Source organism: Heterocephalus glaber, unplaced genomic scaffold (assembly GCF_053883595.1).
Source record: "Heterocephalus glaber isolate CG9 unplaced genomic scaffold, H.glaber_assembly_v1.0 deba00000676, whole genome shotgun sequence".
In the NCBI taxonomy this organism is placed as follows: Eukaryota; Metazoa; Chordata; class Mammalia; order Rodentia; family Bathyergidae; genus Heterocephalus; species Heterocephalus glaber.
This window is the reverse complement of record NW_028258156.1, coordinates 8035689-8885415: the sequence shown is the minus strand read 5'-3', so window position 1 is coordinate 8885415 and position 849727 is coordinate 8035689. Positions and strand designations below refer to the sequence as shown.

The 849727-nt window shown below is 39.8% G+C and overlaps 4 protein-coding genes, 1 non-coding gene and 3 pseudogenes across 17 annotated transcripts; 4 read left to right on the top strand and 4 right to left on the bottom strand.

Annotated features, from left to right (window-relative positions):
- The first annotated feature begins 14418 nt into the window (after window positions 1–14418).
- Window positions 14419–341894, top strand: Dnah11 (dynein axonemal heavy chain 11). 9 transcript variants are annotated; one of them, XM_021254135.2, is made up of 82 exons: window positions 14419–14932; window positions 16422–16565; window positions 29025–29221; window positions 29748–29937; window positions 31082–31181; window positions 40873–41084; window positions 47250–47483; window positions 48722–48889; window positions 64198–64314; window positions 70966–71103; window positions 71395–71519; window positions 72070–72265; window positions 73911–74015; window positions 74144–74536; window positions 76980–77312; window positions 77532–77786; window positions 77862–78031; window positions 78252–78474; window positions 82982–83098; window positions 83211–83297; window positions 89676–89834; window positions 91217–91300; window positions 92834–92992; window positions 94770–94892; window positions 95643–95765; window positions 97346–97570; window positions 98651–98742; window positions 99836–99962; window positions 115045–115194; window positions 118354–118587; window positions 137055–137186; window positions 139021–139181; window positions 142817–142973; window positions 143347–143492; window positions 146285–146401; window positions 151583–151721; window positions 154894–154986; window positions 156841–157035; window positions 157980–158057; window positions 160156–160288; window positions 163710–163837; window positions 164900–165048; window positions 171386–171536; window positions 174265–174396; window positions 179286–179459; window positions 182068–182272; window positions 182782–182947; window positions 184563–184665; window positions 189828–190067; window positions 192919–193080; window positions 193788–193984; window positions 197216–197378; window positions 198651–198774; window positions 199218–199360; window positions 220398–220559; window positions 229125–229358; window positions 233724–233870; window positions 238707–238820; window positions 239643–239786; window positions 240415–240597; window positions 242055–242156; window positions 248662–248796; window positions 254766–254936; window positions 268564–268799; window positions 270164–270286; window positions 291213–291417; window positions 296913–297077; window positions 298801–298941; window positions 300901–301071; window positions 303459–303581; window positions 304836–305029; window positions 306184–306332; window positions 307158–307285; window positions 309654–309881; window positions 320656–320847; window positions 323489–323608; window positions 332217–332459; window positions 335600–335782; window positions 335862–335977; window positions 339307–339419; window positions 339789–339929; window positions 340692–341894. In XM_021254135.2, the coding sequence occupies exons 1-82, from the start codon at window positions 14609–14611 to the stop codon at window positions 340937–340939; spliced, it is 13503 nt and encodes a 4500-aa protein (XP_021109794.1). In that variant the 5' UTR covers window positions 14419–14608; the 3' UTR covers window positions 340940–341894. The 9 variants fall into 9 exon arrangements, with proteins under 9 accessions (XP_021109794.1, XP_087062553.1, XP_087062552.1 ...); XM_087206429.1 differs by lacking the exon at window positions 14419–14932 and adding an exon at window positions 15089–15163; XM_087206427.1 differs by lacking the exon at window positions 118354–118587.
- Window positions 340606–517902, bottom strand: Cdca7l (cell division cycle associated 7 like). Of its 4 annotated transcripts, none has more exons than XM_087206434.1 (10): window positions 517650–517902; window positions 356868–357008; window positions 350968–351105; window positions 347162–347524; window positions 345727–345798; window positions 345457–345627; window positions 344677–344802; window positions 343722–343871; window positions 342573–342709; window positions 340606–341981 (listed from the first exon to the last, which is right to left on the bottom strand). In XM_087206434.1, exons 2-10 carry the CDS (start codon window positions 356928–356930, stop codon window positions 341951–341953), a joined length of 1251 nt encoding a protein of 416 aa, XP_087062560.1. In that variant the 5' UTR covers window positions 356931–357008; window positions 517650–517902; the 3' UTR covers window positions 340606–341950. The 4 variants fall into 4 exon arrangements, with proteins under 4 accessions (XP_087062560.1, XP_004839627.1, XP_004839628.1 ...); XM_004839570.4 differs by lacking the exon at window positions 517650–517902 and adding an exon at window positions 381076–381596; XM_004839571.4 differs by lacking the exon at window positions 517650–517902 and adding an exon at window positions 381076–381349 and having other exon boundaries at window positions 350968–351102.
- LOC106008928 (ubiquitin-conjugating enzyme E2 E3 pseudogene) lies at window positions 357302–358926 on the top strand (annotated as a pseudogene).
- Window positions 390189–408494, bottom strand: LOC147829247 (guanine nucleotide-binding protein G(q) subunit alpha pseudogene; annotated as a pseudogene).
- Window positions 407266–411661, top strand: LOC147829246 (uncharacterized). Its single transcript, XM_087206433.1, has 4 exons — window positions 407266–407352; window positions 408491–409588; window positions 409802–410899; window positions 411333–411661. The coding sequence occupies exons 1-4, from the start codon at window positions 407266–407268 to the stop codon at window positions 411576–411578; spliced, it is 2529 nt and encodes an 842-aa protein (XP_087062559.1). The 3' UTR covers window positions 411579–411661.
- Window positions 517903–537536: 19634 nt separating the features above from the next.
- Rapgef5 (Rap guanine nucleotide exchange factor 5) lies at window positions 537537–763994 on the bottom strand. Of its 2 annotated transcripts, XM_013070290.3 has the most exons (27): window positions 763672–763994; window positions 724254–724304; window positions 721246–721352; window positions 716632–716753; window positions 714978–715146; window positions 705219–705285; window positions 687701–687787; window positions 683451–683499; window positions 649215–649288; window positions 643809–643934; window positions 613941–614059; window positions 613404–613492; window positions 585139–585217; window positions 581517–581661; window positions 580021–580118; window positions 577491–577521; window positions 576472–576550; window positions 573969–574118; window positions 569827–569924; window positions 566299–566421; window positions 564397–564575; window positions 558644–558734; window positions 554780–554830; window positions 553920–554007; window positions 548877–548941; window positions 544541–544595; window positions 537537–541427 (listed from the first exon to the last, which is right to left on the bottom strand). In XM_013070290.3, exons 1-27 carry the CDS (start codon window positions 763879–763881, stop codon window positions 541309–541311), a joined length of 2721 nt encoding a protein of 906 aa, XP_012925744.2. In that variant the 5' UTR covers window positions 763882–763994; the 3' UTR covers window positions 537537–541308. The 2 variants fall into 2 exon arrangements, with proteins under 2 accessions (XP_012925744.2, XP_021109793.1); XM_021254134.2 differs by lacking the exon at window positions 687701–687787 and having other exon boundaries at window positions 763672–763993.
- Window positions 623734–623840, top strand: LOC147829245 (U6 spliceosomal RNA). Its single transcript, XR_015449424.1, has one exon. It is a non-coding gene; the product is annotated as a U6 spliceosomal RNA (small nuclear RNA).
- A 15560-nt stretch (window positions 763995–779554) lies between the features above and the next one.
- On the bottom strand, window positions 779555–806865 carry LOC101703673 (RING1 and YY1-binding protein pseudogene; annotated as a pseudogene).
- Between the last annotated feature and the right edge of the window lie 42862 nt (window positions 806866–849727).

Sequence of the window (849727 nt, the reverse complement as noted above, 5' to 3'; positions counted from 1 at the left end):
TTCCCTATTTACAAAGACTTTATTTCCATTTTTTCCATTTCTCATCGTTTTTCCTTTCCCTTCTTTCCTTTCCCCTGCCCCTCCCACTACCCCTACCCCTTTGGACCTTTTATTCCTATTGTACATTATCGATTAGTCATTCTAATCATTGGTACATTATAGGTATACAGTATAATGACATTCATCTTTGGAAATTTGCACCTTTACATAGTCTCTCTTGGTTCTTATTTTTCACCCTTGCCCAGCCCTCCCTTCAACCCCTCCAGTCCTCCCTATTTACAAAGATTTTGTTCCTATTCTTCCATTTTCTCATATTAATCCCATTCCCTTCTATCCTTTCCCCTAGCCCTCCCACTTCCTTCCCCTTTGCCCCTTTTCTTCCTATTTCACATTACCTATTATACATTTAGGCCTTATTTACACTTTCAGTTTCTCACACCAGAGAAACTATTCGGTATTTACACATGTGTGTCCTATTTATTTCACTTAAGAGTATCGCCTCAATGTGCATCCATTTAGCTATAAATGTCTCTAATTTCTCATTTTTGATGGCTGAGTAGTACTCCATTTTATTTTTTTAAAAACACATTTTTCTTTATTCAGTCTCCAGTTGATGGGCATTTGGGTTCTTTCCAAGTTTTAGCTATTACAAACTGTGCTGCTATGAACATGGGTGCACATATATCACTGTGGTATGATTCTTTTAATTCTTTGGGGAAGATCCCCAGCAGTGGAATAGCAGGGTCAAATGGGACTTCCAGTCCTAGTTCTTGAAGGTATCTCCATACTGATTTCCACAGTGCTTGCACCAGACTACACTTCCACCAGCAGTGGAGCAGGGTTCCTCTTTCCCCACAGCCCCACCAGCATTTGTTATTGGTTGATTTCATGATAGCAGCCATTTTTTGTGGAGAGAAGTGGAATCTCAGTGTTGTTTTCATTTGCATCTCTCCAATGACCAGTGATGTTGAACATTTTTTCATGTATTTATTTGCTATTTCTACTTCTTTGTCTGAGAAATGTCTGTTCATTTCAGATGCCCATTTTTGGATTGGGTCTTTAAATTTGGGAGGTCTGATCTTTTGAAGTTCTTTATAGATTCGAGATAGTAGACCTTTGTCTGAGGAAGAGCAGGTGAAGATTTTTTTCCCACATTGTGGGTTGTCTCTTCACACTGCTGGTGGTTTCTCTTGCTGTGCAGAAGCCTTTTAATAAGAAGAGATCCCATTTGTTGATTGTTTGTGCTAGTTCACGGGCAATTGAGGTTTTGTTCATAAAATCCTTTCCTACACGGATGTCTTCAAGGGTTCTACCTAACCTCTGTTCCAACTGGTTCAGAGTTTCTATTTTAATATTTAGATCTTTAATCCATTTTGATTTTAGTTTAGTGCATGGTGAGAGATACAGGTCTAGTTTAACTCTTTGGCAAGTTGAAGCCCAATTTTTCCAGCACCATTTATTAAAGAGGCTATCTTTCCTCCAGTGAGGGTGTTTGGCTCCTTTATCAAAGATGAGATGGCTGAGTGTGTCTGGCGTTGTTTCTGCATCTTCTAATCTTTTCCACTGGTCCTCAAGTCTGTTTCTTTGCCAGTACCATGCTGTTTTTATCACAGTAGCTTTGTGGTAGAGTTGCAGGTTGGGGATTGGGATACCCCCTGCCATGTCTCTGTTACCTAGAATTGCTTTTGCTATTCTGGGTCTCTTCTTGTTCCAAATGAATTTTTGGATTGTTTTCTCAAGGTCTATGAAGTATGCTGCTGGGATCTCAATTGGAATTGCATTAAATCTATATAGCAGTTTTGGAAGTATGGCCATTTTCACTATATTAATCCTTCCTACCCAGGACCAGGGGTTGTCTGTCCATTTTCTGATATCCTCTTCAATCTCTCTTTTCAGAGTGCCATAGTTTTCAGAGAAGAGGTCTTTGATTTCTTTTGTTAGGGTGATTCCTAGGTATTTCAGTTTGTTGGATGCTATTGTGAAAGGAATTATTTGCCCTATTTCTCTCTCAGTGAGTCTGTCATTGGTGTAGAGGAAAGCTATTGATTTTTGTGTGTTGACCTTGCAACCAGCTACTTGACTGAATGTGGTTATTAAGTCTAGAAGACTTTTGGTGGAGTTCTTGGGGTCTTCTATATAGAGTATCATGTCATCTGCAAATAATGACAATTTCACTTCTTCATTACCTATCTTTATTCCTTTTATTTCTTTCTCTTGTCTAATTGCTGTGGCTAATGTTTCCAGAACTATATTGAACAAGAGTGGTGATAGTGGACATCCTTGTCTTGTTCCTGATTTTAGTGTGAAGGATTTCAGTTTTTGACCATTTAGCATGATATTGGCTGTTGGTTTTTCATAGATGGCTTCTATCAGTTTGAGGTAGAGACCATCTATTCCAATTTTTTGTAGGGTTTTTATCATAAATGCATGTTGGATTTTGTCCAGTGCTTTTTCTGCCTCTATGGAGATAATCATATGGTTTTTGTCCTTGGCTCTATTGATGTAGTGTATTACATTGATTGATTTTCATATATTGAACCATCCCTGCATCCCTGGAATGAATCCCACTTGATCAGGGTGTATGATCTTCTTGATGATCTTCTGCATTCTGTTTGCCAGTATCTTATTAAGGATTTTTGCATCTATGTCCATTAGTGAGATTGGCCTATAGTTCTCTTTTTCACTTGGGTCTTTCTCTGCTTTGGGGATCAAAGTGATGCTTGCTTCCAGGAATGAATTTGGGAGTATTGCTTCCCTTTCAATTTCACTGAAGAGTTTAAACAGTAGTGGCAGCAGTTCCTGCCTAAATGTCTTGTAGAATTCAGCAGTGAAGCCATCAGGGCCTGGGCTTTTCTTAGTTGATAAGTTTTTAATTACATTTTCAATTTCATTGGTTGATATTGGGTTGTTCAGAATTTTTAGGTCTTCTTCGTTCAACTTTGGTAATTCATATGTACCTAGGAATCTGTCCATTTCTTCTGTGTTGTCCATCTTATTGGCGTATAGGTTCTGGAAGTAGGTATTGATGATCCTCTGGATTTCTGCTGGGTCTGTTGTCATTTCACCCTTTTCATTCTTAATTGCATGGAGTTGGGCCTTTTCTTTCCTTTTTCTGACAAGGTTGGCTAAAGGTTTGTCAATTTTGTTGATTCTTTCGAAGAATCAACTCTTGGCTTCATTGATTTTTTTGTATCTTTCTCTTAGTCTCCATTGCATTGATTTCTCCTCTGATCTTTATAATTTCCTCCCTTGTATGAGCTTTGGGGTTGTCCTGCTCTTCTTTTTCTAGATTTGCTTTCTTGTTTTTAAGATACCTTTGAGAATATGGTCACATTCAATAGACCTATTTTCTAGTTCTGATTTTCTCTTCTCACATTGGTCTCTTCTGCTGCCCATGTTTCAGTAGAACTCTTCATCTTTTGGATTTCTGTTTGGCGCCTTTTCATGGACTCTAATTCTCTGCTAAATTGGCCATTTATGTTTTGAATCTTTTTGGTTAACTCTGCTAATTGTTTGTGTCTTCTTTAAGCTCACAGGTCAATCTGTTTATCAAGTCCATTATGTGTTTAGTTATATCATTTTTGAATATTTTTGTTTCTTCTTTGATCATCATTTAACTGTTTAGGTTTCAATTTCCTCTCCATCAGTGTCCCTTGGATCTGCTTTTGGGGAGTTGGAAGGTTTTAGAGGCATTTTTAGCCTTGTTTCCTCATGCTGAGAGAGAGCGAGCATTTTGAGGGTTAAGGATCAACTAGAATTGAAAGTCTCTGTGGCTAGTGTGGAGATCCCATTAGCTAGTGTCTTCTTTCCAGTGATGTGATCTTGGCTTTCTTCACTTCTCATTATTATCTGCTTCCACACGCTACTTAGTTTAATAGGATTGAACCCAGGCTCTGTGTCACAAGGGGAGAATCTTACACATTATAACAATGGCAACAATACACCAACTATGTACATGAAAACCTGCTTTAACAATTTCACCCTTTTATCAATGCCCCTTACAAACTAAACTATACTGCTATCAATATGTACACTTGGATGGGGTGGGGGAAGGAAGGGAGTAGGTCAGTAAGAAGAGAGGGAGAAAGGAGAAATATCAATAGGTGAAAAACAAACAGGAGGTCAGATTCCACTGAAAGGCCTTTGAGAGGAGACTTATAGGAACATAAGGAGGGATCCAGAAGGAGGAAATTGTAATTAGAGATTGAGGGAAACGGAAATTGTCAAAACCTGTTAAAATGTTGGCAGTTTATGTTTGGATCCTCTATGCACAAATTTGGTAAGGGTTACCCTGACATGCCCTTGAAAGGTACTATTTAAATTGAAGCACTGGTTATTTCTTATTTTCTTTTGCACATATACAGGCATCTCCTATTTATATGCCAGATGAAAGATGTAAAGGAGGACAATGAAGTTAAGGAGATAAGGAAGAGAAAAAGACAGAAGAAAAGGGAAATGGGGGATGTAAAATGAAAAAAGAAAAAGAAGGAGAAGGACAAAGAAGAAGCAGAAGGATAAAAGAATAGGAAAAGGAAGAAGAAGAAGGAAGAGGAGAAGAAGCACTAACTTAAAATGTAATAGAAAAGAATAAAAAAGAAATAACCAATATCCCTTTCACTGTTGCAGGAGCTCAAAACCGAGGTTTCCTCACAATCCTATTCACACTGAAGTCTGAGTTCATATGCAGGTCTCTGAGCTACTCTCTCTCTCTCTCTCTATGGTTTGCTTACTTGCCTGCCTGTGAGCAAGGGGGGCTGCTAACCCAGCTGACTCTCTGGGCCAGCCTCCTGGCTGCAAGTAGTGCTCTGGATGTGGCTAAATGCAGATCTTTCTCTCTGTCCCAGAGTCTGACTACCTTAGTTACTTTAGGGAGGGGAGAATGTAGTGTAAATGGCCCAGCATCAGATTCTCTGTCGACTTCCACCAAGGACCTCTCTAGCTCCTTTCACTGGAGAACAAATTCTACAGTTAACTCTGTTTTCTTTTCTCAAGCCTTTCTCCTAGTGCATTGTGGGATGCCCTCCGACCTGGCCACCACTCTCTGTCCCTCTCCCCTAAGTCTTTTTCAGTCACTCTTCAGTGAACTTGGTGCCCTCCCAGAGCTTTCTGCCTTCAGCAGTGTTCAGCAGGGAGTGTTGGAGTCTCCCCTGTGGGCACCTGCCAGTGGGCAAGGGCAGCTCACAAGTCATCCAGTAAGCACTACACTCCCAATGCATGAAGAGGGAATGGATGACTAATTATTTGAGTTGGTCTAGCCTCTCCTTTCCCCAGGGTCCTGCTGTCCCAGGTGCTGCTCATTAGCACTTGCACTCCTATCAACACTCAAATTTCAGCTCTCTAACTGGAGTGGTGCCTTTGTTTTCAAATTCTCCAAAGTGCCTGAAGATGTTGCCCCATACACAGTACTGCTTTCTGGCTTTCAGTTTCTGCAGAGTGCTGGCTTGCAAGTACTTCACTTGAATGAACCTCTTCCCAGTGGGGAAGTTAGAGTAATTTTGAGCTGTTTCATCAGCAAGGCCACTGATAAAGTGCCGGCTCCCTCCTTCAGGTAGCCCAATCCTCTTCCTAATGACACCTAAGCCAGACCTAGGGTGTAAGGGATGCTGTGATCCAAGAGCACTGTGGCTTCCTCTTCCAACCTTCACTGACCTGGGGTTTTTGTCCAATTGCTTTCTGTTTCCATTTACCTTCCCCCATCTGGCTTTCTTGATAGCCCCAACCTGAGGGTACCTTCTTATCCATGTGCATGGTTCAGAGTCTAATTCTTTGCCTTGCAGGCCAGGATGATCCCTCGTCACTGTCATCCCTGTTACGATGTTGTGTATTGTTTTGTTTTAGCATTTCCATAAACTTTTCTACAGTTTTATCATTTTGATGAAATCACTTATCTGATCTTTTCCAATAGACAGTTGTGTGTATTTTTTAAAACAAACAAACAAAAAATCTTGTGTAGGACAGTAGATACTGAAGTACATAGTGTTTAGACCTGAAACTGGGAATACTTTACTTTTTTGTGTGTGGTACCAGGGATTGAACTCAGGACCTTGCCCTAGTAAGCCAGGCATGGCACCTCTGAGCTAAATTCCCAGCCCTGGGAATACTTTTTTCTAAGCCTCTTTCTGTCTGTCTCTGTCTGTCTGTCTGTCTCTGTCTTTCTCTCCCTTTCTTTATTGTGGGTTTAACCCAGGGCCTTTGTACTGAGCTACATCTCCAGCCCTTTTTATTTTGAAATGGGGTCTTGCTAAGTCACCAAGTTGCCCAGGATGGGCTCAAACTTTTGATCATCCTGCCTCAGCCTCCCAAGTTTTTAGTTTCTGCAGTCTTTAGCTGAAGGGTGGGAACAAAGTAATTAAAACACCTAGTCAGAAGACAATTGAAATTTGGGATTTGTTATTACTATGGTTACCCCCAGAGCACCACAGGTTACACATTAATTTTAGCTCATGTTTTGGATGGGGCTGCTTTGCCCTAGAGTCCTTTTAATGTCTGTGGGATTCTCGGCTTTAGGTTTTCCATTGTGTGAGGCCTCAGGGAGAGCATCCCTCCATATGTCTGTCCATTTTCTGAAAGGAAACCATAGTTACCTGTATTCATGATGCTTGTTGCCCTGGTGGCAAGGGGCAGTATGTGTTCAAATTCAGCCTTGGGCCTCAGCAGGCACAGTGTTGCTGGACTGCACATAGTCATTACAGCAGTTCTGCTCCCTAAACTCCCAGCTACAGCTCTGGACCCAGTGTGAATTTCTTATCCTCCAGAGGGATGGAGGAACTGGTTCTGTTCCCTTCTCCAAGCTGCAATTGATTTTTCACCAGGTCAGTAGTTTGTGTTACCTTTCCACTATTAGCATAAGGCTTTTATTCCATAGGAGAATCTTGCATAATTTATCAGCATCTATTCTGTTAACTAAAAGTGACACCTGAAAAACTCTTGTCTGATTCGGCCCTTGTCTTCCCTGGGGTTATGGTAAGAGACCTTTTAGAAAGACCTCTTAGAAGGATATAGTTTGAATGAAAGCATCTCTAAGCAGCATTTTGCTAAGGTCTTTGGTTTGATGGAGGCACCACCTTTGATCTTTCTGAGGACTTGACAAAGGATTTTACAGGCATGTCTTCAGACGCATCTTAAACCATCCACTCTGGTCATGTGTTGGATTTCATCTTTGCCCAAAAGCCATTTCTTAATTGTTTGCCATATGGAGAAGGTGGGGATTTTCAAAACCAAAGAGTACTGCCTCATTTTTTTTTTTTTTTTACAGCCTGTCCTTTAGCCTGGCTCACTCCATTTTACTCTAAGTAGGAGAAAGAAACCAAACAGCACCTCTGATGTTGTCCATGGAAATCCTCTAAGCTAAACCACCCATGCACTAGGTATATTCTGTTGTCCCCACAGGACTGCAGGTGATGGTGCTGCTGAATAATGTGTTGCTACATAACAAAGATCTCTCTTCCTTCAGTTCCAATAAGACTTCACAACCCTGAAAATCCTCATCCACAGCCTCCTCAAAACCTTCTGCAACAATTTGTACAAGTCTTGTGAGGATTTCATTAGCACTTTCCTAAATACCTTTGCAGCTTCTTTCCATTCCTATATTTTGGGTACTTATCATGGACACAACCTGCTTGTTTTTTTGTAAATCCTTTTCAGTGAACAAAGCTAAGCAATATATTTTAAAGAGAAAATAGATTGAGTTTATATTGAAAATTTAATTTCAATATTACCACAGTGATATATGTGTGCCCATGTTCATAGCAGGAGAGTTTGTGATAGCTAAAACTTTGAAACACCCCAATTGCCCATCAACTGGAAATTGGATAAGGAAAATGTGGTTTTTAAAAAATAAAGTGGAGTATTACTCAACCATAGAAAATGAGAACTTAGAGACATTTATAATTAAATAGATGCACATTGAGGGAATACTCTTAAGTGAAATAAATAGGACACACATGCTTAAATACTGAATAGTTTCTCTGGTGTGAGAAACTGAAGATGTAAATAAGGACTAAAAGGTATAATAGATAATGTGAAATAGTAAGGAAAGGTACAAAGGGGAAGCAAGAGGGGTAGGGGAAAGGAAAGAAGGGAACAGAATTAATATGAGAAAATGAAAAAATGGAAACAAAGTCTTTGTAAATAGGGAAGGATGGAGGGGTTGAAGGGAGGGCAGGGGAATGGGGAAAAAATAAGAACCAAGAGAGATTATGTAAAGGTGCAAATTTCCAATGATGAATGTCACGATATTGTACACCTAAAATGTACCAATAAAATTAATAATATAAAAAAATAAAAATAAATGAACATAGAGGGAAAAAATTTTGACCTAACTTTATCTAAAATGGAAAAAAAAGGATCAAAAGTGTTTTTACTTAACCTGATCTATCTTATGTTTCTGTCTTTCTACCATGCCAGAACTCCCGGTTTCCAACACCAGTATTGCTACTCACTTGCTTTTGTGGCCAATGCTGCCCATGTCTCCCCAGCAGGAACAAGGTACTCCCAGTGCCTGCTGATGGTTGACAGTCCAGTCCTTCTGGCATTGCTGTCATCCAGAAGATACTGCCTTTGGCCAACTGTGCCTCCTCCTCAGGTAAAATTCACATAAAAAACCTGGGTTACCTAGTACTACTAAAGGGTCATTCCTTTGCCTCAGTTTAAAGAGACAGCAGTTTAAGAGCTCCTCATGGGCTCAACAAAGGCTTCTCTTGCAGCAGCCTGCTAATCTAACTTCTACCTTTGCCTGGTCCTGCTTCCTTCAGTCCCTTATGAGTCTCCCTCCTACCCTTCATGCTGGAGATTGAACCCAGGGCTTTGCACTGAGCTAAATTCTGAGTCCTTTTAAAAATGTTTACTTTGATGTAGGATCTCACTAATTTACCCAGGCTGGCCTTGAACTTGTGTTCCTCCCGCCTCAGCCTCTCAAGTAGTTGGGTACAGGGATGTAACACTGTGCTTGGTTCCTTGCAAGTATTTTTTTCTAAGAACATTCCCTAAAAAGTGCAAATGTTATCAACAGTCTGATTCTATATATTAGAAAAGCCAACCTAGGACAGCTTTATTATCACAAGATACAGACAGTCTTCCAATAATACTGCCAACACTATTCCTAAGAACATGATCACTATTTTAAATTATACATTTGTTATTTATTTTGTGAAGGTTGTCTTTTCTCTCCTCCTTTCCCTGTCTTATATGACATTAGGGTTATACCGTTTAATTGCTATTTTAAAGTCACTTGAAATCATTCCTCCTTGTGTGGCTAGGCCACTGACTCAATGTACAGGTAAGTTCATTTGTTTGATTTTACTTTTGATTTTTAGAGATTTTGTTTTAAAGTTTAAATTTATTGTTTAAGACATGGAAAGATAATGATGTGTATTTTGAGACATTAAGCTTCTGTCTCTGTCTTTTTCACTCTCTTCCATGTGTAACAGTTTTTTTAAAAAAAGTTTTTGGATTATTCTCTCTGCATTTTTAAAATATAAGGAAAAATTTTGTTTTTGTGTGGTATACTCCCTCTGTTTTCACAGATAAATGGTAGATGATATACACCTTTTTTTCTTTCATTTTTCACTTAAAATATCTTACACATCATTCCACTAAACCTAACATACTGAGGTATTCTTTATTCCTTTTTATTGTTGCATATTACTCCATTGTTACATAAGCAATCAATCGCCTACTGCTGTACATCTGACTTGTTCCCAATCATTTGTTCTTATACTTGGTCCTGTACTGTCCAAGCTTGTGTGTAGATACATAGAATAATGATTGTTGGGTCACAAAAGATATATAGATAATTTTCTGGAAACTTAAAAGCTCATTGAAGCAATACTCTTAAGTGAAATAAATAGGACACACATGTGTAAATACCGAATAGTCTCTCTAGTGTGAGAAACAAAGAGTAAATAAGGACTAAAAGGTATAATAGATAACGTGAAATATGAAGAAAAGGGGCAAAGGGGAAGGGGAAGTGGGAGGGGTAGGGGAAAGGAAAGAAGGGAATGGAATTAATATGAGAAAATGAAAAATGGAAACAAAATCTTTTTTCTTAATTCTTTTATTGGTACATTTTAGGTATACAATACGTTTACATTTATCACTGGGTGCTTGTACCTGTATATGATGTATCTTGGTTCTTATTTTTTTCCCCATTACCTGTGTGCCCTTCACCCCTCCATCCTTCCCATTTACATAGGTTTCATTTCCATATTTTTTCTTTTGTCATAATTTTGGAAACAAAATCTTTATAAATAGGGAAGGATGGAGGGGTTGAAGGGAGGGCAGGGGAATGGGGAAAAATAAGAACCAAGAGATATTATGTAAAGGTGCAGATTTCCAATGATGAATGTCATTATATTGTATACCTAAAATGTAGCAATAAAATTAATTTAAAAATTTCTATTTTGGGGAATGTTATTATGTGCATGACATTTTCAATGCACAAGTACATTATTTATAAATAAAATATATTGAAGATATATTTTTTAAAAAAGCTCTGTGATATTGTATCCTTTCAATCTCCAGCAGTGATACATGAGAATGCCTATTTCACCTGCCATGCCAAGGACAGGCTGTCAGTTTTGTTTTTGTACCAGGGATCGAACTCAGGACCTTGCACTTGCAAGGCAGGCAGCTGAACCACTGAGCTAAATCCCTGGCCCTCAGGCTGTCAGTTATAAAGCTAATAATTTAAAAAAATAGTATTGTGCTCTAGTTTAAATTTGCATTTTTCCTTTGGGAGGGAGGGTGAGCATCTTTCCATACATTTGAGGATTATTTACATAACTGAACATGGCTCAGCATTCCATACTCATATTCTTGCCAGCAAGTTGGAAAGACAAGAAGAGCTGAATTCAGACAAATCTTTTCTAAGAACATGACACACATGTTATATATTTCATCTATTAGTTACACAGGAAAAGAGGAAATGAAATTTCTAGTGTGAGTGACCATGGATCCCATTAAAACTTGGGATGGGCTGAGTGCTCTATTACTAAGAGGATTAAGGGTGAGTGGATCCTGGAGACAGTAGCAGTTTCTGCCACGTCCTCACTTTAATAAAATCCCTGCCATTACCACAGCCCCTCATGAACCCCCTGCCCCCATGTTTCTCCTTCATCCTACTGTTCTAATATCAACCCTGTCACTGGCCTTCCTGTTTCACCCAAAACCAAGCATCCCCTTTGGAAGTCTACTTGCTTTTTCTTCCTCCTGGAACATCCATCTTCCAGAATCCATGGCTCACTCTCATACCCTCAATCCTTTACTATCCTTCAAAGGTATCGCTGAGTTGCTAAATTGCCCAACTGGGCTGGAACTTGTCATCCTCCCTTTTCAGCCCCCAAAGTGCTGGGATCACAGGTGTGTACCACCATGCCTGGCTCGCTGTCATTTACTTTTATTCTTAGAATTTATCACTATCTGATAGAATAAACATGCTGTGTCTTTGCTTAATTTCTCATATCTCTCTTAGTTTCTTTTCTAATCACTGAAATATAATACTGACACCTGCAACTGTAAGAGGATAAGTTTATTTTGGCTCACAGTTTGAAGAGGTTTCAGTCCATAGTTAGCTGGCTCCAAGGCAGGGCAGCATGGCAGAGGGGCATGCAGAGGAGAAAGAGCTCATGGAATGGTAGTGGGAAGCAGAGAATGATTAAGGGAGGAGAAAGGGAGATATATTCTTCCAGGCCACACCTCCTCTGACCAGGCTTCACCTCCCAACATCACATTTAGCTATAAACTCATTAGTGACCTAATCCACTGATGAATATTACACACCCATCATCCAATCACCTCCCGAACCCCCACCTATGAGTGCATGAGGCTTTGGGGGAACAGCTACATATAAACTATAGCATTCTCCTTTTCAAACTAATAATAAATCTCTTATAATGCATATGAAGTTCCAAGCATTTGGCCTAAATAATTGTTTTTTCATATACTTAAGCTGAATTACTTCTTAAAACTCTACTGTGGTGTGGTATAACATTTACTATTTCCAAACTATTGCTGCAGAGCAAACCTCACCTCTCCTCAACCTCCTCCTTATAATCCTCAGGCCAGTAATTCCCTTCAGGAATTATTCAGGAACTCCACCAGAGCCTAGTGCCCCAGAGGAACCCAGTATTCCCCAGCCCCCTCATCATGCTCCTCAGACAGTTTTAAGCCTTGTAGGACCTACCCGGAGTGGAGCTTCCTACTCCTCTAACTCAACTTGTCTTGTCCCTGAGAAAGGTCCCAGGAGTAGAAGGGACTACTCGAGTCCCAGTACCATTTTCAGTGGCAGATACCCAACAATGCAAAGAACAGCTCGGGCGACTTTCAGAAGATCCTAGTAGGTTTGCAGATGGGTTTCAAACTTTGACGCTTGCTTTTGACCTATCGTGGCAAGATGTTCAATTCATCTTGGTCACTTGCTGTACCCCAGATAAAAAGCAGAAAGGTACTTCTACTTTTTATCTGTACCCCAATAAAAAGTAGAAGAGGCTGAGAGCTATGTAGATAAACAATGTACGAAGATAAGGAAACCAACCCAGAGAAGTTGTTATCCCTCCAACAGAATCAAATTGGGACTATAATACTAGCTATGGACTAAAAATGATACATTAAGAAATCTGTTAATTATGATAAGGTGAGAGGGGTCATATAGGGTAAAGAGGAAAATCCAGGTGTCTTTCATAGCCAATTAGTAGAAACCTTTTGTAAATATACAAATTTAGATCCATCTTTCAGGGAGGGATAGGCACTGATAGGACACAAGTTCATTTGTCATCAGCCCCAGATACTTGGCACAAATTACAAAAACTTCAGATGGGTCCTCAGGTGCCTCTGACTCAATTGCTGGACATGGCCTTTTCTGTGTTCAACCATCAGGATCCAGATGAGAGTGAAAGAAGACAAGTCAAAATTATAGCTGTCACAATCAACAACCCTTTAAACACACCTAAGTCATCCAAGGGAAAACTCAGGGCCAATCAAGGCCTGCTTTGAATGCAAGAAAACAACACTGGGCACATGACTGCACCAAGCCATTGCCTGGGCCCTGCTCCATGTGGCAGGCAGCTGATGTGCCTGAATCATGACACTGGAGGATCAACTGTCCCCATTCCCAGAGCCAAAACCCTCATTTCTCACTCTGAAAAAGAGGACTGAAGCATCGGGATTTAGCTCAGTGGTTCTGCCACCTGCCTCACAAGAGTAAGGACCCAAGTTTGATCCCTGGTACTAAAAAAGAAAAAAAAAGAGGATTGAAGGGGCCTGGGGCAATGGCCCTGTCCATAGACATCTAGAAACGGCAGGTGACCCTGGACATTTTTAGTAAGCAAATTTAATTACTTTGTTTTTATTTCCTTCTCCAGAAAACCCTCCTCTAGATCTATAGCCATAATTGAGGTTGAGGTGACCCCTAGTCAGAGCTTCTTTACACCTATCCTGATAGGTCAGTTTGAAAGTCATATGTTCTAAATATGTCTTTTTGGTGCTATATGCCCACACAACAATCTGGAAAAAAAGAGACTTGCTAACTACAACTCCCAGGGAGGTCACTGTCTTTCATTGCAAGGAACACCAAAGAAACATGTCTAAAGTCTCTTTAGGAAAGCAAAACTTTGATTGGGAGGCAAGAAGGGCAGTTCTGCAGCCCCTCAAGACCCTAACCTTATTCCTAGTTCTTGAAGAACCATTCCGGTCCTTCCTCAAGGGACAAAGTGACAAGCTATAAAAACCCTACATAGGAAATAGTCACTGAGATTTTCACAGGATTAAGACTTCTGTGAATTCAGAAAGACCTGAAGCTCCTCTTCAAAAAGCAAGACTGCAACTGTTTTGAGTACAGATAAATAGAGTCACTATAAATGGGCACTGGTAGCCTATCCACTATCCCTTTTTGCCTCTCAGGCTCCAGACAGGTTCATCAAGCTTTCTTCCAGTAAACAGGCAGCTCAACTGTCCTTCACATACACCAACACCTTTCTCATTGTCCTTTGACAGGTTTTCCTCAGCCACTCTGCTGAGGTGAGCCACATCATCCTAAAGTAGTTAGAGAGTACCTAACCCCTAATAGGTAGGGCCTACAGTCCCTTTCAGCAGGAAGTAGCTATAGGAAGACGGAGACCTCGACTCCCTCAGTAAGTTCCACCATTTTCTTGTTACTTTACTTTGTGGCTCCACCCCTTGCCTGCAAATTAAAGACTGACCAGTCAGAGCCTTGGCTTTCTAGGGATTACATGGACTCCTCCAGGTAAAGGATTTAACATAGAGCTCCATGCAAGGGTTCATCCAGAGCCTGCCAGGACTGGGGCATCACTGGGAGCCTCACAGAGATGAACGGCGGGGTGAACCCATAGACTGGCGCAGGCGGACAGGGCAGCCGCGCCCCTCACTCCGCCCAGCCGCCGGGGTGGGGCGGGGACGCGTCCCCGGGGAAACGGACGGACGCGCCGCTTGTCCAGCGCGCAAAAGCTCGGTAGCAGCCGGTGGGGCGAGGGTTGGCGTCCAGGAGAGAGTGGGCGCCAGGGGAGCGCGACCCCAGTGTCCTCGCCACTCAGGGCAGGAGCAAGGACCAGATCAGCCCGCGTCGCCTCGGACGTACCCGCTGGCAGCCCCGAGGATGGCAACCTCGGAGATGCGAGGCTCCCGGGATGCCCCCACTCCGCGCCTAAGCCCGGGGGCCAGCCTGGAGGAGGCCGAGGCCGAGGAGGAGGACGAGGCGGCGGCGGCGGCGCGCAGGGCGCGGAGCTTCGCCCGAGACGCGCGGGTGCGCTTCCTCGGCGGCCGCCTGCAACAGCTGCTGGGGCTCCGGGAGGAGACGTGGAGCCACTACTTGGAAAGCGAGGACAACCGGCGGGTCCTGAGCGAGTTTCTGGAGCGCTGCGGCCCCGCCTGCCTGGTGTTCAGCGTCGCCGGCGAGGGGCGGCTCGCGGCCTCCCGGGAGGTAAGGAGCGAGGGGTTCCCAGCCCTCTGGGGCGCGAGTACTCAGCTTGCGGCAGCCAGGATCCCGTGAAGCGCTCCCCTCTCACGTGTACCCACTTTGCAGTCACAGCTGTGGGTTAGTTTTCTACAAAGTCTTCCTCTTTAAGACCTGAGACTCACCCGTGAGCTTGTGGGACCAGGAGAGTGAAGGGAAAACAGTGCTTCCTTCCGCAGCCTGGGCGTTAGGTGCAAGGTAACTTCCATTTCAGCCGCTCTCGGGCCATTCAGGAGTCACATCTTCCCTTGTCCCCCTAGTACTGGAGGTTGAACCCAGGGACTTCTCACTCAGCAACATCCCCAGAACTGTTTTAAATTTTGAGACAGTGTCTCGGTAAGTTCCCTAGGCTGGGCTTGAACTTGGGACCCTCCTGCCTCAGCTTCTCAGTGCTGGAATTACAGGCATGGACCATCACATCAGGTTTAAGAGTCCTTTCCTTTAAAAAGCAAAATTGGTTTTTGACAGAGTCCACATAACTTACGTATTCAGTCTTATGTATTCAGTCTGCCCACCTGTCAACCATCCGGAAGAGAAATTTTGGGTCCTTAAGCAGGAGTAGCCAGGTACCACACTTGGTGTTTGCCACCAGTTGCGGGGGGGGGGGGGGGGGCTCAGCTTTTCTGCATCTTTCATCCCCTCTTTTCTGCCTTTCCTTTTTTTTTTTGAATTTAGATTGCTTGTCTATTGAAAGGTTATCATACCAGCTGCAAGGACAGCATTTGTATTTTGCATTTTTCATGTGTGAAGACTTTGGAGAAAGATTTTGGATCTTTAGGAGAGCTGCCCCTCAGGTTAATGTAGCATATCCTCCAGTATGTGGCCATTATAGTTGGGAAGTAGGATCTCAGAACAAGGAGTGACAGGAAGGTTGCCTGGGTTTTGTCAGTTTTGAAAATCTTTGCTTTGGCACCACTAATTGTAACATTTTTTAAAATTTGCCATATAACAGAACACTTTATTATCAGAATTGTATGTACAGAAATGATTCAATAGTTGTGGAAATATTAGAATATCTTCATTAAATCCTTCTATTCTTTGTCTCCAAGATGAAAATCTAAATTAACCTCTAGCGCCCCATTTTTCTGTCAGTTTGACTTATTTTCAAACAAGAGAATATTTAAACATTTTTAAAGATTGAAACATTCTACATGGTCATTTGTTTTTAACTGTGAGATTCTTAGGATATATCATGGCCTTGCGTAGTTGGCAAGCCTTTCAGGGTGATGTTTCAGCACTGACAATGCTGTGAAATTAGTATTATAAAAACACAAAGGCAGTTGTATACACTGCAGGATAGCGACAAGCAAGAGAACCACCTTGTTTGTAAAGGTGGGCATGACGCCAGGTTCTGTTTCTTCTGTTAGCAATCCTTCTACAAGGTGTATTCAGCAAAGCTTGCTTATTAAGGAAACCATATAGTGAACTTGAACTAATTATCTTGTTCTTGTTTCAGATTCCAAGAGATGCAAAACATAAACTTGTTTATATTGCCAAGAAGATTACTGAAAACAGTGAAGCAAATACTTTCTCTCAAAAGGTGTTCTTTGAAGAGTTACCTGCGTCATCTCTTGGACATGTAACTGCTTTCCTAGATGAGGTACTAGTCTTTCTTTAGCATTTGAATCTTTTATGTATCTCCATGGCTCGTGGAATTATGTGAGTCAGCACTGGCTGCTTAAAGAGCCTGTAGAAGCCAGCATTGTCATAGGAAAGTATGTATAAGGAAAGTGACCACATTTAGACTTTCTAAAATGAGCTGATAATGACACCTGGTATTCAACAGGTGGGACCTTGTCAGATCATTCCTCTCTTCCTCCCTCCCTTCCCCTCTTCCTTCCAAAATAATGGAAAGAAAGAGAAACCAGCTTGAACTGACGAGGTTCTTGTACTTTGTTGTAGGTTTTAAACTTCCCATTCAGAATGGGACAAGTTTGTACTTTGGAAATGGGTATTTTTCATTTTCCAGATTCCTTCAGAGACCAACAGTTAAGAATTGAGTTTCGCTTATGTCAGATAATGGGAAAATGTGATGGACAGTGTTAGGAATATTTGTCTTAAAGTTCCTTTCCCCTTTGCTATCTTTAGGATCTAAAATGTCCCCCCATTCTAAGGCTTGTCACTAAAGGCTTGGTGTCCTCAGCTTGTGCTGTGCAGAGGCAGTGGAGCCTAGTGGAAGAAAGTCAGGTCATTCAGGATGGGCCCTCCTAGGGGAGAGATGGAGGACCCAACCCCTTCCTATCTTATATGAGCTGAGCAGCTTCCTTGGCTCCTGTGATGATGAACTACCTCATGACAGGCTCACCAGTGATAGTTGGTAACCTTGGACTGAAACCTCTAAAACGAGCCAAAATCAATCCATCCTCCTTTAAAGGTATTTTTTCAGAGTAACATAAAGCTGACACACTCTTTTAAATCAGAGAACCACTGTCTAAACCAAAGCCATGGGCACATTAATGCACATATGGACCACCTGAGAATTTCATTAAAGGGAGACTGAGTCAGCCTGGAATGGAGCCCAAGATTCTCCATTTCTAACCTGAAGCTCATCATTCACAGACCATCAATGAAGAATAGTGTACCAAACGATCCAGTTCCCTAGAACTGGGGTAGTAGTTTTCAAACTTTGCTAAAAATTCAGACCTCTGGGGAAAGTTTCTGTCAAGACCAGGCCAGGCCTCAAGCCAATTAAATCAGAAAGTCTGGGAGTAGGGCCAGGTGTCAGTAATTGTTCAAGCTTCCCAGGTGATCCTGATGTGTAGCAAGCGTTGGGAACTGCTGGGTTGGATAGCTGTCTACAAGGTCCGTTCCTAAATTTGGATTGCTCAATCAGACCTCAGTAATCAGTCCAGTCCTACAAAGGCCATGTTTATGATTTGCTAGTCTCCTTTTTCCTCTTCCCGTTCCTGAGTCTCCTCTGTTGTCTTCTTGAAAGGATAAATTTTCTTGCTGTCTTCACCCTAGCCAAGTTTCTTACTCCTAGCTCCAGGACTTTGGTTGGGTTTCCCTCCTCTTACTGGGTTTTAGCTGATTTCAAGGAGATGGTACGAAGAGAAGTTTTTATCTTTAATACCTGAAATAGTTTTGTGTGTGTAGCAGTTGGTCAAGATATTTTTACTGAACTGAACTTGATGACTTCTGGTAATTAGTTGAATCTGGACTGTCATCAGCTGGGTCTTGGCAGGGCATGGCTACACTCTTCATTGGGATTCTTACTCTATCACCTGTGTTGGCTAAAAGGCGATGGAAAACTTTTAAATTCCTCTCATCTTTCTCTGAATTAATCTAGTATCATGGTCTATATAGCATTTAGAGAAAGGGTTAAATGAAAGAGAATAAACTCGCAGTGAGTACATCTATAGAAGGTTTTAAACATCCAGAATTTAAATTATTTGGAAGAATCTGATATGAGAATTGAGAAGGAAAAAAAAGAGAATACCTTTGCTTATGTGATGTTACTTGGGTTTATTTATGGGCAAGGCTTACATTTGCTGTGGTTAAGTTTCCAGGTGTTATCATGGCTTGGTACTAACTAAGCTCACATAAGTGGCTGATTGGCAGTTGTCTTACTTTTCTCATTGCTGAGACAAAATATCCCACACCCAAAGTTAAAGGAGGAAAGGTTTATTTTGGCTCACAGTTTGTAGAGGTTTCAGTCTATAATCAGCTGGCTCCAAGGCAGGGTGGCATGGCAGAGGGCCATTGCAAAGCAGGCAGGAGACAGCAGCAGACAAGCAGCAAGCAGCGAAGCAGCCTGCCTTCCCTTTTATGCTTTCCAGGCTATCTGTCCGGGGTGGGCCTTCCCATTATCCACACCCAGAACTATACCAAACTAATCATTGAACTAATTTAGTAATCATACATCCTTGATCCCAGTGTCACATACCCTAGATTCAGCCACCTCTGAAAAGCTCCACCTGCCAAGGCATGAGGCTTTGAGGGGATTCTTGACACAAGCCAAACAGCAGTGGTGTGAATTGATGTGCTAGGGACTCCAGCCAAGATCTCTCTTCTGAACTCTGAACTTGGAGAGTCACATGCCTGCCTGATGTTTCCACTTGCTGAGTAATTGACACTATAAATCAAATTTGAATTTCTGACCTTTGCCAGCCTTCCCTTTCTGGTGTTATTTGTCATTATCTTGAGGTTGGTGGATGAGAATTCTATCCCTTCAGATGCTCGAGTCAGAATACCTCGGAGTCATCCTTGACTCTCTTCTGTGCTCACAAGTTGTATCTATTCTGTGAAGAAATTATACAGGTTCTGCCTTAAGAACATTTCCAGAATCAGTTCCCTTCTTCCCCTACTCCTCATTCCCATGTCCTCTCTGTGTTGCTGCATTGGCCCTGCTTCTCTTATGGCTGCCATCCACAGCTTGTACCCAGCCCAGCAATGAGGCGATCCTTGCTGAATCTAAGCCAGACTCCATCACTCCTCAGACCCTGCCTAGGCTTCTGTTTCATTCAAAATGAGGGTCTAAGTCCTTACAGTCGTCAAGGATTGGCTTTGTTAACTCACTGAGAATTAGTATATCAGCATTACCTGGAAATGGGTTAGAAATATGGGATCTCAGGCCCCACCCCAGAGCTATGAGCTAGCTAGGACAAAGACACTAGTTCAAACTCTCTGTGATCCGGTCTCCTCGTTACTTCTTTAAACTCTTCTCACTCATAGGGGGCCTTTTTCCTTAAGTGCTTCAGGCATATATTGTACATGGCCAAGAATTTTCTCCTCCTCCTCCTTGAAATCCCTTCAGCTAACCCCTTTAATACCCTTTAATTCTGGCTCAAATAGCTCTTTCAATGAAGGCTCCCTCCAGGAGAGTGGGGATTTTTACAGGGTGGAGACGAGGATGAGGCAATTGAGACACTTGCCTCAGGAGCAAAAGTTATATAGTAGAAAAATGGCTCACACCAACTCAGTAGTCAAGGAAAGTAATATGTATTTTTTTAACAGCACATATTTATTTTGCAGAAGAGATAGGCCTGGTCACCTTTTAGGCAGATGACCTAATACAAAGTGATGTATATTTATACTTTTGAGCTAGTAAATTCAGAAAAGGTATCAGCAAGATTGGCAGGAAAAATAGATTTGAACTTATAGCATAATTGACAACACATTGGAAAAATACACAGGATACTAAATATTCTGGTTTTTTGTACTTTTTGTAAGTTTCACATCACTGCAATATGCCAACCTGTATTATTTTTTACAAATATTCCAATTGCTTCTATGGTAGCTCACTTTTATCATTTTATCATTTATCATCATATCATTTTATCATTTTGATGGTTGGAAATGCTGCATTCTTTTTCTCATCTTTGGTGTTATTTTAGCAACAAAATTCCCCTAGCCATTATCAAGGCTTTTAAAATTATTTTTATGGCTTAGATCTAAAATGTTCCTCCAGCTTCATGTGTTCAGAGGTGGGGCTTTGGGAAGGTGATTGGATTGTAGGTGTGCTGTCTACATCATGATCGATACATAATGATACAGGATTGATACATGAATCAGTTCATAGCTGAGTGTGATATTACTAAAGGGGCCCTGCTTGAAGGAGGTGGAGTCACTACCAATGTCATCTGGAATGTAATATTCTTTTCCCAGACTCCTCCTTTCATTCTCTGCTTCCTGGCTGTCATGAGGTGAGTAGCTTTCCTCCTCCATGCCCTTCCACTATACTTTTTCTGCCTTGGAGCCTGCTGCCTGTTGTTGGAAATAAGCCCACAGACTCAGTTGTCAGTGCTGGAAAGAATGCACTCAGACAACAGGCAAGAGATATTGACAAGGTATTTTGCTTTTACTTCTGCAGAAGGGTACAAGCATGAAGTAGTAGGTGTTCAGGACAAAGGAGAGTTTCCCCTTTTATCCTCAACACAGGAGAAGCCGCTGATTTTAAATTCATTGGCTGAATCCAAAAAAAAAAAAAAAAAGAAATACCTAGGAATCAATCTAACAAGGGAAGTAAAAGACCTCTACATTGAAAACTACAGTACTCTGAAAAAGGAGATTGAAAGAATATCAGAAAATGGAAAGATACCCCTTGTTCTTGGGTAAGAAGAACCAACACATTGAAAATGGCCATACTTCTGAAATTGTTATACACACTTAATGCAATCCCAATCAAAATTACAACAGCATATCTCATAGAATTAGAGAAAACAATCCTAAAATTCATTTCAAACCAGAAGAGCTCTCAAGAATATTTTCCTCTCCTCTTAACTCTGTGGAACCATTTCATTTTCTACCTTTCTACCTATCTCCTCTGACTGTGTAGAGCCTTATTTTTATTTCCACTCATACTGATAATTCATCCTATGTTTCTTTACAATATTATTTGATTATTTCAGATATGCAGCTGCTTGCAGTGAATCCATCATCTCGGTTCATGGTTGTACATTCTGGGATGCTGGCCACAGTATCTTTATTTTCTGTTGAAAAATAACCATACCTTGGCCCCCATGTTATTAATACTATCGAGCCATTTACCTTTTAGTTAGGACATACTTTGGCAACACTTGTTGTCTAGGACATGTCTGTAGATTTATCTTTGTATCAATGGAGTTTTGATGGAGCATATTTACCTTCCATAAGTAGATTTTAAAAATTTAAAATGAAAGTCACAAGAGAAAGTAACAAAATCTAATTGAGGTTGTGGAGATAGCTATACCCTCCTTTTTTGTTTATGTAATTGTGTTTTTAGGGAAAAGTGAGCATGCCCAACAATGGCTTATCCCCATGGATTAACTTATAATGCCTCTAACTGACTTAGCTGTTTGTAATAATTTGTAATAAAATAATAATAATTTCCTCTATAAAGAGCATCCCCAACTGCAGCTAGGGGAGAAAGGGCGTAGTTTCAATCCAACTGCTTCAAGTTGAGAAGGGTCCATGTAGGGAAGACTGTGGTTAGGGGCTCTCTTTAGAGAGCCAATTTAATGGGCTCATGTTGTAATTTAGCAATTATAAACTCTCTTTATAAAGTTAGTCTGGTGGATTTTGGTAAAAAACATCTAGCACATTTGTTGTTGATATTATCTATGTGATCGCTTGGAGTTTGGCAGCCTATAGGCAAGAATAAACTTTTTAAAGAAATTAGAGCATGTATATAATCAGAGCATAAGTACTAAAATTTAAAAAAAAAGCAGGTTGGGGAAAGAACCATGTATAGAAACTGTTTTTAAAGGACTAAAATAGTGATTGTAATCTGCTGGCTCTTAGACCCTTTCACTAATGGAGGTTATCCATAAGTCTGTTATGAATTTCATGTTTACACATGTCTGCCAATCCCAAGATATCTCAGTTATGCATATGCAAATATTTTTTAAAATCTCTTAAAATTTTAAATCAGAAGTGCTTCTGGTCTTAAGCATTTTAGATAAGGGATTCTGAAACTTATTGTCAATATAAACATTTAAAAGGTAGAATAACTATTTTCTGAACATTATAGCTAATTGAAAATTTTATAGTATGGTGCTGTTAGCCTGGACAGATTATATCAGAAAAATGAAAGATGTTTAAAATGGATATTAGAAAGGAATGGGAAAGCAAAAAGTGACCAACTTTAGTAAATCAGTATGCTCTTATGTGATACATGCTAGGCTCTGGGAATGCAAACTATGCTTTTTAAGAGGTTTCACATACATACCTGGTTTCATCGATGATCCTTTAATTAGGAAAAAGGATCTCTGAACAAGCCCATGTGGATGAATAGAATAAACTTCTCGCTGACTGTCTAAACTTTAATCCACCAGAGTGCCATCCAGGGCTTTATAAGATTTACTTACTCCTAGCCTCCATGTGATTCCTAAAGATTTTTTTTTTTGTATTAAATTCTTTTATTGGTACTTTGTAGGTATACAACACAATTACATTTCTCATTGGGAATTGTACCTTTACATAATGCATCTTGGTTCTTATTTTTTCCCCATTCCTAGCCCTCCCTTCACCCCCTCCACCCTTCCCTATTTACAAAGACTTTATTTCCATTTTTTCCATTTCTCAGCATTTTTCCTTTCCCTTCTTTCCTTTCCCATGCCCCTCTCACTACCGCTACCCCTTTGGACCTTTTCTTCCTATTTTGCATTATCAATTATTCATTCTAATCATTGGTACATTTTAGGTATACAATATAATAACATTCATCATTGGAAATTTGCACCTTTACATAGTCTCTCTTGATTTTTATTTTTCACCCTTGCCCAGGCCTCCCTTCAACCCCTCCAGTCCTCCCTATTTACAAAGATTTTGTTCCTATTTTTCCATTTTCTCATATTAATTCCATTCCCTTCTATCCTTTTCTCTAGCCCTCCCACTTCCTTCCCCTTTGCCCCTTTTCTTCCTATTTCACATTACCTATTATACATTTAGGCCTTCTTTACACTTTCAGTTTCTCACACCAGAGAAACTATTCAGTATTTACACATGTGTGTCCTATTTATTTCACTTAGGAGTATTGCCTCAGTGTGCATCCACTTAGCTATAAATGTCTCTAATTTCTCATTTTTGATGGCTGAGTAGTACTCCATTTTATTTTTTTAAAAACACATTTTTCTTTATCCAGTCTCCAGTTGATGGGCATTTGGGTTCTTTCCAAGTTTTAGCTATTACAAACTGTGCTGCTATGAACATGGGTGCACATATATCACTGTGGTATGATTCTTTTAACTCTTTGCGGAAGATCCCCAGCAGTGGAATAGCGGACTCAAATGGAACTTCCAGTCCTAGTTCTTGGAGGTATCTCCATACTGATTTCCACAGTGCTTGCACCAGACTACACTCCCACCAGCAGTGGAGCAGGGTTCCTCTTTCCCCACAGCCCCACCAGCATTTATTATTGGTTGATTTCATGATAGCAGCCATTCTTTGTGGAGTGAAGTGGAATCTCAGTGTTGTTTTCATTTGCATCTCTCGAATGACCAGTGATGTTGAACATTTTTTCATGTATTTATTTGCTATTTCTACTTCTTTGTCTGAGAAATGTCTGTTCATTTCAGATGCCCATTTTTGGATTGGGTCTTTAAATTTGGGAGGTCTGATCTTTTGAAGTTCTTTATAGATTCGAGATATAGACCTTTGTCTGAGGAAGAGCAGGTGAAGATTTTTTCCCACATTGTGGGTTGTCTCTTCACACTGCTGGTGGTTTCTCTTGCTGTGCAGAAGCCTTTTAATAAGAAGAGATCCCATTTGTTGATTGTTTGTGCTAGTTCACGGGCAACTGAGGTTTTGTTCATAAAATCTTGTCCTACATGGATGTCTTCAAGGGTTCTACCTAACCTCTGTTCCAACTGGTTCGGAGTTTCTATTTTAATATTTAGATCTTTAATCCATTTTGATTTTAGTTTAGTGCATGGTGAGAGATACAGGTCTAGTTTAACTCTTTGGCAAGTTGAAGCCCAATTTTTCCAGCACCATTTATTAAAGAGGCTTTCTTCCAGTGAGGGTGTTTGGCTCCTTTATCAAAGATGAGATGGCTGAGTGTGTCTGGCGTTGTTTCTGCATCTTCTAATCTTTTCCACTGGTCCTCAAGTCTGTTTCTTTGCCAGTACCATGCTGTTTTTATCACAGTAGCTTTGTGGTAGAGTTGCAGGTTGGGGATTGGGATACCCCTGTTACCTAGAATTGCTTTTGCTATTCTGGGTCTCTTCTTGTTCCAAATGAATTTTTGGATTGTTTTCTCTAGGTCTATGAAGTATGCTGCTGGGATCTCAATTGGAATTGCATTAAATCTATATAGCAGTTTTGGAAGTATGGCCATTTTCACTATATTAATCCTTCCTACCCAGGAACAGGGGATGTCTGTCCATTTTCTGATATCATCTTCAATCTCTCTTTTCAGAGTGCCATAGTTTTCAGAGAAGAGGTCTTTGATTTCTTTCGTTAGGGTGATTCCTAGGTATTTCAGTTTTTTGGATGCTATTGTGAAAGGAATTATTTGCCCTATTTCTCTCTCAGTGAGTCTGTCATTGGTGTAGAGGAAAGCTATTGATTTTTGTGTGTTGACCTTGTAAGCAGCTACTTGACTGAATTTGGTTATTAAGTCTAGAAGACTTTTGGTGGAGTTCTTCGGGTCTTCTATATAGAGTATCATGTCATCTTCAAATAATGACAATTTGACTTCTTCATTTCCTATCTTTATTCCTTTTATTTCTTTCTCTTGTCTAATTGCCATGGCTAATGTTTACAAAACTATATTGAACAAGAGTGGTGATAGTGGACATCCTTGTCTTGTTCCTGATTTTAGTGTGAAGGATTTCAGTTTTTGACCATTTAGTATGATATTGGCTGTTGGTTTTTCATAGATGGCTTCTATCAGTTTGAGGTAGAGACCATCTATTCCAATTTTTTGTAGGGTTTTTATCATAAATGCATGTTGGATTTTGTCCAGTGCTTTTTCTGCCTCTATGGAGATAATCATATGGTTTTTGTCCTTGGCTCTATTGATACAGTGTATTACATTCATTTTTGTATATTGAACCATCCCTGCATCCCTGGGATGAATCCCACTTGATCAGGGTGTATGATCTTCTTGATGATCTTCTGCATTCTGTTTACCAGTATCTTATTAAGGATTTTTTCATCTATGTCCATTAGTGAGATTGGCCTATAGTTCTCTTTTTCAGTTGGGTCTTTCTCTGCTTTGGGGATCAAGGTGATGCTTGCTTCCAGGAATGAATTTGGGAGTATTGCTTCCCTTTCCATTTCACTGAAGAGTTTAAACAGTAGTGGCAGCAGTTCCTGCCTAAATGTCTTGTAGAATTCAGCAGTGAAGCCATCAGGGCCCGGGCTTTTCTTAGTTGAAAAGTTTTTAATTACATTTTCAATTTCATTGGTTGATATTGGGTTGTTCAGAATTTTTAGGTCTTCTTCGTTCAACTTTGGTAATTCATATGTATCTAGGAACCTGTCCATTTCTTCTGTGTTGTCCATCTTATTGGCGTATAGGTTCTGGAAGTAGGTATTGATGATCCTCTGGATTTCTGCTGGGTCTGTTGTAATTTCACCCTTTTCATTCCTAATTGCATGGATTTGGGCCTTTTCTTTCCTTTTTCTGACAAGGTTGGCTAAAGGTTTGTCAATTTTGTTGATTCTTTCAAAGAACCAGCTCTTGGCTTCATTGATTTTTTGTATCGTTCTCTTAGTCTCCATTGGATTGGTTTCTCCTCTGATTTTTATAATTTCCTCCCTTGTATGAGCTTTGGGGTTGTCCTGCTCTTCTTTTTCTAGAAGCCTGAGGTTCACCATCAGGTTGTTTAATTGGGCTTGTTCTGTTTTCCTAACATGCGTATTCACTGCTATGAATTTCCCTCATAAGACTGCTGTCATTGTGTCCCACAGATTCCGATATGTTGTATTGTCATTGTCATTTTGTTGAAGGAACTGTCTGATTTCTTCTTTAATTTCCTCTGTGACTCATTGGTTATTCAGAAGTGTGTTGTTCAATTTCCACGTGTTTATGAAATTTTTTGAGTTTCTTTTGCTATGGATCTCCAATTTCATCGCACTATGGTCTGATAATGTACAGGGGATAACTTCAGTTCCTTTGCACTTCCTTAAACATGTTCTATGTGTGAGTATGTGGTCTATTTTGGAGAATGACCCATGTGCAGCTGAGAAGAATGTGTATTCTGATTTTGTGGGGTGGAAGACTCTGTAAACATCTGTTAAGTTCATTTGTTCAAGAGTTCGATTGAGTTCTAGTATTTCATTACTTATTTTTTGTCTACTTGATCTATCTATTTGTGACAGTGGGGTGTTGAGGTCCCCCACTACAATTATATTAGTGCATATATGACTTTTCAAGTCCATTATTGTTTGTTTTATATAGTTGGGTGCACTAGTGTTTGGTGCATAGATATTTATGATTGTCATCTCTTCCTCTTGGATTCTTCCCTTTACAAGGATGTAGTGTCCTTCTTCGTCTCTCTTAATCAGTGTTGGTTTGAAATCTACTTGATCTGCCAAGAGGATAGCTACTCCTGCTTTTTTTCAGGTTCCTGTTGCATGCAGTATTGTTTTCCACCCTTGAACTTTCAGTCTATGAGTTTCCTTTTGAATGAAGTGTGTTTCTTGTATGCAGCATATTGTTGGGTTTTGCTTCTTGACCCATTCTGACAGTCTATTTCTTTTGATTGGTGAATTGAGACCATTAACGTTGATGGTTATAACTGAAACGTATTGACTTGTCATTGCCATGACTTTTTCTTTTTATTGGGTTCTCCCCCTTTCCATTTAATTTCTTGTCATGCCAGATGGGTTCATTCTGCTTTGCTTCCTGGGGTTGTGATCCTCAATGTCTGTTCCTAGGATATTGTGTAAAATTCTTTGGAATGCTGGTTTGGTATTCACGAAGTTCCTAAGTGCTCTTTGTCATGAAAGTATCTTATTTCTGCATCCATTTTGAAAGATAGTTTTGCAGGGTACATCAATCTGGGTTGGAGGCTGTTTTCTTTTAAGGCTTGGAATATGTCACTCCAAGCTCTTCTTGCCTTGATGGTTTGTGTTGAGAAGTCTGCTGTGATTCTGATGGGCTTTCCTTTGTATGTGATTTGTTTCTTTTCTCTGACTGCTTGGAGAACTTTGTTCTTCTGTTGTGTTTCTGGAATCTTAACAATTATATGCCTATGTGTAGATTTTTTTTGACCAAGGCTATTTGGAGTCCTATATGCCTCACTTATCTGTATGTCAAGCTCTTTGCCCCTGCTTGGGAAGTTTTCTGCCATTATTTCTGTGCAGAGATTTTTTATGTCATCTCCACTCTCTCCTGTTTCTTCATTGAGCCCAATCAGTCTTATGTTATTCTTCTGTGCATCATCTAGCAGCTGCTGGATTGATTTCTCATGTTCCCTTATAATTTTGAAGCAATTTTTCTTTTCCTGGTCACCAATTGCAATCTTATCTTCTCTATCTGAAATTCTGTCCTCACATTGGCTCATTCTGCTGTGTAGACTTTCAGTGGAGTTTTTCATGTCCTGGAAATCTATTTGCATCTGTTTTATGGATTCCATTTGTTTCTTATGTTGGGATTCCATCATGTTCCTGAGCTCCTCTCTAGATTTATTAATCACGTCTTGCACTAGGGGCACAATTTCTCCTGTTATCTGAGAAATTATTTCTGATTTCATTTTTTCCAGATCCCCTTTTGTTGCCAGTTCAGTGGGTCCAGGTGGTTGAGTATCAGAGTGTTCCATCTCATTTCCCTTTGGGGTTGCTGTAGGTGATCTGGAAGTCTGGTTTTGAGACTTATTTACTTGTTTTCTCATTTTGACTTGTGGGGGGGCTGTTAGCGCCTGCACAGATTACCTCCTCTGAGCTGGGTGAGGTGGGCCAGGGGCCGAGAGCAGCAGTAGGGATGGTGACCCAAAAGCCCTTTCCTGTGGGCTGGGAGCAGCGGGAGGGATGGTGGCCGGGAAACCCCTTCCTCAGGACCAGGAGCAGTGGGATGGTGGCTCAGAAGCCCCTCCCTCTGGGCCAGGAGTGGTGGGAGGGATGGTGGCCTGGAAGCCCCTTCCTCTGGGGCAGGAGCAGCAGGACAGAAGGTGGCCCAAAAGCCCTTTCCTCTGGGCTCGGAGCAGCAGGAGGGATGGTGACTGGGAAGCCCTATCCTCTGGACTAGGAGCAGTGGGACAATGGCTCAGAAGCCCCTACCTCTGGGCCGGGAACAGTGGGACTCAGTACCTTGGTCTGGTGGTCTGGTGTCCTCTGCCCCTAAAGATTTTTTAATATGCTTCCCCACGTGCTCAGTTTGCATTAAGAAAGTAGTTTGTTTGCTAAATATGACTTTGCTTGTTCCGTGCAGTGTTTGAGTTCTTGAGAGCCTCTGCAAGTGATGGTAAATGGATAAATGAATGAACAAGCAGTATCATACTTCCACTGTGAAATAACTTATGTCTCAGTGATTAGGTCTAAACGAAGCACTGACTTTGCACCTTTGTAGACTTGATATCATACGATATTTATGAAATTGAGTGCTTTTTTTTGCCCATTATGTATGGCAAGACAATTTTTTAAGGAGCACATTGTGCATTAACTGCTTTTAAAAACACTTTTCTTTCTGTAGATACTAATGCCAATTCTTTCTAATAAAAACAACCATAAGTCCTGGTCATATTTTACTTCACAAGATATGGAACGTCACACAGAAGTCATGAAAAATAAGATGCATATTTTTAGGGGCAAAATGTCTAGAAGAACACGTCTCCCAATTCCTACTGTTGCAGAAAATATTGACCTGGATCAGAATTATTCGCAGACCAAGTAGGTAATGATGTGGTAAATACAATACATGAAAATGGAGGGCTGGCTTATCTGCTTAATATCACACCCTTAGCAAACTCAGTAAAATAATTATAGCTACAGCAAATGTTAAAAATGTGTATTTCTTTTCAAAGCATACTTTTTATTTATTTTTTTGAGACAGGGTATCACTATGTAGTTCAGGCTGGCCTTAAACTCATGGCAATCCTTCTGCCTCAGCCTCTCAAGTGCCTGGCTCAAAGCATACTGTCCAACAGGAAATTTTAACAGTCACCATGATCTCAACAACAATATTCTTTTAGTAAAATGTTTTTTGAAAATATGTTAATTTTTTGCTTAACAATGTTTTGTAACAGCAGAGGCATGCTAAATACAAAATAAAATAATGTTGCAACTCAATGGATTTTGAAGAACTTATATTTAGAAAATTAGTGTATATGTGCATAAAATATTAAAATCCATGCCTTATCTACTTGGATAAAATAATCATCTTTGAATTATGTATTAATCATTTCAAAATTTGAAGACTACCCTCAAATGAGAGGAGACTACTGCATGAAATTGAATCTGTGGTTATCAAGTGGTCACACCAAATCCAAGAAATTGTAGAAAGAGATTCGCCACAGCCTTTGCAGAGTGGTCTTCACCTGACTCCTCTAACTGAGCTGGATTTCTGGATGTTGAGGATGGAGAATCTGTCATGCATTTATGATCAAGTAAGTGAGAGCCCTAGAGATTGTAATTTCAATGAGCAAGGTCAACTGGAGACTGAGGTCTCCTGAGCAGTGGTTTCTATAGTTTTAAAGGTTTTACATGGTCTTTATATGACTTGATATTCTGTTCTTACTGCAAATGCTGTATATATGGTGTGCATTTTTTAAATTAATGGGTGATGAAAAATAATTTTGCCTTTATGTGAACATTTTGACATCACTTGAGACAGTAGGAAATATTTTTTGGCAGTGGAAAAAGTGGTTCCCTGAGGGAAAGTTAAAGAGTGTTAAGCTTAGTTAAATCTAGCTGATTTAATTGGGAAGGAATAGGGTCTTGCTTAGTGGAGATACAGCTTTGGAAGATCTAACTTTGGTTCCTCTGCCAGGTGCTTGCCATTAAGTTACTTACTTTAATGTTCCAAAAGCTGAGGCATTCACTCACATGTCTCCTGAAGATCTTCTGGAACAGATGCAGAAATTTTATGTGGAAATGCAAAATAAAATACAAGCTGAAAAAAATATTACTTTCAGCTTGAAACCAGATATGCATTTGGGTATTAAATCCTCTTCATATTGTGTATGAGTGGAATATGATTTGCCAGAGACTCCTGCAGTAAGTCTCTAGTCCCCACCTGCCCAGTGTGTGACACAGGCCTGAGAAAAAAATACACTAAGAGACAGAACTAGGAGAGAAAGCAGGGTACCAGAATGACCAGAGATGGTGCAACTGACCAAGGTGCTGGCCAGTCCCAGGCATTAACTTTTATTGACAATCAGTTGGGTTAAAGGCAAGCTAGAAGTGGTTTCTATGGAATTAATGTAAACAAGGCTAATAAAGGACAAGACAAGACATTCTCAAATTAGGAGGAGAACAGGTAAAATATATGGTTGTAATTACAACATTGTCCTTCTAGTCTGAAGGTTTTAGTTGTGGGAAGAGAACTTGGGTTCTAGTTACTCTGACTTGGGCAGGTAAGCTTTGGCCAGACTCACTTCTATAAACAAGCTAATTGTGGGGTTAACTCTTCACAGCTTGCTTTGGGCATAATTGATATTATGGTACTATGCAATGATTCATATTTTATTACAGGATTCATTTAATAATCTAGCTTGTATTTATGAAAGGTTTTCCCCCCCTTTAATTTAGCTTCAAGCTCCTGTTGTCCTCAAGATGGTTAAGATCCTGAAAAGTAAACAGAGCAGCTACTTTCCTACTTTAAAGAACATTTTCCTGGCTGTGGAAGACGGTAAGATGATGGCCCCTCGGCCTGGCATCAGTGCTGTGATGAGCTCACCATCTGACCTCACCTGTCTGCCTCAGCCTCTGGCCTCCCACCTGAGCAAGTTCACAAAGGGATTGCACTTGGTTCCTCTAATTGTAAATTCGCTCACTCTTTGTATATTATTCTCCAGCTATACGGTACTGAACTCTTTAATTTGCCTCTTATATTGTGGGTACCTACCTAAATGATCCCAGATTGAAGGTTTAATTGGATTATATGTGTATAAGGCCTTCAGTATTTAACAGAAGGTAAATGAAAGGCTTTGGTAGGGCTTTTCCAATTTGGGCTGTGATTAGTCAGGTTACTCACCAGTGGGAATCTGTGAATGCTTGATCTCTAACAGTGACTTAGCTTATATGCACTCAGAATCATCATCGACACTATGGTGAGGATTAAACCTGTGGAATGGAGGGATTGTAAACAGATATTCAGTTAAAAATCTGTTCACCATCCTTTTCTTCTCACATTCTAGTTTGAGTCCCAAAGATAGTAATTCAGTTTCCTAAGTCCTGTTCATTTCTTTGTCCATGTTTGGTTAAATATGGATATACGTGATTCTGAAGTGTTGTGTTTTTTTGAGATAGGGTCTTCCTTAGTCACTAAATTGCCAACGCTGGGCTCCAACTTAGGATTATTCTGCTTCAGCCTTCCATAGGCCTGGGGATTACAGGCATGTACTACCACACCTGACTATACTGAAATTTATTTATTTATACTTTTTTATTAGTACATGTTTGTGATATATAATAAATACATTCATCATGGAAAGTTGGTACATGTACATATCACATCTTAGTTGTTTTTATTTCCCTTTCCCCTTCCCTTACTCCCCTCTCCCTCCATCCCTAGATCTCCTCATCTGCAAAAGGTTTCCCTGTTTCCTGTTGCCTTTTATTTTGCTCTTTAAATTATTCACATGTTGGATTTCTCATGTAGGAGAAACAATGTGATATGTAACTTTCTGTGTCTAATTTATTTTGCTTAGCATTATGGTCTCAAGTGCATCCATTTTCCTACAATTAACTCAGATTTATCCATGGTGCACCTCTATCACATTTTATTAATCTAATCATTTGTTGGTGGACATATAAGCCATTTCCAAAATTTAGCTGTTGTGAGTTATGTTGCTATAAACATGGGTATGCATATATCACTGTAAGAAATCTTTAACTTTTTAGGAAAGATACCCAGAAGATGTATATCTGGGTGAAATGGAATTTGTTTTTAGTTTTTGAGGAATCTCCATATTGATTTATATAGTGCGCATACTAGTTTACATTCCTACCATCAATGTAGGAGTGCTCCTTTTTCCTCAAAACTTGCTAGCAGAGATGGTGATGAGAGCCATTCTTTCTGGAGTCAGATGGAATCTCACTGTTGTTTTAATTTGCATTTCTCTAATGGCCAAAGATGGCTGAACTTATTTTCATGTACTTACTAGCCATATGTACTTCATCTTCTGAGAAGTGTCTGTTCATTTCATGTGCCCATTTTTGATCGAATCTTTTATTTTGGGGCCCTATTTCTTTTTTAACTCTATAGATATTCACCCTCTGACCTGAGGAATACCTTGCAAAATTTTTTTCTCATGCTGCAGATTGTCGCTTCACTCTGTTGATTGTTTCCTTTGCTGTACAGATACTTTTAAATGTGGTATAATCTCATTATTTGATTCTTGCTATTACGTATTGCGTAGTGGCCATCTTTGTCTTTTATGACTAGTTTTGGCATGAAATCTGCTCTGTCTGAAAATACAGTAGCTATTCCTGCTTGCTTTTGGGCTCCAGTTGCATGGGGTATCATTTTCCATTCTTTTACTGTTAGTCTACGAGCTTCCTTTTGCATGAGATGTCTTCTGTAGGCAATATATGTTGTATTTTTGTTTTTGATTCAATCTACTAGTCTGTCTTTTGAGGAGTTAAGACCATTGACATTGAGAGCTACACTTGTAAGGTGTTTACTGAATTCTGTCATTGCATTATTTGTACTGAAGTTTTAAGTAATAAAAAGCCTTAAGAGCTAGTGATGTAGCTCCATGCAAAGTACCTGGATTCAATCCCCAGTATAGGGAGAGGGGCATGATATGGACAAGTAGCTGTTTTTGTCATGCTGGAAATTCTTTTTACTGTGCATATTTTAGGCCAGATAATTCTTTGTGATGACATGCATTGTGGGACGGTCAGCAGTGTCTCTAACCTCTATCCACCCTTCCCATCTCACTTGTGACAATCAACAGTGTCTTAATTGTCCAGTGTCCCCTGGGGGCAAAATCTTCCCTGGTTGAGAATCATTAGATAGATAATATATACATTATATGAGGTACCAGGGTACATAGTTTTACCCTCAATAAGTAGGAGCTGTTGGGATTTTTTTTTCTCAATGTTATAAGTTGAACAATTTCTATAGACAATGCTTCTGCAGAAACAAATCCAAGGGTTCCTCAGAGTCTTATGACCATATGGGCTGAAGAGTCAGAAAAAATATTTTTCGGGGGTTACATGTGGCCCAAACCTGTGGTTGATTAGAGGTAGGGAACTCCTTTCAAAAACATACTTGAGAGCCCGCTGCACACAGAAAGGTCTGTGCACACCCTACTGAGATCCTGAGTCACGTGGAAGACACTGAATCACCCCGTTGCAGACAGGCAGCCACTTGGTTCCACACTACAAAGACGCAGAGGACACCAGACCACCAGACCAAGGTACTGAGTCCCGCTGTTCCCAGCCCAGAGGTAGGGGCTTCCCGGTCACCATCCCTCCTGCTGCTCCGAGCCCAGAGGAAAGGGCTTTTGGGCCACCTTCTGTCCTGCTGCTCCTGCCCCAGAGGAAGGGGCTTCCAGGCCACCATCCCTCCCACCACTCCTGGCCCAGAGGGAGGGGCTTCTGAGCCACCATCCCACTGCTCCTGGTCCTGAGGAAGGGGTTTCCCGGCCACCATCCCTCCCGCTGCTCCCAGCCCACAGGAAAGGGCTTTTGGGTCACCATCCCTACTGCTGCTCTCGGCCCCTGGCCCACCTCACCCAGCTCAGAGGAGGTAATCTGTGCAGGCGCTAACAGCCCCCCCACAAGTCAAAATGAGAAAACAAGTAAATAAGTCTCAAAACCAGACTTCCAGATCACCTACAGCAACCCCAAAGGGAAATGAGATGGAACACTCTGATACTCAACCACCTGGACCCACTGAACTGGCAACAAAAGGGGATCTGGAAAAAATGAAATCAGAAATAATTTCTCAGATAACAGGAGAAATTGTGCCCCTAGTGCAAGACGTGATTAATAAATCTAGAGAGGAGCTCAGGAACATGATGGAATCCCAACATAAGAAACAAATGGAATCCATAAAACAGATGCAAATAGATTTCCAGGACATGAAAAACTCCACTGAAAGTCTACACAGCAGAATGAGCCAATGTGAGGACAGAATTTCAGATAGAGAAGATAAGATTGCAATTGGTGACCAGGAAAAGAAAAATTGCTTCAAAATTATAAGGGAACATGAGAAATCAATCCAGCAGCTGCTAGATGATGCACAGAAGAATAACATAAGACTGATTGGGCTCAATGAAGAAACAGGAGAGAGTGGAGATGACATAAAAAATCTCTGCACAGAAATAATGGCAGAAAACTTCCCAAGCAGGGGCAAAGAGCTTGACATACAGATAAGTGAGGCATATAGGACTCCAAATAGCCTTGGTCAAAAAAAATCTACACATAGGCATATAATTGTTAAGATTCCAGAAACACAACAGAAGAACAAAGTTCTCCAAGCAGTCAGAGAAAAGAAACAAATCACATACAAAGGAAAGCCCATCAGAATCACAGCAGACTTCTCAACACAAACCATCAAGGCAAGAAGAGCTTGGAGTGACATATTCCAAGCCCTAAAAGAAAACAGCCTCCAACCCAGATTGATGTACCCTGCAAAACTATCTTTCAAAATGGATGCAGAAATAAGATACTTTCATGACAAAGAGCACTTAGGAACTTCGTGAATACCAAACCAGCATTCCAAAGAATTTTACACAATATCCTAGGAACAGACATTGAGGATCACAACCCCAGGAAGCAAAGCAGAATGAACCCATCTGGCATGACAAGAAATTAAATGGAAAGGGGGAGAACCCAATAAAAAGAAAAAGTCATGGCAATGACAAGTCAATACATTTCAGTTATAACCATCAACGTTAATGGTCTCAATTCACCAATCAAAAGAAATAGACTGTCAGAATGGGTCAAGAAGCAAAACCCAACAATATGCTGCATACAAGAAACACACTTCATTCAAAAGGAAACTCATAGACTGAAAGTTCAAGGGTGGAAAACAATACTGCATGCAACAGGAACCTGAAAAAAAGCAGGAGTAGCTATCCTCTTGGCAGATCAAGTAGATTTCAAACCAACACTGATTAAGAGAGACGAAGAAGGACACTACATCCTTGTAAAGGGAAGAATCCAAGAGGAAGAGATGACAATCATAAATATCTATGCACCAAACACTAGTGCACCCAACTATATAAAACAAACAATAATGGACTTGAAAAGTCATATATGCACTAATATAATTGTAGTGGGGGACCTCAACACCCCACTGTCACAAATAGATAGATCAAGTAGACAAAAAATAAGTAATGAAATACTAGAACTCAATCGAACTCTTGAACAAATGAACTTAACAGATGTTTACAGAGTCTTCCACCCCACAAAATCAGAATACACATTCTTCTCAGCTGCACATGGGTCATTCTCCAAAATAGACCACATACTCACACATAGAACATGTTTAAGGAAGTGCAAAGGAACTGAAGTTATCCCCTGTACATTATCAGACCATAGTGCGATGAAATTGGAGATCCATAGCAAAAGAAACTCAAAAAATTTCATAAACACGTGGAAATTGAACAACACACTTCTGAATAACCAATGAGTCACAGAGGAAATTAAAGAAGAAATCAGACAGTTCCTTCAATAAAATGACAATGACAATACAACATATCAGAATCTATGGGACACAATGACAGCAGTCTTATGAGGGAAATTCATAGCAGTGAATACGCATATTAGGAAAACAGAACGAGCCCAATTAAACAACCTGATGCTGAACCTCAGGTTTCTAGAAACAGAAGAGCAGGACAACCCCAAAGCTCATACAAGGGAGGAAATTATAAAGATCAGAGGAGAAACCAATCCAATGGAGACTAAGAGAACGATACAAAAAATCAATGAAGCCAAGAGCTGGTTCTTTGAAAGAATCAACAAAATTGACAAACCTTTAGCCAACCTTGTCAGAAAAAGGAAAGAAAAGGCCCAAATCCATGCAATTAGGAATGAAAAGGGTGAAATGACAACAGACCCAGCAGAAATCCAGAGGATCATCAATACCTACTTCCAGAACCTATACGCCAATAAGATGGACAACACAGAAGAAATGGACAGATTACTAGGTACATATGAATTACCAAAGTTGAACAAAGAAGACCTAAAAATTCTGAACAACCCAATATCAACCAATGAAATTGAAAATGTAATTAAAAACTTATCAACTAAGAAAAGCCCGGGCCCTGATAGCTTCACTGCTGAATTCTACAAGACATTTAGACAGGAACTGCTGCCACTACTGTTTAAACTCTTCAGTGAAATTGAAAGGGAAGCAATACTCCCAAATTCATTCCTGGAAGCAAGCATCACCTTGATCCCCAAAGCAGAGAAAGACCCAACTGAAAAAGAGAACTATAGGCCAATCTCACTAATGGACATAGATGCAAAAATCCTTAATAAGATACTGGCAAACAGAATGCAGAAGATCATCAAGAAGATCATACACCCTGATCAAGTGGGATTCATCCCAGGGGTGCAGGGATGGTTCAATATACGAAAATCAATCAATGTAATACACTATATCAATAGAGCCAAGGACAAAAACCATATGATTATCTCCATAGAGGCAGAAAAAGCACTGGACAAAATCCAACATGCATTTATGATAAAAACCCTACAAAAAATTGGAATAGATGGTCTCTACCTCAAACTGATAGAAGCCATCTATGAAAAACCAACAGCCAATATCATACTAAATGGTCAAAAACTGAAATCCTTCACACTCAAATCAGGAACAAGACAAGGGTGTCCACTATCACCACTCTTGTTCAATATAGTTCTGGAAACATTAGCCACAGCAATTAGACAAGAGAAAGAAATAAAAGGACTAAAGATAGGTAATGAAGAAGTCAAATTGTCATTATTTGCAGATGACATGATACTCTATATAGAAGACCTGAAGAACTCCACCAAAAGTCTTCTAGACTTAATAACCACATTCAGTCAAGTAGCTGGTTGCAAGGTCAACACACAAAAATCAATAGCTTTCCTCTACACCAATGACAGACTCACTGAGAGAGAAATAGGGCAAATAATTCCTTTCACAATAGCATCCAACAAACTGAAATACCTAGGAATCACCCTAACAAAAGAAATCAAAGACCTCTTCTCTGAAAACTATGGCACTCTGAAAAGAGAGATTGAAGATGATATCAGAAAATGGACAGACATCCCCTGCTCCTGGGTAGGAAGGATTAATATAGTGAAAATGGCCATACTTCCAAAACTGCTATATAGATTTAATGCAATTCCAATTGAGATCCCAGCAGCATACTTCATAAACCTTGAGAAAACAATCCAAAAATTCATTTGGAGCAAGAAGAGATCCAGAATAGCAAAAGCAATTCTAGGTAACAGAGACATGGCAGGGGGTATCCCAATCCCCAACCTGCAACTCTACCACAAAGCTACTGTGATAAAAACAGCATGGTACTGGCAAAGAAACAGACTTGAGGACCAGTGGAAAAGATTAGAAGATGCAGAAACAATGCCAGACACACTCAGCCATCTCATCTTTGATAAAGGAGCCAAACACCCTCACTGGAGGAAAGATAGCCTCTTTAATAAATGGTGCTGGAAAAATTGGGCTTCAACTTGCCAAAGATTAAAACTAGACCTGTATCTCTCACCATGCACTAAACTAAAATCAAAATGGATTAAAGATCTAAATATTAAAATAGAAACTCTGAACCAGTTGGAACAGAGGTTAGGTAGAACCCTTGAAGACATCCATGTAGGACAAGATTTTATGAACAAAACCTCAGTTGCCCGTGAACTAGCACAAACAATCAACAAATGGGATCTCTTCTTATTAAAAGGCTTCTGCACAGCAAGAGAAACCACCAGCAGTGTGAAGAGACAACCCACAATGTGGGAAAAAATCTTCACCTGCTCTTCCTCAGACAAAGGTCTACTATCTCGAATCTATAAAGAACTTCAAAAGATCAGACCTCCCAAATTTAAAGACCCAATCCAAAAATGGGCATCTGAAATGAACAGACATTTCTCAGACAAAGAAGTACAAATAGCAAATAAATACATGAAAAAATGTTCAACATCACTGGTCATTCGAGAGATGCAAATGAAAACAACACTGAGATTCCACTTCACTCCACAAAGAATGGCTGCTATCATGAAATCAACCAATAATAAAAGCTGGTGGGGCTGTGGGGAAAGTGGAACCCTGCCCCACTGCTGGTGGGAGTGTAGACTGGTGCAAGCACTGTGGAAATCAGTATGGAGATACCTCCAAGAACTAGGACTGGAAGTTCCATTTGAGTCCGCTATTCCACTGCTGGGGATCTTCCCCAAAGAATTAAAAGAATCATACCAGTGATATATGTGCACCCATGTTCATAGCAGCACAGTTTGTAATAGCTAAAACTTGGAAAGAACCCAAATGCCCATCAACTGGAGACTGAATAAAGAAAAATGTGTTTTTTAAAAAATAAAATGGAGTACTACTCAGCCATCAAAAATGAGAAATTAGAGACATTTATAGCTAAATGGATGCACATTGAAGCAATACTCTTAAGTGAAATAAATAGGACACACATGTGTAAATACCGAATAGTTTCTCTGGTGTGAGAAACTGAAAGTGTAAAGAAGGCCTAAATGTATAATAGGTAATGTGAAATAGGAAGAAAAGGGGCAAAGGGGAAGGAAGTGGGAGGGCTAGGGGAAAGGATAGAAGGGAATGGGATTAATATGAGAAAATGGAAAAATAGGAACAAAATCTTTGTAAATAGGGAGGACTGGAGGGGTTGAAGGGAGGCCTGGGCAAGGGTGAAAAATAAGAACCAAGAGAGACTATGTAAAGGTGCAAATTTCCAATGATGAATGTCTTTATATTGTATACCTAAAATGTACCAATGATTAGAATGAATAATCGATAATGCAAAATAGGAAGAAAAGGTCCAAAGGAGTAGGGGTAGTGGTAGGGGCAGGGGAAAGGAAAGAAGGGAAAGGAAAAGTGCTGAGAAATGGAAAAAATGGAAATAAAGTCTTTGTAAATAGGGAAGGGTGGAGGGGGTGAAGGGAGGGCTAGGAATGGGGAAAAAATAAGAACCAAGATGCATTATGTAAAGGTACAATTCCCAGTGAGAAATGTAATTGTGTTGTATACCTACAAAGTACCAATAAAATAATTTAATACAAAAAAAAGAAAATACTTGAGGTTCGATGAGATCACCACATACGCTTAGCATATTTTAAATGCACTTACCTATTAGATACAATTATTTAATTGTGAAATTAATGCTCACAAAAATATTCTAATATCAAACATGAGTACACCTTGAGAAAACAATGCATAACTCCCTCTTGTCAAGGTTTTATCATTATGTTAGGTGGACAGATTAATTGGTTACATGTTAAATAGAGTAATATGAGTGAATGACACAGGTAGCAGGATTTTTTTGACATGAAATTTTTAGATAACAGAAAATAAGATTTTACTTTATTTCCTACCTTCATAAATACAACCTTTTTTCAATTAAAGATATTTGTAGCCTAAGGAACAAAGTGAAGTCTGACGGAGATCCTCTTAGGGTACACTGAAAGGACTAGTTTTAATCAAGAGAAAACTTAAATTTGCAGTCATTAACAGTAGTAAAATATTTAAAATATTTAAAATATTTAATTTTTCTTCATATCTATGGCATTTGAAAAGTATTTTATTGAGGTAAAATTCACAAAACAAAATCATCTTACAGTGTAAGTTCAGTGACATTTAGACCTTTCACAGTGCTGTACAACCATTTGTCTAGTTCCAGAATATTTTCATCACTGTGCATGTTAAGAGTTATCTTTGTTAATAATAATTTTCCTATCCATTGATTCAGTTACTCTCATAGAAAACTAAAATGACATAATAAATGATTCAATTGCGCTTGTGCCCAGGACTAAGAAGGAAAACGTTCTAGTGGTGAAGTTTAATGCAAACCATAAAATGTGTTACAGAGATGATTTATTCCCACAGCATTTCCATGGGGTTGAGTAAATCTCTAAGTAACTCTAAGGTTATTTCCCCCTGGGTCTTTAGCCATAATTACTTATGCTATGTGAGTAACTCTACCAGTGCTCTCGTGAGTGGCTGTTACAAATGGACATGTATAAAGTCTTGTAGACTGCTTGTGTGTAAATTGTAGGATGAATAACAGAAAAGGAAAGATGACAACATTTAAAGACAGCTGTTATTTAACATGGCTTTCTTGAACTTGTAAAGGGAATTTAGCAAAAAAAGAATGTGTCATATGAACAATAGTTCTCTTTCCTTTCAGCTCTCCTTGAAGCCCAAGATGTGGAACTTTACCTGAGACCTCTGAGGAGACACATTCAGTGTCTCCAGGAGACAGAATTCCCACACACCTGTGCATTAATTGCCCCATTGTTTCATACCATCTGCCTTATTTGGAGTCATTCCAAGTGTTACAACACTCCTGCTCGGGTGATAGTCTTGTTGCAAGAATTTTGCAATCTCTTCATTGACCAGGTATGAAGAATTAAAAAGTAGAAACAATAAAAATCATTGCCACGAGGTATGTTTTTTAAGACCAGAAAGGATAAATCCAAATTACAGTAAGAAATGCCTTTTCCCCTTCTGTTTTCAGAAAGGACTTTTGTGGTAACAAAGGCCATGTGACTTTTTATCCTAAATGGTAAGGGAGCTCTAGAAATCAGTCAGCTACAGTCAAAGAAAAAATTATTGATGAGTTTTACTTAACATCCTACCTTTCTTCAAAGTGATGTAAAGCATCTTCTAATAAAAGGTCATTATGCATAGTACCTTCTTTGTAGCCTTCCCTTTGGTTTCCACGTGAACATTGGCTGATGGAAGACTTTGGAAAGCAAGTTAAGAGGATCTGCCCCCATGCCCCAGAATGATCTCCCAAAACAGTCATAGAATTGTATTGAAAGAATTCTGATTTGTTGTTGATTTTAAAAAATCTTTTATAATTGTTTCTCTACATATTACATTTAAAATATATGTTTTTTACAAGTTGGACCATTTCTTGTTGCTTCTTTGTCCTTTCTGTGTGAACTTTCTTTATTATATCCACAGTGTCAGAGAACATTACATAATTTGAAAGCTGAAAGATGCTTGGATGCCCCATGATCCAGTGATTTATAGTTGGGAATGTGCTTAAATTTGCTTGAGCTATTGTAATTAAATACTATACATTCAGTTCCTTAACATAAATTTATTTTCTCACAGTTCTGCGGGCTGGAAGTCTGTGGTCATGGTGAGAGCCCGGTCACATTCTGTTGAGGGCCCTCTTCCTGGTTTGCAGGGAGCCAGCCACCTCCACTTGGCTGTCTTCCCCTTCTTAGAAAGCCACAGTCCTATTGGACAAAGGCCTTAGCGTTACAACCTCATTTAACCTTCAATACCCTTTAAAGGCCCTATGTTCAGATGGAGTCTTGTGGGAGTCAGGCCTTTAACATGAATTTGGGGAAAACATACTTTAGATATTTTTCAGATGAGTTAACAGACTTGGAAGATGTCATTTGTTGAAATTCCCTGAGAAGTTAGGGGAAAACTAGAGTAGGAGAGAGCTGCAGGCTTGCAGTTGAGACTTCCCAGAGTCTCATTATATTAAGTCTTAGGTGCTTTGTTTGTGTGTGTGTGTGTGTGTGTGTGTGTGTGTGTGTGTGTGTTTTCTACTTCTCTGCTTCTGAAATGGTGGAGTAGTGTGTGGGAAAGGTTTTGGATTCACCAGCCTGGCTTTTAATCTAATCAAACCACTTCAGAGAAGTTTAATTGCTTCTTGGAGCCTCAGTTTCCCTTTGGCAGTGGGGACATTGTCTGGTCCATGGCTATAGTGAGGACCAGAAGAGGAAATAGTGAAATGCTCAGCATGCTGTCTAGTATTTAACAGAAACTCAGTAAAAGTTTCATTTTGTTCTCTTGCTATATTTACAAGCTAAGTGTGGCTACTGATAGAAGTTGATGACAGTTTAATTCCTTGATATATTTTATTACCATCTCCTCTGGTTTGTTTTTGTTCTGTTGTCAAAATTAGTTTTGCTGTATTATTAAGCAAGTGCCCTGGGCCCTAATGGCTGAGATCTGCATGTGAAACTCAACAATGTTTGTTTCAGGGCCAACAAATACAACGACCACTGTCTTAGTTACTTTTGTTTTTTTTGTTGTTTTTTTTTGTTTTTGCATTTTTTCTTTTTTTTTTTTTTCACTGCATTAAATTCTTTTATTGGTACATTGTAGGTATACAACACAATTACATTTCTCACTGGGAATTGTACCTTTACATAATGCATCTTGGTTCTTATTTTTTCCCCATTCCTAGCCCTCCCTTCACCCCCTCCACCCTTCCCTATTTACAAAGACTTTATTTCCATTTTTTCCATTTCTCAGCATTTTTCCTTTCCCTTCTTTCCTTTCCCCTGCCCCTCCCACTACCCCTACTCCTTTGGACCTTTTCTTCCTATTTTGCATTATCGATTATTCATTCTAATCATTGGTACATTTTAGGTATACAATATAATGGCATTCATCATTGGAAATTTGCACCTTTACATAGTCTCTCTTGGTTCTTATTTTTCACCCTTGCCCAGGCCTCCCTTCAACCCCTCCAGTCCTCCCTATTTACAAAGATTTTGTTCCTATTTTTCCATTTTCTCATATTAATCCCATTCCCTTCTATCCTTTCCCCTAGCCCTCCCACTTCCTTCCCCTTTGCCCCTTTTCTTCCTATTTCACATTACCTATTATACATTTAGGCCTTCTTTACACTTTCAGTTTTTCACACCAGAGAAACTATTCGGTATTTATCCATGTGTGTCCTATTTATTTCACTTAAGAGTATTGCCTCAATGTGCATCCACTTAGCTATTAAAAGAATCATACCACAGGGATATATGTGCACCCATGTTCATAGCAGCACAGTTTGTGATAGCTAAAACTTGGAAACAGCCCAAATGCCTATCACCTGGAGACTGGATAAAGAAAATGTGTTTTTTTAATAAAATGGAGTACTACTCAGCCATAAAAAATGAGAAATTAGTTACTTTTCTTTATTGGTGAGACAAAATACCTGACACCTACAAGTTAAAGGAGGAAAGGTTTATTTTGGCTCACAGTTTGTAGAGGTTTCAGTTCACAGTTGGCTGGCTCCAAGGCAGGGTAGCATGGCAGAGGAGCATCACAGAGGTGAAACAGCTCATGGTGGGCAGAAGGTAGGAAGGCAGCAAAGCAACAAAGTAGCAAGGAAGCAGTAGCAGCAGCAGCCTGCCTCTTCCAGGCTACCCACGCCTTATGCATGGTATCTTCCTTACACACAGTGGACCTTCCCATTATCCACATCCAGAATTATGCCAAACCAATCAGTGGCCTAAATTAGTAACCACACACCCTTAATCCCAGCATTACTGTTTAATCCAAGCATCACACACTTAATCCCAGCATCATACACCCTAGATCCAGCCACCTCTGAAAAGACCCACTTATGATTATATGAGGTTTGGGGGAACATTTAGACACAAGCCATAACAACCACTTTCCCCAAGTTCCTTTTAAGGAACACTCCTCTCTCTTTAAGAGTTATCAAAACTCTTTCACTGCAATGTTCCATTAATTTGCAAACTCCAGAGGTGGATTTTCATTGTTACAGGTAATTTGTAAACTCGTTATCCTAGCCCCTAGTCTGTGTCAATAGCCAGTTTGTCAAGCTCTGAGGAAATGCTGTAACTTCTTTTTCATTAGTTCTGGCTTTTGTCCAAATTCCCACTGACCTGATTTCCATGAGTCTCCAAGCAGCAATCCTGGTCTTAGTAGTACATGTGCTCTAACATGCTAGTAATCAAAAATCAGCAATAAGCCAACTTTCATACCTGGGTTTCCTGAAGAGCTAAACTTCCCCTTTACTCCTCAGTTGCTTGCAGACTATTTTATATATTTAACAAACACCATACAGTACTTAGCCTTTTGCCAGGAACTTTTAAAAACTTTTGATAAGGTATTAAATATTAAATCCTCATTGCAAGATTACAACATAGGCATTATTATTACCACAGTTCTATTTTATAACTAAAAAACTGAAGCTCAGGGAAGATAACTTTCCCAAGGTTACCTAGCTGTAATATGTGATGGTTTTCTTGCCTATTATGATTCACATTTTAGCATAAGTTTTTATTTTAAATTGAAACATGGTGTACTGATGATAAGTGTAAAATATTCTTCTTGTATAACATTTGTAAGAATTGAAATAGTCCTGGAGCTGTAGCATCCTACAACTCAGCATTTTAAAAAGTTTTTCCTTTCCCCAAAACCTATCCATATTTATATACTTTATCATATATACAAATTTACCAGTTTCTTGAAAAATGATATTGTCACTGTTGGATATTTCAGATTATTTTTAGTCTCCTCTTTTATAAATAACATGCAGAAAAAAACTATCAAAACCCCAAAAAATTGCTTGGATAATTGGCTTAATATTAATTCCTGATCTTGAGCAAAGGGATTGATCTTTTCATGGCTCATCATCAATGTTTAATATTTACAGATTTTTTTTAAAAGGTTATGTCAACTACATTGGTATTATCAATGTGTAAAACATCTTATGACCTGCCACATATGCTGGCATTCTATTAGTTGCATTTGGTCCATAGATCAATGTAGTATTTTTATTTTGCATTTTTTTAATTGAAAAAATTGTTGCTGAAACTTAAATTGGATGGATTCCGTTTAAAATATGCAGTCCATGTAATCTATACATGTCATCTCACATACTTGAAATCATCTGTAGATTACTTACAGTGCCTAGGACAATGTAAATGCTATGTAAATATTTGTTGTACTATGTAAATAGTTGCTGGGAGTGATGACAAGAAAGTCCAAACATGTTTAGTACAAATACCATTTTTTTTCCATGGTTGGTTGAATTTATGAATGCAGAAGCCACGGATGCAAAAGGCTGGCTATATTTTAGCTGCTAAGACTTCTGATTTGGGACCATTTCATCCTAAATATAGTGACTTTTTATTTGTTCTGATGCCATTAAGTGTAAGGTAATAGAACTGAATGGGACATGTGTAGAAGATAGAAAGGCATTCAGAGTTCATATACCAAAAGAGATCTTGAAGGTCGTCTGATTTAACTCCCTCATTTTGCAGTTAAAGAAAGGTCCATGAGACAACTTGTCGAATATTGCAAAAGCCATCTGTGCCCCTGGCTTTATCACAGCCGGGTCACCTGACTCATGTGCTTCTTTTTCCCTCACATTCTCCGCTGCCCAGGGCCAGGATATAGATTAGGCTTTGTCACCTAGGATATTAAGTGCTATAACCTTGTTTTAGGAGGTCTTACTCAGAAGTGGGCTATGTAAACAGAATGTTAACAAGATGAAATTGTTTCATCTATGTGGGTCTAGCCAAAGAGCACAGAAAAGAATGTAGGTAATTTTGTAACAGTAGGCTGCTGATGTGGGAAAGGAAATGAGTTTTTCCATTCAGCTTCCTGAAAAATTACAGAATATGTGTACATGAAGGTATATGGAATATACCATGCACCATATCAAAGTGTAACTGTTTTCAAGTTCACTCTGTGACAAGATGACTGGTAGTTCTTTCCCCTGTTCTGTGTGAAATGTCAGCAGACTTCATGTAGATACTAATTTTTTCATCCAGCCTGGGTGGAAAATAACACAAAATTAACAGGTAGCTAGAATTTGAAAGACTCTCACTAAGTAGGGATTTTAGACACTAAATGAAGTATTTGCTTGCTACTTTGTAAATTCATGGCACAAAGTCTGTATTGCATGTACAACTGTTGGATTGATGGGAGATGGGGCATCATATGTCTACATGAGAAAAAAAGGCTTTATCTGCTGTGTGGAACTCAATGGCTTTCTTTTCACTTTTCATTGAGACCTTGAACAGCATTTTAGGCAGTCACAAAATCAAAGGCTCAAAATTTAAACCTATAATTATGTGAGGTTAAGATGCGTTAGAAAGTATGCAAAAGAACCTTTGGAATGCATAGACTCTTGAGGTTCTTGAGAGGAATTATGAATATTCATAACAAATAACATGAGTAGAAAATTGAGAGGGACCTAGATGATGGTCCTGTGAGTATTTGAGCAGTAATCCATGTATGTGGCATGTCTCAGGCATCACTGTCGGTCCTACAATACTGCTTAAGTTCCCAGAAAAGAAGTTTGCTGACTTAAAAGAATGTCCAGTGATATTACCCACCTAGTCAGCTCTTTCTCATCTTTAAAAGGGCCATAATTTAAAAACCCATGCTTAAACCCATGTGTAAAAATCCATATTTCCCCTCCTGGCTTGTATCATTCTTTACATGAAAAAATGATTGTCCAGAATATGTGCCAGTAGTAACACCTATGCAAATTTAGATTACACAGTTGTTAATATGAAGCCTAGCAAAAATTCAGTTATTGCTAGAATGTATGTGTCCAGAAATGATGGGGTCCCTGGTGTTTATCCTAACTGACAAAAGTGTGTCATTGAAACCCACAATTCTGGTTTCTAGAATTTGTGCATTCTATCTCACAACATTGATGACCCAATTCTAGACATTGCCATTTAAGACTGACTAATTTTGCCAGAGGATTACAGTATAAATAAAACTATTAAGCATAATTTTGATCATTGTTTCATTTTCATTAAATCCAAGGCAATGGCTTACCTTTCCCCTGAGGACCTTTTAAAAGGAGAAATTGAAGACTCACTGGAGAAGGTGCAGGTGGCCACTAACATCTTAAAGACTTTCAAAAATTCTTTTGTCTGCTATAAAAGAGGATTGGCAAGCTATTTCACAGGAAACAAGGAGCTGAGACCCTGGGATTTTCAGTCTCATTTGGTGTTTTGCAGATTTGACAACTTTCTTGACCGTTTAATGAAAATAGAGGTACTCATTTATCGAGTGTACTTTTTCACATTGTGGGTGAAATCGAAAGCCTGTTGCTTTTCACACAATCCTGAAATAGTTTATTCCATGTGACAGTGAGGGGAGATCTCCTTTCTTAGTGACAACCTCATGAAGTCAGTGCTGTAAGGGTAAAAGAATGACTTTTCACGCTTTAATGTGCTTTCTTTTAAAATTCATTTTTGATTTATTACAGTAAGTATAAGTCAGTTTCTTTACTAGTGCCATGGGTTATAATTTACTAATCTCCTGGAAGAATGTTGTGAATCAGGAAGCTGTAAAGGAATCTTTTTTCCCTTTATATGTTTGAAGGGACAACATAGAAAACATACTTGAAATTAAGATTTTTGTAATCCCAAAACATCCACTTAATAATTTAAAATACCACACCATCTTTTAGTATATAGTTACTACATATGTATGTAGTACAATACATATAGTATGTAAATATTACTGTATGCTACAAAATATTAAAATCATAAAGCTAAAAAGAACATGGAAGTATATGTTCTGTATAACTTTTTAAATGCCTAAAAACCAAAAAGTTGAGTACATAAACTCATATGGAACCTGCTGACTAAGCTTATTTTATTTATTTATTTATTTGGTAATGGGAATCAAACTCTGGACCTTGCGCTTGTGAGGCAGGCAGCAGAACCACTGAGCTAAATCCCAGGCCCTAGGCTTATTTTAAAAATACGTAGTTTGAACTGATGACACTGCCTTATTTTCTTTTTAAAGCTCTCTATCAGTTTTATACTTTACTTTTATACAAGATTTATTGAATTGCATTCGAAATCCGAGATGTTTTGAAAACTCTCCTTGTCACTTAACCAGCCCGACTGTCTCTTACATACTGGGACTGAGGGCTATTTGCACCTCCTTTCCTAGCAATCTCTCCAGCTCCCTTCCCGTAAAGGAGCTGACTCACTGCAGTGTGGGTGGCTGAAAACACCAGTTCTGGCTATTACCTGGGGATCTGACTTAGGATTGAAGGATTTGAATTAGAGAAGTCACGTGTCTATGTAATTTAGAGGTTGCCTGTGTGAGACACTTTCCAATAAATATGAAAATGGGAGTGTGATTTTTAAAATTAGCAATTGCTTTGTTCAGTTAAATTGGTGATACTTATTTTCGGTCAGGTGAGTGTCCACTGACTCACTGATCACAAATGTTGGGAAGTGTTCTTTATTTGAAACTTTTACTGTGTTTTTACACAGGATATATTTGTCACCATGCTGGAATTTGAAAAGCTGGAAAGACTAGAATTTGGTGGTACCAAGGGAGCAATTTTAAATGAACAAATCCACGAGATGAGTGAAGAATTTATGGATCTCTGTAACATTTTTAAACAGAGCACTTATGACCCATCTGCTTATGACAACATGGTAATACTGTACCTTTGAACTTTCATTTCATAGGGTCCTATAATTTTAAAGCTGGAAAGGATGGTAGGTCACAGTGTTAATAGGTATCATCCAGTCCAGCTGTACGAGTAAAGGACTTGCCTGAAATCTTTTACCTGTTTGCCTGTTGGTAGATCAGGGACCAGGAGTTAGGCCTTTGCATTTTTACTTCAGACCTGTTTCCAGTAAAAGTGGACCTCAGTCTGGATTTGTTTCTTGTTCATATTTAAAAAGAGCTTTCCATAGTATTAACTCATTTTGGTCTAATTACTTGATATTCTTGTAACTTACAGATTTTATTTTAGGCTTTTTTCTGAATCACTAGATTTGTTTTTGGTCTGTTTAAACCACTAGTTTCATCCTGTTCATTAATTTGTTACTAACGTGTATGTTGTCTATCATCATTTTCATTATTTAGTGGTATTTGTAATTTCATATTTTTAATCTCAGGAAATAGGAGGAAACATTCAGATTGGAACTGCTTCTGTTTTCTGTCAATTCTAGCATGTCAGTAACCAGGGAGTTACCTATGAGCATCCCTGCAGCTCTGTGGTAAAAATAGCTTCGTTTTGGTGGTTTGCCAAAAGCAGTGAAGCTCAAGTACAGAAAGATGAAAATTTAATTCAGCTTTTTTTGTTTGATTATAGAATGTGAATTTATTCACTACCATGGTTATATTTGGCTGTATAATTGAGTCTTTGAAATGCACAAGTGCAACATGTTACCTTTATAAGGATGTAGTTAGCAAATTTAATGCCTCTGAATTAGAGTAAGTTTTGTGAAGTGCAGTTAATAGTACGTGGACATTGCCCTGGTCAGTGACTCCCTGCTAAGCTGGTACCCTATAATTTGTGTAAAAATAGGAGGAACCCAGTAACAAATATTCTGAGCTCATTTTGAGAGCCAGGTATGATGTCTAACTCTTGGAAGGCTTTCTTTCAATAGTGGGACTCTTGGAGGAGCGAGTGGCCCAGCCTGTCTGCATGAACTAGTAGTGAAGGACTGGGAGATCAGGCATGCACAAAGACCTCAGGAACATTTGGGGTCCAGGGGAGCCTAGATTTCCTCACAATTACAAAGCCTTGCAAGTTTTCAGTTTTACTGATGTCACCTTCTAGGCCAGTGATGGTGAACCTTTTAGAGCTTTCAGTGATAACAAACAGCCCACTGTGGCACTGTTGCCACCAGTCTAGGTGATGCTAAAGGTCTTGATTTCTTCTTGTCTGCCTGCCCAGTTACAAACATGAGGTAGTAAAAAATTCATTTATTCTGAAGCCAGGCATGGTGGTGCATGCCTATAATCCCAGCACTTAGGAGGCTGAGGAAGAAGGATCCCCATGAGTTTGAGGCTAACTAGACTACGTATTGAGACCCTGTCTCAAAAAAAGAAACAGAAAAGAAAGAAAATTCACTTGTTCTAGACATATTTATCTGCTTGGTATTTGTATTTTAGAAGCCTATTTTACTTTTTAAATAAGGTAGGCAAAGCCTGTGATCTGTGTTCTGGGTTGGAGACATTAATAAGATTCCCTTAAAGTTCCCCTTTATCCTCCTATCTGATTATTTTGCTTTAGGGCAGAATTAAGAAACTCCTTAACTTTGGTAATTCCTTGAAATTAACATATGAATTAACTAAAATTTCATTTACTCATTATTCTTATGTTGAAGACGTTTATTTTTGTTTTTGTTTTTTATAAGTGTCCTGGGAATCGTTCTTTTCTCAAAATATTGCATCTATTTCAGTTTTTGCTTAATCTATTCATTTTGGTATTGCTTAGCTGAGTACACTGATTTTTGTCATGAAAGCAGCTGGTAATTGTTATATGCATACATATATACACATATGAAGGCATGCCCACTCCCATGACCTCCCCAACAACTGCATATACCCTCATGTGTTCCCCCAGTCTCCTCTGCCTTTATACTCAGCTTACATAACAGGTAAATGTATTGTAGTTGATCATCCGGCACTTTGGTATAGAAATGATTTAAATATACTCCAGTAAATTAAAGAAAGGATCACTAGTAATTTGCTTTTCAAAACACCATTTTCTCTTTTTATTAATCTCAAGCCTGTTAATCAGGCTTTTGTCTTAATTGTATGACAGAAAGTCTGCCACTCTGCTGGTCCTTGTACGGAATGTGAAGATTTTCTCGGTTGTATCAGTAAAAATGTTTTGGGCATCTTAGTTGTTAATATTGACTGAAAAATGTAGGTATTTCCTTTGACTTCTCCCTAAGGTACTATGTGAGAGCTGGAAAATCATGGGAAGAGACTTATTTTCTTCATTGTTTATGTTTAACAGCTAGTCTGAATGGAGTTCTGGTCTCCTGGTATTCTGTGCTGTCATTTAATTCAATACAGCTTCATAGATGTAAGATGTTGTTCAGAAGTATTATATGTTCAGAGATGGAGCTTTTGGAAGGCAATTGGATCATGGGAGTGTGATACTTATCAGTGGATTAATTTATTGCTGAGTTACTACCTGAATGTGCTGATAGAAGCTGAAAGAAGTGAGTCACAGAGCTTGTGATCTAGAAGAGTGTATTCTTGTCCCTGGCTCCTCCTTTTTCTCTCTGGCTCCTGTCGGCCATGAGTTGAGCAGATTTCCTCTATGATGTCCTTCTACCATGCTGTTTCTTTCCTGGAGCCAGCAGACTACATGAACTGAACACTCTAAAACTGTAAGCCAAAATAAACTTCTCCTTTATGTTAAAATGTTGAGTATTTTGTCCCAGCAATGGGAATGTGACTAATACAGAAAATTGGTGGAGAAGTAGAGCTATTGCTGTGACTGTACCTAATCATGTGGTTTAGAAGTGTTTAGAACTGGTTTTTGGAAAGAGTTTGGAAAGCTTTGTAGATGTGAGCCCTAGAATACTGTGAGCAGAGTGTGACAGGTGACTCTTGTTGGAGCTCAGAATCGTAGAATACTGATAGGAACATGAGCAGTAAAGGTCAGGCTTAGGAGGTTTCAGTTGGGAATGAGGACTATATTGGAAACTGGATTAGAAATAGTGCATGTTTCATTTTGCCAAAGAATTTGTCTATATATTGTACATGTCTAAGACTTTGTGTGATGCTGAATTCAAAGATGGCAGACTAATCTGATAGAAAAAACTTCAAGGCAGCCCAGTATTCAGGCTGGGGCATGGGTGCTGTAGCTGCTTTTAGCCAGATGTATATGACAATCAGGAGCAAAAAACGGAACTCAATGATTAGAAAATTTTGCAATTTGACAAAAATGGAAGCCTGTATAAAGTAGGGACCAAAGAAAGTGTGGTTGCTAAAAACATTAGTGCCATTATAGCATCAGCCATGTGGTGCTGGCTTTTCAAACATGTAAAATGCAAGAGTTATGAGGTCACAGATGTTTCCACAAAGATTTCAGAAGAAGCATGTGGAGAGGCCAGGCCAAAATTTGTAACAGGGGTGCATAATGTTTGCCAGGAAGGTGATTCATGAAGCTGTGAGAGTAAAGTCAAAGGTGCAGTGGACACCTGAAGATGTTGGAAAGGCCAAGAATATAGAGACCTGCTAAGGAAAGCCACCAGCAGTGAGAAGAATTACCTGAAGATAGAAGCAAAGTCATAAGGGTAGAGCTGCCCAAGCCCTTTGGTGCTCACACTCACCATACTCTGCCATTGGTGCTGGACATGGAGACACAGGATTTAGTGTCTGCCCTACTATGTTTTTGCTCTTGTTTTGGTGTAATGCCTTCTGTTGTCCTATTCCTTCCTTTTGGAATGGGACTATTTATTCTGTCCTTGTATGTTGGAGGTATTTATTTAATTTATTTATTTATATATATTTTTTTGCAGGGCCTCAGAGCTAATAATTTTCCCTGAGTCTCAGCAGAGACTGTGGACTTGGACTTCACAGCAATGCTGAAACTGTTAAGAATTTAGACAATTCTTAGAGATTGACTAAATGCACTTTACATAATGAAATGGATGTGAACCTTTTGGGCATACAGTGCTATCATTTAGATCTAAGATGTACCCCCCAAGGTCTCATGTGTTCAGTGGTGGAGCTTTTGGAAGGCAGTTGTATCATGGGGACACTACAATCACTGTTGAATTAATCCATTGTTGAGTCCATAGCTGAATATGCTGTTAGGAAGCAGCACCTGGTTGGAGGTGTTACTGGGGCTGTGACCTGGATAGGTGTATTCTTGTCCCTTACTCCTCCCTTCTCTCTGTCTACATTTTGTTTGCTACACATTGAACAGTTTTTCTCCCCCATGCCTTTCTGCCATGCCATTACTACCTTAGAGTCTGCAAAGGATGGACTGAACCCTATGATGCTTTGAGCCAATATAAACTCCTTTAAATTTCAGGTGTATGGTATTTTGTCCCAGCAATGGGAAAATGACTAATACATCAGATAACTAAGCAAGAATGATAATTGTTCTATAATATAACCCATTGGTTCCATTTTATCTTTCTTAATCAGAGAAAATTCTTAAGAGCACCAAGAATTGTACCAGAAACTTTGCACACATTCCTGCTGAATTTTCAGTGTGACCTGAGAGTGGCCTCCTAGGAAAATGACAAATTAAATAAATTACCTGAAATTACACAGTTTCCAAATGGAGGAACAGAGATTCAAATCTTGAGCTCTCATCCCTAACTTCGCATTGTGTTCTCAGTATTTATTTACTGCTTTGGATCCTCATTGAAGTGAAAGGAATAAATGTATCTGGGGAATGTACTTGAATATCTAAGACTTTGGTCTGGATGGAATGATCCTGATTACTTTGTTCATTTTCCTACTAGTTTTCATAGGTTGATCTGGGTTCCTAGCTTGCCATTATACCAGGATATAAAATATATCTTAAAAGTAGCTGGGCCGGGGATTTAGCTCAGTGGTTTTGCCACCTGCTGTGTAAGCACAAGGACTTGAGTTTGATCCCCGGTACCAAAAAAAAAAAAAAAAAAAAAGTAGCTAGCTAATCTAAACTAGGTTAGAGAGAACAGTATTAATCACCTTGTCTGAACAAAAGAGAAAATAGACTGCCTGAGGGAGTTTGTGACTTTGACAGAAGCTCTGACATTTTCATCAGAGTTGCAGAAATAGAAGAGAAGGAAGGTAGAGCTGAAAGAGTCCTGAATAAATAATGGCCCAAAACTTGTAAATTTGGACGGAAACATAAAAAGAATATATTAGGAATCAATGAAAGATAAACCCATGTATAAACCCAGAGAAATTCACACCAAGATATTATCATTATTAATCTTTTGAAAACAAAGAAAAAATCTTGAAAGCAGTGAGCAAGAATTGATGTTTTACCTACCAGGGAAAAACAATTTGAATGACAGCAGATTTCCCAGCAGAAACTATAGAGGCCAGAATGAAATAGAAAATATTTTTCAAGTGCTGAAAAGGAACTACAGATCTAGAATTCTCTACTCCGTGAAAATATCTTTCAGGAATAAAGGAGAAATTGAATAATCAAATGAACAATAACTGAGGGTATTTATTGCCAGCAGAATTAAAAGAATGGCTAAAGGAAAAGTTCAGTACAGGAAGGAAATGATAAGGAACTTTGGTATATCAGGAATAGTTTGGTAAATATACATGTAATACATGTTTCTCCTCCTCTTGTGTCTTCTAAATTATGTTTGATAGTGGAAGCAAATATAAAATCATTATATTATAAATAGAAAAGAATAAATAGAGCAAAAGGAAGAAGGTAAAGGTCTTTTCTTTTTCTTCTAAAAATGTATGACAAAGTAGGTATTTCATGAAATTTACCATTTAAATTATTTGAAGTCTTCAGTTGCATTAAATACACTCACAATGTTATACAGCCATCACTATGTCTACTTCCAGAGCTTTTTCATCATCCAAAATATCATCTTTAAACTGTAACTCTCCAGCTCCTGGCAACCATCATTCTTTGTTTCTCTCTGAATTTGACTGTTCTAGGTAGCTCATTTAAGTGGAATCATGCAGTATTTGTCCTTTTGAGACTGGTTTATTTGGTTTAGCATGATTTCAGGTTCATTAGTGTTATTATAGTATGTGCCACAATTTCTTTTTGTTAAAAGGATGAATAATTTATTTTGTGTATGTAGTGTATTTTGTTTATTCATCTATTGATGGACACTTGGATTGCTTCCACATTTTGACCATCATGGTTAATGCTGCTGTGAACGTTGATGTGCAATTATCTATTTACTAGGAATTGCTGAATCATATGTTATTCTATGGTTTAACTTTTTGAGGAAATTGGCAAACTGTTTTATAAACCAGTTGAGCCATTTTACTTTCCCACTAATGATGTAGAAGTGTTCCAGTGTCACCATATTCTTAACAACATTTGCTATGTTTGTGGGATGGTGGGGGGGATAATAGCCACGATAGTGGTCATGATATGATATTTTACTGTGATTTCAATTTACATTTCCCTAATTGATTAGTGATGTTGAACATCATCTTATGTTTTTATTGACCATTTTTATGTCTTCAGAAGGATATTTCTTTATGTCCTTCATTGATTTTTAAATTAGATATTTTGCTCAGTTCTTGAGGTGTAAGAATTTTTTTATATATTCCAGATATCCCTTTTCAGATGATTTGTCAGTATTTTCTCTTTTTTTTTTCCTCTCTTTTTTGTGTTCTCATCCTGTGATGGTGTCCTTCTTTCTGTTGTTATTGTGGTTAGAATTGAATACAGGACTTCATACCTGCTAGACAAATACTCTACCACTGAAATACCACAGCACTTGATGATGTTCTTTGATGCATAAAATTTTAATTTTCATAACATCAGATTTGTGATTTTCTCCCCTTTTGTTTTCTATGGTTGACATATCTTATAAGCCATTGCCCAATCCAATATCATGAACATTTCTCATATGATTTATTCCAAGAATTTCATGGTTTTAGCTCTTACAATTAAGGATTTGATCTGTTTTAAGTTAATTTTTGTATATCATGGGAAGTAAGAATCCAACTTTATTCTTTTGCAAGTGGATGGTTTTCCTAACACTATTTGTTGAAGAGACTGTCCTTTACTCAATGAAGCCTTTTTGGCACTTTATCAAAGGTCATTTGACCATATGTATGAGGGTTTACCCTCATACCAAAATGAGATAGTTCAAGTAAATTAGGCCAACATCCTTTTTGTATAATGATGCAAACATCAACAAATCCTAGCAAATGAAATTTAGCAGTATATTGGAAGAATTATAAACAACAGCCAAGTGGAATTATTATTTGCTCTCTATAATTTGGGTTTCTTGTATAACAGAAATCATGTGACATTTACGCTCAGCTTCAACTTGATAAAGGAACAAGGAAAAAGTTTTTAGTCTTTCATCGAGATTGATCTTACCTGTGGATTTTTCCCCTCCGTGGGTTTTTTATAGGTGCCCTTTATCATGTTGAAGCTACTAATTTCCATTCTTAGTTTATTGAGTGTTTATATTATAAAAGAATGTTTGGACTTTGTTGTGCTTTTCCTGTATCAATTGAAATGATTGTGTGGATTCTTTCCCTTTCATTCTATTAATATACTATATTACATTCACTTTCCTATACTAAACCATCCTGTTATTTTGGGAATAATTCCACTTGGCCATTGTTTATAATTCTTCTAATATACTGCTAAATTTTATTTGTTAGGATTTGTTGATATTTTCATCATTATACATAAAGGATATTGGCCTAGTATATTTGAACTGTCTCATTTTCGTATGAGGGTAATACTTGCCTCATAGAATGAGTTCACTTCTCCACTTTTTTGAGATATTATGAGAAGGGTTAATATTAACTCTTCCTTAAATATTTAGTAGGATTCATCAGTAGAGCTATTTGGTTTTGGACTTATCTTTGCTGGGAAGTTTATTTTATTATTAAATAAGTCTTTTTATCAGCTTTAGATTGATTCAGATTTTCTATTTCTTCATGATTCAGTCTTGATAAGTTGTATGTTGTTGGGAATTTTTCCCTTTTATCTTTTCCCAACTTTGTGTAGAATTGTTCACAGTATTCTTTTGTAATCCTGTTTCTTTCTTTAAAATTTATAGTACTTTTTCCACTTTTTACACATTCCCGGGCACCTTGAACCATTAGTGGTATGTGCATGACTATCCCATTGGGCAGCTTGTACCACTGATGGTACTAAAGGATCTAATCATTATACCAGTCTTTCTACTGATAAAATTAAATCAGAGCCACCTGGCAGTGAGACATATGAATTAAATCAAAACTGCCCCACAGTGAGACATACAAATTATGGTCCTGTTTTGAACATGTTAATTTAGTAATTTGAGCTTTCTTTTGGTCAGTCTAGTTGAAAGATTGTCAATTTTGTTGATCTTTTTGAAGAATCAATTTTTGGTTTTGGTGAATTTTCTCTTTCATATTCTATTTCATCTTCTTCACTATATTCTTTATTATTCCCCTCTTTCTATTAGTAATAAGAGTTGTTTGCTCTTCTTCTTTGCATCCCTTAAGGTGCAAAATTAGGTTAAACATCTGAGATTCTTTAAATATATGCAGTTATAGCTATAAAATTTCCTCTTAACACTGCTTTCATTGCATCCCCTAATTTTTGGCATATTGAATGTTTCTCTTCTGTTTGTCTCAAGATAGACTTAATATCTCTTGTAACTTTACTTGACTCATTGGTCATGGGAAGTAAAGTTTCCTATTTCTTTGGAACTGATGAGAAGACATTATATAATGGTAAGTAATGCATTTCTTATGTAATATTTTTCATGTATATTTCTAATGTATTTTCACATATAATGTAATATCTAGAAAAGTCCAAAGAAATATACTTGAAATTCTATAAATACATCAAATATTCTTTAAAATGTTCAAATAATTATGGGGGCAGGAATAAAAGAAAAAAAATAGCACAACTGAGAAAAGGAAATAGCAATTTAGACCCTAATACAACAATAATTACATTAAATGTAAATGGTCTAACTATACCAATTCAATGGCAGAGCTTAACAGAGGAGATTAAAACATGCAATCCTATTACATGCTTTCAAGAAACTCTTCAAATATATAGGCAGGTTAAAAGTAACTGGACATATGCAAATGTTAATCAAAAAAGCATCATATCTATAGATACGTCAGATAAAGTAGACTTTGTAACAAAGAAAATTGTCAGAGAAAGACATTATATAGTGTCAAAGGGATCAATCCACCAAGACAATAGCTATCCTTAATATGTATGCACTAAACTACAGAGCAGCAAAATAATCGAAGCAAAAACTAACAGAACTGAAAAGAAAAACAAATCCGCAATTCTAGGTGGAGACTTAATAATCCTATCTCCTTCAGCCACATGATCATGAAGAAAAGCAACCAGAAGCTCTGCAGCCTGCTACATTGCTAAGCTATGAGAGGTGGTAGCTTAGACACATTAAGTGCATTTTTGATTTACAGTATTTTATGGTTTGTTTATTGGGATGTAACCTCATTGTAAGTTAAGCAACTGTAATAAAAAGAAGAAAAAGAAAAATAGAAACATCAATGAAACTGATTCTTTGAAAAGAAAGCTATAGTAAATGCAAAAGAGAAGACAAATTATCATTATCGGCAATAAAATTGGTTACTACTGACTGCATGCTCTGTTAACATCAAAAGAACAATAGAGAATACAAAACAGAAAAGAACCTCCATACAAATAAATTTGACAACTTAAATGAAATCTACCAACTCCTCAAAAAACTGAAAAACATCACAATTTACCCAATACGAAACAGATAATTTGAAAAATGGTGTAACTATTAAGAAAATTGATTTGTAATTTAAAACCTCCTAAAAGGATACATCCTGCCCAGATGTTTTACTGGAGAAGCCTCACAAACATTTCTGAATTAATACCAATTCTACACAAATTCTGATAGAAATAGAAGAGAAAGAAAGACTTAGCAGTTTGTTACGAAGCTAGTATTTACTACCCTCATATAAAACAGAGAAGTTAATGCAAAAAAGGGAGAAGTATACATATTACCTCTCATAAATACAGATGTAAAAATCCCTAACAAATTATTGGCAAATAGAATTTAGCAGTATATAAAAGGAAAAATTTCTTGGAGGCTGTAGGTTTATTTTGGTTTTATTTTTGAAGAAAACTGTATATATTTGAGTCTGTAGAGCAGGATGTTATAGAGTAGATATAGATAGTAAAAGTCTTCTGAAACAGATGCATGTATTATCTCACATAATTACTCTTTGACCATTTTATAGTCTTCAAGTTATACATTGGATCTTTAGTTTGTTTATCCTACATATTTGTTATTTTGTGTCTTTTGGCTTACCTCTCACTATTTCCTACTGTTCACCATAACCTCTGCTTTGTTCTTTCTGTATATTTGACTCTTTCTTTTTAATTCCATGTGAGATCATGCAGTATTTTTCTCTGTGTCTGACTTATTTCACTCAGCATAATGACTTTCAGATCTGTTTTTGTGGCAAATGATGAGATCTCTTTTCAAAGCTGAATATTATTCTGTGGTGTGTGTGTATGGGTGTATGATTTTCTTTACTCATTCATTTTTGGCCAACATTAAGTTTGCTTCTGCATGTTGGGTATTTTGAATAATTCTGCAAGAAATGTGGGAGTGCAGATATCTTTGAGGTGGTTTCTCCATCTGATTATATATACTGGGGGAGGACTGCTGAGTTATATAGCAGTTCTGTTTTTAATTTCTTAGGAAACTCCATACTGTTTTTCATAATGGCTGTACCAATGTACATTCACACCAATATAAAAAAATTACGGGCCATGTCCAACTGCTATTTATTCCAGAAGTGCAAAGGTGGTTCAACATTTCACTTTAATTTGAATTCAATATTTGTACTTTTCAGTGTAATTCCCATAGTAACAGATTATAGAAGAAGAATCACACGGTTATGTTAATTGAAAAAATAAATTTGAAGGGCCCAGGATTTAGCTCAGTGGTTCCGCTGCCTGCCTCGAAAGCGCAAGGCCCCGAGTTCGATCACCGGTACCAAAGGAAAAAAAAAAATCCCAGATATAAGCATATACTTGATTAAAAAAAATATATACCAATCTGACTTCTGTTTTAAATTAGTCTCTACTCTTTTTGCTTCACTCACATTAGCTCCGTTTTCACATCAAAGCAGAATGATGTCTTGTATGGAACTCCCCCCCCACATTTTTGGGGTTTTTTTGTTGTTGTTGTTAGGGGACCCATGAACAGCTTTCTTGCCTAAATTGCCCATGTTTGTTTTCTGTTATGTGAAGAAGGATTAATTGCTTTCTTAAACATTTCTGTAAGACAAGTTAAAAAATGCTGAACTTCAAGTTTTGGATGACCATGGTCTTTACTAGGAACAGATTTTGCCTGGTGTATCCAGGTACGCTTTAGGGCCTAGTATTGATATCAGTAAAGGAATGCACTTCAGAATAGCAGTACATTTTATGCTGATGCAGAGGTGATTTCAAGAAACAATGACTTATTAAAATTTCTTTTTATTTACATAATTTTGAAATTGATGAGATAGTTTATTAATATTGCAGTCATAACTTTTAATTCAAGACTGTAATTTTACCAAAAGAAAAATTTGAAGATTTCTATTCATGTTATTGGAATTAATTATTAAAAGAAAAAAAGGAGAAGAATCCTGCTGTTTTTAGTATTTCCTGATTTTGTTTTTGCAGATATAAAGAATTTCGATTATGAGAAAATTTAAAAAGATATAAAAATATATGTACTTTTATTTCCTGTCTTGAAGATTTTGAGTTACAATACTATTTTCAGACTATTTCAAGTATGCTGTTTTTTGAAATGAGATCCCATTTTTTTCCCCATTATAAATTATTTTCATAAAAATCTGATATCGGTTGTGGCCTAATGCCTTGGGTTTTACAGATTATTCTTTTAAATGCAAGACCTTTTCAACAAAATAGTGTTTGTAATTAGTTTAGTACTAAACATTTATAATTACTGTGTAATTATAAACAAAAATACATAAAGCTTTGAATATAATTATGTAGCATAAAAGTTAAGGTTGTTCACTATGATGGCATCTTAGAATTAAAGCTATTGCTGGGGATTTAGCTCAGTGATTCTGCTGCCTGCCTCACAAGCTGAAGGTCCCAAGTTCAATCCCCGGTACCAAAAAGAAAAAAAAAGAAAGAAAGCTCTTGCTAGGGCTGAAAAGAGAAAAAAAAGAAAAAAGAAATTTGACCAAACTCAATGCCCATTCATGACCAAAAAAAAAAAAAAGCCACTCAAAAATAGGAATAGAACTTCCTTAACTTGGTGAAGAAAATCTGTCAACAGCCTCAACAACCTCAAGTACATTTTACTTAACAGTGATGTTCCTAAGTCCTGGACACAATGCATGTATTCAAGGGCCTACTCACTATCTCCATAGATATTATTTAATAGACATCTCAAAATTAACATGTTCAAAGCCAAATCTTGCTCTACTCATCCCCACACCTACTTTTGACTATGTTATTTGGCTCATTAAATATCACAAATAGTCTACTAAGTGAAAAATCTTGAAGTCATTCATAATCTCACTCATTTTCTCACAGCTAACATCCAGTTCTTTCAGATACCCACCGGAGGTATCTCCGTGACTCTTTTTACTGGGTTTATTGCATTTGCTCTAAGCTTCTCGCTCTGGCCTGTCTTGGCCCCATTAGTCTGTTCTCCACAGCAGCTTGAGTGTCTTTTACAAGCTAAGTCAAACCATGGCTTTTCTCTAAACCCTTCAGTAGTTTCCCATGATGCTAATAAAAGCAATTTTGTTGTTTTCAGAATGTGGAAATATTTTTACAATGATTCTGGAGTAATACTAGTTCATCTCCAGTAAATATTGAGAAATAGCTATGAGCTAGGAACTCTGTAAAATATTGGTGTTATATCTATGAAAAAAAATAAACCTAGCCATTAGGTTTATAGACTTAGAATACAGGGGAGAATAGAAGTAGGCTGTTATTATACAGTGTGCTTAGGGCTGGGGTATCAAAAGTACAGAGGGCTCTGAAACCATTTGCAAGGGTCTTTTTCCAGAGGTAAAAATAAACTGAGACCAGTAACATAAACAGAAGTAAAGCAACTGAACAGTTGATAATGGAGGCTAAGGGAGATAGAAGACAAGAGTGGCTAGACCCTTGAATATAAAATTTGGAGAAATGACAGAATAGTTAAGAGTGATAAGGTTCAGCTTACATAGGACCTTGTAGATTATGCTAAAAATTTTCTACTGTTTCTTAAGAAACAGGATTCTGGATTCTGGATTGAGATTATGAATTAAAGGATTATGACTAAGAGGGTGGGTTTCTGTTTTAGGAAAGCTATTTAGGCTGCAACTGGGAGGATGAATCAGAGACGAGACCAATGGCAGAGAGCAGCTAGAGAGAGAATGACTGATAGTCCAGATGAACACTAGTGGTGATCAAGGAGAGCAGTGTTCAGAGAGAGATCAGTAGCACTTGTCAGAGAGAAGTCAGAGGGGTTGCCCGGGTCACTGTTTGGGGTATGAGGAGGAGGAGCAGCTTTATAGAGAAGGTGATGAGTTCAGAATTGTACAAAATAGGGAGAAGTTACTTGTGGGACTTCCTAAAGGAGAGTTTTGGGGAATGCATGATGACATGGTAGAGGTGAGCAAGCAGTAACTAGGATGGAGATCAGCATTTTTTCCCTCCTTGAGTTGTTACTTATCTCTAAGAATTAATATTTGGGGATTATAAATTGTGTTCTCTGTTACTGCACTGAGAAGAGGGATTTGCTAGGCTTGTTAAAACTTGTTGGGAATGTTTGTTTACTTTTAAAAGTCAGTGATCCTTGATTGAAGAGACTGCTTGGCTGTAATTCAGAAGTGGAGACTTCTTGATGCTAAATACACTGTTGTGTTGTATGACAGAGTATTTTAAAACTTTGCGGTTGTGTTGTAAGACACACAGTGTTTTAGAACCTTGTACTCTGATTCCCTTGTGTGTGAAATTCACCTTAAGGTCCTGTCTTGATCTGTTCAGGCCACTGTAACAGAACACCATAAATTGGGTGGTTTATAAATATGAGGAGTGTGTTTATCAGAGTTCTGGAGGCTGGAATGTCCAAGATCAAAGTACCACCAGATTAAGTGTCCGGTGAGAGCTGCTTTCTAGTTCATACAGAGCGCCTGTTTTCTGTATCTCACATGCAGGAAGGAGCAAGGGGTCTTTCTCAGGCTTCTTTATATGGGCAGTAATCTCCTTATTCATGAGGGTTCTGCTTTTGCTACCTAATCAATTCATAAAGTACCACTTCTAATATGGTCCAATTTTAACAAGGGTTGGAGGACACAGGCATTGAGCACAACACAGGTTATCTTCCTTCATGAAAATAGTGTCACGCTTGAGAGTGCAGGCTCAGGAGCCAGACCAGCTGGCTTAACATTTTCCCCCCGCCATTTAGTGACGTGGATACTTGAGCATATTATTTAACTTCTCTAAGTTGTTGTCACTTATAAAATAGAAAAAAATATTACCTATTGTTATATATTGTGAGAATTGAGTTAATAAAGGATTTAAAACAGAACTAAATAAATGTTAGCTCTCATTATTACTACTGTTGTTTTCATTATTGTTAATGAAGGAAAGCACAATTTATGAGGTGGTGAAGGCCTTCATTATGTTAAGTCGGTGGGGAGCACTTCAGGGCATCCCAACTGTAAAGTAAAGAGTGTTCTTGCATTCCTGACACAGCTTTGCTGAAGACAGAATCACAGTGCTATAAAGATGATAGCTGTGGTCTCACCATTTCCTTCCACCTAATTATGGGAGTGGGTGGTTATATTAGGAGGAAAACTGAGAGTTGTTTGCTGTATGTTAATAAGAAACCGGGAAAATAGCAGTATTTCTCCATTGCTAATGATGTTTCTCACAGACTGGATTTTACTTCTCTCCCAAAGGTAGTATTTCCATGTAAGTTTTCTACTCCATGAAAAACAAAAATGTCCTATTTAAACTAACAGCTATAATAAGGACAGCTGTAATTTTCATTTGTAATCAAATGGATGGGAAAAAGGAAGACAGAGTGAGGCTTATATGGACCAAAACTCTGGTTTTGGGGTCTGAGTTAGAAAATAGGATTGTGAAAACAGGGTCAAAGCAGTAAGCAGAAAGTGACCACTTGTACAGTGAGATGTTGCAGCTTCCTGATCTTGCAATCCTGCTAGAAAGATAAATTCTTTCATTCATGGCTGGGAAAGACAGAGATGTATCATGCTTATGTGACTGCTGTTTTCACTGTTGGATTCTTTTCTATAAACTAATGTTTTACTTTGAATTTTACAGGAGTTTGAAAATGACTATGTTGCATTTAAGTCCAAAATTTTGGATTTTAATAGAAGGCTCGGGACAATTCTTTGTGAAGCTTTCTATAACTGCCACGGTTTGGAAGCTGTATTTAAGGTTAGTTCTGAGGAGGCTACCATGAAAATGTTTCACTACTGAATAATTTAGATTGTTAAATGAAGAGTGAATACATTCTTTTCTGATTTATGTAAAGTATTAACTAGTTTAGTTGCATTCCCCTCAAATTCAGCTCGCTGAATAATACACTTTAATGTGTTAAAAAATAATGAAGTTGAGTTTGGCAAGGTCATTTTTAGGACATTTAGCTATTGATCTTTTCTGGAATTCACAGTATTTTAGCTCTCATTACCTTTAGATTAAGTTTGGCCTCACCCATGAAGTATTGATTTGACATTAAGCCACAGTGAAAAGTGAAAAATACCTGGTAATTCTACAGTTTCTTTTCTTTACCATTGTTTACATATGTTGGGTTTACCTACTTACTTTATTACAGACTGAAATAGCAGTTTATATATTGGTTTCATTAGGTATGAAACATCATTGATTATTGGGCATAACACTGTTTATGTGTCAATAAAGGAAAAATGCTGCCAAATCATTATGATTTCATTGATTGCATAATACATTCCAGTCTCACAGGTGTTAAAAAAATGTTTTGTTATAGAGCTAATCAAATACAGTGTGTGTGTGTGTGTGTGTTTGTGTTAGAATTACATAAAACAAAAGCACTTTGATAGTTCACTAAAACTGAAAGCTTGTCATATAGGGAACAGGGACATCATGAATGTTTATAATACAGTGTGACAGTTAAGCTTAATTTTGTCAACTTGACTGGCTCAGGAGCTACCCAGGGGATTTGTGGAGCACCTTTTTGGGTGTGTCCGGGTGGGACAAGGAGGTGTATGCCCTTGGGTACTACATGTGGTCTATTGCCTCTTCCTAGATTTCCTCCACAGTACTCTCTGCCATGATGTCCCTGCCTTGCAGACAACCAAACATGGGCTGAATCCCCTGAAACTGAGCCAAATTAAACCTCTTCTCTTTTCGGTTGTGGGTATTAGATACTGCTTTTCAGTGATGAGAAAGCTGATTAATGCAGAAAATTGGTACCAGAGAAGTGAGATCATTACTGTGATGGTACCCAACCATGTGATTTAGAAGCCTTTGGAACCAGTTTGCAAGAGGAGTTTGGAGATGAAAATGGAGATGCACGCACACTACAAAGGCCAGGCATAGGAATTTTTTCAGTTGGGAACAAGGCTCCATTGGTAGTTGGACTGGAGGCAATGTATGTTACACTCTGACAAAAAAATTTTGTCCTGAGACTTTGCAGACTAGAATTAAGGGTAATGGACTAATCTGGTGGATGAAATTTAAAGGAGCCCAGAGTTCAGGCTGTGGCATGGGCACTGCAGACTGCTGTTAGACAGATTTTTTTTTTTTTTTTTTGGCACCAGAGATCAAACTTGGGACCTTGCACTTGCAAGGCAGGTGGCAGAACCACTGAGCTAAATCCCTGGCCCTAGACAGATTTATAGTGATAACAGGGAGCAAAAAGCAAAGCAGAAAGATTCAAAAAACTTAAATTTTGGCCCAAAAGGAATCATGTGTAAAGTTGAGACCAAAGCAAGTGTGGTTGCTGAAGAGATTAGGGCCCCATTAAAACAAACAAGCAAGTACTTTGTATAAGGACAAGAAGAAAAATGCCTTGAAGGCATCTCCAAAATTAGGAAGACTCCATCTATTACAAGCTTAAGAGTACAAAAATATAAACATTTCATTTGAAAAGAGAGTCCCTGGGATAGCTGCTTGAAAAAGGCCTCCTAGGGAACTGGTTCCCCAGGATTCATTTCACTGTGCTCAGCCATCCATGCACTCAGAGAATGCAGCAGCCATGGTCCAGGGGGCCACTGGTTACTGTTTGATCTGGCAGCTTATTTTATCAGCATGTGGAATGCAAGAGCTGTGGAGTCAAAGGGGTTTCTATCTAGATTTCAAAGAAAGGCCTGGGAGACCAGGACTGGAACCCCTGAGATAACAATACTTGAAGCTCTAAGAATGAAGCCAAAGGTACAGTAGAGGCCCTAGGATGTCAGAGAATCCAGGAACAGGTAATGTCTGCTGAGGAAACCTGCAGCCCAAAAGGGGAGCCAGCTCAAGAGAGAGGCTATGTGGGCTGCAACCAGCAAGGGATGGGGCCACCAAAGCCCTCTGGAACTCACATTTTCCCACCGTGTGGTTCAGATGCTGGATCTGCTGGGTTTTGGTCTTGATTTGATCCAATTCTTTTTTCTATCCCCCCATTACTTTCTTTTGGAAAGGGAATGTTTATCCTATCCCATTGTACCATGGGATTATTTAACTTGCTTTTGATTTTTATAGAGGTTCACAGCTAAGTGTTTGCCTTGAGTCTCAAGGAGACTTAGACTTTTGAAAAATTCTGGAACTGTTGAGACTTTTGGGAAATGAATTATTATGTTTTGGGTTTTATGCAAGAACTAAGCCCACTTTCCTTTGCTGTGCTGCCATAATGTTCCTGCCTTAGAGTCAGCTGACCATGGCCTGAAACTGTGAGCTGAATAAACTCTCTCTTTTCTTAAGTTGTGCTTGTCAGGTATTGTGTCTTAGTAATGAGAAAGCTAACCGATACATATGAGGAATAAGAACATCATTTAAAATATGCTTGACAAAGAAGAGAATTAAAAGTGTAAGTTAATAACTAGGTGATATCCCAAAAGAAAAATTGAATGTTTGATGTCCAGAAAAATATAGCCTGGAATAAAGGGCCCAATTTGTTTAGAATGGCTGTGTAAACAGTACAGCAGACATATATTTTTAAAATATTATTGGTTTTTGATCTTCAATTTCAAATGAACTGGCTTAACATTGATGCAGCTACTGGTGTTCTCTGGCCTCAATTGAGCATTTTAACATGGAGACTTTGTTAGGATCAAATGACACTTTTAAAAAAAAACTCTTTGGTAAAACTGAGATGCTATTAGCCCAAACTTGTAGCCTATTGTAAATAAAATAAATCAACCTGTAATTTCAAATGACATTTAATACTACCACTATTTTTCTTTGACTATATATGCATACGTATTTCTCTTAGAAGGACAATGTATTCTGACCTTTTGTAAACTTCCCCTCTTAGAAATGAGTCATAAGTGTTTTTCTTGACTTTATAACAAAATTCAACAATGTTTTTTAATGTCTGTAAAGTTACTGGACTATATGGGAACTCATTTTCCTATTATTGGAACTCATTTTCTTCATGCTTTTGTAAATAACTGGAAGAAAGAATGAAATATCAATTGCAAAGATTTATAATTCAGCCTAATTAGAACTCTAATTCAAATATTTCTCCTTGTCCTTCCCATGACCATTAATATGGATTCTATTAAAGTACATGATTGTTAATTTTTTCTAAACAATTTTATCTCTTACCTTATAGTTATGGAAGTTTTGAAAAACTTTGCACGTATTTGTACCTTGTGTACTAAAAAATACTTAAGATGCAATCCTGCCCTTATGAACTTTGCCATGGGGGTCATGATTCCATAGCTCTTGTTGTTCTTGAGTTGCCTTCAGCAGTGCCTTAGAGACAGCAGGCACTTAATAACTGCTTGAGGTCTGTTGGACTAACTGGTAATTTGAATATTGACATACTGCTGAGGATAAACTTCTAGAAAAGTCATGATGGAAGAACCAATACAGGCTTGTATACTTTAAGGGAAAAATGATCTTAACCACAGGTAAATGTTGATGAACTCTGGCACCAACATTTAAGTGTTGGTGCCAGGGCAGAAATATTTGTGGGCTGTTTTCTTTAGATGAAAATTTTGTGTCTATTCTTGGCAGAAACATGGCCAGGAAGAGAATTTTAAAAATACTTCAAAATCTGGAGTGCAGGCACTCACTAAACAAACAAAAACCTAATAAATGTCTAATGTTCACATAAAGGAAAGCTAAAGTGTGTAAGACAGAGTGTCTAAAAATGTCTTTAAACAATTTACAGGTTGAATATTCCTAATCTAAAATAATCTAAAATTCAAAACCCCTCAAAATACAACACTTTTTGAGCTCCAGATTGATTCCAAAGATAGAAAGTTATACACCATGAAACCTTGTTTCAGGCACAAACTATTAAAAATGTATTAAATTACCTTCAGGCTATGTGTATGAGGTATATATGAAACAAATGTCATTTTTAGACATAGGCCTCATCCCCAAGATGTCTCATTATGTATTTGGAAATATTCCAAAATCCAAAAAGTCTGAATTCCAAAACACTTCTAACATTTCATAGAAAGCATACTCAATCTGTATTTGAAAACTGTAAAATTGTGGGGTGTACATTGTTCAGGTGGTCATAAATTTAAAACTGCTTAAAACAAGCAAAGCTGGGAAAAATATAAATATGTACCACTTTAAACAGTGACATCAGAGTTATAAAAAGCTGCATTTCATTATGAAACTGTGAAGTACAAGAAAAATAAAGGTAAACCTTATAGATCTCAAATGGAATATTTAGGAAAAGAAACATGGTGGGAATCATTTCTTAATGTTTTAGGTAGATGTGAAGGAAAACATCTATATCCATCATGAAATAGCTCTTAGTTGTACTATCACAAGGAAGCAAGGGCTTCCAGTGACCTTTGTTCTCGTTCTAGGGGGTAATTTTTATATATTTGTGATGATGAATAATTAAGTACACTGACTGACAAGTTGAAATTGTCTTACCACTTTTTGGCTTTACAAATTCCCTAAAGAATATTTTCTCTATCTTTTCTCTGTTGCATTTGGAATTAAGTACTACTAAGCACATAGGCAAGGCAAGGTGTAGCCAGAAAACTTCTGATCTTGTTTCACTTGTGAATTCAATAAGAAGTGTTTTAAAAATGATGGTATAAAATGTGTTTCCCAGTTGTTTCTGGAGAACACTTGTTTGTTAAATCTATGAAGCAGAGTTGGCTTTCCAATTTACATGAAGCTCAAACTCAATAAAACAGTGGCTGTGAGAAGAAAGTTAATAATTTACATTTTGCTAGGTAGCAGCTAACCAAGTGGATTTAAAACTATTTAGCAGTTTTTGTTACAATTAATGTCACGAGAAAATCCAGAATGTGTTTGTCTAAATTTTCCTCTGAGATATAATTAGATCTGCATTTTAGTTTGTATAATTTTTTCACAAAAGTTTGTATAACTTTTATAATTAAGTTGGTTTTTGAATAAAATAAGTTTTAAGGGAAAACAGGAACAAAACAAGGAAAAGAACAAATCTGTATTCCTTTTCATCTTGCTAATGACTTTTTATAGTTTTTCTCCCACCTTAAATATATTTAGTTATTTTGGGATGTCTTTTAAAGAAAATATCTAAGATGCCTAATAGTAGGCATATTATAAAGTTCACTAGAGTAACAGAATGATGAAATGCGGTAGTCCCCCCAGCTACAAATATGTCCTAAGACCCCTCATTAGCTGCCTGAAACCATGGATAATACTGAACCTGATGTATACTCTCTCTTTTTTTTTTCTAGACATACACACCCATGGTTAAGTTTAGCTTATAAATTAGGCACATAAAGCAAGTAATAGTAATCATAGAATAACTGATAATAGAATAATTATAACAATGTAATATAAGTTATTTAAAATGTATGAATTTTTAATTTCTAGTTTTCCATTTGCTCTTTTTGGACTGCATTTGACCTCTGGTAACTGACACTGCAGAAAGTAAATCCTTGGATAAGGAAGACTACTGTGACTTAATGACTGGTAAAAGGCTCCATAGTGGAGTAGGGACCCAGATACTAAGCCTGCTTTTACATTCAAGCTCTGTCAATAGCTGTATGAATTTGGGCAGCTTATCACCTCCCCTCAAATGCAGCATGTAGGTTAGCCTCATTTAACTCAGCTTCATGTAACCTGGTCCTGGTTTGGAACCTAGGGGCCTTCATTGAATAAAAGGAGTGCTGCCCTTTAGTTCTGCTTTGTTGGTCATATTCTGACCACCTGTTTGCTGATTTCTGTCCCACTTTTGGTTGATTTCCTTTGCTTGTAAGTCTGTTTTTTCTCATTCATAACTTTGCTGATTCTGAGAAACAGTTTGATTCACTCAGGGTATTGGTATGAGCCAAAACACTCACATCAAAGGAAATATGCACCTGAGAAGTAGCTCTTTTTGAAACAGGACCGCTGCTGCCTCGGGCCACTGTCGGGGTAACTACTAGGTCTCATGGGCACAATGGGAACCAGGGGCAGAACAGCTGTTGTGGCTGGTATGTTGGGTATAAATATTGATAGTATGACCAGGAGGTCCTCTATATAGATTTAGATATTCTTATCTCTAAAGAATATATTCGTAGGAAGGAAGAACAAATAACGTGTACATAAACCTCGCTTCTATACTGACATACGAAAAGCATCTTCAACACCCAATAGGAAGTAGTATTAGCTGTGAGCAGGGTCAGCTGACAGATGATGGCTCATTTCTGACCCCTCTCAATTTCCCTTGAGGAAAAGAAGTTACATCTAGAATTTGATTTATTGGATGTATAGAAATTTTAGGAAGATGCAAAAATATGTTTTACATTTTGAGGCACTGCAGGATATTTTTAGAGTTTTGGATTTTTTTTCCTGTAGTCATGTAAGAGGCGAAAGTCATATAATGGGGGAAGTTGTGAGGTGAGTATTTGTATTAAAACTCACTGCTATTAACCTTTTCTTTAACTTTGATTTTTATAGCTTTTGACCATATTTGGGAATTTTCTAGAGAAACCAGTTGTCATGGAAATTTTTAGCCCACATTACAGCACACTGGTGAACATGTTAAATACAGAGTTGGATGTGTGTAAGCAATTGTATAATGAGCACATTAAACAGGTAAGTAGTGTAAGGTTGAGCACATTCACAATATAATTTTTAATGGGTCATGACCATCAACTGGAACTATATTGTACTTAAATATTAGAGGCAGTGAAGTTTATGCTTTTATTTAATTGGTTCCCTTATGGAGATGGAGAACTTGCTTTGGAACCATATCTCTTCTGCTAATCAAGTTGGGGTTTTTAATACTATTGTAAAAGTACCAAGATGAACAGTTGCTTTCAAGACTAGAAGGCACACTGACTAAATGTTCTCTTTCTTCCTCTTCACCAAAATACCAACTTACAGATTGAACATGGACATGTAGTTCTTAACAAGAATATGCCATTTACCTCTGGGAATATCAAATGGGCCAAACAGGTCCTTGAACGCCTTCAAATGTTTTGGTCAAATTTTGTATCTCTTCATGATATGTAAGTAGTCAGGCTTACTACATGGACAATTATTCTAATATTGTGGGGGTTTTTATAGAGCAAGGAGCTGTTCATTTTAGCATTTAGGAAGTTGTTGCCTTATTTCATTTTGTTTACTTGCTGTGTGTATTGTGAGGGCTTTATTATGGTTTTGGAATTTTTTGGTGGGACTCAACTTTATGTATTTTCAGGTCTTTTTTATCTCACTGTTCCTTTTTATTCATAACATGTTTAGGGTTTTTGTTATTTTCCCTTTATCCAATAACAAACACACTATTATGTATCCTTCTGTGGCTTTTTCATATTTTTGTAGAAATTGGCAACTTGTTGTTATCAATATTTAGTAAAATCTTTGGAGTTCCATCCAATTATGACTATATATGTTTTAAAGCAAAAACAATTCAATTGGTATTTATTTGGTATTTGTTTTTCTTCGTCATTGTTTATAATGAATTATATCTTAAATATGTTGTATTGTGTATTGTAAAATAAGCTGAAATCTATCAATATAAAGAGAAGTGGAAAAATCTTATTCATCTTATTCCTCCAGATTCTCAGATGATCCTGATGAAGCTGCACTTTATCAGAAGTATGTTGAAATGATCACTTTGCTAGACCAATTTGAAAATCATATCTATAATGAATGGAAAAGTAATGTGGATGAAATCTGTGAATTCAATTTGAACCAACCCTTAGTTAAATTCAGTGCCATAAACGGTTTTCTTAGTGTCAACTTTGACCCAGAGGTAGGGATTTGGTTTTCTAAGTTGTGTTATAGATGCTATTCTTACCATAAATATATTGCTCAAATACTTTCTAAAATACATTTCTAATCCATTACACATTTTGGAGCGGGGGGAAATGTCAGTGCTGTGAGGAATATAAACCGATTATAGTATATTTTTGTTTTAGAGATCTGTTTCCCACGTTGTTGTATTTTGTCCTGTAATTATTCCTCCCCCTCCGTAAACAGTAAATAGTGCGTATTCAGGATAGGGTCCTTTTCATTTCTTCCTTGTGTTCTGCATTTTTAGCAGAGTGTCTGGCACTTGCAAACACTCAGGAAATGTTAGCTCCCCTGAATTGAATCATTAGTTTTTACCAGATGGTTTCTGGCTTTGAATATTTTCATAATTTATACTAGTTTTTTAGTAAATTAAAACTTTATAAGTAAGTTAAGATTTAGGGAATCCACAGACTAAATGGTACAAAGATCTGTCATGCTTTGGGTGCACAGTGGTAAATTTGAATTTGTCATAGTTTCTTTCAAAGAAAAAATAAGCTGGGATATGGTAGATAAAATGATTGAAATTTAAAAATAGATTTTTATTAAAAACACAAGACATAAAAATATCAGTTAAATAATATCTAGGATGACTATTGCCTTTATTGAACAGATTTATTGTTCTGTTGATACATCATAAAACAAAGGGAAATTTCATGTTTTTCCAATAATTTGATCATTTCATTGCATGTTATGTAACAATGAGACTATAAAAACCTTTTAAGAAACTATATATATGCATGTGAGTGCATAATTATATAATATAATATGTTCACATAAAAAGATATATGTATTTTATGTGTACATATATTTTAAACAATTTATCTTCCAGTTTTTTAGCTTGGTAGATAAGAGGTCCAAAATAAGCTTTCTCTTTCATTTATTTACCACAGGTATGTTTTACATTAAAGAGCAAGCCTATTTGTAAGTTTCTATAACCAAAAAGTAAAAAGTAGCTTATGCACGTGTCTGACTTTTCAGGCAGTGGAGATGGTGTAAATGATTACCTTGGGTCTTTCTGACAGTACAGATGGAGACCCAGGGAGTGTGAGACTTAGCCTCTCTGAGTTTGCATTAACTGATCTGTTTCCCTAAGGTGTGTAGAAAGAATAGAATTATTTTATTTTGCTGACAAAATAGTGCATACACATAAACATTTGATCTAGGAACCTAAGCTTCCTTCTACCTTCTGATTTCTTAAAACCAGTTTATAGAAACTAATTTATTGAAATATTTTATGGATAATCCAAATTACCACTGATACAAGCACCATATACAGTCTTATTTTCCCTCTGAAAGAAATTATGACAGAAATATACGATTGTCCACCAAAAGTATGGTTGAACGAGTCCCCAAATCTTAACTTTCATGATGAAATTTTAATTAACTTAAAAACCTAATTTATGTTATAAATATAGTAGGGCTCATATACCTCTACTGTATAAAATTTGTGCTAAGATAGAATGATATTCTGTTTGGTTTTATTGCTGGAGACAGAACCCAAGACCTCTTACACGGTAGGCAAGTGCTCTACCAGTGAGTTATATCTGCAGCTTACTAAAATACAATGATATTTTTAATATACAGTAATCCTTTATTTTCTTTAGCTGGTGGCAGTACTAAGAGAAGTGAAATACCTTTTGATGCTCAAGAAATCAGATATACCAGAATCAGCCTTAGCTATCTTCAGAAAAAAGAATACTATTTTAAAGGTTTGTGTTTTTAGCTACTGGTACTAGGGCATCTTTGGAGTGGAAATATTTTGAATTTTAATTACAAGCATGATGTAGAAAGGAGCTAACACATTTGGCCCTTTGTGTTTGGGGTTTCCTTTGCTCAGTACATTGGGAACCTGGAGCTTCTTGTGAGAGGGTACAATAGGCTGAAACAGACCCTTCTGGAAGTTGAATACCCTCTGATCAAAGATGAGCTGGGGGCCCTTGATGAGCAGCTGAAAGCAGCAACGACATGGCTAACGTGGCAGGATGACTGTTGGGAATACATGGAGAAGGTGCAGGCAGCCACCGCGGAGCTGGAGCGCAGGGTGGAGCGCACACAGAGCAACGTGCTCAACATCCAGCGGACCCTGCGCACCTGGGCCGAGTGTCCACTCCTCTCCAGGCGTGAGCTGCGCAGGGAGGCAGCCTTGACTTTGGAGGACAAGGGGGACCTGTTTGCTAAGAAATACAAGTTAATCCAGGAAGACGGCCTCAAGATACACGACCTGGTAGAGGTAACTGCCTTTAAGATTTCCAAATTTATAGATCTTTATTTAGTTTTGAGAAAACCAAAAATACGTAGTACTCTTATAGAAGCTGAAGGAGCTTTATGAATGGTTATGTAAGCATTTAATGTGGAAGAATTTACTTGCCTATATTTTCTGTAGCCCTCACTAGTCATTCCTGAGGAAAGAGAATACAGTGTGAGATGTTTTGACTAAACAGAAAGGCTAGAGGTGGATCCCTGTCTTTGTCAGAGCTGCTCCCACTTTGAGTGCTATGCCACTCTTGGTTGAATGCCAGATACCTTATTTATATCATCTTAGGAAGCTTCTCAGCTGTCACCTAGGGAGGACACCATAAGTAACTCTGCTTTTAACAAATATTTGAGTTCTTCAAATAGAAACAAGCACTATTCTAGGGCGATTGGTTTAAGAGAAAACAGAAAAGAACACAGAAAAACAGGAGGGCTGAGTAATGTGGCACAGGCCTGTGCTTACAGCTACTTAGGAAGCTGAAGTAGTAGGATCACGAGTTCAAAAGCAGCAAGACCCCATCTCAAAATAAAATTTGAAGAGAACTGAGATGTAGCTCAGTGGCAGAACAATTGCTTATCGTGCAAGAGACCTTGAGTTCAATCCCCAGCACCACGCACATGCAACAAAACAAAACCAAAAATATAACAGTCCTTTGTCTTATGGAGCTTATACTCTAGTCAAGGAAAACAGGAAGAGAAAAGTATATATGTGTGTGTATGTATAGATGTATGTGTGTGTGTGGGTATGTGTATATATATGTCAGTTGTAGCAGGAACAGTGATGAAAAATAGAGCAGAAATGATGGGTAGGGCTAGCAGAACTGGGGAGGGGGAGGTATACTGGGGAGGAGTTGGAAAGTTCTCTTTACCAAGGCAACATTTCTGCAGAGAACTGGAAGGGGCCAAAGCATGTGGATGTTGGTCAAAGGTTATCTTAACACAATTAGGACAAATGCAGAAACTTAGAGGTGGAACGTCCTGTCCAAGGATCACTTTGAGATCCAGCATGCCTGAAACAGGGTTTCTGAGGATAACACTGAGAGGGGATACGGATAACACTTGGAACAGACTAGGAGCACATCTGTATTAATCAGCTATCCCATTGCTGGGATACAATACTTACAACATAAAGGAGAAAGAGTTTAATTTGGTTCACAGTTTTGCAGGGATTCAGTCCACAGTCTGCAGACCGCAAGGCAGAAACATCATTGTGGAAGGGCATGGGGGAAGAAAGCTGCTTAGTTCACAGTGGCCAGGAAGCTGAGCTGAAGAACAGTGGCAGAGGGGAAGAGGCTGGAGACCACCTCTCTGTGACACACCCAGACACACCCAGAAGTGTGCTTCCTTAATCCTTGGGTGGCTTCCTAGCTAGTCAAGTAGTACAACATTCCAGAGGTTTGGTAGCCATTATGAGAACTCTGACTTTTACTCTCAGGGAAACAAACAGCAGCTAGAGACTTTGTGCTCAGAGGCTTTCCCTGCTGAAGGTAAGCCAGAGCAGAGCAAGGAAGTTTTAGACTCTTAGGGGCTTACTCCAAGAGTCCAGGTGAGAAATGATGACACCTTGGTTCTGGTGGAAATGACAAAGGCTATTCCTTGTCTGGATATATTTCAAGGGCAGAACCAGCAAGATTTTCCCAGGAGAGTCAGAGAAGAGAGAAATCAAGGACGACTTTGGGGTTTTTCTTCTGAGGAACTGAGGAGGGTTTCCGTTTATGAGGTGAAGAAGTCTGTGACAGAGCAGATTTGATAGGGAGCAAGCGGGATTTAGCTCTCCACATGTCAGATTTTGGAAGCCGAAAGTTTGCTGAGACTTCACCAATCCAGTGTTTTCCCAGCTAGGTTTCCCACAGGCTACACATGGCTGGTTGGCAAAAAGTATATTCTTTGTGTTTTAATAAGTTTTGGGAAAGATTTAACCAAACCAAATTCAATGGGATTGCTATAATAGGCGCATTGTGAGTCCTCAAGAATGAGCACAGTGCTTCCCTGACTTCCTGGACTTTAGATATCCAGAACAGTGTTTCTGGAAGGTCTAGTTTAAGAAATATCTTCATTTATAAGCAGAGCCCTGGAAGGAAAGTCCAGGGCCTTGGAGAGTTAGAGACAGAGTGAAAACTAGAACCCACGTCTACTATTTCATTGAAACCTAGTATATTTCCATTGTTATTTGAAGACAACAATCTTCATATTGATTTTGCTTTTAAAGAAGGACTTTTAAAAGCATACTGTATGTGAACTTAATGTTATAAAATCCTGCTTAGGTCTTTGTCATTTAGCTTAAGGTTCTGCATTGTAGCATTTGAATGTTTCTGTGCTATGCACAAAAATTCAGTCTTTCTTTAACAAGCCATTTAAGCAAAGCTTTCATTTTTATAATCATTGTTGCTATTCACCTGTTAACACCTGTCTGTTTCCAGGAGAACAGGAAGCTCTTCAAAGCCAATCCTTCTCTGGATGCCTGGAAAATTTATGTAGAATTCATTGATGATATTGTGGTGGAAGGCTTTTTTCAGGCTATAGCGCATGACTTAGACTTCTTTCTGATGAATACAGAGAAACAATTGAAGCCTGCACCATTTTTTCAAGCACAAATGATTTTAATGCCCCCTGAGATTGTGTTTAAACCTCCCTTAGAAAGAGAGGCTGGGGATGGCATCTATGACCTGGTGGAAGAGATGCTGTGCAGTAGTTTCAGAATGTCTGCCCAGATGAAGCGAGTAGCAGCACATCTGGAAATAGCAAATTACCAGGTATGTTGTTTTTGGAAAGATATAGCTTTTATATTAATGTTTCATTAATCTGTGGTAATGGGAAGCACAAGGAAAGAAGTTGATAAAAGCAACATGATTTTTAAATTTTGCCAGTTACTCTCCCTTTGAAGAATTGTTATGTTTGAAGATAATGTTATGTTGCCATAATCAATAGAACAAGTTTAGTTTGAATAAATGCTTGGTTTTCTTCTCCTTTAGAATGATATGGATACCATGTTAGGCTTGGCAGAGGCCAGGCAGGAGATAATGAACAGAGTGGGCGATGTCATCAACAAAGTCTTAGACTTTAGAAATTCCTTGGAGACCTATGCTTATCTCTGGGTGGATGACCGCACAGAGTTCATGAGGCATTTTCTCCTGTATGGTCACACGGCATCATCTGAGGAAATGGATGCTCACACAAATGAAGATGTTCCTGAACAGCCACCAACTCTTGAACAATTCAAAGAACAGGCAAGGAAAAACCTTTAGAATTTGATGTAATTGGATTTTCATGGCACTATTATAGTTTTTTTTTCTAATCTGTAGATCGACATTTATGAAGCTTTGTATGTTCAGATGAGCAAGTTGGATGACTTCAGAGTCTTTAATAGTTGGTTTAAGGTGGACATGAAACGATTCAAAGTGACCTTGCTGAATGTGATTAAGAAATGGAGCTGGATGTTTCAGGAGCATCTGTTGAGATTTGTCATCGACAGGTAGTCTGTGTACTTTGGTATTTGAAATTATACTGACTTTTGTTAAAAGTTGACTGGTTTCTAATTGAGAGATTAAAGAAAATTAATACTACCGATCTCATAATAGAGCTAATGAGTAATGTTTAATTGGATACATAGTGAAAATAAAATTCAGCTCTCATGCTACTAAATCACTTAACAAACTTTGTGTGTCATATATATTTTATATATATTTTAATAGTCTGAATGAGCTGCAGGAATTTATGAAGGATACAGATGCAGGACTTCAAAGAAAACCAAGTGAAGGTGACCACGATGGTTTAGTTGACATCATGGGGAATCTACTGGCTGTAAGAAGCCGACAGAGAGCTACTGATGAACTCTTTGAACCTCTGAAGGAAACCATCACACTCCTGGAAAGCTATGGCCAGAAGATGCCTGAGCAAGTCTATGCTCAGCTGGAGGTATATAGAGGTTAGGGACTCATGATTTCCACAAATTGAACATCACCTTAATCAAGGACTTTCACATGAACTCTCTCTTGTAACCATCTATACTATAGACACTAATGTTTTCATTTTATAGGTTAGGAATCTGAATGTTAAAGTGTTATACTTTTTCAAAGTCACACAAGTAGCAAAGACAGCCAATTCGCAACTCTAGGTGTTTCATGACAAAATAATCACTCCTACCACTGGGTTCCACTGCCTTCCTGGCAGAGTTATATTGAGGTTGTAGAAAGTCTCTCAGTCACTTTTGAGTCTCTGTTTTACCATCACTTTCTCACATGGACTATATCCCTGCTCTTCTTCATTCAAAACTGCCTGTCAGTTGAAAAGTGTCCTAGTCCTGGAAACATATCTTGGGCATGTTAATAAAGAATAAAAAAAATGGATGAAGCCTGATTTGGATGAAGAAATCACTATCTCCCAAAGAGATTTCTATGCTGTCATTTTCTATGCTCTGTTTGGTGTCTGCTGTGTGCAAGTGATGATCAAAGTCTTTTTAATTATATCTGAAATCATGAGCAAAGATCTCAAAATTGAGGCTCTGTTCTCTTGCTGTATTGAAGTTCTTGTAGATGGTATTTGTCTGTGTGTAGACTTCCAGGCTGGGCTTACATTTACTTTGGAAATATGAGATCAGTGGACACATAAGCCAAAAACTTTCATGGGATTCTAGTTCATGTAGTTCAGTGGTCTGAGCCCAGAACTGAAATGTAGGTTTGTTTTCAAGAACTGTATGAGTCCATCTCATCTGCTTACCTCAGCTAGTTAATGTCTTAGAGCATGCTTCCTTTTCAATAAAGCATTTCTTGTGATTCTTTAAAAATTTTGTACTAGTTCTCTCCAAGTTCTCACTTTCTGTTCTTTCTCTCATTCAGGTGAGATTTATAATTGAGATAATATAAAAGTAAATTTTAAAGTATATAATTCAGTGATGTTTAGTATACTATATTCACAATGTTTTGCAACCACTGCTTCTATTTAGTTGCAAAAAATTTCCTCATCCCAAAAAGAAACTCAGTTCCCATTAGTTGTTAGTCTTCACTTTTTTCCTCCCATCCTAGCCACCCTCTACCCTCTAAACCTTGGTAACTGCCCATGTTTGTCTGCGTCCAGTTTCCTTATTCTTAATTTTTTTATAAATAGAATCATACAGTATAACTTATTTTATGCTTCGCTTCTTTCACTTGATGTACATAATGCTTCCAGAGTTTCTTTGCTTGTATCAATACTACATGCCTTTTTATGGCTGAATAAAAGTCCATTGTTTGCTTTTACTGAAGTTTGCCTACCCATTCATCTTTTGATGGATATTTGGGTGGTTTCCATTTTTTTTCTGTGATGAATAGTATTGCTGTGAACATTAGTGTATTAGCATTTGTTGGAATACCTGTTTTACTAGGATTTTTTTTTGTATACATTAGAAGTGGAATTATTGGAATTACTGGGTCATATGGTAGTCGTGTACTTTTTGAGGAACTGCCAATCTGATTTTTCACAGTGATTGCCCATTTTAAATCCCTCATTTTGTTTTGTGAGTTTTAAGTGCAACAGTGTGTTTACAAGTCCTCTCTTGACTAAAAAGACTATAAAAATTACTATGTATAAATTATTCTATTTAAGTACTGTATAAAACTTCATAGGACTGACAATATTAAGACATAGAGAGAGATGATTAGCTGTTGACAGAAACATAAAACCAATAGATGAAATACTGGTAGTCATAGCAGCACCAACCATAAATAGCTCTTTTTAAAAGAAAGATTTGGATATTCTTTGAATCAGATTTTGGACCTTGTCTTAGTCACTTTCCTGTTATTGGGACCCAACGCTTGATGCCCACAACTTAAAAGGAGAAGAAGTTTATTTTGGTTTACGATTTTTAGAAGATTCAGTTCACAGTTTGCTGGCTCCAAAGCAGGAAGGGTCTGGCATAGGCAGAAAGAGAGAGGAGGAGCCCGGAAGGAAGATTCACCAGTCCAAGGCCATGCCCCCACTGATCTGCCCCCAGCTCCGAACAGCACCCCACAATCCAGTCACTTTCCAAAAACCTCACCTCTGAATACATTAGGCTTTGGGGGGGTGCATCCTAGACCTAAACCATAACACCTTGAAATATAGAGAAGCCAGTCAAATCATCAATAACTGATGAGAGGAATTTTAGCCATGGCCTCCAGAATTTGTATTATGAAAGTCTGGCTCACTCTGGTTCTGGTGGTATTGAAAATATTAGACTTTTTAGTATTTTGAAAGCAATACAACTTTAATTATGTATATCACTATGCAAGCTATTTAGGCTGGTCAGGAGAAAAAAATAAGATTCAAGTTGTGTATAAAGGGTAACAGGATGCCAATTTCATTTAATTAATGCAACTTTTGATAATTACACTACTTCTTCATTCTCATGAATGTTATAGCATTTTCCAAATTTTGGTCTATGTGCTATGCTAAAAAGAGACCCTTTTAGAAGTGATTGTGCTCTTAGGAACTCAAGGATTAGTTTCTTAAATTCAAGGAAATTTACCAATAACAGGATCACTTCTGAGTACAGCATCTTTTCAGCCTGTCTCTTTTTTCCATTTCTGTTTCACCCATGTAGTTTTAAATTCCGTTCTTGTTACATTTTACCTCAGCCACAACAGTAGTCTCTTAACTTACTGCATTCCTCCTCCACCCTGACTATAATCCACTTTGGTGAGATTGAAGTTCTAATCTACAGGTTTTAAATCCTTCTCTGCTCAGAAACCTTTATTGACTGCTACTAGTTTTGTGACTTTCACTGTCCCTAGGATCCCATATGAGCACCCCAGCCTGTGAGATGAGGTAGCTGCACCTGAAAGGACCTGACACTGTTCTGTCTGTCAAACTAGTCATTCTTTTGAGCCTCAGATTCAATATTACCTCCTTGAGAGGATCGTATCAGTTAGATAGACCTTGGAGATCATCTGGTCTTTTGATTTCAGGAACATTTATTTTTGTCAAGTGAAAGCCTGCTTGGAATCTCTACACATAAAGCAGGTCTGCTGTGTTTAAGGCCGTGACTTCTCCCTGGCTTCCCAGCTGGGGCCCCTGAAAGGACTCTGTGTAATAGGGCTCCGTGGAATGGACTTGGAAAAGTAGAATGAGACTCTGAACAGTTAAGGACACAGGATTTTGAAGAGAGGAAACACAAAATGGAATGACAGGGGCTTCTGAGTCGGGGCTTCTTGGTTCCTGATTGAGTAGGTATTCCTGTCATGACACAGATTGTCTCCTGTTTTGGTTCCACGACACCCAGCCCTACTGGTAAAAGTTAGCATATTCTTTCATCTAGAATAGTTACTGTGTGTGCCTCTTGCTCACTAAGGTTGTATAATGATTTCAGTAAAGAATATATTTTACTCTGAAGCATCCCTTCCACTGTACAAGTATTTATATGTAGCACAGTGTTCTCTTCATAATTGGCAGTTACTGAATCATTCATCAAATATTTATTGAAGGTTACATAATCGTTTGTAGAACCTTTGAATTTTGCACTTTGGCTAAACAAGTAGAGTCTGGTCACTATGGATGATTTTGTACAACAAAACAATTTCGGTGTCCCAGGAGATGATCCAGAGAAACAATGTCTTGTTAGTCTGGACACAAGGAATGCTTTTTGATGGTAATTATGCACCATGGCTCTTCGGAGAAAATAACTTACTTTTGACCTATTTGCACTATGTGCAGGAATGGCAGAGTTGAGTTGATAGCTGAACTATTTATTGCTTCTTTTGTCAAATATTAAATAGGAATTAACCCCCTTTCCTTTTGCCTCTACTCCCTTCAAAACTTCTGGTTCTCTAAAATAAAACAACTTTAATGGGAAAACTCTACATCAAGAAAGAGTACATACAGCCGGGGATTTAGCTTAGTGGTACTGCCGCCTGCCTCATAAGTGCAAGGTTCCAAGTTCGATCCCCGGTACCAAAAAAAAAAAAGAGTACATACAGAGGAGCCCAAGGAACCAGAATAAAGTGAGGATGAGACTGATTCACATTTTCATCTTTGCTTCCCCATATTCAAAGGGTCTTTTTCTTTTTTTTTACTTGTTAAATTGCTAAATCCATTTCTGGTTGTTGAGTTGAGTAAAGTCATTTGCAGAGTACTTTAATTTTGTTCCCACAGTAGCAAAAACAGTTTGAAAAATTGTATTTTGAAAAGATTTCCACTGTTTCTGAGATGAAGAAAACTTTGGCATATGGCTGGAAGGTGTGAACCCAGAAAGGCCTGCGAGTCAGCCTGTTTTTCAACCCTGGCTCTCAGCCTGGGAATCAGTCAGTCTTAATCAGTCTCCCACCCTTTTCCTCCCCCCTTTCCTTCCTCCCTCAGATAAAATCTTTATATAAAAATAAAAAGATGTCATGGATTAGTGTAAAGTAATTAAAATAATTTAATCCTGTATTAGGAATTGAACTAACTTCCCATTTGCACCTTTATTTTTTAGGAATTACCTGAAAAATGGGAAACAACCAAGAAGATTGCAGCAACAGTTAGACATGAAGTTTCACCTCTCCAAAATGCAGAAGTCTCTCTTATACGGAAAAAATGTATTTTATTTGATGTAAGCTAGTTACCAAGTTTTTGTTTGCTTATTTTTAAGAAACGTTTTACAAAGATTATTGAAACCTTTTTTTTTTTTTTTTTTGAGATTTGCTTTTTTTCTCTCCCACCAGGAAAAGCAGGCAGAGTTCAGAGAGAGGTTCAGAAGCTACGCCCCTCTTGGTTTTAATGCAGAAAACCCATATACAGTGCTTGATAAGGTAATACAGATCTCAAATATCTTGTATAATAACTACTTTAGAAGATAAGGTTAGATGCTGAGATACTGCTGTATTTTGCCATTAGTTACAGAAGTTCAGTCAGTAGTAGTTTTCCTCAAGAAAATTACAGTGTGTTTTAAATCATGTCATCTAAAAACACCATCATCAAAGTAATAGCTATTGCTATTTTTTGAGTACTTACTATATATCAAGAATTCTGTTAGGCATACTGCATTTTGTTTAGCTCTCAAAATCTTTCTATGATACAGATTCTATTACTGTCCCTATTTCAGATAAAGAAATTTATGTAATTAAATAATTTATTGGATGTTAGAGTTAGTAAATGACAGAACTGTAATTAAAATTCTATCTAAGTCTTACCAAAAAAAAGGAAAGACACAAATTAATGCAATTAGAAATGAAACACTGCCAAAATCTGGAAAATTATTAGCATCTACTTCACAAAGATATATGCCACATAATTGTAGAACTCAGAAGAAATGGAGAGATTTCCTGGATACATATGAATTGCCAAAACTGAACCAAGAAGACTTAAAAATCTTGAACACTTCAATAACATGCAATGAAACTGAAGCAGTAAAAAAAAAAAAAACAACTACCAAGAAACTGATGATTTCACAGCCAATTCTACAGGAACTTCAGGGAAGATCTAACACCAATAGTCAAACTTTCTAATAAAATGAGGGAGGAGGAGTACTTCTAAAATCAACTATAGGCTAATTTCTCTAATAATGCAGATGCACAAATCTTTAACAAGATACTGCCAAACAGAATGCAACAAATCATCAAAAAGATCAGACACCATGACCAAGTAGGCTTCATCCCAGAGATGCAAGAATGTTTTACATGCAAATCAGTAAATGTAATTCACATAAACAGAAGCAAGGATAAAAATCACATAATCATCTGAATAGATGCAGAGAAATCTTTTGGCAAAATTCAATATTCATTCATGATAAAAACCTAGAAGAAAATAAGTATAGAAGGTCTATCTCAACATGATAAAAGCTGTCTATGACCAACTTGCCAACATCATTTTAAATGGGGAAAAGCTGAAAACCTTCCCTCTAAAATCAGGACAACAACAAGGATGTCTATTATCACCACTCCTGTTCAACGTAGTCCTTGAAACATTAGCCAGAGCAATAAGACAAGAAAAAGTAAGAAAAGAGATAGGTATAGGAATGGAAGAAGTCAAAATATCATTATTTGCAGATGATGTGATCCTTTACTTACAAGATTCAAAAAACCCCACCAAAAGACCCTTAGAATTGATAGCCAAATTCAGCAGTATAGCAAGATATAAAAGAAACACAAAAATCAATAGCATTCCTATACACTAATAACAAACTCACTGAAAAATAGGAAAACAATGCCATTAACAATAGCATCAAAAAATTTAAATACTTTGGTATCAACCTAACTAAGGAGGTGAAAGACCTCTACAATGAAAATTATATCAGACTGAAAGAGGAAATCAAGGAGGGCATCAGAAAATGGAAAAATTTCTGATCTTGATTAGGCAGAACCAATAAAATAAAAATGGCTGCACAAAATTAATGTACAGATTTAATCCAATCTCAATCAAAATAGCATTTCTCACAGATGTAGAGAAAACAATCCTAAAATTTATATGGAATCAGAAGAGACCCAGAATAGCAAAAGCAATGCTGGGTAACAAAATTAAAGCAGGCAGCTTCACAATCCCATACTTGAAGTTAGATTATAAAGCTACAGTGATTAAAACAGCATAGTACTGGCACAAAAACAGAAATGTAGATTAATGGAACAGACTAGAGCAGTAATGGCAAACCTTTTAGAGCTTTCAATGATAACAAAATAGCTGACTGTGGCATGTGTGCCATAGGTTCACCACCACTGGACTAGAGGATGCAGAAAAAACCCAGGCACATTCAGCTATTTTGACCTAGAGGTTAAAAAAAAAAGCCCATACACTGGAGCAAAGATAGCCTCTTTTTGGTTTTTTTTGTTTTGGTACTGGGGATCGAACTTGGGTCCTTCCGCTTGCGAGGCAGGCAGCGGAACCACTGAGCTAAATCCCTGTCCCAGATAGCCTCTTTAATAAATTATTCTGGGATAATTAGATATCCATATGCAGAAGATTGAGTTTAGACCCATATATCTCACCATGTACTAAACTAAAGTCAAAATAAATCAATGGTCTAAATGTTAACCTCCTGGAAGATAAAATAGGTACAACTCTTTTTTTTTTGTACCGGGAATTGAACTTGGGACCTTACGCTTGTGAGGCAGGCAGCAGAACCACTGAGCTAAATCCCCAGGACAACTCTTGAAGACATAGGCATAGTCATGGACTTTCTGAACAGACCCGCAATGGCACAAGAAATAATACTCAACAGAGAGGATCATATCAAATTAAAAACCTTCTAAAAAAAAAAAACCTGTGCAGCAAAGGAAACAACCAACAGAGTGAAGAGACAATCTACAGAATGACAAAAAAGTTTTTGCCAGCTATTCCTCAGATAGAGGACTTTTATTCCTCAGATAGAGGACTTACTTACATCGAGAATATATAAAAAAGTCAAAAAATTAAAAGACCCAATTAAAAAATAGGCAACCAAAATGAATAGACATTTTGCAGAAGTACAAATGGCCAGTAAATACAAAAAATGCTCATCATCACTGGCCATCAGAGAAATGCAATTTTAAACTACACTGGCATACCATCTTAGCTAAAAAGAATGGCTATCACGAAAAATTTAATAACGACAAATGGTGGGGAGGATGTGAGAAAAAAAGAAACTTTACTATATTGTCAGTGAGAATGTAAACTAGTACAGTCACTATAGAAATCAGTATATTCATCAAAAAGCTAAAGAGAGAAATTCATTTGACCCAGCTATCTCCCTTCCAGATAATCTTCCTAAAAGAGTTAAAATCATCATATTACAGGGATACATGCATACCCATACCCACATTTATAGCAGCTCAATTTATAACAGCTAGATCTTGGAAACAGCATATATTTCCATCAACAGATGAACAGAAAATGTGGTGCCTATACACAGTGGAGTACTACATTGCCATAAAGATAAATTTGAGACATTTTTAGGTAAATGGATGTAACTTGAAAACTTAATGTTAAGTGAAATAAGTCAGATACACAAGCTCAAGTATTGTATGGGTTTTCTTATATAGAAACATTATACATATATGTACGTGAACATATACTACATACATATATATGAATATATATTCATAAAGAGCAAAATAGAGGAGATAAATAGGAAATAGGAAGAAGTTCAAATACTTCCCCAAATTACAAATCTCATTGTTTAAAAATATTTCAATATATATTTTAATTGATTCCATTTATACTACTAGTTTATCTTGGTTTGTTGAAAAGAATGATTTGTGTTGTTACCTGTTTTTTGTAAGAATCTTTTTGGTTTATTCTTTTAGTTTGAGTAACTACTTTGAAGACAGTGATGCACAGTGTAATGATTATTGTTCTCATTTAATTATGACATTTTGTTTTATTTTTCATGAAATGAAAAAAGTCTGGCTAACTTTTAAAAAAGGAAATTCTCATCATTGTACTCAGCAAGGGTACATACATTTTGCTAATGTGTTTGTTCCCATGTGATATTTTGTTAGCAATATTTACCCATAGGAAAGTTCATAATTTACTCTTAAATTTGGACATGAATATTACTGTCTCTCATTTCTAATTTATAATGAACTACTTTATTATAAACGACTATAAGAATGAATAGAGTGGGCGAGTAATCACAAATAGTCACAAGAGGTTAAAAAGATGCTTTAAACTTTTATTAGAAAAATGGTTCTTTGGGCTGAGGATTTAGCTCAGTGGTTCCAGCGCCTGCTTCACAAGTGCAAGGTCCTGAGTTCGATCCCTAGTACCAAAAAAAAAACAAAACAGAAAAATAGTTTTTTGAGAAATTGACTTTGTGAAAATTAAATTAGCAGCAGGATCAGTTTTTGAGCTTTGCATCTGGGATGCCATCCTGATCCATTTTCCTGATGGAGATAGTCTTTCCCTAAGACTGGTGTCCAGTTTGACAAAGCTATTACTTCTCTTTTCAAACTTCACATCGAATTTTATTTTAATTGCTTTTAACCCTATTTAGAAAACAACATTCTACAGCATAAGGTCTTCTTTTTTCTTTCACTTGGCTGAAGAAGACTCATTAAAATATTCATTGAAAAGGAATATGTTAGCGTATGCTAATAAAGTTGGATTTTCTTTTCTTTTATTTTTTCAAGGATTATATCCAAATCACCAGTGACCTGAACAGATTGTGGATAGGGAATTGCTTTTTACTTCACTGACAAAAGTGTAGTATGTAAGCCTTTATGACTTACCAGTGGTAAGATATTGAATCCTACCATTCCTGTGCTATGTAATAACATATAGTTATATATTTAAAAGAGGAGATGCTTATTCTATACCTACAGAATGCATGGGGGGACCTTTTAAATATAATAGGTTTTGATTAACTTTTTTTGAAGTTATTTTCTTAGTGTGTTTGTTCAGACTGCATATCTCACATTTATCTAATTGTTCTCAACTGAAGACATGTGTATTCTTGTTCTGGCCTGGTGTAGTAGACCATAGTACACACTCCAAAAGTCAGAAACCGTCAGCCTTCCCGGAATAAGGGAAGAAGTGTGGTGTGCTGAATTTCTTTCTTTTCAAAAGAAATTTAATAGTGACATTCCTTGGTAAAGTGTTGTTGTTCCTTCATACCCAAAGACACAGTAACCAATTGAATTAACTTAACAGGGTATGTATTTCTAGGAATGATAGAATTAATATGTTTAATTGGAAAATGGTACATGTTTATAGGAATAATGAAATTAGTATAAGTAATAAGAAGTCAGAAAATAATTAAAAATAAATGAAAAAGATAAAAGGTATGCTTTTAGTCTACCCATCATTTTATGTAAGGGACTTGAGCATTCCTTGGGGTTCCTGGAACCAGTCCCTTGCATAACTGAGGCATGAATATGTTGTACAACATGGTGACTGTAGTTTAATAATAATACATTTTATTTTGAAAATCCTTAAGGTCTTATATATTCTCATTGCAAAATAAAAAAGTAATGCATATGTTAATTAGCTTGAGTCATTCCACAATGACTCATTTTATGTTGTATATAAGTAAATAAAAATTTTTATATTGTATATAAGTAAATGACATTTTTGTCAACTAGAGAGAGTTGACAAAAGGATTAAGTATTGGTTTTTAAAATTAAAAAGACTATTAAAATCAAAGTAATATTAAAGTTGTTGAATATTGGGAAGAGGGTAGGAGAAAATATAAAGTGGAAAAACAAAGTCCAGTTCCTTTTTTTGCAAAGCTAGTAACCTAGTGTAGTTTATGAACATGATCAATCAATTAAAAAAATAAAGAACAGCTTGAGCATAGAATTGAGAATTTCAGAAAGGGCACCAGGCCTATGGAACTTGGGGGTGGCTTTCCTGCCTTGCAGGTTCTGTACTTTTCAAACTTTGACCCTGCAGATATGGTGAAAGTTGAAATTTAAAAATTATCACATTTAAAGTCATATTGCCATCAGTCCCCCTCAGATTACTTGTATTACTCACCCTCACCTTGAACACATTTATCTCATTGTTCTTGGCAATGTGTTCTTTATTGTAAAAGGTTTTTTTTTCTCAGTTTAAGTACTCACCATATTTCTCCATCACCCGTTACATACTTCTTTGTTAATAGAAAGCTGAAAGTGAGAGTTGGCTCATCAAGAAAGAAGAAATGAGCCTGTATATATGTGATGTAAAACATAAGCTTTTCTACATAGATGAGAGGGTAGATGAAACTTGGCAGAGACAATCATAAGATGAAATTTTCATATTGGGTTGTGTTTTTAGCTCTGGTGTTTTGCTTTATGAATTCTCATGTGCTGTTTATACTATTAATAAACTGTGGGGTAGTTTTTTAAATCAGAGGGTTTTTTTAAAAGATAATTTATTTTTACATGGAAAATGTCTAGTGCCTGATCTTTCGCTCCCCTGTGAAGTTCCCAACCACACAGTGAAAGTCGACAGGCGTTATTGTATTCATAGAAATCTGATGCCACAGCAAATTTTGCTGATATATGTGCACAGGGAGAATATTGGTGGCATTCTTAAATGTATTAATCTTTACTCTCACTTTTGAGTAGCTGTTAGTTTGCTGATCAGAAGCCTTCTACATGCTACCAATAATTATACTGCAGGGTTTTTTTTTAAAATCTTTTTAAAATCAGAATTTGAAACGTTGAAATGTGCAGAGCTACAGGATGAGGCGGCCTGTCTGGTGGTTTGCGTGCAGATGTGTGTTTTCTCCTTAGGCAAATCTGGAACTCGAGGCATTAGAGGAAGAAATGTTGCAAATACAGGAATCTGCTCGCCTCTTTGAAGTGGCTCTTCCAGAGTACAAACAGATGAAACAGTATCGCAAAGAAATACAATTGCTCAAGGGACTCTGGGATGTCATTATTTATGTTAGAGTAAGATATGCTTTTTTGGTTTCTTTTTCTTTCTTTCTTTTAGTAGCTCCTTTGTATAAACATGCAATTTTTAGTGTCTGTATCATTCTGTTTGGATGTGGTGAAATACACATTAGATTTCACCCCCTACCCTACAAATTAGGGTTCAAGTATCACTGTTAGTAAAATGATCCCATGAATATCAGGCTTTTAAGAAAATTTTTAAGCTTACTCATTAAAACAGTGATGTTTAAAATACTATATTGTCATTTCAAATGCAGTTAATGAACATTAAATCAGTTGAATAAAATTTTGTATACATTTATTTTGCATATAAACAAATACTCTGGATTTAGGAATTTAATGAAGTGAAAAAGTGCATTTTGTGTGTTCCTTTTTTTTTTTTCTTTTTGCAGTGAGGGGATCATATGCAGGGCCTTGTGCATTTTAGGCAAGTGCTCTATCCCATTGAGCTTTGTCCCTAGCAGTGGGTTCTATGCCCTTTTTTAGTGCATGTTAGTTTTACAGAATAATGAATACATCCATATGACATATTTTGTATTGGTTGTTTCTGTCTTTAGTTCAGGGTGAAACTTTGTGTGACAAAGTGCCCCAGATCCTTTAGGAGATACAAAGGATATAAATAAAAATTAATATATAAATATGTGGTACATATACATAGTCACCTGCCCATAGAAGCTCATGCATGTACCCATGTTTTTCTTATGTGTGCGCATAAATAAGTAGAACCTTATTAAAAATGACATTGGAGCTGGGGATTTAGCTCAGTGGTTTTGCCGCCTGCTGCACAAGCACAAGGACCCGAGTTCGATCTCCAGTACCAAAACAAAAAAGACATTAATTTGTATGTGGTTAATTAAGTTGAAAACTTAAGTATAAAAATAAGCTCTAGGGAACTAGGCATATTGCAACATGTATTATACATAATTGTCCTAAGTTAGCTGAAAGCCATATACAGATATATTAAGGTATAAAATATAGTCAAAAAGTAGTTAATGAAAGTTTTGTTTATAATAGATGAAGATTATCTTGTGAAAGTTATTATATGTTACATGTAGGAGTATAAAAACCTGTTATTTAATAATTTACTTTTCAATTTATTCAAACTATGCAGGATTAAGTGATAATGATTACATATGTGGAATTTATCATTACCAAGAGAAATTAATATATCAGAATGTTTTAGCCTTAAGCTTGACATGTTCTGACAGTTTTTTTTGTTTTAGTAATAGGGAAGTTTTGACAAGTGTAGTTTATATTTTAAAAATTGTCTTTCCACCGGATGATAAGAGTCCCTGTGTGTCATCAGTTTATATATTTTGCTGTGGAGACTTGCTTTCACCAAATGTTGTTGACACTTTTATCTGCTTGCGCGTTTTCAGAGAAGCATTGATAATTGGACTAAAACCCAGTGGAGACAGATTAATGTGGAACAGATGGATGTAGAACTCCGAAAGTTTGCCAAGGCGAGTTCCATAACTGTCTATTACAACAATTTATCTTTCTCAGCACCACCTTCTTCTATCTTCCCTAACCTAATATCTGGTGTGTTCAGCTCCATGTCCTTATTTATATCAAATAGAATGATAACAGTTAGTATTTTTTTCAGTCTCAGCCAGTTGCACTTCTAATCAAGCCTGCCTTTCTGTGAATGAGTTGATAAAAGAATATTAGGGCTAATGAATTTATGAGAAGTAACTGTAATCATTTGCTTCCTATGACTTTCTAGAATGGAGGGAAAGGTTAAGAGTATCAAGGCTAAGGGCTCAGGCTTATGAATGAAGCCTTTGATTTCTTTCCTTAGCAACTATGAGTATTTTGTACCTGATTCTAGAATTTGGGACAACTAATGGCAGTATGCCACAGCTAGATTGATATGGAATATTATGATCTTTGTTGTTGTTGATTATGCCAGCATTCTAAGAGGGATCAATCTATACAGAACTTAGCTGATTTAGCCTGATAATCCCATAACCATATGCCCCCTAAGGAGAGCAGAACTTTGGATAAAGCCAACACACAGTTCTGAAAGTCAGTTTGAAAATGACAGGGCCTGTCAGGAATGGTGGCATGGGCTTGTGGTCCAGGCTACTTGGGAGGCTGAGGTGGGAGAATCCTACAGAGCTCAGCAGTTTGAAACCAGCCTGGGCAACACAGCAAGACCCTGTCTCAGAAAAAAGGAGTGAGGCCTTTTTCTTTCTTCGCATCCCAGTATTCAGCATGCTTGTCCCCGATTCGGTTCCGTGCTCAGCTCCTACAGCCTTTGCCTGGTTTGTTCTCTCATGTTGTCCCAGTCCAAAGATGCTAACTAAAATTTTTTTTTCCATTTTTCCGGATGTCATGAGGTCACTGTACCTCATTCCATACTCCCTGTTAATTTCCTCAATGACTGGATTATTCCCTACAGAGTGACAGCCCTCGCTCTCAACTGTAGGTCTTTTATTTTTTTAGACAACTGGCATTGTCCTTTTCTCTGCGCTAAAATTTAATTGCTTTAGCATGGGTTTTCTGATCCACAATTATTGATGTTCAATAGGCCAAGCAGAGAGCCAAATCAAGGGCCCTATTTAAAACATCTTAAAACCATGCAATATTTAAATGCAGAAACACAACATTTTAAAGCAACCATTTAAATGAGCCAAATATTAGAAAGTACCTCTCAGTAACCCAGATAGTTATGCCAATTTCCACTTATTTGTGTCAGAGGAATATGTCCGGCGAACTCTATTACTTCCCTACAGTTGATGTTACATGGGACATCCAGTTAGATCTTGTGAATAAGAAACTGGTGTAACCACGTAGCTTGTACATACTGGACTCAAAATATATGAATAAATAGATCCCTTTCCAGGTCTCTGATTTTAGTCCTTAGCCTATGGATTTTAAATACTTTTACTCTATTTCTTAAGGGATAGGTAAATGTGTGTTTATTCTTTTAAATGAGACAAGTTATATAATATTTTATCTAGGAAACTGATATTTTTCTACTTTTTCTTTAGGAAATCTGGTCACTAGATAAAGCTGTCCGTGTCTGCGATGCTTATGCAGGTCTGGAAGGCACTGTGAAGAACATGACAATCTTCCTGAGAGCCATCTCTGAGTTACAGAGTCCTGCCCTCAGGGATAGGCATTGGCACCAGCTGATGAAGGCCATTGGGGTGAGTACCCTGGGTCTTATTGAGTATTTCTGTGACCATGAAGTGTTATTCCTTGATTAGTATCATCTAAGATGGAATGGAATATGTGAAAAAGTCTAGTCCCATGCAAAAGGCCAAGCTCCTTGAGACAGCTCAGGACCTCTGAAGAGCCTAGTGTTCATCCCTCCCCCCTCCCCCCCTTATCTCCTACTGGCTAAGCAATCTCAATCAAGTCACTTAACCTTGGCAAAATTACGAGGTAGAAACCAGAAACAGCCTGGACTTGATGGCTCCAACTCTAATACTTATAACTTTGAGGTTTTAGGTTTTGTTTGTCGTATCCCCATTGTTCTTTCTATGAAATAAAAATAATGCATCTCCAATTTGATCACCAAGTCTGCATGCAAAGCATTATTTTTATTTATTTAGCTTATACTTATGTGGTCAGTGGTCAATAAATGCTCTCTGATGCTATTATTATTGGTATATTTCCCACACTATTTAGATTTTGTAAATAATTTAATTTATTCATCCAGAAAATCATATATCTATCTATCTATCTATATATATATATATATATCTGAGTATCTGCTCCTACCTCCTACGTCTTCCTGATATTTCTCCCAATAAAATTTCACCTTACTAAAGTCTCCATATAACCTATATTATGCCTTCCTGCAAGCTAGGAAAATCCTCTTAGTATAGAAAAAGTACCTTCCTCCATGCTGTCCCTAGGGCAGCAGGGCAGAAACTAGATTCAGTCTCCATCTGTCCCCTGGGCTGGTGTCCTTGCATAACTATTGCATAACCACTAAGGCCTGCCTCAGTACACATCTCTGCTCATTATTCTCTAGGGAAGACCTGGCTCCCATCAGAACTTGAGTGAAGTCAGAAGCAATGCAGAGATAGGGTGAACAACTCATCTGGTTTGTCCAGCACTTTCCAGGTACAGGTTTCAGGGCTGAAAGTCTCAACCAGAAACTCCTCAGTCCTGGACAAACATGGATTATTGATCACCTCTATGGAGAGAGATAGATGATGCTAAGGAAACAGGGTAGAGGGAGCTAAAAAGGACTGCTGTTTCCAAGAAGCAGAAACTGGATATTCTTAGCAGGAATGAAAAAGGAAATGGCTTTCTTGCAACTGTGTGGCTGGGTCAGTTCTCATTTAGCAGGGACATGGATGCGTTTGGGTATAGGAAGAGCTGATCGCTCCTTAAGAACCAAATATTATGGAGGTGAGGAGAAAGGGGTAACCAACAAGAAAATGAAGAGATGAATAGGAATTATTTTTTCAGATGTCAAATATGAATAATGACATTAGTATTTTTTTTTTTGCCTGGGAGCTAAGATTAAATTATTGATAAAACAAGGTTAAATCACGGAAGTAACCAGGAATTATATTCGGTGAAGAGAGCACTTCAGGAAGAAAAGACAAATGAGCTACTATATGATTCCTGGGATTTCAACCAAATTATAATAAATGAGGGATGAGATTCTTTTAAAATGGGTTTTGTGAGCAAAGGAGTTAAGAAATGTGCAGACAAGGCAAGGATATGAAACAAAGTAGTGTAGCGTGAGCATGGCAGAAACCTTGGCCTGGCTTCTGGAAAGTGGTGGCTCTGGAACTGTGAGTTACCTAGGAGAACCTGCAGTTGCCCGTACCAGGCAGAGATAGAGATATCCCAGCAGCTGATTGGAGTATGTTTTAGTTACAGTACATTCCTGTGACTATTGGGTAAAAGGAACTATCAGTGTATGTGGAATGTAAATTTTACCTTTTTCATCCTCCTAATCAGGTCACATTTTCAATAAATGAAGCCACAACTTTGGCAGATTTGTTAGCACTACAGTTACACCGAGTGGAAGATGAGATCCGAAGCATTGTGGACAAAGCAGTGAAAGAACTGGGCACTGAGAAGGTAGTGTCTTCAGGCCTGTATCTTTTTTACTAGGCTAATTTTGTCATTAGCATAGAATCCAGTACTGGGAGAACTCCTTTTGATATCTGGAGGGTGGAGACATCCCAGTCTGTTCTCTGCTGCTAGTTAAGTGACTTTAGCAAAAACCACAATCATTCTAAGTCACAGTAGGGGTTCAAAACCAAGGGGTTGACCCAGTTGATGATAGCAGAAAACACTTTTACTTCCTCTATTTTGTAGCAAGCCCACTCTAAGTATTTTATTTGTATTAAATAATTCAATCCTCTGAGATAGGTAAGATGATTATTCCTGTTTTATAGATGAAGAAACAGAGCTTTAGGGAGATACACATTCAGGCAACTACCTGTCACTTCTCTTGGGCTGATAATTTGTAAATAACATCTGCTAAATCTTCAGATAATCTTTTTGAGTTCCTTTCTGCTGTTCCTTCACAGTCTATTTTGGGGAAGGGTGTAAAACAGTCAATAAAATTGTGACACAATTACAAATACAAATACTAATTTGTATTATTGTGATGCTTGTTTCTTTGGTGTGATGCAATTCATTCTACAAACTTCATCACCGTGAATTATCTGGAGAAGAAAATTAGGCCAGTAATACTTCATATTACTTCGGTTTCTTTTTTTGAAAAAACTTCTAAAACACTTTTAAAATACTAGATAATAGCTAGGTATTTACACTAAATTAAACTTTTGTGTACAAAAAATAATCTATATTATTGATTACTAGGTTATTACTGAAATCAGCCAGACCTGGGCAACCATGGAGTTTTCTTATGAAGTTCACTATCGAACAAGTATTCCACTACTGAAGTCTGATGAACAGCTTTTTGAAACTTTGGAGCACAACCAAGTAAGATAGACAGTTTTATCATAGATTCTTAAGTTTGATGATTTTTTGTTTTTCCCAAATTCTAAGACTGTATTCAACATATACTTGTTTACTTGTTGGGTATCAATGAAAACAGGCCCCAGGTGTTGTAGGTACCACCTGGAATCCAAAGGTATGAACACTTGTTCTGAAAAAACTTGCACTTGAGAAAAGAGACAAACAGAAGGAATTCAAGGCATCCAAGAAGAAATAGAGGTTTTCTAATGGCAAAGAGTGAAAATCTAAGGAGTCCTTAAAAGGCGGTGGTGCTTATGCTCAGATGTGAGAGATAGGCTTGCATTCACCAAAAAAGGGCTATCAGGAAAATGTATTTAAGCAAGGAGGGCAATATTAGCTTTTTGGAATCATCAAAAACACCTGCCATTCAGAGATCACCGTAAGAGTTTAGTTTCTTTGGAATACAGGTGTGTGGGTGTGTGTAATGAAAAATAAGACTGCTAAGGCAGGATTGAGCACAGTATGGTTTATGTATGGATTTGAATTCTAAGATTATAGAGGTCATCGTATCTGTATGTGAGAGAGAAGAAAGGTACAAGCAACCGTTTGGAGGAAGTAATGACTGTAGCTTAGGAAGCACTTAGGAAGAGAAGTAATGACTGTAGCTTAGGAAGCACTTAGGAAGAGAAACCAGTATAGTGAGGTGATATTATAATTTTTGGTGTATTTAGCATGAGGGATATTTTTATAAAGATGGAAAGTTAAACCAGAGCCCAGCACAGAGGTTGACAGTAGCACAGTGGGTAAGGCTGAGAGATCATTGTTAGTATTTTGAGAACTGATGAACTAGATAAAGAGTTGTAAAGAAGATAAGCCCACTGCATATGGAGCCTTTGAAAAGGCTGCCTTCAGTGAACAAGAGGAGAAGAAATAAAAAATAAGCAGAGAAAAAGAAGAGAGAAAAGAGACAGAGAGGGAGAGAATAGAAACAAGATACTACAGTATCCAAGAAACCAAGAGATGCCTCCCACCCACCCAAAGAAGAGTGCCATGTGTTCAGTGTTTAGTGAAGGGGAAGAGGCCATTCTTCTCAGGGACTTCTGGGATTTCAGTGGCAGACAGTGATGAGCATTCCTCAGACCATGGGGTGTGAAAGAGCTGCAGAGCAGAGTGGTCCCCTGAAAAGAGAGGGAATGGAAGTGAAAGCCTATCAGGCTGGAGGAGAGTCTTTTATTTTTGGACATCAAAGTATATACACACAGTCTTGGAATAATTAACAGGCAGGGACCAGGGAAAGAGTGATAAAAGAAGTTTAATTCCTAAAGCTGCACTCCAGTGCATAATACTTTTTTTCTGCCTGCAAAGAGATTCATAGTCTACTTGTAGAAGACACATTAAATGCAATTACTTATATTTGTCTTTTTCTCTTTTGGGAAAAATGTTCACAAAAGTGTTATTGCCATTAGTTCACCTTTTAGCAAAAGCTTATTGAATAACTTTTCTGAGTGTTTATTCTAGGTCCAAAAACCCGGCAGTAAACAGAGCAGATACAGTGCCTCCTCATGCACCAATCAGCTATTTAAAATTCTTTGCCTCTCTTTTAGGTTCAGTTACAGACTGTTCTTCAAAGCACGTATGTGGAATATTTCATCGAGCAGGTTTTAAGCTGGCAGAATAAATTAAACATAGCAGACTCGGTCATCTTTACTTGGATGGAAGTCCAGCGAACTTGGTCTCACCTGGAAAGCATTTTTGCTTGTTCAGAAGATATTCAAATCCAGCTTGTGGAAGATGCCAGGATATTTGATGGAGTAGATGCTGAATTTAAGGTTTATAAGAAACAAGTTGTATTCTAGTCTAGCAATATAGAAGTTTGTAGAACAATATGAAAGAAATTTTGTAAAGAACCGTCATTCAAAGTATTATATTTATGAAAAAAGGTTTGTTTTTTTTCATTTCAGTAAGCATAGGTCAGGGAATTTTTTTCTGTAAATGGCCAATAAGTGAATATTTTAGGTTTTGCAAATCATACACTCTCTGAAACATTACTCATACCACCCAAGTAACATGAAAGAAAACATACCATATAAACAAATTGGTGTGGTTGTATACCAGTAAACTTTACAGACACTGAAATTTGAACTTATCATGACTTACATGTAATGTTATAACTTCCATAAGGTGCTATGCTTCTGTTGATATTTTCAAACATTTAAAATGTGAAAGCCATGCTTGTAGCTCATAGAAAAATAGAGTGGGCCCTATTTGTCCCACAGGGCGTTAGTTGTCAGCTTCCACAGTAAGAGGGACAAATAGATTCCTCTTCAAGTGAAAAATTGAGAAGGGGAAAATACTATTTCCAGTTTCTGTTTTTGCTTTTCTATGAGAGATATGGAGAAAGACACATAATAATGATAAACAATTTGAAAGACTTATAGCAAAGAATAGTAACTATATGTTTTTTGGGAAATAGAGGTTACATTTTTTTGGCCTAAAGCAGAACTCCCACCGAAATTGTAATTTAATTTGAAAGGATAGATTATTTAATAGTGGTATACTCTTTAAGATCCTGTGCACACACTCTTTTTCCTCTCTCCCTTTTTCTTTTAATCCTTTTCCTTTTCCCTCTTCATTTCCCTTTATGATTTTTTTGTTTGTTTGGTTTAGAAAAGAGAAATTCTGTCTGGGCCTAGAAAAGTGGTAGTCTCTACATTTGTTCTGATTTAAAAAAAACTATGTGATTATAGATTGTTTTTGAAGGCAAAAGCAGATGGATTGATGTCAGGTATTCCTAGAAATTTCCTTAACCTTGCTTTGTCATTGTAACTTTGTTCTCGTTTTTTAATCCCCAAAGTGGGTAAAAAATTGAGAAAAGAAATCTCTAATGTTCATATTATACTTTCATGCAGGAGTTAATGTTCAAGACAGCCAAAACAAAAAATGTTTTAGAAGCAACATGCAGACCTCATCTCTATGAAAAACTTAAAGATTTACAATACAGGTAAGAACAGAGCTATATAAAGTGATCAGTTTGCTGTATAATGTTATGAAATTTCCTTCACATACATAATAGTATTTAATATCATGTTATTGTAGATTCAGTCTCTACTAAATCATTATATAATTTTGCTTGTAATTGTCTAGTGGCCTTTTGCATATTAAGTCATATATATATATATATATATATATATATGGAGAGAGAAAGAGTGCTAATGTAAGTTCAAGTCTATTTCCCTTTCCCCAAAAGACTATTATTATAATAAAATAAAAATATTTTCTTATTAAGAGAATCAACATAACTGACCAATTCTTTCATCAGCTATTCTGTAAATACTGACTGAGCACCTACTCAGAAACTGGTATTGCATATTTATTTTGGCTTCTTTTGAATGTGTTTATTTTCCTTTCATTATAAATTATCCTTAGCATATTTGCACTTTTGAAACCTTTGGCCTAAGGGCCATTTGTAAAGTAATTTTCACTTATGATTCTACAACAGTTAGTGGCCACAGAAATATTTGGACTTTTGATTTAGAATGTGTAGATGAATGACAAAAATGAAACATTTGTCTACAGAATTTACTTATGTATGTTTAGCCATTAAATTTGGGAGTCTGGGCCACTTTTGCTTTGGTAAGGACAATAATGTGAAAATGATTCTGGATCTTATGATGCTGCTGAATATCTGAGAGAGGGTTTGGGGGATATTCTCTGGGGGAAAAAAGTACTCTAAGCCAGTTAACTTTTCCTAATGCATTTTGGCTCAGATTGAGCAATGTCAAACCCAGTCTTCATTTAAGAAGGGCAATGAGTGACGTAAACCCAAGTCTAATTTATATTTAACCTCAACTAATGGTGCGTGTGTGCATGCATGCGTGTGTGTGTGTGTGTGTGTGTGTGTGTCCTTCCACTTGGCTTGATTTAAGCATTACTCGTGAGCAGGATGATAGCATTAAAGAGAAGGAGGAAGGTGGCTTGTCCAGCAGTGAACTCATTGTGATGAATGGGCAGATAATAGGATCTGGGTCTGCTCAGTTGAAGTGTCACTCATTGAGTGGCCAAGATGTGCTTAAAAAGATTTTCCATTCATCTAGGCTTTCCCTTTGTGAAAAAGCTCTTGCTGAATACCTGGAAACCAAGCGGGTAGCTTTTCCTCGCTTCTACTTCATCTCCTCTGCTGACTTGCTTGACATTCTCTCCAAGGGAGCTCAGCCTAAACAGGTAATATTTTTCTGAAAGTCTCATGTTCTACTGTGTTAGCTAAGGAATGCCCCAGTTTCTCTGTCATTATCAGATGCCATCTGTCATGTCACATGTGCCAGAAATGAGGAAATCTAAAGCTAAAATTCCCATGCAGCAAAAGAAGGACATCAGAGATGATGCTGTCCAAAGTCAGCAGAGTAGCTGCCTAATATTCAGTAAAGCAGTGGGATATTGAATGCATAAGTTTTGGGTCCTGAAAAAAGTCCAGAAGAAGAAATACAGGTTCCAAATCCCCCAGGGTTCTGGAGCAGGGCAGGAGCATTCATTGCCTGGGCAGTAGCTTCCCTTGGGGAAAGTGGGTCACCTGGTGGAAGAAGCTCATGCCTGGTACTTTCTTCCTCAGCTCTAGGGAAACCTTTATAATTACTAAGTTGGACTAGTTTTCAGTGTTGGCAAAGCTGGATTTCTATAATTTCAGACTCAACCTCTAACTCTCATTTTTTCTGTGCCTACAAAAATAACCACCTATCTGCTGATTTCCATGTCAGTATTTAAAGCAAATAAAAGCAGATATTATCTTTTGTCATCTGAGAGCTCAAAGATAAACTTGTATATATTCTAAAATACTCCTTCCTATAAACTTTGAGAGGAAGGGGCCTCTCCTTTAGACCTATTCTGTTGTTCCCACTCACTTTTTTCCCCTCCCCTTCCCCTCCCTGTACAAAGAATTGAACCCAGGGCCTTTGCACTGAGCTATATCCCCATCCCTTTTTATTTTACTTTAGTTTTAATTTGGAGATAAAGTCTTGCTGAGTTGCTAAATGGTTCGGTCTGGAGTCAAACTTGGATCCCCTTGCCTCAGCCTCCATAGTTCTGGGAGTCCTGTACTGCCATTCCCAGGTTATTTTTTCCTTGTGAAAGCTAATGTTTGTGGTTATTCCTGGAGTAGACTGTATGTGGCTGATTACTTTGAAACTGAAGCTTGTGCTTTATTACTGTGGAGTTTTGTCCATGTCCTTTTGCTCAGAAAAATTCTTTTATGCCATTTTCTTTGGAATACGTGTCTCTCCACACTGTAGTTTCCTGAATTGTGCAGTTCCTTGTACACAATATCTTATTTCTTTCTTGTTCACCACTTAAGTTTGAATCTAAATTTTGGATGGCTGTTTGTGTTGCTTATAATATAAATGAAATTGTGTTATTAATAACAGAATTGTTGTTCAACTTTGGCAACTGTTTCAGGGATTTCACTCTTAGCGTTTTTGTTTGGTTTTTATGCATTCATGCCAACTCTCACATGGCTTTGTGGATAAAATCCCACTGATCAGATTGAGTAGGAATGCACTATCCATCCCTTACATATTTATGTAACACATAATTGTGTGCTTTTTTACAAGCTCATTGCAAACCTTATGGTGCTAACCACACTTATACTTCAGTATTCCCCTGTGCATATCCTCTAGACTGCTCACTGGAGACTTAATAAGGTATAGGGCATCATAGGCAACTCCTGGTATTGTTTCCAAAGATCTTTCAAATTCAAATGCTAAAATGGATTTTCACTGTGTAAATTAGAATAGAGGTGCATAAGTCTGTAACTAGGATAGCATTCTCTTCCTTCTGTCCTAGTTCTTTAAATAAAATAAACACTTGTATCACTGGCTTTTTGAGCACTGTTAGTTCCATGCAATTATGAATCCCAAAGGTGCCCTACTGAATCTCTTTACACTGTGATCTCTTTACAGTTTATAACATCTAGGGCCAGTATCATCATAATTTCCTGGTCCTCTTTTCTCATTAAAAAAGTGAATGAATAAACCAAAACCAGCTGAGCAGGGTCTAGTTGGAAATTCCTGCTCATTTGCATTTGCTGGCCAGGCTTTCACTTAAGCATTTGGAGTTGGAGTTGGAGTTTGCTGCCCTCCTCCGTATTTATCAGAGGGAGAGATGTGATCTGTCCAATGTTGCTTTTTGAAGGACAGGCTGAGCAACAAACCCAGAGACCAATGAGTGCTGAGCACATGATTTACCCCATCCCCTCATTGCCTGTTGTTAATGATTGAGCCTGCTGCTTGGCCAGCAGTGACCCTCAGTCTTCACACAGCACAGTGAGGATCCTCTCAAAGTCCTCTGGGAGCACATATACTACCCAGGGGTATAGGTGCCAGAGCCACCTATAACCCAGCTCTCCTAGTTGTTTCCCTTGCCAGTGTGACCAGCATCTCATTACATCTCTTTCCTTCCTTCCCTGAGCAGATGTCCAAACTTGGCACACATGGATGTCTTTCTTCTTGTAGGCTCCTATAGTGTCTGAGTGATTCTCAGCTCCTCTCACTTGACCTTGGAATGGAGATTGGGGAACCACTGATTCCTCTTCCCTGCAAGGAGCGAGGGACAGGCCATTGCCTCTGCTCTTGAATGATAACTCATAGTTCTGAGGACACCTCTTTCCCTTCCCATGTCCCTGCCACACTTGTCCCAGAAGGTGGGTGAGGACAGGGAGTTGGGATATATCTCACCAAACCCTGGAGGGACCACCTGACCAGACACATGTCCCCTATCCTCAGGTTGTGGGCACACCTGATGCCTCACTGTCCTCAACTGAAGCTCCAGGCAGCTGCTGAAGAAACAGATCACTCCACATATTCTTGTCACCTTCCTTTCAGATCATCAAAAAATATTCATGCTTTTGCCAGATAACACGTGGGCTCGCAGTGTATGCGTCCCTGCTGGCAACTTTTTTCAGACTTCAATCATGTATCGTATATATACACAGTATGTACATATGTATGTGGTCCTGTGGATTGAACCAGGGCCTTCACACTGAGCTATATTTTTTATGTGGAGACAAGAGTATCACTGAGTCAGTAATTTATCCAGGCTGGGCTTGAATTTATGATCTTCCTGCCTCTTCCTCCCAGAGTGCTGTCATTACAGATGTGCACCAACCAACCCAGCTAATGATGTGCCTTTTATATGATGCTTTTTATTTTTATAGCATGTCTTCATTTTTTACATAGCATTGTCTTCTCTATTATCAGTGTGTCTTGTTACAGTAATCCCCCCCAACTGCCCCATCGTAGCACTGTAATTATACTCTAAGTCCTGGAATTTCACGGTACCTTCCTCAGAGCTAGTACTAACACTCCTTAATGAATGACCAGTGTGGAAGATGTTGAAAAGATTTTAAATTATGAAACTGAACATGAAATTATGAAACTGAACTGAAATTATGAAATTATGAACTGAACAGCATGCTGATCTCCAAAATCACTCCCTGCTGTGCTGATAAATGCAGGCAACAGGCTGTTTATGCCCTGCCTGGGAGGAGGCAAGTATTTCTGCTTACTAGCTAACCAGACACACCTGGTTTATAGTTCTTCTAATCTGCCAGTTTTGAGGTGATTAGATTTCTAATACAGTTTGACATTTTGTGGAGATTCACACTCTTTCAAACTGTGCGCGAAATGTGATTTCGCTGATATCTTTTTGCTATGCTACTTAGACTTTGAACAATTCAAATTCACATAAGATACTGTCACACTAACCATCTATAGTCTATTATTTAAAAAAGTGGTACATAGAACTGCAAAGTATTGCAGCCTTTGTGGTACAAATAACCATCCAAGAAGGACTTGGAGCAGGGGATTGAGAAGGAGCAAAGGGCAGTTTATGTCATGTACAGCCACAGCCAGCATCCATCCCTAGAAGTGGTTTGGCAGGGTCACTGTGCATTCTGAGTTCTTGGTCACTGACCGTGGAAAAGGGAATGCTTTTGGCAGTTATGCAGAACAGTGCAGCCTTGCTACACTCTCTTAGCATCTTTGCAATATCAGAATCAGTTTCAGACCACCACACAGAGCCTTTCCATCACTGCCTTTTGTGCTGACATTCCTGAATGTGCTTCCTGTAGTGTGACTGAGATAACAAGGCAGCTCCAGCCTGTGGACTAACAATGCAATTGCCCCATAAAAGGCAATGTTTGTGGCCAGATAAATGCATCCTGGCATCTTGTGAATGACTTGAATTCTTCAGCCCCCTCCTCTACTCACCCACACTCAATTTAAGAGTGTTGGTCCCAGAGAGAGTTCTGAAGTTAATTATGGAATTTGATAAGTCTGAGCAGCCGGGGAGGTCTGATACCTCTTTAGCCTCTGTAACCTCCATTCTATGAGCAGAAGTTTCCAATTGAAGACATTGGGGTTGGACTGTTAGAATGATGCCATTTGCTGTGTCTAGAAAGCCTTCAGTGATTATTGTCTGTGGGTAAGTTAGGTTAAGGTCAAGTTTTAAATCCCTCCTCCAATCCTGAATTCAGGCTGACCTCCCAAGGGCATTTATTATCTAAAGGACTGTGAGCCTAACTTTAGAGGTAAAACTCTGGTTGGTGCTGTGCAAATAAAACTTAAAGATATACGTGCAAAATTCATAGTCATGGTACAGTAGTCATGTACCCCTGTATATTCCATGAAATACATCTCAATACATATCAAGAATTTCTGATGAAAAATGCAGCTTGAGATATGTTATACATATAAAATATACACTGGTTTCAAAGACTTATTACAAAGAAAAGAATGTAAAATATTTCATTAATAATCACCTTAAGATGACAATATTTTGGATGTATTAGGTTAAATATATTAAAATTAAATTCTTTTTTTTTTTTACTTGTTTTAATGTGGATGCTATAAAGTTTCAGTGGTAGAAATTGAGATTCTCTAAGAGGACATGATCAAAAATACATATACTCAAGAATTAGTTTTTACATCAAGAAATGCCCTTTAAGGGCATGAGCACCAATCTACATAAAAGGAAATCTGCCAAGCTGTCTTTGAAGAAATCCCCTAAATTACAGCACTGAGACAGATAGCACTCAACTGATACTTCTAAGAGAGCGTAAACACTGGCATTCAGAAAGGTGCTTGTGAGAAGTGGGCTTAATGTTAGATGATATAAAGCACTGCTGGATCTTCAAAGAGGCAAATAACTAAAATGCACATTTCCACAAGCATAGTACGTTTTTATAGGGCAGATTCCATTTGGTTCATTTTCATGATAGAGGAAAAGTGTCTCCATACTGAACTCCAGGAATCGGGGTAACAGAGTTCTGTATCCATTTACAGTGTGCCACAAACTTCAGTGTCAAGAGAATATTCTTCTTAACACAGAGGAAAAGGGCTCTATTACTGATGGTTAGTTGAGGGCTTGGAAAAATTAATTTTAATTCATATTGATACCATACATGGGGTTCTCTGACCCAGTGATAGTAGACATTGAAAATGAGACCAAGAAGTATAACTTAGGCAAAACTTTTGATTGAGAAGAAAGAGAAAATGGTGAGGAGACTTCAGCTTGAGAAGAAGAGCTGAATGGGGCACAGGTCTGACGGAGAAAATCAGACCAGCCCACTAACAAAGGAGAGGGTCCAGCTTCTCCTGGGTTGTTGGGGCGGGCAAGGGTTTAGTTGATCATAATATCAGTTCTGATCCCTCAAGGTGACTTCAAAGAAGTCTTATCTGGTTCTCATGAGGTGATTGCTCCTCCTTGCAGGATGATCTCACCATGAGGTGGTCTGCCTGGACAGGCTCTGCTGGAATCTAAGGTGACTGCGGTTTTAGGGCAATGACTAGAGATTCTAGATGCCACTCCAGGGAATCTGGAATAGGACATTGTAAAAGTTGGATGTCCCCAAAAATCTTGAGAATACCTTAAGCACCTTGGTATCCTCAGTCTTTGAAGGGGTATAAGTTAGATTAAGTAAGCTTAGGGCTAATAAACCTTGTGTATTATTAATTACTAGTTTTTAGACATACTTCTTAAGCAATTAATATGCCTGTGTGCAGAGCTGAGCAGGGATCTAATCCACAGTTTAAGGTGATACAGGAAGCAGATACAACTTCAAGGCAGATATTCTAAGCTTTACTTAGCTTTTAGTTACCCATTGGGCATCTGAAAGCCCATGTGAAGAGTCATTGCCTTTAGCAAAAGCACCTTTTAAGTGTCTGTCTTAAAATGAAACCCACACAAAGAAACTTCACATTCCTAGAGGAAGTAGAAAACTGGAGGGATATTAGATACCTAAAGGGGAGGAAAGGGTTGTCCTCAAGTTTAAGTTGGGGCTGAGAAAGGAATGGGAGAGAGACAGCAAAAACAGATGCAGTAGATGATCACGGTTTGACTATCGGGCCACTGGCTGTATTTTTTGTTCATTAGATTAGCAAGGAACAGAAGCTGCTCCCAGATGTGTAGTTTGTCACAGATGCTGCCAGGTGAGAGCAACTGTGCTTGGCATACCTCACACACACATTATATTTCAAGTGGCTGTCTTCATAAAGAGAGAGCCTGACACCTACAGGTTTAGGCATTTAAGTATGTGATAAGAAAATTAAAAATCTAGTCTTTAAGTATGTCATAAATTATATATTCAATGGAGATTATTCTGTATTATCTTCTCAATGATTAATATATAGTTCATCACAAATTGCATAGTAATATATAATCTTTTCATTTTGTGAATGTGTTACCACTGCTTAGAATTCTTCTGTATTTCTGTTACTGGAATTCTTTCAGTGCTAATTTATAAATTACACAGCAATATTAGGGTTATTATAATGTGGGATTAAAGTAAAATGTCACCTTAATGTTTATAAGATCTAAAAATTAAATGTTAATATAAGATCCTTCCAGGAAGGGCTTCTAGGTACTTCAGCCTTGATTTGATGTTGCATAATAAAGATTGTTCAGTTCTAGCTTAAATTCAGTAGGCGTTTCTCCCAGCAAACTAGTGTCCAGAAGGGAAGAACAGAGAGGTTTGCCTGACGTTTAGTGCTGTGCTTCCTCTTGACACATTCGATGACTCATGGATGTGGTTGGGTCTCACAAGCTGGCCAGAGCTTTGCTCCATTTCATAAAACCTGAAAGGAGAAAAATAAAATACTAAACTCAGGTCCCTCTAAGAAGATACTATCCAGAGAATAAAACAGTGAGAAATGGTTTTAAGAAATCATTAGATATCAATTTTCTGGGGTAGAAGAAAAAGGAATCTACCATATACCATATGTTGCATTCAGTTCTAAAAAATAATCAATTCTAAGTGGATGTATATCTAATTGTGAAAGGCAAAATGGTGAAGTGATAAAGAATATGTGGGGAAGGATAGCTTCATGATCATGATATAAACAAAAAATTCCTCAAATTGAATGCAGAAGTATTAACTCTAAAGGAAATATTTGGATTTAATTGTGTTAACATTTTTAAATTTTTGACTTATGAGCAGATACTGTTTAAGAGACTAACTGCAAATCACAAAGATATGTTTTTCAAAAGACTCCTATATTGAGTGTTTAAAAAGCTCATATGAAGAAACAAAGACAATCTAGAATAAAAATAGGCAAAGTACTTATACAGGCAGTTCACACACACAGCTAGTAAACAAATTAAATGTTGCTCATCTTCATAAGTCATCAGAGACATAAAGATTAAAACTACACCAAGAAAGACTCCTGCTTCTGGTTGGGGAGGTGGAGAAACAGAAACTAGATTTACTTTCCTGGCTGAAAGAAAAACTTGAACAAGATATATGAAACAGTGGCTTTCTAGATAGTGGATATCATGCAGTGGAGGGCAGTGATTTCTCATGGTCTAGAAACAAAAAAGGGGAGCTCTTGTTTGCTGCCCTCAGAGAGTTTTCAGGCCAGAACATGCAAAGAGCAGTTGGTGTGACCTGGAGTTTGCAGAATTGAATACCAAAGAGGAAAGGGCTGCCCTCAGACTTACAGAGTGATCAGAGTGCTGATTATGTGAGGAAAATACCCACACCTGGCGAAAGAGTCATCTAGGAGAAAGATCCATCTGATCCATTATATCTGTGTGAGAGAATTAGAGGTAACAGTTTAAATATTTTTACATTAGGCTAGGAATAGGGCTTGACTGGAAGTTCTTTTTATGGATAGAGCACTGTGAAGGTCTTGCTTTGTTATGGGGAATAATTTGCTCTAGATTAGATACCGTTCCAATCTTTCCAAATTTTTTTCAGCCAAACAAGTTTTAATAGGGAAAAAAAAAATTTTAATAGCCAAACTCAAAAGAATTAAGCTGTTTCCAAGTAACTTAACTGCATTTTAGAACAAAATTTAAATAGTATAGGAATGAGAATATTTTCAGCATCAAGCAGGCTAAAGTGCACAGTGTCTAGCATCTCTTTAGAGATTACTGGGCTTGAGAAGAAGTAGAAATATTCAACTCATAAAAATGGAGACAAATCAGCAAATCAAAACTGATCCAGAGCTGACACAGATGTTAGACTTGTAGACAACGACATTCAAATTATTACAACTGTATTTCATATGTTTAGAAAATCCAGCAGAGATATGGAAAATACAGTAGTACCTCAGTTAACAATCTCAATGCTCTTCATGATTCTGGTCACAAACTGAACTGGACAAGGACCGAATCAAATTTCTCTGTAAGGTCAACGTTGAACCTAATTGTTGAATTTGATTTGATTCTCATCCAACTCTGTGACCAGAATGGTGGAAAAAAATCAAGTTTGTGAACTGAAGTAGCACTGTATAAGAAATTTCCATATGTATAATTGGACTTCCTAATGTGCAGGGGGTTCAGGAAGGTAGTTACAGAAAAGGTGTAAAAACCAAAAGTTTTACAAATTGATAGAAAGTATAAATTCATAAATTCAGGGCCGGGGATTTAGCTCAGTGGTTTTGCCACCTGCTGTGCAAGCGCAAGGACCGGAGTTCGATCCCTGGTACCAAACCCCCCCCCAAAAAAAAAAATTCATAGATTCAAAACAATACACCCAATAAGAAACAGTAAAGAAAACTGCACTAAATTGTTTAAATTGGTTAAACCCAGTGATAAATGAATCTAAACATCATCCATACAACCACAACATGTACAAAGAAACGTGTAAGGATAACAACAGACTTCACATTAGAAGCTATGCAAGTGGGTAGGCAGTGGACCAACACTTCAAAAGCTGCCAACCTGAAATTCTTTATCCAGTGAAAAATAGCATAGCAAAGTAAAGATGCTTTCAGACATTCAAAGGCTGAGAGACTTTATAACCAGCAAACTGGCACTACAAGAAAAGTTAAAGGAAGTGCTTTAAACAGAAGAAAGATGACACCAGATGGGAATCTCAGTCTACACACACACACACTCACATAATGAACACTGAAGTGTTAACTGCATGTAACTAGAAGACACATTCCTCAGAAAGCAGATGGTATAGAATAGAAATGTTGACTCATATAGACATATGTTTATATATTTATTGGCTCTCTTGATTACTATGTTACTGCTTTGCATCTCAGAACCTCGATTTCCTTATATCCAAAATGAGAAAACAGTAGGTACTGACTTTTTGATTATTTAATGAGGTAAAATAAATTATATACAGAACCAATAATAACTTAACATATAATGAGAATGGCCACATTTCTTCCTCACCCTGCAGCCATGCCCCTTCAATGTGATTCTATAATTTTTATCAAGGGCTAGTCTGTTTCTGCATTTGGGTTGCCATGTGCTTGTTTTGGTCAATATGTCATTAGCAAAAGTTTCTCAAGCTCTTATTCACTGGGCCTTGCCCTCTTGCTGCTTTTTAGAAACCCATGACCACCTCAGCATGAATGAGTTACTAGACTGTTGGGTAATAAGCACATGACCCTGCCCAAGCTACCAGCTCAGCACCCCTCACACAAATGAGAGAAGCCATGGATCACCAGTAGACCACAGATGTGTGAAAAGGTCCAGGTGGGGCTTGCTAAGGCAACCCAAAAAGCCAACACACAGAACTGTGAAGCTGTAAAATTGTTACTGTTGTAAACCACTAAATCTTGAGAATAATTTATTATATTGTAGAAGCTAGTGATGCATGTTAGTTATGTATTCATGCATATATTTTAAATACATGGATATATATTCATCAATTTCAAGGACTTTTAAGTGCTACTTATTTAAAAGATTTTACTTGAAATTTAAAAACAAAAATATCAAGTACTAATATATGGAGCTATTCTCCCCTCCACTCTTTTCCTTCTTCCTTCCTAAAGATACTCTACCTTGATTTTAGTTATGGAAGTGTTTGGGCAACAGTATGTCAAGACCGGTAAAAATGTCATACTTGGACATTTCTGGCTCATTACTAGACTGGAATACTCTGCCTGGTATTCATTTCCCCCTCCCTTTTAAATTTGTATAGGTATGCTCTCGATCCTTGACTTGATTTGGGATTCAAAAAACACATGCACTTATTCATACAGTTGGATAGAAGATCTAGCCCACAAAAGACTAAAATTTTAAAGCTCACGATACTAAATAACAGTAATGCTGTGGAGCAATGAGAATGTTCCTATTTATCTGTTGGCTGTAAAGTAGAACAGCCACGCAGGAAAACTGTTCAATAGTATCTTCTAAATATGAATATAACCATACATTATTACCAGCAGTTCAACTCCTCAGTGTATCCTCAGCAGGAATGGATACAAGAATTTTCACAATTGCACTATTCACAGTAGCTCAAACTAGAAGCAATTTAAATGTCCTTTAACAATAGCGGTAAATATAGTCACACAATGAATACCACATAGCAAAGAAAAACAAACTAGTGTTATACCTAGTAACGTGAATAAATCTCAGTAATGTTGAACATTACAAGGCAGACACAAAAGAACACATGTTGTGTGAATTCTCTAAAGATAATGTCTATATTTTTGAAAAATAATGTCCATGTTTAAATGAAGGATAACTGGAGTGGACCATGAAAAGTCTTCTGGGTGCTAATGTTTTACTTCTTAATGATGGTAGTTATGAGTTGTGTTCACATAATCATCAAGTTGAACAAAACTTTTTTGTACTTTTATGTATATGAATTTCATTTTCCAAAAGTTTATTTGAAAAACAATCAGCTTTTGTTTTATGAACACATTTATATAAAATTATACAAAATATGCATGCCAGAGATTTTAAGGAACAAACATAGGATCAGCCCATATGCACTGATTGTGGATATGTCTAAGCTATCTTACTACATGAAAAATCAAATTACAAACTATTGTATATACTTTATTTTTAGTAAAAGCAGATCTGGATAGTGGAAATAAGTAAGTTGTTTGAGATTTGAAAAATGTAAAAATACATGGAAAGAAGATGTGAATAAACTACTCCTAAATGCTGTTTTTTAGTGATTATAGTTTTTAATGTGTCTGTGTATGTCCTAACATATACTTCATCAAAGAGTATTTTTCTACCATGTGATATTGAATAGCTATAAAAGTTTTCACTATAATAGTGTTCCATAACTGATTCAACTAGCTTTTAAATTTTGCAGATTTACTCTCAATAATGTTGCATGCCTGTTTCCCTGTAACATCAAAAATACTGAGTATTGGGCTGGGGATTTAGCTCAGTGGTTCTGCTGCCTGCCTCACAAGTGCAAGGACCTGAGTTCCATCCCCAGTTCCCCAGTACCAAAAAAAAAAAAAAATACTGAGTATTATTTTAAAATAAAACAGAACAACAGTGTACTATTCTTACAGATTAGCTTAAATTTTTATACATATAAAAATAATGGACTCATAGTTCATCTTTTTCTAGAAGATAATAGCCACAAAACACAGGACTGTCTATATTTTGCTCATTGCTTATATCCTCACATGTTATGGATAAATGAGTTATGAGCATGTATGAATGAATCCTGAGGTGCCCACAGCTCGAGTGGCACCAGGCTTTGTGTGTATTTTGACTCAGTTAATGAGAAGCAACATCTTTAGGAAGACTGAGAAAATATGAAATTAGATTATATAGGAAAAAACAGTTTGAGAATGTAACTAGAAACTACAATAATTTCATCTTTATTTTCTAGGAAAACAGCAGCCATAGATCATGGGAAGAGATCAGTTAATCCCTGCATTGATTTGTGTTTTAAATTGTAAAGTTACATAGATATGTAAATATTTCAAGATTTATTTACACGTAGATAAATGTAAGTTCTTATACTCAGTAAGAGGTTCTTCCAGTGCACAGTTCTGCTATGTATGAATTCCAGTGAGCGAGGATTGGTTAAAAACAGCAGTGCCCTGACCACATGATTTACATTTCAGATACCATAGTATATTAGTGGTGAGTGATTGCATAAAGCACAAACTTCATTGCCAGCTCTTCAATCCTCAATAATCTCTGCATAAATAGCAGATGCACATCATGATCAGTGATCAGTTATGTCCCATCTTTCAGTTTCAGTCAGTGATAAGCCACTGGACATCTGTCATTGTGTTTGCACACAGGTAACCAAGCTTGTAGTGTGTGACCTCCTTGTCTCTAGGATGAACTTGAGTGATATTTTACAACAACAAGTGATACAGAGACGTAATTAGTAACAAAGTTGAAAGTGTAGCAAAGACAAAAATTGATAGTGCAGGAAGTAAAATTGGAGTCAAAGGCAGATGGAGTTACAGAAGAAAGAGCTGGCTGGGAGGAGTGGCCCTAAACTGTTGGAGAGTCGAGACACAGCCAGGTCAGGAACTTAGAACAAGCTTCCTGACATAAATAAGACCATAAATAAGTAGGGGCCGGGGATTTAGCTCAGTGGTTCTGCCGCCTGCTCTGCAAGCACAAGGACCCAAGTTCAATCCCTGGTACCAAAAAAAAAAAAGACCAGTGGTTGTGACAAAAAGATTGACAGTGTCCCAGAGGAAACAAAAAATCTTTCAAAACTTCACTTTAAAGAAACTCAAATGATAGAACGCTGGTGCTTAATCCGATTTTGAAAGGAGTAAGGCAGTTGCCACAGCCTGGGATAGATGCTTATTCTACATCTTAAACTGGAAAGAGGAAGCAAGCACTGTTCAAATTAGTTCTGAAAAGTTTTCTACAAATAAAACACTCAAGTTTCAGCATGTTTAATGTGTTAAATCGGAGTATACTAAATATTAGTTTATAGGGTTTATTTTTTTTCTATTTCCTTACACGTTTGTAATCAACAGTGAGAGATTTTAATGTTTTGGCAACAAATTTTTAAAGGTCTTTGCATAAGTTTCCCCACTATTAACATGGCTGCTTGTGACTTCGGCTTGTGTTTATTTTTAAATTTTTATTCTTTTTTGGTACCACGGATCCAACTCAGGTCCTTGCACTTGTGCAGCAGGCAGCAAAACCACTGAGCTAATTTCCCGGCCCTTGTGTGTTTATTTTTATGATCTCTTACCACTGGACCTTGCCAGCTCTGCCAGCATTGTTAGTGGATAGATACACCTAATTTACATATACAGAGTGAATATTATTTCAGTTTTCATTGCTAACCATTTAGAAACCTCCTTAAAATGTGAATTTTTGGCTCCCTTAAGACCCTATCAAGTGTTCATTTTTAGATTTACATTTTTAGTGGTAAAATTTCTTTCCAAATAGCTAACTAGAAAGAAGGAATTTTAATTTTCTGTGAAATGCAAAGAGATCATTAGACATGGAGTAGATCTGATGGCAATTCTGTCTGCCATACTTTGAAAACATCCAATTCTCACAGAAACTTTGACAGAATATTAAAATACCAACTTCAGTCATGCTAGATAGAAGTAATGGGCAAACTGCAAGCTATGAAGTTTGTACTTCCTGGCCACTGACTGAGTGACTACAGGACCAGAAGTTGTTTTGAAGTGATTTTCTCACCAAAGCTATAATGTGTGAGCGTGTCTGGTGGTTGAGGTCTCATTTGTCCTGTAGCTTTTCAACTGGGTATTTTCTAGGCCTATTACCCAGTAGAAGCCATTCAGCATCTGTGCACTGCATGGCCGCTTCAGCTGTGAGAGTGAATTGTTCGATTATTACAGAGACTTTCTGTGTATAAATGTCCTTTGGGTAAGGTCCAGGAATGGAGGAGAATATGATAACCCAAGCCGTGATCAGTCGACTGCCACTCTGTGTAGGTTTAAAATAAGCACAAGTCTCAAAAACTCATCTGTTTTAAACTTGGAAGACTTATTGATGCGATTTTTCTTTGATACTAAAAGCAAAAGCAGCAAAAATGTAAAGGCTAAGAGCTTCAAAGATTAACCCTTAAAGAGTTCCTCCCCAATGTTGATGTTGGTATAGCCATGCAGATAATTTAGGAAAGTTGCTTTTGTTTCTGGAAGTTACTGTTACATAGTTTCCAAGTCTGGCAAAGCTGCATTTCAAAGAAAAACTCCTTACATACATGGAAATTGTATACAGGGAAATATTATATAGCTGCAAACCACCTTGTGGTTGGCAGCAGCTTTTTCTAGATAAAATGCATGTTGCATAAATTTAACCATTTTGAAGTCATACCATTCTGTGCCATTTTGTACATTTCCAATGTTGTGCAACTACTACCTCTTACTTAGTTTCAAAATATTCTCATCACCCCAAAATAAAACACTGTACTCACTAGGTAGTCACTCTGCCTATCCCCTTCTCCCTTGCTCCTTCAAACTGCCAGTCAGCTGTATCTAGGACTTTACGTACTCTTGGTATTTCTTATAAATGGAATTATACACTATATGGTCATTTATGGCTGGCTGCTTTCATTTAGCTTGAGGTTTCCCTTTTTCTGACTGAACAATATTTCATTGTCTGTGTATGCCACTCTGTTTATGGGCATTTTGGCTATTGTGAATAATGCTCCTGTCCACATGGGTATATAGAAACCAGTTTTCAATTCTTCTAGGGAAAGATGGGGAGTGGGATTGCTGGCTCACTGATAATCCTGTGTTTAACTTTCTGAGAAACCATGAAACTATTTTCCAAACCAGCTTATGCTTGCATCACGTTTAAAGGAAGAATACTATTCACAACCCCGATACTTCTTCTGGGCCCATCTCTGGCCTTTACTCCATCTGCCTCAAGGAAGATAATCACTTGCCTGAAGATAAAGTCTGCTCATCTTCCCTCCTTGGCTGTAAATCTACCTACAGATTTTTAGAGGTGTTCTTTACTTTGAGGAAAAACATTCTAAGACAACTCCAGTACTGTGTAAAGTTTTACGACTTTATAGGGCATCCTCTCAAGAGTACCAGCCTACATTTACAACACAAAACAGTCTTTTCTATTATTCTTGTCTTAGGTAACACATCACCTTGCCAAACTCTTCGACAGCATCTCAGATCTGCAATTTGAAGATGATCAGGATGTTTCTGCACACAGAGCAGTTGGAATGTACAGCAAGGAGATGGAGCATGTTGCATTCCATGCTGAGTGTGAATGCATAGGCCATGTAAGATGGGGTTATTAGGGGACTTGGGGAGGTGGCATAGTGGTAGGATGCTTATCTAACATGCATGATGTTGGTGTATGTACAAGGTTCTGAGGCCAATACCCAGCACTGCAAAAACAAAAGAGTTTTGATTATGAGGTTTTCTATGGCAGAGGAGTGTCCTCAGCATAATTTCAAAAGGTACAATTGAACAAGAAAAAAGCAAGTCGTGTCAAACAAGGGTGTGGTTGGTTTTGTGCTGGGAGATTCCTGTTTCCACATTTCTGTTGTGGCAGAGGGCTATACTCCCATGCTTCTTGGTTTTTGCTCATTTGGCTTCATTATCAGCAGAATGTCAGAGGTGCTAGGAGTTGAATTAGGCAGAGGTATTGTCACAGATGGAATGAGTGGACCCAGAAGTAATAGCAAATACAACCCAGAAATTGGGCCCTCTACAAAATATAGTGTTTTCACCCACTTCAAAGAATAGAGGAAGGGTTTCATTGAAGCAGCAACTTGGAGTAAACTTTAAACTTAAAGATGCTTTGCGGTTCAGTATTCAGTGTGAATGTTGCAAATGACTGCTCCTGAGTAAGTTCATTGACTACTAAGCTGATATCACATACTGTCATTTGTGTACTTCAGATATTCTCAACTGTCACAACCAAATACCTCAGGAATATTTTTAACAGTATCTATAAGAACGGCTCATTACAATTTGTGACAGAGCTTTTGGTGTATCCAGATGATTTAGGCAAGTTGCATCTTTTTTCTGATGATGCTTGTGTAGTTTGGGTTAACCCACAGAATAATTGAGGGAGCAGCCTACACCAGAGAACCAAATAGGTTGGGGTAAGAACTTCCGTAAAGTGTTGTTTGAAGAAACGTGATGGTGATCTTATTTTACAAGGGTTTGCTTTACTCCTCTCTTGCATTTTAATATTGTACCAGGAAAAATCCTCCCAAATGAGGGGGAAGCAGATGGCAGAGTGCTATGATTAAAATATATTTTTTTGATCTCTTGGGCTTTGAGGATATTATTATAATGATTAGAAAAAGTCACCATAAACTATCTTGACAAAAGGATGGTGCTGTCTGCTGCCTTCCTAGAAGACAGCTCGTGTGCTGGCATGGTGCCCAGAGGGGGATAGTCCAATTGATGGATGTGATTGTCATCAGCAGGAACCCTTGATAATGAAAATTTGTAGTGTTCTAATATATTCTACGTAAACAACTTATGCTAGAGACTTTTCTGAGCATATATTGCATTCGCTCTCCCAATTGCCTTTGTTTTATACAATGGTGCTTTTTATCTTGTCTTTTTAAACTTTTTCCACACTTTCATAATTGGTCCACCCCCAATTTAGTCTATTTATATTTTATTTCTTGAGTGTTTATGGAATACCCACTATGCATTAGATGCCATTAGGCTTTTAGGGACCCAGAAATGAATAAGACATGGCCCTTGTCCTTGGGAAGCTTTTCAGCTCATTGAGAAAATGTACACATAATTATTAATACTGGGAGATAGTAATTGTTCTTATAGAGAGTTGGCAGAGGTTATAAGGTATCAACAAGGGAAATATCTAGCAAGCACCTCATCTGAGTTTAGCTCCCAAATCATACTAAGTTGCCATTGTGGGTACAGTCATCTGAACACAAGCTGAGGTGTTGACTTACAAATGTGTTTGATCTTCCCAAATATATTAGTTGTTGAGGAAATATGACTGTATTGAGGACAGGGATCCCTGAGTACATGGGAGATGCCCAAATAATGGCCAGTTTATTGAGAGTACAATATTTGCTGCCTGGTGGCCTTAAGAGTTGTGTGATTAAAGCAGAGATACAGGACCCCACTGATAAGACCAGGGAACCTGAACTCATACATGGTAACAAAGCCCATCTATCCAGCCAGAAGAGAGGACTCCTAATGCAAAATGCTGGGCCATAGCCAGGGCAGTACTTTCAAGCTCATTAACTACATGTCACTCCTTCCCTACTTTCAAGAAGTTCTAGGAATGTTGCTGCCATCTTCACAGGTGAGAGGAAAGAAATCAATTGTCTCATCTTTAGCATCTCATGTGGCCCTTTTAATTTATTTAGTGTAGTCATTTTTTATTGCTGTGCTCAGTGATTTACAAATTACCCAGGTATCCTTTCAGTTATGTGATATCATCAAATGAAAAAAAGATGGCGGCTATAACACAGCACATTTGAAAAAGTGGGAAACTGTTGAAGATACATTTGTGTGAGCAAATAAACTTGAAATGAAAGTTTAAAAAAAGATTAATTTTCACAAGTCAGCAGTTGTCCTATCTCTTATACTCTCTTGCTGTCTAATTTCTGACAAGTGTGAAGATTAGAACCAGTAGGGAATATAATTAAGATAGTTGCTGAAAACACTGGTTTAAGACTAATAACTGTGTTGGGCTGGGGATTTAGCTCAGTGGTGTTGCCGCCTGCCTCGAAAGCACAAGGACCCAAGTTCGATCCCCGGTACCAAAAACAAAAAAAAAAAAACTAAGAACTGTGAAGGTTTTAGAGGAGAATTTTCAGGAGATTGAAAAATTATCAGAAGATATATTTTTAAAATAAATTTTCTACAATTCCCAAAGCTCTAGAACAGCGATGGTGAATCTTTTTAGAGACAAGTGCCCAAACCGCAACCCAAAACCCACTTATTTATCACAAAGTGCCAACACTGCAATTAAACCTGAATATTGAGGTTTTAGTTAGAGAAAATAACTCATACATTGACATCTTTTGTCTTAAAAGGAAAACAAAGCACGCCATAGGTTCACCACCACTCCCCTAGAATATTCCCCATACCTCTATAGCTAGCTGTGTTGTTTGGGTTCTCTCTCGGTCCAGAATGCCTTTGTCTTCAGAGCTGAGGAGCAAATAATGGAGAATACGTGCTGTTTAGGCTACAGAAAGTTACCAGCCAGCTGATAGGTAAAATACACTGGGCAGTATTTCTCAGAAAAGACAGGCTCATACAGGAAAAATGCTTCATCAGATGTTAGGCTTCCCCTATGAATGATCCCTCATTCTATTTGGGTTTAACTTGAACTCAGATGAGGCTTGCCTTTTTGCATGGCCTTCGAGCCAGTGAGAAGATGGAATGGTCCTTCTTCCACAGTTAACTCTGTGCTGTAACATTTCAATTTGCTTCCAAAGGTGGAAACTTGGCTTCTGCGGCTTGAATGGACTATGCAAGAAACAGTGCGCCAGTCTATCACAGAAGCCATAGCAGCCTATGAGGAAAAACCCAGGGAACTGTGGATTTTTGATTTCCCAGCTCAGGTTGCTCTGACAAGCTCACAAATATGGTGGACTACAGATGTAGGAATAGCCTTCAGTAGGCTGGAGGAAGGCTATGAAACGGCCCTGAAGGATTTTCATAAAAAACAGGTATTTTTGTAGACTTGAAGGAAGCGGAAAAGTGTCATAATTCATCTACCATTTTTCATTTATTTTGGGGGAAAAATCCATTCTTCCTGATTTTCCATCTTTAGGAATATGGGGTATTGATTTTTATTTAGGAGGCTTACAATTATATGATTCTATTTCTTTCAAACATATTTGCATTTATTTAATTCTAAGTTTTTTCTCTTAATTCTTAATTTTTTCTCTTAATTCCCTTTTTTTGATTACTAGATATTGCTTAAAATGGTAAATGACATTTTATGGGTATTTATATCAATTTTACTATTTTCAAGTTTGATTTCTGTATTATATGTTTATTGTTAATGATGAAGAAAATGAAAGAAGAATAATTTTTTTTAAATCCGTGGGTTTACTTCCCAGAGAAAAATTATTGACAAATACTGCAGCTTGTTGTAGGGTTTTTTCCTCTGGTTTTCAAATTTACTTAGCTAAAGAGTGAATGAATGTCTTGCATCTTCATTTACGTGTCTTTCTTCAGTTTTAGAAAATTCTCTTCCATTTATGATTTAAATATTGCCTTTCCCAGGTTGGAGATTTAGCTCAGTGGTTCTGCCACCTGCCTCGCAAGCGCAAGGTTCCGAGTTCGATCCCCGGTACCAAAAAATAAATGCCTTTCCCCCATTTGCTCTATTTTTTTCATCTAGAATTTTATTAATGATAGTATATTGAAACTTCTCATCCTCCCTTCTCGTCTGTTACTGTATTTCATATTTTCCAACTCTGAAACTTTTCATGCTGTAATTCAGATAACCTCTGAAATCTACCTTTCAATTCACTTTTTGTAACTGTAGAATATGATTAGGAAAAAGGAACCTAAGATGTGATTCTGAAGGTTCAAATCTGAGCTTCTAACATTTATTTATTAGCTGTGAGGTCATAAGCAAACTACTTTATTGCTCTAGGCCCTCATTTAATCATCTATAAAACAGGGATAGAGATAGTAACTGCATCATACTGTAGTTTGAAGGATTAAATTAGTTAATATATGTAAAATACTATTTAAAAGTGCTTGGTGGAGTGTGAGAGAAGAGGTTAAGCACTATAGGCAGGTTGGGGATCCAAGAGGGTGAGCACAAATGGATGCTGTTGAGACCAATTCCATCACACAGTTCCAAACACCTTGACATTAATGCAAAGAATGTTTGGAGTTGAATTAATTCAAATATGGAGATACTGAATAAATCCATTCTTAGGGCTACTCCTGCTGCAAAAGGAATCCAGACTCTGAAGACTTGAGCTTACATTGGAACAAACAAAACAGAAAAATGGGAAAGGAAAGGAATGTTATGGGAGGAAAAAGTCATTTTAAAAAGTGGCAAAATTTAAGCACAATGTGGCAAAGCATTTCTGTTGTTATGCTGTGAAACTGATTTCATGTAATATTTTCCCCTAACAATTTATCATGAAAAAATTTTAAACATACAGAAAATTTGAAAGATTTGTATAGTGATGTTCTGCCTTCCACTTAGAATTTATTCTTAATATTTTGTTCTATTTTCTTTATCACATCACGTATATTCTTACACATATTTATCACATTATTTTCTTCATCTGTCCTTTACCCAACCCTTTATTCAGCCATCATCCATTTTATATTTTATGATTATGTCAAAGGAAGCTTTAGATATCCATAATTTTTGCCTCTAAATGCAACTTTTAAAATTTAAATTTTTGTAAAAAATTAATTGATAAATATATATTTACAGTGTAAAACATGTTTTGGTATATGTATAATTATGGAATGGCTGAATCAAGATATTTAACGTGTCTATTATTACTGCACATATTTTTGTAGTGAGATCATTTGAAACTTCTCTTAGCAATTTTTAAATATACTTGCATAATATTTTGTTATGAACTGTAGTCCCCATCATCTTCAGTCACTTTCTTGACACTGGAACAAAATACCCAATAACCACAATTTAAAGTATGAGAGGTTTATTTTGGCTTACAGTTTCAGAAGTTTCAGTCCGTGGTCAGCAGGCTCAAATATCAAAACAGCATGGTGGAAGGGTCTGGCAGAGGACAGCTGCTTACATCATGACATCCAGGAAGCAGAGAGAGCAAAAGGAGGAGGCAGGAAGGGAGAGCCACCCTTCCAGGTCTTACCTTCAGTGACTTGGCTTCAACTAGGACCCATCTAACAGTAGGTCAGCTATAGCTTCCTGATATAATCACCTTTCAGAAGCCCTGCCTCTGAGCACATGAGAGTTTTGCAAATGTGTACAAATTAAAAGAAAACAAAATAAAAAGCTACAGCACCATGATATACAATAGATCTCTTGAACTGATTCCTTCTGCCTAAATGAAATTTTGGGTCCTTTAGCTAACATCTCCCTAATCCTCTTCCTGCCTCTGGTTGTCATGATTTCACCTTCTACTGTATTTAAAATGAATTCCACATTTTTATACTGTACATATAAGTGAACTCATGTCTTTCTATGACTTGCTTATTCACTTCACATCTTCTCCTCTAGGCTCATCACTATTGTCACAAATGACAGGACTCCCATATTTTTAAAGGCTGAGTAGTATTCTGTTGTATACATTTAATTTTCTTTATTCATTCACCCATAGATGGATGCATAATTTGATTATATATCTTGATTATTATGAATAGTGCTGTAATGAACACAGCAGTACAAAAGTCTTTTTGACCTATTAATTTCAATTGTTTTGGATATATGGCAAGTAGGGAGATTGCTGTATTGTACACTAATTCTATTTTTTGTTTTCTGAGGAACCACCATACTGTTTTCCATAATGGCTGTATAATCATATGTTCCCACCAACAGTGTACAAGGATTCCCTTTTAAACACTTTGGTTTACATATTTTTCAGTTTAAATCCTACAGTATTTTTTTCAGTTTTTTAGAGTTCTTTTTTGGTTCTTTAAAAATCATTTTTATGATAATCAGTCTTTTTGGTGTGATTTCTAGTCTTTTAGCTCACCCATTATTTCAGAGATACTTAGCTTTATTTAGATTGTTCTCCTACCAAGTTCTTTTGAGGCTAAATTGGATTTGTTTTTGTATATTCAGATTTTTAGGTCATCTTTTTCTAGTTTTGGAGGTTTTTTTGTAGGAACTTTTTATCCTGAGTTGAGCAAAACCCCAGAATATGTTTCCCTCTTGTTTATTCCAGATCTTTTAAGAGTTCTGGATTAATTTTGTGGTTACTCAATTTAGGATCTCCTACTACTTTTGCAAACAGACTGGAGATTTTTATTTAAGGGGCATTTATTTTCTGTCCTAAGCATCAAGGAACTTTAAGCTTTCTATTGCTTCTCTGAGCTGGTGGGTTGAGGTTTTAAATAATTTGTATTAGACTGTTTAACCTTCTGAGGATCTCGGGTTTATGTCAGTGTCTCAGTTCCAACTCCTTGCCTTGTGCAAGGGAATGCGAGAGGCTCAGAAGAGGTGGAAACAGTTTCATCCCCACGTGGCAGTTTAAACTCCGGCCTGTAGATGTTTGAGTCTCCACCTAAGTCCCATTCAGGCTACCATGACATTAGCTCACTAACCATATTTTATTGCTGTGGCTTTCAGGTACATCCTTGTCATTAGGGAGACAACCTGTCTACTCCTCACCAATCTCTTTTTACCCTTTCCCCTGTCTGTTCCCCTCCATTTCTACCTCTCTTATGTTTAGCTGTGTACTTTACATTTGGCTATATTTTGTTTTATTTAAAATTTCTCTATGTTAATAAAGATACTGTCCATGTCAGTCTAACTCAATATGTTGGACTATTACCACATCATCATCATCATCAACAACAATACTATCTGGATAGGTTGTTTTTTTAAATTTTTGGCTCATTAATAATATTGTAGTAAACAGCCTGGTATATCCCTACTGTACACATTTCTCTTTATTTCCCCAAGTGAATTTCTAGATATAAAGTTTCTAGGTTAAGCCTTTGGAAGATATGCCAAATTTACCTTCCCAATATCAATATATAAGTTTCCAATTCCTCCTCATGAACAACAGTGGGTTGATACACACACACACACACATATATGTATGTATGTATTTGTTTTTGTTGTTTTTATAGCTAAAGTTACATTCCAGGGGCTTTATTCACCTAATTAACACAATTTAGCTTTCTTTTCTCTTAATATATTTTAAAGTTTTCTATTTTATTCAAGAGTTTATAATTCATGGGGAAGGTGCTTGTGGGCATGTGGGTGTGTTTGGTGTGTCTGTGTGTACAAATGAGATGAGATGTATAGACAGGAGTTAGCTTATGAAGAAAACATTTATTTAATTAGAAAACACATTTTAATAAAAATTGGAATGTTTTAACAGATCAGCGGATTCTTTCAACATAGTTTTAGTTCTGCCACTGATACTAACACATATGTTAGAGAAGCTGACCTTTGCATGCTATAAAGGTCTACTTGGGTCTTGTAAGTGTACGTCTAAGCTGAAATCCCTTTAGTGTTCTTCCTTTTAAAAATGAATGTGACCATCTGCTGGAGTGTGTTTTTAATTAAAATTACTCTTACTAATACTGTGAGCAATTTTTAAAATGAACTTTAGTGCTTTAAAATAGCTTAATTTTAAAACTGGAGATCAGAGTTGGTTGTAATTGATAGCCTACCTGAACAAGTAATTTCTTTCCTTAGTTCTTGCTTGCAAATTATGGTGTAATAAATAAACTAAGATAATTATTTTAAACTCTGATTTTTTCCCTGAGCCCTATTATGATAGCATGTTTGATGGTGTTAGGACTAATGGCAAAAATACAGCATTTCAGATATACATCCCTACATTGTCAGAGTCTTTGAAAATAAGACAAATAAATTTCTCAGACTGAGGGTTCCTTGGCAAAAATATTTTGTTTTAGAGGCTTGGTACCTGGTAAAAGATTTTCCTCCTCTTCTCTGTTATTGAGCTTTGTGAAAAATTGTCAAACAAGAGATAGAAGCATTTTGCACTTTAAACAGTCATTGTAATGTGGTGAAACATTTCCCAGAGAGCTTTTGATAAAGCTCATGATAAATAAAACTTTTCTCATCAACCATCCATCCTCTCCCATCACAAAGACTCAGAATTATTATGTAAAAGAAAGATCCTTATTTTGCTACTTAAAGGCAACTTTTGGCCTCACTTTGAGTCATTGAGAAATTATCTTTTAAAAATTGGTTACAATGGGCTGAGGATTTAGCTCAGTGGTTCTGCTGCCTGCCTTGCAAATGCAAGGACCCAAGTTTGATCTCCAGTACCAAAAAAAAAAAAAAAATTGGTTATGAAACTCATAGTGCTTATTTTGGCCTGGCCTTTATTACCTGACTAGAGCAACCTATCTGTTCTGGTGCTACCCAGGATACATGAGACACAAGTTTGGGGGGTTCTTTTTGTTGTTTGTTTCTGCCTATATATAAATGTGATCTGATAGCCTCATGTTTTATATTCTTTAGGAATCGACAATAAGATCATGAGTGAAAGACTTTTTCTTTTCTCATGCAGAATTATAATTGGTGCTTGGTATCAGCAGGTTCCCTATTTGAATTCAGTCAACTGTGGGTTGAAAACGTTAAGAAAAAAGATGTGCTGAACGTGTGCAAACTTTTTCATGTCATAATTACCTAAACAGTACAGTATAAAGCTAATTACATAAACTTTACATTGTATTAGGTATTATAAGAAATGTAGAGATCATTTAAAATATAGGGAGTATGTGTTAAGTTATACACAGACCTGCACCATTTTATACCAGGAGCTTGAGCATAAATGGAGTTTGGTATCCAAGGGGAGAAGGCTCCTGGAAACTGCTCTGTGAATACTGAAGGGTGATTAAAGATTGAATGATGAAACATGTGAGAAGAATGTTATTTCTGGAAATACTGTGCTGGGCTCGATAAGTTGAGGAATTCCTGGAAATGAGCCAACAGATGAAATAGAAGCAATGGATAACTAAGACCAAAGTAATGCAGCCAAACATACAAAAATGAGGAAGCTGGAGTCAAGTAAGTGGACCCTCGAGTTACAACGGGCTTGATATACAAATAACCTGGGTTGTGACCAGAATTTTAGTTTTAACTTACAACTGAAGTCTTGAGTTACAACCCAAATGCTGGCCCCCCATGATTCCAGAGGGTCTGAGATACAGATTTAACCCTTAAAGAGTTCTGGAAGGAACATTACAATATCCTTTCCTGTGTGGGGTTAATTGAGAAATCCTGGGCCAGTGTCTCTCTAAGGATCCTGAGATCTGCCTGTATACAGGAGAAAGACTTTGAAGGCTGTGTAGAGGAGCCTGAGCCTCCAATTGACCAACTTGAGTTACAACCAGCCCTCACAAATGGAATTGTTTGTAAGTCAAGGGTCCACTGTAGGCACTGATACTCCAATTTTAACCAAATGAAATTCTAGAAAAATTATAAACTCAAGTTCAACAAATATTTTTAAGAGTATGGGGTGAGGTCCACGGTCAGTGATAAAGATTAAGTGTAGATGAGATGGACAATTGGGACGCCCTCCGTTCCTTGTACATCCCAACAGATGACCAGGGGGCTTTGGCCCCAGGATAAAGGATACTTACATACCAAGCAAGCCATGTATAGAGAACTTCAGCCATGAATATGTTGATTGTAGAACAAAGTTGACCAACTTTTTCTGTGGAAGAGATGGTAAATATGTTACTCTTTCATAACTACGTATCTTTGCTGTGGTAGTGGGAAAGAAGCTATAGGTGAATTTGTAAGTGAATAGGTATACCTGGGTTCTGATAAAACCATTTATAAAAACAGATGATGGGCCAGATTTGGTTCATGACCTATACTTTGCTACCCCTGCTTTAGAGAAAGAATAATTCCTTTAGTAATTCAGGATCCCTTAATGATGGAGGTGAGAGAGATTTGTCATTCATATATGTCATTGTCTTAGTTACTTTTTTCTCATTGGTGAAACAAAATTCTCAACATTCAAAGTTAAAGCTGAAAAGGCTTATTTTGCTCACAGTTATCTCTGATCTAGGAATCTCTTTGCCTTCTGCTGGCATCCATAGATCTGTGGCAGGCTAACAGTTTATCTTGCAAGTACAGTAGATCTTAGACCTTTCACATTTTTCTGTGAACTTTCAAGATTCACCCATATAGGTACATGTATTTGCTGTGCATTCTTTTTAGAGCTCAGTAGTATTCCATTATAGCACTATACCACAATATTTTTTATGCATTCTGTTATTTGACATTTGAGTTTCCACTTTGAGGCTTAAGGCTCCTCCAGATATTCTTGAAAAAAGTCTTCTTGTGGTCATATATTTTCATTTCTCCTGGGTAAATATCTAAAAGTGAAATTGCTTGATAATAGAGAAGGTACATATTTAACCATTTAAGAAACAGATAAACAATTCTCCATCTTATAGCCCCATCATTATTCTAACAATTTTTGTTGCTTCATATTTTCCTCTATTTGGTGGTGTTATTTATTACACTTGTTCAGGTGGCTATAAAACAGTACCTCAGTGCTATTTTACTTTGCATTTCTCTCATGTCTAAAGATGTTAAACAGTTTCTCATGTATTGTTATTCTATCTTCTGTTGTGAAGTACCTGTTCAAATCTTTTGCTTCATTTTTTAAAACTGGGTAGTTTGCCTTTTGTTGACTGCAAACTTTCTTAATTTTGGATATAAGTCCTTTGTCAGACTGAGTGGATTGCTCATTTTTCATGGTATATGTTATAAGTGGAAAGTTGTGATTTGGATATGCCAAAATTTTCCTTCATGGTTGGTGCTTTTTGTGTCATATTCTGTATAAGAAGTTTTTGCCTATCTAAAAGTCATAAAGATAACCTGTTTGTCTCAAGGTGCTTTGTGACTCTGGATCTCTTAGAACCATGATTCTTACCTTTCATTTCTTCTATTCTACTAACTTGGCACATTGTTAGCAGTCAGTTAACTGTATGTATGTGGATCTCTTTCAGTTCTCTAGTTTGTTACTTGATTGATCTGCCCTTCTGCCAAATCTGCAGTCTGAAGCATGATAGTAGCCATGAACTGTTTCATGTGTCTTCATTGTGCTTTCCCTCATCCCCAACACTGGACTACTCTAGGTTCTTTTCTATAAAAATGTTACTATCATGGCTTTAACATTAAAAGCTTAATTCATTTTAGCCTAATTATGTTTTAACTGGGACAGCATTAAATCTGAGCTTGGGGAGAACAGACATCTTAATGACGGTGGTTCCTGTAGTCTAAGAACACGGTGTATCTCTGCGTAGGTTATCTTTAATGTTTCTTAACATTTTAAATGTAGATATTCTTGTAATCTTCTGAGTAGACTTAATTTTAGACATGTGATGTATTTTGATTCTATTTTATATATTGATTTTTAAATTTTATGTTCCAGTGTCTCTGGGTAGCAATAGGAATATATTGATTTTAAAATTTGTACCTTGTGTCTTGGCACTTTGTCAAATCTGCTCTACACTTAGTTTTTTAAAGTAAATTCCATAGGGATTTCTAGTGTATGGAAATACCATCTGTAAGTAATGACAATTTTATCTCTTCTCTTCTTTGCTTTTCTTGAGTTATTGAATTGGCTAGGACAATGATGGCGAACCTTTTAGAGCTCTCAATGATAATAAAACAGGCTGCTATGGCACCCGTGCCATGGGTTCACCACCACTGGCCTAGGACCTCCAGTACCATGTTGAATGGAAGTAGTGAAACTTCCTTGCTTTGTTACCAGTCTTAGGGAAGAGTAACTTAATGTTTCATTATTAAGTCTGATACTAGTTTTATATTTTTGAGGATCCATTTATTGGGTAAAGGAAAATCCTTCCCATTACTATATTAGGAGAGTGTTTATCTTGAAGAGAATTTGGACCTCTTCAAATTTGAGACTATCAGGTGATTGATCTCTTTTCTTTTTTCATTGTGGTGCTGTGTGTGTTGTGGGTCCCAGTGTGATACACGCATACGCTGGGACTTGAATCTAGGACTTCACGTGTGCTAAGCACAGACTCAATGAGCTACCACCTCAGCCTTGCAGGGAATTTTTGAACGTTCAGTGACTTTGAATTCTTGACAATAAACTCCATTTGGTTATGCTGTTTTATCCTTTATACATGTTTATGTATGTTTTTTGGCTTCTGTTTGCTAGTATTTTGTTAATTAATTCAACCTCTGTTTATCAGAGGCATTTGTCTATAATTTCTTTCTCTGTAATGTGCTTGCCAGGATTGGGAGTCTGGGTATACTCAGGAGGTCCCATCCCCATCCATTTTATGAAAGAGTTTGTGATAGATATCATTGATGCCCCTGAGCCTCAGGATTTTTGTGGAACTTTTTTTCTTTAACTATAGATAGATTTCTTTATACATATGTAGCTGTTTAGATTTTGAGGTTTCTTTTCTTGGAATATTTTGGGCATTTGTATTTTCCAAAGCATTTGCCCATTTTCCCCCAGAGGTTAACAAATTACAGCTCTCTGTCTAAATCAGGGATAGTGCCTGTGGCCTTTGGCTGCTTTCATATAAGGGCAGCAAAGTGGAGTAGTTGTGACAGAGGCCACATGAGATCCTGAGATAGCCTGAAATTGTTACTGTCTGTCCTGCCCCTTTACAGAGAAAAATTTCTCTACCCTTGATGTAAGTTTTCCAATTCATTGACATAATTTTTAATATCATCTCAATATTGTCCATAAGTGTCTGGAAGATTTGGCCTGATGTTCCACTTTCATTCCTGGTAGTGGTCATTTGTGTTCTTTCTTTTCTTAATCAGGCTTTGGAGTATTTATCAATTTTATTTCGGTTTGCAAAAAACCAACCTTTGACTCTGAGGATTTTTCTCTGTTGTTTTATATGTCTGTGATTTTTCATTCTTATTTCTATTATTTCCTTTTTGTACTGACTTTGAGTTTAATTTGTTCCTCTTTTTCAAGTTTAAAATAGGAGCTTAGGTTATTGCCTTTATACCTTTTTCTCTTCTAATACAAGCATTTGAAGGAACCTTTATAATGATGAAAAATATCTATCAGAAACCCACAGAGAAAATCATACTTAATGGTGAAACATTAGAATCATTTCCATTAGTGTCATGAATGAGGTAATTATACTATCTCCAACTTTCATTGCTCAATATTGTGCTGGTGGTTTTAGCAACATACTTAAAGGAGAAGTAGGAAGTGAACATTAGAAAGGAAGGCAAAAACTGGGATTCTACCACATATACTCTGATCATTTCAAAGAGTGTGGTATTTGGTCCATTTTACTATTTCCTTTGGTCTGGTGGAAATGAAAATCCATTGTTTCTGATCCTGCTGAAGGTGAAACGCTGATGTGTTTCAGGATTAGAGATTCTTTCTGCTTAGTTAGAAAAGAAGAACTTCATTGTTAGGTTCAGTTGGAAAGGGGTCAGGAGTTCTGGTAGCTGATCTCCAAAGTACTGTCATAGTTACATTGTAAGATGCACTTTGATTTGCTGAGTTGGAGACTACAAGCTCCAGATCTTAACATTTCTGCTGAGTAGTCTTTTCCAGATTCCTTGCCACCATGGCCTGGGAGTCCCTAGATTGGGAAATCTGCCATGAAGATGCTAGTAAAACTAAAGTACTTCTGCTGCAAGGAAAATATTCTTTCTGTGTTGCTTTATTTAAACCTATGGTGTTTGGGGATGTAGCTCATGGCTCCTTTACACCATTCTGTCACGTGAATTGGGTCAGGACAGAATTGAGGATTACCCACCACTGGGCATCAGGAGTGGCCAGTTCTCTGTGACATTGACTGTTCTACATTCTGTCCCTGACACCGTCCTGCATGATAAGACCACTGTCATCACAGCCAGCCCTCTTTGGGGATACCACAGTTCCCTAGATACGGGTATCACCTAAACAGCAGCGGTGATCAGGATTCATGTCTTTTCCTTAAGAAACATTTCTCTGTTGACCTGAGAAAAGAACGAATAGTAGAGGGACACCAGGTTACCTCCGTATTCTCACCACCATCACTGAAGGCCCATTCTTGCCAGCTGAGACTTCCTGTTAATGTTACCCACACAGCAAGGTTTAGTGTTTCGAAAATTCCCAGTAAAATCTTAGAATTGTGTACTGAGTCCTGACTGTGTGATCTTGGGTAAATGTTCTCATGTATAAAATTGGAATAGTAATTGTGCTTCTGATAGAGTTGTGAAAATTGAATTAAAACACACACACAGTACACCTGTGTGCACACAGTGCCTGTCAGATAGCAAGTGCTCAGTACATGTCAGCCCTCATTATCTGCTGATGTCATCAGAGAGAAATTAGATGAATGGCACTTGGGTTCCTGTCTCTAGCTCTGCAACATCCTCCACTAGAATGGAAGGGTGGCCTCCCACTGCCCTGAGCCATTTCTATACCTGGTCTCCTTCAGGACTGCTCTGGCCTCCTTTTCTGTTGTGTCTACATTTTCACTCTGGTTCATTCCCATCAGCAATTTCAAAAGCCCCATGCCCAAGTCTCTCTCATTACTTAAAAACAACCAAAAATTGTTCATGGTGCCATCTTGCCCTAGCTCTGTAACCTGTATAATGAAGCCTGTTGACCTAATAGCTATACTGGTGTCCCTTGATATTCTCCAAGGACTGGTTTCAGGACCTCCACCGATATCAAAATCCATGAATCCTCAAGTCACTTGTAGAAAATAGAGTAGTATTTCCACTGTCCACCTCCTCTATACACTTTAAAGCACCTGTAGATGGCTTGTAATACCTGACATGTTGTAAATGCTATGCAAGTAGTTGTTAAACTGTTGAACAGAGCTGTTGAGGAAATAAAGTCAAAGAAAAAAATCTGTGCATCTTCAATACGGACACAATTTTTCCCAAATATTTTCTATCTATAGCAGTTGAATCCACTCTGGTAGATTCACCCATGTGAGATGAAGAGCCGGCTGTGCTCGTTCTTTCCCTTTTCTCATTTCCCAGTCTCTAACCCGTTTCAAGCACTGAATTGAGTGTACTTATCCTTTCTTGATGTTGCAAGCCTCTTCTCCTCAAATGCTCTCTTCCCTTATATTCATGACTATATGAATTTCAGTTTTAAAATGTGAGCTTCTCTTCTGCTTTCTGCATTTCAGGTCCTTCTTCTGCCCCTTAAATGTTTCTTTTGCTTCCGGCTATGTCCTGGGTCCCTTTATTTTTTTTTTCCTTAAATTCTTTTATTGGTACATTTTAGGTATACAATACATTTACATTTATCATTGGGATCTTGTACCTTTACATGATGTATCTTGGTTCTTATTTTTTCCCCATTCCCTGTGCTCCCTTCACCCCCTCCACCCTTCCCTATTTACAAAGACTTTGTTTCCATTTTTTCCTTTTCTCATAATTTTTCCTTTCCCTTCTTTCCTTTCCCCTCCCCTCCCACTTCCTCTACCCCTTTGGACCTTTTCTTCCTGTTTCAAATTATCAATTATTCATTTTCATCACTTTAATCCTTATTTACACTTTCAGTTTCCCATCCCTAGCTAATCTCATTCATTTTTATGATGTTCTGTTTTCTTTGTAATATTATTGTTGACTTTGACCTCTGGCTCAGCTCTCTCCTCAAGCACAGCCAGAGGCATAATTGAGATATTTTGTTAGAATTTCCACAGGCATATCCAACCTAGAACATCCAGAACATGCTCACGCTTTCTCTCAAACTGGCTCTCCAGTGTTCTCACTTTGAGAAAACAACACAGCATTCTCCACCAGTTGCTCTAACTAGAAGACAATTTGACTCTTCTGTAACCTAGTATGCAATCAACCAGCTACCAGCTCTGTTCATTTTCCCTACAGATGTCAGTTTGCATTATTTTCTCAAAATCCTGTTGAAATCCTAGTCCAACCACTCTCCTTTTGCCTGAATAACTGTAGCATTCTCCCCTCTGGGCTCTTTCCTTCCGGCCCTGTTTCCCTTTGATGCACTCTTTATGCTACAATCAGAGAAATCTTCTAAAACAGGATCTAATGATCACATCCTCTCCCAACCCATCAGCTACATCTCATTGAGTTATGTGAGGGCCTCGGAACATGTGCTCATATTGTCATTTTCCTCTCTAGCATCTTCATGCACCTGTTCTCTCTCTGTTCCCCTCCTGCAATTCTGGACTTGCAGTTCCCTCACAGGGCCACCTGTTCCAGGCCTTCCTACAGGCTGCTTCCTGTGTATAAGCATTGTGTCCCTGGGTGACCATCCTTAAGTTCTCCACAATCTAAATTCTACTCATTCTTTAGTTCTTAGCATAAGTAACCTTTCCTGTAAAATGCCTTTCTGAGCCCTAGATTAGGAAGGCTCTATTTCTGTGTGCTATAAAACTGTTTTGTATTTGCCCTAGCCAAACAATTCTAATTATTTTGTCATTGGCCTGTAAGCTCTGGAAATAGTAACCACATATGTTGTGTGAATGAATGGATGAGAACAAAATGTTGTGCTGTACCATTCACTTGTCCTTTTCTTCCTACATATAATCAGAGTACTGAGCACATGCTTTATGCTAACCACTGTGTGCTAGGTAGAAAAATTTAAGGCAGAATAAGACAAATGTGGGCCTTGATCCTTTAGTTTATAGTTAAAATATGAGAGAGAAACAATCAACAAGGAAATAAATGAGTGAATGATAAGATACACGTTCTATAAGAATAAAATAGGATCATATAGAATAGTTGGCCAGGAGATCCTAAAATAGTAGGTGAGGGAAGGCCAATCAAGGAGGTAATGATGAGAGGAAGCTAACCATACAGAGATCACAGGAAAAATGGCCCTGCATGATGCAGCTGTTGCTGTGGCTTTGAGGAAGCCATGATGGGGACAAAGAGAAGCTGGTGCATTTGGAGTGGAGGGAGATGGGAAAGGAGTTTTGTGAAGTCACAGAAGGCTTTGTGCTTCACAAATAAGAGCGTGGATTTTTACTGACGTTTAGGCTTCTTTCTGTTTCCATTTTCTGAACTTATGCTTACCAAAAGCTAGGGTGGTGTATTGTGAAAACAGCCATTCGTGTTTCAGAGGCCTGCAGGTGGTCAACTTGGTGCAAGTATCCTTGATCTAGTAGGAAATCAGGCAGTGCTACTATGATCAGTGGCAAGACTAAGTACTGATGACATGATAGGGTGTATGTGAATATACGTGATTGATTGGTTGGTTGGTTGATTTAAAGAGTCACCAAGAAATGTTTTATATGTCACAGGCCACAAACTAGTATGCAATTATTGTATGAGCACATAGTAATTGTTACCTGATGACACTGCCCAATTAATAGATATTTTATAATGACTGTCTCTTTTTACAGTTACAGGACTTTATTTCTGAAAAAGTGTCATCAGGGATAGCTTAATCTTGAGAGACAATATAAGATTCCCAGCATACAATGTTGTGCACTTAATGTTGACAAGCTGTATGTTTAATCATCTTTCATTAGACTGAACTTCTGTGAAAATGAATCAGTAATGTAGAAATCACAGGTTGTTGGGAGGCTCAGACAAGACAATGCATGTGAAAGCACTTGAAATTATAAATGTTCTTACATGGCATAAGATATTGTTGCTGGGTTTTTTTATACCAACCAAATATGGTAATGGTATAAGATTTGAGACTGTGAAGAAAGGATATCTTGACCCACATAAGAAACTGATTGATGTTCAATCCCCAGTACCAAAAAAAAAAAAGAAACTGTTGCCAAAGCACATCTTTTCTAACCAACATGTATTAATTTTATTTAGCAGCTTACTCGTGCATGGTAATTTATCTCCTTGGCAAACACACTGACGTGTCCTCAGTGGCTCTGGGGATAAGACAGTGTCCTTGCCTTTGCGGACCTTAGGATGCAGAGGATGATGAACATTACATGCATAACTGAATATATCAAAAGAATGATCACTTTTGGTTTTGTTAAAATTTAGATTGTTTATGTAATATAAAAAGTTGATTAATAAGCATCCTTACCAATACCTGTCTTTTTTGGGGGGGGGGATTGTTTTGTCTTTTGGAGACAGGGTCTCCTATGTAGTTCAGGCTGGCCTTGAACTCACAGTAATCCTCCTGCCTCAGCCTCCAGAGTGCTGAAATGACAGGCATGCGCCACCATGTTTGGCTAGTCCCTATCTTTTGAACCTGTAAAAAGACATCCTAATGGATGTGAGGTGATATCTTATTGTGAGTTTCATTCTTCTTTCCCTAATTATTGATATTTAATATTGTTTCACATACCACTTGGTCAATTTGTATGTCGTCTTTAGAAAATGTCTATTCAAGTCTTTTGATCATGTTTAAGTCAGGTTATTTGTGTGGGGTTTTTTCTATTAAATTGTACGAGTTCCTATGTTAGGGTTTTAACCCCTTATCAGATACATGGTTTACACATATTTTCTCCCATTCCATGTATTTTCATGTTTTGATTCTTTTCTTTACTGTGCAGAAACTTTTTAGTTTGACATGGAGTTTTTCATTTTGCTTTTGTTCCCTGTGTTTTAGTGTCACATCCCAAAAATCATTGCTAAGGTCAGTCTTAAGCAGTTTTTCCCATGTTTCCTTCTAAGGGTTTTACAGTTTTTGATTTTATTTGTAAATTTTTTATCTAACTTGTGTTGATTTTTATATATGGCATGAAGGGCCAGTGTAGTCTTTTTGCATATGGATGTCTATTTTTCTCTGCACCACTTATTGAAGAGACTATCCTTTCCCAATTTTCTGTGCCTGAGTTGAAAATTAGTTGAAAAACTGATTTCTTGGCTCTTTATTCTCTTCCGCTGGCCTATTTATCTGGTTTTATGCCCATCCCATAGTGTTTTGATTACTGTTGCTTGTAATGTAATTTGAAATCAGATATTGTAATGTCTCTAGCTTTGTTTGCTTAAGCTTGCTTTAGCTATTGGAAGCCTTTTGTGATCCCGTACAAATCTTAAGATTGCATTTTCTTTGTCTGTGAAAAATGCCATGTGAATTTTGTTATAAGTTGTGCTGAACCTATAGATCACTTTGGGTAGTTTACACTAAAAATTCTTCCAATCCATTGACATGGGATATCTTTCCATTCATTTGTTTTTTTCAGTTTCTTTCATCAACATTTTAAAGTTTTCAATGTATAGATCCTTCACTTGTTTGGGAATGTGTAAATTATTGTATGACCATATAGTAATTGTTACCTGCTGCCACTGCCCAAATAACAGATACTTTATAAGTACTGTCTGTTTTTACATTTACAGGACTTTCTTTCTGAAAAATTGTCATCAGGGACATCTTAATCTTGAGAGACAATGTAAAATTCCCAACACATGATGTCGTGCACATAATGCTGACAAGCTATATTTTTAATCATCTTTCGTTTGACTGAACTTCTGTGAAAATGAATCAATAATGTAGAAATCAGAGGTTATTGGGAAGCTCAGACAAGACAATGTATGTGAAAGCACACACATACACTGGCAATAGTAATTCAGACTTGATGAAGAAATAAATCCCCATCATTTGGAACAACGTGGACAAAACTGAAGGATATTATGCTCAGTAAAGTCAGGCAGACACATAAAAATACTGTTTAATCTCACTTGTATGCGGAATCTTAAAATGTCAAATGTATGAGCAGAATAGAATGAAGACAGGAAATACAGGAAAAGGGGAGATATTGGTCCGAGGGTACAAACTTTGAGTTATAAAATTAATACATTCTGAGGACATGAACAGCTGTAGTTAAAAATAATGTAAGTATTATATATTTAGAATTTGCTAAGAGAGAAGAACTCAAGTATTTTTACTAAATCAAAAAAAAGTAGCTGTGAGGTTATGGATATGTCAGTTAGCTTAATTGTGCAATCATTTCACAATGTACATATATCAAAATAAAATGTACATCTTAAACATGCAAATTTTTATTGTCAGTTATACGTCAGTAAAGCTAGAGAAGAATAGACTAAATGCTTATAAAGGTGTTGTATATTCTGATGTCTAAAATACATACTTTGAAATTTTTTATTTTGGGCCAAACTTGGGCAAGCTTTCCTTTGTGTTTGATTTTAAGTCTCTCTGGAATGCTTCCTGCACAACCACAGTTCCTTATATTTGAAGGAGATGGTGAAGGCTGAGACAGGAAGTCTCAGATGCAACTGATAAGACTCAGGCTCTGAAGTCAGACTGTCAGGGTTTGAATCCACCCATCCCTGGACTGACAATGTGGTTAATGTACCTGTGAGTCAATTTCCTCATCTGTAAGTTTAGGATGCTAGTACATTTTGTCAGATGATATAGGCAATATGCTGAGTGCCTAAAAAACTGCATTCTCAATTCATGTAAATCATGCATGTTATGAATGTCATCCTCCTGCCTCTTCCCTCCCTTCTTACTATAATTTTGTGATTTTTTTCCTCCGGAGTCCAGCTGTGCAACAATCTCCAGGAATTCTGCATGACTTAGCATTTTCTGGGACTTGTTACTAGTATAGTAGGAAACTTGTTTTTGTCAGTAGGCTGTGCCGTTCTGAAAGCTTCCGGTGATCTGCTATGTTCACTTACTCCCATCTCACTCAGATGATAACAGTTTTGTAATTGACTGTTCTTTGCAGAGCTAAAGAGGAAAGGGAATAGTTGTATATCACAGTAGGGCACCTAGAATAAACCAAGGGATTTAGAAGTTTTTCTTGTATTTTTTTCCTTGCAAATAAGCCTTAAGTAAGGTAGAGATGTTTTGTGTAAATAACCATGCTAACAAAACAACCACCTAAGAGAGTATATTTCAGACATCTCTGACAGTAATTTACCATAAGAAATATTTTTATCAAATCAAGTTCACATATGTATGTACACGCTCAAAACAAATAGTTTCACAAAAGAATACATACTCTTATAATCTGTAATTGAATATTTTCTCTTCAAGGAATTGTCATCCATGTAATTCCATTTCTTTCCTTTTCATTCTATAAGAAAAGACCAGCAATTTGTAAAATATTTATCTAAGAGATCAGTAGCCCTAAATAAGAATAGGAATATGAATAAAAAAATGAAATGAGGCAATGTAATATTTTCTCTATAATCATTATCTTGTATTTTTAAAAATACAAAACAAACACTGTTTAGATGGATCTTTGTAAAGAAGGAAACAAATTATTCTTTAGCTCTAACTATACCTTTTTTAAAGTTAGTCTAATTTACCTTTTAAGGTGTGTAGTTATTCCTGTTCCTAGTGATAACTGGATCCTCATTAGGGAGGAGAGTCTACTCAGTGAAGCCAGGAAACCCTGCTTCTGTCCTGGCTTTGTCATTACTCACTGGTTTTCTATCTTCTCTGTCTCAGTTCCTTCCTCTGCATGAGAGGAGAATAATATTTGTTTCTCCCCAGGGTTCTTTGAAGACCAGCTGGGATAACAAATTTGAAATTGTTTTGTAAACTAAACCACTCTTCACAAATATGAAGGCTATTCAGATGTTAGTTCCTGTGTTTGTAATTCTTCCCTCCTTTTTAAACCTTCCTCCTAGATTTCTCAGCTGAATACACTGATTACACTTTTGCTGGGAGAACTTCCACTTGGTGACAGGCAGAAGATCATGACAATTTGTACCATAGATGTTCATGCAAGAGATGTGGTGGCAAAACTTATTTCTCAGAAGGCAAGTTGTTCAAAGAAATTTTTTTATTGCTGTTTCCTGAAAGTGTTATTTATTGTCAGAATAGTTCCCAAAAGTCATTATTTTTTTAGGTCTGTATAGTTTAATTAGTCCCAAGAAGTTGTAGTTATTTGAGGTGCACTGGATGTGGATTAGCTAATCCTGTATATTGTTTCAATCAGTGGGAGTTACTCCAAGTGACATCCCAAAGGGTTTTGCCACATTGAGAGTCTCAGATCACCTAAAAACTAATCCAAGAGGTAGGACCATGAGGGCTTATCTGGTTCAACTCTCCAGCTTCTGGCTTTTCTGTGCATAGTCATTTTAGACCATTTGTCTGTGAGTTTCAGCTGCATGACTGAAACAGCCAATCGCAATATCAGATACAGTGTCATCTAAACCATCTCTGTGTAGCTTTGATGGATTTCCCCTTGAGAAATCAATATTGATCATAAATTTAGGTTGTTTGGGTCATCCCCTGTCTTTTTATGGCTAAATCATTCACTTTCCTGTAAGAAGTCATTTTCCTAATCTTTTCAAGTTATTAATAACTTTTTTCCCCTGTCTCTAAAAAGTATGTGTGTGTCTCACATGCTGGCACTGTTTAATGTGATAGAAAATCTTCTCACCCTTTTTCCCTCCTCAAGATATATTTCTACTTGCAAATGTCAGAAGAATGCTTATCTATTGGACAGCTCTGATATATAATGCCCACTACCCACTTCCTCCTAATCCCTTTTCTGGGGACATAGTTCTAAAGCAAAAAAAATACCTTTCCCAATTTGAATGCATTTATGTATGGTGAAACACTTTGTTTTTTTCTACTCATTTCTCCATTTATTAAAATCAAAATGAGTTATAATTCTCTCTGTAAAGCACAAGAAAATGGTTCTTCATGTAAGCCATAAATATAAATTAACATTCCTTGAGCCAGGTTCCGGATCCAGTGGTGAACAATGTTTTTAAATTTAATCCAAGACTGATCCTTAAAAAAAACACCATTTACCATGTGTTCTTATTTTGATAATGAACTGTGATAACTACACCTTGAATATGACCTTGTGCCTTCTTATCTATTTATACTGTTTTATCAGTTTTGTGGTTTGTTTGCAGCAGAATAAATTGTGATTTAAAATATACCCTTTATTTTTGTACTAAAGAGATTTTTTTGTCTCCTTGACCATCTCAAAGAAAATTCAGTCCTAAATCTTACGTAGTCATCAAACAATAAATAGTGATTTTACTAATTTGAAGTGATTTCCAAGAAAACTAAGAGTTCCTGTGTATACCTTGAAAGAGACAGGGCTTTAAAGAAAAACTTGAAAAGAAATAGGGTTGAAAAATGGGAAAGAATGACAATGAAAAGGTATTTGATGTAATGAAAACTCAGTAAAGAATGTCTATACTTAAAGCAGACCAGACTTAGTATGAATGTGGTTGAAAGTGTAGTTTATTTATACCGCTAACATGCAGAAATTATGGATTGTGTGTCATTTTAACACAAAAGCTTGTTATACATCAGATTTCAATGATATGAATATAAAGTTACAAAAATTTTCTTACCCCTGTGGTGATAAATGAAATGTGGGAAAGCATTACGTGAACAAATTGATATTGTTTTAAATAAAGCCAGTTTAAAATGAAGACTTATTACACAATATATTTCTGATTAATCAACCATCTGTACGAAATTACAATTTGTAATAGCATGAAAGATTTTTTATTTGTGAGACTTTAAAAGTAAAATGTGAGCTATACACATTATTAGATTAATGAATTAAAAATTTTTCTCATAACTATCAGTGTCCTATGTGTAATGATTTTGCAATGATTTTAGGTTGTCAGTCCCCAAGCTTTCACTTGGCTGTCTCAACTTCGTCACCAGTGGGAGGACACCCAGAAACACTGCTTTGTTAACATTTGTGACGCTCAGTTCCAGTACTTCTATGAATACTTAGGAAATAGTCCTCGACTAGTGATCACTCCTCTCACTGACAGGTAACAATTATAAGTTTGAGTCAGATGAGGAAAATCAAGTCCCCTAGCATAGGCAGAGATATGTGAGAATAAAAAGAAAGAATGAAAGAAAATGATGAACAAATGAGAAAAGTGTATGAAAGCAGTCTGTATATTAACTAATTATCTAAGAAAGTGAGCATTTATTTAGAGATAACTTAAAACTGAGTTAGAGAAACAAAATTACAGAAGCTCCCATATACACATGGTGAAATCACGAGAGATGAATATGGCTCGAGGTAACCTGTTTGAACGCCAACCTATCTAATATCTGTGGTAACATCCCTGTTACCAGACTCTGTCACCATCCTCCTTCCCCCATTTTCTTATTGGAAGACAAAAGTCACTAGGAATTGCATGTTCAAATTTATTTTTTAAGGATTGCCTACACTGAAAAGAGAAGAGGGAGAACCTAATATTCATGAAATGATGCAACACTTATGAAGTACTGTGCTAAAAACTGTTCTGATATTAAGCAGACAGGTCTGTTTGCTACCAATGAGATTACTTTCTACTTGAATTAAGTATGCGAGTGGGTGGGAATTAAAAGGAACAATACTCAGAGTAAAATATTTTGGGTGATAACATATGATATGGGAAAAAGAAAACAGGGTGGTGTCTTAAAAGTACATTGAAGGAAGGAGAATCTACTTTAGTTTGAGTATGCTTTCTCTGAAATGGCTTGGAACCAGAGTAGACTTTTGAGAGGTAGAGGGTAGGGAGAGATATTTATAGACTTCACTGGTTGAGCATCCCTAATCTGAAAACTCAAAATCCAAAATGCTTCAAAATCTGAAACTGCTTGAGCATTATGTTAGCACTCAAAAAAGATTCAAATTTTGGAGTAGTTTGGATTTGGGATATACAACCTGTATAAATTAGATGAGAAAACCTTTGAGCTAGAAGATAAATGATAATGTAGGATCAGCTATTCACAGGTCTTGAGGCAGAAAGGTAGAAGCAAAAGCAAGCACCAAAGCTTTGAAAGTGAGGAGAAGCTTGATTCCTCAAGGAGTAGAAAGAAAACCCTTGGGGCCCAGGTATAATAAGGGAGCAAGTGGGTGCTATTAAAAGTTCATTGCCAGGCCAGAGATGTAGCTCAGCGGTGCCATGCCTGCCTGGCAAGCACAAGGCCCTGAGTTTGATCCCCGGGGCCAAGAAAAAAAGGTCATTGCCACTTGACTCCAAGTAAATATGTACATTGTCAGAATATTGGAGAGGTCAGGATACAGTCTCATGGAGGTGAATTTCTTTATTAGTATTCTAGTCTCTGCTGACTTATTTGGTGACAGGAAGCACATTGACTCTTCAGTATTTATGAGACAGAACTCATACCTTAAGCTCACAGCAATACCCTCAGTCTTCTTTTTTTTTTTGGTACTGGGGATCGAACTCCGGACCTTGAGCTTGCTTGCTTGCAAGGCAGGCAGCGGCACCACTGAGCTAAATCCCCAGCCCACCCTCAGTCTTCTTATCATCAAAGTGCAGCTGGTGGTTGAGGTAGTCTGGAGAGATTGGTAGAATTCTCGCACAAGCTTTGTCATTGTTCATACACATATTAATCTGCTCATGATTTCATCATTTCTGTACTGTACGTACAGCTTTTGTAATTGTCTGATTTGTTCTCTTTAATGTGTCTCAAAATGTTCATTGTCTTCATTAATTTATGTAGTTCTTTCAGTGTGAAGGACTGATATATGTAGCTTGACATAATCACCTGAGACCAGTCAAGACTTGCAAATGTTAGGAGTCTACTACATGCATGCCATTGGGAATTGAAAAGAGAGTTAAGTGAAGCTTGGAATATAAGAGAGAAAAGGAAATATGTTTTAAAGTTTATCAGTATGTGAAGATTGATTGCTTGTTAAAATTTTAATTTAAAAAATCATTGTGTGCTTTATTTGAAAGTTGAAAGGAAGGTGAGTATTCATTCTGATAGTGTGGATAGTTTTGGATAAGATGTTTATGTTATGTGCATTTCCTTTCCATTTCATCCTTTGGATTATTTATGAGTTGTTTACATTAACATAATACTTTAAAATACATTCATTATGTCTCATTTGATGCTGACCATTCTTCTGTGAGCTAGGCAGAGTAGATAGTGTCTCATTTCATACTCAGAGCCTTAGGTCTGCCAGCTTGTACCTGATAGATTTGTGCTGGACACAGGCATGCAGGTTAAAAGAATGGAGGCTCAGCTATTAGGGAGAGACCTCAAGATACAGTGGCTTAAATAACACAGAAGCTGATGTCTCACTTTTGTAACCATCCACAGGAGAGGGAGCCAGCAGAATAGAATGATAGGGAGCTGACATGCTGAACACGCCTTTGATATTTGTTTTGGCCAGTGGAAAAAGGGCAAGGCAAGGCCTGGGTGAAATGTCCTGAAGTGGGTATCCTAGGAGTGCCATTTCTACACATTCAGGACTGGTTGGAGTTTGGTCACTTTGCCAATCCCTGTTAGAATGCAGGTGGGAAATGCAGATGTATATGGCCATAGGTCTGGCCCAAACTTGGAACCACAAGGGTAAAGATAACTTATGTACAAAAAGTACTCTGATTTCTAATCTAGGAATCTTTCTATTCAGTCTCATTATAAAATGCACTTAAATGCACATAACTTTGAAATTATGAATGTTTTATGCATAGGTGAATTTTTAGAGAGATTACCTTCAGTTTCCTTCATATATTCTTACAGTAAACCTCATTTTAAGGAGGAGAAAACTGAGGCATGTTGATGTCAAAAGGTGTAAGATTAATATCTGAAGATCTGCAAAGTAGACTTAGTCTCTGGTGCCCTGACCTCTTTGCATATGTCTTTCCAGTTCATCCACTCTCTGTACTAAGACAAAACTAATGTACAAACCTGAAGAAACCCCAAATAAAGAAATTGTGGATACCAGATACTTGATACTTGCAGGGCCTTGCCATTTGTTAGTTTTTCTTCCTTTTACATATTCTGTCTTTGCATGGTTATTTTTGGTCCTAGATCCTTTGAATCTTCCTGTAAAAATAAGTATTATGATAATCTATATGCATGAGAGAAACACATTCAAAATGAATTCCTAAAATGGTTAGACATAATAAATTATGTCATTGCATATTGGCCTTATACATCAAAGTAGTTATATATTATTAGCATACTATGTATTTATGTTTACCTACTCATCTCTTAATGTATTTCTTATGTAGCAATTTAATGCAGTCTATGTTTAATTCATTCACTATCCACGATTTCTATTTTTCTTTTATAAATAGTAGCTTGAGATGTCACCTACCATATTAATAGTATCTTTCCCTAGAAATATTAGAAATTGAATTGCATTACAAATTAAGTGTATTTGTATTCAAATGCACAGCTCTTAGGAAATGAGAACAATAGCATATAAAGCAATGCATTCTTCTCCAGTAGTTTTAAATAGACAACCTAAAATTAAAATTAATATAAAATAATCTGACTTGTTGCTATGAACACATCAGAAGTACATCAATTTTTTGTTCTGACTCCACTCTAGACTTTGGCTTCTTAAGCTTTGACTTTATAAAATCATTTGCCTCTAATATTTCATAGAAATTTCATATTAGACTGTAATATTTGTCTCTTCTGTTGTACAAAGGTGTTATATTACTTTAACTCAGTCACTGCATCTAACCATGAGCGGGGCTCCTGCTGGCCCGGCTGGTACAGGGAAGACGGAAACTACCAAAGATCTTGGACGTGCGCTTGGCATGATGGTTTATGTATTCAACTGTTCAGAGCAAATGGACTACAAAGTAAGTTACTAAATAATGTAAAATGATGTGCGTTAACATTGCTCCTATTTGGGATGAGGCTGAGTACCCCTTATCTGAAATACTTGGACCAAAAGTGTTATTCAGATTTTTTATTTTGAAATATTTGCATATATTTAATGATATTTTGGGAAAGGCACCCAATTCTAAAAACAAAATTTGTTTATTCTCATAGCCTAAGCTTAATTTTACATAATAGTTTTAATAATTTAACAAAGTTTCGTAGTATGGAATTTTCCACTTCTAGCATCAAAGTTTTAGATTTTGGAGCATTTTGGATTTTCAGGTGAGGGGCACTCTACCTGTAAATACTTAAGACCTCCTTCTCGAAACTTTGAATGCCTCCCTCATTTAGTCCATAGGAAATATCTATAAAGGCCTGGTGCAGACAGGAGCATGGGGCTGCTTTGATGAGTTCAACCGCATTGCTGTGGAGGTTCTGTCCGTGGTGGCCGTGCAAGTAAAAACGATTCATGATGCCATCAGAAATGGGAGAAAAAAGTGAGTGCCACGTGGCTCTTTTGTTACAATTAGGATAATGGAATAATGCACATAACTCACTTTCACAGTCTACTGCTGTCTCTTTCTTGATATGGATAAAATAAAAGAATAGTTAATTTTGAAAATTTCTTTTGGACATCTTCATTTTTTGTCAGTGGCTTTTAATGTTAAATACAACAAAGGTATATCACATTACTTAAAGGATAGACTACTTCTGTGATGCTAAATCCAGGGATCAAGTCTCAGTCCTTGTCTTTGTGACCTTCTGGCAGCATCTGACCCAATGGCCATTCTTTACTATGACATACTTCCTTCACGTGGGTCACAGGACATCACCCGCCCTGCTCCTTTGCTACTTTTTTCTCATATAAAATGGGGAAAAGAACTTATAGATGGTGGTGGTGATTAATGGAAAGCATCTGGACCAGTACCTGATATACAATAGGCACCATATTAGTGTTAGCTATTCTTTTTTTTTTTTTTTAATCTTCTGGGTTACTAATACTCAATGTCATGGGCCTTGGTCTCGGGACTTCTTTTCTCTATCTGTATTTTCTCCCTTGCTGACTGCCACAGCTTTCAGAGCCCACCTCCATGCTGAGGACTCCCAGAAGCCCAGGCATCCTGTCCCCTGGTCTCTCAGCTTACAGGAAAAGACTGTTGTGCTCCTCAAGACTCCATGTGATGTCTCATAATCCTCTTCTGTTAATGGCAATCCCAGTCTTTTCACTAGTACCTATCTTATTAGTTGTCCCTTCTCAGCAGGTGATGCCTTCGTGTTCTTCTAGTAACTTGTGGTAAAAACTCCAAGTACATCAGAAATCTCATCAGTCTCATCATGATGTCAGAAGGCAAAACAGAACCAGCACTTAGGACTTGACGGCTTAATTTAAGAAATACTTACTACAGTACAGAGAACAATTTTGGTTCTCCTTGTAACATTTTTATTTAATACAAATGCCACCTCATTTATCTAGCCTATCTGTTCCTCTCAACTTTTTATAGTATTATGCTCAGCTAGCCATCTTGTGTGTTGGAATATTTTGTCTCCCATTTGGTGAAGAATTATCTAGCCTGTTGGAACTGTGAGCATGTTCTAGAAGCTTCCATTTTATCAGTGGGTACATATCTTATCATCACATGGGCCTGAGGCACCACTTTCTTATATCCAGCTGTCTTAACGCATCCCTACTCTAGTGACACATTAGAGAAATTCAGTTCTTTGCTCTTTGATCTCAAGCCATATTTTACTTAACTGTTAGCCAAAATCTTACTACTTGATGCAACCCAGATGTCATTTAAATCTTCCTTTGTTACAGAGATTTATGTAACTGATCCATGCAGTACATTTAGAAATTCCAAGCAATACTTCTTTTTTTTTTTTTTTTTGGTAAAGGGGATCAAACTCAGGACCTTGCACTTGTGAGACAGGTGTGGCATTACTGAGCTAAATCCCTGGCCCAGCCATACTTCTTGATAGTCTCTCCAATCTGGATGTCTCCATTATGTCTCTTCATCCTTAGGCTGGCTGCATGCAGGTGGCTAGGCTCCATCAGGATTCCATAACTTAAATTCCCTTTGAGCTAGAGATGCCTTGACCCTGCAGCCTTTCAGCGCTTTCTGACTGCACCATTTGGAGGTCCACCTTTTGACTAGTGGCTCTTCCTGCTGTATATGATGGGAGAATGGTCCATTATCCTGTGGCACCCACTCTCTGAGTAGCCTTTGAAATCTGGGAAATGAAGATTTCTCTATTTTCACCTTGAATATACAAAATCTACCAACTCTTAGTGAGTATCTAAGACACTGAGTCCTAAACATCCTGGATTTTTTTCTCCATATCTTTCCCTCTCTATCCTGTGATACAGGTTCAGCTCCCTAACTATGTCAGCCTGTCTTCTGTTGACCAGAGATCTCATTTACCCCATCTAAAAGCTTCCTTGTACTTGTCTCTCAATTTGGCTCCTGCAGTCTCTCACCATTCCATCACCCTGGCCATCAGTAATCTTGTTAGGCCCTTGCAAAGTTTTGTGCAAATTGTTGCTTCTCCCATACTCCAAAGTGATCATGATAGCAGTAGACATCACTAATATCTGTTGAGTACCATATTATAGTCTTTGTTTCCTTAGCCTTTTATGTTTATAATCTCTTTGAAATCCTCACACAATCTAATAAGGTGAGTAATATCCTTTTTTATTAGATGAGGGAATTAGAACATAGGGTAGTTAACATACCTAAAATGGTATAGCTGGACTCTGAACACTCACTCAGTCTGGCTCTAGAGGTAGCTGTCCTAACCATCATGCTGTTCTACCTCTAAGCAGTACTCAATAGATATTTATATAGAATATATAAAGGAATATATAAAAGGAAAGGAGAACAAGTGAGCAAATAGGCAAAGACTGAAGAGGGTGTGCCCTTCTCCTTGTAGCATGAACATCCTCACCTGAATGGTGTCCCATTCAAGGAGGTTTTTGGCCACATTGAAGGCAAAACGCCCTCCTATTTCATTAAATGTTAAAGTAGCCAGATCCTCATTTGTGTATTTTAAGACACCATGGCTCTGCAGAAATACTTCTTGTACTTAAAATTCCTCTGGGGAGATGGAGGATATTTTTAATAAACCTGCTTTAAAATATATTCAAATATATATGCTTATGAATTTTAAAGAAAATGACACAGAATAAACAGCTTCCTAATAATAATTTGCATTTTGCAGTGGTTTGCATTTGTCAATGTGCATTCATATTCAATGAACACATTTAATTCCATCAACATTCTTTCTATGGTAGATTTGTATTTCTTGGAGAAGCTGTCACACTGAAGCCATCAGTTGGAATATTTATCACTATGAACCCAGGATATGCTGGTCGAACAGAATTACCAGAAAACCTGAAAGCACTTTTCAGGCAAGTGTTTTGCTTTGCAGCTTAGCATCTGGTGCGCTTATGCCACCTAACGTTGTTGGTTTGCATTGTTAACTGATTGATTTCACTTGAGAATTCCTAGGGAAAACTCAATATTTCTTCGGATCCCTTCATAAAAGAGCATTTTCCCCATGATAAATTAACCCTTGTGAATTATGAAACCAGGACTCAAAATCAGTATTTAAAAGTTATATTATAAATCCAAATGTTACACATTAGCTATTGTGTTACAATATTTTATTATAAGCATATTTTTAAAAATTATGAAATATTTGGGGAAAATAAAAAATTTTTTAAAAGCATCACCATCCAGAAATTATTATATTTTTCTAGTCTGTTATAATTTAGATTTTATGATATTAGATATTTAAAAAGTCAAACTATTACTTAGTTGTCTTTTTAATATTTTGACATACGTATTTTATTGCCAGAAATTCTTTGGAAATTTTATTTTATGTAGCTCCAGAATAGTCCTTCTTGTTGCTCATCAGTATTTTCTTGACTACTCTTTATTGTCAGGTAGAGCCTGTTTCCTTCCTTTTAGTTTTTTATGACTGTAAAGTAGCAGGCTCTAAACATCTATCCACATGAAAAATTATTCTTGTTTCTGATTATTACTCCAAAATCAATTCCTAAATGTAGAATTCCTAGGTGATGATTATAATACCTGTTGATGACCTGCTTTCCAAAAATGCCTTGTGAGTGTATAACCCTCGCTGCAGTCTGTAAGAGAATCTGGACAGCTGTATGTGGCACGCTTATAATTAACTGGTCTTTCACATCACTCTGCTCAGATGTAGTTTAATGCAATGACGCACTGCCCTGTAAGTGTATAGTTGGTGAGAGGCGATGGATCACAATACAGAAGATATTTCCAATACCCCTCACAGTTCTCTTGTGCCTCTCTGAGGTTGATCCCCTTACTCCAGATTTACTCTCCATGATTGTAGATTAAATTTCCTTTTTTAGAGTTCATGTAAATGAACCCAGATAGTTATGTACTCACTTGTATCTGGCATCTTTTTTTAAAACATTATGGGTTTGAGATTCATCCACGTTGTTGAGCTTATCAGTAGTCTGTCACTTTTTATTGCTGATTTGTATTATGTTGTATATGCATTTTGCTCTTTGTTTATCCGTTTATCAGTTGATGGACATTTGTATCATTTCCAGTTTGGGTCTACTATGAATAAAGCAGTTATGAATATTCATGTAAATCTTTGTATGAACACATGTTTTTATTTCCTTTTGGTAAATATCTAAGAATGGAATTGCTGGCTCATATGGCAAACGTATGAGTATGTTTTACTTACGAGATTCTACAATCTCGTTGCCAAAGTGTACCATCTTACAGTCTCACTGTTAATGTAGGAGAATTGTAGTTGCTTTATATTCTTATCAAAACCTGGTATTGGCTTTTTCACTTTAGCCAACCTAATAGATATGTTGTGATGTATCATTTTAAGTTTAGTTTGCATTTTCATGAATGCTGATGATGTTGAGCATTTTTTTTCATATACTTACTGGCGATTTGTACACTATCTTTTGTGAAGTGCTGTATTCTATATATAACCTCTTTATTAAATACACACTCTGGAGGGTTTTTCTTATTTTTGTGGCTTTCCTTTTTATTGTTTTAAAGGTATCCATAAAAGACAGAAGTTTTAAACTTGATGAAATAGTTTTTTCCAGTGCTGGAGATTGAATCCACAGCCTATTGAATGCTAGGCAAGTGCTCTTCTACTGCACTACACCGTTGGCTCTTGTTTTGTTTTTTATATTCTACCCCAAAAAATTTTGTCTAGCCCAAACTTGGAAAAATTTTCAACTACGTTTTCTTATCCATTGTTGTTTTATAGTTTGCATATTTTTTCCTTTATTCTGTTAATGTGCTGAACTATATTGATTGATTTTTTTTCAAATACCAAATACTCCTTTGATATTGCATTCCTGGCACAAACCCTTCTTGTTCAGGAAGTAGTATTTTTTACATAGATTGCTGGATTCAGTATGATATTACTTTGTTACAGATTTTTTAAAAATCTGTGCTATGAGGGATATTGGTCTGTACTGTCCTTTCTTGTCATCCTTGTCTGGCTTTGGTACTAATGTAATGCTGACATCCTGAAATTAATTGGTAAATGTTCCCTGTTTCCTTAAGACTCTTTCTGGATTGCTATTATTTATTTGTATTAAGTATCTGATAGAATTAATCAGTGAAGCCATCTGGACCTGCACTTTTCTTCATGGGAATCTTTTAAGTAATGAAGTCAATTTCTTTAATAGATGTGAAGTTATTGAGGTAATAATTTTTTTCTTGAATTAGTTTTGATAATGTACATCTTTTAATGAATTTATCTAAGTTATATAGATTATTAAATGTATTGGCATACATTTGTTCATGATACTCTTTTATTATCCATAGTGATGTCATGAATTCCATGCTTGATATGGATAATTTGTGTCTTCTCTCTTTTTTTTAATCTGGGCAGTGCTAGAGACTTACCAGGTTTATTTTTTAGGCATTCTTTAGGATTAATAATATGTATCTTAACTACTTAGTATGCCTTCAAAATAATATGCCACTTTATATAGATTATAAGAACCTCTGTAGTTTTTAGTGTGATTTTTTTTTCAGTTTTTTAGCTTAAAATTTTTTTAGCCCTCAAGATATATGGCCGTATTTTACTTGTATTTCCTTCTACTTTTATAGTATTCCTTTTTAAGTGCAATTTGTAAAATGAGAACTTATGTGGGGTAGGTAATATGAAATAAGCATTTAAATAATTCTTTTCTCTAGTAGTTAATAGTATTCTAACATCCTGTATTGAGTGTTTTTGCTTTCCTCATAATAGCTTTCTCTACCATATTATTTTATAATGTCTAATTTTCTTGAAAAAAATTTTAGAGAATAACTATCTAGGAAATGAATGTAATAATTACAGAAGAGTTTTTGTGTGAATATTGTAAACTTTTCTAGGTTTTTTGCATTTATGACCCAGTTTATCGTGCATTTTTTATTTGTGTCTTAAAATCTGAATTTGTTGCCAGGCATGATGGTACACACCTATAATCCCAGCAATCTGGAGGCTGAGGCAGGAGAAACTGCCATGATTTTGAGGGCAGCCTGAACTACAAACTGAGACCCTGTCTCAAAAAGCCAAACAACTCTGAATTTGTCTTACGACATTTGGTTTATGTCCAACCAAATCACCCTTTATGTACAGCATCCTTTATGTTAGGGTATCACTAATCTCAACAAAATTTGAAGGAAAACTTGGATGAAGAAAGTATATGGAGGGAATATTCTTTGGCCCTAAGAATTTCCTAATTCTGCCACCTACCAACCATGTGGCCTAGAGCATGTGCTACAATCTCTAGGGACATCTGTCTTCACCTCTGTAGCCATCTCTTAGAGTTGTGAGAATTAAGTGGAATAGTGGGTGAGAAGCTTTTAGCACTTCATGTGGCATGAAGTATATACTATTATCTATGGGCTGCAGGTGTGTAGAGTATGTACTTTGCATGCACAAGGCTCTGGGTTCAATCCCCAACACCATAAAAAATTAGTATTTATATTTTTAAAAATTTTTTTATTATTTTATTGGTACATTTTAGATATACAATATAATGACATTCATCATTGGGAATTTGCACCTTTACTTAATCTGTCCTGGTTCTTACATTTTCCCCATTCCCCTGTTCTCCCTTCAACCCCTCCATCCCCCCCTATTTGTATAGACTTTGTTTCCATTTTTTTCATTTTCTCACATAAATTCCATTCCCTTCTTTCCTTTCCCCTACCCCTCCCACTTTCCCTTCCCCTTTGCCCCTTTTCTTCCTATTTCACATTATCTATTATACCTTTTAGTCCTTATTTACACTTTCTAGTATTTATATTAATATAAGTATAAAATAAAAAAATGTTAGTCTTTTCTACCTCTTATTTACTCTTCTCTACTATTATGAAAAGTAGCAAATGGATTAGCTTAGATAGATGAAGTATTCAGTAACCCAATTCCAATGAAACTTTGCAGAATGTTTAGGATTAAAATTAGATGTGCATAAAATAGACTATAATTACATTTACAAAAATAAGTGGATAAGGGCCGGGGTTTTAGCTCAGTAGTTCCGCCCCTTCCCTCGCAAGCGCAAGGTCCTGAGTTCAATCCCTGGTACCAAAAAGAAATATATATATATATATATATATATATATATATATATATGAGGATAAATATTATTGGGATATGCAGTTTTTTTGGTTTTTATTTTTGGTACCGGGGATTGAACTCAGGTCTTTGCGCTTGTGCAGCTGGCAGCGAAACCACTGAGCTAAATCCCTGGCCTGGGGTATGCAGTTTTAAAAGTCTGAAATCATGTGCTTATTTATTTGCTCTTGCTTCTTTTGCACTTGAGTGGAATTTTTTACATGTTGCTTTTGTTGAGCACAACTACTTAGTAAACACTAAATTATGTATCAATTTTTGATTCAATAAATTATATCACAAAACAGTTGATTCTCAAACCCTGTGGCTTCATAATTGCTTATGTTACTAATATTTATGCCCCGGAGGTTGTCTGTGTGCTGGTGACCTCCTACTGCAGAGCAGGTCTCTCCCCAGCTCCACATGTAGTGTTGGTAGCTTGGATTCAGCGGTGAGGGGAAGATTTATTCCATGGAAATCAGTAAAGCTGTTTTCTGGACAGCTGTTGGTTCAGCCTTTACCAGCACACCACTAGCCACAGGCTGGCCTTTAGCACAGAAGAGCATTGCTGTACCTCTTTCTGCTGTGACAACTTTGACGCGAGAACTTTAGAGGCTGGGTATGCAGCTCAGTGGAAGAGCAGATACTCAATTAAATCCCCAGCATCAAAACAAGCAAATTAAATAGCAGTAAGTTTACAGAATGCAGCCACGAATTTTAAAAAAATTCTTCCATCCATACTTATGTCATTTCCGACTTTCCATCTTTTCCTGGTGTCCAAGCCCCAGTGGATGTGTTTTAGTTGAATCGAATGGTCTCGTTAGCTGTGATTGACAGAGGTAATTATGACCTGCTTAGCAATGGTGAGAGTGTTGGTACAGATTAGTCACTTGAGTTAAGCAATTTGTACTTATGACCTTATCACATTTTAAAACTAAATTTCCGATTTACGTTTCAGACCTTGTGCCATGGTCGCCCCTGACATTGAGCTGATCTGTGAAATCATGCTCGTGGCTGAAGGTTTTGTGGATGCACGCTCATTAGCCCGAAAGTTCATTTCATTGTACACACTCTGCAAGGAGCTCCTGTCCAAGCAGGTGAGGGGACTTTTGTTACTTTCTCTTGATTTTTACATCCCATTAAAACAGCTTTAGAAATTAAGGATGCTGGCTAATTTAACACTCACATGATTCTCAGACATTAGGAGTGATTTTATATTTTCCATAAATCTTGAAAATCCACATCTTATGAACCTTAATTTTTTTCAGAAATTAAATTAGAGACATTTTAGTGTCCTAATATGTGTTCTTAATACAAGTTCTTTTTTTAATAAATGGCCTCTGTGATTTTTCTTTGCTATTAATGCTATAATTTTAAAGGAAGGGAGATTTATGCTCCTTCTCTTTCTTGGTGAAAATATTATTTTCTAGTGGGAGAAAGTAGAAGTATTCCTAAAAGAGAGGTGAAGTTTACTTTTTGAAGAATATCTTGAGAAATGTTAAGGTTTTTCTCATGTGTTGGCAATCCTTTACTCATTGGCTTTCTTTTTTTAACTTTTGCTGTATATTTCCTTTGACTCTGAAATGGTTCAGTCTTGCTCTCTACTGTCCAGCCATAAGTTTCTCTCAGGTTCATTGAAGTTGCTAATGTGACACAAAAACTGTATCTGTTCAGCATCGGTACTTTTCAGTTTAGCATTGTGGTCACTTCTGCCCTTTGGTCTTTTCCCAGTGACATTGCCCATGCTGTTACAAAATGAATATTAAAATACCAGTTGCAAACACAGTTACCTTAGTGCCTGATGTATTTATTTTAACTTTCCCACTGTTAGGGATATGGAATCTGGGAAGTGAAAGTTAAATTATCCTTTTCACGATGGTAAATTTATATTTTCAGAAGAAATTATGAAACATAATCATGTGAAAGAATGTTTACAACATTATTATGTATAAAAGCAGCATACCAAACAGTGGATGTGATCCCTGATTTGCATGTGTTCTGTGTATTATATACAGTGGTGCCTCGGTTTACAAACTTAATTCGTTTTATGATTTTTGGGAAAGACGTGCATTTGTATTTGTGTGGGGAAGACAGCTGTGGTTGTGTTTGTCACCCAATGCAGAGTTTGGAAATGGAAGCAAAATTTTGCTGAATGCTTTTGTATGCAAACCAAATTGTTTGCAAACAGAAGCATTCATGAACCAAGGTATTACTGCATTCTGTTTTCTATACATATGCAGTAACTTGGACATGCATTATGATCTTTAAGTTGCCTCTAGATAGTAAGGACATTGGGATTTTCATATTTCATAGTCTTGTCATCTTTTTATGAGACTATTTAAATTCTATAATAAAACCTAAGAAGAGAAAAAAAGTAATTGAACGAGGAAACGTGAAATTGTAACCAAATCCATTCCCAGTAGTAATGTGAAAGTAGTTAGAAAGTATCTACTGTACCTGAGTAGTTTGCTTACTGCTGACAGTGATGGGGGTCTAGATACAAAACGAATGAAACTGATTCGCGCTTTCTTAAAATAACCAGTATTTACTGAACAGATACCATGTATTGTGATTAAGTCTTCACAGGATTATGAGTTTGATAGTATTAGGCCTGTTTTATAGGTAAAATTAAATAACCTGTTAAAGGTCCACACCTAGCAAGTGGTGGGGACATGATGTCGCTTCAGGTCCTCCTTATGCTGTCTGTGACACTTGTAGCCAAGTACAAGAGGAAGGTGCTCGGAGTAAAGGTCGAAGAGAGAAGGACAGAGATCTTGAACTCAGTGAATTGAGGTGAATGAGAGATGATGGAAAAGGAATCTGGCCGGGACAGAGAGTTGAGTGAGGAACACAGTTCATAGATACCTTTCTGAGCTTCAGGGGTGGCCTTGTGAGAAGAATCAGTGAACATTTTGACCAAAGGAATGATGCAGTGAAAATGGGGATGATTAATTTAGCAGCCATTTGCAGTCTTTACCTGTTTAGCAAGGCCACCAAGTCCTTTTACATCTGTGTCCAGAATCTCTTCCACTTCCTCTCCTTAAATATCTTTACTGCAAGGACCTAGCCCCGTCTCCAATCTTCTTCCTCTCCAAACGCTGGTTCTTCCTTTTCCCTTCCCTCCTAAAGCCCTAGTCTACTTCTACATCACTGACTTTCAAATGATTTTGACCATGCTCCACGGTCAAAGATATTTTTTCTATTGAGACTCAGTAAGCAGCTGGTGGGCGTGTGCACATATATGCGTACAACCAAACCAAGCATGTTCACCAAGCACTCCTTACCCTTATAATTTGCAAGCCGCTCTGATGTGTTTTCATTCCATTCTGCCTTATTTTGTCACCATCAAAAATGATGGTGAAATCCACTAAATTGTTTTTATTACCCACTACTGGATAAAATAACATGTTCATACATAAATATACTGTTTCACTGCCCGTGTTAAGTCACTTTAGTCCCTCGATCCCTTGTAATGTAGATGGGTGCTTCTTTCTCTGTCCTAATAGGTTGGTGAGTCTGAGAGTTGCAGAGGTCAGGTAAATGGCTCAGGGCCCAGCTGAGAGCCCTTCAAGGGAAGGGTTCCTTGTTGTTGTGTGGATTGTATGGGTCAAGGAAAGAAAGACGTAGATGTAGATCAGTCACCTTTGAATCACCCTGTTTTTACTGAACAACTACTCTGTGCCAGATACTGCTTGGACCTAAAAGACCAGAGGAAATAAGTTGCTACGTTTATCCTCCAGGAACTCAGATCCTATGAGAAGAACCTTCCTTAGGGACAATGTGGAAGGTCAAAGGGGCCTTGGTTTATAATTGAATTTTAACAATATAGTTTTTATTATATTTAGTGCCAACATCAAGGAAGGGGTGTCTTAGTGATGACGAGGTAACGGGTGAAAGGTGGGAAGCCAGCACTCTAAGAGCACCATTTCAAAGTGTGCTTGTGGTTGGAGGTGGCCACATGGAAGGCTGGAGCTCCTGAGTTAGCAGTTTGTAGAGAGAAGCGAGGGAGGCAGATAGAGTCTGGAGCAGAAGCTGCATTGTCGGGCTACGGAAAAGGGAGATTTGCTGACCAAGGCAGGAAAAAGCAGGACAGCCACCTCAGGAATGTGATTTTCAGTTTCGGAGAGGAGAAGAGAGGAAACATTAGTTGGAACTATTAAAGTTTGTTTTTTTCTGAACTTTTTAACTTTCAGCTCTCACTTCTGGAATGAGAATCTTATCCCCTCATACAATTTTTGAGAAAAAAAAATACCTATGGTTTTATTTTAGGATCACTATGACTGGGGACTTCGTGCTGTTAAATCGGTCTTGGTTGTCGCTGGCTCTCTGAAACGAGGAGATAAAAATCGACCGGAAGATCAGGTACCGCAGCGCTGCTAGGATTTTGTTGAGTGAGTGGCAGAGCAGCTTCATACAAATGGAAGCATAAACCTGGACAGTGAGGCACACGTGGCTCTGGCATCTTTTCTGAATGCAGACTGTTTTAATTTTATTTTGAGAGGTCACAAGTGTTCTTGAATACAGAGCTATGAATCTGAGAAAGAAATGTGATTCCATAAGTACTTCTGAAATATCAGCCATAAAAAGTATTTTGACAGCTAAAATCAAATAATTCGGTAATCATGGTTTGAATTCCTAGGAGGAACATTCAGGCAATCTGATTAATTAGGTTGGGTTATTAGTTCTGCATACCAGTGAAGATGCAGGCAAATCAGCGACAGTCTGTCCGTTTCTCAGGACGTAAGCTGGGAACAGAGGATGAAGTGGAAAGGGTGGCTGCCTAACACCAGTGGCAGGTGTAGTTCTAGGGAAACTCCTACCTTCCTTCCTGGGAGAAATGGAGAAAGCACTTGTGCGGCTTCCACTGATTGATAAGTAGGGAAAGCAAGGCGTGCTCCTCACGATGTATCCGTGCAAAAGGGCCCGAGGAGAACAAAACCTAGGGCAGTCCGTTCTGTAAGCTTCTTTTTTATGTTAAGGGATAATGTATTATGTGATTTTTTTTATTTGCTAATATCTCTCCTCCTCTTAGTTGCAATTCATGTTAGTCAACATTTTCTTACATTTCTTTGATCTTGTGCACATAGTTTTTGTTGACGGAATACTTAGCTCGTTCTACAAATGTTATCCTGATGTTAAAAAATCTAAAGCCCTCTTTGGTTTTTAATCAACATCACACAAAAACCCAAGCTAAAAATGTCTGAGGTTATCATCCTGATGTCGCAGAGTACTTTGGACCAAGGAATCTCATAGACGTGGTTAACTTACAGACTGAAGTTTGAGGAGTCAGGAGAGAGCACCCCAGACTCTTTCTGAAGATGGAGGGAGGGGCTGGGGATTTAGCTCAATGGTTCTGCCGCCTTCCCAAGTTCGGTCCCTGGTACCAAAATTAAATAAATAAATAAAGATGGACAGAGCATTGGCAGTGAAGGAGCAGCCTCCTTGCTGACCCAGTTCTGAGGACTGTTGATTTTATTAGTTGAGCCTTCTGTTTTGTTGTTATTAGAAAGCATCTCCTCTCCCAGTAGATAGAAGGCCATGCCAGCTGGAGGACAGTATCAGTATCTCATGCTTTAGTATGAGGATTAAAAATAGCATCTTCAGCTCATTAGGTGTTTGTTAGACCTCATATTGACTTTAAAAATTAAAGCTGAGGGACCAGGGATTTAGCTCAGTGGTTCTGCTGCCTGCCTCACAAGTGCAAGGTCCCGAGTTCGATCGCTGGTTCAAAAAAAAAAAAAATTAAAGCTGAGGGCCAGGGATGTAGCTCAGCAGTGCAGCGCAAGTGTGAGGCCTTGAGTTGATTCCTGGTACAAAAAAAAAAAATTGAAGTTGGAAGTGGTGGCACACACCTAAGATCCCAGCACTCTGGGAAGCTGAGGCAGGAGGATTGCAAGTTCAAACCCAGACTGGATTGCTTAGCCACTTAGTAAAACTGCTCCAAAAATTAAAAAAAAAATGACTGGGTCTGTAGACATATAGTTCAATGTGAAGGTCCTTGGTTTAATCCACAGTACTGCATAAATAAATAGTATTTGGAATTGATACATTAAAAAGAATACGTAGTAGTGGGGTAACATTTGATGCTTTGATACATGTATACATGGTATAATGTTTAAATCAGATTAAACATATCTTATCATTTCTTTGTAGTAAAAAGTTTTCAAGTCCTTTCTTTTGGCTTTTTGGTGCAGTGTTTTCTCTTCTCCTTCCTAGGTCCTCATGAGAGCACTAAGGGACTTCAATATGCCGAAAATAGTGACTGACGATGTCCCAGTGTTTCTGGGCCTGGTTGGCGACCTGTTTCCAGCCCTGGACGTGCCCAGGAGGAGGAAGCCACACTTTGAACAGATGGTCAGGCAGTCCACCCTGGAGCTCCGCCTGCAGCCCGAGGAGAGCTTCATTCTCAAAGTAAAAGAGGCCCTTGCTTTTCATGGAAGTCCTTGGGTTTGCAGTGTAAATGATGGCTTAAGTGATACAGTACTTAGCTAAAACATTAACTTTTATTACCCTGGCCTTAATGTGATTTTTGGGATTGAACTTGAGACCTTGTGCTTGCGAGGCAGGCACCGGAATCACTGAGCTAAATCCCCGGCCTGCCTTAATGTGATCTTAAGAAGTACTTTCGAGCATTTTAATATGACAGTCCTAACTAAAGTAAATATAACTAAATATTTTAGTAGTCCCATCCAGCCAGAAGGGAAAAGCATAAATATGATTAAGTGATGGTTTTAACTGTAAGCATACTTTTAATTACTTTATACAACTTCCTGGAGACATGCACTGAAATTTTATTTGGTTCTCTCTCCCTTCCATTTTAGAGAATATTGGAAGTAAAATCATTAGTGTGTGCTTTTAGCAGGGGAGGAATGTCAGCATGCTTGAAATAGCTTGGGAAGATACTGACGTATCAAAGGCTGCACATGGGCTTATTCAGTTTGGGTTTAGTAAACACATGGAGATTTGTATATCTCATTACCTGGACATTACAGTACAGAAAATCCACGTTAGGTATTTTATGGGGAAAATCATTACTCAGTTGTAGATGATGATTGACTATATACTATTTTTGTTCAAACCTTTATGAGGAGTCATTAATTTTTCTTAGTTATCTCTGCCATACACCAATTGTCCAGAAGGCAATGCTTCCACTTCATTCTCACTATTGTGTTCCACTTGGGTGATCCAGGTGGAACCACACTCTAGACCTGTGATCTGTTGTGACTTTCCTTGAACACACTGATGTCAGCAGCTTGCATGGGCTGTAAGGAAAGAACTGAGCAACAGTGAGTAGGTTGTCTTTTTGTCACCACCTCCTGAGAGGACAGCAGTGACTGTTGGGTATTTGGTTGCAGGTCGTCCAGCTTGAGGAGCTGCTGGCCGTACGACACTCTGTCTTTGTGGTTGGAAACGCAGGCACAGGGAAGAGCAAGGTAGGGTGACCCATCTCACACCTTCCAGCCAGGGACTCTTTTCAGTGCTGCTTAAGAGGGCTCCCTTCAGCAAAGCCCAACTCAATGTTGGGTTAAAATCTTAGACTCCAATGTTGCTCTTCAGTCAGTTCACACAATTTTCCTTTATTTTGTGAGAGAGAAGGGAGAAAAACAAATAGAACGCTGTATTCACCTAAGAAAAGTAAGTTGAATGGAAGATCAGGCTTCCCCCACAAGATTCATAGCATCCCATTCTTGCATTTACAACTGTGCCCTATGCCCCGGCAGTAATGCTCACCCCTGGATTCTGTATCAAGGGTAAGCACTGTGAGAGACTGCAGAATAAGGTATGTGACTTGCAGGATTTGATTGGGTCTACTTACATTTTTCAGAAATACTTTCTGGTCTTTTTCAGATGATCCTAGTTTCTCTTTCCCATATTATTAAGAAAAACAAACCCAAATATTTTCCTTCAGTTCTTTCTCAGAAATACATCCCACTGTAGGGCCAAAATAAAACTTGCAAAGGAAGTGGCAAAACCTCATATTTTTGAGGTCCCTATTATGTGCTGTGCTGGGTGCATTATGTATGACTTGCTGTACACAAGGATGATAAGCGATGGGCATTATTATCCCCCATTTTTAGTTCACTGCTTGATTTTGTTTGGCCTTACTGACAGTCCTGGCAACATACTTATTTTCTTGGTTGGCAGACAGAATATGCAGAACTGCATGCATTTTAATTCAGGATGCCTGGATGTAAACATATTTGGTGGCCAACAACTAAAAATAATCAGAATGGGCATATGAGTTTTAGAGCATGAATGTATATAGAACTTGCCAGTACTTAGATCCAAATCCAAAGTGGAACAATTGCAGAGGGATGCTCTGTATAGAAATTTTTTAGTAAAAAAGGTAATAATTGAAATATTAAAGTAGACATCTGATAGACCTATAATTACTTTGTTAGAATGTGTTTCAGATGTAGGCCATAGTTCATGGAAGGATAAAATTAAATTCTGTAATTTCCAGTAGATTAATGGTTTCTAAAAATATAAGCTTAATATTCCTAAGGCATTTAATTTCTTTCATCTAGTCTTCACCTATTCTTTTCTATTCAATATGTACTTAAGCTGATACCGCCAGACCTCTAAAGCTCAGGTCTGTGTTATTCAGCAACTTACCATTTCAAAGTATTTGGCAATTGTTTATCAGTATTTCAAAACTCCTGGGCGTGGGTCAGGATGATAAATATTTAAAACAAAAGCCATAGCTTTTCACAGCAAAAGAGACAGTTGGACAGATATTTGGGTTAAGGTGTCAATTAATTAGACATAGTCTGAGCATCTATTCTGTGAGTTTCCCTCAAGGCTTCTTTTTCTCATTTTGTAGTGCAGGCTATGACTATGACTGGAGAAGCACTATGACTTTCTGGACTGGAGAATTCTTTATTGTAGAGAGCTGTCTGAGCTGTCTGGGGCATTGTTGGATGCATAGTGTCTTTGGTCTCTGCCCACTAGAAGCCCAGTAATGCAGCCACTCTTCTCCTACGTCAGGACAGTCTCCTGTTGATAATCACTGGCCTGGGACACTGGACCCCAGAACATGTCCATACCTGCACCAGGGTATCATCTGGGCCCTTGCTGAAAACGCAGACAACATGTCTCCCACCAGACCTAAGAAACTGGAAGCCCTGGGGGTGGACCCAGCCATGGCCTGGTAGGGGCCAACTTTGGAGAACAGCTGATCTAAATAATTCAGGCAGGGTGGTTTTATAAACATGAATGTGATTGCTTCTTTACATACAGTTTTTCACTTTGTACACATGGTTAAAATCACAAATGATAAAGTGACTTTCTCTGGTCTAAATAGTTTAAAGAGTTAAGTAAATTGAACCCAGGAAATCATGAGACTGGACTTTTCAAGAGGATAAGGGAGAAGCACATACTGTGTGTCTATTTTGCACCGTTTTGTCTAGACATTCTCCAGAATATCTAGTAACATATACTGAATACGAAAAATCCTCTGAAAATCTTTTAATTTCCATTTGGCTTACATTAGTATTAGTTTTCTTGGTTTGCTTTTTTTCCCCTTCTCAGATTTTGAGAACACTGAACCGAACATACGTTCACATGAAACAGAAGCCCGTTTGGAATGACTTGAACCCTAAAGCTGTGACAACAGATGAACTCTTTGGTTTCATACATCATGCTACCCGAGAATGGAAAGATGGCAAGTAATAGTCCCCTTTCAGTGACTAAAAATTTCTTTTTTTCTATCCAGAAAGGCATTTTTTGGTAAAAACCAATTTTAGTCATAGTCACAGATTTACTCTTTATATGTTGGCATTATTGCAAATACAGCAGATCACAGCAGCATTTATAATGTAAAAATTAAAGCTAGATTCAAATAAATACTTGGTTTGCATTCAGCGACCTGTGCTCAGAGCTATGTTTTATCCTGTATCAGTTATATGAGGGCTCTTTTAATCCAGAAGCAACCTTAACATGGATCTCTCTGGACATATTGATTAAGTGCCTGATGTAGGATCCTGACTGAGATTTGGACAAGGTTATTCTGGAGACCAATGTCAGAACTCAGTTGGGCATGTTTGCTGCCCTAAGAGGACAAGTTGATTATCCCTATTCCGAAAATATAAAGTCTGAAGTGCTCTGAAATCTGATTTAAATCTGTGATTTAAAGTATTTCACGTTTTTGGATTAAGGTTGTTCAACTGGTAAAGTCTATGTGAATGATTTAGAATCCAGAAAAATCTGAAATCCAAAGCACTTCTGGGCCCAAGCATGTCTGATAAGGGATACCCTCCCTGTATTTGCAGATACTTTTGGTAGGGGCCCTTATGACTTCTTCCCCTGTCAGCAAGTGTGTATTGGTCTTGAGGAATCCTTCCTCTGATTCCCTGCATTCGGTCTCTCAACAGATCCCATGGGCTCAAACATAAAAATACCTTATGTGTTGAATTCCAGTACTTTCAACTTCTCCATAGATGGCACACTAGTCCAAGCCACTGCCCACTGGTCTTCCTATGGCTCATTTTCCATACAGAAGTCAGAGGGCTCCTCGGGATTTTCTTTCCCAGCTTTTGGGTTGCACTGGCTACCCATCACCCTTGGAACTCAACCTTTTTCCATGTCCTACAAGGCCCTAGTGATTAGAGGCCACCTCACTAGCTCTGACTTCATTTTCTCTATTCTGCCCTTCTTTCCAGTTTGCTCATTCTGACCTCCTGACTATTCCAAGCCTCTTTGCATTATGAGACCTTGGCACCTGATGCTCTCCCGTCAGTAACACTCTTCCTCCGCGTACCTGTATGTCTTGCTCCTTTAGCTTATTTAAGTGTCTGGTCACATCTGAGAAGACTTCCCTGATGACCTGATGTGAAGCAGGTCACACTTTGTCATTCTCTCTCCTCTTATATACACTTTCCTTTATCTGTGGGACAATGTTTGCTGTCTTAGTCTAATTTCTCTCTTCTTATAAAGGACTATAGCCAGTACAAAATTGTTCATCTGTGTATGTTGAGAAGCTATGGAATAGGTTGGAATGAGCAGCCATTAGAAAGGATTGCTGCCTTTCCTATAAACCATAGTGGCAGGTTTGACTAGATGCTGTCATTTATTTTTACACAAAACATTTCATAGAGGAAACCTCCATACAAAGGGACCAAAGCAGTTTCATTCACCATGGTGTTATATACTTGAGTTTGAAAAGTCAGCAACTATTAAATTCTCCATGTATTTAGATATGTAGCAGTGGCAGAAAAGCCATGGATTTAAAATGTTTTTATCTGTACATCTGTTAAGTAATGACAATTTAATGCCAACATCCAGAATTATCAAAGAGATGTGTAACACTTCCAAATACTTTACCTTGGAATTATGACCCTGGAATATTGTTGCACAAGAATGGAGGTAGATGAAATAAATTAATACTTCTAAGACAGATATTAATTTAAGAGTGTGGAAAAGGGTAACGTCTTCATTTGGTGGAAGTTGCAAGTTCTACATATGTTGCCTATAAATCCCACAACTATTCTTTGAGGAAGGTAGTTTACCCATGTCTGACCTGTGGGGAATGTCAGTCAGGGAAGGGAATGCTCCTTCCCTGGTGGAGAAACTTGCCTGTTGGTAAATAGTAAAACCAGATCTGGAGCCTGTATATCATGTAGAGGTTGTGGTACACTGCCCACAAGAAAGAGACAGAAAAACGTTGGTTTTTGGTTTTGTTTTTTTTAAAGGGTAAGGGGTTTATTTGTCTTACAGTTCATAGAGGTTTCAGTCCATAATCAGCCAACTCCGAGGTAGGGATGACAAACAGACATGGCAGAGCAAAAACAACATGGCGCACACAAGGCAGCAAAGGTAGCAAGAGAGTTAACAGCATCTCCCTGTCCCTTTTATCTTATTCAGACTACTTAGGGCCAGTAGCACTCACACCCTTAATCCTAGTGCCCTTGAACCTAGCCTTGCATCATGAATCAATTCCAACTTCACACACTCTAGATCAAGCCTATGACCACATGAGGCTTTGGGGGGACATCTAGACCCAAACCATAACACTTGGGTTTTGGAGTGTGGGTATGATTGTTAGGTTTTGGGTTCATGTTACACTAAGGGTTACAGAAAGTGTCCGAATTCAGGTACCTGACTATTTGGCTGTGGGAACTATGGTTAGTGTTAGCATTAGGGTTATGGTTACAGTTAGGGTAAGGAATCTGGATGGCATTCAAGAACCTGATTATTGTAGTGTGAGTATGAAGGTCAATGTTAGGCTTAGTGTTAGGGTGAGGTACAGTGTTGGATTTCAAGTACCTGAGCATTTCCACTCGGCTATTATGAGGAGTTTTAGGGTTAGGGTTAGGCTTAGGGTTAAGGTTGGGTTAAGTGATGATCTTGGAATTCAAGTACCTGTGTATTAGAGTGTGGGTTTGATGGTTAGTATTAGTGTTAGATTTAGGGTTAGGTTTACAGTTCAAATTCACATACCTGAGTTTTGAAGTGTAGGTATGAATGTGAGTCTTTGGGTTCATGTTATTTTAAGGGTTACACAGAGTGTTGGAATTCAGATACCTAACTATTGGAGTGTGGGTATTATGGTTAATGTTCAGGTTAGGGTTAAGGATACTGTTGAAATTCAAGTACCTCATTATTTGAGTGTGAGCATGATGGTCAGGGTTAGGGCTAGGGATTGGTATCCTGTTGGATTTCACATACTTGAGCATTTCAGTGTGGCTATGACTGGTACTGTTGGGGTTAGGGTTAGGGTTAGGGTTGAGGTCAGGAATAGTGTCAGAATTTAAGTACCTGTGAATTGCAGTGTGGTTTTGAGAGTTAGTATTAGCATTAGTTTAGGGTTAGAGTTGGGGATAGTATTGAAATACACATACATGGGTATTGAATTGTGGGTATGATGGTAAAATGTTTTTTATTTAGTTAATAAAAGACCTCTGAGGGCTGAGGATTTAGCTCAGTGGCACCATGCCTGCCTTGCAAGCTCAAGATCCTGAGTTTGATCCCCAGTACCAAAAAAATAATAATAAAAGACCTTTGAGGATAAATTCTATAAATTTCTTTTAGAAATAAACTGCATCTGAATTCATGATAATCTACTATTGTTTACTTTTATTTTATAGGTCTGTTCTCTTCCATTCTACGAGAACAAGCAAATCTTACACATGATGGGCCAAAATGGATAGTCTTGGATGGAGATATAGACCCCATGTGGATTGAATCACTAAATACAGTCATGGATGATAACAAGGTCAATAAGACTGCCGTGCTAAACCTTAAAAATAACATCTCACTCGCTGATGTTAATGCTAGTTTTTGCTCCTTAACTTGGTATTCTTTATACTGTCACTATTTTAATAAATGGAATTTTCCTGATAATTCTCTTAATTTCACAGTTAAAGAATTTGAGGAAATATGTTCTCTAAATCTCCATAAATTTAATAACCGTTAATAATCTATATCTAAAAATGTAGTTTATACAACCATTTTCTAAGAGCTAGGTCTGAAATATTATACTTTATATGTGCTTTGATTAAATATGAATACTTGAACAAAAAGAGAATGAATTTGTGCTGTATGATAATTGGTAAAATTTAGGTATTAAAATTAACTAGTCCCTGTTGCTGGAGACTGGGTTTAAATGCTTTCCCAAGCATTTTGCCTTGGTTAATCCAGCATCCCCACCTAAAACAGAAAGTGATGGTACAAGTCTGTAAGATACTGATTAAGCAATAGAAGGTCTATTTGGTGAGTCAGAAGAGAGAAATAAGTAACCATTATTATTCTGGATTAGAAATAGTAACCACCAAGTATTAAGAGTAATTATTGCTTTCTTTTTTTTTTTTTTTTTTTTGGTACCGGGGATCGAACTCAGGTTCTTGCGCTTGCGAGGCAGGCAGTGGAACCACTGAGCTAAATCCCCACCCAATTATTGCTTTTTGAGCTAAGACATTGTTCATCATAAAATACAGGATTGGGGTCTTCATCCTTGTAAGAGTTCCTATAGGAAAGTTGATAAATGTGGTGTTTCAGATTCTGGAGAGAATTAATTTTCCTTGCTATTTGGGCTTTGTCACGTAATCCACTTATACTTAGCTTAGTAATAATTCCTGCAGTCATTTAAAGGTTGGCTTTCATGGGTCCATTATCTCTCAAGGGTTGGTCAGGCCACCTCAGGGATAAATTTAGATCTTGATTCACAGCCTTTGGCCCATCTATTAGGGAGAGTGCTCTGGTTACTATGCTAAGCTGGCAGTGTTCCTTTGCTCCCTTGCCGATTTGCCTCCAGTGACTGCCATGCTGCTGTTTCCAGGTGCTGACCCTGGCCAGCAATGAGCGGGTGGCCCTCACTCCTTCCATGAGGCTTCTGTTTGAGATACATCACTTGCGGACAGCCACCCCAGCCACTGTCTCCAGAGCTGGTATTCTGTATGTGAACCCACAGGATTTGGGCTGGAATCCGTGAGTATTTCTTTCTTAATTTCTTTTTGTGTATTGTAAAAATATGCATAATGTAAAATTTACCATTTAAATCATTTTTAAACATACAGTTTAGTGGCATTGAGTGTGTTCACATTGTCATGCAACCGTCACCACCATCCATCCATAGGACTTTTTTCATCCTCCCAAACTGAAACTCTGCACCTGTTAAATGATAACTCCTCGTTCCTCCTCCTCGGCTCCTTGGCAGTTTTTATTCTATTTTCTGTCTGAATTTGACAACTCTGAGTAACTCTCATAGAAGAACCATATAGTACCTGCCCTTTTATTTCACTTAAGAGTTATTGTCTTCAAAGTTTATCCATGTTGTAGTATGTGTTAGAATTTCCTTCCTTTAAGCCTGAATAACATTACCACATTCTACCTATCCATTCACCTCTTGATGGACATTTGAGCCTCTGTACCTTTTAGCCACTGTGACTAATGCTGCTATAAATGTCACTATAGAGAGATTTCTTCATGTTCCAGTTTTCAATCATTTTGGGTATATACCCATAAGTAGAACGCCTTGATCATATGTTAATTCTATTTTTAATTTTTAAGGACCAGCTGTACTGTTTTCCATAGTACCTTTCTATTTTACATTTCCACCAGCAGTGCACTAGGAAAGTGCACACAGTTTCTCTACACCCTCACCAACCCTTGTAATTTTTTGTTGTTCACAGGTTGATTTGTTTGCTTGTCTTTTGATAGTAGCTGTGCTAATTGGTGTGAGGTGCTATCATTATAGTTATAATATGCTTTTTCTGTAATTATTAGTGATATGGAGCATGTTTTCAAGTGCTAATTGGTCATTCAGTCATCTCTTTTGGAAAAATATCTACCTAAGTCCTTTGTTCATTTTGTGATCAGATTGGGTTTTTTGTCATTGTACATAATTTTAATTCTTAGGTTCAAATGAGTGTCTAAAGAAGATATAGCTAAATTTAAGCCTAATTAATTAGGCTAATTTATTAAATTAGCACCTGGATGGGTGCTTTTCTCATTTTTAATTTGAATAATACTTTGACCAAACATGTAGAAAATGTTAAGAACTCAGTAAATATTTCTTGAATAAGTGAATAAAACCTTGAATGAAGCACCTCGATACATAAACCATCTAACAAGATGTATGTTTGTGCATATGATACATATATATGAGCAGTGGAAATACTTTGGTCAAAGCTTATTCTCCCAAATGGTTACATTTTCCACCGTGTGTCCTCATGGCCACTTGTCACTTTATGGTGCCACGTGCTGGGGCAGACCTGCTGCCGTGTCAGATGTCTTGCTGAGCCCTGCAGAAACACACTTCCTCCTGCTCACCTTGCCCTGTGCCCTGGGAGACTGACCCATGGGAAGCCCATTGGTGGGCTGTTTGCCCCTGGCATCTGCTTGGCTTGGTTAGTGAGGAGCTCTGGAAGGAAACAAGGGGAGAGAGGAGTGAGGAGGGGCTATGTTTATTTCAGGCTCTACCCTTGCCGGGTCACATCAGGATGGCTGTGTCCCTAAATTGCAGGTGACTGTCTCCCTTGGATTTTCCTGTGAGATCCCCTCCCTCTGGGTTCTGCCACTCTTCCACTCTCCTGCAGGCACAGGTGTGGTAACCATTCCTTATTATCACCCTGAGTGACTCAGCTTTTCCTCACTATTACAAATCTCTGAATAAGCAACTTCTAAACAGAAGATTTATTTTGACCCACAGTCACAGAGATTCTAGTCCATGGAATCTGAGGCAGGAGGCTGCCTCCTGTGCTTTTTTGTTGGTGGCAAAGCAGCCAGTCATGGTGGGAGCTTGTGGTGGAGCAGAACTCTTCACCTTCTGGCCAAGAGAGATAGGAGGACAGATATCCCATACCCCTCAAGGACCTAACCCCCCACTCTACCCCTCGTAAGGACTCCACACTTCCCAAAGGTACCACAGATTGGGAACCAAGCCTTTAATGCATGGGTCTTCAGCAAACAGTCCAGACTCACAGTTCAGCACACCCATGTCACTCTCCCTCCAGTTTCTCTTCCTTGCTACTACTTTGGAACCAGCCCTTCATCAGTCCTTCCATATCCTAAGGATGACACCTGTTTCCTGCCAGATGCTAGGTGGTACCCTCCTCCTGGGCGCTTTTCCTCTATGTACTGATTTTCTCACTAAAAGTCATATCCTCACCTCTGCAGCAAAGTGAAGCCATCCCCAGGCTTCTGTGTTTAACAGAGCTTTATTGGATGTGGCCAGGGGAAGGAGTGTTTCTTAAATGCGTGAATGGAGAGATGCTCTTGAGCTGATTTCTCCTTTCCCCTGTAGAATGCTATCTCCTGAGTGCTTCTGGGGATGTGGTTGGCTGCAGTCTCCCCAGTGTCCCTCTTGACCCCCATACTGTAAGCACAGGCTCCTGTGCAAGGTTCAGGTGCTCACCTCCTTTAGGGGATCCCTCACCCCTACTGCAGTGGTGTGATTTCGGTAGTGACCTCACAGCTCCCACTTCCCATGGCATTCAGACTCAGTCACATCATGTGGAGATTTGTGCTGACAAAAGCTCAGACTCACTCCCCAAAGAAGGACTTTTATCCAGTACCTCAGAAGGCCCAGGTTGCTTGAAGAGACACCCAATTTGTATTCTTAGCCAAATTAAATAGTGTCCTCTTCACTATTAACTTTTATTTTTATATAAGTTTTTGAATTATCTAAGATCATTAATGTTCATTTGTGTGACAAAAGGACCCAGCCAAGTCATTTTCCAAAAAAATGAAAATCTTTTTTAAAGGATATTTTAATATTTTTACCTCCTGTTGCCAGAAAGTTTCAGGAAGCCACCACAAAATGGCTATTTCAGGGGATGTTTTTCACTCCGTAATTATTGGATAGTGTACTACCTTTCCTTAGAGTTATAGTGCGATGGTTTTGCATGTATTGATTCAATATTCAATTATCTTCTAAGATCAATACAATTTTTAACCTAATTTTCCAAACCACTATTTTAAGTTTCAATTTTCCCAAACTTTTTGCTTCAAAGTGTTCAAAACTATAGAAAAGTTGAAAAGGTACCACCACAGAGAGCTGTTCCTCAGTCACCACTTGTTACCATTTTACTACAGTGGTTTTGCTCTAGCCGTACAATCTCAATCTCTCTCTCTCTTTCTCTCTCTCTCTCTCTGATATACAGACATATTTTCTTTTATTATTTTTGTAGAAATATCTAAAAGTAAGTTAGAGATAATAAGATACTTTATCCCTAAGTACTTTAGCATTTAGCTTTTAGGAAAAAGGATATTCTCCTATATAAATACAATATAACATACGTAAGAAATTTATTCTTAATATTATCAAATAAACTACCATTTTTAAAACTGTACTAATTTCCCCAGTATTTTCCTTTGTACCTTTTTTATAGAACTCAAAACAAATATCATACACTGCATTTACTTGTCTCCCGTTGTCACCTTTAATGTCATAACATTTACAGTTTGGGAGCAAGCAAGGCAAGTGTCTCAAAGGATGTCCCAATGGTGGTTGTGAAGTGGTAATTTTCTAAGTCATTTATTCTGTTTACATACATTAGGTGACATTTTACTGCAAACAATTTTTTTCTCACATCTATTCCTCCCCCCTTTTCCTTCCTTCCTTTCCTTCCTTCCTGTAATTTTTAATTTATGGTTTCTTTCATTGCCAAGATTCTTTTGGGTTCTCATATTGTCACAGAATGTTACCAGTAGGTGCCTCTTCAAACTGTTTCTTCTGTGTTCTTTTTCACCTGTCCTTTAAGTCTTTGGCACTTTGCTTCCTGGCTAAACAAGATGCTTTTGATTTGTCTCTCACTTCCCTTGCTTGATACCTAAATCAGCATTTCTCCAAAGAACCAGAAAGAAGGACTTTACTATAAGCAATGATATTTAGAATTCACTCCTGGTTCATTGTGCTCATTGCTACTGGTATGGCATTGTTTGCAAGCCCTTTCAACCAGAGGAACTAGGACGTATATTTTTTATTCATATCAGAAAACTGGAACTGTGGAGATGGGAAGAGAATCTGGGAAGGAGGAAGAGGGGAGGGCAGAGGGGGTACAGGGGAGTTAAAATGATCAAGATGCAGTATGTATATGTACCAATTCTCCAGGGTGAATGTAATCTTCATGTATTACAGACACTAGTAATGAAAAAATTTTATGTGTAGGAGAGATTATGAAACAGTATGTTCATATTATCTTCACAGGGTTCCTTGAAGGAATAAAGATAGTACCATTATCATTTAAACTTTTTGAAACATCTTTATTAAAATTCCCTAAAATTAATTTTGTGTCCACATTTTACAGATATGAACCATTTAAGATTAAACAAATACTATTTTAATCAGTCCTAAGTAAGTTTACTAGAAGAATCCTCAACAATTCGCATATATCTATTGAAATCATAAAAATTAAAGCAGAATTAGAAAAAAATTTCTGAAGATGATAGTCGTTGACAGTTTTTTTGTAGTAGAAAGGGATGAGACTATATAATAAGGGAAAAATTACAGGTAATAAATTTTTTAAATTCATTTGTAATTATATAAATTATTTGTAGATGAGTTGATTATATCACTGAGAATGGGATCTGCCTAACAATGGATTAGTTAGTTTATACATAATAACAAGAAACTGAAGTTACATCTGGAATTTAATCTGATTCCAAAAGAAGTTACTACTAGTAGATAACTTTGAAAGCCACAACTTTAGATTGTCCTCTTTCCCCCATTATGCTAGCCTAAAATATTCTTTTGGCTTTGTGTAATTTTCTCCTTTGGGTTGGATGAGCTTTCTGTCTTCCACCCCTTCAGTGCCATTCTCTCGTCTTTAGAGACTAAATATACTTATAAAAATAGAGATTCAGAAATACAGGCATGCACTGTGGCTCAGCCTGTACCACTAACTTCATCCCTTCTTCCAGGTGAATGACAGATGTGAAGCTCACATGCAGGGCAGACTGTAAATCTGAAGATTTCCCGCTGTCCTGATAGGATCCAACACCAGACTATTAAGCAATAACTTTACAAGGTGTCAGGCTCCAGAAGATTTTGGTTACCTAGACAGTTTCCAAACCACTGGTATTTAGACTTCGTGTGGTAAACCTGGAGCTCTTCTGAGAGGGGAAGAGTCTTTGTCCCCATCATTAGCACCTGCTTTGCATTGTCCTGTGTCACCCACCGTCACTGACACGGAGACCCTCCACCAAATTACTCTTCTGCAAGTGGACTCCCACTCAAAACCATTCCTCCTAGCCTCAAAAACCTTCTGACAACTCTAACAGTGTGAAGTTGTTGACTGTTTAATAAAACCCTATAGTGACATCTTGTGAAAAGCAAAAGGTGCCTTTAGTAACATAATCATTTTACTTTAATTTCTTCTGATATTCAAAATGCAAAATCAAATTTGTTTTATAGTAAAGTATGATCACACTGCTTCTGTGCTGGCTGCCAAATGTATTTATTACCACTACTTCCTGCTTAATCAGACCTTTGTGAAAGATTTTTTTTTCATTTAGCATCTCTTAGTTTCACTCCAGAAACTATTATGGATGCCACAGAGTCATGCTTTGTTTTATATTATTGATAAGTAGTCTGTTTATATGTTAAAGATATTTAATGTATCAAAATTAATATTTTGTGTTTCAGACATGTATATATTTGGGATTATATACAAGCTTCATTATATATATGATTTTCTGATACTCATGAAACAGCTGAGATATTTATATATATGTGTGTATACATATGTATGTGTGTGAGATATAGATAGATAGATTTCTAAACATGAGATAACCATCTCAGAGCCCCTTAGCGGAAACACATTATCAGCTATCAAGTTGGCATTACATTGAGTCCAATGGAAAAGGAGGAAATTTAAAATAGCTCCTATGGAATTTTCTCCTCTTTATTTGTAACTGATTTCTCATTACTAAATAGTTGATGCCAAGATTAATCAAGAGGGATACCAAGCTGTTTTCATAAATAAGGCCTCTACCATGAAAATAGTTTCCGTCCCTTAGGAAATGACATACTGTACTTCCTTCTAAATGCTCAGTAATAGCCTACTTATACTCTATTATGTTTGGCTTCTAAGTGCTATTAGGAGTTTCTTTTACATTCTTTTCATTAAGGTAAAAATGTCCATTAAAACAAGTTTTTAAAGAGGCATTTAAAAATACTTGCAGTTTGAGAAATAGAGTGAAGGCTCTAAATATGTCCAGGAAGCATTGCACCAAGCTGTGTTTAAGGGAGAGCTTTGGACATGGTGAAATTCTGCTTTTCAAGCCTTGTGTTCAGTAAAAGCTTTTCTGTGTTCCTTTTCAGGTATGTGGCCAGTTGGATAGACAGAAGGCGGCATCAATCAGAAAAGGCCAATTTAACTATTCTTTTTGATAAATACATTCCTGCATGTTTGGATAAGCTGAGAACCAGCTTCAAAACCATCACCTCTATTCCAGAAAACAGCCTGGTACAGGTTTGTCTTCAAAGATACCATGCAACATTCTAGTTGAAGCCTGTTGGAGCTTGACCAAGACAAGAGTTTCTGCTTCCTCAAGAGGACAGAAACCGTTCTGGAATTGTTAGGATGCTCCAACCCTCCAGTCCCAGCCCCCAGGCTTCTCTGGAGCTTTTTGCAAGCCCCTGACATGCACTGTCACTCTATGTTGTCATTTCAGCTCATGGTCTCTTTCTCTAAGACTCTGAACTATAGAGCCAAAGCCATGGTTTATTCATTTTCTAGTCCCAGACATTTACATAGTTCTGAGTATATAGTAGATGCCAAATACATATGTATTGAGTCAAGTTCCTCCCAAGGGTATTAGCACAAATTAGAAGAGCAAAGTTGGAACGGCCTTACTTGTTTTTCTAGAGCCTATATAACTTACCCGGAGGAGGTACCAAGTATGTTTTTTGAATAAAATGAATTTATGCAGTTAAAGATGCCAACCAGGTGATAAGGGGAAGCATCTGAATTCTTCCACACAGATGTCACCACCCACAGACTTCTCCTCCCTAAAATATTCCTGAAGGGGTGTCAGTTGGGATAAAGAGTTCATAGTATTCCAGAGATTTTTTTTTTCTGATCCTTATTGTGAGACAGCTGGTAAGAGTAAAGGGAATATATGATTTGTTGTCATGGAAGCAAATGAAAGTAATTCACAATACACAGAAATGAAGGTTGTGTTCCTAATCTCAGCATGAAGAAAAACTGTCCCCAGCCTGTATGTGTATCAAATTCACAACAGGTTTACAATTTCAGGCCTCTTTTTTATTCCTGTAGGAGCAAAATTGGTTTGTAAGTACTTTGTTACCATTAAGTTACTATGTTACCAAATTTGTTTGAAGCTAAATTAGAAATAGTTGCAAGCATAATAAGAAGGGAAAGTTCAGGTTTTTGGATAATTCACACACCAATTAAGTAAACGATAGTATTCAACAGTAATTATCTGAGGTATAATTTATTTCTGAAAGCAGGTCTGAATTTATTCATAATGAATTAATTATGTGGTTAGCCTAATTAGACTTCCTCTGGTGTAATACTTGCAAAAACCATGATCGTGTTCTTTCTCAAGTTGACTTGTATATTTGTGTGATTCTCTGTGGTGTGAACTTTTTCATTCAAGAGTATTGTGAAAATAGGTCAGTAAGAATTAATGTGACTTCTGCTCTTCCTCCTTTTGTAGTTTTCAGGCATGGCATTTAATCCTTAGCTCCTTTTAGGCTGTTGTTTTATAGTCTGTTTTCTGTGGTTGCTTATGAGTATAGGAATTTGTTATAAAAATGAGTGGAAAAGAGACTAATTTTAAATGGCTATCTTTAAAAAATTAATGCATGTATCTCCAAGTATATAAAACTTCTTTACATTCAGTAAAGTATAATAACCTTTGGAGTATGCATTAAAATATAAATATAATTTATATTAGTTGCCGATACAGAGCTCAAAATGTTTTCCAGTACCGTGATTGTGAGAAAAATGGAAGAATCTTAAGACTTGGTAGAGGGAATGTTCACCTGATAAAATCACATTGAGACCCATCAGTCGTTTTTTTATTTTAACCAGTACATTTCTACTCAGAAATAGCAAAGCTTTCAAGTTTTGCACTATTTTTCTTGATGAAAGATTGGTAGGTTTTGTTAAAACATTACTTCTAATTGGCAAACATGGCACAGTGCAAGAGAGAAGTCAAAAGAGATTCTAAGATACAGCAAGTGCTCAGCTATTTACATGAAAAATATTTTCCCATCTTCCTTGACTAGAAAAGAAAGGCACAGACACTATAGCATATTTCCACTGCTGTCTGTTTGATCGTGATAAAATTCTGTTGCTGGCTCCAAAAACTGGAGCAAGAGTGTCTTGAGTCTAGGGTCTGTGATAGTGCTAATTAATGAGAGCTATTATTGTACATTAGGAAACTAGCCCCAAAACGTGTTCATTACCATTATTATTCCATATGGTAAAGGCCTCTCCTGCAGCCATGTTTCCCCTTAGAACTGACAAGTTTGCCCTGAATTTGGGAATGCTTCAGACCAACAGAAAATGTTACTGTTTCACCTGGAGGGCATGAAGAACAAATTTCTGATCAGTATTTCTTCCAAGGTTAAATTTAATCTTGTGTCCAAAAAAGTGCTACAGATTAAGTCCAACTTTCTAAAGTTATGACAACAGGTGGAAAAAATGGCTGCCAGGGAACTAAGGGAAGTAGGTTACCTAGTGTCCGCAGGGAGGGAAATAGTTCAGTAAATGCCTGTCCATCCAACAGAATCTTAGGAAGACATTCCTGATGGTAAGGATAAGGAAAGACATCTTCAGTACATTCTTAAATGGAAAAGTAGATTATAGAATGCCATGTTGGTATAACTCCCAACTTTAAAAAAGTGAACATAAATATATATTTTTATTTTTATATATTTTATTATGTACATTTCTGGTTTATCCAGTGGTTATTAATTGAATCATTTAAAATTTGTTTTTTAATTTGTTTTTATTACTTAGAAGATCAAGTGAGTTAAAAGTGACAAAAAATATTCCATTTTTGACTTAGACACATGATGCAGTAATTTTTGTGTTTCCCAGTATAGCAATTAGAATTTTGAAAATCATAAAATCCTTTAAGAATAAAGTGGCATTGTAAAGTCCTTTGAATCTATTCAACTACTACACTACCACTGCCCTAAATTAATTGCTGTTTATTTCTCTTCAGACCGTTTGTGCGCTTTTGGACTGTTTGTTGACTCCTGAAAATGTGCCTTCTGACAGCCCAAAAGAAGTTTACGAAGTCTATTTTGTCTTTGCCTGCATCTGGGCATTCGGAGGCACCCTGCTGCATGACCAGGTATGCTGACAGTTTAGGAAACCAGTTTTATTTGTGGAGGTGGCATTGCTATTCAAGGTGTGAACAAAAACTACAGTGAATGTTTAAATTAAATACATTATAGTAAAAGACACATTGCCATTAATCTGCCTCAAAATATTCTTCATTTTTAACACATTGATCCCTTCATTGTTGGTAATGCGTCTTTTACTGTAGTGACTTTTTTCTAATTTAAACATTTACCATATTCATTTTCTTAGTTAGTGTAAATCTCTTGTACTTGCCCTGTTTCTCCTGAGCCTGTGCATTCTGCAGTCAGTCCTGTCCAGGCTGATGGCTATCATCAGCGGCCAACAATGCCAATCGGTAGCCTTCAGCCCAGCTTGTCCTTCTGAACTCAGGCTCTGTGTCTCCACTTGCTGCCAAGGCCTCACCTCTGTGTGCCTGAGACACAGCCCCACCCCAGCCCCACCCCACCCCCACATTTGCCCCTCTTTTCTATTTTTATTTTTTTCTCCTCAGCTGCTCCAGGTAACCTGGGACCCTTTCTCTTTTTTGGTACCAGGGATCGAACTGGGGTCTTTGCACTTGCGCAGCAGGCAGCGAAACCACTGAGCTAAATCCCCGGCCTCTCTTCCTTTTTCTGTATTCCATAATCTCAGTCACTCAGTTCACTTACAAAGTAGCTGGGAAGACAACCTCCTCCTCCACTGCAGCCTCCTCCACCTCCTCCCCCCTCCCCCCTCCCCCCTCCCCCCTCCCCCCTCCCTCTTCCCTCTTCCTCTTCCTCTTCCTCTTCCTCCCTGCAACCTTAATTCAGGAGCAGATCACCTCTACATTGCCCTGAACTCTCATAGTAGCATTGTCAGCTCAGGTGCCACAACGCATCCTATTTACACAACAGAAGTTTATTTATGGTGCTAGAAGCTGGAAATCCAAGCTCAGGGCGCCTCCATGGTTGGGTTCCGGTGAGGACTGTCATCTTTTGGGTCCTCACTACATCCTCATGTGATAGAGAAAGTGCTGTGTCTCTTCATACAAGGCCACTTTTCCATCATGAGGGTCCCACTGTCATGACTTCATGAGATTCCAGATTCTGTCAGGGGGCCCTTAGGGTTTCTGTGTGTACAATGGGATGGTGCAATTCAGATCACAGTATATGGTGACCTTCAAATGGGCCTTCTCCCTCCTGTCACTCTCCCCTCTCATCAGTCCCCCGCGCTATTCCCAGGGTCAGCATTTGTGAGCCATAGTCAGCCCTGCACCAGTTTCTTTTTATTGGTCTGTACCTTGAAGTGAACCTGTCACATGCCCAGCGTTTCTTCATAGCCATATTATGGCTTCTCATTTCCTGTAGGAAATATCACACACACACACACTGCTTAGACCCACCAAGCTGCGGGAAACATGGGGGTCTCATCTCCATCATCCACCTCTAATGTAGATTTTTCTCATGATTTGTGTCAAAAATTCTTCACTCATGGTGCAGACAGAGGAGATCGAGCTCAGAGTAGTAAAATACCTTGCCCACGGTCCCTCTGATCAGATGAAGTGGCACGATTCCCGCCCACTTTGGTTTCTTCCCAGAAACCACATCTTTCATGGGACCTCAAGATCTCTCATGGTCATTATGCTTCCCTGGTACCCTGAATCTTTACATTAATAATAGATGACACATGCTTTCCTGGCTTCCTGAGATGTTCCAGCATAAACGGGATTTCTATAGGACAGCATCACAGCCAAGACTGACCCATGTTTCCATTCATTTCCTCGGTGTTACTTCCAAAACAAATGGCTGACATACCCTGTGGGTTGGTTCTGCTTCTGGTTACCATAACCCACATCTATAAATAAATTTGGAATCATTTGGCCTCATAGATCTCATTTCAGTCCTTGTCAGAAGCCACATTTTCTTCTCTAGTCACCAAGGGCTTCTCAGAAGAGCAGCCAGTGCCTCTAGGAGAGAGAGTCACACAGGCACGTCTTGTGGTTTTCTCGAAGGCAAAGCTTACTGTGTGTGTGGTTTTCTCCTTCACAGAGATCAGCTAGACTCCACTTCCCCTGTGGTGTTTCTTTCATTGTCCTTCACGTTTTTCTCCTTTCCCAGGACTATAAGTCAGGAGGGCTGTGGATAGCTCAGATCTTACCCCTCCTGGTGTGCTCTTCCCTCCCTCCCAGCACATTCTCCCTGAGTCTTTCCAATTTCCTTTGCTGAGTTGTTTTCACCACAAGCTGGGTCTTGCTTGTCTTTGGCTCCCATACACTCTTTCCACAACAAACAGTCAACATTATGTTTATCATCTTTACGTTTCCAAAAGGACTCTAAAGACAAGTGTTTCCAGGAGAGGCTGTGGGGTAAGGGTGTTACTGAAGCAGAAGAGGAGTGACCTCGGGTACTCACCATCAGTGAGCTGAGCATGTTGAGCGTTGTTACCTGTCAGACAAGATGGCCTTTTCATAGGCCACATTGTATAGCCTTCAAAAGCAACAAAAACCTACACGGACGGGTACAGCTATTCTCCTTTTACAAATAATGAATGAAAGTTTAGAGAAGCAAGGAAACCTACTTAGCAGGCACAAGGCTAACCAGTGCCTGAGGCAGGTTCAAACTACCCCAGATGACCCAGGACCTGTGCTCCTCACCCAGGCCATTGCAAACAGCCCCTAAGGTGAGTCTCAACCCAATCCCTCCCACAAGTAGCCAGCGCCTTTCACTTGGCCTCTGAAGTAGCCCATTGGCTGGCCTTTCTGCTTCTAAGTGTGTCCCCATGCTTCATTGTCCACTTAGCAGTCAGTCATTTCTTGAAACTTAATTTGAATCATATGATATATTTCAGAGATTAAATGACTTTAATAGATTTCTATTGCCGTTAAGATAAGATTAAGCGTTTTAATCCTATCTGCAAGGCGTCTGGCTCTGTCCCTGTCTCTTCTTCCCTACTGCTTCTTCCTCTGTCACTCCTTGTTCTCCAGCCCATCCCACTGGTACCGGTCAGATTTAGAGCAAACCAAATACTTTGAAACCACAGGATCTTCACATATGCTAGACTTCCTGGAATGCTCTAGCCCCTTGATGACGAACCTTATAGAGATCGAGTGCCAAACGGCAACCGCACTTATTTATTGCAAAGTGCCAACACTGCAATTAAGCCTGAATACTGAGGTTTTAGTTTAGAAAGAAAACAACTCATATGTTAACATCTTTTGTCTGAAAAGCAAAACACGATAACATGGGTGCCATAGGTCGACCACCACTGGTCTGGTCCTTAATCTGGGCCTGTCCTCAAAGATGGCTTTCCCAGACATTCGGTTAAAGTCAGCCACCCTTGTTGCTCTCACACATAGCTGACTTCATATTCAAAGGTCCTACTTAGTTCTGCATTTGTCAGCTTTGCCTTTCCTTCTGCCTCATATCCCCATGCCTTCCCCACAGACCCTGTGAGGGCTGAGATCCTGTTTGTTTTCTGCCCTACTGTAGAGCAAATGCATTTCATTTGAAGGAATTGAGGTATCAACAATTTGTCACCAAAATAATTTTACTGATGTAATTGTTAGGAGTACCTTTTGATGGAAGATAGGAGTCATCTGTACATTGCTACAGAGAATGGTGCCAGGTCAGTAACAGTCTGTGAATTATTTAATACAGGCTTGATTTGGCTTAAAACTGGATTTTTCAGGGTGATAAAATGTTACATGCTGCTGATCTGAAAACACACTTCACTGATCCTAAATTCATTACTGCATGAGTCGGGGAACTGGAGGACAGGGCAGAGGCCCTCTTGCTGTCAGCACTGCTCTCATTCCTGGCTTGTGGCCCACCTGTCTCCACTCATGTGTGACCAGCCCAGGACTAAGAGGGAGCCATAGTCCGAGGACACAGGACAATGCAAAAAAAGGGAGGGTTTTCAGGGAAATAAGAGTTGTGGTCTTAAATAAAGGGCACAATTGCTAATGGCAGTGAACACACAGAGTGTTTTTAGATTTTACCAGAATTCACTTAGGCCAGGCTAGCCTGTGGATATAAGAGGCCAGGTCAAAGGTTTTGATTGTAATTGGTACACAATTACCATTTGCTTTTATTTTCTAACCCCTAATCTAGGAACAAGGACATATACCCATCCTTATATAAAAACAAGCACCTCCTGGTCCAGAGAGCCTGGTTGCTGCCATCTAGTCCTCCTGCAGGACAGGAGTCGTTCTCTGTGCATTTTCAGCTGGACTTCTCCATGTTTCCTGGTGGAAAGCGAGTCCATGTTTTCTTCCTCCCTCCCTCCTTTCAGCAGTAGTGATCTCTGGCAATGATGCAGAGTTGTCGGCCATTTACTTTTTAAGTAAAGAAATTTATCCAAAGTACTATTTGCTATCACCATAATTTTGTAGAAAAAAAAAATTTTAGCAACAAAAGTGCCAAAGAAACTGTAAACTCAGATACAGTATTTAAATCAAATAATGTTACCAATTTTTTAAGTACCCCATTGTCCTTATTTTTCTTATTTTGCCATGAATTGGGGAAAAAATTGGTAGAAATCAATACCTATTTTTGATTACCATTGTGTTGTGGAATCCAGCATAGTAATTTCCATAATTCACTGTTAGATGAAATAACCAAGGAGTACCCTAAGGTTCACCTGACTTGACTTTGACTTTGTTTTTTAGGATGATTATTCCCCTAAATATGTACCTCATGGCTTTATGTCAGTCAAAGCTTTGTACCCCTGTGGTAGTGTCACTCCTTACAACAATATCTAGCTCTTGCTCTTGGTGTGATACTCAGTTCCGTACCTGGAGTTTGCTTCGTGGTTTTGGCCCAGTGCAACGTGAACACTGTGCGGAGCAGGATTTGGAGGGGCTTTGTGCGTTTCCAAAATTACCTTTAAGTCTGCAATAAGGATTTCTCTTGTTCTCCTCAGCTTTCTGATAATCAAGCCAACTTTAGTCAGTGGTGGCATAAAGAGATGAAAGCAGTGAAATTTCCATCCCAGGGAACAATCTTTGATTATTATCTGGACCACAGAACTAAGAAATTCTTGCCTTGGGCAGACAAGATCCCCCAGCTTACTATGGATCCTGATGCTCCTCTTCAGGTAGGAGTGGGGAACGGCAGTGTTCTCTCAACAGTCTGCTGATTTAAAAAGCAGTCCTTGAAAAGCAGTCTGGGGCCAGGGATTTAGCTCAGTGGTTTTGCTGCCTGCTGCACAAGCACAGGGACCCAAGTTCGATCCCTGGTACCAAAAAAAAAAGCAGTCTGTCTCACCAGATAGAGAAATTATTGTGTTAGTGTGTTCCGCAATTGTAGCATTTTTCCCTAGGAGAAAATAATTTGAACTATAGGAATGCTTAGAGAGATGGCTTATATTTTTGCAACCTCTTTTTTTAAAAAAGAAAAACTTTATTTCAGTCTCTGTGGTAATAGCTTTCTTTGTATTTTCCTAGCAACTTCACAAGTTTTGTGAAAATTGGAGGCATAGTTCTGTTAATTCAGTGATTCTTATTTCTGACCTTATGTAAATTCCCAAAGCAGCATTTTTCACTTCCTTCTTCTACCCCCAGCCATAAAATGGATGTGTTTAATCTCCTGAACTCGTATGTTTCAAAAATCCCAGGGCAACTAACTGATAAATCCAAATGAATTGTTGTCTTTTTCTTCATTGTTTCTCTTCATAGATTACCCACCTACATTTGTTTTAGACTGAGTTATTCTTTGACCGTATTTTTCTGCTTTAATCTTCCTTTTCATGCTGTTTCTTTCTTCACATCATGCCACCCTGACTCATTTTGGAGCTTAGTATTTTTTTGAAACAATATCTCACTGTGTAGTTCAGGCTGGCCTTGAACTCACTATGTTCCTCCTGCCTCGGCTTCCTGAGAGCTGAAATTACAGGCATGCACCACCATTCCCTACCCTTCCCAGAGCTTACTGTTTGAAGTAGTGCTGTATGAAGAGAATATTGCTGATTTCCACTAATCAGGAGACAGCTAACCTCAAATAACAGAAAACCCAAGGCACTAGCTTCCTGGAGCTACCCTAACAAAGTGACACAGACTAGGTGAGTGAAATGACAGGAACTTACGAGCTCCAAACCGCAGGTTTGGCAGGATTAGTCCCTTCTGGAGGCTGTGAGTCTTTCTCTCCCAGCTTCTGGTACTTTGCCAGGAATCCTGGTATTCCCTGGCTTCTGGCAGCTTAACCATAGTCTTCATCTGGCAGTTGTGCACACTCCCCACTCTGTGTGTGTGTGTGTGCACGTGTGTGTGTAAATCAGCCTGTTTACAAGGACTCCAGGGATATTGGGTTATACTGGGTTAGGAACCTCCTCTCCTTCCTGGAGCTTGCTGGAATTGCCATAACAAAGTATTGTACCCTGGGTGGCTTTATCTCCCGGCAGTCTGAAGGCTAGTCTAGTACTGACCAGCTGGCAGGTCTCATTGTGCCTGAGGCCACTCTCCTGGCATGTGATGTGCCTGAGTTTTCCTTCTCGTAAGGACTCATCCCAGCATGCACTGAGAGCCCCAGCCTCACCCAGCATGGTCTCGCTTAGGTGTGAGTGGGACCTGACCCCTCTGAGACACAATTCTCCCCAGCTGTGAATCTGTACAACCAGAGAAGTTACTTGCTTTCAAAATACAGTGGAAGTTGCAGGAAAGGCATTTCTATTCCAAAAGGGAGAAATCAGAGGAAAGAGGTTCTAGGTCCAAAAGCTCAAAACCTAGCAAAACAAATTTAATTAGATTTTTATCCCTGAAAATAATCCTCTTTGACTCAGAGCTCTGGCCTTCTGGCCCACGGCGGTGGCAGTGTTACCCTCTTGGCTGAGAACTTGTAGTCAGCCAAGAACACTGATGACCTAAAAACTGGAATCCTGAGATTGATGAGCCTTATCAGTAATGTCTCTTATTTAACAGAGAACCGGAAGGCTTTGTAGTTTTACTTTACATGTAGTTCTATTAAGTGTGGTTATTTGATTAACAGTGGCTTAACATATTAAGAACCACAGGAAGTCAATAATAATAGCAAATAGTAATATTTTAATATTGTATATCAGGCCCTTTTCTAAGTGCTTTATGTGGATTAATTAATTTTGAAAACAGTCTGATAAGACATGGACTCTTACTAACCCTTTTTAACTTATGGAAAAACAGAGACACAGAGAGTAACAAATGTGTCCACAGTTACGCTGGTAGTAAATACAGAATGACCAGTGGTCCTAGTTTGCCCAGGAGTGAGGGAGATTCCAGAAGAGGAGGCTTCGAATTTTTAAATCAAGACATCTTGGGCAAACTGAGAGTAATTGGTCACACTGAAACAAGGAGAGCAGGATTTAAAGCCTGGCAGGCTGGCTCTGGAGTTTATGCTCTGAAGAGCACCGAGCTCAAGCTCCAGATAGATTTGGTTTGGATTCAAGCATCACCACTTACTAGCCAGCTAGGACATTGGCCAAGGTATTTATGTTCTGTAAGCTTCAGCTTCATTATCTCTGAAGCAGAAGTAATCACAAAAATCTCCTCATATGTTCACTTTGAATACCTGCCTATGTGATGAATATGTACAACTTAGGTAAAACCTGTCCTACTGGATGTTAACTTGACCCAAGAATTCTTTGGATCATGGTTCTAAAGTGACTGTGTTGGGTCAGATACAGAATTCTGGAATGTGTCTCCATCTTTCTGAGCTTTCTTTCCTTTTTTTCTCAGACAGTTCTGGTTCACACATCAGAGACAACTCGCCTTAGGTATTTCATTGAATTGTTGCTTGAAAAAGGAAAGCCACTCATGGTAGTTGGAAATGCAGGAGTGGGGAAAACGGTCTTTGTGGATGATATACTGGCAAGTCTGCCGGAGGACTACATGGTATCCCATGTGCCTCTCAACTACTACACGACATCGGCAGCCCTGCAGAGTAAGTGCATCTCCTGTTATATACATGGGGATCCAGGCATGGATCATATAGGCAGAGTCGACAGGCACTGTCCTCTTGTGCCTTGTGCTCCACTGGCCCAAGGCAAGAGGTGTGGGAGATTTTCTTCAGCTGTTCCAGACTCTCCTGCATGGATGGCGGAGAAGGACTGAAAGACCAGGCTGTGGCCAGCTCTGGCCACTTGTAGCAGTGGGCACAGGGAAGGACAGCACACAGGTCATGGTGAGATCAGCTCTAGGCAGTGGACAGTGTGAGGTCTCCAGAAAAGCAGAGGCAGTGTAACCTTTGGCCCCAAGATGGAGGTCAGCAGGAGAGTCTGACACAGAAGATGACCAGAGACACATTTCTGGTATTAAACTATAGGCAGGTGATACCTGAAACCATGGGATGAATGAATCAACAGAAGAGGCAAGGAATATGGAAAAGTAACAAAGGTCAGGATGTGTACATCCTGTTGGTCATTGGTGGACAAGATTATGTCTTTCTTTTAGGAATTCTTGAGAAACCTCTAGAGAAAAAAGCTGGCCGTAACTATGGCCCAGGAGGAAATAAAAAATTGGTTTATTTCATTGATGACATGAATATGCCTGAAGTGGATTCATATGGCACTGTTCAGCCACACACTCTGATTCGGCAGCATATTGATTATGGACACTGGTAAGCAATTCTCTGTATTTTATTTTCCATCTAATCTATTACGATAGATGAATATTTAAGATGAAGTTATCCCCAATTTCTTACTTTTTTAGGACAATGTTTTCTGAAATAGATTTTGGATTTACTTTGTATTTCTTGTCATCATATTAAATGAAATCATTTCCCTTTGTATCTTTGGAAGATTGGATTGAACAGAAGCCTAGAAACCTAGCTGTGCAGAAATCATATCCTCTTTAAGAATTCACTCAGACTAAATTATTAAAAGAAGCTTGACCTTACTTTTAGGATGGCAGTATTTAGCACTATCTGGGCACTGCCGTCTGCAATGCATGACATTAAATACGGGGAAATTAAAACAACACTGAGAGTCCATCTTAGCCCGAAAGAATCCCCATCATCAAGAAATCATATAACAACAAATGCTGGTGAGGATGTAGGGGAAAAGAAACCCTTCTACACTGTTGGTGGAAATGTAAACTAGTACAACCTCTATGAAAATTCTTCAAAAACCTAAAATTAAAAGCTTTATTTGACTCAGCTATTCCCCTTCTAAATATCTTCCGAAAAGATATTTAGACATCATGGCCGGGGATTTAGCTCAGTGGTTCTGCTGCCTGCCTCGCAGGCGCAGGACTCGAGTTCAATTCCTGGTACCAAAAAAAGAAGAGTTAAAGACATCATAGTACAGTAATACATGCATACCCATATTTATAGCAGCACTATTCATAATAGCTGAATCTTGGAAGCAGCCTATATATCCATCAATAGACGAGTGGATAAAAGGTGATATCTATACACAATGGAGTACTACTCTGCCATAAGGAAGGATAGATATGAGGCATTTGTAGGAAAATGGATGCACCTTGAAAACGTTAACTGAAATAAATCAGACACACAAGCTTAAATACCATATGACTTCTCTCATATGAGTAATTCAAAGTAAATATAAAGTAAAGAGCAAAATAAAAGAGAGAAAAAGAAACAGGGGGATAGATCTTATGCAAATGGGAAGGGAACAGAGAGACCAAGGGTGAGGGGAGAGGAAGATGTGTCATGTGCATGTACCAACCTAACAATTAATATGAACATTATATGTCACAAACATGAGCTATGATGATGATGATGATGAAGAAAAAGGGAAGGGGAAAGGGGAGAAGAGGAAAATGAGGGAAGAAAATCCAGAGATAGAGGAAGGAGAGAGAGGAAGGGGGAATAAAAAGAATTCAGATATGTTAAGTACACATACCTACTGCTTAAGTTGAATGTAAACATGTACATCAAATGTACTAATAGAAAACTGAAATAAATATGGGGTGAGCCCCATCCCATTGTGGTCACAAGGTAGTTTCTAACCAGAATGAGAGTCCCATGAGAGTCACCAAGCAGGAATAATTTATAATGATTCAGCTTCAGATGTTGATTTTGGCACCCAAGGAGCTATGTCAACTTCTGAGCTGCAGTTTTGATCTCCCCAAATAAGGCTAACAAGGTCAACCTCACAGAGCCATGGTGGAGAGAAGGTGACCGCTTGTGATGAAATCTTTTATGACTGATGGATTCTGATGGTTTTTGATGTCCAGTTTTTGGCTTTAGGATGCTACTTTTTTCCTTTCAGGTATGATAGACAGAAAGTGATGCTTAAAGAAATCCACAACTGCCAGTATGTGGCCTGCATGAATCCCACAGTGGGCAGCTTCACAGTCAGTGCCCGGCTGCAGGTATGCTATCAGTACTGCTCCCTCCAAACATCCCGAGGTACAGTGCTCCAAGATTGTACATCTGGCTTCTTGGTACTTTTGAGTACAAAGTGAGACTCCTAATATTTTAGAGCAGTTTCAGGTTTACAACTAAATGACCAGCACATAGAGAGTCTTCCCATCTCCTTCCTCCCTGCCCCACTTCATTTTACCTACTACTGTATTAACCTCTTGCACTAGTTACAGTCGATAAGGCAGTGATGATACATTATTACTAACCAAAGTCCAGAGTTTAACATTCTTGTGTTGTACATTCTGTGGAATTTGATAAACATGTAATGAGCAGTATTCACCATTATAATATCAAAAACTAGTTCACGGCCCTAAAATCTCTATGTTCTACCTCTTCATCCCTTCCCTCTGAACCTGTGGCAATTGATCTTTTAAAAATATTTTCAATTTTGTTATGGTGGTAAAATACATGTTACATACAATTTATCACCTTAACCATTGCAAGTGAACAATTCAGTGATATTAAATGCTTTCATGATGTTGTGCAACCATCTCCACCATTTATCTTCATCTTTTTATCTTGTGAAACTGAAACTCTATAACCATTGGGCGGGGAATCCCTGTTGCTCCCCCTTCCAGTCCCTGACAGCCACCATTCTACTTTCTGTCTCTGGTTTTGGCTAGAAGTACCTCATATACATGGAATTATACAGTGTCTTTTTGTGACTGGCTTATCTCACTTAGCATAATGTGCCCAAGGTTCAAACAAGTTGTGACATATTGCAGAATTTCCATCTTAATGGTGACTAGTGTACCCTTTTATGTACTATACTCAGCATTTTGATTATCCATTCATCCACGGTGGACACTTGGTTTACTTCCACGTTTTAGCTGATAGACATAATGCTGCTGTGAACATAGGTGTACAGATATCTCTTGGAGACACTCGTTTCACTTCTTTTGTAAATATCCCAAGAAGCGGAATTACTAGATCTTATTGTAATTGTTCTTCAAAGTTTTTAAGGGGGGCCGGGGATTTAGCTCAGTGGTTCCGCTGCCTGCCTCTCAAGCGCAAGGTCCCGAGTTCGATCCCTGGTACCAAAAAAAAAAAAAAAACGAAAACAAAAAATAAAGTTTTTAAGGGACAGCTGTTCTGTTTTCCACATCATTTTTATTCCCACCAACACTGCACAGTGGTTCCAATTTCCCCACATCCTTGCCGACATTTGTTTTATTTTTTTCTCATAGTGGCCATCTAGTGGTTGAAATATTATCTAATTATAGTTTTGACTTGTATTTCCCTAATAATTAGTGACATTAAATATCTTTTTATGTGCTTATTGGCCATTTGATAACTTCTTTGGAGAAATGTCTATAAAATCTTCTGCCCATTTTTAAATCATTTGTTAACTTTTTAGATTTTCTGTATATTCTAGCTATTAATTTTATTAGTATTTATTTTTAATTTATTTATATTTAATTTATTGATTTTATTAATATTACACACTGATAGCTTTACTTTTTCTGTGTCCATAACTGTGCCTTTTCCAGAATATCTTACGGTTAGAATCACCTTTTAGATGCCTTCTTTTCCTAAGCACTATTTATTTACAAATCCTGCATGTCTTTTCATGGCTTGATACATCATTTCTTCTTATCACTAAATAGTATTCGTTATTAGGAAAACAGAGCAAGCCCAATTAAACAACCTGATGCTGAACCTCAAGCTTCTAGAAAAAGAAGAGCAGGACAAACCCAAGGCCCATAGAAAGGAGGAAATTATAAAGATCAGGCTAGAAATCGAGTGCAATGGAGACTAAGAGAACAGTACAAAAAAATCAATGAAGCCAAGAGTTGGTTCTTCGAAAGAATAAACAAAATTGACAAACACTTAGCCAACCTTATCAGAAAAAGGAAAGAAAAGGCCCAAATCCATGCAATTAGGAATGAAAAGATTGAAATTACAACAGACCCAGCAGACATCCAGAGGATCATCAGTACCTACTTTGAGAACCTATACGCCAATAAGATGGACAACACAGAAGAAATGGACAGATTCTTAGATATGTATGAATTACCAAAGTTGAACAAAGACAACCTAAAAATTCTAAATGACCCAATATCAATCAATGAAATTGAAAACGTAATTAAAAACTTACCAACTAAGAAAAGCCCAGGTCCTGATGGCTTCACTGCTGAATTCTTCAAGACATTTAGAGAGGAACTACTGCAACTACCATTTAAAATCTTCAGTGAAATTGAAAGGGAAGCAATACTCCCAAATTCATTCCTGGAAGCAAGCATCACCTTGATCCCCAAAGCAGAGAAAGACCCAACCGAAAAAGAGAACTATAGGCCAATCTCACTAATGAACAGAGATGCAAAAATCCTTAATAAGATACTGGCAAATAGAATGCAGAAGATCATCAAGAAGATCATACACCCTGATCAAGTGGGATTCATCCCAGGGATGCAGGGGTGGTTCAACATATGCAAATCAATCAGTGTAATACACTATATCAACAGAGCCAAGGACAAAAACCACATGATCATCTCAGTGGATACAGAAAAAGCATTTGACAAAATCCAACATGCATTTATGATAAAAACCCTACAAAAAATTGGAACAGATGGTCTCTACCTCAATCTGATAAAAGCCATCTATGAAAAGCCAACAGCCAATATCATACTAAATGGTCAAAAACTGAAATCCTTCACACTCAAATCAGGAACAAGACAAGGATGTCCACTATCACCACTCCTGTTCAATATAGTTTTGGAAACATTAGCCACGGCAATTAGACAAGAGAAAGAAATAAAAGGAATAAAGATAGGAAATGAAGAAGTCAAATTGTCATTATTTGCAGATGACATGATACTCTTTATAGAAGACCCCAAGAACTCCACCAAAAGTCTTCTACACTTAATAACCAAATTCAGTAAAGTAGCTGGATACAAAGTCAACACAAAACTCAATAGCTTTTCGGCACATGAACAACAGACTCACTGAGACCGAAATAGGACAAATAATTCCTTTCACAATAGCATCCAACAAACTGAAATACCTAGGAATCAACCTAACCAAAGAAATCAAAGACCTCTTCTCTGAAAACTAGAGCACTCTGAAAAGAGAGATTGAAGACACTATCACAAAATGGAAAAACATCCTTTGCTCCTGGGTAGGAAGGATCAACATAGTGAAAATGGCCACACTTCCAAAACTGCTATATAGATTTAATGCAGTTCCAATTGAAATCCCAGCAGCATACTTCATGGACCTAGAGAAAACAACCCAAAAATTCATTTGGAACAAGAAGAGACCCAGAATAGCAGAAGCAATTCTAGGTAACAGAGACATGACAGGGATATCACAATCCCCAACTTGAAACTATACTACAAAGCTACAGTGATAAAAACAGCATGGTACTGGCAAAGAAACAGACTTGAGGACTACTGGAACAGATTAGAAGATGCAGAAACAACACCAGACACACTCAACCACCTCATCTTCAACAAAGGAGCCAAACACCCTCACTGGAGGGTGATAGCCAAAGATAGCCTCTTTAATAAATGGTGCTGGTAAATTGGGTTTCAACTTGCCAAAGACTAAAACTAGAGCTATATCTCTCACCATGCACTAAACTAAAATCAAAATGGATTAAAGATATGCATATTAAAACAGAAACACTGAACTGGCTGGAATAGAGGTTAGGTAGAACTCTTGAAGACATTGGTGTAGGAAAAGTTTTTATGAACAAAACCTCAGTTGCTTATAAACTAGCACAGACAATCAACAAGTGGGATCTCTTCTTATTAAAAAGCTTCTGCACAGCAAGAGAAATCACCAGCAGTGTGAAGAGACAACCCACAGTGTGGGAAAAAATTTTCACCAGCCGTCTCTCAGACAAAGGTCTACTATCTCGAATCTATAAAGAACTTTGAAAAAATCAGACCTCCTAAATTTAAAGACCCAATCCAAAGCTGGGCATCTGAAATGAACGACAAAGAAGTAGAAATGGCAAATAAACATATGAAAAAATGTTCAACATCACTGGTCATTCGAGAGATGCAAATGAAAACAGCACTGAGATTCCACCTTACCCCAGAAAGAATGGCTGCTATCATGAAATCAACCAATAACAAATGCTGGCGGGATTGTGGGGAAAGAGGAACACTGCTCCACTGCTTGTTGGAGTGTAGACTGATGCAACCACTGTGGAAATCAGTATGGCGATACCTCCAAGAACTAGGACTGGAAGTCCCATTTGACCCTGCTATTCCCCTGCTGGGTATCTTTCCCAAAGAATTAAAAGTATCATCCCACAGTGATATATGTGCACCCATGTTCATAGCAGCACAGTTTGTAATAGCTAAAACTTGGAAACAGCCCAAATGCCCATCAAGTGGAGACTGGATAAAGAAAATGTGTTTTTTTATAAAATGGAGTACTACTCAGCCATAAAAAACAAGAAATTAGAGACATTTATAGCTAAATGGATGCACATTGAGGCAATACTCTTAAGTGAAATAAATAGGACACACATCTGAATAATATTCATTGCATGAATGTACATAGTTTATTTACTCACCTATTGAAGCACAGTTTGATTGCTTTCAAGTTTGGGTAGTTATGCATACAGCCTCTATAAACATTTGTGTGTAGGGTGTTGTGTGTGCAGATAAGCCTCTTAACATGACAATAGCCATCACCAACATACATGCAACAGGAGCACACCGTGGTTGCTCCTGGCTTATTTTGAGTTTGCTGGGGGTGAACTGGGTGCTGTGCTGGTCTTGGCGGGGCTCCCTTGAGAATTCCTGGGGGTTGTCTGTGTCAGTTAATCTGACATGGTTTTCGATGGAGCAGCTGAAACAATGTGGCCCTGCTGTTTGTGCCTCTCATCCTTAGCAGGATTTCAAGGTCATGGAAAGTCAGAGGCTTAAGTGAACAGGTGAAAATGTGCTAGCATCTTCTGGCTACTGTCACTTTCATCTCATTCTGTGAGCTCAAGCAGGTCACCTAGCAAAGCCCAATGTCAGAAAAGCAGGCATTAAGAAGTTTCATGGAAATGGACCTAGTCATAGGAGAAATGAAAACTTGGACCCTTGTTTGTAATTTTCTGGTTTGATTAAAGCCCTTATTTTATACTAATTTTTGTTTTTCTTTTCAGAGACATTTCACAGTGTTTGCATTCAACTTTCCATCTTTGGATGCACTGAACACCATCTATGGCCAGATCTTTAACTTCCATTTCCAGCACCAAGCCTTTAGTCCGTCAGTTCTCAGAAGCGGCCCCTCTTTGATCCAGGCAACAATAGCAGTCCATCACATGATGACACGGACCTTTTTACCCACAGCTGTCAAATTCCACTATATTTTTAATCTGAGAGACTTATCAAACATCTTTCAGGTACTTGACTGCTCTATGTTATGCTTCTTGCATAGAGAAGTAATTATAGCCATAATAATGGCATTGATCTATAGAACTTGAGTTTGAAACCATGCTTTGTAAATCTGTATGTGCGCTTTCATTTTATACCCATAAACAGCTCTTTGAAGTAAATACAATGGGTTTATCATTCACTTTTTGTCAGAACAGTTGTGCCTCTTGGGTTAGCTAGTGTCTTAGACTCTGTGTGCCACTGTACCAGAATACCTGGGACTAGGTAATTCATAAGCTATAAAATTTATTTCTCACAAATTTTTGAAGCTGAAAATTTCAAGGCCAGTCCAGGCACCAGCAGGTTTGATGTTTGGTGAGAGGCTGGTCTGTGATTCCATGATGGTGCCTTGAACCTTGTGTCAGCCCACGACAGAAGGGATGGAAGGTCAAAAGGGTCAACCTCTTATGTGAGGTCACTTTACAATTTAACTATCTCCTGAAGGCCTCACAACTTAATACTGGCAATTCAATTTCAATACATGAATTTGGGGAGATACTCAGATGATGGCAGAGTGATTTAGCAACAGAAACAAAGATTGCTAACTCCTTAGATTGAACTCCTTAGATTGAGAGTCCTTTTTTTTTCAAAGTGCCAAATAAGAATAATTGGTCATGTTTTTGCAGTAACCATTTATATATGATTTTCAAACATTTAAGGGGAAAAGTATTATTTCTTAAATTGCTGAATCATCTTGTGTTGATGTTGAAAATTGAGATTCCTCAAAAAACTAAAACTAGGAATTTCATTTGACCCAGCTATTATTCCCTTCTAGGGGAATCTTCCCTTCTAGGAATCATCCCCAAAACATTAAAAACATCATATTACAGTGATACATGTATGCTTGTGTTTATAGTAGCACAATTCATAATAGCTAAATCTTAGAAGCAGCCTGTGTGTCCATCAACAGATGTATTGATAAAGAAAATGTATTCACATACATTGGAGTACTACTGTGCCACAAAAAAGATAAACGAGTCATTAGGGAAATGGATCTATCTTGATACTGTAATGTTAAATGAAATAAATATGACATACAAGCTTAAGTATCACATGGATTCTCTTGTATAAGAAACCCAGAGTAAAAGTAAAGAGCAAAATAAAAGATAGATAATAGGAAGTAGGGAGACAGGTCATTCTGAAATGGGAAGGGATCAAGAGATACAGGGAAGGGCTGGGGATTTAGCTCAGTGGTTCTGCCACCTGCCTCACAAGCACAAAGTCCCAAGTGCAAGGTCTTGAGTTCAATCTCCAGCACCAAAAAAAAAAGAGAGAGAGAGATACAGTGAAGGGGGGCCAAAGGGGAGGGAGGGAAAGAGGTTAAAAAAGGAATTAAGATGTGTTATAGACATGTACCAACCCACACAAGGAAAGTGAACATTATGTACTGCATACATGTACTGAAAAAACCAAAAGCATGTGCTGAAAATCATATTTTCCCTCAAAAAAACTACCTTGCTTACCCAATGTGTGAGCTTCCTGTTACTATAGTAAATGCCTGAGATAAACAGTTTGTAGAGAAAAAAGGTTTCTTTTGGCTCACAGTTTTATACGTTTCACTTGGCCCCCTTGCTTGGCAGCATGTCAAAGCAGGAGCACGTAGGAGTAAAATTACTTACCTCATGACTGGGAAGTGAAAGAGAGGGAAGACCCCGGGGTCCTACTGTCCTTTTCAGGGATTGACTTAAAGGCTTACCACTGGGCCCCTCCTCTTACAGGTCTAACAACTCCCCACACCACTGCGTTGGGCACCAAGGCTCTATCTCATGGATTTTTGGAGAACATTTGGGCTCCAAACTGTAGTACTTGGTAAAAGGATAGTGCTTACATCTGGAATTTATAGACAGTTCCAAAGAGGGAATTGAAAGTTGGGGATTAAAACAGACCCAACTAATGTGGTCTTCCCTGTTCAATAAAGGTCATTAGAGAGTTATTTATGGCTTTAGGTTTTTCTGTGAGGCAAATGAGGAAGTGGCATAGGAAGTCCTTGGATTCTTACAACTCTTCCACTCCATAACCGCCACCAAAGCATAGCACAGCATCAGACCATAGCTTATTAATCACATGGGCCATATCTTTCATGTGCAGAAAGACTGTGCTCAATAGGGTGTTGTTTAAAACTAGAATTTTAATCTTAAAAGAAAAGGGAAGAGAGGCTGTGCATGAAATGGGATGTGCTTCTGCCTGCTCCCTCTTCCCATCCTGTCGGCTGCACCTACCATCTCCAAATCATGTCTTAGCCTTTGCAGCTCCTTGTGTTCCATGAGAGCACAGCAAGCTAACTGTCCATAAGCAGTGGGTCTGTGTGAACCCAAGATACTGAGAGGGATTGTGGAGCAGGCATGGGAATTCAAGTGTTTTGGTGGTAGTTCCACATCTACCCACAAAGTGTGGGTTTGAACATTTATATTTGATCTTATGTTTTTCATTTGTTAAATGAATGGGTTAATGTGACTGATATCAGGGTTTTAAAGTTTTAAAAACATTGTATTCTGTGACTTTCATGTTAGTTGTTTGTCCTTTGGTTTTGTGAGCTTAATCCATTGGAAGATGTAAGAGCTGCAAGGGCTCAGTGGTATTTAGTTCTTGAACTGACTCCTGAAAGACAATCCTAGTTGCGTTCCCAAAAATGAGTGAGTATAATCATACATTTTTGAATGTTGCTTATCAAAAGGTAAATAGTTTTGCACATACATGCACTCTTTTTTATATTGCTTTTAAATTGCTAAATTCAGCACACAGTTAAATGTTAAAGAGCTGCTTATTTGGAATGTCCTAATCTTCTGAGTTAAAAGTATGTTTCCCACTTTTGCTTAATAGGGAATTTTGTTTGCTTCTCCTGAGTGTTTAAAAGACCCAAATGATTTAATACACCTGTGGCTTCATGAATCCTCTCGTGTTTATGGAGACAAACTGATAGACACGAAAGATTGTGGCTTGTTTCAGAAAAAAATACTGGAAACTGCTTATAAATATTTTGAAGTAAGTATGTAACTGTCAGAGGTCACTACTTGCTCTTCCACCAGTTAGTCTTGGGGCCAGAGTTAGAAAAGGATGCAAGTGAATTGTAGGGGGCTAAGCTCCCTGCAGCATCTGGGTTGCAGAGTGTATGGGGTCTGGACGTAGGAATATTTGCCCACCTGCTCACAGATGATTTTCAGGCTTTTCCCTTGATAGACATTGTCTTAGTTACTTTCTCATTGCTGATACAAAATACCCCACACCCATAAGTTAAAGGAGGTAAAGTTTATTTTAGCTCACACTTTACAGAGGTTTCAGTCCATAGGGAGCTGGTTCCAACATAGGGTAGAGGGGCATCACAGAGGAGAAACAGTCCATGGCAGAGTAGGCAGAAGTCAGCCAGCAGAAGGCAGCCAGCAGCAAGCCTCCTTTTCCCTTTTATTCCATTCAGGTTGCAAACCTGTTGGTTGATGCCACCCACATGTAGGGTGGGCTTTCCCATTATCCACATCCAGAACTATGCTAAACCAATCAGTGGACTAATTTAGTTAGCACACACCCTTAACTCATATCCACACATCCATGATTCAGCCACTCCCAAAAGTCCCACCTATGAGCACATGAGGCTTTGGGAGAACATCTAGATATAAGCCATAACAGACATTCTGCCTCTTTCAAGATGAATCTTTCTAAACGGTGACACACCAGTTTCTCTTCCACCTCCACAGGGTCTCAACAGTCACCTTGAGTTGCTTCAGCAACCCCTTGTTTACTGCCACTTTGCTAAAGGTGGGGAGGAGCCATGTTACATGCCAGTGAAGGATTGGGAAGCGCTGAAGATGATTCTTACCGAGTCACTTGATAACTACAATGACCTCAATGCTGCCATGCACCTGGTATTGTTTGAAGATGCTATGCAACATGTGTGAGTTGACTGGTCCATTTGTTTTTCATGAAAATGACTCACAGTGCAGTTGTTCTTTAATAGATTGTACTGAGGTTCTATCAGTTCTTTTACTTGGCATGCATCAATAAAATATACATATCACTATTATATCCAATCTTCATATCATACATAGGCATGCTATTTCCTACAGTGCCATGACATCCAATCAGAATTTCAGCCCTGTTAGATAAGAATACTAAGAAAGAGAAACAGAAATGACCTGTTCAAAATCACATAGTTTGTAAGTGGCTGAGATAGGACTCAAACTGATTCATGGATTGAGTAGATTTTGTTGAGTGCCAAATAGGAATGTGGCCAGTTGTTTCAATACCTTTGGGCAAAGTAGAAACAAAACAAAACAAAACAAAAACAATGAGGCATGTTTTCTTGGCAGAAAATAAAAGAAAGAGAGCTGCCCTGGAAGAAAGCTTCACTGACAAGACTGTTGCTCACCTCCTTGACTTGGGACCTCATGCTGTGCACAAAGGATGCTGGGTCTGCAGCCTGCTGCAACTCTTCCATCCACACTGTTCTCAGTCCTGGGGGCACGCCACAGTCCTGTCCCTTCACTACACAGGCTTCTGTGTAGTGCTTCAGACAGACATTTGTGACACTTATAAGGACGTGAAGAAACAGCAAGGGAATAAGCAAGGAATTTATTAGAAAGTAATACATCATTCTGAGAAGTAAAATAGGCTGATTCTATGAAACAAGCTACAGATTGAGTATTCCTTATCTAAAATATTTGAGACCAGAAGTGTTCAGGATTTAGGGGTTTGGTTTTTTTTTCAGATTTTGCAATATTTGCATACGTGTAGCAAGCTATCTTGGGGTTGGAACCCAAGTCTAATCAGAAAATTCACCATATGTATATTATATCTTATACACATTGCCCGAAGGTAACTTTATACAACATTTTTAGTGTGTTTTGACCATACCCTGTCATGTGGGATCAGATGAAGAATTTTCCACAAAAAGTTTTAGCTTTTAGAGCATTTCCGATTTCAGATTGTTGAATAAAAGATGCTCAACCTAGATCTGGAGTCCTAAAGAGAGAGGGTCTGGGTATCTATGGGGAAGCTTGGCATTTAAGCTAAGGTATAAATGATAAAAGCAAGAGTTGTAAAAATATCTGAAATAAAAACATTGCAGACAGAGAGCAGATTTCATGTGGCTCTGAGGCAGAAATGTTTGAAGATCAGTAAAAATGATAAGAGTAGCTGCACCATAGGAAAAATAATAGGGCAAGAAATGTATGGTGAGGGTAGAGAGGCAGGGATTGCCCTTACTCATGTAGGGCATTGCTTTGTAACCAGGATAAGGGGTTGTGATAATATTCTGAGTGCAGCAATAAGCTGTTGGGTGGACTTGACCATGAGGAGTACACAATCCCTTGTACAGTTTACATGGCACACCATTGCTGCCGTAGGATGGAAAATTGACTACATCTTTTTATCTAATGCCATTCTCCCAGTCCAGGTCACCCTCATCTCTCCCCAGAACTTTGTGATAAATGACAATGGGCAAAGATTGAAAGGAAAGGGAAGAGGGAAGTGAGGGGAGGGGAGGGAAGGGAAGGAAAGAAAAGAGGAAAAGGAAATGGAGGAGAAATGAAGGAATCATTAAAAAGAAGGAAGGAAGAATGAAGGAAGGGAATTCACACACAAAAACAGATGTGAAGAATTCAGTTTTTAGAAATTCTCTGTAAAATGTTTAGCTTCAGTGCTTAAGTAAAATGTTGGCGCCCTCCCCAGGATCATTTCTGATAAGCATGCTGAGTACTGAGGGTTTTATTGACCCCAATACAGTGAGCCCCTGATTACACAAACAAAAGGAGTTTAAATTAGAATGTATGAGCATGATGTTCAGCAGGTTATTGCTAACACTGTTCTGGTTGGTTAGTGTATACTGACTCCCTGAATATGCCGTGGCTTACATGAAACCTCTTTCCGACATTAATGGAAAGAGTTTTCTCAAAAATCATTCAACATGGAATTTCAGTGGTCTAACAGGTGAAACTGTTTCTCTCATCAGGGATTATGAGCTCCAATCTGATTTAATCAGCATTAGAGATGATTTAAAATCATGTCCTACAGTGTTGTAGAAAGGAACATTACCACTTAGCAAATCTTGTGAGGTAAAGCCTCAAAGTGTACATTAAAATAAAGTGCAAACCTTGCTTTGGAGTGTGGAGTTTCTCTTGTGTTATCACTTTCCAAGGCTGTTTCATTGTGGGGTCATGTAAAGTAAAATTTAATGGGACAACCAAGTGTGTAAAATAACCTGTCTTTTCAGTATTTGGATGTTTTCGGGAAATGTTCACATGAGCTTGTCCTGATTAAGTGACTGTGAATTCATTTTTTTTTCAAAAACATTATTTAAAACAAGTATCTAGATGGATCATTCAGGGCTGGAAGTTTATTTCAGAAAAGCAACCTCAGGCAAACACAGTGGCATCCCATTTTTTGCCCTTGAATATCTCTGTGCTTATATTGTGTTTGGCAGTTTTTTCTTAATATTTATAATATAACTAAGATACATTTCTTCAGTGAAGCCCATATTTCACTAATGTTAGAGCTGATTTATTCAGAATGAAAGGTGTAGCAGTGATATCAATAGTTTAAGCATTCACTATATCTTGGATACTGTAGAATGAAGAATTTATTGGCTTTGATGGAAACTTACCTTTTTTAATCTAAATGTTTCAATAAGTTATTCAACAATACTGTAGGCATGGGGAAGGCTTTAATGTAAATGATGTGAGCACTGATTAATAGGCAAGTGTTTCATTCACATGACTGAATCACATGAAGATGTCTGTTGGTCAAAACAAGTGCATATTTTCCAAGTAACTGCAGAGCATATATTTTTGGCACAAGGGTATTTACCCTTGATGTCTTTGCACTTGGATGCTGTTGTGGAATTGGGATCTTCTAATCAGAAATTTTGATGCTTGGTAACAAGGCCATATATAGATTTCAAAGTATGGGGGTGATAAAACAATGAGTCCAAATTGTTAAAAGCCTGGGATAGTTTGTTAGGCAAATAGCTCAAGGGCGAAGAAATTGGCAGCATCTTTGATAGGTAAACATATGAACAAAGACTAAAATTTCCAATAAAAATTAGAATTACTTTTCTAAATATTTAAGAGAAATAGAGTCCCAGAGCATTTTATAGTCCACGTCATGGTGGGTGCCTTTATTTTACCAGGTGTCGCATCTGCCGAATCCTCAGGACCCCTCAGGGTCACGCCCTCTTGATTGGAGTCGGAGGCAGTGGCAAGCAGAGTCTGTCTAGACTGGCAGCTCACATTTGCAGCCTTGAGGTCTTTCAGGTCACCCTGACTGAAGGCTATGGGATCCAAGACCTTCGGGTGGGTAAGCTTGCTAGACAGTGGTCATAACTACTGTCCTTATAACTACTGATCCTTAGAAGATTGGCTCTGGGACCACACAGATCCTCAACACTGGAGATGTTCACATCCCTCATAGCAAATGGCATGGTATTTGCATATAATCTGCGCATATTTTCCTGTATACCTTGTCATTTCTATGTTCTTTATAATACCCAGTACAATGTAAATGCTGTGTAAATAGTTGTTAATACTATATTGTTCCAGAAAAAATGACCCCCGAAAACCTATGTATGTTCAGTACAGATGCAGTTGTTTGCTCCCAAATATGTTCGGTTTGCCATTGGTTGAATCTGTGGGTGTGGAGGATCAGCTCTGCTTCTGACCCCACTGTCTGGTGCACAGAGTGGAAGGAAAGTGCAGCACTTCCTTGTCAACTGTGACTCCTACACTTGGCCACGGCCTCCATAACAGGGAGGAGGAGGACAAGCATAGAAGAACTATTTACCTTTAGCTGTTTTGCCTACACGGTCAAAATTCGTAATAATAAACTTCTATAAATCTTTATGCAATTAATAATATAAACCTGACTCAGAAAATATTCTATTAAATATTTGTTTATATATGTAAATTTTTACTTTGTATTAACCAAAACTGATGTTCAACACTATTAGTGTTCCTGTATGATATGAGGTAAAAAGGAAAAAAAACCGCACTTTATATATAAATACAAGTAGTTTTCTAACTCCTTTGGATAAGAATATAAGAATAAAATACATTAGGACTATCACATTCGAGAAACTGTTGTGTTTGTGAATTTTGATTTTTAGTCACAGTGCTGTTTACAAAATAATATTTACAGGTTCTACCAAGTACTATTTTAACTTTTTAAAACTGCTTGTGATGTTATAACCAAATAAATTAACAAAACCTATCTTTAGTGAAATAAACAATCCAAGTTGCAATGAGCAGAAAACTCCCTTCCACTGTGGTACTTGACAAAGGCATTGGAGAATTCATTTTCACTCTATTAGAAGGGAGTTGTCGCTCATCAGCACTCTGTTTTCATCCCTCCGCTCCATTAAGCCACAGACTGATGCTCATCATTTTATGCCAGAAGTGCAGGTGATGTCACACCACTTTCCCCTATAGCAGGTCACTGGGAGGAAAGGCACCGTGCACTGCTATCACGTTATAGTTAGTCGCTCGACTCTCCCCGGCACTCACATGCATACTCCCAACATCGCATCAGCATTTTAACAAAACATGAATGATGGCCTCCTTTCCTTACAGGTAGATCTTGCCAATTTGTACATCAGAATAGGAGCCAAGAACATGCCCACTGCATTCCTGCTGACAGATGCCCACGTTCTAGATGAGAGCTTTCTCGTGCTGATTAATGACTTGCTGGTGTCAGGTGATTAAACCAACACATTTCTTGAAAGATCTTCCCCAGTGACAAATTATCTGTAGTTTCAGTGAACTTTAAAGGGAGATAATTTGTCTTCAAGATGTGTGCTGGGGTAGTCTTTGGGGAGAAACCTATAAACCTAACTAATTTGAGGTGTATTGCTTTCTTAGTCTGCTTATGGATGAGAAATGCCTCTACGAGGCCTTCAGAGGAGTAAATGTTATTCCTATCTGGATGGGCTTATGGGTCTGTTCATCACTGCTCATCCTCATTGTATATCTTCTGAATGCAAAAAAAAAAAATGAGAAGAAAATGACATTTCTAATTCCAGATTCTTCTCATTTAAGCTGAACTTTTATCTTATAAAACATTTCAAACATTAGAAAGTCATGCCTAAAATTTAAATTGCAGTCATCTTTGAGTAATTCTGCTCATTCTTTTGAGGGCAGGAGAAATCTTGGATCTGTTCAGTGAGGACGATGTGGACAAGATAGTTTCTGGAGTTCGTAATGAAGTTCGTGGTCTAGGCATGGTGGACTCCAGGGAAAATTGCTGGAAATTCTTTTTGGCCAAGGTTCGACTACAGCTCAAAGTAAGAAACACTTGATTTACCTGCATGTTATTTAGATGTTGCTTAGAATTCTAATGTGAATCTATATCAAGGCTGTCATTACAGGTTAGAATTTCAGTGACTCGTTTCAAAAGGGCATGTGGGCTTTTCCAGGTGCATCTGCAGCATGCCTACCTGACGTCTGCTGTGACCCTGGGCCCCTGTGCAGCCTTAGGCTGGGCGGCGTGTGCAGTACACAGTGAGCCCCATGTGTCCTTGTCCTGGAGGAGCTAGCACTGTCACACAGCACAGGGAGTACCACAGATAATTGTTCTACATGATGAATGTAAATGGCACCCTGGGATTTCAGAGGAGGCAGCCCACTTCCTAACTGGAATAGATAACTGGAGGGTTGATATGCCATGTGTCAAGCATGGATCAGAATTCATAGAGAGGTTTCTGATGAGAAATCACATTTCTCAAAGGATGGGCTGTGAACAGCAATTTGGAGAAAGCTGAGCTGGCTTGAAGGCTCGGAACATGGAGTTCTTGTGGGGAGAACACAGTTGATAAGTCTGGCAGACTAAATTGGGATGAAAGAAAGAGTTTATAAGTCATTAAGTGAGCAGTGGGGAGAGTTGGGAGTTAAGGAAGTGACAAGTGTGTCAGTCTCTCAGGAGAAGTAATGTAGGGTTATTACTGAGATGTTCCAAAGTTTGACCCAGTGTCCTCTGAGGCTAGTCTATGCTTTAATGTGCCATATAGATACAAGCAGCAGAAAAGATGCACAGGAATATGCATCTATTGGTAAGAGCATCAGGAAGGGTCACTTATTACAAGAGAACAAGAAAGACTCCCACGCTTATGACTGAGGTTGGTTTCAGAATACTGCTTTAGAAAATTCAGGCTTCCTAGTATAGAAATGTTTACCAGCATAAAAAGACTGCTGCTTCACTATTTCTGGCATCACCATACCTGTAAGTAGTAGGCTCTATGGTGGCTTCAGAGCCTGAAGCATTGAGGAAAGAGGGTAGGAAGTGGAGTAGCCACCAACATACCCGTGCAAGGAGGTTAAAGAGTGGCCTACCTGTAAATTCACCAAAATTTACAAATTCAAAATTCACACTAATCTAAGTCATGCTGATCTGTGGTTAGAAAGTTGACACCTAAAGTTCAGTTGCCTGAGGAGTTTTCTGCTCATCAGAACTGTGACTCAGAATGTGTCTCTAGTAACAAGGCCAGGGATTTCTCTTTGTTCATCGTAATGTGTTTGAATCAAATTTTCTTTATAGAATAGGAAAACAAGTGCAGTAATAGAATTTGATGTATAATGTTATAAATAAGTAGTTCCTGGATCTGTTTTTCAGAGCCATAGAATCAACATCACCTAGAAAGTTCTTAAAAATATACATAACATTCTCTAGTCCCACCCAGACTTCCTGAATCAGGAACTCTGGGCATGGGGCCCAGAAGTCTAAGTTTCAACAAGTCTTCTAGGTAATACTGAGGCTTGCTGAAATTTGAGAACCATTGTTATAAACAAGTCTAGAGCAAACATCTTTTACATCTTTTGTAATCAAGCTTGCTTGCTTCTACAGGATAAATTCCTAGAAAGGGAATTGATAGGTTAAGTAGTTACAGTTTGTGGTATTTTAAAACATTCTTGTCAATTATTTGATGCTGTTCTTACTGACCAGTGACATATCAGTCCCCTTTCCTTGAATCTGGATAGTCTTATGACTGCTTCAAATAGTAGCAAAGGGATGATGTGATGCTAAATAAATCCTGAGGCTGAGTCGCAAAGAGCTCAGTTCTCTTGAATTGTGCATCCTGTTTATGAGTTCTATATATATTAAGCAATTGGCCATAGATATTTTCCCCTGTCTTACCATTTTTCTTTTAAATGTGCATTTGGTTTATGTCTATTTGTTTATAACTTTTTGTGTTTTTTTTAAAGTTCAGTATTAATCAGTGTTTTCCCTGAAGGATTTAGGGTTTCTTGTAAATTCAGAAAAGCATTACTCTCCAAGCATTACTTCTTCATTAGAAGCACTTGGAACTCACTTGGGCTACAAGTAAGAGAAAATTCCAACAATCATTCCTTAAAGCCTCTCAAATCAGTGACTCCAGACCAGCTGACACCCTTAGGGACCCATAATCTTCTGTCTCTCCTTGAGACAGCTTTCAATCGGTTGCCTTCTGCCACCAAATCACAGAAGGCTGCAGTAGACTGTTCTTTCAGGAAGGAAGAAGGAAAGGAAAGAGGGCCAGGAAATACCCTGTATTAGGAAACCAGAGCTGTTCCTCAAAACCCTGAGCTGATGTCTTACTGCTGCAACTGTATCAACAGCTCCCAGGGAGTTGGGGCGGCAGGGGCAATCTTGGTACTTTGCCTTTATGCGTAAAACTGGGAATGGAATTTGGAATACACATACTCCTCAACTTCCCAGGGGATTACATCCTGACAAACCCACCAGAGGTTGAGAGAGTATCATAAATTGAAAATGCATTTCATCCATCCAACTTTCTGTACCTCACAGCACAGCAACACAGGGCACTGAAGAGTGCCCGTTGTTCCCATTCATAGTTGCATGGCTGCTCTGGAGCTATGGCTCTTTGTCTCTGCCTAGCATGGAGAGAGAGCATCTTACTGCATTGTTGCTAGCCTGGGAAAGATCAAAATTCTAAATAATTTCTTTCAAACCATCCTAGAGTTGAAAATTTATGTTAACCATTCCAAGTCAGGGACCATCTATAGGTTTGTGTTGTTTTTTTTTTTTTAAAGTAGCAGCATGAGTCATTGCAGAGCCTGTGTGGATTCATGGTCTATGTTTAAGGCTGTACTACTTCTGGAATCCAGTATATTCCCTATTATAAACAGTAAAGTGTAAGCTGGGAGGCTTCAGGTTGTTTTTCCCCAGAAGACATCTTTGTCTTTCAACATGTATTTCTTCTTTACCGGTTTTGTGCACTGCTTATATTGTATGCCACAAGCCCTGTTTATTGGGTCTATTTCAGATGCTCTATTCTCTTTTTTTCCTATGTCTTTCTACATCGATCCCAACATTGCACTGTGTGATTAATAAAGTTTTCTCATATTTTAATATCAGACTTCTCTTCTGATCAAGTTTTTCCTCATTCTCAGATGTTTATATGTTTAGGTAAGCACTAAAATTTTATCACATTCTAAACATACTTGACTTTAATTGTCACACTGAATGCTTAGTGTAGGGAGAATTTAATCATTATGATATAAAGTCTTTTATAGAGTTCTATCATAGTATCTTATTTGAATATAGAAAAGCTATTTTTATTTTATAACTAGCTACCTTATTTCTTCTCCTACAGTTTCTAGTAGTTGGTTGATACCATATAACCTGTAGGTAAAAATATTTGGTCTTTCCTGCTATTTATTAATTTTCTTTTCTTATTGCTGTGGTGTCCCACACAACAACATTTCAGTAGTGATGATAGTGGGAATTTTGCCTTGATTCTAATGTTAATGTCTCTAATTTCACTGTTGTATCTTACATTGGCTTTTGATTCAGAATACATTTTTTTTTTTTTTTTTGGTACTGGGGATTGAACTCAGGTCCTTCCACTTGTGAGGCAGGTGCTGGAACCACTGAGCTAAATCCCCAGCCCAGAATACATATTTTGTCAAGGAAATGTGTATCTACTAACTTCTTTTTCAGCATCTATTGAGATAATTATATGATTTTTGTCCTCAAGCTTTTTAATATCCATATAATATAAATTGATATACGGAAGTCTTACATTTTGATATTTTTACATTAATCAGTTTTCCTTTACACATTTCCTTTCTTCTAGACATGGGCGGGACTTGCCAAAACTTGACATCTGTTTTATATTCATCTCTATTGATGTCTAATCTTTCTTATAGTCCCATTTTTTTAATGTTTAACTGAGTACAAGCTGGAAATTTTTGTAGTTGAAATATGGATCATTTCTCCCCACTCTCAAAGAACTACTAATAGTCGATCTTTTCCCTATAAAATGAGTAGAAACTTGGTTTTTGTTGTTTTTAAATTTTGTTTTCAATGCTAGGGAGGAATACCAAATCTTCCTCAGAAAAAGAGATACCGTATCTGATACCTTTTGACTTTGTCCCTTAGTTTGATGCATCCTGAGGAATGGTCAGAACTACAACCTCTACCCCTAGAGAGAACTAAGATGGAAAAGGAGGAGGGCACCTTTCAGCCTGAAGATGGCAGCTACTTTCTTTTCAATCCATGCATATGACACTTACTTAACCTTTGGAATTATAAAAAAAGAATCCCAAATGACCCTGTGTTGGTTTCTAATATCATACTCCTCACCAACATGTATGAAAAACTCAGGATTTTGATGAGCTCTCCATTGCCTGTGTTGCAAGCTGGATGCTGTGTCACAAGGGTTCAGATCACACCTGGCAGGTCACACTGAGTGTTGTGCCCCATTACCGTGCTCACCACTCAGAGTCAGTTCTCATTTGGAATGCAGGGCACGGAGAACCTGTTGGCATGCAGAGTACAACCTCAGAACTCCCAGGGCTGTGCTCATTAACAATGATCAGATGCATGTCCTTGGATTGCCCCAAATAAGCCAATGAGTGAATGCCAAATGCTTTCTCTCCTTCACAGTTTACATATGCATCTTTTCCTACATAACTCTCATTTCCTCTGAGAGTATAGCACTTTCATCTTCTCCTCTGTGGACCTTAGTTAACCCCATAACTTTTCTTTCTTCTTTTCCTGCCTGGCCACTGATACTCTAGGGCAAAGGGCCTACAATTTATGTAGCAGTTCCTGTTTTTCCCTCTACATTGCAGGTATCTGTCTGTCTCATTATATATCTATTTAGATATCTATCTACAGTGGTTCCTGGGTCCCAAACTTGATTCTTTTCACGATTCTGGTTGCAAACCAAATTGGATGAGAAAAACAAATTTCCCCATAAGGTCAACATTGAACCTAACCATTGAATTTGATTTGGTTCTCATCCAGTTTGGTTTGCAACCAAAATTGTGGAAGAATTAAGTCCATAAACCAAGGCAACACTGTATCTATATATACACAGAGATCCATTTCTGATAATACAAGAAATACATGTTCATTGTAGAAAATTTAAAAATACAGAACCAAATGAAAATAAAAACTAACTTAATTATATTGTCTAGAGATAACATATGGTTGTATTTCCTCCTAGCCTACTATGTGTACACATTTGAAGTATATATTCAGACAGGCTTTTGGTCACATCTCATACAGTTTCCTTTAATAGTTTAATTATCTTTCTCTTGGCTTTTTAAATTGGAAGGCTCAAACACACAACAAAAAATACTGAATGGTACAAAAATTTGTGTTTTGAGTGATTTAACGCAAACATACTTTTTCATTCATATACATGTGCGTGTGCGTGTGTGTGTGTGTGTGTGCGCATATATATATATACTTTTTTTTTTTTTTTGGTGGTGGTACTTGGAATTGAATCCAGATGCACTCTACTGCTGAAGTATATCCCAGGCCCTTTCTATTATTTTATTTTGGGACAGGGTCTTGCTAAATTCCCCAGGCTGGTCTCCCACTTATCTCCCTGCCTCAGCCTCCCAATTAGCTGGGGTGACAGGCAGATCCACCACACCCAGCTTTAAATGCACTTAATGTATTCACATGTAGAGAGCGAACTAGCCATTTATACCCTTTATCAAATTCACTGTTTATTGTGATTTTTATTTGTTTATAGTTCTTTATATATAGTGTTCATATGTTCATGTCATTTTCTGTTCTACACTTTGCCAGTTTTTCTCAAAGATTATCATAATTCTGCTAACTTTATTTATAATGACCTCTGCTTTACATTTATACATATTAAAAAGTCAGATTTTCCCTTTGTGGCTTTTGTGTGTTAAGACAGTTTCAGGGAGCATTTCTGTTCTATGTGGTTATGAAAAATATTATCCTCAATTGTCTTCTATTTATAATTTTTGTATTTAGCCCTGAATATTTGCATATAAGGTAGATTTTTTAGTTTTTCACCTCCAAATCATTCCAGTGCCATTTATTGTATAAATCTCTCATTTAACTGACTGTTCTGAAATGCTGCCTGTCTCATAAAATGTCAAAAATATATGGAATTCTATTTAGGGCTTTTATTATGTCCCATTAATCTACTCATCTATACGTGTAAAAACACCTTACTGCTTTATTATAGCTTTTATATTATATTCTGGAATCAAGTAGAACACTATGCCTTACCTTTTCTACATTTACTTTGCTATGTATACCTTTAATTTCCCAGATGTAGTATAAAAGCAGCTTGACATCTTAAAATATCCAGTGAGAATATATAGACTAATTTGGGGGGTAATGGATACATTTACAATATTGAGTATTTTTATCATTTGTATACACTTATTTAATATAATATAAGGTCTGTTCCCTGATAGTGTGATTTCACTCTGAATATTGTTTTTACAAATATCCTTTTGATGTTTTCAATTCATTCTTATTTCAAACCAACTTTAAAATCACTTTGCTAAATTGTTACTCCTGTTGGGAATTATTAGACGAAAATTTGTAATAAGCATGGGAAGAATGAGCATCTTTCTGATTATTGAGCTCTGTAAGAAATGTAGCCCATCTCTTCCTTAGTCAGAGTGCCTTTGATTGACTTTTGCTAAAGCAATTGGTTATTGTTACAGTATTTTTACATACTTCTCATTAAGTTCTTTTTTCAATATTTTACAGTATCTGTCATTCCTGAATTTCTAACTGCTCATCATAAACATACAAGAAAGTCACTGGATGGAGGGAAGGAATGATGAATGTGTATTTGTGTATTGTTTGTCTAACGAGCCACGTCCTTGAACACTTGTTTCATTCCTTAGGTCTTTGCATTTTGTTCTTTAAGGGTTGCTTTGAGCATTTACTCCTGTCTGATAATCACTTTTTCTATGTCTCATTGTAGCTATACTTCCTGAACAACATTTACAACTTTCAAGTGCTATAGCAACCACTGCTTTCTTATTATTTATTTTAATTAAGAGTGTCACTAGAAGAAAAAAAAAGAGTGTCACTAGATTTCCATCAGTAAGAATTGAATGAAAAGGTTGGTTTTGGATGTTTCAAATATTTCTAGGAAGAATTATTGCAATTTATCATATCTATTATTATTTAAGTCACCTTTTTAAAATTTTCTTTCTTTGTCTTAAGTCTATTCTCTTATTATTTCTGTCCTTTTTTCCTTCCAGACTCTTAAGAATACCAGGAAGCTTTTAACCTTTTCTCGCGGTTTTTATATTAAATGCACTTTAGAGGACTTTTCTTTTTTTCAATCAGCAGGATACTTTTTAATTTTTCCTGGCTTTATATTATATTTGCTCCACAGTTTTTCTCCTCTTCTTCCTTCTTGAGGGGAAGAGAGAACAATTTGTATCTGGAGTTTGGCCACAGAGAGATTAGGTGATTTGCTGTTGACTCATGTTTCATGTCCCAGGAACCTGGTATTCTCAACAAAAATGCTGAATAAACTCTACCCAAGCAACACATTAATATGATCACACACAGTATAAGCCAAAAGACTTAGTGCCACACAGGTAATGTTCATGATATATTTTTGATTTGGTAACAAAGCTCAAATATGTACCTGTCCAGTAGAAAACTAGATATTTCAGAACCTTACCTTGCTTGATTATAAAGTCAGTCTCTTCAGGTCCATATCTGGTTGAGGAACAGAGCACTTGGCTTCTCTCCCTTGTGAGGATGGTCTTCTAGGATGGCTGCATCAGGGAGAGAGACAGTCTGCATTCTGCCTGCTCTCATTCTGACTCTTGCCCTAATGGAGAACAGGAAACCCCTAATGGCTAGCTTGCCCTGGATTCTGTCCCCCTCTACCCAGCCGATATATTTTTCTTGTCAGGACCACACCACTTTAAATTCATTGCTGTATCCCTGCCCTCAGAATATCTGGTATTGTTTGACTTGAGTAGAATGAAAACAACTTTAGAGGTTGTGGTGGCTAATCTTGATTGTCAGCTTGATTGACTTTAGAGCCACTGAGGAGATGCATGAAGACATACTTCTGGGTATGTGTGGGTTGTGATGTGACTTCAGGGACCATAATCTGGTCCTTGGACCCTTCTTTGTGAGTTCTTCCCCTCCCGTCTGTTTCCCAGATGCCATGAGTTGAGCAGCTTTCCTCCTTCTCCCCTTTCCACCACCATGAAGCTAGCTCCCCATAGACTGAAACTGTAAGCCAAAATAAACCCTTCCTCTTTTAAATTATTTAGGTCACACATTTTGTCTCAGCAACAGAAAGGTGACTAATACAGAGGGAACCCAAAAATGTGACCTTGTGCTCTATATCTAAGGTTCACCATCTCTGATAATCCATAAAACAGCACAGCCTCAAAAAAAAAAAAAAAAAAAAGAACCTTAGGACACAAGTAATAATTTTTTTTCAAACTGCCACCTATTTACTCCTTCATTTAGCCATTCATCATTAAGTAAAGATTCATTGAGTGCCTATGATGTGCTGAACACGAAAAATGACAGGGAGCGGGAGGGAGCCCAGTCCCTGCCCATCCAGAGCTCTTCACTGTTCAGAGGACAAACATCCATTCAATAATTACACTAACAAATGTAAACTTAGGACTCTGTTTGCAAGAGATGTAGGTTAAATAAGGTAACCTGACAATAGATTTCACTGAGGGATGATTAAGAAGAGTCCCAAAGAGTACAAGTTTCCATTATTTTAGATTCTAAAAGAATAATCTGACATTAGAAGTGAAGAGTTTGATCCAAGAACAAAAGGCTTCGCTCTGTACTGAAACATGTTGCCCTTTGAAAAGCATGACCACACTGTTGTTCCAATGACTTTCAGAGCTGCAGTTTGCTGGTAGCATCTGCAGCTTGTCCTGGTAATGGCACACAAGCAGAGAAGCACCCGACAGGGTGAGTAGCCATGCTGGTTGTTCTACTCCCAGATCAAGCCACACAGATCAAGTCAGAAACTTGGTGCGCCATGGTTCAAATACAGACCTCTTTAGGAGGAAAACAGGCACCACATTTTCTTTTTAAAAAAAAACTAAAACCAAAAAAGCCCGTGATACATAGCCATGGGGCTGCAGATTGGCCTGGAGAGCAGTGTGTGTCCTTGCACTGGTGACAATGAAAGCAGCTAAAATGACTCTTCTGACTGTCTTTACTGCTCAGGAGTGGGTGTCCTCTTTGCTCCATCTCAGGCTTCCACATACAGTTTTCTTTATAAACAGAAGAGTGTCCTTGTTTACAAAATAAAAAATGAATTGAAATTCCCTGATACAAAATATTACCTTTAGCAAAAATCTGGACTAATATTTACAAGTGAGAAGTCATGGGTATGATTTAATTGTGTGCTAAGAAAGAAGTGGATATAAAAATGCATTGTGTGGGCTGGGGATTTAGCTCAGTGGTTCTGGTGCCTGCCTTGCAAGCGCAAGGTCCTGAGTTTGATCCCCGGTACCAATAAATAAATAAATAAATAAATAAATAAATAAATAAATAAAGCATTGTGTGTATACATGTTGAAGATGTTGTTGGATCTTTGAAAAAGATTTGAAATTAAAAGGTCATTTGATGGCAGGATAATTTAAGAAGATCTGAAGAGGATAGGATGAGACTAAAACAGTCAAACTGGGGACTATTTTCTTAGCTAAGCTGCCTTTCTTGTGAAGATTCTTTCAGTGCGATTCAGATCTTATTATTCTTGAAAAATACTGAGGCTTTTGAGGATAAATGCAAACATAAGTTATGGATAGAAGCTTCCCAAGTAAATATGTGGGAGGGTTACTTCTATCTTAAACTTAGCTAAAGCAACTGGGGAAAAAATACAGAATGATGGAAGCAATTCAGATTTCCATTACAAGATGAAATGGACTGAGTCCTGTTAGTGATATAGAAATAAATATGTAGTTACTTTGGGATTGTATCTGAAAGAAATTGAAACATGTTACAAAGCACAATGAAATGTGGGTTATTGCAAATGAGTCATAACACCTGTGTGAAGGAAAGAAGAAAAAAAAGAATAGAAAATTCTGTGGTATGCACTCCAAAAGGAGGTGCCTGACATCCAAATGCTAGAGCCCCAGGAAACACATAGATTGTGATTCAGGGTTTGCTTTTTACTTGTGAGAATTTGCTCTTAGAAAAGGGGACAGCTGCCTGAGGCATTTTTAACATTCTCAGCTAACTTTCTACCCTCTGCTATTGGAATTTGCAATCTTTGGACACTTTTCTGAGGAGGCGTGTATACTGCCTTGAATTTGGGTTCTTAAAGGTAGATGACATTTGCTTAGATGAGGAAGGGTACTCTTTTTTCCCCAAATCCCCCAACTCCAGTTATGCTTCAAAGAAAGGAAGTTTCAGACTGAACCCTGCTGTGCAGAGCTGATCTATTAGCAAGGAGGGACACACACAATAGCCTCATGCCCTACTCAGTACTTGTGAGGACTTGACTAGCCCTTCCTTGAGTTCCTTTTAGGCAGACATAATACTATTCCCATGATTGGATTCAGCCACCCTCCTCATTGGTATCCTCTCAAAAGACATTCTTTTCCATAAACTAATTACTAGAACTGGTCAAAATCCAAAGTCTCAAGTGACACTGAGATGCCTCTATACCTAAATTCTTCTAGTTCTTTTACCAGTGGAGGGGCCATGCCATAGTTCTCTTTTCCTGTGATTTTTTTTTAATTAAAAATTTATTTGTCCAGGAGATTGAACCCAGGGGCATTCACACTAAGCCTGTATCCCCAGCCCGTTTTTGTTTTTCTATTTTGAGACAGGACTCATTAAATTGTCCAGGCTGGTCTCAAACCTGGATCCTCCTGCTTCAGCTTCCCACAGTACTAGGATTATAGGTATGTGTCACCTCTCCTGGCTGCTTCAGATACCTTGAACACAATCATTTTGCCATTGAAAAATTCCTGTGTGACATCCATGATGCTGCCTGTCCAGCCATTTACGATAAGAGAAGAAGTTAGCAAAGAGCTCTGGGTAGCTGGCTCTGCAGCATGGACCTGCATGAGAGAGGTTGCTGAGTCCTAGCCCCACAGTTTCTTGTTCCTTAGATCTGTGGTGGGTCCAAGAAATTGTGTTTCTAAGCAGGTCCCAGACTATGTTTTGAGAACCACTGGTCACACTGACTGAATGCCACCCCTTGTGAAATTTTAAGTACGTTGTGTGGATCTGTAAGCAATAATAAATAACATAGGAGAAAATATCTTCAACTTTAGAAAAGAAAAAGTTATATTAATGATTTTTCTATGTTATTTCTCCTTAAATACTGTAACCATACCAGGAAAGTAACACAGGGAACACACTTTTTTTTCCTGCACTTAAACAGTTCAAACACATTGTTCTCTGACACATTCTTAAGACCTGACAGTATGCCATTCACAAGTGTAGAAATAGATTATAGGAGTTGTGGGAAGACTTGGCATCTCAAATACAAGATCCTTTTTTCTTTGCCTTTGCTGCAGTTATGTGTAAATGAAGTTTCTAAAATAGGCCATCAGTGAGACATAAATTAGGTGTAGAAATGGAACTTCTTCTTTTTGTATTAAATTCTTTTATTGGTACATTTTAGGTATACAACTCAATTACATTTCTCATTGGAAATTGTACCTTTATATAATGCATCTTGGTTCTTATTTTTTCCCCATTCCCAGCCCTCCACGCCCTCCACCCTTCCCTATTTAAAAAGACTTTATTTCCATTTTTTCCATTTCTCATCATTTTTTCCTTTCCCTTCTTTCCTTTCCCCTGCCCCTCCCACTACCCCTACCACTTTGGACCTTTTATTCCTATTTTACATTATCGATTAGTCATTCTAATCATTGGTACATTTTAGGTATACAATATAATGACATTCATCCTTGGAAATTTGCACCTTTACATAGTCTCTCTTGCTTCCTATTTTTCACCCTTGCCCAACCCTCCCTTCAACTCCTCCAGTCCTCCCTATTTGCAAAGATTTTGTTCCTATTTTTCCATTTCCTCATATTAATCCCATTCCCTTCTATCCTTTCCCCTAGCCCTCCCACTTCCTTCCCCTTTGCCCCTTTTCTTCCTATTTCACATGACCTATTATACATTTAGTCCTTATTTACACTTTCAGTTTCTCACACCAGAGAAACTATTTGGTATTTACACGTGTGTCCTATTTATTTCACTTAAGAGTATTGCCTCAATGTGCATCCACTTAGCTATAAATGTCTCTAATTTCTCATTTTTGATGGCTGAGTAGTACTCCATTTTATAAAAAAAACCACATTTTCTTTATCCAGTCTCCAGTTGATGGGCATTTGGGCTGTTTCCAAGTTTTAGCTGTTACAAACTGTGCCGCTATGAACATGGGTGCACATATATCACTGTGGTATAATTCTTTTAATTCTTTGGGGAAGATCCCCAGCAGTGGAATAGTGGGGGCAAATGGGACTTCCAGTCCTAGTTCTTTGAGGTATCTCCATACTGATTTCCACAGTGGTTGCACCAGTCTCCACTCCCACCAGCAGTGGAGCAGGGTTCCTCTTTCCCCACAGCCCAGCCAGCATTTGTTATTGGTTGATTTCATGATAGCAGCCACTCTTTCTGGAGTGAGGTGGAATCTCAGCATTGTTTTCATTTGCATCTCTCCAATGACCAGTGATGTTGAACATGTTTTCATGTATTTATTTGCTATTTCTACTTCTTTGTCTGAGAAATGTCTGTTCATTTCAGATGCCCATTTTTGGATTGGGTCTTTAAATTTGGGAGGTCTGATCTTTTTAAGTTCTGTATAGATTCGAGATAGTAGACCTTTGTCTGAGGAAGAGCAGGTGAAGATTTTTTCCCACATTGTGGGTTGTCTCTTCACACTGCTGGTGGTTTCTCTTGCTGTGCAGAAGCTTTTTAATAAGAAAAGATCCCATTTGTTGATTGTTTCTGCTAGTTAACGGGCAACTGAGGTTTTGTTCATAAAATCTTTTCCTACACCAATGTCTTCAAGGGTTCTACCTAACCTCTGTTCCAACTGGTTCAGAGTTTCTATTTTAATATTTAGATCTTTAATCCATTTTGATTTTAGTTTAGTGCATGGTGAGAGATATAGGTCTAGTTTTAATCCTTGGCAAGTTGAAGCCCAATTTTTCCAGCACCATTTATTAAAGAGGCTATCTTTCCTCCAGTGAGGGTATTTGGCTCCTTGGTTGAAGATGAGATGGCTGAGTGTGTCTGGCGTTGTTTCTGCATCTTCTAATCTGTTCCACTGGTCCTCAAGTCTTTTTCTTTACCAGTACCATGCTGTTTTTATCACAGTAGTTTTGTAGTACAGTTGCAGGTTGGGGATTGGGATACCCCCTGCCATATCTCTGTTACCTAGAATTGCTTTTGCTATTCTGGGTCTCTTCTTGCTTCAAATGAAGTTTTGGATTGTTTCTCGAGGTCTATGAAGTATGCTGCAGGGATCTCAATTGGAATTGCATTAAATTTATATAGCAGTTTTGGAAGTATGGCCATTTTCACTATATTAATCCTTCCTACCCAGGAGCCGGGGATGTCTGTCCATTTTCTGATATCATCTTCAATCTCTCTTTTCAGAGTGCCATAGTTTTCAGAGAAGAGGTCTTTGATTTCTTTCGTTAGGATGATTCCTAGGTATTTCAGTTTGTTGGATGCTATTGTGAAAGGAATTATTTGCCCTATTTCTCTCTCAGTGAGTCTGTCATTGGTGTAGAGAAAAGCGATTGATTTTTGTGTGTTGACCTTGCAACCAGCTACTTGACTGAATTTGGTTATTAAGTCTAGAAGACTTTTGGTGGAGTTCTTGGGGTCTTCTATAAAGAGTATCATGTCATCTGCAAATAATGACAATTTGACTTCTTCATTACCTATCTTTATTCCTTTTATTTCTTTCTCTTGTCTAATTGCCATGGCAAATGTTTCCAGAACTATATTGAACAAGAGTGGTGATAGTGGACATCCTTGTCTTGTTCCTGATTTGAGTGTGAAGGATTTCAGGTTTTGACGATTTAGTATGATATTGGCTGTTGGTTTTTCATAGATGGCTTCTATCAGTTTGAGGTAGAGACCATCTATTCCAATTTTTTGTAGGGTTTTTATCATAAATGCATGTTGGATTTTGTCCAGTGCTTTTTCTGCCTCTATGGAGATAATCATATGGTTTTTGTCCTTGGCTCTATTGATATAGTGTATTACATTGATTGATTTTCGTATATTGAACCATCCCTGCATCCCTGGAATGAATCCCACTTGATCAGGGTCTTCTTGATGATCTTCTGCATTCTGTTTGCCAGTATCTTATTAAGGATTTTTGCATCTATGTTCATTAGTGAGATTGGCCTATAGTTCTCCTTTTCAATTGGGTCTTTCTCTGCTTTGGGGATCAAGGTGATGCTTGCTTCCAGGAATGACTGTGGGAGTATTGCTTCCCTTTCCATTTCATTGAAGAGTTTAAACACTAGTGGCAGCAGTTCCTGTCTAAATGTCTTGTAGAATTCAGCAGTGAAGCCATCAGGGCCCAGGCTTTTCTTAGTTGATAAGTTTTTAATTACATTTTCAATTTCATTGGTTGATATTGGGTTGTTCAGAATTTTTAGGTCTTCTTCGTTCAACTTTGTATCTAAGAATCTGTCCATTTCTTCTGTGTTGTCCGTCTTATTGGCGTATAGGTTCTGGAAGTAGGTATTGATGACCATTTGTATTTCTGCTGGGTCTGTTGTCATTTCACCCTTTTCATTCCTAATTGCATGGATTTGGGCCTTTTCTTTCCTTTTTCTGACAAGGTTGGCTAAAGGTTTGTCAATTTTGTTGATTCTTTCAAAGAACCAACTCTTGGCTTCATTGATTTTTTTTTTGTATCGTTCTCTTAGTCTCCATTGCATTGATTTCTCCTCTGATCTTTATAATTTCCTCCCTTGTATGAGCTTTGGGGTTGTTCTGCTATTCTTTTTCTAGAAGCCTGAGGTTCACCATCAGGTTGTTTAATTGGGCTCGTTCTGTTTTCCTAATATGTGTATTCACTGCTGTGAATTTCCCTCATAAGACTGCTTTCATTGTGTCCCATAGATTCCGATATGTTGTATTGTCATTGTCATTTAATTGAAGGAACTGTCTGATTTCTTCTTTAATTTCCTCTGTGACTCATTGGTTATTCAGAAGTGTGTTGTTCAATTTCCACGTGTTTATGAAATTTTTTGAGTTTCTTTTGCTATGGATCTCTAATTTCATTGCACTATGGTCTGATAATATACAGGGGATAACTTCAATTCCTTTGCACTTAAACATGTTCTATGTGTGAGTATGTGGTCTATTTTGGAGAATGACCCATGTGCAGCTGAGAAGAATGTGTATTCTGATTTTGTGGGGTGGAAGACTCTATAAACATCTGTTAAGTTCATTTGTTCAAGAGTTTGATTGAGTTCTAGTATTTCATTACTTATTTTTAGTCTAGTTGATCTATCTATTTGTGACAGTGGGGTGTTGAGGTCCCCCACTACAATTGTATTAGTGCATATATGACGTTTCCTGTCTGTTAGTATTTGTTTTATATAGTTGGGTGCACTAGTGTTTGGTGCCTAGATATATATGATTGTCATCTCTTCCTCTTTGATTGTTCCCTTTACAAGGATGTAGTGTCCTTCTTCATCTCTCTTAATCAGTGTTGGTTTGAAATCTACTTGATCTGTCAAGAGGATAGCTACTCCTGCTTTTTTTTGGGTTCCTGTCGCATGCAGTATTGTTTTCCACCCTTGAACTTTCAGTCTATGAGTTTCCTTTTGAATTAAGTGTGTTTCTTGTATGCAGCATATTGTTGGGTTTTGCTTCTTGACCCATTCTGCCAGTCTATTTCTTTTGATTGGTGAATTGAGACCATTAATATTGATGGTTATAACTGCAACATATTGACTTGTCATTGCCATGACTTTTTCTTTTTATTGGGTCCTCCCCGTTTCCATTTAATTTCTTGTCATGCCAGATGGGTTCATTCTGCTTTGCTTCCTGGGGTTGTGATCCTCAATGTCTGTTCCTAGGATATTGTGTAAAATTCTTTGGAATGCTGGTTTGGTATTCACGAAGTTCCTAAGTGCTCTTTGTCATGAAAGTATCTTATTTCTGCATCCATTTTGAAAGATCGTTTTGCAGGGTACATCAATCTGGGTTGGAGGCTGTTTTCTTTTAGGGCTTGGAATATGTCACTCCAAGCTCTTCTTGCCTTGATGGTTTGTGTTGAGAAGTCTGCTGTGATTCTGATGGGCTTTCCTTTGTATGTGATTTGTTTCTTTTCTCTGACTGCTTGGAGAACTTTGTTCTTCTGTTGTGTTTCTGGAATCTTAACAATTATATGCCTATGTGTAGATTTTTTTTGACCAAGGCTATTTGGAGTCCTATATGCCTCACTTATCTGTATGTCAAGCTCTTTTCCCCTGCTTGGGAAGTTTTCTGCCATTATTTCTGTGCAGAGATTTTTTATGTCATCTGCACTCTCTCCTGTTTCTTCATTGAGCCCAATCAATCTTATGTTATTCTTCTGTGCATCATCTAGCAGGTGCTGGATTGATTTCTCATGTTCCCTTATAATTTTGAAGCAATTTTTCTTTTCCTGGTCACTAATTGCAATCTTATCTTCTCTGTCTGAAATTCTGTCCTCACATTGGCTCATTCTGCTGTGTAGACTTTCAGTGGAGTTTTTCATGTCCTGGAAATCTATTTGCATCTGTTTTATGGATTCCATTTGTTTCTTATGTTGGGATTCCATCATGTTCCTGAGCTCCTCTCTAGATTTATTAATCATGTCTTGCACTAGGGGCACAATTTCTCCTGTTATCTGAGAAATTATTTCTGATTTCATTTTTTCCAGATCCCCTTTTGTTGCCAATTCAGTGGGTCCAGGTGGTTGAGTATCAGAGTGTTCCATCTCATTTCCCTTTGGGGTTGCTGTAGGTGATCTGGAAGTCTGGTTTTGAGACTTATTTACGTGTTTTCTCATTTCAACTGGGGCGGGGGGCTGTTAGTGCTTGCACGGATTACCTCTTCTGAGCTGGGAGAGGTGGGACGGGCTGGGAGCAGCAGTAGGGATGGTGACCCAAAAGCCCTTTCCTGTGGGCTGGGAGCAGCGGGAGAGATGGTGGCCGGGAAACCCCTTCCTCTGGACCAGGAGCAGTGGGATGGTGGCTCAGAAGCCCCTCCCTCTGGGCTGGGAGCCATGGGAGGGATGGTGGCCCAGAAACCCCTTCCTCTGGGCCAGGAGTAGCGGGACAGAAGGTGGCCCAAAATCCCTTTCCTCTGAGCTGGGAGCAGTGGGAGGGATGGTGACCAGGAAGCCCCTTCCTCTGGACCAGGAGCAGTGGGACGATGGCTCAGAAGCCCCTACCTCTGGGCCGGGAACAGTGGGACTCAGTACCTTGGTCTGATGGTCTGTTGTCCTCTGCATCTTTGTAGTGTGGAATCAGGTGGCTACCTGTCTTCAGTGGGGTGATTCAGTGTCTTCCACATGACTCAGGACCTCAGTAGGTCATGCACAGACCTGCCTGTCTGCAGAGGGCTGATTCAGTGTGTGTTCCACGCAACTGGGGACCTCGGTCAGAAATGGAACTTCTTGGGAAGAAAGGAGAAATGTTCAAGTGGAGAGTGAAAAACCTGGGAAAAAAACTAAGAATTTAGATATAAGTGAAAACTATGTATTATAACTGAGGCTCCTGAACTTAGTACATGCAGTCTTAGAACAATTATTCAGTATGTAACTGAATCTCAAATATAATGAATAAATGATCATCAGCTTATACATCATTCAAAAACATTTTACTACATGAAAGATTCAACAGCTGGGAGTAGTGGTGCACACTTGCAATCCCAGCTCTGGGGAGGCTGAGGCAGGAGGATCGCCATGAGTTTGAGGCCAGCCTGGGCTAGATAGTGAGTTCAAGGCCCCTGAATTACAGAGTGAGACCTTGTCTCAAAAAAAAAAGAAAAAAAAGAATGGACCTTACCTTACACCTTATGCAAAAATCAACTCAAAATAGGTTAAACATAAGATCTAAAACTATAAAATTCCTAGAAGAAAACACAGAAATCTTCATAACATTGGTCTTGACAGTGATTTCTCAGATATGATGTCAAACATACAGGAAACAAAACCAGAAATAGACAGCTGGGACTACATTAAGCTAAAAGGCTTCTGCCCAAAAGGGAAATATTCGCTAGAGTAAAAAGTCAAACTATGAAATGAGAAAAAATATTTTCAAACCATATATTTAGTAAGGGGTAAGTATCTGCAAGTATACAGTAGTAGTTCAGTTGGAGAACCTTTTCTTTCCACAATTTAGGTTGCAACCGAATTGCTCGTGAACCAAATCAAATTCAGTTATTAGGTCAATGTTGACTTTATGGGGAAATTTGATTTGGTTCTTATCCAGTTCAGTTTGCAACCAGAATTATGGAAGGAATCAAGTTCCTGAACCGAGGTACCACTGTATAAGGAATTTCTATGTTTCCGTAGTGAAAAAACCTGATTGAAAAAAGGAGAAAGGAAAAAAAAGAAAAGGAAAAAGGACTGGAATGACCATTTCTGTAAAGAAGATGTGCAGGTGGCCAGTAGGTACATAGAAATGTTCCCAATGAGGGATTACCTCACATCTGTTAGGATCACCATTATTTTTTAAATGAAAAATAACGTGTTGGCAATGATATATGGAGAAATTGGAGCCCTTGTACAGTTTATAAGTGTAAAATAGTGCACCTTCTATGGAAAACATGGTAATTTCTCATAAAATTAAAAATAGAAATACCATATGGTCCAGCACTCCCACTACTGGCTGTACATCCAAAGGAAATGAAATCAAGATCTTGAAGAGATATCTGCGTGCCCACATTTACTGTAGGATTATTCACAATGGACAGGACATGGAAGCAAACTGTTTGTTGACAGATTAATGGGTTTTTAAAATGTTGTACACATACACAATGGAATATTATTCAGTTTTTAAAAAGGAGGAACTCTTGCCATTTGCCACAACATATATGAACCTTGAATACGTCATGCTAAGCTCAACACAGAAAAACTAATACTGCCTGATCTCATTGATATGTGGAGTATACAGTAGTTAAACCCATAGAAACAAAAAGTAAAATGGTGTTTGCCAGCAAGCTGGAAGAGGGGGAAATGGAGGGTGGCTTTTAACCAGTATAGAGTTTCAGTCATGCAAGATGAGAAAGTTCTAGAAACCTGCTGTGCAACATTGTGCTCATACTTAATGCTGTACTAGACAGTAAAAAATTTAAGACAGTAGATTTCATATTAGGTACTTATTACAATAAAGTTTAGATCTTAGGATTCATCTAGCTTGGGTTATTGAATATACATGCTATAGAAAACAACAGTAGAAGGGCTGGGGATTTAGCTCAGTGGTGCTGCGTCTGCCTCAAAAGCCCAAGGTCCTGAGTTCAATCCCCAGTACCAAAAAAATAACCAACAGTAGTAGAGACTTAAATGAAACATTAAATGTGATATTTTGTAGTTTTTTATTTTTGACATGGCTATTTTAAATGTTGTGGGTAAAACAGAGTCACACCCCTTGAAAAATGATTTAAGTGCTTGATCTTTAGATGTTAGAGAAAGCCATGGGGCCTTGTTTCACATTGTCTGAACTATTTCCACAGATTATGTGGTATGATAAATAAATACAATGAATGTGGCCTTTACTGTAATAATTTTTAATTAAGTTACTCATCATTTTGGGTTTTTTGGTTTGATTTTTGGTCTTGCTGCATAAGAAACCGAGACTGTCCCCTCAGACTCTTCCTAGCTCGTGTCTCCCCGCCAGGCCCTTGCATCCATGGGGACTTGAGAGAGAGGCAGAAGATGAGGGAAGTTCCCTGAACACCTGTGTTTCACAGCTTTTCCCAGAGTGTCTCCTCTGAGAACCCTAGGAAGTGTGGAGATGACTCTCAGGAGGAAGCAAAAATAGGGGTGCCATGTACCCTGCCTGACTGAGGTTCTTCTGCCACTGAGTTTCTGTGTTGCTTTGTGATAGCCAACTCAGGTACTACTGACAGAATCCTTGGGTTTCTAAAGAAAGTGAGGAAATACACAGTTGTCCTTTCCTATCTGTGGTTTCCTCATCTGCAGATTCAACCCACTGTGGATTGAAATATTTTCTTTTTAGATTGTGTCTGTACTGAACATGCATAGAGTTTTATCCTTTATTCCCTAAATAGCACAATATAATAAGTATTTACACAGCATTTACATTGTATCAGGCATAGTAGGTAATCTAGAGATAATGTAAGAGTACAGGAAGGTATGTGTGGGTTATATGCAAATAGTTCCACTTTACAAAAGAGACTTGAGCAACCTTGGAATTTGGTATCCGTGGGAGATCCTAGACCAATCCCCTATGGATACCAGATACCAAGGGATGATTTAGCCTGGTTTAAATTAACTTTTAAATCATCAAATGAACAAAAAATTTCAAGTTTACACATTTCTCAGAAAGAGCATGTTTAAACCAAAGCTTTTTATTACTTTAAAATCTGAAGTGAGAATTGAAGCAGATATATTTTATTTTAAAAGGAAACAGAAATAAACATTCACTATAATTTTAAAAATTGAGTTTTCTGAAGTGTATCATTATATAGTTTTGTGAAGCCTGCTGAATTACAGAATGGAAGGAAACAGAAGAAGGTACTGGTATGATTGTATCATGGTGATTTATTTTTAATCTTTTGTTTTCATAATGTTATGTGTGTAATAGAAATGAATAAAATATCTCCTGTTAATAATGATCATCAAACATGCTTAAAAGGAGAGGAACAAATTTTAAGGGAAACACGCTGCAGTGCTTCTGCATGTCCAATAAAGCGGCCACTTTGGGCAGGTCGGTCCTCTGACTAGCACGGAGGTAAATGCTTTCCCGTGCGGCACTTTGGGATAATTGAATGTCACTGTTGCCTGTGCCCCTTTCCTTCATTGTCTACGACCGCAGTGTCATTCTTTGCTGACTTATCGCCCCCGTTTCTGCCCTGCCGCCATGTCTCCACAGATCATTTTGTGCTTCTCTCCAGTTGGTCACACACTAAGAGTCAGAGCTCGAAAGTTCCCAGCCATAGTTACCTGCACAGCTATTGACTGGTTTCATGCGTGGCCGCAGGCGGCTCTGGTCTCAGTCAGCAGGAGGTTTATTGAGGAAACCGAAGGAATCGAGGTATGCTGTGTCAGCCTGTGTGTCTCTCTCACACACAACCGTATGGACACGCACATACACACACACACACACACATGTGCATACTACCTAAAAATCCACAGTAGATAAGCACTTTCCAAAATAAATCTTATTTAAGATGGTGAATCATCTCTTAATGTTCTATGGAAAGGGTGGCTATGGGCTGGGGATTTAGCTCAGTGGTTCTGCTGCCTGCCTTGCAAGCGCAAGGTACTGAGTTCGATCCCCAGTACCAAAAAAAAAGAAAGGGTGGCTAACCTTTTCCCACCATGTGGAGATGGGTGTGTGAGCCCCCATGCACACACACACTTGAGCATGTTCTCATTCATGTACTAACTCACAAGAAGGCCAAGGTCATTTCTTCCTCAAACATAAGAGATATTACTAAACTAAATCTTTTAAGACCACAACTGAAAAAAACAAACAAAAGCATATCAGGCCGGATTTGATTCCTAACAAAGCAAGGCCGTTAATTGTGATTATTCTCACTGCAGTACTGACAGCCCCCATCAGTTTGACAATCACTAAGTCAAATCATTTTTCTGCTTTTTTGTTTTATGGGTTTTAGTGTTATGGGTTACCTTGCTCATTTCTTCATGATGAAATTCGTACCCCCCTGTTACATTTTAAAATGAGTGCATGAAAAGAAAAAGAAACCTTTAGGCTCTTGGAGTCAAAGAGAAAGGGAATGTAAGTATGAAGCCATTCCTAGATTTCCTAGATAGGAAATTTTATTTTGTGTCTGGTATCTTTCTGATTAGATAGATCACGAAGGCAAGGATGGTGAACATTTCCCAGAGAACTTTGTCCTCCCATTCCATTGAGTGCTAAGGTGAAAGCTACCTAGAATAAGTCTGATGCTGAAAGTGACTCTCAGAGCCGAAGACAGAATGAGGACTATGTAAGAATGGTGTCTGTCCCTAGATGCAGGTTCAGCATGAGCAGCCATTGTCACATTCCTTGCTCCAAAAGCATAATTGCTGCCTTTCCAAAGCAATCGTTTAACATTTTTGTGAATAATATTACATCTATTTGTGTCCATATGGCTAGAAATCCAGACTTATTTATATATTTAATTAGTTCTTGTATGCAGCTAGCTTTATTGTTTGTTACATAATTTTTCTTTTACTTTTTTAAAAAAGCAGCTACATAGGTAAACAGGCAGATATTCACTTAAACTGACAGAATTTTGCAAACAGAAACCTCTTCTCCTTGGTCTTTTCCTAAAATACCTGTTAATCTAATTATGTAGTGCTAGATAGTCAAGGAAGACAACAGTATCTTCCTGGGAAAATGCAGGTATGATAGAGGTTCTAGTTATCCAATTATCTTCTTTCTCCTTCTCTTCTCCAAACTCAATCTTAAAGCTTGTGGGAAATATTTGATACTTTGAAATCTGGAAAGCCATTAAAAATGACACATACTGGTCAGTAATACTAACACAGATTTCTTAGGCAATTGCTTGGTTCATTGCATTGTTAAAATACTGTAGGGCAAAAAAAAAAAAAGTACTGTAGGGCATGATTTTATCTCCTAAGAGTTACAAGAGGGACTCGAAATGATATGCTGTATTAGAAGGAATCCGTGTTTATCTTTTGTTACCAAAGTTCTGTTTTATCCAGTTCATGTTACCAGGCAGGTTTAGTAAGGAATCTAAAGAATCACTGCACCTTGTTTATGAATGTTACTTTGTCAAATGGCAGGAAACCATAGCTAGTAGGATGGTTTAAGCTCATAGTGGGCACAGGTTCTTAAGTTCTATGTCTTTCCTGCTCTATGCAGGCTTTCTCCTGTCCTTTGAAAACAGTTCTGGCTGAAGCAGCTTTGTTGTGGCAGTGACCATTGACACCTGCTGGATGCGGCAGGATTTGCATCATTTGAAGTTCTAAGGGCTCCTGTCAGGTGCTAAACTGTGTCTGATGGTGTCATGACGCCTCCTATAGGATTCCAAGTGTCAGATAGGAATTCTGAAAGCGCTTTACCCATTCTATCAAGCTGAATTATGCTTCGAAACAAATTAGCCAGATGATTTCATTTCAGTGCAAGGTGCTTATTTAACTTTCCCCACCTTCCTAATTTGTTGCTCAGGAGCAATAATTATAATTCAGAGTGCAATGTGTCCATGTACTTCAAAAAACACATGGTGTCTTTTCTGTAGAGGTCAAAAGCAGCTTTTAAATTTTTTGAATGAGTGTTAATTTGATCACTTTCTTAGTTTTAATTTGTATTATTAAGACTGAAAGTTATCAGCATAATTTAGGCATTTCTTAATTATTGACCTCATTCGATGAGTGTATGGTGCTTACACAAGGTGACCCCCTTTGGCCACACAGAAAAGATTCGTTAACAGCAAACAGCTTTCTGCATTTTGACATATAATTTTCAGTCAGTACACACTAAGCACCCAGGGGTGTAGGCTGACTGCATCTAAATAAATATTTGTGCTATTTTTCTATTACCTGATATTGAACTAAATGGCAGTTGACAAAAAAAAATGACAGTTTGACACTTAATATCACTGGGTATTTATCTGAAGACTTTGTGTCAACACTCGCTACTTCTCACAAGATTTGGAGATGCAGATGGGAGGAGGTAGCACAAGGAGGGAGAGAAGGAAAGGCCCTCTACTGATTCCTGAGGATAGAGCTGGAAATGCTGTGGGAAGTACTCTGGGGAGGCGACTGGGTGAAGGAAGACCTTACCAATTAGAGGACGGGTTCCAGTGAAGACTGCGTAAAAAAAAAAAAGCAAGAAACAAGAGACACTGGGACATTAAAAAGAAAAGCAACTGTTTTGCATTTCAAGGCAAGTTGAGCAAAAGACATACTTGAAAGTAGGGCCAGATGAAAGGAGAAATTATTAAATAGGAACTTAAAGTAAGAGCTGTCTGACTGTGGGTGAAATGTGATGTTGGAAGGCGTAGAGACCTGAGCGGCATGATCTCAGGCTACCATCTCTTCAGAACTTGCTACCAAATTTAGCCTATGAGGGGTGTATTTTGCTATTAAAACAGCCATGAGAAATGTCCACTCAAAATAGAAAGTTATTTTCCTGCTGGAAAGACTTATTTTTCTAGTGGCCCATCAGTTCTTTTTAAAAATACTATGCCACACAGAAGGAGTATTGCCATTGTGTAAGTGACAGCTGTGTTACATTAATTCTTTTTAACATGGTTCTTTCTTTGAAATATGAATTTGGATTATTTTGTATGAATAAAAAAGTAAGTTTGTGATCTAGAAATCCTATGAATTTTGGGAAAATAGCCTCTTTCTAAGAAATGCTGAATCCATTTTGAAATCTTAAGACAAAAACAAATGCAACCAAATTCATCTTGGACTTACTTCATTCTTACACTGGCTTTAGCCTGTCTTAAATGGGTGAAGAATAACCCAGGTAATCATTAACAGCTTCTCTTCCTTCTGCCCTCCTTCTCCTTACCCAGGCACACAAACATCTGTCCATCATATAGACTTGCTTTGTCTATGTTAATTATATTTAGAATGAAGTTACAAAAAGGAGTAGAATGTTGTCTCCCAGGATTTTTGCTTTGTAAACTTTATTTTTTTTATTTATATATTAATTGGTACATTTTAGGTATACAATACATTTACATTTATCATTGGGTGCTTGTACCTGAACGTGATGTATCTTAGTTCTTATTTTTTTTCCCCATTACCTATGCACCCTTCACCCCTACCACCCTTCCCTATTTACATAGACTTTGTTTCCTTTTTTTTTTTTCTTTCTCATAATTTTTCCTTTCCTTTCTTCCCTTTCCCCTTCCCCTCCTGCCACCCCTCAACCTTTGGACCTTTTCCTGTTTCAAATTATCAATTATTCATTTTAATCATTTTCATCCTTATTTACACTTTCAGTTTCTCACACTAGAGATACTATTCGGTATTTACACATGTGTTCCTATTTATTTCACTTGAGAGTATGGCTTCAATATGCATCCATTTAGCTATAAATGTCTCTAGTTTCTTGTTCTTTATGGCTGAGTAGTACTCCATTTTATAAAAAAAAACCCACATCTTCTTTATCCAGTTTCCAGTTGATGGGCACTTGGGCTGTTTCTAAGCTTTAGCTATTACAAATTGTGCCACTATAAACATGGGTGCACATATATCACTGTGGTATGATTCTTTTAATTCTTTGGGGAAGATACCCAGCAGGAGAATAGCGGGATCAAATGGGATCTCTAGTCCTAGTTTTTTGAGGTCTCTCCATATGGATTTCCAAAGTGGTTGCACCAGTCTGCACTCCCACCAACAATGGAGAAGGGTTCCTTTCTCTCCACACCCCTGCCAGCATTTGTTATTGGTTGATTTCTTGATAGCAGCCATTCTTTCTGGGGTGAGGTGGAATCTCAGTGTTGTTTTCATCCACATCTCTCGAATGACCAGTGATGTTGAACATTTTTTCATATATTTATTTGCTGTTTTTGCTTCTTTGTCTGAGAAATGTCTGTTCATTTTGGATGCCCATTTTTGAATTGGGTCTTTGAATTTGGGGGGTCTGATTTTTTTCAATTCTTTATATATTCTAGGCTTTGTAAACTTTAGAAAACACCTCTATGATAAAGCAGGGTCTGGTTTGTGTGGTCGCCCAGGACTCTGGACGCGCCCTTAAAATAAATGTTACACTGACTCCCATGGAGCCATCACTGCTGTTCACATTTGCAGTTTTGTGAGTTTTCTTGAGGTTCTTGTGAGTTTCTTAAGGCCTCACCAGAGCCAGGTAAACCATGTCCTGTCCTATGCTCTTGCTCTAAAAGGTACAGCTGGGTTTCATTTGGCCTCTTCACCCTCTCAGTCCCCAGTTGCTGCTTCATTTTAATGTCCTACCAGAGAACCCATTGGAGCCACCTTTCATGACAGTTCATCTGGAAGATTGTTGACTTATGCTGAACTTGAAAGCATCAGCAAACTAATATCAAATTGTAGTCACCAACCAGAGTAACAACTGGAAACAACAACCACTGTGCAATTTAGAAAACATGTTTCTGCTGTGACAAACACTTGTTGCGGCTCTGTGCAGTGGCAGTTGACCACTGTTGGCGCTGCAACCTTAGCAGAAGCAGTACCTGCTGAGTTTGCCAGGGTCGCCCTCATGAGGAGGGACACTAGCCACCTGCTGACAAGGGCCGGGTATTTAGCTCAGTGGTTTCATCGCCTGCTGCACTAGCTGCCTGCTGGCAGGTGAGGAGTAGGGTCCTCATTACAGTTAACCCAGAGGTAAGGTAGCCATTTGCTGTTGACCCCAGCCCCCAGTCTTCCTTCCTTCCTCCTGGCTCTTGCATTAATTCTTGACTATTTTGAAAGAAGAAAAAGAAGAAAAGAAAAGGTAATTTTGTGGGCAGGAGGAAGCATAGAGGATGTAGTGAATCACTCAGTTTTTCAGACTTGGAAACCTAAGCTAGGTCCTAGGATCAAACTCCGCATCCTTTGGCCACATCCAGAATCTTTTTCTGAGTGAATAAGTTCTGTGAGGAGCTCAGGAGAGAGGTACTACAATGAAATACTGCTCATTTTCTGCATTATTAACTTTTCTTTATATGATAAACCATCCTACTATCACAGTGTCTGGTTAATATATTCTTTTTTACCAGCCTCAAAGGAGTGAAAATAGAAACAGTAGATTTTTATAGCTCAGCATCTTGACATTTTTTTAATGAACACAGAAATAATTTCTCAGAAAAAAGTTTCAAGATTTATTGTGGGCACATGACATTATATGTGACAAAATTGTCCCAAGCTTAACTTTTTTTTTAATTAATTTTATTGGTACATTTTAGGTATACAATATAACATTCATCATTAGAAATTTGCACCTTTGCATAATCTCTCCTGGTTCTTATTTTTTCCCCTTCCCCTGCCCTCCCTTCAACCCCTCCACCCCTCCCTATCTACAAAGACTTTGTTTCCATTTTTTCTTTTTCTCATATTAATTCCATTCCCCTCTTTCTTTTCCCCTCCCCCACGCCCTCCCACTTCCCCCTCCCCTTTGCCCCTTTTCTTCCTATTTCACATTACCCATTACCAAGCTTAACTTTTAAAAAGTTCTTTCATCTTCCCTCTTTTCTTTTGGCCTTTCCTTCTTCCCTACTTTCCTACTTTCAATACAATACTCTTCAAAGTGTCAGTTTATTAAAGATACTTGTTTTAGTGCTGGCATTTGGTATTGGTCTACACTCAATTTGTGCTGTCAGTTTCAACAAGGGAAATATTCTGGGCAATTGCTTGAAAAGCCAGGTGTCCAGAGTACTTGCTGTGGCAGTGACTACTACTGCCTGGGAACTGTCGTACGACATAGCAGAGAGTTTATGGTTTTGTGTTTACAGTGAGCCAACCAAGTGAGTAAAAATTAAACACTTTTTCTTAATGTGAGAAAAAGCAGTTTCATCTTTGCATTTCATTATGCAGTGGAGATAACATTCTTTTCCAAAGCATCCTAGTGGGAAACGTTGGATTGATAGCCTTCTGATACTGGCACTCTAATTTTTAGTTTTGCCTTCACCACAGTTGGCTGCAAAGTGACTGCAAGTGGCATCAACTGGTTTTCGTGAAGGGGCAAATCTAGCAGGAATGATGTTCTCTGGCTTCTCTCAAAGTACAAATACAGCACTGCATTGCCATTGCTACTGCAGCACTGGCAGCCGCCCCTCCTTACTCTCCCCTCAAAAGAAAACTGGAGATAAATGAATGGCAGAATAAATAATTTATGCTAATGAAATTACTGCAATTAGTAGTTCTACAATGACCCTTTTAAAAGCCACAGCTGTTAATGTCAGGAAGTGCTGTCACTACTGACCTTATCATAAGAGAAAGTGACAAATTGAGAATGCAGGGAAGACCAGTCATCAAAGAGGTCTGTTCTGGAACGATTAGAGTTTTCTGAAAAACAGTGTGAATTACAACCAGCTGCTCTCAGGCTCCGCAAGTCTCCCATGCTGTGCCATTTTGTTAAGCCCAATAACAATAGTTATTTTGCCCCATTGAGACAAGTTGTCTCGGGCCACTTCCAGCTCCACCGGAAACCACTTTCCATCGGAGATTTACAAATGAAACTGTTGTTAAAGGAGCGCTTGCAAGGCCACAAGAAACCTCCTCATAAGGATCATGGTTGAGCAGAGGCCAGGGATTTTTTTTTTTTCCCTGTAAAGAAGTTATACTTGGCTGAGGAAGTATTTATCTGTATTGTAGGAAGGTATGTATGCACTTCTGGTTTCCTTTAGAACAAGACCGGACAGGAGGGCTTGTCTGCCCATGTTTATAGTGAAGCTAGGCTCTCTTAAAGTCCTCAAGGGAATATGACTCAAGTGTGGTTTATATAAACATCCTTGTAAATTTTATTTTTCTTGGTCCAGTATTTGGTAGTACACATGTATCTTGAATTCCCAGAGACAAAGGCTAGGATTTGCATCTGTGGCTTTTATATGTAACTTTTACTTTAAAAACACATTTCAGTTATTAGTGAGGTGGATATTTCATATGCAGAGTAATCTGATACATGTGGATTTTATATCCACTCAGCAATGTGTCCCAAGGTTGGAAAGTGATGTGTTTAAAGATGTTGCCCAGGAGCAGTTAGTGGTTTTTTCACTAGCAAGGATTGGCTTGTCTGTCCTCACGCCTCTAACTGTAATATTGATGGTGCAAGTTCTAAATGTTTAACTGCATCACCAGCCACTTGTGTGCAATTTTCCCAAGGATACCTGAGCATTATTGACAACACTTTGGTAAATTATGTGTGACTTTCCTAAGAGTTGGTGTAGCTCATTTAATTCATATTAATTGATTTTTAGGCTTCCCTTGATTAATTGAACCTGGTTCATCTTGTACAGAATGCAATAAATAATCATTAAAATGAGGGAGATGGGACTCCACAAATTAAAAAGTTAACTACTTCAGAAGTCACAGAGGACACAGTGGAATGAATGAATAGCAGGGGTCCTCTAGGAACTCTTCAAAGGAGATTTCCTCATTTTGTGTGCGTGTATCTGTGTGTTTCCAAATGAAAATTGAAATTATCGTATTTTCTCCTAGTAGTGACTTTTAGCATTTTCCCATCCAGTTTGTTTTAATATGAATTTTTATAAAACACTTCTCAACTTCAGGTTTTTTCCATGACTTTGGAGGGTTATTAATTCTCTTTGTCTAAAATTTAGTTGGAAAGCAACACCAAAAAACTGCTCTTTAGAATATTATGTCCACTTTCTCTTTCACACACTTGATAAAGAAAAATCAAGTTGCAAAGAGCTGCCCATGTATTATATGTTGGCTTTTAGGTTTGGTATGTAGAGCACATAAAAATCCTTTGTCCTACTTGGCAAGAAGACAGTTAGGAAAGCTGAATGCTCTATTGTAATCTCTCTGATCCTGTGGCTATCTCTTAAAGATTAAGTGAGTTTTCCTAACTTGTACTATAATTTGTTCTGGCTTTTAGGAAGAAAATAGTATATGATCATGTTATTTTTTTCTTCTACTTTTTAGATATTTTTACCTTGAGGAAGTCATATTAAAATTGCAATATTTATGTTTTCAGGCAGTGCACAAAGATTCAATTAGCCTCTTCATGGCACATGTTCACACCAGTGTAAATGAAATGAGTGACAGGTATTACCAGAACGAGAGAAGACACAACTACACCACTCCAAAGAGCTTCCTAGAACAGATATCACTGTTTAAGAACTTGTTGAAGAAGAAACAGAAAGACGTAGCTCAGAAAAAAGAGCACTTACTGAATGGAATCCAGAAGCTCAAAACCACAGCCTCTCAGGTATGACCAGGTGTGCTCCTCCTGAGGGCAATCCCTGCTCTTTCATAGAAAAGTATGTTTCCTTTTGAAGGAGTGCATATGCGTCATAAAGATGCCTGGTTCTAACAGTTACAGTTTGAGGACACAAGCAACACACCCCTAGTGCTTCCTTAAGCCTGGAAAGGACTGACCAGTTACTCCTCACAGCTGGTTTGGGGAGACACCTTCTCTTCTTGCCTAAACCCATGTGGAGCCAAGTGGGGATGTTGAAGGGGCGGACACACATGTTCCCCTCTCCTGTCTCAGCTTCTTTGGGGCCATGGGCTTATGGTCAGGAATTTGGCCATCCTGGGATGAAGTAAGATCCCTTTTGCTCTCGCAGCGCCCCCCCAGTAAGGGCATCATTACCTGTCTGATGACCTTGGTGAAGCCCCCAGGTACAATAGTTTTATCCAACCTTGATGTCTGACGTGCCCTTTTCAGCCACCAGCTCTCTTAGATAAAGGTGTCCGGTAATGGTTTCATCCTTGGTGGTAAGACCCCTGCTGCTTCCAAGGGGGGACTATCTGTAACTGGCAGGAGTAAATCAGCAGAGAATTCCCACAGAATGCTATTCTCATCTCATTGTTAAAACCCAATCAAGGCCAGGGATTTACTTCAGTGGTACCGTGCCTGCTTGGCAAACCCAAGTTCCTGAGTTTGATCCCCCATAGCCCCAAAAAACAACAACAGAAACATCCAATGAAGTTTGTAAAGTAGGTCTCACTCCTACAGTTTCATACATGAGGCTTAGAGAGTTCAAGGCCAGAGAGCCAGTGAGTTTGGGGCTTAAACCCAGATCTGTGTTATTCTAATGTTCATGCATTGTCTGTGGTACCATGCTGTCTCTGGGACCTGACATGAGGGGCTGTGCAGACTTTGGAGAGTAAACCAGCCTTTCTCTGCTCTACCTGGGCCCTGAAGTGGAATAAAATAAATTCTCACTGGTGGTCATCTCAAGGCCACCAATACCGGTGGGCTTTTCCAAGTTTTGTTACTGGGTCCTACCCTCATGCTTTTTAAGGGCCAGTTTATCTAAAGCCAATTTTTCTCCATGAGGGCTGAGCAGCCATCTGTTCCTAAGCTAGAAATAAGATATGTTTACCTTCCTTCTTTTATTTTTTTATTTTTTATTTTACCTTCCTCCTTGTAAAGGTGCTCTCTGGCCACGGTCTTCTAGACTCTGCAGGCCAAAGCGCACCCAGCTCTTTCCTACAGAGTTCACACTTCAGGAATAGCTCTGTGATGAAGCACTGTGGTCTGTACTGAGCAGTGAATAGGTGGGTCATGATTAGGAAAGAAAAACCAGAGTGAGAAGGTTTTCAGGACAGTTGAATCAAGTGATATAAAGAATAGTTGCTGGGAAACCCTCTAAGAGCATATCCATATTTGTGGATCTGCTCCTTCCCCTCCAATGAATGTCTCTTGCCCCGCTCTTTTCTTTTTTTACTTTCTCTGTCTCAACTTTTCCTTTACCTAAATCAACAGCCTTTTCCCTAGTAAAGATTTTCCTGTAAGTCCTATTAAGCTAATATGTTGAACTAAGTTGGTGAGGAAGAAGCTCTGTGTCAAGATCATTCATGTCCCTTTGTGTCATGTCTGAAACAAAACCTGGTGACTTTGCCTATGGAAATGATAGTGTTGTCACCCAAACTGAGCTGTCAGTACTGGCAGGAAAGCCTATATAAAGAAAAACAGTGAAGGACCAGGGATTTAGCTCAGTGGTTCCACCACCTGCCTCGCGAGCGAAAGGTCCCGAGTTCGATCACTGGTACCAAAAGAAAAAAAGAAAAACAGTGACTCTACCACGCTTAAGGAGTTGTCTCCCCATAGAGCAGAGCTAAAGGCAAGTGAAATAGCATCCTGGCTCATCCTGGGGTAGCAGCTTCTCAGCCATAAGGAGAAGAACAGAGAGTCTGTGGTCTCTTAGTCATCCCAGTGATGTATTAATGAGGCAGAGGCTCAGGGGGAGAAGAAGCAGAAGCTGATTCCGTGAGCCTGCTGGTGCAGGGTTGCACAAAGTTTGTGAGGATACAGGAAGCCATAGTGGATGAAATACAGGTGGTTTCTTTTCATTAGGTATCTAGATATGGAATTCTTTCACTGTCAGAGGAGTGGTTTAGATATTTCATAGCCACTTGATTGTTTTAGAACAATCAATATTTTTTTTGGTACCGGGGATCGAACTTGGGTCCTTCTGCTTGTGAGGCAGGCAGTGGAACCACTGAGCTAAATCCCTGGCCCTGGAACAATCAATTTATTATAAAAAGGAAGTATGGTTTCTTGTGGAGAGAACTGGAGAGACTTAAGAGTGTAGGATCGGGCTGTGTGTGGAGCAAAACACCTTCATCTTGGAGCATGTGCCCTCCACAGTCTGTCTGTGGTAAGCAATTCCACAAATTCCATGGACAACTGTGCTGTTGGAGATGTATCTAATCCTTAGCAATGTGGATTCATTACAGTACAGCTACAGACCCTTTACAACCGTACAACCTCCTCTACATGTCCTCTTACATCATTGCAGATAGCTGCAATGACATTTTTCACTGGTAAAGGCTCCTTCCAGAGCTGGAGCCACTTTGTATATTTCAGAGCTAATGACTCCCTTAAAAACTGAAATTAGGGCTTGAAATAACATAATTCCCCCTAGACCAGTGGTGGCAAACCTATGACACATGTGCCACAGCAGACTGTTATCATTGAAATCTCTAAAAGGTTTGCCATCACTGCCCTAGACTCAGATGAGTTTTGACTATGGCCAGGCGTAAAACAAGTTTCAATGGAGAAAAAGAACAGAAAAGTAAGTGTTACTATGTCACTGTGTTACCCTGAGTACACAGAAAAGGCTAAAAGAAATCAGGCTTATGCCTGGGGATGTAGCTCAGTGGCACTGCACCTGCCTGGTAAGTCCAAGGTCCTGAGTTTGATCTCTGGTATCAGAAAAAAAAAAAAAAGGTCAGGCTTAAATTAAGATAGTGCAGATAGCAGTCATAATAGTAATCATGCTTTTTAGGTACAGTGTAAATAATTAGGGTGAGGTTTACAAGCCTAGTTGGATACAGTAATGGGATTTTCGACCAAATGAAACCATTAAAGTACCTTTCACAAATAAGTCAAAATAAATGATTATGGCTGTATGTGATAGTACACACCTATAATCCAAGCATTTGGGGAGGCTGAGGCAAGAGGGATGCAAGTTCAAGGCCAGCCCAGGCAATTTAGTGACTTAATGAGACCCTGTCTCAAAATAAAAAATAAAGTTAAGAAAGGGGTAGGGATATAGCTCAGTGCAGAGACCCTGAGTTCAATACTCACTACAACCAAAAAAGTTATGATTGTTCTTTTTGTTGGATATTTAAAATCATTATATTTCTGGAAAATGAGTAGAGAGCTAATTATCATGATTTTATACATTTCTGAGAACTGAGTCACATTTTTTCTCTAGCACTTTGTTTCTGCTTTGATTTACATTATTCTCAAACTCAGAAATGAAACCTGGTGATATCATCTGATCCTCATGAAATCACAGCTAAAAGAAGGGCAGAATCTTTCTTTTGAGCTAATACCTTTGGTGATGCTGCAGAAAGGCTACATCTCCTGAAGCAGAGTGAGATAGCTCAGTAGTGGGCTGTTCCACATCCCTGGCACTCTCTGGTCTTCTGCCCACACAGTGCTGGTACCCCACAAAGCACACATAGTTTGTCCTTCCCTCTAGATAGTCAGTTCATGTGGGGTTGGCTCCATGGTCCTAAATTAAATGTCATGGACCGTGAGAAAAATGAAACTGAGCCATTTTGCGAAAGGTGGGAAATGGTAAGTCCTGTCGGTGGGCATTTCTGTATGCAGCCAGTTAACCTGCAGACAGGCAAGAAGAATTCACGTCTTCCACTTATCTGAAGGCTTCAGCGGTTTCCTGTTGGTAAGTACAAGTCAAGGTTCTCCTGCTTGTCACCGAGCCAGTCTCCCCATGCCCTTCATACCTTGAGCCCAAGCTGCGTAGAACCAGAAAAGTGTGGGGGGTTGGGGTGGCATTTGCTCGGCCACAGAACTCGCTTGGTGTTTCCCTGAGTGCACTGTTTAAGTAGCAAAGACAAATTTATGCTTAGTGCCAACACAAATCAATTACATTTCCTGAAAACATTGAAAAGCATTATTCTGTTTGTTCTAGTGCGGGAAAAAAAAATTGGGCTGTCTTTTAGCAAATGAGACTACAGTAAAATCGAGGAGGCCATCAACAGATGGATTATACAAACTGTTAGGGATCGCTGAATCCAAACTAAAAAATAAACTATCTGCTTTTTGTTGTTATCCGTGCAAGTTACTCCAGAGTGATGACTTTTCCTTTAGGTGGGAGATCTGAAAGCCAGACTTGCCTTACAAGAAGCTGAGTTGCAGCTGAGAAATCATGATGCTGAAGCTCTGGTCACAAAGATCGGGCTTCAGACGGAGAAAGTGAGCCGGGAAAAGGCCATCGCGGATGCTGAGGAGCAAAAGGTCAGGCTAATTCCACCATTTAGAGTGGTGAGCTATATTTAGCACAAAATAAACCTTTGTAGGTGAACAATTTTGAACAACTTCCTCTCCAGGGAGCATAAAGTCTAAAGAATTATTATAGTTACACATGTAACAGCATTTCACACCATGATTACCACTTGACCTTTCTTTACATTATGCATTTTCCCAACCTTTTAGCTCTTTTAATGATATGAAAGAACAATAAATACTGAGCTCATTCAAGCATATAATGGATGTGGATCTTGAACATCAGGCCTATTTGTAATACAGTAAAGGTCAGGAAGTCACCTCCGAGGTTTCTAAAGGTTTTCAGTTTTTAGGCAAATGGAACAACTCAATTGTTAACAAAGCCCATTCGGTCACTTTGCAAGATGGTTTTCAAATTTTGCATTTTAATAATATAACTGGAGTTTATTATTAAGTCCTAAGCTAAATTTGTTCTTTTTGGTTCAATTGGAGCCCTGGCATTCTGTATTATGTTTTATTGTTGGAAATGATTACTTTTAAGATTATATAGATTCTGCTTTTTTGTACTTAGCTTGCTAGCAATTCTGAAAATAAATACAATTTCTTTTGTCATCTTTTTTAATTTTACCAAAAATTCAACTCCAAATGAAAGATATTTGTGTATACCTTATCTCCCAAAAGGCACAGCACAGTAAACCGATGATTAATAAATATTTTTTAAAATTAAATGTATATGTGAGAGAGAAAAATTTTCTTGTTTTAGACAAAAGATCATTAAAAATTCTAAATTTCTAACTCTCTCATGATCATTAAAACAGTAGCCATTATGCCATTATCCTTGTATTTTAGGATATCAAAAGATATGTGAGGTTTTCTGGTCTTTATATGTAATTGAATTTTCTCTTTTTTCTAATGGTATTGAGTGTATTTTCACTTATCTTGCACAGATACTTAAAACTATATTGAAAATCAAAACAGCAAACAAGCAGTTTTTAAAAATAACATGTGAAATAGCTGAGGTTGACAATCAAGCACATTTGCCCTGACCAATAGGCACATAATTCCTAATTTGGGTAATGAATGTTTCTATTGTATATCAGATAAGTGGAGAATGTCTTTAAAAGTATATAGGGCCGGGACTTTAGCTCAGTGGTTCCGCCGCCTGCCTCACAAGCGCAAGGACCCGAGTTCGATCCCTGGTACCAAAAAAAAAACAAAAAACAAAACAAAAAGTATATTATTCTATTAAGCAATTAGGTATCACACATGGTATGATTATGCTAAGCTAATTCTACCCAGGGGATGTTTTTCAGGCATTGTCCAAATGTCTGATGTTTCAGTGATTGTTGTATTATAACCTATCACCATGGATGTATTTTGGAGATCTTAAAATATGACAAGGTTACTACAGGTATTTTTTGTATTTTTTCTTGTGAATTCCTAAGGTAGAATTATCCTCATAAAGAAAAAGATGTTAGCAAATTAGAATTCACCTCATAGGTGGTTTCATAAGATTCTTTAAACATGAAAAAGATACGAACTCTCTTGTATATCTAATCCATGCCAAGAAGTAAAAATAAAACATACTTTCTTTTACTCATAGATCTTAACTGTAAACAAGTATGAACTCAGCTTTTTGATTGAGGGAAGGCAGGACCTGCTCTAGGCTCTTGGGGATATTTGACAAGCAAGATGCTCTTGTGTGGTTTACATTGCAATGAGAAAAACTTACAGGTATCAAGCAACATTTCGAGAAACAAGATATTCTGAGTTAATGATAAGGGTTCTGATGAAATCAAATAAGTGAGATAGCAGAAGATACTATTTTAAATATGTTGATCATGGAAAGAAGGTATATTTGCAATTAAACTACATAGAGCTAGAAATTAATTAACACCTGGGTACCTACTGTGGCCTTAACATGTCTTATATTCAACGACTGTGCTGGATACTATACAGTTACAAAAGAGGGTGAATATGGACCCTTTCTGATCCTGTGAAGTTGGGCCCCCCAGGCTCAATACATGAGTAGTAATTAAAAAGTAATACTGTATAATTTACTAAGCACAGTGCCACATATACTAGGACTAAACAAATGTTGGAGTTTAGAGATTGGCATGCTATGTGTGTTGATAGCCCATATGAAGAAGTGGGTTGAAATTGTTGCTTTGAATTTATGAAATAATCAAGGGCCACTGGCATTCCCAACAGTGACTTCAAGCAGCACAAGCACAACTAAGGTGATGAGGTTCTTCTTCCATCCTTGAATTATCAGCTCCAAATACTAAAGTTCTAGGCAGCCTATGATTACTTCCAAACTGCTTTCTTCCTTTGCATGGAGTGGGACCCTCATGACTGGAAGCAACTTCTTAATTGAAGTGCTAATATAAGCTCTTCAAAAGTTGGGTCTCCTCCTTGATTTTGAATGGTTGTCATTTTCTCTGTGTGTTTCTTTTCTAAGTGTGAGTGGATCTGGGTTTTGGAGGACCATCAGGAATTTCATGTGGTGTGAAAGCAGGTAAGAGCAGTGTATCAGTTTGCTAGGGCTGTCATAGCAGAAAACCACAAGCTAGGAGGCTTAAATAACAGAAATTCATCTTCTCCCTGATTTGGAAGCTGATGTCAGAATTGTTTCGGCAGGTTTCTCCTGAGGTGTTTTTTCCTTGGCTTGCAGATGGCTGCGCTCACACTTTGTCCTCACGTGGCCTTTCCTCTGTGAGCACTCACACATCCCTGTATCTCTTCTGTTTCCAGACTTCTTCCTCTGAGGACACCAGTCAGATTGTACTAGGGCTCTTCTTTAAGGCTTCACTTTAACCTCGTCACCTCTGCAAAGGCCCTATCGCAAAACATAGTCACATTCTGAGATCTTGAGGGTTATGGCTTCCATATATAAATTTGGGGTAGATACAGTTCAACTCAGCCAATTTTTGAGACTTCATTCTCTTATTGTCATCACCACAAAATTTTATCTCCAAGGAGCTGTGGACTAATAGGAAGCAGAAGATTTCTGGTATACCCAAAGATGGGGCTCTCTCCATCTCTGCTTTAAAGTCCATGGTCCAGGGAAAGCACACATCCAAGGACATCTCCACAGCTTCTCTGCCTCCGCCAGCTTGAGCCTTGCTGACCACTACTTGGGAGCCATCAGGCAGAGGAAGTTGCACCCTGCTGCTCATGAAGCCACTGAAATACACAGAATTTTTACTACGTTAGTGTTGTTGTATCTGAGGGTAGAAGGTATTGGGAATGAGAAATAAGTTGACCAACCAGGTTTCCATTTAATGTTCAAGATTATATTGCTTATAAAAATTGCAGAAAAGAATAATAGTCCATTAATAGTCAAGGAATCCAAAGGTGAAGCATGGCTGTGCCCAAGTTCATAGAAATAGCATTAACAGAAGTACCCTTCTAGGTTTCTCCTAGCACTAAAAATCTGTGGTCATAATTAATTTAAAATGATTTTCAGTGACTACATTGTAAGTGGTAACAAACAGCACTTATAGATTCACTGTATCCTCGTGGAAAATAGATAAATCTGAAGTAGTAACTCATATGCTGTCATTGGTATCGTGTTCTCTAGCACACTGAAAACATAGCATTCCTAAGAATTTTCATGGTCTATTCCTGGAAAGTTTTGAGGATTGTGGTTTTGGAGCGGTTCTCAGTAAGCATGCAGAGTTTTCTTATTTACATTAACAGTAGCTGTGTGTGCATTAGCAGGAGATCACATATCTACCCTGAACCAATTATGTTCATAAAAGGTGCAGTATGCAACAAAATAATGGTTAATCAGGAGAAGGGTAATTACTACTAATAAAGCTGTAGTAGACAACATAATTTGTTGTAAGCAGTGTTTAATTTTATGGTATGGTTAAACCTGCTCATTCCAAACACATCTGAAGAAATGAACTTTTGTTCACACTTTATATTCCACAATCACTGTCACCACGGGAACCATCTTCCAGGGGTGACTAGATCCTGATGCTCAGTGCCACAGCTTTGAAACTCAAACTTCGGCTGAGGACTAAAAATTAACACTTTTTTGCCATTTGAATTCTATAGGTATCCTAAGAGGAGGAAGATTAAAACCCCCCACCTTCCCATATTGGTTTGACTTGAATTTCCCACCATGGCTTTTCTGTGTCCTCCTCATATGGGTTATCAGGAGGCTGAGGCAGCACCCTGTTAGTCCTTTAAAAAGAGGCCACAGGACCCACAGCAGAGGAATGGGCATCAGTGTCTCTGTCTGTTAACCCGATGCATCTGGGATTCTGTATCTGTAGTATCTTACCAGATTCTCAGGAAAGCCAGTGAGTCATTTTTTATAAAAATTCAATCTATAGTTCAATGTGAAATCTAAGACTGTAGAACAGAATATCTTCTAACCAGGTGAACGAAAGAGCTTCACACCTGTTCTTAAGGAATAGCCAGTGTTAGCAAAACTAAATTAAAATTCTAGAAAGAATATTTTGTGGTCTAAATTACTGGATTTTTCACTTGTCCAGGATTTTCTGCAAAAGAAAATTGAAGAACAGAAGAATGGCTGCTTAAACTTGTTTTTGTTAATAGTGGCACTGCAATTAAATGAGTCAGAGTCCTTCTTGGAGTGCTTTGATATTTGAATCCATTTGGTCTGGGATTGTCATTGTGTATTTTGTATATTTACAAAGCTTTATATACAAACTGTACTTGATGGGAAATTAGCCTCTAGGACAAATTCATCACCTGCTTAAAGTATAGACAAATGAATTACTTAACAGTGCATCGGAGTCCGTCTGTGCTTTTCGATAGAGACCTCTGAGATAATAATTTGCATGTGTGAGTTTATGTGCTTTTTCTCTCTAGGTGGCAGCCATTCAGACTGAGGTGTCTCAGAAGCAGAGAGAATGTGAGGCTGACTTGCTCAAGGCTGAGCCTGCACTGGTGGCTGCTACTGCTGCGCTCAATACACTCAACAGGGTAAAGATGATTTCTTGGCTTGTGGATTTCCTCAAAATGTAATACTTACACGTTATTAGATTTGAATAATTGAGCAGAAAATGTGGCACATATGTCCAAAAAAGTTTTCTTAAAGGAAAGATTCATAAGACATTAAAATTGAAACAAATCTTTAAGGACATCATTATAGTTCAACTTCTTTTTCCATCTGGGAGTCAGTTCTGCCATATGTGACCAGCAGTCTTGTGAATACTTCCAATACCATGGAGTTCATGGTCTTATAAAAAGTTTGACTTCCAGTAACTGAATTCAGCCCAAAACCAGCTTCCTGTATTATGTGTGGGAAAGAGGGTTCAGCCTACATAGACCCAGCTGAGAGTTGCTGCAGTGTAATGGAAGATGCTAGACGATGATGTTTCTAACTTGTGCACATAAAGCAGAAAAACAAAACTGAGAGGTGCTGAACTAAGGAATTATACTTATGGAAAGGCCTGGTTAAAGTGCAAATGTATTACACAGAATATTATTCATAAATACCTTACAATCTGTATGTTCACAAAACTTCCTAGCCTCAGTGACCAGGTCTCTGCAGGACTTAGATACTAGATGGATCATTTTTCTTGGAGGCAAAGAAGGACAGTGATGTTTCTAGAATAACCGAAAAGTGTCAAGCAAGCAAGCACTAACTCCCAGGACACCAAAATAGAGTCCCCAAGTGGCAAAAGCTGCTACATTGAGACTGGTGTGATATTGAGGGATGGGAGGCCACCAAAGACCAGCTTGGCAACTTAGCACTTCTCCAGGCCTCCCCTGACCCTTTGCGTTTGTGTGTGTGGTTTTCAGGTCAACCTCACTGAACTGAAAGCCTTTCCCAACCCCCCAAATGCAGTCACCAATGTCACTGCAGCCGTGATGGTCCTCCTGGCTCCCCGGGGAAGAGTGCCGAAAGACCGAAGTTGGAAAGCAGCTAAAGTCTTCATGGGGAAGGTATCAGTGGGCCTGGCAAGCTGAAAACCCTTACATTTTCTGTCCTGTATTCAGTACTGCATTAAGCCTGACGACAAATGATGTTCAAGGCCCAAACCCATCTTCCTAGCCACTGAAGGTGATCTGCTTGTGTTCTTTAGATTGAGAGCTTTTGCTAGCTAAGTTGGAGGTGAGCTCGAGCTTATGGCATACCTAAGTCAATGCCAACAGCAGGTGGAAGGTCGCTAATTATTTGCAAAATTATGAAAGCAGTTAAGTGTAGGAGGGAGAAAATTACATGGATTTCTTAGGCTTGAAAAATGTTACTAATGTACAAAAAGGTGAAGCAAAGGGGCTTTTTGGTATGTGTTTTGCGATTTCTTTCCTTCCTTTCTTTTCTTCAAAATGTGAATACCTCCTGTGCTGGGACTGAATATTTTACCCTGGGATAGAAGAGGTTTTAAAAGTGTCCATTGCTAATTCTAACTTCATACTGCAAAGACTGAAAAAAGTCAAACAGTAGGATAAGTGCAGCTTGCCAATTTTGCCTTTGTATTATGAGTTCTAAAAGCTGATTTTAACTTTTGATCTTGGAATTTTCTCTGCAGCCAAAATGGGTTCATTGCAGTAAGTCTTTTTTGCTTTATAGGTTGATGATTTTTTGCAAGCTTTAATTAACTATGACAAAGAGCACATTCCAGAGAACTGTCTAAAAGTGGTGAATGAACAGTATTTGAAGGACCCAGAGTTCAATCCAAACCTGATTCGGACCAAATCTTTTGCAGCGGCTGGTCTCTGTGCCTGGGTCATCAATATCGTTAAATTCTATGAGGTATCAGTCCTAATCTGATGGTTTACAAGTGCTTGTCACAAAAGCTTGTCAATTTTATGGATCAGAAAGTATGAAATAATTTAATGCTTCATTTTCTGAAGGAGGATATGTAGTAGTTCTAAGAATAAGACATTAATATGTCAGAGTTAACAGAATTCTAAACAGGAAGAAGCAACTGCTGGAAATTTTTTTGAGGTTAAAATGATTACCTACTTCAGATCAAAAAGCACAGATTAATTTGATTTAATCAGATGAAAACTTATTGCATAAAATTTGTATTTATTTACATTAAAGTGTTTGATTCATGTTGACTTGATAAGTGCAAGTCTAAATTGATATTGAGTTAAATCCTTTTTCTCAAGGCAAAAATTCATACCATCTTTGTAGCAAGACAAGGCATAGTGAGATGAGGAAATAACCATTTGTTTTCTTTAATATTTTAATGACAAATAGATTTCTGCCTACAGATGGTCTAATCTAAGATTGTACTTTGAGACAATACAGAAATAGATGATCATTTCATTTTAGTCATTTATTTATCAAATATTTATTGTCTGCAAGCTACATCCAAAGTACTTCTCAAGCTACAGGATGTACATTGGGAATGGTGTGTAACCCTTGGGTCTGGAGAGTTCTCCCACTTTTGTATGTCATGTTCATTTATGGAATTGCAGAGAAAAAGCCCAACAGTGGTTGGCATTATTCCCCAAATGTTTCTCATAAAATCAGATTATGTCCTTCATACTGTGGGGCCCACAGGAGTAGGACTCTCTTGATCCTTTTATCTCTGGTAGAAATCTTTCAACAGCAAGAGTTCAGACAGATTACAGTGGATACCTGGCATCCATAGTAAGATGCCTGTGCCCCATGTTCGATTTGTATCATAACTAAAAAGATGAGCACAGAGCTAGACTGTGATTGTGTTGTGTTTTGCTTAAAATAGAACAGGAAGTTTAAATTTTTTCTCCTCCCTCTACCAGGAGAAAGATCAGTCTACCCAAATTCTTAAACCATCCATCCAAATAACACACACTTCCGGGAGTCAAAAACTTGGAAAACAAATGTATGGATAATATTGTGTGAGGATGTCTCACCCTTTCCTTACTGTGTCCAGAGAACTTCTCCACATTTCCTTTCTGCCTCACCAGCTAGACCTGATCTTACCTTTGACAAATTGGTATCTTCATTGAAGTTTGACCAACATAGCATTTCATCCAAGTTCTTGTAGCTCTGATGTCCAGAAGTTCATACATAAGTAACCAGTGGAGGCCCCAAAGAGCCCATGAAGGTTGTGTCTGCTCCTCCTTAGGTGATACTGTGGTGAAGAAACAATGAGCTTTTCACCAAGTGAATTAGCAGTATTGCTAGTACAGCTCCCAGCCAAGAAAGGATTGAATAGTTACTTGTTCTCTTTGCATCTGTATTGCCTCATGAATTAAACTCATGTGGATTTTCAGGTCTACTGTGATGTGGAGCCAAAACGTCAAGCATTAGCCCAAGCAAACTTAGACTTGGCTGCAGCTACTGAAAAACTAGTGGCCATCAGGAAAAAACTTGGGGTAAGTGCAAACTGTAACACTGAAGAAATTCCAAAGGGGTGGTCCCCACATCGACCTTAGGAGCCCATCTCCAGACAGAGCCACATGTGACCCTGCCAAAGAGAAAGGTATTTGATGTTTCTTGAATGCATTCCCTTATATATTCATTCAGTAGATATTTCTTATTTGCTGTATGCTAAACCCTGTACTGGAAATGTAGATTCATTTATGCTTTTTGCACTTAAACTTTCACGGTCTGGTGTATAAGAATAAAGGTAGCATGTGATGATTAAAAGCATAGCCCTTGGAGCCAGACTTACTGGTCAGCATCATGCCTCTTCTATTTAATTTTTAACTCCACAAAAGTTGGTTAACTTTTCTACTCCTCTGTTTTCTCATCTGTGAAATAGGTACAGATGGAGCATCCCTTATTCGAAAATCCAAATACTCCTGAATCCCAGACTTTTTCAATGCCAACATGATGCCTAAGTAGTTTTGGATGGTGGAGAATATTGGATTTCAGATTTTTGGATTAGGAATGTTCATCTGGTCTAATCTAAATAAATTTGCAAATATTCCAAAATCTGAGAAACTCCAAACTCTGAAATGATTCTGTCCCCAAGCATTTCAGATAAAGAATATTCAATCTGTATAATAATAGCATCCATTTATTTGTAGGATTTTGAGAGTTAAATGAGTAATTCATATTAAGAATTTAGCATAGTAATACTCTTAAGTGAAATAAATAGGACACAGATGTGTAAATCCCGAATAGTTTCTCTGGTTTGAGAAACTGAAAGTGTAAATAAGGACTAAATGTATAATAGGTCATGTGAAATAGGAAGAAAAGGGGCAAAGGGGAAGAAAGTGGGAGGGCTAGGGGAAAGGATAGAAGGGAATGGGATTAATATGAGAAAATGGAAAAATAGGAACAAAATTTTTGTAAATAGGGCTGGAGGGGTTGAAGGGAGGGCTGGGCAAAGGTGAAAAACAAGAACCAAGAGAGACTATGTAAAGCTGCAAATTTCCAATGCTGAATGTCGTTATATTGTATACCTAAAATGTACCAATTATTAGAATGAATAATAGATAATGTAAAATAGGAATAAAAGGTCCAAAGGGGTAGGGGTAGTGGGAGGCATAGGGGAAAGGAAAGAAGGGAAAGGAAAAAATGATGAGAAATGGAAGAAATGGAAATAAAGTCTTTGTAAATAGGGAAGGGTGGAGGGCGTGAAGAGAGGGCTAGGAATGGGGGAAAAATAAGAACCAAGATGCATTATATAAAGGTACAATTCCCAATGAGAAATGTAATTGTGTTGTATACCTACAATGTACCAATAAAAGAATTTAATACAAAAAAAAAAAGAATTTAGCATAGTATCTGGCATTCAGTATTTTCTGGGTGGAATTAATATCATCATCATACTAATTTTACAAATACATAACCCAGTCATGCTGGTCCAGTATTATATAAAGGTGAGTATATACAGAATGCAACCAAAGCACTAATAAATTACCAAGCCTGGTAAAATTAGAGGAAATTTCTTCAGGAGGGTATCCTGAACAGGGGCTCCAAAAGGCACTTACATGTCCCCTGGGTGGCTAGGATGGAAAAGGGGTCCCTGGTAGAGATGAAGAAAAACAGAGAGAGGCAGTTGGGATACTTGAGGAGCCACAACAGACCAGACCAATGCTAAGAGGAATGTTTTGGGGAAGGTTAGGAATGATAGGGAGGAATGAAAGATGACCATTCAAAGATGAGCAAAGGCCTTCTTTGCCTTTTATAGCTGCAAACTTTAAACTTTATCTTGCTACTGACATCAAGCCTTTGAAAGATTTTAATGACACACTCAGACAATTTCGCAGGCAACTGCAGCAAGTCCTGGCAGGGCCTCGGCTCAGGCAGGAGCAGTCGTGGTGGGGCCCACATGGATCCTCAGCTGGCTGTTGGGGCATGGAGAGAGGAGAGGAATATGAAATAGAGGCAGTGGGTGGGAGGGGCTGGCAAGACAGCATGGAGCAGTGCAGTCGGGTTGATGAGGCTGTGCCTCTCTGGCAACTTACAAAATCTTCAGCTTCTTCCGTGTCAGGCTGTGATAGTAACAACTGCCTCTCGAGGTGAACATTTGTGATTTTTTCACTATCCCACATCCAGTCTGCTGCCTGTGAGCAAAACCAGCCTGATTTATCTTTACAGAATGCTCACTCATTAAATACACCTAGCTGGAGCTTTTGAGCAGTAGGGACCTTCCCTTTTCTAGCTACGTGGACGAGGTGTTTAACATAAGCCTTGCCAAGTTGATTCCTCGTCTTTAAATTTGAATGATGAATAACAGACTGAAAGGAGTTCATGCATCCCAGAGATAGTGTCCACATGAGACCATCAAGAGTTCCTGCTCCCCTGACCCTCCCTGGTTCTCTGCCTTTCCTTCTCTCCCAAGAGCTACCCTATCTCTTCTCATACATTCCCTTCAGCTTAAATTAGCTGGAGGAGTTCTGTCTTTGCTACTGAGAGCTCGTGTGTTGAGTTACCCTTCCATGTGCAACACACAGTAGATCCTTGCTAAATCTCAGTTTTTACTCTTCCTGTAACCCACTTGTAGGTATTCAGCAGTCAAAACTGCAGTTTGACAGAGAAGCTGCTTGGGGGGGATGGCTTTGGAAATGGTTGGTATAATGATTGTGTGTGTAGAGAAATGGTCCAGGGAGAGTGCAACACAAAAGAAGCAATGGGGACTGAGGTAGAGCTGAGGGAGGATGTTCAAACACCAGAGTAAGTCCTACCATAGGTCCCCGAGCTGGTGAACTCAGCGGCCCTGCAGTGCAGCGTGGCTCTTACAGAACAAGGCTTCAGTCAGACCTGTGTATGTCTGGGAACACCACTTGTCAGTTTGGCAAAAAGGGAGCAAGCATTTTCTGACAGCCCGTGTAAGATTTCAGGGTGTATTAACAAAGGTAAAAGCGTAAGATCAACTTTCCAGAGCAGAGCCAAAGGTACGAGGAAGTGATTAAACTGTACTTTCATTTTCCCATTCAATGATTACAAGGGATCTTTTATGACAATATTCTAGTAATATGATCAGTAATCCCAAAAATATTCTCCTATGACATGAACAATTTCAGCATCTCTCACAATTGACTCCCTCTTGTCTTTTTGTTTTATTTTTTTGGTACCAGGGATTGAACTCGGGACCTTGCACTTTGCGAGGCAGGCGGCAGAACCACTAAGCTAAATCCCCAGCCCTCCCTCTTGTCTTTTGAGGCTGCTGCTTCCAATAGCCCTTCCTGGTCCCCACTCCTCTTGACTCCCCCTTTCTGTCCAGCAGCACATAGTCCTAGTACAGCCCCAAGCAGTGCTGCTCACCAATGTCTGATGATCAGTGGAAGAAAAGCAAGTCAGCAGCAACAGCAGCTGATTTGAATACTTGTAGAATAAACATAACTTTACAAAAATTACCTTCATTCACTGGCAAAAACTCTGTCAGCTTGACTAAAACCTTTGTGAATGGCTTTATATGAACATTAGAAGTAATTTAATGTTCATAAGAAAAGTGATGAAGATGCTGAAGAGAACCCTAAAGTTAACCTGGAAGTTGAGACTGTTTTTGCAGAACTAAGATTCCTTTGGACGTAGCCTGCAACTGACTGAACTGAGTTGGTCATGCCAACTCTTCAGAGACCCATGATACAAGCAGAGGTTCACATGTCAATAAGCCTCAGAATTAAGCTTTGAAACACAGGGACAAGACGGACAAAGTAATATAAGGGATGATTGAGGAATATACTGAATGTTTAAATTATTTTTAAACTTACTGCAGTAAAAGATACATTACCTAGAATGATGGGTTAAGTGTGTTTGAAGTGAGGAGGGAGTATTTTGAGAGTGCTTAATGGCAATTTATCTTTTCTGTAATTTTTCAAATTTAAACATTCACCATATCTTTTATCTCTTACTGATCAAATGTTTATGGGTAATTCTGTAAAATAACATTATGATGTGTCCTCATTCACTGTATTCATTGGATCTGGGACCATGCAACTTCTGGCTCTTCTGCAATCAGAATGACCAAGCAAACATTTTGAATGGATTCAGGACATTGACACAGCCATGACTGCACAATTAAAGAATTAGAATCCTCCTGATTCTTACCCCTAAGAATATTTTCTTCAATAATAATAATAAAATTCCATGATCTTTCATATTTCCTTCTGCAATAACAATAGTACTGAAAAAAGCTCTTTTTTTCATTATTTTCAGAATATTCTCCACTAATGAAAAAATAGCCAATTTTCATTTTAAATGAATGGCTTAGTATATATGTTTAAGAATTTATATTTTAGTAATCAGTACTATCTCTTGAGCTTAACATGATAGCTTATAACTGTTTAATTCAGTAACTAAGTAAATTGCTTCAGTATTAAAAATAAGGTTTATCACTAACAGAGTAGAGAGATAACCCACAGAGTGGGGAAAAAATTTTTACCAGCTATTCAGATAAAGGACCAATATCTACAATATATAAAGAACTCAAAAAAATCAGACCTCCCAAATTTAAAGACCCAATCCAAAAATGGACATCTGAAATGAAAAGGCACTTCTCAGATGAAGAAGTGGAAACAGCAAATAAATATGTGAAAATTGAAGCAAAAATAAATAAATAAAAGTAAGGTTTGTTTCATGTTTGTATCAGAGGTTTAGAGAGTGTGGCCCAGGAACTCCTGAGGGGTTCCTAGAATTCTTTCAGAGGACTTATGAGGCCAAGAATGTTCTCATAATCATATTAAGTCATTGTCTTTTCACCCTCATTTTCTGACAAGCGTACAGTAGGGTTTCCAGAGGCCTCATGATTTGGTATCTCAACAGATAGAAGGCAGGGGCAGGTATAAGAACCTCATACTCTTGAGAAATTAAGGGGACTTGCAAGAATCTTAATCTCATTCTCCTCATTAATTGTTTTTTATTTTGATAATACTGTTGCTTTTATAAAATAGATGTATGCTAAAATGAGTTTATTAAAATGAATAAATTTTTAAACTCAGTTTTAGTTTCTAATATAAATATGAATAGATGTAATCTGCATAAACCAATGGCCTTAGAGTTCTGAAAGTGAAAGTATTTTGAGAACAAAAATTATTGACAACTGCTGGCTTATACTCCCTGAGTATTATTATGTGGGTCATCAAAATTAATCCTCATAAAACTCCCCTCTGAGTTGGGTAATGTTGTTAATTCCGTTTTTCACATAATGAAACTGAGGCATAGAGTTCAGATAAACAGCTCGACTTGACTGTACTTAGCTGGTAGCAGAATCCATATGTGAGCCTAGGTATCTGATACCACAGCTCACATGCACTTCACTGTTATAAAATATTTATGCACCTTCTGGACCAAACAGTGTGGAAACTGTTATTTACTGAAAACAAGGGGGTTCAGAAAGTCATTTACAGTTTAGATTAGGTCTAATAAACCAAATAAGTGAAAAATACAGGGTAGGGAAATGTCAACCAGGACGTCCATCTTCGACATTTTCATCATTACATTCAGTGGATAGACATTTTGTGCCACCCACAGAAAAAAAATGGCAACACAACAGTGTAAAGTGTGTTGTTCAAAGAAAGACAATAATTCAAAAAAGATTTAAAAAGAGACTAGATACTACCATCCAGACTGTAACGCTCCCTGCCCATGATGCTCCTGGTAAACTCTTAAGTGGTTATGGTTAATGACAGGAGACCTTGGAGTGTTCACTTACTGACTCATGTCTCGTTTGTTTCGTATCTGAGGCAATGAAGAGGGGTGTTACTTACCAAGCTCCTGCAGACCTCCTCAACATGACCAGACTTGGCCAATCAGATTTTCTCTTTTGCAATTTGGAATTGAGATTCGGAGGTTGTCCACTGTCTTCTAGAAAGAGCTGGGAGGATGTATACATTTTGTGGGACTTCATTTAGAGAGACACCACCTTCCACCATCCTCAGCTCTCTCTAGAAGACAGTTGCGTTGTGTATTAAATGTCTAAAGATATACTGTACACAGAAAAATTACTGAATACATTTGATAAAATTGTCATTTTTATATTTCCTGTTATATTGTAAAAATTAATGAAAAATATGCAACTTTTGGTCATTCTGTATTTAAATAATTAGATTGGTATGTGGATAATAAAGCTGCTGATGGAGGATGAGGCTTAAGGACAAGAGTGGAGGGGCCCGGAGTTCCCACAGTTTATTTGAGTGGTAAAGGCATAAACAGTAGCCTTGAGCCCTGACTGCATCTTGCCAGTGAAGAGGGAAGGCGACAAGAGCACTTGGTAATTTGTTAGACAATCTGTGGTAGCCCCTGATGGATATATTGTCAATATCTCCTCCTCCTCCTTCCCTAAAGTATGTATGGTAGAAAGGAAAAGGGCAAAGAAGAGAGAGAGCAGTTTGTTTCATTTCCCTTAAAGTAACAGATGTTTTATTATGACTGGGATATTTATGTTTTATCTAGAAATGACTCGAATTAATTTAAACTTTTATACAGGATCTGGATCAACATCTTCGCAGACTCACAGCTTCATTTGAAAAAGCAACAGCTGAGAAAGTCCGATGTCAAGAAGAGGTGAACCAAACCAACAAAACCATTGAATTAGCAAATAGGCTTGTCAGAGAACTTGAGGCAAGTTAACCTTTTTTTCCAAAATTCTTGCTAAAGTATTTGGATCAATTTCTTTGGATTTTATTAATTGGTATCAATAATAACTAGAGATAGAATCAACAATAAAGGGGAGTATTTAATCATCACTCATACTGTGGGTCAAAGTTACTAGAAGGTAGACCTGACCTGTCACGTATTTTTTTAAATATATAGACAACTTGGGGTATAGTTTCAGCACAGTTTACAATAAAAACAGAGAGAAGGTGTATATTTTGTCAGAATTTACTTGTTTTGCATCAACTTTGAGAGAGTGGAATATACCAGCTGTAGTAGTGTAGGTATCTACTTATTTTTTTCTCCCTCTTTTCTTCCTCTCCTTCCTTTCTTAGCATGTGAAACCCTTTAAAAACAAACAAAAGCCCTGTTTCTCTTAAGATATGTTATGAAAGTCAGGATGGCGGCTGGGTAATTGGTATGAACTGCTTTCTGATCCTTTTATTGAATTGTACCAGCGGACTATTACTTTCAAGCTAAACCTGATTTGTATGTTATTGTTACCTCTTCTTATAGGTGACTGACATGCTAATGTTAATATTTATTTCATTGCATAAAGGTTTTTAAATAATCATATAGTTTTTTTCTGTAGAACATGTTAATAAGAGAATATATGGCCTTTGTCATGAATAAGACACTGAAATCAGATTTTAGTTGCTCTAACATATGGCATTAACAATTTTGGGCAAGTCTTTAAATCTCTTCAACTGTATTTCCTCTAAAATGGGAATGTAAATAATATCCATTCACCTTACAAGGTCGTGATGAAGTTAAAAAGAGTTATCTTTGTCTCTTTGTTTTATATCAAAATAAAAAGATAAATAACCCAATTAAAGAAGAACCAAAAATTAAATAGACATTTGTGTATAAGAGATGTTACATCTGGCCAATAAGCATATGGAATTAGGGTCAATATCGTAAGTCAGTAGGGAAATATAAATTAAAACTACAAGGTGACCACTCATAACATGGCTATAATGTACAGTAGCACATGTTGGCGAGGATATAGAGAACACTCATATGTTGCTAGTTACAGTGTAGGATGGCTCAATCTCTTTGGGAAACAGTTTGGCAGTTTTAAAACATTAAATATGAAATAACTACGTGATTCAACAATACCATTCATAGATATCTACCCCTAAAATAAAAGCAAATACCCACATGAAAGTGTTTGTGCCAATAATCATTACAGCATTATTTACAACACCCAAAAGTAGAAACGACCCAAATGTCCATCAATTCATGGATAAAAAATGTAGTATATCTATACAATGAATGTTACTCATCCATAAAAAAGGCATGAAATACTGACACATGCTACAACATGGATGAATCTTGAAAATAGCATGCTAAGTACGAAAAAACAGGCACAAAAGACCAAATTGTATGATTCCATGTATATGAAATTGGGTCAAAGTAGAGAAATCTATAGAGGCATAAAGTAGATCAGTGGTTGACAGGGACTAGATAAGAGTTTGAGGTTTAGGGAATGATTGCTGGTGAATATATAGGGCTTTTTGGGGAGAGATAAGAAAAATGTTCCAAAATTAGGTAGTGGAGATAACTATACACATCTATGAATATGCTGAAACACACTCTGTTGTATACTTTCAAGGATGAATTTCATGGTATAAGAATTACATTTCAATAATGCCATTTTAAAACATAAAATGTACAATTGCACTATTAAAAGCATCTATAAAGTATACAAACTAAAAAGTAATTAAAAAGTACACAATGTACTATTAGAAATGCATGTACTGGTGCTGATAGAAAACTTGATTTGCAGTGGTTTAAACAAATAGGAGTTTATTTTTCCGCATATTAAAAACATTGCTAGTGGTAGACCGGTATCAGTGATTAATGGCCAGGCACCCAATCTTTTCACTTTTCTGCTTCTTTATGCTTAGCATCCTCTTGTGTTTTGCCTCATGGTTCCCAAATGGCGGCTGTTTCTCCAGAGAGACTTGGAGCAAATCTGTGTCAGTTGGAGTTTCCTCCTTCCATAAGAAAAACTGAAGTTTTCCTAAAAACCTTTCTAACACACTCCCGTTCAAATTTCTTTACCCAAAAGATCAATCACTCCTAACTGCAAAAATGACTGAAAAAATAAAAAACTGGGTTATCATGACTGGCTCAGCCAATCAGTTTATCTTTTGGGACTGAACACCTTGCCACTCTATTCAAAATTAGGGATTTCTCTGCAAGAAAGGAGAGAAAAATGTATATTAGGGTGAGTTTGCTGCCAATAGCCTTATTTCTTAAAAATACAGTAGCTTTTTAAAAATCTAACTCAAATTTGCTACAAATTTAAACCCACACTCTAAAACTCATAGTTCATGGTATATGAGCTCATACATAGTTCCTTCAGTAAGATGTATTCTGTCCATTCCCTCTCAGTCACTGCAGGTTTGTTGCCCCAAGTTTTCTGGCCAAGAGCTTTTGAATTGCACCTGGCTTTTTGCCTGCTTTCCCACAACCCATAGGCAGTTCATCAGCTTTTTCTGTTGGCTCTGACTTACAAATCTATTCCAAATCTGAGCCCTTCTCACTCCCTTCAGCGCCCAGACTGTTCCACACCACCAGCTTCCTCCCTGGAGACCTCCCTAGCCTCTACCACTCCCCCCTGTAGTCCATTCCTCTTGTTGCAGCTGGGTGATCATTTCAAAATTCAAGTCTATCCCTGTTACCATTTTGCTCAGAACTTCTCAGTACCTAATAGTTCTCTCAGAGTACAGTCTGCAGGCTTTATGTGACCTTTGAAGCTGTTGTGGTCATCTTTCATATTTCTGGGAGAAAATACTTGACATGGTAACATAAAGGAAGAGAAGTTTCTTTATCTCACAGTTTTAGAGGATTCAGCCCGTGGTCAGCTGCTTCAGGGCAGAAACATCAAAGTGGAAAGATAGCTAAGGAGACAGCTAAGCTGCTTAGTCTCTGGCAGCTGAGAAGGAGAGCAGAACAGTCTGGGAGAGGAAGGGCACATACATTATCCAAGGCCACATCTCCATAGCCCACCCAGACACACCCAGAAGTTTGCTTTACTAATCCTTTAGGTGGCTCCTAATCCAGTCAAATAGGCAAACAGGAGTAAGGGTTACAGAGGCCATGTGTGATGTGGCTCCTGGGTGCCTCTGTCCTCACCTTGCTAACTTCCCTCTCACTGCCCTCCACAGGCCTCCTTGCTCTTCCCTGTACAGCCAGTTGTTCCCCTACCTGTGGCTGTTGGCTTGTGCCTCCCTCTATGGGGCTCTCCCTTTCCCAGGTGATCTCATCATTGGCTGCCTCACTTCTCAGGTCTCTGCTGGAATGCCCCCTTTGTCATAGGAGGTTCTCTGACCTAAGGTAAAGAACACTCAGCTTGTGCCTACATACACACACACACACACACACACGCACGCACGCAGGCACACATGTCCATGGCTCTACAGATCTTTTCCAGTTACTCTCATTATTATTCTTTCATAGCATTTGTGACACATTTGTGAATGTTCAGAAGACACATACTTTCTGTGTATATGTGAACGTCTGTGGTCTTTTTTCTCCAACTAGAAAACAAGCTTCTGGAGAACAAGAACTTCATCTGTTTTGTGAACCACTTGATTCCATGTTTAGAGATTAGTCCCTGGCATGTCCAGGAATCAGTTCCCATGTCGTGAATGAATGAATGGGTGATTGGGGAGCTATCTGTGTTTTAATAAAAGAAAGTTCTGGAGCCCTGTAAAGATTCATTTCTTTTTGGTCAGGTGAGAAATTACACCACAGCTATTACTTACAACTATTCCTACTTAACATGGAAAGATTTAAGCTGTTTGAAGTGTTTACCATTTGTGAGACACCTGAGAAAAAGAATGTCTCATAATTCAGCTATGCCCGAAGTAGTTACAGGGTGTCTGAAAGTTTTATCAAGTAAAAACAGGTTTGACCCTGTGTCTCTAACACACAGCAGTTTTCCCAAAGGCTTTACTTACTACTGATTTAGACAGTGAAAGAGGAAAAACTGGTAGGTTGTTAACAAGGGAAAAATACATTTTTTGAAGGATTAATTGGAGATGTCAGATCTTTTCCCTTGGGGATAAATTCTTTCTGACTAGAACAGGAGACAGTTAACTTCTGAAAAGCATCAAGACTGATGATTTTATCTATATGGCATTGACCTGGAAGATCAACCATTCAGACTAATAAATCAGACAATTTATATTTAATCATTAACTAACTCCTGAGCTGAACAGCTGTTCAAAATTAGAAATGGGTCACCCCGGCCAGGATGACATTACAGGCAATCTATAATGCATTAGAATAAAATTATAGTGATTTTTAACTGTCGAGAAATTTATTACAGGACATGTTCCAACTCTTAAACCCTTGTTACCCAATGTCAGTAATGATTTATGTTGTGTGGGTGGTATAGTGAAATTATTGACGATTTCAATAGGCAATAAGTCTGTGTTTAGTAAATCTGCAAATTTCAAAGCTGTTTTGGAGAATGAGGTGGGTGCATTTTATTGTTTATCATTTACAAACCAAAGACAACAAAGATGAAGGGCGAGCAAACAAGAGATTTCTCTTGAAAATTAATGGATATATGGTCTGTGGCCAAGGAAGAAATGATGCTAAAAAGAGACCTAAAGAGCTGAAGTTTCTCTGTGTATAATTACATAGATAACTTGGGGTGACCTTTATCAAGGAATGCAAGGAGACATCCTTAAACAGTTTTGATAACTGTTTCACATGCTAATTTCAGGACGCCATGTCTAGGCTATCAGGATGGCTTACAGGAAATTGACATTGCTGTTTTTTCTTTCATGAAGAAAGCAAAATTCTGCAGGGTTCTTCTTTGCTTGTACTATCCAATTGCTGATTTTTTTTCAGGTTTTATTAATTTGCACATTCTTAAAACAGTGTATTAATTTTTAGCATGCCTTGAAGTAAAGTGTATTAGCAAATTGTCCTATAGTTCAGGCAATCCATATATATTTATTGCAGTTTTATTCAAATCCAATATTCAGGGCTCTACATACTTAACCTGTAAATCAGATTTTAAATGACCATCCCACTAGATATAAGGACTTCAACAGCATGTTTTTGTATTATCTTCAAGACTAGCCCTTCTAGTCCTGATTTTTATCTTTTCACCTAGGTCATAGACTCCTTCACTGATTTAATGATTGTGTAAAAAAAAAATAACTTGAGTTTAGTCACTACTGGTCTAATTCTTTAATTAATACAATTCAGAGTAGATGGCCGTTTAAGCATTATGTTTTAATTAATTAACAAGAGTGATGTTTGTCATTTTCCTTTGTCTATAATCAGCCCATAGCCGGTATATTAAGAAAGAAAAACGTTGGTCTAGGGCAGGGTTGGACCATTGATGAAAAGTGGGGCAAATGGAGATAGCTAGGTTAACATTAGGAATCCTAGTGTCAGTTGGATGTAGTGGTACATACCTGTAATCCCAGCACTCTGGGATCACAGGAGGGCTGCAAATTCAGGTCTCACCTAGGCAAATTAATGATACTCTATTTCAAAAGGAAAAAAAAGGAAAAGGGCTGAGGATGTAGCACAGTGCACAGACCCTGGATTCAGTCCCCGGAATCATAAAACAACAGCTACAAAAACACTAATGTCACTCATTCTTGGCCACAACTCTGGCTGAGTTCTTAGGAAGCAAATGTCTGCCTTTCAGAAAGGACCCCAGTCGTGATTAAAGACGTTAAAGAACTAAGGTTAGATCAGACTAAACTCCACAGAAGAGAGTAGGAGAACTACTTGGTGATGATGGGTTTTAAATGAAAGGTTATAACAGTCATGACAGCCAGTTACATTCTGTTCCTTCGGTACAGAAGGCCTTCAACTGTGCTATAAGGTCATTGCATTAAGCATTCCTGGAGTTGACACTCACTCTGTAATTACATGTGGGTCATTTCATCATTCAGTCAGAGAAGATTCGCTGGGGTCAGTCTGTCCAGTCCTTCGAGGCTCAGGAGAAGACCCTCTGTGGCGATGTTCTCCTCACAGCAGCATTCGTGTCTTACACTGGATCCTTCACCAAACAGTACCGCCAGGAGCTGGTGCACTGCAAGTGGGTTCCGTTTCTTCAGCAGAAGGTAAGCACAGTTCCTTATCTTGTAAGCCTGAGGGAGCATCATGAGATGTGTGCGTATCTGCATGCCAGGCACCTCTGTAACAATAACTACTGGAAATTCTGCCATGAGCACGTTTCCAGTGTGGTGCATGATGTTCTATTTTGAAGATTTCCACAAGGAGGTAAAAACAATATATAGTTGTGTTTGGAAAAACACATTTAACAAACATGATGACAGAAATCAAGTCTCGATTATATTACTGGATACCATGAAATTTTTTGTTTCCTTCCTAATATTACAAACTATTTGTTAAGGAACTTTCAAGACTACTTTATGATTAAAAGTGTAGCTTTTTGTATAGAGACATAAAAGTAACTTGCCCTAAATTTGAAAATGCAAAGCCACAAGCAAAGTGAAATCAAGGACATGACATATTTGAAATCATCTGTTTTATTATCCTCCTTGAGAAAAGTGAGTCCCAGGAAGCTCAAATGACTCCAGTCATGTAAAATGGAAAAGCAGACCTCCTGATTTCCAGGCCCCTATGTTCTCTGCAACATTGTCATCTCAATTAATGGAAATGGGTTCTTAATTATTCAGCCATTTCTGGGATATATTTAAAGATCATCAACCATCTTTCTGTACATCAACTTTTGCTTTCATTTATCCACAGCTTTTTTCATGACATAAGTACATGCCAATGAAATGTCAGCAACTTAAATAAAATTGAATGTTTAGGGGAAAGCTCATTATTAAAGGCATCCCACAATTATTTTTATAGAAAAATCCTATTGTAACTAAATTATTTAATGTGTCTATAGTTTCAAATCTTGCTTTCATATTGAAGATCTCTTAAAAGAAATTATCTCTGTGCTATTCCCCAAAGGTTCAATGCTGTTCTTTAAAATATTGCCACCATAATATAAGCACATGTGCTTTTGTAGAAGAGGACAAGACATTCTGCTAATTTTGCCTTATTCACTGCATTGAGAATTTTGAAAATGTCAACTGTTTGTTTCTTCTTTTTCCTTTTTTTTCAATCCCAACTTCTCCAACCCGAGTCTTCTTGTGTTTATCCAGGTAATCCTTGTTACTACATCACATGACAGTTGTCCTTGTTAGCAGTTCCCTCTGTCTTCACAGTCATTTGTATTTTCATTCCCTCCAAAATAATTAGGAAAACTAACTTCTGACATCAAAACTATCAAACTTAACATGGTCTCCTTATTGTTATGACTTACTTTGAAGGGCATATATTGACAGCACAGACTTAGGCTACCAGTATTTAACATTTCTTACATTGGATATTGGCCTTTTCTGATTTAGTTTTAAAACTGGTCTAACACATTTCCACCAGCTTGAACCACTGGAGGGACAAGCATGACTGTCCCATTAGGTGGCTTGTGCCATCTCCTGAGATTGTCTCATGCTGGCCAATGGAGCAGTCATTCATGTACCACTGGTGATTCAGGGCCATCTGCCAGCAAGACATAAAAATTACAGCCCTGTCGTGAATGTGTTAAGAATTGGGAAAAAATGGAGATAGAGCTTTTACAAACAGGAAGATGTCTTAGTTACATTTCTGGTTGTTAAGACAAAATATGCAACACCTAAAGTTAAAGGAGGAGGCTGGGGATTTAGCTCAGTGGTTTCACCGCCTGCTGTGCAAGCACGAGGACTCGAGATTGATCCCCAGTACCAAAAAAAAAAAAAGTTAAAGGAGGAAAGATTTATTTTGGCTCACAGTTTATAGAGGTTTCAGTCCCTAATCGGCTGCCTTCTAGGCAGAGTAACATGGCAGAGAGGCATCACACAGGAGAAAAAACAATCCATGGCATGGAAGGCAGAAGGCAAGAAGCAGCAAAAGAAGCAAGAAGCAAACAGCAAGTGAGGAGGGCTGAGTGAGGAGGGCTGAGTGAGGAGGGCTGAGTGAGCAGGGCTGAGTGAGCAGCCCTCTTTCTGTCCCTTCCATTCTATCCAAGCTACCCACACTTATGGCAATTAGTGCTCACACCCAGGGTGGGCTTTCCCATTATCCACACCCAGAACTATGCCAAACCAATTAGTGGACTAATTTAGTAATCACACACTCCAGATTCAGCCACCTCTGAAAAGCCCCACCTGTTGACCTCATGAGGCTTTGTGGGGGGCATCCAGACACAAGCCATTATAAAAGGAGGACCAAGAGATGGGGCAGGAAGCCAGAGGAGGGGTAGGGAACAAAAAAAAGAATTAATATGTGTTATGCACATGGACCAACTCCCATTGATAGTTGTAATCGTTTTATACTGCAAATGTACTAATAAAAAGGAAAGGAAAAAAGTACACATTTCCTTGAGATATTATTCCTAAGCTGCTCATTTTACCAAGAAAATCTAATTTATGTGAGTGCATGAATACAGTAGAGATATCTTAGCATGTTCTTTCAAACATACATATCTGGTTTCTGGCTAAATAATCTAGGAAAAAATAAAAGTAGAAGTTTAAAAACCTGACCTTTAGTTGCTGATATGTGTTTCTAGAAAATTCGATATCAGTTAATTTGTATTTTCCCATTTGCTTAAAATTCCAAATGTGGGGTACCATGAAAATAAAATTCTGCCTCAATTATATCATAAAAATAAAAATAATGAAATTGATCCACTTACCCAAATTGTCAAAATATTCTAAACGAAGCCAAAGCAAAATGATAATTTTCTGATAATAATATCCTAAAAATAAATTCACTTTAGTGTGGGCTGTGTTTTACTATAGCCTCACCATTCCCCATTTTCTGTCCTAACACTCTGTCTCTTCCTTCAGTACTTATGCACTGTGCAGACTGACAGACCCTAAAACATGGCCAGCTTACTCTCCCACTCATGACTAAGTGTAGATAAACTAAGGGAAGAAAATGTCCCCAAATTATTTCATATGAAAGAGTTTATCTGCCTCTAAGGCATGTGGCAGAAAGTACTTCATGAAACGTAACATATACCCGACCTCATGGAATCAGATTTTCCCTCTCCTGAGCTGCTTGTCTTCTAGATTTACTGGCAGTGAAGTAGGAAGACAGTCAGTCGCATCTGTCTGAGCTGTATCAGGGTGGCAGTAGGAGCTGAAATTGCTTATTGCCAATTTTTCAAATTGATCTGTCCTAGATATGTTTTCACAAGAAGCAACTGCTCTTGTTTCTCAGTATGTGGGATATTTTCTAGCACTGCACTTGCCTCTAGGAGGCCATCTTCTTGTGTCTTTGGCTTGTCAGTTTGACTTAGGTGTCATAGGGATTCTAATGATTTGTAAGTAATCAGGTAGCAAGTAACTATGGTTTGTGTGACTTATAAATCTATAAACCAAGCATGTCCTTTAGAATATCTTGGAAGTAACTCCTCTATAAAACAAGAATCAACTCTCCTTAATGTATTGTCATAAATACATACATTCTAAGTAATTTATAATATTATTTATATATACTGTAGTCTAAACACACCTGCTCTGGCCTGGGGATTTAGCTCAGTCGTGCTGCACCTGCCTCGCAAGCACAAGGTCCTGAGTTCGATCCCTATAAAAATTATTCAGGATGAGCCAGGGATTTAGCTCAGTGGTTTTGACGCCTGCTGCACAAGCTCAAGGACCCAAGTTCGATCCCCGGTACCAAAAAAAAGAAAGAAAAATTATACAGGAGTAGGAAAGATAGCCTCTTTAATAAATGGTGCTGGAAGAACTGGATTTCAACCTGCCAGATTAAAACTAGACCCATATCTTTCACCATTTACTAAACTAAAATCCAGTGGATCAGAGGTCTAAATATTAAAGCAGAAACAGTAAACTTGCTGGATGATAAGTTAGGTAGAACTCTTGAAAACATTGGCATAGGAAAAGACTTTATGAACAAAACCTGAGTAGCATGGGAACTAGCACAAAGAATCAACAACTGGGATCTCATCCTATAAAAAGCTTCTGCCCTGGGCCGGGGATTTAGTTCAGTGGTTCCGGCACCTGGCTCAAAAGCGCAAGGTACAGAGTTCGATCCCTGGTACCAAGAAGGAAAAAAAAAAAGAAAAAAGCTTCTGCACTGAAAGAGAAAACACCAAGAGCTGAGAGACAACCTATAATGTGGGAAAAAAATTTTACCAACTGTTCCTCAGACAAAGGACTACTATCTAGAATATATAAAGAACTTAAAAAAAATCAGAACTCCTTAAATTTAAAGACCCAATTCAAAAATGGGCATCCGAAATGAACAGACATTTCTCAGACAAAGAAGTAAATGCAGCAAATAAGGGCTAGGGATTTAGCTCAGTGGTTCTACCACCTCGGTTGCAAGCACGAGGTCCAGAGTTCGATCCCCAGTACCAAAAAACAAAACAAAACAAAGCAGCAAATAAACATATGAAAAAATGTTCAACATCACTGGTCATTCGAGAGATGCAGATGAAAACAACACTGAGATTTCACCTCACCCCACAAAGAATGGCTGCTATCAAGAAATCAGCCAATAACAAATGCTGGCAGGGGTGTGGGGAGAAAGGAACCCTTCTCCATTGTTGGTGGAAGTGCAGACTGGTGCAACCACTGTGGAAGTCAGTATGGAGATAGCTCAAAAAACTGTGATTAGAGGTCCCATTTGACCCAGCTATTCCCCTGTTGGTTATCTTCCCCAAAGAATTAAAAGAATCATACCACAGTGATATATGTGCACCCATGTTTATAGCGGCACAGTTTGTAATAGCTAAAACTGGGAAACAGCCCAGTTGCCCATTGACTGAAGACTGGATAAAAAAGATGTGGGTTTTTTTTTTTTTATAAAATGCAGTACTACTCAGCCATAAAGAATGAGAAACTAGAGACATTCGTAGCTAAATGGATGCACATTCAGGTGATACTCTTTAATTAAAATAAATAGGACACACATGTGTAAATACCAATAGTTTCTCTGGTGTGAGAAACAAAGTGTAAATAAGGGTCAAAATATAGAATAGATAATGTGAAACAGGAAGAAAAAGTCTAAAGGCCAAGAAGAAGTGGGAGGAGTAGGGGAAAGTAAAGAAGAGAAAGGAAAAAATGTAAACAAAGTCTTTGTAAAAAAAAAAAAAGGGAGGGGTGGAGGGATTGAAGGGAGGACAGGAGAATGGGGAAAAAATAAGAACCAAGATATATCATGTAAAGGTACAAATTTCCAATGATGAATGTCGCACTGTATACCTAGAATGTACCAATAAACTTAATGAAAAAAAATTATACAGGAGTAAACATATCAGTTCTATCTTATTTATTAAATTCAACTCAATTCAAATCAGAACTCCAAGGAGGAGTATATTTTTACTTGACCCTGTGATTCTGAAGTTTGCTGAAAATTATGTTTTAAAGAGTAGCCACACACCTATTGTCCCAGCAGTCTGAAGCTAAGTCAAGAGGATCATAAGTTTGAGCCCAGCTTGGGCAACTTAGTGAGACTCTGTCTCAAAATCAAATATTAAAAAAGGACTAGGAATGTAGATCAGTGGGAAGGCCCTGGGTTCGATCTCCATTACCTGAAAAACAAAAATCTAGCCAAGATAATTTAGAATGGGACAGTGAAAGACACTCGCCCTGAAGACTCTAAAATATATTCTCAAACTACAAATGACAGCAAAGTGCTTCTGTACCAAAACAGAAGTGAGGCTAGAGGTGAGAAGCGGTCAGAGATGTGGAGACACTTGACAGGAGGAGTACACATCAGTGTGTAAACAAAACCATACCTCTCTCCTACCACCATGTGTCCTCATGTACGCCGTCTTCCCTCCTGATGCTGGAGGAAGAAAGGCCAGATTTTTGGTGATGCCCTAGTTTCTATCCCTTTTTACTTCCTCACAGTCACTGTAGGATATTTCTCTGTCATCATCATTTTTTCTCTCCATACTCAATCATTGCATCGTTCCCACCAGCATTTGAACACGGGATTTCTCTCATTATACAAAAAAAATACACTAACAAGCTTCTGACCCTGCCTGCCTTCCAGCTACAGATCCATTTCTCCCTCTCATTTTTAGTAAAACCCTTGAGAAGATTGATCTGTGTGTACTCTCTCCAAATTCTCCCTCTGTTCTCTAAGTTACTCCAGAATGAGATCGTGTCCCCCACCCTCTACCAAAACTACTCCTGTTGCATTTAATTTCTGTGTTGCTGAGTCTGGTACTTCATTTTCTCTTCTCCTCCTACTTGGGGCACATGGTGACTTTACCTTGGCACCTTCTGTATTATTTAACCAGTCTCTACAGACAATGCAGAAGGTGCAGAGGTAAAGAAAAGAGACGAGGCTCCAAGGGTGAAGTCCTGGGCATTTCATTGTTAGGAGCTTGGAGAGAATGGCAAAGTCAACAAAGCCAAAAAGAACCGAGCAGTGAGGGAGGAGGAAGAGCAAAGGAGATTGATGTCTTGGGAATAAGTGAAGAAAGCATGGAGGAGAGGCTGGGATCACCACTTTCACCATGCACTCCAAGTCTCTTAAATGTCTGAAAGTGGTCTCAATACAGTGGTACTTTGGGTTCGGTTATAACCAGAATCATGGAATGAATTCTACGACCAGAATCATGGAAAGAATTAAGTTCATAGCTGAGGTGCCACTGTACAGCTCATCCAAACTGATCTCTTTGTCTTCCTGTCAGAACCTTCTGTGCTCAGGTGTGCCGGATTTGTGTATTGCTGGCCCCAGCTATTAGCTCAGGGCAAAATCCGTGGGGTCACCCTTACGGTGCTCTTCTTTAAACCTCCATATCCACCTGGCTGGGTAATTTCATAGGCTATGCCTTGCCTTTAAGGTGTACTCAGAATCTGACCACTTTCCCCACTTGCAGCTCCATCACCGTGGGCCATGCCACCTTCCCTTTCTTGGCTTAGTACAGTACTAACAGGTTTCCCTGCTTTTCCATGTGTTGTTTCTCTTCCAAGTCTGCTCTCAATGTAGCAGCCAGGTGACCCTTTTAAAATGCAAGTTTCTTCTAAACTCCCTTGAATTCACCATTGCACTCAAAGCAAAATCCAGAAATCCTTCAAAAGCTTACATGATTTGGCATCATTGTCTCTCTTGCTCTCGCTTCCTGTTCTCCTTTTCCTTACTGTTCTACTTCAGTTACACCAGCCACCTTCCGTCAGTACAGCAGGTGTGTTCTGACCACAGACCTTTTGCACTGGCTGCAATACAGTGTTTTCTCCCAAGACATCTATGTGTCTTATTCCCTTCTGACCACCAAGTCTTTGTGCAGTTAACCTCTCCAAGACTGTAGATGTAACTGTAACCACATTCCTGGACACACCTCACTCCCTGTAGCATGCTCCTTTGGTTCTTTGTCTCTTTGTTTGTTTGTTGTGTTTTATTTGGTTTGGCACTGAAGATTGAACCCAGGACCTTACATATGCTAGGCAAGTGCTCTACCACTGAGCAACAGCCCCAGCCCCACTTTTTGACTATAGCATGCATCACTTTCAAATATAGTATACCATTCCTAGTGCTTAATGTCTGGCCCCACATCCGACTAATTCATATGATCCTCTGAAACAAGGATTTTATACATTTTGTTCACTGCTCTAACCTAGAATGGAGCCTCGGACATTGTGAATGCTCAGTACTTTTCTGATTGTGATAGGACTTACATACATATAATTTGCCCATGTAAAATCCAGTTAAGTGGTTTGTAGTATATTCATAGAACTGTCCATCCATCGCCAGTTAGTGCTAGAACATTATTTTCATCCCCAAATAGATTCCATACCCATGAAGTATCACTTATTACCCAATCACCCCATCTTCTGCAGGCCTAGGTAGCCACTAATCTGTTGTACAGGTCTACATATTTGCTTGTTGTGGATATTTCATATAAATGAACCCATATAATATGTGATATTATATAACTGGCCTCATTGAGCAAGTTTTTACGGTTTATACATGTGTAGCTTGGATCAGCACTTTGCTCCTTTTTTGCATAATATGCCATTATATGAATGTGTTACATTTTACTTATCCATTCGTCAGTTGAGGTGTATTTGCTGCTACATTTTTGCTATTATAAAAGTAGTGCTGTACCCATTCAGGTATTCATATATAAGTTTTTAGTGTGTGTGGACATGTTTCATTTCTCTTGGGTATAGACTTAAATTGTAATTTGATGGATCATATTTTAACTCTTTAATATTTTGAGGAACTGCTACCAAGTCAGTATGTACTTTTTAAATATACTGTATACTAAAATGTACATTGCATATCAGTATGGGAAATAATGAATTATTCAATAAATGAGGTGGGAATAACTGACTTTTGGGGGGCAATACTGTTAGGCACTTCTTCATAGCAAATAACATTTCAAGTCAAGTATTAAAAAGTCAATAAATTGAAAGGTAGGTGAACTGATGCATCATTATAATGTAGTGGTTATAACATGTCTCACTACTAGCTCTGCAACATAGATGAACAGTTTACAGTGTAATATAGATGAATTTCATAGAATTAGTAAGAGTCCATATTATGACTTCCATATTATAAACTAAGAAGAGTAGTTTGAGTATTATCTAAGCATGAGAAATCACTAGAGGAGTTTATGCATGTTCTTGTCATTAATTTATTATTACAGTAGTCACAATAAAGCTTGCATCAGCAGCACTCAAAGTCTTGGAGTATAAAGAAAAGACAGAGAATGTTGAATCCAGCCAGGGCATCAGGCTTACCGGCAGATAATCCAGAAGATGAAGGAAGCCACAAAGACAAGGTCATGGGCCTGGCAGCAGGACAATTAAGGAAAGAGAGGTATGGCTTAGGCTGGATAGAGATCTGAATAGCCAGAGCTAGTGGATAAAATATAGTAGACTCCCTGGAAAAAATTAAACCTAGAATTACATATAATCCAGCAGTTTCACTTTAGGTATATGCACCAAAGAAGTGAAAATAGAGATTCAAGCAGATGACTGTGCGTAGAAGCATTATTCACACTAGCCAAGAGGGAGAGGCAGGCCAAGTGTTCATGGAGAGATGAATGGATTTTTTTGAATGTGGTATGTACACAAAATGTCATAAAACCTAAAACCTGAATCCTGATACATGCTGTAACATGAATAACCCTTGTGGACATGATGCTAACTGAAATAAGCCAGTCACAAAAGGATGAATACTGTATTATTCCACTTATATGAGGTACTTAGAGTAGTCAAGTTTCTAAAGACAAAAAGTAGGACAGTAGTTTCTGTGCTCTGGGGAAGGAAAGAATGGGTACAGAGTTTCAGTTTGGGAAGATGAGAAAGTTCTGAAGATTAATAGTGATGACAGTTTCACATTGTGAATGTACTTAGTGTCACCGAACTGTACAATTAAAACTGGTTAAAATGGGGCCGGGGATTTATCTCAGTGGTTCCACTGCCTGCCTCACAAGCACAAGGTCCTGAGTTCAATCCCCAGTACCCCCCAAAAATGGTTAAAATGACAAATTTTATGTGGTATATATTTTACCCCAATGAAAAAACATGATAGAGTGAAAGCTTAGGTGCCCTGGTGCTGCTGTTAGAGTGAGCGCTGCAGTTAGATAAGAGAGGCATCGACAGTCATAGGCAGAGAATTGTGTTTTGGAATTTCAGACTTGAATGGTGAAATAATTTCATAGTATTGCAAAGTCTGGGCCAACGTTTCTCATCTACACATGAAGGAACTAAACACCCAGCCAAAGACAAGTAACATGGTACGGGGTGAGGGAGTGCATAGGGGAAGCCAGGGATGAGGACATGTGTGATCTTCCAAGGTGACTGTGACATCTTCTGTCCATCTTTATCTCCCCCAGGGTGCTGGAGTGAAAGGAGAAAGTGCAGCTTTGGTATGAAGATGGTCAGGGCTATAGAGTGGATGTATCAACTGCATAGGAATTAAGGTGGCCAAGGACTGATAGCAAAGCTCAGAAAGGCAAAGAGGACCATAGCAGAGCTGTTAATAAGATGTGGAGATACACAGAGGATTGGATAGCTGGGATTCACAGGCCTCGAAAGGTGGCATTTTCAGTTCAGGATGGAGGAAAAATGGTTTGCAGTGGCTTATAAGGAAGTGAAAAGAATGGCTACTCTTTCCCAGATGCCTTTTTCAGAAATAATTGTAGTACTCCAAAAATGACCTATCTCCATTTAAGAGATTATGTGAAGTAAGACCGTGGGACTGCGGCTCATTAGCCCCAGCCTCATACTAAAATCATGTGAAAAACAATTTTTTAAATGTATTGGTGTCGGTTGAAGCTAAATCTCTGGGGGTAAGGAAAAGGACCTGTTGGTAGTTGTCTAAATTTCCCCACGGGACTCTAACAGACAGTCTGAGGTTGAATACCACAGCCCTAGCAGAAAAGCCTGGTTTTGGTTAAGACAAACAAGTAGACAAAATTTAGTCCAAGCAGGGCTGGGGACTCAAGAAAATGTAGGAAAGGTGCCAGAAGACAATAGTGAGGGAATGAATTTGAAAGATGGAATGCAGAGAAAACAGCCCTCATCTTTGAAGAGGGTAAGGAGTATATGCGTACATGGCCTTCACACTTCAAATTTAACTCTCATCCCAAGTCGTTTCCATCCAGTTATCTGCTGGATAGACAGATGGACACAGACTAGTTCAAGGTAATGTTTGCACACACCCATTGTGCTAGCAGTTTATAGACACAGCGCGTACCTAGAGTTAATGCTATTAACTTTTCTAACCCTCAACATCTTACACAATAAAATAGAGAATCCTCTTGTAAGAGTTGAATGAGAAATGAAAAGAGTAGATATATGTGGATAAATGAGAATTACCTCTACAGGAAATGCCCTCTCTTTCCTTAGGAATAGGCCAGTGGGTAGGTTTTAGGACTCTTACACATTTGGTGTTAGGACTAATTTCACATGACTTGTGGCATGTGCTTCCAACTTTCTTTTCTCTCTAGTATATGAAGCTTTTCCGAAAAGGGAGCCTCCTTTTACCCCCCATCCCCAGCTCCACTTCCTAGTTGCACCCTGGCTCAGGACGTGTTAATATTACCTGACAAACCTATCAGAAGCAGACTTTGGACCTCAAGGGTTCCTTCTTCACACTTTGTTTCCAAAATCATTTTCCTTGGGCCGGGAATTTAGCTCAGTGGTTTCGCCGCCTGCTGCTCAAGCTCAAGGACCCGAGTTTGATCCCCGGTACCACACACACACACAAAAAAACCCAACAAAATCATTTTCCTTGCTGAAGACTTCTTCTGAGTAAATTAAAGAGAAGATATATATAAAATGAGGTGTATTTTTCTGTCTGTGCCTAGACTAAAATGGATTGGGCATAGAGCTGGGCATGTAGCTTAATGGGAAAATGCTTGCTTAGCATTCCCAGACCCTCTGTTTGATCCCCTGCATCACACACACATACACACACACACACACACACGCACTTTTTAAATAAAACTCTATACATAAAATAGAAAATGATGACTGTATTGTAATGATCAAAAAATATTTTGAGGAAAAACTTTTTTGTATATAGTCATATAATTACCTACTTGAATGTAATTCTATAAAACAAGTCCCAAAATATTTTTCCTAAAACTTTAAATTTTAAAATAGTCATAATATTTATGATATTTTTAATGTGCTTAGCTCATTTATATTGGACTAGGCTTTATTTTCCTTACTATATTAACTCAGGAAAAAGTGGGAAGGATGGTATTTTCCGTTGTCCCAGTGGGCACCAAGCAACAGAGTAGGTACTGAAGCAACTCAAATTGTTACATCTGGGCACAAGATCTACAGTTGCCCCCTTCTGTTAGTCCTTTTAGTTTCAGAAGTCAAAGTTATCCAATATTTACAATTGTTTCGAGCTGTTTGTATTAATTAGAAGGTAGGAAATAAAAACTGTGTATCCCTTGTGTATTAGTCAACTTTCCCATCACAGTACCCAACACCCACAACTTAAAGGAGTTTATTTCAACTCACAGTTTTGGGGTCTCAGTCCATGTCCAGGTGTCTCCAAAACAGAAAGACATGGTAGAAGGGCATGACATAGGAAAGCTGCCCACCTCCTGGCAGCCAGGTGTCAGAGGGAGAGAGAGAATCTGCAGGGAGATGTGCCCTCCAAATGCAAACCCCCGGTGACATACCTATTCCAACCAGGCCCCATCTTCTTACAACACATGTAGCTATTAATTCATCAGTAGACCTATCCAGTGCTGAGCATAGTGGGCCATGATCCAGTCACCTTCCAAAAGCCCCACCTCTGATTGAGGGTACATTTTAGATCTAAACCATGACACCTTGATAATGGGAAGGCACCTGTTCTACAGAGAGCAAATTGGCTGTATCTTTAAGGCTGAATTAAGTCAAATACAAATACAATGACTCATTCACATCACTAGGTAGTATATGTGTCTGTGTGTGTTTGTATCTGTGTGTGTGTCTGTGTGTGTGTGTGGTATGTGGAATGAAACCCACAGTCTTGTATATGCTAGGCAAATGTTCTACCACTGAACTACATCCCCCAGCCATGATTCATTTTTAAGGCGACATTGTAGTTAGAGACAATGGAATATTGTGTTACAATTCCTATATTGGTATAGAGTTGTGTCCCAGCCTTACTGTGGGCATCCTTTTAGCATTTTGTGTGCTGAAGTTCTATGGCTGACTAAGAAACCAAGCTGCTTCTGCGGCTGCTGCTTCCTCTGCTTATTACAGGTGGGGCTCTCCTTGCACTGCCCAGGGAGCAGGTTTCCTGCCTGGCTCTTTTCCTGCCACGAGGCTGGCGCTTCATTCTTCCTGTTCATTTTGGTGTCTGCAGACAGTGTTCTATGTACACAAGAATCCCCAATAAAGCTTTGGGAATTGATGACTGAAAGAGTAAATGAATGAATTCCTTTCCACAATCTTGTGTATATTTTTTAAGTTTATGTATTTTCATAAAAAATTGTTCTTGTTCTTTAAACTAGGTTTCTTTAACTCCCCTCTCTCCTTCCCCTTCTCTCCCTCTCCCTCCTTTTCTCTCCCCTCCTTTTTTTTTCCTTTCTTCCTCTTTTTCTTCTGGCTCATCTCCTTCTCTCCCTGCACCTGTCTGTCTAAAATGCAAAGACTGCCCCCTTTGCCGTGCAGTCTAGGCTTAAAGACTTCTTGTGAGAACAGAGTTCACCCTCTGTGTTCTCAGCCCACTGAGAAGTTGATGGAGTTGTTTCAGTGGACTGAGAACACTTCACTAACCCATCCCACAAAAGAAACTATCTCTGCAATGTCAGCCTGTCAAAACAGGTAGAATGTCTGAGCAAGACACTGCATTTAGGTCTTGCTTATTGGGGCGATTGCTCCGTGAGCAAATGTATTTCTGGTTTCCTTTCTTCCTAGTGCCAAAATTCCCTCTCACTTCATTAAAATGGCTACAGACATAGGTATAGGATGAAGTAAGTGCCTTTTAGTTGAAGCCAAGTAGATGCATAGTAAACCAGATGTCGAATCCCACGATTAATAGGATTTAGAGAGGTAAATAATGGGTCAAAGGTCACATTGTATCTCATGATGAGAGTTGCATTTGGCTTCTGGGAATCCACGGAGAATTTGCATGTATTCCATGGAGTCACTTTCTCCTCGCTTTGGTCTCTTCTTTTTTCACCTGTTGAGCCAACTCTTCTTCCTCTGCCGCACTGCCCATTTGTGGTGTTCAACTTTGATTTTAAAGGTTTCCATCCCAATAACGGGAGGCCTGGACGTGGTTGCCATGTTGACGGATGATGCTACAATTGCCACCTGGAATAATGAGGGACTGCCCAGTGACAGAATGTCAATTGAAAATGCCACTATCCTAACACATTGTGAACGCTGGCCCCTGATGATAGATCCCCAGCAACAGGGAATTAAGTGGATCAAGAATAAGTATGGAACTGACCTGAAAGTCACACATTTAGGCGAGAAAGGGTATGTGAATTCTGAAGGGGTTGGCTTTGTGTCTAGCTGTTATGAAATGGGTTTTCATATAGTCTTGATTTTTATAAAGTCTTGGCATTTGTTAGAGATTTCTACCACTTTTAAATATTATAGTTTGGTGCTATTTGTTTGCCTTCCCATGTTGCATGTAAAGTATCTCTATTGAAAAGTCATGTATAGGCAGTGTCCAGTCGCTTAAGTTAAAAAATTATATTGAACAATAATTTAAAAAATTATATTGAACATTGTCCAAAAGGAAAAATAACTAAATTTCCTAAGGCTAAGAATGAAAATATGTGTACTATACATACTCCTTCTCTAGAGTGGTTGGCATATGGTAACACAAGAATTGTCAGCTGTACATATGAAATTAGTAGTGTTTATAATTATAGCCCTAAATGTATTCTTTCCTATGGTGGGACCTTAACATGACTACAGATGCCCACATCGGTCATGTTTCATATATCACTCTTGAGAACTAAGTCTGCTCTGAGACTGTCACTGGGTTTTTATGACAGTATTGTCTGTTAAGTAGAAATCTGTCTGTTAATGTTAAGTAAATTATTTTGGACCTAATATTTCACTTTACCCCACAACTTTCTATTCACATGGAAAGTGAACTAAGGAGTACTTATAGTTCTATAGATAAGTATAGACCTTGCTTACCTGAATACTTGGAGAAAACTCTTTTTGGTGGAAAGACTCCTTTTGGAGAGTGGGAATAAAATAAAATAATGGTTCAACATTTTACATGTCTGAACTTAAAGATTTAGAAACTAAAGACTGACAAAACCACAAGACATTTAATATAATTTGAATTTGGGGGGGTCTTTTTTTTTTGACACAGGGTCTCACTGTATTTTCTAGGCTTGCCTTGAACTCACTATGTAATCCAGGCTGCCCTCTAACCCACAGCAGTCCTCCTGCCTCAGCCTCCTGAGTGCTGGGATTACAGCCATGTGCCACCACACCTGCCTAATGAATTTAAATTTATTGCATTTGGGTCATTTACAGTTGTTTCAACCATTGGTTGTTTGTTTGTTTGGGGTACCAGGGATGGAAGTTGGGTCCTTGCACTTGCGAGGCAGGCGGCAGCACCACTGAGCTAAATCCCCAGCCCATCCATTGGTCATTTTTGAAAGCAACTAATTTTCCCTTGGAAAATATGACTATAAGATTTATCTCACAATCTGGTGTCTAATATCTGTCTCATCCAGTTAAAGAATGATACTTTGTTTTTTCTGTTAGTCTCATTGAAATACATACATTAAATAAAATGTAATCATATAAATAATTTTAATTTTTTCCTTGTACTTATTTATGTTTTATCATCTTAATCCTGGTTGAATTTTCAGGTTTTTGAATGCCATTGATACTGCTTTGGCTTTTGGTAATGTCATCTTAGTGGAAAACCTCGAAGAAACAATAGATCCAGTTCTTGACCCACTGCTTGGCAGGAACACGATTAAAAAAGGAAAGTAAGTGTTCTTGAACTTTTAACAGGTCTTTTAATCATCAATAACTGTTTTCTTTAGCCTCACAGGCACAGTCAGGAATCTTCCTGGTGCTGTTTGGATCTCCAGTCCGTAGTACCTACACTCCAAGACCAAATCATCCTCTGCATGACCCAGACTTTCAGACTATGTGTTTGTGGATTTAAGGGGTTTTTTCTACCCAATTCCTGACTTAAGGATCAGAAATTCATTGTCACTGTTCTAAGACTGGTTGCCCCTTTTTTAGTTTATACTGACAATTCTCTAACTTTGGTAATTTGCAAAACACTTTTGAGTATGTTTGCCTGATTTCCATATCATTTGTATGCTTATTTACTTACTATTTGTCTTCACACAGACTTTAAATTGTCACTGTACTTTCTAAACCAGTCTTATAAGTGTATAGTGCTAGCTCTATTTTTTCTAATCTGCTTACATATAACTGTTGAAAAAAAAAGAAAGAGTTCCTTACTGAATCCCTGAAGGCATCCCCTATACTAGCAGTTGATAGATAACTAACAATAGGAAAACACCCTACCTCACCCCCAGTAAACTACGTGTGACTGTCCAAATGGCTACCATTCCTTCTGGGACACTACAGTTTCCAGAACATTCTCCCAAGGTCATGGAAGTCAACTCCAAGGAGTCATCATGTCACTTTTCTATAAATGTGTGAAAGGTCAGTTGTAGCAGTTAGGTCTCAAATTGAGCCTGAGTGGGCCCAAGGGAGATTGTGGCTTTCCAGAGTCTCCTTATGCTTCTTCAGTCAAGAAATCAACAGTCACTGAACTTACTTCATTGGATTTACTGCTTTTTTTTCTGTTTGTTTTTATTTTGAGTTTCTACCCAGAGGTATAATTTTAAACTTCCCTAAACTCGTTCTTCTTTAACGCCTACTCTCAACTTCTAAGGTATCTGTCTCCTTTTTCATCACTTGACTATTCCTGTCAAGTGGAAATGGGCCTCCTTAAGAGTGACTTAACTTCTGAGTCTAACCAATTAGTATGGTATTTATTATACAAGTCACCCAGTAAATCCATTTAGAGTGACTGACAACTTATAATTGTTTAATAAACCCAAATTTACCCAGACATGCATTTGAACAATCTAATAAGCCACTTGACAAACTACAACTCTTAACATAAATATAATTGTAGCTGTGTCTGATGTGTTAAAAATACAGTGTAAAAGCTTGAATGTCACTAATGTGAAATCCTTATTATTAAGGCACTGACTCTATTATGAAGACCTAAAATTTTTGTCAGAAAAATACATATTCTCTGAGCTTTAACTTCAATAGCACAATTTAAGTGTAAGAGATTTGATGATTCTCCATCACATATATTTGGATAATCTGAAATTTCCGAAGAGGTGTGGATTTTCCTCAGTTTGGATAATTATGTATCAACGAGAATTTGAGATTTCTTTGATTTTTAGGAACAAAGAGTACCAAGTCTTTACCATAAAATCAGTCCATAATAATTTATCTAAAATAATATTTGCTGAATATGCACCTCTTTTAGGCCTTATAGAGCTGATTGCATTATTTCAGAATTTTTTAAAAGCCCAAGAAAATCTAAGAAACATTCTAAGAAGATAGAAAATGGTAATTATTGGATGAAGTTTTAAATAATCCTGGCTGATAAACTCTAATATGTGGGGATAAATACTTGTTTGAGAGGGGTGAATTTTAGCTCTGTTTCTTTAGGCAGATGATTTTAATATCTTTACAGAGAGACTACAGATGCTACTGGAGCCCATTTATATCCTATGAATCACTGAACTGGAAGCTGCGGGTTAAAGTGTGGTAAAGCACAGACCTTACATTTAGGGAAGCTAACTTCCTTGGGAGGAGGCAATACAACAATAATATTCTTTTATAAACAAAAAAGGAGTGCAGTGTCACTGGCATGATGATAAAAATATATACAGCAAAGAGTCCACAATGGAAACTTGAAAAGCCTTTATGAAAAAGTTATATTTGATTATGATTAATGTGTAATGTGAATCTTGAAAGATATGTGAATTTCAAAAAATCAGCATTTTTCAGGCAAACAGGTGAAAGAAGAGAATCATAAAGAGCTTCAGTTCAAAGTAGGAAAACGTGTGAAACAACGCAGTTTTAGAAAACTGCAAGTACAGTCCAGGTGGGAGGAGAGTCTGTGCCGGGAAGGTGACAAGGGAATGTGCATGAAAGAGATGAGACTGAAGAAGTAAGCAAGGCGAAGAACATGGATTTCCTTGGTTGGCCTTTTCTTATGCATAATTCTTCCTCTCAACACACACACTGAAGGGGCCAATTCCTACACTAGATAACAACTGCTTTTCACCAAAGAGCCAGAGCTCCCCGGAGTTTCCCTATTTTCTTTGAGAATGCTGAGCATAATGAAGATTCTCAAGAATGCTGGACATAATGTGATCAGATTTGGATTTCTGAAAGGCAGTGTTTGCAGTGTGATGTGTCAATAGAAGGAGTATGGACCTAAATAAGGCCAGAGTCCAGTTAGCCAACAATTGCACATACTCAATTGAGACATAATCTGAGCCTAAAGTGAAACAGTGACAGTGAGATATATAGAGGAGAACAAATCAGAGAGATCAAGGAATTCATATCAGTTCATGGTTATTAATTGTATATTGTTAATAAGGAAAAAGGATCAGGCATGAGTTCCAGTCTCCCACCAAATAAATCATAATGTGATTTATGGAGAGAAGTGTTGTAAGAGTGTGAGGAGGGAGGTAATAATTTCTCTAATTAGACATTGAAAGATAGAAGTACTTTTTTTTAACTACCATTCCCAAAATAGTCTCTAAAAAACCATTGGATATATGAGTATGGAGTTTAATAGGGGAATCTTGGCCAACAAGTACATTGGAAATAGCTATGTAGAGAAGATTTAAGCCATTGTGTGATGGGTGTGATTATCTAAGGAGAAACTATATAGTCAGAAGAATAGAGGGTATCCTTTCTTTACATGAGAAATATGGGGAAAGTCTAGTTAATGTCTTCTTGGATGCTCTTTGACTATATGAAATTTAGTATTTGGAGATTAGATGCTTAAATAGCTTTTCCAAATTCATAAGCAGTACTCTTTCAGCTGACTTCCTGAGAGTGCCATTTTGCCAATCTAACTCTTCCTCCTCTACCTTTTTGATTCATTTCCTTCCTGAATCTTTTATATTTTACCATCAGTGTTTTAGAAAGTATGTTTTTCCCGGCTGACTGTATTACTTTTCTCATTCCTGAGACAAAATACCCAACACCCAAAGTTAAAAGAAGCAAGGCTTACTGCAGTTCACAATTTGTAAAGGTTTCAGTTCACAGAGGAGAAACAGTTCATGGTAGGCAGAAGGCAGCAAAGTAGCAAAGAAGCTGCAGCCTATCCCTTTTATTACTTCCAGATTATCTGCCTTTTGGGTGGTGCCACCCCCACCCAGAGTGGAACACCCTTAGTTCCAGCACCATACACCCTAGATCTAGCCACCTCCTAAAACTCACACCCATGAGCACATGAGGCTCTAAACACAAGCCATAGCACAGGGCCTTAATTTCTTCATGCTGACTAATCTCTTTTCATACTTTCTTTGCTCATTTGTCTCTAACCCAGAGTGAATAGAAAATATTTCATCACTTCCTTGTTCCAGAACCTGTTAAACAGTCTCTGTCGTCTCTTACATTGAATTGAATTGAAGCTCCTCTGTGAATCCTACAGGATATTTTACTGTTTGTTTCTTCTGTATTTTCCTTTACCACCCTTGTTTTTCTACTCCTATTTTTTAATTTAAAAATTCAAGATGCTATATTTTAAAAATAGCTTTGTTCATAAATAATTTGAATAGATTTGGAAATTTTAGTGATTGTATTCTTTTCATCTGACAAAAGGTATGTTGTTAAACAGTCAATGATTTCTTGTTTCCTCATTTTACTTATTTTTTAAATAAAAATATTTGTAGGCACACTAGAGGATATGGGAGGAAAGCTCAGACTGGTAGAAATGGAGATTATTTTTCTTTGTTTAAAGCAATAAAAGTTGGGAGAAAACAGTGTAAAAGAAATTTAATAGGAAGATACTACTATAATTTGTTTAACAGAGGTACCTATTTGCAATGTTATAGTAGAAACAGAAGAATTTTGATTTTACCTTGGTCACATCCCAAACTAATTCACATTTTGTAAATTTTCCAGTAGATATTTTAGTTCTGATCTTCAACAATGAACATTTTACTTGATTTTCTGTCCTCTTATTTCAATATTACTCTCTCTGCACAATTACTGGTGGAGCTACCAATGCTTTCCTTTGTATTATAAAGACAAGATGATATTGAAAACAGGAAAAAGAAGAACAACTCACAGGATTGCAAAGCTAGCATATTCACCTAGAATGCTCTTACCATATTCTTCAAGTGCAGATGGAACAACATTTTCATACTCCAGCTAGAAAATCACATCCTTCAGAAAGTTTTCACCTATAAATATTTTTGTTTATTTCAGTTGTTTGAGGACCTTTTTTAAAAACCTCTATTAGTTTATTCTTCCTAATAATGGATGTCTAAGAAATGCCTGTGATAGATATAGCATAGTCCAAAAGTTGAAGTTCATTAATAATTGGAATGTTGTAGAGTATGAAGCAATGAATACTAATTACTCCTTTCATACCTGACAGCTCCCTATGGACCAATACATCAGCCCTGACTTTAATTTGGTTCGAGTAATGGTTTCATCAATAGCACATTAAATCTGTGTTTGAGAAGATATACAGTTGAACCTGACCCACACACTAGATGCATCTGTCATAAAATGGCCACAGGCTGATAAAAACTGGGTAATTACAAATAATTAAATCCACCAAACTCCAGACAATCCTAATTTTAAATAAAATATATCTTATCATATCAATTGACGGAAAATTTATCTAGGAAGATTTATCAGCGTGTATTTTTACTAAAGCAAATTTGCTGTTGTATATATTAGAGAAGTAGCTGATCTGTGAAGCATCTTTATAAAATCATCTCTCTTGAATCTTTCAAATCCCCCCAAAATATTATTGAAGTCATTTTTGAACTTTAAACTGGAATAACCTTACTATGAAATGAATTTTATTTGTATCTGACAATATAAATATTTTAAAGATATTTTATACTTCATTCTGGTTTATGTCTCACATAGCTATTATTCTTTTAACAGTAGTCTATAAGTAGTATGAGTTAGAAAGACACTTAAAATCTATTGATAGAAATACTAGCTATTTGAGAAAAAATTTTCATATTTATAGAGGGAGAAACATTTTACAGACATTCATTTTATAGTAACTTGGATTCCTGAAAGTAGGATAAGGTTTATAAGAAGAGCTGCTCTGAATACCAGGTTTTGATATATTAAATTATTAAATGTTATTATGTTTCTGCTCTTGGAGTTGATCCCATTTGATGGTATTATGGTTGACTGTAGATGCGTTTGAATGAAGTCTTGAGTAAGACTTAAGATAGAGCATGTTCAGTTAAATCCTACACTAGTAGAATGGACTCTCTTGAGCCAGAAACTTAGGGGTTTTAAATAAAGTCTGGAATAGGTAGTTATTTCATTATGTCCCTTGTGGGTGAGGATAGTTTTATTTGCAAATGTGTCCGTGCTCTCATATGATAAAATGCACCATTCTAGTCTATCCTAACTCCTAAATACCAAATAAAATTTTATTGCCAAAAGAACCTGTGATAGCTTTTCTATTCCTAGGTTCAGTCCAGGTTTAAAAGAAAATTATGTAATATTTAGGTCTACAGATAGTGTATTCTCAACTCATGGTTGTCTTGCTAACAGTTGTTTGACTTTACCTGAAAACAAATACCACACCAGGCCACAGTTAAAGAACCTTTGGATTCTCTTCTTTAAAAAAGCAATCTTTAAGAAAAAAAAAATGAATGGACCCAGAATTTCATTTTTGATACTATGTATTAGTGTCAAAATATGATTGTATTTAATTTGTGTGTGTGTGTGTGTGTGTGTGTGTGTGTGTGTATCAAAAGGGAAGTAACCTACTATGGTCCTTTTTGTTTTTTCTTTTTTCCCTGTACAGTGTTACTTGGAGTTTTGAAACATCTATTTTTTCCTTTTTTTAAAATCTAATTGAGGTTTGCTTTTATCTTAGGGCATGTTGGTTATATTAACTATATGAAGCAGCAAGACAATTAATGCAATTCTATTCAAGACTTTTCCTTTCCTGGAATGTCTTGCCAGCTGTGCAGCTTTCAGCCAAAACCTTTCTAGAAGGAATGGATTTGACCACCTTGAACAGCCCTTCCTGCTGGGGTTGCTAAGTTACAACTCCCCTCCTGCCTTTAGCTACACCTGATCTTTTTGGCTGCACTCTCAGCTGCAGCTGTTGGAGCCCACAAGTCTAACCCAGAAGCTTTTCATTTTAAACAGCGGGATATACAGTAAGGCTTTTAGATGTCCATTGAAAAGTTGATTTCTTCTCTGGAGTGTTTTTTCCTTCAACTAGTGTGGGACTATAGTATTCGCTTACCTTAAAAGCCACCTACTGGGCTGGGGATTTAGCTCAGTGGTTCTGCCGCCTGGCCCGCAAGCGCAAGGACCCGAGTTCGATCCCCAGTACCAAAACATAAATAAATAAAAAATAAAAATAAAAGCCACCTACTATCCCTTTCTCTTAACAAATGGCTCTGAGGAGGTCTCCAAAGTGGAATTCTTCATATTTAGAGGACTTGTTAGCTACCTGAATTAACCACATTAGAATGAGAACTTTCAGTAAGTTAGTACAATATCTTTAGGAGATTTCTCTCTAAATCCCATATTTTGCAAATATTTTTAAAAGAGTCCTGCTGCCATTCATTGTAAATCTATCATAGTATCAGATCTTTATTCTAAGTGAATATGTCATTTTCCATGTGTAGTTTTGGACGCCATTATAAAATAGTGATGATACTTATGATACTTAGGATATGTGATCACTAGAGATATAAATTTAGGTTTTTATGATCCAAAACTCATGGCATTTTCAAAAGTACACTAAGTCTGGAAAACAGATCCAATAAAAGTAAAAATTATTTTCTTAGTTTCTGGATATACATTCTCAAATTACAATTTCATATCATAATCTCCAATTTAATATTCTCATCTTGGTTCTGTTGATGTTCTCTTTCCCAGGACACAGAGATTCTGGAAAATGATAATGGGAACCAATGTTAGCATTGGTCTATCACAGAGGTGCTGTGACTCTTAACTAAGAAATCATTTCCGAGTGTTTTAAAAATAATTTATGTATCCTCCATAACCATAACGATTGAAAGATCAGGAAAATGACTTGAAATGACTAAACATCTTTTCATCCCAGAACACTTTTTGGCTGGGTTTTGAGTAGACTTTGTGAGAATATTTATATTCCTAGTGCATCTACTTTTTATACAAACTTAATATATAAAAGCTGAATTTATGGTTAATTTATATATGTGTGCATGATTGTAATTATTGTAAAATAACTCATTCTGCCTGAATGGTGAGCATTTTTACAACTTAAATAATAATGCTTTCTTTCCTTGAAAACCAAAAGACACAAAACTTTTATGTAAATTGAGTGATTTTTAAAAAAAAAATTATGAATTAAGTAATTCATATTATAAATATATTAACCTGAAATTATACATCTTAGAGTAGGACTGAGTACTTTGATAATCAGTGCTCTGGCAGCCATGGGTTTGTACTGAGTCAGTCATATTTTCTCAGTACCCTTTTGTGAGTGATGGTCAGAAAGGTTGCCAGAGACTGACATTACTGGCTGCATCTGTCAGAGAAAATTAACCTGCGATGTGATGCACTGAGATTAACTTTATACTAGGAGTCTAGAGAGCCAGGTTCTAGTCCCAGCTCTGCTGCTAAGCGACGTGACCTTGGACAAGTCATAAACTCTTTGGATCCATAAAACAAAATCAGCTGAATGATCTCAAGAGGCCCTTCTTGCTCTAAAATTACAACTCTGCTAGGTGAAACAGAATGGTTTTGACTCAACCCATGTCCTAGCCAATTAGACTACAGTGTCTGTACTGGGAAAAATAATTTTATTTCTCTTCCGAGGTCTCATAATCAAGTCTCTCACCTCCAAAGCAGTAAATGTCAGCCAGCGAAAGGAGGAGGAGGAGCTCACTCTGTGGGTGGGGTGTATAGATGTTGCCTGAGGGCATCTGCACCCTGGGTTCAGAGACCCAGTGTCTCAGTGTCTCTGCTTTAAGAAAGTAACCACATGTCCCAGTTGTGTGTTGTTCCTTCACCTGCTGTTGCTCCTTGCTGGAGTTTAAATTTAGGAGCTCAGGGCTTCCTTCAGTTCTTAGAAGTCGACCTCTGGATTCATGTCTTTCATAGGAACAACAAAGTGATTCTGTTTGCTTTTCCCACCCCTTTAGTTAACTCCGTTGTTTTTTGGATCCTTCAAATCATGAGAGAGCATTAACAGTCTGTTTAATTTTCCCAGATAGGAGATTAACCAAGAATTAACCTAGTGGCAATGATAAAACCCACTGAGTCATTGTGCAATTTTTGCCTTTCATAGATCATAAACACCCCAGTTGAGGATAATTTACTGTCCCTGGGAAATCTAAAGCTATCAAATAATGTTCCTAAGCAAGATGTAAAACCCAATTTTATAGGAAGACATTCTACTCTTTTCCATAACAGTGGTTCTCCCCTACTCCCATTAACTCTGTCTCTTCACAGAGAAAAATCAGAAAATGTATTTGTCAAAGCAGATACATTTTTTGTTCTTAAAGTGGGGTTTATGAATGCCTCAGGGTATAGATAGGTGTACAAGGGAGACACAGAGCCATAAAGTGATCCGTGAGGCACCTTCTAGAGCATTGCTGGAACTCATTAATTATTTGGCTAAATACTTAACCAGTTAAAGCTTCACCTGGACTGGAAGTGACATTGTCAGAATACTGTGCTCCACAGTGGCCATTCTCAGTCTGTTTTTTGTAAACTCAGGAGAGCTTCATTGTGTGTAGTGGCTAGTGAAAAACTAAATACTATTGTTCTGAGAAGAGATTACATTAATACCACTGTTGTGATCCTCAAGAGAGATGATAAGTGCTCAGCCTGTCTGGCTGCAGTCCTTTGAGCTAAGAATGACTTTTAAACGGTTGTAAACAAGAATATAACAGAAATGTATGTGACCCACAAAGCCTAAAATATTTGCACCCTGGCTCTTTTACAACAAAACTTGGTGAAACTATGCTCTGGAGGAATTTCTCCCTGAGGCCTCAACACCACCTACAGCGCGTGGTCCTTATCCAAAATGCCAGGGACCAGAAATGTTTCAGATTTCAAATCTTTTGAATTTGAAGATATTTGCGTAAAGTTAATGAGATATCTTGACAATGTGACCCAAGTGTCTAAACATGGCATTCGTTTCCTGGTCACCTTGTATACAAAGGCTAAGGTCATTTTATACACTATATGTAGTGCACATGAGTTTGACTGTGATCCATCACATGAAGTCAGGTATGAAATTTTCCACTTATGGCATCATATCAACCCTCTAAAAGTTCCATATTTAGGATTTTCACCTTAGGGATGCTCAACCTATATTTTCAAATATGAGGTAGTTATCTTGTTGGCTTTTTGTTTTGACTCTGATGCACGTGGAGGAACACACACAAACATGTACACATGCCCCATGTATCTCAAAATTAATTTGACTTTCTACCATAGTTCTTAATCTCACCATGCTGAGCTGTCCCATAGCATAAAATAATAAAAATTCTAGTCTTGATTAATTTGTTGTTGTTGTTCACTTAAATAAAAATTTTTAAGTGTAAAAATATTTAAATTTTCTTTTTATCTGTGAATGTAAGTGGTTAAAACATGAAAAATGAATATGAATTTAAACCTGGTGAAAATATGAATTTAAACTTGGTGAAAGTTGATATGTGAGGGAAAACTGAAACCTCATGTAAGAAAGCTGTGTCAGACATTGCATTTCTAGGAGACTATCTGCAAAGGAGGAACGAATTCATTGCAAGCTAGAGAGGCAGTCAGAAAATCACAAGATGTAGACAGAGATTTAAGTATGGGCTTTATCATGCAGAGTCATACAGCATAAACTTCATTATCTCATATGTGCAACTCCAGTCAGTAACTACGTGAAACCTTCACTTTTGAGATTTTATTTAAAAGTCAGGAATGCAAATCTTGAGGTCTAAGCTAAGAGCAATACACAAAACAGCACTAGCAAAGATTTTCTTGAACCTGCTTTTGAGATAAATTTTGAAAATCCTTGAAAAAGGAAACTCAAGAAATAGATAATTTTTCTTCGCAGTACTGGAGATTGAACCCTGAACCTTCATGCTGAGCTACAGTTGTGGCCCTTTTAGGCTTTTTTTTGAGATAGGGTTTTGCTAAGTTGCCCAGGCTTGAAATGCACTTTCTTGCCTCAGCTTCCCTAGTATCTGGGATTATTGGCAAATCTTGATACTTTATAGATGCAGCTTGAATATGTGTCAATCAAAAGAGGCAAGTTAACTAAGGAAAGTGTCCTTGTCAAGTAATAGCATTCTGTGACACTCTCATTATGCACAAAAGATAAACACCTCTAAGGAACATTAGCCTGGTTACTTAGCTTACAGATGGGTAAAAGTCCAAATGTTAATGATTTGACCTATTGGTAGATTGTTGTTCTTTTGATTTCTTTGTTACACCCTCATTGGGATATAACTCAGTTATCCATTTAAAGTACACAGTTAAAGTGTAGAATATATTGGTTTTTTAATATTCATGCAGGTTGTTGGCGCACCATAGTTTTAGAATTGAAAGTCCTAAGCAATCACTAATCTGCTTTTGTCACTGTGGATTTCCCTATTCTGGGTATTTCCTATATAACATATAATATGTGCTCTTTTGTAACCGGCTTCTTTAATTTGGCAAGATTCATCCATATTCAGTATCCAAGAGGCCCTCCATATCCATGAATTCCATACCCATGAGTATAGTGGGTCAACTTAGGGGACGTGAGCATCCTTAGATTTTGGTAACCACAGGTAATACTGGAACCAATCCTCAGAGCCAACTGATGTATATATTCCCTTCACTATTTTTTGTGGCTGAATAATATTCCATTGATCAAACCCATATTGTGTATCACAATGGAGTTGTTTCCACCTTTTGGCTGTTGTGAATTATGCAGCTGTGAGCATTCATGTGCAGATTTTATGTAGATACATCCTTTCTATTTTTTTTTTTTTTGCTACCAGGGATCAAACTCAACCTTGCACTTGTGAGGCAGGCGGTGGAACCACTGAGCTAAATTCCCAGCCCCTTTTCTATTCTTTTAACTAGGTACCTAGGGATGGAACTGCAGGAACATTGCAGAAAAACTGCCAGTTTTTCAAAGTGTTTCTACCATTTTACATTCTCATCAGTTATTGTATGAGGATTCCAGTTTCTTCTCATCTTTGCCAGCGCTTATTATCATCTGTGTTTTTATTATAGTCCCCATGGTGGTTATGAAATGTATCTCACTGTGGCTTTCACTTGCATTTCCCTGATGATTGATGATGTTAAAAATCTTGTATGAAGACTTGTAAACAGAGGGTACCAGACCCATGAACTATAGAACAAGCTTTCAAGGTCACTTTGCTCATCAGATATTTTAAAAGCTGTTACCTGGTTTGCTTATCGGCCATTTGGAGAAAAGCCTATTTCAGATTCTTTGCCTGTCCTTTAATTGGGTAGAACTTTGATCTTTATGGACCTGTCACATTGTAGAGACTTGATACACATTGATCAATTGCCTATTCTGGAGATTTCCTATAAATGAAATCATATAATGTGTGGTCCTTTGTAACTAGCTTCTTTAATTTACCCTATTGATGACATTTGCATGTCATCTTTGAAGAAATGTCTTTCAAATCCTTTGTCTGCCTTTTAATTGAGAAAAATCTTTGAACTTTATATGCCTGTCAAATTGTGGGGTTTTGATACATAGGAATGAAAAAAGAACAAAATGAATCCATTTATAAAATATTGTACTTAGAATGCCTATTTGGAGACAGTAATAGTGTTTGTGAGAGCTGTGGACCATGCTTGTCTTGGTAATAGTTACATGCCCTGAGCCTAGAAGATTGACAGCCTGGCAAAGTGCAGGTGTTCCATGCAGAATGAATGAATTTTAGGTAGTGATCTCTTTCATTATAACACAGATAACTGAAGAAATCAGCAATAAGATATATGATTATTGTAATGTGCATATCAACTGAAAAATATGCAAACATGTGAACAGATCCTATCAGATCTACAACCTATAAAACAAGGGTTTGAGATCACATGCTCATCACATATTAACAGCGATTGCCTGGCTTGCTTATTAACTGGATCTCTGGTTCATTCACTTCTAAATGTTCTCAGTATCTGTTTTTAACACTGACATCAACACTGATCTTTTTTAAAAATAGTCTTTTTCTTTTTTAAGAGAGAGACGTACTACTCCGGGTATATACTGGCTTAGAAAGTGGATTGCTAGCTGAATTGCTTATTTTCTTCCTGGAAAAAAATTAAATAGTAAGATGTTGATAAAGTAAAAACAAACCAAAACTAGATAAGAAGAATGAATTTGCCTTTCAACTTAATAAAGCCAATCTCAGAAAGTGCTTTGTTCGGCAGCTCTTTTTCAAGCTTAGACACTTAATCAACCACTGTGAAGTTCTGTAGCTTATAAGATCATTCTGCAATGGAAACAAAATTTGAGAGTTGAGCAAGGATAGTAGGTCATGTCTCTGATGAGTCCTTTGGGATTCTTAGTTTATATTTGGATAATTAAAGCTTTAGTTTTTTAAGAACATTTTTATTGGTCAGGCTTGTGTTGCTAGGACAAAATATTTGACACCTACAAATCGAAGGAGGGTTTATTTTGGCTCAGAGTTTCAGAGGCCCATGGCTAACTGGATTCAAGTCAGAAACATCACGGTGGAATAGCATGGTCGAGGAAAGTTGCTCAACTCAGCATCTGGAAAGCAGGAAGCAGGGGAAGCAGCCTAGAGGAAGGGGCCAGTAACCAGATGTAGTGCCTAAGGTTATGCCCCCAAGATCCACTTCCTCCAACGAGTCCCCACCTCCTAATAGCCCATTCAGCTATGAACTCATAAGCAGGTTAACCTATTGACAAGGTTAGTGCTATCACAGTCCAGCCACCTCTCCAGGATTCTCAGTTCAATAAATTTGACAATCAAGATTAACTGGCATACTTATAAATTTTTATAATCTATGTACATTAAAAACAGTTGTCAACAGAGTATCCATTAGATCAGAGGCACTTTCCTCACCATATTCACAAGAGACTTAATTTGTGAGGCACAATTATAAAATATCCACTAAGAACAATCTAAGACATTATCATACCATTCTGACTAAATCTCAAATATAAAAACAAAAATTATTGCAAATAAGTGCTCAACCTGTTATAGAGTATCTTTTATTTTGAATGTACCCAGTTTTCTAAAATTGATAAATTCAGTGAAATGACATCTTACCTGCAAGTCATTAAGGCAAGTAATAAAGATGTTTTTTCTCGTAGGTTATTTAAAAAGTGTATTTAAACTACAAGTAATAGGGATTTTAGAAATATTCTATCTTTACAATGGTAACTGCCCTATGACTTTTTTTGTTTATTGTTTTTGGGGGGTTTTTAATTTTTTTTGTATTAAATTATTTTATTGGTACATTGTAGGTATACAACACAATTGCATTTCTCATTGGGAATTGTACCTTTACATAATGCATCTTGGTTCTTATTTTTTCCCCATTCCTAGCTCTCCCTTCACCCCCTCCACCCTTCCCTATTTACAAAGACTTTATTTCCATTTTTTCCATTTCTCATAATTTTTTTCCTTTCCCGTCTTTCCTTTCCCCTGCCCCTCCCACTACCCCTACCCCTTTGGACCTTTTATTCCTATTTTACATTATCGATTATTCATTCTAATCATTGGTACATTTTAGGTATACAATATAATGACATTCATCATTGGAAATTTGCACCTTTACATAGTCTCTCTTGGTTCTTATTTTTCACCCTTGCCCAGCCCTCGCTTCAACCCCTCCAGTCCTCCCTATTTACAAAGATTTTGTTCCTATTTTTCCATTTTCTCATATTAATCCCATTCCCTTCTATCCTTTCCCCTAGCCCTCCCACTTCCTTCCCCTTTGCCCCTTTTCTTCCTATTTCACATTACCTATTATACATTTAGGCCTTATTTACACTTTCAGTTTCTCACACCAGAGAAACTATTTGGTATTTACACATGTGTGTCCTATTTATTTCACTTAAGAGTATTGCCTCAATGTGCATCCACTTAGCTATAAATGTCTCTTAATTTCTCATTTTTGATGGCTGAGTAGTACTCCATTTTATAAAAAAACCACATTTTCTTTATCCAGTCTCCAGTTGATGGGCATTTGGGCTGTTTCCAAGTTTTAGCTGTTACAAACTGTGCTGCTATGAACATGGGTGCACATATATCACTGTGGTATGATTCTTTTAATTCTTTGGGGAAGATCCCCAGCAGGGGAATAGCAGGGTCAAATGGGACTTCCAGTCCTAGTTCTTGGAGGTATCTCCATACTGATTTCCACAGTGCTTGCACCAGTCTACACTCCCACCAGCAGTGGAACAGGGTTCCTCTTTTCCCACAGCCCCGCCAGCATTTGTTATTGGTGGATTTCATGATAGCAGCCATTCTTTGTGAAGTGAAGTGGAATCTCAGTGTTGTTTTCATTTGCATCTCTCCAGTGACCAGTGATGTTGAACATTTTTTCATGTATTTATTTGCTATTTCTACTTCTTTGTCTGAGAAATGTCTGTTCATTTCAGCTGCCCATTTTCGGATTGGGTCTTTAAATTTGGGAGGTCTGATCTTTTGAAGTTCTTTATAGATTCGAGATAGGAGACCTTTGTCTGAGGAAGAGCAGGTGAAGATTTTTTCCCACATTGTGGGTTGTCTCTTCACACTGCTGGTGGTTTCTCTTGCTGTGCAGAAGCCTTTTAATAAGAAGAGATCCCATTTGTTGATTGTTTGTGCTAGTTAACGGGCAACTGAGGTTTTGTTCATAAAATCTTGTCCTACATGGATGTCTTCAAGGGTTCTACCTAACCTCTGTTCCAACTGGTTCAGAGTTTCTATTTTAATATTTAGATCTTTAATCCATTTTGATTTTAGTTTAGTGCATGGTGAGAGATACAGGTCTAGTTTTAATCTTTGGCAAGTTGAAGCCCAATTTTTCCAGCACCATTTATTAAAGAGGCTATCTTTCCTCCAGTGAGGGTGTTTGGCTCCTTTGTCGAAGATGAGATGGCTGAGTGTGTCTGGCATTGTTTCTGCATCTTCTAATCTGTTCCACTGGTCCTCAAGTCTGTTTCTTTGCCAGTGCCATGCTGTTTTTATCACAGTAGCTTTGTAGTAGAGTTGCAGGTTGGGGATTGGGATACCCCCTGCCATGTCTCTGTTACCTAGAATTGCTTTTGCTATTCTGGGTCTCTTCTTGTTCCAAATGAATTTTTGGATTGTTTTCTCTAGGTCTATGAAGTATGCTGCTGGGATCTCAATTGGAATTGCATTAAATTTATATAGCAGTTTTGGAAGTATGACCATTTTCACTATATTAATCCTTCTTACCCAGGAGCAGGGGATGTCTGTCCATTTTCTGATATCCTCTTCAATCTCTCTTTTCAGAGTGCCACAGTTTTCAGAGAAGAGGTCTTTGATTTCTTTCATTAGGATGATTCCTAGGTATTTCAGTTTTTTGGATGCTATTGTGAAAGGAATTATTTGCCCTATTTCTCTCTCAGTGAGTCGGTCATTGGTGTAGAGGAAAGCTATTGATTTTTGTGTGTTGACCTTGCAACCAGCTACTTGACTGAATTTGGTTATTAAGTCTAGAAGACTTTTGGTGGAGTTCTTGGGGTCTTCTCTATAGAGTATCATGTCATCTGCAAATAATGACAATTTGACTTCTTCATTACCTACCTTTATTCCTTTTATTTCTTTCTCTTGTCTAATTGCCGTGGTTAATGTTTCCAGAACTATATTGAACAAGAGTGGTGATAGTGGACATCCTTGTCTTGTTCCTGATTTGAGTGTGAAGGATTTCAGGTTTTGACCATTTAGTATGATATTGGCTGTTGGTTTTTCATAGATGGCTTCTATCAGTTTGAGGTAGAGACTATCTATTCCAATTTTTTGTAGGGTTTTTATCATAAATGCATGTTGGATTTTGTCCAATGCTTTTTCTGCATCTATGGAGATAATCATATGAATTTTGTCCTTGGCTCCATTGATATAGTATATTACATTGATTGATTTGCGTATATTGAACCATCCCTGCATCCCTGGAATGAATCCCACTTGATCAGGGTGTATGATCTTCTTGATGATCTTCTGCATTCTGTTTGCCAGTATCTTATTAAGGATTTTTGCATCTATGTTCATTAGTGAGATTGGCCTATAGTTCTCTTTTTCAGTTGGGTCTTTCTCTGCTTTGGGGATCAAGGTGATGCTTGCTTCCAGGAATGAATTTGGGAGTATTGCTTCCCTTTCAATTTCATTGAAGAGTTTAAACAGTAGTGGCAGCAGTTCCTGTCTAAATGTCTTGTAGAATTCAGCAGTGAAGCCATCAGGGCCTGGGCTTTTCTTAGTTGATAAGTTTTTAATTACATTTTCAATTTCATTGGTTGATATTGGGTTGTTCAGAATTTTTAGGTCTTCGTTCAACTTTGGTAATTCATATGTATCTAGGAATCTGTCCATTTCTTCTGTGTTGTCCATCTTATTGGCGTATAGGTTCTGGAAGTAGGTATTGATGATCCTCTGGATTTCTGCTGGGCCTATTGTAATTTCACCCTTTTCATTCCTAATTGCATCGATTTGGGCCTTTTCTTTCCTTTTTCTGACAAGGTTGGCTAAAGGTTTGTCAATTTTGTTGATTCTTTCAAAGAGCCAACTCTTGGCTTCATTGATTTTTTTTGTATCATTCTCTTAGTCTCCATTGCATTGATTTCTCCTCGATCTTTATAATTTCCTCCCTTGTATGAGCTTTGGGGTTGTCCTGCTCTTCTTTTTCTAGAAGCTTGAGGTTCAGCATCAGGTTGTTTAATTGGGCTCGTTCTGTTTTCCTAATATGTGTATTCACTGCTATGAATTTCCCTCATAAGACTGCTTTCATTGTGTCCCATAGATTCTGATATGTTGTATTGTCATTGTCATTTAATTGAAGGAACTGTCTGATTTCTTCTTTAATTTCCTCTGTGACCCATTGGTTATTCAGAAGTGTGTTGTTCAATCTCCACATGTTTATGAAATTTTTTGAGTTTCTTTTGCTATGGATCTCCAGTTTCATCGCACTATGGTCTGATAATATACAGGGGATAACTTCAGTTCCTTTGCACTTACTTAAACATGTTCTATGTGTGAGTATGTGGTCTATTTTGGAGAATGACCCATGTGCAGCTGAGAAGAATGTGTATTCTGATTTTGTGGGGTGGAAGACTCTATAAACATCTGTTAAGTTCATTTGTTCAAGAGTTTGATTGAGTTCTAGTATTTCATTACTCATTTTTAGTCTAGTTGATCTATCTATTTGTGACAGTGGGGTGTTGAGGTCCCCCACTATAATTGTATTAGTGCATATATGACTTTTCCTGTCCGTTAGTATTTGTTTTATATAGTTGGGTGCACTAGTGTTTGGTGCATAGATATTTATGATTGTCATCTCTTCCTCTTGGATTGTTCCCTTTACAAGGATGTAGTGTCCTTCTTCGTCTCTCTTAGTCAGTGTTGGTTTGAAATCTGCTTGATCTGCCAAGAGGATAGCTACTCCTGCTTTTTTTGGGGTTCCTGTTGCATGCAGTATTGTTTTCCACCCTTGAATTTTCAATCTATGAGTTTCCTTTTGAATGAAGTGTGTTTCTTGTATGCAGCATATTGTTGGATTTTGCTTCTTGACCCATTCTGCCAATCTATTTCTTTTGATTGGTGAATTGAGACCATTAATGTTGATGATTATAACTGAAACGTATTGACTTGTCATTGCCATGACTTTTTCTATTTGTTGGGTTCTCCCCCTTTCCATTTAATTTCTTGTCATGCCAGATGGGTTCATTCTGCTTTGCTTCCTGGGGTTGTGATCCTCAATGTCTGTTCCTAGGCTATTGTGTAAAATTCTTTGGAGTGCCGGTTTGGTATTCACAAAGTTCCTAAGGTGCTCTTTGTCATGAAAGTATCTTATTTCTGCATCCATTTTGAAAGATAGTTTTGCAGGGTACATCAATCTTGGTTGGAGGCTGTTTTCTTTTAGGGCTTGGAATATGTCACTCCAAGCTCTTCTTGCCTTGATGGTTTGTGTTGAGAAGTCTGCTGTGGTTCTGATGGGCTTGCCTTTGTATGTGATTTGTTTCTTTTCTCTGACTGCTTGGAGAACTTTGTTCTTCTGTTGAGTGTCTGGAATCTTAACAATTATATGCCTATGTGTAGATTTTTTTTGATCAAGGCTATTTGGAGTCCTATATGCCTCACTTATTTGTATGTCAAGCTCTTCTCCCCTGCTTGGGAAGTTTTCTGCCATTATTTCTGTGAAGAGATTTTCTTATGTCATCTCCACTCTCTCGTTTCTTCATTGAGCCCAATCAATCTTATGTTATTGTTTTTTGCATCATCTAGCAGGTGCTGGATTGATTTCTCATGTTCCCTTATAATTTTGAAGCAATTTTTCTTTTCCTGGTCACTAATTGCAATCTTATCTTCTCTATCTGAAATTCTGTCCTCACATTGGCTCATTCTGCTGTGTAGACTTTCAGTGGAGTTTTTCTTGTCCTGGAAATCTATTTGCATCTGTTTTATGGATTCCATTTGTTTCCTATGTTGGGATTCCATCATGTTCCTGAGCTCCTCTCTAGATTTATTAATCATGTCTTGCACTAGGGGCACAATTTCTCCTGTTATCTGAGAAATTATTTCTGATTTCATTTTTTCCAGATCCCCTTTTGTTGCCAGTTCAGTGGGTCCAGGTGGTTGAGTATCAGAGTGTTCCATCTCATTTCCCTTTGGGGTTGCTGTAGGTGATCTGGAAGTCTGGTTTTGAGACTTATTTACGTGTTTTGTCATTTCGACTGGGGTGGGGGGCTGTTAGCGCCTGTGCGGATTACCTCCTCTGAGCTGGTTGAGGTAGGAAAGGGGCCGGGAGCAGCGGTAGGGATGGTGACCCAAAAGCCCTTTCCTGTGGGCTGGGAGCAGTGGGAGGGATGGTAGCCGGGAAACCCCTTACTCTGGACCAGGAGCAGTGGGATGGTGGCTCAGAAGGCCCTCCCTCTGGGCCGGGAGCGGTGGGAGGGATGGTGGCCCGGAAGCCCCTTCCTCTGGGGCAGGAGCAGCAGGACAGAAGGTGGCCCAAAAGCCCTTTCCTCTGGGCTGGGAGCAGCAGGAGGGATGGTGACCGGGAAGCCCCTTCCTCTGGACCAGGAGCAGTGCGATGATGGCTCAGAAGCCCCTACCTCTGGGCCGGGAACAGTGGGACTCAGTACCTTGGTCTGATGGTCTGGTGTCCTCTGCGTCTTTGTAGTGTGGAATCAGGTGGCTGCCTGTCTGCAGCGGGGTGATTCGGTGTCTTCCGCCCGACTCAGGACCTCGGTGGGGCGTGCGCAGACCTGCCTGTCTTCAGCGGGCTGATCTGGCGTGTTCTGTGCAACTCAGGACCTCGGTAGGGCATGGGCAGACCTGCCTGTCTGCAGCGGGCTGATTCGGCTTGTGTTCCGCGCGACTGGGGACCTCGGTAGGGTATGGGCAGACCTGCCTGTCTGCAGCGGGCTGATTCGGCGTGTTCTCGGTTTTTTTAATTTTGCAGATTGAATCCAGGTCCTTTGTACTGAGATACATACTCAGCCCTTTTTAAGTTTTCAGACAGGCTCTGTAAGTTTCTAGATTGCCCAGGCTGAGCTCAAACTTATGATCCTCCTGCCTTCCACTCCCAGAGTCCAGGGATTACTGCCATGTACCATCATGCCCAGTTGATCAGAATATTTCATACATTTAATGGGAAGAACATAGAATTTTCATAACTATTTAAGATGAAATAGGAAAGTGAGAAGATGCTCTTTGCTTCAACTGTTTCCAGGCTTCCTATAAAAATTTTCACTCCATCCAGTTCAGGCTACTTTAGCAAAAAAAGTTTGAGAAGTTCCAATATCCATGGTTTTGTTTTTTCTGTCTGTGATGAATTGAAAAGCTCCCTTTCTACTAGATCTTCATATCAGGTTCCTAACAGGAAAGGGAACACAAGATATGCCAAAAATATTGGAAAATAATTTTAAGTAGAGTACATATGTATTTTTAATCTATTTTTGGAAAAATAAATGATACGTTAGTAATGTAGTGTTTGTAAGTATGTGTATACTTATATGTGTATTCTTTATAAAATCGTGAAATTTCATATTATTTAATGATACATTTAGGTATGGATCCATACTTAATGTATATACACATATATACAGATATAAATCAGCACATTCTACAAGTTTTATCTGTAAAGAATAGCCATGTGTAATATAATTTTAATCACAGGATATATAATAAAAGCTAGTATTTGCTATTATAGGTCCTTTATAGGGTTGATGTTATTTGTAACAGTGTCACTATGAGGTAAGTACTATTAATTATTGTCCCCATTTCACATGTGAGTAAACTTAATCTTGATAGGTCACAGTGAATAATTCTTATTCTTCCTGTATTTTAGGAAAACCGGGAGTAGCTGAGAAGTTCCCACTTACCTGGTCTTCTGGCCTAGGTGCACTATCAGAAGACAGGAGTGGAGTGGCCCTCAGAGAGGTCCTAGGTACATGAGTCTCCTGAGTGTCTGTGTGATCCCCTCTAGGTATATCCGGATTGGAGATAAAGAATGTGAGTTTAACAGTAACTTTCGCCTCATCCTTCACACAAAACTGGCAAATCCTCACTATAAGCCAGAATTACAAGCTCAGACAACCCTCCTCAATTTCACCGTCACAGAAGATGGCCTGGAAGCCCAGCTGCTGGCAGAGGTTGTCAGCATTGAAAGGCCAGATTTAGAGAAACTTAAGGTAAAATTATTAAATTATTCACCAATGACTCAACACCGCTTTTCTACAAATTACAGTGCAAGATAGGAAACTATAAAATGAAACGCTTGTCTTCATGGTCTAATTGTAGTCTAAAGTAAAGAACTCAAGGTTACCTCTGATAAATGTCAGGTAGTTAGGGTTATGCTACAGGTAGGAGATGGGCTAGCTCTTGTTCTTATTTGATACACAGGACAAGGACGGCAAAGGCATCTATCATTCATGGAAAACAGAAGTATAGAAGCAGGTACCTTCTTGGGTAGGTTGAAATCTACAAGACCAGGTTAGCCAGTGAAAATAAATGACAATAAGATGAAAGAAAAAGGTTGAAGAAATTAAGGAGCTTGTAGTAGGTTATAACTAACATATAAAAGAAAATTTATGGCTTTTAATATACTAAGAAAAAGAAATACTAAAAATAATTACATTCAGTGTTAAATACACTGAAAACGAGAGTAAGCCTAAAAATCTGAAAATAAGGCAGTAATAAAAGCAAACTAATGACAGAGAAGATAAACAGCATTTTTTTAAAGCTAGTTGTTTGGGGGGAAAAGAAGCTAATAAATATACCTCTGGAAGGCCTAATCAAGAATAAAAGAGCCAGGCTGGGGACTTAGCTCAGTGGTTTTGCCACCTGCTGCACAAGCGCAAGGACCTGAGTTCGATCCCTGGTACCAAAAAAAAGAATAAAAGAGCCACGCCTGCCTCACAAGTGCAAGGTCCTGAGTTCAATCCCCAGTACCCAAGAAAATAAATAAAAGAGAAAAATAAAGAATATCAAGACTAAAGGGCACACACAGAGAAATTAAAATGTCTAAAAGGCATATGGTACCCACTTTTCTAACAATAACTTTGAAAACTGAAATAGTAAATAGTGTATTTCAGCATTGTGGAAATTAAGATAATTTACTTGCAGACCTAATATTTCCAAGGTTCCTCTGTGTGGTAGCATGTGTGAGATATTAATTATTTTTATGGATGAATAATATTTCATTGTGTGAATGTTTACCTTTTATTTATCCACTCCTCAGCTGATGGACATTCAGATTGTTTCTGCCTTTGGACTATGATTAGATAACGTTTTGAGTATTTGTATCCACTATTTGTGTGCAGATTTTGGTATAGACATGTACTTTAAATTCTTCTGGATATCTGCTAGGACAAAATTGCTCACTTGTTTGGTAATTCTGTTCTAAATCAATTAATAAACTACTGGACTGTTGAAAAGCCTGCAGTATTTTACATCTCCACCTGCTATGTATCATCTTAAAGGGTAGAATATGTTATCTCATTATGGTTTTATTTTCATTTCCCTAAAGTCTAATGATATTGAGCATCTGTTCATATATTTATTGGCCTTTTGTACTTCTTCTTTGGGAGAAATATCTATTCAAATAATTTCCTCATTTTAAAATTAGTTTATTTTCATTGACAGGTTATAGAAGTTCTTTATGCTGAATATTAGACTCTTTTGGTGCATATGATTTACAAAATATGCATTTTAAGTGTTGTATTTTTACTTTCTTGGTGATCTTTGGAAAAACAAAAAAATGTAATTTTGGTAAAGTCTAATTTATCTGCTTTTCTTTGTTGCTTATAGTTTTGATATTATATCTAAGAAACCATTGAAGACACAATTAAAGATTTATTCCTAGGTTATTTCTTATAGGACTTTATAATTTTGACTCTTACATATAAGTCTGTGATCAGGTTTAAATTAGTTTTATAGTGTGAGAAAAGGAATGCAGCTCCATTCTTTTGCATGTGACTATCTAGCCTATTTGTCAAAAAGATCATCTTTTCTCCCTTGAATTGCTTTTGCTTCCTGTCAAAGATCAACTGACTTTTTTCTGTGGATCTGTTGCTGAGTTCACTCTTCTTCTATTGATCTGTTTGTTCTTTGATCAATACCACATTGTCTTGATTACTGTAGTCTTTAGGTAGTGTCAGTCTTCCAAATTTATTCTTGTATATATAAGGGATAGTTCTATATCTTATGTCTTTCAGTATAAATTTTGGAATCAGATTGTGACAATTAACAAACTAATGGGCTAGGATTTTGATTAATATTGTTTTGAATCCCAGGAAAGAAGAACTGATGTCTTAGCACTAACTTCCTATCCATGATCGTGGAATATTTCCCCATTTTTCAGATTTTTTTTTTCATCAAACTTTTGTGGAGTTCTCCATTAGGCTCTCCAACACATTTTTTTCAGATCTATACTTCAGTATTTTTATATGAATTCAAATGGTGTTGTGTTTTAAATTTCAAATTCCAGATGTCCATTGCTGGAGTACAGAAAAGCATGTGGCATTTATATATTAACCTATTTGAAACTTTCCACATAGTCATGTCACGTATGAACAAAGACAGTTTGGTTTTTTGGTTTTGTTTTGTTTTGTCTTATTGCATTAGTTGGAGCTTCAAATACAATATTGAACAGTAGTTGTAAAGAAGAATATCCTTGTCTCCTCATCTTAGGGGGAGGACATTTAGCATCTCACCATTAGCCATAGCTTGTAAATCTTTTTTTTTTTATAGATATTCTTTATAAAGTTGAGGAGGTTACTCTCTACTTATGGTTTGTTGAGAGTTTCCATTATGAGTTGAGGGTGGAATCTTACCAAATGTTTTTCCTGAATCTAGTGATGTAATCACATTCTTTTTAGTCTGTAGCCCACTGTATAACAGATTATATCATTTGACTTTTGAATTTCAAATCAGATTTTCATACCTGGAATAAATCCCACTTGGCATGATGAATAATTGCTTTTATACATTGTTGGATTTGATTTACTAATACCTTGTCAAGGATTTTTAATCTTGAGAGATGCTGGTCTATAATTTTTCTTTCTTATAATGGCTTTGTCTGGTTTTAGTATTAGGATAATGCTGGCCTTACAGAATGAGTTAAGAAATGCTCTTCTGCTTCTGTTTTCAAGAAGAAATTGTAGCAAATCTATATAATTTCTTCCTTAATTCTTTACTATAGCTCACCAGAGAAATCATCTGGGCTGGTACTTTCTTTTTTGGAAGGTTCTTGATTGTTTATTCAATTTTTTAATACACATACGTCCTATTCAGATTATCTGTTTTCCCTTGTGTGAGTTTTTGGTAGATGGTGTCTCCCAAGATAAAGATCTGCTTCATCTAACTTACCAAATTTGTGGGCATCAAATGTTCATAATATTTATTTATTTCCTTTAATATTCAGGGACTTGTGCCCTCTTTTTCATTTCTAGCATCAGTATTTAATATTCCCTCTTTCTCTCTTTCTCTCTCTGCCTGGCTAGAGGGTTATAAGTTTTATTGATCCTCTCAAATAACCTGCCTTTTATTTTATTGATTTTCCCCTATTGGCTTTTTATCAATTTCATTGATTTTTGCTGTGATTTTTAATTATTTTCACTTGCTTGCTTTTGAGTTTATTGCTCTTTTTTTCTTTTTTTAAGTAAACATTTATACAAAAGTTAGATCTTTTTCTCTTACGTATGTAGTTAATGCTATAAATTTTCCTCTAAGCACTCTTTTTACTGCTTTTTTTACCACTTTTGAGGTGGGTTTTTTTCCCATTTATTTCAAAATGCCTTTAGTTTCTCTTGAGACTTCTTTTTTCACCCATGTATTATTTGAAAGTACGTATGCTGTTTAATCTCCATGTACTTTGGGATTTTCTAGCTATCTTTCTGTTTTTGGTTTCTTAATTTTGTCATGGTCTAGCACCATATTTTGCATGATTTCTATTTTAAACTTTTTCAGGAGTGTTTTATGGCCTACTGTTGGTCCATCTTGGTGAATGTTCCATCTGAGCTTGAGAAAAATGTATATCATGCTGTTGTTGGAACAAGAATTCTATAAATGTCATTAGATCTAGTTGATTGTTGGTGTCTCACCATTCAACAGTATCGTTACTGATCTGTTAATTATGGATACAGGAGTTTTGAGTTCTCCAACTATAAATAATGGACTTGTCTGTTTCTTGCACTTCTATCATCTTGTCTCTTGTATTTTTACTCTCTTCTTCAGTGCATAAAATTAAAGATTGTTTTATTTTCATATGGAATTGACTCTTATTATTATGTAATATATCTGTTTATTCTTGATAGTTTTCCTCATTCCAGTACCTGGTTTGTTTGATATTAACATAGCTTCTCCAGCTTTGATTAGTTTCCTCATGGTGTATTTTTCTCCCTCCTCCTATTTTTAATTTGTCTGTTATTATATTTAAAGTTTGTTTTTGTTGACAACAGATAAATGGATCTTGTTGTTTACTCTGTCCATCTCTTTTAATTGATTTAAACAATTCATATTCTATGAGACTATTTACATAATTGAATTAATATGTACCACATTTGTCTCTTTTTGCTCACGGTACTTTTTCCTTGTTGTTTTAGTTTTCTCTTTTCTTTCTACATTCTTTGATCTTGAGTATTTTGTATGATTCCACTATCTCTTCTGTTTTAGCTTATGTTATAGTTGGGTTTTTTTTAATGTTAATGCTTGCTCTTGTGCCAACTAATACAATTCTAGAGTGAGAGCATTCTGCAGTCTTACGATTCTCAGAGGATTTTTTTTTTTTCTTCTTTGGTACCAGGGATCAAACTCAGGACCTTAGGGTTGCGAGGCAGGCAGTGGCACCACTGAGCTAAATCCCCAGTCCTCAGAGAATTTTAAGACTGTGACCTTCAAGGGAATTTCTTAGCCTTTTTCTCCCTTCCTTTGTAGGCAGAAACCATTATGGACTGAGTTGTCTAATTGCCCTTTCCCTAGGTAGGTCACAGTAGCCTGTGGTAAAGTACTTTCCCTTGTGGGCAGGCTTTTGTTGAGAAGGATAGAAAGCTCTGGACATAATTTAAAATGGTTGCTTTTTCCCCTGAGTTACCACAGTGATTCATTTTTCCCTTCCCCTGCCCAACGTAGGAGTGGATTTTTGTTTTAGCTTCACTGTGAAAACCTGGTAGGACTCTCAGAGATAAAACAGAAGTGTGGAGGTCCCCTTATTCTTGGGCCTGGAGAAATATTTAAATTTCCAGCTCTGCCTCCTGCATTTATCCAATTAGTTTAGGTGTTCTGGTGGTGGTTTTCCATATTTGCCCAACCAGTTTTCAGGGTGGCAGTTTACCCTGTCACCTCATTTGTCTGGTGGAAGAATTATTGCTTACAAATGAGTCTTCTAAGCTCTTTTCCAATGAAAACCAAAAGTTTCTGATGCTTTCTTAAACGATGCTCCCTAGAGTTTCGTGATGTTAGAGAATTATGATAAATCATTGTCTGATGTACTCTGTCTGGACTTTGGAGTCCAACCAGATCTTAACATGCTTTTTGAATTTCTTAAGAGAATTTTTTAAAATTATGACCAGTGTGGTTTTAATGTTGTGTGTTTTAGTATACATATATTGACTTCATGAGATGTGTATTAACTCCCCTTAAAAACATATGTTTCTTTACCATTTTTCACCTGTTTGTTTTGCATTAGTTGGCTTTGACAAAGCACCAAAACGACTTTAAGATTGAGCTGAAACAGCTTGAGGATGACCTCCTTCTGCGCCTTTCTGCCGCAGAGGGAAGCTTCCTTGATGACACTGACCTAGTAGAGAGATTGGAGACAACCAAGTCTACTGCAGCAGAGATAGAGCTCAAGGTAGGACAGGGTGTAGGCCACCTGGGGTGGGTAATTCTTCTGAGAGGACTGACATTGTGAATCCAAGTCATTTAACAAACTGCCCAGAAAAATTGGATTTGGAATGGAGATGGAGATGGTTGAATTTGCCATTCTAATTCCATTCAGATCCAGTCATTCAAATCAGGCTCTGTTAAGCTATTCTTTTTCAAGTGACCAAACTGAAGAAAATTCAAGCTAACTTATAGATTTAGAAAAATCTAAAAAAGCTTAGAATTCAGCTGGAGCAAACTAATATACTATAGCCTCACTGCAAGTTTTGCCAATTTGTTGGTCATTTTTAGAGAAATCCTTAGAGCTGAAGTTTTGTTTACAGGCCTGCAGCAGCAGAAGATTGAGCTACAAGTGGTATCCTGCTGTCCTCAAATGCATTGTTTACCCTGGGAAAATGACATTTCCTAAAAGCTTGTAAAATTTTTCATCAAGTAGACTTTCTGCTGAATGAACATCTTTGGTCCCAACATGCCATGTGCACGGTGTGCACTTTGGATTTTCACAAGTGGATTTTAACCCTTCACAGTCTGTTGTTGTAAAGTCAGAATTAAGGCCTTATTTGCTTTCCAGAATATCATCATTACTACGTGATCTTTCAGTTACCCAGCAGAAGTTGTGCCACCATGTGTCCAATATATTTGTCTTAATTTAAGTGAGGAAATGGAATCCCAAATTACTCTATCTTTTTAAGTAAGTGAATTCTGTGTGGCTCCTAAGATAGTAAAGATTAGGGCAATTAAGTAAATTAAGTCTTAGCTTTGAAGTGAACTTCTAATTGTCTCATAGAGTATCACTTCCTATCCTTTTAATATACATATTGGCATGTAGTGATTTCCTTCTGTGCTCTACATATTATTTCCTCTTGTACACAAATATTATGAGTCAAGTATGTAAAAGTATTTGGGGAAAATATTGTATCTTATAAAGCTGTAGATACAATAACCAGCAGTAGCTCAAGATAAATAAGTATTTGAGCCTAAAATAAAAATGAGTACATTCATTGATAGTGGTGGTGTTTTTTTTTTCTTAATTATCTCACTGAATGTCCCCAGAGGCTAATACATTAAAGTAAATGGAAATATATGAACATATGGATGATCTGGTGCAAAGTTAGAATTAGACAGTATGAGAGTCTCCATTTAAAGGCTTTTTAGTGAGCAGTAGCCATTGGATATATTATTGACCTTGGATGCTTCTGTATACCTGGTTGCCTAATAAAGTTATTGGCACTGAATTGACCCAGCAGACTTTTAAGAGCCATCCCTGGGAGGTGATATAGCTGGGTTATTAAGCCCTGAAAGAGGGGAGGCAGGAAGGTGACATTACTCTGAAACAAATTCTGTGGAACCAAAAACAATTAGGTTTGCTTAAGTCTGTAATCTCTAAGGCAGCTAGAGTTATATCCATTCTCACTGAAATACAGTTTGTGAAAAAGTTATTTAAAATATGAACTTAATAACTTTGGAAAAACTCAAACACATAGGGCCAGGGATTTAGCTCAGTGGTTCTGCCGCCTGCCTCAAAAATGTGAGGACCAGAGTTCGATCTCCAGTATCAAAAAAAACCCCAAAAAACTCAAACACATAGACACATATGTGTATTATCTCATTTCAGGTGCGTCCTTTCATTTCTTGGATATATACAGAGAATATGAAGAGTGAGTTATTAATTTTCTTTGATCATTTCGTAGGTGATTGAAGCCAAAGAAAATGAAAGAAAAATCAACGAGGCTCGAGAATGTTACAGACCAGTGGCAGCAAGAGCATCTCTTCTTTACTTTGTTATTAACAACCTCAGAAACATCAACCCCATCTATCAGTTCTCTTTGAAGGTAATGCTGAGGAGGCAAAGAGAAATTAAAAACCTCAGAAATATCCACTTGTTTCTGGAAATTAGGAATTTATTTCTAAATAATCAGTGTTTCCAGGAAGGACTCATGAGGATTGAGTTCACAACAATGACATCATCATCATTCTCTCAGGCTATTTCATTTATAATATTCAGTAAGACTTTGAGGTAACTAAATGTGATGTATTGCATTTGTATGTTGCTTCAGAATAATTTTATGGGTGTGGGGTTTTTTTGGTACCGGGGATCGAACTCAGGTCCTTGCACTTGCACAGCAGGCAGTGAAACCACTGAGCTAAATCCCCAGCCCTCTTCAGAATAATTTTAAAGATTTACTACATACAAGGGATTATTCTTTGAGGATTCTATTTTGTCTTTGTGAAAATGTAGAAGTCTTAAATTTCTCCTGTTTTTTAGTGAAGAGGGGAGAAAGGGGAACAAAAACATTAAACCACTGTTGAATATGCAAAGTACTTGTATATTTCGGGTCACTTTTCTAAGCCTATAACATCCCAATAAAGTGTATAATTTTATCCTCATTGAAAAAAACTAAAAGTTTCAGATTTTTAAATACATTGTCCAATAATTTCTGTTTTGTGATTGTTAGAGCCAGGATTTCAACCTGTGACTGTTTGACTCTAAAGCTCATGCAGTATACATTACATCGTTCTGTCCCTAGGCAGTGTTTGTTCATTTGGAGCATCAGTTTTTAAACAAATGTTTATTGAGATCAGTTATGCTAGATGCTTGTCACTGAGTATTCAGTTTTGAAAAAATTGTATCGGTGGCGGGATAGATAGATGACAAATCCATCTGTGCTTATGAAATGATAAGTACAATAATGGGGTGGAGCTACGTTGCTGGGGACTCAGGGATGGCCCCACCAGAGGGAGTGACATTTTAATTGATGCTTGAATAATAAGTAGGATCTTAGAGTTTGGAGGAAACAGGGACATACGAGATGTGAAGAAGTTTGCAGATCCCAGGGAGTGAGTGAATGTATGTGGATGTAGGTGAGTGAGAGAGAAGGAATCAAGAGCCAAATCCTTGAGGAGGGAAGGACTCAGCAAACAGAGCCTCACAGGAATTTGGGGTTACGTTCTGTGTGCAGCAAGAAGCCATTGGAAGATTTCAAGCAGGTGACTGATATGATGACAAAAGACTCAGAGAAATGAACAAACTAGAAACATGACTTGAAGCTATGATCACGAGCTCTTGAAGATGTATTGGCCGTGGCTGTGAACAGTGACAAAGAGGAAGAGTCAAGCATAACTAACAGCTTTACTACCAGTGTAGAACTGATGTGCAAAAATTCTGACAAACACAGTGTGTTTAGATTTGCAACAGCAAAAGTGTATGTGGAGAAGAGTAAAACTAAATCACCTGGAGAACATTATCCTGAGTGAAATAAGCCAACCATACACACACAAAAATAATAATGCGTGACTCCACTCACACGAGCTACCTAGAGTATTCAAGCTCATGGATGTAGGAAGCAGAATGGTGGGACTGCATGAAAGGGGTGGGAACAGTGTCGTTTGATGAGTACAGAGTTTCTATTTCATAGGATGTAAGTGTCCTGGAGATTGATTGCACAACAATGTAATACACTTACCACTACAGATCTGTACACTTAAAATTGTTAAGATGGTGAAATTTGTTATGTGTATTTTAACATAGTTAAAATTTTTTTGAAAGCAATTTTTGAAGTACACAAGGAAATGTAGATTTTGTGAATGGTGTTAATAACAACAGTCATGGAGGCAGACATTTAATGAGCAGTGACTATGTGCCAGGAACTGTTTTTAATAATGTTCATGAAAATCTTCCCTTGCTCTCCTATCCCATGGATAAACCTTATACTCTAGCCCTGTGTATTTGAGGCCAGCTATACATCCAGGCACCAACTGACAACCTTTAATGGTCACATTTCATTTCCCAGGCTTTCAACATGCTGTTCCACAGAGCAATCGAGCAAGCCAACAAGGTAGAGGACACACAGGGGCGCATCTCAGTCCTGACAGAGAGCCTCACGTGTGCCGTCTTCCTCTACACCAGCCAAGCACTGTTTGAGAAGGACAAGCTCACCTTCCTGTCCCAGATGGCTTTTCAGGTGAGGAGATCAGTTACTTGAAATCATCCTCAGAACCACTGGCAGGCACCTCTTTTATCATGTACTTCTCTCTTGCTGAAGGAAGGCAGAGATACTTTTCAAAGCCTTTTAGGGCTGGGGATTTAGCTCAGTGGTTCTGGCACCTGCCTCACAAGTGCAAGGTCCTGAGTTCGATCCCCGGTACCAAAAAAAAAAAACCCAAAAACACACATACAAAGCCTTTGGTGGCATGAGGAGAGTGTAAAGGTTCCACAAGGAACTTGAACATGTGGCAGCCTTGGCCCAGGTCACAGTGGTCTGGCTTAAGTGGCCATGCACATTGAGCTCCCACTACAGCTGTCACCCTGAAAAGCAGCAATGAAACCCCTTTACCTCCCCCAGTCCTGTAAACAATCTCCCAGAGCCAGGTTTAGTGGTGCATACATATAACCCCCCTACTGGGGAGGCTGAGGAAGGAGGGTTACAAGTTCAAAGCCAGCCTGGATAACTTATTAAAAAAATATTTTTTAATTAAAAATTACTAAAAAGCATTAGAGATGTAGCTCAGTGACAGAACACTTTCCTAGCACGAGGTCCTGGGTCCAATCCCAGGTATCACAGAAAAGAAACTTTCAGGGGCTCCTAGAAGGTTCATATAGATCAGGATTATGAGTTTAGATCCAAGTGATCTTCTTAGAGTCCTTTTAAAACACAGTAAGAGGGCCAGGGATTTAGCTCAGTGGTGCCACCACCTGCCTCAAAAGCGCAAGGTCCTGAGTTCAATCCAGGTACCAAAAAAACACAGTAAGGGAGGAAGGGGAAAAGGGATAGAAAGTGATCAAGATATGATATGTGTGTGTGTATCACTTTCCCAAAATGAATATAAATATGTAAACATATACCAATAAAAAAATAGAAAAAGGGCCGGGGATTTAGTTCAGTGGTTTCACTGCCTGCTTCGCAAGCACAAGGACCCGAGTTCAATCCCTGGTACCAAAAAAAAAAAAAAAAAAGAAGAAAAAAATTTTAAACACAGTGTATAGGTACATCTATGTTGTTACAAATGAAGGAAATTCTTTATTTTTGAAGGCTGAATGGTGTTTTATTGTGTATAGTTAATATTTACATATACTGCCAAATTGCCAGCAAAGTAGATTTTAAATAGTCTCGCCACAAAAATAATTAGTGTATAAGGTAATATTTATGTTAATTATATTGAGTTAATATTTCCATAATGTAAATATGTATCAAAGCATCACATTTTGGCCCATAAATAGTTTTGCTTAGTATTTGTCAGTTCAAAATAATTTTTTTTTTAATGAATGAATGGGTAAAGAGAGTTTGTTCCATCCAGGCTTCATGGCCCATCTTCAGTGAGGTCTGCTTCCTTTTTACTTTTTCATGTGGACTTCTAGAAAAGATTTTAAATAAAGGTGTCCGTGACAAGAAAAAGAAAAACGAAACAAAAACTGAAGCACAACATTCTGACAAAATAAGCATGTTGTCTTTTTATTAGCTGGGTTGCTGTATGGCTTTTTCAATCACCCCAAACCTTTGAAAGATCTGTTTTACCTGTTTTGTCTCTTCCAAAGGCCATTGCCCAGAGATGGCATTTTATAAATACATGCCTTGCAGAATGATAAGCTACAAATCTTATTTCAGTTTGTTCTGATATTCATAGGTTTCATCGAGTACTCTAAGAACATGTGAGTGTAGATATTTTAAAATGCCTGTGATAAACAAGAACAAGACATTACAAAATGAAATACTTGACTTTATACATACTGCTTAACAAGAAAGAGCCAGTAATAATAATAATACATCACACGCACACACACACACGCCTTTCTAAAACTTTTTCTTGTAAGCCATAGATAAATTATAATCTATCTCAAATCCTGGAAATTACATAAATCAGCTTTTTGTATCTACATGGACAATTACTTGTTTGTTGAAATAACATGAAGTAATTGAAGAAAAGATAATTATTTAACAAAATATTGTTTTGATGTATGTTAGCACCAATAAAACATTTTGAAAATATCTAGAATTTTTAGATAACATAAAACTCTAGTTTTATCTGTGAGCTATTACAATTGCTACATGGAAATTAGGAATATTTTATTTGTGCCCACAAAAATGTACTGGGTACTTATTATCACTTCTGTAATCAGGCTATCTAAAGTTTATACTACTTAATGATGTGTTTATTTCCAGTCATGGTTTTGAGATCATGGGCATAATCTAAGATTCTCTATTTCAATTATAGAATAGGTATCTGTCACAATTCGTAGCAGACTTGGTTCTGTCTATTCAGTCATGTCCGTTCAATGTTGACTGCTTCCTGTGTCATGATTTGGGTGTAAACCAAATAATCTTTTTCTATTTTTTGTCTATTTTTTTTCAAGATTTTGCTGAAAAAGAAAGAGATAGACCCTCTTGAATTAGATTTCCTGCTTCGATTCAAAGTTGAACACACTTACTTGAGTCCCGTTGACTTCTTAACTACTCAGTCATGGAGTGCTATTAAGGTACATTAGGAATGTAGTTTCTCTACTTCTAAATGTTTTTCAAATATTGTATCTCCAATGTAGAAATACAAGTTTAAAAATGCAAGTAATCTATTGGACACCATTTCAGTTGTAGAAACATGGTATATAATGTGATGTTCTTTCATTAATCTTTTTTTCATTGAATTGGTTAATTTCCTATTGGAAAATAAAGGAACTTTTTACCTATTTTGTGGGCGGAAAATTACTAATAAATATGAATGGTCTGTCAGGACCCTTGATGAAAGTCAACTGATATAAATGAATTTTTTCAATTTACTTAAATCTAATTTTTCATTCTGTTTTTTGTTATACTGTATTTCTCCACCTTTTCTAAACATTTTAAAATTCCACATCAATGCAGATTTTATCCTCATTATAAAATGTTTAAGCAAAGCAGACTATTGTAGAGAAAAAAGATGAAAGTCACTTTTTAATCCCAGTTATCAGTCCTTATTCCATTTTCCTGTCAGAAGACCCTCTTGTTAAGAGTTTATTCCCCCCAGACTTTGCAGTTCCTGAAAGATATTCACCATAAGCTAAGCTTTGTCTCATTCTTTTTTTTCCTCATTCTTCATTCTAAGAAGAAAACATTTCTATCCATTGAAAATATGCTGTACTTTATTTTTAGAATATATTTAGATTTTTTTAAGTTAGTATTTTTAATTAGATTATCATCTTAGACTTATGAATTCAATGCCAAATGTGTTATCAGTCAGGGTCTTGGCAGAAAATAGATGACACATTTGAAGAGATGATGAGGAAAGTTTAATGAAGGCTATATTTTCACAGTATGAGCAAGAAAGATAAAGGAGTAAACAGGAAGGAGAAGGGAAAGAGAGAGCAAGGAAAAGTTACTGGTACCACTGAGAAATGAAGTTAATTGCAGACAGCCAACCTATAGGAACTGTTGCACTGGGAGAGGAACATACTTAATGTCACACCATGTCCAAGTTGGCGGGCGGGGGGAGCACCTGGCCTTTCCTCTAGCTCCCCAGTGTTTTACCAGTGCTTCCCACTGGCCAAACCAACTGGCAAGAGAATTGAGGAGCTTAATTTCAGGTGTCCTTAAAGATCACCCTCTAAGCAGGACAGGAAAGGGCAGAGAGTAAATCTGGAGAGGAAAGTGAAGGCTATCCAGCACAGTTTGTTTACATAGGATCAGATCATTCACAAGTCTTAATGCCAGAAGCTATTATTTATAGCATTCTCATCTTTTTCCCTATTGCATTACAGGCCGTTGCCCTTATGGAAGAATTTCAAGGCTTAGACCGAGATATAGAAGGATCTGCCAAGCAGTGGAGGAAGTGGGTAGAATCTGAGTGTCCAGAAAAAGAAAAGTTACCTCAAGAATGGAAGAAGAAAAATTTAATACAGAAGCTGATTATTTTGAGAGCAGTGCGCCCTGACAGGATGACATATGCTCTCAGGTAGGACAGCTGGCATTTTTAGAAAGCAAGTTAACATAGAGGGTTAAGAGTGTTTAGTAGAAGTGCTGACTGTCCCTGTTGATTAGGAGTGAGTCTGCTGAGATTCTCACATTTTAATCACTGCTGCTGTCAAAGTTTGCTGAACACTAAACAGTGTGCTGCTAGTCTACAGACAAACTCAGCACAACCTTCCTGAAAAGCTCAATTCAGAAATCAGGAGGGGACTTGGAGAAATGGGTGTCAGCAGAGTTCAGAGGCCAGGAACATCTATTATCCAAATGTAATTTCCATCATCTTTATTCAGTGGTAGCATTTGACTCTAAAGATTTTACATGTCAAACAAAAAATGAATTCCTTTCATGGAGCCACTCATAGTCCTAAAACTTTGCAACCAATGCAATTTAATAACAGAAATCCTTATCTACATTCTGGTTCCAGTGTCCTCTTTTCTTTGCCCTCTTGGCTTCTAAATGGTAATATACTGCTTAATTCACACAGGTCTCATTCTAATGTGAATCACCAACCAAAGAGTTCAAACTTCCTTCCCTATTGTGCACCTCTTTCTTCAGTAATATTCATGTGCCTCAGTTTTTTCCTCTGCTTTATTTAGTTCAGCCAATTTCCCTTTTCCAGAAACCTCTGCCGAACCCTACTTTACAAGTTAATTCTGCTTAGTAGTACTTACTTTCTGCTAAATCTGATGCTGCGGAAAATAATCCTTGCTTAATTGAGCTTCCCTGTGTTAGAAACACCCCAAAAAGCATTTGTATATTCATGAGAAGCTCAGCAGGCTGGAAAATTGCACTGTGGCAAGGCTAATGAACTGTTAATAAGTAATGGGGGAATCTGGCAGGGGATTTGGGGGATACAAAGCCATACCACAGGCCAGGCAGCTGATGGTACTCAGAGGGGGATTCTCAGCCCCCCCAAAGTAGAATATAGGCTTCTCATTTTGATTTTCTCAAGTAGCAAGAGATTTCATTGATATACCTCCTGTGTAAATCTATGTGGATTCATACTGACATTCTAAAAAGATGCCCCATATAATAAACATGGTTTACTTCTGTCCAGTGGCGTGGTTTAAGCTTATCCAACTGGTAACACTTTTCAAAGTCAAAATCAGTGATCAGTTTTTTGCATATTCTTTTTTATAGAAATTTTGTGGAGGAAAAACTTGGTGCAAAATATGTGGAGAGGACCAGATTGGACTTAGGTAAAGCACTGGAAGAAAGCAGCCCAGCCACCCCAGTATTCTTCATCCTGTCCCCGGGGGTGGATGCCCTTAAAGACCTAGAGATGCTTGGTGAGTGGCCAAGAGGTTTGCCGGCCTGCCCTTCTTCCCTCCCCTTCACCCACTTCCCTTCCTTTCTGTTCACGGTTATCCTTTTTTTCATTTGTTGGAGATCTGGTGTATGGAAAATGTAAGACTAATAACACCGTAGTCTGAAGAAATGTTCAAACAGAACATTCATCTGGTTGGCATAATGCAAGTTTCTTTTGTACTGTTTTCCACCTTTTGACTAAATGAGGGCCAGAGGGCAATTTTCTCCATGCTCATGTAATCTTGTGCCCCCTGTGACTAAATAATGGTCATTAGAGCAAGTATATTCGATTGTGCAAGGCACTGTCGCTTTGTGCTCTGGATTACTATTCCCCACGGCCTACACCAGGAATACCAGGTTAATGTAGCTGTGACCTGACTGTGCTCAATTTAAACGCAGCCTCACAAGGTAAGAGCTTGTGCATTTACCCAATGAACTGTTCCTGTTCAAAAAATGATGTGATATCTACCACATGTTGCTCCTTTTTATGAGGGAAATGCTTTGCTACTCCTGCAGGAGTTTAGAAAGCTCCCTAACAATGCTGCCATCTATCAAAATGTCAAAAGCTTCATTATCATAAAACCAAAGGAACTGACTTCCACAGGCTTTCCTGATGCTTTCAGGGTAGCAGCTGTGGAGAGCTCAAAAAGGTTTCTTGTGGAAACAACAGAAGTCTAGTTCAGATACTTCAGGAGAATGGCCTCAAAGTAACAGGAGTGACCTCAGATGTGTACACAACAGATCTCCAATTCTCTTCACCTCTCTGCCATTGACATTTGCCTTCACTGGGTTGTATTTCCCCACAGGCAAAAGACTCGGGTTTACAATTGACTCGGGAAAATTCTACAATGTGTCTTTAGGACAAGGTCAGGAAAAGGTGGCAGAAACGGCACTAGAGAAAGCTTCCAGAAGGGGACACTGGGTCATACTGCAAGTGAGTATTATGTTTCCATGAACAACACTGGGTATGAACCCACAGGCTTGTCAGTGCCAAGCACCCTGTCCAGGGGTGAAGGTCCCTTATCACAACGCTGCAGTTTGTGGAGCCCCAGTGTTTCTTTGGGCTTTCATGAGGTCTCTAAAGGTGTTGAGAGATTCTATTAATAAGGATGGCTTTCATCTTTGGAGAAACCATCCACAATTTGAAAATTAAACATTATTAGGAAGAATTCCATGTTCTGACTTGCATGAATCTGGACCATTCCAATCGTGCTTGAGAACAAATAGGCTTGTAGAGCTTGCTACATTGTTATTGTAGTATCAGGCATAAAATCGATCTGATAGCTAAAATTAAAATAATAGGTTGATTTATTGATATTGAAATTTGAAAACGAATTGAGGACATTGAAATTGTGCACATTGCTTACAATTCACAGAACCATTTTCATGTATAATTCACAAAACCATTTTTGTGTGTATGTGTGTGTCTTATACAACCACTCTACCTCTGCCCCTAAGTAGTTAATAGCATTCCCTTTGTTTGTAAATTAGACAGCCCCTTTACTCCTTCCCTAGGTCTGTGATCCTACAACCCAGTGTTTTCTGGGGTGCCCCCCTTAACTGGAGATTGTAGCAAGAGCCCAGTAACCCACAGAGCCCGGGCTGACTCTAGGCCTCCTAGGAGCTGTGCTGGCTACTACACCCAGCTGGTGCTAGCCATCAGGCCAGTTGGTTTGCAACACAGTTAGCTCAAAGGTTCTCAAATGAGCAAGTCACAAGGTACCTCATCCCTCAAGAATGGTTCCCAGGTTGGATTCCAGAGTGTGCCTGTGTTCCATGATGGCTCACCTGGAGACTTTTCTGTCACTAACTTCAAAGCCACTGCTTAGAATATTTTTTCATTTGTTTCAAGTGGACTCTTTAAGGTAGTGTTGTGGTTCATAAGACAGAGTTGACATGACTGATATCATTGTTTTTATTGTTTACCTTTATGAGTAGCACAATTAATGTGAGAATTAGTCACATTATGACCTAGTAGCAAGCATGTAGGAAAGGAAACTTAGAGTCCTTACTTCCAGGATTCATTTCTATGGCTGCTAAACCTAAGCATCACAGACTGGGTGACTTACGCAGTAAAAACTTAATCTCCATAATTCCGGACATTCAGAAACCAGAGGTTGAGTTTAAGGTGACACAGGCTTGGTTTCTTCTGAGGCCTTTCCCACAGGGTAGTAGGGGGCCACTTTCTCCCTGTGTCTTCATATGTGTTTCCAGGTCCCACTCTCATCTAACCATATTTAGCCTAACTACCTCTTTAAGGGATCCTATCTCCAAATACGGTCAGTTGTAAAGTACTAGGACTTCACCCAGTGAATTTTGGAGGGGACGTGATTCAGCTGGTGATACCTTCCAATGTTCAATATTTACCTTGGGAATCAAATTCTAATAATATGAACAACTGAATTGGCATAGATACTTTTGCAAGAGAAATTTCACAAAATACCTACATTACTATTCCCATCCTTGTTGCCCTTTGTCCTCTGTGTTCTTATAGTTGTTATCATTTTAAATGTTTTTCTTTGTTGGAAATAATTACATTTCCCTGGCTGTGATGTTCCAATTACTGTATCAAGAACTTCTTTAAAGCAAGAGAGCACATGAGATGCAGTCTTTATGCTCTATCCCTGCACCAGTTACCAAGTTTTGTCCTGGATGTTCATTGTTCAAGGAACAAACATCTGCATCATAAAACTGAAAAGCAAAAAATGGTGATGGCAGTGGCATTTCTTTGTTTCTTGATTTATAGCAATTATCAGATATAAGAAAAATAATATGCTAGAAATACATGAGCATCTTAACAATGAATGATTACTTTCTTTTTCACCAAGTCTTTCTTCCCTTCTATTCTTCTGAGTCCATCTGTTACGAGTAGGAATTTATGTACAAGTGGTTTCCATCAGAAAGAATGAAGTGGGTGATCAGGTATACTTCTAGCTTTTAGTTGTTTTACTTTGTTAAACTAACCCAGGTATGTCTCATTCATTGAGTTTGAACTATTCTACTACAAAGAAAAGTATTAAGCAACTCCAACTCAGTGGTGACCAGTGAGTGTTTGAAGTAGATACATGTATTGGCAGGAGATGTTGGTTTACAACCTGTGGTGATTGGGAGTATTGACTGTGTTCAATGTTCACTTCTGTTTGAGCCTTTTTTTCTTTTCATGATTTGATAATAAAGGAAAATTTAAGTCATGGTTCTCTGAATGCTCAACACATTTACATATAGGAGAATGTTGTAATACTACACATAATTCAAGTAATACACAAAAATTTCCCAGAAATCATAAGCCATATTTCTTTCAGAATGTCCACTTGGTGGCCAAGTGGCTAGGAACCTTGGAGAAACTCCTTGAAGGATTCAGCCAAGGAAGCCATGAAGATTTCCGGGTGTTTATGAGCGCTGAGTCTGCACCTACACCAGATGAGCACATCATCCCTCAAGGACTCCTGGAAAATTCCATTAAGATTACCAATGAGCCTCCCACAGGCATGCTAGCCAATTTGCATGCTGCCCTGTACAACTTCAATCAGGTAAGAAAGCAGAAGTAACCTGGGCTTCAATGTAGATCTTCTCACAAGATTACAGAGACCATCATCAACTCATGTATGTCACTGAGGGAGGTAGAGTAAAATCTGTGTGTGTACACGGATGTGCATGTATGCATGATTGTGTGTATATTTTAGTTTCTTGAAAGAATTGCCCCTGTCATTCCCTACACCAGTGATAGTGAACCTTTTAGAGCTTTCAATGATACAAACAGCCCAGCATAGGTTCACTACCACTGCCTTGGTCTAATTGAGACAGATTAGAAATGGCCCAACTCTTCCCTTATCCCTCTAGTAAGAGCCAGAAGAGGGTATGTTTTGATTGCCAACTACAGCTGGAGCTATCCTGGGTGTCCTGCTTCAGACACTCTGGAAGGTGTCTACCCTGACTGCTGTGGCCTTGAATTTGAACAAAGTAGTAGAATTGAATTTAGGCCAATCAGTAAGTTCGAATCAGAAGACTTGAGTTAAGACCAATTTGGGCCAATCGCAAGGCTCAAATTTGGACCAATCACTGGCCTGCTCCTGTTACATAAGAGGCACTCCTCTCACATTTGCCAGGTTAATCTATAAGGGATCCCTCTTGGGTACCACCACCCTATGATACAGCACAGGTCCTGTTCAAATAAAGCTTCACTCCACTGGTTCTACAGGTTTAGTCATAACTTATTTCTTGGACAGTGGGCTCAGAGCAACTGCCATTTACTGGCAGCAACAGCAGAGACCAACAACTGGCAAGTTGACTGATGGGGATTAACTACTGTCCATGAATGGCATCATCTAGCAGTGGCAGAGAGTGGCAGCATCAGTCAACAGCCCAGGGCCCATGGCTTTAACACTAAAGGCTGAGGGATACAGTTGCTCAGAGTTCCAGAGGGCTGGGGACCACTGGCAACAACTTAGAGCCTGGAAGTGTTAACATTGAGCTGCACTTTGCTGGTTCATGATTTCTGTCAAACTTGAGCAAAGGAGCCCTCAAACAATTAGCAATATAATGACTGCCAAATACATTTAAGTTTTATACTAAAACTAAGAAATCTATAGTCACATGTGTAGGCTGAACAAGTGTACTTTTTGAGGCTGCTGCTTCTGAAAGGTGAATGTGCAGAACCAGTATCTCTTAGGATAGAAAGAAGAGCCCTTGTTATTCTTATGGATATTGATAATGACAGTCACATGAGAGAAATTTAAGTTTTAAGTACAGCTTTGATATTAGTAAATTCAAAGTCTCTCTTTTCAGGTTATATCCATGATACTTTCCTGTTTATATTTTCATTTCCTTTCCAAATGAAACAAATTAATTACTACATACATAAGTTAATGATAGCCAATAACTATTTTTCTCTTTTTTAAATTATGGTATCTATAACATTATCAGATCTTCCAGTTTCCTTTTTTGTTACTGCTCTGAGTTCTTATTTCTTTTCCTAGTTTCTTGGAAATCCTTCATAAGTAGTGCTTTTATTAAGAAAGTACAGTGAAGCCCAGTGTAATGGCCCAGGCTTATAATCTTGGCACTGTGGGAGGCTGAAGCAGGAGGATCACAAATTAGGGCCCAGCCTGGGCAACTTGGCAACTTAGTGCAAGTCTGTCTCAAAATTTTTTTGAAAAAGGCTAAGGATGTAGCTCAGTGCAAAAGCCCTGGGTTCAATCCACAGTACTGCAAAATAAAAAAAGTTCAATGAACCCTCAAGAGGAAATATACATGATTGGGTGATAAATATTCAGCCCCCTATTAGAACTTTTATCATTCTCTATGAAGCACACCAACATGGTTCACCTTTTCTCTAGTACTTTTTGACCCAGTACCCAAGCCAGCATCATGAGGGAATTATAATAATTGGTCACCTCAAAAATACAGTATTGAAGAATACATTTAATTACCTAATCAAATAATTAATGTATGGCTTATACATACAGAAGTCTGTGTAAACAATAGGCACTTAAAAAGTCTTGTCGAATCTTTCAAATACTTACAATATATCTGCACAATGGCAGACATAAATTTGTTTTTACCATCTTTTTTTTTTTTTTTGGTACCGGGGATCAAACTCAGGTCCTTGCGCTTGTGCACCAGGCAGCAAAACCACTGAGCTAAATCCCTGGCCCTACCATCTTTTAAAAGTTATAATTTTCAGACACTTGTGAAACGAAAGTTTCAAGTTCCTTCCCAAAATACGAATACATTCTTCTAAAGCAGTTGTCTTTATACAGAAACAAATTTTCCTGCCCCTTCCCCAATTGTCCTTCAGCTATTCTTTTTTTTTTTTTGGTGAAGACGTCTTTGAGAACCTGACAAAACTTTGGATACTTGGGCTAGGGAAATGCACATTCAAAAATACTATATTGCATATGATGACACAGATTTACAGATCCATCAAAGCCTATACATGAATGCCCTAGTTAACAATACCTGTTCTTGTCTGTTCATGACAGTGTTACTTCTTTTGACTGCTATCTATTAAGTAAAGGTTGTATTTATTGGAAAGATACTTAAGAACTTTAGGAAGGAATAGTTCTTTCTAGTGGAAAGTTTACTCTTAAGTATTAAGACCAAATGTCGTGTAGCAAAAGCAAAGATAATCCAAGTGTTTCACTAATCTTCTCCACAAACCTATTTTAGCAAAAATGTTACAGTCCTCTATGAATGCTGAATTGTTGTTATGTTAGAAAACAGAATGTAGTCTTTAATTTAGAGTATGTAATTTAAGGGTATTTGCCTGTGCCCCTGGATATCTGTAAATAGATTTCCAGCACACTGTGATTGATTAGAAGTATAGGTAGCTGCTTTGGAAAGAAATGCTTAGGAAATAACAGTTGCTTAAACAAGGTTAAAAAGTATTTCTGCTGCTTGAGAGTTCTAGAAGATAACTCTCCCAAACTCATGTCACCCAAAATTGTGATCAACCTAGCTCTTTACAGTTCACCATGGACTGAGGCAGCTGTAAGATTTTCAGTCCCCATATCCATGTTATCCAGAGAGAGGAGAGAGGGGGGAAAAGGGAGAGGGGAGGGGGGAGAAAGAGAGAGAATTTCCTGTACATATATACCTATGATAAAGTCAATAATGCATAAACAGCACAGTAAGGGATTAACAATAAAAACTAATAAAATAAAAACAATTATAACTATGTATGCATAGTTATACTGTGTATACGTAGCTGTATATAATACATAGTTCTTTCATCTTATGGTCAGACTTAATTGCAGTGTATTACCTAGCTGCAAGAGAGGCTGGGAAAAATTAAATTTATCATGGGCAGATAAAAATCAGCAAAGAAACATTTTAGAGGAGATAACAAGTGTTCTCTGTCAGATATGTTCCTTTCTAAAAAATCTCTTTGTGTCTTCCTAGACATTCTGCATTGCTTCCAATCTTGCCAAAGTCTGTGAAATGATCAAAGAGGGATAAGTACTATATATCTACCTTGTTGTCTACATAAATTAGGTAAATGAGACCCAGTTATTTCTGTTTCCCCAGGGACTCTCTTACGTGAGAAAAAACCCAAGAGATCTAGGCAAATCAATGTTGTGTTTGGGTATTTTTGTTTTCCATGCTTTAGTTTTCAAATCAAAATCTGTAATAGTAATCTTTCCTCTCAAATTAGAAACTACCTCCAAACTTTGGCAGGTATATTCAAAATAAAGTTCGTTAATATTAATGATTTATTTTCCCCAGCACTTTAGAATATTTATGTCAATATGATCATTAAGTGGCCAAGATGTTAAGACACGTATTTTGTGGGATGCTGGCAATCTGTACTTCTTTCAGCTCAATATATCTGCTCTGTGAAGATGTCATAAGGAGTACTGTTTGGGCCCTTTTCATACAAAAATAACCATAGTTTTCAGAATAAGATACAGATTTCTTTTTCTGTGAAATCTTCAGGCAGAAAAAATGGTAATTATGCATGTAAAGTTGGAGGCTGTGTGCGATATAGCAGGACTATGTCTGTTTAGATGGTAATTTCTGTTCAAAGTGATATTTGCATATCTTCTGATATTGATTTCCTCATTACTTGGTTTCTAAAAATACAACTGACCTGAAGTATGAAATGGTATGTTGATTCAAACTTTTTCTTTAAAAAGCCTGATTCATACTTTGCTCCAATTTTAAGTTATCAGGGCACAATGAAATGAACATTCACTCGTGGTTTTTTTAGCATTCAAGTAAATTATATGCAAGAATATATTAAATTAATGTTTTTAGTTTTTACAGTATCTTTGGTTTTATGTGACCTATATGTAATTGACGTAGCTGTTAAGTATCTTGTTGGACCATAATTCTGGTATGAAATTTTGATGCTTGATATTGGTTCTCCTAGAAATGTCCTATATTTGAAAGTAACCTTTTTAACATCTTTCAAGGTTAGTAATAGTTATGTGATTTTGCTTTTCTTCTTCCACAGTCTTTCCTTTTGTTTGAAGTTTAGTTGTGAAAAAGTTGTTTTTGATGATTGTACCTTGAATGACTGTGATATTTCCTGTGATATTTCTGGAAGTTACCTGAAAACGGCCTAGTGATTTCAATAGTTCTGCACTACATGCAGCTTGACATTCCCTTGGAAATTCTATAGCTGTGTTTGTGAAAGCCCTGGATTCTGCTGAAAGCCTGACAAAAAGAAATGAAATATTCTTCTGTTCTTGGCCCACAGAAAGAAAATCCTAGTGTTGGTTTAGTATGAGAAGTCCCTTGGGCAGATCAGAACTGGACTCTTTTCCCCAAAAGTCCTAAATACATTTTATATATGGCCCAAGTTGTCAGATCCATTTTATTTTATTTATTTATGTTTTGGTACCAGGGATGGAACTCAGGTCCTTGAGCTTGCGCAGCAGGTGGGGAAACCACTGAGCTAAATCCCCAGCCCCATCAGATCCATTTTAAACATGAACTGGCTGTGGTTTGACCTTCTTAAAGACTGGACTGGAAAATGCAGATGTTGGCCCCATCTTTCCCAGATACAAACGAAAGGATTGACTAGACCTTGGGTTCTTTTCCTTATTTGCCACATAGAACTCCAAATTTGAGAATGGGTAAAGTACTTTAAACCATAGATTAGACAGCTCTTTTCCCTTTTGCCACTGCTGGGGCCTTAACCATACCATTGTAGCATGCCAGGATTTGATTTTCCCTCTCCATTAAAAACATAACTCCCACAGGTCTAGTCTATGGGGCAGTAGGTTTCCTATTTCATTCAGTTATCCCAACAGTGAATTTTACTCTTAGTTCATTGGAGACCATGTGTCACAGAGATTGTATTCATTAAGGTCCTGACTAAGCTATTGTAATAGACAAATTATAGTGACTCAAACAAAATAGTAGTTTGTTCTCTCACACACTTTAGGCTGGTCTGTCTCATGAGATCTTCCACACACTCAAGTTGATAGGTCCCTCTCCCATGCCTAACTCATGTTTCCAGGGGTGGCCCATTGTCATAATTTCTAGCCCAAAGAAAATAAAAGTAAAAGAGTGATGATCAGAGCAAGCCATTTCCTCTTAAGCGAGTGGCATGGGAGTTATGCGTGTCACTTTTGCTCAGTTACTGCTGGCAAAAGTTTGGTCAAATGGTACCTCTGGCTTCAAAGGAAGTGAGGAAGCAGCCTTTCAGTGAGTGGCCATGTACACTGGTGCTCTCTATTACTCTAGAACAAGGGAAGAATGAGTAGCTGTGGTTAACTAGCATTCTGCCAGCAACAAAAGTAACCTTACCAAAGTTGAACAAAGAAGACCTAAAAATTCAAAACAACCCAATATCAACCAATGAAATTGAAAATGTAATTAAAAACTTACCAACGAAGAAAAGCCCAGGTCCTGATGGCTTCACCACTGAATTCTACCAGACATTTAGAGAGGAACTACTACTACTGTTTAAACTCTTCAATGAAATGGAAAGGGAAGCAATACTCCCAAATTCATTCCTGGAAATAAGCATCACCTTGATCCCCAAAGCAGAGAAAGACCCAACCGAAAAAGAGAACTATAGGCCAATCTCATTAATGAACATAGATGCAAAAATCCTTAATAAGATACTGGCAGATAGAATGCAGAAGATCATCAAGAAGATCATACACACTGACCAAGAGGGATTCATCCCAGGGATGCAGGGATGGTTCAACATATGCAGATCAATCAATGTAATATGCTATAGCAACAGAGCTAAGGACAAAAACCATACGATCATCTCCATAGATGCAGAAAAAGCATTTGACAAAATCCAACATGCATTTATGATTTAAAAACACCAACTAAAAATTGGAATAGATGGCCTCTACCTCAATCTGATAAAAGCCATCTATGAAAAACCAACAGCCAATATCATACTAAATGGTCAAAAACTGAAATCCTTCACACTCAAATCAGGAACAAGACAAGGATGTCCACTATCACCACTCTTGTTCAATATAGTTTTGGAAACATTAGCCATGGCAATTAGACAAGAGAAAGAAAAGGAATAAAGATAGGAAATGAAGAAATCAAATTGTCATTATTTGCAGATGACATGATACTGTATATAGAATACCCCAAGAACTCCACCAAAAGTCTTCTAGACTTAATAACCAAATTCAGTCGAGTAGCTGCTTACAAGGTCAACACGCAAAAATCAATAGCTTTCCTCTACACGAATGACAGACTCACTGAGAGAGTAATAGGGCAAACAATTCCTTTCACAATAGTATCCAAAAAACTGAAATACCTAGGAATCAACCTAACAAAAGAAATCAAAGACCTCTTCTCTGAAAACTATAGCACTCTGAAAAGAGAGATTGAAGATGATATCAGAAAATGGAAAGACATCCCTTGCTCCTGGGTAGGAAGGATCAACATAGTGAAAATGGCCATACTTCCAAAACTGCTATATAGATTTAATGCAGTTCCAATTGAAATCCCAGCAGCATACTTCACGGACCTCGAGAAAACAATCCAAAAATTCATTTGGAACAAGAAGAGACCCAGAATAACAAAAGCAATTCTAGGTAACAGAGACATAGCAAGGGGTATCACAATCCCCAACTTGCAACTATGCTACAAAGCTACTGTGATAAAAACTCCATGGTACTGGCAAAGAAACAGACCTGAGGACCAGTGGAACAGATTAGAAGATGCAGAAACAACGCCAGACACACTCAGCCATCTTATCTTCGATAAAGGAGCCAAACACCCTCACTGGAGGAAAGATAGCCTCTTTAATAAATGGTGCTGGAAAAATTGGGTTTCAACTTGTGAAAGATTAAAACTGGACTTCTATCTGTCACCATGCACTAAACTAAAATCAAAATGAATTAAAGATCTAAATATTAAAATAGAAACGCTGAACCGGCTGGAACAGAGGTTAGGTAAAACTCTTGAAGACATCGGTGTAGGAAAAGATTTTATGAACAAAACCCCAGTTGCCTGTGAACTATCACAAACAATCAACAAGTGGGATCTCTTATTAAAAAGCTTCTGCACAGCAAGAGAAACCACCAGCAGTGTGAAGAGACAACCCACAATGTGGGAAAAAATCTTCACCTGCTCTTCCTCAGACAAAGGCTTACTATCTTGAATCTATAAAGAACTTAAAAAGATCAGACCTCCCAAATTTAAAGACCCAGTTCAAAAATGGGCATCTGAAATGAACAGATATTTCTCAGACAAAGAAGTAGAAATAGCAAATAAACATATGAAAAAATGTTCAGCATCACTGGTCATTTGAGAGATGCAAATGAAAACAACGCTGAGATTCCACCTCACTCCAGAAAGAATGGCTGCTATCGTGAAATCAACCAATAACAAATGCTGGCGGGCCTGTGGGGAAAGGGGAACCCTGCTCCACTGCTGGTGGGAGTGTAGACTGGTGCAACCACTGTGGAAATCAGTATGAAGATACCTCAAAGAACTAGAACTGGAAGTCCTATTTGATCCAGCTGTTCCCCTGCTGGGTATCTTCCCCAAAGAATTAAAAGAATCATACCACAGTGATATATGTGCACCCATGTTCATAGCAGCACAGTTTGTGATAGCTAAAACTTGGAAACAGCCCAAATGCCCATCAACTGGAGACTGAATAAAGAAAATGTGGGTTTTTTTATAAAATGGAGTACTATTCAGCAATAAAATATGAGAAATTAGAGACATTTATAGCTAAATGGATGCACATTGAGGCAATACTCTTAAGTGAAATAAATAGGACACACATGTATAAATACAGAATAATTTCTCTAGTGTGAAAAACTGAAAGTGTAAATAAGGACTGAAAAGTGTAATAGATAATGTGAAATAGGAAGAAAAGGGGCAAAGGGGAAGGGGAAGTGGGAGGAGTAGGGGAAAGGAAAGAAGGGAATGGAATTAATATGAGAAAATGAAAAAATGGAAACAAAGTCTTTGTAAATAGGGAGGGATGGAGGGGTTGAAGGGAGGGCAGGGGAAGGGTGAAAAATAAGAACCAAGAGAGATTATGTAAAGGTACAAATTTCCAATGGTGAATGTCATTATATTGTATACCTAAAATGTACCAATGAAAAAAAAAAGTAACCTTTTGTCATCTAGATTTTACAAGGAAATTTTTACAGAGGAAAATGATATCAACCAGTATTGACATTGTAATGAGTTGCCTATAGCTATACTTTGGACAGAGGACTAATATCTAGAACATAAAAGAACTCAAAACAATCAGACCCCTCAAAATATGGAGAATCAAAAATGGGCAAGTGAAATGATACTTTTCAGAAGAAGTACAAATGGCTAATAAATACATGTAAAAATGTTGAGCATCTCTTGCCATTTGAGAAATGCAAATTAAAACACCACCAAGATTCCATCTTATTCCAGAAAGAATGTCTGCCATCAAGAAATCAAATAATAACGAATGTTGACAAGGTTACAGGAAAAAAGAAACCCCTCTACATTGTTAGTGGAAATATAAACTAGTCAACCAATATGGATATTAATATATAATTTCCTTGAAAAACTAAAAATAGAAATTCCATTTGATCCAGCCATTCTCTTCCTAGATATCTTCTCAAAGGAGTTAAAGACATCCTATTACAGTGATGTATGCATACTCATGTTTATAGCAGCACAATTCACAACAGCTAAATCTTGGAAGTAGCCTATATGTCCATCAACAGATGAATGGATAAAGAAAATATATACACAATGGAGTATTACTGTGCTATACAGAAGATTAAATTTGAGTCATTTTTAGGAAAATGGATGCACCTTGAAACCATGTTAAGTGACATAAACATATAAGCTTAAACATCAGAGCTAGATGTTTTGCAAATGATATAGGGACTAAGAGATGGAAGAGGCATGAGGGGAAGGGGATATACAAAGAATTAAGATGTGTTATGTGCATCTACCAACTCCCCACAATGACTGTAGTCAGTATATACCAGACACATGTACTAATAAATGTAAAGATTAAATAAAAATATAATAAGTTGCCTAATTTTGTGCAGAACTTAGAAGCAATCAGAAAAATAACAAGTGAAATACACAGATTCCTCTTAAATTAAGAGGAAAGAAAATCACCTCTTATTCTTTCTTGGGTAAGTAGCCATGCTTAAACTATAACTATAGTCTAACTTAAAACTATACAAGATGTGATAAAAAATACAGTGAATGCCGCTGCCATGTTCCATCCAATGGAAAGACAGGGATCTTCTTGTTCTTCTTCTTTCAACTTGTTCATTGCAGTCAGTTGATGGTGAGCTACAGTTGAGAGGAGGTGTGCTTTCGAGTGTGCCATAAATCATGGATCATGAACAAGGCATTAACATGAAAGAGTTCCATGAGTGTGTGGATTCAGATTTCAGCTTTTAAGAAATGTCTTCACGGGAGATGACACTCGTGTCTATGGTTACAATCCTGAGACAGAGGTTCAGAATTCTCAATGGAAATCACACAGTTCTCCTATGAAAAAAAAAAATGTATCCGGCTGCGGATTTAGCTCAGTGGTTCCGCCACGTGCCTCGCAAGCTCAAGGTCCGGAGTTCGATCCCTAGTACCAAAAAAAAAATGTATCAATCAAGATCTAACATCAAGATGATGTTGATTATGTTTTTTGACCCTCATAGAATTGTGCAAGCTGAGTTTGTACCCAGGAATACTGCACACTATGGAGAACTCTGAATATTATAAGGGCTTATTAGAGCATTTATGAAATGATGTGTATGGCCTGAGAAGTGGGCAAATGTTTTAATCTCCCATCATGACAATGCTCTGTCATACATCATTTCCAGTGCAGCCATGTCTGTCAAATAAAAACATTATATGGTTTGTCTTTACCCACCTTATTCATCAGATCTGGTACCATGCAACTTTTGGCTGTTCCCCAAAGTCAAAATTTCTGGGAAAAGTAAATTTTTTTTTCGGTCCTGGGAATCGAACTCAGGGCCTTACTCTTGCTAGGCAAGCATTGTGCCACTGAGCTATATCCCTGGCCCTAAAGGTAAATACTTTAAATCAGTTCAGGACACTGAGGCAGCCACAACAATGTTAACTAATTTCTGAAAAAGAACTTCCAGAACTGCTTTAGAAACTGGCCAGAAAAATGGGATGTGTTGGGGGGAGAATATTTTGTGGAGGACCAATGGCAATGTCTTTTACAATGATAAAAATTTTAACGCAAACATTTGCCATATGTTTTGATCACAACTGTATACTACCTCGGTAGTATATCTTCCCTCGGTCCTTCACAAGATTCCTGAAAACTCACACCCTTGCCCTTGCAAACCATGTCATGGATAACCAAGCATTTATTTTCTTTTCTCCCAGGATACACTTGAGATATGCACCAAGGAGCAGGAGTTCAAAAGCATTCTCTTTTCGCTGTGCTATTTCCATGCCTGTGTTGCGGGGAGACTGAGATTTGGCTCCCAAGGCTGGAGCCGAAGCTACCCTTTCAATCCTGGAGACCTTACCATCTGTGCCAATGTCCTCTACAACTACTTAGAGGCAAACCCTAATGTAAGTGCTGGTGGTCAGATAACCCCTTCCAAGGAATGTAGTGAATCTCTCAGTCTGTGAACACTCAAAATGGACTATAATCTCTCTTTTGAAGCTATTATTGAAATAACTATCTATATCTCTATGTCCATCTGTCTCTCTCTCTATCTAATCTTCTGCTAAATGTGAAAATAAACTAGATCAAGGGTTTTCCAGCAGTGGACGGTAGAACTTTATAAGACAGGTCAGACTGGTTCTACATCAGCAGCTTGGTGCAAAAAAAAAAAAAAAAATGTCCTTCATTATGTTAACAAAAACAGTGGTTTACATGTGCATATATGCCAGATTCATTAGGCAGGTAATGAAGCATTTGCACAAATGTAATTACATACAGCAATTCTGACAGTTCATAGCACTGCATTAATAATCACTACAATTAGTTCTGATGATGGAAGCAATTTACAGTGCGTCACATGTATAAATAATGGTGCATTTCCTGCATATGTCATTATTATGTATTAAGGATGCCACCTTGTTGTGACTTTCTCAGTAACGGTCTCCTTGATTTGATATTTTGTAGCTAAAATGTCTTTTGCAGATGGGAATGGGAATGCCTTGTCAACAGCAGTTGTGTAAACTCTTACATACCTAATGATTGAATTTCAGAAAGGAAGAACCGTTCGTTCCTAAGAAGTTTCTGGTTTAATCCTTGCAAAGGAAACCTCTCCCATTAAGTTAAATCATTAAGAGTGGGATGGAGTTATCAAGCCCTGTGTGCTGGGCTCTGGGCCACACTTTCTATAAAGAGCCTTTACTGTCCCCATCCATGTATCTAAGGAGAAATGGTTGTTATGTCTATGGTGCCCTCTGTTACAGTTTGTGTTGTTAATGTTTTCTCAGTCTTTAGTGGTGATTCAGCTGCTATTACAGTACGGACACTTGGCACACAGCATGGGTATATTCTCCCAAGGAACAGATTTTGAATACATTGTTTCCAAAATAAATGCTTTTAATAGTTTGTAATAATGAATATTCCCTATCTTCTTTATTTATGAAATAAAAAAGTAAATCTGTACACATTGAGCATGCCCTAACCAATCTAGTGAATAATTGGGTTGACCTCATCATGTGTTATTTAAACTATGGCACATAAAATTGATTATTACAATAGTTCAAAGTAAAAAAAAAAAAAAGAAAGAAATGGATCACTTAACACTTATATTCAAGTTCTGTATAATTGTCCCACAAGGCTGAGCCCAGGATTACTATCCTATTTGAGCTGATTCCTGTAGATAAGTAAGGTAGGAATGAAAGGGAGAATGGGAGGAGCTGACTGGTGTGGTTTCTGCAGCCCTCACATGCAGGTGTGTTCCTCAGTAGGTTTCAGGTCAAACTAGCTTTTGGTTGTCACTGCACCCTTCTGTCTCTCAGATGTCTTAACCCATGGTATTTGCCACATACCCCAAAGCAGGTTATCAAATTCAAGAATTGTTGATATGTGCACATAGTTTGATTATACAGATACCCTTTTCATGAAGGTAGTATAAAAGACAAAGATCAGATTTAGTAGAAAGAAAATCAGTTGCTGAAAAGAACAGAGCATTACCTGATTAAAATCTTGATGTAGATAACATATCAGATACAGTACTGAAGTACAGAAAAGGCGTTAATTGGATGCAATCGGAAAGGACAATGAACTTAAGAAATCTGTCTCTCCCATCCATCTCAGCTGGATGAATGTGGCATATGGCATGGTAGCGAGAACATGTTGCCCTCGCCCTTTTCTCATGCACATCACGCTAGCTTAAAAGAAAGACATATTTGAGGTTCATTTATTCAAATTCAAATAAACTTGTAGCAAGTACATTGGAATAGTTGAAGCAGTTTTACTTGTTCTTTTCTGTCACATCACTCAACAAGCAAAGGTTATAATTACGTTTTTACTTGAACCATTGGGAGGCAATAGACTGCCCCCAAGGGTATAAAGGCTTCTGACTACAAAGCCTTCATCACACACTGGCATGTTTTGCAAACCCAGAGAAAGCTAAAGGGTAGCAAAGAGAGGCTTCAAATCCTGCTAAGCCAAGTAAAGAGGAGAGAGATTTGTTGGCTACAATATGGTAGTCATTCGGTACAACCCTTAGAAAAGTCACTCAGCCAGTCAGACCATAAACTGAGCCCTTGAGTCAGTCAGTGGCAAAGGGATTTGTTTGCCTGGGCATTTAGGAAGTGATAGAATTCAAAATGCACCCCTAATTCAAATTGTATGGCTGTTTCTTTTCTTCAATCAGATAGTAAAAACTGATATAAATCAAGTCATAAAAACCAGGTAACACTTCAAAGGCCCGTGAACCAACATCCTCTCAGGATTTTTGGAGAATTTTAATATATAAACATATTTTAAAAGTGATTCCATTTTCTTTAAAATCTGCCTAAAGAATTTACCACTATAAGTCTTTCACCAAATGTTTCAGGACACATTGAAAATAATTCTTCCACGAAATTCTGCACAGAAACTTAGACAACGTCCACACCTCTTTCAGGCACCCCTGCTGACAAAGGCATGGGGGTCGTCGTGTTAGAGGGCATGTGCCACTAGTTGGCCAGGCTGAGGCACATGCTCTGGCCCAGGAAGTGAACATCTGCATGATTTTGTCCCCAGGTCCCATGGGAAGACCTCCGTTATCTCTTTGGTGAGATCATGTACGGGGGCCACATCACAGATGTCTGGGATCGCAGACTGTGCCAGGTGTACTTAGAAGAATTCATGAATCCGTCTCTGGTAAGACATTGTTAAATTCCACTGAGGAGAAAATTCTGGTAGGAATTGATTAAGATAACTGTACTACTGTATATGGCTAATTCTTAAATGTTGTTGGCCTTTTGCTAGTGTGTTCTGGTCCGTCTTCATGGGAGTTTGGCAGTTTGTTAGAAATGCAGAATCTCAGGGCCCTTCCTAGATGTGCAGAAAAGACTCCGCACTTTCACGAAACTCCCCAGTGATGATTCATGCAGATGTGTGATATGCCACGGGGAGGTGCTCTCACACACACTGGCTTACAGGGTCAGCTCCCTGAAAGCCACTCAGAGCTGATGCTGTCATGCCACTGTACAGACCAAAATACAGAGGCATAGCTACAGCTCCAGGCCACTCAGCAAGTACTCAGAACCAGAATGTAAGCATCTGATTTTAGTTTGATTATCCATTTCACAGTAGTTTTCTTGCCTGCCACAGAAGTCACAGAATATTGTAAATTTTGGTCAATAACACCTTACTAAATAGATGCTCACGAAAAAAAGGGTGCATAAGTACACGAGGTAATGGATTTGTTACTTTGATTTAATCATTCCACAATGTAAACGTGTCAAAACATCACATTGTACTCCATGAACGTATATAATTAGTATTTGTCAATTAAAAATGAAATTAAAATCTAACAAGAGTAACCCAAAGAAATATTAACTAAATGCATTGTAAGAAATTTATTTTGATCTTTTATCAAAAACTGTTAAAAACAATGACATTTATGACAGAAAGAGAAATTAGCATTAATATATTGTAGGACTGTGGAATCCCTGTTGACATTCTATGTGTAATAACAAAGTAATACAGTTATTCTTTAAAAATAAAAATGTGGTGACTTGAGAACCCTGTTCTTCCCTCTGTGAGGAAGGGGTGGATCACACTGTGCTGGCTTAGACACCTGGCTTCCATTTCTCCTTTATCATTGTATTGACCCTGTGTCTCCGTAGAAAACATTGACGATCAGAGCTCTTTCTGGTAAAAGTGCTGTTCTTTTTTTCTCACACGAGGCTGAGAGAAGTGGCCAGGCTTTCCTCATGTGAGCTGTCTCTCTAAGCATGCTCAGGTTCATAGCCATTCCCAAGCAAGTTCTCAAAGACTCAGGCCACTTGTATTAGCTTTCTTTCACAGTGATAAAATACCTGAGATCATCAATTTTAAAGGAGTAATGGTTTCTTTTGCTCATGGTTTCAGCAGTTTCAATCCAGTCACTTGGCCCCATTCTTTGGGCCTGTGGCAATGCAGTATATCATGGTGAGAGTACACTGGGGAGGAAGCCTGTTCACCTAGGGCAGTCAGGAAGCAAAGAAAAGGGAAAAGGAAAGGCCAGGGCCCCAACACCCCCTTCCAGACCACACCCCAACAACTTCACCTCCTACTACACACTACCTCCTGAAGGATCCACACTCCCCATAGCCACACACTTGTGACCAAACCGTTAACACAGGGCTCCTTAAGGGACACTTGTGAAGCACAGCAGTGACCTATACTGCACCATTTCTACTGGGCAAGATATTGCCTGTGTTTAGAGAGCAGGGCTAAAGGATTTTTTTAATGGTTTGCACAACCTCTTATTTATAACTTCTGAAAATTTCATCTCAGACAAGCATTGCATAGATGTGATCACCTTCCTCTAGGTTTTTGAGCAGTGATATAATCATGTATTGAGGGATAATATAGTCTAATAAAACTTGACACATTTTTTACTACTTTGAATAACATTAAACCATTCAGGGACAAGGCAGAAAACAAAATGACTTCCCTGATATGTGACCATTATTTAAGTGTTTTTTTCACTGTGAGTCTCCTGGTCTTCCTCCTTTCTAATGAGCAGGATTTCACATGTCAGGAAGATACTTTCTATTTAACACAATTGGAAGTCGCTCCTCAGAAGAGGTCTAGAGGCAAGTTACCATGGAGATGGAAAAGATAAACAGTGCCAGCAAGTGACCTTTACAAAGGCTGATTTCTCCAATGAGGGTGGAGGTCAAGGGGTAGAGCAGGAACCTCCTGTGAATGTTCCCTCCCATGGCTCTGGCCTGTGGCTAAGGGGGGGAATTATTGTTGCCAAACGAGACAGTCCATTAACCTTCACAAGTCTGAACTCCCATTCAAATAATTGTAAAATAAATATAGGTGATGAAACCTGCGGGGCATCACTGGTGTGTGTAAGCCCTTTAGAAATGTAGGTACCTGACCTTCCGCACAGATCTGGTGAGATGTTCAGGATCAAAATGCTTCATTTGCAAGCTTGAGTCCTCACTGGACAGTGTTACCTTCTCGTCTCGGCAAGGGAAATTAATGCACTTACTGACTCATGTCAGAGGCTGTAAATCTGTTAACTTTGTTCTCCTGCAAGGCTTCCTACTCATGCCGTTTATATTGTTAGCAGTGGTCCCTAACACTTCAGCATCTGCAGGATGTCTTTTTGCCACTTCTCATATTGGTTAATGTATTTGCAGATTAGTATTTTTGTTGCATTAGAACCTGCTCAATAATAGGTTGGGTTTAAAGTTCTGCTCTTATCAAAAGAACTGAAATGCTTCCAGCAGTGTTTGCATGTGAGATGGTGGGATAGGGAGATGGTGGGATAGCGAGATGGCTGCTGTTGTGTGGAGGGAGGGCTGGTGGCATGGGCAGTGAAACAACTGACCAAGATCAGAACAAGAAAATGTAAGTTTATTCAGACAAAGTATACCTGCAAGGGGAGAGCAGGTGCATTTCCAAGAAAGGAGTCTGCCATTAGGGTGAGAGATTGGTTTTTGCTTTTACAGTACTGGGAGTTGAATTCAGGGCCTCGGCACTGAGCTGCATCCCTCGCCTTTTTTTTTTTTTTTTTTTTTTTTTTTTTTTTGGTACTGGAGATCAAACTCAGGACCTGGCGCTTGCGAGGCACGCAGCGGAACCACTGAGCTAAATCCCCGGCCCAACCCCTGCCCTTTAAAAAAAATATATTATTTAGAGACAGGGTCTTGCTAAATTATCCATGCTGGGGTTAAATTTACATTCCTCCTGCCTCAGCCTCCCAGAGTGTTATGATTACAGGGTAGAGACTGGGGTTTTTATAAGGACTTGAGGACTTAGAAAAAGGGCCTATGCAGCCAATCTAGATATCTCATGAATATTTTTTTCAGATCAGCAGGTTCTTGATGATCTTTTAGAACACCTGTGTTGTATCTAAAATTGTCCACGAAAGTTGCAAATTGACAAGGTGTTTATTCTGTTTTCACAGAAGCCTCTTTAGTTAGCTGTAGATAAGGTTATCTAGATACAGTAACTATTTGGGAGAAGATGGCTCAGGGCTTGTTGGAAGGAACAAATAGATCTTATATTTTTTTATTTTATGCTTTCTCTGGTCAGCTTTGCCTCATGAATGCTCAGTATGTGCTTGGCAGGATTGTGTCACCAGAGAATTCTGCTGCTGAGGGTCTTAACCCTTTAGTCACTAATAGGTGTCACCACAGTATCTTGGTATTAGGAGGATGAGTTTCTTGCTGGATGAATTTGCATTCAGAGAATAGTCCAGTGCCCTTCAAGTGTCTTTGGGCAAAATTTAAGGGTGAAAACATTTTCATGTATAACACAGGTACTTGGCAGTGCTAATAAGTAATATAGTAAACTGCTTTTAGAAAATTATCATATAGAGTATTACTTTTTGAAAGTGGTTTGTATCTAGATGTTCCCACCAAGCCTCATGGGGTCATAGGTGGGGAGTTTCAAAGCTAGCTGGACTAGGGTGCGTGAATGTGGACAGCCTCACATTAATAATAATGTGATAATGTGATAATAATGTGATAATGGAAGCCTCACCCTGGGTATGGGTGGAACCAATCAATAGGCTTGTAGCCTAGATGGAATATAAAAGGACAGAAAGAAGGCAGATTTGCTGCTGCTTCTGCTTGGCACCCAATGGATTATTTCTTCTCTCCCATACCCCTCTGCCATGCTGCCCTGCCTTGGAACCAGCTGGCTATGGACTAAAACATCTATCAACTGTGAACTGAAATAAACCTTTCCTCCTTTAACTTTGGGTATTGAGTATTTTGTCTCAGCAATGAGAAAGTAACTAAGACAGAAAGTCGTCATGTAGTGCAAACTATCTTGATGATAATAGTTACAATTAAGATCAAAGGCTTGAGGTTAAAAAGTAAAAACAAACCCTTAGGTTCAAATATGAGGTTTTCTTTGTGTTTGCTCTGCGATCCTAGACATAGGACTGAACTTTTTTGAGCCTTAGCTTTATCATCTACAAAACATGAATTAACCAACTCATGAGTTTGTTGTCACCTGTGAACATAGATCTAATGTTAGAATAATAATGCTAAGTGAACGATATTTCTGTTATTAAGTATAAAATGTATAATACACATTTCATACTTGACTGTTCATTTCTTAGTCTGTGATAGTAACAATGGAAACCATTTGTTAAATACCTGTGCTGTCAGAGGTCATTACCCCATACTTCAGGTGTATTATTTTTTTTTTCTCACTACAATCCTGCAGAGTAGGTATTATCTCCTTTAATCAAAAAAGAAGCTTGAACCCAGGTCAAACAGCTACCAAGCAGCAGAGCTAGGATTTGAACTTACAAAGACTCGAATGGCCAGTCTTTTTGTGTGCCATACTGCATTGGCTCGGGTGGTGATCTATTTGTGACAGGTCAGCGATCGCAAAACACTGAGGCCCACTTGAACACCCAGGTGTGGTGGCACTGAGAACAAGGACAACCCAGTAGACCAGAGTTCAAGTTGTGCAATGAACTTCCTGTCTAGCTTTGCCCCAGACCTCTGTGCTCCTCGGCTTACTCATGTGTAAAGTAAAAAGTTATCATCTAGAAAATCACCAGTGTACTTTTCAGCTCTAAAGAACACACAATGATGCAATTCAACTTTGAGTAATTCCTGAAATCCCAACAGCACTTCCAGACCACATTTGTGACCCAGAGAGCAAAGGCATATGTACTTGTTTATACTCACAGCTACCTGGGAGCTTCTTGTCATTACCAAGGCTACTTGGTGGGGTAAAGTTTTATTAAATGTCAGAAAAGAAAACGTGAAAAGGGCAACAATCCAGTAAGGTGAACACAGAGGGCAGGTTGCTGATTTTTCCAGTTTCTAATCATGCCTGGCAGCAGTTTCTGCAAAGATGTTTTCATATCCTTGGTGATTATTTATTTCATGATATGGAAGTTGAATCTGCCTGAAGAGGAATCCATTGATTTTTGTTTTACTAAGATATACTTTGCACACCGTAAAATTTACCAATTTAAATTGCAGAATTCAGAGCTTTTTGCAGTTGTGCAGGCATTATCACAACTTTAGAACATCTTCATCCACCAAAAACTCTGTACCCATTAAATCACTCACCATTTTCCCCTGCCCACCCCAAACATGGTACTTCCCACTTTCCAGACCCTGGCTACAGAGACTTCTGTCTCTGTAGATTTACCTATTCTGGACTTTTTAGATAAATGGAATTATATGATATGAAGCCATTTGTGTCCAACTTATTTTACTTAACATGTTGTCAAGGGCTATCCCTGTTGTAGCATGTGTAAGAATTTCATTCCCTTTTATAACCAAACACTCTTGCATTGATAGATACACCACATTTTGTTTATTAGTAGGCATTTTGTTTGTTTCTGGATTTTGGCTATTATAATGTTGCTGTTAGATTTTGGGTATAAATTTTGTATGGACTTATGCTTTCAGTTCTTTTGGGAATGTGCGTAGGAGTGGAACTGCTGGGTCAAAATGGTAACTCTGTGTTCAACATTTGGAGGAACCACCAGTGTTTCCCACATCCTAACCAACACTGCTACTGTCCACATTTTTTATTCTAGCCATCCTGGAATGGTATCTCTGATTTGCATGTTCCTGAAGACTAATGATGTCAAGCATCTTTTCATGGGGTCATTGGCTATTTCTATTTCTTCTCTGAAGAAGGGTTCATTTGAATGGGTAATCTGAGGCATAACAGCACCTTCTTAAACAGCTCTCCTCCAAAGGCAAGAAAGCTGGCCACTGTGGAAAGAGCTCTTCCGTTAGGGCCTCATTAGCAAGAAGCAGATTTCATAAAAGCCACTGAGTGAGAAGTAAGGTCTAGAGTCAGAGCTGGGATTCACAGGCTTCTTTGGATATGTTGAAATCTTCCCTGAAAGAAAGGGGAACGTTCTTGAACCAAGCATTGCTTTTCAAACTTTAGTTGACATCAAAGTAGGAATTTACAGTAAAGTTTCTCAGATTTTGTTTTTCCTTCCAGAAAATCAAGATGTACTTTATAACCATGCCTGCTCCTAGGACACAGGAAGATTATGTGTAAAAGCCTGCACTGGGCCTAGCAATTAGCCGACCTTATTAAATTCTCACAGCTACAACCATTAAGTCACTATTATGAGCCCCATTTTACTGATGAAAAGACTGAAACAAAGACAGACTGTCATTTCTTACAGCCACCAAACCATTAGGGGGTGGGAACTGAGCCAGGTCTGCCTGCTGTAAACCTCGAGCACTTTTCTTTGAGTTTGGTTTCTTTGGTTTGCTCATCACAAGGCCCTCTATAAACAGACTGCCTAGTTGTCTTTCCATTTGGAGTCCCACCAGCATTATGAGAATGCATTCAAATATCCAGTTCCTGTGGCATTTTAATTTTTCCTAGTGATTCAAATTTTGATCACTTTCCTTTTTGTTTTAAAGGACAAATTAACTGCTGCCTTTCAAAACTTTCGGCAACCTAGTGAGCACTAACAGAAAAGACCCAAGTCCTTGTTTGTAGAGAATAATGTTCAATCTCGGTGTGTTTATTCTAATTTGGGGTTTTTTAATAAAACGAGTTTAATTTTCCTGTAGTTTTCTTTGGGTCATTCTGAGTAAAATGACATTTCAATTTTGATTATTCTTATTCATATGAAATGATAACAACATGAATAAATGACCAAAACCAAGCCTAGGGATATAGGTAGTGGGGCAGTCTCCCTTGTTCCTTCCCATTTCACTGGATCAAGGTTTCTGTTTCTGGCAATATGAAGGATTAGATAACTTAAAAATTATCTTAGTATAAGGCCGGGGATTTAGCTCAGTGGTTCTGGTGCCTGCCTCTCAAGCACAAGGACCCGAGTTTGATCCCTGGTACCAAAAAAAAAAAAAATTAGTATAAAGTAAAAGGAGAAATGTAGATTTAAATATTAACAATGCTCTTAGAACTCATAGACGGTAATTGAGCACTGTTGTTAAGGTCACAGGCTTAGCAATCCAGGACTGCAGATTTGAGAGGAAAGAACAAACCAATATTATTCAGTTATATGACTTTGTAGAAAATCACATTTATTTTGTCCCCTTTAGAGACTGAAGTTCATGAAGAACTAGGTCATATGATGCTTTCTTGTTTCCAAAATTTGCTGTGGGGCGCTAGTAAACAGTGCATATTACTGAATGGACTAACAAACACGCCTAGTGATAGTGAAGCGACACAGCACAGTATCACATGGCCACAGACACATCTTACTTTTAGAAACTTTTAAAAATCTAGGCAGAAAAGAACTATATTAAATGATGATTAAACAGCATTCTCCTATACATATAGGTGCAAATATAGACAGAATTTTCATCACTAGTGAGAAAATTGAAACAAACTTCCCCTGGTACTGAGAACAATCTGGAGAAAATCTCACATTATTCTAAGTTTACTAGAAAATTATAAGCTGTGATTGACTCTGCTTATGGTTGTATGGAGTCTCAGGCCCATAAGTTTTTTGGTCACATGTATATTCTGACTTCGTTTGGTATTGTTCACATTGCATCTGTTCAAAACATCGCTCTGTATAGAATGTCTACTCTTCAAGAGCATTAAAGAAGTGAGTATGGGAAAGGCCATGTTACTACAGTCTTTCAGTCACCAGGAAACTGTGTATTGACCAGTAGCATGTGCCAGCCACTGACCCCATGTTTATGGATCTTGACAGGAACAGTACCACAGACTTTACCCTGAATAGCCAGTCTATGGTCCTAGGGAGGTAGCAGCAAATTGACTTATACTCTTTGACAGCCTATGAGACTTATACACCCACATACTTTTCAATCATTACTTATTTATATGTGTTGTACACAAAATGACTCAAAACAGTACCTTGGAAAGTATGGTACACTAGGAAAGTATAAGCTATAGGTTCGTACTAAAGTGAGCTCAAAATTAAGATTAAAATCAAACATCTGCCTAGGCAAATTAATGTCCATCTTGATTTTCTCTGGAAAATGGGGATGTTTGGGAGAGTCAATGGATCGAAGCAGTGACCAGTAGGCAGTGATAGCACAACACTTGTTCATTCCTTGCATCACACTGCTCCAAGCTTTCTTAGAACAGGATTCATGCACATCCCTTGTAGTCCTCTCCAGAGGTCAGCCTCATGCCATACATACAACAGAATTATTGACTGGGAAGCATCATAGAGCCTGCTGCTTGCCTAGCATTATGCTGGGCTTTCTTACCAGTGTTCTCAGGAGTTTAGGCAGCAAAGACTGACACCAGCCTAGTGTCCAACCAGTATTCCAACCTAGCTTTGGAATAACTGACATTCCCTTTATGGTTGCAGATTGAAGACGAACTCATGCTGGCCCCAGGCTTTGCAGCCCCTCCCTACCTCGATTATTCAGGCTACCATCAGTACATAGAGGAAATGCTGCCTCCAGAAAGCCCAGCACTGTACGGCCTCCACCCCAATGCTGAAATAGAGTTCCTAACAGTGACATCCAACACTCTCTTCAGAACTTTGCTGGAGATGCAGCCCAGGAGTGCACTCCGCACTGACGAACTGGGGCAGTCTGCAGAAGACAAGGTAGTCTTTTCTTTTGTTAAAGTAAGATATATACACTGAAATGTGCTAAGCTCAAATGTAAAACTCCATGAACTTTTACCTTCTTATATACTCATACCCACCACATACAGATCGAATACAAAACATTTTCAACAGGCCAGAATACTCAAGCCCATTACCAGTCAAGCTACCTCTGCACTCCCCAAAGGTGACTGGTATCCTTACCACTATGATCACCTATTAGCTTTGTTTACAATCACACAGTGCATTTTTGTTTCTATCAGGCTCCCAACTCCACATTACATTTGTGCAGTTCACATACCAATGGCTTATTTTTAACATTTATATGAATAGTTCTTCATTCACTCTGCTGTGGGTTTTGGTTTGTAGTTTGTCCATTGCTATGGTCATGAACATCCTCTTACAGTCCTTTGTCAACAGACAAATGTAACTCCTAAAGGTACCTGCTCATACTCATTTCTCTATATTTGGTAGTGGGATTGCCAGATCATGGGATATGTTTAGCTCTAACTGTACTCTCAATTTTCTCAACCCTTTTAGCAGTTATACTCCTACCTGCAGCATGTGAGTTCCAGTTGCTTTACCTCCTTGAAATTTTTGCTAGGGATTGTGGTATCTTAGTGGTTTTAACTTTACATTTCTCAGTTGAGGAAAATATGGAACACCTTTTTGCATGTGTGTGATCACTGGATATACTTGTGAAGTACTTGTTGCTCATCGTATTTTTAACTGAGTTGTCAATCTTTTGTCTTATGGATTCTAAGAACTTTTATTCTGGATGTGTATTCTTGGTCAGATGTATGAATTTCAAGTGTCTTCTCCAAATCTGTAGTTAACTTTTCACTCTTAATGTTTTGGGCTCAGTCATTTACCATGGTATCTTTTTTTGCATTGTCTCAGAAGGCTGCCATTTTTTGGAAGACTTTTATTGCCCTAAAACAGTGGTAGCAAACCTATGGCATGCATGCCACAGCCCGCTGTTTGTTGTCATCAAAAGCTCTAAAAGGTTCATCACCATTGTGCTAGAATGATGGGGATGAGAAATTACTTTCTTTAAATCTTCAGATAACTATATTCTCATTAATTTAAAACCTGACTTGCTGATTATTTTCCCCCAGCCCTTCTTTCAAAATTACTAATCAGGATTCGATTGACAAAGATTCAGACTAAATGGAGCTCACTAAACCCCAGATCTAATTACAGTGTAGTCCTAGGAACTGCTCATATTATTTCCTGAAATAAGTAGTTCAGTGAGGCTCGTAATTTAGAAGCTTTAGAATTTATTGTAGTGTTTCATCCTGTTACTAGCATCTTTTCTAGAAAAGTGTTACATTTTTAATAAGATTATCAAAGAAAAATTCATCCTTCAGGGGATGCTGTAATGTTAGTAAAAGCAGATGATGGACATCCATATCTGGTTTTTGTACTTGTATGTGTCCAACAAAGCTGGTCATTAACCAGAGAATGCAGAGCACTCAAGGTAAAGATAGCTTAACACCTCAAACAGGCAGACTGTAGCAAAGGCCATGCACTAGCTAGGCACTATAAAAAGTACTTTACAGATATGCTGTTTAATCCACAAGAGCAAAGCCAGGGTCTCTATTTCAGAGACAAGTTCAAGTTACTTGCCAAAGCAGGACGGCTAGAATGGACCAGTGACTAATTCTACAAGGTGCTGTTACCTAACTACAGTACTATACTGTGTTTCATACTGTCTACAGCACTACTATGAGAGTTTGAGATTTCAAGACTTGACCGGTTGCTACAAACACCTGGCAAGAGTGATGTCAACCCAACTAACAGTAATCTGACAGCAAGAAAAGAGAGAAAGCCACCTGAGGCTAATGGGCAGTGTTTTTCAAACATTTTGTCTTTCAGATATTTATTGCTTTTCTCAGTTCAGTGAAGCTTCATAGAACATGCATATGAGTACTATGTACCTATTCACATCTTCAGTGATGAATCTCTCATTTCTTCAGGGCAACATTATAGAAGATAGAAGCATCTCTATTGTTAAAAATGGATCCAAAGGCATGCTGGTTAGAAGGGCAGCATCAGTTAACAGAATGAAATGCTTTAAATGTCTCTTTGATCCATGTGACTTTTAAGAATTTATCCCGTGGGAGGCCATGATGAGGAAATGTGTATTCAAGAGACATTCATTACTTGTATGTGCTGAAATTTTAAAAATTTAAAACACTGGGAATTTACCTATATTTATATAATAAAAGCATGACTTTAAGTTACAATCTAGAAACCATTCAAGAAATACCGCAATGTTTACTGCAGTTCTCGTATTTTATAAACACTATTGTGTATCATACACCCTTACAAAACACCTATTATATAAGCAAACTGGTCACTTAACATTAGTCACATGCAAACACATAGCTACTCATGACCTTGAACCTACACAGCTGATATGTGTAACAATATTTTTAAAGTTTGCTTACATCTCTCAGATCAGCTGCAGCTCCCAAGGTTACCCAAATAATGGAGTTCTATGTCTTCTGACCAAATCTTTACATGGCATATACTTGATAACTATTCTTATGCCCTAAATGCTAGCAGTGGAATACTGTGAATAAACAGTAGTCTCCCTGACTGTATTGTGGGGACCTAGTGGAGAGAAGTGGCTGTCACTGATGCAGAAAACACCCGAGTGGGCTGTGCCACTTGGCCCACATACTGGAGTAGGCATCTTTAAAATGCATTCATAGGGCTGGGTATTTAACTCAGTGGTTTTGCCACCTGCTGCGCAAGCTCAAGGACTCAGGTTCGATCCCTGGTACCAAAATAAAAGATAAAAAAAATAAAATGCATTCATAGCTGGATGTGGTGGTGCACACATGTAATCCCAGCTTCCCAGGAGGCTGAAGCAGGATTGTTAAGTTTGAGGCAAGCCTAGACAATTTATCAAGACCTTATCATAAAATTAAAAAATAAGGCTGGGGATATAGTTTATCATTCCCTGGGCTCAATCCCCAGTACCACCAAAAATGTAAACTTTTTTAAAAAATGAATTCACAGACCTTTGGAAGTTGGATGATGGACTCTGAGACTTCAGAAAGTAAAATGTCTATCACCATGAACAGAACTGAACAGGAGATAAATCTTTGTGTATGTGTTAATGATTTAAGGTTAAGAATGTCTTGGATGACATTTTGGAGAAACTTCCAGAAGAGTTCAACATGGCAGAGATAATGCAAAAGACCTCAAATAGAAGCCCATATGTTCTTGTTTGTTTCCAAGAATGTGAGAGGATGAATATTCTCATTCAGGAAATTCGTGCATCACTTGAACAATTAGACCTTGGATTAAAGGTAAGTTTATAGTGGGACTAGAATGGGCTTGACCATATTGGAAGATTTTCACTGTGTGGTCTTTTTCTCTCCACACAAGGGGGAGCTGACATTGTCTCCTGATGTGGAAGCCCAGCAGTCTGCACTGAGCTATGACAGAGTTCCACATACCTGGAGCAAACTGGCTTACCCATCTACTTACGGCCTTGCCCAGTGGTAAGCTACCTCTTCTCGCTGCCAAGGCCATTAGTGTCAGTGCTGGGTTAACATTCTCAGTCACACCTTGTAAGAATCCCAGAACCTGTGACTGACCCATAACCAGGCAAACTCCATCACCAGTTTCTCATTTCTCTTTGATATGTTGTCAAAGCCAGGCCCAGACAAAAATTCAAATTCACTTGCTAGGTCTTTGTTCCTGGACAAAATACCTGATCCGTCTCAATTTTTCATCTGAAAAAAATATAGCAATAAAATTTCAAGTTGCAAGATCTGAATGGCCATGGAAGGCAACTCAAGTTTGCCCTCCTGTCATTTATATCCTTTATTTTCCAACCTCAGGAGTATAACCGCCTGCTCCGATGATTTCTGGACGTTAATATGATGTACAGAAAACTATTCCCTTTCTGTGGGAGAATTACTGCAGACATGGGTCACACAGCCAGGGGCAGAAATTCAGACTGCTGAAGCCTTGTGTTATTCCCCACTGCTCCATGGCCTTGTTAGAAAATTCAGTCACAAGACCTTCTTTATCCCTGGCTTGTTGGTGCTGAAGCTCTTTATCCCTACTTCCTGAACCATTCTTCCATAAATCAGAACACTACTGAGCCTTAAAGTGAAAAGTCCCCTTAGAATCCCAAATGATGACGTTAGAACTATCCCCAGGTACCCAAGTGTTGGCTGTGGGGGACAGGAAGGACAAGAAAACAGGACCAGGACACTGTGTGACTCCCATGGATGGCAGAGAATAACCATAGCAGGGAAGTGAGCAGAGCCTCTCAACTGACCCCTCATGCTATGCACATCAAGAAATCATGGATTCCTATTTGTTTTATGATTACATTTGGGCTTTTTTCCCACCATTTTGTACTTTTGTTTTTCATAGGGTTTTTTCCTTTTTTTTTTTTCCTGACTCGTTGATTTTAGTTTCCTTTATTTGGTTTGGCCCTGTGTCATTCCTATTACTTTGGTGGAGGCCTTTATACCGTAACATCAAATTTTTCTAACACAATGTAAACATTTTTTTTTCCTGTAGAACATACAGCTTCCTGCTGAACTGCTAGAGTTATTTTACACATTTTTGTTTATAGTTGATAACTATTTTGGCTTTAATAATATATCCACTTCTCTGCTCAGCATTACTTTCCCGTCTTGTTCTGGGCTCTTTTCTTTTTACCACAGTATAAAGCACAGAGTGAGGGGGTCACATCTGTTCTGCCTGAATGGGCTTCAGTGCTTTCTGGTGACTTCTCTGAGAAACTCTAGGACACCGTGACTCTTTTTTCTGAGCTTCCATGTCTTAAATTCCATTGTTTCCTAGCACTGGTTACATATATTTGTCATTCCTTCACAAGTTTCCTGTACCCCTCAGGTTCTACAAGTTCACTACTGTATTTGGGTGTAGACTTTGTGCTGTTATAAAGATGAGATCCATTCGCAGCTTCCATTGTTTTAAGTTTCTTAGCCCTTAGGTCTCTTGAGTATTGCCTTTCCCTCCGTGCTCTTCATTATCTTTATCCACCAAATTCTATTTTAACTGTACATGGCTCTGCTCTATTTTGGTTGATTTAGTCAGATCCAGGTGATTTTCATTATGTCTCCAAAGAGGTAGTAGCTTCCCTAGAATTGTCTGTCATTGTCTTTTTTTCCAATATTCCTCTTATTTTCTGAGTTATAAACCTTCCTATTTGTTGGATTTGCTGGTAGGATTTTATGCTATAGTTTGTTATATCTATATCTGAAAGATAGGCTGGTTGTAATTTTTTTCACATACAGTTTGGGGACTTGGTAGGCATCACTGTTCTATCCAATCCTGCTTTAGAGATGTCTGAGGATAGTACAATTTCTGCCCTCTTTAAATAGCTTCATGTTTTCTTCCTTCCACCCAAAGAATTAACATGTTTATAGTCCATATAATTAAGGTGTTTGTTAGTACTGATTATTCTAAATTTTCTAGAAATATCATGTATTATACTGAAATTTATAATATAAGGAAACATGTTTTAGAAACTGTTAGATATTTGTTTGCTGCTTTACTTTTCTGTAACATGGTTTTCCTTCTTTCCCGGGCACTTCCAACTTGATCACCCCACTTTTTCTTTGATGATCCCTTCCTAAGGCATAATCCTGTTTATATAAGCAGTCATTTTTTAAACTGTTACAAATTGTCTGACTGCCCTTTCTCTACAGTAAGACTTTGGGTGGCGGGTGGGGGGGGAACCGAGGATCAAACTCAGGACCTTGCACTTGTGAGGCAGGCAGTGGCATCACTGGGCTAAAATCCCAGCCCTACATTAAGACAATTTAACCTAGGAATCTTTTTCTGCCATTGCTTTTCCTGTTCATTCCTTTTGTCTTTGTATAGAGCCCTATTCCTTTTTATTATCTTCAAGTATAGTTTTATATCAAGCCAGTTATAAGAATTTAATGTAAGGCAGGGAATAAGGCAGGCCCATGTTCTAAGCTAGCAGGAATCTGAATGGGACCATTCAGTCTTTCTTTCTTCACAGCCTGCAGCCAGCTGAACATCTTGGGCAGACATCCCTGCTGTGGGATGTCAGGGTGAGTCCTCATCCAACCTATTTCCTCTACAACTGGGACCCAAACAAGTTCCCAGGGAATGCCAGTGCTAGGCCTCACCTTGTGCTGACGGCTACTTTGCTGGCTCCTGTGAGCCTCTGCTCGGTGCCCCACCCTCTACCCCTTTTCAGCAGCCCTTGAACCTCCATTTCAAGGCTTCTGGGGTTTCCAAATTTTATCAAAGCTCATATTTCCTTAGCCTTGTGAGCCAAGTTCCTTACAACTAGGAGCACTGCCCACCCTGTACAACTCTGTGGACAAGATCCTTTTTGTCACCTTTACCTTCCCCTTCCAGGTTAACTATTACCATACGCAGAATATTGTCACCCATTAGTCTCTCCACCTGGCACCTTCCCTGGCAACTGTGTCTTGGCAGGAGCATCACAGCCCTCTCTCCTGTCATCAGACACGAGTGTGCTCTGCTGTGATCCACCACTCCTGCACTTCTGGGTGGTTCTTCTCAGCCCAGTATGAATGTACTTCTGTATACACTCACTACATGGGAGGCTCTAAATAAAACGGGTGAATAAATGCAGAACTTTCCCCATTCCTGTTTTCCTGGTCAGTTGTAAGTATCCAGTCTCTTTAAGAGGGAGAGCGCCCTGCAAATCACTAGGTGAGGTTTCCACTGCTGTCTGTGGTATACTTGTGCAACCCCCACCCCTGGTCCCTTTCTTCAGACTTATGTTGGAAGACATCCATTTTACTAAAAAGCACTTTTATTTTTTTTCCTACCTTCGACTAACCAGGTTTAATGACCTCCTCTTGCGCTGCCGAGAACTGGACACTTGGACCCAAGACCTTGTCCTTCCAGCTGTTGTGTGGCTTTCTGGCTTCTTCAACCCTCAGTCCTTCTTAACTGGTAAGGGTGGAAGAAGGGCAGCCTGGATGCATGCCCTCCGGACCCCAAAGTCCTACCTTGCTTTGCTGATGATTCTCCCTAGCCTGCTGCAAGAGCGATGGTGGCAAACAGCAGGGGGGAAGGGTCCCCAGGACGGCGCAGAAGCAAGCACAGGTGAAACAGAAACAAATCACTTTTCAATAAAATCTGATACACAAACAGGTTATAAACTAAGTGGCCTCAGTTTGCCTTACAGCAGCCACAAGCAGAATACCCAGGAGTTTCAAACATCCCATGGCATTACTGGTGGCTCCTTCAAGCCCTATTTATATACAGCTTTATTTTTTTATCTTACTCAATTCCTAATTCCTGTTCCTTCTCCTCCTAAAGCAATCATGCAATCCATGGCTCGAAAAAATGAGTGGCCCCTGGACAGAATGTGCCTGACTGTGGATGTTACCAAGAAAGTGAAGGAAGATTACAGCCACCCCCCGAGGGAGGGTGCATACCTCCACGGGCTCAGCATGGAAGGTGAGCCACCTAGAGAGTGCCTGGGAGCCTTTCTCTCCAGGTCCAAGTTGGCATTTGTCCTTGTTTCTCAGGATCTACTCACTCATACAATAGCTTCATGCTAGCGGATACTTCTCATTTCCCTTCTTTCCTTCCAGCAATGTAAGGGCCAAAGTATGCATTCAGTGTGAGCCAATCTGAGGTGATGACTATTTAAAACTTCACACATAGTTTTGGTATTAATGCCCCAGGACAACGCAAGACACTATTTACATCATTTTCCTTTTCAATACAAAGCTGTCAGTAAATTTGCTCTAATTTTCACTGCCAGACTTTTCCAACCTTTAAGATGCCCTTTTGCATCTCTTAAGAGAGTAAGACCCAATATTTTCCAAATTTATTTGGCTGTGCACTATCCTACAGGACATCTAGTCCTTGTCATGATGTGCCACAATTCAGATAAATAGTATTTGAATGATCAGAACTTGTTCTAAGAAAGTAGCATGGTGGTGAGAGAATGTACTGAACTGGAGATTTCTTATGGAGTGAGAAATTTGCTTTTATGTGTCTGAATCGTTATATAAACTATTTAACCATTATACATGGAACAGTAATATATGTCTAGGATAGCTAAATTAACCTCTCTCAAATCTCAGTCATGGCCCAGCAAGGTCAGGATGCCACTGACAAGAAAAGATGTGGTAAAATCAGAATGTTTATTGCCTCAGTGAGAATATCAGTACCAACAAACCACACAGTTGGCAACTACTGTTTGTGTCATAGGAGCCAGATGGGACATCCAGTCTGGAACCATTGTCCAAGCCCGCCTCAAAGAGCTGACATCCACGATGCCGGTCATCTTTGCCAAAGCCATACCCATGGACAGACAAGAAACCAGACAGACCTATGAGTGCCCTGTGTACAAAAACAAAATGAGGGGCTCCACCTACATCTGGACCTTCAGGCTGAAAAGCAAAGAGAAGACAGCTAAGTGGGTGCTGGCAGGCGTGGCTCTGTTGCTAGAAGCATAAGGAGGCCTTCATACTGGGACTTAGGTTGCTCTAGCCTATGCCGGAACAACAGTGAGCATTCCCTATTGTGTCACTACACTGGTTCCTATTAATTTATTCTACTGAAGGGCATAAAACATTGCAGCTTACGTAATTTTTTAGTAACTTACATGTGCAAACAGTACCCTTAAACAGTGGAGAATGGGACAGAAAGAAGCAAATATAGAAAATAATACTAGAAATCTGTTCAGGAACTATGTTCACTGATTTAGCTCTCCAGGGTTCCTCCCTGATACCCATTCTCTCAACACAAAATATACTGTCTCTCACATTTTCACCAAGATTCTACTAAATCTCAAAAACCATGCAGCTTGAAGGAACGGGAATTTTAGTTCTTATGGATAGTAAAACTTAGCCCTTAAATTCTTTCAAAACTAGAAGCAGCAGGCTCCAGGCAAGTCATAAAGGAAAAGCTAGGCCCTCCAAGGCCTCCAGGGTCTGTAACATGACAGTCCACTTTTGTTTAGTTTTCCTAATAACTCTCATGTGGTTAACTGCACTTTGTAATTTAGGGACACATTCTTCAGTATGAATGACCCAGAGCAGGATAAACTACATGGTTTGAGCCACTCACTCACAATACAACAAACTAAATGAGAAGACTTGTGTAAGCAGCTCTTGCCTTTGACCTTGTGTAATTTACCTTTTACTTCCCAAACTGCCCCCTCTGCCATTTTTACTGGCATTATTACCGTAACTTACCTGAACTTTAACTCCACCCATTTAAACTGTGCTTCCGAATCATACTAAGCAACTACTTAGAACAATACAAATCTGTGTATACATGGATATAGATTTCTCTGCTTTACTATTTTCCTGAAAAATCTTTCAAGCATATAAACAATTTTTAAAAATAGTATTCAGAAACAACTCTACAAAGAATTTCTGTATAAAAATACAAGTTTAACAAATCTTAGGCACAAATGGTATGCATGTCTTGGAGTATTCTGAGTTGGCTTGTTCTTTTTTCTCTCAATTGTCTTTTACCAGCTGCTTCTGTAAGCTGAGAAAAAGATGAGAAGTATTTGATGAGCAGTTAATCAGATGGAGGAAAAGAACCCCCCAAACACCCCTCCGTACTAGCTGCTATCTCCTGACTCTCAAAGTCCTGTCTCCTAGGGTCGGGATTCAGCTCAGTGGCACTGTGCCTGCCTTGCAAGCACAAGGTCGAGTTCGATCCCCAGTACCACACAAAAAAAAAAAATCCTGGATACTATGTGGCCCAAGTGTGACTCTTCACTCCCAAACTACAAAACCACACTTCAGAGCTCCTTACAGAAATGACACTCACGGCCCACCTTTCTGTGTCCTCATCCCCGTGCAGTCTGAGATCTCACTGCTCAGTGTGGTTACGGCTGCCTCTTCAGTCTTCCCAGTTTGCCCCCAGCCAGCCCTGTCTATTCCTTCATTTTCTCTTTTACACCATGGGGAAGTCTTGGTTCAGAGGCCATTTCCCAATAGGGAAAAGTACCATTCAATGCCGATGGACACAGAATGGGTGGCACTGGAGGTGTTTTCATCATCAGCCATGTAATGAGGCAGAGGCTCTTCCACAAGGGATGGCACCTGAACCTTTAAATCGCTGGAGACTTACCTCTCCAGATACTCCTTAACATTATCATAGCCATAAAACTTGGCGAGATGGATGAGGATCCCCGTGGCACAGCGGCCATCACGCTTCCGACAGTAGCTGCAGTTGCAGATCCCACGGCAGGGAGGACACATCCAATCCTAAAAGAGGCAGTGACAGAAATTTCCCCCATTATCTAAAGGCTCTGGCAAGACAACAGTCTCTGATCCAGCCTGGCTCAGCTGGGCCTCTTCTCCAGTCTTCACCACACAGCACCCCCTCCATAGGAGAGGAATTATCCAGTGCGTCACCTTCCTTCTCAGGGGGACCTCCCCTCAGGGCTTCATATTCCATGTCACTGAGAAACAATGGCTGTTTTAGACAAGACCAGCTCCGTGTGATTAGTGGACGCTCCTCTTCCAAACTTAGGGAGGCTTTCCTGAGCATTAAGCCAATTGCAGGACTCTTGTGTAAATGCCCAGGTCACACCCACAAAGTTGGCCTTGGCTTTAGGAACACAAGGTGTGAATCTCAACTCTCCCGATGTCTTCAATCACTTACCCTTCAGGTTCAGTGTAAGCTGGGGATAGTATATGTACTCCTATTACTGGTGAAGAAGCAGTCACACAATAAAGGGCAAAGGTTAAGAGCACAGACCCCAGAAAGCAAGGCTGCTTGGGTCCAAGGTCATATACCGTAACTGTGGTACTGCCATCTCATTTCCAGAGGGAACTGAAGCATAAACAGGTTACATACCTACTTCTTAAGGCAGAAGGTATTCATTACAAATGAAGGTAAAACTAACCGCTTTGGCACACGTGAGACCCACTTAGTGGTGTCCGACACACAGAAAGCACTCAATACCGTGATATGCCCACCCTGGCCTGGGCCAAGAAAATGACAGGTCTCTTTGCTGGAGGAAAGTCACAGGATTAACTTGCACAAAACCAGACAACTGTAGAGAAGTTTAGCTCAACGTACACTTCTCCGATCCTGTCTGCCAGCTTGTTACCTTTCCAGAAGGAAATGCTATTTTTCATTTCCCCTTGCCATAAGATGGCGAAGGGGGGAAAGTGGTGAGGGCTCTACAAAGCCCAGAGCCCTTGCAGGTCCCCACTTTGAGCTTGCTTCCTTCACCCGTACATTTTCTAACAATGCCAACACTGCTCCTACCGGGTCCAGCAACGCCGATCTCACATCCTCGCCGTAGCGATTGCGCAGGCATGGCCCACAGAACTGTCCTCGCACCCCGCCGCAGCTCTGGTTCCGACACACGGTCTTGGTGTCGATGGTCTTCTGCCGACACTGATGGCACGTGTTACCCTGGGGAGAGGGATGCGCAGTGAACCTGGGGACCTGTGCGGTGAGGCCACGTGCACAAAGCACTGCCTCCCACCCAGAACCAAGTAGGGTCTTTTCCCCAGGACAAACCACAGCAGCCTCTGCCACGTGTAAGCACTTCAGTTCAGGGGCCAGAAAAGCACACTGGAGGCAATCAGAAAGCCCAGAAGAAAGGTGGGGGCCGGCACGGCAGAGCCGCCAGGAAGCAACAGGGGACTACATGTGATGAGCCCCAGTGTCAATCAGCCCTAGCCTCGGACTACAGACCTGGGTACCTTCAGTGTAAAATCTTCTGGTTTTAAAATGTTCGCATTTCAATTAAAAAACATTTTAATGCCACCTTGAGACAGTCTCCCATCACTTATCAAAAAGTGACACAGACCAACACAAAGCTGACCTTTAAATCACTATTTAGAACATTTAACCCATTTCCTACCAAAGATACCGTCAAACTTGTTTTCTATGGCTGTATTATCCCTAACACACTGTGTTTTTCAATATTTAAGACATTATACTATGTAAGTAATGAAAATGTAATGATAAAAATATGCTGTTCTAAACGACAGCCTGCTTCTCCCCGGATTATCTGCATGCCTCGGGGCCTCTCCTGAAGAGGCTCACTGCACTAATCCATCTTCCCTTTCCCAGGTCTAGCTCACCCTTGACCCTACAATTTAAAGCCTGCTTCTAAGTCCTCGGGGAGACAGGACAGGATCTAAGCCCTGATATGCTTTCAATACTCAGTAAGAATCCCAATTACACAAATTATTAATAATAAATCATTTACCAGAACTTTATCATAGATTTTATCTCGAACAGTTATGGCAACATTTTCCAGGTCCTCTTCAGTGATATCCTCCACTGGCCGAAATGAAGATACACGACGACGCTGTCTATACCCCTTGCATTTCCCCTGCAAAATGAACAGTAGAACCTGGAATAAGATACATGGAGCCATTTAAAAATAAAAATCTTAAGCTTTCTTGAGCTCTAGCACCACTAATGTTAACATCTGTTCCATCTCCCTGGAAACTGTCATCTGCAATTATTTACTGCGCTCCTGCTCCAGGCCAAGCTCCCTTGGCACAGGGATATAGCAATAATGAGAAGCTTGGGCTTTTGGGTTCTCTCCTGAAAACTGTGGAAACAGGGAAGTGAACCACACTGGTACAGCCAACCCCACATATGGAAAAGTTCCCAGTTTCTCCATCCTGAAACAGAAAAGCCAAGAGCAATCCCTGAATGTCCCACGTGCAAACCATGGTGCTGCCTGGAGCTGTTCACAGGCGTTTTTGTCTCCACCAGCGATCAAGCAGAATCCAGCTCATTAGGAATTACCAGTGAGCTGCTTCTCAGCTCAGTTTGGATACAGAACTCTCTCGGACCCGGGTTCTCAAAATGTGGTCCCAGGGGAATCAGCATCACCTGGGAACTTGGTGGAAATGCAAGTTTCTGAGCTGGGCCCCCTGAGTCAAACTGCATCTGTAACCAGCCCTGGGGTGACCTGATGCACTCAGTCTGGGGACCACTAGGTTAAACCAACACTAATTCATGCATTAGAAAATACCCCACTAATTGTCTTCCTTCTTCTAAAACTGTATAACTCTTCTGCAAATTTTGCGGCAGAAACAGTGAAGTTTTCTAGAGCAAACTTCTCTGGGGGCCGCGCACTTCGGGTTGGGTTCATGCGCCTTGGGATCTGTCCTTCTGAGAAGGCCCGTCGCACTGTTTTCTTCTTCTGAAACCAAGAGCACAGGCAGATCCAACTGGATAAAAGCCATTTGGCAACTGATTAGGAAATACCAATGTTTGAATGATTATGAAGAGTCCCACTTACAGAAGCTGAGGTCGGGGTTCGAACTGGGAAGAAATCTGGCATTGAATTCAATTCCGCCAATAATTGAGCAAGCTAAGGTTCAGAATGAAAGAAAGAGTAAGTCAATGCTGCCAAGTCTAGGTCACCCAATTTCTCTCACGGGCCTTGGATTTTGCTACTTAAGTAGTTCAGGCTCACTCATGAAGAATTTATCTCAAGAGCTGAGAAGCTGACGCCATCATTCATCTGAGTTAATTCTGTGCCCACTCCTTATCTAGGGACAACATGACATGATGACCACAGTCCTGCAATGTCCAGGCCTCAAGCTCCAGGGTCAGTTTCTGGCTAATTAGCAGTGTAACCCAGGACAAATTTTACACACCCAAATCTTACGATTAATCATGTCCAAAAATCAAAAAGCTCAACTAGATGATTTTAATCGTTAGAGTTTCAAAATCTGATTCCTAAGTTAATTTCTCACCAATAAAAATAATTTCTGAAGATATTCCCAAATGAACGCTTCATTTAATATCAAACGACAGGTACTAATATGCCAATCAGGGAATTTAATCTGGATTAGTTTTAGTTTTATGTATACAAATACATGGGTACCACTTAAAAAAGTCACACAGAACATAGTCCTTACTGAGAAGAGAAAGTGCTAAAATTTTCCCTTGGCTAAACACAAATGTTTCTTAGATGAAAATTATCCTAAAAGTTAAGTTTTCCATTTTCTTGTCAGACACATGATTGCACACATAGCATCAGTATTATGCTTTTTAAAGGAAAACATGAAAGAAAAATATACCACAAAGAGAGGAACTCAGAATTTTAAAAACTCTGTCAATGCAAAATTATGAAGCAAGCAATGATTCTCAAAAATGATCAAATGAAGCTACTGACCATATATGGAAAAACCAAATACACATAAGAAAAACTCACTTTGTTCCATCAATTGTTCTGACAAATGAGCTTAACAATGAATTAAGTCGCTTGATTCCTAGACCTTTCCCATTCCTTCAGATGACGTCTCCATGAAACAGCAGTTTCTAGGCAAAAGCCGCCTGCCTGCCCTGTCCATGGCAACTCTTATTGGACTCAGCGACAGCCCATTCCCTCACTGCTGCTTTCTGCTGGGGGACAGTCCAGTTGTTCAGCCCTTCTCATCCTCAATACCACTACTGATTTAGAACTGAACCTGATAAACACTAAGTGGCATTAGCAACTGCCCCTTTGTAGGGACTGTTAACAGTCCTGGGAGCTTCTTTCTAGTTCCAAACCACAGCTGACTGTATAATAATGCTTTAGGTTCTGGAAAAGAAAAAGGACACACAATCCCCAGAGCCCACTTTCCCTACAGAAGCCAAAGCGGCAGCACCTATAGAGGCCATTGCCCCTGAACCCCAGTAACTGCCATCAGACCCCAGCTGACCCTGGCACTGCCTGGGAACCTCACCATGGCCTTGTTCTCCTTGATGTTCATGGTCCTCTTCAGCACAGCATCCGAGCCCTCCTGGCTCTCATCTCTGGAGTCATCCTCAGAGTCAGAATCTTCCCCTTCCATCGCCGGCCTGCAGCTTTTCTTTCTTCCAATCATTTTTTTACTGTCCTGTAAGTATGAGCTAGAAAACAACTCAGAAGAACCATTTTTATCTGACTTCTTTGCCAATTTCTTGGAGGGGAACTGAAAGGCTACTCGAAGGCCAATGCTGCTGCTTCTAGGTCTGCCTCTCCTGGGTGCACCCTTTTCTTCATCATCATCCTCTTCCTCACTCGCCAGAGATGCTTTGCCATTGTCGCTCAAATCTGACTCCACAAGCTAATGAAATACAAGAACAAAGACAGTATCTGTAATGGATTTACTCCTCTCCCCAGACCCATTCATTTCAAAGTACTCTGATATTACTTAAGAGAAGCAGTGAAACGCTTCTATTACTGGCTTCCTGAGCTCTTCAGTTAAATACACATGAAATTAAATCTTTTGACGAATGAGAACAAAGCACAGGCAATCAACTAAATGAACTGTGCACCCACCACACCACTGACACACTGCATCCCATCGAGGAGGGAGTCGGCTGTGAGCCATCACCAACAGTGGGGCTCCTCCACGGTGAACAACCAAGATGGCACACCTGGGAGCTAGGTCAAGTGAGGAAGAATCAAAGAAAAGGGTATGCATGACAGCATAGTGAGCTTTAGATAAAAATGGGGGGGGTGGAGAATGCCCACCAGTTCCAACCAACAGCCAGAACAGGACTCATGAAAGAAAGCCTGCCACTGGGGTTAGTGGGGACCCGCCATCCGCAGAGCACCATGGGTCCTAGATGAAGGAGAGGGACCAAGGGCGGTCCCCTTTTTGTGTAACCTTCAGAACCACAGGGTGAAATCAAGTCAAACAGCACAAGAAATTCTCACCCTAATCTCACTCCAAACTTCCAATCACCACATGGTACAAATCTCTCCAGCATTAAAACTTCACTTGGGTTTTCAAGTGAGAACTCAGGACAGGTAACAGGGTGACATTATCCAGGCAACAGTGGGATAACACCTGAGATGTGAGTGGGACTCAGCGACTCAGCGACAGTATAAAGAGGTTTATTCAAGTTCAAGGACATCTAAGCATCCTTTCTTTCCAAGAAGGGGGAAAAGTCAGCCCGGGAACTGCTGTCAGGGAGTCCTAAAAACAGGCCACCATAGGTACAACAGCAATAAGATAGACCAGGAACCCAGTCTGTAACAGTACCTCCTCTTCAGTGACTCCCTAAAAATTCTAGCAGGACTCATGGCAGAAATGAGAGGAAGGAAAAATACAGATGACTGCAACCCTGGGCCCCAATCCACACCATGCCAAATGGAGAGATGAGACTGGTTCGTACCCTAACTTTTCACATTAGAAGCTTCAAAATTCAAAATGGGGGTAGCAGGAGGCCTGCAAAGGAATCCAATTTTAGGGGATGCTGCCAGGGAGAACTTCACATTTGCTCTATTTTTCTCTCTTACTTATCATCTACCCTGCCTCTCTGAACAAAGGACATGGAAGTGCTCATTCCAAAGGACTGATGAGGTAAAAAAAAGAGCAAACCATCAATGCTGGTCCCAAGGTGAACCCCAGGAAGAGTATAAGGCCAGCACTTCAGCTGTGACCATTTCCCATCTGGCCAGGGACCACCAGAAACCAAGGCCATGGCAACATCCCCACTGTAAGAAGGGAGATGGGCTTCAAGGCAACAATGTTCATTTTCTGAATGAATTGTGAAATAAATATCTGCAGGCGAGGGTCAGGAATTTAGCTAAGTGGTGCCGCACCTGCCTCGAAAGTGCAAGGTCCTGAGTTCGATCCCCAGTGCCAAAAAAAAATCTGCAGGTGGACCTGCACTGAGCTACCCACTATGTCACAGAGCAGGCAGCACATACCTTAGATGAGCAGACCCTGAGTGGGGAGAAAGACTTTTGGGTAATTCACTGTCCCTCACTTAGATAAAGGACAGAAGATCAGTAAGTGCCTAAGAGATGATACCCATTAGAGTTTGAAAGAATCTTAAGTCTTGCTGACAAGGAACTGGAGATATGCTGGCTAGAACCAGAAAGAGAGAGAGAGAGAGAAAGAGGGAGACAGAGAGAGAGAAAGAGGGAGACAGAGACAGAGAGAGAGAGACAGAGACAGAGAGACAGAGAGAGAGAGACCGACACCAAAAGGAGAAGAGCAAAGCCATAGAGCTGGGGCCTCCAGGCTGGCCCAGCTCTATGTTGCTATTCATGGGGGAAAAAGGCCACCAAGACAGCCTGGCATTAGGGCTTTCCTTCCAAAGCCTCACTATGGAAGGAAGGGGGCAAAGCCTGGCAGTCACAGCCATTTACTGCCACAGGTTCTACGCCCAAAGCCATTCCCTAGGAGCTGCTGACTGTGGATAGCTCCAACCATCCTCACCCCGACACCAATGAAGGAATCAATGTATTTATTTCTTGAAAAATTAACACAAATTTTTTTGCACCCAAAACAAATCCTGCAATTTTTATGTCTTTATGCATAAGCTACAAGCTAGCTGAAATTCAAAAAAAATAGGAAGGCTAAATGCAAGGGGGTATTTTATTTTATTTATTTTTATTTATTTATTTTTTGGTACCGGGGATTGAACTCGGGTCCTTGCGCTTGCACAGCAGGCGGCGAAACCACTGAGCTAAATCCCAGGCCCCAAGGCAGCATTTTAGATTGGAAACTAGGACAGAAAGAAGACATGAATAGAAAAACTAGTGAACTCTCAAAAGTCTAGAATTTAATTAACAGTAATACACTAGAATTTCTTTCTTAGTTAACTGACAAATCTGTCAGATATGCGAGGGGAAATCAGGTCAAGCATGCAGGGATTGACCATACTATCTTTGTAATTCTGTAAATCTAAAATTATTCTAAAAACATTTATACATTTACACACACACAAACTGTACTTTATGGTTATCTACAATTCAAATGCCAGTGAGCAGAAAACTGGCCTCAATATAAGAGAGGAAAAGAAGGCTGACCACCCGGCCCCCTCCCTTTTTTTTTGTACTGGGGACGGAACTAGGGTCCTTGCACCACCTGGCCTCTTAAGGAGAAGGGCTGAGAGCAGATCTGCCCAGGATCCAGGAGAGCCTGGGCCACCGTTAACATTAAAGCCCCGTCAGCATCCAAATCAAGACCCAAAGGGCAACTCCAAGTCTGCACTACAGCGACATTTTTACCAAAACTCAAACCTGAGAATATTACTTCACACAAACCAGGAAAGGGCTTGGATGACCTGGTCATCCCAAGACAGAATGAAAAGATAAAAAAGGCTCAAGAAACCCCGACATAAACTCTTCCATAAGGACAGTGAAGGGTGACACCTGGGACACGTTCCCCAGGGCACAAGGCTTTAAAAGGCAAAAAGATTTTTCTCTATGAGAGGAATGGACCAGCAGACCAGGGATTAGCCTTAATGTAGCAATTTTACATATGTTAATTGGCTTATAAAATAAAGCACAATTTTTCATTCTCCAGCCCTTTTTCACTTTGTATTTTTAAGACAGGGTCTCCTTAAGTCACTGAGATACCCAGGCACTGAGATATCCAGGCTGGGCTCAAACTTGCAATTCTCCTGCCTCAGCCTTCCAGAGTCCCGGGATTATAGGCATGGCTACCACTCCTGGCTTCATGCAACTTCTTAGGAGTAAAACTACAATTCAGAAATAGTAGAACTAAAAATATTACAGCCCACAATCCTTCATGTTGATGATTATTACCATTACTTCTGGGTTACTCTTTATGTTCAGCTCACTCTGTGTAAATCCTTCAAAATCTTCAGCCTCTGAGTCAGTGTCCTCTATAAAAATTCTTCTCAGCTCATCCGTGAAGTATTTAGAATGGAAATGCACACCCTGCTAAATTAAAAATGCACATATATCATACAGACAGGAAGTAGCAATTACTGGGGAATGGGGGAAGGGGAGAATGGAGAATCACCATTCAATGGGTACAAGTTTCTGTTGCAGATGATGAAAGGTTCTGGAGACAGATGGTAGTGACATTAAACAACATGGCAAATAACTTAATGCCACTGAACTGTACACGTAAAATGGTTAATATGAAAATGTTTGTATTACAACCATTTTACCACAATAAAGACATACACATTTTCTTAAAACAGAGAAATTAAGACTGACAAATGAGGCAGAGGTGGCATGCACCCATAATCTCAGCACTAGGGAGGCTGAAGCAGGAGGATCAAAGTTCAAGTCCCACCTGGAGAACTTAATGAGACGCTGTCTCAAAAAAAAAATTTAAAAGGGCTGGGGATGTACCTCAGTGTGAAGGCCACAAAAAGACCTACACACTGGACAATTTCAAAAGTACCAAAATGATTGTCGCCTTAGTCACTTTAGGCATGACTGACAGGTGCTGCAGGAATTCACCTTCTCCTGCGCCTGCAAAGCTGGCAACCAGAAATGTCTGCTTTCACATGGAACCAACACAAAAAAGGAAAAAGGACCTGAGACAAGAACCTGACTTCCTTTCACACACAGGCTTGCTCCCTAACAGCACCCAGAACCCGAGTCTGCTCCCCATGGCTGAGTCTGCCTCCCCTTCAGAGCTGGGGACCCTCACACCCTCAGCACTGCAAGACAGACTTGGACTCGCTCCATGGCCAGATGGTGATGCACAGCTGCCACCCTCTCGTCCCCAGAGCACCTGTCTTACAGAAGGCAAGAGGTCAATGACCACAGTTCCACCACAGGTGAGCAGACATTACATGACTCATCTTAAAAGTCACGACCGGAGTGTGCAGGATAATGCTGTAATTCCAGTACTCTGGGAGGCTGAGGCAGGAAGATGGCAAGTGTGAATCCCACCTGGGCAAATTTGCAAGACCCTTGCCTCAAAATAAAAGAAATTAAAAAGGGCTAGGGATAGAGCTCAGTGCAAAGGGCCTGGGTTCAGTCCCCAGTACTGCAAAAAAAGAAAAAAAAAAAGGAAAGATATTTCCCAATAATGACTTTTCCCTTCTTTTATTATACTATGGTAGAAAGAAGGAAACCCAGCTCTTTTAACTGCATGTCTGAAAGGAGAGAGAAAGAACTACAGAGCCAAAGGGAGACCCCCATGGGCAGCCTGCTGTGAGCCCCAACACTCCATCAGGGCTGAGTTTCTGTCCCCAGATTCCACTCACCCTCTCACCCTGATAGAGCAGTGACCCCCATGACCCTCCCTAGCTCCCCCTTGCCTTCCCCTGACTTTAATTATATACTTGTGCAAGCTCAGGTATCTCGGGGGGAAAAAGATATAATAGATGAGTGGAAAAACAGGGATAGAGAAAGAAATGCCTACATCTAGCAAGCTTTAAGCTTAAAAATGTCTCCTATGAATTATTATGGGTAATTGGAGTGAGTCTGCTCAGAGCTAAATTACTTTGTTCCTTTGTTGATAGCAGTGGTGCAGCTGCTTGGAAAAAAAATACAGAAAAAGGGAAGCTTTTTTTAAAGTGAAATTCATATTGTGTTCAAGGGAGACTAGAGTCAGCTACATACACTATGCGCTCAAGAGCATGCAGCCTTTCTCAGCTGGTTAAAATGGATCGCAGTACGCGGGGTTGACAAGTGGAAGCCCAGTGCTGATCACAGAGGAAGACCTGGGGAACAGAGCTGGTGGCTGCTGATAAGGCCACCATGCACCTGGGTCCAGGGACATCTGGCTCTGCCCCTGCAGGCTGTTCTAGGACAATGGGTCTGTTTGCATTTCATGACATAGCCAAATCTCCTGCCCACAGCCTAAAAAGGACAAGCCTCAGAAGAGTAAGTCCAACTTTCTAATCCTTCTGGGCTTTTCTATCCTTTGTACTGACCTCATAGGGCAGTGGACAGCCTGGGAGAAATCACTGGTCCTGAAATGACCAGTCCTGATGGAAAAAAAAACTTAGCTACAATCCTAACCTGAGGCTTAGGCTTTGATTTTCCTTACTCCAAAGGGTATAAAACCTGTTTTTCACATACGTCTGTACAGAACTGATAGGTACTCAGATTCTCGCTGCATTCTTGGGTACAACCTTCAACAGCTAGTTGCTCTCCAGAATGTGTTCATTAACACATATGAAGAACTGGAAAAAATGAGAGCCCCCCCCCAAATTTACAGACCCAATCCAAAAATGGGCATCAGAGATGAATACATACTTCTCAGATAAAGAAGTACAAACAACAAATAAATACATGAAAAAATGTTCAACATCACTGATCATTTGAGAGATGCAAATTAAAACACCACTGAGATTCCATCTCATTCCAGAAAGAATGGCTATCAACCAATAATAAATGCTGGCGGGGCTGTGGGGAAAAAAGAATCCTTCTCTACCTTTTGGTCGGAGTGCAGACTGGTGCAGCCACTGTGGAGATCAGTGCGGAGACTCCTCAAAAAACTGGGATTAGAGGTCCCATTTGACCCAGCTATTCTCCCTTCTGGGTATCTTCCCAAAAGAATTAAAAGCATCACACCAAAGCAATATATGCACACTCATGTTTATACCAGCACAATTTACAATAGCTAAATCTTGGCAACACCCCAAGTGCCCATCAACTAATGAATGGATAAAAAAGATGTGGGTTTTCTTAATATAATGGAGTACTATTCAGCCATAAAGAAGGATACACTTGAGACATTTCTAGGTAAACAGATGCACCTTGGGCCAGGGATTTAGCTCAGCCGTTCCGCCGCCTGCCTCACAGGCACAAGGACCTGAGTTCGATCCCCGGTACCAAAAAACCCCCCAAAAAACATGGATGCACCTTGAAACCATACTCTCAACTGAAATAAATTGAGCACATATATGTAAATATTGCATTGACTCTCTGATGTGAGAAACTGAAAGTGTAAATAAGGACCAAAATACATAATAGATACTGTAAAGTAGGAAGAAATTGTTCAAAATTATACAGAGTGTGAGATACTTTGTTAATAATTAAAATGTTTTATGCCCCCAAAAAAGGTGTAGCATTATTAGGAAATGAGTTGAGAGCTAAGATTAGCATATAATATATTCTTTTATATTAGCATAAAATATATTCTTTTAAGATCATGATACACACTGTATTTACCATTGTTATTCTCCATTCTTAGGAAAAATTATTTTTTCATAGAACTGCTTTTATACTTTCCTTATTAATATCTACTTGTATTACATTAAAATAAAAATGAAAAACAGAATGTGTTCATGATCCTTCAAAATCAATACAGGTTGGGCTGGGATTGGGCTCAGTGGCACTGCGCCTGCCTCACAAGCACAAGGTCCCAAGTTCAATACCAGAAAAAAAAAATCAATACAGGGTCCTATGTGGTGGGCCCCAGTCACCAACAGCTACTGGGACCACAACCATACGCAAATAACAGGTCAGAAGAGGAAGGGCCACAGTGGTATGTTGTTTTGAAGCCCATGTGACATGGAAACAGACTGGAGAGCCACGGCCTGCCGAACCAGTTTGATGGCACCCGTTTCAACTGTGCCCAACACCCACAGGTGCTCATTTCTGTGGAGGAGTAAGGGTGCTGGGTGCTTGAAACAAGAGGAAAGGGTCAACATGAGGACAAAAAGCCAGAGCCCAGGAGGCGAGAAAGCACCCATCAAGGATGAGCTCCTGCTATAAGGAGCTGTAATCTAGTAGGGGAACCCGACAAGTCCAGAAGAAACCACGGTGAGAGTCAGGGTTGCAAGGAGGGAAGGAAGTCTGGAAGCAGCAGTCTCTGAACTGGACCTGAACCAGGACGAGTCTAGAGAAACGGTACGGAGCACACAGGCAGGACCAACTGTGGACCAGGGGACAGAAAGGGCAGAACCACGCATGGTGAGGGAATCAACCCAGTTCCGGGCTCAGAAGCACAGCAGGGAGGGAAGGGACCCGGGAAGGTAACAGGCTGCAAAGTGGTGACATCTCGGGGCACTTCCCAGATGTGAGGCCTTCAGCAAGTCTTTCCCCTACCTGAGCTTTGGTTCCATCTCCTGTGAAATGGGACAGTGACAGCACCTCCACCCACCCAGCGAGGTCCATAGAGAAGTGCAGTGTCTGCATGAAAAGCACACGCCACACTATCATGGCTGTCCACAGCCTGCTGGGGTCAGGGTGTGGAGGTGGGCGGACAGGCCTGACTGGGAAAGCAGTTGTCATGGCAGCAAAAGCAGCGGCTCTGCTTCTCAATGCCCAGCACGTGCCAGGCTCTGCGCTGGGCCCTTTACACTGCTCGCCATGGTCCTCAAGGGGATCTGACAGGCTGCAAACTCCCTCCCCTCCCTCAGTGCCTGACCCTGAGCAGAGCAACTGGAGGGGCAGTGACCAGAGTAGTTCCTGAGAGAGCCCGGCAGAAAGGGTAAGGGTGAAGGGGCTGGGGACAGCTAAAGGAAGAGAAGGGAAGGCACGCACACTTCCTCTTTTCCTGGAGTGGTGTGAAGGAGATGAGAAAGGAGTAGGAAGAGGAGCAAGCAGAGGAGGAATCAATAATAACAGATGGAGATTAAAAATAATGGGCAAATGGGAAAGCCAGACAGACAAGCAGGGGAGAGAAACATGGTGAGCTTCAGCTGTCCCTTGAAGAACCTAGGCCAGTCCAACTGGAAGTCAGAAATATCTCTGGGGCTGGACAGAGAAGCTAAGCTACACATAAAACACATGGCAGCAGCTAAAAGCACTATAGTTGATGTCAATGAGGTCACTCATGGTAAAAAGGTCTGAGCACAAAATGTTAGGAAATACCCACATTTAAGGACAGGAAAAGAGTTGACAGCAAACAGCACAAGGTCTAACAGAAAGGGAGAACCAGAGGCGTGAATGGAATGATTCTGTGGAATGCTGTGGAGACATCAAACAAAATGAGGCCCAGAGACTGGGGAAGCTGGCAAACCCCAGAAAGCACAGCACCCAGAGGCCAGAACACACACAGTGATCAGAGTGATGAAGTGGGCTCTCCTGCTTCCCTTCTTGGGTCTGCTCAGCTGAAGCGAGGGGGGTTAGTTTACAGTCTTTGAGGAGAAGCTGTGGTAGAGGGAGAATGAGGAGTTTTAAGTGTTACAATAAACTCAGAAGAAAATGCCACTGAAGGCTAGATATTTTGATTGGCCACTTCACTGCTAAGGCACAATATAAACCTCCAGGAATCTAACTCTCAGAGAACTGTAACTTGTGTTTGCTACTGATCAAAGTAATTAAAGAAAGACTAATGCTCTCCCCAGCAGTTCCGAGAGTGAGTACCGATAGACTCTCACTACAGGACCACAGCGAGGCAACTGTCTCACAGTAACTGCACATTTCGCGTGCGCCTCACTGCACCATGCGGTGCGGGTCTGCGAAGCGGGCCAGCCCTCCCCTGCCAGCTGCGTGGGAGGACTCTGCCTACAGCCTCACCCCAGGTGACAGCCAAGGAAATGGATTTGATCATGTGAGGTCCTTTTACTGAAAAGAAATATTTTAATGGGCAGGATTAAAACAGCAAACATGAACAGAATCCTCTTGCCAGTTCCTTAAAACATGAAGGCACAATGCTTCTAAAATACAATGTTCAGTAACTAACTGGCATCACTGATCTTGGACCACGCTGAAATCAAAGAACACCCACATCAAGAAGCAGGCTTCCAGAGGAACACACCTGCCTTAGAAGGAAACATCTGTACCTGTTTTCTCAACTCCAGGGAATCAAAACTATTGCAGCTTTCCTCGGAGGACAGGGTTTCCATGGGAACATCATCTCGGAAACCGACGAACTCTTCATCATCACTGGGGGCGTTAAAGATGTCAGCCACTTCTTTAGGGATCTGTTTCAGATTCAAAAAAAGATAAAACTGGGACTGTTGCAATCACTTACCAAGATTCCTGGAGGAAAGCAGGAATCACCTGGTAACTACCACGTTGCCATGGTCAACAGAAGGCCCCAATAACCCTGAACAAAAATGGCTTCAGCTATGACCTCAGGGTAAAAAACAGAACAGAGAAGATGTCTTCCAACTCTAGACACAAGCCCTATCTTACACAGAGTGTTGAGACCATGCCTAAACAGAAACCATCTTTGATTTCTTGACAGGGAGAGTCAAAGGGTGGGAGGGAAGAAACAAAATAAGCATCAGTTTCTGAGAAACCAATGATGTTATTTCTCTTCAGTATCATTCATATTTAAAAAAAGATTCCCTCAAATGTTAAGCTCCTCTTTTCTTAAATAATCTCAACCTGGCAGGGCACAAATGGGCTGGGCAGGCAGCCTAGTTTTCCGAGAGGTAAGTTCATCAAGATGTCCAGTGATAGGCAAAGGCCCGATGATGACGGCCCCAGCACTAGCAGTGGCAGTTCAGATGCGGACCAGTAAGACCCAGCTGCTCCAGAGCCTGAAGAGCAAGAAGAAAGAACACCTGCCACCCAGCAGAAGAAAACCACTAAATTCTCTAGCAAAACCTCTGCTAAGTTATTCACTAGTGATAAAAGAATACAGAAGGAACTAGCCAAAATAACCCTTGATCTTCCTAACTGTAGGTGGGGCCTAAAGGAGGTAACATTTATGAATGGAAAGCAACTAAACTTAGGCCACCAGGTTCTGTATATGATGGTGGTGTGTTTTTTCTGGGTATCACATTTTCATCGGATTATCCATTTAAGCCACCAGAGGTTACTATCTATCACTGCAATGTCAACAGTCAGGAGTCATCTGGTCTGGATATACTTAAAGACAAGTGGAGTCCTGCTTTGACTATTTCAAAGGTTTTGCTGTCTATTTGTTCCCTTTTGACAGACTGCAACCCTGTGGATCCTCTAGATAGAAGCACAGCCATTCAGTATTTGACCAACAGAGCAGAACATGACAGGAGAGCCAAACAGTGGATCAACAGACATGCAGCACGCTTCACAGGATATGTATGCAGTGTGAGGGGGCAGGAGGCATCTTCCCACTGTGCAGCAAATCTTTACAGCCTTTACAATAGACTTCTGTGCCTATGTTATACTGATCCTACTCTCTGCTTTTATCCTTTGGAGACTAGGAGACTCCCCCAAAACTTAAATGCTATCAAGAGTAGAACTTCACAGCTATACATTAGTTATGTTCAAAAGGCCTACTTGGAAGTCTTGCTTCTTTGGGATATCAAAATATATTTCCTGATTTACTAAGGATTCTGGTCCTACAGTCTACCAAATATTATAGTACATTGTAGCCTAATTCATTATCAGTATGAAGTTATAAAAGTAGCAGTAGATAATGATGCTTATGTCATCTGTATTAAACTCAGATCTATTTCTGAGTATATGGTTTAAGCTATTGTGACAATCCTTTACTTTTGTTAGTTTGTAATGACAGGATTTCCTTTTACCCTTTGTAGCTCAGAGAGCACTGATGTATCATCTCGAACACAATAAACATGCTCCTGAAGGGGAAAAATACCTCAACCTATATTCTCTTTCTGTTGTCATATGTTGACTCAGAGATATAAAAGTTCATACAATGAAACTAATAATATTCCCTCTTTTCTATACAGGAGATCAATTTAAGTAGCTGTAGAATTAATTCCAAAAGAATTTAAATGCCATTGGGGGCAATTATTCCCAGAGAGAATGTTATCAACACACAATCTAACAAATAATATTTCCTGGGAATTCATTTTTTCTCCCAACTATTTTAAAAAGTTCAAACACACAGAAATGTTAAAAAAAAATAAAAAAATAAAAAACACCTGTACATTCTTCATTAAGACGCACCATTTATATCCATTATTTGCTTTTTCTCTCCCTTTCAACAAACATTAGGCTGAACCACTGACTAGTGATGTCGAACCTTTCAGAGCTTTAAATCATATAAACAGTCCCCATAGGTTCGCCACCACTGTGGTAGACATTTTTTAATAGGACTATTTCCATAATGTAGTATCAGCCAACCTAATGTGTGTATACCTACATACCATTTAATGTTATTTGTGCACACACTGTGTCTTAAAATACTTCAGCATACATCTCCCCAAGACAAGGACATTCTTCTACAGAATGATAAAACCACAATCATACCTAAAGTAATTAACATTAATTCACTAATATCATTTACTATAATTATGTTAATCATGGCACTGACCCCAAAATGTCTTTAACGACTTTTCAGGGGCCAAGAAGGCCCACTCAAGCAAGGCTCGTGCATTGCATTTGACCCTTTACGACACCATTTTGTGTTGCTTTTTACAACTGATCAAAATTTTTGGATAATCTAGCACAAATGCCTTATAAAATGTCATGCATTCAGAGCTTACCTAATTCTTTTCTCAAGGTTACATTTGGGTTAAATGTTTTTGGCACGAATTCTATGCAAGTGAAACATTTTTCAATGCACTGCATATGGAGGCACAAAATATGATGTTATACCATTATTAATTAGTAGTGTTTTTAAAATTAATTCCAAAAACTTTCAAACATATTTCAGAAGTAGACCAAGTAGTATAATGAACATAACATGTTGACCCCAAGCAATTACCTGCCATGGCTAATTTGCTTCATCTGCATACCTACCCAAATCATGTAACGAAGGATGGGGTTCATCAGACAGCTCTGGAGAGCTTAACCAGGAGGCTTCCACAAGAGCTGAACCAGGAAGGTGCACAAGATTTACCTGCATGCAGGAGGTAGCTCACCCCATGGGGATTGAAGCATCTGCCCTGGAGACACTTGTAGCCTTCACCCTATGCTTGTGTACCTGTTAAATTTCCTTTATAATAAACCAGTAAACCTAAGTATGTATTTTCCTGAGTTCTGTCAGCAGGTCTAGCAGAGTAATCAAACCCACAGAGGTAGTGTGGGAAGCCCAACTGGCATTCAGTCCTCTGGCCAGAAGTTCCAGAGGCCCAGACTTTGGCACATGAAGTGGAAACTCAATCTGCAGGGTCTGATGCTACTTCCTCCAGGTTAATAGTCAAAAGCGAATTAAATTAGAGGATACCCAGCTGGGTTTCACTGCAGACTGGCTTGCTGGCTTGCTAGTGAGGAGAAATCTATCCACAGAAAAGATTGGTACTATGAAATGAGCATATAGGAGGAGAAACTGGGTTTATTTTTCTTCTACAGAGTAAGACATTCTAGAGTTTTTGAATGAACAGAGCAAGAATATTTTAACTATCTTAAAACACAAATTCATAATGACACCTTGAATTCAAATCTAACATTGCAATTCCTCGTGTCCCTCAATCCCATACTGGTATCACCCTTCCCCCACAATGAAAACCCCAACTCTCAATATTTCTAATATTCTTATCAATGTGCTCTCTCTACAATACACTCAAAGTTGTGTCAAACTTCTTCTACCGACATACTGCCAACAAACGTCCTTACCACACAGTCCCACTAGATACTAGATCTCTTTTCTTCAGGTAACCAAGCGTTATCCTGGAGGATGCACAAGACCTTTCCAGGTACTTCCCATTTCATCAGAGTATATATATTTTTTTGTATTAAATTCTTTTATTGGTACATTGTAAGTATACAACACAATTACATTTCTCATTGGGAATTGTACCTTTACATAATGCATCTTGGTTCTTATTTTTTCCCCATTCCTAGCCCTCCCTTCACCCCCTCCACCCTTCCCTATTTACAAAGACTTTATTTCCATTTTTTCCATTTCTCATCATTCTTCCTTCCCCTTCTTTCCTTTCCCCTGCCCCTCCCACTAACCCTACCCCTTTGGACCTTTTCTTCCTATTTTACATTATCGATTATTCATTCTAATCATTGGTACATTTTAGGTATACAATATAAAGACATTCATCATTGGAAATTTGCACCTTTACATAGTCTCTCTTGGTTCTTATTTTTCACCCTTGCCCAGCCCTCCCTTCAACCCCTCCAGCCCTCCCTATTTACAAAGATTTTGTTCCTATTTTTCCATTTTCTCTTCAGAGTATATTAAAAAGTAAGGTCCTCCTGCCAGCCAGATGCGATGGCACATGCCTGTAACCCCAGTACTTTGGGAGTTCAAGTCCCACTTGGGCAATTTAATAATTTGACAAGACCTTGTCTCAAAATTTAAAATAGAAGGGTCTGGGGACATAGCTCATTGGCAGAGCACCTGTGGGTTAGATCCCCAGTACCAAAAAAAAAAAAAAAAGCCCTCAAGGGTCAAGACTTAAGAACAGTAAGGGCCGGGCCGGGGATTTAGCTCAGTGGTACCGCCACCTGCCTTGTCCAAAAAAAATAAAATAATAATAATTTTTACTCCATCATTAGAACAGTCTTATGTAAAACTGACATTTCCTTTTTAAACTGAGTGTGTGGAGGTGACTAATGAAATGACTACTAGGAGAGTTTACTGCCATAACCTTGACTCATGTCAAAGGCCAGGAGTTTTCTCTACTTTCGCTTTTTGCACAATCAATGCAAATATCAACACAACAAAAAATGCAACTAATTCCTGAATATCATCATGACAATAAATTTGCCCTCATCAACCACTAAGAGCCTCAGGGGCAGGGGGATCCCTGCAGCCTACTTGGACTGTGGTGCAGGCACAGATTTGTGTATTCTAAAACTACTTGTATTCTTTGAATTCTCTGTGAATTTTATACTTTGTTCCTATTGAGAAATTACTAATCCCTGATCCACTTATTTTTTTAGTACTTTTAACGTTTCTTGCTTAAAATTGATTAAAAATTAATAGTTCAATCACAGGAAGTTTAACGTTTTTAGAGAACTTAAATCCAAAGACTATGGTATTAGATGATATTCAATGATATTAGAGGATTAAAGGAAACACTTTCTTGTCATCTAATAAAATCATCAACAAGGAAAACAGAACACTTAAGTCTAACTCTGACATGGTTTTGAAGGAAAACTTAAAACTTCACCAAGAGGTAATTAAACAGTGTCAGCCACCCTTATCATTTTGAAAACATCTTTTATTGCTCAGCCATAGAACTCATACTCCAAGTCAACATTTATGCTGGAGAAATACAATATTTGCAAAAGTGTGAGCCAGGTGTGGTGGTGCATCCCTGTAATCCCAGCACTTTGGGAGGCTGAGGAAGGGGGATTACAAATTTAAATCCCACCTGGGCAAGTTAGCAAGATCCTGTCTCCAAAAAATAAAAAATAAATAATAATAATAATAATAATAATAATAAGGCTAGGGATGTAGTTCAGTGGTAGAACACCTCAAGTTCAGTCCCCAGTAGTACCAAAAAGTTTTAGAAAAATACGTTATATTTAATATATCGACACTGAGATCAGTCCCTGAAGCAGAAGAGACAGTGTGTCACTTTCAGTCTTTCTTTTTGATTTTTCACCATTTTACAAGGCAAAAGGCTCTGCCTGAGTACTCTTGCTTTAACATCAATGCCTCCTGGAGGTGCACTCCATGCATGGATTTAATGGAAGTACACACAGGGAACAGAGAGGCTCCAAGACAGGAATAAATTGCTTCCAGCAGCCACTGCATTAGCCCTGCACCACAGTGCACAGCCCTGGGCTACTGTGATGCCTGCCGCTGTGTCAGCCAACTCATTCCTCCTCCTGCATCTGCTCCCAAGGAGCCATCCGGGCTGTAATTACCGATTAGAACAAAAGGAAAGAGCATGCTTTCAAAAATGCTCTTTGTGTTGTCAGTGTGTTCAGGGCTCTGAACTTCAAAAGGTATTAAAAGAATTTCAGGTCCATCCCAAGCCCCAGGGTTTAGCAAAATTCTCTGTAAAATATCCTAGAGTCCTCAATGCCACAGACCATTTAACTTAACAGATGCAACAAAGGGGCAAGATTTCTATGGCAGAGACCTGGTTAAAAAAGGGAAATCCTCCTAACATAGCTATTTGACAATGTATCAACACGTGAAACCTGAGATCTGTCACACTCCTGTGCCACTCAGCAGTGATCCAATGGGGAGCTATGCAGTCTGGATAGGGAGCAGCTGACTTTTTTCCTTCAAAGTTTATGTTCCACTTGATTACAACAATATCAGTCCTAAGAATCCCCAAAAGACGTGCTCACTTCTGCAGCACATACACTAAAAAAACGAAATCCCAAAAAAGAACATTAAAGCAAGAATTGAGGACCAAAATACAACTATTTCCAAACCAGTGGATGATATGTACATCAGTCAAACTTACACAGAACTAGGATAAATGCAACCCAATTAGCCAAAACAAAATCAAGGAAATCTCCTGAAAATGAAGACTGTTTCATGACTCATAATACTTTTGAAAAATCCAGATACATTTATGCCATTCCTAACTCTGAGGTGTTCACTGGCTCGTATTTGTTTGTTCACTCTGTGCTCGTTGGACCTAACAGCACAAATACCATCAAAGGTCAAGTGTGAACCAGGATTCAACCCCCTGACAAGACACAGGCAGCAGGATGGAATCCCTGAGCACTTCACACAACGCCTAACTTACAGCAGATTATCTATAAATCCTCGCAGAAAGCATGTAATGTATCTGATTTTACAGTCTTTTTCCTAGGAAAGGTCTTGTTTTCCTAGCAAAGGTGGACTGGGTCAAAAGACACATGCTGTGACACTATGCAAGAGGAATCGAGAATTTTCAAGCAGAATGTCAGGACATCTACATACAACATAGTCACATAGCTGCTTTCTGCAAAGGATCGCAGATTTCACCTTTAAGCCACATAAATTACCTTGGGAATAGACGCTGAAATTCAGCGGGCTTTGGGAGCAAGCAGGCGAGTAAGGAGGTCAGCAGGTCAGGTGTGAGCCAACACAGGATGGAGGGAAGCTACTTCTCCACTCTAGCCAGCCCCTACTGTGCAGGAGGAGCTGGGTCCCAAGTGCCTGCACTTCCACGTTCCCAAGGAAGCTGAGAATCTGGTGGCAGGACCAAACATCTACAGGAGAAAACCCCCAGCACAGCACAACTCCCAGTGCATTATGGAATTCCAAGCAAACTGTAAATGCCAAAGTTTCAAGTATTATTAGTGCCTGGTAGCAACAGTAGTGGGAATGGTAACGTTAAGGAAAGAAGAAAAAGGAAAAGTTTAAAGAGAAAAGAACCTCTGCCTTATTCAAAGCAGCATTATTCATAATATCCAAAATCTGTCCAATCATCTGCCCATCGGTGAATGGATAAACACAATGCTAACTACACACAGCCTTAAAAAGAAGCATATTCTATCTAACACCTGCTACAACACGGATGGGCCTTGAGGGCTTTATGCTAAGTGAAACAAGCCAACCGCAAAAGACAAATTCCGTATGACCCTACTTATATGAGGCATCTAGAGTGATCAAGTTCATTGACACAGCAAGAATGATTGAATAGTTTTAGTTGCACAAGGTAAAAAGAATAATAGAGATGGGCCACACACCAATCTAAAACACAGGTATACCTGACATTGCTGTATGCTTAAAAATGGCTAACAACGCAAGTGTTATGTTTTGTGTATGTTACAACACTTTTAAGAAGTTATAAAAGACAAATTTAAAGTGACAATTAAAAAATATGGGAGATGGGCGCAACAGTGCACAGCTATAATCCCAGCTACTCAGGAGGCTGAGGCAGGAGGGTCACAAGCTCAAGCCCAGCCTGAACAGTGAGACTGCCACCCCAAAAAAATTTCAAAGGCTGGAAGTGTGATTCAGTGGTAGAGCACCTGCCTAGCATGTACCAGGCACTGTTCAGCCCTGGGTTTTCAATCCCTAGCAGTGCAAAAAGGGGAAGGGGAAATTTTTCCTTCCTCATATAAATGCAATCTTTCCCAAACAGACAGAACAGAAGGAGTCAGTTCTAATGCTATGGACACTTCAGCACCGTGTGGTTTGAGAACCCACCCTCCTGCCTAGCACAGGGACAGGTTATCAGCACATAGGCCAAAGACTCACTTTTAGTGTCCACACAGCCACACCTCCAACATAGGGACCCACTCCTAAATGCATACGTTTCCTGAGAGGATACCAGACAGAGCTGTTCTCAGAACCATACTTGGCAAGAATGCAACAAAGCTGTACTAACAAAATATGAATCCTGCCGAGTTGCTGCCAGCTTCTCAGGGTCAGTACCTTCCCAGCATTTCCCGAATAACCTGCCAAGCAAGGTTCGGAGGCTTCAGAATCACTCTGACCTCTGCTATCCCAAGTTCTCATTAAAACTCCATAAAAAAACTAATAAGCTGTAAAGGGATGCCTCAAACTGCCAGCTGGTTTCCAATCAAGTATCTACCTTTGAAGAAAAGATAATGTGAGGCATGGTGAATTTAAATTTTTATATTGAAAAATTAAGTATTATTTTTTAATTAAAAGCTTTTCTATATCTTAATGATATCTAAATTCATCCTTTCTGGGTTAAAAAAAAAATACCACCTTCCAGCCAGGAGGAACATATTTATCATCTATTAATTCTGAAGGGAAAAAATATTCTCTTTCAAAGCCAGGTTGATAAAATTTCAGGAAATGCTTTTTACTACAGGAATATTAGGCATATATTTCAGCTGGAAACAAGTTGCATTTCAAGCCCTAAGGAGCCATGCACACTTAGCAAGTGTTCTGAAAGCAATCGGACAGCAGCGACTGCAGAACATGCAGGCCGCACTGTCTGGCTCTATGAAAGGAGCCCTGTACACAGAGAAAAGCACTGTTTCAGCTTCCCCTCCAACCCACCACCACAAAGGGAGCTTTTAACGTCACTTTCTGCCATAAACAGTCACTTCTTTCATCTTCTACAAATATGCTGGTTGGCCCATAACAAACATATACATCTTGCTTTACTTATAAGACCTGGAAATGGATCACAGACCTGAAAATAAGCCCTAACATTATTAAGCCAGGTTCTGTGGCATATACTACGTAGTCCCAGCTACCCAGGAGGCTGAGGCAGGAGGACTTCTTGACGCCAGCCTGGAAACAGTAAGAATGTATTCCAAAGAAAAAGGAAAGAATCTACAGCTGTAAAACTTCAGGAGAAAATCTCTGTGAACTTGACTTAGGCAAAGAACTTCTAAGACTCATCAGAAACACAATCTATGCTTTATAAATTACAAAAGAACATCTGCTCTTCAAAAAAAGCTAAGGAAAATAAATTTTTTAAACCACATACTGGGAGAAAATATCTGCAAATTATGTATCTGACCAAGGACTGGTACACAGAATGTATAAAGAACACTCAAAATTCAGTAATAAAAAAACTGCCCAAATAAAAAGTGGGCAACAAGTTTGAGCAGATACCTCACCAAAGACAAATGGATAGGAGGTAAGTAGTACATGAAACGATGTTCGACACCCTTAACCACCAGGTGAACGCAAATTAAAATCATAAGATACAACTATATAGCTATCAGAATGGCTTCAAAAACAGACCGAAGGCTGACCGCATGTGGAGCAACCAGTACTCACATTACTGACTGAAATCAAAATGATAGGGCCACTCTGAAAAGCAACTTGGCAATTTCTTGTAGAGTTCAACATTCACTTATCATACACCCAGCAGCACCCATACCTAGGTGTTTACCTACGTGAAGGAAAACTTGGGCTCACACAAAACCTGTATGCAGGATAGAAAATGATCAAGATAGGATAGATACATATATAAATTGCCCAAAGTGAATGTATTATGCCTCACAAATATGCACAAATAAAACTTCTATGTATCAGTATTATTCAAAAACCAGTAAATAATCCAAATCAACTAGGGAATGGACAAACTAAAGGCAGTTTACGACTTTGTTTACGTGGGTACCATTCCACAAACAATGAGGTGCTGACACACACCTTGGAGAAATCTCAAATGCATTAATTACCCCAAGAGAAAAAGAATATATAGTGTAAACTCCACTTCTAGGCCATTTGGGAAGAAGCCAAAACTACAAAGAAAACACATCAGTGATTGCCTGGGGCTAGAGGTGGGGGGTTGACTACAAAGAAGGAAAGGAACAGGAAACAGAATTGAACAAGGTGCCAATTACACAGCTGCAGGCACATTAAAACTTAGGACTGAATGCTTAAAAAGGGGTTCGGTTTTGGTTTTTGGCAGAATGAAGATTAAACCCAGAGCTTGCACATGCTAGTAAAGCACTCTACTGACATTCGTTAAATTTTATTTTGAAATGGCTAGCTTGCCACCCTCCTGCCTCAGCTTCCCCAGTAGCTAGAGTAACAGGTATGTGCCACCATGCCCAACAAAAAGGTGAATTTTACTGTGTCACATTAAGCCTTAGTTAAGAAAGAAAAAAAAAAAGCAGAAAGAGCTATACAATTTAAATGGCCTGGAAATGGGTCCTAGCACATAAAATTAAACTGTGATAATGGAAATACCACAAATCAAGGGAAAGAAAAGGTCTGCCATTCAATGATGCTGGCAAAACCAGCTGAGGGTATAAAAAATCAATTCTGCTTCTCTCCTCATAGTACAAATCAGATGATCAGTTAAATGGGAAACAAACAAAAAGAATACTTAATGTACAAAATGCGCACCTGGTCTCTGAACAGGAAGGACTTTAACCTTCAGTATTAAGAATATTAAAATGCCGGGATTTAGCTCAGTGGTTCCAGTGTCTGCCTCGCAAGCGCAAGGTCCCAAGTTCGATCCCCAGTACCAAAAAAGAATATTAAAATGGAAAAGTGTCTCACTGACCCCATAGCAATTTAAAGCTTCTTACTTAAATGGAAACAAAATTTAGAAAGGAAAAAAAAAAGTTGAGACAAAGATCTGCCAAAAATCTGACCAATTATCAACATTACTGAAAGTCATATACAATAAAATATACCAAGTCACACTGATAAAACAGTAAAACAATGAAAATTCATTGAGTAGGCAGCACAGAAGAGGCTAAAAATGTTTTTTGAAAGTCTTCAGCCATGGGCCAGGGATTTAGCTCAGTGGTTCCGCTGCCTGCCTAGCAAGCGCAAGGACGGAGTTCGATCCCTGGTACCAAAAAAAAAAAATGCAAAAAATATGCAAACTGGACTTCATGAAAAAAAGTGGAAGGACAGAAAAAGAATGACTAAAATCAGACAATGTTAAGTAAACAGTAAACAGCTATTATGAAAGACAAAGGCATTACTGTCGGATAAAAGGGTCAATTCACCAAAAGTTAGAACATTTTTCAATATATGCACCAAAAATCAAAGCTCCAAAACACATGAAGCAAACACTGACAGAATTGAAGAAAGTTTCATAATAGAGACTTCAGCACTTCACTGTCAGTAACAGAACCACCAAACAGCTATAAGGACACAACTTAAATAACACAATCAATCAACCTATCTAATAGACATATATAGAGTGCTCTATCCAACAGCACACATTTTCCTCAAGTACACATAATTATCCAAGACAAACTGTATACTAAGCCACAAAACAAGTATGAATACATTTTAAATGACTGACATCATACAAACTATCTTTCCTGATCAACAGAATTAAACTAGAAATCAACAGAAGCAAAACTGGAAAGTTCAAAACAATGTGGAGGGGCCAGAGATTTAGCTCAGTGGTGCCATGCCTGCCTGGCAAGCGCAAAGTCCTGAGTTCGATCCATGGTACCGGAAAAAAAAGAATCAAAATAATGTGGAAATTAAACAATACACTCAACCATGAGTCTGAGAAGAAATCACATGAGATAACTTGAAAATACAGGTTCAGCATCCAATTAAAGCATATGAAATCCAAAATGTTTCAGAATTTGAAACTTTGAGTGCTAAAATGGCACTTCAAGTGGAAAATTCTACACCATTAAACTTTGCTTCAAGCACAAAATTATTTAAAATATGTATAAAATTACTTTCAGCCTATCTACATATAGTATATATAAAATATAAATAAATTTCATGTTTAGACTTGGGTCTTATCCTTAAGATATCTCTTTATGCATATGCAAATATTCCAAAATCTCTTTTGTTACCAAGCAATTTGAGTGATACTCAACATGTAAGGCAAATGGAAACAAAATGTACCAAACAAATGTCCTAACAAAATATGGGATAGCTGTGCTGAGAAGGAAATTTACAACTGTAAATGCTTATATTGAAAGAAGTGCTCAGACTAACTCTACATATTGAAAAACACTAAACCCAAAACTTGCAAAAAGAAGAAAATTTTTACAAAATCACAGGAGAAATAAAATAGACTAATAAAAAATCAGTAAAACTGAAAGTCAGTTCTTTTAAAATATTAACAAAATTAAACTTTCAGCTACTTTGACTAAGAAAAGAAAAAACTCAAATTACGACTAGGAAATGAAACAGAACAATACAGAATTTTTTAAAAGTACTACAAATGACTCATGCCAACAAATTAGATTATATAGATGAAATGGATATACAACCTACGAAGACTGAGAAGAATTATTAAGAAACAGAAGATCTGAATAGACCTACAGCTAGTAAGGATTTGAATTAATCAAAAACCCCTCCAACACAGTATGGCCTCACTAGTGAACACCATCAAACATTTAAAGAACTAACACCATTCTCCCTCAAACTATTCCAAAGAACCTGAAGAGAAGGTAACATTTCCTAATTTCTATGAGGCTAGCTTTACTCTCGATATCAAAGCCAGATACCTTAGAAGAAAACTATAGAGCAATATCTTTTTTTTTTTTTTTTCCTCATACAGGGGATCAAACATCGGACCTTGCACTTGCAAGGCAGGCACCTGAAGCACTGGGCTAAATCCCCGGCCCAGAGCAATATCTTTTATGAATACTGAGGCAAAGTCCTCAACAGAAAAGACCAGCCATGTCAAATCTGATGGTACAGCAAAAGGATTGTATAAGAAGACCAAGTAGAATTTATTCCTGCAGTTCAAGAGGGCTCCAAATATAAAAATCAATTAATGCATGTATGTCATATTACAGAAAAAATAATCTCAATTGATGCAGAAAAAAAAAATTTGACAAAATTCAGCACCCTTTCATAATTAAAAGTACTCAATAAGAATGGAGGAAAACCTTCAACATTATTTAACCCTGAACTACCATACTCAGTGGTGACTGAAAGACTGAAAGCTCTTTCCTTCTGCTCAGAAACAAGTATGCCCACTTTCAACATTTCTATTAACACAGTACTGGAAGCTCTAGCTAGAAAAATCAGTTAAGAAAGACACAATGGGCATCCATCTTGGAGTGGAAGAAGTAAAAGCCATCTGTTAGGAAATGACACCACTGTATATATAGAGAATCCTAGAGATTCCATAAGAAGGTAGTTAGTGCTAATTAACAAATTCAACACCACAGTAAATAAAATCAAAACAAAATTCAACTCCAGTTCTACATTAACAATCTGAAAAGGAAATTTTAAAATTCCATTCATAATGGCATCAGAAAGAGTAAACTACTTAGGAATAAACTTATCCAATGACATAGAAGTCTCATATACTGAAAACTACAAAACATCACTGAAAAATTAAGGACAACATAACAAATGGAAAGACACTCCGTGTCATGAATTGAAAGATAATACTGTTAGGATGGCCATATTACCCAAAACAATCTATGGAGTCAATGAACTTCCAATCAAAATCCCAGCACTGACCCCAACCTAAAATGCTTATGGAACCTCAAAGGATCCTAAATAACCTAAACAATCTCAGGGTGGGAGAGTACTGCAGCATTAAATGACTCACACTTTGACTTCAGTACTTACCATAAAAACTGCAGTAATCCAACCAGTGTGGTCCCGACACGAAAACAGAAATAACCCCTTGCATTATGTAGTGAAGTGATTTGTGACAAGAGCAGCAAGACCATTCATTCAATGGGGAAAAGACACTTTTCAACCAACAGCACTGGATAAACTGCATGTATCCACATTTTGCAGGAGCATAATGTTGGCCCTTACCTTAAACCAGCTATGAAAACATTATAAATAGCAGAAAGGCCTAAGTGTAAGAGCTAAAACTATGGCCGGGCATGGTGATTCATCTCTATAATCCCAGCAATGAGGAGGCTGAGGCAGGAGGATCACTGCAAGTTCAAGGCCAACCTGGGCTACACACCAAGTTCAAGGCCAGCCTGAACTACATAAGAGACACTGACTCACAAAACTAAAACAAAAAGAGCTAAAACTATAAAACTCTTAGAAGAAAACAAGGGGAAAAGCTTCATGACACTCGATTTGGCAATGATTTCCCCTATACAACAATAACAACAAAAAGATAAATTGAACTTCATCAAAATTTAAAGGTTTATGCAAAGAACACTATATAGTGAAAAGGAAACTGACAAAATATTTGCAAATTAGGTATCTGATAAGGGATTAATGTCCAGAATACATAACTAACTCATTAACTACTAAAAACTTAATGAATTGGCAGCCAGGCATGGTAGTACATGCTTGTAACCCCAGCTACTCGGGAGGCTGAGGCAGGATTGCAAGTTCAAGGCCAGCCTAGGAAACCTAGTAGGATCATGTCTCTCAAAAAAGAAAGCCTGAGGACATAGCTCAAGTGACAGAGTGCTTGCCTAGCATGTGCAAAGCCTTGGGTTTAATTCCCAGCACATGCAAAAATAAAATAATTAAAAATTTAATTAAAAAAGAAATGGGCAAATGACTTAAATTTATATTAACATTTCTTCAAAGCAGTTATACAGGTGGCCAACGAGCACATGAAGATGCTTAACATCAATAATTATCTAGGAAATGCAAGTGAAAACCGCAATGAGATACCACATCACATGTAGAATGGCCACTACAAAAAAACAAAACAAGTAACTAGAGCTGGCAAAGAGATGAAAAAACTCAGAACCCTTGTACAATGCTGGTGAGAATATAAAAATGATACAACTACTGTGCCAAGCAGTATAATGATTTCTCAAAAAGTCCAATCTTCTATTACCTCATGGCTCTGCAAATGCCCTTTTAGGTAGAAAATCAAAAGAACTGAAAGGAGACACTCCTGCAGAAATCTGTATACCAATGTTTACTCATTGTATGTCAAAGCATTAGTCACAACACCTAAAAGGAGGAAACCACCACAATGGCCACTGACGAATGGATTAAAAAGTGATATGTACCTATAAGTATTATTCAGCCTTGAAAAGGAATAAAATTCTGACATACTACAACACAGATGACCTTTGAAAACACGATGGAAAGTGAAATGAGCCCGTCACAAAAGGACAAAAATCATTCCACTTATGATATATGCAAAATAGTCAAATTCTCAGAAAACACGATGAAGGTTGGGGTGCTAGGGCATTACTATTTAATGGACCTAGAACGATGGAAAAGCTCTGCAGACAGTGGTGAAAGGTGCTCTCACTATACAGCTGGTTATACTTAAGAGGCCCCAAAGAGTACCTTATTTTTAAAAGAGAAAATGTCGGTGAGAAGAAATACAGACATGTGTTTGTATAGGCTTAGAAGAGCTATTCAACAGCAGATACGCAGCCAGTGAACTGGAATTCTGGCAAAGATCTTAGGAATGAAACGAACCAAGCCACTCAGGAAACACTGGTTTATTTCCTCCTCCAGGGAGGTCAGCAAATAGGAAATGTAAAGCCAATGGTTAAGATTCCTCGGGACACTAACAGACTATCATCTTGGACAAGCCTGCCGTCGGTATTTCCCACAGATACTGCTGGCACTAAGGATAGAATAACCTGCTTCATCTTGAGGACTCCTTCACATTCCTGAACTCCAAACCACTTTAATCACCATTTTCCTCACCATTATCACTCCAACAATCAAAAGAAACCCATGGGGAACTCCATCACCATTGCCACCACCATGACCCCAGTTGCCCAGATGATAACATGATGGAGCGAATCCAAAATTGAAATAGAGCACCTTGGTGTGTGTCAGGATATGACAGGTTAGAAAGCAGGAGCAAATAACTCCTAACTCCGAATCTCAAGCAATGGCTTAAAACAGCAAAGGGTTCTTCCTTGCTCACATTACACGTTCATCACAGGCCAGCCACAGGCTCTATTCCACACCATCCTCACACTGCAGCCAGGCTGGCAGAGGCAGTGGCAGAGGGAATGAGGCACAGTGAATAATATGCTGGCATTTACAGAATCCCACCTAGAAGTAAATGGACCATGGTTCAAGGCCAACCTGCACTACACAGCAAGCCCCTGCCTCAAGAATCAGAAGAAAGAATGGGTTATATGCAGCAGCATGTGAGAGCATCTGTAGACCGTGTCAATGTAGTGTGATAAAGGTGAACAGAGAAATCAGTCCAGGAGATTCATCAGTCATCAGGAGGGTAAGCGACCCTGGGATGGTCAGAAGTCTTCCAAGGGTAGTGCTAGCAGCCTAGGCTGCACAGCTGCAGGCAGAGACAGCCGCAGGCAGGACAGGCAGCAACTTCCCAGGCAGAAACAGGAGCCTGGAGGTGCCTGTCTTTCAAAGGAGGCAAGAGTCCCGGTGCTCACTCCAAGCAAGTGGCATCAAATAGCTCTTCAAATGGCTGGGGAGAGGAGGCGCTTCCCATAGCACAGCCGGCTCCAGAACCCCTTCCAGGGGGACCTTCTTGACACACTTCTGCAAAGAGCACTGACTGTCACTGTGGAAAATGTGCCCCAAGCACCTCTGGGACATGCCCTGCAGGCTGCTGACAGCACGCAGCTCTTGGCACTGTGCCACAGTGAATGACACACTCACCAAGTGCACATCCTTCTGCAGCGCCTAATTACAGCCACTTAGATGGAGGAAGGTTAGGGGCACAACCACCTGCACTGTTCCCCAAGTGTGTGCCGCTGGCAGTGTGAGGAAGCCGGGGTGACTTCCAAGTCAGGTAAAGAGAGTGTTACATGAAAGGTCGTGTGGGGTGGGGGTGGGGGGCAAAGGTTGCAAGGGACCCCATGGCTTTAACTACTTTACTGAAAAATAAACTTCCCAAAAGAAAAAGAACAGGAAAATAAGCCAGTGACAGAAAGCATGAGTGAGGAAATGAGTCAAAGAGAGAAAGTGGGAGAAGGCAAGAAAGAAAAAATATTAAATACAGCTTTTTGGTTTTTTTTATTTTTGGCAGTACTGGGGATTGCCTTGAACCCAGGGCCTTTGCAATGAGGTACAACCTCTTTCCTTTTGTCTTTATTTTGAGACAGGGTCTGTTATGGTTTGTGTCTAGATGTCCCCCCAAAGCCTCATGCGGTCATGGGAGGGGCTTTTTCAAAGGTGGCTCAATCTAGGGTGTGAGGCTGGAATTGAGTCATGGTGCAATCCTAAAATCAAGGGCATGAGGATGAAGGGTATGAGTGCTACCTGCCCTAGGTAGTCTGAATAAGATAAAAGGGGCAGAAAGATGCTGTTAAGTGTTAAGGTCCCTTGCTTGCTTCTGCTGTCTTCCCCCTCCTTGAACTGTTGCCTCTGCCATGTGCCACCCTGCCTTGGAGCCAGCTGATAATGAACTAAAACTTCTACAAACTGTGAACTAAATGAACCTTTCCTCCTTTAACTTTGGGTGTCAGGTATTTTGTCTCAGCAACAAGAGAAAGGTAACAGAGACAGGGTCTCACTGAACTGCCCAAACTAGGCTCCAACTTGCAATCCCTGTCTCTGCCTCCCAGAGATTACAGGAGAATAACAAGGCATGCACCACCATTCCTAGCTTTAATTTTTCTTTTTAAACAAATGGTAATGGAAACAAAGACACTGCAGACATTTTACACAAAATAAAATGTTCTCAGGTATTTCCATACACCTAGCCCCATCCCCATTTAATGCCTTTCACAGAGGTTCAATAAATAATTCCAGCTGGGTAGGAGGGAGCTATCTCTTCTTTTTCAGTTATTATAGCTGTGGTTTTTCAGGGGGTTTTTTGGGGGGTGGGTACCGGGGATCGAACTCGGGTCCTTGAGCTTGCGAGGCAGGCAGCGGAACCACTGAGCTACATCCCTGGCCCTGGTTTCTCAGTTTTACACTTGGCAATTCTATGCTTCTCCAGGGTGGGAGCCAGAGGGTTTTCAAGGCCACAGGTGGGGCAGTAGGGATTTTTTTTTCCCCCAGAAGAGTCCCTTTTAATTTCATTTTTCATTAAGATAAGAATATATCATAGAATGGAATGGAAAACAGGGAGACTTTGAAAGATAAAACTGGAGATTTATGAGAAAATCCCTATGTAGGCAGATGGGGGCTTATCCCTCCAGGCCTCAGGGACAGGCATGGACTGGCTTCCACATTAGTGCAACAGAAAACAAGCAGCTTTGTTAACAGGATGCTCCTTCCAGCCCAGCATAACTCAAACTTCCACTCGAGCTATACCCACCCCCACCCCTACAGTACTGGAGACTGAGCCCAGGCCTTGGCACTGAGCTACATCCCCAACCCTCTCCTTTTTCTTTCTTTCTTTTTTTGGGGGGAGGGGGGTACTGGGGATTGAACTCAGGACCTTTCGTTTTCAAGGCAGCCGGCGGCACCACTGAGCTAAATCCCCAGCCCTCCTCTCCTTCTTTTTTAGTTTTGAGACAGGGTCTCACAAAGCTGCTGATATGCCCAGGTTGGGCTCAGACTTGCGATCTTCCCGCATCAGCCTCCTAAACCATAATGCCCAGCTCCTTTTATTTTTATTCAACAAATATCTGAACTTACTATATGCTGGTCCCTCTATCCATTGGCTGAATAATTATCATTTTTACCTGACACATAATTTGGGATCACCAGTCACTACCCTGAAGAAAATCCTGGGGCCTCATCACAGAGAAGGTTTGCCAGCAAGGGGTACCAGGATTTATGCCAAAAGACCAGGTGTGCTCAAACATGAAAGGCCCTCTCCCGGTACACAGGACCCTCTTGGAGTGAAGATTTATGGGGGGGGGGGGGTGTCCAAACAACTGTGCCCTCCTTAGGGGGTCTTCGGAAAGGACCCCAGGACTCAGGACCCCAGGGCCTTGCTGCCCATATACCTGGCAGCCCGGCTGGCAGAATGCAAAAGCTCCAGGACTCCTCCTTAGGAAGTCCACAAGCCACTTTTTAAACATTTCACTGCAGTTAAGTACTGAGCTGGTGAAGTTTTACAGACTGCACCCATCCTTTATAACCCACACCTGCATCAAAAATACATACATTGCATCTCTAATTTTTTTTTAAAAATCTCTAATTTAAAAAAATACATACATTGCTCTAAAAACCATTTTATAATGAGTAAACCTATTGTTTGACCTCTAGACATACAACCTTCACTGAAAACACATTTTCAGGAATGTCATCTAGGGGACTATCACTGAAATAACCAAGACAATAGGCAACTCTTTAAAAAGTGAATCAAAGGGCCAGGGATTTAGCTCAGTGGCACCCTGCCTGCCTCACAAGCCTAAGATCCTGAGTTCCATTCCCAGGTACCAAAAAAAAAAAAAAAAAAACTACACCACACAGGAAGAGAAGCTAGGCACAATGGGTCCCAACCTTCTGAGCCAAGGAGACCAATAACTCCCCACACCCCCACCCGGGCATCCAAGTGCAGCCACAGCATAGTCCCAGGTTCTCTTGCTTTCCCTAGGCCACCACATGCTGGCGAGGAACAGACCTCTAAGCCTTACCTCCTCCCCACTGTGCCCCTAACATTCCGGATGCTTTGAATTCTGAGAAACAATGCTCCTGGTTTCAGTAAAACCTTCCTTCAGGACCCCTGGTTTGGAGGTAGACAAAAACTTCATTCCCTCAGCCCAAACATTTGCACAACACAAGGAGAAATGCCCTAGGAAAACAAGGTGTTGGAAGTTCCCTTTCATCAGACAAAAAATGCACTATAAAGAAACTAATTAAAAACAATTTTAAAACAAATTCATTACAGGGAATTTGTGCAGGTTGGTCACACTGACTCAGAAAAACAAACCAAAAAACCCCACCAGTATGGACTCCACCACAAAACTAAGATACACACCACTTCCACTGTTGGTCATGTATCGCAGTTTTTTGCAGAAAAAACATTTTTCAATGAGAAAGTTAATATATAAAATATACATACTCCCAATGAAACATAATTATTTAAAATAAAAACTGTAAAGACCTCCAATAAAAAAAAAATAGTAGTAACGTGCTAAAGAAAGCAGAATTCAAAGAGCAATCCGATTATCAATGTTAGGACATACTACAATGAGGCAGAGAAGGCAAATGGTGGCTTACCATTTTGTTTTCATTTGGGTATTTTGTTATTAATTATACAATTTTAAAAGTCATGAAAAAATCACTGCTATGTAACCAGGTACGGTGGCACATGCCTATGATCCCAGCACTCCAGGAGGCTGAGGCAGGGGGATCTCAACTTCAAGACTAGCCTGGGCAACTTATCAAGATGTGGCTCAGTGGGAAGGCCCCAGGTTCAAACCCCAGTACCACCATCTCCAAAAAAAAGAACTGATTTACAGAAAGTATGAAGTAAAATCTGGACCAGACTTGCTGCTGCTAAGACCCCAGGCCTCTCAGGTTCAAGGGAGTGAGTGACACCCCCTATCCTTGAGCATCTCAGCCACACCCTAAATTAGGCAAAGATTTCTCCCCTCATTCCTTCAGGGAAAGTTTCAGGATCCGGCCACCCGAGTTTCTCGCCAAGGTTCAGGCAGAGTTTCTGAGGACAGAATCCTTGCTGAGCTCTGCTCCTGTAAACCGCCTTGGGCAAATTAGCCAATTTAGCCTTATCTTTAAAATGTAGATAATACAAGGGCTTCACAGCGCTCCAGAAATGATGAAACCATAGCTCTAAGTACACAGCAAAGCTTGACCTTTAAAAGGAAGTGATAGTTTCCAGGTATGGAGGTGGGGCGGGGCCTCTCAAGGTCTCCTCCCACTTCCCCACGCGCCAGGCTACAAAGAAGCCTGCAGCACAGAGCAGAAGCTGAGCTCAGCAAAGGCAGGAGGGCAGTGAGGGCCAGGGGATCGGGGAAGGTGAAGAGATGGCTTTGTTCTTCCACCAAGACAACACTTGACACTTAATAGGTGCTAAGTGAATATCTAATAAGCTAATCTAGTCAGCAAGTCCTCTGATAATCGTACAACAAACTGGGCAGAAAAGATGAACCATTCATTGAACGAACACTCTGGCTCTTGCACAGTGAGACTCACTGATACATTTTAAGGCTGCACACACGGTGCTAGCATTTACTACCATAGAAGATAAGCTGCTGAGTGTTAACTCTGGTTACACTTAGCAAATATGCCTCTGACTTCTATTTCAAAATATTCACAAATCACAGCTTCCCATAAACAAAAAGCAATAAAATAGTCTCATTTATATATTTTCTTACAAAGTAGTGACTTTGGTGAGTATTAACTCCACTTTCACAAGTAAAGCTGGAAGTCTTTTATAAAACAAAATTGGGTCTTAGAAGTAAAAATTCTAAATTATAACTCCTACAGGGCTAAGGAGTAAAGAAAAACTCAAGCCATTTAAAATTAATATGCTTGGACTCTACTAGCCAAATGGTTTCACTGCTGTTTCATTAACATACTCTTAACAGTCGCACATTATTTTACATCACGTAACACCTCACGGTTTTTTGTCCTGAGTATCCGATGAGATCTGCCATTATCTCTGAGAATTCAGCACTGCTATGGGGAATTAGCCTTTTAAATACAATTGAAAGGGCAAATCACAGTCCTTCCAGAATCACAAACGAGCCCCCTCTGTTACCAGCTTCTGGGGCTCTGGTCTCACCTTTTAAAGAGCCACGAGATCAGCTCAGAAGGGTGCACTTTGTAGCCCTGAGGTCAACACCAGAAAAAGTCCCCTTTAACCCTTCAACAGCAAGCCTCATGCATACTCATGAAACATTTAGCATCATTTCCTCCTCAAAGGGTCCAACCTGCACCCTAGAGCTACAAGAGTAAAAGGAGGTTGGTGGCCCTCAGGACCTACCAGTTTATCTGCTGGGAAGTGGAGGCACCCACCTCCAGCCCCTGGGAGCTGCAGCACAGTGGAGAGCTGAAGGTCACACCCTTGCCTTCTCTAGGTATTGTTTCTGTCTCTCAACATGAAAGCACAAAGGTAAAGTGGTCGGTCCAAGCAAGACCAGAGTCCACAGCAGGCATGATCACTGTCTGAGGACATCAAATCCCACAACTGCTGGGCCACAGAAAAGCAGACCCGGAAGCAGTTCAGTGAGCATCTCCTCCCCTCTCACTACCATTCCACCTAAGCTGCTTTGCTGGAACACCTTGCAGCTCTGTGCTTTCCAGGGGATGGAAATGTTTCCATAAGCCTGGAGGACACAAATTTAACAGCTTGCTGTGCCTGAAACTTCCACTAAATGCTTATGCGGTCACCTGCTCATCCCCCAGAAACCCTCAGCTAACGTAAAGAGTATATAATCTGCTCACACTTAAATTATGACAAACAGGTACATTTACACTGGAAAAATCACATCTTACTTGTGCTGCCAATTAGATCTTTAGAAAAGAAAAAAAGACCATCTCACATATAGTTAATTTGCCCTAATTGATGCATAATTGGTCTTATGTGGATTGCCTCCAAGTGGTAAACAGTTTTAACAATTTAGAACTACCAAAGAATCAGCCTCATTCTTTGACAGTAAATGTTCCCTTCCAACTACACCTTCTGGGGCTATTTCCAAACCATGAACTAGGGATCCAAGTGATCGAAGTGCAAAGAACTTTCAAACAGAAGCAAAAGGTTTCAGGAGCACACATAATGATACATTTTCCAATAAAATGCACAAGCAGCCCAACTCTCCTTCCAAAGGTGCTTTTGAGTTTGCTTTGTTTTGTTCTTTATATTTTAAATCTTGGAGAAGCCGAAACTTCTGGAGGCACAGGATGCCAATAAAGGGCAAAGGCAAACGCCCACACACAATCTAACCTTTAGGGTTGTTTACTGTTCGTGCTTTTCATACCCCTCTCCACTGGAGAATTTTGACAATACTTTCTCACAAACATACACAACAGCAGATTTTTCTCAAGTGTCCACCTTCAAGAAGGCTTTTGGAAATTACTAAGGAGCCAAAGCGACCATGAGTGACGAACGTGCCACCAGCCAGGTGCCAGGGGCCTGGGCAGGCGGGGTCTCCTAGGTCCTGGCCACCGCCTCTTCACCGGGCCCCAGCGCCCAGGTGAGGAAAAGGTAACCACGAAGGGACGAGAAGGCGGAAGCATGGAGACGCTCACCAAAGGCAGAAGAGACCCTCGTACAAACCATCTCAGGACGCCACACCGGCGGGCGGCGTGGCTGTTTCCTTCCCTTTTTATTATTTTTAGTCCTTTCGAAGAAACTTTTTTACTGCCTTCTTCTGAATAAAAATGTCGTTTTATTCTAAATAGTTCATTTAAAAGTAGAGGGAAAAAAACACCTTGAAAACACCTTCAGATCCCCACCACCAACTGCAGCGTCCAGGGAACTTACTCTCAAGTGTTTGTTAATGGATTTTAAAGCCTAGTTAGGCCCATAATGCGTAATTGGGATCGTGCTGAGTATTATGATTTGGAATCTTGCAGCTGTTTGTTTTTAAACTTCGCCTAATGGCATTGCTATTTCCCCCGCAAGTGGTTACAAATTCCTTGAAAACGTGAAAGATCTAGAACAAACACAAAAGCAATTCCTTTTTAACGCCATTACCGAAGTTGGGCTGGTCTGACTTTATGCTATTTTTTTCCTTTTAGAAAATGGCAGTTTTGTTAAACTTCCTTATCGCTGTGCCAATTTCTGCAAGAAAGGTACCATACCAAAAAGCTCCCCCTCCCCCACCCAGGTCTCGGGAGCACAGCAAACGCAGGCGCTGCGCCCCCGCTGCACCTCCCCGGAGAGGCCCCACACCTGGGGTCTGCGCCCCCTTCGACCCGGCCCAGACCCTCGAGTCCGAGTGACCGGCGGGATCCAGCGCGTATCGCCGCAGGGCGCGCCCGCTCCGGCGTTCACTGGACAAGCACGCCCGAAGCTCAGCGCCCCGCCAAGGGCCACGTTTCCAGTCCAAGGCCGAGGGCGGCATCGGGGCGTTAAGGAAAAGCAGCCGTAGGGCCGTCCAGACCCTCACCTGGGAGCGAGTCGCCAACTCCATCTTCCTAACGGAGCTCCAGCTTCCTCCTAGCACGTGGTCGCGGGGGCCTGGCTGGCCACAAGCGCGGCGCTCGGAGAATGGCCTGGGGCCGTGCGGCCAGCGCGCTCCGCCCGCAACTCGGGCGGGCCAGGGAGGGGCGCACTCGGCGCCCAGGCCGGGGGGAATCGCGCCGCACCGCCTGCCCGCGCCGTCTCGCCGGGCCTGGAGCCGCAGGTCACTGGCCCACCTCCGTGACCGGCGCACTTGGCTTCCCGAGCGGCTAGAGGCTGGGCTGCGCTGCTGCACGGCAGGCGGTGGCAGCCGCGGTTTGCGCGCCGGGCTCCCCCCTGCCGCGAAGGGAGGGAGTGGAGCGGTCCGGCGCGAGGCGGGGAAGGGGGCAGTCCCGGCTCAGCCTCCAGCTGGCACGCCTGGGGCTCGCGTGTCGCAGACTTGCTGGGCTCCGTCCAGCTCGTGCCATGGAGCGCGAGCCTCGGCTGCAATCTGCATCCCTAGATCCGGGAAAGAATTTTAGGGCGGCTTCAGAGCTTGTTTTGTCTTGGTAGTGGTGTGAAGGGGTGGAGTCTGCCGCCTGCCAAAACATTTGTTACTCTCTTCACTTTGCAAAACTGGCAACCCAAGTTTCTTTATCGAGGCCCGGGGTCGGGAGCTGCAACCCCCACGCTGAAACTGTAGGCGGCCTCGTGCAGCGTGGCAAGCTAGGCCGCCCCCACGGGACGGTTCCTGGGTGGCGCCCACCACCTACCAGGCACTGGGGTGGACCTGGGAACAGGGTGAACAAATATCCGACCCCTGCTGTGTTGGAGTTTGTGATCTGGGAGCCAGTTACCAACGGAATGATATAAAGAAGTGTGCTAATAAATTACAAGTATAATAATAGTGATAATCCTGTGATTTTATTACTTTGATAATGGCATTCATATTAATCTGATCATAACCGCTAATGATGATTAATGGAGTAATGATGGTGCATATTGATACAAATGTGGGGTGATGTTAGATGCCGTCAGGAAAAACTAAGTGAAATTAAGGTGGCATAAAATACGGAGTAAATTTGGCAAAGGAGAAGAAAGGCTTCTTAGAGCTCATGTACAAGGGGAGAAGAATTGAAAGAGATAGTGGACAGCCTAAAGTATAGGTATTGGTGAGGCTGGCAAATGAGGTCCTAAAGTCAGTGCTGAAAGCCTACTTAGCACTATGGTCTTGAGTACAAAGTGAAACAGTCCCAAGTGTAAGAAGTTGGCCATACATTTACCCAAGCTTGAAGAAAAACCACCTGTGACCTCCTTGCTTTCTTGCTTAGTTGAGCAAACACGTGTTACATGTTTTCTGGGGGTGCTAAGATTAATAAAACATTGATTTACGAAAAAAATTTTATTGGATAATATAAATTATGATTACAGCTACTTTCATGTTTATTATAGAAATTTCCTTCACATACAGTATCTCCTTGAATCCTCTCAACATTCTTGCAGATTCTTACTATCCACGCTTTTAGAATAAAGACTCAGAAGTTAAGGTACATTAAGAGAAAAACTATTGCCACCCTGCCAGTAAGTGACAGCACCAGACTGCCAAACTGGAAACCATATTTTATGCTTCCACAAGCAACATTCTTTCCCTTTTCTTTACTCTTTCCTGTAGGCTGCCAAGACACTGAGTAAAATTTATTTAGAGGTGTTCTCCCCCACCACCACTACCCCGTGATTCAATGATTTTATTCGCATTTACTTCTTTTCATTGTAATTTAAATCCCTTTTTAAAGTGGAATATAAATCTTAAGTAGGTCATAGATTTTGCAAAGCACTTGAAGGAGCCTCGCTCAGCTATTATTTGGAAACCTATAGATTTAGAAATCTCCCATAAGCCTTCAGGTAGCAACCCAGAAACTTACTTCCTGTGCCCAGAAAAGCCCATGCACTCGAACAGTATTTTATAATTGAGTGCACAATGATGTATTTTGTTGGCAAGGGCTGGTTCCATTCTGCTCAGGAAAATTTCTAAAGAATCAATGGATTTTAACACCACCCTATGATAATGCTTTTTGTTAATGACTACTGATGGAGTGAACAAAGGGTGAACATCAACTTCCAGTAGGCACTGCAAGAATGAGGGTCCTTCACAGAACCAATACTATAGATATTTCAACAGAGAAAAAGGCAACATAGAGACTGCAAATAAATTCCTTCAAGTCTCTGTCTCCAAGTCTATGCTTGCTAGCTTTTATAATGTTTATATGAGAAAATAAGAAACTATCTTGAACAGGTAAGCAATTTGTGATTCAAGGCTGAAGGAGTTAAGAACATACCACTCCAAAATATGTTGCTCTGACATGGTGATGATTTTCACTTAAAGATATTTTTTAAAAAGTAGTCCATGCAAGATCATATTGACCTTTGTGCTACTTCTGAAAGCTGAAATTCCCGGGAAAGATGCCTCTTGTACCAAAAGGAAAGCAACATTGTTATCAAAGACAGGAAATAGAAGCCTAGGAAGATCTGAATAGACCAACCTTGTGAAACTCACCATTATCTTTAGCCACTTCACCCAATTAACTGCCCTAGCCAAAGCCCTTTGCCTTATCACATTTTTACATGTTCAATTTTAATTGCATCTTAGGGTCTACATTTCCTTAGGATGACTCCCATGCCACCCAAAACTTGTATGGAAATAAACGTGTATGATTTTCTAGTAATCTCTCTCATGTCAGTTTAACTCTGGGACCCAGCTGAGACCTGGAGAGGACGGAGGTGGAGTTTTGCCTGAGCTACAAAACTGACATTGAACCTACTTTAAATGAGGAGGGAGAGTTGTGATTGGATGTCAGCCCTGGCCCACAGTATGTGCTTTGTACAAGGAGTCCACACCTCCCTACTCTGAATTAGCACTGCCCTTCCTACAAAGTTTAGTTGTGGATAAACTGTCCAATCCATCTTTTATAGGGGTTGGGGATTTAGCTCAGTGGTTCTGGCACCTGAGCACAAATGGAAGGTCTTGAGTTCAATCCCTGGTACCGGAAAAAAAAAAATCGATCTTTTATAAAAAGTCTTGCTAGTTTGGTGCTCTGGATAACTCAGAAAAGAATCTACTTTTGTTGGAGAGCTGGAAGCAATGTGGATAATACCTGAATACTGCTTGGCATCACATTTGACCATTAAAGTGACAGCTACACTCCTTAACACCTGGGTTGGTCTCTTATCTTTTAGTCTCTTGAAACTTCCATCTCATTGTGATTAGCCTTGAAAAGAGCGATATCCCTAAATTTGAGTGAGTTCCACATCTACTCCTCAAAAGTAGTGCTACGGAAAGAAATGAAATAATATTTGCAAAGCATCTGGGATTTCTTAGAGATCCTATATGAATGGCAAATATGACATATATATTTCATTGGCTTTTGTAATATATGTTATGCTATTTATAATTCAGCCTAAAACATAAAATGATTTTAATTAGGCACTGACAACAAAAGGATGAAAACAGATTTTGAAACAGGATCTCACTAGTTTTAAGCTGGTCTTGAATTCATTTGTAGCCTAGGCTGGCCTCGAGATCATAGTGACACTCCTGCTTCAGCCTCCTAAGTGCTGAATCAAGGCGTGTGTCATTATGCCCAGCACAGAAAAACAAAACTTTGTTTCAGGTATGGTCAGTAATCATAGTAACTTGCTAACCCTGATTCACAGCATATGAGAAACAATAGAATGTCTTGGACCATAAAATGGAAATTTGGGTTTCAGAAATGTAAATCTTCTCTAAATAGTTGCCTCTACAAATATTTTACAGGGTTTTTTTGGGGGGTTTTTTTGGTACCGGGGATTGAACTTGGGACCTTGCTCTTGCACGGTAGGCGCCAGAACCATGGAGCTAAATCCCCGGCCCATACAGTTTTGAGGGGGGAAAAACTCATCACCTTTCACACTTTGTGAAATCTCCAGTTGTTACCTTTATCCTTTTTCACTTGGAATTATCAGATACTGATATTCCAGACATAGGGCCAAATCACATTTGTGACAGCAGAAAGCCTGTGGACTTGAGGCATTTTGGAGTTCATTTAGTCCTTAAAGTTCCAGGTGATGCCAATAAACAGGTAGGTTTAAGACCCCTCCTCCAGCCCAGTTCAGTTGTGTGCAAAGGGTGGTCTAGCTAAAACCAGCAGGGGCAGTATGCCGGGAGTGGTGACAAGAAATTCCCAATCTCATCCCTACCCCAAACGTACTGAACCAGGAACTGTGGAGGTGAGGCCCAGCTATCTGGGTTGCAACCATTGTCCAGGTGATTCAGATCCTGGCTCAAACATAAGAACCTCTGACTGTAGTCCAGGGTCTGTTGCTCACTAACCGGGCAACTTCAGGACTAATCCTTAAGCTTCTCATCTGTACAATGGGAATCTTGCATCAGTGCCAAGCCAACCCAACAGTATTTTTTGTGTATGGTGGGGATGATTCTTATTTATTTTTTAATTGACAAGTAAAAGTTTTATATGTTTATAGTATACAATGTGATATTTTAACATATTCATCACAGAATGATGAATGAAGCTATTTATCATATGCATGAACTCCCGTACTTCTCTTCACCTTTTTGTGATGAAAACCCTTAAAATCTACTCTTAGCAATCTTAGCAATTTTCTAATATGTATTAACTATAGTCACCACAATAGAGCCTCTTGTGTACTGGGGATTTAGCTCAGTGGTTCTGGCACTGGCCTCACAAGTGCAAAGTCTTGAGTTCGATCCCCGGTACCAAAAAACAACAACAACAACAAAAAATAGATCCTCTTGTACTTATTTTTTCTGTTTAACTAAAGTTTTGTGTTCTTTGACCCACAATCCTTTTCCCACAATCCTCAAGAGTATTCTTACAAAGATGAACATGTACTTCATCGAGGGTTACATTTTGAGAAGGCCGCAAAGTTGGACACCTATAAAGTAGTATTAATAGTGGTAATCCTTCCATTCCTTCCATTCATTGAACATTCATCATGTTCCAGAGCCTCTTCATACATTATTTCACAGTCACTGCCACAAGCACGTGTTATGGATCATATCCTCAATTTTCAGATGACAAAACTGTAGCCTTGAGGATTGAAGAAGTGTTCAAGGAGACCCCACAGAGTTCAGATCTATAGTAGATGGACTAAGTAGTAGACTAAGCTGTCCTTTCTCACCTTTCTGACTGTATTCAGCATGAGAATCCTTATTTCTTAAAGTGATTATTTCTCTGCTTGTTGCTCACTTTTAGCAAGTGTTTCCCCATCTCACCACCCATCTCTCTTTTCTAATATCTGCTTGTAGGCTAGACTTGAATGTGGTGAAATTCGTCTGAGATGATTATTCAAATCAAATAGTCTGATAATGTCTTTAGCAGCATTTACATCTAAACTTGTCCTTATCCTATCTGGATTCTTTTAAGCTTTTGAGTCCAAACAAGGTCCTGACCTTCCTGACTCTAGCCCAGCCTCAGGAAAGCTCTGACAGTACAAAACTCAAGCCAGATCTTAAAACTGTGTAATGAAACCGATTGTAAACTGGGCTCAGAACAACTTCAAAGTGAATCATATCAATCAGCTACTCTGGTCACATGTTAAATAAGGCTTGTTACAGAATATCATTTCCCAAGCACAACCTGCTGTCATAAACAAGAGGTAAACTGTTGCAATGCTGATAAAGGACACTGACATATATGATGTTACATTTGGTCCTTTTTTTTTTTTTTTGGTAATGGAGATCGAACTCAGGACCTTGCGCTTTCAAGGCAGGCGCTGGAACCACTGAGCTAAATCCCTGGCCCTGGTCCTTTTGTTTTTGAAGCAAAGCAATATATCAGCTCCCCTGCCTCTTTCCCTACATGTCCTCATGTCCTCCTACTACTCCCTTTCTCCTCTCATTTTTCTCCCTGAAGACTGGTCAAGCATTTTATATATGGGAGATGGGAGACTGCACTTCTCCGCAGGAGTGAAAAGGGATTAGGGGACCTTCTTTTTTCTTTTTTTCTTTTTTCTTTTTGCCTAAGGAGGCATAGCTTTTGCAATCCCATAGGAAAATTGGAGTACATGAAGGCTCAGACAGAAATCTACCACACTTAAAATGTGAAACAAGTGTCCACAAAATGGTAATAAAATCAAAACAATCAAACAAGAAATCAAAATAATAATAATAATAGTACATTGAGTTTTACTTTACTAGTGATTTCTGACCCATTCTCCCTACCTACTGCGCACAGCTAAAAGTCATGTTCAGAGAGAACAGAAATAGCTTGTACATTACAACCAAAAAGAAAGTGAAAACTGAAAGAAAAGCAATGCAACCAAACCATTCACTTGACATCATAAATTTATCTTTGGCTTTCTATCCCTTCATCCCTAAAAAAGAAAACAAAAAAGCATTCTAAACACACAGAGAAAGGTTTAGGCAAAAGTTACCGGCTGACCTCAGGAGTTTTTGAAATATATTGATTTCTGGGTAAGAATACAACTGTCCAAAAGTGCTCAGATTTCTTTAATGAGATCATGAGATCTTTTAACTGACACCTGAAGGTGAGCAAAAACATGAGTACTGAGAGCTCTGCTTCAGCATCTCCAGCTCTGGGGCAGGGCTGCTTGCAACCTTGCTTCACAGTTCTTGAAGACATCCAGAGTCACTGCCATCTCTAAGCTTGAAACCCCAATTTATAGCTACAAATAAACAAGCACCTGTGCTGTACCAAAGCCCATCTTTATTTATTTATTTTTTACTTAAATTCTTTTATGGGTACAATGTAGGTATACAACACAATTACATTTCTCATTGGGAATTGTACCTTTACATGATATATCTTGGTTCTTACTTTCTCCCCATTCCTAGCCCTCCCTTCACCCCCTCCACCCTTCCCTATTTACAAAGACTTTGTTTCCATTTTTTCCATTTCTCAGCATTTTTCCTTTCCCTTCTTTCCTTTCCCCTGCCCCTCCCACTACCCCTACCCCTTTGAATCTTTTCTTCCTATTTTGCATTATCGATTATTCATTCTAATCATTGGTACATTTCAGGTATACAATATAATGACATTCACCATTGGAAATTTGCACCTTTACATAGTCTCTCTTGGTTCTTATTTTTCACCCTTCCCCTGCCCTCCCTTCAACCCCCTCCACCCCATCTACAAAGGCTTTGTTTCCATTTCTTCATTTTCTCATATTAATTCCATTCCCTTCTTTCCTTTCCCCTACCCCTCCCACTTCCTTCCCCTTTGCTCCTTTTCTTCCTATTTCACATTACCTATTATATGTTTAGTCCTTCTTTACACTTTCAGTTTCTCACACTAGAGAAACTATTCGGTATTTACACATGTGTGTCCTATTTATTTCACTTAAGAGTATTGCCTCCATGTGCATCCATTTAGCTATAAATGTCTCTATTTCTCATTCTTTATGGCTGAGTAGTACTCCATTTTACATTAAAAAAGAAACATTTTCTTTATCCCGTCTCCAATTGATGAGCAATTGGGCTGTTTCCAAGTCTTAGCTATTACAAACCATGACACTATGAACATGAGTGTACATATATCTCTGTGGTATGGTTCTTTTAATTCTTTTGGGAAGATACCCAGTAGGGGAAGAGCTGGGTCAAATGGTATCTTCTAGTTCTTTGAGGTATCGCCATACTGATTTCCACAGTGCTTGCACCAGTCTACACTCCCACCAGCAGTGGAGCAGGGTTCCTCTTTCCCCACAGCCCCTCCAGCATTTGTTATTGGGTGATTTCTTGATAGCAGCCATTCTTTCTGGGGTAAGGTGGAATCTCAGTGTTGTTTTCATTTGCATCTCTCAAATGACCAGAATCCAAAACTGGGCATCTCGACCAAATTTAACAAATCATTTTTGCCACGTTCTGAAGCAGTTCTAGAAGTCCTCTTTCATGACCATCTTCACAAGATGTGACCAAGTATGGTGACTGCTGTTGCCGAGTGCCACTGATGGAAAGGTGTGCTCAGAAAACATTACAGCGAGTCCTTATCCACCTTATTCATAGGATCTGGCAAATCAAACTGACCAGAAATGTGTATTCAGGATGCCAGGGCAGCCAGCACAGCACAACTAAACACACACTGTACTTTTCAACATGACATGTACATTCCCAAAGTCATGCTGTCTCATTGCTGATACAACTGAAGCCTCAGTATCTGGGGTAAAAGCGGGAGCTCTGGAACGACTCTTACTTTTTTAAGCTCCATGAGGCAATCTCTTTAAGTTCTTTAAAGATTTGAGATAGTAGACCTTTGTCTGAGGAACAGCAGGTGAAGATTTTTTTCCCACATTGTGGGTTGTCTCTTCACACTGCTAGTAGTTTCTCTTGCTGTGCAGAAGCTTTTTAGTAAGAAGAGATCTTACTTGTTCATTGTTTGTGCTAGTTCATGGGCAACTGAGGTTTTTTTCATAAAATCTTTTCTCACACCAATGTCTTCAAGAGTTCTACCTAACCTCAATTCCAGCTGGTTCAGTGTTTCTATTTTAATATTTAGATCTTTAATTCATTTTGATTTTAGTTTAGAGGATAGCAAGAGATATAAGTCTAGTTTTAATCTTTGGCAAGTTGAAACCCAATTTTTCCAGCACCATTTATGAAAGAGGCTATCTTTACTCCAGTGAGGGTGTTTGGCTCCTTTATCAAAGATGAGATGGCTGAGTGTGTCTGGAGTTGTTTCTGCATCTTCTAATCTGTTCCACTGGTCCTCAGGTCTGTTTCTCTGCCAGCACCATGCTGTTTTTATCACAGTAGCTTTGTAGTATAGTTGCAAGTTGGGGACTGTGATACCCACTGCCATGTCTCTGTTACCTAGAATTGCTTTTGCTATTCTGGGTCTCTTCTTGTTCCAAATGAATTTTTGGATTGTTTTCTCAAGGTCTGTGAAGTATGCTGCTGGTTTCAATTGGGACTGCATTGAACGTATATAGCAGTTTTGGAAGTATGGCCATTTTCACTCTATTAATCCTTCCTACCCAGGAGCAGGGGATGTCTGTCCATTTTCTGATATCATCTTCAATCTCTCTTTTCAGAGTGCTATAGTTTTCAGAGAAGAGGTCTTTGATTTCTTTTGTTAGGTTGATTCCTAGGTATTTCAGTTTTTTGGATGCTATTGTGAAAGGAATTATTTGTCCTATTTCTCTCTCAGTGAGTCTGTCATTGGTGTAGAGGAAAGCTATTGATTTTTGTGTGTTGCCCTTGTAACCAGCTACTTGACTGAATTTGGTTATTAAGCCTAGAAGACTTTTGGTGGAGTTCTTGGGGTCTTCTATATAGAGTATCATGTCATCTGCAAATAATGACAGTTTGACATCTTCATTTCCTATCTTTATTCCTTTTCTTTCTTTCTCTTGTCTAATTGCCATGGCTAATGTTTCCAAAACTATATTGAACAAGAGTGGTGATAGTGGACATCCTTGTCTTGTTCCTGATTTGAGTGTGAAGGATTTCAGGTTTTGACCATTTAGCATGATACTGGCTGTTGGTTTTTCATAGATGGCTTCTATCAGTTTGAGGTAGAGACCATCTATTCCAATTTTTTGTAGGATTTTTATCATAAATGTATGTTGGATTTTGTCAAATGCTTTTTCTGCATCTATGGAGATAATCATATAGTTTTTCTCCTTGGCTCTATTGATACAGTGTATTACATTGATTGATTTGTGTATGTTGAACCATCCCTGCATCCCTGGGATGAATCCCACTTGATTAAGGTGTATGATCTTCTTGATGATCTTCTGCATTCTGTTTGCCAGTATCTTATTAAGGATTTTTGCATCTATGTCCATTAGTGAGATTGGCCTATAGTTCTCCTTTTCGGTTGGGTCTTTCTCTGCTTTGGGGATCAAGATGATGCTTGCTTCCAGGAATGACTTTGGGAGTATTGCTTCCCTTTCCATTTCATTGAAGTGTTTAAACAGTAGTGGCAGTAGTTCCTCTCTAAATGTCTTGTAGAATTCAGCAGTGAAGCCATCAGGGCCTGGGGTTTTCTTATCTGAAACTCTGTCCTCACATTGGCTCATTCGGCTGTGTAGACTTTTAATGGAAATTTTCACCTCCTGGAAATCTATTTGCATCTGTTTTATGGATTTCATTTGTTTCCTATGTTGGGATTCCATCGTGTTCCTTAGCTCCTCTCTAGATTTATTAATCATGTCTTGCAGTAGGAGCACAATCTCTGCTGTTATCTAAGAAATTATTTCTGATTTCATTTTTTCCAGATCCCTTTTTGTTGCCAGTTCAGTGGGTCCAGGTGGTTGAGTAGTTGAGTATCAGAGTGTTCCATCTCATTTCCCTTTGGGATTGCTGTAGGTGATCTGGAAGTCTGGTTTTGAGACTTATTTATGTGTCTTCTCATTTCAACCAGGGGTGTGTGTGTGGGGGGGTGCTGTTGTCGCCCGCCCGGCTCACCTCCTCTGAACTGGGAGAGATGCGACAGGGCCGGGGAGCGGTGGGACAGAGGGCGGCCCAAAAACCCTTTCCTCTGGGCCGGGAGTGGTGGGCTGGATGGTGGCCCAGAAGCCCCTTCCTCTGGACCAGGAGCAGTGGGATGGTGGCTCAGAAGCCCCTCCCTCTGGACCAGGAGCAGTGGGATGGTGGCTCAGAAGCCCCTCCCTCTGGGCTGGGAGTGAGGGGACGGATGGCAGCCCGGAAGCCCCTTCCTCTGGGCCAGGAGCGGCGGGACAGAAGGCAGCCCAAAAGCCCTTTCGCAAAGCCCATCTTTAAATCAATTGTTTCTTCTTTTGTCCTCTTTGGGGAGGGAAATAAAAATTGAAGTATACCTTTAACAGTACACATTCCCAACTAGGATGTTTACATTGTATAATCCACCAATCGATTCAGATTCCCACAGTTTTACCCATATGTGTAGGTGTGTATTTTGTTCTATGATTTTAGCACGTAGGTAGGGCGGTGTGTGCACCACCACAGTTTGAGCAGTTCCAGCTTCACAAGGACTCCTCCTAGGGTCCTTTATAGCCACAACCACCTCGGTCCCACCACGCTCCTCCCCCTTTAACCCTTGGCAACCACTAACTTATTCTCCACTTCTAAAATTTTGAAATTTTGTCATTTAAAAAATATGATATAAATGCACCCTTATGGAATTTTTTTTTCTTTCCAGTATCAGGACCTAGCACTTGTGAGGCAGGCCATGGCACCACTGAGCTAAATCCCCAGCCCTGAATCTTTTTTTTTCAATTTTGCTTTTCTTTGGTGTGTGTGTGGGGGTACTGTAAATTGCACCCATAGCCTCAGCACTTAACTACATCTCCATGCCTTTTTTCTTTTGAGACAGGGTCTCAAATTGCCCAAGCTGGACTTGCACTCCTCCTGCCTCAGACTTCCCCGGTGCTGGGATTGCAAGTGTGCCCTACCTCACCGAGCAGAATTAGCAACATGTAATTCTCAGGAAATTTGTTCAAGTAATTCCGTGCACTATAGTTTGCTCCTTTTTATTACTGGGTGGTAAAGCACGGTATGTATGCACCTCTGGTTTTCAACCATTCACCTGAGGAAGAATATCTGGGCTGATTCTAGTTTGGAGTCTTACAGATAAAGAACATTTGTGGTTATTATTTCTCCAGGATATAGGCCCAGGAATACAGTTGCTGAGTCATACTGTAGTCACAAATTTAGCCACATGTGAAGTGTTTCTAGATCCCAGTGCCATTTCACATTACCACCAGAACACTAGTGATCCCACTGCCTCACCTCCATCTTCTCCTGCATTTAATGTATTTAATATCCCTCTTTTTAGTTTTATCCATTTTGAAAACAGTGTAGTGTTATCTTTTGGTTTCAATTAGCATTTGCATGATAACTAGTGATTTGGACATCTTTACATTTGTTTACATGTGTATATTATCTTTGATTGGTTTTGTCCATTTTAGAATTGGATTTTTTTTTTTTACTGTCAGTGTTTTTGTGTGAGTGTTGAGTGTTTGTTACTGGGAATTGAGCCTAGGCCCTTCACGCTTTTTTTTCAACTTTTGAGACAGACTCTCACTAAATTGCCCAGGCTGGGCTGGGCTTTGGGTTCCCCCCGCCGCTCACTTCCCACAGTGCTGGGATAATAGTCATTATATGCCTTAGATACTAATTCTTGTCAAATACGTGGTTTGTAAATATTTTATCCCAGTTGTTAGCTTGTCTTTTCGTGTCCTTCACACCTAATTTCACAAAACAAAATTTTTTAATCTGATGAGATTCAGTTTATCAATTTCCCTTTTCGGATCATACTTTTTGTGTCAAATCTGAATTCTTTGCCTAGCACTAGATTCTAAAGATTTTCTTTTTTTTTTTTTTTCATAAAAGTTTTATAGGCTTACATTTTATATTAGACCATGATCCATTTTGGGTTAATTTTTCTTTTTTTTGTACGGGGATCAACTCAGGACCTTGGGCTTCTGAGGGAGGCACAGTGCCACTGAGCTAAGTCCCGGACCCATATTTCTTTTCTTTTCTTTTCTTTTTAAATTTCTGGTACCCAGAATCAAACTCGATACCTTGCACTTGTCAAGCTGGCACAGTGCCCCTTGGGTTAATTTTTTATAAGGAATTCAGTTGGGGTGAAGCTTTTTGTTTGTTTGCCTATATCCAGTTAATTTTATTGGTACATTTTAGATATACATAATGATAATATCCATCACAGGGATTTTGTACCTGTACATAATAGATCTTGATTCTTCTCCCACCCCACTCCTTTTTTTTTTTAGTACTGGGACCTTGGGCAGGTGGTGGAACCACTGAGCTAAATCCCTAGCCCTCCTCATTTTTTTTAATGGCCAAAAATACTATATTTTTAACCAGCAAGATCACTGGAGCATTATTATACAACATAAAGTGATTTTTTTTTTCAAAACTAGTTCCCATCCCCAAACAATAGATAATACATGCATTTGAATGACATTTTTAAGAATAGTAAATATGATTCATTTAAATGCAAGTTAAAAATGTTTTCTAACAAAACTCCCTAAATACATAGACCTAGTCAGGGTTTTCAACGTGATGATGGGTGAGGAATCCAGTAGGAAGTTGCATTTAGAGAATTCTTCGAGGAAAAGAAATCCGCCAAAAACAAGTTTCAATCAGTGTAACCTGGACAAAGTTACACAGTAATTTTCCATCTTTTTTTCTAATCCTAAAAATATTCTACTGAAGAATACTTTCCTCCTGGTTATTTTTCCCTGTTTACTGAAAGCTTCTATGAAAATCAAAATTCCTTTATCCAAGTAAGATCCAAATTTTCCCAATAGCTGTTTTCATAATATGTAAATACCATCAACTGTTGTGTTAGAATCATGGGGAAATGGAGGCCATGTGGTAGATAAGGAGGGCAAGGAAGAAATTAATATCTGAGCACCAACTGTGTAAAAGGTGTGTGTGCATACTTTAACAAGATTCTAGAGGCAAGAGTTTTACTGAAAGGGTGGGGGCAGTTGGAAAGACAGCAGAAAATGGTTTATTTTCTGAAGAAAACAAATGACAAGTTTAGACTCTGTACTAAAATATCTACAGCAGAAGGTGTCTGGCTCCAAAAGCCTCTACCTAAGCCATTTCCTTTCGTAATATGATGGAACCAAAATGAAATCCCAAAGACAAGGTACTAGGACAGATCTATTAATGCTACATATGCTGGAAATATGTGTAGAGAGATAAACATACAATTACTAGTTTCAATTTTTGTGTGTATTTCTAGCCAAACAATATCTTTGGGAGAAAATACGAATGTATATATACCTCACTGTAAGCTTATTGTATATACACCTAATGTAAGTACACCTTATTTGTATCAATTGAGATGTTAATGACCAATTAAGTGGTTTTAAATCCTTAGTTTTAAGAAGCACTGCCATATACATCACAATATTTGGGTACGCTTTGTTTTCATGTGGGTTAACATTCTGCTATATTTCATTTCATTCATTCTTTTTGAGAAACTGAAAACAAAGGAAAACTGATGGTAATCTGAAGGTAATCCAAGGGGTATTTCCAACCAATACCTGAGTCTTGCAATATCTCATTATGCAGCCCTTTCTTCCCATTATTATTTTTTACTTTTTTCCAAATAATAGTGACTTTGACCCAAATCCAGCATAAATAGCTTTTTATCAATTCCTCACTTAAGGCAACTAAAATTTACAATCATGTGCCAGTATAAATTTTTAAATTACAGTTCATACACCTCAGCAATCAAGGTAGTCTGAAGTACAAAAAGTAAATTGCACTTTAGCTGAATTTCCTTTTTAAATATTAGGTCTTGCTAGTTAATCTACCAAAAAAATTTTTCAGATGTTCTTCAAATACCTTTTGTAAATCTGAGAGTAAACAACATATGCAGGTTCCTAAATTTTGTTTCCAGTCTACCTATGACATTGAACAGAGCTCTTTATATGGCAATATTCAGAAAGAAAAAAATAATAGAACCCCAAAACCTCCAAAAGCAAAACCCTGCAAGTTCTAGGGGACTTACTGACTTTTGAGTGGGCGTGTTATTTCCCTTTGTTTCAGATATGAGGCACAAACTTCTGAATTTAAGCTCTGTAAGGCACAGTAGAAACCTCCAATTTACAAATAAGGGATTCTCTATGGGTTAGAACTGCCCCATCATATAAAAAAGAGGGAAAAAATCATCTGTGAACTGGTATACTGCGGTGTATTCAGTGAGTCATGAAATGGCTGCTTGCCTTGGTATACTGAAGGAAGGTTGCTGTATTTTGTGTTTGGAGTAAGACATGCCTGAGTCACCATGAAACTCACCACAAGCATCCAATACCTAGAGCATCAACAACAGGAATCCAGCAGCACACACTTGTAATGCTTGCAATCCCAATAGAAGAGAAAGCATGAGCAAACTTTGTTCTTATAAAAACTGAAAAGAATCCCTTCCTGCCCCTCAGCCCTTCAATAAAACCCCAAAGAAACAACAAAAAAATCCTTTAACTTCAATTGACTAATGTGGATACAATTAGGTTTTTATCCATCACTGCAGCTAGGGTGATCAATTTTTTTCTTTTCTCAAAAGAAGGGATCCTGTCATGCACCCCAGGATGAGCAGTGAAGCCACAAACTTCGATTCTGCATAGCAAATTCCATCCCAACTTCATAAAGACAAATATAACAATCTTTCTGTGTTTTGCTCACTTCTATGAGCTCTGAGATCAGGTTCAATCAACTACATCTACTATAGCTCTATTAAATAGAATATCTTGGTTCCCTAAAACTGTAACACTTACGATCTTGTGATGAGGTTTTCTCTATACACATTGTAGGCCATCAAATGGTTTTTACTTTTTTCTTTCTTTCTTCCTTTTTTTTTTTTTTTTTTGTCTTTGTTTTTAGCTGGACCAAATTTAAGATTGCCCTTTCAGGCAAGCAGTGGTCTCTAGCTGTTAAAACATGTCCTTAGTGGATCACAATGGCTTCTAAAACTTCCTTTCTAATAAAGGCCATCAGAGAGGTAATACTAAACTGTGCATTTGCCGAATAAGAATATGAATTGTATAAAATCTCATATTCTAATCCTAGATGAAATGGCAAAAGCTCTACAGTTAGTTTCCATGTTTGTATAAAAGCTCCAACTGATTTTATGTATTTTGCTATGAAATGACCTTTGGGTCTTATCTTATAGTCAGTCTACCTCCATTCAGGAATGTGCAAATGATTTTATTCAGCACGATGCTAATACCGCTCTGTATGATAGTAAGGGGTTTTTTTTTCTTCTTCTTTTCTAAATGGAAAAAAATATTCCTAGTCAGAAATAAACTGACAAATTTATATTCTCTCTCTTAAAAAGTAAATAAAATAAAATTATTCAAGATGTGAATTAGCTATATACAACATGATTATATAGATACATATCAATACAGCACATTCAATCTTCCCCAAAATTAGTGATTACAAAGCCAGTATGGTTTTTGGATTTTGGGGGTTTTTTTGGTACCAGGGATCAAACTTGGGACCTTGCGCTTTTGAGGCAGGTGGTGGACCCACTGAGCTAAATCCCTGGTCCCAACAAAGCCAGTATGGATGCTACAATATCAAGAGAGAAGTATGTACAGGGCTGGAGATTTAGCTCAGTGGTTCTGTCGCCTGCCTTGCAAGCACAAGGACCCCAGTTCAATCCCCGGTACCAAAAACAAAAAGAAAAAATAAGAAAGGACTCCCACTGTGTATGTTTGCCCAGCCCTCTGATTTCCGAGCATTTTTCTGGGCAATTAAACTGCAGCTGAAGGTCAAAAACCAAAAGAAATGATGCTTAACTGTTCCATGGGCATCCACTATCCCAGTCCAAAGTGAGACAAAAAAAAAAAATATATACATATATATATATATATATATATATATACACACACACACACACATATATAAAGAAAGAAACTCTACATATGTATGGAGCGCAATACAGAATCATAGTAGTAATACATATAATACTTCATCAAATACTACAAATTATAGATTAAGCTGATGTAAGATGGCTTAAATCAAATGACAATGTCCTGACTATCTTTTGAGAGAAAAACTTGACCAAGGATGGAGCTAGAATAAAGGCTGTTGTAACCTGGGAGGGGGGGATTCAGGAAGGAGATATAGATTAGGAAAGAGGAAAATCAGCTTTGTTTTGCTCAGTAGAAAAGAAGAGAGAGAGAGAGAGAGACAGAGACTGACTCTTTGTGAGTACATGACTGAAAATTTAAAATAGATTGAGTCACAAGCTTTTGCCTTAAGAAAGATAGAGAGGAAATGTGCTGGGACTATACTTCAGCATCTTCTGGTTTTCCTCTGAATAGTTTAATTATGCCATTTTTTTCCCCACAGAAATACAGTCCCTCTTGTATATCTTCAACAGCCCACCAGGGAAGGGAAGGAACTCACAATTAGAGCAGTCTGTACTCCTTCAGATTCAACTGGAGGATGGTGTCCTTGACAGCAGCAAAGACAGAGCAGAGGGTCTCAGTGTCTGTGGTGAATGTGAAGAGGGAGTAGATAATTTCGTCCCTGTCTGGGTTCAGGTCCACGAACATCTTCAGGATGAATACTCAAGCTGCCTGGGCATCTCTCGGGTCCATCGTATTCTGGGAAGTAGTCAACTAGGTGGGAATACATAATTTTCTCCTCTAGAAGATACTTCTTGTTTGAAAACAGAATGACTGAGGAGTTCTGGAGCCAGGGATATGTGATAATAGTTCTAAAGAGTGTTCTGCTTTCCTCCATTTGTTTCTCATTGTCTGACTCCACAAGAACTTGATCATATTCACTGAGTGCTACTAGAAACATGATTGAGGTGACATTTTCAAAGCAGTGTATCCATTTTCTTCTCTCTGATCTCTGGCCCCCTACATCGACCATTCTGAAAATGACACTTTGTAAGTCAAAAGGGTATTCAATCATCCCTGTCATGGCAACTCGAACTCTAAGCACATCTTGTTGCCTAGGCAGGTAGGAAGGGTCAGCTATGCGGGATCCAAGTCATTCAGATAGTATTTGGTAGAGTCAGATAACTGATATTCTCATCATCTATCATAGCATTCCTGGGGCCGGGATCGTTCTACAAACTCTTTATTGCATCTACATACGGATTTTCAAAAGCAGTCACCTTCTCCACATCAACTTCTCAAACTCATTGTGCATAAGCCTCATTATGGTCATACAGGATCTTGAGTGTGTCTATAGCTCTGATCATGGCCTTCATGGCCAAGAAGATGTTCTGATGCACCAGTTTAGTGAAGCCCCTTTTGTCTTCTTCGGAATATCCTGACCCATGAATGATTCTCATTTGCTTGGTAAATGTACTCTTGCCACTCCTTTCCCCGGGGTTGTAGCTCAGTGGTAGAGTGCTTGCTCAGCATGAATGCTGCCCTGGGTTCCATTTCCAGCACTGTCACTGGACAGTGTGGTAGCCAGTGGTTTTCAGGTTCTTGCTCTCCCCTTCAAAGAATAGGATGGGACAACCGATGGACATAAAAGTTCAAAGTTTATTGTAGTAAAAGAAGAAAAGAAGAAGTAGAAGTTAAAAGAAGTCAAAAGATGAAGTAGAGGTGAAAAGAAGAAGAGAGAAAATAGGCCTGTGTGGAGTGGGTCACTACGAGTAAGAAGGCAGTGGGGCTAAACTATGCTGCTGTTAACATGGGTGTGCATATATAGCTGTGGTATGATGCTTTAATTCTTTCGGGAAGATACCAAGAAGGGGAATAGCTGATCAAATGGAATCTCTTCTTTTAGTTTTTTGAGGAATCTCCGCACTGATTTCCACAGTGGTTGCACCAGTCTGCACTCCCACCAACAGTGGAGAAGGGTTCCTTTTTCCCCACAGGCCCACCAGCATTTGTCATTGATTAATTTCTTGATGATAGCCATTCTTTCTGGAGTGAGATGGAATCTCAGCATTATTTTAATTTACATCTTTCTAATGATGAGTGATGTTGAACATTTTTTGATATATTTATTTGCCATTTCTACTTCTTAATCTGGGAAGTATCTGTTCATTTCAGATGCCCATTTTTGGACTGGGTCTTTAAATTTGAGGGGGTCTGATTTTTTTTAGCTTTTTATATATTCTAGATATTAACCCTTTGAGGCACAGACACTCTGGTTGTCTCTTCACTCTGTTGGTGGTTTCTTTTGCTGACCAAAAGCTTTTTAATAAGATGAGATCCGAGTTGTTGATTCTTTGTAATATTTCCCGCGTGATCAGGGTTTTGTTCATAAAGCCTTTGCCTACACCTATGTAGATGATGCAGAGTTCTATCTATTCTATCTTGCAGCAGATTATGTGTTTCTGTTTTAATATTTAGATCTTCGATCCATTTCGATTTTTAGTTTAGTGCATGGTCATGGTGAGAGATATGAATCTAGTTTCAATCTTCGGCATGTGGAAAGCCAGTTTTTTCCAGCACCATTTATTAAAGAGGCTACCTTTCCTCCACTGAGGGTGTTAGCCTTGATATTGTGAAATAGGAAGAAAATGTTCAAAGAGGAAGGGGAATAAGGGAGAGGGGAGGGGGAAGAAAAGGCAGGGAAAAGGAAAAACATGGAATAAATAAATAAATATAAATAAAGAGGACAAGGGGGGTTTAAGAGAGGGCAGGGGAATGGGAAAATAAAAGAAGAATCAAGATATATCATATACAGGTACAAATTCCCTATGATGAATGTTACCACTATGTATATCTAAAATGTACCAATGAAATTCATTTAAAAAGAAAAAATAAATATGTCCTCGAGATGCCAAAAAAAAGATAAGGTATCTGAATATGTTTAGAGTTGTTGCTGGATCTTCTATTCTGTTCCATTGATCCTCAGGTCTGTTTTATTGCCAGTGCCATGCTGGGTTTTTTTTTTTTTTTTTATTATGGTAGCTTTGTAGTATAATTTCAAGTGGGAATTGTGAAACCCCCTGCCTTTCCCTTGTTGCCAAGAATTGCTTTTGCTATTCTAGGTCTCTTCTGGTTCCAAATGAATTTTAAGATTGTTTTCTCTAGCTCTGTGAGGTATGGTATTGGTATTTTGATCAGGATTGCATTAAATCTGTATAACAGTATGGCCATTTTCAGTATGTTGGTTGTGAACAAGGGATATCTTTTCATTTTCTGATACCATCTTCAATCCTTTTTTCAGACTACTGTTGTTTTCATTGTAAAGGTCGTTTACTTCCTTCATTAGATTGACTCCTAGGTATTTCATTGTTCTTGATGCTATTTTAAAAGGTGTTGTTTCCCTAATTTCTCTCTCAGTGAGTTTGTCATTAGTGTACAAGAAAGCTATTGACTTTTGAGTGTTGACTTTGTATTCTGCTACAGTATTCAATTTGGTTATTAATTGTGAGAGTCTTTTGGTGGAGTTTTTGGGGTCTTCTATGTAGAGTGTCAGGTCATCCACAAATAATTTAACTGCTTCCTTTCATATCCTTATTCCTTTTCTTTCTTTCCCTTGTCTAATTGATCTGGCTAATGTTTCCAGAACTGTATTGAACAGGAGTGGTGATAGTGGACATCACCACTATCTTGTTCCTGATTGTCTGGTTGCTGATTTGAGAGTGAAAGCTTTTAGCTTTTGACCATTTAGTATGATGTTGCCTGTTGGTTTTTCATAGATGGCTTTTATCAGAGTAAAAAAAGACCATCTATTCCAATTTTCTGTAGGGTTTTTATCAAGAATGAGTGGTAGACTTTGTCAAATGCTTTTTCTGCATCTATTAAGATGATCATATGATGTTTGTCCTTGGCTCTGTTAATATGGTATATGAGATTTATTAATTTTCATATGTTGAACCATCCCTGCATCCCTGGGATGAATCCTACTTGGTCATGGTGCATAACCTTCTTGATTATTTGCTATATTCTGTTTGTCAGTATCTTATTGAGGATTTTTGCATCTATGTTCATTAGGGAGATTGGCCTGTGGCTCTCTTTTTTGGTTGGATCCTTCTCTGATTTTGGAATCAGAGTAATGGCTTGCTTCCAGGAATGAATTTGAGAGTATTGGTTCCCTTTCCATTTCATTAAAGAGTTTGAGGCAGGAGAATCACCTGGAGTTCAAGGCCAGCCTGGGTTACATAGTGAGTTCAGGGCTAGCCTGAACTACAAAGGGAGACCCTGCCTCAAAAAACCAAAACCAACCAACTAACCAAACAAAAAATATGTAAATAGGTAAAAAAATTAGAGTAAAAGAACCAATGGTTTGGGCCTGGGATTTAGCTCAGTGGTTCCAGTGCCTGCCTTGCAAGCACAGGGTCCCGAGTTTGATCCTTGGTACCAAAAAAAAAAAAAAAAAAAAGAACCAATAGTTCAAAACAATACTCAGAGAAGAATAAGACTGTGCAGACCTCTTGATCTCAGGCCCACAATCTTAATAGTATATTCCGTGTTTTTCCACAGTTTCTATGATAAATAAGCAGACATATTTGTATATACATATGTATGTATGTACATATTAATACACATATATGTACCTTTTAAAATATAAGTGGAAGGATAGTTATACATACTGTTCTGTAATTAATTTTATTTTTAAATTTACTTATTTTTTACTGAGTGTAATGTGTAATTTAGATTTCTTTTTTAATAACATATTTTGGAGTCCATTTACTATTAGCATATATAAAACTTCCACATTTCTGAAATGACTCTATAATGGAGTTTTACTATAATTTCACAACCAGTTCTCTAACTCAGGATATCATTTATGCTAGGCAAGTGCTCCACCACTAAGCTATATCCTTCCATCTAATCAGTTCTTTCTTTCCTTCATTTGTTTGTTTGTTTGTTTGAGGCAGGTCTCGCCATGTAGTCCAGGCTGGCCTCAAACTTACTATGTAGCCCAGGCTGGCATTGAACAGGGATCCTCCTGCCTCAGCTTCCCAAGTACTGGAATTACAGGCATGCATCACCACACCCAGCTAATCCATTCTTTCTTAAACAGATGATATGTACACTGTTTCCAAACAAGCCCTGCTACAAATAATGCTGCAATGAATACCTTCACACTCTTGTATGTTGTGTATAGGAAAAGCATATCTATTGAATAAATCTAAAAAGTTAACTTGCTAGGTTAATAGATATGTGTATTCTAAATTTTGATAGATTTTACAAAATCATGCTTTAAAGAGGTAAAATCAATTTACATTCTAGGAAAAATGATCACACTGCCTGTTTCCCCACACTCTCTAGAACTACGTATTATTAAAGTTCCTGATCTTTACTAACTTGATATGTTTATACTGGTATCTCATCTAGTTTTCATCTCTCCCTATAAGTGCAGGTGAGCATCTCTGCCCATATGGATACAACTCAGCTGCATCTCATTTTCTATAACAATTATGTCTGTGTCCTTTGCCAATTACCTATTGAGATGTTGTTACTCTGATAAAGTGCCTATCAGTACACACACACACACACACACACACACACACACACACTTTTCACCGAATCACAGTGAATCTGTGGTCCAGGTCTACGACAGTGATTCCACCCTGTGGGCCTTGAACTCTGAGGTGGAGGTGAGGAAGCATCCATGCCTACCTTGCACCTGAAGGGGTCCCAAGTCTATGAGTAGGTATCACTTACATGAATAACTGCTGCTGCAGTTTCCAAATGTATAGAACACTGGATTCCATCAAGTGTCAGCACATTTGGAAACATCTCTATTCTCATAATAGCTTTTTATGACTTATGGACAGTTCAGTGTTCTGGTAAATCTTTTACTTTAAAAAAGTTTTTTTTCTATTCAAAACAGACTAACAATTAGCCAAGATGATTCCACATTTTGATTTTGCTACTAAATCTAAGTATGCTTATATTTGTACCCCTCTACTGCAGGAAATGGTTGAAATGGCTTGTCTCTTTACAAATAAAGACAATGACAACACTAACGAGCATTAAACAAGCGTTTCTTTCAACTTGAGATTAGCATCTGCGCGACTTACGTGTGCCTCCTGTTCTCCAGGTTTATGATCACAGGCTTCCTTGGAGTCTTGTCAGGCCAAATTCAGTAAATACTCATGAGCCCACGATGAGAGAGTGGTGGAGAAGGAGGCCACCAGGACCCTCCTGTGGGAGAGCCTCCTGATTGGCATGGGTGGCCTGGGGAAGTCATCAGACAGTCCCTGTGCAGAGCCCTCACTGGGTCACTGCACCTTCAACCACGTGGAGATTTGGAGCAAGCCATTGCCCTTCTCGGGCAGCACCTGCTCCTCTCCACAGTCTTCACCTGCACACCTCTCAGCACTCAGCTCTGTGGGTGTGAGAACCACGTCCTCAGACTGAAAAGACAAAGATAACAACAAGAAGGATTTCACACAGGATCTGTGACTACATCTCCTGTGATACCACACCAATTTCATTTTCAGGGAGTTTGGCGTTAACTCATTCTATTCCAAATTAGCCATGCATAGGAAGGAACTCAAACCAAGCTTTTTGGATTGTGGCAAAGTGCATAAGGAAGGTCTGTGTGTGGCTGTCCCTGAGGACACTCCTCATGTCTGACCCTATAAATGATTCCTGAGTGCATATACCCTTAGAGAAAAATGCACAATGCCACCCTAGGGGGATGGAAATCTCCATTTCCACCTCTTTGTGATTATGTCATAGGCAATTTATAAAAGCAGAATTGGCGAAAGAAAAAAAGAAAGTCATTGGTAGAGTAGGGAAAAAGAGAGACAACGCCAGAAATACCTGGACACAATCACTGTTAAGAGTCTGACAGACTGCTTTTGGTTTTTGAATTTAATATGTCTTTTACTCCCTTCCCACTGCTGACAAGCTGCTCATTTCTAACTCTTCACTGGTATAAATAATACAGTAATGAGTATGCTTGCTTACAGTTTGCAGCGCAGAATACCTCCTCAGCAGTGAGATTACTGAGCCAAAGGATCTACAGTACAGAATTATAGGAATTTAGGGAAATTTTGCCAAATTGCTGAGCTAAGGTTTTCACCAATACACCGCCACGGCTGTGTGTAAGGACGGGAATGTTCACTTCAACCAGGTGAGCAAGAGTCAGGTGCAGAGTAGAGAAGTAAACTGTTCATTCAAACAGTGAGGGAAATAATGAGGAAAGACACAGGAAAGGAGCTGGAGGGAGTGAGCCAGGCTCCAGGGACACTCAGGAAAAGATGCCGGGTAAGGGCACATGGAGGGTAATTTCCAGATATCTGCAGAAATCAGAAAGGTTCCACCTGAGCCAAACAGGAAGAAAACATCTCTGTGAGAGCACAAACCTGGCCTGGACCTGCAGGAGGGCCTGGTCCCCAGGATCCTGAAAGAAAGATGGATGGCGTGGAGCACTAAGGGGAAAGAGGGGCCGCAGAAGGGCTCCTGGAAGGGGACTTTCAGGCTGAGATTATAAACCAAATGAAAGCAGTGGAAGAGGGAGGTGCTGGAACCACAGAGACATGAGAACCATCTCGGCAACCAAGGGGCAGATGCCTGCTTCTGGGGCAAAACTGAGCTTTGTCCTGCGTGATCATCCACAGTGGATGTGGTGCGAAGCTACCCCGGGACGGAGAACCATGAGGAGAGGGCTGGAACCCTGAAGGGTGGGTACAGGAACCTCCCCATGAACACTCGGCCCTCTGTACTCTCTCAGCCTTGAAGTTCCAAGGTGCAGCCAACACGCTGTGCCCCCTCCCCTAAATCCTTCTTCCACCCAGTGCAGCCTGGTTCTTCTGCTACAAACCCACAGACCCGATGCCCAGTGGAGCCAAGCAGTGAGGTCCATGCACTTCAGGAAATTGGACTTGGGGTTTTCCATCATGTGAAACATTTCAGTGTATTCTGAAATGTCTGTGAGGATGCTCGACACATGAATGTCCCTGTCTTTGCTGGACGAGTGGCAAAAATCCATGTTGCTCACCACAGGCAGAGAGAGGCCTAGGGGGCCCTCACTGACTCCACATGCCTCACCGCACTTGATCACCCCACACAACAGGTTTCTGACCTGAGCATTCTTGCTTAAACTGCACCCTCCCCCACATGCCTATATCACAGGAAGCTAAGTTGGGTGCAAAGAAACATACAGTCAGGGACAGAGCTGTCAAGAAAGTCAGGGAGGGCCGGGGGTTTAGCTCAGTGGTTCTGCCACTTGCCTCGCCTTGCAAGCATGAGGACCCAAGTTCAGTCCCCACTACCAAAAAAAAAAAAGAAGAAGAAATGGAAAACAAAGACATCAAAATTGTGGATGGAGGAACCTCTGAAGAAGGCCAGGCCTCAAGACAGAGATGCAATGTCCAGGCCTGCATGCCTCCCTAAGGCATAAACAGTACCTTGGAATTATTCTGTAATTAGTACCACCTCATCCAGTGAGTCCAGATAGGTATCAGTTGACAGGATGGGTGACCAGAGCATGTGGACCCATCCCTCCCCAAACATGCTTTCCTTCTTTTTTTTCTTTAAACAATTTTGTTTGTTTGTTTGGTTGGTTGGTTGGTTTTTGGCTTTTTGAGGCAGGGTCTCGCTTTGCAGTTCAGGCTGGCCCTAAATTCACTATGTAGCCCAGGGTTGCCTGGAACTCACAGTGATCCTCCTGCCTCAGCCTCCTGAGTATTGGGATTACCAGCATGTGCCACCACACCCGGCTCTTTTATTCTTTCCATGTACCCTTTCTAGGTGACTCGTTTTCCTATTACATCAATATTAGCTAAGCAGCTATACTTGTCATCATATAGGTTGATTACAGTTTGCCCCATGTTGTACCCACACTGTGACCTTGCTGTATAAATTTCCTATGACAAAGGGGTTCAATGGGCACCCACTTTGAGACCCCTCCTGTCTCTCAATAGACCTTTCCTTTTTTTTTTTGGGTACCCGGGATCGAACTCGGTCCTTGAGCTTGCACAGCAGGCGGCGAAACCACTGAGCTAAATCTCCGGCCCATCCTATTCTTAACTTCTGTTGTTCCTTGAAATTAATTCTTCGATTTTGGGGGACACAAACTCAGGACATCTGATATCTCACAGGTAGGGAATTCTCTTTTTCCTGTATCCCCTACAACCTCTGTTGCTTTCCCTTGAGGCCAGGTCTTTCTGTGTAGACCAGGTCGGTCCGGAACTCACAATCCTCCCTCCTCAGCCTCCCAGGTAGGGAGATTATAGGTGTGTGCCCCGCTGTCTGTATCTCTACCACTTCCTCCATAAGCTTTCGGGGTTTTTCTTTGTTTGTTTGCTTTCTGGTGCCAGGGATTGATCTCGACCCTGCGCTTGCAAGGCAGGCAGTGGAACCACTGAGCCAAACCTCCAGCCCTTCCTCCGAAAGCTTTCACACTGGAAGGCATCTGTCTCCCAGGTGAGTCCTGCTCTCCTCTCCACTCCCAGGCTGGCTGCATGAAATCCCCATCTACGTCCTCTCATGACAATATTTGTGAATTCTACTACACTTACAGCCTGTCCTCTACTAGTCAGTCCCTTGATTGCTAGCTCTTCAAAGAAGCTCTAAATTTGCCAGGACATAGATTGTCTTAGACTCCACAACAAAAGGAAGCCACCCCCATGGGGTTTATGCTTCTGCCAACAGGAGAAACAGTCTTTATCCTGCATGTCTGTGCACAGAGTGATTTGGAAACATGAGTATAGATCCTTCAGTCTTCTAACCCTTTTTCCTCTTTCCCATCTTCAGTTATAAGTGGGTTCCAATGTTGACATGGTAACCCATAGTCAACAGAGCACCTTCTTACATGTTCTCTTGGCCACAGAGACTCAAAACTGAAGCACTTCTCACATTACCTGTTCGAGACCAAAGACTTTTAGAGCTTATCTGTCAGGTAAGCAGCCATTAGGGCGGGGCACTGTATTCTGAGAGTGTGTGTGGCCACCACATGCTCTCCCACACCCATTTAATAGCTAGAGCATCATGGGAAAAGGTAGGCTAAGTACGCCATTAGCTGCTGGGATGATGACCATGTAAATAGATATAAGCTTTCTGGAAAGCAATTGGTATGGACTATCATAAGACTCCAGCATACTGTATGTCTGAACTTACGTCCATAGGTCTGACATACAGAAATATAATGACAGACAGGGCCTGAAATTAATGGACACAAGAAGGGGTTCCTCCACCTGCCTACTACCTCTTCCCTTTTGTGTTCTTCGGTTTTGTTTTGAGCCTGGGTCTCCCTCCATGGTCTAGGCAGGCCTGAACTCACCATCCTTCTTCCTCATCCCCTCAAAAGCTGAGATGATAGGCCTGTGCCGCCATGCCTGCCTCCCTTCTCCTTCCTCCATAACTTGGCCGATCCAAGGCCTTGCCCCAGGAGCTTACTCCTGGTCTCCTACCCACTGCCAGCCTGCTGCATGCGGTGCCCTTCTAAGCCCTCTTATGATAGTATTTGTAAGCTCTTCTGCTGCGAGTACACCCAGGCTTCTTTCAAGTCACTTGATTTGTATGTCCTCAAAGAGGCTGTGAATTCCCTGATACATAGATCATCTTAGACTCCAAAATAAAAGAGGGAAGCGACTCCCATGACATTCATGCTTCTGCCAACAAAAGAAGTGTTCTTTAGCCTGAATGGTGTGCATACAGAATACTTGAGAGGAAACTGATAGACCTTGCAGGCTCCTGCCTCTCTTTCCTCATTTTCCTGTCTCCCACTACGACTTGGTTCCGATATTCCCATGGCAATCACCAGTCCTAGAATACAGACTTATGTTTTCTCTTGGCCACAGAGATTCAACCTCTGAAGGATTTCTCACAACTGCTTGTCAGGACTGGAGACTGAAAGAGCTTATCTTTCAGGTGAGCAGCCACGAGGGCAGGGCTCACCAGATTTGGAAAGTGTGCATGTGTGTGTGAGTGTGTGTGTGTGAGGGCACGCGTATGCGCATGCCTGACCAGTCATTCTTTTATTACTTAAGTACATGACTGTTTTCTCCCCAACATCTTTTTATTTTCTTCTTCTGAAGCCTCAGGACTTGACAGAGACAGAATACAACTATAATTTCATGGCAACCCCAAACCCCAGCAGTGACTGCTCGGACTCAGAGCAGTCCCATATGAAAATAAATTCCCCGGAGAGCCTCGCAGGGGATGATCTCCCTGATTCCCACACCTTCCACAAAGAGACCAAAACCACCCTCAAAGGTAACGTGTGTCACCAGGAGACAACAACCTTTCATGAAGGATATGTTGTGGGTTCCTCAGTCAACGGCCACCCTACTGTGGAAGGACCAGAGGACACAGGGAGTCTAGGAAGATGCATGGACAATAATTCTGACACCACCAAGGACAACCCTAACCAGGCGCATATACAGATGTATCCTGATGTGGAAGAGGATGAGGAGACAGACTCAGATAGCGAAGGCGAAGGAGCTGATCAAATTGTCACTAACAACAACAAGTGGATAAATAAGAATTTAAGACTCAGAGGGCTATACATTGACCCTGTGGATGGCTGGCCAGTAATTCAGCTTGTCAGTCCCAAACTCACCGAGGAACAAGCACCAGAAGATAGTCACAATGAGGAGAGAAAGGAGGAAAGCGAAAGCAGCGAAGATGAATATGGGGATGCAGATAAACTAATTGAAAACTTCAAAGACCAAGATGAAGGCATGCTAATGGGATTAATTGAAAAAGAAAAAGAGGACACGAAGATCAAGAACAACGAAGACACCTGGAGTGATGACGAAGAGTATGTGGACCTTTATGAACGAATGCTGGTGTATAAAATATCTGATGACACCAGGCTTCCTGATTCCAGTGAGGATGATGGAAGACAGCTCAATGAGAGTTCCTTGGAGAAGGAAAACATCCCAGACAATGAAGACCCTCAGGACGCTGATAAACAAACCTATGACTCTGACAAAGATGATGCCCTCTGGCTCCGAGAACCACCTGAGGGAAACTTCCAGCTGGGCAGCAGCTCCCCTCCTCATCCAGCTCAGGTCCCATGTGAAGAACACCACACATGTGAGGACCTGCCCACGTGCAAACCACCAGAAAATACACAAGTCACCCAAGTCCCAGAGATGCCGGCAATGCTCCCGGAAGATGAACCTGCTGAGGTGAGCACAGAGCTGCCTCCCGGGAGAGGATGCGCAGGCCTGGTGGAGGTGGTGGGTTGGCCAGGGACAGTGTTGGGGCAACACTACCTTCTGGGAAGCAGGGCTGGACCCCAGGTGTCTGACAGGATGCACAGGGGGAGGAGGTCAGAAAGGAAAGGAGTCTTGTTTTCTCTTGTTTTCTCCCTAACATCTTTTTATTTTCTTCTTCTGAAGCCTCAGGACTTGACAGAGACAGAATACAACTATAATTTCATGGCAACCCCAAACCCCAGCAGTGACTGCTCGGACTCAGAGCAGTCCCATATGAAAATAAATTTCCCGGAGAGCCTCGTAGGGGGTGATCTCCCTGATTCCCACACCTTCCACAAAGAGACCAAAACCACCCTCAAAGGTAACGTGTGTCACCAGGAGACAACAACCTTTCATGAAGGATATGTTGTGGGTTCCTCAGTCAACGGCCGCATTACTGTGGAAGGACCAGAGGACACACAGAGTCTAGGAAGATGCATGGACAATAACTCTGACACCACCAAGGACAACCCAAACCAGGCGCGTATACAGATGTATCCTGATGTGGAAGAGGATGAGGAGACAGACTCAGATAGCGAAGGCGAAGGAGCTGATCAAATTGTCACTAACAACAATAAGTGGATAAATAAGAATTTAAGACTCAGAGGGCTATACACTGACCCTGTGGATAGCTGGCCAGTAATTCAGCTTGTCAGTCCCAAACTCACCGAGGAACAAGCACCAGAAGATAGTCACAATGAGGAGAGAAAGGAGGAAAGCGAAAGCAGCGGAGATGAACATGGGGACGCAGATAAACTAATTGAAAACTTCAAAGACCAAGAAGAAGGCATGCTAATGGGATTAACTGAAAAAGAAAAAGAGGACACGAAGATCAAGAACAACGAAGACACCTGGAGTGATGACGAAGAGTATGTGGACCTTTATGAACGAACGCTGGTGTATAAAATATCTGATGACACCAGGCTTCCTGATTCCAGTGAGGATGATGGAAGACAGCTCAATGAGAGTTCCTTGGAGAAGGAAAACATCCCAGACAATGAAGACCCTCAGGACGCTGATAAACAAACCTATGACTCTGACAAAGATGATGCCCTCTGGCTCCGAGAACCACCTGAGGGAAACTTCCAGCTGGGCAGCAGCTCCCCTCCTCATCCAGCTCAGGTCCCATGTGAAGAACACCACACATGTGAGGACCTGCCCACGTGCAAACCACCAGAAAATACACAAGTCACCCAAGTCCCAGAGATGCCGGCAATGCTCCCGGAAGATGAACCTGCTGAGGTGAGCACAGAGCTGCCTCCCGGGAGAGGATGGGCAGGCCTGGTGGAGGTGCTGGGTTGGCCAGGGACAGTGTTGGGGCAACACTACCTTCTGGGAAGCAGGGCTGGACCCCAGGTGTCTGACAGGATGCACAGGGGGAGGAGGTCAGAAAGGAAAGGAGTCAGGGAGGAGATGTAGAGAAAACACCATGGAGCACTGGGAGAGAGATGGAGGGTAGGAAGAAAGACAAAGGCGAATCATTATGACAACAAACAAACCGCAACAAAAACAAAACAGTTTTGGGATGGCCTCTGTGCTTCAGTGTTGACTTTGAAACTGGCCATTTACAGTTGGGCTATTTGTAGTAAAAGGAACAGAGTTCCATAAATGAGTCAACACTGGCTGCACTGCTGGGAGGTTACACTTGTTTAACTCATCCTCCCTTTCTCGCCAGATGCTGAAGACCAGCACCAAGGAGTCCTCCTCGGTCTCCCTGGGGGAGTCAGAGGACGATGACACTGGATCTGACACACAAACCACAACCTGTGTGAACTGGAGGCAGGCCTTCCGCTGGCTCCGGAAAAGAGTCCTCTCGTGTATGGGGAGGAGAGTGACAGTCAGAAACCCACCAGCAACCCCAACCAAGAAAAGTCTTCCCACTTCCAAGGAAACCCACCCCAAAGAAACCCTCAGTGATTAATTAGCACAACCCAATCCACTAAGCACACTAAGCAGTGTGATGGCCCCACTTCTATAGTCCTGTGATTTTATTATTTTAAATAAAATATGCATTCGTGTTCTCCATGTCTGCTTCCTCCAGTACATCTTCTTGGTGGAGGCTGAAAGGAGCCATGTTGTGCAGAGGGCTGAAATGCATTTTCAGCAACTGGTAGGTAGCATGCACTTCCTCAAGAGCTGTGCTGCTTCTCTCCTTTCGCCCTGCTGCCCAGGTGTTGTTCAATCTCATCAACTTTATCCATTTCAGGGATTTCATCCTGTTTTGTCACTAACTCACGTCCCCACATTTAGAAACCAGCAGCACAACCATCAGACTCTCACCAGGGTGGTGCACTCTGGGGTGATCATCCAGCGCCTGAGCAAGCAGCAGTGCAGATCCAGTCACTCAGGAAGCCAACTCCACTTGACAGTGTTTGGGGCGAGCAGAAAGCAATGCTCATGGTCCTGGGGCACCAGGCTTCTTCTGGCATCTTGGTGACTCCTAAAAACCACAGAGATCTTCACCCATTTCTCCTTAAGATGAAGGAGGAGAAAGTCTTGGTGGGAGGGGTGGCGGGTGGTGGTGGCATGAGACACTCAGAGCCACCACAGGGAAAGAGGACAGCTGCAATCCTGGTACCTTAACCCATTGCTCAGGATTTGTGTTCACTCTGAGGCAGACAGGGACTCAAAGGCTGCTTTGGCCAAAACATCACAGTAACCCATCTCCTGGGCCTACAGATATCAAACTATTTATTGCTTACATAAAAATGTTCCTGCTTCCTCCCCTAATATGTGTTACTTTCCCTAAATAAGGAGATGAACAACAAAAGTATTACACAAACCTATTAGCAACGAAATCTCAGCCATGCCCAGTGGCACACTCTTGCAATCCCAGCTACTCTGGAGAATAAGGAGGGGGATCCAAGTTCAAGGCAAATTCGTGGCAACCCCTCTCTGATTAAAATAGAAAAGGGGCTAGGGATAGAGCTCAGTGGTAGGGCAAGGTCTCTGACTCAATTCCACTGCCACACACACACACACAGACACACACATACACAACTGCTGCAGCCCAACAGTGGCTTTAGGATTCATTTTCCTACCTAATAACAAGTGGGCCTTGGTTTTTGTTGCCTTGGATGACAATCACTAGATGGATGTAGAAACATTTATTTTCACTGTTCTGGAGGCTGGCAGTCCACTATTAGGGTGCCACCAAAATCTGAGGTTCAGAGTTCACACAGGAATGTCAGTAATCCTAGAAGAAATCTTGAGGATTTGTCCTGAAACCATTATCTGCAAATGGTTTCTTCTGAGGCTGTATGTTCACTTGAGGACTCCAGGAGATGCAGTTTGTGGTTACAGACACACGGGCTACCCTTGGAGCAGCCACTGCTCTTAAAAAACACTTTATCCCCGACACCTTTTTCATGTTTGTTTGTTTGTTATTTGATGGTGCTGGGGTTCAAAGCCACAGCCTCATGCATGCTGCGCAAATGCTTTATCACTGAGCTATACCCCAGCCTCCATCTCCCTGCACCTTAGTTTTGATTTGTGAAAAGTGTGGATTTGGACAATGGACAAGTTTGTTTCAGGTTTAATATTTTATGTTTTTTTTTTAAACTATGAACCTGACCCCATCCTTTGGCTATTGAAATTTTAAAACAACACTGCTTTTATCATTTCACTTGTAATGTTACATTCATTTAAGACAAAAATGGCCTCAGAATTCAAGTTGTCTTTGCTGTCCTACAGCTTTCTGTATGATCGCATAGAACAACACAGGGAAGGAATTTCTATCAGTCATTTGCACCCCAAACAAAAAATGCCTGCAGATTTGCTCCCATAGGTGTGGGACTTCCGAGCTTGATGCCAGGACTAAAGCAGGGGAAGGCTTTTTTTCACATATGGTGTTGTGACACAGGAAGGGCTTTCTAGCTTTCACTTGCTATGAAGTGTTTATTCTGTGTTCCTTTTGTCCTTGAGCTTTTATGAATAACTGACATTTTTACCTTCCATCATATTGGTGTGTGAAATTCACTCCCTGCTTGCAGACAGGCTTCAGGTAGAGTTCAGGTGTATACCCTGGTTCAGTCTCTAAGGTATCACCCTTCTGCTCCAGGTGGCTCTGGTGGCTGCATGCCATTCCCAGCATCCCAGTGTTTGGACATGGGCAGATCAATTTGTGGCTGCCACATAGCCTGATGTACCAACTTGGAAGAGTCACTGAAAGGGAGTGTCCTGGAGGACTCAGTACCTGTAGTCTAGGTATGATACCCAGGAAAAAGAGGGAACCAATTGTGTAAATATGTAATGTATTGATTATTTTCTTTTTCTTCCCCACTACTGGAACTCAAACTCAGGTGCACTTTGAGCTATATCCCAAGTCCTTTTTACTTTTGAGTCAGGTTCTCACCAAGTTGTTCAGGCAGGAGTTGAACTTGTGGTCCTTCTGCCTCAGCCTCTTTCAGGGCAGGGGTTACAGGTGTGTGCCATCATGCCCAGCTGTATGGATTATTTTCTGCCACAATGTAAAAATTTGTTTACCTCTCAACAATAATCTTTTTGGGATATCTTAAAAAATAGATAGGAAAGGGCCAGGGGTTTAGCTCAGTGGCACTGCACCTGCCTCACAAGCGCAAGGTCCTAATTTCGATCCCTGGTACTAAACAAACAAACAAACAAAAAATAGGAATGCTGGGTATAAACAATTAAGTAATTTACCCAAAATTATATAGAAAGTTTCAGAGACAAGATCTAAACCCAAGTAGTCTGGATCCATTTTTTAACATCCGTATTAACATTGCCTCTGTAAACACCTCCTCCTCTTAGTAAGTTGTAGCCTAAATGCATTAGGCTGCCTTCACTTGGAAGAAACATCTTTAAAACTGTCATACCTATGAAGAGATGAGGCCCAGAGAATTGACTTGTCCAGCAGTACCAGGACCCGGAACATATTCATCTGATTGCTAGTCCAGTATTTTTCCACCACATCCTGCTCCCCACCCCACCCCAAACCCTCATTATGTTATCATCTTGTTCTTTTGTCACTGATGGACAAGGTCATATTTCATAGATAGGGCAGCAGGCTCTACCCTATTCTCTCCTGCTACCCTGCTGTGAATTTTCCTGTGTAGCTTCCAGATCTCTTCTAAAGGTCACCTATTTTATGTCGACAGGTCATGATCCTGGTTGCCATAACTATTTCTTATTTGTGGTGAAGAAACTCATAAAAAGAAGGAGGAATTTCACTCCAGTCTTGAGAGTATTTGTAAATTACCTGGGGTTTTTTTTAGATGAGTGACAATCATTTTTATTTTTTCTTCCCATTTCCTAATATGAAACCTTCTAGATTTCCTCTGTGAACCAGGCCATTTGGTTGGGTGCCTTTCTGAGCTTACTAACTCCTGCTCAACAACCAGTCCTGGAAAATACTCTAATTTTGTCAGCATGCAAAACTGCCCCAAAAGAAAATAATGGCTTCCTTTTGTCAGATCGATACAAAACAAAAGGCTGCTGTAAGGGAAAACAATGAACAATTCCATTAAGAGCATTTCCCCCTCCTTTCTTGACCTTGAGGCTTGGATCTGCAGGGAGAAGGCTGGGGCTTAACAGAACCTACAATTGGTCCCAGGGGTTCTTGTTTTATTTGATTACATTTCTCCTAGTTGCACTATGGAGTCTACTTTTAAACCTTTTCTCTTCCCATTGTTTGCCATTTAAAAAAATTGTGGGTGGTAAATCCATTTCACCTGCAAAAACACTTTGGAAATAGAGTTTCTTTATTCATTCTTAATATCAACAATTTCAGCTCCCTAGCCTTCTCTCACTGGCTCAGATATTCTAAACTTTGATCCAGGATTAAAGGGATTTTGAAGAGATTTAGAAGTTAAGGCAAAGCTTTCCTTGGGATTTGATTGAACAAATTATGAAATGAAAAATGCTTGTTCTAATCTCAGTGCTTTGATAATTATTTAGGTATACCGACTTATCAAAAATTCTTGTGTTTTCTTGCTCTCGGTCTTGTTAGAAGTCTGATGCTGCCGTGGCCCTGCCTGTGTCACTGGACCCTTACTGTGTGTGCCCAGGGAGCTTCTAATTGCCAAGACCTGGACCTCTGTATGTGAGGACCGCATTTCCAGACCTTCAAAAAACACTCTCTCCACATTGCTGGGGCAGCAGAACTGCCAGGAAACTCCCCTGGGAACAGGCTTCTCCCAATGATGCTTGGACAATTGATGGCAATACTCTGGCTCCCTTACCTCTTGATTAGCATAATTATGCATGCGTGTGTGTTCTGTACCATTTCTTGTAAGATTAAACTCCCCTTCGCAATAACGGCAGGCTTAACAGTGGAGCCCTTTTTGCTCACCTTCCCACCTCTGCTTACTTCTGTGCTTCTCTGTGGGTGTTAACCAGGTTTTCTCAAAATACATTCTTTGCATTCAATTCTTTGTCTCTGGTCTGCTTCTGGGAAAACTGTGAGGTTGAGTCATGGGAGGATAAACTAAGCAGTTTGCAGAACTGTAATTCTTTGATATCTTAATATACTTAGTTCAAAACAGAACTGAATTTCTTGTTTGTCCTAGTTTACTGTGCTTGTCGCTGGGACACAATACCTGACACCCACAATTTAAAGGAGGAGAGGGTTATTTTCGCTCACAGTTTGTAGAGGTTTCAGTCCATAGCTGGCTCCAAGGCAGGGCAGCATGGCAGAGAGGCCATAGCTCATGGAATGGCGATGAGAAGCAGAGGAATAGATCGAGGATGGAGGAGGGGAGATACATCCTCCCCGGTCACCTCTGCTGTGACCCACCTCCTCCAACTGGGCTTCACTTCCAAACATCACTTTTAGCTCTAAACTCATCAGTGGACTAATCCACTGAGTATCACACCTATAATTCAATCACCTCCCCAAAGCCTCACCTATGAGTGCACAAGGCTTTGGGGGACATCTAGACATAAACCATAATGCTGTTGCTGCCACATTTGGTAGGACCATCATTAACACATTCCTCTTTTAGATGTGTTTCTCAGATAACCAGACTCATTCAAGACCCCTTTCCTATAACAATTCTATTTAATTGTTTGCTTTATGAAGAGACCTCTTCTAACTCTAAGTACTCAGGCAATCTTTTTTTTTTTTTTTTTTGGTACTGGGGATCGAACTCGGGTCCTTGCGCTTGCAAGGCAGGTGACGGAACCACTGGGCTAAATCCCCAGCCCTCAGGCAATCTTGAGTTTTGTTCATCTGGAAAATGATGATCAATCTATAGAAATTTATTTAGAATTGTCACTTATGATAGAAGTAGTAGATAAGGGCATCCAAATATTATGTTTAAAAAAGTGGATGTGCATATTAAGCAGCTACATGAATGGTAAAGAAGATTTAAATTAAGCTAATCTAGTGGCACAGGCCTGAGAATTCTGGGAAACTGAGGCAGGAGGATCACCAGTTCAAGCCCAGCCTGGGCAATTTAGGGAAATCCTGTCTCAAAATTAAAAACAAACAAAACAAAACAAAAACCAGCCACTTAAAAAAGGCTAGCAATGGAGCTCAGTGCCAAAGATCCTGGGTTCAATCCCCATTACTGTTAAAAAAAAAAAAGGATGCAAATCAAACTTCTAAAGATGAAAAATATGATGTCTGAGATGAAAACCTTTACACTAATTCAGTGCAACAGCCCGATTCTTCCACTGACTTTTCCATTCTTCACCTGAGCTGCTAGGGTCTGTATGTTGGCAACATGGTTGGCCCACTGTCAGTTCATGTAAGCTTAGTGGGAATTTATAGTTTTTCTAACATGTCCATGGTCAGCTCCCTCTCCCATCTCTTTATCTTCTCAGAAGCTTCTTCAGTCCTTCACTGTTCTCCATCATCCTTTCAGTAACTCTCATTAGATGATGTGGGGACTGCTTCACAAAACAAAAACTAAGCCAGCTCATAGGCCATCTCAGAACAATCTGCCCTCAAGTGTTAACCTTAGTTCAACCATACTTGTCCTACATTTTTCCCCACCTGTCAAAAGAAAAGATGCCTGTCTCATATCTGGCCCACCTTTGGCCTATGGATATCATCCACTCATGCCTATGTACACCCTTCCTGTGACCTCTGAGCCACTGGCCCATAACACCCTGCCTTCTGTGTCTTCAAGCTCTACCTCTAGTCTAGTATGTTCCTCTCAGATCATAAACACGATACTTCTCTGCTTATCTCCAAATAATCTTCCATGACTTCAGATTCTTCCGCCATATCTCTTTTCCTGTACCACCCCAAATGTTTGGTCTTCTTTCTTTTTGTTTTTGGTTACTGGGGATTGAACCTAGGACTTTTGCACTGAGCTACATCTCCAGCCCTTTTTTATTTTGAGACAAGGTCTCGATAAGTTGCTAAATTGCCCATGCTGAGCTCCAACTTGAGCTCCAACACTTCCTGTTTTAACTTCCCAGAGTGCTGGGATTACAAGCATGTGCCATCATGTCTGTCCTAGTCTTTTCTGCATGCATCTGCTTGCCTCTCTGGCATCCGTGATTCCATTCACCATGTGCCTTAGTTACTTTTCTCATTGCTGACACAAAATACCCAACACCTACAAGTTAAAGAAGAGGTTCATTTAGCTCACTGTAGAGGTTTCAGTCTATCATCAGCTGGCTCCAAGGCAGGGTGACAGCATGGAGAAGAAACAGTTCATGGTAGGCAGAAGGTAGCAAAGCAAGCAAGGGACAACCACAGCTCTTTCTATCACTTATATTTTAACCATGCTACTTAGGGCAAGTAGCACTCACACCCTTAACCCAAGTTCCCTTGATCCTAGCATTGCACCATGAATCAATCCCAGCATCAAACTCTCTTGACTCAGCCACCTCTGAAAAAGCCCCTCTCCAGGCCACATGAGGTTTGGGTGGGACATCTAGACACAAGCCATAACACCATGCAACCAGGGGACCTTGTCGTATACCAGTGCAGTGTTGTTTGGGCTTCCAGCCAAATAAACCTCTTTTCCTTGTTAATCAGCCAGTCTCAAATATTCTTTTACAGCAGTATAAAATGGACTGCAGCAGTCACCTTCTTCCCTGGCATCTGTGTGTCCAAATTACCTCTACTTATAAGAACATAGATCAGCTTAGATTAGGACTCACCCCAAGAACCTCATTTTAACTTAATTACTTGGTCTCCAAGTGCATGTTCTGAGGTACTGGGGGTTAGAGCCTCAACACATGAATTTAGAGCAGACACAATTCAACCATAACATGGACACTGTGTTAAGTTAAATAAACCATTCCCCAAAAGCCAAATGCCATGTGATTCCACATACACGAGGTAGAGTTGTTACATTAAAAAAAAATAGAATAATGGTCCCCTGGGCTGCAGTGGCAATGGTCAGGAGTTGTCTAATGGGTGCAGTTTTTGGTTTTGCAAGAGGAAACGTTCTAGAGATTGCACACGAATGTGAATATACTAAACACAAATTATCTGTATACTTGAAAATGATTAAGATGATAAATCTTATGTGTATTTTACCACAACAAAAAATAATTCTAAAATTAGTGTTTATGTGATTGGTCTGCTCCTTACCCCTCTTCATGATGGGATCAGCATCATCACTCAGCAGATCCAAGCACCTCCAGGTTACCTTCTTCCAAGGGTCATAGATGTTTCCCTCTGCATAGGACAAATCTGATTGTCCCAAACCTGCTTTTTGTAGAGCTTGTTTGGTGAAATGCATCACTGGCATCCGTAGGGTTTAAGCAAAAAAACAACCTAATTCCCCTCAGTTCTGCGCACATACACCCACTCCACATTCTTCCACAAACCATCTTGCAAATGTCACTGCAGGCTGTGGTGGTGCACACCTGTAATCCCAGCAGTCTGGGAGGCTGAGGCAGGAAGATCACAAGTTAAGCCCAGCCTGTGCAACTTAGTGACTTAGCCATACCCTGTCTCAAAAAATAAATAAATGGATAGATAGATAGGGCTGGGAATGTAGCTCAGTGTGAAGAAGGCCTTGAGTTCAATCTCCAGTTAGCCCCCCACCCCCAACTCAGCTCTGACTCTCTCTGCACGCCCACTGTCTTGGTCACACCCTGGCTCTCCCTGGCCTGCTTAACAAGGGTCTTCTCGACCAGCTTCCTGCCTGGTGCCCCCACTTTCCTATCTACCTTCTGAACAGCTCCCCGAGAGCTGTGAATCACAAGTCTGGGCATTCACTTCCCTACTTAGAAGTCTGTAAGTCTACAACCTCCCCTGGATAAAGTGCAGATGAGGCTGCCTTGGGCTCCCTTACCTCCCCTGCCTGGCCATGCCTCCTCATCTCTCTCCTCTGCTCACAAACCCGCCCTCCTGCAGCCCCGTCAGAGGATTGAACGCCGCATGCAGCTCTGGGCCTCCACATTCCCACCACACACTCCCACTCAGCTGATTTGGTCCCTGCGTGTCCTTCTGGTTTTCTACAATGAGGTCTGACCTCATCCCAGAGCACACGGCATCTGCTTCTCTCCGCAGAGGTATGCATTGAGCTGCTATTTAGTGTAAGTTACTGTGCTAGATCTTTCTACCCTCATCACTAGTGTTTAGAAGAGTATTTGACATGAAGCAGGAAAGTTGATAAATGTCTGTTGAATTAACTTTTAAATCTTTCCACTTTAATTAGCATTAATGAACTATCTTCGAAGCACCTGCAGAGCATGCGGTGCTGGCACTCCTGGGAGTTTGAAATCTAGTGAGGAGAGGAGAGAAGGCAAATGCTAATGATTCTTAGCCCCATAATGCCTCACCAGAGAGGATCTGCAGAGCAGAGGCCTTGGGAAAAGCTAAATGGAGCTCCAGAGCTTGAGAATTCAAACAGCAAATTTGTGTTTTGTTTTACCAAAGCTCTTCTTTATGTCCTTAGGAGACAAATGTAAAATGAAATAACACAAATGAGAGGTAACTTGGGGTCTAGTTGAAAATATAAGGCTCAGCAGCATATCCCCAGCTTGGCATTTGGGAGGCCACTCTCTACTTTCCCCTCTCAGGCCAGAGGGGGAATGGGAAGAAAGGCCATTTGATTTAAGAACTGCCTACCTATTGACTAATATTTATTAAATCTAGGTCCTGATATCATCAAAGTTATCTTATGATTCATAACGTAGCTGCCAGGTTGGACTCCTGGGACAACTGCACTCCTAGGCCACTTTTACCTTCTTTTGTTTTGGTACCGGGGATCGAACTTGGGTCCTTGCACTTGTGGGGCAGGCAGTGGAACCACTGAACTAAATCACCAGCCCCACCACTTTTATCTCCTGCTGCCCATGGGACCAGTCTTAGAGGCTCTTCTACTCACCAACTGAGTAACTTGGGGGAGTCCCTTAAATGTTCCATGCCTCAGTTTCCCCATTTTTAATTGAGGCTGAGTATCAGAGGTATTTGAGAATTAAGTGAACTAACATGTTTTAACCTCTTAGAATTGTACTGGGCTCACAGAAAATGTGATGCAAAAGTTGGCTAGTATTTCCATTTGTCAAGTGTGCAAAATGACCCAGACATTATTCTGGGCACTTTGCATGGATAATTTCCCTCTTTTGTCACACACACACTGGTGTGTGAGCCCTTGCACTCTGCATAGGTGTCACACTCCTCTGGCATACCGAAGACACTGGAGGCTTACAATGACAAGAATGAAATAACAAGAAATCAAACCCTGGGCTCTCAGACATCATGCTCTCCTAATATCACCGGGCATTCTGGATACAGATATCCCTGGATATGTCTTATCTCCCCTTAAGAATGGAACCTGTTCAGGTCAAGGTCCACATTTAACTCATCTCTGTATTGCACTGAATCAGTGAGGGTGGCCTAGATTTTCGCATCTGTCCATAGTCTGAGTCTGCAAGTCGCTTTCTCCTGTTACTTGTTTTAAAATAAATCTTACTCTTGTTACTTAAGTGTCCTGGTCAGTTCTTTGTGTGAGACACCAAGAACCTAAAAACTAGTCTCCCAGGACACCCCATACTCTCAGAATTGTTACCACTATGTATATATACAGCAGCATTCGATAAGTATTCATAAAGTAAAAAGATTTGACAAACATTTAGATTAAGGGCTCCCAACCATGGCTGCATATCAGAATCACCTGTGAAGTTTTTTAAACTCTGGAAAGCTAGGCTGTGCTACAGATGACTTAGATCGCAACCTCTGGGGGACATCCGGGTCTTCTGAGTTCCATAGGTGATTTCAATGTGCCGCCAAAGTTGAGAACCATCAATTTAAACCCCACCCCAGGCAGCTGTCCACACAGGCCACCTTCACAGCACTGCTCAAACCTGGCTGCTGTACTTCAATTATGTGATGTTTGATTCCTGTGTGGATTTGGTCAGGATTTGGTCAGTGAAAGGAATAAGGTGAAGATCCTTAGTCACTTTTCTAGTATGACACAGTATATGTGTTTTATGCTAGAAAATTTTGTGTTTAATTTTATTCTCTATTGCTTGATATTGCTTCATATTCATTCAAAAGTGAAAGAAGCCAGTCTGAAAATGCTATTGCTATAAGATTTCAATTATGTGACATTCAGAAAAAGAAAAAACTATGGTGACAGTAAAAATATCAGTGGTTTCCAGGGTACAGAGAGGAGTTAGGGGGAATAGGCAGAACACCGAGGGTTTTAAGGGCAGTGACACTGTTCTGTAGACGCTCTAATAGTAGATACGTGTCATTGAACAAGTCCAAACCCATGGAATGTACAACGTCAAGAGTGAACCCTAATGTAAACAATGGGTCTTGGGAGATGATCATGTCAGGATAGGTTTGTCAATGGCAGCAAATGTACTGCTCTGGAAGGGGAAGCTGACACCAGGGCAGGCTGTGCCCATGTAGCAGTGCAGGGGATATGAGAAATCTCTGTATCTTCCACACTGTTTTGCTGTGCACCTAAAACTACTCTAAAAATAGGGCTCAGCCAGGAGTGGTGGTGCATATATCTATAATCCCAGCACTTTGCAAGGCTGAGGCAGGATTGCAAGTTGGAGTCCAATGGGGCACATAGCCATTTAGCAAGATCCTATCTCAAAATTTAAAATAAGATAAGGGCTGGGTATATGGTTCTGTGTGAAGGTTCTGTGTTCAATCCCTTAAAAAAAAAAAAAAAAAGGTAATGCTACAAAAGCCCAAACATTTCCAAAACCAGTCCTCTGGGTGAAATGCAGTCACTTGTATCAATCCAAATAAGCATGTCCTTAAAGAAAATACATTTATGTTTTAATAATATAATCAAACTATTATCAGCAATAGCAACAGTTCCTGATGCACTTTGGCAGGAGCAGAACTCACAGTGCAGACTCCTAAAGATCAAAGTCATTTAGTTCCATCATGGTGTGTTCAAGCATTCTCATTTCAAAAAGATAGTGTATTTGTTCTAAAGCAGCTAATTTGGTATTCACATAAATATGACCTTAACTTCCCTTATAGCACAAATATAAATTCTTCAAAGTCCACAAGAGCCAAGTTTATATTTAACTATAGTGGAAAGGTTTGTCAAAATGATATTTTTCTATTACTGAACTTTTATTTTTGTTTGTTTAAAAACTTTTGTATTTTCAAGAAAAATACAAAACGATGATACAAGCAACCCAGTAGTAAATGCGCATCCACCTTTTATGTAAGCTTTTGGTAAAGGCTCTTTATGAAAAATCTCTTTCAAGACCCCCCCCCCCAAAAAAATGAGGTGCTAGAATCAGGTTTATTTAATAACACTGCATGAGAGACAATGTGAAATCTAAAAAGAGATATTTAGCTTTCCCTAGGTTAAATTTGTATGGATAAATGCCTTTGTGTGTGTGGGGGGGGGTGTGGACTGGGGATTGAACTCAAGGCCTTCACACTGAGCTGCATTCCCAGCCCTGTTCATTTATTTTATTTTTTATTTTGAAAGAGAGTCTCATTAAGTGGCTAAATTTCCTAGGCTGGGCTGGAACTTGCTATACTCCTGTCTCGGCCACCCAGAATACTGGGATTACAGCTGTGCGCCACCTACCTGCTAGGTTGTCCTTTTAATAACTGTGAATTTGCCTTTTGGAAAGAAATCATGAAATTTAATCATGAGGAAAGATATTTATGACATTATTGTATGTCAAAGCAGCATACCAAACTGTGCATGTGATCTCTGGTTGGCATGTGTTTTATGTGTTACATATTCTTGCTCTTTTCTATTCATATGAAATGAATGAAAGCTTCATTATATTTTGGGGGTATTGAGGATTGAACCCAGGGTCTTTGCCCTATTTTAACTTTTTATTTTGTGACAGAGTCTCACTGATAGAGCAATATTATGCAATAAGACAGGCCCTTCCCTTACCTCCATGTTTTTTTCCACAAAATGTTTGGTTCCAGAAATGCAACAGTTTGTGCTGCTGGGCAGAAGCTCCTGCCCAATGTATCAAAATGTTTTGTAACTGAACTGCTTGACCTCTCAAGAATGTTGTTAGCTCCGCCCCTTTCAAGAATGTTCTGTTAACTCCACCCCCCTGCTTCTGTGAGCATGCTTACCCCCTATACCTTTCAGGAATGTTCTGTAACTCCCCCAACTTCAGTGAGCATGCTCCCCCCACCCCCACCCTTATATAAGGAGGCTCCTGTTTCTAGTCAAGCACTCAGACTTCGGAATATGATCTCCTCTGAGCCTGCTGGCATAATAAATGGCTTTTCTACACCTCTTCAAGTGACCTTCAGATTCTCAAGTCTTCAAATTGTGATAGCTGCAACCCAGAACTATAACACTCAGCTGTAACACTCAGCTATGCCTCAGAGCTGTGGCACTTGGCTCTGACACTGAGCTGTAACACTTGGCTGTAGCACTGAGCTGTTTCACTCTGCTACATCATGAAGTTGCCCAGGCTGGGCTGAAAGTTGCAGTAACCCTGTCTCAACCTCCCAGAGTCCTGAGATTACAGACATGTGCCACTGTACCCAGCTAAAAGACATTATGAGGGTTTTTTTTTTTTTTTTTCGGTACCGGGGATCGAATTGGGGTCCTTGAGCTTGCATAGCAGGAGTTGAAACCACTGAGCTAAATCCCCGGCCCGACATTATGAGTTTTAATAACTGTCTCTGGATAATAAGATTATTAGTATTTGCATTTTCTTTCGCATTCTTATAATCTCCTTTTAAATGAGTCCATTGTCTTACTTACTTTCTCATTGTCGGGACAAAATATCCAACACCCACAATTTAAAGAAGAAAAGATTTCTTTAGGCTCAGTGTTAATAGAGGTTTAAGACCATAGTTGGCTGGCTCCATGGCCATGGCAGGATGGGAGAGGGGCATGGGAGAGGAAAATCAAGCTCATGGCAAGGCAGGCAGGAAGCAACAAGATAGCTTTTCTTTTCCTTCTTATTCCATCAAGGCTATATGCCCATTGGTTGGTTCCACCCACACCCAAAGAGAGTCTCTTCTCTTCAGTAAGTCTATCATCCACACCCAGAACTATACTGAACCCAGTATCACACACCCATGATCCAGTATCACACACTGTGATGGTTGTGTCATCTTGAGTAAGAGAAGTTTAACTAAATTAGCTCAGCAATTCTATACCCTAGGGTGTGGAAGACCCACCCTAGGGCAGCATGTCACCTGGATGGGTTAAGGGAGAAATGCAGAAGGACGAATCTGCTTCTGCTTCTTTGGAGGAGCTCCAGTCTTTGCCTTCACCTTGGATGTCATCTCCTGGCTTCTAGCGCAGATTCTTCAGCTTCCGGTGCAGATCCTTCAGCCTTCTGGCATAGACTCTTCAGCCTTTCATCACAGCCCCATTGGCCTCCGATACGCACTTGCACAGGACACTGCAGTGAGCTCTAGACCTTTGACTAAATCCTTTGGTCTCCATTATCCAGACAGACCCTCTGTACTCTTCCACATTGAACTCTGTGAGTGGCCACTGTAAGCCAATCTCGTAAATTCTTCTATATTTATATATCTTGTGTTATATCTGTTTCTCTAGTAAACACTGACTGATGCACACATCCATGACATTCAGTCACTCTCAAAAGCCCCACCTATGAGTGGATGAGACTTTTTAGGGACATCTAGAAAGAAGCCATAACATGCATTCAGGAGAAAAAAAATAATTGAACACAGGGTACATGGAATTCCAAACATATCTATTCCCATTCCTGGCTTGAATAAATGCTATTAATATGACTATTTCAAAAATTATATGATATAACTATGTAAAGATATATATATAGAGAGAGAGACTATTGTTGCCTCTACATATATGCTATCATCAAAACCAAAGAAGAATATGTTATCAAGACCAAACCAGAAGATCATCAGAGCTTAAAATGGACTTATACAGAACAAGTCTCATTTGGAACAACAATCTTTTGATCTAGATGAAAATTCATGCTTTACAGATAAAAACGTATATGCAACTCTGAAGTTGCTTGTTCAATCATGATCTTCAGGCAAAGTTTTTCTATAATATAATAATGTCCTACAATCTACTGACTCTTTTTAAGAGAGTGTCTTCTGATTTTCATGTGGTCAATGACACCAATAACAGATGACAAATATTCACAATCTGTTCAAGGTAGAAGATGATTATTAACTTCTTGAGAATAGATATTTTTATTAAAAATTTAAATTTTTAACATTTTTTTTGGTACTGGGGATCAAACTTGGGTCCTTGCACTTGTGGAGCAGGCAGCGGAACCACTGAGCTAAATTCCTGGCCCTAAATTTTTAACATTTTAAAATTGTAAACACTTAGCTTTTTTGAGCCCATTGTTACCAAAAGGATTTAATTATGAAAAAATTAAAACTATAATAACAAAAAGTAGCACCAAATAAATTGCTGTAAGTTTATAAATAAATTGCTATAAGTTTTTACCAAAGAATGCATGACAGAATCAATGTAGCAAGAACATTTGGATGACTCCCCACACATTCTCTGCAGGGCTGCTTAATTTCCCGCACATCTTTCTTATGCACCAAACCTGAACTAGTTTCCTAAAATTTTCACTGCATTACCAAGTAGCAGATGCAACATAGTTTTTCTTTCTTGGTGGCACTTAAAACAATAGTAAATATTCCAAACATATTGTCTTTAATTTGACAAAATTTACTTCTGAACTAAAACACGCATTATAAAAATAATTGTCCCAGGGCCGGGGATTCAGTGGTTCAGCCGCCCGCTCCATAAGCTCAAGGACCTGAGTTTGATCCCCGGTACCAAAAAAAAAAAAAAAAAAGTCCTTGAGCAATCCGGCTGAAACAGAGTTTTTATTATTTTGGAGACAAGCTGATGCCTGGGCAATTTTCTTTTGAGCACTCTTAGCCCCATCACCCTTAATATCTTCCTTGATTTCAGCTGTCCCTCCGGATGAAAAGGAGGATTGCTGGTCCAATGACAACTCATTGAACAACAGCTATGTATCAGGTAAAAAAAGCCTGTTACACCCACACTTTGTGCAATTCCCTAATAGCTTAGATCAAGGATGAGAACATTTTATTTCCTAGTAGGCCACTAAGATTCATTTCTCTACTGGGACAGGTATATTTTTTAGCTGATTATTTTACCCTGGAGTTTCCACGCTCTGGAATTCCCTCAGTCACAGCTGAATGCCTTCCCTGGTCACTGCTTGCAAGTCCAAGGGTAGGAAAGAGCACCTGGTACTCTATGCATACGTATGGATGAGTGTGCAACTGTGTATGTGCACAGGGCTGTGTAATAAAGTAGAGAAAGAGAAAGCACCTAACATTCACTTATGAATATGAAAGTGAGAGATTTTGAAAAACAGATCTACAAAAATCTAGAGATTAAGAAAACGAAATAGAAGCTGCTTATTAGCAATACTGTGAACTTGTATATTGCATTGCTGTTTACAAAGTGAAAAAGTGAAATTCTAAGTAATGAGTGGCAAGATGCTGATCAGCCTTCTAAACCCTATGCAAACACACAGATGTGTTTATATGCTATGTTTTTACATATGTTTACAGTTCCATGGTGTGCTTAGTCATGGGATAACTATGTAAATTACTCTTCCATTCAATTATTTTTAGCACACATAGACCTCTTTTTATGTAGTAACAGACATAATCCCTGGGATATTTTTGATGTAGGTAATGATAAGGGGACATTTTTTTTTCAAACTTTTGGAGTACTTTTTAGAATATGATATTTCACTTAGTATGTGGAATCTAATTTAATTCACAGTATTACATTTCAAATATGAATTTCACTTGCATTTAAATTTTAAATGTCAAAACCTCCCTCGAGAAAACAAGGTTAGTTTAATATGAAGACATCCATTAATATCATACACCAAATTTATACATGTAAAGGGGAAAATTATTCTCCATAGAAGCACCACAGGATCTCACCTTCATATGGAATCTAAAAAACCCAACTCATAGACCTTGAGATCAGAGTGATGGTTATGAGGGACTGGAAAGTTGGGGTGAGGTGGGGACAGGGAAATGTTGGTTAAAGGACAGACACAAAATTCACATTAGATAGGAGGATTAAGTTCAAGAGATCTGCTGTAAAATATAGTGACTATAGTTTATGATGTGTTGAATTCTTGAAAATTGCTAAGAAAGATTTTTTTCAGTACTGGATTGAGCTCAGGGCCTTTTAAATTTATTTTGAGACAGGGTCTTATTAAGTCACTAAGTTGTATGGACTGGGCTCAAAATTGTGATCTAACTGCCTCAGCCTCCCTGAAACCCTGAATCATAGGCCTAAGCCACTGCGCCCTATTTAGATAGTAGATTTTTAAAGTGTCCTCACCTCAAAAATGAAAAGCCTGCAAGGAAATGCATACGTTAATTAGCTTGATTTAGCCATTCTACAATTCCATATTTCAAAACAGTGTGTTCTCTGCAATAAATATATATAATTTTAATTTATCAATAAAAATAAAAATTTAAATATTTTAAAGTACATTAGTAAGGGCCAGGGATTTAGCTCAGTGGTTCCACCACCTGCCTCTCAAGCTCAAGGCCCCAAGTTCGATCCCCGGTACCAAAAAATAAAAAATAAATAAATAAAAAATAAAGTACATTAGTAAGTGACAGTTGGTTGTGCTGCCACATACCTGTAATTCTAGTACTCTAGGAGGCTGAGGCAGGATGATTCACATTCCAGCCCAGCATGGGCAACTTAGTGAGACAGTGGGTCAAAGTAAAAAAGGGCTGGGGATGTAGCTCAGTGTGAAGGCCCTGACTTTAATCCCTAGTACTGAAAGAAAGAATAGTAAATGAAAACAGATACAAATTCTCCCTAAGCTAATGTATAACTTCAATGTAATTCTAATGAAAATATCAATAAGTAGTTTTACAAAGTTAAGCAAATTGATAATGTAAAAAGTGACAACTGTCAGGAAAACACTGAAAAGTGAAAAACGATAAGGACAGACCAACCTGTCTGAAATCAGAATATGCTGAAAACCCTATAACAGAACAGTGTGGAAATGGCAAATGCATAATCTAAACAGAAGCCCAGAAAAAAGACCCAGGTAAATATGGCAACTTTGTGTGTAAGAGTGAATCTCAGAATCCTGCTGGAGTGGTGATCTTAGTAAATGGTGCAGTGACAACTGGATAGCTATTGGAGTAAAAGATTAAATTAAACAGCAAAAGCAGTCCTGGGTAACAAGAAAAAATTGGGAGGCATCACAGCCCTGGAGTTGAAGTTATATTACAAAGCTACAGTGATAAAAACAGCCTGGTACTGACACAAAGACAGACAAGAGGATCAAGAAAGAGAACAGAGGAAGCAGAAACAACCCCAGACACATTCAACTATTTGATCTTTGACAAAGGGGCCAAAAACATACAGGGGAGGAAAGATAGCCTTTTTAATAAATGGTGCTGGGAAAACTGGCTGTCAACATGCAGAAGACTGAGTCTAGACCTGTATCTCTCATCATGTGTTAACCTAAAATCAAAATAGATAAAAAAACTGAATGTTAAAACAAAAACATTTAACTTGCTGGAAGAGAAAATAGGTAAAACTCTTGAAGCAGCAGAAGTAGGCAAGAACTTTCTGACCAGAACCCAAATTGCACAGGAAATAGTATTGAGATTTAACAAATGAGAGCATATCAAATTCCAAAGCTTCTGCACAGCAAAAGACCAACCAGCAGAATGAAAAGACAACCTACAGAATTGGAAAAAATTTGCCAGCTATTAGTTGGATGGAGGAGTAATATCTAAAATATATGTAGAACTCAAAAACATTAAATCACCAAAATAGAAGACCCAATCAAAATGGGCAAGTGCAATGAGTAGACATTTCAAAGAAGCACAAATGGCCAATAAATACATGAAGAAATGGTCAGTATTTCTGCCCATCAGAGAAATGCAAATTAAAACAATACTGAGTTTCCCTTTTAACCCAGAAAGAATGGCCATCATCAAAAAAAATCAAATAATAGATGCTGGTGAGGCTGTAGGGGAAAAGGAACCCTTCTACACTGTTGGTAGAGATGTTAACTAGTACAACCACTATGGAGATCAGTATGGAGATACCTTTAAAAAAACTAGAAATTCCATTAGAGCCAGGTATTTCTCTTTTGGAAATCTTCCTGAAAGAGTAAAAGACATCGTTTCAGTGATCCATGCATACTCATATTTATAGCAGCACAATCCACAATAGCTAAATCTTGGAAGTGGCCTATATTTCCACCAACAGATGAATGGATAAGGAAAATGTATTTATACACAACAGAGTTCTACTCTACCATAAAGAAAGATACACTTGAGTCATCTGTAGGAAACTGGATGCACCTTGAGACCATAATGTTAAGTGAAATAAACCAGACACACAAGCTTAAGTATGGGTTTCTGTTATGTAGGAAATCCAAATTATAAATAAAGAAGAAAAATAACAGAAAGTGGGGAGCTAGATCTTTCACAGTTGGGAAGGAGATCAAGAGGTGGAGGAAGGGGCAAGGGAGAGGAGGCAAAGGGGTAAACAGAAGAAACTAATATGTGTTGTGTTCATGTACCAACTCCATACATGGAATGTAACCTAGGTAGTGCAAACATGTACTAATACAATGTTTTAAAACGAACAAAGCCTGTGATCTTTTCATCACACCATTCCAACCCTTCAGTTATAAACAAGCCGAGAAAAGACATTGTTAAAAGGGAGACAATCCGTCTCTTCACACTTTATCTCAGAGTAGAATTAATAAAGGAGCCTCATTTCTCTGAGCACTCTGCTCTTGAGCGTGCCCTGTATCCCTATCTGTAATAAGTCTTCTCATGTCTGTTTTTTAAAAAAGAAATAACTCGTGATGAGAAATGATAGAAACCCCACTCAGGCTCTCAGGTCCTCCTGTTTTAAATCAAAGATTGTTTAACTGGGGTCGGGTGAGGAGAGAGAGTGGGTTAACTTTTCAACTGTTAATGTGGATAAAAGTATCTCGCCTGGAAATTACCAAATGCACCCACACTTAAATAAATAGAAGGACGTTCCCACTGACACCATCCACATTGTATCACGGAATAAAATACATTTTTATTTTATTTTCTATGATTTGCCAAGGGTTCTACTAGGACGGTAGGAATCTTTCCGCAGGTCCTTAGCCCCACCGATAGGCTGTTTTATACAACAGTGCCATCTATTGGACATACTAAGAATTACAGGACACTAGAACTATTCAAGCTCTTTTCTCCTTCACTTAAAATGAAGTTTAAAAACGTTCATATGTCCATCATCTGCTATTAAAAGTAGGACAAAGCACTGGTCAATTCCTGGATATGCAGCAAAACCGTACACCAGCTTACGTAGCTTGCTGAAGGGTTTTATACCAGACCAAAAAAGAATTTGTTCTTTGTACAAAGAGAACATTTAGAGAGACGGCCAAAAGGAAGCATTGATGCCACAAATCTCTGTGAGAAATAGCTATCATTTAGTTGGGCTCAGTGGTGCACACCTGTAACCCCAGCTACTCTAGAGGCTGAGGCAGGAGATGAGCCATGTTAACGCCGGTTTGGGCAATGTAGCAAGACCTTGTCTCAAAATAACAGAACAAAAATGCTTTTTTAGAGCTTTCAATGACACAGTCACTACAGCACGTGGGCCATAGGTTTACCACCACTGTTCTAGGTCAGTGCACATCATAGCTTCATATGGACCCAGGGTATCAGCACCACTCTAGGGAGAACATGGGACTCTTGTGGGTATTTGCCCTATCCTGAAGGCAGAGGAGCAAGGAGCTAAATATTTCTCAGTCCTTGGGGGCCCCTCCTTTCCCATTATCTATCACATACAAGAGGGGCCATGAGATGCAGGTGAAGTTGAATCATGGAACAGAGAATAAATAAAAAGACCAGTTTCAAGACTTCTCTACCCTGCATCATGAGTCCTAGTGGTACCTTAAATATTTAGACTGGTGACTAAATTGGAAAAGACTAATCCTGATTTTAAGAGTGATGGAGAGATCGCTGGGGTTATTTTCAATATCTCTGCTTTTCATAGAAAAATTTGTAAGCCACATGACATCAAGCGAGTTCCCCCAAAACTATCCTAAATGGTAACATGAGCAATACTACTACTAATTAAAGGTTATTCATAGCAAAGACACTCATCTGGGCTTGATTTGTTAGCAGTGCCTTTTTTCTTTGTGCATTTGCTAAATCTGAGTATATTTGCCTGTTTTATGTAACCTGGAAGACAATTTTATTTTCAAAAGCACCCGAAAGGCTTATAGTTGTTTTGTTTCTTCTTGTCTGATGCATTTTGGGCCATATTAATGATTTGCTTGGATGTGAAGCCTTGTTGGAGAATTTACCCCCAAATTACAACATCATTCCTCCAGGAAGATACGCAACACTTGGCAACAGTTTACCTTGCAGTGTGGTTTCCAGGAGATCACAGTGGAAACAGAAAGTAGTAAGTCTGCACTTGACTTTGGAGTCCTGTGAGGACAAACACGATTCCTCCTATTAAGTTACAGGAGGAAAGTTGCAGAGCTGGAAAGCCTCGGCCTCATGAGGGGCAGCACAGTGGCTGCTTCTCCATTCTTTTGCAGAGGGTGTGTCTTACATTACACCCGTAGCCTGTCATTGACCAGGCAATGGCCAAGAGCATGCTGCAGGATGCCTGCATTTGAATCTAAGCTCTGTACTTTACTACCTGTGCATTGGGCAAATTGCTAATCACTCAATACTCAACCTCCTCCTTTGTAAAATAGAGGCGCTGCCAGTAATAATACATCACCTCAGAGTTCAGATGACTAAACACATTTGTACAGAAAGCACTTGCAATAGTGCCAGCAGATAGAAAAATCCTCAATAAATATTAGTTACTATTGTGTACATGCTCAGTGAAATCATGTGTTAATATAGATTTTAAGTATCCCAAAACATCAGCAAAGGTATTAACAGTTTATATAGAATTAAGAAAATCAGCAATTTCCATTTGATGAGTGCTGAGTACATGCCAGACACATTACATATGTTAGTTTATTTGCTATTTTATCTCCACTTTAGAAATAGCAAACCAGAGTCTCAGAGAAATTCAGTGATTTTTCTAAGATGGCACAGATACCATGTGGCGAATGGCAAAGGCTGCCTTATGCAAATGTCTATGGATGTTTTGTCCATGAAGCTATATGACAATACACTGAACTATGTTAACTTGCATTGTTTATGTGCTGTAATAACAATGGTTTGGCTTGCAGTTCAAAAGATGCATTTCTGGTTGTGACTTGTCAAAAATTTCTTAAACTATAGCTTATTTCATGACATATCATTGCCTGTTTGCATGGACTGAGTGCCAGGCATTGAGCCTGGGCTGGAAAGCCAGTGTTGACCAAGAATAGTCTGTGCTTACTTTGAGTTGCTCAGCGGCTGGCAATAGTCAGACTACTACTGGAAAGTCACAGGACATAGTGAAAGTGCCTCAGGTAGGGGTGGGGTAAGATGCCAAGGGGTTTCATCTCTTAGGAGGGGCACTAGCCTTGTGGGGTAGATACTGGGGGAGCATTAAACATGCTTCCTAGAAAAGCTGATGGGTGAGCTAAGACTTTGTCTCTTTCATCCGATTCAGGGGCTGGGGATTTAGCTCAGTGGCACCACTCCTGCCTCGAAAGCGAAAGCGCAAGGTGCTGAGTTTGATCCCGGGTACCAAAACAACAACGAAAGATTTAAATTAGCACCACTGAGCTCACACTCATGACTGGTGGGCAGCAGGCATGCACCTCAGACATGTTATGTCATTTAATCCTCACTATAGCTCTCCAGGAGCTGTTACCGTGGTTCTCTATTTGCAGATGGGAAAACTGAGGCTTTGAGAAATTTAGTAAGATGTCTAAGATCACTCAGCTAGTAAGTGATGCACCCAGTGTTAGATCTGATTTATCTGACCAAGACACCCAGACAACAAGCCACTTGCATCTCACTGCCTCAAACCTTTCACTATGCAGTGTTGGGAGCAGATTAATCTGCATTAAAAATTTGCCTTTCTTACTTAACTGTATTATTGTTGTTATTATCATTATCATTATTTTGGTGGCACAAGGGTTGAACCTAGGGCCTTTGCTCTGAGCTATACACTCCATCCTTTTTTAAAATTTTGAGATAAAGTCTCGCTTACTTGCCCAGGCTGGGCACAGGTTATTTCTAAATTGCCCAAGCAGGGCTCCAATTTTTGATCCCTTGTCCTCAGCCTCCCAGTGGGATTACAGTTATGCAACACCACACTCTGCTTCTATCTGTATTATGTTGTTTCACTTGTTTCAACAGCATTATTTTATATATAAACAATTTTGATTGTCATGTTCTTATTCTAAACCTCTTGGTGATCTAAAACCTACCGGATTGCCTTTTCCTAATCCTATGAAAATGCATATGTTCCCTGCAGAGTTTCATGCCTACAGTGTAATATGTGGGAAAAGTTGGGGGAGCAATTTGGTTCTGAATGGATTTGGGTGGATTCAGATCCAATTTCCTATTCTAAACCCTGCTGGAAAGCTTTGCAACTGTCTGTGGGTTGTACAAAGCACCACCAGGGCATGAGGAACAGGTTTAATCTTGGGCTGATTCCTTGAGAAATCTGCAAGAGGAGGTAAATACCTACTGCCCTCATACCCATCTCTTCTATCACCATGAATCAAGGCTAACCAGACGGAATAGAGTGCAAGCTGTAATTAGCTGGAAGGAAGGTGCTATGCAAAGCATGGTTAGCACAACGAACACCACGTTCACATCCAGAAAACTCTGCTGTGGCCAAATTCCTTTATGGGGCATGAGTGGGGATGATCTGGCCTCTGGCTCCCTTTCCTCTGGCTTCTCCTGCAGCTCCTCCCCTTTCCACCCCCTCTCCTTCTGACCTGAAAACCCCAACACACCCTTGTGATCCGGCAAGGACTAACTTGGATTTCTCTAAACAAGCACATTCTTTCTGGCCGGCAGACTCTGAAACATGTTTTTGCCTCCCGCTCACCTGGCCTGTTCTTCCCACACATATCCTTGATCTCTGACTTCCTACTCTTCAAAGTGGATTCTTATCCAGATCTTCTCTAGAGACTTCTAGAAGTTCTCTCTGAAAGAATCAAACTCTTCCCTGGGGCTTCCCATAAAGCCTTCTGAAAGCCTTTATTCTTTTTCTTAAACCATTGCTGTAGTCACTTGTGTGTATGTTTCCCAGTAAGTCACGAAGGCCAGAGGATGAGAATCATATTTCATCTTTATACTTGTTTAAATAGTGTCCACTATAGGTTAGATATTTAATAACTGGAAGGACAGATAAATGGATAGTATTAAACTAGAACCCATATCTCATCACACACTCTCCAATCAGGTCAGAAATGCTTCAGTAAAGATACCTTCAGTTTCTCAAAAGTTAAGGGTAAAGGAATTTCAGACTTCATGAAGAAAATATTTAAGAAGGAGCCCGTAAGTAAAATAACCTTTGGTTCAGTGATCCTTGGCCCTAGGCTACCTGTTTTCATTGGCCTAGGGCAAAATGGGAAAAATTTTATGGGGACCATTTCTATTAACAGCACTTACAGATTTCTTGGAAATAACAAGGCCACCTTAACTAGGCAAGAAAAACTTCAGAAAATGTCAGACACTCAACATGAAAATAGTGGCAAGCTCTCCATGCAGGAAGACACAAATGGCTCACTCTACACTCCTTTGGAAGTTCCTTAATTCTAGTCCACCCTTGAGGGACAAGGACAGAGAGAGAAAGGGGTTTGAACTGCAGGAAGCTTGTGATCCTGGAGAAACCCCAGAAGTGAGAAAACAGAGGAGGCAGTTCACTCTTGGCTTAAGGAAATGAAGTCGTTTAGCAAGACCACATTACAGATGGTGGAAGGGCAAAGTTGTGCGTTCCTGTCTCCTTCTCATTTCAATAATGTTTGTGAAACAATATTCAGGCCACAGAAGAATCGGGCCGGGAGGTTTTCACCAGGCAGACTCTTTATTCTAAGTCTCACACTGCCCTGCCCTGCTTCCGCCAGCCCTTGCTAGCATGCAGAGCGTTTTGTGTCTAAATTCTGCCACTCTCTGCTGGTGGTGCCTTTACTGCCCGCCTCCAGGGAAGTGATTATTGCAAATGTGCATGATTTTATCCACAATATACAGTATCATGTGAAGCTTGCTTTTATTGCCTTTAGCCTTTTCTTACAATTTATTTTAATACGTTTGGAATTATTATCCCAAACATTAGCCAGCTGGCCCGCTGGGGGCTTCCTTTGCTGGATTCTGGGTCTCTCTTTTTCTAATCCTCTCTTCATGGATAATCCACTCTAATGTTTCTAGGCTGTGGCGGGGTTTTGCTATTACTACCTGTTGGTTAGAAATTCACTTTGTCCTGTGTGGGTGGTTCTAATTGTTCGGTAATGAACACCTTATTTGAGTCAGCTGAGGTCAGAGTTATATTCATGAGATTTTCTTTCTCCCTTCCAGGTTTCTGGATGCTTGTCTTTCCTTTCCTTTCTTTTTTTTTTTCTTTTTTTTTTTTTGCCCTCAGCTACAATTCCTCGGGTCTTTGAAAGCAGCCTCTAAGAGGGGGTTGGGGGGGGATGAGAGGGAAAGCTGAAAGGCCAGGCTGGAGAAGGAGAAAGACTTTCATTTTCTCCAGCAGTTCAGCCCCAGCCTTGCTGCTGAAACGGGGTGCTTCAGGGGCCCTGCCGAGGGCTCCCCCCAGAACAAGGGTAGGGAGGTGAGGTTCTCCTTCAGCCAAGGCTTCCAGGAATGAGGGTTTGGCACCCTGGCCAACGCCCTCACCCTCAGGAACCGGTGTCTGCTGGGCTCCTATGTGACACCGCACCAGGAGCCCCAAAGCTGAGTGGCTCTGAGTGCCGGGCCATCACAGCGGGAGACTTTCCCCAAGACCACTGGGAGGATCCAAAATGACCTGTGCGTCCTAACGCCCATGTCAAAAAAGGCACCGGAAAACAAACAGGTACCGAAGTCTCCATTGAGTGAATTTCCATATTGAAAAGATGCTGGTCCAAAGGTGAGTATAGTTCACTCGGAGGGCAGCCACTGGTCACCTTTCACCTGGAGACTCGGAAGGGCAGGTCCCGCTGCTGGTGTGCCTCAGAACACAGCCCTGTGCCCAAGCTTGCCGTGGGGAAGTCCTCCGGCAGCTCTAGCTGCACTTTGGAAGGGGTAAGCGCTGTGTGGGTACTTCCCCGGGGCACTCTGTGGTTTCCATTTGTGTGGGGATGGAGAAGGAAGGAAGAGAATAGTATATACGTGCTGCTTAGAGACATCTAGAAACTGAAAAACATGGAAAAGGACATAAGAATTACTCAAAAATCCCACTAAGAAATAACCTTTGTTACTGCTTCATTCTACTTAGTCCTCCAGCCATTTTCTAAGCTCACTTCATTTACTTCATTGTTTGCTGAGTTCAGGTCACACTGCACATTCGAGGTCCTACTTGGCCTTTTGAATTCACACCGTACCACTGGTATTTTCAGAAGTTCATGCTGTTGAAAGTCGCACTTTTAATGGCTAGATAGCACTTTGCCCTTTAATTTCCTAACATTTCCTACTGTGAAGGCCATAGCTGTTTTCATATCTGTTTAAAACGGTTTCTCTCTTCCACTAGAGTGTTACTTTTCTAGTGACTTATTTTTTTAAATCTTGCCTTCTTAGTACATGTTTATGATACATAGTGAATATTCATTGCGGGGAGTTGGTATGTATCCACAGCACATCTTGATCCCCTGTACCTCCCTCCCACCTCCAAAAGTCTACCTTCCTATTTCTTATTAACTATCTTTTATTTTATTCTTTAAATTATTTATACTTCAGGTTTCTCATATAAAAGACACTGTGATGATTAGCCTTCAGTGTTTGATTTATTTGTCTTAGCCTTACGATCTCAGGATTCATTTATTTTCTTACAAATTACCCCAAAATTTCCTTATGTCAGACTAGTACTCCTTATGTGTAAATACCACATTTTCTTTTTTTTTTAAATACCACATTTTCTTTATCTATTCATCTGTTGATAGGAATATAGGCTACTTCCAAGATTTAGCTGTTGTGAATTGTGCTGCTACAAATATGTGTATGCATGTGTCACTGTAATATGATGCCTTTAACTCTTTCAGGATTATACCTAGAAGGGAAGTACGGGGTTAAATGGAATTTCTAGTTTTAGTTTTTTGAAGACTCTCTGTATTGATTTCTACAAGTTTACATTCCCACCAACAGTGTAGAAAGATTCCTTTTTCTCCACAGCCTTGCCAGCATTTGTTGTTATTTGATTTCTTGATGATGGGCATTCTTTCTGGGATAAGATGGAATCTCAGTGTTGTTTTAATTTGCATTTCTCTGACCGGCAGAGATGTTGACCATTTCTTTATGTTTTGGCCATTTGTACTTCTATGAAGTGTCTGTTCCTTTCACTTGCCCATTTTGATTGGATCTTTTATTTTAGGGGTTTTATTTTTTGAGTTGTTTATATATTCTAGATATTAGTCCTCTTTTTGACTAATAGCTGGCAAGATTTTTTTCTAATTCTGTAGGTTGTCTTTTCATTTTGCTGGTTGGTCTTTTGCTGTGCAGAGCTTTTGAATTTGATATGCTCTCATTTGTTGATTCTTGATACTACTTCCTGTGCAGCTGGGGTTGTGTTCAGAAAGTCCTTGCCTACCTTGTCATTTCAAGAGTTTTATGTATTTTTCTCTTCCAGCAGATTCAGAGTTTCTGTTTTAATATAGGTCTGTGATCCACTTTGATTTTATTATAGTACAGGGTGAGGGATATGGGTCTAGATTCATTTTTCTATATGCGAATAACAGTTTTCTGAAAATTATTTGTTGAAGAGGCTATCTTTTCTCCAACATGTTTTTGGCCCCTTTGTTAAAGATCAGATCGCGGAAAGTGCCTGGGGCTGATTTTTCATCCTCAGCTCTGTTCCACTGACCTGCACATCTGTTTGTGTGTCAGTTCCATGCTGTTTTCACTGTAGCTTTGTAAGATAACTTGAAGTCTGGGATTGAGGTGCCTCCTGCTTTGCTCTTGTTGCCCAGGATTGTTTTTGCTATTCTGGGTCTTTTCTGGTTCCATATATGTGCTCATTTTGACAACATTGGTTCTGCCTATCCAGGAACAGGGCGTCTTTCCATTTTCTGATGTGCTCTTCGATCTCATTATTCAGAGTACTATAGTTTTAGCAGACAGGTCTTTTACCTCCTTGGTTAAGCGAATTCCAAAGTATTTAATTGTTTGAAGCTATCGTGAATGGTATTGTTTTCCTAATTTCTTTCTCAGTGGATTCATTGGACTCTATTTTTTGTATGTTTATTTTGTATGCAGCTACTTTGCTGAATTTGTTTATCAATTTTAGGAGTCTCTTGGTGGAGTGCATTCAGTCTTCTAAATAAAGGATCGTGCTAGTGACTTCTTTTTAAAAAGTAATAACATAAATAGAATTTAAGTAATTGCATGAACAGAATTTACATTTTATCAACACATGAAATTCTATTACATGTGTAATATAAAATGTTACACTACTTATAAATCAGAATTGGTACAATATTTAAATATATCCTTCCAAATAAGGCGAATACCTTCCTTGGGAATAATACAAAAGTTTAATATAAATTTTTGAAAATAGGATTTCTTTTAAAACATTTGCTATTGAGTTTACCTTTTTTGAGCCAAATCTTTTGTTCTATCTCCCTCATGTGATATTTCTGGAACTTGTCAAAAATAGATGTACTTCTTATTATCTGTCAATAATTACAGTGCTGAAAATCTTCACGATGCTGTGACTCTGCAAATATATCTCCTTTTCCTTTGAACCTTTGATTCTCCATATTCAATCTTGTCCAGGGACTTGGGAACTAGCTGCCTAACTGCTTTCAGCATTTTCATACAGTTGGTGATGCAGGCCTGTAATCCCGGCACTTGGAAGGCTGAGGCAGGAGGACTGTCCCAAGTTCAAGGCCTGTGTGGGCTGCACAGTACATTCAAGGCCACCCTAAACTACACAGTGAGACCCTGTCTTAAAAAAAAAAGTTAAACTGATTTCAAAGTCATGTTTTATTTGGTATTGATTCTTCCTGAGCTGCCTCCTTTGTCCTAATGAGATTTTTAAAAATCACTAACAAACTATCATGTAGGTATACTTAATAAAGGTAAGCCAGCCACATGATATACAAAAGTATTTCTTTTTGTGTGTGTGTGTGTGTGTGATGCTGGGAACAGAACCCAGGCCTTGAACATGCTAGCTATGTGCTGTACTACTAAGCTACACCCGCAGCCGTTTCCCTGCCATGTTTTTTTGCTATTCCTAACATTAACCTAGGTTTTTGTTTTTCCCGGTACTAAGGATTAAACCCAGGGCCTTTGCATTGAGCTACATACAGCTGTTATTTATTTTTTATTCTGAAACAGGGTCTCATTAAGTTGCCTGGGCTGGGCCTAAATTTTCAGTCCTCCTGCTTCAGCCTCCCAGAATGCTGGGATTACAGGTCTGTGCCACCACAGCCAGAATAACCTAGCATTTTACATTTTTAAATGACCAAGGTAATTTCCCTTCCTAGATTTTTTTCCTAGGAAACGGTAAATTTACCTCTCCTGCAACAATGACCAGACGGTGGTTCAGCAAAAAGCGATTTGACTAATTTGCCTATATTTCAATTTAAAATTTCTTGGCACTTTTAAATTTTAGTTTATTAGCACAAGTTTGTGACATTTTTCAAATGTATTTGAGAATGAACGATCAATTTGAACTATCACCTTCTCTCTAAAAGCATTTTCACCCTAGAATCTCAGGTATGGACCAGAGGGGAGTGGGCAAGAAGACAATGAGAAAAGACAGGCCGCTCCGAGTATCTCACGCTGCACAAAGTGCCCCGAGTGAGCCGCTGCCACCCACTCCCACAATGGGGCTGCTCCTTACACCATGCTCCCAGCCCCTCACCCTGTCTCTCTGCCTGTCCAGTTCACTGTGACCCTTCACTGAAGGGAGTTAGGGTTCCCCACTCCGGTGGATCCCTCCGGGCCAACACTATGCTGTGTTCATCCATGTGTCCCCAGAGTTGAGGAGGAGGATGACCATTCAGTTTTAATGTGTTTCCTAAGAACCAGCTGGGAAATACATGGACTCTAATTTGGCAGTGAAAAAAAGGGATCAAACTCCGGACCTTGAGCTCAAGAGGCAGGCATGGTGCCACTTAGCTAAATCCCTGGCCCAGTGAAAACATGTTTTTAAAATATAAAAACACTTGAAATGTGAGAATTGTTTCTGGAAAATCAGTAAAATAACTTGGTTAAAAAGCATTTGCAATCTTCCAACTTAAGGAGATTGAAGCTGGTCAATGTATAGGGTATGATGAGATTAACGGGTCTGAATGATACAACTGAACAAAAGGCAAGCAGAGGTGGCCCTGTTCCTGTTATTCCATAGAAGGTTCTAAAGTACAGTAAGTGGTTGTTTGTCTACAAGTTATTGATCTGTCTTAAATAATTCTTCCTCTTCTTGTACATAACTCTTGAAGTCGCATGTGTAGGCAAGGACTTTCTGAACACAACCCCAATTGCACAGGAAATAGTTCTGAGAATCAACAAATGGGATCATATTATATTAAAAAGCTTCTGAATAGCAAAACAAAACAAAATACCAGGGGCCAGAGATTTAGCTCAATGGTTCACTGCCTGCCTTGTAAGCGCAAGGTCCCGAGTTCGATCCCTGGTAACAACAACAACAAAAACATCCACCAAACCAACCTACAGAATGGGAAAAAACGTTCGCCAGTGATTCCTCAGACAGAGGACTCATATATAGAATATATAAAAAAAAAACCTCAAGAAAATTAGAGCCCCCCCCAAAATAGAAGACTCAGTCAAAAAATGGGCAAGCAAAACAAATAGACACTTTGCAAGAAGAAGTACAAAAGGCCAATAAATACATAGAGGAATGCTCAACATCACTGGCCATTAGGGAAATGCAATTAAAACAACACCAAGATTCCATCTTGCCTCAGAAAAAAGGGCCATCATCAAGAAATCAAGTAATAACAAATGTTAAAGAGGCTTCAGGGGGAAAAGGAACTCTTCTACACTGTTGGTGAGAGTGTAAATTAGTGCAACTATTATGGAAATCAGTGTGGATAGTCCTCAAAAAACTAAAACTAGAAAGTTCATTTGACCCAGCTATTCTTCTAGGTAGCTTTCTGAAAGAGTTAAGACATCATATTACAGCAATACATGCATACCCATGTTTATAGCAGCACAATTCATAATAGCTAAATCTTGGAAGTGGCCCGTAAGTCCCTCAACAGATGAATGGATAAAGAAAATGTGGTATTTACACACCACAGAGTACTACTCTGATATAAAGAAAGATAAACTTGAGTCATTTGTAAGAAAATGGATGCTCCTTGAGGCCATAATGTTATGTGAAAGAAACCAGACACATGTTAAATATCACATGGTTTCTCTTAGATGAGAAACCTAGAATCAAAATACAGAGCAAAATAAAACATAGATAATAGGAAGTAGGGAGATCTTTCTTAAACAGGAAGAGGACCAAGAGATGGAGGGAGAGAGAGGAAGGGAAGAAAAAAAGAATTGGGATGTGTTATGTACATGTACCAACTCCACACAAGGAATGAAATATGCACTGCATACATGTACTAAATAAAAAAGAGAGAATTGGATTTGAGTTTTGGTTTGACACTGTCTAGCAATGTCCCTTTCAGTACATTTTAAAATTGTGCCTTCCCTTACTTATTTGTAAAATTAGAAGTGATGGAGCAGGGGGATCACCGTGAGTTCAAGGCCAGCCTGAACTACATAGTGAGGCCCTGCCCCCGAACAAAGCAAAACAAACAAAATAACAACAGTGAAACAGAGATTGCAATATCTATTCCTTGGGGTTGCCGTGAGGACTAACTATAAAAGCACTAATCCTTTTATGTACCTGAAACATAAGAAATGGTTGGTGATGATAGTTGCTATGTTGGCCTCTTTTAACTTGTTCCTGTGCATGTTTCCCCTAGCACTTTGGTACTGCATTGGCACCATTTTATTTTCTGCTTGTCTGGTTGTTGTATTAGTTGAACTTATCACTGGACAGATGGCACCAGTCCAGCCCCCAGTGTGGTGACTGGAAGCCTGTGGCCTGGAGACTGTTCAGTAGCTGCCCTCCAAGACAGGAGCTGATTAGGTACAATACAGTTAGGGTACAGTTTCTGTTGGTGTAACAGATACTCCACTACATAATAATGGCTTCAGCAGCAGAGAGGCTAGTTAGTTCTCATATAATCATTGAGAATACAAAGTTCAGGGATGATTCGGTGCTAGGAACCCTGGTTTTGTATTTACCACTCCTGAGGCTATTTCCATGCCGCCAAGTCTACCTGTCCACATTCCAGCAAGTGGGAAAAAGAAAGGAGGCATGGGAGGGCACCTGGGTCCATTCTTTTCATTTATTTTTAAATTTTTTTTGGTACTGGGGATCAAACTCAGGTCCTTGCACTTGCACAGCAGGCGGCAAAACCACTGAGCTAAATCCCCGGCCCCATTCTTTTCATTTAAGGAAATAACCTGGGAATTGCATGCATCACTTCTAGTTGTGTTTCTTCCAGAACCTAGTCATACAGCCCCAATGCACGGGAAAGCTGGGAAATATGACCATTATTCTGTGGGGCCAGGTAACTAGGTAAAACTCGAGAGTTCTGTTAACAGAAGGAGGGAGAAGAGGTTTTAGAAAACAAAAAAGCAATCTGTTTTGGGTAGAGAACTTGGCCATCACTTGTGAAAGCTCAGGGGAATATGACTTTTCAAAGTCCCAGAGTTGGCTGAGTGTGGTAGAACATGCTTATAATCCCACCATTCTGGGAGGCTGAGGCAGAAGTACCTCAATAAATTTGGGCCCAGCTTAGGCAAATTAGGAACTTTTGAGGCTCTCTCAAAATTAAAACAAAAAATGTGGGTAGAGCCTGGGGGCTGGGGATGTAGTTCAGTGTCAAGGTATTAGTCTCAATTCCCATTACTGTGGGTGTGGGGCGGGGGGGACAAGTCCCAGAGTATGCAACTCTCAGGAAGGCTGACTCACATGGCAAAGCTCACAAGAAACTGATGTACAAAATCAGAATGTCATAAATACAATTGTTCCCCATGGATAAGCTGCACCAGGTTGCAGGGTGAGCAAAGTATCAGAACCTCTGAGTGCACAATGGCCTCTACTGTGACAGCCTATGGCTCTCATTGCCATAGTAGGTGGGCCACTGTCCTCTGGGTAGTATTCCAGGGGACCCTGCCAGCCATGGTCTCTTAGACTCTCTGTGGCCACATCTTCTCGGTTGACTTACCTCTCTGACCAGCCGCTTCTCCCTGTAGATATATTAATAACCCATCCAGTTTAGTCCTTTCATACTTGACCCTTTCATACTTGTGCTTGCTGTCTCCCCTCTCTCTGGTCTCATCCATATGTATTGGCTTATGGTTTTTATCCCACCTACCAGCCCACTTCCATACTACTTTGAGCTTTCCGTTGTCACTTCAGGTATGTACAGCCTCTTTAGAGCAAGACCCTCACCTCATACCCCTGGTTACCCAAATGCTTCAATACAGTCCCACATAGCACTCCCAGGGGTGTTGGTGATGACACAGGGTGACAAATGCCTCACTGGCAAAATGTCAGGGTATAGCTATCACCTGAGCTTGAGGTGGTCACATGAGCATGAACAGAAGTAAGGCTGATGCCAGAATAAGAAGTTAATGGAGATTTAATGACATAGAACAGTCAATAAATTCAAATATAGGGGCTATGGCTTTTGTACCTACAGTTACAGTAAGAGAAATGAAAATAAACTGTGTGTTTTTAAAACCCTTAATGTGACCTGGCTGTATTTCTTCCACGTTGCAATAAGACTCCTAAGCAGAAAGGGTTAGTTCCCAAAAATAGCTCTGTGTGTGTGTGTGTGTGTGTGTGTGTGTGTGTGTGTGTGTGTGTGTGAAGGCACACATGCACACACGTGCATACTATCACACAACGTTCTTCTGGCTTTAGTGAATGATGTGGGAATGCATGACTGGCTTAGTGAAATTGGGTACTTAGCGATACTAAGACCAGATGTCCACTAAGCACAATGCCAAAGAAGAATGTTGGCACCTTGTTCTTTTGGAGAGCTAACTGAATCTGATAATTCCATGACAAGCTTGTTTGAGTCTGGGTGAAGTCACAGTCCATAAGCCCTCTGAACCTAGATGGCCAGGCAGAAGCTATTAAACACGAATAGTTAAGACTTTGCAGCCCAGCCATTTCTGTGCCATGGAGCTCACAAAGCCTCCCTTTTTAGTCAGACTTCTAGCTGAGATCACCATCTCTAAGGAAACAAGGAAGAAGATCTGATGAGAATTTTAAATCACAAGCAGTGGAAATGTTTGTAGGGCAAGGAAGAGGACATGATGGAGAGCCAAGGATCATTTTTGGAAGGGGTCCTCTGAGGTTGGACAATAGCAAGGCCAAGGAAACTGCACACTGTAAGGGCACTGGAGCATGGGCCCAGAGGGGAAGGGGGAAAACCATAGTTTCAGCCAGAATCAGTCTTGGGGAACAAAGAAATGGGTGCTGCCTCATCTTTGACAAAGGAGCCAACCACCCTCACTGGAGGAAAGATAGCCTCTTTAATAAATGGTGCTGGAAAAACTGGGTTTCAACCTGTTAAAGATTAAAACTAGACCCATATCTATCTATCACCATGCACTAAACCAAGATCGAAGTGGATTAAAGATCTAAATATTAAGACAGAAACACTAAACTTGCTGGAAGATAAGTCAGATAGAACTTGTGGAAGACATTAGCATAGGAAAAGACTTTATGAGCAAAACCTCAGTAGCATGGGAACTAGCACAAAGAATCAACAACTGGGATCTCATCTTATTAAAAAGCTTCTTGGGCCGGGGATTTAGCTCAGTGGTTTCACCGCCTGCTGCGCAAGCTAAAGGACCCGACCTCGATCCCCAGTATCAAAAAAACCACAAAAACAAAACTTCTGCACTACAAGAGAAACCACCAACAGAGCTAAGAGACAACCTACAATATGGGAAAAAATTTTTAGCAGCTGTACCTTAGACAAAGGACTACTACCTAGAATATATAAAGAACTGAAAAAAATCAGACCCCCCAAATTCAAAGACCCAATTCAAAACTGGACATCTGAAATGAACAGACATTTCTCAGACAAAGAAGTAAAAGCAGCAAATAAATATATGAAAAAATGTTCAGCATCACTGGTCATTTGAGAGATGCAGATGAAAACAACACTGAGATTCCACCTCACACCAGAAAGAATGGCTGCTATCAAGAAATCAACCAATAACAAATGCTGGTGGGGCTGTGCGGAAACAGGAACCCTTCTCCATTGTTGGTGGGAGTGCAGACTGGTGCAACCACTGTGGAAATTAGTATGGAGATACCTCAAAGAACTAGGCTTTGAGGTCCCATTTGACCCAGGTATTTCCCTGCTGGGGATCTTCACAAAAGAATTAAAAGAATCATACCACAGCGATATATGTGCACCCATGTTTATAATAGAACAGTTTATAATAGCTAAAGCTTGGAAACAGCCCAAGTGCCCATCAACTGGAAACTGGATAAAGAAGATGTGTTTTTTTTAATGAAACGGAGTACTACTCAGCCATAAAGAACGAGAAACTAGAGTCATTTATAGCTAAATGGATGCATATTGAGGCCATACTCTTAAGTGAAATAAATAGGACACACATGTGTAAATACCGAATAGTTTCTCTAGTGTGAGAAACTGAAAGGGTAAATAAGGGCTAAAAGGATTAATAATGAATAATTGATAATATGAAATAGGAAAAGGTCCAAAAGAGTAGGGTGGTGGGAGGGGAAGGAGAAAGGAAAGAAGGGAAAGGAAAAATTATAAGAAAAGAAAAAAAATGGAAATGAAGTCTATGTAAATAGGGAAGGGAGCACAGGTAATGCAGAAAAAAATAAAAACCAAGATACATCATGTACAGGTACAAGCACCCAATGATAAATGTAAACATACTCTATACCTAAAATGTACCAATAAAAGAATTTAAGGAAAAAAAATGGGTGCTGCCATGGTAGACCATTTAGGAAGAAAAGTTATCAGGAAATAAAGAGAAATATAAAGGCAAATGGAGGGAGCAGTTGGATCAGCCAAACCTCTCTGTCCCCCATTGTCCCTCTTTGATGTCCAGCTTTTGGAGATGGGGACCTGTAGGCAGTATCCCACATCAGAACTATGGGATGAGAGGTGAGCCATATCAGCAGGAGAGAGGGCTGTGGGTAATAATGGCGATAACTATGAGAATCCAGGACAATGGGAATTGCTGTCATGGATCCAATAAATGCAAGACAAGGAACACTTGCTGTGCCCAAATGGGAAGTAGTGGAATAACTGGAGACTCAGGAAAGGGACTCTTGGACATCCATGGAAATAGGACTGGTCCACTTAGGGATGGAATGATCTGCCCACCTGTCCAGGGAGGTACAGTCCTATGGGCAGAGTCACAAGACTTTTGGTTTGTGCAGTATGTAGGTTGTTTGGCTTTTGTTGTTTTTTTGCATAATAATTTGTGTGTGTGTGTGTATGTGTGTATGTGTGTGTTTTGCATCATATTTGGAAACAGAAAGGAAGCTGTTAGAACAGGAGGAGAAGTTCTGGTAGATGCACAGATGTGGGAGGAAGGTCTCTTAGAAACCCAGAAGGGATGGACATGGGGACAGAGCGTTAAGGGAAGAGGATGGGCTGACAGATGAAGATCAGAGTGGTCTGCCTGCCACAGATATCCATCAAGACCCTTCAGAGGTGCTGGATCTGGGTTTGGCACTGGTCTTAGGCTCAATTAAGCAAGATTTAGAGGCCAGCTTGGGTAGGGACTTGGAGAGAGGTGAAGTATTTACAATACTTTGGGGAGTTGGAGTTGGGCCTTTCAATGTACAATGAACCAAGGGGTAGATGGGTGAGAGTCCATGAACACATACGACACTTTAGTGTCTGTGGAGTTACCTAGTCCACATTTAAAAATTAAGAGAAATTAAAACCAAACCAAACCCAGCCCAGAGTAAAGATAGCAAGTCCAGGAAAAAGGGCAAAGCTCATGGAAATGCTGCACGCTCCCAGGCTCCTCTCTGCTGTGGTGTTTCCTCCTGGTTGTTAATAAGAACACAGTTTCCAAATTCCCAGAAGAAGTGGAAAAGAAGAGCCATATTTGCAGCTGAGTGGAAGCACAGTGTACCGGCACAATACTGGGACCTATTTCTGGCTGCAAAGGCTGATGCATATTAATTCATTCAGCCGGCTCCATTGTTTGTAATTCTTGCTCACATTTGGTCTTCGGTGTTTGGAGTTAAAATTTACGCCCTTTTTTGGACGAGAGAAGTTATTTTTATTTATCCTTCTCTATGAGCTCTTTCACTTCACAATAATTAATCAAATCACCAAAGCAGCATCGAATTGGGGAGCGAGGATGTCTTTGCATTATTTGGCTTTTCTAGTGGAGTATCTCAGAGGGTGAGGACTCTGCTGTAATATATGCCCTCTTATTTTATGACAGGTTGCAATTTTCTTGTAATGTTCAATGTGGCTCATCTTGATAATTACGCTAAATTAAGTAGTCCTACACATTATAGAAATATATGTTGATACATTAACTAACATTAAGAACTTTAATTAGGTTGCACAGATCATAGAAATACATGTTAAACAAGAATCATCTAAAATTCAGAATTGGGATGTACACTAATTCTCCACAATTCAAACAAGTTACTAATTGAGATGTGGGGGTATCTTACTCCCCCCCGCCCCCCACTTGTCTGTGACATGAAATAGAGCCTGTCTAGTTCCGAATTCATCTCACATTTTCTCCTTTTCTAATTTGCCCTGTCCCACATCTTTCCTCTCTTGTCACTCAAGTATCAGTCACAGGGGAAATGGGCAGAAAGGCAACAGGACAGTTCCCAGGACATCTTAGTGGAAAGTGTTGAAGAAGGAAAGAAACTGGCTGAGGGCTGTGCTGTTTTCTGACAGCTGGATTCATGCTGCCCGACTGGGCAGGGTTTTGTATCTGTGTCAGCTCGGTGACCACTTTTTCTGCAGGACTGGCTGTCCTCAAGACTGTACAGGGGAAGACCCAGATGGCCATATCCACCCTTACCCAGGGGTCCTGGGTCTCCAGACCCTGGCCTGGGCTTGTTGGGGTGCAGGAGCTGTTGCCCCCACAAGGCACAGTCCCTTCCTAGTGGGAACGTCCCAGGAGGACGCATGGTACTGAATTCAGGGGAGGCACAATTTAAAAGGATTAAAGTATTTGCAACATGTTGATCCTCTGTACCCGTTACGGGGTTTCAAAAACGGAAACTGCTCTGCTCATTACTCTTCCCCTCAGAAAGTTAGAGATTACTGAAAAAGCTGAACAAACCACCCTGAGCTGGGGCCAGGCCTTCCCCAGGAGTGTAGAGGATGCAAGTGGTGCACTTGCTCTCTGGAGCCCTGGTCTTGATGAGAGTCAGCTCCAGCCACGTTAGCATGCAAGGTCTCAGCGGATGCCCAGAGTCCAGCTCAGCTGCCATTGGCGGTCAGCCCTCCACGGTCACCCATGGCACAGCACAGGGTGACTGGGGCCTCTCCTGTGTGTCAGCCCTTCCCAGAGAGGGCACTCACTGTAGACCGGAAGTCACCTCATCACTGTCCTCCACACCCTCCCTCTACTCTGGAACCCATTCTTGTTGCACACTCTTCCCTGACCCCAGGGCTGCCCACTTGGTAGCTAAGAACCAGAGTTGAGAGCTGGCAGATGCCAGGCTGGGGCACTCCTTCCTCCTCACTCTTTACTGACCTGCACTCTGACTGATTTGAAGGTGCACTTAGCGCTATTTGTCCTGAGTCTAAAATTGTAGTTATGATGTTCCCATCATTTTCATGAAAATGAAGGGTCTCACTATCTCTAAGAGCTGCACTTGACCATAGAGTCTTTGCCGCCTTCTCTTCTAAAATCAATATGAGTGTTTCATTACTTTCACTCCTCCTTAGGTGGTTTCCCACTGCTATTATAATAAAACCCACACATTGTAAGGTTTATAAGCCCTTCCTTAACTGACCTTTTCTTAGGGAGGAAGCCTTGCTTTGCCAGAGCTCCACAGCCACTGAGATTCTCACAATTTCCTGAGCTCCCTGCTATTTTATGACCTTCTGCTTTTGCATGCATTATTTCCCATGCCTGATAGTTTTCCTTCTCCTTCACCATTCACTTAGGTGAATACAAATGCATCTTGTGAGGCTCAATGTAAAACTCACCTCTTGTGCAAAACATCCCTGACCACTTAGTCCTCACAAACAATTTTTTTACTTCTCAATGCAATCCTGAATCCACATCCACATTATGCTTGTGTCTTAGTCATTGCTGGTGTTTAATTCCTACAACAGACTCTCAAACCTGTGGGTGTTCCTTCTCCGTGTTGCTGGCAGGGTGTTGATAAAGGAGGCCACATAAGGCACCTCATGTCTGCATGCCACACTGTTAGGACTTGTCTGTCTTAGATGTCTGCCTTATCTCCACAACCCTCGTGCCATTGCACAATATGTGGTGAGATGCTCCTAGACTGATGAACGCCAGCACTCTGGTTTTGTCCCACCTCTTGCACAGATATAATGCGTAGCTGGCATGAATCTCAGTCTACAGGTTCACATGTACAAGAAAACCAAGTGCTATATTATCTTGAGCTTGACTTGATTTCTGAATCTGACCGTTGATCCTGCTAGCTGTGAAATTCAACTTCCTTCTATTGTTCTTCTGAAACTGTTTATTAAGTACCTACTGTGTGTAACACATGTGGAATATATCAACCAAAAAATATTTATCTGGAGAGATATAGATATAAATGCACATTCATTTAGTAATAAAATAAAATAACATGCTATGAGATTTGAGGCAACAGAAAACTGAATCAGAAAAAAAATCTCTCTCTTTTCTGTATATGTACATGTACAATATGTATGAAAACATATAAGAACATATACATACATATATACATATATGTACAATATACATATACACATATACACAAATATACTTTTACAGAACAATGTAACATCTGTCATTTGTGATAAAGCATGATAATTTAGTGTGTAAGTTTGTTTTAAGAAATTTCTGTTTAGATAAGTGAGGCATATAGGACCCCAAATAGCCTTGATCAAAAAAAAAAATCTACACATAGACATATAATTGTTAAGATTCCAGAAACTCAACAGAAGAACAAAGTTCTCCAAGCAGTCAGAGAAAAGAAACAAATCACATACAAAGGAAAGCCCATCAGAATCACAGCAGACTTCTCAACACAAACCATCAAGGCAAGAAGAGCTTGGAGTGACATATTCCAAGCCCTAAAAGAAAACAGCCTCCAACCCAGATTGATGTACCCTGCAAAACTATCTTTCAAAATGGATGCAGAAATAAGATACTTTCATGACAAAGAGCACCTTAGGAACTTCGTGAATACCAAACCAGCACTCCAAAGAATTTTACACAATATCCTAGGAACAGACATTGAGGATCACAACTCCAGGAAGCAAAGCAGAATGAACCCATCTGGCATGACAAGAAATTAAATGGAAAGGGGGAGGACCCAACAAAAAGAAAAAGTCATGGCAATGACAAGTCAATACGTTTCAGTTATAACCATCAATGTTAATGATCTCAATTCACCAATCAAAAGAAATAGACTGGCAGAATGGGTCAAGAAGCAAAATCCAACAATATGCTGCATACAAGGAACACATTTAATTCAAAAGGAAACTCATAGACTGAAAGTTCAAGGGTGGAAAACAATACTGCATGCGACAGGAACCTGAAAAAAAGCAGGAGTAGTTGTCCTATTTGCAGATCAAGTAGATTTCAAACCAGCACTGATTAAGAGAGACGAAGAAGGACACTACATCCTTGTAAAGGGAAGAATCCAAGAGGAAGAGATGACAATCATAAATATCTATGCACCAAACACTAGTGCACCCAACTATATAAAACAAATACTAACGGACAGGAAAAGTCATATATGCAAAAATACAATTATAGTGGGGGACCTCAACACCCCACTGTCACAAATAGATAGATCAACTAGACTAAAAATAAGTAATGAAATACTAGAACTCAATCGAACTCTTGAACAAATGAACTTAACAGATGTTTACAGAGTCTTCCACCCCACAAAATCAGAATACACATTCTTCTCAGCTGCACATGGGTCATTCTCCAAAATAGACCACATACTCACACATAGAACATGTTTAAGTAAGTGCAAAGGAATTGAAGTTATCCCCTGTATATTATCAGACCATAGTGAAATGAAATGGAGATCCATAGCAAAAGAAACTCAAAAAATTTCATAAACACATGGAAATTGAACAACACACTTCTGAATAACCAATGGGTCACAGAGGAAATTAAAGAAGAAATCAGACAGTTCCTTCAATTAAATGACAATGACAATACAACATATCAGAATCTGTGGGACACAATGACAGCAGTCTTATGAGGGAAATTCATAGCAGTGAATAAGCATATTAGGAAAACAGAACGAGCCCAATTAAACAACCTGATGCTGAACCTCAAGCTTCTAGAAAAAGGAGAGCAGGACAACCCCAAAGCTCATACAAGGGAGGAAATTATAAAGATCAGAGGAGAAATCAATCCAATGGAGACTAAGAGAATGATACAAAAAAAAATCAATGAAGCCAAGAGTTGGTTCTTCAAAAGAATCAACAAAATTGACAAACCTTTAGCCAACCTTGTCAGAAAAAGGAAAGAAAAGGCCCAAATCCATGCAATTAGGAATGAAAAGGGTGAAATGACAACAGACCCAGCAGAAATACAGAGGATCATCAATACCTACTTCCAGAACCTATATGCCAATAAGATGGATAACACAGAAGAAATGGACAGATTCCTAGATACATATGAATTACCAAAGTTGAATGAAGAAGACCTAAAAATTCTGAACAACCCAATATCAACAAATAAAATTGAAAATGTAATTAGAAACTTATCAACTAAGAAAAGCCTGGGCTCTGATGGCTTCGCTGCTGAATTCTACAAGACATTTAGAGAGGAACTGCTGCCACTCCTGTTTAAACTCTTCAATGAAATGGAAAGGGAAGCAATACTCCCAAATTCATTCCTGGAAGCAAGCATCACCTTGATCCCCAAAGCAGAGAAAGACCCAACCGAAAAAGAGAACTATAGGCCAATCTCACTAATGAACATAGATGCAAAAATCCTTAATAAGATAATGGCAAACAGAATGCAGAAGATCATCAAGATCATACACCCTGATCAAGTGGGATTCATCCCAGGGATGCAGGGATGGTTCAATATACGAAAATCAGTCAATGTAATAAACTATATCAATAGAGCCAAGGACAAAAACCATATGATTATCTCCACAGACGCAGAAAAAGCATTTGACAAAATCTAACATGCATTTATGATAAAAACCCTACAAAAAACTGGAATAGATGGTCTCTACCTCAAACTGATAGAAGCCATCTATCAAAAACCAACAGCCAATATCATACTAAATGGTCAAAACCTGAAATCCTTCACACTCAAATCAGGAACAAGACAAGGATGTCCACTATCACCACTCTTGTTCAATATAGTTCTGGAAACATTAGCCACAGCAATTAGACAAGAGAAAGAAATAAAAGGAATAAAGGTAGGTAATGAAGAAGTCAAATTGTCATTATTTGCAGATGACATGATACTCTATATAGAAGACTCCAAGAACTCCACCAAAAGTCTTCTAGACTTAATAACCAAATTCAGTCAAGTAGCTGGTTACAAGGGCAACACACAAAAATCAATAGCTTTCCTCTACACCAATGACAGACTCACTGAGAGAGAAATAGGGCAAATAATTCCTTTCACAATAGCATCCACAAAACTGAAATACCTAGGAATCAACCTAACAAAAGAAATCAAAGACCTCTTCTCTGAAAACTATGGCACTTTGAAAAGAGAGTTTGAAGAGGATATCAGAAAATGGACAGACATCCCCTGCTCCTGGGTAGTAAGGATTAATATAGTGAAAATGGCCATACTTCCAAAACTGCTATATAGATTTGATGCAATTCCAATTGAGATCCCTGCAGCATACTTCATAGACCTTGAGAAAACAATCCAAAAATTCATTTGGAACAAGAAGAGACCCAGAATAGCAAAAGCAATTCTAGGTAACAGAGACATGGCAGGGGATATCCCAATGACCAACCTGCAACTCTACTACAAAGCTACTGTGATAAAAATAGCATGGTACTGGCAAAGAAACAGACTTGAGGACCAGTGGAACAGATTAGAAGATGCAGAAACAATGCCAGACACACTCAGCCATCTCATCTTTGATAAAGGAGCCAAACACCCTCACTGGAGGAAAGATAGCCTCTTTCATAAATGGTGCTGGAAAAATTGGGCTTCAACTTGCCAAAGATTAAAACTAGACCTGTATCTCTCACCGTGCACTAAACTAAAATCAAAATGGATTAAAGATCTAAATATTAAAATAGAAACTCTGAACCAGTTGGAACAGAGGTTAGGTAGAACCCTTGAAGACATTGGTGTAGGAAAAGATTTTATGAACAAAACCTGAGTTGCCTGTGAACTAGCACAAACAATCAACAAATGGGATCTCTTCTTATTAAATGGTTTCTGCACAGCAAGAGAAACCACCAGCAGTGTGAAGAGACAACCCACAATGTGGGAAAAAATCTTCACCTGCTCTTCTTCAAAGGTCTCCTATCTCGAATCTATAAAGAACTTCAAAAGATCAGACCTTCCAAATTTAAAGACCCAATCCAAAAATGGGCATCTGAAATGAACAGACATTTCTCAGACAAAGAAGTAGAAATAGCAAATAAATACATGAAAAAATGTTCAACATCACTGGTCATTTAAGAGATGCAAATGAAAACAATGCTGAGATTGCACTTCACTCTGGAAAGAATGGCTGCTATCATGAAATCAACCAATAACAAATGCGGGCAGGGCTGTGGGGAAAGAGGAACCCTGCTCCACTGCTGGTGGGAGTGTAGACTGGTGCAAGCACTGTGGAAATCAGTATGGAGATACCTCAAGGAACTAGGACGGGAAGTCCCATTTGACCCCACTATTCCACTGCTGGGGATCTTCCCCAAAGAATTAAAAGAATCATACCACAGGGATATATGTGCACCCATGTTCATAGCAGCACAGTTTGTGATAGCTAAAACTTGGCAACAGCCCAAATGCCCATCAACTGGAGACTGGATAAAGAAAATGTGGTTTTTTATAAAATGGAGTACTACTCAGCCATAAAAAATGAGAAATTAGAGACATTTATAGCTAAGTGGATGCACATTGAGGCAATATTCTTAAGTGAAATAAATAGGACACACACGAATAAATTCCAAATAGTTTCTCTGGTGTGAGAAACTGAAAGTGTAAATAAGGACTAAATGTATAATAGGTAATGTGAAATAGGAAGAAAAGGGGCAAAGGGGAAGGAAGTGGGAGGGCTAGGAGAAAGGATAGAAGGGAATGGGATTAATATGAGAAAATGGAAAAATAGGAACAAAATCTTTGTAAATAGGGAGGACTGGAGGTGTTGAAGGGAGGGCTGGGCAAGGGTGAAAAATAAGAACCAAGAGAGACTATGTAAAGGTGCAAATTTCCAATGATGAATGTCATTAAATTGTATACCTAAAATGTACCAATGATTAGAATGAATAATCGAAAATGTAAAATAGGAATAAAAGGTCCAAAGGGGTAGGGGTATTGGGAGGGGCAGGGGAAAGGAAAGAAGGGAAAGGAAAAATGATGAGAAATGGAAAAAATGGAAATAAAGTCTTTGTAAATAAGGAAGGCTGGAGAGCGTGAAGGGAGGGCTAGGAATGGGGAAAAAATAAGAACCAAGATGCATTATGTAAAGGTACAATTCCCAATGAGAAATGTAATTGTGTTGTATACCTACAATGTACCAATAAAATAATTTAATTTTTAAAAAAAAGAAATTTCTGTTTATATGAATTCCCACATCAGAGAAACAGAATGAGCTCAAAGAAATAACCTAATAATGTACCTAAAGGTCTTAGAAAAACAGGAACAATCCAAACCCAAAGCTAGTATGAGGAAGGAAATTATAAGAAACAGAGCAGAAATTAATGAAATTGAGACTAAAAAAATCAATACAAAGAATCAATTAATCAAATTGCGAGTCCTTTGAAAGATTAAACAAAATAGAGAAACCCTTCGCTAATCTTAATCAGGAAAGAAAAGACCCAAATCCATCCAATTAGAAATGAAAAAGGTGAAATCACAAAGGATTCTGCAGAAATCCAGATCATCAGTAACTACTTTGAGAAGCTTTTCTCTAATAAAATGCAAAATTTCAAAGAAATGGGTAATTTTCTAAATATATATAAACTACCAAATCTGAACCAACAAAATATAAAATCCCGAATAAATACAATATTAGTTCACAAAATTGAAGAAGTAATTTAAAAAACTACCAATTAAGAAAAAGCCCATGTCCTGATGGGTTCACTGATGAATTCTATAAGAACTTTAAAGAAGATCTAATGCCAATACTCCTCCAACTCTTTAATGAAATCAAAAGGGAAGCAGTACTTCCAAAGTCATTCCTGGAAGCAAACATTACCCTATTTCCAAAACCAGAAAAAAGACCCAATCACAAAAGAAAACTACAGGCCAATCTCTTTAATGAAATAGATGCAAAAATCCTCAATAAGATACGGGCAAATAGAATGCAGCAAATCAACAAAAAGACCATACATCGTGACCAGGTAGTGTTGCCAGATGGTGTGGTAGTCAGTGATTCCAGGCTTTTTCTGTCCAGCCCAAAGATTGGCCAGGACAACTGATCCACACAACTTTTATTTAAAGTAAATGCAAAAAAGGGAAAAAATGAAGAAAGAGAAGAGCAAAGGAGGCAAGAAAAGTGAAGATACATGCTGCATGGAGGAGGGGCCATTGCAGAAATAGGAAGATAGCAGAACAGGAAGACTGCAGTGGTAGCAAAGTCAATGGCTGCTGACTTTTATACTGTCTCAGATCCAGTCCTTTGGAAGCTGCTCTGCCCATGCATTCCTGGCCATGATTGACAGGGTATATCCTGGTGTTCCAGATCTCTGTAACTGACAGATTACATCCTGTTTTTCAGCCAGCCTGCCATGCCCTAATCTCCTGCCCCAATAAAATTCCAGGGATGCAGACATGGTTCAACACATACAATCAATAAATGTAATACATCACATAAACAGAAGCAAGGACAAAAATCACACCATCATCTCAAAAGATGCAAAAAAAGCATTTGACAAAATCCAACATCCATTCATAACCCTGAAGAAAATAGGAATAGAGGGCTAGGGATTTAGCTCAGTGGTGCCACCACCAGCCTCGCAAGCACAAGGTTCTGAGTTTGATCCCCAGTACAAAAGAAAAGAAAAGAAAAGAAAATAGGAATAAAAAGTATTTATCTCAGTCTGACAAAGGCCATCTATGACTTCACACTGGAATCTCAGTGACCATGTACATGTATTTTATTGTGGCAGCCCCTGCTGCTTCTTATAACCTTTGGACTAAGTAGAGTTACATTTCTTAAACTTTAATATGCATATGAATCACCTGGAGATCCTCCTGAAATGCAATTGCTGATCCAGTAGTCTGTCTGAGATCTGCGGTTCTGTGACTCTAAGCTCCTAGGTGATGCTGCCAGTCTACAGGTCCCACTTTGAGCACTAAGATCACAGAACTCCAGAAGCAGGACTAGCTGCTTCTCCATCCTGGCTTCACTCTGTAGTTGCTCACCAAGAGGACTGTGCAGTGTAGTATATTAGAATCTCTGTGGCTGGGGTTGGGTATTGATGTTCTTTTTCTTTTCTTCCTAGTACTGGGGATCAAACTCAGGACCTTGTGCTTGCCAGACAAGCGTGGGGCCACTGAGCTACATCAATACTGGCCCTTGATATTGATGTTCTTTTTGAGGGGGGGTACTGGGGATCGAACTCGGGTCCTTGTGCATATTGATGTTCTTGAAAAAGCCCTTTGGTAATTTTCATCTCTAGCCAGGTTTGAGAACCACTGAGCTATGCCATAAAAAAAACGGAGATTTCTATTCTCTCATTAGCCAACTGACTTGAGATCAGAAATGAGAAATCATTTCCAGGAGAAAATGTTTTAAATGTGGACTCTGTCCCCAAGTTTGCATGTTCATCTAGAATGGCTCAGCATTTCACTAACTTCTCTCTTATCACCGGAAGCAGTTAGCAAGCTCTCTGTAGCAAAGCTTCACACTAAACACAGCTCCCCTCAGGGCAGCTTCCAGGCTCCTCTGCTTCCCTGCTTCTTGGGGAACCTGGCTGCAGCACCCCACCTCTGTTCTCTGTGGTGGTCTTCTCAGACAACCCTCTGGTTTCTTATTTTGCCTCTGCCCCTGATTAGCAAGGCTGGTTCTGCCCTTTGATGACTCCCTGCAGGGGCTTCCCTCCTCAGCCCAGCCCTTCTCAGCCTTGTTCGTCTGGAGGGCCAGCCCACAGCAGAAATCTGGGCCTCCAGCTCCAGAAGAGGGGACTGGAGCCAAGTGGGGTGGTGAATGTCTGTAATCCCAGTACTCTGGGAAGCTGAGGCACGAGGATCCCAAGTTCAAGCTCAGCTTGGGCAACTTAGTGAGACCTTCTCTCAAAATTAAAAAAAAAACTAAAAATTTTGTTAAAAGGCGGAGGATGTAGCTTAGTGCAAAGGCCCTGGGTTCAACCCCCAATACTACAAAAAAGGAGACAGGAGTGGGTCAGACAAGACAAATCCATCCATCCATTTGTCCATACCACCATTCATCTTTTTATCCACTCATCTTCTCTTCTTTCTGCTTTCCCATCCATGTGCATCCAACATATATACCTTCTGTGTTATGGACTTGGGAATACAATGGTGGGCAAGGCAGCTACCATTCTTTCCTGCTCATCAAAGCTGAAGTAGATCAGGAAGGACACCTAGGAGACAATCCATCTAGGGTGAGAACTACAAAGAAAGAGAACAGATGGCTGTCTGAGTTGTGTGAAGGGAGATCCTAATCTTTCTGGGCTTCCAAATACAGATGAGTTTGAAGCTGGGAAACAAAAAACAATTAGAAGTTGTTAACTCATTGGTATGACAATGATAAAAGACAAACAGAAAAGAAAGAGCCTAGTATCAGGAAAGAACATGCTATTTTTTTTCTTAAAAACTGAAAACCAGGTCAGTATGATTAGAGCAGAGAGAGCAGTCAGGGAACGGTAACAGGGAGGTTGGGGAGACTGGTAGAAACCACATGGGTACACAGAGCCATTGAGGATTTGTTCTAAGTATACATGAATCCTTGACTCCTGAGGCTCCTAAAGACTTTGCTTGCTTTCCCTACATTCAATTTGAGCTACGTTATGCTCAGCAATGCATTGTTTTGAGTGGCTTGGGGTGTGGAGTAGGGTAAAGGCACAAAAGAAAGAAAAGGCTGGAGGTCTGATTCACACAGAGACAACTGCCTAACACAGGCTGATGGACTTGTCAACACCTCGTATGGGAAACACTACAGAGTGCAGGAAAAAAATAAATGCAGTGTAAATAAGTAGTCAGCCCTCCATACCCACAGGTTACCCAGGTTCAGATTCAAGCAACTGCTGATCAAAAATATTAGGGAAAAATTTGTACGGAACATGTACAGACTTTTTGCATAAATATGGAAGTAGAGCATAATAGTATAGGTAAAGTATAGCATAATAATACTTTCATAGAGCTTATACTGATTTATTATAAATAGTCTAGAGATGACAAAGTATGCAGGAGGATGTGCCTAGGTTATATGCAAGTACTCTGCTATTTTATACTAGAGACTTAGCGTCCATGGGTTTTTCCATTTCTTAGGAAATCCCTTCAGGATAATGAGGAATGACTATATTCATCCAGCCAGCCATATCGTACAACCTACATATAGTCATTTAATAAGTATAAGTATCAATGTAATGTGCTTAGCCATACAATCACCCCCAATTTGCACATGAACATTTTGGCCAATTGGGGGCTTTGATGTGAGAGAAGGAGCACTGGCTCTTCCAGGAGTGAGGAACAGGGTGTCCTTTGGTCCTTGTGCTCTCGGTCCCTACCACCTTTGCCTCAGCCCACACAGGCTCAACCTCCAGGCTATCTCCCTTCCGGCAGCTACCCCGTGCCCCTGTAGCGTGCTGGTCCCCAGGACCAGGCCACTTTGCCATAACTGCCCCATCCCAGGGATCCTTTTGCCTGGAAACTTTCTATCTACTGAGCAGCTAGTTTTACCCAAGTGAAAAACAGATCATAGCTTCCATGAAAAACTAAATAATGGCACACGAGTGAAGGTTGATAAAGGAACCATTAGAGCTAAATTATAGTGGAGGCCTAAACTTTGCTTTTATGTACTCTTTTCCACTTAGAGCCCTATGCGGTAAAGAAATTATTTTGTTTTTCTCCCATAAAATGTTAGTGTGCAAATGTAGACAGTTTCACAGGAGCACAACAGGGGCATGTGTGTGTGTGAGGAGGGTGAGAGCCACACGCTCTGTCTAAGCAGCAAGAACAGCGAGGCTGAGTGTTTAACTACATTTCCTGTGAGGCTTTTTGCTTCGCGGGATGACTCAATCCCACATAAACCCACAGTAGGGGGACCTCGCTTGGGACAATTATAGTGAATCATGTGCCTTCCCCAAACAATTTGCTCTGTGGGGAAGTCCCAACTTGTGCCCTGCGTCCTTTCAACAGCCTTATTTTATGCTCTTCGCCTCAGTGGGAGAGGAAATGGATGTTATCACTTTGTGCCCAGAAAGAGCAATCTTGGCTAGATGCATGGGTTTTATACACGTCATTTGGAGCAGGCCTAGGAATGTCTTTTCTTTTTGGTCTTTAAAATCGGAAGACTGCTTGGAGAGTGTGTTGATACATAGTTGTTATAAAGTAAATAAACAGGGATGAAGTAACTGGAGGGGAATTAAATGGGGCAGTGATTTCTGCTGGGGGTGAGAGAGCAGAAAGAGGCGAGGTGGGTAAATGCTGCTGTCAGAGGAAGCCTTCCCTAGATGACAAAGGTGGTACCGGATCCTGGGTATCTTGTGACCAGAAACAAATTGATGTACATGTAACACTCACTTAATTTGCCTAATTACAATTTGTTCACACCCGCAGCACAGGGCTTTGTTACAAATGATTCCCCAGCTCAGTCCACCGGGTGCAGGGTGGAAGTGTCACTCTGAAGTGGTTTGCCTGGAAATTTGCATATAACATCTCCCCCACCAAATTATTAATTGGCTCCTGGGGAGGCCCTGGTTTCTGAGGCTCTGCTTAATTACTATTCACGTCAAGGTTAAACATCTGCCCCTGTAAATGCTGGTACCTGCTAACCAGGCTGTCTGCGCCCTGGCTGGCACATCGTGTTTACGTTCACAGTTAGGTAGCTCATGACAACATATCCTTTCCATGAAAACAACAGAGAATGTTGTTGCTGCGCTGTTTATGCTGAAGGGGAAGGTTGTGTGGGAAGAGGGTAAACAAGGGCAGGAGGAGGCTGGGGGTGGTGGCTCACATGGTGTCAGCCAAATGCGGGGGTCTTCCACTGAGATGCAAAGAAAGCTCTAAGCCTGTGTGACAGCCCCTTTCCTGCCCACATCACCAGTGGCCCCACATTGCTGCTCCCCACATCCTCAGGTCATCTTTCAGCAGCTCTTAAAATTTGTGAAGCTCTCTGAGGTTTTTTTTGGGCAATGAGATGATTTCTTCTCTCAGTCCCAGGCTCCCATGGGATTAAAAAAATATTCCTTTGGAACACTATGCTAAGGTTGGTTTTGTCACTTTGTGCAGCTATTTTGTCAGTCTGTTTTCATTTTAAATGTAACAAACATAATTGGTTTAAAGAGACCATGTTTTTAGTTGGGCGTGGTAGTCCATGCCTGTAAGCTCAGCACTTGGGAGATTTAGGCAGGAAGAATGACTACCAATTTGAGGCCAGCTAGAGTTACATACAGAGGTCCTGTCTCAAAAAACCAAACAACAACAAAAATAAAGACCATGTTTTTAGGGCTTGTCATGCCCGCCAGTGCTGTAGACATTTGGATGTCAGTGATTGTGATGTGATCCTCAGGTTCCTTTCACACGTCCCTGGGTCCTTTAGCAGCTTATATGCGACCTACTGGAATGGGAGTTAAACAAGTCCTGTTATTGAGCAGTGCTACTTCTTAAGTCTTTTTCATTCCCTTCCCTGGCTACTCAACACACACGGCACATGCTGTGCTATCTTTGCAACTGGAAAATGGCACTACATTTTTCATAGTTCACATGTCATTTAGCCTCTAGGGAGAGAGCAATTTCTGCAGCAAGAAGAAATGGAAAAAAAATTAACCAAAAAAACTGACTTTCAAAATAAATCAAGAGTGGTCTAGAACAGGGATTGGCAACATAAAGCACACAGGCCAAATCTAACTCTCTGCCTGCTTTCAAAAATAAAACCTCATTGGAATGCTGTTGTGTACAGGATTTCTGTACACACTTCTGCTAAGCGTGAGTGATGTCCAGCAAAAATGTCTACGCTGAAGCTCTAGCCCTCAATGTGGCTGTACTTAGAGACAGACTTTAAGGAAGCAGTTGAGGGTATGAGTTCCTAGCGGTCGGGTCTTATGTCCCATCATTCTGTCTTTGTCTCTCTGTCTCCAGGCACCAAGGAGGAGAGTACTGTGAGGAGGGGGCTGTCAGTAAGCCAAGAAAAGCATCCTCACCAGAGCCTGACTGTGCTGGCACCCTGATCTTAGACTTCCAGCCTCCAAAACTGGGAAAAAACAAATTTCTGCTGTTCAAACCACCCTGTCTATGGTTTTGTGTTTTTGTTGTTGTTGTTTTTGGCAGCTAAGACATTGTTTTGGCTGTTTTTGTGCTATGGCAGATTTTAGCAGAAACCATGTTGCATGCAAATACAAAATTATTTACCTTCTGGCCCTTTAGGGAAAAAAGTGCTGGCCCCTGATATAGGGTGCTATCCTCTTCCAAAATCATGCATAGGGAACAAAGCTATTATACAAAAAAGGGGGATGCTTCTCAAGACATATTAGAAGCAGGTAGCAGTAAATGAGTATGAATAGCAACTAATATAAAGGTCTAGATTAGAAAAGCTAGGTGTTGATACATGGCTAAATAGAGACAGGGATCAGTTTTGGTAAAAGTGAATTGAAAGGCGGCGGCGGGGCGTAACTAAATGAATGTGAAATTGGGCCTAGAATTTTATATCAATGGCTAATCTAATATTGTGACTTTCTAAAATCCAGGAGTTATAAACTTAAGTGCTTAGAGCAAGCAGAGAGATAATCTGAGGGAACCTGTCTGAGGGCAGACGTACACTCTGCCGAAATGGCTGTATGTGGCTTATTCTGGCCAGCCCTCTGATTTGATGAAAAAGTCTGGATTCTCATGTGAAATCTCCCAATCTTAAAAATTAAAAACAGTCAATCCTACTGAACAACATGAGTAAAATATGTGACCCATGAACCAGAACTTTGTGCCCAGATTTGCTTGTGCTATATATATTTAACCAAAGATATTTTTCTACAGAAAAAGAAAAGCAAGAAAATATTTTCTTTGCTGACTTCCTTAATAATCACTGAGCACACTGCTATTAGAGATACTTGAGCTTCAGACAGGTTCAGCTGCAGTATTTCTCTCATACTGTTCCAGACCTCGCCACTGGATTAACCACTGGGGTGTCACTTAAGCCCCATTAGGCCCTCATTGCAGGGCAGGTGTAATGTAGTGCGATGCCCCAAACCCAGGAAACATTGATAGACAGACTGTAATGTCACTTAATTGCTTTCACTTGAATAGTTATACATTTATTTACTCATGTATAGATGTACACACACACGTTTCCTAAAAAGTCAAAGCAAGCCAGGCATTGGTGGCTGTAATTATAGCACTGTAGAAGGATGAGGCAGGAGGCTTGTAATAAAAAATAAAGAAGGGCTGGAAATGTATCTCAGTGCAAAGACCCTGAGTTCAATTCTCAGTGCCACCAAAAAGAAAAAGAAAAGTCAAAGTAAATAAGATAGTAAGATCATGTTCTAGAGAATCTCTAGACTTACAGTGTCAACACGTCAACAGGAAGTCCTAAATGATCTCTTCCAGTTGCCTTGGAAGAATGGACTGTAAAATTTGTGTCCTTGTTTCGTTAAAGCAAAACTTTTTGTGTCCAGAGTGTCAACTTGTCAGTTGAGTTGGGTTAATATTACCTTGTTCCAAGAGAAAATAACTGACACAGAAAAATGGAAAAGTTGTTTGAGCCCATGTTTATAATTAAAGTCACGGCTACAATCAATGCTTCCTATGGCCTCTGCTTTGTGGAGTCTTCTGAGTTAGGCTATTTGTGGTCACTTTGTTTCCTTAAAAGCTCAAGCTGGAGATACTGTCTCATTTGTATCATGTTGTGGTATCAACTCTCATCAAAGGAATCAGGGCCAGTATTGGTTACTTCATTTAAAGTCAGTTAAAGTAGGGAAACACCTTAGAAGATTCATATGAGTAGATTACACGTATGCTTTATTGTACTGTAAAATTGTAAGTGGACATTAGCCTGCCAATTTAACTTTTTCATGGACAGCCAAAACTTTTCTTTGAAATGGGTCCTCTTTTTAGCCTCCCTGGACTGACTTACTTACTTTTTTTCTTTCTTTAATTGGTACTGGGGATTGAGCACATGGCCTTTGCCCAGAGCTACATCCCCAGAACCTCCCCCTCTTTTTTACTTTTAATTTTGAGACACGGTCTTACTGAGTTGCTAAATTGCCAGGCTGAGCTTGAATTTGCAATTGCCCTGCCTCAGCCTCCCAGAGTACTGAGATTACAGCCTGTGTCACCATGCTCGGTTTAGAAGCCCACAACACTGTTCTCAGGGTCACTCTAGGTACAATCTTTCATGCACTGCCCCACCTTCCTTTCCTCAATGAGGGAGGAACTGACACATAGGCAAAGTGATCTGCGTACTCAGACTCAGGCGGGGCGTGGTTGTTAAGATAGGCTATCATTCTTTTCTCATCCACTACTATGACAGTAATTTCTTTCAGTGAACTTATTTTTATTAAGTCATCTCAATGATTTATCTTTAATTTTATATTAACCAAAAGTTTATTTTCATATTCTCATTTCATTGCTCTATATAATATTTAATTAAATTACATAATTACAATATAAGATAGGACAGGTATAAGATAGGACTGGGAACAAATACAGCTAATTCTTGGTTAAGTATTCAACTCAACTGGTGAGAAAAATGTGTGAAGTTGTATTTGAGAGACCCCTACTCTTAAAAGTGTTCAGTGAGATCAGAATTCATGAGTACTTCCTAAAAGAAAATGGATCGTTTTGCTTAATTCTGGGTGTGGTTTAGATGAAAGCCAAACACAAGAACTTCTACTTACTATGGGGCGGGCATTGCTTAAAGAAGGAAAATGGCACAGAAAAGGGAAGAAAATCCCTCCCCAGCATGTGACAGTTATTGTCTGTGAGCAATAGTGACTTACCGTCAGTCCTACATATTAGACCTTCCATGAACAAACTGGTGCCTCTCCGCTCCACTTCCCTGGATACTGCTGACTCCTCAAACGCACCCTGGTCCCAGTGGCACGTCTTATTTCTTCCCCCAAGCCTGCTCCTCCTGTGGTGTTCCCCTATTAGGTGATCGACACCACCCTCCACCCAGGACCCAGGCCAGAAAGCGGGGAGTCCTCCTGGAGTCCACTCCCTGGGCCGCCTCGTGTTCACATGGATATCGATACCTGCTCACTTTGTCTTTACACTTCTCTCTAATTTGCCTTCTCTTGATGCCCACAGCCTTCAGTCAACGCTGCCCTCCCACTGTCTCAGTTCTGTCCTCCACGTACCTGCCAGGTGCTCCTCCAAAAGGGCACTTCTGATGCCCACATTGCTCTGCATAAGTCTTTCAGTGGCTCACCACTGATGCCAGGATAATGTTCAAACTCTTCCACCTGGCACTGAAGCACATGTCTAAACACACTACTCCGCACTCCTGCTTGCTCTGCCTCCACTCTCAGTAGCACTTTTCCTCGCTGTGTCCCTCAGCTATTTGGGCGGAGCTCATTTGACTCCGTGAAAGTGTCCCTCAGCCTCTCCTTTGCACCCCTTTGCACACAGACAAACTACGAATTGAGTCTAGTTATGTGATTTTGGACGCTCCTGACTGTCTTTCCTATTAGATGGGTGTTTCTCAAAGACAGACTGTATTTTGTTCTCTGAATCTCTTGGATGAACATAAAGTCTGAACCATGGATAGCTCAATAATTACCCACTGAATGAATGAATGGGCAAATAGTCATAAAAAGAGATAGCACTGTGCCTCGGAATTAGAATGCTTTATTACATAGTGAAATGATGTACGACCGAACAACATAACTGGTTTTAAAGTGCCAAAGTTTTAAAGTTTCTTGAAAGAACAGAAGAAGGGGAAAGCGTAGCCTTAGGGAATCTGACTTGTACATTAAACAAAAGCACCTAAGTACTCCAATACAATGATAAAATAATACTGTGGTTTTACAGTACTGTGGGGAGTTTGGGGATTATGTAAGATTGTCTCTAAAATGCCACAGCAGCACATTGTCAGATAAGGGCATTGACAAATTGTAGCAATGATTGTGATTGCTAATATTATCTCTTTGCAATTAGTAAAAGAAGACTGTGCTGTTTTTCATGTGTAATTGTTATCTTAAAGCCTTTGTTTCAAGACTCAATGCCTGGAAACATAAACGCCAGCTATGACAAATATGAGCCTTTGGTTTATCTTCCTGAGATAACTTGTTGAAGGGATGGAGTTTACGCAAGCGAACTAGTAATTGCTTAGCTAGTATTTTAAATGCTAACTTTGTAATGGTTGAAAGTGGTTTGGAAAAGAGAAAAACAGTGCCATTGTGACCGGAAGTTGTCATCTAGTTATTTTCAAACTTTAATGAGCACAAAAGTCATAGGAGGATCTTATTAAAGTATAGATTCTGATGCAGGGGGTCTGGAATGAGTCCTGAGATTCTGCTTTTTAATAAATTCACGTGTGATGCCGATGCCCTGGCTCACAGTCCATGTCTGAGTGGGAAGAGTGTACCCAAATCTTGATGAACCTTAAGAATCTCTTGAGATGCTTATTAAAAACATTCATTGCTGGACTCTTGTGTAAACACACACATGTACACACGCACAAATACATACACATACCTGTGTGCATGGAACAGACCTGGAAGCTTGTGAATATGTAAATATGCATTTAGACACATTTCCTATGGAAACACACTGATATTCACTATGCGTTCCCCAGGGTCTAAGAAATTATTCACAGGGTTCTTAAACATTAGGTATTTTAATAAAATACTCAGTCCTTTCCTGCTCTCCAACTTTTACTTCCATATCTTTTAGCACTGATTCCTCATTATTTGATGAAGTGACCTAGTTCTCCAATTTTTAAAGATTTTTAGATAGATGCCTGGTTAAAATTGTATCTCAGAAATGTTTAAAATTACCATCTTTTTCTAATTTTCTTTTATCTCTCCTAAACATTTAACTGGGATGTGAAGATGGGATGTAATGTAATGTGCTATAATGTTTTGCTTTTCAGAATGATGTCATTTAGAAGAAATCTATTGCCCCTCTTGTCCACTTCAATAGAGTCCATTTTTATAAATGATGACGATGAAAACAGTGGATTTTTATGCAGCAGTTACAAGATGCTAGTCACTTTCTAAGAGCTGGGTTAATCTATACCTCAGGTTGGGAAGTATCATCATTACTCCCTTTTTACAGATGAGGAAACCGAGCTATAGAGAAATACTTTGCCTAAGGTCACACAGCTCATGAACAGTGGAGCTGGAGTTTTATTCCATACAACCTGACTCTGCAGTCTGAGCTCTAGATCACTATAATCTATTGTCCATAAATACACAAGCCAAAGATATCTGGTTTCTAACCTCCTTTATCTTATTGTCATCTTGAAGTTCCCAATATTCCAGCCTTTTCACCTGTAATACAGTGACTAGCAATGTGAAATTGGCAGGACAACCATTATCGTCATGTCTGTGTGCTTCGACAACTACAGGAGCTGTCATTTTCTTAGTCGTCCTCATAGATCTGCATAGTGATCATATCTCACTAGAAGATGGTGGAAAATGTCTCGAGGAAAGGATGCCTTTTTCCAAATTTGCAGAGCTTCATGGTGAGGACTAAATTTTTGTATCTCTAATTATATGGCCACAATAGGTTTGGAAACAGATTGTTCTGAAGCTACTTCAGTGCACCTTTTCAGTCTGGGTTGGTTTGTGACTAGGTTTAACTAACGTGGTGGAAGTGACGTTGTCCAAGCCAAGGAATGCAAGTTTCAAGTACCCTTCAGCTTCTGCTTTCACCCTGTAGAAAACTTCCACCAATCTGCAAAGAATTCTGGTCTACTGGAGTAAAAGGCCATTGGAACAGAACTCAGGTGTCCCTACTGACATCTCAGGTGACAGGCCCTGGCTCCTGTCATAGCTTGGCTCAGCAGTGGAATAAGTGGGCTCACAGGCGCCCCAAAGAGACACTTCTGAGAAGCCTGCAGAACCATGGGAATCAACAACTCCCTCTGTTAGGCTACTGAGCTTCAGGGCCGACTACACAGTGGCAATTCAGATAGAATGCAGTGGTTTAAGATATTAATTATATTCAAGGCAGTATAACTACATTTCTAATTAATGATATTTAGAGAATTGTTCAATGTAATACAGATTTTTGATTTCATAAAATAATTTTCCCTAAAAGCCTGTGACTAAATTGGAGACTTAAGGGGACACATTTACTTAGTGAGTCCCCAAAATCACTATTTTTATAACGAGGTAATGAAGAAGGCTGTTGCTACAAATTCAGAGTTATTTTCATTAATTTTATAACCTGAGATTTGTAGCCAGTGGGTAGAAAAAACTTAAAGGGTCTACATATAGCAAATTTGATAATGTATTAGCAATAATACAAATCCTCCCTTTTGAAAGGGTAATATGATATCAGAAATATGAATACTTAAGAAGGGATTCAGTTCCTAATAAAAGAGGAACATTGAAGCCATCTCTATGGATCTAAAAATCACTTCTTTTTTTTTACAGTTACTGTGTTTTAAATCTCTTCCTTTTGTTGCCAAGAAAATGTGTCAAATTGTTTTACTATAGAGCTTGCTTTATCCACCTAAATTGCAGACCTTTATATTTTTATTGCTGTCAAAAGTTTGTAAAATACTTCCAGATAATTGTGGAAAAACATAAAACCTCCCTGGGAAAATTGTAATAGTTCACAAATTATACTTACTGTTAATCAGTTCAGAGCTAACTGAACTAGAAATGGACTCACTTTTATTTTATCCTGCCTCAAGCTAGTCCCAATATGAAATGATTTCTTTTCATGGAAACAACAGGTCTTCTTTTGTCTTTTCTCCATCCTGCTAATAAATATAAGAGCTTCTGATAGTCAAAATCCTACAGGCAACCTGGAGCACTGTTTATTATTCTGAGGGTAGCAGCAATAAAACACTGCCTGAAAATAGGCTAATACTTGCAGGACACCATTAAACACCATGTCTTGTACTGATTTACAATGTTATAACACCAACTCCTAGTGGTTCTACTGAAGAGCCAGGAAAACTGTTGGAAAGGTCACATCTCCTGTTCCCTTGATGGAAATCCCAAAAGCATATGTCTATTATTTTGTGTGCTTTTGTTATCACTGCAAAGCATTAAATTATGCTTTTTTCTTTTTCTTTTTCTTTTTTTTTTTTTTTGGTATTGGGGATCAAACTTAGACCTTGTGCTTGCGAGGCAGGCAGCAGCACAACTGAGCTAAATCCCTGGCCCAGAAGTTTTCTTAAAATAAAAAAAAATTTAAAGTAATTGATTCTATGAGCAATTGACTTTTACTAATTTCTATTACTGGTATTTGCTAGGAACAGTTAATAATTTATCAAAATGAATAGTAGTGCCTAAAATTTCTTTTAAGAGTCTCTTCTAATTCATGATAAGTCTTTGGTTTGAATATAGAGGGAAGTTAAAAATTTTCCATAGATGTAAATATTTTGGTTAGGAGTCAAAACATTATATAAACTTTGTGATACTTGTAATAGACCTGTGCATTATATGATCCGTGTATTTATCCACAGAAGGAGTTTTCCCATCTGCTAAAGGATACTGAAGAAGGTCAGGGAGTGAGTTTTATATATTGCCTGAAATTTGGAAAGAACTTTCCAACCCCACTTACTCTTTTTATTATTCTTAAGATTGATAATTAAGGGTTGGGACCAGTGGCACACTCATACAATCCCAGCTACTCAGGAGGCTGAGGCAGATGGATCACAAATTCAAGGACAGCCTGGGCAATTTAGCAAGACTCTGTCTCAAAATAAAAAACAGAAAGATCTGGGGATGTAGAGCTTGGTATAAAGGCAATGTAGCATGTGCAAGTCAGGCCCTGGATTGAATCCTATAGACAGATGATAGATAGATAGATAGACAGACAGACACTCAATAACTCCTTCTGGTTACTTTTTTGTGGTCAGGTGCCATTGAGGAAGCATTAATGAAGGCAGAACAGTAAAGCCTCACACCAGAGGGGGCGCCCTCCTTCATAGTTACAGAACAACGTCTACCCCCTTCTGTCTATTTCCGTATCCTGATCAAATCTCCTGCTTTCCCTATGGCATCTCTGAGGACTTTATTTTTTAGGTTACCCCTGACTCTCTTAGCTTCTTCTCCTGTGACTTTAGTTGATTCCGAGGATGTTTTTTACTCACTTGAATCTGTAGTCCCTTTCTTACTTGGCATCACCCCTATTGTGAAATTCAAATGCCTTCTTTGATTCTTCCTCTCCCCATTAAAACCTTCATTTCCAAAGGCCCTTGTGTAATGCTCTGACTTAAATGTTTAGGGAATATTGAAGGGTTTTTAAAAGACTGCAGCACATAGCAAAAATCTTAGACTTATTTTCTATATATTCTTGTTCTTTTAATTCAAATTAAAACAGAAGTTTATTTTTAAAAGACAATGCATGTCCCTAATAACATATATATATGTATATTTATATATATGTATATTTATATATATATGTATATTTATATATATATATTTGGTACCAGGGCTCGAACTTGGGTCCTTGCGCTTGCAGGATAGACGGTGGAACCATGAGCTAAATCCCTGACCCCCTAGTAACATATTTAAAATAGGCAAAGACCCACAACAGAAAAACTCTTCCTCTCGTGCTATATATCCTTGCACACATGCATCTGACACTGATAACACTATCTGTAGGATGAATACCAAGAATAGGAGGAAATAATTGGTCTACAGGCATATATATTACAATATTAGGCTAGATGTTAGGAAATTGTACTATATAATTGAACAGAGATAAAATCAATTTTAGTTCTAGATTTTTAATTGATTTTATATTCTCCTTTCCCCGTGCTATTCAAAACTCTTGATACACATTATTTTCAGTGGCTGCAAAATAACTACAGAGATGTCATGAATTAGTTAAGTTTTTGTTATGATGTAACTGTTCCCATCTTTTGGTGTTTTAAATCAGCCTTTGATAAACATTCTTGACCAAAAATATTTACCTACTTCTCCAAGAATTAACTTCTAGAATAGCCTTTTTAGAAAGGAATTACTGAACTAAAGGCCAAGATTCACTCTGAAGAGTCTTGGTTCTTATTGGCAGATTTCTTTCTGGGGAGTTAGTAAAAGTTTTCATCCCTCTGAAGCACTGTGTATTGCTTCCTTTGCCCTCCCCAAGAAGGTCACTATAGGGCTGAGGATTTAGTTCAGTGGTGCCGCAGCCTGCTTTGCAAGTGCAAGGTCCTGAGTTCGATCCCTGGTACAAAAAAAAAAAAGAGGGTCACTATATATGAGATATAAATATGAATTAGGAGAATTAGATATATGTATATTTCAGTTTTAAATGTGTTATGTACATTTGCCAACTCCCTATGATGAATGTAATCATTATAATTGCAAATGCACTAATAAAAAAATTGTATGTGTATATAGTCTATTTTTATATTAAAATGAGGCATTTGTGTATGCATAGATAGATATTGTTTCTGGGCTACTTATAGTCTTACTACAATTATTAGCTGTACTTCTCAGTGTGTGATCAAACACTATAGTGAATATTTAAATTTTAAAAATTTACTTTTTTTCCCTTAAATTCTTTTATTGGTACATTTTAGGTATACAATACGTTTTCATTTATCACTGGGTATTTGTACTTGTACCTGATGTATCTTAGTTCTTATTTTTTCCCCATTCCCTGTCCTCCCTTCACCCCCTCCACCCTTCCCCATTTACAAAGTCTTTGTTTCCATTTTTTCCTTTTCTTATTTTTCCTTTCCCTTCTTTCCTTTCCCCTTCCCCTCCCACTTCCCCTGCTCCTTTAGACCTTTTCTTCCTATTTCAAATTATCAATTATTCATTTTAATCATTTTAATCCTTATTTACACTTTCAGTTTCACACTTAAATTTTAAAAATTTATTACAATAAAAGACATTTTCCTAAAATGTACCAATAAAATTAATAAAAAAATTGTCACTGACATGAGAAAGTTGTTAAGCTAAATAATAAAACTGCTTATACTATAAAAAAAAAAAAAGACATTTTGCCATTAATCCCTCTCAAAATATTCCCCCTTGTTTTGCACATACTTATTGCATCATTCTTGTCACTTTCTGAAAACAGTTTCGGAAATCCCATTTCATGACTGCTTTGATGTCCTGAATTCAAAATGTTCATGGAAGTTTCTGTCACATAAAAACATTACAATGCGTCCTCATTCATATTATTATTATTATTATTAGTAGTAGTAGTAGTAGTACCACCAGGGATCAAACTTGGGACCTTGCACTTGCGAGGCAGGTGGCGGAACCACTGAGCTAAATCCCCGGCCCCCTCATCCATCTTATTAACTGGATGTGGCATGTTGAGACTTCTGGCTCTTCCCCAAAGTCACAGTAAAAATGACTACGTAAGGTAAACATTTTGAACCAACTCAGGGCATTAAGGCAGCCACAGCAACACAACTGAAGACTCATGGAAGAAGACTTTCAGAACTGCTTCTGGAAGTGGCAAGAATGATGGGAATATGTTGGAAGAGAGGGAGAGTTTTTATTTTTATTTTATTTTATTTTATTTTTTTGGTACCGGGGATCGAACTCAGATCCTTGCGTTTGTGAGGCAGGCACTGGAACCACTGAGCTAAATCCCCAGCCCCAAAAACTTTTTTTTTTTTTTTGGTACCGGGGATCAAACTTGGGTCCTTGCGCTTGTGTAGCAGGCACTGAGACCACTGAGCTAAATCCCGAGCTGGGGAGAGTTTTTAAGCATTCAACCTTTTCTCTTTCAACTTTTAGACTATCTTAAATGTATTATAGTGGGAGCCAAGTTTCTCATTCTAGAGTAAAAATTTATAAATAAGCAAGGAGAGAGACTAGTATGACCCACATGGAAATGGATTAGAGTTGGAGTCTTCAGTATGAGCTCATGTTTAGTTTAAAATATAGGTATAAGTTGGTAATACATGGGAATATTTACAGATATATCCTTGCTCTGTCTCCAGCAAGAGCCTATAAGCAACACCATCCCACTAGCAATAGGCATACCTAGCACCCAGATCTTAGTGAATGTCTAACATCATTCACCAGGGCTCCTTGGGGAAATGACCAATTCTAGGACCCAGAAGTGTACCAGATGAGTGGTGCATCTTCTAGTATCTGAGAGTAAGGAAGTGATTAAAACAAAACAAAACACAGCCATGGAGGTATGCCAAAGGGACACAAGAGCTAAATGGAAAAACTCTCAATAGCCAAACCTGGAAAAACTTCAGAAACAAAATACATACAACAGTGTGGATATAACTCAAGTATAGAATGAATACCCATGACAAGTAAGTGAGGGAGAAGAGATAAATTTTCTGAGAAAACTTCTAAATAATTTATAAAGATATTCTGCCCTCAAGGAGGTAGAACGTAACACATTACTCCTTAACTATAGGCTACACATAGTGACCTCTTTCCAAAGATTACAGTACAAAGTGTGGGAGAAAATAGTAATTTTGCAGTGGTTAAGCTTGGCAAATGCCATCTCAACTAGGTGATCAAAGTCAACATCAATAAGGATAAAGCCATGTTGATAGGATGGACCCTTCACATGATGTGATGAAAACAGAATTTTATCTCTGTAGTCTTCCTCCCAAAACACACAACCCTGGTCCAACCATGAGAGAAGTATCAGACAGATCCTGATACAGGCACGTTCTACAAAACACCTGACCACTACTCTCAAAACTATCACGGCCATCAAAACAAGTTAAGTCTGAAAATTTATCACAGCCAAGAGAAGCCTAAGGAAATATGATGACTAAGTATTATGTGAGATCTTAGAACAGCTTTTATAAATATTTCATTCAATATTGTTCTCATAAAATTCATGTTGGTTTATGTATCTCTTATACATTTATTTTATCAAGTCACCCATTATATAAATATGTCCAAGACTACTGGTCTTTTTGGTGGACCTGAAGGTGTTCCACCATTACTGAAAGTGCTCCCATTTGACTGGACACTAGAGAGTTCCAGGGGACTGGCTGGTCTGTTCCACATAGCACTCCACATCTCAGTCTGGCAACCTAACTCCTCTCTCCCCATCCATGTTCCTCCTCATCCCCTTCTTCCAGGTTGGTCTCTTGAGTGCCAAGACTTCTTTGCTGAACTAAAAGGCCCTCTACTTCTTCCTTAGCAGCCCCATCCATTCAAAATTGTGAAAAAAAATAGTTTTAAAGTTGTTCTCTCCAAATATGCTTTAAAATAGTAAGAAAGAGAAATAGCTCCTGTTCTTTTATAAAAACATGTTTAATGTCTTGAACACTTCAACTTATAAATGACAACAGTGAAAATATGATATTAAAGGGCCAGGGATTTAGCTCAGTGGTTTCGCCACCTGCTGCACAAGCACAAGGACCCAAGTTCAATCCCTGCTACCAAAAAAAAAAAAAATTAAATATAACCTTAAGTGACCTTAGGTAGTCCATTCAAAATGAGTTTTCAATACATGATGGTTCTATAAAACACATGGAGAGTGCAGAACTTGGAAAGAAAGAATCAGTTGGTTGTCAGGGACATGTCCCAAGTGAAAAGGAATACATATCAGTTTTTTGGGGTTTTTTTGGTACCTGGGATCGAACTCGGGTCCTTGCACTTGCGCAGCAGGCAGCAAAAACCACTGAGCTAAATCCCCGGCCCCTACATACCAGTTTTATGTGACTCTTACATCCTTTGAATATATCTGTTACCCTTCTTTCCATTTAAACTTACCTACAAGAATAGAACAAAACCTTTCATCTTTGGAGAGAAATGTCAAAGATACAGAAAGAAGAAAGTGTGGACAAAGGCATATTTAAGTATGTGGAATCAGAGTTTGGAGGTGCTTGAAATCTAAAGAGAAGAGAGACTGTTGAAACTATAAGTAGTTGATTGGGGCATTTCAGTTGCATTCTAAACTGCAAAGGGTAGTAGTCCTGTAAGAAAGTATAAAAATTGTCACACTTAGATTTATAGTAAGAGAAAATATTTAACAAAATTGCATATTATCTATGCTGTTCTCTCAAGTTGCAGACTATTTTTAACTCTTAAAAAGAAGGTAAGAATAAGTCCAGGAGATCTATTGTACAATACAGTGATTATAGGCAATAACAATGCATATGTACTTGAAAAGTGCTAAGAAAGATTTTAAATATTTTTTTATATACACACAGGATAAAAATATGTTGTAACAGATTTGTTCAATAGCTTGATTTAGCTATTCCATAATGTATACATATATCAAAACTTCATGTTGTATAGTATAAATATATACAATTCCAGCTGAGGTAGGAGGATCACAAATTCAAGGCCACCCAGGGCAACATAGAGAGACCCTGTCTCAAAAACCAAATAAAATAGGTAGCGCAGAAGACGCCAAATCACCCCGCTGCAGACAGGCAGGTCTGCCCACGCCTTACCAAGGTCCCAAGTTGCATGGAAGATGCTGAATCACCCTGTTGCAGACAGGCAGGTCTACCCACACCCTACTGAGGTCCTGAGTCATGTGGAAGACGCCGAATCACCCTGCTGCAGACAGGCAGCCACCTGGTTCCACACTACAAAGACGCAGAGGACACCAGATCACCAGACCAAGGTACTGAGTCCCCCTGCTCCCGGCCCAGAGGTAGGGGCTTCTGAGCCATCATCCCACTGCTCCTGGTCCAGAGGATAGGGCTTCCTGGTCACCATCCCTCCTGCTGCTCCCAGCCCAGAGGAAAGGGCTTTTGGGCCACCTTCTGTCCCACCGCTCCTGGCCCAGAGGAAGGGGCTTCTGGGCTGCCATCCCTCCCACTGCTCCCGGCACAGAGGGAGGGGCTTCCCAGCCACCATCCCTCCCGCTGCTCCCAGCCACCATCCCTCCCGCTGCTCCCAGCCCACAGGAAAGGGCTTTTGGGTCACCATCCCTACCGCTGCTCCTGGCCCCTGTCCCACCTCTCCCAGCTCAGAGGAGGTAATCTGTGTAGGCGCTCACAGCCTCCCACCCCAGTCGAAATGAGAAAACACATAAATAAGTCTCAAAACCAGACTTCCAGATCACTTACAGCAACCCCAAAGGGAAATGAGATGGAACACTCTGATACTCAACCACCTGGACCCACTGAACTGGCAACAAAAGGGGATCTGGAAAAAATGAAATCAGAAATAATTTCTCAGATAACAGGAGAAATTGTGCCCCTAGTGCAAGACATGATTAATAAATCTAGAGAGGAGCTCAGGAACATGATGGAATCCCAACATAGGAAACAAATGGAATCCATAAAACAGATGCAAATAGATTTCCAGGACATGAAAAACTCCACTGAAAGTCTACATAGCAGAATGAGCCAATGTGAGGATAGAATTTTAGATATAGAAGATAAGATTGCAATTAGTGTCCAGGAAAAGAAAAACTGCTTCAAAATTATAAGGGAACATGAGAAATCAATCCAGCAGCGGCTAGATGATGCAAAGAAGAATAACATAAGACTGATTGGGCTCAATGAAGAAACAGGAGAGAGTGCAGATGACATAAAAAATCTCTTCACAGAAATAATGGCAGAAAACTTCCCAAGCAGGGGCAAAGAGCTTGACATACAGATAAGTGAGGCATATAGGACTCCAAGTAGCCTTGATCAAAAAAATCTACACATAGGCATATAATTGTTAAGATTCCAGAAACTCAACAGAAGAACAAAGTTCTCCAAGCAGTCAGAGAAAAGAAACAAATCACATACAAAGGAAAGCCCATCAGAATCACAGCAGACTTCTCAACACAAACCATCAAGGCAAGAAGAGCTTGGAGTGACATATTCCAAGCCCTAAAAGAAAACAGCCTCCAACCCAGATTGATGTACCCTGCAAAACTATCTTTCAAAATGGATGCAGAAATAAGATACTTTCATGACAAAGAGCACCTTAGGAACTTCGTGAATACCAAACCAGCACTCCAAAGAATTTTACACAATATCCTAGGAACAGACATTGAGGATCACAACCCCAGGAAGCAAAGCAGAATGAACCCATCTGGCATGACAAGAAATTAAATGGAAAGGGGAGAACCCAACAAAAAGAAAAAGTCATGGCAATGACAAGTCAGTACATTTCAGTTATAACCATCAATGTTAATAGTCTCAATTCACCAATCAAAAGAAATAGATGGCAGAATGGGTCAAGAAGCAAAATCCAACAAAATGCTGCATACAAAAAACACACTTAATTCAAAAGGAAGCTCATAGACTGAAAGTTCAAGGGTGGAAAACAATACTGCATGCGACAGGAACCTGAAAAAAAGCGGGAGTAGCTATCCTCTTGGCAGATCAAGTAGATTTCAAACCAACACTGATTAAGAGAGATGAAGAAGGGCACGACATCCTTGTAAAGGGAAGAATCCAAGAGGAAGAGATGACAATCATAAATATCTATGCACCAAACACTAGTTCGCCCAACTATATAAAACAAATACTAATGGACATGAAAAATATATGCACTAATACAATTACAGTGGGGGACTTCAACACCCCACTGTCACAAATACATAGATCAACTAGATAAAAAATAAGTGATGAAATACTAGAACTCAATCGAACTCTTGAACAAATGAACTTAACAGATGTTTACAGAGTCTTCCACCCCACAAAATCAGAATACACATTCTTCTCAGCTGCACATGGGTCATTCTCCAAAATAGACCACATACTCACACATAGAACATGTTTAAGTAAGTGCAAAGGAATTGAAGTTATCCCCTGTATATTATCAGACCATAGTGAAATGAAATGGAGATCCATAGCAAAAGAAACTCAAAAAATTTCATAAACACATGGAAATTGAACAACACACTTCTGAATAACCAATGGGTCACAGAGGAAATTAAAGAAGAAATCAGACAGTTCCTTCAATTAAATGACAATGACAATACAACATATTGGAATCTGTGGGACACAATGACAGCAGTCTTATGAGGGAAATTCATAGCAGTGAATACGCATATTAGGAAAACAGAACGAGCTCAATTAAACAACCTGATGCTGAACCTCAAGCTTCTAGAAAAAGGAGAGCAGGACAACCCCAAAGCTCATACAAGGGAGGAAATTATAAAGATCAGAGGAGAAATCAATGCAATGGAGACTAAGAGAACGATACAAAAAAATCAATGAAGCCAAGAGTTGGTTCTTCGAAAGAATCAAAAAAATTGACAAATCTTTAGCCAACCTTGTCAGAAAAAGGAAAGAAAAGGCCCAAATCCATGCAATTAGGAATGAAAAGGGTGAAATGACAACAGACGCAGCAAAAATCCAGAGGATCATCAATACCTACCTCCAGAACCTATACACCAATAAGATGGACAACACAGAAGAAATGGACAGATTCCTAGATACATATGAATTACCAAAGTTGAATGAAGAAGACCTAAAAATTCTGAACAACCCAATATCAACCAATGAAATTGAAAATGTAATTAAAAACTTATCAACTAAGAAAAGCCCAGGCCCTGATGGCTTCACTGATGAATTCTACAAGATATTTAGAGAGGAACTGCTGCCACTAGTGTTTAAACTCTTCAATGAAATGGAAAGGGAAGCAATACTCCCAAAGTCATTCCTGGAAGCAAGCATCACCTTGATCCCCAAAGCAGAGAAAGACCCAACCGAAAAAGAGAACTATAGGCCAATCTCACTAATGAACATAGATGCAAAAATCCTTAGTAAGATAATGGCAAATAGAATGCAGAAGATCATCAAGAAGATCATACACCCTGATAAGTGGGATTCATCCCAAGGATGCAGGGATGGTTCAATATATGAAAATCAATCAATGTAATACACTACATCAATAGAGCCAAGGACAAAAACCATATGATTATCTCCATAGACGCAGAAAAAGCATTTGACAAAATCCAACATGCATTTATGATAAAAACCCTACAAAAAACTGGAATAGATGGTCTCTACCTCAAACTGATAGAAGCCATCTATCAAAAACCAACAGCCAATATCATACTAAATGGTCAAAACCTGAAATCCTTCACACTCAAATCAGGAACAAGACAAGGATGTCCACTATCACCACTCTTGTTCAGTATAGTTCTGGAAACATTAGTCATGGCAATTAGACAAGAGAAAGAAATAAAAGGAATAAAGGTAGGTAATGAAGAAGTCAAATTGTCATTATTTGCAGATGACATGATACTCTATATAGAAGACCCCAAGAACTCCACCAAAAGTCTTCTAGACTTAATAACCAAATTCAGTCAAGTAGCTGGTTACAAGGGCAACACACAAAAATCAATAGCTTTCCTCTACACCAATGACAGACTCACTGAGAGAGAAATAGGGCAAATAATTCCTTTCACAATAGCATCCACAAAACTGAAATACCTAGGAATCAACCTAACAAAAGAAATCAAAGACCTCTTCTCTGAAAACTATGGCACTCTGAAAAGAGAGATAGAAGATGATATCAGAAAATGGACAGACATCCCCTACTCCTGGGTAGTAAGGATTAATATAGTGAAAATGGCCATACTTCCAAAACTGCTATATAGATTAGATGCAATTCCAATTGAGATCACAGCAGCATACTTCATAGACCTTGAGAAAACAATCCAAAAATTCATTTGGAACAAGAAGAGACCCAGAATAGCAAAAGCAATTCTAGGTAACAGAGACATGGCAGGGGGTATCCCAATGACCAACCTGCAACTCTACTACAAAGCTACTGTGATAAAAACAGCATGGTACTGGCAAAGAAACAGACTTGAGGACCAGTGGAACAGATTAGAAGATGCAGAAACAATGCCAGACACACTCAGCCATCTCATCTTTGATAAAGGAGCCAAACACCCTCACTGGAGGAAAGATAGCCTCTTTAATAAATGGTGCTGGAAAAACTGGGCTTCCACTTGCCAAAGATTAAAACTAGACCTGTATCTCTCACCGTGCACTAAACTAAAATCAAAATGGATTAAAGATCTAAATATTAAAATAGAAACTCTGAACCAGTTGGAACAGAGGTTAGGTAGAACCCTTGAAGACATTGGTGTAGGAAAAGATTTTATGAACAAAACCTGAGTTGCCTGTGAACTAGCACAAACAATCAACAAGTGGGATCTCTTCTTATTAAAAGGCTTCTGCACAGCAAGAGAAACCACCAGCAGTGTGAAGAGACAACCCACAATGTGGGAAAAAATCTTCAGCTGTTGTTCCTCAGACAAAGGTCTACTATCTCGAATCTATAAAGAACTTAAAAAGATCAGACCTCCCAAATTTAAAGACCCAATCCAAAAATGGGCATCTGAAATGAACAGACATTTCTCAAAGAAGTAGAAATAGCAAATAAATGCATGAAAAAATGTTCAACATCACTGGTCATTGAGAGATGCAAATGAAAACAATGCTGAGATTCCACCTCATTCCAGAAAGAATGGCTGCTATCATGAAATCAACCAATAACAAATGCGGGCAGGGCTGTGGGGAAAGAGGAACCCTGCTCCACTGCTGGTGGGAGTGTAGACTGGTACAACACTGTGGAAATCAGTATGGAGATACCTCAAAGAAATAGGACAGGAAGTCCCATTTGACCCCGCTATTCCACTGCTGGGGATCTTCCCCAGAGAATTAAAAGAGTCATACCACAGTGATATTTGTGCGCCCATATTCATAGCAGCACAGTTTGTGATAGCTAAAACTTGGCAACAGCCCAAATGCCCATCAACTGGAGACTGGATAAAGAAAATGTGGTTTTTTATAAAATGGAGTACTACTCAGCCATAAAAAATGAGAAATTAGAGACATTTATAGCTAAATGGATGCACATTGAGGCGATACTCTTAAGTGAAATAAATAGGACACACATGTGTAAATACCGAATAGTTTCTCTGGTGTGAGAAACTGAAAGTGTAAATAAGGCCTAAATGTATAATAGGTAATGTGAAATAGGAAGAAAAGGGGCAAAGGGGAAGGAAGTGGGAGGGCTAGGGGAAAGGATAGAAGGGAATGGGATTAATATGAGAAAATGGAAAAATAGGAACAAAATCTTTGTAAATAGGGAGGACTGGAGGGGTTTAAGGGAGGAGTGGGCAAGGGTGAAAAAGAAGAACCAAGAGAGACTACGTAAAGGTGCAAATTTCCAATGATGAATGTCTTTATATTGTATACCTAAAATGTACCAATGATTAGAATGAATAATCGATAATGTAAAATAGGAAGAAAAGGTCCAAAGGGGTAGGGGTATTGGGAGGGGCAGGGGAAAGGAAAGAAGGGAAAGGAAAAATGATGAGAAATGGAAAAAATGGAAATAAAGTCTTTGTAAATAGGGAAGGGTGGAGGGGGTGAAGGGAGGGCTAGGAATGGGGAAAAAATAAGAACCAAGATGCATTATGTAAAGGTACAATTCCCAATGAGAAATGTAATTGTGCTGTATACCTACAATGTACCAATAAAAGAATTTAATAAAAATAAATAAATTTTAAAAAAATAAAATAAAATAGGGCCAGCGATTTAGCTCAGTGATTTCGTCGCCTGCTGCGCAATCGCAAGGACTGGAGTTCAATCCCTGGTACCAAAAAAATAAAATAAAATGAAATGAAATAATACAAGGGTTAAGGCTATAGTTCAGGGATGGAGCACTTGCCTAGCATGAACAAGTCCTCGGTTCAATCCCTCATTCTGCAAAAATAAATAAGTAAATAAAATCAAAAGAGTGCTTTTAGGGCTGGGGATTTAGTTCACTGGTTCCGCCACCTGTCTCGCAAGCGCAAGGTCCTGTGTTCAATCCCTGGTACCAAAAAAAAGAGTGCTTTTAAGAAAGGAGATGAGCTTATGGGAAATTGTCTTTTTGTAGTATTAATCTGGCAACTGCATGTCAGAGAAGGTGAAGATGTGAGTGTGTGTTGGGAAGAGAGGTTGGTCATGAGAACACAACCTGGACTAAAGCTGTAATGAAAGTGCAAAGCTGTGAAGGCCTAGACTGGGGTAGTCAGAGTGAATATGGAGAAAGTGGAAGAGACTTTCACAGTGAGCTGTCAACATTACTTGGCTGGACTGATTAGGTGATCGGCAAGAGGAATAAGGGGGTGAAAGTGATGTCATAGTCACAGTGTAGGGCACAGGACAAGGGCGGTGCCATGGCCAAACATGAGAACACAGAGCAAGACCACAACACCCCAGGGAGCAGAGAACCGGGATCTCCAATGGCAGGTGAGGGCTCACTGGTTAGGGTGGAGCTACTTGAAAGACGCGAAAGGAGAAAATGAAATGAAGGCAATGGGACAAAAGCTGATGAATGGAAAAGGAGGTATTCCACTGTCAAGCAGTCACCGTGTGGTGCGGTGGAGGCATGTGACACTTGGTGGATAGAACCATTCTCTATTTTGTATCCACAGCTCCTGTCCTTACACTGTTTCTGCAGGGGTCGTGAGGGGTAACTGCTTTGCTGTCCTGCCTTAGTAAGACCTGGCGAATCACACTGCTGTTCTCTGATACAGAAAGCCAGCAGCCCAGAGGCACAGTGTGGCTAGGAGCAAGGACAAGAAGTGGGGAGACAGACAGAAAGCCACAAACTTCCCCTAGCTCTCGAGTGTGATGAAGGCTGCTCATGAAACACCCTATGTGCAGGCACCAAATTCAAGTCCTTTCTTCTCACCTCCCAAAAAGATGGATATTGGGCTCAGCTGACTGCATAGCAGCCCTAGCTTCTCTCTTCCATCCTTGAATCTATCACTGATTATCATCCCCACCATGAGACTATACCTGCATATTCTCTTTATCATTTGCTTTTACAAATCTCCTTTATTTTCCACGTTTCCAGACACTTTCAGTAAGTATTCTTGTCACTAAAAATATATATGCCAACTTTTTATAAATTTGCAAATTTACTGATTACTTTGATTTTTTTTCCCCTTTTGGTACTGGAGATTGAACTCAGGACCTTGTGCTTTTGAGGCAGGAGTGGGCCACTGAGCTAAATCCCCGACCCTACTGATTACTTTGAAAGAACACATCTGAGTTGAAATTATCCATTGTGAAAAAATGTATCCCTTGACTATAGCCATGAAACTATATGTCTCATCCATTTATCAAGATATCCATTTACTGAGCTTCTACTATGTGGCCAAACACTAATACAATATAGTTGCTTAGGACACAAAATCCAGTAAGATGGATTTTGTCTATTGTTGAAGAGAGAGGTGGATGAGTCCAACTTTCTAGATTGGCCCTAGAAAAAGGATCATCAAGAGATACAACTACCCCCTCACAGGGGGACCTAGATTTAATAAGGGAACTGGATCTTTTTGATTCGTTGATGGTTTTACAGGAGCATAGACTTTAGACTCCATTATGAACATTATACACATCTTGGTTTGTTGAGTTGGTTTATGCGTGGATTGGGTATAAAAATAAGTTAACCATGGGATTCAGTAAATGATCAAAGACGAGAATATTTTGTAGGTGTAGTAAAGATGTTGTTGTTACTGGACTTATTGAGTATGGAGATTTTACCCTACGTCTTGGGCTCTGTATCTTGTGTTTAAAATTTACAACTGCTTAGGAGCTTAATAAAAGTTATACAGCAAATGGACTTTAATTCTTTTCAAATGTTCTTCTGCACTGGAGATTCCTTACCCCTTGGAAAATTAGATAGATTGGACCAAGATTCCTGAAAAGGAACCAAATGCCCTTATCCGCTAGTTTGTTTCCCAGTAGAACAGCATGTAGGTCAACATGATAGCTTCCTTTATGAGCCACCCACAGGGGGCTTGTTTGGCTTTCTCTTAAGGAGAGGATGACTGCTTTGTGGCCGCCACATTCCTCTCTTCCACAACAGCAATTTTACTTTGTAATTCAAATGAGCCTTTCTTGAAAAACAACTTAAATCTTCTAAGGCAGTTAAGCAAATTTTGCATTTTATGAGTGAGGGTAATCCTTTCAACATTTTCACAAATAAGTTTACAAGCTTCAGGCCTGGTGAGCAATGGAAGCTGCCTGACAAATGGGAACACAGAGCGTCTTCCAGCAGTCTGTGTGACATGCAGTAAATCCTCCTGCCTTGGCAGGTCCACAAGTGTGGCGAGAGAACAGGATCAATTCTCTCCTGGTCTCACAAAGGATCCTTCATTGCTGGTGTCTGGTAAACCAGAGGAGAAGCTTAATGAAGTAGATACTGAAAGCTGACAGGAGTATTGAAAATGAATATAGAGAAAATGAAAATATTATGCACCAAATTGGCAGAACAGAAGACAGAGTGACTATTAGTGGGCACAAAAATAGAGCACAGTGGAGAGTTTTCTCAGGCCAGCTGGTGACAACAGAATATCTGTGCAAGGAAAGAGTAAAATGAAAACCACACATGGGAGAGGAGTACTTGGGAATGAAAGTTACATCACAGGATGTAGTGCATAAATTGGAAATTTAGGGCTGCCAGTATTTTGAAAAATAAACACAGCAATGATGAAAAGGAACTCTCGCATCTGACTGGAGAGTAACCAACGAACCCAAAAAGACAAAGTAATGAAAGATGAACACGAAATAGGATCTGAGGACAGAAAACCTTTTATGCCTTTTCTCTGATGTTCTTGGCCTGCTAATTTGTTGCTCGATTTGTCTATGATTGGTCACCATATCCGCGCTTTCTATTTTTTTCCTTTCCGTTTTCCTTCTGTGAGCTTACGCAAATGTGCAAGAAAAATAGCATTACAATTCAAGTGGAAAATTATTGCAAAATGGGGAAGCATAATGTTTTAGTTTTAACTGGTGTTATTAGCAGGTGTGTCCATAGAAACAGTACAGTGACAGAGTGGAAGAATAAATTCCTTGTAATCAGTAAGTAAAAGAAAAGTGACATGAATGTTCCTGGGTGAGGTGGGGGGATCTAACTATTTTAAAGAATATCTTTGAGAAATGTTCCTTCTTACCAGGAACAAGTCTCCCTATTTGGTTTAGCTGACAACAGGATTATGGTTTACAGCTCCCAGGTCTGCCTGGGTGCTGTCACCACCCAATCGAGGGTACTGAACACTGTACAGGAGTACACCATTATCCCAAGTTCAGGTTAGATAGAAATGGGAGCATGCTACTTCATCTCTGAAGAAACTCGAGGGAAACTGGTGCTTAAGAGGAACCTGATTGAAATGAGGGGACTCTGAAAAACAGAAAAGAATGGAACAAGAGAAGCTCACACTATTAGGAGTAAATCCCCCTGGCTAGATTTATTTAAAACAGAAAACTATACCAGTGGGCAGAGAGATGTGGGGATCTGTAGCCATCATCCCTTCGACTGGCACAGCAAGGGGTGAGAGGAATAGGGTATGCCGGTCGCTTCTGTCCACTGGACACTGTCACTTGGTTTACAGGTTGGTTTATAGGGCTGTCTTGCCTGCCTCAAACCAAAACCTCAAATTAAGTCAAAATTTTTTATTATTCTACCAACATGACTCTGAGTGTTGATTCCAAATGGAATGAAATCTTTCCATGGAGGAGTTTTTTTTTTTGTTTCGTTTTGCGACCGCTTTCCTCATGGTATACAGGTTTACATCATGGAGTTTTGCTCTTTAATTTCCCCACAGGGAGTCTCAGGAGTTTGGGGTCCTGACTGGAGGAATTTATTTGCAGTCACCTTCCTTCGGTGACCAGTTTGGAAGATTATGCCAAAGAAGGGAGTAGAGAAGCCAGCAGAAGGGACAAAGGGGGTGGGGGTGGGGGATGAGGGAAACAAAATGGATTATGAATTTGAAAATTGCCAATTATCTTGTATCATACAGCTCAGAGCCCTGGCACAATGATCAGCCACAATCCAGATTTTTCAGCTTAAATGGCTTTACATTCAAGCAAGCAAATTAACCATAAAATAGGAGGGGAAAAAAAACAAAATATCCCAAGAAAGAATAAACTGCAGATAATAAGCACCAATCTGGTGTTGAATGCAGCCCAAGACACCAATTGTTTTAAGTCACGACAAAGACAGCTGAATGCTCATCTTGTGGATGCAGAGCGGGGATGATTGCCTGCATGAGTATCTTCTCTCACAAATAACAGTTTTTTCGCTCTTAATTTTCTGCTAAATTGGAAGCTAACTGCTTCCCACATTGTCATTGGAACACCTGCAGCTGTGCTGGATTTCTGCGCACCATTTCTTTTAGGTAAAACAGCACTCCACTTCCTTCAGCGGCTCATTATGCCGAGGTCTTCCTTTCACTGCGCTGTGGCACTAATGATTCAGGCAGGCTGGTCAGGCATTAAGTGACAAGCAAATGATACCGTGTGCAACGTGTGAGTAATCGGTCTGAACAAATGAAATCACAGACTTGCCTTTCCCATCATTCATTTCACAAACAGTAGCAATGTGGTGCACAGCAGGTAGCTCAGTTAAAACCAGCCTTGTAAAACAAATTTCCTGCAGCCCTTTAAGGGAACTGCCATGGGCTGGAGGCTTTGGCTCCTGGATTGGACCCAGAGGAGTTAAGGAAGATTGGGTGGGGGAGGTAGGGAGGGAGGAGCTGGGAGGAGAGCCTCGGTACATACATTAGAGTAATTAAGGGTTTCGTTTCTTATTGGTATGTTTTTCATTTGTATGGATCTCAGAAATGACTGTTGGATTAGCAAACCCAAAACATACAGCATACATTTCACTGTTCCTTGTCAGGAGGTAGCTGTTAAGGAGCTGAAGCAGGGCTCCCAAATAAATGTTCTAAATGTGGAGTCCCAAAGGCGTCATTGTAAACCCAATGGATTGCTAGGAAGCTAGGGATGCAAATCACAGTGATAAAAAGCTTCATGACTCTTATTTTCACAGTAGATCCCCTTTTGATGCACCAGTTATGTTTCGAACAGTGCAAAGTGGCTGCTAATAGAGACCCGAGACTTGTTCGTAAACGCTTAAAATGCATTAAATTAGCCTGGGGGAGGAAAAACAGTAAAAAGAGAGGCTGACAAGATTCCTGTCGGTCCCCAACTTTTACTTCTGATTGCTGGTGAGTGTGTCTTAGGCCATGCCAGTGGGACTGGGGGCGACTTTCTTCTTGGGACTGAGGCCCCACCAGTGTGCACTTATTTCTACTTCACAGTTCCTCCCAAGGCCCTGGCTCATAGGAAAACCAACATCATTTTGGTTTCACATATGTTCCTAGTCTTTTGTAGCAATGATGGGTTGTGGAAGGACAGGCTGGAACTATATGGGTGACTTCAGCCCTATCCTTTCCACATTGTCAGAAACTAAACGGAACAGGTTCTCATCTGGATCCTACTTTTCCTTGCTCTGATCATCTCAGTTCTGGCTTTTAATTTTCTCATGTCTTCTCACGCAGCTGGCAAAGCTCCAGAAAATGGCCTGAGCTGTGTGGCCAGACTAGAACCTCATGATGTGTACACACTGCATGGCTAGGAAAGGCAGTGAGTCTGCATGTGTGTGTCCCCACGCAGCCTGGCTCTGAGGTCACCCGGCCCTGGATTTGCCTTCTGACCTTCCATGACACCCACAGACCAAGTTCGTGTCCACAGCCTCCGTCTGTTCCTGATGACTCTGGATAACATACAGCACGTTACACATTGAGCATTCCCAATCCGAATCCAAAATTTCAAAATTTGAAATGCTCCAAAATTGTAAACATTTTGAGCACTGACATGATGCCACAAGTGGAAAATTCTATACCTTAGTTAAAAAAAAAAAATCAGTGCACTAAAATTATTGTGCAAAATTATTTTCAGGTTATATGTATAAGATGTATGTGAAACATAATTGAATTTCACATTTAGGGTTGGATCCCATTCCCAAGATATCTCATTATGCATATGCAAATATTCCCAAATCTAAAGACATACAAAATCTAAAACACTTCTGGTCCCAGGTATTTTGATGTAAGGGACACTCCACATGTCTAAAGAGAGTCTAAAGAGAGTTTTTCTTTAGTCAAGAAAGTTTGGACACCAGGCAGTTCCTTTTGAGTAAGGCCAACAGCTTCACTCACAGCTGGAATTCTTTTGTGGACTGGCTGGAACTCATGAACTAAAGTTCTCAAAAAAAAAGAAAAGAAAAAAGAAAAAGACTCCTGCAAGTGAACGCTAAGGTGAGCACTGCAAACAAGGCTTCCTTGGAAAAGTATGAAATACCATTCCTTCATCCCCACCTTCATATATTTTCAGCTATAAATCTACCCAAAGTTGTTCTTCACTTGTAAAATGGTTTTAAAGGTTTTAAAAGGTATCTTGTTGCATTAATACATGCCTACTGTAAATAAATTAAACAGCATATAAAGGTGTGTACAACCCTCCCTCCCTTTGTGTCTGCCTTCACCAAGGTAACCACTGGTACGAGGGTGGTGTGAATTATCCCAGACATTTTTTTGTGTGTGTCTGGTACTGGGGACTGAACCCAGATCCTTCACACTGAGGTATATTTTCAGCCATATATATATATATATATTTTTTTTTTCCTCCTTTTTTTTAAACCTCTGGTACCGGGGATCAAACTCAGGACTTTTCGTTTTTGGCTTTTGAGGCAGGTGTGGGACCACTGAGCTAAACCCCCGGCCCTCAGCCATTTATATTTTGAGACAAGGTCTTCCTAGGTCACTAAATTGTCCAGGCTGAGCTTGAACACGGGACCCTCCTGCCTCAGCCTCCCAGAATGCTGGGTTTACAGGTATGCAGCCCAAGCCTATCTCATATCCCAGACATTTTCATGCTCACATCGATACGCACACAATTATAACCATCCCCTCCACCTGCTCTGTAGCAGACTTTTTCACTGAACAAGACACAGTGAACACCTTTCTATGTCAGCACATGTAGAATTATCTCATTTATTTTAGCATCCATAGACTGTTTTGGGCTGTGAATGTATATTAAATTTATTTAACCAAATCTCTACTGATGAACAATTAGATTGTTTCCAATTCTTAATCTAACAGCTTAGTGAAAATCCTTGCATGTACATCTTCATTTATGTGAGTATAATTATAGGGTAAATTCCTAAAACCAGAGTTACCATGCAGTTTAATCCTTGCCAATTTGACAGGTGGTTGTTTTTTACATTTAATCTTACTAAACTAAAAAAAATCTTTTTATATTTCAAAGAAACTTGCACTTTTTTTTGTCTGTGGCTTGTTTGCACATTTTTTGGGTAAGGTTTATAATCTTTTCCTCATTGATTTATAAAAGCACTTTAAAATATATGTTTAACCAGCACATCTTCCAAATATTTGTTGCTACTTTTGGCACTTTTACAAGGATTTGTGCCCTAAATTTGTTTTATATTTATGCAATTTATTAACAACTTTTCTCTGATGACTTTGGGGAGTTTTCATTATGTTTGAAAGGTCCTTGCTGTAGTATTATAAAAATATTCTGATTTTTTTTCAGAAGGTTTATGATTTGATCCGTCTAGAACGTATTGTTGGTCAGGGTGTGAGAGATTCAGCCCCATTTGTTTCCACATGGTCAGCCATTGTCCCAGTGCCCTTTATTTAGTTGTCTACCTCTAGGGCAATCCCTGACCATCATCTCAGAGAAAAGCAGACTGCTTTAATCAACAAGGTTTGGGCACTAAACACTCAAAAGTACATATTCATTAATTCTTTCCTTTAAATGTCAACAGTCAAAACATAATCAAGATTGTTTGGGCCTGGGATTTAGCTCAGTGGTTCTGCCACCTGGCTTGTAAGCACAAGGTCCTGAGTTCTATCCCAGGTACCAAAACAAATGAACAAACAAAAAACAATCAAGATTGTTTGAGGATTCTTGTTTCAAGACTTCAATACTCCTGGTGCTGGCTGATCGCTGGGTTCAAAGACAGAATACCATCCACAATCCCATATTTAGAATGCTGAGATGCAAAGAACTCTGAAAGTGCACATTTTTCTTCTGAAGTCACTTGATGGTGAAAGGTTTAACTTAGCCACCATGCGGGGGGAGCCGTCTACTGCCTCTGTTCCACTTTAGCTAAATAGCTATACTTGAGGCATTTGGGGACAGTATATACAGTGTTCTTTTAAAATTCAAAAGAGTATGAATTTAAAAAACATATTAGGTCCCAAGGATTTTGGAAAAGAGATTGTGGCTCTAGTAAGAGTAATGTATTATCCCAGACAGGAGCAGAAAGATTGCTAATAAAGTGAGCAGAGTGGGTTCTGTAAGGGTTAATGGAAATGCAGGAGGAGGAGGAGTGAAAGGACCAACATGAGAAACCCAAGAGGAAACAGGTGCACTAGCCACTCTTTCTACTTAAAGCTACAAGCTTTAAGTTCAGTGATATAAGTCTTGAGATTTTATTAAACGAATAATGTCAGGGAGGCAATCAGATTCCTTGCAAAATGAAACAAACCCAAAAGGTCTTGAAATTTCAAACATTATCAATATACAAAGAAGATATAGTAGTAGTATAGCAATTAATAAAATAATGAGCTCTCCATTCCTTCAAGTGTCTTGCAGTACTTCTTAGTACTCTAGGATGAGGTTTAATTTTATAGAAAGGGGAGGTCCTGCAGATGGCTTCTCATGGACACACTTTAGGCTGAGATTTTCAGAACCTAATTACAGAAAGCCAGAACTGTCTCAACTAGAGCTGTTGGAGATAAAGGACCAGAAGTGAAATAAGCATTTGGTCTTTTCTTCATTGAAACCAAACAGGCACAGAAAGACCTAGCTCTTCTCAGTCCCTGTGCCAAATAAGCGTTATCTGGGAACTTGTAAAAATATCCCTGCAAGTGTTTTCCTCTCAAGATCAGAATCAGAGTTTGACTGTGATCAGCATCACCTACTGGGCTTGTTAAGCCCTAGGTCCTCAGTCTTGCTCACCCTCCAAGTTTCTAATTTAGCAGGTCTGAGGTGGGGTCCACCAAGCTGCATTTCTAACAAGATCTCAGGTGCTGCTGGTGTGGCTCGTCTAGAGACAACACTTTTATCTTTAATTCATGTGTGGTGGCACATAAGCATTATTCATTTTTCAGAGTTCCCTAGGTAATTCCAATGTACAGTCATCCTGGGGAACCCCAACCAGGCAAACAGACTTTTCCCTTGCACACCTGGCCAATATTTCCCACACTATAACCAGATGTTTCTCTGCCACTTTCACAGCTTCTAGACTTTTCATCAACAGGGATAGGTTTCCTCACAGGGCTCTGGAGAGTTTGATAGAATCACTTTTTAAAAGGAGTTCTATTTTTCCAAGTTACACAGAAGGTCAGGATATGATCGGGAAGAAGGTTAGGGAATTTTAAGTAAAATCTAATTTTAATTTTCTTTTTTTGTTGTTGTTGCTGAGAAGCATGAGTAAATTGTACAATAAGAAAAGCTTGGTTACTTATAAAATAGATGAAGAGAATTTACAATGGGCTACAGCCTCATTTGGAGCATAGCTCTGTGCAAAAGTAAATCCTGATTAAAATTGCAGTGAAGGAGAAATTCCAGACACTGCAAACAAATAATACCCTTAGAAAAGATATTTACGTAGCAATGATTGTCAGTTCATTTCTGGAAACCCAATAATCTACTCTTACGAAAAACCCTTTAATAGAATTGTAAAGATGAATGTCAAGGGGCAGCTAGGCATTTGCTTTGTTGGAAATTTCATGCTAACCCAAGATTTTGTTTGTCTGTTATTCCTAAATGCTGGAAAAGGCAGGGGACATCTTCTAACATACTAATTCACTTTCTGGCAGTCTGTGACATGAGACTGATTTGATTCTTTTTTTATTTTTTAGTCTCTGGCAACATTGCTTGGCTCAGGGATAATAGCCACTTGATATTGCCAAAAAAAAAAAAAAAAAAAAAAAAACCCTAGGAATTTTCTGATCTGCCTTTGTTTGTTTTGCAAATCTGCTCTGAGGACAGGTAGAATTTGTTTTGATAGAACATGTAGGTAGAATTTAGAGGATATATACTTTGCTGAATGAAACCGAATGAGAGGAACTAAGGCTTCAGAATTAATACTCAGGATAGTGTGCTTGTCTATTTTTTTTTTTTTTTTTTTTGGTACAGGTGATCGAACTTGGGTCCTGGCACTTTCAAAGCAGGCAGCAGAACCACTGAGCTAAATCCCTGGCCTGTGTGCTTATCTATTAACATACTTATTTATATTTTAGGACAGCCATTACTATGTCTGCCGTTCCAGTATATTTCACTGCCATGCAGTCGGGATCACCAGCTCTCACATGAAGTTAGCAAGAAGACAAAATCCAACAACCACAAAGATTGATGTCTGGCTTTACAAGGAAAGGCTGTATTTGGCTGGTGTAGTAAGGGCAGGGGAGCTTCTTAATTCCTGGTCTACTGTAGCTAATTGTGCCCAAGGCATAGTTGCATCAGTTCCCTCACTTGGTTGATTTATAAGACAGTGATTCACTGCCCAAGAGAAGCAAGCTTATGAAGTAGTTTTATATATTTAGACTTGAAATCGCTGGAAACTGATTTAGGGGATATTTATATTTAATTGTTTTTCAGCCTTTACTTATCTTCTTGGATGTCAGCACACAGGTCACTGCATTCCACGGGGGAAGACAGGGCCAATATTGCTAATGTGGTGGCCAGCCATCTACGCTGAGGATTTCTTTTGCCTGCCTTCGCCTAGAGAGGGCCATCTTGGCTCTCACACAACCTCTTCTAGCCCTCTGCTAGGTAGGCAGCTAGGAAGGGAAAGCAAAGAAGGCAAAAATCCAAACCATCTAGTGGTGCCATTTGCGTGTTCTAGGTTGGAGTGAGCACAGAACGAAACTTGGACTATCTAAAGTCCAGGGGAGGTTGGTGCAGATCAGAGCTCTAGTGCCTTGCCCCATCCTGTGGTGGAAAGTAGCTATCCTCCCTGACAGTTACTGACAATCACTGTGAGATCCTTAGCGGCTCTGATAGCAGGGAAGAGCTGCTGACTGTGAGGATTTTCTGCACAGAATCCCACCCTGCCTGCCCACCTCTGGACTCAAGTCAGGAACGAAGGAACCTTTTACTCTAAGTCCTGAAAGTCACTGGAAACCACCCTACTAGGGAGTCATCCCACACCAAAGTCTACCTTAACACATTTTCTTGAAACCCCTCTTGCTACTGTCCTGTAAATGTCCAGACTGCCTCTAATGTATGGGCTTTGACCTACTTTTCAACCTATTTATTTCTTGCTTTTGATATGTTCTCAGGTTCTTTCTCCCCAATAATTCAGGCTTGACCCTCATAAAGAACTGTGAGTTACTCTATTATCGGGTCACTCCACAATATATGTCACAACAGGCTTGCTTTCTTCCTTTTGTTAAAGGCTAGAGTCAGCTCTGGAATAAAGTGTCATTTGCAACAGCCACCTGTGATGCTTGCTACTTAGTAAACAGAGCTTGGAATTTCTCCCTAAGACAATTTTGTGGTACATATAACTGACAAAGGATGAGAATCCAGCATAAAGAAGCCACGCAAACCCATTAGACAAAGGAGAAAACTTGAACAGCCAAAAAACTTCTGAGAAAAAGTCAACCTTACTAGTAATCAAGGAAATACAAATAAAACCACCATTAGATTAGCAAAATCTTAAAGTTTAATCTTATGAAATATTGACAAGGATGAGGCAAGGCATGTGTGTGGCTACTCTCAGAACTTGCTGATGACTATGTAGTTGTTCAGCTACCCTGGAGATGACACAGCAACAGACTGGGAAGTTGACCAAGTCTATGATACACAGCCCAACATTTTTCACAAAAGTATAAATCCTAGAGGATCTCTCACAGATGTGCCCAAGAATTTGATCACAAAGATGCTCACATTGTCACGGCAGGAAGAAACGGAAATATTCTGAATATTTGACAAGAGGAAATAGAGAAATAAATATGGGGTATACAGGAGTCCCTTTATCCACGGGGACACATTCTAAGACCCCCGGTTGGGGAGGATAGTCCTCTTCTTTTCATTATTATCATAATAATTTCCATCTTAGTCCAAGTGGATCTTTTAGCCCTTTGCTATAATGGATAAACCTAACAACTAAACTCAGAGGCCTTTCTTTCTTTCTGGATCTTGGGCCTCGAGCCTGGGGCTTTTACATGAAGTACAGTGGTAGAGCCAAAGCAGGAAACCAGTCATGCTGGGCTCCATGGGGTACCTGGGACCAGCAATCCTCTCCTTAGGATGGGGTCACTATCAGTGCTCAGACACTTCTAGAATGCTGGTTTTGTTTCATTCTCCTTTAAATGCTACAGAGGAAGAAACAAAGGGAAATGCCCCCCATAGCTTCAAGTCAAACCCTTAATTTTATTTGAGTACAGTTTTTTTGTCATTTAATTATTGCCATTTTTTTCTTTTCTTTCATTCTTTCTCTTTTTCCCCCCTAAGCTTCCAGATTGCTGTGTAATTTTTGTATCTATGCAGATTACAGTAAGAGTCCACAAAGATCCAGCCACATAATTAAGGACAGGGTGGAACTTTCAACTTTACAGCTGGATTTTGCAAAAGAATGACGTTTTCCATGTGTGATTAATGCATTGTTAGGTTCCAGCTTTTTACTTTTTTTTTTTTTTTTTTTTGGTATCGGGGATTGAACTCAGGACCTTGAGCTTGTGAGGCAGGTGCCAGAACCACTGAGCTAAATCCCCGGCCCCAGCTTTTTAATTTTGACAAATATTTTCCACTCAAACCCTGCTGCAGTGAACTTGTAGCCTCTCAGGCAAACATTGATTTGAGTCTCTGGAATTTGCTGGCATTTTTGTGTGGATCCAATCCTAAGAGGAAATGATGGTCTCAATTTGATACCTCTCATATGAGAAATTCCTCTCAGCTTCAGGACCTTTTATCAAGAGAATTGGGAGAACCTTAGATTAGAAAGACTCCTATCTGCACATGGGTGTCACCTGGCCAGCTACCCCACCTTGGAGGCTAAGCCTCTTCAAGGGATGTAGATACAATTGTGGGTTATAACAGTCCCAAATTTGAGGAAACAGATGAGGGACCCAAATCTAAGGATCTGAAGAAAGTCTTATACAAGGACCCTTCCCAAAGATCTTATCAGAGTAAAGAAGATCACAAAATTAGTGACACTGGGACCATCACTCCCCAGGCTTCAACAGGGAAGGGAGGGAGGGGTTCTCCCTAGCTTAAAGGAAGCTGTGTCAAAGGGCACCTTGACAGGAGCCAGGACAAAGACACCATGGCAGGCAGGGGGCCAGGGAATAAGTGCTCTAAACCACTCTCCTCCCATTCTCTGATCAACCAGCGCTCCCCAAGGGCCAGATCATCCTGGACCCAGAGGGTGAAGAAACTCCTTGATTTCAGTTCAGCCTCCCTCAGTACAGAGCAAGGCCCACCAAGAGGAAGAATGGGTATCAGCCTATCCAGAATGTTCTAAAAATGCACTTCTGTGTCCACATGCTTAATATTCTACATTGGCTAATGTGCATTAGAAATTATTATAAGGATAATATCTTCCCCATATTGGCAGGTGAGGGAGCCAAATTCCTCAGGCAATTTACATACCATTTAGAGATGCCTAATTCCCAACCTGGAGCACTAGTGGGCTTCACAGTCAGCCAAATCAACATTATGCTTAGGGTATGAATCTAATTGACTCCCTGACAGAAGAGGCAGCTGGTTTTGTATTTGAAAATAAGAGCAAATACAAATGAATGTAAAAATAGTGGATAGACCTCTTTTTGTACTTTTGCGATTCATAGAGCACTGATAGTGATCTTCAATGTAGATGAGACATCTGAACCATCAAGGACAAGGTGTACTATGTTCTAGTCACTGTTAAAATTAACTGAAGCTTTTATTCCTCAACTAGGACACATTATTAAATCTGAAAAGAACTCTTATAAGTATTATTTCTATACAATAGGTGTTATTAAGATGAATAAAGCACAATCCCTGTCCTCCAAAAGTAAAAAAACAAATGATCTTATTCTGCTCACCAGGAGAGTCATATTCTGGTTTCTTTCCATAAAAACTGGTAAAGCCAAGCCTGGCCACAGCATCTTACCTCCTGCACCACCCTCAGACCCTCTCTGAATCCTTTGCCACTTAAACCTCCTGCTTCCTGCAGCTAAATGACAGAATATGCCTATTGAAAATGGAAGCTGGGGTTTCATGGAGCACAGAGAGGCCTGGTCACAGACAATTCCAGTGAATACGACACAGACTGCAGGGTGGTAGTGGTGGAGCTTCCACCTGGAGTGAGAGGGACTCAGACCTGGGAAGTTCACAAGAAGGTTCCAGAAAGCTTCCCAAGAGGTGGCTCTTAAATCAGGAAGACTGTGCACTGGCTAGGCAAGAGTTGGAAGAACTCATGAAGTGGGAAGGTAAACTTTACAAGATAAAGTGAGAAAACATGATAGGTTCAGGGCATGGGTGGTATTGATTATGGAGAGGAAAAAATAGTTTAGAGCAGTGATGGCGAACCTTTTAGAGGCCGAGTGCCAAATTGCAACTCCAAACCCACTTATTTATCACAACACTGCAATTAAACCTGAATACTGAGGTTTTAGTTTAGAAAAAATAACTCATTCATTAACATCTTTTATCTGAAAAGAAAAACACAGTAACACATGGCATAGCTTCATCACCACTGGCTTAGAAGAGTACTTAGAGCATAGAATCAGAAGGTGCAGAAATTGGTCTTGGAGGAAGGGTAAATAAATGGGACAGTATATGATACCCACCAGGATTTTGGGCAAGTGAAGTAGGACAGAAAACAGGTAGAAAGCAGGTGTCACCATGACAAGGACTGGAAGTGGAGGTGGACATTTAGAAGCCAGATGTCAGAAGAGAGGTTCAAGAGGGAAGTTTCAGACATGCTCACTTATGTAGGTGTGGCAATTCCTGATGGGGATGAGGGTAGTGGAAATAAGGTTCAAAGGAAAGAAAAATGACATGCATTGTGTCATCCAGGATCTGTAATGGCCATCTAGAATACATTACATCATTTAATTGTCAGGAAAGTAGGGCGAGTCCACACATAGAAGGTGGCTGGGAGGTATCAATGTAGGGTACGTGGTACCAGAGCCTGGAACTCTACAAGGGCATTTTCTCAGAAAGAGAACAAGAGTCTTGGGATTTAGTCTTTGGGAGAGACATTTGCCTGTGGAAAAGTGAAGCAACTTATTCAGGATAAAATATTTTGGTACAAAACATAATTCTACCTCTTGGGGAAAACAAAAAAGTTTTGAGCCTGGGATTGGTATTGGCTCTAAAGGCATCTTCAAAAGAGGTCTCTTGGTGCCTTACAATGACATTTGCTATGGAGGACAGTCAAACAAGGTAGATGAAATAAGGTAGGCTTAGGTTGATGTGAGGGAGACGAATAAGGAGAAAGTGGTTTCAGTTCAAGGGCAATCAAGTACAAGGTTGTGAGAAAGAAGATCAATTGATTTGCAGGCCAGGATCCGGTGTGAGAGGTGCCTACGGGCCTCATGCATCAGTATCTCCTCCAACTGTGTCCCTGAGTGCTTCACTTATGCTGCGTGCATGCTGTAGGTGGCTTAGCCTGATCTGACTAAGACTGGAGAAGAGGCTGATTAAAGAGCGGGTGGATGAGACAGGGCTAAGCCAAGGCACTCACGGGTGTTCCCGGAGCCTGGGTGTCAGCAGACGAGGACACGGCCAGTGCTTCTCCAGAGGAATTGCCTGCTGAATATGGAATCGCCTGGAGAGCTCTTAAACCAACACCCGGCCAGCCCCCTCCACGGGTTCTGGTCTCACTATCTTGAGTGGGAATCAGGCACTGCTATTTTTTGAACTTTCCCAGATGATTTTAATGTCTGAGTAGGTAATCCTGTGAAAGGCTTACCTAGAAAAGATGCCAAGTATGGGCAGGGAGAAGAGAGCAGCATCAGGTACAGAGAAAAAAATCCTACCAAGTTCCATCCCGAACTTTCGTCTTTATGATTCAGCAGTAACATTAATAATGGCTTCATAACAGGCAGTGCCTATGTGTGGACCAATACCACTATCCTAGGTAAGAGGACTGGCTCATTTAAATAAAAAGGTATGTCAATGAAAAACACAAAGATGCAAATGGAATCTTCATGGAGACTTGAATATGCATTTTGTTGTCAGCAATGGCAGGCAGAGGCTAGAGGTTGCCCTCATGATGTAAGTGTGGATTAAAGCATATTGAAAAATGTTTATTATAGCCAGGTGACTGACATTCAATGGACAGTGCAGCTATTGTCCCTGAATCTAGCTCTTCGTTGCAAACTATAGAACAAGAGGACTATTTTGAAGTACAGTCCCCAAATGGAGAACAACAACACAAAAAGGAGACCCCCCCACACCTCATTTTCCATCTTCATGGAAAGTTTTATGCTTTTTTCTGCCCTTTCCTTCTCTTCTTGTCTCCTGACACCCTCTAATTAGCACTCTCATCACTGCTGCTTGGCACCGTGCATGCTGTAGGTGGCTGGCGTGACATTGGATGCCTGCCCCTGCAGTGCTATTAGGCACCCTGTGGTGCACAAACAAAGAGCCCAGAAAGCCTGACCCAACTATTTTCCTAAGAATAGAACATGCTTTCTTTATCGAGATAAAAGGTGTTTGTGTGCATCTATTTGTATCAAGATGAGATACACATATAGGCATAAATATAGGGGACCTTGTGTATGTGTATTGCACGTGAGTTGCTTAGTCTAAAAAGACTCAGGGTCAGAAATATTTTAGTGTGTCCTCGAATAGACTGGAAGCTTCTGAAAGACCTTGTAACATTTGTCCTCCATGTTTGAAAGACTAGGAGGGGGAAACTTCTTTAGAAGGAAACTGGGATCAAGTGGAACTTTCTTGATCTTGAATTAAAGAAACTCCCACAATAGAGGAGACCCTTCTTCCAAGTTTTTTTAAGGTGAAACTTCTTCCTTTGTCTTGGAGATAGAAATTGAAGAATCCCTGTAGACCTAGTTCTACTTCCAGTTTGGAGTGGAATCCTTCTGCCCCCTTCCAGCTCCACAGTCAGATAAACAGTGAGCATATATCAAGCGACTACCAAGGGCTGAGCATCCTACCTTATTGATCAAAGAGGACATTAGATCTTACCAGGGCTCATTCTTCAGAGGGCTACAGCATCATCCCTCTGTGGGTGCTGAGATATGATGATCAGGGCTGAAAATTGTACCCTACAGGAGGATTTGCAAGTGGAACAGCCTCTCGATAGAGTGTTGACACATTCTGAAAAGTCCTAGTGTTAACACTAAAGGGCTAGGGTAACAGGAAGCATGATGATTATACAAACCCATTAAAACCCACTTGTCTCTAAATTTTTTTTTTTTTTGGTACTGGGGATTGAACTCAGGACCTTGCGCTTGCAAGGCAGGTGATGGGACCACTGAGCTAAATCCCCGGCCCACTTGTCTCTAAATTTAATGATATGGACGTTGTAGCAGGACTTGCTGATGGAAGGCAGGTTGTCTTCCTTTGCCTTACATGGTCAGAGGCCAGAATGCATACCTTCTTCAATGGCTAATGGTAAAGGATGCTCCTTATTTTACTACTGTAGACACTAGGATGCACATGTCCCAGTTTCCCTGTGACAGTCCCAGTTAACACTTATTGTCCTGGTGTCCAACTCGTCTTACTCTTACAAGTGCCAAGATTTGGGAGGTAAATTGTATTGTCACCCTAGTAAAAACTGAGACTGGAACAAGGACTTGATGCTGTGCCCCTACATTAGGCTTGCGTTATAGGAATTGAAATTGAGCCTCGTTAATCTGAAGCTAGGAAGATTCATCCCATTATTAATCACAACTGAAAACTTTCTGTGCTTGCAATAAAAGGAATTACTTGTGGAGTTCCAGAAGGTGCCTGCTCTTTACAGGGGCATTGCTCAGTGCGTGGTGGGCTCTTCCATTCAGTCATTCAGCTGTCCTGAGGAGGAAGTGTCCAGGGGAGGAGGCAAACAGGCTGGGGGCTCCCTCTCAATGCCATGGCAGGGAAGGCTCGTTTTCTAGCTCACACAGGGAACTGTGGGGAAGACAAGGTGGCTTCAGGCATGGTCCTTCATAGCAGTAGATGCGTCTTTTGTCAAAGAGGCAAGATGACCACATCTCAGGTATCTTTAAACACTACAAGACAATCTATAATTAGATGCTAAATTAGGAGTGCCCGGGATAGGGGAGGGCCACCAATTAATAAGTGTTAAATAATTGGGTGAACAACACTGACTACGTGTGTAATGGATTCAGAAAGGGGAAAATCAACAGGAGTTAGAGTAGAATTGCTGTTAATAGATGAGAAAGGAACTGTGACAAAAGGATGGATTGGATCCAATGGATGGGGAGGATTTATTGGGGGCAGATGAGTGTGGGTAGAAGAATTGCTCATTTCAGAAGAAGAACAGGGGCATAGGAGCTCAGTGCACTAGGATGACAAGTGACATGAATGAGAGACAAGACTTCTATTATCTTCCTCAAAAATAAGTGCAAGGGCTCATTTCCCCTGTAACCACCACAATTTTGCTAAGAACAACAAATCAACTTGCCTTTCCCATGTAAGGGAAGGGAATGATGTAATAAATTTAGAATCAGCTTAGCTATTACTAAGCATGTGAGTTACTGGCCTTTTTGACCTCAGAGTATTTACATGTGAGTGGTTTTGTGAGTTGATTCCCTGTGAACAACTCATTTTTAGACATTGCTCTGAATACATTCAGCACATCTGAATTCTCTGAGGCGAGGACAGAGAGTTTATAGCAACAATTCCAGGTGAACATGAAGAACCAATGCCAAGCACAGGTATGCCAAATGCCAGAGGTCACGAACACACAGGCCTTCAGGGGCCAGGCAGGCAGGTATGAGCAAAGCCACGGGTGTATAAAACAGGCAGTGTCTTCCATACAGTGCACGGCTCTTTTATAGCATTCAAAGTAAATTCAAAGCCCACTTGCCTAACCAAAAAATGGTTTGTGAGCTAAGCTGACCCTCTGGTTACGAGTTTGTAATTCACAGAACAATGGAACACGTACAGTATATTCTATGCATATTTACAAATAGCCTAAAATGCTTGAGAATTTAATTCTGTAAATAAAGCTTTTAGACAAGACTCCCAATATAAAGGATCATTTTTTTATGTATTCCTTGATGTATCCCAAGTGTCTACTCAGCTGCTGACACATGGTAGCCACTCAGTTAGTATTTGCTAAGTAAATGCCTGCCATTACAGAAATATGTCATATTTATTAGAAAAGAAAACTTCCTCCCCATGAGGCAAGGTGTCTGGATAGATAAGAGGAAAACTGTTCCATTCTTCTTATGCTTAAAATTTAGCTGGGGTTTTACTGTCTGAGAACCTTTGAAACTTTGATTATTAAACAGATCCCAGTTCTCTATTTCACCTGGAAGGCATTGCCCAGGACTTGTAAATTTTGATAATCTCCCTGGGAGCTACATGCATGACAGATGTACTCAAAACATCTCAGACAGCACAGGGCCAGGTAAAGAACCTTCAGAAGCAGGCAGGCTGAAATCTATGTTTTTACAACTCAAAGGTGCTGAGAGCAAACATTCTTAAAAGCCAGGTTTGCTAAAACTTCCTTAAAATGAATAGTTTCTACCTTGGATCACTGGGGCTTGCAGGGCAAAGAGAAGCATGGTGATTCTATTTATCCTCAAATGCTTTGACCTCACAGGCAGGATGGGAGAAAACAACCACATCCTACACCTAAGAATCCCATTCTTTCCAACAATGTGCCTGTGAAAGTGAAAGAAACAGGACTCTAATTCCACTTCCTCTACCAATGAATGTGGCCTTTGACAAGCTGGTTTATTTACAAAAAGATAAAGGCCATGCCCTAAAATTGGTAGTTCGAATTCAGCTTATAATTAAGAATAAATCTGCAAATTACTCTACCTTACATATAAAAACAGTGAAAATTCCAACAACCAAAATCAGCCCGGTAACATTGATGAAATGAACAAACAACACCCCCCCAATACATATGGATTAATTTATTTACATATAGACAGCTCCTGACTTACAATGGTGTGATTACAATTCTTTGATTTTATGGTGGTGCTAGAGCAATATGCAATCTGTATAAATCTTATTTCAAGTTTGAATTTTGAGCTTTCCCCAGGCTAGTGATACAGGATGATAAAATCTTCCCTGCCAATGCTGGTACCCATTAGCCGTACAATCAAAAGGGTAAACAACCCGACAGTGTGCTGTGTTGCTGAGCAATGGTGCTAGGGAGACTAGGAATAGTAAATGAATTTTCAACTCATGGTATTTTCAACTTACAATGGGTTTGGGACAAAATGTTATCATAAATCGAGGAGCATGTCTATATAACTACAACTCCATCTTTCTTGCTCTCTCCATATATATGAGGCTTTTGCTATGCATATTACTAGCATCACAAAGGGAATCTACAACACTGCTAAAGATGATTATGAGCTACCCTATCAAAACTCAACTTCAGCTAGGTGTGGTGGCTCACGCCTGTAAACCCAGCACTGGGGAGGCTGAGGCAGGAGGATCACTTCGAGTTCAAGGCCAGCATGGGCTACATAGTGAGTTCAGGGCCAGCTTGAACTACAAAGGGAGACCCTGCCTCAAAAAACAAACAAAAAAACCCCTGAACTTCATTCTTTTAACAACATACCTTCTATCATTTTCACTGTCATTGTTTGACTAGGTACTTGAGAGATTTTTAGTCTATCGCAACTCTTCTTTGTGCACAAGCCAAAAGAAAGAAAACCAAAATGAAGAAAATGAGGCACACTGTATTAAAGAGTGTTCATTTACTGTTTATTTTAAAAGCAAACATTCTGCCGGTGTGGTGGTACACGCCTGCAATCCCAGCATTTAAGAGGCTGAGGCAGGAGGATCCTGTGACTTCAAGGCCAGCCTGAAATACATAATGGGACCCTGTCTCAAAAACAAGAACAACAACAACCACACACACACACACACACACACACTCACACACACTCACACACACTCACACACACACCCAAAACTACCACAAAGCAGTAAAAGCAAACATTTTCCTAAAGTTAAAGAAAGTTTCTAGATTTGGGCTAGATAACCTCAAGTTCAAACCAATAACAGGCTTCAAATAACTATATGTTTAATTCAAGATAATAGCAGGGAAATGCCTTTCACAGACTGTGAAACACAATAGTACACACAGATAGTCATTATTTCAGCAAACTAAAGCACAATGTATGGCTTTTTTCTTTCAAGACTGGGAAATTATGCTTCATTAGATAGTGATTCTCAACTCTAGCTGGGCATGAAAATAAGACGATAAGTGTACAGTATTTAAAATATAGATTTCCAGGGCCCAAGCTGTCAGAGGCTTTAAAACTCCTAAATCTGCTCTAAAAAACAGTTTCCAAGTTATTCTGAGGCAGCTGGCATATGGACCACCACACACAGGAAACACTGCCTTAGGAGTTTTCATTAAGGACTTGATATTTCAATAATTCATTTTATTTTATCGAAAAGGGAAGTGCACAATTATACTAAATATACAGCATATGTGCATCTGTACATAGCCATACTTTTGATTTCCAATAACAGCTTCTCAGAGAGTAAGAGTTTTGTCTTGATAAGCATTTTAAAAATTACCATCCTGAACTAAAATGAGTGCCAACCACTTCTCAAAAAATTTAGTAGGGGATTAGCTAAACAGTGGAAAAATTTAATCGCAATGCATACGTTCATTGATGTCTGCAATACAAAAAATATTGCCTTTGTGTTAGGGAAAAAAAGTAAAAACTTAGAAAATATTATGAAAAAGTGGGAAACTTTCAGAAATTTCCCTGGCATTAAGATGGAAGTAGTAGTGAGCTTCACATTTCTCTTCTGCTCAGCCTTCCCCACTGTGAGCAGCATACTCACAGTGTGACGGATTGTGTGCAAATGTTTAGAGCGTTTTGTTAACAGGCTGGAGGGGAGGCCTGGATACAAAGGAAAGCAAGGGGGATCCCTTTCTGTGATGGGGGCACTTATCGGGAAGTTCGGGACCTTTCGACTGGCGTGGTCTCTTAGCTCCATCCTGGGGAGGAACATTTCTTATGGTGCTGCGGTCTGATCTCTACCTGTACTCTTGGAAGTAGATAATTTAGAGGAAAAACGCTTCTCTTTCATTCTCTTTGATTCACTAACTACAGAGAAATTCAAACAGAGACGTCTGTCTTTTAACTTTTTAGAGACTTTTGGGGCTGAGGGAATGATGTAGAAATCACTTCCATGCCATACCATACATGGGTGGATTAAAAATAAGGGGCTCTCTCTCGCTCGCTCTCTCTCTCTCTCATAGAATAAGATGGACCATCTTACTAAGGCAATGGTAATTGTCAGAACTCATGGGTCTTACCCTCCCTGACTGGCCACATTAGGATGATTATACCTTTATTAAAAGTGACATGGTTGTTAGTTACCAATCCACATAAGAAGACCACTGAAGACCATTTTGCAGACATGACCCATGATATACTCACAAATGGGCAGAGAAAATGACATCTCTGGGAAAAACCCTGAAGAAAGTAGATACAAAATTGGTTCACCCCATCCAGCTCACCAGTATCGTCCAGTAGGTACCTGTTACATAAGTGCCACACAAAAATTGTTTACTAAGTGAACACACAAGTGATTTCAGTTCTGAAAAATGCACTGGAAAAAAATTCTTGAAGGAAAGTTCCCTTCAAGGAAAGTTACATATGGTAACAGTGATTTTCTGTCTCTTACTTTTCTGTACCTTTGAGTGCCAATTTTCTACAATAAGTATGTATTACATTTTTTTTTTTTTGGTACTGGGGATCGAACTCAGGACCTTGCACTTGTGAGGCAGGTGGTGGCACCACTGAGCTAAATCCCAGGCTCTGTATTACTTTTATAACTTAGAAAGACCAAAACAAACAAACAAACAAACAAACCAGAGATCCTTATTTTCTAATTCCTCAGTTTTATCTGTCTGTATGCTTTCAGGTCTGCTTTCCTATTGCTGGAAACTACTTTCATATTTTGTTCTATGACAGAATTTTTTTTATTCCAGGATTGAAAATAGAACTGTAAGAAAAATAGTATGTTGCTTTTCTTGGACAGTTTAAGGTCAATGAAACAAACTAAGATAAAGCGTAACAGAAAACTACAATTGGGCTTAATAATATCCTAATATGAGCAAATCAGTAAATGGTAAAAGTTTGTCCATAGAGTAGGAAATGATGACCCAAAAATCTCCCGTTATCATGGTTCTGGTTATGATGGTATAAAAATGGTATGTGTTTGGTGAAAATCATACTTTGAATTTTTATTTTCCCTTGAGCTATCAATATGCTGTTCGACTTCCTCTTAAGAAAAAAATGTGTAAGTGTATGTTTGTGATACAAGTAAATACAGTCATCACTGTGAACTGGTACATATACATATTGCATCTTGATCTTTATACCAACTCCTCTTATGATGCTGGACAGCCTTTATATGCCTTTCAGGAATTTAAAGAGCAGAAATGTCCAGGATCTTGAGAGAAATACCCAGTCCACTGTAGTGTGGTGGGTTGCTAAGTTATGATGTTGTTCAGGTTAAGTGCATTAAATGCATTTTCAGATTAGGATATTTTAAATTTATAATGAGTTTACAGGAATAACCCCATCATCCATTGAGGAGCATCTTTATTTCACCAGGTTAGTGATGCTCTCCGCCATACACTTCATTGTCATTATGGAGCAAAGAGAGAGCTAATGAACACTTTGCACTAGCTAAGATGTTCTGCACACCAGCTTGTATGCATTCATTCCACTACTCATGCATGGTCACCACCACATGCTTTTGGTTAGGTTCAGGCTAACTTGTGGCAAGACAAGAGGATTTAATTCTTAACAGATTTTTCAAATACTACTGGCTCTTAGCTAAACTGAAAGAATATCATTAATCACAAAACCCAAGGAATTCTACAGCCGTGCTCCTCACCAACTGAAATGCCCCTAGGCAGAGCAGACATGGCAGTCCCCATGGGGCCTGGAGAACAAGACCATGACTCAAAGTGCTAGAGCTAAAGAATCCTTCATTTGCAAGACATGCTCTCTCTATATTTGTATAGAATTCCTAAGTTCTTAACATCTATCCCTTTGACTTCCTTAGCTACCTGGTGAAGTATGTCTTTCTCCTCTTACAGATGGGTGTATGAGGCCCTCAGACACAGAGTGACTCACCCACCTTTGCCTGGAGAGGCAACAAAGGCAGGCCTGGAACTGGGTTTGGATTCATTTCAATGTGCCACATTGCCTGTATATGCCCTGCAGGAATATGAAGGGCTGAAATGCTCCTGCCTACAGCACTGAGATACTCTAAAAGCCATCAGCAGTAGGTGAGTGTTCCCAGCAACAGATCCAATTATGTGTACATAAGCAAGTCATTTTCTGTTAGACATCATCATCATTAGTTTTCAACAATTACAGTGTGTGTCCCTTTAGCCCAGAACATTCAATGCAGAAACTCTTCAGGTAGTGCTGATCCACATTTCACACATTCTGGAGTTTTGGTTTTTCCATCTAAGTTTCAGTAAAGCATGTCGATAATTGGCTGTGGAGCGGCCCTGCATCACTGACCCTTTCAAGCTTTGCTGACCACCACAGCTTGTTCTGTTCAGACTGTCAGATGGCAGCTGCAGCTTTCAGGCAATTACCCGTGGCCACTTAGTGACGGTATTAGGAAAGTTAAGTTGGGACTGTTCCCAACTCCTAATTTACCTCTCAATAAAAACTGAAAGTTAAAAAACCGTCTTGGCTGCAGTCTCTAAGTGTTTTTGAAAGACACAGCTGGTGAGGTGGACGTGAAGGAAGCCATCTGACCAAGGCCCAGGATTAGCTGGAGGTGCTGGGGGAGGCTTTGGAGGGGCTCAGGAGCTGCTTTCTACTGCTAGACTTGGGGGAGGTCAGGAAATTTATCCTATGTACAGGTGCTTCTCTGTTATGGATGTTCAGAACCACACCCTGTAGTCGCTACCCATTCAAGGGTGTTTACTTTCCTTTAACACAGATTATCTTAAAGCTTGTGCCATCAACATAAAAATTTAGGAAGCTTGAGAAAATGAAAAAATGGAAACAAAGTCTTTGTAAATAGGGAGGGATGGAGGGGTTGAAGGGAGGGCAGGGGAAGGGGAAAAATAAAAACCAAGAGAGATTATGTAAAGGTGCAAATTTCCAATGATGAATGTCATTATATTGTATACCTAAAATGTACCAATAAAATAAAATTTAAAAAAATTTAGGAAGCTAGTTTTGTAATACAAGGAAATTCTTATTTCCATGTGTGGCTGTTAGGGATACCTTAAAAGAAGATCAACTTTACCTTAATTTTTGATTTTATTGATTGCTTGTTTTAAAAATTATTTCTAACTCAAAGGACGTTAGAAAAGCTGTAAGAAAAATAGTAAGTGTGGGGAGAAAACCACCTGTAATGCTACCATCTAAACTTTTATTTTTCCTCCATTACATTTATTTCAAGGTTTTAAAAAAATGGTTTCTATTTTATGGGACTGGGCTTCAGAACTACAATGCTGAGGAAGTGGCCAGGCCTCAGAGGGTCACCAGTGTTTTAAATATGAGTGAATAGCAGAAGGATCCAGAAATTTGCAGCTGACAAATGCTCTGTTCTTCCCCACTCTGTAGCGCTGTACCATCTTCCCACCTCCATGGCTCTATTCCAGGAACACATGACATTGAAAATTACCTCACTGGGGTGGGGATTTAGCTCAGTGGTTTGGCCACCTGCTGTGCAAGCGCAAGGACCTGAGTTCAATCCCCAGTACCAAAAAAAAAAAAGAAAATTAGCTCACTTCCTTATGATTTAAGCAAGGCTTAAACAAATGGCTAATTTACTATCAAGGAAAGGCATGGCAGAGAGTTAGAAAAGCCTCTAAAATATTTGGTCTGATTTACTCTACATTTGCCTAATATTTTGCTTTATGTGTCTCTTTCTAGTTAGTAGCTCCTTGCCCACTGTCACCTGTTCAGCTTAACTTCTGTGTTTCTTTCTCTCCTCTGCAGTTTTCCCCGTTCTTCTGATCCATTTCTTCTTTCCCTTTCTGACAGGGAGAAGAGTGTGCAGTGCATCCCCACAGCACGCTAAACAAGGTTCCTCCCTGTGGTTCCCTATTTCTGTCCATCCTGGACAGTAAGGATTGTAATAGGCAGGCGTAGGGGAAATACCACAGTGACTATTTAAAATGAGAAATGAAATCAAAACCAATTTCAAAATTTAAAAAGCTGCCAATGTCACAAACATCACCAACTCCAGGGATGTGGTTTCATACAGAAAGAATTTCATTGCATTATGGAAATACTAATAGATGCATTATATAGGTAAATCTATAGTAATTGACCAGGTCATCACTTTTCCCCACAGTCTTGATGCATTTTATGTTTTTCTGGTACTGGGGATCGAACTCGGGACCTTGTACTTGCAAGGCAGGCGCGAGAGCCACTGAGCTAAATCCCCTGCCCTTGCTGCATTTTATAATAACTTTTGTAATATCAAATAAAAACTCAGTATATTGAATATCATGTAAATCATCAGGATTGATGTCAAATTCAGGAAAACCTGTTTGTTTAAAAATATGAGCTTTAACGTTTCAATTAAGGTAGTGACTAATTTTCAATACTATAAATTGAAGACGACTCTAAATCTGTCAAAGATGCCATTATTACAGTAAACTATTATGAGGGCTTTGGGTTTTTTACTTTTTATTTTCTGATGGGATAGAACTGCTTTTAAAAAAATTGTTTTTTTCAAACAGGGTCTCTCTGTGTAGTTTAGGCTGGCTTTAAACTCACTATATATCCCAGGCTGGCCTGAAACTTGCACTGATCCTCCTGCCTCAGCCTCCCAAGTGCCAGGATTACAGGCGTATGGCACCATGCCTGGCTAGAACACAGCTTCGACAAAGCATCAATGAGAACTAAATCCTGCACTTTGGTATTACAAGTTGTATACAGACTAGCTTCTAGTTTGTAATTTCAAGGCTTTTTCCTCCTTCATTACATCCACACTTTGGGTCACAAAGCCAGGTTTGCAGGCACAGTGGACAATAGGGGTATTATAAAAGCCCTCCCCACAATGGAACAATCAGTATAACTTAGCACAAGTGCTTCCTACATGAAGTAATTGGGAACCAAGTAAATATATCTCATGAAAACCCAACCAAATGTATCTGCAATTCAGCTTTTCCTTAACTAGGTCTCAGAAATGACTAGAGCCACTCCAATTCCATCGGCTGCAAAGAATCATTAGAAGGAAATATAATGGTTTTAAATGATTACAGTTAAAATAATATCTTATTTTTTTTCAAATTTTACAAAAACATACGATACATGAACACATTCCTAGGTCTTGCTCAGGACCTTGAAAGAAGCTATACAAGCTCATACCTCTGAACCTTAACTTTATTTATCAGCTTCATTTTAAATCTATTCCTGCTATAGGAAAACTTTAACTCGGATTTTTAAAAAACATAGAAAACGTTTAAGAATGACAAAAACATTTTTCTGCAATGAGGACTAAATTTAGATTAATCTATTGTGCAAATAAAAATTCCACAGTTTGTGACATGAAAATGGAAGGGAAGCTTATTAGACAAGAGGAAGGGCATAAGGGGGGAGAGGGGGAAAGGGGGGAATGAAGGGATGAGCATGATCAAAACAGGTACATGAACAGAAATATCAAATATTTTATAAAATTAATAGGCACTAATAAAGTATATTCACCAAACAAAACTCCTAAAATGTCCTATCTTTTGTGTAGCAGCTGCTTACACAGATACATCTATATTAATAGTTCTGGGTCCTGGACTGTATCAGGCACATGGATGGTGGTGGGAGACAGAGTAGCTTGTCGGACCAAAAGATCGGTGAGGCAGAACTGGCCATGACCACCAGAGCCTTGAGGGTCGCAGCTGGGGCCTGGGTTTTATCCTGAACCACTGGAAAATTTGAGCCACGGAAATGGACAGAGAAGGCCCACTCGAGCTGCTGTGCCGACAGTATCCTGTAGAGGGCGTGTGGAGTCCGTGAGGCCTGATCCATGCCAGGTGACTTAATCTAGGGATGTTGCTGTAAATCACCGTTGGTGCCTAAGTACAAAGAATAGAGGACTCATTGCTACACAACAATCTCCAAAGCTTGACCAAATTTTGGCCCAAGACCCTTGCGGAGTTTGCAGGGGATTCATGGTTAAATAAATCCCCAGCACACTTTCTGCACCCTACCCTGATCAGAAGTCTGTGAACTTGCGTCACTTCAGCAGGGCTGAGGTTAACAGGTCAAAGGCCCAGCCTTCCTTGACCCATTCATATAAACTGTATGGAGGATGAGAAAGCTTCGAGGGTCTTTGGGCGGAATCGGTGCTCTGGCACTTACAAGAAGAGCAACTCTAGCCAAGTTTCTTAACTTCTGAAAGTCCCAGTTTCCCAGGGTGGAAATGGAGGGAGCGACACATTAAACTTCGGGAAGAAGAAATAAGAGACCGTATGTAAATGAAGGTGTAACAGAGGAGCAGGGGTTTGGTAATGTTAAGATTTACATTGCGGCCGTATCAGCGGTGAAAATAGCCAATATCTGCCTTTTGTAGGTAGCATAACTTGTAGACACCTGCAAAACACTTCTTGACACGAGATTCCTGGTAAATCTGCAAGGATTGATTTAATCTGATATTCTTAGTGTTTTTCCAACTAGAGACTGCACCATTACTGATACCAGAGGTGCTTACTAAAAATATAAATTTGTAGGCCCGGCCCATAAGGCAGAATCTGAAACTCTAGGGTGGGATCCAGGCTACATTTAAATCCCCGCTCACTGGCGCTAGGTGGGTCCACCCGACCAGGAAGAGTTTGATCTTGGTCTGATTCCTGCTTTGCAAAGCGGCTCCCTGCCTTCCTCACTGCAGCAGGAGGTTCAGGAAGCAGCGGGAAGAACAAATTTTTCATTTTAGCACTGACATTTCGGTCTGTTTGGGAACTATGATTATTACAGCTTAGTTTCGTGCTTTCTCCTTCTGGCCCAGCTTTCCGGTGCCTGGGATGCTCTCACTTTTCCGGCCACAAGGGCCTAGGGTGGGGGCGGCGGGCGGTGACCTAGGACGCCCCACAGAACTTCGGGGTGGAGGCACGCAGACGGGGATGGAGCGCGCCCCTGCAAACAGAATGTGGGTCTTTCCGGAAATCAAAGGACCAGCGCCCTCCAGCGCCCTCCAGCGCCCGCAGAGGGATTCGGGTTTCCTTCAGAGAACGACAGAAAAGGAGACAATAATCAGCTCGACCTTCCCTGCAACCCGTCCCCACATCCCACAGAACTCTACAGAAAAAACTAAAAAACCTGCAAGAGTGAGAGAGTTTCTGGGGAGCGGGCAAATAAGGAGAGGAGATGAGAGAGAAAGGAGAGGAAGAGGTGGAGGGAACGTTCTTGGGAAAGTTTAACCGAACAGGATGAAAGGGGCGTGGGAATTCTCTGCAGCCACACTTCCCTCCCCCTGTCCACGGCCACACCCTATCCACGGGCGGGCTAAAGCCTGGAGGAGGGGCCTTGATCTCCAGGGCTTCATCACTAAGTAGCTTCTGGGATTTGGGGAGTTCTGAGAAATAACATTACCCTCAGTCTACATGTTTTCACTTTCTGCTCCTGCAACTGTCGGCACAATGAGATAAAAGAGCTTGTATTTTATTCCTTGGTGCACCCCAGTGCCTGGCACATGTTAGCAGCTGCTCAAGCTGGGGTCCGAACCAGGGAACCTGGTTCCAGAGCCCTCACAGACTACCAGGGCACCACAGTGCCTCTTGTGAAGGAACTAGTGAATGCACGACTCAGGAATGAGAGACTGTGTGCTGATTTGGGTGAGTTCTCTGGAAAAAGATACAGGCTTGGGGGCTGGAACAAGTCTTAGTAATGAGGAAGACTCTCTCTGATTGCTAGAAGAGAATTCATGCTTTTAGGGTCCCCAGGCTCTGTTATCTGTGCTCCAGTCCCTCGAACATAGTTACTGGCCTCCAGCAGCTTTTTGCCAGGCTTGAGGCTCTGACAGTGGTTTTACCTTTGATTACATATTAGTCACTTGGAAGAAATTCTTAAAAGAGTGGCCAAGAGAACCCTGACCCTTCACCCCAAGCACACACCTGAGCCAGAATCTCTTTAAGGATGAATCCCAGGCATGGGTTCAGTATTCCTGAAAATTTCTCAGGGGATCCCCATGTACAGTTAGCCCTGAGGACCTTGGGGGGTCTGTGAGGAAGAAGAAACCATGTTCTTCCTCCAAGCATGGCCACTGGGCATCTAGCTCAGGATCACAGTGTTTGCAAGTTTACAATACAGAGTCCTGGGTCCCTTTCAGATTTACCAAATCAAGACCTCCTGGAATGGGCTACAGGATGTGCTTAAACACAAACAAAACAAGTTGTCAGGTAAATTTTGTGTACACTAAAATCTGAGCACTGCCAGGGAAGTAGTTTTCAAAGTGCAGTCTTGGACCAACAGCAGCATCCTCTGGAACTTGTTAGAAATGCAAATGCTGTGGCCCCATCTAAGACCACTGTCCCTGAGACTCTGGGAGGGGGACCCTGCAGCCCATGTTAACAAGTCCTGCAGGTGAGCTCAGTGCTCACCAAAGTCTGAAAACCAGGAATGTCTCTCTGGAATCACACAGCCCTGAGTTCAAGTCCCAGCCTAGTCCCTCACTAGCTGTGTTATTAGGCAGGCAATCAAACATCTTTGGGCTTCTGTTTCATTTATTAGTTGGGCAGGGGTGTTATTTGTTGAACTGTGTCTCCTTCCCTACAATTCATATGTCGAAGTCCTAACTCCTAGTTCCTCAAAATGTTCCCTTATTGGGTCATTGTGGTTGTAAGTAGTTGAGGCAGATGATGCTAGGATAGTGTGGGCCCCCCAGCCAATGACTAGTGTCCTTGTGAGGGAGAATCTGGAGACAGATGTGACACAGGGAGAAGAGAAGGTCACATGAAGACTAAAGCTATGCTCCTGCAGGCCAGGGAATGACCAGAAGTTAAGAGACATGAGACATCTTTCGCTAGTGCGCTTTGAGGGAGCACAGCCCTGCCCACACCTGGATCTCAGACTTCCCAGTCTCCAGAACCGAAGCACAGTAACTTTCTGTTGTTCAAGCCACCCAGGTTGTGCTTCTCCAGTGTGGCAGCCCCAGCAATGGATGTGGGGGCACTGGATAGGACTGTGTGAGCTGTTCTGTGTAAAAGTACATAGCACACACAGTGCCTGCTTTGACAGATTTCTCAATGAATGCTAGATTTTGTTATTATTTAAACAGTGACTCTGTGGGCAGCCTCCATAAGCAGGGATTAAAGCCAAGAAGCAGGAAAAGGAACCAAGCAGGACATTCCGTCCCACAGACTGAGACGGGGGGGCGGTAGGGGGCACGTGCCAGGCCTGCTCAGCCCAGCTGGAGCCAGGAAACAGTGGACAGATGGCCATCGTTTCTGGTTACCTCTGCTCTGGACAAGAACCAAGTGAAGGATCCAGAGGCAGTGGTGGGTTCAGCTCCGAGGCAGCTCTCCTCGTCCCTAATGCTCTCTGTGGAGGCCTCAGCCTGCCCCAGTGGTAAGTGTCCCTGCCACACCGATGATCTACTCGGACTCTCCACAATCGCCTCTGTGTGTGTGTGCAAGGGTTATTAAATCAGCTGAAATGGAAACAAATGAAGCAGAATAGAAAGTCTCCTTTTTTCACTTCTGAAAGCCTCGTTCCCTGACACAGCCACCTTGGGATGGGAACCCAATCTCTTCAGGAAAAAAAAAAAATTTCTTTCGCCTCCATTTTTCCTCTACAGAGAGGGGAGGCGCTGGATGGTCGCGAAGCTTCCCTCTGTGCGTGCACCTAGCAATCAGAGAACAACTGTTCCTTCCCACTGCCATCAACACCATGCTGGCAGCGAGGGGACTGAAGCCTGTTCTGTAAAGCCTGTCCCACAGCAGCCGACAAGCAGGTTCATCAGGGAGGGCAAGTCCCTGCACGGTCTCACAGGCTCTTTTCTTAGCTTGTTCCCCTTCTCCCCATTCCCTGAGGAGGTCGAGATCATCTAAAGAGAAGTTGTGCCAGCTCCATGGCTGCTTCATGCCAAAGGGAATCATCCCAGGAGGCAGAGCCGGTGCCCGCTGCGGCCCGAGGTCCTGTGCAGCTTCTTGGCAAGCTGGAGACTTTACTGGGCCCAGTCCTCTTGTGGCATTGCCATGTGACCCTCAGGTCAGCTATTAGCTGACTTCTGTAGTTACTCCAGCCAGAAGTCCGCGCTCCAGCCCACTGCAGAGGTTAGAGGGAAACTTCCCACCCATCCAGCTCCACAGTATCTTCCATCCTCCCCAGACCAGTGGTGGGGAATCTATGGCAAGCGTGCGAAAATGGGCATGCAGAGCCCTCTCCATCAGCACAGGTGCCAGGTCACCCCAGCAGCCGAGCATCAGATAACAGGTTTTTTTTCCTAAGCTTAGCATTCAGGTTTAATTGCAATGTTGGGACTTTGTGATAAAGAAGTGGGTTTGGGTTTGCATTGTGGACGCTTGATCTCTAAAAGGTTTGCCATCACTGCCCTAGACATTAAGGATGTTAAATGAAAAATCTTGGGGCTGAGGGCATAGCTCAGTATACAGCACATCCTTAGCATGCACCAGGCCACAGGTCCGATCTCAAGACCCACAAAACAGTAAAACAAGTGTAAACTCAGTAGCATTTATCTGAGCAGAAGTACAACAGTGATCCCCAAGTTGGGCAGCCCTCCAACAACGTGATGGGGCAGTACATAAAGGAGACGTGGAAGACAACTTGTTAATTAACCAGTCATAGTTATAGCTTAGCTAGTTAGTTGTTTACAGCTTAATTTACTGGCTACAGCACTTTCTGCAACCAGCCAAAACTTAGCTACTAGGATTTAACTGTTTTGTCCGTTTGGCTGAGCGCAGTTGTGCGGTCCAAATCCACCACCTCACACAAAATACTATTTAACGAGGAGATAAAGGCTGCTGGGGCTGCAATAGCAAAAGACTCCACATTGTACTCGTATACAATTATACAAGCTCTCCGAATCTCAGGGTTTCAGTCTTATTCTATAAAATGGATTTAATAATACCTTTCTTGGCTTTCCTTCTTAGGTTGTGAAAAAGCAAGCGTGTTTGTAAAGTGGTGTGGGAACAGGACAGCGCGATGCTCACGTATGCACGGTGTGGTGAGGAAACTGATTACGGTGCTTAGCCTGCCTTTTCTGCAGGGATCAGGGATCAGGGATCAGGACGAGGCAGCTTTGTACATGTCTTCAAAGAACAAGATGACGAGCAACGGGAAAAGTAGGCTGAATAATGGCAAAAGCAAATGAACTAGCAAATCCACACAAAAATCAAGTTAGAGAGAAGTAGTGAACCAAGTGAAGCCAGAGGTTCTTAAACATTCTCAGCTGGTGGTGCTTTTACTGTATCAATGCGCCTGGGCCCAAAGTAATGGGATCAGTTATTTGCTATGTAGCCAGGTTCAAACAATTTAATACACACCCTTACCCTAACGAGTCAGCCTCTCAATTTGGAAGTTAATAAGATACAGTGTCTCTCTCCCTACTCCCTTCCCCCTAAGGTCTCTATTTCAGGCTGACCTCAAACTCCTGATCCTTCTGCTTCAGCCTGAGTGCTAAGGTTACTGCTACAGTGGACCCTCAAGTTACAACTGGGCTGCCATGTGAACAACTTGGATTAATTAGGTTAACGGAAGATTCATCCACCTCTTGTTATCTATAGCGGGTACCCAGGTAAACATCCAGATCTCAGCTGTATTGACTTAAACCAACCAGCCCTTGGGACACGATCGAGTTTGTAAGTCAAGGGTCCACTGTATTTTCTTATTCCACAATGACTTTCATTTTTATCTCAGCTGAAATCCCACCTTCCTATACATATGGCATCATCAAGAGGAATGTAACAGCCAGGTGTGGTGGCATACACCTGAAATCCCAGCACTCAGGAGGGAGGCTGAGGCAGGAGGATCGTTGCAAGTTCGAGGCCAGTCTGAACTACACAGTGAGAACCTGTCTCAAAAAGAAAAAAAAGGGAAGAAATGCAGCAATTTATACAGTGCAAGGCAGATGTTGTTTTGTTTCCCTTGAAAACTGAAGATGTCCCAGAGTACCCTGATTGCCAGAGAAAGCTTGGGTGTTGTCTCTTGCATGGTACCCTGGTTGCTCAGAACGCAGTTTTGGAAGTGAGAATTTTTAAAGGAGACCATAGGTTTGATCTCCAGCCCCACAAAACCATAAAACAAGTTTAAATTCAGTAGCATTTATCTGAGCAAAAGTACACCAGTGATCCCCAGGTTGGGCAGTCCTCCAACCAGAACAGCTTCTGAGAGCTCCAACCAACAACGTGACGGGACAGCGTGCACAGGAAGTGCTCAAACGTGAGGAAGGAGATTAGGGCTGGGCACACAGGTTACACGACTGTAAACAGTCTGTCAGTCAGAGAGACCAGGGCACATGGGCTGAGCACAGGACCCAGGGTGCCTGCAGTTCCTGAGCATTGTACATGGAACCAAAGGGAAAATGCTATCTTCAACTCTTCATTTGCACCTGGCACAAAACCAAGCACGTCTTCCATAGGACAGTTTAAATCTGGTGCCAGCCAGGCATGGTGATGCACACCTATAATCCCAGCACTTGGGAGGCTGAGGGAGAAGAAGCACCTTGAGTTCAGGGCCGGCCTGAACTGCACAGCGAGACCCTGTCTCAAAAAACCATCATTTAATCAATCAATCAATCAATCAATCAATCAATCAATCAATCTGATGCCAGGCCAAGTGAGGTTTTGATAGGACAAACATCCCAAATGTCTTATTTTCGTGAGGGAGAAGCAATCCAGGAATTCCAGATACAAAAGAGTCAGGCCATTATCCTCACCAGCCCGCCCTCACTCTAGCACATGCGCACTTCTTTTCCACTTCAATAAACGTAGTCCTCCCTACCTTTTCTGCATGTCTTGTCCAATTCTTTGTTCAGGACACCCAGAACCTCGAAAGAATTTCTTTGGGACCCAAAGTCCTGTAACAAAAGGTTAGAAGTAACGGAGGCTGGAGCTTTTCAGTTATAATGTGCACACAGGTCCTGTGCCTGGGATCGTGCTTTGGTGTGGATTCCTTCAGCTGGTGTGTGGTGGGGCCCATAGCTCCTTTCGGTTAAGCAGTCAGGAGGGATGGGAGAAGTTCCTAACACCTAGGGCAGCAGAGCCTATGCTCCCATCACAGACATGCTGCTTCCCCTATAATTTAAACAGTAGGAGAACTTTAGTTTTAAGCTTCCGGTTTCCTGATTGGCATAGAGAGCTTGGATATTGTCTTTCCTGTCCACACAATAAGAAAAAAAGCTAAACAAACTAAAAATCAACAACTTTTCATAGATCCACCAGAGAACTGAGGTCACAAGACAAGCTGCTGCCCCCCAAATTGGAAAGACAGAAAGGCAGACACAGAGAATCACAATTTACCAGAGAAAGACCTCCAGGGGACCCAGCCTGGCAGGAGAACAGGAAGCGTAACTGCTGAGTTCCTGGACAGACAGCTGCCCCCCAATCCCGTGCCTGGTTTACTGCCTGTTAGCTCCTAAGTGGTAGCAGGTTCTCACAATGAAGATAAGAGAAAAATCCCTGGCACTTCTGACAGGAGAAGAGGAAGTGTGGTCTTAGTAAACACAGCCAGGATGCTCTTTTCTTAACAAGGCCCCCCAGGAAAAACTACTTACCAGAGCCTAACCAATCTGGGGGGACTGGAAATGCCCAACACCAATGCTCTGTAGCCATCCTGTCTCATGTACAGGAGAGAAAAAAACAAAAGAAAACTAAACTGAGAAGCATTTGTGTGGTCACGGCTCAGGAGCACAGGTTTATTAAAAGACTGAGACCGAATCACAGGATTACAGTCGCTTCCCCTCCCTCCCTCTCCGTATCTTACCACATCAATAGGGCACCTGTGGAATACCAGGGAATGCAATTGAGGGAACTGTGCCTCTCAGAACAGTATTTCAGGAAGTGCTGGGGGACCAAAGGCAACAGGTCTGCAAAAACAGACACCAGAGGAAAGTTTAGCCTCCAGTACCTACAGCTACAGTAAACAGCAAACCCGGCCAAACCTGCACCAGACAGAAAGACCTCGCCCTAAAGACGAGGCTTCTGTGTTCTTTCTTCCCAGCACCTTGTGTCTAGAATGGAACAAAAACATTATGGCAGAAAATATAGTTTTTAGAGACTCAGAACCAGAATCAGACATGGCAAAGCTATTGGAATTATCAGCCTGGGAATTTAAAGCAACTATGATTCATATGCAAAGGACTGTAATGGAAAAAGTATACAACATGCAAGAACAGAGGGAGGAATATAAATATAGAGATGAAAGCTATAAGAAGGCATCAAAAGGAAATGCTAGAAATAAAAAATAACCTTAACACAAAGGGAAAATGTAGAGTCTGCCAAAATAATGTACACACACTTCAAGAAAAGAAAAACCTGTATAAATATTTTAATACTAAATTTATTGGGATAACATGAGATTAATACAAGTTACCTTTGGCATCTACAATTACAAGAGGTGCTCAAAGTGGTGACCATTAGCTTCCAGACAGTTATTAGTAGGGTGAACTGCTGCTGGGGGAACCTTGGTTGTTGAGACTACAGCACATGCATTTTCAATTTCTTCTCTGATGTACGACATCCTCTAGGGACCCCCATAGGAGGATAACACCATCTGTTGTAAAAAACATCATACTATTTTTCTTTTCCTGAAGTGTGTGTACTTTTTTGGGGCAGACTGTAGTTTTGATGAGCTCCTCAGGAGACTGGACAAGTCTAAGGAGTAAAATCAGTGAGCTTGAAGAAATGTCAACAGAAATCTATAACTGAAACGCAAAGAAAAAGAATGAAAAATATGGAAAAGTACTCTATCCAAGAACTGTGGGATATTGGGAGATATATATGGACTATTAGGAGAGAGAGAGAGGAAATATGAGACTTTCCCCAAACTATTGCTGGGCACCAAACCACAGCTCCAGGAAGAGCACACCACAGAGAGTAAATACAGTGCCAATAAAACTCTCGCCCCTACCAAAATCATATGTACATTGCAAAGCAGACAGAGCAAACATCTTGCAAGAAGATAGGAAAATCTACCTTATCTTTGAAGAGCAAGGATGGTTTGGGTGTGGTGTGTGTGTCCCCCGCAAGGTCTGCGTGCCGGAAGCTTGACCCGCAGTGTGGTATTGTTAGAAGAACCTTTAAGGGGTGGAGCTTAGAGGGAAGTGATCAGGGCCACTGGCAGTGGAGGAGATGAATGTAGTTCTCATGGGACTGTGTTTGTCCTTTCAAGAGAAGGTTGTTATAAAACAGCATGCCTGACCCCTCCCCACTTCCTGTATCACCATCTGATCTCTCACTCTCACACACGCTACCATCTACTGTGAAGTCCTTGTCAGAATCAAGCCCATGCTGTTATCATGCTCTTGATCCTCCAAAACTGTGACCTAAATAAACGTCATATAGGTTGCCCGGCCTCAGGATTTAGGGTCTATGTGCACACTCTGGGCTCACCTAGACAATCTAGCATGATATTCTTAAGGTCTGTGACCTTAATTCCATCTGCAAAGTCCCTTTTTCCGTGTAACATAGCAGCACATTCTTGGGTTCTGGGAATTAGGGTGTGGACATCTTGAAAGGATTTGGTCCACTATACCTACTTTCAACAAAGTCCAATCAGGAGCTACAGAAACACAATCGAATAGTTTCAATGATGGCCTGAAGAAGAGACTGCTGTCATTTTAGCAAAACTGGCTACACTATTTGCAAAGTAAAGTGTCACATGATGTTACTTCTGAGCCAGACCTTCATTTGGGTTCTGACAGCCATTCTACTAGTGGGTCAGGTGCTTTGTGAGGTGGGCAGTATTAGAGTAGGGTGGTTTGTGCTGTGCTGTATGGGTTCCATGGTAAAATATCACTTTCTTTGCTGCAGAGTGGTCATACGATTGTGCTGGCTGAGGCTATATGTCTAGAAAAGGCAAATCCATGTCTGGAATCTGTATTCTGCCAAAATGAATCTGTTCCCCACAGACTGTGACTGGTCTAATGTATCTTATTGCTAAGTGTCTGGTTGATCTCCTCAAGGCATGGCATCAGGAACTCAGTACTGGACTTTCTTATTGGCAGGTCAAGTATGATATGGCAGTGGCACTGAGCAGCCTTGGTGGGTGGGAGGGCAGGCTGCTGGGCCCATGCAGAGGCCCTGTAATGCTACAACAGCACCTCCAAAAGCAACCGAATGGGGTGTCAATGACAGGGTGGCTGAGTAATTTTCTCTACCATGCTGTTTGTTGCCCCTTCTTTAGTGGCTCCTCTCTGGTGTGTATTAACATACAGTGTTCAAGCTTTGGGGCAAGTCCAAAGTGTCTAATACCATGGTGGGTGCTGGGGGCAGTAGTCCCAATGGACAGCTGTTTGGACATCAGCCAGGACCTGCTACAGAGTTCCTTCCTGCTTTGAACTGCCAGAGCTGTCAGCCTTTTGTATTCCCCATTACATAGGTTGGGCCAGGATCTAAAGATATGGGATAGGTTATCTCTATGGAAGCTCAAAAGGGAACATTTTGATCTTTACTTTGTAGAGGAAGTCACAGTAGTCCCAGGCCAATGGGTCCTTCACATTTTCTGATGTAGAGCATTCCTGTGTCTTCCTAGGATGTATCTTCCATCCTCAGCAGTACAAATGACCTACCATGGCCTCCCAAGTACAGCGGTACCTCAGTTCATGAATTTAATTTGTTCTATGATTTTGAAAAAGATGGTCACATTTGTGTTTGTGTGGGAAAGATGTCTGTGGTGTTGTCACCCAATGCAGAGTTTTCAAACAACAAAATTTTGTCAAATGGTTCTGTTTGTAAACCAAATTGTTTGCAAAGGAAAGCATTCATGAACCAAGGTACCACTGTACCAGCTCCTTGGTGCTCATCTGCTCACTGATAGCAGGATGTCACTGATTTTGTAGATCCTTGTGATGCTTCCATGTTCCGTGGGGTGTGTGGCCAGATAGGATTCTTGAGACTTATTTATGTGTTTTCTTATTTCGACTGGGGCGGGGGGGCTGTTAGCGCCTGCACGGATTACCTCCTCTGAGCTGGGTGAGGTGGGACAGGGGCCGGGAGCAGTGGTAGGGATGGTGACCCAAAAGCCCTTTCCTGTGGGCTGGGAGCAGCCGGAGGGATGGTGGCCGGGAAACCCCTTCCTCTGGACCAGGAGCAGCAGGACAGAAGGTGGCCCAAAAGCCTTTTCCTCTGGGCTGGGAGCAGCAGGAGGGATGGTGACCGGGAAGCCCCTTCCTCTGGACCAGGAGCAGTGAGACGACGGCTCAGAAGTCCCTACCTCTGGGCCGGGAACAGTGGGACTCAGTACCTTGGTCTGGTGGTCTGGTGTCCTCTGCGCCTTGGTAATGTGGAATCAGGTGGCTGCCTGTCTGCAGCGGGCTGATTAGGCGTGTGTTACGCGCGACTGGGGACCTCAGCAGGGTGTGAGCAGACCTGCCTGTCTGCAGTGGGGTGATTCGGTGTCTTCCGCGTGACTCAGGACCTCGGTAGGGCGTGCACAGACCTGCCTGTCTGCAGCGGGCTCCAGACAGGATTCTTTAAACTACTACATCGTGACAGAAGGTGGAAGACACAGTATCTCTAGGTCAAAACTAAATATATAGCATTGCATATTCAAATTGAGTGTAATCTTTCTGACCTTTTGATAGCAGAGGAAAATAGTGCATGTTTTGGACCAGCAGCCATGTACCATATACTTGAAACTTTGTTAATCTGCTGTAGCAAAGATCTCTGCAAATGGGGCTACTATTTAGTTGAGTTTGTGGTAGTCCATTGTCATGATCCAGGTTTTGTTTAGGTTTTGTAGCTGCCAACACTGATGAATGAAGTGAAAACATCCCCTGCATCCTTCGAATGTTTGAGGACAGCAGTAATTTCTGACATTTCTCCCAAGATGTGATATTCTTTGTGATTTGTGATCTTCACCAGGGTGGGTACAGTGCCAGAGGTTTCCATTGTATTCCCCCAGCATGATACTTCTTATTATAGAGGCCCAAGAACCAACGTGGGGCTGTGCTCACTGCCAGATATGGCGATTCCAGTCATGTACTTGAGGACCAGGAAAGCAATTGTCTAATGAGTCCATAGTCCCAGTGAATCTGCTGTGAACCAGATCTGGGCTAGAAGTCTACTGATTTGCTGCCCTTATATTCCCCCAATCCAGCCCATTGGCTCACAAGGGGTTACTGGGGGGAGTGCTTTGGCTTTCATTGCTAAGTTGTGTCATGTATCTAACAGTCCATAAAATGTTTTAAAGCTGGGCATGGCACTGCATGCCTGTAATCTCAGCACTCAGGAGGCTGAAGGAGGACTGCCGTGAGTTCAAGGCCAGCCTGCACTACATGGTGACACCCTGTCTTAAAAAAAAACAACAACAACACATAAAATGTTGTGGTATTCCCATGTCCTCAGTGAATGGTTATCCAAGTGGATGTCCATGGGTCTCTTAGCGGAAAGACTGGTGAATCATGACCACATGTGCTTGCCTTGATGTTGGGATTTTCATCCTGGGAACTCAGTCTCCCCTTCAGTCAATGGCATCTGGGTTTGAAAACTTGCTCAGGTCCAGCAGTTGGGTGAAGGATTATGATCACCACCTTGGGAAGACTGGCCTTAGTCATCTTTGGTTACATTTCATTGTACCTATTGATTAGTACATTTGTTGGCTGTCATTCATTCTGCCCATATAGTCACAATGTTCTAGCAACCATAGCCATAGTACTTGGCTTCTGCTTGCTCTGTGATAATAGAATCCACCTTTTTTTGACAGCCGAGCACAACCATTTTCTGCATCATCCTATGTGCCCTGTGGTTATATGTGGACTCAGTTTTGTACTGATACATTTTAGCATGCACCCTAGACTATGGAGGAAAGCCACAACACCAGCTCATTCGTCACTGCACAGGCGAAGGTGCCTTCTTTGGCATTCCTTGGCAGCCTCCTTGTGGGATATGTGCACTTTTATCAGCCTCAGGGAAAGGGCAGGGATTGGGTAATCCTTCCGCAAGCCAAACAACACGGCCAGCAACCCACCCCAATTCTGTGCTAGTGTGCCAGGACTGCCATAACAAAGGACCACAAACTAGGTGGTGTGAACAACGGAAATGTCTGTCTCACAGTACTGGAGGCTAAAAGTCTGGGCTCAAGGTGTTGGAGGGATGGTTCCTTCCGAGGGCTGTAAGTGAAGGATCTCTTCTAGGCCCCTCTCCTTAATTTGTAGATAGTCATCTTTTCCCTGTATCTTTATACTTGTTTCCCTTTGCCCAATTCTTTCTGTTCTAATTTTCTTTTTTTTTTTTTTGGTATTGGGGATCAAACTAAGGACCTTGCGCTTGTGAGGCAGGTGGCAGCACCACTGAGCTAAATCCCTGGCCCCTAATTTTCCATTCTTATAAGCACACCAGTCATATTGCATTAGGGGCCCACGTCCACTCCAGTAGGATCTCACACTCACTGAAGCTACAAAGACCCTATTTCCAAATAAGGTCACAATCTGAAGTACTGGGCTCAGGACTTTAACCCATGAATTCTGGAAGACAATTTCTCATACTTAATAACATCCGTGGGGACAATTATTATAAACACATTTTATAAAATACGTCATTGAAAAGAAAAGTTCCTGAATTCTCTTTGGGAATCAGGTGCTATTACCCGGGGTGCTGGCCAGGGGCCACTGTCTTCTGCACTATGGGATGCACAGGTGAGTCCCTGGCTCCTCAGGGTGCACCTGCTGGTGACAAGTGTCATGTGGAATACTCACCCTAGTGAGTCTCAAGTGACAGCATGGAGCAGGCTACATATAGCCATTAAGAGGTCATCTCAAGCTGGTTACAGAGAAAGACTGGCCACTCACCAAATGTGGGCTAACTCTGCCCTGCAAACATGAAAGGAAGGACACCTCAGAAGACAACAAGAAATACTGAGTGAATACTGAAAATCAAGATATTTTAGTATTTTAAATCTTGCTTTTCTAAACCTGTCTTCACCTCTCACCCCCTTCAATGTGTTGCTGCAAGCACAAACATATTGATTTTTTTTTTTTTTTGGTACCAGGGATTGAACTCAGGTCCTTGCGCTTGCGAGGCAGGGGCCGGAACCACTGAGCTAAATCCCGGGCCCAACACAACAATCTGTGTGACAGAAAGGCTGGTCTGTTGGCTTTCCTCTACTGATTTGTGGTCACTATTGGGATCTCCTTTTTTGCTGGCAAAATCTCCTTTTAGCTGGCTAATAATCAAACAATCTCAAAGCCCAGTTTTGGGCAGTTTGGAGCTGAGTAAAGCAGTAATAATAGTGAGAGAGTCTGCACTGGGCTATCTCAGTGAAGATTTTTCATGTTAACTTTTTCTGCAGGGCAGTTCTCTGTAGCCTGTGGAGCATGGGGACCACTAGATGGTGCTCAATGCCCACACCGGCCTATCAGCCCTGCATGCTCAAACGTGAGTGCTACAGGAGCTGGGAAAAACAGATAAAATACCCCTGGGTTCTAGACATATTTATACCAATGCAGTCATAAAATATATACTTAAACTCATACACACGCACGCATACACACACAAAAATATACATCCAGTGATGTGTCAAATACCGATGTTTTGGTCAGCAACAGATCACAAATACAACTATGGCGTGTTTGTCATGATGCTGATATAAACAAAACTACAGCACTGCCAAAGAGAAAATGTAGGACACAGAATGGTGCACAATACAACAGACTTGATAATGTCTTGATAAACAACTAGGGTTGTTTATGTATTTACTGTACTGTACTTTTAATCATTAGAGTGTATTCCTTCCATTTATATATATTTTAAAAACTACCATCAGATAGTATGCTGTGTCACATTGACAGCAGGCTCCTACTTCTGTTTACCTTCTCTCTTGATGGCACCGAGAGGCCATGTTGAGTGACTGACCTGAATCATCAAGGTCTGTGGAAATAGACCTATGATGTTGCCACAATGAAATCGCCTCACGATTGCATTTCTCAGGATGCATCCCTATTGTTAAGTGACCCATGACTGTGTTCTCTCTCTCCTGTAAATGTAGAGCCCAGGAAGGCAAAGTGTCTGGGACCCACACAAAGTCGAAATGTGGCCCTCATTGTTTGTCTTCTATGACATTTGGTAAGCGGATCAAACATGTCAATGGAATTTAGGGCATGTGTTCACTCAGTAGGTCCATTCTAGTCACCTCCCAACAATCTCTCCCTTCTGCTACCTTTGTCCAGGCTGTGGTATCTTTCTGCTGGATATTTACAGCGGCTTTCTGATGAGTCTTTTCCTTGTAGCCTTTTCTCCTGCATTCTTGGAGAATGATCTTCTAAAGAATCTTATCATGTCAGATTTTTGCCCTAAACCTTTATGACTCTCCATTGCCTAAGCCACCAGTCTAAGTTGGGGTACATGTTCTGCAGGAAGCAGACAAGCAAAGCAATTCACTAAAGCCTAGGAAAAAATCGCAAACTATTTATATTTACCTATTATCTGATCCTTTAAACATTGCCATTTACGCCATGCTTTTTTTAAAATATAATAATGTGTATTTTTTTTTTATACATGGACACTTATTACAAGAGATGTGGGTTTTCAGCCATCCTCAGAAGTGTCTGGAGACCTTAAAAGTAATATCCAAACCTTTTAGAATCACAATAGGCCTTTTGGATAGGAATCAAAATCTTACCTACTTAGTTCTAGCTGCAGAGAATACCCCAGATGCAAAGCATTTAGATTTTTGCACACGGACAGATGTTCCATGCATGGGGTTCTGTGTACCTCCGCACTCATCACCCTTCACTTGATAATCCTTACTCCTCCTTCCGTGGGCTTCCCTAGCTGAGCTATACGTATGCCTTTTCCATGTCTGAGAGTTGTCTGTACCTGTGCATACATATGCGGATACCCACATGCACACACACACATGCACACACAGGCAAGCTGCATTCACAGAGTGGCTATTATATGAAGGGTGGTGTGAGAGGCTCATCTCTCCTTTAGGTGACCAAACTCATCCTGGTTTGCCTAGGACTTGCTAGGTTTTAGCTCTGAAGCCCTATGTCCCAGGAAATCCTTTGGTCCCAGGCAAACCAAGATAGTTCTTTGTCAAGACAATCATCTCATTATACAGATGAGAAAACCATAGTTCAAAGAAGTTTTGAAAACTTAGTTAAGCTTGCAAAGCTAACTAGTGGTGGACCTGGCTGTGTCCCTCAGAAAGTTGGTGTTCTTTCCATCATGTCCGGCTGCCTGTTCATGGGCAGGGGCTACATCTTGCTCAGCCTGGCATCTTCCTGCCTTCTAGGATTCCTGGTGTATATTAACTATTTGGTGAATAAATGAATGAATAAAGACATCAATAAAAATCAAACAGTTACTATCAGGTGACACAGTAAGCTAACCAAGCCATGCCTATTCCTTCCCTATGGTGCCACATAGTCACAGAATGCTGGAAAATTGGGCCTAAAGAGGATAAAGGACTTGCTCAAGGTCACAGTGCTGGAAAGATGTGCAGGAGGGCAGAGCTCAGACTTCCTGATTTAGACTGCAGGTGACAAAGAGCAAGAGAAGAGCGGGCTGATTTCAACATCTGGGGTGAATACAATAAGCAGCTCTGAATTTCAGTATTTCAAAAACCCTGAGACTGGGAACTCATTTTCTTAAAAAGAAAAGAAAAATAACACTGTCAAACAAGAGTGTCCTCCAGGCTTTGGACTGGAGCAAGAAACTCAGGAAGTGCCACTTTTGTCTCCCAGAAAGATGCCTTTTTGTCTGTCAAACCTCCCTCCCAATCCGCACCTTGGCCCACGCCACACGCTCAAGCTTTGGGCCCGAAACAATCTGGCATCTCTGAAAAGGAAGGACTGTTTACAGACAAAGTGGCCAGGCACTGCCAGCCAGAGAAAGGACAATGCCCCACACCCAGGCCTGCCAGCTCTGAAACGGCCTGTTTATCTCCACTTTTATGACAACTCTTGGCTTTCAGGCCCTATTTGTGCTTTGTCCCCAGTCCTTATTGACCTATGAGGGGAAGTTCAGCCCCAGGCAAATGGGTTTTCAGGCACAGTGGAAAACATGGGTCCTCTGGGCCATGGGCTGGGCCAGCATTTTGACCTTGGCCTTTCAAGAAAAAGTATGGCTATAAACTCCACCTACACCCAAGAGCAAAAGGGTCCAGGGCAAAGTGGGGGCGAATATGGGGACTGAAGGATGGAAGCTGAGGGATTGTTCTCTTTTCTTCCTGGACTTGCCATCAGGAGTCTTTCCTGGGAAAGGAGAAGGAAGAGGGAAGGAATCAATGCTCTGCCTTGTCTAATGCAATCTTTGCAATTCTCCACCCTTGCTACTCCTGGAGGCTGCAGGCTGGGCCACCAAGGCCATAAGAGAACATGTTCCAGATGCTCAGATATGGCTGGGATATGGCTATCTTATCTGCAGACAAAGTAGAACCAACACTGATTAAGAGAGACAAAGAAGATCACTACATCCTTGTAAAGGGAACAATTCAAGAAGAAGAGATGACAGTTGTAAATATATATGCACCAAATATGAATGTCCCCACCTATACAAAATAAATATTAATGGACACAAAAAACCAAATAAGCACTAATACAATTGTAATGGGGGACCTCAATACCCCACTGTCATGAATAGACAGATCATCTAGGCAAAAAATCAATAACAAAATACTGGGACTGAACCAAACTTTTGAACAAATGGACTTAATAGACTTCTACAGAGTGTTCCACCCCACAAAATCAGAATACACATTCTTTTAGGCTGCACATGGGTCATTCTCTAAAATAGACCAGCTGCTAGCTCATAGAACATGTTTAAGTAAATGCAAAGGAACTGAAATTATCCTCTGTATATTATCAGACCATAGTGCATTAAACTGGAGATCAATAGCATAAGAAACTGCAAGAACTGCACAAACACATGGAAATTGAATAACACTCTCCTGAACAACTAATGGGTCACAGAGGAAATTAAAGAAGAAATTAGACAGTTTCTACAATTAAATGACAATGACATTACAACATACAGGAATCTGTGGGACACAATGAAAGCATTTCTACAAGGGAAAGTCATAGCAGTGAATGCCCACACTAGGAAAACAGAGCGAGCTCAAATAAACAACCTAATGGCTGGGGAAGCAGGGTGGCTCAGTCATCATGAGAGCTAGGGACATTCTTAGTTCTCACAGGATCTGTGAAGAGCCACAGCGACTTGCCCAGGCAGGACTGCTGGGGACAACAGAGAGGCAGATGCTGAGCACACGCTGGATTCTTAGCAGCCCTAAGTGGTGCTCTGAGCGGGGCTTTGCTGGTGTCAACCTGCCCCTTCTGAACTGTGGGTGCTGTTCCCGAGCTCCAAGGAAGAATTGGCTAATGGAGGTCCCAGGCCTCCTGGACCAATTGCTGCTGGCACAGACCTCAGGCGCGGCTTACCTGGAGCCTACTGTGGGAAAGTGAACTTGCATTCACCTTAGCAATGTGCTCAGGAATGTGCTGGAACTGCTACCTGCTCCTGGGACAGGCAGGCAAAGGAAGGCTGGTCAGAGCCTGCAGAGACCTCCCTGCACCCTCATCAGCCTTGTGGGATCCTCATCCAGGCAGGCCAGTCACTGGTTACCTTCCCTGTCGTGGGGACTTGAAGCCCAGGAAGAGGTGCTTGGCCTGTGATGGTGACAACACTGTCCAATCCCCTTCTTTGCAGCATCTTGTGCTGTCTATGACAGTTTAACTCGGTCTTTACCTCGGTCTATGATAGTTACCATGGCTTTTTCAATAACCACACAGAACCTACCACAGGCCTGGCTTGTGACAAACACTGACAACTCAATGGTAAAAACCACAGCTTGTTCCCCGAGGGGACATGGAGGCAAGCGGGGGACAGGAAAGAGGCCGGCTAGAAGGGGTTGCCACTCAAGTGGAAGGAGGAAGCCCAGGTGTTAAGGGCGCATCTGGCAGAGGGGAGTCCGGCACAGGGTGCAGGGAGGGCAAGTATTCTGGGATGCTGGGAGCTGGGGCATGAGGATGGTCACTTCCAGCAGGAGAGAGGAGAGGCAGGCAGAGGGAGGGCACACTTGCTGCCCCGGAGCTCACAAGTGTGCAAACACAACCTAGTGCATGGATGAATCCCCATGTGTAGCCCAAGAATCCTGGTACCACCGAGAACCCTCCTTGAGAGCTGGCTGTTGGAAGAATCCGTCCAAGGCCTGGAAGCCAGTGCGTGCTCTTGTGTCAGCTCGGCCTGAGTGGAGCAGCTGTGTGCACCGGCAGAGTGTGACATGGTGACAGGGAGTGGCAGCCAGAGGTGAGGCTGCAACATGTGGCAGCATCAGATCCAGAAGCACCTGGTGAGCCAAACACCTGGGTATTTTCATTTTCTCCTGATGATCAATGGCAGGAATGGAGATGTGACCTTTAATTCTGATATGCTGACTCCACTGGCAGATTAGTATGGTGCGCCTCTGGGCATGTGGCTGAGTGTGACACGGAAGTATGGCCGTTCAGCTCTAGCACTGTGCCCCTGCTCTGCTTCCCAGATGCCAGGAACTAAGCAGCTTTATCCTTCTGCCATGATGTTTCAGCCACCCATGGACTGAAACTATGAGCCAGAATGCACCTCTCCTCCTTTAAGGTGCGCGTGTCAGGAATTGTGTTCAGTAATGGAAAAGTGACTGAGACAGAGGAGAATTGAAGACTTACCTGATGCGTCCTCTCCCAACCCTTCACTTATGCATCCTCTTAGCAAACAACAGATTATAGGGCCTGACCCACTCCCTAGTTCAACTCTTTTCCCATCTCCTTGACTTCTGTATTAAAAACAAAAAAAGAAGATTGCATTATATTATAAACACAGAGAAGAGTAATCCCCTGGGCCATGTCCCCAGTACAAGGGCCCTCATCTCGCCGGCAGAGGCCTCCAACAGTGCCCCATTGTGGCATTTGTTTGACCAGGCCCTTCAAGCACACCACAACTCACAGCAATTTAAATTCTGGGCAGGAGCACATCACCATATGCCCACCAGATGTCGCTGATATCTCACCTTTTAGTCATGACAGTGGCAAAGGCCTCGTTCAGTCAACAAATGTTAATTAAGCAACAAATGAGGATTGTGTGTTCTGTTGAGCACTTTGTAGATAAAAATTCCTTTCTTTCAGGGTCATTCTGAGGATAGAAGGCACCATATAAAAATAACGGGTATCTTAAGAGTTGTCTTCTGTAGAAAATGTGTTGCTAGCTGTGGAGTGTAAAATTGGAATTAAAAATCTGGGACCAATTTGAGGGTTGTTTGGAGGGCCTATAGCTGTATGTCCTGTAGTCATACTGTGTTGCATGTTGGCTGACAGAAGCCTCCAGAGTCTGTAATGACCAAAGTGTAATCATATTTCTGCATTTCTTCTGAGAAGGCAGCCACTGAAGGAGTCTGTGAAGTCATGGTCGAAAGTATGGGTTACAGAGGAAGAATGTCGGGAGCCTCTGGTGGAGGCCTGTGGGAGGATTTGCTGCCTAAAGGGCTGGTGTAGGCTGGGCAGAGCTTCAAGAGGACCTGTGCTTTGAAGTCACTGCACATGGCTGCACTGGGAATGCTTGAAGCTTGTGCCTGGAGGTTTAAAGCCTCATTGTGTAGCTTCCCAACCAAAAGCATATACTTCTCCTTCATGGCACTCAAAGTAACTTTCACCCGGATGCCTGCTGAGAATGGGTGAGGTTGAAGGCTCACTGTATCCCATGTACAAGTCAGACTTGGTACAAAGATATTATTGATTGCAATCCGTGTTTAATGGCTATCTCAAACCAAATTCTAAACTGTGCTTTTCCTGTTCTTCAAACATTCTGCCTTCAAGATTTTTCTCATTACAATTACATAGTTCTGATTCCATTACTCCAGATGCTCAAACCAAAATCTTTGTGGTTGACCTTAACTCCCATCTTCCTCCAGCCTTTTTTATTTTTTATTTTGAGACAGTGTTTCTCTAAGTTGCTAAGTTGCCCAGGCTGGCCTTGAACTTGGAGATTCCCCTACCTCTGTCTGACCTCCAGAGTGCTGGGATCTCTGGTGAGCTCACACTTGCCCCCTCTTTCTCCATCCAGTCCATCCACAAAGGATGTCAGGAAAATCTTCCAAGTATGGCCACAATTATTCTGCATCATACCGCACTACCACAGTCTGGCTGAAGTCACTATTACGAACAGCTTTCTGATGTCCCTGTTCCACCCTTGCCCCTCTTGGCCATGGAGGTCATGTCATTTTCTTGAACTTTCCAATGGCTTCAAGGTTTTCTCCCTCTATGCGTCTCAAAATTTCCCTTTTAGGAGAACATCTATCATATTGCATTAGGATTCACCCTGATAACCTCATCTTAATTTTATTACCCATTTAAAGATAACCTAAAAAAAATAAAGTCATTGGCCTAGGTACTTGGGGTCAGGACTTCGTTTTAATTCTGGGGAGACACACTTCAATCTACCACGCAGGCCTTTCCTGGTCTCCCTACTGAAAATGTCATCCATCCTTTCTAGCCCATCGGACTTCCTTCCATGATTTAGCCTTTTTTTCTTTAAGATCTTTTTACCATCTGATGTATGCCCACACATTTTACTTGTTGATTGCCTGTCTCCTCCATGGGATCAAAGCTCTGGGAAGGAAAGGACCTTCGTTTTGTTTGTGGTTGTTTTCCCATCATCTAGAATACTTCCTGGCTCATAGTAGATGATCAGAGTAGTTGATGCAGCCTGTTGCAGATCAGTGCTAGCACACCTACATTATGAGAGGGAGCTAGATCGAGGAGAGTCTGTGGTTGATTTATGGAAGAAAAACACTCACCAAGTGTAAAGTCAGGCCCAGGATGAGCTGTCACTCCTTTGGCCTCTCTTGCTTTTCCTCTTACAAAGGAGACTTCAGCTCGGCCCAGGACTGGGTCCAGGATCAGCAGTGCAGTTGCAGTGCAGTGCTTGCAGAGTGACTTCTAGATGAAACTGGAGACACCCACCCACTGAGCACCATGAGTGGGCAGCCTGTGTGACTCAGGCCCTTGTCAGAAGTGGCAATGCCTGAGTGACAGCTGGAAGCCCACGGCTTGGCAGGTGGAGCTGCTGTCCAAGGGGTCCTGGCCCACAGTCCCAGCTCACGAATGACCACAAAAGGGGTGGGGTGTGGCCAAGGAAGGGGGCTTCACTGAGAGTTTTGCTGAGTCCTAAAGGGAGGGCTGGCACCAGAGCAGCAGATGTGGACATACCCAAGATCTGCCTGGGGGTTTTCTTCCTCTGTTAATACCTGAGCATTAGTATGATCCCACCGTGCAGGCTATCCATGTAGCCATCTTTGTTTAGATAAACCAGCAAACATTTAGGGTTTGCCCCTGCTTTGCATGCAGGGATTCCAAGAGGAAACATTTGTATCTCACTCTAGCAGGTACAAAGAACTGCATTGTCCCTTTCATTTTCACAACCGCCCCGTGGCAGAGGTGTTACTTGTTCAACAATCAGGGAAATAAGGATAAGAGTTCATCTGTGCATATTCAGTGGTGGAGTAAAAATGTGGATGCAAATCCCCTCCCTGGCACCCTATATTAATGACAATAATGAATTATCATTCATTGAGTACTATGTACCAGGAATTGTGTTAAACACATTACACACTTTCTCATTTTCTAACATAATAATACTTTAATCCCCATTTAGGAGAGGGAAAATAGCAGCCAAGAACAAGGCAGAAACATTCCCCAGTTCTCCCAGCTCTGGATAAGGTAAGGTGGTTTCCTAGAGATACAGGAATTGGGATAAGAGATAAGGAGGGCTTGGTGTCAGGTGGGGTCATCAGAAGGGCTTTGGGGTGGACCCAGCCTTGTCTGTCGGGTAAGGAGGACGCTCTGGGTGCCATGTGTTGAGGGGGTGGGTCCACACGGGGACCAGGGATGGCGCAAGCTGCGCCCTTGGCTGGAAGCTGAGAAGGAATGCAGGGAGGAGCTAAGCAACCCGAGGACCTGCCGCTGGGGAGGCAGTAGGGGGCGCGGTGCTGGGAAGCAGCCTGATGTTGGTTTCAGGGACTCTTCTGTGTACTCCTGGCAGGAGTGCACAGTCAGCACTGGGCACAGGACAGGGAAGGACCAGGCCCTCCCTTCCAGCCTCTGCCCACGGCCTTTTCCCTTCCAGCTCCTTCTGAGCCCAGCCGAGGGCAGCTGAATACAAAATAGCATGAACAGTTATTTCCTACAGCAATCAAGTCACTTAAGCCCCCAACAAACTAGAAAGTGAATCCAGTCTGGCACCTATGGATCTGCTCCAACTTCTAAAGAGCCAGGGCTTTGCGGGCCCTCATGAGTCTGTGGCACAGCCCTCAGCTGGCCCCGAACTGCCCTCGAAACCATTCCTGTGGACTGCTCTCAGGTCTGCCTGTGTAGCTCTGGTGGAAAAGAGCTCCCTGTGCTTAAGTCAATTCCAGAGGCCCAAGTTCTTCCCCTTAGGGCCAGCATGCGTGCACGCGCGCGCGCGCGCGCAAACACACACACACACAGGTATATATGCATCTTAGCAGTCTGGCTTCAGGATTTAACACCTTGAGTATCCTCAGGTAATTAAGTCTCAGATATTTATTTAGCAAGTGTTTAGTGCATGTTATTTTCAACAGTCATGTTAATTAGCTGGAATCAATTTATGCCCATGAGTAGAGTATCTGTTTCAAGGGGCCACAAGTCTTTAGTCTGCCAGGGACCTCTGCCTGATCTCTTTGGCCTTGGATGAGTTTGTAGAGGCCACAGTATAGAGAATTTACATAAATTGAGGTTTTCTCCCACAGCCTAGCAGGTGCTACTGAAGGATTTTGAGCTGGGGAGAAACATAATGAGATTTGTTTTGGGAATATAAATTACTTTGAAGGCAGTTTGGATGCTGTACTGGGGGGAATTCAGACTAGGAGGAGGAAGATTAGGCAGGTTACAGTAATGACTGGAGTAATGGCTAGCAGCAGGCTGAGGTTATACAGTTAAGTGGAGAATGAAGCAGCGCAGCTGGTGGAGGGCTCAGTGAGCAAGGAGTACTGGAGGTGAGGAGTGAAGACTGAAGTTTGGGACTTGACTGGATGGTGATACTACTCATGTTACCATGATGCCCTGAGAAAGGGTCTTGAGAACCACTGTTGCTGCAGAATGTCAGGAGTTCTTGCCACTGCTTCGATGTAGGCTGACTGCTTTCTAGACTTCGATCTCTCCGTTTCATTTTGCTGTTGTTGTTGGTTTTGGGCTGGACTCTAAGAACAAGGTGATTATTGCAGGGATTTTTCTCCAAAGATGATTGTTTTCATTCAAGCTCTAGCTAGCAACTGTAGACTCTAACCATGAGGACAACTTGGGAGCTGACAGATATCTGTGGGTAGGGATTGGACAGGCTGGGTCTTCTGTAGAGGACTGCTCAACATCTGTAGAAGTGGCTTTAGGCAAGGTACCATCGAGGTTGGGGCTGCCTTCCAGGGTCTTCCTGGAGAAGAAAAGGCAAATAGGGGCACCTGGCATTTCCACCTTCCCATCTCCATGCTGAAGATCTAGAATGTGAGAAACCCCCCGAGATACTGCGAAACCCATGCCAGGAGCTTGTTCTCTTCTCAGGAGAGAATTTCAGACAGTTAAGATCTTCAACACGGTGTAGCTGTAGCAGAAACTAAGTGGTGACATGGTGTGGTCAGGAAGGGGTGGGGTAGAGTTTGAAATGGTTCCCACTCGTGCCCTGGCCTGGCTCAGTCTGGCCAAGGAAGTACTATGTTAGGAGTACTCCAGGCTAGGGGCAGCGGTTCTCTCAGAAGGAGGCTGTAGAGCTTCCTCTGGGATGACCACGGGGAGGAGTGTGGTGACCTTGTGGCAGAAATGCTCGCAAAGCTAACCACAGGGAACATAAGCCACTGGTGGAAGACGCCAGGTTCGAGGTGAGGGAAAAGTAATCAGAAGCCACAGAGTGGCCAAACAGTAGGCTGAGTTCCTCCTCAGCAAACGCGGGGTCACCATAAGTGAAGCAAAGCCAAGGGATGGCACTTGACACGGCTCTGAGTCTGGGTGGGGAATGGGGTCTCAGTGAGTGTCCAGCACAGTCCCTGGCTGCTTGTCTTGTTTGCCTCACCAATAACACATTCCTCTCTTGCGATGGAAAGAGAGCCGCTGGTTCTCTACTGAAGTACAAGGAATTTGGGCTGCTTCAGTTAACAGAAATGTGTCACTAAAGGATGTAAGCAATTTTGTGTATATGTCACTAAATTCTTAAAGCTCCAGGAATCTCATTTGTTCAAAGTAATTTTGTGCAAGGCAAATACACAAGTTGCTCACTGGGGATCCAGAAGACCCTGGACAAAGTATGGGACCTGATATGGAGCCTCGTGCTCTGAAGTCCAATTCTGTAGCTAGTGCATCAGGGCCAGGACCACAAGTTTCATTTTGAGGTTTGCTAATTTGAAGATGAGGCTTCTGGGTTCATGTGATCTTCTCTCATCTTAGTAGAACCAAGTATTCCAGTTGGAAATGAAGAAAATCTGGTATTATCTTAGTAAAGGGGCCCAGGGCTTCCCTTTTCCACTTCTGCTCAGCACCAGGTTCTGGGATCAGCCCCACAGTGAGGTGACTATGGGACCAAGACAAATGGAAAGCCCAGTGCAGCTCCTCTCACTGCTTCCACTGCCTGTCTTAGAGGCACTGCCCTGTGGTCTCCTGTCTCAGAGAAGTGCGACTTCCTAGTGACTAAGAGCTTGAGAGAATTGACTTCAACTCATCTTTACTTTTTCCCATACAAGAGAAGTTTTTGCATGGATATGTGACAACAGGTGGCTTTACCCATCAGTCACTGTACAAAGTCAGTACTATTGCCAGCATGGGGGTTGAAGGACAGAGGTGTCCTGGAAGACTGTACTAGTCAGCTTAGGTCAAATTCTGCTGAGTAACAAGCAACTCAAATCTCAATGCCTTCTAATGGTGAAAGTTTATTTCTCACTCAAGTTCTGAGCCTTTCCCATGCCAAAGCTTTGCTCCACATTGCCTTTGTTCCATGTCACAAGCTGGTGGTGATACCTCTGCCTGGAACAGTGCATGGTTCCTAGAAGGGCATGCATGGGAAGCACAGGCTACCTTGTAAATCTTTGACTACAGGCTATATGGATTAATTATTTCCATTTTTTGCCAGATAGAGCGAGACATGTGGGTACTCCAGAGCTCAAGATGGTAAAATATACAATCTTCCTGCAGGGAGAGAATCCCACATGCCAAAGGCCAGCTTGACCTGGATGAGCAGGATGCATAACTGGCCCACAGGGACGGAGAGAGAAGATTCTGAATAATGATGTGATATACCACTTGCCCAAACTTCATCAGCACCCTGCTTTCCCACTCTGTCTACCACCAGCCATCACCCTCAGGGGGTCTATGGAGGCCCGAGGTATTTCCCCCCTGGCCCGGGCTGGCACTTCTCTTAGCTCCTGACCCCACTGAAGTGGGCTAAAGTGATGCCAGAGGTTGGTTGGACTCGCCCAAATCCCAGAATGAGAGTACCGATGCCATTTCCAACACTGGGAGCTGGGGGCTGGCCATCATGCAGTGCTGGGATGAGAGCTCAGGCTCCTGTGGCTGCCTGAGACCATCTTCATCCATGAGCAAATGACTTTTGGGTTCCAACCCAGGTGTCACACACTGCTGGGACACAGCCTGTTTAGCTCAGTGCATCATGGAAAAAGCAAGAAGTGACAAGGCATGAATAGTATCTTTAACATAGTCTTGTATTTGGAAAGGCAATTAAAAACACTGGAAAATACAAGATAAAGTAACAGTTACTTATATAAGTTTTAACCTTATATTGCTTGGCCATTTTTACATATAAATTATTGCTTACTAGCTTTGATAAATATACAGGAGAGCCATATATACATAGGCAGAAAGCATGAAATATGAGAAAGGAAACACTGTTAATGGCAATTCTGGTAATTCAACAAATGTTTCATATTTACCAGGTCTTACAATGGTTGAAAACTGTGAAGTGTAGTCCCTGAGAAGTTAGGTAGACACCCCGATTGTGGGTTTTCTATCTTCTAATGGTTAATGCAAGCTGACAATGTCACAGCAGTCCTAAGCAATGGTACATTAAAAGGCAAGAGTCCTTGCTTCTGGTCATCAACTTCTAATAACAGTATAATATGAATACAATAAATAGGCTATGCAAATAAATATTACTCTGCTAAAAAATGTTTAGTATATACAGCTTTGCTTTATACAGTAGTACATTTTCAACTAACTTTTTGGCAATTTTTAAAAACTTTTTTTCTTCTACCAGTCTGAAGCAGACCTGGCCTTGCTCACTAACAAGCAGGCTAAAATTTTAAGAACATGTCTTTGAAGCAGTTAGATGAAATCTTGTGTTGGACAACTATAGTTGACTTGGTCTTCCAAATTTTAATATTTGTGCCCAGTTTCTGAGAAACTTGGATTGGTTGTGCCATATAGTTCTGGCTTTGCAGTGCATGTGTTGGCCATGGCAAAACGGGAGGGCTGAGATTCAGGCAGCAGTGAAAGGCCAGCTCCAGGGAGCAAGAGTCGTCTCCACATTTTCTCTCCCATGCTTCTGTTTCTTTCCCACACAGACGTAAGGTGTTCACTTTATTCTCATGCTTCTAAATTCAATGTATGTGCCATACTATCTGCTTGAGGATATTGGTCTAGCAAAATGAATTTATTCTAAACATAAGTAAGGATACTAGAAAAAAGTGAATGTAGGTTATAATATGCCTCACTAAAACCATTTGGCAATTATATAGTCCATGACAGAGAATTTAAAACATGTAGTCTGTGGAACATCTGCAAATGTGTACATAAGTGGGGGGGGAAAAAAGGGAAAGGTCCAATTTTGTCGACAGGAATGTGTTCTACCACCACCAGCGAATTTCTAGGCAGGGCTGGCTTCCTGCGATGTTAACGCATCCAGAACTGTTGGATAATTGTGCTGTAACAGAAAGAACCCATGTAGAAGCGTCTGTGCAAGCCCTTCTGGTGAAGATTTTCCAAAGAGATGGAGATTTTCTGCAACTATAAAAATTCCAAAGGCTAGTGGGAAAAGGGCTTAGACATGTCCAGCCTACCCTTCTAGTCAGAACAAAACGGATTCTGAAGAGACCTTGGTGAGCATCTGGAGAAGGAATGGGCTCATCCCGACCAGCAGGGCCTGCACAGGTCCTGCTGCGGCCTGTTCACTGACAGACAGCTGGGGGTCCGCAGGAAGAGCTTTTTGTGTAGCAAAATTCTGCCCATTGTTAAATTTCAGAAAAGCTGAAAGGTTTTAAGACGTTCAGAAGACAGGATGGTAAAGCAAATCTAAAACAAACAAAATCCTCCCTTCCTTTTACTCTAAAGCAAAAGGGTGACAAACACCACTTTATCCCAGCCCCTGTCCACTCAACGCAGTGCAGCACACACTAAGAATCACTCAAAATGTGTTCAAGCACAACATACAAGTGGCTTTGTGTGGCCAAGTGTACATATCTGAACTGGGGTCTGAGCAGCACGTGCTCAGCTGAAATAGATTTCCATTGAAAATCAGTTCTTTAAAGGCAATGCTCTACTTGAGGCAATGCGAATCTAATGTAAATAAATCAAATTGTAAAACAGAGACAATGTCAAAATGGCCTTATGTGATTGCACCAGTCCAACCCTGATCACTAGCTTGAAGAAAAGACACACACAGGTGCTTGTGCTGTAAGCCTACACTATTCTCAGTAACTGCCAAGGGGAGGGCTTTCTGAGAGCTTGATTGGCCATCGGGAAAGTCTCTTTCCTGATTCTATGGCTCTACACTCCTCCAGCAGGCCTCATTCTATTACCAGCAGTATGAAGCATTTCTGAGTAGACCAGCCGTGGATGGAGCGTTCCTCTAAAACCCTATACATTTTCAGGAATGAAGTTTTGTACGCTGAGCCAGATGGAGTCTCTCTGGAAGTCCTACCAGAAGTATTCCCCACATGGCTCATTCCAGCCCTGTCTCCAGCTCCCTGTGGTCCCTGAGCCCAGGGACACCACTGCTGGAAAGGTGTCAGGAGCAATGGATACACCTCAGTAAGGAGGATGAGTGCGGTGCTGGTGAGACAAAAAGGAAACAGGTCTGTACTGGTTCCTACCCACCAGACCAATGAGCAGGAATGGTGAGAAGTACAGCATGGTTCACATGGTTAGAAAATGAAGGACTGCATTTTAGCGAGGAGCAGGACCTTGCATTTTAGCCAGTGACAAGTATTTAGCTATCAGGAAGGACTGGATTATTTTAACCCACAGCCTTTTCTGTTCATCTGAGGGCTGAGGGAAACCCTCTAACCAGTCCACGAGAAGAGCATGAAGTCTCACTTGCTACAGAAGGCTCGATTTGTAAAAATGGGAATAAGAAAGAAACAGACTTGAGGAAAAAAGGAAAAAGGTAAATTACAGCAAGACTTTCTGCTTTGCATGGGAAGCAGACTACAGGCCTCCTAAGTCTCCAACATAAGTCAGATGTCTGGATATTTCTGGGCACATTTCACTTGTCCCAAGATTGGTAATCCCCACGATCCTATGACCTTGGGCTTGTTAGTGCTAAGCGCTTCACACATGCAATCTCTCTCCCTCACCCGGGTGTTCTCACTCCATCTGGCTTCATCAGACACAGAACACAGAGATCTGTGATTCTCACCTCCACAAGCTGTTTCTGAAGGCCTGCAATGTATTAGGCACTGTGCCTTTACAGAAAATCATATTATGCCCAGTGAAAAACAAGAGCCCAGTTACAAACATAAAAGAAAATCCCCAGGAATTAAACAATGAGTTGACTGCTTAAAGACTACTATTTTTCCTTACTGGCAAAGCAGCTATGTCTACTTTGCCTATAGAGGCATATCAGTTGTACAGATGCTAACTTTACCCGCAAGCATACATCGTAAGAAAGTGATTGTGGATGCAAAGAGGTGTGTGCCTTGACATTTTACATCCTCACAGTGAAGCAAGACTCAGTTGCTAGTCCTCAACTCCCGAGATTCACATGGCCATTGTGGTGACAGTTTGGATGGAGAGAGAGCTCCCCTTGCCCAAAGATATGTGTCTCTGGGCATTCACAGTCCTCTGATGGCCTCAAGGCGGTAATCTGTCTTCCTCCTGCAGGCACACTCATACTGGAACATCAGTTCGTTGTGTGTCAAGCTGCTTTCTCCTGTCAATGCTGGCACATCTCTAATTGAAACCTGGACAGGATCAACAACATGACGATAAGAAACCAGGCCTCTCTGTTCCAAGAATGCTGCTGGCTCTTTCTGCCTTCTCGCTCCAAGAGCATCGTGGAGGGGCCTCTCCCATCCCTGGTGGCTGATATCACTTCCTGAACACACTCAGGCTGCCTTTCCTGTGCACGTCTTGCGATGTACTGATAAAACTCAGCAACTTCTTTTCTCATAGGAAGCAATGTACTGGGCAGAGACCTTCCCGTGGCTCAAAGTACAGCAGTCACAGGAGGTGGGTAGTGGCTCAGGCCCGAGGCTCGAGCCTGTGGGAGAGCTCGAACAGGGCCTGCTGGCTGTCGATGACATACAGGTGGGTAACGTAGGACTTCAGCTCCTGATGCTCCTTTGGAGACATGTCACCTCCTATTAATATTTTAGAGGAAACACCAAAAATCAATCTCATGAGAGCAATCCAGGAAACCCTGTCTCAGTAGTTGGAATCCTGGAAGCAGAGTCCTTGTCTAAGAGTAAGAATGCCTCAAGCGAGGTTCCTAGGGCTGGGGAGTCAGCCAGTAAGGTACTGACAGCACTTCTCACTTAGCAGTATATACTATTCAGACGTCATGCTACTGTCTCTCTCCACAGGTGGAGACAGTGAGCAGTCACACAAGTAACACAGGCAGGATTTGAACCTAGATCCTATGTTTTCTGAGTCCACAGTTTGAGCTCCTGAATTGTGCAGTCTTTCATAGCAACTGCCCATTTGAATGGCCTGCACTGGCTCGTGCAGTCTTGAATTTTCAGGAATCAGGCAATCTATTTAGCATAGGAACACAACAGCCATTCCTTCTCCCTTTTCTTTTTTTTAGATTTTGTATACTTCCCTGGTATCCTTATTTTTTTGAGAAAAAAAAAAAGATTTAACAAATAACCGAATGAACAGATACCACAGAACCAAACCTAAGGGACGGTTAATAGGCAGAGGGGGAACAGAAAGTAAGTGCATGGGCTGAAGTCTGCCCCCACAAGGACGAGGCAAGGGATCTTTCCACACACAGATCCAGGGCAGTCAAAGAATGGAGAGGCAACAGGGGGTGTTCGTGTGATGTGAACACATACGTGCTGTGCTGGTGACAAGTCTGATAAGAAGCCAGAGATCAAGTATGTGGGCAAAGGGCGAGGCCAGTATAGTAGTTGAATGGAAGCAAAAACACAAGCAAACTGTATTATTCTAGAATACTGTGGGCTGAAAGATACTGAGAAGCTGTTTTTTGGTTTAGTACACTTTAGTTTGGAAAACAAGATGCTATAAAGATAAAATTGCTGTTAGTTTATGTCTTAAAAAGATGGTAGAAGAAACAAAGCTGTTGTAAACAAGGCGGGGAAGAGGGGTTGAAGGGAGGGAAGGGGAATGGGAAAAAAAGAAGCAAGGTATGTCACGTACAGGTACAAATTCCCTATGATGAATATTATTATGTATATCTAAAATGTATCAATAAATTTAAAAAATGAAAAAAGAAAAAAAAGGATGGTAGAATGAAAGTTCCCAACCATGACAACTGACACTTCTGTGGCACTTTATAATTTGTAACTGACTTGATTAACATTACATAATTTTAACTCAAATGTTGACACTGGTTTACTAGCCTGGATAAACTGTTAAAATAAACTCAGATAATTCAATTCCAACCCAGTTTTTAAGGTACATAAATATCTGAACATAAATTGGCTTGACGGTCATTATTTATTTACTTATTTTTATTACTTTTTTTTGGTACTGGGGATCGAACTCGGGCCCTTGCTCTTGCGAGGCAGGCGGCAGAACCTCTGAGCTAAATCTCCGGCCCTATTTATTTGGTTTTTTTGAGACAGGGTCTCTCTATACAGTTTAGGCTGGCCTTGAACTCACTATGTAGCCCAGGCTGGCCTTGAACTCACAGCAATGCTTCTGCCTCAGCCTCCCAAGTGCTGAGACTAGAGGTGTGCACCACCTATAATAAATGTCTCCTTTGTCTAGTGCTATACAGAGTGCAGTGGGAGATGGGTGGGAGGTTCAGGGCCTGCCAAGCCAGGGTAACCTTCATGTCCATAGTGGGAGCATATATAAACTAGCACCTCTTGATAAATGAGGGTCTATGTCTTAGAATTAGCTAAATATCCAAAGAAAGATAAAAGAACTATGAAGCCATACTCATCAACAACTGGCTTGTACATTAGGATGAATTTCTATAATGATGTCATTATTACTGTTTCTACCATAACTGCAATGTACATGTATAACGAAGAGTTCTATAAGTATATATCCAATGATATTAAATTGATGTGACTATGTAGAAAAATTAGTTGGTGTTTACAATTTTCCTTTTGAAAAAATAATTAGTACATAGAAAAGTTCAGTTCCTAATTTGCTTTTTGGGAAGACAGTATCGCCAGCCAAGAGCAGCACTGTATAGAAGAAAAATTATTTGAAAAGTGTACTAGCTGGGCACAGGGTGACTCATGCATATAATTCCAGGATTTGGGAGGCTGAGGCAGGAAAACTGCTGCCAGTTGGAGGCCAGTCTGGGCTATATAGTGAGTTCAAGGCCAGGACCACAAAGTAAGACCTGTCTCAGAAAAAACAATCTCTTCCCCTCAAAAATAAAAAGAACATGTACCAAATAGTTTGTACAGTAGTACTTTCCTTGGGAGGTGGGACTTTGATTTTCTATATACACTGTTGTACTTACTGTTAAAATTTTATATTTGTGCCTTTTATATTTATATAATCTGCCCAGAGTGAAGCAAAGGGCAAGAAAGTCAGATAGTCTTGGTTTGAGCAGTGGCTGAGGAGTTAGCCTCTACAACCTGCTTTCTGTCCTGCACCTGCAGGGTTAACACTCACTAGGACTGGTCTCACAGTTCCTGCCCATGGGAAGGCTCCTTCAACTCAGCAAAGTTGATTTCCTTCCTTCCTGCAAAGCACCAACACCATTTAAACACATTGTGAGTGATGCCTGCCTGAGATTTCCAACGGAACAAATATTCCTACATATATAGTCTCAGTGGGGACCCTAAAAATGTACTCAGAAAAACACATTTTCAGCTGAAAGGCAGCTCTAGACAGGAGGGTTTTGGTGGAGAGGAAAAGAGATTGAGAATGCTGCTTTAGGCACTTTTACAGACTAGAGCCCTATTCCAGTGAGGCCCCAAGTAAAGAGGTCAGGGCCAGGGTCACCCTGCTAACCTCACCAGCTCATTCTAAGGTACAGGGGAAGCAAAGCAGGGAGGAGCCTCTGACTGTATTAAGTCCCTCTGGACAGGGTAAACTTGCTTCCATGAGGGAATAATGATTTGCCCCACCCTTTCTCCAATCCCAAACATGCCAGTGAGGAAACAAAGTGAGGATCTAGAATATGCATACAATATGCAAACATATATACATATTATTCTTTATAAGCTGTTTAAATTTATCACCAGCAAATACTTGTGACATGGTCACAGTCGGGACCCATATGCAGTCAATTTACACTCCACACTTGACTTCAATTACTCACCAAACTGGTTAGTCCTGCAGTGTCTCAGGGTTCGCACAGTGTCTGCAATCATGTGCTGCCAGGTAACAAAGGAAACACATCAGTGGGAGGAGGGGTCACTCAGGGTACTACTGAAGCAGAAGTGGCTGCTGTGATGGATGGAGAGTCTAAGGCCATGGATGGATAGTCTAACACCAAAGTTGGGTGTAAGCGGATGTGCTATACTTGGAGAGAACAACATTTGAATTATTCTGTTGCACTTGAATTACAGATAATATTTTAGTCATCGTCTGCAAAAGTGGTGGCTCCCAAACTGTACAGATCCACTGTGGGAAAACACATTGTAAAGAAATGAAGCCTTTCTGGGATCTCCTTTCTGGCCTTGGGAAGTTTATTCTCACCACACTCATGGTTCTCTGTACAGTGTGTACTGGGCTTGTGTCACTATCACTGCTGTTGGTTTTCTTCTCTCCACCAGGTACCACTAGAGGGGTGTGCATGCCCAGCAGCTACCATGTGTTGCGAATACAGACTCAGATGTGCTGCACGGGGTTAGGAGGTTTTACACACTAAAAGGCTCAAGTGGTGGCAGAAATTGAGGTACTTGTGAAAGATGAACATTTTCTATAACATCAACATCTTTACCATGTACATTTGTTTATACTTTATATCCCTCTTAATGCCTTCAGTATTTTCTTTCTTTAAAGTCTTTACTGATCTCCAGGCAAAAGTCTTCCATAATTTGCATCTGCTTTAATAAGATTCTACCACCTCCTACTTCAGTACCTGCAATTGTTTTCTACCTGTCTCAGCCATTTTTAGTGTTCTTCTTCTTTTTTTTTTTTTGGTACCGGGGATTGAACTTGGGACCTTGCGCTTATGAGTCAGGCAGTGGCACCACTGAGCTAAATCCCCGGCCCAGTTTTCCATAATGAAAACACAGTGTTTTGGAAAAGACCATCCTCTATTACAGGTCCATCTACACAGGTGCCAGAATAATCTCTAAATACTGGGGTCGTCCTCAGGAGAATCTGCAGTGACTCCTTACTTTGTTTCCTATCGAAATCCAAACATCATACTGTTATTCCAGAATCGACATCACTTACTGTCTGGCCCTCCAAACCCCTCAAGTGGCTCGCATCTTTCATGTCCTGCACACACTGAACACAGATTACCCACACACAGCCATCCCTTGAATGAACTGCTGCTGAAAGTATAATGTTCACACTAAAGAATTTCTCACTCAAAATCCAGCAGAATGACAGAAATGTTATTTGAATGTGACCTACAGATTAAATTGTTCTGAGAACTGTACTGCTAAAGTACTTCCACTCAATAGTGGAAAATTAAATGGGACAATGATTAGAACAGCAGCTCAAATGGCATTTGCAAAGGAAATGAGACCTGACTCATGTCTGTATAAATGCATTGTTAAATTTGCTTCCCCAAATTTTACCCCTATTCCCAGGACAGTTTTCTCGTTTTAAGCCATGGAGTCATATTGATTTCTATCATGTGCATTTGCACAGCTCATGCAAGGCTCGAGCTGATGTAAGGCTTGGTATCTAATGTAGCATTGAAATCTGAGTCCTGATTCTCATCTTTAGCCTTTATGAAGGGGGAGGGAGGGAGCTATGGTAAAAGAGGATACTCATAATACTGAGGGATGAGATAAAAAGGAGAAACCCTTTATTTCTTCATCATATAATAGTTGGAGATAGAAACATTTAGAGTTGCTGAGGCAGCAAGGAACTTAGCCAGGGAACAATAGAAATCTTATTAGACTCAATGAGCACTTCTAGATCTGCATGTGGTCTGATGTAATGTGTTGGCCTGTGTCAGCCAGATAAAGCTAATACACTGAATTATCTGCTAGCTGGCTTAAGTTAATATCCATCATGAGGAATGGGCTTCTTACAAGTTAATTCACTTAGATTCTATTGGTTCATTATTGTGAAAGATGATCCTGTTTTAGCTTCAGCAAAACCATGTCCTTTGCTAAGAGACATTCCTTAAAAATACTGCATCTACTAGAAAGGACAGTCTCTCTCTCCAGCAGCCATGTGTACCATAGGTCTAGGTATGACATGAAGTTGATTTTTGTCCTTTTTGAAAAAATTCCAATTTCATCCTGTCTTCTGCATGTAAGGAGGGGTTAGCCTGAGGCATGCAGAGTCTGAAGTGCTATCTGATTTGAGGACCTGGAGCTCACTGGTACCACAAAATCTGCTCTTGTTATAAAAGATGTGCCAGCAACTTCCTGACGGTAGCGTGTATGTCCTATGGACCTGCTGTGTGCATCCACAATTGTGCCCATTTTCCTGTTCCTTTTCAAAAATTATTTTTAGGAATTTTAAATAAAATATTACTTATCCCATGCTATTTCCTTAAACTTTCCTTAAGAATTAAGGACACAATTATGGAACCTAATGGAATCAGTATCATCAAGACTTTGTTTTAATCCCTGTTGTGAGGTGAGGTCTTAGCACATGAAAGCTGGCATTAAAAGGCTTTTGATGGATTGTTGTAGAAAGCAGAAAAGACCATAAGCTGTGGTGAGAAAGAGTGTAGGAAAGATGAAGGAAATCTTCTCATAGCTCTTTCTCATTTGGGCCTCTCACTTTGGAATTGTTCTCTCACTTTGGTGACATCATCTGAAGGGAATGATACAATGATCTTCAAAGCCCTGGGTCACGTGAGGGAGAAGTTGAGCCACCAATCTGCTCTTAAAATAGGTAGCAGTGACCTATAAAAAGTACAGTTGCTTTCCCGTGTTCCTTCTGGGTCAGGGGGCAAAAATGACTAGACCTTCTTGGGAAATACCACTTGGTGTGACAACCTCACTGAACACTGTCATACAAGCCGCACAGAGCTCATTTGGTGTGATTAACCTGATGTGTTGGCCAGCAGGCAAAGTACGTATTGATCAGAAGCTTCATATTACTGCAATCATTTCATTTGCAGCAAACACTAGAGCTTAACCTGCTTGGAGATGAGAATTCTAGTGACTCCAGACTTTGGTTGCTAACAGGTACTTTGTGATCTTCAGATCACACAGCAACACACAAAAAAGGAACACCTGAGCCATTTCTGGCTGCGCTGGTTTGACTGCAGCATTTAAAACAAGTGAGCTCTGACTCTAAGGCAGCGCAGAGACTTGAAAATGTTATCGACATTTCCATTTCAAAAATAACTAGCCATGAAGGGATTGTGGTTTAAGCCACGAGTGGTTTAAAGAGAGCTGTGATGGGAAAAGTTGTGCAAAGATGTCTGTCAGATTCCAGCTGGGTGTGTTTGCAGAGCAGTGCACAAGCCCACCATGCTGTCCTGGCTGATGTCCTATGTGGTGGGCTGACCAGATGATGAGAGCAGAGCACTCAGGGGCAAAGGCCAGACGCCAGCCCTCAGGGGTACACGTCAGCCTAGTGTGTTCTTTGGTCATGGTCTGTGGCCCCTGGCTCAATCAACCTTCTCTCAAAGGCCTGGGCCAGTCTCACAGGGAGCAGGGGTCAGCTGCTGAAGGAGTTCACACAAGTCCATCACCATTACTGAAAAGGTCCTCAAAGGTCAGGATCCCTGGAGAAGGGTTACCAGGAGCATCCTTACCCACAACAGAACGTTTAATCTATGACACTAAAGTTCATCTGTCAGATAAATCCACTCCCCTGGTTATCAGTGTGTCTCTCTGGTGTGCTCCTATATCACGACTGCCCCGTTCTCACAGGTAAACCCTCCTCTGACCACTGCAAGACAAAGTGCTGGGAATGTCTTGGAGGTCACTTAGGAGGAAGCGTTTCAGGAACATGTAGCAGAGGACTGACTGGAGACCCCCACTCATGAGTAAGGAGACCCTGTGTCAGGTGCTAGTAATGGGGTAGCCCTTCCCCTCACATGCAGATCCAGGAATCCAAGGCTCATATCCAAGCCTGGGGTACTGGGGAGCTGACACGTCTCCCCAGGAGGATTTTCTTGCCAGTGGCTCAAAAGCAGTGCACACTGAAGCACCAGGAGATGCCTCTACCGCAGCAAGGCTCAGCTGGTGACTAGAAACTCCTGACAGGAGCCCTACATTTTTATTTCTGGTTCCATAAAGCACACTGAAACACTGATGTTAACCTCATGAAGTGTCATTTTTAAAAATGAAAAGCACATTTCCATATTTGGTTGGTTCTCAAACCCTTGCTAGCACACTTATTTTTAATTGGGAAACACTGTGTATTGACAATGAATAACATGCAGCCCGTAAGCTCAGGTTCAATGGAGACAAAGGGTTATACCATTAGTTTGGTGGAGCAGGAAAGATAAGCATACATTTTCTTTTCAGTGAGAAAAAGGAGAAATAGTGAAATTTACATACCAGTTTTTCAAAATTGACAAGATTATCCAAAAATGTTTTATTTCCTTCATGAATAAATGTTACATCTGGAAATCAAAAGCAAAGATATATGTATCATTAGGAATGGATCATGTGATAAGGCTAAAGAAGTCTAGAAACAATCCAATTCATGAATTTTCCTTAAATATTACAGAAATTATTCCACGCATTTGGTAAGGCAACTTGAAACCATACTATCTAAACGGGAAAATGCATGATTTGTGCAGGAAAGGGGTGGAGGGAACTGTGTAACATTATTGAAAGAATAATTCTGCACTTACAGAGAAGTGTTTAATCCACTTTACAAAAGTTCGTACTATTTTGTCACTTATTTTGTCTATTATATTTTTAAGTCAGAGGACTGAGCAGAAAATAAATGAATGCCTACAAACAACAGGATTCTTAATATTTTTGTTTGCTTTTCCAAAAAAATACTGACAAAGTTTATGAGACTTGCTTTACGTAAAACACTTACGATTCAGATTTGGATGTTTCAATTTAAATCTCTGGTTCCCCAAGCCAGTACCTGTGTTGTGAGTGAGGGGCTGGAATGTCTTTCAGTGGCAGAGCACTTGCCTACCAGATGTGGGGCCCTGGGTTTCAGCTCCAGTATCATTAAAAATAGAAAAGTAAATGAAAGGGCCAGGTTTGAAAATGTCAAGATTTTTGGCCCCATCTGACTGGGGAGAAAGAAAGCACCAATGATGAAAATAAAACAAGGAAAGGGGAATGAAAGTACATTTTGAGGAAGGGAAGTTAAATTTGACTCGAGTCTCACTAGATTTAAGTGACTAAGGAGCAGGAGGTGCAGCTCAATGGTAGGGCACCTGCTCAGCCCTCCTGAGGTTCAATCTCCAGTATCGCCAGAAAAAACAAACAAGAAAGACACAGATTCAGGAATCAGACACATTAAAGAGCGTCTGAAGCTCTGAGAACACACTGAGATCAGAGGATCCATCCTGAGCATGAGGAAATCCCCGAAGACAAGGATCACAATAAGAAACACACTACAAATTAAAGGACACACAAGTACTCATGTTGTATCATAAACATGGAAGGTCAACCAAATTAAAGTTATTTTCAAAAATCTCATGAAAATAATCTGTTAGAAAAGAGGGAATTCAACAGCTTTAAAACTCTTATAAATAGAAAGAGATCATATTTTCATGAAGACTTTTATCTTGCGGATCCACAGAAGACATTAAGAGACAGGTGCTCCTGAAACCTGCCCCCAAAAGCCTGGAGCACTGAGCTCTGAGCATGGTACAACCCTGTCCCACGACATCCCTCGTACACAGCTTCCAGTATGGCCTGTAATGTTTTCATGAGCTTCTCTTCATATCTTTTTCTTTTAAAAAAAATGATTCACAATTAGTGAAATAGTCTTCTAACAAACTAGTTATTTTATTATCTTCTGCAATTTTGCAAATAATTGTAAGCTTTTATTCCATGATGGTATTTATAACAGTGGTCAAAAGAGTTGGCTTTTACCTTCTATGCACAGCCAATCAAACTGTGCTCACTCTGTCTACACTAAACACCTTGGACACTGGGCCTCGACTTCCTCCCGGAGTGACAGATGTCACCAGAGCCGCCTGAGCCTTTTCCCCAGGGTTATAAGGTTGTCACCTTCACTGCTCTCCTACATTTCTATAGGTAATGATGAGGATGGTGACGGTAATGCGAGACACAATTTGAAGTGCTTTACCTGGATTAACACACTTCCTCCTCACAAAACACCATAACATAAAACTCTACAAGGGGAGCATGTGAAGAATCTGGGTACAAAGGATGTCCACAGCTGAGCCATGCTCCCAGCTACAAGTGCCAGAGCCAGGATTCAAACCCAGGGAGGCTGGGACTTCCTCCCCTGGGGGCCTCTTGAGGCACCTCAAGTGAAAGGACCTGAACCAGGCAGGAGATGCAGCTCAGAGGTGAAGGCCTTGCCCTGCATGCTCAAGGCCCTGGGTTTTACCTCCAGCACCACAAGGGGAAAAAAAAAAGACTTGGACTTTTCTTACTGCCACCTAAAGCCAAGTTACTGAGTGTTTCCCTCACCACTCCCTGTACATATTCCCTCCTGCATGAAATCTCTTCTCTTCCTGGGAATTCCCTCTTAATAACTCTCAGGGACTCCAGGGCAGCAGATGGGACAGCTGCACTCTATGAAGCCCAGGGGCCTGTCCACCTGAGGCCAGCATGGGCAAGAGGCAGGGAAAGTGCAGAGGGGGGTCCTGAGCAGGGAGCAGAGTGGGGGCTGGAAGGCCGCAATCCAAGGAAATAGAAGGGTTTCAAGAGGTTGAAGGTTTTGATGCTATTAAATGGCAGGTGTGTGACGAGGAGGGAATGAAAAACAAGAAGGAACAGGCATTTGGCCCCCAAAACTCAAATGTGAAAATTTAAGTTGTGAGATGTGACTTGCAAGGCCCCTTTCACCTGGAGATAATGTGCATTCTTGAAACTCCTCATAAAACAGAACTATGGGATGAAGGAACACTATCTGATTAGATGGCGAGTGGAAAATGAGGAAGTAACACACGACATTCTTTTCCTTCAAACACCCCACAAATTGGCAACAACAGTCTTCACTTGAAGATATAAACAATCCCACAGGAATTACAGCTACTCCTCCAACACCTCTTGATCTTTCACTTAATACAAGGGACCACCGCCTCCACCACTCACACGGGGTGCACACATGCTACTCTCACACATCTTCCCAGGATGCTTTCCCAACACTGATTAGGGGTTCTCATTAATCTCTTTCAGAACTGATGCCATGCCACAGCAGGGGTAAAGTACATCAAAAAGCAGGACAATTCAACCGGGAAAGAGGAAAGCTGACGGCTAAAGGATCCTCAGGTAATCTACTTACTTGATGATCTATGTGCTTACTGGGGGTTGACTATTTCAATAGCCGAAACAGAGGAGGCCTAGTCCTTCCTAAACCCCTAAAGTAGTTCAATTTGGTCCTATTTTCTAATTAAAAGCAACTCAAAATATAATGCACAAAAGAGGCAGGAACAAGAGGTTTCATTAAAAATTCAGCTAGGTGCTCTAAAATAGTTCATTACAACTTTAAAAATAATTTTGCAACTTAAAACCCTAAGAGTTGTCAGGCATGGTGGCATGTGCCTATAACCCCTGCACTTAGGAGGCTGAGGCAGGAGTACTGCCTGAGTTCGAGGCCAGCCTGGGCTACATGGTGAGTTGAAGACCAGCCTGAACTATATAGTGAGAATCTGTCTCAAAAAACCAAACCAAACCAACCCCCCTAAACCACAAAAAATCCCAAAAATCAAACCTAAGAATTATAGTTGTGTATTTTCCCCATAATATTTCATCTCAGGCATGATTATCTATCTATATTTATTTAAAATTTTCATACTATTTGGCTTTGGAAATGATTTTCAACAAAAATGATACCTTTCAGTAAAGAATGAACCTGACATTGTTTAATTTTTATAATAATAAAAATTAAGATAAAGGAAAAACAGTGCTTATTTAAACTCAAGAAGGCTTGTAATGAAAAGAAAAATGTTTAATTTACTTCCTGTTCTTTTGCAATGAGTGAATGTATTTCAGTAGAAAAAAGGCAAATTTGTTTAGCTGCCAACAAAAAGGTCTAGATAAACTCAGCAGAGCAGAAAATTGCATCCAGCTAAGATGCACGAGACACTTCAGTGCACTGAACATTTTGGGTGAAGAACTATTAATGTAGAGCAGAAAGCTCTGCTCTCTAATTAAGTTAAGGGACACTATCCACTAATTTCTCATAACCTTAAAAGTATTTACTGTTGCAAGTCATTTTATTTTGCAAATAAAAAGCAGGAGCCTGAATAAACTTATCTTAAAAGCAAGTAAGTGAAGAAAAGAAAACTCAATCAAATGAACTTCTAAATTGTTATTTTGGCATCGCAATCTCCCCTTATTTCACCCATTTATATTTAATAGAATCTTTTCAGCTTGAGTGAAGCAGTCTGTACATCTCTCAATTGTCCTGCTATTACATTTGTGTTTCACAGGGACTCTGGCTTCATGCTAGATGAAGACTAAATGAGTGGCTGCGGGGATGCCCAGCAAATCAGAACAACTCTCCAGACTCTGGTGGTTCTTGAGAGCAGCAGGAGAGGCAATGCCAGTTGACTGCCTGTGGGGTGGCAGTGGGGGGAGGAGGGGATGAGGGGGGCCAGGCCAGTCAGCAGTGCAGTTCTCAGGCAACTCCTTTCCAGAAGGGCCTGACCCAGCAGAAGCTACCTCTGAGGACAGAGGCTGGATGAAGGAATATTCCTATAAAATTCCTTGAAAGAATTAAAATACAGTCAGGAAAAATTCCCCAGTTCTCGTTCCCTAGGAAGCACACAGGTGAAGATATACACAGAATGCTAGGAATAGGCCAGATTCCAGAGAGCTCTTTTTCATCAATGTCCTTGTTTGAAAGAGAGATGACTGAGATAGCAGTCAGTTTCACTGACAGGTTTCATGCTGACTTATGCGGTGATCTACAGAAGAGAGCTCAGCGGTCTAATGTAGAGCTTTCCAATACTTTCCCAAATGAACCCCATGCCTCGGAAACAGGAAGTACACTACTAATGGTTTCCATGCATTATGCTGCTTGTGTTGACCAAAGGGATGTCTCACTTGACAGTACACTGTGGGTTGTGTCTCTTGAGCATAGCCTATCACCATTTGGGTTTTTTATGCCAGCCTTATTCTTGTTTGAATTAACTACATCACAGACTCAAAAGAAAATAATACAGGAATTAGAAGCAACAAGAAAGAAAATATGAAAGTCAAGTTTAATGAGTCAAGTATAAAATGCTTAGACATTTGTTCAAGCACAATTAAGCATTCTAGGTATTTAAAAATAATTGAATATTCCAAAAACTATCAAAAGTAAACAAGTCTGAATGTCAAAATGACTGCAATGCAATATACTGAGGATTCCTTTTGTGCCTTCAATAGTTAGAATGATAAATTTCTGGATGATGGAATTACATAGCATAAAAGATAGAAAATTGTTACCTTTAAGCAATAAGGGCATGAAAGGGATTTTTGGCGGCTTCATCTTTTTGAATGCATCTCTGTAGGCTTTGTGATTTAAGGAAGGATCCTGCCGAAGCAAGCAGATTACACAGAGGAAGAAAAATCAATGTGCGATAGAAACAATTCTCCATCTACTTTTCTTATACAATTTGAATATGATTTAGATATAGAGAGGTTCTTCCTAAGAACGAAGTAGATAAAAGGTTTCCTAGGAGAGTAAACTCACTAAATTAGGGCAGGAAATCTAGGCAATGAATGAAACTGAAGTTACTGGTTTACAATAAAGGGAAATGACTGCAAAAGAGAGACACCTTTTGATTGCCCTATTATTTTCTTCAAATAGGTTCTTTAAGTACAGTTTCCTCTGCATAATTTCCATCACGAGGTAACCTTGGTCTTTTGTTAGGTACACTGCAGAGAAAAACGACCCTCTTCATGCACAGACAGAGCAGAGAAAACAAGAGACCACTGTTTTATTGTGTTCTAAAATGAAACTATACACTCTGTAATTAAACCTAAGACAAAGGGAAAACGAGGAAAAAAGTAATGCATACAACACTAATTACATACTAAGTTTTGTATTCTTTGGATTGGAATATGCTTAAAAATTTGCCTTCTGAAAAATCATACTACAAGGGCTATGCTTATCACCTTTGTAGAGGGAGAGGAAGAAGCATTCATTAACTGTCATCTTGCCTCATTCCTTAAGAAGCAAAGCTACATTTTTCATATGCAAGCAAACTAGTCTAAGCTACTTGACATCATGGAGTGCAGAAACTGACCATCATAATCTAGGAGATTAATTAGAAGAATAAGTCATCTTTAGTCCAACTACTTACTGTTAAACTTTCAAGCTCAGAGAAAAGTTTCTTAAACTTCCCAGGAATTTTCTAAAAAACACAAAAACCAAAAGTTCACAGAAGTTACTAATTTTGAGAAGCACTGAGAGAACTTTTCATTAAGTTGTGCTTACCTGTGCCACATTTCAGAACATAAATACCTCCACCTTCCGGCTCTCCCCGATTGCTTATTATACAATTTTCATCATCCTTTTCATAGGATGTTTCTTAGGAATGTTGCTAAAAATAGCTTAACAGCCACATGATTCGGGAATCTAGCTGGTTAGATATTCCACACACTAGTAGTTATTTAATAAAACCTTAAATTCCAATTTCATATCCTATCTTTGATGAATGTGCTCATCTTCTTAACAGTCTTGATGAATGCAAAATAATAATGCTGGCTGACAGTTTTTATATAAATGATGTAACTGTAGCTCACAGCAAAGGGCTAAATAGTGAGAGACCATGAAAACCTTAAGTGACTAAGCTTGCACTCTAATGGGTAGAATCACTGAATTGTGAAGCTCAACCACATCAACAGGCAGCATGTACAATGACAGAGGATGGGAACATAAAATTTGGGCCAAATGGGGGGAAAGAAAACACACTTGGAATGTCCCAGGCTGACTTTAACACAAGAGCTGGATGTCTTTCATCCTGACTTAGCGACTTTCTGAGGCAGAGAGCTCTCGCCTGGAGTCAGGCTCAGTATAAATTCTGATTCTGCCCCTTTCTAGCTCTGTGGTTTGGTGTGGGTTCCAAGCTCTAAGATCTCAGTTTCTTCAGCTACAGACACAGAGACAATTCATAAAATGTGTAGAGCCCATGGCTGGCACTTATTAAATTCCAGCTATCAAGGAGAAAGTTTAAGAAGATGTTTGTGGGATTTCAGTTCCAAATTGAATCAAAATAATGAGGCAAACTCCACAGGAATTAGACTTTTAAGTTATTTATAAATTGATTTTTCAGTTTGGCCACTCTGCATCTGGATTGTTTATTTCTGCAAATAGTTCAATCTTTTGGAAACCACTGCTCCCTCCCCATGAATGAATGAGAAGATATAAAATGCAGACTACTATTGTTTCTTCTTCTTTCTTCCTCTTCCTCTTTATTTTTAAAGACAGGATCTTTTTATATAGCCCAGCTGGCCTTGAACTTGTGGTGATCCTCCTGCCTCAGCTTCTGGAGTGCTAGGATTACATGTATGCACCACAATACCCAACTCTACTGTTTCTTCTGAGCTGCAAATCTTCGTTTCTTTGATATCCTACATGAAGTGGCACCTGAAATTCAATGTGTTGGTTAATTTGATCTATTCCAGAGATCAGCCATGAGCTAGATCTGGCCCACTGTCTGCTTTCATAATTAAAGTTTGATTGGAACACTGCCATGGCCATTCATTTATGTATTAATCATGCTGTTCTTGTACTACAATGGCTGAGTTAAGGAGTTATGGCTTGCACTGCCTAAAAATATTTACTATCTGGTCCTTTACTAAGAAGTTGCTGACCTTTAATCTAGTTCCTTAGATTTGCTTCTTTTCCTATATTAACCATGTAGGACAATGTGATCCATGATTCTCATTATTCAGTCACCAGACTGAAGGATCCTGTAGTCATATCTGTGGGATACCCACTCCCTGCTCTAGCAATGCCCAACTGAGTCTCCAACACCCAGCCGCTGGGGGCTTCTCACTGAGAGTCTCTCGGCTCAGAGTGAGCCTCCCCACTGCTCCCCCTCGCCCAGGGGGACTGGTTTGAAAGTTCCTTTGTCACGTGCACACTCTGTTTCTATCTGCCCCACGCCAATGCAGTGCCCTGCACATAGCAGGTAGTCAAGACACTGGCTAAATGCTTGCTATGTGAATGTAATTGAATTATTTTTCCTCCCACTCTTTCTTTTGAGGTTCAACTCTAGTTCCACTCCTCAGTCTCTTGCTACCAGCTGTTTCCCTCCTGCTCTGATCATTTGTGGAATCTGTCATTCATCTCTTTTAATCTTAGGATGAGGAAAAATGTCTTGTTTCTTTGTCCAGAGCAGGAAAGCATTTCTTTTCTTTGGAACCCCCTTAAGGCCCATTGGGCCTGACCCCTGGGTCACCTCAATGCCTTCCACTGGGGGTGGCCTGACCGAAGGGTGAACCTATGGCCCGCCCAGAGACCTCTGCTGAGATTCAATGGAACAGAAAGGTTGGCCCATCAGCTTGTCTCTGGTGGGAGTTGGAACAGGGAGTCATGAAGAGAACGGCTCAGTGAGTGAAAGGAACAGAATGGAAGAGGACTGTGGAGAGAAGCCAAGCAGACCAGTGAGCCACACACAGGCTACAGTCCACAGGGGGGAACACAAGGTGATTAAAGAGAAATGATGAGGGAGAGGAATGATGCACAGAGGGAGGCAGCCAGTCAGAAGAAAAAGGGCAGTGAAGGAAACAAATACACAGGAACAAAGGGATGGGGCCCTGAGAGAGGCAGAATCTGACTTCTGGGTCCAGGTAAGTCTGCAGGGCCCCTGGGGCTGGTTCTTCCCATCCATGGCCTGTAAGTCTGTGTGTCAGAATCTGAGTGGGCCCCTCCATCTTACAATCCAAACAACCTTCATCACAGAAAGAAGCAGAGCCAGCATTTGCGAAGCCTGAACTTTATTACATTTCATAGGCCTTCTTTAAGAAAAAGAATATAAAATTACTTTTGCAAATTGCACAAGATATACATCATCCACATGAACACACTGTCTGAGTCCTGCAAGTGGGAGGCCCTGGAGCTTCAATTCACAAACACAGCAGCAAACGCACTGCTCAGTCAGTCGCCCCTGCTCTCCATCATGGGGGCCAGCATGGACCGGGATCCACGGTACCCAGGGACCCAGAAGAGAAAGCTAATTCTGGCTGTGGAGCATTTTCCAATGTTTTTCTCATTCATGTATATTACAGAACCATTTTATTTTTGTTTTTTTATTAGTACAGGTTTTCAGTATCTAATGAATACACTCCCTGCGGGAGCTGGCACATGGGTATAACACATCTTAGTTCTTTTTTTTTATTCCCTTCCATCCTCTTCCATCCCCCACCCCCTCCATCTCTTGATCCTCTTCCCATTTGAGAAAGATCTATCTCCCCGCCTCCTATTATCTGTCTTATGATTTGCTCTTTATTTGTATTGTGGGTTTCTCTTACAAGAGAAACCATGTGGTATTTAAGGCTGTGTGTCTGATTTATTTCACTTAGCATTCTGATCTCAGGTTGCATCCATTTTCCTGCAAATGACTCAAGTTTATCCTTTATGGCAGGGTAGCACTCTACTGTGTGTAAATACCGTATTTTCTTTATCCATTCATCTGTTGAGGGACATATTTATAGGCTGTTTCCAATTTTCAGCTATTATGACTTATGTTGCTATAAAGATGGGTATGCATGTTTCACTGTAATATGATGATTTTAACTCTTTTGGGAAGATACTTAGGAGGGGAATAACTGGGTCAAATGAAATTTCTATTTTTTTTTTTTTGGAGGAATTTCCACACTGATTTCCATAGTGGTTGTACTAGTTTACATTCCCACCAATAATGTAGAAGGATTCCCCCCAACCCAGCCTCACCAGCATTTGTTACTATTTGATTTCTTGGTGACAGCCATTCTTTCTGGAGTTAATATGAAATTTCTGTGTTGTTTTAATTTGCATTTAGAGAACCATTTTAAAGACCATCTGATGGAAATCCTCCCAACCACCTTAACACGTTACTTCTCCATTTTTAGTTTAGTATTTATCTCATTTAAACCACTTAAGCAAATTTATTTTAAATTCAGAGTTTCTTTGTCATGTTTGGTTGCCCCCTCTCCCCCCGCAGTGAAAGCCCCAGGCTCACCTCCCAGGTCTGTGACAGTCGGCTGACTGAAGCAGTGTTGAGACCCATCACAATAGCAAAGAAAGAATTCAGGTTTCTCTGGGCTTTGCAGCTATGGAATAAAGCAAAGCAGAAGACACTTTGAGGAAACATTCTTTCAGTGGACAAACACACAAGGTAAAGCTGAAAAGCCCCTTTCAGGTCACAGAGTTCAGCCTAGGTACCCTTCAGCGCCTGCCCAGCGGTGGCAGCCCCCTCAGCTGTTTCTAGCACAAGAGAACCCACTCCCTCTTTGCCTTCAGGAAAAGGTCTCTTGACACTCTCCTGATATTTCATGAGATCCTTCTTCTTTTAAAACCCATTTTATATGCATTTACAGTTTCTACTGAACATTCTTTGAATTTACTTCCTCTATGCACCCACACCCTGGTTGCACAGCACTGTAGTCCTGCTCTGTCATCCTGCGCTGTTGTGAATTCTGACAGACAAGCCCTTCTCACCCCACGGTTTTAAGCTCCCCCTCCCATTCCACTTAGACACAGTGCCACCAACAAAATGGCTGCTACAGCCCACATATACTAAAATATCGCACTTACTATAGGGATGCTGCCTTAGATTTCTTATTTGAAGAAGGAAATAGAATAAAAACTAAGAAGGATCACACTGAATTCTATTCACTCACTCTGTAGGTTATTCTAAGGTTATGCCTTCTGAATATCAACCAAGTCTGTGCTCACATCAAGTTTCAAAGCTGCCCGAGAAGGCATGGGCTTCCTGGCCAGTCCAAACAGGCTGTGAATTCCAAATCCCTCTTTATCTGGACAGTGCTTGAAATAACGCCTCTGAGGTAAGAATTTTTAAAGATACAGCCCTGCCTTGATAATACAAACAAATCTGAATGCATTTAGCAGTGAACAGGGTGTGAATAGGTTCTCAATGTATGTCAGTTTAGCTTCCCTCCTATGCTGACTCTTTCACATCACCCGTGTCCCACATGGAATTTGGGAGCAGGGTCTGGACAACTCTGTACCTGCTTTTCTAGTTAAAACCATCTTGTATCGTGCGCTATGGATTCTTTATCATCATCATCATCAATGGTTACAAAATATCTCACCAAAAACATATTCCATAGTTTGCTTACTCTGCTAGTGGAGACATTCTTATGTGTTATATAAAATGTCACAATGAATATTTTTATCCACAGGAATTTTTGCTATTTTGTGAAATTTTTTTCCCATTAAGTTAGACCTCCAGCCATTATGTGATAGTATTGCAGATAGCTAAGTTAGGTAGAGATTGGCAGATAGTTAAAGGGACCACGTGGGAGATGGAGTCAGAGCAGAGATGAGAGAAGGCAGGTCAGTGGTTGAGGTCTGAGTTGATAGAAACCAGGCACTCAAGATGGAGACAGGATGGTTAGGCCTGCAAGCCTCCCCAGAGATAAGCAACAGCTTCAGCTCAAAGCTGTGCTGTAACTAGCACCGTCTGGTCCAGTAACCCTAAATAATATAACAAACAGAGAAACAATGTAACACACATGCAGATAGATGACCAGAACACTGAGCCTTGCTCCTACTTCTTCCAGAAATGCCTTTGTTCTTCTCCATGCTATGCACCCTTACTACGTACCTTGTTTTTCTACTGGATCAATATTAGTTAAGTGACTGCACTTGTAACCCTACAGGTTGATCACAGTATGACCCAAGATAACCTGTGATGTGATTTTACTAGATAAAACCTCTGAGAGAAAGGGCCTCAGTGGAAACCAACTTCCAGGACTGCTCAGCCTCTCAGGAGCTTTCTCTTAATAAATCTTTCCTACTCTTCACCTCCTTTGTTCTTGGGCTCAATGATTGTTTGAAGTTGTGAGACACAAACTCCGTACATCTAACACATTAAGAGTTACTTTCCTGTAACAATAGGGCAAAAGCTATGAAGACTTTAAAGGTTTTCATTATATACCACAAACTGCTGTCTGCCAAAGCTATAACAATTTCCAGTGGCACAGGGAGAGAAAAAGAATGCATAGGTCAAAACCTGGGCAATAGTTAGGGCTGGTAGAGTAACGAGGAAAACAGAAACCGGACTCTGGCAGGTCCTGTGCTTTGTGGACTGGGACTGGATCCTGCCCAGTAGGGCCTGGGCTCCAAGACAGGGAGCAAGGCCCACAGCCATGCATAGTGGAGCTGGAAAGGCACTGCTGCCTCCACACCTCGTGTCAGAGACACCTGGGGTGACTCATGTCCTGCAGGTGCCACACTGCGCAGCCTCCCAGTATGGTCTTTCCCTGTGAGTCCTGCCAACTTTGACTCTGCCCACAGTCTGCGGGAGGTAAGGAGGCTCTGGACCCCAGTCCAGTTGACCTTTTCTCCTGCTTTCTTGCCAACTTTCTTCTGGGTGGATGGCGCTTGGAATATTCCACAAATAAACTGAAGCAAGAAAACCTTAGAAGACAACCTAAGGCTTCCATACAGTACTGCGACTCTACCTCCCTTTTGCCATTTGCTTGGTTCCTTCTATCCTTTCTGTCTTAGCACATGACTCAAAAGCTCACAGCAGCCAAAACAGACATGAAGTAGTCCATTTCTTGACTAATGGTTTGAAATAATGGCTCCTGTGCTGAGGCTCTTGTCAGGAAGAATGCTCCATGCTCCTGCCAGAAGCAGCCTTGCTGGAGCTCTCTTGGACTCCTGGGTCCCCCTTCTGATGGAGGCCCTGCCAGTTATGCCATCCCCACTTGACAGTGGGCTGCTTAAGGCTACAGTGTGTGCCTATTTAATTTTTTATATTCTGCCCATATCCAACTACCGATTATAGACAGTCTTTCACATAGCATTTGCTCAAGTTGAACACAAGAACTTTTGGGGAGTTGTCATATTTTTTCATGGTAAAAATCTATGATTCCTCTTCTTATTCAGAATCATTTCTCTATATAAAGTTTTAGATGTAATTTCCATCTTTTTATCTTTTAGCTTCTCACAAGCAATTTTCCTAATCCATATAACCTTATTAGTCATGTCAACCCCCCCCCCACATACCCCATCTGAATCTTTTTAAAAAAAGAATTAAATATAGATATAATTTCTATGGTAGACAAATTGATACAGTATAAATATCAGATACTATTCCAGTCAGAATCTTGTTTCCATGAGTCAGTCATTCTATGATAAGAGCAACTGGCTGACACTAAACATTCCAGGCCAGCACACCCTCCTTTGTCTCTGTGTAAGAAAATAAAATCCACTCAATCCACAGAGGTGGGGGAAGGGGATGGAAAGGAGGGGAAACATGAATATGCAAATTGGATGCCTTGGGCAGGGAAAACACTTCATGATTGCGGAAATTACTGTTTCCCCTTGGTTATTCTTACTAGTGGGATTATCAGGAATTTAACTTTATGGATTTTTTGGCATTCTACTCCATGGGCTGGGATAGAGACCAGTACCATAAATAATTCAAGAGCACACAGCTATATGGAAAAGATATGTGAATATATTTTATTTCCCTGAGGATTGATACAATCTTATAGTAGGAATGGAGCTGGATGGTGTCATTTTACTTCTTGGAACATTAATGTCCTATTTTTTCCTGTAACTGGCATTTACATGAAAGCTTTTAACCCAAAACAGCTTCACTTTCAGAAATTTTACAACCCATTTTAGAACCTACTGGGTGAATTTAAAGAAGAATTTTTTTTTCAACAAAAAGCAGTCTATGATTTAGGCCTATCTGTTATCTCTCCTCCCAACCCAGTCACATCAGACCCCGGAAGGTCTTGCCTCCCGCTCTTGGGGACTCTTGGCGGGTAGTGCAGTTTGTGGTGCTTTCAGGTCAGCCTTCCTGAAGGACAGCTCTGATCCTATCACAGTCTCCTGTTCACTGACTTTCAAAGGATTCCTTCTGCCTTCTGAATTCAGCTGAAATTCAAGATCCTTTACGGATCTTCCTTCAAACACCAGAGCTTCCTCACAAATGGCCCTCCGTGCTTGGCAGATCCCAGGAGGAGGCTGCCTTGCTTGGCCACAGGCTCTGCTTCTGTCCCCAGTGAGCGTCCTCATGGACGGAGTGCTTTTCTGACCTCCTACCTGTCAGACCCCATCCACAATTCAGATCCTCAAATGTCAGTTTCATCTCCTTGTTTCCTGAATGCTGGGATGAGCTTTTCCCTCCTCTAAAGCCCTCAACAGAATGAGTCCTCACAGGAGCACCCCCGCCCCCCCGCCCCATTCTATTCTCAGCAGCAGGCTGAGCTGCCAATTAACCTCGAAAACTCCAAGCTCCTCCAACCCAGGCCTGGGTGGGTGAAGCCTCAGTCTGATTTCTCCATACTCCCTTGTACAGATGTGCACAAATAATGAATCATCAGTAGGTATTTCCTGAATATACTGCACTGACATGTACTGTCAGCTCTCCATGTCTTCTGGTTTCACATCTGTGGGTTCAACCAACCCTGATCTTGTACTATATATATATAGTTAGACCTATGATGGCTGTGTCAGTATCAATCACATATAGACTTTTTTCCTTGTCATTATTCCATAAGCAATACAATGTATAACTATTTGCATAGCATTTATATTTCACAGGTAGTATAAGTAACCTAGAGAGGATTTAACATATACAGGAGGATGTGTGTAGGTTATATGTAAATATCATACCATTTTATATAAAGGATGTGAACACCCTTAGATTCTAGTATCCACGGCAATCTTGAAATTCATGCCCTGGAAATAAGCAATGAAGGATAACAGTATTTGAAAACTGATAATAATCTACTTTGGAACAAAAAGGAGAAATACAATGGGAAGCCTGGGAAGCAAAAAGAATTGGGAAAGATTTTGATCCATGGTTCTTGTTTCTGTTGGGAAGCTGTCCAAACAATACTCTAGGACACTAATCTAGCATTTCACGAGGCTCCCAGCACATTACCAAAATTTCATCCAACCAACATTTACTGAGTCATTGCTCTTGAACACATTCTCTACCAAGGACTCAGGTACAAGGATTCATTAGAAATGGTTCCTGTCATTTGGAAGCTAACAAAACCCAATGAAAGAATCTTGTAAAAACAAATATAATAAGGCAGTTTTGAAAAGGCAAAAGGTTCATGTGCGCAGAGGGGACTTAGTTGACCATGTATTTGAAAGTCAGGGATGGCTTCTGGAAGGAAGTAACATTTGACCAAGGTCTTAAAAGATAGCAGCAATCTGTTGGGTGAAAGGGCCATTTGGAGCAGAACCAACCCGTGTCCAAGCTTGAAGGATGGATATGCAGGAGAGATATATTCACAGTGGCTGGAGCACAGGACTGCACCCGGCTGAGGCTCAGGGGTTAGGCAGGGCCTGCCAGTGCAGGGCCTTCTAACGATGAGTTTGCAAAAGTTCATACTGCAGGCAGCAAGGAGCAATGAGGATCCTAAGAAGCACTTGATTTCCAGTGATTCTCACTCCTTCACATTACCTTCCCCCATTTTCCTAGCCTCGTGTAGTCCACCCAGGCACATTGTAGGATTGTGTACTCCCTGTTTATTAGTTCTAAGTATAGAACACAAAGCTTTAGTCTGTGTATTTTGACATTTACTTTAAGATATAAATATTTCAAATGCAAAGACATAAATATTCAAGAACAGAGCTTTTCAACCATTTGGTCCCTTAACTCACTACTAAACTTTTACTTTCCAACCCTTCTTATCATTGTGGTGGGATGGGTAATGACACCAAGGTACCTTCTGAAGGAGATGTGAGGATGAGCACTAGTCACTACAAGAAACTTACTGAGCTGCGATTTTGATGAATTTTTTCACCAGCTGCACTCGCTTGCCCAGCTGGGTGCAAAGGAGAATCTCTGTGGCCACCCAGAGCTGGACTTCGTTGCATCTCTGGAGCAGGAGGCTGAGGTTTACAGTGTGTTCCCCGCTTCCCTGTCTGCTGAATGTGAAGTAGATCAGCTCTTGCTGAAAGAAAATGTATTCATTCCAGGGTTTATTTTTCGTGCATCAGGTCAAGCTGACACAAAATTCAGTCCATTTTTAAGAGCTACCTCAAGAAGCCATTCCTGTATCGTTAATATGTTAATAGGAAACTCAAAATGATTATTCTTTAGTTTTAGAGATGCCTTATTCAATAGTGTTTCACCTAGAATATTTATGTGAAAATATTCTTTTCAGAATGCAAAGACAAATTTACATGAAAATCTAAAATATTCTAAAGTTTAAATCAAAGGCCAAACGGAATCCTCAAACTTCTAAAACTTGTTATGTGGAAAACCCAGCTGAAAATGACACTAGAACTCTTTGTTAAGGTGCACATCAGATCCAAAAGTCACCAAATTTTAGTGTGAATGAGAAAAACCAAGGATTGTCAAAGCTGAGATTGCTGGACCCACCCCTAATTTCTGATCAGTAGATCTGTGGAGGAGCTGGAAAAACAATCCATTACTTTCTTCCTCTTTGTTTGTTTGTTTGTATTGAGACACAATTCTACTGTGTTGTCCAGCCTGGTTTCAAACTTGTGGAATGTTTTCCTCTCAAATAACTGAGACCACATGCAGATGCACACTACCATGCACGGGTATGAAAACCTGTAATTCTAGCAAGTTTCCAGGTGGTGCTGGTAATGTGGCCTCGTTAACTGCCCTTTGAAAACCCCCGATATAAGATATAGTAAAAAATAAACAGAAAGAAACATAAGATTAAGGGCAAGGTCCAATAATTTACAAATACAAGCAGGTCCATAACTATATCAACTGATCACACATAAAACAGTAGATTTTTAAACAAGTGTATGTATTTTACAGAAGTAATACGTATTCTACAGGGCATAAACAGCAACACATCCCACTCTATAACAGCCTCTCAGAGTCCTGGGATTACAGGCATGCACAACCACTCCCACCTATGAAACACTTCAAAAGACATTCCAAAATGAAAATGAAGCTCAAGGTTCTCTAAATTGGGCGGGAGGTTTCCTCTTTTGAAGAAAAGGCCATTTCAGAATGAAAAATTTCACCAAATGGCAGAATAAATGCCACATATAGTTACATGAGGCTGTAACATTTTTCATCTCCTCACTCCCGTGAGCCTTTCCACCAGGCAAATTTACTCATTGTCATTAGCATTTTTCTCTTAACCTACTGTTTAAAATGTTTAATCTGTCCTCATGGGAGAAGCTGGTGGACAGAAAAATTTGAAAATATCAAAAATTTATAAGAAAGTATTTGAAGTCTTGTAGCACAGTCTAAATTTTAAGAAATGTTAAGTGGATGAATGTGTGTGTGTATGTATACATACATACACATAAACGATTCTGGCACAACTATTGTAAACATCATAAAAAATAGAAATATGAATATCAAAGGTAAAATTCTTTAATCTCAAAGCATCATATATGTATATATGTTAAATGCCCATAATAAATGTATATAAACATAAAAATCCAGCAGATCCATACTAATTTATATAACACGCAACATTATAAAAGCACTAGGCGTAAATAGAGGAAGATTATATATTCTGATTTCCCTAGGAGAGGGTCAGACTTCCAATATATTTCAAGTCCCCAAATATCTTTTGGGCCATGCTATCCCTAGCATAACTACATGACCACATGAATAAATATCTTGAAGAATGCACAGTTAAAACAGCATTAGCATTTAAAATCTTTTAATTCCTTACTCACCTCGTGAATTGAATTGAAGAGACTCCAATCAAAACTCATTAATTCCAGAGCAAGATCCCAAGTGTTCATTCCCAAAATTCTCATCGACCTTTGCTGTGATTCCTCATTTTCTGCAAAGGGGTTCTAAACCAACGGGAGCAAAAGGATCCTTAGTCCCAAATGTTTTACAGACCAGTGGCTGCCTGTGGAAAGGCACTAGAAGCCCAGATTAGAAAAGTAATCTTTCCCAAGTGCACTTAACATTTCCCCTGGTCTCTTCACCATCAGTGAGTTATAGCCAATTTAGGAACTAGTCTTGGAAACAGTAGAATGTGATCGATGATATTTCACTGAATTAGCTGGCCCCTCCTCCATCGTCCCCCTCAAGCTCACACCCACCCACCTACAAATCTGATTATAAAACACTGCCCTGGCAGACAGCATAATGAAAGCGACAGCCCTGAAATCAGTTTGGCTGCTGGTAAGAATTAATGTGCCAGCAGGGTTAGTATAATAACAAACAAAAGAAATGTCACAGTGCACTTCAGTAAAGACAGACATGGCTTTTACAGAAACATGTCTAATATGTCTCATCCCAGACATATATTTACAAATTTTATTAAAATGTTCATGGAAAGTGAAAAAATTTAACATGAAATAAAAAAATGAAAGCTAATTTCATTTACACCCCACAGTAGCTGGTAAGTATCCACTGCTTTCCCCACATGAATGGAACCTTGTCGCTATGAGGCTAGTAATAGTACTTCCTCAAAAGTGTTGCATGAAATTATTAAATGCCAACACAGCTTTAAATCTATCATCACTGTTAAAGTTATTAAAAAATAATTTGGCACTTTTCCAAAGTACTTGATAGTTTCTAAATAAAGTATAAATTCTCCCATTTGAGGGACTGGATTTGAATAGTTAATGACTGAAAAGCAAAAAGAACGAGACTTTGCAAAAATAAATGGCATGGTAAGATAAAGGGGCTATATCTCAGATGCCAAATAGTAGTTCCTACTTCTAACCTGAAAAATCATTTGCGTTTTAGAAGCTTTTCGCTATATGAAGAAATTTCCTAATTTTAAAAACTAATGACAAAAGACCTTCACAGAACTTTCCTATAGAATTGATTCTCCTCAGAACAGGTCTAGGCACAAACTGCCTCTATATTCTCAGTGTGAGAACTTAGTGTGGAGCTCAGAAAGCCCTAAATAAATGACCTTCCAGACATGGTTTTCAGATACTGGCTGAGTGGGAGGGCCAGGAAGACTGCCAGGAGACTGGGAAGCAACATCAATACCCGCTGAATCATTTGGAGCTGCAGGGATATGTTTACTTGGCTTTCTGTCCCTCTTACCTTTTCCTAAAAGTGCCCCTTACCCTGGTAGCTTCCCTTGGTTATTCAAAGACTTCTACAGCCCCAGCCAAGAAACACTTTATGTTTCTCTATCCTGTTTCTTCATGGTGCTAATCCTTGACTGCTAAAATTTACTAATGTGAAGGTGCTAGTGGGTACCTGTGCTTTTGTGTAAAATTCAATGCTCTATTTTGACTGAAATATTCCAGGGATGAGATGGCCAAATTGATGATTCCCCTGGAGATATGTGAGGCAGTGCCCAAAGCTGGTGGGGGAGCCATTCAAGGGCAGGATGGAGTCTGATTCCTCTTAGCACCTTCTGCACAGCACCCCTGTATTCCACTGAGACATGCCCAGGCTAAAGTCAGCCCCAGAGCCAAGCCCTGGGAACCACAGGAGGAGGCCATGTGGCAGAGGGAGAAGGGAATGAGGACAATTAGAGTATGGCCCCTCTACCACAAGGAGCGAGCCCCATAGCAGCTATATATCAGATTGTCCTCCTCCATGTGGAGGAGTAAAATCAGTCTCCAGCTTTACTCAAAAAGTCTGCAGTTTGTCTTGTTTCCCTGATGATATTCCACAGGACTCAGGACCCGCAGGAGGACAGAATAGGACAGGTCCAACTAAAGCAAAGGATTTCCTTTACATTTCTTCCCCATCATATACAAATTAAAGGAATGTGCAGGGGCTTCAAAGTGAAACAGAATAGGATTTAAAGCACTGGCACTCACCCTTATTTGGCTACAGGAAGCCAGGGAAAGTTACTTAGTCTTTCTAAACCTCACAGGGATACTGTGAGTCTTAAATGAGGCACATATGTGCCTGGTAGTAAGTATGCCGAGTGACAGTGATTAACATTATTCTCATAACTTGATAGCCTGTGGATAATTTTACATAAAATATTTTTAGTAAAGCAATTTTAGCTAGCCCATGTGGTATAAAGATCCTTCAAGTACAGTATACATACAATAGGAGCCAGCTAGGACCCCATGAGGAGTCCATGAGAGGAGAAGAGGACTCTGAGTCTAGAAGACCACGATCCACTGTTACAGCCTGCTCCTTCCAGGTGCTGATAGATCTAGACAGAGCCTATCTTTCAGAAAGTAACCTTAAGAGAGATCTTTAGGTAGAAAAACAGCAAACAAAGGTCCATTCAAGCATAAACATTCTTCAAATTTAAATTGAAAATAAAGAACGGATTCTACATTTCATTAAACTCTTGAGGGGCATCCCAAGCCCCATGGTTATGATCTCATCTTACACAGGGAAGGCTGATAGTCCGTTCTTCCTTCAAGGGCATGGAACAGCAAGAGTGCATCAACTGGAATGGGTCTCTTTCCCTTCAAATTTACCTAGGGAGCTTTCCTCAGCCTAATCTCCATATATACAACAAAAAGAAGAAATTGAATTAAAATTCCAGGAGAGGGAGTCATTTGTCTCAGACGCCTTATTTCAGGGAATCAGAAGGAAACAAGAATGGCTGGGCATGGTGACACGTGCCAATAATCCCAGCACTCTGGGAGGGTGAGGGAAGAGGATACAAAGCTTGAGCTCAGCCTTGGCTGGTTAGCTGTCAGGAGCAATGCTACATAATTTTAGGGGAAAATCATTTGGTTAGCCTAGTTCTCCTGCCTACAGCCCAGCTATGGAATTCCGAGACATAATTGCATTTTGGCCTCCGATCCCAACTGAGACCTCAATGATCCAGTGATGCTGGGATTCTCCAGGACAAGAAACATCCTGGGAGCTGAAAACATCCTGGGAGGAACAAACATCTACTCAGTTCCTCCTTGTTCTTGGATTGTTTCATCTTATTTACGCAGGATGTACTGACCTCTCTGCAAGTCATTTGTTAGACTTTGTTTCTCCCAATGTACTGAATAAAAGGTGCAGTAAGGTGGGGGCTTTTGTCTTTGCCACCCAGAGCAGCATTGATCAGACCCAAAGCTCAGCTTCTTCTCAGTCTCATTTTTCTACCTTTCCTGTAATTTGCCTTGTGTTACAATGGCTCGCAGGAGACTAGGACTTACTACAGAGGTTCTAGTAACATCCCCTTTCCCTGTTCCCTACAGTTAGTAACTAGCAAGATCCTGCCTCAAAATAAAAAAAAGGCCTGAGGATATCTCATCCACTTACATGCATCAATCCTGACATTTGTGTATTTTAACCACAAAGTTAGAGATCCTTACCAATGTGTCCGCCAGGTCCTTCCGGTAGACATATATCCGACCAGAGGCCTCAAAGGATTTGGAGATGGCCAAATCATTTGACTGAAGCTCATGCTTTTCTTTAATCATAAAAAAAGTTTAAAAATAAGAAACATAAGCGGGCCTACACAATACACAGAGTAAAACTTGCACAAGAAACATATTGAGAAGCACAGTAACTAGGATTTAAACTAAACTAATTCAGCCCTGCACACTACACAGTGATGCTAGTGGTATCCTGGACATTGCTGCTCAGAACCCATAGAGTGAAGCCCTCCTGAGGGCCTTCCTTTAATATCTAATCATTATAAGGACAGTGTAAGGAAGAAAGTAAAATTTACCCTAAATTAAATCTCTCCAAAAATAACCACACACAAATACTTGCAATTATTACGTATATATCATTCATAATTATTCATACACACATAAATATTTAGTTACTCTCTATATGGTTTTATATTCTACTTCATTATAGGCACTTACCCAGGTATCAAAATTATTTATGTGCCTCATATTTAATTGGTTATGTAACAGGTTGATCATTTAATCTTTCTTCTATTGTTGGACATTTAATAGTTTCCAATTGTTTTGGTGACATACATGAAACAGCATGATACGTGTTAAGTACTAGCATAGAGGCTGGCCTATAACAAGTACTTGGCAAATGGGTTCTATCATCATAGCAGCCATAATATATACTGCTCAAGTCAGGACTTTTGTGCATAAATCCTTTTTGGCTTATAGGTGATTTCTTTAAGACGAATTCCCAGTCCTGAAATTACTGGGTCAAGAGGAATGAATAATTGTAAAGTTTTTGATACAAAGTGTCAATCTGTTTTCCAATTCTTCTTAGAAAATAAATTAACACATTTTCCTAAAAGACAGAAAACTTGTATACTGACCAAGATGGATTATTACTTTGGGTAAGTTTGCTGTTTTACTAAAACAAACAAAATTCTCAGTATATTTTGTATTTTTTTTTTTAAACTGGGAATTGAGGAGCCTGGCGTGGTGGTGCACACCTGTAGTCCCAGCACTTGGGAGGCTGAGGCAGGAGGATCACAGTGAGTTTGAGGCCAGCCTGGGCTATTCAGTGAATTCAAAGCCAGCCTGCACTATAAAGCAAAACCCTGCCTCAAAAAACCAAAAATAAATAAATTAAAAGACCTGTGAATTGTACCCAGTACTTTGCACTGAGCCATTCTCAGCCCTTTTTTATTTTGACACAGGCTCGCTCGCACTGAGCTGCTAAATCGCCCAGGCTGCTCTCGAATTTGAAATCCTGCCTCAGCCTCCCAAAGTGCTGAGACTTCAGGCGTGAACCCCTACAACTGGGTCTATTTTGTACTTCTTATCTATTGGTGAAGTTGAATACTTTCTGCCTATTCCTCTTTTATTTCTCTTACTGCATTCTGTTCCTATTCTTTGACTTTTTTCTACACTAGTTGAAGCCCTCTAATAATACAATAGCTTTCTTCAGAGAAGATGCTCTCCTCCAAAGCACAAAACGCACACAGGAATTCTACTGTGACATAATCAAGGTCTCTTAAGGCAGCCCCTCAGTAATCCAGTACAACTGGGAAATGCCATGTTTCATATACCTTTGGCATACTCACGACATAGAAAACATTATGGGGACAGAGCACAAACTCCTGGGCTCTTAACCTGTTACTCATTAGAAGCATGATTTGTGTCTTTTCCTAAGTTAGACTTAAAAGTGACTTTTGCTAAGATCTGTGACTCTTCACTTGCGCCTAGAGATGCCCAATAGGTAACTAAAGGTATAATGAAGCTTGACCTCCACTTTGTGGAACTCTGGGCCAAGTCCTGGAGTATCCGTCTAAAAGCTGGCAAAGGAAGTTTAATAACCCTAAACTTACTTAACCTATCTTGATTACCCTTTAAGATCAAGAACAACTATTCCCAGAAGTCTCTATTGTTCTAAACCTATGGTCACCTTGGATTCCAAGAGAGCCCCATGTGACTGAGACGGCCTCATGTCATGAGGATTCCTGTCCTGGGAACCCAACTGCCCCTTCCATCTGAGGATTCAGCCCCAGCCTGCTTTAATCCCCAGTTGTCTCCACTGCCACAAATCAATAGTATAAGGATGTTGGGGTGTGGACAGGGGTGGTCAATGGTCCCACACAGCTGGATTCTGAAGTCTTTTCAGGTTTATTAACATACTACAGGAGATTGGAGCTGATTTTTAACCTCTGAGTAAGTGGGCAGGTTATTGTTATGATATACTATACGCATACCTGCCCTTACAAAAGCGCTAGAAAACTAAAGCTATGAGAATAGTTCTGCTTCTTTTAGAAAAATTCACAAACATTTCCAACATCTTTAAACCTTTTTGACAAAAAGAACAGATCTCATCATTTCATTCGGAAGTAGTAGAGAAATATTATTTGTGAAACATTATGTAACTAGAGCAAAGGAATACATTAAGCTCTGTTTTAATTTTTCTTTAATTAAAACATTGTTTCAGAGATAATAAAATACAGGCAGAAAGGCTCTTTACAGACGAAAAAAAAAGACAATCTAATGCATGGAAAATGATGGCACATTTCCAAATCTGTGGGATAATTCAGGAGATAAGCTGATATTTCCCATGCTGATTAGCAACGGATCTATACACATTAGAACACCACTGCCCACCCTGGTGAATCTAATTTAATGGAGCATGAAAATGGTACTTCACAGCCATCAAACAGATACTGGGTAGTGAAAGAACCATGCCTAAGTTGCCAGATTCTGAACGGCCCTGGACTGAATGAAATGAGCTCCTCAGGGACATAGGTCTCAGTTGCGTTGCGAAGTTTACATGAGTCCCTTCCTTCTCCAGCACCTCTCAACTCAGCAGGGATCCAGTGGTCACTTCCTGCAATAGTACTGTCTTGAGAGGCACATGTTGGTTTTGATGAAGGTTAATACTATTTAAAATCATTTATTGTTTTTGGCCACTCAAAAATTAAGTATAAAATCCACTTATCATATTAATCTGAAATATCCAAAATATATTATTAGTAATTTAATAACTTCCTGATCAAAATTCATCAGGTCCAAATGTTTCTCATATTTTTGCCACAAACATGCTTAAGCATCTGTTCTACCACTGGGCTATACCCTAGCCCTAAATAACATTTGATAGGATGTACAGTGAGAAGTTTTTAGGCCTAAGGAGAAGGGCTCTGTTTGCATAGGTAGTCGATGCACTTGCAGGGCCATTTTACTTACCTGCGAGTTAGAAAATTCTGTTACATAATATTTTAATGTGGAATATACTCTGGGATTCATCTTCCCCTATAGCATAAAAAGAGTAACACTATCTATCTCCCCTCTTTTCTCCCAGGTTGATTAATTCACACAGTGCTTCCATTTGTCGACTACTGATGCTCAGTCACTTTCTTTGTATTTTCCTCAGGGTTAATGAGATATTAAATAAAGATTGTAAGCCAAAAAGAAGGCCATCGACATTGCAATTTGACAGGCCCTTGTGAAAACAAAGGGGTCTGTTCCAGCCTTGTAGATCAATAGTGTCAGCTTGTAATCTGTGTGATCTTATTCAAAACAGACAATGAACCTTTCTCTGAGGATAAATAAGGCCCAGCGGAAGGAGAGCTTTCACCAGTTCTCACTCCCCACATCCACCTAGAGAAACACTGCCCTGTGAGCTTAGGCTTATTGTACATTTTCCTTTCTTCCAGTGGGGAGTCGATGTATTAAATTGTCAGCCAGCAATACGACTAGTTCAAGGCCATTTTTCTTTTTTTTTTCTCTACAGTAATTTCACCCTTTAGCAATTTCCCAAGTTCATTTAAAAATGAAAATGGAAGGCTTATCTAAGTGCAAAATACAAAAAGCTTTATAATGCTATAATACATTTCAAAACACCAATGCGCCTCTCTATTCAGTTCTTGGGGAGGAATTTCAGTATCCAGCGGTACCCCACTGTTGTCATGGAAACACCTCTGGTAGGCAGCTTCTTATTGTTACTGCGGTCATCCAGCTGTGGGCTCAGAAGGGAGGAGCAGCACAGTTAACGTTACAAAAATGTCAACTTTCTCCTTTTGGAGGCAATCTAGTGTAAGAGTAATATTCAAAGACAGAAAATAACTTACCCCCAGAGAACATGATGGCCACCAGAGCCAGATCTTCTTCTGCATGTTGGATCTTTTCTGCTACGACCTTCAGGATCTCCTGGGCTGTACTGGAAACCTTTGCCTTCACACTGACATAGGAGTGCTCTGTTATATACACGTGGCAAAAAACTGCAGAAGTCAAAAGAATTGTTCATGAGCAGAGAAGTCTGGTCATGTGGAGCAGACTATTTCAAAGTGAGACATCTAACTTGCTATTCATGTATGCACATGAGGGACTGAGCTATCTGCCTTTGAATATATGCCTGCTAACACAGGAGACACAGATGCTACAGAGCTGGCAAAGAGGCATGTGTGGTAGTTGGGCTGCCCATACTATAGGGGAGACTGAGTCACACCAGTGCATGTTCCTGGTAGAGGAACATATAATACATTGGAAACCCTGCTATGCAGACTGTACTTCTGAATCCCTTCTTTAAGAATTGCTGAGATCTCCCAAAGCAGTGTATTAAAATGTCTAACTCATAAATTTTTATTTTACATTCCATTTCAGGGCAGTCTCAGTGGCCCAATCAAGAACAATGCATTTGCTATTGGAATTCTCATAAGCGTAGCTAAACATCTGTCACTTGCCTAGTTTTCGGTTTAGCTTTCTCAGGGTTTTAAGAATGACATCCCCGCCCCCACATCAAAGTGGTGATCAGTTTAGCTTCCAAATGGAGATCACATTTTTAGCCTTTTAAATTTCCTTTTTATTGTTTGTGGTGATAAAAATTATTACTAGGGCATTATCACTATTAAAGTGAACAGGTCCTGGAAAATTTTTTCTTTTTGATTTGAATTCCAAAACCTGTCTTAATAGCAATGGACGTAACTGACACCTTGCTTCTTATGTTAGCTACACTGAATGTCTAGAACACTGGCTGCTTTAGAACAAACAGAAGGATAACAACATACTTAGATAGTTCATGCTTTTGTGTTGCAAAAAAACTGGGGGAGAGAGTAAGCTCTTAGAGAAATTTCATGTGCAATTTAAATAGCACCACAAAAATAAACCCAGGAATGGTTTCATAGAAATGCAAGTAAAGCAAAAGCCTAACCATGTACAGAACCTCAAAGTAAACACACTACAGAGGCAGATGAGAGATTTTGTTTAGGTTTATTGGGTGTGTCACTAAAACACTAGCTTCTAACAAATAATTGTTGTATAGTTTGTCAAGAGACTTGTGAGATGGGAAAAAAAGATTTTCCTCCTTCTATATAAAAATGCAATTTTTTGAGCAAGGCATAAATCCAGTCTACAAAGCACTAAATGCAGGGTAAATTTGTAGCTTGCTTAATAAACTGATGAGCAAAAAAAGCCCAGGGGCCTTCAAATAGCCTCTTCCAAGCTCAGCTTGGAAAACTATACAATTAAATTATAAGATAAATGGGCAAGAAGGGTCAGCAATTAACAAATTAGGAGGCAAGATAATTTTGTTTCCTCTCTTACTTGGGGCAGATGACCTAATGTGACACAATAGAACCCCATCCATCAGCAGCACTGTATATAAACATCACAAAAGAGGCAAGCTTGTGACATTTTGTACTTTTTTTTTTTTTTTTTTGGTACCAGGGATCGAACTCGTGTCCTTGAGCTTGCAAGGCAGGCAGCAGAACCACTGAGCTAAATAAATCCCCGGGCCCTACATTTTGTACTTTAAATGTTCAAAAAATTGGTCAATTATCAAATGTTTACACTTTGAATTTCAACAGATGGAGAAAGGTGAGTCAAGAGAGAATCTCAGATCCACACTAGCATGAACATTTTTTAAATTCACTATTTCCCAGCTTTGCCTTTGACTCAATCTTTATCTAAATAGGAGTAAACCACTGCCACCATTTTGGTTCTAGTATAAATATTCACACAGAAAAGCACACCAGCATCTAAAGGATGCGAAAACAGCCTTTTCCCCTGTATTGAATGAATGGGCCATCTTCACTGGAGGCCATGATCCTGTCTCTGGACCCATTGGAAGTGCAGCATTGCCTGGCACTGCCTTGCCTTGGAGGAATTTCTACTACACACCTTTCATTATTCTCTCCAAGATTTCCTTCTCTAAATCTCAGGGACTGACTCAGCCAAAACTCTGTACACTGGCTTTGGTGGCTTTTCCAGTTAGTTGTAGGCAAAAGTCTGAAAGAGTTGGGGAGTTGGGGAGAAGGCTCAGGGAGGACAAGGCTGAGTTTCTGGTGTATTCTGCACCTCTATCCTAGAGCACAAGAGGGCTCTTTGCATCCTCTCCTTTCTTTGCTTCCCAAACTAAATGTAACTTTGGTTCTGGGGACAGTATTATATGACTTAAGACAACTGTAACCTCAAAGCAAGAAAAGGAAAACCATGCTATTTGATACTAAATGTTTGTCAGAGGGGGACGACAGTGAGAAATGACAGCTAAACATAGGCTGATGTATTCGTGGAGGGCTGTAATGGTGACCTGCTACGAGTTCACCTATCCCAAACCTCGGTTAAAATCCTACTCACTTTCCTCTGTTTCCGCCACAGTTCCTCTATGCTGGAGCCAGTTCTCCTTAAGACTGAATTGGTGGAAAAGGGCTTTATTCTGTGAGAAGGGAGAAAGAGAACAGTGAATATATTCCTGCCCTTTGGTAAACCATAGCTGCTTACACATGTTCCAAAAGAGCCATGCAATTTTTCTTAAAAATATGAAATCTACCCATCCAATCTAGGAAAAACAAACTGGGTGTAGCCTCAATTAATAAATGGGGAGATAGAGATTCTTCTGGGCAATATGATGGGCCCAGGCCAAGGTCAGTAGCAGGCAAAAAACTTCTCTAATGATTCCCTCCCACATGCTAGAGAATACCCCACATTTCTCACCTCTGGCTGCTGCAAACATTCACAGATTCTCCCCAAGCCAACATTAACCTCCAAGTCACAGATACCAGAATAGAGCTTCTGCTTTTTACATTTCTCACAAAAGCAACTCTGTGAAATGTTTTCATATTCTTAATGTAGTTCATAGGCTTCTTAGAAGAAACAGGTGCACTATTCATTGTGATTACCCATCTACAAAACATGGGCTGGACATTGCGTTCTGTATTTCTCCCTTATCAAGTTCAACAGGAACATACTCATGCATGCTACCACCACTCCTTCTGTCATGTTCAGAGTGCAAGCCTTTTCCTTACATGAATTTCTTATACTCTGAATCAAGATTCTTAGATTTTTGGCATAAACTTTGTAAACTTCAAATTTTTATCAGTTTAGGGACAACAGGGAAGCTCTGAGACTTCAAAATGCACCATAAAGTATGTACAACATCACATAGTCAAAGTATATTGCTAAAATCAGATATGCACCACAGAGATATACACCACACAGCAGAGCAGGAAAGTACAGGCAGCCTCAGCACCAGACTTCCCTGCTTTGCCTTGTGATGCTTTAGGCAAATACATTTTAATTATGAAGAAATGCCAACCCAGGCAGGGCAAGGTTTCCAACCAAATCACCCGATTTCAGATACAGAAGGGTCTGCTTACCTTCCTTTGTGGTGAATATTCATCTACGGTGCTGAAAAGAAAAAGTTAAGGAGTTAGTTTTTTCCCCCCAAACTCAGAATAATGCTGTTATTGTTATGGAAGACTAATTTTCAGGGAATAGGCAGAGGACTTTCTTCTTTACAAAAAGATAGAACACCTGCCTACTCAAGAAGCTGAGGCAAAAGGATCATAACTTTGAGGACTCCCTGGACAATTCAGTGAGACCCTGTCTCAAAAGAAAAGTATAAGTAGAAAGGAACAGAAATGTAGCTCAGTGCTAGAGTGTTTGCCTACCATATGTAAGGACCTGGTTCATTGCCCACCAACACTCATCCATGCCCCCCACCCTGTATTCACTAATTTACTATGTATAGCACACTTCACATTGAGCTCTGGATTTCAAACAAACTAGGATGAAAAGAAGCTATCTATTTAACCTGTATATTGTGCTTCCTTCCCACAAAAAGGGAAACCAGGAATTGATGGGGAAATTGGATTTATTAAGCCCGTGGAACCTTAGTCCACAGAAATTAATTTTTTTTTGAGTAGTAATATTTAGTATACAGAAATGGTTTTCTCATTATAGCGGAGCATTGTAGGTGAAATTATTACTTAAGATAGCTAAATAGTTCAGTATGTTTTCCAGGCTGTTTCTCTGTGTGGCAGAAATTGGGGACATTCTGCAGATCCTGTCTCTGATCAGAGATGATTCCCACTGCTTCTGAAGGCCTTGGCCGCTTGTAATGAAACTTGCCCTGGGGCCATTTTTGTACATCATTAAGTTAACCATAAATTGCAGGTATCCATCTTACACTCAGAAAAAACACTTTTCTCTCTACTTGTACAGTGGGGCTAGACAAAAATGGATGAATAAAAAAATATGAGGTTCAAATTTTCTGCTAGAATATAAGAGTATTTTGTAATCTTATATGAAAGAAGGAAGAATTGCATCTTTAAAAAAAAAAACAGTACAGGGGATTGAAACCTGGGCCTCTTGAAAACTACGTACTTGCTCTACTACCTATCCTTAGCTCAATCATTTAATATAATTTTCTTATTTTAATCTATTATTTCCCATTCTAATATATTTTTAGTAGAATTTATTAAATTCCACCACTGCATTTAATGCATGTGTCTTATAAGAGATGATTTTGATTCAAACATCTTTTTCCCTCTTTTTCTGCTACATATTAATAGTTTATACTTTCACATTAGCCTCAAGGTATGGATATTTAATATATTGTGGGCTGTCATAAAAGACCCCAACTCATAACATTCATTTCTAACTGTTCTCTAACTTGCAACTGATTTTTATTTATTTTTATTTTTATTTTTTGGAATTTTTTGGAATTTTTTTTTTTTTTTGGTACCGGGGATCAAACTCAAGACCTTGCGCTTGGCAAGGCAAGCAGCAGAACCACTGAGCTAAATCCCCAGCCCTTGCACCTGATTTTTAAATGTCTAAATGTGCAATTTTGATGATTGAGAACTAAGGCTTATAAATGGTTCGTTTGCTGCCTTAGATAGATTTTTTTCATTTGCAACTCTTTTTACTAAAATTAAACAAGGACTTAAATCTCAAATCAGTAATCTAAAAGGCCTGAGTTAGCATTTTTTTCTAGAACTGTATTTATGACTGCTGAAATCATGACAAAAGCTTTCCCAATTGTACAAACTAGTACACCGTAAATCACAGAACAACTTTCTCTCAAATGAACTCTTTAAACTATATCTGCAAACCAAATAAAGACTTGATGCTTTCAGTTACTAAAACTAATAAGGAGCGTCAGTGATAAAACCCAGTAAAATCAAGTGTGGTCAAGGTGCAGGATTAATGAGGGTTATTTATGGACTATTATTGGACCTGCAAGCACCAGTGAGTTGATGGCTTTCTTTAATCTTTCTAAATTCATAAGAAATCTCAAGGAACTCATAAAATTGAGTTTTTGAAATGTTCCATGACTTACTGGGATTTATTCATTAAACTTTTTTTCCTGTTCCATAAAGCTATAAGCCCCAAAGTAGACTTAAATAATAATCTGTTAAATAATTGTTTTTATACACCCAGCTAGTTACAGCCAGTTTGTTTATTTAACCATCTGAAACAGAGCTCTTAAAAAAAGTCAGTAAGTTGGATTTAGTGTTCTTTCATTTTGAGATATAAAAATACACAATTTACTACTAGATAAGCCAAGGAAGCCAGATGAATTTCAAGTCAAAATGGTCAAAACAACTGAGTCTACCGTAGTGGTGCAAGCCTGCAACTGCAGCACTCTGGGAGGCTGAAGCAGGAGGATTGCAAGTTTGAGCCCAGCCCTAGTGACATCCTGTCTCAAAAAATAAAAAGGACTAGGTATGTACCTCTGTGAAAAGGCTCTGGGTTCAGTCCCAAGTACTGCAAAAAAAAAAGAAAGAAAAAACAAAAAACAAAAACAAGAAAAATCTAACCAACCAAACAGTAAAAAAAAAACCAAAATGTTCAAAATTAACTTTATGTATGATAGTCCAGTAAAAAAAATTGAATACTTACTGACGACGATGCATTCCAAGTATCTTTTGAAATTCTTTTAGCTCTTTTTCAAGTATTGGATATTCATAGACATCATCCAGGACATTCCTATATATGGTCTGGAAAAAAACAAATGGCAGCTGAAATAGTTTGATGTCCATTTTGTAAGGATTAAGATTAATACAGCGACGGGGATGTAGTTCTTGGTACAGCAGGTGCTTAGCATGTACGGAGCCTTGGGCTCAATTCTCAGAACCACTACCAAAAAAAAAAAAGACTCAGATATCCGTTATTCTGCTCAACAAAATATGGTGGAATCCAAGACAATGTATGGGTTGAATCTTAGCTACCCAACAAACTGCTTAAGGTGCTTTAGCTAGGGAATGCTGAAAACAGAGATGCTATTGCCTACTCTATGCCTACTTTATATCTTAAAAAATAGCATCCACATGATCAATTGGAAAGAAAAAATATCAATCATCTGTTTTGAAAATAACATGGATTCAAACAAAATGCTGGTTAAACCAGTTTTTAATTAGATGTTCAAAGTAATTTCCTTCATGAAAGACAGAAGCAGTTCAGACACCTGCCTGTTCAAAAATAGATGTCTTCTTTGCTAGAATTCCATTCTAGCCTTTATGTTAATCTGTACACTTAATATGGTTTTGGGAGTCAAAGGACTTCTGCTTACAAAGAAAATTGTCTGGGTTAAAAAGATACTGCAGCCTATTAATAATTAGAAAAATGAATCCATTTAATTCAAAATGTAAATCTAAGTTCTTTTTTAACAAATCATCATTGCCTAAAATTCTCAAAATATATCATATTCTTAAGTTATATATTATACGTGGTCAATGTAATTTTCTTTTTCTTTTTTTTGTTATTGTTGTACTGTTGAACCTAGGGCCTTCACATGAGCTACATCCTCAGCCTTCACCCCTACCACTTTTTGGAGACAGGGTCTTGTTAAGTCCTTAAATTATCCAAGGTGGGCTCACACTCATAATCCTCCTGCTTTGGGCTTCCAGTGTGCTAGGATTACAGGAGTGTGCCACCATACCTGGCTTGTCAATGTAATTTTCACATGATAATGCTTTATACAAATATTGTATATGTATATAGGACCGGTTAAAGTTATAATAAATTTCAGTATGTTAAATAGATCAGAATCTGAAGTATGTTTTTTGAAGTATATTTTTTGTTTACTTTCCTTATTTAATTTGCAATCAAAATTCTTTTGACTTAAAATTAGTAAGCATAAAAATTTCCTTCTGTATTTTTTCATAATAAAACATTTAAAATTTTAGAAAGCTTCCTATGTAGGGGAAAGTAAATTTTAAATATGTAGGGACTATCAGGCCTCAGAAATAAAAATATATTCATACTATCTACAAATCACAATCTGACTATCAAAAAAAGTTGAGTGACTATTATCTACAAATGAGATTTTTGAAATGTGTAACTGAAAATAAAGCCAGTCACTTGGTATCAAAGACTATCTGGAAACCTTAGATTACCTTTAAAAACATTTTTGAATGTTCATCCTCATGTAGCCAGTCTTTGTATAGAGCAATCCATTGGGAAACCAGATGCAAAACTTTACGTTTCCTACAAGGAACATCTGAATTTTCTTCTTTGCCTTGATACTTTTTAGCAGAATAGGTGCAAATGGTTAAGAAAGAACATTTCATTGTTGAAAATGAAAAATACAAAGAGATCCATTTATTCTAGTTTTTACAAAATAGGCTAAAGCATATTTTCCACAAAGGAAGAAGAGAACGTAACACAGTGAGAGCAAAAGGTGGGTGCTGAAAAGAACAAAAGCAAACTGACAAAATGACTGAAGTATCCTCAGCTGGAGGCCATGGAGTTAAGGGCTGGACCATCACACTGGCAGCTGCTGACAAAGTCCCACAGGCAGCGTGACATTAATGTCAGTTCAAAGAGGTCCTGGGTGGCCCATTGGATTCAAGGGTAGCTTCTAGAGAAGATCTGGCCTCCTGACATAGGTGAATACTATTCATAGTTGTATAGATCAGAAGGAGGCCAAATATTCTTTGATTATCAGAGATTGACATTTTGTAAAACCAGTTACTTCTAAAGTAGTTCTAAATGAGCACAGATTTCTGGAGCATAATTTGTGATATGATTAAAATCTCCATTCCTAGGAATTTACTTGAAAAAAAGAATTGAGTAAATGTGCAAACACATAAAAGAACTACTAATTTTCATTTTCATTAAAATTGAATTTAAAAAATAAAATAGGAAAGAATCTAAATGCTTCAACAAGTGAGGTAAGTTAATTAAATTATTACATATCCATTTAGTGGACTCTTGCATAGCCATAAAAATAACTGTCTACAGTACATATACTGGCATGGAACATTCACAAACTATTGCTGAACAGAAAAGCAAGTAAAAAAAGAATGAGTTAGAATTCTCTATTTCTGTTAACAATGCTTATGTGAATAATAAAATTATCTGGAAGAATATAGAGACGGTTAACAGTGGCTTTTCAATGTAATGAGATTTGAAAATATATGAATTATTTTACTTATTAGAATTTACTAATTTGTATATAATGAATATTTATTAACTGTGCTATTAAAATTAAACAAGAATAACACTGAAGGCAAAGTGCTTAAATGACTAGGAATGAGACAGGAGCTAAACTGACCTTTTTCTCTCCAAAATGATAATTTCTGAGCACCTTGGACACATGGAAAAGTTAACTGGGCATTAATTATCCAAATTAGTTCTATTTATGTAAATATTTTTTCCTTTTCTTCCTCTAAACATAATGGCTGCATTAATACAAAGAAAAAACAGAAAACAAGAAATACCAACAACTTCTTTTTTTTAAAAGGTAAGTATATGTAATTAAGATATAGGCTTTTTATTCAGAATATATATATATACACACACACACACACACACACAAATTATAGGCCAGCAGAATAAAGCAGCTTCACAGAACCTTTCTTTGTATTCATAGTTACTAACATTTATTTGCTTAACCTTGTTCTTTCCTCTCTCCAAGATACATATTTTAAAATATTTATTGATTAAATGTGCATTTGTATTATTCTGCTTTCCTATATTAGATTCATTTACATTTTGTCCATGCAAAACTATACTGATTTATACATTTAACTGGGGGTAGGGATACTGGAATGGCACTGGGAGAGCTACAACTTCTGTGTAATGCACTAAACATTAGCTGGCCCAGGGCGATGAACTTAAATAATGTGCTTTATGATGATAAAAGCTGAAAGCTTTTAAATTCTACTGCAATAAGAAATACTCATCGAAAATATCTAAACCCAGCACAAATGGTGCTAATCTATAAATAATATTTAAAAATCATCAGGAAAAACAATAGTGGGATATGAAAGAAATCATCACTGAGATGTGCACAGAAATATCTCACAATAATACAGCTTTCAAAAGTTGATGGTTTGTATGATTTCACAGAGAGCAGAGTGTGCAAATATAATGAAATAATCATGTAGAAAAACTCATGTTGAACTGTCTTGGATTTTTAGTAATCAGTGAAAAGGTTGCTAATTTTGAACTAAATTTTCAAATTAAATTTCATATTCAAGGACTCATATTTATATCCAAGAAAACTCTGAAAGATTCTTTAGGAACATCCTCTGAGACATTAAATTTTAAATGATAATTCATATTAATATCATAGTTAAAAGTAATAGTTTGAAGGCTATAAAAACACTATATTAATGGATATGTTAGCATTAAAATGTAGGTGACATTAGCTCACAGATATTTTTCCCAAACATTTTGAAGAAGGAAAAATTCAAAACCTTTTTAATTTTTCCTAAATTTCTTAACAACACTCCACTTGAAAACTATAGAAGAAATCTGCACATATTATTGAAATTTTCCAAATGTAAAACTAATAATGTTTCAAGATCAGTGTGCCAAAATATCTGTAACTTTGCTTGGTCATAGGATATATAAATGCAATCACCATTTCTAGTTTATATATTTTTCAAGACAGATTTACTTTATGTATTTCATGGAGTTTTAAAGTATTCTTTTAGGCAGAAAAATTCTATAAAGTTGGGAGACATGTAGTGATTATTTAATAGGAAAATTATATTGAATGACTATTGTCATTAGGTCTTAATAAAACTTTGGCATACACAAAAAATCCATTTATTTAAACATTTTTATGCAAGTTGGAATGGAATCTCCAGTTTGATTTATAAAAACATGAATGTTTTACTAAATGCTTAAATTTTTAATTAATTTAATTTTACCATTAATAAAATTATCAATTAAATCTAAGTTAATTAAATACATAAATGATATTAAAGCATATCTTTAAGCACTATGAGGCAACAGGCCCATTTGGATGGAGACTTTCAGTAAGTGATACGGCTTTGCTCTGTGACCTTTCAATGTTTCCAGTTGGCATTTCTTCTAGTTAGTGGGTAAAATTATAAGGTTTTCCTAACTGGTCAGTAACCTTGTAATCACATCCATCATTCTAAGAGAACATGTGAAGATAAAGCTCTGAAAAGATGACAGATAGTTCCAGGGGCAAGTTTAGACTTCTTATGTGGGGGAATAGCTTGTGTCCCCAGGGTCACTTGCCTAGGAACGTGACATCACATATGCACACATGTTTTTGTGCACAAGTGGTCTGACTCCAATTCTCTGAAGCCACTTGTGTGATAGTGCCAATCCACTCAACCTCCTGACTTTGAGGTTTACCAGAAGGCCAATTTTACCTCCAGATTTCTAAACAATCATAAGAAACATATTTGAAGCAAATATAAATGGTTCAATTTATCTACATCTTACAACATGAAAATAGTAGTGCTGTATTTCCATTTCTCCCTGTCCATTCTGTCTCATTTCATCTTTTTTTTTTTTTTTTTGGTACCGGGGATTGAACTCAGGTCCTTGCGCTTGCACAGCAGGCGGCGAAACCACTGAGCTAAATCCCCGGCCCCTCATTTCATCTTTTACCATGGCTATCATTACATTAATATTCAACACATCCACACGCTACTGTGGAGTTAAGTAAATTAAGAAAGGCAGTTAATTCCTAATGTGAGACATCTGTCTGAGAGGAAGCCAACATAGCATCCCGAAGTTAATGAAGGATATTGCCTTAAGAGTGCTTGGCACAAGTCATCAGTCGTCATGAAGACAGTGTACGTGAGAAGGAAATCATCGAGGAGGGTCTCTGCAAAGAAAGAAAACAAACACAAGGTAAGCAAAAAGATGAAAAGGAAGGGAGTTACTAGTCCACATTACTGAACAGTGTGCATGGCACAAACATGAGAAATGATGGAACTACTGTAGTAGGAAGGGTTAGGAAAGGAGGATTTTGGTGAGAAAATATATTATTTATTAAAGACTTGGAAAATTCTTTACATAAAATGCCTCAAGCATTGAACTTTTTTTTTCTTGTAAGGCTCTTTAAAAATGCAACTCTATCTTTTATTTCCCTCCTAAAACATCATTTATATTTGCAGGTAAACATGTTTTGAAAAACCAATGGATAAACAGTGTGTTTTTGAAAAATAAATTTTATAGGACTTCTGAGGTATATGCTCCAGTCCTATTGGGAATGAAGCCTTCATGTTCTAATAAATTAAAGCTTTCCAAATCCATTTATTTACATCTAGGGGTAATAAAATCCAGAAGACACACATCAAGCCCCAAGGCCACTTACCTTCCTTGCTCAAATGCATCTATAAGAAGCTGGGAAAGTGATTCATGATTTTCTTGCTATCATGAAGAGATACTGAGCTGACTCCAGTTACAGTTGAGAATCAGATACAGCACAGTACAGCACATTTCTCCCTAATTCAATTTTCCTACTAACAAAAAAAGGTCACCTCTTTGCCTTGCATGTTCTTGAAAAAGTCCAGCTTACTTTCACATGTAATATTGAGCTGCTAAACAGGCAAGCTATGAACTCCAGCATAACTTCCAAAATGGTTGGATTATATGCAGGATTCAAAGTAGTGATTTTTAAATACCTGGCTCTGTCTAGTCTCCCTAAAATGAATTTTATGAAATGATTTAATTTCCCTATCTTTTACATTCTGATCAAATTTTTAGTTTTATGCAATAGTAACAAATTATAGAGATAATGTGATTATACGCTATTATAGACTGAATACTTATGCCTTCCTCAACTTTGTAAATTGAAACTTTACTCTCTAATGTGATAGGAGGTGGAATGTTTGGGAGTTAATTAGGATTACATAAGGTGATGAGGTGGATCCCTCATGAGTGGGCTTAGTGTCCATATAAGAGTCCTGAGAGTGGTTGCTTCCTATATCTACCATGAGAGGACACAATGAAAGGACTGTGGGCAGTGAACTAGAATGTAGTCCTCATAGACATTGACTGTGTCAGCCGCTTAGACTTCCTAGCCTCCAGAATGAGAAATAAATGTTTGCTGTTTACACACCATTCAGTCCATAGTATTTTGTTACAGCAGTCTGAGAGCTGATATATATACTCAATAGCATTTGTGTTCTCCAAGATCTACACTTTATAAGGGCCAGGGATTTAGCTCAGTCAGTGATGCGGCACCTGCCTCACAAGTGCAAGGTCCTGAGTTCAATCCCTAGTACTGGAAAAAAATATACTTTATAAATGTGTCAGTATAAATAATCACCTCGTTCAGAGCTCTACAGTTCTCTGTTAAAAACTGGATGAAAGAAAATTTCCAGAATTTTTAGAAAAACCGTTAAATTTATTGTAATTGATGCAAACAGCAAGACTACATTTATAGATACAAAACTCTTATGTAAGAAGTTGTGGATGACACCTGTAGTAATATCAGCTGCAATGTTTTTATTTCTATGTTTGGCTACAGAACATTGAGATAATTTTCATCTACATTAGGTAAGTGATTGTAAACAATAATCTTAATAGAAAGCTTCCTTTTAAATTTCAAGATGCCATTAATTAAAATAAGCTAGCCTGGGATTTAGCTCAGTGGTTTTGCCGCCTGCTGCGCAAGCGCAAAGACCCGAGTTCGATCCCCGGTACCAAAAAAAAAAAATGAGCTGGAGGTGTTGATGAAGAGTATGACAATTTTTTTCAGATATTTTTAACAGTGTCCTTTTTCAAGATAATAAATTTGACAAAGGGCACTTCAAATAAAAAAATTCAACCTAAACTTAGAATGTTGTATTACATTGCAATATACCAGCAATCACAGATCTAACTTATTATTGCTCCATGGCAAAAGCAAATCTCCAAACAGTGTACCTGGGCTTTGTAGGCTGTGGGGTGGGGGAGGGAATAGGGGTGTAGGGAGGTGGGCATTAATTAGGCCTTGTAGAAGAAAGCTATTGGTGGTGAGCCTAATCAGGCACTGCACTGTCTGCATTCATAGAAAAGCCAGGAGGCCCCTACTAGTCGGTTTGCAAAATTTCAAGTAAATGCACAAAAAGGCAGAAGAAGCTTTATTCTAAGACCTGCCCCCAAACTAGTTAACTTGGTAGCTGAAGTTAATGACTGGCCATCACAATGAAAAACTGATGGAGTGACTTTCAGTACAATTATTAAATAGATGAAATTAAAATTGACCATTTACATAATCCTGATACCCGAGGATATTTTGGAAGTACAGTTTAAAAACTATCACTTTGAATTTCTATTAAACCATTCATAAATGGTAAATTTTTGCTATGCTATATGTGGTTGTCTCAACTTCTCTGGTCCAGTTAGAATTTGAGCTGAGTCTTTTGTGTGTGTGTGTGTGTGTGTGTGTGCGTGCGCGCGCGCGCGCGCGTGCGTGCATGTAATACAATTTTAGATAAAAGCAGCAAGGACAGACAACACAGTAGCCTAGAATATATTTTAGAGTCTTCAATGTGATCTTATAGGTAGGAGCCACCAATATATAGAAGCCCCTGGTGACAACACTGAGAACTTCACACACCGGGCATTTAAATGCTTGATGTGACGCCTGGGTTCACACTCTTGTGTGTTCTTACACTTAGCTGCACTGAATGAGGTTGGGACTATTCTCTAATCAAGATTTACTCCATTAGTAGCAGGACTTAGAAAAAACCATTAACTTTGACATAGCCAGTCATTCTGTGCCAGAACAACCTTAGATAATGAACGGGATGACTGCAATAGTCTGATGATGGGTGATGGCAAACTCATTTGGCATTCAATTTAATTAATCAGCTCACATACCACAATATTTTGATAAGGGCTGTGACCCAGAAATGCTTATTTTCTCCTAAGCTACTACCATATTTAATATTCAACAGCATTTACCTAATTATCTCTCTGCCATAGAAATATTAATTAAAATAAAAATGACAAGGCTAAATGAGAACATCTCCAGTTAAAATCATAATGAGTAAAATAGTTAAAAATCCTAATGAATAGAAAAGATTCCCAATACCCCTAATTCCAATCTTTTCTTTTTAACAACCATCTTGTTCCTTTATTCTTTTTTCAGCATGGGTATTTTTTTTTTGCTATAAATATTCTGAAAGCAACTGAGTGATATGAATAAAAAAATCTATAATCAGACTGATGCACTTCAAATACAAGTTCATTCTATAATAGCCATGGTTCAAAATAGGCTATCCCACTGGTATTTACAGATATTTTTAGAACCACAATGGCTATATGAATGATCCCCTGAAGACTATTAGGCAACAATAGCCATTTAGAAAGACTAGCAAATCCACTAGCGTCCATATTAAAACACTGTAATTATCTATTATATCACATAGTGCTTAATTAATAGTAATTTAAAACTGTAGGCAGAAAAGCACTTCTGTGTACATAAGAACAACTTTCATCGAAACAAATCTATAATTGCCAAATACACTGACATTCTAAATGATGAGATGCATTCATTTTGATTTCTAACTCTGTGAATACAAGTATCTAGGTATTAATATACCAAAACCCCTTTTCTTTTAAGTTCTATTCATCAAATCTAATCCAAAATCTTTAGCTCATCACTAAACTTTTGGGAACATCATCCCCATTCTACCAAAACAAAAGATGGTTTAGGATGACTGCTGGGGAATTGAATCCAGGGCCTCTTGCATGCTAAGCATGTGCTCTACCATTGAGCTACACCTCTAGGCCCCCAAAGGAATATTTTTGCAGTGGCTTTTTGAACTCTTACAACATAAAAGTAACATTCAGATAATCATCAGAACAAGAAAGCAAAAACTATTATAGTTTTAAGTTCTGTGTAACTTGAAAGAAAATGCATCAGTGTGCAGTCGAAATCTATAGCCTTGATGTAAGTCATTCTAAAATTCAGTCTAAACCAGGCACAGTGGCACATACCTATAATCCCAGCATGCTAGGAGGCTAAGATAGGGAGATCGCAAGTTCAAAATTAGCCTAGGCGGGCTGGGGATTTAGCTCAGTGGTTCCACTACCTGCCTCACAAGAGCAAGGTCCAGAGTTCGATCCCTGGTACCAAAAAAAAAAAAAGACAAAATTAGCCTAGGCTACACAGTGAGTTTGAGGCCAGCCTGGAATACAGCAAGACTCTGCCTCTCCCTACCCCACCCCATAAATAAATAAAATTCAGTCTACAATTAGTCAAACCTACTGATGTGATACAAGACTTTTCCATGTCACCTGATACTATTTGCAATCCTTGGGTATAAGGAAGCAATTATCTATTTTTATTTGATTTTATGGAAAATATTAAAAACATTTTCTCATTCTCATTTTAAGCAAGCACTAAAAATCCTCAATTTATTTCTGCAACACACAAGGTTCTCTAGAATATTCTAGAGTTGTGGAATAGTAAGGAGTTTGGTTACAGATCTTTTTATAGGGTTCTGTTATGGCAAATGAAATCAAATTACAGAAACTGATCTATATGTTACCAAAAGGGTTAAGCAAAATGCTTTTGTTGGTAAAAACCCAAAAAAGCAAAGAAAAGCATCCTGATCCCTAAAGTACAGAAATCATAAGGAGTATAGGATTACATAGCAATAATTATAGAAATTTACCTCAGTTAATTTTTCAATACACACAAGCTGAATGTACTGGAATAATAAACCCACTCATCTGTGAAAGTGAACTACCGAAAAAGTAAACGGAGAGTTCTGCCAGGCAAGTACCTAGTGGCCATCTGATCTAACTATGGCACCACAACTATTTAACATCTCTGTACTACCTTATATTCCCTCGGGTATTGTTAGCAGTTGTGTTTCACCTCTGTGCAATGGGATTTAAGGCACTCTTAAAATCTGTCCTACTGAACTTTGATTTCAAGGAGCCAAGAAAAGGTTTGAACTCGAAAGGGTCCATTACTGGCCCCGGAATGGTACAACTTACCATTATGTTTTGAAAAGTACTGCCAAAATGTACCCTGTAATTTGATTAAGCACAAATAATTTTTTAGAGTGTTTGAGGTTTGAACGGTAAAGTGCTATGCCACTAAAGCTATGATTCCTCCCCAGTACATCTTACATTTCTGATATTAATGACCTCATAATATACCTGTTTGCCACAGCTTTTAGATTAATTCAATTCCTTCTCATTTTTTCAATTTCACTGAAATTTTGCTTAGCTATTCTAAAACTACCAAATCTTGATAGTTCTGTTTTTAGGTATTTGTTGCACATGAAATGCTTAATTATTTAATGTTAGTTATACAGCAAACCTTACAAGACATCCCTTTATTGACAGGAACTTACTATAGACAGGGCTTCAATGTGCTCTTCAAGGATTCAAATCTATTTTTATTGTAGCTTGTAAAATTCTATTGTGGAATCCCATCATTCTTTCTCTGAAAAAGGATGATTTGATTTGAATACAATAAGTACTGCATGCCTAGAATCCCAGCTACTCCAGAGCCTGAGGCAAGGGGATTGCAAGCTTGAGGTCAGCCTAGGCAACTTAGAACTTGGTGAGACCTTGTCTAAAGTTAAAAAAAAAAAATAATAAATAATAAAAAGGACTGGGGATGTAGCTCAGTGCTCCCAGGGTTCAAACCCTAGGTACCAGAAAAACAAAAACAGGTATTATATTCTTAACTGTATTTAAATCCATACACTGCCTTTTTGAAATGTTTCACTTGATCTTAGCCAAAAGGCCGAGAGGCGCCCTGCCACCCCACTCCCAGTACCAGGGATTGAACTCAGGACCTTGTGCTTGTGAGGCAGGTGGGGTGCCACTAAGCTAAATCCCCGGCCCCTTTTTGAAATGTTTCTAGGAGGAACACAGAACAAACGGCTACCTTCTCCAGACTGTGGCACACTGAAAAGGCTGTTTGCAGGTGATTCTAGGGTTAAGAGGCGAGCAGCCCTAGGAGCAGCTGCTGCCTTTCCCCAATCAGCTGCTCTCTGTATCAAGGCACAGGTATCCTATTTGTACCTTGTGCGTGTCTTCCAAGCCTGCTTAGAAGCTTGGGAAACAGTGAAAAGAATGCAAAGGTAAGCAGAGAGCTGGAACTGAATCAGTGTAGACTACAGCACAGTAAATTTAACCTCTCTGGGGCTTGGTTCAGTTGCCTGTTAAGTGGATATCACATCTACACCTAGCACAGTTGTAGTGAAGACTCAATAGGTCAGTGCAACTGAAGCAACTGGCAGAGGACCTGGTACATGCCAGGCACGTAATAAATACTCTGTGTTCTTTATTTTCACAAAATAAAATTTTTATATCCTGTCCCAACTTTCCAAGTGCTACTAATCAACCAACAAAAACTGAGTACTGAGGGCCAGGGATTTAGCTCAGTGGTTCTACCACCTGCCTCACAAGCGCAAGGTCCCGAGTTTGATCCCTGGTACCAAAAACAAAACAAAACAAAAAAAGCCCAACCTGAGATCTGAGAACTGACTGTGAACTTACAAGAAGAATTAGGCAAGAAAGGCAAAGTAAACGTAAGCAAGGGGTATCTCTTGTGGGGGCATCTCTGGCTGAATCACAAAATTGTGACTTGCAGGCCTTGTTTAGTCCTTAGAGATTTTTTTTAGTTGATGATACACAAAAATCAGAAGATCTGACAACACCAGGCCTACATTTCATACACAACCATGGTTTTGAGCTGAGTTGTTATTTTACTACAGGATACATACTCCAGATTCCCATATTCTTCCATGGCTGGCTTCATTCATTCATTTTACATGTCTGTGGGCAGGAGGTCTATGGTGTAGTTGTGAAATAGTGATAAAAATACTGTATAATATAATCAAAAGGTAAAGCTAGGAAAGTAGGTCAGAGACTTTAGAAGCTAGACAAAGGAGTCAAAAGCTGACTTCCTAGAAGAGAAGAGAATGGAAGTTTTCAAGGCAGGGAGTTAGCTCAGTGAAAAGACCTAGTAGCTCAAAAAGAAAAAATATAGTATATATCCAGGACACACATATTATGCCTTTGTGCTCTGCCTTCCAGAGCAGTCATTAGGGTTCTTTGTAATAACACACAGCTGCTTTATTTTACACACAAGTGAAAGGGAGATTTGTGGTGGAGGGTCACAAATATATATACACATCTGTGATCAGCAACCATTTACTGAACTTTTGTTACTAAAGTCTGAGCACGTGGTCTCTGCTGTGGAGGACACAAAGTTATTTGCAGGGTTTTCCGATCTAGTTGGTGACATAACTAAAAGCTCACAAGGCTTGGGCTGATGAATTTTCTTCTGGTGTCAGTGAGCAAGGCTCCACCCCTCCTCACAAGCCCTGCCCACCATCCCCTTACCCCACAAGTGCTTTAGCCTAGAGAACCCACATTTGCTTCCAACAGCAAGTTCTTGCCATGTGTCAGCACGACAGCAGTGGTGCCACTGTGCAATGAGGAAAAGTAGTGGAGGGAAAATGACACCAGGCACGTTATTTGAAAATGACCATACTACTGTAGTCTCCCCTTGTTTGACCACATATTGGATGTTGCTATCAAGATCTGAACTCCTCACACCCACCCTGGGAGGTCTCAGGATGGGGACACAGGGCTGAGAAGCTGACTGACCAACCACTTGAGGATCCTCAGCAAGATCATGGTGGGGGGGGGGCCCAAGACCCCAGGATAGCTAAGCCCTCTCACCGGCTCTACACTGTGCTTTGCTCCTTGAAGCTGTGGCTGGAGAGTCCATGCAGGGTGGGGCGTTGTGGGAGGGAGTGCAGGAATGTCATGGAATCCCCAGGTTCTGATGGGAAGAGTCACAGGTACTGGGTCTTGCTTTGTTTTGTTTTTTGCAGTACTGGGGGGTGCGAGTACTGAACCCAGGGTCTTCACACTGAACTACATCCTTAGCCCATTTTAATCTCTTATTTTGAGACAGAGTCTCACTAAGACACTAAATTGCCCAGCTGGGCTCAAATTTTTATTCCTCCTGCCTCAGCCTCCCAGGGTGCTGGGATTACAGGCATGTAGCAAAATGGCCCAGCTGAACTGGGTCTTTTTATTATCCTTAAATCACCAAAGATGACCCCCGTGGAGTTGGTTTCTCTCAAGTACCAGTCTGACAGAGTTCCTTTATTTCTACACAAACAGTATCTCATTTTTATTTTCTTCAATACTTGACTACAGCAAATAGATATGAGAGCAGCCAATTTGCTTTTGTAAAGGCAGAACTGACAATAACATGGAAGGATTAAGACCGTACACAGATTTCTAATGTTATTGAAATGTTTTAATGGCCAATTATATATATATTTTAAAAACTGAAATGTTAAGGTAGAAACTCAAAAATATTTTTTTTCCAAAGCCAAATTATAAATTCTTTTCTTCTAAATAAATGTCTCCAAAGTAAACATTACAGGTACTGAAAATTGTTAGTCACACTTATTATTTGTTCATTCTTTCTTAAATCAAAAGAATTGACTTGCTTGTCACCGCTTTGATGGTCTTTCATCTCCACTACAGTCCAGGCCTACAGCTCAACACCTGGGTAAACTGGTCACCAAACATGTAGCAGCTGTCACTGAACAAGGTTTTTTTGTTTTTTTTTTTTTTAAATTAAATTTATTGGTATATCTTAGGTATACAATATGATGACATTCATCACTGGAATCTTGTACCTTTACATGATGTATCTTGGTTCTTATTTTTTTCCCCATTCCCCTGCCCTCCCTTCAACCCCTCTACCCCTCCCTATTTACAGACTTTGTTTCCATTTTTTCCTTTTCTCACATTTATTCCTTTCCCTTCTTTCCTTTCCCCTACCCCTCCCACTTCCCCTTCCCCTTTGGACCTTTTCTTCCTATTCCACATTATTTATTATACACTTTGATCCTTATTTACATTTTCAGTTTCTCGCACCAGAGAAACTATTCAGTATTTACACGTGTGTCCTATTTATTTCACTTAAGAGTTGAACAAGGTTTTTTGGGGGAAGGGATTTCTATATATGTGTTTATATGTATGTGTGTGTCTGTTTTTAGTACCCTTGTGCTAAAGGTATTCATACAAACTCCTCAGTTTTAAATGGTTCCAATATGTTCGTTTTGTCTTTTGGTGCTGCAGATTGAACTCAAGGCCACATCACGCTAATACTTTCTACCACTGAGCTACATCCCCACCCTCATTTTATCTCATTTTAAAATAAATATACTACTCAAACCTAAAAACATCCTTAAGTCTTTCTCTTACTATTAAAACCACACACCTTATAGACATGTAATGGACATACTAGTTCTGAAATATCACTGAGAAAGTGATATAGTGATATATATATAATATAAAATATAACAATAAAAATAAAACATTTTATATACTCAGTACACCAAGTGGGTGTCCTACAACTGAATTCTGACAATGACTACCTAAAGTTAGTGCATATCCCACAGGTTGAGGGCTCAGTCCCACAAGGCTGTCCCTTTCTTTAGACAAAATCACGAGTCCCAGCTTGTCACCTGTACTTCTAACCCAGGGGTTATAAATTGGGGCTTTTCACAAAACCTTCCTCAGGCCGATAAATGCTGTAACAGCTCATAAAACTTAGGGACATACTTCCTGATTCATCACAAAGCCTAACACAAAGGACACAAGTTCAGTGGACAAAGAGCTGTGCAGGATGAGGTCTGAAAGGGCACAGCAGTGTCTGTGCCCCTGCAGTTGGCGTGTTCACCCTCCTGGACATGGACGGATTCACCCTCCTGGAAGTTCTCCAAATCCCGCAGTTCAGGATTCTTACAGAGGTGCATTTCAGAGGCACACATTATCACATCATGAGGCACTGGCAATTAAGTCAATCTCCAGCCTTCAGCCTTGGCTGGAGGTGGTGACAGGAGCCTGACATGATTCCTTGAGTGATGCCTTGGTCTTTCTGCTGGCCAGGCGCCATACTGAAGCTGTGTAGAGCTAACCACCAGTCATCTGATTCACATAGAAAGTCACTCAGCACTCGAGACACAAGGGTCTTAGAAGCTTTTGGTTGGAAAGCAAAGACTAAGGAGCAATACTGAAATAAAAGACTCTCCTATAACCTCTGTCACTCAGGAAATCATACGAATCCAGGAGCTCTGCCAGCAGGCAGAAATCAAATATATATTTCTTATCATGTCACAATATCTGGACTTATATACTATAATCTCACGATAAATGTATCTGTGCCATTGTTTAAAAATCTTCTAAGACACAATATACAAAATATTTCTTAGTATCCATACAATATTTCTAAGAATTTTGGAGTGAAAGATGTAGAGTTCCCGAATGTGAGTTCAGTGGCCCAGTTCAGACACAAGAAAGGTCCTTAAGGGTAAGTTAACCCTATATGTTAAGAATACACAATATGGGGCCGGGGATTTAGCTCAATGGTTCCACCGCCTGCCTTGCAAGCGCAAGGACCTGAGTTCGATCCCCAGTACCAAAAGAAAAAAAAAAAAAAAAGAATACACAATATTATTATAAATATTCACTTTTTGAGTTGACTATAATAGCTAATTCAAACCAGTTGGTAGGCCTTTTATTTATTTTTATTTATTTATTTATTGGTAGGCCTTTTAAATGCTGTAAATCATGTTTATGCTTCTTTGAATAAACAAATACATAATTGTGGACTCAGATCTACTACAGTATCAAAACTAACAGTTTTCGATCTTTCAAATTATATGCCACTTTCCCTTTCTTTAGGAATCAGATTTTGGAGGTCCTGAGTCACGGGGAAGACATCGAATCGCCCCGCTGCAGACAGGCAGGTCTACCCACACGCTGCCGAGGTCCCCAGTCGCGCAGAACACACGCCGAATCAGCCCGCTGCAGACAGGCAGGTCTGTGCACGCCCTACCCAGGTCCTGAGTCACGTGGAAGATGCCAAATCAGCCCGCTGCAGACAGGCAGGTCTGTGCACGCCCTACCGAGGTCCTGAGTCATGCGGAAGACACCGAATCACCACACTGCAGACAGGCAGCCACCTGATTCCACATTACCAAGGCACAGAGGACACCAGACCACCAGACCAAGGTACTGAGTCCCACTGTTCCCGGCCCAGAGGTAGGGGCTTCTGAGCTGTCGTCCCACTGCTCCTGGTCCAGAGGAAGGGGTTTCCCGGCCACCATCCCTCCGGCTGCTCCCAGCCCACAGGAAAAGGCTTTTGGGTCACCATCCCTACCACTGCTCCCGGCCCCTGTCCCACCTCACCCAGCTCAGAGGAGGTAATCCGTGTAGGCGCTAACAGCCCCCCGCCCCAGTCGAAATGAGAAAACAAGTAAATAAGTCTCAAAACCAGACTTCCAGATCACCTACAGCAACCCCAAAGGGAAATGAGATGGAACCCTCTGATACTCAACCACCTGGACCCACTGAACTGGCAACAAAAGGGGATCTGGAAAAAATGAAATCAGAAATAATTTCTCAGATAACAGGAGAAATTGTGCCCCTAGTGCAAGACATGATTAATAAATCTAGAGAGGAGCTCAGGAACATGATGGAATCCCAACATAAGAAACAAATGGAATCCATAAAACAGATGCAAATAGATTTCCAGGACATGAAAAACTCCATTGAAAGTCTACACAGCAGAATGAGCCAATGTGAGGACAGAATTTCAGATAGAGAAGATAAGATTGCAATGAGTGACCAGGAAAAGAAAAATTGCTTCAAAATTATAAGGGAACATGAGAAATCAATCCAGCAGCTGCTAGATGATGCAAAGAAGAATAACATAAGAATGATTGGGCTCAATGAAGACACAGGAGAGAGTGGAGATGACATAAAAAATCTCTTCACAGAAATAATGGCAGAAAACTTCCTAAGCAGGGGAAAAGAGCTTGACATACAGATAAGTGAGGCATATAGGACTCCAAATAGCCTTGATCAAAAAAATCTACACATAGGCATATAATTGCAAAGATTCCAGAAACACAACAGAAGAACAAAGTTCTCCAAGCAGTCAGAGAAAAGAAACAAATCACATACAAAGGAAAGCCCATCAGAATCACAGCAGACTTCTCAACACAAACCATCAAGGCAAGAAGAGCTTGGAGTGACATATTCCAAGCCCTAAAGGAAAACAGCCTCCAACCCAGATTGATGTACCCTGCAAAACTATCTTTCAAAATGGATGCAGAAATAAGATACTTTCATGACAAAGAGCACCTTAGGAACTTCGTGAATACCAAACCAGCACTTCAAAGAATTTTACACAATAGCCTAGGAACAGACATTGAGGATCACAACCCCAGGAAGCAAAGCAGAATGAACCCATCTGGCATGACAAGAAATTAAATGGAAAGGGGGAGAACCCAACAAAAAGAAAAGGTCATGGCAATGACAAGTCGATACGTTTCAGTTATAACCATCAACGTTAAGGGTCTCAATTCACCAATCAAAAGAAATAGACTGGCAGAATGGGTCAAGAAGCAAAATCCAACAATATGCTGCATACAAGAAACACACTTAATTCAAAAGGAAACTCATACACTGAAAGTTAAAGGGTGGAAAACAATACTGCATGCGACAGGAACCTGAAAAAAAGCAGGAGTAGCTATCCTCTTGGCAGATCAAGTAGATTTCAAACCAACACTAATTAAGAGAGACGAAGAAGGACACTACATCCTTGTAAAGGGAAGAATCCAAGAGGAAGAGATGACAGTCATAAATATCTATGTACCAAACACTAGTGCACCCAACTATATAAAACAAATACTAATGGACATGAAAAGCCATATATGCACTAATACAATTGTAGTGGGGGACCTCAACACCCCACTGTCACAAATAGATAGATCAACTAGACTAAAAATAAGTAATGAAATACTAGAACTCAATCGAACTCTTGAACAAAGGAACTTAACAGATGTTTACAGAGTCTTCCACCCCACAAAATCAGAATACACATTCTTCTCAGCTGCACATGGGTCATTCTCCAAAATAGACCACATACTCACACATAGAACATGTTTAAGTAAGTGCAAAGGAATTGAAGTTATCCCTTGTATATTATCAGACCATAGTGCGATGAAATTGGAGATCCATAGCAAAAGAAACCCCCAAAATTTCATAAACACGTGGAAATTGAACAACACACTTCTGAATAACCAATGGGTCACAGAGGAAATTAAAGAAGAAATCAGACAGTTCCTTCAATTAAATGACAATGACAATACAACATATCGGAATCTATGGGACACAATGAAAGCAGTCTTACGAGGGAAATTCATAGCAGTGAATATGCATATGAGGAAAACAGAACGAGCCCAATTAAACAACCTGATGCTGAACCTCAAGCTTCTAGAAAAAGGAGAGCAGGACAACCCCAAAGCTCATACAAGGGAAGAAATTATAAAGATCAGAGGAGAAATCAATCCAATGGAGACTAAGAGAACGATACAAAAAATCAATGAAGCCAAGAGTTGGTTCTTTGAAAGAATCAACAAAATTGACAAACCCTTAGCCAACCTTGTCAGAAAAAGGAAAGAAAAGGCCCAAATCCATGCAATTAGGAATGAAAAGGGTGAAACTACAACAGACCCAGCAGAAATCCAGAGGATCATCAATACCTACTTCCAGAACCTATACACCAATAAGATGGACAACACAGAAGAAATGGACAGATTCCTAGATACATATGAATTACCAAAGTTGAATGAAGAAGACTTAAAAATTCTGAACAACCCAATATCAACCAATGAAATTGAAAATGTAATCAAAAACTTATCAACTAAGAAAAGCCTGGGCCCTGATGGCTTCATTGCTGAATTCTACAAGACATTTAGAGAGGAACTGCTGCCACTAGTGTTTAAACTCTTCAATGAAATTGAAAAGGAAGCAATACTCCCAAATTCATTCCTGGAAGCAAGCATCACCTTGATCCCCAAAGCAGAGAAAGACCCAACTGAAAAAGAGAACTATAGGCCAATCTCACTAATGAACATAGATGCAAAAATCCTTAATAAGATACTGGCAAACAGAATGCAGAAGATCATCAAGAAGATCATACACCCTGATCAAGTGGGATTCATCCCAGGGATGCAGGGATGGTTCAATATACGAAAATCAATTAATGTAATACACTATATCAATAAAACCAAGGACAAAAACCATATGATTATCTCCATAGGTGCAGAAAAAGCATTTGACAAAATCCAACATGCATTTATGATAAAAACCCTACAAAATAGGAATCAGATTTTGATTTTATTTTTCCTAGGCATCTTGGTCCCCAGACATTTTATTTTATTTTAGGTTTCATTTATTTATTTTTAAATTTTAGGTTTTGTGAGACAGGGTCTCACTACATAGCCCAGCCTGGCCTTGAACTCAAGGCAATCCTCCTGCCTCACCCTCCTAAGGGCTGGGATTACAGGCCTGTGCCACCATGCCCAGCTCTCTCTGAATATTTTTAAATCAAAATAAAACAGTGTATTGCCTAGCTTCACTTATGGCTAGATGTGGCCATGAGACTGTCTTGGCCCATGGGATAAGAGCAGAGGCCATGTATGATGGATGGTGTGCTCATGCTTTTCTCATGCTCTGCCTGGCCAGGCGTGCTGTGTCCATCCCAGCCTGTGAGAAGACGTTTGGACATTAGTCCATGACAAACTTTCTTTTGGTACTGGGGATCAAACTCAGGACCTTGTGCCTGTGAGGCAGGTGCTGTGCCACTGAGATAAATCCCTGGCCCCATGGCGAACTTTTTACAGCTTTCAATAAGAAACAGCCATAGGTTCGCCACTACTGCTCTAGGGGCTCTGGGGCAGAAGGAATCTTAGTTCTGGCTGATAACAGAGTAACTTTACCAGTTTGGGACTGCATTTCCCCATACTCACTTCACCTGGGAGAGAAATATATTTATGTCATGTACAGACTACCACTACAGTCTTTCTACAATATGTGGCCAGGCCTAAGCACAATACATTAACACTGAAAATCTTCAGAGGCTCAAGCACATGATCAGCTATATAATCTGTTTCTCAATTATTGAAAGCAGGAAAAGAACACAGAAGGACAGCAATGTATTGTGAATTTATCCTGACCTTAGTACTGTGAATTTCTAGAATGTGCTGAAGACATCTTTGCCTTACATGTTTCTGGGGGTTTTTTTGGTACTGGGGATAGAACTTGGGTCCTTCCTTGTGCTTGGGAGGCAGGCGGCAGAACCACTGAGCTAAATCCCCGGCCCTGTTTTTGGGTTTTGTTTTGAAAGAACAGACATCTCCCCCAGGAGACTATCAAGTCATGTAAACCGCCATCACTCTTAAATGTGCACAGCATGCCAGTCAGCATTAGAATCTGAGCTTACTGAAAACAATCTGCAAAAGTCATCACTAAAAACTGAAAATGGCTTGCAGTGCCTCCAACTTCAGATCAAACTGAATGAAGACCTAAGATGCCTATAATAGCTAATTCAAACCAGTTGGCAGGCCTTTTAAATGCTGTAAATCATAATATGTTTATGCTTCTTTGAAGATACATAATTTGAAATACATAATTGTGGACTCAGATTTACTACAGTATTTTTAATGTCTAACTCAGGGAGAAGATCCAAATTAGGACAAAAAGATCATACTTTGCTCTTTTTGGGGGAGGCTTGGTGGGGAGGGTCTGGGGATTTAACCCCAGGGCTCGAGCCCAGTAAGCATGCGCTCCGCTACTGAGCTACTCCCCCATCCTTTTTTCCTTCACAAAGGACATGGCATGACACTGGATTCAAGATACCTATGAGCCTTTACATGAAAGAAAGATATGGCCAGGAGTGGTGGTGCATGCCTGTAATCCAAGCACTCTATGAGGCTGAGGCAGGAAAATTTTGACTTCAAGCTCAGCTGGGGCAATTTAGCAAGTTAGCAAGACTCTGTCTCGAAATAAAAAATGAGTGGGCCGGGGATTTAGCTCAGTGGTTTCGCGGCCTGCTGTGCAAGCGCAAGGACAGGAGTTCAATCCCGCCCCCTCCCCGTACCAAAAAATAAAGAAATAAATAGAAAATTTAAAAAATGAAAAGAGTTGTGGCTCAGTGTGAGGGCCCTGGGTTCAATGATTCAATCATCAGTAGTTCCAAAAATAGAAGAGAAAAAAGGAAAATAAAAGGAAGGAAGGAAGGGAGAGAGGGAAATACCAAACAAGACTAGAAGAAAATTTATGAGGAAAACCTAACTTGTGCAAAGTACTATCTAAATTCTTAATTCATGTATATTAAAAGCACATTGAAAGAAATATAATAAGGAAAATAGTATAAGCTTACACACCCCATTCACCAAAACTATACTCATTTTCAGACTGTGAATTTAAATACAAACATCAGTCAGGCATGGGACGGGCAATTTTAACTTGTGCTTTTCATGTTCACACTAACTAGGACTCATTTAAAAGATTCAGAGGATTCACCAAATATCTTTTTACGCCAAGTGCAGATAAGACCACCAAGTCTGGAGCAGAAAAGGGAACTGCTCTGGAAATTAGTTTCTGTCACTAGATTATAACAACATAGTTAGGCTTTCGTTTGTTTAGTTTTCCATATTATCAGTTCACTCATATTTAATAATGTCTTATTTCATATTTACTTCTAAGATTTGGGGGAAGGATTGCCAGTCTAGTAGCAGCCTTAAGTAGGAAACAAAAAGCTGCAAACAGAATGAAAAGAATGGTTTCAATTGTACAGTAAGGAAGCCCAGGGGCAGAAAATGAGGATAGTGGGGAATGGGAGGGGAGGGTTATATTGAGAGAGACTGCAAAGGGAAATGAGGAAAAGCTCAATACAGGTACAGTAAAGGCAAAAATTCTCCCACACAAAGATTATTCCTTTTAAATATGTGCTTGTCAGTTATAGCAATTCTGTGACTTACACCCTTTAAGTGAAGGAGTAATTTGATTGCAACATGGAAATGAACATGCAGTGATTATAATCACCAACTGCCATCAGCTAACATTCCTGCTTCACATTTATGTGTGTGTCTGAAAGCACACACACATTCACATTTTTCTCTCTCCATTTTCTGATAGAATGCTAAATTTTACTTGAAGAAAATGTCATAAACATTTCAAAATTCAGCAACGACATCTAATAATCTCCCTTTAAATCCATCTGTGGTTTGGGAAGATGACACAATATCACTAAGGTATGGGGGATGGAGGGGGACAGTGAGAGAGAGAAGGGGAGAGGAGGAAGGGGATGGAGGAGGGAGAGAGAGGGAGGGAGAGAGGGAGGGGAGGAACGGGACAGGGAAGGGAGGAGGAGGGAACAGGGAGGGAGAGGGAGGGGAGGAAGAGAGAGAGGGAGGAAGAGTTATTTTAACTTTTTTTGGTACTGGGGATCAAACTCGGGACCTTGCGCTTGCTCCCTGGCCCTATTTTTTATTTTTTATTGATTTGTACTGGGGATGGAACTCGGCACCTTGCGCTTGCTCCTTGCACTTGTGAGGCGTGGAGCCACCGTGCTAAATCCCAGGCCCTCCCAGCCTGATTTTAACATTTGACATTCTCATAAAGTTTCAAGTAACCTTCCCCTCCCCTCTCTCTGTTCTTGGGATTAAACCCTGGACCTCACCCATTCTAGGGAACCACTCTACCACCGAGCTATATTCCCAGCCTTCAATTACTGTAATTTCAGTTGCTAGTGTTATAGGAAAACATTGTTGTGTTAAGACTACTAGGTTGTTGGGGCCAGGGATTTAGCTCAGTGGTTCTGCCTCCTGCCTCGCAAGTGCAAGGACCCGAGTTTGATCCCTGATACCAAAAAAAAAAAAAAAAAGACTAGGTTGTCAAACACACTGCTGCCACAGTACTTTGTGTCCATGAATTTTAGTATCTGTTGTGCTTTTCAATTTGCTGCTCCAGAAAGGCCTGACTCACATCACACATTGAAATGAGCTCCTGGAAATATAGCTGGACACTGGCAAAGTCACATGTGTTTCTACTAAAATATTAGTATTAGTTATTAGTAAACATTAAGTTTGCCAACAGACTCAAAACCTACTGGGAAAATATGGTTAAACATTTTAAAGATTTGAGAGCACAATTTTCCTTTTAAAAGAACAACTCCAGTTAGCAGTAACCTAACTGAGAAACTGTGCTGCAGAGATTATTTTTTCAAAGAACTACTGACAGAAAAAAATAGAAGTCACCTTCATTCTTAGGGTATTTCAAGGCAGACAGAACATGTGGAGAAAATTAAGCTGTATTTGAATCATTTATTTTCATTTAAAAAATTAACAAGTTATACAAGGATTTGCTAGTCAGAAGCAACCCTCATTTTATGTCACACAGACTACAGATGTAAGCCGATGTTGTATTCATACACTGTAATACCAAAACTGAGGACTATAATTAGAACTTCAAAATTCCGCATGAGCTTTGTCACTTACCAGAGAGGGCTACTGGACTTTGTATTTGAAAATAGATTATAATATTATATATTTTGACTCTTGAAAGTGACAACTCATGTACATATTTATGGCAACTCTCAGTATGCCAGAATATTTACTTGTAATAATTCATTTTCCAGCCATTCCAGAAAACTAGAAATTTACTGAACTACAAAAAAGAAATAACTTAAGATTCCCCATGGAAGTCTATCTAAAAAGATAAGTATTAAATTGAGTGCTTGGGAGAAGGGAAAATCTCTCAAGTGAAGCAAATAAATGTAATTAAAGCAAATAAAATGGGTAAATGTGAATACAAGAAGTCCATACATTTCTGTATCTTCCATATTGGCTGCAGTTTACACAGGGCAACCAGGGGTCAGGAGTTGAGGTCACCTCTGGGATGAACTTTACAGAAACAAGCACTCACATGTGCATTTCATTTAGAACACAGTGCAGAGGAAACTTTCAGATTAGTTCACCTTTGGCCTCTAGGACTGGTGGCGAACATACGGCACATGTGCTGCAGTGGACACACACAGCCCTCTCTGTTGGCATGCGAGGCAAGTGTATGAGTTGTTTTTTCTAAACTAAAACCTCAGTATTCAGGTTTAATGGCAGTGTTGGCACTTTGTGATAAATAAGTGGATTCTGGGTTGCAGTTTGCGTGCTTGGTCTCTAAAAGGTTTGCCATCACTGCTCTAGGCTAAGACAAGAGCTTCCCCAGAACCATGGAGAAGAATCTATAAACTCTTGGGATGCTCATATTTTTCACAATCATTAAAGTCAGTAAACTAAGGATCTCTTTTCTAATGCAATTCTCTCCCCTTACGTGTTCTATTTTCTGTTTCTTATCTTCAGATCCTCTGAATTTAATTTCCTATAGCCTTACAATACTTAGTGTGTTCTAGTGTGCTCTGGGCTTAACTTGAACTTTCCCTTTATAAAGTCAACTATAAAACGGTCACCTTTTAACAGCAAAAACCACATCTGGTGAGCCAACTGTAATGTCCCTTTTGTTAAATTTACAATTTTAACTACTGTTTTACTTTCTACTTTATTAATAAGCATACATACACAGTTGTGTGGTGGTTCACATTTATAATCCTAGCCCTCTGAGAGGCTGAGGCAGGAAGATTGTAAATTTAAGCCCAGTCTGGGCAACTTAGAGAGACTGTTTTAAAATAAAAAGGGGGAGGAGCTGTGGATATAGCTGAGTGAGAGAGCCCTGGGTTCAGTCCCCACTATTGAAAAAAAGTCATGCAATTAAGTTTAATGAATATGCTTATTCCTCTACATAACTCATTACAAATTTTGGGTAATCACTGCATAAACTACATTGCACTCAAAAATTTAATCTCATTGGAAAACTATACAACTTTTTATAACTTTTCATGTGAAATAATTTGTAATATCAAAATTAGAACTCTAAGCCGGGCATGGTAGCACATGCCTGTAATCCCAGCGCTCAGGTCTGAGGCAGGAGGATCACTGTGAATTCAGGGCCAGCCTCGGTTACATAGTGAGTTCAAGGCCAGCCTGAACTGCATAGTGAGACCTTGTCTCAAAAAAATCCCAAAATAAAGAAATAAATACAAAATTAAAATCCTAATTAAAAATGATAGCTCATATATGGAGTAGACATGAAAATGACACAGTTTTAAAAAATGTATTCCAGGGCCAGGGATTTAGCTCAGTGGTGACACCGCCTGCCTCGCAAGCATAAGGTCCTGAGTTCGATCCCTGGTACACACACACACACACAAAAGTAATCCAATGGTCCATTCTCACTCTAAATAGACACTGTTTCCCTGAAAGTGCTATAGGCCTACTTATTACATCCTTATCCATTAGACCTCTCCCTTTTCCCATTGGTTATGTTGTAATGAAAACTTCCACATCTCCATTATTAGGCAGTGTGTTAATGATCTTATGCTTTGGCTCAGTCGCACTTCATTTCACCTTGCTTCATTATCAACAAGGATATTAATTAACCCACAATCTACTCCAGTGTAAAAGCATCAATTCCCTTGTTATCATATATAACATCGCATGTTCAAAGGTGGAGTGAACAGATTAACCTAGAAGATGAACACCTTAAATGAAAATCCACAGACAAAATCTGATTTTCAGGCACTTCTCATTTGAGTGGTCTCATACACTATCAACTGGAACTAGGATCTCTCTCTCTTTTCCACCTTTTTTAACATTTGAAAGCAGTTAGCTGCCTAGCGGCCAGCCTGCACACAGCTGGAAGCCAAGAAGCAGGTCTTGGTGCTGCAGATTAGATTACTCATGGTGAGCAGTGAAGCACCCCACTTGGGGTGTATTGCTTGAATTGGGTGGCAGCTTTTTATTTCAATTCTGCCTTTCATCCATGATTTCAGGCTCTAACAAAAATGATCTTTGGGATGAAGCTAGAATACTTCTGGGTTCATTTTCAGATTCAAATGTTCATTCAATCACTGAAGCAATTTAATTGATTTCTACCTCAGGATCTAAGTCCATTAAATGGGGACAATTATTCTGCAAAAAGATCCATCTAATAGGATAAGGTCTGGATAAATGAATTGCTGTCTCGAGTAATTGTTAAACCCTGTCTCTTTGGTCTGGAAGGGCCTCAGACACAATGTGGTCTAATGTCTCAGCTTCTATAAATGAGGCAACTGAGAAGAAACTTTCTACACAATTCTAATTATCTCATCACTCTGTCAACAAGAATTTATGTCTCCCAGCACTTCAATCATGTTTGACAAATACATTACATTCTCCACATTACTTATAGGAGAGAAGCTAAGGGAACTGGCAAAAAACTAAACCAAAACAAACCAAATAAAAACCACAGCACAAACATTATAGAGCAGAGCAGAAACCATATTCTAATGTGAGCACTTTTTCTTGTAGTTCTCTCTTGACAGTACTTTAGGGGCTTTCACTGCCATTGTGGACAGCTGTTCTGGTCTTTGCTCTCTGTAGAAAAACACATCCTTCCTGAACAGTGGTTTGTCATCTACATCTAAGGCACAGCGGGCAGCTAGAATTTGTGCTAATTTAGTCTTTTCTTCATTTTCTTTATTAGTTTGATTGCAAACAAAATTAACCTAATATTTAAGAGTGGCAGTTTCATAAAGCTGAAAAAGACCTCAAGTGGCATCCTAGTCCGGGTATTTGTCTTGGAGAAATCTATTTTCACTGTTAAAGATGATAAAAGGTTAATATCCTTATGAAACATTCCCATGGAAGCAGATTCTATGGGCTTAACAGCTATTTACCATTTCACAGTAAATACATGTACTTCAAATTTCTTTATTATTGTTATTATTTCTGTTTTGTTTTGTTTTTTTTTTGGTACCGGGGATTGAACTTGGGTCCTTGCGCTTACGCAGCAGGCGGCGAAACTACTGAGCTAAATCCCCAGCCCCTGTTATTATTTCTTTACAGCCTATTTTTGGGGGGTTCTGGACTTTGTTTAACGTTAATTCTTAAAATACTTCAAATACATTTACTAGCTTACTTATTAAAGGCACATGGATATAGTGCCTATAATAATGATACTGACTACTTAGCATCTGCTGTTTAATTTGTACTATTTTCTATTCTGCTTATTGTCTGATTCTGTCCTCCAGAAGATAGGCCTCCATGAAGACGAGGAATTTGTCTATTTTGTTTTTAAGTGTATCCTGAGTATTTAATACCTACACAGTAATAAGTCAAAGGTGTTTATATAAAGAAGAAATCAAATTTTTATAAGGTATTCCTTCACATATATATAAATGCATAATTAAAAATACAACATTATATATTTTTACAGAAATAGTCTGTAAAGTTAAAAGCTAAAAAACTGTAGAAGGAAAGCGAGTAAAACAGATATGATGTGGCATATTTTATCACTGGGGAAAATTGCAGCTTTTTTCTGGAACAGACTATTTCTGAATATCCCAAAATGACTTAGTAATAAAACTCTGCAAATGGATTTTACTAGTAGCTGATAAATCAAAGCTGTTTCTTGGAAATGTTATAACATAATTTCTCCAAGGAACTTTAAAGGCTTCCCACTGGACAAGGTTATATACAAACATACTTAAATCACCACCACATAAAGCCACTGAGCGCTGGATTCCAAGCGAGCTTAAGACCCCAGCAGCATTCTAACTGCTCCATGAGACTGGAGATGGTGCAGCAGCCTGCTAAGGTAACAAGATTTAAGCTAATTCCCGAAATCCTTGTGCAATGGCTACACGACCACAAGATTCTGGAGGGTGTCTAGGGTTTTCCTCAGAGCCAGAATTTTATGTTTCTGTGATATATTTTGGAAAAAAAGAGAATATAGAGCCCTTTAAAGCAAATAGTTTTAGTGATGAAAGACACATCGAGGATCATCTCATTTATAACCTGCCGGAGGTCTCAGGTTGGCTTATTATGAAGCTGGTATACCGGACTCAAGTCTTTAAAAAAACCCCTCATTATAGGGCCTCTTATACTGTGCTTATGTGTATTTTCTCCTTCTTGAAAACATTATTTCTGACAGAAGTAAGCCCTTTCATCTGTGAGAGCCAAGGACCACCCAGGGATTTTGGTGGTGCAACAGAACCCTTTAAAAAAGCCAAATGTGTTTTGTTTTCAAACAATGTATTTGTCAGTCAAAGACCTGAGAAATCAAACATCTATGTGTCCACCACCTCTGTCCCCTCTGATTATGTCCATTTTTCAAAACTACTTTCTAGCAAGGACTACCAGTGCAGTTAGTGAATTTTAAACATCTCAGGCTCTACAGCCGTGATGGCAAACCTTTTAGCAACGAATGCCCAAACTGCAACCCCAAACCCACTTATTCATCGCAAAGTGCCAACACTGCAATTAAACCTGAATACTGAAGTTTTACCTCATGAGTTAACTCATGCTTCATGCATTAAGAACTCACACATGAACATCTCTTGTCTTAAAAGAAAAACAAATAACACGTGTCACCACCACTGCTTTAGAGGCCTTAGGGCAGGGACCAGCGGACATTGGGCTGGATGTCATCCCTGGAAAGGAAGCCTGGAAACAGAGACACCGGCACCATTCCAGAAATCCTACAAGGCGAGGTGAGTATGGAAAGATTTCACCTAAGTTGTGTTCTACCTTTCCAGTGATCAGAAGAAAAGCATTCTCAATTTTTCTCCATAAAAATGACATCTCCAAGCCTTGTAAAGGGCTTAGTGCTAGCAGAGGTGAAGATAAAATGGTAACAGCAAACAAGGTGCCTGTCCCAGGTTTCTATCAGGTTTCTATCAGAGAAATACTCAAGAACTTTTGGACTCTGCTGGCCAAGTGAGCGCCCCGTACTGTGGAGCAGGTATATTCACAGCTGTAGCCTGTGTGGACAGGAAGGGTCTCACCTCTTCCATCACACTCCATTGACCACTCACACCAAGGCACCCACGAAATGATCAAGGCTGTGCAGATATTTCTACTGAGGCATATTAGAATACACAGAATGATAACCTCATGAAGTTTTTTTCTTAAAGCAGCTATACCTTAAAGAAATTAGGTCAGGCCTAATGAGAAGCACTGACAGTAGGCTTTACCTACTCCCACTAGTCTGTTCACAGTGCTTGCTTGTTTTTTCCGGAAATCTGTCATCCTAAATGTATTTTCTTCAAAAAGATGAATAAGGAATTGGGAGATAGGGATAAGGAAATGGAAAATAGCATATTTTCTCTTGTGTTTTCCCTAAGGTAAAGCCATCATAACACGGATTTAAAAGGAAACATTAATACCAAGGTAGTTCTTTATACAATCTTTCAGAGTGCCCGCCCCCCAACACACTTTGAAACAGTAATCATTTCCTTAGCATCTCTAAGCCAAGCATCCTCGTTTCTCCAGGGGAGAAAGGTTGAAATAGGCACAGGACCACTGGGGACCACAGCAGAGCAGGGCAGGGCGGTCTGGGATCCCCTTTGCCTCCTCCATCCTCCAATTCCTCCACTCACAACTTCTTGGGGTTTTTTCCCCCTCCTTCTTGCCTTCCCTGTAATTCTCCTGGGCTGGGAATACCCAATGCCATCTGCCCTATTTCTGGGAAGGTGAAAGATAAAACACTGAACTGCAAAAGCTGCTTGATTTTTCTCTACCCTTTCAGAATATTTCAAGTCAGTATGTGAGCCTTAAAAGAGGAAATCTTTGAAAATTGCCTCAATTGTTTGCCATGATCACAAATAAGTTTCCAATTTACAGACTTAGTCTTTTCCATTTTCAAGAATGAAGAACTATGGGACAAAAGAAAAAAAATGTTTAAAAATTTAGGTTACAATGAATTTCATTACTGCTTGCTAATTGGGAGTTATACCATTAGTTTAGTAAAGAAAGGGAGATTATCATAGATTATGGAGACTTCAAAGCTGGCAGCACAGGAAACCCAAGATGCTTGGTTGATTAACTTGCCCCTCATCTGCACTCTCCAGTCTTCTATTTAAGAGGATGTAGCTCAGTGGTAGGCCACTCCTAGGTTAGATCCCCAGTTCCACTACCACCACCAAAAAAAAAGTATGGTGCAAGATCAAAACACTTAGAAAAATCATTAGTAGTATGCTTTTAAGCATCCCTAAAATTATTTTTGCTTTTAAACTTAGCTTGACTTGGTGACAGTATATGGTATGAACTGCTGAATTGTTTGCTGCATTCTTTTTTTCCACTGCCACCAGCCCCACTTTTTCCCCGTTTCATTCTTGATTCAGTTACCAACATAAATAAATGCTTTATCTCAAAGCACTAACATTCTCCTTCCTATTCCATTCAATTCAGTAAACTTTTTCCACTTCCATGTTACATAAATTAGTAATTATGTCAACTTATCCTCCTTCACTGGGTCCTGCATCCACATTGTCACCACCAAGTGACTTCTGTAAGAAAGAGATGGGAAAATTCATCTTCTGGTTGGCTGTATTTCCCAGCTTCTGGTGAGTATAGGAATGTAGGAAGTAAGAATCCTGAACAGGCTAATCCCAGCTTCCAGGACCATTGATTTCTTCCTATGTACCCTTTCCTCCTCACTGCCACCAAGGCCATGTGCTGGGGCTACCATATGGCTCCTCTGGGCCCCATATGGCTCCATCTCACTAAAAGGAGCGCTCAAGAACATAAAAATGCTGCTGTATACTTTTATTGCAACCCCTTCTCATTTTCCTCCATCTGTCTTCCATATGGTTTATGCGACTCTATTAGGCTCTTGCACACACAGCCCTCTGATAATGAGGGTTGCCAACTCGACCAAGATAAAGAACTAAAATTCACCTCTGTCAGTGACAAGGGGCCTCAACTGCTTTAAATATCCAATTCATTTAGTATTCAAACTAGAACATGCTAATAGCTGCTTTTCTTCAGTTTGCATACAAAATTTATTTTATGTTTCAAAAAAATGTTGTCAACAAAAAACACATGACAGCTTTTCTGTTGTATTTTCTTCAAGGGCTAGGCTTGAAGTTCAGAAGAGGTACAAAGGATAGGGATCCTTTGCTGCTTAGGGATCCTGACTATGCACATTAATTACTCTAACTTTTTCATTTTCATGTAATTCTGCCACTGTTTGCTTTCTAAAATGTCTCTACAAAACTTTGAAGTTTCACATTTGTCTTCCCTCCAGACACTAAGGGAATGAACAGGAATCTAAGGGAATGAACAGGAATCAGGTGACACTGACCCCACTGGCTTTCCCAGGCCCTACTTAGGTTGGGGCAACGAGGGTCAAACCACTGAGTCCTGATCCTCACTGCTTTGCATGCACAGGGCTGAAGTGACATACATGACCCCAGGGTTGGCATAACTTAGAAGCAGGAATGAAGTCACTAGACAGCCTGCACATCCCAACAGGAGGCAGCTCTTGGCATTAGCAGCAGATACCAGGGAGATCCTCATTCCAGGTGTTAAGCAGTGAGTCTGCTGGTGAGCACTTGAGCTGTTTTCTCAGAAGTAAATAGAACAGGTTAGGGGTGAAGCAGTGATATAGCCCTTCACTAGCTTGCATGAGGCCCTGGTTTTCATCCTTAGTACCACAAAAACAAAAGAAAACAAAACAAAACCTCAAAATAAGGGAAGGGGGAAGGGACACAAACTGGTGACAATTTTTTTAAAAAGGAAAAAATAAATTATTATTAAATACTTTTTATACTTATGATATTAAGGAGCAGAGAGGATTCAGGTCTTCCAAACCTCTACCACATTTAAAGTGTCCTGCTGAGAGACAACTTGCCTATATTCTAGTCCAAATCCGCCTGGCAGTCTGTACAGGGGAAATGACGCCCGGCTCCATGATGATCATGTCTGATGAGGCAGAACACGGGAACTGTGCTCAAATGTGCAAAATATTAATCTACAGACACACAAAAACAACCCAGCAGGAACTCTTTAAGCTTATTTTTTGTGTATAAATATCTACTGATTTCCCCAATTATAATCACAATAAAGTATTTACTTGAATTTTAAAATCAAACAATAATGTTAATATAGGATACATGATTGAATCCACTTAGCACTTTTGTTTTTAACCCTTTCACATAATTCATACGTCATTGTTTTTCTTATTACCCTATATAATTTAATATAGATCGAAGCATCAGTCATGTTCAGACAAAAACTACTGGGAGGCAAGGAAACTTGCTGCCACCTAAGCTGCTATTTCACAATCCCTCCCACATGGCAAAAGCCAAAGCAGTTACTCTGTACTAGTACAAGCTACAGCTGCCTTTTCTTGATGCAATCAATTTTGAGCTCAACACTGGGAAATGTGGGTATCACAGGTGCCAAGGTAGAAGCAAAAAGTGCATTTTAGTCAGGGGATCAAGTTGCAAAAATACAGACTACCATAAGAGGCCTAGTCATTGGAACAATTGCTCCAGGCTGGAACAAATTACAAATTCTGGTTAAGAGAGGCAAATACTTTCCCTTCTATGATAAAGGAAATTATGGCTAAGTCATTTTGTAAATGGAATTGTGCTTGCAAAAGTACATGGATGAAAAAGCTAAATGGGTATTTTAGTAAATGGGTTGAATCAAAGCACATGGGTTGAATCAAAAGGACAAGAAGAATGATCAATAAGGCTTCAGTGAATTACAGTTTTCTGGTCTAGAAAGCTATGAGTATCATATTCTGCACTCCAGGGCTTGCTCTGAACAAGCAGTTTGTAAACCACTTGGAAAAAGGCAGAACTCGCTGCTAAGAGTGAGCCCCTGAGTAGCTGCAGTAATTGGCGTAGCTGCTGAGTAGTTGCAATAATTGTTGACTTTTCCCGCGGGGATGCTGCTCTCCCCAGCTCAGCACGTCCCACAAACCAGGTGAATGCCAGCTTAGCTGCCTCCCCTTGTATTTCTTTCCACTGCACAGGGGCTGCTGGATGTTGGTCTCTTGCCAATTGCCTTTGGGTGAGATTTGGTAAAAATGACCAAAGAAACAAGAACATCTGCCTTCCTATCATTTTCTTTGCACAGCTACTTCCCAAGCAGCTGCTTAGGAGCTGCATGTGTCCATTTACCAGATTTAAAGAGAACAGCACAAGGCACAGGGGGAGGCGCACAGAGCATATGCTCTTTCACCCCAGCCCGTTTGGGAACAGCGGGAGCCTCGCCCGAAGGTGCTGACAAGGGCATCAGCAGCTGTGATTCTGGAAGCAGGAGGCACCCGCGCCGTACCTGTTTCTTTGTCCTGGACTTCCTCCAGGTGCAAGTCATTCAAAAGGTGCTCCAGGATCTTCTCCGGGGTCCCGGATACCACCACGTATCTGTCAGAGAGCAGAGAGTCCACTGAGTCATCCTCGGTGGAAGACTGCGAGCGGCTGCTCCATTCATCGTCCTCATCCTCCTCGTCGATGTATTTGAAATAAGGCACATCGAAGGTGGGCAGGGGCAGCTCTCGGTCCGAGAGCACCGCGGAATCTTTCCTCTCTAGATGAGGGTCAAAGACCCTCAGCCGGGAGCTGCCCATTGTGAACGGTTACTAACAAAGGCATCCCCTAAATGCTAGAACATCTCGCCATCCCCGTGCTTTCACTGGGAACCGAGTCCATCTGGCTGCTCGGAGCTCTGCAGTCAGTTAGAAAGCTGGAGAGGCGGAGAGAAAAGAGAGGGAGGGAGGGTAGAGGAGGCAGAGGGAGCAGTGAGATGGAGCAGAAGGGAAGGCGGCAGAGGAAGGAGAGGCGCTTCCTAGGTGGCTGCAGGGGAAACTCTCACCTCCAATCGCTCTCCGCGCCCCCAGCTGCGGGGGCTGGGCCACAGCCCTGCGCTTTCCTCAGCACCAGGATGGTCTGGTCCTGCTCTTTAACCTGAAGAGTCGTCACTTCATCATCTTGCTTTAGTTGGCCATGTGGGTGATGGATGGGAAAGGGAAAAGGAGAGAAAATTAAAAAAAGAGCCAACTCAAGCTGCATTTTGTAGGGTTGCTTTATGGCATCATTTTTTTTAAAAAAAGGTTCAGCATAAATTAGGAGCATGGCCAAGAATCTCTCTAATCGTATAGTACATAAAGCATTAGAGAGCCATAAATACTTTAAAAGAAATAGAAGGATAAAAAGGTGAAGAAGAGTTGACCTTCAAAGAGTTTATTTTTAAAACTACCTGAACTATTTGAATTAGAGAATATAAAGTTCAAAGTTTCAAAAAACACAGCATACTAACTGCATGTGTACCATCTACAGTCTCTTACCTGGGTAATGTTTATTAAACACTACTAAAACTGGAAAATCATATGAAACATACATTATTTAAACATTAAAGTAAATAAGCACTGTTTTACGTTTAAAGGTGGGCAAAAAACTACTCATTCAATCACTCAGGTCGGTTTTTTCCAGATTTAAGATGGTCTTCAAATTTTTCATGTACTTGTTTTTCCAGTACACAAGCAAAAATGGATCTCTAGTTAGAATCTCATCTAGGCTGAAATTCGGATGTCATGGAAGACTGCACTGGCTTTCTTCACCTCGGTCTCTTTTTAAAAAGGAGAAGGCTGAACCATCATTCATTTCTGCACACACAGCTTCCACAGCCCAGAGCCAGGGTGGCCGCTGACATGGCTCAGTCACAGAGGGTGCTCCCTGCTGACCCAGCAGTGTGAACCCCACTCAGTGATGAACACTTTCAGAGCATTTAGTGTGAAAGTCTCCCAATGTGCAACGACTGGGAACCACAAGGCAGGCCAGAAAAAAGAACTGCAGGATGCATGTAAGAAAATCTAACTTTTGTATTTCCAACAACTTGAGCAAAAAGGTTAAAACAAGAAAAGCTGAACAAAGTAGGCTTTGCCTTAAAAATAATGTCGCCTCTTTTCAAAGAGCACCGTGTCTAGGGTTCTCAGCATGTTTCTCTTTCTACTACTGACAGAAAAGTCTACACATAATTAGGTACAAATATAAAGAGGAAAGATACCCCTGCCCTTGTGGATAAAATGTACCACATCCATCGTGCTATATTAATTGCTTCTACAGACCAACCAGGGATGTCAATGTATTGTGTTTACTCTTCGTAAGAATAGAAAGGCACTGCTCTTGCCCTAATTGCCAGCCAAATCAGTGACAAGATTGTGATTTCAACTCCTGGTGTCCTGAATTCCAAGAAAATACAGTGACCCACTCATTTTAGTCCTTTCAGATTTCCTTAAAAACAAACAATATTGGTCATTCTAAATGCAATTTAATTTTATGATCATTCTCTTTTAATCTTTTAGTGGCAAATAATTTTACTATGTAAAACTGATGTATTACATTTCACCAAGGTCAGATGCACAGTTTCTGTGGCAATTAATGTCGGGTATTCATTGTTCAACTCCCTGAGGATGGCAGCGTGCCTCCCATAACATGAATACCAATGTGTAATTGCTATCTTTCATTTCTCCAGAGCAGTTCTTTTGTTATCCATGTAATGGAAGTGAAATAAAAAGGAAGAGGGTCTTATACTGACCAAAAATAAAATTAAAAAAAAGGAATAACGGTCTGGAATATAGAGACACACAGGAAACAGCCAAATAACTGTTATTTGAAAGGACAAAAATCTTTCCCTGGTTTCCTCTAATCATAAGCCAATATTCATTTTACACGAGCCTGCTGTCATTTTGAAGTACATTTTACATTCAATGCACACATGATATATGGCATTATTAACTTCTGTGGGCCACGCACATACATATGGATGGGAAGGGCTTCTCTAATGTCTGTGTAACTGCTATGTATTACATGGCTTTGCACACAGCAGCTATACTCTATGGGCAGGGAAAGAGCCGGATCGGATTGATGTACTATCAATAGCATCTTATGTCATTGTAATAGGTTCCATTTTGAAAACCTGTATCAAATAAAGTAGAGAAAAAGCAGAAAAATCAGAAAAATCAATGAATGAAGGGAGATGTACCTTATGGAAAACTGCCACAAAAACATAATAACCCTACATATTATATCTGGCTTGGAAGAAGGAAAGTTAAATTAATATTTTCTGATCCATGCACCCTTAACTAATTTCTTTTCCTGAAAAAGAGAAGTACCTAGTTGAAGTTCTGCATATGGTGTTTTATTCGTGGTTAAGGACGAAAGTATTAAGCCAAGGGCAGGGGCGTACAACTGTAATCCTAGCACTCAAGGAGGCTGACGTAGGAAGCTCACAAGTTTGAGTTCCATCTGGGCTCCTTAACAAGACCCTGTCTCAAAACAGAGAAAAATAAAAATAAAAAGGACTAGCGATGTAGCTCAGTGGCACTATGTCTCTGGGTTCTACCTCAGTACCACTACCACCACCGCCGCCCCCCCCGCCAAGAAAAAGGATTAAGAGGACTAATGCTGGAAAATACATGCAATTACAATTCATGAAATACAAGGAAAGCATGAAGCACTTAACTGACATTCACTCAGCCAATAGTGAGGGCCTCCTTTGGGTCAGATACACAGCTGAGCAGATAAGCAAGGACAAGTAAGACAAGTACCCCGCTCTGTTAATTAAGTTTGTAGGCTCCACAAAACCCCAAGTATAGTTCGGTGAGAACCATGAAAGGTTGCCACATTCAAGAGACAAGGCAAAAGTAGAACCCATAGGATTTGGCTGTCAAAGATGACTCTAGTGACTGAGAGACGGCGAATACCATAAACTGGAAACGCATGTACAGAGGAACGGCTATGGTGAGACTGAAGAATCTTTTCTCAGAAGTTGATGCTTTAGTACTGGCACAATGTTCTGCTGTGTTCGGCAGGCAGTTAGAAATAAAACACATACCAGAGCCTCAGTCAAAGATAGAGACAAATGTGCACATTTTTCAAGTTTGGGCAATTGATGGGCCAGATAAAGAGGAGCAGGAAAGAGAAGGAAGTACAAATATTAGGGATCTAAGTGAAGAAACTAAAGGGAAAGGTAAAGAGAAGGAGTATCAGGGTCAGGGGGAAACCATTTATTGAGACTCTGAAGGGCAGGAGAACCAGGAGAGCACTATGTTAAGGGCTCTAAGGAAAAGGCTCGCCTGAACCTGTAGAGTTAGTAAGTGTAAGGTCAATAGATGGGAAGAGAAGTGCTAACGTGCAAGCGAACCAGGAAGACAGAAACAGACAGGAAGGGCCCTTGGGGGATTCCATTAAGCAGGAAAGGGTCAGCTTGAAGAAGCTGTCTCTGGGGAAGGCAGGCAGGTAGAGGGAGAAGTGCTGAGGCAAGAAGACACATGTTAATGGCTTTATGACGTTCTGCTTTAAGTGTTCAGGAGCCTTAGAGGAAAACAGTGAATGATGAGGCCCACCAAGGATAAAGGACTGGCCAAGGACACAACAGGGAGGCAATGGAGAGGAGGGAGGCCAGGGCCATTCAGGAGGACAGCTGGGGACTACAGGGCATCTGGCTGGGGAAGGGGATGAAGAACTGCGGAAACTGGAAGGAATAAGGACTTTTCCCCGCATGGAGTAAGGGCACAGGATCTGTTCAAGGAGGTAGGTATCTGAGGCAGATCAGTTCCACTGGTGAAGACTAAGAACAACAGGACAACAGTGGCTCCTGTGTGATACTTGTGATTTGGATTTTGTCCATGGTTCCTGACTTACAGCTCCTACTATTCTTATAATTTCAAAGTGACCAGCACACCAAGAGTATCTTTTGTTAAAGTACAGTATTTGGTCTTTTGTTGTGGGTTCCCGAAGCAATCCTGGAATAGCTCCAGAGCTATAAAGGTGAAAGATAATCTTTTGTTATTTATAACAAGTCCCTTTCCACTAAACCAGCATTTATACTAATGAGGTGACTTTGGGAAAGTCCCTAAATAATCACAGCATGGGGGGGCTGGTTGCCACGGGAACACACCCCAGCCCCCACCTCCAGGGAGAGGAAAGGGGCTGAAGGTTGAGTAGGTCGCTTATGGCCTAATCAATCATTGCCTACAGGATGAAGCCTCCATAAAAACTCGGACCCAGAAGGACAGGGTTCAGAGGCTTTCAGGAAGGTGAATGAGAATTTATCCACGTGTCAGGAAGGTAGAATAACCCAACTCCACAGGAAAGGAAGCTTTTGTACTTGAGGCTCTTCCAGATCCAGTGTATCTCTTCATCTGGCTGTTCATTTATATCCTTTAAATGATCCTGGTAAATATGTTTCCTTGAGTTTCCTTGTCCCCTGCAGAAATCAAATTGAATCCAAGGAGGGGGTTAAGACACCATGATTACGGTCAATAGGTCAAGAAAACCAGAAGCTTGTGATTAGCATCAGAAGTTGGGGGCAGTCTTGGAGCCCTCAGTTTGGGGCCTGATGCTACTGTATCTCCAGGTAAAAAGTATCAGAGTTGAGTTGAACTGCATGACACCTGAGCTAGTGTCGCCTGAAGAAATGATTGATTGCTTGTTTGGTATGCGGGGAAAACTCCTATGCATGTGGTTACAAATGTGTTCTTTCTTGTGCTTGCTTGGGCAGCACATATACAAATGTCTTCTTTCTTGGTTTCAGAGTGGCTTTTTTCCCTATATTTTCAGACCTTGACAACTGGGAGCCAGCCTGGCTCTTCCAGCCAAATGATCTCACAGAAAATTAACACTAATCAAGGTCATGATACAGACAAAAACAGCCACTCAGCCATGGTATCTGAAAACAAAATGTGAACACTGTCCAAACCACAAAAAACCCAAAAGCCCAAATCAAATGAGTAACTACTGTTCCTTTTTTTTGGCCAATGACAGCTATAGCTTTGCCATAGTCTGTCTTCTCTACAGGGGGATAAAACTTAGCAAGCTATTCCATCATATAGTTACCCACATCATTCCTGACAGCATTGAATCCAGAACAAAGCCTGCTCCCTGCAGCCTTTCTCAAAGTGACCCAGTGCAAATGCAAGTCACATAAGACCGTTCTAAGTTCTAACTGGGTCGCCCCAGGGTTCTTATAGTGTGAGGTCTTCAGACCTTCACTGCAATAAGCAATAAACCCAACTTGTTCATCTGCAGGTGGGTGCCTGGTGGTCACTGCCTGGAGGGTATTTCCTGTCATTGGTATGGACTGATAATAGAGACAGTAGTTATGGAGGGAAGGATGAAAAGCATTTCTTTGTCAGGGTGATAAGAGTCATGCACTGTACATTCCCATCGGTGATGGCCAGGAATGGGGCTCAAGGCGGTGATGCAGAATCCAGGCAGTAAAGCTCCTGTGGAAAGTGGGAGAACAGACAGATGACCCAGGAAAAGTGGCAGCAACCTCAGGAGCTGGAACTTTGAGAAAAGAGGACATGAAAGGTAAGGGGGGGACTGGGGTGACGTCCAGGGGCACTATGCTCTTGCTTGCCTCTGTCCTCTGTGCTGAGCTCTGATGTGCACACCTTCCATGCCCCCAGGTCTGCGTAAACAGTTCCCGTCTCCACTCTCTTGAAGGGATGATGGGAGGGGCAAGGAACTCCAACAAACAGCTGGCTGTAAGGACAGCATTTAGGAAGGGGAGGGAAGAGGAAGCACAAAAGTAAACAGGTACCCTCAGTTGGAAGTAGGGGAGCATGAGCGATAGGAGGGAAAGCAGAGCTCACTGAATCCTGGGACCTTCTGAGCACAGCCCATCTGGAGGATGAGAAACAGAAATGGCTCCTCATCAGTACTACTCCATTTTTTGTGTGAGCATGTCTGATTTATTGTGTTTGACTATACTACCATCCTGCCTGTGGGTTCCACACACGTAGCAGAACCAGTACCTTCCACTTAGGGTAACCTCCATGCTCATGACTGGCTTTTATACTTCTAAATCAAACTAGTAGTATTTTCTTTCATTTACTCACATGAGAGACCAGCTTATTTTTAGGATGAAAATATGTACACAGTCATAAAGATGTTGATTGTTTTAAAGGGTGATGTGAAGAATTGATGCCCATGGTTTACCAGATCCTAGCTTAAAATATCATGAGCTAAGTTTGTGGATGTAGTTATGTTTTCATATGTCACCAGCGCTACCAAGAAAAAGTGATTGTGAAGGGATTTCCCAGGCCTGTTGAAACTGTCACAATTACTGGCTAGATTTTCCATTTTCAAGGGTAATAGAGAAGACTCCTCTCTCAAGTACTGCCATAAAAGATTCACAGCATTAGCCAGGGCATCACGTCTCTGCTTGTTTATGGGCATATACTCTCACAAGGGTCCTTAACTAGAGGTTCATGGATGGGTCTTAGGGAGTCATAATCCTCTGAAAGTATACAGGATTTTTATGCATGGGCTCATTTGTTTAGGCAGAATCCAGAATTCTTAGATTTCTCTTAAGTCTATGATCTCCCAAAGGTACAAAGGGAATTCACCACACCTAAGGAGCCTTCTTTGTTAGTCTCCTGCCACTGATGCCCTCTATCCAGATGGCAAACAATCCTGCCATGACACCCATCACCTGACTACATGACCTCTAACCATCTGCCTTCTCTATTAAATGAGGGCATCATGAGGGCAGGCATGTGCTTTCTATTCTAACACAGGGGACAGAGCCTGGCAGATGATGCTCGGTAGATAAAGGGGTACTGAATGTACAGATTAATGAGCAACCAAGAGAGGAGTGAGTGGATTATCTCTAAAGGACACAATTCTATCTCACTTGGCTCTGGGGTCACCCTTACTGTGAGGCTCCCTTCACCTTCTCCACTCAGTCACTTTCCTATTGCATTGCTCATCACCTGACAGAAGTGTGCTTTCAAATTCAGCATTGTGAATATTTACTCCACTGCTGGAGTTCCAACAACCTCAGCTCCCATGCAACTAACAATGAATTTGTCAGTTAATGCGACACTAGGACTCTAGGGCAGCATTCACTAAATGATACTGTTCATCAGTTTATGACACATGAACAAAAAAAGCAAGTGGCCATGGACAGGTCAAAATACAGGTTAAATTGTAAACCAGGTAAGATGTGTCTTTTATGCCTCATACCTTCCCCTCCTGCTCCACTGTCCCATAAATAGAATCCTCCATATTTCTCATGTGACCAAAAACAAACTAGTTCTGATGCAAGTAGCAGAGAGAATATTTCAAATGGAAAGCAAAGAGAATCACCTAATTTGATGACAGTGGCATTCAACAAGTTATACAAATAAGATTTTATATATATTCTATTGCTGTGTTCCCTCAAGTTTGGGAATGTACTAACTGAAGGTGCTAACAGAGAAAGGTATTTTTAGCCACTGACTTGATTTGGATTCTTTCATAGCAGAACCTTAGCGTAGCTCTTATTCATTCCGCAAAGTTCATAGAAAGAATCAGTTCCTCTAGGAAGTACTCCCTCCACTCGCTCCAGAATGATCTGGTGCTGTGTGACCCCCTGACACCACATGGATCCTTCTGATTCAGCACTTTATGCAGCACTTACTGATGCATCTTTCTGTCTTTCTTAGACTCCAAGCTCACTTGCCACATGGGTACCATGTCTTCTTCCTGCTCTGAATGTCCAGCAATTAGCCAGATCTTGACACATCATAGATAATGAACAAGTGAACAAGGAGGAGGTAGTATTGCAGTGTGCTACCAACAGACCCACCAGCAATAGCAGATAAACTTACAACAACTAACATGCACTGAGGGTTTACCATCCAGCTGGAAAAGCTAAGAGCTGATTATCCATTTTCTTATGTAATTACTTTGACCAAGAAAGAACACAGAGGCTGAGGTTAAACCTAGTCAGGTTCTACTCCAGTACCCTAACCAGAACCACAGACATGCCCTAAAGTGGCTAATGTTCTACATTACATATTACAACCATCAAAAGGGTTCTGATCCACCCTAGCACTAAGAGCCAAAGTTGGGTAATCTGGTGGGTCAGGCAACAGGTGTACTGAAGCTGTTGGGAGGCTCCAAACTGCTAGGATGGTCACTGTTTGTTTTGTTTTGGTACTGGGAATCAAGCCCAAGGGCACCCTACTGCTGAGTTATACCCCCAGACATTTTTACTTTTACTTTTTAAATTTTGAGACAGGATCTGACTAAGTTGCCCAGGCTGGGCAGCAGTTTGTGATTCTCCTGCCTCAGCCTCCTCAGTAGTTGGGATTATGGGCATGCACTGCCACATCCAGCTGAAAAGTCAGCTGTTAGTTCTGAATGGCCTGTCTGGTTTGGGAAAGCCACCCAAGGGATTATATTCTGAGAGGTGAAAGTTTGTGAGGGCCGAGCCTGGTGTTGGGGCAGAGTTCAACCAGCTCATATCAGGCAGAGCTCAAGACCCAGCAATGGCACAATGAAGCGCTGACAGGTACTGAGGCAGGGACTATGACAGGAGTATAATTACAGTGGTAGCGACTGGACTTAGAGGGGGTCTATTGTCTGGGGCCACCTATGCCCACACAGTGTGGGGATTCAGACACATGGGGTGAAGTCTGGAGAGAGATGGGGCTCACAGTATGTAAGCTGACTTGGGACCCACCTTGAAAGATACCCTTTAAATGGTTGGTTTTATGTTATGTAAATTTTGCCTCAGTAAGAGAAAACAAAAAAGAACTGAGCAGACCTGAGCCTGTGCACCTGGGATTTGCTGACTGGGTACAGAAGATTCTGCAGCAAGAAGCAGGTCTGAGAAACATGACCTGAGAGGTTCAGTTCAGGTAGCTGGAATGTCTAAGGCAGACAGGATTGAGAACCAAGGACAGTTAGTTGGTTAATTCTACTCTCTGGGCTATCCTGCCTGGTAGGAAAGAGAGCCCTGCAATCATTCACAATGTTCTAGAAAAGTAATTTTCCATGAGTGGGTGGCAAGATAAAGCAGGCTGACTGTGGCTCAAGTGAAGGAAGCTCTAACAGAGGTGGACAAGGCAACGCTCGGGCAGGCACAGAGCCCGTCAACAATATTATAGAACAAGTGGAGATGATTCTGGGCTAAGAACGAGGGCTGGGTTCTGTATCCTTTCCACAAATTCTAAACAATTCATCTGTCTTGATTCCACTTTTCTCAAAGAAGCCCAAAATGTTGGCTCTCCTAAGTAGGAAGAAGGAATGTGATTCAGCAGTTGGGTATCTCCTCCCATCTTGTACTATGGAAAAACACAGCTTAGCGAACCAAACCTCAATGCCCACATCTATTTTTGTACTGTAAATGTGGGTACAGCAGAACTGGAATATTTATCTGAAAAAAAATCTCCTCTGGCCAAAAAGAGACCAACCTTCACAGAATTTGCTGACAATATAGCTCAAGATTTTTTTTTTTCTCATGAAAAAACAGAGGGGGAGAAAAAGGACAAAAGAATGTTGCTGGCAAGATGTAACTGATAAAAGAAAAATACGCAGAAATATGTCAAGGTGAGCCATTAAGATTCCTAGACCACAAAGGTGCTGGCCTAACAAATCCATCTTTGTGCGGGTTAATCTGGCAAAAGGAGAGTAATTAAATTAAATAATAATTAGTTCTTTTTATATCATACATATTAAAATTTATAACTCAAATTAAAGCCTAATGGGACCAACAGACTTTATCATCCCCAAATTTATAAAAAGCTAGGTAAAGCCTATCTTTCATAGGTGTGAAAGTAACCACAAATTTCTTATGGAACTTGACCAAATGCCCTCAAAAAGGCAGTAAAGTGCTCACTTTGGCAGCACATATACTAAAATTGGAATGATACAGAGAAGATTAGCATGGCCCCTGTGCAAGGATGACACACAAATTCGTGAAGCGTTCCATATTTAAAAAAAAAAAAAGCAGTAAACATGACTAGATAGAAAACTTCTGGCTGCTAAGGATAAACTGCATTAAATTTTATTGCCTGTTAGAATTATTACCATATACAAAGTTGTTTAAGAAGCCTAATACTAGAGCAAGCCTAGGGACTTAATGCAGGGTCAGCTTCCACTGGTGAATCTATGTTCATGCTACGCAATGTGGCAGCAGACATGGGAATAGACTGTAACATCTTGAAATAGAAAACTAATGTCTTCATCACAATGATACTGTAATATGCTATATTAGCTTGCTAAATTATCCTGGAAACTGGCAGAAAATGGAGGCACACCCAATGAGGCCTTTGAAATTTTATTTATTGGAGGAGTACTAGGGATTGAACCCAGGGCCTTTGCACTGAGCTACATCTCCCATTCTTTAAAAAAATTTAAAAAAATTTTTTTTGAGACAGGTTCTCAGGTCATTAGGTTCCCAGACTGGATTTCAACTTCCTACATTCCTGCTTCAGCCTCCCAGAGTGCTGGGATTAGAGGCATTTGCTACCATGCCCAGTTGAAAATGTTTAATAAAAGGGCTTTATACAGAAGTATGGGCAGGTTTGAGGAAAACAAGCAAAAATGCTGAGATACTCGTGGGCTAGGGAAGAGCGGATGTGACCAGTGCTGGGCTGGATGGGCCAAGAGGAGGTAACCCTGAACACTGGGTCCTTGGGGAACTGGAGGAGAAAACGAGAGGCACCGAGAAGGAGCTGCAGTCACTGCCAGGATTTCAGGAGGAAGCTGGACAGAGAGAGAAGCAATACGTTGGCCTCTCTCTTCCTCCACTCCTCATCTGCGAATGCCTCCTATCGGCAGAGTCTCATATTCGGAGCTGGAGGGCAAGAGACCCTGGGTGATGCAGTCCACAGGGGTCAGGACTCACTGTCTCATGGCACAGAGCAGCGGTGAGTATGTAGGAGAGGATGCGAATGGAGACAAACTAGTGCACTTCACATTATGCAGTTTCCAGAGAAGCCTGTGCCAACTGAGATTACATCACATAGGCCATGGGCTCCATCTTCCTGCTATCAGGTAGGCAACTCAGAAATCTAAGAACTCTGGAGTAGGTATGTTACCATGTCTCTAATGACTTAACTCTAAGAATCATGCATGCTTTATTGTCTCAACTATTCTTTGTCTAACACCTGTAACAGTACTGCAATTTAGCTCCTATAGCTTGCTTCACTTCCCATGTGACCTTTGCCAGTACTCAATCACACAGCTGCTTTTTTTTTTAATCATAAAAACGCAATTTTATTGAATATTTTCTAGCAGAAAAAGATATAGGCCCAACATAAAAGTTCTTGGTTGACGGCTAGATATGGGAATTAGGATTGAAGAGAAAAGGCAGGGTCAGTTCCACTCTGCCATTAGCTGTGACAGTATAGGGATTTGTTCTATTTGGTTTTCTGTTTCATCCTACCACGTGGGGTAGTGCCTGTTAAGCGAATGAATGGGCTGATGAGTAAAGAAGTGGATATAAATTGGAGAGGTTCAAGATCAAGGATGGACAGGTCAGCAAAGGCAAGAAGGCAGAGTTTCTACCCCAGAGGAACTAAGTCCAGAGAGTAGGCTAGGGGAGAAGGGATAAATGCAAGCTAAACACCTGCAGAACAAGAGTTCAGGTTCAGGTCTCCTGTGGCTAAGAACCAAGGCTCGGGAGCCAGATCTAGACACAGTCTGAGGCATGCGCACAGCCCTCTCAGAGAAGCAGAGTCTGATTCTGACTTCAGGGTCTTTGAGCCACTTCTCATCCAGGGAGAGGCAGGGCCTCAGAGAAAGGTGGGGTTCACAGTTGCAGACAAGGCCTCAAACTGTACTGAGGGGACAGTGGTTACAAGGTTTTCCTTATCCACAGCCAAGCCCTCCAGCTATTATTTAGGTGTGTTGCTGGGGGGATAAAATAACTCCCCAAAGTCCAAAAGCACCATCTGAAACATAAGGCTATTATACTCCTCAGAGGGCCTTTAGGCACTAAAAAAGATAACGTATACAAAAGGCCTACCATGGTCCCAACCCAATTACCTTTCAATCATCAATGACTAGATAAATGGAATTTGTTTAGCAACCACCATAACTCACCCCAAGATCCTACTAAACTCCACACAGGAGCATGTTTCATTTCTCTCTATTTCATGGGTAATAACCGATTCTTAATAGCATAAAGATTAAACTCAGATGATGGCATTCCTTCAAAGAAATTATGGCCTGAATCAAATTAAACCAATATCCTCCAAAGTAAAGGTAAACTTTCAAAACCTAGACTTGCCAGACCAGAGATTTAGCTCAGTGGTTCCACCATCTGCCTTGCAAGCGCAAGGACCCGAGTTTGATCCCCGGTACTAAAAAAAGAACAACAAAAACCTAGACTTGCCACTTAGTAGCTGGCAAGAGCTTGAGTTGTTCAATCTCTCTGAGCATCAGTTTTTGTGCCTGTGAAATGGAACAATACCTACCTTATGAATCTAGTCACATGCTAGACACAGAGAGCCTTTAATAATAGGATGTTGAAAAACACACAAACTATATAGTTTCAATATGCCATCCAAGTACATTAACACCAAAATGCTGAAAACTTGATTTGTATCAGGATCTTGCTATAGTTTAGTTCATGTATGTGTATACATATATTCTCCGGATTTAAGGAAACATACACAAATGAAAAACATATCTATCATCAGTATTTTCAGTTGCAGCAGAAGCCACTCCCTTGGTACTGTCTGAGCCGCTGACAGGACATCATAGCAGTGAAGTGAGTCCACTTACAGAGCTTGTGGAACCTGGAGGGGAGGCAGCTCGGTGCCCCGCTGCTACAGGAGAACTGGGCATCATGAAATGGATCATATTCGTGGGAGGGCAGAGCTGTTTCTTGCTGGCTGTTACTGTACCCCTCAATCCTCCATGTCAACTGCCAAGAAGCACACACCCCTGAGACCAAAACTAGAAGAGGGGCAAGGTAATTCAGATGTCTCCAACGCTTACATTGTTTAAAATAAAATGTCAATGGTTTGTTAGTGCCTATGCACCCTTAGTCTTTAGGTGGGCTACTGATGATCTTTAAGGGAGTGAGAGCATTCTTCAGTGTCTGTGTGACCGAAGCATAGACAGGAAGGCCCAAGCAGCAGCAAACGGCCGCCATCAGCCACTGGTCACTGGAGGGGAGGCAGCCAGAGCTCTATGGCTCCTCTATTCCAGATAGGATGGGGATTGCATTCTAAGAATTGTGAGTTACACCCACTCACTTGCCCTGGTTATTTTATCAGGGCAAAGGGAATATGTGAAGGGTCATTTGAGCTGAGAAATCGAGATTATCTGAGCCACCAACCACCTGTGTGCTGTGGACCAGGCTTCTCCAGCACCTTGATGGCCTGGAATCAGGCACCCAGGTCTAAGGGCAACAAGCATAGGCATGCACTGCGCACAGCACAGCAGTACACACACACATACACACACACACAAACACGCACAGCCCAATAGAGTGGCCTATATGAAAGAACTTTGAAAGAAAAAAGATAACTTGAAATCTAAATTAGATTCCCCAACATTTCCTAACACATAAAAGAAGAAAAAGGGAAAAACTGTCAATGACCCAAGATCACTAGAGAAAAATTTTGTATCTATCAATACTTGGAATATGCAAACTCAATCCATCCACACAATCTCCAGACAATGCTCTGGACAGATTCCATTGTACTGAGATTTATAAAAGACAGGAGATTTAGTGCTGGGAACAGCATTTATTTTCTCTCTCTTTATTGGTGCATTTTGATAGCCCTAAAATACTGTATTTTACTAGAAATTTTTAAAAGGGCAAACTGAGGCCCAAGAGTATAGCACTTGCTTAGCAAGCATGAGGCCCTGGGTTCAATCTCCATTCCTAGGGGGAAAAAGGCAAATTAATAAACTTAAAATCGTTTTCCTAGAAGTTTTTTTTTTTTTGTAGCGGGGATCGAACTCTGGTCCTCGCGCTTGCACAGCAGGCGGTGAAACCACTGAGCTAAATCCCCGGCCCTTTCCTAGAAGTTTTACAGAAATAAAAACATATACGTTACACAGAAATAGTTTCTAGTTTTCAAAAAGTCTCAAATCATTCTGTGTGTATGTGTGTGTAATACATGTAAAATTATTCCAAAATGAAAATAATGTCACTAGTTGCCCTAGGATGGGACAAAAACCTACACTAAATTATGAGTAGGACAAAGTTTTACAAACTTTACTATCTAGTTGCAGACATACCTGCTACCTGGGATTTGGAGTAATTCATGGTAGCAGTTTTATAGAAGCTTCTATAATCTGAGTAACAAGAGGATACTATAAAATTTCAGAAGAGCACTAACTGGCTTGTCCTAACTGGTCCTCATGGCTTTAGCTTTTCCTTTCAAATTGCTCGTATATGATCTAAAACTCAGTTGCATTTGATAATGCCTCCCGATGAAGTGAAGACCTAATTCAGAAACTGAAATTATGAGAAAAAGCCAGCCTTTAATTTTGAACAGACCCAGAAGTATTCTTCAAACTTAAAAAGTAAAGAAATCATGATTTAATGAACTTAAAAAACAGAAAAATTTCAAGTGTAGGAACTCTCCAAATCTCTTTTGTAAGCATGTGTGCATGTGTGTGTAACTTCAGAGGGCACAGCAGTAATGAAAGGGCAGCCTCTGTATTTATGTAAGTTATGCAATGAAAAAATTCCTAGTTACTATAGCAACTACTAATAGCATGGAATGTGTAAAGAAGATAGGAGGCATCTTAAGTAAATAGTAGTGTTTTTCCATGTTTTGTACATTCCTAGATGTTTTCAGAGAAGCTCTACTTTAGTCTGTGTGGTAACCATCTCAGATACTTCATTTCACAGTAGGAAACAAGAGTAGGAGAAAGGTAAGACATATGTCACTTCCGGTGCACTATACAGTTACAGAAAGTTGGTATTAAAATGTGTTAAGAGAATTTAAAATGCAATGAAATAGTGATAAAATGATTTGAAAATCAAGCAAACACACAAAATCATGGAGTAATAGTGAAAAGATAAGGTTTAAAATAAAACAAAATTAATTTGGTTGTATAATCTCTCCCTGCTCTTTTGCTGAGGTGGAGGATATATATGGAGGAAAGAGAAGAATTGACTGAAAACAGAAGTATGTAAGTGATAGTACAGATAAAAAATTTCTCTTTTCCCCAATGTCAAATGCATATAGGATGCGAAAGAATATTAAAATCCTCACAGAGAAACCTGCCCAAGTAAGAGCCTTGCTCCATACTGTGACCCATGAATGTCTAAAAGTTTGCCTACTTTTTGCCAGTTCGGATGAATTTGTCCAAAGGCTTGTCTACAGTTACAGAGTGGCTGTGGGGGACCAACTTTCTTGCCTTTCTGTTTGCTATGTCCAGGCTGATTCTCCATGATAGTAAACTTTCAAATTAAAACTTGAAATTTCCAAGGAACTGGAATCCCAGAGCTGAAACAGTTTTGGATTTTCCAGATTTGATTTGAATGTCTGAACTTGGGAAGCATCTGACTTCTCTACCAGGTCCATTTCCACAAATGTTGAGAAGCCTAGTGTCAGACACTGGGGCTGAAAGTTCAAGTAAAACATGAGGACTGTGTTGTTCACAGAGAGAATTCTTCCTGTGAGACATTGCTATGCAAGTGATATAAATTAGTGTTCTAAAAAAAGTGGTTTACAGCTATGCTGTGGGGAACGTCCATTGGAGGAATCCAGCCAACAGCTATAACCAGGCCACTTTCATGGTATTTCCAAGAGTTCAAGGGACTTAAGATCTACTGTTCTTTAGTTTGTCAAGATTTGAGAATTTCAGATCTCTGTCCTCTTTAGACATTCTGAACTAAAAAAAAAGAATTCCAAATATTTACCAACTTTAAAATATGGCTTTAATAACCTAATAGCAGATACAGTTCTAGCTGGATATGATAGATCAGCCATCTGTCCCATATCAACACCATTTTACCAAGAATACATATTTAGAAGTTCTATCCATAGAAATATATTTAGAATATAAAAGAACAGAATGATTCTTGGCATTGATAGGCATATTCAATTAGAGTTTTTAAAAAAAGCTGCTCAAAGTTTCCTAGGCAATTAATTGGTATCCAATATAAAATGGTGACACTTGGAGAGTTCAACATCAAAAGTATGAGTGTTGCTCAGTTTGGGGAATGGGGTCTTCAAGTTAAGAAAAGAATTTTAGAGCTAGAAGAAATCTTAGATCTCTAATACCTAAAGTTCAAAAGTGATTCACTAAATCTATATTCAACATATTTAACTTGAAAGGAAATTTGTTAATAAAATTTTAATTCCTCCAGAATAAAATGGATCCCCTCCTCCCTCTTCCTCTCTCTCCTTCTTCCCTCCCCCCCACTCCGTCCAATTGGGGATTGAACCTAGGGCCTTGTGCATGCTAGGCAAGCACTCTACCACTGAGCTATATCCCAGCCCTAAAATGGATTTTTATATCCTAGTCACAAAATAAATTAACTGAAGAAAAATTATGCCTTTGATAGGTAACCAAGAAACCTTACTTATTTTTCCCCTTAAATTCTTTTATTGGTACATTTTAGGTATACAATACATTTACATTTATCATTGGGAACTTGTACCTTTACATGATGCATCTTGGTTCTTATTTTTTCCCCATTCCCTTCCCTCCCTTCACCCCCTCCACCCTTCTCTATTTACAAAGACTTTGTTTCTATTTTTTCCTGTTCTCATAATTTTTCCTTTCCCTTCTTTCCTTTTTCCTACCCCTCCCACTTCCCCTACAAAACCTTACTTTTAAATTACATAAAAAGGCTGCGCATGGTAGTACATGCCTATAATCTCAGCACACAGGAGGCTGAGGCAAGAGGATTGTTGTAAATTATGGGCCAGCCTGGGCTACATCATGAGTTCAAGGCCAGCCTAACTACATAGCGAGGCCTGTTGCGAAAAAAAGAAACCAAATAAAAATAAAATAAAATAAAATATCACAGTTATTATATTAAAGACTGGAGTGAAAACTACAATTCCAGTAGAAATTAAAAAAATGATATTAAGTATCTGGCCACAAAATGGGCAATGGTTTTCTAATTTTAAAGGCAATTTTCAAAATAAATTTTAAAAATCTGAACAGTTGGAGCTGGGGATTTAGCTCAATGGTTCTGCTGCCTGCCTTGCAAGTGCAGGGTCCTGAGTTCGATCCCTGGTATAAATAAACAAACAAACAAACAACCAAACAGTCTCACCTATGTGTATAAAAATAACTAAATAATTAGGAAAAAAGACAATTAAAAGTCAGGAGAAAATTATATGTAACAAATATAACAGAACTTTGAATCCTTTATAAAGAAGTTATCCAACTCAATGGAAAAAAATCTCAATGCAAAATGGGCCATGCAGGTGAATAGATAATTTATACAAGAAATACAGATTGGTAACCCTAGCTAAGTTGTAAATATTCAACTTCACTAGAAAAGAAATGTAAATTTGAATAAAGTAGTATTCCTCCCCTCATCAACACAGCAAACATACCTAACTTCTCCTAATAAAAATCATAATATTCAGTGAGGGCAAAAGTATGGAAGAGTAAGAAAGTGCTTTCATGTATTGCTGCTGTAAGTAAAAACTAGCAGAAGCTTTAATGAAAAGTAGCTGGGCAAAAACATAAAAGGTTCATATGTGTAAGCAGTAATTATGCTGCTAGGAATTTATCCTTGGGAATATAAACTTAGGTAGAGAATTTTGTAGAGTTGGTCATGACAGATCATTTACAACAGCAAAATCTTGAAAACATATTTGCCCTCAAGTGAAAGGGTGGTTAAATAAAGTGTGTTATGAAATAATGAGGAAAATCTAACGATGCAAATATTGAGAACAGTAGGGAAGTGAGGGGGAACAGTGTTTAGTTATCACTAACTTTTTCTTTGCTTCCTTGTAGCTTTTTATTATTTATAAATTCTCTACAAGAGCCATGTATTACTTTTTCAGTTAACAGAGCAATTTTAAACTACAAAAATTTCTGTAGTAGAAATGGGCTATAAATTCCAGCAAGTTGCCTGATAACTGTTATGGCTGATAACACTCATAAATTTTTTTCAGATGAAGTCTTTTTTCAGAAACAAATTCAATGAAACAGCCCAAGGTCTATATAAGACATATTATTTATTTCTGAATAATATATTCTGTAGCTAGAAAATGGGGACAGTATGTAACCTTTAGATATGAGATGTAACCTCCTTTAGATTTGAGATTTATAGTCTTCACCATTTACATGCTGACTAGATAATCCCCCAGGAAGTGAAAGAGATGATACTTATTTTAGCAAACACCTCACAGGAATGTGAGAACAATTTTCTGAAAACAAATACTTTATTCAAAGGGATAATCTTTTCTCCCTCTAGAAGCTCTTTCTAGACCTCTCTTCTGTCTGCCTATTGCCCTTCTTTACTTTCCTGTCTTCTCATTCTCCTCCCTTGCTCCATGGTAGTATCGTGGGGGCTCAAATCACATCTTGCTCATTTGTCTCTGCTGTTTTATAGGATGCCAAGGTCACAGGTGCTTAGAAAAGGCTTCTCTCAATGAAAGAATGCAAAAATAAGTTAATCTTGGCCGGTTCTCTAAAAATCTTGGGCTGTTGTGTGAAAAAAGGAAGTTGTACCAACATTAAAAATTACCTGGTTGGGCTGGGGATTTAGCTCAGTGGCACTGTGCCTGCCTTGCAAGCGCAAGGTCCTGAGTTCAATCCCTGGTACTGGAAAAAGAAAAAAAAATTTAAAAAAAGTTATCTGGCTCATCAACAATGTCAACTCTCAGTCTTGCACCTAAATGACCACCAGTGGTGGTAGCATGCTAAGTAGCTATTTGACTTCTTCATATCTCACAAAGATATGACTTCTTCATAGCTCATCATCTCTGGGAGCTCAAGCATGAGACTCTGAAGCAAGCTGTTAATGGTGGGGAAACCAAGTGCCTGCTCTGCTCACCAGGGATGCTGGCCCTTCTCTGAAGACATCAAATTCCCTCTGTCTTTGGCTCACAGCCTCCGTTCACCCTGGGCTGTCCACAGGTTTGTACAACACAACACTTCCTCCCTTCACGGGGTCTCCCAGGGTGAGATGCCTGCATCTTACCACCCTGTCTGTCATTTAGAAAGAAAGGGCACCACTCCTGGCTTCTTTACTACAGGTTAAAGCAATCTCAAAGCTCAAGTTTGGGCCCATAGGGGATACTCTTTCACTGCAATCTTTTCCAAAGGTACTGGACCAGCCAGATGTGGAATAGCAAAGTAGAAGAAGTCAGAGCTAAGATGCAAAAATGGCAAACCATGGAGGTAGGGCGCAGGGGCATAGGCATCTGCAGGTGAATGTACCTAGGGCCATTCTGATCTCTATTAATGGGGATTTTTCCAGGGCATGGTAAATCTCCTCAGGTCTGTTCATTTCTCTGTATGCCAAGACTATGAATAATACTGAAAGACAGGAATTTTAGGCTTATTGATTTGAAATGGAAATGGGATTTAGTTAAAATTGAGATTAAGGTCAGATTTGCTTGCCAAATGACAAGTGAGATGGGAATTAATAGTTCAACAAGTCATGAAAGATTTCGGTAAACAAGCATCTGGCATTCAAATATGTTCCTTAAAGACAATTAAAATAAAATTGGCTTTTTTGTGGAAGTTGTTGTTGCAGTACTGTTAAACCTAGAGCCTGGTGCGTGGTAGGCAAGTGCTCTACCACTATACTACACCTCCAGTCCCAAACTGGCTTCTTTTGTTCCAATATTTCTTCTTTTAGATTTTAGTGCTGGTCTTTTAATTCTGCCTCATCCTTCCTTTTAATGTCCTACAGGTTTATTCCTTAATCTCAAATCTGCAAGTGTAAGGCTGCACCAACTTAGGCCATAACACATGAGCTCCTCTCTCTACCATCTTATATCCTATAGTTTTACTCAATTACATCTTTAAAATTTCCAGACATACATATTGGAGGGGACAATATTAACTCCATGGCTTTAATTATTCTCTTTCCTCATATTTTTAGGGACATAACTGAATGGTGGTTTGGGTTTTTTTTTTGGTACCAAGGATCCAACTCAGGACCTTGTGCTTGCAAGGCAGGCTCGGTGCCACTGAGTTAAATCCCCAGCCCCTGAGTGTTGTTTTATAATGCTGAGATAATTTTTGGGTATGTGCTCCTTGATGGGGGTTTAATGAGAAGCCCTGAATGATTCTATTTATTTTTTACTAACAAAACTGTTGGTGCCTTCTTTCATTTGCTAATTTTCCCATGGGGTAACTCCTAATAAATAGGGGAGAAGTAGCTCAACAAAAGCATTTTATTGAGGGCAAGGGTCACTTCAATCATGTTAGCCTCAAATTAGGGCCCCACAAAATATAACCTTGGGAACACTAAGAGCTAAAAGCACAAAGACTGAATTACAACATCATTTAACAAACCTAAAGGACCTACAGTAATTGCTATTTTTATTAATGATTTTTTTGCCTCTAAAGGCAGTGCCTAAAAGATATCTGCTTCATTATAAGATTATCATCAACAGAAATATTTTAACATTTTCTTGTGGTTAATGAACTTCCAACAGAACTAAATGACTGTATAGTATTTATTGCCCATTTTAGAGGAAATTACTTATAATCCTACTTAGCAGATGACAATTTTTGAAAGAAACAGTTTCTTACTCAAGCTACCAAGACATCTGGTATCTAAAGCTCTTTCCAATGCTTATGATTCTCAAAGGAAAACTCCCGGCTACTCAAACTGATTGTGAAAAATCACAATCCCCTGACTTGCAATAACAGTAAGTTCACTGAGGAGGGAGAATGTGAAAGTATCCATGGACCATAAAATTCAGTTTGGGATTTTATCATGCATTGAACCATTAGGGGATCATTAGAACTCTATTCACAAAGGTATCAACATAAAGAGTATTCTACCTCTACAAATCCTGGCCAAGGCAAGATCATGCAAACTTTAACAAATCATCAGAATGAAGAATCGTTCTTTGATGATATGGGGCCAAAATTTAATCTTCACATAGTCTACTTTCACCTCCACCCTTTAAGCTTGCTGGGATATGGTCCTGTGACTCATTAAGTTCTCCTGAGCCTTCTTACAAATCCCTACCCCCAAGCCACTTCCTGTCATCTTAATTGTCTTTTTATCACCATATCCTCTCCTACTATGTGTTTCTTAGATCTTGAACAACTCCTAATTCTTTATTATGACTCACTGGGGCTCAATCATGCCCAGCCATTCCTGGAACCTGCACAGAGAAGACATTTACAAAGGTAACAATTGTTGAGCCTTTTTCACTAAATTATGTACAAAAGCACAATAAATTAACATACATGGTATATATTATTTCTCCATTTTTGATACAGGAGAAAACTCACAAAGGAGAAAACCCACAAAAATCTATTCTAGCAAACCTAAGTGCTACAGCATTGATTTGTAAAGACCTAAATAATAATTATTTTTACTTCAATAATAATGAAGTAGACAATGTTTTTAAAAATTAAAGGGAAATTATTTTGTAATGACAAATAAGAACATGGTGCTATATTAAGGATAATAGAGGTATTTAACATGATTTGTTAGAAAAATATGTACTGCATACTTGCCCACAGTATGTTATGTTCTGATATTTTCAGCAATCTTCTGTTTTTATTATCTTAAAACAACATTAAGGGTTACTGGATAGCAGATGGAATTTTTCTTTTCCACCCACTTCTTGGTGCAAAAGGAAAAAAAGGTTCTTTGCATCCTACATGGAAACCTCTTATAAACTCTTTTTTTTTTCATTTTTATCAACTTCAGTGTCTGAAACACTGAGAAATCACCAAACTTTGGCTGAATCAATTTGAGGCAAATATATAACAGAGGAAGTTGAGTTTAAAGTTGAACACATCTGCTTGAATGAAGTTTGTTAACAGAAGGATTTCAAATCATAGGTATATACATGCTTAAAATTCATTTCTGTAAAGCCAGGACTGAATCCAAGTCAACTTTTTTAAAAAAAATGATGAAGTACAGTGTTATTTCAGGGTCAGGCTAATAAATTAAATTGAGCTACAACTGAATAGTCTGTCTTCACTGGAACTGAAGTCCCTGGACTTGAGTGCTTCATAGCAGATCTTCGTTGTGTATGCTGGTTATTGCTTCATGTGGAACAAGAGAGGACTGTGGGGAAAGGAGGGTCAGAGAGCTTTGAAAGAACCGTGTGTGACCTAGGCTTTCCTTCAAACGCATTCCCAAGCTGCAGCAGAGGAATCTCAAAGTGTAGTCATCTTTCTCTCATTTGCTTGAATTCTTCACAAGAGCGTGATATTGCTCTAAACACATAATATTTGGCTAGCCCACAAGGTCCTGCACTTCCAGGGTCCTGTGCCTCTGCCACCTGGCTCTTCTTTCCCAGCCCCCATAGCCGCCATACCCTGTCTGCATCAGGCACCTCGAATCATCCCATCTGCTCTTTCCTCTGCTGGAATGGCCAGCCCTCATGTCTCCTCACTTTTCTGACCCCTTAAATTCTGCCTCTTCCTAAGGGCAATGTGCATGACTCCCTGGACTAGTTGAGGTCCATGTTAGAAGCTTCCATACTACAGCTTTCCACATGAGTAAAAGCAGATTCAGACTTGGAATTTCTTGTACAGCATCAGCGGTATCAGGGTAGTCCCTGAGGATCAACTGCACGCTATAAACTGGTACTTGTGTTTCCCTACTCCTTGACATCTTTTTATTTCTCCAAGCCTCAGGGATACAGGGTTATCACGGGGAGAGCCCATCTATCTGTGTATCTTTTCTGTAACTTTTTGCTTTCAAGTGTCCATTATAAATCCAAATAAAACCAAACTGCCATAAGTTTCTAGTGTTGCCTGACCAGACACCGTCTAGGCAGTGTTAATACTGTTGTGTTAAAGCAGGCCAGACCTGCATGCCTGCATGGAGGTAGTGAAGAATATATACGGCTGCCAGTGAGACACATCACTGCACGAGCGCGCATGTGTGTGTGTGTGCAAAAGTCAGAGAAAAAGAACCAAGTTTTCAATAATTCACTTTAATAATTTCCCAAGTACATTGGAGAGGATACTGCTATTTTAATTTTATAAGAATAAGAACCTAATAAACCCAGGGAGCAGCATCTGTATTTCAGGAAATAAAAGATCCTTTGATAACATGAGTTGATAAATTAAAGTAAGCCAGTATCCATTTTCTTAATTGAGCCTTTCAAAATAAACTTGAACATTTTCAGAAAAATAAACAAATAGCACAATGATAGATTCTTCTCTTAAAAATCACTGAAACTAACTTAGAAAATGTTAGGACTTGCAATGGGCTGCATTTGAGAACCTAAAAATACAGCTAATGAGCAGATGGTTCCATCAGACAGCATGCACACGTCGCTGACTTGCACCGGCAGTATAGCTGCCATTTTCCTGGAGAAAAAAACCCTTTAGAACTTAAAAAAGCACACAGAGGGATCCAAACTTGTAACCTTGCTCCTGAATAAATGGGAAGAGCATAGATGGCTGCAGTTGTGAAATGTGTTTACTGGATTTATTTCCCTCTCTCTCAACACCTGTGAAATTATTTAGGCACTTCATTAAATGCTGTCTTGAATGGTTACTTGTTTTCCAAGAATAAATTCTTTTCCCACCTAAACTGTAAACTTCTCAGAGGCAAGAACCATCTTCTACTACTTTTGTGTTACTCTGAGGCCAGATTAATCCTGATTAAAAATGGACTAGAACAACTCACTAAAGGAAGCCTATTTTCTATGAAAAGACACTTTAATACCAACCCAACATAGTCAAGACTTTGTTATTAAGAAAAATAACATGGCTCCAGTTCAATTTCTCAGCTCACAGGTGGGCAACTTAATATACAATGAATTACCTATTACATCTGGATTCTGGCTTTCAATACAGAGCAACAACATTATAAAATTCTACTTTGATTTCTTAGTTAAATCGATTTACTAGTAAACATCAAATAGTGATGAGAGTGCCTGACTTACCTGCCTTGACTTACTCAGATGCATAATACAAGTTTGCACACAGAATGATAAAACATCTTTCCCTTTAGTAATCCATAAAGAGCAAACTGAAGATTTCCACCTTACATTTAAGTCATTATTAAAGTTAAAATAAAGATAGAGACTAACTTTTAATATGTAAAATAAGAGTAGCCTGACTGTGCCACATGCTTGTAATTCTTGCTGCTTGGGAAGCTAAGGCAGGAGCAACTCAGCCTGGACAGTTCAGTAAGACCCAAAAGGCTTGCAAATGTAGCTCAGTAGAAGACGGCCTGCCTAGCATGCTCAAATCTTGTCTTTAATCCTCAATATTGAGGTGGGGGGAAGTAAGAGTAGCCAGAACTCTCCAGATCACTTCTTTCCTAGTGTTCCCTAAACAAGGAACCCTTTGACGTAGGCAGAATTCCAGGATGAGGCTGCAGGAAACAGGGAAAGGGAAATTCCGGTAGGGGCTGAGTGATAGGGACCCTACCCTGGTGTAGACAGCACACTATGCCAGGATTCAACTTCAGAATTTGCAAAATCCCCTTCCCTCCCATATTTCATGAGTGAATTAGAGAAGGGGAAGGAAGGGTGGGTCCTCAGACTTAACAAAGGAACCGAAGAAAATGGGGTGGGGAGAGGCAGGGATACAGACAAGGCTCTTTGGGAAACTACTGCTGAACAAGTTTCTCACATACATTTTATAGCTGTTCATTTCTACAAGTAGAAATTATGAAACGAATTTAGGATCTATTGTTGGTATTTCTAGTTTATAATTTCATATACTACAAAGCATAAGCTACATTTTAGGAAAAATATAATTTCAGCTTTCTGACAAATGATATAGTCTAGAAGACAGGACCCACCTCTGGTCATATACTTTAATACAGCTATTTTATTGCTACTAAAATGCAAACATTTATGAGCTTTTCAAATCTAAGTTAAGACGTAAGCTAAGCAAGCATATCGGCTTTCCCCTTCCCTCCCCACATCCATCACACCATCCTTTCTTTGGTAATCATTCTGTCTGCTTCCTCCAGGGCTGCCAGTCTCATCTATTCTCTCTTTCCCAGGACTATCACGCTTCTTGTCATCTTGGCTTCCCAGAAGCCTACTGGGTCCTGACTCCAATAATGGTGGCTGAGGGAAGATGCACTCTGGGAGCAAGTTTGCTCTCCACCCAGCTCTGCCCAACCACTCCTCAGTCTCACCTTTCTAATCTGTCAGATCCAAAGTATCATGTACCTTGTAAAGATCCCACCTCACCCTCCTTTTTTACAAAATCAAATACTGGCTCCTCATATCTCAAAATGCTGCACTGTGGAGTCTCAATCTCATGTCCCACTAAATCTTTCCTTATAACTATCTCCTCCCTGATTCCCAACTCTTGGTACAGTACTTGGAAACACAGAATGGTTTCAGATTTCTCAAAAGTATGTTGTGTTTTAATATCTCTATTCATTTTTTAAGGCAATTCTTCTCACTAGGAATGCTTTCTTCCATTAAAATTGTTTAAATCCAACTCAAAACCTACTTTAAAGTCTGGGTCGAATTCTACCTCTACCATAAAAGAAACTTCTGTTTCCCCAACTGTAAATTATTCTTCTTGCTCCCATGTGTCTTTCTTGGTATTCTCACCATAGTCTCCTCATGTCTCTGTTACTCATTTCAACAAATTTCCCCCACAACCAGATTTTACATTTTAAGAAGTAGGAGCCATCATGGTCATTCTAAATCCTCTACACCATTAACTCAAATATAAGTTTAGTAAATGAATGAATGATGGACAATATTCTAGAATAACAATATTCATCACACCAACTCAAGACCACATAGTTCAGGAGGGTAACCCTAAGTCACAGTTATTTCTGAAGAAGGTCCACATAGCATTGCAGAAAATGCCAAAGCTGGGCCTGGGATTTAGCTCAGTGGTTCCGCCACCTGCCTCGAAAGCGGAAGGTCCTGAGTTCGATCCCTGGTACCAAAAAAGAAAAAAAAGAAAAAGAAAAGAAAATGTCAAAGCTTTGCCATACAAGCCAGTTCATTTGGGCAAACAGAGATCCTCTCTGCTTAAAGTATTTCAAAAGAATTGGTCTGAAAAGAAAGTTTATGTAGTCTCCACACTGTTAGCTAGAACCACCATTTAACATTTCACTGATGAGATAAGCACTAAGATCTCAGACACCTGAAATATGCTACAGAACTGTGAAAGCAAGGCCAATGGATCATCTAGGATTTTTTGCAATGGTAACCAACCACTCTAGTGGTAAACAGAGTTTTCTATGCCTACTCTGTACCAAAGAGACCTTAATCACAATTCAAAAGTGCCATAATATAAAATAACACATGTATCTGCCACTTCCCACTGTGCATCAAAGTTGGCCAACTGTAGAGTCTCTATGGTTCTCAATACAGACCACCTTCTCGGGTCCCAGTCACTGTCCTGGTTCAGGGAATACTTCTCATGTGGTTCATTATAATAGCTTTCTAAGGTTCTCTCCAACATTTCCTTCTTCCTTACTCAATTTTTCCTCTAATCTAATGCCAGAGAGATCTGACAGAGCCCACACCTGATTGTGCCACTTCCCTTCTTTGATAGCTTTCCATGGCCAGAAAGGCAGGCCTGAACTCCTCAGGGTGGTTTACTGGGTCTTTCACAGCTGAATTTTAGCCTCCTCCGGCCTGCCCTTTTCCATTCTCTATGAATCACCCAATAGCTAATTATGTCTTCCTGCTGGTTTCTTTAAGTAAAATGCTCTTTCCTGCCCTGCCTTTCTCTATGACCATTAGTCATCATTCCCCAATGTCAAGAACAAATGTCCCCAGGTAGCACAAGCCCCTTCATCTACTGACATAATCATGGAATTAATACCAGGAAATATAAGCCTACCCAAGAGGTAATTTCTTTAAAGTTAATAACTAAGTGTTAATCTTTCTATCAGAATGTTTAGAAGACACAGGCCATTTCTGTCCTTCTCTTTAAGCCCTCACAAAACAATTTTCAATACTTAGGAATGAATGCTGCCTAATTTTGCCTACAGCTAGTTAACAGAAAAGAGGCAAATTACGTGCTTCCCGAGGAACCTGTGATAATTATACATTTAACTTTTTTATTTTTTAATTTCAGAAACACCTTGGGACAACCACAGAGCAAAACATTTCTCTAGTTGCACCCATTTATAATCATGGCATTTGCCAGTTTAAGAAATATCAGAAATCCCTACTCAGAAAGGTCTAATACTCTTTAATTTGTAATAAGATGCAACAGCAACATAGGCTTTGTTCTACCAAACTCATGCCATTCCCAGCAGAGTGGTGCTTCAAAGTAACTTTCTTATTTTGGTGCATATGTATAAAAAGGGATATGGCATTCTAGAACTGGAGAAGCAATGGAGTATAGTAAAAAAACAATAACTCAGTAGGCAACTTGGATGCTAACTTAAATTTTGCTGTCACCTACTTAGCTAACTTTGACCAAGAAATGATAGATGAGGTAGATGAAACATTTTAAAATCATAAAAGAAAATAATTCTGTGCATTATATAATTTCAGGGTTTGGTCATTATTGTTAAAACAAGAACAGGAAAAGGAAGACCTAGATTTACATTAGTAAACTGCAGTTTCCTCTGTACATGGTGTGTGTTACATCTGAGTTTCCACGATCAAGAGCAGATGACTGCAATTGGAAAGAAAAATGAAAATGCTACACTGATTTCATGGACACCATGAACTTAATGGACAAGCAAAGGTATAGCTACTGTAAATGTCCAGGATGTGGAAGATTAAAATAACATACAGGTTGTATTTTTAATAAACTATAGTAAAAAAAATGTGCTGAATAATTCATTTAGTGCAACATCATTGAGAACTCACTGTTTCAAGCAGTATCATCTGGCAGAAGGGAGATCACAGAATGGCTGAGTTTACATTTATCACAAAGAAAGTAAGATCCTTAATATTCACCTTTCCTTGCTTTAGGATTCATGGGAAAGTCTATGTGGAAAAAGTCCTAATTCCAAAACTTACTTATACGCCATCTTCCCTCTCAGAAGCACAAGCACTTCAGAGCTGTTAATGTATCCATCATACTACAATCGTGCAAGAGAAAAAACCCTTAGTATTGTGTTTTACAAAGCTAAAGTGAAGGTTTGAAGTTAACAGAGCAAATAATAATAAGCAAAATTGCAAATCAACTACCAAATTTCTGTCTTATGCTAAAAGCCTATATAGTGATCAGCATCAAGTTCAGATTTTTATATACTTACATATTTGGAGAGTATTATAATCTCACTAGCTAAAACTGTTTATAACATTCTGGACTGAAGCAGGTATACGACAAAGGCAACACAAGTATATTGTCAATAAGCATACAATTTTTTTGTGGTCTAATGCTGATGATTAACTCTGGCAATGTGACAATCTACAGTTTGATTTTTAAATATCTTGCTCTACTTTGAGTTGTCGCTGATTTGGTGGTTCTAATTTGCGAGCAATTTTAAGATAAAGTGTTCATTTAAAGGATCACTAGGAAAGAAAAATGCTCACAGTATCAACCATGACATTTTCATACTATCAATAGTTAAGAAGTATCCTGATTTCAGAGATATTGGGATGTAGGGAAATGTGTTTCCTGACCTCAATAAAATAGGCCATATGCAATTGTTTCTAGTTATAATAAATCAAAAGAAGTATTGTTCTGAGAAATTAATCTACATGGTAGGATGTAGGTCATGATATGTTGGGAGTCGGTCTCTGCTATAGTAGAACTTTAGGGTACTTTTAACAACTTAAACAAGGCCCTGAACTTTTCCATAGTACCTCTCAAAGCAGAAGCAACTGAGGCTTCCAACTGCACTTGCAAGTCAATGCTAAGCCCTGAAATAGTTCAATCACTATCTTGAAATTGCCCAGTTACACCCCCCCCACACACACCTCGAGAAACCAACTGTTGCAATTTGAAGCCACACAACTTGGGATGTGCTGTGTTACAAAACCAAACAGCCAGCAGCCTTGAACATGTCACCTCCTCTCCTGCTCAGTAAGACCCTGTCATTTGTCTTGATGGACGTGGGGCAGAAAAAACACAAAGCAACTGTTTTTTCCTTTAGAATGGGTTGAAAACAAAATTCCAAGGAAAAAATAAAGTCAGAGAATGACATGTTTACAAGCACAGAGGAATGGTCCCCTTCCTGAGCAATACTGGATTGTGCTGCGCTGAGAGTAAAGTCTTAAAAACAATGAAATCAGCAGACTGCAATGCACAGCAGAAGAAAGTGGCAGCACTGTCTTCCCAGGGTGAGGGCAACATTCTCAGTTCCAAGGCTCAAGCTGAATAACTGCTTTCAGGGCACCAGGCAGAACGTCCTCCTCCCAGCTTCCACTGCATCTAGACAGTGTCACTCTTGTTGGAACACAGTGTTCAAAAGATACCAAGAAATCTCGCTCTGACACTCCCACTTGGTGAGAGCATCTATAATCTGTCCTGTTCTTATCTATTTCTAGTGACTTAGGATACATTTGTTTGGGAATTAGATCCATCCCCATGCCAAACATAAAAGTACACGGGACTGTTCTTTCAAAATCCATATTCTCTGATCTAGTGAAACAAAACTTCCAAAGTTGCATTTGGAAGGCATCAAATCAGAATCATAATAGACATATATTCACATTTGCTTAAATATACTCTATTTCTATCTAGCTTACTTTTGAGAAGACTTCTTCCATAATCCAATGTCATAAACCACTAGCTCAGAGCTACAAGCAACCGTCATTTATACTAAGGAAGATGCTTTTTAGAGGATAGAGACCCCAAACCTAAAGAATTTAAGATAAATATTCTTTCCTTCAAACATAACCAGACAGAAACATTCTCTATCCTCTAAACCTACATCCCCAAGAGGAAAAAGGCTTACATGTTCAGACTTCTCCGGTTCTTTTTTGTCTGTCTGCAAAAACTGACAGTGTTCTCTCGCCAGCTTCTGGACCAGTTCAATGCGTCCAACGTCATCTCTCTCTTGAAGCTTGCACATCACCCCAGCCTTGAGAGTTGGAGAAAAGGCAAAGATATACTTAAATCCACAGTCCCAGGACATGGCACTGCTGCCAAGTTCACCTTATCAGAAGCTCATTGTTTTTCACCCCCACGGGTTGGATTAAATCATGACCTTAATAAAATATTTTGTATTTCTAAAGCTGAAATTGCACTGTTTTAATCAAGAGATGCTATGCCTAAAGACTTAAAGTTGAGATCATGTATCAGTCTAAGACAGCGCAGGGCAAACTAAATCATTTGCTACTACGTGTGTGCCTGATATGCCGCTATTTGTTTGTTCCTGGCAGCCTGTTTCCTGTTACATAAGCAAAGCCGAGCAAGAGGTTAAAAATTCATGGGAAAGTTAGCCAGGAACTGCTTGGGCAAAAAGGGTGAAGTGATACAAAGTCCTAAAAATAACAGTCTAAAACTTCTCAATTCTTTACCTCTGCCAGAGCATTCCAAAGACAAATACACCGTTAACAAGATTACAATTTCATTTTCACAACTGGAAAATTACTATGGGGAATGAATAAAACATCTCCAGTGCAGCATGGAAAATGGTGAAGATTTAATTAAGAATAAGAAATTAGGAAAAGAAAACTTAAAATTTCATTTATTGGGGTCTGGAAATAATCCATGAAGCATAATATTTTTTTTATTAGGTCAAAGAATCTAAGTAGGAATGATGATGAGGGAAGTGAATGTAGGCCATGGGAGTAGAAAAATATGTTAATTCTAATACACAAGTTATAAATTATTTCTGCTTAAATTCTTTCCAAAATGGTTTGCACTGACATACCAGGGCATGATACTAAAGAAATCTGAAGTTATACTTGGCAGGGGCAGTCGGAGCTACGGAATCTTTATTTTAACCAACACAACTTGCAGGATTTGAGCACAGCAGAATGAACAAATATAGGAAGGGGGCTGCATGTGATCCTGAGCTTCATGGTCTCAACAGTGTGTGCTAATGATGCCCATGTTGCTGGGCATCAAAGAAAGGAAACCATTTATGCAAAGAAATGACTAAAACTTTATTCCCAAGAGTAGTGACATATCTTTATCTAGTGATTTCTCCAACTTGCAAAGAAACAAACACAATCCATGAAGTAGCCCAAATCACAGACTCCAGGAGGATAGCAAATAGCAAATAGAACTCCACCAAGGTCAGAGATTTATTTTTACAACATCCCTCACAAGAGGTTTTCCAGGTCCTTTCTGAAGTGTCTTTGGATAGGGATCTCAGTTTATTTAAGACAGCCTGTTACTGCTAGATAGCCAGCCTGCTGGAATGTCTTGTATCACATGAAACACTACTCTGAAACTTTTTTTTTTGAGGCAGGGTCTTGCTATGCAATTCATACTGGCTTTGAAAATTCATTCTGTAGTCCATGCTGGCCTTGAACTCATGCAGATCCTCCTGTCTCTGGCTCCCCAGTGCTGAGATTACAGCCATGCACATTACGCCCAGCTTAACACTATTTAATGTCAAATCATGAGTAATAAGTATTGTTGTGTTTTAAAGCAACTGAAACTAGACCTGTTCCAAGATGACAATCTTTCTAATATTTAAATTAAAAACTTATAACTTCCTTTTAATATTCTTCAGATATATATCCCTACTTCTTAAAATTATTTATTCATTCGGCAGATTTTATTTGACCAACAATACACTATAGATTATGAGGTTACAGATGTGAATAACAAACAAAGCACCAAAGTCCCTCGCATTCAATAGAGGGTGTAGTTAATATGTATAAATAGAAATATCATGTGCTAATGTGTGATAAGAAGGGAGATAGCAGAGCGAGGGGACAGAGAAATGATTACAGGCATTAATGAGAGTGAAGCTGGGAGACTGGTTTTCACACAAGAGATTGTGTGGAACTGGTGGTAGCAGTGGAGATATAAGAAGTGGTTAGGATCTGGATATAGTTCCAAGGTAGGGCCAGCAGATTTTGGTTTGAGTCTCTAAAATACTGGGCCTGAACAACTGGAAGGAAGAAGTGGTTATTTACTGGGACTGAAAAACCGGAAGAGAGGATTTGCCATTGAAGATGTCCACCTGACACCCAACTGGGATGCAGGATTAGCAGCAGGGCAAGGTTCAAAGAAGTCCAGGCCAGACACACAAATCAGGGGGACACTGGTACCATTCTGGTTTCCTGAATACAGTGATATAAATTCAGGAGTGGAGTTAATGTCTAGCATTTGGCTAGATGAGGAGTAATCAGGAGTCTAAGGAGAAGAAGCCCGCTAGGGATAATGTGGAAAGCAGTGACAGTGTTTCAGGGGGGAGGAAGTGGAAAACTTACTAAATGCTGCTCAAGTATCAGAGAAGATGGCTCAATATAATTGACATTAAATTTGATAGAAGCAATCCGTGACTTTGAAAAGGGCCACACTATTCTGAGGTAGTAGGACAAAACTTTCATTAGCGCATGGTTCAACAGAGAATCTGAGGTATGTGGTGAGAGGATCAGGCCCTGGCTGAAGGGCACTGGTAAGGACAGGGTTGCTGGCTTGCTTGCTGGTATTGAGAGGAGGAGCATTCTAGTATATTTATCTTCAGGAGAAAGGGACATTTGATGATGCAGGAAGGAGAGAGTACATTTTCAAGAGTAATTTTCTTAAGTAGGAAAGAGAAGATAAAGATCTAACCTCAGACAGAAATATGAATGTAAGTATTTCATCCACTAGAACTGGAGGAAAGGTAAAGTACAAATGTGAAGTCTGAACATTCACTTCACTCTGTCCACATGTCACAGCATAAATTAGGGAGAAAAGGAAACAAGAAGCCAATGAATGAGGAGAGATTAAGGTTCTCTGGTTGGTGGGAAACCTACGTACAACAAGGCCCATTGGAGTTAGTGGCTGTCCTAACCTTTTATATACCCAAAGTTTTCAACAGCTCCCACAGTAATATATTTTATCATGCACTGAGTAGAAGGAATGAGAGGAGGTTCACTTAAACCGCTTAAAATGCACTCTGGAGTGAAGAATGCAATGATTTGAAATATGATTGTGTCTGGCATATAGGTGTTCTATAAATAATAGATATGAAACATCAAATATATAAATTGTATGTGTAAATTATACACATGTCCACAAGCACACACAGTTATTTCTGATTCTGTTCAATAATCTGATGGCAAAATTCTGAAAGTTTTCTTTAAGCTTATCTCACACACTTGAACTATTGATCCCACCTCAGGCATTCAGACAGATGGTATCAAACCGGTAGTTCTAGGTGGAAGCAGATCAATCTTTCTCACACACATTAGAGAAGATGACAGCTGCTTTCCTTCCTGCACCACTAATAATTATGCCTCCCCATGACCTTGACTCTTGACTTCCAAACCTAAACTGAATCTATTCTTGATGTAATTACTGATTGACTAGTTTCATGATTTCACTCTTTCATACAACCTGTAGATGGGTGGTTATATTATTGTTGATGAATAAAATCCCCAAATCCCAACGAGTAAGATTTGTGGGTCCTTTTGAGAAATAAAATTGCATTCAAACAGACTTTTGCTCACATGGTAAAAGTTCAAAACAAAAGATAATAGTTTAAGTTTTGAAATATACCACCAATAAATTAATGACTAAAGAAATCTTTGAGAAAGTATCCTTTGAGCAGTACAGCTCAGCTACTAAGTAGCACAACTCAGTAGTACACTGAATTGGGGAGTTTCTGTGCAGGTCTGCTTGCAAGGCTGAAGTGTAATTTCAAGTGAGACTGTAGACTGCAGCATCTTTAGTGTTACAACAGTAAAGCGCTGTGTATTTATTAAAACGTTACAACATTCTCTCCCCCGGTCCCCCAGTAGAGGTGGTGGTGGTACTAGGGATTTAACCCCAGCCCTTTAAAATTTTTTTATTTTATTTTGAGACTGGATCTTGCTAAGTCACTAAGTTGCCTAGGCTGAGCTCCAATTTATGATCCTTCTGCCTTAGCCTCCCACTAAGATGTGAGCCATCATGCCTAGCTAACATGTGCAATCTTGACTGAGAAAGTTAATGTGATTTTTCTGACAAGAACCAACAGGTTTAGAACCTTCAAGATGAAGAACAATGGGTCAAGCGGCCTAAGAGTCTTCAAAGGATCCATTTTTAGATATGGTTAACAGGCGACAGTATGAGAGTGTCCAAAGTATTTATGCCACAATAGTATTTGGGAGTTACACTGCTACCAAAAGCACATCCATGCCATGATTTAGCTATTAGGGGACAGCACAGATTCTTTGGCAGGTGAGCCAACAGACTATTTGTCTAGTCAACCCCAGCTGCTGGTGCTGTGAACTCTTACTCTCTTCTGCCTTCTTTAAGGGAAGGTCTGCCCTGAGGGGGGCCTCTCCCTCCATTTCTTCACTTTCTATCCTTGTTTTCTCTTGGAAGTGGATCCTCTCTCACTGTACCTCCCCAAAGAATCAAAGTATACAGCAGTTCCTCATTATCTACAAGGGACACATCCCAAGACTGCCAACGGACGCCTGAAACCACAGATAGTACTGAATCCTCCTTATGCTATGCTTTTCCCTGTATATATATATATATATATATATATATATATATATATATATATATATATATATACACACACACACACACACACACACACACACACATATGTAATAAACTCTCCTTTATAAATGGCACAGAAAGAGATTAACAATAACTAATAATAAACAGAACAATTACAATGACATATTAAAATAAAAGTTATATGAATGTGACCTTTCTCAAAATTTCTTATTGTACTGTGTTCACTTTTTCTAACGATGATATAAGAGATACAATGCCTGTAATGAAATGAAGTGAGGCAGGCATTGTGATCCAGCAATAACTTCATGAGGGTTACTGAGATAATTACTAGGTGACTAAGGGGTGGGTAGCATATGCAGCACGGATACGATGGGCAAAGGAATGAAACGAATCCTATGTGGGATAGGACCAGACAGTTCAAGATTTTATTATGGTTTTCAGAGTGGCACAGATTTAAAACTTATGAATTACTTATTTTTGGACTTTTCAACTTAGTATCTTCAGACAGTGGGTAACTGAAACTACAGAAAGCAAAACCTCAGATAAGGGAGCCTCCTATAAATATGATTAGAAATTGAGGGCCCTTCTTGTGATTTACCTTGGTATCAAAACTAAGCACTTTATTCCCACTGATATGACTTTTTACAGAGCACAAAAGGTAAATGCTATATTATCTGCAAACAGCCGCATTACCTATGGCTCTCAACACAGGAGGAAGTAACAGAAATGATCATACCTGAGAATCTGGAACACCTTCAGCTTCTGTTACAGATACATGTTTGTCATTGTTTTCATCATCTTGTTCAAGTGCTTTTTTGAAAAAAAAAATAATATTAGTTGTAGCACTATAATATTAAATGTAACAATAATAATATTAAATACAGCACCATAAAAAAGTTTCAGTTTTCTTTAGGTTGGCAATTTGGTAGAAAAAATAATGTTAGATTCATAAAATGTAAAAAACAGCATGAATTTTAAATATTTGGATGAAAAGTTAACACTTTTCACAGTACTAAGTATTTTTCATGTATATTACTTCATCCAATAAATTGACGGCAATAGGAAAATTTAATCGCAATTCTCTTCTTCACCTAAACCCATCCTGACATCATTGCATCAGTACTGTAGGTTATCAAGGGAAATCTGGTGGTTACAGATAGCCTTCTATTCCCTCCAATTGAGAGAAGAACTTTCTAAAAGTGTGGCTTGCTGGGGGCAGTGTAAATATCCTATAATAAAGGAAGCACATTATTTTATATTTCAGTTGTTTGTTCCATTCTTACCACAAAATTCCAAACTGCAGAGTCCTGAATCCACTTTTCCCTTTCCCAGCATCTCCCTATCCAAGTTCTTAGCACCTTTTCCTCACTGTTGCAATAACCTCTACACGATGCCCTTGACGTAGGCCTCTTCCTTATCTAATCCAGCTTGGACACAACTGCTAAAACAATTAGTCTCAAAAAAGATGAAAACGAGTGCCAGGCTTTGGCATATGTTTTGCTTATCTTAATAAATCTGAATTTCTGCTCATCACTGAAGGGCTTCCTCCAATTCCCTGGTTTTTTGAATCTCCATCTTCTCACTGACATTCAACTACAAAATTTTAATTAACTGATCCTGGCATGATGGCTGGATGGCTTTTCTCTACATATAACTTGCTCTTTCATTTCAACAATATTTATTCAGCACCTATAGTATTGTGTGCCTTGCACTGGAGTTATTTCTGTCAGCAAGATGGGAAAGCTCCACAAAGTACACATATTAGCAGGGAAAAGAATCAATAACAACTACAACTAATAATTTTGAAAAAATAAAATGAAATTAAAAAGTCACCATTAAGGGCCTTAAAAGATTAAACTGGGAAGTGGCAGGAGACCAACTCGGGGAGGTCATTGTAGAGAGATGGCCATGATGGTGTTTCTCTGAAGAAGTGATATTTGGGCTTAGATCTGAAGGGAGAGATGGAGTCCCCAATGGTAGGAGACAGGGACACATGACAAGCAAGGTATAAGCCACAGTGAATCCAGGTTTGTGCCTAAGAACATAGGGAAACCACAAAAGAATTTTAAATTAGGAACTGGATGATCTGATATATCTGTTCTAAACCTCTTGCTTCTTTATGAAGAACAGACTGGGAAGAAGCAAGTGGAAGCAGGGAGACCAGTCAGGGACTACTGATACTGTCTTGCCTAGAGATGACAATGTGCAGGGCAAAGAGGTAAACTGTATTTGGTGGGGGAGTGGGGTGGCTGGAGATTGAACCCAGAGATTTTACATTTTTTTAACTTTAAAAGATTTTTGAGACAAGTTCTCACTAAATTGCTAAACTGCCCAGGCTGGGCTCAAGTTTGTAATCCCTTCCTCAGTCACCCAGAGTACTGGGATTAATGGCATGCACCACCATGTCTGGGTTGGGCTGTATATTTTTCAGACAGAATGTACACAACTTGCCAACGAACTGAATGCAGGGTGATGGGGAAAGGAACATGAGGGAGAAGCAGCAACCAATGATGACTCCTAGGCAGGGTAAGTAATTCCTTGTCTCCATGTGATGGTTTAGATCTAAATGTCCCCCTGAAACCTCATGCACTCATAGGTGGGACTTTTGAGAGAGGTGAATGGATCATGAGTTTGTGACACTCAGTGGATTAGTGCACTGATGAGTTTATAGCTAACTGTGATGTGGAAAGGTGAAGCCTGGAGACATGGGCTGAAGTGCCTATCTCTCTCCTCCTTCCTTGATCCCTCTCTGCTTCTGCCTGCCATGCCATGACCAACTCTCCCCTGCCAGGCCCCTCTGCCTGACCCCCTGCCTTGGAACAAGCTGACTAGGACTGAAACCTCTATAAACTGTCAGCCAAATAAACCTTTCTTCCTTTAAGTTGTGGGTCTCAAGTATTGTGGCCCAGAAACAAACAAAGTAACTAAGACATTCTACCACAGCATTTATCCTTTTTGCCCTCTTCACCAAAAGCAAGCTCTCGCATACCCACCTGTCTAACGGTGAGTTCACCAGCTGTAATCATGGATTCAGTTTGCATTATTTTGTGTACTTTTAAATAATATGTCTCTGCTGTGTATTTTTTAGAATACACATGTGCCTTTTGCTTTGATATGCCTTTTCTACCTGCTGTGCAGTACTTACCACGGAGGCCACCTACAGTGCTATGCACACAGTACGACTCTGTAAATGTTAACTGGGACAAACAATTCATCCTCAAGTGACCGGAATGGCACCACCTGACTACACCCACTTATATAATAAGCTGCTTCTTTTGTAACTATTTATGAAAGGAGGGAAATTTTTCTGTTAGACTCCCCAGAAACCTAGGATAACTCCTACCAACTGAACATCTATAGGCAAGGTAAGAACAGCAGAAGTGGACAGAAGCTTTTCTTGTTCTCAGCAAAAAGCTCTATTCATGCTTGTTCAAAGGGGGTCCCCTGTTGTCACAGTTGCCCTTAGGAGGAAATTTAAGAAAGAAAAACACTTAATGTTTTCTCTGAAAAACTAGAGGCAAAGATATAAAGGGAAAAATAAAATCTGGAATAACATTCCAAACTCCACTTTAAAATGCAGTGGGGTGCAGAAGCAAGGAATCACACTCAACCAATGGAAATAATACAAAAAGTCCTATCCTGGAGGGCAAGCTATTAATACAGCAATGTCGATCACTTCATTTGAATACCAACAATATTTTGGCACTTAATCTGTTCTTTACTTGAGTTTTTGCTGTTTAAAATTTTAATATGAAGGAGTAGTAAAGAAACTTAAATTTTGGAATATTTTCGCCTACTAACTTCATGGTTTTTTTTTTGAAACAAGAATGTTCTGGGTTTGTAATGGTTAAGCTTAATTGTTAACTCGATTGGCTTGGGAGCCACCTAGGGCAGTGGTGGCAAACTCATGGGACATGTGTTGTTTTTCTTTTAAGACAAAAAATGTTAATGTGTGAGTTGTTTTTTCTAAACTAAACTCTCAGTGTTCAGGTTTAATTGCAGTGTTGGCACTTTGCGATAAATAAGTGGGATTTGGGTTGCAGTTTGGGTGCTCGTCTCTAAAAGGTTCGGGATCACTGACCCAGGGGATTAGTAAAGCACACGTCTGGGGGTTTGTGGCTGGGTTGTGGAAGTATGACCCTGGGTATTACATACGGTCCCTGGTCCCTCCCTCTCTGGCAGGATTTCCTGCTCTGCTTCCTCTGTTTCCCGGTTTCCATGAACTGAGGAGCAGCTTTCCCCCACCATACGCTTGCACCATGACGTTCCTGCCTTGGTGCCAGCCTACCACTGTGAGCCAATCAAACCTCGCCTCCCTTCCATTGCGGGTGTTGGGAACTGGGTCCCAAGGATGGGAAAGCTCACTAACACAGGAGTATTGGCATTTCTTTTTCTTACCTTACTTAATAAGGACATAAAACATTCAGGACAATGAGTAATAGTTTTAGGACTGAGAGTTGATACTATCTTTTGAGATTTACTCATAATTTTTAATATCCTGAAATAGAGTTAAAGGAAGAATAAATGAGCATACAAAACAAGATAAACAGTACTGTTTCTCTAGCTTATCCACATCAGCAATGCTTCATTCATTCATTCTGCAGTGTTGGGGATCAAATCTAGGTCCTCATACCTACTAGGCAAGAGCTCTACTACCACTGAACTTATCTTATCTGGAAATGCTACTTTTATTGCCACATCTTTGATGACTTCAAAATATCTGGTCTGCAATTACACCTAACAGAGTGAGAACGGACTTGGCAAAAGGTACCTCACAGCCTCTCTCAATCTGCACACGACAGACACTCACAGTGTTGCTGGTCTCTTGACCTCAACACCCCGATGATAAAGAAAAGAGAATGTTCTGTTCCAACACACAAATAATATTCTTTTCTTGGAAGTACTGAAAAATCATAACTCCAACGATACATTCTACCAGTGTTTACATATGGTACTTGGAAACAAAAACTTACATATCCTGCACTTCCAAGGATTTATGTTCACTTTATGAAATCACATGCATGAAATACATAGTTGGAGTCATCTAAAAAGGAACATTCTTCTGACTTTTAATAGGTTAATGTCAAGGAATAAATTAGAAGACAGTTTCTCTTTTCATGCTTCCCCATAGTGAGGTTCATGCTGTAAGAGGAAGAGGAAGCAGTTATCTAGATCTGTGAGTTTAGCTTTTCTTTTATCTGATCAAGTAAGGGTATGATGGGGGAATTTTCCCGTACAAATATTGATTCTGGGATAGTTTCCTCCAGCAGGACACGTACACAGGAATGACAGTTTCTGGGACCAGGGGGACTAGGAGCCTCTCTGCCAACACACACCATCCCCTTATCTCTCCACACACAAGATTTAAAAGCAAGAATCAGCCTTTGAAAATAACTTACCATAACAAAAACACAAATATATGATCTGGGGCATGTACTTTGAATAGTGAACATAAGAGCCCACATGAGAACCAAGAATATATGTGGATTAATTAGCACTAATTCACAGAAGAGCATCTAGTTTAAATGCATCTATTTGTAAATTAGTCAAGAGAGATTCAGTAGGCGCTACAGCTGACAACCTCCTTAGGGCTTGACTTGATGTCACTTTCTTGTTGCCTTGGAAAATCAGGCCCCTCCCCCCACTTACTATGAAGGATGCTAAAAAACTCCCCCAGTAACTATTTTATTTTATTTTTTTTGGTACCAGGGATTGAACTTGGGTCCTTAGCTTGCGAAGCAGGTGGTGGAACCACTGAGCTAAATCCCTGGCCTCCCAGTAACTATTAATACTGCTTTAAAAAGGGAACTGATGTTCTTTTAAAGTGATGCTTATTTAATTTCTGCTGATCAACTTTATAAAGATAAGAGCCACAACAAAAACATTAAACATACAATGACTACAATGCACAAGAGTTGGAACCATTCTTCAACAATCAACCAACCTTTTTAAAAAAGAAAGCTTACAAACCAATGAAAAATTTTACTACAGACAGAAAGTTAGTGTTCCAAGTCTCTATGTGGGAAATTAGCAAGTATACTTGTAATTAAGAAAAATAATTTCTTGGATATTTTGCCAAGAACTTAAGTTTTGGCAAAAATATATAGTCTCTTTACCTGTGTAACATTTTTTTTAGTACTGGGGATTAAACCCAGGGCTTCTGCACTGAGCTACTGTATATTCCCAAGTGGGTAAAATCTTCCCCATTTCACAGATGAGGAAACTGAGATTAGCAAGACGAATCACCCTATCCTAGTCTGTATGCGTGTACGTGTCTGCAGTATTTGTGGCAGCTCAATTTGTGTTCTCTGCCTCAGTTAAGGAGGAAGCAGAACAATGCTGGTCATACTGCATGTCATCAAATCCATTCATATGAATCTTGGCTAGGATTTCATTTCTTTTTTTTAACGAAATAGAATTAAAGCAAAGAATAGAAAAAATTAATATTAAAATGCAACACAACCAGTATCTTTCACAAATGTGAATGAGATGTGTATCAGGCCAGGCTCTTTTATGTGTTCTGTGGGTTTTGGACATAAAAATGTTAGGAAAACACAGCATATTTCCAGGCCACAGGAGGCAGAACGCAGCCCCACTTTATGTAAATAATCAGCTATTTTTTGTACCATCTTGCAGCGGGGTCCTAATGTTTATTTTAGGAGGCCCCTCCGCAGCATGCCATGCATGTTCAGCAAGGAGCACATTCCCTGTGAGATGGCAGGGGAACAAGCTTGTGGAGAAGGGGCTTGGGGAAGATTCACTTTTGTTACTCACAGATAATCACGCATGCTTCCAAGTGCTCGATTCTCTTCTAGGGATTAAAAAAAAAGCAGTTGCAGCCTTTCACCTCATCACTGTATTTTTTTAGTGTTGCAATTTGAAATTGAGAGGTCAGTATTCACTACTCAGTCACTCCCTGTGGCACTATAATCTAGTCTATCCAGAGCCACAGGACTCCTCTGGGAACATAACCAGTCAGCGACCGCAGCATCGCTGCCCCCAGCAGTTCTCTCGGCCCCAACCTATCCCCCTTGTCCGCAGAACTTGAGACTGTTGATTTAAAACTCTTGCTTCTGTATCCTGTCATCTTCAAAGCCCCTGAAAATGGAAATTTTTCCTAGGGCTCTCTTTTCTCTCTTTGCCTCTTTCCTTGGAGATCTTACCAGCTCCTACAGTTTCAACTTTCACTGAAAGGTGGGTTATTCCCAAATCCGTGTTTAGATCCCTGCTCTCCTTCCTGAGCCCAAGTTGCCCAACACACATGGAACATCTTCATTTCACACACTGGTGCATCAGCCACGTCCAGGCTGTTGTGGCAGGTGGGAAGGCGTAATATATCTCATAGGGGTGAGGAGCCCAAAGTCGGGATCACATACATCACCTTCACTCCATTCCACAACTTCTTTCTCCTCCTGGGTTCTCTGCCATACTTTAGGTCATCACCAAGCACCAAAGCTGGAATTTAAGGCATCTTCAGGCCATCCTTCTGCTCAGCCCTCATGACAATCTTGTGCAAAATCCCGTCACTTCTCCCTCTAGAACATCTACCCTTCTGCCACTGTCACGGTTCATGGGCTCATTAACCTCCACAACCTCTTTCCTTCAATCTATTCTCTATGCAGCTGCCTGAACTGTGTTTCCAAAGTGCGCGTGTGATTGTGCCATCCTGCTTATGCCCACTGAGAGAACTGGAGACTGATGCTAACTCAGGTTCCACAGCCCCATCCCCAGGGTCTCTGATGCTCTGGGGCTTAGCCCAGGGATGTGTGGGTGTGACAGCTTCAATGGTTGCATTCTACTCTCTTCAACACTGACCAACGTGCAGGTGGAATCCCTCAGCTTGGCCCTGAAGGTGGAAAGTAGGCTACCAGTCTCCGAATCTCTCGCTAGGCACATCTTCCATTTTCTTACTCCTGGCCTATGACATCTTTGTCTTGCCTTCACTAGGGGACACTGTTCTTGTCCACTGGGTTCCCTAACTTGGACAGTAACCATTAGAAGTGAGATGCAAGTAGAATAAAATGTCAGATCCACTTTGGGGGAAAGGGGCTAAGATGATGAAGGACGCTTCAAGGAAAACACAGATTCTGACAAAGAGGAAGGGGAAGGGAGGAAGGTCAGTCAAGGCGGTAACCTGACATAAACAGAGATAAGCTGGAGGAAAGCCTGGGAACAATGATAGTTAAGCGTTGGTCAATATCACAAAACAAAAGTGGAAGAGTAAGTTGGGCATTGCTAGACTCTGGACCTGGAACTGCAGGTGTCCAAAATTGCATTTGGCTTGGTCCCCACCTTGGCAATACTAGGAGGTGTGGGCCCTTTAAAAGGTGGGGCCTAAAGTGAGGTATTTAGATCATTGGAGCAGCCCCTTGCAGGAGGCTGTGGGACCATGGCCTCTTCCTTGCTCTTTCACTTCCCAGTCATGTGGTGATCAGGTTCACTCCTCAGTGTGCCTCCCACCATGTGCTGCTTCACCACAAGCCCAAACCAATGGGGAAAACCTTGAAAACTGTGACCTAAAGTAAACCTTTTCTTTTCATAAGTTAACTCAGATATCTGTTATAGTGACAGAAAGCTGACTAACACAGGGCTGAGGAGCTTGGAGACCATTTCGTAATGCATGGGTGACGTGAGTGAGGGAAAACATCACCATCTGTGACTGAATCTGTGCTGCTCTGGAGTTCCCACTGTCAGGCACACGATACACTTTCCGTGTGGATCACCCCATTTGCTCTTCCCCACATCCCTCTCATCAAGGTACTGGTAAGACTTGACTGAGGCATGTGGTCGCTGGAGTAACTTAATAATTTGATACCTCTCTGTGCCAACATTGTTAAATGTCTGTTCCTCATAGTTAGCTGGGCTAGTGAGAGAGTGAGTTTCTATTATTCAAAGATGAGTACCACTTTGGGAATTTAGCAGTTTATATTTCTTCAATCATCTCATTTGATTATTTTTCTGACATTGTAAAAATGTTTATTTGTAAAGTTTTAAATTGTTAAATTACAGTTATAAATATTTTCTGATACCTTTTTCTGACACTCCTAATTTTTCTGACAAACTTACTAAGGAAAGAGATAAATCACTCGCATGGATAAAAGCATGTTGTCTAGGCTGAACAACACTCCTTGCATGATTTGGTTTCAGAATTATCACTTCTGAAAAGCTAGCAAGTCCACAGGTTGGTGAAGGTGCCTTGGTAGGCCTTGATATGTGCTGATGTTCACTTACAAAGTACTCCTCAGTGATATATATATACCACAATGGGCACTGACACATTTCCAGTAGCTGAGACAAACTTCCTTGGTCAAAGCAGACTCCATTTACAATTTGACTGCTGTAATTTTTCATATGGAAATATGAGTTAAATAAGAATATATCTATATCTATATCTATATCTATATATATATCTATATCTGTTATCCCAGTGAATTTCAGGGCAGGTGTAGGCTTGGTCCTCTCCTTACCTGGTTCTATGAGCTATCAAGATTATCATTTTACAACAGGAAAAACATCCTGAAAGAAGATAACTACCTTGTTTAGAATTACACAGGAAGTCAGTGGAGGAGATAGTTAGGTACCCAAGTCTGACTCTTTCTCTGTACCAATCTGCTATAAAGATTAAATTGTCTAAAATTAATTGAATAGCAGTGATGCTGAAAACAAAGAGCAGGAGGTTTACTGCCAAGAATCTAAGCAAGAACAAACTTGAATTTCCTACTAGGACTGCATTCTGACAATTAGAACCGTAATGACTTTCTCATTTTTTTAAGTGCTTTTGCCAGCTCCTTCCTCCCTAGTCTTCTCTGTGCCTCCTAAATCATGGATTTCTATAACGCAGATAAGAAATGTCTGCTGCATGAAAGAAATGTATTACTTTTACTAACATTTGGATGTAGGTGTGCTGGAAATGTACCACATTCAGACAACACTGTAACAATGAAAAGATTAAAATCAGATGAGCTGAAAAGCCCCCATGTACCCCAGCAGATGCCTCATGTTCTGTACACTCAGCACACTTGACCGGAGGGGCTCCCACACTGAGAGAAGGGGGCTGCCTACCACTGTCTTGCTCTCTGTGTGATTTATCCCCACCCTAAGGCAGAGAGGATTCCACTTCAATTCTTATGTCTTTGTCTCACAGCCAAGACCCTCCAAACTTCCTTTGCTGCCACATCTTAATAGATTTCAAAGTGCTTTCTTCTGAGTAAGACTTGGTACAAGTTCAGTTAATGGAAAGGTTATTCAACAGAGAAAAATGGTAATGTCACTAGATGTTTCAGGTCTTTCAGGCATAAACATTTACCCCATTAGCCAGGGTTATAAGGAGGTAATCAGTGTTTGATTCCAGTAGCCTGATTCTATTCCTATGCTTAATAAGAAATGTACCAGAAATAATGTTTTCTTTTAACACAAAGATGGCTTTTACATTATCTGACTAAAATAAAATCTTAATGAACAAAAATCAAGTTAACTTTACCCACAATTTTTCTGGGGAGGTATAATTTTTTTTTTAGGCCATGTTCTAGTGATAGGACAGATTTAGGCCAATCTCTTATAATCACATGGTACAAGTTTTGTGTAGCAGCGATTCTCAGACATTTCAATATTCATTCATTTGAAAAGATCCTAATGCACTCCGCTACTCTACACAATTTCTTTTAGGAATTAAATTTGAAAGACTTAGCTAGTAAAAAATTACTTTTGAGCCCAACTGTACTAGCACAAAGCTATGTGCTTCATGCCCTGTTATTTAACCCCTCCAAAAGCCCCAGAGGTAGGTGCCATTAGCTCCATTTTACAGAGTTAAGAAAATGAGCCTGTGGAAGCCACTAACTCACAGCAAGTGGCTGAGCTAGGACAGAATCTGTCTTTTGATTTGCTTTTCACAGCTACACAATTCTGTCCTGGGTATTGTAAGCCAGAAAACAAATCAGGTCATATCTATATGGAATATTCCTATGAACTAAGGGTTTATAGTATACAACCTACACTTTAAAAACCATATTTATTACAACTTCTTGCCACTCCTATGATGCTTTTTAAGTTTTTGTTTCTAAACTGTCACTAATTCCATTGCTAAACTTTCCTATTGACAGAAAAGTGGAATTCTTTCACTTACAAAGAAGGAAACCACAAGAATTCCCTGAGAGTCTTTGTGCTTGCAAATACAAGCAATGACACCATATAGGCCACTAAATAAATGAATGAATGGAGGGAGGGAGCTTAAGAAATCTCCAGGAAAGAAGATATGAAATTTTTCCTTAACCCTCATCAAAATCTGTCCTGCTGTAATTTAAAGAGAATTCTTTTTACATTTGGAAAAAATGTAGCATTACTCCTACAGCACTTCCTAGTATATGGGCTGTGTCAAGCTATATTAACTTACTAAGCTTCAATGTCATTACAGTACTTGTAAAAATGGGGGTAGATGATAATAAGCATCACCCCTGAGTGGATATGTGGAAGGAAGGATTCATGTGAAGTATTTGATCAATGGCAGTGACTTTACACTGCACAGTAAGGTGATGTGCCCTCTTTTGCATTTTCATCTGTGGATAGCAGCTTTTTCCTAATCTGAACATGTGTGGTTGGGATAAAGTAGAAGAAATGCCATGATAAAATCATTAATATTCACATGCCAACATCCAAGATAGAAATTTGCAGCAAGACAAGAAGTTTGAGTAGACCTACTGAGAAATGTTCTCTTCCTTTGCACATCAAAAACCAACTCTGGAAGCCCAGAATTTAGACTTTTCTTTCCTGAAATGAACAGGCCACAGGCTTGTTCCCCTTAGGAGGAAGTCAGAAAATCAAGGCTGTAAAAGCTCAGGGCTGTTTCTAGGTTGCTTCCAATAAACTGTGCAAAGAAGAAGTGTAAAGAGGTGGCAGAGATGGAAAGTAACAGCTGTGGGCTGCAACTTCCTTGGCTGGGCTTGGGCCCGAAAGAGGGGCCAGGTAGATGGTTGAGGGGACATTGAGGATAGGGGCAGTGGTTTGCACACAAACTCAGGCTTGGAACACAGTGGAGATTGCCTCAAAATCTGCTCCAGTCCCCTCATGGGGACAGCAGACTCAAAGCAAATCAGCAGTGAGCACAGTAAGGGGCAGGAGGGTGCAGCTTATTTTTCCCCAAGTTGGTTTTCTACATGGCTGGTATCCAGATGTCCCTCCACAACTTCATGTGGTCATAGGTGGAGCTTTTTGGAGGTGGCTGGATCTAGGGTGTGTGATACTGGGATTAAGGGTGTGTGACAACTAAATAGGTTTAGTATAGTCCTCAGTGTGGATAAGGAAGCCTCACCCTAGATGTGGGTGGCACCAATCAATAGGCTTATAGCCTGGATGGAATATAAAGGGAGAGAGGGAAGGCAGGCTTTGCTGCTTGCAGCCTCCTGCTTGCTCTGCCACAGACTGTTTCTCCTCTGTGATGCTCCTCTCCCATGCCACCCTGCTGTGTAGCCAGATAATTATGGACTGAAATCTCTACAAACTGTGCATTGAAATAAATTTTTCCTACTTTAACTTGTTGTGGGTGTTGGGTATTTTGTCTCAGCAATGAGAAAGTATCCAAAACATCTTCTGTCTCAGGATGGGGAGCCTTTAGGAGTTCCTACATGTCCTAGGGACAGGGACCTGCAATGAAGCTTGCATTTGCCAAAGGCAAAAGTCTGTACTGATGGGACAGGGAAGCAGTGTAGTGAAGCACAAGATCAGCATGTGGCAAGGCAAGTAGGAGGGCCCAGAGGCCCTGGTCCAGCTGGGACAGGCCTGGTCACCTCTGCAAGTCCTCTCTGGCTGCATGTGACTCCATGTGCCTCCGACAACTCGTGCATGCCAGGGACTGTAGTGGTCCAAAAAAGGAGATTTAAACTAGCCCCAGGTAGGAGGTACATCCTGAACAGACTGTTTATCACAAAAAACCAAAAAGGGTTCAAATCAGAAACAGTTAAAATATTATTCATTGGCAGTAAGCAGTGGACTCTGTGGGCCATAAAGCAATTGCCCTGCACCAACAAAAAAAAGCATTTCTCCTCTGTATTTCAGTGTGGTGAATAATTTTGAGCTTTACACTACAACTTCTGAGTAACGTATTTTCATGGCTCATAAGAGAAAACACAATCACATAAGATTTCCAAAATTAAGCCAAAATATATTTGAAAGAAATCCTTTTGATTATAGCACTGGTTATCAGCCCAGCTGCTCTTTAGTTTTCAGCCAGATTCTAAGCCTTTGGTCAGTTAGTGACGAAGCCGAGGATCAGAGTCCCAAGGGGCTTGGAATAGGAGCCACCACGTTAAGTGTGCTGCTCCAGCACCTGTGAGGCTCAGTGACAGGCTCAGTGCCTTTCCTAGTGGGTTGAGTGTTAGAGGGGGGCAACTACAAGCTGCTAGGACAATGCCTCCCACTCCTCCACTGTCAATAAGAAGAGTTCTCAGCCAGGAATTTATGACAATCTCCAGTTTCCCTCAATCCTCCATCCACCTCACAACAGGGTAGAGAAGTTTTCTTTTTTACACATATATGATATATCTGTGTCTGCTGCACAAATCTTCCTCACTTAGTGACCTACCTGTTTAATGACTGTTTGGACTTACAACTGAGGCATGCTATTTGGACTAATGACCTGCCAGGCTTAAAACCCTCCCCCATTTTTTGGTATCTCTTGAGGTTGCCTCAATATCCAAAAAAAGTATTATAGTTTGCCTGTTTTGATGCAGAAAGGAATGATGTGGAACATGGTCTTATGAGACCTGTTGATCACATGATACAGGCAGAACTGCTGTGACACAGGGCCAGAAAGATTAATCTGAGCTCTTTTTATTAGGCTCACTTCTAAAGACTATTTGGTTCTAACAGTTTCTCATGAATCATAAAACTGATTCACTTGGAGGTAAATTCTCTGTTATAAACAAACTCTTCAGAAGTGATACTATCTTTGAAACTTATTGATACATAGAAATGTCTCATATCAAATAGGTGCACATATTTTCTCAAGGGTTATATATACACTTCCAAACCACAGGAAACAATTGAATGATTAATTATCACTCTTATTCTTGTTTTGTTTTTTTTGGAACCAAGGATCGAACTCAGGACTTTGCGCTTGCGAGGCAGGCGCCAGAACCACTGAGCTAAATCCCTGGCCCTATCACTCTTATTCTTGTCTCTGTGATTGCTCCATGTGTTTAATTTTTGTCTTACGCTCCTGGCTAGTAAGCTCCTTAACTGCATACTTTACATGTCTTTCTATCCTCCAAGGCATTTACTGCAGAGTGGACAGAGCAGTGGCTCCGTCAATCCCAAATATATCAAGGACATCTGCATTTCCAATGATTTTTTACAGAGTCAGGCAGGTTCATGGTTCTGTGGCATCTTTTTAGTAGTATTTTAGTTTCACTGGTCTCTTGCAATGACCTGCAGAAGCCCCTTCATTAATGAGCCAAAAGTGCACATTCAAAACACAGCTTCCAGCAATATCAACTATGGTCAGTGTAACCTTGAAGAATTCGTGGAAGCTTCTAAGATTCCAGGAAATGGCATGTGAGGAAATATAGGAATAGACACTTTATTGATTTGTTAAAAATCATATCTGGATTGTGTCTGTTTTGCAAACATGATTATTGATGAGCACTTTCTGTATCATTGCTATATCATAAAATATCCTGGACTTTTCGAATAATTTTCATCCCTGACTTTTTACACATGCGAGGGATCAATATTGCCTGAACCCATCTGATGTGATGATTTGTTGGTGGCTGCTGTATTTTATTTTAAATATTATTGGAGAGCACGTGGTCTTTAAGAAAAACAAATCGTTTTCATTGAACTATTTTGATAATATATCTAATAGATATTCCTCATTTAAAGACCTGTTTAATGACTGTTCAGACTTATGACCTGTCCTTTTTTTTTGTACAGTTCGGTACATCTTGTTGATAGAGCCTCAATGTGTTATTTTTGTACAGTATACCTTGCCTATACTGTGATTTCTGCTGACTACTGTACAGTGCAGTAGTTTCATGCTCATTATACATTACAGTACTGCATGTAAGAGTTATGTAAATAAAAGCAGTCATCAAGTTGGAGTTTCCTTTCACTATTTCTTTGTTTTGAATACTGTAATTTACATACTATATACAATTCCTCATTTAGTGACCAATTCTTAACCATTAAACAAGGAATGTCTGTGTAAGACTCCCTGGACAGAGGAAAAGAACCTACATTCAGGTCCATCTCCAGAATTGGGATATAGGAAATGAGCCATTCAAACACACTAAGACAAAACTAAAAATTGAAAAGAAGAAAATGAGCATCCATGAAGTGAGGAGGGCACATAGCATCTTCACAGTTTGCTCCCTACAGTAGTTAGAGAAAAAGGACACAAAACTACCATTTCTTAAGGCTATAAAGATGACCTCAATCTGAAATGTCTCACAGTCCTTCTACCAGAAACAATAACATGAGGAGTTATTAATCTTAATAGGTCTTACAGCAAATGCTTCATTTTTATTGAATATCTGCATTTTCAAAAAACGGAAGTTCACTGCCTGGCAAAAAGAGAACCAGACACCAGGGACGGTGGCACAAGCCTATAAGCCTAGCCACTTGGGAGGCTGAAATAGGAGGATCACAAATTTGTGGCCAGATTGGGCAACTCAGTGAGACCCTGTCTCAAAATTAGAAAGGGTTGAGGACGTAGCTCAGTGGTATTTAGAGCCTGCCCCGAGTTCAATCCCAAGTACTGCAAACCGCCCCCCACCGCCCTAAGCAGGCAAGCCCTTTAGTTCTACTGATGTGGGATCTGCCATGGTATTGGTTCAGGGCTCTTTAAGGGAGCTGGGCTCAAATTCACTTCCTCTTACACCAGTGCAAGTCAGATCCAAAAAATAACTTCCTGACATGTTTCTTATGGAAACTTTAGTCAGAGTATTTCTTATTCCTGACTCTCCCCAACAAATAAAGCTTGGAAATAATTCTCTTTGTTTATAAATCTTTTATTGGCAATGTCATGAAATCCTCATAATTTTGTTAACATTTCCATGAGAAAGTATCTTCTCAGGTAGAGAAACATTGAAAAAAATCAGACAATTCTTCAATAAGTAGGCTTGCAGCAGAAATATAAAGTGTATTGTTAATTCTCTCTACCATGCATGGTTCACTAGGCCAACAAATGTCCTTTATAAAATACCAGCTCGCTTCCTAAGACTGCAGATCACACAGACTTTGACACATGTGAGTCGAAGTCTGGCATCTAAACTGCCTTGGTTGAATAAGGGCTGGTTAAAATTTAGATGCTGGGGCCTCTACCCACACTTACATGGAAGCCCAAGAGACCAGGACCAGGAATTACCACTATTGACAGGTGCTGCAGATAACTGCTATGCAAATTAAAACTGAGAATCACTGCTCTGGAAAACCAAATTCTTATTTGGTCAAAAAGGAACTTTGATGCAGCTGTTCAGAAAAAGACCTAGTATTATTTTATAAAGTAATCTATCTACCTGTTTCCACATCTCCAAACAAAAACACTTACTGTCAAAATGTACAGTTTTAGCTTAAGAAACTCCTTCATTGGCTCCAGAGTGAAAATATAACCAATCTCACCCCCAGACATATATCAATAACATGGCAGTATCAATAGTATTGAATGTAGTATTTTATAACCTTTCTGAAAGAATGCAAACAGCTGGGGCCAGTTTATCCACTTGCAAAAAGTCTGATTTATAAATTCTCAAATGTTAAGTATTTATGTATTATATAAATGAAAAGAATAATACATGAAGTAAATGTCACTTTTGGCATATTACTTATCCTGGCAGAGTTCCATGGAAGCAAATTGTGTTCTCTGCACTACTTTGGAGCTTTATTTACATACAGTATCACATACTGTGTTCATATCATTTTCAGTTTTACTGAGAACAGATCCATTTTCATGGCTATTTCTACACATTGACTTTTAATGTGATGGATGATGGATAATAGCTGGGTCATATGGCCAGGACAAAGATTTCCCTTGATGGCTCTTACTTATCAATGCAAATGATAGCAATAAATGTCCCCTGGTAGGGGTTGTCTATAGATTCTCAGGGAGAAAAAGTCAATGAAATGAAAAAAGGTTGGGATGGAAATTAAAGAATCTGCAATTATTATTTCTACATGCTTATGAAATAAATAGCAATATATAATTGAGAGATACAATTCCTAGCACTTGGTGCCTAGGAATTGAAAGTTGAAAGTCATGTCTATTGTGATAGTCTAATCATCAACTAAGCCACACCTCTTTTTTCTATGAAAAAAAAAGGAAACTGAGGCTGACATGATTCATCATAGGTAATAGAGGTAGCGTAGTCAAATTTCTGACTACACTCCCAGGATGGCTAGATGTTGACAGGTGACTGTGTTTACTAAAGAATTTCATAACTTCATAAAAACAGTATATGCTGAGGATTCTTAAGGAATATTTTAGTACCTAAGAGAGATGATTTTCATCATTAAGAGTTTTTAAAAATTATGTGATCAGGGCCGGGGATTTAGCTCAGTGGTTTTGCCACCTGCTGCACAAGCGCAAGGACCCAAGTTCAATCCCTGGTACCAAAAAAAAAAAATTATGTGATCATCTTCTAACACTGGCTTAAATATTTTAATATTTAATATTTTAATATTTAATATTTTAAAGCATCTACAGACTGCTTTTATTTTGTACCTCAGGGGCACACAGAGAGGCAATCATAGAATTATAAATTCTAAAAGTAAATTATGGACAATCTCCCTCCCTGGCCACGTATTCCCTCCCCACTATGTAAATCTTTATTTAGATGCACAGAATGGGTGAGATACAGCATTGTAAGTGGATGCGTACCCTGCTTAGGGCACCTGATCATTATCATAATGGTTGCTCGGGCCCTTCCTCCCATGGCTGGGTGGCACATATCACATTTTCATCTGGGAAGCTGCTCCCACTCCCCAGAACACCAGGAATAAAGGAGCTGGCAGCCTTCAGGGGAGTGGCTGCCCAGCTGACAGTATATTAAAGACACTCATTAGTTGCCTCAATCAGCTAATTAGCTCAACAAATGCAAAACCTAGATCATTAAATAAAGTGGCCCTGATTGCATTGCTGGCATCTGATATGCTGTCACTAGCCCAGCAAGGGGAGAACAGAGTAGTTCCACAGAAAAGAAAAAGCTGTCCACACTGGGGAACTGGAAAGGGAGTGGACATAATTTTTTATGAAAGTTGAGCCCTCCCGCTGCCATCTCACCCTCCTAGGGCAGAGAAGGTGAGCCAGTCCCAGCACCCAGAAGGAAGCTCCCCCGCTGCCATCCCAAGCTCCTAGGGCAGAGAAGCTGAGCTGTGCCGGCGCCAGAAGCACTGCACACCCCCCCCCCCACACATATACATCCCCGCCGTGGAAATGAGAAGACACGTAAACAAGCCTTAAAAACAGACTTCTGGATCACCTACAGCAATCCCAAAGGGAAACAAGATGGAACAATCTGATATTCAACCACCTGGACTCTCTGAACTGGCAACAAAAGAGGATCTGGGGAAAATGAAGCAAAAAATAATGACTCAGATAACAGCAAAGATTTTGCTCATGGTTCAAGACGTGATTAATAAATCTAGAGAGGACACAGATAAAAAAATAGAGGATCTGAGGAACATGATGGAATCCAAACATAGGAAACAAATGGAATCCATAAAACAGATGCAAACAGATTTCCAAGAGATTAAAAGCTCCACTGAAAGTCTGCACAGCAGAATAAACCAATGTGAGGATAGAATTTCAGATATACAAGAAAAGATTGCAATTAGTGACCAGGAAAAGAAAAATTGCTTTAAAATTGTAAAGGAACACAAGAAATCAATCCAGCAGCTGCTGGATGATCCAAAGAAGAATAACATAAGACTGATTGGAGTCAATGAAGAAGAAGGAGAGAGTCCAGATGACATAAAAAAACTCTTCACAGAAGTGATGGCAGAAAACTTCCCAAGGAGGGGAAAAGAACTTGACCTACAGATAAGTGAGGCATATAGGACTCCAGCTAGCCTTGATCAAAAAAAATCTACACATAGGCATATAATAGTTAGGATTCCAGAAATCCAACAGAAGAACAAAATTCTACAAGCAGTCAGAGAAAAGAAACAAATCACATACAAAGGAAAGCCCATCAGAATCACAGCAGACTTCTCAACACAAACCCTGAAGGCAAGAAGAGCTTGGAGTGATGTATTTCAAGCCCTCAAGGAAAACAGCCTCCATCCCAGACTGATGTACCCTGCAAAACTATCTTTCAAAATTGATGGAGATATAAGATACTTTCATGATAAAGAGCACCTCAGGAACTTCATGAATACCAAACTGGCACTCCAAAAACTTTTAGACAATACCCTAGGAAAAGACAATGAAGATCACAACCCCAGGAAACCCAGCAGAATGAATCCATTGGGCGTGACAAATTAAACACAAAAGGGGAGAATCCAACAAAAAGAAAAAGTCATGACAAGGCTTTTAAAACTTTTAACTTCATCTCCCTAATGAGCGTATAATTCAATCTTGGTATTGTACTGATTAGTATTTTTCTGATTCTAGAGTCCCACATCTTTCCTTGTGCTATACTGGCTATTTATCATCTTCTTATGTCTACTTTTTAATTGGGTTGTCTATTAATGAGCTCTAAGAATTCTTTAGGTATTCTGGTCATAGGTTATATGCATTGTAAATATGGTCTGTTTAAGGACTACTTTTCATTTTAATGATGTCATTTAAAGTTCTAAATTTTGATAAAATCTCATTTATCAATTTTTTTTTAATATATCATGTCTTTTATGTACTAAGTAGTTCTCGCCTACCCGGAATTCATAAACATTCTCCCTTATAATTTCTTCTTAAAATTTTATACTTTTAAGCTTTCATATTTAGGTTCATAGATCCCTTCAAGTTATTTTCAGGCATGGAAATAAAGGGTTGAGGTTAATTTTTTTATATAGGGATACCAGGTGTTCTAGTGCCATTTGCTGAAAACACAATCTCTTCCTTGGTTCTTGAATTGAGTTTATATTCTATAAAATGCTAATGTTAAATAATCTTTCAAAATTCAGTGGACCATATATGTGTGTTTCTATTTCTAGATTCTCTGTTTTATTCAAATGATCTATGTCTTTCCTTACACCAACACTGCCTTGATTACTGTAGCTTTAGAAGAAGTCTTAAAATAAGGTACTAAACGTCTTCCAACACTGTTTTATTTTTTTTAACTTTTCTAGGTCTTTTGTACTCCTACATAACTTTTAAATTTCAATATCCAATTCTTCATTTATAGCAAGTATACACAGACCTGAATTTTTATATATACCTTGTGTTCTCTAATCCTGCTAAATTCAAGTACAAGTTCTAGGGGCTCCTAGAGATTTCTTAGTATTTTCTCTGTAGATGATCATTTCACCTGCACATAAAAATTTTGCTTCTACCTTGCCAATCCTATCCTAACTGTGTCATTTTATTGCCAGATTATTTTGGTGGGGCCTAGGTTTCAAAGTTTAATGGACAGATAAAGAGTAAGCATATCTGCCCTTGTTCTCCACCTTAAGGAGAAAGCATTGTATCTTCTCCTTTCATATAAGGCGTTCTTGCTGGAAGTATGGAGTACATGTCTTTAATCTGTTGAGAAGGTTCTGTTCTACTTCTAGTCTCCTGATAGCTTTTACCATGAACAGCTGTAGAATTTAGTCCAATACTTTTTCTCCAACTAGTGACAGGATCATGTGGCTTTTTCCTTTGCTCTGTTTAAATGATGACTTTTGGGGGTGGATCTTCCAATGCTGAACCAACACTGCCATTCCTATAACAAAACCACTTTCTACCTACTGCCAGATCTGACTTCCAATAGTTTGTTTTGTTAAACAAATTTCTATCTATGTTCATACTTTTTTCTTCTATTATCTTTATCCAGTTTTAGGATTAGCACAATGTTGAGTTCCTAAAATGAGGAGAGAAGTGTTCCTTCTTTTTTCTGCTTTAATTGTTTCATATAATTTAACAGTTAAAATGTATATGAGCCTGCTGTTGTCATATAGGTAGGTTTTCAAGCTAGGAATATACTTTCTTTAATATGTGCTATTCAAATTTTGGGTTTCCTCCAGAGTTAGTTTCATTGATTTGTCTTCCAAGGTACTTCTTAGAAGTTGTCAAATTTATTTCAAAACAGATTTTTGTAACATGCTTTCTATATCCTTTTAAATTCTGTAAAATCTGTCGTAATGTCTCCTAGATCCTGATATTGTAATTTAAAAAATGTATAATTGATATTGTGTAACAGGAAGAAAAGGTCTAAAGGTGCAGTGGAAGTGGGAGGGGAAGGGGAAAGGAAAAAAGGGAAAAGAAAAAATATGAGAAAAGGAAAAAAATGGAAACAAAGTCTTTGCAAATGGGGGTGAAGGGAGGGCAGGGGAATGGGCAAAAAAATAAGAACCAAAATACTCATGTAATGGTACAAGATCCCAATGATGAATGTAACTGTATTTTATACCTAAAATGTACCAATAAACTTAATGGGGAAAAAAAAAGAAAAGAAAAAGAAAGTTGAGCCCTGCTGGCAAGTTTCACTGAAAAAAACAACAACAACAACAAAAACCGAAAACCAGGGATACCTCTGTGTTTATGCTTTGAAATCTAAATCAATTTAAATATAAATTGATGTCTCTTTTTGCCATTATGAGGAAAAAAGAAAATGTGCGTTTTAGATCTCTGATGTACAAATGGTCATTAACTTTCATTTGACCTTGGAAGTAGCACTACTACCAAATTGAGGCACAGGGCACTCTCATTACACTCATCTAGTTGCCTTACAGAAAACATGTTCCCAGGAGCTGCAATGCTAGAAGCCACTACTTAGCCTTTAACTAAGCTCCCTTTAATGCCTCGTACCCACCTTACACTCACCTCCCTACTCTCTACTCTAAACCTCAGCAAACGGTCTTTCAAGGTTTGCCTATGTGTGTGAAACATGGAATAACAAGTAGGAATCTGAACAGCCTTGACCACTCAAGGCCAAAGGAACCTGCTCCTTGTGCTATCACATTACAGGGACAGGGACAGTCAGTGTCCAGTTCTTCCCAGTATCTGATTCTCTAGAATAAAAACAAGCTCCGATTTAAGGTGATTTAATTACCTTCATCAGCTGAGCATTATGAATAATGCTCAATAAATGAAAAATAATAATAAATGCTCATTACATAACCTAAAGTGCCTGGCAGTATATTTTTAAAAGCCCAAGGCTTCAAAAACCTGGCGTTCTGCTGGAGTACACTCTGTGGGGGTTATAATTATTCACCCTCTTTGGCAAATCAGTTTCATTTTGTATCTTAATGGACTTGACTAAATGATGAAAAGAAAATCATCTTGCCTTGCTTTCTAATTTACTTAATTCTAAACAATCCTCGGGGTTAAAGGAGTCCAACTTCCTACACTCGATGTGCTCAGATCCCTTGCTATTCAAAAGAAATCAGTGCAAAGGGATATAGTATGCCACTGAATGGTTATTTATCATCTCAACTTAATAGCTCTAATTACAAAAGACACTGTCATGGGATTTTTTTTTTAAAGGCAATTTTCTTTGTATCCCAGTGGGAGAGTTAGGAAAAATTTACAAAGCATCTGCTGCATGCATTTTCAATTATTCCTGGATTTTACCAGTGCTATTATTTTTATTGTAAGAGTTTTAATTTTCAAATATCCTTTAACTTTATACTGCATTGAGAGTTACTGTTTAAAGACTTTTATTATAGTTTTAGGCTACTAAAGAAAAACCAAGGTACAACTTGTCAACCATTACACTGGTCGCTGCTCGAGAACATGCATGGTACAGGCTGGGCTGTTCTTTTGGAAGCAGGGACAAGAGAACCATCCCTGGAAAGGTTAGGACAGTAGCTATCATAGCACCAGAGAAGGAGGGAAGTTTTACAAACTTCAGCAGTTAGCATGGTGTTAGGGAAAGCTCTCTCAGGGGACCCACCCCAGATCACCCATCACTCAGGAAGACAGGAAGGCTGCGTTGATTATTTCAGGGGGAAACACGTGCTACTTCTCTTCTTTTGGTTGACAAATGCCAAAGAACACATTCAGTGGAGCAATATGACAATCATCAAAGGCCTCTGCCGGCCACAGGTGAGCATGATGGACGCTGGAAGGGACAGCATCCAGAAGGTAGCAAAGGAAAGGAAAAGGACAAAAACAAACCTTGTGGAAAAATCAATTCTGAGAGAACACAGGTGCATCCTTTGAGGACACGCTGTGAAAGTCTTGGGGAAAAGAGGACTGGTTGAGAATACCACTAAAAAATAAGCATAATTTCTTGATTACTTGAAATATAGCCAACAGGCTTGTGTTATGATAGATCAAACATTCATTATTAGAAGGCTCACAGATTAAAAGAAAAACTAACTCAAGATAAGATCATTATAGTTTTCTGTTTTAATACCACTTACATTTTTCAATGAAAAATTATCATAGAGTATTATAAAGGCATAAGGAGTCTGAGTCACCAATAATTATACTATCAGGTAAGCCTATCTTTGCTGGCTCTTGATTTTATTATTATCTACTCTAAAATCTTGTTTTGTCATGCATTTTCCTTAATATGAGGTTTGTGTTTACAAAAGAATCAGGGTAAAGCTAAATATGGGCTATATTAAAAGAATATATAAATTAAAAACCAAAAGAATTTAGAGAACCATAAAAGGAATGATTCTATAGCTTAAAAGGTTTCTTCTTTTAAATATCCAAAAGGAAACACCTTGTCTACCACTAAAAATCTATCAGTTTCATTTCTTGTGACAAAACATGAGACTCTCTTCTTTGGAATGTGCCTGCCCTAAAGTATACATTATGTCCATCCATCCGTCCCTCCCTCCCTCTCTCCCTTTCTTCCTTCCTGTACTGGGGATTGAACCCAGAGCCTTCTTACTGAGCCATATTCCAGCCACCCCCTTAAAATTCTGGGTTTTGCTAAGTTGCTCGGGCTGTTGGGGTCAAACTTTCAATCATCCCGCCTCAGCCTCCCAGCGTGCTGAGATAATGGACATGTACCACTACACCTGGCTGTGACTTTGCAATTGCATCGGACCTCAAACCTCACAGATGCTTCACATCAGAGGATCCTGTCAGCATGCAGTTTCCCCACTCCTACATACACCTACTTCAACAGGGAAACAAAAACCACTAAATTTTCCTAAAATGTGATCCTGGTGACCAGTAATTGTTACTATCGGCGAACCTGGAAAGCTAGAATTTGAGCTAGATTACCAGAGCAATGAAAAAATCTTCACACAGTCTAGTGGGTTCACCTTGATTTTACTAGGGCCCGGTTTGTCTACCTGAGTGTTCTCCACAGAGTTCGGTCTCATGGCAAAGGACAGCAACCCAGTTGTTGAAATCACACACCCATTATAAATGCCTATTTAAGCTTGAGTGTATGACTCAAAGATGATTGAGGATATATTCTTGAAATGAGGATACAAAGATGATAAAACAAACATAAGAATCTATAGAGCTAGAAGAAACAATTTCATGTGAAAAACTTTGGCTTTCTTCTGGTCTTTCTAGCTTATTAAAAATAGTACCATTTGGTGCTGGCTTTGGCAGCACATATACTAAAAATAGTAACATTTGTAAAAGAACTAAACACTATAATCTAAACTGTGTTACATATTTTTGTATTATATAGCTCAAAGAAATAATATCTTTATATAGAAACAACATGTTAGCCTGAAGCCATTAGAAAGAGAAAACAAAACAAAAGCAACAAACCAATGTCCTGATCCATAACAAGAACAGTTTGACTTTTCAACTATTTTTTTTTCCAGGAACACCTTTTCACAATCACTTTATTATTCTTGTAGTGCTGAGGGCCTGGGCTGGAAGACTGGGGTCTGCTTCTCTGTGATTCCCCCGACGTGTGACCTCAGGCCTGGCACTTCCTTTCTAAATCCTGGGACAGTACAGACAATTCCCCTCAGCAGGAACTGGCTGCTCTCACCTGCCCGGCACCCTTCCCCCTCTGCCGGTGTTCTCTGTGGGGCCATCACTGCCCTAGCGTTGGTCCACGTGTCTCACAGGGTTCAATGTGATCTCCCCACCCTGCCGTTTTAGCACTGTTCCAGAACAGTGGGAACATTTTATTCTTCCAACCAGATCCCATACCCACACTTCTGCCAGGGCTCTCCTCACAGAGAGCCTCTCTTTTTACTGGGATTGTTACACTCCACAGATTCTCTAAGCCAATAAATTTCCTTTTTGGTTTTCAGTTTTTCTTTTTTTACAGTTCTGAGTACTGAATACGAGGCCTCATGTATATTAGGCAAGCACTCTGCCACTGAGCCTCATACTTGAGATCCTCCTGCCTCAGCCTCCTGAGCTGGGATTACAGGTGCCTACCACCATACTGGATTCAATTTGTTTTTCAATCATATACACCTTAAAGAATTCTTAAATGGAATAGTCCCAAGGTTGTGCCTTGAGAAAACGAGTGAAAATATTGTCCATAAATATTAGGCCTGAAAGAAACTGCAGTTTACCGGATTCTAATCCATCCTCCATATGATGCAGACTGAAATTGGTTAGTGAAGGTCACAAAGCCATTTGTGCAAAAACAGAGCCTAGAACTCCTTCTTTCTTTTCTAAACTTTAATATCCTAGATACGCAAATTTTAAAACACTCAACTATCTATGGACTATGAAGACAGTGAAATTTCAATACTGCCAAGGAAATTTACCAATATGAGATTTCTGGCTTTCCAGAAATATAAGTCTACCATGGCACAAATTTCATAGATCCAAAGATAATGACAGCTAATCCGCTTTGGCTGTGGAGTCCCTAGTAAATGGAGGAAACACATCTTTCAAGTCACTAATGAGCCAATATTATCAGTAGAATATGCCATCCAACAAAGATAGAGTACAAGAATATCTTGCTAATTTTTGTAAATCTTGCAAAACCTTAAAATGCTCTTCAAATCCACTAAGGTTAGCTCTTAGAAAATTATAAAGGCATCTCCTAATGGCCTCTTAGAAAATTACAACAAAATGGATGGATTTTTTTTTTTTACTAAGCTAGAGCCTGGAGTCATTTATAGAATCTATATTGATTGGTAGTTACTTCTGTTTGTATGTTGAGCTGAAATTAAAACTTTTCCTCTCTACTAATGCTCATTTTAATAACCCTCCACAGTTAGACATGAATCTGGCATGACAATCTGAGCCCTAATTTGCAATTTTACTGCAAGACATAGACTAGGAGGGCAATCAATTCCTTCTGTCAAGCTCCAGATGTGCCGACTACCACTTTAATACTTTTCTATTATATGTGTACCAGCTTCTTTCTCTTTTGCCTTTAAAAAGCTCAACATGGTATTTAAAAAGCAAGAAACAGAAAGCACCATTCTGCAGCTGGAACTCTAATTAAGGCTGTGCTTAATGGCCCTGCATTTTATCATCTCCGAACTGCACCATAATAAGTTTTTCTTTTTCAGACAGTATTGACTCATTAATGCATTTTATTTATAAAAATATGTTGTGATTTAAAAACAGCAGGGGCTGGATTTGTCTTTGGTCACTACTGTATCCTCTGCACCTTACGGCTCAGGTGCTTATGGTAGGTGCCTAGTGAAAACTTTGTAAAGGCAGAATGACTGCAACACCTAGGATTCAAGCTCTCTTGTACCTTGCCACTGTTAGTTTCATCCACTCTCAATGTCAATTCAAGCCCTGAGCATGTAGGAGGAAACAGCGAGTATTTCTAGAATTTCCGTATTTGGATTCTTTGAATATAGTAATACATACTTTGTTGGTTGTTTTTACTCCTAGATGGCTCCCCAAATTTGTTGTGGTTTGGGGGGTTGTGAAAAAGAACTGCCATTGTTTTTCTCTAAAATAATCTTCACCTTAGTTTACCAGTCAGAAAACTTTTAATTAAAGCAAGGAAAAAATAAGAATGCCAATTTTCCTTGATATTATTCATACTTACTTTACAGGGCCCTAAGTAATGAAATAACATTTTAAAAAGCAAGGAGTTATATGGGTTGGATTGGTAAGATAGAAACAAAATAGTCATCACTGATGGATAATGTATTTGTCATGTAGAAAATCCAAGATAATTTTAAAACCAGCTATTGGAACTCATTTGAGTTTAACACTTATATGAGACACAAAATCAAGGATTCATATACAGAAAAAATGTCAGCTAGAAGAGACAATAGATGTGGATATTGATAAACTAATTTTAAAGTTTACATAGAGAGGGAAAAGACCCAGAAGAGCCAACATAGTAATGAAGGAGAAGAACAAAGCTGAAAGGCTGATACTACATGATTTGAAGACTGACTATAAAGCTACACATGAATCAGTGGAACTGAACAGAGAGCCCAGAAATAAACACACACAAAAACAGTTAACTGATATTTGAGAAAGGAGTAAAGGCACTATAATGAAAAAAAGATTGTCATGCTAGGTATGGTAGTGAATCCCAGCACACTGGGAGGCTGAGGGAGGAGGATGGAAAGTTTGAGCCCAGCCTGGGTAACTTAGCAACTTAACAAGACCCTGTATCAAAATTTTAAAAAGAGAAAGATGGAGATATAGCTTAATGTGAAAGCCCTGGGTTCAATTCTTAGTACTAAACCAGGAGAGGGAGAGAGGAGAGGCAGAGGGAGAGGGAGAGAGGAGAAGGAGAAAGAGAGAAAGAAAAGATCATCATCTTTGAAACAACTGAACATTTATTGTAAAAATATATGAACTTAGATATAGACCTTATGCCCTTCATGAAAACGAACTCAAGTGAACCACAAACCTAAATGTAAAATATAAAACTATAAAAGTCTTAGGTAACAACACTGGAGTAAATCTACATAACTTTGTCTTGGCAATAACTTTTTAAATGCAATACCACTGCCATGATTCTTGAAAGAAATAATTGGTAAATTTAAAAAATCTGTTTCAGAAAGACACTGACAAGAATAAAATAACCCACAGACTTTGCAAAAAGCATACCTAATATAAGACTATTACCTAAAATATGCAAAGAACTCTTAAAATTCAACAGTAAGAAAATGAACAAGCTAATTAAGAATTGGGCAAAAGATCTGCACAGACACCTTACTGAAGAAGATACAGAGATGGCAAATAAGCATAGGAAAAGAGGCTCAACATCATATGTCATTACAGAACTGTAAATTAAAACCACAGTGGAAATCCAACAAATGAGCAATAAACAATCACCACACACTAATTAGAATGGTGCAAATCCAAAATACGGCATCAAACACAGCAAACTGCAGAGCAACAGAACTCTCATCCATTGCTGATGCAGCCACTGTGGAAAACAGTTTGGTAGTTTATAAAGAAATTTAATTTGCGCTGATGTCCACTTTATCACACTTCTTGGAATTTACCTGAATGAGTTAAAACTTATATCCACAAAAAATCTGCATACAGATGTTTATAGTGGCTCTATTCACAACTGCCAAATTTGGAGCAACCAAGATGTTTTTCAGTAGATGAACAGATAAACTGTGGGGAATCCAAGCAAAACAGGAATTGAGTTATTAAGCTATGAAAAGACACAGGAGAACCTTAAATGCTTATTACTAAGTAAAAGAAGCCAGACTGTCATGGTTTAAGTCTACAATGACCCCCAAAGCCTCGTGTGATTGGAAGGCGACTGGACTATGGGGCGCTTTCGCTGGTTTGCTGTTGAGATCCGGGTGAAGTGTCACTGAAGGTGTGGCCTGGAAGGGTGAATCTCCCTCCCTTCACTCTCTGCTTCCTGACTGCCATGAGGTGAGCAGCTTTCCTCCACCAGACCCTTCCACCAGGCCACTTCTGCCTGGAGCCCGCAGATCATGCAAGGACTGAAACTTCTAATGTGTGAGCCAACGTAAACCTTTTCTGCTCTGAATGGCAAGTGTCTAGTATTTTGCCCTAGCGATGAGGAAAGTAACCAACACAATCTAAAAAGGCTATATACTGTGTAATTCCAGCTATATGACGTTATGGAAGAGGTAATATTATGCAGACAGACAGTTAAGAAAATCAGTGGGCAGGGCACTGGGGACTGAATCCAGAACCTCACACATGCCAGGCAAGTGTTCCATACTCACAGCCTGCACAGTGGACTCGTAGGGGAGCAAAACCACTTTCTTTATCTATGGTGTTATTAGTGCTGCAGATACATACCATTTTCCAAGCCCACAGAATATACAAAATTAAAAATGAGCCCTAATATAAACTATGGACTCTGAATGATAGCAATGTGTCAATGTAGGCTTAACAATCATAAGACATGTTCCACATTGGTTTGGGATGTTCATAGTGAGGGTCACAACATACGCAGGGCAGGGAGCATTTGAGAACTCCTGTACCTTGCACTCAATTTTGCTGTGAACCTAAATCTGCTCTAAAAAATAAAATTTATTTAAAAAGGAAATTTCATAAAGACAGAAATCAAGGAACCATTACAGAATGAGAAGATGAGAATAATTTTTTAAATGCAAAGAATAAATAGTACATTTATAATAGCAACCAAAACTATAAGGTACTAAAAATATGTCAAATAAAAATATGTGAGATTTTTATGGGGAAAATTGTATTAATGATCTGAAACATAGCCTAGGTTCCTTTTTTTTTTAATGGTCCTGGGGATTGACTTGAGGCCTTCACACTGAGCTACATCCTTCTTTATTTTAAGACAGGGTCTCACTGAGTTGCTACATTACCCAGGCTGGGCTCAACCTTGCCATCCTCCTGCCTCAGCCTCCCAGAGTGCCGGAAGTACAGGCATCCACACCATGCCCTGCAGCCTAGGTTATTACCTCAAAAGTGTCAATTTATCCACTGATCTATAAGTTGAACACACTTCTTTTTCTTTTGTGGTATGAATTAGGGATCCAACCCAGGGCTTCAGCATGCTAGCCAAGTACTCTATCACTGAGCTACACCCCCAGCCCAAGTTGAATACTCTTAAAAATCCTTATAGACTATTCCACATTCCACAGAATGTGACAGATTAAACTTATGATGAGAACAAGGGAAGAAAGAGATTAACCTTTCTCGTTCCTTCACTCATCTCCAGTCTTATTATAAAGTTTTGGTTATTAAAACATGACAGTGTAGGTACAGGTACAGGTACATTAATGGAATACAGAGACCAGAGATAACTCCAAGCCCTTGCCCTCTTCCTCCTTCATTTCTGCTCCTGGTCCTCGCCCCTCTTTCATATATGACTGAGTTACCTTTGTAGTTGGTAACTATGCAGGCAGAGAATCCCATGAATGCTCCTGGGGTAAATGGCTTAACACAAGGAAAACATAAAACTTGATTTCTACCTCATACCAGTTACATAAAGAAATTCCAGATGACACCAAGTCCTAAATGTGGAAAACACAACTTTAAGAGACCATAATGCTAAGTGAAATAAATCAGATACAGAAGGATAATATATCACATGGTTTCTCTTATATGAGAAACCCAAAGTATAAATAAGAGCAAAATGGAAGAGATGACAGGAAACAGGGAGAGAGACCATGTGAAGATGGGCAGTGGATCTGGGAGTGGGGAAAACAGGAGGGAAGGGAAGGGAGGGTAAAATGGGTCAAGATGCGATATGTACACGCACCAAACACCCCCATGATGAATGTATGTATTATGTTTCATAAATATATGCTAATACAAACAGGAGAAAATAGCCCCACCTAGCTACTGAGCTACCTACTCTGCTTTGAGTAGTTTATTATATGAAATTGAAAAAAGGCAAAAAGATCTATGCATAGCAATATATGTTCAGGTCCTTCTTTTATAATGTAAAAAGACTTAAAAACATAAATACAAAATCAAGAATTATTCAAATAAATTCTATAGTATATATAGCTAATAAAATGATGCAAATCAATATTACTGACATAAAAATTAATCCTATAAAGTGGATTATACATAGTTACAGAAATAAAAACTGTATTGGTAAAAACCAGTGGAATATGTCCAAAAGAAAAGAATATCTAGGGGCCAGGGATTTACCTCAGTGGTTCCAGCGCCTGTCTCATAAGCACAAGGTCCCGAGTTCGATCCCCGGTACCAAAACAAACAAAAAAAAAGAAAGCAAAGAATATCTAGTAATATACTCACACAAACATACTCACAGGATTTTTTTTGGTACCAGGGATCAAACTTGGGTCCATGCACTTGTGGGGCAGGCAGCGGAACTACTTAGGTAAATCCCTGGCCCACTCACAGGATTTTTGACAAAAGGTACAAAAGTAATTTCATTTGTGAAAAGATGATCTTTATGGCAATTGTTGTTAGAGCAATTTCACAGGCCAAAATAAAATAAAACAAAACACCTTGTACCTAAGTCTCACACTTTATATTAGAACTAACCAAAAATGGACCATATACTTTTTTCTTCTTTTTGAGACAGGGTCTCGCTATGTAGTTCATGCTGGCCTTGAACTCACTATGTAGCCCAGGCTGGTCTCAAACTCATGGTGATCCTCTTGCCTTGGCCTCCCAAGTGCTGGAACTATAAGTGTGCATCACTGTACCCGGCTGGACCACATACTTAAAACATAAAATATAAGGCTTTTAAAGGAAAAAGACACAAGAGAAAACCTCTGGGATTTAGAGCTAGCTGAAAAATTCTTAGACTTAATCCAAAGACATGGTAAAAAAAGAAAATTTATAAGAGGACTTTATATAAAAAGTTTTGCTCTGTGAAACACTGTTCAGAGAATGAAAGATGAGTTAAAGACTAGAAAAAGAAACACAAGCCACATTTTGACAAAGGACCAATATCTAGAGTATGTTAAAAACTCTCAAAACTCCACAGTGAAAAACCAAACAATCTAATTAGAAAATAGGGAAAAGACTCAAAGAAGTACTCCACTAAGATGGCATTCAGTGGCAAACAAGTGCATAAGAAGATGTTCAACATTATTAGCTGTCAGGAAAATGCAAACTAAAACTGCAAAGAGATCTCACTACACAGTTATCAGGATGGCTAAAAAATTTTTAAAATAGTGATATCAAATGCTGACAAGGATGTAGAGAACCTGGACCTAGTGAGAATGTCAAATGGTTCAGCCATTCTGGAAAAGTTTGGGAGTTCCTTTAAAAAACACAAACCCCAATAACCATACAACCCAGTAATGGTACAATTGGATATTCATCTCAGAGAAAGAAAGATTTAGGTTCACACAAAATCCTGTACTAACCATGAGTATTTGTAGTGGCTTCATTTGTCATAGCTAAAACCTGGAAACAACCCTGATGCCCTTCAGTGGGTAAATGCATAAAAATACCATACTGCATTGACACGGAGGAGTATGATTCAGTACAAAGAAAAGAACTACTGCCATTCACAACAGCTGGAACACATCTGCAGAAAATCAGGCAAGTGAGGAGTCAAGTTTCAAAGTTACACTGTATGACTACATTTATATATTTTCAATATGACAAAATTAAAGAAATGAACAGATTAGTGATTGTCAGGGGTTACAGAATGAAGAGGAGTAGGTACAAAGTGGAGGCAACTCTAAATAACCTGAGGGATCCTGTGGAGATAGAAATGTGTGTCTGTGTTAATATCTTGGTTGTGGTACTGAAACACACCTTTGCAAGATGTCACCATTGGGAAGCTTAGAGAAAGGGTCCTTGGCAACTATTTATATCACTTACTACAAGTGTGTATAAATCTAAAATTGTATTAAAGTCCATATAATATAAATAAGTAGTAATTGCACAGTAACAGAATATTTGGAAATACAAACTACAAAAGTATTAGTGGTCATCTATATTGGTAAAACACGTGATTTTTCAATTTCTTCTTCATACATTAATGTATTACAAATTCTTTTTCAAGCATGCTCTACTATAATAAGAAAAATAAATCGAGATATTTTTTGTTATAAAAAGAAAAGTAGTATACACTATTATATACAATTTTACTATTTTACTGTATATTAATTATTTAAAAAATTTTAAAGCTGCTTAACGTTCCATCACATTGGTCATTGACCTATGACAGAGAAGTTTTCTACTTTTTTATTAGTAAAACAACACTGCAAGCAATATCTTTCTACTTGATCTTCGCATGCATCCCTGACCATGACCTATGACTAGACCTCTAGCCATGCAGCTACTGGATCACAGTGTTAGGGACACTGAAACACAGTGAACAACTGCTATCAATTTATGCCATCATTAGTACACGTGTGTGAGATCACTTTACTCTGTTCTTGAGAAACTGCCAAAGTTGTATTCTTATTCCAAGCTCCACAGATCAATTAAGTAGGAAAACAGACATGCTAGCCTCATATGGTGACAACAAAGTATAATAAAACTGACTTCATTCCCATCTTTTTTGCACAGCGTAACATATATGGATCTTGCTTACTCATCTTCATTTCCTTTCGCCTTCTGAAAGTTCAACTTTCTAAGTCAAACATCCAGACTTCTACCTCGTTCACCTGCCTCTGGCCACTCTTGCCTCCTTGCTGTCTCATGCATGTCATGGTGACAATTCCTCTGCTCCAGTGCTCTTGTCTGGATATCTGCAGGCTCACCCCCTATCAGAAGCCTTCCCTTCCCTCTCTGGATAAATCCACCACCACTTCGTCCAGCTTCCTTCTCTGTATTTCTTGTTCCGTCTCTGGCAATGACATACTAAGCATTTTCTGGTTTTGGGTTTTTTTTTCCTTTATTTTTACCACTTTTCTACTTGTTGTGAAACTAAAAAAACCAAATTCTATTCTCCAAGGCACCGCCATTCCAACTCATACAGACTTGAAGTTTTGTCTCTTTATCAGCTCTAGTGGAAGCCCTGCCTCTTACAACCTTTGTATTGATATCCTTTTTCATGTTGGCTTCCACCTCTACAAATACCCACAATCTAATGCTGTCTGCTGAGGGGCCCTATTCACACCGCCCTCTCTGTTCAATTCCCAAGATCGCCATTTTGTGCATCTGCCTCTGCATCTCCACCTTTATAATATCCAGTCTTTGTGTCCTCCAGGTCAGCCAAATCAACAAAGAAAGTAACCTGAATACAACAGCTGTGTTTGATTCAAAAGTAACTGAGATGTAAAAAGATTCTTACAGTTTCTAACTGGAAAAAAAACACACAAAATTTATGGGTTGTGTTAAGACATTTCCATTTCATATTTCTTCAAGTTTTGTCACTACTTTGATTTGAGCTTAGTCTTTCTGCCTGAAAAGTCTTATTCTGATTTAACATTATCCAAGGACTTCCTTTCTGATTTTCATTCCATTCAGTGTTGTCCTCCTCCCTCTGAACAGGGAGGAACAGCACAAGATGCCTCTTTCTGACATTTCTTCTGTCTAAGCAAGCATTTTTCTACTTCAGTGAGTCCCATTTCACATTGGATTTCAGTAGAGAATGTTTTTCTCTCCTTCAAAACATATGTGAAAGCCCTATTTTTGTTTCTATTATTTCCATAGATTATATCTTATAGGTAGGATAAGATTTGATCCATGTAATCAGTCCTATGAAAAATGCTTGTTTTGAAATGTCATTAAACAAATTACTTGTAGGAAAAATACTTTGAGGTAAAAAAATATGCATAGCCTTACAAAAAGACCACCAGTATAATAATCTTTTTTTTCCTCTCATTATGACACAATGTCATCTGACAGATCATTTTCAAGGCTGCAGTGAACTACAAATATATTTTTAATTTTTCCTTGAAATCTTAAATAAATTAGAACAAAGCAGTGAAATTTTACTTTAAAAATATAATATCCTATGTTATTTTGATGGTAGGATAATGGCTTTTAAGAACAGTGACACTTGTCTAATTCTACACCAAAGCACCCTGAGATATTCAACTGCAAGCTTCCAGACAGTATGTGGAATATTCCCCAAAGAATTATAATCTTCCTCCCACCCCATAAGAGACTACTCACCAGACTTCCTTGCTTTCAAAGCAATAACAGCTGCTAGCTCTCTCTGCACCTAATAAAATATTAGGGGAAAAATCAAATTAGAAGAAGAAAAAGGTAGCCACCAAAGCAGTACTTTGTTTTTAGATATGCAACTCAATTAGGAGCTGTTGCAATGAAATCTAAGTTTACTGTCATCCCTGTTTTGTTTTGTAATAGAAAATCTTCTGCATTGGAATTTCAGGCCAAAAATTCAGAAGAATCGTATTGACTTAGTTCTTAAAAGTTAGTTGACAGAATGTATATTTGGTGAAACATTGGTATGTATGCCAGGATGAGTACTTCAAAAACATAACTATGTAATATTCAGAGACCATGAAAATACTAATTAAATTACTAAAATATGTATGATATCCTAACAAAGACATTAAATAGTATTTGTCACACAAAGGTACCAGCATATATAGAAATTCTAGAAACACTGAGACAGGTGCTTCTGGTCTAAGTGGTTCTCTGTTCAAACTCAATGAATGTTTGTCACATTTACAAAAATCATTTTGGATAATATTCCACCTGAAAGCAAGTGCTGACAGGGCAGGTGAAATGTGAAATGTTAGGGTTCAGATGGAGAACGTCCCCCAAAGGCTTCCTGTGCTTATTTGAAGGGCTTCGGGTGATACAGTGGATAGCTGGGGTCTGGTGGGGAGAGGCTGGTTGCTTGGAATGTGACCTGGAAGGCAGCATTTCCTTTCCTGCTCCTCCCTTCTGTGTTTCCTGACCACCATGATATGAAGAGCTTTTCATCTGCTATGCCCTTCTACTTGCTGTTCTGCCTCAGAGCCAGCTCACTGTGGACCAAACTGTGAGCCAAAATAAACCTCTGCTCCTTTAAGCTGCTGTGGGTATCAGATGTATTGTCCCTGTGACTAAGACAGGAACAGGCAAGACGACCTTTAAAATCCTAAGTGTTTTAGACCCTATTTTATCTTCTAAAATTTTAGCACTGACATGCCCTCTTATCCTCCCTACTGTGAATGCTTAAAAGCCCTCCTTAAAAACATTCTCAAAGAGAAATACTAAAGAGACAAAAATTTAAGCACAGTCACTTTCAAAGATAACATTAAAATAATCTTTGGGAAATCTATGCTTGGTAGTGATAAGAATTCTTAATGACCAAGCTCTCGTTTCCTTTAGGACACTGCTCAAAGCCTCTCTCTCTTTCTCTCTGTGCACGCATGCATGCATGCATGCGTGTGTGTGTGTGTGTGTGTGTGTGTGTGTGTGTGTATTTGGGTGTTTGGAGATGGTAAAGGTGCAGACTGGGATCAGCTGAATATATTACAGTGATGACACTTTAAAGGGAGAACATGGGAGTTCAAGGTTAAGTTGCAGATTCGCTATTCGAATCAATTTAATTTATATTCATTTACTGGAAGGCAAGAGCAGCAGTGTGCTAGACCCCCTGGAGACTCCACTCAGGAAGCCTTCCCAGTGGCCAGCATCCTCACCCTGAAGGAGGCAGCTTGCCCGGGGCTGTTGTCATTGCCCTGCTTTCCCTGTGGGCTGGTGGGAATGCCATTCAAAAGCATACACTCTTGATTTAGCTGATTTTTTGATGCCTCAAGACTCTCTCAGGACCATCAAGACAATAGCACCAAGGCAATAATTCTCTCTCTCCAACATGGAGTGTTTGGCTCTAAAAATGCTCATGTCTAGAAGATTTACAGTTAAAGAACTGAAGGGGGAAAAGGGACTATGGGTGCAAAAGTGAAGAATGACCACACAGAACCTTTATAAACATGTGGAAGTATACAAATGAAAAAACAATAAAATTAAAATATCAATCATTGTATATGCTTTGGGTTTAATGTAGTATCATCATCTATTTTAGAGTTTTTCTCCTTCACAGTGTCATAAATACTTGGGTGTGAGGCAGAGATGAAGATTCTGAACATTCACTGGGACCCTGCCAATGGCTTCCCATTCTCTGACTGCCCAGGGAGGACCTCTTGTGACAACAGAGACGGAAAATTACACATGAGGTGGATCACTTATTTGCTCACAGAGAATCAAAAACAACCCTTCTTCACTCTCGTATTTCAGTTTTCCAGACCTGAATTCCTTTCACAGGACCTTGGTTTTTCCTTCTGTAATGAGAAATAGGCTCAAAATATAAAGAGCTCAGAAAAAGGAAAGCATATTCTTTTGGCGGCGGGGGTGGGGGGTGGGGGGGTGGGGGGGTGGTACTGGGGACCAAACTCAGGTCCTTGCGCTTGTGAGGCAGGTGTGGTGCCATTGAGCTAAATCCCCAGCCCCAGGAAAGTATATTCTTAACACTGTATGCTACCATATCTTTTCAACAATTTGGTGTGGAAAGAAAGGAGGAATGAGATGAGCAGGAAAACAACGGAGCATTTTGAGGTACCACAAAAATGAGAGATCTGTAATGAAAAAGGCAAGAACTCCAGTTTAATTTTAAAAGAACCTAAGCTTTTTTTTTTAACTTAAAATAAATGAGATACCTGTACACATTGCATCTTCTTAACCTCTACAGTGGGAGGATCTGTTTTATGCCAGGTGGAATGTAGCATAGCTTCCATATTTCTTCTCCAGGTTGGAAAAGATTGTTAACAAAAAACCCCAAAGGGACCTGGGGCATGGGTGAGGCCCCAGGTTGATTCCTACTAGCATACAAACAACAACAACAACAAAGAAAGGTAGACTGTTCTTCCCACAAAGCACAAAAGGGAGAGCACTGACCAAGCAAAACACAAACTGGGTATGTGCTGTATGCTTACATAGCATCTTCTCAGATCTTTTTTGTTTGTTTCTTTAACACATCGGCAACCACGTAATCAATTGTTTCAGATTGTGTGGCTGATGTCTGTCTTTGGGGCTGGAAGTGCCACTGAGTCAGGGACCTGTCTCTTCCTCACATTTTCCATAGCAATGGACACTCATTCAGGAACCCCCATGAGGAGATACACAACACAAAATGCTGAAGAGAATATAGAAAGGGCCTCAGGGAATGAAATGGCTCAAAGAAAAGAGGACAAAGAACTTTCAAAGGGGAGACAATCCCCTGCCCTAAGCTACTCCCACCAGAAATCTTCAAAACATGTTAGAAGGATTCTAAGTCCCCTTTGCAAAAATTAGGAGGTTTTTATTGAAAAAACAGAGACTTTGAGTGACTGCATAAAGAGAGGCTAGAATTTTCTTTCCAGACTAAGGGACCTAATGCACTGGAAAAGGAACACTGTCCTCCAGCACTGCCAAGCCTTCATTCAGAGGATGAGGTACTGGCTACATTCTGAACTCAACCTCCTAAGAGACCCTGAGCAAGAACCATGCAGCTAAAATCCTCCCAGACTCCTGGAGAGCCGCTGAGGAGTCTTACCAGACAATGGTCATTTTCTTCCAAACCTACTTCAGTTGTTGGTTAAACTTAGTTTCTCTCCGCATGCCTACAACAGGACCCTCTGAGAGGGTTGAGAAGCACATATGTGAGCCATGAGCCACATTCTGACCTGGGCTACCGTTCTTTATATAATGTGGAAGCTGAACCACTGCCTAGGTAATTAGAAGAAATGTCAATCATTATCTTGGCCTTTCTTTTCATAATCCTCTCCTACTATGACCCATAACTCCTTTCTTAACCCTATGCAGCTAACCAGATTTCAGAATTCAAAATTTTGTACATTTCATAAAGTTATCCTTTCTACATCATATCTTCAGTGAAATCTGGAGCAGCTACTTGTCAGACACACTAATATTTCTGTGATGAAATACATGATTATTCACACCAAATGGGACAGAGGAAGACCAGAAAAAGCCTCAAGTTTTGCTACCAAATATGTTCAATTTTGGTTAGATTTTGCCACCGAGTAAGTTATAAAAATCTTGTTTTTCAGAGCTTTTCTATTTCAGAATTGTGAGTAGGGACCATAAACCTCTGCTGCCAGGCATGGTGGCACACACTTGTAATCCCAGCACTCAGGAGGCTGAGGCAGGAGGATCCTCATGAGTCCAAGATCAGCCTGATTACAGAGCAAGAAGATGTCTCAAAAAACCAAAACCAAAAAAAAACCCTCTGGTAAGTTCATACTGAAAATTTCTCTTCTTTATTTTTCTCATGGTTCCTGTTCTCCAATGGCTGTTTAGAAAACTACTTTTGTCTATTAAGAAAAGTTTTCTTTAAATGGCTTGAATTTTCATCTATTTCAGTCGTTCTCAAACCTGATTGCACATTAGAGTCACTTATCAGTTGTACTGACCCACCAGCCATGATGGAGCCGGCCGGCTTCCCCGGGGAGAGGTGCAGGGGTCTCTGTTCTTCGCAGGCCCTCAAGGGCTCCAGGTTGCTGCAGGGCCAAGAACAGGGCACATTCGTTTCTCTGAGGCTCCACATTTTCAATCTTATGTTCATCTCTGCTGACAATCACTCTTTGCTTTTTACTTTGCTCTCCTCTAATTTAATTGATTTGTAAGGAAACGGCCTTCGCTGTGTCTTAGAGATAAAATTATGCCATAATCCAATCAAATGATTAGATTCATTTATTGTACCAGCAGGTTGACAGACTCAAGTAGGTGGAAAATTGCAAGGAAGCTTTTTACAAAGCTTCCATTTTAATTTAAATACAGTTTACTCAATGTAGAAAAACAATATAATTCAAACCACATGCATCCAACGGCTTATTTGCCCTTGTGAATATCTAAATAGAGGATGATGCAGGGATGATAAGACAGAACCCTGATTTCTCCCTCTCCCCCAGTTACCAGTCACTAGAGTCAGAAATACGTTGAATGTTTTGGTTTTCTCTCTCAACAGGACTGATCACCAAGGAGCCCTGAAGTTCAGTAAGAATCAGAGCTATCTTATTTCCAGCATTCTGTCTTCTTCTTTCTCTGATCCTTCAGTAATGCCTTCAGCTCGAAAACCCAAATGCTCGCAAAGCTGTTTTGTACCAAAAGCTGACTTGAGAGGCAACAGTAAGTGTCAGATGAAAACTCTGAGTGCCAGGAGCCTCTCCTCTCTGGGAGAAGTTAACTGAGAAGAAGTGACCAGGCTTCCTGGACCAAGAGACCCTTGAGACAAAGCAGGGAATCCTACAGAAAGTCCAAGGTCATTCTGGGAGGGCGGACTTAGCCTGACAGAGGTGAGAGCTAACCAAAGAGTTGTTCTTTACTTAAAACTAATTTTAAGTAAAATAAATGATTTACAAATTTCTTTAGTAAATCCAGAAACATTTAAATTTTGATATGATAGAAATATTTTGCAAACACAGAGCTTATTTTCTCAATCTCCCACCCCCCCACCCCACCCCACCCCACCCCCCGTTTGAGACAAGGTCTTGCTGTGTAGTCCAGCCGGCCTTGAACTCATGGTGATCCTCCTGCCTCAGCCTCCTGAATACTGGGATTATAGGTGTGTGTCACCATGCCCAGCTCAATATTTTAAATATAAAATGAAACATAATCCTATACTCTTCTATATTTTATTTCCAAACATAATAAACTTTTAAACCACTATAAGACCTTAAGCTACTGTGGACTGTAAGAATTCTAGAAAAAATGAATGTGTCTAATCAATGTCTTTTTACACAAGACACAAACTGAGCCACAATGGTCACTACTTTCTCCTATGAAGAAGTATGCATGAGCTGGCTCACAATTTCCTTTGTTTTTCAGAATTCTGCTTTCTTATTAGCGAGTTCATTATTCTGAAGAGCTAACATTGCCACAGTTCTGATACGTGGGTAACCTTGTGGTTACCTTTTAATGTCAACCAATAATTAGAAATCAAGAAAGCTGTATTTCTCTCTCTAAACAACACTTTCCTCCACCTAACAGTTTATTTAATAAATAGTTGTTTCCCCAATATTTGCTGTCACATCAAAGAGGTGTTTGTTAAGGATGTTTGGATGATAAAATACACTGATGCTTACTCGTCTGTTTCAAGGCAATTAGGGATATGTAAGAATCTCTTACATAGACAATTCTGTTGCATTTGCACAGATATGGTTACTAATTTTATTATCACTATGAAAATAGCTGGCTATTCAAAGACTAAAATATATAGAAGTGCCCTGAAATCAACAAAAGGAACTGGAGCAAAGTCGAACCCTTAAGTTTTAAAGAGTCTGTTATTTATTCTCATTTGACAGAGGGTCACATTAAAAAGACCTAATAATAGTTGAATAGTTGACCACAAGCACAGTATGAGTTTACAACGGGGATGGAATTACCTGATTGCATAACAATGCTTTTAGGACTATTACTAGACGAATGATGCTCAGATTACAAAACAATAATGGATTCCAACATTCAGTGTTATTTGGTTTGGGGTACATTTTATTTAGGGTCAAGAGGCATAGAGAGGATCCATATGAAAACAACAAGGAGACAGTCACATGCTGGCAGCTAAACTTGATGGACAGAGCTTGATGGACAGAGATCTTTGTATACCTTGTCCTCCTTGCACAATCTGACACTATTAACCCTTCCTTCCTTTTTTTTGGGGGGGGGGATCCAACTCAGGACCTTGTACTTGCAAGGCAGGTGCGGTGCCACAGAGCTACATCCTCGGCCCTTTCCTTCCTTTTTAACAGTGGGATTTCATGACATTACATGCTCCAGGCTTTTACCTTTCTTCTCTGGCTATGACTTGTTTTTCCGAAGGGTCCTCTTTTTCTCTGCCTATTTTTAAGATTTGGTACTCCTTAGTGATCTATCCTCAGTCCCCAGTACTGGGAATTGAACCCAGGGTCTTCCCACTAAGTTGCATCCCAGTGCTTTTATAGTTTATGAGATAGGGTCTCCCTAAGTTGCTCAGTTGTCCAGACTGGTTTTGAACTTGAGATCCTACTGCATCAGCCTTCCAGAGTGCTGGGAATACAGGTATGCACTACCCCTAACTTGCTCAGCCCTCCTGACTTTCTATGTTCTTTCACTCAATTATATCTGTATATCTAGATTTCCTGGGCAGTAGAGCCCTATATCCATCTACCTTCTAGAACTGAAAGTCTGACTGTCTGTCCAAACTCAACACTTTCAAAGGCGATCACTTTTATACCATTTCCCTCCACCTTGAAACTCTGCTCCATGTCCTATATATTAGGTCAGTGAATGGTATCACCATACATCCATGGCTTCAGGACAGGAAGTGAGGTATCTCTGATTTAGCTCAACCTACTTTCTCCACTCTGATCACCATCGCCAATTTACCTCTCTTCTTCCCACATCATTCTTTACTAGACTAACAATCCTAAAATATACATTTTACAGTATCACATCTCTCCTAGGAAACTCTTCAAAGACTTCTCCATAACTCAAAGTCCAGTGTCTAATATGTCTAGTATGACTCTTCAAATCCATACTCCAACAAATAAATAACATACTAATTCATGCTTTAAACTTGGTAAAATATCACATTAGCAATTTTCTGAATGGACTATTCTTCATGTTATTCTGTCTGGAATGCCTCTCTGCCTCCCGTCCTTGTGTGGTTGTTACTTACTTGTCCATCAGGTCCCCTCTTAGTTCCCATCTTCTCCTCACTGTCACCCACCTCCTCTGAGTGAAGTCCTATAGCCATTGCCATACTCTAGAGAAAGCTCCTCTTTAACTGGGGCTCCCTTTGTTGGGCTTTAGATGGACATTTTGTTCATCATTCTGCTCCTAGCTCTGGCACCACTACAAGTACACATTTTAGTGATAAAAATACAAGTGTTTAGGAGATGTCTTAGAAGGAACATGACTGTTAACTCCAAATATTTGAAAGGGAGAGGGTAAAATTCTGATCAGTGCACAAGTTGCAAAAAGGCATAATTTAGTTCAACCAACAGTGGAGATGGTCCACTACGTAAGGTTCAAGGGATGAAGATTATGTGGGAAGGTATCAGAAGTGTCCAGGCCAAGGAATGGTTCTGCAGATTTGTTTTATGAATATTTCCTTCCCGATTCCCCACTTCCCCAAATGAGGGTGTTCATGCCACCCCTGGGGTAGTAGTGACATCTGTCAGCCTGTAGGTGAAGAACCAGTGGTTTTATGGGTATCTAAGCCACCTGACAGACACGGGTGTCACCAGTCTCAACAATGAAAAGTAACTGTTGGAAGTCATTTCTTGCTGTGCAAAACTCATGAATTTTATGGCACAAAGAACAGGAGAAGCTACAGAAATTTGAAAGCAATAAAAAAAGTGCAAGTTAACATACTAACATCTTTTCAAAGGAGCAGATATGTATATCCACTCCTTTGGTTTTCAAAGCTGCTCTCATCTTTGAGCTGTGATTTTTACTGAAACCCTACTAGTGACCAACATGAATTTCCTAATAAATAAAAATTTCTATATATAAAATGTATTATTATTATTATTGGGTTTTTTCCAGTACTGGGACTCAAACTCAGGACTTTGAGTTTGCCAGGCAGGCACAGCGCCACTGAGCTACATCCCTGGCCTATTATTTTGTTTTTTTTGAAACAGGGTCTCACTCTGCAGTTCAGGCTGACCTTGAAGTCATTATGTAGCCCAGACCTCTAACTTGCAGTGATTCTCCTGCCTCAGCCTCCTGAATTCTGGGATCACAGGTGTGCACCACCACTCCTGGCTTATAAAATGTATTTTAAGAGGCTGGGGATTTAGCTCAGTGGTTCCGGTGCCTACCTCGAAAGCGCAAGGTCCTGAGTTTGATCCCCAGTACCAAAAAAAAAAAGTATTTTAAGGAAGTAAGTATATACTGGATGTTTATTAAGCATTAATTATGCTTATATCATTACATCTCTAAGTCTTATGTCCCAAATTACTTCTTCTACTTTCTGGTAAGGTCAAATTATTCTAAAATTCATACAACATTGTAAATAATTCTTCAATGGATTTACATGATACAGTTTATCTAAGTATATTAAAAAATATAATCTAATTCTTGCCTCACTCTGCCTTTTAATCCATATTACATATCATTCCTTACATAGAGACTGTCTTTTCCTCGATCATTGTGCTTCTGGAGATAACACTGTAGTGGTAGCAACAGTAGAATTACACCCTCAGTCAAATCCCAGGCACGTTAGGGACCTGCTATGGAAGGGGTCTCCCATCTGTAGGGAGGTTCCTGTAGAGCCTTGTAGGGATGTTGCATCAGAAACACTCATGTTGGAATAAACGCAGATCAACTAAGACCCTCCCCAGCTAGAAAGTCTATCTACAAAAACTGCAGAACTAAGATCCAAAAGCTTAAAATGGGAATAGGAAATCCCCATTGTATGTCAACCTTGAGAGCAGTTGTAATTCCGGGGGATAGGGTGGAGTCACAGCCCTTTGTTTCACAGGACTGGTGTAAAATTAAGTAAGCTGCTATGTACAAAACATCCAGCACAGGGCCTGATGAGGAGCAAGTGCTGTCTGAGTGTTTGCTATCACTGTCATCATCACAAGATAATCTGTATCACTGAGCTGAACAGTAGAGGAAAGGACACACCCTGCTATGGTTTAGAACTAAAATACGCCCGAAAAGTCTCATGTGTTCAGAGGTAGGGCTTTGGAGAGGTGATAAATCACAGGGGCACTATACTTAGCAACAGAGTAATCCACTGATGAGTTAAAAGCTGAATGTGTTGGCGGGAGTTGGGGCCTGTAGGAGGCAAATCACTGGGGCGGGGCCTAACATATATTCTTTCCCTGGCTTCTCCCTTGGGTCTCTGCTTCCTGGATGCTGTGAGGTGAGCAGCTTTTTTCTGCCAGGCCCTTGCACCATGTGGTTGCTGCCTGGGAGCTAGACAATCATGGACTGAATACTGTGAAGGCATGAAACAAAATAAACTTTTCCTTTATGTTGCAGGTGTTGGGTATTTTGTTTCAGTGGCAGAAAAATAATTAATAAACATCCAATCCTCATTTTAGTATCTGAAATCTTAAGCTCTTTCTCCCCACCTAAATTGTAAACTCCTGACAATCAGCATTGCTTCCACTCAGTACATTTCACCTACCAGGCCCATTCCCATGGCAACTAGCACCAAAGGAGCTGAAATGTCCCACTGATAAGTCATGAACAGGGCTCAGGATGTGACTCGGTGGTAAAGTCCTTGTCTAGCATGCACAAAGCCCCAGCACACACACACACACACACACACACACACACACACACACACACACACACACACACACCCAATGCCAAGAACAACCATCAATACTGCTTCAAGTGTTTATATCTCCAGACTTCAAAAATAAACTCAGATTTTCACAGAACTCTGGAGGCTTTCATAAATGTACAAAGACAGACTTTAGCTGTAGAAATTCACTTTGAAACATCAAGAGGTATCCACTGACATAACAAACTCTGGCCTGGCAGTTTCTGACATTCAAGGGAGAATTGCTACATTATGAATCAAGGGATTATGGGGATGCATTCAACAAGGAATGTATGTTAATTTATATCTCTGCCATAGCACATTAGCACCCACTGAACTGCTTAAAACATTATAGCCACTAGTTGTCTCATTTTGCTGTGGGTCAGAAGTCCAGGTACAGCTTGGTTCAACTGGGTCCTCTGTTCAGCATCTTAGGAAGCCAAACTCAAGGTAGCCATGGGGCTGAATTCCTTACTAGAGGCTCTAAGGGAGAATGTGCTTCCCAGCTCATTCAGGATGTTGGCAGAATCCAGTTCCTGGACTGTAGAACAGGAGTATCTGTTTCTTGCCTGGTTGTCACCTGCAAGCTTCCCTTACCTCCTGGAGGCCTCTTTCTGATCCTTGCACCGGGCTCCTACATTTCACAGCCAGCAATGACACCTTGAATCCTTCTCAGGCTTGGAATTTCTCTCTCCCCTCTCTATGCCACTCCTTAGACTCTTGCAAAGGCAAATTCTCTGCCCCTTAAGGCACATGATTAGACTGGCTCCACACAGACAATCCACATTTGTAACCTTACTTATATCTTTTAAGTATCTTTTGCCACACCACGTGATGCCAGTAGATGCCAAAGGTATCTCTGCAGGATCACTGTACTTATCACAGGATAACACTGATCCTCATCATCGTTCTGAAAAATTAATCCATGCCTTTTTAGGGCTTTATAGTAACTTGATAGTGTAGTCTAGCTCTGGAATATGATTTGCCTGCTATAAAATCTTTAGCAGATCACACCAAATTCTCTTTTCTCCTACAACTTTCTCTTACTCTACCTCAAGCCCAAGCCAGTACTCCCAAATTCGTTTAAAATTAATCCTTTCATTTGCCCTCCATTTCCACCTCTTGAGATCTCTACAACCCTTCATAAAACTACCTAAAATGTTCTAGCAAATAATAAATACTTAGGGTTAATAATGGGTTATTTCTGGATAGATTCGGGCATATTTTTGTTTCTGCAATTAAAAAAATGATGACATCTTTATGTTCAAGTTGAATGATCCAAATGTCAAATAAAGGAAAAGGAAATTGCAAAGCATAATCCACAGTACTGAAAACTGTCAGATTTACCATTATTTTGACATTCACAAATATAGGAAAGAATTCACACTATTTCTACCTAGTACTCACATAAAAATGTCATTATGTCCTAATTTGCACAATATGCAATAATAAACTAATTGAAAATTTATGTTATTCCATCATCACCAAAAACTTATGTAATTTTCACTGTTTTATGTGTCCTAATCTTTCTCCATAAATGGATATATTATATAATGCTATAAAACTGACTTACCTATGGAAGATTCTATTTCATCTAAAGCAACTACAAGAAGTGCTGTTTTAAACAAATGTACAGAGAAGCAGCCCAATATGAAATATTTACAGTCATCCTGTTACAGCTCCTTCAGAGAGGATTTCACTGTAACATTTCACAAACCTAGGACTGTCAAAACACAGACTGAGAGCTGGATGATACATTTCTATCCCTTGTCAATTTAAAAAGTCTATTATTTTCTATGTGTATTGCATATCAGAGAGGTCTTCTTCATATTAACAACAGATACCCAATCCCTACAATATATATGCACAAGCACACCTGTAGCCCTCTAGCTCTGTTTGCAAGGAATTCACTGAAATATATTTTACTTATGAATGGGCTCTGCTCACTCTCATCCATCTGAATACTTTTGGTGCTAGGGATTGAATCCAGGGCCTCACCCATGCTGAGCACTTACTATACTACTGAGATATACTCCCAGGCCCTGAACAGGCCCTTTCAAAGAAATGTCCCCCTAATTCACTCTTTTAAGTAGGCAAAACAGTATGCATTATACTGTTCACCAAAGCAAAATTCTGAGCTAGGGCTGTGACTAGATTACCACATAATCTGTGTAGGCTCAGAGAGTCTCTTTGGAATTATAGATAATTACTAATTAATTTTTAAAAGGTGGATATGTGTGTACACCTGTATTTTATGATATTTGGTGATCTATCACCAAAATGAAGAAAACAATCCTGATGGAGAAGAAACACAGAATTATAACACTCTTCACTAACAAGAGATAGAAGTATATACCACTGAGCAATCTGTTCAGGTACTGACAGCCAGAGGTGTGTGAGTGTTACGCTGAGATTCCACCTAAGCAGAACTGAAAGAGTTTAACCCTTTGTCCAAATGATCTGGAGACCTACAGCCCACGGCCAAAGCCCTTCAAGCACTTGCCGGATGAGGGCAGCACTGTAGCACAAGAAGGAAGGTAGTAACAAGCTCCGCAGCTCCTTACACACAAAAGAAATAAGCAATATGACCCCACCAGTGTGCTACATTTCCACTGACGCTTTTTAAATACTTCTGGAAACCAGATCTGACTTCTTGGGCTCACTTAACTTCTCTCACATGCCTCTCCCCAAAATCACATTAGCAGCTACTAAGCTACTGGAAGGAATGGAGCCAGACTAAAGGTTCCAAGTAAGAATTTCATGTTCCCCCCCCAGATAAGAAACATAAGGTTGGGCTGAGGATTTAGTTCAGTAGTGCTGCACCTGCCTGGCAAGCGCAAAGTCCTGAGTTCGATCCCTGGTACCAGAAAAAGAAAAAAGAAAAGAAAAGAAATAAAATACAAGGTAACAAGATGCTCATGATCCTGAGGCAGCCATGCAGAAGGCTGGTCATTCCCTCCTTTTATTCTCTGAACAGACAAGCCTGCTCAGGTCTGTGACAGACTGAGGGAAGGAGATTAACTACACTACAATTCTTCACTCCCATAAAGAAAGGGGCAGAGAGCCAAGAAAGGGGATAAGTGGAGAGTGGGTGTTTTCAATTGAAAAATCATATCTAAATTGTTTTAAAAATTATCATCTGAGGGCCAGGGATTTAGCCCAGTGGCACTGTGCATGCCTTGCAAGTGCAATGTCCTGAGTCTGATGCCTGTACCAAAAGAAAAGAAAAGAAAAGAAAAATTATCATTTGATTGTGTTCATCATGTACTCAATGTGATAGATTCTTTCACTGTCACTCACCTAAGACTCCTTCTAGACCTTGCTAACTTGGCATATGGTCTCTTAAACATGTTTCTATTATTCTGTTTTCAAAGATTCATCAAAATCCAATCCTGTGTGGTCTTTGCCGCCAAGAACGGCACTGATCAGGCCCAAAGCTCAGCTTCTTCTCAAAGTCTCATTTTTTCTACCTTTCCTGTATAATAAGTTAATTTGCCTTGTGCTGCCATGGCTTGCAGGAGACTAGGACTTACTGCAGAGGTTCTAGTAACAGCCCCTTTCCCTGTTCCCTACATTTGGCGCCCAATGTAGATGTGAATTGGATCCACTAGTGAACTCGCCTGTGAGACAAACTCGGAGTTTAAGAGACAGCACATGGACCTCCCAGGATGATTTCTGGACAAGGATGGATGAGGACAAGGGACACTGGTGATATTCACCTGAGTGACCAGCCAGCAGAGGGTGAGGACCTCTGCAGTGTGAAGCAGGGCTCCCTCCCACCTAGGTCCCACCTCAAGGCGACCAGCTTAGCCGAGTGGGCGCCTGCAGCACCCCCCAGCATCCCCCCCCCCCGCCTCCTGGCTGTGCTGGTACCTGGTTCCAGACTACAGAGGCACAGGGGGTCATAAAGGCCATTGTCCTGAGCTCCAGAAGATACAGCAGAAGTGAACAACAGAAAGAGGGCCTCTCTCAGGCTCCTTGGAAAAGCCCATTGGAAAAGTGAAGAGAATCTCTGCAATCTCTGGCACACCAGACCACTGTACTTGGGATTCGACCCCCTCCCCCAGTGCACAGGAGGTGAGCTGCTCCCAACACCCAAGAGAAGGCTTCTGGGCCAAAGTACAACCCCCTCCCCCAGCACACAGGAGTTGAGCTGTGTGGGCACCAGCAACACCCCCCAACCCCCACCCTCCATCAAAATGAGAAGACACATAAACAAGTCCCAATACCAGACTTCCAGATCACCTACAGCAACCCCAAAGGGAAACAAGAAGGAACAATCTGATACACAACCACCTGGACTCCCTGAACTGGCAACAAAAGAGGATCTGGGAAAAATGAAATCACAAATAATTTCTCAGATAACAGCAGAGATTGTGCCCACACTGCAAGACATGATTAATAAATCTAGAGAACACACAGATAAAAAAATAGAGGAGCTGAGGAACATGATGGAATCTCAACACAGGAAACAAATGAAATCCATGAAAGAGATGCAAACAGATTTCCAGGAGATTAAAAACTCCATTGAAAGCTTATGCAGCAGAATGAGCCAATGTGAGGACAGAATTTCAGACACAGAAGATAAGATTGTAATTAGTGACCAGGAAAAAAAAATTTCTTTAAAATAGTAAGGGACCACAAGAAATCAATCCAGCAGCTACTAGATGATGCAAAGAAGAATAACATAAGACTGATTGGAGTCAATGAAGAAACAGGAGACAATGCAGATGACATAAAAAACTGTTCACAGAAGTGATGGGAGAAAACTTCCCGAGCAGGGGCAGAGAACTTGACATTCAGATAAGTGAGGCATACAGGACTCTAAATAGCCTTGATCATAAAAAATCTACACATAGGCATATAATAGTTAGGATTCCAGAAATCCAACAGAAGAACAAAATTCTACAAGTAGTTAGAGAAAAGAAACAAATAACATACAAAGGAAAGACCATCAGAATCACAGCAGACTTCTCAACACAAACCCTCAAGGCTGGAAGAGCTTAGAGTGACGTATTTCAAGCCCTAAAGGAAAACGGCCTCCAACCCAGATTGATGTACCCTGCAAAACTATCTTTCAAAATCGATGGTGAAATAAGATACTTTCATGACAAAGAGCACCTTAGGAACTTCATGAATACCAAACCAGCACTCCAAAAATTTTAGACAATGTCCTAGGAAAAGACAACAAATATCACAACCTAAGGAAGCCCAGCAGAATTAATCCACTGGGTGTGACAAGAAATTGAACACAAAGGGGGAGAATCCAATAAACAGCAAGTCATGACAATGATAAGTCAATACACATCTGTACTGGCTATTTATCATCTTCTTATGTCTACTTTTTAATTGGGTTGTCTATTAATGAGCTGTAAGAGTTCCTTATATATTCTGGTCTTAGGTTATATGTATTATAAATATGTTCTGGTTAAGGACAACTTTTCATTTTCTTAATGATGTCATTTAAAGTTCTAAATTTTGATGGAATCTCATTTATCTATTTCTTTCTTTTATACATCATGATTTCTGTATCCTAGGAAATTCTTGCCTGCCCTAAATTGATAAATATTTTCCCTTATAATTTCTTCTTAAAGTTTTATAGTTTTAGTCTTTCATATTTAGGTTCATAGATCCTTTCAAGTTATTTTTATGTATGGAAATAAAGGGTTGAGGTTAATTTTTTATATATGGATACCAGGTGTTCTAGTACCATTTGCTGAAAACACTATTTTTTCCTCTGCTCTTGAATTGAGTTTGTGTTCTATTAAATGTTAATGTTAAATAATCTTTCAAAACTCAGTGGGCCATATATGTGTGGTTCTATTTCTAGATTCTGTTTTATTCAAATGATCTATATGTCTTTCCTTATGCCAACACTGCCTTGATTATTGCAGCTTTAGAGGAAGTCTTAAAATTAGGTAATAAATGTCTTCCAACACTGTTTTTTTCCTTTTTCCTTTTCTAGATCCTTTGTATTCCTACATAACTTTTAAATTTCCAATTCATTTATAGCAAGTATACACAGACCTGAATTTTCACATGTACCTTGTGTTTTCTAATCCTGCTAAATTCAAATACAAGTTCTAGGGGCTCCTAGAGATTTCTTAGTATTTTCTCTGTAGATGATCATTTCATCTACATATAAAGATTTTACTTCTACCTTGCCAATCGTATGCTAATTGCTTCTTTTTATTGCCAGACTATTTTGGTTTGGGCCTATGTTCCAAAGTTTAATGGACAGATGAAGAGTAGGCATATCTGCCCTTGTTCTCCACCTTAGGGAGAAAGCATTGTATCTTTTCCATTCATATAAGGCATTTTTGCTGGAAGTATGGAGTACATGGCTTATCTGTTGAGAAGGCTCTGTTCTACTCCTAGTCTCCTGATAGCTTTTACCATGAACAGCTGTAGAATTTAGTCCAATACTTTTTCTGCAACTGACAGGATCATATGGCTTTTTCCTTTCCTCTGTTAAAATGTTACTTATAGGGGTGGATCTTCCAATGCTGAACCAACACTGCCATCCCTATAACAAAACCACTTTCTGCATACTGCCAGATCTGACTTTTAATTGTTTGTTTTGTTAAACAAATTTCTATCTATGTTCATACTTTTTTCTTCTATTATCTTTATCCAGTTTTAGTATTAGCACAATGCTGATTTCCTAAAATGAGGGGAGAAGTGTTCCCTTTTTTTTCTGCTTTAAATGTTTGATATAATTTATCAGTTAAAATGTATATGAGCCTGTTGGTGTCATATAGGTAGGTTTTCAAGCTAGGAATATACTTTCTTTAATAGGTGCTATTCAAATTTTATATTTCCTCCAGAGTTAGTTTCATTAATTTGTCTTCCAAGGTACTTCTTAGAAGTTGTCAAATTTATTTCAAGAAAGGTTTTTGTTATATAATTTCTATAACCTTTTAAATTCTGTAAAATCTGTGGTAATGCAGTCTAAATCTTGATATGGTAATTTTTAAAAAATGTATAATTGATATTGTGTGATAGGAAGAAAAGGTCTAAAGGAGTAGGGGAAGTGGGAGGGGTAGAGGAAAGGAAAGAAGGGAAAAGAAAAAATATGAGAAAAGAAAAAAAATGGAAACAAAGTCTTTGCAAATAGGGAAGGGTGGAGGGGGTGAAGGGAGGGCAGAGGAAGGGGAAAAAAAATAAGAACCAAGATACATCATGTAAAGGTACAAGATCCCAATGATAAATGTAACTATTTTATACCTAAAATGTACCAATAAACTTAATGGAAAAAAAATCCAATCCTGTGTAATAACTTTTGAAAAGAGTACCAATTTGAAAGTTTCCAATTTAAAAAGGTGTCACTACTATCTTCAGATATTACTGCTCAAAAAAGGAATTACTCAAGAGTTTCAAATCCAAAGTGTTGAGTCAGCAAAGACCCCTGAAAGAATTCGAGCTACCTTGCATCCCTCTGCTCCAAAACAGGGTGTAAGCAGAGACATGAGAAAGAGCCACCTCAAAGAAAATGGAATTTCAGGTGAGAGATGAGACACGGAAAAGTGAAGAGGAGCTTTACGTGCAGGAAAGGAAAAGGAGAGTAGGCAACTATTAAAGGAAGGAAAGAATCAAGAAGACAGAACAATGAGAAATTGGCAAGCCGGGTCTTTGAATTCTGTACTGTCATGCTTTCACTGACAGGATATCCAGTTCTCAAAAAGACCTGGCTCCTGGTGGCTCTGTAACAAGCACTGTCCACGAGAATTCTATAGAAAAGAAAGAAACAGAGAGACAGATCTTTTGCAAATGGAAAAGGGACGAAGAGCTGGAGGGAGGGAAGAGAGAGGGGACAGGAAGGCGACATACAAGGAATGAAGATGTGCTATGTACATGTACCCCCCCCCCCCGTGAATATAATGAGGATACAAGTGATCTGCTTATCTAGAAAGCAGGATTCCAGACGGGGCAAAAGTGAGAAAAAGACACAAGAAGGGATGCTAGAAACCTTAAGAGAACAAGCTCACAGCTAATGTGAAACAGGTAGAGGTGTGCCACAGTCTCCAGACACTAAGCAGGGAAAATGCTTTTGTGAAGTTGACATGGCACAGAAGGTAGTTATAGTCACTTTTTTTTCTTCTACAGAAAAACAAAGAATAAATTCCATAGCAGATCTGTTGTTCTCTAACCCTTTCACTGAAAGTTATACATTCTCACATAGCTCTTTGCTTCTTGGGACATTAGCGCCTTCTAAATCTTTCAAGACTTACAGCAGTTGTCTTCTTATATAATTAGAGTTTGATGACAAGTAAGATTTTAGCTCAGTGGTATTTCTCAGGAACTGTACCTGAAAACCCGACAAGAAGGAATTTAGAAAATACTGCTGAAAGCCTCAAAGACAAAAGTTCTACATAAAAGCTGCATGAATTGAAAGCACGAGGATACGACGGAACCACACACATAGAGGATTCTAAGGGGATGAAAATGATGAATGGACTCAGTTGTACAAGGAATACAAGGGTGTAAGAAGGTCTAGTTACATGGTGCAAGAGTATGAGATGCTGTTCTAAGCCTCACTGATTGGCCTTCATAAATGCTAAATACTTCTCTGGTATTTTAATTCCTCGATGAATTTATGGTTGTGAACTCCCCACCAGCACCACATGAGGGCTTTGTTCTAGATACTCAGACTGTCTTTTCTTTCACCAGCCAAGTAATGGGTGGCTTCTCTGGACCAAGCCACACAGAAGACACACACACGCCCTGTCCCTTTGTAAGGCCAGCATATACAGTTCACAACACAGCCTAATGCCCATCATTACAGGAGCTTGACAATTAGGCTTGGAACATAAATCACAATTTGATTCACGCCCAGAGAAGATGTTTATGTTTCCTTATCTCTACAATTTTCATCATGAAAACTTAGCTTTAAGAAATACAAATATTCTAATGGGAGTTTTTTTCCCCTTAAATTCTTTTATTGGTATATTTTAGGTATACAATACATTTATCATTGGGTGCTTGTACCTGTACATAATGTATCTTGGTTATTTTTTCCCCATTCCCTGCCTTCCCTTCACCCCACCCCCACCCCACCCTTCCCTATTTACAAAGACTGTGTTTCCATTTTTTTCTTTTCTCATAATTTTTCCTTTTCCTTCTTTCCTTTCCCCTTCCCCTCCCATTTCCCCTACCCCTTTGGACCTTTACTTCCTATTCAAATTATCAATTATTCGTTTTGATCATTTTAATCCTTATTTACACTTTCCGGTTCTCATTCCAGAGAAACTATTCGGTATTTACACATGTGTATCCTATTTATTTTTTTGTTTTGTTTTGTTGTTTGTGTGTACCAGGGATCAAACTCGGGTCCTTGTGCTTGGTGACAAAACCACTGAGCTAAATCCCCAGCCCTGTCCTATTTATTTCACTTAAGAGTATGGCCTCAATATGCATCCATTTAGCTATAAATGTCTCTAGTTTGCCATTCTTTATGCCTGAGTAGTACTCCATTTTATTAAAAAACCACATCTTCTTTATCCAGTTTCCAGTTGATGGGCACTTGGGCTGTTTCCAAGCTTTAGCTATTACAAACTGTGCTGCTATAAACATGGGTGCACGTATATCACTGTGGTATGATTCTTTTAATTCTTTGGGGAAAATACCCAGGAGGGGAACAGCTGGGTCAAATGGGACCTCTAATCCTAGTTCTTTGAGGTATCTCCATACTGATTTCCACAGTGCTTGCACCAGTCTGCACTCCCACCAACAATGGAGCAGGGTTCCTTTCTCCCCACAGCCCTGCCAGCATTTGTTATTGGCTGATTTCTTGATAGCAGCCATTCTTTCTGGGTTGAGGTGGAATCTCAGCATTGTTTTCATTTGCATCTCTCAAATGACCAGTGATGCTGAACATTTTTTCATGTGTTTATTTGCTGCTTTTACTTCTTTGTCTGAGAACTGTCTGTTCATTTCAGATGCCCATTTTTGAATTGGGTCTTTAAATCTGGGGGGTCTGGTTTTTATAAATTCTTTATAGATTCTAGATAGTAGTCCTTTGTTTGATCTAATAGGTTTTGGGTGTTGATTTTAAATACCCAAGAGAAGGAAGTACAGAAGCAGTTTCTAACTCCTATTTAAGGATGTCCATGTTTCCATTTGTAGTCTTTGGACACCTGCCAAATACTTCTCAGTTTTTTCAATGCTTCAAAGTCTAGCTTACTTCCTAAATTTACACCCTTAATAACTATGGCTTTGAAAGAAATACATAATTTACCAAAAAATTTCCCTACATCTGCTTTAGTTTTGAGTAAGCAGACTCCTAGACTGTAACATGAATATATATATATATAAATTCATATTTTAACTTCTAAAGTATATGTTTCTTGTCTTCTTGATATGACTGTACAGATCGAATCTTACATGTCTTTTGCCATTTATGAAATTATCCAAAGCATTACATTACATTATGAAAAAAAGTGATGCATAGCATTTAAGAGAGCATAATTAAGAGTTTTAAAAATTTTGAGTTCAGATTCTGGATTTGTTCCTTTCTAGCTGGGTGAAGTTATTTAACCTCTATAAGTTTTGTGTGTGTGTGTGTGTGTGTGTGTGTGTGTGTGTGTGTGTGTGTTGCTGGGGATTGAACTGAGGGTCTCTAGCATGCTAGGCAAGCACACTACCACTGAACTATATTCCCAGCTCCAATTTTTCACATCTGCAAACTAAAGATAATACTAGCTGCTTCAGAGTGATGCTGAGTCGTTTAGCAAAATGTATATATAAACATGTGGTATTTAACACAGTACCTGGCCCATAGTAAGTAGTTTCTTTAATTTAGAATTGTGATTTTGTATATAATAGGGAACCCTTGTTTGCCCACTATTTTAAACTACAAAGGTCTTCCTCTATTTTTTCATAACATACTGCCAGGATTTCATTTCACATGAAGTTTTACACCACTGATCATCATATTTAGTCAAAAATTACTTCTCTAAGCTGCATTCCAGACAAGCAAAAACTTTCATCCTTCAAGCTGTGCCCAGGTGACAAGACCTGGTCTGTAACACCCTGCAGACACATGGACACATGATTTTCTGCAATTACCATTTTATTAATGGAGCTGAAGCAGAACTAAAGACTCCTTGGGAAGGCTAAAAAAGGTTCCAGTCAAGCCAGTGGGTAAAGACTTTGGGGCACAGGTTTGCTAAAGCCTGTCAAAATAAGCTCAGTGACTAGTTACCAAAGCCAACTTGTGAATAGCAAGGCTACTCCCAAGTCTGATCAGTGGCTTTAAAAAACACAATGAAAATAATGCGTTATGGTACATTAAAAAGCAAAGTCTTGGCCTTTGCTGGCTTTTGCTGGCTGAAGTGATTTTTTTTCGTGATGAAACAGAGTCTTTTATCCTTTGTGTAGCAGGTCATAATTTTTCCTAGATTAAATCATAACAGATTAAGAAAATCAGATACTACACCTCCAATGAAGGCTTCAGAAACTTTCCACTAGGAATGTCTGCAAGTGAGGCCACAGCACGGCACAGAAACTCAAAGCTATTGTCTCCCTCCACCTCATCTTGGGCCTCCTACAATGATGAGCAGCCAGAGGGGAAAATCTCTCTCTCTTTATACTACTACAGAAACTGCCTCCCTTGATGACACAGTCTCATTATCTCTGCACATCTAAGCAGAGATATTACATGGCCTTACCGCAGATGTTAGACGAGCAAAGATTTCATCACTGCTTTCTTCAGAATCTTCAATTTTCTGATGAGACCTGTGAAAAACAAAGAACAAATTACTCATCTTTGGTGGCCCTGATTTACCGGCCAAGTTATGAGGAATAAAGGGCAAAAAAATGACACTATCATTGTGAGTAAAAGTATGCAAGTACCATACATCAGTACAGCCATAGAAATACAATCCTGTTGCAGGACAACTAACTGTTCCTTCAAAATAAGTAGCAAGAACCTTTGCAGTGCACCAGTGGAATCCTGAGTATGAAGCTGTTCTCCAAAGGAGACCTCAGTCAGCCCCACACACCTGACCTACAGATTTGGGCATGCTCACAAGTAGAGGAGAACTTAAGGGAAACTGAAATTCCCTTTAATCTGAATGAAATCTAAGGTTTGAAAATACAAAATGTAAATTTTGCACTATACTCAAGTTTCAGCCAGCCCAACTAATGCACTGTGAAATAGTATATTTCAGCCCTACCAATATAATGAGAACTATGAAGAATACAAAAATCAGAGGAACCTCCTTTATCAAAAGACCACAGTCCATGAGCTATAACTGTATATGATCACATGTTTAGGAAAATGTATATTTTTAACTTAATTCATGAAAAAATTTTCACCACATAAATATATATACTAACATATACAATTTTCTACTTAAAAAATCTTGTAAGTTACATTATTTTCTTTGGTTTGGTCGAAAGAAAAAAAACTAGCTAATATCAAACTGAATGTATAAACTTGTCTCCTAGATCTGTTTCCCCAGCAGCCACTCTGGACATACTGCCCGGATGTGGATGGACTCTCAGGAATGCCCAGAGGAGTCCTGGATCAGAGCGCAGTCTGGCGACAGGAACGCTGACCTCTCAGGGCCACAGGGCTTCTCCCTACTCAGAGGACAGTGGGCCAGCAACTCTGTAAGAAGGGAAAAGCTAGTTGGATCAATTCTGGCATTGGCTTCTTGCTTCCGTCAATGTTATTAAACCCTCTTTCAGGAAACAAGTCACACCCTTTAAATCAGACCAATGAATTACAAGCCATTGCCTTCCTGAGCCTTGCAAGGTGCAGGTGGGGAATGCTTGGGTTGTCAAATACCTCAATTACTCATGTACTAGCCAAGTCAAATGCCTGCTACTGATCTGCCTGATACAAACAGCGGCAACTGAGTGCTATAACAGCATATTTTTTAAAAAGTTATCTGGACAATAATGAACATTTCAAATAACAAGTTCTATTATTGAGATTCTCTACACAGAAGGTTTCCTTACAAATTGAGAAGAGATTTGAAACCCTGTATAACCTAGGCCACCAAACCAGCAGGCTTCTGTGATTCAGCTGAGGTGCCTGAACAGATCTGACAGGAAATTAAGAGCTGAACATGCTCGGCATGAGTGCCAAACAAGGGTTTCGGCGGCTTGCCTGTCTCTGGAGTGAAGTGTGGGCCGGTCATGTCTCTTCATGTTTCTCAGACCCCGCAGACACCTGAAGAATTAGTTAATGGGCATGAGGTATTTTGCGTGAGCACAGATTCTGTCACGAATCTGTTTTCAATAAGCTGCTGAAAGGAACGTGAAATTTCAAGGGAAGCTCATGTGTCTGCGACTGGTAATGGTTATTTCATGAGCAGCGACTGAACTGTTGCTGCTTTAGTGACAAATAATTCAGTCCCTGTTCGGAAGCAAAACTGCCTTTCATCATTCTTCCAGCAGAAAACACGAGCTGGCAAAGCTGCTTCTGAAGGAAATATGTGTGTGTGTGGGGGGGGATCTCTTGGGAGCTGTCTGCAGCCCACATCCCACTTTTACCACTTTAGTCACCACGATTTATGGACTTAGGCCCAGAATGCCCGAGTCTTTCTCTAGCTTCTGAATCCCCATAAGCTTGCCTTATTTGTCCACCTGCCTTCTAAACGGCTAGAGGTAGTGATTCCAGCAGCTTTATGGGGTCCCACATGGGGCTCTCACAGGCTCCTTAAACTGAAGCTGACTCACACTGGCTCTTCCGGCCTCGCCATCTGGGCTTTGCCTCTCGCATCTCCTAGTTTCCCTCCTGTGCCCCCACCCTAGCCAGCCACCAGATCCTCTCTCTTCCCTCCCTTGGGTTCTGCTGCCCTTCAGTCCCTCCCTGCCACCCCTCTCTGAGAGTCTAGGCCCCAAACTTCTCTCGACGTTTGTCTCACTTGGAGTCCAGGAAGCTCAGGGGAATGGATAAAGAGCTCGACAAGGGAAGATGGGAGGAAGAAAGGAGAACAGCATTTGGCCACTCTCCTGCTGTCATCACCGCAGCTGTTTTGTACCTTATCCTCCTCCCTCGCTCTTTGTCAAAATGCCCAAAAATATCAGATTCATCTCCTATTCAATGTATTTTTACAAAATGGAGATAAACTGACTGTTATGTATGAAGATACATGTCAGTGCAGCCGAAGAAAGACTAAGTTCTCAATTACCAGATCAAAGTAGGTAATGAAACAAATGGGGCAGAAAAAGAAGGGTGATATTTGCATACTTTCCATTATTACTGAAGGGAATTGTGCTGTTCAGTGAATAAAAAAGAAGAGAGAAGGTGAGCTTTTCTGAGTTTGTGGTTAGAGAAGTGAAACAAGGAAACTCTGGTTGGAATCACCAGACAGTGGCAGTGATAGTGACAGAAAGGAACTTTCCCAAGGACAACCCATCCTCAAGAGTTTGTGCCAGCAGATGTCCTGTTAGGAACTCCACAACTGCTTCCCAAAGCCTCTGCTGACAAACAGTCCAAGCCAGATCTGGTAATTCTTCAAGGGAAAGTGCTAGAGACTGAGATCTTTATGTTTGCAAGGTCTAAGGATACTATTGTAAGGATACAGGGATGGCAAAAACCAAATGGCCTCTGCTCTTGCCCTTCTAACCAGTAAACTAGACACATCATCATTCTATTCACCCTAAAAGAAAATATCAAAACAAAAAGGCTTGCCCTTCCTAAAGGCTTCCCCACTTTAATGGAGGGCAACTCCCTCTTTCCAGTTAGAAGTCACAGTTGACCCACACCCCAACCCCTATCATATGCCCTGCATTCTATCCATCTTGAAATCCTGCTGGTTCTTCCTTCAAGGCCTTACAGCATCTCCCACTGGACCATATCCCACCTGCATCCCCAATCACTACCACTGTGGTCCCAGCCACAGTGGGCCCAGGAGCCAGAGTGGTCTTGCCAAAATATGTTAGAGCACGCCCTGCCTATGCTCAAAATCCTTGAATGACTCCCTATCACACTTAGCATAAGTTTTCTCTTATTCATACTTAATTCATATTGTACGTATTCAAGGTGCACAATGTGATGATGTGATTTCTGTACACACTGCAATAATTAGCACCACCACCTATTAGATCCCCAGAACATGCTCAGCTTAGAACCAGAAGTTTGGACCCTTTGATCAACATCTTCCCATTTTTCCTGCCCATAACATCTATATTCTGGAGGGGACTGTTTTATTTAACAAAGAAAATTCTCAAGAAAAAAGAAAAAGTAAGATGGTAGGAGAATGAGAATGAGTACTTTTTTGAGATCTTGATAACATGAATACAAACACCTGTTCACCTTCTCAGGAGAAGACAGGTTTTCATAATATGAGGCTACTGTCATGCAGACAGTAAATTTACCTAACACTAATAAACTGAATGTGATGGGTTTCATTAAGGGTCCAGGGTGCACAAGGATGCACTCATCTAGACTTAAAACCAGATATTACTGGCATTATTTTTCATTTATTTTTAGGATGCGAAGATTAATGATTAATATTTAATTAAACAGCTGCATTTCAAATGCTAATACAGTGGACCCTCAAGTCACCCACAGCCTGACATATGAACAACTTGGGTTAATTAGGTTAATGGAAGATTCATCTGCCTCTTGTTATCTATAGCGTGTACCCAGGGAAACATCCAGATCTCAGCTGGATTGACTTACAACTAACTTGAGTTGTAACCAGCCCTCGGGAACCAATCAAGTCCGTAAGTCCGGGGTCCACTGTACAACCAAACCTAAAAGTTCAATTTTTCCTACAATTCCTGTACTACTCTTAAATATAGATGTACTCTAATAAGCAATCTGTTCCCACACGTGGAATACGCCTTGTCTATAAACAATGGAAATTTCAGAAATTTTGGAGGACTCAGTGCTTCCTTGGGAGAAGGGATAATGAGCAATAACAAAGACTAAGGACAGCTGATTTTATAACATTTTTATAAAAACAATTTAAAGAGATAAATGGAAAATTTCTTCCCCTATGATCCTAACACAGAACTTATGCCAAGTTGCACTGTGAAAATTTTTTTGACAAATACTCAAAAAATATCTTATTTACCCAGATACTATTTCTTCTTTTCTCAGTATCATGAGAATGTGATTAGGAAAAGTCAGAAGTACAAAGGGTAGGTTTGGGACAGAGGAACGGCAACTCTAAACTTGAACTACCAGGTCACAGGCTGTGAATCCAGCCCCTTCCAGAAGCTGATGATTTCAATGAATTTTTCATGTTGCTTACACATGTCAGGTGGAAAAGGAAAAATCGTGCAGGTTAAAGCAAATAAAGGGCACAGAGGTGAGAAGGTACTCGGGGTAGCAGTGATGCTGTATTACGTAGGATACTAAAGGGATACGGGGACCTGATTTTGGAAGCCATCATGTAGAACTGATAATAAATATATCACTCATTGGATAAATCCAGAGGGCATAGCTAGAGTAGAGAAAACAGAGCAAACCAAACACTGAGCTTAGGACACATCACGTTCAGAGGTCAGTGTTTTAAAATATATGTTCTATTAGTCAGTAATGCCCAGCCTGAATAATCAGAGATCAACAGATCCAGAGACAAGTGCCATCAGAAAGACAGCTTGTTACTAACAGTCCCCAAGAGCAAGGGAGACACCACCCCAGGAGAGGCAGATGGGCAAGCACCAGGGGTGGTCAGGAGGCAGAGGAAATGAGGGGAAATGTGGACAAGAACATTTTGTGTGTGTGGCTCCTATAGTAACAAGTGAAATAGGACAAACAGGCTGAGGATTGGCGCCTTGGAGCCCAGGGGCGGCCCATGGTTGTACAGTGCTGGAAAATAAGGGTAGGTGACAAGTGGCCCAGAGAGTGAAAGCCTAAAAGAACAGGTGGTTGGGATGTGGGCTCTGAATTGGCTGATCCATATGAGGTATAACAGAAAAATACAGTATGTGTTTAAATTTTTAAAAATATATTAAAGACATATTATCATTAATCCTCCTCAAAACACTACCCCTCACTTCAAACACACTTAGCCCCTCATTCTGGCCACCTTCTGAAACAGTTCTGAAGTCCTCTTTTGTGAGTGTCTTGGTTGAGTTGTTGTAGCTACCTTGAGGTCCTGGATGGATTAAAAATGTTTACCTTTTGTAGTCATACTGACTTTGAGGAAGAGCTAGAAATTAAGTGATGCCAGATCCACTGAAGAAGGGGGATGAGGACACACTGAATGTATTTTTGTTTGTTTTGTTTTTGAGACAAGGTCTCACTATGTAGGCCTTGAACTTATGGTTATCCCTCTGCCTCAGCCTCCCGATTGCTAGGATTATAGGCATGCACCACCACGCCCTGCTAACACTGAATTTTTTTTTACAAGCCTGCCTTCCCATTGCATGGCACTGGGCAGCAGCATTCACTGTATTTTTTTATAATACTTCATAAAGACGAAAAAGAAGACTTCCAGAACTGCTTCAGAAAGTAGCAAGAACAATGAGATGACTGTGTTAGAAAGAAGGGAGAGTGTTTTGAGGGGGACTAATGGCAATGTGTCTTTTACTGTAATAGGTTTAAAATTCAAATATTCCCCGTAAGTTTCCATCACCCCTTGTATATAAAAATAAAAGGTGTGCTCACAGATAAATTCTTTCCTATCTCTATGAACTGACTGGTTCTGTGAGGTGCAGTCTCTCTGGGGACAGCAAGGCCCCAGATGTCAAAGCATTGAAACACATGATTAACACAGTCAAGAGGAGGAAAAATAAGCAAAGAACCTAAGAAAGACAAGAGATGTTATTCTGGAACCAAGAAGGGTTCTCCAGAAGGGCAAGAGCAGCTGTGCCAAATAATGTTGACGCGTCAGGTGAGACAGCTTTCTCATCACTGAGGCACAGTCCCCAACCAGACCACCTACAGGAGCAGAGGTTTGTTTTGGCTCACATATTCAGTCCTTGGTCAGCTGGCTCCAAGGCAGAATGGCACGTCAGAGAGACAAAGATGAAGAGAGCTGCTCATGTCTCAGCGGCCAGGAATTAGGAAGCAAAAGGAGGGGCGGGAAGGGAGGTCTACTCTTCCAGGTCACTCCCCAGTGGCCTGCCACTTCCAGCCAGTGCCCCATCCCCAACAGTAGCAAGTTCAGCACCTCCAGGATTCAACCAGCTTCTAAAAGCACTGCCAAGAGCAAGTGAGGCCTTTAGGGGGCATTCTCCGTCTAAACCATAACAAGGACTGAAAATCAACCACTGCATTTGGCCACTGTCATCATGACCAGGGTGCTTCCAATACAGAGAGCGTCCCCTCTGGCACCAGAGGCTCCCAAGTCTTTCCCTGTCAAGACCAAGGAGCCCCAGCACTCACCATGCACCCACAAGCTAGACCGTCAGGGAGCAGAGAGAAATCCAGAAAAACTGAGCTCAAAAACATGCTAAGCAGCTTAAAGGGGGCTTTAAAGAATACTATATTACAATCATTTTACTGAATCAGCTGAGCTGCAAGAGTCAAGCTTCCTACAGCCTAAATTCTCAAGCAAGGCAGTGATAGGGAGAAACACCTTGCTAGTCCTGTGGGAACCATTAGGCTACTTTTCTCTATGTTGTTACCTCTCTGCTGTTACTTCTTCATTCTTCATCAATTCTCTCCCTTCTCCCACCCAAAACAAACAAACAAAGAAACAAACAAAATCAGTAGCAGCTTCATTCCCCTTCCCAGTTTAAAAATTCTGTTTTAAATGAACAAATCTGCATTACATTTTTCTTTTTAGTAATGCATTTGTACAGAACACAATTTTGTTTACAGAGACATTAAGCAGTTTTCTTCCATTATTTTAAAGATACTTACAGAGGAGATGGAAAATTAGAAGGCTCTAATGTGGAACTGCCTAGATAAACTGTAATAGCTTTCAAATACCAAAAACGGTTGTTAAAAGATCCACAGAATGGGGCTTTCACCTCATAAATGGACAACAGAAGAATCAAAAGGACACCAGAGGGCATTTCACTAGAATGAATAAAAGTGAAACAACACATGGCTAAGGACACAGAATGATGGATTAAAAAGAAACAGAAAGAGCAGCAAGGTATGAAAAGCAAGATCATCTCAGACTAGACACAAGGTAGGATTGGGGCTCCCCCTTGAGGGTTGGGTAGAATTTAACTAGCAAGATCTAAAAAAAGAAGAGGAGGAGGAGGAATAAGGTGGCAGTGATGGCAGCAGAGGAGAGAACAAGAGCATCCTAGGAGGGAATAATTGGCATGGTCTGGAAGCTGAAAGAACAGAGACTGCCAGGTTAGAGCAGGAGTTCTGACGGGAACTCATGCATGAAACTCTGGAAAGGGCTGTGACAATGCAACTGACAGAGAACAGTGTCTCTGGGCATCTTTTCTCTGAGCATAGTTTATTGTTAGCTTGGATAATTCAAAGCATGGCTTTCCAAAATTTGGGCAAGAACATTCTATAATAGCATAGAAACTGGCTTATAATTCTAGTATAGGAAACCAAAAAGACAGTCCTCTCTCTCCAGAAAAGACTGGTGATGGGTCAGTAATTTTTCTTTTTATATTTAGTGCTCATAATAAGGGACTGGCAGGTCCATCAGTCCCCAGTGGCCGTTTATCTGTGGGAGTCACAGATCACTCACAAAAGCACATCTTTGAACAAGAAAAAAAAATGTGGCTGGTAAACAAAGCATGCTATAGTGAGTGTCTCAACTCCAGAGCTTGACACTTGTATTTATAGTGATCAGTGTGACAAAGCACTGCAAGAAATCTACAGTAATATCAGGACTCAAATTTTAAAACTGTTTTCATTTTCAGAAATTAAAGTTGTCAAGGGTTTCCCGTATAAGGTCATCTCACACACTGGTATTCCAATTTGCTTCTGAGTGAAGGGAGGGAGGCAGGGCTAAAATCATGACTGTTTGCAAGGTTACTTCCACTGCCCTCCTGACCCTGTTGGTCGACATGTGCGTGCGGGATGCACACAGCTCCATCTGTGTACAGGATAGGAAATGTGTGAGAAGAGCTTCCGGAGAATGCCAATCCTTTAGAGTCAAAGCCAGTCACAGCCACTGTGGTTAGGGGCATGCCACTCCTTATTAGAAAGCTCCTTAGAGGGCTGGGGATTTAGCTCAGTGGTTCCACCGTCTGCCTTGCAAGCGCAAGGACCTGAGTTCGATCCCCAGTACCAAAAAAAAAGAAAGCTCCTTAGAGTTTACTGAAATGCTTCTTGACATTTCTTAGGACATTTCTGACCTGTATTAAGAGCATATTACAATAAAGAACATTTCCCATACTCAGCCTAACTGAGTAACAACTGGATTTTGTTTCACCACCACAAGCCCCTTGGTAAACAGTGGTTGTGGGAAATCCATAACAATTTCACAGCTCAGCCTAACACTTTTACGGCTTTTATCATTTCTCAGATGGAGATGCTAGAATGACCCCCATAACTTGTGAGGACACACCACAGCAGATCATAAAAGCAGAGGTGTCAGAACTAGAGAGACATGGATTCAGACACTAAGACTCTGCTTGCTACTTCTGTGACCCCAAACAGGTTACCTGACCTCTGTCCCTCTGTTTCTTCACTTACAAAACAGGGATAATAATAGAAAGTGAAATAATGCATTTATTTAGCACAGTATCTGACATAAAATATATTCTGTGCAATCATTCTATTAATACAGTCTCATAAATATTCTAAAACTTCTTTGATAAAAATAGATAATATTGTCGCTTTAAGAGTAACTTATCTTTGTTACGGTTACATAGGTGTTTCTCTCTGAACTTATTTTCTTAACCTAAGAAATGAGGACAATTCTATTTGACCTACTAAGATCAAACAACTGAAAGAGTCAACAACATGGGAAAGTATTCTGAAACCTGAGATGTTCTACCTACATAAAAGTTTTCAACTGAAATTTGATCTTTAACTTGTATGTCGGAAATAAACTTGTCACTATCACCATCAGTAAATAAAAGCATGTCAGAATCTCCTTATCATGACTCAAGACCTGTTTCCAGGCCTCCTCTAATTTTAATCATATACTGATTCAATATCTTTATGTGATAATGATTCACATGTTTTAATTTGCCAAATGTTGCTTCTAGATTATTTTCAGAAAGGCCTGTTAAGCTCTTCCTTAGCACAGTCACGACTTGGATAGTGGATAAGATGTGAGTGATTATTTCATTCCAATTTAAGCCCAATCATATGTTTACCCCTAATTTAGATCTATATGGTACTCATATAGCAATTAGAAGTAGCGTGGTGCAGATGGTAAGACACGGATGTCTGGGATTTTTGTACCAGTTCAGCCATTTAGGAGCTGGATTTAATCTTCAGCAATTTATTTTTACCTTTCTGAACTTGCATGTGAGAAATGGGAATAGTCCATCTACCTTTTGAACAAGGTAGTAGAACACAGTTGCTTGAAACAAGACATCTTCTCTAAGGATAAGCGAACATTGCACAGACAGCATCTACTTACAGTTCACAGATGCCAGCTCTGGCAGGAACGAGAGGCACAAGCTGTAGCAGAAGTTTGACACCATTTTGCCATTCTTCTTCTCTTTCAAATTCACAGTACAAGTAGCTACATTCATCAGATGAAAACTGATAGAAAACATAATTATCTTGAAAGTAGAGGTGCTGGTCCACTGTTTGAAACAAAAAAACAGCAAAAAAGGTGTGTATTACTTTAAAAAATATATTAGATAGTCATAAATCAAATAATACATTGAAAGCCCTAATAATTATAAAGGTGAAGCCAGAAGTTAAGACTATAATTATGCATTCTAACCTCACTTATATTTACAATCTCATTGAATTTAAAAGTATTTTACTGGCTAGTCTATTCTTATTACTTGAAGCTCTGGCCAGCATATTCACACATACTTTATAATTTTCCTGCTGCACAGATAAATGCCAATGAAATCAATGTCAATTCAAAGAGGATGGCAAAAAATGTTTTTGAATGTCTAAAAGCAAACAAATATATTTAATTTCTTTAGTGATATACAAATATAACATGATAGCAAGTTTAGCAAGATTAGTGGTTCTCAACTGAGTGTGACTGTGCCCCCTTGAGGGCATAGTTGGTGGTATCCAGAGGCTTAATGTACGTGTGTGTGTGTGTGTGTGTGTGTGTGTGTGTAGACACACTGACATCCAGAAGGTAGAAGATAGAGGGACTAAAAATCCTATAATATGCAGGACAGTTCCCTGCAATAAGGAATTGTCCCATCCAAAATGTCAGTACTGCCAAGGTTTGAAAATCCTATTTCAAAGGAATCAAAAGGTGAAGTTTTTTTCCAAAAAGCATTAGCATAAAACATTTTGTTAACCAAAATCCTGAACCTAGCAAATAAGCTAATAATATCTCCAATTCCTCGAAAGTAGTGAACCAATTTTCTAAGTAAGAGTATGAGAAGTGAGGTATTACTGCCTAAGAAGATTTACAGGAACATCCTCATCTGTACCATTCTTTCACCATGGCAGCAGGATTATGTCCTCAATATTCATGACTGATAGGAAAAAGGGCTTCTCCATAAGCAACCAGCACCTGAGAGACTGAGCTAAATAAAGAAACCAGATTGCTTGGCTTCTAATCCTTCAATTCCCTGGGCTCAGCTAAGAAAAGAGATATTGCCATCTATTTTAGTTTCTAGTTAACATATATTTTCTGTCCTGTTAAAACAGCTAACGTTCATAGGTCACATCTCTAAGTGTTCATGATTACTGATTCAATTTAAATGGCACACACATCCCACTCGTAAAAGCAGTTTCTGATGACTACTCTAAGTACAGGAAGATAAATACACATTAGGAGCAACTAAAGATGTCACTAACTAAAAAAAAAAAGTTTAAGAGCACATTTTGAGTAGGGAAGGAAGGTATGGTAAAGGAAAGATTTCTACAGGTCTTAGTCTATAAATCCGCAAGTACCTAATTATTTTTTCAAAATGTAGAAGAAATAAGTGACTCCAGAGATGACCTGTCATTTTTACTTAGAACATAAGAAACACTTACCTTCAAAAGCAATTTCCATCCAGTTTATAGTATACTCTAGAAAACCAAGTACATTTTGGCATAATAGCTTAATCAAATAATGATGCTGTGTCTTTATAACACACAATACCAACCTGATGACATGATCCCCATGTCCAATAGGAGCTGCCAGACCCCTATGGCCATAGCTCTGCATGGGACAAAAGGACAGTGCTCTAGAAGCCAGTCAACCAGTTCTGACCCAACGCAGCTTTTCCTGGACAAAAACAAAGCCATGCACAGTAAGAATCTGCTGTCACATTTGCCATAAAATTGATATTATATACCACTCCTTTCCTGTGCTTGTATTTTTAAATAAGGAGCCCAAGAATAAATGTCCTAACTTCTCATTTGCCTTTTAGATTATTTGCCTTTCAGATTAATGTTTCACTATCACTTCCTTGGGGAAAAATAAGAATCAAATTCTCACCACCTAATAGGTAGTACTCATATATCTTTCCAAATGAACACTATCTGCTTATGCCACTAGAAAATAATTTTTAGGAAAACAAGAACTATACATAACTACTAATTCCCAACAATTAGAACAATCCAGGTCCCATGGTGAGTTCTCAAAATTTAATTTGTTTGAATGAAGGAAGGAATAAATTTATCAGTCCTTTATATAATGTTTCTGCCTTGAAAGCCACATACATCAAGTTGATGGTGATAAATTTTGGTTCAACCATCTATAGATTTTTTTTCTAGTTCCTTTGAGAAAAAAAACAATTCTAAGAAGATTAGACAAAATTGAGACCATTTGCCAGGTGTGATGGTGTATTCCTGTAATACCAGGACTTGGGAGGCTGAGGCAGGAGGATTGCTGCAAGTTCAAGGCCAGTCTACACTACACAGTGAGTTTAAGGCCAGCATGAACTACATAGTGAGACCTTATTTGAAAATACACACATACACATACACACACACACACACACACACACACACACACACAAAGAAAAGAAAAAAACCTGGGACCATTCAAGACAATATGAAGTTTTGGTTACCAGTCTTCAAAGATTAAATCCTAAAATCTGTCTCAAAGAACAACAACTTTGATTGTTCATCTTTTTAATATAATCAGAGGGAATCTAGTTAAGCAGATCATAAGTCCATAAAATCCAGATTTGTATGTTGGATCCTACTAAACACACACACACACACACACAGACACAAATCATCTCTGTAATCTGTCTTAAAATATACAACTATAGTGCCAGTCTGGGTATTGCAAGCAGTATCTTCATACCTACTTTCCCATCTGTGTTGGCTTCAAGGGAAAAATAAAAGAAAGCTTTCTCAAATATATTTTTTTTCATTTGCAGAAATGTGATTGTATTCTATCCTTTCTTATGAGAAAAGATCACTAAAGTGTTAAAAGACCGATGGATCATGTAATGGCAATCTTTATTCAATAGTCAGTACTGAAAGACATCAGTATTTCTATCCCTTGTGATTGGCACAAACATAAATACTTAGTAGTTATACTGTAATGAGTCATATGAGGAATTACCATGAGGTGCTACATTTTCTGGAGTGAGAAAAAATATGGTAGTGGACCTTTCTGTTGAGATATTTGATCAAATATTCTAGTTTTGATATAGCACTTTTTCTGGTAAAATATCACTATTTGAAAGATGCTCTAAGGCAATTAAACCAATTTTAGATATATTCACCTGGAGGTTAGCATTTAGAAAATAAAGACAGTAACTGTCAAATATATGAATGTTTTAAAACAAAATAAGAAAACAGATGGCAACAAAACAGACAATTAAACCAATCAATATTAACTTCTCATTCTACAGGACACCTTTCATATTAAAGGTTCAAAGTGTTAATTAACAGATCCCTCAACATCTCTCCATTAGTCAGCATTTTTAGGCTTTGAAAGGAATTTTATCCCTCAGATTAAATTCTGTATCAACTTAATTCATATCCTCAAAACAGTGCAACTCCTCACCTGCTCTGGGTGCCTGATATCACCTGAAATATGAAAGCATAGGATATAAAATTTACTAAACAAACCAAATTACCAAGCTGCAAAGACTGGCTACGTAGATACCTCTGCTTGTTTGTTCACAGATGATGGGCAAGAAGTTTCATAGATCAGGGATTCTCAAAAATCATGAAGAGTCACCCTGGGGTCTTGTTAAAATACAGAGTGATGTGGCAAGGCTGTGTGAGACCTGAGATTCCCCAGATATACTGGGGACCACAAAGTCAGTCTTCCAGCTCTCCTTTGTCATTGAGAAGGGCTCACCCTGTTTGGAGGGGTCAGGACTCTGAACCAATATGCTAGTACACAGTATTGCCACGACAACCTTAATGAATAAAAGGGCCCTACTCTTGGACAAGCTACTCTTTCAGTTGTACATGATCCCTTTCCACTGCTCCCTAATTTTATCAAGTTGTTTTAAATCACTCTCAACCATCCATTAAACTCCTGGTCCCTGGACTTGCTGACCAGATCTGCAGCAATTCGGTGAAAATATCTATATCCACCTGACAAGGGATGAGCAGTGAGGAAGAAAACAGGGTTGGTTGGAACAGAGCAATTTAAATACCAACAGCAGTTCTTACCTACAGTGTATCTTCAGTCTGTACTCAATCCGGAAACTGTTTTGAGAACATGCAGATCTAACTACATTGCAGTACTGGGCAGGAACATTGTGATACGGAAGTGATAAGCTGCAAAGCCCATTGACTGCTATAACAAAATACGAATTTTACCAATCTTTGGAGTGGAAGTTTGTTTATTCTTGGCCTCCTCCTGTCTCCCATTATAATTTTAGCAATTAATTCAAGGTAATGCAGATGCTAGAATCAAACATTAATGAAGTGGTGGTATTTAATGACTTTTTTGTGCAAAACTGAAGTCTCAGAAGCCAGTGTGACTTCCTCTAGTACCAAATGAAAAGTTTTCAGTTTTGAAAGTGAATTCTCCTGGGGTGTATGGACCCAGATTAGAAAAGTAGTTCTGTCCTGATCACAGCAAAACATACACTCTCTCCACTTTACTCCCACTAAATCCTAAATATGTTCTGACTTCAATCTTGGATGGTTCTTTTTCCCGGCACCTGATTAACATACATCTCACCAGAGACTACAATAAACAAACAAACAAAAAACTAAGAAGGATGATGGAGTTTACAACAGCCTTATGTGGTGACTAAAAAGAATCCTATAAACTTAATCAAAGACTTACACATATAATTTTAATTTCTAAAAATTCAGATGTGTCTAAAGTTGATACTATCATCTATTTTAAGAAAAGACAAGAAGAGACTCTAAATGAAGTAGAGTCCCTCCTCCTCCCTGCTGTCTGCTTGGCCTGGGCTCTGTCCTACTAGTTCTTAGACCAGAATCTCTAGCGCGAGACAGAGTGGATACCAGAGCTTCTTCAATAGGTTCCTGGAGTCCAAATACACCAAAGCATTGTCTGTAGACAGACATGGTAATGTCTAGTCCACGACAAATTTTTTAAAATTTAAGAAAAGACTTGTGTGACTAATTAATTAAATATAAGGATTTTACAGTGTTAATTCATTGTGGTTCTTCCCCAGATTTTGTATTTGCTTAATTAATGGCTCGTTAGAATATGAATGCTGCCAAGCTTTTGATGTTAAAAAATGCTTGCTTGCAAGGGTGGAAGAAATTTCTGGGGCATGAAAATTCTCTATGTCATGATAATGGATACACAGATAATGATGATACAGGTGTATTATGAATAAAAATTCATCAAGCCATATACACTTAAGATTTGTGCATTTTATTGCATATTAATTATGCCTTAATACAAAAGACATAATTAGTCTTCTTACTCTGAAAATCTGGGAATCATTATCTCCCAAAGCCAGGCCATAATGAAAATTTTTTCATCTGTGGCCAATGGAAAAAACAGAAATATTATAATAAATTTTTCACAAAGCTAAATTTATTTATCTTAAAGGAACAGCCTTTATTCTGAGACTACTTTCAACTTTTTGGTGTCATTTATTCTGAGTACTAGTTTTACTCATTATGGTACTACAGCAGTATTTCTTTAAGAGAGAAGAGTAATAATAAATGATAACTGTTTCTTTTGTAATTTTGTAGTGTAGCTTAAATTCTTGGCAAAATCAAAGGCTGATAGTTTACTTTTTTTTCTTTTTGAGACAAGGTCGTGCTAGTTCAGGTTGGCCTGGAACTCACTACATAGCCCAGGCTGGCTGTAATACATTGCTGCTTTCTTTACTATCCCAGGCAGCCAACTCTTGTCCTCTGCCAACCTGCCTCTCCCCACTCTGCAGTGCCCCAAGAAGGTGGCTCCCTCTCACCTGGAGGGCTTGGGCAGTTCTCTCTGCCTAAGCATCCAAATGTCCTCACAGAGCCTTTGTAAAGTCTCTAAACAGAGGATCTATAACTCCTGAGGTTGCCAGTGCGGCACATACCCAGGAAAATACTGTTATAAAATATCGCATTTCAGGGGAAGCACAGCAGAGGCCACGCTGTGGCTGGGGATTCTACACCCTAACTTCAGAACAAGAATCTAATAAGTGCTAAATTTAACAAAAGAAAAGCCACCACCAGAATCCCCACAGACACACACCAGCCCCTTCCACTGCCAACACCATGATGGTCCACCTCTCTCTGATCAAGGTCACAACATTAAGGCAGTCTTTTTTTTTCCCCTGAAGGAGGATCTTTGACAAAGTGTTAGGAAACTGGGTTACCTGTAAAACCCCTTAAGGTTCACTCTGTCCTTTACCAGGTCAGCTGACTGAACGATAATAATATTCCTCAATGCTCTTCCTGCACAAGAAGAATTCTCTCCATAAATCTAAACAGAAAAGACAGACATGCACTGTAAATGTAGAATGATAACATGACAATTTGTAAGCTCCTAATGGCATGCTATATGCAAAAAATCATTACTAAATCCTTAAGCTTGAGGGGCATTTTAGCCCGTGTAAGTACAGATCTATAATTACCTTATTTTATTTTGGTACTGGTACACTTATGCTATTAAGCTATAATAATTGTTTTCCAAATGCTAAAGTGCTTTACTTAACTATAATTATAAATAATCTTTTAAAACACAAAGTTTTCAATGTAAAATATTGACCGGTTTAAAAATACAGTGTTTCTATCGCTGTAGCAAATTGAAGAGTGTATTTTTTATTATATACCAATTCTGCCATATTGATAATTCATTCACATAAGGGGCTTGGGGAAGATGAAAATAATTTTTCCCTCTTTAGTGAACATCTTGAACCATGACACATGTGACAGCAGGCTGATTTGCTCTAAAGCTTCACTTAACGGCTGAGCTCAGAGTTAATTCTAAGTCATTTAGTTTCATCGATAGTACTTTACAATTTCATCTATCAGATAAAAAGTTCATTAAACTTCTTTTTTTAATCTTCTAATTCTCCCATATGAGTCTCTTGATTCTTGGAGGATGAAGTAGTGTACTCATTAGTTCTAGAGAAGTTTAGGTCCTTCTGTGTAAAACTACCTCCTTCTAATTGCATCTTCCTCCAAAGCACAATGATGTCACATAAGGGAAGGAGGCTAAATGAAAATGAACAGCCTTCAAAGGATAAACACTTGTAAAAAGTAATATATATTGGGTTGTTTTGATTTGTTTTGCAGTGCTGGGATTTGAACCCAGGGCCCCCTGCATGCTAGGCAAGTGCTCTACCTTTGGGCTACTCCCCCAGTTCTTGGCCATCTTTACTCAGAGCAAACACTGATAATATATTATGATTTGATAGGTAACACGTCAACCCCATCTTTATACTTTCTTAATTGTCCTGATTTTGTCACCTAAATATAACACGATGAGAAAGTGAAAAGGGCAGAAAATGATTTATGTTTAGCATGTTAAAACCTTTTTTTCTTCAGCAACTGTACCTTAGACAAAGGACTACTACCTAGAATAGATAAAGAACTGAAAAAAATCAGACCTCCCAAATTTAAAGACCCAATTCAAAAATGGGCATCCGAAATGAACATTTTTCAGACAAAGAAGTAAAAGCAGCAAGTAAATATATGAAAAAATGTTCAACATCACTGATCATTCGAGAGATGCAGATGAAAACAATGCTGAGATTCCACCTCACCCCAGAAAGAATAGCTGCTATCAAGAAATCAACCAATAACAAATGCCGACAGGGGTGTGGGGAGAAAGGAACCCTTCTCCATTGTTGGTGGGAGTGCAGACTGGTGCAACCACTGTGGAAATCAGCATGGAGGTAACTCAAAGAACTAGGATTAGAGGTCCCATTCAACCCAGCTATCCCCCTGGTGGGTATTTTCCCAAAAGAATTAAAAGAATCATACCACAGCGGTATATGTCCACCTATGTTTATAGAGACACAGTTTGTAATAGCTAAAGCTTGGAAACAGTCCAAGTGCCCATCAACTGGAAACTGGATAAAGAAGATGTGATTTTTTTAATGAAATGGAGTACTACTCAGGCATAAAGAATGAGAAACTAGAGACATTTATAGCTAAATGGATGCATATTGAGGCCATCCTCTTAAGTGAAATAAATAGGACACACGTGTAAATACCAAATAGTTTCTCTAGTGTGAGAAACTGAAAGTGTGATCAAGGATATACACAAATGAAATTGCCTAATAACATATTTCTCAGATTGTGTTTCCATTGCGTGTCATATGACTGTATCAAATTTAAATTAGGGAGAAGTTTGGCTCATGTGTAGTCTGCTAACTAACTGGAATTTTTTTCCAGACCACTATTTGTTCAATGTTGGTTTTGGGGATCTTTCTGAAACAAATCACATCCTCTGGTGTCCTGCTGGTCCTTGAGATGCTTTTTTAAGTTATATGGAAAAATGTTTAAGTGCTTTTCAGTTTTGTTTTGGTTGAGTTCTACTGTATTTGAATATTATTGTAGTTTTTTTCCCCTTGCATTGTTCTTCTTTGAATGGTTTTAATTTTTGTATGTGTGTGTGTTTGATAATAAAGTTATTTTTTAAAAATCTTTTTTTTTTTAATCAAAGGTTGAACAAGCCAGAGATGACAAAGTATTACAAGGAAAGAGGTGTGAGGCAGCTGGCACCTGGCTAGTCCTAAAATCCTTCACGATCACTCAGTCATTCAAGAGGCATTTGATGAGCAGTTGCCACATGCTAGATCTTTTCCAGATGCTGGGGATACAGTGGGGAACATCATAAGAATGTCCTTGCCTTCAGAAATCTCAGTCTCCTGCTATGCTAAAGAACATAAATGTCTGTTGATTGATTTTTTTACTCCAATCCAATGTAGACGCTCATGTGTTCTCATCAGTGAGCACACGGGACAATTCTCTAATAGACAACTATAAATATACATCTCCTCTTACACAAAGTTTTCAGTGTAAGCTATCTGCTATTTGTAAAATATGGTGTTTCTATCAATAAGGAAAACTGAATAAAGTATTACATATTTACTCTGCCATACTGACAACATACTCATGTAAAGGACGTGGAAAATGAGAAAATATCTATTTTTTCATATCTCATGAACATCTTGAATGATGACACAATGATCAAAACATCCCAAACATCTTGGTTGTGTCATCCCTGGTAGGTGACATTGGAGCATTCCTATGAAGCCCCATAAGGTCAGGAGCAGAGGGAACAACTATAGCTTGAGAATTCTGCGCCAGGATTTGTTAGAGACAGACAAAAAAAATATATATATATATGAGAGAGAATGAGAATGAATCATACCTGGGAAGAAGTATGTTCAAGGTATGGATTGGAAATTCTTCTTGACAGAGTCTATTAAAAAAAAAAAGGAAATTAGAATCAATCAGAAACCTTTGTCCCTAAGAGCAAACACAGGCATCAGTAGCAGGCCCCAAAGTGCTCATGCTGAAAACCGAGTTTGACTCTCATGCCATGGGCTGTACACATTAGCCTCCTCCTCATTGAGCGCAACTATCTGGTCGACATTCATGCGGCAGGACAGGGGATTCCATCTGAACAGCTCGCAACCTAGAGAGCGCAACCAATGAAAAACCACAATGCAAAGACTGGGATTTGGTGCTTGAAACTTTATTCTTAACATGATTTAGATTCCATTTCTCCTTTCCTTTGCCACTTTCACCACTCTTACTCAGGCATTAAGGCGCCGCTATCTACCTCAACTTGTAGTATTCTCTCTCCAGCTTCCTACTAGGCTTCTCCAACTGAGCAAGATCTATTCATTAGAAGAGTCTGTCACTCATATCCTTGCCTTGGGTCACACCATTCCCCATGCTCAAACCCTTATCTTCCTTGACACTTCCCTGAATGCCACTCAGAGCCCACATTTGTGGAGTCACCTCCTGGGTGAAGTTCCTACCACAAAGGTTTGTTACTGTTTGGAGCTACTGATTTTGCTGTTATTCTTGTGGCAGTCCCTAAATGCCCTGTATTGCGGCCATTTTTCCATGTGTGCATTCACCTGAAGGAATCCATACATTCCTTCAGTGAGTGCTGGTACCTTCTATTGCTTTGCTTTCACAGCATGTCGTGCACAACCCTGTATAGAGATATTTATTTTTCTATTGATTTATTTAATACATTCCCTTATTGAAATACTGAGCAACTTAAAACTTGCATATGCACTAGGCTGATAATATGAAGATCGATCATCATAATAAATTATTTTTCCCCTAACAGGAAGAGTTTTAAAAATCAATATGGTAGACTAGAATCAACAATCTTTATTACTGATCTAAATGCCAAAATCCACTAAATCCACTAAAACAAACAACAGCCTCCCCCAAAAGTAAATACTTCACATGATCTAGTTCAAGAGAAAGCTATTAGATAGAAACAAATTCTAAGAAACTGGGCAGAGGCATTTTCACAAAAGAAAACAAACTACTTGTCTTTCTCTCCTCTGCCACCCTAAATCTACTATCTGCACACTAGTGTTACACTCACACAGTCCCACTTAGCAGAAACTTCCCCCTTGGAAGGCTTGTTTCAAAAGACTGGTAAAGTGAGTAGATAAAGCAATGAATAGATAACACTGTTAGATAAGCTACTAGCCCCCAGGGAATGGGCGAGAGCAAAATAGTAAGAACTGTCTTTTATGGGACACAATTCCTGGATTTGTTGTCAGACTCCATGAAGCCCTCTCTTCACTGGCCCCAGGGGGATGCGCTTTTCATTAACACTTTAGAATAGCAGTTCTCAAACGTGTCCCTCAGCTCAGAGGAAGCCACAGAGCTCTTTGTGGATCTCAGTAAAGTACTGACCTGTTCAACTTAAAACAACTCTCCTAACTCTGTACTTCTGTAGAGACCACTTTGAGTATTGACCAAAAATAGCAAGGACCATAGATTTAAGGAAAAAAAATAACAGGGATTATCCCATCCAGCATCTCATTTTTAACAAGTACTGGGAAAGAACTGTTATTTAATTTCAGAAGAGGAGCACCAAGGACCAAGACTGCTGCTCTAAACTACCTCCAGGGTTGCTGTCCAGCATTTACCTGCAAGAGCACCACAAGGACACCCTAGAAAAATGCACCCTCCCCTCCCGTTAACATTCTTTCCTTCACATACTATCATTCAGCTGTTTTCAGCCCATCACTGAACACCCTGGTTTTCCCCTCTCAGGAGTCCAAGGCTGTGTCTCACCACTCCTGTAGCAATTTGCTTTCTACTCATTTTATGTTTATGAAGCACTCACTGAGCTCCTGGTCAGGCACTGTGGGAACTTCCAGAAACAGACACAAGACCAAGAAATCACCCCTAATTTACAGAACTCCTTTATTACAAAACACAGAATTTACTTTAAACCCATAAATTATTTCTTCCCCCTGATGGTCTTACCAATTTGCCCAATAATGTCAGACGGCTGGTCTATCAAAGCCAGGCGTCCTCTCCTGAAAGGCTCACCATAGTATCTCACGACAACAATCCACAGACAAGGCGATAATTCCTTTTTTCTCTTTATTTTCAACTGCTCAGAACTACTTAATGTGGATGCATTGTTTCTTTCATGGAAGATATATACATCCCAAAGAGAAGAATACTAACAACACGAGTGGAAACAGATTTTAATTCAAACATTTTTTTCCTGTCCATTTTAGTGAACTATGAAAAATGATTCTCCAAATGATTCCAGGCAAACCTCATATTTTACACATTAAAAGACAGCAATCCTTTAATATTCACAAATGAACTTCCAGAAAAATTAGTGGCATAACTCAAAAGGAGAATTGATTAGCAACCATATATTACCTTTTTTTTTTAAGTTGGGTGTCCCTTAAAATTAAACTATAATAGTCCATGAAGCTAGGTCTGAACCAACCATGGAACTCATTCCAGAGTTGCTAAAAATATTTTGCTGAAGGACATAACGGACGTAAGGCACATGTTTCACCAGCTCTTAAAGGAGCTGCCTTATTATTACCCTTAGTTACTTATGTTACTAAGAAGCGGGAAAAATAAGGGAGAAAGACTTAATCATTCCAACTGCTACTGAAGTGTAACATACCCTGCTACTAACATGAACCAACAATGCCAGGCTTATCAATAATGCGAGAATTTGTTTCATGATACAACTTTTTGTCACCTTCAGCCACTGTCCCTTCTCCCATTCTGGGTGATCAAGTAGAATATGAAGATGAAATGGTAGAATAAGTATACCTGAATGTCTTACAATCTTAGGAATCTGAAAAGCTTCATAAGTAACTGGTGGGCACATATGTTAAGAGATTACAGAATAAAACAGTAAATGCGGTGATCTATTAGGATGTGTAGCAGATTTCTAAGACTGTGGGTCCTTTTGAAGCCCCAGGATAAACTTACATCTCCACCAAAGATTGATCAAGATTAAAAGGACAGAATCCCAGCCAGTTTGTAGGCCTGAGAATTACAAGGTGATCATGAGTTCAGTGTTATGAAAATCGGCAAGCAGAGCCAGCTGCGGAGGTAGAAGGGCAAGGAACCAAACTCTGTGTGAACTCTGGTTGCAATCTGGACTCACAACCATTTCCTTAGGGATCCAAGGGACATTCCCACAATCCGCCACAGCCACCAAGAGCATTTGTAATAACATGTCAACATAACACGGCCACACCAAAGTCAACAATGTACTGGAAATTATACAATATCCATTTCCCTGAGACACATTACGAAAGTAGAATGAAAGGAAGGTAGGTGACAGAAAGGCTTATCGAGCAACTCCTTGTCTTAAGCACCTCTCCATGTTAGTAATTGCACCCATCTATCCCTATGTTTACAGACAAGTGGCCAGAGGTTCAGAGAAATGAAGTGTTTTAATAAAAAAGTCCCAGGACCTGAAAGTTAGAGAGAGGACCAAGACAAAAGTGACTTGATTCCAAAGTCACCTTCTATTTCAACATGCTACATGTTAGTAAATAATAGTAACTAAGTTTCTGCTATGTGCCAGAGACTATACTAAGTATTTTTTATGCATTGTTATCACTTATCCTTGAAAAACTGTGAGGTAGGTGTTATCAGTAATTTTATTTTGCAGATGACTAAACCAGACTCAAAGAGGTTTAAAAATTTGCCCAGTGTACAGCCTGCACCTGTCTTCAGCTGCTGCTCCATACATGTATATTTTAACATAGAACATGATGATTTAAGAGCAATATGACAAACAAGTACATCTAACTTCATTAAGAAACCACAAGTAGGACCTGCTAGGTCCAGTAGTTTTCAACCCTGGATGTAAACAGAGCCTGGGAAACTGAAGAGAAACAAGTAACACAGGCCAAAAGGTCCCACCCCAGTCACACTGCACAAGAACCTCTAGGAGTGAGGCCGTGCAGCTGGGTTTAAGTAAAACTGTAAAAATAAATGCCCGAGAAAGAAAATTTGCTCCTCTCCTCCTCCACTTCAGCTGTGGGGCTGGGAGCATCCCTTAATCCTCACCTCCAGTACACATCCTGCCTGCCAAAGGAAGGGAATGCAAGTCATTTACCAACAGCTCTGGTATCTGAGGCTGAGCCTCCAAGTGCCTGTGTGAAACAAAAAGCCTCTGTTCAGCAAATCCCACCCTGAACCTGCTCCTGTCCTGTGTTTTCCCTATACCCCATCCTAGACGTAGCCCTAAGCCAGAGTGTCTTCACGTCTCCACTGAGGCACAGGACCTGCGTGGCTTCTGAAAGTGTATACTCTTTTAATGGCATCTGGAGAATTAAACTTAATTTTGACTTCCTATTATCAAAGGGCTTCATTCTAGTATAAACATGTTTCCTTACTTAAAAGCTAAAGTGGGAAAGGAAAGTGGGTTCTGGGAACACTTACAAACATTTCACAATCTGGTCTGCCTAAAGAGATAAATTATCAAGATCCCCAAGCTTCTGGGAAAACAGACATGATAGGTACATCAGAAACAAACCTCAAAGCTTCATCATTTTGACTTCATTATGTCCTTAGGAAAGTACCTTTTTTTAAGGATGTGTTTTCAAATAAGAGAATAGTTTTGCCTACCAGGGTGGGCTTCCATGGTTAACGGAATTACGAAAAGTCTCTTTACAATTTAGGAATCAAGTAACTAGAGGTTTAGGAAAAGTGGTTAACAAGCTTACCTCTCTACTTGTCATGGAATTCCCTACTTTTATTAACACAAACCCACCTAGTTACAGCTGCACTCCAAGATGGACCCTTCCCACAGCAGCTCAGACTGACCAAAATTGGACACTGTGAGCAGCCAAACAACGAAAGAATTTATTTATAGCTCATAAGATAAATATCCATGAGCCCATACTGATATAAATAAATAACCGAATAAAGCAACAAATAGGGGTTAGGAAGAAAGGACAGCCCTTCCTCACAGAATAACACCAATTACTAAATGCAATCAACTACTAAATGCAACAAAAGGAGGAAAGCAGCAAATCACAATTAGGGAAACATCACAGTAACAAATGTTGCAGACAAGAATCATTGATGGACACTGAAATGAGAGGGGAGGAAAGTATCATGAGATACAAGATATTTGCACAGTGTCAAAGTGTCTCCCATAATACTCAATAAGTACAGAAGAAAGCACACTCACTTTGTAGTGGAGCTTAGCAGACTACCTTAACAAAATGACAAAAAACGATCAGCTATCAGGTGACAAAATGACCATTTGAACTCAGAAAGATACATTTATGACATTTTCATCAAAATGCATACCTGAATTTCATTAGAAAACATCAGCCACTCCAAACTGAGGGACATTCTTTAAAATAACTGGCCTGAGCTCTGCTAAAATTGACCAGTTTATGACAGGCCAAGAGAAACTGGGGAAGTATCTCAGATTGGAAGAGACCAAAGGAAATGATCAACTCCAGGGACCACGTGATCCTGGATGAGAACAATGACCTTAGCAGGCAACTGGCAAGTGCAAGTAAGGTCTGTATTTAAGTTAAGAGTTGTATGGATGCTGGTTTTGACAACTGTACACATGTGTTTCTGTAACAATGTTAACATTTGGGGACGTTCAGTGATGGTTCTGAGAACTTTTCTTGTACTATTTTTGTAAATTTTAAGAATAAAATTATTTCAAAATTAAAAGTTAAAAAAAGCAATGGGCTTCTTCCTCCCACAACCGCAGTTCAAAAAAAATTCTAATATTATTTCCAGATACAGTATTTCTCTCTGTAAATTCTCTGCTTTAGTCAGGTAGGTCATCTGATTTTTGCTAAACAAACCACATGCATTCTCATCTCCACCCAAGCCTTTACCATGACCTCTGCCCTGTGCATTTCTCCACACTTCTATACCCTGCACATTCTTCAGTCCACACAAATGCTGCATGCAGTCCAAACAAGCCCTGAGCCTCCTAACACTTGTCTGTATCTGCCACTCAAACAGAATGCCCCCTGGCCCCACTTGTAGCTCTCTGTCTTCTCTCCACAACCAGCCTCATAAATCCCAGTGAGATTTATGCCCTCTGCAAGCCTAGGAGTTTCTATGCCATGTAGCAGGAGCTGACTGTCCAATGGTGACATTTTTCAAGCGCACAATGTTTGAGAGTTCACTGACTCTCAAGACAATGGATAAAGCATATTACTACTTCAAAATCTACAAATTCCACTGCCACCTCTGCCCTGCCTCAATTAATCCCCACCTTACCTTAAGAGATCAGGCATAGATTGTGCCCAGACAGCTATATATTGAACAATTTAGGTATTTGCTTCAAAGCTTAAAGATTCACTTGAAAAGCAGTTATTTCATCATAGTGAAAAACACTTATTTTGTATGGGGCCTTCAATGGGGGAAAAAGTCCTTTTTTTCATTTCCCACATGACTCATGTGTCAGAAATGAGTAAAAGAAATTAACCCGAGACCAAGGGTGCTACTCAGTGGTAGAGCGCTTGTCTAGAATGTGTGAGGCCTTGGATTGCAGGTCAGCGTAGCTTGGGAGTAGCCTCCTTTCTTTGGCAACTGAAAATGTATTAGTCTTTTAGATATTTCTTGCCTAGGTATACATACATTTTTGATAGCCACAAAGCAGTTAAGTGTGATAATGTAGAATCTTTCGGTGAAAGAAGAAATTACAATGCTAGTCCTATTTTTCTCAATTACTCAAAGAAGACTTACAAACAGTACCAGAAAGGACCTCCTGGATCCCTGGCCCATTCCACGGCCTTCACTCTGTAAGACAGCTGGGACTCTAGATTAGGAGCCCATGGACAAAAGCCACCTGCCAACTGTTTTTGTAAAGAAAGTTTTATTGGAACACAGATGTTATTTGTTTAGATATCAATTCTAGTCGCTTCTCTGCTAAAGTGGCAGAGTAAAGTAGTGCAAAGCCCAAAGTACTCTCTCTAGGCCTTTACAGAAAATGTTTACAGGTCCTGCTCTGAATGATGAAACTTACAGAGCAGGACAAACTTTGTAATCACCCCAGCAATATATTCTAGCACTTGCCAGTTTGTAATAAGAGCTCTTCTTATGTTGAACCAAAATTACTACTGCAGTGTAAGATTATTTCCTCCAAAACTATTTAAGGAACATTTCCATTTTCACTTATGTTACATAAAAGAAATTGGAGCCAAAAATCTTTTTGACCTAAGATTAAAACAAAAAATGGTGGGAGGTGCTAATCAAAATTGTCCTTATAGAAGATAAGCCCTAGGAATACACTGTCTAGCACACTTCAAAATTTGTTGCGATCTTATATATTTTTTTCTTGCTTAAATTCTTTTATTGGTACATTTTAGGTACGCAATATGTTTACATTTATCATCGGGTGCTTGTACCTGCACATGATGTATCTTGGTTCTTATTTTTTCCCAAATGCCTGTGCGCCCTTCCCTATTTACAAAGACTTAGTTTCCATTTTTTCCTTTTCTTGTACTTTTTCCTTTCCCTTCTTTTCTTTCCCCTTCCCCTCCCACTCTCCCTACCCCTTTATACCTTTTCTTCCTATTTCAAATTATCAATTATTTATTTTAGTCATTTTATTCCTTATTTACACTTTCAGTTTCTCACACTGGAGAAACTATTCAGTATTTACACGTGTGTCCTATTTATTTCACTTAAGAGGATGGCCTCAATATGTATCCACTTAGCTATAAATGTCTCTAGTTTCTCGTTCTTTATGGCTGAGTAGTACTCCATTTTATTAAAAAACCCACATCTTCTTTATCCACTTTCTAGTTGATGGGCACTTGGACTGTTTCCAAGCTTTAGCTATTACAAACTGTGCCACTATAAACATGGGTGCACATGTACCGCTGTGGTATGATTCTTTAAATTCTTTTGGGAAGACACCCAGCAGGGGAATAGCTGGGTCAAAGGGGACTTCCAATCCTAGCTCTTTCAGGTATCTCCACACTGATTTCCACAGTGGTTGCACCAGTCTGCACTCCCACCAGCAATGGAGAAGGGTTCCTTTCTCCCCACCCCCACCCCCAGCATTTATTGGTTGATTTCTTGGTAGCAGCCATTCTTTCTGGGGTGAAGTGGAATCCCAGTGTTGTTTTCATCTGCATGAGATCTTATATTCTTATCACAAAAAAATAGAGATGGGAAGAAACTTGTGGAGGTGATGAATGAATTCATGGCACAGATTACAGTAACTGTTTCAAAGGCACAGTCTTCTTTCAAAACTCATCAAGTTGTATACAATATAAGTTGTATACATTAAATATGTACAGCTTTTTGTACATCACTTATAACTCAATAAAATACTTCCAAAATGCAAAAAAAGAGCACTTTCCCTAGTTTGTTTTAAACCTGGAACTTCTAATATATACCATAATCTAGATAAGTCTTGAGTACACAAGACTGATGGTCGGTACCAAACACACAAAAATACCAGCAAGAGTACAATATGTTGCTTTAAACATCTGAAATCTTCCACACAATATTCTCCACCTAGAATGACTTTCTCTCATACATTTAAATTTTCATTTAGTTTATAATAAAATGCATTCATACCCTAAAATCTCCCATTAGAATTTCTTCTATGTGCTTCCAAAGTATTTTAGATTTGGATTTTCCCTAACTCATAAGAATCTTAAAGACAGGGCCTATACCGCACTCTTACATATACATGTCCACAGTGTCTAACATAATGCTTTGCATAAAGTTAATTCTCATTGTTTGCAAAAAAAAAAAAAAAAGTTCAATTCTCTTTTAAAAATGTTTTTAGCTCTGTTCACCTTCCAAAACTTACAGTTCCCTTCTTTGTACTTTACATCTTCTCCTGGGACACATCCTTGCATGGTGGCTAAGGGTAGAGCTCTAGGTTCACACTGCTTGAACTCAAAGCCCATCTGCACCTCTTAAAAGTTGTGTTCTAGGACAAGTTATCTAACTTCTTTATGCTTCTATTTCCATCTCTTGAAATGCGTGAAATAAAATCTGCACATAGCTATAAGGAATAAACAACTTAAAATAGTGATTCTCAAACTGCAGCATGCATCAGAACTTCTTGGAGAACTTACTGAACCAACTGCTAGGTCCCTAGAGTTTTGAGTTCAATGCATTTGGGGTGAAGCCTCATAATATATCTGCATTTCTAGTAAGTTCCTGAAGGGTGCTGATGCTGTGGGTTCTGGAACTACACCTTTAGAACCACTAACTTAAAATTACGTGAAGAATAAAGAATAGGGCCTGGGAAGCAGGTGGTACGTAATGATGCATGTCAACCATCATTACTATGCAGCACTCAGCAAATTTTCTTATTAGTATGTATAGGAATGTGGTCGCCACTGCTCGTCTGTAAGCTTCTCAAAGCACAGGATCATAACTTTGCACTAACATCCCTAGGATGCGGCAGAGTGCCTGTCACAAAGCCAGGTCTATGGAACACTATCAGAATTCTCTGCATACCAAGATAGAAGACTCTCACCCAAGGCCCCTCCTGGTTAGAAGGGAGAATGGGATGCATGAGAAAGAAAATCTGTCTACTGGCAACCTCCCTAAGGGAGTCACATCAAGTATCTTTTGGACATGGACTATTTTATTCACCACCTACTTGATCCATGAGGGTTAGGCCCCATTTCTCATAACTTCAGGGTCTGGAAGAACCAATTTGGAATTATTCAACTGTTGGTAGGTGCTTGGGACCAGGGCTCTTCCTCCACTGGGTACAGAATTTCCATGGGCTTCTGTCAATGGTAACAACTTGCCATCATCATTGTTTATGACTTTAGGTACAGTCAATTTTGATAAATTTTACCTGTATGCTGATAAATGAAATCCTGTAATTCACTCTAAATCTATAATACATCTGGGTTATGACCATGTATGTTCCTTGGGTCTCTCAAGTCTTTTAGTTGATAATTTAGTTTAGAATTCAAAAGGAACAAAATTAAACTTAGCAGACAACAACATCATCTATACAAGTTATAAAATTCTTGACTCGAATATTTCTAGGGTTATAACACAGATCCTCCATAATTTTACAAATAATTTTAGCAGAAGTGTTGTAATCTCACATGCACACTCAATACTAACATAGAAGGTCATTTTTCTAGCTCCCCTAGGGTCATCTAGGGAAGTTAAAACTCCGTTTCTGCTTATCTTGTGCAATTCTGCACAAGATAAAGGATTAAAAGATCATCCTTTTGACAGATAAGAATAGTGTCTCTCATTGGTTAACATGTTACTCTTTGCCACAAGAAGTGGGCCTGTGTCTTTCTTCTTTTTGGCACTAGTCACAGATAAAATTATTAGCTTTGTTGTTCTTATTTCACAAGCCCTGAGTTAGCTGGCACTTGAGTCTTATGGGCTTGTGAAATTTTATCCTAGGTCACAGGACCTTCCTTCCTCTTGTATACATATCTTTTTATAATCTGAAGTTCTTTAAAAGTTTACTTTATAGACACATTGGCCTCTTTCACTTCCCTTTACTTTGCTAGTATATTTGAACAGTAATACTAAAGTGACACTAATACAGTAATACTACAGTAACAAAGTAATACTAATTTCATTCACCTTTTGTGTTGTATTTCCTTTTAATGCTTCCAGCTATGACACCCTATCACTTCTCTACTTGTTGAAATCAGATTCCAAAGTGAAGTGATCATAACAGGGTCACTTTTTGTGACCCTGCTCTCTAGGATGGAAGGAGGCTAAACAGTATTGTTTTGCTTTTATGCTGATGACTTTCTTGCCCTGACTATAGATATTCCTTGACTTATGATAGGTTTATGCCCTGATAAACTCATCACTAAGTCAAATGTGCACTCATTGCACCTATCTATCCATCATCCTAGCTCAGCAACACAGCACACTGAGGAGAGCTGGTTGTTTCCCCTCACGAGTTCTTGGCCGAATGGAAGCTGAGGTTTGGTGCACCTGCCCAGCCTCTCAAGAAAGGACTGCACCACATAAAGGCTAGCCCACAAATAGATCCAAATTCAAAGTACGGTTTCTACTGAATGAATACAGCTTTGAAGCCATCATAAAGTATAAAATAATGTGAAGATTAACAATAGTAAGTTGGAGATCATCTGTATAGTCTTACCCTTCCCAACTTAATGACACAGTTTAGATTTTCTTCAGCTGCCACTGAACCACTTTCTTTCTTGTCTATTCACCATATTATTTCTTCTGGCCTGTCCAGGGAGCCTTTATTTTCTCCAAGTCACCAGAGAATATTTTATCAAACTGTTTCCTCCTCCCCGCAACTTTCTACTCTGGCACAAAGTTTCATTACAGTGCTAGGAAATATCACCGGGATCCCTTCAACTGGAGCATATGAGGTGTGACTGAAACATACACTGAATGTATAACCTTTAGAAACTTATTATAATAAAAGACACAGTGCCATTAATCCCCCACAAAATATATTTCCTTGTTTTGAACACACTTATTCCATCATTCTTGCCACTTTCTGAAGCAGATCTGGCAGGTTCATGTCTTTAGTCGAACTGTTGTGGCTGTCTACACATCCTGAACAGATTCAAAATGTTTACCTTTCATGGTCATTTTGCCTTGGGGGAAAACCCAGATGTCACACAGTGCCAGATCTGGTGACTAAAGTGTATGGGGGCATGGTAAGGTTTTTATGAGCCTGCCTTTCTGTTGGATGGCACTCAGCAGCAGCATTCATTGTATTTTTGATCACATCTCATAAAGATGCAAAAGAGCACTTCCAGAATGGCTTCCGCGTGATGGGATAAATGTGTTTGAGGCATGGAGGGATATTTTGAGGTGGATTAATGGCAATGTGTCTTTCACTGTAATTTTAAAGCTTTAAACAAACAACACATATTCTGGTCACCCCTTATACCTCAGCATAGGGCACTCAGACTTTCTGGAAACTCCAGCCCTCGGCTTCCCCCAGGAAGCTTGCTTCCATGGGAGCATCAGCAACTGCAGATGTGCTCCTCCTGTCCACCAGGGCCTCCCAAGGAGCCTCCTGGGATGCTATGAAAGCCAAGTGACAAATATTGCCTTCCTCTGGCTCATGTTAGCTCATCTCTAAGTGACAGTGATCAGCAGTCACCTGCAGTACAGCCTTCCTCCAAGTGCAGTGTGTGGGCAGGAGCATCAGCCTCACCTGGTGCTTCCTGCAGAGCCACACAGGCTCTCAGGGGGCACCAGGCAGAAGATGACTTCGAATGCGTGCCCCGGGTGACACACATCACAGTGAAGGCTGAGGCACTCTGATCCACTCCAGCTGGATATTAAGCACTGGTTCCTGTTTCAAGTTTTTCTAAATTCAAACTCCCCTATATATATCAATAGAGACCCTCCTAAAAAGGATTACAATACGAGGAAAGTGAGTTTTGAAGATGTTGCTTATTCTAGTCTCCCTCCTTAAAGCTGAGAAATGCACATTACATATTACAGGTGTCAAAGAATCTCTATAGTAAATAAATCTGTTTAATCTAACATTTCTCAAACACATCTAACAAATCTGTAAATCTTATTTATTTATTTATTTAGATAAGCATCCATTACCACCTCAAACCACATTTACTGGTGTTAACAGAAAACAATGAATTAAAAAGGTGTCTCAGTGTTGAATTACCTCTATTTGACAATTGCAAAATACTACTTCTCCAAACCTCTCCTACTGACCTGTTTCCTGATGACTTGTCAATATACATATTAATTGAGTTTAGATGTGAAATTGTCTCCTATTTTCTCAGTTGGAGAAGTCATACAAAACCAGGCCCAAAAAATAGGACATTGTAGAACCAAGAGGAACAATGGGGACAGGGACCAACACCAGAGCTATCAAATCCTCTGGCTCACTCTTTCTGGACTACTTTGACTCCTCTCTTTACTTGTTTCCACCAAGGGCAAAGCTACAATCTGATCCCAATTTGTATGTATTTGATATATGGTTTTAAATCAAATGTATTTTGTGTTCACTGCACTTGAAGCATAATTACTATGAGAGGTACTTCATAAGGGGTTCTATTTTTAGAACTGAGTTTTCCCTTGTAATCAAATGTCATACTGAACATTTACAAATGTACTCTTGCTTTCTGTTTGTATAAAATTCAGTAACAAAATAATTTCTTCTCTGACATTATTCAGCTCAGCTAGAGTAAAACACAACTCTAATGTTCTAAAAGGCACCCTTCTGAATGTTAACACTGGTGGATAATCTGTTCCCAGATGGAAGATCTGAAGTCAATAAAGTAGCCTACATTCCAAGAGTAGAGGAGTGGGGAATCAGTCAGCACAATGTGCAAGAGCTGTAGAAGAGACCTTTTGGTAGGGTATGTGTAGTACTTCAAAGGGCTTTACAACCCAGTTATTCCAAAGCACTACACTCCCTTTTTGCCCCTGACGCCCATTGCTCCTCCCTTCCTGCACCCTAGTCTGGGAACATGAGAAAACATTATGCAGTTATTACAAATATGTTAAAGAGTTTATAACTGTGGAAATATTTTGGTGAAAATGAAAAACAAAAGTAAAATTGGAGAGTATAAAATACTCTATCTTAAAATAGAAAAGAATATAGCAAAATGCTAATATAATGGGGCTTTGTGTGACAGACTACTGTTTCTTTTCTTACAAATTTCTTACACTAAGTATATTACCTTTATAACCAGGAATAAAAACCTATAATGCAAGATAAAAATCTCAATTCCGGCCACCTTCTCACCTCTACCCTATGAAGCAAAGTTCACAGACGATAACAGCAATTCTTTATACTGTACGTAAAAGATGAAGAACAGGTCTACAGTCAGGAAGAAATTTAAACCTAAGCGAGCTCTAATATGAGTGTATTTATAGATGGGGATAATGACATACACCTCTAAGTGAAGAGAAGAGACAACAGGACAAGACTGAAGATGCTTGAAGGATGTGCTCCCTCATTCCCCCTTCTGCTCAGCGATGGCCACGTGGCCATTCTGCCTGCTCTGAGTAGACTAGACCTTGGACACAGGAAGGGGAGCACTGTGTGAAAGGAAGGGAGAAGGGCCTGAGAGCCTATGGTGGGGAGAGCTCAACCAGCAGAACAAGAAGAGATGGGACAGCACTTGCATTCCTAAGTGGCCCTCCACAGGTAGAGGACACAAAGTTCCTGTTCTAATAACCTCAGTGCCCAGAAATTTAGCTTTGTTGCCAATGTCTGAAGTGGTTAGCATCACTTTCTCCTGCCATTGACCTGTGAACAGTCAGATCTCACATGGAAAGAAAACAACTCAAAAAGTGAGCACCCCAAAATTGTTATCAATAATTTGACTTTTTTGATTCCTAGCATGTGAATTTTTTTTCCCCCATTAAGTTTATTAGTACATTTTCGGTATACAATACAGTTATATTCATCATTGGGATCTTGTACCATTACATGAGTATCTTGGTTCTTTTTTTTTTCCCCCTTCCCTTGCCCTCCCTTCACCCCCTCCACCCTTCCCTATTTGCAAAGACTTTGTTTCCATTCTTTTTCCTTTTCTCATATTTTTTCTTTTCCCTTTTTTCCTTTCCCCTACCCCTCCCACTTCCCCTGCTCTTTTAGACCTTTTCTTCCTGTTACACAATATCAATTATACATTTTTTAAATTACAATATCAAGATGTAGGAGACATTACCACAGATTTTACAGAATTTAAAAGGATATAGAAAGCATATTACAAAAATTTTTTTTGAAATAAATTTGACAACTTCTAAGAAGTACCTTGGAAGACAAATCAATGAAACTAACTCTGGAGGAAATATAAAATTTGAATAGCACCTATTAAAGAAAGTATATTCCTAGCTTGAAAACTTACCTATATGACAACAGCAGGCTCATAAACACTTTAACTGATAAATTATATCAAACAATTAAAGCAGAAAAAAGAAGGAACACTTCTCTCCTCATTTTAGGAACTCAACATTGTGCTAATCCTAAAACTGGATAAAGACAATAGAAGAAAAAAGTATGAACATAGATAGAAATTTGTTTAACAAAACAAACTATTGGAAGTCAGATCTGGCAGGATGTAGAAAGTGGTTTTGTTATAGGGATGGCAGTGTTGGTTCAGCATTGGAAGATCCACCCCCAAAAGTCATCATTTTAACAGAGGAAAGGAAAAAGCCATATGATTCTGTCACTAGTTGGAGAAAAAGTAATTGGACTAAATTCTACAGGTGTTCGTGGTAAAAGCTATCAGGAGACTAGAATTAGAACAGAACCTTCTCAACAGATTAAAGACATGTACTCCATACTTCCAGCGAGAATGTCTTATATAAATGGAGAAGATACAATGCTTTTCTCCTTAAGGTGGAGAACAAGGGCAGATATGCTTACTCTTTATCTGTCCATTAAACTTTGAAACCTAGGCCCCACCAAAATAATCTGGCAATAAAATGACACAATTAGGATAGGATTGGCATGGCAGAAGCAAAATCTTTATGTGTAGGTGAAATGATCATCTACAGAGAAAATACTAAGAAATCTCTAGGAGCCCCTAGAACTTGTACTTGAATTTAGCAGGATTAGAAAACACAAGGTATTATATAAAAATTCGGTCTGTGTATACTTGCTACAAAGAATTGGATATTGAAATTTAAAAGTTATGTAGGAGTACAAAGAACCTAGAAAAGTTAAAAAAAAAAACAAAAACAGTGTTGGAAGACGTTTAGTACCTTATTTTAAGACTTCTTCTAAAGCTACAGTAATCAAGGCAGTGTTGGTGTAAGGAAAGACATATAGATCATTTGAATAAAACAGAGAATCTAGAAATAGAAACACACATATATGGTCCACTGAGTTTTGAAAGATTATTTAACATTAGCATTTTATAGAATATAAACTCAATTCAAGTGCCAAGGAAGAGATACTGTTTTCAGCAAACGGAGCTAGAACACCTGGTATCCGTACATAAAAAATTAACCTCGACCATTTTTTTCCATACATGAAAATAACTTGAAGGGATCTATGAACCTAAATAAGAAAGCCTAAAAGTATAAAACTTTAAGAAGAAATTATAAGGGAAAATATTTATGAATTCAGGGTAGGCAAGAACTACCTAGGATACAAAAAACATGATGTATAAAAGAAAAAAATTGATAAATGAGATTCCACCAAAATTTAGAACTTTACATGACATCATTAAAATGAAAAGTAGTCCTTAAACAGATCATATTTACAATGCATATAACCTATGACCAGAATATATAAAGGATTCTTAGAGCTCATTAATAGACAACCCAATTAAAATGTAGACATAAGATGATAAATAGCCAGTATAGCACAAGGAATGGTGTGCAACTCTAGAATCAGAAAAATACTAAACAGTGCAATAATAAGATTGAATTATACACTCATTAGGGAGATGATGTCAAAAGTTTTAAAAGCCTTGTCATGACTTTTCCTTTTTGTTGGATTCTCCCCTTTTGCGTTTAATTTGTCACGCCCAATGGATTCATTCTGCTGGGTTTCCTGGGGTTGTGATCCTCACTGTCTTTTCCTAGGGTATTGTCTAAAAGTTTTTGGAGTGCCAGTTTGGTATTCATGAAGTTCCTGAGGTGCTCTTTATCATGAAAGTATCTTATTTCTCCAACAATTTTGAAAGATAGTTTTGCAGGGTACATCAATCTGGGTTGGAGGCTGTTTTCCTTGAGGGCTTGAAATACACCACTCCAAGCTCTTCTTGCCTTGAGGGTTTGTGTTGAGAAGTCTGCTGTGATTCTGATGGGCTTTCCTTTGTATGTGATTTGTTTCTTTTCTCTGACTGCTTGTAGAATTTTGTTCTTCTGTTGGATTTCTGGAATCCTAACTATTATATGCCTATATGTAGATTTTGTTTTGATCAAGGCTAGCTGGAGTCCTATATGCCTCACTTATCTGTAGGTCAAGTTCTTTTCCCCTCCTTGGGAAGTTTTCTGCCATCACTTCTGTGAACAGATTTTTTATGTCATCTGCACTCTCCTCTTTCTTCATTGACTCCAATCAGTCTTATGTTATTCTTCTTTGCATCGTCCAGCAGCTGCTGGATTGATTTCTCATGTTCCCTCACAATTTTAAAGCAATTTTTCTTTTCCTCCTCACTAATTGCAATCTTATCTTCTATATGTGAAATTCTATCCTCACATTGGTTCATTCTGCTGAGCAGACTTTCGATGGAGTTTTTAATCTCTTGGAAATCTGTTTGTATCTGTTTTATGGATTCCATTTGTTTCCTATATTGGGATTCCATCATGTTCCTCAGATCCTCTATTTTTTTATCTGTGTCCTCTCTAGATTTATTAATCATGTCTTGCACCATAAGCAAAATCTTTGCTGTTATCTGAGTAATTATTTCTGATTTCATTTTTCCCAGATCCTCTTTTGTTGCCAGTTCAGAGAGTCCAGGTGGTTGAGTATCAGACTGCTCCATCTTGTTTCCCTTTGGGGTTGCTGTAGGTGATCTGGAACTCTGTTTTTGAGGCTTGCTTATGTGTTTTCTCATTTCCACCGGGGGCGGGGGTGCTTCTGGCACCCACGGGGCTCACCTTCCCTAGGGAGCTTCCTTCCGGGTGCTGGGACTGGCTGAGCTTCTCTGCCCTAGAAGCCTGGGATGGAGGTGGGGAGGTTCCTTCTGGGTCCTGGGACCAGCTCACCTTCTCTGCCCTAGGAGCCTGGGATGGCAACGGGGGAGCTTCCTTCCAGGTGCTGGGACCGGCTGAACTTCTCTGCCCTAGGAGCCCGGGATGGAGGCAGGGAGCTGCCTTCCAGGTGCTGGGACCAGCTCACCTTCCCTGCCCTAGGAGCCTGGGATGGGGGCGGGGAGCTTCCTTCCGGGTTCTGGGACCGGCTGAGCTTCTCTGCCCTCTGGGTCAGGAGCGGCAGGACTCAGTACCACCGTGGCCTGGTGGTCTGGTGTCCTCTCCGTCTTTGGAATGTGGAACCAGGTGGCTGTACAGGGGGGGGGGGTCCAGTGGATTCCATGTGAATTTAATTAGGTTTGTGTCCAACCAAGTTGTATGTTAGGCATGGGTTATAATATGACAGCTATACTGAATACATGATCTGAAAGCAGAGGCTCAATGTCATTTTTAGTAGACTCTAAACCCCCTTCTCAGCCCCAGAGTACAGGTACTACATTTGTTATTCACTCTTGGCTATATGAATTGTACTTCAACTTTTTAATTAAATGAGACATTTGCAAATAGGACACCGTCTTCTTTGGAGCCATAAGCAAGATTTTAAGCTTACTTCCCAACCCAAAGCCCTACATTGTCCATTATATTCCTCCTTGTACCTTGAATGCCAACTTTCCAGTTTGATACAAAAAGTCAGTGTTCAGGCATGAGACATGCAGAGAAGGACAAAGTTAGCTACCCATGGGAGTTAAGGAGGTTTTGACGAACCCTGAAATAAAAATGCAATTAACTATTTTTCCACACCAATCTTTCACTGAAGGTAAGATGAAATCACCAAGACAGCTTTCAAAGTAGTTTCTAAACTAGACTGGAAAGTATTTGAGAACTCATAGATGGAGCATGAAACTGAATGATTTAACTTTTTTCCTTTTTTCTAAGAGATATGCCCTTCTCTGGGGCCTGAGGCCCACTGAAGCTTATTATTTTTACACCCTCTTGAGTTTGATATCATGGGTGTTCCTTGAAATAAAAACAGTTACAGGAAGTACTCAATTGCCCAATACATTTTAAGAAAGAAGAAGTGCACCCAGAAAAGAGACATCAGTGAGCAGGCAACACAGATTTCTTATTACATATTTCAAAAGTCATGAATTAGAAGACAGGGCTGGGGATTTAGCTCAGTGGTTCCGGTGCCTTCCTTGAAAGCGCAAGATCCTGAGTTTGATCCCTGGTACCAAAAAAAAAAAGAAAAAAAAAAAGAAGACAGACAGCTGTCGAAAGTAATAGGAAATTTCAGAACATTAAACTACTATTAAAATCCTGGCCATATATTATAATAAAGCCATACATATCATTCTGGCTTTAAAACCATGTATGATTCTGGAGATGGGTTACACGACAATGTAAATATTCTTAATAGTACTGAACTGTACTCTGAAAAATGGTTAGGATGGTAAATTTTATGTGTATTTTACCATAACTAAAACAAAAACATTTGAAAACAACATTTGATGGATTCTGAAATGCGGAATTTACTTGCAAATGATACTCTCCAAAACCAACTAAGCACATAGTGAAAGGCTCCAAGTTGACCGTTCTCCTTATGCACCCTCTCACTTTGCCTGTGGACTGCTATGCCTCATGCCAACTACAGATGCAGTGCCCTGTCAGGCCTACTTCACTTCTGTGAGGTTTTAAATAGTCACATTAGGAACATAATGGTGAACAAATGAAGCTCCAGGAGCTAATTAGCCCAATTGTGTGCCCATGTATTTTTTGCTTATAAATGTGTACTTAAGTGCAGCACAGCAGCGATCATTATAAATAAAGCCTTAAATATGAAAGTAAAAATGAAGACTGTTCCAACTTCAGAGAACAGAACTTTCTTTTTCCTAGAAAAGCACTTTCTCCCTCCACCTTCACCCACATTTCTAAAGTAGATTCAATGCTAATAAAAGGTTTTCAATAGTCATTTCTTTTTACTGAGGAGATTTGACATACATGGGGAAACTTGTTTTTGAAAGCATTCCAATTATAAATTAATTCTACAACTCATGGCACACAATTCCTTTCACATAACCCTCACTTAAGTCCTATATCTCTCAAGCAGGACAACAAACACTTCTGCACAGTCACAGTCCTATTAACCAGCGGGTGACACATTAAATCTCCAACGACCTTCCCTCTGCTTTCTCACGCTTTTCTATGCCTGAGAGAGCAGCCAGCTGTAAGGTGTCCAGAGATACACTGGAAGACCCTGTGGCAGTTTTCTTAGATCACTGCCTCTCAAATCTTGAACTGTAACCCACAATAAGGAGTATATTTTATATGGTTACTCGGGTCACACAAGCATACTCTGTGTATACACAGCTCAAACAAAATGCTTTAAGTATCCCCTTATCATGCCTGAAAGCTGAAATAAACTCGGAGCCCACTGAGTTTTGCAATAGATATATGTATTCATATTAAATGTTAACATTTCATTATAATGACTCTATCATTCTCATATTAAGGGATCCATAAAAATCTCCCACTTTTTAAAGCTATTTTGAATCTTCAAAATGGTCAGTACAATAAATGTTTAATAACTTAAGTTATTTAAAATCAGGCTGATTTGCATGATTGTATAAGCAGATATTATGTGTGTAGGCTTGTGTGTTTGGGAGGGAGGAAGAGAGACTGACTAATCAAACTTGAGACTCAAAATACCAGTTCAATGCACAGGACGTATACTAGTCATTGATTTTTTTCAAAGTAAATCTTTTCCATAAATAGACTATATTCTTTGGCAGAATAACCAACACTCTTACCAATCTCACCCTACAGGAAAGACTTATTTCAAAGAATGGATAGATACACTTTTCTTTGAACCAAGTTGAATGAAAAAAATATGTACTGCAGAAACCTCATGTTCTTTTTATTTCCAAACATTAATGCTGCAATTTTAAAAAGGCTTTCTAAAAACTTTCATAGAATTAAGATGATTTATCTTTTACAAGAGTTTCCCTTTTGGCTTTTTCTCATAAATAACAAGAGGAAAGATTGTTTTATGATTACTAGTAATAATCATAAAAGCATAGCATTTAAAATCTTTAAAAAAGAAACAAAGTGACAGAAAAAATTGACTACACTATCCCTCTGTGTAGCAGAGGAGCACTAGAGTTCAAAGTGTAGACTGAGATCTCTGTGTCCTCCTTCGTTAATAATGTCTCAGAACTGATATATGAAGAGCGGAAAGTGTTCTAACAAAGACTGGTAATTTGTGCTAAGGGGAAAGTGAGTGCAGCAGGGGAGAAGTGGCATGGAGGGTGTTATGGCTTGTATCTAGATGTCTCCCCAAAGCCTCATGTGCTCATAGGCTGGGCTTTTGGGAGTGGGTGGATCATGAGTGTGTGAATATGGATTAAGGTAGATAGTAAATTAATCCACTGATTGGTTTAGCATAGATCTGGGTGTGGATAATGGGGAGGTCCACCCTGGATGTGGTGGAACTAATCAATGGGCTTATACTCTGCATGGAATAAAAGGGAAGAGGAGGCTGCTATTTGCTTCCTCCTCTCTGTCATGCCACAGACTGTTTCTCCTCTGCCATACCCCTTTGTCATGCTGCCCTGCCTTGGAGCCAGCTGACTATGGACTGAAACCTCTACAGTGAGGTAAAATAAACCTTTCCTCCTTTAACTTGTGAGTTTCAGGTATTTTGTCCCAGCAACAAGAAAGTAGCCTGTAGCCTAGAGAGAAACCTGACATTTAACAGCATCTGACAATATACATATGTATGGGTGTTCCTCAATTTACAGTGAGGTTACATCCCATGTGACAAATCCATCATAAACTGAAAATATAATCATTAGACCAAAATGCATTTAATCAGACTGTTATAGTTTAGATCCAAAATGTTCCCCAAAGTCTCATGTGTTCAGAGGATGGGATTTTGGAGAAGTGATTGAATTATGAGGGCTCTAACTTCAGTAGTGGGTTAATGTGTGATTTGATGGGATTATTGGAAGTTGATGGAAACAGGTTGGGCCTTAGATGAAGGATATAGATAGTAGGGAAATGACCTTAGGGACTATCTCTGGCCCCTGGCCTCTTTTCTCTGTTTCTCACTCTCTCTTTGCTTCCTGGCTCCCATCAGGTGAGAAGCTCTCCTTCACCAAGTCCTTCCACCAGGGTGTTTTTGCCCTACCACAGACCTAAAAGCAATGGAGCCAGCCAATCCTGGACTGAAACCTCTGACATTGTGAGACAAAATAAACCTTGCCTCTTATAAATTGTTATTCTTAGGCATTTTATCATATCAACAGAAAGCTGACTCCTAAGCAACTGAATGTGCTAGCTTAGCCACAAAGCACACTTAAGTATCTTTTCTCCCCCTGGTAACCTCATGGCTGCCTGGGTACTGTGGTTCTACTGCCCAACAGAGTAAGAATTTTTGCAGCTGTATCACTGGCCTGGGGAAAAAAAATCAAAATTCAAAAATTTGAAGTATGATTTCTGCTCAGTGTGATTCATTTTCACATGATCACCAAATTAAAAATATCTTAGGTCAAACCATCATAGTAATGTGGGACCTGTCTATGTCCACACAAGCTCAATTAGCAATAGATACTAAACACTGATATATTATTCTTCACCACTCACTCTTCTAAGCACTTTTTGTAAATATTAATGCATTTGTTATTTGTGATTCCTTGGAGGCAGTGAGAGGTTAAGTCACTTGTCCATAGTCATTCAGCTGGTGAGTGGCAGAGGAAACATGGCTAACTTGTTCCTGCATTCTTACTCAGAATTCCTCCACCTGCTGCTTCTCCACTAAGAATGTCCTTGGTTCCTGCCCCCTTGGGGGGCTATATCTCCAGCCTTCTAATTATTCTGCAAGCTGATCTGCAACCCAACAACTTTCCAGCGATTTCAGAGTTGGTGTCTCTTGTTTGCAATCAAGGCCCCTGACAGACTCATCCTAAATCCAATCCAGAAGAGAGTATGTGGCCACAAGACCTCCACTGCGCCCAGCCCCAGGAACAACTCAGTTACCTGAGGACCCAGAAGAGAGGCAGGTGGGTGTGGGGTAGGGTGGGGTGGGTAGGGGCAGGGGTATAAATGAGCCAAGTCCTCACTTCACTTAGAACCAACAGCTCTTCTGAAACTTATGAGCACAAGAAGAAAAAGTGGTGTTTGTTGTTCTCAGTTTCAAGAAGGCCTGGGGGGGGGGGATATTTGTGAATTCAGCTGCAGAAGGTCACAGCGCTGTACCAGAACCTCCTGTGAAAAACAGATGTGAGTATCTTTAAGCAAGAATTCCCCGAGCTTCACATATATAGAAATTTAAGAAGTGGGAAAAGGCAAAAGTGGATAAAGGGAATAAACACCTTCTTTATACCCAGTGCGCTGCCTCTCTTCCCACACAGGCTGTCTTCCACCTTATCTTCTTCTACCTAACCAAGGCTGGCCTTGATGGCAGCTGGCACTGTGCTTATCCGGCTGGAAGGGGTGACCAGGAGATCTGGCATGGGGCAGATGCAGTCTGAGGACAAGGTGGGGAGTGTCTGCTTCCATCTGCTGGAGGCCACAAAAACACCCTTAGCTGGGTGGGGGAACACCAGGATGGTCACCAAATGCTGTCTGGTTCTGTGTCCTTGATTCAAAACTGTTTTTGATTCAAAACTGAAATTTTAAAATATTACTTAAAAATAATTTTAAAAGCATCTCCTTTCTCATTCTTTCTCTTATACATGGTACCTTACACAACCAAGATGATTTTTTCACACAAATAAACACATAATACACTCTTACTCAGAATTTCTTAAATAAGGGTGTTGGAAACCTAGGACACTTTCTCTATAGAACAGTGATGGTGAACCTTCTGGAGCTTTCAGTGATAACAAACAGCCCACTGCAGCATGCGTGCCATAGATTCGCCTCCACTGGTGTAGAATAAATACAATCTTTTGTCGCATTGCTCAGTTATTTCATTAAGACCAGGAACTGATTTTTCTGTCCTTGTTGACATTCAGCTGCCTATTAAAACAGGAAGCAAATCTCTAAATCCTAGCCTCCCTCCCTTGCCAAAGTCTTTTTCCCATTGCTTCCATCTCAGAACTGCCCCCGACCATCACTGGGACCACATTCCTACATGACTTCCATGTCTTCAGCCTCTCCTTTCTTCATTCTGCATACACTCACTTGGACTAAACTCTCCAGAGACATGCTTCTGTCAGTTGACTCTGACAGCCACTTCACATGTCTTACATTGTGCCCACATGCAGTCTTACTTTTATATTATCTAGAAAAAAATATATATCTATTGCATGAAGTGGTTTCCAAATGCTGATGTGAGGAACAGGAAGGGCTATGTAGTATATTTCTGTTAAACAAAATTTACTTGCTTCTAAAAGTTACTGAATTATAAACAACAGCCCTTTATTCTGGTGATATAATAATAGGTTATATACTACTGGGGGAAGACTGATCCAAACAAAATAAATAACCTATTTATCAATTATTCATGTTTGAAGGTGGCAGAGGAATAAAAGGTGGGGAGGGGGTGGATGTTCCAGTCTGAAGGAGGGGCCGAGGGCCTCACCAGAAGGATGGTTTGGGCGCATAGATCCATGGCAGGTTAGCGGGTACCTAGAGAAGGAGGGGTTCAGACTGAGAAGCAAGTGCCAAGACCCCCACGGAAGAGAATGCCCAGCACGATGAGCCAGAAAGTCAGTGGGACCACAGGCATGAAGCGGACAAGGGTGCGGCTTTGTTTGGTCTGAGGAAGAGACTGTCTTCTTCATTTATAAAGCATATGCTCTGTAATGTTAAGACATCACTCACATTTATACCCAAAGTCAAATATGTCAGGATCTCTGGGTGAGTCAAAGTACTGTATATGTAAACTGTGTTGTCTAATACCAAACTTTGGTTGTTATTTTACAGTTGGCTTTGTTCTTTTCATACAGTAGCTTCAAGTCTAATTTTTGAGATCCAAGAACTGTCAGTAACATAATTGCTCAGTATTTTTAGCAAGTCTTCATTAAAATGATACTTGTGCGCTGCATTTCATTTAAACTACCAGATCTGTTCTACTGCTGACAGATTGCTTTCATTTCTTTCTTGAGAACTCAAAGAGCAGGTAAGTCAGTTTCTCAGAGATGTACTGCAAATTACTAATTTAGATGTTATACAGTGCATAAAATAGGTCAGATCCCACCCTTCTCAAGGTAACACGGACCTAACGCCAGTGAACAGACCAAACCCAGCTCTTATGCCACCTCCATGCTGAAGCGCTCTTTCCATCCCAAGTACAGGGAGAGATTCTATATCTTTCTGTTCCTGAGATAGTTTTGGTTCTGTCATAGAAATTACTCTAAGTAATTTACAATTCATATAGTTTTGCAAAACTAACTTGTAGCTATCAACATGTTTGTTTTCCCCACTGGACCTGAGTCCCTGAGAACTGGGCCTCTGTATTCATTTTTGAATTCTCAGCTTCTAGTGCCTGAGGTAGACATAAGCATTTCTGGGCTTTTCTTTTCCTTCAGTGCTCTACAGAAGATGGCATTCCTAGTGCCTTGAATGAGTGACTTGGTTTGGCCAGTGAAATCTGAGCAAAAGTCACTTCAGGCTGAGCGTGGAAAGGCCCATGTGCAGCTCCTCATTCTTTCTTCACATGCTGCAGTCACTGTGGAAGAAGATGTTGATATGGAAATGTATAAAAAGCAAGGCTTCATGGAGGACAGCTACCAGGAGAGCACTCGACACAAAATGCTCTTTTTGTAAGCAAAAGAAAAAAACAAAATACTTTTGTTGGACTAACATATAAAGATTTTGGCATTTTTGTCATTGCTGTTGCTAACTGCACTACCCTGACAGACAGAGCAGATATGTAGTAGCTACCCAATAAAGATTTCAGAGGCAAGAAAAGGTACCAGGAGTCAAAAGAAGGTGACTGCATTGGATGACACTGTGAGATGGTCACAGTACTACATCACAGGATGCTGCCTACAGGGAAAGAGACAACAAACAAAATCATTAATCTGCTTTACTTTGTCTTAGATTTAGTTTATTATTCCCAAAGCTACTTGCTTAAGTAGAACCTTCTACATTATAGTCATTAAGAAATGAAACTGGTTTTAAATTTCATAATCTTACTTCTTCATTGAAGCAATACTTTCTTGTACATATCCTTCATCCAAGGCAGAGGTCCTTATTTAAAACTAATACATTTGAAAATATAACACTAATCGGCAGTCAATATGTCGACAAATGCTCTATCCCCTAATTCATACCAGTTAGGCAATGGTTCCTCAAGCCCTGCAACAGCCCTCTTCTCTTCTTGGAGTTGGAGGTTTGAGAACATAAATAGTCTGGGAAATATTTGAGAGAGAGGTCAGCTTCTCTGGAGTCCTAACATGCAAAAGTGGGCTTCCATCATTCAAACTCCCGAAAAGGGCATCCAGCAGCCTTTCCCAGATGGAACAGAGCCCTCAGCTGGGCCTAGGTAAGCTGACAGATGGGTGCAAGGGTGAAGAAACAGGAGCGCGGAGCAGTGAAACAATGAGTGCAAACAATAGGATGAGCTGATTCAGAGCAGAGGGGCAGGGAAAACAACCCAACAGAAAAGCCTTTAGGGAGAAAGCTTGAGGGAGGAGAACAGGAAAACAGGAATGGCAAAGCCAAAGGCAGGCAAACCCAAAATTGAGGTGGATAGCTCATCCAAGGGAAGTGAGTAAGGAGATGAATCTTCAAACACTAAGAGAAAAGCTAAGTACAGATTTCTTGGGGCCCAACCACAGAAAATGCTAAGCACAGAAAGTAGACCTGGGTCTCCCAACAGAAAGGGCTCCTTTCCCAGCTTAGGGGATAGGGAGACTTTTCACTCTAGAATAGAGATGACATCAAGGTAGATTAGCAAGAACTGTCTTCACTCCAAGGTCTGGACTGGAAAAGGAAGCCTGAGGGACCACATCCCTGTTCCATATGGAGCTCCTCTTCGTTCTGACATGAGATGGACTCCTACTTGGGTCATTTGCACTAGACCCCTCTCCTCTTCCCTCTCTTCTACTAACAGACAATGCTCAAGCATGGCCACTGATCGGGGGAGACTTCATCTAGAAAAAACTTCATCCCCCTCTTGGCAGAATTCAGCCCTTCTCTGTGCTTCCAATGACTTGTCTTCTCTGGGTAACTAGCAAGCAAGCTTTACTGAAGGAATGGCCAGGAAGAACAGGAAACAGAGGGAAACCAAAGGATTCCTATGCTTCAAACCTGTGGCACACTGAGTGACATAAGATGATCATCATTGTTTGCCTCAAATGTATTAAAACACACCCTGGATCCCTCCTCCCTCAGGCATCTATGCTTCCTTGACATAAATACACAAAAACCCAGAAAGATGAAGCAAAAATTTCCAGGGTCGATTTTTCCTCATTGAGAAATTTTCTTTTAAAAAAAATTGTTACAACAGAGATTTTTAGATTTTCCATTTGTTAGGAAGATGAGGTATTCAGATGTTGGTATCCAATCTTTACTATCTTAATATTATTTATAAAAGCTGAGAAGTGGTTTCTAACTTGGCATGACATTTCAATATAAAAGAACTGATAAACACACAGAATTGGTAATTGTGGACCTGCTTCCTAGTGAGGGTGGTGTAAAAAAGGATTTGGCGGAGCACCAAATGAGAAATGTTTTTATCTTGTTGACACGCCCATTGCTGGAACCCATGGGCAAAGGAACTGAAGGTATAATTATTCTATTCAACCATTTGTTACCTTGTGGATGTAGTTTTGGCAGGCATTTCAGAACATGTTCAATATACTGTGACAAAATTTAGCAAGATCAAAGCACCACATCAAGGTTTTAGAGCTCCTGTGTATAGCTGACAGTGCTAAGGTGTGTGGGAAAAAAGGCAGGAGCAGAAAAAGAAAATGCCAGGCAATGCAGAGGAATGCAAATCCCTCACCTAACTCCTTGCTTGGTACAAGGTTATGCACAGGGATGACATGGGCATGGCGCGTGGGTCACATTCTGTACAGGAGGTCTCAGGACCCCCCAAGGTTATATCCAGCATCACCTCAGATGCCAGGCCCTTCCCTTGCCTCTTCCTCCATCCTCCACCCAAATTCCAGGGCCTGGGCTGCTTCCTTGCTTTCTCCATACCTGAAGCCCACTCCACTCATGAGTGCTTCACACCCTGGGTTCTCCTAATGTCATGTTTTCCACCACTGCCCTTGTATGGGCTCTTGCATCAGCCAAAGAGACCTCTCAGAAAAGAGCCCACCAAAGATGTGCAGGCAAGGTTCAGACAGCAATGGGGACATGCTGTACCATGGGGACTAGTCACAGGGGCTGGAGGGAAGGGAGGGGAGGGGACACAGCTCCACCAGAGGACAGAGCAAACTAAAGCAATCAGGGAGGGACAGTCCAGTGGGAGCTACTCCAACAGCCACAGTCCCCACCAGCACTGCAGCAAGGAGGAGTGGGAGGAAGAGATACCCCTGACCTCTCTCTGCCCAACCTACCACAGACCAAATCCAGACCCAAGCCAGAGGGTGGGGAGTCCTGGTGACAAAAGTCCACAGGGGGCAGCCCCAAGTGCACAATAGATGTGTTTGAACAAGCATCCCCCAGATTCTGGTGCAGGCTAAAGTTTGAGAAGCCCCATCCTTCATGGCAGCCCGAGGCAGATCCTCACACAGAAAACCCTCGGGAGATCCTGGGACTAAGAGAGGTCCAGCCCAAGGAAGCTATTTGATTTATTCTGACCATCAGCAACATGCCAATATTTGAGCCTCTGTTTTCTTGCTGAATTTCTACCACTATGGTCATTAAGATCCCTTCAGGTCTTCTAAGGCACTGCCTGTAGACTCCATCCTGTCTGCAACTCCAGGCAACGAACCAGCAGCTCAGGCTTACTGAGCATTTACCACATAACTAGGTGGGGGCCATTTCCGCTCACAGGCGCTGAGGTTGCCCGGGCATATGGAAAAGCTCAGGAACTTGCCTTTGTGTCTGTAAAAGGAAGAAATGCCGAATTCCAGAGGTATGAAAGCAATGAAATGAAGTGTACATATATCTGTAAACAGAACACATTAGATAGACCATGGCAGAGTGGACCCTGGTGCTGATGAACTGAACATGCTGGAATTTTAAATACCTAACTTCACTTAAGATGTTAAGGTAGACTACAATATGTCAAGGGGGAACTGTGTGCCAAGAACAGCGAATGCTTCAACAGGTGCTGTTTGAAAATTTGTGATAAACTTGAAATGGCAGAGGAAAGCAAATACTGATGCCAACTGCAGGCTAAGAAATAGCTCTCATTGATGACATGATGCAGCAAAAAGCCTCCTCCCCAAGAGGAGAGGAAACCACCTGGAAGATCTCGGCAGACACACAGAGGGGCTACCATGAAGTTCTCTTCTGACAGGGTCCCCAGAAGTGTTTATGGCCAAACAGACTACTTAATCTTCTAAAAACAGACTCAGAAATAGGTGCTTTTTACTTTTGACATGACAGATTCCTCATTTAATCAGATTCCTCTTGCAGCTTCCAATGCTCCCTCTGCTAGAGCACTATATTCCCTGTCCCCAGTAAAGAGATGTGGTGACTGTTAGGCGCCCACCTTTCCTCTCACCCAAGATCTGACCGAAGCACTCTGCAGGCAGAGCTGACATCTCCATGGAGAAGAACCCCTGTTCTCATTTTGGTCAGACATGGGCAAAAAATAAAACAGATCCCCTGTGGCACCACTGATTGCCATGATGGAATACAGCTATTCCATTTAGGAACTGAGACTCAGACAAGCTATTTGACTTCCTCGCAGTCACAAGGCCTCTAAGTGACAAGCTAACAGAAAAATGTTCCCTCTACACCACAGCCAAATTCTATCTTAATGGCTCAAAATAGGCATCCCACTTTCCCTAATCTCTAAAAATTGCTATCACACATCCTCTTATCTAGACTTTAAAACATTCTGTGCAAAAGATTTCATACCTATATAAAAATCCACCACACTAGATGACGGGTAAGCCATTTGCAGTGTTTGTTCATTACGGTCAACATTTAGAGTGTTAGAGCAAGCGGAAATGATAAGCTGTTCACTCCTCTCACGAGTAACGAAAGAGAGTAAAACAAATTTACAGTCAGTACCAAAGGCATGAGTTGGGCAATCCCAAGCATTTGCATGTACACCTCCTAACAGCTGCAGGTAAATGATTTGACAAGGCCAAATTCAAATGAACAACAAAACTACCAAAGCGGCTCCAGTTTAAATTGCTACACCAGTTAGAAAACATTACAGGAAGATAACTCACTGAAATGCAAAAATCTTGATTTTCAGGACTTTTTAACTTTAGGAAAGATTCATTTTGTTTTATTAGAAATCCTGAACTATGATTTCTCTACAGTCAACATTAATACAAAGTGAAAAGAAAAGCCTTTTATCAGCAAGAAGCAATGCTCCCTAAGCAGAGCAGGTAAAATTGAGTCAGAGGAGGAAATATATGCCAAGTCACCACACAGATTATGGTGACTCAAGAGCAAGTCTAAATCTGTTGTTATTTTTATACTCATGGTTCTCAGTTTCAAGAAATTTAAATATTACTTTCTTTAAAAAAAAAAAAAAAACTGTAGCGCTCAGGAGGCTGAGGCAGGAAGACTGCTATGAGTCCAGCCTAGACCACAGAGTTCAAGGCCAGCATGAATTACATAGCAAGACCTTGTCTAAAAATAAAGAAATGAAGAAAGAAAGAAGAAACTGTGAGGAAGCCCCTAATAAATTATGTACACACATGCACTTACTTTCAACTTCTCCATTAGAATTTGGTTTCTTCCACCTTCAACATTACTCTAAGGCTATTCTTTTTCTTCTTTTTTTTGGTACTGGGGATCAAACTCAGGACCTTGAGGCAGGCGGCGGAACCACTGAGCTAAATCCCCAGCCCACTAAGGCTATTCTTGCTTTTTTTTCTGTTTTTATTCTTGCTTTTTGTAGAAAATGTTAAAATTTATTCTTCCCCGGCATTTAAATCATTATCTAAGCAATATCAGTGTTCAGAGAAACTGTTAATATAATCTTTAATTTACATTTTTCATACATCCATAAATGAATAAGGATTTTGTTTGTATGTGCCATTTTAAAGCTACAATTTACTTTGATATTTCCATAAACTATGCAGCTGCATTTTTTAAAAATGAAAGCATGGCTTATTATAGTTCTTTTATTCTAAGACTCCAATAATTTTGAGACATAACATCAATTTAACAATGGCTTTATGGGGGTGGGGTAAGTACTCCTACAAATGACCACATCAATTATAAGAGGCATCCTGATTTCAAAAGTATTAAAATGAAAGCAATAGAGAGCCTCTGATCAAGCAAAAACATGACTATTTAGAGAGAGAACACTGGAGAATTGTAGCTAGACTGCTCAGTATGCTTAATAGACCTCCTAGGTTCAAGTTTTGGTTCCTCTCTTTACTGGGTGATCCTGGGCACCTTACTTAACCTCTTGGTACAACAAGACCATCTGTCACAGGATGCTGAAACTTGCGTTGAGTTACTGTTCTTACAGTACTCCAAACAAACCCGATATGGTAAGTGTTACATAAAGATTTGTTAAATCATAGTTACTATCATCATTTTCTTCCCACCTACAGTACCCATTGAAGCATTTGCAAATTTGAAAGTGATCAATTTCCAATTCAGCAAACTGATATAATATTTTAAGAAAATACTGACAAGGAAAAGTACTTATATCAAATTCTGGGCAGAAGGTTAGACGAGAGGTAAAATAAATACAAAACCACGGTTCTACTCTCTAGAAAGAGGTTAGAGAGAGACTTTCAAACCAGGGCTCTGTGTAGCCCAGGCTTCAGAGCATCCACAGCCCACTTGAAATGAGATGTAAAGTTATGTCTGCATGTGTGCTTTTCTGAAGTGCTATCTTCTGACTCTTAAAAATTGCTTAGGATCCAAAAAAACCAAAGAGCCATTCACTTCAAGTCATCTTAATACATTAAAAGGTAAATGTACCAGAGTTTAATTTTGTTAATAGATATTTGTGTATTCTCAATTATTTTATTTTATTGTAAATAGGTTCAATTACTTTGACAGGTATGTACACATGACTTCCTTCCTCCCCCTCCTCCTCCTCTTCTTCCTTCTCTTCTTCTCCCCTTCTTCTCCCTCCTCCTTCTTCTTCCCTCCTCTCCTTCCTCCTACTCCCCCTCCCCTCTGCCTACTCTTCCTCTTCTACTTCTGCTTTTTTTTCCTTTGGTTTGGTTTGGGTTTTTTGAGACAGAGTCTCACTGTGGGGTTCCAGCTGGTCTTAAACTCACTAGGTAGCCCAGACTGGCCTCAAACTCACAGTGATCTCTTGCCTCAGCCTCCCGAGTGCTGGGATTACAGGAGTGAGCCATCACACCCAGCTTCTTTTGCTCTGCGGTAAGGTCTTGCTTTATTGCCTGGACTGCCTCAAACTCATGAGCTCAAGCTACCTTCCTGACTCAGCCTCTAGAGCAGCTGGGACTAGAGATGTTTCTAAAATATCAAGTATGCTCCCATCCAAAACATAAATCCTAGGTTACAAGAAACTCATTCTCCTTCTTATTCTAGTTTTTCATAGAAGCCAGAAGAGGAATTTGCTTGCTTTATAAATCGCCAAGTAGATACACTCCCTGGACCCAATAACACAATAGCTTAGTCCCCCAAGCCTCCATGCTCCTTGGTATGACTGGGAGTCAACTGCTAGCTGCCAGCTCAAACTCCAGGCAAAGCTGGGATAATTATCTGGTTCTAGAAGCCATCATTGAAGAGAGTGGAAAGAAAATGAATCATGTTTTTTTACTAAAACTGAAAATGTTTTATGCACCCATTGTTTCAACACTGTGTGTTATTACCATGGAAAAGTCTTAGGTAAGGTGGCACTGGGCAAAGACCACAGTCTTCAGAGTCAGGCAGTCTTGGGCTCTCTTTCTGCCTCCGCCACTTCCTACCTGGGTGGCCATGGGAAAGTTCTTCACCTCTCCAGGTCATAATGTTCTCAAAGAAGAAAACACTGTCTCCCTTTTGGGGACTACTAATGTTTCAATCTGATTAAGACCTGACACACCCACTTATGAATTTATTGAAATAATAGTTGGCCACCGAAAAAACTAACTCACTGAGTTTAATTATTTTGGCTTCACATAACATCTTATAACTTCTCACAAACTGCTTCCAGATCACATACCACCTCGGGAATCTTCAGTATTCCTAACAAGGGCTGTTATGCAACGTTGAGTCAAAAAATAAAAAAGTCACAAGTACTCAAAGACATCACTAGCGACTTAGATCTTACCTTTAGCTGCGCAAGTTGCCAATTACTGCCAAGTCAATTTAAGAGACAGTGCAAGAATGAAACGCAGCCTTTTTTGTTACAGTACCAGGACTTGGACACCACCTAAAATATTCACTACATGTTAGGGTATCACCTGTTTTTTTAAAATGGAATTTGACATTGCATACGAAAGTAAAACTTTTGGTGCCTTCGTTTCCATAAATATGTTTATGAGAGTCAATTTACCTACAGCAGGTATCCGGCAGGGGAAGGAAATGTGCAGGCTCCAATGTGCCTAACACTTCATCTATATCGTCTCTATTCTTGGAAAATCTGACCCGTGATGCATCTCATTACAGAGGAAGAAGCAGAGGCTCAGTGAGCTCAGGGCACAACTCCTCCTGTAAGGCAGACCAGTGGCATCGGGGATCAAACCCATTCTGTGAGGCCACGGTTATGCTCTCTTCCTCCCAACCAACCAGCAACCAGTCAGTGTAGGGGTGGGCAGGGCAGAAATAAAGTGTTAACCTGCCATCAATGAAATTAAAACAGAATAAATGAATCTAAAATCTCCTTTCCTTCTTCTCAAATCCTTTTGGAGGAGACATTGATAGAGTTATATGGTTGGCACTCTGTATCTGTGGGTTCCACATCCAAAATTCATACAACAGATCAAAAATATTCAGGAGGGGAAAAATATAGAATTTTTCCTTGTCATTATTCCCTAAACAACATAGTGACACAACTATTTACACACTAATATTTCATTAAGCAACCTAAAGATGATACAAGTGGATGTGTGTGGGCCATTGGCAATAATTATGCCATTTACATAAGGGATTTGAGCATCTGTGGTTTGGGGTACGTAAGGGAAGTTCTGGAACCCATTCTCCTCTGTTCCTGAGGAATGGCTGAACTTTATCTGTAACCATGGTTCACATCTGTGGACCCTCCTCTTTCTACACCTACTTATGAATGATTTGTTGCTTACTGTTCACAGTTTTCTAATACCCAGTTTCAAGGTGCTGGTTGGTTAGCAATCAGAGGCAGCAAAGTCAATGTATGTAAAATAAGTTTGCCACTTGTCCCTCATATCTAATCTGACTCACCTTCCTGGGAAGATGCATGCCTCCTTTAATGGCTTTTATTTTCTCACAAGGAGTAGATAAAAAAGAAAGTTGGGCCAGTTCACAAGATTGTTGGACTAACCTCCACCAAAGTGACCCCACTCAATGTGATTTTTAATTGTGGTAAATATTAGTTACCATTCACCTATAACCACAGTTCTTCCCCTCACTCCCTTGTCCACGCACCCAATAGGCCAAGCACAGCTTTTGTGAGCTCAAATGAAAGAAAAGTTAAAGACTGGCATTATGAACAGCATTTATTGGCCACTCTCAGAATGACAAGGTATTATCAGCAGGAACTACAAGGTTACGTAGTTTAAGTAAATAGACCCTTTGCCCTCAGAGCATTTGAGGAAAACTAGACAGTAAATTTAGAGTATGGAATAGACTCTGTGGAACCCAGGCTTCCTGGAATCAAACTACCCTTCTGCCACCCACACACTGTGATCCTGGGCAAGTCAAAACCGTGTTTCAGTTTCCACATCTGTGTAATGCAACTAACAGCATCTAACTTACAAGTTTGTTGTAAGAGTTAAATGAAGTTTGGGGCTGGGAATTTAGCTCAGTGGTTTCGCCGCCCGCTGCACAAGCCCAAGGACCCGAGTTCGATCCCCGGTACCAAAAAAAAAAAAAAAAAGAGTTAAATGAAGTTTGTATCAAAACATGTATGGCACATTATTAAGCACCATGATGGGTTAACCCCTGATTTCAACTTAAATGCAAAGAACAAATTACATGCTTTGGCTGTCAAATACATGTATTAAAATATATTGGGTATTCTAGTATAACAGAGAGCAATACATATTTCTCAATCAGCAAAGTCAAGTTTCTAGCAGAGGAGGATATTGAGTTACACTCAGAGCACCACAGCTTGGATGTAAAGGGTAACCTTTGTTCCTCTTTGAGAGGGAATTAACAGGAGAAAAGGACTGTACATGAAAAGAGAGTATCTCATTCTGAGGGCCAGATGTTCTTCCCAGTTTCTCCATTTTGAAGAGCACCTGCCACAGGGCCACTGCCTAGCAAAGCCTGGTTAAAGAGAAGGGGTTAAATGATGGAAGGCAGCCATCCTTCTGATATCTAATCTAAAGGCTGGTCATAGCTGGAGGACTAGGGTCGACAGACAGTCTACGTGGCTCCCTTGTGAATCATCCTGGCTAGTGTAAATGAAATAGATTTCATAAGGCTGAAGATGGTGGTAGAGCACTGCAGGAAATATCACAGCAGCCAAAGACCAAAATAAGTCAGTGTCAGCTTTCTGACAGCACATATAGAAAGAGGGAATGGTTGTTAAAAGCTATTTTATGGTGGTGGAGGGAGTGTCAGTCTTAAAAACAGCCCAATGAGAAGGATCAGTACATGTGCTGCCAAAGCAAGCACCCAATGAGAAGGATTAAAAAAGTAAAAAAAAAAAATAAGGTGGAAAGCTTATGACCAATGTAAAAATGCAGCCACAAAGAGAGGCACAAGTTAAGGAAAATGAACCACTTTCAGTAAAAAAAAACAAAAACAAAAACAACAACAACAACAAAAAAAACAGTGATCCTAGGAAAAATGGCTGATGTCAAATTTGGAGCAAGAAATGGACAAGAGAGATAAGCTTAGAATATTTCCTGCCAGAAAGAAAGATTTTTGAGTCTACTGAGGCAATGTAGAAAGCATACAGGCGGCAAGGACAACCTGTGGGTCACAAAGAAATTTTACTACAATGGACTGAAACAAATGTATTAGGATTCATACATTTTTAATGATACTTAAAAAAAGAACTCATTGTGTTATCACTGTAAGTTGGTAAGGTATCAAATCAGTACTATGGAATTGATAAGGGGAGTGGATCAAGCCTTTCCTGTACAATCTGAATTTCAGAAGACCTAAATAATGCATGAGAAAAAGTTCTTTACAGACAACATTCCAACAATAAATGTAAGAGGAATGATGGATTTAGACTGTCACCATTTTGTATACCCTAATGAAATGAATGTGCTACAACCCTTTATGAGGCTAAAGTCACTAGGCAAAAGGTAGAAAAGTATGGTCATACTAGTGGAACCCATAAGTCTCTCTTAATTTCTCAAAAAAGAGAGACATACAAATATTAGATGCCTCATGATGTGATACAGTAAGACTTTCCATAGCTCCATCCATGAAGAATACTTGCCTTTGAACCAGAACCTAATCAAGCCTTCATATCTACCTGCCAGACTATAGGAAACATGGAGAATAGAAGAACAAGTTAAATGGCTGCACAAATAAAGAAGCAGCTCCAAGTGGCATATGGTACTGAACAAATGACCTATTCTTTCCTGTAAATCAACAGCATAAAAAAAGTGAAGACTGTTATAAAACAGACTTAAAAGCCTAAAAATCAAGTACAGCATGCAGACTTCATTTAGCTCCTGATTCCAACAATTCTACGTAGAAAGACATCTTTGAGAAAATTTGAATATGGGAATTATATATTTAGGAATTATTAATATTCTTAGGTATGAAAAAGATGAAGTTTTTGTATTTTTAATATCCTTATCAGAGATGTGAACTGAAACATTTGTGAGATGATATATTTAGGATTTTACTTTAAAAGCACCAGCTCCCCCCCAAAGTAAGCACAGGGAAATAAATCTTACGGGTGTATTATGCTAATCTCTTACAATCTCCATTATTAAAAAATTTTAAAAATTATTATTGTTTTGTTGAAATTACAAACTGTGCCTTACCTTGCCACTGATTTTTAAGAGGTGTCTCTGGTCCTCCCACAAATCAAAATTTAATCTTTTCCCCACTTATTCTAAGAAGGCAGTCTTAATCAGTATGCATGGTGAATTCAATACAATTAGAAGTGACTGAACAGAGGAACGAAGGAACTCTGCTATGTTAACCAAATGACAGCTTCATTTTTCCCTGTAAGAGATAGCCAACAGTGCACCTGGGTTGAGCAATACAACCTACAAAGAAATGAGTTGATGTAAGATTGTACGAATTTGTGGGAGGCTAAAGCAGCATGGACAAGAGCCACATATATTCCTAAAATGGATCCTGGTTGGTACAAGAGTTGAAAACTTCACCAACTTGTGTACACAAACACCTATTTCTTTACCAGTGTTAATGAATTTCTGTAACTTGTCCCTGAAATCATGCAGCTCCAACCTTCAGGTGCAGTCCACTGGACACAAATTTGAAGGTCCTCAAAAGGATCTAAGGCAGCTGTGATTGCTTTGCATTAGCACCACCACCCTAACCAAGAGGCTACCCAGCCAACCCCATGTGCACACAAGTCACCAGCCAACCAGTCTGGAACATATTTTACCTGTTTTCCTCTTTCTTTCAAACCACTGTTATGGACTGAATAATTATGTCCCCAATAAAATTCTTATGTTGAAGCCCTCAATGTGATAGTTTTTGGTGAAGAGACTCTAGAAATATTTATTGTTAGACTGGGTCATGAGGGTGGGGCCTTCATGATAGGATTAGGAGCCTCATAAGAAGAGGAAAAGAGAGATCTCTCCCTTCAACTTTAGGGAGGAAAGGCCATAGGAGCTCACAGCACATATGTGATCATCTGCAAGCCAAGGAAAGACCCTTCACCAGAATCTGCATCAGCCTGCATACTGATCTTGAACTTCCAGGCTCTAGAACTGTGAGAGGATACATTTCTGTTGTTCAAACCACTCACTGTGTGGTATTTTATTCTTGCAGCTGGAGCTACCTAATACAGGCACACATTTCACTTGTTTCCCTTTCTTTCAAATTCCTTCCTACCCCTTTGATGGCAAAGATTCCAAAATCATGACAGTGGTTTCAAAACTAAGAGAGGAGGAAACTTGAGTATCAAAAACAATTAATACAGTATTAGAATCCAAGGACAGTTAACAAAATATATGTTATTTAAGGTAACCACATTCAGAGTATTGAGAATATGTATATTGAAAAAGTATGCAACATCATCCCAGACAAGAGACACAAGTCTATGGACATGAACACTATAGCTCTATTTACACAGAAACCCTCAGCAATTCTTGTCACAGACTGCCTGGTTGCCCTACGTCTTCAGTATTCCATGCCATGAAAAAGTAACTGTCAAGGATAATAGGAACACAATCTGACCTACTTTTCTCTAGATTCTTCCAAAGACTATAACTCTGGTTCTTGCGTTTCTTTAGCCACCACATCTTGGGGACACATTTGCTGGCTTTCTTCACAGGGAATCCCTCTATGTTGTATATTAAATCACCTGTGGGCAGTTCTGAAACTCTATGCCCAGCTAATCCTCAGAACAGCCATCTGAGGTGGCCCATGGCCAGTCCTCCATCAGAGGAAAACACCTAGGAGAGGAGGGATGCAACCTGCAGAAGATGAAGACTTGCATAGATTGACTCTTCCCCATCCAAACGAAGTGCGTCTCCCCAAGACTCTCAAGTTTCTACGAACCATTTTGTAAGAACTGAAAGTTTCCCACTAAAATCTTTTTTTAAAGAGGACAACTAATATTTTGTTTTCCATTTCAGCCCCAAATCACCTACACTGTCGCAACTTCTCAGTAAAGACTACAATATTTCATGATGGTAAATTTGTTTTAAAGCTAAGGAGGACCCAGCAAAAGTGTCCCTGAGCCCTGGTGAAAAGGAAAGTTTGTCCAGTGTCCTGAAGCCCTGGTGACAATTAGCAGGCCTTTCCCGCTTCTCTTAACACACAAAACACGTATGACCTACTCAGGTTATTAGGGGGACTCACAGCACATTAAGGGGCACCACCAGGAAATCGCATCTGTGCACAGTATCGAGAAGTCAATATTTAAGATTCCGGGGGGCGTGACCTCTCCTGCTCATCGGGGTGTCCCAGAATCCTAAGCGTCGGACCCCAGGAACTTCCAGATCCTGGGTCTCTCCCTGGGCAACGGCGGGTGGCAGAGCCAGCCCTGATGCCCACAGCTTGCAATGGGACGTCCCAAACAAGCGCACACGTCGCACGGGTCTTGCAATCTGGGACCCCGCTCTTGCGGCCCCAGGCTTGCAGTCACGGGGCTGTTAGGATCCAACACCTGCAGCTTCCCTGCTGAGAGGCAGCGAACAGATGCCCAGTCTGGCAGCCGGAACCCGAGTGCCTCTTGGGTCAAGTCAGGTGCATCTAGGGGGAGGGGAAGCCCTCGCTCCCCGAGGGGTCCCCTGCCCCGCCGTCCCGGCCGCTCTCCAATGGCGCCCCTACCGTCACCTCCCCAACTTCCACACGCCTTCTCCCCACCGGGCCGAACCACTCACCCGGGCCCCGGCGGCGCTCCGCTTCCTCCGCAGCGTGAGCCCGCTCCGCAGCAGCGCCGGGAGGTCCCGCAGCCGCGGCCGCAGCGACGCGGGCGGCTGCTCGCGCTCGGGATCCCGGGCACTCGGGCTGCCCACCTCCGCCGCCGCATCGGCCAAGGCCAGGCTCTCGCACGGGGGCTGCATCCTGACGGAGCCCACGGCCATCCTCATGCTCTGCCGGCGGCTCCCGCGCCCGCTGCTCTTCTCTACCGCATTTGCCTCCGCGCGCAGTCCGCGCCTTCGCCAGGCAGCGAGAGGACGCGATTGCGGCTCCGCGCCGGGCGCGCTGCCAACAGCCGCACAACGGCGCGCGCCGCCCCGCCCCGCCCAGGTGCACCCCGCCCACTCCTCCGCCCAGGTGCAACCCGTCCCCGCTGCTCACCTCCGCCCGCAGACCTTGGCCCTCAGACACGCCCACTCCCGAGCCGGAGCGGAAAAGCTGCCCCGGGCCTGCATCGTGGGCATGGGCTGCTGCCCAGGTGCGATTCCTGGAATCCTCCCCCAAGCCCACTGTTCCCTTGGGCTGAAAAGTCTCCTTTCACTTCCCTTCTCCCAACAGCCAACCTGGGCCTGGACTTGGATCAAGGGAATTGAGAAGTCTACCTTCCTCCCCTCGTTTTTGTATAGCTTTAGCCTCACTTCATACTCTTTATTCCTAGAAACTGTTTTCGCCAAAGAACCTCTACATAGGCGGTGTTTTCTGCTCCCAGGCAACACTGTGAGGCTCTGTATTCTGCCCCACGCTGGGCCCTCTGGCCACATCCAATACTGAAAGATGAGGGGAGACAACTTTTTCTTGTTTATGATAGGTGTTGAGCAAAGTCAGTGCAAGTCTGGTGACCCGAAGGTGAATCTCTGTTAACTTGTTGAAACCTGACCTGCCCTGAAAGCCTGCAGCGTGTGATGAATGTGCTTGGTAAACTGCAGAGGACTCGGGGACTTCCGTGGTGTGAGTCATTGTTTATACCTTTCCAGGAGGTAGCCATCTGGAGCCCTGAGAGAACTATTCCAGCAGGACCCTAAACTCCCAAGGGGCTGTGAGTCTTCACACCCCAGGGCAATCTGCCTTCCAGAGGGCTGACAGAGCTTTTACTCCTGATCAGAAGGACACTGGGGGTTCCCACTTTTTCCCCATGACTTGCAAAAGTTAAATAAAGGATTCACAGTTAAAGTTTTTTACAGCTGGGCATGGTGGCACCTCCCTGTAATCCCAGCACTTGGGAGGCTGAGGCAAGAGGATCGCCACGAGTTGGAGGCCAGCCTGGACTACATAGTGAGTTCAAGGCTACGTAGCAAAATCCTGTCTCAAAAAACAACAAAGTTTTTTTTTAATGACAAGAGTTACAAGAAGTTAGAGTCTGATTTACCATTTGCCCTTACCTCCAGATACTTGGCAAACATATGTGGAAATGTGGCCAGGTTATTAAAAAAAAAAAAAAAAAAAAAAAGGAAGAGCAGAGCATGCTGCTGCAGGCCTATAATCCCAGCACTCATGAGGCTGGAGGATCAGTGTGTGTTCAAAGCCAGCCTGAACCACATAGGGAGACCCAGTCTCAAAAAAACACCTGTTGGCTCAGTACTCTTGCTAATTGCTGAGTGTTGATAAAGAATATTCCGCCAGCCACCCGAGGGAGAATTGCTTCTGGTCTGGGCTTGGTAAAGATAAGCCAGTGAAAGGAGGAAAGTTTGAACTGTGCTTTGAGGCTGAGCAGGGAAGATTCAGCTATATGGAAAGGAAATGAGAAAAACTGGTGATGAAACACCAAGGTGATGTCACACAAGATCTCTCAGACATTGAGAATATGTTATGCTAGTGGGAGAGGTGAAAACATAATGAAGATGGAGGAGGAAATATCAGAATGGATGGTGGTGACACACTCCAAAGTCCTGTCACTTAAGCCATGAACATTTACTGGAAAGGACTCTAATAAACTCTACTCCATTGCAGTTTCCAAATACCCATCACAAATATTTCTCATGGCTGAATACCACTTGTATGTACCAGTGCTACATACTCTCCTGTTGGTAATCACTGCTTTGAGCCCCAGGGGCCACTGCCGCACCCTGTACTCCAAACTTCCCTGTTATATATACCAACTAAAGGGTTGACATTGGGCCCACCAGAGGTCTTCAGGACACTTCTGGTAAACTCTGATGCAAGGCACAACTCTGACTTGTGCCTTCTTACCCTCGAGGATACCCATGAACCCAACTTCTCCAACAAAACCCATGTGTCCTGTCTCTTTGCCCAGTTTCTTGGCCTTAATCCACTCTTGCATAGCATTTCTATGCAAAGCCTAGGCGTTTGGATTTTCTGTAGCTTCTAGGGCACTGACCAAGTGTCTAAAATTAAACATTAATAAAATGCCTTTGAAAAGCCGGCTTAGGTTAAAGTGATAAATGACAAAGGCCATATATTATCAGTGTAAAAATAGGAAGTCTACAGGCAAGAGCAGAAATGTGTAAATAGAGGAGCCACCCCCGCCCCACCCCCATCACCTCTGCACTTGCTGTACCCTCTTGCACTACTATCCCGCAGCACCGTGTGCGGGGATGTTTTCTATCCATGTGACAGCCACTGCCACATGTGGCTACTGAACACTTGAAATGAGGCAAGTGTGACTGAAGAACTGAATTTTTAACTTCCTTTCATTTTAATTATATAAATTTAGATAGCAGCATATGGCTAGTGGCTACCAATATGGTACAGCACTGTTCTAGAAATCCACATTTCTCTTACTCAACTCATTTCATTTTTTTTTTTTTAACATTCAAATGTCACCATTCCAGTGAGCCCTCCATGACCATGTGATTTAAAATTGCAGCCCTTCCTACCACTCCTTTGCTTATGGCTCTCCATGCCCTCTACAGAGCATATTGCCATCTAACAGTCTATATATTTTACTTAATTGTCTGTTGTCTGCCTCCCTGTAACTAGAATTACACTCCATAAGTGCAGGACTTTCCCCCCTCTTTAGTATCTAGAACATATTAGTTGAATAAATGAATGCTTTCATGTATAAGAATTCAGTTTTTCAAGTGGAGTTTAACCTGGATTTTTATATAAAATCTCTGGCTTTCTTAATATTGGAAGCTTAAAACTGTACATCCTCTGTGTGCCAATACTACAGAGGTTACACAAAACTATTGCCCAGAAGTTTGTGATGTTTGCTAAAGGCTGAGGTACCAGCGCTGATATTCACTTAGAAGAAGGACAACAAAACTAAAGCTTGTGGAATACCTACGGTGAGAAAACGCAAGTGTTACTGGCTATTAGCAATAAGGGGAAATCGGAGAGCAGAAAGATAGCTCTGACAACCAGCTAGATACAAAGTGACCAGGACCTAAATTAGTTGTGGCAGTAGAAGCAGAAATGGGGTTAGATGTTAGACAGTAAAAAACAGATTAGGATGAGCAAAAAATTACTGCAGCTAGTTCTGCACACTATATTTTCCAAAAATGACCACTATAGCATCTCCTATTCCCCAAGCTCATCTGAAGTATGATATTTGCCTCTTCCTCATTAAGACATGGGCTTTATCCCTCCAGTCCCTTGAATCTGGGCAGGCCTTGTGAATGCTTTGAGCTAAATGAATACACAGAGATGACTTCACCAGTTCTGTAAATAGCCCTTAATTGGCCTGGCAGCTTCCACTTCCTGCTATCTTAGAATGCTTGTGCTTGGGATGTGCCCACTCAGAACCTAAAGTCCTTGCTGTGAGAAAGCCAAGCCACAAGAGGAGGTGCTTTGCTAGTGGACCTCCCATGAAACAACAGCAGCAATTGCTGGCCATTTGTAAGCCATTTTGGATGCCCAGTCCAACCAAGGCTTCAGAAGACTTCTCTACCAGCTGGTACCTAACTGCAACCATGCTTGAGAGTACTGAGAAAGGACTACCCAGCTGAGGCCCATCTGCCCATTGAACAAAGAGAGGATAATAAATTGTTTAAAGCCATACATTAGAAGTATTTGTTACATAACAATAGATGACTGGGACACGTGATTCAGAACAGTATGAAGAACACAGTATTTTGTAAATAAAAAGAAGGAAATTCATATGGATTTTTGTTTATGCATAAAGAAACCCTAAAAATTTCTTCCAAGTAATTGAACTTAGCTACCTGGGGGGAAAAGGAGATTTTTCATGGATAACTTTGCATATATTTTTTAAAAATATATGAATATATTACCTGTTCAATTTTTTCTTTTTTCTTTATTCTTTTTTAGTGGTAATGAGGACTGAAGTATGGTCTTCACACTGAGCTAAATCTTCAGCCCTTTTAAAATTTAAAATATATTTTATTTTGAGACAGGATTTCACTAAGTTGCCCAGGCTGGGCTTGAATGTGAGAGCCTCCTACCTCAGTTTCCCAGAGTGCTGGGATTATAAATGTCTACCCCAAAGCCTGGCTCAAATAATATTTTTAAATAGTTGTAGATTTAAAGAAGTCAGAGAAAATTGGTTTAGTGGACTTTAGTTTTATGGTAACAGTTACACTGACTAAATTAGGAACACCAAGTAAAAACCTAGCCAAGGCAGGGGAAGAGTGAGCTGGAACTCTTGAAAACGACTGGAAAGAAAAATGTACCAGAGTTCCAAAATATGACAGTAAAGATTGGCCCTAGTCTAGGGCATAGAGAAGAAACTGAGGAAGCCTGGCCCTTGCTAGGCTTTGGCCTTGGATAATATGCTCTGTATGATTACCAAAACTACCAAGGAAACCATGGATGACCTGGGCTTTCCCCTGTGTTTCTTTACTCCCTGTCTACTTGCTGATCCTCTGATAAATGTTTAGCACGGATGTCTACCAAATGACTCTCCCCACATCACAGTGATTAGCACTTTGATGAGTCTTGTTTAGAATTCACCCCTTTCTATCATGTCCCACTTTGCATTCTGCCCCCACTGAAGATACTTTGCATTGGTTCACCAGCTTTCAAAAATAAACTCATGTACAATTTGTCTTCCCATTTAACCCCACCTATACTCCAGTATGAAATGACCAAAATGTGTTAAATATGAGCATAAACTTGCTGAGGGCAAAGGTTGAGCAGAAGGGCGATCAGAAGGTAAATCCTTACACCAGAAACGCAAGTCTTCCCCTACTGCCTCTGCTAAGAATGCCAGATAGAACCATTTGTGTACTCAATACTAATGCTATTTTTGTTTTCTTATGAAATGAATATGCAGTTGAGAGAAATGTAGCAAAATAATAAAACATATTTCAACTCTAAAAATGTTAAGGCTTACTTTATTTTAGTTTTCAAGAATCATAATTAGAACTATCTGCCATCAGACTGTTCATGACAAACCTATGTGATACTGTGCTATTATTTTGTAGTACATCATGCACTATGATCATGCAAATATTCCTCTCAGGGATGATAAATTTTTCTTATACCATTTGTAATAATGGTTCTAGCCAGAGACAGTGGCTGATAGGAATGGTGCCACACCTTATAAGTTTATCTTCTATTTATTACAATCTTGAAACAAAATCTGTTCATGCCTTTTCATATGCTACTTACTGCTATCATCCTGGAAACTTCTTCTTCAAATTCAAACATTCAAAGTCACCACATTCTTTGTTATTTAGAACTTTTATGGAAAACAAATTCTGTGTATCAGAATGCCCAGGAAGGCAGAGGAAGAGGGAAATAAAGGAACTAACTTAACCAACAGACACAAGAGAGCCAAGCTAATCTTTTCTTTTTCTTTGTGCTGTACTTGAGTTAAGTCAGATGTGCTTATCTGACCTATTTGAGGTTGTAAACCTCCCGAGGGCAGAAATTATTTATCTTTGTATTTCTCTCTAGCATTTGATACAGTAGCTAGTATCTAGTTGATGCTAAGTAAATAAGTGTATGCACAAATGAATGATGGATGGGTGAATAAATCAATGTGTCAAATCACAACATTGCTATTGTAAGTCAAGGAATGCAATACAGAGGCCTTGGCAGATGCAGAATCTCTAAAGTCATAAGAAAGTACATTATCCCAAGGGTGCTGGGAGGCTATAAATGGACTCCAGATGGCGGCATGTTCAGACCAGCAGGGAAGGAAGATGATTTTAGCATCAGTATGTAAAGTGCTTTAGAATAGGGAGATGCTGAATGCTGGGCAGCCAGAAAAGCAGGTTATGGGCTCCCAGACATAAAGAGTTAAAATGGTAATTCACAAGATCCAGTTAATACCAGCAGCTTCTGTGCTTTTCTTCTGTTGTTTGTATTAGTGTATTCTGTGTACAGTTTCTGTGCTAATTAAATGAGGTGATGTTTGTAACACCGTGTATAAATTTTAAAGCACTACACAGATAGCACTGCCTTTCTGCTAGGAGTGAAAGGGAAGGAAGGATGCATACAGTGATACCCTGGAGAGAGGAGAGCCTGAATTAGGTTAAGAGAATAAAGAAACAGGATGTCAGTCACACTCATCCAGAAATTAGAGGCCTTTAAGAATGCAAAAGCCCCATATTTGCAGTTTTGCTTTCAATAGGTTGACCTGTGATCAACTATGGTCTGAATATATGAAATAGAAAATTCCAGAATTAAAGAAGTTTTAAATTGTGCTCTACTCTGGGTATCACAGTCCAGTCTAGCACCACTCTGCGCCATTTCGCCTGGGACATAAGTCATCCCTTTGTCCAGCAGGCCCATTCTGTATACATGTCCCACCGCTCACTAGTCACTTAGTAGCTGTCTCGTTTATCAGACGGACTATCACAATATCACAGTGCTTGTTTCAAGTAAACTTTATTTCACTCCACCCGGTAATCATTCTATTTACTACTATTGTTGCTAATCTCTTACTGTGTCTACTTTATAAGCTAAATTTTATCAAAAGTGTGTTTGTGTATGTTTGTATAGTATATATAGAATTTGATGCTATCCACAGTTTCAGGCATCCACTGGGAATCCCTTCCACATTTAAGGAGTCACCACAGCGGCTTCCTGTATGTGACTGTTAAGCATTTGCAACACTGAGGAAACCTATCTTAGAGTCTATCAGCAATATGAGTATGTATGAACTCAAACTGGAATTTGAAGATCCTGGAAAGAAGATATAAATCTAGGCACAATACACTGGGAGCAGCAGATCTCCAAAGTTCTTAAACATAAAGAAGGTCTTTAGCTTAGAGAAGATGGCAGCATCCAAGGGATGAAAAGTAAGTTTAGATTAGTTTTTTCTTTCTTTCTTTCTGAGACAGGGTCTCAATGTGTGGTTCAGGCTGTCCTTGAACTCACTATGTAGCCCAGGTTGGCCTCAAACTTTTGGTGATCCTCCTGCCTCAGCCTCCTGAGTTCTGGGATTACAGGTGTGCACCACCATGCCTGGCATGGAAGTTGTTTCAAATGTTTTTGAATGTGAAGAGAAGTTGCACTCACTCTGTGTACTTAAGACCAGAAAGGGAAACTACAGTGAAAAGAGTTTGGTATCCCCTCCCCACCCCAAGTAATAAAGGCTTTTCTGTCATTTAAAGTACTTTTGGAACCTAAGATAATTGCTGTCCTTGTGGGATTTGTGGGATGATTTGGCTAGGTGACCTGTAGTGGCCCTTTTGATCAAGGACACAGTTATTTCCCTGGCCCTCATGTACACTGAAGCAGCTATAGGGCAAGGATTCTCAGTGTGGTCTAGGGATGATAGACTTGTTCAAGCCCCGTCCAGATGTCCTGCAAAGATCTTTTAAAACTAATAGTAAACTATCTGGCCCTTGCGGGGCACACCTATAATCTCAGCACTCTGGGAAGCTGAGGCAGAAAGATCTCAAATTCGAGCCCAGCCTGTGCAACTTAGTGACTTGGTGAGACCTTGTCTCACATTTTTTAAATAAATAAATAAAAGGGTTGGGGAGACTATAGCTCAGTGTAAAAGGCCTGGGTTCAATCCCGAGGACAGAAAGAAAGAAAGAAAGAAAGAAAGAGCAGTAAACTTTTTTTTTTGGTGGAGCTCACTCATGCTAACCAAGTGTTCTACCACTACTGAGCTACATGCCTAGCATTATTTTTATTAATACATAATTGGTTTATTTTTAAACAAATTTATAAATAAATACTTACAAATTCCTCAATTTAGCCAGGCATGGCGGCACATGCCTGTAACCCCAACAGCACTCAGGAGGCTGAGGCAGGAGGATCACTGTGAGTTTGAGGCCAGCCTGTGCTGAGTTCCAGGCAGTCTGATCTGCATAGTGAGACCCTGTCTCAAAAAAACAAACAAAATTACCCAATTTTAAATTTTAATATAGTAAGTATCCATAGAAACTATTCACATAAACAAAAGCTCTTTGGAGTTGTATAAAATTTGCCAGTGTAAAGGGGTCTCCTGAGACCAAAAAATTTTGAGTACTTCTATTACTCAAATAAGTAAAAAACTTCCAGGTTGTTGAGAAGACCAGAGAAATTAGAAACCAAAATTCTAAGCCAATAAAGTGCCTCTCAACTGTGGCTAGTGCTCTTATTGTTTAATCCCCAGTGAGACCTATGGAAGCCACATAACCTGATGGACAAACTCTGGTCTAGATATGATTTTCACCAACTTTCTTTCCTCACATATTCCCCCTCTAGGCAAACTCCCAATCTCCAGACAGGTTATTCCTGAAACACCTTCTTTACTGCCAATCATCAAAAGGTAACTTCCTCATCCTTTATACTCGAAGCCCTGTTGCAGATTGTAAAACAAATGTGGAACATGGAGTCAAAAGGCCTGGGTCAAGTCTCACACTGATAATTTATTGGCTCTTTGACCTCAGCCAAGCACTTCACTTCTCTGAGCCTTTTCCTCATCTATAAAATAAGATAATAAAACTCAATGTGCAGTGTGTTTATAAAGCCCAAAGTAAACAAGGCTTGTGAAAACACCCTGTAAACAATAAGAATATACATGTCTCAGCTTTTGTTAATAATCCTCACCTGTTCAATATTCAGAACCAGTGTAAACCAAAAAATTCCACAGTGGGTATTTAACCAATATGATCTCTATACAAACATGCATACTTACCCACACATGTGCATATTTATTGGCTACTGACATGAAATTTGAGTATATTTTTACAAGCACATAAGCTTTGTAAATGTGTTTGGTTTACTGCCCAAATTTATTTTCATTTTCCAAAGCTTTGTATCAAACCCAATAAAGAGAAATTCTAAGGGTTATATTAAGGCTTCATTTCTAAATCAACCCCATTAAAAAAAGTAACATCGACAAAGGTAGCAATGAAGGACTTTTTTAAACACTTAACTGTGGACTTCAGATGTAGCTCAGTGGTAGAGTGCTTCCGTGGCATGTGTGAGAACTGGGTTTGATGCCAGCACCACCAAAAGTAAAAATGAAAAAACAAAATTAGATGTGACTGGACCACCTGGGCCCTAGAGAGGGAGGGCTCAAGGAAGAGGCCCTTAAGAGGGTACTTATTCCTACTGCCATTAAAAGAGCTGCTAACTAAACATTTTCATCTATAGGTGCTCTGTTACATCTATTTACTTAGAAGAGAGGAAAGCTGCTGTTAGTCATAACGGTCTGGCTTATTCCTGATAAAATGTCAAAGCTTTCATTGTCAAAGCTGAGAGCCTCTGACTCAGTTCTCTAGTTTATTTAGAACAAACCAGGATCTGCAGTAGCCCATTGGGCACCTACAAGTTTGTTATCCTTGACTCCTCTCTGTCAGATTCCTGGGGGCTGATGTGTAAATTCCACATAACTTATATGGTTCTCTCCAGGGTGAGCCACTGCATAGAACTACAATTTTATGACACAGATCAAAACTAATAGTGTTTAACTTTCTAATATGTAGATTTGAAACATTCTCTCACGTACTTTTTATAGTGGTAACAATAGATTTTATACTTATTTAAACAGGAGTCTCAGAAGATCAACAAGCTTTTTGTTTGTCAAGATTTAATAGTTTTTCTCAAGATATATGGAAAGATAACTTTTGAGTATCTATTCACCATGTAGACATTAGAAAAAAACATGAAGTAAATTTGAAAGACCATAAAATCACAGGAAAGGTTTGGAAGCATTGTTGTGTGTTATCTTACCTCCTTTCTTTGTTATCATCTTTCCTCATGATTTCTAATTCTAAATAAGCAGCACTATTGTGGGATGGGCTCTGGGGCCAGACCGGCTGGGTTCAGTCCTCCCCTCTCTTTGCTTTTAGCCAGTTTTGTGAGGTTGAATGGGGAACATATTTGGCCCCAGTTCCCTCCTTTACAAAATAGGGTTAACAGGAGTTGCCTCATAGGATTATTGTTGAAATGAATGGGTTATTCTATAGAACACACTTAGAATAGTGTCGGCACAGTCAGAGGTATAAAAGTGTAAGAGATTATCTTCATTATTCATTTCAGTCTGGGTCCATGGGTTTTAGGAAAGCTGAAAACCTCCTGAAATGATACCAAAATGCCTGTGTACTTTTCTGGAAGAAGAGACATAGGCTTCATCAAATTTTCAAAGTATGCAATCAAATGAGGAAATCTTCTAAGGCCTGCAGCATTTGGTGCACAGCCTAACTTCCTAAATGTAGCATGTACAGACAGGCCAAAAACAAACACAGATGTAAGCTGGCCCATTTTTACTGAGGCAGTAAGTATGAATTCAACTACAAGTTGAAGGATCACTCATTTTCTTAGTGGATACCTGTTACAAATGGATGTTTCCCATCACCACCACTTAAAGCTCAAGCCTGAAAATCAACAAAGGTTATCATACTCTACACTGCTGTTTGTGAGGTGGACCAGTATATGTTGGCAAAGTGATTTGGGGAAAGATGGGAGGCAGTTGGTCCAGGAAGGCCCAATGGAAACCCCACACTTCGCTTATACTCAAATCCTAAAAATAACTCTGAAAAAATGACAATCAGTACAGAATCATGTGAGAAATAAAACAGGAGGGCAGAAAATGACAAGATGTCTTTGGAGGTGACTTATTTTCTATTTCAGTGTTGTATTTGTCTACCTAAGGCAGCTCAGATACTCCAGAAGAGACAAATGGGATGGCAGGACTTGGGGCTATGTTTTCTTGAGCATTTAGCACAGATTTTATGATCCTTTATAGTTACTCTTGAGTATGTATTTAGAATAATTTTCTGCCATGACAACAGGTAATCTTCATAAAATTTCAATTCCTAACAAGAGGGGAAAGATGTTACTTTTCTAGCTTTTCTGCCTTAGACTTTGCATACTAATAACCCTGAAAAGCTACTCAATATTCTAAATAATTGAAGCTGCCTTGCTTGAAATCTACTTTATTATTCTTGGTTAAAAAATGATGGATTCTTTCTTCTCCTTGGGCTGTTTTGACAAGTTCTTGGAATGGGCCTTGCTTGCTCGTAGATCATACCTTTGGTTCACATTAGATATCTTTGCAATCAAACAAGACGTAATGTTGATTTTGCCTGAAGATTTCAACATTTATTTTTTTCTAGTTTAATTATAGGTTATGTCCAGTAATCAAAGAATCAATATTTATAGAACCCCAGTCCCATCCATGCTCAGTGCTGTGTTAGCTGCAAATTCAGGTGCCAGAATCTATTCCCTAAAAGAGCTTAGAATCTAACTGGGGAGTCAAAATAACCACAATTTTATTTTTTTCATTAAGTTTATTGGTACATTTTAGATATACAATACAGTTACATTCATCATTGGGATCTTGTACCTTTACCTGACATGTCTTGGTTCTTATTTTTTCCCCATTCCCCTGCCCTCCCTTCACCCCCTCCACCCTTCCCTATTTACAAAGACTTTGTTTTCATTATTTTCCTTTTTTTTTTTTTTTTTTTTTAGTACCAGGGATTGAACTTGGGTCCTTGAACTTACACAGCAGGCGGCGAAACCACTGAGCGAAATCCCCGGCCCTTTTTCCTTTTCTCATATTTTTTCTTTTCCCTTCTTTCCTTTCCCTACCCCTCCCACTTCCCCTACTCCTTTAGAGCTTTTCTTCCTATTATACAATATCAATTATACATTTTTTAAGATAACAAGATTTAGAGGACATTACCACAGATTTTATAAAATTTAAAAGGATATAGATCTCCATTGTTGGTGGGAGTGCAGACTGGTGCAACCACTGTAGAAACCAGTACTGAGATACCTCAAATAACTAGGGTTAGAGGTCCCATTTGACCCAGTTATTCCCCTGCTGGGTATCTTCCCAAAAGAAAAGAATCATACCACAGTGTTATATGTGCACCCATGTTTATAGCGGCACAGTTTGTAAGAGCTAAAGCTTGGAAACAGCACAAGTGGCCATCAACTGGAAACTGGATAAAGAAGATGTGTTTTTTTTGTTTTTTTTTTATAAAATGGAGTACTATTCCGCCATAAAGAATGAGAAACTAGTGACATTTATAGCTAAGTGGATGCATATTGAGGCCATCCTCTTAAGTGAAATAAATAGGACACACATGTGTAAATACCAAATAGTTTCTCTGATGTGAGAAACTGAAAGTGTAAATAAGGATTAAAATGATTCAAACAAATAATTGATAATTTGAGATATGAAGAAAAGGTATAAAGGGGTAGGGGAAGTGGGAGGGGAAGGGGAAAGGAAAGAAGGGAAAGGAAAAATTATGAGGAAAGGAAAAATTATGAGAAAAGGAAAAAATGGAAACAGAGTCTTTGTAAGTAGGGAAAGGAGAGGATGAAGACAGCACAGGGAATGGGGAAAAAATAAGAACCAAGATACATTATGTACAGGTACAAGCACCCAATGATAAATGTAAATGTATTATATACCTAAAATTACCAATAAAAGAATTTAAGCAAAAAACAAAAAAGGATGTAGAAAGCATGTTACAAAAATCTTTTTTGAAATAAACTGGACAACTTCAGTGAAGTACCTTGAAAGACAAATTAATGAAATTGACTCTGGAGGAAATATAAAATTTGAATAGCACCTATTAAAGAAAGTATATTCCTAGCTTGAAAACCTACCTATATGACAACAGCAGGCTTATATACTCATAGGCTCATATATATAATTTATCATAACTGATAAATTATATCAAACATTTAAAGCAGTAAAAAGAAGGAGCATGTCTCCCCTCATTTTAGGAAATCAACATTGTGCTAATATTAAAACTGGAGGAAGAGAAAGGTATGAACATAAATAAAAATTTGTTTAACAAAACAAACTATTAGAAGTCAGATCTGGCAGTATGTAGTAAGTGGTTTTATTATAGGGGTGGCAGTATTGGTTCAGCATTGGAAGATCCACCCCCATAAGTCATCATTTTAACAAAGGAAAGGAAAAAGCCATATGATCCTATCAGTAGGTGAAGACAAAGTATTGGACTAAATTCTACAGCTGTTCATGGTAAAAGCTATCAGGAAACTAGAAGTAGAACTGAACTTTCTCAACAGATAAAAGACATGTACTCCATACTTTCAGCAAAAACACCTTATATGAATGGAAAAGAAACAAGGCTTTCTCCCTAAGGTGGGGAACAAGGGCAGATATGCCTACTCTTCATCTGTCTATTAAACTTTGAAACATTAGGACCAAACCAAAATAGTCTGGCAATAAAAAGAAACAAATAGGGCTGGGGATTTAGCTCAGTGGTTCTGGCACCTGCCTCGCAAGTGCAAGGTCCCAAGTTTGATCCCCAGTACTAAAAAAAGAAAAGAAAAGAAAAGAAAGAAACAAATAGCATAGGATTGGCAAGGTAGGAGTAAAATCTTTATATGCAGATGAAATGATCATCTACAGAGAAAATACTAAGAAATCTCTAGGAGCCCCTAGAACTTGTATTTGAATTTAGCAGGATTAGAAAACACAAGGTACATGTGAAAATTCAGGTCTGTGTATACTTGCTATAAATGAAGAATTGGATATTGAAATTTAAAAGTTATGATTGCTTCTCGGCCTTTTGGCTAAGATCAAGTGAAATTTAAAAGTTATGTAGGAGTAGAAAGGACCTGGAAAAGTAAAAAGAAAAAAAACAGTGTTGGAAGACATTTAGTACCTAATTTTAAGACTTCTTCTAAAGCTACAGTAATCAAGGAAATGTTGGCGTAAGAAAAGACATATAGATCAATGGAATAAAACAAGAGAATCTAGAAATAGAAACACATATATATGGTCCACTGAGTTTTGAAAGATTGTTTAACATTAACATTTTATAGAACATAAACTCAACTCAAGAGCAGAGGAAAAGATAGTGTTTTCAACAAATCGTACTAGAACACCTGGTATCTGTATGTAAAAAATTAACCTCAATGCTTTATTTCCATACATAAAAATAACCTGAAAAGGTCTATGAACCTAAATATGAAAGCCTAAAACTATAAAACTTCAAGAAGAAATTATAAGAGAAAATGTTTATGAATTTAGGATAGGCAAGAATTTCCTAGGATACAAAAAACATGATGTATAAAAGAAAAAAATTGATAAATGAGATTCCATCAAAATTTAGAACTTTAAAAGACATGGTTAAGAAAATGAAAAGTAGTCCTTAACCAGAACATATTTATAATACATATAACCTATGACCAGAATATATAAAGAACTCTTAGATCTCATTAATAGACAACCCAATTAAAAAGTAGACACAAGAAGATGATAAATAGCCAGTACAGCACAAGAAAAGGTGCGCAACACTAGAATCAGAAAAATACTAATCAGTACAATAACAAGATCATATTATACACTTATTAGGGAGATTAAGTTAAAGGTTTTAAAAGAACAAATGTCAGCTTATGTGTGAACCAGTTAGAACTTTCTAATACTGCTAATGTGAATGTAAAATGATAAAACCATTTTGGAAAATGATACAGAAATTTCTCGTATTACTGTTAAGACCAACAGTTCCGTTTTTAAATTTTTACTTAAGAGAAATGAAAATACATGTTCACAATAGATTTGTACATACAGGTTGACTGTCCCTTATCTGAAATTGTTGGGACCAGAAGTGTTTCAGATTTTGGTTTGAAATCCACTTGATCTGCAAAGAGGATAGCTACTCCTGCTTTTTTTCGGGTTCCTGTTGCATGGAGTATTGTTTTCCACCCTTTAACTTTCAGTCTATGAGTTTCTTTTTAAATTAAGTGTGTTTCTTGTATGCAGCATATTGTTGGACCTTGCTTCTTGACCCATTCTGCCAGTCTATTTCTTTTGATTGAACCACAATTTTAAAAGGAGAAAAACTTTTAAATAAAATAAACAGGACACACATGTGTAAATACTGTTTTCTCTGGCATGAGAAACTGAAAGTGTATGTAAGGACTAACAGGTATAATAGAGAATGTGAAATAGGAAGAAAAGGGGCAAAGGGTAAGGGGAGGTTGGAGGGGCAGGGGGAAGGAAAGAAGGGAAAGGAATTCATATGAGAAAATGAAAAAATGAAAACAAAGTCTTTGTAGATAGGGAGGGGTGGAGGGGATGAAGGGAGGGCAGGGGAATGGGGAAAAAATAAGAATCAAGATATATTATGTAACGGTACAAATCTCCAATGATGAATGTCATTATATTGTATACCTAAAATGTACCAATAAAATTAATTTAAAAATTAAACAAAACTTTTTAATAGTTACTAAACTCTACTGTGTTCTTTTTTGTGTGTATGTGTGCACAGCAGATTGTTTTTATATATAAAAAGTAGATTCAGGAGCACATCCATTTATAAATGATTGTTAGGAAAATCATATAAAACAATGGAATACATAAAAGTGTCAAGAGTAATTGTCAGGGTGCAAAATTCCTTGGTGGCCAGATGCCCATGGCAAGCAGAAATTATCCTGGCAGCATTGCTAAGAGGTCGATGTCTACAGAAGATTCACCAGGGATGCAAACAGCATGGGCAGGCGGAGGATTTGAATTTCATACCCTGATTCATAGTTTTCACAATTCCATGTGCAATTTCAGAAAGATTCATCATTTACTGCTGATGTGTCTGTCGCCTTTTGGTTGGAGGAACGGGAGGAGCGCTTGTCTGTGCTCTCTGACCCCGAGATCCTCTGGTTCTGCTGTTCTGACCCTGCACTGGAGGTCCCTGTGGATGAGGATGTCAAAGAAGAGTGAGTCTTTTCCTTAAAGTCTGTGATAATGACGGTAACGTTGCCCACAGTTACTGTCAACTGCTGTGCAGTGCTCCTGTCCACATTTTTCAGCCGGAGCCTTGAGGTGTGATTCGTTTTGCTGGTCTTTGTTGTAGCATTTGCAGACTGTATACTGTTAGCTCCACTAGGAGGATCTTTCAGAATATCTGACTTTGGTTTTGTTTTCTTGTTGGTATTTTTCTTGGTAACACTAGGACTGATTTCCTTATCTTTTTCAGGTTTCTCTTTATCTCGCTTTTCAACCTTCTCCTTCTTCTCCTTTTTTTGGGGTGGTGGAGTGGCATACTGCTGTGCCACTTGTGCCACCAGCTGAGAATTGATCCGAGGTTTTCTGGTGGAGGTGCCTTTCCTCAAGTCGCAGATGCTGCATTTAGAGGCTTCAGCGCTGTTTCTGAAGGTACAAACGCTACAGTCCCAGAGGCCCTCTGCGGCAGGCTTTGCTTGTCTTTTTGGCCTGGTTAAATCTCCCTTTGTCTGGAAGGAGTGGCGGGGCAGCGACCGCGGAGGGCGGCTGAGGAGCCGCCGCCATAGCTGCAGCCCTCGAGGCCGCCTGCCCCGAGCCGGAGCGACACTGCCTCCCGCTGCCGCCTCCCCCCAACTCTACTGTGTTCTGATGTGAGAAGGAAAGATGATTAAGTCAAGGGTTAGTCTCCTCTACAGCAGGGAGGTTCTTCCTAGAGACTGTTTTGGGTGCAAGAGTTTATAAGACTTCCAGAAATTCAAGGGAGGAGACCAGTGGAATTTGGCATTGTTGAGGAAGACATCATAGCTAAGCTAGTTTTGAAAAATGAGAAGTTAGACCAGGAATGGGAAAGAACAAAGTCATGGGAGTAGTAATGACCAGGGCTACCTATTATACAGCATCGAAGCCTGTCATTTAGAGAGGGATCTCTATGAATGATGCCCTTTGGTGTTTGATAGAACACAACCCACAAACCAAGACCCACTGGTCCTAGACATGGTCAGGAAAAATCAAAACATGTTGGAAAGTAAAATGTGAAAATACGCAGGGCTGTGGGGGATAGGCTAGTTTACAGAGGGTCCTGGCACTCTGGCAGAGAATATTGTGAGGTGCAAGGGAAGCCACAGGAAGCATGGCCTGTTTCTAACCTGGAGAGGGACATGGTGGAAGCCAGTGTTAAAATGGTTAGAGCACTGAGAATTAGTATCAAGCAGGACAGTTTGGAGGCTTCATAGCTATGCTGGGGGAGGCAACATAAGCTACAAAACAACTCAGACTGTGAAACAGTCAAAGCTGGAGTGGAAAGGAAAGGAAGAGTTGACATATTGAAACAAAATCCCAAAAGATGATGATACCAAATACAGGAATTGAAGGAAAGGATTCAGGAAAAGACGACACCTGCCAAGTACAGCTTTGGTGGTCAGTACCCTCACCAGGAATGATAAAATAATGTCAAATTTTTGGTGTAACAAACTTAAGCATCATTATTAAAACAAAATAAAACCTTTTTGGCCAGAATTTTCTAAAGGCCTTTGAAAAAACATGGGGTTGTTCCTTTGGCCACATATATGCGAATCTACAAAAAAGGATGATATTGTAGACATCAAGGGAATGGGTCCTGTTCAAAAAGGAATGTCACACAAGTGGTACCATTGCAAAACTGGAAGAGTTTACAATGTTACCCAGCCGAGAGAATTAATGTGGATACTGAGCATACTAAGCACTTTAAGAATCGAGACAGCTTCCTGAAATTCATCAAGAAAAATGACCAGAATAAAAAGGAAGCCAAAGAGAAAGGTACCCAGGTTTAACTGAAGCACCACCCTGCCCTGCTCAGAGAAGCACACTTTGTGAGATCTAATGAGGAGGAGCCTGAGTTGCTGGAACCTGTTCCCCATGAATTCATGACATAAGCTAGGGATGTAGCTTTGCCATTCAGAATCTAATAAGTGGCTAAGTGTTGTAGGCCCTGCTTAAAAAAAAAAGGCATCCTAAATTACAAGGATGGTTGTCTTAATTGAACAGGTGTGTGGTGACCGTACCTCAGATAAATAAATACTTAGAGCAGATAGATTTTCACTGTATGTAGTTAGTTGTGTAGGTCTTTACTCTTCAGTGTTTTTCTTGCTGAAAGATGTGGGTTATTGTGGATCTAAATATTTATGAAATATTTATATTGGCTTGATGATCCTCTAAATCACCACAGGAAAAAAATTTATCAAAATAAAAGGGGAGCAATGTATGGCATTTCAGTTAAATATATAAATTGTTTAAAGTAAAACACACACACACACACATTAGAAACAAACATTTTCAAACTTTAGAAAACAACTTCTGGAAAACCAAATGAGATTTTATGCCTAACAGTTCATCTTTGCTAATTCCTTTTGCATCAGGTCTGAACTAATACCCCAATAGGTTGCTAGAGAAATTATCTTCCTAAACATGTTTAAACTGCAGACAGGATTAAGACTCTAGTCATTTTACAGAATGACCTACTTCAAAGGAAGTCCATTCAAATGTAATGAGTGGATTTACAGGAATTAGTAGATTTGCTCAGGGCTGATTTGAAATCTTCCCTCCATAATACTTTAATCAATTCATAGGAAAGACTTTTCTAATTTCTGAGAGGGAAAATAACACCATACCATGCAATTTTGCTTCCTTTTTACTGGTAAATGTGCAGAAGGCAAATAAATTGGCTGAGATGTGTGGTGTGGATCAGCCACAGTCCTTGAAACTGGTGGTTCTAGCCTTTGACACTGCATAGTATAGCCACTGATTAAAAGCCATGATGGTGGGCCACTGAATGTCTTCTATAAATATCCTAAGCTGGAGATGCTTCTTAGGATTTATGCACTAAGTTAAGGGATTCACAAAAGATGCAACAGAGACAGCTTCCATGATTGAATCTTTCCAGAAGGAGCAAAGATGAATGATTTCATTGGCCAAACTCCCGAGGTAGGTTAGGTTTCCCTAATGCATGGTAGGTTAGGTTTTCCTAATGGATGTGCCTGAGGCCTAACCCAGTGCTCACCTGATTCCAAAATCACAGGGCTGGTGTGTAAATAGTCTGCAGAGGGCTAAAGTACCCCAGAATGCTGAAAGTTACTTAAGGTAGAGTGTTCTTAACATCATTCTTAGTGGTCTCTGAGAAGTCCTACATCTGACACACACTGTCAAACTGTAAGTAAAGAAAGGCTTAGCAGCAGAGGGACTTAACCAAAGTTTTACCACACATATACGATGGGTCATACCATTCCTAAGAAGTTTAGTCTATCATAGCCTCTTAGACTCCTGTTCAGAATAAACCCCTACCCTCTGGACAAATCAAACATCACAGTAGATTTTGTAGTAGCCTCATAAGGAAATACGTAGCTTAACCACAGGACAAAGCATTAAAATCATACAATGCTGATGCAAACACACTTAGCCAAAATATAAATATGACACAAGCTAATAAAAGCCCATAGCACTGAAAGGATTGGCATTTCGTGTTTATGAAAGAAAAGATGCAGAGCAGTTGATGTAAGGCAAATGTCTTGGCATGATGCAAAGGACAGGACTGTGAGAGCACCCCTCCCTGCAGTGAGTGACCACAGGAGGCTTTCTCAGTACTACTGACTCCAGAAAGAACTCACTGCGAGTGCTAACTTCTCAGATTAGAAAGGCTGCAGTGCAGGCTGCAGCAGCTTTAAATATGGTGGCTACATAGACACACATGGGTAGAAAGTAGGTTTCTTAGGTCTAGTTCCCCCAGCACTGGACCCTGCAATTAGTACTTGAGAGCCAGTAGTTTACTTGAGAGGTACTCTTAGGAACACAGGGGTATACAGGAAAATCAATAAAAGGTCTACCTTCAAGAAAGATACCATGTGGGTGAAGAGAGTTTATCCTGCTGGAAAACTTGAGAAACCAGCATAGAGGGTGAGGGAGCAGGGGTGTTCATACTCCCACTGTTATAGGCAGCTAAGTTAGATAGAAATTAATAGTCAGAAAAGGCTAGGCCTTTGAAGGAGTCAGTGCAGAAGACGAGAACACATCAAAACTGTGGCTGGAGGTGCATCTGAAGAAGGCAAGACTTTGAGATTAAAGTCACAATGGCCAAATTTACATACTTCCCTAAAAGGCAAATGGAAGCCTGAGATTATACTGTCGCTGGTACCACTCTTTTGGGTTTTCCCGTAGAAATAGACCACTTTCTCAGTAGAAATGGACCATGCTCTCTCACTCACTAAGATTAAGAATAAGACTACTAAATCTCAGACTAAAGAGAAGATTTAGACTATAGATTATCAAATTCCACATACTTCCACCTTCCAAAGCACATAAAAGATTCTCAGTTCTCATCTGTGTGTGCCTCATTCCTTTGAGCACCCACACTGTCCTTTTGAGTGTGTCTTACCTCTCTCTCAATAAATCTTTCCCACTCTTAATCTCCATTGTTCCTTGGAATTCATCCTTCAGTTTTGCAGAATATGAACTCAACACATCTGACATCCAACAGGTTGAGAGTCTCCTATATATCAGTCACTGGGCTTCAATTCTCTAGCACTCCCAGCTGCCTTGAACAATGACAGAGTAGACTTCAGCCACAAGGAAAAAGCCTTCTGCATGCAGATTTAAAATCTGGCTGGCATCTACTCAAGGGCAAGCCCTGACGAGCATGGACAGGTCACTGGCAGGATCTGCCACGTCCTCAGGAAATCCCCTGTATGTCAGGTCAGGAGACAGTTTTTTGGAAAACTTGTCCTTACTCCCAAAGTACATTGTTTTCCCATCTTCTGGCTGTATGACTAAGCAGGGACTAGGGTCCAAATAGAAAGGTGTATTGGTTTGTGAAGAACAGTAGGTTCTGCCACCCCAAAATGTGCCACTATGGCTTAAGAGTTATTTTGAGCTAAAGGCTCTTTGATAAACAGCAGGTCCAATAAAGGTGCTCTGAGCCTATCTTTGTCTTCTTGAAAGCCATAGATAAAACCCCACATGGAAGATTTCTTCCTTATATAGAAGGAAAGCAACATTCTTATCAGTGATGAGGATATAAACCACAAGAAATGTGTACAATCCTTGTTTGATTTTTTTGTTTGTTTTTTTAAGACTGGGTCTTTTATGTAGCCCAGGCTGGCCTGGAACTCAGAGTGATTCTCCTGTCTCAGCCTCCTGAGTACTGGGATTACAGGTGTGTGCCACCGTGTCTGTCTATAATCCTTGTTAAACTCACTCTTATCTTCCTTGGCACTTCTCCATGATTAGCTGCCCTAGCTCAGTCCTTTTGTCCTGTTACTTTTTCATAATTTACTACTCTTTGTCCAAGTCAGTATATAAACAGTCAATACTAACTGCTTCTTTGGGTCTTAATTTCCTTATGAAATCTCCTGTGTCACATAAAACTTATAATAAATAAATTTATATCATTATCTGTTATTATGCTATCTTTTGATACATGGGTCCCAGCCAAGGACTTAGAATGGTAAAAAAACAAAAGGATTGATTTCTTCCTCTTCTGCACTGGCTAGGGTGATCACAAGCAAAGACTGCAGACTGAATGGCTTAAACATCAGAAATTTATTTCTCACAATCTGGAGTCTAAAAGTCCAAGGTCTGGGTGTTGGCAGGTTTGATTTTTCCAGCGGCTTCTCTCCTTGGGTTACAGATGACTGCCTTCTTGCTGTGTCCCTGTGTGGCCTCTTCTCTGGGTTCATACATTCCTCGTGTCTCTTGGTATAGTATGTCCACATTTCCTTTTTTTCAGTGTTTTTGAAACAAGATCTCATTGTGTACTCCAGGCTGGTCTTGAACTCACTGTGTGGCCCAGGCTGGCCTGGAACTCAGGGCAATCCTCCTGCTTCAGCCTCCCAAGTGCTGGGATTACAAGTATGTGCCACCCCACCCTGCCACATTTCCTTTTATGTGCACACTTATGAGATTAAATTGGGGTCCTCCTATATGACCTCATTGAACCTTAATTACCATTCTAAAAATTCTAAATACAATCACATTCAGAGGTACCAGGGATTACGAATATGACATGAATCTGAGTCACAGTTCAGCCCAGAGGGCAATTAAACAATTCAGCATTTAAACTTGTACATATTTCTGTTATGAAAGAAAATACACATTAACTAGGTTCAGACTTCTAATTACACTTGACAACAAAGTGCTTATGTTGAAGGAGAACTTTCACAACCCCAGTCCATAAGGACAGCTGCAATAGGACTCCTGGCGGTTAGCACCTGTGGGTTCTGCTCTATTAAATCCCATGTGCAACTTGTGAGCATTACAGTAAGACATGGCCTCTACCAGGTGCCTCCAATGCACCAGCAATCTGTACCACTGAAGTGGTCGGGTAGTATGGAATTTTTCCCATTTAACCTTTGAGGAAACTAAGGTTTAGAGACCAAAGTAATTGTATATTTAATTCTTTAAGGCAAATGAACTTATCTCCTAATAGAAATACAAAGACAAGCTTCACTTGTTCTGCAACTATTATATTTAACTCAATAAATATTTGAATGATGAGCTCAGCCGTGGGGGGAGGGGGAAGAGTGAGGTAATTTATAAGGTTTTGGGTTTCTTCCCAAGATGCTGACTATGCAATAGGAAGAGAGCAGAAATGTGATAGGCAAGGAAAAGGTATAAACCAACTGTGGCTCAGAACAAAAAAAAAGCCCATGGGTCTTTAGTAGGGAGGACTCAGGAAACCTTGAAGGGGCAGTTGACATGTGCAGTAATTGCAGTGTAGGTATGCCCCTCCCCTATTCTTTCTTTTCTTTTCTTGGTACTGTAGATTGAACCCAAGGCCTTCACACTAAGCTACATCCCCAGTCCTTTAAAAAAATTTTTTTTTAGATTGGGTCTTGCTACTTTGCCCAGACTGGGCTCACTCTTGGGATCCTCAGCCTCCAGAGTGCTGGGATTACAGACACTCACCGTGTCTGGCTCCTCCACTCTTTGATATCATGTGTTCCTAAAGTCAAAGTAGAGAATTAGAGTTGAATTCAGGTGCTGTCACACAGAAGGTGAACATTTGAGAGCCAGCACATGAGGCTGAGAGACTATGTGGAGGGTGCCAGGTCAGGAGAGGTGAAAGATGGCAGCCATAGGCTCACCATGAGCTGCAGGTGTGAGCTGCCACCCTGCAGAGTGCATTTATGAAACCAAGTGACAGCATTTAAATCCTGGGAATGATTGCAGTGAACTCTTGGTTTGGAGCTGCTCTGCACAAATCAAACGACATGACTGCCAGGGCCTGCGTCTTGCCTGATGGGAGTAGCACCTTCTCTTTACTAGGTTATTCTCTCTTCACTTGCTACAGCTCCACCACTTCCAGCTGTCTCACAGCCATCAACCTCGCTCATTTAAATTATCTGCTAGCAACTGGGATTGTATCACTTGGCCCACTGATTCAGAGAACTACATATCAATAAGATCTGTGTTTAAATCTTGGCTCCAATATTTTACCAGCTGTGGGATTTGCCTCCCTATACCTCAGTTTTCTCACTTGTTAAGTGGGTATATTGAACCCAATCTGCAGGAATCGCTAAATATGTGTAAACTCCTTAGCATCCCACCTGACCCCTAGAAAGCACTAAAGGTTGGCTCTTCTTCCTGTTGTTGTTCCACAGTTTTGTCAGCTTGTAAATTTGCCTTTGGATAATCACCTGCATGACAGAATAATGCCATTGGAGCAACCTCTTCAGTTTGGGGCAGACATGTAGCACAATTCTTTGTGCATTATTTCAAAAGTAATTCTGCAACCCCAACTCAGCATGGTCATTTCCTTCATGTGCCGTATTCTCAAAAGACAACAGGAAAATAGACTAGAAAAGCACACCATTGATAAATAGTTCAGTGGCATCTTTTTAGTAGAACAAACATTTTTCTTAAAAAATCAAAATCATATCCAGGTGCTGTTGGACTGAGGATTTATGCCACATGTACATTTAATACAAATAAAACTCTATTCCATCTAAGAGATTAGGTTGGAAACATCAAAGTACCCCTTCTTAATAATATTTTAGACAAGATAAATATAAGAAAAATATATTAATACTTCCACCATTTACATCCATGAATCATGTATATTCATAATTACTCCTCAGCTAATAATAACCCAAGAGTTTACATTACTTGAACAGACAGGGGCTGGTTACATGATAAGGTGCTGAATGATTAATCTACTGGCATTTCAAACTTGTACTGAGTAAATCCAAATGGAGGCTGAGAAGTTACATAAAGTGGCCAGATGAAAATTGTACATCCTCTGTTCATTTCCCTGCTTTAAAGTAGAGGCTGAAAACAGGGATCAGGCTTCCTGATCCCAAATTCTGCCCTGTGATCTGTGTGTCCTAAGCAAATCACTTAACTTATCTATACCTCAGTTTTCCCATCTAAAAGGTATTCCACTAATACTTCATTCATGGAGTTGTGAGGATAAAACACTGTACACACAAAGGGCTCAGCCTGCTGGCTTCCATATTGCAAGCACTGAAGTTTTACTTATTCATATGATTATTAACTACTGGTCAGCTTATCACTCCTCCACACACAATGCCTAGCGTGTTCACATGAACTGTGTTTTTCTGTAGTTCACCTAGAGAAGGGGAGAAACACTTGCCTTTCCTCCTCTAGGGAAATGGGGATTTGTGAAGGGGAAGAGGATACATATGGGGTCAACCTAGAGGGTGCAGATATGGGAACTACTGCAAAACAGGGCAGAGAGCAGAAAACCACAGCAGTGGTGAATCTGGGCAGAAAAAGGGAAAGAGAGTCTACTCAGCAGTTCTAAGTTAGTCTTTCCCTTCATTCCTGCAAAACAGAAGAAATGCAAATATGTGGTTGTTACTGAGCACCACAGGCTTCATATGAGGGAGCTACGATGAACATTTTTAACATTGTTTTAATTGAGGTGACCTTTATTTATTGGGAAGTAAACAGTTGCATTAATATTTTAGCACTCTCACCTAACAATAAACTTTCAAATGAGGTAAATTAACTCTATGGGGGATGATTTCTTGTGGCTTGAAAATTATCAAAATGTACTTCATTCAGGAACAAACTTCAGTATTTCAATATTCTGCATTTATAACCAGACACGGGAATAAAAGGTCCATGGAGACATTAACTATTAATGTTTTCCCCTATGTCTGCTTGAAAAGCTCCCTCCCTGTCATCACTGGGGTGTACAGAGCCTGAAGTGGAAATCTTAATGGGCCCCAACAGATGTGGATACTTAGATAATGATCCTCCTCACCTCTCACTTAGCCAGGAACTCCTGGGTGATTCTGTGGGTGAATTCAGGGGAGAGGCTTGAAAAATCTAACTTGGAACAAATGGATGGTCTTGGAAAAATGCATTATCACAGGGCTGAATTCAGAAGTCAGCCACATCAGTGTACATGCTGTCCTTGCTGTGCCAGAGGAAGCCATTCCTCTCCTGGGAAGGAGCCAAGATTTGGTACCAGAGAGAATCTGAGATGCTCAATGGGCAGCAAGACAAGGACAGGTGCCTTTGGAGACAATAATTAGTAATTATCAACTGGAAGCAAATGGGCAGGCAGAGGTGAAAGCAGTCCAGGCACTTGATTTTGTTTATCTTTTCCTTTGATACCTGCAAATCACACTGATGATCACTGTGCTTGAATCTACAGATCTTGATTGGTCTATTCATCTAGAAATGATTGTGTTGAGGTTTTTGTATTTTTGTCTTAGGTTTAATATGAGTGGTAGGCGTGAGTTTAGATAGCTACAGTGTGGGCAGCAGGTTCTTCTCTGGCATGCAGGTTCTCAGAATGAGTTTCCAGGATTAGCCAGGATGTCTGAGCAAAGCAGAGAGGGAGCCCTGTGTAGTTCTGCTTGGAGACCCAAGATGTAAATTCATCCCACTTGCTACAGACACTGAAAAGCTCTTGAGCATGTGCATTTGCTTATAAAACATGCTTTTGATCAAATGAAAAGCGATGTGAACCCTGCCCACAGGTTATTTATCGCAGCATTCAATACCCAGAGTGTCTGAGTTTCTATTACCATGGAAGCCCCCGTGGACTCCTGGCACTTTTTCTCTGAATTTAAATAAGCCTGGTGCATTTGCATGTATTCTCACAGGTCATATTTTTTGAATGACAGAATCATCTTAGAGACTGTGCTCTGGGCCCTCTGTAAAAGGAAGCCAAGCCAATTTATCATGATTAGTTTCCTAGGCCAGAGGTCAGCAAATGATAGCTCACAGCCCAAATCCATCCTGCTGATTTCTTTTAAAATAAAATTTTAAAATTTCTTTTTAAATAAAATATACTCATTAGTATATAGCTGCACCCATTTATCAATGGGTTGGCTCTGGCTACTTTCAGACCACAGCAATAGGGTTGAGTTGTCACAATCTGCACAGCCTGGAGTATTTCCTATAAGGTAGAAAAAAGTTGGCTGACCTTTGGCCTAGGCATGGCCCCTTGTCCAGACTTCATGGGAAAGCCTGATAAAGGATGGAGGAGGAACCACAGCCGAGTTCCTTCTCCTTTCTCTGTGCACAGGGACCACCCTTCTTACAGCTCTCCTTTCTCCTACCCAGGAATTGCAAAATTCCATTATTCTTCTTTTATCTTTGACCCTCAGTTCTCAAAGGTGACTGAATTGCACTCTGGACCATCATCGGTCCACGCTTGCATGTTTTATTTCACTCAAACCTTTCATCTCATGTTCCTGTTCACTTCTCTGGCCTCCTCCACAAGGGGATATTATTCTAAAGTATTTGATATGTGTGCATACTTATAAAATGGGCAGCGTTATTGGTTTTATGTTTGTGTTGTTAATATGTGCCATAGTTTGAATGTTGAATGTTCCCCAAAGGCCTGTGGGTCAAAGGCTTGGCTGCCAGGGTGGCACTACTGGGAGGTGGTGGAATCTTTAAGAGGTGGGCTCGGTGGGAGGTCTGTAGGTCACTGGAGGTGAGCCCTTGAAGGGGATTGTGGAACCCTCCCCTACTTTTTTTTCTTTCAGGTGGCCATAAGATGAGTATTTTGCTGATTTGTTTGCCTCAGTCTCCTGAGAGCTGAGATTACAGGTGTTTAGCGTGCGGCAGCACACCCAGCAAGATGAGTGATTTTGCTCGTCACACCCTCCTGCTGTGATGTGTTCCCCTGTGACAGGCCTAGAGCAACAAGGCTAACAGATCAGGGACAGGAACCTCCAAAACTGTCAGCCCAAATAAACCTATTCTTGGTATAAGGTTGATCACCTCAGGTATTTTGTTACACAGATGGAAAGCTAAACTAACACAGTGAACATATATTTTATTGTGTTGTAAATCTCATTTCAGTTCATTATTTTTCACTGAAAACAAATTTTAATGGATACTATGTTTTTAAGATCCATCTGTGATGCTTGTGTGCCTCTCATTCATTTTCTCTAATTTTACTTCAGATCTTTTAGGAGAAAAGGACAGTAGATTCTTTCCTCAGAATGGGAGAATATCTGCAGTGTGAGTGCTTTATAATACCTAGAGGAGAAGACTCTGTTCTTTCAAGAGTCTGCCATATATAAATCACAGCTGGGCTTACATTAATCGATAGGGGCCCTGAATTCTTTATAAACTTTTGTGTCAAGCTTAGTTATGAGGCAATATTTCTGACAAGCCTTCAGCATATTCTCTACTAACCCCCACCCAATATATCCCTATAACCCAGTCTGTGCCTAGCCATTCCTAGCCATGCATTGTCTATACTGGGTTGTCAGTACAGTCAGACAGGGTTTGGGGTTTCTCAGAAGATGGAGATTCAGATGGACCTATCTCTAAAAAGGCCAAAAACAGAGCCAGGGCATGTTGATCTCCCACAGCTGCTAAATCAGCTCCTCTCAGGCTCAGTTGTGAACAAAACTTAGTGCTCTCAGTGCTCTCTTTCCTTCCCACATCCTGCCCTGTCAGGAGGACATGTTTCCTTCATTCTCCTTGCCAACCTTGAGGCTTCTGAGCTTCCAGGAATTAGAGGTCTGGTGAACAGGGAATCATAACACTTTGCCAAGTGAAAAGGGTTTGATCAATGATTTCTCATTAGAATTGAGGAACAAATACCCAACTTTGACCATTAATTATCCCCATAAAATATTATAAATACTTTCCTGGCCAAAGCTTTTAATCTCAGCTGTCATGAGAATTCATGCTTTTCATGTTGTTTTATGTAGTGTGTTGTTTGACACTTGATACTTTGCCAATACAAAGGTAAACAATAAATAATTGTCTAAAACTAGAAATTTCCAGGTACACTTACAGTAATGTTTGAATTTTAATGATGTTAATGTTGTCAAGCTCCTAACAGAGATTCAGACAGTTGGGTGGGGGCAGGGTGGGAGTACAAAATGTAGCAATCAAATTAATTCTACTTGTTCTCCTCTCTCTAACAAATTTTAGGGCCATACTGATTTATATTTAGGGCAGTATCTTGGGAAGAGGCAGTGGTGAATTGAAAGGGGGCTGGTGTACTGCAGGGTGTGATAGAGAGATCTTATTTGCTTGTCCAGAGAGAGAGTGGGGGCTCTGCAGAGTATGTTGGCAAGAGACTTCAGTGTGGGCAAAACCGTCCTCTAAGTTGCCCCTAGGGGTCCAGACCAAGGCTGTTGGCAATTCTATTAATTAAAAAGCTCTTTTGGTCCATAATTCACTGCTTTGGTTTCCAATCAATACCTCCTTCAACTCAATTTTTTAGACTGATAAGGGAAATGGAGGACCTGTAGTTCAGCTCATGGCAATTTTTTTTTTCTGAACAATGTTCCCCTATCAAAAAGCACATACACAAATCAAGCTTGTGAGAATAAGATAACCCAGGCCAGTTCTTGGCCTTTCTGTCTCTATGACTGTGACTTCTATCACACATGTCTCACCACTGCAGACGAACATGCAATCTTTCCAGTTTGAAATTGACAAAGGTTAAGAAAACCTCTCTAAAATTTAATCTAGGAAAAGTGATTCTTCTAGCTTTTAGCTAAAGATATTGCACACTAATTAAATGGAAGTGCCCATCAGGATTAAAGCAAGAAGTTCCATGAAAGGAAAAGTCTTTAATAATTCAGAAAGCAGAAAATATAATAAAATTCATTAAAATTTCTTTAGAATAAACAGTTGTAAGAACGAAGGTTTTTTTTTTAAACCCAGGTCATTTTATTAATCCTAATTAAGTATCTTTTTAAAATAAAAATCAAAAAAACCTTGACAAGGGACAGCTTCAATACCACGGCAGAATGAAACATTTTTTAAGCACTTCAGCTAAAACCTTTCTGTGTAGCAGTTGGTCTACTAAGAAATCTTTCTATTCACTGCCTCCATTTCTAGTACACATTCCAGAGTTTAACACAACTTATGCATAGCTCCTAACCATGAATTATTTATCATCTTCTCACCTATATTCAAAAGTCACAAAATGTGAAATGTCATTTTGCTTTTCTTTTTTTAAAAAATCAACAAAAGTACAATTTCTTATGATAGCTAGGCCTAAGGAACAGCAAATGTTTTAGAACTTAGATAATGGTTTCAGAGACATACTGAATAGTATTTTCCTCTATGAACTATCTACTCTTAGAATATGCTGAATTTTTTAAAATTAAAAAAATACATAGAATCTGTAATTATCTTGATATAACTATTTAAGGGAAGAAAATAAAGCCCTAACTTACTTAATTGGAACTTTCATGAATTTAAAGCAATAACTATGAGAGCTCAACATTTTCATAGTTTTTCAAGATGTACTTCCTGAATTCATTTATATCTATACTTTAACACATTTTCTAAAGGAAAACAAGCCACACTACTTCCCTACCACCTAACACTTCCAGAGTTTTGATTCCCTTGAATTATAAATAGTCTCTTAAAAGTTTCGAGACTAATTCGTCTGGAATGTGCAATGTCCTAGGTTCAATACTCACCCCTGGAAAAACGAAGCAAAACAAAAGTCTCATTAATTTCAAAAGGATTGGCCTAGATTAGGAGGCAATGTGAGCGGCAAAGAAACATTTCTGTTTTTGTGTACCTTGGTGCTTCTTTGGATATAAGCCACTAACTTGTCTGTTATCTTTTCCTTTCCTTTCCCATTCATTCTGCTTGATTTCTTCCAAGACTTGTTTCTCTATCATTTACTGAGCTCTGCATATAAATATGAAATATGTGTCAGAAATTTGTAAGCAATGAATATTTAGTATAATGCTTGGAACAGTTTGAAAGAGAAAGCTTTCTTCAGAATGACCACTATGGAGGATCTGTTTCTCTAGTATTCAACTCTAACTTAACCTTAACACTTCACCAGATCACAGAAAAGTAATTCTCTTAAGAACTAACTATTATCTGGGGCCTTCTGTTAGGCTCTCAGCTATCTCATCTGAAGTAGGGACCAAATGTCAGGACAATTCAGAGCACATATTGAGTTTATAGGACTGTTTCCTTTTAATATTCTCTATCAAGATTATTTGCCAGTAGATAAGGACTTTGAGACACTGTGGTTAGAAACCGGCACTATATCAAAATACTTAATGGAATCCCCTTTCCCTTTACTTAGAAATTAACATATTTAATGCCATACCAATTGTAAATTACCTTCAAAGTTGCTAGAATGTAAGCTTCTAGAGGAAAGATATGTCCACCAGAATATCCCAAGAGAGCAGAACAGTGTTTTGCACATTATGCACTCAATAAATATTTGTTGATTGAATGAATAAAGTTAGAAGATAGGGTTCAGCATTGCAGATTTGTGTGTGGGAAACGGGAATGAAGAGGCATTTGCAATCAACTGTTTAAAGAGATGCCATTGGCCCCTGTTATGGTTTGGGTTAAGAATATCCCCCAAAGGCCTCATGTGCTCATAGATGGGCTATTGGAAGGGGATGGAGTCATGGGGATGACTTAGCTGGCTTGCTCTTCGGAGGTGGGCTAGGTAGGAAGAGATCAGTCACTGGGGTGTGACATGGAAGGGTGCATCTCTCTCCCTGGCCCCTTGCTTGTCTGTCGGCTTCTGACTGCCATGAGGCGAGCAGCTTTACTCTGTTCAGCTGCTCCACCATGCTGTTGGTGTGTTTCAGCCCCCTCAACATGGACTGGAAGTTCTGAAACTGTGAAGCAAAACAAACCTCTTCTCCTTCAGGTTGGTACTGGGTATCGTTTTCAGAGAAGAGGTCTTTGATTTCTTTTGTTAGGTTGATTCCTAGCTATTTCAGTTTTCTGGATGCTATTGTGAAAGGAATTGTTTGCCCTATTTCGGTCTCAGTGAGTCTGTTGTTTGTATAGAGGAAAGCTATCGATTTTTGTGTGTTGACTTTGTATCCAGCTACTTGACTGAATTTGGTTATTAAGTCTAGAAGACTTTTGGTGGCATTCTTGGGGTCTTCTATAGAGTATCATGCCATCTGCAAATAATGACAATTGGACCTCTTCATTTCCTATCTTTATTCCTTTTATTTTATTCTCTTGTCTAATTGCTGTGGCTAATGTTTCAAAAACTATATTGAACAGGAGTGGTGATAGTAGACATTCTTGTCTTGTTCCTGATTTTAATGTGAAGGATTTCAGTTTTTGACCATTTAGTATGATATTGGCTGTTGGTTTTTCATAGATGAGTTTTATCAGATTGAGGTAGAGACTGTCTATTCCAATTTTTTGTAGGGTTTTCATCATAATTGCATGTTGGATTTTGTCAAATGCTTTTTCTGCATCTATTGAGATGATCATATGGTTTTTGTTCTTGGCTCTACTGATATAGTGTATTACATTGATTGATTTGTGTAAGTTGAACCATCCCTGCATCCTTGGGATGAATCCCAGTTGGTCAGGGTGTATGATCTTCTTGACGATCTTCTGCATTCTATTTGCCATTATCTTATTAAGGATTTTTGGATCTTTGTTCATTAGTGAGATTGGTCTGTAGTTCTCTTTTTTGGTTGGGTCTTTCTCTGCTTTGGGGATCAAGGTGATGCTTGCTTCAAGGAATGAATTTGGGAGTATTGCTTCCCTTTCAATTTCATTGAAGAGTTTAAACAGTAGTGGCAGCAGTTCCTCTCTAAATGTCTTGTAGAATTCAGCAGTGAAGCCATCAGGACCTGGGCTTTTCTTAGTTGGTAACTTTTTAGTTATGTTTTCAATTTCATTGGTTGATATTGGGTTGTTTAGAATTTTTAGGTCTTCTTCGTTCAACTTTGGTAATTCATATGTATCTAGGATTCCATCCGTTTCTTCTGTGTTTACCATCTTATTGGCGTATAGGTTCTCGAAGTAGGTATTGATGATCTTTTGGATTTCTGCTGGGTCTGTTGTAATTTCATCCTTTTCATTCCTAATTGCATGGATTTGGGCATTTTCTTTCCTTTTTGTGAGAAGGTTGGCTAAGGTTTTGTCAATTTTGTTTATTCTATTGAAGAACCAACTCTTGGCTTCATTGATTTTTTTATATTGTTCTCTTAGTCTCCATTGCATTGATTTCTCCTCTGATCTTTATAATTTCCTCCCTTGTATGAGCTTGGGGTTGTCCTGCTCTTCTTCTTCTAGAAGCTTGAGGTGCAGCATCAGGTTGTTTAATTGGGCTCACTCTGTTTTCCTAATATGAGTATTCACTGTTATGCATTTCCCTTTTAAGACTGATTTGTGTCCCATAGATTCCGATATGTTGTACTGTCATTGTCATTTAATTGAAGGAACTGTCTGATTTCTTCTTTAATTTCCTCTGTGACCCATTGTTTATTCAGAAGTGTGTTGTGCAATTTACATGTGTTTATGAAATTCTTGCTGTTTCTTCTGCTAATTTCATTGCAGTATAGTCTGATAGTATACAGGGGATAATTTCAATTCCTTTGCACTTACTTAAACATGTTCTATGAGTGAGTATGTTGTCTATTTTGGAGAACGACCTATGTACAGCTAAAAAGAATGTGTATTCTGAATTTGTGGGGTGGAAAACTCTGTAAACATCTGTTAAGTTCATTTGTTCAAGAATTTGATTAAATTCTAGTATTTCATTACTTATTTTTCATCTAATTGATTTATCTACTTGTGACAGTGGAGCACTGAGATCCCCCACTACTATTGTATTAGTGCACATATGGCTTTTCATGTCCATTAGTATTTGTTTTATACAGTTCGGTGCACTAGCATTTGTTGCATATATACTTGTGATTGTCATCTCCTCCTTTGGATTGTTCCCTTTACAAGGATGTAGTGTCCTTCTTTGTCTCTCTTAATCAGTGTTGGTTTGAAAAAGCTGTTCCTGCTTTTTTGGATTCCTGTTGTATGGAATATTGTTTTCCACCCTTTAACTTTCAGTCTATGTGTTTCTTTTTGAATTAAGTGTGTTTCTTGTATGCAGCATATTGTTGGATCTTGGTTCTTGACCCATTCTGCCAGTCTATTTCATTTGATAGGTGAATTGAGACCATTAGCATTGATGGTTATAACTGATATGTATTGACTTATCATTGTCATGACTTCTTCTTTTTGTTGGATTCTCCCCCTTTGCATTTAATTTCTTGACATGTCTGATAGATTCATTCTGCTGGGCTTCCTGGGGTTGTGATCCTAATTGTCTTTTCCTAGAATATTGTCTAAAATTTTTTGGAGTGCTGGTTTTTATTCAAGAAGTTCCTAAGGTGCTCTTTGTCATGAAAGTACCTTATTTCTCCATCAATTTTGAAAGATAGTTTTGCAAGGTACATCAGTCTGGGTTGGAGGCTGTTTTCCTTTAGGGCTTGGAATATGTCGCTGCAAGCTCTTCTTGCCTTGAGTGTTTATGTTGAAAAGTATGCTGTGATTCTGATGGACTTTCCTTTGTATGTGATTTGTTTCTTTTCTCTAACTGCTTGTAGAACTTTGTTCTTCTGTTGGGTTTCTGGAATCTTAACAATTATATGCCTATGTATAGATTTTTTTTGATCAAGGCTAGTTGGAGTCCTATATGCCTCACGTATCTGCATGTTAATTTCTTTTCCCCTGCTTGGGAAGTTTTCTGCCATCACTTCTGTGAACAGTTTTTTTTTAATGTCATCTGCACTCTCTCCTTTTTCTTCATTTGACTCCAATCAGTTTTATGTTATTCTTCTTTGCATCATCTAGCAGTTAATGGATTGAATTATCATGGTCCCTTAAATTTTAAAGAAAGTTTTCTTTTCCTGGTCACTAATTGCAACCTTATCTTCTGTATCTGAAATTCTATCTTCACGTGGGGTCATTTTGCTGGGTAGGCTATCCGTGGAGTTTTTAATCTCCTGGAAATCTGTTTGCATCTGTTTTATGGATTCCATTTGTTTCCTATGTTGGGATTCTATCATGTTCCTCAGCTCCTCTCTAGATTTATTAATCATGTCTTGCACTATGAGCACAATCTCTGCTCTTATCTGAGAAAGTATTATTATTTTTTTGTATTAAATTCTTTTATTGGTACATTGTAGGTATACAGCACAATTACATTTCTCATTGGGAATTGTACCTTTACATAATGCATCTTGGTTCTTATTTTTTCCCCATTCCTAGTCCTCCCTTCACGCCCTCCACCCTTCCCTATTTATAAAGACTTTATTTCCATTTTTTCCATTTCTCAGCATTTTTCCTTTCCCTTCTTTCCTTTCCCCTGCCCTCCCACTACTCCTAGCCCTTTGGACCTTTTCTTCCTATTTTACATTATCGATTATTCATTCTAATCATTGGTACATTTTAGGTATACAATATAATGACATTCATCATTGGAAATTTGCCCCTTTACATAGTCTCTCTTGGTTCTTATTTTTCACCCTTGCCCAGCCCTCCCTTCAACCCCTCCAGTCCTCCCTATTTACAAAGATTTTGTTCCTATTTTTCCATTTTCTCATATTAATCCCATTCCCTTCTATCCTTTCCCCTAGCCCTCCCACTTCCTTCCCCTTTGCCCCTTTTCTTCCTATTTCATATTACCTATTATACATTTAGTCCTTATTTACACTTTCAGTTTCTCACACCAGAGAAACTATCTGGAATTTATTCATGTGTGTCCTATTTATTTCACTTAAGAGTATCGCCTCAATGTGCATCCACTTAGCTATAAATGTCTCTAATTTCTCATTTTTGATGGCTGAGTAGTACTCCATTTTATAAAAAACCCACATTTTCTTTATCCAGTCTCCAGTTGATGGGCATTTGGGCTGTTTCCAAGATTTAGCTATTACAAACTGTGCTGCTATGAACACGGGTGCACATATGTCACTGTGGTATGATTCTTTCAATTTTGGGGGGAAGATCCCCAGCAGTGGAATAGTGGGGTCAAATGGGACTTCCAGTCCTAGTTCTTTGAGGTATCTCCATACTGATTTCCACAGTGCTTGCACCAGCCTACACTCCCACCAGCAGTGGAGCAGGGTTCCTCTTTCCCCACAGCCCTGCCAGCATTTGTTATTGGTTGATTTCATGATAGCAGCCATTCTTTCCGGAGTGAAGTGGAATCTCAGCGTTGTTTTCATTTGCATCTCTCGAATGACCAGTGATGTCGAACATTTTTTCATGTATTCACTTGCTATTTCTACTTCTTTGTCTGAGAAATGTCTGTTCATTTCAGATGCCCATTTTCAGATTGGGTCTTTAAATTTGGGAGGTCTGATCTTTTTAAGTTCTTTATAGATTTGAGAGAGTAGACCTTTGTCTGAGGAAGAGCAGGTGAAGATTTTTTCTCACATTGTAGGTTGTCTCTTCACACTGCTGGTGGTTTCTCTTGCTGTGCAGAAGCTTTTTAATAAGAAGAGATCCCATTTGTTGATTGTTTGTGCTAGTTCACGGGCAACTAAAGTTTTGTTCATAAAATCTTTTCCTGCACCGATGTCTTCAAGGGTTCTACCTAACCTCTGTTCCAACTGGTTCAGAGTTTCTATTTGAATATTTAGATCTTTAACCTATTTTGATTTTAGTTTAGTGCATGGTGAGAGATATAGGTCTAGTTTTAATCTTTGGCAAGTTGAAGCCCAATTTTTCCAGCACCATTTATTAAAGAGGCTATCTTTCCTCCAGTGAGGGTGTTTGGCTCCTTTATCAAAGATGAGATGGCTGAGTGTGTCTGGGGTTGTTTCTGCATCTTCTAATCTGTTCCACTGGTCCTCAAGTCTGTTTCTTTGCTGGTACCATGCTGTTTTTATCACAGTAGCTTAGTAGTATAGTTGCAAGTTGGGGATTGTGATACCCCCTGCCATGTTTCTGTTACCTAGAATTGCTTTTGCTATTCTGGGTCTCTTCTTGTTCCAAATGAATTTTTGGATTGTTTTCTCAAGGTCTATGAAGTATGCTGCTGTGATCTCAATCGGAATTGCATTAAATCTACATAGCAGTTTTGGAAGTATGGCCATTTTTGCTATATTAATCCTTCCTACCCAGGAACAGAGGATGTTTGTCCATTTTCTGATATCATCTTCAATCTATCTTTTCAAAGTGCCATAGTTTTCAGAGAAGAGGTCTTTGATTTCTTTCATTAGGATGATTCCTAGGTATTTCAGTTTTTTGGATGCTATTGTGAAAGGAATTATTTGCCCTATTTCTCTCTCAGTGAGTCTGTCGTTCGTGTAGAGGAAAGGTATTGATTTTTGTGTGTTGACCTTGTAACCAGCTACTTGACTGAATTTGGTTATTAAGTCTAGAAGACTTTTGGTGGAGTTCTTGGGGTCTTCTATATACAGTATCATGTCATCTGCAAATAATGACAATTTGACTTCTTCATTACCTATCTTTATTCCTTTTATTTCTTTCTCTTGTTTAATTGCTGTGGCTAATGTTTCCAGAACTATATTGAACAGGAGTGGTGACAGTGGACATCCTTGTCTTGTTCCTGATTTTAGTGTGAAGGATTTCAGGTTTTGACCATTTAGTATGATATTGGCTGTTGGTTTTTCATAGATGGCTTCTATCAGTTTGAGGTAGAGACCATCTATTCCAATGTTTTGTAGGGTTTTTATCATAAATGCATGTTGGATTTTGTCAAATGCTTTTTCTGCATCTATGGAGATAATCATATGGTTTTTATCCTTGGCTCTATTGATATAGTGTATTACATTGATTGATTTTCACATATTGAACCATCCCTGCATCCCTGGGATGAATCCCACTTGATCAGGGTGTATGATCTTCTTGATGATCTTCTGCATTCTGTTTGCCAGTATCTTATTAAGGATTTTTGCATCTATGTTCATTAGTGAGATTGGCCTATAGTTCTCCTTTTTGGTTGGGTCTTTCTCTGCTTTGGGGATCAAGGTGATGCTTGCTTCCAGGAATGACTTTGGGAGTATTGCTTCCCTTTCAATTTCATTGAAGAGTTTAAACAGTAGTGGCAGCAGTTCCTCTCTAAATGTCTTGTAGAATTCAGCAGTGAAGCCATCAGGGCCTGGGCTTTTCTTAGTTGATAAGTTTTTAATTACATTTTCAATTTCATTGCTTGATATTGGGTTGTTCAGAATTTTTAGGTCTTCTTCGTTCAACTTTGGTGATTCATATGTATCTAGGAATCTGTCCATTTCTTCTGTGTTGTCCATCTTATTGGCGTATAGGTTCTGGAAGTAGGTATTGATGATCCTCTGGATTTCTGCTGGGTCTGTTGTCATTTCACCCTTTTCATTCCTAATTGCATGGATTGGGCCTTTTCTTTCCTTTTTCTGACAAGCTTGGCTAAAGGTTTGTCAATTTTGTTGATTCTTTCAAAGAACCAACTCTTGGCTTCATTGATTTTTTTGTATCGTTCTCTTAGTCTCCATTGCATTGATTTCTCCTCTGATCTTTATAATTTCTTCCCTTGTATGAGCTTTGGGGTTGTCCTGCTCTCCTTTTTCTAGAAGCTTGAGGTTCAGCATCAGGTTGTTTAATTGAGCTCGTTCTGTTTTCCTCATATGCATATTCACTGCTATGAATTTCCCTCATGAGACTGCTTTCATTGTGTCCCATAGATTCCGATATGTTGTATTGTCATTGTCATTTAATTGAAGGAACTGTCTGATTTCTTCTTTAATTTCCTTTGTGACTCATTGGTTATTCAGAAGTGTGTTGTTCAATTTCCAAGTGTTTATGAAATTTTTTGAGTTTCTTTTGCTATGGATCTCCAATTTCATTGCACTATGGTCTGATAATATACAGGGGATAACTTCAATTCCTTTGCACTTACTTAAACATGTTCTGTGTGTGAGTATGTGGTCTATTTTGGAGAATGACCCATGTGCAGCTGAGAAGAATGTGTATTCTGATTTTGTGGGGTGGAAGACTCTGTAAACATCTGTTAAGTTCATTTGTTCAAGAGTTTGATTGATTTCTAGTATTTCATTACTTATTTTTTGTCTAGTTGATCTATCCATTTGTTACAGTGGGGTGTTGAGGTCCCCCACTACAATTGTATTAGTGCATATATGACTTTTCATGTCCATTAGCATTTGGTTTATATAGTTGGGTGAACTAGTGTTTGGTGCATAGATATTTATGATTGTCATCTCTTCCTCTTGGATTCTTCCCTTTACAAGGATGTCATGTCCTTCTTTGTCTCTCTTAATCAGTGTTGGTTTGAAATCTACTTGATCTGCCAAGAGGATAGCTACTCCTACTTTTTTTTGGGTTCCCGTCGTATGGAGTATTGTTTTCCACCCTTTAACTTTCAGTCTATGAGTTTCCTTTTGAATGAAGTGTGTTTCTTGTGTGCAGCATATTGTTGGATTTTGCTTCTTGACCCATTCTGCCAGTCTATTTCTTTTGATTGGTGAATTGAGACCATTAACGTTGATGGTTATAACTGAAACGTATTGACTTGTCATTGCCATGACCTTTTCTTTTTGTTGGGTTCTCCCCCTTTACATTGAATTTCTTGTCATGCCAGATGGGTTCATTCTGCTTTGCTTCCTGGGGTTATGATCCTCAATGTCTGTTCCTAGGATATTGTGTAAAATTCTTTGGAGTGCTGCTTTGGTGTTCATGAAGTTCCTAAGATGCTCTTTGTCATGAAAGTATCTTATTTCTCCATCCATTTTGAAAGATAGTTTTGCAGGGTACATCAATCTGGGTTGGAGGCTGTTTTCTTTTAGGGCTTGGAATATGTCACTCCAAGCTCTTCTTGCCTTGATGGTTTGTGTTGAGAAGTCTGCTGTGATTCTGATGGTCTTTCCTTTGTATGTGATTTGTTTCTTTTCTCTGACTGCTTGGAGAACTTTGTTCTTCTGTTGTGTTTCTGGAATCTTAACAATTATATGCCTATGTGTAGATTTTTTTTGATCAAGGCTATTTGGAGTCCTATATGCCTCACTTATCTGTATGTCAAGCTCTTTCCCCCTGCTTGGGAAGTTTTCTGCCATTATTTCTGTGAAGAGATTTTTGATGTCATCTCCACTCTCTCCTGTTTCTTCATTGAGCCCAATCAGTCTTATGTTATTCTTCTTTGCATCATCTAGCAGCTGCTGGATTGATTTCTCATGTTCCCTTATAATTTTGAAGCAATTTTTCTTTTCCTGGTCACTAATTGCAATCTTATCTTCTATATCTGAAATTCTGTCCTCACATTGGCTCATTCTGCTGTGTAGATTTTCAATGGAGTTTTTCATGTCCTGGAAATCTATTTGTGTCTGTTTTATGGATTCCATTTGTTTCTTATGTTGGGATTCCATCATGTTCCTGAGCTCCTCTCTAGATTTATTAATCATGTCTTGCACTAGGGGCACAATTTCTCCTGTTATCTTAGAAATTATTTCTGATTTCATTTTTTCCAGATCCCCTTTTGTTGCCAGTTCAGTGGGTCCAGGTGGTTGAGTATCAGAGGGTTCCATCTCATTTCCCTTTAGGGTTGCTGTAGGTGATCTGGGAGTCTGGTTTTGAGACTTATTTATGTGTTTTCTCATTTCAACTGGGCCAGGGGGCTGTTAGCGCCTGCACAGATTACCTCCTCTGAGCTGGGTGAGGTGGGCCAGGGGCCGAGAGCAGCAGTAGGGATGGTGACCCAAAAGCCCTTTCCTGTAGGCTGGGAGCAGCGAGAGGGATCGTGGCCGGGAAGCCCCTTCCTCTGGGCCAGGAGCAGTGGGACAGAAGGTGGCCCAAAAGCCCTTTCCTCTGGGCTGGAAGCAGTGGGAAGGGTGGTGACTGGGAAGCCCCATCCTCTGCACCAGAAGCAGTGGGATGGCGGCTCAGAAGCCCCTACCTCTAGGCTGGGAACATCGGGACTCAGTACCTTGGTCTGGTGGTCTGGTGTCCTCTGTATCTTTGTAGTGTGGAACCAGGTGGTTGCCTGTCTGCAGCGGGGTGATTCAGTGTCTTCCACGCGACTCAGGACCTCGTTAGGGCGTGCACAGACCTGCCTGTCTGCAGCGGGCTGATTCTGTTTGTTCTCTGCCACTCAGGACCTCGGTAGGGCATGGGCAGCCCTGCCTGTCTGCAGCGGGCTAATTCGGCGTGTTCTGTGTGACTCAGGACCTCGGTAGGGCATATCTGAGAAATTATTTCTGATTTCATTTTTTCCAGATCCTCTTTTGTTGCCAGTTCAGGGAGTCCAGGTGGTTGAGTAGCAGAATATTCCATCTCGTTCCTCTTTGGGGTTTCTGCAGGTAATCTGGAAGTCTGGTTTTGAGACTTGTTTAAGTGTCTTCTCATTTCGATGGGGCGGGGGGTGCTGCTGGCGCCCATGCTGCTCACCTCTTCTGCACTGGGAGCAGTGCTACAATGGCCTGGAAGCCTCCTCTTCTGCACTGGGAGCACTGAAGATTATATTTCTAATTTTGAGTTTGTCTCCACTTTTTTTTTCTTAAAAACTGCTGTTTTCAACCACAACTTATTTATTTGAGAGGCTAGCTCACAATGGTTTGGGTTTTGTTCATGGTGCTCAGTGTAGGCCAGGGTTCTAATCATACTTAAGGACCATGACACAGCCACTGGTCCACTGTAAGGAAAATCAGTAGCATAGACATAAGGAGTCTTGAAATATAGACTAAATTCATCACTGCTATATTAAGTGCCCAAACTTTGACGTGTCAGGGTGTCTCTGTATCTCAATTTAAAAATCTGTAAGATGGGTTTAAAACGATCTACTCCACCCACATACAGGGTTCCATAAAAAATCAACAAATTGAGCTGATCATGGATATAAAATGATAAGAATGTCAAGATAACCAAGAAATATAAGCAAGAAAGAATAGTGTGTTGGACCTGTGTATTGGGATAAGAATTTACTCTCATTGCTACCCTAGAACAACTCAGGGAACTAGATAATTTTGATCATGTCTTCTGGAAAACCATGGATCTCTGCCTTTGGCAACTATGATGGAACTCACGGGACTCTGGTGTTGAAGAAGGCAGCTCTGGTTCAATATCAGAATAGTAACTACTCTTCAAGATAAGTCATTTCTCTCAGCTTGAGTGTCTCTGCCTGAAACATCACAACAGTGAACAAAGCTGCTTCCTATAAAGAGTAAATGAGAACAATACATAAGAGATTTGTAATCATAATAATAATGTGTATTTGCATATTAATTTTCTGCAGATACGGTATTCAAACTGAGGTCTTCTAATTCGGATCTAGTCCTTTTGCCATTATTCCAGAATTACACTTGCTGTTAGATGAAATTGATGATCATTCCTTGTATACAGAGAAAATAACTGTGCTATTCTGACATATTGGCATATACTTCATTAAAATATCATCCTTAAGACCATACCCTTCCTCTAATCCCAGCACTTGGGAGGCTAAGACAGGAAGATTGCCATGAGTTCAAGGCCAGCCTGTGCTACATAGTGAGTTCAAGACCTGAACTAATAGTGAGACCTTGTTTCAAACAAACAATCAAACAAACAAACAAACAAAAAAAACGAGATCAGGGCCAGGGATTTAGCTCAGTGGTGCCACCACCTGCCATGCAAGCGCAAGGTCCTGAGTTCAATCCCCGTATCAAAAAAAAAAAAAAAAAAGCAAGACTATACCCTTGGGAACTAGTTATAATTGAAGAGACAATATAGAAAATTCTTTGTGGACTTGGGCTAACTGGTTTTATGGTCAACCTTAATGCTCACGTCTATATATACAATATCTGTAGCTGTACTATGAGATGAAATGCAGAGGTCTCCATGATGAAGAGCACTACATTGCCTGTAAAGACCTAGGCTGGGCTGGTGGTGTCACTTCTGTTGCCTGCCCTGCCTTGTCAGCTGCCCTCCCTTCTTTCCTCCCTCCCTGCAGTAAATGTTTCCTTATTGACAGCTTCCTGGCTCTTGCCTTTCTCCTGGTAGTCCATACCTACATACATAAAAGTTAAAAAGAAAGGCTAGGGTTTTTTTGGGTGGTAAGAAGTTAGAAGTTCTTATAAATCAGGGTGGGCTGGCAGGAAACAAGAAGCAGATTTTAACCCAGGTCATTACTGGTGTACCCTACTCCTCCAAACAAATTTTCATGGCTTTGCTTGGGGGTGAAGGTGCAAAATCCACATTTAATTTTTTAAAAATATGGTAAAGTACCCATTACAAAATTTACCATTTTAACCATCTGTAGGTGTACAGTTCAGAGACATTTAGTATATTTACATTGTTGTGTAACCACTACCACCACCATCCATCTTCAGAATTTCTTCATCTTTCCAAATTGAAACTGTACCTGTTAGATTATAATTTTCCATTCCCCCTCCTCCCAGGCCCTAGAAATACATAATTTACTTTCTGTCTCTATAAATTTGACTACTTGACTATTTGTCCTTTTGTGCCTCATTTATTTCATTTAGAATAATGTCCTTAAGGTTCATTTATATTGTAGCATGAGTCAGAATTTCATTCCTTTTTACAACTGAATAATAGTTCAATATATGTACAAAATATCACACATTTTGTTTATTCATCTGTCCATGGACTTTTGGATTGTTCCTCTCTTAGGCTATTGTGAATAGTGGTGCTATAAATATTGATATACAATTACCTGTCGGAGTTCCTACTTTTAATTCTTGGAGGTTTAGGGCCAATAGTGAAATTACTGAATCGCATGGTAATTTTATGTGTAGTGGAATGACTGAATCATATGGTAATTTTATGTTTAATCCTCAAAGGAACTGCATGCTATAGTGTTTTGCCCAGAGGCTGTATCATTTACATTTCCACTGGCAATGTACAAGGGTTCCAATGCCTCCACATCCTCACCAACACTTGCTATTTTGTTTTCAATAATAACCATCATAGCGGGTGTGAAATGGTATCTTCTTGTAGTTTTGGTTTGCGTTTCCTAATGATTAGTGATCTGGAACATCCTAATGCTGTTTCTATTAGTGCATTTTAAGTATACAGAATAGTGGGTTTTGTTGTGAAATTTTCATCCATGCATAGCACACACTTTGATGAAATTCTCCTCTTCTTATCCTTCTTTACCTTCACTTCCCACCATCCTCTTCCTCTTCTTTAATAGTCTCCTTTCTATTCTCATGTTGTCTCCCCCACCTCCAAGTCCACATATGAGAGAAAACACACAATCTTGCCTTTCTGAATCAGGCTTATTTTGGTTAACATGATACACTTCAGTTCCATCCATTTTTCTGCAAATGATATGAGTTCATTTTTCCTTATGGCTGAATAATACTCCATTGTATACATGAATCTCATTTTCTTTACCCATTTACCCACTCGTGAGCACTCAGAATGATTCTATAACTTGGCTATTGTGAATAGTGCTGTAATAAGCATGGGTGTGATGATATCTCTATGATATGCTGACTCTGATTCCTTCAGGTATATATCAAGGAGTGGCATATGGGTCATACGGTAGTTCTAATTTTAGCTTCTTGAAGAACCTCTGTATTATTTTCCCTAGTGCGTGTACTAATTTACATTCCTACCAGCAGTGTAAAAGGGTTCCCTTTTCCCTGCATTCTTGTCAGCATTTGATTAATTTTTGTATTTTTGATGATAGTCATTATGTCTGGGGAGGGATGGAATGTCAAAGTTGTTTTGATTTTCATTTTCCTGATAGTAAAGGTGCTGAGCATTTTTTCATGCAATTATTGGCCATTTATACTTCCTTTGAGATGTGCCTATTTTGTTCTTTTGCCCATTTATTTGTTGGATTACTTGTTCTCTTGGTGTTAAGTTCTTTTGAGCTTTTTATATATTCTGGGTATCAATCTTCTGTCAGAAAAGTAATCTTCTGACAAAGATTTACTCCCAGTCTGTAGGCTGTCTTTTCACTTTGTTGACTGTTTCCTTTGCCAAGCAGAAGATTTTTAATTTGGTGCAATTCCATTTGTCAATTTTTGCTATCATTTCCTGAGCTATTGAGTCCTACTCAGGATGCCATTGCTTATGCTTACTTCTTGAAGTATTTTCTCTATATTTTCTTCTAGTAATTTCAAAGTTTCAGGTCTTCTATTTAGGTCTTTTATCAATTTCGAGTTGAATTTTGTACAGGGTGAGATAGGGATCTAGTTTTAATCATCTACATATGGATAGTCAATTTTCCCAGAATCACTTGTTGACAAGACTGTTTTGTCTCCAGTACATATTTTTGGCACCTCTGTCAAGAATCAGATGGTTATAGTTGTGTGGGTTTATTTCTGCATCCTCTATTCTATTCCTTTAGTGTATGTGTCTGTTTTTGTGCCAATGCCATGTTGTTACAGTGGCTCTATTGTATATTTTAAATCAGGTATTGTGATGCCTCCAGAATTGCTCTTTTTTCTCGGGATTGCTTTGGGGTCTTTTGGGTTTCCATATGCATTTTAGGACTTTTGTTTTTAGCCCTGTGAAGAAAGACATTGGTATTTTGATGGGGATTGCACTGAATCTATAGATTGCTTTTGGTTAAATGGCCATTTTAACAATATTAATTCTGCCAAATCAAGGAATGTAAGTGATCTTTTCATCTTCTAGTGTTTTCTTCAATGTGTAAATTTTCATTGTAAAGGTCTTTTACCTCCTTGGTTGGGTGTATTCCTGTTTTGTTTTGTTTTTTTGAGGCTGTTGTGGATTGAATTGTTTTACTGATTTCTTTCTTAGCAAGTTCATTATTGGTATATAGGAAAGTGACCAAAAACCAAATTTTTATGTTTATTTTTTTGTCCTGATACTTTGCTGAATATGTTTATCAGTTCTGAGAGACTTCTGGTGGACTCTTTAGGCTTTTCTAAGTGTAGAATCATATCACCTCCAAATGGGGATAATTTGACTTCCTCCTTTTCTATTTATATCCCTTTTATTTCTTTCTCTTGGCTGATCACTATGGCTAAAGTTTCCAGTACTATACTGAATAAGAGTGTTAAGAGTGAGTATCCTTGTTCCTGATTTTAGAGAACAGGCTTTTAGTTTTTCCTCCATTTAGTATGATGTTGGAGTTTTGAATCAACTAAAGTTAGCTGAAGAGTCAAGTCTCTATAGCACAGTTTCACATCATCCATGAGCCTGTACATACCTTTTTGCTTAGCTTGCCACTCTGCAACTTCCTGTTGCTATTCTTCTCCCTGCCACCCCTTAGCTCAACCTGATAGAACTTAGAAGACAGGAAGACTGTCTTAGCCACTTTCCTGTTGCTGGGACAAAATATCTGACTCTCAAAACTTAAAGGAAGTGAAGTCTATTTTGGCTAACACTTTCAGTCCATGATTGACTAGCTCTAAGGCAAAAGCAGAAGGCAGAGGGGCATGGTGGTGGGACAGGTACTCAACCCATGGCAGCCAGGAAACAGAAAAAAGGGAGGATCCTGGGACAAGAATAAACCCTCCAGCTCACACCCCCAATGACACACCTCCAACCAGGCCCCACCACTTAATGGCATATTCAGCTATGAACTCATCAGTGGATGAATCCACTGATGAATATTGGACTCCCATGATGCACTCACCTTTCACACATGTGAGAATTTGGGGAGACATTTTAAATTGAAACCATAACAAGGACTTTTGATGTAGAACAGATCAGCATCCCAAGGTGCAGAAAAGGGTGGGTTATAAGGAGATTATGCATGAAAAGGAAAATGGAAACTCAGTAGCATTCCAATATTTTGATGATTGGTCCATATCTACCACAATATCGATGACTGTTACGGACTCACAGTAAATAACAAATACTTTTGAATTTGACCTTACTTTTGATGTCTTAAAGCAAAAATTGAGTTAAACTTGTGAACTACCTATTTTCTTATAGTTCCAAATAGTATCCTTTTCAGTGGATACAAGTCCCACATCATCATCCTGCATTATCAATAAATGGATAATTGTTGAAGCTGGATGATGGGTACATAGTCTTTCTACTTTTTTGGGGGGAGGATATTGGGGATTGAACCTAGGGTCTCACAAATACCACTGAACTACATCTCCAACCCTACTTTTGTATATGTTTGAAATTTCTCATAATAAAAAATTTACTCAAATAAAAACATCAGGCCCTAACACTGACCACATGATGGAAGGGACCACCCAGGGTTTTTTGCATTGATAAATTAATTGAGGTCACTGGGTAATTGTTTTTGGAGTTTAAAAAAAATGCAACTAATTCTGCACTGATCAATGCTTAAGGCATTTTCTGTGTCTGATATATAAACATTATAGGTCATTTTATATAGTCATTTTAACTTCTGTTTATTTGATGAGTATACAAGATAACATTTAAATAACATTTAAATACCTCATATAATTGTACTGAAAAATTTCCCCTGTGTTACTGAAATTGCAAATTTTACTTCCAGATACATAAAGTACTAGAAAAGTAGCCAAAAAAGAGACATGGACTCAACATGCTGCCAAAAATAATAATAGAACTTTAAATGTCAAACAGCTTTTTAAAACGCTTTTCTCTGAAATGAAAGGCATTTACTCAGGCAGTTACTCCCCCTCCTCCTGCTTCTCCTTAGAGACCTGCCTTTCTGGCTGACTTCCTGGTCAGCTGGTAGGCCATCCCACTGAGTCAGCAGGCTGCAGCTGTTTGGTAAGAATTTGCAGAGCTGATGGAAACCAAGATGGAGCATGGATCCGAAACTGAGAACTTTGGGAAATTTTAAACTGGAAGGAAAAAATGAGCAAAAATCCCGAGTTGCCACTGTGAGGACAAATTTATTGCCCTTAACCTCTCTGTAGGCTTCATAAAATGAACTTGATCGAGTGAAAACATGTCTGTTTGCTTCGTATAATTATTGAAAAATGAGAAGACCGAGGACTGTCCTCTGGTTGGTGCCACAATCCTCCTGGCACAAGTTACTTCCTGTGACAAAGTGTTCTACAAGTCGTGTAAGGGGGAAAGGGGAAGAATTAACCATTTTTTCATCATCACTTTGGAAAATGTGTCAGGAAATTTCATTCTGAGCCATCACTCTAAGTCTAGTTGTTTCTGTTCATGTGCTCAGAGGAGATTGGCACAGGGACCCAAACTTGGTACTGGAGGTTTTGGTCTCCCTGGTCCAACTAGTTCTTCAAGAAGGTCAGTCAGTGCTGACCATGTTAAACAGAAGCTTGCTTAGTGCGTCCCTCCAGCAAATACTCCTGAAGTGAAGTCGATGTGAGTTTTTCTAATTTTATGAGCAGGCATTTAGTGGTATTGATTCCAAGCAGTCAACAGTAACACTCGCATTTTGAAATGTTAATAATAAAAAATTAAATAAGTTAATGTGCACAACGCAGGTAATAAGAGTCAGTAAATGTTAGATCTTACTTATGATTATCCTAGCCTTGACCATGCCAAACTTCATTCTAAATTACTTATTCCTTCATTCAGCAATGAATTATTGAGAACCTACCATGTGTCAAGCACTGATTTTGGTCAGTAGGGATGTAACAGTCTACAAGTGAGGCAAGGATCCTGCTCTCATCAAATGCTTCTGGAGAGAAGACAGACAATCAATTGCTAAACTCAATAATTCCACTATAAATAAAACAAGGTGATGGGCATAAGGAGTAGCAGAGGGAATGTAATGGGGTGAGAAGTTGACACTAGATAGAGCGGCCAAGGAAAGCTTCTCCCAGAATCAGACTTAGATGATAGCACGGATCCTGCTTTGGGAAGGTTCAAAAGTAGAGAATCCCAGGCAAAGGAGCAGCAGGAGCAAAGGCCTTGAGGTGGATCTCATGTCAATACTGAGCTGCATTACCACATGAATGCAAAACTACATTCTGCTCTCCTCTCACTCAACAGTTTCAACTTTCAAGGCATCCATGTGCTCTATCTGCAGTCAGAATAAACTGCCACCAGGAGAGCTATAGCACTTTGGTGAAAACTAACCCATTTATATAAGTTGAGCAGAAATTTTTTTGTTTTGTTTTGTTTTTGGAGACAGAGTCTCACTATGAAGTTCAGGCTGGCCTTTAATTCAGTATATAGCTCAGGCTGGCCTTGAACTCACAGTGATCCTCCTGCCGCAGCCTCCTGGGTGCTGAGATTACAAGTATGTGCCACTGTGCCCAGAAAAATTTTATTTTAATCAAGCATGAAATCTGGCTCCTTGAGTCAGTATTGCGTGATATCACTATTGCACATTTCATTAGGAGGGTCCAGCTTAGATTTTGGGACTATGTCCCTAATTCACTGATTCAAGGATTCAAAAACCAACGTATGAGCTAGGATGATTCCTGCTCCACCAATAACCTCCTGCCTGCTTATTGCTATGACTTCATTCAACTAAAAAACAAGAGGAATCTAAAACTTTAATGTGCCTTCCATGCCCTGGGAGTTTTGTTAACAGCAGTCTCTGGGGTCGTGTGTTTGCATTTCTAGCCAGGTCTCCAGTGATGCTGATGCTGCCCACCTGCAACCCATATCTTGAGCAGCAAGAATTTTGATCATCTGTAATGTGCCTTCCAGCTGCAAATCTAGGACTCTGGATTCTCAGCATATCATGACTTGTACTTCAAGTTCTCAGTCTCGTGTTACTTATGCAAAGCTTTGTGATGACCAAGACACATATGACCTTCGTGCAGTACTTAACCTGCACTCCCTTCTGGGTTGACAACCCTTGCAAATCAAGGTCAGCCATGTGCTACTAACACCTATGCATCCTAGGGCAGAACTGGGGAAACTCCCTATCACTTATCAAATCTGATAAGATGAAACAAGGATGCTTCTTCAATTTCATAAGAGTGCCAACCTTCAGGCTGGAATAGAACAGTTTGTTTACCAGAGTAAGCGATAATAAAGGAGAACAACATTTTAATTGGCATTTGATTAATGAAGTCATAGGGTAAGGTATTTCTTAAATATTACAAAATTCGATATAGTTCCAGAAGTTTAATGGAAGATGTTATTGCAGATTTTACCTTAATTCTCCCTCCTGGGATTCGCCTAGAGAGAGGTAAAGGCAGGTAACAAACCTAAATTCTTACAGATGCAAAGTCCTTCAGCTCTTCCCAGCAAAAAGCTCTTGGCTTCTTACCTCTGAAAGAAGAGCTGAGGTAGGTGGCTTCCCATGGTCACCAGAAGGTCTGCTCTCAGGCGGAGGTGTGTGCCTATAATCCCAGCAGCTTAGGAGGCTGGCACTGGAGGATTGCGAGTCTGGTACCAGCCCAGAGCAACATAGCAGGACCCTGTCTCAAAATTTAAAAAGAAAGAAAGAAAATGATTTACTCTTTAACAGGAAAATCAGGAATCACAAAGACAAGGAGCTCCAGAATCAGGAGCCCTTGCTAAAGCAGCTGCTGTGTGGTGTTTAGGGCAGGGAAGGAGGCGGCACCCTAAGGCCTACAGTCACAGGGATAACATGGCTTACATCTGCATGCCGCCTCAAAGTTTTCAGGAGCTTCCTGAGGTGACCTTGTTTATCACCACTTTACAATAGAGGAAGCTGGTGGTGGCTAGAGAATGCCATGTGGGTAACTGATAAGGAGAAGGTCTGAAATTGGGGCTTACCTGGGGTAATTTTCAGCTTGTGGGCGATCCTCCAATTACAAAATAGTAACCCAGTCTTTATAAACTTTCCTAAGCTCACAGAGCATGACTCAGACAGGGAACACAAGAATTTATCCAGTTCTGTTGACTGTCAGGTTGACATCCTCTGTGACCAACCCCAGGACCTGCGATTACCTTTGTTGGGTTGTTAGGACTGCACAATCCGTATTTCCCATCAAATGTGCTCTCCTATAGAGTCTCCTGAGGATAGACTGAGCCCAGTCAGGATGTCAATCAGTGACATAATGGAATTAACCAACATTTCATTTATCCTTCATTGTTTTTTTTCCTCCCAGACATTAATTCAAAGGATCACAGTGTCATAGGCCATCCATCAAAGGGGAAGTAAACAAATGAAAAAGAACTTATTTGCCCTAATCCTTTTTCAGGCTATGCAGGGCATTCCCTGGGGTAAAGCTGGCCATTTCAGAAAAGATACAATAAATTCTTGTGAGTTGGCACCTGCACATTTAATTATCTTTTAAAATTAATGTTTGTGGCTAAGAAAGATTCTCTAGCTCGCTTGTATGAACATACATTTCTAAAAGAGATATTGCATTGAGAAGCCAATTCTTTTGTAAAGAGCTAGTAGGAAACAAATAGCAAATCACATTGAACATGCCTCTTGGCCAAGAATTGAGATCAGTTCAGGGCAATAACAAGGAAAAGAAGTATTTAGCAGTGATTTCCACTTCTTATGGGCTTCCCATATTGTTCACTGGGACCACAACAAATATTTAGAAATGATTATGATACATAGATAAGAATATTGATAGACAGTAAAGCCTGATTATAGGGTTAGCTTGATTATATTCATTTCCCAGAAACAGTAGACACTTATAACTTAAAATTAAGCACATGAGGTGGGAGTCTCTGTTAGTTCTCTAAATTTTCAAAGATATTCAGAAAATTAGTTCCCACACAAATGGGTTAAATTAAACTGTGGCACTGCCAAGAACTAAACAGGCCGCACCCACCTACCCTTCTCCCTTCCCACCCTGCCCTGATGATTCTGGTTTCAGCTGAGAAAATGGTGACTGTAGATCTGCTTGATGGTGGTGGGTCCTCCCAGAAATCTCAGTCTTGTGCTGCCAGGGTGTCTATCCCTCCTCTCCTGTATTGGGTACAATGAGATGGTGCATCTGGGGTAGCTTCAGACAGTGGTAGGCAGCTGACTTACCTTGTCTTTTGATGACTCTACCTAAAGGTGATGTCAACCTCACATGTTCATGCTGAAACTCCAGCTGGAGTTTATGACCACTTCCTATCGCATTTTGTTGGAGTTAGAGAAAGTGTATGTGGCAGAATGGGGCCTGGGATGGGCTGTATGGCAGAGGGATGGGCAATGTTCTGGCAAGAGAGAAAACGTTTTAAAAAGGCAAGGGACACACCATCTGGATCAGGCTTCATGTTCCCTTACCCCCTACAGCTTCTCATTCTGTCAAATGATGTCAATTACCTACAAGGAGCTACTACAAGGATCTGGGCCCCTGAAGCCATTCACTTTCCAAAAGATAAGTAGGCACTGATGGCCACAGCAGTCAAAATTTTGAAGGAGAGATCCTGGTATCACAGGAATGTTCTCCCATTGCCAGCATCTAGATTCCACTCCCTGACCTCCTGCTCTGAGTCAGCCCCATCTGATCTGGCTCTATCTATAAAAATACCTTCCCAGAGGTATAGCATCATGAAAGAATGATGCTCAGGCCTTTTGGCCTCTTGCTCTTGGTTACAATGGACAAAAGAATAACACGACAACCCTCTTGGCCCTGTCATTGTTGCAGAGAGTGAATCTAATTTGCAGAGGACTTCTTTCCTACGCACAAGCTCTCACCTGGTAATCACACACAGATTCTGGCAGTCCTACTCCCTTTCTCGTACTTCCTCCAAGCCCCAGGCAAGAGCCGCACAGTGAATGGAAACCTTGCCATCAGTCTGCCAGAACTGAAGCAGCCATGAAGCATTCCTGCTGTGAGGCTTCATTTTGCGGGCTGCAAGCTGCTGGCTCTTGGAAACAGAACCCACCAGAAAGTGCAGATCAGAAAGACTTGACCCTTGGTCCAGTGAGACCTGATGACCCATTTGAGTTTGTTCAGGAATCTCTTGACCCTTATGTCCTGTTTTTATTCTTACCCCTGCTTATCTTGGATAACCTAGAATAAAGCTGGGAAATGTAAACAATGTTTCTGATACTGGAGATATGGGGCTCAACCAGCAAGAAGGGACATGATTAAATCCAAGCTGACTCAGGGATGACACCAAGGATAACATGGAAAGCAGATGCCTGCAGGACTTGGGCAACTCATTAGGGAGGAATTTTAGGAACAGAAGAGGGAGATGCTGTGGCACAAACTAGCATCAAGGAACAGAATCATTCCAAGCTACCTCTCTCACACGGAACCAGCATTTCCCCCTACAAGGCTGTGTTTGGACACACAGAGATAGCCAAGTCCTGAGTGATAAAAAAAACTGCAGAGGACTTGTTCAGTGTTGGGAGAAGCAGGGTCTAAATTTCATTGCCAACTAAGTTTCGTTTCCATCAATATCAGCTGAACACTTATGAAATTCCAGGCACTGTGATCAGAGATAAGACAGAAATGAGAGAGAAACAGTCTGGAAATACTGCCAGATCCATTAGCTCCTAACAAGTAATCAATGTTCTTTCTTTAAACAAGGAGAAGGAAGTAGTAGTGTGAGCTTTGGAACAGAGAGACTTGCTGAGGTATGATACAGAAGCTTGATCAGGTTGACACTTAGTCCGGCCCTTGTTGAACATAATCTGAGGGACCCAGGACTGCACTTACAGTTATTTTATCAGTTAGTTACAAGTAGATATTTGGTATATATATATCTATAAACTAGTGAACAAAATAATGAACTGCTGGGGATTTAGCTCAGTGGTGCTGCCGCCTGCCTCGCAAGTGCAAGGTCCCGAGTTCGATCCCTGGTACCAAAAAAAAAAGATTCAAAATAGTGAACCCACTAGACAAAAATCTCTGCCTTATAAGCTTGACATTCTTATAATTTATAAGACTAAGTGAATTATACGGTATGGAAGAAGAAACACATATAGAAATAAAGAAAAAAATACAGCAGGGTAAGAAAATCAAGAGCATTGACTTTTTTTTTTTCGAGATAGGCTATGTAGTTCAGGCTGGCCTTGAACTCACTATGTAGACCAGACAGGCCTCAAACTCATGGTGATCCTCCTGTCTCAGCCTCCCAAATGCTGGAATTACAGGTGTATGGCACCATGCCTAGCCCAAGAGTATTGCAATTTTTTTTCCCATTAAGTTTATTGGTACATTTTAGGTATACAATACCCTTACATTCATCATTGGGATCTTGTTTCTTTACGTGACATATCTTGGTTCTTATTTTTTCCCCATTCCCTGCTCTCCCTTCACCCCCTCCACCCTTCCCTATTCACAAAGACTTTGTTTCCATTTTTTTCCTTTTCTCATATTTTTTCTTTTCCCTTCTTTCCTTTCCCCTACCCCTCCCACTTGCCCTACCCCTCCCACTTCCCCTACACTCCTTTAGACCTTTTCTTTCTATTCCACAATATCAATTATACATTTTGATCCTTATTTACACTTTTAGTTTTTCACACCAGAGAAACTATTTGATATTTACACATGTGTGTCCTATTTATTTCACTTAAGAGTACGGCCTCATTGTGCATCCACTTAGCTATAAATGTCTCTAGTTTCTCATTCTTTATGGCTGCGTAGTATTCCATTTTATTAAAAAACCATATCTTCTTTATCCAGTCTCCAGTTGATGGGAAATTGGGCTGTTTCCAAGTTTTAGCTATTACAAACTGTGCCACTATAAACATGGGTGAGCATATAACACTATGGTATGATTCTTTTAATTCTTTTGGGAAGATACCCAGCAGAGGGATAGCTGGGTCCAATAGGACTTCTAATCCTAGTTGTTTGAGGAATCTTCATATTGATCTCCACAGTGGTTGCACCTGGAAGGAAGTGTAACTTTGATTCCAAAACCAGGGAAAGACCCAACACAAAAAGAGAACTACAGGCCAATCTCCCTAGTGAACATAGATGCAAAAATCCTCAACAAGATACTGGCGAACAGAATACAGAGGGTCATCAAGAAGATCATACACCCTGACCAAGTTGGATTTATCCCAGGGATGCAAGGATGGTTCAACATATGTAAATCAATAAATGTCATACACTACTTTAACAGAGTTAAGGACAAAAACCATATGATCATCTCCACAGATGCAGAAAAAGCATTTGACAAAATTCAACACTCATTCATGATAAAAACCCTGCAGAAAATTGGAATAGATGGTCTTTATCTCAACTTAAAGGCTATCTATGAAAAACCAACAGCCAACATCATACTAAATGGTCAAAAACTGAAAACCTTCACACTGAAATCAGGAACAAGACAAGGATGTCCACTATCACCTCCTGTTCAATATAGTTTTGGAAACATTAGCCACAGCAATTAGACAAGAGTATTGCAATTTAGATACAGGGTAGGACTTATTATCATCTAGAAATGCAACATGTGTGTGCAAAAGTTAAACTGGCTTACCATCACGCTGCACTTCATAGTACTAAAAATCTATTGCTATGTGTGGTCTGTAATTACGCCCAATGAGACATCTAGGGAGTCCATAAACACATCAGTGAGCAGATGTAGTTTGCTTATTTATAGCATGTTTCTTTTGGAAAATCTAGTGGACATATTTGAATCACATTTATACAGTTATAAAAATAAATATTTGATGTTGGTCATTCTTCAGATTTTGGGCTCTGAATGACTTATACTAAGTAATTGGCTCCTTTTCAAAATGTTGCACCATTATTCATTCTGATAGGGTCCTTGGAGCCTAGCAGATACTGTTATGTGCTGAGACCATACAAAGGTGTTCAGCACAATGTAGACACAAACTAACTTGTAGTTACTTTATTCAGCCATTAAGAACTACAGAATTCTGATGTTTTTATCTCTAGTCCCTCAAATTGGCATATGGTAATTCTTGTCCTGAGGTAGGCTGATGGCAGCAAATATTAACTGAGAAGTAAAACTGATCTTTTAAGGGAAAGTTTTGAAACTTGACATTGTGATTTTTTAGTTCATGTACACTTGCTCCAATTATAGTCTTCAGAGTCATGTGCATTGCACATTGCATGAGCCAGTGAAGTTATATATCAACAAATAAGTGTCTTAAGTGTATATAGTGGCTGCTTTGTCCTGAGAGAAAATTCGAACTTTTAGACCTGATTAAATAAACTTGTGTTTCTGTCTGAGGGAAACAAAAACAAAAGTAAACTTAATCTTTGTCGGGAGCAATGCTACATAATTTTAGGGTAAAATCATTTGGTTAGCCTAGTTCTCCTGCCTACAGCCCAGCTATGGAATCCGGAAACATAATTGCATTTTGATGTCCGGTCACAACTGAGACCTCAATGATCCGGTGATGCTGCTGTGATTCTCCAGGACAAGATTACACCAGCTGAAGACATCCTTGGAAGAATAAACATCTACTCAGTTCCTCATTGCTCTTGGATTGTTACATCTTGTTTCCCCGGATGTACTGAACTCTCTGCAAGTCATTTGTTACATTTGTTTCTCCCGATGTACTGAATAAAAGGTACGGTAAACTGGGGTCTTTGTCTTTGCTGTCCAGAGCGGCACTGATCAGAACCAAAGCTCAGCTTCTCAGTCTCATTTTTCTACCTTTCCTGTAATTCGCCTTGTGCTGCTGTGGCTCACAGGAGACTAGGACTTACTGCAGAGGTTCTAGTAACGTCCCCTTTCCCTGTTCTCTACAAATCTTCAGCAAAAATTGAGCATAGTTTTGGCTTTTATCCTTAAGAGTTAAATTATAATTTTAAAACGTTCAGATATATTATAAATTATAATAAACACACAGTAGGACTTGATGGGAGTGCAGTCCCCTCCAGGAGCAAACCAAAATTTGGGCCCTCCTCCATAACTCAGCCAGGCCACAACTGCACTGCGGGCAGTTTCTGGGGCCCTGAGAGCAGGTTCCATGCATTCTCCTGTATGTTCTTCCTTCCCCGGCCTGGAACCTAGTGTCTTGGTGCATCCCTTTCTTTCTTTTGGTACCAGGGATTGAACTCAGGACCTTGGGCTTTCGAGGCAGGCAACGGCATCTCTAAGCTAAAGCTCAGGCCCCCCTTTCTGTTGCTATAAAAAAATAACTAATGGTGGGTAAAATCCCAAAATAGAGGTTTATTTAGTTGATAGTACTGGAGGTCCATGGCATGGCACCAGCATTTGCTTGGCTTCTGATGAAGGCCTCACAGCAGAAAAGCAAGTGACTGCACTGGAAGAGATCATATGGCAAGAGAAGAAGCAAAAGAGAGCAGCCAGGAAAACCAAACTCACTTTATAATAACCTGAGAACTACACTAATCCCTTCATGAGAATGGAGTCCGCCTGACCTGATTCCCTCTTAAAGGTTCCACCCCCTCGCAATCCCACTGATTCAGGGACAAGGCCTTAACATGAGTTTCGGTCAGGACAAAACACATCCAAGTCAGAGCACTTAGCAAATGGTCAGTTAAAATCCAGTGGAGAAGCACATGCTGGAACAGTCTGTTAGCCCTGCTCTCTGTGGGGCTCCTTTTCTAGGCTGAAAAATACCTTGGTGGAATTTTGGATATAGACAAAACTGATGGTGCAGCATTATAACAAGAGGGGAAACTGGACAAAGCCTTAAAAGTAATTTCCCATCTTCATACTTTTGAATTGCATTCCTTGCGTAAGTGCTCAAATGCATCTGGAACCCAACCAACCAAGATCAACATTGCGGTTTCCTGTCCTGCCTGAGGTTGTTATGTAATCTGGCTAGAAGTACAGGTCTTCTAATAATTCAGTGTGGTCAGCTTTGCTCCTCCCTGTCTCAAACCCATCTTACACACTGCCTCAGATGCTTGGTGCCTCACTTGTTTTCTAGAACCTCAGCTTTCTGTTCTGCAGCAGGAGCCAATACAGACACTGACTCTATGTGGGTGGCCCTGCCTTGCCATGGAAGTGCCCCTTGTGGGTTGGATGCCCAGTCTCCACCATGTCAGGATTCCAGGAAGACCTGGGTCAATGGGCATAGGCTCTGTGTCGTACCTGTGCAGGTGTTGCAAGTGGGTTGTGCAGGGGACTGCAAGAGGGAGCACATAATTACCCTCTCTCAACCGCTCATGTTCTGCTCAAGAACAGACAGCGTACAACAGAAAAAGGTAAAATTGGAAGAATTCAGCTTCTTCCCCTGGGCGCAGGCCCTCTGAATATGTTTCTGATGTCTTTGTTCTATGTGTAAGATGGAGCCATAAGAACTCAAGATTAACTCTCACCCCCAAAATTCAATGCTTCAGCTTTTTCAAAAGTAACAAACACAAAGGACTCATCATGTTCCTTCCAAGGAAACAGACCATTTGATTTTCTTTTACTCTTAAGGTCTGTTTTAAAATTCATGCCTCACTAGCCCTCTACCTGTTTTGCCCAGTAGGAGATGAACAGTAAATGATGCCACCCTAGGTTGCAGGCAGTCTTACAGAGACACTGTTAAGACATGCATCGTCACTGCCTGTGCACACCTGTGTGTGCGCATGTGCATGTGTGCACTTTTTCCCAACTCACAAAAAGCAGCTAAATGCTTTTAAGCTTTGCTGTGAAATCTTTTTAAACTCAGATCATTTCCCAGGATTTCATTTTGCTGAATTCATCAAATGCACTTTGTTTTTTTTCATCGTGGATCAGCAAAAGCAATTTTCAGAATGATTCTGGAAGGATTACGTTTCTAATGTGTTCCTTCCCTTCCCTGAGACGAGCTCACCTGTCTGCCTCCTTTTCAGTTGAATCTAACTCTGTCCTGTGATAGACGCTGGCAAGAGAGTGAATACTGGGTCTTTTCCACAACAAAATAATAGAGAATCTACTTTTTACAACATGTTTCTTTTGATCAATCCAGGCTCCCGGGTTTATCCATTGAAATTGTGTACGGAGTGATTTTTCGTGCAGTTTTGCTGTCTAGAGGGTCAGCAGTGGCTCCTGCAGATCTGCCTAGACTCAGTAAGTACCTCTCAACTGAGCAGCAGAAGAGGAAAGAGTTCTGTGTGCTTGGAGCAGGCACCATGGCAGGCCTATGGGTGCTGATTTGGAAGCTCCAGTTTATGGACCTTGCCTCTGGGGCCTAGTTCCGTGCAAGCTGGTTTATAGAGAGATCAGAACAAAAGCCATGTGCAGAGGGCTTCGGGGCTCACTTTCAACACACATAATTCCATGAGCACTTCCCCTTCAACCATACTTTGCACAAAGAATACATTTCAAATTCCCTAGGATGATATGCCAAGGCTCTTTTTTAACTCTCTCTCCTGAGCCAGTCTCCTTCAAGAGCAGTGTCCCCAGCCGAAGTCCATCATCCTCAAATCTACTTTCATTTGCCCACCTCTGGGCCTGTCCTTCCTGAGAGCCCACTTGTCAGAAAGCCTTCCTCTTGTCTTCTGAAATCACACCCACCTTTGCAGAACCCAGTTAAACAGCACCTCCTCTAGGAAACCTTCTCGGATGGCTGGTCCTTCCCAAGTGGAATCTATTTCTTCCTCTCCCCTCCTGCTATGCTCTGTGCCTTTACTTTGTGGCACTTATTGGAAGAATGTGCAAGGGAGGATAGGGCAACAGATGTTTGGGGCAATTAAGAGAAACTGGGGGAAATGTACAGGTGTTTGGAATTTCTCTTCACTTTTTAGGAGGGAAACACAGTATTTGTGACACAGAAATCTGGTAGGGCAAAGGCTGGTGGGTTTGAAGAGGAAGAAGTATTCCAGGGTATTCCATTATGCTTCAGGCCCAAGTCTCTATAGGAAAGGCAGGGCAGAGGACCACATTTTAAAAACCCCAGGGCAGGCAACAGAGCTGAATTCTGTTGGCAGTTAATGAGGAGCTATAGAGAGAAGTTGCCTTACATGTGAAGAGCTCTCCAAAATTCTCTGTGACCATGAGATTGGGGCAGCAAGAGTCAACAGGGTGAGAGCACTTCCCACAGAGAGCTGGCTGGCTCTTGTCTTTGCACCTGTCTCATCCACTTGGCTCTGAGGATTTGAGGGCAGGGATCAAGTCTTACTTATCTTGGATGCTTCCCACATCCTGGCACTCAATAAATAATGGTTGTAGAACTGAATTGAGTTCAATTGAATGAACCCTGGTAAAGGTTTCAATTCTAATGGTCTCTTAATACCATCTATAAGAAAACTAGACTCAATTTTATGTAGCTTTAAAACATTTCATTCAGCCTGAATCAGCTTCAAGGAGGAAAATGCTTCTTTTAAATAGGTCTCTTGTCTGGAAATATAAAGCTATCCAATAGCAAAGCAATCCAAAGCATTATCTAAACCCCAAGAAACTTAGTCTAGCTCTAACCCAATGGAGTGAGTTATTTTCTCTGTACTATTTCCTTAGAATTGTAGAATTTTTTTCAAATATTAAAAAAGCTCTGATATAAAGAATTTATGTCAACTTACTATCCGGGGGGAAATAAAAGTATATACAAAAAAGACAAGAAATTTAATTGTGTCACCCAAAGATAAGTGCTTTGTCAACATCTTTGTGTATGATGTTCCAGCTCTTACGTTTTTATCTCTGGACCTCCCCTAGGATTCAATAACTATATGCGTTCAAGACCCTATCCCAGGACCAGGGAGGGTACCCTTTCTGTTTGGTATTGCTTGTGTCTTGCCTTTCATAACACCCTATTTCTTTCTGGGTTCTCTCCCACTCAGTCTAAGGTCTCCCACTTCAGGCTATCTCACCTTTATCTATTAGGACCTGCCCGTGCTTAGGAAAAGCTCTAACTCACTCACACTAAAGTGCAAGTAGCAGATAAGCCTTTATGTGCTACTCCTTCTGGATGTACATGTGCTTAGTTAGAGGTAAAAGCCTGAAAGAACTGGATTCCCAATTCTAGCTGTGGAGCCCTAATGAAGTACTTCTTTATATTTTATCTCCAGAGGCATAGTCAAGTTCTGAGGGCTCTTCTTAAGAAAAGGAAATTAAAATTATGAATCCAAATTAGGTATAAAAAGAGTATCTATTTAAGTCAGGTGTGGTGGTGCATGCCTGTAAACCCAGCACTTGGCAGCTGCCAGCACCTGCCCAGCTGAGGCAGGAGGGTGGCCATGAGTTCAAGGCCAGCCTGGGCTACATAGTGAGTTCAAGGCCAGCCTGAACTACATAGGGTGACTCTGTCTCAAAAAAAGAAAACAAAGAATATTTATTTAGAAGGAAGCTATGCAACAAAGTATCCTCAAGTTCAATCTTTAGGAGCTTGACTATAAACTTATTCTTGGTCTTTTTCAATGATTACTGACACATAATGAAGTTGGCAAGGTTGGGACCATTAGCCGCTCTTTAGAGAAAAGGAAACTAACACCCAGAGAAGTCACACAGTAATGGATACATACAGTTATGTTGTGATAGACCCTAGAAGTACCACCTTAGTAAACTGGAAACAAGAAGAACTAAATGATGTGTAGCAAAGAGAGCATTTGCTGATGAGATCCAAACCCTGATCTCCTGCTCCAAGCCTGCTGATCTTTCTACCACTTTCTAGCACCATCTTGGTAAGTTGAGGCAAAACTCACAGCTGCTGACCCTTTGTCCAACCCCGCCCCCCTCCCCAAGTCCTGAAGTGCATTGACTCCCTAAAACAAAGAAAACAAGCCAGGTATGGTGACACACACCTATAATCCTAGGACCCTGGGAGGCTGAGGCAGGAGGATCACAAGTTTGAGCACAGCATGGGCAATTTAGTGAGACTCTCTCATAAAACAAAAAAAAAAAACAAGCTGGGGACATAGCTCGGTGGTAGAATCCCACTAGGTTCAACCCCCAGTACCACCACCACCACCACAACAGAACAAAAGAGGCACTATTGTGGTAAATTCAGCCTTTTTCTACATACAAACATGGTGAAAAATAAAACTAAGATTATTATTTTAAAATGCAAGGAGTCTTGAAAGAAATATGGATGTGTCATGTTTCATAGGATTAGAGAGTCCAGAAAAATTTCATGTCAAATTTGTATGAATAGCGAACTCATTATTTCAAGGAACTACATAAGAAAAATTGTAAGAATTCTTGGCAATCAAAGAATGGCATCCTAATGTCTCTTCTGACAGTGTGACTGTTCATACCTAGAGCTTTCTCAAAGCAAAGCACAATTACACAGACTAAGAAAAATGTTGGAATTCAGACAAGCCTGTGAGGTGGACAGAAATAAAACCTGAGATGTGCTCTGGATTCATTCAACAATAAGAGCACCCTTCCACACTGTGAAAATACCAGTTAATCCCATTGAGTTTGTTTTCATCTCAACGGAATGATGCTGTCAATATGGTTCTCTGTCCTGTTCTTACAATTACTCTGCCTATTCTCTTAGACCCTCTGGTGGGTTGATTGCAGTGGTGATCACAAAGATGCATGCCTCTCTGGATCTTTGTCCTTTGCAGGGTCACTCTTTCCCTACTCCTTGAATATGGGCTGGTCTCCTGATTGTCAAAAGCCCAAGCTTCAGGAAGAGCTCCAGGACTCTAGTCACTCTCTTGGTCCCCTGCAACTGCAAGGTGAATACTCCTAGGTTAGCTTGCTGGAGAATGAGAGCAATGAGAGCCAGTACCAACTTCTCTACCTGCCAGGTGGCCAGCCCACCACCTGCCACAGTGTAGACAAGGCCATGAAAGAGCACCAGCCCCAACCAATGTGCTGGCTGACCACCGACCACCAGCAAGGCCAGTCTATAATCAGTCAAGCTCGACTTAGACCAACAGAACCATCCAGACAATCCATGAGCTCACAAACTGAATAAGCGATTCTTGCTTTAAGGCATTAAGATTTGGGGTGGTTTTGTTTTTGCAACGAACTGAAACAGAAGATAACAATAGTACATTCCTACACAGAAACAACTACTTTTAGAGCATTTTTACTTAATAAAAAGACGAAATTCTTACTATTGGTGGTTGCTATGCCAGCCTTTATCTGCTTGAGTGTCTTACAGACATCCATGGAGTCTGGGGTTAGAGAATTCTGTGTTGTGGAGTCACTGGCACATACATTTAGCAAGAACATTATTCTAGGAGTCATTAAAAAGCAGGAAAAAGGTTTTCAGAACAAAGTGAACTTTTTGATGAATAGATCTAACTACACACTAGAGATTCAGTAATTTCTTTTTTGACATTTTATCAAAAAAAGACTTTTTAGATAGGCCCTGATTATTCAGTGGAATGGGAGGTTGGGCAAGGTGGTTGCCTATTTTTATAAAAAAAAGTTTTATTGGTACAGAATTCTGCTCATTCATTTACAATATTGTCTATGGCTACCTTTATGTGACAATGGCAGAATTTAGTAACTGCAACAGATAACTCTATGGCTTACAAAACCTAAAATATTTACTATCTGATTTTTAGGAAAAACTTTTCCACCCTCTGCCATATACCATAGATATCTCTTTAAAGAAAATTGATAAAAATAGCCATTATTCAGATACTCCAAAATTTCAAGGTCAGTCTTAACCAAATCTAACCAGTTGCACTGCTGGGAGAGATAGTAAGAAAGGGAGACAGGGACACATGGGAGATTGTCACAAAAACTGGAGGAATGCAACCATTTTTGGGACTACAGATGGATTTCCTTTAACTAAGCAGCAGCCAGCTATACAAACAGATAAGGCAGGAGCCATAAAGGATTTACACAAAGTCAAATTCTACTGAGTTTGCCCATCTGTTTTTTTCTTGTAGCATATTCATTAATCATGTCCCTTAGATGTTATTTGGCTTCTTTGCCAGATCACAGTTATGTTTCAGGGATGTTAGAATTCACAGCCAGGAAAGACTGGCAGATGGGCTTGGGACTGACCTTTTTGTGCTTGGTCTCCTTGTGTATCAGATGACACCAGGAGGTCTCTGAAGTTCCTTGCAGGGTGCACTCTGTTACTCTGAGCTAATGCCAGTGGTTACAGTGCTGCTAAAGGGGTAGTAATTGTGGCAGCTAGTGGCACACCCCCTTTAAACCAAATCCACTCACTGTTCAGGTTTATTGGATTCTTCAGACCAGAGACTCCAGATGAAACCCCTCCAGGCAAGCCTATGTACTGAAAGAGGTTGGTGCTTTACTCAGTGAAGCTACAGGTGGGCAGATGGGAAAATGGTGTGCCACCAGCTTGTGCTAGAAAGACACAGGAAATTGATGTAGGGTTGGTGTGAGTGTGAGAATTGGGTTTAGGGCTAGAGTTAAAGTTTGGGTGAGCATTAGTGTTAGTTTTAGGTTTAAGTTTTGGGTTAGGGTTTGGATTCAGGTGAAGGTTAGGTTTAGGGATAAGGTGTACACCCAAGTATTAGCAGTATAACTTGGATTTCTAGGAATGCCAGTGTTTTTACTTTCTTTTTTTTTTCAGTACCAGGGATCAAACTCAGGACCTTGTGTTTCGAGGCAGGCACCACTGAGCTACATCCCCAGCCCTACTTTCTTTTTATTGATATACATCTTCTATAATGGTGCATTAATTGTGTAAAAAAGAAAAAGAGACAATCAAGGGTGTTTTTCAAAGTCCTGTCACTAAAGTAAAAACTGATAACCACCATTTTTTCTGAACCTGACTGCTTTCCCCTTCACATCCAGCCTGGATGCTGTTTTCAATATACCTCCCATGCATGAAAGTGGCACTGGGTAACTGGATTTGGGCCCACCTCCTTCACTGTGGCCTGCTCTGGTCTATAATTGCTGGAGATACTTTATACTGCTATGGCCAGGATGCCAAAACTTGCCTTGCCATTAGGAACCCCTGGGAGAGTTTAATGCCAGTATTATTTCCCAGGGCCAGACTGGTTAAGCAGCACAGCAGCAGGATTGGACCAGCTGCTTTTTGAGTTCCAGGGCATTTTAAAGATCAGCCCATTTGAACCAGATCCCTGTGGATCTGCAGGCAGAATCTGGTCTGCTCTCTCAGGCAGAGAACCCCAGTCTCACACTGGACCTTACAGGAGTCAACAAGGCAAACATGGCAGAGGATTGACAAGGTACCTCTTGTCACTCACGATTTATTTCAGCTTCAAAAATCTATTTGGAAAAAAACCTTTTTCCACTGGTAAAGAGCCCAGAATCTGAAACCATTCTGCCTATATTTAAAACTTGGTTCTGAAACTGCCAGCTGGGAGACTCTGGGAAAATTTCTTAACCTCCCTATGCCTCAAGTTCCCTTATCTGTAAAATAAGAATAATAGTTGTACCTAGTACTTCACGCTGTTGTTGGGAGGATTAAATAAGTTAATATATAAAGAGCTTAGAAGGGTGCCTGGCATGTGATGAAGCTAATTAAAGGCAGTTGTTTTTAATCTTTATTTATTTATATCTGGTGTGTTGGCCTAAGGCTAGGGCTGGGCATTCTTGGCTCCTTTCTGAGGAATTTTCTCCCCTTGGTGTGCTGTCACCAGATCAGAGAGGAAGGGCAGGAAAGCCTGTCATGAGTTATACAGGTACAACTCCTAACACGGCTTGTAGGTTGTGAGGAGAGTGTTGTACAAGTGACCACATCACTGGGGTACAGGGCAGAGGGTGTAAGAACCTGTGTGTGGTGGTCTCCAAGTCCCATCAGTCCTCATTGGATGCCAGAGACAGAGCAGCCTCTCAGAACATAAGCAGAAGTCAGGACTTCCCAGTCCAGGTCATACTCAGCTTGCCCATCAGTTTGGCTGGTTGGCTTGGTCTATAACTTGTTGCTATAACAAAATGCTATAGCCCACCTGGCTGACACACAAAAAATTTATCTGGGAACTCTACTACTTCCACCTTCAAACCCAGCCCTGATGCTGTTTTTAATATTCCTCTTATGTACAAAAGTTCTGAGTGTCTAGACTTGGGTGCACCTCCTTAGCTACAGGCCTGCTCTGACCTGTGCAGATGCCAAGGACACTTTAATTCTGCAATGGCCAGTACTCTAAAACCTAACAATGCTGAGAAGTCAAAGATTTAGTCACCATCAGATTTAGTGTCTGGTTAGGGCCCATTTTGTGGTACACAGCAGGGTCTTCAGGCTGTGTTGTCACACGGTGGAAGGGACAGGTAATCTTTCTGAGGGTGTTTCTAAAGGGCAATGTCTTAGTTACTTTTTTGTCACTGGGACATAATACACAAAACCCACATCTTAATGGAGGAGAGAGTTATTTGGGCTCCTGTTTACAGTCCATGGTCAGCCAGCTCCAGAGCAGGATAAAATGGCAAAGTAGAGGGATGTGGCAGAGGAGAACTGCTCACATCATGAGAGCCAGGAAGCAGAGAGTGAAGAGAGGAGCTGAGGAAGGATATACACCTTTCCTCGCCTCTAGTGACCCACCTCTTTCAACCAGGCCCTCCCTCCTAGCAGCACATTAGCCATAAACTCATTGGTAGACTAATCCACTGGCAAATATAGTGTCCCCATGATCCCATCACTTCCTAAAAGCTCCACCTATGAGCACATGAGGCTTTGGGGGTCACTGGATATAAACCATAACAGACGGTAAATGCATTCTTGAGGGCTCTAACTTCATGACCTAACCATTTTCCAAAGGTGTCACCTCCTAATACCATCACAGTGATGATTAGTCTTTAATATGTACATTTGGGGAAAACATGAACATTCTGACCATAGCCATGGTCATTTAGAGAATATACGTAATATTTTAAGATACAATTAAAAAGAGAAAAAACGCTTGCAAAACAATTGACTAAGTTAATACATGTCATCATGTGTCAAGTTTCAGGTACAACTATGGAGTTTTTAGTTTAATGAATTCTCACTCCTGTCCTTGCTGTGGATTAATAAACAACCACAGTTATGGGTAATCAGAGGTAAAGTAGAGAGATAAAAATACAACAAATTTCTTCCAACCTATAAACTCTATACCTGGAGCAATCTGGGATGGCAGAGTTCCAAAAACTGCAAAAAGCTGCCATTAACAGTGTAAATGTTGTCTTTTATATGCACATGAGTTATGCTCCTTGGAGGCTGCTTTTTTGGAAACTACATTATTAGCAATCCAAAGTGAATCAGTTCTTTATTTTTAGGTACCAAACATGATTCTTTCTATTCCCAGAGTGGCGTTAGATACTTCACACCATGATTTAAAAAGTACACCTCATAAAAATAGCACAATTATCTGTATTTACAACCTGGAGATTTCTAGTGTTACTTTATTACTGGTGTTGATCCTCAGCACTCACTAGATGCCCTTGAGGATAAATAAGTACTAAGCATGCGCCCCTTCCAGGTGCTTACAGTCAGTGATGGGATAGACAGAGCATAAGAAGTCAAGTGAAGTCACCTGAATGTGAGGCCCAACTCCAAATTTTGTGTCTCTGTGGGGAATTTTTTAATCTACCTGAGATTGCTTCTTGCACCAGGAATAACAGCCACTTCACAGATTATAGCAAAGGAATGATTGTCTACAAGTATTCTGTTGCTTCCCTACATTGCCCAAACATTCATAGCTAAGCAGGGTCATGGTACTAGTTCTAGCCAAGGAGGAGCCCAAATGACAAGTTTCAGTCAGTGGAAAATAGTGGAAAGCTCATGGGTGATTGATCCTTTGTCTCTCCTCCCTGGTCCCAGGGACTGAGAAATCCACATTTTTTAGATGGTGCACTTTGTAAAAGTGAAAGTTCTCTCAGCCTGGGTCCCTGCATGACTTAGTGGAGTTGAACATTTATCTCCACCTCTTCCTCCTCCACTACTCCCATTTCTTCATGGACTCTTAAAGAATAGATGATGTAAAGAGATAACCTTCTTATGTTCAGTGATTTCCATGTTACTTCCTCCACTCACTATAACCACACTAATGGCTAGAATTTGTAAGTAGCAAAGAGCATGAGTTCTGGAGTCATACTGCCTCAATTTGAAACTGAACTCCATTACTTGTTAGCATTGTGACTGCTCTGTGTGTCACTTTCCTCATTTGTAACCTGGAGACAATTTCTCAGAGGACATATGGCCTCCTCTCAGATCCATATTTTGAAGTCCTAACTCCTACTGAATGTGACTATTTGGAGATACGGCCTTTAAAGAGGTAATGAGCAATACATAAAGAGTGGACCCTAAGCCTATATGGCCAGTGTTGTTATAAGAACAAGAGATGAGGACATAGACACACACAGACCAAAGGCCACGTGAAGACCCAGAGGGGAGGTGGCCATCTACAAGCCAAGGAGAGGGGCCACAGAAGAAAGTAACTCTGTCAACTCCATGATCTCAGATTTCCAGGCTCTAAAACTGCAAAAATTTTTGTTATTTAAGCCTCTTAGTCTATAGTACTTTGCTATGGCAGCTCTAGCAAACAAATACAGTAAGCACACAATAAATGGCAGCTGCTGTTAGGTAAATTGCCTGGCACATAACAGATATTCATAGATGTTTAGTGAATGTGAGTTTCCATTATTCAGAACTCCCTCCTATTCCCTGGAACAGTGATTCTCAACCTGGACAGGACCTTAAAATAACTTGGGGAGATCTGCAAAAGTACCTAGTCCAGGCAGTTCCCTCAGTTTCTGATTTAATTAACTTGGGTGGGACCCAGCACCAACAGCTTTAAAAGCTTGCAAGATGAGTTTAACATGCCGCCAGACCTGACCGCCACTCTAGCTCTTGTCTGCAAATTGCTGCTTGTCTGCCTAATACTATCAGGTTTTTTCCAAACCTGTAAATTCACAACAAAAACTACATGTAGGATTTCCTGTGCGCCAGTATCACCTCCCAGTTCCAGGCGGGTGACATTCAACCCACTAAGAGAAACCCACACCTGACTAGGCAGACTGGCAGACAGTGTGTTTTTTCCACTTGAACCACAGTGCGGAGCCTCTGATCTGCTGCAGTGTTAATGCCTCTGCTGGGGAGCAAGACTTCAAAGGAATGGCTCTGGGTTTTGTAACCCAAGACACTTACACTTTCAGTTGCCTCCTGTTCCTGTTAACAAGTTTGGGTTCCAAGAAACAGAAGCCTGCTTGTGTTGACCCAAATGAAGAGCATGGGATGGGAAGAAGCACTAGGCAAGTTCATGGATGTTGAAGGACCAGGAGCCAATCCCAGCCGAACCACAGGAACATTACCTATGTGGAGCCTGGAACCAACAAGACTTTCCCCTTCTGCCAGATTTTGCAAGACCTCCTTCTTTTGTGCTCTTTTTGATTTAATCCCTATTACCTCTCTCCATTTGTTTCACTTGCATAGCTCTCTGGCTTGCTTCCCTTAACAAGACTACCAGTTCTGTCTGGATTGAGACTCCTTGGCTTGGATTCCTAACACAAGTTAGGGGCAGTGTATTATTTTGTTCAGATTTGCTCACTCAAATTTGTTCATTCCTGTTTGCTTATTTGAACTGGAACAACCAGATCACAGGACTTTGGTCAACCAATAAATTGGCTGGCCTTGGGTCAGGACTTCACTTCTGTTCTTCAGCTATGGATGGAGTAGCAAGGCCATTACTTGGAACCAAGTGTTAAATTGGAAGTGTCAACAGGACACCAAGACATTACAAATTTTGCTAGGTGTTAAAGTGAGTTGTAAGATGGACAATCATGCAGTTTCTTCAACTGGACAGGTAAACATCAGCAAGATTATTCTCAGCCTCAGCCTGAGGAGGACAAAGAGTTGAGAGGATTTTTAAAAGATCCTTTCTCTGGGGAGAGCTAACTGCTTTGCATGATGCCTTGCTCCTGGCTTGAACAGTCTCTACTCAGAAAAATTAGCATTTATTCCCTGTGGGGCCCAGAGGACTGCTGCCTGATTACATCTGAAAAGGCTGATGTGGCCTGTGGCAGCAGAGTAGACAACTGCACTTAGGAAGTCACTTTCCATGGCTAGGTGAAGGATGCATGAGTCCTGAAGGTCAGATATAGAAGCTGTGGTAGGAATGTCAGCTAGTGGTGGCTACCCTTGAAGGTGTGACTCCAGACTGAGAGGTTAGGCAGTGGTGTGTGGCCATCAGCAGACACTGAGGGGGAGCCAAGTAGGCCAGCCAGAGGACAGGGGTGAAGTTAGTGTGGGTGTATTCATAAAGGCCCCAAAGGGATCTCAGGATAAACCTAGAAAAGCACTTGGAAGAGAAAAGACTAGAAAGCATGATGCTGTCATATGAAAATGGCTGTCATATATGGGCTTACCTATCCCCCAGCCTTCCATCTGCTTCAACCCTAAAGGTCCAGAATATGTGATTCAGAAGGTCCAGCTGGCCTGAAAAGGAGTAGATATATCAGGCACAGAAAAAAAGGAGCCATCGACCCTGGAGCAAAGGGATTGGAGGGAATCCATCCCCAAAGGGAGACTGCTTGTGACAAAGAACTGGAAGATTTTTGCTGTCTGGTCTAACGGGGACCAGAAATGTTGTGGCACTGTCTGACTTTTCATCTGGCAACAGGAGAAAAGCAACCCGGCAGAACAGATTTGGAGGGACAGGGAAAATGAAAATAAAATTGTCTTATGAGGCTGTCTGTACCAGTGGACATAGCATGAGGCTGTTCATTCCATGAGAACTGATGGGTTTGGTGGCATGATATTGTACACAAGACAAATTAAGAAGGAAAAGATGTAAGGTAAGTGAGGGGATGTAACAGGTATTCTTCCATTTAAAATCAGCTCCCAGATCCCTGTGGCTATTGCAAAGTAACCAGTTTCTCCCAAAACAAAGGTACTTTGGAGAGATGGTATTGGATGGTTGGAGTTCACTTCTACTCATTAGCCTGTCAGGTTCACCTGCCCACTGAATTGACTGGACTAAATGTATTTAGTAGAAATGATCGGTGATGATCTTCCTGGAATTTTAGGTCAGTAGGTGACCAGACACATTTATCTATGGCTCACTCACAAATGAGACTTAGAATTCTATGCTGCTTTTGTGTCTGGTCAGTAGTCTCCAAGCGCAGTCAACTGAACTAAAAAAGCCCATGCAACCCCTACCCCAGCAATTTACCTGTTGACCAGAGCACCTGTTGGATGTTGGATACCTTATTATATGTCACAGATTATAAGAAAATAAAACCAGTGAGTGTTTACTAATTAGACAACAGCAATTACATTTATCTTCTGCTGGAGAGCAGTCAAAAGGTTGTTACTGCAGAGAATACAAAGATAAGACAATCTTTCCCCACAACGTGTAGCCTTACAAAAAAGAGGGCAAGACAAGTACAGAAATAACCTTAAAACTCCTCAAGAGAAATGTAAACAAAGTCTCTGGGGATTTAAAACAAGCGCCATTCTGTTCCAAACTTGCACAAAGGATCCAAAGAAAGTTTCCATGACTCTCTGGGAAGTTGTGCCATCTGAGCTGCTCTTAAATGGGTAGCATTTCCATCAGAAGGGATAATGAACGAGGTGGAAAGGAGGGCCACTTCAAGTCCTGCTCCCTGGTTTACCATGGGAGATTTTCCTCTATGCTAAGATAAGGGATGTGAAAATGTTTATCTCCTCTGCAAATGCTCATCTATTTTTGTATTGCCCATAGTGCTCTGTAAATGGAGATGGGTGAATACAGGAGCATTGCAGACAATTAGTCAGCAGATAAAATGACTTGGGGTCTAGGCACCTAGTGGGAATCCCTGCTTTTCTTTCTAGAACCTGCTGTTATACATGGATTCTTAGATCCATTCTTGGAGGATCATCAATTTTTTTTTTTTGGTACTGGGGATTGAACTCAGGACCTTGTGCCTGCCAAGTAGGTATGGCACTGCTGAGCTACATCCCCAGTCCCAAATTTTTAAAATTGAATGTAGACTTTCATATTTGGTGATGGGCAGGGGGGTGGACCAGAGATTTCATCGAATTCTCAGAGATAGATGACCAGGAAAATTTTAAATCACATAGTTAAAAGAAATTCTACTGGATTGAATAATAAATATAACAGATGAAGGGGTGTTAGGTCTGTTTTGATTTAAGAATGCCACCAATGCAGACCACACCCTCCAGAGCATGACTAGTGTAGCAGGCCTAGTCTAGCTATGAAAGACAAAACTCTTCCAAAATCAGGGAAGCTAGAAGAAAATAAACAAGAGTAGATTCCAGCTTTCTCATTGCTGAACTTGCATTTTAAAATTTACTTTCTAAGGGTAGGGTAGGGCTGTTGCTGCCAGTGGACGTAGCATGAGATTGTTCAATGTTCTGCAATCCCCAAATCATCTTCCTGTACTGACTGGATCCCCCAAGAGATTCTCTTTATTCTGGGGCAAGGATGATAAAATGGATTTCACTCCTACATTACTCAAGTCTATTTTCAGCTGCTCCCTACATAGTGCCCTGTAAAAAACAATTCTAGATCAAGAATGGCCCCAAGGGAAGTGTTTGCCTGGTTGAAGGAATTCTCTCCAAAAGAATTTCCTGCTGAAACACAAGTACTCCCTAGGGTAAGCAGCACAGATTTCCTTAGGAGTAAGTTGGAATGGCAAGTTCTCCCACCCAAGGCCCCAAGGACAAAGCCCTGACAGCCCTGAGCATGGGCAAAGAGCAGGGAAGATAGGGAGAGGGAGAGAGAGGCAGGATGCACCTGGGAATGCTCTGGGAGGAGAACATGACCTACAACCAAGACAAATGTTAAGACCTGAGAGTTTGGGAATCAGAGACTTCCTGACTGTTATTTTAGAAACATAAACATTATAGGACAAGTAGCCACTCCATAACAGTTATTGATGGGGCAAAACTTCAGCATGAGTCACTACTGCAGCAAACAGCTCCAGGAAATCTGCAAGAATGGTCACAGGTGCTGTAAATCGTACACATTAGAATCCCCTAGAAGCTTTGAAAAGGTCCCAGTGCCGACCTCCTCAGGCATGAACTCAGTGCTTCCTTTACCTTGGCAGCACACTGGAACTACAGGGCATCTTTAAAGACTACTGATGCCTGGATTCCCTACTCTCCAACCCTTGTCTTGAGATTCTAACTTAATTGGTCAGGAGCCAGTCTGACCAATGGAACAGCACCCCAGGTAACTATAAACAAGCCAAAGCTGAGAACCACTTCTTTGGGAAAACTTGGGGAACAGAGACTCTGATTTGGGAGGTCTGGGTTGGGGCCCCAGAAACCTCTACTGAAATAACCTGTTGACTTACTAAGTGGTACAAATACAACATGAATTTTACTGTGTCAATTTAAGAAAAGTAAATTAAACTGATTTTCTTGCATTGTGTAAACATAACACCTAGTTGCTAGACGTTCCCCCTTCAGAAGCAATCACCCTGATAATCTGTTCAAAGAGCTATCATACTATCCGGACTTTTTGGTTTAGTTGACTGGTTCATGCCATCAGTGACCATGGTATCTTCATCTTGTATACCCAGACCCATTACAATGCCTGGTACTCAAGGGACAATAAAAAAATTATTATTATTATTTGGTTTTTTGAGACAAGGTCTCGCTATGTAGTTCAGGCTGGCTTTGAACTCACTATGTAGTCCAGGCTGGCCTTGAACTTACTGCAATCCTCCTGCCTCAGCCTCCTGAGTATTGAGATTACAGGTGTGTGCCACCATGCCCACCAGGGATAATGAAATATTAAATGGAGTGAAACCACTACTTACCTTGAAATCTAAAAAACACCAAGGTATGCTGTAAGTTAAATACATCAAAAAATTTGATATGAGGCTTAAGCATTAGACCTATCAACTATGGATGAATGAACCTATTTTTATTTTCAGCCAAAATACCCAAAATTTTTTGGCATGTGTGTATGCAAACCCTACCTCAGTTATTCTCTAGTACCACCCTCTTCTTCAGAGGTGGTGGTGGGGGCTGCCCTGGCAGCCTGGAAGAAAGGTTGCATAAGTTTTTATCTCTCCTGTCCTAGACTAGTCTCAATGGACATGTCACATCAGGGGAGCTTGTGTACTTGGGGATTTTCAGCTCTGAAAACTCCTTCCTTGGCCAACAATGGGCTTCTAAGGGAAAGATCTGGCCTCCCATTAGCATGTCCAGGGCTTGGCTGAATGGTGTACTGGAAAAAAAGCCTGGTGGATGTTCTAAAATAGCAGCAGCTGATGATGCCTGCACAACTGTAGCGAATTTGGGGATGGGCCAGCAGTGACCGTTTCATGGTCAGTTCTGGTCATAACTCTAGTTAAGTCACAGCACCTTTGAGACAGCACTGGACACTCAATGGTCACACATGTAAACAGTGCCATGGATGTTTCTGTTGGGTCTTGGTGTTCCCAGGTGTGCTCATTCAGGTATTTATTCCTTTGATGTTTGCTCACATTGATGTTAATGAGAAAGCAACACCTTATCTTATAACCTTTAATCCACTTGAAACATTTTAGACAGCAAATTTGATGCTTGCAGGTTTTGTTTTATGCAAATTCAGATGTCTTTGATTTTTTTGGGTTTCCATACATCCTTCACAAAGAAATTGTGCATTTATACCATTTATACTTTGGACAAATCTTCCCCAGTCTGAGAAGAAGCAGTGACCACCAGTAGGAGAAGCCTTTGAAGTATCTCTGGAACCATCTTAGCACCACTGTTGTGCTGCCTCCAGGACTCTGCTTAGGGCCAGAGGACATTGACTCAGATGGGTCAGTGTCCACGCTGAGCTGGTAAACATTATGACTCACGTTCCTGTCTACCTCATCCTTCCACCAAAACCGGGAGCCATCTGACCACTACCTTTATCTCAACACTGTTCTGTGTTCTAGGAGAGTCCTATCTGCCTGAAACAGGGATTCCAAAGATTCCCAGCCTGCCTCTGATCCCATGGCCCAGTTCTAATAACTAACTTTTGGTCTTGTTTCTGAGGCTAGGTCTCCTGTGGTGTACCTGCCTGGCCAGCTCGGGGTGCCTCCAGGGGGCTGTGCTGTCCAGGGACTTGGCTGAGTTAGGCACTCCCAGCCCCACATTATACCTGGCAGAGAAAGAAGTACTTCTCTGGCCAGTAAGACTTATTACCGGAAAGAATTAGGAGAAAAATGCTTCTCAGTAAGGAAAGGGCAGAGTGGGGAGGCAGGAAGGGCACAGTGGGACAGGAACGAAGTCCCAGGAATGAAGGCTGAGGAAAGAGAAAGGATGCTGCTCTGCAGGAGACCAGCTATGCAGTGGACAGGTAGACTCAGAGGAGTAAAGGAAATCAAGCCCCAGTTCAGAATCTGAATCTTCACCTGGGCCCTTGTGCTAATTCTCACCCAAGTGAGCAGTGCTTGGCCCTGCTCTCTGCTAGGCTCAGGCTAATCTTCTTCCCATCAGTCAGCCCTGCCCCACAGACATCCTGTGGAGAGCTGCCTGCTGACAACCTCTGCATGCTGCTCAGATAAGGTGACACTGAAGCAGAGACCTGAAGGAAGGGGGAGGTAAAATATGTGGATGTGTGGGGGGGGAAGTCTGTTCCAAGTGAAAGGAACAACAGGTGTAAAAGCCCTGGGGCAAGCATGCACTTGGTATGTCCAAGGAGAAGCTGGACCAGAGTGACGTGGGGAGTGGGCAAGAAATTGGGCCACAGAGGTAGAAGCAGTGATGCTGGATAGGGCCTAATAGAGCAGGTAAGGAACCTGGATTTTAGCGTAAATAAGATGAACAACATAATCATTGTCTTCAAAACGCTCAAAACGCACAAAACTACAGAGCTGAGGTCATAAGGAGTGATCACAGAGAATCTGTAATCAGAGCTAGAATATGGCCCTAGTTTTGTGCATCGTTTGTGACAAATTGTGATAAAGAGTTCTATTTCTCCACACTTGCAGCTGGATCCTTGTCTCCAGAAGCAGCCCTGCCTCAGGAAGAGAGCCCCAGGCCACTCTGTCTACATTGCCCATGTACAATTAATCTTACTTTGCCAGAAGTCTCTAAGTATGAAAACTGTCCATGTCCCCCTTTTCCTGGGCCTGGAGGAAAGGAAAGGAGAGAATCCATTATAGCCCCAGTGATTCAAGTCTCTTAGGGCATGCACCTTATATGGAGGTGGGGAAGATGGGACAGAGAAAGGGGAGATACTGCTACTTTTAAATGGCGTGGAACCAAAGGACTGACCCAAAGGCCCAGCTTCCCTGCGCTCCCTCTGCCCTCATCTCTCTCATACCTACAATCATGTGCTTCAGGTGTTAGTGTGCAGTGGTCAAGCCCAGTGCTTCTGACCTCATTCAATGACAAGGAACCATGCCCTGATTCCATAAAATAGGCACTGGCCATGTCTATAACCTTCTTAACAGCAAGTTATACTGTGCCCTGTATTCCTTGGTGACTTAACTTGAGGCTTCATTTGGCCCAGAAGCAAGTATCATAGTTACGCCCAAGATTCCAGAAAGTCATTATACTCTAGTTATAACTAATGCAGTGCAAAGAATGATCTTCTGTATAGCAGACTTCTGTACAACATATCCCAAATCAATGCAGTTAAAAGCGAGAACGCATGTGTTCATGTGCATATGTATGTGTGTGCACATGTGTATGTGTACCGAGATTTTTAGCAGAGAAATTAGTAAAGGATACAAAAGGCAAATAACACAAGGAATACAAATGACTGAAAAACCTCAACATTCCTGGGACTCAAAGAAAGGCATATTAAAACACTGAAAGTTGCCAGAGAATGTGGACAGTAGTCAGTGTTATTAAGAAATTGGAGAAGCAGATTATCTCAAACAGTATTGATGGTAATGTAAATTGATATGACTTTTGTGGAGTGGAATCTAGCAAAGGGTAGCAAAATTTTAAAAAGGCACAAACTAGGGCTGGGGATTTAGTTCAATGGTTCCACTGCCTGCCTCGAAAGTGCAAGGACTTGAGTTTGATCCCCAGTACAAAAAACAAAAAAAGGCACATCCTAACATAGCAATTTCACTTCTAGGCACTCATTCTTTTTTTTTTATTATTAAATTCTTTTATTGGTACATTGTAGGTATACAACACAATTACATTTCTTATTGGAAATTGTACCTTTACATAATGCATCTTGGTTCTTATTTTTTCCCCATTCCTAGCCCTCCCTTCACCCCCTGCACCCTTCCCTATTTACAAAGACTTTTTTTCCATTTTTTCCATTTCTCAGCATTTTTCCTTTCCCTTCTTTACTTTCCCCTGCCTCTCCCACTACCCCTACTCCTTTGGACCTTTTCTTCCTATTTTACATTATCGATTATTCATTCTAATCATTGGTACATTTTAGGTATACAATATAATGACATTCATCATTGGAAATTTGCCCCTTTACATAGTCTCTCTTGGTTCTTATTTTTCACCCTTGCCCAGCCCTCCCTTCAACCTCTCCACTCCTCCTCCTATTTACAAAGATTTTGTCCCTATTTTTCCATTTTCTCATATTAATCCCATTCCCTTCTATCCTTTCCCCTAGCCCTCCCACTTCCTTCCCCTTTGCCCCTTTTCTATCTATTTCACATTACCTATTATACATTTTAGTCCTTATTTACACTTTCAGTTTCTCATGCCAGAGAAACTATTTGGTATTTATACATGTGTGTCCTATTGATTTCACTTAAGAGTATTGCCTCAATGTGCATCCACTTAGCTATAAATGTCACTAATTTCTCATTTTTTATGGCTGAGTAGTACTCCATTTTATTAAAAAACCACATTTTCTTTATCCAGTCTCCAGTTGATGGGCATTTGGGCTGTTTCCAAGTTTTAGCTATCACAAACTGTGCTGCTATGAACATAGGCGCACGTATATCACTGTGGTATGATTCTTTTAATTCTTTGGGGAAGATCCCCAGCAGTGAAATAGGGGGGTCAAATGGGACTTCCAGTCCTAGTTCTTTGAGGTAACTCCATACTGATTTCCACAGTGCTTGCACCAGTCTACACTCCCACCAGCAGTGGAGCAGGGTTCCTCTTTCCCCACAGCCCTGCCAGCGTTTGTTATTGGTTGATTTCATGATAGCAGCCACTCTTTCTGGAGTGAAGTGGAATCTCAGCATTGTTTTCATTTGCATCTCTCGAATGACCAGTGATGTTGAACATTTTTTCATGTATTTATTTGCTGTTTCTACTTCTTTGTCTGAGAAATGTCTGTTCATTTCAGATGCCCATTTTCAGATTGGGTCTTTAAATTTGGGAGGTCTGATCTTTTTAAGTTCTTTATAGATTCGAGATAGTAGACCTTTGTCTGAGGAAGAGCAAGTGAAGATTTTTTCCCACATTGTGGGTTGTCTCTTCACACTGCTGGTGGTTTCTCTTGCTGTGCAGAAGCTTTTTAATAAGAAGAGATCCCATTTGTTGATTGTTTGTGCTAGTTCACGGGCAACTAAAGTTTTGTTCATAAAAATCTTCTCCTACACCGATGTCTTCAAGAGTTCTACCTAACCTCTGTTCCAACTGGTTCAGAGTTTCTATTTGAATATTTAGATCTTTAACCTATTTTGATTTTAGTTTAGTGCATGGTGAGAGATATAGGTCTAGTTTTAATCTTTGGCAAGTTGAAGCCCAATTTTTCCAGCACCATTTATTAAAGAGGCTATCTTTCCTCCAGTGAGGGTGTTTGGCTCCTTTATCAAAGATGAGATGGCTGAGTGTGTCTGGCATTGTTTCTGCATCTTCTAATCTGTTCCACTGGTCTTCAGGTCTGTTTCTTTGCCAGTACCATGCTGTTTTTATCACAGTAGGTTTGTAGTAGAGTTGCAGGTTGGGGATTGTGATACCCCCTGCCATGTTTCTGTTACCTAGAATTGCTTTTGCTATTCTGGGTCTCTTCTTGAAGGAACTCATTCTTAAGAAATAATTGGACAATTCCAATTCCACAAGGACAGATGTTCAAGGATTTATGGGGAAAGAAGGCCAAACTTCCTCAGTACAAAACTAGTTGGGTAAGTTGTCCTACATTCATATCACAGAACATTGTTTAGTCACCAAAAATACTGTAAAGCAGTATTCATTGACATGGAAAGAAGTCCATAATATAGGAAGTGTAGAAACTAGATTACAAAAGCATGGAATGTATGACACAATTTTTTGGAGATCACTGCTGTCTGGAAAAATATACACATACCAAAAATAAATCATTTTAGGTTCCCTCTGGGTTAAAGGATTTTGTTTGATTATTACTCTTCATAGTCTTTTGTATTCTCTGAATTTTAAATACTAAATATTAGCGATTTTTAAAATCAGATAAATCATGTAATCTAAAATGCTGTGAAAAATCAAATGAAATCATGGGGCACCAGAGCTCGGGAGACAGCCAGTCTCCTTTCTCCTTCACTCCCACCCTACTGCCAGTCCATCATGCCGTCTCTGGATAGGGTTACACTTCAGCTCTCTCAGGCAGATGAGTATCTATCCTATTTTTAAAAGCTTCCAGAGAAAAAGGCTTCAAAATTTCCTTTGGCAACCCATTCATGGGTTTATCAAATCCATCTGAAAAAGAAATGTCTCCTATATCTAATCCGAAACACCTGTTCTGTGATTTAAGCCATTGCTTTCTTTCTTCAACCTGAAGTGAAAGTAGGAAACAATGACTGTCATTTGTCCTAATCAAGAGCAATTATTTTCCTGAATACCTAAAATTACATGCATCCTGCAAGATAACTATAACACACACACACACACACACACACACACACACACACACACACACATACACGATGAGTTAAACTGGCAAGATCATATCAGCAAACATTAAATGCTGGGCCTGAAGCTCAACGTGAGACTTAGAAAGCTCCACCCTATTCTAGGCAGCTCTGCAGCTCACAATTGCAGCTCATGGTTTCTTGGTTTGCTCTTTTCCTAGATGGTGGTGCTCTCAGGAGCATAACTCAGCAGGTAAGAGGGCTGGAAGTGTGCAGGAAGCTCTCTGAGACTGTCCTGGTGGATAACCTTGAGAGAATGAAAGGAAACACAGTTTGCTGATACACTTTGCCCATGTGAAGGACACATGCCAACAAGGGCCTTCTAATCTCTAGGTTCTTTAACTGCTCATCTGTCCCTCTCTTCTTCTCCCCTCTGGCTGGTCTTCCCTCACCTCTTCAGACCTCTTCCTCTCCACTTTCATCTGTTGTCCTCAACTCATCAGAGTTAGCTTTTGTTGTTCATTTATTATTTAGTACAAACCAGACACCGTCCTAAGAATGCTACAAATACTCATTTAATTCTCATAACCACCCCTCTCAGTGGATATCATTATCCCCACTGACAGTAGCCTTGTTTCTCTATCTGTAGTCACCAGATGGCCTCCAGATGCAATCCTGCCAATCAAGTGAGAAGCTTGCTACAAATCAGGGCTTCTTCTCAAGGAGAACCAGTTGTGCAACAGGTACCAGCATTCCATGGCTTTTGCTCCCTGTCCTTCACACACAGATGGCTTTTCCTGCATGCTCCAGGTGACCATACATCCCTGAGGACATAAAGAGTTCTCCGAGGAGACAGGCTCTGCCTTAATCCCTTTGAAATGCTTTGTTTCTCTGGTACAAACTTATATGGCCTTCACTATTCACCTGGCATTGTTCTAATCACTTGCTGTCTAATTCTTCAATGACAACCCTACCAAGGTTCTGAGTCGCACAGAACATGCCAAATCAGCCCGCTGCAGACAGGCAGGTCTGTGCACGCCCTACCGAGGTCCTGAGTCACCTGGAAGACACTGAATCACCCCACTGCAGACAGGCAGCCACCTGACTCCACACTACAAAGACACAGAAGACACCAGACGACGAAACCAAGGTACTGAGTCCCGCTGCTCCTGGCCCAGAGACAGGGGCTTCTGAGCCACCATCCCACTGCTCCTGGTCCAGAGGAAGGGGCTTCCTGGTCACTATCCCTCCTGCTGCTCCCAGCCCAGAGGAAAGGGCTTTTGGGCCACCTTCTGTCCTGCTGCTCCTGCCCCAGAGGAAGGGGCTTCCAGGACACCATCCCTCCCACCACTCCCAGCCCAGAGGTAGGGGCTTCTGAGCCACTATCCCACTGCTCCTGGTCCAGAGGAAGGGGTTTCCCGGCCACCATCCCTCCGGCTGCTCCCAGCCCACAGGAAAGGGCTTTTGGGTCACTATCCCTACCACTGCTCCCAGCCCCTGTCCCACCTCTCCCAGCTCAGAGGAGGTAATCTGTGCAGGCACTAACAGCCCCCTGCCCCAGTCAAAATGAGAAAACACATAAATAAGTCTCAAAACCAGACTTCCAGATCACCTACAGCAACCCCAAAGGGAAATGAGATGGAACACTCTGATACTCAACCATCTGGACCCACTGAACTGGCAACAAAAGAGGATCTGGAAAAAATGAAATCAGAAATAATTTCTCAGATAACAGGAGAAATTGTGCCCCTAGTGCAAGACATGATTAATAAATCTAGACAGGAGCTCAGGAACATGATGGAATCCCAACATAAGAAACAAATGGAATCCATAAAACAGATGCAAATAGATTTCCAGGACATGAAAAACTCCATTGAAAGTCTACACAGCAGAATGAGCCAATGTGAGGATAGAATTTCAGATATAGAAGATAAGATTGCAATGAGTGACCAGGAAAAGAAAAATTGCTTCAAAATTATAAGGGAACATGAGAAATCAATCCAGCAGCTGCTAGATGATGCAAAGAAGAATAACATAAGACTGACTGGGCTCAATGAAGACACAGGAGACAGTGGAGATGACATAAAAAATCTCTTCACAGAAATAATGGCAGAAAACTTCCCAAGCAGGGGAAAAGAGCTTGACATACAGATAAGTGAGGCATATAGGACTCCAAATAGCCTTGATCAAAAAAAATCTACACATAGGCATATAATTGTTAAGATTCCAGAAACACAACAGAAGAACAAAGTTCTCCAAGCAGTTAGAGAAAAGAAACAAATCACATACAAAGGAAAGCCCATCAGAATCACAGCAGACTTCTCAACACACACCCTCAAGGCAAGAAGAGCTTGGAGTGACATATTCCAAGCCCTAAAAGAAAACAGCCTCAGTTATAACCATCAACATTAATGGTCTCAATTCACCAATCAAAAGAAATAGACTGGCAGAATGGGTCATGAAGCAAAATCCAACAATATGCTGCATACAAGAAACACACTTAATTCAAAAGGAAACTCAGACTGAAAGTTAAAGGGTGGAAAACAATGCTACATGCGACAGGAACCCCCAAAAAAGTAGGAGAAGCTATCCTCTTTGCAGATCAAGTAGATTTCAAACCAACACTGATTAAGAGAGATGAAGAAGGAGATGACATCCTTGTAAAGGGAAGAATCCAAGAGGAAGAGATGACAATCATAAATATATATGCACCAAACACTAGTGCACCAAACTATATAAAACAAATACTAACGGACATGAGAAGTCATAAATGCACTAATACAATTGTAGTGGGGGACCTCAACACTCCACTGTCACAAATAGATAGATCAACTAGACTAAAAATAAGTAATGAAATACTAGAACTCAATCGAACTCTTGAACAAAGGAACTTAACAGATGTTAACAGAGTCTTCCACCCCACAAAATCAGAATACACATTCTTCTCAGCTGCCCATGGGTCATTCTCCAAAATAGACCACATACTCACACATAGAACATGTTTAAGTAAGTGCAAAGGAATTGAAGTTATCCCCTGTATATTATCAGACCATAGTGCAATGAAATTGTAGATCCATAGCAAAAGAAACTCAAAACATTTCATAAACACATGAAAATTGAACAACACACTTCTGAATATCCAATGGGTCACAGAGGAAATTAAAGAAGAAATCAGACAGCTCCTTCAATTAAATGACAATGACAATACAACATATTGGAATCTATGGGACACGATGAAAGTAGTCTTACGAGGAAAATTCATAGCAGTGAATAAGCATATTAGGAAAACAGAATGAGCCCAATTAAACAACCTGATGCTGAACCTCAAGCTTCTAGAAAAAGAAGAGCAGGACAACCCCAAAGCTCATACAAGGGAGGAAATTATAAAGATCAGAGGAGAAATCAATGCAATGGAGACTAAGAGAATGATACAAAAAATCAATGAAGCCAAGAGTTGGTTCTTTGAAAGAATCAACAAAATTGACAAACCCTTAGCCAATCTTGTCAGAAAAAGGAAAGAAAAGGCCCAAATCCATGCAATTAGGAATGAAAAGGGTGAAATGACAACAGACCAAGCAGAAATCCAGAGGATCATCAATACCTACTTCCAGAACCTATACACCAATAAGATGGACAACACAGAAGAAATGAACAGATTGCTAGATACATATGAATTACCAAAGTTGAACGAAGAAGACCTAAAAATTCTGAACAACCCAACAACAACCAATGAAATTGAAAATGTAATTAAAAACTTATCAACTAAGAAAAGCCCGGGCCCTGATAGCTTCACTGCTGAATTCTACAAGACATTTAGAGAGGAACTGCTGCCACTACTGTTTAAACTCTTCAATGAAATTGAAAGGGAAGCAATACTCCCAAAGTCATTCCTGGAAGCAAGCATCACCTTGATCCCCAAAGCAGAGAAAGACCCAACCGAAAAAGAGAACTATAGGCCAATCTCACTAATGAACATAGATGCAAAAATCCTTAATAAGATACTGGCAAACAGAATGCAGAAGATCATCAAGAAGATCATACACCCTGATCAAGTGGGATTCATCCCAGCGATGCAGGGATGGTTCAATATATGAAAATCAATTAATGTAATACACTATATCAATAGAGCCAAGGACAAAAACCATATGATTATCTCCATAGACACAGAAAAAGCATTTGACAAAGTCCAACATGCATTTATGATAAAAACCCTACAAAAAATTGGAACAGATGGTCTCTACCTCAAACTGATAGAAGCCATCTATCAAAAACCAACAGCCAATATCATACTAAATGGTCAAAAACTGAAATCCTTCACACTAAAATCAGGAACAAGACAAGGATGTCCACTGTCACCACTCCTGTTCAATATAGTTCTGGAAACATTAGCCACAGCAATTAAACAAGAGAAAGAAATAAAAGGAATAAAGATAGGTAATGAAGAAGTCAAATTGTCATTATTTGCAGATGACATGATACTGTATATAGAAGACCCCAAGAACTCCACCAAAAGTCTTCTAGACTTAATAACCACATTCAGTCAAGTAGCTGGTTGCAAGGTCAACACACAAAAATCAATAGCTTTCCTCTACAAGAACAACAAACTCACTGAGAGAGAAATAGGGCAAATAATTCCTTTCACAATAGCATCCAAAAAACTGAAATACCTAGGAATCAGCCTAACAAAAGAAATCAAAGACCTCTTCTCTGAAAACTATAGCACTCTGAAAAGAGAGATTGAAGATGATATCAGAAAATGGACAGACATCCCCTGCTCCTGGGTAGGAAGGATTAATATAGCAAAAATGGCCATACTTCCAAAACTGCTATGTAGATTTAATGCAATTCCGATTGAGATCACAGCAGCATACTTCATAGACCTTGAGAAAACAATCCAAAAATTCATTTGGAACAAGAAGAGACCCAGAATAGCAAAAGCAATTCTAGGTAACAGAAACATGGCAGGGGGTATCACAATCCCCAACCTGCAACTCTACTACAAACCTACTGTGATAAAAACAGCATGGTACTGGCAAAGAAACAGACTTGAGGACCAGTGGAACAGATTAGAAGATGCAGAAACAACGCCAGACACACTCAGCCATCTCATCTTCGATAAAGGAGCCAAACACCCTCACTGGAGGAAAGATAGCCTCTTTAATAAATGGTGCTGGAAAAATTGGGCTTCAACTTGCCAAAGATTAAAACTAGACCTATATCTCTCACCATGCACTAAACTAAAATCAAAATAGGTTAAAGATCTAAATATTCAAATAGAAACTCTGAACCAGTTGGAACAGAGGTTAGGTAGAACTCTTGAAGACATCGGTGTAGGAGAAGATTTTTATGAACAAAACTTTAGTTGCCCGTGAACTAGCACAAACAATCAACAAATGGGATCTCTTCTTATTAAAAAGCTTCTGCACAGCAAGAGAAACCACCAGCAGTGTGAAGAGACAACCCACAATGTGGGAAAAAATCTTCACCTGCTCTTCCTCAGACAAAGGTCTACTATCTCGAGTCTATAAAGAACTTAAAAAGATCAGACCTCCCAAATTTAAAGACCCAATCTGAAAATGGGCATCTGAAATGAACAGACATTTCTCAGACAAAGAAGTAGAAACAGCAAATAAATACATGAAAAAATGTTCAACATCACTGGTCATTCGAGAGATGCAAATGAAAACAATGCTGAGATTCCACTTCACTCCAGAAAGAGTGGCTGCTATCATGAAATCAACCAATAACAAACGCTGGCAGGGCTGTGGGGAAAGAGGAACCCTGCTCCACTGCTGGTGGGAGTGTAGACTGATGCAATCACTGTGGAAACCAGTATGGAGTTACCTCAAAGAACTAGGACTGGAAGTCCCATTTGATCCCGCTATTTCACTGCTGGGGATCTTCCCCAAAGAATTAAAAGAATCATACCACAATGATATACGTGCGCCCATGTTCATAGCAGCACAGTTTGTAATAGCTAAAACTTGGAAACAGCCCAAATGCCCATCAACTGGAGACTGGATAAAGAAAATGTGGTTTTTTAATAAAATGGAGTACTACTCAGCCATGAAAAATGAGAAATTAGAGACATTTATAGCTAAGTGGATGCACATTGAGGCAATACTCTTAAGTGAAATAAATAGGACACACATGAATAAATTCCAAATAGTTTCTCTGGTGTGAGAAACTGAAAGTGTAAATAAGGACTAAATGTATAATAGTAATGTGAAATAGGAAGAAAAGAGGCAAAGGGGAAGGAAGTGGGAGGGCTAGGGGAAAGGATAGAAGGGAATGGGATTAATATGAGAAAATGGAAAAATAGGAACAAAATCTTTGTAAATAGGGAGGACTGGAGGGGTTGAAGGGAGGGCTGGGCAAGGGTGAAAAATAAGAACCAAGAGAGGCTATGTAAAGGGGCAAATTTCCAATGATGAATGTCATTATATTGTATACCTAAAATGTACCAATGATTAGAATGAATAATCGATAATGTAAAATAGGAAGAAAAGGTCCAAAGAGGTAGGGGTAGTGGGAGGGGCAGGGGAAAGTAAAGAAGGGAAAGAAAAAATGATGAGAAATGGAAAAAATGGAAATAAAGTCTTTGTAAATAGGGAAGGGTGGAGGGCGTGGAGGGCTAGGAATGGGGAAAAAGTAAGAACCAAGATGCATTATGTAAAGGTACAATTCCCAATGAGAAATATAATTGTGTTGTATACCTACAATGTCCCAATAAAAGAATTTAATATAAAAAAAATTCTTCAATGAGTTGTAATGAGGCACTGTTATTTTTATAGATGATTTTTATAGATTCACCATAGGTGAATCATTACATTTCAACCTCAGCACACCCTGGTGAGAGAAATGGCTTCTATTTTGTGCCTCTTTTACAGTTAAGGTGATTGAGGCCCATAGAGGAGCCAAAAACCACACAGCATGTTAAAGTACTCACAAACAAGGCTGCTTTGTCTATACTCCATCTACATGGTAGTGCAGTTAGCATCTGTGGGGTTCTTCTGTCATCTTCAGGCCACAGCTAAATTCCATCTACATTTTTCAAGTTTGCTTTTCTGCCTTCGGTGGAGCTTCACTGTTGTCAATCCAGTGCTCTTTTGAATCAAGATGTAGTAAGGGTAAACCCAGTAAATTAAAAGAAAAAAAGATTTTTCCAAACATTTTTTGTAAGAAACATGAATCATTAGCATTCCAAAGAAGCCCACAAAAAACACAGATATACTTCATGTTCATCAAGTTCAACATTCCTGCCAGGGAGACACGAATCTCATTATGTCCTTGGTAGTGAGCTCAAAGTGGAAGTAAGGACTCCTTTTTCCAACAGGCGCCCAGCTTTGTAATTAGAAGTTCTCATGGGAACATCTTCAGTACCAATACAACTTTGAATTTGGAATTATCAAAGTTAACTTTTACTTATTTATGTGTTTTCTCATTTCGACTGGGGTGGGGGGCTGTTAGCGCCTGCACGGATTACCTCCTCTGAGCTGGGTGAGGTGGGACAGGGGCCGGGAGCAGAGGTAGGGATGGTGGCCCAAAAGCCCTTTCCTGTGGGCTGGGAGCAGCCAGAGGGATGGTGGCCGGGAAACCCCTTCCTCTGGACCAGGAGCAGTGGGATGGTGACTCAGAAGCCCCTCCCTCTGGGCCGGGAGCGGTGAGAGGGATGG

Bases quoted from the DNA above. Each gene is read 5' to 3' on its own strand.
- Dnah11 (XM_021254135.2), top strand. From the start codon at position 14,609: ATGGCAACCTCGGAGATGCGAGGCTCCCGGGATGCCCCCACTCCGCGC. The intron at 29,222-29,747 runs GTAGGTAATGAT...CAAAATTTGAAG, and splicing joins CAGAATTATTCGCAGACCAA to ACTACCCTCAAATGAGAGGA. The intron at 139,182-142,816 runs GTAACAATTATA...TGTTGTACAAAG, and splicing joins ATCACTCCTCTCACTGACAG to GTGTTATATTACTTTAACTC.
- Cdca7l (XM_004839570.4), bottom strand. From the start codon at position 381,099: ATGGAGTTGGCGACTCGCTCCCAG. The intron at 357,009-381,075 runs GTGAGGGTCTGG...AATCTGAAACAG, and splicing joins AGTTGGCGACTCGCTCCCAG to ATCCCTAAAGAAGTGGCTGA. The intron at 343,872-344,676 runs GTAAATGATTTA...CCCTCTCCCCAG, and splicing joins AAATCTATGATAAAGTTCTG to GGTAACACGTGCCATCAGTG.
- LOC147829246 (XM_087206433.1), top strand. From the start codon at position 407,266: ATGTTCTCTTGGCCACAGAGACTCAAAACTGAAGCACTTCTCACATTA. The intron at 407,353-408,490 runs GTAAGCAGCCAT...CTTCTTCTGAAG, and splicing joins TTTTAGAGCTTATCTGTCAG to CCTCAGGACTTGACAGAGAC. The intron at 410,900-411,332 runs GTGAGCACAGAG...CTTTCTCGCCAG, and splicing joins CGGAAGATGAACCTGCTGAG to ATGCTGAAGACCAGCACCAA.
- Rapgef5 (XM_013070290.3), bottom strand. From the start codon at position 763,881: ATGAGGATGGCCGTGGGCTCCGTCAGGATGCAGCCCCCGTGCGAGAGC. The intron at 564,576-566,298 runs GTGAGTAAGGAA...ATTTTCTTTCAG, and splicing joins TCTTCAATTCAATTCACGAG to CAAGAGCTGATCTACTTCAC. The intron at 548,942-553,919 runs GTAACAATTTTC...TTTGATTTCCAG, and splicing joins CATGCCCTTATTGCTTAAAG to ATGTAACATTTATTCATGAA.